Source organism: Ranitomeya variabilis, chromosome 3 (assembly GCF_051348905.1).
Source record: "Ranitomeya variabilis isolate aRanVar5 chromosome 3, aRanVar5.hap1, whole genome shotgun sequence".
Lineage (NCBI taxonomy): Eukaryota > Metazoa > Chordata > Amphibia > Anura > Dendrobatidae > Ranitomeya > Ranitomeya variabilis.
In genome coordinates this window covers 567,467,644-568,621,076 of record NC_135234.1, presented here as the reverse complement: position 1 = coordinate 568,621,076, position 1,153,433 = coordinate 567,467,644, and the positions used below count along the sequence as shown (strand labels likewise).

The 1,153,433-nt window shown below is 43.3% G+C and overlaps 2 protein-coding genes and 2 long non-coding RNA genes across 5 annotated transcripts; 1 reads left to right on the top strand and 3 right to left on the bottom strand.

The window, feature by feature from the left end:
- The first annotated feature begins 284,398 nt into the window (after positions 1-284,398).
- On the top strand, positions 284,399-810,509 carry LOC143818396 (uncharacterized). The gene is made up of 4 exons (XR_013224513.1): positions 284,399-284,604; positions 564,344-564,415; positions 788,525-788,666; positions 807,676-810,509. It is a non-coding gene; the product is annotated as an uncharacterized LOC143818396 (long non-coding RNA).
- A 59,708-nt stretch (positions 810,510-870,217) lies between these two features.
- LOC143818397 (uncharacterized) lies at positions 870,218-992,009 on the bottom strand. Its single transcript, XR_013224514.1, has 3 exons — positions 991,905-992,009; positions 983,279-983,379; positions 870,218-871,213 (listed from the first exon to the last, which is right to left on the bottom strand). It is a non-coding gene; the product is annotated as an uncharacterized LOC143818397 (long non-coding RNA).
- Positions 992,010-996,298: 4,289 nt separating this feature from the next.
- POU4F1 (POU class 4 homeobox 1) lies at positions 996,299-999,564 on the bottom strand. Its single transcript, XM_077299718.1, has 2 exons — positions 998,934-999,564; positions 996,299-998,519 (listed from the first exon to the last, which is right to left on the bottom strand). Exons 1-2 carry the CDS (start codon positions 999,054-999,056, stop codon positions 997,509-997,511), a joined length of 1,134 nt encoding a protein of 377 aa, XP_077155833.1. The 5' UTR covers positions 999,057-999,564; the 3' UTR covers positions 996,299-997,508.
- A 38,691-nt stretch (positions 999,565-1,038,255) lies between these two features.
- On the bottom strand, positions 1,038,256-1,120,111 carry OBI1 (ORC ubiquitin ligase 1). 2 transcript variants are annotated; one of them, XM_077297187.1, is made up of 6 exons: positions 1,119,940-1,120,111; positions 1,111,633-1,111,768; positions 1,093,647-1,093,738; positions 1,091,631-1,091,876; positions 1,072,112-1,072,200; positions 1,038,256-1,040,117 (listed from the first exon to the last, which is right to left on the bottom strand). In XM_077297187.1, exons 1-6 carry the CDS (start codon positions 1,120,018-1,120,020, stop codon positions 1,038,827-1,038,829), a joined length of 1,935 nt encoding a protein of 644 aa, XP_077153302.1. In that variant the 5' UTR covers positions 1,120,021-1,120,111; the 3' UTR covers positions 1,038,256-1,038,826. The 2 variants fall into 2 exon arrangements, with proteins under 2 accessions (XP_077153302.1, XP_077153304.1); XM_077297189.1 differs by lacking the exon at positions 1,119,940-1,120,111 and adding an exon at positions 1,119,317-1,119,714.
- Between the last annotated feature and the right edge of the window lie 33,322 nt (positions 1,120,112-1,153,433).

Below are 1,153,433 nucleotides of genomic sequence, written 5' to 3'. Positions count from 1 at the left end.
ATGGCGAAAAGGAATCGCTGCCCCAGGAAGCAGCTCTATGGGGCAGTCATATGGTCTATGTGGAGGGAGTTGGTCTGCCTTCCTCTTGTCACAAATGTCCGAGAATTCCTGGTAAACCAGAGGGAGAGTAGATACCTGTTTCATTTCCTCCAAATTCTGGGTAACTGGAGCCATTACCGTTGGACTGATGGTAGGACTACACTTCGGAAGGAAGGATATCTCCTTGGTTTCCCAATTGATGTTTGGATTCTGTGACCGTAACCAGGGAATTCCTAAAATTACAGGAAAATGAGGAGAAGATATTAACATAAATGAAAGGGTTTCCTGATGGTCTGGTTCCATCTTACACTTCAGAAGCACCGTCTCCCGGTCTACTGGCCCGGAAACTAATGGAGAACCATCCACCATTTCCATGGTGACTGGTGAGGCTCTTAGTTGTGTCTTAATAGCATGTTCCCTGGCAAAAGAAGAATCCATGAAATTTCCACCTGCTCCAGAGTCTATCATAGAATAACTTGGTATCCACTGTCCCTCCCACAGAATCTGAATAGGAAGAGAACAATGTGAGTATTTCTCCCCTTGATCTTCAGCTGAAGTGGACATCAATGTTAGGGGAACCACAGCATCTATATGTAAACTGGTCTCCGAAACTTCTGACTCAGTGTCCGTATTGTTATAATCCCCTACTGCCGCCAACACTTTGTTAGGTCGCCTCGGACATTTAGGACAATTAATAAGGAAATGATCCGATTGACAGCAGTAAAAACAAGCGCTCACGAAACCGATATTCACGGCGTTCGTTACTCTCACATTTTTGTAGTGAGTCCACTTGCATAGGCACCTCTTCAGCTTCCCGCGGGTTCTTGCTGGTAGTTTCCCTAGACACAAGAGTAAAATTAGTGATGCGATTTAAAGCTGCCCATTTCTCTTGTCTGCGTTCAGTTAGGCGGATATCAATACGCACACAGTGTTGTAAAAATAACTCAAACTCCTGTGGAGACTCTGAGCGAGCTAGCTCATCCTTGATTGTACTGGACAACCCTTTCCTAAAAATTGGAAATAAAGCATTGTTATCCCAGTTGGTATCCACTACTAACCTCTTAAATTCAGTAATATATTCTATGACTGAACGTTTCCCCTGGCGTAAGGAAAGCAAGGATTTTTCAGCGGAGGCACGGCGGTTGGGATCATCAAACATTTGCTCCATAGCTGCCAGAAAATCATCCAAATTATTTAGACAGACATCGCGACTTTCAACCATAGGATTTGCCCAAGCCAGTGCCCGTGATGTCAACAACATAATAATACATAGTACCTTAGATCTATCAGACTGATAGTAAGATGCATGTACATCAAAAAATAATATGCACTGATTAACAAACCTGCGGAATTGACTTCGGTCACCATTAAACCGTAAAGGAGGCAATTTAGGCATACTGGTGGGTGGTGTATGCTGAACAGGTGGTATAACCTGAGCTTCTACCAAGGTACGTAAATCTTGGAGAGCCTGACCAAACACCTGCGCATTGTGGTTAGCCCGGGAGTCCATGTCTCTAATCTTATTTTGTACAGCCGCCATCTCCTGCTGCAAGGAGTTAATCATAGCAAACATCTTGTCCACCCGTGTCTCTGTCATTGCCCCAGCAGAATCCTTTTTTGGCTGGAGTATCCTGTAATACTATTGTAGGAACTCAAGAATTCTGATAGCGTGGGGCAATGAACAGACAGAGACGGGTTTTAAACAAACGAACAGGAAATAGGGCAGACAAAAACAGCAAACTCCATCTTAACAAAGGGCAAAATCATTCACAAGGTGACTTGGAAAACCCGGAATACCGACACCCTGGAATATCCTGAAATTGTACATCATACAGTTTAATTGCTTATTTAGTTTGCTTTCTCAGGATTTTTGTGGCTCACAAGCTCACAAGCTAAACCCTTTGCAAGCTTCTTATAGAAACAAACAGACTGAAAATGAGTCAGACTTCCTCCCAACATCATATCATCACAGCTCATTACTGTGTTCAGAAGAACCTGAGATGATGTCATGGCCTTATCACTCCCTCCCAAAATCATATGACATCCTCACATGGCATGATCCACCCCCCAGCCCCTCCATCAGCAACCCTGACTACAAATAAAGTAACTTGAGACACAAACACTGCTGAGTACAAGATAAATATAACAGGGGCCTAAAGGGCCCCCATTCCATACAGATGTGGTTTTCCCTAAAAAAGCATTGTTACACCAAAATGCCTATCAAAAAAATTATGAACAACTGGATATTACCAACAACGTCATACTTGAGGAATACCTAGAGTTTCAAAATTCTAACTAAAGTAATTTTGCAGATAATAGCAAAAAAGTAAGATACGCATTGTAGGGTTAAGATATCCATGATAATCGGTATAAAGTCAGATCGCAAAACACAGAGGGGCCGCACATCTCCTGAATAGTGATGAGCGAGTATACTCGGGTGGTCTCCGAGTAGTTCGACGTGCTCGGAGATTTAGTTTATGTCGACGCAATTGCATGATTTGCGGCTGCTAAACAGCTTGAATACATGTGAGGATTGCCTGTTTGTTAGGGAATCTCCACATGCATTCAAGCTGTCTAGCAGCTGCAAGTCATGCAGCTGCTGGGACACAAACTAAATCTCTGGGCATGCCGAACTACTCGGAGACCACCCGAGCAATGAGTATACTCGCTCATCACTACTCCTGACCCAAATGTGACCGCTTCATAAAAATATATGAAGCTATCACGCTCAGATCAGGAGATGTGCGGCCAGCCAGGTCATTTCAAGCTGAAATCAGACTGATTATCACTGGCATCTGAAACAGCCCTAATACTGTTAGCCATATTTAAAAGGTATTCATTGTTTTAAAACAAAAAGGTTCTATCAGCAGCTTATGTATCAAAATGACAAAGCTGACTACACTTTACAAGTATTAGAAAACTTTTTTTAAATAGTGTCATAGCTGTCATTAGGTTGTGAGTGGCAGCATGGTGGCCTTGCAGCCTTGCAGCGCTGGGGTCCTGGGTTCAATTCCCACTAAGGACAACATCTGCAAGGAGTATGTATGTTCTTCCCATATTGGCGTGGGTTTCCTCTGGGCACTCCGGTTTCCTCCCACATTCCAAAGACATACTGATAGGGAATTTAGATTGTGAGCTCCATTGGGGACAGCGATGATCATGTCTGTAAAGCGCTGCATAATATGTTAGCACTATATAAAAATAAAGATTATTATTATATTGTAAAGGTGCTGTTCTTGGAAGCCTGTAGTCATGCTAATCCGGCTGCACTAGTGCACAGGTCACTGGCTACAACAATAATGACAGTATGTGAATTAGTACAAATATTCTGCTGCTGACATAATATCACAGAAAAATATAAAGCAAATGTGTGATGGAATTTTTACTTGTAAAGAAATATGAAGAATTATTTAACTTGGCAACAGTGACAAAATAAAAATAAATCTGGACAGAAAAAGCATAAATGCCTTGAATTACAGTGATCTTTCTAAAGTGATACTAGCTCTATGCTGTTATATTTTTCTTGTGTATCATTTTAAAGCAATAAATTGAGTGTGTGTGGTCCTAACTCCCATATGTTAACTTAGTTTATACAAGAACAATAAATGACTTAGCTTTACGTAATTACTGTAAAAATAGATGTTAGATATGCACAAATGATATGAAAGAGTTGTGATTAATGATTTTTTTAATGGTTTATGTTAGGGTTAGGCTTGAGAACATCCTGGGTGTAGAGATAGTAAGAGACCTCTAATCTAAGAATTTCCTGGAGAATTTCCTTCAAAATTCTCTTTTTTGTTTTCTTTTTTTAGTCTTCCTCATCAAGCTTAACTTGACCTGTACTTTAGCATTTTGCAGTGTATATTTTAATGAACTTGTCAGTACGAGAATTTAGGATGTTAAATAGCTAGAGATAAACATAACCTTATAACCTGTTCCCTGCTTTTTCTGCTGGGAAAATTGTATTTACTTTTTTTAACGTTTCTTCAGGTTTTAAATACTGAAGATGAAAAATGGTTAATGCTTTGAACCTGTAACCTTATGGTTGATTCATAATTAAATGAAATATGATGTGTTACTCTGCACTAATAAGAAAGTAATCAATTACCCTAGTGCGCATTAGCCCACTAAGATGACATGACTGATTACACTGTAATGCTTCTGTAAAGAAAAATTCAATCCAATGGACTCTAGATTAATAAATCATACGTGTTTGATGGTCAAAGAGGGACCATTGGAGCATATGCTCAGTTTCATTACCATTTTGCTGTTTACATACTGGATTAACCTACATAAAAAGTTCATTGACTTTGTAAATATCTTGCATTCTGTATTTTGTACTGATCTTGAGTTGCAGTATATATTCTAACACTTAGATAACTTCAAAATTATAAAATAAAATACAAATGGCGCTACAAGAGGAATAAGAAGATGCATACATAAATACATTTTTAAAAAATAGCGCAGAAGACACAGAATTATGCTGCAGTCCTGTTGGTAGTTAGATAGAAATTCTGAGATCCGAACAGCACAAAACAGTTCAAGAGCTGCGCTGATCTTATTGAACATTAGATAATTATAGTTCAACCCTTATAATACAAGAGTAATTATTGTGCTGCACTAGTGAGTCTTCTCCGACGGTTACTGTGATGTATAAGTTTGCATTGCATATGTAGCACCTACCAGAGACTTTGTAACCTTATCCCTCTTTTAATATTAACATCACTATTTAAAAAAAATGTTGTATGTGTGCATCTTCTGATTCCTCCCGTAACACCGTTTGCATTTTATTCTATATTTACTCACGTATACTCCCAGGCAACTGGTGATAATTGCTAACTAAACTAGGAGCTCTCAGCAGTAGTGCAATCTCCTCTTCAAAATTATACCAGTTATTTAGTTGAAATCTTCATGTATTCTCCGTGTCTGAGTATTGTCTTTACACTAGGTACCAGTGGCGTAACTACAAAGTTATGGGCCCCGGTGCGAACTTCCAAATGGGGCCCCCCCCGCCATAAAATTCAATGTAAGCCCCATAGAATACAATGCAGCCCCCCCCTCATAGTATAATGCAGCCCCTCCATACAGGGGCAGTGACAAAGACACGAGCAAATGGTGACGAGGGGGCAGAGGAGAGGGAACAAGGGGGCAAGGAAGACAGGCACTAGGGGACACATGGGGGCTAGGAGGCAGGGGAGAAGGATACAAGGGGTCTAGTGGGCAAGGGAGACTGACACAAGTGGGCAAGGGAGACTGACACAAAGGGCACACGGGGACTAGTGGACAAGAGAGACTGGCACACGGGGACACGGACTAGTGGGCAAGGGAGACTGACACACGGGGAATAGTGGGCAAGGGAGACTGATACAAGGGGACTAGTGGGCAATGGAGACTGACACACGGGGACAAGGGACAAGCACAAGGGGACAAGGGAGACAGGCACAAGGGGACACATAGGGACTAGTGAGCAAGAGACTGACACAAGGGGACAAGGGATACAAGCACAAGGGGACACACAGGGACAAGTGGGAAAGGGAGACTGACACACAGGGACTAGTGGGCAAAGGAGACTGACACCAGCACAAGGGGACAAAGGAGACTGACAGAAGCACAAGGGGACATAGGAGACAGGCACATGGGGACACACAGGGACTAATGGGCAAGGGAGACTGGCACACGGGGACACAAGCATAAGGGAGACAGGCTCAAGGGGACACACAGGGACTAATGGGCAAGGGAGACTGGCACACGGGGACAAGGGACACAAGCATAAGGGGACAAGGGAGACAGGCACATGGGGACACACAGGGACTAATGGGCAAGGGAGACTGGCACATGGGGACACAAGCATAAGGGAGACAGGCTCAAGGGGACTCACGGCCCCCTGACCTGCCAGAGCCGCTTGCAGCTGCGACCGTAGTAGTTACGCCGCTGCCTCACACACACACATACTACAGATATCACACACACACTACAGATATCACACACACACATCATACTACAGATATCACACACACATCATATTACAGATATCACACACATACTACAGTTATCACACACACACACACTACAGATATCACACACACACACAGACATACTACAGATATCACACACACACACACACACACACTACAGATAACACACACACACACACACTACAGATATCACACACACACACACTACAGATATCACACACACACACACACACACACACACACACACACTACAGATATCACACACACACACACACACACACACTACAGATATCACACACACACACATCATACTACAGATATCACACACATACTACAGTTATCACACACACACTACAGATACCACACACACACACACACACACCAGAGATACCAGCTCATATACACAACTCACAATCTCCTCTCTGGTACAGGGGTGGCTGATGTAAACCGGCTGCAGCTCCTCAGCTTCTCCTGACTAAGGCTAGTTTCACACTAGCGTCGGGAACAACCCGTCGCTGTGCGTCGGGCCGACGTTCCCGACGCTAGTGTGGTCTCCGCCGCACAACGGGGGCAGCGGATGCATTTTTCCCACGCATCCGCTGCCCCATTGTGAGGTGCGGGGAAGTGCGGGGAGGTGGGGGCGGAGTTCCGGCCGCGCATGCGCGGTCGGAAAAAGTGGACCGTCGGGAGCAAAAAACGTTACATGTAAGGTTTTTTTCTCCCGACGGTCCACTACCACACGCCCAAGCGTCGCAAAACGGACGCGACGTTTGGCAATGCGTCGCAAATGCGTCGCTAATGTTAGTCTATGACGAAAAAACGTATCCAGCAAGAACTTTTGCTGGATGCGTATTTTCGGCAAAATGACGCATTTGCGGCGTATTGCAGTTAACGCTAGTGTGAAACTAGCCTAAAGCGGCTCTGTCCCGCACCTCCCCCCTGCTCTCGCCTTCTGTCCCGGGGTTATTTTGGCTTTCTCTTAAAGGGAACCTGTCACCCCGTTTTTTCCGTATGAGATAAAAATACTGTTAAATAGGGCCTGAGCTGTGCATTGCAATAGTGTATTTTGTGGACCCCGATTCCCCACCTATGCTGCCGAAATACGTTACCAAAGTAGTCGTTTTCGCCTGTCAATCAGGCTGGTCTGGTCAGATGGGCGTGGTGTCTTCCCCCAGATCTTGCTTAGTTTTCCGTTGGTGGCGTAGTGGTTTGCGCATGCCCAAGGTCCCGAATCCACTGCACAGGGGAGTGAAAATAGCGTGATGTGCGACATTTCATTGGTGATCGGTGGGGGCGGCCATCTTCCTTTGGCCGCGCGTGCGCAGAAGCGGCGCTCTGCTGGCCGCGGCTTCAGGAAAATGGCCGCAGGATGCCGCGCGTGCCCAGATGGAGATCGCGGCGGCCATTTTCCTGAAGCAGAGATGCGACATCTCGTACACACCCGACTCCGCTCCGTACACCCCCGACTCCGCTCCGTACACCTCGTACACACACGGCTCCGCTCCGTACACCTCGTACACACACGGCTCTGCTCCGTACACCTCGTACACACACGGCTCCGCTCCGTACACCTCGTACACACACGGCTCCGCTCCGTACACCTCGTACACACACGGCTCCGCTCCGTACACCTCGTACACACACGGCTTCGCTCCGTACACCTCGTACACACACGGCTCCGCTCCGTACACCTCGTACACACACGGCTCCGCTCCGTACACCTCGTACACACACGGCTCCGCTCCGTACACCTCGTACACACACGGCTCCGCTCCGTACACCTCGTACACACACGGCTCCGCTCCGTACACCTCGTACACACACGGCTCCGCTCCGTACACCTCATGCACACCCGGCTCCGCTCCGTACACCTCATGCACACCCGGCTCCGCTCCGTACACCTCATACACACCCGGCTCCGCTCCGTACACCTCATACACACCCGGCTCCGCTCCGTACACCTCATGCACACCCGGCTCTGCTCCGTACACCTCATACACACCCGGCTCCGCTCCGTACACCTCATACACACACGGCTCCGCTCCGTACACCTCATACACACACTGCTCTGCTACATCCACCCAAACCCCTCCTGACCTCACACAATAGCTTACCCTCCTCCAGCACGATGACAAACAGCACTGCACTACTGTCCTGCACTACACGGAAGCCCTTGATCATGTGACTCCAACTCCTCCCCTCCTGTGACCTCATCACAGGTCCTGTGCGCACAGAGCAGTGGCAGCTATAGTAGTGGTGTGCGGCTCTCTGCGGTGGAGGGGCTCTGCTGCGGGTCAAGTGCAGTCCCACCCGTGATCGCGAGTGCACGCGCAGCAGGGCCTGTAAGGAAGAATTATTTAAAGGGCCGGCGGCCCATTTTGTAGCTTAGAGTTCTTAGGAGCCCGCCCAGTCTGCTGGACTGGGTGGGCCCCTAAGCACTGCGGGCCCCGTCGCAATTGCGACCCCTGCGACCGCGGTAGTTACGCCCCTGCTAGGTACTATAGCAAGACTATACCAAGATTATAGACTATAGCACAGACCTGGGCAAAGTGCGGCCCGCAGGCCACATAGGGAGGCTAAGGGGGTGTTGTGCTGAACAAGGGCAGGCTACAAGGGCCTCGTGCTGCACAAAGAGAGGCTATGGGGGCCTCGTGCAGCACAAGGGGAGGCTATGGGGGCCTCGTGCTGCACACGGGGAAGCTATGGGGGCCTCGTGCTGCACAAGGGGAGGCTATGAGGGCATCGTTCTACACATTGGAAGGCTATGGGGGCGTCGTTCTGCACATAGGAAGGCTACGGGGGCATTGTGCTAAATATGAGGAGGCTATGGGGGGTTTCGTTTTGCACATGAGAAGGCTATGGGGGTGTAGTGCTGCACATGGGGAGGCTATGGGGGCATTGTTCTGCACATGGGGAGGCTATGGGGGTGTTGTGTTGCACATGGGGAGGCTATGGGGCATTGTTCTGCACATGGGGAGGCTATGGGGGTGTTGTGCTGCACATGGGGAGGCTATGTGGGTGTTGTGGGGATCATGCAGTATATAAAGGGAGGCTGTGTGGGGCTCATGCTCTGTATAGGGAGGCTGTGTGGGGCTAATGCTGTATATAGGGATGCTGTCAGCATACTTAATTCTGCTCAATATTAAGTGATACAATTAATAATAATATAATTATCAATAATATAATTGTAATATATTGATATTAATATTGAGCAAAATTAATTTCAGCCTATTGGTTCAGCCCTCGACAACAGTCATGATCTCTCATGTGTCCCCTCAGGAAAATTAATTGCGAACCCCTGCTATAGCAAGATTATACCATTGAACTCTTGCATTAGAAGTTATCTAAGATGTTAGGATCATGTCGACTAACAAGCTAATAAACTGTTTCCATTGGCAAAAGCCAGTCCAGCACTAGTCACTGGCTTAACTCTATTGCTACAATATGGTATGCTGTAGTATCCTGCAAGCTGAAGAATCCGCCTACATACACTGGGACTTGTCCATTGGTGATGTAGATACTGATTTTAATGAGAGCATATCCTACAACAGTTTATCATTTACAAAAAGCTTTATGAGGGATTTGAAACAATTTTAGGACGTGTCCCACCATATAAATATTAGAGACAGGTGAAACTTTTGAAATTCAAATTCACCTACTTCACAGAATTTTCCCCAAGTTTTTCATGGTGAATAACTTCTTTTGAAGCTTAATATTGGAAAATTTATAATTGCTCAAAAGATACACATGGGAGAGAGGAAAGAGAGATAACCTCACTGACCATAAGAGTAGACAATTTACAGGCTAGAGAGAGGGAGAAAGAACCCCATTGATTGTAAGAGCTTATGTGGCACCCCGGGAGTTCAGGTACCACAGTGGTATTGCCTTCCTCTCGGGGAGGGTAATGTCATGCCTGGAGGCAGGAGGAATCCCTTTCCCTTTGGCAGGTAACCTTACATGCAACACATTCTGACTCCAGGCCAGAAGGGGGAGCTCTACGCCCAACTTGGAGGGAGCTGCTCTATCTGTTAGGGAGGAGGAGTCAGTTGCTAGGCAGTTGCTAGGCAGTGACAGTTGACAGTTGCTAGCAGACAGGAAAGGAGCAGAGGAGAGATCCAGGACTAGAGAAGGCTGCGAGTGCGCCTCCTTGAGTGAGAGTGCAGAAACACGGATACCGGGAGCCCAAGGCTGTGGGGGAACTGCAAGCCCCCCAGCAGAATTGGAGGGCATAGGACTACATGTAAATTGCCCACACCACACCTGAGACACAGCAGCAATTTAGAGCCTGGAGTCACCGTGCCAGAGACCCCAAGTGAACAGCTCAGGCTGCCTGCCGTGCAGGTACCTGTCCCAGGACAGGAGAGAGAAAAGGGTACCTTGCTAGGACTACTGTCATTGTGGGCAGAGCCTGAAGTGAAAGTCGCAAGTGAGGACGCCGTGCAGGAGAACCACAAGTGAAGATGCTGCAAAGTCCTGGAAGGAGGACCGGAAGGAGTGACTAACCACGCACAGGAGGGACTGCTACAGACTCCGGAAGAGAAACGCCAGGCCTCTATAAGGTTATCAAGGGTACATGTCTGACGCGGGAGGAAAATTGGCGGCGGTCGTAGCCGCAGGCCCCTTGATGCCCCCAGGCCCCACGGTGCCCTCAGGTCTTGCAAACAGGCAGGACCCCGCCACAGTAACCACTCCCATAATGTCGCTATCCATATCCTATATACCAGGAGTGGCCTGGCTGCCACAATATTCTGGTGAGTCCCATACACTAAGTGACTTTAAGGAAAGTCTCTGCAGCCTATTTGAAGTATATCCTCTGACAGAGCATCAAAAGGTCAGCATCCTAATTGGCCAACTAATTGGCGCAGCCCTAAGAGAAGTAAAATCCTGGCAGGGTGTAGAGAAAGTAACTGTTAAGCAGATACTTGCCAAACTTAAAACCACTTTTGACACCCACACCGCTGCAGAAATCAAAATTAGTTTTTTCAGATGAAAACAATGAACACAAGATAGCACACGGGACTTTGCCCTTAATCTGCAGGAGGCACTACAGGCCATCAAACAGCTTGACCCTAACAGCATGCAGGATGGGGACAGGCTCTTAAAGGAACAGTTCATTGAAGGGCTCCTGTCCAACACCACCAGGACTCAGCTACGCATCCTGGCCTTGCAAAACCCTGACCTGGACTTTGCACAATTTAAAGACAGGGCCATCCGGGTGCTGCATGAACCTCAGCCCAGCTGCACAGTGCCCCCTAGGCGTCCAGCTCTCACATACTACCAGGAGGTGGCATCCATTCCTCAGGTCCCCGTTGAGGTTGACGCACTGATTCTGGATGATGATCTCTCTACAGAACTGTGCCTCCAGGTCAAGGAACTGACTAAAAGCGTAGCTGCACTTGCTAAAACCATGCAGTCCCTGCAGGAACCCCCAAAGGAGAAAATCAAGATGGCTTCCAGTCTGGAGAACGTCCCCTGGAGATGACAGAAGAGGATCCCACCCATCAGAGGAAGAAACAACGACCGCTATCATCAGGATGGATGACCCATCTGCCGCCGCTGCGATCAGGCGGGGCACATCGCAAGGTTCAGCCATTTAAACGAGCGACCACTGGAGCAGAAGGCCAACCCCCAGGAGTAAGATGACCAGGCTCAAAAGTGGCGAGCCAAGTGCGTTGGAGGACAACCGGTCCTCCCTATTGTGAGCGACGGTATCCCGATGAACGCTTTACTGGACACCAGCTCTCAGGTGACGACTATGCCTTACATTCTCTGTAAACGGTATTGGGTGGACTCTGATATTACCAGTGGCCCAGAAAGTGATTTGACAATAGTAGCCAGTAATGGTCAGCCTTTGCCACAGGTGGGTAACACGGAGGTCACCATTAAGGTAGGTTGAGTAGAATTGAAGGCCAAGGACTGGTGATTGTTGGTATTGACCGATGTGAATGTAACCCCATGATGACCTTAGGTACTAATGTCATTGAAAATTGTCTTGCCGAGGTTTTTGTCTTGTTAAAACAGGTGGCTGAAACTGCTGGTTCCAGTGAGCAGAAAGTCCTGCAAAAAGAAATCAGCGCCCTGGTGCAGAGACAAAAGGTAGAATTGCCTGGTGGAGATATTGGACGTGTCACAGAGAGTGATCCGATCCCCATTGCAATACCCTCCAGGAGTGAAATGTTAATCTGGTATCGGGCAGCAATAGGCCTCAGAGGTAAAGAATACCAGGCCCTGGTAGGACCTGTGTATTCAGATAGTAGGCCCACAATCCTTGCAGCCAGATGGGTGGTTGATGTCCGCAAAGGGAGGGTACCAGTACGTGTCCTTAACTGTGGAGAGAAAGAGGTCCACTTACCCAGATATGCCACACTTGCTAAACTGGATCCACATGGAGAAAAAAGAAGAACCGGAGGATAAAAGCCGCGCAGACCACAATGAAGATAACAGAGTTACACACACACTCTGTTTATTAGCCTACGCGTTTCGTGGCAGACAAGCCACTTCATCAGGGCATCAAACATCACACTTGCTAAACTGTTTACTGTTAATAATAATGCAATACAGGCAACAGAACCTTTGGTCCCATCCAACCAGGTGGAGAACAATGACTCTGCAGGACAATTAGAAGATTGGTGTCAGAAATTACATATGGGCACTGACTCTACCCCATCATACCAAAAACATGGGGCTTACCAGGTGGTCCATGAGAATGAACAGGTATTCAGCAAACATTCACTAGATTTTGGACAGGTAAAAGGGGTTCAACATCATATCCCCACGGGAAATCATCCGCACATTAAGGAGAGGTACCGGCCTGTACCTCCATCTCACTAACAGTGTGCCAAGAGTATGTTATGTGAGATGAAGGAGGCTAGGGTAATCAGAGACAGTTGTAGCCCCTGAGCAGCTCCATTAGTAGTGTTGAGAATTCCGATACCGCAAGTATCGGGCGATACTTGCGGTATCGGAATTCCAATACCGAGTTCCGATATTATTGTGATATCGGAAATCGGAATTGGAAGTTCCCAGTGTATGGTTCCCAGGGTCTGGAGGAGAGGAGACTCTCCTTCAGGCCCTGGGATCCATATTCATGTAAAAAATAAAGAATTAAAATAAAAAATATGGATATACTCACCCGTCCGGCGGCCCCTGGACCTTACCGCTGTTAACCGGCAGCCTCCGTTCCTAAGAATGAGGAGTTTAGGACCTGCGATGACGTCATGGCTTGTGATTGGTCGCGTGAGCGGTCACATGAGCGGTCACACGACCAATCACAAGCCGCGACGCCAGCCGCGATGTCATCTAAGGTCCTAAACTCCTCATTCTTAGGAACGGAGGCTGTCGGTTAACAGCGGTAAGGTCCAGGGGCCGCCGGACGGGTGAGTATATCCATATTTTTTATTTTAATTCTTTATTTTTTACATGAATATGGATCCCAGGGTCTGAAGGAGAGTTTCCTCTCCTTCAGACCCTGGGAACCATCCAGGATACCTTCCGATACTTGAGTCCCATTGACTTGTATTGCTATCGGGTATCGGTATCGGCGATATCCGATATTTTTCGGGTATCGGCCGATACTATCCGATACCGATACTTTCAAGTATCAGAAGGTATCGCTCAACACTATCCATTAGTTCTCGTCAGGAAAAAGGATGGTACAATGAGGATGTGTGTTGATTACAGGCAGATAAACCGCATTACACACAAAGATGCATATCTGTTGCCCAGAATTGAAGAGTCATTAGCTGCTTTCAAATCTGCTAACTACTTCTCTACTTTGGATCTCATTAGTGGGTAGGTTCCCATGGCAGAGGTGGATAGGGAAAAAGACTGCCTTCACAACACCGATGGGCCTTTCTGAATTCAACTACATGCCATTCGGACTGTGCAAAGCACCAGAAACATTCCAGAGGATGATGGAGTGCTGTCTCGGGCACAAGAATTTTGAGACTGTCCTGTTGTACCTGGATGATGTCATTGTCTTCTCCAAAACATATGAAGATCACCTGAAGCACCTGGTGTTTGAAGCTTTGTCTAACTTTGGCCTGAAGGTAAAGCCATCTAAGTGTCACCTGTTAAAGCCCAAAGTACAGTACCTGGACCATGTGGTAAGCGCCGAAGGTGTGGCACAAGACCCTGACAAGATCACCGTGATCAGGGACTAAAATATGAGATGTCAATAATTGCTGTTATCTGTTTTAAAAATGTTATGCTTATGCTTGTTGCACGTTTTTAAATGGACAAAAGGGTAATGGACAGTGAATTGCCCCCAAACTGTCATTGTAAATAGTTGGCACCCTCAAGGTGCACCTTGGTTCTGCCCATTGCCGGTGTGGGTAGGGCCTTGTTTCCTCACAGACCTGAAGATTAAACCATCTGGCGTGGCGAACACAGGGTCTGGATATAAGCCTTGTAGCCCGCCCAAGTCCTAGGTTGGGGGGTTATGACGGGTCCCCCGCACCAGTACTGTTGTATAAGACCAGTTGTACTTATATAAATTCTGTTTTTGCAATGTTTAAGCCAAAAGTGCCTCCCGTAAGGGAAGAAAAAGTTTATGCTGTTGAAATGCCTTTTTCAAAATATTTGCACATACAGTATCTAGCCTGTATGTTTATGTTTTCTTTTCCCAGTCCGGGAGTATTGGATTTAAGGGGGGGATGTGGCACCCCAGGAGTTCAGGTACCACAGTGGTATTGCCTTACTCTCGGGGAGGGTAATGCCATGCCTGGAGACAGGAGGAATCCTTTTGGCAGGTAACCTTACATGCAACACATTCTGACTTCAGGCCAGGGGGAGCTCTACACCGGACTTTAGGGAAGCTGCTCCCTCTGGTCGGAAGGAGGAGTCAGTTGCTAGGCAGTGAGAGTTGACAGTTGGTAGCAGACAGGAAAGGAGCAGAGGAGAGATCCAGGGCTAGAGAAGGCTGCGAGTGCGCCTCCTTGAGCCAGAATGCAGAAACCGGGTACCAGGAGCCCGAGGCTGTGGGGGAATTGCAAGCCCCCCAGCAAAACCGGAGGGCATAGGACTACATGTAAATTGCCCACACCACACCTGAGGCACAGCACCAATTTAGAGCCTGGAGTCACCGTGCCAGAGACCCTAAGTGAACAGCTCAGGCTGCCTGCCGTGTAGGTACCTATCCCAGGACAGGAGAGAGAAAAGGGTTCCTTGCTAGGACTACAGGCAGCAAGGGACCAGAAAGCAGCGCAGAAGTGGAAGACCCCCTAACCTGATCTGCCAAAGGCATCCATACTTGTTTTCAGGCTGCCTGGACTCCGGCTACACCTGTTACCGGTATGAGAACAAAACCAGGCAACATATTGGATACAAGAAGGGGGTAAGAGCACTAAGTAGTGCAAGACAACCCCCCACCACAAAGAAAAACCAGCTCCATAGGAACCATAGAGAGAAGGAGAAAAATAGGAGACAATAGGTATTTATACGGTGAAAAATACTTTATTAAATAACATACAAATTACATGCTTGGTAGCAAAAATGCATAAAAACATTTTATAAGTAAATACAGTGCTCAAGGAGGTTTAAAAAGAGAGTGGAGAAAAAACCCTTCTACACACCAGCTGTAATGATCGGAGTAAAAAGACAGATGGAGGCAAAATTAGGTATATTACCACCTATAACCACGAATGGTCCAATATGAGGGGCATACTGAAAAAGCATTGGCCTGTTTTGATGACCGAGCCTGCATTGGCTCAGGCTCTAGGCGAATTTCCGCTTATGACGGCCAAAAGATCCCCCAATCTGAGTAATTTGCTCGTACGCAGCCACTATGTGCCATCTATAACGAATCCGTTTAGTACGAGGGGTCCACTGCTTGGTTCTTACCAGTGTGGCCACTGCATGGCATGTGATAACATCATACGGGCTACCACTTTTAAATCTTCCGATGGTAGAAAATAATTTTCCATCAGGCAGCGCATCACATGTGGCACTTCCAATGTGGTGTATTACACCACATGCGGCTGCTCCCTGATCTACATTGGACTGACGTCCAGGGAGTTGCGCGTACGTGTCCGTGAACACGTCAGGGACATATGTGCTGCTAAAACTATAGAAGATGACTCTGAGCTGAAGACAATCCCGCGCCATTTTAAACAATTTCATGGTTGCGATGCGGGCACTCTTCAGATCAGAGGCATCGAGAGCATCCATCTTGGAGTGCGGGGGGGCAACTACAAAAAAGTCCTCGCCCAGCGTGAAGCTGGGTGGATTGTTCGTATTGATACTATGGTACCAAAGGGATTAAATGAGTATTTAAGTTTTTCCTCTTTTCTCTAAGTATCTCTACATCCATATGGGTGCTTTCTGGTGGCACCATTCAGTTTCTATGCATAATGTCCCCTTTTATTCACATATATTTTCTGATATTTTTTGATCTTTTTTCCAATTTATTATTTCCTGACTCTTCTCCTAATTGATATGTACCAGTAGTCTTCTGTTCCTGTTTGTTTTTTGCCCTCCATTGTGTACATCTTCCCCTTTGAGTTTATACCCATTTGGGATCCTTTTGTATCTGTTTTTATTGTATTTTAATATTTTTCTTTTTCCCTTTGTATATTTTTTAGTCATAACATTAGGGCTGAGGTTCTGATGCCCCTCATTTCATACGAACTTGTGTTTACTGGAGCCGATTTCATCATTGATCACAATATTATCGTCGTCTCAATCAACACTTGATGGACTATTCTGTTATTACTGTGCTATGCTGAGTTGCCCAGACTGTTGTTTTGTTATTGGAACTCAACGAATTTATGTATGATATTTATGTTTTTGTCTTTATGATATATTGTATATGGCACAATGTATAGCAGTGGTTTATAGCGAATTTTTTATTGTTCCTATTTCGCTTACCCTCATATCTTGGGCTTTATATTTGGTGTTTGCCTCAATATGGTTTGTATCTTGCGGTGGAGCGCATGCGCCGCGCGCCTTGTCCTGCCATTCGTCACAGCGGCGTCTCCGTTGCTTTGCGCGTGCGCTCTGGGGTCCTCCATCCCCAGGTGCTCCCGCGGGCATGACGCCTGCTGTGACGTCTGGCCCGGCTGGTGGCGCGCGCATGCGCCCATTTATCCCGTTGGTACTGACTGACACCTCCTAGGCATACGGCTGTGCGCCTGCGCTGTGCCCCTTTCTTTGTACGCCGTCTCGGCTACGTCTCTGCACCTCGCGCGTGCGCTCTGGTCTTCTTCTCCAGGTGCGCCCGTGGTGTGTGACGCGGCTTGTGGCGCCGGACTTGGTGTGGGGCGCGTCAATGCGCCGTATGTGCCGTTACCATTGGCTCACACCCATTAGTCGATAAACCACGTGTTACTTACCGGATGTATTTAAGGGGCATTTTATACACTTGGCTCTATCTCCCCTTGATAAAGCCATCTTTCTGCGGGCGAAACGTGCGTCGGGGCGTTTTGTGGACCCCATCCGGTGTGCCCTGCCTTGGAGCTTTCTATTGGTAAGTGCTGCTATTCTAATTTTTTATCTTCAAGCCACATGGCGTTTCTCTGCTATCACAGGTAGCTTTGCACTTATAGCAGCAGACCATATACATTGTATACATATATAGTGGTCTCCTGTGACAGCGCACACCGGTGGGTTTTTTCTCACTCTCTTTTTAAACCTCCTTGAGCACTGTATTTACTTATAAAATGTTTTTATGCTTTTGCTACCAAGCATGTAATTTGTATGTTATTTAATAAAGTATTTTTCACCGTATAAATACCTATTGTCTCCTATTTTTCTCCTTCTCTCTACCTGTTACCGGTACCCTGGACTGAGGCTGAATGCCATCTCAGTAAACCATGTAAAGACTGCAATTCTGTGTCCTCCAATTATTTGTGGCATTCACCATCCCTGCCAAATACATCGGGAGCCCTGGGGACACTGCTTCACCTGTGGGAAACAACACCATCTGTGCTGCAGCACCATCGCCCCCTTAGGACCCCTTTAAGCAGCGTCGGACATCTCTGACCGAGAACCACTGGTGGCGTCAGGAACTTTCACTATTTCCAAAACCCCTTTAAAGACCGTCCCTTTTACATGGGCGCCCAGGGCCACAGACTGGGTCGCTGCCATCGTGACCACCCCTTTAATTGCGACCGAACCCGATACCGAGCACCCCACTGCCCTGACGGGAGACTCAACTACACTCTACTGGAGAGAGGACTCTGCTGATCATAAGACCTTACATTTTAGAGGCAAGAGAGAAAGAGGACCCTACTGATCACTAATACTCTACAGAAGAGAGAGACTTACCCAGTGACTCTGGAGATAGAAAATGACTGCCATATAAACTGTGCTCCAATGTAAAATGATGTTTGCCTGCTTTCTGATGGTTCAGCAGCATAGGAAATAGTGCAAGGCAAGGCTATTTCATTTTGTGAACAGCAAGTTGCATCTCAAAATGTTCGAATTTGTATGAAATCATGAATTTCAGGACATTGACATTAACATGATCCTTCGCGGATCTAAACTATCATCTCTAATAAATAGTAATAATTATTAAGGTTTCTAAAAAGCAAAAGAGATGCACAAGAAAGTTAAAAAAAAACAACAGTAGAAACTAAAATAATAATAAGCAAAATAAGGATACTGTGGTAACCAGAACGGTTGTACAAAATGCAGGTATAAATTATCACCGGCATTTCATGTATAAGGCCGGGGTCACACTAGCAATGAATACAGAATAGTGTTATGCGATAAAACATCGAATAGCACTCGGACCAGTATTCATCTACGGGGCAGCTCACATCAGCGTTTTTTTTCTGAGAAATTCATTTTTCCGCCTCCTCCGCAGCTATGCTCTGATCCTCTCTGTGCGAAAGGCTCGGATCACAGACACATGACACTCGGCTCCCGATTGCAGCAGAGCAGGAGCCGAGGGTCATTAGCATATTGCATCCGATGCTCTCTATTTCGGATGCCATACGTTAGTCTGATCCCGGCCTAAGAGTAATTTAGTGACTAAGGTGCTGTTGGTTTTAGGGGATAGAAACTTCTAGGAGGCAAGGTGCCAAGGGTGAATGTTGTGGATTGAAAATAATTATTTAGTAGAGTGAAGAAAAATGGAAAAAAATTAGTCTGTCATTTGTTTTAAGATACTATCACCTCAATAATAATTTTTAATAACTTAGTTGTTAAAAAGTTAAAGATATCTTAAAGATATGCAGTTGGTTGCAGAGAGAGTTGAGTTGAACTGAATAGGTTTTTTTGGGATTTCTCAATTTGCTATCCTGTAATGTGAGATGGAAAGTTCATAAAATAAAGAAGTTATAACTGACACAATTGACACAAATATGAGCTTAGTCTTTAACAGGTAAATGGATTTATATACATGGTGATATTTTCTCAGCTTTACATTTCAGCACAGAAATTCATGAAATAACCATATTTTCTTGAAAATAACTGATATCCATATGTTTTACTAAAGAATACTGGAATAATAATCTGTGCTTTATTGTCGGATATTTAGTTTCTATAAAAGGTGCCCGTCTGCTTACTTATCTGAGATTCTAAGAATTGCAAATGGCTAATAGCATCAATTACATAGAATACTAGATGGTGGCCCGATTCAAACGCATCGGGTATTCTAGAATATGTATGTAGTTTATTTATGAAGATTTTAGAATAATACATTGAATACACAAGATTCGGCCAACCACGACCAATTAGTGAAGCGTGGTTCAAATCCTGCGCCAATTCATGGCCGGACTGCGCCTGACGCTGATTGCCTGCGGCCGGCCACATAGTATATAGCACAGCCACGTAGTATATAACAGCCCACGTAGTAAATAGCACAGTCACTTAGTACATAGCACAGCCATGTAGTAAATTGCACAGCCACATAGTATATAGCACAGCCACATAGTATATAGCACATCCCATGGAGTATATAGCACAGCCATGTAGTATATAACACAGCCCGCAGAGTATATAGCACAGCCCATGGAGTATATAGCACAGCCACATAGTATATTGCACAGCGACGTAGTATATAGCACAGCCACGTAGTATATAGCACAGCCCATGGAGTATATAGCACAGCCATTTAGTATATAACACAGCCCGTGGAGTATATAGCACAGCCCATGGAGTATATAGCACAGCCACGTAGTATATAGCACAGCCCACAGAGTTATAGCACAGCCCACGGAGTATATAGCACAGCCACATAGTATATTGTACAGCCACGTAGTATATAGCACAGCCACGTAGTATATAGCACAGCCACATAGTATATAGCACAGCCCACAGAGTATATAGCACAGCCAGATAGTATATAACACAGCCCACGGAGTATATAGCACAGACCACAGAGTGTATAACAGCCCACGTAGCGTATAACACAGCTCACGTAGTATATAACAGCCCATGCACGCAGTATATAACACAGCCCACGTAGTGTATAACACAGCCCACGTAGTGTATAACACAGCCCACGTAGTATATAACAACCCACATACTGTATAACACAGCCCACGTAGTATATAGCACAGCCCATGTAGTATATAGCACAGCCCATGTAGCATACAACAGCCCATGTAGTGTATAACACAGCCATGTAGTATATAGCACAGTCCACGTAGTATATAGCACAGCCACGTAGTATATTGCACAGCCCATGTATTATATATTACAGCCCACGTAGTATATTGCAGTCCACATAGTATATTGCACAGTCCACGTAGTATATAACACAGCCACGTAGTATATTGCACAGCCACGTAGTATATTGCACAGCCACGCAGTATATTGCACAGCCCACATAGTATATTGCACAGCCCACATAGTATATTGCACAGCCCATGTAGTATATTGCACAGCCCACATAGGATATTGCACAGCCCATGTAGTATATAGCACAGCTCACTTAGTATATTGCAATGTGGGCATCATATCCCTGTTAAAAAAAAGAATTAAAATAAAAAATAGTTATATACTCCTATATACCTTCCGTTGGCCCCCGGATCCAGGCGAAGCGTTTACCGATGCTCCTCGCGCGTTCCGGTCCCAAGAGAGCCTGCAGTCTCGCGAGATGATGACGTAGCGGTCTCGCAAGACCGCTACATCATCATCTCGCGAGATTGCAATGCATGGAGCGGTCACCGGAGTGTCACGAGGAGCGGGAAAGGCCTGTTCTGGATCCGGGGGGCCGACGGACGGTGAGTATATAACTATTTTTTATTTTTTTAATTATTTTTAACATTAGATCTTTTTACTATTGATGCAGCATAAGCAGCATCAATAGTAAAAAGTTGGTCACACAGGGTTAATAGCAGCGTTAACAGAGTGCGTTACACCGCGGCATAACGCGGTCCGTTAACGCTGCCATTAATCCTGTGTGAGCGCTGACTGGAGGGGAGTATGGAGCGGGCACTGACTGTGGGGAGTAAGGAGCGGCCATTTTGCCGCCGGACTGTGCCCGTCGCTGATTGGTCGTGACTGTTTTGCCACGACCAATCAGTGACTTGCGATTTCTGTGATAGACAGACAGACAGACAGACGGAAGTGACCCTTAGACAATTATATAGTAGATAGTTTATATATTTTAAATAGTACAACTTACCTACAATGCATTGAATTGTAGACTTTTTTGCTTTATTCATTGTAGGAGTTTCAGCTTCTTTAGTATTATATTCTTTGACTACGAGTTTCATTAAAATAAATGTGCAAGGACATACCTACGATTTGATGATCAGATACTAAATATTCAATGCTGACCTCTACATCTTTAGGCATAGATTCAATCAGGTATATCACTGCATAGTAAAGGAATACAGGTACATCTCACAAAATTAGAATATCATCAAAAAGTTAATTTATTTCAGTTCTTCAATACGAAAAGTGAAACTCATATATTTTATACAGACATTACAGACAGAGTGATCTATTTCAAGTGTTTATTTCTGTTAATGTTGATTATTATGGCTTACAGACAATGAAAACCCAAAAGTCATTATCTCAGTAAATTAGAATACTTTATAACACCAGCTTGAAAAAACGATTTTAACATCCAAAATGTTGGCCTACTGAAATGTATGTTCAGTAAATGCACTCAATACTTGGTCGGGGTTCCTTTTGCATCAATTACTGCATTAACATAGAGGCGATCAGCCTGTAGCACTTCTGAGGTGTTAGGGAAGCCCAGGTTGCTTTGATAGCAGCCTTCAGCTCGTCTGCATTGTTGGGTCTGGTGTCTCTCATCTTCCTCTTGACAATACCACATAGATTCTCTATGGGGTTAAGGTCAGACTAGTTTGCTGGCCAATCAAGCACAGTGATACTGTTGTTTTTAAACAAGGTATTGGTACTTTTGGCAGTGTGGACAGGTGCCAAGTCCTGCTGGAGAAGGAAATTTCCATCTCCAAAAAGCTGGTCGGCAGAGGGAAGCATGAAGTGCTTTAAAATTTCCTGGTAGACAGCTGCGCTGACTTTAATCTTGATAAAACACAGTGGACCTACACCAGCAGATGACATGGCTCCCCAAACCATCACTGATTGTGGAAACTTCACACTAGACCTCCAGCAGGACTTGGCACCTGTCCTCACTGCCAAAAGTACCAATACCTGGTTTAAAAACAACAGTATCACTGTGCTTGACTAGTCAGTAAACTCATCTGACCTTAAATCCATAGAAAATCTATGGCGTATAGTCAAGAGGAAGTGTCAGGACTCTGAACATTTTTATTACCTTTTGTGCATTACTGCCCTTTTCCAAGATGGCGTCTTTGGTCTCATGTGCACTGTGTCTTTCTGCTATAAAACTCCACCCCAGCCTTCAGTCTGTGCTAGAGTATTCTGCCTTGCATCCTGCTCCTGACTCTGGTTACTCCCTGGCTGTATACCTGCTCCTGTGAACCTGTGTGGTTATCCTGCTACTCTGCTCTGAGTTCCTGCTGCATACACCAGTTTCCAGTAATCCTCCTTCATCTGCTGCTCGTGTTTACTTCCATCTGCATTTGCTGGACATGTAAGCTATTGCTGCTCTGCAAGAACCTGAGACTATTAACCAGGCCTCCCTGGTTGAGCTAAGATATTATTTGAACTGCCTTATAAGCATATCTATCTGTGTTTGGACTAAGACAAGGACTTATTCGTGTCAAGTATCCTCAAGAATAACTGTGCTTCATAGACTTTCTGCTTGATTGCATTTTCCTCTGAAGTTTCCTATAGACTGTTAAGCTGCGTTTAATATTTACACCAAGTGTTGTGGACTTGAGTTTCTCTCTGCACCTGTTTGAATCACCGTGTGATAATATAGACTTTACCACTTATAAAACTGTGTTCTGCAGTTGTCTTGTTCCACGCAAAGAGTCTCCTGAGTTATCCTTTATAATTATTACAGGAAGTTGAGAGACACCAGACCCAACATTGCAGATGAGATGAAGGCTGCTATCAAAGCAACCTGGGCTTCCATAACACCTCAGCAGTGCTACAGGCTGATCGCCTCCATGCCACTCTGCATTGATGCAGTAATTGATGCAAAAGAAGCCCTGACCAAGTATTGAGTGCATTTACTGAACATACATCTCAGTAGGCCAACATTTCGGATGTTATAATCATTTTTTCAAGCTGGTGTTAAAAAGTATTCTAATTTACTGAGATAATGACTTTTGGGTTTTCATTGGCTGTAAGCCATAATCATCAACATTAACAGAAATAAACACGTGAAATAGATCACTCTGTTTGTAATGACTCTATATAATATATGAGTTGCACTTTTTATAGTGAAGAACTGAAATAAATTAACTTTTTGATGATATTCTAATGTTGTGAAATGCACCTGTATGAGTGAAAAATATTAAAAATTAGCCTTCAAACAGCTTTGTTGATGAAATATTTAAACCTGCAGGAATTTACAACATAAATAGGTTCTGGAAATGTATTTAACCACTAAATAAAAAAAAGATACAAGTCTGGTATTACATTAATTATACTGACCTGAAAAATGTTGCCAGGTAATTCTTACTGAACAATTAATGTGTAAGAAAACAAAATCCAAAAATCGAATGGATCCGCGCTACAGTGATACTAGACAAGCAAAGATACACCTGGATGTGTACTAAAATGCCTGGAAGGTGCTCTGCTAGATAGATACACAGTGTGTCAATAAATAGATAATGCAGGGGTAAAGGAAATGTGTGCCGCAGCACAGCACAACAGACACCATGGACCAACCTAAATTGAATAAAAATACAACTGGGACCAGAAATGTGTATGTGCCCAGAGGGCCAAAACAGTAAATGAATAGCGGACTCACCGTATTTAATGGGGACTCAATGTATGGTGGAGGGTGATGTCCGGATGAGATGGCGGGGTCCGTCTGGTGGGTGTGCAGGCAAGCACACCGGCAAGCAGGGGAAGGTAACCGCAGAGTGGCGTGCGATGCGGAAGCTGCGTAGAGCCAGGGACAACTCCGGCCGGTAGCGTCCCTGGATACGAGCGGGAAAGGAGTAGAGGAGGGAGCTCGCTGGCGAGGGCTCAGCGCGTGACGTCACTGAGCTCGTAAGAAGTACGGGGTAACGCAGAGACCAAACTCGGTAGTGATTTTTGTCAGGTAGCGCTGGTGTATTTTCCTATATTAAAGTCCAAAAATCAATGGCTGAGATTTTTTTTTTCTTACCATTTCACTGAACGTGGAATTTATATTATATTACATTAAAAATTGGAATCAATCAAAACTACATCACATCTCATCTTACAAAATGCAATTTCACATATTTCATATACCATAGATACTAAAATTAACAAGTTATGACTCTTTGAAGAAGAGTAGGAAAAACAAAAGGACAAAACGGAAACATGCAGTTAGGTTAATGATATGGTCAAAACTAGAATTTTGTACATATTATGTGACCCTTATCATTTCTAGATTGCAAGTTCTTATGGGGAGGGGTGTCTACTTTGCTTCAATGATATTGTTATTTTCTCTCATTTCCCTTCGTAAATTGTATTTTTGACTGCAGATCGATATTTTGTAGCCATTTTTTTCTGTAAATTTTGTCAGTTTTTTATAAATGTATTTTAAAGATTTAATAATAAAGAAAAGCATCAATGAATAAATATTATAAAATAAAAAGTGCATACATAGTAAAACAAAAAATATGAATCATCAATATGGGTCTGAATCATCAAGAGTGGCTATTTTCACGTGAGGTGGAATTATATACTCCTGATTCAGTAAGAGGTGAAAGTAAGATTTCTCACCTAATTGGTAAGCTTATCATGAATTAGAAGAACTGTGTTTTCACATACCCATCACACCTCCATTACACCCCTTTCCTAACACTGCTCTTCTCAGCTAACAAAAGTATTGCAGTTTTCCAAAGCTTGAACACTATTTTTTTGGAATAAAAGCTTTGATGAATGGGGTCCATAGTGTGCTTCATTCTGATAGTAAATATATTGTTGTTTTCTTATTAGATGAAACAGCCTGCCTCTCCATTTGAAATATATGACATCTGTAAATAAAAAATTAAATGTAAGATATGTCAAAGTGTCTTCATTTTTTGTATCAAGATTATAAGGCATTCAATCAAGATTTCCACTAAACTAATTATTTCATACAATGTTGTAAGGTAAAATAAGCCAAAATGTATATTTAATATGTCATGGCAAACTTTTCAATTGTCTTTTCAAAAGCTAAGTATCATTTGACTTGAAAAGTTATTATTGTTTTTTTAGAAACGATCAAGTGTAATTAAAGATTAGATAACAACTATGCATTTAGCTACAAAAAAAAGAAGAATGTGGGACTGATATTGTGCTGCACAGACTTGAACACCATTACTCAATGAATCTACATGTGTTACTTTCTGTGGATTCGGTCTCCCCCATTTCTCATATGCTGGCAATATGGCAGTTCTGTAAAACGCATCCACACATTCTCCAAAGGCAGCCTTACAGACTTTGTCAAGGATCATATGTGCTCTAAATAGACAAAAGTACCCATGGCAGCTCTTAATCATTGAATTTGAGTTTTCTATTCCGTCCATTGCAACAGATGTATGGGATAAAGCACATTCTATAAAACATATTTTGGCACATTTTGAATGGCTCATTTTTAGATTCCTACCTTTTCAGCTGTTCAAATATAATCACATCGATAGTATATGGAAGGACATAAAAGAGATTTGGATGCACTACATAAAAACATTGGATTATTTTTCCGCAGCTATAGTGCAATGATTTGATGTGCCGAATAGTTGTTTGAAAATATTTTTTTATAAATTTGGGAAAATTTTTTTTTTATTACGGTATTTTTCTTTTACTGGGAAAGTAGAAATAACAATGGTTCAATTGCATTAGATGGAAAAACATATGGGAACACTAAACTTAGTCTTTAAATTCAGGGTTTTTTTGAGTCTCATTGCCATAAGTGTATAAAATCTAACCCCTAGCCATGCCATTTGCCTTTGCTAACATTTTTGAAAAAATGGCTTGTTCCAAATATATCACTGAATTGGAGCGTGGTCCTATAATAGGATGTCATAACTGAAATAAGTCAGTTCATTAATTAAAATTTATAAAATTCACTGGCGCTACAACTTGAACCGCACAAGTGCTTCTGGTATATCAGACAGATACTGCACCTATTCTGTCAGCAAGAAGAAGACCAGATAATTAATGAGAAATACCATGCTACGAGTGCCTAGAGATAATCACAATACTACAAACTCCACAGTCCTGAAAGGTCCTATGTACCACATCGTGCACACCACTACTATGCGTGCCAACCAAGTCGCCCTGGAGAATATAAACAAGCAACACCTCCTTATGTTGCTCCCATATATACTACAATCCTGGTACACAATTTAATTACAAATGCAATTAATACCTATTTCCGAATTTGTTACATACCTAATACAGGAAGGCGTATGCTAGGTTACTGAAGAGCTGGCCGCATTACAGATGGTACTAGGGAGGAACTTGCACACGCTGGGGCTAGCTAAGGCAGATAACTACCCGTACGCTCTGGAAGGTAGGCACGCACCTTCCGGTGCTGACAGCAGCAGGTGGAGAGTTACCGCTAGTCCTGGCAGCGCCAGAGATGTCCCGGCCGGTGGCGTCACTGGCCTATGGAGCCTCACTAGGGCCAAACTAACCAACGCATTTCAAAGTGTACCGCACTCCTTCATCAGGGACCCTGATGAAGGAGTGCAGTACACTTTGAAACGCGTTGGTTAGTTTGGCCCTAGTGAGGCTCCATAGGCCAGTGACGTCACACGCTGCTTGTCAGTGTCGGCCATTCTTCGTGCATCCAGGGACACCACCCACCGGGACGTCTCTGGCGCTGTCAGCACCGGAAGGTGCGCACCTACCTTCCAGAGCGTACGGGTAGTTATCTGCCTTAGCTAGAACCAGTGTGTGCAATTTGCTCCCTCGAACCATCTGTAATGCGGCCAGCTCTTCAGTAACCTAGCATATGCCTTCCTGTATTCGCAAATAGGCATTAATTGCATTTGTTACAAAATTGTGTACCAGGATTGTAGTATATATGGGTGCAATATAAGAAGGTGTTGCTTGTTTATATTCTGCAGGGCGACTTGGTTGGCACGCATAGTAGTGGTGTGCACGAGGTGGTGCATATGACCTTTCAGGACCACGGAGTTGGTAGTATTAGACACTAGACACTCGTAGAGCAGTTCATTAATTGTTTTTCTTCTTAAATATTCCATGATCATGTGATATGTCATAAAGTAGTAGACCACATGCAGTTAAAGAGTGGAGTGCCAAGTGCTCAGACACATAGAGCATAAAATTCATAAAGGCAATCCTGATTCAATAACTATATAGGTCCAAACCTCCTCTGGAATCAACATTGGGGCAAATGTAGTGATGGGCAAACCCAAAAAGAAAAGTTCAAGGTCCGTACTGAACACCTAGTGTCTGTACATGGACCCAAAATATGAACTTCTTCAGGAAGTCCGTGCTACTGTTTGGGTTCAGCAGACCGAACATCGGGTGTTTCCCATGCTGTCATCTGTATGACAGTGCGAGAAACACCAGTGGCTCTGATTAGCAATAAGTTTATACTGCCGGTCAGAGCACTGCAGTTCCCACGATGTGAGATGACAGCATATGAGCTAGCAGCTCTAGCTGGCAGTAAAAAGGTTACCACCGATTACAAGCATTGGCTGATGAGAGTACTATTCTCATCATCCTACACCTGCTCTCACTGATAGCACCAAGTGCAGGCAAGGTTGATGAGAGTATTCATCAGCCTGCACCTCTTCACTAAATAAATAAATACAAATTTTTTGATAACCAGCACAGGCTAAGCTGACAGCTGTGGGTTGCTGTGTATTGGCATGTTATGAATTATATGTGTTTTTCCAATGCCATATTTTTCAATTACTTAAATAAATCATTTTAAAAAATGGAATGAGATTCCCCACATTTTTTACAACAAGCCAAGCTAAAGCAGACATCTGGAAGCTGGTATTCTCAGACTGGGGAGGGGTCCTCCCCTGTCTAAAAATGGGAGGGGTCCTCCCCTGTCTAAAAATAGCAGCCTGCAGCCACCCCAGAAAGGAAGGAAGAGGTTGAAATAATGATGAAGTGCTCTTTGTCTCACCTGAGTATAAGTCTAGTTTTATGGCAATTATAAATGATTTGCAGTGATATACATTATCCATATATAACCAGTGTGGCAATTGGTGATTAGGTATTAACCCCTTTGAGACCTAGCCTGTTTTCACCTTAATGACCAGGCCAATTTTTACAATTCTGACCACTGTCAATTTAAGAGGTAATAACTCTGGAATGCTTCAACAGATCCCGGTGATTCTGAGAATGCTTTCTCCTGACATATTGTACATTATGATAGTGTTAACATTGTTTCGATATGACTGGCATTTATTTGCGAAAAAAATGGAAATTTGGTTAAAGTGTTGAAAATTTCACAACTTTCAAACTTTAAATTTTTATGCCCTTATATCAGAGAGTCAGATTGCACAAAATAGTAAATAATTTGATGGAGTTATTAGCAGATGCCTTGTCGTGTTTGAAGAGCCCCTGATCTGCCTATGAATCGCCCACTAGGGTGGCGGTGACCCGGTCCGTGGCCCTGGGCGCCCAAGTAAAAGGGATAGGTTTTTAAAGGGAGTTTTAAAGCAATAAAAGTTTGTGACGCCACCTGTGGTACTTGGTCAGGGGTGACCGACACTGCTTAAAGGGGTCCTCTGATTTGATGGTATGGCAGCAAAATGGTATCGCTTCCCTCAGGTGAAGTTGCGTTCCTTGGGCTCCCGGTGTGTTTGGCCAGAGTGGTGTGGTGCCAGAATAAACAAAAGACAAAATGTTTGCAGTCTTTGTACATGGTTTACAGAAGATGTCAGCCACAGTCCAGGGTATCAGCAACAGGTGGTAATGTGGTCTGGCAGGCCTGGAGGCAATGGTGGATCCCTCTCCAAGGTGAGGTTTGTAAGCCTTCCTGCTCGCCCTCATATGCATATGCAAAGTCCTAGCTGCCTGTGGCTTCCTAACAAAGTCCTCTCTCTCCTGTCCTGGGACAGTAACCTGTATGGTGGGCAGTGTGAACCTTTTTACAGGGTCTCTATCATGACTCGGGCTCTCTGTATACGGCTGCACCTTCAGGTGTGGGACGGACAGACGACTTGCAATGATCTGTCCTTCCAGTTCTGCTGTGAGACCTGGAGTACGACACAACCTTGGGCTCCCGGTGCCCGGTTTCTGCGCTTCAGCTCAGAGGGTGCCCGGTCACAGTTCCCATCCAAGCTCCTTTCTTCTCCTGTTGCTTCTCCCCTCAAATGCTCACTAACTCTGCAACCCTTCAGGTTCTCTTCCGTCCTGGAGCTGCAGCTCACACATGGCTGCACGGCCCCACTCTCTGCTCTCACTCCTCTCTCCTCCACTTCTGCTACCAACTCCCTAACTCCTCCTCCAGACCAGAATATATATCTGGGGAATTCGGGTACAGAGCTCCACCTTCTGGCCTGGATTCAGAATGTGTTGCATGTAGGTGCTTTACCTGGTAAAGGAAATCCTCCTTGCCTCCAAGCATGACATCACCCTCCTTGAAAGGAAGGCAACATCACTGTAACAACCGGTTGCTTGGGCTGTTACTCCTAAACAGTGGAAACCCCCCACAAGTGACACCACAAGTTACCTAAACCTAAGCTATTCTAATATTCATAATCATTGCGCATATTACTATACAGTGTGGTGAATGAATATATGCATAGGCGGCATATCTTCTAACAGTACATACTTTCGTTTGTATTTTGTTGTTTATTTTACTCGCTCTGGAACCGTGTAGTTAATTCATTCTCTGCTCTGCCCTCTGGTTCTTTAGGAGGAATGTGATGTACTCGATGGACTTTTAGGCAGCATAGGTCAAAATTGCCATCTTCTAGTTTGTGATTAGGGTGATCTCTGCTCACGCAGGACCCACTAGCGACTGCGGGGTCAGGATCTCTAGTTTGTACAGAAACTGGCTGTGTCAGTTGCAGTATTGAGATTTACCTATTATCTCAAGTGAGTAGCTACACTAGCATAACATCTATAAAGACATTCCAGAATTGTAAAAAAAAAAAGACACCTACAAAAATCATACAATGATTTAATGCCGCTAGGCAAAAATTTACAAAACTGAACATGAGGGTCTTAGTTTACCATTCTGACCAAACTGTATGAAACTCACTACCGTGTCATGGTGAATCTCTCAGTGGGTTCCTAGCCTAAAAGGTGCAGCACCATGCGCAAATCATCATCACTGTGACAAAGCACCAACATGCAAGCTGTCAGGCTGAGTCCCCATGATCCCAGGCCACACTTCACCACAGGCACAACACCACAGCAGCAGAGGTCAACACATAGCACTAACACCAGGGGAACAGATGTTAAAAACTCATCTTCCATAAGCTCCTGTTTTAGACAAAGTGCAAATGTTTAAAGTGGGGCCGCAAATGCTAACACATTCCACTATCACACAGAAACATTTAAAGTTCTACACTTGTTTACGAGCCTTTTTACAGTGGCTGAAGAACAATGATGGGGACAGAACAATCACTAATAGATCAATCTGTCCATAATATAGTATCATGTTATCAGCAGCATATCTGCAGTTTTCACTGGGCAATGTGCTGCTGAGAACAATAATCTTTGTTCTGGTAAAAACAATCCAATCACTCAATGAATAGGCACCATTTTGCTTGTTTAGTAAAATACACCTGGTAGTATGATAATGAAGCCACATCATAGAGTATAATACAGAAACCCCATAGAGTAATATGCAGCAAACTCATAGAGTATAATGCAGCCACCCATAGAGTATAATGCAGCCCCCTCACAAAGTTTAATGCAGCTCCCTCACAGAGTATGATTCAGTCCCCTGATAGAGAATAATTCAGCAACCCCATAGAATACAATGCAGCCACCCCATAGCATATAATGCAGCCAACCACAAAGTAAAATTCTGTCCCCTCATAGTGTAAAATGCAGCCCCTCTCATAGAGTATAATGCTGCCACCCCATAGAGTAAAATGCAACCCCTCCATAGAGTAAAATGCAGTCCACCATAGAGTAAAATACACCCTCCTCATAGAGTATAATGCTGCCCCCTCACAATGTATAATTCAGCCCCCCTCACAGAGTGTAATGCAGGCGCCTCAGAGCCTACTGCAGCTACCCTAAGAGTATAATGCAACCCCCTCATAGAGTATGATGCAGCCATCCCATACAGTATAATGCAGCCACCCCATTTTGTAAAATGCAGCCCCCCTCATGGAGTATATGCTGCACCCCTCAGAGTATAATGCAACCACCCTCAGATTATAATGTAGCCCCTCATAGAATATAATGCAGCTCCTTCATAGAGTATAATACAGCCTCCTTATAGAGTATAAGGCAGCCTCCTCATAATGTATAATGCAACCCTCCATATGTGGTGCCCCTGTGGGTCCAGTTGCCACAGAGGTACTGCATCTCAGACAGAGGTGTGGTACCCCACTCTCGGGTAAGGACGGGGAAATACCAGGTACCCGATCACTAGCATCCAATATCACACCACTCCAGACCTATTTAGGGAGGACCCCATCTCAGGCTGGAGGGGGAACTAGGTAGAGGGTGTGGGTGGAGGAAGTATGTAAGGGTAGGAGATGTGGAGGTAGAGTGACAGTTGGAGGGAACGTTGACAGTTGGTAGTGGAGAGTTGTCATGGATACGAAAGTGAAGTGGAGCAAGTGTGGAGAGAGGAGTGACATAGGGTTCGGAGAGGGGCTCCAGGGAGAGAGAAGGGGTCATAGGGGCCAGGGAAGTGAAGAATTCACCTGTGGCACCCGAATCCATGCCAACCGTAGTCAGGTGGAGGGACCAGGTCGCAGTGGGGATCGGTCCCAGACTAGTGGAGAGACTGTAGGACTCAGCTAGCAAACTGGAGGCTGTAGTATCTGTATTGACACACAATAGCTAAAAAGGCATCCAAATAGAGTGAAGGGGACCAGGAGGTCGTCACCCGACAGGACCTGAGGTTGCTGGCTCTGGTCACTGTGTGTGAGGCAGAGGGCAGGAGGGTGTGAGCTAGCACAGAGAGATGACCTGGATTGGTACACAAGAAGGAGGTCCGGAAAAGTGCACCCAAACTACCCCAGAGCTGGCTTGGCCACCGACCCGGAGGACACAGCACTCGGCTCGTGATTGTAACCTAAAGACTGTGAGTAAAGTGTGAAGACTGCACCCCGCTGTGTCCTCAGAATTATTTACTGCGTCACCTGCCCTGTACTACAACAGTTACCATCCTCTAATTAACATCTCTGCTGCATCACCAACCACCCCAGTGGACCTGAATCTCAGCGTCGGCCATCTATTGCCAAACACCACGGGTGGCGTCACGACTTAATCCACTATAAAATTTCACCCTTGCATTTTATTGCATGCCCAGGACCACGGATGTGGTCACTGGTGCCGTGACATCCCCTGGAGACTCGACCGGCCCAGACCGAGTACCCCCGACTAGGGTTGAGCGACTTTCATTTTTTTAAGATCGAGTAGGGTTTTGGGAAACCCGATTTTGTCCAGAGTCGAGTCGAGTGCAGTCGGCCGATTATCGCTAAAAGTCGGGGATCGACCGAAACACGAAACCCAATGCAAGTCAATGGGGAAGCATAGTCGGCAGTGAGTGGAGGCCAGGAAAACACCTACAGTGCCCATTTTAATGCCAAAAACATCCATTCTTGTTTCTGAAGCTTGCCAATCTTAATTAACTGTATAATAATAGTTGGGCATAGGGAATTGGGGGAAAGTTGTGGGGGGAGTAGGGCTGGCTCAAGTTTTTCGTGGGCCCAGGAAATGCGGACTACGTCACGGCGGTGTTGCAGGGAAAGGTAAGTATTTAAAAGTTGCAAGTGCTGTGATCCTGAGCAAGCAGGGGGGGGGCCCACTCGTTCGCATTGCCACTGGCACAGGGCCCCTCAAAGTACGGCGGTGTGTTTGCATGGCGGGGGCGCCTCCCACCAGCAGCGACACTTTTGCGTACTCTGAGGGGCCCTGTGCCAGTGACGTCGCCAACGAGTATGCCCCCCCACCTGATGAAGGAACCTGCACTTTCATCTGCACCTTCCTCTTTGTCCCTGTGTAAGGTGGTATAACATGCGGGAAGGGGAACCTTACTTTCAGCAGGGACAGATTCTGGCTGTGTAGAGTACAAGGGGAATGTAGTGGTCTAGGTCAATGTACCAGCAGACTCATTTAGCAGTGGCTGGGCAATGGGCAGGATGAGGAGGAAACAGATATAGGGCCAAAGAATAAAGTAGGCTACATGCAGTTCAAAATTGGTAACAGGACTAAACAGGCGGCATTGCTTTGTTCAGTGGAGTAGCAAACCCAAGAGCAGCAGACACTGTTTCAAGGGCCTAACCACACTAGTAGGCCAAATGCAGTTTAATATCTGATAGTATAGGGCGAAAGCCAGAATGTGGAAGCTCAGCTTTGTTCAGTTGAGGACAACACCAGGGAGGGGCAGACACCTTTAGTAGGCCGGAAAAGCCTATTGCATTTTTTAAAATGGTAATTTGGAGCAGAAGGTTGAAGCTCAGCTTTATTTAGTTGAGGGCAACACCAGGGAGGGGCAGAAGCCGTTAGTAGGCCCTAACCACCATTTTTTTTTTTAAAACCACTTAATGAGAGCCGGAAGGTTGAAGCTCTGCTTTATTTAGTTGAGGACAACACCAGGCAGGGGCACACAGACAGACACCTTTAGTAGGCCGGAAAAGCCTATTGCATTTTTCAAAATGGTAATTTGGAGCAGAAGGTTGAAGCTCAGCTTTATTTAGTTGAGGGCAACACCAGGGAGGGGCAGAAGCCGTTAGTAGGCCCTAACCACCATTTTTTTTTTTAAAACCACTTAATGAGAGCCGGAAGGTTGAAGCTCAGCTTTATTTAGTTGAGGGCAACACCAGGGAGGGGCAGAAGCCGTTAGTAGGCCCTAACCACCATTTTTTTTTTTTAAAACCACTTAATGAGAGCCGGAAGGTTGAAGCTCAGCTTTATTTAGTTGAGGACAACACCAGGGAGGGGCAGAAGCCGTTAGTAGGCCCTAACCACCATTTTTTTTTTTTAAAACCACTTAATGAGAGCCGGAAGGTTGAAGCTCAGCTTTATTTAGTTGAGGACAACACCAGGGAGGGGCAGAAGCCGTTAGTAGGCCCTAACCACCATTTTTTTTTTTAAAACCACTTAATGAGAGCCGGAAGGTTGAAGCTCAGCTTTATTTAGTTGAGGACAACACCAGGGAGGGGCAGAAGCCGTTAGTAGGCCCTAACCACCATTTTTTTTTTTTAAAACCACTTAATGAGAGCCGGAAGGTTGAAGCTCAGCTTTATTTAGTTGAGGGCAACACCAGGGAGGGGCAGAAGCCGTTAGTAGGCCCTAACCACCATTTTTTTTTTTTAAAACCACTTAATGAGAGCCGGAAGGTTGAAGCTCAGCTTTATTTAGTTGAGGACAACACCAGGGAGGGGCAGAAGCCGTTAGTAGGCCCTAACCACCATTTTTTTTTTTTAAAACCACTTAATGAGAGCCGGAAGGTTGAAGCTCAGCTTTATTTAGTTGAGGACAACACCAGGGAGGGGCAGAAGCCGTTAGTAGGCCCTAACCACCATTTTCTTTTTTAAAACCACTTAATGAGAGCCGGAAGGTTGAAGCTCAGCTTTATTTAGTTGAGGACAACACCAGGGAGGGGCAGAAGCCGTTAGTAGGCCCTAACCACCATTTTTTTTTTTTAAAACCACTTAATGAGAGCCGGAAGGTTGAAGCTCAGCTTTATTTAGTTGAGGGCAATTCCAGGGAGGGGCAGAAGCCGTTAGTAGGCCCTAACCACCATTTTTTTTTTTAAAACCACTTAATGAGAGCCGGAAGGTTGAAGCTCAGCTTTATTTAGTTGAGGACAACACCAGGGAGGGGCAGAAGCCGTTAGTAGGCCCTAACCACCATTTTTTTTTTTTAAAACCACTTAATGAGAGCCGGAAGGTTGAAGCTCAGCTTTATTTAGTTGAGGACAACACCAGGGAGGGGCAGAAGCCGTTAGTAGGCCCTAACCACCATTTTTTTTTTTTAAACCACTTAATGAGAGCCGGAAGGTTGAAGCTCAGCTTTATTTAGTTGAGGACAACACCAGGGAGGGGCAGAAGCCGTTAGTAGGCCCTAACCACCATTTTTTTTTTTTAAAACCACTTAATGAGAGCCGGAAGGTTGAAGCTCAGCTTTATTTAGTTGAGGGCAACACCAGGGAGGGGCAGAAGCCGTTAGTAGGCCCTAACCACCATTTTTTTTTTTTAAAACCACTTAATGAGAGCCGGAAGGTTGAAGCTCAGCTTTATTTAGTTGAGGACAACACCAGGGAGGGGCAGAAGCCGTTAGTAGGCCCTAACCACCATTTTTTTTTTTTAAAACCACTTAATGAGAGCCGGAAGGTTGAAGCTCAGCTTTATTTAGTTGAGGACAACACCAGGGAGGGGCAGAAGCCGTTAGTAGGCCCTAACCACCATTTTTTTTTTTAAAACCACTTAATGAGAGCCGGAAGGTTGAAGCTCAGCTTTATTTAGTTGAGGACAACACCAGGCAGGGGCACACAGACAGACACCTTTAGTAGGCCGGAAAAGCCTATTGCATTTTTCAAAATGGTAATTTGGAGCAGAAGGTTGAAGCTCAGCTTTATTTAGTTGAGGGCAACACCAGGGAGGGGCAGAAGCCGTTAGTAGGCCCTAACCAATGTTGAAGGCCAAATGCAGTTTAATTTCTGATACTATAGGCCGAAAGCCAGAAGGTGGAAGCTCCGATTTAGACAGTGGAGGACAATTTGAATTAGGGACTGCAGACAGACTTAGTAGGCTGTCCCCTGTGGACCATGCATCCACCACATTAACCCATTGCGCCGTAATGGACACGTAATCTTCCGTGGCCATGCCTACAGGTCCATGCGTCTGTTGTCAGGTGCACCTTTGTACTCACAGATTGCCAGAGTGCATGGACAATGCGGTCTTCTACATGCTGGTGGAGGGTTGGGATGGCTTTTCTCGCAAAAGAAGTGTCGACTGGTTAGCTTGTAGCGTGGTACAGCGTAGTCCATCATGGCCTTATTAATAGTAAATAAAATATATAACTAGGCTCTATGAACTTTTAAATAGGTTCCAGGGGTACACGGGCAGCATTGGTGTGGTCAGTGGAGGAGTATTGCAAGTAGGGGCTGCAGACAGGCTATCAAAGGCCTAAAATAACAAACAGTAGGCAGTCATGGCAGTTTTACATCGGTTACATGGATACACAGGCAGGCACTCCAGGCAGCATTGTGGTCAGTGGAGGAGTATTGCAAGTAGGGGCCGCAGACAGGCTATCAAAGGCCTAAAATAACAAACAATAGGCTCATGGCAGTTTTACAGCGGTTACATGGATACACGGGCAGGCAACTTGGTGGTGGTGAGTGGAGGAGTATTTAAAGTAGGGACCGCAGACAGGCTATCAAAGGCCTAAAATAACAAACAATAGGCTTATGGCAGTTTTACAGCGGTTACATGGATACACGGGCAGGCAGCTTGGTGGTCAGTGGAGGAGTATTTAAAGTAGGGACCGCAGACAGGCTATCAAAGGCCTAACATAACAAACAATAGGCTCATGGCAGTTTTACAGCGGTTACATGGATACACGGGCAGGCAGCTTGGTGGTGGTGAGTGGAGGAGTATTTAAAGTAGGGACCGCAGACAGGCTATCAAAGGCCTAAAATAACAAACAATAGGCTCATGGCAGTTTTACAGCGGTTACATGGATACACGGGCAGGCAGCTTGGTGGTCAGTGGAGGAGTATTTAAAGTAGGGACCGCAGACAGGCTTCAAAGGCCTAACATAAGAAAATGGGCTGGCTGTAGGCACTTTATAATTGGTTCCAGGGGTACACGGGCAGCAGAGGTCTGGTCAGTGGAGGAGTATTGCAAGTAGGGGCTGCAGACAGGCTATCAAAGGCCTAAAATAACAAACAGTAGGCAGTCATGGCAGTTTTACATCGGTTACATGGATACACAGGCAGGCACTCCAGGCAGCATTGTGGTCAGTGGAGGAGTATTGCAAGTAGGGGCCGCAGACAGGCTATCAAAGGCCTAAAATAACAAACAATAGGCTCATGGCAGTTTTACAGCGGTTACATGGATACACGGGCAGGCAGCTTGGTGGTCAGTGGAGGAGTATTTAAAGTAGGGACCGCAGACAGGCTTCAAAGGCCTAACATAAGAAAATGGGCTGGCTGTAGGCACTTTATAATTGGTTCCAGGGGTACACGGGCAGCAGTGGTCTGGTCAGTGGAGAAGTATTTAAAGTAGGGACCGCAGACAGGCTATCAAAGGCCTAAAATAACAAACAATAGGCTTATGGCAGTTTTACAGCGGTTACATGGATACACGGGCAGGCAGCTTGGTGGTGAGTGGAGGAGTATTTAAAGTAGGGACCGCAGACAGGCTATCAAAGGCCTAACATAACAAACAATAGGCTCATGGCAGTTTTACAGCGGTTACATGGATACACGGGCAGGCAGCTTGGTGGTGGTGAGTGGAGGAGTATTTAAAGTAGGGACCGCAGACAGGCTATCAAAGGCCTAAAATAACAAACAATAGGCTCATGGCAGTTTTACAGCGGTTACATGGATACACGGGCAGGCAGCTTGGTGGTCAGTGGAGGAGTATTTAAAGTAGGGACCGCAGACAGGCTTCAAAGGCCTAACATAAGAAAATGGGCTGGCTGTAGGCACTTTATAATTGGTTCCAGGGGTACACGGGCAGCAGTGGTCTGGTCAGTGGAGGACTAGTGGAAGGAGGGACCGCAGACAGGCTTCAAAGGCCTAAAATAACAAACAATAGGCTCATGGCAGTTTTACAGCGGTTACATGGATACACGGGCAGGCAGCTTGGTGGTGAGTGGAGGAGTATTTAAAGTAGGGACCGCAGACAGGCTATCAAAGGCCTAAAATAACAAACAATAGGCTCATGGCAGTTTTACAGCGGTTACATGGATACACGGGCAGGCAGCTTGGTGGTCAGTGGAGGAGTATTTAAAGTAGGGACCGCAGACAGGCTTCAAAGGCCTAACATAAGAAAATGGGCTGGCTGTAGGCACTTTATAATTGGTTCCAGGGGTACACGGGCAGCAGTGGTCTGGTCAGTGGAGGAGTATTTAAAGTAGGGACCGCAGACAGGCTATCAAAGGCCTAAAATAACAAACAATAGGCTCATGGCAGCTTTACAGCGGTTACATGGATACACAGGCAGCTTGGTGGTGAGTGGAGGAGTAGTGCAAGGAGTGTCTGTCCCAGTACTCCCAAAATATAAATAGATGTTAATGTCTCGCAAAACAACCACAACAAAAAAAAAGGTGGCATACTTAGGTACAGGGGTGGGCTCATCTACTGAGTTTCTGACATAGTAATTTGGCAGTAACTATTTAATGGTGCCAATATAGGACACAGACACAGACTACTTTAAGTTGCATCATAGATGTCTACAAATTTGTATTGTCAGTGCCAGACATTGAATGATGTCAGCGAATAGACTAAAGATTGGTGGAGCTGTGCGACATAATTTTGGACGTGGTAGAGCACATTTTGAGCTGGGGTAGGGGGGAACTCTCTTGAGGCCGGCGGGACCGCCCCAGGGCCCCTCATGTTACAACGGTGTGTCTGACGTTGGGTGCGCACCACCACCGCCAGAGACACTACATTGTACTATGAGGGACCCAGTAGCAATGCCGTCAACCAAAAGCGAGCACACCCACCTCTTCAGACAAACAGCAGTCTCACGGGTGCTTGCGCCAAGTCGCGATACCACGGCCCCGTGTGGGGAGTTTTGCCATTTAGGGAGGTGTAAACATGTTGTATGCTGTACAATCAGCTGCAGCAAATTAGACATTAGAAAAGTAATTCACAGGCAAGAGCTTTTCATAGGAAAGCTAGGTGTCGGCCGGGCAAGGTGGGGCAAAAGATTTCGAAATCCAGTTGTGGTTCATTTTAATGAATGTTAGATCGTCAACATTTTGGGTAGCCAGACGAGTCCTTTTTTCGGTTAATATTGAACCTGCAGCACTGAATACTCTTTCTGATAGGACACTTGCTGCCGGGCAAGCAAGCTCCTGCAATGCATATTCTGCCAATTCTGGCCAGGTGTCTAATTTGGAGGCCCAGTAATCAAATGGGAATGACGGTTGAGGGAGAACATCGATAAGGGATGAAAAATAGTTAGTAACCATACTGGACAAATGTTGTCTCCTGTCACTTTCAATTGATGCAGCAGTACCTGTCCTGTCTGCGGTCATAGCAAAATCACTCCACAACCTGGTCAGAAAACCCCTCTGTCCAACGCCACTTCTGATGTGTGCACCCCTAACACTCCTAGTCTGCTGCCCCCTGGAGCTCGTGTGAGAACGATCACGTGCGCTGTGTGCTGGGAATGCCTGAAGCAAACGGTCAACAAGAGTTGATTGTTTGGTTGCTAATATTAGTTCCAAGTTCTCATGTGGCATAATATTTTGCAATTTGCCTTTATAGCGTGGATCAAGGAGGCAGGCCAACCAGTAATCGTCATCGTTCATCATTTTCGTAATGCGTGTGTCCCTTTTTAGGATACGTAAGGCATAATCCGCCATGTGGGCCAAAGTTCCAGTTGTCAAATCTCCGGTTGTGATTGGTTGAGGGGCAGTTGCAGGCAAATCTACGTCACTTGTGTCCCTCAAAAAACCAGAACCCGGCCGTGACACGCAACCAATTTCCTGTGCCCCCGGGAAAGGTTCGGCATTAAAAATATACTCATCCCCATCATCCTCCTCGTCCTCCACCTCCTCTTCGCCCGCTACCTCGTCCTGTACACTGCCCTGACCAGACAATGGCTGACTGTCATCAAGGCTTTCCTCTTCCTCTGGTGCAGACGCCTGCTCCTTTATGTGCGTCAAACTTTGCATCAGCAGACGCATTAGGGGGATGCTCATGCTTATTACGGCGTTGTCTGCACTAACCAGCCGTGTGCATTCCTCAAAACACTGAAGGACTTGACACATGTCTTGTATCTTAGACCACTGCACACCTGACAACTCCATGTCTGCCATCCTACTGCCTGCCCGTGTATCCTCCCACAAATAAATAACAGCACGCCTCTGTTCGCACAGTCTCTGAAGCATGTGCAGTGTTGAGTTCCACCTTGTTGCAACGTCTATGATTAGGCGATGCTGGGGAAGGTTCAAAGACCGCTGATAGGTCTGCATACGGCTGGCGTGTACAGGCGAACGTCGGATATGTGAGCAAAGTGCACGCACTTTGAGGAGCAGGTCGGAGAACCCAGGATAAGTTTTCAATAAGCACTGCACCACCAGGTTTAAGGTGTGAGCCAGGCAAGGAATGTGTTTCAGTTGGGAAAGGGAGATGGCAGCCATGAAATTCCTTCCGTTATCACTCACTACCTTGCCTGCCTCAAGATCTACTGTGCCCAGCCACGACTGCGTTTCTTGTTGCAAGAACTCGGACAGAACTTCCGCGGTGTGTCTGTTGTTGCCCAAACACTTCATAGCCAATACAGCCTGCTGACGCTTGGCAGTAGCTGGCCCATAATGGGACAACTGGTGTGCAACAGTGTCATCTGCCGATGGAGTGGTTGGCAGACTGCGTTCTGTGGAAGAGCTGTAGCTTCTGCAGGAGGACGAGGAGGAGGAGGAGGAGGGGGTGCGAACGCCTACAGCCAACTGTTTCCTAGACCGTGGGCTAGGCACAACTGTCCCTAAATTGATGTCGCCTGTGGACCCTGCATCCACCACATTCACCCAGTGTGCCGTGATGGACACATAACGTCCCTGGCCATGCCTACTGGTCCATGCATCTGTAGTCAGGTGCACCTTTGTACTCACAGATTGCCTGAGTGCATGGACGATGCGCTGTTTAACATGCTGGTGCAGGGCTGGGATGGCTTTTCTGGAAAAAAAGTGTCGACTGGGTAGCTCGTATCGTGGTTCAGCGTACTCCATCAGGGCTTTGAAAGCTTCGCTTTCAACTAACCGGTAGGGCATCATCTCTAACGAGATTAGTCTAGCTATGTGGGCGTTAAAACCCTGTGTACGCGGATGCGAGGATAAGTACTTCCTTTTTCTAACCAGAGTCTCATGTAGGGTGAGCTGGACTGGAGAGCTGGAGATCGTGGAACTTTCGGGTGTGCCGGTGTACATGGCAGACTGAGAGACGGTTGGAGACGGTATTGTTTCCGCCGGTGCCCTAGATGCAATATTTCCTCCTACAAAACTGGTGGTTCCCTGACCCTGACTGCTTTTGGCTGGCAAAGAAACCTGCACAGATACTGCCGGTGGTGCGGAAAATGGTGGCCTTACAGTGACGGAAGGGATGTTGCGTTGCTGACTAGCTTCATTGGCCGAGGGTGCTACAACCTTAAGGGACGTTTGGTAGTTAGTCCAGGCTTGAAAATGCATGGTAGTTAAGTGTCTATGCATGCAACTAGTATTTAGACTTTTCAGATTCTGACCTCTGCTTAAGCTAGTTGAACATTTTTGACAGATGACTTTGCGCTGATCAGTTGGATGTTGTTTAAAAAAATGCCAGACTGCACTCTTCCTAGACTCGGATCCCTTTTCAGGGATTGCAGACTGAGCTGTAACCGGATGGCCACGCTGTCCTCCAACAGGTTTTGGCTTTGACACGCGTTTTGGGCCAGATACGGGCCCGGCAGATGGAACCTGTTGCGATGTTGATGCCTGCTGCGGCCCCTCCTCCACCTCCGCTTCTGAACTACTGCCGCCTGCACCCTGTTCCCCCAATGGCTGCCAATCGGGGTCAATAACTGGGTCATCTATTACCTCCTCTTCGAGCTCGTGTGCAACTTCGTCTGTGTCACTGTGTCGGTCGGTGGTATAGCGTTCGTGGCGGGGCAACATAGTCTCATCAGGGTCTGATTGTGGATCTGTACCCTGAGAGGGCAATGTGGTGGTCTGAGTCAAAGGAGCAGCATAGTACTCTGGCTGTGGCTGTGCATCAGTGCACTCCATGTCAGAATCTACTTGTAATGGGCATGGCCTGTTAAATGTTTCACTTTCTAAGCCAGGGACGGTATGTGTAAAGAGCTCCATGGAGTGACCCGTTGTGTCGCCTGCTGCATCCTTCTCTCTTGTTGTAGTTTTTGCTGAGGAGGACAAGGAAGCGACTTGTCCCTGACCGTGAACATCCACAAGCGACGCGCTGCTTTTACATTTACCAGTTTCGGAAGAGGAGGCAAAAGAGCTAGAGGCTGAGTCTGCAATGTAAGCCAAAACTTGCTGTTGCTGCTCCGCCTTTAAAAGCGGTTTTCCTACTCCCAGAAAAGAGAGCGTTCGAGGCCTTGTGTAGCCTGACGACGAAACTGGCTCCACAGCTCCAGACTTAGGTGGAATATTTTTATCCCCACGACCACCTGATGCTCCGCTACCACTACCATCATTACCAGCTGACAATGAACGCCCACGACGACCTCTTGCACCAGACTTCCTCATTGTTTTAAAATCTTAACCAAAGTAACTTTATTTGTTGCTGTCAAACAACTTACACGGTGAGCTATAACTTCAGTATGATTTCAATATCCCTTAACAGGTTGGTGAGACCACAAGGAAAATCAGGCACAATGTTACACACTCTGTTTTCTGTGGCACAAAATCACAGAGATGACACACACGCAGGACTGTCACTCAAGCACTAATGTCAATATTAATCTCCCACCTAATTTTTTTTTTTTTTTTTCTCAGGGAGACTTTAGAAACCAAATAATATTAAAAAAAAAACAAAAAAAAAAACAACAAAAAAAAGGCTTTCTATGGCCCACAATTAGAGAGAGAGAGGTGGCACACCCAGGAGTCAAGACTGGCGCACAAGCTGAAAGGGCAATATTACTCTCCCACTGTTTTTTTTATGTATTTTTTGTTTTTTAAGGGAGACTTTAGAAACCCAATAATATTTAAAAAATAAATAAATAGGCTTTCTATGGCCCACTGAATGAGAGAGGTGGCACACCCAGGAGTCAAGACTGGCACACAAGCTGAAAGGGCAATATTACTCTCCCACTGTTTTTTTATGTATTTTTTGTTTTTTAAGGGAGACTTTAGAAACCCAATAATATTTAAAAAAAAAAAAAATAGGCTTTCTATGGCCCACTGAATGAGAGAGGTGGCACACCCAGGAGTCAAGACTGGCACACAAGCTGAAAGGGCAATATTACTCTCCCACTGTTTTTTTTTTTTTTTTTTTTTTTCAGGGAGACTTTAGAAACCAAATAATAAGAAAAAAAATAAATAAATAAATAGGCTTTCTATAGCCCACTGAATGAGAGATAGCACACACAGCAGTGGCACACAAGCCCTGACTGAGGCCAATATTTTTCTCCCACTGATTGATGTAGTGTTTTTGTGTTGAGGTAGAATTTAGAACACAAATCACGGAAAAAATAAATAGGCTTTCTATGGCCCACTGAATGAAAGGGAGAGAGGTGGCACACCCAGGAGTCAAGACTGGCACACAAGCTGAAAGGGCAATATTACTCTCCCACTGTTTTTTGTATGTTTTTTTTTTTTTTTCAGGGAGACTTTAGAAACCAAATAATATTAAAAAAACCAAAAAAAAAATAGCCTTTCTATGGCCCACTGAATGAGAGAGAGAGGTGGCACACCCAGGAGTCAAGACTGGCACACAAGCTGAAAGGGCAATATTACTCTCCCACTGTTTTTTTAGGTTTTTTTTTTTTTTTCAGGGAGACTTTAGAAACCAAATAATATTAAAAAAAAAAAAAAAAAAATAGGCTTGCTATAGCCCACTGAATGAGAGATAGCACACACAGCAGTGGCACACAAGCCCTGACTGAGGCCAATATTTTTCTCCCACTGATTGATGTAGTGTTTTTGTGTTGAGGTAGAATTTAGAACACAAATCACGGAAAAAATAAATAGGCTTTCTATGGCCCACTGAATGAAAGGGAGAGAGGTGGCACACCCAGGAGTCAAGACTGGCACACAAGCTGAAAGGGCAATATTACTCTCCCACTGTTTTTTTATGTATTTTTTGTTTTTTAAGGGAGACTTTAGAAACCCAATAATATTTAAAAAAATAAATAAATAGGCTTTCTATGGCCCACTGAATGAGAGGGAGAGAGGTGGCACACCCAGGAGTCAAGACTGGCACACAAGCTGAAAGGGCAATATTACTCTCCCACTGTTTTTTTATGTATTTTTTGTTTTTTAAGGGAGACTTTAGAAACCCAATAATATTTAAAAAAAATAAATAAATAGGCTTTCTATGGCCCACTGAATGAGAGGGAGAGAGGTGGCACACCCAGGAGTCAAGACTGGCACACAAGCTGAAAGGGCAATATTACTCTCCCACTGTTTTTTTATGTATTTTTTGTTTTTTAAGGGAGACTTTAGAAACCCAATAATATTTTAAAAAAAAAATAAATAGGCTTTCTATGGCCCACTGAATGAGAGGGAGAGAGGTGGCACACCCAGGAGTCAAGACTGGCACACAAGCTGAAAGGGCAATATTACTCTCCCACTGTTTTTTTAGGTTTTTTTTTTTTTTTCAGGGAGACTTTAGAAACCAAATAATATTAAAAAAAAAAAAAAAAAAATAGGCTTGCTATAGCCCACTGAATGAGAGATAGCACACACAGCAGTGGCACACAAGCCCTGACTGAGGCCAATATTTTTCTCCCACTGATTGATGTAGTGTTTTTGTGTTGAGGTAGATTTTAGAACACAAATCACGGAAAAAATAAATAGGCTTTCTATGGCCCACTCAGTGAGAGATGGCACACACAGGGATGGCACTGTAGCAGAAATGCCAATCTTAATCTCCCACAAAAAAAAACAAAACAAAAAAAAAAACTGTCCTACAATTACTATCTCCCTGCAGTAATGTAAGCCAGGTATGGCAGGCAGCAATAGGAGTGGACTGATGCACAAATTAAATAAAAAGTGTGGACAAACAAAAAAGATAGCTGTGCAGAAAGGAAGGAACAAGAGGATATGTGCTTTGAAAAAAGCAGTTGGTTTCCACAGTGGCGTACACACAGCAATACAGCTATCACGGAGCCTTCTAGGGCAGCCCAATGAGCTACAGCGCTGAGGGGAAAAAAAAAAAAAATAGCTTCCACAGTCCCTGCACACCGAAGGTGGTGTTGGACAGTGGAAATCGCTGCAGCACAAGCGGTTTGGTGGTTAGTGGACCCTGCCTAACGCTCTCCCTGCTTCTGACGAAGCGGCAGCAACCTGTCCCTAAGCTCAGATCAGCAGCAGTAAGATGGCGGTCGGCGGGAACGCCCCTTTATAGCCCCTGTGACGCCGCAGACAGCAAGCCAATCACTGCAATGCCCTTCTCTAAGATGGTGGGGACCAGGATCTATGTCATCACGCTGCCCACACTCTGCGTTCACCTTCATTGGCTGAGAAATGGCGCTTTTCGCGTCATTGAAACGCGACTTTGGCGCGAAAGTCGCGTACCGCATGGCCGACAAGCACATGGGTCGGATCGGGTTTCATGAGACGCCGACTTAGCCAAAAGTCGGCGACTTTTGAAAATGATCGACCCGTTTCGCTCAACCCTACCCCCGACTCTAGTGGGTGTTGCACATACAGTATAATGCAGCTTCTTTATAGATTATAGTGCAGCCCTCTCATAGAGTATAATGCAGCCCCACAGTCCTGCAGTATTATGGCCTTCACGTACTGACTGGTATATAATGAAAATAAAAAAATACAATACTAACCTCTCCCCATTCTTCCGCTGCTCTAGTGTCTGCAGTGTATCTCAGATGCTTCACTGCCCTGCACAGCATGGCATGTGAAGAAATTACATTATTGTGTGCATGCTATGTCAAAGGCAGAGGGATAATGATGCTTTCAACTGAATGGGCATCTATGAATACAGTTGAATGCTGGTGCCAGGCCCCCTGACTCACGGGCAACATAGCATGCACTGGCAACCGGCCTCTGAGAGAGTGGGGCCCTAGGCAAATGCCTAGCCTGCCTGCCCCTAAGGCATACCCTGGTCAAATGGGAAAAGTGCTGGTCCAACAAAAACAAAAAAGGAGGGAACAATAATGTATAATGCCAGAAAAAAGACATAGACCACATATACAAAAATCATACATCTAAAAAGACATAGTTGGGTGAGTTTGGTGTAAAAGAACTTGATTAACACCACAGATCAGTGACCTCAACCCAATCCAACACCTTTGGGATTAACTTGAATGGAGATAGTAAGCCAAGCCATCCAACATTTGTGTCCGAACATACATATATCTCTGTTAGTTGAATGTGCAAAAATTCACACACACTCTCTACAAAATCTTGTAGAAAGCCTCCTCTGAAGAATGAAAGCCATGATACATGCAAATGAAGGGCTAACTCCATATCATTTTAGAATGGGATTCTATGTAAGCTACAATTGGTGTATTGTGTAAGTTTCCCCATACTTTTTTCCATATTGTATACGTAGTTATCCTCTACTAGAAACATTGATTCTAGGGAAGAATACCTCAGAATATACAAATCCATTTGGACAATGACAAGTTTGTCTTTGTATGAAATTAGAAGCTTATCCCTATGTACCTCTATGAGAGGCCTATCATGGCTTCATAAAATCCTGAACAGATTCAAGCATGTTAAGTTATCATCACAACTCCTGTTTCCTTTATTGGTTTTCCAGAAGCTATACCTTTTCTTTTTGCACTTACTTGACATAAGTTGCTTGTTGTAGCATGCCACTACAAGTTTTAGTAGTTATTACTTCTATTGGATTATTTCTAAAAATAGAACATTTCTTATCTAAGTATTCCTAATTGGGGACCCAGGAAGGAATGTGTCTTTTATGAGGTTAAATTTAGCAGTGACAGCTTGAGGCTATTATCTAATTATAGAAACCATCCCAAAACAGAAGCACATTACTATAGATAGCAAACAAAAGCAAGCCTTTGTTATGTAGTTCTTAGCTCTCCTATACGTAGGGGGTTCATATGGTCATAGCTTGTATTATGTAGGGTCACAATTACAGTGCAATATATAGAGTTACATTAAGGGCTTAAATATATCTAAGATAACAAAGCAAATGATCTAACACGTATAACTTTTTCATTTTCAAACAACATAGGTTAAAAAAACCTATTTCAAAATTGTATTTGGCATTGTTGGTCCAAAGGAGGGAAAAACTACATATATGAAGAAGTGAAAAGTACCTACTTTTAGAGAGAAAATAGTATTACTTCTAAGGAAAAGATCCAGAATAGGGATGATCTAATTGATTTGATACAAATTGAATTCATGAAGAATTTTCAGGAATTCCCTAATCCCAGTGGATTTGAACAAACTGCAATTGCTATCACATCATATAGTATTGCGTAGCTAATCTGAAGGAAATATTATACCAATATAAAAGCAGAGGCAGGGGATACAACAGTCATTTTGTGGAGAATCTAATTTGTAAAAGGACATCCTAATTTAGCCAAAAAGGTGGGGAGAGAAAGCCATAAAACAATTAATATACAGGTAAAATGTTTGCCCATATCCATATCAGTTGAGCTCACTTTGAAATTACTAAAGCTATGTTTGCGTTAAAGGACATCTGTCACCACATTTGACCTGTCTAAACTGTTAATATGGGTATGATATATAGGCTAAAGACTGCTGAAAACAGTATGTTTGATTTTTTTTTATTGTTTTATTTTGAATAGGGTGAAAGGGGGGTGATTGGAACTTTTACATATTTTTTATTTTTTTTATATTTTTAAAAACTTTTTTTTAATTTTCGTATGCTTCAATAGTCGCCATGGGAGACTAGAAACTGTAGTTGTCTGATCGCCTGTGCTGCACACAGGCAATGATCAGATCTCCTGTGTGTAGCAGAAATGGTCACTTGCTATGAGTGCTGACCACCGTTGCAATGAGAACTGCTGGAGACCTCTGGTTGTCATGCCAACCCATCGGTGACCTGTGATCGTGTGACAGGGTCACTGATGGGCTGGATTTCCAGCATGCTTCTGGTATGCGCAAGTTAAATGTCAGAGATTGATAGAGGCATTTAACAGGTTAACAGCCAAGGGTGGATCGTGATTCCACACACGGCTATTAGAGGCATATGTCAGCTGTTCAAAAGAGCTGACATGTGCCAGGAAAGATGTGGACTTAGCATGGAGCCCACATCAAAGGGCAGGATTAGGGGCTCTGGTTGGAAGAGGATGATGTGGGCTAGGAGGAGGAATAGTGAATAGAAGCCCATGACGCACAATGTTCTTTGATGCACCTAACATTTATTGTTCCACTAGTAACCTGGTTCTAAGATACTTTTCCTTTAAAGGAAATCTGTCACCCCTGGATGATTTTTATCTATTACTATGGGTATACAGGCATTTGAGTGGTTAAACCAGTCTTACCTGTATGCCTCATAGCTGTGGCGTAGACTTTGAAAAATTGTTTTATAGTATTTTCCGTTAATGATTTCTTCCAGGCTTTGGGGCATGCAGTGCCTGGAAGAAATCACTGCCTCCTCAATTCATTATACTATCACCCCATCCCATCAGCATCATACTGACCTGGTCAGCGCTGTAATCCTGTGTATGGGCTGGGTGATGGCGCTGTTACGCGAACACTGTCTGTCCTTGTATGGGCAGTCTCTGAATAGATCTTCTGAGCATGCTCTGGTTCCTGCGCAGAAGATCAATACAGACACTGCCCATGCATACAATTGAAATCATACAGCACTGACCTACAGTATTGTGTGCCTGGATACAGATGACACCATGTAACACCACTGCCTGTGTCCCTGCGTGGCTTAACATCCTCTGCCATGCAGGAAAACCAACACACTCACCACCCCATGCCATACAATGAGCTTCTTGTCCTCTGCTTGTGGTGTGCTAAAGACGCATGCACGTGAACTTCCTAATTCTCAAAGAGGCAGTGAGCGCATTCCTATTGTGTCCCCAACCTATTGCTGAGAGGCACTTAGTACTCAAGGCACCTCCACCTGATGGGAGGTGCTGAGAAACATTCTCTTTCAGTGTGTGTACAACTACTGAGTTGCCAGGTCCTGTCGTGTTTCTGACCTTGCCTGTACCTGTTTCCCTGGGTCTGAATACCCAGGCCATATCCCTGGCCTGTAACTGATCATTTTTGCTTCTACCACCCTAGGCCCTGAACACCCAGGCCTGAACCTGTACGTTTGTCTATCCTTGTATGAATTAGGACCTATCCTTGAACCTGTTTGTATCTAATCTGGATCTTTCGCTAAACCTCCTGTGTCTGAACCAGCACCTATCACTAACCTGAAGTGTCGGGAACAAAACCTATCTCTAAAACCTGCAGCACCTGAACCAGTACCTTTCTCTAACCTGCAGTGTCTGAACCAGTACCTATCTCTATCATGTTGTTGCTGTACAACATTAGTGATCTGTGTGTACTTTTACTACTTCATAGTGAGTACCCTGCGTGAATCTGGCTCTGGTTGAAGGGTGTGTACTTGTCCTTTTGTTAGTCCTGTGTGAACTTGGTCCACTCTGTCCTGTCGAAACCTATCTTTACCCTGACTGTTCTATGTGAACTTGTTCCTGTCTGTCCTGTGGGAACTTCAGGTTCAGTACTTGTCCTCATCTGTGATTCTTTGCCTATCCACATCTGCATTACCCTGATTGTTCACATCTGAGGTTCCCTACTTGTCCACATCTGCAGTTCCCTGCTTATACATGTAATAATCTGCAGGTACGGAGGATGTCGCCACAGATTTGAGGCAGACCAAGAGTTAAAGATTTATTAACAGGGATTACCACTCCACGCAGGGAGGAAAGGATGGGGAAATTAAATGCAACAATTAAAAGGTAAAACAGTATTTCAGGGAAATAAACAAAAAACAGGTATAAACTTATCAGTCCGAAGAGGGTCTAATTCTCCAACGTTGGCACCGTCAACAGCGGCACATTAAGTCTCTCAGGTCCCAGTCCACAGCAAAGATACAGTTCCCAAAGCTGGTAATAGGGCGGCGTGGGGTGAGGTGAGGTCCTGCTCTCACCGGTCTTAGTCACAAAGCTCTGTCCAGAATGAGTCACCACAGGAATGAAACTGCACTCCTCGGTAAGTCCAAATACCCCTCTCAGGGGCTGAGGCCTACTACTCAGTTCACCGGGCCTGCCTGTGCCAGCATCTGCCTCTAACCTGTCAGGGGAGTCTCCTCCAGTCATGGAGGCTGGTGGGTTAGTGTCAGTTTGGGGGATGCTCACAGTGTCGAGCCTCTCTGCTCTCGTCCTCAGTCGGGGAGCACTTACGCTTAGTTACTGCGAAGCAGCTGGCAGTTCACTCTCCTGTGCTCTGCACTTTCTTGCAAGTTTTGCATAAAATTTTGCTGAAAAAATGGTATACGATAAGATGGATGTAGCTAAAAAATGAAAAAAACAATAATTTCATATTTTATAAAGGGAGAAAAGACTGCAAGACAAACAAGTGGGATGCAATGAGACTCAATCAGATACTGTTAATCTGAATGCCCCATGATATCATTAATGGAACAAAAATACATTCTGATTCATATAGAGCAATGGTGTGATAGCATTGAATGCTAGGTGCACTGCTCAGTACAGTGTGCATGGATACAGATGACACCATACAGCCCTGGCATACAGTACTATGTGCATATACAGTGGGTACGGAAAGTATTTAGACCCCTTTAAATTTTTCACTCTTTGTTTCATTGCAGCCATTTGCTAAATAAAAAAAAAATTCTCATTAATGTACACTCTGCACCCTATCTTGACTGAAAAAACAGAAATGTAGTAATTCTTGCAAATTTAAGTATTCAGATCCTTTGCTCAGACATTTATATTTAAGTCACATCCTGTCCATTTCCATATATATATATATATATATATATATATATATATATATATATAACATCATACATCACTGATCTACGTACAGTATTGTGTGCATGGATACAGTTGACACCATACAGCCCTGACAGTAGTACTATCCATTCATAATAGCCACCCTATTGTGCTTTCCTTGTGATCTCAGCTTCATGTAATGGAGAATCAAAATGAAAATTTGCATTTAGGTTCACTATAATAGATGTCTTTGAATACTGGCTTGGGCTATTGCAGTATTAGGTCTAATTTTAATTCTTTTAACATAATAATAATAATCTTTATTTTTATATAGCGCTAACTTATTCTGCAGCGCTTTACAGTTTTGCACACATTATCATCACTGTCCCTGATGGGGCTCACAATCTAAATTCCCTATCAGTATGTCTTTGGAATGTGGGAGGAAATCGAAGTACCTGGAGAAAACCCACGCAAACACGGAGAGAACATACAAACTCCTTGCAGATGTTGTTCCCAGACTAGAACATTGCCCTGAGAATCACACTGTGTATCTCAGTTTAACTTCTTCTGAAAGTACAGTGCCTTGCGAAAGTATTCGGCCCCCTGGAACTTTTCAACCTTTTCCCACATATCATGCTTCAAGCATAAAGATACCAAATGTAAATTTTTGGTGAAGAATTAACAAGTGGAACACAATTGTGACGTTGAACAAAATTTATTGGTTATTTAACATTTTTGTGGAAATTCAAAAACTGAAAAGTGGGGCGTGCAATATTATTCAGCCCCTTTACTTTTAGTGCAGCAAACTCACTCCAGAAGTTCATTGTGGATCTCTGAATGATCCAATGTTGTCCTAAATGCCTAGTGATGATAAATATAATCCACCTGTGTGTAATCAAGTCTCCGTATAAATGCACCTGCTCTGTTATAGGCAGGTCCGTGATACTGTTGTGGAGAAGTTTAAAGCCGGATTTGGATATAAAATGATTTCCAAAACATTAAACATCCCAAGGAGCACTGTGCAAGCGATCATATTGAAATAGAAGGAGTATCATACCACTGCAAATCTACCAAGACAAGGCCGTTCCTCTAAGCTTTCATCTCAAACAAGGAGAAGACTGATCAGAGATGCAGCCAAGAGGCCCATGATCACTCTGGATAAATTGCAGAGATCTACAGCTGAGGTGGGACAGTCTGTCCATAGGACAACAATCAGTCGTACACTGCACAAATCTGGCCTTTATGGAAGAGTGGCAAGAAGAAAGCCATTTCTCAAAGATATCCATAAAAACGTGTTGTTTAAAGTTTGCAACAAGCCACCTGGGAGACACACCGAACATGTGGAAGAAAGTGCTCTGGTCAGATGAAACCAAAATCAAACTTTTTGGCAACAATGCCAAACGATATGTTTGGCATAAAGGCAACACAGCTCATCACCCTAAACACACCATCCCCACTGTCAAACATGGTGGTGGCAGCATCATGGTTTGGGCCTGCTTTTCTTCAGCAGGGACAGGGAAGATGGTTAAAATTGATGGGAAGATGGATGGAGCCAAATACAGAACCATTCTTGAAGAAAACCTGTTGGAGTCTGCAAAAGACCTGAGACTGGGACGGAGATTTGTCTTCCAACAAGACAATGATCCCAAACATAAAGCAAAATCTACAATGGTTCACATATAAACATATCCAGGTGTTAGAATGGCCAAGTCAAAGTCCAGACCTCAATCCAATCGAGAATCTGTGGAAAGAGCTGAAAACTGCTGTTCACAAACGATCTCCATCAAACTTCACTGACTTCGAGCTGTTTGCCAAGGAAGAATTGGCAAGAATTTCAGTCTCTCGGTGTGCAAAACTGATAGAGACATACCCCAAGTGACTTGGAGCTGTAATCGCAGCAAAAGGTGGCGCAACAAAGTATTAAGTTAAAGGGGCCGAATAATATTGCACGCCCCACTGTTCAGTTTTTGAATTTCCACAAAAATTTAAAGTAACCAATAAATTTCGTTCAACTTCACAATTGTGTTCCACTTGTTGTTGATTCTTCACCAAAAATTTACATTTGGTATCTTTATGTTTGAAGCATGATATGTGGGAAAAGGTTGAAAAGTTCCAGGGTGTCGAATACTTTCGCAAGGCACTGTATGTCTTGGTGCCATCTCTCCAACAGTAAAGGATGGACAAGCATTTTATGTTGTGAAAAAAAGAGATCCATCATGCTAGAGTCAGTTCTTCCATTGCTCTGTGGTCCAGTCTAGACATTCTAACCTTCACTCTTAACATCAATGAGCTGGGGCACCAATGATGAATTCATCGCTTGGATTGTGCTTACATTAACAACTTTTTATTTTATTCAGCTCCAAGAGAGACATTTCAGCATATGTTTGTGAATTGTGTAAGTTCTAGAGATATGTTGAATACCTCAAAATAAAACAATGGTGGGTCCACTTTGCTTTCAGCTGTTAGCTGTATTACAGCAGGCCTGACCCCAAATCGTCTGATCGAATTGACCATTTGAAAGGTAAATAGATCATTAAAAGGTGACAGATGACAAGTACTGGTCATGACCTGGAAGTCATCTACACAGAGTTTAAACCAATTTTCTCTTGGTGGTTCCATATGTCTCTTAATAACTGGAGGCTGATGCCACAGTTAAGAAGGAACATAGTAATTTTATTGCCATCTGGTAAAGAGTTGTGGGACTAAGAAAGCATATTTGGAACACTTCTCCTTAATTAAAAAGGCTGGTGCATTACACTGCACCTGCCAAATTAAAGGAAAGAATGATAAAGATGGGTACAACGGGACTATTTTAAGACTGAATTAGTAACATACCACACACACTCATGTTACAGAGCAAAGATCTGTTCATTGCCTTACTTAGAATCTTATTTTCCAGCTTTAAAATTTTTCAACGACATATAAAACTGATTAATAATCAAAGAAACCCTAGTGTATTTTTTAGTTATGTGAGACACCCACTCCATCATTATTCTGTATGTATCATAGAATAAGTATTTCACCTTGATACATTTAGTCATATCCTGCTATATGATTTACCGCTGTGCACAAATCCACATTGACTTGTGTTTAATATTCTAAAACCTTCTGATAATAAATATCTATGACTCAATATAGACCAAAGTAGTTTTACCTTTCATGCAACTTTTAAAAGCTTTGAAATAGCTAGAGGTTTAGTATAGTTCATAGAGATGTGCAAATGTATTCATGTAAAATTGAATTTTACTTGAATAGTTCAAAGATCTGCACTTGGATTCAACAAAAGGTGGCCACTGACTGCTATTTTTTTTTTAAATATAAAGGGTCACTAAAAGTTTATAAAATTAAAAAAAGTTATACTCACCTTTCCACTCACCTCTCTGACACCTCTGCTCCTCACCATTATCAATCTGGTCCTCTTCATATCTTATTATCACCGCTGCAAGTGCCGGAATCTCTGGACCTCTCATGCTATGTGGGGACTTCTGGCACTGATGAGCTCGTAGATGATTCTGCTCATACATGACGTCATGATCTTTTACACGCCTGTGTGGAACAGTCCTGAGTTTTATCAGAGCCGGAAGTCATAGCCTAGCATGAGAAGGCATAAGGATTCAGTGCTCATGGTGGTTATTAGGAAATGTGAAAAGGACCGTACAGGTGATGGAGAAGAGCTGAGGAGCCAAAAAGGTGAGCAATGAGGTGAGAATAAGTATTTTTTTATTTTTGACTTCTCATATTTATCATGATCTGAGGTCCTAAGTAATGATGAGTGAATGAGTTCAGAAAACAATCGGCAAACATGAATTCGGCATGAATATGGCAAATTTGGATTCGTGATCACAAACACAAGGAAACATTTTTAACATCGAAAAAAATTGATAACATTCGGTAAAAAATGGCAGAAAATATTTGCATTGTCACAAAAGTATTTTCATCACGTTAGTAATGATAATGGAAGTGCACTATGAGCGTTTGGCATGTGTTTGATGAGGGGAGGAGTTTGCAGAGCTTAGAGGCATGGTGTTTTTGTAAACAGTATTTTTTTTTCATAACTTTATGTGTACACATTGCGGGCTAGCAGGAAACATCCACAATGTCCTGACACCATGGCTTGTGTCATTGGCTGCTGAAATCACATGTCCCTCTCCATATAAAGTGCGTACATCTTGTTTTAGCGCCATTTTGATACCGTAACAGTGCAGAGAGGCTGCTACTTACGCTGCCATTGTTAGCAGCAAGATTTTAGCTAGTTAGCTAGGAGGTTGTATATCAGTCAGATAGTGTAGCTAGCTAGTGTCCGGTGTGGCTGCTAAATTTACCTTCCACCATTTTTTTTGTCCATTACTGAGGTTCACAGACAAAGCCAGCAGGGCACATGTCCTACAAATATGTTGCGCACTGCTTCTATTGTGCTCCATACATGAGTATAGCATTCTAAATAATATTTTTTCACTAGCTAAATGTGAAACAGCTTTCAGTATCCCAGTTTTTAGCTAGTTAGCTAGGCGGTTGTATATCAGTCAGATAGTGTAGCTACTTAGTGTCCAGTGTGGTTGTTAAATTTACCTTCAAGCATTTTGTTTGGCCTTAACTGAGGTCCACAGACAAAGCCAGTAGGGCACATGTCCTACAAGTGTGTTCTGCACTGCTTTTATTGTGCTCCATGCTAGAGTATAGCATTCTAAATAATATTTTTCACTAGCTAAATGTGAAACAGCCTGCTGTATCCCTCCTTGTCATTTAGTGCAGTGGTGATCTGAAACTATTTTCAGACATAAGGCACATTAAAAATATATATAATTTTTCAGTTGCAAAAATTTACACCGCCCGCCATATCACACTTTGTCATTTTGTTGGGTTGAAATTATGCTGTAGAGGCCTGATCCAGAGGTCGCCCAAAAATTCTTGTGTTCCTAATGTCATACAGTAGGGGACTTGACTTTAAAATAGTTTGTAGCATCAAGTGTGTTATAGAGACATGATCCAGAGGCCACCCAAAAATTATTCTGTTCCTAATGTCATACTGTAGGGAACCTGACTTTAAAATAGTTTGTAGCATCTAGTGTGTTATAGAAGCCTGATCCAGAGGCCACCAAAATATTCTTCTGTTCCTTGTGTCATACAGTAGGGGACCTGACTTTAAAATAGTTTGTATCATCTAGTGTGTTATAGAGGCCTGATCCAGAAACCACCAAAATAATTCTTCCATTCCTAGTGTCATACAGTAGGGTACCTGATTTAAAAATAGTTTGTAGCATCTATTGTGTTATAGAGGCCTGATCCAGAGGCCACAAAAACTTTTTTCTGTTCCTAGTGTCATACAGTAGGAGACCTGACCATTAAATAGTTTGTAGCATCAAGTATGTTATAGAGGACTGATCCAGAGGCCACAAAAATGTTTTCTGTTCATAACGTCATACAGTAGGGGACCAGATTTTAAAACAGTTTGTAGCATCTAGTGTGTTATAGAGGCCTGATCCAGAGGCCATTCAAAAATTCTTCTGTTCTTAGTGTAAAACAGTAGGGGGCCTGACTTTAAAATAGTTTGTAGCATCTATTGTGATATAGAGGCCTGATCCATAGGCCACCAAAAAATTCTTCTGTTCCTAGTGTCATATGGAAGGGGACCTGACTATAAAATTGATTGTATCATCTAAATATGCAAATTGCCTCTTCTGAGAAAAAGAGGACTTAACTCTATAGCGCCACCTGTTGGAAGTAGCGATCCTACAAGTCACAATCAACCCATTAACGAGTCGTGTAATATGACTTAGGATAAAAGCCAAATCAGTATCTCAATTTGCAGACACCGTGTTTTGGGCTGTTGGCCCTCATCACTGCGAAGCATGGGAACTGATTTGGCTAGGTGAGAGGCTCTGGACTGGGGTCTAAGGGGTAACATTTCTCCTTATGGAGAGTGACATACCATCTCTGGCTTGTCAAGGTAAGGAGGCTTATTTGCCTTACAATGCTCCTCTGGGAATTTAAATATGCAAATTGCCTCTTCTGAGAAAAAGAGGACTTAACTCTATAGCGCCACCTGTTGGAAGTAGCGATCCTACAAGTCACAATCAACCCTTTAACGAGTCGTGTAATATGACTTAGGATAAAAGCCAAATCAGTATCTCAATTCACAGACATCGTGTTTCGGGCTGATGGCCCTCGTCATCATCTAGTGTGTTATAGAGGCCTGATCCAGAGGCCATCAAAACATTCTTCTGTTCCTAGTGTCATACACAAGGGGACCTGACTATAAAATAGTTTGCAGCATCTAGTGTGTTATAGAGGCCTGATCCAGAGGCCATAATAAATTATTCTGTTCCTAGTCTCCTACAGTAAGGGACCTGACTTTAAAATAGTTTGCAGCATCTGATGTGTTATAGAGGCCTGATCCAGAGGCAAAAAAAAAAAAATCTGTTTCTAGTGTCATACATTATGGGACCTGACTTTAAAATAGTTTGCAGCATCTAGTATGTTATAGAGGCCTGATCCAGAGCCCACTATAAAAAAATCTTCTATTCCTAGTGTCATACAGTATGGGACCTGACTTTAAAATAGTTTGTAGCATCTAGTGTGTTATAGAGACCTGATCCAGAGGCCACAAACAATTATTCTGTTCCTAGTGTCATACAGTAGGGGACCTGACTTTAACCCCTTTGAGACTACCCTCTTTTCACCTTCCAGACCAGGCCAATTTCTACAATTCTGACCACTGTCACTTTATGAGGTCATACCTCTGAAATGCTTCAACGGATCCAACAGTAATTTATGATAGTGATAACGTTTCTTCAATATGACTTGCTTTGATTTGTGAAAAAAAGTGGAAATTTGGTGAAAATTTAGAAAATTTCGCAATTTTCCAACTTTTAATTTTTATGCCCCTAAATTGGAGAGTCATATCAGAAAAATAGTTAATAAATAACATTTCCCTCATGTCTATTTTACATCAGCACAATTTTGGAAACATAATTTTTTTGTTAGGAAGTTATAACGGTTAAAATTTGAGCAGCATTTTTTAATTTTTTCAACAAATTTTACAAAACCATTTTTTAGGGACCACATCATATTTCAAGTCACTTTGAGGGGTCTATAGGAAAGAAAATATCCAAAAGTGACACCATTCTAAAAACTGCACCCCTCAAGGTACTCAAAGCCACATTCAAGAAACTTATTAACCCTTCAGGTGCTTCATAGGATTTTTGGAATGTGTAAGGAAAAAATAAATATTTACTTTTCTTTTACAAAAATTTTCTTTAGACCTAATTTTTTTTACTTTCGCAAGGGAAAAAGGAAAAAGTGGACGATACATTTTGTTGTGCAATTTCTCCTGAGTTCACAGATACCCCATATGTGGTCAAAACTATTTTTGAGGCACAGTGCAAAGCTCAGAAGGGAAGTAGCGCCATATTACAGTGCACATTTTGCTGCACTTGTTTGAGGGTGCCATGTTGCATTGACAGAGCCCCTGAGGTGCCAGAACAGCAGAACCCCCCATATGTGACCACATTTTGGAAATTATAACTCTTTGGGAATTTATCTACAGATGTAGTGACAACTTTGACTCCATGGGTGTTATCCTGAAACAGGCTGCAGTGGATATTGCTGAGTGAAAATTGCAAATTGCCCTTGCAGTCACCAGTACGTTATGCCCAGACTGTGCTTCTGGAGACACATACCTGTAAATTAGGTGGGCTCTCATCACTACAGAAATGCCAAATATGTGGGTGCTATATGTGGTTTAGGCACACTGGAGCTCAGAAGGGAGGGTGGCATTTGGATTTGGGAGCAGAGAATTTACTGAAATTCTTTTGGTGGGTGAGGAGCCATTTTGCTTTTCCAGAGCCTTTGTGCTTCCAGAAACATGAAAGCCCCCTAGATTTTGGTTAACAGATAACAGATCCGAGTAGATTCTTACTGTTTTTGGATCAACTGGATGCTTTTATTGGTAACATTTGCATAACGTTTGGGATCACAGTTATCCGGTGCTCTACGCTAACCACATGCTTTAGGTTTTCCATCTAAATCTCTGAGTGACGTGATTCAGATGAAACCCCAGATGGATCCATTTACTATAATGAGACAGCAGAGTTACTCTGGACTCTATCTGGCCTCTGTTCCGTGATGTCCTTCTTTTCAGAACTACACAAAACTGTGGCCGACGGCACTTTTATGCAATCCTAAAAAGACAGACACCGCCGGATCACAAGTCAGACGGCGTTCACAGTGCCTCCATCTGCACTGTATAGGAAATCTTCAGCCAGAGGTTCTGTCGGAATCATTTATTTCAGAAATATACAAGGACACCCCATTGTAAGTGCTCAGCACAGAGCGCAGGATAAATGTGCACCGAGCACTGCGATCTTTGGGAGGCAGAATGAAAAAACTAACAGCATTGAAGAATTGGTTTAATTTATTTTTAAGCCGTTCCTCGTGCAGTATAAGTGATTAGGCAACTTTATTTTTCGGATCGGTGAGATTACAGCCATACCAGATTTATATTGGGTTTTTATGTTTCACTGCTGTCACACACTAAAAGATGCTTTTTGCGTCTAGTTTTTGCATCACCATATTTTGAGAGCTATCATTTTTTCATATTTCAGCCTACGGAGTCATATGAGGGCTTGTTTTTTTGTGGGACAACCTGACGTTTCTATTGGCACCATTTTTGGGCACATGACATTTTTTTATCGCTTTCTAATCCCATTTTTGGTGGACAGAATGAACAAAAACCAGAAATTCAGGAAATGCTTTTTTTTACAGTCCCATGTGTGGTAAAATTGGTAAGGCAGCTTTATTCTTCGAGTCAGTACGATTACAGCGATACCTCATTTTTTAATGATTTGGCGATTTTACACAATAAAAATTATTTTATAGAAAAAATTATTATTTTTGCATTGCTTTATTCTGAGAGCTATAACTTTTTATTTTTCTGCTGATGGAGCTGTATGGCAACTTGTTTTTGTGGGACAAGATGACATTTTCAGAGGTACCATTTTTATTTACATCCGTCTTTCTGATCGTGTTTCATTGCACTTTTGTTCAGTGGTATGATGATAAAGCATTGGTTTTTGCCTCTTTTTTTTACGCTGTTCACTGAAGAAGTTAACTAGTGGGACAATTTTATAGAGCTGTTCATTATGGAAGCGGCGATACCAAATATGTGTACTTTTATTGTTTTTTTATGTACATAAATACATATATTTATTGGAAAAATATTTATTTCTTTTTTTTTCTTTATTTAGGGATTTTCTAAAAAAATATTTTTACACTTTATAATATTTTTGTTTTACTGTATTATATTGTCCCAGTATGGGACATTACTATATTACAGCAGATCGCTGATCTGACACTTTGCACAACAGAGTGTCAGATCAGGATCTGACAGGCAGGGAAGGAGGCATGCTGGCACCTGCTCTCAGCAGGCACTCCCAAGCCACCTCCCTGCAGTACTTGGAAGGACCCCTTGACCATCTTGGTGCCAGGGTTCTCCATGGAGACCATCAGAACAATGTGATCTCATCGCTCCCTGTGCGATGTTTCTCTGAATTGGGCATAGTGGAAGACCTGTCGTTCCCTATTATACTATTTCTACTGTGGTGAAATTGATTCCACTTCTTTGGTGTAAGGTCCTCATTTGTTTATACGTGAACACTCCTGGTTGGGTTTCCGTCTGCTGGATTGGGTAGCACGGTGGCGCAGTGGTTAGCACTGCAGCGCTGGGGTCCTGGGTTCAAATCCCACCAAGGACAACATCTGCAAAGAGTTTGTATGTTCTCTCCGTGTTTGCGTGGGTTTCCTCCAGGTACTCCGGTTTCCTCCCACAATTCAAAGACATACTGACAGGGATTCTAGATTGTGAGCCCCATCTGGGACAGCGACAACAATGTGTGCAAACTGTAAAGCGCTGCGGAATATGTTAGCGCTATATAAAATAAACATTATTATTACTATTATTATTATTATTGGGTGTAGTGGAAGACCTGTCGGTGCCTATAGTACTATTTCTACTGTGGTGAAATTGATGCCACTTTGGTATTGTCTGCCAATAATTTTTGGAAATGTGAACACTCCTGGTCGGGTCTCCCTCCCCAGCCTAAAAATAGCAGCCTACAGCCACCCCACAAAAGGCACATCTATTAGATGAGTGAGAATTTTCTCACAATGCAAGTGATGTTGTAAGTGAGGGATCTGAGGTTCATCAGCTATGAACTCCAGTGACCTTTCTCACATCATCACTACACATTGCAGGAGTGCAACACACTCCTGTCTCAGTGTGTTCCAGCTGGCATGGAGAGCGGGTGCATCGGTGATGTGACCGCTCTCCAAATTATCCGAATTGTCATAGGACACGGCCATTAATGGATTATCGTCAGACAGGCGAAGAATATGTGTTTTATTATTTATTACTAACCTGTGGGCTTGATGGCTTGATGTCAGTTGACATCACAAAGGTGACATCATTCCCACAACTATTGCCCTGGTGCGGTGGCAAGTGGGGTAAGGGGAAAGAGCTAGGCAAAGTGCCAGAATTGGCACATTTAATAGATTTGCCTTTTTTGGGGCAGCTGCGGGCTGCTACTTTTAGGTTGGGGAGGGCAATATCCATGGCCCCTTCCCAGTCTGAGAATACTAGCCCCTACCCCCCAGCTGTCTGATTTATCTTGGCTGGTTGTCAAAAATGGGGGGGAACCCATGACGTTTTTTTAAATTATTTATTTAAATAATTACAGAATATGGAATGGAGACCCCTCTATTTTTTATAAGTAGCCTATATAAAGCTGAAAGCAGGGGGTTGCAGCCTGCAGTTGTCAGCTTTACCTGGGCTGGTTATCAAAATTAGAGGAGAACCCAAACCATTTATTTATCTATTTATTACACAGTGCTGGCTGATGAATACTCTCATCAGCCTCTCCTGTTGTACTGTGAGCGAGAGCAGGTGTAGCATGATGATAATTGCGCTCTCATGCGACAATGCCTGTGACCGGTGGTTACCTTGCAACTGCTGGTCACACCTGCTTGCTCACACGCTGTCATCTGCATGACAGCGCTCTGATCAACGGTAACCAACTAGCCGCCAATCAGAGTCACCAGTGTTTCTCCACTGTCACACAGATGACAGCATCGTAACCATACCCAATGTTTGGGCTTTCAAACCGGAACAGTAAGGTAAAATGCCTGGAGAAATCCGTGTTCGGGGTCCGTGCATGGACATTAGGTGTTCAATATGGGCCTTAAACTTTGCTGTTCGAGTTTGCCCATCATTAGTCCTAGGAGACCCCATAGCATAATAAAAGACATTACATTTGCAGAGAATAAATTCTGTTTACCAAATTTCCAGGGAAAATCTGTGAGAAGAGGCAGATTCGAGTTTTACATACTCTGTTCATCTCTGACAGTTAATAGTTCATAATGCATATTGTAATAATGAAGCAACATAACAGTTTCATACTAGTAATCTGGATAATCTTAACTGTAATTCATTAGATGATGCCTAAACTGAGGAGCAAAGTCTAAAGGATCCAATGGTTTTCATCCCTAATCCAATCAAGGAGGTATGTACTTTTCTGAAGTAAGTGTAGTCATTAATTGCCTGCACTGAATAATAGCACTGATGCAGTACCATAGTCGAGCCAAGGGTTATCACCAAAACAATAGAGCAAGTGACAGGCCAGAAGTCAAATCAAGCATAGTCAGGAATGTTGCCAAGGTTCAAAGTTGGACAACAGGTATCATACAATTTATCGGTTAGTCTCATGCAGCAATAATGCAGCATTATTTCATCTGTGTATTTGCTTGAGGATTATCTTCTGCATTGTATTGTAGTGCATTCAGTACTATTGCATAGTGCATGAGATTTTAACCCCTTAGTGACCAAGCCAAATTTTTAAAATCTGATGTATCATCTTGCTTGATAATTGGTGATGAGTAGTGTTGAGCGATACCGTCCGATACTTGAAAGTATCGGTATCGGAAAGTATCGGCCGATACCGGCAAAGTATCGGATCCAATCCGATACCGATACCCGATACCAATACAAGTCAATGGGACTCAAGTATCGGACGGTATTCCTGATGGTTCCCAGGGTCTGAAGGAGAGGAAACTCTCCTTCAGGCCCTGGGAACCATATTAATGTGTAAAAGAAAGAATTAAAATAAAAAATATTGCTATACTCACCTCTCCGAGGGAACCGGCAGCGTTGTTTGCTTAAAATTCGCGCTTTTCTTTCCTTACGTGAAGTCCCGGCTTTGTGATTGGTTGCGTCGCAGTCACATGGGCGACGCAACCAATCACAGCAAGCCGTGACGTAATTTCAGGTCCTTAAGGATTTTAAAATTACATCCCGGCTTTGTGATTGGTTGCGTCGCAGTCACATGGGCGACGCAACCAATCACAGCAAGCCGTGACGTAATTTCAGGCCCTTAAGGATTTTAAAATTACGTCCCGGCTTTGTGATTGGTTGCGTCGCAGTCACATGGGCGACGCAACCAATCACAAGCCGTGACGTCACGGGAAGCTGGACACGCGCGCATTTTAAAATGTGCCCTTGTCCAGCCTCCCGTGACGTCTCGGCTTGTGATTGGTTGCATCGCGGTCAACCAATCACAAGCCGGGAGGCTGGACACGCGCGCATTTTAAAATGCGCGCTTGTCCAGCCTCCCGTGACGTCCCGGCTTGTGATTGGTTGCGTCGCGGTCAACCAATCACAAGCCGGGAGGCTGGACACGCGCGCATTTTAAAATTTTAATTTTGTGTTCTGCGGTACTGCGGTTCTGTGAGGTAACAGAGCTCGTCGCAAGTACACACCGGGTGACAGTTAACCCACGTGTGTCCTGTGCAATACCGCCACTTTGTGTTAGCCATTACCGAGAAGCAACTCACCATCTCTGCACAGTGGACCCCGGGCTGCGAACACACCTTATTATTATCTTTATATTTATTTGGTGCGTTCTGCCAGCCCTAACGACATGTTGGTTTTGCACCTATCGCTTACCGCTTCATTTATGTTTCCCATACAAATACTACCCCTTATACTTATGGTCTCTTATGTGGTTGCAGGTACCTTCTGTGTGCTGTATATGCCATTACTTGCCTATCTTTTATTGCTTGTCTCAATAAATATTACACTGCTCAAAAAATGTAGGGAACACTAAAATCCCACATCCTAGATATCACTGATTGAAATATTCCAGTTGTAAATCTTTATTCATTACATGGAGGAATGTGTTGAGAACAAGAAAACCTAAATATGATCAATGTAAATCACAACTAATATCCCACGGAGGTCTGGAGTTGGAATGATGCTCAAAGTCAAAGTGGAAAATGAAGTTACAGGCTGATCCAACTTAAGTGGAAATGCCTCAAGACAAGGAAATGATGCTCAGTAGTGTGTGTGGCCTCTACATACCTGTATGATCTCCATACAATGCCTGGGCATGTTCCTGATGAGGCGGCAGATGGTCTCCTGAGGGATCTCCTCCCAGACCTGGACTAAAGCATCCGACAACTCCTGGGCAGTCTGTGGTGCAACCTGACGTTGATGGATGGTGCAAATCATGATGTCCCAGATGTGTTCAATCGGATTCAGGTCTGGGGAATTGCGGGCTAGTCCATAGTTTCAATGCCTTCATTTTGCAGGAACTGCTGACACACTCCAGCCACATTAGGTCTGGCATTGTCCTGCATTAGGAGGAACCCAGGGTGAACCACACCAGCATATGGTCTCACAAGGGGTCTGAGGATCTCATCTCGGTACCTAATGGCAGTCAGGCTTCCTCTTGCGAGTACATATAGGGCTGCATGGCCCTCCAAAGAAATGCCACCCCACACCATTACTGACCCACTGCCAAAGCGGTCATGCTGAAGGATGTTGCAGGCAGCAGATCGCTCTCCATGACGTCTCCAGACTCAGTCACGTCTGTCACATGTGCTCAGTGTGAACCTGCTTTCATCTGTGAAGAGCACAGGGTGCCAGTGGCGAATTTGCCAATCCTGGTGTTCTGTGGCAAATGCCAAGCATCCTGTACAGTGTTGGGCTGTGAGCACAACCCCCATCTGTGGATGTTGGGCACTCAGAACATCCTCATGGAGTCAGTTTCTAACCATTAGTGCAGACACATGCACATTTGTGGCCTGCTGGAGGTCATTTTGCAGGGCTCTGGCAGTGCTCCTCCTGTTCCTCCTTGCACAAAGGCTGAGGTAGCGGTCCTGCTGCTGGGTTGTTGCCCTCCTACGGCCCCCTCCACATCTCCTGGTGTACTGGCCTGTCTCCTCGTAGCACCTCCAACCTCTGAACACTACACTGACAGACACAGCAAACCTTTCTGCCACAGCTCACATTGATGTGCCATCCTGGATGAACTGCATTACCTGAGTCACTTGTGTGGGATGTAGAGTCCGTCTCATGCTACCACGAGTGTTAAAACACAACCAACATTCAAAAGTGACAAAAACATCAGCCATAAAGCATTGGTAGTGAGATGTTGTCCGTGGTCCCCACCTGAGAATTGAGCTGCGCTGGGACAACGAACTGGACATGGTTGCTGACTCTTGTGTCTGTGCAAATTGCCTCTTTTGAGAAAAAGAGGACTTGAACTCTATAGCACCACCTGTTGGAAGTAGCGATCCTACAAGTCACAATCAACCCTTTAACGAGTCGTGCAATGTGACTTAGGATAAAAGCCAAATCAGTATCTCAATTCGCAGACACGGTGTTTTGGGCTGTAGGCCCTCGTCAGTGTGAAGCATGAGAACTGATTTGGCTAGGTGAGAGGCTCTGGACTGGTGTCTAAGGGGTAATGTTTCTCCTTATGGAGAGTGACATACCAGCTGGCTTGTCAAGGTAAGGAGGCTTATTCGCCGTGCAATGCTCCTCTGGGAAATTAAATATGCAAATTGCCTCTTTTGAGAAAAAGAGGACTTGAACTCTATAGCACCACCTGTTGGAAGTAGCGATCCTACAAGTCACAATCAACCCTTTAACGAGTCGTGCAATGTGACTTAGGATAAAAGCCAAATCAGTATCTTAATTCACAGACACGGTGTTTCGGGCTGTTGTGTCTGTGCAACTGCAGGTTGTGGGCTAGAGGCATCAGTGCCTGCATCCTGGACAGCAGATTGGGAGAACCTAACACAGGGGGGAACGTTTCACCTTGAGATGCAGATTTTGTACCCAGGCCTTCTGCCCACCTACTAAGGTACTGCGTATGTCACCAGTATGCTAACAGAGGTATTATGTCAAATTTCCCTTTATAAAGGGATGTGTGGGTAAGATTTTCGATCTACCAGAATATATGTAGAGCATGTTTCATTACACATATTATTATTCTGTGTATGGCTGTGTAAGGCTGAAAACTAAAGAAGTGTGTGGAGCATATTAATGCAGGGTGATAGGAATATACTCACCCTCGGACGCGCCCTGCTTCTTTCCGGCAGCCTTCCTTCCTAAGAATGAGCGTGTGAAGGACCTTAGATGACGTCGCGGCTTGTGATTGGTCGCGTGACCGCCCATGTGACCACTCACGCGACCAATCACAAGCCGCGACGTCACCGCAGGTCATTCACGCGCTCATTCTTAGGAAGGAAGGCTGCCGGTTAGTACCAGGGCGCGTCCGAGGGTGAGTATATCAATATTTTTTATTTTGATTCTTTATTTTACACATTAATATGGATCTCAGGGCCTGAAGGAGAGTTTCCTCTCCTTCAGACCCTGGGAACCATAGTATCCCATTGCACTGCATTGAGTTTCGTGTTTCGTCCGACCCCGACTTTTTTATAGGATCGGCCGATTTCACTCGACCCGACTTTTGAGAAAGTCGGGTTTCGTGAAACCCGACCCGATCCTATAAAAATAAAAGTCGCTCAACCCTAATAGAGAGTACAAGTTTCAGCATTGCACAATGTACAAAGTTTGTCCAACAATTACCCAAGGGGTCTGTATAAGACACGCTGAAAGAGACTGTGATGGGGACCTCACAATATATTTTGCAGTAATTAGAATAGCTAGAGATAGGGAGTACAAGTTTCACCATTGCACAATGTACATAGGTTTCCAAAAATTATTCAAGGGGTCTGCATCATACATGCTGAAAGAGGCCGTGATGGAGACCTCACAATACATTTTGCAGCTATTAGAATAGATAGAGATAGGGAGTACAAGTTTTACTATTGCTCAACGTGCAAAGCTTTCCAAATTTACAGAAGGGGTCTGTATCATACACGTTGAAAGAGGCCGTGATGGGGACCTCACAACACATTTTGAAGTCATTATAATTGCTAGAGATAGGGGTACAAGTTTCACCACTGCACAATGTGCAGTTTTGCAATAATTACCCAAGGGGTCTGAATCATACATGCTGAAATGGGCAAGTGATGGGGACCTCACAATGCATTTTGCAGTTATAATTCTAGAGATAGAGAGTACAAGTTTGACCATTGCACAATGTACAAATTTTGTCCAAAAATTACCCAAGGGGTCTGTATCAGACACACTGAAAGAAACTGTGATGGGGACCTCACAATATATTTTGCAGTTATTAGAATAGCTAGATAGATAAGGAGTACAAGTTTTACCATTGCACAATGTACATAGGTTTCCAAAAATTACCCAAGGGGTCTGTATCATACACATTGAAAGAGGCCATGATGGGGACCTCACAATACATTTTGCAGCTATTAGAATAGGTAGAGATAGAGAGTACAAGTTTCACCATAGCTCAATGTACAAAGGTTTTGCAAAAATTACCCAAGGGGTCTGGATCATACGCACTGAAACAGTCCAGTGATGGATACTTCACAATACATTTTGCAGTTATTATAATTCTAGAGATAGGGAGTACAAGTTTCACCATTGCACAATGTACAAAGTTTTCCAAAAATTACCCAAGAGGTCTGTATCAGACACGCTGAAAGAGACCGTGATGGAGACCTCACAATACATTTTGCAGTTATTATAATTGCTAGAGATGTACAATGTACAAAGGTTTCTTAAAATACATTACCCATGTGGGGTATACATATATGACCATTAAGTACTTGTTACAGAAGCAGGAGGAGTAGGACGTGATTTCCAGAACAAAATGGGTTTGGATGGTAAGGCATGGACGTTAAGACAACTTTCAAAAAAGAACATTTGGGCTGCATTTACGTTGAGTTGCTGTCATCCATAGGGCTTACAAATTCAGAGGAAATCCAGCCCTTGTTCAATTTTAGAAGAGTCAGCCTGTCTCAATTTTCTGTTGACAGATGTGTGCACCTCTCCATTATGATTGCACTGGCTGAACTAAAACCCCCCACAGACAACACACTTGTGGCAGGGCATGGCAGCACCTCCAAGAAAACCAATAGTTAAAGGGCACTGAAGAATCAGGAAGGACACTTGTATGGTCACTTAAGTACTCCTTCATCATCTTGGTCAACTTCTCCCTTTTCGTCATAGTTACACCCACAGATAGCCCTTGCTGATGTGACGGTTTCATGAAAATGGCCCAGTTGATGGACGTTCCCCACCCTGAGTTGCACCTGGTGTCCATGTCCCTCCCCTTTAATCCTTGTGGGTGACAAAAGCCGGTACCTTTGCCAGCTGAGGATAATCTTTACAGCAAGACTTCAACAATGGCCCTCTGGCATGCATGCAATGAAAATGGCACATCTGCCTCCAACATGAGAGAAGGAAATTTCTCCTTGTACTGTGGGTCAAGAAAGGTGTACAGCCAGTATTTCATGGTGGACAAAATGTCTTTCATGTAAGGGTCTTGGGAAAGGCATCTGGTCTTTAACTGTGCCATGTGTGCAGACTACAAAGAATCAAACATTCAGTATCCCCACCAAAATGAACACTAACCATCTTCTCTTCTTCACAACACATCGCCTCCTCCTCCTCTTCAAGCCTTCCATGCTGGACAGGCATGAAGCTGGGATTAGGAGTCTCCTCTGTAGCACAGGCTAAAAACGCCTGTTCCTCCTCATCCTCTTCCTCCCCCTATTCCTCCCCCTATTCCTTGTTATCACCCAATGTGGCCTGAGAATATTGTGTGAGTCCGAGCTGTGTGGTATTAGCCACTGTAAAATCTTGCTCCATAGACTCCTGCTTGGCAATCAAATCTTCCTCTTTGAGATTCTGCAGTGAATGTTTTAACACTAGAAGTCCCAGAGAGGGGTCGTTTAACATTTCTACCTTTGGAACTCAGAGAGCTCGAAATTTCTGGGACTTTTAGTGTTAAGAGCAGCAGGATGGTTACACTGATAATAGCTTCATTAGCTCTCACCATCTTGGTGCAGTACTCAATGTTTTGATGAACCTCACATATGTCAGCGATCCACAATCACTTGGCATTTGTTATGTGTGTGGTTTGAGTGTTACTCTGACGGGCATTAAGAAGCTGGAATTTTGCCACTGCCTTCTGCTGCTCTCTAAGCCTTGCCAACATATGAAATGTCAAATTACACCATGTGGGCTGGTGACAAATCAGTCCGTGACAAGGCAAATTAAAGCACTGCTGCAGTGAAGCCAGACCATTGAAAGCCTGAGATGACTTTCAGAAATGGTCACTGACATGTCATCCCTTGGCAAGTAGGTCTGACAAGTCAGGGTATGTTTTTAAAAACCGCTGTACAACCGAGTTTAGCATGTGTGCCATGCATGAAACGTGTACCAGCTTGCCAACCTTTAAAGCCTCCACAAAGTCATGCCCATTATCACATACAACCATACCTGGTTGGAAGTTCAGTGGGGAGAGCCACTAATCAGTTTGATCTTTTATCCCTTTCAACAGCTCTGCTGCATTGTGAGCTTTCTCACCTAAACAGATGAGCTTCAGCAGAGCATGCTGCCACTTTGCCAAGGCAGTGCTGCAGAGCTTTCAGTTGGAGAGGGATGGGGAGGCTAGTTCAGCAGAGGATGAGGAGAGACTGGAACTGGTATATGAAGAGAATGAAACCCTGATGGAAGTTGGGCCCGTTTTTCTTGGTGGAGGTAAGATGTGTGATGTCCCAGCCTCTGATTCTATCCCAGACTCCACCAGGTTCCCCCAGTGTGCCATCAGGGAAATGTATCATCCCTGTCCAAGAACTTGTCCACTTGTCTGTGGTTAGGTGGACCTTCCCTGTGACTGCATTGGCCAGAGCATGACTGATATTGTGAAACATGTGCTTATGTAATTCGGGGACGGCACACCGGGAAAAATAGTGGTGGGTGGGAATCTAGTACTGTGAGACTGCCGCCAAGAGGTTGCAGAAAGACTCACTTCCCACAAGCCGAAATGGCAACATTTCAAGAGCTAGCAATCTGGCAATGTGCGTATTTAGCGTTTGGACTTGTGGATGGAAGGGTGGATATTTCTGCTTCCTAGAGGCATCTGGGGCATGGGACACCTGAAGTCTGCACTGGGACAATGAACTGTTCATAGTTGCTGACTGTTGTGTCTGTGCAACCACAAGTTCTGGGCAGGAGGCATCAGCGACACTGTGCTGCTGTATGATCTCATCATTTTAAAGTGTCTTTTTGGAGGTTATACATTATTTACCATTGCTTTCTGTTACCTGGATAGCAAGCAACAATTTCTGCAAAAAATAATGGTAAATAGTAACGTTTGCGTATCTCAGAAGCTTTTGCGCCAGTCGCACAAGTGCTATATAAATATTGGCTATTTATTTAATCAATAGCACAGTAATTTTTTTATATCGCCTTTATGACACATGCCAACAGCAGATTCAATTAAATTACTGGTAAATAGTAACGGTTGTGTATCTCAGCAGGCTTTGCACTAGTCACACAACTGCTAGATAAATGCACACTATTTAATTAACCAATAGCACAGTAATTTTTTTTATATTGACTTTATGACACACCTTAGTGTATGGTATTCAGGAATATTGTTTAGCCCAAAAAGATTGTTTAGTATATGCTGGTACTGAGTAATATTATTTTGCTCTAAAAAGAGCTGTTATGCATGTTATGTTCCTACAATATACACAATGCAACATAGCAAAGATCAGCAGCATGTAATTGCAATGCTAACACCCTGCCTGCCTTTGACTCTCCCTCATATTAATTCTCTTCCTATGCTATCTCAACCTAACAGAGAACTAATTTTCACTCTCAGTAGTTCTTAAAAGAGCTGTTTGGAATCAGAAACTCTCACTATACACTGTTTTCACTCTGCCTACAAACACTACGCTCTCACTACACTGTTTCCACATGTAATGTGCGCAAGATGGCGCCAGCAGGGCTTAAATATCTCCTATGTTGCTGTAAGGCCAGCCAATCACAGTAGTGCCATACCAAAGATGGCGACGGCATTACTGTGATTGACAATCAAGCCCAGCATGTTCATTGGCTGCAAATAAAGCGACAGACATGCTGGGCAGGTCACTCAAATATACCGAGGCAAATAGCTAATTACTCGCTGAGTACCGAATAGCCCAAATATATTCGCGCGAGTAACCAATAGTGCCAAATGTATTCGCTCATCACTAGGAATCTGGCACCCTGAAAAAAGGGCTAATTTTTATTGCAATCAAGAAATAATGTGTCAATATATAACTATAACATTCCAGTCTAGATGATCATCAGATATACAATAGTTGTCACCGTGATACTGCACCAGGCATTCCTGGTTTCAAGGTACAGGGGCTACTATTTTAAATTTAAACAGCCGGCATTTAATCTTCAGACATTTATGAAATTATATGCTACTAGTGTACATCTGATGAAGGTCATCTAGATTGAAGCGTTATATATTGATACACATTGATAGCATTTCTTGATTGCATTAAAAATGAGTCCCTTTTTTGAGAGTGCAGGATTCCACATATTTTGTATCTTAAGGTTTTTGTCTAAGGAGTGCCGTTCTTTTTTCTAATTATGAAAATAAAAGCGTTTGGGTTATAATTCATTCGTTACCAATTCATCACTTATTGTTTGCTTATTTTTAGAAATTTTGGTTAAAATCAGAGTGCAAAGTCAAATGTGTCAATAATGCATTTAAATAAATTAGTTTTTGCGATCAATAATGCAAAAGCTTTCCATAATGTAGAGTAGGAGTAAAAGCATAGAGAGTTTGTTAGGAAATGCCATTGAATAGATAATATAATTAAAAAAAATACTACTGCAGCTTTCATTAGTGCTATCAATTTTCCATTGTTATTCTATTGCTTTCAATGGATGGAAAAATGTAACTAATTTCACTACTGAAGTTATTGGGGCAATATTAGTTTTTCCATGTCGATTTAATTTGTGATTAAAATATAACATCATCATTGACATCTGTTATTTTTCATATATTGCTTCTGAGCTTAGTGTTAAAAGAAATATGGAGGATGGATCAGATGACAGATATCAATATCTATGTACAACATAAAAATTAACAACAATTGATATATTTTCATGAAAACTAAATCCCATTAAAATAAATAACTTATTTAGATGTGTCTTCTGCTTCTAAACATGTTTTGCTCAGGAAAGCCAATGAAAACAAAAAGGGAAAAAATGATGACTGTGACCAGGACTTGCAGAAGTTTGGACGACACTGTGCCGCTGTATGATCTCATCATTTTAAAGTGTCTTTTTGGAGGTTATACTTTACTTACCATTGCTTTCTGTTACCTGGATAGCAAACAACAATTTCGGCAAAAATCCATGGCAGCCATGAGTTTATTTTCCTTTTTGAATATTACGCTCGGTCTTTATAAACAATTAATTTTCCAAAGTCCTATAAAATAATATTTATTTATCAGAGCTGCTAAAAATAAAAATTAATGAGAAAATAATTGGCAGTAAAATGTAAACCACTTTTTATTTATGAGAACTAGAGGCGTATGGTTTCCACAGATAATATGCAGACTTTATAGCAGCTGCAAAGTTTCCTTGTGATTTTTTCATTGTTGGCTACTAGTACTTACTATTTTATGTTAATATGACATCACTAACAAAGTATTGGCATGGAAGTACTATATATTTGTAAAATAAAGGCTGCATATTTCGCAGCGTTGTGCAGAGGCTAAGCCTCTATGACATGCAATGAAGTTGTACAAACGGGGCAACTCTTAATATGTACTTTACACAGGAAAAAAATGGACTTCAAAACCTGCAATTTCCATAAATATGATATTAGAAATATTCAAACTTTTTTAAAGAGGTTTTCCAATTTTACTTTTTCATATTCATAGACTTGTTTGACTAAAAAATGCTCTACCACTGCTGGCCCCTTCTTCTTGTGGCCATAGCTTCAGTTTCAATTGTGACTGTAGGAAGTGACTGCTGCAGCCAATCACTGGGTTCAACTGTCTTGCGCCTTCTGCATCTGCATGACTTTTTAAATCCAGTGATTGGCTGCAGAGGTCATTTACTGAAGCAATAACTGGGAGTAGCAGCGTGGCTAAGCTGAAATTACAGGGGGGTAGCTAAGTTTGATTTTCAAATGTTGCCAAAAAAGTCTTGTAAAAATTACATGAATTTCATACTTTGTAGGACGAGTTTCTGCAGACATAATCTTCCTATAGAGAATGGGAAAACACATGAAAAAAATCACTGAAGTATTCTGGGTTTGGGGAAAAAATCAAATAAAAAAACAGTAAAAAGTGCTAAAAAAAGTTTCAAGAAAAACTCAATATTTGCAGTGCATTGATTATTTACCTACTAACTTACTGTCAATGTTACACAAAACTAGAGCAAAAAAACTGAAAATTGCACAATAAAATTATTGAATAAATGGATCCGGTTAGAGAAATGTTGCAGTATGTTGCAATATACTGTTCTAAGATGTACCATTGCTAATTTTGCATTTTTGAAGGAGATACTGTGACATTACAAGATGTAATCTGCACCAACTACAAAGGACTTGAGTGCAAAAAGCAATTGAAGTCAAATTCTGCTCTTTAAAACAAAATTACCTTGAAACTATTGCCTTATAATGTCAGTTTATTTACTGAATGTTTGAAAAAATAGTTTGTGACCCAATTTTCCATTCAGAAGAAAGTTTAGTCAAGGTTACTGAATCGAATATGAATAAGTCTATGTCCCTCTCTAGTGGCTAAATTTAGAACAACACCCTCTTGTATTGATTACTTCAGTTTCCCACAATTTTAAGTCAAGAAACTCCTAGTCAATGAAACTGGAAACAACAATTTCTCCTGTAATAATTTAGGTAAAATTATTTAGTCATTATACTGTTGCGTGGCAATTATTGCTTTTTCATACATGAATAAATAATCTGCACTTTTTCCGCAATCAAATGTTTCCATACATTGACCAGATAAACACATACAAGCATGCATACACACAGGAATGTAGCTTTCCTTCTTTTAATCACTGAATAGCAGAATTCAGACAGGAACCCCGACAAAGCCACAATGAAGTGATTCGCTTCAATGAAACCAAAAGAGTCACTGTGGACATTTGTCTTGCCTTTGTCCTGGCAGTATTCTTTTTTTTCAGACATGCACAAAAAATGTTTTCTTTTTTTTCAGACATGAATTGTAAATGAATAAATAATTTAAAAAAATACACATACAGTCGGTGAAATAAGTATTGAACATGTCCCCAACTTTCTAAGTATATATATTTCTAAAGGTGCTTTTGGCATGAAATTTTCGCCAGTTGTTGGTAACAACCCATCCAATCCACACAGGTAAAGAAGTCAGGCCATAGATGTCCATAAATTGAATTATGTGTAATAATAAGAAATGACACAGGGAAAAAGTAGGGAAAAAGTATTGAACATTACTGAAATTTAATTAATACTTCATACAAAAGCCTTTGTTGGTGATGACAGCTTCAAGACTCTTTTCTTATCCTGAAGGTTCCATGGGCTCCTTCTCTGATCTTTCAGCTATACTTCCTTTGATAAATGTTATAGGATTCAGGTCAAGTGATTGCCTGGGCTATTCTAGCAGCTTTATTTATTGAAATGCCCACTGTCATTTCATTTTCATCAACCTGGTAGATGGCTGAAGAACTTTTTTCAAAAATGTCTCTGTACATTTGTCCCTTCCATCCTTCTTCAATTTCATGAAGTTTGACAGTGCCATATGCTGAAAAACAGCACATGACTACAGAGACTATAATATTCCAACATCCAAACTTCAATGTTAGTATGGTGTTTTTGGGATGACGTGCCATTTGGTCTTCAAACATGGTGTGTATTATGGCATCCCCAAGTTATATTTTGGTCTCATCTGACCAGACTATATTCTCCCAGTATTTCACATGCTTGTCTAAATGTTGTGAGTAGTGATTGGCGACCCCTGGATGTTTGGGTCCAGCGGATTAAGCCAATCATTTAAAAAAAAAAAGTTTGGTTAGGGCACTAGAACAGTACCCAAACCAGACCCCATTCAGATGAACAGGGGTATGAACAACCATTTGTTTGCCACGATGTCATGTGCATGACAGTGCAACAAACACAGCCTCTGATCAGTGATAAAATTATTACCGGTGGTGAAAAATTTTACCTCCAGTCACAGAGGTGTCAGCTGAAGAAAGAGTACTGCTCCAATATGCTTACGCCTGCTGCTGCTAATAAGAGCGAGAACAAATGCTGCTGATTGGGGTATTCATCAGCTGTTGCCTGCGCTATAAGTAAATAATAAAAAATAATGTAGGGTCTTTCTATTTTTGATAACAAGCATGGCAAAACTGACTGCTGCAACTGTCAGCTTTATCATAGCTGGTTATTAAGAATAGATGGGTCCCCATGTCGTTTTTTAAATTATTTAAATAAATAATTTTAAAAAATGGCGTGAGATCCCCCCATTTTTTACATACAGCCAAGCTAAAGCAGACAGGTCGGTGCTGGTATTCTTAGGCTGGTAAGGGGACATGGATATTGGCCTCCCACCATAAAAATAGCAGCCTGCAGCCACCCCAGAAAAGGTGCATCTATTAAATGCACCAATTCTGGCGCTTTGCCTGGCACCACCCCAGGGCAAGTGGGGTTCATATTTCTGGGGTTGATGTCAACTTTGTATTTTCATGTGACATCAAGCCCAGAAGTTAGTAATGGAGAGCTGTCTGTAAGATGCCTATCTATTACTAACCCTATAGTCATGTTGTCAAGAAAATAACACTCAGAATAAAGTCCTTTATTTGAAATAAAAATACACACCATTTTACAAATTTATTTAAAAATAAAAAGCACTGTTAATTCATCTAAGCTCATTCCATTGAAGCCCTGGTCTTTTGTAAGAAAAAATAAATAAAACACAATAAAATCCCTCACCTATCCGACATACTGTCCAACATCATAATCCACATCTGCGATAATTGTTTTTCAACCATGGGAGAATGAGCTGCTGCTAGCGCAGTGTCAGTGACTAGTGGTGACATCATTGAGGCTACCTCAGGTCACTGAGGCTATGTTCCCAGCTCATTTCAGTATGATCCGGACAAATCAACTGTGGTGACCTAAGTGAGATCACCGCTATCACCGTGAGAAAAAGTCTCGTGGTGCAGCGCTGAGCTCAGTGAGTTCAAACAAACTAAAGTTTAGACAAGTGAGTTTAGACAAACTAAAGCTCCTGATAGCCCTTCACATATGGTCAAACTGGCACAAAGTACAGTTAGTGCGTAAAAGGGTTAAGGGCCCAATACGATGGGCCAAATATGATGTATAGTACGTGGCAATGCAAAAGCACTGCTGTATATTCTATGGGCAAACAAGTTCAAGCTCTCTAGTTGAACCTCCAAAAAACTTTGAAAAAATTATCAAAAATGTTACTACTGAAAACATTAGCTTTTTACAAAATTCTACATCTTCAATAGCAAAATGGCATAATTATGTATCTGGGAATATTGCAAGAAACAACTATTTTAAAATTATTTCAATGTTCAACAATAAAAACCATTGAAAAATACATTTGTTAAAATTGTCTTTCCAAAAAGGCTAAATCTGAATGAATTAAAGAAAGGTCTAATTTGAATTTTCAATGCTTTTTTGCATACCAGTTCCCATAATTTTTATATTTATGTTGATATAACTATATAAAGTCCCATATATATGAGTCCCAGATATATTCAGAGCCATGCGTCTGATCCAGACGTAGTCTCATTCAGGCATCTTTCAAATTCCATCTGTCAAATTACAAATTTGCAATTATACTACTCTGAATTAGACTAGAATTGGACTGGAATTTGACTGTAAGGTAACGGAATATAAAACCACTACAGTGTTTCGGTGTCTTATCACTTTCACCCCCATAATACTCTATTTTTCCCTATCTCCTGTAAGACCCCCACATAGTTAGGAACTAGTTATTTCCCCCTCCATCCTCCCCAGCCATCTCACCTCCTCCTTACAACTGTTCCTCCACATACAATCCTTTTTCTCCAGACACATATGGCCACATCATGTCCTATCCTGCTCCCACCTTCTAATGCTCTTTCTGCTACTCCTCATTGCTGACATTGACGTATCCCCAAATCCTGGCCCTCCTCAACACATCCCCACACTCATTTCTAACACCATACCGCGATCATCTACATGTTTTCCCAATCATGATAACCTCATACCCATTCATCCAGCCCCCACTCCCCTGGTCCCCCTACTTGGAGCACTATGGAATGCACGCTCTCTTTGCAACAAATTGTTGTTTTTCCATGACCTCTTCATCACCAACAAACTCTCTTTCCTTGCCATCACTGAAACCTGGTTCACCCTCTCTGACTCAGCCTCTCCAACTGCACTTTCCTATAGCGGATTCTATGTCTCTCACTCCCATCGCCCCAGCAACAAACATGGTGGAGGAGTTGGCCTGCTCCTGTCTGACACCTGATCATTTACCCCAAGTCCGCTACCACCCTCCGCTACTGTTCCCTCATTTGAGGTGCACTCCATCTGCACCTCCTCCCCCTCCAACCTCCAGCTGGCTGTCATCTACTACCCTCCAAAACTAGCCATCTCCACCTTTCTTGAACACTTCACTACCTGGCTACTTCACTTCCTCTCTGCTGACATCCCCACTATCATCATGGGCAACTTCAATATCCCCATTGACACATGCACCTCAGCAGCCTCTAAACTTTTAATGCTTACTGCCTCCTTCGGCCACACTAAATGGTCCTCTGCAGCCACTCACAAAGATGGCCACATGCTGGACCTTATCTTCACTGGCTTCTGTTCCCTTACTAATCTCACTAACTCCCCCTGTCTGATCACAACCTACTGACATTCTTTTCCCTCCTCCTCTCCTCTCCTAGTGCGCAACTCCCACTCCACAAACTCACTCACCCTCGCAGAAATCTCAAACACCTCAATTTACAATCGCTCTCTGAGTCCCTTCTTCCTCTCACAGGCATAGCTTCCCTTCATGACACAAATGCTGCTGCCACTTTTTATAACAATACAATAACAGCAACACTTGATTCGGCCACACACCTCACGCATAGCAAAACTCGTACAATCAACAAGCAGCCCTGGCTGACCAGCCAGACCAAAGAACTAAGATGGGCTTCCAGGGTCGCTGAGCAGAGATGAAAGCGATCCCGCTCTACCGAGCACTTCATCGCATACAAGCAGTCCCTCGCCAGCTTCAAGTTTATGCTCACTACCGCAAAACAAACTTACTTCTCATCTCTCATATTCTCCCTGTCTAACAAGTCTAAACAGCTTTTCAACACTTTCAATTCTCTACTCTGCCCCCCAGCACCTCCTTCCTATCCTCTCATTACTGCTGAAGACTTTGCCTCCTTCTTTAAGCAGATCGATAACGATCATAGAAAGCTTTGGCCTGCAGCCCCCAATTCCTGTCTTAGCTGCTCAGCCCTGTTCCTCCAAAACCAACTTCTCTACCATGGCAGAAGATCAGTTCTCCACTGTTGTGATTTTGCTTTTTGCTCCCTCTAGTGGTCATTAGTGATTTGACTCTGGAGCGTCTGTCTTTTCCTATATCCTCACCTGGGCCGTTAGTTCAGGGGCGTTGCTATATAAGCTCCCTGGACCTTCAGTTCAATGCCTGGCATCGTTGAAATCAGAGCTAATCTGCTGTGCTCTTGTCCTCTGATCCTGGTTCCTGTTTTTCAAGCTAAGTCTGCTTCTTTGCTTTTTGCTTTTGTTTTGTTTGGTATTTTTGTCCAGCTTGTTCCTATCTGTATCCTGACCTTTGCTGGAAGCTCTAGGGGGCTGGTGTTCTCCCCCCGGACCATTAGACGGTTCGGGGGTTCTTGAATCTCCAGCGTGGATTTTTATAGGGTTTTTGTTGACCAGATAAGTTATCTTGCTATATTCTGCTATTAGTAAGCTGGCCTCTCTTTGCTGAACCTGGTTCATTTCTGTGTTTGTCATTTCCTCTTACCTCACCGTTATTATTTGTGGGGGGCTTGTATCTTGCTTTGGGGTCCCTTTCTCTGGAGGCAAGAGAGGTCTTTGTTTTCTTCTCCTAGGGGTAGTTAGATTCTCCGGCTGGCGCGAGTCATCTAGCGATCACCGTAGGCATGATTCCCGGCTACTTCTAGTGTTGGCGTTAGGAGTAGCTATTTGGTCAACCCAGTTACCACAGCCCTATGAGCTGGATTTTTGTATCTTGCAGACTTACACGTTCCTCTGAGACCCTGTCCACTGGGGTCATAACACTCCACCCTCCTGTCAAGATCACACCTCACCACTTGCATGCTTGACCCGCTCCCATCCCACCTCATCTCTAACTTTGCTACAGTCTTCATCCCAACTCTAACACACCTCTTCAACCTCTCACTTACAAATGGTGTCTTTCCCTCATCCTTCAAACATGCCTCGATCACACCCATCCTCAAAAAGCCATCCTTCGTCCAATCCTCTGTGTCTAGCAATTGCCCGATATCTCTTCTTCCTTATGCCTCAAAACTACTAGAACAGCATGTCCATCTTGAACTGTCCTCCCACCTCTCCTCCTGCTCCCCCTTTGACTGGTTACAATCTGGCTTTAGACCACATGACTCAACTGAAACTGCCGTAACCAAAGTCATCAATGACCTACTAACCGCCAAGAGCAAGCGACACTACTCTGTCCTCCTTCTCCTGGACCTGTCTTCTGCCTTTCACACTGTGGACCATTCCCTCCTGCTACAGATTCTCTCATCTCTTGGCATCACAGACTTGGCCCTCTCTTGGATCTCATCATATCTAACAGACTGAACACTCAGTGTCTCCCTCTCCTACGCCACCTCCTTACCTCGCCCCTTGTCTGTCGGTGTTCCTCAAGGCTCAGTTCTAGGACCCCTACTCTTCTCCATCTACACATTCAGCTCATAGAATCCCATGGTTGGCAGTATCAGCTCTACGCCGATGACACGCAGATCTACCTATCCGAACCTGACCTCACCTCCTTACTCGCCAAAATCCCACAATGTCTGTCTGTTATCTCAGCCTTCTTTTCTGCTCGCTTTCTAAAATTGAACATGGACAAAACTGAATTCATCATCTGTTCTCCATCTCACTCTACCCCGCCACCAGTCCTATCCATCAATGTCAATGGCTGCTCACTTTCCCCAGTCCCACACGCTCGGTGCCTCGGGGTGATCCTTGACTCTGCCCTCTCTTTCAAGCCACATATCCAAGCCCTTGCCTCCTCCTGCTGACTCAAACTCAAAAATATTTCTGGATCCACGCATTCCTAGACCAAGAGACCACAAAAACACTAGTGAATGCCTTTATCATCTCCTGCCTCGACTACTGCAACCTCCCACTCTCTGGCCTCCTCTCTAGCACTCTGGCACCACTTCAATCCATCCTACACTCTGCTGCCCGACTAATCTACCTGTCTCCCTGCTATTCCCCAGCCTCTCCCCTATGCCAAGCCCTTCACTGGCTTCCTATCATCCAGAGACTCCAGTTCAAAACCCTTACTATAACATACAAAGCATCCACAACCTGTCACCTCCATAGATCTGTGACTTGGTCTCCCGCTACTTACCTATACGCAACCTTCGATCCTTCGAAGATCTCCTTCTCTACACCCTCTTATCTCTTCTTCCCACAACCACATACAAGACTTCTCCCGTTCTTCCCCCATATTCTGGAACTCTACCCCAACACATCAGACTCTCACCTACCACAGAAACCTTCAAAAAGAACCTGAAGACCCACCTCTTCCGACAAGCCTACAGCCTGCAGCAATTCTCAATCTAGTGAACCGCCACACAGCCAGCTCTACCCTCTCCTAGTGTATCCTTGCCCATCCCCTGTAGACTGTGAGCCCTTGCGGACAGGGTCCTCTCTCCTTCTGTACCTGTTAGTGCCTTGTTTTTGCTCACGTTTATTGTACTTGTCTATATTTTCCCCCTTTTCACATGTAAAGCGCCATGGAATAAATGGCGCTATAAAAATGTATTATAATAATAAGAAGAAGAAGAAGAAGAAGAAAAGATTTATTTTGTGTTTCAGATTATATTTTACAAAAATAACATTTTCTAGTATATACAGTACCAGTCAAAGGTTTGGACATACTTGTTTGTGAAATGCTTTTCATTGTTCTTATTGGAGTATAACAACAAAGCAGAATATGTATTAAACGTTACATTACCTTAGATTCCTCAAAGTACCTCCCTTTACCTTAGATATCTGCTTTACACACAAGTGGAATTCTCTAAAGCAACTTCATCAGGATATGGTGGAGGTCATGTCTTCTGGTGCACCACTCCATTCCTCTCCTTCTTGGTCATATAGCCTTTACATAGCCTGGAAGTGCATTTTGGTCTTTTGCCTGTTACAACACAAAATGCACTAAATGCAAAATAGTTGGGATGGCATGTCACTACAGAATGTTTTGGTAGCGGAGCTGGGTAAGTGAGCCTTAAATTTGAAATAAATCAAGAAAAGTGTCACCAGCAAAGCACTCCCACACCAGGACTTAGAGCAGTGTCAAAATTGGGCTAAGCTCTGCTCGGGACTGTGTATTAACACTGCCTCTGTAAAACAGTCACAAACAGCAACACCAAGAACAAATTAATATTATATTATTTTTTCAGGTAGGTTTTGACTGTGGAGTGGAAACAATTTGTTAACAATTCTTATTTCAAAGCATTTTTGGTCTGCCATTTTTGGCCAGGTTAGCCGACAATCTATTGGGTTATGCATCTATTAGGCTGTTGTATACCATCAGCACCCATATACTTTGCAACAAAGAGCCTATTTGCTATGGCACTCAACAGGTTACACAAACATTAAAGAGCGTCTGTTAATTACAGTTGCTTTTCTGCTATTTAGGCTACATTCACATATCTATGTTAATTTTTGCGTACATTAGAGAGTGACCATTTTTCATCTGTATGGCATCCGTTTTGCATCCATGCTTTCATCCATGTTAAAAAACTGAATGATATAGACTTCTGAACTTTTACTTATCCTTTGACTCTTAACAATGAATCTGTGAAAATTGGATGAAACGCGGATTATAAGCTAAGATATAAACCATGCCATCCATACTATACAGAGCTAGACTTTTATGGCCGACTCTGATCAATAAAACAAATGAGAATATGACATGATTGCCAACTATCCAGAAATTCTAGGACAGTCTATAAAATAGGACACTATTTAGCCCTTTTCGTAAAATAATTTTAAGCTTCCATGATTTTTTTGTCTTATGAAACAGATAGTTTTGACTGTGATTATCATCATTTTACACTTTACAGTGAATGCAGCTGATATCTTATCAGAATTATGGGATGTAGACATGTACTCATTAAAATTATGTGTCCGTAATTATGTGTTTGTAAAAAATATTGTCTGTTTGTGATTTTTTTTATAAAATGCTCAGAAAAAAAATAAAAAGTCAAGTTGGTAAACTTGGAATGTGACATACTCTGCACCTCATGAAGAAAACATACAGATCCGTTTCCAAAATTATGTGTATATGGATCAGGAAAACACTATGGGTACATGTGTGCTATGAAAAAAACGGATAGCACATGGTTGTGTCACACAGATGTGTGACTGTAGCCTTAACCTGTAGGAGTCTAAGCTGTGCTTATCAGTGTATTTAGCCCCCTCACCCCAAAGCCTGTTTTCACCTTCATGACCAGGCAAAATTTTAAAATTCTCACCAGTGTCACTTTATGTGGTAATAACTCTAGAACGCTTCAACAGATCCCAATGATTCTGAGAATGTTTTTTGTGATATATTGTTCTTCATGGTAAATTTTGTTCGATATGATGATTTGATTTGTGAAAAAATCAGAAATTTGGAGAAAAATGTTCAGTTTTTATTTTTTTTATTTTTATGCCCTTAAACTAGAGAGTTATATCAAACAAAATAGCTAATAAATAACATTTCCTACATGTCATCTTTATAGCATTTTTTTAAGCAAAATTTTCTTTTGTTAGGAAGTTAGAACGGTTAAAAGTCGACCAGCGATTTCCCATTTTACCAACAAAACATAATTTTTCTCATTTTTGCAATAAAATTTATAAAACCATTTTTTAGGAATCGCATCACATTAAAAAACTGCACCACTTAAGGTGCTGAAAACCACATTCAAGAAGTTTATTACCTCTTCAGGTGCTTCACAGGAACTTAAACAGTGTTAAAGGAAAAAATGAACATTTACCATTTTTTCACAAAAATTTTACTTTAGACCCAATTTTTTCATTTTCACATGGGTAACAGAAGAAAATGGACTCCAAAATTTCTCCTGAGCATGCCGATACCTCAAATATGGGAGAAACTACTGTTTTGGTGCACAGAGTGGCTAGGAAGGGAAGAAGCACTGCTTGACTTTTTGATCACAAAATTGACTGAAATCGAGAGCGGACACCATGTCACTTTTGAAGAGCTCCTGATGTGCTTAAATAGTAGAAACCCCCACATGTGACCCAATTTTGGACAATTTTCAACATTGAGCTATGAAAATATAACATCTTATAGCTTCATTTTAAAAAAACTTTCTCAAGCGTATCAGGAGAAATTGCACCATACAATTTGTTGTACAATATCTCCTGAGTACACTGATCATTAGTTTTGAGAGCCTCTGATGTGCCTAAATAGAGAAAATCCCCCACAAGTGACCACATTTTGGAAACTAGACCTCTCATGGAATGTATCTAGATGTCAGGTCAGCACCTTGAACACTCAGGTGCTTCACAGAAGTTTATAACATTGAGCTGTGAAACTAAAAAAAAAAATTCACACAAAAATTTTTTTTAACCTCAATTTTTTAATTTTCACAATGGTTACAAGAGAAATTGCACAAAAAACTGTTGTGAAATTTCTCCTGAGTGCACTGATACCCAATATGTGGGGGAAAACTACTTTTTGGGCCCACCCCAATGCTCAGTAGGGAAGAAGCACCATTTGACTTTTTGAACTCAAAATTGGCTGGAATTGTTAGCGAGCGCCATGTTGGGTCTGGAGAGCAAACCAATGTTGGGTTTCTGATGTGCCTAAACAGTGGAAATCCTCCACAAGTTATACCATTTTGGAAACTAGACCCCCTCAAGGAATGTATATACATGTGTCTTGAGCATCTTGAAACCTCATGTGTTTCACAGAAGTTTATAATATTGAGCTGTGAAAATAAAAAAATACTATTTTTCCCACAAAAATGTTCTCTTAGTCCCAATGGTTTTATTTTCAAAAGGGTAACAGGAGAAAATGAACCGTATAATTTGTTCCTTCTAGGTACGCTGATACACCATATGTAGTCGAAATCTACTTTTGAGGGGTAGTGCAAAGCTCAGAAGCAAAAAAGCTCCTTATTGGAGTTCAGATTTTGCTGGAATGTTTTGAGGGTGCCATATCACATTGTCAGAGCCCAAGAAGTGCCAGAAAAGCAGAAACCTCCCATAAGTGATATAATTTTATAAACTACACCTCTCTCTCAATGAATTCATCTAGGGGTGCAGTGAGCATGTTGACACCACATGTGCATTTCAAAAATTTATACCATTGAACGATGAAGAAAAGTAATTAAATTTTTACTGCTAAAGTGTTGTTTTAGCTCCAAATTTTTAATTTTTATAAGGGATATTAGGAAAAAATAGAGCTGTCAGTTTGCTATGCAGTTAATGCAGAGTACACAATACCCTACATGTAATAGGAAACTACTTTTGAGGCACAGTGCAAAACTCACAAGGAAAGGAATGCCATAAGTAAGTGCAGATATTACTTTTATGGTTTGCGAGTGCCATGACCCATTGGGATAGCCCCTGAGGTACTAGAACAATAGAACCCCCTATAAGTGACCTCATTTTACAAAATACACCTCTCAGTGAATTCATCTAAGGGTGCAGTGATCATATTGACAAAGCAGGGGTGTCACCGAATTTTATAAAATTTGACAATGAAGAAAAAATAATTACATTTTAACCACAAAACGTTTGTTTTAGCCCCAAATTTTACATTTTCACAATTTGACAATTTGTCACAAAATTTCTGCTGAATGTTGAAATACTCGATATGGGGCTATACAATTCTGCTCAGCCACACGGCAAGACTCTGGAGGGATGGAGCACTATTTACCTACTGGAGGGCAGATTTTCCTAGAAAAGTAGGCAGACTCCATATATACAGAGCCCCTAAGTGATAGAAGAGCAGAATACATCACTCACTTCACTTTGACTCCATTTTGGAAATTATACCACTTTGGTAATTTATCTACAAATTTTGTGATTTTGAGTCCATGAATGTTTTACAGAAACAAGCAGCAATGGATGTTGATGAGTCAAAATTGAAAATCTGCTATTGTAGTGGGTGTTCATTGTAGTGACCAGTACATTGTGCCCAGCTCATGCTCCTGGAGACACGCACCTGTAAATTAAGCACACTCTCATCACTACAGAAATGCCAAACGTGAAAATTAAATGTGGTTTAGGCACACTGTGGGGCTCAGAAGAGATTGAGGCATTTGGATTTGGGAAATCAGAATTGTTGGATTTCTTTCGTGAGGCAAGGAGCCATAATGTTTTATATCCGTACATAATAGATTATGGCCGCACACATCTGTGCTAAAATAAGGAAGTTTGAAATATGTGGAATAGGAATAGCATAACGGCTTATGAACTTTATGAACAAACATGAGATTTTAGCACAAGATTTGGCCAAACTTTGTGAGCCCATTCACCAACGACAAGGTAATCTCAGATTGAATGGGTAACTACACTGACTGCCTGGTGTGAACACTTACCTATGGTCTCTGAGCTACTGCCCAATGTGAACACTTGCTTATGGCTAATGACAAGGTAAAGCCTACTTATATAGGGAGGCTCAGAGCCAATAGTGTTAAGATGTAATTAAAATCACAGGTATGGTGCAGGGCGGGACGTTCAACAGACGATGGACCTGAGTGGAGACTTGCTTTTTTTGTGGATTCAGTTGAAGCTTTTATTTGGAACATTTTACATAACTTTTGGGATCACCTTTATCTGGCGCTCTACGCTGAGCACTTATATTGGGGTTTCCATATAAATCTCTGAATGATGTGATTCAGATGAAACCCCTGAGGGATCCATTCACTATAAGCAGGCAGCAGAGTTACTCTGGACTCCGTTTAGCCTCTGTTCAACAGAGTCCTTCTTTTCAGAAGTTCTGAAAACTGTGGCTGATGGCACTTTTTTGCATGCCTAAAAAGACGGACACTGCCGCATCATAGGCCAGACCACATCCACAGTGTCTCCATCTGCCTCATTATAGGGAATCTTCCAATGGGTGTTCCATGTGAATCATGTATTTAGAGATTTACACAGAAACTCCGATGTAAGTGCTCAGTGTAGAGCGCAGGATAAATGTGAGCCGAACATTATTGTGATCTTTGGGAGGCAGACTGAACAAATCAACAGCAGGTGAAGAAATGGCTTTATTTATTTTTTACATCATTCCTCGTGTGGTATAAGTGATTAGAAGACTTTATTCTTTGGGTTTTTGCAATTACAGTGTTACCAGAGTTACATAGTTTTTTTGTTTTGCTGCTGTCACACACCAAAAGACACTTTTTTTTGCAAAAACAAGTTTTTGCATAATCATATTTTGAGAGCTATAATTTTACCATATTTCAGCTGACAGAGTCATATGAGGGCATGTTTTTTGCTGGACAAGTTGATGCTTTTATTGGTGCCATTTTCGGGCACATGAGATTTTTTGATTGCTTTGTATTCCGATTTTTTTGGGGGGCAGAATAAACAAAACCCAGCATTTCTGGAATAGCTTTTTTTATGCCATACCACATGTGGTAAAATTGAAAAGGCAGCTTTAAGAGATTCTTCGGGTCAGGAGGATTACAGCGATAACACGTTTATATTATTTTTTAATGTTTTGAAGCTTTTACACAATTAAAACTATTTTATAGAAAAAATAATTATTTTTACATCGCTTTATAGTTATAACTTTTTTATTTTTCCTTTGAAAGAGCTGTATGGTGGCTTGTGTTTTTTTCGAGACAAGATGATGTTTTTAACTACACCATTTTCAGTTACATTTGTCTTTTGATTACATTTTTCTCTACTTTTTGAGATATGAAGAAAAGGCACAGTTTTTTTTAGCTTTTTTTACAGTGTTCACTGAAGGGGCGAACTAGTGGGACAGATCTATAGGTCAGGTCCTTCTAGATGCGGCGATACCACATATGTGTACTTTTTTTCATAAAAATACTTATTTATGGGTACACTATACAATAATTAGTTTGTGATCTTTGAAAAAATATATTTTAACAATTTCACTTGTTTTTACTTTTTTACTTAGTTTCTCTATGAGACTTTCACTTTTTGCAGTCTGATCGCTTTATAAAGCATTGCAATGCACCAGTATTACAATGCTTTATACCTGTTAGTGCTGCATTGACACAAGCTAGTTAGATCATTCACTGTGGATAATCTGTGGTGACCCGGATGTTGTGGTGATGACACCATGGAAAAGATAGGCCCCTTGTGATGACAGGACCTCTAATCTGAAGGAAGTGCGCACAATATCACCATTACATATTGATATGCCCAAAGTCGGGCATACCTCCCAACTGAACAAATGAATATTTTTAAGAGCATGAAGGGGTTAAGCATCCATGAACATCTGATGCCTTAACTTACAGTACATTCAGCCGTAGTTACTGTCTCCTCGAACAAAGTCTTTCCATAGATCCATTTTATTTGCAGTTGATTCCCCATAACCAGACTATAGCTCAACAGGCATGAAAAGTGTTATTTTTGGTGAACCACTTTATTCAATTAACAAGTAAAGCAAATATATATGCACAGTATAGTTTTACTGATTGTAAATAAAATGTACTATAAATCAGCTTTACCCACTATATTTTTGCATTGGCATAGTTCTGTATTTTGATCAGTTGCTCATGAATTGTTCCTTATTGTTATAACCCTGATTCTGAATTGGAATGTGTGCTGTTTGTAATTAGAACTATGATATAAAAATAGCAAAGTTTGACATTGACTAATACAAATCCATCGCTATTTTAAAAACATTCTCTACTTTGACAATAAATGCATGAGCCACTTTGTCCTGAAGATGTCACCATTGCTTTCTTAAGCTAAAAAGATTTTAAAGAAATAAAACATTAATTTAGAAGATTTTCTAAAGTATTAAAATTACTTTTTCCATCTCTATCAAGCAGTATCTCCAGTTTGGGCTTACTCAAGTATGAGCATTTACCATAGGTAAATGAATAATCCCTTCCTATAATATTGTTGGGATATGCCAGAATGTTACAGTGGCTTGCAAAAGTATTCACCCCCTTGGATTTTTACTATTTTGCTAGATTACAACCTGTGTATAAATATTTTTGTAATCTGATTTGTGTGTGATGCATCAGCACTAAATAGTCTAAGTTGGTGAAGTGAAGTGAGAAAAATATAGGCAGAAATTAAATTTATGGGATCAAGTAAGTAAAAATTGGCATGTGCATTCACCATTTTTGCGATGAAGCCCCTAAATTTTTTTCATGAACGCAATTACCTTCAAAAGTCACATGCTTAGTGAAAGGAAGCCCACCTGTGTGCAATCTGTCACATGGTCTGTCAGTATATACACACCTTTTCTGAAAGGCCAAAGAGGCTGCAACACCATTAAGCAAGAGGCACCACTAACCAAGTGCCATGAAGGAGGTCTCCAAACAAGTCAGGGACACAGTTGTTGAGGGTTGGGTTACAAAGAAAAAAATCCCAATCTCAGAAGATCCCTAGAGCACCATCAAAACCATTATCATTTAATGGAAAGAACATGGTACCACAACAAACCAACCAAGAGAGGGCGCCACCAAAAATCTCAGCCATGGGAAAGGAGGAAATTAATCAGAGAGCCAACACAGAGACCAAAGGTAACCCTGAAGGAGCTGCAGAGATCCCCAGCAGAGACTGGAATATCTGTCCATACAACCACAATAAGCCGTACACTCCATAGAGGTGGCCTTTATAGAAAAGGGGGAAGAAAAAACCTTTACTTACTCTGTATAATCAGAGTGCCGTCAATATGATGTTGGAAGCTAACTATAGTTCCCAGTCATACACTTAAAGTACATGAAAATGTATATATATAAATGGCAATAAGGGTAGGGACAGCAAGGTGTAATGTGCGACCTTGAGATTGTAGTAAAGCCTTGCAACAAAACATCTAACCATTTCCTATGGTATCACATTGTGACCTGCGATCCTCCATGACTGCAGCACAGAGTCACAAATGTTTCTAAATTTACTGGATTTTCTGTCATTGATTCCAAATCGCATGTGACTCAATTACCATAAAATTCACTGCAAGTCACATGTGACTATGACTTGCATGTGGCATATCTGCAACTCGGCACTTTTTTGCTACAGCAAAATTGCAGCTCTAAATAGTCTCACAACAGCCTTTTGCACATATGTTTTTGGTCACATGATTTGCCTGAAAATTGCAAGGTCAAAGTTGCGTCGTTATATTTTTAGTATTTTGCCTCTTACAAGGACCAATTTCAATAGCATCTTTGCTTTTCACTTGTTTTGATCTTATTTGTCCACTAGATGGCAGCTTTGTGTAAAATAAAACATTTTTAGAGACAATTCATACTGTTCACGACCTTGGATTCACTTATGCCCTCTGTCAATCACATTTTAAAAAACATATTTATGTAAATCTGCTTGTTTGAAATTGTATTAAGATTTTGCAAAAAATGTGTAGTTATCTACTATATAACATTGTGCATATATGCTAATTAAAAGAAATGTTTTTCAACAAAACAGTTTATTATTTTTTGCAGGAATTTACATCTCCTCACCATACTCAAAAGTAATAACTTTATTATAATTTTTATTGCAAACTTTTTTTGGACGTTGGTCACGCATGTTAGTTTTTTATGCGGTTTTGCTAAAATTATTCTTAATAATATTATAGGCTAAGTACCAATTGTGTGGCATGTAAATAATGAATTACAGCAAAAAGCATGGTTGATTCTTTGCCTAAAATAATTTACTTTCATTTTCATAAAGATAAATGCAGAAAAACTGCAATAAAGACAGGTGATTATAGCCATACTATTGTTTAATAATTGTTATACTAAAGCCTTTAACTCCTATAATACACACATTCAGGTTTTTTTTGAGGAGTTTCTATAATGGGTGCGCTATAAAAAACGCATGAGAATCGCTCAGAAAATACTTGAAAAGCTCAGTTATTGTACAACCACTTTGCTGTTCATTTTCTTTCAGTGTCTTTTTCTGCATCAGGTTTTGAAAAATGTCTGATAGGAAAAAAGAATAAAATGCTTTAAGGAAAAACCTGTACAAGAGTGTGTGCGCACGGCGTGCCGCTGAGTTTTCCCAGGCAAAATCACTTTGGGGAAGCGTCGACGGTCATTTTCCTGAGATGGTTCCGCTGGTGGCAGCGTTCACTCTATTCCATTAAATAAAGTATGTCACTTCTTTTCACTGACAAAATACAGAACTTGTGCACAGCAATATCATTTTTACAGTGCTGTATATTTTGTTGATTTTTTTTTAGGCGCTTTTGTGGCCCTTTTTTCAGGCAAATTCCGCAATAGGCACATACCCCTAAAATGATTCAAAAACTCTTCAAAACTGCATTGAGACATTAAACATTCTTTCCAAATTCCTCCTGAAATGGTTTTCAATAGAAAACTTGCCATTTTTGAACATATGAAAAAAACCCCTGTGTGCACATACCTTTTTACGGTGCGCAAACAAGCTCTGTGTTCCATGCAGATGTGCCATTGTAGTGAACACATTTTTAGTGTGTGGTTTTTTTCATGCATTCCTGCCCATGCTCACTGTGGCCAGATAGTTGTTCTGGCTAGGGTTGAGCGACTTTTACTTTTTTAGGATCGAGTCGGGTTTCGTGAAACCCGACTTTCTCAAAAGTCGGATCGTGTGAAATCGGCCGATTATTGTGAAAAGTCGGGGGGCCGACTGAAACACAAAACCCAATGCAAGTCAATGGGGAATTTTTTTTTTCTCTCTCTCTCTCCTCGGACAGTGTAAATTGCTATATTTCTCGGACTGTGTAAATCGCTACATCCAAAATCGTATGATGGCGTTTATACCCCCACCCCTCCTGACGCTGCAGAAACAAAAGACGAGACCTATGTCATCACGCTGCCCACACTCCTTCATTGGCTGAAAAAATGGCGGTTAAAGCGTCATACGAAACGCGACTTTGGCGCGAAGATCGCCGACCGCATGGCCTATCCCACACTGGGATCGGCTCGGGTTTCACGAAACCCGACTTTGCCGAAAGTCGGCGACTTATGAAATTGACCGATCCGTTTCGCTGAACCCTAGTTCTGGCATTTTTGCCAAAAAGTTAGCAAAAATGCAATGAAATTTATGCCATTTTTTACAAGCAAAAAAATGAAGTAAAATGTGTGTGAAGAAGACTGAGATCCCAATTCACCTAAAAGGTAAAAGCAAATTTGAGGCAAACACAGGATTTTAATCAAACTGGAAGAAACACTATAATGGCTCGTTTAGACAAATATATTAAAATGTCTATGAGCAAAACGAGTATACAGACAGCACAATCGACAATGCAAGTTATTGTGGTAGATCACGTGAATGTTTTTACACATGGACTGATGGTTTGTGTGTAAAAAGTCACAGTATGAGCCACTTTTATCCATAGTCAGGATCAGATTCGCTCATTATAAGTCAATTGGTGAGCAAAAAACCAGATGACATAAAGGTTCATCATCTGTGTGTCATGTATTTTTCATGGATCCCTTACAATTGTTATGGAAGTGTAATGTGATTTTTATTAGATATTTTAGAAATACGTAAACTGCATGTCATACCCATGAAAAAATACAAATGGATGGCACACGGTTAAAAAGAACAGACATGCGGATGCAATAAAAATATTTTAAAAATGGCTACACGGGAAATTAATGATTTTGTAATTGCTCGAGTAAACCCAGCCATAGACTACGGTCACACTATCAATAAAAGGTCAGTATTTTACCTCAGTATTTGAAGTCAAAACCAGGTGAGGAACAATCAGCGGAAAAGTATTATGGAAACATATCACCATTTCTGTATTTTTACCCACTCCTGGTTTTGACTTACAAATACTGAGGTAAAATACTGACCGAATACTGATAGTATGAATGTGGCCTAAAGGCAAAATTTATGTTCCTTCTCGCTTTTCCCTTCACATCTGTATTTAGAGTTCACTGTATGTTGTATGTTTGTACGACTTTTATAACATTTTACTACAACTGTTGCACAAAGATTCCTAAATTTTTTTAAAAAACTCAACGTACTCAAGCTAATTAAATCTTAATACATTTACTACTGAAGCTGTCACATGACAGTTAAAATGGAAAATGCCCCGCTTTAAAAAATCTGTGTGTAGTTTAAGAATATTGTAAAAATAAGAAGATGAAAAGTGATTATTTTAAAATCTGCCTTTAGTCTCAATAGCAGCACAACAGATGGAGATATTTTCCGTCCTGCAAGCTGATAGGACAGATGGAAATTTTAATTTTCACCTGAACACTATATACTGTATAAGGTGTTCTGAACTATTTTAATTTGACTAGCAGACTGATTGAGAATATTATATGGAGGGAGCTTTGTGCTGCTGACTAAGGAAAAACAAATTTACATTCTAAATCATAATTTAATTTATATCAGCACTAGGGTTGAGCGAAACGGATCGGACAAATTGAAAAATCATGAAACCCGACCCGATCCTAGTGTGGGATCGGCCATGAGGTCGGCGATCTTCGCGCCAAAGTCGCGTTTCATATGACGCGTTCAGCGCCATTTCTCAGCCAATGAAGGAGGACGCAGAGTGTGGGCAGCGTGATGACATAGGTCTCGGTCCCCACCATCTTAGAGAAGGGCATGACAGTGATTGGCTTGCTTTCTGCGGCATCACAGGGGCTATAAAGGGGCATGCACGCCGACCGCCATCTTACTTCTGCCGATCTTAGCATAGGGAGAGGTTGCTGCAGCTTCATCATAAGCAGGGATATAGTTAGGGAGGGAAGATTAACCGCCAAACTGCTTGTGCTGTAGCGATTTCCACTGTCCAACACCACCTTTTTTTGCAGGGACAGTGGAGGCTATATCTTTGTGCATCAGCTCTGTAGCTTATTAGGCTGCCTTATAAGGCTCCCTGATAGCTGCATTGCTGTTTGCACGCTGCTGTACAAACCAACTGCTTTTCTAAAAGCAAAAATCCTGTTGCTCCTTTCTGCAGTTATCTTGTTTATTTGTCCACACTTTTGTGTGCAGCAGTCCTTTTTGTGGCTGCCATACTTGTCCTGAGATCATTGTAGGTAGATTGAAATTGTACTACAGTCCTTGGATTTTTTCAGATATCTTCCAGCCACGTTCTGCCACTTACATTGCGTTGTGTTACACACTGGGCCCGAGTTGTGGTGCTGTCTCCCCCCCAAAAAAGTTAGATTGAAATTCTCACAAAGTGGATATACCTCAGTCCTCTTAGTTTCTCATGTATCAGCCAGCCACTTGTTGCCACTCACATTGCGTTGTAAAATACACTGGGCCTGAGTTTGGGTTCTGTGTCCAAAAAAAAAAGTGAGATTGAAATTCTCACAAAGTGGATATACCTCACTCCTCTTAGTTTGTGGTGTATCAGCCAGCCACTTGCTGCCACACACATTGCGTTGTGTTACACACTGGGCCTGAGTTGTGGTGCTGTCTCCCCCCCAAAAAAAGGGAGATTCAAATTGTCACAAAGTGGACATACGTCAGTTCTGTTAGTTTGTCGTATATCAGCCAGCCACGTTCAGCCACTTACATTGCGTTGTAAAGTACACTGGGCCTGAGTTTGGGTTCTGTGTCCAAAAAAAATAAGTGAGATTCAAATTCTCACAAAGTGGATATTCCTCAGTCCTCTTAGTTTGTGGTGTATCAGCCAGCCACTTGCTGCCACTCACATTGCATTGTAAAATACACTGGGCCTAAGTTTGGGTTCTGTGTTAAAAAAAGTGAGATTGAAATTCTCACAAAGTGGATATACCTCAGTCCTCTTAGTTTGTTGTGTATCAGCCAGCCACTTGCTTCCACTCACATTGCATTGTGTTACACACTGGGCCTGAGTTGTGGTGCTGTCTCCCCCAAAAAAGGGAGATTCAAATTGTCACAAAGTGGACATACGTCAGTTCTGTTAGTTTGTTGTATATCAGCCAGCCACGTTCTGCCACTTACATTGCGTTGTAAAATACACTGGGCCTGAGTTTGGTTTCTGTGTCCAAAAAAAATAAGTGAGATTCAAATTCTCATAAAGTGGATATACCTCAGTCCTCTTAGTTTGTGGTGTATCAGCCAGCCACTTGCTGCCACTCACATTGCATTGTAAAATACACTGGGCCTGAGTTTGGGTTCTGTGTCCCAAAAAAATAAGTGAGATTCAAATTCTCACAAAGTGGACATACCTCAGTCCTCTTAGTTTGTCGTATATCAGTCAGCCACTTGCTGCCACTCACATTGCGTTGTGTTACACACTGGGCCTGAGTTGTGGTACTGTGTCCCCCCCAAAAAAGGGAGATTCAAATTGTCACAAAGTGGACATATGTCAGTTCTGTTAGTTTGTCGTATATCAGCCAGCCACGTTCTGCCACTTACATTGCGTTGTAAAATACACTGCGCCTGAGTTTGGGTTCTGTGTCCCAAAAAAATAAGTGAGATACAAATTCTCACAAAATGGATATACCTCAGTCCTCTTAGTTAGTTACTTAGTACAGTAACTGCACAAGAGTTCACACCCCTGTGATAATTTCTGGGGACACAGGGTCTATAACTTTTGCCCCCCTGGAGAGAGCTTCAAAAGCCTATTTGCTGCAGCTAATTTAAAAAAATGTGTCTGGGGGAATGCCAAAAGTGGGGGCTGTGTTTGGAGTAAGTATTCCTGGGCCAAACTGCATCTGATAGAGATTTCCATCAGATATCTAAATGATATTAATTAGATAGCATTTTCCCCTATCTCACACCGACCAATTATTTCCGAGATGTTATTGTTGAGAGACAAGTTTGATGATGCTGCAAGCCTTAGTAGTATGTTGGGGCCGTGCAGGTTAATCACAGTAACTTACGCAATATGAGGTCTTTTGAAGGACATCTCCTTGGACATTTTATTGAATTCACCCTACCCCTGGCTCAATGACCAAATCAATTTAAAATAGAACTGTTATTGTACCTGGAATTAAACTAGAGAGGGGTCCAGCTACTGTAAATAATTCTACCCGACATAATAATCCTAAGAGTCTGACTAGTGTAAGGTTGCCTTGTGAAGGCCTCTTCATTGACCTCATAACACTGCTTACTAAGACTATCATTGTGCGAAAAATGGCAAAGGATGCTGGAGTGGAGGTCTATTCCTTTCGGTGATGAGTCAAGCTTTTCTCTTGGATACATTAATAGTCAGGGATTGGACAAGATGTGGGAAATGGCATGAAGAGACCTTCGCGAGGGAACATCACACTAGACCTATTCCTGGAATTATTGTGTAGTCTTAATTTCTTGTACATTACCAGCTCGGCATTACATTGACTTGGTGTAGCATGATGCTCATGCTGTGAGCAGCCTGTGTGGCTTAAATATGCTACCATGGCCTGTCAAACTTGTCTCCCATCAAGTGCATCTGAGATACTGCAAACGGAGCAGCAAGCAGCAGTTCTTCATGATTGTCAAACCCAAATGGATTCAGCATGGTAGAACATTTATCAGACAACCATTAACCCCTTTACCTCCAAGGGTGGTTTGTATGTTAATGACCAGGCCAGTTTTTACAATTCTGACAACTGTCCCTTTATGAGTTTATAACTCATAGAACGTTTCATTGGATACCAGTGAATCTGACTCAGTTTTCTCGTGACATATTGTACTTCATGACAGTGGTAACATTTCTTTGATATGACTTGCGTTTATTTGTGGAAAACAACAGAAATTTGGTGAAAATGTTGAAAATTTCACAATTTTCCAAATTTGAATTTTCATGCTCTTAAATCACACATATATGTTGCACAAAATACATAATAAGTAACATTTCCCACATGTATACTTTACATCAGCACAATTTTGGAACCAATTTTTTTTTTTGTTAGGAAGTTATAAGGGCTAAAAGTTGACCAGCGATTTCTCATTTCTACAACACCATTTTTGTTAGGGATCAATTCACATTTGAAGTCACTTTGAGGGGTCTACATGATAGCAAATACCCAAAAGTGACACCATTCTAAAAACTGCACCCCTCAAGGTGCTCAAAATCACATTCAAGAAGTTTATTTACCCTTCAGATGCTTCACAGGAATTTTTGGAATGTTTAAAAAAAAATGAACATTTAACTTTTTTTTCACAAAAAAATTACTTCAGATCCAATTTTTTTCCCCAAGGGTAACAGGAGAAATTGAACCCCAAAAGCTATTGTGCAATTTGTCCTGAGTATGTCGATACCTTTTATATGGGGGGAACCACTGTTTGAGAGCATGGTAGAGCTCACAAAAGAAGAAGTGTCGTTTGACTTTTCAATGCAAAATTAGCTGAAATTGAGATAGCACGCCATGTCGCCTTTGAAGAGCCCGTAATGTGCCTAAACAGTGGAATCCCCCCACAAGTGACACCATTTTGGAAGTACACCCCCTAAGGAACTCATATAGATGCGTGGTGAACACTTTTAACCCCCAAGTGCTTCACAGAAGTATATAATGTAGAGCTGTAAATATAAAAAATCATATTTTTTTCACAAAAATTATATTTTCAACACCAATTTTGTTTACTTTCCTAAGGGAAACAGGAGAATTTGGACCACAAACTTTATTGTGAAATTTGTCCTGAGTAAGCTGATACCCCATATGTGGGGGTAAACTACTGTTTGGGCGCATGACAGATCTCAGAAGGGAAGGAGCATGTTTGACTTTTTCAATGCAGAATTGGCTAGAATTGACACCATGTCGCGTTTGGAGAGCCCCTGATGTGCCTAAACAGTGGAAACCGCCAACAAGTGACCCCATATTGGAAACTAGACCCCCCATGGAACTTATCTAGATGTATTGTGAGAACTTTGAACCCCCAAGTGTTTCACTAAAGTTTATAACACAGAGCCATGAATATAAAAAATCTTTTTTTCCCCACAAAAATGATCCTTTAGCCCCAATTTTGTATTTTCACAAGGGTAGCAGGAGAAATTGGACCCCAAAAGTTGTTGTGCAATTTGTCCTGAGTATGCTGATGCTCCATATGTGGTAGAAAACTACTGTTTGGGCACATGGGGCTCGAAAGGGAAGTTGTGATGTTTTGGAATGCAGACTTTGAGGGAATGGTCTGCGAGCCTTATGTTGCGCTTCCAGAGCCACTGATGTGCCTAAACAGTAGAAACCCCCCACAAGTGACACTATTTTGGAAACTAGAACCCCAAGGAACTTATCTAGATGTGTGGTGAGCACTTTGAACCCCCAAGTGTTTCACTAAAGTTTATAACAGCAAACAAGAAAACGGAGTAAAACAGTCCCACAACGCATATTAATCTTTAGAAAAGATAAATATTATATGACTCTAATAGCACAACTTCATTCACCAATGTTATGCAACATATATTTGTATTTTAAGTTAATAATTTGTTTGAATATCACATTACTTTCTGTAGGCGACAAAACTTTTGTCTTGCCAAAATCTGACCATTATGTGTCCATTAACTGATCAATATTTCTGCATTGATGCCAAATTATTTTCTTAACCTAAACCACAGTTCGGAGGGTTTCAGCTTTCAAAAGAATAATTTATACAACCAATGGATGAATTAAACGTCAGGTTATAAGCTTTTATTTATATAACATGGATAAGCGACATAACTTCTGTCAGGGAGTGTATCTAGGTTCCCTTTAACATTTCTATGAGTCATGTGATTTCTATAACTGCAAGACTTTTCCTTTTTGGTGTGTCCTTTCCAATGTTGAGGAAAAGAGATGACTAGATCACTTTTCTCAATCCTGGTTCATAGTCTACGTCAGTGACCGTGCATAGGAGCTCCATGGATTTCCTTACCCTTCAGGATCCCAGGTTCGGCTGATGATTAGCTGGACTGGTGAGACATCACCCTGCACAGATGACATCATGCCAAGCCAGCAAATCAAACACCATACCATGGAAACCGAAAGCTCAGGATATTCTTTCATCGATGCTCTGGCATGTGACAACAATGTCATATAATCGCCGGTGACAGCATAATATCAGGATATTCCTCCAAGATATATATAAAGTATCCTTTGCTTTACCACATCTGCCGCAACATACAACATTAAAATTTGGTGCTTTAGGGGGCTAGAAAAACAAAGTAGTGTCAAGTATCAATTGAGTTCTCTGTTGATATGAAAGAACCCAAGAAGTCTTTACATCTCTTACTAAAGTGCGTTATCTAAAAAAAAAAAAACCATGGGTCTATGTAAATGTATTTATTTTTCAAGTTATGGTGTTGCACTAGTCGTAATATGGTATATAATCTGAACATGTCAAGCAATTATCAAATGTCTAAGCTTGTCATCATAACTCTTATTAAAAAAAGATGGCAATATAGTAATTGGCAGGAATTTGGATTTCAGTTGTTCTAAAGACAGATAGAACAAACCTGGCCCCCTTCTTTAAAAAGCTGGAGCATAAAATTGGGACAGTATCAATTATACGAAGGAGTTTTAGAATGATAACATTTTAGAGTAAGTATTTGCAGTCTATACATTACATAATATGGATGTTAAGTTCATTTAATTATATTACTGGTACTAACTACTTAACTTATTTAAGTGTAATTGAACTCTCCTCAAATTGAGGATTATAAATTTTTTTCCAATTTATTCTGCACAAATTCAGCAAAAAAGTGGCCAGCTGCCACCATTTGGCTAACTCGTAGTGCCCTCACAAAAGGTTAAAAAAAGCACTTACTGCTTACCTGTCACATTGCGCACACAGCTCGCCATCTGTATCTCTTCTTTTTGCCTTTCCTGTCATGCTCTTCTTATTTGGCAAAAAGAAGAGTCACAGAGAATCGGGCAGGGAGCTGTGGAGGTGGCAAGACAAATGAGTAGTGAGGTGAATGATGAAATAAGTATTATCTCTTTCTTTTTTTTACATCCTGTAGTTATTATGTTTAGGAACTGGAGAAATAACTGAGCATAATAAGGAATAATACAGACACATCGATGATCTCCCCCTCATCTGGAGGGGTGATGTATCTGCCATACTGAACTTTGTCTAATACATGAACAATAATCCATACAACCTTTCCTTGACGTACTTTACATAACCTAAATTTAGAGGGAATTCAACATTATATCTCCACGTCCACTCATTTCAAGCCTATGTCAGGTAATACCATTCTTCATGCCAAAAGTGGTCATCCACGACACACAGTGAAGGCAATTCCAGTGGGGGAATTCACACGTATAAAACGCAACTGCAGTAATGCAAAGAAGTGCAATAGAGAAATTCATGAATGTAAAAATAAACTATACTATACTAGAGGATATCCCATCTGGACTCTAGATAGGGCTTCCAGTATCATGAACACCAAGAACAGAACAGATTTGCTGGGTACAAATAGAAAAGTTAAACCTAAACATGATTGTGACACACCACCCAAACTAGTACTCTCTCTGCAATATAGTCCACAATTCTATGATATCAAAAACATAGTTTTAAAATATGTATCTTTATTGCAAGATGCTGCTGTTAAGTCCAAAATTCTAGATTCAGGTGTACAAGTAGTGGCCAAAAGGGCTAGAACCCTGGGAAACATTCTATCTCCCAGTTTTCCATTACAATGAAGCAACGTCACACATGGTTAAATTGTTTTTTTTAAAAGTGGTTTTAACATGTGTGGCATATGCCGCTTTGAAGTAACAACGAAGAATTTCACTAATACTGATGAGACCCAAACATTCAATATTAAACAATCTAATAATTGAAATAGTGATCATGTGGTCTACATTATCAAATATACCACATGCAAAAAACTGCAAGTAAAAAAAATGTACCGTATATACTCGAGTATAAGCCGACCCGAGTATAAACCAACCCCCCCAACTGGGAAAACTTATTGACTCGAGTATAAGCCTAGGGTGGAAAATGCAGCAGCTACTGGTAAATGTCAAAAATAAAAATAGATACTAATAAAAGTAAAATTAATTGAGACATCAGTAGGTTAAGTGTTTTTGAATATCTATATTGAATCAGGAGCCCCATATAATGCTCCATACAGTTCATGATGGGCCCCATAAGATGCTCCATACAAAATATGCCCCATATAATGCTCCATAAAATGTATGATGGGCCCCATAAGATGTTCCATATTAAAATATGCCCCATATAATTCTGCACAAATGCTGATTATGGCCCCATAAGATGCTCCTTACGTATATTTGGCCCATATAATGTTGCACAAATGCTGGTTATGGTCCCATAAGATGCTCCATATAAAAATGTGCCATATATAATGCTCCATACAGTTCATTATGGCCCCATAAGATGCTCTGTATAACAATGTGCCACATATAATGCTCCATACAGATCATTTTGGCCCCATAAGATGCTCCATATAACAATGTGCCCCATATAATGCTCCATACAGTTCATTATGGCCCCATAGATGCTCCATATAACAATGTGCCACATATAATGCTCCATACAGTTCTTTATGGCCCCATAAGATGCTCCATATAACAATATGCCACATATAATGCTGCTGCTGCAATAAAAAAAATGACATACTCACCTCTTGTTGCTGCCCGCTGCTCCTCAGCGACCCGTCTCTCTGCACTGACTGTTCAGGCAAAGGGCGGCACACACACTAAAACGTCATCACGCCCTCTGACCTGAACAGTCACTGCAGAGGACGCGGAAGACGGGGTGACGGTGAAGCGAGGAAAGGTGAATATGAAATGATCACCTGCTCCCGATGCGGTCCGTGGCAGCTTCTCCCAGACAGATGGTCTCCGGCGCCGGCAGCTTCTTCCTCTGTTCAGCGATCACAAGGTACCGCTCATTACAGTAATGAATACTGTTTGCGGCTCCACCTCTATGGGAGTGGAGTCCATATTCATTACTTTAATGAGTGGCACCATGTGACCGCTGAACAGAGGAAGAAGCTGCCAGCGCTGGAGACCATGGGACATGCAGGGACCACGTCAGGAGCGCCAGGAGCAGGTGAGTATGTGACAGTCGTCGCTCCCTGTCACCCGCCGAACCCCCTCCGACCATCACTCTAGTATAAGCTGAGAGGGGCACTTTCAGCCCATTTTTTTGGGCTGAAAATCTCAACTTATACTAGAGAATACATGGTATATCAGAACACCTTACAGACATCAACAGCATTTCTAATGCTAATCGCAGTATTTCCCACGCATTGAAACATTTTATGACATCACACAATAGGAACACCACCTCAATGCAGGTCTTTGGAATTGAACAAATAGCCGTAAATACAAGGGGCAGTGATACTAAAAAACACCTACTGGATAGAGAGGTATTTTGGATGTTGTGTTTAGACACTTGTCATCCTAATGGTCTGAATTTAAAAGGAGAATTAATGTTTCATTATTAATGTCCATATTCTCCTTTGTTCACAAGTATTTTACTGTTTTACTATTGTTCTTAAGAACTTATTTATGTGCACTGTATAAAGTGACATGGGTTCAAATTCTCAATTATGCTATTGTAGATGCATGAAACCACATCAATGAAAACTTAAATATATTACATTTAGGCTACATTCACACTAGCGTCGTACGACGCACGACGAATTGCGTCGTTGCGACGTACCGACGCAAGCAGTGAAAGCGCCGCACAACGGGGGCAGCGGATGTTGTTTTTCAACACATCTGCTGCCCCATTGTGAGGTGCGGGGAGGAGGGGGCGGAGTTCCAGCTGCGCATGCGTGGTTGGAAATGGTGGACACGACGCACCAAAAAACGTTACATGCAACGTTTTTTGGTGGTGACGGTCCAACGCAACACGACGCAACCGTCACATGACGGTTGCGACATGTGGCAATGCGTTGCTAATGCAAGTCTATGGAGAAAAACGCATCCTGCAAGCACTTTTGCAGGATGCGCTTTTTCTACAAAACGACGCATAGCGACGTGCAGTGCACGACGCTAGTGTGAAAGTAGCCTTAGTCAAATCACGTCTCATAAATAACATTTATAAAGATAACAATTCAAATAACTAAAACATGTCTAAACACTTTTGCAAATTATAAACAGTTACAGAGATTGCACTTCAAAATTTGGTTAAAAATAGTCTAGATGGGAACTTAAGAAATTAATCTTTAAGTATATATTAAATCCAAGATCGTTATATATTTTTGGGAGATTTTCTACAAATTCTTCAAAGTTATCTGCTCTTAAGCTTCCCCAAAAATTGGTTACCCCTAAAGCGAGTGCTACGCATGCAGCCATTTAATTGCCCTGCAAAAAATGGAGAGACTTCTCATTTTGAAGAAACGTACGAATCTGAAGCCCAATAAAGACTTTTTATTTTATCTTTGCTTCACTCAACCTTGGAAATTTATTAATGAGATACGTGAATGCTTTTACATTTTTATCCATTGCCTTTATAAAGTTGTTCATTAGGCCCAACTTGATGTCTACCCTGGAGACCAAGTAAGAGGGCAACCACCCTTAAGTCACCACAGAGGGACGACAAATCTAGTTCAGGCACTTCAACAGCTGTTTCAAGTTGTCTTAGGTTTCTTTCATGTGGACTGCATAACCAACTGGAATTAAAGGTAACACATTGCCATTATGCAGCAAGACTGCTTTTAGGCTTGTTTTGGAAGAATCGATGAAGAGCCTCTATTTCTATGGATTATTGCAAGTATTTACCTTCAGAGCATCCATTAAACTGTTGATGTTGTATCTCACAAGATTGCCCTCCATGAAGAAGTATTGGACAAGATATTTATCACAATTGTGGAACAAACAAATCCAAAAATTGCCAGCTAAGTGATTCAACTGCTGTAGCCTGTAGCCTAAGGCCTCTTTCACACTAAAAAATTTGCAGGATCCTGCATTTTCTCATAGACTTGTATTAGCGACGTATCGCGACATATGGCCGCACGTTTCATCTGTCAAACACTGGATCCTGCGGAATTTGACGGCCCGTCGTTTGGAAAAAACGTTCAAAGAAACGTTTTTTGTCTGCAGTGGAAAAATGTGCCAGAACGCCTCCTGCATTATACGTCGTTCCAAAGAATGGGAGCCTATGGACGCAGGATCCTGTGGTCACTGTGAAACGCAGGAATCCAGTAACGGATCCTGCTTTTACATTTGAGCATGCCTGGAAGCATTTTCCAACCCGGGGAAAAATCTCTCTCTCTCTCTCTCTCTCTCTCTCTCTCTCTCTCTTGTCCCCGGAATCCACCTTCTACACTGTAAAAATTCAAGTGGCGCATCTGCCGAACTACTGGAAACGTTGCATACATTTTAACACTATTTTCTAAACGTACGTCAATACGTCTTGGCGACGCATTAAGACCGGAGACTAGGGTTGAGCGACTTTTATTTTTATAGGATCGGGTCGGGTTTCACGAAACCCGACTTTCTCAAAAGTCGGGTCGAGTGAAATCGGCCGATCCTATAAAAAAGTCGGGGTCGGGGTCGGCCGAAACGCGAAACCCAATGCAGTGCAATGGGATACTATGGTTCCCAGGGTCTGAAGGAGAGGAAACTCTCCTTCAGGCCCTGGGATCCACATTTAAGTGTAAAATAAAGAATTAAAATAAAAAATATTGATATACTCACCCTCTGACGAGCCCTGGTAGTAATCGGCATCTTCCGTTCCTAAGAATGAGCGCGTTCAGGGCCTTAGATGACGTCACGGCTTTGTGATCGGTCGCGGCGGCCCACGTGACCGCTCAGCGACCAATCACAAGCCGTGACGTAATTCTCTCAGGTCCTAAATTCCTCATTCTATGAATTTAGGCCATGAGAATTACGTCACGGCTTGTGATTGGTCGCTGAGCGGTCACGTGGGCCGCCGCGACCAATCACAAAGCAGTGACTTCATCTAAGGCCCTGAACACGCTCATTCTTAAGAAGGAAGGCTGCCGAAAAGAAGCAGGGCACGTACGAGGGTGAGTATATACCTAATAGGAATATACTCACCCTCGGCTTCTTTCCGGCAGCCTTTCTTCTTAAGAATGAGCGCGTTCAGGGCCTTAGATGACGTCACGGCTTTGTGATTGATCGCGGCGGCCCACGTGACCGCTCAGCGACCAATCACAAGCCGTGACGTAATTCTCATGGCCTAAATTCCTAGAATGAGGAATTTAGGACCTGAGAGAATTACGTCACGGCTTGTGATTGGTCGCTTAGCGGTCACGTGGGCCGCCGCGACCAATCACAAAGCCGTGATGTCTTCTAAGGCCCTGAACGCGCTCATTCTTAAGAACGGAAGATGCCAATTACTACCAGGGCTCGTCGGAGAGGTGAGTATATCAATATTTTTTATTTTAATTCTTTATTTTACACTTAAATGTGGATTCCGATACCGAGTTCCGATATCGCAAACATATCGGAACTCGGTATTGGAATTCCGATACCAGATTCAGAAGATCGCCGACCTCATGGCCGACCCCACACAGGGGTCGGGTCGGGTTTCATGAAACCTGACTTTGCCAAAAGTCGGCGACTTCTGAAAATGGTCGACCCGTTTCGCTCAACCCTACCGGAGACTGCTGACAGAAGTGTGAAAGAGGCGTAAGAGCTCAGCCTTACTCTTGGACAGATCCAAATCTCTAAGGCTGGGTTCACATTGGGTTATAGGCATCCATTAGATGGACTACGTTACACCACGGCATAACACGGTGTAACGTAGTCCGTTAACGCCACCATTAAGTCCGATGTCGGACGCATCGCTAGCGCACGCACACAATGGGCATGCGCTAGCGATGTGTCATCATTGAGTGACGAACCCTGGGATGCGGGCTGCAGCATTCCCGGGTCCGTCACTGCTAGCGCAGATAGAGCATCTTCTAGCTCTATCTGCGCTGGCACGATGACATATCGACACTTGCGTTAACAGCAGCCCATTAACGCATGTGTTGATCGGGCTGCTGTTAACGGAATGTGAACCCAGCCTAACAAGATTGTTTAGTTCACATGTGTTATAAGATGTGGTTCAGTTGAGGTTGCTGACAGAAAGTCTGGGTCGTGAGAGCAAGATGATTCATGACACTTGACTCGACTGAAAATGCATCTCGTGCTTTTATATCTAGCAGTTCTTCTGTATGTGGTACTGGGCGTATTGCAGATGGAATGTTTAGATACTGTAATGTCCACTTCTTCTTTGAAACTCCTTTCCTAATGGGGGCACTATGCAGAAAGAGGAATTGGTTGTGTGATCAATTGGCTTGCTCCAGATCATTGGAACTGCAAAAAAACATAGATTACCTCTTCCCATGCATTCACTGGGTAATTGTGATGCACATATATTTCAGCATACAGTATGTTTGGAGCCCAACTCTTGTCCCGATCTCCTATTCTGCAGCCAAATTACAGGTTTTTAGGCCTTCCTTATCATGGTATTCAAGTTACGCCTTTGTGACCCAAAAGTGACTCCTCGGCATATGTAGCAAAAACTATCCACTTTGTTAATGCAAGAACAAGGCACTTACTAAAAAAACATATAGAAACATGTCAATATACTAAGAAATTAAGCTAAAGAATAATAAAACTGTATACCTTACACAGCGAGCATTTGTAAAAGTAGGTGATGCAACTGTAATTAGGATTACATCATTGGAGTTGAGTTTGCATTTTTTGATTTGTAATTCTAAGATGATAGAATACTGAAGGCTCAATAGTTGATGTAATAAACTAGCTACTAACAATTCAATAATGATGATGAAATAATAAAGATGCCATTTTTCTATAAGTCTGCATGAAAGGTGTCATAAGTAATAACAACCTCCTTTGGATCTTGAAAATTAGAGCAGAGCAGCAAATTTAGGAATCATTCGTTTTCAGCATCACAAAATTAGTTATGTTCAACTGTTTTAATCTCTGAACCAATTTGGCGAAAGAACAGTGGAATTAGAAGAAAAGGAAACAGTACCTATAGTAGTGGAATGTCAGCGCCATCATGAGAAAGAGGAGTTAGAAGCACTGCAGTCGTAAACCAGAAGGGGAAGTGATTCTCAAAAGGTCCTGTGCTGTTTGTCACTCAGTAGGTGTCCACTGCACATGTGTCTCGTGACCTCTGAATGTTATGTACAAGCCAAGTTAAGTAAAGGGAGATGTGGTGGGCATGGGTGGAGAAGAACTGAATATAGAGCTCTGGAAAGGTAGAAAAGACAAGGGAAAGTGGGAGAAAATAAGATAGCTAACAAAAAAGGGGAAGTAAGTAAAAATGACACCAAGAGACGGTAGCGTTAGAGGATGAATGGGAAAGTATAATAAGATTAAAAAATGACAAGAAGGGGAAAAAAGTGAGGATGTGAGAGTAGGATACAGCAGCCAAAGATGATTGGGAAACCAGGGATAAAAAAGAAGAAAGAGAGAGAGAGAGACAAACAGGAAGGAATAGAGAAAAAGATGGAAACAAGGGCTAACAAAAAAAGAAAAGGATGAAAGGTGAGGAATAGGGGAAAAGGAAAGGGGGGAGAAGATAGAAATGGAAAAAAGAGGGAGGAAATAAGGGGAAAGAAGAAAGTGAAGGAGAGACAGAGAGATACAATATGAGATACTACAGTATGAGATACTATGAGTGTTTCCATGTAGGGGTAAATGCAAGAGAGATATAAAGTTAATGAATTATATCATAGACAAGATTTTGGCACCGAAATAATAAGTAGAATAGACATTCCATTTGTAGAAAATCACATTCTCTATTTAGGTAATGTGGTTCCATTCTTTGAAAGGTATGGATCTAGTATGCTTCCCTTACTTTTAGTTTTTGTATCCTATTGCCTCCCCTCCCATATCCAAGACCACATCTCACAGCACAAATCCACTATAAGATGTAAAAAAACCAATCCTGCCAATATCTTCACATTTTATATCCTCTGGCCATTATATCTCACAATTAAGATTTCAAGTAATAGAACACATAAGGGCTGCCAGGAGAGGAGGCAATAGGATACAAAAGCTAAAAGAACGGGAAGCATGTCATATTTGCTAGGCAATGTTTATTGTCACTATCTCACAGATAACTTTGACAAAGACCACAAAGGTCGAAACTTTTGATATTACATCTGTATATATGGATTTAGTAAGGAAGAATGGAACATCAACACTACCTAAAATGTCAACTGTGCTTTATTAGAATGCCATTAAAAAGACGTAAGAGACATTCTCCATGAATAAGACTGATGCATTTCTCGAAGACAAAGACATGTCTGCATAGACACTTGTCAGACTCAATGAACACGATTGAAGCAATCATTCTGGCTTTTTTCATATTTCAGTGCCAAAGAGTATATTTTGGAGATTTTACGATACAGCGTCTGTCTTCTGAGCATTTATTCTATCTACTGCAGTTGAGCAAGCTTATCTATGTAATAACCTAGGAAGGGAATGCAGCAGTTATTTTACGGTGATTTAGCATAGTGAAAGGGTAACACACCACTCAACAATAGAGATAGGAAGAGAAAGCCCTAAAACATTGGACTAATAATGGTGTAACTTGCATTTGTCCTGTCGTATTTGAGCTACAACTTAACATCTTTTCTTCATTCTTATTAATGCACTAGAAAAGAGCAGCAAGCCACAGAAATAAAATATCTTTGATACCCATATAGTCCAATGTATAAGTAAAGGTCACATGCAGCATATCAGAGACCCTAACATGAGAAGTAGACCTAAGACCATACAGAAATGCAAATGTGAACAACTTTATTGAAAAATAGATCAAAAGAAAAAAATACAGTTCAATGAATCCATACGACGTTGAGAAACAGACAAAAAGGAAAATTGGGCAGGGCAGATAAAGGCCCCAAGGGATTTCACAATGCAGATGGGCATGCATGAAGAAAAGATCAGTAGATGAATAAAGTATACATAACTAAATAGAAGGTGCAATGAGCAAATGTGAATGATATGAGTAAAGTTCACGTATATAGTGGTGTTAGTTATAGTCAATAAGCATAAATGAAGATAGTAATGCTAGACATCCAACATATATAAAATGTTGATTGGAATCGCACACAGAGTAAATTACACATAATACAATTTAGTTTTAACAATGTTACAGGATGGTCAAATGCATAGTACCAAACAAAGTAAAGAGGGACTTCAAGTGCTCAGCCAACTTGTGTTTCACACAGCATACTTCATCAGGGATAGGGAAAAGAAAATCTGAAATCAGTATCAGTCAGAGACAGTATGCTTGCTAGTCACAAGCGACTGTACTAATTTTTTTCTTTTAAAAAAAAATCCTTTGTGTGAAGGTGGAAGTAACTTTTTTAATAAAAATGCAAAAGAAAATTCCTTCAAAAAGTGTGCATGTTGCAATCAATTTCTTTTTACATATCAGTTAAAACTAGTAATATTTTCACACCAACGTAAGGGGGAGAAACTAACCAGGTTTGCCTCATCCTTAACGGGTCCAGAACTGTCAGGTCTGTCACCTAGGATACAGGGGGGAGATCTTGGGGTGTCCCTGTGCTCGAGAGAAGGGGCGTGGCTAATCAGTTAATGCATGTGCAGAAATTCAAACAGTTCAGATGGGAATGGCATATGCGCGAGAGTCCTGTCATAGTAGATCAGCTGTGAGGCAACGGGGCGCCGTCAGGAAACAACCGATGAGGACCCACTGAGTCACCACAGATAACGCTGTCCTCGCTAGCACCCTTACATCGCGGACCTTTAAGAGACTGCTGACTCAGCTGGCGACGCTGACAAGACCGCCCCGGATGGAAGTACTGAGCGTGAGAGGCAAGGTCTGTGTACGAGATACAGGCGCTCATCAGTACGGCACAGCAGACCGAGCTGACCATTATAGAGTGTTTTGGGACAGTGTCACAGGGTCCAGCAGTGTAGGGACTCTCACCGCTGAGGGAAGAGACTATTCCTACTTCCTCCATTTATCCATTGGGGCAAGTGCCCGTGATAATACCACAGACTATCACCGCCATCGCCAAGTTCACCAGAGGACATCGCCACTGCCAGGACCACCAGAGGACACCACCATCATCAGGACCACATGAGGACACCTTTAACACCAGGGAAGTTCCCATTTTTTTCACAGAACTGTGAGAGATCCGTTTTTTGTCACGTAATCGAAATGTCCTCAGTCATGGGCAGGAGCACACCCATGGCTGGTGGCCAAAGTGTTAAGAGTATTATTTGTATTATTCTCCCCTGTTCGTTAAAAAACCTTGCCCCTATTAGTTCTCTCTGTATTATGTATAACTTTTCTCCTTGTGTACATATCTCCCTGCGAGGAGTAACTACTGTTTATTAAACCCCTTGTTAACCCTTGGTCTGCCTCCTGTCCATCACTGCATCCTGCAATCTGCTTATACCAATACAATGTCCTATTGCAGGATCTAGCTTATTGGATATGTACATAGCTAGCATTTTTTTATTTATTTTTTCAAAATTTTTGGTGCGGATGGTTGAATTTAGTAAAAAAAAAAAAATAAACATTTAACTGTCCATAGCTGTCTTTAAACACCTATTCTACCAGTTCAATTTGACAACCATGCATGCCACACATATACTTTGGCCTGTCACCACAGCTTGTTTTCTGCACATGTACATACCTAACTAGCACTTCTTGTTATGTTTTTTATTAAATAGATTGAATAATTGTGGTTGAAAAGATTGTAAAAAGTTAATTATAGTGTTGTACAAAATGTATGGTAAAAGGAAAAGTGACAATGGCAATGGATGGGGTGCTGTAAAAGCAAACTACTTTGTTAAAACAATGTAAAGCCTGTAACGCAGTTGGTAATTAAATGGGCTGTATTTTGTTACCGGATTACCGCCCATTCCTACGGTGAGGTCACTTTGACATTACTAGGGCTGTGCTTGTGTTATAGAAATTGAATCGGTTTGGACAGAGTCCTGAGACACCCCACAGTGTCACACACATCTTTTCATTTGGAAACTTTGCTATTTGTGCTAAATAGATTTGCCTTGAATAGAGTTCTTTTGAAAAGTCGTTCAAATGGGGATGTGGCCTGGGAGTGCAAAAAGATGGCTTCACTCTGTTGACTCTCTGCAGACCCTGAGCCTGGTATGTCTTTTTGAAGGAAAGTCAGAAGACCTGGATGTATTTTACTCAACTTAAACGCTTCAGGATCATTTCTGGAACATTTTAAGCCTTCTTGGGTCTCCCTAGGAGCTACAATGCCTCAAAACAAGAGGAAAGAAGGTAGGGCAGGATGTCTCCTGGCAAAATACTTATAGCATCTAAGTTGGAAATCAATAGATGTTCCCTTCATTTCAGAAATAATGAAAATAATGTCTACCCATAATTCTTTTGAACATTCTTGCGCTGTAAGAAATAGTTCTTTAAAAAAATACTATTTCACATGGTCATCTTGGAACCTATTTCTTTCCTCAAGTCAGAATGCCCCCTTTTAGGTAAAAAGCCTTATTATATGCCAAGAAGTACAAGTACAATTACTAATTGAAAATTGTTTTATTATAAATATTGTTTCAATAAGGATGATCTTTTCCCCTGTCCATACTCTCCACGTTTATCTGAAACAACCTACTCCTATGCCCATGTCTTTCCTTACCCTTCCTCTCACCTTTCTTAACTTTTCCTCCCACATTCTTTTCCTCTTGAATTAACTTTTTTTTGTGTGTTGATTCTTCTTTGAATATATCTTCTTACTTGTTTAATTGAACAAGTTTTCTATCACTCTGCAATGTTTTATTACTGACCTTATTGACTATAACTATAGTCCCCTTCCCAAAAATTGTTAACAAATCCCCAAAATAAAAAGAATATTGTTGAAAAGTCATTCAAATTGGCAAATTTGAATCTGAAAAGATTTGATCATCTGAGTTCAGTGTCAGACTGGGGTGCCAAGGGCCCACCAGAAACAAACTCATGGGTCCCACTTTTTAACTACATGCAAATGTGATATTATCCACAATCACAAATTTATATAACAATGAGCTGGGTAGATTGATAAATGACTAAGACGCTGCCTTTGTCTGTACCTAGTGATTCAAGTATATAGTGCCAAATACTGGTCATATAAGAGGGTGGTTGCCCAATGCTGCACAGAGGCCTACCGGGGGATTCTCCTGTTCTCTTGTGGACCAGTCAAGGCCTGCTACTGACAACAAATCAGAGGATCAGGAAAAGGAAAGCTCTACCTATCACTGTGACTCTCTGAAGGCTTATGAAGTTAAAGATTTATAAATATATAGTCACCCATTACTAAGCAGAGGTGATATGACAATTGCTTAGCCATGTGTAAGTAAGCTCAGTCTACAGGAGAATGAAAAATGGAGAAACAAATAGACAAAGAAAACCTAAAAAAATATATATGCCTCAGTCACCTCACATCTGTCACATCTGATCTTTATATAATAGAAAGTAGAGCACAACTTTACAGAACACACGTTAGCAGAGTTGTGGAAAAGGAACGTCTGGAGGAGCATGTGCCTCGGGTGGTGGGTGTCAGGGGGTTTGGCAACAAGTTATTCTTCCTTGACCATGATGTTTAGATAAAGGCCTAAGACACAGAATTCTTCTTTGCTTCTGGTGTTGGAAATCTTCGATATAAATTTGTAAGATAGTGCTATAGCATAAGATGTGCTATTTGCCAATGAAGAAGTGAGTAGTGTTATTTGATGAATCCACTATTTTTTTTTTTTTTTACAAACTTCTCTGTTATTTATCTCGTTTTTCATGCTGAGTGTTACTGTACCAAAAATAATAATTTAATTTATTAAAATACAATATGTGCAGCAAACAGTAAAAATATAAAAAATAAATTTAGTGGCTACTTACAGATAGACATACGCAGAAGAGCCACAGGTGGAGGCATGCCTTGCACTATCAGTTATAAGAAGCAATAAATCCACCTTACGTGGCAAGCATAATGTGATGAAATTATGTGTTAAGAACCTCACGGTTAAGCCGGGGTCACATTAGCATCTGATGCATATCAAATGCGATATGTTACTGACACTTGGCTCAAACTCTGCTGCAAGCGGGAGTCGAGGGTCAGTGCTCTATGCTTCGATCCTTTCGCATGTGAAAATCGCAGCACAGCTGCAGAGGAGGCGGAGAAAGTAATTTCTCAATCTTCTCCATTGCCGGCATCCATGGTAATCAAACGCTAGTAGGCACTTGCAGCGCCCCCACTGCCGCAGGGCCGAGGGGTACCCGGTACCGGGCCTCTGAGTCTCTGCTCTGGGGTTGTCATGGTGGCTAGACCCGGTTCCGTGACCCTGCTGAGGGGCGCCCAAATAATAGGTGTGAGTGATGGTGGTAGTGTAGTGCCGGTCGCAGTCAATAACGAGGACACCAGGTTGCAGTCTCTTTACCTCTTTACTGAAGGTCTCTGGGTCCTCAGTCCGGAATACGGTCCACCAGGCTGTGCAAGTCCGGCCGGTCCAATGGCACCTCCAGAGTTCTCCTTGCAGGTGGAAATCTGTGCCGTCCTGCTAGCGCTATGTGTTGTGGTCCTCCCCTGCTGTGCTTACGGGATAGTCCCCACAACTGTTGTGTCTGTTTCTCGTGTTCCCTCACAACAACTCGATTAGATGATCTTCTGCTAATCTTCCGTCCCTCCCAGGTGTTATGGTTGGGACGCACCCGTATGACGGGTAGGCTCGGAGCTCTTCCGGGACCCTAGAGTCGCCCCTCTCGACAGGTTGCCCCCTATGTCTGCGTAGGTGATTTAGGTGAGACAGCCCGCCTGTGACTGACTGTCCTGCCGTTGGTTTGAAGTATGGCTTAGAGCTCTGTACCTCCTCGGCGTTCCGGCCGCCGGTTGTTTACGCCTCAGTAGGATGTTGCCTTGATCTTACAGCACGACTCCTACTGGTATTCTCCTTCTTGCTTTGATCTCGTTTGTCACTCAGCACAATAAATCTCCCTTCTTGTCCTTTCTTAGGGCACCGCCGCTATGAAGTGCAGGCGCGGTCCCGTAGCTTTCTCTCTGTTTGCCAGGCCTCTGTCAGGATCCCACCCCTGACAGGGACCCTACCGAATCTTCCCCTGCAACACCCTCTGCCACAAGGTGTTGCCTGGTTCGTACCCAGTTAGCGTTCTCTCTAACTTCCTGCCTAACCCCCAGTTTTACCAGACTGTGAGGAGTGGCTTAATGAATAGTACCCTTAGCTCCCCCTGGAGGCCAGACTGTGAAATGTATTGGTGTATGTGATACCTGGTCAGATGAACTCCTTCAGTGCCATCAGACGTACCATAGCCCCCCTTAGCGGCGGAGCCACAGTACTGCAACGACCAGGACTCTGGGGCGCTGCACTCCCCCCCGGTTAAATCCAGTACTCCTGGACTGGGAAGAAAACAACAATACATGTCAGTAAAAAGACATACAATTTTGAAAATGCAAGTACAAGTAAACTTTTTAACAGAGCTTCCCTTTATGGGAGGTGAGGACACTTGAACGTTACAAACATAGTTAAATACTTTAAATAACTTTACTATAAATAACTTTCCTTACCCAACCGGGTATTCTACTAAGTGCAAAATCTTTGAACAATAATTTAACATTGCCTTTAAGGACGTACTCGCTAAATCCACTAAAGACCTTCTTATATCACATATAAGGCGAATTAACTTTTATGCATTCTCCTTCTTTAAATCTGCAGGACCGCCTGTCCTAACTGCTCCAGACCTACTGCCTCTCCTTTCTGTTACAGGACCACTCCTTTCCGCCTGAGCCTACTGTCCTTCCACTACTATACACAGTATAGAACATATTATTTTTCTTTCAGTTTAAGATCACTGAGCCATCTCTATATGGCTCCTAGGAGGACTCACTACTAACCCCTACGGGTTCACTTCTGTCCTCATTTTCTAACATATTATTGAACATTTCTTACAATCAACTAGTCAGTTACATTTAACTTTCACATATCAACATCATCAATACTTTCTTTTCAAGACATTATTGCCATTCAACCATCTTAAGGCAACACTGTTCCTAAGTGCAGGATGTGAACATCCCCTTTAAGAAGGGGACCAAGTCTCTACGAGGTAGTGCAACTTCTCAAGCCGCAAGTCCGTATGCAGCAAGGACTCCAGTGCAAGTTCCAAGAACCATATCTTCGCAAAGAGTCCGTCTTTTATATAAAACCAGTAGAGAGCACCTTTAAGAAGGTGCAAACTATATACAAGGAGTTTGTATCATGCATTGTTCATGATTCAGCAGTTCTTGATAACTGGTGCAAAATGTAGAAAACAGACAAAACAATAGGGATCCCGGGTCAACAAAGGGATCCCTTTAAGAGTTAACCCTGAACGGGTTTTAGCAGCAACATAGCAGAGGAAAACAACAAACTATTTACAATCATTAAAGCATTTTTGCTTACTCTGATGGTGGCTGTGCAGGGGGTGGTCTTCTTCCAGGCCTCACCCGGCCAACGGGTCGCCTTGGTGTAGCAAGGGCCGGTCCTGGCTCCAGCAGTGACAGGACCCCTCTGCGGGATGCCCTCCTTGCTTGTGGGCGAGCGCGACCCAGAGGCACGCGGTGGACCCGGACCTCCTGAGGTTCCACGGGGACGGGCTCCGACACCTTCCCTGCAGAAGGCTCGTCCTCCGGCGTTCCGGCAGCAGCCTGGAGGGCGACGCACCGCTGGACGCCTCGAGCTATCCAGCCAGTTTCGCCAGCTTCCATCCTCCACCGGGTGTAGGTCACTGCATCGCCAGGCTCCAGATCAGAATCGTACCTTCTCCCGCAGGGCTCCACTTCTTCCTGATCCACACGGACCTGCAGTGGCTCCCCGATCTCCTGGATAACTCCCCTTCCTTTCCGGGAGTTAAAGGATATTACTACACCCCAGTGCGACGGTGGAACCTCCTCAACGCTCCTCAGATTGACTTGGGCTGCCGGTTGGGGTCTGTTCCGCCACACGGTCATCAGGCGCTGCAGGTGCTCCGCCTCCGGCAGGATCCTCAGGCCCTGTGCCTGCAGCTCACACTCCGCCGCGGCCGGGATAAAAGAAGCGGGGGACACCGGAGACAGGCGGACCTCCGTAGGTTGGCCCAGGCGAGCGATCACACGGGCATCGGCTTCCAGGCGGTAGGCTACCTGCCGGGCCTCGGCTGCAGCCACACACTCCTCGGACATCGGCCATGGGGGTCGGCCTATCGGTAGCTCCGCAAGGGTCAGTTCCCGCAACGATGGCGTGTCCGGGGCTGTGTCGGGTTGTGCAGCCTCTTGCTGAGTCGGGTTATTCCCACGCGGTGCTTCCGGCGTCACCATTGTCGCTTCCTCTCTGGTGTCCTCTTCCCGCGGTCTCTTTCGTGGGCGGCCCCGTCTCCATGGTCTCCATCCTCCAAAGAGAATGAGGAGGCGGACCTCGGCTGCTGACGGACACGTCCTCAGGACACAGAAATATTTAGACTGGGCGGCCATTGTCTTTCGCGCTCTCCAGCTTGTCTACGCCCACTCCACGCCCTTCTTCTTCTCCTGTGCTCTCCTCAGCGCTATAATGGTGGCGGATTTTGGTGGCAAGTGGCACAGCATAGTCTTTGCAATAAGTCACAGTCCAAGTATAATAAATCACAGTTCCAAGGCACACATGACCCGATTCTTCAGGCTTAAGTAGATCCTGTTCATGATGCCAAGTTTGCAGCGCCCCCACTGCCGCAGGGCCGAGGGGTACCCGGTACCGGGCCTCTGAGTCTCTGCTCTGGGGTTGTCACGGTGGCTAGACCCGGTTCCGTGACCCTGCTGAGGGGCGCCCAAATAATAGGTGTGAATGATGGTGGTAGTGTAGTGCCGGTCGCAGTCAATAACGAGGACACCAGGTTGCAGTCTCTTTACCTCTTTACTGAAGGTCTCTGGGTCCTCAGTCCGGAATACGGTTCACCAGGCTGCGCAAGTCCAGCCGGTCCAATGGCACCTCCAGAGTTCTCCTTGCAGGTGGAAATCTGTGCCTTCCTGCTAGCGCTATGTGTTGTGGTCCTCCCCTGCTGTGCTTACGGGATAGTCCCCACAACTGTTGTGTCTGTTTCTCGTGTTCCCTCACAACAACTCGATTAGATGATCTTCTGCTAATCTTCCGTCCCTCCCAGGTGTTATGGTTGGGACGCACCCGTATGACGGGTAGGCTCGGAGCTCTTCCGGGACCCTAGAGTCGCCCCTCTCGACAGGTTGCCCCCTATGTCTGCGTAGGTGATTTAGGTGAGACAGCCCGCCTGTGACTGACTGTCCTGCCGTTGGTTTGAAGTATGGCTTAGAGCTCTGTACCTCCTCGGCGTTCCAGCCGCCGGTTGTTTACGCCTCAGTAGGATGTTGCCTCGATCTTACAGCACGACTCCTACTGGTATTCTCCTTCTTGCTTTGATCTCGTTTCTCACTCAGCACAATAAATCTCCCTTCTTGTCCTTTCTTAGGGCACCGCCGCTATGAAGTGCAGGCGCGGTCCCGTAGCTTTCTCTCTGTTTGCCAGGCCTCTGTCAGGATCCCACCCCTGACAGGTACCCTACCGAATCTTCCCCTGCAATACCCTCTGCTACAAGGTGTTGCCTGGTTCGTACCCAGTCAACGTTCTCTCTAACTTCCTGCCTAACCCCCAGTTTTACCAGACTGTGAGGAGTGGCCTAATGAATAGTACCCTTAGCTCCCCCTGGAGGCCAGACTGTGAAATGTATTGGTGTATGTGATACCTGGTCAGATGAACTCCTTCAGTGCCATCAGACGTACCATAGCCCCCCTTAGCGGCGGAGCCACAGTACTGCAACGACCAGGACTCTGGGGCGCTGCACACTACTCCATACAGTGGGTACAGAAAATAATCAGACCCCTTTAAATTTTTCACTCTTTGTTTCATTGCAGCCATTTGGTAAATTCAAAAAATGTTGACTGAAAAAAACAGAAATGTAGATTTTTTTGCAAATTTATTAAAAAAGAAAAGCTGAAATATCCCATGCTCATAAGTATTCAGACCCTTTGCTCAGACACTCATATTTAAGTCACATGCTGTCCATTTCCTTGTGATCCTCCTTGAGATGGTTCTACTCCTTCATTGGAATCCAGCTGTGTTTAATTAAACTGATAGGACTTGACTTGGAAAGGCACACACCTGTCTATATAAGACCTCCCAACTCACAGTGCATGTCAGACCAAATGAGAATCATGAGGTCAAAGGAACTGGCCAAGTAGCTCAGAGACAGAATTGTGGTAAGGCACAGATCTGGCCAAGGATACAAAAGAATTTCTGCAGTACTCAAGGCTCCAAGAGCACAGTAACCTCCATAATTCTTAAATGGAAGAAGTTTGGGACCACCAGAAGTCTTCCTAGACCTGGCCATTCAGCCAAACTGAGCAATTGTGGGTGAAGAGCCTTGGTGAGAGAGGTAAAGAAGAACCCCAAGATCACTGTGGCAGAGCTCCAGAGATGCAGTAGGGAAATGGGAGAAAGTTGCACAAAGTCAACGATCAATGCAGCCCTCCACCATTAGGGCCTTTATGGCAGAGTGGCCAAACGGAAGCCTCTCATCAGTGCAAGACATATGAAAGCCCACATAGAGTTTGCTAAAAACACATGAAGGACTCCCAGACTATGAGAACTAAGATTCTCTGTTCTGATGAGATGAAGATAGACCTTTTTGGTGATAATTCTAAGCGGTATGTGTGGAGAAAACCATGCACTGCTCATCACCTGCCCAATACAATCCCAACAGTGAAACATGGTGGTGGCAGCATCATGCTATGGGCATGTTTTTAAGCTGCAGGGACAGGACGACTGGTTTCCATTCAATGAAACATGAATGCGGCCAAGTACAGAGATATCCTGGATGAAAACTTCTTCCAGAGTGCTCTGGACCTCAGACTTTGCCGAAGGTTCACCTTCCAACAAGACAATGACGCTAAGCACACAGCTGATATAACAAATGAGTGTCTTCAGAACAACTCTGTGACCATTCTTGAATGGCCCAGCCAGAGCCCTGAGCTAAACCCAATTGAGCATCTCTGGTGAGACCTGAAAATGGCTGTCCATCAACGTTCACCATCCAACCTCACGGAACTGGAGAGGATCTGCAAGGAAGAATGGCAGAGGACCCCCAAATCCAGTTGTGAAAAAAATTGTTGCATCGTTTCCAAGAAGACTCATGGTTGTACTAGCTCAAAAGGGTGCTTCTACTAAACACTGAGCAAAGGGTCTGTATACTTATGGCCATGTGATATTTCAGTTTTTCATTTTTAAAAATGTGCAAAAATTTCTACTTTTCAGTTTTTTTCAGTCAAGATGAGGTGCAGAGTGTATATTAATGAGAAAAAATTAACTTTTTTGAATTTACCAAATGGCTGCAATGAAACAAAAAGTGAAAAATGTAAAGGGGTCTGAATGCTTTCCTTACCCACTGTAGTATAACATTGGAGTGAATGCTATCCAATGAAACATCAGACAGCATTCGCTGGCTAGACGCCTGTCTGAAAGAGCCCTTAAAAAAATCAAAATCGCTTGTACATTTATTTTTTTGTCCTTGGAGAGGATGATTGACTTTGTGATTTTCATTAGTACAAAAAATAACATCATTGAGTGTATATTAAATGCATAGATAAAATCCTACAGTCCATTGATAATTGATTGAGAAAGTTTTAAATTGATTGACCTACTGTATGTCTCTTTTCAACCTGTATAACTATGAAATTATGTAACATTGTATAACATTGAGCTATCTTTTTATCATATACTGTATTTCTTCAGTCAAATAATTGACCTTTGCTAAATAATAATACCACAATTTCCAAACTCATAATGTGACCCATGTGAATCACTTGGCCACTATGTGTAACTCCATAATTAACAATGCAAAACACTAGGGTTGAGCGACTTTTCATTTTTTGAGATCGAGTCGGGTTTCACGAAACCCGACTTTCTGAAAAGTCGGGTCGAGTGAAATCGGCCGATCTTATTGAAAAGTCGGGGTCGGGGATCGGCCAAAACACGAAACCCAATGCAATTCAATAGGGAAGCATACTTTTTTAATATTTGCTTCAGCGCGATAATGTTGAAAAGCCGGTAATTCAATTGCCGACTTTTCACTTCTCCTGCCTAAACCCGACATGATATGAGACATGGTTTACATACAGTAAACCATGTCATATCCCCCTTTTTTTTGCATATTCCACACTACTAATGTTAGTAGTGTGTATGTGCAAAATTTCGACGCTGTAGCTATTAAATTTAAGGGTTAAATTGCGGAAGAAATTGGCGTGGGCTCCCGCGCAATTTTCTCCGCCAGAGTGGTAAAGCCAGTGACTGAGGGCAGATATTAATAGCCAGGAGAGGGTCCATGGTTATTGGCCCCCCCGTGGCTAAAAACATCTGCCCCCAGCCACCCCAGAAAAGGCACATCTGGAAGATGCACCTATTCTGGCACTTGGCCACTCTCTTCCCACTCCCGTGTAGCGGTGGGATATGGGGTAATGAAGGGTTAATGTCACCTTGCTATTGTAAGGTGACATTAAGACAGATTAATAATGGAGAGGCGTCAATTCTGACACCTATCTGTCATGAATCCCCAATGGCTAGGGATAGCACAGGATGAGCAAAGTATAATAAATATCGGACGAGCTCTAGGGTGATGGAACCTGGGCTGACCGCTGCCCTACGCCTGACAAACGCAACTAGAGATAGCCAGGGAGCGTGCCTACGTTGGTTCTAGACGCCACGCACCAGCCTAAGAGCTAACTAGTACTGCAGAGAAAACAAAGACCTCACTTGCCTCCAGAGGAATTAACCCCAAAGATATAGTTGCCCCCCACATGTATTGACGGTGAAATGAGAGGAAGGCACACACATAGAGATGATGTATATAGCTTTAGCAAATAGAGGACCGCTGAAAACTAGAAAGCAGAATGACACAAAAGGGGACTGAGCGGTCAGCAAAAAACCCTAATCAAAAAAACCATCCTGAGATTACAAGAACCCATGTGCCAACTCATGGCACATGGGGAGAACCTCAGTCCACTAGAGCAACCAGCTAACAAAGAGACATTCTAAGCAAGCTGGACAAAAAAACCAAACAACTGAAAATCAGCACTTAGCTTATCCTGAAAGATCTGGGAGCAGGTAGGCAGGAACCAAACAGAGCACATCTGAACACATTGATAGCCGGCAAGGGAAATGACAGAGAGGCCAGGTAAAATAGGAAACACCCAGCCTCTGATGGACAGATGGAAACCAAAGGCCGCAACCCACCAAAGTCACCCAGTACCAGCAGTAACCACCAGAGGGAGCCCGCAAACAGAATCCACAACAGTACCCCCCCCTTGAGGAGGGGTCACCGAACCCTCACGAGAACCCCCAGGGCGATCAGGGTGAGCTCTATGGAAGGCGCGGACCAAATCAGTCGCATGAACATCGGAGGCGACCACCCAGGAATTGTCCTCCTGACCATAACCCTTCCACTTAACCAAATACTGGAGTTTGCGTCTGGAAACACGAGAATCCAAGATCTTTTCAACAACATACTCCAATTCTCCCTCCACCAGCACCGGAGCAGGAGGCTCGACCGAAGGAACAACAGGCACCTCATACCTCCGCAACAACGACCGATGGAACACATTATGAATAGCGAACGATGCTGGAAGATCCAAACGGAAAGATACAGGGTTAAGAATCTCCGAGATCCTATAAGGACCGATGAACCGAGGCTTGAACTTAGGAGAAGAGACCTTCATAGGGACAAAACGAGAAGACAACCACACCAAGTCCCCAACAAGAAGTCGGGGACCCACGCGGCGACGGCGATTAGCAAACTGCTGAGTCTTCTCCTGAGATAACTTCAAATTGTCCACCACCTGATTCCAAATGTGATGTAGCCTGTCCACCACCACGTCCACTCCAGGACAATCCGAAGACTCCACCTGACCAGAGGAAAAACGAGGATGAAACCCCGAATTACAAAAAAAAGGAGAGACCAACGTGGCCGAACTAGCCCGATTATTAAGAGCAAATTCGGCCAGTGGCAAAAAAGCAACCCAGTCATCCTGATCAGCAGAAACAAAACACCTCAAATAAGTTTCCAAGGTCTGATTAGTTCGCTCCGTCTGGCCATTCGTCTGAGGATGGAATGCAGACGAGAAAGACAAATCAATGCCCATCTTGGCACAAAACGTCCGCCAAAATCTAGACACAAACTGGGATCCCCTGTCAGAAACGATATTCTCCGGAATCCCATGCAAACGAACCACGTTCTGAAAAAACAAAGGAACCAACTCAGAGGAGGAGGGCAACTTAGGCAAGGGCACCAAATGAACCATCTTAGAAAAGCGGTCACACACAACCCAGATAACGGACATTTTCTGTGAAACCGGGAGATCAGAAATAAAATCCATGGAAATGTGCGTCCAAGGCCTCTTCGGGATGGGCAAGGATAACAACAACCCACTAGCCCGTGAACAGCAAGGCTTAGCTCGAGCACACACTTCACAAGACTGCACAAAGGTACGCACATCCCTAGACAAGGAAGGCCACCAAAAAGACCTGGCCACCAAGTCTCTTGTACCAAATATTCCAGGATGACCAGCCAACACAGAAGAATGGACCTCAGAGATGACTCTACTGGTCCAATCATCCGGAACAAACAGTCTTTCTGGTGGACATCGATCCGGTTTATCCACCTGAAACTCCTGCAATGCGCGTCGCAAGTCTGGGGATACGGCGGACAATATTACCCCATCCCTAAGGATACCAGCAGGCCCAGTGTCTCCAGGAGAGTCAGGCACAAAACTCCTGGAAAGAGCATCTGCCTTCACATTCTTTGAACCTGGCAGGTATGAAACCACAAAATTGAAACGAGAAAAAAATAACGACCAACGAGCCTGTCTAGGATTCAAACGCCTGGCAGACTCAAGGTAAGTGAGATTCTTGTGATCAGTCAAGACCACCACGCGATGTTTAGCACCCTCAAGCCAATGACACCACTCCTCAAATGCCCACTTCATGGCCAAAAGCTCCCGATTACCCACATCATAATTGCGCTCGGCGGGCGAGAATTTTCTAGAGAAGAAAGCACATGGCTTCATCACCGAGCCATTAGAACTTCTCTGTGACAAAACCGCCCCCGCTCCAAACTCGGAAGCATCAACCTCCACCTGGAAAGGAAGTGAAACATCTGGTTGACACAACACAGGAGCAGAAGAAAACCGGCGCTTAAGTTCCCGAAAGGCCTCCACGGCCGCAGGAGACCAATCAGCAACATCAGCACCCTTTTTAGTCAAATCAGTCAAAGGTTTAACAATACTGGAAAAATTAGCAATGAACCGACGATAAAAATTAGCAAACTCCAAGAACTTCTGAAGGCTCTTAACAGATGTAGGTTGTGTCCAGTCACAAATAGCCTGAACCTTAACGGGATCCATCTCAATAGTAGAAGGAGAAAAAATGTACCCCAAAAAAGAAATCTTCTGGACTCCGAAGAGACACTTTGAGCCCTTCACAAACAGAGAATTGGCCCGCAAAACTTGAAACACCTTCCTGACCTGTAGAACATGAGACTCCCAGTCATCAGAAAACACCAAAATATCATCCAAATACACAATCATAAACTTATCCAGATATTCACGGAAAATATTGTGCATAAAGGACTGAAAGACTGACGGAGCATTGGAGAGTCCAAAAGGCATTACCAAATACTCAAAATGGCCCTCAGGCGTATTAAATGCGGTTTTCCACTCATCACCCTGTTTTATCCGCACCAGATTATACGCACCACGAAGATCTATTTTAGTGAACCACCTAGCCCCCTTAATGCGAGCAAACAAATCAGTAAATAATGGCAATGGATACTGGTATTTGACTGTAATCTTATTCAGAAGGCGATAATCTATACAAGGCCTCAGGGAACCATCTTTTTTTGCCACGAAAAAAAAACCTGCTCCCAGAGGGGACGAAGATGGACGAATATGTCCCTTTTCCAAGGACTCCTTAATATAATTCCGCATAGCAGTATGCTCTGGCAGTGACAGATTAAATAAACGACCCTTAGGGAACTTACTGCCAGGAATCAATTCTATAGCACAGTCACACTCTCTATGGGGAGGGAGCGAATTGAGCTTAGGCTCCTCAAAAACATCCCTATAATCCGACAAAAACGCAGGGATCTCCGAAGGAGTAGATGAAGCTATAGAAATCGGAGGTGCATCATCATGAACCCCGTGACATCCCCAGCTTAGCACAGACATTGTTTTCCAGTCCAGGACAGGATTATGAGTTTGTAACCATGGCAGACCAAGCACTAGTACATCATGTAAATTATACAGTACAAGGAAGCGAATCACCTCCTGATGAACGGGAGTCATGCGCATGGTCACTTGTGTCCAATACTGCGGTTTATTCATAGCCAATGGTGTAGAATCAACTCCTTTCAGAAGAATAGGAACTTCCAGAGGCTCTAGACTAAAACCGCAGCGTTTAGCAAATGACCAACCCATAAGACTCAGGGCAGCGCCTGAATCCACATAGGCATCGACGGAAATGGAAGACAGTGAAAAAATCAGAGTCACAGACAAAATGAACTTAGACTGCAGAGTATCAATGGCAAAAGATTTATCAACCCTTTTTGTGCGTTTAGAGCATGCTGATATAACATGAGCTGAATCACCACAATAAAAACACAAACCATTTTTCCGCCTATAATTTTGCCGTTCACTTCTGGACTGAATTCTATCACATTGTATAGTCTCAGGTGCCTGTTCAGAAGACACCGCCAACTGGTGCACGGGTTTGCGCTCCCGTAAACGCCGATCAATCTGAATGGCCATAGCCATAGACTCATTCAGACCTGTAGGCGCAGGGAACCCCACCATAATATCCTTAATGGCCTCAGAAAGACCATTTCTGAAGTTTGCAGCCAGGGCGCACTCATTCCACTGAGTAAGCACCGACCATTTCCGAAATTTCTGACAATATATTTCCGCTTCATCATGCCCCTGAGAGAGGGCTAATAAAGCCTTTTCAGCCTGAATCTCTAGGTTAGGTTCCTCATAGAGCAATCCCAATGCCAGAAAAAACGCATCCACACTGAGCAATGCAGGATCCCCTGATGCCAATGCAAATGCCCAATTCTGAGGGTCGCCCCGTAGGAACGATATAACAATCTTGACCTGTTAAGCAGGGTCTCCAGAGGAGCGAGATTTCAAAGAGAGAAACAATTTACAATTGTTCCTGAAATTCAGGAAGGTAGATCTATCTCCAGAAAAAAACTCTGGAATAGGAATTCTAGGTTCAGACATGGGAGTGTGAACAACGAAATCCTGTATGTTTTGAACCTTTGCCGCGAGATTACTCAGGCTGGAAGCCAAACTCTGGACATCCATGATAAACAGCTAAGATCAGAGCCATTCAAGGGTTAAGAGGAGGTAAGAAGCAGCTAGACAGCAATTAAGGGCTAGGCAGCAAAACTATGAAGGAAAAAAAAAATAAATAAATTTTCCTTGAACACTTCTTATTCTCCTGCTTCAGCCCAAACAATTAACACTTTGTGGGCCGGCTATACTGTCATGAATCCCCAATGGCTAGGGATAGCACAGGATGAGCAAAGTATAATAAATATCGGACGAGCTCTAGGGTGATGGAACCTGGGCTGACCGCTGCCCTACGCCTGACAAACGCAACTAGAGATAGCCAGGGAGCGTGCCTACGTTGGTTCTAGATGCCACGCACCAGCCTAAGAGCTAACTAGTACTGCAGAGAAAACAAAGACCTCACTTGCCTCCAGAGGAATTAACCCCAAAGATATAGTTGCCCCCCACATGTATTGACGGTGAAATGAGAGGAAGGCACACACATAGAGATGATGTATATAGCTTTAGCAAATAGAGGACCGCTGAAAACTAGAAAGCAGAATGACACAAAAGGGGACTGAGCGGTCAGCAAAAAACCCTAATCAAAAAAACCATCCTGAGATTACAAGAACCCATGTGCCAACTCATGGCACATGGGGAGAACCTCAGTCCACTAGAGCAACCAGCTAACAAAGAGACATTCTAAGCAAGCTGGACAAAAAAACCAAACAACTGAAAATCAGCACTTAGCTTATCCTGAAAGATCTGGGAGCAGGTAGGCAGGAACCAAACAGAGCACATCTGAACACATTGATAGCCGGCAAGGGAAATGACAGAGAGGCCAGGTAAAATAGGAAACACCCAGCCTCTGATGGACAGATGGAAACCAAAGGCCGCAACCCACCAAAGTCACCCAGTACCAGCAGTAACCACCAGAGGGAGCCCGCAAACAGAATCCACAACACCTATCCATTATTAATCCAATTGTATGAAAGGGTTAAAAAACACACACACACATGATTAAAAAGTATTTTAATGAAATAAACACACAGGTTGTTTTAATATTTTATTGCTGATGAACTGTCACGTCCCACGAGGTAAATCCATCTGAAGGGGTTAAAATAGTTTACAGGCAGGAGCTCTTCTATAATGCAGCTGTGCTCATGCCTGTAAACCCCGGCGAATGAAGGAAATGTAGGTCAATGACCTATAGTTACCTTCAGTCGCGGTGATGCGCCCCCTGGTGGATGTCCTCTTATGACCTGGAGCGTGGGAAAAAGTTCCCAGGCAGATGGATTTATCTCGTGGGACGTGACAGTTCATCAGAGGGTATGTATATTGTTGGTTTATTATTTTTCCAAGCGAGGGTCTTCAGGTGGATTGAGAGAGCAATAAAATATTAAAACAACCTGTGTGTTTATTTCATTAAAATACTTTTTAATCATGTGTGTGTGTGTGTGTTTTTTTTAACCCTTTTATACAATTGGATTAATAATGGATAGGTGTCAGAATTGACGCCTCTCCATTATTAATCTGGCTTAATGTCACCTTACAATAGCAAGGTTTGTCACCTTACAATAGCAAGGTATGAGGTAATGAAGGTAACCCTTCATTACCTCATATCCCATATCATGTCGGGTTTAGGCAGGAGAAATGAAAAGCCGGCAATTGAATTACCGACTTTTCAACATTATCGCGCTGAGGTAAATATAAATATATATATATATGCGTGTCTCTATGACATATATATATATATATATATATATATATATATATATATATAGAGGGAGAGAGAGACTCAAAAAAGAGGCAGCACTCCATATTCAAAGTGAAACATGTGGTTGGTTTAATCGACCCACATAGCCGGGCGACGTTTCAGCTCAATCTGAGCCTTTCTCAAGCAGTGAGAGGTATAGGTAAAGGGACAATATTCAGGCCTATTGTGGTCATGTGGATGTCTGTATACATAGGCCACCAGTTTAAATCGAAGGTAACATACCGCCCCAAGTTATCCTTGAGGACCAGTACCTTATGATCATTTCTTTGTATAAGACACATAGCTTAATCCTAATCCTCCAGTCCCATAAATCAAAACAATCACTATTTTATTTAATATTTTATTATTGTGATTAGGTGACCCATCCAATCAAATGCTAAATATCATGTTAAACACTACGTGGCCCTATAACTCAGTCCATAGATAATATCCAAGAATACTAAAAAAATATTACAATAAACATAAAAATTAATAAAGTAAACATAAACAAATATTTTGGTGAATTTTCTCGTCCTCCATGTGCCTCTCTCCCTGCTGGTGAGATTTATTGTTTGGACTACCATCTGAGGAGTAGAAAGTACATAATATTAGTTACATCAAAATTTAAAAACATCAGGATATCTACTACACCAATAGAGAATAAGTAATACATACCCCCCTAAGACACCGTATATACATTAAAATCCGCGTTTAAACCCTTTGGTTTCAGTGTTTTGAGTTCATAGATCCACTTGAGCTCCTTCTTTTTCAGAATTTGTTCTCTATTTCCTCCCCTCCTTTGAACTGGGACCACATCAATTTTATTCTACATTTCAAATCTTTTTCTTGATGATTGCTTTCTACAAAATGTTTAGGTACTGGGAGATCTTTTCTTTTATTCCGAATCGTGTACCTATACTGGTTCATCCGAACCTTAAATGCACATGTTGTCTCCCCTACGTACCAAAAATTGCAGGGACACGATAAGAGGTATATTACATGGTCTGTGTCACATGTCACAAATTCTTTTATTTGATAAACTTTGCCTGTTTCCGGATGTTCAAATGTAGATCCCTTTATCATGTGCGAACAATTAACACATGATAAACAGGGAAAACATCCTCTTCTTTTTTTGCCTGTTAGAGTCAATTGTTGGTTCCCCGCTACTGATCCAATGTCTGATCTAACCAAATAATCCCCTATGTTTTTGCTCCTTTTATAAGAATGTAATGGTGGCCTTGTAAACTCACTAATTCCAGGGTGACACCTCCCCAACATACCCCAATGTTTTGAAATGATATTGGTCACCTCTCTGCTTTCCTCTACATATGTACTAACAAAAGGGACCCGGTTAATACTTTTTTTCTTACTCATACCTTTCATGATCAACGCCTTCCTTTCCTTTTTCTTTACTTCCTCCTTGGCCAATAACAATACTCTTTTAGGGTACCCTCTCTCTCTGAACTTTTTTTATTAATAACTCTAATGCTTCATCTACATCTTCCTCTTTTTTAACAATTCGGCGTACCCTTAACAATTGGCTTAACGGTATTGAGTCGACCATTTTACGTGGATGTTGACTATCATATGCCAGCAAGTTGTTCCTGTCTGTTTTTTTGACAAAGAGTTTAGTAGTCAACTCTTTTTCCTTTTGAAGAACCATTACATCAAGGAATTGTATCTCCTTGGTTGAAGAAACTAGTGTGAATTTTATGGTTTCATCTATAGTGTTTAGATACTGATGAAATTCATTTAACATCTCATTTGTACCAGTCCATAGGAGGAAGACATCGTCTATGTACCTCCACCACACCTTAACATATTGGAAGTGGTGGGATACATAGACGAGGTCCTCCTCCATGACCTCCATAGTCAAATTTGCATAAGAGGGGGCCATATTGGCCCCCATAGCTGTACCTCGTTTGTGAGTATAAAAATTATCCCCAAAAAGAAAATAATTTTTTGTCAAGATTATTTCCAACAACCTTAATGCAAAGTTACTGCCCTCCTTCGTATATCCAGCTAACTCCAACTTCTTCTTTATTGCACTTAAACCTCTTATGTGGTCAATAGACGTGTAAAGAGAAACTACGTCAAACGACGCCATAATAACCTCTTCACTTAAGTTTATCTCCTCCAATTTTGTAAGGAAGTCAGTTGTATCCCTTATGTATGATTTTCCCTGTTTCACAATGGGGTTTAGAATCTTATCCAATAATATACCCATTTTATAAAAAATTGACCCCACCCCTGAAATTATGGGGCGTCCTGGCGGGTTATCCAACCTCTTGTGTATTTTGGGAATTATATATATTGTTGGTGTTCTAGGGGTTTCAACCCATAAGTACTCATATAGTTGTTGGTCTATAATATGCATATCCAATGCTTTTTTTAGGCATATCTCTATTTCCCTACTAATATTAAATTTAGGATCTCCATCCATCTTTTGGTACACCTCCCCATCTGCCAATTGTCTACACATTTCCGCCATATACATAGCCTTGTCCATGACGACGACAGCACCCCCCTTATCTGCGGGTTTGATGATGATGTCGCCGTCATGGACCAGCTCCTGCAATGCCAAAATCTCATCCTTTAAAATATTGGGGTGTCTATATGTTTCCACATTATTATTTCTCAGATTTTCAACTTCCTTTATGACCACCTGCTCAAATGCGTCTATGGCTGCTGAATTACCAGTTGGAACAAAATTACTCTTGTTTTTCAATTCCAAATTTTCCATATCAAACTCACTTGTCCTATTTTTTGTAATAATATCCCTTTGATAAAACCATTCCTTCAATCTTATCGCTCTAAAAAAACGCGCTAAGTCCACTTGCAGTTCAAACCAGTCCATGTGTGAACACGGACTGAATGATAGCCCTTTACTCAATACAGATACCTGATTTACGGTCAGTTCTTTACATGAAATGTTCACTACGAGTTCTGTTCCCGTTTCCTGAGATTCGGTGGTCTCTGTGTTGGTTGCTGTACTTTGTTTCTCTCTGTTTTCTTTTTGTTTCCTATGGTGACGTTTACCTCCTCTCCTTTTGCGTCCTCCATTCCACCTACATTCTCTATGGGAAATAATTTGATTATTAGTTGCAAAATCATAAACATTATTATCATTCCTTTTCTCAAATTGACCTCTTTTTTTCCAAGGCATTTTGGAGTTGTCAAATTGCCAAGCATACACATGACCAGTTTCATAGTCTCCAGTGTCTCTGTTCCATTTTTTTCTCTCCCTAGAACACCAACAATATATATAATTCCCAAAATACACAAGAGGTTGGATAACCCGCCAGGACGCCCCATAATTTCAGGGGTGGGGTCAATTTTTAATAAAATGGGTATATTTTTGGATAAGATTCTAAACCCCATTGTGAAACAGGGAAAATCATACATAAGGGATACAACTAATTTCCTTACAAAATTGGAGAAGATAAACTTAAGTGAAGAGGTTATTATGGCGTCGTTTGACGTAGTTTCTCTTTACACGTCTATTGACCACATAAGAGGTTTAAGTGCAATAAAGAAGAAGTTGGAGTTAGCTGGATATATGAAGGAGGGCAGTAACTTTGCATTAAGGTTGTTGGAAATAATCTTGACAAAAAATTATTTTCTTTTTGGGGATAATTTTTATACTCAAAAACGAGGTACAGCTATGGGGGCCAATATGGCCCCCTCTTATGCAAATTTGACTATGGAGGTCATGGAGGAGGACCTCGTCTATGTATCCCACCACTTCCAATATGTTAAGGTGTGGTGGAGGTACATAGACGATGTCTTCCTCCTATGGACTGGTACAAATGAGATGTTAAATGAATTTCATCAGTATCTAAACACTATAGATGAAACCATAAAATTCACACTAGTTTCTTCAACCAAGGAGATACAATTCCTTGATGTAATGGTTCTTCAAAAGGAAAAAGAGTTGACTACTAAACTCTTTGTCAAAAAAACAGACAGGAACAACTTGCTGGCATATGATAGTCAACATCCACGTAAAATGGTCGACTCAATACCGTTAAGCCAATTGTTAAGGGTATGCCGAATTGTTAAAAAGGAGGAAGATGTAGATGAAGCATTAGAGTTATTAATAAAAAAGTTCAGAGAGAGAGGGTACCCTAAAAGAGTATTGTTATCGGCCAAGGAGGAAGTAAAGAAAAAGGAAAGGAAGGCATTGATCATGAAAGGTATGAGTAAGAAAAAAAGTATTAACCGGGTCCCTTTTGTTAGTACATATGTAGAGGAAAGCAGAGAGGTGATCAATATCATTTCAAAACATTGGGGTATGTTGGGGAGGTGTCACCCTGGAATTAGTGAGTTTACAAGGCCACCATTACATTCTTATAAAAGGAGCAAAAACATAGGGGATTATTTGGTTAGATCCGACATTGGATCAGTAGCGGGGAACCAACAATTGACTCTAACAGGCAAAAAAAGAAGAGGATGTTTTCCCTGTTTATCATGTGTTAATTGTTCGCACATGATAAAGGGATCTACATTTGAACATCCAGAAACAGGCAAAGTTTATCAAATAAAAGAATTTTTGACATGTGACACAGACCATGTAATATACCTCTTATCGTGTCCCTGCAATTTTTGGTACGTAGGGGAGACAACATGTGCATTTAAGGTTCGGATGAACCAGCATAGGTACACGATTCGGAAAAAAAGAAAAGATCTCCCAGTACCTAAACATTTTGTAGAAAGCAATCATCAAGAAAAAGATTTGAAATGTAGAATAATTGATGTGGTCCCAGTTCAAAGGAGGGGAGGAAATAGAGAACAAATTCTGAAAAAGAAGGAGCTCAAGTGGATCTATGAACTCAAAACACTGAAACCAAAGGGTTTTAAATGCGGATTTTAATGTATATACGGTGTCTTAGGGGGGTATGTATTACTTATTCTCTATTGGTGTAGTAGATATCCTGATGTTTTTAAATTTTGATGTAACTAATATTATGTACTTTCTACTCCTCAGATGGTAGTCCAAACAATAAATCTCACCAGCAGGGAGAGAGGCACATGGAGGACGAGAAAATTCACCAAAATATTTGTTTATGTTTACTTTATTAATTTTTATGTTTATTGTAATATTTTTTTAGTATTCTTGGATATTATCTATGGACTGAGTTATAGGGCCACGTAGTGTTTAACATGATATTTAGCATTTGATTGGATGGGTCACCTAATCGCAATAATAAAATATTAAATAAAATAAAATAGTGATTGTTTTGATTTATGGGACTGGAGGATTAGGATTAAGCTATGTGTCTTATACAAAGAAATGATCATAAGGTACTGGTCCTCAAGGATAACTTGGGGCGGTATGTTACCTTCGGTTTAAACTGGTGGCCTATGTATACAGACATCCACATGACCACAATAGGCCTGAATATTGTCCCTTTACATATACCTCCTAAAATAACTAGAACAAGTTATATAAACATCGCATATATGTATCATATAGAAGTCATGGCTGCAACACTTTGGTCCGGAGGGACAATTGAGGGGCAGAATGACTCTATTGGCACACGGGGGCTGTATGTTGAATATGGTCATCCGTGTGATCAAGATACATTGTAACATTATTTGTTCAGATAATTTTCACAGAAATATTTATATTTGCCCATAAAAAAGGACATACAAATTGGATTGTGTGACTAATCCGATCTATTAACTTTATAATAAAAAAGTAAGAAAATATAAAAAAGTGTATAATTGGACTATTAGTGGCCACACAGCACAGTCTATGGGTTTTAAACAAGAAGTTTCTTTATTAGTAATGTTATTATAAAGAATAGAATAAATTATAGCAATATACGTGGAGATTTAGAATTTCTGATATTTGCTATTGCGCAGGTGCTAAAAAGAAATGCTATAAACAGATAAGGAGCTACTACTAAAAGGGCGTTCATAAGCGCTAGTGCGCAAGCGCCGTGTGTAAATTGTCACACAGAGCATTCTACAACTTAGAAGATCATATATTTAACACTGCGCAGGTCCCGAAAAGCAGCGCTGTAAAGAGACAGAGAGCCACTACCAATATGGCGACTGCGGGCGCTACTGCGCATGCGCCGTGAGTAAATTGCCACACGGAGCACCCGATTGGTTTGTGAGACTTCCTGGCATGATGATGCAACATGGACATGCGCAGTATGTAATAGGGAACGCCGACTTTCAAATACAGCGTCCTCCATGAGCCTACTCTCAGCTGTAGGTGAGTGTATAATAGTTATTGTATGAAACATAAATTAATTATCAATAAGGAACACATTATCGCTAAGATAGCAGATAAATAAGTTGGACTGCCTGAAGAGTTGTTGGAAGATTTATTCTTTTTGCACAAGAGCACAAAGCACTTTATATATAAGCACTGCACACCAATATAAGATGAATAATATGAGAATTTTATAGTTAATTATGAAATGTAAACTATGATTAAATTCAATGTAACACTTGTTGAAGCACGTATAAATAAGTAACAGGTATGGTTACTCACTGCTTGAGAAAGGCTCAGATTGAGCTGAAACGTCGCCCGGCTATGTGGGTCGATTAAACCAACCACATGTTTCACTTTGAATATGGAGTGCTGCCTCTTTTTTGAGTCTCTGTGAATCTGGTGTAATCGTTGGACTGGTTACCTGGGGCCTTGCACCCGAAGATAAGTACTAGTGTTGTGCTGTTCCTTTTTCTTTACTATATATATATATATATATATATATATATATATATATATCGGGTCGGGTTTCACGAAACCCGAGCTTGCTAAAAGTCGGCGACTTTTAAAAAGTGCCGATCTGTTTCGCTCAACCCTACAAAACACTGGTGAATAATAGGAGTTTTGATAAAAAATGTAGAAAACTTTATTTATCACAATACAAGGATATTAAAAAACACAGACAAGGTAAATAGATGTGTTATGGATAAGACACCAAAAGGATCGTGGCACTCCGTACAAAATTTACATTATATCGTAACTGTTATCTAGTAATTGGTGAGGACAATCCCCTCCTTTTAAATATCCCAAAAACAAATCCCTATATGAAATGAATCAAGGCCCTTTCATTGCTGACAATCAATTGTGGCCACCTGGGGAATTGTTCCCATACATGTCCACCTGCTCTGTAAGGCATTATACCAGTTTGAAGGCGCCCAGAATGGTGAACATAAGGGGGGAGGAAAGGGGTAGAAAAGAAAGACTCTCACCATGTACTGTAGTGCCCACTGAACGCGCGAAAAAACCTCCTTGTTTTGGCTTACAAATACTGCGGTGAAATACTGACCAAATATACAGCGTGTGCACATGGCCTTAAATAAATGGTGATGCCCACCATTAATGTCAGTGAATTTACTTTATATTCTATTCATCTCCAAAGGAAAGAGATTGCTTCACTAATTCCATCTTTGAATTTGTTTTATTCTTTGAGATGATAGATAATATAAATTTGTCCAGACTATTTTTGTGTCAATGTGCTACAGATGAGCAAAATGTTGTCAGTCTGACATTTTTCTAACAATAAGGTCAACATTATCCTATGGGAGTAAATCTATTAGCAGCATTCAGCCAATTAAGGTATCATCTTCACAAATTCACAGGCTGATTTTCCCAGGATAAATATTATAAACCTCTTAACACAAACAGGAGGTTTAATCCCAGTCAATGGGTTAGAAATTAAGTTTAATACCATCGAAACATCTGCCAGGAAAGATAAATCCTAACTAGAATTACTGTTTTATATAATAATTCCTGCAGTGCAGGTGAAATACTTGGTGCATGTTTAACTCTTTTGCTGATATAATGGACAACTTTGAAATCAAGAGCTCTCAAATAATGTGTCTCTGTGGTAGCCAATAGGTTAATTCCTGTATCATGTACTCATTTCACCATCTGCTCAGAACACTTAGGAAAGATCTGTTTTCATACTGAGGTAGTCCCCCAGGGACACATCCCCTGAGACCCCCTTAGACACTTAATAAGAAAGAGGATAACATTGTTGTTTTCATTTTAGAAATATGGGAAACCATAGTATACACATGCAATAACATTTTTCTTTGTGTTTTAGGCTTTGAAAAATATTTTTATACTTTATATATTTCAACCGAGTGTCTATGGCAGTTCAACAAACTGCAATACATTGGTTTATTGGTTTTACATTTTTTTCTCGCTACACAATAATTATAGCATTCTTTTTCATTTTTATGAGAACTTTCACTAAGCTTAACTAAAATAAACTGATGTTTCAATCATGTAGGACACCTCCGCAGACATTTCCATCTGTTAATTCCCCCTACAAATAGACAACCACTCCCCACCACTGAAGTCATTGGGGTTTCCAGAGCAGTAGGCATGAGATGATCTTCTTTTCTATATAACCCAATATCTGTGCATTTAGTGAAGAGAGAAAGAGAGGTGGCACTCACCATAAGCTTCAGTAAAAAAGTCCTTTATTTCATTGACGACATCAAGAGAAGCGTTGGGCGGGGAGTGTAAAAAACTGGACAATGGCAGTTTCATGCTTCAAGCCACACTTCTACGGGTCTACTTGTTAGATGTGGAATGCAGAAGCACAGCTTGAAGCACGAAATGCATAAGTGATTCCTATGGTGAGATACCACTGAATGAAGTTTATAGCTACAGGTGGCATTTGTTTCCATAAGGACTGCCGATACCAATTGCATTTAAGACTGGTGCCCATTAGCTTCACTTCCATATTCACCCCAATCTTTGTGTTCACACTGTGCAGTATTTTGGAAAAGTGGTAATAGGATATATTAACATGTGTAGTTTCTGCAACTGAAAAGAATTTCCATTTTTTAAAAATATGTTGTTTCTGAATAAACTCTTATATTTACATACCAGCCACAAATTTAAATTATTGTCATCATTCATGATTCATTAATGATGATTGCAAGTTTGTAACAATATCTGGCCAGCTTAAATCCGTGTGAATATCAACAATAAAACAACTATTATTAATTATTATTATATTGTTTGGTTATTAAATGTTAATGCAGTTCATAGTGTCAAGTTAGGCAACAGTGATTGTCATCGTTCAAAGTGAAAGATGTTGGTGTCTTAAGCCAACAATCATTTAGTGATTTGAAAAATCAGGATGTTGAATGTGGCCATAAAGCTGCTCTCTCACAATGAGCTTTTGATGCATTTTTGATGTTGCAGAATTTCTGCATCTGTTATTTAGTTATAACTTAAGTTAGGTTAAAAGAGCATTTTCATTGTGTATTTGTGTGCGTTTTATGTAATTTTTAACACTGTGTTTTTTTTGTCTCTTTTTGGTGTGCCATGCTTTAAATAAAACTACTTTGTTTTTAATACTTCCTGGGTTTTGGCTTTGACAAAATGTTATTGATATATTGAGGAATGTTCACACCTAATGCAAGTCTGTGGGAAAATTCTGCACAGGAAACTCAGAGTACCAGCAAAAGAAATTGACATAATGCAGATTAAAAAAACGCACCATAGGTCAGTTTACACAGCATTAAAAAGAAGCACAGTGGACATGAAATTTCAATAAATCCCATCCACTCTGCTAGAACTGTAAGATGCTGTGTTTTTGAAGCAGCAAAAGCATGCAGTGTCAAAAGGCACCAAAAGCTCATCGTGGGAATGTAGTCTAAGGGCACAGACAGACAGCTGTATAATTCATTTGATAATTGCATTCCACTGCATGGACTGGCCAGACACCTCGCCTTACTTGACTTACGTGACAACGTGATGTGTTTCTATGCAGGTGTCAAATTCATGTTAGTAAAACAGACAACCAGTCCGAGGATTGGGATACGATTTTTGCACAAGTTATACAGCCGTCTGTCTGCTCCCTAAGACAATGAAGGAAATCCTGAAAGCTAGGAGATTTTAGAAATCTCATGCACAGACTTGTTTTTTTCTTGACTGAATTGGAAAATTGCTGTGTTTTTTAAAACTGCAGTGTGTTAATTCTTTTAGCATTTTTGCAAGATTTTTTCACCTTTTTAAAAGCATTAAGCATGTGAAAAAAATAACATTAACGTTGCTATCAGTTTTTGCTGCGTTTGTGGTGAAAAAACGCAGGTACAGCAGGATGAGGAACCCATTTATTTTTGTGATTTCCCCAAGTTTAAACCATAATATCTTGGTGTACTCACATGAGCATAGATGTTAGTGTTAGTACAAGTTTCTTATATGTGCTAAAGTCAACAACACCTGACCATCGGAATGCCAACCAATGTGTGAAAGTAAACAGTGCCCAACCAACTCAATGCTCTGCCAATGTGTTTAGTAATGTAGTTAAGATGCTACGGAGCAAAACAAGCGCAAAGTAGAGTCTTAACTGGTATTGAAAATGTGATCAAAATAAGAAAGTATTACACTCACCTGATGGAGTTGCACATTTGCAACATATTAGATGCATAAGACAGCTGCTGTAGGACATGGGTCAAAAGACAAGAAAATTGTTGATCAAGGTAAGAGATGTCTGTACCTGTGCTGCTGATAAAGATTCCAGGATAGCGAGAAGTTAATTGAAAAAGTTTTATTTGGACAGGTTTTAAGTCAACATGTTTCAAAGTTACACAAGACTTCTTGCTCAGGACAAAACCTAACCTAACAATTAGGTTTTGTGCTAAGGAAAAAGTCTTGTGTAACTTTAACCCTGTCATGAAATGCGCCATACTAATACAGCGCATGTCGTGTCTCCCCCTTTGATGTGGGCTCTGGAGCTAAGCCCACATCTTTTCTGGCACATGTCAGCTGTTTTGAACAGCTGACATGTGCACAGAACAGCCCAGCCATGGGTGGAATCGCGACTCACCCGCAGCTATTAACCCATTAAGTGCAGTTGTCAAACGCTTATAGCGGCAATTAACATGCACTTCCAGCAATAGCCCCAGCTATCCACCCATCGGTGACCCTCGTCATGTGATCATGGGCCACCGATGGGTTGGCATGACAACCAGAGGTCTCCTGCATACCTCTATGGTTGTCATTGCCGGATTCCTATGAGCATCGTCCGGTGTTCGGCGCTCATAGCAAGTGAGGTATACTGCTACATAAACAGGCCATCTGATCATTGCCTGTATGTAGCAGAGCTGATCAGGTTATGGAACATTCTAGTCTCCCATGGAGAGTATTGAAGCATGCCAAAAGTAAAAAAAAGTTTTTTTAAAAAATAAAAAAATATAAAAGTTTAAATCACCCCCCCTTTCGCCTCATTCAAAAAAAATTAAAAAAAATCAAACATACACATATTTGTTATCACCATATACAGAATCACCCAATCTATCAATCTAAAAAAAGATTAACCCGATCGCTTAATGGCGTAATGAGAAAAATTTCAAGTCAAATTGCTTTAGAGACAGTTTGTAAACATTTAAAGCCTGATGAGTATCATCAACTCCTCTGAAATCTCCTTTGTTCCTGTCATGTTTTGTGAAGATGAATCAGACTTAAATAAATACTTGTTCTCGAAATAAAACATTTTTTTTTGTTTTTGTTTTTTTATTTAATTTTAAGATGTATGTAGTTTAGGGCAAATTGAATACTCTAAAGGTTCACAAACTTTAAAGCACCACTGTATGTAAAGCTTGTATGTTTATCATAAGTAAATGTGAGTTTTCAAGGATAGTAAAATACATATTGGTGTCATGGGCTCACCTGATGAGTTGATAAGCGGACTCGTGGATGTTTGAGTTCAGCCGAACTTGAATCTAAAGTTTGGTACAGGTACCAGAACTTGACCCAAACTTGACCCTAGATCTGAAACCCATATAAGTCAACTCGAACTTTGGTGTTGTAAAATGTTTTTTAGTAAGGGCTAGGGAGCTGCAAAAGGAAGCAAAATGGGAGTAACAGAAAGACAATTGCCTTGCAAACAAATATACAACCCCTGGTAAAAATTATGGAATCACCGACCTTGGAGGATGTTCCTTCAGTTGTTTAATTTTGCAGAAAAAAAGCAGATCACAGACATGGCACATAACTAAAGTAATTTCAAATTACAGCTATCTGGCTTTAAGAAACACTGAAAGCCTTTCAACAAGTTTTATTAAGCTGCCAAGAATAAGTAAGAGCAAAAATTTTGTGTTCGGGGTTCAGCACCAGATACTAGGTGCCCAATACAAACCCCAACTTTACTGTTTGGGTTCTAATTAGAATAGTGGCTGCAGGGAAATAGTTGAAATTATAATCCCACTACAGTCACTTGCTTCTAGTAATTGGGGTGACCCCAGCAGCGATAAGCAGTAAGCAGTCACCTCAAAGTGAGCATGCTGTAATGACTCCTTGAGCATCCTTGCCTTACAAGTGTGCAGAGCAGGTGCCAATGACTGGAAACAAGCAGCTGCAGGAAGAATAGAACTTTATTTCTCTCTGCAGCCACACTTCCAATTAGACATCTATACATGTTTGAGATGGTATTTACCTGAAGAGTACCATTATGGCTGCATGTAAATATTGTATTTTTGGGGGTGATAGGGTCACCTTAAGTACACTGTAGAATCACAACCTAGTGCAAGATAAATCATGGATCACGATTGATAATGCAATGTGTACCTGGCACTAATTAGGACATCAAGTTGTAATTAGTGTTGAGCATTCCGATACCGCAAGTATCAGGTATCGGCCGATATTTGCTGTATCGGAATTCCGATACCGAGTTCCGATATTTTTGTGATATCGGAAATCAGAATCGGAAGTTCCCAGTGTATTGTTCCCAGGGTCTTGGGGAGAGGAGACTCTCCTTCAGGCCCTGGGATCCATATTCATGTAAAAAATAAAGAATTAAAATAAAAAATATGGATATACTCACCCCTCCGGCGGCCCCTGGACCTTACCGATGTAACCGGCAGCCTCCGTTCCTAAGAATGAGGAGTTTAGGACCTGCGATGACGTCGCGGCTTGTGATTGGTCACGTGAGCGGTCACATGAGCGGTCACGCGACCAATCACAAGCTGCGACGTCATCGAAGGTCCTTCACTCTGCATTCTTAGGAACGGAGGCTGCCGGTTACATCGCTAAGGTCCAGGGTCCGCCGGAGGGGTGAGTATATCCATATTTTTTATTTTTATTCTTTATTTTTTACATGAATATGGATCCCAGGGCCTGAAGGAGAATTTCCTCTCCTTCAGACCCTGGGAACCATCCAGGATACCTTCCGATATTTGTGTCCCATTGACTTGTATTGGTATCGGGTATTGGTATCGGCGAGATCCGATATTTTGCCGGTATCGGCCGATCCAATCCGATACCGATACTTTCGAATATCGGAAGGTATCGCTCAACACTAGTTGTAATGCTTTATTAGCAGATTGAAATAAATTAGGTAATTGGTACATTTTGTAACTTCACTCTAAAGACGTTCTGCCATAAACTGTTCTCCACCTTTTGCACTATCCATAACCTATTTTACTATTTTTTCATGTAATGTATTAGCAGTTACTACAACCCCTGGCAAAAATTATGGAATCACTGGCCTTGGAGGATGTTCATTCAGTTGTTTAATTTTGTAGAAAAAAAGCAGATCACAGACATGGCACAAAACTAAAGTCATTTCAAATGGCAACTTTCTGGCTTTAAGAAACACTAAAAGAAATCAAGAACAAAAAATGTGGTAGTCAGTAATGGTTACTTTTTTTAACCAAGAATAGGGGGAAAATTATGGAATCACTCAATTCTGAGGAAAAAAATTATGAAATCATGAAAAACAAACAAACGAAAAAACCCTATAATGCATCACTAGTAATTTGTTGCACCACCTCTGGCTTTTATAACAGCTTGTAGTCTCTGAGGCATGGACTTACTGAGTGTCAAACAGTACGCTTCATCAATCTGTTGCTAGATCAGCTTTGCAGGTTGGAGCCTTGTCATGGACCATTTTCTTCAACTTCCACCAAAGATTTTCAATTGGATTGAGATCCGGACTATTTGAAGGCCATGACATTGACCTCATGTGTCTTTTTTAAAGGAATGTTTTCACAGTTTTTGCTCTATGGCAGGATGCATTATCATCTTGAAAAATGATTTCATCATCCACAAACATCCTTTCAATTGATGGGATAAGAAAAGTGTCCAAAACATCCACATAAACTTGTGCATTTATTGAAGATTTAAAGACAGCCATTTCCGCAGTGCATTTACCTGACATGCAGCCCCATATCAACAATGACTGTGGAAATTTACATGTTCTCTTCAGGCAGTCACCTTTATAAACCTCATTGGAACGGCACCAAACAAAAGTTCCAGCATCATCACCTTGCTCAATGCAGATTCGTGATTCATCCCTGAATATGACTTTCATCCAGTCATCCACAGTCCACGATTGCTTTTCCTTAGCCCATTGTAACCTTGTTTTTTTCTGTTTAGATATTAATGATGGCTTTTGTTTAGCTTTTGTGTATGTAAATCCCATTTCCTTTAGGTGGTTTCTTATAGTTCGGTCACAGACATTGACTCCAGTTTCCACCCATTCGTTCCACATTTGTTTTGTTGTGTATTTCCTGTTTTGGAGACATATTGCTTTAAGTTGCTGATCTTGATGCTTTGATGTCTTCCTTGGTCTACCAGTATGTTTGCCTTTAACAACCTTCCCATGTAGTTTGTATTTGGTCCAGATGTTGGACACAGCTGACTGTGAACAACCAACATCTTTTGCAAAATTGCGTGATGATTTACCCTCTTTCCTCTTTTAATATTTTGATAATCCTATCCTTTGTTTCAATTGACATCTCTCGTGTTGGAGCCATGATTCATGTCAGTCCACTTGGTGCAACAGCTCTCCAAGGTGGGATTACTCCTTTTTAGATGCAGTCTAATGAGCAGATCTAATTTGATGCAGGTGTTATTTTTAGGTATGAAAATTTACAGGGTGATTCCAATTCCATAATTTTTTCCTCAGAATTGAGTGATTCCATAATAATTTTCCCCCTATGCTTGGTTAGAAAAACTAACCATTACTGACTACCACATTTTTTGTTCTTGATTTTTTTTAACGTTTCTTAAAGCCAGAAAGTTGCCATTTGAAATAACTTTAGTTTTGTGCCATGTCTATGATCTTCTTTTTTTTCTACCAAATTAAACAACTGAATGAACATCCTCCAAGACCGGTGATTCCATAATTTTTGCCAGGGGTTGTATATGCACTTCACTCAGGTTGAGCTCAATATTATACTCTGCATTTTATTTTATTTCTTCTGTGTCTAAAAAACCTGCAAGTTTTCTGTTAACATATGATACAGATAGTTTTTGAGGTTTAGCAATGTGGTGGATATTCACTTTAATTCCAGGGCATTGAATGCAGCTTAAAAGGCTTGAAGCTGGTAGGCAGTTTAAAACTGCAGCTAATAGAGAAGGAATCAATTGCAATCCAACCATAAATCAATAATAAATGGCTTGCAAAATGTGATGGGGTGCCTGGCTTACTCTGATTTGTGCACTCTTATATGGCATTGAATCTCGTTGCAGCAGTATTTTTTTTCTTTGCATGAAAATCTATAATATTTTTGTAATTATCTGTTTTTGGAAATTGCATAGGAAAGTTTCATAAAACCAAAAAACAAAACCAAACAGAAAGAAACATATGTAAAGAAAAGAATGTCTAAACTTATTTTTCTAAATGCCCATCATATTGTAATCATTGCGATCTTAAAGATGGGTTCAGTTTCCTTGCTGAGGGAAATGTATAAAGCGTTATTTTATCAATGTCTACAAAGTACAGGTCAAGGATATTTTCCTGTGGAAGCCATGGTATGACCCCGAAAAGAAATATGAAAACACATGCTAGATTATTTATTTATAAACCTTTTCACATTGCTCACATAAGAATATGATGTTGAGGAAACATCTCTGACCTTTAACCTATGAGCATAAGGCCATACTTAGCAACATCAAGTAAAAAAGGCAGCACACTGCAGCGCTAAGACATGCAAACATGAAACATGAAAACTGAACTGCAATACTGCACTAGAAATATGAAAAATGAGAGCGTTTAGCGCATAAAAATGGCCAATTTTATGTGTACCTGATAGCCCCTTTACGGCATCTCTCGTATATCAGGTCCTACGCTTGCCTACCTCTAGCGTAGGACCTGATATACGAGAGATGCCGTAAAGGGGCTATCAGGTACACATAAAATTGGCCATTTTTATGCGCTAAACGCTCTCATTTTTCATATTTCTAGTGCAGTATTGCAGTTCAGTTTTCATGTTTCATGTTTGCATGTCTTAGCGCTGCAGTGTGCTGCCTTTTTTACTTGACTATATATGAGTTGGTTACTCTAGGTTCAGCACCTGTTCACACTTAGTCTATGTATGGATGTGACGGTCAGTTTTTTCAAATATACTTAGCAACATCCACATATTGCAGCTGCCGCAAAGCAATAGCCATGTTTTATGAATATTTTTAATAAAACTGGAAAATGTCTGCTACAGTATTTCACCAGTTTTCAATTTTTATAAACTTTTGACAATATATCAGAGTAAATGTTTTGCCCAATTCATAATATGGGTAATTGGATTACATTCATCCTCGTAAAGCTAATCATCCTCTAGGTAGTAGAGGAAGGATTAAATAGCATTTGTTTATGGACTTTGTTCACATTTTGGGAACCAATCCATGTTAAATCCTCTATGTGAGTCATTTGCTTTAAAGTCTTAATCAAAACTGTACTGTAGCAACATATTCCATATTTATTAATCATCTTAAAGAGGATTGGACCTCTCAGCAGACTTTTGCTATGTAATCTGACAGCAACATGATGTAGGGGCTGAGTCTCTAATTCCAGTGATGTCACTTACTGGGCTGTTTTATCTGCAGGAGATTATCAGTACAAGACTAGGTGTCTTGTGCCTTCTAGTCAACTGTACCATATAACCCTGCCCCCACTATTGATTAGCAGTTTTCTGCCAATAAACAGTGTACATAAAGCTGCCAATCACTGTTGTGGTCGGGGGTATACAGGGCTCGACATTCTGAGCACTGCTTGATCTGCAGCAGAGAAAAAAGGCAGGTATATTTAAAGTTGATAGGTTTTTCGATTGATGTTGATGTCTACGCATTTGTTCCTTTAATATATGGTTGTTTACTACTCCACAATCCCTGATGGTATGCTGTCAGAGAAGTTATATGATGCAGTTATTGTATGGCAATACTAGTCTAAAAATATGGGTACAGTGGTCTGTAAACATTGTAGGATTTTAATAGGATTTTTTAAGATGCTGAATTTTTAGTTTAGTTTTTTTAATATTATTGTGGTATTTAAGGTATTTAAAATTATGGCAAAAAGTGGACACAGCTACAAAAGTTGCCGTTTTCTTTTACAATCACTATTAGCAATTTAAGATTATTTATGACATGTGATAAGCAAATGTATTTAAAGAAATCCTGCAAAATACCACATTTTAGTTCACACAAACCAAAGAGTGAAATAAAATTAGACGGATGAATAATTATTGATAGATAGATGGAGATAGATTTCAAAACATTGACTGATTCGTAATAAAACCTTTAAAGTACTTTCTCATTTCTTTCTTTCCAAACATCTTAAACATAGTCAGCAAAGCCCCTATAAGCCCTTATAATTATCTATCCTATTTGTGACATGCATGGCCTAATCAGTCTCTTAGGGAGTTACCCTGCAGATCATGGAGAAGAGAGTCTGAAGTGTTCTTCAATTCTTTTATCAACCTGTTTTGGCGGCAGCATAAAATGTCAACATGTTATTATGGAAAATACCAAAACTATAAATAAGATTAAGGACGCATGACCTGTTAAAATTATTAAAACATCTAATGAGCATGCTTTAATGCATGAAAAAAAAATCAGTTATGTAAAAACCATATAATATAGTTTACTGTAATCCCATATTAAAAGATTAGAAACAACATCTGAAGAAATCAGAGAGAGTCTAATTGAGGTTCTTGGCTTTAATCCTTTGAGTAGACTCCCTCTTGGATAGGAAGATCTGTCAGTGAAGAGTCAAGGGACTTCTTTAAAAAGAGTAAACTGCAAGGGATGGACACACGGTATGTTTTATGACCTTAACAAGAGGGAGATGGTCTTATTTGTTAAATTAAATGTGTACAGTACATATAACCATGTGTATTTCAAAGTGAATAATGACAGACAATTATGACATTTGAAGAACAGAAAGTTAAAATTACAATTTGCAGATTAGAAATTAAAAAAAATATGTTTTATCAAAAAGAGGAAGCTGCCATGCTAAATTCATATGTTTTGGTACAAATCCATAACAATGCAGCACAGCAAGTTCTCCTGACTCTGTTGGCGATCTTTTTTTGATGAAGATGCCATATTTTTTTCACCACTTAAGCAGAAAAAAATATACATGTTTGGTGTTACAGTAACTAAATTGCCCTGGATAAACAAATTGTGAGGTCACTTTTACCATACAATGAATGCCTTAAAAATAAAACCCTAAAAACCTTTGCGGTATTTTTTTCTGCAATGTTACCACACTTGGAATATCTATCCTGTTTTCCAATTAATTGAGTGGTGAAATTATGGGACTATTGAAAAATCTAACTTGATCCACAAAAAAATAAGCCTTCCTAGAGGCACAACACACTTCATAGTTACAGTGTTACTGAACCTTAATAACTGGGGCAGTGTAATTGTGCAACACAATTCCAGATAAGTGTTCAATACACAGTAGCCACAACTCAGGAATGTGCAACTTTGCAACTGCCTCAACAAACACCTTTCTATTGAATTCAGTGTGAGTCAATCCTCCTATCCCAGGTCATATTCTTCAACACCCCACCTCTACCTATCAGACACGATAGTCAAGAACAATGTTTCTCATTACTCGGACCCTGATCTACAAAGCTCTGCCTCTTTGTGTAGACCATGCACTTCATGAGCACTTAACTCAGCTTTTACACCTTTGGCGGTAGGCCAGATTGACCTCATTACATTCCTGCCTTAAGTATTACATTAGGCCGGAGTTACACTTGCGAATGCAATGCGAGAAACTCGCACTAGTCTCTTGACTTAATATCCGGCACTGCCACCGGCACTCAGGACCAGAGTGTGCAGCTGGATGTATTTCTATGCAGCTGAACACTCCGGTTCTGAGTGCCGGCGTCAGTGCCGGGTATTGAGGCTAGAGACTCACGCGAGTTTCTTGCATTGCACTCGCAAGTGTGACTCCGGCCTTATGGAAGTTCTGGTTTGTCCCAAAGTTCGGATTCGAGTTAAAGTTCTCATACTTGAACTGAACCCCATAGAAACCAATGAGTATCTCTATCTCTAATCTATAATCTATAATTTTTTATCTCTAATCTCTATCACTAATCTATATCTCTCCCCCCTGAAATGTAGAACAACTTCCAGGAATAACCCTTGTTCAGAGTTCAGCACCGTACGAGCCTCAAACTTTACAGTTTGGGTTTGCTCATCTCTTCTTACTATAGCACGAGTTAACTGTAGCTCCAATAGGCACCACACATAGTCCATCATAGTCCATTTACACTTTCCTCCCCTTTATGTACACCTTACTGCTCCTTCCATCATCTCAGACTCACATCACTACACATATCTAGCCGGCAACACTAAGCATTACATTATGTGCAAAGCGATAACATATACAAAGACACATTTTGCTCATGCTGAAACCAAAAAATGAGTCTCTCAAGAAATTAATCAGTCTATATAAAGAAATATTTAAATGGATACTTCCTCGGCGTAATGAATAAGGGATTCAGAGTTTGTACATCTTTTCCCCTTATGGATCATTTTTTACAAATGGATTTAGTTGATTTACTAATGATCTTTTGTAATTACGCCTAAGTTTTTATGCCATTAAAAGAAAAAAAAAGCTGCAGTCTAAATAGAATAATAGTTGCTATTTCAGAGCTATTAGGCATTATGCGCCAATTCTTTGTGGATGCTTTGCATTATAGTAAGGTTGGCACAGTCTAAACTAGGGGTTTGATTTAGAGGCAACTTCCTGCAATTTACTGTTGTTTGGTTCATGTAAATAAAAATAAAGTATAAATTAACCCTGGAACCTGTTAATAGGGTCTGGGAAACTCCACGCTGCCTTCATATCTGTTGCGCATGCGCATGCTGCATAGCATGAGGCTGGTTCCTTGTGAGAATTTAGTTGAAACTTTATCCTTGAAGTTTTCCCAAAATCTAATAGTGGGGTTTCTGAGATGCCAATAACTGGTTATTATAGGTAAGGTAATTTGAAACACATTTTTTGGTGGTCATACAATTTATTTTCAGATGAGGATTGTACAGGCTATTGTCTTGAAGAAGAATATTTGTCTAATGTACAGTAGTATTGCTAAAAGTAGTGTATATAATTTATTTTTTAATCTTTTCTTCATGTAATATTTATAAAGTGAAGCTATTATTTCTTCAAGTTTCTAATAAAATCATTATACTGTATTAGTTTGGTATTGTCCGTGAAGATATCTTAAAATATGTAATTTTCTAAAAAGTATGAATGATAGCCAATACATTAAGCTTAATTATACTATTCTAAGCAATACTGAGGTTAATAGTTGCACTACGTGGCTATGTGGAAGAAACAGTCTTTGGGGCATACCCTACCCCATGAACAGGTATACAGTATGTAACTAAAATATGATTGACAGGTTTCAGGGATAATTTCAAACTAGTGTACATTTCTAAAGTTTCTTCATATCAAAGAACCTGTAAGAGACAAATGGAGCTTGGTCATATCAACAAACACACAGAGTGCTTGGTTGTCAGTTTTTAGAACTCCCATACAGATGAATAAAAGGAGCCACACATGTGTAGACATATCTCTATTTTGGACAGTGCATAACAGGACCCTATTCTCGAGATATATGCGACTATTAACAGTGAATATGCCATACATATGAGATGGGACAGCTCCTTAACCATGGTGGTAAACATAAAATTGAGTAAGGACAGCAGAGCTATGAGCACATAGCCTGTATGGCAGCACACAGATGCCTCCACAACATCCATGAAGTATGGGCAAATCAGTATGGTACCTCTGTAAAGCACAGTATTATGGCAATATTCCTTCCTTGAATTACTGCGTGGAATAAGCCATGTGATAAAAAAACATGCATACAGAATGGGCAAATCTGTATCTGTGGACGCCATGCTATTGCTCCCTATTGGAATGTGTAAAAAGTCCCGGTATGGACATGTGCATGAGGCCTAAGAGGCAAGATGGTTTCCAAAATTGGATTGTTTAATTCAATAGGCAATGATACCTATCAATAGGAAAGAGTTGTTAAAATGTCCATTCTGGACCCACCATTGGAGTGACACAACACATGAAGGTTACAATTAAAGAGCTACAAATAGTGATAGCGTGCAGAAAGTGAATATGATAAAAATCTGAATGACCTATAAAATACATGTATTAATATTTAACACTGGCAGTGATATGGTTAATTTAAGCTGTTTGGTGTGTAATTGTCTAGTAGTTCAATAGATCCAATACACCAAATCATGGCTCCCATATTTATATCTCCATGTTTCGAGATTTGAGGACTTACAATATGTTAGGTGTCAAGTTCCCGCCCCTGCACAGGGGGAATCTCGAGCCACCTCTGCTGTGGTCTCCCATTCTTCTTCAGCCGCAGTGGAGCCTGCTCAGCGGAGACGTTGGTCCCAGCATATAGCTCAAGCAGATACTGTGCGCTTGGTCACTGCTGCCCTTCCAGGTTCAGCCATTGTAGCTAGTACTGGTCAGCAGCGAGCAGACACTTCTGGGACTAAGTCTTGCTTTTCTCCTTCTGAGCATGCCCAAATGAGGACCTTTCATTGGAGGTCGGGGATCACACGCTCAGGTCCTGTAGCAGATCCCATTGGTCCTCTAGGAAGGTCCTGAAGTTGCTGCAACTATAAAAGGTTTGCATGACCGCATGCCCATGCACTGCTATCATTTATGTTTGAGCTTGTCGCCAGTGAATACTCTGCCACTCAGGCTACATGTGGAGTGTGTCCGTCTAGCTGTGGGAATTGTTCAGGCAGGCAGCTAGCGTCAGTGGCAATTAGTCGCTTGGCTTGGCTCTGGTTCCTTCTTGTGTGCATTAGCACAGAAGTGTTCCATGCAAGCACAACCCTAGTTAGGGCATTAGTCCCACTAATATCACACGACTCTGTGAAGCAAAAGGGTTCTTCCTTGTACTGATCGAGTGACGGAACTCGTGTATAATTTGGCATTGTGTCACCATATGGGGCCGCCATTTCACTAGCAGCAGGTTTCTCTCCTGCACGGTGGACCCCGGGCTGCGAACGCACCAATATCAACTTCACATTTACTTGGTGTGTTCCACCAGCCGTAACACAGTATAGCGGATAGTTTGTATCTAGTATATTACATTTGCTTATGAAGGTGCTTTACATTTCTCGGGAGTGCTGCTCAAAAGGGATCCATAAATAAATAACAGATAAATAGAAAATATATTCTGCTCATGTAGACCATATGGAGATATGTATGAAGTACTAATATCATTTCCTATTCCATTTTAAACATTATTCATTGATTGATTTCTCTTCGAGTTACTGCTGTGTTACATGCACTGCTTTTATTTACCAAGCTATGAGGCGCTGACGGTTGTTTATGATGATCCTGCCACGGGTTGAAATCTTCTTTTGATTAAAATTTCAAACCTATTAAGCTATCAAATTGACATTGATGCTTCATAGATTAAAGTAAAGCAATTACTGCTTAAAAAATTGGAAAGATCTTCAAATTTAGAGACACTTCTTGAAGTTTTCCCATGGAACTTATGATACAATTGTTTACAGTTAATTATGGTAATATGATAAAATAATGATGTGGTTATTTTTTACATATTCTCTAGCAATCTATGGAATCAATGTGCTATAAGCAATCTGTGCAATGTATATAGATGGTATGTATTCAATGATTATAGATTGAATATATTCCATGCATATGGATTGTGTGTATTAAATGTTTGATGACTCTTGCCACTTACTATTTGTTTTTATCTAGCAATTATATTGTAGGATTTTCTCTCTAATCAGCAAGTTAAAAGCAGATTGGGACAAAGTCTTTTATTTTTACTTTCAAACCTTATAAACAATATTTAATGTTAATAATTTTCTGCCAAATGTTGACAAAGGTATTCTCGGAGTGATACTTTTATTGGCTGACCAATAAATTGGTTAGCCAACAAAGGTATCACTCTGAGAATACTTTTGTCATCATTGGGCAGAAAAGTATTCACATCGATTTTTCTGGCTAGCACGGTAATACAATATAATTTGTTATTGTACATACAATATTTAAATAATTTATAAGGTTGCCTTTAAAGTAATTTTGACTGTCTTACAGGGAGACTACCATTTCCATCACAATCAATCCTTATCACAGTAAAATAATGGCTTACTAGCCCTTTTTTAGAATTTGGAGCCCCTTGTTCCAAGCAAGCCCTTTCAAATGAAATCTCCTGGCAGAAGTGCATGGAAACCTGTCATTGCTATCCTTCACAAGTGCGCTTTCCTTTGACAGGTGAACTCAACATCAGGAGAGATTCTGCTATTCATCAGGATAAAATCTAACATAGAAACAAAATGAACATATACCCTACTATAAGTAAGTAAAAAGCAATAGTGCATATAAGGTCGGGGTGACACTTGCGAGTGCAATGCAGCTGCACACTCCGGTCCCGAGTGCCGGCGGCAGTGCCGGGTATTGATGCGAGAGACTCGTGCGAGATTCTCTCATTGCACACGAAAGTGTGACCCCAGCCTAAGTAACATAGTGTAGGAAAGTGTTCACACTGCCAAGAAAAAGACAAAACCTACTATACCCTTATTCACACTAAGATCATTTTTGACATATGGTAAGGTTTTAATACTAGAGGTTAGGACCATACCGAATGGTTAAACCTTGGCGCTGATGGGATGGCTTCTACACCTTTTTTTAATTAGAAAAGCAGTGTTTACTAAGTACCCTAGGTTGTTTATATACACTATTGCTTTTTACTTATTTACAGTAGGGTATATGTTCATTTTATTTCTATCTTTAGATTTTGTCTGTTTATGGCCAGTGTGAACAGTCTCCTACAGGTTGTATGTATACCAACTTATACTCCAGTCCATTTCTTTTGTTTTTTCTATTGATCATGATACCTAACTACTGAACAGTCAAGCTAAAAAGCACTCCTTTATTTTATCCTATAATGATCAGGAACTTTTTAGTTGTTATACTTTTGTTTTTTATTTGCCTTCTAACAAGAGCCTTTTTTTTCCACTGACAGACGTATGAGGTCTTGCTTATTTTGTAGATCAAGCTGTAGTTTTTAGTGACACCATTTTGCCATGCAAAATACTGAAACATGGAAACAAATTTCAGGTGGCATGAAATAGTGAAAAAAGGCAATTCAGCCATCTTTTTTGGGTAGTGGAGGGGGGCTTTATCTTGTTCTTTGTGTGGCAAAAATGATCTGGAAACATGACTGTCTAGAAGTAGCTGTTAGACACAGATGTTGATATTTAACAAGGCCGGGACATACTGTGTATGGTGGATTCTCAGTTCCTGTGTACCCTCCACACTTGTAAACTCTAGGCTAGGACATTTGTTAATGTGGGAAGGGGATAAACTTTAGAAGCTCCATTCCATACATCTTACTTTTAACCCCTTACAATGTATTATGTATGTTTACATCATCAACTGTGTTCCTGCCTTTCATGCAGGCTCACACGCTGAGCTTTCATCTTTCCCTGCACTTGATGGCTGATTTAATCGGCCATCAAGTGCCACTAACAGATCCACTCGGCTGTTTACCAGTTAAATGCCATTGTCAATCACTGACAGTGGAATTTAACATGAGCAGGTAGGAAGCACATCATTAATTGCGCCCATCGGTGTGCCCACCCGTCATGTGCTTAAGATCCCTGTACCAGACATCACAATCTTTTTGTGAACTTCAGCTTGTGGCCGACACTCACGGGAGATCGTGATTTTTGAAATACAAAGCAGTGCTTAAGCACTGCTATGCATTGCATAGGTGATCAAGTCTCCTAAACGGACTATTAAATACAGTAAAATACAGTAAAAAGTTTTAAAAAAGTTTAAAAAAATTTCAAAAAACTTGCCTTTTGTCCCATTAAAAATAAATCAAAAAACGTAAAAAACACATTTGGTACAAGTTTCAGAAATGTTCGATCAAAATATTAAATAATTAATCTGATCTGTAAATGGCGTAAAGAGAAAAAGAATCAAAATGTCAGAATTTGGGTTGGTTCTTTTTCCGCCTCAACATTGCAATAAAATGAGTTCAAAACATAGTACCTACCCCAAAACAGAAAAAACGTCAGATCAGGGTGCAAAAAACAAGCTTCACACAGCCCAGATCCAGAAAAATGAGAACATTACAAGTCTCAGAATATGGTGATGAAAGCTAAAAAAATTTTGACAATTTTCTGAATTTTTTTCTCCACTTAAATAAATGTTTGGTATCTGCTTACTCCTACTGACCTGAGGAATGATATTGCCAGGCAGTTTTGCTAAATATTGAACATGAATAAAAAAACTCAAACCATTGTGGAATTACATTTTTTGCCATTTCACCACACTTGGAATTTGTCTTCCCTTTTTCCAGGACAGAATGAATGTTATTCAAAAGTACAAATCCTGTAAGAAAAAAAGTTGCTATATGACTGGAAAAATCTAAAAGTTATGGCTCTTGGAAGAAGGAGAGGAAAAAATTAAAATTAAAAACGGAAAATCACCCGTGGGTGAAGGCGTTAACTATGTAAGATCCTTTTGACTAAAGGCCCCGTCTCACATAGCGAGATCGCTAGCGAGATCGCTGCTGAGTCACTAGTTTTGTGACGCAACAGCGACCTCAGTAGCGATCTCGCTATATGTGACACGTACCAGCGATCAGGCCCCTGCTGCGAGATCGCTGGTCGTGTCGGAATGGCCTGGACCTTTTTTTGGTCGTTGAGGTCCCGCTGACATCGCTGAATCGGTGTGTGTGACACCGATCAAGCGATGTCTTCACTGGTAACCAGGGTAAACATCGGGTTACTAAGCGCAGGGCCGCGCTTGGTAACCCGATGTTTACCCTGGTTACCAAAAAAAACAAACAGTACATACTCGCCTTTCGGTGTCCGTCAGGTCCCTTGCCGTCCGCTTCCTGCTCTGACTGACTGAGATCCGGCCGTACAGTGAGAGCGCAGCACAGCAGTGACGTCACCGCTGTGCTCTGCTCTCACTGTACGGCGGCTCAGTCAGAGCAGGAAGCGGACGGCAAGGGACACCGAAAGGCGAGTATGTACTGTTTGTTTTTTTTGGTAACCAGGGTAAACATCGGGTTACTAAGCGCAGCCCTGCGCTTAGTAACCCGATGTTTACCCTGGTTACCCGGGTGCTGCAGGGGGACTTCGGCATCGTTGAAGACAGTTTCAACGATGCCGAAGTCGTTCACCTGATCGTTGGTCGCTGGAGAGAGCTGTCTGTGTGACAGCTCCCCAGCGACCACACAACGACTTACCAACGATCACGGCCAGGTCGTATTGCTGGTCGTGATCGTTGGCAAATCGCTATGTGAGACGGGGCCTTAAGTTGAAGCAACGTTGCATTGGGGGCCCAAATTCCCAAAACATTCCCAACACTGTAGATTTAAATGCTAGCAAATGTGACTTAGAAGAGAGTGCCAACTCTAAAATAGTAATAGACATAAATATCAGTGTTGTAGCAGAAATAAAAAAATGGCTATAAGTATGGCATTTTTAGTTTGCACGAACTGCTAGCCAATATGATGCAGATAAGGCTGTATTGGATATATCCTACTGCATCACTGTATTATATTGATGTCTATTGCAGCTACAAGCAACTTGAAGGTTGTAGACAGCCACCATGTACAGTGGATATAAAAATGAAACACTCTTGTTAAAAATGCTAGATTTCTGTCATATTAAAAAAATTATACCAAGAAGAGTTGTTTCAAAACTTTTTCACCTTTGATATTACTTATAGACTGTACAAATCAATTGAAAAACAAACTGAAATCTTTTCTAGTGGGAAAGGAAAAATAAAGAACTAAAATAATGTGGTTGCATAAATATGCACAATGTTGTAGTGCCCTTTGAATTTATGACAGCATTCAGTCTTTTGGGTTACAAGTCTATCATAATGGAACATGGCTCTTTTGTAGAATTTTCTCACTCTCCCAAATCTGAAAGATTGCAAGGACATCAACAGTGTACAGTGCCCTCTTCAGGTCACCCACAGATTTTCAAATGGGTTCAGGTCTAGACTGTGGCTTGGCCATTCTTTTGTCGATTTGGAGGTATGCTTAGTGTTGCTGTCATGCTGAAAGATCTTCAGGTGTTTATCACAGGCCTAAAGATTTTGATGCAAAATTTACTGATATTTGGAACTGTTCATAATTTACTCCACCCTGACTAAAGCCCCAGTTTCAGTTGTCAAAAACATCCAGAAAACATGGTTCTGACTCCACAATATTTCACAATGAGTATGTTAGGGTTGGCGGATTGCACTAAATTAAATTAAACTATAAAGTGCAATCGCAACCCGGGGTCCACCGTGCTGAAGTGAATAATTGCTGCTAGTGTGAATAATGAAAGATAAAAAAACTTGCAAATGCACTGCGTTAAAACCACACAAAGCGAGCGGGATGCAGTGTACCAAATTCAGCTAACCACCGAGTGGCACAGAAAATATAAGTACCAAGCTCATCTAACCACCGAACAATGCAATATCCTGTTAAACCCACAGAGGTAGAAGCGAATGGCAAACTAGGTGTGGAACTCTATCGTTCTCCCAGGAAAGTCTAGGCTAGTGGTTGGGCTTGCTCTGTAACTCAGCTGTGCTAACCGCATACACTACCAGAGACAGATGCTAAGCCTAGCGTGGATTACCCACCCTAAACTGCCTGTCTAGACAAACAGTCACTGGTAAAGAGTGGCACACACACGTGCAAACAGAGTGGTAGCATACATACATACATGCACACACCAATGACGCTAGCATGCCAGCGTGCAGTGCTGGAAGCCTTTTATGCCCTAGGTTCCACCCCAAACACTCACGCTCAGATGGACGGGGCATCGCCCATGGGCCAATCCGGAGGTGCGACATCACCAGAGCAGTCAGCGTCCGAGCCCCAATAAAAAGATGCCACATCAGTAACATGATTTCTGGACTACAGAGGGTATGGCTGCCTCTTTATACCACTGGTTATAATTGACTTAGCTGGAGAGCCAGCAGTAACCACATGGGCACTACAAAGCAGTGCAAGATGCTGGGATTGAAGTCTGGGCTAAGCAACAATCCCAGTGGCTGGGCCTGAATGAGAGACGGCAGAGGCAGATAAGGCTTGGGATCCATCCCATACAGCGCAAGAATCCCGGCACCTAACAGGGTATGATGTTCTTTTGTTGGTTGGTAATGTTGAATTTATTATTTTTTGGAATTATGGCCAAAACGTTCAACCTTGGTCTCATGAGTGGGTAACACCTTTTCACACATGTTTTTGGCAGACTTGATGTAGGTTTTAGAAAAACATAGGATTTGAATGGTTTTTCTTCGTAAGAAAAGGTTTCTATCTTGCCACCCAAACCCAGAAAGCCAGTGTGATGAATAATATAGGAGATTGTTGTTACATGCATTACACAACCAGTACTTGCCAGAAATTGTGAAGCGCCTTTATTTTTTTAATGTAGGATTCTTGGCAGCATCCCAGACCAATTTTCTTCTTGTCTTTTCATAAATTTTAGAGAGACATTCAGCTGTCATCTTGCTCTATTAAACATCTAGCATACTTTTACTACATTGATGATTTGCTAATGTGACGCCCCTAGGGGTATTTGCCACAAAAATAGTTATTGACACCAAATACAAATATTAAAATAGCAAGCCTGCACTACCATCTCCGGCCAGAAGGGGGAGCTCCAGAGACTCCCCTTGATCTATTCTGGTCTGAGAAAAGGACTGGCAGTTGGGATGAGAAGCTGAAAGTGAGAGGTCGTATAACTGAACTCCTAACAGCCCTATGACGGATTATAGGCCCGTGATACCCATAGTAGGAAAAGAGGAATGGAGAAAAAGGACATTGTGAGAACCGGGTAGCAATAATTTCTACCCAAAATAGGCGCAGAGACGGATACCGGATCCGTGGCTATATTCATTAGATATAATACAGCAACCGGAAGGAAGTGAGGTGATATCAGCTTCACCAGGGTAAGACGCAGCAACAGACACAGAGTTCAGCGGCACTCCCAAAGGGGGTAAACCGACAAAAAGGACTCGGGTTGTCCGTCGAACCAGAGCACAGAAGAGACAGATTGGGTCGGCAGCCAGTTCACATACAGCAGCAGGGCCATACAGAAACTGCGCATAATAAGAGGTGGAAATCCTGACAGGATCAAAGTAATTCAGATTGCTCATACAGACTCCGGTGACAGTATTGGTTGCAAATCCCTTTATGTTGAAGTAAACTGGTTAAACGTTTCAGCGCCTCAGTCTTTCATTTGGACAATAGCCATCGATCCAGGATCGGGGTAATCACAGCTGAGAGGACCTGCTGCTGATCAAGTAAGTGTCTGTTCCTTCATGATATCCCTTGCACTGTGCATCGCCTGAGGCCACAGCACCGGGTCAAGCCACTAGTGACATCCCCCTCAAGAGACGGACCTCATTGATCTGGTGCTGGGTACCTTGGTCTCCCGGGCGTCACAACTGGCGTCACGAACAGGATTGGGCCAGCCCGTACACCGGGTATTGTGTGCCGTAATTGGAGTCTGAAACTGTGAAAATTTGGATGAAAAATCTTGGAAATTGACTTTGTTAAAGAAAATCCCGTTACCCATTGAAAACTATTGAAAGTGACTTTTCTCCATTGGTTATAATGGGGTAAAAATGGCCGCCATCCCCTGATATAATCATCTCATAACCGTTAGGCACAAAACTGTTAATCGAGCTACGTCATTACCCAAGCCCCATTCTAACTGAAAAACTTCAAAATCCATCATCACAGAGCGTGCGGCAGTTAGAGGCAGCAGGGGGCGTGTCATTGTCATCCTGCTGCACAGAGGAACGAATCTACATTATCTAGAAGGAAGCTGGGACCGGAGGGGTCTGGATTAACTAAGGGGGTACAGTATGTCGCAGCACGGAGACGCCGCAGCACCCGGCGACGCTAATGCAGCTGTAAGACAGAGTGTCGATAGAGAGCCTGGCAGCGCAGCATGTTGTGAATTTGCTTTTTGCTCCCTCTAGTGGTTACTAGTTTTTTGACTCTGGTTTTTCTGTCTTTCCTTTTATCCGCACCTGGGTCGTTAGTTAGGGGTGTTGCTATATAAGCTCCCTGGACCTTCAGTTCAATGCCTGGCAACGTAGTTATCAGAGCTAGTCTGCTGTGCTCTTGTCTACTGATCCTGGTTCCAGTTATATCAGCTAAGTCTGCCTTTTGCTTTTTGCTATTTGTTTTGGTTTTGTATTTTTGTCCAGCTTGTTCCAAATCTATATCCTGACCTTTGCTGGAAGCTCTAGGGGGCTGGTGTTCTCCCCCCGGACCGTTAGACGGTTCGGGGGTTCTTGAATTTCCAGTGTGGATTTTGATAGGGTTTTTGTTGACCATATAAGTTACCTTTCTTTATTCTGCTATCAGTAAGCGGGCCTCTCTGTGCTAAACCTGGTTCATTTCTGTGTTTGTCATTTCTTCTTACCTCACCGTCATTATTTGTGGGGGGCTTCTATCCAGCTTTGGGGTCCCCTTCTCTGGAGGCAAGAAAGGTCTTTGTTTTCCTCTACTAGGGGTAGCTAGATTCTCCGGCTGGCGCGTGTCATCTAGAATCAACGTAGGAATGATCCCCGGCTACTTCTAGTGTTGGCGTTAGGAGTAGATATATGGTCAACCCAGTTACCACTGCCCTATGAGCTGGATTTTTGTATTCTGCAGACTTCCACGTTCCTCTGAGACCCTCGCCATTGGGGTCATAACAGTTTGCCAGGCCAGTATTAAATGTTTAATGCATTGCAGAAGAGGGATTATAAGAAAGAAGATTCTGAGTTTTTTTTTTCTCCTTCCCCTTTACCTCAGAGTGGCTATGCTTGCTGCAGACATGAATGTCCAGACCTTGATTACAAGTGTGGACCAGCTGGCTACTCGTGTGCAGGGCATACAAGACTATGTTATCAGAAATCCTAGGTCAGAACCTAAAATACCGATTCCTGAACTGTTTTCCGGAGACAGGTTTAAGTTTAGGAATTTCGTGAATAATTGTAAATTGTTTTTGTCCCTGAGACCCTGTTCATCAGGAGATTCTGCTCAGCAAGTAAAGATTGTTATTTCGTTCTTACGGGGCGACCCTCAGGATTGGGCTTTTTCGCTGGCGCCAGGAGATCCGGCATTGGCTGATCTTGATGCGTTTTTTCTGGCGCTCGGTTTACTTTATGAGGAACCCAATCTTGAGATTCAGGCAGAAAAGGCCTTGCTGTCTATGTCTCAGGGGCAGGACGAGGCTGAAGTGTATTGCCAAAAATTTCGGAAATGGTCCGTGCTGACACATTGGAACGAGTGTGCACTGGCCGCTAATTTTAGAAATGGCCTTTCTGAAGCCATTAAGAATGTTATGGTGGGTTTTCCCATTCCCACAGGTCTGAATGATACTATGGCACTGGCTATTCAAATTGACCGGCGGTTGCGGGAGCGCAAAACCGCAAATTCCCTCATGGTGTTGTCTGAACAGACACCTAATTCGGTGCAATGTGATAGAAAAACCGCAAATTCCCTCATGGTGTTGTCTGAACAGACACCTGATTTAATGCAATGTGATAGAATCCTGACTAGAAATGAGCGGAAAATTCATAGACGCCGTAATGGCTTGTGCTACTACTGTGGTGATTCTACACATGTTATCTCAGCATGCTCTAAACGTATAGCTAAGGTTGTTAGTCCTGTCACCGTGGGTAATTTGCAACCTAAATTTATTCTGTCTGTAACTTTGATTTGCTCACTGTCATCTTATCCTGTCATGGCGTTTGTAGATTCAGGTGCTGCCCTGAGTCTCATGGATCTCTCATTTGCTAAGCGCTGTGGATTTACTCTTGAACCATTAGAAAATCCTATTCCTCTTAGGGGTATTGATGCTACGCCATTGGCAGCAAATAAACCGCAGTATTGGACACAGGTTACCATGTGCATGACTCCTGAACACCGCGAGGTGATACGTTTCCTGGTTTTACATAAAATGCATGATTTGGTCGTTTTAGGGCTGCCATGGTTACAGACCCATAATCCAGTCCTGGACTGGAAGGCTATGTCAGTCTCAAGTTGGGGCTGTCGTGGTATTCATGAGGATTCCCTGCCTGTGTCTATTGCTTCTTCTACGCCTTCGGAAGTTCCGGAGTATTTGTCTGATTATCAGGATGTCTTCAGTGAGTCTGAGTCCAGTGCACTGCCTCCTCATAGGGACTGTGACTGTGCTATAGATTTGATCCCAGGCAGTAAATTTCCTAAGGGAAGACTGTTTAATCTGTCGGTACCTGAACATACCGCTATGCGTTCATATATCAAGGAGTCTCTGGAAAAAGGACATATTCGTCCGTCTTCTTCCCCTCTTGGTGCGGGATTCTTTTTTGTGGCAAAAAAGGACGGATCTTTGAGACCTTGTATTGATTATCGGCTTTTAAATAAGATCACTGTCAAATTTCAGTATCCTTTACCGCTGTTGTCTGACTTGTTTGCCCGGATTAAGGGTGCCAAGTGGTTCACCAAGATAGACCTTCGTGGTGCGTACAACCTTGTGCGCATTAAGCAAGGTGATGAATGGAAAACCGCATTCAATACGCCCGAAGGTCATTTTGAGTACTTGGTGATGCCTTTTGGGCTCTCCAATGCGCCTTCAGTTTTTCAGTCCTTTATGCATGACATTTTCCGGAAGTATCTGGATAAATTTTTGATTGTTTATCTGGATGATATTTTGGTTTTTTCTGATAATTGGGATTCGCATGTGGAGCAGGTCAGGTTGGTCTTTAAAATTTTGCGTGAAAATTCTTTGTTTGTCAAGGGCTCAAAGTGTCTCTTTGGTGTACAGAAGGTTCCCTTTTTGGGGTTCATTTTTTCCCCTTCTGCTGTGGAGATGGACCCAGTCAAGGTCCGAGCTATTCTTGATTGGACTCAGCCCTCGTCAGTTAAGAGTCTTCAGAAGTTCTTGGGCTTCGCTAACTTCTACCGTCGTTTTATCGCTAATTTTTCTAGCATTGTGAAACCTTTGACGGATATGACCAAGAAGGGCTCCGATGTAGCTAACTGGGCTCCTGCTGCCGTGGAGGCTTTCCAGGAGTTGAAACGCCGGTTTACTTCGGCGCCTGTTTTGTGCCAGCCTGACGTCTCACTTCCCTTTCAGGTTGAGGTGGATGCTTCGGAGATTGGGGCAGGGGCCGTTTTGTCGCAGAGAGGCCCTGGTTGCTCTGTTATGAAACCTTGTGCCTTTTTCTCTAGGAAGTTTTCGCCTGCCGAGCGAAATTATGATGTGGGCAATCGGGAGTTGTTGGCCATGAAATGGGCATTTGAGGAGTGGCGTCATTGGCTCGAGGGTGCTAAGCATCGTGTGGTGGTCTTGACTGATCACAAAAATCTGATGTATCTCGAGTCTGCTAAACGCCTTAATCCGAGACAGGCCCGCTGGTCATTGTTTTTCTCCCGCTTTGATTTTCTTGTCTCGTATTTACCAGGTTCAAAGAATGTGAAGGCCGATGCTCTTTCTAGGAGCTTTGTGCCTGATGCTCCTGGAGTCGCTGATCCTGTTGGTATTCTTAAAGATGGAGTTATCTTGTCAGCTATTTCTCCGGATCTGCGACGTGTGTTGCAGAGATTTCAGGCTGATAGGCCTGAGTCTTGTCCACCTGACAGACTGTTTGTTCCGGATAAGTGGACCAGCAGAGTCATTTCCGAGGTTCATTCCTCGGTGTTGGCAGGTCACCCGGGAATTTTTGGCACCAGAGATCTGGTGGCCAGGTCCTTTTGGTGGCCTTCCTTGTCAAGAGATGTGCGGTCATTTGTGCAGTCCTGTGGGACTTGTGCTCGAGCTAAGCCTTGCTGTTCTCGTGCCAGCGGTTTGCTCTTGCCCTTGCCTGTCCCGAAGAGACCTTGGACACATATCTCCATGGATTTCATTTCTGATCTTCCGCTATCTCAGGGCATGTCCGTTATCTGGGTGATATGTGATCGCTTCTCCAAGATGGTCCATTTGGTTCCTTTGCCTAAGCTGCCTTCCTCTTCCGATCTGGTTCCTGTGTTTTTCCAGAACGTGGTTCGTTTGCACGGCATCCCTGAGAATATTGTGTCAGACAGAGGATCCCAGTTCGTTTCCAGGTTCTGGCGATCCTTTTGTAGTAGGATGGGCATTGATTTGTCGTTTTCGTCTGCTTTCCATCCTCAGACTAATGGACAGACGGAGCGAACCAATCAGACTTTGGAGGCTTATTTGAGGTGTTTTGTCTCTGCTGATCAGGACGATTGGGTGACATTCTTGCCGTTGGCTGAGTTTGCCCTTAATAATCGGGCTAGTTCCGCCACCTTGGTTTCGCCTTTTTTCTGCAACTCTGGTTTCCATCCTCGCTTTTCTTCGGGTCATGTGGAGCCTTCTGACTGTCCTGGGGTGGATTCTGTGGTGGATAGGTTGCAGCAGATCTGGAATCATGTGGTGGACAACTTGAAGTTGTCACAGGAGAAGGCTCAGCGCTTTGCCAACCGCCGCCGCGGTGTGGGTCCCCGACTACGCGTTGGGGATTTGGTGTGGCTTTCTTCCCGCTTTGTTCCTATGAAGGTCTCCTCTCCCAAATTTAAACCTCGTTTTATTGGGCCTTACAAGATATTGGAAATCCTTAATCCTGTATCTTTTCGTCTGGATCTTCCTGTGTCGTTTGCTATTCACAATGTATTTCATAGGTCCTTGTTGCGGCGGTACATTGTGCCTGTAGTTCCTTCTGCTGAGCCTCCTGCTCCGGTGTTGGTTGAGGGCGAGTTGGAGTACGTGGTGGAGAAGATCTTGGATTCTCGCCTCTCCAGGCGGAGGCTTCAGTACCTGGTCAAGTGGAAGGGCTATGGTCAGAAGGATAATTCCTGGGTGGTCGCCTCTGATGTTCATGCGGCCGATTTAGTTCGTGCCTTTCATGCCGCTCATCCTGATCGCCCTGGTGGTCGTGGTGAGGGTTCGGTGACCCCTCACTGAGGGGGGGGTACTGTTGTGAATTTGCTTTTTGCTCCCTCTAGTGGTTACTAGTTTTTTGACTCTGGTTTTTCTGTCTTTCCTTTTATCCGCACCTGGGTCGTTAGTTAGGGGTGTTGCTATATAAGCTCCCTGGACCTTCAGTTCAATGCCTGGCAACGTAGTTATCAGAGCTAGTCTGCTGTGCTCTTGTCTACTGATCCTGGTTCCAGTTATATCAGCTAAGTCTGCCTTTTGCTTTTTGCTATTTGTTTTGGTTTTGTATTTTTGTCCAGCTTGTTCCAAATCTATATCCTGACCTTTGCTGGAAGCTCTAGGGGGCTGGTGTTCTCCCCCCGGACCGTTAGACGGTTCGGGGGTTCTTGAATTTCCAGTGTGGATTTTGATAGGGTTTTTGTTGACCATATAAGTTACCTTTCTTTATTCTGCTATCAGTAAGCGGGCCTCTCTGTGCTAAACCTGGTTCATTTCTGTGTTTGTCATTTCTTCTTACCTCACCGTCATTATTTGTGGGGGGCTTCTATCCAGCTTTGGGGTCCCCTTCTCTGGAGGCAAGAAAGGTCTTTGTTTTCCTCTACTAGGGGTAGCTAGATTCTCCGGCTGGCGCGTGTCATCTAGAATCAACGTAGGAATGATCCCCGGCTACTTCTAGTGTTGGCGTTAGGAGTAGATATATGGTCAACCCAGTTACCACTGCCCTATGAGCTGGATTTTTGTATTCTGCAGACTTCCACGTTCCTCTGAGACCCTCGCCATTGGGGTCATAACAGCAGCAGTGCAAGGAGTGGCGCCCATCATGCCGGTGTTGATGCCATATACCCCGTGTGGCCCGTGGCTTCCAATGTATGAAGGTGAACCTAATACCCTTGACGGTTTCAGGGAAAAGATGCTGGCTCATTTTGATATGTTCCCCGTGGGTGAAGCTCAGCGTGTTAGTCTACTGATGATGCAGTTAAGTGGCTACGCTAAGCGAGAAGTCACGGCATGGGCAACTGATCTAAAAGGTACTGTTGAACGCATATTTGCTGGATTAAAAGCTACATTTGAAACCACTGCCAGCAGCAAAGCTAAAGTACGATTCTTTAATTGCAAACAAAAAGCTAATGAGGGCGTGAGAGATTTTGCCTTAAACCTGCAGGAAGCCCTTAAATTACTTACACTGGCTGAACCCATTTTTAACACAGGAGCCGATAAACTGCTAAGTGATCAATTTATTGAGGGACTCTACACCCCTTCTCACCGGGGGCATGTGAGCATGCTTGTTTTTAAGAACCCTTGACATTGACATTTGCCCAATTAAAGGAGAGCGCTATACGTCTCCAGCTGGCAGAGGCACCTCGGGATCAGGATCTCACACAACCCATGGCAGATGCACTTCAGCAACGGGGAATGCCAGTGACATCAGCTACGTCCGGTGCCAGTGCTAAGTCCCTGGGGCCCATTACTAATGAGACTCTTCAGCAAAAGCTTGACTCTTTAACTGATATTGTTGCTTCAATGGCTAAAACCATGCAGGAGATGAGAGAACCCAAGATGGAGTTGGTAAACCGTAGAGAGGATGTTCCATGGATGAGGTCCCGGAGATACCCGACATGGAGAGGACGGCCCTGTGACTGCTACCAACCGATGGACAGCCCATTTGCCGCCGTTGCCAGCAGCCAGGCCACTTTGCACGAAATTGTGATTTAAATGGGAATCCCCTGGGAATGCGGGCCGCTTCGCAGGAATGAATTTTCAAGGCCCAACACCCTGGCACGACAGGTACATCGGAGGACGACCCATCATCCCTATCGTGCTGGACGGAATTCCCCTCAACGCTTTGCTGGATACAGGTTCCCAGATTTCATCTATACCATATATCCTTCATAAGAGGTACTGGGCTGAGGTAGATATTGATAAAGGACCCTCTGATGTTGAACTAGATATATGGGCCAGTAATGGTAAGTTGGTACCGAAACTAGGATTCCGGGAGATGACCATAAGGATTGGTAAAGCAGAATTGAAGAAACAGGGTATAATTGTCATTGATGTTGATCGGCAGAACTGTGAACCAACTGTATTGATAGGGATGAATGTGTTAGAGAATTGCTTTTCCGAAGTTATTTCTGTCTTACAACAAATTGCTGAAACTGCCCGATCCTGCCAGCAGAGAGTTCTCCGGAGGGAAATAAAAGTATTAATGTTAAGGCAACAGATAGAAGTTGCAGGTGGAGAAATCGGCAGTGTGAGGGTGAGTGATCCAACGTCTATTGTAATCCCACCAAAAACAGAAATGCTGGTATGGTGTAGAGCGGCCATTGGTACTAAAGGACGAGACTATCAAGCCTTAATAGAACCAGCGTACACCGACAGCAGGCCCACTATACTCACGGCACGAGGGGTGGTCGAGGTACACCGGGGACGGGTGCCGGTACGACTTTTAAACTGTGGAGAGGAAGAGGTCACTTTGCCAAGGTACGCTACAGTGGCAAAGTTATATACTGTTGACAACAATGCCATCACAACCGTTGAGCCCTTAGAATCGACCTGTCAGGTGGAAAATAACGGCTCAGATGGAGAATCGGAGGGTTGGTGCCAACAGCTAGACGTGGGTGTAGATTCAACACCTATCCATCAAAGACAAGGGGTGTATAGATCAGTGACGGAATATGAACAGGTCTTCAGTAAACACCCATTGGACTTCGGACGGATAGAAGGGGTGGAACATACAATCCCCACCAGTGACCATCCCCCGATAAAAGAAAGATATAGACCCATACCGCCCGCTCACTATCAATGCGCGAAGGACATGCTGAGAGAGATGAAACAGGCCGGGGTAATGAGAGATAGTTGTAGCCCTTGGGCGGCCCCTCTGGTGATTGTCAAAAAAAAGGACGGAACCATGAGAATGTGCGTAGACTACCGGCGGATTAATAATATCTCCCATAAAGACGCCTATCCCTTGCCTAGGATAGAAGAGTCCTTGACTGCTTTGAAATCTGCTAATTATTTTTCCACCTTAGACTTAACAAGCGGGTATTGGCAAGTCCCTGTGGCTGAGAGAGATAAAGAAAAAACGGCATTCACCACACCAATGGGTCTAAGCGCATTTAATCGCATGCCGTTCGGACTCTGCAACGCATCCAGTACTTTCCAGCGACTGAAGGAATGTTGCCTCGGACACAAGAACTTCGAGGCCGTCCTCCTGTACCTAGATGATGTGATCGTCTACTCAAAGACTTACGAACAGCACTTAACAGACCTGGCAGAGGTGTTCGAAGCCTTATCCAAGTATGGTATGAAAATCAAACCATCCAAATGTCACCTTCTCAAGCCAAAGGTACAATACTTAGGGCACATCGTGAGTTCGGAGGGAGTAGCACCGGATCCTGAGAAAATAACTGCCATAAGGGATTGGCCAAGACCTACCAACGCAAAAGAAGTGAGGCAATTCTTGGGATTAGTGGGTTACTATCGTAGATTTATAAAAGGATTTACCAAATTGGCAGCGCACTTGCAACATGCTTTGATAGGGCAGATGAAGAAACCTTCAAACCGAAACCCTCCTTTTCAGTGGAACGACGAAAGAGAAGACTCCTTTGAACAACTAAAAAAAGCACTAACCGGAGAAGAAGTTCTGGCGTACCCGGATTACCATCAACCTTTCATCCTCTACACCGATGCCAGCAATGTGGGATTGGGAGCGGTGCTGTCACAAAAGCAAGAAGGTCGGGAGAAAGTCATCGCCTTTGCAAGTAGAAAACTCCGGCCTACTGAAAGAAATTCAGAAAATTATAGTTCCTTCAAATTGGAGCTTCTGGCTGTAGTTTGGGCTGTGACTGAACATTTCAAACACTATTTGACTGGTGCAGAATTTATTGTCTATACTGACAACAATCCATTGACCCACCTAGACACGGCTAAATTAGGTGCGTTAGAACAGCGATGGATAGCCCGGTTATCTAATTACAACTTCGTGATCAAGTATCGAGCAGGTTGCAAGAATGGAAATGCCGATGCCCTATCCCGGATGCCACACTTGAGAGATGTCGAAGAAGAAACGGGGGAGCTTGAAGAAATTGAACTACCAGCCTTTCATCAGCCCAAGGCAAAACATCGTCAGTCAAATACCTATCAGAAACAACAAGAAGTGAATTTTAATCCGTTAGCACACCATAGATGGGCTGACACCCAAGATAGCAATCCGGCTGTGAAGCTAGTGAAGGAACTATTGACTGAGCAAAGTGCATATCCCGATGAGGATGCCCCAGAAGAGACGCATCAACTCTGGAAAGAGAGAGGCAAAATGTTCCTGTATCAAGGGAAACTCTGTAGAAGATACACCAATCCGAAAACACATGAATTGGTTTGGCAGATTATCGTGCCTAAACAAGATGTGAAGATAGTCCTCGAGGCTTACCACAATGGTGCTGGTCACTTTGGTTGGAAAAAGCTAGAAGTACTTCTGAGAGAAAGATTTTATTGGGTCGGGATGAGAAAATCAATCGAACAGTGGTGTAGAAACTGTGGCCCGTGCAACCTCAGAAGGAACGATCAAAAGAGCCAAAGAGCACCACTGCAGCCCATAATCACCAAACAACCACTTGAACTGGTAGCCATGGACCACGTGAAGTTGACACCGAGCCGGTCCGGATACGTCTATGCCTTGACCATCGTGGACCATTATTCACGCTTCTTGGTAGTAGTACCTGTAAAAGATCTAACTGCAAAAACAGCAGCCAAAGCGTTCCAAACGTACTTTTGTAGACCCCATGGATATCCGGAACAGGTTCTCACTGACCAGGGTACAGCCTTTGAATCAGAGATCTTCAGAGAATTCTGTAATATGTATGGTTGCAAAAAGATCCGGACGACGGCCTATCATCCGCAAACAAACGGCTTATGTGAGAAGATGAACCATATTGTGATAGACCTACTAAAGACTTTACCTGAAATGGAAAGGAATCAATGGCCAGAGAAATTGCCTGACTTGGTGGATCTGTATAATCATGTCCCGGTGAGCTCTACCAACTGCACCCCAGCTTATCTTATGCGTGCAAGACCCGGCCAATTGCCAATCGATCTAGAAATGGGAATTCTGAAACCAGACGCAGAAGTTCAAGACTCCAATTGGGATGTCGTACGGCAAAAGCAGTATCACCAAGTGCAAGAGAGTGTGGAAAGAAGCCTCCAGCAAACCAGAGAAAGACAAGAGCGAACTTTCAACCAGAATGCTCTAGCAACTCCATTAAGACCGGGTGACCAAGTACTCAAGAGGAATCGTCGAACCAATAAACTGGATAATCAATGGGAAGCCGTACCCTACACAGTTTTACCAACAAGAATGGATAATCCTAAAATGTGTCTCATTAGCAAAAACGGAGGTTTAACATCTGTACTAGTGTCAAGAGACAATCTTAAATTATGTCCGGAAACGTTGAAAGAGCCAGAAGTTGTCCAGCCAGAATCAAAAGTTATTCAACCTATACAGGTTCAACCAGTAAAGGAAAAAGAGGAGGAAATGTATCACACCTGTATAGGAGACTTTCCCAAAACCCTACTAACATACCATGGTGCAGTAGTGGTTCCCATGGTGGCCTTTTATCCATCACCGAACCCAATATTAGAAGTCCCAAGACAGGAAGAGGCTGACCCCGTACTACAAGAGGTTCCAGGTCAGGAAGAACAGATTCCTGATCAGAATGATCCCATTCACGGTGGACTTGCCAACCCCATAGTGGTGGAATTATCTATAGCAGAGAGGGCAGATACTATATCCGCAGTAGACAGTAGTACACCACATAAAGAGACACCGCTATTACGTAGATCCCAGCGTAGTACCCAGGGTCAATTACCGGCCAGGTATGCGGATTACCAACTATAAGACTATAGTCATTGTTATCGTTCTGTAACGTTTAAGCCCAGTACCTACAGAGACTTACCTGTATGAACTTCTTGCATATTCTTGAACTTTTATCAGCCCAGAAACACTAAATCAAAGCTCCGGAAAGACTGCTTTGTGAACTTTACTTCCTAGTACCTTCAAGGATAGAACTGTATTAATGGACGCTATTTGAAGTGACTTTTTACAGAATTCCATTTTTTATGTTTCTTTGAGTGGTTTTTGTAACTTTTCATTTTTAAGACTCTGTACATATCAATTGTTATTTAAAAATGTTATCGTCCCACAGTCCCGGAGTACTGTTCTTAACTAAGGGGGAAAATGTGGCGCCCCTAGGGGTATTTGCCACAAAAATAGTTATTGACACCAAATACAAATATTAAAATAGCAAGCCTGCACTACCATCTCCGGCCAGAAGGGGGAGCTCCAGAGACTCCCCTTGATCTATTCTGGTCTGAGAAAAGGACTGGCAGTTGGGTTGAGAAGCTGAAAGTGAGAGGTCGTATAACTGAACTCCTAACAGCCCTATGACGGATTATAGGCCCGTGATACCCATAGTAGGAAAAGAGGAATAGAGAAAAAGGACATTGTGAGAACCGGGTAGCAATAATTTCTACCCAAAATAGGCGCAGAGATGGATACCGGATCCGTGGCTATATTCATTAGATATAATACAGCAACCGGAAGGAAGTGAGGTGATATCAGCTTCACCAGGGTAAGATGCAGCAACAGACACAGAGTTCAGCGGTACTCCCAAAGGGGGTAAACCGACAAAAAGGACTCGGGTTGTCCGTCGAACCAGAGCACAGAAGAGACAGATTGGGTCGGCAGCCAGTTCACATACAGCAGCAGGGCCATACAGAAACTGCGCATAATAAGAGGTGGAAATCCTGACAGGATCAAAGTAATTCAGATTGCTCATACAGACTCCGGTGACAGTATTGGTTGCAAATCCCTTTATGTTGAAGTAAACTGGTTAAACGTTTCAGCGCCTCAGTCTTTCATTTGGACAATAGCCATCGATCCAGGATCGGGGTCATCACAGCTGAGAGGACCTGCTGCTGATCAAGTAAGTGTCTGTTCCTTCATGATATCCCTTGCACTGTGCATCACCTGAGGCCACAGCACTGGGTCAAGCCACTAGTGACATCCCCCTCAAGAGACGGACCTCATTGATCTGGTGCTGGGTACCTTGGTCTCCCGGGCGTCACACTAATAATCTGGACAGGCTCAAAAGATGATCTGCCTACCTTTCACTTAACTTCAACAAGTCCCACCCGACCATCAAGCTGATCCTCAACTTTTCAAAGTCCCAAATACATTTTCTGGACTTGACCATATGCATCAAGGACAACACCATACAAACATCAATTTACCAGAAGCCCACAGGACGTCCGGCGTATCTTAGATGTAACAGCTTTCATCCAAGGCACACAAAAAAATCCATCATCTACAGTCAAGCTCTGAGGTACTATCGAATCTGTTCATACAGTAAAGACAGAAAACTTCAGCTGTTTTCACTAAGGAATACACTCCTACAACAAGGTAATAGATCCACATAAATCCACTGGTAATAGATGAACAGATCCACAGAGCTACAAAGATCTCAAGAAGCAGCCTCCTGGGTTACAGACTGAGGGAGGACAACAACAGGTTGTCTCTTGTGGTCACATGCAACCTACACGTGAGCATCCTAGGGAAAATTGCTGCTGATCTCCAACCCATATTTCACAGAGACCACAAACTGAAAGAAATATTCCCAGAACTACCCCTTCTCTCCTATAAACAGCCCCCTAACTTAAGGAATTTCCTTGTCAAAAGTGTCCTCTCATTACCATCATTCCCATGTAACAATAACAAATGCAAAACCTTTACCCACATACTACCAACAAATACAGTCCACATACCAAACAAAAATTAGGATTATAAGGTAATGGATTTCTTTTTATGTACAACCTCTAATGTGGTACACACGATACAATATACATTGTGCCCTGGAGGTATCTTTATTGGGGAAATCATGCAAAAACTACAAACAAGGATGAAGCTGCACAGACACACAATCAGGAATGAACTGGATATGCCTGTGGGAAAATGTTTCTCTGGACCTGGACACTGTATGACAGATTTAAAAGTCTTAATACTAAGAGGTCATTTTAAGGATGACAGAGAGAGAAAAATTTGGGAATTCAAACTGATAAAAATGTTCAATTCTTTGACAATAGAACTCAATTTAGCACCTGGATTTATAACTCACTACATGGATACAATTCACACGTCCAACAGATGGACTCCAGACAAGGCTCCTTTCACACATCAGTTTTTTGCCATCAGTCGCAATCCGACTAATTTTGAAAAAATCAGATCTGGCGACTGATGCTGCCAGATCCGTTTTTTTTTTCTCATAGACTTGTATTAGCGACGGATTGCCTCACGTTTCATCTATCATTCACCAGATCCATCGAAAACTGTTTGTCCGGTGGCCGGAGACAATGGACATAGTAATGTTTTTTGTGTCCATCAAAAAAACGGACAGTGCCGTCCGTCGTTTGCTAGAATGGAAGCCTATATTGCCGGATCCGTCAAATGATGGAATCCGGCAATGGATTCAGTTTTTTTAAACTGAGCATGCTCCGATGTTTTTAGGATCCAATTACCCGGATCAGCTAGTCGGATCTGGTGAAAAAACTGATCTGTCGCATCAGTTTTTCACAATCTGCGACGGATCCTTTTTTTAAAAAAAATTCAACGGATTGCGACTGATGGCAAAAAACTGATGTGTAAAGGGGCCTAAGAAGAACATTCCCACTGCCTCTCCAAGATGCCTAATTTGATATCCGTGGCTTATCTTTAGGAGGCATCACCACTCCCATTTCATGAACAAATGTCTTAAATGTTGTGCCTTTATACTTGTAATCCTGCCTGAAGTAGGAGCCTCTGTGCTCTGAAAGTTGCAAACATATATTTTTATCACCTCTCATCACTGGGGGAGAGGTGATGATGTCCTGAGCAGGCGGGAACACCGGCACACTATGGGAGCCAGGTGCGGGAGTCGCCGCTGGCTCAGGACATCGGCACTTGTGATATTCACCTGTCCCCGTTCTACTGCCACATGCCGCTGTGTCTTCCAGGTCTCTGCAGTGACTGTTCAGGCAGAGGGCGTGCACTAAACATGTCATGGCGCACTCTGACCTGAACGTCACAGCCAGAGGACGTGAAAGACAGAGCCTGGTGGTGGAACGGTGACACGTGAATATCGCATGGCTCACCCTCCCCATCATACTCACCGCCTTCTGACATGGTCCCTGCTTCTCCGATGATCTATGGCACCGACAGCTTGTTCCTGTGTCCAGCGGCACATAGTACCACTCATTAAAGTAATGAATATGCGCTCAACACCTATGGGAGTGGAGTCACATCCAAAAGGGGCACTTTTAGCCTAAAAAATGGGTTGAAAATCTCGGCTTATACTCGAGTATATATTGTAAATCTTTTTACATAAGATGTATCTGTTCTCAAAAGAAGTACAAAATAGTGATCATGGGAGATTTTGACTATCAAGATATTTGTTGGGAATCTGTCTCAGGGAAAAGACAGGCTCACTCTGATAAAAATTAACATAGCCTGGATTAGCCCTGACTTTTCCACTTCAACAGTTGACAGTGGATGACTCTCCTTATAGTTTTTTCCTGCCTTTGCACTTTGTGCAATGCCTTTATGAGTGTAGGAGAACATCAACTACACTTTTAAAATATTTGAATGAGGCTCACCAGTTGTTGCCTTCAGTAATCTATGGATGACCCTTGTTATGATTTTCTCTTGGCTTTGTACTGTGTACAAAGCCTTTATGTAACGATTCATTATGGGATTTGTGGCATCTCTTGTTCTGCTGTAATTTAAATATTTTTTTTCCTTTTGGTCCAGCAATAGATAATATCTGTCTCTTAGAGCTGGCAGCTGCTTTTAGGCTGGTCAGCTGATGTTGATTGGTAAACACTCTCACCATCCTTTAACTAGTCTCATGACCCATCAACTGATCATCAGTAATAAAGTTATTCTATGTAGACCAGACTGGAGTAAGGAGCTCTCCTGTGTCATTTGGTTTTGCTGCAACCATGGAAGTTCAGATACTGGATGCTGTTTTCTATGCTGCTGTGGACCTTGGCAGCAGAGCCTAAAGGTGAGTATATTGTCCCTTTGTCTTTGCCTGTACTATGTTTGCCTATTCCTCTCTGTTTTACCATTTGTAGTGGTTATGCTAGCATCCTTGCCGGCCAGTGCACTAGCCAAGGTACATTGAGGAGACAATCAGGGACTAGGCACATGACAGTGGCGGGGGGAAGGACCCGCTTAGGGCATTAGGAGACTTTAAGGACTGGTCTAGGTTGCTGTCAGGAGGTGTCCAATCCCTTGCTCCCTACGTTTAGGGCCTTCCTCTCCCTTTTTTTCATCCCATCATAGTTGTATGCTGTGATGTCTACCAGACTTCCTTGTGTCTGAGAGGGACACTTTGAGTGTAAAAGTGCCACAACTACACTTCCCTAATTTTTTTATGAGGCCCACAATTTGTTGCCTTCAGGGGTCTATAGATGACTGTATAACCCATTTATCATTATCTCCTGGCTTTCCACTTTGTGCAAAGACTTTATGACTGTTGGAGTTCATCAACAACACTTTGAAAATATTTGAACGAGGCCTGTCAATTGTTGCCTTCAATGGTCTATGGATTACTGGATGACCCTCCTTATATTCTATTCCTGGCTTTACAACGTGTGCAAAGCCTTTATGAGTGTAGAAGTGCCACAACTACACTTTCTTAATCTTTTTAAGAGACACTCCAGTTGGTGCTTTCAAGGTTGTATGTGTCATGCTGCTACTATGCAGGTAGAAGCAGGTCCACTTGATGGCAATAGAGTGGAGGGAGGACTGCACACAGCAGGAGTAGACCTGCAGCACAGCAGCAAGGCTCAACCAGGTGGCAGCGGAATAGTGAAACAAGCCGGGTCGATATTAGTCTGTAGCGCAGTACAAAAGGAATAACCAAGCACAGAAACAAGCCAAATGAGTCAATACAGGTTAGGAGCAGATATGCCAAAGACAAGAAACGAAACAGCAGATCAGAGTCCAAGCCAAGTCAGGTACCAGGGAATCCAAACACGAGAGGAGAACACAGAGTTGGGACGGGAAGAGGGGAATAAACAGACATGGGTACAGTCAGCAAAAGCAGCAGGACAAATCAGGGTACGCAGAGTCAGCTACACACGCTGAAGGCATAAACTAAAACTGACACAGTCTGCAGGATTCAGCAGAGCTAAATAGCAAAACTGAACCCAGAATGAGGCAGAGCAAAGTTAACCTTTGACATGATCAACACAGGAAAAGTGCAGACAGGACTCAACACCCGGACTGGATCAAGACAGTATGGATTACCCTGCTTGTAATTTTTTGCAGGCTTTGCACAGTATACAGACCTTTGATGAGGGTGGGAGTACCACAACTGCACTTTGTTCACGATATTTGAATGAGATACTACAGTTGGTGCCTTGAAGGGTGTATAGATGACTGTGCTTAAAACTTTGGCAGGCTTTGCACTGTGTGCAGACCTTTTATGAGTGTGTCTCATATACAAGTCAATATACAGGAAAGAATGCTTCTTAACATTATTTTGCCTGTCGATTTTAAATATTTTATTGTTGGTCCTTAAAGTGGAGTAAAAGTGTGATAACATTATTCTCAGCAGTGATCTGGAAGTCAGAGATTCTTCCACTGTCTTCCTCATGCCATTCTTCTTTAATTCAGCACTTTTCCATCCATTTCAACATTTTCACTGCCCTCAGACCTTCTTGTAGGGTCTGCTGTAAAAATGCTCAGATTTCCCATTGACCTGCATTATACTCATTACTTGAAACAAGCATCCGAGCCATTAGGAATTGCTCGCTTCGAGTAAGGCGTATCTGAACATTTTAATGCTCTCTCATCACTATGCCCTTCTACTGTATGTTTGTTTCGGGTTTGCAATACTCTGAAAAAGTTGCATATTGTATAGATAGTGGAATTTTCATTGTTTCTATTCCATTTTATGTTTAAATACCAATTAGTAAGGAATTTATGGAATCTATTTATCTCTATACACGCACCACAAGTTTATAATGTTTAGTACAAGGTTATTTTTACTGAATGTTACTAATTCACATTAAATATAAATATACACTATTAGAGATTCAATGATACTGTTATTGGATGAAATTTTTAAAGTATTGCATAGGGATTTCATAGCATAATGCACATTAACAATAACTGTGAGCATAAGTCCCTGTGCTCCAATTTCATGATGTGCCCTTATGTGTCATAATTGCTCATTTAGAATTTTGTATGTACATTTTAGCAGATGTGCATACCCGTTTATGAGGCAACTTCTCCTTTCTATAGAGGCTTTTTTGAAATGCATTAAAAAGGCATTCCTCTTTTTAATCTCCATAGCATAAAACCTTGACTGACAAGTATGCTTTTGGTAGCCAAATGCTATCATTATACAATATAATGCAGTTTGGTATGACTACATAAATACCATTCGGGCAGGATAATAAATGCAGATAATTTGCTCTGTTATATAAAAAACATTTTCCATGTTAAAACAACGTTAAAGAGAGAATTTTAAAATGATTCAAAGGAAATGTTAATAGTAATATCCTTACACTCTGCTTGCATGTGCAGTGATTTCCATATGTAATGGAAACAACCCAGCCAGATCTATTGGGCAATGGACACCACCAGTGCCCCGTGAACTTAGGTGACTAAGGCTGGAGTCACACACAATGTATAAAAATACGGTCCATTTTTTACGGACCAAATACGCAGAAATGTTCTCTGAACAGTGATCCGTATGTCATCCGTTGGCAAGGTGTGGCTGCATATTTTGAGCATGTAAACCTCCGTATGGCATCCGTACAGCGAGATTTTCTTGCCGGCTTGCAAAATGGACATAGAATGGATCCATGGGCTCAAATATTCGTGAAAACATATATACAGTCTATATATATATATATATATATATATATATATATATATATATATATATATACATATATATATATATATATATATATATATATATATATATATATATATATATATATACAGTGGGGCAAAAAAGTATTTAGTCATTCAGCAATAGTGCAAGTTCCACCACTTAAAAAGATGAGAGGCGTCTGTAATTTACATCATAGTTAGACCTCAACTATGGGAGACAAACTGAGAAAAAAAAATCCAGAAAATCACATTGTCTGTTTTTTTATCATTTTATTTGCATATTATGGTGGAAAATAAGTATTTGGTCAGAAACAAACAATCAAGATTTCTGGCTCTCACAGACCTGTAACTTCTTCTTTAAGAGTCTCCTCTTTCCTCCACTCATTACCTGTAGTAATGGCACCTGTTTAAACTTGTTATCAGTATAAAAAGACACCTGTGCACACCCTCAAACAGTCTGACTCCAAACTCCACTATGGTGAAGACCAAAGAGCTGTCAAAGGACACCAGAAACAAAATTGTAGCCCTGCACCAGGCTGGGAAGACTGAATCTGCAATAGCCAACCAGCTTGGAGTGAAGAAATCAACAGTGGGAGCAATAATTAGAAAATGGAAGACATTCAAGACCACTGATAATCTCCCTCGATCTGGGGCTCCACGCAAAATCCCACCCCGTGGGGTCAGAATGATCACAAGAACGGTGAGCAAAAATCCCAGAACCACGCGGGGGGACCTAGTGAATGAACTGCAGAGAGCTGGGACCAATGTAACAAGGCCTACCATAAGTAACACACTACGCCACCATGGACTCAGATCCTGCAGTGCCAGACGTGTCCCACTGCTTAAGCCAGTACATGTCCGGGCCCGTCTGAAGTTTGCTAGAGAGCATTTGGATGATCCAGAGGAGTTTTGGGAGAATGTCCTATGGTCTGTTGAAACCAAACTGGAACTGTTTGGGAGAAACACAACTTGTCGTGTTTGGAGGAAAAAGAATACTGAGTTGCATCCATCAAACACCATACCTACTGTAAAGCATGGTGGTGGAAACATCATGCTTTGGGGCTGTTTCTCTGCAAAGGGGCCAGGACGACTGATCCGGGTACATGAAAGAATGAATGGGGCCATGTATCGTGAGATTTTGAGTGCAAACCTCCTTCCATCAGCAAGGGCACTGAAGATGAAACGTGGCTGGGTCTTTCAACATGACAAAGATCCAAAGCACACCGCCAGGGCAACGAAGGAGTGGCTTCGTAAGAAGCATTTCAAGGTCCTGGAGTGGCCTAGTGTTGTGAATTTACCTTTTGGCTCCCTCAAGTGGTTACTAGTGATTTGACTCTGGGTATGTCATTCATCCCTTGTATGCTCACCTGGGTCGTTAGGTCAGGGGTGTTGCTATATAAGCTCCCTGGACCTTCAGTTCAATGCCTGGCAACGTTGATATCAGAGCTAATCTGTAGTGCTCTTGTCTACTGATCCTGGTTCCTGCTTGATTAAGCTAAGTCTGCTTTCTTGCTTTTTGCTATTTGTTTTTGTTTGCATTTTTGTCCAGCTTGTATATTATCTGTTTCCTGACCTTGCTGGAAGCTCTAGGGTGGCTGGTGTTCTCCCCCCGGGCCGTTAGACGGTTCGGGGGTTCTTGAATCTCCAGCGTGGATTTTGATAGGGTTTTTGTTGACCATATAAGTTATCTTACTACATTCTGCTATTAGTAAGTGGGCCTCTCTTTGCTAAAATCTAGTTCATCTCTGTGTTTGTCATTTCCTCTTACCTCACCGTTATTATTTGTGGGGGGCTACTATCCTACTTTTGGGGTCTATTCTCTGGAGGCAAGAGAGGTCTTTGTTTTCCTCTTCTAGGGGTAGTTAGTCCTCCGGCTGGCGCGAGACATCTAGCGAGTACTTGTGCTCGAGCTAAGCCTTGCTGCTCTCGTGCCAGCGGGTTGCTCTTGCCCTTGCCTGTCCCGAAGAGACCTTGGACACACATCTCTATGGATTTCATTTCTGATCTTCCGGTGTCTCAGGGCATGTCTGTCATCTGGGTGATATGTGATCGTTTCTCCAAGATGGTCCATTTGGTTCCTTTGCCTAAGCTGCCCTCTTCTTCTGATCTGGTTCCTGTGTTCTTCCAGAACGTGGTTCGTTTGCACGGTATTCCTGAGAATATTGTGTCGGACAGAGGATCCCAGTTTGTTTCCAGGTTCTGGCGATCCTTTTGTGGTAGGATGGGCATTGAGTTGTCGTTTTCATCCGCTTTCCATCCCCAGACTAACGGACAAACGGAGCGAACTAATCAGACGCTGGAGGCTTATTTGAGGTGTTTTGTCTCTTCTGATCAGGATGATTGGGTGACCTTCTTGCCGTTGGCTGAATTTGCCCTTAATAATCGGGCTAGTTCCGCCACCTTGGTTTCGCCATTTTTCTGCAACTCTGGTTTCCATCCTCGTTTTTCCTCGGGACATGTGGAGCCTTCTGACTGTCCTGGGGTGGATTCCGTGGTGGATAGGTTGCAGCGGATCTGGGGGCATGTGGTGGACAACTTGAAGTTGTCACAGGAGAAGGCTCAGCGTTTTGCCAACCGCCGCCGCGGTGTGGGTCCCCGACTTCGCGTTGGGGATTTGGTATGGCTGTCTTCTCGATTTGTTCCTATGAAGGTCTCCTCTCCCAAATTTAAGCCTCGCTTCATTGGTCCTTACAAGATATTGGAAATCATTAATCCTGTATCCTTTCGCCTGGATCTTCCGGTGTCGTTTGCCATCCACAACGTATTTCATAGGTCCTTGTTGCGGCGGTACGTTGTGCCTGTGGTTCCTTCTGCTGAGCCTCCTGCTCCGGTGTTGGTTGAGGGCGAGTTGGAGTACGTGGTGGAGAAGATCTTAGATTCTCGTCTCTCCAGGCGGAGGCTTCAGTACCTGGTCAAGTGGAAGGGCTATGGTCAGGAGGATAATTCCTGGGTGGTCGCCTCTGATGTGCATGCGGCCGATTTGGTTCGTGCCTTTCACGTCGCTCATCCTGATCGCCCTGGTGGTCTTGGTGAGGGTTCGGTGACCCCTCACTAAGGGGGGGTACTGTTGTGAATTTACCTTTTGGCTCCCTCTAGTGGTTACTAGTGATTTGACTCTGGGTATGTCATTCATCCCTTGTATGCTCACCTGGGTCGTTAGGTCAGGGGTGTTGCTATATAAGCTCCCTGGACCTTCAGTTCAATGCCTGGCAACGTTGATATCAGAGCTAATCTGTAGTGCTCTTGTCTACTGATCCTGGTTCCTGCTTGATTAAGCTAAGTCTGCTTTCTTGCTTTTTGCTATTTGTTTTTGTTTGCATTTTTGTCCAGCTTGTATATTATCTGTTTCCTGACCTTGCTGGAAGCTCTAGGGTGGCTGGTGTTCTCCCCCCGGGCCGTTAGACGGTTTGGGGGTTCTTGAATCTCCAGCGTGGATTTTGATAGGGTTTTTGTTGACCATATAAGTTATCTTACTACATTCTGCTATTAGTAAGTGGGCCTCTCTTTGCTAAAATCTAGTTCATCTCTGTGTTTGTCATTTCCTCTTACCTCACCGTTATTATTTGTGGGGGGCTACTATCCTACTTTTGGGGTCTATTCTCTGGAGGCAAGAGAGGTCTTTGTTTTCCTCTTCTAGGGGTAGTTAGTCCTCCGGCTGGCGCGAGACATCTAGCGACCAACGTAGGCATGTTCCCCGGCTACTGCTAGTGTTGGCGTTAGGAGTAGATATATGGTCAACCCAGTTACCACTGCCCTATGAGCTGGATTTTTGTACGTCGCAGACTTACTTGTTTCTCTGAGACCCTCGCCATTGGGGTCATAACAGCCTAGCCAGTCTCCAGATCTCAACCCTATAGAAAACCTTTGGAGGGAGTTGAAAGTCCGTGTTGCCAAGCGAAAAGCCAAAAACATCACTGCTCTAGAGGAGATCTGCATGGAGGAATGGGCCAACATACCAACAACAGTGTGTGGCAACCTTGTGAAGACTTACAGAAAACGTTTGACCTCTGTCATTTCCAACAATGGATATATTACAAAGTATTGAGATGAAATTTTGTTTCTGACCAAATACTTATTTTCCACCATAATATGCAAATAAAATGATAAAAAAACAGACAATGTGATTTTCTGGATTTTTTTTTCTCAGTTTGTCTCCCATAGTTGAGGTCTACCTATGATGTAAATTACAGACGCCTCTCATCTTTTTAAGTGGTGGAACTTGCACTATTGCTGAATGACTAAATACTTTTTTGCCCCACTGTATATATATATATACAGTATATGTCAGTGAGACACACACACATATGTATATATATATATATATATATATATATATATATATATATATATATATACACTCACCGGCCACTTTATTAGGTACACCATGCTAGTAACAGGTTGGACCCCCTTTTGCCTTCAGAACTGCCTCAATTCTTCGTGGCATAGATTCAACAAGGTGCTGGAAGCATTCCTCAGAGATTTTGGTCCATATTGACATGATGGCATCACACAGTTGCCGCAGATTTGTCGGCTGCACATCCCAAAGATGCTCCATACAAGGCAGGATGGATCCATGCTTTCATGTTGTTTACGCCAAATTCTGACCCTACCATCCGAATGTCGCAGCAGAAATCGAGACTCATCAGACCAAGCAACGTTTTTCCAATCTTCTACTGTCCAATTTCGATGAGCTTGTACAAATTGTAGCCTCAGTTTCCTGTTCTTAGCTGAAAGGAGTGGTACCCGGTGTGGTCTTCTGCTGCTGTAGCCCATCTGCCTCAAAGTTCGACGCACTGTGCGTTCAGAGATGCTCTTAGGCCTACCTTGGTTGTAACGGGTGGCGATTTGAGTCACTGTTGCCTTTCTATCAGCTCGAACCAGTCTGCCCATTCTCCTCTGACCTCTGGCATCAACAAGGCATTTCTGCCCACAGAACTGCCGCTCACTGGATTTTTTTTCTTTTTCGGACCATTCTCTGTAAACCCTAGAGATGGTTGTGCGTGAAAATCCCAGTAGATCAGCAGTTTCTGAAATACTCAGACCAGCCCTTCTGGCACCAACAACCATGCCACGTTCAAAGGCACTCAAATCACCTTTCTTCCCCATACTGATGCTCGGTTTGAACTGCAGGAGATTGTCTTGACCATGTCTACATGCCTAAATGCACTGAGTTGCCGCCATGTGATTGGCTGATTAGAAATTAAGTGTTAACAAGAAGATGGACAGGTGTACCTAATAAAGTGGCCGGTGAGTGTATATATATATATATATATATATATATATATATATATATATATATATTTCATGCAGAGCTTGATAGCAGAAAAGCTGGTAATTCAATTGCCGGCTTTTGCTATCTCCTTATCAAACCCGACAGCATGTGAAACATGGTTTACATACAGTAAACCATTTCATATCCCTTATATTTTTACATATTCCTCACTAATAATGTTAGCAGTGTCTGTGTGTAAAATTTGGATCTCTAGGTGTTAAAATAAAGGGTTACATCACGCAAAAAACTGGCGTGGGCTCCCGCACAATTTTCTCCGCCAGAGTGAGAAAGCCAGTGACTGAGGGCAGATATTAATAGCCTAGAGAGGGACCATGGTTATTGGCCCCTCTGGCTAAAAACATCTGCCCCCAGTCACCCCAGAAAAGGCACATCTGGAAGATGCGCATATTCTGGCACTTAGCCTCTCTCTTCCCACTCCCGAGTATCGGTGGCATATGGGGTAATAAGGGTTTAATATCACCTTGCTAATGTAAGGGACGTTAAGCCAGGTTAATAATGGAGACCTATCCATTATTAATCCAATAGTAGTAAATGGTTAAATAAACACACACACATTATAAAGTATTTTAATGAAATAAATACACATGGGGTTTTAATATCTTTATTGTACTCTCAATCCAACTGACGACCCTCGATCTTCTGTAAAAAATTGAAAAATAAAAAAGCACCAATATCCCATACCTGTCCGCCGTATAGTCATGTCGCACAATGTAAATCCATCTGAAGGGGTTAAATAATTTTACGACCGGGAGCCTGCTAATGCAGCTGCCCCTGGCTGTAAAAACTGGGGAATGAATAGAATGCCGCTTCGCTGACTTGCAGTGCTGCGCCCCCAGGTGGCATAAACTCATATGAACTCTAGCATGGGAAAATATTCAGAAAAATTCCCACGCTAGATTTTATATGAGTTTATGCCACCAGGGGGCACAGCACCACTGTCCCCTGCATTCGATTCATTCCCCAGTTTTTACAGCCAGGGACAGCTGCATTAAAGTCTCCTTGTTGTAAAATTATTTAACTCCTTCAGATGGATTTACATTGTGGGACATGACTGTACAGTGGACAGGTATGGGATATTGGTGTTTTTTTATTTTTCAATTTTTTTTCAAAAGATCGAGGGTCGTCAGATGGATTGAGAGTACAATAAAGATATTAAAACCTCATGTGTATTTATTCCATTAAAATACTTTATTCATGTGTGTGTTTATTTAACCCTTTGTTACTATTGAATTAATAATAGATGGGTGTCTTATTGACATCTCTCCATTATTAACCTGGCTTAATGTCACCTTACATTAGCAAAGTGACATTAACCCTTTATTACTTGCTATCCCACCGCTATTTGGGTGTGGAAAGAGAGTAGCTAAGTTCCAGAATAGGCACATCTTACAGATGTGCCTTTTCTGGGGTGGCTGGGGGCAGATGTTTTTAGCCGGGGGGGGGGGCAATAACCTTGGTCCCTCTCTGGGCTATTATTATCTGCCCTCAGTCACTCGCTTTCCCACTGTGGTGGAGAAACTTGCGCGGGAGCCCACAACAGTTTTTTCCATGATTTAACCCTTTATTTTAACACCTAGAGCTCCCAAATTTTACACACAGACACTTCTAACATTATTAGTGAGGAATATGTAAAAATATAACGGATATGAAATGGTTTACTGTATGTAAACCATGTCTCATATCCTGTCGGGTTTCATAAGGAGATAGCAAAAGTCAGCAATTGAATTACCGGCTTTTAAGCTATCTAGCTCTGTACTAAATATAAATACTGTATATGTATGTGTGTGTCAATGACATATATATCTATACTATGTGTAAACACTTATTTTAGCTATTCTATTCTAACCTGTCAGTGTGATTTTACTGTACACCGCACTGAATTACAGGCTTTTCTGTAGAATACTGGTGCATATTTCTCGCAATTCACATGCATGGTCTGTGTGTAATCCGTATTTTTCTCGCCCCCATAGATTTTTATTGGCGGATTTTGTGCGCAATGCGCTGACAAACGCAGCATGCTGTGATTTTCTCAGCCCGTAAAATACGGCTGAGAAATATACTGCTGATGGAAGCTGCCCCATAGAGAAACATTGGTCTGTGTGCAATGCGTTGTTTTTGCACCTCTCATACGTCTGTATTTCTTTCTAGTGTGACCCCGGCCTAACAGTGAGGTCAATATAGTTCTATTGAGGTGTCTGTTGCTTCTGATGCTTTGACATAATAAAAAAGTGCTGCAATCATTGATATTTTCCCAGGTAAATAAAACATAATTTATGAGCTCTGTTTGTTGTCAATCAGTGCAGATACAAGCAAAGCTTTAGTTCTTAATAAAAAAACATGTGCAGGTTCACATCCAACGGGGGAACATAAGAATTTGATACACTGCTGTTTTTGCAAGTTTTCCCACCTACAAAGAATGGAGAGGTCTATAAAATTTATCATAGGCACACTTCAACTGTGAAATACAGAATCTAAAAATAAATACCAGAAACATTGTACAATTTTTAAACAATTAAATTGAATTTTATTGAATTAAATAAGTATTTGATCACCTACCAACAAGCATGAATTCTGGCTCTCGTAGACTTGTTAGTTTTTCTTTATGAAACCCTCCAACTCTGCACTCACTACCTGTATCAATTGCACCTGTTTTAACTCGTTATTACCTGTATGAAAGACTCTTGTTTACTCACTCAATCATACTTCAATCTCTCCATCACGGCCAAGACCAAAGAGCTGTTGGGGACAAAATTGAATTGTAGACCTGCAAAGGTTAGAATGGGCTACAGGACAATTGGCAAGCAGCTTGGTAAAAAGACAATATTTGTTGGCACAATTATTACAAATTGGAAGAAACACAAGATGATTGCCAATCTTCGTCAGTCTGGTGCTCTATGGATGTTCTCACCTCGTGTGGTGCTGATGATTCTGAGAAGGGTCAGGAATCAACCCTGAACTACATGGTAGGACCTGAAGCATGCTGGAACCATAATCTCTAACATTACTGTAAGTAACACACTACGCCGTCGTAGCCGACCATCTGGCTGATCCAAACAAGGCACAAGGGAGAAGGTCATGTGGTCATATGATACCAAAATAGAACCTTTTATTATCAACTCCACTCAATGTGATTGGATGAAGAAGAAGCATGAGTAGTGATGGGCAAACCCATGGATGTTTGGGTAAAAAGTTTACCTCAGGTCACAGAAGTTGCAAAAGAGAGAGTACTACTCCGTTTAGCCTTCACCTGCTGTTGCTGAAAACAGCAAGAGCAATTTCCACTGATGAGAGTATTTATCAGCTGGAACCTGTGCACTATAAATAAATAATAACAAAAAATTATGTGGGGTCTCTTCTATTTTTGATAACCAGTGCTGGCAAAACTTTATCATGGATGGTTATCAAGAATAGAGGGCTACCCATGCCGTTTTGCTAAATTATTTCAATAAATAGTTAAAAAAAACCATAATGGCCCCCGACCATTTTTTAACAACCAGCCAAGCTAAAGCAGACAGCTGGGGTCTGGTATTCTCAGGCTGGTAAGGGGTCATGGATATTGAACTTTCCAGCCTAAATATAGCAGCCCACAGCTGTCCCAGAAAAGGCGCATCTATAAAATGAGCCAATTCTGGCACTTTGCCTGGCTCTTCCCACTTGCCCTGGTGCGGTGGCAAGTGGGGTAATGGTTGTGGTGATGATGTGAGCTGTTTTATGTCCATTGACAACAAGCCCAGTTGTTAGTAATGGAGAGGCATCTATAAGACACCTCTCCATTACTAACCCCATAGTTAGATTGTAAAAAAGAAGCAGCATGAATAAAGTCCTTTATTTGAAAGAATAACACAGACTTTTATTTAAAATAAAAAAAGCATAGGTATATAGGTATACTTGTCTTACATCTATTCCATTGAAGCCCATGTCATTTGTAAAAAACCCAGAAAATAATAAACAACAAAATTCTCCCCTTATGCGTAATCCACTGATGCCCATGTCTCCTGGAAAAAAAAAGAAAAATAATAAACAACCATATCCCTCACCTGTCTGAAGTACAGATAATACACACTGTCCCATAATGATTCAGATGATTTGGAGAGCAGTCACATGCAGCTGAAAGTCTACAAATGCCTGCTGCTTAAACACCCTCTCCAGCATATACAGAGTGGAGTTCCACCTCGTTGGAATATCACATATTAGCTGGTAAGTGGAAAGAGAGTAGTGTTGCAACACAGACAGATGAGCAGCAGCAGGGTGAGAACATCGAAATTGCGCACACACTGCCCACACTGTCAGCAGCAGATTAGACATATCAGGGTAATGCTTGAGGAAACTCTGCACTGCCAAGTTTAGAACATGGGCCAAACAACAAATGTGTGTGAGTCTGGCTAGACCCAGAGCTGCTACAAGATTTTGGCAGTTATCACCCCCATGCCAGCCTTGAGGTGCAGAGGCAAGAACCACTCATCTGTCTGCTCCTTTATACAAGTTGACAGCTTCTGTTCAGTGTGGGGTCTGTACACCAAGCAGATCAGCTTCAGAAATGCTCACCATGATGGCCTTCCCTCCATGTGGGGTCTAGGACCTCATCATACCCCGTATGTTCAGTTGGTATCTGTGAAGGAAATATATAATTATAAGGCAAACTATAATGTTGATAAAATAACTAGTAAGGCTGTATCGACATGATTGTCTCTAAGACAAAGGATATAAGTTATATCCATTGTCTTAGAAACAAACATGAGGATAGAACCTTACAAGTTACTTCTAGTTATATTTCTATACTAGCTGTACTACCCGGCTTCGCCCGGGTTAATGACTGCTGTTAGCAAAATAGAATGTGTTAACAAAAATTTATTCTGCACACAAAAACCACAAAACAAATAGATAGAAATGTAATTATTAAAAGGCAAAAACTAAGCAAATAGAAGCATTTCACAACATATATTAGCTTTGTTATACTGAGAATGTCTTTGTTGCCTATATTAACCAATCAGAGCTCAGGTTAATTAACTGTAGCAAAATAGAAGCTGAGCTGTGATTGGTTGCTATTGGCAGCCTGATAAATCCCCAGCCAACAGGAAGCCCTCCCCCCTGGCAGTATATATTAGCTCACACATACACATAATAGACAGGTCATGTGACTGACAGCTGCCGTATTTCCTATATGGTACATTTGTTGCTCTTGTAGTTTGCTTATTAATCAGATTTTTATTTTTGAAGGACAATACCAGACTTGTGTGTGTTTTAGGGCGAGTTTTATGTGTCAAGTTGTGTGTGTTGAGTTGCGTGTGGCGACATGCATGTAGCGACTTTTGTGAGATGAGTTTTGTGTGGCGACATGCGTGTAGCAACATTTTGTGTGTTGAGTTGCATGTGACAGGTTAGTGTAGCAAGTTGTGTGCAGCAAGATTTGTGCATGGCGAGTTTTGCGCGTGGCGAGTTTTATGTGTGGTGCATTTTGAGTATGTGCAAGTTTTGTGTGAGGCAACTTTTGCATGTGGTGCAACTTTTGTACATGTGGCAATTTTTCTGTGTGTGCAAGTTTTGCATGAGGTGAGTTTTCCATGAGGTGAGTTTTGCACGTGTGGCGAGTTTTGCGTGAGCCTAGTTTTGCATATGGCGAGTTTTGCATGTAGCGAGTTTTGAGTGGTGACTTTTGTGTTTCGACTTTTATGTGGCGAGGTTGGTGTGTGTGTGTGGTGAAATGTGTGCTGAGGGTGGTATATGTGTTCAAGCACGTGGTAGTGTGTGGCGCATTTTGTGTTTGTGTTCATATCCCCGTGTGTGGTGAGTATCCCATGTCGGGGCCCCACCTTAGCAACTGTACGGTATATACTCTTTGTCGCCATCGCTCTCATTCTTTAAGTCCTCATTGTTCACATCTGGCAGCTGTCAATTTTCCTCCAACACTTTTCCCTTCACTTTTTCCCCATTATGTAGATAGGAGCAAAATTGTTTGGTGAATTGGAACGCGCGGGGTTAAAATTTCACCTCACAACATAGCCTATGACGCTCTCGGGGTCCAGACGTGTGACTGTGCAAAATTTTGTGGCTGTAGCTGCGACGGTACAGATGCCAATCCCGGACATACACACATACATACATACACACATTCAGCTTTATATATTAGATATACCTGTATGTAATCTCCTGTATATAGTATATACCTGTGTGTCATCTCACCTATATATAGTATATATCTGTGTGTCATCTCCTGTATATAGTATATACCTGTATGTCATCTCCTCCTATACATAGCATATACCTGTGTCATCTCCTCCTGTATATACTATATACCTGTAGGTAATCTGCTCCTGTATATAGTATATACCTGTGTGTCATCTCCTCCTGTATATAGTATATACCTGTATGTCATCTCCTCCTGTATGTAGTATGTACCTGTATGTCATCTCCTCCTCTATATAGTATATACCTGTGTGTCATCTCTCCTGTATATAGTATATATCTGTGTGTCATCTCCTCCTGTATATAGTATATACCTGTGTGTCATCTCCCCTGTAAATAGTATATACCTGTGTGTCATCTCCTGTATATAGTATATAGCTGTATGCCATCTCCTCCTGTATTAGCCCTCGTTCACACGTTATTTGGTCAGTATTTTTACCTCAGTATTTGTAAGCTAAAATGGCAGCCTGATAAATCCCCAGCCAACAGTAAGCCCACCCCCTGGCAGTATATATTAGCTCACACATACACATAATAGACTGGTCATGTGACTGACAGCTGCCGGATTCCTATATGGTACATTTGTTGCTCTTGTAGTTTGTCTGCTTATTAATCAGATTTTTATTTTTGAAGGATACCAGACTTGTGTGTGTTTTAGGGCGAGTTTCGTGTGTCAAGTTGTGTGTGTTGAGTTGCGTGTGGCGACATGCATGTAGGGACTTTTGTGAGATGAGTTTTGTGTGGCGACATGCGTGTAGCAACTTTTTGTGTGTCGAGTTGCATGTGACAGGTTAGTGTAGCAAGTTGTGTGCAGCAAGTTTTGCGCATGGCGAGTTTTGCGCGTGGCGAGTTTTATGTGTGGTGCCTTTTGAGTATGTGCAAGTTTTGTGTGAGGCAACTTTTGCATGTGTTGCAACTTTTGTGCATGTGGCAATTTTTCTGCGTGTGGCAATTTTTCTGCGTGTGCAAGTTTTGCGTGTGGCGAGTTTTGCACGTGTGGCGAGTTTTGCATGTGGAGAGTTTTGCGCGTGGCGAGTTTTGAGCGGCGACTTTTGTGTTTCTACTTTTATGTGGCGAGGTTGGTGTATGTGTGGTGAAATGTGCACTGAGGGTGGTATATGTGTTCGAGCACGTGGTAGTGTGTGGCGCATTTTGTGTGTGTGTTCATATCCCCGTGGTGGTGTGATTATCCCATGTTGGGGCCCCACCTTAGCAACTGTACAGTATATACTCTTTGGTGCCATCGCTGTCATTCTTTAAGTCCCCCTTGTTCACATCTGGCAGCTGTTAATTTGCCTCCAACACTTTTCCTTTCATTTTTTCCCCATTATGTAGATAGGGGCAAAATTGTTTGGTGACTTGGAAAGCGCGGGGTTAAAATTTCACCTCACAATATAGCTTTGACGCTCTCAGGGTCCAGACGTGTGACTGTGCAAAATTTTGTGCCTGTAGCTGCGACGCCTCCAACACTTTTCCTTTCACTTTTTCCCCATTATGTAGATAGGGGCAAAATTGTTTGGTGAATTGGAAAGCGCGGGGTTAAAATTTCACCTCACAACATAGCCTATGACGCTCTCGGGGTCCAGACGTGTGACTGTGCAAAATTTTGTGGCTGTAGCTGCTACGGTTCAGATGCCAATCCCGGACATACATACATACATACATACATACACACACACACACATTCAGCTTTATATATTAGACTAGCTGTACTACCCGGCTTCGCCCGGGTTAATGACTGCTGTTAGCAAAATAGAATGTGTTAACAAAAATTTATTCTGCACACAAAAACCACAAAACAAATAGATAGAAATGTAATTATTAAAAGGCAAAAACTAAGCAAATAGAAGCATTTCACAACATATATTAGCTTTGTTATACTGAGAATGTCTTTGTTGCCTATATTAACCAATCAGAGCTCAGGTTAATTAACTGTAGCAAAATAGAAGCTGAGCTGTGATTGGTTGCTATTGGCAGCCTGATAAATCCCCAGCCAACAGGAAGCCCTCCCCCCTGGCAGTATATATTAGCTCACACATACACATAATAGACAGGTCATGTGACTGACAGCTGCCGTATTTCCTATATGGTACATTTGTTGCTCTTGTAGTTTGCTTATTAATCAGATTTTTATTTTTGAAGGACAATACCAGACTTGTGTGTGTTTTAGGGCGAGTTTTATGTGTCAAGTTGTGTGTGTTGAGTTGCGTGTGGCGACATGCATGTAGCGACTTTTGTGAGATGAGTTTTGTGTGGCGACATGCGTGTAGCAACATTTTGTGTGTTGAGTTGCATGTGACAGGTTAGTGTAGCAAGTTGTGTGCAGCAAGATTTGTGCATGGCGAGTTTTGCGCGTGGCGAGTTTTATGTGTGGTGCATTTTGAGTATGTGCAAGTTTTGTGTGAGGCAACTTTTGCATGTGGTGCAACTTTTGTACATGTGGCAATTTTTCTGTGTGTGCAAGTTTTGCATGAGGTGAGTTTTCCATGAGGTGAGTTTTGCACGTGTGGCGAGTTTTGCGTGAGCCTAGTTTTGCATATGGCGAGTTTTGCATGTAGCGAGTTTTGAGTGGTGACTTTTGTGTTTCGACTTTTATGTGGCGAGGTTGGTGTGTGTGTGTGGTGAAATGTGTGCTGAGGGTGGTATATGTGTTCAAGCACGTGGTAGTGTGTGGCGCATTTTGTGTTTGTGTTCATATCCCCGTGTGTGGTGAGTATCCCATGTCGGGGCCCCACCTTAGCAACTGTACGGTATATACTCTTTGTCGCCATCGCTCTCATTCTTTAAGTCCTCATTGTTCACATCTGGCAGCTGTCAATTTTCCTCCAACACTTTTCCCTTCACTTTTTCCCCATTATGTAGATAGGAGCAAAATTGTTTGGTGAATTGGAACGCGCGGGGTTAAAATTTCACCTCACAACATAGCCTATGACGCTCTCGGGGTCCAGACGTGTGACTGTGCAAAATTTTGTGGCTGTAGCTGCGACGGTACAGATGCCAATCCCGGACATACACACATACATACATACACACATTCAGCTTTATATATTAGATATACCTGTATGTAATCTCCTGTATATAGTATATACCTGTGTGTCATCTCACCTATATATAGTATATATCTGTGTGTCATCTCCTGTATATAGTATATACCTGTATGTCATCTCCTCCTATACATAGCATATACCTGTGTCATCTCCTCCTGTATATACTATATACCTGTAGGTAATCTGCTCCTGTATATAGTATATACCTGTGTGTCATCTCCTCCTGTATATAGTATATACCTGTATGTCATCTCCTCCTGTATGTAGTATGTACCTGTATGTCATCTCCTCCTCTATATAGTATATACCTGTGTGTCATCTCTCCTGTATATAGTATATATCTGTGTGTCATCTCCTCCTGTATATAGTATATACCTGTGTGTCATCTCCCCTGTAAATAGTATATACCTGTGTGTCATCTCCTGTATATAGTATATAGCTGTATGCCATCTCCTCCTGTATTAGCCCTCGTTCACACGTTATTTGGTCAGTATTTTTACCTCAGTATTTGTAAGCTAAAATGGCAGCCTGATAAATCCCCAGCCAACAGTAAGCCCACCCCCTGGCAGTATATATTAGCTCACACATACACATAATAGACTGGTCATGTGACTGACAGCTGCCGGATTCCTATATGGTACATTTGTTGCTCTTGTAGTTTGTCTGCTTATTAATCAGATTTTTATTTTTGAAGGATACCAGACTTGTGTGTGTTTTAGGGCGAGTTTCGTGTGTCAAGTTGTGTGTGTTGAGTTGCGTGTGGCGACATGCATGTAGGGACTTTTGTGAGATGAGTTTTGTGTGGCGACATGCGTGTAGCAACTTTTTGTGTGTCGAGTTGCATGTGACAGGTTAGTGTAGCAAGTTGTGTGCAGCAAGTTTTGCGCATGGCGAGTTTTGCGCGTGGCGAGTTTTATGTGTGGTGCCTTTTGAGTATGTGCAAGTTTTGTGTGAGGCAACTTTTGCATGTGTTGCAACTTTTGTGCATGTGGCAATTTTTCTGCGTGTGGCAATTTTTCTGCGTGTGCAAGTTTTGCGTGTGGCGAGTTTTGCACGTGTGGCGAGTTTTGCATGTGGAGAGTTTTGCGCGTGGCGAGTTTTGAGCGGCGACTTTTGTGTTTCTACTTTTATGTGGCGAGGTTGGTGTATGTGTGGTGAAATGTGCACTGAGGGTGGTATATGTGTTCGAGCACGTGGTAGTGTGTGGCGCATTTTGTGTGTGTGTTCATATCCCCGTGGTGGTGTGATTATCCCATGTTGGGGCCCCACCTTAGCAACTGTACAGTATATACTCTTTGGTGCCATCGCTGTCATTCTTTAAGTCCCCCTTGTTCACATCTGGCAGCTGTTAATTTGCCTCCAACACTTTTCCTTTCATTTTTTCCCCATTATGTAGATAGGGGCAAAATTGTTTGGTGACTTGGAAAGCGCGGGGTTAAAATTTCACCTCACAATATAGCTTTGACGCTCTCAGGGTCCAGACGTGTGACTGTGCAAAATTTTGTGCCTGTAGCTGCGACGCCTCCAACACTTTTCCTTTCACTTTTTCCCCATTATGTAGATAGGGGCAAAATTGTTTGGTGAATTGGAAAGCGCGGGGTTAAAATTTCACCTCACAACATAGCCTATGACGCTCTCGGGGTCCAGACGTGTGACTGTGCAAAATTTTGTGGCTGTAGCTGCTACGGTTCAGATGCCAATCCCGGACATACATACATACACACACACACACATTCAGCTTTATATATTAGATTATATAATATCCGCCTACTCTTATCACAGGAACTCAGAACCTCAGGAGGGCGTCTGCTGGGAGAATACTGAGAGGTGTCAAACATGGGTGCTTCAAAAGGAGATAGCAAATGATTTGTAACTGATGTTGTTGTGACGCATTATGCCAGTGCCCAATCAGCGCTGGCATCACTGTCCCCACATACGTATGGATTGAACATGAAAAGGAAGCCAGGGCTGCAGCTGATCTCTGACTTCCTCTTCATGTTCAATTCATATGTAGGTGGGGACAGTGACACCAGCAGTGCTTTCTGCAGGGGAATGGGTGGAAGCTAGTGCCAAGGAACCAAAGTCACTTTCAACCATTCAATCTACCACCTTTTCAATATCTTGTGGCCTCACCATTCTGCCAGTATTATTCGGGCCTCCAATTAGATGCCAAATGTCCTGGCCCATGCGTCCACCAGAGGAAGGTGTTGTACTTTGGGAAATAGCAGGTACAGAATGACTATGTCCTCTTCCAACAGTAGCTCCATCATCACGACCAGCCGCACCACAACCATTTTGCTTGTTTGCTGCTCTGTTCATATTTATGTCCACGAGACACAACACTGGAAGTGCACTGTGCATCAGGCCAGAGGGCACAATACATACGGTTGTGTTTCATTCTCTAATAGGCTATAATAAGGCTGTATATTCACTTTGTAATAGGGTTGTAATCAGAATTAACACAAATTATAATAAGTACCGTAAGTATTCTATGGTAATGTATCTCATTCAAATATACCATCCTACAAAAAAGATATATAGTCAAAGCTAATTTGAGCATAAATGATCATCTTTATTTAAATAGAAATACAAAAAATAAAGAAAAAAAGATGGAAAATAACATCAACCAGTAGTATAAAAGCCATAAGTACATTTGATGGTGAGAGGTATGTCATTTAACCCCTTTACCCCAAAGGGTTGTTTGCACGTTAATGACCGGGCCAATTTTTACAATTCTGACCACTGTCCCTTTATGAGGTTATAACTCTGGAACGCTTCAGCGGATCCTGATGATTCTGACAAGGTATTCTCGTGACATATTGTACTTCCTGATAGTGGTAAAATTTATTTGATATTACCTGCGCTTACTTGTGAAAAAAACAGAAATTTGGTGAAAATTTCGCAATTTTCCAACTTTGAATTTTTATGCCCTTAAAACACAGAGATATGTCACACAAAATATTTAATAATTAACATTTTCCACATGTCTACTTGACATCAGCACAATTTTGGAACCTAAATTTTTTTGTTAGGGAGTTATAAGAGTTAAAAGTTGACCAGCAATTTCTCATTTTTACAACACCATTTTTTTAGGGACACATCACATTTGAAGTCACTTTGAGGGGGTCTATATGATAGAAAATACGCAAGTGTGACACCATTCTAAAAACTGCATATCTCAAGGTACTCAAAACCACATTCAAAAAGTTTATTAACACTTCAGGTGTTTCACAGGAATTTTTGGAATGTTTAAAAAAAATATGAACATTTCAATTTTCTTCACAAAAACTTTACATCAGCTCCAATTTGTTTTATTTTATCAAGGGTAACAGGAGAAATTGGACCTCAAACGTTGCTTTTCAATTTGTCATGAGTATGCTGATACCCTATATGTGGGGGTAAACCACTGTTTGGGCGCATGGCAGAGCTCGGAAGGGAAGGAGCACCATTTGACTTTTCAATGCAAAATTGACTGGAATTGAGATGGGATGCCATGTTGTGTTTGGAGAGCCCCTGATGTGCCTAAACATTAAAACCCCCCACAAGTGGCACCATTTTAAAAAGTAGACCCCCTAAGGAACTTATCTAGATGTGTGGTGAGCACTTTGACCCACCAAGTGTTTCACAGAAGTTTATAATGTAGAGCCTTAAAAATAAAAAATCATATTTTTTCACAAAAATGATCTTTTCGCCCCCAATTTTTTATTTTCTCAAGGGTAACAGGAGAAATTGGACACCAAAAGTTGTTGTCGAATTCGTCCTGAGTACGCTGATACCCCATATGTGGGGGGAACCACCGTTTGGGCGCATGGCAGAGCTCGGAAGGGAAGGCACGCCGTTTGGAATGCAGACTTAGATAGATTGGTCTGCAGGCATCATGTTGCATTTGCAGAGCCCCCTATGTACCTAAACAGTAGGAACCCCCCAAAAGTGACCCCTTATTGGATACTAGACCCCCCAAGGAACTTATCTAGATGTGTTGTGAGAACTTTGCACCTTCAAGTGTTTCACTACAGTTTATAATGCAGAGCCGTGAAAATAAAAAAAAAATATTCCACAAAAATTATTTTTAGCCCCAGTTTTGTATTTTCCCAAAGGTAACAGGAGAAATTGGACCCCAAAGGTTGTTGTCCAATTTGTCCTGAGTACGCTGATACCCCCATATGTGGGGGGAACCACCGTTTGGGCGCATGGCAGAGCTTGGAAGGGAAGGCACGCCGTTTAAAATGCAGACCTAGATGGATTGTTCTGCAGGCGTCACGTTGCATTTGCAGAGCCCCTGATGTACCTAAACAGTAGAAACCCCCCACAAGTGACCTCATATTGGATACTATACTCCCCAGGAACTTATCTAGATGTGTTGTGAGAACTTTGCGCCCCCAAGTGTTTCACTACAGTTTATAACGCAGAGCCGTGAAAATAAAAAATCCTTTTTTTTCCACAAAAATTATTTTTTAGCCCCCGGTTTTGTACTTTCCCATTGTAACAGAAGAAATTGGACCCCAAAAGTTGTTGTCCAATTTATCCTGAGTACGCTGATACCCCATATGTTGGGGTAAACCCCTGTTTGGGCGCACGGGAGAGCTCGGAAGGGAAGGAGCACTGTTTTACTTTTTCAACGCAGAATTGGCTGGAATTGAGATCGGACACCATGTCGCGTTTGAAGAGCCCCTGATGTGCCTAAAAAGTGGAAACCCTCCAATTCTAACTGAAACCCTAACCCAAACATACCCCTAACCCGAATCCCAACCATAACTCTAACCACACCCCTAACCCTAATCCGAACCCTAATCCCAACAGTAAATGCAATCCAAACCCTAACTTTAGCCCCAACCCTAACCCTAACTTTAGCCCCAACCCCAACCCTAACTTTAGCCCCAACCCTAACTCTAACCCCAACCCTAACTTTAACCCCAACCCTAACCCTAACTGTAGCCCAAACCCTTACCCTAACTGTAGCCCCAACCCTAACCCTAACCCTAATGGGAAAATGGAAATAGATACATTTTAAAAAATGTTAATATGTTTTCCTAACTAAGGGGGTGATGAAGGGGGTTTGATTTACTTTTATAGCTTTTTTTGGCGGATTTTTATGATTGACAGCCGTCACACACTAAAAGACGCTTTTTATTGCAAAAAATAGTTTTTGCGTCTCCACATTTTGAGAGCTATAATTTTTTCATATTTTGGGTCACAGAGTCATGTGAGGACTTGTTTTTTGCGGGACGAGTGGACGTTTTTATTGGTCCCATTTTATTGGTGACATTTTTTGATTCTGATTTTTGTGAGGTAGAATGAACGAAAAACAGCTATTCATGAATTTCTTTTGGGGGGGAGCTTATACCGTTCCACGTTTGGTAAAATTGATAAAGCAGTTTTATTCTTTGGGTCATTATGATTACAGCGATACCTCATTTATATAATTTTTTATGTTTTGGCGCTTTTATGCGACAAAAACTATTTTATATATAAAATAATTATTTTTGCATCGCTTTATTCTGAGGACGATAACTTTTTTATTTTTTCATTGATTATGCTGTATGGCTGCTTGTTTTTTGCGGGACAAGATGACATTTTCAGCAGTACTATGGTTATTTATATCCGTCTTTTTGATCGCATGTTATTCCACTTTTGTTAGGCGGTATGATAATAAAGCGTCATTTCTTGCCTAGTTTTTTTTACGGTGATCACTGAAGGGGTTAACTAGGGAGACAGTTTTATAGGTCGGGTCGTTACGGATGAGGCAATACTAAATATGTGTACTTTTATTGTTTTTTTTTATTTAGATAAAGAAATGTATTTATTGGAACAATATATATATATATTTTCTTTATTTTGGAATTTTTTTTTCTTTTTTACACATGTAAATATTTTTTTTTACTTTTTTTACTTTGTCCCAGGGGGGGACATGACTATACAGGGTCAGATCGCTGATCTGACACTCTGCTGTGCATTGTGTCAGATCAGCAATCTGACAGGCACAGCAGGGAGGCTTCCCGGAGCCTGCTCTGAGCAGTTGCTTGGAGCCACCTCCATGCAGGACCCGGAAGGCCCCCCCACGGCTATTTTGGATCCGGGCCTGCAGGGAGGAGGAAGTAAGAGACCCTAGGAGCAACGCGATTACATCGCGTTGCTCCGAGGGTCTCAGGGAAGCATGCAGGGAGCCCCCTCCCTGCACGATGCTTCCCTGTGCCACCGGAACACTGCAATCATGTTTGATCGCAGTGTGCCTGGGGTTAATGTGCCAGGAGTGGTCCGTGACATAGTGCCGGATGTCAGCTGCGATACTCAGCTGACACCTGGCCCCGATCGGCCGCGCTCCCCCCATGAGTGCAGCTGATCGGTGATGACGTACTATCCCGTCGGTGGTCATACCACCTCGAGGGCACAGTACGTCCGATGTCAGAAAGGGGTTAACAGTAGTGCTAAATACAATATATCTCCTATCCTATTATATACATAAAGTGCATATATTACCATAAAATTAATAAAGGTTATATCTAAAGTGCATAGTGATTTTGATAATTGATAGATAATTGCTAACAGGTCTGCATATATTAATAAGTTAGTAGGTTCTAAATACAATATACAGATGCTTCTCACAAAATTAGAGTATAATCAAAAAGTTAATTTATTTCAGTTCTTCAATACAAAAAGTGAAACTCATATATTATATTGAGTCATTTCAAACAGAGTGATCTATTATTCCAAGTGTTTATTTCTGTTAATGTTAATGATTATGGCTTACAGCCAATGAAAACTCAAAAGTCATTATCTTAGTAAATTAGAATAATTAATAAAAACACCTACAAAGGTTTCCTAAGCATATAAAAAGGTCACTTAGTCTGTTTTAGTAGGCTCCACAATCATGGGGAAGACTGCTGACTTGACAGATGTCCAGAAGTCAGTCACTAACACACTCCACAAGGAGTGTAAGTCACAAAAGGTAATTGCTAAAGAAGCTGGCTTTCACAGAGTGTTGTATCCAAGCATATTAATGAAAAGTTAAGTGTAAGGAAAAACTTTTTTTCAAGCTGGTGTTATAAAGTATTCTAATTTACTGAGATAATGACTTTTGCTTTCAAGTGCTTATTTATGTTAATGTTATTATGGCTTACAGCCAATGAAAACCCAAAAGTCATTATCTCAGTAAATTTTAGAATACCTTTTAACACCAGCTTCAAAAATTATTTTAAAATCCAAAATGTTGGCCCTACTGAAATGTGTGTTCAGTAAATGACCTCAATACTTGGTCGGGTCTCCTTTTGCATGAATTACTGCATCAATGCAGCGTGGCATGGAGGCGATCAGCCTGTGGCACTGCTGAAGTGTTATGGAAACCCAGATTGTTTTGATAACAGCCTTCAGCACTCCTGCATTGTTGGGTCTGGTGTCTCTCATCTTCCTCTTGACAATAGAGGTCAGGTGAGTTTGCTGGCCAATGAAGCACAGTGACACTGTTGTATTTAAACCAGTTATTGTTACTTTTGGAAGTGTGGACAGGTGCCAAGTCTGTTATGATCCCAGTGGTAGAGGATCTCTGATATTCCGGCAAGAAAGCAAAAACCTAAATACTGCTCTAGGGAGGTGGAAACTGGGCTAACCGCATACCTGATCCTAACACACACAACTAAAAGCAGCCGGTGAACGTGCCTACGTTGGTTCTAGACGTCTCGAGACTGACTACCCCTAGAGGGAAAATAAGACCTCACTTGCCTCCAGAGAAATTGAACCCCAAAGAGATAGAAAGCCCCCAACAGATAATAACGGTGAGGCAAGAGGAAAACACAAACGTAGAGATGAACTAGATTCAGCAAAGCGAGGCCCACTGGTCTAGATAGGCAGAAAATAGATAGTGGACTATGCGGTCAGCAGAAAACCCTACAAAAACATCCACGCTGAATATTCAAGAACCCCCACACCGACTGACGGTGCGGGGGGAGAATATCAGCCCCCTAGAGCTTCCAGCGAGCCAGAAAATCAAATGTAAGCAAGCTGGACAAAAATACTGGAAAATGCAAATGATCAAAAGTACAAAACAGACTTAGCTTTTCTTGCATGAGACAGACTGAAAGGAATCCGGAGGAGACCATATAGGTCTGGATACAACGATGCCAGGCAAGAGACTGAGTCCAGAAGAGACTTAAATAGGGAACACCCGCTGCTTAACGATACAGCTGGAGCTCAGGCCTGCAACAAGACATGCCTAGCACAATACCGTTAGTGACCACCAGAGGGAGCCCAGAAACACCGTTCACAACAGTACCCCCCCCTTGAGGAGGGGTCACCGAACCCTCACCAAGACCCCCAGGGCGATAAGGATGAGCAGCGTGAAAGGCATGAACCAAATCAGCCGCATGAACATCAGAGGCGACAACCCAGGAATTATCCTCCTGACCATAGCCTTTCCACTTAACTAAATACTGGAGTTTCCGTCTAGAGATACGAGAATCCAAAATCTTCTCCACCACGTACTCCAACTCGCCCTCAACCAAAACCGGGGCAGGAGGCTCAACAGCAGGAACCACAGGCACCACGTACCGCCGCAACAAGGACCTATGGAACACATTATGAATGGCGAATGACGCTGGAAGGTCCAAGCGGAAAGACACCGGGTTAAGGATTTCCAAAATCTTATAAGGACCGATAAAGCGAGGCTTGAACTTAGGAGAGGAGACCTTCAAAGGAACATGCCGAGAAGACAACCAAACCAAATCCCCAACACGAAGTCGGGGACCCACACCGCGGCGGCGGTTGGCAAAACGCTGGGCCTTGTCTTGTGACAATTTCAAATTGTCCACCACATGGTTCCAAATCCGCTGCAACCTATCCACCACAGAATCAACCCCAGGACAGTCAGAAGGTTCAACCTGGCCCGAGGAGAAACGAGGATGAAAACCAGAGTTGCAGAAAAAGGGCGAAACCAAAGTGGCAGAACTAGCCCGATTATTAAGGGCAAACTCGGCCAGTGGCAAAAAGGTAACCCAATCGTCCTGATCAGCAGAAACAAAACATCTCAAATAGGTCTCCAACGTCTGATTAGTTCGCTCGGTCTGGCCATTAGTCTGAGGATGAAAAGCCGACGAAAAGGACAAATCAATACCCATCTTAGCACAAAAGGATCGCCAGAATCTGGATACAAACTGGGATCCTCTGTCAGACACAATATTCTCAGGGATGCCGTGCAAACGAACCACATTCTGAAAGAACAAAGGAACCAAATCAGAGGAAGAAGGCAGCCTAGGCAAGGGCACCAAATGGACCATTTTAGAGAAACGGTCGCACACCACCCAGATGACAGACATCTTCCGAGATACCGGAAGATCCGAAATGAAATCCATGGAAATGTGCGTCCAAGGCCTCTTCGGGATAGGCAAGGGCAAAAGCAACCCGCTGGCACGAGAACAACAAGGCTTAGCCCAAGCACAAATCCCACAGGACTGCACAAAGGAACGCACATCCCGCGACAAGGAAGGCCACCAAAAGGACCTAGCCACCAAATCTCTGGTACCGAAAATCCCAGGATGCCCCGCCAACACTGAAGAATGAACCTCAGAAATAACTCTGCTGGTCCATCTGTCAGGGACAAACAGTCTCTCCGGTGGGCAACAATCAGGTCTATCAGCCTGAAAATTCTGCAGCACTCGTCGCAAATCTGGGGAAATGGCAGACAAAATCACTCCCTCTCTGAGAATACCAGCCGGCTCCGAGACTCCCGGAGAGTCAGGCACAAAACTCCTAGAAAGTGCATCAGCCTTCACGTTCTTTGAACCAGGCAGGAACGAGACCACAAAGTCAAAACGGGAGAAAAACAACGACCAACGAGCCTGTCTAGGATTCAGGCGCTTGGCAGACTCGAGGTAAATTAGATTTTTATGATCAGTCAAGACCACCACACGATGTCTAGCTCCCTCGAGCCAATGACGCCACTCCTCAAATGCCCACTTCATAGCCAATAACTCCCGATTACCAACATCATAGTTCCGCTCAGCAGGCGAAAATTTTCTTGAAAAGAAGGCGCATGGCTTCATCACGGAGCCATCAGAACTTTTTTGCGACAAAACGGCCCCTGCACCAATCTCAGAAGCATCAACTTCAACCTGGAAGGGAAGAGAGACATCCGGCTGGCACAAGACTGGTGCTGAAGTAAACTGACGCTTCAGCTCCCGAAAGGCCTCCATGGCCGCAGGAGACCAATTAGCAACATCAGAACCCTTCTTGGTCATATCCGTCAAAGGTTTAACCACGCTAGAAAAATTAGCGATAAAACGACGGTAAAAATTAGCAAAGCCCAAGAACTTCTGCAGGCTCTTAACAGACGTGGGCTGAGTCCAGTCATGAATGGCACGGACCTTGACTGGGTCCATCTCCACAGTTGAAGGGGAAAAATAAAACCCAAAAAAGAAACCTTCTGTACCCCAAAGATACACTTTGAGCCCTTCACAAATAGAGGGTTTTCACACAGAACCTGAAACACCATCCTGACCTGGTTCACATGGGACTCCCAATCATCAGAAAAAACCAAAATATCATCCAGATAAATAATCATAAATTTATCCAGATATTTCCGGAAGATGTCATGCTTGAAGGACTGAAACACAGAAGGGGCATTAGATAGTCCAAAAGGCATCACCAGGTACTCAAAATGACCCTCGGGCGTATTAAATGCCGTTTTCCATTCATCTCCCTGCTTTATACGCACAAGGTTATACGCACCACGAAGATCTATCTTGGTGAACCAATTGGCACCCTTAATCCGAGCAAACAAATCAGACAACAATGGCAAAGGATACTGAAATTTAACCGTGATCTTATTTAGAAGATGATAATCTATACAAGGTCTCAAAGACCCGTCTTTCTTGCCCAGAAAAAAGAATCCTGCACCAGGGGGAGAAGAGGATGGGCGAATATGTCCCTTCTCCAAAGACTCCTTTATATAGCTCCGCATCGCGGCATGCTCTGGCACAGATAAATTAAAGAGTCGTCCCTTAGGAAATTTACTACCAGGAATCAAATCTATAGCACAATCGCAGTCCCTATGAGGGGGAAGGGCACTGGAACTGGCCTCATTAAATACATCCTGAAAGTCTGACAAAAACTCAGGGATCTCAGAAGGAGTAGAAGAAGCAATAGACACCAATGGAGAATCGCCATGAATCCCCTGACACCCCCAACTAGACACAGTCATAGCTTTCCAATCTAAAACTGGATTATGGGCCTGTAACCATGGCAGACCCAAAACGACAATATCATGCATTTTATGCAGTACCAGAAAACGAATCACCTCCTGATGTACAGGAGTCATGCACATGGTCACTTGCGTCCAATACTGAGGTTTATTCTCTGCCAATGGCGTAGAATCAATTCCTCTAAGAGGAATAGGATTTTCCAAAGGCTCCAGGACAAAACCACAGCGCTTGGCAAACGACAAATCCATCAGACTTAAAGCAGCACCAGAATCCACAAAAGCCATAACTAAGTAAGAAGATAATGAACAAATTAAAGTCACAGACAGAATAAACTTAGGCTGAAAAGTACCAATAGCGACAGGATTAACAATTTTTTTTAAGCGTTTAGAGCATGCTGAGATAACATGTGTTGAATCACCACAGTAAAAACACAACCCATTTTGACGTCTATGATTTTGTCGCTCGGCTCTGGTCAGAATTCTGTCACATTGCATAGAATCAGGTGACCGTTCAGACAGCACCGCCAAAGGATTAACAGATTTGCGCTCCCGCAAACGTCGATCAATTTGAATGGCCAGAGCCATTGAATCATTCAGACCTATAGGGATAGGAAACCCCACCATCACATCTTTAATGGCTTCAGAAAGACCATTTCTGAAATTTGCGGCCAGAGCACACTCATTCCATTGAGTAAGCACGGACCATTTCCGAAATTTCTGACAATACACCTCAGCTTCGTCCTGACCCTCAGAGATAGCCAGCAACATCTTTTCAGCCTGATTTTCAAGATTAGGCTCCTCATAAAGTAAACCAAGTGCCAGAAAAAACGCATCAACATTTATCAATGCAGGATCTCCTGGCACCAGAGAGAAGGCCCAATCTTGAGGGTCGCCGCGCAAGAAGGAAATAACAATCTTAACTTGCTGAGCGGAATCACCAGAGGAACGAGGTTTCAGAGACAGAAACAATCTGCAATTATTCCTAAAATTACAGGAACTTAGATCTATCTCCAAAAAACGGCTCAGGAATAGGTATTTTAGGTTCAGACATAGGGTTATGGATAACAAAATCCTGAATGCTTTGCACCCTAGCAGCAAGCTGATCCACACTAGAAGTCAGAGTCTGGACATTCATGTATGCAGCAGAACTCCAACCACTCAGAGTAAAAGGGGATGGAAGAAGCTAGGCAAACTGCAGCAACAAAAAAAAACAAAAAAAAAAACTCAGAACTTCTTTTTAATCCTGCTTCTGCGATGCATTAAACATTTTCTTTTAGGCCTGGCATACTGTTATGATCCCACTGGTAGAGGATCTCTGATATTCCGGAAAGATAGCAAAAACCTAAATACTGCTCTAGGGAGGTGGAAACTGGGCTAACCGCATACCTGATCCTAACACACACAACTAAAAGCAGCGGGTGAATGTGCCTACGTTGGTTCTAGACGTCTCGAGCCAGCCGGAGAACTGACTACCCCTAGAGGGAAAATAAGACCTCACTTGCCTCCAGAGAAATTGAACCCCAAAGAGATAGAAAGCCCCCAACAGATAATAACGGTGAGGCAAGAGGAAAACACAAACGTAGAGATGAACTAGATTCAGCAAAGCGAGGCCCACTAGTCTAGATAGGCAGAAAATAGATAGTGGACTATACGGTCAGCAGAAAACCCTACAAAAACATCCACGCTGAATATTCAAGAACTCCCACACCGACTGATGGTGCGGGGGGAGAATATCAGCCCCCTAGAGCTTCCAGCGAGCCAGAAAATCAAATGTAAGCAAGCTGGACAAAAATACTGGAAAATGCAAATGATCAAAAGTACAAAACGGACTTAGCTTTTCTTGCATGAGACAGACTGAAAGGAATCCGGAGGAGACCATATAGGTCTGGATACAACGATGCCAGGCAAGAGACTGAGTCCAGAAGAGACTTAAATAGGGAACACCCGCTGCTTAACGATACAGCTGGAGCTCAGGCCTGCAACAAGACATGCCTAACACAATACCGTTAGTGACCACCAGAGGGAGCCCAGAAACACAGTTCACAACACAAGTCCTGCTGGAAAATGAAATTTAATCTCCATCTCCGAAAAGCTTGTCAGCAGAGGGAAGCATGAAGTGCTCTAAAATTTCCTGGTAGACTACTGTGCTGACTTTGGTCTTGATAAAACACAGTGGACCTACACCAGCAGATGACTTGGCTCCCCAAACCATCAGTGATTGTGGAATTTCACACTAGACCTCAAGCAACTTGGATTGTGTGCCTCTTCACTCTTCCTCCAGACTCTGGAACCAAATGAAATGCAAAATATACTTTCATCTGAAAACAACATCTTGGACTACTAAGCAACAGTCCAGTTATTTTTCCTCTTGGCCCATGTAAGGCGCTACTGGTATTGTCAATTGATCATGAGTGGCTTGACACAAGGAATATGACACTTGTAGCCCATGTCCTGGATATATCTGTGTGTGGTGGCTCTTGAAGCAATGACTCCAGCACCAGTCCACTCCTTTTGAATCTCCCCCAAAATTTTGAATGGCCTTTTCTTAACAATCCTTTCAAAGCTGTGGTTATCCTGGTTGCATGTGCACCTTTTTTGCCACAGTTTTTCCTTCCACTTAACTTTTCATTAATATGCTTGGATACAGCACTCAGTTAACAGCCAGCTTCTTGAAGTGCTCTAAGATTTCTTGGTAGATGGCTGCGCTGACTTTGGTCTTGATAAAACACAGTGGACATATACTAGCAGATGACATGGCTCCCCAAACCATCACTGATTGTGGAAACTTCACATTAGACCTCAAGCAGCTTGGATTGTGTGCCTCTCCACTCTTCCTCCAGATTCTAGGACCTTGATTTCCAAAAGAAATGCAAAATTTCCTTTCCTTGTGGAGTGTACCAATGACTGCCTTCTGGTCTTCTGTCAAGTAAGCAGTCTTCCCCATGATTGTGGAGCCTACTGAAACAGACTAAGGGGCCATTTTAAATTCTTAGGAAGCCTTTGCAGGTGTTTTTGTTAATTATTCTAACTTACTGAGATAATGAGTTCATTGGCTGTAAGCCATAATCATCAACATTAACAGAAATAAACACTTGAGATAGAACACTCTGTTTGTAATGACTCTATGTAATTTATGTTTCACTTTTTGTATTGAAAAACTGAAATATATTTACTTTTTGATATTCTAATTTTGTGAGAAGCGCCTGTTTATAAGTATATATATATGTCCTATCCTATTATATACAAATAAAGTGTATACATTACCATGAAATTAGAAAGGTTGTATATAAAGTGCATAGTGCTTTGGATAATTGACAGATACTCTCTAACAGGTCTGTATATTGTAATAAGTTATGCAGTCATTCAATAAACTTTATTAGATGCAGCTGATTCACTTTCAATTTCTGTTTAAAGAATAATTTTGGGGTTCGGTACTGCACACAGTAGCGGGTGAATATTAGCGTTCTGGTGTGCCAATCATTCTATTTAGTTATTGAATAAATAGATGAGCAAAATGGCATGCAATCCCGCACAATTTTCATATACACCAAAGGGAAAGCCGATGGCTGAGCGCTGATGATAATATTTTTGGAACGGGCCAATAGCCCTAAAGTTTCCAAGGCTATAAATATCAGCTCACAACTATTTGCTTAAACTTTACTGGTTATTATAGAGGAGACCCCCCCAAACAAATGATGTGGGGTCACACCTGTACTCATTAACTAGCAAAGGCTAAATAGACAGCTACAGGCTGATATTAATAGCCTATGGATGAGTCATGATTTTTGGCCCCTCCAAGATTAAAAACATCAGCCCTCAGCCACACTAGAAATGGCACGTCCACAAGATGCACCAAATCTGGTGCTTAGCGTTGCTCTTCTCACTGTGTCGGTGGCAAGTGGGGCAATAGTTGTGGGGTTGATGTCACCTTTGTATTGTCAGGTGATATCAAGTCCAGGGGCTAGTAATGAAAAGGCTTCCATATCATATCATATTGTAATAAAGCCAGAATAAAGTCCTTTATTTGAAATAAATGAAACAGACTCCTTTATTTTATATAAAAATAAATATACTCACCTTACGCCTAATCCATTGAAGCTGTTGTCACCTGTAAAAAGCAGAAAATAGCAAATAACCATATACACACTTTATAACTAATGCACTGAAGCCCGTGTCCCTTGTAAAAAAAAGGAAAAATAATAAAAAACATATCACTCACCTGTCTGAAGTGCAGATGTTCCATACTGTCCAAGGATGATTTGGATGATTTGGAGAGGAATTACATCAGTGACCGCTCTCCCCGTCAGTTGGCACACACTGATAGAAGCATAATTGCTCCTGGCAGTGTCTTGTGCTAACTGCATGCAGTGAGAAACTTTACCGGAGTTCATAGCTGAACCCTGGTGAACTCACTTATGGCACCACTGCGTGAGAACTTTCTCAGAGAGGGAAATGACTGTTTATTATTTTTTGGTTTTTTTTACATGGGACATGAGCATCAATGAATTAGATGTAAGGTGAGTTTTTTTGCTCTTTATTATTTTCTGATCTTTACAAGAGACAAGGGCTTCAATGGAATAGGTGTCAGGCAAGTATACCTGTGCTTTTTAATTTTTATTTCAAATAAAGGAGTCTGTGGCTTTCTTTTAAATAAATAACCTAATTTATGCTATGTCTTTTTTGTAATCTAATTATGGGGTTAGTAATGGATAGGCCTCTTATAGGGGGCTTGATATCGGTGGCCATGAAATAGCTGACATTAACCCGACAACCATTATCTCACTTACCAGAGCACCTGGGCAAGAGGGAAGGGCCCAGCAATGCGCAAGAATTGGGGCATCTAATAGATGCTCCTTTTCTGGGGCTGCTGCTGGCTGCTATTTTCAGTCTGGGGGGCAATACTCATGGTATTCTCATGGTGAGAATACCAACTCCAAGCTGTTATTTATTTAAATAATAAAAAAGCTTTGGGAATCCTCTATTCTTGATAAACAGCCTTGATAAAGCTGACAGCTGAGGGTTGCAGCCCACAGCTGTCAATTTTTCAAATACTGGTTATCAAAAATAGAAGAAACTCCACATAATTGTTTTTATTATTATTTATTTATTTATTTACTTAGAGAGCACAGGTATCAGCTGATGAATACTCCCATCAGTGGTGCCTTTTCTAGCTTTTTTCAGCAACAGTAGAAGTTGGCTGATGGGAGTAGTACTCTGTAATCAGCCAACGCCTGTGACCGGAGGTAAACTTTTGACTGCCAGTATGGGAACTGCAGTTCTCTGACCAGAGGTATTGATCTTATCGCCAATCAAAGCCGTCAGTGTTCCTCGTGCTGTCAAGCACATGACATCATGGGAAACACCCGATGTTCGGGGTACTCAACCCACAGTAACACAGACTTCCTGGAAAAGTCCATGCCCGAACACTAGGTGTTCAGTATGGACCCTGAACTTTAATGTTCTGATTCACCCATCACTAATGATGAGTGCAACCCAAAGAACACCATCCCAACCATGAAGAATTGTAGGGGAAACATCATAATTGGCGGTGTATTTCTGCTAAGGGAACAGGACAACTGCACCGTATTAAAGGGAGGATGAATGGGGTCATGTATTCTGACATTTTGGCCAACAATCTTCTTCCCTCACTAAGAGCATTGAAGATGTGATGTGTCTTGGTCTTCCAGCAAGACAATGGCCCGAAACACACAGCCAGAGCAACTTCGGATTGGCTCCATAGGAAGCATTTCAAGGTCCTGGAGTGGCCTAGTCATTTTCCACACCTGAACCCAGTACAAAATCTTTGGAGGGAGCTGATACTCATTGTTTCCCAGTGACAGCCCAAAACCTGAAAGATCTGGAAAACATCTGTATGCAAGAGTGAGCTAATATCGCTTCTACAGTATGTGCAAAACACTACTGGAAACATCTGACCTCTGTTATTGCAAACAAAGATTTCTGTTCCAAATATTAAGTTCTGTTTTTCTATTGTTTCAAATACTTATTTCATGAAATAAAATGCAGATTACATAAAATTCATAGAATGTGATTTTCTAGATTTTTTTAAGATTCCGTCTCTCACAGTTGATGTGTACCTACAATAGAAATTACAGACCTCTCCATTCTTTGAAGGTGGGAAAACTTGCAAAATCGACAGTGTATTAAATACTTATTTTTTTCCACTGTAAATATTACTCAAATTTCCACAATTTTTTGTTTAGTGAATAATTAAAATATATGAAAACAGGTGCTCAAACAATAAGGTCACTTGTTGATGACAGTCGTTATGTAATGCTGTTTTCCATCGAGTGGTGAATGCACAGGTTAAAAGGAAGATATTTATCTTTCACTACAACATAACCTACAGACACCCATATAGTTGGGAAGAAAGGGAGAAGGAGGAGGGAAGAGATATTTTTACATCTACAGCCATTACATACTCATAGCAGATGAAGTGGTCCTCTAAGGCTGGCCCACCCACTACTGGGGGAAATCTACAGGAGACAAGGAAAGCATATATTTCAGAGTATATGGAAGATATTTATGTTTCACTACAACATACAGTGCTGTGCAAATTAATTGGGACAAAGCATTTTTTAAGTAAAATCGTAAGCTGGTTACCAGTCAGTGATTCAAACCAGTTTTAATATATAATAAATAAATCTTGGTCAACTAGCCAGTGGAAAAAGGTAATTTTCAGAATTAGTATGTAATAGTGCATTATAACATTTTATTTTTTTCCTTTGTCCCAATTAACTTGCACAGTTCTTACTAACTTACAGTCAGCTACAGATTTGGCACAATAAGGAAAGTGGAAGATGAAAGAGTTTTTTTTACATTTCCAGCCAATACATATTTCTACTCCCAGTTCTGGTAGAACAATACAGGAGAGATGGGAAACATATGCTTTACAGTGTATGTATATCATAGTGTTGGTGTGTACTGTATGTATGTGATTGTTTGTACTGTAAATAGGAGTGTCTCTTGCAGTGTAGATGTGTGTATGTCCTTAAATGCGTGTCACAGTGGGTACATATGTGTGAATATATGTATACACATGTGCTAGTATACTATCTATAGATTTGTATTCATATACTGTTTGTATATCGTATGTTTATCACAGTGTATACATATGTGTGCAAATTTAATTATTTATTGTGTCACAGTATATATATCAATCTATAAGCTATAATTAAGGGTTTATCAACCCAAAATGTCTAAGCATTGTTGTTTTTTTTAAATGTGATGTGGTAGATCGGCTCACTTGGCTGTACGCAATGGTAGTCAATAGAACACTGCACTTTTAAGGGTTCACTTGGTTTATTTCGTACAGCATTAACCAAGGTTTTAAGCACAAAAATAAACATGGCCCTCTGGGCAAAACAGCAAAACAAAACAGTAGCACTTCGTGCAGTCATTGCACTAGTGGGGGTCAGTCCTTGCACAAGCACTATGTGCACAAACTCTACCCTGGAGTCTTCCGCTCCAGGTCCTCAACAGCCCCGACTAACCCTGGAGTTCATCTATTTAAGCCCAGACCATGTGACTGCTCAACCACATGATTGATCACATGACTGTGACATCACCAAGGTCCTGTCAGCACACAGCGGTGCCGGCTCTGTAGGTGGAAATATGGGGGGATATTCTCCCTCCTGCTCTATGAATGTCCCCCTAAAAACCAGCCAATAACATAAGTCAACTTAACCCTCGCAACACTCATTGTGCTGTAGGAAATAAAACTGGATTTTATATCTCAGATGCCATTAGGCGTAGTGAAACATATCTACCCTCTATTACATTATCAGTAACTTTGTCACATATCGCCCTCTGCCCAAATCAGGGGTTTTTGGCACCTTTACTCGCTAAGCAGGGGGGTCTGGATATCTGTGTTCCCATGCAGCTTCCCTGGCCTGTCCTCGACATGAAAATTAAAATCATGCAGTGCTAAAAACCTTCTAGTCACCAGGGCATTCTTCCCCTTCCTTTCCCTCATCCATCTCAAGAGCGCATAATCTAGTACTAGCCTGAACTTACAGCCTAGCAGGTAGTACCTTAGGGTGTCAACCGCCCATTTGATGACCAAGCACTCTTTTTCAATGATGGCATAGTTCTTCTCACAGGAGGAGAGTTTTTTACTCAGGTACAGGACTTGATGTTTGTCCCCATCTATTTTCGGGGACAGCATAGCTCCTAACTCAACATCGGAGGCATCGGTCTGGAGCACAAAAGTCCTTAGTGAAATCTGGTGCAACCAATATTGGCTACCTGCACAAGACAAGCTTCAATTCCTGGAATGCCATCACAGCTTCAGAGGACCATTTGACCATCGTTGACTTTGTCCCTTTAAGGAGGTCCATCAAAGAGGTGGCTACCATGGCGAAGTTCAGGATAAACTAGCTGTAATTTCCCACAATGTCCAGGAATGCTCTATCTTGCTTTTTGGAGACCGTCTGTGGCCACTTTTGGATTACCTCCACCTTGTCTATCTGTGACTTTATTTTGCCCCTTCCAACAATGTAATCCAAGTATTTTGCCTCTTCTTTCCCAAGGGCGCACTTATTTGGATTTATGATAAACCCTGCCTTCCTCAGTGCATCAAGTACCACCTGGACCTTCTGCAGATGACTTCCCCACTCCAGGCTGAAAATCACGATGTCGTCCAAATAAGCGAAGGTGTACTTTTTGTGAGGGGCTAGGGTCTGGTCCATGGCCCTCTGGAAGGTAGCTGAGGCTCTTTGTAGACCGAACAGCATTCTAGTATTCTGGAAGCATCCATCAGGTGTAGAGAAGGCTGTCTTCTCCTTGACACTTGGGGACAGGAGAATCTGGCAGTACTCCATCACTAGGTCCAGGGTGGTGATGCATCTTGCCAATCCTAGCCTCTCAACCCAGGGCATTGGATATGCATCAAACTTAGACACCTCATTTAGCTTCCTGTAATCGCTACAGACACGCTACTCTCCATCGGCTTCGGCACAAGGACAATAGGGCTGGACCAACCAATCTTTAACTCCTCGATAACACCCAGGCTCAACATTCTCCTCACCTCCTTGGAGATCACCTCACGATGGGCTTTGGGCATCCAACACGGCTTTTGATACACCCTCACATGTGGTTCAGTCTGGATTTCGTGCTCCACTACCTGCGTACAACCTGGTAGCTCTGTAAACAGGTCCCGGTTCCACTGAATTAGCTGATGGCACTGTTCTTTCTGGGCCGGTGACAGTGTCTCTGCCACTGTGACATCTTCGACTCTGGCTTCAGGACTGGCTTCAAGACATGCATCCTCTCCTTGTTCCCAGTTTTGCTACAGTTTTAACAAGTTGATGTGGTACAATTGGTATGACTTTCTTCTTCCTGGTGGGTGGACCTTGTAGTTGACGTCACTCAACTTCTCAAGCACTTCGTTGGGCTCTGGCCACTTGGCCAGGAATTTACTTTGAAGGGAGGGAATCAATACCAGCACCCAGTCTCCAGGGCTAAACTGTCTCAACCTCGCGGCTCGGTTGTAAACCCTTGCCTGGGCTTCTTGTTCTTGAAGGAGGTTCTCTTTCACAATCGGCATCACCCTTGTGATCCATTCCTGCATTTAGGCCACATGCTCGATAACGCTCCAGAGGGGTGTAACTTCTGATTCCCAGGTCTCCTTTGTGACATTGAGAAGTCCCCAGGGATGTCATCCGAACAACAGCTTGAACGGTGAAAATCTTGTAGAGGACTGAGGAACTTCCCTGATAGAGAACAACAGGTATGGCAGTAGGCAATCCCAGTTTTGGCATCCCTCTATATGATCTTCTTAAGTATGGCCTTCAATGTCTTGTTGAATCTCTCCTCCAGGCCGTTCATCTGCGGATGGTACACCAATGTGCAGAGTTGTATAACCTGGAGAGCTTCACAGAACTCTCTCATCACTTTGGACATAAATGGTGTGCCTTGGTCCATCAGGGTCTCCTTCAGCAGGCCCATTCAAGAAAATATAAGGACTAACTCTTGGGCAAAGCTCCTGGCGAAGAAGTTTCTAAGGGTTACCGCTTCCTGGTAATGTGTTGCACAGTCTGTCACCACTGGAATGTATTGGTGCACTCTGGCGGACTTAACCAGGTTCCCCACAAGGTCCATGGCAATCTTGTCAAATGTGACCTCTATAATGGGCAATGGCACTGGGGGGACTTTGGAAATGGGACTCAAGGGCTGTAAGCTGACAAGTCGGGCAGGACTGGCAATAGTTAACAATCTCACTGTGACACCCAGACCAGTAGAACCTCCTAAGGACCCGCTCTTTGTGTTTTGTCTACTCCCGGATGTCTACCCAAGATATGGGAATGGGCCAGGTGTAACACCCTGCGCCTACAGGGTACAGGGACCGGGTACTAACAACTGCTTTATCACTTCCTCTCTCAGATTAGTGTCCCAATACGGCAGCTCTCCATTTAATGCAAAATGTGGAAACCTGGTGTCAGCCCCCGGCTCTTGTGCAACCCCATTTATCATGGTCACATTTTCCAATGCACCTTTTATGGTAAGATCCCGCATTTAAGTAGTCTCAAAATATTCACCAGATACCCCCAGTTCAGGAACCTCTGCCTCACTAGTCCATCTTGTCCTTGTCACCAGCCAGGATACACAAAGGGAATTCATCCACCTCCAACTGTGATGAAGTTCCCTCAGGATTGGACTAGCTTTTGTCTGGGACACTTGGTGTTCCCAACTTCCCCCACAAGTTACAGAATAGTCTAAAGTCCCAACTTATCACCTGGTGTAGCAAGTCCTTAACCACCCTGACCTCATGCAACTCAAACCCACAGTTAGATTTTATTGTCACTCTGGCAACAGATAGCCCTTGGCATCCCCGCAGATACAGTGAATGCCAAAGTGGCTGCAGTCCATCTCTTTGGGGGACAAGGGACAATGGGCGACTATGTGTCCTGGACCGTGACATCTCCAGCAAAGCAAGTCTCTCCCCATGGCCTTTGACAACCCCTCAGTGACTACTTGGCATCTAAGACTCCCCACAGGGTGGCTCTACTACCCCTCTTTTGGGGCTCAGGTTCCCACTGGGTACCACAGTATGGGAATGCACCACCCCCTGGACCTCTCAACCATCTGAAACAAGGCCCACCAGTTCGTCCACATTTCGGGGATCTCCCTTAGTAATCCAGGTCTGCACCAGCCTGGGAAGGGAGTGAATGAATTTATCCATGATGACCCGCTTGACCATCTGGACTGGAGTGGAGGATTCCGGCAGTAACCACTTTTGCACAAAATGCAGCAGATCAAACATTTGGGATCGAGGCAGTTTGTCCCCATAATATGCCCAGCGGTGTACCCTTTGCACTCTGACTGACATAGTCAGGGCCGGACTGGGACTAAAATTCAGCCCTGGCATTTGAAGTGACACAGGCCCACTTGTCACATGGTGACTGTATAATATCTTTGTACACTTGTAGGCAGGGCCGGTTTTAGGCAAAGTGGGGCCCTAGGCAAAGTTTAAAATGGGTCCCCAAATGCTAACATATTGCACATCACACAGAAGCCTTTCTGTTGTATTTACGTGCGCTGAGTTCAGGCCGCTAAACGAGTTTGATCGACAATACTGAAGTTGTTCAACGCTTGTTTCCCGGCCTCTTTCCACCAGCTGAGGAATAATGATGAGACAGAACGATCACTAATAGATCACTAACAGATCACCATACAGTATCATGTTTTCAGCAGCACATCTACAGTTTACACTGGCAATGTGCTGCTGACAACAAGGCTTTTTGTTCCAGCAAAAACAATCCGAATATGCAGCATTTTACTTGTTTAGTAAAATACACCCCATAGTCCTCCATATATTATAATGTGCTCCATAGTCCTCCATATAGTATAATACACTCCCTATAGTCCTCCATATATTAAAATACACTGCTCAGTCCTCCACATAGTATAATACACTCCTCATAGTCCTCCATATAGCATAATACAATCCTCATAGTCCTCCATATAGCATAATACAATCCTCATAGTGCTCCATATAGTATAATGCACCGCCACAGTCATCCATGTAGTACAATTCACTTCCCATAGTATAATGCACCCCATAGTTCTTCATATAGTATAACGTATTCCCCATAGTCCTCGATACAGTATAATGCAGCCCACATATAGTATAATGCAGCCACCCCAGAGTATAATGCAGCCACCCCAGAGTATAATGCAGCCACCCCAGAGTATAATGCAGCCACCCCACAGAGTATAATGCAGCCACCCCAGAGTATGTAACCCCCATAGAATATAATACAGCCCACCTCCCCATAATATATAATGTAGCCCCCCATAGAATATAATGCAGCCCCCCATAGTATATAACGCAGCCTCCCCCATAGAATATAATATACCCCCACAATAGTATATAACACAGCCACATAGTACATAACATGGCCTCCCCCATAGAATATAATATACTCCCCATAGTATATAGCAAAGCCCGCATATTATATAGCACAAACCGCATAGTATACAGCACAGCCTGCATACTATAGCACAGCTCGCGTAGTAGATAACACAGCCCACACAGCAGTATTCAGCACAGACCACACAGTAGTATACAGCACAGACCACACAGTAGTATACAGCACAGCCCACGTAGAAGTATACAGCACAGTCCACACAGTAGTATACAGCACAGCCCACAGAGTAATATATACAGCACAGCCCACAAAGTAATATATACAGCACAGCCCACAGAGAACTATATACAGCACAGCCCACAGAGAACTATATACAGCACAGCCCACAGAGAACTATATACAGCACAGCCCACAGAGAACTATATAAAGCACAGCCCAGAGTACTATATACAGCACAGCCCAGAGTACTATATAAAGCACAGCCCAGAGAGTACTATATACAGCACAGCCCAGAGAGTACTATATACAGCACAGCCCAGAGAGTACTATATACAGCACAGCCCACAGAGTACTATATACAGCACAGCCCACAGAGTACTATACACAGCACAGCCCACAGAGTACTATATACAGCACAGCCCACAGAGTACTATATACAGCACAGCCCAGAGAGTACTATATACAGCACAGCCCACAAAGTAATATATACAGCACAGCCCACAGAGAACTATATACAGCACAGCCCACAGAGAACTATATAAAGCACAGCCCAGAGTACTATATACAGCACAGCCCAGAGTACTATATAAAGCACAGCCCAGAGAGTACTATATACAGCACAGCCCAGAGAGTACTATATACAGCACAGCCCAGAGAGTACTATATACAGCACAGCCCACAGAGTACTATATACAGCACAGCCCACAGAGTACTATATACAGCACAGCCCACAGAGTACTATACACAGCACAGCCCACAGAGTACTATATACAGCACAGCCCACAGAGTACTATATACAGCACAGCCCACAGAGTACTATATACAGCACAGCCCACAGAGTACTATATACAGCACAGCCCACAGAGAACTATATACAGCACACAGTAGTATACAGCACAGAGCACAGCCCACAGAGAACTATATACAGCCCACAGTGGTATACAGCACAGAGCACAGCCCACAGAGAACTATATACAGCCCACAGTAGTATACAGCACAGAGCACAGCCCACAGAGAACTATATACAGCACAGAGCACAGCCCACAGAGAACTATATACAGCCCACAGTAGCATACAGCACAGAGCACAGCCCACAGATAACTATATACAGCCCACAGTAGTATACAGCACAGAGCACAGCCCACAGAGTACTATATACAGCCCACAGTAATATACAGCACAGAGCACAGCCCAGAGAACTATATATAGCACACAGTAGTATACAGCACAGAGCACAGCCCAGAGTACTATATATAGCACAGAGCACACAGTAGTATACAGCACAGAGCACAGCCCACAGAGAGCTATATACAGCCCACAGTAGTATACAGCACAGAGCACAGCCCACAGAGAGCTATATACAGCCCACAGCAGTATACAGCAGAGCACAGCCCACAGAGTACTATATACAGCCCACAGTAGTATACAGCACAGAGCACAGCCCACAGAGTACTATATACAGCCCACAGTAGTATACAGCACAGAGCACAGCCAACAGAGTACTATATACAGCCCACAGTAGTATACAGCACAGAGCACAGCCCACAGAGTACTATATACAGCCCACAGTAGTATACAGCACAGAGCACAGCCCACAGAGTACTATATACAGCCCACAGTAGTATACAGCACAGAGCACAGCCCACAGAGTACTATATACAGCCCACAGTAGTATACAGCACAGAGCACAGCCCACAGAGTACTATATATAGCACACAGCCCACGGTAGTATACAGCACAGAGCACAGCCCACAGAGTACTATATATAGCACAGAGCACACAGTAGTATACAGCACAGAGCACAGCCCACAGAGAGCTATATACAGCCCACAGTAGTATACAGCACAGAGCACAGCCCACAGAGAACTATATACAGCCCACAGTAGTATACAGCACAGAGCACAGCCCACAGAGAACTATATACAGCCCACAGTAGTATACAGCACAGAGCACAGCCCACAGAGAACTATATACAGCCCACAGCAGTATACAGCACAGAGCACAGCCCACAGAGAACTATATACAGCCCACAGTAGTATACAGCACAGAGCACAGCCCACAGAGAACTATATACAGCCCACAGCAGTATACAGCACAGAGCACAGCCCACAGAGTACTATATACAGCCCACAGTAGTATACAGCACAGAGCACAGCCCACAGAGAACTATATACAGCCCACAGCAGTATACAGCACAGAGCACAGCCCACAGAGAACTATATACAGCCCACAGCAGTATACAGCACAGAGCACAGCCCACAGAGTACTATATACAGCCCACAGTAGTATACAGCACAGCGCACAGCCCACAGAGTACTATATATAGCACAGAGCACACAGTAGTATACAGCAGAGCACAGCCCACAGAGAACTATATACAGCCCACAGCAGTATACAGCACAGAGCACAGCCCACAGAGAACTATATACAGCCCACAGTGGTATACAGCACAGAGCACAGCCCACAGAGAACTATATACAGCCCACAGTAGTATACAGCACAGAGCACAGCCCACAGAGAACTATATACAGCCCACAGTAGTATACAGCACAGAGCACAGCCCACAGAGAGCTATATACAGCCCACAGCAGTATACAGCACAGAGCACAGCCCACAGAGAACTATATACAGCCCACAGTAGTATACAGCACAGAGCACAGCCCACAGAGAACTATATACAGCCCACAGTAGTATACAGCACAGAGCACAGCCCACAGAGAACTATATACAGCCCACAGCAATATACAGCACAGAGCACAGCCCACAGAGAACTATATACAGCCCACAGTAGTATACAGCACAGAGAACAGCCCACAGAGTACTATATACAGCCCACAGTAGTATACAGCACAGAGCACAGCCCACAGAGAACTATATACAGCCCACAGCAGTATACAGCACAGAGCACAGCCCACAGAGAACTATATACAGCCCACATCTCTTCTCTTCCTCCCCTCACCTCCTCCGAGAATGGCCCCACAGTCCAGAAAAAAAAAAAAACTCTCCTCACCTCTCCTCGTGCCCAGCGTTGCTTCCTGGTTCCTGCTCCTGTCTCAGCAGCTGCAGTCTGCCCGGGACACAGCAGGTGCGCGATGATATGACATCATCGCGCACCCGCAGTGTCAGAGGCAGAGCGGGGAATGATGGGAGAGGAGCGTCTGTAGACGCTCTCTCCTCCATCATTGCATTCAACTGTACCGGCGTCTATACGCCGGTATAGTTGAATGCGACGGCGGGGGCGGCGGATTGAGCGGCCCACCACTGGCACCGGCCCTTCTGGCATTTGCCAGAAGTGCCCTATGGCCAGTCCGGCCCTGGACATAGTCACTGCAGTTTTTAACTTGGCATACTCTTGCGCATTGTGTAATTTGAGATCATAATAGGTCTTCTGGGGCTCATCTGTCAAATAGGGGGCCAGCATCTCTGCCCACTCCTCTGGTGGTAGCTTCTCATGCTTCACCACCCACTTGAATGCAGTCAAAAATGCTTGCACATCATCACCTGGGGTCATTTTCTGCATTGCTCATATTACCATCTTCCGGATGTACGTGTTATCACCTGGACTTGGAGTAGGGGCTGCCAGCTTTCCACGAACCACCTCTACAAGCAAGTCAATCTGCTTCGGGTGCTGCTGCTGCACCTGCTATATAAGCAGCTTACTTGTCTCTTGTTGTGCCATCTGTTGCTGCTGTGTTTGTAGCAGATTTTTTAGCAGGTGCTCAATCTTCCCTGACATCATGTGCTTGATTGTGGCCATCCTATTTGTTCACTGGAAATGCTGCCCGCATTCTCCACAATGTGTCATAGATCGGCTCACTTAGGGTGCATGCAATGGTAGTCAATAGAACACTACACCTTTAAGGCCCCGTCTCACTAAGCGATTTACCAACGATCACGACCAGCGATACGACCTGGCCGTGATCGTTGGTAAGTCGCTGTGTGGTCGCTGGGGAGCTGTCACACAGACCGCTCTCCCCAGCGACCAACGATCAGGGGAACGACTTCGGCATCGTTGAAACTGTCTTCAACGATGCCGAAGTCCCCCTGCAGCACCCTGGTAACCAGGGTAAACATCGGGTTACTAAGCGCAGGGCCGCGCTTAGTAACCCGATGTTTACCCTGGTTACCAAAAAAAACAAACACTACATACTCGCCTTTCGGTGTCCAGGTCCCTTGCCGTCTGCTTCTTGCTCTGACTGAGCCGCCGTACAGTGAGAGCGCAGCGGTGACGTCACTGCTGTGCTCTCACTTCTCACTGTACGGCGGCACTCAGTGAGAGCAGGAAGCAGACGCCAAGGGACCTGACGGACATCAGAAGGCGAGTATGTACTGTTTTTTTTTTTTTTTACATTTACGCTGGTAACCAGGGTAAACATCGGGTTACTAAGCGCGGCCCTGCGCTTAGTAACCCGATGTTTACCCTGGTTACCAGTGAAGACATCGCTGGATCGGTGTCACACACACCGATTCAGCAATGTCAGCGGGGCCTCAACGACCAAAAAAAGGTCCAGGCCATTCTGACACGACCAGCGATCTCGCAGCAGGGGCCTGATCGCTGGTACGTGTCACACATAGCGAGATCGCTATGGAGGTCGCTGTTGCGTCACAAAACTTGTGACTCAGCAGCGATCTCGCTAGCGATCTCGCTATGTGAGACGGGGCCTTTAAGGGCGCACTTGGTTTATTTAGCACAGCATAAACCAAGGTTTTAAGCACAAAAGTAAACATGGCCCTCTGGGCAAGATGGCAAAAGAAAATGGTAGCACTATGTGCAGTCCTTGCAATAGTGGGGGTCAAAACACTCAGGATTAACAAAGTCCGCCATAGTCCATATAATCCCGAGTGTCCCACAGCGATTTCACATGTTTAACAGTCAAATCGGGAGATGTGACTGCTCTTACCGGCCGACGATGATATGCTGACAAGAACGTCATCGCTCCCACAGTGTATAGTGCTGAGTAGCTGTGAGAGAGGTCACACGAGTTTATCAGGTGAAGAACTCCCATGGACTCTCTCACACTGCGGTGGTGCCATGAGATCACCAGGGCTCATCCGCTGATGAACTCTGGTGAACTTTCTCACTGCATCCCTGTGCTATACAGGTCCTTCTCAAAAAATTAGCATATAGTGTTAAATTTCATTATTTACCATAATGTAATGATTACAATTAAACTTTCATATATTATAGATTCATTATCCACCAACTGAAATTTGTCAGGTCTTTTATTGTTTTAATACTGATGATTTTGGCATACAACTCCTGATAACCCAAAAAACCTGTCTCAATAAATTAGCATATTTCACCCGGCCAATCAAATAAAAGTGTTTTTTAACAACAAACAAAAAAACCATCAAATAATAATGTTCAGTTATGCACTCAATACTTGGTCGGGAATCCTTTGGCAGAAATGACTGCTTCAATGCAGCGTGGCATGGAGGCAATCAGCCTGTGACACTGCTGAGATGTTATGGAGGCCCAGGATGCTTCAATAGCGGCCTTAAGCTCATCCAGAGTGTTGGGTCTTGCGTCTCTCAACTTTCTCTTCACAATATCCCACAGATTCTCTATGGGGTTCAGGTCAGGAGAGTTGGCAGGCCAGTTGAGCACAGTAATACCATGGTCAGTAAACCATTTACCAGTGGTTTTGGCACTGTGAGCAGGTGCCAGGTCGTGCTGAAAAATGAAATCTTCATCTCCATAAAGCATTTCAGCCGATGGAAGCATGAAGTGCTCCAAAATCTCCTGATAGCTAGCTGCATTGACCCTGCCCTTGATGAAACACAGTGGACCAACACCAGCAGCTGACATGGCACCCCACACCATCACTGACTGTGGGTACTTGACACTGGACTTCAGGCATTTTGGCATTTCCTTCTCCCCAGTCTTCCTCCAGACTCTGGCACCTTGATTTCCAAATGACATGCAAAATTTGCTTTCATCAGAAAAAAGTACTTGGGACCACTTAGCAACAGTCCAGTGCTGCTTCTCTGTAGCCCAGGTCAGGCGCTTCTGCCGCTGTTTATGGTTCAAAAGTGGCTTTACCTGGGGAATGCGGCACCTGTAGCCCATTTCCTGCACACGCCTGTGCACGGTGGCTCTGGATGTTTCCACACCAGACTCAGTCCACTGCTTCCTCAGGTTCCCCAAGGTCTGGAATCGGTCCTTCTCCACAATCTTCCTCAGGGTCCGGTCACCTCTTCTCGTTGTACAGCGTTTTCTGCCACATTGTTTCCTTCCAACAGACTTACCATTGAGGTGCCTTGATACAGCACTCTGGGAACAGCCTGTTTGTTGAGAAATTTCTTTCTGGGTCTTACCCTCTTGCTTGAGGGTGTCAATGATGGCCTTCTTGACATCTGTCAGGTCACTAGTCTTACCCATGATGGGGGTTTTGAGTAATGAACCAGGCAGGGAGTTTTGAAAAGCCTCAGGTATCTTTTGCATGTGTTTAGAGTTAATTAGTTGATTCAGAAGATTAGGGTAATAGGTCGTTTAGAGAACCTTTTCTTGATATGCTAATTTATTGAGACAGGTTTTTTGGGTTATCAGTAGTGTTGAGCATTCCGATACCGCAAGTATCGGGTATCGGCCGATACTTGCGGTATCGGAATTCCGATACCGGGATTCCGATACTTGCCGCGTATCGGATACCGGAATCGGAAGTTCCAAGATTCAAAATGCAGAAATTCAGCCAATGAGAATGATTCCAAGTGTGGGCACATCCTGTTTAGCATGGAGGGCATGAAACTACTGGCAAGGCTGTGATTGGCTGCTGAAATGATGTCATGATGCAGTTTAAAAGTCGCTGGCGCCATTTCGCGATCACTCTGCTGTGAATTCAGTTAGTGACAGGACGCTGTTTGCTGACTGAGGGACAGTTTAGAGATAGCGATTTGCTTCTTTGTGCTTTCCAAAGGCTAATTTAGCAACTGCTGTGTTCACCTACTATTCACCTTGCTTTTGCCTTGTAGCGCTGTTTTCACAGCGATCTGCAAGGTCTGTGTGTGTGTGTGTGTGTGTGAGTGCAGCCCACTCTCTAGTCTGAGTGCAGCCACATAGGCCATCCATAGCTGGTTGTATTCAGTTCAGGGAGGGTGGTTCATTGCCTCATACTGTTCTTTTTTTTTTTTTTTTTTTCAAGTAGTGTAGTCTGCTGCTAATTTATTCAAAAAAATCCTATTAGTGTCTTTCCACCCGTCTCCAGCTAATTTGTGGAAAAACACTACATAGGATAACGTAGAGGAGGGTTTTTGGGCCTTGCAGCGCCGTTTACGGCTGTCTGCACGGTCTCCGTGTGACTGCAGCTCGCCCTGTAGTCTGTGAGCAGCCGTAGCCTGGTTGTCTCCAGCTCAGGGTTGTTCACTGCGTCATACCGCCAAATCAATTTTCATTTTGTTTTAAGTAGTGCAGGCTGCTGCACATTTTTTCAAAAAATTCCTATTAGTGTCTTTCCACCCGTCTCCAGCTAACTTGTGGAAAAACACTACATAGGATAACGTAGAGGAGGGTTTTTGGGCCTTGCAGCGCCGTTTACGGCTGTCTGCACGGTCTCCGTGTGACTGCAGTTCTATCCGTTGTCAGTTCAGCCCCCAAAAAATAAATAAATAATAAAGTTCACCAAACACACCAGTTACACCACTTTACATTTGTGTAGGCCACATTAGCTCATATTAAAGTCTAGTCCACACTTTAGAAAATTAGTGTTTCTTATACCTGTTAGGAGGAGTTGCTCAGGAATAAGCACACAAAGCCGTTAGTACTTTTCTGCTTATCTTTATCAGTCAACCAAGATGAAGAAGGCAGTGAGTAAGGCACATGGGCGTGGGCACGGAGCAGGGAGGGGACGTGGGGATTCTGTGCCTGCTGCGGGCACCGGTGACTCATCAGCACCCACATTCACCAGGCAACAGTCGTTCATGCGCAGCTTTGTGTCAGAGCGCCGTACACCGCTGCTGCGTGAAGAACAAATTGAAGCCGTTGTCGGATGGATGGCAGCTAATGCATCAACTTCAATTAGTGCCACATCCTCTCAGACACAGAGCACTGGAGAGCAGCCATCTGTCTCTTCACCACCTGCCAAATTGCCCAGGCAGACAGAGAGCCCAGGACAGGAGCCGTCTCTACTTCTGTTCTCTGAATCTCTTGGCTTGGAAACAGGGGGCCAGCCAAGCAGCATTGGAGAAATGGAAGAAGAGGCAGGGTGCAGTGATGCCCAACAGCTTTTTCTCTCTTCCTCTGAAGAGGCGGGTGGGCCAGTGGCTCCGGTCACCACATCGCAGGCCGCATCAGCTGATGATGACACTCAGGTGCCACTTACTGGTGCGTGCTCTGCTGCTGAGACTACCCAGGAGGAGCAGTTGGGGGCAGAGGGTAGTGTAGATGATGAGGTCCTTGACCCATCTTGGCGTGAGGGACAGGAAGGTGGTGGGAGCAGCTCTGAGGAAGAGATTCCCCGTACGGCCCAAAGAGGGAGCGGGAGGGGGAAGACTGCGGATCCTGCAGCCTCCGCTTTGGCACCCGTTAGGAGCATGTCTCTTCCAAAAGCCAAAAAGGGCGCTCCCAAGACTTGCAGTGCCTGGTCCTTTTTTGACACAGTTGCAGATGACATTTGCTATGTCAGATGCAAGGTGTGTCATCAAAAAGTCAAAAGAGGGAAAAATGTCAGCAACCTCAATACCTCCAACATGTGGAAACATGTGCGCAACAGGCACCCGGCGGAGTTAGAAAAACACACTGAAGAGCTAGGCCAACCAACAGCGGCAGCTACCACCTCTTCAGCTCGTGTTGCCTCTTCCTCTAGCTCACACGCAGCTGGTTCGGCTTCCTCCCAGGATCGCCGTGGAAGAACCTCTGGCCCTGTTGTCCAGAGACCCGCTGTAATTCCACCCGCAGCACCACTTTCCCAGTCATCGACACACTCCCAGCCCAGTCTACAGCCATCGGTAGTACAGGCATGGGAGAAAAGGCGGCCTTTCTCGTCAAACCACCCACGAGCACAGGCTCTGACTGCAGGCATTGCCAAACTTCTTTCACTGGAAATGCTGTCATTCAGGCTGGTGGAGACTGACAGCTTCCGTGACTTGATGTCATTGGCAGTCCCACAGTACAATGTGCCCAGCCGCTTTTACTTCAGCAGGCAAGCCGTCCCTGCCCTGCACAAGCATGTGGAGGGACACATAAAACACGCGCTACTGAACGCCGTCAGTAGCAAGGTCCACCTCACCACCGATGCGTGGACCAGTCAACATGGACAGGGGCGATACCTGTCCCTCACTGCCCATTGGGTTAATGTCGTTGAGCCGGGTACAGACCGTACGAGTGGCGCAGGACGTGTCCTGCCCACTCCAAGGATTGCAGGAATCCATTCTGTACGCATTGACTCCTCCTCTTACACCAGTTCCTCAGAATCATCGCTGCAGGAGCCGTCACAGTCCACCTCCACATGGACCCGTGATGAACGTGTACCTGTTACGACCGACATGAGCACAGCCGTGGCCAAACGTCAACAGGCCGTGTTAAAATTTATTTTTTTGGGGAATCGTAGCCACACAGCGCAGGATGTCATGATCTCTGCAGGCAGAGATCATAGCAAGCCTATAGAGGGACAAGCTCTCGGAAGATGGAACTATACTGACCATGAACTAAGCCTGCCGCGCAACTAGAAATAGCCAGGTAGCATTTCCTATTTATCGCTAGATGCCCAGCTCTGGCCTAAGACCTAAATAGCTAGCAGAGGGAAATATAAGACCTGGCTCACCTCTAGAGAAATATTCCAAAGAAGACAGTAGCCCCCCACATATAATGACGGTGAGTTCAGATGAAACAACAAACGCAGCAGGAAAATAGTCTTAGCAAATTTGAGGTCCGCTTACTAGATAGCAGAAGACAGATAGTATACTTTCATGGTCAGCAGAAAAACACTAACAAAACACCATCCAGAGATTACCTTAAACTCTGGCATTAACTCATAACGCCAGAGTAGCAATCCCTGATCAACGAGAGCTTTCCAGACACAGTAACAAAACTTCAGCTGTGAACTGGAACAAATAGGCAAAACAAAACATGGACAAAAGTCCAACTTATCTAGTAGTTGTCTAGAAGCAGGAACAAGCACTGAGAGGCATCAGATAACATTGTTGACCGGCAAGAAACCACCAGAGAAATGAGCTTAAATAGCGACACCCACTACTGATGGAACCAGGTGAAACAGGAAAGAGGATGACAAGTCCAATTCCACAAGCGGCCACCGGGGGAGCCCAGAATCCAAATTCACAACAGTACCCCCCCCTCAAGGAGGGGGCACCGAACCCTCACCAGATCCACCAGGGCGACCAGGATGAGCCCTATGGAAGGCACGAACAAGATCAGAAGCATGAACATCAGATGCATTGACCCAAGAATTATCCTCCTGGCCGTAACCCTTCCAGTTGACCAGATACTGGAGTTTCCGTCTGGAAACACGAGAGTCCAAAATTTTCTCCACAACGTACTCCAACTCACCCTCAACCAACACCGGAGCAGGAGGCTCAACTGAAGGTACAACAGGTACCTCATACCTGCGCAATAACGACCGATGAAAAACGTTATGAATGGAAAAGGACGCAGGGAGGTCCAAACGGAAAGAAACAGGATTAAGAATCTCCAATATTCTATAAGGGCCGATGAACCGAGGTTTAAACTTAGGAGAAGAGACCCTCATAGGGACAAAACGAGAAGACAACCACACTAAATCTCCAACACAAAGCCGAGAACCAACACGACGATGACGGTTGGCAAAACGCTGAGTCTTCTCCTGGGACAACTTCAAATTGTCCATAACCTGCCCCCAGATGTGATGCAATCTCTCCACCACCGCATCCACTCCAGGACAATCCGAGGATTCCACCTGACCGGAGGAAAATCGAGGGTGAAACCCCGAATTACAGAAAAACGGGGACACCAAGGTGGAAGAACTGGCCCGATTATTGAGGGCGAACTCTGCCAATGGCAAAAAAGCAACCCAATCATCCTGGTCAGCAGAGACAAAACACCTCAGATATGTCTCAAGGGTCTGATTAGTCCGCTCGGTCTGGCCATTAGTCTGAGGGTGAAAAGCAGATGAAAAAGACAAATCTATGCCCATCCTAGCACAGAATGCCCGCCAAAATCTAGACACAAATTGGGTACCTCTGTCAGAAACAATATTCTCAGGAATACCGTGCAATCGGACAACATTCTGAAAAAACAGAGGAACCAACTCAGAAGAAGAAGGCAACTTGGGCAGAGGAACCAAATGGACCATTTTAGAGAAACGGTCACAGACCACCCAGATGACAGACATCTTCTGGGAAACAGGCAGATCTGAAATAAAATCCATCGAGATGTGTGTCCAAGGCCTCTTAGGAATAGACAAGGGCAACAGCAGTCCGCTAGCCCGAGAACTACAAGACTTGGCCCGAGCACAAACGTCACATGACTGCACAAAGACTCGCACATCTCGTGACAGGGAAGGCCACCAGAAGGATCTTGCCACCAAATCCCTGGTACCAAAAATTCCGGGATGACCTGCCAATGCAGAAGAATGTACCTCAGAGATGACTCTGCTGGTCCAATCATCCGGAACAAACAGTCTATCAGGCGGACAACGATCCGGTCTATCCGCCTGAAACTCTTGCAAGGACCGCCGCAGATCAGGAGAAACGGCCGACAAAATTACTCCCTCCCTAAGGATACCTGTGGGTTCAGAATTACCAGGAGAGTCCGGGTCAAAACTCCTAGAAAGGGCATCTGCCTTAACATTCTTAGAACCCGGTAGATATGACACCACAAAATTAAAGCGAGAAAAAAATAAAGACCAGCGCGCCTGTCTAGGATTCAGGCGTCTGGCAGTCTCAAGATAAATCAAATTTTTGTGGTCAGTCAATACCACCACCTGATGCCTAGCCCCCTCGAGCCAATGGCGCCACTCCTCAAACGCCCACTTCATGGCCAAAAGCTCCCGATTCCCAACATCATAATTCCGCTCTGCGGGCGAAAATTTGCGAGAAAAGAAGGCACAAGGCCTAATGACGGAGCAGTCGGAACCTTTCTGCGACAACACTGCCCCAGCTCCGATCTCCGAAGCGTCAACCTCAACCTGAAAAGGCAGATTCACATCAGGCTGACGCAACACAGGGGCAGAGGCAAAACGGCGCTTAAGCTCCTGAAAGGCCTCTACAGCATGAGGGGACCAATTCATAAGACTCAGAGCGGCGCCAGAGTCAACATAGGCGTCCGTGACAATGGATGACAAAGAGCAAATCAGGGTTACAGACAAAATAAACTTAGACTGAATGGTGCCAATGGAAACAGACTTATCAAGCTTCTTTGTACGCCTAGAGCATGCTGATATAACATGAGTAGAATCCCCACAATAGAAACACAATCCATTCTTCCGTCTAAAATTCTGTCGCTCGCTCCTGGACAGAATTCTATCACACTGCATACTTTCTGGCGTCTTTTCCATAGACACCGCCAGATGGTGCACCGGTTTGCGCTCCCGCAGACGCCTATCAATCTGAATAGCCATTGTCATGGACTCATTCAGACCTGCAGGCAAAGGGAACCCCACCATAACATCCTTAACGGCATCAGAGAGACCTTCTCTGAAAGTTGCCGCCAAGGCGCACTCATTCCACTGAGTAAGCACAGACCATTTACGGAATTTTTGGCAGAAAACTTCAGCTTCGTCTTGCCCCTGAGATAGTGCCATCAAAGTTTTTTCTGCCTGAAGTTCCAAATGAGGTTCCTCATAAAGCAAGCCCAAGGCCAGAAAAAACGCATCCACATCGCGTAACGCAGGATCCCCTGCTGGCAATGAGAAGGCCCAATCTTGAGGGTCACCCCTGAGCAAGGAAATCACAATCCTAACCTGCTGAGCAGGGTCTCCAGCTGAACGAGACTTCAGGGACAAATAAAGCTTACAATTATTTCGGAAATTCTGGAAGCTAGCTCTATTCCCTGTGAAGAACTCCGGCAAAGGAATTCTCGGCTCAGATACCGGAGCATGTACCACAAAATCTTGTAAATTTTGTACTTTCGTGATGAGATTATTCAAACCCGCAGTTACACTCTGGAGATCCATTATTGTCAGGTGCACACAGAGCATACAGAGATTAGGAGGAGAGAGAGAAAAAAGACTGCAGCAAGGCAGACTGGAGGAAAAAAAAAAAAAAAAATTCCAGCAGACTTCTTATAACTCTCCTTTCTCAACCTGGGTCTTTAACACTTTATTGGCCGGTCAAACTGTCATGATCTCTGCAGGCAGAGATCATAGCAAGCCTATAGAGGGACAAGCTCTCGGAAGATGGAACTATACTGACCATGAACTAAGCCTGCCGCGCAACTAGAAATAGCCAGGTAGCATTTCCTATTTATCGCTAGATGCCCAGCTCTGGCCTAAGACCTAAATAGCTAGCAGAGGGAAATATAAGACCTGGCTCACCTCTAGAGAAATATTCCAAAGAAGACAGTAGCCCCCCACATATAATGACGGTGAGTTCAGATGAAACAACAAACGCAGCAGGAAAATAGTCTTAGCAAATTTGAGGTCCGCTTACTAGATAGCAGAAGACAGATAGTATACTTTCATGGTCAGCAGAAAAACACTAACAAAACACCATCCAGAGATTACCTTAAACTCTGGCATTAACTCATAACGCCAGAGTAGCAATCCCTGATCAACGAGAGCTTTCCAGACACAGTAACAAAACTTCAGCTGTGAACTGGAACAAATAGGCAAAACAAAACATGGACAAAAGTCCAACTTATCTAGTAGTTGTCTAGAAGCAGGAACAAGCACTGAGAGGCATCAGATAACATTGTTGACCGGCAAGAAACCACCAGAGAAATGAGCTTAAATAGCGACACCCACTACTGATGGAACCAGGTGAAACAGGAAAGAGGATGACAAGTCCAATTCCACAAGCGGCCACCGGGGGAGCCCAGAATCCAAATTCACAACAGCAGGAGCTCTGGAATGCCATCAAGCAGGAAAGCGATGTGTGGTTTGTGCCAGCGAATCTCCAGCCAGGCATGGTAGTGTGTGATAATGGCCGAAATCTGGTGGCAGCTCTGGGCCTCGGCAACCTCACTCACATCCCATGTCTGGCACATGTGCTCAATTTGGTCGTGCAGAGCTTTTTGAGGGACTATCCGGATCTTGATGCACTGCTGCACAAGGTCCGCCTAGAGTGTGCTCACTTGCGGCGTTCCAGCACGGCAAAAGCGCGCATTGCGGCTCTGCAGTGCCGACACCGCCTGCCGGAACATCGCATCATATGTGACCTACCTACCAGGTGGAATTCCACGTTACATATGTTGGAGCGGTTGTGTGAGCAGCAGCAAGCTGTAATGGAGTACCAGCTGCTTCAGGCGCAAAGAAGTCGCAGTCAGCGCCGTACAGACTTCACAACCACAGAGTGGGCCACTATGAATGACGTCTGCCAGGTTTTGCGTCCCTTTGATTATTCCACGCGGATGGCGAGTGCAGATGATGCACTAGTCAGCATGACTGTCCCCCTTATCTGCCTGCTTGAAAAATCACTGCAAGCGCTAAGGGATGATGTTGTGGAAGAGGTGGAGGATGAGGATTCACCATTTCCATCATCTTCTGGACAGTCAGCGCCACGTGGTTCCTCACAAACGCGTAGGCAGGGGACAGTTTGTGAGGAGGATGAGGAGGAGTCAATGGAGGAGGAAGACATCCGTCCAGAGGAGGGAGTTACCGAATTGTCCAGTACTCAGTGTGTACAGCGAGGGTGGGGTGATGACGAGCGGGCAGAGACCACGCCTCCAGCAGGGGACAGCATTTCTTGGGCAGTTGGCAGTCTGCAGCACATGGTGGATTACATGCTGCAGTGCCTGAGAAACGACCGCCGCATCGCCCACATTCTCAACATGTCTGATTATTGGGTGTTCACCTTCCTCGATCCTCGCTACCGGGACAACGTAGAAAGCCTCATCACACCATTGAACCGGGAGCAAAAAATGCGGGAGTACCAAGACACACTGGTCAATTCCATCATCTTCTCCATTCCAACTGAGAGAAGTGCTGCTAGTGCATTCCAAAGCAGCTCAGTGCGTCCAGGCAGTGGTGGAGGCTCTGCACAAAGAGGGAGCAGAAGCAGTGCCTCTGCCCAAGGCAAGACCAGTATGGCCCAACTGTGGCACAGTTTTCTGTGCCCCCCACAAAAGTCTACACCATCACAGACGGCTCCAGTCAGCAGGAGGCAACGGTTCCGTCAGATGGTGACAGACTACATGTCTTGCCCTCTTGCTGTACTCCCAGACGGCTCTTCCCCTTTCAAGTTTTGGGTCTCAAAGCTGGATACATGGCCAGAGCTAAGCCAGTATGCATTGGAGGTGCTGTCTTGCCCTGCGGCCAGTGTATTATCGGAACGTGTCTTTAGTGCTGCAGGTGGTGTACTAACTGACCGTCGCATGCGACTATCCTCCGATAACGTTGACCGGCTTACTTTCCTGAAAATGAACAAGGCCTGGATCTCGCAGGAATTTGCCACTCCTCCTCCTGATTAAATAATTAGGTCACTTTATACGTTATCCAGGTCTCCTGTTGTGTTCATCTTTCTACCACCTGAACTTAAATTCCTGGGCTCCAACACCGCCAGTTGAGGCTCAGAAGTGCCGTCTGCACAGTCAAAACATACGACCCAGTGTTATTGGGTTTCAGTAACGTCAGCTGATCCCCAGCTGTGTAGCCGGCAATGTGTCATGCGACCGCCACGCTGACACAACAACTGAAATGTAAGGGAATCTGTCCCCCCCCCCAAGGCGTTTGTTACTGAAAGAGCCACCTTGTGCAGCAGTAATGCTGCATAAGGAAAAGGTAGCTATTTTGGTTTAGCTCCTTGCACACGCAGAACGTAACACTTATAAAATGTGTCCACTGATACCGTAAAACCGTCCCGGAGGTGGGACTTTCCTTCGTAATATGACGCAGCACAGCCGTCATTCCTACCCCCCCGGCGCTGCGCCCCGGCTCCTCAGCGTTGTTTGATTCCGTCCCGGAGCCTGCGCTGTTATGTTATCCCGTGGCCAGGCACACTTAGCGCTGCCCGTCTTCTGGCATCATTTGGTGTCAGGATGGCTGCGCCTGTGCGGCCGCGCTGGCCGAGAGCCCGCCTCGCAGTGTCTTCTGATTTAATCCCACTGGGGGCCTGGGATCCATGGACATGCGCATTGCATATCTGAACCTCCACCTCTCACTCATCTCCCTATGGCTTCTTCAGACTGTTCGGTGTCAGCTGGTCCCTAATAGCATGCCACGGTCGTGACACCGCACAGTCTTAAGAAGCCGTAGGGAGGGGAGTGAGAGGCGAGGATATGCACTGCGCATGTCCATGGATCCCAGGCCCCCAGTGGGATAAAATCAGAAGACACTGCGAGGCGGGCTCTCGTCCAGCGCAGCCGCACAGGCGCAGCCAGCCTGACACCAAATGATGTCAGAAGAAAGGCAGCGCTAAGTGTGCCTGGCCAAGGGATAACTTAACAGCGCAGGCTCCGGGACGGAATCAAACAACGCTGAGGAGCCGGGGCGCGGCGCCGGGGGGGTAGGAATGACGGCTGTGCTGCGTCATATTACGAAGGAAAGTCCCACCTCCGGGACGGTTTCACGGTTTCAGGGGACACATTTTATAAGTGTTTAGTTCTGTGTTTGCAAGGAGCGTGATGAAAAGAGCCACCTTTTCCTTTTGCATCTTTTGTGCTGCACAAGCTGGCTCTTTCAGCTACAAACGCCTTGGGGGGGGGTTAAAGGTTCCCTTTCGACTTTCTCAGGCTTCGGCCTACATTGTGTTCCTCTGCTTTTCCACCTGTCCCTGGGCTCCAACACCGCCAGTTGCCGTCCAGAAGTGCTGTACGCACAGTCAACAGTCCCTCCTCTGTTATTGGGGTTCAGTAACGTCAGCTGTTCCCCTGCTGTGTGTGTGGCAATCCCTCCTACCTCCTCCTCCTCCACCTGTCCCTGGGCTCCAACACCGCCAGTTGCCGTCCAGAAGTGCTGTACGCACAGTCAACAGTCCCTCCTCTGTTATTGGGGTTCAGTAACGTCAGCTGTTCCCCAGCTGTGTGTGTGGCAATCCCTCCTACCTCCTCCTACCTCCTCCTCCTCCACCTGTCCCTGGGCTCCAACACCGCCAGTTGCCATCCAGAAGTGCTGTACGCACAGTCAACAGTCCCTCCTCTGTTATTGGGGTTCAGTAACGTCAGCTGTTCCCCAGCTGTGTGTGTGGCAATCCCTCCTACCTCCTCCTACCTCCTCCTCCTCCACCTGTCCCTGGGCTCCAACACCGCCAGTTGCCGTCCAGAAGTGCTGTACGCACAGTCAACAGTCCCTCCTCTGTTATTGGGGTTCAGTAACGTCAGCTGTTCCCCAGCTGTGTGTGTGGCAATCCCTCCTACCTCCTCCTACCTCCTCCTCCTCCACCTGTCCCTGGGCTCCAACACCGCCAGTTGCCGTCCAGAAGTGCTGTACGCACAGTCAACAGTCCCTCCTCTGTTATTGGGGTTCAGTAACGTCAGCTGTTCCCCTGCTGTGTGTGTGGCAATCCCTCCTACCTCCTCCTCCTCCACCTGTCCCTGGGCTCCAACACCGCCAGTTGCCATCCAGAAGTGCTGTACGCACAGTCAACAGTCCCTCCTCTGTTATTGGGGTTCAGTAACGTCAGCTGTTCCCCTGCTGTGTGTGTGGCAATCCCTCCTACCTCCTCCTACCTCCTCCTCCTCCACCTGTCCCTGGGCTCCAACACCGCCAGTTGACGTCCAGAAGTGCTGTACGCACAGTCAACAGTCCCTCCTCTGTTATTGGGGTTCAGTAACGTCAGCTGTTCCCCAGCTGTGTGTGTGGCAATCCCTCCTACCTCCTCCTACCTCCTCCTCCTCCACCTGTCCCTGGGCTCCAACACCGCCAGTTGCCGTCCAGAAGTGCTGTATGCACAGTCAACAGTCCCTCCTCTGTTATTGGGGTTCAGTAACGTCAGCTGTTCCCCAGCTGTGTGTGTGGCAATCCCTCCTACCTCCTCCTACCTCCTCCTCCTCCACCTGTCCCTGGGCTCCAACACCGCCAGTTGCCGTCCAGAAGTGCTGTACGCACAGTCAACAGTCCCTCCTCTGTTATTGGGGTTCAGTAACGTCAGCTGTTCCCCTGCTGTGTGTGTGGCAATCCCTCCTACCTCCTCCTCCTCCACCTGTCCCTGGGCTCCAACACCGCCAGTTGCCGTCCAGAAGTGCTGTACGCACAGTCAACAGTCCCTCCTCTGTTATTGGGGTTCAGTAACGTCAGCTGTTCCCCAGCTGTGTGTGTGGCAATCCCTCCTACCTCCTCCTACCTCCTCCTCCTCCACCTGTCCCTGGGCTCCAACACCGCCAGTTGCCATCCAGAAGTGCTGTACGCACAGTCAACAGTCCCTCCTCTGTTATTGGGGTTCAGTAACGTCAGCTGTTCCCCAGCTGTGTGTGTGGCAATCCCTCCTACCTCCTCCTACCTCCTCCTCCTCCACCTGTCCCTGGGCTCCAACACCGCCAGTTGCCGTCCAGAAGTGCTGTACGCACAGTCAACAGTCCCTCCTCTGTTATTGGGGTTCAGTAACGTCAGCTGTTCCCCTGCTGTGTGTGTGGCAATCCCTCCTACCTCCTCCTCCTCCACCTGTCCCTGGGCTCCAACACCGCCAGTTGCCGTCCAGAAGTGCTGTACGCACAGTCAACAGTCCCTCCTCTGTTATTGGGGTTCAGTAACGTCAGCTGTTCCCCTGCTGTGTGTGTGGCAATCCCTCCTACCTCCTCCTCCTCCACCTGTCCCTGGGCTCCAACACCGCCAGTTGCCGTCCAGAAGTGCTGTACGCACAGTCAACAGTCCCTCCTCTGTTATTGGGGTTCAGTAACGTCAGCTGTTCCCCTGCTGTGTGTGTGGCAATCCCTCCTACCTCCTCCTACCTCCTCCTCCTCCACCTGTCCCTGGGCTCCAACACCGCCAGTTGCCGTCCAGAAGTGCTGTACGCACAGTCAACAGTCCCTCCTCTGTTATTGGGGTTCAGTAACGTCAGCTGTTCCCCTGCTGTGTGTGTGGCAATCCCTCCTACCTCCTCCTACCTCCTCCTCCTCCACCTGTCCCTGGGCTCCAACACCGCCAGTTGCCGTCCAGAAGTGCTGTACGCACAGTCAACAGTCCCTCCTCTGTTATTGGGGTTCAGTAACGTCAGCTGTTCCCCTGCTGTGTGTGTGGCAATCCCTCCTACCTCCTCCACCTCCTCCTCCTCCACCTGTCCCTGGGCTCCAACAACGCTAGTTGCCGTCCAGAAGTGCTGTCCGCACAGAGTCAAACACCTCGCCAATGTGTTAGTGGGGTTCAGCACCGCCAGCTGTTCCCCTGCTGTGCAGCCGGCAACGTGTACTGCGACCGCCACGCAGGCACAACAAGTTAAATTTAAGGGAACCTGCCCCCCCCCCCAGGCGTTTGTTACTGAAGGAGCCACCTTGTGCAGCAGTAATGATGCAAAGGGAAAAAGTGCCTCTTTTCGTGGTGCTCCTTGCACATGCTGATCCTAACACTTATGAAAAGTGTCCCCTCCTACCGTGATACCGTCCGGTTGGTGGAACTTTCCTTTGTGATGTGACGCAGCACAGCCGTCATTCTTACCCCCTTGGCGCCGTGCGCCGTCTCCTCAGCGTTGTTTGAATCAGTCCCGGAGCCTGCGCTGTTAGGTTAGCCCTTGGCCATGCACACATTTTGCGCTGCCCGTCTTCTGACATCATTTGGTGTCAGGCTGGCTGCGCCTGTGCGGCCGCGCTGGCCGAGAGCCCGCCTCGTACTGTCTTCTGATTTAATCCCACTGGGGGCCAGAGATCCATGGACATGCGCAGTGCATATCTGAACCTCCACCTCTCACTCATCTCCCTACGGCTTATTCAAACTGTGCGGTGTCAGCTGGTCCCTAATAGCATGCCACGGCCGTGACACCGCACAGTCAGAAGAAGCCGTAGGGAGATGAGTGAGAGGTGGAGGTTCAGATATGCACTGCGCATGTCCATGGATCTCTGGCCCCCAGTGGGATTAAATCAGAAGACAGTACGAGGCGGGCTCTCGGCCAGCGCGGCCGCACAGGCGCAGCCAGCCTGACACCAAATGATGTCAGAAGACGGGCAGCGCAAAATGTGTGCCTGGCCAAGGGCTAACCTAACAGCGCAGGCTCCGGGACTGATTCAATTAACGCTGAGGAGGCGGCGCACGGCGCCAAGGGGGTAAGAATGACGGCTGTGCTGCGTCACATCACAAAGGAAAGTTCCACCTACCGGACGGTAACACGGTAGGAGGGGACACTTTTTATAAGTGTTAGGTTCAGCATGTGCAAGGACCATAATTAAAAGAGCTAAGTTTACCTTTTCCAGCATTCGTGCTGTACACGATGGCTCTTTCAGCTACAAACGCCTGGGGGGGGGGGGGTTAAAGTTTCCCTTTCAACTTGCTCCAGTGCAGGCTTCGGCCTACACTCTGCTCCCTCTCCTCCTCCTGCTGACCCTGGGCTCTAACACCGCCAGTTGGGGCCCGGTACTGCTAGCTGCACAGAGAAAGACACCAGCCAATGTGTCAGTGGGGTTCAGCACCGCCAGCTGTTCCCCTGCTGTGCAGCCGGCATCGTGTCCTGCAAAAGCCACGCAGACACAAGAACTGAAATTGAAGGGAACCTGTCCCCCCTCCCCCAGGCGTTTGTACGTTTTTAAGGCCACCTTGTACAGCGGTAATGCTGCATGTGTGCAAGGTGGCTCATAAACGTATTCTCCTCGCACATGTGGAACTGAAAACACGTCTGAAATGTGTCCTCTGTGTGACCATTTAACCGTCCCGGGGGTGTGACTTTCCTTTGTAATGACACGCTGCAACCCCCTTGGTAGCGCTGCCCGTCTTCTGGCATCATTGTTTGGCTGCCTGCGCCTCTGCGGCCGCCCTGACCCACACAACGCCCCTCGGTGTCTTATTTCTTGGGACTGCGAGGGTGTGATTGATGGGCATGAGCAGTGCATCAGTTCGCCTGTCCCTCATCTCCTTCCGCCTTCTTCAGACTGTGCGGCTTCATGGCCGTGGCATGCGATAAGGGATCAGCTGACGCCGCACAGTCTGCAGCGGGTGTAAGGACCCGAGTGCGAGAGGCGAACATATGTGCTGCGCCAGGCCATGAATCCCAGCCCTGCAGTGTTTTAACAATGTTAAGACACCGCGGGGCTGGGATTCATGGTCATCGCGAACCGCAGCGGCCGACATTAAATGAGGTCAGAAGATGGGCAGCGCTAACAGCGCTAGGCCAGGGGATAACACGACAGCGCAGACTCCTGTACAGCAAATAACAACGCTCAGGAGGCTGCACCCAGCACCAAGGTGGGATTCTTGACATCTGTGCTGCGTCTCATTACAAAGGGAACTCGCGCCTCCAACACAGTTTGACTGTATAAAGGGCTAAATGTTATACGTGTTTCATTCAGCGTGTGCAAGGAGCAAAATTAAAAGAGCAACCTTTGACTTGTGCAGCACTACTGCTGCATAAGCTGTGGCTCTTCTACTTTGTAACCCCTGAGGGGGGGTTAAAGGTTACCTTTGAAATTGGTTCAAGTAGGCTTCGGCCTACACTCTGCTCCCCCTGCAGAGCCCGGGCTCCAACACCGCCAGTTGGGGCCCGGTACTGCTAGCTGCACAGAGCCAAACACCAGCCAATGTGTCAGTGGGGTTCAGCACCGCCAGCTGTTCCCCTGCTGTGCAGCCGGCAACGTGTCCTGCAACAGCCACGCAGGCACAACAGACCCAAAGCTGCCGCCAGTGCAGGCTTCGGCCTACACTCTGCTCCATCTCCTCCTCCTGCTGACCCCTGGCTCTAACACCGCCAGTTGGGGCCCGGTACTGCTAGCTGCACAGAGCCAAACACCAGCCAATGTGTCAGTGGGGTTCAGCACCGCCAGCTGTTCCCCTGCTGTGCAGCCGGCAACGTGTCCTGCAACAGCCACGCAGGCACAACAGACCCAAAGCTGCCGCCAGTGCAGGCTTCGGCCTACACTCTGCTCCATCTCCTCCTCCTGCTGACCCCGGGCTCTAACACCGCCAGTTGGGGCCCGGTACTGCTAGCTGCACAGAGAAAAACACCAGCCAATGTGTCAGTGGGGTTCAGCACCGCCAGCTGTTCCCCTGCTGTGCAGCCGGCATCGTGTCCTGCAAAAGCCACGCAGACACTTGCTCTTGTACCTTCTGCTCCCCATCCTGGTTCCAGTACCGTCAGCTGGTTCCGGGCAGAGCCTTTGGCTTAGGTGCCTCCCTCTGGGTATCCGAGTTCCACCAACGTCAGGTGGTCCTTGGTAGTGCTTTCAGGCACGGGTACCTCCTGCTTAGTAACCGGGTTCCAGTAACGTCAGCTGGTCTTCGGTAGTTCCATTGGCTCTTGGACCTTCGGCTACCCATCCGGGTTCCAGCACCGTCAGCTGGTTCTCGGCAGTGTCTTTTGCTCTTGTACCTTCTGCTCCCCATCCTGGTTCCAGTACCGTCAGCTGGTTCCGGGCAGAGCCTTTGGCTTAGGTGCCTCCCTCTGGGTATCCGAGTTCCACCAACGTCAGGTGGTCCTTGGTAGTGCTTTCAGGCACGGGTACCTCCTGCTTAGTAACCGGGTTCCAGTAACGTCAGCTGGTCCTCGGTAGTTCCATTGGCTCTTGGACCTTCGGGTAGCCATCCGAGTTCCAGTTCCATCAGCTGGTTCTCGGCATTTTCTCAGCCTTCTTGTACCTTCTGCTACATTTCCAAGTTCAAGAGACTAAACACGATGACCCGGAAGACCACCCCTAAGATGACGACGACACCAGAGACGACAACCACCGTGATGACGACGACCCTGGAGACGATGACCCCGAAGACCACCCCGATGACGACGACCCCGGAGACGACGACCCTGAAGACCACCCCGATGATGACGACCCCGGAGACGACGACCCTGGAGACGACGACGACCTGGAAGACCGAGAAGCAGAAGAACAAGAGGCTGCAGAACAAAGAGCAGAAGAACATTAAGCATAACACTAAATATCAGAGCAAAAAATATTATCTAAATTATAAGCAGAAGAAGACTAAGCAGTGTATGGGGGTGAGTCCGTTCCTCCTCGTGGTGCCCCTGGATAAAGCCTGATGCTGCAGGCCAAACTGAACGCGGACAAATGTAACTCTTTTGTGACAGGCAGAACGGAAGGTGTAATCTTCAAACTTTTATAGATAACAACTACGGGAATGCCTGTCACAAATAAGAATATGATGAAGAAGTAGAATATGATGAAGATAATAGTAAAATAAAAAGAATATGAACAATGTAAGAAAAAAAATAATAGGTAGAAGATGAAGAAGAAGATGAATAAGGTGAAGAAGTTGATGTCAAAGAAGCTGATGATGAGGATAATGAAGAAGAAAGTGTGGGAGAAGTAAAAAAGAAGGTGAAGGGCGTGGAAGTAGTGAAACATCAATATCTGACAAAATAAAAAAAAATTAACATAGTCTAAATCTTTCTACCGCCGAACGTCATAAAAAAAAAAAAAAACCTGCTATTCTATTACATTGGGCTAAACCTCTGTGCCTTTAATGTCTCCGCCACGTCCCCCAATACATCCTACATTATTCTTAGTTGTTTTCCTTCATGTAGAATGAACCTACAAGTTTATAAAGGGTTTATTTTAATTCCGATATTTTCGTCCCATTGACTTGCATTGGGATCGGGTATCGGTATCGGATTAGATCCGATATTTTGACGGTATCGGACGATACTTTCCGATACCGATACTTTCTGATATCGGAAAGTATCGCTCAACACTAGTTATCAGGAGTTGTATGCCAAAATCATCAGTATTAAAACAATAAAAGACCTGACAAATTTCAGTTGGTGGATAATGAATCTATAATATATGAAAGTTTAATTGTAATCATTACATTATGGTAAATAATGAAATTTAACACTATATGCTAATTTTTTGAGAAGGACCTGTACACTGCAGGAGCGATTACCTCCGGTGTCAGCATGTAGCTAGCTGTCCTTGAGAGCAGTCACATCAGTGACTTCTCTCAAAGTCATCAAGATCGTCGTGGGACATTATGGAGTATTATCTTCTCGGCGGACAGGTGAGGAATATTGTGGTTTATTATTTTGTTTTTGTTACAGGCTATGTTGGCTTCAGTGGATTAGGCATGAGTATCATTTAATTTAGATTCAATAAAGGACTGTGTCATTATTTCAATTAAAGGACTTTATTCTGGGCGTGTATGTTTTTTTAATAATGTCACTATGGTGTTATTAATAGCAGCATCGTATAGACACCTCTCCATTACTAACATCTGAGCTTGATGTCACCTGACAATACAAAGGTGACATCAACCCCCCCAAACATTACCCCATTTGCCACTGCTACTGGTCAAATGGGAAGAGCGAGGCTAAGTGCCAGACTTGGCACATCTCATAGATATGACTTTTCTGGGGTGGCTGGGAGCTGATGTTTTTAGTCTGGGAGGGGGCCAGTAATTTTTTTTGTAAAAATTAACAGTTGCTGCTTGGTTACAGCATATGTAGATTGATTTTGTTAATGTTCCTAGATACGCAGGTTACAATGTGTGTGTGCGTGCTTGCGTGCGTGTGTGTTTACTTACCGCTTTAGTAATGAGGGTGTCTGGCTGACACCTTTTCATTACTAAACCTAGGGCTTGATGTCAATAACAGCTGCTGACACAAAGCCCTAGTCCCATTACCCTGATGCTACTGCATCAGAATGAAAAATAAGGTGTTGAACAAAGAAATTACATCACAAAACTTTTTTTTTAAATATCTTTTTTTAGGTAAAAAAAGCTTCATTTCTGTACAAAAACGCATGAAAAACAGGCAAAAACATACCAAAAAGTGCAGCAAAATGCACCTTTTTGCAGTAGCGCTTTTGCTGCAAATAGATGCAGAAACCTTGCAGAAATTTCTGCAAGAAAATACTCAACGTGCGCACATACCCTAAGGCTGGAGTCAGTGAGATATATAATTAGTACAGTGTAAGTGCAGCTTACTGTACATGATTACATTGACTGTTATATGTAATGCACTTATTGACTAGGTTACTGAAAGCAATTGTCCTTGCTATTGCAACCAACTTTACAATAATAATTGCCATTTAATTGCACATGTATTGCTTTTGTATATAAAATTCTATCACTGTACAGCATGTAGCACAGCAGCTATCAAATATATACACAACTGACAACCAAGCAAAAAACTGTAGTACAATTTGCTAAACACAGATCCTTATTGTGGATGCAGCATTGAATACTACACATTGGCTTTGCTCTCTGCCTTTAGTAACTGTAGAAAGAGCTACACTATGAATCATTCATGGTTTCCCAGCTGAGAAGGGCTTCAAAGGGGGTGATTCTGATTGGATGTCCTATGTGTATTACCACGATGCAGAATCCCTACACCCCAAGCACTGGAGGGTTGAGGATGTACTTTCATCTGTGCCTCCAAAGTGTTTGGGGTCACAGTTCACCAGGAGATAACGATGTAGATGTACATTCAGAATTAGCTGCAGAGATACCTGTGTAGAGCAGTGTAGAAAACTGAGCCAGCTCTATCCCTTGTGGATGCTAAGAATCAATTACTGTATTCTGAATACAAGGTTGGCTGCAGGGGATAAACAGATGTCAGAAGATGTTTCCCTAATAAGACCCCAGCAATAGAGGAGCACTGTCACTTTCATTTTACATTAAGGAGATAATTTCCTTTTATAGGACCAATTGCATTACTCAGTCACAGATATTCGATGCAATTCTTTAAATATAAAGCCCATTTGTGGCAGAATAAAAGAGGCGAATCTGCAGAAATAGGCAAAACTGGCCTGTTTTGCTTTTTTTTGTTCTTTTTCACTACAGTATGCAGCAAATAATTATATCTGCTTAACACAGAGAAAAAAAGAGATGTGAGTGCATACACAAAGAAAATGAACTTTCCATTTTTCTACTTTTCAAGGTTGCAAAACATAATGGAAGTTTTTGAAGAGCAAGACTATTGAATATACATTCCCTAAAAACTAACCTAATGCACATTACTGAAAAATGACTATTCGGTCGATTACAGCACATGTTGTTTTGAAAGGAAAATGGTTAAAATTGAAGGTGATCATGTACTTATCCTCAGTAACTATAGAGGGTGCAGAGGTAAAAGGTGCACTCAAAGCTTTTTTAACTGAAGTGGCCCAAAGTCACCTTTGCCACATGTGTAAGGCTTAAAGGGGTGGTCCGAAACACAAATTAATTTTAATCCTAAATATTTATATATTTGATGTCGTAATATAATCTTTTTTCTAATACACTTTAATTAAAACTTACATTGGCCCCCCAGCCTAAAAATGGCAGCCAGCAGCCACCCCAGAAAACATGCATCTATTAGATGCAGCAATTCTGGCGCTTTGCCCGGCTCTTCCCAAATGCCCTGGTGCGGTGGCAACTGGGGTAACAGTTGTGGGGTTGATGTCAGCTGCTTTATGATCCATAAGATTAGCAACCCCATAGTTTGATTGTAAAAAAACTACAGCCAGAATAAAATCCTTTAAATGAAATAATGACACAAACTCCTTTATCAGAAATAAAAATAAAAAAGCACAGTCCTGTTCACCTTTACACCTAATACATTGAAGCCCATGTCTCTTGGAAAAAAATGAAAATAATAAACAACCATATACTCACCTTTTCATCTAATCCACCTATGCCCATGGTTCATGTCCCCTGGAAAAGAAGAAAAATAATAAATAACCATATCCCTCACCTGTCCGATGTGAAGATAATCTATACTGTCATATGACGGATCCGGAGTGACCGCTCTTCCCACCAACTGGCTCACACTTAGACAGTAGCATAATCACGCTCCTACAGTGTGAAGTGCTGAGCAGCTGTGAGGAAGTTCACCATAGTTTATAGCCGATGAACCCTGGTGAACTCACAGCACAGTTCGCTGTGTGAGAAAGATTTCATGCAGTGAGCCGGCTGTAAGTGAGGTCACCGGGTTCATCAGTTATAGGGCGGGGTGGCTGCATGCTGTTATTTTTAGGCTGGCTGGGCCAATATCCATGGCCCTTTTCCAGTCTGAGAATACCAGCCCCCAGCTGTTTGCTTTAGCTTGGCTGGCTGTCAAAAATGTGGAGGACTCCACGCCCTTTTTTAAAATGATGTATTTAAATAAATCAAAAAAACACATGTGGACACCTCTATTCTTGATAACCAGCCATGATAAAGCTGACAGCTGAGGGTTGCAGCCCGCAGCTGTCAGTTTTGCCTGCACTGGTATAAAAAATAGAATAGACCCCAAGTCATTTTATTTGTTCATTTATTTAAAGCACAGGCACCAGCTGGGAATACTCCCATCAGCGGCATCCATGTACCCACTAGGTCGGACTGCTTGCTTCAAAGGAGTGAATATTTGACTGCTGTGGGCTTGGTATTTTGCCTTTTCATATCACTTTGCATATATATTTTTTTGGTCTCAGATCTTTTTGTATTGTTTGTAGTTCTATATATACTGAACCAGGATTCTTGGGCAGTAATGCTTTGCTCTAATTAGCCACTTCCTCCATAAGATTAAAACACTATCCTACTGCACATTTATGTATGCCCAGGTGTGGTCTGTGTATGGGCTAGCTACTTAAACAATAGTCTATGCAGTTGTAGTAGCATGAGTCTGTTGAGCAGTCTATAGATTGCTGGAATGTTATTCATCTAGTGGACTCTCACTTATTCATTTATGGCCTGTGAGTATCTGTTGAGCATTATACCTCTGATTTTTTTAATCTTTTCCTGTGTGATTTATCCCAAGTGGATTTATAAATTGTTTTTATTATGTGTTTTCTAGTCTTGAAATAAAAACGTTGTATTTATTACTTAACAATTTTTGGTTATCTCTGTTTTCTTTGCATGTACTTTTCTTTGTTTTTCTTCTGTCTGCTCTACCTGTTATCAATGACAGCAGGGGTAGGCTGATGACAGTAGTACTCTTTCATCAGCCGACACATGAGATCTTTTTACCACCGCTGGCAGCTGCTGGCTTTTGTTGTCATCCGACAGCGTGGGAACCGCAGCTATCTGACCAGCGGCAATGATCCTACTGCTGATCAGAACCACCTGTGTTTCTCACACTGTCACATGGATGACTTTGTGGCAAACAGCATATGTTCCGGGAGCCCGAAAAGTAACACGGACTTCCTGGAGAAATCCGTGTTTGGGTTGAGTGCACGGACACTAGGTGTTTGGTACGGACCCCGAACTTTACTGTTTGGGTTCACCCATCTCTTATTCTGACTTCAAATAGATATGCATTTAGGATTGAAATTAATTTGCATTTTGGACCACCCCTTTAAAGTATTATGATTCTGAATTGCACATTTTAGGCTATAAGGTTTGTTAAAGATTTTGCATCTGCTCTTTTTTCAGCAAGCACAAATTTGCTTTTGAAAGTCATTGTAGCAAGTGTACAGAGACTGTCCATGCAAACTGCAACTAATATCCAACTGTGGAACACTAAGTGGAGATTACCAAAGAGATTCAGTGTGCTGAATTAAAGACGATTGTTCAACTAATGAATTTGCCTGGTCAAATTGCATAACATGTACACCAAATCAAATTTTCAAGACTTGAGAAAAACAAATTTGGATACTCCTAGGGGGCAAGAAACATCATTTGTAACAAGCACTTCAAATTCTTAGTTTAATTTATTTAAATCACAAGTGCCGCTATAGAGGCTGCAGTCAGGCCCAGGTGCCTTGGGAGTCCAGATGCATCTGCAACAAGATTCAGTTGTCAATTTATTGATACATTTCTAGGAGGAAGAACAGAGTGCAAAGTACAATACTTTTAAAAGTCAAAATGATCGGCAATCATTGTTTTCATGGAATATACAAGGTTTTCCTAAAACAGATTGTCTGGAATCAGGTTCTCTTTCACTAACTCTATATTACTTTATCATTTTGCATGCAATATCTATCCTCCAATCCCCCTCCTATAACACTTCTTGACTTCCATCATTAACAAGTTAAGAGTCTGGTTAACAATGAGCACCTCTATAGACATTGCCACACTATGTCACAAACTACTTTGACTAAAAGTTCTGTCTAGAGAATGATCCATTATAATTTCCCTGTGGACGCTGTCATTGAGTGTTCCTATAGAATGGTGTCCGTAAATGTCCTCCATTAATAATATCATCCATACACCACTGAAGTTCATCATATTTCTTACAGATAGTCCATTCTAATAATGCATGCCATTAAAGAGGGGGTGTAATATAAGGGTGTCAGTGGTAGAATCTGTTTTGTTTGTGACTATCCGCCATTTTCTTGTGGTGTTCTGGCTGCTGGTCTTTCCCCTCTGGTGCTGGGTTTGTCTTGGGTCAGGTGTTTGTATCACTCTTTATTAACCAGCACCTGCCTCCCAGTCCTTGCTGGACAACAGTGTTAATCAGCTTTAGTTCTGGCTTGGTGCTTTGCTTTGTTTTCTGTGTGTATAATTTGTGCAGTACTGGGACATCTGGTTCTGCTAGTCTTAGTTTCGGTTTTCTGTTTGTATCTGTTTGTATCTGCAGCCTGTGTTTTCAATTAGGAGGTGACCAGTTTTTGTACCCAGTCCTTAGATCTTTTACGGAACCCCTTCCCCCTATCTATAGGTCTTCGCTTGAGATTAACCTAGGATCATCGGTGGGTCTATTCGCAAGGAATGGGTCGCCCACTCCCTCATAGGGTATCAGCTTAGTCATAGTGCAGGGTCAATTTTCCCCCTTCTACCCTAGTAATGTGTTGCAGTTCCATAACAGTCAGCTTATGCAGGACATGTAGTACTCACCACCATTATTCTGTTGTCCATATATCTTTCTACCTCTTTTTAAATGAGTTTTTGTAGTAGTTTCCTAATGAAGCCATTTATCTATTTGCTATGTAAGTTGTTTTTGGTTATGCACCAGTTCAGACTAGTTCTCTGTTCAGTCAGTTTACCATTACTTGCTATGTACTATTTTTTTCTGACTTGAACACCCTGCCCTTTACCATGCTGTGATTTTTAATTACATCCAAACGCATTTGGTTCCGACCTTCCTATAAATGCAGGCTTTACCATGATATTAGCCAGAGGTAAGTGTTCACACTACGCAGTCAGGTCAGGGACCCATCCGATCCATGAGATTACCTTGACGTTGGTGAATGGGCTCACATTTTTTGGCCAAATTTTGTGCTAAGCATCTCATGTGTTTTTTCATAGATTTCACAAGCCATTATGCTATTCAAATTTCATGTATTACACATTCCCTTGCTTTAGTATAATTGAGTGCAGCCATTTATCTATTTGCTATCTTTTTAAATGAGTTTTTGTAGGAGTTCCCTAATGAACAAATATATAGACAGGCAAAACTAATGAACCAATATATAGACAGGCAGAAGTAAATCAGTAGGTGCAAAGGATTAAGAAGAAATTAAATGCACCCTTTTTTTACCGATTTAAGCGTGACTCTTAATAGAAACTAGAGTTTTAGTTAACACTAGTGTTGAGCATTCCGATACTGCAAGTATCGGGTATCGGCCGATACTTGCGGGTATCGGAATTCCGATACCGAGATCCGATACTTTTGTGGTATCGGGTATCGGTATCAAAACAACATTAATGTGTAAAATACAACATTAATGTGTAAAATAAAGAATTAAAATAAAAAATATTGCTATACTCACCTCTCCGACGCAGCCTGGACCTCACCGAGGGAACCGGCAGCGTTGTTTGCTTAAAATGCGCGCGTTTCCTTCCTTCCGTGACGTCACGGCTTCTGATTGGTCGCGTGCCGCCCATGTGGCCGCGACGCGACCAATCACAGCAAGCCGTGACGTAATTTTGAGGTCCTGGATGCCTAATTCTAGGCATTCAGGATTTTAAAATTACGTTCCGGCTTGTGATTGGTCGCGTCGCGGTCACATGGGCGACGCGACCAATCACAAGCCGTGACGTCACGGGAGGCAGGAGACGCGCGCATTTTTAAAATTACGTCACGGCTTGTGATTGGTTGCGTGCCTCCCATGTGGCCGCGACGCGAACAATCACAGCAAGCCGTGACGTAATTTCAGGTCCTGAATGCAGAAATAGGCATTCAGGACCTGAAATTACGTCACGGCTTGCTGTGATTGTTCGCGTCGCGGCCACATGGGCGGCACGCAACCAATCACAAGCCGTGACGTAATTTTAAAAATGCGCGCGTCTCCTGCCTCCCGTGACGTCACGGCTTGTGATTGGTCGCGTCGCCCATGTGACCGCGACGCGACCAATCACAAGCCGGAACGTAATTTTAAAATCCTGAATGCCTAGAATTAGGCATCCAGGACCTCAAAATTATGTCACGGCTTGCTGTGATTGGTCGCGTCGCGGCCACATGGGCGGCACGCGACCAATCAGAAGCCGTGACGTCACGGAAGGAAGGAAACGCGCGCATTTTAAGCAAACAACGCTGCCGGTTCCCTCGGTGAGGTCCAGGCTGCGTCGGAGAGGTGAGTATAGCAATATTTTTTATTTTAATTCTTTATTTTACACATTAATATGGTTCCCAGGGCCTGGAGGAGAGTTTCCTCTCCTTCAGACCCTGGGAACCATCAGGAATACCGTCCGATACATGAGTCCCATTGACTTGTATTGGTATCGGGTATCGGTATCGGATTAGATCCGATACTTTGCCGGTATCGGCCGATACTTTCCGATACTGATACTTTCAAGTATCGGACGGTATCGCTCAACACTAGTTAACACACTGGTGCAATTATTGGACATATTGCACCAGATGAATAAGAGTATATCAGAGCACTTTGGCCCTGTTTCGTCAAGACTTGCTTGAGCAACACGGGTTGTGTTGCATTCAGGCACTCCTATTTCATTAAGAGGCACTCTCCTCCATCATGAATTAGATGAGCTATGGCGTCACACATCTTGTGCCCATTCCTCCTCAGCAGCACCACCCATTTTGGGAAAGAGTATCAAACTGGCATAAAAACAACAAAAGTCACCAAAGTTTGACCAACTCCACATTGCGCAAAAGGTATAGTGACTTTTCAAAGTGATTTACGCATGTCTCTGGAATAATTACTTTAGTGAATCAGGGCCTTTGTGTCATCTGATGTGTCATCTGTATGTTCCCAATGCTGCTAAAAGTACAAAAGTTCTGGCATCTGGATTTATTCAGCTAGATATATTCAATGTTTGCATATACTATATCTTAGCACTTACAGTGGCTGCTGTTTTCTTTTGTATATCGATAGATAGATTACAACTAAGAGATTAAGTGATTGGTGCATAGCACTGATATCATCCTTATGGAAAAATAATTCAAAATTTGAAAATGAATAAGTACATTTTATATTCCATATACAGTATATCCAACTTAGTGTAATCTATTTATATAATTGCCTTAAATTGTCTGTCATCCACTTCTGTCTGGACGTCCTTGAATCCCACAATCCCCCACGCCGCACTGGAAGTACGCCAACTGCAATATTGGAATACCCAAGTGATGGGTATTCCAGTATGGCACCAGCTGGTGGTACCAGGCCCTTGCGGAGTACCATCAGTGGGTCATCACCGGACCTTCCAGCGGGGGAGGGGAAGCAGCAGCTGTCCATCATACTCACCTGCTCCGGGCGCGTCTCTGCATATCCCTGCTTCTCCAGCACCCGCAGCTTCTTCCTGTGTTCAACGGTACGATGTGACTGCTGAACATAGGAAGAAGCTGCCGGCTCCCGGAGACCATCTGTCAGTGAGAAGCTGCCAGGGACTGTGCCGGCAGCAGGTGAGTATAATAAGGGAGGGTGAGGATTCTGATATTCACCTGTCCCCGTTCCACCGCAGCGCGCTTCTCCATCTTCTGCGTCCTCTGGCTGTGACGTTCAGGTCTGAGGGCATGATGACGTGTTTAGTGTGCATGCTGCCCTCTGCCTGAACAGTCACTGCAGAGGACGCGGAAGATGGAGTGGCGCCCGGCGGTTGAACGGGGACAGGTGAATATCGCAAGTGCCGGGGGCCTGCTCAGGACAAGAGGTGAGTATGTCATTTTTTTTATCTGAGCAGCAGCATTTGGGGCACATGTTACTATGGAGCATCTTATGGGGCCATAATCAACTATTATGCAGCATTATACGGGGCACATTTTCTATGCAGCATCTTATGGGGCCATAATCAACCTTTGTGCCGCGTTATATGAGGCACATTTTCTATTTAGCATCTTATGGGGCCATAATCAACCATTATGCAGCATTATATGGGGCACATTTTCTATGCAGCATCTTATGGGGCCATAATCAACCTTTATGCAGCATTATATAGGGGAACATTTTCTATGCAGCGTCTTATGGGGCCATAATCAACCTTTATGCAGCATTGTATGGGGAAATGGGGCACAATTTCTATGGAGCATCTTATGGGTCCATAATCAACCTTTATGCAGCATTATATGGGGCTTGGGGATGAGAGAATCTCAGTGCTGCAAAGCCTGCCCCCATCAGGATGTCACAACCCTCCCGATACGATAGCATCTATCTAGTGTTATCATAAAAAGTGAAGGTGAAACCTCCCATTATAAAGAACTTTGGAGTCTGATAAATGGCATTATTAGGTGATAAAATTTTCTATGACAAGTGATATAGAAGAGAAATGTAAAGCTAATAATGCTTGCAAATTAAAAATACATTTTTATTACTTACAGATTCTTAACTCATGTTATAATTGTATTTTATAAAATTAGCTGTTAGCTCAATAATTGAAAATAAATATACACTGTATGTACAATAACTTATATGTGTATATTTTGTAAACCAAGGGTCGAGACCAAATAACTGACAGTTATAGCCATTTAAAGTACAGCTTTCTTTCTGCCATGAAACGGATGTTAAATAGGGAAACCATCCGTGGCTTTTGTAGCTTCCGGGTATTGCTCTGTTCTCATGATCTTAAGTCCACTTATGTTTTGTGTTTTTCTTTAGAGGTCACAAAACTTTGATCAATAATGAGTGATAAGGGGCTTCTCTTGTGCCTTCTGGACAACTGTGTGTGTGCTGCCATTCTCTTGGGTAAGTGTAAAAAATGCATTTTATGATGAATGATAGATTAATTTATTGCATGGTACTAAATGTAACATTTACTGAAAATATGAGACTTTATTTATTATTGCTATACAGTAGTTCTTTAATTCATGTCGATGCTAGAATTCATGTCAATGCTAATATTTCTGGCGAATCTAAGAAAAAAATATAGCAGTGGTCAGAAGACCAACCAAACCTCCTCTTTTTTTATTTTAGTTGCCATTTTTATTTACTAAAAAGCCTTGTGTCATGCCTATAGATACACCTTTCTGTGGAGCTATAGACAAGACAAACTCTCCAAATACAATTTTGTATTTCTTACAGCACCCATGTTTTAAGAACCAATCTGGGTATTGAGTAAGTTTTAAGTGGGTTTTAAGTACAGGATCTGCAGGTCCTTTATCGTACACTTAGAGGTAAAGATTAAAAATATTTATTGACAGATTGAGTCTCTCGCAGCAATACATGGCACTGCGGCCGGCACTCAGGACCGGAGTGTTCAGCTGCATTGAAATACATGCAGCCGCAAACTCCAGTCCCGAGTTCTGGCGGCAGTGCCAGGACTTGATGTGAGAGACTCGCACGAGTTTCTCATATTAAACTCGCAAGTGTGACCCCGTCCTGAGAAGTAGTCTTGTGACACTATTTCAGAAATAAAGGGAAGACATCCTTTTCACAATGACATTACAGCTTGTCTGGTTACAGAACCTTGGCCCAATGAGAAGAATTTAGTTTTAAGTGCCCTGTCTCATTCTGAACAGAGAAGTGCTTTAAATTTACAGAAATAACACACAAGGAAAATTAAAAGTAATATAAACAAATAAACAAACAAAGAAAACACAACTTAAAGGGAACCTGTCAGGTCCCTCATGCCCCCAAATCACCAGCATTTGTATATTCCTTTATAAATTCACAGTCTAACAGCCTCTTTATACTGTTTGAACAGATTTTTAGAAAAAGTGTTTCTGAAGTCCGTTTTTAACATGCAAATTAACCTTTTGACTAGTCGATGGGGTATTTGTTTATCCAGACTAGCCATCCCACTCACCATGTTATCACGCTCCTGTGGCCATGATAACATGATTTTATGAGCCGGCATCACCACTTGCCCTATGCAAAATGCACTTTTTTTCTATACACGTCATTGCTAAAGATGAGTGAATATTTCAATGTTCGGTTCAGATTATGATTGCCGAATTTATAATATTTGCCGAATATAACTGAACGCCATTCAAGTTAATGGTAGGCAAAAACAACACCTTCAAATGTCCCCAAAAGCTTCCAAACACATCAAATTAGGGGGAAACACCAGGAAAGTGACCTCAATTCACCCACAGTACATATTGTAGCGTGGCACGGCATCAATCAGCCATGCATGAGGTATCGGGATATGGCCCAGCATTTACAGCTTTCAATTGAACGTCAAAGCAAGGTGAGGTGGGTGAAGTATTGGTGTAGGCCTGCTGTGCTGGGAGCCCTGATACCACAACAGCTCAACCTGCTTTCATGCTCAGCCACACTCAGGTGGCACAAATATGTGTTTCGCAGACTACTATTGTCAGAAAAATATAAGGATAGTAACATGGGTAGTTGACTCCAAGGAAGTGGAGGCCTCATGGTCACACAGGCAACACACATGAAGGAGACCCAACCAGGAGTCTACACATTTACAAAAACTAGTGGTAGACACCAATAAAGTGGCATCAATTGCAATAAAGTAGAACTGGTATAGCAGAGACCAACACCTCTTCCACAACTGTAGAGAAGAAATCAAAGCCAGCACTCAATTGATGTAGTCTGCGGTGCTAGTGAACGGGATGTTTTGATCCCATATATCATAAAGTCAGAAAAATCACTGCACTCGTATGATTTTTAGATGCATAAATTGAAAAGTTTATTCGAATTGAAGAGAATAAGATACTAGGCGAATTTGACGTTTCGGCCAACTCGTGGCCTTGTTCACAAAAGTCGCCTGTTGAATTTCTCTTGCATATAAAGAAGGATCCTTAAAATTGTGTTGAGTTATATACAATGATATGGCGATATACCTAGCTGGAACGCTAAATAACGTATGTCCATGCAAAAGAGCCGTATCCGCGGCTGGAACAGATCCTGTACTGTAGATATAGTGGGCAAAATTATAAATCAGGTACTGGTCATCCCGTGTATGTGTATGTATGTACGTGTATGTGCAAAGCATGCAAGGCAAACTAACAGGTTGAGAATACCTTAGGTTGACACGAGCATTCCCTTTAAGAGTGAGGGAGCATGTGCGCACCCTAAGTTTTTCAGGGTCCTACACCTAGACCTTGGTGGACACCAACACATAGGGGATGAGATGAGGTAGTGTGTAAGTGGGAAACACTGAATGTCATGTCTGTTAGGTAAGAGAAGATCCAACAAAGCACCAAGTCTGTAATGTCAACAGATCAGAAAGTCTGTAGTAAGAGGAAATGGTCCATTGTTTCAAAGGCAGATGTCAGGTCCAGGAGAAGGAGGAGGACAAACTTGCGTTGCTTTTATTTGGTGGTTAGTAGGTCGTCGGTGACTTTAGTTAGGGCAGTTTCACTGAAATGGTGGGGTCTGAAGCCAGATTGTAAGCAGTCAAAGATGGAGCAAGAGGAGAGGTAGGAGGACAGTTCAAAATGGATGTGTTGTTCCAGTACTTTGGTGGCATAGGGGAGAAATGATATGGGATGGTAGCTAGACACAGAGGATTGGTCAAGGGTGGGCTTTTTGAGGATGCGTATGTTAGGGTTGGCGGAACGCACCGAGTATATATATGAGTTAAAATAGATGCGTTCGCAACCCGGGGTCCACCGTGCAGGAGAGAACCTGCTGCTAGCAATTGGCGGCACTATATGGCGGTATAAGCAAACTCTGTTACTTCACAGAATCGCTAAGATAGGAAAATGCTGTGCCCTGTTAACCTCACAGAGGATCACAGCTACGTAACAGAGCAAAAAGCAAACAGTGGTCATGCAGTCAGCCTCTATTTTAACTCATATATATACTCGGTGCGTTCCGCCTACCCTAACATAATATTAGCGCCAGGGTCTGGCTAGTAAATGGTGGACGATCAGCGTCTACAGCGGTACATCCAGCTGCTGGAGGGTAGGTTGGCGGCTCTTCAGCGTACAACCTCGGCTGTGGATGTCACCACAGTCGCTGTAAAGGCTGCTAGCCTAGCTGCAGCCAGTTTGTCCTCTGCCACCCCTGCTCTGACCTTACCCCATCTCCCACTTCCAGACAAGTTTGCTGGTGACAGTAAGCTCTGTCGGGTATTCGTGAGCCAGTGCACCATACATCTAGAGCTTCTGGCTGCATGTTTTTCTACGGAATGGGCTAAAGTGGGATTTATCATATCCCTTCTGTCCTTCTGTCGGGCAGGGCGTTGGAGTGGGCAACGCCGCTGTGGGAGCGTGATGATCGTGTGGTACAGAGTGCTCCTCGCTTCCTGGACTCTCTGAGACAGGTCTTTTTGGGACCTCGTGTTACCCACAATACAGCGCTCCAATTGCTGGCATTAACACAGGGTTCATCCATGGTCAGCCAATTTGCCGTCCACTTCCGGACTCTGGCATCAGAGCTGGAGTGGCCAGATAAAGTCCTTATCCCTGTGTACTGGAAGGGACTGGCTGACCATGTAAAGGATGCCTTGGCCACCAGGGAGATTCCCGCCACACTGGAGGACCTCATAGCTATTTCTACCAGCATCGACCACCGTTTTAACGAGTCGGACCAAGATGGCTCTTTAAACTGTAGGCCTCTATTCACACAGCATGCATTTTGTAGCACTGGGCAGCCCACCTGTATGTGCGTAAGGCTTCTTTCACACTTCAGTTGTTTGGCGTCAGTCTGCTCCGCCATAATGACGGATCGACGGATGGCCCATAGGTGGCCATTCTATGGAATGACGGACGCGACGGATCCGTTGCGATCCGCCATTTCAACGCAGACAAAAAGCATTGCAATGACCGTCAATGTCTAGATGACGTCCGCCAAATTTTGACGGATCCGTCGCATGACGGATGGAACGGACGACCATCCGTCACAATCCGTCGCTAATGCAAGTCTATGGGGAAAATAACGGATCCGTCACAAAAAATGATGGATCCGTTATTTGAGGAAAATGGCGGTTTTAGACTGACGCCAAACAACTGAAGTGTGAAAGAGGCCTTAGTAATAGGCTGTAGACCAGATGCTCTGATTGCTTGTGTGAACAATGCCACATACAGACTATTGTCGCTTATCTTTTTGTGCACTAATGCCAAACAACCAATACTGGATTGAAAGTGGTTGTTTCATCGGTATTTTTTGCTCCTGTGTTGTTGCCATCATTAATCGGGTCCTATGCGCCCTGCTGGTGCATTTGTTTGGAGGCTTCAGCAGGTAACCATCTCTGCTTTTTTCTCTGTGATTTTTTTTGTCAATTTTCTGGAGGATTTTTAAATCCTCTTTGTGCGTCTGTGAGCTTTTACTCAATGTTTAGCGTTAAGACCGGCAAAAATGTAAGGACCCTTGACGTGGGTTGCCGGCTTACATATTGAGGCCCCAATATAAACTAATACCTTACATACATTGATATGTGGGGTTTTTTGCACTTTATCTTGCCGGGCGCAGTCGGACCAAGATGGCTCTGTAAACTGTAGGCCTCTATTCACACAGCATGCATTTTGTAGCACTGGGCAGCCTGCCTGTATGTGCGTTAGTAATAGGCTGTAGACCAGATGCTCTGCATTGCTTGTGTGAACAATGCCACATACAGACTATTATCGTTTATCTTTTTGTGCACTATTGCCAAACAACCAATACTGGATTGAAAGTGGTTGTTTCATCGGTATTTTTTGCACCTGTGTTGTTGCCATCATTAATCGGGTCTGATGCGCCCTGCTGGTGCATTTGTTTGGAGGCTTCAGCAGGTAACCATCTCTGCTTTTTTCTCTGTGATTTTTTTTGTCAATTTTCTGGAGGATTTTTAAGTCCTCTTTGTGCGTCTGTGAGCTTTTCCTCATGAAAGAGGTTCACCCATGATTGTTACCCATATAGTTATGATTCAAAATAGTGCTGACTAGGGTTGAGGGAAACGGGTCGGCAATTTTCAGAAGTCGCCGACTTTTGGCAAAGTCGGGTTTCATGAAACCCGACCCGACCCCTGTGTGGGGTCGGCCATGAAGTCGGCGATCTTCTGAATCTGGAATCGGAATTCCGATACCGATTCCCGATATGTTTAAGATATCGGGAATTGGTATCGGAATTCAGATTTAAGTGTAAAATAAAGAATTAAAATAAAAAATATCGCTATACTTACACTCTGATGCGCCCTGGTACTAAGCGGGAACCTTCCTTCCTTAGAATCAGCCTTCCAGGACCTTGCGGTGACGTCGCGGTGACGTCGCGGCTTGTGATTGGTCGCGCGGCCGCCCATGTGACCGCTCGCGCGACCAAGCACAAGCCGCGACGTCACCGTGACGTTACCGAAGGTCCTGGAAGGGCTGATTCTTAGGAAGGAAGGCTGACGGAAAGAAGCTGAGGGTGAGTATATTCCTATTAGGTATATACTCACCCTCGGACATGCCCTGCTTCTTTCCGGCAGCCTTCCTTCCTAAGAATCAGCCCTTCCAGGACCTTCGGTGACGTCACGGTGACGTCGCGGCTTGTGATTGGTCGCGCGAGCGGTCACATGGGCGGCCGCGCGACCAATCACAAGCCGCGACGTCACCGCGACGTCACCGCAAGGTCCTGGAAGGCTGATTCTAAGGAAGGATGGTTCCCGCTTAGTACCAGGGCGCATCAGAGTGTAAGTATAGCGATATTTTTTATTTTAATTCTTTATTTTACCCTTAAATATGGATCCCAGGGCCTGAAGGAGAGTTTCCTCTCCTTCAGACCCTGGGAACCATTGGAAACCCAATGCAGTGCATTGGGTTTCGTGTTTCGGCCGACCCCGACTTTTTTATAGGATCGGCCGATTTCACTCGACCCGACTTTTGAAAAAGTCGGGTTTCGTGAAACCCGACCCGATCCTATAAAAGTAAAGGTCGCTCAACCCTAGTGCTGACTACTGGTTTAGCAGTGTGTTCTATCCACAATACAAAAGTACATTTTGCCAGTTGCTCTCCCCCCCCCAAAAAAAAGCGACGCAGCCATGCTGCAGTATCAACATGAGGGAAAAAAGACTAGACCAATGACAGTATGCACACCCATAAATAATGAAAAAAATTAAATAATTTTATTAACACCTCAACAAGGCAGACAAAGATAAAACCATTTAAAAAGGCCTAAATATAGGACTAATAACACTCACCCCTGTATGTATAATACATAATACAGCATAACCATGGTATACATAATTAGTACCAATCACAATCAAAAAAGTACTTAGGTTATATGCTTACAAGTAATGTCTCATATGCCTGGGTCTGGTATCTCAAATAGCACAGAGATGTACTAACATGATGTCATAGGTACAGAACAAAACAGTATTTAAATAAAAGCATACACTATACTGTAGTCATGTATAGACATTATAATACCCCTAATTACTGAGTATGCCAGTTTATGGCATCATTCGGTACATTATCTTGCCCGCCGAGTGTTATCTGGTCACATGCGATGTGGAATCGCTGTATTCCAACATTTGTCATGATGACAGCGTCAATGCAGTATCCTTCTTTTTGAATCGGAGGAAACACGAAGACTCTAGACATCATATGTTCCTGCTTGAGCTTCTGAAATTTGTCCTACACCACAACTTTTTTCTCTTCGATAGGACCTTTTACCTCCAGGTATCCGGTGTGGCCATGGGGGCCAAATGTGCGCCAGCCTACGCCAACATCTTTTTAGGCTGGTGGGAGGAGACAGTGGTATATCCTTCTGCGACATTCCAGGAGAAGGTGCACGACTGGCACCGCTACATTGACGACGTATTCTTTTTATGGCTGGGCACCGAAGTTGATTGTATACGATTTCTGCAGGAGCTGAACACCTTCAATATCCTCCTTACACACTTTATGTCTACTGCCTCCGTTACCTATCTGGACCTGAAAATCTCGGTGGAGGGCCATCAACTGACCACGGATCTTTTCCGCAAGTCTACCGCTACCAACTCTCTTCTTGAATACAACAGCTTCCATCCTCTCCATACCAAGGTGGGTGTTCCTATTAGCCAATTTTTGCGGGTACGATGAAATTGCACGCATGATGTCGATTTTATATCACAGGCTCAGGACCTCACTAACCGCTTCAGGCAAAGAGGGTACCCTAAACGAGTGATATCATCAGCCTTCCAGAGAGCACAATGAGAAGATCAGAAGATCAGGCATCACTACTGACTCCCAGGCCACGCATGGCGGACAGTACCACCCGATTTGTTATGGACTATAATAACAGCTGGCACCAGGTACAGACCATCATTACTAAACATTAAGGGCTGATATCCAGACAGCAGAGGTGACTAGTGACAGACCACTTCTTGCAACAAGAAGGGCCCCAAATTTACGAGATCTCCTAACCAACAGTCACTTCTCGAGGCCTACTGTCAAACTCAACAGAGGGGTCAATCTCAAAGGGTCATTCCCTTGTGGTGACTGTAATGTTTTTTCTTTTATGACACCTACAAGGAATGTCTTTTTAAATCCAGTAGACTTGACTACCCATTCACTTAAGCATTACATCAACTGCAAGGCGAAGGATGTCATCTATGTCATCGTCTGCCCATGTGGCAAGCCGTATGTTGGACAAACCTCCCAGCAACTAAGGAAGAGAATCCAGAAGCATATGTCCACCATTCACCTGGCAGCTGCGGAACAACGCAAGGGTAAGCCCTTCACCCCGGTAGCTGCGCATTTTTTGGAAGCACATGACGGGTCTACCTCTAATATCAGGGTGATGGGTCTACAGAAGGTCCCATATGGTGGTAGGGGTGGCAAACCACGTAAACAACTTCTCCAGATTGAATCCAGATGAATTTTCAACCTTCGGTCTGTAACACCACAGGGTCTCAATGAAGAACTTTTGTTTACAGGGTTTTTGAGTTGAAATAGGGGCCACAAACTTGTGCCTGTGTGCCTGTCCATATTTTGACCACATTTATTATTTTTTTCTTCCATTTACCCTCGTATACATATTTATTTTCTGTGTCTCTATTTTTATTCCTAAGGGACTACTGTGTACCCGTTATACATCTGGGGGTACCCTGACCTGCTTTGAGACATCTGATTTGGAGACCCCACTGGGTACTAGTTGCTCTCAAGTTGATGGGTTTACATACCCACTTTGTTCCATCAGGACTCTGGAGAATCATGGACTCTACCATCGGCAAAATATGAACCCACTCATCTTCAAGATCTTGGATGTTTTGAACAACATGCTATGGACTCTACATTTACCCAGGCTTCGCCTGTGTTGGCTTAGGGTTTCCTACATCTTTATACTCGGGACCTCTGTTATTGTTCCCCTTTCCTTGCACCCTCTAAATTATGGTGGGTGGCTTGCTTCATATTGGACTGGGGCATAGATATACAATCTAAATGCATATTGCCAGAGAAACATCGGTGCTACTACTATGTGGGCATTGAGCATGCCTATATAATGCCATAAACTGGCATACTCAGTAATTAGGGTCATTACAATGTCTATACATGACTACAGTATAGTGTATGCTTTTATTTAAATACTGTTTTGTTCTGTACCTATGACATCATGTTAGTAAATCTCTGCGCTATTTGAGATACCAGACCCAGGCATATGAGACATTACTTGTAAGCATATAACCTAAGTACTTTTTTTATTGTGATTGGTACTAATTATGTATACCATGGTTATGCTGTATTATGTATTATACATACAGGGGTGAGTGTTATTGGTCCTATATTTAGGCCTTTTTAAATGGTTTTATCTTTGTCTGTCTTGTTGAGGTGTTAATAAAATAGTTTAATTTTTTTCATTATTTATGGGTGTGCATACCGTCATTGGTCTAGTCTTTTTTCCTTCATGTTGTTTCAAGTTTTCTACAGACTAGGTTTTGCACCCTGCTTAAAGGATTATTGATACAGGGGTGCACCCCTTATACTTACATTTCACATGCTGCAGTATCAAATCATGCTGGAAAACAATCATGACAGTGGTTTTCTCCAAGACAGCAGTGAGGCACACAGTGTGCATCACAGTGATAGCCTTTCAACCACAGGGGCATTCAGTCATCAACACAGAAAACATTAGCAGCCTTGCAGCATCTCGACCCATGGAAGCGCTTATTGCGCGAAACGGCCATCGTCCTGTTTCATTTGCCTGCATAATCTGCACTTGTTTACCCGCAATACCTTGTCCATGATTTTTATTATGCAATAAAGAACTAAGGTTGTTTTTTCTCCATTATTTGGAGTGCTGCTACTGTTTTTCTTGCTTATTTGGACATTTCAAGCTGTTTGCTTTACCTTTGCTGTTTATTAAAAATAGGGGGTTGCCACATAATTTTTAAAAATTATTTATTTATTATGTTGAATTAGCATAAACATCCTTTAATGAAAGGCACTAAAGGGTGAAAGTTTATTATATCTAGGGGGCTTGTGAAATTATATATCTACAGAATATCTATCTATTCTATCAATCTATCTATCTATCAATTCTAAGAGTTCCAGCTGTGTTTTTATTGTACTTGGCTGATGAAATTTAATTGTTCCTTTGAGATATGACAACAGATGAATGGTCCGTGTTCCATCCTATTTTTTTCTCACACCCATTGACTTGCATTGACAAGTCTTATCCGATATACACAGTCAATCGCAGGCTGCTGGGATTTTTTCCTGCTGCCGATTAGGCTTAAGAAAAAATACAAAACCAAAGAAAAGACAATGTGTGCATATACCCTAATGAAAATAAATAAGTAAAAAAGCAAGTGCATTAAATACCATAGGGTATTTAGTAAACACTGTTTTTGATCAAAAAAAGCATAAAGCTGTCCCATCGCGATAAGTTATACCCAATTAGAACAGTACCTACACTCTCTATTGTTAAAACCTACCTAGTTTGAACAGTGGTAGAGAGTCATGGGGTTCCAACCGGACATCCAGCTTTGGAGGGACTATATATGAACTACCCAGCTCAGTGAAAAGGGGGTGTAGCATAGCGCCTACTATGTGTCTTGGGGAACACTCGCTTGGCAGCAGAATCAAAGCACTCGGGCATGGTTTTCTATCAAAAACACAGTCTTTTCGGTTTATTTCACACAATGTAAACCACATCCACAGGAACTTGGTAACAGTTTGAACACAGTCTGCATATACTCATCTTTACCACAGTTCGTCTCTGACCCCGGTCAGCATTATACACGGCTTTCAGACCGTTACCCGTTGGCAACCTTTACGGGTTCCTGGACACCCCTTGGCCTCCAAGGTGCCCATACACAATGTCTCGTACTCTGACCCCGGTCAGTATCACACGGTTCCTTCCCGTTACCTGTTGGTCCCACACAGGTTTCCCGGATCCCTCTTCTCCACAGAGGTATCCATCAGACGTTTCTCACTCACACTGACTTAAGGTCAGTCCCAGGTCCTCAACACAGACCTCCCAGGTCTACGGTCTCCAGGTGCTTCCAGGACGACTCCACTCGCCGGAGCCTCCAACACCATCCGTCCGTGCTATGTCCAGCATGCAGGCTCTCCAGCCTGGAATGGTCACTGTGTGCTTCCAGGACGTCTGTCCCCACCTGGGACCGTCCAGCACACAGGCCACTTTGCAGTGTCCTGCCAGGACACACGGAAGTGTGTCCACCCTGATGGACACTTACTCACGAACACTCACATTCCACCATGTGCTCCACACACCTCCTTTACATAGGTGTAACCACACCCAGGTACCTGTCACATGGCTAGTCAGGTGAGCGTGACATCACCACAGGTCCTTGCACACCATATACATATATGCCTCAATGCATATCTCAAGGAGCACACACACAGCGCCCCCTAGCTGCCACAGGGGTCGCTATACCACAGGGGCCACACCCTATTTGTACTGAATACAAAAATACTGAAGAAAAACAGAAAACTGAGCAGGAGTATGACTTGAAAACATGCATGATGTAAAAGCATGTTCACACTGGCCATGGAAAAAAGCAAAACGATAGAAAAGACAATGTGTGCATATACCCTAATGAAAATAAATAAGTAAAAAAGCAAGTGCATTAAATAACATAGGGTTATTTAAAGCTGTCCCACTGTGACAAGGTATACTCAGTTGGGACAGTATCTACACTATCTAGTGTTAAGACCTACCTAGTGTGAACAGTGGTAGAGAGTCATGGGATCCCAACGGGACGTGGGATAGCTTTATGCTTTTTTTTATCAAAACCAGTGTTTACTAAATACTCTGTTACTTAATGCACTTGCTTTTTTACTAATTTATTTTCATTACGGTATATGCGCACATTGTTTTTTCTATGGTTTTGTTTTTTTCCATGGCCAGTGTGAACATGCTTTCACATCATGCATGTTTTCAAGTCATACTCCGGCTCAGTTTTCTGCTTTTCTTCAGTATTTTTGTATTCAGTACAAATAGGGTGTGGACCCCTTTTCATTGAGCTGGGCAGTTCATATATATAGTCCCTCCAATGCTGGGGTCTGGTTGGGACCCCGTGACTCTCTGCCACTGTACACACTAGGTAGATTTTAACATTAGAGAGTGTAGGTACTGTCACAATTGGGAATACCTTGTGTCAGTGGGACAGCTTTATGCTTTTTTTTCATCAAAAACAGTGTTTACTAAATACCCTATGTTATTTATTGTACTTGCTTTATTACTTATTCATTTTCATTAGGGTATATGCACACATTATATTTTCTTTTGTTTTGTCTTTTTCCAGTGCAAGTGTGAACATGTGTAACATACCTGCCAGCATCACTGCATGGCTTCCCATCTCCCATCAGACTGACATACTGACTTACTCATCACTCTGGGCCATGCTGTGAGTTCTGCCCTCTGCCTGCTCCATGCTGTATACCATGTGTCCTCTGCTTGGTGTGTGCATACTTCCTGGCTGTATGCTTAGGGCCACAGCATTTCCTGAGTTTTAATGAGACAGTGTGCATATTGCTAATGTGTCCCCAGCCTATTGCCAAGAGGTACCGGGTACTTAATGCATCTCCACCAATAGAAAGATGCCTGAGCAACATTCTCTCTCTGTCTGTGTTCTGCTACTGAGTTGCCAGGTCCTGTCCTGTTACTGATTTGCTCTTTGCCACCCTGGGGGCTGTATACCCAGGTCTGCTCTTTTTTCCTGTTTGTCTTGCTTCTGCCATCATAGGATCTGTATACCCAGGCCTGAATCCTTCATCCTGAAGTTGTTCCAGTGTCTTACCTTGTCTGAAGTCCTTAGCCTGAACCTGTTTGTACCCTTGTCTGAAGCCTTTCCTACCTTCCTGTTCTATCCCTGTGTCTGCTCCCTCTTTGCCTCTGTGGCTCTGCTCTGCTCCCATCCCGCATCCTGAGGCTCTGTTCTGCTCCTGTCCTGTATCCTGCTGCTCTGCTCTTCTCCCATCCTGCATCCTGTGGCTCTGCTCTGCTCCCGTCTTGCATCCTGTGGCTCTGCTCCCATCCCGCATCCTGTGGCTCTGCTCTGCTCCCGTCCTGCATCCTGTGGCTCTGCTCCCTTCCCTCATCCTGCGGCTCTGCTCTGCTCCCATCCCGCATCTGCGGCTATTTGTTAGTCCAATGTGAACTGGTTGCTACCTATTCCCATATCCCAAATGTACCTGCAAGTGTTCCTGTCCTCCCCGAAACAGTTCCTGTCCCTCCAGTCTGAACTGGTTCCTACCTATTTCCATATCCCACAAGTACCTGCCAGTGTTCCAGTCCTTCCCGAAACAGTTACAGTTCTTCCAGTCAATACCCCGCCTGCCTGCTATAGTGCCAGCCATGCCTGCCTGCCTGCCAGAGTGCCAGTCATGCCCACATGCCTGCCAGAGTGCCAGCCGTGCCTTCCTGCCAGAGTGCCAGCCATGCCCGCCTGCCTGCCTGCCAGTACATCATCTGTGCCCGCCAGTACTTGCCAATCTAAACCTCATCTATCTACAGTGCTTGCCTGCACCTGTCATTAGTGTCCTGTCCCCCTGTGGGATCAGCTGTTACTTCCAGACGCTGCCCTGGAGTGCAACCTGGCAGCTACCTGCTGCACAAGCCTGACCTCACTACTAGAGGCTCCAGTGAACACCAGGGTAGCTGCTTAGTCATGCCCCTCCAGGGTTAGTCTGGTTTGTGGCACAGTGGAACAACTATCCTCGCTCGTGCAATCCAGTCTGGGTGCGAGCCTTACAGTTTGCTCAAGCCATGGTCCACACTGAGTCCCATGGCTTTTTGCTCCCAGAGCGGGATAAACTTTTTTCTTGCCAGCATGAGTGACACAACAAATTTTTTACCCAATCTGAATCCCTGACTTTTGCTGCACCAGCCCTAGTTGCAGTCCCTGCAGATGTACTTGCAACTTGTGCTCCCAGAATAAAACCCATCCTAGCGGATTTGTCAAGGTATGACCGGAATCCAAAGCAGTGCCTTGTGTTCCTGGAGCAGTGCTTGCAGCACTATGAATGGTATGCTTACCATTTTGCCTCTGATCGGGTCAAGGTTGGATTCCTAATGTCCTACTTAGCAGAAGGTGCCTTGAAAGGGCTTAACCCCCTCTGTGAATCAGGGGATCCTATCACATCAGACCTACAGGCCTTCCTGGTGGCCTTCCATAAAGTCTTTGATGGGCCTAGTTCTGCTTCTTTTGCAAAGATTTCCCTCCCAACCTTCCAGAAACGGACCAGATGGGTGATGCCTGTGGGTAAACATGTCGTCTTTCCACATCCATTCAAATACCATATGTTCTTTAACCTTTAAAAGCAGCTTTCTGAGTAAAACACAAGAAGGCTGATAAATTTGGGCTGGCGGAACAGCAGCCTGAATTCAGTCTTGAGAAGAGATTGCGGTATTGCTGCGGTTGTGTGGAACATCCTGATGGGCTCTGCCCTGAAAAGCTTAAACTCCAAAACCTTGCACCAGTAGGAGAGGCTGCCCTTGTAGAGAGTACTTCCCCTCCACTAAAGTCTATGACTGTTTCCATGCCTCGTGGGAGCTTTGGTTCAGCAGGTGTATTAAAGCTGCACGCCATACGGAGTCAGTGTGTGATTCCTGTTCAACAGCTCCAGAATCCAGTGAGGCTCTTGCTTGGTGATGGGCGAGCCCTACTCAAGAACATTCTAGTCTTGCAGGAACAACTAAAGCTCCAAGTCAGAGCATTATACATGGAGAAAATTATGTTCCACATGCTGTCTGGTATGCCCATAAGTCATTCAGAGCCAAGAACTCTACTAACCATTCTGGTCTGGAGACCCAGCGTGGTGCTTCGTTGGGAACAACCAAATCACTAGAGATGTCTGGTTCCCATACATCAATGTCTGTCAGCAGTGTTGCCATCTTCTACAACTGGTCTGCTAGTCATTAAGTCATGGGGTGCTGACATCACCAAAGAAAGGGAAGCGTTGGGGTTTTCTCCACACATCTCTAACGATTGTACCAATGATCAGTTGCCAGGAACATCCCTGCCTCTAGGATGTCTTTCTCTGGATAATGGGCAGAAGATAGATCCTGTGAGGGTGCCTTCAGTCTCCATATGGCCAGTTGATGAAGATATCAAAACGGAAGCTTTCACGTCTCTGCTTTCCACCAACCAGGAGGAAACGGTTCAGATTGTTGTGCCTTCTATGGTGGGAGCTGACCTCGTCAGGCAGAGAGAGACTTGGCACTCCGGGATTCCTGATATCACGCCTGCCTCATTCTACCCTAAGGATGTCTTGATGGACTGGACTATGCATGGTCCTGAGGATAGTTGGGCTACACTCCTTCTGCAGACTATCCTGGCGGGCTTGAAGAAGAGGCTCATAAGAGGGGGTACTGTAATATCCCTGCCAGCATCACTGCATGGCTTCCCATCTCTGATCAGGCTGATACACCGACATACTCACCACTCCGGGCCATGCTGTGAGTTTTGCCCTCCGCTTGCTCCATGCTGTATACCATGTGTCCTCTGCTTGGTGTGTGCATACTTCCTGGCTGTATGCTTAGGGCGGTGGCTCCGGCACTTCCTTAGTCTTAAAGAGACAGTGTGCACATTCCTAATGTGTCCCCAGCCTATTGCCAAAAGGTTCACCCTGGGGGCTGTATACCCAGGCCAGAATACTTCATCCTGAACTGCGGCTCTGCTCTGCTCCCATCCCGCATCCGGTGGCTCTGCTCCCATCCCACATCCTGGGGCTCTGCTCCCATCCCGCATCCTGTGGCTCTGCTCTGCACCTGTCCCGCATCCTGCATATCTGCTCTGCTTCTATCCTGTATCCTGTGGCTCTGCTCTGCTCCTGTCCCACATCTGCGGCTCTTTGTTAGTCCAATCTGAACTGATTTCTACCTGCTTCCATATCCCACTTGAACACCAGGGTAGCTGCTTTGTCAGGCCCCTCCAGGGTTAGTCTGGTTCGTGGCACAGTGGGGTAAGTTGTAACGCTCGCGCCCAAACTGGATGGTGTGAGCATTGCAGCATGCTTTTACATCATGCATGTTTTCAAGTCATACTCCGGTTCAGTTTTCTGTTTTTCTTCAGTATTTTTGTATTCAGAACAAATAGGGTGTGGTCCCCTTTTCACTGAGTTGGGCAATTTCATATATAGTCCCTCCAAAGCTGGTTGTCCGGTTGGGACCCCGTGACTCTCCCCCAGTGACGTGAGTGTAGGTACTGTACTAATTGGGTTTACCTTGGGACAGCTTTATGCTTTTTTTTATCAAAACCAGTGTTTACTAAATACTCTATGTTATTTAATGCACTTGCTTTTTTACTTATTAATTTTCATTAAGCTATATGCACACATTGTCTTTTCTTTGGTTTTGTTTTTTCCATGGCCAGTGTGAACATGCTTTTACATCATGCATGTTTTCATGTCATACTCCGGCTCAGTTTTCTGCTTTTTTTATAAAAAAAATATGCAGATAAACACTGTCTCAATGAATTACATTGTTCAGTGTGAAATGCAATGTTTTCTCGCATTGCATTCTTCTGTATTATACTCCAGTGTCAGCGAGCCCTAAAGCTGAGATTATTTCTGCTGTAGTCAAAACCTGACCTAAGATATCGGGGAGTAAAGTGAAAAAGGGATTAAAGTGAAAGTTGGTATCAAGTGGCTTGCCCTTCCGACTCCCACTTTAACTCATGATATCGTGGGCTGGTCACCTATAGCAGTGATTGGAGTAGCACTTTACAGCAGAGTCTCAACTTTAAAATGAGCCCTGAAATGCTGTTGTAGCTGTTGAGACACAGCTTGTTAAAATGCCCTCCCTCCTTCATCCCCTTTCCTGACTTCAGCTAGTGTGAAGGAGAAGTTGGGGTGCTGTAGGCTTAAGGAACAGGAAAGATTTTGTGTGTGATACTTCCTGTCCCTGACCGTATCGCGGTTTTATGTATCAGTTAAAATGTCTTGAAAAAAAAGTTAAAACAATCATGTAAAAGACATAAAAAATCCTTTTCATTTTTACTGAAAACCCTTTATTATTAAAAAAAAATACCCCCTTCAAGACGCAGCCCTTTTTCATTTTTGCGTTTTCGTTTTTCACTCCCCTCCTTCCCAGAGCCATAACTTTTTTAATTTTTTTCATCAATATGGCCATATGAGGGCTTATTTTTTGCGAGGCAAGTTGTACTTTTGAAAGACACCATTGGTTTTACCATGTCTTGTACTAGAAAATGGGAAAAAAATTCCAAGTGTGGTGAAATTGCAAAAAAAGTGCAATCCCACACTTGTTTTTTGTTTAGCTTTTTTGCTAGGTTCAGTAAATGCTAAAACTGACCCACCATTTTGATTCTCCAGGTCATTAGGAGATCATAGACACCAAAGATGTCTAGGTTATTTTTTATTTAAGTGGTGAAAAAAAATTCCAAACTTTGCTAAAAACAAAAAATAAAAATTGCGCCATTTTCCGATACCTTTACATCGTTTCCAATTTTTGGGATCTCGGGTCAGGTGAGGGTTTATTTTTTGCGTGCTGAGCTGATGTTTTTAATGATACCACTTTTGTGCAGATACGTTCTTTTGATCGCCTGTTATTGCATTTTAATGCAATGTCGCGGCGACCAAAAAAACGTAATTCTGGCATTTTTAATTTTTTTCTCACTACGCTTTTGTTTTGGCTAAAAGATTTTTTTTAAGCCGCCACCACAACAAGGTAGTCTCTTTTGTCCAGGCCCTACTCTATTTTAACTTATTTTAAAATTTGCTAAAATATCCAATACTTTTTTAGGTACTTTTTTAGGTATGGGATGTAGTATAATGCACCCCCATAGAAGTATAATGAACCCCATAGTATAAAGCACGCCCTTGTCATATATAGTATAATTCATCCCCATAGTATAATGCACCCTCATAGTACAATGCGCCCCCTTGTCATACTGTACATAGTATAATGCATCCCTATAGTATAATGCACCCTCATAGTATAATGCAACCCCATAGTAGCATATTGCACCCCATAGTATAATGCACCCCATGTTATAATGCACCTCCTTGTTATATATAGTATAATGCACCCCCATAGTATAATTCACCCCATAGTACCATGCACTCTCTTTTCATATATAGTGAAAGGCACCTCATAGTATAAAGCACCCCACATTATAATGCACCCCCTTGTCATATATAGTATATTGCACCCCCATAGTATAATGCACCCCCATAGTAGTATCATGCACCCAATAGTATAATGCACCCCTTTGTCACATATAGTATAATACACCAGCATAATATAATGCACCCCACAGTATAAAGCACCCCCTTGTCATATATAGTATAATGCACCCCCATAGTGTAATGTACCCCCTTTTCATATATAGTATAATGCATCTCCTTGTAATATATAGCAATAGTATAATACACACCCATAGTAAAATGCACTCCCCTGTCATGTATAGTATAATGCACCCCATAGTATAATGCACCCCCTTGTCGTATAAATTATAATTTACCCCCTTGTCATATATATATATTATAATGCACCCCCATAGTATAATGCACCCCCTTGTCATATATAGTATAATGCACCACTGGTCATATATAGTAATAGTATAATGTAACCCCATAGTATAATTCACTCTCTTGTCATATATAGTATAATGCACCCCACAGTATAATACGTACACCTCATAGTATAATGCACTCCCTTGTCATATATGATATAATGCACCCCCTTGTCATATATAGCAATAGTATATTACACCACCATGGTGTAATGCACTCTCTTGTCATGTATACTTTAATGCACCCCCATAGTATTATGCACCCCTTGTCTTGTCATATATACTATAATGCACCCCCATAATATAATGCACCCATTTGTCATATACAGTATAATGTACCCCCTTGTCATATATAGTATAATGCTCTCCCATAATATAATGCACCTCATAGTATAATGCACCCCCTTGTCATATATAGCAATACCTTAATGCACCTCCATAATATAATGCACTCCCTTGTCTTATAGTATAATGAACCCTTGAGGGATATAGTTTCCGAAATGGGGCCACTTCTCGGGGGTTTCCTCTCTATTAATACTGCATTTGCTCTGAAAATGCAATATGGCAACAGGAAACTATTTCAGCAACATTTGAGCTCCAAATGGCACTCTTTACCTTCTAGCTGGATCAAAAACGTAATACTTGACCGACTAGAGCATTTCCATGCTCAAAAAGAATTACAAAAAAAAATTGTGGCGTTTTTTCTTCTATTATAACTTTTTTAAATGAAAAAATTGCGGCTTAAACTGCATTTTAATGGGAAAAATTTAATTTTTTATTGACTCGTTTCAATGTCTTAGATCAAATGATTCACCTGAAGGTTTACAGTCTTACTAAACATTATTTTGAATACCAGATTTTTTCATGGTGTAATTTCTAGTTTTTTTTTAATACATAACCCCCTCAAAGACACTTGAGAACTAAATCGGCCCTTGACAAATACATTTTTGAATGTCTTAAAAATAAAAAAATATTTAGAATTGAGAGTCCTCAGTGGTTGATACCTTTTAATGGCTAACTGAAAAGATGGTAACAAATTACAAGCTTTCGAGACTACATACGTCTCTTCATCAGGCAAAGACTAAAACAAATTCTGAAGAATCACATATTTATGCACAACATAGTATAGAAAAAAAAAGGGGGGGGGGAAAAACCATGGATAAGCCAGGTGACATGAAGCAGAATTACCATGGGTGATAAACAGTTATGTCCATAAATATTGGGCCAATTCTTAGATAAGGATTGTTTTAATGTCCTGTGATTAGGGTCTCTGTTGTGATGACCCCACATGGTCGGATGGGCAAGTTCCTTAGTTGATGTAAAAAGACATAAATCCGTGTGACACATTCATTCCTGCAGTTAGAGTGTCAAAGGTCGTCATCAGTTTATATTCCCAGACTCTCCTGTCTTTCTGCGATTTGAAGTTACCTTTTAGTACAAGTAATTTCATGTCCATAATGTTATGATTTGGGAGACAAAAATGTATTGCCACAGGTAGATCCATTCTTTTTTCTCTTATTGTGTGGCGGTGAGAATTCATTCTTGTTCTAAGCTTTTGCCCTGTCTCCCCCACATACAGACCCTCAGTTGGAAATTTAAAACAAATAATTAGGTACACCACATTAGATGTGTCGCAGCTGAAAGTACCTGGTATCTTGTAGTCCTGATGTGAGTTGGGGATCTTTATCTTGTCCGTGGTCTTTATACATGGACAGGTTTCACATTTTTTCTGATTGCAGGGAAAGGTTCCTGCAGCTGTTGGAGAGGACAGGGAGCTCTTGACAATGATGCTTCTTAGATTTGGGGGCTGCCTAAAACACAGTAGTGGGGGGTCTGGAAAAATGGATTGTAAGCGGGCATCTTTTTGCAGTAAAGGTTGTAATTTCCGTGCAGCTCCCCTTAGCGCCTCCAGATTTGGATTGTAGGTAACTACTAGAGGTACCGGGTTATTTTCTTCTTTAGCTTTGTAATGTAGCAGGTGATTCCTTGATATTCTGGTGGCTCTTGTAATCTGGTTTTCAATTGTTCTTGGATGGTAGCCCTGATTCAAAAAGGTCTTTCTGAGGCGACCAAGGTGTTCATCCCTATCCATTGGGTTGGAACATATATGATTGTATCTGATGGCTTGGCTGTAGACGATAGAGTTTTTTATGTGTTTTGGATGGAAATTGTCCCATTTAAGGTATGTTGGACGGTCGATTGGCTTCTGATACAGGGATGTCTCTATTTTATTGTTCTGCAGCTTAATGATGGTGTCCAAAAAGTTAATTTCAGTGCAGGAGTAGTTGAGTGTCAAGTTGATGGTGGGATGAAATTGATTAAACTGTTCATGGAACGTCTTTAGCTGTGGCTCAGACTCCGTCCAGATGATTAAAATGTCATGAATGTAGCGGTAGTACGCCAGAGGCCTGATGGGACATGAGGACAAAAAGTCGCTTTCAAGCTTGGCCATGAAAAGATTTGCATACTGTGGGGCCATTTTACTTCCCATTGCTGTGCCAGTCTCCTGTAGATAGATCTTCTTGTCAAACTCAAAGTAATTGTGGGTGAGGATGAATTTTATAAGTTTCACCACAGAATCCACATCAGTCCCTGTGTTTTCCAGGAAGAATTTGCAGGCATTTAATCCATCCTGGTGTGGGATATTGGAGTACAAAGATTCCACATCCATGGTGGCCAGGATGGTTCCTTCTGGTAGAGGACCTATTGCTGATAGTTTATTCAATAGGTCAGTTGTGTCCTGAATGAAGCTGGGTGTATCTTTTACCAGGGGTTTAAGAATACCCTCTAACCATCCAGATACCTGCTCAGTAAGGGTGCCCACACATGAAATAATTGGTCTTCCTGTGTTTCCAGATTTGTGGATTTTGGGAAGCATGTAGAATGTCCCTGTTCTTGGACTTTCTGGTATGAGGTCATTGGCTCTTATGAATACATCGGGCAGACAAGATACCAACTTGTTTAGTTCCTTGTAATAATCCTGTGTAGGATCCGACTCCAATTTTTTGTAGTACCGTGTGTCCATAAGTTGTCTGTTTGCTTCCTTCATATAGTCTGATGTGTTCATCATGACTATTGCACCACCCTTGTCAGCAGGTTTGATGATGATTTCTTTGTTGGTTTTCAGAGACTGTATGGCCTTTCTCTCCTGGGCACTGATGTTGGATGCTTGTGTCCTGTTAGTATCTATGATGGTGGATTTTATCAAATGTCTGAAGGAGTCTATATAGTTATCCAAATGAGGGTTGCGTCCCGGTGGAGGTGTCCAGTATGACCTCTTCTTTGTTGTTAGGATCCCTTTTCCTTCAGTCCAGGTGGGTTCTGAATCTTCTGTATCAGTGAAATATTCCCTCAGACGCAGTCTCCTGAAAAAATGTTCCATATCACTGCAGAGTTCAGTTTTATCCAGGGCCTTAGTAGGACAAAATGAGAGTCCTCTGGAAAGCACGGCCAGCTCCACTTTGTTGGGTTTATAATCTGAGAGATTAATGACACAGTTATTTGTGCCTGGAATGGAGTGGTTGTCCAAGTTGTCAGGTTTAGGCTTTGTTTTGTATCTGTTTGCATAGAGTCCTGAATTGAGGCGCAATCTGTGCAGTTTCTTTTCCTTGTTATGAATTAGATGGGTCCGTAGTTTGTTGTAATATTGTTGTAATTTTTGCTCTGTGTCTTCTGTAAGTGTTTTCCTCAGGGTTTCCAACTGCCCTTGGACTTTACTCTTTATGCTGTAGCAGACATGCAAAAGATGATTCCTTAATCTCTCAGAAGTCCTGTGACACAGGTTCTGTGCATAATGGGTGTTGTAGGTATGAAGAATTGGGTTTGTAATCCAGAGTCCTTTGGGAATTAGATTCTCCTTTTTGCATGTAGATAGGAAAAAATGTCGCTGTCCATTTGTGCACGTTTCTTCAGAAGTGGTTTTAGTTCCATAAAGATGCGGTACATTCTGGTATCCTCCATTTTGATACAGGAAAGAAATATATCTTGGTATCGTGTTAGCCAGTAGATAGAAAAATATTTAGAATTGAGAGTCCTCAGTGGTTGATACCTTTTAATGGCTAACTGAAAAGATGGTAACAAATTGCAAGCTTTCGAGACTACATACGTCTCTTCATCAGGGTCATCACAACAGAGACCCTAATCACAGGACAATAAAACAATCCTTATCTAAGAATTGGCCCAATATTTATGGACATAACTGTTTATCACCCATGGTAATTCTGCTTCATATCACCTGGCTTATCCATGGTTTTTTTTCCCCTTTTTTTTTTTCTATACTATGTTGTGCATAAATATGTGATTCTTCAGAATTTGTTTTAGTCTTTGCCTGATGAAGAGACGTATGTAGTCTCGAAAGCTTGCAATTTGTTACCATCTTTTCAGTTAGCCATTAAAAGGTATCAACCACTGAGGACTCTCAATTCTAAATATTTTTCTATCTACTGGCTAACACGGTACCAAGATATATTTCTTTCCTGTTAAAAATAAAAGAAATTGCTACTAAACTTAAGACATCTAATATACCCCCATCCCTAAAAAATAAAAAAATAATCCAACATATAGTAGACCTAAGGGAAATGTAAATGAATAACTATTTTGTGTGGTATGACTATTTGTTTTATGTTATAACACATTCAAATTTGGAAAGATAATTTTTTTTTAAATTATGTTTTTCATTTTGTAAACAAAAAACTCATTAGCCTTAATTCATTTTTAATGTAAAGTGCAATGTGTAATGAAAAAATGGTCTCAGAACCACTGGAAATTTAAGACATTCCAAAGTTACAGTGACGAGCAAAAGGGTACCCATATTTTGGACTTTTGACTCTCAGGTTCTGTATCTCACCATCCACTACTGCTTCGAATGTGAGGCTACCACCAATTTATAGACAATCATCTTGGCTAGCTCATGCATAAATTTAGCTTGCAACTATTTAGCAAATTATTAGTTTTGCAGATTCTTGTTATGTCACTGCATTGTTACTGTTTTGCTCCTGGTGGTGGAAAAATATTTTTCTTCCTGCATACAACAAACTACAATCTTTGCTCACATTCCCTAATAGCTCAGTGTGATATTAGGTTGATTCCCAAGTGACAGGTCATTGGTTGAAATCAAGATGAAGAGGATTTCCCAAGAAAAGAGAATCAACATCATCCAGCATATCAATAGTGGTCTCTTGGCCAAGAAAATTGCCAAACTGCACCATGTGAGTGCCATAACAGTTGGAAGAACATGAAATGAAGTCTGTCCATTCATTCACAAGCAAAAAGATGAATGTCCCAGCAAAATAACATTAAGTAATTAAGTCAGCTCATGACAAGTTCTGTCAGTTCTGGCTCAACAAACATAGCAGTGGGGGTGGCTCGTATGCTTTGTAATAGTGAGATCACAGATGCTCATGCAAGCACTGTGCAATGCATGTTACAGAAGTCTTGAAAAAAGTTGAAGAAACCTGAACTTCAATATCATTATAAGAAGAGTCAGCTAGAGTTTTCAAAAAAGTACAAAAAGTGGACAATAGATTAGAAATAAGCGATTTTGTGCAATGAGATGAAAGTCAAAAGAATAAGTTCTGATAACTGCAAATGGGTCTGGAGTAAACAATGGAAAAATAGGCTTACAGATCTAGAAATTGAAGGAACTGTAAAGATCAGTTGAGAAAGCCTCATGATACGGGGTTGTTTACAGCCAAAGGAGTTGTATACTTATTGCTGAGCTATATGGGTGTATCCTAAAAGACAAGTTGCTTCCTACACTCCAGTTCTATGGGTATGAAAAAGACAACATATTCCTGCAGGACCATGACCTGAAGCTTACGTCAAGATTGGTGAAGAAATGGTTCAATAACAATGAAGTAGAGATGCTGGATTGGCCACCACCATCCCCAGACCTCAACCCAATCAAACAGTTGTGAGCTGAGGAAAAAGTTGTATATGTACATACCCAAGTGAGTCAGCCTGTATGCACCAACTTTGGGAATGTGTAGAAGAGATGTAATTTTGGTCAAGACATGCCTGAATCTGATTGAGAGCATGTGCAGAAGAATTGAGGCCGAGTTGAAAGAGAAAAGTGGATTTGCAAAACACTAACAAAATAATAAAAATGAAAATTTAGATTTTTAGGAACAAAACAAAAACAATGCAGTGACATGCCAAGAATCTGCATAACTAATTGTATGCAAAATAGCTGTAAGTCAAATTTATGCATGAGATAGCCACATGATTGCCTATAAAAAGATGATAGTCTCACTTTTAAACCAATAGTGGATGGTAAGATATGGAACTTGAAAGTCAAAAGTTCAAAACATTGTTACTGTATTATGTATGACCTCTGCACAATTTAACCCCTTAACGACCGCCGATACGCCTTTTAACGGCGGCCGCTAAGGGTACTTAAACCACAGCGCCGTTAATTAACGGTGCTGTGGAAAAAGTGAATAGCGCCCCCCAGAGTCGGATTTTCTCTGGGGTCTCGGTTGCCGAGGGTAGCCGAGACCCCAGAGAACATGATTTGGGGGGTTTTTACCGACCCCCGAGTTGCGATCGCCGGTAATTAACCGTTTACCGGCGGTCGCAACAAAAAAAAAAAATGCGATTTGCCATCTAATTTCTCTGTCCTCCGATGTGATCGCACATCGGAGGACAGAGAAATAGTGTCCCCGATGGCCCCCAATAGCCACCCAATACTCACCTATCTCCCCCGGTGCTCCTCGTGGCTCCCGATGGGCGCCGCCATCTTTTTTCCGGGAAAAAATGGCGGGCGCATGCGCAGTGTGCCCGCCGCCCGGCACCCGGAAGATCTTTGGGGTCTCGGCTGCAGGGGTAGCCGAGACCCCAAAGAACATGATTGGGGTCGGTTTTTACCGACCCCTGTTTTGCGATCGCCGGTAATTAACTGTTTACCGGTGACCGCAAAAAAAAAAAAAGCGATTTGTAATTCTCTGTCCTCTGATGTGATCGCACATCAGAGGACAGAGAAATAGGGGGATTCGGGGACCCTATCATACTCACCCGGTGTCCCCGGGTCCTCCTGCGTCTCCTCTTGCTGGCCGGCTTCTTCCTCGGCAAAGAAAATGGCGGGCGCATGCGCAGTGCGCCCGCCATCTGCTGCCATCTGCCGGCAGGAGAGATGAGTTGGGGCTAAAATTAGGGTTAGGGTTAGGGCTAGGGTTAGGGCTAGGGCTAGGGTTAGGGTTAGGGTTAGGGCTAAATTTAGGGTTAGGGTTGGGGCTAAATTTAGGGTTAGGGCTAGGGTTAGGGTTAGGCTACTTTCACACTAGCGTTTTTTGGCTTCCGTCGCAATGCGTCGTTGTAGAAAAAACGCATCCTGCAAAAGTGCTTGCAGGATGCGTTTTTTCTCCATTGACTTGCATTAGCGACACATTGCGACGGATTGCCACACGTTGTGCTTTGGCGGACCGTCAGCACAAAAAAAGCTGCATGTAACTTTTTTTGTGCGAAGTGTCCGCCATTTCCGACCGCGCATGCGCGGCCGGAACTCTGCCCCGCCTCCCCGCACCTCACAATGGGGCAGCGGATGCGTTGAAAAAACAGCATCCGCTGCACCCGTTGTGAGGCGCTTATAACGCTAGCGTCGGTACGTCGGCCCAACACACTGCGATAGGCCGAGTATGACGCTAGTGTGAAAGTAGCCTTAGGCTTCTTTCACACTTGCGTCGGTATGGGGCGGTCGCAATGCGTTGGCCCGACGTACCGATGCACGTTGTGAAAATTGTGCACAACGTGGGCAGCGGATGCAGTTTTTCAACGCATACGCTGCCCAGTCTATGTCCTGGGGAGGAGGGGGCAGAGTTAAGGCCACGCATACATGGAAATGGCGGGCGCGACGTACAAAAAAAAGGTTACATTGAACTTTTTTGTGATGACGGTCCGCCAAAACACAACGGATCCAGTGCACGATGGACGCAACGTGTGGCCATCCGTCGGTAATTCAAGTCTATGGGCAAAAAAGGCATCCTGTGGGCACATTTGCAGGATCCGTTTTTTGTCCAAAACAACGGATTGCGACGGATGCCACACAACGCAAGTGTGAAAGTAGCCTTAGGGTTAGGGTTGGGGCTAAAGTTAGGGCTAGGGTTAGGGTTAAATTTAGGGTTAGGGTTGGGGCTAAAGTTCGGGTTAGGGCTAGGGTTGGGGCTAAAATGAGGGTTAGGGTTAGGGTTGGGGCTAAAGTTAAGGTTAGGGTTGGGGCTAAAGTTAGGGTTAGGGTTGAGGCTAAAGTTAGGGTTAGAGTTGGGATTAGGGTTAGGGTTTGGATTAGGGTTGGTATTAGGGTTACGTTTGGGATTAGGGTTGGGATTAGGGTTATGTTTGGGATTAGGGTTGGGATTAGGGTTAAGGTTAGGGTTGGGATTAGGGTTAGGGGTGTATTGGGATTAGGGTTAGGTTTGAGGTTAGGGTTGAGATTAGGGTTAGGAGTGTGTTGGATTTAGGGTTTTGATTAGGGTTATGGTTAGGGTTGAGATTAGGGCTGTTTTGGGGTTAGGGTTGTGATTATCGTTAGGATTGTGATTAGGATTATGGATCGTGTTGAGATTAGGGTTAGGGGTGTGTTGGAGTTAGGGTTGGAGTTAGAATTGGGGGGTTTTCACTGTTTAGGTACATCAGGGGGTCTCCAAACACGACAGCCAATTTTGCGCTAAAAAAGTCAAATGGTGCTCCCTCCCTTCTGAACTCTGCCGTGTGCCCAAACAGTGGTTTACCCCCACATATGGGGCATCAGCGTACTCGGGAAAAATTGGACAACAAATTTTGGGTTCCAATTTCTCCTGTTACCCTTGTGAAAATAAAAACTTGGGGGCTAAAAATCTTTTTTGTGGGAAAAAATATATTTTTTTATTTTCACTACTCTGCATTATAAACTTCTGTGAAGCACTTGAGCAGTCAAAGTTCTCACCACATATCTAGATAAGTTCCTTAGGGGGTCTAGTTTCCAAAATTTGGTCACTGGTGGGGGGGTTTCTACTGTTTAGGTACATCAGTGGCTCTGCAAACGCAACATAACGCCCGCAGACCATTCTATCAAAAGCCTGCATTCCAAAATGGCGCTCCTTCCCTTCCGAGCTCTGCCGTGTGCCCAAACAGTGGTTTATCCCCACATATTGGGTACCAGCATACTCAGGACAAATTGGACAACAACTCTTGGGGTCCAATTTCTCTTGTTACCCTTGTGAAAATAAAAATTTGGGGGCTAAAAAATCATTTTTGGGGGAAAAAATATATTTTTTATTTTCACTACTTTGCATTATAAACTTCTGTGAAGCACTTGGGCATTCAAAGTTCTCACCACATATCTAGATAAGTTCCTTGGGGGGTCTATTTTCCAAAATGGGGTCACTTGTTGGGGGTTTCTACTGTTTAGGTACATTAGGGGTCTGCAAACCCATCATAACGCCTGCAGACAATTCTATCAAAGTCTGCATTCCAAAATGGCGCTCCTTCCCTTCCAAGCTCAGCCATGCGCCCAAACAGTGGTTTACCCCCACATATGGGGTACCAGCATACTCAGGACAAATTGGACAACAACTTTTGGGGTCCAATTTCTCTTGTTACCCTTGTGAAAATAAAAACTTGGGGGCTAAAAAATCTTTTTTGTTAAAAAAAAATATATTTTTTATTTTCACGACTGCATTATAAACTTCTGTGATGCACTTGGGCATTCAAAGTTCTCACTACACATCTAGAAAAGTTCCATGTGGGGTCTAGTTTCCAAAATGGGGTCACTTTTGGGGGGTTTCTACTGTTTAGGCACATCAGGGGCTCTCCAAACGCGACATAGCGTCCGATCTCAATTCCTGTCAATTTTGCATTGAAAAGTCAAATGGCGCTCCTTTGCTTCCGAGCTCAGCCATGCGCTCAAACAGTGGTTTACCCCCACATACGGGGTGTCGGCGTACTCAGGACAAATTGTACAACAACTTGTGGCATCCATTTTCTCCTGTTACCCTTGGTAAAATAAAAATTTGGAGGCAAAAAATCATTTTTGTAGAAAAAATGCGATTTTTTTATTTTCACGGCTCTACGTTATAAACTTCTGTGAAGCACCTGGGGGTTTAAAGTGCTCACCACACATCTAGATAAGTTCCTTAAGGGGTCTAGTTTCCAAAATGATGTCATTTGTGGGGGGCTTCCACTGTTTAGGCACAACAGGGGCTCTCCAAACGTGACATGGCGTCCGATCTCAATTCCAGCCAATTCTACATTGAAAAAGTAAAACGACACTCCTTCTCTTCCAAGCTCTGCGGTGCGCCCAAACAGTGGTTTACCCCTACATATGGGGTATCGACGTACTCAGGAGAAATTGCACAACAACTTTTGTGGTCTAATTTCTCCTGTTACCCTTGTGAAAATAAAAATTTGGGGGCAAAAATATCATTTTTGTAGAAAAAATGCGATTTTTTATTTTCACGGCTCTACGTTATAAACTTCTGTGAAGCACTTGGGGGTTCAAAGTGCTCACCACACATCTAGATAAGTTCTTTAAGGGGTCTAGTTTCCAAAATGGGATCACTTGTGGGGGGTTTCCACAGTTTAGGCACATCAGGGGCTCTCCAAACGCGACATGGCGTCCGATCTCAATTCCAGCCAATTCTGCATTGAAACAGTCAAACGGCACTCCTTCTCTTCCAAGCTCTGCGGTGTGCCCAAACAGTGGTTTACCTCCACATATGGGGTATCAGCGTACTCAGGAGCAATTGCACAACAAAACTTATGGTTAAATTTCTGTTTTTACACTTGTGAAAATTAAAAAAAAATGGTTCTGAAGTAAAATGTTTGCAAAAAAAGTTAAATGTTCATTTTTTTCTTCCACATTGTTTCAGTTCCTGTGAAGTACGTAAAGGGTTAATAAACTTCTTGAATGTAGTTTTGAGCAGCTTGAGGGGTGCAGTTTTTAGAATGGTGTCACACTTGGTTATTTTCTATCATATAGACCCCTCAAAATGACTTCAAAGGTGATGTGGTCCCTAAAAAAAACATGGTGTTGTAAAAATGAGAAATTGCTGGTCAACTTTTTACCCTTATAACTCCCTAACAAAAAAAAATTTTGTTTCCAAAATTGTGCTGATGTAAAGTAGACATGTGGAAAATGTTATTTATTAACTATTTTTTGTGACATATCTCTCTGATTTAAGGGCATAAAAATACAAAGTTTGAAAATTGCAAAATTTTAAAAATTTTCGCCATATTTCCGCTTTTTCATAAATAATCGCACGTAATATCGAAGAAAAGTTACAACTATCTTGAAGTACAATATGTCACAAAAAAACAATCTCAGAATCAGCGGGATCCGATAAAGCGTTCCAGAGTTATAACCTCTTAAAGTGACAGTGGTCAGAATTGTAAAAATTGGCTCGGTCATTAAGTACCAAATTGGCTCTGTCACTAAGGGGTTAAACTTTTATTTTAAAGATGTGTAGTTTATATAATTTTCTGTTTGGGTAACACTTTTAACCACTTACATAAACTTTTATGCATTTTTACAAGGTGCCTTCTTAAACAAAGTACTGAGCAACATTTTGACATTTTGTCAGCTGTCATCTTTCAGATATTATTGTACAGTATATACAGTAGATCGTAGAGGTTATTAGCAATTTATTATTTAGTAATTGAGACTCTATTTATACTCGCCAAAAGTGGGGAAAATTGTCATGGCTAGGCTACCAGAGGCGTAATATTTTGAGAAACCCCTTATTGGCGAAAGGGATAAAGCCAAATATTTGCTGATTGCTATAGAGTAAGCATAACACATAAGAACAAAAAATAAACTGAACATTTCAAAATCACAAAGCTTCATGAAAAGAGTAGGAAATGGGTTGAGCGGGATTTCTAAAAGATTTCAAATTCTTTATGATTATGTGATAGAACCCTTTGATTTTTAATGGCCAATCCTACATTGTCACAGGTGTTTAGTAGCCAAGAGATGTGTCTGGCAACCAACTACTATGTTGTCTTCATTGAAAAAACATGTGCACTTTGTCAAACTGTACATGCATGTCTAATGGGAATTAGGAAGAAATACATTTTTGCCAAATGAGCATTTGTACAACAGCTAGCTAATATCTATGCGTAATTTAGATTCCTAGTGCTAAGTTCCCATGATGAGAATTAGGTTAATTTTTGCTGTTGCAGATTTCCTGTAGCATTTCTGCACAAAATCAACTAAATTAGATCACTTGTGGTTTTTCATTGCGGTTTTGAGTGTTTTTTGCATGCATTTTTATCACCTTTTTGAGCAATGGTTCTTGTCCCCTTTTGGTAAATCATGCTTAACATAAAACTGACATAACATAACATTAAACTTTCAGCTACCGTATATACTCGAGTGTAAGCCGAGATTTTCAGCCGAGCTTTTTAGACTGAAAGTGCCCCTCTTGGCTTATACTCGAGTCATTGTACCAGGGGTTCGGCGGGGAGGGGGAGCTGCAGACGTGGTGGCTGTCACATCATACTCACACCTCCTGATGCGGTCTCTGCACTTCCCTGCTTCTCAGATGGTCTCCGGCGCCTGCAGCTCTTCCTGTGTTCAGTGGTCACGTGGTACAGCTCATTAGAGTAATGAATATGGACGCGTTTCCACTCCCATAGATGTGGAGCGCATATTCATTACTTTAACCCCTTTTTGACATTAGACGTACTATCCTGTCGAGGTGGTATGGGCCTGTATGACCACCGATAGGATAGTACGTCTAACGCGATCAGCGGCCAGATGTCAGCTGACTATCGCAGCTTACATCCGGCATTATGTGCCAGGAGCGGTCACGGACTGCCAAACAAAAAGTAGAATAACACACGATCAAAAAGACGGATATAAATAACCATGGTACTTCTGAAAACATCATCTTGTCCTGCAAAAAAAGAGCCACCATACAGCATCATCAACAAAAAAAATAAAAAAGTTATAGTCCTCAGAATAAAGCGATGCAAAAATAATTATTTTTCATATAAAATAGTTTTTATCGTATTAAAGTGCCAAAACATAAAAAAATTATATAAATGAGGTATCGATGTAATCGTACTGACCCAAAGAATAGAACTGCTTTATCAATTTTACCAAACATGGAACGGTATAAGTGCCCCCCCCAAAAGAAATTCATGAATAGCTGGTTTTCGTTCATTCTACCTCACAAAAATCAGAATAAAAAGCGATCAAAAAATGTCACGTGCCCGAAAATGGTACCAATAAAACCGTTAACTCATCCTGCAAAAAACAAGACCTCACACGACTCTGTGGACCAAAAAATGGAAAATTATAGCTCTCAAAATGTGGAGACGCAAAAACAATTTTTTGCAATAAAAAGCGTCTTTTAGTGTGTGACGGCTGCCAATCATAAAAATCCGCTAAAAAAAACCCGCTATAAAAGTAAATCAAACCCCCTTCATCACCCCCTTAGTTAGGGAAAAATAATAAAATTTAAAAAAATGCATTTATTTCCATTTTCCCATTAGGGTTAGGGTTAAGGTTGGGACTAAAGTTAGGGTTAGGGTTGGGGCTAAAGTTAGGGTTAGGGCTACAGTTAGGGTTGAGGTTAGGGTTAGGGTTGGGGTTAAAGTTAGGGTTAGGGTTGGGGCTAAAGTTAGGGTTAAGGTTGGGGCTAAAGTTAGGGTTGGGGCTAAAGTTAGGGTTTGGATTACATTTACGGTTGGGATTAGGATTGGGATTAGGGTTAGGGGTGTGGTAAGGGTTATGGTTGGGATTAGGGTTAGGGGTGTGTTTGGGTTAGGGTTTCAGTTAGAATTGGAGGGTTTCCACTGTTTAGGCACATCAGGGGCTCTCCAAACGTGACATGGCATCCGATCTCAATTTCAGCCAATTCTGCGTTGAAAAAGTAAAACAGTGCTCCTTCGCTTGTGAGCTCTCCCGTGCGCCCAAACAATGATTTACCCCAACATATGGGGTATCACCATACTCAGGACAAATTGGACAACAACTTTTGAGGTCCAATTTCTCCTGTTACCCTTGGGAAAATACAAAACCGGGGGCTAAAAAATAATTTTTGTTGAAAAAAAAGTTTTTTTATTTTCACGGCTTTGTGTTATAAACTGTAGTGAAACACTTGGGGGTTCAAAGTTCTCACAACACATCTAGAAAAGTTCCTTGGGGGGTCTAGTTTCCAATATGTGGTCACTTGGGGGGGTTTCTACTCTTTAGGTACATCAGGGGCTCTACAAATGCAATGTGACGCCTGCAGACCAATCCATCCAAACGGCGCTCCTTCCCTTCCAAGCTCTGCCATGCGCCCAAACGGTGCGCCCCACATATGTTGTATCAGCGTACTTGGGACACATTTGGCAACAGCTTTTGGGGTCCAATTTCTCCTGTTACCCTTGAAAAATACAAAACTAGGGGCTAAAAAATAATTTTTGTGGAAAAAAAGAGAATTTTTATTTTCACGGCTCTGCATTAAAAACTGTAGTGAAACACTTGGGGGTGCAAAGTTCTCACAACACATCTAGAGTTCCTTGGGGGTCTAGTTTCCAATATGGGGTCACTTGTGGGGGGTTTCTACTGTTTAGATACATCCACATCAGGGGCTCTCCAAACGCAACCTGGTGTCCTATCTCATTTCCAGTCAATTTTGCATTGAAAAGTCAAATGGCGCTCCTTCCCTTCTGAGCTCTGCCATGCGCTCAAACAGTGGTTTACCCCCATTTATGGGGTATCAGCGTACTCATGACAAAAATTGGACAACAACTTTTTTGGTCCAATTTCTCCTATTACCCTTGGGAAAATAAAAAATTGGGGGCGAAATATCATTTTTGTGAAAAATATTATTTTTTATTTTTACTGCTCCGCATTATAAACTTCTGTGAAACACGCGGTGGGTCAAAGTGCTCACCACACATCTAGCTAAGTTCCTTAGGGGGTCTAGTTTCCAAAATCGTGTCACTTGTGGGGGGTTTCAATGTTTAGGCACATCAGGGCTCTCCAAACGCGACATGGCGTCCTATCTCATTTCCAGTCAATTTTGCATTGAAAAGTCAAATGGCACTCCTTCCCTTCCGAGCTCTGCCATGCGTCCAAACAGTGGTTTACCCCCACATATGGGGTATAAGCATACTCAGAACAAATTTTACAACAACTTTTGGGGTCCAATTTCTCCTGTTACCCTTGGTAAAATAAAACAAATTGGAGCTGAAGTAAATTTTTTGTGAAAAAAAGTTAAATGTTCATTTTTTTTAAACATTCCAAAAATTCCTGTAAAACACTTGAAGGATTAATAAACAATGTTTCAGTTCCTGTGAAGTACGTAAAGGGTTAATAAACTTCTTGAATGTGGTTTTGAGCACCTTGAGATGTGTAGTTTTTAGAATGGTGTCCCACTTGGGTATTTTCTGTCATATAGGCCCCTCAAAGTGACTTCAAATGTGATGTGGTCCCTAAAAAAATGGTGTTGTAAAAATGAGAAATTGCTGGTCAACTTTTAACCCTTATAACTCCCTAACAAAAAAATGTTGGTTTCAAAATTGTGCTGATGTCGGACATGAGGGAAATGTCACTTATTAAGTATTTTGTGTGACATATCTCTGTGATTTAAGGCCATAAAAATTCAAAGTTGGAAAATTGCAAAATTGTCCAAATTTTCAACAAATTTCCATTTTTTTCACAAATAATCGCAGGTAATATCAAATAAATTTCACCACTATCATGAAGTACAATATGTCATGGGAAAACAGTGTCAGAATCATCAGGATCCGTTAAACAGTTCCAGAGTTATAACCTCATAAAGGGACTGTGGTCAGAATTGTAAAAATTGGCCCGGTCATTAAAGTGCAAACCACCCTTGGGGTAAAGGGGTTAATGAGTGGTACCACGTGACCGCTGAACACAGCAACAAGCTGCTGGCACCGGAGAGACCATCAGAGAAGCAGAGATGGTGCCAGGAGGGAGTATAATGACGGGGAGGGTCAGGCATGTGATATTCACCTGTCCCCATTCCACCACCGGGCTGTGTCTTCCACATCCTCTGGCTGTGATGTTCTGGTCAGAGGGCATGATGCCATGTTTAGTGTGCACCCTCTGCCTGAACAGTCACAGGCAGAAGACCTGGAAGACAAAGCGGTGCAAGGCAGTGGAACGGGAACAGGTGAATATCGCACGTGCCTGGGGCCTGAGCCAGCGGTAACACCTGCACCTGTTCAGGACACCGTCACCTCTCCCCCAGCAACGAGAGGTGAGTATGTCATTTTTTTTAATCGTTGCAGCATATGAGGCATATCATTCTATGGAGCATCTTATGGGGCCATCAACCTTTATGGAGCAGCATATGGGGCATATTATTCTATGGAGCATCTTATGGGGCCATCAACCTTTATGGAGCATTATATGAGGTATATTCTTCTACGGAGCATCTTATGGGGCCATCATTAACCTTTTATGCAGCATTATATGGGGCATATTTTTTAATATGGAGCATTTTATAGGGCCATTATTAACCTTTGTGCAGCATTATATGGGGCATATTTTTTGTATGGAGCATCTTATGGGCGCATTCATGAACTGTATGGAGCATTATATGGGGCTCCTGATTCAATATGGATATTAAAAAACATTTAACCTACTGATGTCTCAATTAATTTTACTTTTATTGGTATCTATTTTTATTTTTTAAATTTACCAGTAGCTGCTGCATTTCCCACCCTAGGCTTATACTTGAGTCAAGAAGTTTTCCCAGTTTTTTGTGGCAAAATTAGGGGTCTCAGCTTATACTCAGGTCGGCTTATACTCGAGTATATACGGTACTTAGCTTTGATAAAACTTTTTAGATAAAGTCTTGTGCAGATTATATGCACTTTTACTGTCTTTCTGCTGCGCTACTCTTATAAGGCAATAGCCAGCCAAATTAATATCTGTCTTGAAAGCATAAACAATTGTAAAAAAAAAAAAAATGCCAGACATATATAAAAAATATACATTTTTTGAATGAAATATAAATTAGTAAAAAAAAAAATGCATACATAGAAAAGGAAAAACCAAGGACATTACAGTCATGGACAATTGCACTTACAGAGTGGGTAAAAAACATTACAGCGATAGCCAAGATACACTCTAAATATGATGGCTCTATATAATATAGTAAATATAAATGGCTGAAGGAAGATAGGGAAATAAGTCAAATAGTACTTTTTAGTAAACCTGCATCACCAAAAAGATAATACGAAAGATGCAAATATAACAGAGAGACTCGTTAATAACAAGGGCTAACAAAATAGATATTTGCCACTAGAGATATTGACATGTTGCAGACTGAAAGTTAGTTTACACAGTGTTAAAGAAAAGCAAAGTAGGCATGAGATTTAGGGAAATCCCACACTCTTTGTTTGAACTATAATATGCTGCGTTATTTTAGTAGCAAAAATCTGCAACATCACAAATGTACCAAATACTCATTGTGGGAACTCAGCCTAAAGCTACTCCTAAAAGAAAATGTTGTCTAACCTCAATACAGTCCAATCATTGCTTCATTAATGATAAGTATATCAAGGCTTTATCAGATTCCTCTTCTTGAGAGGTTATAATAAGTCAAGAATCTTGAGCAAAACTGTGATCATATTGTGAATTATGACTGAAGTATGAAATGAATCGAAGTATCTTTTAAGTCACTTACAAGTGTTGGATTTGATGTACTCATGTATATGTATACTTATATATGTTAGAAAAATACCTTGACAAGTATTTAATTAGCAATATTACAATGTTTATAGTAACTATACTAAATAAATGTAGTGCAACGAAGAACTTAAAGCAGTACACAGAAAGAAGTTCTGAGACCCTCTTTGTACCTTTTTTACATCCTCCTCTGATCCCACAGCATTGTCTTACTGCTCAAAGTGATTTCAGTCTCATGCAGAAGAATCTAAAAGAAAAATAAAAAAATGAATCTCACAAAACAAATAAAACCCCCAAAATCAAAATAATATTTTTATATATAAATACCTAAAATACTTGTTACATTTTAGCATATTAAATTCTATTTCTAAACAAAAATACAGCATAAAAAGAAAACGGATAGATGGATATGGGAGAAATGTCACTTTGTGTGAATGTAGCAGCGGTATTTTATCCCTCATACACATAAAACATATATGCCCTAGAGTTTCATGATTTAGAGCATTGACAGATGTTTCTTTTCAAGAAAAAAATGACCTAACAAATTGCAGTGTTTATTTGATTCTAATATTTTTTGTTTTTTAGAAACTTCACTACATTGTTCAATCTAAAAATCTAATTTCATTGACAGGAAAGTATACTGCACGAGCTGGAAAGCTCATATTCACAAGGCAAACAAAGCATCATTTTTTAATGAATCTTCTGAATACATCGTTTGCAGCAGCTTGCCTAGACCTGCTTGTCATAATGGTTTCTTCAAACGTTCTTTAAAGCTTGTGATGTTCAAGGCCTTAGCCTTCCCCCTCACTTGCTTGTTTTTTTATCTGTCACAGTTGTCATCTAAAATAGAGCACCTAGCCTTTGTTTCAAGATAGTACCTGATCAATATCATCAATCCGCTTTACTCCCATTCCTTCTCGCTCTCCCTCTCTCTCTCTCTTACACACTCTCTCTCCCTCTCTATAGCTGTATCCATTTCCTCCTGGCAAAAAGGGACTTTATGAATAAATGATACTGAAATGCTGAGGGTTCAGATACTAAATAATGAATTTCACCACCAAAAACACAACAACTTCTCCAATCATAAAATACTGCTCCTTCTATATTGATTGTGCTTTGGCAACCAGATGCAGTACTAGGCTTTACTCTGCAAGGTGTTTAAATAGAAATACAGGTTTACCCGGGATTTATCATATGTGGAAATATGTATTATCTAAGAGGGCTGCCTGCTAATAGATGGTATGCTATTTCTTTCCGATGATTAACCCTTTGCGTTGAGTGAAGAGCAACTGTGGCACTGTCTCGATGGGAACTCTTCTCCATGGGACATTACAGTAAGTGTGTCATCTCTTCTGTACCGGCTGAAATCTGCTGTTTGTAGAGAGAACTATTGTGCAGCAAACGTAGGGTAGGTAATAATGCAAGTCGTTGTTAGTAGGATGCTTGTGCTGTTGTACTTGTGGCTCACCAAGACTAGTAGAGGGTCAAGGATTGGTAACATTTGTTGTGTACGTAATGTAACCCGCTTCTCGTTTTCCCTCCTAAATAGTCTCTCCTGGAGCATTTCTGATGTGCCAGTGCCAGTGTCGCTATTCTAAGATGCACTTGGGGTCAGGGGGTAGAATCCTGGCAAGTGATAAGGAGGAAAAAAAACTGCCTGCTATCAACTTCCAAGCTAATGTGTGTGACTGATATACTCAGGGTCTTTAGATGCTTTAATCCTTATTAGTGTCACAGAGGCTTCATTTTTAATTAGGAACTATGAGACTGACTTAGAGCTGATGAGGAATGTTTGTGTCCAAACTTCAAGGTTCCTTGCTATTTTAATACCAATGAGGTTAATAATCTGTATATTTTATGTCACTCGGGAAATCATCTTATTTAATTATTAATGCCACGATGCATTTTTTTCTCTTATCTATCAAATATCAAAAATCGTATCCTCATTGTAAACAGAATTGCTATTTTATTGCAACATCAACTTTATTAAGTAGATTGTTGCCTTCTTTTGCATGAAAGAAAATCCAAATACAGAAAATAAACAGTTTTTATATATATTTCACGTAAGAAGGATAAATGTAAGACTTTGTAATAAAGACTAAACAGAACTAAGAAGTTAAGGAAAAGAGACAAAATGGAAAATTAAGTGTACTATGGAAAAAGAGTTGACCTCTAGGGATTAGGAATGAAAAATACAAATGATTAAATATGTATTCATTTAGTGGGGATTAAATCAATGGAAAATTATATATTACAATTAACAATAATAATATTATATTTTAATACATATCTACATATCTCAAAATCTCTGTATTTTTTAACTTTTTGAAAAATAGTCAGAGCTGTACTGTGTTCTAGGCCCGCCATCTTATGGTAATGACCAAAAGGTAAGTAAAAGTCTCTCCTAAGGTCAATATTCAGAATGTTAATTTTTATTTGTATTTAACTTCCTAATTAAACAGTTGCATCATATAGAAAAACACAGCTGAGAATAAACCCATTCCTCCTTGCAATCTCGTACTTGGAAATACAAACAGTAAGGAAACCTGAGAGGGTTGTAGGATGCAGCCCACGTGTACTTAAAATGTACGATGCATAATAATAAATATATCATGTCTACTCTCTGGGTGATTCAACCCTACAATGGCACAATTAAGGTTCTCCTCAGGTACTGAAATGCATGCAATTGACATGTGCTGACAGTACAGAACAGCTATATTGGCTACTGTCTAGTATATAAGGGCTACCAGGAAAGAAATAAATAGTTTCTCTCTTGTAAGTGACAACATTGATTTGACTATTAATATCTGGTGAAATGAAAAGTATCACTAATTTTAATTAAAGATACTGAAATAATAGGATTGCTTATGTCTTACATGTGCAAAGACGCTTGTAAGTTCTGTAGGAAATAATAATGATAATAATAATAATGATCTCTTTATTTATATGGCGCCAACATATTCCGCAGCGCTTTACAGTTTTGCACACAGTTTTATATTTTTAAAATGTTATATTTAAAAGGAGCTTAAAATATAATTTTTTTTGGAAATACATTTAAAGGGTAAAAAATATTAAAATATGAATTTTTCAAAATAATGATATGTATTCTAGTAATAACTTTCAATAATATAACATGACATATATGTATTATTTCTCTATACCACTTATAGAGCGTGTCTTGAATTACTTGGAAAGAGTCAGCTCTTAATTCATGTGGCTTCAATAACAATGCAGATAATTTAGTTGTTGAATGTGCCATAAAAGTCGTACAAAATACATATAATGACATAAATAGACGTGTGGATGTATTCATAGACAGGTGCTGTGTATGAATTGAGAAATTCTATAGACAAGAGTACCTGATGTACCGTAAATCTGATTTTATCGTATGCTAGGGCATTGCCAGAGGATCCGCTATCTAATAGGTAAGAGTGATATCAGGTAGACATATCTGTAATAATTCTGACATAACAGCTAGCACTCTGCTAGGAATTTGTAGTTTCTATATAAGAAACAAATGCATCATCTAATTGATATCCTGTTTTACAAGGAATAAAACTGGGGGGCAATCATAAGAAAACGTTGGTTTGAAAGTCTTACAGAAACACCATGGCGTTACCGGCATTATTAAAATAATTTTTCATTTTGATGAAATCATGTATAACCATTAAGAAATAATGTCTGCTATCCCATTCTGCTTTCTGTGAACACAGACATACACACGCGGGCACAGGCAGACTTCAGCCCAGGTTACTGGGTAACCTATTAATGTTTCATACTAATCAAGGATACTGGGAAATAGAGCTGACAGGTGCTTTCTACTCTGCTTATTCCTGTCTTCCTGCATTAGGTAGAACTAGTTGAAAAAATACAGCTTACACATTGGCTTTGTCTCATTGTTTATTGGGAAGAAGATACTGTATGTTGGGTATTTTCTTTAAATAGAATGTAATTGTATATTAACATACAAAGCGTAGAAGTATATTTTTAGTGTGTATTGTGGCACATCTTATAACACAATATTGAATAGAAAAACTAACGTTCTACACAATACTTAGCAAATACTTTGTATCATTTATAAAAACTAGTGATCTGCATTGTTAATAGTCAATAAATTCACATTACAAACATTCAGTGGCTTCAGTACTGTACTGTATTTCATTTCCAAAGATCTGAGCATAGAGTTGATGCAGATGACCATGAATCGTTGGAGCAACTTTAACCCCTTTACCACCTTGGGATTTCCCATTTTTGCATTTTTGTTTTTTTACTCCCCTTCTTCCCAGAGCCATAACTTTTTCATTTTTCTATCAATATGGTCATGTGAGGGCTTGCATTTTTGTGTGACAAGTTGTACTTTGGAACAAAACCACTGATTTTATCACATAGTGTACTGGAAAATGGGAAAAGAATTTCAAGTGCGGTGAAATTGCAAAAAGGTGCTAAATGCTAAAATTGACCTGCATTATGATTCTCCAGGTCGTTACGACTTCACAGTTACCAAACATGTATAGGTTCTTTTATATTTAAGTGGTCATAAAAATTCAAAAACTGGTTAAAAAAAAAAAAAGGCGTGATTTTCCAAGACCCATCTCCATTTTTTTCGGATCTGAGGTTGAGTGAGGGCTTATGTTTTGTGCGCTAAGCTGATGTTTTTATTGATACCATTTTGGTGTAGATATCATCCTTTGATCGCCCATTATTGCATGTTATTGCAATGTACCGGCGATCAATAAATTGTAATTCTGGCGTTTTGGTGTAGATATGATGTTTGGAGTGCCTATTATTGCATTTTATTGTAATGTTATAGTGACCAAAAAACATAATTCTGAATTTTTTATTTTTTTTCTTGTTTAGTCCTTTACTGATTGGATTAATTATTTTTATATTTTGATAGATGGGGATTTTCTGAACCCGGTGATACCAAATATGTGTATCTTTGAATTTTTTTGATTCTTTTACTGTTAATGGGCAAAAGGGAAGTTATTTAAACTTTTATATCTTTGCATTTTTTAAAAAAAAAATGTTTTACTCGCTTTAACAGTCTCCAAAGGAAACTTGAAGCTGCAATCTTCTGATCGCTTGTGCTACACATAGGGCTTCAGCACTGCTATATGCAGCAGAAATACTTATCTGCTATGAACGCCAGCCACTGGATGGCGTTCATAGCAGATTGGCAATGTCAACCAAAGGGGTCTCCTGCAGACCCCAGGTTTTCATGCCAACCCATAGGTGCCCCACGATCATGCAACATGGGTGTCAATGGGCAGAGCTAGGGATGCGCTTCTGGCGTGGGCATGTTAAATGCTGCTGTCAGAGATTGACTGTGGTATTAAACATGTTAGCAGCCCTGGGTGGATCGCGATTCCACTCTCGGTTGTTAGGGTCACATGACAGCTGATTGGATCAGCTGTCATGTGCCTGAAAATATGTGGGCTCAGCGGCAGAGCCTGCATCATGGAGGGGAGACAATCTATGATGTACCTATATATCACAGGTCATAAAGGGTTTAACCTTAGTCCACAGAGTCAGTTCCTTTAGGGCCAAAATCAACCTACAAGGATGCTTCTATCATCATTACTATGAGCAGTTTAGAGGTAGCACGCAAGTCGATTTTTGATGAGTTGTGCTTGTCTTTGTTTGTAGGGCAGCCCATGTAATAATAAGTTGGGTATGCAGGAGCTGGGAACGCTTCAAATGCTCCCTTCTGACCAGGGAATACACATTAAAGAAGCATCCCCATCAACGTTTTTATCCTCTTAATATATTGCAGTCATCTTATTATATGGTACTGTGCATTTACAATTAGTCATTTTGCCTTTCTACCCAGCTAATTCTTCTGTTTTCCATTCTAAGCTCTATGCAGAAACAGGAAGTCATTGTTCCCTGTATGAGTCATACAGTGAGTCACTGCAAAATTTCATGACATGGGCAGGAGCAGAGCAGCTTGGTCAGGAGTTGAAGAAGGTGAAGATAAATGCAGGGACAGGAGACTTCATGCTTCTACATAGAGTAGAGCAAAGCAAATAATTTACTGGATAGAAAGCCAAAATGACCAATTGTAAGTACACAGTGCTATATAATATGATGACTGCAATATGTTAAGAGTAGTGATGAGCGAATATACTCGTTACTCGAGATTTCCCGAGCACGCTCGGGTGCCCTCCGAGTATTTTTTAGTGCTCGGAAATTTAGTTTTTATTGCCGCAGCTGAATGATTTACATCTGTTAGCCATCCTGAGTACATGTGGGGATTCCCTAGCAATCAGGCAACCCCCACATGTACTTATGCTGGCTAACAGATGTAAATCATTCAGCTGAGGTGAGGAAAACTAAGTCTCCCAGCGCTAAAAAATACTCAGAGGACACCCGAGCATGCTTGGGAATCTCTCAAATAACGAGTATATTCGCTCATCACTAATTCAGAGGATTATATCTGATAATGTCCACACAAAGTAAACTATAGCACTTCAAAATGACATACCACCAAATACGGGCTTGCATACATTTACAGCCAAAACATATAGTATTAAAACATTATTCTAAGCTTTATTATAGTTAGTTAAAATGAAAAAAAGGCACACGAACAAAATATACCTGTCAGGACTCTGAACATTTTTTATTACCTTTTGTGCATTACTGCCCTTTTCCAAGATGGCGTCTTTGGTCTCATGTGCACTGTGTCTTTATGCTATAAAACTCCACCCCAGCCTTCAGTCTGTGCTAGAGTAAATACAATACACATCAGTTATAAATTCTCAATAATTACCATTGGCGACTCCAATAATAATAGAAACCAGGAGAACTAAGAGTCCAAATACGCCAAAATTATATAATCACATATATTTTTATTAATAATAAATAATAAAAATAAAAATATATGTGATTATATAATTTTGGCGTATTTGGACTCTTAGTTCTCCTGGTTTCTGTGCTAGAGTATTCTGCCTTGCTCCCGACCTCTGGTGACTCCCTGGCTATATACCTGCTCCTGTGAACCTGTGGGGTTATCCTGCTACTCTGCTCTGAGTTTCTGCTGCATACACCAGTTCCAGTAATCCTCCTTCATCTGCTGCTCATGTTTACTTCCATCTGCATTTGCTGGACATGTAAGCTGTTGCTGCTCTGCAAGCACCTGAGACTATTACCCAGGCCTCTCTGGTTGAGCTAAGATATTATTTGAACTGCCTTATAAGCATATCTATCTGTGTTTTGGACTAAGCAAGGACTTATTCGTGTCAAGTATCCTCAAGAATAATTGTGCTTCATAGACTTTCTGCGTGATTGCATTTTCCTCTGAAGTTTCCTATAGACTACTAAGCTGCATTTAATATTTACTCCAAGTGTTGTGGACTTGAGTTTCTCTCTGCACCTGTTTGAATCACCATGTGATAATATAGACTTTACCACTTATAAAACAGTGTCCTGTAGTTGTCTTGTTCCACGCAAAGAGTCTCATGAGTTATCCCCTATAATTATTACAATAGCAAAGTGGACAGTAGGGGTATAATAGTCCTATCACAGGTGAGAATTTCACCCAATACTCCTTTCAGTCAATTAGTATTTCACCCAACAAGAGTGTAAATAACAATGTGGACAGCAAGGGTAATAAGGGTAAACATCTCTCCCAATGTTAATATATATAAGTAGGGAGAATATAGCAAGCTACAGGGGTTAAAAACCCATGTTACCCATTTGCTGCATAGTATCAAGAGTGAAGTGGTCGAGGTGATATGCAGGGTTAATGTGCAGATAAACTGTATAGATGCACAGAAATTGTAGCCTTAATGTAGCCTTTAAGGGAGCTTACATCATCCCACATCACCATAAGGAATGTATACATTATGCAGTAATGTATCACATGTAGATAAGAAGGCAAAGAAGGGGTTTTTGAAATAATACTAAGGATATATAGCACTGTACCTTAGCTATTCAACCTCTGGACCATGGAGTAAGGAGTAAAGATAGGTAAGGCTACACCCCGACGTGCGTTTTGCCCTGTGCTTCTTCCTTGCTGTTCACATTGTTATTCACATTCTTTTTGGGTGAAATAATAATTGACTGATAGGAGAATTGGGTGAAATTCTCACCTGTGATAGGAATAGAATCCCCCCTACTGGAGACTTTGCTATATTTTGTTCGTGTGCCATTTTTTGCATTTTAACCAACTATAATAAAGTTTGGAATAATGTTTCAATATTATATATGGTTCTCTTCTTTCGGCTGTAAATATTCATAAGCCCATATTTGGTGGTATAATATATTAAGAGTATAAAAACTTTGATGGGAGGGCTTCTTCAATGATACTTACTGGCTCCTCTGAAGGAATGGACACAGTTAGCATACTGCCACAAACCAGCTTCTGAATGAAATCAAGTGTGTGAAAGAGCTCCCTTTAATAAAGATAGCTAACTCTGCAGTTCTCATAGTGCCTCCACTTGACCAATGTGAAGGCCTGAAAAAACAAATGTAAACATCAAATCATTGTGCACACAAAAATTTACATACACTGTGTGCAGAATTATTAGGCAAGTTGTATTTTGATCACGTAATACTTTTTATACATGTTGTCCTACTCCAAGCTGTTCAGGCTTGAGAGCCAACTACCAATTAAATAAATCAGGTGATGTGCTTCTCTGTAATGAGGAGGGTTGTTGTCTAATGACATCAAAACCCTATATAAGGTGTGCTTAATTGTTAGGCAACTTCCTTTCCTTTGGAAAAATGGGTCAGAAGATAGATTTGACAGGCTCTGAAAATTCCAAAATTGTGAGATGTCTTGCAGAGGGATGCAGCAGTCTTGAAATTGCCAAACTTTTGAAGCGTGATCACTAGTGTTGAGCATTCCGATTCTGCAAATATCGGGTATCGACCGATATTTGCTGTATCGGAATTCCGATACCGAGTTCCGATATTTTTGTGATATCGGAAATCGGAATCAGAAGTTCCTATAACTTCCCAGGAGTGTGCGGTGCGTATGGTTCCCAGGGCCTGGAGGAGAGGAGACTCTCCTTCAGGCCCTGGGATCCATATTCATGTAAAAAATAAAGAATAAAAATAACAAAATATGGATATACTCACCCCTCCGACGGACCCTGGACCTCAGTGGTGCAACCGGCAGCCTCCGTTCCTAAGAATGCTGTGAGTGTAGGACCTGCGATGACGTCGCGGTCTTGTGATTGGTCACGTGACCGCTCATGTGACCGCTCATGTGACCGCGACGTCATCGAAGGTCCTTCACTCTCTGCATTCTTAGGAACGGAGGCAGACGCTTGCAGCGGTGACAGCCAGGGCTCGTCCGAGGGTGAGTATATGCATATTTTGTATTTTTATTCTGTATTTTTTACATGAATATGGATCCCGGGGCCTGAAGGAGAGTTTCCTCTCCTTCAGACCCTGGGAACCATCCAGGATCACTTCCAATATTTGTGTCCCATTGACTTGTATTGGTATCGGGTATTGGTATCGGCAATATCCGATATTTTTTGGATATCGGCCGATCCAATCCGATACCGATACTTTCAAATATCGGAAGGTATCGCTCAACACTAGTGATCACCAAACAATCAAGCGTTTCATGGCAAATAGCCAACAGGGTCGCAAGAAGCGTGTTGGGCAAAAAAGGCACAACATAAATGCCCATGAATTGAGAAAAATCAAGCGTCAAGCTGCCAAGATGCCATTTGCCACCAGTTTTGCCATATTTCAGAGCTGCAACGTTACTGGAGTAACAAAAAGCACAAGGTGTGCAATACTCAGGGACATGGCCAAAGTAAGGAAGGCTGAAAAACGACCTCCTTTGAGCAAGAAACATAAGATAAAACATCAAGACTCGGACAAGAAATATCTTAAGACTGTCTTTTCAAAGATTTTATGGACTGATGAAATGAGAGTGACTCTTGATGGGCCAGATGGATGGGCCAGAGGCTGGATCAGTAAAGGGCAGAGAGCTCCACTCCGACTCAGACGCCAGTAAGGTGGAGGTGGGGTACTGGTATGGGCTGGTATCATCAAAGATGAACTTATGGGACCTTTTCGGGTGGAGGATGGAGTGGAGCTCAACTCCCAGACCTACTGCCAGTTTCAGGAAGACAACTTCTTCAAGCAGTGGTACAGGAAGAAGTATAGTTCAAGCAAAACATGATTTTCATGCAGGACAATGCTCCATCACATGCCACCAACTACTCCACAGCGTGGCTGGCCAGTAAAGGTCTCAAAGAAGAAATAATAATGATATGACCCCCTTGTTCACCTGATCTGAACCCCATAGAGAACCCGTGGTCCCTCATAAAATGTGAGATCTACAGGGAGGAAAAACAGTACACCTCTCTGAACAATGTCTGGGAGGCTGTGGTGGCTGCTGCAGGCAATGTTGATCGTAAACAGATCAAGCAACTGACAGAATATATCGATGGAAGGCTGTTGAGTGTCATCATAAAGAAAGGTGGCTATATTGGTAACTAATTTTTTGGGGTTTTGTTTTTGCATGTCAGAAATGTTTATTTCCAAATTTTTTGCAGTTATATTGGTTTACCTGGTGAAAATAACCAAGTGAGATGGGAATATATTTTTTTTATTAAGTTGCCTAATAATTCTGCACAGTATTAGTTACCTGCACAAACAGATATCCTCCTAAGATAGCCAAATCTAAAAAAAACACTCCAACTTCCAAAAATATTAAGCCTTGATATTTATGAGTCTTTTGGGTTGATTGAGAACATCGTTGCTGATCAGTAACAAAAATTATCCTCTAAAATACAACTTGCCTAATAATTCTGCACACAGTGTAGAGCCTGTCAGTTTTTCAACAGCAACCAATCCCCAAACTGCCACCATGTATTTGCTGACCCCCTTTATATATTTCCTCATAAGCACGCTTTTGTTCTCTTCTAGATTTTTTATTCCTTGTTAATTTATAGATTGTTGCAGTATGCTAATTAGTGGGTGACTAGCTGTTTGGGGGGGGTTGTTTTCCATGGAATAATCTTCCCAATTTTCATTTTATTACAACCCTGAGCAGCATCATTGCTGGCTCTTTGCATATCTCTGCCGTTCTGGCCATGCACAGATTAGTCTAGGGAAAACAATGCCAGCGGAAGCCTAGAGTATCCCACTCCACAGGCTAGACCCCTTCGACCTATATCCATTAAACATAGCGTAAATGTCTGAAGAAGGGTTTTCACCTTAAATGTTAGTGTAGTACTGTACTTACTGAGGTGTTACCAATGGACATGAAATACTGAAAATAAATCCTTTTTAAAGCATTTCCAAATGTCCTTATGTGTGCAGCTCCTTCACTCTGTACATAGGTCTATGGGAGCTCAGTGGTTGGCTCCAGAGGAACTGGCACCCGTCTCAAGCTAACTTTACGTAACTGAATGTGCCACCTACCTGTTTGACCCTACACCAGCTGAATCTCAGGAAGGAGAACCATGTAGAACATCTCACTCATCCAACCAGTACTGTGTTCTGTATTTATAAGGGGCAACTGCCTCCACATAGTTCTTTTCAGATGAGCATCTGGTTTAATTAAAATCCCAAGTCATATTATAGGTCAGCAGTGACTTACCTGGTTGGTACTTGTAGGTGGCAAGCAATTGGCATAGGAATAGAGTATGAATAACTAACATTATCTATTTTTATGAGAGCACCGTGACTATAATGGAGGCACTGTGGCTATTATAAGACTTGGAGGCTGTTATTTGGGTACTGTGAGCCTTAGCAGCTTTCATTCCTGTATGGTAATGGGCATGACAAGATTATGATTAAAGGGATCCTGGAAGAATATAATTTAAACCTGGATGGATCTAATTTAATCCTGATAGAATTTCTTTAGGCTGCAGTTTTCCAATAACACAGAAAAATGCAATTATTAAAAGGAATCTCTCACCATGCTTTTGCTACCCCATCTGAAAGCAGAATGATATGGGAGCAGATACATTTATTCCAGCAATGTATCAGCTTATTTTACTGCCTGATGCAATTTTGATAAAATCACTGTTTTATCTGCTGCATATCTATCAGTTCTCTGGCTGCTATGCTCTGCATATCATTAATGTCAGTCAGTGGTGGGCGTGGAGTTATACAGAGCTCAGAAATATAGTGGACTACATGGCAGAAGGTTTTCTAGTCCTGTAATGATAATCTTCTGCAGACAAAACAGTGATTTTATCAAAACTACAGCAAGCAGCCGAAAAAGTGATATATCACTGGAATCTGGGTTTATGCTCATTCGGTTTTACACCTGCGGATTCCTGTTATGGAGCAGGTGTAAACCGCTGCGGAATCCGCACAAAGAATTGACATGCTGCAGAATAAACAACGCTACGTTTCCACTTTTTTTTCCGTAGCATGTGCACTGCAGATTTTGCTTTCCATAGGTTTACATAGTACTGTAAACTCATGGAAAACTGCTGCAAATCTGCAGCCGGCAATCCGTTGCGGATCGGCAGCAAAATCAGCAACGTGTGCACATACCATTAAAGAACTAGGTAGGCCTAGCAGCTAGAAAGTAGCTTAAACACTAAAATCATATACTGTCTCACCAAAATATACTGTTTCAATAGAGATTATCTATTATATTAGTTAATACGGGCTTTTCATTGGACAGAGAGAAAATAGTTGGTTTTCTGTTCATCTTTCAAAAATTTTTTAATTATCTACATTTTATCTGGAATTCTTAATTTGGATTGTATTTTTAGCTGGATTGATTCATTTTTCAGTCTACCAGAAGTAAGTAAAATATGGGAAATATGCTTTCCAAGAATCTGTCTTAATATGTAAAAAGTGATACTTGCAATGGGGTATTTGGGGCAATAGATTTAATAGGAAACTACTAACAAATCAATTCAATAAAATAAGTTTTGATATATTTCCAAATTGGATTTTTACATAATAAAGATATCTAACGATTTTAGGGTTTTACCAACCAAGACGTTCTAAATGCATTAAATGTTTATATTTATGTTAATATTTTTTTGTCTTTTTTTCACACAAGTATTTGTTACCCATTTATTGCTATTAAAGGATACAGTATAAAATAACTGTTTAAGGCTGGTTTCACATTTGCGTTTAAAAACGCAGCGTTTTAAAAAAAAACGCATGTGGTGAAAAAACGCATGTAAACGCCTGCAAACGCTGCATTTTTTAGACGCATGCGTTTTTGCATGCAGAAAAAAACGCGGCGTTTTGCTGCGTTTACATGCGTTTTTTCCTGCGTTTGCGTTTTTTAAACGCATGCTGAGAAGTGTGTGACAGCTGCCAATCATCAAAATCAACTAGAAAACCCACTATAAACAGAAATAGCTAGGGTTAGGGTTAGGGTTGGGATCCCTAGGGTTAGGGTTAGGGTTACGATCCCTAGGGTTACAAGGGATCCTAACCCTAACCCTAACCATAACCCTAGGGATCCTAACCCTAACCCTAAGGGTTAGGATCCTAACCCTAACCCTAAGGGTTAGGGTTAGGGTTAGGATCCCTAGAGTTAGGGTTAGGGTTAGGATCCCTAGGGTTACTAGGGATCCTAACCTTAGGGTTAGGGTTAGGGTTAGGATCCCTAGTAACCCTAGGGTTAGGGTTAGGGTTTTCTTGTTTTTTCTTGTGTTTTCTTGTGTTTTTCTATAGAAACGCATGCGTTTAAAAACGCATGCAAACGCATGTGCTTAAAAACGCATGCGTTTACAAAGACAGCAATACATTTTTTTAAAACGCCGCTAGAAATTACTACAGGTTGCATTTCTGCAACAAAACGCAAGCATAAAAAACGCATGTGTTGCCAAAAACGCGTCAAAACGCATGCAAAAAAACGCATGCGTTTTTAATGTTAAGTATAGAAAAAAAATGCATGCGTTTTTTAGCGCTAAAACGCAGCGGCAAAAAATGCAAGTGTGAAACCAGCCTTAGCCTAAAATACTGATATTGTTTATATGTTTATCCATTCTCAGTATCTGCTTTGTGAAACTTAAAAATTTACTAATGGTGACAGCAATATACGTGCTTAAGGATGAAGAACTTCTTATGCTGTCAAGTCTTATGGCAAACCAACATTCATTACTTTACGTTCACCTTTATATCATGACAGTTTACTTTATCTTGTCACAGCTGGCAGATTGCAGTAAAATATATTAAGAAAACTACAGTACAAAACTATAAATGAACTCTGAAATATAACAAAAGAGTGACATTTTACAATAGATAAATAATACAAGTGTTGTTTTTTTTATATTAGATTATATAATGGGCTTTATAGCTATTTATGAATGATAGTGAATCTACATACAAGTCATGTCTAAAAAATCTAAAAATGGAGACATAGTTATTATGTGTTTTTAACACTTTTATTCACTGGTGGACATAGACAGAATAGGGCCCCTGTGCAACAACAATATATGGGTCTTTTGAAGTCCAAAAGCTCATTTTAATGCACAATTCCACATGTTTTGGAAGTGGAAATGGGACCACTTACCCCCTTGATCCCTTGGTCTCCTATGAACCTACACAGGTTGCACCATTAGAATGTCTACCCTTGCTTTTATACCTATTATATACTACCTTTAACCCCTTCATGACCCAGCCTATTTTGGCCTTAATGACCTGGCCGTTTTTTGCAATTCTGACCAGTGTCCCTTTATGAGGTAATAACTCAGGAACGCTTCAACGGATCCTAGCAATTCTGAGACTGTTCGTGACATATTGGGCTTCATGTTAGAGGTAAATTTAGGTCGATAATTTCTGAGTTTATTTGTGAAAAAAACGGAAATTTGGCGAAAATTTTGAAAATCGCAATTTTCACATTTTGAATTTTTATTCTGTTAAACCAGAGAGTTATGTGAGACAAAATAGTTAATAAATAACATTTCCCACATGTCTACTTTACATCAGCACAATTTTGGAAACAAATTTTTTTTTTGCTAGGAAGTTATAAGGGTTAAAATTTGACCAGTGATTTCTCATTTTTACAACAAAATTTACAAAACCATTTTTTTAGGGACCACCTCACATTTGAAGTCATTTTGAGGGTTCTATATGGCTGAAAATACCCAAAAGTAACACCATTCTAAAAACTGCACCCCTCAAGGTGCTCAAAACCACATTCAAGAAGTTTATTAACCCTTCAGGTGTTTCACAGCAGCAGAAGCAACATGGAAGTAAAAAATGAACATTTAACTTTTTAGTCACAAAAATTATATTTTAGCAACAATTTTTTTATTTTCCCAAGGGTAAAAGGAGAACTGGACCACAAACATTGTTGTCCAATTTGTCCTGAGTATGCTCATACCTCATATGTGGGGGTAAACCACTGTTTGGGCGCACGGCAGGGCTCGGAAGGGAAGGAGCACCATTTGACTTTTTGAATGAAAAATTGGCTCCAATCTTTAGCGGACACCATGTCGCGTTTGGAGAGCCCCCGTGTGCCTAAACATTAGAGCTCCCACACAAGTGACCCCCTTTTGGAAACTAGACCCCCCAAGGAACTTATCTAGAAGCATAGTGAGCACTTTAAACCCCCAGGTGCTTCACAAATTGATCCGTAAAAATGAAAAAGTACTTTTTTTTTTACAAAAAAATTATTTTAGCCTCAATTTTTTCATTTTCACATAGGCAACAGGATAAAATGGATCCTAAAATTTGTTGGACAATTTCTCCTAAGTGCACCCATACCTCACATGTGGGGGTAAACTACTGTTTGGGCACATGGTAAGGATCGGAAGGGAAGGAGCGCCATTTGACTTTTTGAATGAAAAATTATCTCCATCGCTAGCGGACACCATGTCACGTTTGGAGAGCCCCTGTGTGCCTAAACATTGGAGCTCCCCCACAAGTGACCCCATTTTTGAAACTAGACCCCCCAAGGAACTTATCTAGATGCATAGTGAGCACTTAAAACCCCCTGGTGCTTCACAGAAGTTTATAACGCAGGGCCGTGAAAATAAAAAATAATTTTTCTTTCCTCAAAAATGATTTTTGGCCCGGAATTTTTTATTTTCCCAAGGGTAATAGGTGAAATTGGACCCCAAATGTTGTTGTCCAGTTTGTCCTGAGTACGATGATACCCCATATGTGGGGGTAAACCACTGTTTGGGCGCATGGCTGGGCTCGGAAGGGAAGGCACGCCATTTGGCTTTTTGAATGGAACCCCCAAGTGCTTCACAGAAGTTTAAAACGCAGAGCCGTGAAAATAAAAAAATCATTTTTCTTTCCTCAAAAAAGATGTTTTAGCAAGCAATTTTTTATTTTCACAAGGGTAACAGGAGAAATTGGACCCAAATATTTGTTGTTCAGTTTGTTGTGAGTACGCTGATACCCCATATGTGGGGGTAAACCACTGTTTGGGCGCACGTCAGGGCTCGGAAGGGAAGTAGTGACATTTGAAATGCAGACTTTGATGGAATGGTCTGCGGGCATCACGTTGCATTTGCAGAGCCCCTGATGTGCCTAAACAGTAGAAACACCCCACAAGTGACCCCATTTTGGAAACTAGACCCCCCAAGGAACTTATCTAGATGTGTGGTGAGCACGTTCAACCCCCAAGTGCTTCACAGAAGTTTACAACGCAGAGCCGTGAAAATTAAAAATCATTTTTCTTTCCTCAAAAAAGATATTTTAGCAAGCAATTTTTTTATTTTCACAAGAATAACAGGAGAAATTGGACCCCAATATTTGTTGCCCAGTTTGTTGTGAGTATGCTGGTACCCCATATGTGGGGGTAAACCACTGTTTGGGCACACGTCAGGGCTCGGAAGTGAAGTAGTGACATTTGAAATGCAGACTTTGATGGAATGGTCTGTGGGCGTCACGTTGCATTTGCAGAGCCCCTGATGTGCCTAAACAGTAGAAACACCCCACAAGTGACCCCATTTTGGAAAATAGACCCCCCAAGGAACTTATCTAGATGTGTGTTGAGCACTTTCAACCCCCAAGTGCTTCACAGAAGTTTATAACGCAGAGCCGTGAAAATAAAAAATAATTGTTCTTTCCTCAAAAATTATGTTTTAGCAAGTAAATTTTTATTATTGCAAGGGTAACAGGGGAAATTGGACCGCAACAGTTGTTGCCCAGTTTGTCCTGAGTATGCTGGTACCCCATATGTGGGGGTAAACCACTGTTTGGGCGCACATCGAGGCTTGGAAGGGAGGGAGCACCATTTGACTTTTTGAAAGCAAGATTGGCTGGAATCAATGGTGGTGCCATGTTGCGTTTGGAGACCCCTGATGTGCCCAAACAGTGGAAACCCCTCAATTCTAACTTCAACACTAACCCCAACACACCCCTAACCCTAATCCCAACTGTAGCCATAACCCTAATCACAACCCTAACCCCAACACACCCCTAACCACAACCCTAACCCCAACACACCCGTAACCCTAATCCCAACCCTAACCCTAATCCTAACCCCAATCCCAACCCTAACCCTAATCCCAACCCTAACCACAACTGTAACCCCAACACACTCCTAACCCTATCCGTAACCGTAACCACAAGCCTAATCTTAACCCTATTTCCAACCCTAGCCCTAATTCCAACCCTAACTCTAATTCCAACCCTAACCCTAAGGCTATGTGCCCACTTTGCGGATTCGTGTGAGATTTTTCCGCACGATTTTTGAAAAATCTGCAGGTAAAAGGCACTGCGTTTTACCTGCGGATTTACAGCAGATTTCCAGTGTTTTTTTGTGCGGATTTCACCTGCGGATTCCTATTGAGGAACAGGTGTAAAATGCTGCGGAATCCGCACAAAGAATTGACATGCTGCGGAAAATACAATGCAGCGTTTCCGCACGGAATTTTCCGCACCATGGGCACAGCGGATTTGGTTTTCCATAGGTGTACATGGTACTGTAAACCTGATGGAAAACTGCTACGAATTCGCAGCAGCCAATCCGCTGCGGATCCGCGGCCTATCCGCTGCGGATCCGCAGCCAAATCCGCACTGTGTGCACATGCCCTAACCCTAACCCTACCCCTAGCCCTACCCCTAACCCTACCCCCTACCCCTAACCCTACCCCTAGTTCTAACCCTAGTTCTAACCCTAACCTTAGTGGAAAAAGAAAAAAATATATTTTCTTTTTTTTATTATTGTCCCTACCTATGGGGGTGATAAAGGGGGGGGTCATTTACTATTTTTTTTATTTTGATCACTGTGATAGGTTATATCACAGTGATCAAACTATACCTGGAACGAATCTGCTGGCCGGCAGATTCGGCGGGCGCACTGCGCAGGCGCCCGCCATTTTGGAAGATGGCGGCGCCCATGGATCAGACGGATGGACACCGGGAGCCTCGGTAAGTATAAGGGGGTGGAGATCGGGGCACGGGGGGGCGTCGGAGCACGGGGGGGTGGCATAGGAGCACGGGGGGAGCGGACAGGAGGACGAGGGATCGGAGCACAAGACGGAGGGGAGTGGACCACAGTTCGGTGGCTTGGGGGGGCGATCGGTGGGGTGGGGGGTCACATCAGTGTTTCCAGCCATGGCCGATGATATTGCAGCATCGGCCATGGCTGGATTGTAATATTTCACCAGTTTTTTAGGTGAAATATTACAAATCGCTCTGATTGGCAGTTTCACTTTCAACAGCCAATCAGAGCGATCATAGCCACGGGGGGGGGGGGTGAAGCCACCCCCCCTGGGCTGAAGTACCACTCCCCCTGTCCCTGCATGTCGGGTGAAATGGGAGTTAACCCTTTCACCCGATCTGAAGGGACGCGATCATTCTGTGACACAGCATATGCGTCACAGGTCGGATTGGCACCAACTTTCATGACGCATACGCTGTGTCACAGGTCGGGAAGGGGTTAAAATTGTCTAAATAATTTTTTTTTTTCTGCATAATACTGGGATGTTTAGCAAGTTGTACACAATTTTACATGTCACATGGAACATACATTTTCACTAGTGATAAGCGAATTTGTTCGGAAAACAATCGCCAAGCATAAAATCAGCACAAATATGGCACATTCAGATTTGTGATCGGAAACACGAGCTACTTTTATAAAATCGGAAAAAATGGTAACGTTAGGTAAAAAATGCAGCAAAATATTTGCATTGCCACAAAAGTATTTTCAGCACTTTAGCAACGATAATGATGGTGAATTAAGAGCGTTTCGCACTTGTTTGATGAGGAGAGGGGGCTTGCAGAGCTCTGACGCGGCGTTCTTGTAAACAGTAATTTTGTTTTTTACTAACTTTATGTGTGCACATTGCGGCTAGCCAGTCAAGGCGCCGGAAACACCCACAATGTCCTGACACAACGGTTTGTATCATTGGGTGCTGAAATCACATGTCCCTCTCTATATAAAGAATGGACATATTGTTTTAGCGCCATTTTGACACTGTAACAGTGTAGAGCACTGTTAGCAGCAAGATTTTAGCTAGTTAACTAGGCTGTTGTATATCAATCAGACAGTGTAGCTAGCTAGTGTCCAGTGTGGCTGTTAAATTTACTTTCCAGCATTTTTTTTGCCATTACTGAGGTCCACAGACAAAGCCAGCAGGGCTCATGTCTTACAAGAGTGTTATGCACTGCTTCTATAGTGCTCCATGCATAAGTATAGTGTTCTAAATCTTATTTTTTCTCTAGCTAAATGTGAAATAGCCTGCTGTATCCCACCTTATCATTTAGTGCTGTGGTAATATGAACTTGTCTGCAGGCCTAACACATATTAAAAAAATATATCATTTTTTCTTTTTCTGAATGTGACACAGCTCGCCGTATCCCACGTTGTTGTTTTGTGGTGGTGACATGAACCTGTCTGCAGACCTTACACACAATAAAATATTTAATTTTCCTGTTGATAAACATGATACAGCCCGCTATATCCAACCTTTTCATTTAGTAGTGTTGAAATTGTTCTGTGTGCAGAGCTGTTGCACATTAAAGTTAATCTATTTTATTTTTTTACAAATGTGATACAGCAGCCAAGATCTGAGTTTAAAATTGTTTTTAGCCTATCTTCTAGACTATGTGCATCTTTAGCATCCAATTTCTCACAGCCATCTTTAATGTCTAGCTTTATACGCGCATCTGTTACACCTATCTTCTGATGAGCATCAAACGCTTTCTGGTAATTGGTGTTGGATAAATGAGTAATCGTTGTAGCCTGGATCCTGGATCTCATACCTCTCATAACCGCCCTGTTATTGATCCTGTTGTCTGATCCCATTCCCGTCATCATAATGGCCCTTTTCCCGATCAGATCATGTAACGACAGGTCAGCCATATTCTTGCTGCAAACCTGCTCCTTACAAGCAGCAAATGTAGGAAAGAGGGCGTTCCAATGCCATAGACAATCTAGAAGATTGCCTGTGGCATTGGAACGCCCTCTTTCCTACATTCGGGTATGTGGATTTTACAGCGCAGAATGTGAAAAATCCGCAGGTGAAATGCTCTGTGTTTTACCTGCGGATTTACTGCAGATTTACCCCGGATTTTGTGCGGTTTCCCCATGCGTTTTAACACCTGTGGATTCCAATTATGGAGCAGGTGTAAAACACTGCGGAATTCGCACAAAGAATTGACATGCTGTGGAAAATAATCCGCAACCAAATCCGCAACATGTGCACATACCCTTTATGTTTCTGAAAGCACTAGTAAACCACTAATGTGACGTCCTATCCAAAGATGTTTTTTGATGTTGTAGTTTTTAGTGTGCTGTATTGTTCTCACATAATTGCAGTCTCTGATATCTTTAGAGGGGCGTATGGACCTGCTGTTGCTGCTGCTGCTGGAATTGTTCACAGTAATTTGTGGAAATGTGAACAGTCCTGCTTGGGTGTCCATCTGCTGGGTTGGTGTAGAGGAAAACCTTTGGATCTCTATTCTAATATTTATACTGTGTTAAAACTGATGCCACTTTGTTAGTGTCTACCATTATTTTTTAAATGTGAACACTCCTGGTTGGGTGTCGATCTGCTGGGTTCGGTGTAGTGGAAGACCTGTCAGTCCCTATTAGACTATTTCTACTGTGGTGAAATTGATGTCACTTTGTTGGAGTGTGCAAATACATTTTATTAAATGTGTAGATCCCCGGTTGGGTCTCTTTCATGTGCGTTGCCTGTAGCAGTAGGCCTCCGATACTGGCAGTCCTCCACTGTCTTTGAGTCAACTGCCAGTGTTACTATCCTTACTTTTTTCTGACAATATTCCTCTATGAAACTGATATGTGTTCTACCTGAGTGTGGCTGAACATCACTTTCAATTTTTTGGGTGGGTTTATCACTTATATAGAGCCAATAATTCAACATTTGCTTTTCAGACATTACTGGCATTGTCACCATTCACTCACAATCTAAATTTACTATCTGTATGTCTTTGTAGTGTGGGTAGAAAAGTAATTACTGGGAGTAAACCCTGGCAAACGCGGGTAGAACATACAAACTCTGCAAAGCTGCTAAAGTTTTTGCGTTGACAACTGAACATTTCTGTGATTGGAAGGCTATCACTGAAATGCAAACTGTGTGCCTCACAGCTGTGTTGGTGAAAGCCACTGTGAAGATTGTCGTCTTGCATGTTTTGAAAATGCAGCATGGGCGTGTTCCTTTCTGGGGGGAATCAACTTGGAATCAACTTGAAAAATTTTGTTTTGTATTGTGGATACAACACACCACACTGGCAACCCAGTAGTCAAAACTATTGTAATAATTATAGGGGATAACTCAGGAGACTCTTTGAATGGAGCAAGAAAACTACAGGACACAGTTTTATAAGTGGTAAAGTCTATATTATCACACGGTGATTCAAACAGGTGCAGAGAGAAACTCAAGTCCACAACACTTGGTGCAAATAATAAACACAGCTTAGCAGTCTATAGGAAACTTCAGAGGAAAATGCAATGAAGCAGAAAGTCTATGAAGCACAGTTATTCTTGAGGATACTTGACACGAATAAATCCTTGTCTTAGTCCAGGCACAGATAGATATGCTTATTAGGCAGTTCAAATCATATCTTAGCTCAACCAGGGAGGCCTGGTTAATAGTCTCAGGTTATTGCAAAGCAGAAACAGCTTACATGACCAGCAAATGCAGATGGAAGTAAACACGAACAGCAGATGAAGGAGGATTACTGGAAACTTGTGTATGCAGCAGGAACTCAGAGCAGAGTAGCAGGATCACCACACAGGTTCACAGGAGCAGGTGTATAGCTAGGGAGTATTCAGAGGTCAGGAGATGGATGCAAGGCAGAATACTCTAGCACAGACTGAAGGCTGGAGTGGAGTTTTATAGCAGGAAAACACAGTGCACATGAGACCAAAGACGCCATCTTGGAAAAGGGCAGTAATGCACAAAAGGTAAAAAATGTTTAGAGTCCTGACATTACTCCCTCCTTAGAAGCGGCCTCAGGACGATCCTGGACCTGGTTTCTCAGGGAATCTCTGATGAAAATGAGAAATCTTCTGTTGGGCATTGATGTTTTCCACAGGTTCCCAAGAGTCTTCCTCAGGGGGATATCTCTGCCATCTTATCAGATATTGGAGCCGATTCCTGCAAATCCTGGAATCAATAATTTCCTCCACCACGAATTGTTCTTGCCCATCAATCACCACAGGCTGCGGAGGTGGCACAACACGTCCCTGGAAGGTATTAGGAGATAAAGGCTTTAGTAAAGATACATGAAAAACTGGGTGTACCTTCATTGTCCTAGGCAGCTTCAGCCGGCAGGCCACAGAGCTCACAATACCATTAATCTTGAAAGGGCCAATGAATTTCTGTCCAAGTTTTTGTGAAGGAACATTTAACTTCAGATTCTTAGTTGCTAACCACCCGGAATCTCCTACCTTGAACATGGGTGCAGGTTTACGGAATCTATCAGCCGATGTCTTATAACGTTCTTGAGCTGTGGTCAGGGATTCCTTCAGAACCTCCAGATTCTGTCTCATTGCAGTCAGCCTTTCCTCCACTGCCAGAACCAGAGAATTAATTGGAGACCTACGTAAAATACACGGATGATAACCCAGATTGGCAAAGAAAGATGTAAGTTTAGTGGAAGCGCTCTGAGAATTATTATATGAAAATTCAGCTAACGGCAACAACTCCAACCAATCATCCTGGAGATGGCTGACATAACATCTTAGATATTGTTCCAGCGTCTGGTTGGTACGCTCAGTCTGACCATTTGTCTGGGGATGGTAAGCAGAAGAGAGACAGACATTAAGATTGAGTGCAGAGCAAACCCTTTCCAGAATCTTGAAGTGAACTGTACTCCACGGTCAGAGATGATCTCATCCGGAACCCCGTGCAACCGAAAGACATTCTGTATAACCAAGTTCACTGTATCTTTAGCTGAGGGGAGGCCAGTGTATGGAACAAAATGAGCAGCTTTAGTCAGGCGATCAACTACCAACATGATTGTATTCATGCCCCCCGATGTAGGCAGCTCCACAATAAAGTCCATTGATATAAACCCCCAAGGGCGGGACGGAACAGGTAATGGTTGTAGAAGACCCGTAGGTGCCACATGAGGAGTCTTGTAATGGGCACATACCTCGCAAGAGAGAACATAGTCCTTGGTATCCTTCAGGCAAGTTGGCCACCAGAAGAATTGGCCCAGGAACTCTTGTGTCTTCTGTACCCCCGTGTGACCAGCCAACTTGGAGTCATGTACCAACTTGAGGATCTGCAGATGGATGACCTCCAGGATGTAGATACATCGATCTCTGAACCACATGCCACCCTTAAAGCCAAGATTAATATCCACAGGTGGCTTGGCCAGAAATACATCACCTTCATAGGCCTCCCTGCACTCCTTCCACAAGTCCTGATCGTGGATAACTCCGATGAAATTGGCGTCAGATAGAATGGTTTTGGATGGGGCTCCAGGTACGGAATCCGCAGCATGGATTCGGGATAAAGCATCAGCCTTCCCATTACGAGAACCTGGACGGTACAAGATAACAAAGCTAAATTGATTTAAAAATAAGTTCCAATGAGCCTGACGAGGAGAAAGACATCTAGTGGATCTAAGGAACTCTAGATTGCGATGGTCAGTTAGCACTATGATCTGTTGTGCAGCTCCTTGCAGATGATGCCTCCATTCTTTGAAAGCCGCAATAATAGTCAGCAATTCCTTGTCTCCCACATCGTAATTCTTCTCTGCTGAGGTTAGTCTACGGCAAAAGAAAGCACAAGGGTGTAGCAGACCCTTCTCTCCAGTTCTTTGGGAGAGAATAGCCCCCAAAGCATTATAAGAAGCGTCCACCTCCACAATGAAAGGAAGTGTTGGATTTGGGTGTATCAACAGCGGTGCTGATGTGAAAAAGACTTTAAGCCAATCAAAAGCTTCTTGAGCCTGTGATGACCACTTAAAGGGCTTTTCCTTCTTTGTCAAGGAAGTAATGGGACGGACAATATCAGAAAAATTTTGAATGAAGCGTCTGTAGAAATTTACAAAACCAATAAAATGTTGGACCTCCTTAATGTTCTTGGGTACCGGTCAGTCAAGTATAGCCTGAATCTTACCAGATTCCATGTTCAGCCCCTGGGGAGAGATGATATAACCTAAGAACTGTATCTCAGAACGATGGAACTCGCATTTCTCTGGCTTAATATACAGATGGTTCTCTTTTAGACGTCTTAAAACAGTTTTGACATGTTCTTCATATTCCTGTAGAGAGTCAGAAAAGATTAGTATATCATCCAAATAGATCACTACAAACTGGTCCAACAAATCACTGAAAATGTCATTAGCAAGGTGTTGAAATGTTGCAGAGGCATTACAAAGCCCGAAGGGCATCACAAGAGATTCAAAAGTGTCCATACCGGCATCTGAATGCTGTCTTCCACCCATCCCCTGGACGAATACGCACCAAATTATAAGCCCCACAAAGATCCAGTTTAGAGATCACCTTAGCCTGGTGGACTCTTTCCAGTAATTCGGGAATCAGAGGCAAAGGGTAATGGTTTCGTACGGTTACCTTATTGAGTTCTCGATAGTCAACACAGGGTCTCAGGGTCCCATCCTTCTTCTTTACAAAAAAGATAGGTGCCCCTGCTGGTGAGGAAGAAGGACATATGAATCCTTTGGCCAGATTTTCATCAATATACCCTTTTAAGGCTTGAAGCTCAGGTGCCGCCAAAGGGTATACTGTACATTACCAAAAGAAATGGCTGCCCCGAGAAGCAGCTCAATGGGACAGTCATAATGCCTGTGTGGAGGAAGCTGATCTGCATTCTTCTTGTCACAGATGTCAGAGAACCCTTTATAAGCTGGAGGTAAAGAAAATACATGTACATGTGGTTCTGTAGCTGTGGACTCAGGGACAGCTTCTGTTAACGCTGAGTTGCTCCTTGTTGGGAAGATAATCTCCTTGGTATCCCAGTTGATAATTGGGTTCTGAGAACGCAAACAAGGAATGCCTAGAATCACAGGAAAATGAGGAGAAGAAATTAGCAAGAAAGTTGCTCCTGATGCTTAGGCTCCAACAAAATTTCAAGGGGTATGGTCTCCTGATCCACAGGCCCAGAGATTAAAGGTGACCCATCCACTGTTTCCATGGTAATTGGACAGGCTCTTTTCTGAATTTTAATACCATGTTCCTTGGCAAATGCGATATCCATGAAATTGCCACCTGCATCAGAGTCAATCATAGCTGAACTAGAGATCCACTATCCTGAACACAGAATCTTAATAGGGAGAGAACAGTGAGAGTTCTTTTCCTTCAGCTCCTTGGGGGGTGAAGTCATAGAAAGTAAATGGAATACAGCGTTTAAAGGCAGGCTACATTCAGAGATGTCAGATTCATCATCACAGTTGTCATACTCCCCTATTGCTGCTAGCACCTTGTTAGGCCGTCTAGGACACTTAGGACAATTGATCAAGAAGTGGTCAGACTGGCCGCAGTAGAAACATAGACTTTCACGCAGGCGATGTTCCCGGCGCTCATTGATCTCGCGCCTCCGGAGGGAATCAATTTGCATGGGCACCTCCTCCTTTACCTCCCGAGAGGTTTTACCTGCAGGCTCTTTGGAAGGAAGGGAAAAGTTAGAAACACGGTTATATGCAGCAAATTTCTCCTGCCTACGCTCAGTAAGGCGAATGTCTATGCGCACACAATGCTGTATAAATGTCTCTAGCTCTTGTGGTGACTCAGAGCGGGCTAGTTCATCTTTTACAATACTAGACAGACCCCTTTTAAAAATAGGCAATTGTGCATAACTGTCCCAATTGGTATCTACCGCCAATCTCCTGAATTCAGTGGCATACTCAATAACAGAACGTTTAGCCTGGCGTAAAGACAGCAAAGCAGATTCAGCATTTGCACGGCGGTTAGGGTCATCAAACATTAATGCCATAGTGGCCAAGAAATCATCCAAGTCATTTAACCGTGGGTCACGAGACTCAATCATCGGATTTGCCCAGGCGAGCGCTCGTGAGGTCAGTAGCATTATTACACACAATACTTTGGATCTATCAGTAGGAAAACGGTCAGCATGCACATCAAAATATAGCATACATTGATTCACAAAGCCACGAAATTTGTCGCGATCACCATTAAATCTGAATGGGGGCAACTTAGGTGGGCCAGCTGGTGGCGATTGCCCAGAGGGTAAAGTAACTTGTGCAGCTATTTGCGTGCTTATGTCCTGAAAAGCCCGTCCATACTGGGACTCTATGCCAGCAAGTTTGTTTTCCTGGTCTGCCATGCGGTTGCTCAAGTCCTGCAAAGTTTGTCCAAACACTTGTTGATTGTGTTCAAAGCTTCCAAACTTCTTTTGCAGACCTTCCACATCTTTCTGCAGTGATCTAATTATGGAAAACACCTGCTCTAATTTGCTTTCTGCAGTCATTGTTCCTGCAGTCTCCTTTTTTTTGGTGCTAGAGTATCTATATATATAATTGTCTAAGGGTTTTTCCGTCTGTCTGTCTGTCTTTCTGTCTTTCTGTCTGTCTGTCTGTCCTGGAAATCCCGCGTCTCTGATTGGTCGAGGCCGCCAGGCCTCGACCAATCAGAGACGGGCACAGCATGGTGACGATGATGTCATAATGGAAATCCCGCGTCTCTGATTGTGGTGAACCCTAACTGCACAGTGCAGAGGTGGGGGAAGGATACACACTGTATTATTGGAATGTGTGTTTAATTAAGGCAGAAGTTGAGGGCACAAGTGGATTGCCCATAGGAGGTGGAGGAGACAGAAGCACTGCAGGAACTGTTACATACAGAGGTTTGTTCCTCAAGCCCTGGGTATTCCAAGACTTAGTAACATAGCAACATAGTTAGCAAGGCCGAAAAAAGACATTTGTGCATCCATTTCAGCCTATATTCCGTCAGAATAAATCCCCAGATCTATATCCTTCTAAAGAACCTAATAACTGTAAGATAGTACCATAGGTGTCTAGTGACACCTTGGTGCCCCCTGCTTTAGTTCTCCATCCCCTGGCATGTACTAGTTTAGTTCTCCAACCCTAGCTATTTAGTAGTTTAGTTCTCCAACTCCTGTTGTCTATTAGCTTAATTCTCCATGTTCTGGTGTTAATTTCTTTAGTTCTGCATTCATAGCTGTTTAGTTCTACAACCCTTGCTGTCTATTAGTTTAGTTATCCGTTGTATGGTGTGTAGTGGTTTATTTCTCCATCCCAAAGCACCCTGCAAGCCTTGAGGATTGCAAGACTTGTGGAGCAGCCCCTTCCTTGACTGCCTCACAGCCACCAGTATCACTCAGTGCCCAGTCATCGAGATGTAACTCCCCTGTCCATGCTTGCTCATCCAGGTGTCAAGTGTTAAAATACATCCAGTCAGACAGAATTTTTCAGGGAGCGGGTGATGTTGTCTGCAACTTGCTGCTGTAGTGCAGGCACGTCTTTCTTAGAGAAGTTATGGTGACTGGGCAACTGGTACTGGGAGACTGCGATGGCCATCAGCTTTTGGAAACTGTCTGTATCCACAATGCGGAAATGCTCCATTTCCATGGCCAACAGATTGGAGTGGCCATGCAATAATCACAGAAATCACTGGCCATGAGTCACACAGAAACAAGAAGTGTGATATTTATAGCCAATAGCTGTCAGCTGGCCCCTATCATCCAGACAATGACATGATTGGGCGATAAATCATCTGAGGAGGCAGCAAGCTTTTCACAATAATTAGTTCTCAGAAAAGTAATAGTGTGTGTACGGCTTATTTGTTATGATCCGGTGACCTTGGAGCCGCATGGGACTTTCTCAGGAGTAGGTGGAACCTGTACTGACCGCAAACCCTAAACTGTCACCGCAACTAGAAGTAGCCGTGGGGTGTACCTAACACATCCTAGACACCTCGACACAGCCGGAGGACTAAATACCCCTATAGATGGAAATGGGAATTCTATCTTGCCTCAGAGCAGAACCCCCAAAGGATAGGCAGCCCCCCACAAATATTGACTGTGAGTATTAGAGGAAAGACACATGCAGGCAGAAATCAGGATTTAGCAAAAGAGGCCACACTAGCTAAATAGGAAAGGATAGGACAGAATACTAAGCGGTCAGTATTAAAACCCTAAAAATGTCCACAGCAGATAATACAAAAATTCCACCATCTAACTAAAGACATGGAATGTATATCTGCATCTCCTGAGAATCCAACTTGACTGAAATATCCAAACACAGTCTAAGCTGGACAAGAAAAAACATTGAATAGTACTGAATTGGAAAGCACACAGCATGTGTGCTGTAGAAACAAAACCAGACACTTATCTTTGCTGATTTGGCAGCAGGGCAGGAGGAACCAGACAGAGATGCAAAACCTCCAAGAACAATGGACAACTGGCAAGGGCTAATGAATCCTGCACACCTAAATATCCCAGTCAGAGCTGCAATCAGCAGGGACACCTGCCCAGGATTGCAACCCAGGGACAACTGCATTACTACCAACAACCACCGGAGGGAACCCAAGAGCAGAATTCACAACAGTACCCCCTCCTTGAAGAGGGGTCACCGAACCCTCACCAGAGCCCCCAGGCCGATCAGGACGAGCCAGATGAAAGGCACGGACCAAATCAGCAGCATGGACATCAGAGACAAAACCCCAAGAATTATCCTCCTGGCCAGAACCCTTCCATTTAACAAGGTACTGAAGCCTCCGCCTCGAAAAGCGAGAATCCAAAATCTTCTCAACCACATACTCTAACTCCCCATCAACCAACACAGGGGTCGGAGGATCAACAGAGGGAATGACGGGCACCACATATTTCTGCAATAAAGATCTATGGAAGACATTATGGATAGCAAAAGAAGCCGGAAGGGCCAACCGAAAAGACACCGGATTAATAATCTCAGAAATCCTATAAGGACCAATAAAGCGAGGCTTAAACTTAGGGGAAGAAACCTTCATAGGAACATGACGGGAAGACAACCAGACCAGATCCCCAACCCGAAGCCGGGAACCAACACACCGACGACGGTTAGCAAAACGTTGAGCCTCCTCCTGAGACAACACCAAATTGTCCACCACATGAGCCCAAATCTGCTGCAACCTGTCATCCACAGAATCCACACCAGGACAGTCAGAAGGCTCAACCTGCCCGAAGAAAAACGAGGATGAAAACCAAAATTACAAAAGAAGGGCGAAACCAAGGTAGCCGAACTAGCCCGATTATTAAGGGCAAACTCGGCCAATGGCAAAAAAGCCACCCAATCATCCTGATCAGCAGACACAAAGCATCTCAGATAAGTTTCTAAAGTCTGATTAGTTCGCTCAGTCTGGCCATTTGTCTGAGGATGAAATGCGTAAGAAAAAGACAAATCAATGCCCAGCTTAGCACAAAAGGCCCGCCAAAACCGGGAAACAAACTGGGACCCTCTGTCGGGCATAATATTCTCCGGAATACCATGCAAACGAACCACATGCTGAAAAAACAACGGAACCTAATCAGAAGAGGAAGGCAATTTAGGCAAAAGCACCAAATGGACCATCTTAGAGAACCGATCACAAACAACCCAGATGACAGACATCTTCTGGGAAACCGGAAGATCAGAAATAAAATCCATAGAAATATGCGTCCAAGGCCTCTCAGGGACCAGCAAAGGCAAAAGCAACCCACTAGCACGGGAACAACAAAGCTTGGCCCGCGCACAAGTCCCATAGGACTGCACAAAAGAAAGCACATCACGCGACAAAGAAGGCCACCAAAAGGACCTACCAACCAAATCTCTGGTACCAAAAATACCAGGATGGCCAGCCAACACAGAACAATGAACCTCAGAAATCACTCTACTAGTCCATCTATCAGGAACAAACAGTTTCCCCACTGGACAGCGGTCAGGTTTGTCAGCCTGAAATTCCTGAAGAAACCGTCGTAAATCAGGTGAAATGGCAGAAAGGACCACCCCTTCTTTCAGAATGCCGACCGGTTCAAGGACCTCAGGAGAATCAGGCAAAAAACTCCTAGAGAGGGCATCAGCCTTAATGTTCTTAGAACCCAGAAGATACGAGACCACGAAATCAAAACGGGAAAAAAACAAGGACCATCGAGCCTTTCTAGGATTCAGCCGCCTGGCAGACTCGAGGTAAATCAGATTTTTATGATCGGTCAAGACCACAATACGGTGCTTAGCTCCCTCGAGCCAATGTCGCCACTCCTCAAACGCCCACTTCATAGCCAACAACTCCTGATTACCGACATCATAATTGCGTTCAGCGGGCAAAAACTTACGGGAAAAGAAGGCACACGGTTTCATCAAGGAACCAACAGGATCCCTCTGAGACAAAACGGCCCCTGCCCCAATCTCAGAAGCGTCAACCTGAACCTGAAACGGAAGAGAAACATCTGGTTGATGCAACACTGGGGCAGAAGTAAATCGGTGTTTAAGCTCCTGAAAGGCAGAGACAGCCGCAGAGGACCAATTCGTCACATCAGCGCCTTTCTTTGTCAAATCGGTCAAGGGTTTAACCACACTGGAGAAGTTAGCAATGAAACGGCGATAAAAATTAGCAAAGCCCAAAAATTTCTGAAGGCTCTTCACAGATGTGGGTTGAATCCAATCATGAATGGCCTGAACCTTAACCGGATCCATCTCTATAGATGAGGGAGAAAAAATAAAGCCCAAAAAAGAAACCTTCTGCACTCCAAAGAGACACTTAGACCCCTTCACAAATAAAGCATTATCACGAAGGATCTGAAATACCATCCTGACCTGTTTCACATGAGACTCCCAATCATCGGAAAAAATTAAAATGTCATCCAAATATACAATCATGAATTTATCATGATAAGTCTGGAAGATATCGTGCATGAAGGACTGAAAAACAGATGGAGCATTAGAGAGCCTGAATGGCATCACAAGGTATTCAAAATGGCCTTCGGGCGTATTAAACGCAGTTTTCCATTCATCACCCTGCTTAATACGAACAAGATTATATGCCCCCCGAAGGTCAATCTTAGTAAACCAACTAGTCCCCTTAATCCTAGCAAACAAATCGGAAAGCAGAGGTAAAGGGTATTGAAACTTGACAGTGATCTTATTCAAGAGGCGATAATCAATACAGGGTCTCAAGGAGCCATCCTTCTTAGCAACAAAAAAAAACCTGCTCCCAACGGTGAAGAAGATGGCCGAATATGTCCTTTTTCCAAAGACTCCTTAACATAACTCCGCATGGCGGTATGTTCAGGCACAGACAGGTTAAAAAGTCGTCCCTTAGGAAACTTACAGCCTGGAATCAAGTCAATAGCACAATCACAGTCCCTATGCGGTGGAAGGGAACTGGACTTGGGCTCATCGAATACATCCTGAAAATCAGACAAAAACTCTGGAATTTCAGAAGTGGAAGAAGAGGAGATTGACATCAAAGGAACATCATTATGAACCCCCTGACATCCCCAACTAGTCACAGACATAGACTTCCAATTCAACACAGGATTATGTGCCTGCAACCACGGAAAACCCTGCACGATAGCATCATGTAAATTATGCAACACCAGAAATAGGCAATCTTCCTGATGGGCTGGCACCATGCACATGGTCACCTGTGTCCAGAACTGGGGCTTATTTTTAGCCGAAGGTGTAGCATCAATAGCCCTTAAAGGAATAGGGTTCTGCAAAGACTGCAAGGGAAAACCACAACGCCTGGCAAACTCAAAGTCCATTAAGTTCAAGGCGGCGCCTGAATCCACAAACGCCATGACAGAAAATGATGATAATGAGCAGATCAAGGACACAGATAATAAAAATTTAGGTTGTACAGTACTGATGGTAATTGAACTAGCAATCCTCTTTGTACGCCTAGGACAGACTGAAATGACATGAGAAGCATCGCCACAATAAAAACACCACCTATTCTGATGTCTGAATCCCTGTTGTTCCGTTCTAGACAGAATCCTATCACACTGCATTGACTCAGGCATCTGCTCTGAGGACAACGCCACAGCGCGCACAGTTCTGCGCTCCCGCAAACGCCGATCAATCTGAATGGCCAGAGACATAGAATCACTCAGACCGAAAGGCGTGGGAAACCCCACCATAACATCTTTAGTCAACACAGACCATTTTCTAAATTTCTGACAAATTCAATACAATTCTGCCGCTTCTTGACCCTGAGACAGGACCAACAAGGTCTTCTCCGCTTGATCCACAGAATTTGGTTCATGATATAATAATCCTAAAGCCTAAAAAAAGGCGTCTACATTAAGCAAGGCCGGATTCCCAGATTCCAGGGAAAATGCCCAATCCTGAGGATCACCACGCAGCAGGGAGATGACAATTTTAACCTGCTGAATGAAATCACCAGAGGATCGAGGTCTCAGAGCAAAAAACAGTTTACAGTTGTTTTTAAAACTCAAAAATTTGGACCTGTCCCCAAAAAACAAATCAGGAGTAGGAATCTTAGGCTCTAAAACTGGAGTCTGAACAATATAATCAGAAATACCCTGTACCCTAGCAGCAAGCTGGTCTACACGAGAAGCTAATCCCTGAACATCCATGCTAGCACAAGACTCCTCAACCACCCAGAGAAAAAGAGGGAAGAAAAGACAAAGCAGGCTACAGAAAAAAAATGGCTCTTTCTTCCCTTCTTCTGAGATGCATTTAACTCATTCTGGCCAGTTGTACTGTTATGATCCGGTGACCTTGGAGCCGCATGGGACTTTCTCAGGAGTAGGTGGAACCTGTACTGACCTCAAACCTAAACTGTCACCGCAACTAGAAGTAGCCGTGAGGTGTACCTAACACATCCTAGACACCTCGACACAGCCGGAGGACTAAATACCCCTATAGATGGAAATGGGAATTCTATCTTGCCTCAGAGCAGAACCCCAAAGGATAGGCAGCCCCCCACAATTATTGACTGTGAGTGTTAGAGGAAAGACACACGCAGGCAGAAATCAGGATTTAGCAAAAGAGGCCACACTAGCTAAATAGGAAAGGATAGGACAGAATACTAAGCGGTCAGTATTAAAACCCTAAAAATGTCCACAGCAGATAATACAAAAATTCCACCATCTAACTAAAGACATGGAATGTATATCTGCATCTCCTGAGAATCCAACTTGACTGAAATATCCAAACACAGTCTAAGCTGGACAAGAAAAAACATTGAATAGTACTGAATTGGAAAGCACACAGCATGTGTGCTGTAGAAACAAAACCAGACACTTATCTTTGCTGATTTGGCAGCAGGGCAGGAGGAACCAGACAGAGATGCAAAACCTCCAAGAACAATGGACAACTGGCAAGGGCTAATGAATCCTGCACACCTAAATATCCAAGTCAGAGCTGCAATCAGCAGGGACACCTGCCCAGGATTGCAACCCAGGGACAACTGCATTACTACCAACAACCACCGGAGGGAACCCAAGAGCAGAATTCACAACACTTATCCTCGTCCAGATTAGAACACATGGAATATATGCATATCCCACCGTACGATCACTGCTAACTCCAGGATAACCCTACACTCCTCGCTGCCAACAACAATCCTGTTTTTAACCCAATAAATAAATACAGGCTGGTTGGATGCCATTCTTCTTTTGAGGTTCAAACCATCAGGGTGTTCGATCTCCTCTCCCTCAGAGTAGCAGTCATATACTGGCCCCCAGGCTCACCCACCCACTTCCTTGACAACTGTTATGCGTTGCTGACACACTTCATGTCCTCAAAATTGACAACCCTTATCCTGGGAGACTTCAACAGCTCCACCTCTCTAACTGCCTCCCAGCTTCTATCTCCAGCCAAGTCTCGTGGCCTCCCACAACTTTCAAACTCTGAGACACACAAAGATGGTAACACCCCTGATCTGGACTTTGTCCAGCCCAGCTCAATCTACTACCTAGATGACTCACCTCTTACCTTTTGTCTCCCATGAAATTAGTAGTATAACCACAACTTAGACATTTTTAGGTGCTCGCTAAAAACACATCTGTTGAGGGCAGCCTATCATGTTCCCTAATAAATTCCTTTTTATATATATAGCCTATTCTCTACTTCTCTGAACACAATTCACCATCAAACTCAACTGTACCCAAAAGGCTCATTCAGCCTTTATCTACCCCCCATTTCCTCAAGTTGGTTGTACCATCATTGTAAATAAGCACCTGTACTTTCTGTCACCCCCATCTCATTGTAGATTGTAAGCTCTGAAGAGAAGGGTCATCATTATTTTTGCTTTAATTGTTTGATTATCTTAAATTTGGTAACTGTTAACTGTTTTATATGAACTGCTGGCTATGCTTAATGTGTTTGCTATATATAAATAAAGGTTATTATTATTAGTAGATTGAAGATGGTGAATTTCAAGCTGTTAGCTTTGCCATGTTTAGGAGGAATGAATCTTTTACATGAGCACAACTGCACAAATAAGGGTTTGCTGCTGTGCTGACACAGGGTGGAGTAGGGTGAACACAACAAGCTACTAGACTGTGAGAGAAGTACAGTCGGATATGTCACGGTGGACTGAAAAATATCAGGTGTGCTTGGTACATACGATCAGTCAAAAACAGCAGGTATGTCCAATTCTGCATCAGCTGACAGGCTCTCAGTCACCTCAACTATAGGGGTAAACAAGTGGAGGTTCTTCGGCCAGAGACCTGTGTGACAACACTTGCCACGGTAAGGGAGAAGAATCAGATGATGCAGTTGATGGGGTGGACGGTGGTTGGCGATGCACGCTAGTCTGCATTTTAGCACAGTGACATTCCCAGATTAACGCATGTTGATCGCGCATGTGCCAGTTCACACATGTAGTACTGAATTTATTGAATTTTTTTACTCTACTAGGTCTTTTTTTAAAAAGTTGACAGCTAACATGAATTTTTAGATTTTTACCGGTCTGAAAAAAGACCCAAGGCAACTATAGAACGATTAATGCTGCTGTCCATTGCCAGTGTTGGGGCTCAGGATGCATTGGTTGTCATGGTTGCATAACTCTGTGTCTATGTAACCTCCTTGTCTTCCTATTCCTCCTCCTCTGCTGTGCTATTCAGCTGCATGCCTCTGGCTTTACACCAAGTGTGATCTACTACCTCATCATCATCCTCTCTGATCTTCCACTCACCCTCAGAGTCACTCTCCTCCTCTTTCTGCCTTGACAGCACACTACAGTCCGCAGGCGCCTCAAGTATCTGAGTCTCATCACAAATGGATCACCTTCACCCAACAGGGTTTGGTTTATGCTCTGACCAAACTTTGTCCGGCCATGGATCAAACTGAGAAAAGATTTGGCCCTGATTTCCTTCTCTTGACTTTGTGAATCTTTAGAGTACACTTCTTATGCCCATGGCATGCAATTGTGACGAGATCTCCATACTGCACCATCTGTGGTTCCCAACAGTCAGTTGGGCTCTTCGACAGTTGTGATGAGGGGGAAAAAAGGGTAATTGGGTTGCCACCACTGAGGACTGTACTGTGTGTGATGTTAAGGTGGAGGATCCCACGCCCTCTCCTTTTATCTCAGTTGAAGACTTTGCCTCTCCACCTGTGAACTTGACACAATAACGTCCAACCTCATTCCAAACTTTAACACAGTCTTCATCACAAGCCTAAACCACCACTTCAACCTGTCACTAACAACTGGTGTCTTCCATCCTTATTGAAACGTACCTTGATCACACCCATCCTCAAAAACACCACCCTTGACCAATCATCTGTGTCTAGCTGTGGTCTCATATCATTTCTCCCCTTTGCCTCCAAACTACTGGAACAACACGTCCATTTTGAATTGTTCTCCTCATTCTCCTCATTCTTCCTTCTTTGACCGCTTACAATCTGGCTTCAGACCGTACCATTCCACTGAAACTGCCCTGACTAAAGTCACCAACGACCTACTAACCAAATAAAAGCGGCGCAAGTTTGTCCTCCTCCTTCTCCTGGACCTGGCATCTGTCTTTGACACAGTGATCCATTCCCTTTTATTACAGACTTTCTGATCTGTTGACATTACAGACTTGGCCCTTTGTTGTATCTCCTCATACCTAGCAGACTGGACATTCAGTGTCTCCCACTCACACACCACCTCCTCATCTTACCCCCTATGTGTCGGTGTCCATCAAGGTTCAGATGTAGGACCGGGAACTATGATTAGATGGCACAAATGTATGTGCTCCCTCTTAAAGGGACTACCCTCATCAACCTAAGGTATTCCCAGCCTATTGCTGGGTGACACCTTCTATTTAAGGCTTCTCCAATATGGAGGTGTCTGAGCTACTTTGGTAGTTTGCCTTGCATGCTAGCTAGCTGTCTGGTACCCCAGGTCCACCTGTCTGCTTGTCTGCCCTGTACCCGTCTGCTCTTACCTGTCTGTGCCCATCTGCTCATACCTGTCTGTACTCTTCTGTCCATTTTAATCCCTCCTTTGGGCGATAGCAGCTCACCAGCTGTAGGGGGTTAGCTGCCACCTTCTGTAGGTCAGCCATGGAGTAGCACCTGGTGCCACCTCTTTGTCCCTCCTTGGGTCGCAGTTTTCGCTTGCTGCCACTTAGTTACACCCCTTCCAGGCTTTCAGAGGGATGTGAATTAGTGATTCAACCACCTTGCCAGTTACAGTCTCCATCTACTGGGTTGGCTGTAGTGGTGGAGGTGTCAGTCTCCGCTATACTACTTCTACTCTATTGCAATTGATGCCACTTTGTAAATGTTTAGACTTCTGGTTGGGTCTCCATCATGCATGTTGCCTTTAGCAGTAGGTCTCCAAGACCGTCAGGTCTCCACTTCCTTGGAGTCAACTACCCGTGTTACTATCCTTAGATTTTTTCTAACAATAGTAGTCTACGAAATGTATATGATATTTGTGCCACCTGAGTATGGCTGAGTATGAAAGCAGGTTGTGCTGTTGCATGTGTTATCAAGGCTCCCAGCACTGGAGGCCTACACCAATTCCTCACCCACCTCGTTTACTGTGACGTTCAATTGAAGGCTGTAAATGCTGTCCCAGACCCCGATACCTCATGCCCGGCTGATTGCCTCAGTGTCATGCTACAATTAGTATTGTGGGTGAATTGAGGCCACTTTCCTGGTGTCTGCCCCTAATTTGATGTGTTTTGGCAGCATTTAGGGCTGTTATAAGGTGTTTTGCATGCATTTGTTTTTGCCTCCTATTGACATTAATGACATTCGGTTATGTTCGGTGAATAATCAACAAATTAATCTGCAAATATTGCAAATTTGGCGATAGTACCAAACATTGAAACCGAACATTGAAAAATTCACTCATGTCTAATTTTCATTACTTTGCAGACTGGCTAAAATACCCCTTAGCACTATTAAGTGAGTTAAAAATAGCATGACTCATCCTGATACAATTTAAAGTTTGAGACAGCACCAACGCTCTGGTTGTCTGGTTCAGACACTTTTCTGCTTCTTCTTGAAATCAGTCTGGGTGTATTGGGTCACAGTGAGGAAGCATCTTCAATCATTTCTTCACAACAGTTTGCAGGACCACAGCTTGGGAATTCTAACAGTCACTATCATTAACAATTATCATGGACAAATAATCAGTAGATTTGATTTTCAGTACCATCTCTATGCCGATGACACCCAATTATACACCTCTACTCCTGACATTGCTCTTGTATTACTACAAAACACCAGTGACCGTCCTTCCGCTGTCTCTAACATCATGTCCTCCCTCTATCTGAAAACTTGAACCTGTCAAAACCTGAACTCCTTGTGCTTCCTCCCTTCACTAACCTACCTATGCAATATATTTCCATTTCCATGTGTGGTTTTACCATTACTCCATAGCAGCATGCCCGCTGTCTTGGGCTCATACTTGATTCAGATCTTTTCTTCACTCTTCACATCCAATAGCTTGCCTATTCATGTCATCTACACCTTGAAAACAATTCTAGAATTTAACATTTTCTTACCTATGACTCTGCAAAAACTCTTACTGATACTCTTATTCATTCTTATTTGGACTATTACAACTCTCTACTAATTGATCTCCCTCTCACTAAACTCTCCCCTCTCTAATCCATCCTGAATGCAGCAGCCAGGATCATATTCCGGGCCAACTGCTACTTTGATGCCTCTACCTTGTGCCAATTATTGCATTGGTTTCCTATCCAATATAGAGTTTAATATACAGTAAACGTATTTTCACCCACAAGGTGCTCCACACTTCAACACCAACTTACATCTCCACCCTCGTCTCAATCTACCACCCTACCCGTACCCTCCATTCTGTTAATGACCTAAGATTAACATCCTCAATAATCTGAACCTCCCATTCCCATCTCCAAGACTTCTTGTGAGCTGCACCAATTATTCTTAATGCACTACCCAGGACACTTTGATAAATTCCCAATACCCACAGTTTTAAGTGGGCCCTTAACCCTAGAACGCGTACCTGGGGCCTCGCAGGCCTGCTAGGTTACTTGTTTTCTATTATCTGTAAAACTACATTAGTTAGAATTTTGAAACTCAAGGTAATCCTCAGGTATATAGTTGTTAGTAATATCCAGTTGTTCATATATTTTTATGTTATAGGCATCTCGTATAGCAACGCTTTTTTTGTGACTACCCCAGATTCACGTACCTGGGGCCTTTGAGGCCTGCTTTGGTTTACATGTACTCCTCAGTCTTTTTGTCTGTACTGTTGTTGGGGAAGAACTTATGACTCAGTCTTTATGACTATTGGTCGATGGCTGTTGCTGGGAAGAGTGTGGATTCTGCCTGACATGGTAATGTGATCCTGGAAGGGAGTTTCCCCTCACAAAGTAACGTGATTATGATGTCAGTACAGGTCCTTTAGTCCTAAATCCTAGTTGCTGGAGAGACTTTGGAGGAAGAAGTCAGCTTTCTTTGGTCTGTAACAAAGAACCTTTCTGAGCTCCAAAACCAGAGGCTTCTACTGCACTTACAAGAAAGTGATCTGTTGAAGGTAAGAGTAGGGGGGCTGTACTTTACCCTAAGCACACAAACACTAACAAAGTCTTAGCACACACAGTGTATAGTGCACAAGCCTGATTGTAATCTTTATTTTTTACTTTTCATTTTAGTTTACTCACATCTAAGATTACAATGGCACAGTCTACATCAAGGGGATTGACTGTCCAAGAAATTGAGGCGATTATTTTCAATAGTGATGAAGACAGTGACATTTCTTTGTCGGATGAAGAGTATATTCCACCAGCTAATGTATCAACTTCATCGTCCAGCGATTCCTCAGATGATGAAGAAGTAATGGATCCAGCAGAATGTGCAAGTAGAACATCTAAAACAAATGTTTTTTGGAACAGTACTGCTGTGGCTCATGCACGCACCCCATCACATAACATTATTAGAGTTCCTCAAGGAGCTGTCGGAATTTCCCAATTCATGTCCAAAAAAGATGTTTTCAGTAAATTTGTTTCAGATGATATTGCAGATGAGGTAGTTTTGCGTACGAATGTGGAAGGTAAACGTATTGCTTCGGAAAAAAAAAAAACTTGGAAAAATTTAACTAAAGAGGAACTATATGCCTATATTGGCCTTACTCTTCTGGCAGGGTCGACTAAATCATATGATGTGCCAATCAGAGAGTTATTTCTGAACCCATTTGCAGATCCACATCACAAAGCCACTATGTCCGTAGATAGATTTGAGGCTATTCGGAGATGCATTCGTTTTGATGAAAAGAGAACTCGGCCTGTGAGGTTGGCAACCGATAAATTAGCGCCTATTAGCTATATATGGAATCTTTTTATCAAGAACTGTTACAAACTTTACAATTCTAGCGAATATGTGACAGTGGACGAACAACTTCTTGCCTTTAGGGGACGTTGCAAATTTATCCAATATATGCCCAGTAAGCCAGCTAAATACGGTATAAAAATTTTCTGGATGTGCGATTCAGCAACTTATTATGGGATGAATGGCATGATTTACTGTGGAAAAGAAGCTGACGCTCCAGTCCAGAAAGATCTATTTCCAACATAGTGAAAACACTAGCTTTACCAATTTTCCATTCTGGAAAAAATATCACTATGGATAATTATTTTACTAATTTAGAACTGGCCAATTTTTTGCTTCAGAAACAACTAACACTTGTTGGTACAATGAGACCAAACCGCCGCGAAATTCCACCAATAATGAAGCACAATGCACAGCGACCAATCTACGAGAGTGTATTCGGTTTCTGCAATGAGGCAACAATGGTGTCCTATAAAGCCAAGAAAGAAAATTCTGTGATATTACTGAGCACAATGCATCACGATGAAAGTATTGACACCAATGACAGGAAACAAAAACCTGAAATTATACTTCATTATAATAAGACAAAAGGAGGTGTCGACAAGATGGACGAAATGATTACTGAATATTCGTGTAAAAGGCAGACTAAACGTTGGCCTGTTGCCCTTTTTTCCAATATCCTTGATGTGTCATCCCTCAATAGCTATATTGTTTATTGTCAAACTAATCCAGAATTCCATGCCAACAGGAAGGACAATAGACGTATATTTTTGACAGAACTTTGTTATGAACTTTTGATGCCTACTATGCTAGAGAGAAGCAGCACAAAATGCTTATCAAGGCGAATTACAGAGGCAATGATCCGATGTGGAATATGCTTTCAGGAACAGCCAGAGCAAAGAGAAAAAAAAAGAAAGCGCTGCTATATTTGTCCAGCAAAGAAAGAAAGAAAATCGGAGCGTTTCTGTTCTACTTGCGGACAAAATGTATGCAGGGAACATTCTGAAGAAAAAATAATATGCAAGAATTGTCGGGGGAATATGTAAAGTGGAAAATAAATATTCCTGCACCAAGTTTGCTACAGACTTTATGTAAAAACTTTTTATAAGAAAAAATGTATCCATCATAAAAAATTGTACTGAGTGAATATATTGGGCGTGCCCGTTTAGTTAAATTTTTGTTGTTTTATGTACATAATTTTTTTGGGGAATTATACACATCTTAGGCTATGTTCCAAGTAGCGCTGGGGTTCACCAGAATGGGATCCATAATGGATCTGACCTCCTGGTAACTCCAGCTAAGGCTGATGGAATGCCGGGATTCCACCAGCCTTAGCTGAGGTCACCAGGAGGTCAGATCCATTACGGATCCCCTCCTGGTGGACCCCAGCGCTAGTGGGAATGCATCCTTACTTTGCAAATTTAAAATAAACTTTGAAAAGTATTTTTATTTGAGTTATTCCATGTTATTTGCACACAGGCCTAAAAGGCCCCAGGTGTTGTGAACTATACTTTTTGGCTCCCTCTTGTGGTCACTAGTGATTTGGCACTTGGATTGTCTTTTACCAGGTTTGTGCTCACCTGCTTCGTTAGGCCTGGGGTGTTGCTATTTAAACTTCCTGGATTCTCAGTCCAGTGCCTGGCTTCGTTGTAATCAGTTCACTTCTGTTTGCTCCTGTCTTCAGGTCCTGGTTCTTTGCAAGATAAGCTAAGTCCTGCTTTCGTACTCTTGATCATTTGCATTGTTCATATTTTTTGTCCAGCTTGTACAATATGTGATTCCTGTTATTGCTGGAAGCTCTAGGGGGGCTGATATTCTCCCCCCACACCGTCAGTCGGTTTGGGGGTTCTTGGATATTCAGCGTGGATATTTTGCAGGGTTTTTTGCTGACCATATAAGTCTTCTTACTATATTCTGCTATTAGTCAGTGGGCCTCTCTTTGCTAAATCTAGTTCATTCTTACGTTTGTCTTTTCTTCTTACCTCACCGTTATTATTTGTTGGGGGCTTGTATTACTTTGGGGTCTTTTCTCTGGAGGCAAGAGAGGTCTTATTTTCCCTGATAGGGGTAGTTAGTTCTCCGGCTGGCGCGAGACGTCTAGAATCAACGTAGGCACGTTCCCCGGCTGCTGTTAGTGTTTGCGCTAGGATCAGGTATATGGTCAGCCTAGTTACCACTTCCCTATGAGCTGGTATTTATGTTTTGCAGACTTTGCTGTAATCTTTGAGGTCCCCTGCCATTGGGATCATAACACCCAGGTACGTGAATATGGGGTAGTCACAAAAAAAGCGTTGCTATACGAAATGCCTATAACATAAAAATATACGAACAACTGGAAATTACTAACAACTATATAGCTGAGGAATACCTAGAGTTTCAAAATTGTAACTAAAGTAGTTTTACAGAAAATAATAAAAAAGTAACCTGACAGGCCTGCGAGGCCCCAGGTACGCGTTCTACCAGCCTTAGCCGGGGTCACCAGGAGGTCAGATCCATTACGAAATCCCGTCCAGGCGGACCCCAGAGCTAGTGGGAATGCATGCTTACTTTCAAATAACTTTGAAAAAAATTTTTTTTTGAGTTATTCCATGTTATTTGAAAACAGGCATCAAAGGCCCCAGGTACGTAATAGTGTAGATTTCTATGGTCACGCATTCTAGGGTTAAAATGCATTTCTTTAGACTGCCCTATTGCCTCAACATACCTATCTAACTATCCCTGTTTTGCCCATAAACATTTTTCTTCAAAACCAGGACCCTTGTATCATCTGTTCTCACATCCTTCATGCACTTAATAACCCTCTGTGTCCGTACACATATTGGTTGTGGGGCATTGTCCTTGATGGCCATCCTGCATATCCCCCCACATGGGTAAGCACTGCATGCACCTATCCTGCAACTTCTTTGTACTTTAAGAAAGGAGTTCTACTATATATTCTTCCTCCTTTCATTTGATTCTTTGTCTCTCTCCCTATAGAAAATTCAACATCTAATTACCTTCTGTCCGTTTCTTCTCTTTTGTATGCACATTCTTGGCACTGTTTGCAATATTTTGAATTATGTTCATATATCCAACACATGAGCAGAAGTGGTACAATGAATGTTATCACTATAAGATGTTGTACTGCATATATTGATCCAATAGGGAGATTGTACTAAAATTCTGTGCATGAACATATCTGGGTGAAGTGTCACTGGTATAAACCTGATAAAATAATGTTTTCAAGGAAAATATTCATGGACATAATTATCAGCAACGCATCCAGTGCCACTTCACCCGGATATATTCATTTTCTAAGTCCGTTGGACTGGTGTCGTGCAGCAGCTGATAGATGCATTTGATACATGTTGCTTTGTTGCAACACCACCAGGTGAGCAGATCCATGTTAGTTTCTGTGTTGTTTTCACATTTAAAACCCTATTGTGCGCTCTTCCCTTTCCCTGTTTTCCTTACTACTAAAATTCTGTGCAGGCACTTTGCATTTTCCGGATGTTACCTTCAGGCTATTTTTGTATCCTCACATTACACTGTTTTGAAATACTGTATTTGTCCTTTTAAATCATGATTATCAAAATTTATACTGTTTTATCAATATCCTTAGTGTCTTCGACATTTATCGCATAGGGCTATATACTCCATTCTATGTAACTTGTACATATTGGTTGGTGACCGATTCATGCAGCTTGATGTGAACACCCTGTTTATTATATTAATGGATGGACCATACAATACAACCAATAGTTACCATCCACCTTTCGTGTCGCCCCTATTTCCTCATAGATTGAAAGCTTGCGAGCAGGGCCCTCATGCCTCTTGGTATCTGTTAATTTATGTGATTATTGTTATTCTGTGATGTCTTTTATTGTCTGTACAAGTCCCCCCTAAAATTTAAAGTGCTGCGGAATGAGATGGAGCTATAAAAATAAAATTATTATTATTATTATTATTATTAACACAGTCTCAAAGTGTCTCCTGACTTTATATTTTATTGACATATTTATATTGGATGGCCCATTTGGCTCCCACCAGAAAAAGGGTGAATAATAGTATACCTCTCTCTGGATCTGCTTCCATAGGTGAAAAATGAACTGACCTGATGTGCCAGTCTGACTTATTCTATGTAATTTGAGTACACTGTAAAGCTGTTGGGAGGCTGCCACTGACATTTTTATTGATTCATTTACTCTCTGTCTCCAAACTTCCAACACTATGCTATCACTGCTGCTTTTCGTGGCAATTCACATAATTACAGTACATACTCGAGTATAAGCCGACCCGAGTAAAAGCCGAGACCCCTAATTTTGCCACAAAAACTGGGAAAACTTATTAACTTGAGTATAAGCCTAGGGTGGGAAATGCAGCAGCTACTGGTAAATTTAAAAAATAAAAATAGATACCAATAAAAGTAAAATTGATTGAGACATCAGAAGTAGTGTTGAGCGATACCGTCCGATACTTGAAAGTATCGGTATCGGAAAGTATCGGCCGATACCGGCAAAGTATCGGATCTAATCCGATACCGATACCCGATACCAATACAAGTCAATGGGACTCAAGTATCGGACGGTATTCCTGATGGTTCCCAGGGTCTGAAGGAGAGGAAACTCTCCTTCAGGCCCTGGGATCCATATTAATGTGTAAAATAAAGAATTAAAATAAAAAATATTGCTATACTCACCTCTCCGACGCAGCCTGGACCTTACCGAGGGAACCGGGAGCCTTCTTTGCTTAAAATGCGCGCTTTTACTTCCTTCCGTGACATCACGGCTTGTGATTGGTCGCGTGCCGCCCATGTGGCCGCGACACGACCAATCACAGCAAGCCGTGACGTAATTTTCAGGTCCTCAATGCCTAATTCTAGGCATTCAGGATTTTAAAATTACGTTCCGGCTTGTGATTGGTCGCGTCGCGGTCACATGGGCGACGCGACCAATCACAAGCCGTGACGTCACGGGAGGCAGGAAACGTGCGCATTTTTAAAATTATGTCACGGCTTGTGATTGGTTGCGTGCCGCCCATGTGACCGCGACGCGACCAATCACAGCAAGCCGTGACGTAATTTCAGGTCCTGAATGCAGAAATAGGCATTGAGGACCTGAAAATTATGTCACGGCTTGCTGTGATTGGTCGCGTCGCGGCCACATGGGCGGCACGCGACCAATCAGAAGCCGTGACGTCGCGGAAGGAAGTAAAAGTGCGCATTTTAAGCAAAGAAGACTCCCGGTTCCCTCGGTAAGGTCCAGGCTGCGTCGGAGAGGTGAGTATAGCAATATTTTTTATTTTAATTCTTTGTTTTACACATTAATGTTGTTTCGATACCGATACCCGATACCACAAAAGTATCGGATCTCGGTATCGGAATTCCGATACCCTCAAGTATCGGCCGATACCCGATACTTGCGGTATCGGAATGCTCAACACTAATCAGAAGGTTAAATGTTTTGAATATCCATATTGAATCAGGAGCCCCATAAGATGCTCCATACAAAAGACACCCCATATAATGCCCCATAAAGTTCATGATGGACCCCTTAAGATGCTCCATACAAAATACGCCCATATAATGCTGCACAAAGGTTAATAAAGGCCCCATAAGATGCTCTACATTAAAATATGCCCCATATAATGCTGCACAAAGGTTAATGATGGCCCCATAAGATGCTCCATATAATAACATGTCCCTTATAATGCTCCATAAAGGTTGATGGCCCCATAAGATGCTCCATAGCATAATATGCCCCGTATGCTGCTCCATAAAGGTTGATGGCCCCATAAGATGCTCCATAGCATAATATGCCCCATATGCAGTTCCATAAAGGTTGATGGCCCCATAAGATGCTCCATAGTATAATATGCCTATATGCTGCTGCTGCTATTAAAAAAAATGACATAGTCACCTCTAATCGCTGGACGCCGAGTGCCGGACACAGGCGCGCTATGGGGGTCAGATACTGGTGTCACCGCTGGCTCAGGCCCCCGACACTTGCGCTATTAACCTCTCCCCATTCCACACCATGCACCGCTGTTTTTTACAGGTCTCTGCAGTGACTGTTCAGGCAGAGGGCGTGCACTAAATACGTCATCACGCCCTATGACCTGAACGTCACAGCCAGAGGATGTGGAAGACAGTGCTGCGATGGAATGGGGACAGGTGAATATCGCATGGCTCACCTTCCTCTGTCCTACTCACCCCATCCTGGCACGGTCTCTCTGCAATTCCCTGCTTCTCTGATGCTCTCCTGCGCACGCCAGCAGCTTGTTCCTGTGTTCAGCAGTCACATGGTACCGCTCATTAAAGTAATGAATATGCGCGCCACGCCTATTGGAGTATAGTCGCATCCATATTCATTACCTAAATGAGCGGTACCACATGACTGCTGAACACTGGAAGAGCTGCAGGCACCAGAGACCATCTGAGAAGCAGGGAGGTGCAGAGACTGCGCCGGGAGGGTGAGCATGATGTGACAGCCCCTCTCCGACCCCTGGAACAATGACTCGAGTATAAGCCAAGAGAAACTTTCAGCCTAAAAAAAAGACTGAAAATCTCGGCTTATATTCGAGTATATACGGTAAATCATTTTTATTCTTTCTCCATACGGCTTACAATCTACATGCAGTATCATCCACACACTGATTTCTTCCTGCTTGCAGCCTCTATTTATATGATGCTGACAATCCATCTATAAACAGGGAATAACTGGGCAGATATACAAAGAACATAGAAAAGCAGCCTCAGTTCACACTACCCGTTAAAGTACCTTACTAGGGATGAGCGGACCCATGAAAGTTTGGATTCTAGTACCCAACCAGGACTGTACACGAACTTGAACCAGAACGCAAACACAATTGAAAACAATAGGGACCCGGACTTTTGAGCTGGAACATTTTCTCTCTCTCTCTCTGCAAACAAATTCCCCTGGAAGTTCAAACATTGCAACAAGCTTCCGGGAAAAGTCTGTGTTCAGCGCTTGGCACCGGACACTTATTGTCCTGTACAAACCCCGAACTTTTAAGTTCGGGTTCGCTCATCTATATAAATTACCAATGTGTAAAATAAGAAGGTTCTTTTTGTGAGAACAAACAGCGGAACTTAAACAAGCATGGTTTCTACATGGAAGAAATGTGAATGTATTCACTGTATATACTTCTAAGAACTCAATTACTCAAAATACCAGTAATGATTATTATGTCATTTATAGTACTCATGCAGGCTAGTATTCTGTTATTGAGAAGCGAAACTTCATCAACTGCAGAAAAGAAGAAGTGGGATTATCAACAAAACTGTCAGGGAAGTTTGATAAAAATAAATAAATAACATAAATTATTTAAGTGCAGTTGTAGCAGAAACTTGAAAGAATTTTATTTTTCTACATTTGATACATCATACTGCCAATGTAGAAGTCACTCTGAATTTCTAACTAGTATGTCTCTGTCATAAGTAAAGTTGACAGATCCCATTGAAAATTCAGTTTTATTGCGTTTGCATAAAAGCAAGTCAAAGGTAAACTAACAAACTATTACTAGAAATCATCCCAATATCTCAGTGTTTCTCTTTTTACCCTCTTTAATTGAGAGTGAGCCGTTAAATTTTTAGTGTATAGTATTTGTCTATTTGATGATGAGGTACGTGTGTGAAAAACCTCATTGATGCATCAGGCTGTGTATTGTGTTATGTTTTACAATGATGAAATTATTTATTTATATAATATTTTAACAAAGATTAAGTTTCACACACACAGTTAACAAAATATGTCATTCTAATTGATTACATTTAAAATTACACTGTTTACATAAGAATTAACTGAAAAAAGGACATGCATCTATAAAAAAAGGCAGAAAAATAGGCAGCCATACTTGTAATACCATGACCAGATTCAAAAGCACTACATGATGCAACAGGCAACCATGATAAAGGCGGGGGCAGCACAGGTGCAAAATACTAATGAAACACCCTCTTAATAACCCACCAAACAACCATGGGATGGCTGCCTAGTATTGTAAATTCTAAACCGTATTGCATAGAGTGTCATTCATACCATTACATGTGATGTATTTCTGCCGAGACAACAGTCTATTACAAGCACCCCTACTATTAGATCTGGCGGGCTGACCAGTACCAAATGTACACTCCATAGGACAGACACCCGTCAATGGTGACTGGATAATGAGGGGTGTTTGTCCTGTGGGGCGTACGTATGGTACTGAGCAGTCTGCCTGATCTAATAGTACTAGAGTTAAGGTAATAGGCTGTTATCAGGGAAAGAGCCTAGAAAATAAAATGTAAAAAATGAAGACATTTAACTGTGCATATCTGTTTTTGTAGGCCTTCTTCACTAGTCCAATTTAACAACCATACACAGCGAACTATATGACCGCCTGCAGTCACATTTTTCTTTCTGTGTGTATACCTACTGACGTAGCATTTCTTATTACATTCCTTTTGGCAAGAGTTGAATAATAGGGTTTGAAAAATTTGTCAGAAGTTAATTATAGTGTTGTACAAAATGTATGGAGAAGAAAAAATGGTAATGGTAATGGATGGGGTAGTGTAAAGCAAAAAAAATCATTCCAAGGCTAAAACTGTAGGCTCCTCTAACAGCAGAAAGAGCACAACCACCACCACCACTGGCACTTGATGTTCTGGCACAAGTGCTACCAAATACAGGCCACAATTTGCCCGCATTCCTTCTAATACAAAACAATCTGGAACACTTACTTCACTGTGTCCTTTCCTTTTTTCCTTCTCTACTTGTGCAGTCGCGACTCTGAGGAAGGTCATTTGAGACCAAAACGTCTATTTTTTGTACTTGTTTATATGGACTTCAATTAAAATCACGAAATATATTCATTTTTGAGTGCCAAGTTTTCTCATATACTTAATTGGCTTTGGACCATACTTGAGCACCAACCAGGAGTGCCATGATTTACTCCTTATGGGTTTAAAAAAAGGACATGTCTCTTACCTTCTGAGCTACAAGCTTTGGAGTTCGTGACTTGGTGTCCTATCCTAGGACCTTTCTCAGGCAAACCACTTTGTCTCATCAGTCACTTCTCTTCAGGATCACATTATCCCTCATCCTAAGTCTCCTCTCACTTACAGTCACCCGTTCATGCAGCTCTTCTCACTTTACATTCCAGACTCTAACTAACCAACTGACAGAAACTCAGTCACTTCCCCTAGCACTTACTCCTCCCACTGTGGACTAGCCCAACATTACCTCTATCTTAACCTACCCTATCATCACTATCTATCCAGTACTTTACATTACTAGCAAAACACAGGAACATATTACACTTGACATGGCACATTACATTACGATATATTCAAAGACGCAATAAATTGACCACACTACATAATACACATAACGCAATTGGTGTCTTCAGGAGTAGGAACGCAGCAACACAGTCCACCATCCTTATACATGCATGCTTGTTATAAATAGAAGGCCCAGGAGAAAGAGTAGGCAGAGTCTGGGAACCACCTAGGGTGCTACCTCATATCTCCACATGGGAAGGGGTGGGAATTTTTTTGAATATATTATTATTAATAACTGACGGTGTCTGTCTGTGTTTAGCTTGGTGATAACCAAATCACCTGCACACAGGTGCGAATTGTCAGTGAGTCAGTAACATAGATCACTGGCAGTCACTGATTTCGAGCACTGAGCATAACATACAAGTGCTGGGGCAAAGCACTTTCTCTTCTTATAGAGAGAGCCCATTGAATTGGAAGAGTTAGTTGAGGTCAGAGGATGACTTACTTGTCAACCTCTTTTCTCTCATGCTCATTCATTATTTCATTCCCTTTCTCCAAATGTTCCAATACGATTGTACTGTTACACAAGGCCTGTGAGGTGACTCTTTGCAGGGTTGAAGGACTAACTTCAGGTTACTTGTTTATTTAAACCTGTCACCCTCCCACCAGCTGCTTTAAATAAAGACTGCAATAACAGTTTGAAAACCTGTAAACCTCCCAAATACAATCCCCCTTCCTGTCTTAGAGATGTTGAAGAACCTCTCCCTTTTCTAAATGAGCTTTCTAAAATATGACCACAATTCCCCAAATACAGTGAACACTAACAAGCAAACAACAAAGTAAAGTCCCCTGTACACAATAGATGGCTGTTAGCTGAATGATGGTTCCACTGATGGCCTAACAGCTATCTCTCCGGACTCCTCCATACATAGGAGCGCTCGGCCGACATTAGTACAATGTGTATATCAGAATTGAAAGAGAAATATAAAGAATTAGATTACATTCAATGCCTATGAAAAGCTGGGTATTACAGGCATTACTTTGATCTGTGCCTGTTATCAGCTCTCTCTATTAGGCAAGTCTCACACGTCCAGATAATTCCGGTACAGGAGAAAACGGTACCGGAGCTATCTGTGTCCGTGTGTCCGTGTGCTCACGTGGCACATCAGTGTGGCACACGTGCGGCAGCCGTGTGCCGCCTGAGGACCACACGGACCATGCAGGAGAGACAGCACTACAGTAAGCACTGTCCCCAGCGTGTGGTGCTGAAGGCGGCATTCATCTCTTGTCCCCTGCAGTGCTCGCAGGAGAGAAGAGATGAAAAATCGATTTTTTAATTTTTTTTTTGTTAAAAATAAAGTTTGGGGTCACCTCCCGGGTCCCACCCCTCCCCACCCCCCGCGCACCCGCCCGCTTGCAGAGAAATACTCACCCAGCTCCCACGATGCCTCCTCTCAGTGCTGGCAGCCTGTGTGAGCGGTCACGTGGTACCGCTCATTACAGTGATGAATATGCGACTCCACCCCTATGGGGTTTTTTTTGTTCTGGCTACCTATAGCATCTAGTTGATATCCTTATAATAATACAGACTGCTATACTGAGTGAATCAATATGAATATCAACCAAATATCTATTAACTGTTTACTAGCACAGTGCTCAAGGTTAGTTAACCATTTTAAAGTATACATAAATTCATGTTTTAAAGGGTTTTTTCAATGTACACCACTGAATACTCCCCCATTCCAAAATAATTTTCTAATATAAATAAATATGGATAGGAAAATTATAGAATAAAAACAAATCTATATATATAATTGTCTAAGGGTTTTTCTGTCTGTCTGTCCCGTTTATTCATTCGCTGATTGGTCGAGGCCGCCTGGGCCTCGACCAATCAGCGACGGGCACAGTATCGACGTAGAAATCCCGCGTGTCTGATTGGTCGAGGCCGCCAGGCCTCGACCAATCAGCGACGGGCACAGTATCGACGTAGATGTCATAATGGTTGCCATGGCGACGATGATGTCAAAAAGGTTGCCTCGACCAATCAGCGACGGGCACAGTCGGAATCATCATTGTCCATATACTACGGGGACATGCATATTCTAGAATACCCGATGCGTTAGAATCGGGCCACAATCTAGTATAAAATAATCATCTTAAACCAGGAGGCAAGCAAAACCAAAAGAGAAAGAACAACAGGATCCCTAAAATGTAACTTTTAATATATAAAGCTAAAAACTGTTCCAAATTTGGAGACAAGCAAGTATATAGATACCAATTTACATATAGATACCAAAGGGAAAAATAACAAAGATGTGTCCTATTGGGCCCTATAAAAGTACTCGGTTAACCCCTGCCTGACAGAGGGGGTTGGCACCCTAAGTTTCTGCGGTAGGCGCCCCCACTCCATGGCAGCTCGCCCTCCTATCCCTATGAATCCCTATAATAAAATTATGTCCCAATACACCCATTGCCCATGTGATAAAAACCAAAGAAAACGTAGAAAGAAAAAATAGAAAAAATTAAGAAAATTAAATAATAAATGGAGAGGCTGTGTTCATTACTAAATAAGCCATATTTTCCTCCCAGATGGGCAATAATGTCCCTTTTAGCATAATGTCTGTATAGATCTATTGGCAAATAAAGTTCAGAAAATTATGTACTTGTCTCATTTGTTCTACAACATTTGTCAAAAGGGAGCAAAAAATCCGTATCTCTTTTTTTCCCCTTTTCTTTAGAGGACCAATAATTACAATAATATCTATTGATATCAGATATATTACAACTGGTCAATGATATCTACTGGAAAAGAACGGAATTTGCTATCCCCATTGGGTCACCAGTCAGACTCCACATGAATTCACCTGACAAGGTGTCACCCTCAGACATAATAGCACCAAGGATCACCCTGAGATAACAGCTCAAAAAATCAAATTGCCCCTAATAGGGTCAAAGCAATGGCACAGTTTGGGATGTTGCTTTGATGGTGTCTGACCGGTGACTCAATGTGACAGTGATCCTTGTTCACACTACAACTCAGATGAGTATATGGCTACTGTGCATGATATGATGCATAAATTGATTAATACTATCAGTATCAACTGCATACATTGTGATCATGCTTTGACCCTATTAGGGGCAATTTGATTTTTTGAGCTGTTATCTCAGGGTGATCCTTGGTGCTATTATGTCTGAGGGTGACACCTTGTCAGGTGCATTCATGTGGAGTCTGACTGGTGACCCAATGGGGATAGCAAATTCCGTTCTTTTCCAGTAGATATCATTGACCAGTTGTAATATATCTGATATCAATAGATATTATTGTAATCATTGGTTATCTAAAGAAAAGGGAAAAAAAAGAGATACACAATATGGATTTTTTGCTCCCTTTTGACAAATGGTGTAGAACAAATGAGACAAGTACATAATTTTCTGAACTTTATTTGCCAATAGATCTATACAGACATTATGCTAAAAGGGACATTATTGCCCATCTGGGAGGAAAATATGGCTTATTTAGTAATGAACACAGCCTCTCCATTTATTATTTAATTTTTTTCATTTTTTCTATTTTTTCTTTCTACGTTTTCTTTGTTTTTTTTCACATGGGCAACGGGTGTATTGGGACATAATTTTATTGATTATAGGGAATCATAGGGATAGGAGGGTGAGCCGCCGTGGAGTGGGGGCGCCTACCGCAGAAACTTAGGGTGCCATCCTCCACTGTCAGGCAGGGGTTAACCTAGAACTTTTATAGGGCCCAATAGGACACATCTTTGTTATTTTTCCCTTTGGTATCTATATGTAAATTGGTATCTATATACTTGTATTTTGCTGCTTGTCTCCAAATTTGGAACAGTTTTTAGCTTTATATATTAAAAGTTACATTTTAGGGATCTTGGTGTTCTTTCTCTTTTGGTTTTGTTTGGAGATATAGGATCTCGATAAATTTGTTTTTGGTGGTCATAAACCAGGAGGCAGCAGTCCAAGTAGAGGAGGAGCAGGTTAAGGAGGAGTTGGAGATGAACTGAATGAATTGTAGGTGGAAGAGGCGGAGGAGGAGGTAGCCAACCTTGTTTTCAGATTATTTTTTGTGGGGGGCTGTTTTTTTTTAGGGAAATGGCTTACAGCAAAAGAGAAAAAATAACAATCTTGAATCAAGAGGCAGAGGTCCAAGTGGAGATGGAGGTTGAGGAGAAGGTGGGTGGACGTGGCAGTGTAGGTGGAACAGGCAGAGGAGGAGTTAGCCAACACTTGTTTTTTAATATTATTATTTGTGGAGGCCCCAAAACATTGTGAAAGGAAAATAGAATGAACAAACTGCAGTGGAGTATAACAATGGATTGGTATGGCTGGTCTACTTTTCTAGTCAGCCAAAGGTACAGATAAGTCCTGTTGGATCCACACCTGGTTTATTTTAATAAATGTGAGCTTGCCTATACTGGCTGTGGACAGGCTAAAGCAGATCTGTGATCACACCCCCTGCTGTTCTAAGCACATGTTCTGACAAAACACTTGCTGCTGGGCAGGCGAGCACCATCAAGGCATAAAAGGCAAGCTCAGGCCATGTATTAAATTTGGAGACCCAAAAGTTAAATGGGGCAGAACCATCAATCAATAAATGGACATGTGTGGGCACATACTGTTCTACCATGTTGTAGAAACCCTGTCTCCTGCTAATACAGACTGTATCAGATGGTGGTGCTGGATGTTGTGGCATACTGAGGAAGGGTTTCCATGTTTCAACCATGCTAACCCTCTCTTCCGAGGTGGTGCTGGTTCCCCAGCTGCTTTGGCAGCTTCCTTCTCCTGCTATGCCTTGTTCTTCCAATGAGCACCCGAATCGTTCCTGTTCTTCCTTCTCTTCCTCTTGTGCCACCACTTTATTCATCATCACCTGAAGCATTTTTTTCATGCAGGCATAGAAGTGGGATAGTTGGGTCATGTTGATGGACTACTCAAACCAGCTCAACGTGGCGCACATGTCCCGCAAGGAAGCCGACTCATTGATCGTAAATAGAGATGAGTGAACTTTGGAAAATGTTCGCCAATCTCGATTTCGGTACATAGCACATTCGGATTCATCTTTGGTTTCTCGAGCATTTTTCCTCAAAGTCAGTCTTTGGTCTTCGGTCACAGTTCAGTAAATGATCATGTTTCCAATAATGTTTTTTTGTTTTGACTTTGTCTAGGATAGTGGTGCTGTATGATGAGCGGGGTGAACATGTTTTATGAGGGGAGGGGTGTGTCTAGGTCAGAGGAGTGGTGGAGTGTAATTTTTTTTCTCCTGCTCTGTAATAACTTAATGTGTTTACATTCTGGCAGCCAATCAGGGTACAGAAGCGATCCACAATGTCATGACACAAGGTTTTGTGTGATTGGCTGTGGAAGTCCCATGTCCCTGTTCATATAAAAAGGGGAAATCTTGTTTTGCTGTCGCCATTTTCTCAGTGTAATAGCGACCGCTCCTGCTGCTGCTGAAAGTGAGTCAGTTAGCTAGCTAGGATACTGTCCTGTGAGAATCGATCTTCTAGCATCTGACTAGATTGTGCTAAAACTGTGTTGCAATAAGTAGGCCCCATTTGCTAATCCAAATCATTTGGGCAAAAACTGTGTAAGGAATCAGTAGGCCCCGTTTCCTCTTAAGAATCATTAGGCCTAATATAGGGGTTCAGCCAGGACAGGAGGCCCTATTTGCTAATACAAATGATTTGGGATAAAACTGTGTTGCAGTGAGGAATCAGGAGGCCCCATTTGCTTATAACAATCAATAGGTAAAAGAGTGTTGTTCAGGCACACTATCTAAGAAAATAAATAGTGATTGTTCATTTAGTGACAGGTGACTGAAAGATGTGGACCTATGTTTGTGAAACAGCAGGTTAAAAGAGGAGATGGGAACATACAACATGAGTGGGAAAAAGTGAGGTTGTGGTGGAATGGGGAATAGGCTCAGTGTTCGATGTGTATGTGGGTTAGGTGTTAACGGTAATGAAGCCCAAATGAACAAAAACCATCTCGTCCTATCCAGAGACCACTGAAAACAATTGATACTGGATGGGCTACTCCACTCCTTTTATTTGACAGCCGCACAGCGGTACGCCTTGTAGATGAGGGTCAGAAAGAGCATGCACTCCAGTGGATGGCAAGCACTGCATCAAGGTACTTTTTCTCCTCTTCCTCCACCTTAACACCACACATAGTACAATCCTCAGAGATGGCACCCCAATAACCCTTGTTTCCCCCTGTGTCACAAATTGCCAAAAGTCAAACGGACTGTGGGGAACCACAGATGGGCCAGTCTGCACATCTGTTCACACATTCTGTTTCTTGGAAATCAGAGTTCTTCTCCAAAGAACCACAGAATCCAGAGGAGGAAAGCATCTGTACAGATGCCCAAAATATTTTCATGTTGGATCCAGTGCCAGGCAAAATAGAGTCCACGCACAATCCAGACCCTCGTCACCACACATTAACCACCTTGGGTGGGGGTGATTCTCTTGAGACTCAGATATTCAGAGGTGCATGAAGAATGTATGACAGTGTCAGAGCAGGAAGAGGATGACTCTCAGGGTGAGGAGTGGGAGAACAGAGAGTATGACGATGAGATTGTAGATCCCACTTGCTGTGAACCCAGAGGTACACAGCTGAGTAGATCAGCAGAGGAGGTGGAGGAAGAAGATGAAGAAGTTACGTTGCGGCTTCCTGACAGACACAGAGTAATACAACCATGGTAAGCACTGCATTCTCTGCCACAACTCTGTGTATGACCAGCATTGGTGGCAAGTCTGCAGTTGGCAGGGTGCGGCAAGGGTTGTCTAGCCTGGGCCTTTTGTGAGACTGCAAAGGTTGACCCAACTAACATTATCTGCAAATTTGCAAAATAAACCTCAGTAGCGGCAAAAATTGCTATAATTTGACAACTACATGCATGAACTAGCACATGCACGATCAACATGCCTTAGTCTGGCATCTCACTGTGCTAAAATGTGGACTAATGGTCCTCACAAATCACTGGCCATTCCATGAACCACAACGGCTGCTTCTTCCTCCTCCATCACCATACCAAGTGTTCTCACACAGGTCTCTGGCAGCAGAAACTCCACTTGTTTACCCCCTGCAGTCGGGGTGCGTGAGAGCCCATCAGCTGTTAAGGAAGTGGACATGTCTGCTGTTTTTGTGTCATCTATCACAACACACCTTTCCCAGTCCACTCTAACATCTCCTCCTGCACCTCACTCACAGTCCAGCAGTTTGTCATGTTCACCCCACTCCACCCTCTCTCAGCACAGCAGTCAGCCCTTGGTCCCGCAGTTGTGGCAAGTAAAAGAATGTTTCATTCTACTCAGGCTAAAGCTAAGAGCTTGAACTCCACCATCTCCAATCTGCTGGACATGGAAATGCTGCCTTTCTGCCGGTGGATACAGTCGGTTTCTGAAAGTTGGTTGCCATCGCAGTCCCCTAGTATCAGTTGCCATTACTTCTCTAAAAAAGATGTTTCTGCACGTTTCAGACAACATCACCCCTTCCCTGAAAAAATCTGTCTGCCAGGGTGCATTTTACCACTGACATCTGGATGACCAGACATGGCCAGGGGCATTACATCTCACTGACTAGGCACTGGCGGACTCTGGAAGCTGTGGGGGCAGGCGACAAAGTGGTGCTTTTCAAGTCTTGTTATCCCAAAGGTTTGAGGGACAAACCTCTGCATCTAACACTTCCTCCATTGCTTCTGGGTCCTCCACCTTTTCTATGGCCTTCACCTGCACCCTCAGCCTCTCTCTTAATGGGACAAGTGTTACAACAGTGCAGAGAGAATCCCCTTCACCACCCTACTAGACAGCCAGAGCTCACTGCAATCAGATGGTGTTAAAATAAATATGCCTTAGAGATCGCAGTCACACAGCTCAAGATTTGTGGACAGCTGTCTATGCCGAATTAGAGCAATTGCTGTCTCCACTGAACGTGGAGCCAGGAAAGGCCATGTGCGATAACGGTGCAAATCTGGTCACGGTAACCTAACACTCGTGCCTTGCATGGCTTACATCCTCAACCTGTTGATACCGCAATTTCTCTGCTATTATCCCAGCTTGGATGAGCTGCTGAAGAAAGCACGGTCACTGTGTGCTCACTTCCGTCGCTCCATCCTCGCAGGTCATCAACTTGTCACTACAGAGGTCTTCTGGCCTACCAGTTAACCACTTGATTTGAGATGTTCCAACATGGTATTGATGAGCCCAGGTGCAGTATGTCCTTTTGCATAGCCTTAGCCAATGCAGTACGGACATGGGGCAAATCACGCTTGTGGTTTGGGCACAGATGAAGAACCTCTGCACTCTTTTGCACAGTTTTGAAATGGCTATTAAGTGGGTTAGTGCTGATGGTGCCATCATCAGCATCACTATTCTGGTTATCTACATGCTGGAGCACACTTTGAATTGTCTGCGTGAGGAGGTGGTGGTCCCACAGGGATAAGTGAATGCAGAGGATGCGGAAGGGATAGCAATATTTCTAAGTTCTGGACTGTCTTCGCACAGGCAGGTGCCATGGGAGGGTGGATTACAGTGAATGAGGATGGCGCATGGTACCAGACAAACTGTTAGTGAAGGTGCAAGAGATGAGCAACAAATTGAGGAAGAGATGATGGGCGTGCAACAGTCAGGAGATGAAGAGGATAATGTTCCTCTCTATGTTGTCCATGGTTAGTGGAAGAGGACAGAGGAAGCAACAGTGAGTGATACCCCAACACCAACAGACCATGGACTTGGACCTCATGGATGCGCCTGACACCTTCTTGCTGTACTATCTTCAACATGATGCCCATATTATTAAGATTAGAAATAGTGCTGACTTCTAGGCTGCCACTCTGCTGCAGATGCAGATGCTTCCCTCCTTGGAAAGGGACGTGCACATGCTGGATTATCGAACACACTTGTAGACAATCTTAAGAGTGGTTTTCCCCAAGATATCAGTGAGGCATAGAGTGTGCATGACAGTTCTAGACTTTCAACCCTGGGAACATCAAAGCGTCATTGCAAATACATTAGCAGCAGCAGCAGCAGTGTAAGTGACAAAAGCAATTACTGTGAGTTATTTAACACTTTTTTTAGGCCAACCATGCAGTATTCTACAGAACAGAGTACAAGTCTGACATGTTGTGAGCGACTTGAGAGGATGGTAGAGGTATCTCAATATCAATGCCATCAAGGGGATTTTGGACCCTTTAGCATTTTGGTCTTCCAAAATTGAAGAGCGGCCTGAGCTTGTTTGTCACACCTTGGAGGTTTTGGCATGCCCGGCAGCCGTTCTCTCAGAAAGTGTCTTCAGTGCTGCTGGTGGTGATCTGACAGATAGGAGCTTCCAGCTGTCCCCTAAAAGTGTAAACCGCCTAACTTACATCAAAATTAACAAGTCATGGATCTCCAATGACTTTTGCACCCCAGTCGCAGACTGGGCGGACTAGGCGATGGTGTTATTTTTAATGTCATTCATTGATCTCGCATTATAGCAGTCTGTGACACCTTTGTCTTGACATCTGTGCCTGCTGTTGCTACTGCTGCTGATGTTACAAACAATTTTTTGAAATGAGGAGACTCCTGCATGTATTTTACCTGTTGAAGTAGGGCTCCCAGTGAGACAGGCCAGCACTTACTTTCACTCAACTATTTGTGCTACTATTAGTGATGAGCGAACCCCCTGATGGTTGGGATTGGCGGGTTCTCCGGAGTTTTTTTGCAAAGTTCGAGCTCGGGGCCAGTTATGATGTGAAATGCATCCAAACCCCAAACTTGGACTTTACAGATTTGGGATGGGGCGGGGGGGGGGCTGTAAAACAAAGAATACAATTAATAATAAACATTATAATTATACTTACCTGTCCGGCGACTCGTCCTCCTGTCCTGCTGTCTCCCGGCCACATCTGCATTCGGGGCCGCTCATTAACTTCCATCGGTATTCACTGCATTCGGCAGTCTTTGACGGGAGGACGTGTAGCTGGACAGGTAAATATAATTATAATGTTTATTATTCATTTTATGCTACAGGCCCTGGACCCGAACTGTAACACGGGTTTCCCATGGAAACCCGTGTTCAGGACCTTGTGACCGAAAATTATGGGTTCAGTGCGGGTCCAGAACTTTACAGTTTGGGTTCGCCCATCCCTAGTTACTATCCTTAAATCTTTCAGCCAATAGAACTCTATTAAACTTATGTTCGTGCCTTCCAAGTCTGGCTGGGAAAATAAACAGTTTGAGCCTTTGCATGAGGCATCAGAGCTTTCTTAACCACCGGGTCTTAATTGCAACTTAAATTGAAAGCTCTAAATGCTGGCCCAGACCCTGATATCCCATACGTGGCCCATGGCTGACTTCTTCTGTGCCATTCTACTGTGGGTCAATTGATCAGTCAGCTACCTGTGTTACTTTCCTTACATCTTTCTAACAATAGTACTTTATGAAACTGATGAGCTGGTGCATGAGGTATCAGGGCTCCCACCAAGGAATGCTTACACTGCTCCCTTAACCACCAGGTCTTAACTGAATCTTCAATTCAAAGCTCTAAATGCTGACCCAGACTCTAAAAGAAAATTGGAGGTGTTGCATGAGGTATCAGGGTTCCAAGCCAAGAAGGCATTAACCACCAGGTAGTGTTGAGCGATACCGTCCGATACTTGAAAGTATCGGTATCGGAAAGTATCGGCCGATACCGGCAAAGTATCGGATCTAATCCGATACCGATACCCGATACCAATACAAGTCAATGGGACTCAAGTATCGGACGGTATCCCTGATGGTTCCCAGGGTCTGAAGGAGAGGAAACTCTCCTTCAGGCCCTGGGATCCATATTAATGTGTAAAATAAAGAATTAAAATAAAAAATATTGCTATACTCACCTCTCCGACGCAGCCTGGACCTCACCGAGGGAACCGGCAGCGTTCTTTGCTTAAAATGCGCGCGTTTACTTCCTTCCGTGACATCACGGCTTGTGATTGGTCGCGTGCCACCCATGTGGCCACGACGCGACCAATCACAGCAAGCCGTGACGTAATTTTCAGGTCCTCAATGCCTAATTCTAGGCATTCAGGATTTTAAAATTACGTTCCGGCTTGTGATTGGTCGCGTCGCGGTCACATGGGCGACGCGACCAATCACAAGCCGTGACGTCACGGGAGGCAGGAAACGCGCGCATTTTAAAATTACATCACGGCTTGTGATTGGTTGCGTGCCGCCCATGTGACCGCGACGCGACCAATCACAGCAAGCCGTGACGTAATTTCAGGTCCTGAATGCAGAATTAGGCATACAGGACCTGAAATTACGTCACGGCTTGCTGTGATTGGTCGCGTCGCGGTCACATGGGCAGCACGCAACCAATCACAAGCCGTGACGTAATTTTAAAATGCGCGCGTTTCCTGCCTCCCGTGACGTCACGGCTTGTGATTGGTCGCGTCGCCCATGTGACTGCGACACGACCAATCACAAGCCGGAACGTAATTTTAAAATCCTGAATGCCTAGAATTAGGCATTGAGGACCTGAAAATTACGTCACGGCTTGCTGTGATTGGTCGCGTCGCGGCCACATGGGCGGCACACGACCAATCACAAGCCGTGACGTCACGGAAGGAAGTAAACGCGCGCATTTTAAGCAAAGAACGCTGCCGGTTCCCTCGGTGAGGTTCAGGCTGCGTCGGAGAGGTGAGTATAGCAATATTTTTTATTTTAATTCTTTCTTTTACACATTAATGTTGTTTCGATACCGATACCCGATACCACAAAAGTATCGGATCTCGGTATCGGAATTCCGATACCCGCAAGTATCGCCGATACCCGATACTTGCGGTATCGGAATGCTCAACACTACCACCAGGTCCTCATTGAAACTTCAATTCAAAGCTGTAAATGCTGACCCAGACCCTGATACTACATGTATGGCTGACTGCTGCTGTGCCATTAGTAAATTTCTACTGTGGGTCAAGTGATGCCACTTTTCTTGGTGTCTGCCACCATTTTTTTCTGTTTTGGAAGCTTTTTGTCACCCCTTAAGGTGTTGTGTATACGTTTTGTTTGTCCTGCCATTGAATTTAATAGGGTTTGGGTACTTGCGGGGAACATGGGGACATTCAACAAACCGAACTGAAACTGAACCTTGAAAGGTTCACTCATCTGTAGTTGTGAAGTGGTGTTGTTCCGCAGAGCAACTCAGATGTGTGTGCTGCAACTCAAACTTCACTATTCCTGCTACTGCCACAGTCTCTCCAGCATATACAAGTTGGATTCCTCCTTGTATGTACATCGCATTTGAGGAGGTGAGCGGGAAGGCAGAAGGGACGCTGCAGCACAGACAGACAAACAGCAGCAGGGGAGAATGCCGAAAGAGCACAGATGTCCTGCATGTTTAGCAGCAGCTCTGATACATCAAGGTAAGTTTTAAGGCAGTTCTGCACCACAAAATTCAGCACATGTACCAGGCAAGGAATGTATTTCAAAATAGCAAGACGCAGAGCTGCTATCAGATTTCTCCCATTTTTGCACACCAAAAGGCTGGGCTTGAGGTTCAGCGGCACCAACCACTGACAAGGTGGATGGCCCACAGAACCCCAGCCAGCTGAGTCATCAAAAAGCAGAAGTGATTGCTGCATAGAGTCTTAGAGCTCTGACTGCTTGACTGATTTGAAAGGTGATGAGGTGGAAGCCAGATGACAATGGCCTGCAGGTGCCAACTCTGCGCTTTCAGCAGGGATAGGGTGGAAGATATTGCAAAGGAACTGGAGGCACCCTCATCCATCCAATCTAAAACCGCCTAAACATGTTCGGGACTAGGGTTGAGCGACTTTGACTTTTTTAGGATCGAGTCGGGTTTTGCGGAACTCGACTATCTCAAAAGTCGGGTCGAGTGAAATCAACCGATTATCTCGTAAAATCGGGATCGGCCGAAACACGAAACCCAATGCAAGTCAATGGTGCAGCATAGTCAGCAGTGAGTGGGGGCCAGGAAAACACCTAGAGTGGCCATTTTAATGCCAAAAACATCCATTCTTGTTAATGAAGCTTGTCAATCTTAATTTCCCTTATAATAATAGTTAGGCATTGGAAATTGGGGGTCATTTGGCTAAAGTTGTTGGGGGTAGGGCTGGTTCAAGTATTTTGTGGGCTCAGGAAATCTGGACCACGTCATGGCAGTGGCGCAGGGAGAGGTAAGTATTTCAACTTTGCAAGTGCTGTGATCCTGAGCAAGCAGGGGGGGCCCACTCTTTGGCATTGGCACTGGCACAGGGCCCCTCAAAGTATGGCGGTGTGTTTGCATGGCGGGGGCGCCTCCCACCGGCAGCGACACTTTTGCGTACTATGAGGGGCCCTGTGCCAGTGACGTCGCCAACGAGTATTCCCCCCCACCTGATGATGGAACCAGCACTTTCATCTGCACCTTCCTCTTTGTCCTCGTGTAAGGTGGTATAGTATGCAGGAAGGGGAACCTGACTTTCAACAGGGACACATTCTGGCTGTGTAGCATGCAAGGGGAATGTAGTGGTCTGGGTCAATGTACCAGCAGACTCATCTAGCAGTGGCTGGGCAATGGGCAGGATGAGGAGGAAACACAGATATAGGGCCAAAGAATAAAGTAGGCTAAATGCAGTTCAAAATTGGTAACAGGACTAAACAGGCGGCATTGCTTTGTTCAGTGGAGGAGCAAACCCAGGAGCAGCAGACACCGTTTTAAGGGCCCAACCACACTAGTAGGCCAAATGCAGTTTAATATCTGCTACCATAGGCCAAAAGCCTAAAGACTGAAGCTCAGCTTTATACAGTGGAGGACAACACCAGGGAGCGGCACACACCGTTAGTAGGGCCCAACCAAAGTTGAAGGCCAAATGCAGTTTAATATCTGATACTATAGGCCGAAATCCTAAAGACTGAAGCTCAGCTTTATATAGTGGAGGACAACACCAGGGAGCGGCACACACCGTTACTAGGCCCCAACCAAAGTAGTAGGGCAACTGCAGTGTGACATTAAAAAATACTTAATGAGAGCCTGAAGGTTGAAGCTCAGACAAGGAAACCAGGAGGAGAACACCAAGGAGGAGGAGAACACCAAAGAGCGGCAGACACCGTTACTAGGCCCCAACCCAGGTAGCAGGGCAACTGCAGTGTTACATTTAAAGATACTTAATGAGAGCCTGAAGGTTGAAGCTCAGACAAGGAAACCAGGAGGAGAACACCAAGGAGGAGGAGAACACCAAGGAGCGGCAGACACCGTTACTAGGCCCCAACCCAGGTAGCAGGGCAACTGCAGTGTTACATTTAAAAATACTTTATGAGAGCCTGAAAGTTGAAGCTCAGACAAGGAAACCAGGAGGAGAACACCAAGGGGTGGCAGACACCGTTACTAGGCCCCAACCAAAGTAGTAGGGCAACTGCAGTGTGACATTGAAAAATACTCAATGAGAGCCTGAAGGTTGAAGCTCAGCTTTTTCAGTGGAGGACAGCACCAGGGAGCGGCAGACACTGTTACAAGGCCCCAACCCAGGTAGCAGGGCAACTGCAGTGTTACATTTAAAAATACTTTATGAGAGCCTGAAGGTTGAAGCTCAGACAAGGAAACCAGGAGGAGAACACCAAGGAGGAGGAGAACACCAAGGAGCGGCAGACACCGTTACTAGGCCCCAACCCAGGTAGCAGGGCAACTGCAGTGTTACATTTAAAAATACTTAATGAGAGCCTGAAGGTTGAAGCTCAGACAAGGAAACCAGGGGGAGAACACCAAGGAGAAGGAGAACACCAAGGAGCGGCAGACACCGTTACTAGGCCCCAACCCAGGTAGCAGGGCAACTGCAGTGTTACATTTAAAAATACTTTATGAGAGCCTGAAAGTTGAAGCTCAGACAAGGAAACCAGGAGGAGAACACCAAGGAGTGGCAGACACCGTTACTAGGCCCCAACCAAAGTAGTAGGGCAACTGCAGTGTGACATTGAAAAATACTCAATGAGAGCCTGAAGGTTGAAGCTCAGCTTTTTCAGTGGAGGACAGCACCAGGGAGCGGAAGACACTGTTACAAGGCCCCAACCCAGGTAGCAGGGCAACTGCAGTGTTACATTTAAAAATACTTTATGAGAGCCTGAAGGTTGAAGCTCAGACAAGGAAATCAGGAGGAGAACACCAAGGAGCGGCAGACACCGTTACTAGGCCCCAACCAAAGTAGTAGGGCAACTGCAGTGTTACATTTAAAAATACTTTATGAGAGCCTGAAGGTTGAAGCTCAGACAAGGAAACCTGGAGGAGAACACCAAGGAGGAGGAGAACACCCAGGAGGAGGAGAACACCCAGGAGGAGGAGAACACCCAGGAGCGGCAGACATCAACAGTAGGCCCCAATGAAACTAGTAGCCCAAATGCAGTTTCCTATTTTTTAAAAAAGCCCGAAAACCTGAATTGAGGACAATTTGAATTAGGGACTGCAGACAGACTTAGTAGGCTGTCCCCTGTGGACCATGCATCCACCACATTAACCCATTGCGCCGTAATGGACACGTAACCTTCCATGGCCATGCCTACAGGTCCATGCGTCTGTTGTCAGGTGCACCTTTGTACTCACAGATTGCCAGAGTGCATGGACAATGCAGTCTTTTACATGCTGGTGGAGGGTTGGGATGGCTTTTCTCGCAAAAGAAGTGTCAACTGGGTAGCTCGTAGCGTGGTACAGTGCAGTCCATCATGGCTTTATTAATATTAAATAAAATAAAAAAATAGGCTCTATGCACTTTAAAATAGGTTCCAGGGGTACACGGGCAGCATTGGTGTGGTCAGCGGAGGACGATTGCAAGGAGGGACCGCAGACAGACTTACTAGTCCTAAAATAATAAAATAGGCTCTATCCAGTTTTAAATAGGTTACATGGGTACACAGGCAGCATTGGTGTGGTCAGCGGAGGACGATTGCAAGGAGGGACCGCAGACAGACTTACTAGGCCTAAAATAAATAAAAATAGGCTGAAGGCACTTAGAGTTATCTCGCAGGGGTACACAGGCAGCATTGGTGTGGTCAGCGGAGGACGATTGCAAGGAGGGACCGCAGACAGACTTACTAGGCCTAAAATAAATAAAAATAGGTTCAAGGCACTTAGAGTTATCTTGCAGGGGTACACAGGCAGCATTGGTGTGGTCAGCGGAGGACGATTGCAAGGAGGGACTGCAGACAGACTTACTAGGCCTAAAATAAATAAAAATAGGCTCAAGGCACTTAGAGTTATCTCGCAGGGGTACACAGGCAGCATTGGTGTAGTCAGCGGAGGACGATTGCAAGGAGGGACCGCAGACAGACTTACTAGGCCTAAAATAAATAAAAATAGGTTCAAGGCACTTAGAGTTATCTCGCAGGGGTACACAGGCAGCATTGGTGTGGTCAGCGGAGGACGATTGCAAGGAGGGACCGCAGACAGACTTACTAGGCCTAAAATAAATAAAAATAGGCTCAAGGCACTTAGAGTTATCTCGCAGAGGTACACAGGCAGCATTGGTGTGGTCAGCGGAGGACGATTGCAAGGAGGGACCGCAGACAGACTTACTAGACCTAAAATAAATAAAAATAGGCTCAAGGCACTTAGAGTTATCTCGCAGGGGTACACAGGCAGCATTGGTGTGGTCAGCGGAGGACGATTGCAAAGAGGGACCGCAGACAGACTTACTAGGCCTAAAATAAATAAAAATAGGCTCAAGGCACTTAGAGTTATCTCGCAGAGGTACACAGGCAGCATTGGTGTGGTCAGCGGAGGACGATTGCAAGGAGGGACCGCAGACAGACTTACTAGGCCTAAAATAAATAAACATAGGCTCAAGGCACTTAGAGTTATCTCACAGGGGTACACAGGCAGCATTGGTGTGGTCAGCGGAGGACGATTGCAAGGAGGGACCACAGACAGACTTACTAGGCCTAAAATAAATAAAAATAGGCGCAAGGCACTTAGAGTTATCTCGCAGGGGTACACAGGCAGCATTGGTGTGGTCAGCGGAGGACGATTGGAAGGAGTGTCTGACACAGTTAGTACTCCCAAAAAATAAATAGATGTTAATGTCTCGCAAAACAACAAAACAAAAAAACAAAAGTGTGGCATACTTAGGTACAGGGGTGGGCTCCTCTGCTGAGTCTCAGACATAGTAATTTGGCACTAAGTATTTACTGGTGTCAATATGGGACACTGACCCTGACTATTTTAACTAGCATCATACATGTCAACAAATTGGTATTGTCAGTGCCAGGCAGTGAAGGATGTCAGTGCATAGACTAAACATTGTTGGAGCTGTGAGAGATAATTTTGCACGTGGTAGAGCACAGTTTGAGCTGGGGGAGGGAACTCTCTTGTGGCCGGCGGTACAGGCCCAGGGCCCCTCATGTTACAACGGTGTGTCTGACGTTGGTTGCGCGCCACCACCACCAGAGACACTTTATTGTACTATGAGGGACCCAGTGGCAGTGCCGTCGACCAAAAGCGGGCACACCCACCTCTTCAGACAAATGGCACTCTAACGGGTGCTTGCGCCAAGTGGCGAGACCACGGCCCCGTGGGGGGAGTTTTCCCATTGAGGGAGGTGTAAACATGTCGTATGCTGGACAAACAGCTGCTGCAAATTAAGAGATTGGAACACTCAGTAAGACCAGTCCACAAGCAAGACCTTTTTATAGGAAAGCTAGGTGTCAGCCGGGAAAGGTGGGGCAAAATAATTCGAAATCCAGGAGTGGTTCATTTTAATGAAGGTTAGATCATCAACATTTTTGGTAGCCTGACGAGTCCTTTTTTCGGTTAATATTAAACCAGCAGCACTGAATACTCTTTCAGATAGCACACTAGCTGCTGGGCAAGCAAGCTCCTGCAATGCATATTCTGCCAATTCAGGCCAGGTGTCTAATTTGGATGCCCAGTAATCAAATGGGAATGACGGTTGAGGGAGAACATCGATACGGGATGAAAAATAGTTAGTAACCATACTGGACAAATGTTGTCTCCTGTCACTTTGAATAGATGCTGCAGTACCTGTCCTGTCTGCGGTCATTGCGAAATCACTCCACAACCTGGTCAGAAAACCCCTCTGTCCAACGCCACTTCTGATTTGTGCACCTCTAACACCTCTGCCCTGTTGCCCCCTGCAGCTCGTGTGAGAACCATCACCGGCGCTGTGTGCTGGGAATGCCTGAATCAAACGTTCTACAAGAGTTGCTTGTTTGGTTGCTAATATTTGTTCGAGGTTCTCATGTGGCATGATATTTTGCAATTTGCCTTTATAGCGAGGATCAAGGAGGCAGGCCAACCAGTAATCGTCATCGGTCATCATTTTAATAATGCGTGGGTCCCTTTTGAGGATACGTAAGGCATAATCCGCCATGTGGGCCAAAGTTCCAGTTGTCAAATCTGCGGTTGTGCTGGTTTGAGGGGCAGTTACAGGCAAATCTACGTCACTTGTCTCCCTCAAAAAACCTGAACCCGGCCTTGCCACGCCACCAATTTCAATTGGCCCCGGAGAAGCTTCCTCATTTAAAGAATACTCATCCCCATCATCCTCCTCATCCTCCTCCTCTTCGCCCGCTACCTCGTCCTGTAGACTGCCCTGACCAGACAATGGCTGACTGTCATCAAGGCTTTCCTCTTCCTCGGCTGCAGATGCCTGCTCCTTTATGTGCATCAAACTTTGCATCAGCAGACGCATTAGGGGGATACTCATGCTTATTATGGTGTTGTCTGCACTAACCAGCCGTGTGCATTCCTCAAAACACTGAAGGACTTGACACAGGTCTTGTACCTTCTACCACTGCACACCTGACAACTCCATGTCTGCCATCCAACTGCCTGCCCGTCTATGTGTATCCTCCAACAAATACATAACAGCACGCCTCTGTTTGCACAGTCTGAAACATGTGCAGTGTTGAGTTCCACCTTGTTGCAACATCGATGATTAAGCGATGCTGGGGAAGGTTCAAAGACAGCTGATAGTTCTGCATACGGCTGGAGTGTACGGTCGAACGGCGGATATGCTAGCAAAGTCTGCGCACTTTGAGGAGCAGGTCGGGTAACCCCGGATAACTTTTCAGGAAGCACTGCACCACCAGGTTTAAGGTGTGAGCCAGGCAAGGAATGTGTTTCAGTTGGGAAAGGGCTATGGCAGCCATGAAATTCCTTCCGTTATCACTCACTACCTTGCCTGCCTCAAGATGTACAGTGCCCAGCCATGACTGAGTTTCTTTCTGCAAGAACTCGGACAGAACTTCCGCGGTGTGTCTGTTGTCGCCCAAACACTTCATTGCCAATACAGCCTGCTGACGCTTGCCACTAGCTGTCCCATAATGGGACACCTGGTGTGCAACAGGGGCAGCTGCGGATGGAGTGGTTGTGCGACTGCGGTCTGTGGACGAGCTCTCGCTTCTGCAGGAGGATGAGGAGGAGGAGGGGGGGCGAACGCCTACAGCCAACTGTTTCCTAGACCGTGGGCTAGGCAGAACTGTCCCAATATTGCTGTCCCCTGTGGACCCTGCATCCACCACATTCACCCAGTGTGCCGTGATGGACACGTAACGTCCCTGGCCATGCCTACTGGTCCATGCATCTGTTGTCAGGTGCACCTTTGTAGTCACAGATTGCCTGAGTGCATGGACGATGCGCTCTTTAACATGGTGGTGGAGGGCTGGGATGGCTTTTCTCGAAAAGAAGTGTACGCGGATGCGAGGATGAGTACTTCCTTTTCCTAACAAGAGTCTCATGTAGGGTGAGCTGTACTGGAGAGCTGGAGATCGTGGAACTAGCGGTGGTGCCGGTGGACATGGCAGACTGAGAGAGGGTTGGAGATGGTATTCTTGCCGGTGCCCTACATGCAGTGTTTCCTACTACGAACCTGGTGATTCCCTGACTGCTTTGGCCTGGCGACGAAAGCTGCACAGATACTGCAGGTGGTGTGGGAAATGGTGGGCTTACAGTGAGGGAAGGGATGTAGCATTGCTGACTAGCTTCATTGGCCAAGGGTGCTGCAACCTTTAGGGACGTTTGGTAGTTAGTCCAGGCTTGCAAATGCATGGTGGTTAAATGTCTATGCATGCAACTTGTATTTAGACTTTTAAGATTCTGACCTCTGCTTAAGGTAGTTGAACATTTTTGACAGATGACTTTGCGCTGATCATTTGGATGTTGTTTAAAAAAATGCCAGACTGCACTCTTTCTACTGGGCACCAACAGAGAAACATGAAGAGACTTGATCAAATGTTTCCATTAAAAACAATATATTTATTATAGAAAATATTTAAAAACCAACATTAAACACACAATAATATGGTGAGATACAGTGCAAGTACGAAATCTGAACAGAGCCGGAGACTAGAGTGTCTCCCCGCTAATTTATTATGCGTGGAACACAAATGTGTAACTACATGACCCTCATATCTACATGGACCACACCAATAATAAGGCCAATGTCCAGGATACGATGCAAATGCATAACAAAGAGGCAGCCGTGCCGTATGTGAAAAGGCAGTCTAGCTAACGTTGGACATAAGGCCAGCAATGGCATCACAAAGAACAATACACAATGATTATTTACCTGCGGTCATGTTGCCAGAATCAACAGAGGGGAGATCACTCAGCCAAAGCGCACCTCGACGCGCGTTTCGCTATAACAATAGCTTCGTCAGGAGGTATGCATCTGTGTACATCTGTGCACTCCATGTCCGATTCAACTTCTAATGGGCATGGCCTGTTAACTGCTTCACTGTCTAACCCAGGAACGGTATGTGTAAAGAGCTCCATGGAGTAACCCGTTGTGTCGCCTGACGCATCCTTCTCTCTCTCTTGTTCTGGGTGAAGAAGACAAGGAAGCGACTTGTCCCTGACCATGAACATCCACTAACGATGCGTTGCTTTTACATTTAGCACTTTAAGAAGAGGAGGCAAAAGAGCTAGAGGCTGAGTCAGCAAGGAAAGCCAAAACTTGTTCTTGCTGCTCCGGCTTTAAAAGCGGTTTTCCTACTCCCAGGAAAGGGAGCGTTCGAGGCCTTGTGTAGACAGTCGACGAACCTGGCTCAACAACTCGAGACTTAGGTGCTGTATTGCTTTTACCACGACTACCTGGTGCTCCACCACCACTACCATCATTACCAGCTGACAATGACCGCCCACGGCCACGACCTCTTCCACCAGACTTCCTCATTGTTTGCAAAACGTAACCAAAGTAACGGTATTTGTTACTGTAAAACAACTTATAAGGTGAACTCAAACTTCTGTAGGATTTATATATACCTTTATAGGTGGCTGACACTGAAAGGAAAATCAGGCCCAATGTTACACACTAGGTTTTCTGTGCCCCAATAATTTGAGACAGATGGCACACACAGGACCGGCACTCAAGCTGAAATGCCAATCTTAATCTCCCACTATTTTTTTTGTTTTCAGGGAGAATTAAAAAAAAAAAAAATTCCCAGTATGACACACTAGGTTTTCTGTGCCCCAATAATTTGAGACAGATGGCACACACAGGACCGGCACTCAAGCAGAAATGCCAATCTTAATCTCCCACAATTTATTTTTTTTTTTCAGGGAGAATTTAAAGAAAAAAAAAAGGGACTGACCTGCAATTACTATCTCCCTGCAGTAATCTCAGCAAGGTATGGCAGGCAGCAATAACAAGCAGTGGACAGCTGCACAAAAAAACAAACAAAAGTGTGGACAAACAAACAAGATAGCTGTGAAGAAAGGAAGGAACAACAGGATTTGTGCTTTGAAAGAAGCAGTTGGTTTGCACAGCGGTGTACACACACAGCAACACAGCTATCAGGGAGCCTTCTAGGGCAGCCCAATGAGCTACAGCGCTGAGGAAAAAAAATGTAGCTTCCACTGTCCCTGCAAACAAAAGGTGGTGTTGGACAGTGGAAATCGCTACAGCACAAGCGGTTTGGGGGTGAATGTACCCTGCCTAACACTATCCCTGCTTCTGACGAAGCGGCACCTCTCCCTATGCTCAGATCAGCAGCAGTAAGAAGGCGGTCGGCGGGAACGCCCCTTTATAGCCCCTGTGACGCCGCAGAAAGCAAGCCAATCACTGCAATGCCTTTCTCTAAGATGGTGGGGACTGAGATCTATGTCATCACGTTGCCCACACTCTGCGTCCACCTTCATTGGCTGAGAAATGGCACTTTTAGCGTCATTGAAACGCGACTTTGGCGCGAAAGTCGCGTACCGCGTGGCCGACCCCACACAGGGATCGGGTCGGGTTTCATGAAACCCGACTTTTCAAAAAGTCGGCGACTTATGAAAATGAACGATCCGTTTCGCTCAACCCTATTCGAGACTCATCATTTGTCCGGGCCTTAAATTATGCAGAATGTTCTGTTACCTGCCTGCACCAGAGGAAGGTGTTTCATTTGGGCACGTAGCAGGCACAGAACAACCACATCCTCTCCCTGCAGCAACTACACCACCACTACCTGCAGCACCATGACCACGTCACTTATTTGATGCTCTCCTCATTTTTTTCACCACAAAAAAGTGCACAGTAGAAAATAGAAAGTGCCCAGCAGATTATTACCCTGTTAGGGTACTCTGCACCAAGCTGTTATTGCACTCTAAATCAAGCTGTTTTGACACTGTGCACTAAGCTGTTAGGGCATGCTTCACTAGACTTTTATAGCAGTCTTCTCCAGGCAGTTATGGCACTGTGCACCTGACTGTTAAGGCACTGTGCACTAGGCTGTTAGAGCACACTACACCAGGCTGTTAGAGCACGCTGCATTAGGCGCTTAGGGCAGGATGCACCAGGCTTTCATGGCACACTACACCATGCTATTATTGCATTGTGCACTAGGATGTTAGGGAAGGCTGCACCAGGCTGTTTTGGCACTGTACACCAGGCTCTTACGGCACTATGGTGCACCAGGCTGTTAGGGCACCATGCACCAGACTGTTAGGGTACGGTGCACTGGGCTTTTAGAGCACTCTACTCCTGTCTCAGAGTAAAATGGTGGCACAACCCATGATCTGGAGTTTATACAGGCCGGGTCACGTGTTGCGCCGGCCAATCATAGCCATGCCAATACTTGGCATGGCTGTGATGGCTCCTGAAACACCCACAGCCTAAAATCTGGTTGTGCACTGCAGCCTTTCAACAAACTTTATTCGGCACCGTTCCCGAGCAATAAAATGGATATTTGTGAAGAAGTCCGTGTTCAGAATTTGGCACCGGACAACAGGTACATGTTCGCTCATCCCTAATGACTTTGTGGCGCCCCTAGGGGTATTTGCCACAAAAATAGTTATTGACACCAAATACAAATACTAGAATAGCAAGACTGCACTACCATCTCCAGCCAGAAGGGGGAGCTCCAGAGACTCCCCTTGATCTATTCTGGTTTGAGAAAAGGACTGGCAGTTGGGCTGAGGAGCTGAAAGTGAGAGGTCGTATAACTGAACTCCTAACAGCCCTATGACGGATTATAGGCCCGTAATACCCATAGTAGGAAAAGAGGACTAGAGAAAAAGGACATTGTGAGAACCGGGTAGCAATAATCAATACCCATAATAGGCGCAGAGACGGATACCGGATCCGTGGCTATAATAATTATATATAATACAGTAACCGGAAGGACGTGAGGTGATATCAGCTTCACCAGGGTAAGACGCAGCAACAGACACAGAGTTCAGCGATACTCCCAGAGGGGGGAAGCCGACAAAAAAGGACTCGGGTTGTCCGTCGAACCAGAGCATAGAAGAGACAGATTGGGCTGGCAGCCAGTTCACATACAGCAGCAGGGCCATACAGAAACTGCGCATAATAAGAGGTGGAAATCCTGACAGGTTCAAAGTAATTTCAGAGTTCTTATACAGACTCCGGTGACAGTGTTGGTCACAAATCCCTTTTTGTTGAAGTAAACTGGTTAAACGTTTCAGCGCCTCAGTGTTTCATTTGGACAATAGCCATCGATCCAGGATCGGGGTCATCACAGCTGAGAGGACCTGCTGCTGATCAAGTAAGTGTCTGTTCCTTCATGATATCCCTTACACTGTGCATCGCTTGAGGCCACAGCACCAGGTCAAGCCACTAGTGACATCCCCCTCAAGAGACGGACCTCATTGATCTGGTGCTGGGTACCTCGGTCTCCCGGGCGTCACAACTGGCGTCACGAACAGGATTGGGCCAGCCCGTACACTGGGTATTGTGTGCCGTAATTGGAATCTGAAACTGTGAAAATTTGGATGAAAAATCTTGGAAATTGACTTTGTTAAAGAAAATCTCGTTCCCCATTGAAAACTATTGAAAGTGACTTTTCTCCATTGGTTATAATGGGGTAAAAATGGCCGCCATCCCCTGATGTAATCATCTCATAACCGTTAAGCACAAAACTGTTAATCGAGCTACATCATTACCCAAGCCCCAGTCTAACTAAAAAACTTCAAAATCCACCATCACAGAGCGTGCGGCAGTTAGAGGCAGCAGGGGGCGTGTCATTGTCATCCTGCTGCACAGAGGAACGAATCTACATTATCTAGACGGAAGCCGGGACCGGAGGGGTCTGGATTAACTAAGGGGGTACAGTATGTCGCAGCACGGAGACGCCGCAGCACCCGGCGACGCTAATGCAGCTGAAAGACAGAGTGTCGATAGAGAGCCTGGCAGCGCAGCAGTGCAAGAAGTGGCGCCCATCATGCCGGTGTTGATGCCATATACCCCGGGTGGCCCGTGGCTTCCAATGTATGAAGGTGAACCTAATACCCTTGACGGTTTCAGGGAAAAGATGCTGGCTCATTTTGATATGTTCCCCGTGGGTGAAGCTCAGCGTGTTAGTCTCCTGATGATGCAGTTAAGTGGCCATGCTAAGCGAGAAGTCACGGCATGGGCAACCGATCTAAAAGGTACTGTTGAATGCATGGATTAAAAGCTACATTTGAAACCACTACCAGCAGCAAAGCTAAAGTACGATTCTTTAATTGCAAACAAAAAGCTAATGAGGGTGTGAGAGATTTTGCCTTAAACCTGCAGGAAGCCCTTAAATCACTTATACTGGCTGAACCCATTTTTAACACAGGAGCCGATAAACTGCTAAGAGATCAATTTATCTGACTCTACACCCCTTCTCACCGGGGGCATGTGAGCATGCTTGTTTTTAAGAACCCTGAATTGACATTTGCCCAATTAAAGGAGAGCGCTATACGTCTCCAGCTGGCAGAGGCACCACGGGATCAGGATCTCACACAACCCATGGCAGATGCACTTCAGCAACGGGGAATGCCAGTGACATCAGCTACGTCCGGTGCCAGTGCTAAATCCCTGGGGCCCATTACTAATGAGGCTCTTCAGCAAAAGCTTGACTCTTTAACTGATGTTGTTGCTTCAATGGCTAAAACCATGCAGGAGATGAGTGAACCCAAGATGGAGTTGGCAAACCGTAGAGAGGATGTTCCATGGATGAGGTCCCGGAGATACCCGACATGGAGAGGACGACCCCGTGACCGCTACCAACCGAATGGACAGCCCATTTGCCGCCGTTGCCAGCAGCCAGGCCACTTTGCACGAAATTGTGATTTAAACGGGAATCCCCTGGGAATGCGGGCCGCTTCGCAGGAATGAATTTTCAAGGCCCAACACCCTGGCACGACAGGTACATCGGAGGACGACCCATCATCCCTATCGTGCTGGACGGAATTCCCCTCAATGCTTTGCTGGATACAGGTTCCCAGATTTCATCTATACCATACATCCTTTATAAGAGGTACTGGGCTGAGGTAGATATTGATAAAGGACCCTCTGATGTTGAACTAGATATATGGGCCAGTAATGGTAAGTTGGTACCGAAACTAGTATTCAGGGAGATGACCATAAAGATTGGTAAAGCAGAATTGAAGAAACAGGGTATAATTGTCGTTGATGTCGACCGACAGAACTGTGAACCAACTGTATTGATAGGAATGAATGTGTTAGAGAACTGCTTTTCCAAAGTTATTTCTGTCTTACAACAAATTGCTGAAACTACCCGATCCTGCCAGCAGAGAGTTTTCCGGAGGGAAATAAATGTATTAATGTTAAGGCAACAGATAGAAGTTGCAGGTGGAGAAATCGGCAGTGTGAGGGTGAGTGACCCAACGTCTATTGTAATCCCACCAAAAACAGAAATGCTGGTATGGTGTAGAGCGGCCATTGGTACTAAAGGACGAGACTATCAAGCCTTAATAGAACCAGCGTACACCGACAGCAGGCCCACTATACTCACGGCACGAGGGGTGGACGAGGTACACCGGGGACGACTTTTGAACTGTGGAGAGGAAGAGGTCACTTTGCCAAGGTATGCTACAGTGGCAAAGTTATATACTGCTGACAACAATGCCATCACAACCTTTGAGCCCTTAGAATCGACCTGTCAGGTGGGAAATAATGGCTCAGATGGAGAATCGGAGGATTGGTGCCAACAGCTAGATGTGGGTGTAGATTCAACACCTACCCATCAAAGACAAGGGGTGTATAGATTAGTGACGGAATATGAACAGGTCTTCAGTAAACACCCATTAGACTTCGGACGGATAGAAGGGGTAGAACATACAATCCCCACCGGTGACCATCCCCCGATAAAAGAAAGATATAGACCCATACCGCCCGCTCACTATCAATGCGCGAAGGACATGCTGAGAGAGATGAAACAGGCCGGGGTAATAAGAGATAGTTGTAGCCCTTGGGCGGCTTCTCTGGTGATTGTCAAAAAAAAGGATGGAACCATGAGAATGTGCGTAGACTACCGGCGGATTAATAACATCACCCATAAAGACGCCTATCCCTTGCCTAGGATTGAAGAGTCCTTGACTGCTTTGAAATCTGCTAATTATTTTTCCACCTTAGACTTAACAAGCGGGTATTGGCAAGTCCCTGTGGCTGAGAGAGATAAAGAAAAAACGGCATTCACTACACCAATGGGTCTAAGCGAATTTAATCGCATGCCGTTCGGACTCTGTAACGCATCCGGTACTTTCCAGCGACTGATGGAATGTTGCCTCGGACACAAGAACTTTGAGACCGTCCTCCTGTACCTAGATGATGTGATCGTCTACTCAAAGACTTACGAACAGCACTTAACAGACCTGGCAGAGGTGTTCGAAGCCTTATCCAAGTATTGTATGAAAATCAAACCATCCAAATGTCACCTTCTCAAGCCAAAGGTACAATACTTAGGGCATATCGTGAGTTCGGAGGGAGTAGCACCGGATCCCGAGAAAATAACTGCCATAAGGGATTGGCCAAGACCTACCAACGTAAAAGAAGTGAGGCAATTCTTGGGATTAGTGGGTTACTATCGTAGATTTATAAAAGGATTTACCAAATTGGCAGCGCCCTTGCAAGATGCTTTGATAGGGCAGACGAAGAAACCTTCAAACCGAAACCCTCCTTTTCAGTGGAACGACGAAAGAGAAGACTCCTTTGAACAACTAAAGAAGGCACTAACCGGAGAAGAAGTTCTGGCGTACCCGGATTACCATCAACCTTTCATCCTTTACACCGATGCCAGTAATGTGGGATTGGGAGCGGTGCTGTCACAAAAGCAAGAAGGTCGGGAGAAAGTCATCGCCTTTGCAAGTAGAAAACTCCGGCCTACTGAAAGAAATTCTGAAAATTATAGCTCTTTCAAATTGGAGCTACTGGCAGTGGTTTGGGCTGTGACAACGTTTCAAACACTATTTGACCGGTGCAGAATTTATTGTCTATACTGACAACAATCCATTGACCCACTTAGACACGGCTAAATTAGGTGCGTTAGAACAGCGATGGATAGCCCGGTTATCTAATTACAACTTCGTGATCAAGTATCGAGCAGGTCGCAAAAATGGAAATGCCGATGCCCTATCCCGGATGCCACAATTGAGAGATGTAGAAGAAGAAACGGGGGAGCTTGAAGAAATTGAACTACCAGCCTTTCATCAGCCCAAGGTAAAACATCGTCAGTCAAATACCTATCAGAAACAACAAGAAGTGAATTTTAATCCGTTAGCACACCATAGATGGGCTGACACCCAAGATAGCAATCCGGCTGTGAAGCTAGTGAAGGAACTATTGACTGAGCAAAGTGCATATCCCGATGAGGATGCCCCAGAAGAGACGCATCAACTCTGGAAAGAGAGAGGCAAAATGTTCCTGTATCAAGGGAAACTCTGTAGAAGATACACCAATCCGAAAACACATGAATTGGTTTGGCAGATTATCGTGCCTAAACAAGATGTGAGGATGGTCCTCGAGGCTTACCACAATGGTGCTGGTCACTTTGGTTGGAAAAAGTTAGAAGTACTTCTGAGAGAAAGATTTTATTGGGTCGGGATGAGAAAATCAATCGAACAGTGGTGTAGAAACTGTGGCCCGTGCAACCTCAGAAGGAACGATCAAAAGAGCCAAAGAGCACCACTGCAGCCCATAATCACCAAACAACCACTTGAACTGGTAGCCATGGACCACGTGAAGTTGACACCGAGCCAGTCCGGTTACGTCTATGCCTTGACCATCGTGGATCATTATTCGAGCTTCTTGGTAGTAGTACCTGTAAAAGATCTGACTGCAAAAACAGCAGACAACGCGTTCCAAACGTACTTTTGTAGACCCCATGGATATCCGGAACAGGTTCTCACTGACCAGGGTACAGCCTTTGAATCAGAGATCTTCAGAGAATTCTGTAATATGTATGGTTGCAAAAAGATCCGGACGACGGCCTATCATCCGCAAACAAACGGCTTATGTGAGAAGATGAACCATATTGTGATAGACCTACTAAAGACTTTACCTGAAACGGAAAGGAATCAATGGCCAGAGAAATTGCCTGACTTGGTGGATCTGTATAATCATGTCCCGGTGAGCTCTACCAACTGCACCCCAGCTTATCTTATGCGTGCAAGACCCGGCCAATTGCCAATCGATCTAGAAATGGGAATTCTGAAACCAGACGCAGAAGTTCAAGACTCCAATTGGGATGTTGTACGGCAAAAGCAGTATCGCCAAGTACAAAAGAGTGTGGAAAGAAGCCTCCAGCAAACCAGAGAAAGACAAGAGCGAACTTTCAACCAGAATGCTCTAGCAACTCCATTAAGACCGGGTGACCAAGTACTCAAGAGCAATCGTCGAACCAATAAACTGGATAATCAGTGGGAAGCCGTACCCTACACAGTTTTACCAACAAGAATGGATAATCCTAAAATGTGTCTCATTAGCAAAAATGGAGGTTTAACATCTGTACTAGTGTCAAAAGACAATCTTAAATTATGTCCGGAAACGTTGAAAGAGCCAGAAGTTGTCCAGCCAGAATCAGAAGTTATTCAACCCATTCACGGTGGACTTGCCAACCCCATAGTGGTGGAATTATCTTCAGCAGAGAGGGCAGATACTATATCCGCAGTAGACAGTAATACACCACATAAAGAGACACCGCTATTACGTAGATCCCAGCGTAGTACCCAGGGTCAATTACCGGCCAGGTATGCGGATTACCAACTATAAGACTATAGTCATTGTTATCGTTCTGTAACGTTTAAGCCCAGTACCTACAGAGACTTACCTGTATGAACTTTTTGCATATTCTTGAACTTTTTATCAGCCCAGAAACACTAAATCAAAGCTCCGGAAAGACTGCTTTGTGAACTTTGCTTCCTAGTACCTTCAAGGATAGAACTGTATTAATGGACGCTATTTGAAGTGACTTTTTACAGAATTCCATTTTTTTTTGTTTCTTTGAGTGGTTTTTGTAACTTTTCATTTTTAAGACACTGTACATATCAATTGTTATTTCAAAATGTTATCATCCCACAGTCCCGGAGTACTGTTCTTAACTAAGGGGGGATGTGGCGCCCCTAGGGGTATTTGCCACAAAAATAGTTATTGACAACAAATACAAATACTAGAATAGCAAGACTGCACTACCATCTCCGGCCAGAAGGGGGAGCTCCAGAGACTCCCCTTGATCTATTCTGGTTTGAGAAAAGGACTGGCAGTTGGGCTGAGGAGCTGAAAGTGAGAGGTCGTATAACTGAACTCCTAACAGCCCTATGACGGATTATAGGCCCGTAATACCCATAGTAGGAAAAGAGGAGTAGAGAAAAAGGACATTGTGAGAACCAGGTAGCAATAATCACTACCCATAATAGGCGCAGAGACGGATACCGGATCCGTGGCTATATTAATTATATATAATACAGCAACCGGAAGGACGTGAGGTGATATCAGCTTCACCAGGGTAAGATGCAGCAACAGACACAGAGTTCAGCGGTACTCCCAGAGGGGGTAAGCCGACAAAAAAGAACTCGGGTTGTCCGTCGAACCAGAGCATAGAAGAGACAGATTGGGCCGGCAGCCAGTTCACATACAGCAGCAGGGCCATACAGAAACTGCGCATAATAAGAGGTGGAAATCCTGACAGGTTCAAAGTAATTTCAGAGTTCTTAAATACAGACTCCGGTGACAGTGTTGGTCACAAATCCCTTTTTGTTGAAGTAAACTGGTTAAACATTTCAGCGACTCAGTCTTTCATTTGGACAATAGCCATCGATCCAGGATCGGGGTCATCACAGCTGAGAGGACCTGCTGCTGATCAAGTAAGTGTCTGTTCCTTCATGATATCCCTTACACTGTGCATCGCTTGAGGCCACAGCACCGGGTCAAGCCACTAGTGACATCCCCCTCAAGAGACGGACCTCATTGATCTGGTGCTGGGTACCTCGGTCTCCCGGGCATCACAACTTCCTTTGTGAACCCATCACATGTTTAAATATACCCCTCTGTGGCCCTAATGAAGTATAATATCCCCCTTGTGGACCACATATAGCAAAATGTCCTATTCTGTGGCCCTGATACAATATAATATCCCTCATTCTTACACCTATAAAGAATAATATTCCACTCTGTGGCCCACATACAGTGTGTGGCATAGTGACTGGTCATGTGATTAATGGGCGGTATGTATCACAGAGTTGGGTGGCCCTGTGATGGAAGCCTGGGTATGTTTTGCTTAGCAGATCTACTGCTGAGGGATTTGTTTTACATTGGGAAGGCTTCCAGGTGATTGGAGAGCTGGGTGGGTCCAATCACCTACAAACCCACCCAAAGGGATGTGTCTGAATACCTAAGATGGTTGTGTGCTTGAGGACCTGTGTGGGATGTCACGATCACCTGACTAGCCATGTGATAGATACCTGGGTGTGGTTACACCTATGTAATGGAGGTGTGTTTGGCACATGGAAGCGAGTGCTGGTTAGTCTGAGCCAGAGCAAGGAGGCTCAGAGGTCACCTGTCAACATGGCAGGGTGTGAATAAAGCCTGAAGATGTGGAAGTGCTCAGAGAAGCATTAAGAGGTCTTCGCAGACTTACAGCGGCAGTGGTAGCGTGGTAATGAGGCGGAGCTGCCAATGCCCATCTTGGCGAAGGCTTGTGCAGAAGATAAAGTAGAGGAAGAGTTGGTACTAAAAGCAGAACAAGACAGTCACCCGGTCGTGGCAGATGTCTTGATGGAAATGTCCTAGGCAAAACGGGAGCCATCCGCCCATGAAGAAAGTGAGATCTCGCTCTTCAAGTGCGTGATAGAGATACCCGAGGACGTGCGGGATGCATGTACTAGTGAGGGTGTGCATGAGGCCTTTAAAAAGGCAGTAGAAGCATGTAGTGTGCACTGGGCACCGGGGACTAAAGTGTTGGTGATACTGTTGACTAAGGAAGTCACAGTGAAGCGGGTGTCTGTCCTGAGGGATATGCATCTACAATGCCTCAGCACAAAACATATGATCATGCTGAAGAATGAAGAAGCCGCTTGACGTCTGGAGCTAGCGAGAGAAGCTCAAAATTGGCTCGGCTTGGTGTAAGACATCATTCTGGTACTCAGAAATTTGGTGGGAAAGGTCATCGGAAGGCTTGGGAGAGTGATGAAGGATATTGTAAATAGATCCGGTGTGAAAAGACTGAGGATTCCGGCTGATGATGAGGCCCAGGTTGTGGGTGAATATGGGATGGTTCCATTCCTTGTTGAGGGATCCATGGAGAGTCTTGGGAATATCTGGATGCTCCTGGGATATCGCGTGGCGAAGCTAGAAGAAGTCGAACAGCTAAGACATGAGAGGGAGCAGATCAACAGAGAGCTGCAGGAAATGGAAAGAAGATGGCCGCAATCTTCAACTCATGGTATAGGGAGGTGAAGAGGTTCGCTAAAGTCTGGAGGACATAGAGACAAATGGAAGAACTGCTCTTCGGGCAATAAAGACCATGGGAGAAATGGCCAGCAGATAGATAATAGAAGGTTGCCTGACGGAAGAGGTAGAAGCAGTGATGCCTCAGTTAGCTCAGGGCTGAGTTACCAGGCGGGAGACCCTGTAACGGATGTGTTGAAAAAGTGTCAGACCAGACAGATAGTATGGGTACAAGGGAAGTGCTATGCTGGATTGACCGCCAGGGGTGCGGGTGGTCTGACAGGGGGTCATCTTTATCAAAGGACGTGGTGGAGATGGATGATGAATGCCTGCGAGTTCAGTAGCAGGGCCTGACTTTGACAGATGGTTTGACTGACAGAGACGACCGAGAAGGATCTCTGGTCAGGTAATAGAAAGTGCCAAGCCCCATGGCTTTAAGTAGAGGGGGAAATATGTGGCATAGCGACTGGTCATGTGATTACTGGATGGTATGTATCGCAGAGGTGGGTGGCCCTGTGATGGAATCCTGGGTATATTTTGCTTAGCAGATCTACTACTGAGGGATTTGTTTTACATTGGAAAGGCTTCAAGGTGATTGGAGAGCTGGGTGGGTCCAGTCACCTACAAACCTACCCAAAGGAATGTGTCTGAGTACCTAAGATGGTTGTGTGTTTGAGGACCTGTGGTGATGTCACAATCATCTGACTAGCTATGTGATAGATACCTGGGTGTGGTTACACCTATGTAATGGAGGTGTGTTTGGCACATGGGGGCGAGTGCTGGCTGGTCTGAGCCAGAGCAAGGAGGCCTTTGAGATGCCTCTGGAGTGGAAGGTCTGATAATCGTGTGTGATACTGACCGGGGTCAATGAGAGACGTCTTTGGGATACCTTTGAGGATAAGAGGTATCCGGGAACCTGTGCGGAACCAACAGGTAGTGGAAAGGGATCCATGTTATACTGACCGGGGTCAAAGAGAGAGACTGTGTTTACTCTATGGGATACCTCTGAGGATAAGAGGCATCCGGGAACCTGTGTGATAGTCTCCAACAGGTAACGGACTGTAATCCGTGTTATGCTGACCGGGGCCAGTGAGGGACTGTGGTTCCACTATAAAGCTGAATATGTACAGAAGGTGTTCAGGTTGTTACAAACTGCCAAGTTCATGAGGGTGTCGTTTATGCTGATGTGGAAATAAACCTAAGAGACTGAAAATCGTGGCTGAGTGCGTTTATCCCGTTGCCAAGTGAGTGTTCCCCAAGACATGTAGTAAGTGTTATCTTATAAGTGCAATGTCCTCTTTGTGGCCCCCATAAAATATAACGTTTTCCATTGTGGTCCTCCTATTTAATAATGAGCACCCTCTGTGACCCCCATGCAGTATCATGTCTATTAATCTGGTCTCCATACAGTATTATCTTTCACATTGTGGCTTCTATACCGTATAATGAGGGTACATTATATGGTATAGAAGCCACAATGTGAAAGACCACAAATATAATAATAAAGTCCCCCACTGTGGACAACATACAGTATAATGTCACGTTCTGTTTTGCCTATACATTAATAAAGTTCCACCTTGTGGTCCTATACATTATAATGCCCCACATTCTGGTCACTAATATAATAATACTGTTTTCATATGTAGCCTTCATGAAGTATAATGTCCTCCATTTTGGCCCCCATACAGTATAATGTGCCTTTCTGTGGTAATATTGGCCATGATACAGTATATTGTCTCCTTGTTTAGCCATACAATATAATCTTTCCCTTTCTGATCACCAAATAATATAATGTTCTCCATTAAGGACCATATATTGTAATGATATCCCCCATTCTAGCCCTATATTTTAGGAATGCTCTCCACTCTCATACAGTATAATGTCCCCCATTATGGCTCCAAAACAGTATAATATTCCTCTCTGTAGCCAGCATACAGTGTAATGTCAATGTTTGTGGCTCGCATACAGCATAATTTCCAATTCTGTGGCCTCAAATACAGTAAATTGTCACCCTCTGTAGCCTTATACAGTGTAATGTCCTACATTCTTTTGTGCATCTGTCACGACTCTGTTGTTGGGTATCCCAGGACTAGGGGCTCTTTCTCTGTCCCTAATGGTTGGGCCGCCCTAGCTTAATCCCTGGATTACTTCTGATGGTAAAGACGCCGGGGCCATGTTCCTTGCTCGAACTTGTGAATTTGCCTTTAGTCTTTGCCCTTCCCTCACCAAGGAAGGAGCGGAGTAGTAGTATATGGCAACACACCAACCAGACTAACAAGGTAATACAAACAGGGATAAAGGAAAATACCAACCATACAAATATGCTCACACAAACAACAGAGGTAAACACGGGGAGTGGAGAATGGGGAAACCAAAGTAGAAGAAGGAGAGGATTAACACACAACCTAAGCCACGCAACAGTTTCAGAGAAATCTACTAAAACGCCTTCTGAAACAACAACAAACCACCATCTCCTAAACCATACAACATTGAAACTACCTTTGGCAATGAGTGCTTACAGGAGTTCAAAATATATGGGAGAAGGGAGCAGCTAATATTGAACAGCTGGGCGCCTTAATGCAGGAAAGCTTCCAAGAGCTCTCAACTAAGTGGATTAACGCCTGCACTGCTAAAAGAAACCTGGACGATTTAATATGAAGGTCAAGTGCTTCTAATCACTATCAGTGTAGGCGTAGGAGAAACCAGACACTGTGGTCTTCTGGCTCCTCTCTGTCATGGTAAACCCATGACAGCATCCTTTTTTGGCCCCTCATACAGTATAATGTCCCCCTCTTTGGCTCTTCTACAGCAAAATGTCCCCTCTGTGACTCTCATTCCAAAATAAGGTTCCCCTTTGAATTTTTTTAATATAGTAATTATGACCACATTCTGGTCCCATATAGTTTAAGGTCCTTCACACTGTATAATGTCCCCTTATGTGGCCCTCTTATAGTATAGTGGCCCCCATATGGTATTATAGCTCCTTTTTGGCCTCCATATAGTATAATGTCTCCCTTTCTCATTAACATATTGTATAATGTCCCCCCTTTTGTTCCCCATTCAGTATAAATGTGCACCTCTTTGGCGCTTTTATCTGACAATTAAAAATAAACATGATTTTACTATCTCGTTCCCATGATAAGTGGTTCTTTCTTCCACCTCCGTCGCATCTCACAAACAGTGATGTCATTGTGCTGTCTGCAATGTCACCAGGTACCACTCTCCAGAGAGTGTATACTGTAGCCTAGGTATTGTATATACTTTTCAATGAGATGTGCATTTCATGATACATATTCAAATGAAATTAGAGCTATTATTACTGGGCGTCCTCCATCTTGGGCCTTGGTGTTGTCACACCCTTTGCGACTGCAATGGTATCAATCAAAATATAAGCGCAGTGTGCAAATTTATCAAGCCTTCACACAGCTTCATTGGTGAAAAAAAAAATTATGAACAAAAACCACATTTTTGTTCAACGTTTAGAATTTTTTGTGCATTTAAAAAAATCTATATATATATATATATATATATAATGTTATAATATAATAAAATAAATATAAATAAAAATATGTCTTTTAGGGAGGGGGAGTAAAGAATGAAAAATGCAAAAACTGAACATTTCCTGGTTATGAAGGGGCTTAACAAACATTATTTTGTGTAATTTCTGTGATAAGTGTGCTTGCTACAAAGTGAAAAAAACTGTTGTGATTCCGTACTTCTCCCAGGGGTTGTATGACAATGCAAGATGTCAGAATTACACTACAGAATTTGTATGCTGTTATCTTAGAGATACATGATCTGCATAAGAGCTGAAGAAACAATGTGGTACAAAGTTTTTCCAATTGCAAAGTTGCTTTATTTTTATTTTAGATTTATTCAGACAGTGAAAATGTTTGTAAAGGTGGAAATAGAATATAAGCACACACTTTAGTGCCTAAATGTGGAGAGCATACTTTCTGTATGGGTCTTGCTTGTATGTAGTGACTCAATAATTCACTATCTTTAGTGTATTAGATCAGCATTATACACTAGGTCAGTTCATTAAGGTTAATTTGTCCAAAAATATTAGAATCATTAATTTCTGGCACACAGCTAATGACTGCTCCGAGCCAGTGTCTTGTTTCATCATTAGTGTCAGTAAGATTATAACTCACACCCAACTGTTTTTACACTATGTAAAAGAATCAATTGATGCGGTGGTTGACAAGGCGCTGTTTTGCATTTTGTCATCTTCCTAATGTACATGGCTTAAAGGCATTGGAATCTATAATGCAGGACAGTTTTCTAGAAGGCATGAAATAGGCTGAAGCTGCAAGGGCCATTTTCATAAAATATTAATGAAATTGTAAAATACACTGGGGTTGAAGGCTTGTCTGCTAAATACAAGGTAAAATCTATTCTGCTTTCTGATGACTGTAATTAGCAGTCCTAATTAAAAATGCAAACCTTGTATTTATTTGAAAGCATGAATCTTAGCTCGTGCAGTGTTTATTTCCTTTAAAAAGTATTTTATTCTCCAACGCTAATTGAACAGGATTCTATCTGGTTTGACAGCCACAGATGGCTGGAGCCGGTTTATACATCCAGTCTCTCCAGACTGCTCCACTTCTAAGTCATAAAACATCTTTAAAAACACGTATGTACTCTAGATAAGCGATTAACTCTGTGTCATCCACCATGAATTCCACCATCTTCGTTGATGGCTCTCTCCTGTCTCTTTTGTAGAGCGTATGCTGCGTGAATCTTAAATAATTAATACAAAATGACTTGTGTAAAGCAGCATCTGAGCAGCCAAAATGTGTCCCTGTATTCATTTCCTACAGGAATTAGTGCCAATATGGAAAGAAACGTTCACAGCCATCCATTAGTTCAAATAAAAAGCAATATTTTATGACCTCATCCATTAACATGTAGGCATTTGAAAACATGTCTGTCTCTCCAGGAAATAAATGACTACAATATTGAATGACTACAATATTGTCGCATTCACAAGAAAAAGCACTTTATAAAGAATACAAATAAATGAGGATATGGGTAAATAAAAGAGATCGGTGTTACCCATGTTTTATGTAAAGGGAAACTCTAAGATCAGTAGAACAGTAATATATTTGCTGTCACTTAAAGGGGTTGTCCAATACAAGGACAACCCCTTCTCAATCTGAATGTTTGCCCCGTTAAAATAAAAATACCTATTGCCAATTCCAGTGCCGACTCTGCTACAGCGGTGTCAGCACTCGTGTTCCCAGGACTCACGCTAGGTTGTTACGTGACATTAGCCCTGCACCCAATCACTGCTGGCTTCACCATCCCCTCCTTCGGATGCATAAGTAGTCAAGAGGAAGTTAGCGGCCTGATTTGGCGCATGGCTCATGTGCCATAACAACCTCATATAAGCCCCAGGAACGCGAGTACCCACACAGCTGGAATGTTGGGGTGAGTGTAGGTGTTTTTATTTTAACGGGGGCAAACATTCAGATTGAGAAGGGATTGTTCTAATAGTAGACAAACCCTTTAAAAATGAATTAGATGTGAGCACTGAAAAGCTGCAATATACATTACCCACTAATGATCATTAGAGATGAGAAAATCTTTTAAAATTTGAATTCATCAGTTTTGACGAATTTCTTCCCCAAAAAATGATACTACAAAGCTTATAATTGCCTGAAAAAGGCGTGTACTTGTATATTTTGAGCAACTTAACCCAAACATAGCCTTAATAATGTCAAAATGAACTCAACATATTTTGCTAGGAGGAAATGGATAGCAACTAGTGGCAATAAACGGCACATCTATGTACACTGTAGTAATAAACTTTTTGGGCTATATAAATTGTAAAAATGGTAAAAAATATTCCATTTTTGGAAGCAGAAGTCTACTTTGCTGGTGTGTATACACAGGTTGTGCAAACAAAAGCTGTGGCTTTCTCACACAGGGTGGTGTTAAAATTACCCCTGTTCTTTGCTAAATGAAGATTCAATAGCTGTTTCACAAACTGTTCAAAAATAAATTTGATTAAATAACTATCAAGAAAAAGTGATCCATATTTTGTAAGTTGTTTAATGTTTATGTATAGTCAAGAGAGTACTAATCCAAGAGGCAGTGTATATATCTATATATCTCACAAAAATAAAGGAAACACTTAAACAACAGAATATAACTCCAAGTAAGTCAAACTTCTGTGAAATCAAACTGTCCACTTAGGAAGCGACACTGTTTGACAATCAATTTCACATGATGTTGTGCAAATGGAATAGGTAACAGATGGAAATTATTGGCAATTATCAATACACACTCAATAAAGGAGTGGTTCTGCATGTGGGGACCACAGACCACATCTCAGTACCAATGCTTTCTGGCTGATGTTTTGCTCACTTTTGAATGTCGGTTGTGCTTTCACTCTTGTGGTAGAATGATACGGACTCTACAACCCACACAAGTGGCTCAGGTAGTGCAGCTCATCCAGGATGGCACATCAATTTGAGCTGTGGCAAGAAATTTTGCTGTGTCTGTCAGCGTAGTGTCCAGAGGTTGGAGGCACTACCAGGAGACAGGACAGTACACCAGGAGATGTGGAGGGAGCCATAGGAGGGCAACAACCCAGCAGCAGGACCGCTACCTCAGCCTTTGTGCAAGGAGGAACAGGAGGAGCACTGCCAGAGCCTTGCAAAATGACCTCCAGCAGGCCACAAATGTGCATGCGTCTGCACAAACGTTTAGAAACCGACTCCATGAGGATGGTCTGAGTGCCCGACGTCCACAGATGGGGGTTGTGCTCACAGCCCAACACCGTACAGGACGCTTGGCATTTGCCACAGAACACCAGGATGGGCAAATTCGCCACTGGTGCCCTGTGCTCTTCACAGATGAAAGCAGGTTCACACTGAGCACATGTGACAGATGTCACAGAGTTTAGAGACGCTGTGGAGAGCGATCTGCTTTCTGCAACATCCTTCAGCATAACCAGTTTGGCAATGGGACAGAAATGGTGTGGGGTGGCATTTCTTTGGAGGGAGGCACACCCCTTCATGTGCTAGCCTGAGGTACCCTGACTGCCAGTAGGTACCAGGATGAGATCCTCAGACCGATTGTGAGACCATATCCAGGTGCAGAGGCCTTGGGTTCCTTCTGATGCATGACAATGCTAGGCCTCATGTGGCTGAAGTGTGTCAGCAGTTCTTGCATGCTGAAGGCATTGATGCTATGAACTGGCCTGTCTGTTCCCCAGCACTGAATCCAATCGAGCACATCTGGGACATCATGGGACACCAATGCCACATTGCACCACAGACTGTCCAGGAGTTGACTTAATCCTTAATCCAGGTCTGGGAGGAGATCCCTCAGGATAACATCCACCGCCTCTTCAGGACAATGCCCAGGCATTGTAGGGTGGTCATACAGGCACGTGAAGGCCACACACACTACTGAGCATCATTTCCTTGTCTTGGGCATTTCCACTGAAGTTGGATCAGACTATAATTTGATTTTCCACTTTGATTTTGAGTATCATTCCAAATTCAGACCTCTGTGGGATATTAATTTAGATTTTAATTGACCATTTTCATGTTTTATTGTTCTCAACACATTCCACTGTAGTGAATAGTTGCAACTATAATTTTTCAGTGATATCTAGGATGTGTTATTTTAGTGTTCCCTTTATTTTTTTGAGTAGTGTATATACAACAAAAAGCTCACAGATGCACAAAGAGGACTTAAAAATCCTCCAGAAAATTGACAAAAAAATCACAGAGAAAAAAGCAGAGATGGTTACCTGCTGAAGCCTCCAAACAAATGCACCAGCAGGGCGCATCGGACCCGATAAATGATGGCAACAACATAGGTGCAAAAAATACCGATGAAACAACCACTTTCAATCCAGTATTGGTTGTTTGGCATTAGTGCACAAAAGGATAAACGATAATAGTCTGTATGTGGCATTGTTCACACAAGCAATGCAGAGCATCTGGTCTACAGCCTATTACTAACGCACATACAGGCGGGCTGCCCAGTGCTACAAAATGCATGCTGTGTGAATAGAGGCCTACAGTTTACAGAGCCATCTTGGTCCGACAGCGCCCTGCAAGATAAAGTGCAAAAAAAACCCCACATATCAATGTATGTAAGGTATTAGTTTATATTGGGGCCTCAATACGTAAGCCGGCAACCCACGTCAAGGGTCCTTACATTTTTACCGGTCCTAACGCTAAACATTGAGAAAAAGCTCACAGACGTTTATCCTTTTGTGCACTAATGCCAAACAACCAATACTGGATTGAAAGTGGTTGTTCCATCGGTATTTTTTGCTTTTTCTCAATGTTTAGCGTTAGGACCGGCAAAAATGTAAGGACCCTTGACGTGGGTTGCCGGCTTACGTATTGAGGCCCCAATATAAACTAATACCTTACATACATTGATATGTGTTTTTTTTTTTTTTTTGCACTTTATCTTACAGGGCGCAGTCGGTCCAAGATGGCTCTGTAAACTGTAGGCCTCTATTCACACAGCATGCATTTTGTAGCACTGGGCAGCCCGCCTGTATGTGCGTTAGTAATAGGCTGTAGACCAGATGCTCTGCATTGCTTGTGTGAACAATGCCACATACAGACTATTATCGTTTATCCTTTTGTGCACTAATGCCAAACAACCAATACTGGATTGAAAGTGGTTGTTTCATCGGTATTTTTTGCACCTGTGTTGTTGCCATCATTTATCAGGTCCGATGCGCCCTGCTGGTGCATTTGTTTGGAGGCTTCAGCAGGTAACCATCTCTAGTGTATATACAACACACTAGATATGCTTGCATCTAGCAGCAGTGGTAGCAGCTGAAGCTCCACAGTACAGAAATATTATGGGTCAGGCAAGGAGATGTCTGGTAGTCTGGGCCAGTCCAGGGCCAGCAATGGCAGATCAGGCAGCAGCAGTACAGTGCAACACTTTAAAACACAGTGTGCAGCCAAGAGATGTGTGGTTAACGTGCCTAAGCAGTGACATTGGCAGCAGCAGTCATAAAGTATAAACATGTGATAGCGCAGACAAGGACATATTTGGCAGTGCAGGAACAGCAATGACATCTTCAGCACTACATTATAGATGATATGATGGTTAGAGAGTAGAGGCCTGGCTATTTGTGGTCTTTCGGTGCTATTTGCAGTAGAACCATGTAGTAGACAGTCAATGGAGTGGCAGGAAAACAGATGGTACGGACGAGCTTATTATTGGCATCAACCATAGGTGAATGAAAGTTGGCAGTGATCCATGTCTAACTCATTTTGACAAATTCAAGACTTTTCGAGTATAACCTATCTGGTTTGGTTGTGACAAAGCCACCAGACATATTAAATACCATCTCTGCCAGTACACTGGAGGATTGACATTAGCTTTTAGCAAACTGGCCTGTTCTTGCCAGTGTTTCAATCTGTTGAGCCAGAAGACCATAGTTTTAGATCTCAGAGTAGCAACTGGAGAAAGAAGACAGTGTAGGAACAACTGGTTAAGCAGATGTGTATCTGCTTGCGAAAGATTGTCAGCTTGGTGCAGTGGCAAATTAAACCTTATCCAAGTAATGCACAAATATGGACTTGTGGCGCCCCTGAGGGTCCAGTCACCACAGAGGTACTGCACCTGATCCAGAGGTGTGGGACTCTGCTCTCGGGTAAGGAGGGGACACTACCCAGGACCCACACACTTCCATCCAACATCAAATCACTTTAGCCTGGCAAGATGGGCAGACCCTAGAGAAAGGGGCGGGATCTCACTCAGGCAAGAAGAGTAGTGACAGTTGGAGGGAAAGTAGTCAGACGGTGAGAGGAAGTAGATGGAGTGAGACATGCAGAAAGGAGCTCCCAGAGAGAGTGAGCTAGAGAAGAGTGAAGCTACAGAGAAAAGAGAAAGAAGGGGTCCTAGAGGCAAGTGTAGTGAGGAATCCACCTGTGGGGCCCTTATCCATGCTGACTATAGTTGGGTGGAGGGACCAGGTCGCAGTGGGGGAACCGGCCCCCAAGATTAGTGGAGAACTGCAAGGATCAGCTAGCAAGCCAGAGGCTGTGGTATCTGTATGTGCCACAGCCACATCCACACATATTCGCTAAAAAGGAAACCACATAGGACCAAGGGGACTAGAAAGACCCAACAAGATCTGGGGCTGCCGGCTTGGGACACTGTGTGTAAAGGCTCAGGGCAGGAGAGGTGGGAGCATGCCCAGAGAGACAGCCAGGAAAGGAACATAAGAACGGGCTCCTGGCAAAGTGCACTCCAAATTACCTGAGAGCTGGCTGGACCACAGACCCGGAGGACACAGCACCCTGGCTGGAGAAAGCATAAAGAACTGTGAGTAAAGCTGTGGAAACTGCACCTTGCTGTGCCCTTAGAATTATTTCTGTGTCACCTGCCCTGCATCACAACAACACCCACCATCACATTTTACACCATAACTGCCGTGGGGCCTAGCTCTACCCATGGAGAGCTGTACCAACTCTGCTGCATCACCATCTGCCCCAGAGGACCTGAACTGCAGCGTCAGCCACCATCTAATTGCCAATTACCATGGGTGGCGTCACAAACAATTCCCCTTTTCCCATAAACTTTATTTCCCCTTTAATTTCAAATTGATTTTTATTGGATGCCCAGGGCCAAGGACTGGGTCACTGCTGCTGTAACACATTAAGAATCGGTCTGGTACCGAGTATCCCCACGGCCCTGGCGGGCACTCCAGACTCCCTTTTGGAAGCTGTAGCAATTCCCTCATTTTGCTTATTAAGTGAGAGTTTGAAGCATGGATATGCTCATCAACATGACTGAGTGACTGAGGGCCTAGTAGTTCACTTTTTGCTCCCTGATACAATCGGTGGTTATCATGAGTAGCGTTGTCATTGTTATCATCAATTTCACTCTGTCAAGCTCCTCCTCCCCTTCATGTGCCAATTCAACAACTTAACGTCTCCTACCTACTTCTCCTCCTCTTCCGCCATCTTCCTCATATCTTACACCCTGTAACATGGATTATGATGGTCTCGGCAAAGGCCTAACACTGCAAAGTGTTCTACCAACAAATTTCACAGGACCCAAAAGATCATTAAATACTGTATTTATACATAAATTGAGCATTTTAATGGAATAACAGGATTTTTGTTTGCTAAGTTACAACAATTTTACCATTCTACTCTACCCTGCACAGGGGTCTGATCTTGTACAAGGTCTAACTGGTGTAAGTCACCACAATAAATGCCCTTAAAAAAAAATCTTGTATACTCCTAAGATTCTGGTAAAACAGAAACCTAAAGAAAATTGAGAGTAACTTTGTCTACTTTGTATATGACCATAAGTTTCTCTTGATAAAGTATTATGTAGGGTCTGTGGGAGGTTGACTCATTCAGCTGCTCTCAGAGCTAGACACAAGAGCACTTGGTATTATAGTCTGTGGCTGGTTTATTGCTTCATAAGAACAAGTGAAAATAAAAAGTTCATACAAAAGTCCTTTCCATCATGTCTCCAGCCTTTTGGAATGCCACACACTTCAGCTCCCACTGGAGCTTTAGCCTAGAGACTTCCTTGTTTCCAAACACATAACAGAGAAAAATAAACAGTAGCTGGACATTTAACTCCCCAACCACACCCTTGAGGTGGAGATAAGGTGAATAGGCATTCCTCCGATCTCTAAAGGTACCTTCACACGAAACGACTTTGTAACGATATCGCTAGCGATCCGTGACGTTGCAGCGTCCTCGCTAGCGATATCGTTTAGTTTGACACGCAGCAGCGATCAGGATCCTGCTATGATGTCGCTGGTCACTGAATAAAGTCCAGAACTTTATTTGGTCGTCCGATCGCCGTGTATCATTGTGTTTGAAAGCAAAAGCAACGATACCAGCGATGTTTTACACTGGTAACCAGGGTAAATATCGGGTTACTAAGCGCAGGGCCGCGCTTAGTAACCCGATGTTTACCCTGGTTACCAGCGTAAAAGTAAAAAAAACAAACAGTACATACTCACCTGCGCGTCCCCCAGCGTCTGCTTCCTGACACTTACTGAGCGCCGGCCCTAAAGTGAAAGTGAAAGCACAGCGGTGACGTCACCGCTGTGCTGTTAGGGCCGGAGCTCAGTCAGTGTCAGGAAGCAGACGCTGGGGGACGCGCAGGTGAGCATGTACTGTTTGTTGTTTTTACTTTTACGCTGGTAACCAGGGTAAACATCGGGTTACTAAGCGCGGCCCTGCGCTTAGCAACCCGATGTTTACCCTGGTTACCCGGGGACCTCGGCATCGTTGGTCGCTGGAGAGCGGTCTGTGTGACAGCTCCCCAGCGATCAAACAGCGACGCTGCAGCGATCGGCATCGTTGTCGCCATCGCTGCAGCGTCGCTTCGTGTGAAGGTACCTTTACACCTACTCACAAAAAAACAAAACTCTTATAATGGTTGATTAACCACTCATAACATGCTGGACATAAACTTATGGGTTTCACATCATGGAAGATAGCAACCTTCGTGACACATATCTCCTTTCACATACAGCGCCAGTGACCCTGTCACAGGTCTTATATAGACCTTTCAGCTCTTTCTTTGCTGAAGTAAGAGGAAGATGGTTAATCATATGCAAAGACAGACAAAGTTTAGGTAGGACCAAATTCTGCTTTATGTTATATTTACCCCAGGAACCTTCTATTACAATAATATTATGGCCATGTCTCCAAGCATATTTTTCCTCCCTAGCCACACGAAACAGAGAAGCAATGAATTCTCAGTTAAAAATGAAAAAAGTATCCTTTTTTAACTTGTTTGTGTACCCTTAACAAGGTACACTTTCCAGCAACTCCACAGCATGAACATACAACACACAAACATCTAGTTCTGTGTCTAGCATTCGTAGCAGAAACCGCCCACTATAGAATAGAATGGGGTAGGCAAGAAGAAGCAGTCCCAGTAGCAGCAGTACAGTATAGCAGTATAAAATATAGTGGGCAACAGGAAGTATGTAGCTAGTGTGGCACCACAGAGTCCGGTTGCCACGGTGACATTGCCTCCCTCTGAAGGGTGATGTCGTGCCTGGAAGCAGGAAGAGGTCCCAATGTCAGGTGATACACAGCATGCAACACAATCCCTGCTCCAGACCAGAAGGGGCAGCTCTAGACCCGACTTATGGGGAGCTGCTCTCTCTGGTTGGGAGGAGGAGTCTGTGAGGGAGTTTGTGTGAAGAGAGGAGAGAGAGAGGAGCAGAGACAAAGACACTGGGGAATTGCAGCTGAGTCAGAGCTGACCCTGGAGCAGAGCGCTGACAAGAAGGATGCCAGAGTCCTTGGCTGTGCGGGTGCTGTACACCCCAACAGCCAAATCTGGAGAGCAGGGGACTGTAAGCTCCCTGGCCACACCAAGCACCAGGAGGCACCACAGTAGACCATGAGCCCGGGGCTGCCAGTGAAAAGGCAGTGCCCATAAGAGGCTCGCGCTGTCTGCCATACAGGACAAAGCCAACACGCAGGAGAGGGCCGCATTTTAGCTACAGGCAGCAGGAATCCAAAAAGGGAGAGCAGCAGGAAGGCCTCCAATCCCACCTGGTAAGGTGAACCCCCTGAATGCTTCCACGCAGGCTAGCCGGACTCTTTCTGTCATCGGTAACTGGTACCCCGGATTGCATGTTCATCTACCAAGAAGTAAAGGGAAAAAAACCTGTATTTTTCTGCATCCCTTGCTTATTCTCTGCACCCCAACGTTCAACACCACCTGAACCACCTGTTTTATCTGCTCTGGGGCCCCGCTCTACCCGTGGGGAGCTGTACCATCTTTGCTGCATCACCATCGGTCCCAGTGGACCTGAACCGCATCGTCGGCCATCCATTGTCGAACACCATGGGTGGAGTCACGACTCAATCCCAAATAACTTTCCACCTTGAATTTTTATTACACGCTCAGGGCCACTGAGTCGGGTCATGGCCGCGTGACTTCCCCAAAGAACTGCCCGACCCTGTTTCCAAAAACCCAACGTCCCTGGTGGCATCGCACTAGCATAGTTATGCAGTGAAATAGCCAGAAGCCGTATAGTAAAAATATATCATGGGGCATGTAAAAAGATGTCTGGCAGTGTAAGGTTAGCAAAGGCAGCCCTGGCAGAAGTACAGTAAAAGTGAAATGATGGACAAGGCATAGATGCATGGCTGGGTATGAGTGATCAGCATTGGAGGAAGCAGAACAATATAGAATGCAACATATAGGTAGACAAATGGTATGGCAGATCTAATCATTGGCATAAGCTGTGAGCCAATGTAAGCATTTCCACACTTGCAGAACATAGCCTGGTTCACTTAGATGTAATACAGCCACCGGCCATGTTTAATAAGTTCTCTGACAGGAAATGACTCTGGACATGATAGTACGCCAAAAATAAACTTGGCCAGTTCTTGAGACTGGTCCCATTTGCTAAGCCAGAAGTCTGTGGAATCAGTACTTAGAGCATCTACCAGAGAAAGGACACAATGTAGCTGCAACGTAACCTGTCTGTTCAGCCAGTGTATCTCTGTTAGCTAAGGTGTGTCAGGTTGGTGCAGTTGTAAAAGAAAAAATTTGTGGTCTCTTGGGAACGCTGCAGATAAGGCCAGAGGGATTGGATAGATTAAAATAGCGGTAAGTCCATAGCAGCTCCAGCTGTGAGCCCTCTGAGAGGGAAGAAACTTGCAGGTACTAAGGAACGCGGTCAAAGGAGCACCGAGAAATATAGAAGGGGATTATTCCTTTATTCCACAATGCGTTTCGACGGCTACAACCATCTTCATCAGGTGGCAGGTTGTTGCAGTGGCACATAAAGGATCATCTTCATAATGTTAAATATACTGTAGTGTTGCTGCTGCTATATGTTGTAGACCTAACACTGGAAAAGTTGGGGGAGTATTGTCTCTCTGGGGAGCAGAGAGGGGTCTCCTGATAAGCCATGCATTCAGCTGATATGCACTCTGTGAAAGCTTTTGTCGAACAAGGAGTACAAGTTATTCTGGTAATACACCGATTTTGACTCCCTTTCAGAAGCCGGATAAAAAATCTCTCATTTTGCTTTTATAATGAGGGCACTAAAGCATGGCTATGCAATAGTTACTGTATCTGCTTTTTGATAATAATGGTACTCGTGTCATCTTAATATAATTCCAAAATACAGTCTTCCATGCCGGCCAGCACAACCGAGGACCCCATTGGTTCACTTTTCACACCACACTGTGATGATTGGTCATCATGACCAGCAGTGTCATTTTTATTGTCAATTTCAATGTCAACTTTGTCCCCTGACTGTGCCAACTCAATATCCCATACTGCATCCATCTGCTGCTGCTTTTTCTACTCCTATAAGACATGTTGCTGCATGTGACATGGAACTTGAGTCCCCATAGCAGCAATGAACATGAACAAGATTCTGTTCTTCCTTCATTGCTTGTTGCATTCTGGTACTTCTTTCAAGATAGATATGATGACAATATTGATGACATAGTCCTACTGAAAGGCTGTGTTGTCCCTTCTAAAGGCTTAAGAATGTGACACGTGTCCCTCATTAGCTGCGTTTTACACTGTTGATACAAATGCTCCAACATATGCATCATTGAATTCCAGTGGGTTGCTATGTCAAAAATAAGGTTGACCAGTCTGTGGCAGACCAGTCTGTTTTTGAAAAGACAGGAAGGTATGTTTAGCCACATAATATTTCAACAAGATTAAGTGCATGACTCAATACAATAGATGCTACTGCGCATGTGCCATATCTGGCGCCATTTTGTTGTAGTGTAATTTTTTTTCTTACTGCAGCAACAAGGAGCCGGCGGAGGCGCTTGTGCAGTAGCATATATCTCCTACCGAGAGATGCTACTGCGCAAACGCTGCTGCCGGTGCCATTTTGTTGTAGCGTACATTTTTGGGACTGCAGCAAAAAGGAGGCAGCGGCACTTGCACAGTAGCATCCACCGGAACACGATAGATGCTAATGCGCAGGCACACCCGACGGCGCCATATTGATGGTGATTTTTTTTTTAAACACAGGAATATAATAGGTACTAACCGATAAGAGAAAGTGCGCAGGTGCCGCCATTTTGATTAATTTACATGCTTTTTTTCAAATACATACATTAGTATATTTATTATGCAAACTAGGGGGCAGGTCACTGAGGGATCAGTGACCAGTCAGCAGTCTGCATTATGAATATATAAGATTAACACAACCACAGATATGCCAATCACTGTATACCAAATAATTTATAACCAGGTAAATAATAAGTAAAATATATGTATATTATATCAGTGACAAGTGTTCTGTGGAGAAAAGTGTGGAAACCCACTAAGCAGAGATAGCAACCACAGCCAATATAGAGTTACCCAGAAATACTACCGGGCAGAGGTGAGATATAAAATGCCTTTATTATATTTAATTGGCAGAAAAATAAAAAATATATAACAATTGTGCGCACAACAGGAACAATATAATACAATGCCAAAATATTAAAATCAATATGGGAGATGATACAAGCTGACCCAATTATATTTAAAATATCAGGTTAATAAAACCTCCGAAAAGATATACCGTATATACTCGAGTATAAGCCGAGATTTTCAGCCCAAATTTTTGGGCTGAAAGTGCCCCTCTCGGCTTATACTCGAGTCATGATCGGTGGTGGGGTCGGCGGGTGAGCACTGTCATATACTTACCTAGTCCCGGCATTCCTGGCGCTCCCCCTGCTGTCCCATGGTCTTCGGTGCCGCAGCTCTTCCCCTGAGCAGTCACGTGGGACCGCTCATTAGAGAAATGAATAGGCGGCTCCACCTCCCATAGCCTATTCATTTCTCTAATGAAGCGGTGCCGGTGATCGCTGATAGAGAAAGACGCTGCGGCACCGAAGACAGGCAGGGGGAAGGAGCGGGACGCCGGGAGCAGGTAATAAGTATTACATAGTCACCTGTCCTCGTTCCACACGCCGGGCGCTGTCTCCATCTTCCCGGCGTCTCTCTGCACTGACTGTGCAGGTCAGAGGGCGCGATGACGCATATAGTGTGCGCGGCACCCTCTGCCTGATCAGTCAGTGCAGAGAGACGCCGGGAAGATGGCGCCGAGGAGCTGCAAGCAAGACAGGTGAGTATGTTTTTTTTTTTTTAATTGCAGCAGCAGCAACAGCTATGGGGCAATAATGGACGGTGCAGAGCACTATATGGCACAGCTATGGGGCAACGGTGCAGAGCACTGTATGGCACAGCTATGGGGCAACGGTGCAGAGCACTATATGGCACAGCTATGGGGCAATGGTGCAGAGCACTATATGGCACAGCTATGGGGCAACGGTGCAGAGCACTATATGGCACAGCTATGGGGCAACGGTGCAGAGCACTATATGGCACAGCTATGGGGCAATAATGGACGGTGCAGAGCACTATATGGCACAGCTATGGGGCAACGGTGCAGAGCACTATATGGCACAGCTATGGGGCAACGGTGCAGAGCACTATATGGCACAGCTATGGGGCAATGGTGCAGAGCACTATATGGCACAGCTATGGGGCAACGGTGCAGAGCACTATATGGCACAGCTATGGGGCAACGGTGCAGAGTACTATATGGCACAGCTATGGGGCAACGGTGCAGAGCACTATATGGCACAGCTATGGGGCAATGGTGCAGAGCACTATATGGCACAGCTATGGGGCAATGGTGCAGAGCACTATATGGCACAGCTATGGGGCAACGGTGCAGAGCACTATGTGGCACAGCTATGGGGCAATGGTGCAGAGCACTATATGGCACAGCTATGGGGCAATGGTGCAGAGCACTATATGGCACAGCTATGGGGCAATAATGGACGGTGCAGAGCACTCTATGGCACAGCTATGGGGCAATGGTGCAGAGCACTATATGGCACAGCTATGGGGCAACGGTGCAGAGCACTATATGGCACAGCTATGGGGCAACGGTGCAGAGCACTATATGGCACAGCTATGGGGCAACGGTGCAGAGCATTGTATATATGGCACAGCTTTATGTGGAGCATCTATGGGGCCATAATGAACGGTGCAGAGCATTATATGTGGCACAGCTTTATGTGGAGCATCTATGGGGCCATAATGAACGGTATGGAGTATCTATTTTTAATTTTGAAATTCACCGGTACCTGCTGCATTTTCCACCCTAGGCTTATACTCGAGTCAATAAGTTTTCCCAGTTTTTTGTGGCAAAATTAGGGGGGTCGGCTTATACTCGGGTCGGCTTATACTCGAGTATATACGGTATATAAATAAATAAATAAAATTGGAACTCTATGTGGGATATAGCATAAATACTATATGTGTATGACACTTACATGTATATATGTATATATAAGTCCATCTATTATCCAGTTAAACCATAAAAAATATATAGGTATACAAAAAAATATATAGAAATTATATATATATATATAAAAGATAATATAATTAATAAATATGTGTGTAAAAAGTGTATACCAAAAATACTATATAAAGTGCCAATATATATAGAGGACAATATTGCCAACATATATGTGCAACAAAATATATATATATAAAGTGCCAAGTGGTGAGTATATCTAAAAAATATTAAGATATGTGCAATATATATATTGCCTCTCACAATATTTTGTACAAATAATGCAAAATAAAGTGCAGCATGCAATGATTGTGCAAAAAACAAGAAAGTTATAGCATCCGCACCGAATGCACAGGTGCGGATGTCATTAAGTGCACAGCTGTGGAAAGTACACAATTAGTGCCAGTGAGGGGTTAAGTATAAATAACTGGAAATTTATAGAAAAGCACAATACCAAGGTGCCTAAATTGTATAGTGTCAATTATAATGTGCAGCGCTGAAATCCAGACAATGCCAGAGTCCCACAGAGGTCTCAAAAGCACTAAATAGGAGGGATAAGATAAACGCAGTGTACAATATACCTGTATAAAAAGGGTCAGCCAGGTCCCGTGTGGCGCACCCCGACGCGCGTTTTGGATCAAAGTCCTTCGTCACGGGGTATGAATATGAATATATAATCAGAGTGCCACATACATGAACCTCCCTTTAGAGCACGAGAATCTCATTAACACAAAACTGAAAGTAAAGATTAAGAACAACAACAGGACGGATTTCATCAACCAAGGTATCATTTTATTCAGTATAACGGAGCCGACCAGACACTGTGTGTAGGTTACTGTGCACAACCATGCTGACAGGTTCCCTTTAATAAATGAGTGAATGTTAAAGAACATGTTCAATGTGAGTTGAGCAACGTATTCCAATTAGATAGGACATATATTTTTGTAAATGGCTATGGAGAAGCCAAATATCTAAATGCATACTTCTACATTATCTACTACTTTTAATATGTTTACTAGTAGAAATACTAAAACTGCCACTATTTTATTAATGGCACCTCTTGTTATCTCCAATTTCAAAACATTTCTAAAGATAGTCCTTTTTTAAAAAATGAAAAAACTAAAATGCTTGTCCACATGAAAGGGGAGGTTAATTAAAGAGGCTGACTGGTTTAAAATGTTATTGTTCCTCATCGGTAGTTGTTAGTGAAGGGTGGACCCGCGGTTTGGCTACCAGAAATGTACCCAAACTTGATCCCGAACCCGCACTCCATTCCAATGAATGGGGGCCCATATTATTCCCATGCTATTACATAGATGACAAAATGGCAAACACCGGCTCTGATTGGTGGTAAACTTACTGAATTCACCGCCATTCACTGCCGCTAGGTATCACGGACCGCTACTGGAACACCCGCCAGGGCCAAGGGGTACTCGGTACCGGGTCCGGTCCTTAAAGGGATGTGTCTTGGGGCAGAAGTGACCCAGTCTGTGGGCCTGGGCACCCATGTTAAAGGGATTGTCTTTAAAGGGGTTAGTTGCATAATAAAAGTTTGTGACTCCACCTGTGGTATTAGGTCGGGGGTGACCGACGCTGCTTAAAAGGGTCCACTGGGGTGATGTTATGGCAGCAGGGAAGGTATGGCTTCCCACAGGTGAAGCTGGGTCCCCAGGGCTCCCAGTGTAATAGATGAAGATGGTGATAGGTGGTGTAGTAAGAAATGGAGGACATAGGGTTGCAGTTTCTTTACCTCTTTACTTGGTTCAAGGCAGCCACAGTCCAGGGTACCGGATCACGGATGCTGGTGTGGTCCAACCGGCTTGGAAGCAAATTGGGAATCCTTCTAACCAGGTGAGGTTGTAAACCTTCTTTCTAGTGCTATGGTGTTGTAGTCCCATGTGTCCTTAGGCCTCACACAAGGTCCTCACATTTTCTCTCTGTCCACCTTTATTGGTAGGACACTACCCGTATGACAGGTAGCTCCAGCCTTTTTTCAGGATCTCTATCACGACCCAGGCTCTATTTGCTACTGCGTTCTCGGGGTGTTAATGGTGGACAGGTAACTTGCAATCAGCTGTCCATGGGGCATGAAGTTACTCCCACAACATCGGTCTTCTGGCTACTGGTATCTGCGCTCAGCATGGAGGAAGCCCAGTCGCAGCTTCTCACTCCAGCTCTTCACTCTCCTGTGCTTCTTTTCTCTCTCAGTCTCATACAGACTTCTCTGCTTTCTTTTCTCTTCCTAAGAGCTGCAGAATCACTCATCTCCATGGCCCAAGCTTTCCTTCCTCTCACCTCGCTCTCCTCTCACCAACTGTCTAACTCCAACTGCCTAGTAACTGCCTAGCAACTGGCTCCTCCTTCTGACCAGAGACAGCAGCTTCCCTGAAGTCGGGTGTAGAGCTCCCCATTCTGGCATGGAGTCAGAACAGTGTTGTATGTGCTGAATATCTGTCAAAGGGATCCTTCCTCGCTATCAAGCGTGACATCACTCTCCCCATGAAGAAAGCAATGCCACTGTAACAACCGGTTACCTGGGGTGTTACACTCCCCCCCGTTAAATCCAGTACTCCCGGACTGGGAAACAAAAACAACAGTAAAATGGTTAGATAATGCAAACATTTTGGAAAATGCATTTCAACAGATACATAAACTTTTCTTCTCTTTATGTAAGGCTTTTTTTCTTGAATGTTGCAAAACATATTTACAAAATTTATGCGGGGTACCCACTCTAAACCTCCAACTTAGGGTTGGGTGGGTGTAACAACTAGACCTGGTCTTCGGCCGTGCCAGTTTTTCTTCAGTCTTAGGGACAAACTAGGCCCTACCCACGCTGGCAATGTGGGTAGAACCAATATGATGCACCATAAGAAGTGCCAACTATTTACAGTAAAGTTTTTGAACAATTCACCATCCATTACCTTATTGTCCATTTAAGATTTTCAATAAGCATAATCAAACATTTTTCAAACAGGTAACATCAATTATTGGCATCTTATATTTTAGTCTCTAACGGGCTGGTATCTGACCTCTGGTACTACGGGTAGATCTACTCAGTACAGGGATTGATAGGGACCTTCCAAGATTCACTATTCTTTCAACCACTGGTGTAGTGCACTCTCTCATGGCTACACTTCTAGTGATTCTACGTAGCACAGGTATACTTGATCTCCTAGGAATAATTCTACTTGCTTGGCATGACAGATTCACCAAGAGCAGGGGGTGGATTTTCCTGTTCCACTGCTGGTGTGGTATCTTCTGCTTGAACCCGTTGGTTTTCAGGTTGGTCCTGAGTCACATTTTTTTCTGGCATGATTAATTGGGGAAAGATCAAGACAGGCTGGTGTAGGCAATCACTCTTTCTCTGCCTTTCTGTACTTGGGACAGCACGGCTCCTAATCCCACGTCGCTGGCATCTGTATAGAGCACAAACAGTTGGTCATAGTCAGGGTAGGCCAGTACTTCATCTCCCATGAGAGCCAACTTCAACAGAGTAAAGGATAATTCCAGCCTGTTGTTCAACTCGAATGGAGTATTCTTACTCTTTGCCTTCTTGGATTGGCCCACTGACAGGTCTTGCAGGGGTGTGGCTATCTTAATGAAGTCCTTGATAAATCTTCGGTAGTACCTACCAACCCGAGGACCTGCCGGACTTTGTGGATGTTGCTGGGTTTCAACCAGTCCCTGATCACGGTGACTTTGTCAAGGTCTGGTGCCACACCTTTGGCGCTTACCACATGGCCCAGGTACTGCACTTTGGGCTTTAACAGGTGGCACTTGGACTGCTTTACTTTCAGGCCAAAGTTAGACAGAGCTTCAAACACCTCGGCCAGGTGCTTCAAATGGTCTTCATAGGTCTTGGAGAAGACAATGACATCATCCAGGTAAAACAGAATGGTTTCAAAGTTCTTGTGCACAAGAAAGCACTGCATCATCCTCTGGAATGTCCTAGGTGAGTTGCACAGTCTGAACAGCATGTAGGTGAATTCTGAGAGGCCCATTGGTGTCATGAAGGTGGTCTTCTCTTTATCCGCCTCTGCCACAGGAACCTGCCAATACCCACTAGTGAGATCTAAGGTGGAGAAATAGTTAACAGATTTCAGAATAGCTAAGGACTCTTCAATTCTGGGTAATGGGTAGGCATCCTTATGTGTAATGCTGTTAATCTATCTGTAGTCCACACACATGCTCATTGTACCATCCTTCTTTCTAACGAGGACTAATGGAGCTGCCCAGGGGCTACAACTGTCTCTGATTACCCCAGCCTCCTTCATCTCTCGTAACATACTCTTGGCACATTGGTAGTGAGCTGGAGGTACAGGCCGGTACCTCTCTTTAATGGGCGGATGATCTCCAGTGGGCATATGCTGTTGAACCCTTTTACCTGCCCAAAGTCTAGTGGGTGTTTGCTGAATACCCATTCATGCTCTTGGACCACCCGGTAGGCCCCAGGCTTTTGGTGTTAAGGAGTGGAATCAGTGTCTACGTGTAACTTTTGACATCAATCCTCCAACTGTCCTGCAGAGCCATTGTCCTCCACCTGGTCGGACGGGACCAAGGGTTCTGTTGCCTGTATTGCATTGTTACTAACAGTGAATAGTTTAGCAAGTGTGGCATATCTGCGTAAATGGACTTCTTTCTCCCCACAATTATGGACACATACAGGTACCCTTCCCTTGCAGACATCAACCGCTCCTCTGGCTGTCAGGATGGTGGGCCTACTCTCGGAATACACAAGTTCTACTAGGGCCTGGTAGTCTTTACCTCTGAGGCTTATTGCTGCCCAACACCAGATTAACATTTCACTCCTGGGGGGTATTGCAATGGGGATCGGATCACTCACTGTGAAGCTGCCAACTTCTCCACCAGACAGTTCTACCCGTTGTCTGTGCATCAGGGCTCTGATTTCTTTCTGTAGGACACGCTGCTCACTGGAACCAGCAGTTTCGGCCACCTTTTGTAACAAGACAATGACCTTGCCAAGACAATTTTCTATGACATTAGTACCTAAGGTCATCATTGGGTTACATTCTCGCCGGTCAATATCTACAATCACCAGTCCTTGGGTTTTCAATTCTACCCGCCCCACTTTAATGGTCACCTCCTTATACCCCAATTGTGGCAAAGGCTGACCAATGCTGGCTACTGTTGTCCTGTCATTATCTGGGCCACGAGTAATATCAGAGTCAGCCCAGTATCGTTTCTACAGAATGTAAGGCATAGTCTTCACCTGAGAGCCGGTGTCCAATAAAGCGTTCATCGGAATGCCGTCGATCACAATGGGGAGGATCGGTCGTCCTCCGACCTACTTGGCTCAACAGCTTTGTGGGCCTTCTGGTCGTCTTACTCCTGGGGGTTGGCCCTCTGCCCCAGGGGTCACTCGTTTAAATGGCAGAACCTTGCGATGTGCCATGCCTGGTTGCAGCGGTGACAAATGGGTCATCTGTCCTGATTGCGGTCGTTGTCTTTTCCTCTGGTCGGTGGGATCCTCTTCTGCCATCGCCAGGGGATGTCATGGTCTGGAAGCCAGCTGAATCTTTTCCTTTTGGGGACTCTTGTAGGGACTGCATGGTTTTGGCTAGTGCAGCTACGCTTTTGGTCAGTTCCTGAACCTGGAGGCGCAGTCCTGCGGAGAGGTCATCGTCTAAAGTCTGTGCATCAGCCTCAATAGGCACCTGATGGAAGGATGCTTCTTCCTGATGGTAGTTGATTGCTGGGCACCTAGGGGATGCTATGCGGCTCATGCAGCACCCGGATGGCTCTGTCCTTGAATTGTGCAAAGTCCAGGTCAGAGTTTTGCAGGGCCAGCATGCGCAGCTGCGTCCGGTGGGTGCCAGACAAAAGTCCTACAATAAATTGCTCCTTTAACAGTTTTTCCCCATCCTGCACGCTGTCCGGGTCAACTTGTTTAGCAGCTCGCAGCGCCTCCTGGAGATTGATGGAATAGTCCTTTATATTGTCCAGTGCCCGTTGTTTGCACCCGAAAAACCTCATCTTTATTTCTGCAGCAGTGCAGGTGTCAAGAGTGTTTTTCAGTTTGGCTAATGTTTGCTCAACAGTTCCTTTTTCAATATCCGGCCAGGATTTTGCTTCTCTTTGTGCTGCACCATTTAATTGGCCAGTTAGGATGCTGACTTTTTGTTGTTCCGACAGGGGGTACACCTGAAATAAGCTGCAGAGTCTTTCTTTACAGTCACTGAGGGGGTGGGACTCCCTTGAATATTGTGGCAACCAGGCCGCTCCCGGTATATATAGGGCATGGATAATGGCATTATGGGAGCTGTAGCTGTTCCAGCCAGTTTATGGGCACTGCGGCCACCGCAGGGTCTGGTGGCATCATGGGGGCCACGGCTGCGTCTGCCGCCAGTGCTGCGTCTCCACCCAGGCAGGACATATCCCTTCCCCTGTGCTAACCTCAGCCAGGCCTGTCATCTGGTTACCATCGTCTGCAGCTGTCTCGCCGATGCGCTGTTCGATGCTCCTTCTGGTTCTCCTGCCGGGGCTCCTGGCTTCTTCTCTTGCGTTTGGCTGAGCACGGAGCGCAGTGTCCTTTGCGCTCTTTCTTCAGGCTCCGCCGACAATGGCACGACCATCTTTTCCTGCGCTCCTCGCGGCGCTCTTTATGGTGGCTGTTTTTTGGTGGCAATTTTGAAAATGTTATTGCGCGCACCGTGTGATGCAGTTATGGCGATGTTTTAAAAGCTCAATAAGGTCTCTGGCACACAATTTAATAAAGTCTATCTTTTAAGTACAGTCTCTTAGGCGCACAAGACCCATTTTAATGGGTCGGTCCATCCTGTTCGTGATGCCAAAATGGAAAGCCAGCCAGGGCCGTGGATACTCGGTACCGGTTCCGGTTCTTAAAGGGATGTGTCATGGTGGTGGTGACCTGGTCCATGGCCATGGGTGCCCATATTAAAGGGATGGTCTTTAAAGGGGTTAGTTGAATAATAAAAGTTTGAGACGCCACCTGTCAGTGTGTGGCACTGTCAGCCAGGGGTGACTGACGCTGCTTAAAGAGGTCCACTGGAGTGATGTTATGGCAGCAGGGATGGTATGGCTTTCCACAGGTGAAGCTGGGCCCCCAGGGCTCCCAGTGTAATAGATCAAGATGGTGATAGGTAGTGTAGTAAGAAACGGAGGACACAGGATTGCAGTCTCTTTACCTCTTTACTTGGTTCAAGGCAGCCACAGTTCAGGGTACCGGATCATGGATGCTGGTGTGGTCTGGCCAGCTTGGAAACAAATTGGGAATCCCTCTAACCAGGTGGAGTTGGAAGCCTTCTTTCTAATGCTGTGGTATTGTAGTCCCTTGCTGCCTTAGGCCTCACACAAGGTCCTCACGTTTTCTCTCTGTCCTCTTTGTTGGAAAGACACTACCCGTACGACAGGTAGCTCGAGCCTTTTTACATGATCTCTGTCACGACCTGGGCTCTATTTGCTATTGTGTCCTTGGGTGTTAATGGTTGATAGGTAACTTGCAATCAGCTGTCCGCTGGTGTCTGCCATGGGGCATTAAGTTACCCCCACAACCTCTGTCTTCTGGCTACCAGTGTCTGTGCTTAGCATGGAGGAAGCCCAGTTGCAGCTTCTCTCTCCAGCTCTTCACTCTCCTGTGCTTCTTTTCCCTCTCAGTCTCCTACAGACTGCACTGCTTTCTTTTCCCTTCCTAGGAGCTGCAGAATCATTCGTATCCACGGCCCCAGCTTTCCTTCCTCTCACATCGCTCACCTCTCACCAACTGTCTAACTCCAACTGCCTAGCAACTGACTCCTCCTCCCAACCAGAGAGAGCAGCTCCCCTGAAGTCAGGTGTAGAGCTCCCCCTTCTGGCCTGGAGTCAGAACAGTGTTGTATGTGCTGAATACCTGTCAAAGGGACATCACTCTCCCCGTGAGGAAAGCAATGCCACTGTGACAACCGTTTACCTGGGGTGTTACACTACTGTTCACATGCGGTCACACAGAGGACAGCATGTGAGCCAGCACCTGTGACCGGCAGCAAAAAGGTTACCTTTTCTGGGTCACCTACATGGTGCTATTTTTACCTTGGCTGCTTATCAAAAATGAATTGGACCCTGTGGTGTTATTTTTTAAATTATTTAAAGAATTTTAAAAACTCTCTGGGCCCTTCTATTTTTGATAACCAGCCCGCAGCTGTCAGTTTTACCTGTGCTTGTTATCAAAAATAGAGGGGACCCAACGTCTTTTTTATATTAGGTTTTTTTACATGATTCGTCAGACAATCACAGCCATGCCAATATTTTCCATGGCTGTGAAGGGGCCGGAAGTGCTGAAGTCTTTCACCAAGCTTTGTTCGGGCTTCTAAACCCAAACAGTAAAATGGACTTCTGTGAGAAGTTAGATGTTTGCCGAACTTGCTCAACGAACAGTTTGAATAACGTACCTGAACCCCATTAAAATGAATGGGAGGCCAAACCAAATATATACATAACACCTTAAGGGGTGACAAAAAGCTTACCAAACAGCTAAAATTAGGGGCAGACGCAATTAAAGGTGGCATCAATTGACCCACAGTAGAAATTTGCAAATGGCTCAGCAGCAGTCAGCCATGGGCCATGCATGAGGTATCAGGATCTGGCCCAGTATTTACATCTTTGAATTGAAGTTTCAATGAGGACCTGGTGGTTAAAGGAATGGTGTAAGCCTTCTTACTTTGGAGCCCTGATACATCATTCTACACCTCCAATTTTTTTTTCCTGCCACATTCAGATGGCACAACCATCAGTTTCATACAGTATTGTTGGTAGAAAAATGTCAGGATAGTAACATAGGTAGTTGAGTGCTCAATTGACCCACAATAGAACCTTTTATAATGGCAAAGAAGCAGTCAGCCATGGGACATGCATGAGGTATGAGGGTCTGGGTCAGCATTCACAGCTTTAAATTGAAGTTTCAATGTGGACTTGACGGTTAAGGGAGAAGTGTAAGTAGTCAGCTGGGAGCCCTGATACCACACCCAGATGGCACAAACATCAGTTTCATGTATTATTAGTAGAAAAATGTAAGGAAAGTAACACGAGTAGTTGAGTGAAAGTAAATGCAGGCCTGTCTGTCTGGGAGCCCTATTTCTACAGCAACACACATGAAGGAGAACCAACTTGAATTCTCCACATAAAAAAAAAAAATACTGTCACACACCACTAAAGTGGCATCAAATTCCACAGAGTAGAAACAGTATAATAGACCTCTGACACACCTTCTACTACATGCAGCCTACCTGATGGAGACCCAACTTGGAGTCTCCACATTTCAAAAAATTATTTCACACATCACATCAAGTGTCATAAATTTCCACTTAGCAGAAAGTGGGAACATTGTTTTCAGGAGTCCCTCCTGTGTGTCTAAATTTTGTGCAGGTCTTGCATTCACTGCATAGGCAAACAGTATGGGAGAACCACTTCCTAATAATGGGAACATTGTTTTCAGGAGGCCCTCCTGTACATCTGTTCAAAGGTGTATTGGGGTGCGTCCTAATTTTTGCCCGCCCTGCCACTCACTGCATACACATTAGCAATATAGGAGACCCACTGTTTAATAATGGGAACAACAAAGCACAGCCAGATGAAGGATTTCTAAGAATAGTGAGGGCTGACTTCTGGTCCTTTAAGAATAGTAAAGGCCACCTGATGTCCCTATAAAAATAGGCTTTGTGACTTTCAAAGTCCCTCCTTCTTAAATGAAACAGGATGTGCTTTATGATGTGTCACACACCATATGACCGAACAATATATATATATAATTTATACTAGTACATAGCCAAAAAAAGTCAAATACAAAATAGATCAATGGCTGCACTCATCTGTGCTAAAAATAAGGAAATGTGAAATATGTGGAATGTGAATAGCATAATGGCTTATGAACTTTATGAAAAAACACATGAGATTTTTAGCACAAGATTTGGCCAAACATTGTGAGCCCATTCACCAAAACGTCAAGGTAATCTCAGATCGAATGGGTAACTACACTGACTGCCTGGTGTGAACACTTACCTATGGTATCTGAGCTGACTGCCTAATGTGAACACTTACCTATGGCTAATAACAGGATAAAGCCTACTTATATAGGAGGCTCAGAACCAACTGTGTTGAGATGTAATTAAAATCACAGCATGGAGAAGGGCGGGACGTTCAAGTCAGAAAATAGTATATAGTAAAAATAGATCAACTGACCGAACAATATATATATATATAATTTATACTAGTGCATAGCCAAAAAAAGTCAAATACAAAATAGATCAATGGCCGCACTCATCTGTGCTAAAAATAAGGAAATGTGAAATATGTGGAATGTGAATAGCATAATGGCTTATGAACTTTATGAAAAAACACATGAGATTTTTAGCACAAGATTTGGCCAAACATTGTGAGCCCATTCACCAAAACGTCAAGGTAATCTCAGATCGAATGGGTAACTACACTGACTGCCTGGTGTGAACACTTACCTATGGTATCTGAGCTGACTGCCTAATGTGAACACTTACCTATGGCTAATAACAGGATAAAGCCTACTTATATAGGAGGCTCAGAACCAACTGTGTTGAGATGTAATTAAAATCACAGCATGGAGAAGGGCGGGACGTTCAAGTCAGAAAATAGTATATAGTAAAAATAGATCAACTGACCGAACAATATATATATATAATTTATACTAGTGCATAGCCAAAAAAAGTCAAATACAAAATAGATCAATGGCTGCACTCATCTGTGCTAAAAATAAGGAAATGTGAAATATGTGGAATGTGAATAGCATAATGGCTTACGAACTTTATGAAAATACACATGAGATTTTTAGCACAAGATTTGGCCAAACATTGTGAGCCCATTCACCAAAACGTCAAGGTAATCTCAGATCGAATGGGTAACTACTAGGGTTGAGCGACTTTCATTTTTTTAAGATCGAGTCTGGTTTTGTGAAACCCGATTTAGTCCAGAGTCGAGTCGAGTGAAGTCGGCCGATTATCGCTAAAAGTCGGGGATCGACCGAAACACGAAACCCAATGCAAGTCAATGGGGAAGCATAGCCGGCAGTGAGTGGAGGCCAGGAAAACACCTACAGTGCACATTTTACTGCCAAAAACATCCATTCTTGTTTTCTGAAGCTTGTCAATCTTAATTAACTTTATAATAATAGTTGGGCACTGGAAATTGGGGGTCATTTGGCAAAAGTTGTGGGGGTAGGGCTGGTTCAAGGTTTTAGTGGGCCCAGGAAACATGGACTACGTCATGGCGGTGGAGCAGGGAGAGGTAAGTATTTCAACGTTGCAAGTGCTGTGATCCTGAGCAAGCAGGGGGGGCCCACTCGTTCGCATTGGCACTGGCACAGGGCCCCTCAAAGTACGGCGGTGTGTTTGCATGGCGGGGGCGCCTCCCACCAGCAGCGACACTTTTGCGTACTCTGAGTGGCCCTGTGCCAGTGACGTCGCCAACGAGTATGCCCCCCCACCTGATGAAGGAACCTGCACTTTCATCTGCACCTTCCTCTTTGTCCCTGTGTAAGGTGGTATAATATGCGGGAAGGGGAACCTTACTTTCAGCAGGGTCAGATTCTGGCTGTGTAGAGTACAAGGGGAATGTAGTGGTCTAGGTCAATGTACCAGCAGACTCATCTAGCAGTGGCTGGGCAATGGGCAGGATGATGAGGAAACAGATATAGGGCCAAAGAATAAAGTAGGCTAAATGCAGATCAAAATTGGTAACAGGACTAAACAGGCGGCATTGCTTTGTTCAGTGGAGTAGCAAACCCAAGAGCAGCAGACACTGTTTCAAGGGCCTAACCACACTAGTAGGCCAAATGCAGTTTAATATCTGATAGTATAGGCCGAAAGCCAGAATGTGGAAGCTCAGCTTTATTCAGTTGAGGGCAACACCAGGGAGGGGCAGACACCGTTAGTAGGCCCTAAACACCATTTTGTTTTTTAAAAAACACTTAATGAGAGCCAGAAGGTTGAAGCTCAGCTTTATTCAGTTGAGGGCAACACCAGGGAGGGGCAGAAGCCGTTAGTAGGCCCTAACCACCATTTTGTTTTTTAAAAAACACTTAACGAGAGCCAGAAGGTTGAAGCTCAGCTTTATTCAGTTGAGGGCAACACCAGGAAGGGGCAGAAGCCGTTAGTAGGCCCTAACCACCATTTTGTTTTTTAAAAAACACTTAATGAGAGCCAGAAGGTTGAAGCTCAGCTTTATTCAGTTGAGGGCAACACCAGGCAGGGGCAGACACCGTTAGTAGGCCGGAACCACCAATGTGTTTAAAAACAGCAGTTAATCAGAGCCGGAAGGTAGAAGCTCAGCTTTATTCAGTTGAGGATAACTTGAATTAGGGACTGCAGACAGACTTAGCAGGCTGTCCCCTGTGTGGACCATGCATCCAATACATTAACCCATTGAGCCACAAAGGACACGTAATCTTCCGTGGCCATGCCTACAGGTCCATGTGTCTGTTGTCAGGTGTACCTTTGTCAGTGTAGGCCTATTGGAAGGAGGGACCGCAGACAGGCTTCGAAGGCCTAACACAATAAAATGGGCTGGCTGTAGGCACTTTAAAATTGGTTCCAGGGGTACACGGGCAGCAGTGGTCTGGTCAGTGTAGGCCTAGTGGAAGGAGGGACCGCAGACAGGCTTCGAAGGCCTAACACAATAAAATGGGCTGGCTGTAGGCACTTTAAAATTGGTTCCAGGGGTACACGGGCAGCAGTGGTCTGGTCAGTGGAGGCCTAGTGGAAGGAGGGACCGCAGATAGGCTTCGAAGGCCTAACACAATAAAATGGGCTGGCTGTAGGCACTTTAAAATTGGTTCCAGGGGTACACGGGCAGCAGTGGTCTGGTCAGTGTAGGCCTATTGGAAGGAGGGACCGCAGACAGGCTTCGAAGGCCTAACACAATAAAATGGGCTGGCTGTAGGCACTTTAAAATTGGTTCCAGGGGTACACGGGCAGCAGTGGTCTGGTCAGTGGAGGCCTAGTGGAAGGAGGGACCGCAGACAGGCTTCGAAGGCCTAACACAATAAAATGGGCTGGCTGTAGGCACTTTAAAATTGGTTCCAGGGGTACACGGGCAGCAGTGGTCTGGTCAGTGTAGGCCTATTGGAAGGAGGGACCGCAGACAGGCTTCGAAGGCCTAACACAATAAAATGGGCTGGCTGTAGGCACTTTAAAATTGGTTCCAGGGGTACACGGGCAGCAGTGGTCTGGTCAGTGGAGGCCTAGTGGAAGGAGGGACCGCAGACAGGCTTCGAAGGCCTAACACAATAAAATGGGCTGGCTGTAGGCACTTTAAAATTGGTTCCAGGGGTACACGGGCAGCAGTGGTCTGGTCAGTGTAGGCCTATTGGAAGGAGGGACCGCAGACAGGCTTCGAAGGCCTAACACAATAAAATGGGCTGGCTGTAGGCACTTTAAAATTGGTTCCAGGGGTACACGGGCAGCAGTGGTCTGGTCAGTGTAGGCCTAGTGGAAGGAGGGACCGCAGACAGGCTTCGAAGGCCTAACACAATAAAATGGGCTGGCTGTAGGCACTTTAAAATTGGTTCCAGGGGTACACGGGCAGCAGTGGTCTGGTCAGTGTAGGCCTATTGGAAGGAGGGACCGCAGACAGGCTTCGAAGGCCTAACACAATAAAATGGGCTGGCTGTAGGCACTTTAAAATTGGTTCCAGGGGTACACGGGCAGCAGTGGTCTGGTCAGTGTAGGCCTATTGGAAGGAGGGACCGCAGACAGGCTTCGAAGGCCTAACACAATAAAATGGGCTGGCTGTAGGCACTTTAAAATTGGTTCCAGGGGTACACGGGCAGCAGTGGTCTGGTCAGTGTCGGCCTAGTGGAAGGAGGGACCGCAGACAGGCTTCGAAGGCCTAACACAATAAAATGGGCTGGCTGTAGGCACTTTAAAATTGGTTCCAGGGGTACACGGGCAGCAGTGGTCTGGTCAGTGTAGGCCTATTGGAAGGAGGGACCGCAGACAGGCTTCGAAGGCCTAACACAATAAAATGGGCTGGCTGTAGGCACTTTAAAATTGGTTCCAGGGGTACACGGGCAGCAGTGGTCTGGTCAGTGTAGGCCTAGTGGAAGGAGGGACCGCAGACAGGCTTCGAAGGCCTAACACAATAAAATGGGCTGGCTGTAGGCACTTTAAAATTGGTTCCAGGGGTACACGGGCAGCAGTGGTCTGGTCAGTGTAGGCCTATTGGAAGGAGGGACCGCAGACAGGCTATCAAAGGCCTAAAATAACAAACAATAGGCTCATGGCAGTTTTACAGCGGTTACATGGATACACGGGCAGGCAGCTTGGTGGTGAGTGGAGGAGTATTTAAAGTAGGGACCGCAGACAGGCTACCAAAGGCCTAAAATAACAAACAATAGGCTCATGGCAGTTTTACAGCGGTTACATGGATACACAGGCAGCTTGGTGGTGAGTGGAGGAGTAGTGCAAGGAGTGTCTGTCCCAGTACTCCCAAAATATAAATAGATGTTAATGTCTCGCAAAACAACCAAAACAAAAAAAAAGGTGGCATACTTAGGTACAGGGGTGGGCTCATCTACTGAGTTTCTGACATAGTAATTTGGCAGTAACTATTTAATGGTGCCAATATAGGACACAGACACAGACTACTTTAAGTTGCATCATAGATGTCTACAAAATTGTATTGTCAGTGCCAGACATTGAATGATGTCAGCGAATAGACTAAAGATTGGTGGAGCTGTGCGACATAATTTTGCACGTGGTAGAGCACATTTTGAGCTGGGGTAGGGGGGAACTCTCTTGAGGCCGGCGGGACCGCCCCAGGGCCCCTCATGTTACAACGGTGTGTCTGACGTTGGGTGCGCACCACCACCGCCAGAGACACTACATTGTACTATGAGGGACCCAGTAGCAATGCCGTCAACCAAAAGCGAGCACACCCACCTCTTCAGACAAACAGCAGTCTCACGGGTGCTTGCGCCAAGTCGCGATACCACGGCCCCGTGTGGGGAGTTTGGCCATTTAGGGAGGTGTAAACATGTCGTATGCTGTACAATCAGCTGCAGCAAATTAGACATTAGAAAAGTAATTCACAGGCAAGAGCTTTTCATAGGAAAGCTAGGTGTCGGCCGGGCAAGGTGGGGCAAAAGATTTCGAAATCCAGTTGTGGTTCATTTTAATGAATGTTAGATCGTCAACATTTTGGGTAGCCAGACGAGTCCTTTTTTCGGTTAATATTGAACCTGCAGCACTGAATACTCTTTCTGATAGGACACTTGCTGCCGGGCAAGCAAGCTCCTGCAATGCATATTCTGCCAATTCTGGCCAGGTGTCTAATTTGGAGGCCCAGTAATCAAATGGGAATGACGGTTGAGGGAGAACATCGATAAGGGATGAAAAATAGTTAGTAACCATACTGGACAAATGTTGTCTCCTGTCACTTTCAATTGATGCAGCAGTACCTGTCCTGTCTGCGGTCATAGCAAAATCACTCCACAACCTGGTCAGAAAACCCCTCTGTCCAACGCCACTTCTGATGTGTGCACCCCTAACACTCCTAGTCTGCTGCCCCCTGGAGCTCGTGTGAGAACAATCACGTGCGCTGTGTGCTGGGAATGCCTGAAGCAAACGGTCAACAAGAGTTGATTGTTTGGTTGCTAATATTAGTTCCAAGTTCTCATGTGGCATAATATTTTGCAATTTGCCTTTATAGCGTGGATCAAGGAGGCAGGCCAACCAGTAATCGTCATCGTTCATCATTTTCGTAATGCGTGTGTCCCTTTTTAGGATACGTAAGGCATAATCCGCCATGTGGGCCAAAGTTCCAGTTGTCAAATCTCCGGTTGTGATTGGTTGAGGGGCAGTTGCAGGCAAATCTACGTCACTTGTGTCCCTCAAAAAACCAGAACCCGGCCGTGACACGCAACCAATTTCCTGTGCCCTCGGGAAAGGTTCGGCATTAAAAATATACTCATCCCCATCATCCTCCTCGTCCTCCACCTCCTCTTCGCCCGCTACCTCGTCCTGTACACTGCCCTGACCAGACAATGGCTGACTGTCATCAAGGCTTTCCTCTTCCTCTGGTGCAGACGCCTGCTCCTTTATGTGCGTCAAACTTTGCATCAGCAGACGCATTAGGGGGATGCTCATGCTTATTACGGCGTTGTCTGCACTAACCAGCCGTGTGCATTCCTCAAAACACTGAAGGACTTGACACATGTCTTGTATCTTAGACTACTGCACACCTGACAACTCCATGTCTGCCATCCTACTGCCTGCCCGTGTATCCTCCCACAAATAAATAACAGCACGCCTCTGTTCGCACAGTCTCTGAAGCATGTGCAGTGTTGAGTTCCACCTTGTTGCAACGTCTATGATTAGGCGATGCTGGGGAAGGTTCAAAGACCGCTGATAGGTCTGCATACGGCTGGCGTGTACAGGCGAACGTCGGATATGTGAGCAAAGTGCACGCACTTTGAGGAGCAGGTCGGAGAACCCAGGATAAGTTTTCAATAAGCACTGCACCACCAGGTTTAAGGTGTGAGCCAGGCAAGGAATGTGTTTCAGTTGGGAAAGGGAGATGGCAGCCATGAAATTCCTTCCGTTATCACTCACTACCTTGCCTGCCTCAAGATCTACTGTGCCCAGCCACGACTGCGTTTCTTGTTGCAAGAACTCGGACAGAACTTCCGCGGTGTGTCTGTTGTCGCCCAAACACTTCATAGCCAATACAGCCTGCTGACGCTTGGCAGTAGCTGGCCCATAATGGGACAACTGGTGTGCAACAGTGTCATCTGCCGATGGAGTGGTTGGCAGACTGCGTTCTGTGGAAGAGCTGTAGCTTCTGCAGGAGGACGAGGAGGAGGAGGAGGAGGGGGTGCGAACGCCTACAGCCAAATGTTTCCTAGACCGTGGACTAGGCACAACTGTCCCTAAATTGATGTCGCCTGTGGACCCTGCATCCACCACATTCACCCAGTGTGCCGTGATGGACACATAACGTCCCTGGCCATGCCTACTGGTCCATGCATCTGTAGTCAGGTGCACCTTTGTACTCACAGATTGCCTGAGTGCATGAACGATGCGCTGTTTAACATGCTGGTGCAGGGCTGGGATGGCTTTTCTGGAAAAAAAGTGTCGACTGGGTAGCTCGTATCGTGGTTCAGCGTACTCCATCAGGGCTTTGAAAGCTTCGCTTTCAACTAACCGGTAGGGCATCATCTCTAACGAGATTAGTCTAGCTATGTGGGCGTTAAAACCCTGTGTACGCGGATGCGAGGATAAGTACTTCCTTTTTCTAACCAGAGTCTCATGTAGGGTGAGCTGGACTGGAGAGCTGGAGATCGTGGAACTTTCGGGTGTGCCGGTGTACATGGCAGACTGAGAGACGGTTGGAGACGGTATTGTTTCCGCCGGTGCCCTAGATGCAATATTTCCTCCTACAAAACTGGTGATTCCCTGACCCTGACTGCTTTTGGCTGGCAAAGAAACCTGCACAGATACTGCCGGTGGTGCGGAAAATGGTGGCCTTACAGTGACGGAAGGGATGTTGCGTTGCTGACTAGCTTCATTGGCCGAGGGTGCTACAACCTTAAGGGACGTTTGGTAGTTAGTCCAGGCTTGAAAATGCATGGTGGTTAAGTGTCTATGCATGCAACTAGTATTTAGACTTTTCAGATTCTGACCTCTGCTTAAGCTAGTTGAACATTTTTGACAGATGACTTTGCGCTGATCAGTTGGATGTTGTTTAAAAAAATGCCAGACTGCACTCTTCCTAGACTCGGATCCCTTTTCAGGGATTGCAGACTGAGCTTTAACCGGATGGCAACGCTGTGCTCCAACAGGTTTTGGCTTTGACACGCGTTTTGGGCCAGATACGGGCCCGGCAAATGGAACCTGTTGCGATGTTGATGCCTGCTGCGGCCCCTCCTCCACCTCCGCTTCTGAACTACTGCCGCCTGCACCCTGTTCCCCCAATGGCTGCCAATCGGGGTCAATAACTGGGTCATCTATTACCTCCTCTTCGAGCTCGTGTGCAACTTCGTCTGTGTCACTGTGTCGGTCGGTGGTATAGCGTTCGTGGCGGGGCAACATAGTCTCATCAGGGTCTGATTGTGGATCTGTACCCTGAGAGGGCAATGTGGTGGTCTGAGTCAAAGGAGCAGCATAGTACTCTGGCTGTGGCTGTGCATCAGTGCACTCCATGTCAGAATCTACTTGTAATGGGCATGGCCTGTTAAATGTTTCACTTTCTAAGCCAGGGACGGTATGTGTAAAGAGCTCCATGGAGTGACCCGTTGTGTCGCCTGCTGCATCCTTCTCTCTTGTTGTAGTTTTTGCTGAGGAGGACAAGGAAGCGACTTGTCCCTGACCGTGAACATCCACAAGCGACGCGCTGCTTTTACATTTACCAGTTTCTGAAGAGGAGGCAAAAGAGCTAGAGGCTGAGTCTGCAATGTAAGCCAAAACTTGCTGTTGCTGCTCCGCCTTTAAAAGCGGTTTTCCTACTCCCAGAAAAGAGAGCGTTCGAGGCCTTGTGTAGCCTGACGACGAAACTGGCTCCACAGCTCCAGACTTAGGTGGAATATTTTTATCCCCACGACCACCTGATGCTCCACTACCACTACCATCATTACCAGCTGACAATGAACGCCCACGACGACCTCTTGCACCAGACTTCCTCATTGTTTTAAAATCTTAACCAAAGTAACTTTATTTGTTGCTGTCAAACAACTTACACGGTGAGCTATAACTTCAGTATGATTTCAATATCCCTTAACAGGTTGGTGAGACCACAAGGAAAATCAGGCACAATGTTACACACTCTGTTTTCTGTGGCACAAAATCACAGAGATGACACACACGCAGGACTGTCACTCAAGCACTAATGTCAATATTAATCTCCCACCTAATTTTTTTATTTTTTTTTCTCAGGGAGACTTTAGAAACCAAATAATATTAAAAAAAACAAACAAAAAAAGGCTTTCTATGGCCCACAATTAGAGAGAGAGAGGTGGCACACCCAGGAGTCAAGACTGGCGCACAAGCTGAAAGGGCAATATTACTCTCCCACTGTTTTTTTAATTTTTTTTTTTTTATTTTCAGGGAGACTTTAGAAACCAAATAATATTAAAAAAACCAAAAAAATAAATAGCCTTTCTATGGCCCACTGAATGAGAGAGAGAGGTGGCACACTCAGGAGTCAAGACTGGCACACAAGCTGAAAGGGCAATATTACTCTCCCACTGTTTTTTTATGTATTTTTTGTTTTTTAAGGGAGACTTTAGAAACCCAATAATATTTAAAAAAAATAAATAAATAGGCTTTCTATGGCCCACTGAATGAGAGGGAGAGAGGTGGCACACCCAGGAGTCAAGACTGGCACACAAGCTGAAAGGGCAATATTACTCTCCCACTGTTTTTTTATGTTTTTTTTTTTTTTCAGGGAGACTTTAGAAACCAAATAATATAAAAAAAACCCAAAAAAATAAATAGCCTTTCTATGGCCCATTGAATGAGAGAGAGGGGTGGCACACCCAGGAGTCAAGACTGGCACACAAGCTGAAAGGGCAATATTACTCTCCCACTGTTTTTTTATGTATTTTTTGTTTTTTAAGGGAGACTTTAGAAACCCAATAATATTTAAAAAAAATAAATAAATAGGCTTTCTATGGCCCACTGAATGAGAGAGAGAGGTGGCACACCCAGGAGTCAAGACTGGCACACAAGCTGAAAGGGCAATATTACTCTCCCACTGTTTTTTTATGTTTTTTTTTTTTTCAGGGAGACTTTAGAAACCAAATAATATTAAAAAAACCAAAAAAATAAATAGCCTTTCTATGGCCCACTGAATGAGAGAGAGAGGTGGCACACCCAGGAGTCAAGACTGGCACACAAGCTGAAAGGGCAATATTACTCTCCCACTGTTTTTTTATGTTTTTTTTTTTTTTCAGGGAGACTTTAGAAACCAAATAATAAGAAAAAAAATAAATAAATAAATAGGCTTTCTATAGCCCACTGAATAAGAGATAGCACACACAGCAGTGGCACACAAGCCCTGACTGAGGCCAATATTTTTCTACCACTGATTGATGTAGTGTTTTTGTGTTGAGGTAGAATTTAGAACACAAATCACGGAAAAAATAAATAGGCTTTCTATGGCCCACTCAGTGAGAGATGGCACACACAGGGATGGCACTGTTGCAGAAATGCCAATCTTAATCTCCCACAAAAAAAAAAAAAAAAAAAAACAGGGACTGTCCTACAATTACTATCTCCCTGCAGTAATCTAAGCCAGGTATGGCAGGCAGCAATAGGAGTGGACTGATGCACAAATTAAATAAAAAGTGTGGACAAACAAAAAAGATAGCTGTGCAGAAAGGAACAAGAGGATATGTGCTTTGAAAAAAGCAGTTGGTTTCCACAGTGGCGTACACACAGCAATACAGCTATCACGGAGCCTTCTAGGGCAGCCCAATGAGCTACAGCGCTGAGGAAAAAAAAAAAAATAGCTTCCACTGTTCCTGCACACCGAAGGTGGTGTTGGACAGTGGAAATCGCTACAGCACAAGCGGTTTGGTGGTTAGTGGACCCTGCCTAACGCTCTCCCTGCTTCTGACGAAGCGGCAGCAACCTCTCCCTAAGCTCAGATCAGCAGCAGTAAGATGGCGGTCGGCGGGAACGCCCCTTTATAGCCCCTGTGACGCCGCAGACAGCAAGCCAATCACTGCAATGCCCTTCTCTAAGATGGTGGGGACCAGGATCTATGTCATCACGCTGCCCACACTCTGCGTTCACCTTCATTGGCTGAGAAATGGCGCTTTTCGCGTCATTGAAACGCGACTTTGGCGCGAAAGTCGCGTACCGCATGGCCGACAAGCACAGGGGTCGGATCGGGTTTCATGAGACGCCGACTTAGCCAAAAGTCGGCGACTTTTGAAAATGATCGACCCGTTTCGCTCAACCCTAGTAACTACTAGTGTTGAGCGATACCTTCCGATATCGGAAAGTATCGGTATCGGAAAGTATCGGCCGATACCGTCAAAGTATCGGATGTAATCCGATACCGATACCCGATCCCAATGCAAGTCAATGGGACGAAAATATCGGAATTAAAATAAACCCTTTCTTTCCTTGTAGGTTCATTCTACATGAAGGAAAACAACTAAGAATAATGTAGGATGTATTGGGGGAGGTGGCGGAGACATTAAAGGCACAGAGGTTTATCCCAATCAAATAGAATAGCAGGATTTTTTTTTTATGACGTTCGGCGTTAGAAAGATTTTGACTATGGTTTTTTTTTTTTATTTTGTCAGATATTGATGTTTCACTACTTCCACGCCCTTCACCTTCTTTTTTACTTCTCCCACACTTTCTTCTTCATTATCCTCATCATCAGCTTCTTTGACATCAACTATCTTCACCTTATTCATCTTCTTCTTCATCTTCTACCTATAATTTTTTTTTTTTACATTGTTCATATTCTTTTTATTTAACTATTATCTTCTTCATATTCAACTTCTTCATCATATTCTTATTTGTGACAGGCATTCCCGTAGTTGTTATCTATAAAAGTTTGAAGATTACACCTTCCGTTCTGCCTGTCACAAAAGAGTTACATTTGTCCGCGTTCAGTTTGGCCTTTAGCATCAGGCTTTATCCAGGGGCACCACGAGGAGGAACGGACTCACCCCCATACACTGCTTAGTCTTCTTCTGCTTATAATTTAGATAATATCTTTTGCTCTGATATTTAGTGTTATGCTTAATGTTCTTCTGCTCTTTGTTCTGCAGCCTCTTGTTCTTCTGCTTCTCGGTCTCCCATGTCGTCGTCGTCTCCAGGGTCATCGTCTCCAGGGTCGTCGTCTCCGGGGTCGTCGTCATCGGGGTGGTCTTCAGGGTCATCGTCTCCAGGGTCGTTGTCATCTCAGTGGTTGTCATCTCTGGTGTCGTCGTCATCTTATGGGTGGTCTTCCGGGTCGTCGTCTTTAGGGTCTTGAACTTGGAAATGTAGCAGAAGGTACAAGAAGGCTGAGAAAATGCCGAGAAACAGCTGATGGAACTGGAACTCAGATGGCTACCCGAAGGTCCAAGAGCCAATGGAACTACCGAGGACCAGCTGACGTTACTGGAACCCGGTTACTAAGCAGGAGGTACCCGTGCCTGAAAGCACTACCAAGGACCACCTGACGTTGGTGGAACTCGGATACCCAGAGGGAGGCACCTAAGCCAAAGGCTCTGCCCGGAACCAGCTGACGGTACTGGAACCAGGATGGGGAGCAGAAGGTACAAGAGCAAAAGACACTGCCGAGAACCAGCTGACGGTACTGGAACCCGGATGGGTAGCCGAAGGTCCAAGAGCCAATGGAACTACCGAGGACCAGCTGACGTTACTGGAACCCGGTTACTAAGCAGGAGGTACCCGTGCCTGAAAGCACTACCAAGGACCACCTGACGTTGGTGGAACTCGGATACCCAGAGGGAGGCACCTAAGCCAAAGGCTCTGCCCGGAACCAGCTGACGGTGCTGGAACCAGCATGGGGACCTATTCAAGCTTGTCTTCCTAGAGCCCCAACTAGCGGTGTTGGAGCAAAGGGTCAGCAGGGGGAGAAGAGTGTAGGCCGAAGCCTGCACTGGAGGCATTTGTAGGTCTGTTGTGTCTGCATGGCTGTTGCAGGACACGTTGCCGGCTACACAGCAGGGGAACAGCTGGCGGTGCTGAACCCCACTGACACATTGGCTGGTGTTTATCTCTGTGCAGCTAGCAGTAGCGGGCCCCAACTGGCGGTGTTAGAGCCCAGGGTCAGCAGGAGGAGGAGAGGGAGCAGAGTGTAGGCTGAAGCCTGCACTGGCGGCAGCTTTGTGTCTGCGTGGCTGTTGCAGGACACGTTGCCGGCTACACAGCAGGGGAACAGCTGGCGGTGCTGAACCCCACTGACACATTGACTGGTGTTTTTCTCTGTGCAGCTAGCAGTACCGGGCCCCAACTGGCGGTGTTAGAGCCCAGGCTCTGCAGGGGGAGCAGAGTGTAGGCCGAAGCCTAATTGAACCAATTTTAAAGGTAACCTTTAACCCCCCCTCAGGTGTTACAAAGTAGAAGAGCCACACCTTATGCAGCAGTAGTGCTGCACAAGTCAAAGGTTGCTCTTTTAGTTTTGTTCCTTGCACAAGCTGAATGAAACACGTACAACATTTTGGCCCTTATACAGTCAATCTGTCTTAGAGGCGGGAGTTCCCTTCATAATGAGATGCAGCACAGCTGGCAAAAACACCACCTTGGTGCTTGGCGCGGCCTCCTGAGCATCGCATTTTGCTGTACAGGAGTCTGCGTTGTTGCGTTATCCCTTGGCCATGCGCTGCCCATCTTCTGACATCATTTCATGTCGGCTGGTGCGGTTCACGATGCCCATGAATCCCTGCCCCGCAGTGTCTTTACATAGTTAAAACACTGCGGGGCTGGGATTCATGGCCTGGCGCAGAACATAGGTTCGCCTCTCGCTCGTGTCCTTACACCTGCTACAGACTGTGCGGCGTCAGCTGATCCCTTATCGCATGCCATGGCCATGAAGCCGCACAGTCTGAAGAAGGCGGAAGGAGATGAGGGACAGCCGAACATATGCACTGCTCATGCCCATCAATCACACCCTCGCAGTCAAAATAAATAAGACACCGAGGAGCGTTGTGTGGGTCAGGGCGGCCGCAGAGGCGCAGCCAGCCAAACAATGATGCCAGAAGACGGGCAGCGCTACCAAGGGGGTTGCAGCGTGTCATTACAAAGGAAAGTCACACCTCAGGGACGGTTAAATGGTCACAGAGGACACATTTTTGACATGTTCAGTTCCACATGTGCAAGGAGAATAAGTTTATGAGCCACCTTGCACACATGCAGCATTACCGCTGTACAAGGTGGCTGTAAAACATACAAACACCTGGGGGTGGGGCGACAGGATCCCTTCAATTTCAGTTCTTGTGTCTGCGTGGCTTTTGCAGGACACGATGCCAGCTACACAGCAGGGGAACAGCTGGCGGTGCTGAACCCCACTGACACATTGGCTGGTGTTTTTCTCTGTGCAGCTAGCAGTACCGGGCACCAACTGGCGGTGTTAGAGCCCAGGGTCAGCAGGAGGAGGAGAGGGAGCAGAGTGTAGGCTGAAGCCTGCACTGGCGGCAGCTTTGTGTCTGCGTGGCTGTTGCAGGACACGATGCCGGCTACACAGCAGGGGAACAGCTGGCGGTGCTGAACCCCACTGACACATTGGCTGGTGTTTCTCTCTGTGCAGCTAGCAGTACCGGGCCCCAACTGGCGGTGTTAGAGCCCAGGCTCTGCAGGGGGAGCAGAGTGTAGGCCGAAGCCTAATTGAACCAATTTTAAAGGTAACCTTTAACCCCCCCTCAGGTGTTACAAAGTAGAAGAGCCACGCCTTATGCAGCAGTAGTGCTGCACAAGTCAAAGGTTGCTCTTTTAGTTTTGTTCCTTGCACAAGCTGAATGAAACACATACAACATTTTGGCCCTTATACAGTCAATCTGTCTTGGAGGCGGGAGTTCCCTTTGTAATGAGACGCAGCACAGCTGGCAAAAATACCAACTTGGTGCTTGGCGCGGCCTCCTGAGCATCGCATTTTGCTGTACAGGAGTCTGCGTTGTTGCGTTATCCCTTGGCCATGCGCTGCCCGTCTTCTGACATCATTTCATGTCGGCTGGTGCGGTTCGCGATGCCCATGAATCCCAGCCCCGCAGTGTCTTTACAGTGTTTCACACTGCGGGGCTGGGATTCATGGCCTGGCGCAGTACATAGGTTCGCCTCTTGCTCGTGTCCTTACACCTGCTACAGACTGTGCGGCGTCAGCTGATCCCTTATCGCATGCCGCGGCCATGAAGCCGCACCGTCTGAAGAAGGCGGAAGGAGCTGAGTGACAGCCTGGCGAAGATATGCACTGCTCATGCCCGTCAATCACACCCTCGCAGTCAAAATAAATAAGACACCGAGGGGCGTTGTGTCGGGCAGGGCGGCCGCAGAGGCGCAGCCAGTCAAACAATGATGTCAGAAGAAGGGCTGTGCTACCAAGGGGGTCGTTGCGTGTCATTACATAGGAAAGTCACACCTCAGGGACGTTTTAATGGTCTCAGGGGACACATTTTAGACATGTTACATTCAGCGTGTGCAAGGAGAATAAGTTTATGAGCCACCTTGCACACATGCAGCATTACCGCTGTACAAGGTGGCTGTAAAACATACAAACACCTGGGGGAGGGGGACAGGTTCCCTTCAATTTCAGTTCTTGTGTCTGCGTGGCTTTTGCAGGACACGATGCCGGCTACACAGCAGGGGAACAGCTGGCGGTGCTGAACCCCACTGACACATTGGCGAGGTGTTTTTCTCTGTGCAGCTAACAGTACCGGGCACCAACTGGCGGTGTTAGAGCCCAGGGTCAGCAGGAGGAGCAGGGGGAGCAGAGTGTAGGCCGAAGCCTGCACTGGTGGCAGCTTTGGGTCTGTTGTGTCTGCGTGGCTGTTGCAGGACACGTTGCCGGCTACAGAGCAGGGGAACAGCTGGCGGTGCTGAACCCCACTGACACATTGGCGAGGTGTTTTTCTCTGTGCAGCCAGCACTTCCGGACAGCAACTAGCGGTGTTGGAGCCCGGGCTCTGCAGGTGGAGCAGAGTGTAGGCCGCAGCCTGCACTAGAGCAAGTTGAAAGGGAACCTTTAACCCCCCCCCAGGCGTTTGTAGCTGAAAGAACCATCTTGTACAGCACTAATGCTGGAAAAGGTAAACTTAGCTCTTTTAATTATGGTCCTTGCACATGCTGAACCTAACACTTATGAAATGTGTCCCCTCACACGGTTAAACCGTCCGGTCGGTGGAACTTTCCTTTGTCATGTGACGCAGCACAGCCGTCATTCTTACCCCCTTGGCGCCGTGTGCCTCCTCCTCAGCATTGTTTGAATCTGTCCCCGAGTCTGCGCTGTTATGTTATCTCTTGGCCAGGCACACTTAGCGCTGCCCGTCTTCTGACATCATTTGGTGTCAGGATGGCTGCGCCTGTGCGGCCGCGCTGGACGAGATCCCGCCTCGTAGTGTCTTCGTTTGTGCCACACACACAGCTGGGGAACAGCTGACGTTACTGAACCCCAATAACAGAGGAGGGACTGTTGGGACTGTGCGGGCAGCACTTCTGGACGGCAGCTAGCGGTGTTGGAGCCCAGGGACAGGAGGAGGAGGAGGTGGAGGAGATAGGAGGGATTGCCACACACACAGCTGGGGAACAGCTGACGTTACTGAACCCCAATAACAGAGGAGGGACTGTTGGGACTGTGCGGACAGCACTTCTGGACGGCAACTAGCGGTGTTGGAGCCCAGGGACAGGAGGAGGAGGAGGTGGAGGAGATAGGAGGGATTGCCACACACACAGCTGGGGAACAGCTGACGTTACTGAACCCCAATAACAGAGGAGGGACTGTTGGGACTGTGCAGACAGCACTTCTGGATGGCAACTAGCGGTGTTGGAGCCCAGGGACAGGAGGAGGAGGAGGTGGAGGAGATAGGAGGGATTGCCACACACACAGCTGGGGAACAGCTGACGTTACTGAACCCCAATAACAGAGGAGGGACTGTTGGGACTGTGCGGGCAGCACTTCTGGACGGCAACTAGCGGTTTTGGAGCCCAGGGACAGGAGGAGGAGGAGGTGGAGGAGATAGGAGGGATTGCCACACACACAGCTGGGGAACAGCTGACGTTACTGAACCCCAATAACAGAGTAGGGACTGTTGGGACTGTGCGGGCAGCACTTCTGGACGGCAACTAGCGGTGTTGGAGCCCAGGGACAGGAGGAGGAGGAGGTGGAGGAGATAGGAGGGATTGCCACACACACAGCTGGGGAACAACTGACATTACAGAACCCCAATAACAGAGGAGGGACTGTTGGGACTGTGCGGACAGCACTTCTGGATGGCAACTAGCGGTGTTGGAGCCCAGGGACAGGAGGAGGAGGAGGTGGAGGAGATAGGAGGGATTGCCACACACACAGCTGGGGAACAGCTGACGTTACTGAACCCCAATAACAGAGGAGGGACTGTTGGGACTGTGCGGGCAGCACTTCTGGACGGCAACTAGCGGTGTTGGAGCCCAGGGACAGGAGGAGGAGGAGGTGGAGGAGATAGGAGGGATTGCCATACACACAGCTGGGGAACAGCTGACGTTACTGAACCCCAATAACAGAGGAGGGACTGTTGGGACTGTGCGGGCAGCACTTCTGGACGGCAACTAGCGGTGTTGGAGCCCAGGGACAGGAGGAGGAGGAGGTGGAGGAGATAGGAGGGATTGCCACACACACAGCTGGGGAACAGCTGACGTTACTGAACCCCAATAACAGAGGAGGGACTGTTGGGACTGTGCGGGCAGCACTTCTGGACGGCAACTAGCGGTGTTGGAGCCCAGGGACAGGAGGAGGAGGAGGTGGAGGAGATAGGAGGGATTGCCACACACACAGCTGGGGAACAGCTGACGTTACTGAACCCCAATAACAGAGGAGGGACTGTTGGGACTGTGCGGGCAGCACTTCTGGACGGCAACTAGTGGTGTTGGAGCCCAGGGACAGGAGGAGGAGGAGGTGGAGGAGATAGGAGGGATTGCCACACACGCAGCTGGGGAACAGCTGACGTTACTGAACCCCAATAACAGAGGAGGGACTGTTGGGACTCTGCGGACAGCAGTTCTGGACGGCAACTGGTGGTGTTGGAGCCCAGGGACAGGAGGAGGAGGAGGTGGAGGAGATAGGAGGGATTGCCACACACACAGCTGGGGAACAGCTGACGTTACTGAACCCCAATAACAGAGGAGCGACTGTTGGGACTGTGCGGGCAGCACTTCTGGACGGCAACTAGCGGTGTTGGAGCCCAGGGACAGGAGGAGGAGGAGGTGGAGGAGATAGGAGGGATTGCCACACACACAGCTGGGGAACAGCTGACGTTACTGAACCCCAATATCAGAGGAGAGACTGTTGGGACTGTGCGGGCAGCACTTCTGGACGGCAACTAGCGGTGTTGGAGCCCAGGGACAGGAGGAGGAGGAGGTGGAGGAGATAGGAGGGATTGCCACACACACAGCTGGGGAACAGCTGACGTTACTGAACCCCAATAACAGAGGAGCGACTGTTGACTGTGCGTACAGCACTACCAGGCAACAACTAGCGGTGTTGGAGCCCAGGGACAGCAGGAGAAGCAGAGGAACACAATGTAGGCCGAAGCCTGATTGGAGAAAGTCGAAAGGGAACCTTTAACCCCCCCCCCCCCAAGGCGTTTGTAGCTGAAAGAGCCAGCTTGTGCAGCACAAAAGATGCAAAAGGAAAAGGTGGCTCTTTTCATTATGCTCCTTGCAAACACAGAACTAAACACTTATAAAATGTGTCCCTTGAAACCGTGAGACCGTCCCGGAGGTCGGACTTTCCTTCGTAATATGACGCAGCACAGCCGTCATTCTTACCCCCCCGGCGCCGTGCCCCGGCTCCTCAGCGTTGTTTGATTCCGTCCCGGAGCCTGCGCTGTTATGTTATCCCTTGGCCAGGCACACTTAGCGCTGCCCATCTTCTGACATCATTTGGTGTCAGGATGGCTGCGCCTGTGCGGCCGCGCTGGCCGAGAGCCCGCCTAGAAGTGTCGTCTAATGTAATCCCACCGCGGGCCTGGGATCCGTGGCCATGCGCAGTGCATATCCTCGCCTCTCACTCCCCTCCCTACGGCTTCTTCAGACTGTGCGGCGTCACGGCCGTGGCATGCTATTAGGGATCAGCTGACGGCACACAGTCTGAAGAAGGCGTAGGGAGATGAGTGAGAGGCGGAGGTTCAGATATGCACTGCGCATGTCCATGGATCTCAGGCCCCCAGTGGGATTAAATCAGAAGACAATGCGAGGCGGGCTCTCGGCCAGCGCGGCCGCACAGGCGCAGCCAGCCTGACACCAAATATGTCAGAAGATGGGCAGCGCTAAATGTGCCTGGCCAAGGGATAACATAACAGCGCAGGCTCCGGGAAGGAATCAAACAATGCTGAGGAGCCAGGGCACGGTGTCAAGGGGGTAGGAATGACAGCTCTGCTGCATCATATTATGAAGGAAAGTCCCACCTCCGGGACGGTTTTACGGTATCAGTGGACACATTTTATCAGTGTTAAGTTCTGCGTGTGCAAGGAGCTAAACAAAAATAGCTACCTTTTCCTTGTGCAGCATTACTGCTGCACAAGGTGGCTCTTTCAGTAACAAACGCCTTGGGGGGGGGGGGACAGGTTCCCTTACATTTCAGTTGTTGTGTCAGCGTGGCGGTCGCAGGACACATTGCCCGTATGTTTTGACTGTGCAGACGGCACTTCAGTGCCTCAACTGGCGGTGTTGGAGCCCAGGAATTTAAGTTCAGGTGGTAGAAAGATGAACACAACAGGAGACCTGGATAACATAGACAGTCACCTAATTATTTAATCAGGAAGAGGAGTGGCAAATTCCTGCGAGATCCAGGCCTTGTTCATTTTCAGGAAAGTAAGCCGGTCAACGTTATCGGAGGATAGTCGCATGCGACGGTCAGTTAGTACACCACCTGCAGCACTAAAGACGCGTTCCGATAATACACTAGCCGCAGGGCAAGCCAGCACCTCCAATGCATACTGGCTTAGCTCTGGCCATGTATCCAGCTTTGAGATCCAAAACTTGAAAGGGGAAGAGCCGTCTGGGAGTACAGCAAGAGGGCAAGACATGTAGTCTGTCACCATCTGATGGAACCGTTGCCTCCTGCTGACTGGAGCCGTCTGTGATGGTGTAGACTTTTGTGGCGGGCACAGAAAACTGTGCCACAGTTGGGCCATACTGGTCTTGCCTTGGGCAGAGGCACTGCTTCTGCTCCCTCTTTGTGCAGAGCCTACACCACTGCCTGGACGCACTGAGCTGCTTTGTAATGCACTAGCAGCACTTCTCTCACTTGGAATGGAGAAGATGATGGAATTCACCAGTGTCTTGGTACTCCCGCATTTTTCGCTCCCGGTTCAACGGTGTGATGAGGCTTTCTACGTTGTCCCAGTAGCGAGGATCGAGGAGGGTGAACACCCAATAATCAGACATGTTGAGAATGTGGGCGATGCGGCGGTCGTTTCTCAGGCACTGCAGCATGTAATCGACCATGTGCTGCAGACTGCCAACTGGCCAAGAAACGCTGTCCCCTGCTTGAGGCGTGATCTCTGCCCGCTCATCATCACCCCACCCTCGCTGTACACACTGACTACTGGACAATTGTGTAACTCCCTCCTGTGGACGGATGTCTTCCTCCTCCATTGACTCCTCCTCATCCTCCTCACAAAGTGTCCCCTGCCTACGCGTTTGTGAGGAACCACGTGGCGCTGACTGTCCAGAAGATGATGGAAATGGTGAATCCTCATCCTCCACCTCTTCCACAACATCATCCCTTAGCGCTTGCAGTGATTTTTCAAGCAGGCAGATAAGGGGGACAGTCATGCTGACTAGTGCATCATCTGCACTCGCCATCCGCGTGGAATAATCGAAGGGACGCAAAACCTGGCAGACATCATTCATAGTGGCCCACTCTGTGGTTGTGAAGTCTGAACGGCGCTGAGTGCGACTTCTTTGCGCCTGAAGCAGCTGGTACTCCATTACAGCTTGCTGCTGCTCACACAACCGCTCCAACATATGTAACGTGGAATTCCACCTGGTAGGTAGGTCACATATGATGCGATGTTCCGGCAGGCGGTGTCGGCGCTGCAGAGCCGCAATGCGCGCTTTTGCCGTGCTGGAACGCCGCAAGTGAGCACACTCTAGGTGGACCTTGTGCAGCAGTGCATCAAGATCCGGATAGTCCCTCAAAAAACTCTGCACGACCAAATTGAGCACATGTGCCAGACATGGGATGTGAGTGAGGTTGCCGAGGCCAAGAGCTGCCACCAGATTTCGGCCATTATCACACACTACCATGCCTGGCTGGAGATTCGCTGGCACAAACCACACATCGCTCTCCTGCTTGATGGCATTCCAGAGCTCCTGCGCTGTGTGACTTCAATTCCCCAAAGAAATTAATTTCAAGACGGCCTGTTGACGTTTGGCCACGGCTGTGCTCATGTCGGTCGTAACAGGTAAACGTTCATCACGGGTCCATGTGGAGGTGGACTGTGACGGCTCCTGCAGCGATGATTCTGAGGAACTGGTGTAAGAGGAGGAGTCAATGCGTACAGAATGGATTCCTGCAATCCTTGGAGTGGGCAGGACACGTCCTGCGCCACTCGCACGATCTGAACCCGGCTCAACGACATTAACCCAATGGGCAGTGAGGGAAAGGTATCGCCCCAGTCCATGTTGACTGGTCCACGCATCTGTGGTGAGGTGGACCTTGCTACTGACGGCATTCAGTAGCGCGTGTTTTATGTGTCCCTCCACATGCTTGTGCAGGGCAGGGACGGCTTGCCTGCTGAAGTAAAAGCGGCTGGGCACATTGTACTGTGGGACTGCCAATGACATCAAGTCACGGAAGCTGTCAGTCTCCACCAGCCTGAATGACAGCATTTCCAGTGACAGAAGTTTGGCAATGCCTGCAGTCAGAGCCTGTGCTCGTGGGTGGTTTGACGAGAAAGGCCGCCTTTTCTCCCATGCCTGTACTACCGATGGCTGTACACTGGGCTGGGAGTGTGTGGATGACTGGGAAAGTGGTGCTGCGGGTGGAATTACAGCAGGTCTCTGGACAACAGGGCCAGAGGTTCTTCCACGGCGATCCTGGGAGGAAGCCGAACCAGCTGCGTGTGAGCTGGAGGAAGAGGCAACACGAGCTGAAGAGGTGGTAGCTGCCGCTGTTGGTTGGCCTAGCTCTTCAGTGTGTTTTTCTAACTCCGCCGCGTGCCTGGTGCGCACATGTTTCCACATGTTGGAGGTATTGAGGTTGCTGACATTTCGACCTCTTTTGACTTTGTGATGACACACCTTGCATTTGACATAGCAAATGTCATCTGCAACTGTGTCAAAAAAGGACCAGGCACTGCAAGTCTTGGGAGCGCCCTTTTTGGCTTTTGGAAGAGACATGCTCCTAACGGGTGCCAAAGCGGAGGCTGCAGTATCCGCAGTCTTCCCCCTCCCTCTCCCTCTTTGGGCCGTACGGGGAATCTCTTCCTCAGAGCTGCTCCCACCACCTTCCTGTCCCTCACGCCAAGATGGGTCAAGGACCTCATCATCTACACTACCCTCTGCCCCCAACTGCTCCTCCTGGGTAGTCTCAGCAGCAGAGCACGCACCAGAAAGTGGCACCTGAGTGTCATCAGTGGATGCGTCCTGCGATGTGGTGACCGGAGCCACTGGCCCACCCGCCTCTTCAGAGGAAGAGAGAAAAAGCGGTTGGGCATCACTGCACCCTGCCTCTTCTTCCATTTCTCCAATGCTGCTTGGCTGGCCCCCTGTTTCCAAGCCAAGAGATTCAGAGAACAGAAGTAGAGACGGCTCCTGTCCTGGGATCTCTGTCTGCCTGAGCAATTTGGCAGGTGGTGAAGAGACAGATGGCTGCTTTCCAGTGCCCTGTGTCTGAGAGGATGTGGCACTAATTGAAGTTGATGCATTAGCTGCCATCCATCCGACAACGGCTTCAATTTGTTCTTCACGCAGCAGCGGTGTACGGCGCTCTGCGACAAAGCTGCGCATGAAGGACTGTTCCCTGGTGAAAGTGGGTGCAGATGAGTCACCGGTGCCCGCAGCAGGCACAGAATCCCCACGTCCTCTCCCTGCTCCGCGCCCACGCCCACGTGCCTTACTCACTGCCTTCTTCATCTTGGTTGACTGATAAAGATAAGCAGAAAAGTACTAACGGCTTTGTGTGCTTATTCCTGAACAACTCCTAACAGGTATAAGAAACACTAATTTTCTAAAGTGTGGACTAGACTTTAATATGAGCTAATGTGGCCTACACAAATGTAAAGTGGTGTCACTGGTGTGTTTTGTGAACTTTATTATTTATTTATTTTTTGGGGTCTGAACTGACAACAGAGAGAGCTGCAGTCACACGGAGACCGTGCAGACAGCTGTAAACGGCGCTGCAAGGCCCAAAAACCCTCCTCTACATTCTCCTATGTAGTGTTTTTCCACAAGTTAGCTGGAGACGGGTGGAAAGACACTAATAGGAATTTTTTGAAAAAATGTGCAGCAGCCTGCACTACTTAAAACAAAAGGAAAATTGATTTTACGGTATGACGCAGTGAAGAACCCTGAGCTGGAGACAACCAGGCTATGGCTGCTCACAGACTACAGGGCGAGCTGCAGTCACACGGAGACCGTGCAGACAGCCGTAAACGGCGCTGCAAGGCCCAAAAACCCTCCTCTACGTTATCCTATGTAGTGTTTTTCCACAAGTTAGCTGGAGACGGGTGGAAAGACACTAATAGGAATTTTTTGAAAAAATGAGCAGCAGACTACACTACTTGAAAAAAAAAAAAAAAAGAACAGTATGAGGCAATGAACCACCCTCCCTGAACTGAATACAACCAGCTATGGATGGCCTATGGCTGCACTCAGACTAGAGAGTGGGCTGCACTCACACACACACACACACACAGACCTTGCAGATCGCTGTGAAAACAGCGCTACAAGGCAAAAGCAAGGTGATTAGTAGGTGAACACAGCGGTTGCTAAATTAGCCTTTGAAAAGCACAAAGAAGCAAATTGCTATCTCTAAACTGGCCCTCAGTCAGCAAACAGCGTCCTGTCACTAACTGAATTCACAGCAGAGTGAGCGCAAAATGGCGCCAGCGACTTTTAAACTGCATCATGACATCATTTCAGCAGCCAATCACAGCCTTGCCAGTAGTTTCAGGCCCTCCATGCTGAACAGGATGTGCCCACACTTGGAATCATTCTCATTGGCTGATTTCGTACAAATTTGTGCAGTTTGAATCCTGGGAACTTCCGATTCCGGTATCCGATACGCGGCAAGTATCGGATCTCGGTATCGGAATTCCGATACCGCTAAGTATCGGCCGATACCCGATACTTGCGGTATCGGAATGCTCAACACTAGTAACTACACTGACTGCCTGGTGTGAACACTTACCTATGGTATCTGAGCTGACTGCCTAATGTGAACACTTACCTATGGCTAATAACAGGATAAAGCCTACTTATATAGGAGGCTCAGAACCAACTGTGTTGAGATGTAATTAAAATCACAGCATGGAGAAGGGCGGGATGTTCAAGTCAGAAAATAGTATATAGTAAAAATAGATCAACTGACCGAACAATATATATATATATAATTTATACTAGTGCATAGCCAAAAAAAGTCAAATACAAAATAGATCAATGGCCGCACTCATCTGTGCTAAAAATAAGGAAATGTGAAATATGTGGAATGTGAATTGCATAATGGCTTATGAACTTTATGAAAAAACACATGAGATTTTTAGCACAAGATTTGGCCAAACATTGTGAGCCCATTCACCAAAACGTCAAGGTAATCTCAGATTGAATGGGTAACTACACTGACTGCCTGGTGTGAACACTTACATATGGTATCTGAGCTGACTGTGCTAAAAATCTCATGTGTTTTTTTATAAAGTTCATAAGCCATTATGCTATTCACATTCCACATATTTCACATTTCCTTATTTGTAGCACAGATGAGTGCGGCCATTGATCTATTTTGTATTTCACTTTTTTTGGCTATGCACTAGTATAAATTATATATATATATTGTTCGGTCAGTTGATCTATTTTTACTATATACTATTTTCTGACTTGAACGTCCCGCCCTTCTCCATGCTGTGATTTTAATTACATCTCAACACAGTTGGTTCTGAGCTTCCTATATAAGTAGGCTTTATCCTGTTATTAGCCATAGGTAAGTGTTCACATTAGGCAGTCAGCTCAGATACCATAGGTAAGTGTTCACACCAGGCAGTCAGTGTAGTTACCCATTCGATCTGAGATTACCTTGACGTTTTGGTGAATGGGCTCACAATGTTTGGCCAAATCTTGTGCTAAAAATCTCATGTGTTTTTTCATAAAGTTCATAAGCCATTATGCTATTCACATTCCACATATTTCACATTTCCTTATTTTTAGCACAGATGAGTGCGGCCATTGATCTATTTTGTTCACGCACCATATGGCCAGATAAGGTTGTAAAATGTTAAAATGACATTTCCCAGGGAATGTATTTGTCTTGGTTGAAAGCAATGCTAAAGTTCAAAGATGCATCAAAAACGCTACGTGTGAACATAGCCCAAAGAGTGGAGGAGAATTTTTGTTTTTGGTTATTTATTTTGTCTTATACACAAGTCATTATCTTGGAAATGATGTTCCTCAACATATTTCCCAGGAAAATCCATTTTGGTTTATTTTTTGTATGAGAGTCTGTAAAAGTGGTGTAAGACTCTGACAACATTGTTCACAGTAGTGACCTGGGATTCAGAAATGCTTCCTGGGGCCTTCATCATGCCGTTCCCATGTCCGTTGAGCACTGTCCCCATCGATTTCCACAATTTTTAGTCCATTTGCAGACTGCCAAGGGGGCTGCCGGAAAAATACTCGAGTTTCCCCTAGACTTACATTGGGCTTATTGCTCGGGTCAAGCACCCGAGCATTCCAATTTGCTCGACCCGAGCAACGAGCACCCGAGCATTTTAGTGCTCGCCCATCACTATTGCTCATCCATAGAGTATTACATGTACTTGGGTATATTTTATTGGTATATATAACACTACAAAAAAGCAGTGAGAAATTTGTCTTAATTCAGTTGGTTAGGTGAGGGCTTATTTTTTGCGTGCCGAGCTGACGTTTTCATTGATACCATTTTGGTGCTGATAAAAAAATATAATTTTGCATTTTGACTTTTTTTCTCGCTACGCCATTTAGTAATCAGGTTAATCCTATTTTTTATTGATAGATCGGGTGATTCTGAATGCGGTGATACCAAATATGTGTACAAATTTGGTTGTTCAAAAATTGATTATTATCATATATACTGTAGAACTTGATTTGTGTGAAATTTAATAGGTCTGAAATAAAAACAAAAATTTGCCTGCTACAGGTATACAATTTTGGTTCCTCGTTACTAGGTCCCTACCTGTTATTATTTCTCCAGGTGAGACGTCCCTGCCTTTTAACAGCTCGTGTCTAGGAACATCACCTCTGCCCTTACCAACGTGGTCACTCGGATTATCCACTTAACGACCCACACATGGACAAGTGCTTGTGGCCAGGGATGCTACATTTCACTAATGGCACAATGGGTGAACATGTTTGATGCTGGGGATGAATCCCACCCTGGCAGGTACATGTGCTACCGACGCCAAGGATTGCTAGCCCTACTTGTATCAGGGTTTCCTCTACCTCCTACACCAGTTCCTACACCCGCTCCTGCTTCTCCTCATCCTTCATCTCCGATGTTCTATCATATCAGCTGGAAGCTGGAAGATCTGCAGCACTGCTCCAAAAAACAAAACACACACCATGGCAGAGTTGTTAAAAGTAATAATAGACCAGACAGATCTGTGGCTCTTGCCGCTTAGCCTACAGCTAGGCATATTCGTGTGTGATAATGGCCATAACCTGGAGGCGGCTGTGAAGCCTGGCAAGCTCATACCATATTTGACCCACATGCTCAACTTGGTACTTCAGCACTTTCTGAAAACCTACCCAGATTTGCCAGAGATTCTGGTCAAGATACGCCCTGCCAGCACCCATTTCCACAAGTCAGAAACAGCTGCTGTCACTCTGGCAGTGCTGCAACAGCACATGCAAGTGCCAGCTCAACAACTGGTGTGCAACATCGCCTTGCGCTGAAACTCCACACTGCTGACAAGGCTTTGTGAGCAGCAGAGGCCAGTTGTGGAATAGCAGCTCCAACACCCCCAGTCAGTATTTTGGTCAGCATCCGCACATAACAACTGAAGAATGGATATATGACATTTTTGCAGTTTTCCAAGACATTGAGGACTCCGCAAAGATGGTGAGCGGCGATGACGCCATCATCAGTGCAATGATCTCGCTTCTGTGCCTACTTAAACAGTCGCTGCTGATAATTTAACATATAGGTTTAAGGGCCAATTTCATGACACCCACTGTGTCCAGGCCCTGATGACTGGGTGTTTTTGACAATGAGGGAAATTTGTTTAACCCCTTCATGACCAGAGCTTTTTTCATTTATGCATTTTCATTTTTCGCTCCCCTCCTTCCCAGAGCCATAACTTTTTTACTGACGTTTTTAATTATGAAATTTTTGTGCAGACATGATCTTTTTATCACCCTTTATTGCATTTTAATGCAATGTGGTGGCGACCAAAAAAACTTAATTCTGGTGTTTTGTTTTTTTTTCTTACTACACCGTTTAGCAATCAGGTTAGTCCTTATTTTTATTGATAGATAGGGTGATTCTAAACTCAGCGATACCAAATATTTGTAGGTTTGATTTTATTTTTATTGTTTTATTTTGAATGGGGCAAAAGGGGGATGATTTAAACATTTATATATTTTTTTTATTTTTTTTCAGATTTTTAATCACATTTTTTTTTTACTTTTGGCATTCTTCAATAGCCTTCATTAGAATGCTCTGCTACATAGAGGCAATTCTTAGGAAGCCCCTATGTAGCAAAATTGCTGCATTGCTGTGAGCGCTGACCTCAGGGTGGCGCTGATAGCAATCTGACATCAACAACCATAGAGGCCTCTGGATGTCATGCCGACGCACTGCTGACCCCCGATCACGTGACAGGGTCAGCGGTGTGGTATTTCTGGCCCGATGGCTGGAAGTGGGTGTTTAACTAATTAATAGGTGCAGGCGTATCGCAATTCTACCTGCGCCTATTGCGGGCACATATCAGCTGTAAAAAATAGCTGACATGTCGCGGCATTGGGATGGGCTCACTGCTGGAGCCCACCTCAAAGCGAGGCTTCTGATGTCGGACATACTATCCCGTCCAACATCAGAAAGGGGTTAAGGAAGGTCAAGCAATACTTGGCTGACCAACCAGCATACTCACTAATTCCTCTGCGACCTTCAGCTATTGGGTCTCAAAGCTGTACACCTGGCATAAGCTGTCCCTATATGCCTTGAAGCTGTTGTGCTACCCTGCTGCTAGAATCTTGTCTAATTGGGTTTTAATTGCCACCGGGGAGTCACGTGGAGTCATAACAGACAGGCATTTTCAACTATCAACAGAAAGTGCTGACAGGCTCACTCTGGTAAAAATAAACAAAACTTGTATTAGACCCGACTTTTCCATGCTACCAGATAACAACATCACACAAAGTGTTTGTAATCTTTAATATTTGAATGAGGCCCCCCAGGTGTTTCCTTCAAGGTTATATGGATGACTGGATGACCCTCCTCATAATTTTTTCCTGTCTTTACATTGTGCGCAAAGTCTTTGAGTGTAAAAGTGCCACAACTTCACTTTCTTAATTTTTTCTATGAGGCGCTCCAGTTGGTTGCCTTGAAGGGTGTATTGATGATGCTGCATGTAATGTTTGGCAGGCTTTACACTGTGCACAGAGCTTTTATGAGTGTTGAAGTACCAGAACTACACTTTCTTAATATTTGAATGAGGTACTACAGTTGTTGCTTTGAAAGGTGCATGGATGTCCTGCTTGTAATTTTTGGCAGGCTTTGCACTGTGTGCAGAGCTTTTGAGTGTAGAAGTACCACAACTACACTTTGTTCACAATATTTGAATGAGGTACTACAGTTGTTGCCTTGAAGAGAGTATGGATGACCTTTCTGGCAATTTTTGGTAGGCTTTGCACTGTGTGCAAAGCTATTATGAATGTATTCCTGAGTCTGGTTGTTTTTTTTTTAAAGACTCTGCCAATAACCCCAAAAAGCCCATTTGCACCACCTGCAAGGCCAGCATCAGCAGGGCTAGCAAAACTACCAGGCTGACACCACCAGCATGATCAGGCACATGGCAGAAAAGGACTCGACTTTGTGGGCCGAACTTCATGGTCCTGGAACAGTGTCTGCGGGTGACACCACTGCTTCTTCCACTGTTGTGCATGAAGGCCAATCCCCTGTCCATGGTGCATGTGAAGATACCTCCTGCCTTGCACCTGTCATTGCACACACTCAACTAGCACCATCAGCAAGCACGTTCACTTCCTTGTCCCAGCGCAGCATTCAGTTGTCCATACCCCAGTTCTTGGAAAGCAAGCTCAAATATGCAGCCAACACCCCACAGGTCACACTATTAAATTCACACATTTCGCGACAGCTTGCTCTTAAAATGTTACCCTTTAGGCTCGCGGAGACAGAAGCTTTCCTCAACCTGATGGGGCAGCCGTCCCTCGGTACTCGGTCCCCAGCCACCACTATTTCTCCCAGTGTGCCGTCCCCGCATTACACAAAAACATGGCCCACATTTGCCGTGCCTTCAACAATGCAGTTACTGGGAAAGTCCACCTAACCACGGATATGTGGACAAGTGCTTGTGGGCATGGACAGTACATCTCACTGATGGCACACTGGGTTAAAATAGTGGAAGATGGGGCCCAGTTGGACTTTGGGATTGAACACGTCCTCCCTATGCTGAGGATTGTGGGCCCTAGATCAATCAGGGTTGCCCCCAAAGTCTACAGCTCCTGCATCTCATCCTCCTCCTCCTCTTCAGCCTCCTTCTCCGAAATGACCACATCAGTCACTAGCTGGAAGCACTGCAGCACTGTCTCAGACAAGCGGCAACAGGCTGTGCTGAAGCTAATATGCTTAGGTGACAAACCACACAATGCTGAAGAGTTGTGGACAGCTCTTAAAGAGCAGGCAGATCTGTGGCTGACACTGATGAACCTACAGCCAGGCATAGTTGTGCGTGACAATGGCTGGAACCTGGTGGCAGCTATGAGGTAAGGCAAGCTCACACACATACCATGCCTGGCCCATGTGCTTTACCTCGTGTTTCAGCAGTTTCTTAAAACCTACTCAGAACTGCCAGATCTGCTTGTCAAAGTACGCTGCCTGTGTGCCCATATTAAAGAGTCAGCTACAGCTTCAGCCGCCCTTGCCATGCTTCAGCAGCATTGGCACCTTCTGGCTCACTGACTGGTGTTTGATGTCCACATGCCTTGGAACTCTACATTGCAGATGTTGGAAAGGATTTGTGAGCAGAAGAGGGCAGTTGTTGACTACCAGCATCAACAAGGCCGTTGGTATTCAGTTCAGACTCCACACATAAAACCTCAGGAGTGAACATGGATGTCAGACATATGTACCATCTTCCAAAACTTTGAGTACTCCACCAAGATGGTGAGTGGTGATGATGTCTTAATTAGCATCAACATCCCACTTCTCCGTGATCTGAAACACTCTGCTCACAATCAAAGAGATCGCATTGCAGGCAGAGCACAATGAGATGAAGCAAGGAACCATACAGAGTGATTACACACAGCCCAGCCTCATCTCATCTCAACGTGGATTGGGTGACATACCGTCTGTTCAGTGTGGATGGCCTGAGGATAGGGAGGAGTAGAAGGAGGAGAGCATGGTCAGTCATCCTCTTGGTGAGCACACGGAAGTCTTGCCTTTAACCAGTCTGGCACGCATGGCTGAGTTTATGTTAAGCTGCCTTTCCAGTGACCCTCGCATTCTCAAAATTTTGGGTGACAGTTATTACTGGTTGGTGACACTTCTAGGAGTGTCAAGAAGAACTTTCTATCTCTTATTCCTGAAGTGGACAGGTCTACTAAAATGGGTTAGTACCAGAATCTTCTTGTTGCAGAATTATTAAAAAATTCCCATCTGAAAACAATGGCGGCAGAGGTCACAGTTTATTGGACAACCAAGGAGTATAGGCGAGAGAGACACAACTCCAATCCAGCAGAGGCAGGGGAACATTGACAAAGTTCAGGGAGAGTTTTCTCAGACCCTCCCATTGCAGAAGCCTTGAGGCGTCGGGTACTTTCACAAGGATTGCAAAATTTGGGAAGATGCTGATAACTGATGAGTGCATCCGCCTTTCAACTGATAATGATGACAGGTTGACTCTTATAAAAAAGAACAAGGGCTGGATTGGGCCAGACTTATCAACACCACCGAATGATAGCAGCATAACATAAACTCAAATCCAGTGTCTTTTTTTAGGAGGTCTATTCCCATGCACCTCTTCATACCCACACATGGGTATATGCTTCTTGATTTAGTCTATTTGCTGTTGTCCTCCTCCTCATCCTCATCATCCACCACCATATCACCAGGGTGACCGTGATCCATGATGCAACACCCAAATCATTTTTTTAAAGGGTTTTTATGATGCCCATAAAAAAATGGTTATACTGCATGTTCATGTATACTTCCCAGGGGTAAATGTTTGTCAGCCCATACACTTAGTGTATGGGCATTTCAAGTATAGGAGACCTGCTACTTTCTGATGGGAACATTTTTTATGAGGCCCTCCTCCAAGTCTCTTCCAAGGGTCATTGGAGTAGGTTCAAATTTTTGGCAGCCCTTGCATTCACTGCATAGGCAAACAGTATGGGAAACCCACTTCCTAATAATGGGAATATTGCTTTCAGGAGGCCCTCCTGTACGTCTCTTCAAAGGGGTATTGGTGTGCATGCAAATTTTGGGCAGCCCTGTCACTCTCTGAATACGCAATAACAGTATGTGAGACCCACTCTTTAATAATGGGAACAACAAAGCATAGCCAGCTGATGGATCTCTAAGAATAGTGAGGGACGAGTGCTGGCATTTTAAGAATAGCAAAGGTGGCCTGATGGCCCTATAAAAATAAGCTTTTTGACTTTGAGTCCATCCTTCTTAAATCAAACAGGATGTGTCTGATGATGTGTCACGCACCACATGGCCAGATAAGGTTGTATAATGTTAAAATGACATTTCCCAGTGAATGCATTTGTCTTGGTTGAAAGCTATGCTTAAGTTCAAAAATGAATCAAAAATGCTACATGTGTGGAGAAGCATTTTTCTTGTTTATTTATTTTGCCTTTATACAAGTCATTACCCTGGAAAGGATGTTCCTTACCATATTTCCCAGGAAAATCCATTTTGGTTTTGTTTTTGTATGTTTGATTATGAGTCTGTAAAAGTGGCGTAAGACTCTGACAACATTGTTCACAGCTGTGACCTAGGAGTCAGAAAAGCTTCCAGGGGTCTTCCCTATGCTGTTTCCATGTCATTTGAGCACTGTTCACATCGATTTCCGCAATTTCTAATGCTCAAGTTACATTGGGCTCGTTGCTCATGTCGAGTACCTAATCATTCCAATTTGCTCGACCCGAGCAATGAACACCCGAACATTTTATTGCTCGCCAATCACTAGAGTTGAATAGTTGGTCAAAAGTTAATTATAGTGTTGTAACAATGTATGGTAAAAGAAAAAGTGGCAATGGATAATGTAATGAAAAAGAAAAAAAAACACACCACAGCTAAGAATGTAGGATCTGCAGTCGGCAACAGCACTGGCACGCTACATCTCGGCAGCAGTACTACCAAACATAGGTCACAATTGGCTTCACCTGCCTCTGATTATTATATTTTTAGGGAGCAATATATGACAAATCACTCGTCTCAGTCACATTATTATCTCTGACAGTGATACTGTTAAATTTAGTCAGTGTTCTGCACTATCCTTCTTTGCCACCATAATTTTTTATTTTGCATGTTCAATTCCATCAATGACTTTTTTGTCTGCTCTGCCTTTTAGCCCCAGAGCACTCCGAGGGGCTAATGAAGATATATCATACGAAAAAACTTCTTCAAGTTGATTTATTGGATGAGATGAACAGTTAACCTTTGGATTTCAATGAGATAAGGCCAGAGGAGTTTGAGGACACTATTCAAATGACTGGCTGTGTTGGAGGCTCTCTCAACTGTTGTGGTAGAGAAATGGTTAGTGGCAGCAGTAGTAGTATTAGTAGTAGTATTCTGAGTCAGGGAAAATCAAGAGATGGAAATCAGGTGGGGAAAGAAGACTAGCATATTTTCTACACTGTCAGCGAAGTCAGGGATGATGTTGATGACTGTGTGATGGACAAGACCTGGGAAAAAGATTGGAATGATGAGGAAGTGATGTCATTAGTTGAGGAGTGTGGGGGCATTTCTATAAGTGGACATTTCAGGTGTGGGAATTCTTTTCCACATTGATGGTCAAGAAATCATTTAAAGTGTGCAGGCTCTGCAGGGGAAGGATAAGCCAAGGATCTCCAGGCTCAAACAGAGTAGGAGATACAGTTCTCAATCAACACAAGAAGCATATGATTTTTAGTACTCTCTTGTTGTTGATCTCAGCCTATTTTTTGACCATCTACCTGCCTCAGATTTCTACTTATGCTATGCCCTCATGACAACTCCATTGATGACAGCAGCAATTATGGCCAGAGACTTTGTTACTTTTGTGGTCTGATTGAGTCCATGTTTCGATTCTGTATCACATGATTATAATTTTCTTTCCCATCACCACCATTTCTGTTCCATTATATGCAGTAGAAATTATGGTGATGGAAAAGAAAATTATAGCCATGTGGTACAGTATCAAAAAATGGACTCAATAAAGCTATAAAAGTAACAAAGTCTCTGTCCATGCTGCATATATTGGGTTTTTGGGCACAGAAGGCAAATATTCTTTCACAAAAAAATGTATAGGTTTCCATGGTTGCAATTATCTTTACCATCATACTTCTTTCTGCAAAAGATCAGTATTTTTTGTGTATCGACTTGAGTGAATTTCCCTAGCAGAATCCTGTGCTAGATTAGGCCACTGTGCAGGGTTGTACATACAAGGTGACCATATTTGTGAAACAAACATTTTGTGGGATTATGTGATTATGTTTTTTCTCTAATGAGGATTTTTTGGTGGCTTGACTGGAGTACATTTCCTTGGTAGTCTTCTGCGCAGAATAGGGTCACAGTACTGGGAAGAAACAGTTTTTGTAGTGTTATATTTTGTAACTAACTCTCACAGTTAGAGAGGATGATTAAAACAGAAATTAAACACTGACTCTTTTTCCCATGGTTTGGACACCATGGCAGTCACAGAAAGCAACAAAGTTGAAACAACACATAGTGATTGACAATGGATGGTAATCTTCAAGTCCTGACCCCTGTGTACATCATTTTGTAAAATGAAGGGTCAATCCACATTTGGCATGGAACACATACCTAGTAGTGATGAGCGAACGTGCTCGTCACTATTCGATACTCGCCCGAGTATGACTGTGCTTGGTGTACTCGGTGAGCAGCGAGCATTTCCGGGATTATTCAGCGGTAACTGCAATCTCCACCCAGCAGTTTTGGCAGACTTTTGAGACCCAATCATGCTGCAGGGATTGTCTGCCAGGCCATGAAAAACCGCAGCCATCTTTGTTGTGGTTGTGCAGTGATTGGCTTGGCCGCACAGCATCATCCCAAGTATAAGAGACCTGACGCCGCCCTGCTCGCCGCATTCTGTTCCGGATTCAGCGACAGTAGGGAGAGCTGGTGCCGAGATAGGGTTGGAATCGTGGTTTTTAGAGTTAGTGTAGATCTGCAACTCTTACATCCACAAGGCCTGAGAAACCAACAGTCCTTTTTAGGTCTAATTCATGGGTCCCGATATTGCAGCACTAGTTAGGCAGGGCACAGCATATCCACATCAGTGCAAGGCCTGCAGGCACTGTATGTGCGTCCATTGCTTCCACTGCATCCCTCCCAAAGCTCCATAGATGTCTGCTGCAGCTTCTTTACTATATACCTAGTTGCATTTTTTTTCCCAAGAATTCCACCCCCCAAAAAAATACAGTCTGTTCTGTCAGACTGAGGCCTGTTGAAAAATCATAGTTTGTCAGGCATATGTAACATACTGTAGTTGTGTGTGCTAGCCTTGTGCCACATTTTTTTTGTGTTTTAAATTCACCGAAAAAGGCCTCATATCTGCGTGCAACAAGTTTGATCATTGTAGGCCGGTGTACTTATATTTTTTGCTGTCTGATCCTCAAATTCTATACAGTACTATTTGGCCTATCCAACCAAAAAAAAGGCCACATATTTGCCAGTGTGGTATTTCCGTTACAGCCATCATATATCAGCGTGCTCCAAGGTTGGTCATTGTAGGCCGGTGTACTTATTTTTTTGCTGTCTGATCCTCATATTCTATAAAGTACTATTTGGCCTATCAAACCAAAAATAAGGCCACATATTTGCCAGTGTGGTATTTCCGTTTTCAGCTTCCAACTCACCGACTGTTGTGTGATGTCCCCACGCACTGGAACTCTACGCTGCATATGTTGGAAAGGATTTGTGAGCAGAAGAGGGCTGTTGTTGACTACCAACATCAACAAGGCTGTCGAATTTCAGGTCAGACTCCACACATAAGACCTCAGGAGTGGACATGGATGTCAGACATATGTAACATCCTCCAAAACTTTGAGGACTGCACCAAGATGGTGAGCGGCGATGACACCATAATTAGCATCACCATCCCGCTTCTCAGCATTCTGAAAACCTCTCTGCTCACAATCAAAGAGGATGCATTTCAGGCGGAGCATGAGGACATGGAGCAAGGAAACATACAGGGGGATTACACTCAGCCCATCCTCATGTCTACTCAACGTGGATTGGTAGGCAATGAGGAGGAGGAAGAACAGGAGCTACTTTCATGCACTATAGATAATACTACAAACACATCTGTATTAGCTTCTGTTCAGCAGTGATGGCCTGATGACAGGGAGGAGGAGGAGGAGGAGGACAGCATGGTCAGTCGTCCTGTTGGTGAGGACACAGAAGTCTTGCCTGTTAGCTGTTGTGAATTTGGTTTCTGGGCTCCCCCGGTGGTCACTGGTGGTACTGAACTTGTGTGCTTCATCTCCTCTGTTCACCTGTTTCCATCAGGATGTGGGAGTTTCTATTTAGCCTTGCTCCTCAGTCATTTCTATGCCGGCCAACAATGTTACCAGAAGCCTTTCTGTTGCATGTTCCTGCTCCTAGACTACTATCAGCTAAGTTGGACTTGTAGTCCTAAGTTTGTTTTGCATTTTTGTTCCAGTTCTCTGTGTTTGAATATTTCCGAGGCTGGAAGCTCTTGTGAGCTGAAATTGCCACTCTAGTGTCATGAGTTGATATTAGAGTCTTAAAGTAATTTCAGGATGGTGTTTTGAAAGGGTTTTCAGCTGACTGTGAAGTTCCCTTTTCTGTCTTCCTACTATCTAGTAAGCGGACCTCAATTTGCTAAACCTATCTTCATACTTCGTATGTCAATTTCCTCTAAAATCACCGACAATATATGTGGGGGCTACTGTCTGCCTTTTGGGGAAAATTTCTCTAGAGGTAAGCCAGGTCTGTATTTTCCTCTGCTAGGGTCAGGCAGTCCTCCGGCTGGCACTGGGCGTCTAGGGATAAAACGTAGGCACGCTACCCGGCCACTGTTAGTTGTGCGGTAGGTTTAGCTCACAGTCAGCTCGAGTTCCCATCTTCCAAGAGCTAGTCCTTTTGTATGCTTTACTACGGTCTCTTGCCATTGAGAACCATGACAGTTTGGCCGGCCAAGGGTTAAAATAATTGGCAGAAGAAAGGAGAGAAAAGAAGTCTGCAGAGAATTTTTTTTTTTTTTTCTCTGAGTTTGCTCATTAGTTGATTCACTTGCATCTCTGCTTACTGCAGCCTTCGTCTCTCTCTCCTTCTAATCCTTGAATGGTTCTGATTTCACCTGATAAAAATGGATCAGCAGAGTTTAGCTACAGGTTTGAATAATCTCGCTATGAAGGTTCAAAGTTTACAGGATTTTGTAATTCATGCTCCTATATCTGAACCTAGAATTCCTTTACCTGAATTTTTCTCCGGGGATAGATCTCGCTTCCAGAATTTCAAACATAATTGTAAATTATTTTTGTCTCTGAGATCTCGCTCCGCTGGAGATCCTGCACAGCAGGTCAGGATTGTAATTTCCTTGCTCCGGGGTGACCCTCAGGATTGGGCATTTGCTTTGGCACCAGGGGATCCTGCGTTGCTCAATGTGGATGCGTTTTTCCTGGCATTGGGGTTGCTTTATGAGGAACCTCATTTAGAGATTCAGGCTGAAAAAGCCTTGATGGCCCTGTCTCAGGGGCAAGATGAGGCTGAAATATACTGCCAAAAATTTCGTAAGTGGTCTGTGCTTACTCAGTGGAATGAGTGCGCCCTGGCGGCGAATTTCAGAGAGGGTCTCTCTGATGCCATTAAAGATGTTATGGTGGGGTTCCCTGTGCCTACAGGTCTGAATGAGTCCATGACAATGGCCATTTAGATTGATCGGCGTTTGCGGGAGCGCAAACCTGTGCACCATTTGGCGGTGTCTACTGAGAAGGCGCCAGAGATTATGCAATGTGATAGAATTCTGTCCAGAAGCGAACGACAGAATTTTAGGCGAAAAAATGGGTTGTGCTTCTATTGTGGTGATTCAACTCATGTTATATCAGCATGCTCTAAACGTACTAAGAAGGTTGATAAGTCTGTTTCAATTGGCACTTTGCAGTCTAAGTTTATTCTATCTGTGACCCTGATTTTCTCTTTATCGTCTATTACCGCGGATGCCTATGTCGACTCTGGCGCCGCTTTGAGTCTTATGGATTGGTCCTTTGCCAAACGCTGTGGGTTTAATTTAGAGCCTCTGGAAGTTCCTATACCTCTGAAGGGTATTGACTCCACGCCATTGGCTAGTAATAAACCACAATACTGGACACAAGTAACTATGCGTATTAATCCGGATCACCAGGAGATTATTCGCTTCCTTGTGTTGTATAATCTACATGATGTGTTGGTGCTTGGATTGCCATGGCTGCAATCTCATAACCCAGTCCTCGACTGGAAAGCAATGTCTGTGTTAAGCTGGGGATGTCAGGGGACTCATGGGGACGTACCTTTGGTTTCCATTTCGTCATCTATTCCCTCTGAGATTCCAGAATTTTTATCTGATTATCGTGACGTTTTTGAGGAGCCTAAACTTGGTTCACTACCTCCGCACAGAGATTGCGATTGTACTATAGATCTGATTCCGGGCAGTAAGTTTCCAAAGGGTCGTTTATTTAATCTATCTGTGCCTGAACATGCTGCTATGCGGGAATATATTAAGGAGTCCTTGGAAAAGGGACATATTCGTCCTTCATCATCTCCCTTAGGAGCCGGTTTTTTCTTTGTATCTAAAAAAGATGGCTCTTTGAGGCCGTGTATTGATTATCGGCTTTTGAATAAAATCACGGTTAAATATCAGTATCCTTTGCCACTGCTTACTGATTTGTTTGCTCGAATAAAGGGGGCCAAGTGGTTCTCTAAGATTGATCTTCGTGGGGCGTATAATTTAGTGCGAAGTAAGCAGGGGGATGAGTGGAAAACCGCATTTAATACGCCTGAGGGCCATTTTGAGTATTTAGTAATGCCTTTTGGTCTTTCAAATGCCCCTTCAGTCTTTCAGTCTTTTATGCATGACATTTTCCGTGAATATTTGGATAAATTTATGATTGTGTATCTGGATGATATTTTGATTTTTTCGGATGACTGGGACTCTCATGTCCAACAGGTCAGGAGGGTTTTTCAGGTTTTGCGCTCTAATTCCTTGTGTGTAAAGGGTTCTAAGTGTGTTTTTGGGGTTCAAAAGATTTCGTTTTTGGGGTACATTTTTTCCCCCTCTTCCATTGAGATGGACCCTGTCAAGGTTCAGGCTATTTGTGATTGGACGCAACCCTCTTCTCTTAAGAGCCTTCAGAAGTTTTTGGGCTTTGCTAATTTTTATCGTCGATTTATAACTGGTTTTTCTGATGTTGCTAAGCCGTTGACTGATTTGACTAAGAAGGGTGCTGATGTTGCTGATTGGTCCCCTGCTGCTGTGGAGGCCTTTCGGGAGCTTAAGCGCCGCTTTTCTTCCGCCCCTGTATTGCGTCAGCCTGATGTTACTCTTCCTTTTCAGGTTGAGGTCGACGCTTCAGAAATCGGAGCTGGGGCGGTTTTGTCGCAGAAAAGTTCCGACTGCTCCGTGATGAGACCTTGCGCGTTCTTTTCTCGTAAATTTTCGCCCGCTGAGCGAAATTATGATATTGGTAATCGGGAGCTCTTGGCTATGAAGTGGGCTTTTGAGGAGTGGCGTCATTGGCTTGAGGGGGCTAGACATCAGGTGGTGGTATTGACCGACCACAAGAATTTGATTTATCTTGAGTCTGCCAGGCGCCTGAATCCTAGACAGGCGCGCTGGTCGTTATTTTTCTCTCGGTTTAATTTTGTGGTTTCTTACCTACCGGGTTCTAAAAATGTGAAGGCGGATGCCCTTTCTAGGAGTTTTGAGCCTGATTCCCCTGGTAATTCTGAACCTACAGGTATCCTTAAGGATGGAGTGATATTATCTGCTGTTTCCCCAGACTTGCGACGGGTCTTGCAGGAGTTTCAGGCGGATAGACCTGATCGTTGCCCGCCTGGTAGACTGTTTGTTCCGGATGATTGGACCAGTAGAGTCATCTCGGAGGTCCATTCTTCTGCATTAGCTGGTCATCCTGGAATCTTTGGTACCAGGGATTTGGTGGCTAGGTCCTTCTGGTGGCCTTCCCTGTCGCGAGATGTGCGAGGTTTTGTGCAGTCTTGTGATGTTTGTGCTCGGGCCAAGCCTTGTTGTTCTCGGGCTAGTGGATTGTTGTTATCTTTGCCTATTCCGAAGAGGCCTTGGACTCACATCTCCATGGATTTTATTTCTGATCTCCCTGTTTCTCAGAGGATGTCTGTCATCTGGGTGGTGTGTGACCGTTTCTCTAAGATGGTCCATTTGGTCCCCTTGCCTAAATTGCCTTCCTCATCCGAGCTGGTTCCTCTGTTTTTTCAAAATGTGGTTCGCTTGCATGGTATTCCGGAGAATATTGTTTCTGACAGGGGAACCCAATTCGTGTCTAGATTTTGGCGAGCGTTCTGTGCTAGGATGGGCATTGATTTGTCTTTTTCATCTGCTTTCCATCCTCAGACTAATGGCCAGACCGAGCGAACTAATCAGACCTTGGAGACTTATTTGAGGTGTTTTGTGTCTGCGGATCAGGATGATTGGGTTGCCTTTTTGCCCTTGGCGGAGTTTGCCCTCAATAATCGGGCTAGTTCTGCCACCTTGGTTTCTCCTTTCTTCTGTAATTCAGGGTTTCATCCTCGTTTCTCTTCCGGTCAGGTGGAGTCTTCGGATTGTCCTGGAGTGGATGCTGTGGTGGAGAGGTTGCATCAGATTTGGGGGCATGTGGTGGACAATTTGAAGTTGTCCCAGGAGAAGACTCAGCAGTTTGCCAACCGCTGTCGTCGTGTTGGTCCTCGTCTTTGTGTTGGGGACTTGGTGTGGTTGTCTTCTCGTTTTGTCCCTATGAAGGTTTCTTCTCCTAAGTTTAAGCCTCGGTTCATCGGCCCGTACAAGATATTGGAGATTCTTAACCCTGTGTCCTTTCGTTTGGACCTCCCTGCATCTTTTTCTATTCATAATGTCTTCCATCGGTCATTGTTGCGCAGGTATGAGGTACCGGGAGTGAGGAAGCAAGACGTGTGAAACGCGCGTTGGAGTGCGAGGAGGCAGTATTGACACAATCATCATGAGTACTGGTTAGTAATAGCGACATGCACTATGCACTTTTTCACTTATAAAAACTGTTTAAATTTGGAGAAAATTTGGGGAATATTTGGAGCATATTAGATGCTAATGTGTCTAGACGTATAGGTCTTTATACACATTCCCCTTAAACCACGCTATATTGTGGATTAATATTAATTAGAGCTTACAGCTAAAAATCTCCTTTTTTTGCAAGTACTTCATGGTATTAAAGATATATATCTTCATGTATTTATATATATTTGGACATTTTTTGTATATATTATGAACTGCCCCTCCTGTTTTTAACTAATTTTTGTGTTTGGTTCTGTTTGGTGTCAAATAAAATATTTAAAATTTTACATGATTTTTTCTGTTATTTTTTCAAGTGGTTATTTGGTTGTATAATAGGTTGTTTTTTCTACTTGAAATCTATTTATTATTATTGTGGGATATTTTCCTTGTCGGATTAAAGACTACTTCTTAACTCGGTCTCCTGCAATCTGTCCTGTACCTGCCAGTAGATCACCAGGGTGAACGTGCTTTGTACTGTTATAGGCTGTTGAAGTTTGGCCAAGGGGCCTGCGATGGCATTAGTCTATTTTTAAAAAAGGTAGCCCCATTGGGGAATTGTTTGGCAGATCATGCACTGCATTACACATCTCAGAGACACACAACACTACACTGGGCCTAATTCTTAACTCTGTCTCCTGCAATGTCTCTTGAATAACTGCCACTAGATCACCAGGGTGAACGTGATTTGTACTGTTATAGGCTGGTGAAGTTTGGGCAAGGGGGGCTGTGATGGCACTATTATATTTTTTAAAAAAGGTACCCCACATTGGTGAAACCACATCCTTGTTGGCAAACACTTCATAACATTTGTGTACCTTAAAGAGCTCACTTGTGTTGCCTGGTTGATAACATTGGACACAATACACTTCATATAAATTTGATAAAGCAATGCTGTTAGTTTGGCTCAGTAGTTCATTAAAGTTAATTCTTTGTCCACTATATTAGTTTCTCTCCTTGAGAGCCTTCATTTTGACTGCCTCAAATGTACAAATGGCGAATATATGTCATGTCGGACGCTATTCACACTAGGGCATCCGACAGACAACGGTAATTCCGCATTTGTCCACTATGCGCTCAGTGGCGCCAGCTAGATTTCATCTAGGTTGTTCGGGGGTTAATCTAGCTGGTACTCGGATTGGAGGCTGGGTCTCGGCCACTGCCTTTAAATAGTTCTGCTGAACTTTGGGCGTCGCCGATTATAGCTTGTGTCTTGTGCCTGGTGATCTCGGTCTGGAGTGGTGGTCTAGGAGAGGAAATATCGTATCTGGTGGTGTATTATCCTTCGTCATATTTCTCCTTCCTATATTTGTATTTGTTTTGGCCTGTGCACATTATAGTGTTTTCCTGTGTGTCTGCGGCGTGGTGCGTTTTTAGTTTTCCCTGTCTGTGCTTTCTGTAGGAGTTGGTGTGAGGTTTTATACCTGGGTGGCGGGTGGAGGTTTCAGCTTAGTACTGAAACAGGAGTCAGGGTCAGGCCTGGCAGCCCAGACATGCACACCTTCAGTGTAAACTCTGGGAGAGGGACAGACAGGGTTTCCCTAGTCTGAGGGATATTGCAGGGGTCCGGGTAATCAGCTGTAGTCTACCCAGTACCCCCATGACAATATACAAATGGTGATTTGTAACCAAGATTAAAATACTGTATACCTAATGCATTAAGACAATCACATAGCTGCATTTCTTGTAAAACATTTACAGATGTGACAGACAATGCTCATAGTGACACAATCTTGATAAATGTTTGTTTATTCACTTCACAAACCGTTCTAAGCCTCTATATGTTTGCTGTTTGTCATTGCAAAACATTAAGGTTTACTAAAACTATGCCTGTGGTGGTTTGATCTAAATCCTTCTGGCTTTTATTTTCTAGGGGTTTATGGCCCCTCTTCTGATGACTCCATGATATCTCAGTTTCATCCAACCTTGAAAAGTGGCCACTTGAAGGTGTGGGTGAAACTAGAGTTACTACATAGTTTAAATAACTATACACTCACCGGCCACTTTATTAGGTACACCATGCTAGTAACGGGTTGGACCCCCTTTTTCCTTCAGAACTGCCTCATTTCTTCGTGGCATAGATTCAACAAGGTGCTGGAAGCATTCCTCAGAGATTTTGGTCCATATTGACATGATGGCATCACACAGTTGCCGCAGATTTGTCGGCTGCACATCCCAAAGATGCTCCATACAAGGCAGGATGGATCCATGCTTTCATGTTGTTTACGCCAAATTCTGACCCTACCATCCGAATGTCGCAGCAGAAATCGAGACTCATCAGACCAAGCAACGTTTTTCCAATCTTCTACTGTCCAATTTCGATGAGCTTGTACAAATTGTAGCCTCAGTTTCCTGTTCTTAGCTGAAAGGAGTGGTACCCGGTGTGGTCTTCTGCTGCTGTAGCCCATCTGCCTCAAAGTTCGACACACTGTGCGTTCAGAGATGCTCTTAGGCCTACCTTGGTTGTAACGGGTGGCGATTTGAGTCACTGTTGCCTTTCTATCAGCTCGAACCAGTCTGCCCATTCTCCTCTGACCTCTGGCATCAACAAGGCATTTCCGCCCACAGAACTGCCGCTCACTGGATTTTTTTCTTTTTCGGACCATTCTCTGTAAACCCTAGAGATGGTTGTGCGTGAAAATCCCAGTAGATCAGCAGTTTCTGAAATACTCAGACCAGCCCTTCTGGCACCAACAACCATGCCACGTTCAAAGGCACTCAAATCACCTTTCTTCCCCATACTGATGCTCGGTTTGAACTGCAGGAGATTGTCTTGACCATGTCTACATGCCTAAATGAACTGAGTTGCCGCCATGTGATTGGCTGATTAGAAATTAAGTGTTAACAAGAAGTTGGACAGGTGTACCTAATAAAGTGGCCAGTGAGTGTATAAGACCAGAGAAACATGACTAAGACAGATGCCAAAACTGGGGTACCTGAACATGTACAGTGTGCTGATACCTGCATAATTGGGGACGACCATGCAGTGTAGGTAATCTCCCAGGGGTTCTCTGTCTTGGTGTTGCTTCTCTGATATTCCAAACGGATGATGTTTAAAAGCCTCTTGGTGATGAGCTAAGCATACTGTATGCAGTTAATCTTCATATATACGTAATCACTATATTTACTTAATCCTTATATGTACTTATTAACCTGTGTATGTTAACATATACAAAAGTGTACGCACTCGCACTATTCAATCATCCTATTCCTTGAATTATTTAGTTTGCAATAAAATTGTGTTGTATTGCAAGTATTAGCCTTTTTTAAAGCCGTATCTGAGCCTTAGTGTTAAAAACAAGGCAAATAAAATTGCCAAATACTACTGTAAATAATTGTGCAAAGAGGGAACCATCATAACATTAAAAAATATGAGTGGATAGTGGATTTTCATGGGTCCATCCAGTATGTGGGTTCCAAGGCCTAATGGGCTGCATATGACTATGCAGCAGGGCTGGCCTTGCTGCCAATGTGTAAAACAAAGGAGTACGGGAGTACAAAATGCATATTGTGAAGTGGATTTTCATGGGCCCATCCAGTATGTGGGTTCCAAGGCCTAGTGGGGTGCATATAACTGACTATGCCAAATGCTACTGTAAATAATTGTGCAAAGAGGGAACCATCATACCATTAAAAAATATGAGTGGATTTTCATGGGTCCATCCAGTATGTGGGTTCCAAGGCCTAATGGGGTGCATATGACTATGCAGCAGGGCTGACCTTGCTGCCAATGTGTAAAACAAAGGAGTACGGAGTACAAAATGCATATTGTGAAGTGGATTTTCATGGGCAGATCCAGTATGTGGGTTCCAAGGCCTAATGGGGTGCATATGACTGACTATGCAGCAGGGCTCGCCTTCCTGCCAATGTATAAAACAAAGGAGTATGGAGCACAAAATGCATATTGTGAAGTGGATTTTCCTGGACCCATCCAGTATGTGGGTTCAAAGGCTTATTGGGGTGCATATGAATTGGTAGCAGGGTAGGCCCTGAATTCAATGCAACACTTTTTCAGGAGTCCCCCCTGGACATCTTGTCACAGGGGTATTGTTGTGCATCGTAATTCTTGGCAGCTCATCCACTCACTGCATAGGCAATAACAGCATAGGAGACCCACTGTTTCATAATGGCCCTTTAAGAAGATTAATGCCGCCTGATGCACCTGTAAAAATAGGCTCTGTGACTTTAAGAATCCCTCCTTCATAAATGAAACAAGATGGGTCTGCTTATGTGTCACACACCACATGGCCAGCTAGGGGTGTTAAATGTTACAATGATATTTCCCAGTGAATGCATTTGTAGTGTTTAAAAACAATGTTAAAGTTGAAAAACGCTTCAAAAATGCTGCGTCTGAATTAAGCCTAAGTGGGGGAGGAAATTTTCGGTCTGGGGTTAAATATTTGGCCTTACAGGCAAGTCATTAACCTGCAAAGGATGTACCTTAACATATTTCCCAGTAAAACCCGTTTTGGTTTCATTTTCATGTGTTTTTTGTGGCACTGGGAAAAATGGCATGAATCTCAGAAAAAATTGATTAAAGCTGTGAACTAGGAGTCAGGAATGCTTCCAGGGGCGATCCCCATGATGTCCCTGTGTCATTTGAGCAGTGTTTCCATCATTTTCAGACATTTTTAGACCTTAAACGGACCCCCGGGGGGATCGCGGTAAAAATACTCGGGTCTCCCATAGACTTACATTGGGCTCGTTGGTCTGGCCGAGTACCCGAGTATTCCAATTTGCTCGACCCGAGCAACGAGCACCCAAGCATTTTAGTGCTCGCCCATCACTAATGCCTAGGCACCTAATTTCTTGGCTGGCCCCTTCACAGGAAAATTCATTCTCGTGGAGTTTCAGGCAGCGACAGTGACAAAGATGGATAATTTTTTAGTAATTTTTTAAATTAAAAGAAACAGTAATTTGACACTGTGCTGTTTTTACAAGGGCTGCTGATTACTACCAGTTATCATCCTTTTCTACATTGTGATCTCTTTGGTATTGGTGTTTGTGTTAAAGAGTTTGAAAGGGTTTGGATACAGTCCTAAGAGACCTCAGAGTGTTACAAGCGACTTTTCAGTGTAATTGGAGACTGCAATATTTTTGATTCACGGAAAATCGATTCGCTGCAAATCAAATTGTTTTGAAAGACTTGTCATAAGACTCATTACCCAAATTCAAATTCCAAAAGATTTGCTGCTCTCTACCATTAAATAGTAACATTCTCATAGGAAAACCCCGTCAAGGGAAGTCTGCTACATGCATTTAGTCATACAGTATGTTACATAATGTACAGTGAACACTAATATACAATGAACTATTAGAGTCTAATTGCTTTTATGTTAAAATTAGCAGAATAACTATCAAGTGTTTTTACAACCTGCTAACTACAAGAAGTAGATTATGTGTGTTTGTTCTGCATTTGGTGTATGTACTTTAGTTACTTGGTATTCAGTAAACTATAAATCACAAAGCAAACATGAAGTAAATATTTATACATTTCATCTGTGTAGCTTTTAAAAATAAATGTTTGTTTAAATGATTAAATAATAATAATTCAGCTTCTTCATTTCAGAAGGCACAGATTGTTAAAAAGGATTATGAGAGTAAACTATTTGGACAGTCAGATGGTGACAATAAGAGGAAAATTGTTTAGTAAATGTTTTATTTCTTGATTCTAAAGCTCCCATATGCTGAATTCACACATGCAGTCTGATATTCATCTACATCGCTGCTGAGGATGATTACATTTTCTACTTTTCTGGGGCATAGTTTAGCAATAAGTTGGTGTGGTTTATTCACATAAGGATGTGGCTTTGTCTAAGGAATTGCCTCTCTTCTCTACTAAAAGGAGTCACACTTGGCATACTATGAATATGACATTCCTCTGTGTGGTTTTCGTGTCATAGCGAAGAAAACTGCCTACACATACTTAGGGGAGCTTAACTAGAGATAAATATTTCAAGTCAGTTTTCCATTTAGCTGCCGTTGCCATTATTTATCAAAGTCTCACATGATGATTGATCCATTTAGTAAGAAAATTACCTCTTCAAAAAGGAAGATGCCTTGTACTCTAGTGCCACCTATTAGAAGTAGCTATCCTTAAAGTAAATATTGACCCTAGCCATATGAGTTAGGATAGGATAAGCTTGTTAAAGGGTCAACATTGACTTTTAGGATTGCTACTTCCAATAGATGGCACTAGAGTTTAAGTCCTCTTCCTTTCTGAAGGCGCAATTTGCATATTTAATTTTCAGGAGGAACTTTGAATGGCTTATAAGCCTCCTTATACTAATGTGCCAGGAATGTTGCTCTCCACAAGCAGAAACGTTACGCCATAGATCACAATAAATTTAGGCCATCTTTAGATGTGATCGTTCTGTGTAGAGATGATTTTTTACTTTTAATGTTACGCCCCACTGGAGTGAGCTTATGACTCTTTGTGCAACTTTGAAAATAGGTTGCAATTCATAAATCTGGCTTAAACCTTTTTTTTTTTACCCTAGCTAACCACACGGAAATTGTACCAACTTTTTAAAAATAGCAAGGTCAGCATAAAATGGCAAAAAGTCACAAATATCTTCAAAACATTTTCAAATTTGTTGCAAAGCCAATGATAAATATCGCCACTAGTTTTATTGTCAGTTTCTGCCCCTGTGTGGATAGAAAAATAAAAGGACAAATACACAAGAAAGTCATTCTTTTCTTCCTTTAAAATTAAATCCATGCTTTAGCTTAAACAAAAGTAAAACTGCATTAGAACTCTAAATAGCTTTTTATTATTATTATTATTATTATTTATTGAATTTGTCATTATTTTATGTTAGAAGCAAACACCCATGTTCAGAATTTATAGTTAGATTTCTCTTTTAACATGGAAATTATATTTAAATAACTGTAATGCATTATTAATTTTTACCTTCTTATGAATTTATTTTTTCACTTTTATTAGCCACATAGTTCAAAAGTGTAATGTTGTTAAATTAGTTCAAAGGTTAACATTAGGTTTCATTCACATCCATGTAGGGTGTTTAGTTTTCCTGTTCTATGATATGAACAGAAAAGCAGAATTAATAAAGGACAGATGCAGCACATGATGAACCCCAACGATGTCTGGTTGATCATTATTGAGCTCAATAGATTATCACTATAGTGCTTGTGATTTTACCGATTTCTTGTGTGGAGACTCCATTTCATATATGAATAAAGCCTTATGGAGTTAATGGTTTTAACCTTCATTTTCAAAATTCCTTCAAGGTTATGTTTTGTTCTCTAGCTTTTTTTTAGGCAGCAGTGGTTAGTCCTATTTTTGCCCTAGCTTTCTCACCTGGTGACCACAATCAATGAAAGTTCTTGTTACACTGTTTCAAATTGTTAGACCAGCTCCATTCTATGATTTCTCTATTATACATAGCATATAGACACTCAGATGTATTTCTGCTTAAGATGAACAATAGAATTTTACAGTTTTATTATGCACCATATTAACATCAGAAAATATAGTGACGTTTGCTCACTTATTCACATCCTTCTAAGGCAGCTGCAAGTATATGTCAGACGCTAATAACTATTTACATAGCATTCATTGCCATTATTTATATACATAAAATCAAGAGCACTGAGTGCTCCAATAATCCTTAACCATTTTACCTCATCTACTATGATCATAGTGTGCTGTTTACAGTGCAACTGAAATGACCCTCCAATAAATGGCGCGGGATTACCGAGGCCTATGGCAAACAGCCTCTTATTATATGCATGACATGATTTCCATAGTACATTCAATGGCTCTTTGCCTTCTGTGACACATGGAGCTCGTTTAAATTTCAGACCAAAATTTCCCTAGGTATTTCATAACTTTAAAAGGAGAACTGTGTGCAAAGTAAATTGCTGCCTAAAATTGGTATTCTTGGTATTTAGTATTAATCTACATACCGTCTTTATAAATATCCATGTTTATTTTATTTTTCCGGCAGTCCTGATTTTTTTTCCCTATATAGAAATTTATTATAATTCCCTACACCCTCTACATTCAGAGTGAGGAAAACGGCTGTCTCTATTACTTATTATATAAATAACGCTCTTGCTTGCAAGCATATACTTAAATCACATATTTAGATATTTTATATGTATATTATATTTTAACTTTGTTATAATTTAAATGTGTCTCGTTGTTGTAAATAATAATAATAATTGAACATTGCAAGATTTTATTTTTTTTATAATAAATAGTAATATGGAATATTAAAAAAATATCAAAAATTTAAATATTTAACATAAAAACTTAGTGTAAACAATGGGTAATGATTTGATGACACATTCCCTTTAAAGAGGACTTATTACCAGAAAAAAATGACCAGTCCTTTCTTTTATTTTGTTCATCCTGCTACTTTGAGTGCACTTATTTTTTTTTTTATTCAGCCATATACAGTTATGCTCAAAAGTTTACATACCCCGGCACAATTTTTGCTTTCTTGGCCTTTTTACAGAGATCATGAATGATAACACCAAAATTTTTTCTCCACTCATGGTTAGTGGTTGGGTGAAGCCATCTATTGTCAAACTACTGTGTTTTCTTTTTTAAATCATAATGACAACCCAAAACATCCAAATGACCCTGATCAAAAGTTCACATACCCCGTTTCTTAATACCATGTATTAGATGGTATCAGATGGTTAAGCTGCCTACTCTTCTTGGCAAAAAGCCTCCAGGGTAATTTCCTGGACTGTCTAGCATGAACTGTGTGCTTGAGATCTCCCCAGAGTGTTGTTTTTGGTGTTATCATTCATATTCTCTGAAAAAAGGCCAAGAATGCAAAAATTCTGCCAGGGCATGTAAACTTTTGAGCACAACTATAGGTCCAGAGATATTGACCTTTTTTATATAAAGCTAATTTTTATTGTCTTTACAAGGGGATGTTGCTCACAGGATTTTTGGAGCTAGTGTCGTTAGGATTCTTTGCATTACCACATTATGAGCAAAGTCTCCTTGGACCATAAGAATTAGCACTAGATACAAAAGCCCATGTCTCTAGAACTGTATGGTGGATTTAAAAAAGAAATAATGGTATACTCAGAAATGCAATGGGAAATAAAAAGTAAAAGCTAGTTACTTTGACCTGGTGATAGGTCATTTTAAAACACAATTCTTTCAAAAAATTAACAAACCCAATAAACTCCTAGACTAGGGTATGCACATTATTACCACCTTTCTACTTACTTCTACTTTCTAATCCCCACGTCAGGCACAAGTCTTCTTTCTTAGCCAAAGATTAGAAGCTGTCTCCTACAACTCTAGTTTACAGAAACTATAAATCCAACAGGTACACACTTAAATCATACATTTGGCCATTTAATCCAAAGAAAGGGACAATAGATGTAAATATAATTGAGTTCCATGTGATAGACAAAGTGGCCATAAACCTACATTGTATATATGGAAACATAAATTATCTCATCTCTTAAAATGTCATGAACTGTGATCCTGTGATTGTAGAAAAGCAAATGAGATCTGTTCTTGTTGGCACATGCACACCAACTGTTTTCATAGGTGGAGCATTCCTGCTACACTGATGAGCAAAAGGGTAACAATGTTTTGAACTTTTGAGTTTCTGGCTCCATATCTCACCATTCACTACTGCTTAAAACATGATACTACCATCATTTTGCAAACAATCATCTTCTCTATCTCATACATAAATTTGACTTGCAACTATTTTGCATATGACTAACAATATGACTAACAATGCAGATTCTTGTCAAGTCACTGCATTGTTAATGTTTTGCTCCTAAAAATCTACATTTTAATTTTTATTAGGCTTTTGTAAATCCTTGTTTGGCAATCAGTACTACCTGAATCCTTCTGGGCATGCTATCAATCAGATTAAGGATGCCTCAACTGAAATCTCATCTCAGGTCTCTTGTACAAGTTCATAAAGTTGGTTCATACAACAGCATATACAGCTTTTTCTTTAACTCTACATGCAAGTGTATGATTGGCTTGAGGTCTGGGGGACTGCTAGGGCTAATCCAACACCTCTACTTCATTGTCATTGAACCATTTCATTCCCAATCTCAACGTATGTCAAGGGCTGTCACATTGTAGAAGGATCATCTTCATTCTCATTTGCACAAGGAAAGACTAGAAGCAATGGGATGAAACTGAATGGGAGGTGACTAGTGTTGAGCGATACCGTCCGATACTTGAAAGTATCGGTATCGGAAAGTATCGGCCGATACCAGCAAAGTATCGGATCCAATCCGATACCGATACCCGATACCAATACAAGTCAATGGGACTCAAGTATCGGACGGTATTCCTGATGGTTCCCAGGGTCTGAAGGAGAGGAAACTCTCCTTCAGACCCTGGGATCCATATAAATGTGTAAAATAAAGAATTAAAATAAAAAATATTGCTATACTCACCTGTCCGACGCAGCCTGGACCTCAGCGAGGGAACCGGCAGCGTTGTTTGTTTAAAATTCACGCTTTTACTTGGTTACGTGAAGTCCCGGCTTGTGATTGGTCAGGGCGGCCATGTTGCCGGGACGCGGACCAATCACAGCAAGCCGTGATGAAATTACGTCACGGCTTGCTGTGATTGGTCCGCGTCCCGGCAACATGGCCGCCATTAACCAATCACAAGCCGTGACGTCACGGGAGGCTGGACACGCGCGCTTTTTAAAATACGCGCATGTCCAGCCTCCCGTGACGTCACGGCTTGTGATTGGTTAATGGCGGCCATGTTGCCGGGACGCGGACCAATCACAGCAAGCCGTGACGTAATTTCATCACGGCTTGCTGTGATTGGTCCGCGTCCCGGCAACATGGCCGCCCTGACCAATCACAAGCCGGGACTTCACGTAACCAAGTAAAAGCGCGAAATTTAAACAAACAACGCTGCCGGTTCCCTCGCTGAGGTCCAGGCTGCGTCGGAGAGGTGAGTATAGCAATATTTTTTATTTTAATTCTCTCTTTTACACATTATTACATTAATGTTGTTGCGATACCCGATACCACAGAAGTATCGGATCTCGGTATCGGAAATTCCGATACAGCAAATATCGGCCGATACCCGATACTTGCAGTATCGGAATGCTCAACACTAGAGGTGACACAGATTAGATATTAGAAAAAACTTTTTGACAGGGTGATCAAAGAGTTGAACAGGCTGCCACGAGAGGTGGTGAGTTCTCCTTCCATGGAAGTCTTCAAACAGAGGCTGGAGAGACATCTGTCTGAGATAATTTAGTGAATCCTGTTTTGAGCAGGGGGTTGGACCAGATGACCCAGGAGGTCCCTTCCAACTCTACCATTCTACGATTCTATGATTCTTTGTACAGTATGCTTTGGGTTGTTGTCCTGCTGGAACACCATGTCATCTTTTTCATACCCATAGTACTTGAGTGTACAAAGCAACTCGTCATGTATGATGCTCACATGTAGCTCAGCATTGAGACTACCATCAATACTGGTCAAGTATCCAATTTCACAGAATCCGTGAAAATAAAGTTTCTTTATTCACAAACTTGTATCTAGAGGATACAAACTTCAGCACAAACCATATGGGTGTGAATCTCAATGTGTTTCTGGAGACTAAGCTCCCGTATATATGACAATCAACCATGTCATGATTAAGGGAGCTTAGTCTCCTGAAACGCATTGAGATTCACACCCATATGGTTTGTGCTGAAGTTTGTATCCTCAATGTTACAAGTTTGTGAATAAAGAAACTTCATTTTCACGGATTCGGTGAAGCTGGACATTTTCTTCTTTTGGATTCTACATGCCTGGACACAGCAGGTCCGTGCTCCCGAAATTCAGCTTATGCATCACGGGTGAGCTGGTTTATATTTCTTCTCTTCAAGTATCCAATGCCTTTAGCTGTGAGACAACCCCATATCATCAGGCTTCCTGCTGTCATGGTCTGCTGAGTTTCTGTCATGGCCTGCCGAGTTTCTGGGATTAGGTGATTTTAGGTTTAACCTGGATGGCCTCACTCTGGGATTCTGGGAGGCTTCTTATAGCCTCATTTTGGGGTCATTCCCTGTTGATTATACTCTGACCCTTGGCCGAGTGTTTTTGACCCTGTTGTGCTTTGTGCCTGCGCTATGTTACGTCTGTCTGGTTCTGATTTGGCTGTGTTCCTGTTATGAGTTTTGCCTGCCCTTCTTGTACTGTGCTACCCTTTCTGTGTATGACCCCTTGGCTACTTCCTGACTACCCTCTGCCTGCTTCTCTTGTACTGCGCTGCCCTCTCTGTGTATGACCCCTTGGCCACGTCTTGACTAACCATTCTGTCTAATCTCTTGGTAACTTTGTCTCGTAGTTACCTTTCTAGGAGTTTTCCTTTAGCTCCTAGCTCTCTGTAGCTTAGGCCATGCCCCCAATAGTCACGTGCTTCAGGTCCTGTTTGTCTGAAGCACACATCTTCACCGCTACTGCACTGCTCCACAGGTATGTTTGGGCACAGTTTGTTTTACTCAGGACACGCGCACTGGCTCAGTGAGCAAGTGCAGTGCGGTGTTCCTGACATTATAAGCGACAGGGAATGGCCCCACAATGAGTCTATAAGAAGCCTCCCAAAATCTCAGAGTGAGGCCATCCAGATTCACCTATTAATCCTTGTGCTCCTGACAAATTTGCAGCAAATAAAAAAATTACATTTTTATCAATAAAAAGTTATATTTCCATTTCTCAATGTTATAAAATTTTGTGAGGCACTCATGGGTTCAAAATACTCACTACACCCCTAGAAGAATTCCTAAGGCAGTGAAGTTTCCAATATGGGATCACCTGGGGGGTGTTTCTGCTGTTCTGACACCTCAGGGGCTCAGCTAATGGAGCCCATAATCTATTTAAATTAAATCTGCATTCTAAAAATCAAGTAGTACTCTTTCCAATCTGATCTCTGCCATGTGCTTAAACAGTAGTGTGCAACCACACCTGGGGTACTGTCACATTCACGAGAAATTGCATAACAAATTGTGGGGTTCAATTATTCCCCTTACCCCTAAATTTGGTGCTAAAACAATATTTTAGTAGAAAAAATGTAATTTTTTTGTCCTCACATTTAAATGTTACAAAGTTTTATGAAACACCTTGTAGGGTAAAAATGCTCAATACACCCTTAGATGATTTCCTTGAGGTGTCTAGCCTCCAAAATGGACTCACTTTTTGGGGGTTTCTGCTGTTTTCTCATGTCAGAGGCTCTACAAATGCGACATGGCACTCACAATCTATTTCTAGCCCTGCCATGTGCCCAAACAGAAGTTTTTGTCCTCATATGGAGAATCATCGAACTCAGGAAAAATTGTGTAGCAAATTATGCGGTCCACTTTCTACTAAAAGGAGCTAAAACAACATTTTTGTGAAAAAAACAAGAAATTTCAATATGATGACCTAATGTTATCAAATTCTGACTTACAAGTGGGTTTAAAATGCTCAATATACCCCTGATTAAAATTCTTGAAGGGTGTAGTTTCCAAAATGGGATAACTTGTCTGGGTTTTTACTGTTTAGGCACATCAGGGGCTCTCCAAACCCGACATGATGCCCATAGAATATTCCATCAAAGTTTGAGTTAAAAAGTCACTACTTCCTTTCCGAGCCCTGACATTTGCCCAAACAATAGTTTTCCCCCACATATGGGATATCAACGTACTCAGAGGAAATTTTAGGGTCCATTTTCATGTTTCTCTTGTAAAAATAAAAAATTGGGGGTAAAAGAACATCTTTGTGGGTGAATGTGATTTCTTTTATTTTCACGACTCTACATGATAAACTTTTGTGAAGCACCTGGGGGTTCAAGGTGCTCACCACACATCTAGATACATTCCATGCGGGGTGTAGTTTGCAAAATTGGGTCACTTGTGGGGGGTTTCCACTGTTTAGGCACATTAGGGCCTCTCCAAATGTGATTCCAGACATTTTTTAGTTGAAAAATCAAACGGTTTTTCTTCCGAACCCTTCTGTGTGCCCAAACAGAAGATTTCTCCCACATATGGGGAATTGGCGTACTCAAGAGAAAATGCACAATACATTTTCTGGTCCACTTTCTCCTGTTTCCCCTGTTAAAATATAAAAATGAGGTTAAAGTAAAATTTTTGTGAAAAAAGTAAAATGTTCATTTTTCCTTCCATATTGCTTAAATTAAGTACCTGAAGGGTTAGTAAACTTCTTTAATATGGTTTTGAGGACTTGAAATTGTGCAGTTTTATAATGGTGTCACTTTGGGGTATTTTCTGTCATCTACGCCCCCAAAGTCACTTCAAATGTGATGTGGTCCCTAAAAAATTATTTTGTAAATTTTTGTTGGAAAAATTAGAAATTGCTGATCAATTTGTAACTGTTTCAAAAATTATGTAGATGTAAAGAAGATATGTGGTAAATAGGGTTGAGTGAAACAGATCGGACAAATTAAAAAATCGCCCAACCCGATCCTAGTGTGGGATCGGCCATAAGGTCGCCGATCTGCGCGCAAAAGTTGCGTTTCATATGACGCTTTCAGCGCCATTTTTCAGCCAATGAAGGAGGATGCGGAGTGTGGGCAGCGTGATGACATAAGTCTCGGTCCCCACCATCTTAGAGAAGGGCATGACAGTCATTGGCTTGCTTTCTGCTGCGTCACAGGGGCTATATAGGGGCATGCACGCCGACCACCATCTTACTTCTGCCGATCTTAGCATAGGGAGAGGTTGCAGCAGCTTCATCAGAAGAAGGGATATAGTTAGGGAGGGAAGATTAACCCCCAAACTGCTTGTGCTGTAGCGATTTTCACTGTCCAACTCCACCTTTTTTTTGCAGAGACAGTGGAGGCTATATTTTGTGCATCAGCTCTGTAGCTTATTAGGCTGCCTTATAAGGCTCCCTGATAGCTGCATTGCTGTTTGCACGCTGCTGTGCTAACCAACTGCTTTTTTAAAAGCAAAAATCCTGTTGTTCCTTTCTGCACAGTTATCTTGTTTATTTGTCCACACTTTTGTGTGCAGCAGTCCTTTTTATTGCTGCCATACTTGTCCTGAGATCATTGTAGGGAGATTGAAATTGTACTACAGTCCTTGTATTTTTTCATATATCTTCCAGTCACTTTGTGCCACGTACATTGTGTTGTTTTATACACTGGGCCTGAGTTTTGGTTCAGTCTCCAAAAAAAAAAAGTGAGATTCAAATTCTCACAAAGTGGATATACTTCAGTCCTATTAGTTTGTCGTATATCAGCCAGCCACTTTCTGCCACTTACATTGTGTTGTTTTATGCAAAGGGCCCCTCATAGTATGCAAAAGTGTCTCTGCTAGTGGGAGGCGCCACCTGCCATCAAACACACCGCCGTACTATGAGGGGCCCTGTGCCAGTGCCAACGAGTGGGCCCCCCCTGCTTGCTCAGGATCACAGCACTTGCAAAGTTGAAATACTTACCTCTCCCTGCTCCACCGCCGTGACGTATTCCGCATTTCCTGGGCCCACAAAAATCCTGAGCCAGCCCTACCCCCCACAACTTTAGCCAAATGACCAAACCCCCAGTTTTCAATGCCTAACTATTATTATAAAGTAAATTAAGATTGACAAGCTTAAGTAATAAGAATTGATGTTTTTGGCATTAAAATGGGCACTGTAGGTGTTTTCCTATCCTCCACTCACTGCCGACTTTGATTCCCCATTGACTTGCATTGGGTTTCGTGTTTCAGTCGGCCCCCGACTTTTCTCAATAATCAGCTGATTTCACCCGACCCGACTTTTGACAAAGTCGGGTTTAGCGAAACCCGACTCGATCCGAAAAAAGTAAAAGTTGCTCAACTCTAGTGGTAAGCTATTTTTTGTGGTATAACTATCTGATTTAATGGCATAAGAATTAAAAGTTTGAAAACTGCAAAATTTTTGATATGTTCACAAATAAACAAGTCATATTGCACAAATTTTACCGCTATTATGAAGTACAATACATCACAAGAAAACATTCTCATAATGACTGGGATCCATTGAAGCGTTCCAGAGTTATTACTACAGAAAATGGCTATGGTCAGATTTAAAAAAAATTGCCCTGGTCATTAAGGTCAAAAATGGTCTGGGCACTAAGTGGTTAAAACCTTAATGACCTAGGTGATAAAGTGGTTTGTAAACTTATTTCAGGTCATCCTCTTTGTTCATACCCTTTTGGGCATATTGACCTCATTAACTGGTTAATTTAACAATTTCCTTTCTAAAGTGCACAGCTTTGAGGCATTAATGTGAATTATTATTGGGTCAGTTGGGTCTGTAGATGACTCTATGTTAACTTTGGAACTGAGGTCATTTGATTGGCAGTTGCCGGCATGAGGACATCATTTAGAGCAGAATTGGGCGCAAGCAGACAGTAGAATTTTTCTTAAATGGTATTAAATGGTATTAAATACTCATGAACCAATTGCACACCAATAAAGTTTAAAAGCTGAAAATAAATTAATCACTTCTGGTGGTAAAAAAGACAAAATAAATTCTCTACTTTGGTTAAATGATATTTATAACTTTTTAGAGCAATTATAGCCACCAGCACAGACTTCAGAAAGAGTAAATGGAAATTATAAGTGCTGTGTCTAACACCAAGTATATATAATGGGTATATTTGGCCATCATAGGACCCAGATGGCATGTTTAACATGACTAGTGGGCAAGTCTGGCCAACGTAATGCCCAGATGGCATGAAAAATATTTTTGAAAAATAGCATCTTGCTGCTTAGCTGGTTGCCTTCAGAGGCACGCTGATGGCATTGGCATTCATTCATATTTACAACACTTGTTAAGTTGCTTTAGGGCTGCATGAATTGTCTAATCTTCTGAAATGCCTTTTGCCTTTGGCTCAACTTTGATCTGAAGAACTTTGTCCACAATCTGTTCCTGCGAAATTTTTTCCTGTGATCTTAGATTTACTCTATTAAAAGAAAAATATGTGAAACATTTTCTTTCTGTGAAATCAAACAATCACTTTACCCATCAATGAGATGAAACTATACTTTGGAAAAGACTTTGTTTAGATTAACCCTTTAATGTACTAAATATATGAGCAGTTTACTTTTCATTGAACAAAATGCAGACCGTGGATTTTTCTAGGAAATTTGAGTGTGCGCTTTGATGACACAAGTGGCACAGAAATAGTACATGCTAAGATGCTCACTTATCCTGATGTATATTTCTGAGCTACCCAGACTATTTGTATACAGTGGCATGTAAAAATTTGGGCACCCCTGGTCAAAACTACTGTTATTGTGAACAGTAAAACAAGCTGAAGATTAAATTATCTCCATAAGGCCTAAGGTTGAAGGAAACACATTTCTTTTGTATTTTAGGTAAAAAATATATATTTTCATCTTTCACATTTTAAAAATTACAAAATGGAAAATGGGCCAATGCTAAAGTTTGGCCACCCTTTGAGATTTGTGTGCTTAGATAAATGTTACCAAAGTTTCAGACCATAATTAACCTGTTAGGGTTATGACTTATTCACTATCATTGTTAGGAAAGGCCAGGTGATGCAAGTTTCCCAACTTTGTAAAAACCCAGCCTCCACTAACCTTGTGCACAAAAACAGCAGCCATGGGTTCTTCTAAGCAACTGCCTAGAACTCTGAAAATGAAAATGATCAAGACAAATAAATCAGGAGAAGGCTATAAGAAGATAGTAAAGTGTTATCAAGTTGCCCTTTTCTCAGTTTGAAATGTAATTCAGAAATGGTAATTAACAGGAACAATGGGGGTCAAGATAAGGTCTGGAAGACCAAGCTAACTTTCAATGAGAGCTGCTTGTAGGACTGTTAGGGTACCGTCACACAGTGCAATTTTGATCGCTACGACGGTACGATTCGTGACGTTCTAGCGATATCGTTACGATATCGCAGTGTCTGACACGCAGCAGCGATCAGGGATCCTGCTGAGAATCGTACGTCGTAGCAGATCGTTTGGAACTTTCTTTCGTCGCTTGATCACCCGCTGACATCGCTGGATCGTTGTGTGTGACAGCGATCCAGCGATGCGTTCGCTGGTAACCAGGGTAAACATCGGGTAACTAAGCGCAGGGCCGCGCTTAGTAACCCGATGTTTACCGTGGTTACCAGCGTAAAAGTAAAAAAAAAAAAAACGTACATGCTCACCATCTGATGTCCGTCCGGTCCCTTGCCGTCCGCTTCCCGCTCTGACTGTCTGCCGGCCGGAAAGTGAGAGCAGATCACAGCGGTGACGTCACCGCTGCACTCTGCTCTCACTGTACGGCCGGATCTGTCAGAGCAGGAAGCGGACGGCAAGGGACCTGACGGACATCAGATGGTGAGCATGTACGGTTTGTTTTTTTTTACTTTTACGCTGGTAACCACGGTAAACATCGGGTTACTAAGCGCGGCCCTGCGCTTAGTAACCCGATGTTTACCCTGGTTACCCGGGGACTTCGGCATCGCTCCAGCGCCGTGATTGCAACGTGTGACCGCAGTCTACGACGCTGGAGCGATAATCATACGATCGCTGCGACGTCACGGATCGTGCCGTCGTAGCGATCAAAATTGCACTGTGTGACGGTACCCTTAGAGAGGCAATTCAAAACCCCAGCTTTATTGCAAAACACCTTCAGAAAGATTTAGCAAACTCTTGAAATGTGGTACATTGTTTTACTGTTCAAAGACACCTGCATAAATATGGCCTTCATAGAAGAGGTATCAGGAGAAAACCTTTCCTGCATCCTCACCTTAAAATTCAGCATCAGAAGTATGCAAAAGAATATGTACACAAGCCGGATGCACTTTGGAAACAAGTCCTATGGACCGATGAGGATAAAACTCTTTGGCCACAGGATTTTAGGAAAAGAACATCTCTCCAACCATTAGCATGGGGGTGGATCATTCATGATTTGGGTCTGTGCTGCAGTCAATGGTACGGGGAACATTTTACAGGTAGAGGGAAGGATGGATTCAAAGAAATTTCAGCAAATTCTTGATGCAAACATAACACAATCTTTAAAAAAAGCTGAAATTGAAAAGAGGATGGCTTCCATAAATGGATAATGAGGATCCAAAACACATGTCAAAATCTACAATAGACTGCCTCCAAAGCTGCAAGTTGAAAGTTTTACAATGTCCCTCACTGTCTCCTGATATAAACATCATTGAAAATCTGTGGCTAGACCTCAAATTAGATAGTCTTAAAATAACCACTTAAGACAAAAAAGTGACACAAAACTATGGTACCACATATTATTATTATTTATTTATATAGCACCATTGATTCCATGGTGCTGTACATGAGAAGGGGTTACATACAAATTCCAGATATCACTTACAGTAACCAAACTAACAATTACAGACTGATACAGAGGGGCGAGGACCCTGCCCTTGCGGGCTTACATTCTACTGAATGGTGGGGAAGGAGACAATAGGTTGAGGGTTGCAGGAGCTCCGGTGTTGTCGAGGCGGTAGCTTCGGTAGTGGTGAGGGGGAAGCGGGGTCAGTGCAGGCTGTAGGCTTTCCTGAAGAGGGGGGTTTTCAGGTTCTATCTGAAGGATCCGAATGTGGTTGATAGTCAGATATGTTGGGGCAAAGAATTCCAGAGGATGGGGGATATTCGGGAGAAGTCTTGGAGGTGGTTGGGTGAGGAGCGAATAAGTGTGGAAGAGAAAAGGAAGTCTTGGGAGGACTGGAAAATACATGATAGAAGATATCGGGAGATTAGTTCAGAGATATATGGAGGAGGCAGGTTATGGATGGCTTTGTAGGTTAGTATTAGTAGTTTTAACTGGATTCGCTGAGGGAATGGGAGCCAGTGAAGAGATTTGCAGAGAGGGAAGTGGAGGAGTAGCGAGGAGAGAGATGAATTAGTCAGGCAGCAGAGTTAAGGATGGACTGGAGAGGTGCAAGGGTGTTAGCAGGGAGGCCACAGAAAAGGATGTTGCAGTAGTCAAGGCAGGAGATGATGAGGGCATGCACAATCATTTTAGTAGATTGACGGTTGAGGAAAGGATGGATTCTGGAGATATTTTTGAGCTGGAGATGACAGAAGGTAGAAAGAGCTTGGATGTGCGGTTTGAAGGACAGGGCAGAGTCAAGGGTTACTCCAAGGCAGTGGACTTCTGGGGAAACCGTGATGTCATTAATTGTGATAGATAGGTCAGGTAAGGAAGATGGGAGGAAAGATGATGAGTTCAGATTTGTCCACATTGAGTTTGAGGAAGTAAGAGGAGAAGAAAGAGGATATGGCTGATAGACACTCCGGGATTCTGGGCAGTAGAGAGGTGACGTCTGGGCCAGAAAGGTAGATCTGAATGTCATCAAGTGTATAGATTGAGAAGAGTAGGGGTCCTAGAACAAAGCCTTGGAGGACTCCAACAGAGAGAGGGTGGGATGAGGAGGTAGTGTGGGAGTGTGAGACTCTAAATGTGCGGTTTGAAAGGTATGAGGAGATCCTGGATAGGGCGAGGTCTTTGATGCCAAAGGAGAGAATCTGTAATAGGAGGCAGTGGTCAACTGTGTCGAAAGCAGAGGACAGGTCTAGAAGGAGGAGTACAGAGTATTGTCCGTTAGCTTTGGCTGTAAGTAGGTCACTAGTAATTTTGGTCAGGGCTGTCTCAGTTGAGTGATGGGGCGGAAACCAGATTGTAGTTTTCAAAGAGCAAGTTAGATGAGAAGTGGAAGGAAAGTTCAGCATGGACGTGCTGCTCCAAGAGTTTGGAAGTGAATGGGAGCAGCGATATTGGGCGATAGCTGGACATAGCAGTTGGATTGAGGCTTGGTTTTTTAAGGATAGGCGTGATTGTGGCAAGTTTGAAAACAGAAGGGAAGATGCCAGAAGTTAGTGATAGGTTGAAGAGGTGGGTTAAGAATGGGATAAGAGTGGGGGTGAGGTTGGGTAGGAGGTGGGATGGGATGGGGTCGAGCGCACAGGTGGTGAGGTGCAATTTGGAGAGGAGACAGTTAAGTGATGTTGGATAGGGAGGTTATTGGGTGCTCATGCATTCCAGTACTCGGTAAAAAATGGTTTGGTATCACCACTGTATTGGAAGTTCACTGTAGCAGCTTTGCATCGGACAGGATGTAGGGGGGACAGAGGGTTTCCTTTCATTCCTTGTCATGCCCCTGCATTGCTCTTGTCCTCACAAAGACAGTAAGTGTATACTGCTATGGGTCACCCACCACTGATGTATGATTTAGATCTCCCTACACGTTTCCTCCCCAAAGGAGGGGATTCATCAGGGAAGTTGCAAATGGAATCAGTAGGACAAAGAGAATAAATCACAGGGCCCTGCAGTGGCAGGGCTCCCTTTTCTAAGGTGTGACCAATAGTGTCACTGCCCCCATGTATATGGATGCATGGGGAGGAAAAGCATAGGGAGATCTAATTCATACATCAGTGGTATAAAGTAACCTACAGACACTGTCAGGTTGGCAGCATTACACTGATTAAAATGATGCCTGGAGTGAAGAAATCCATCTTGTGGTTCTTGTGTAATCAGTGTTAGAAGTTTGCAGCTAGTGATAAGCTGGTACTTGGAGGACTGTAGGGAGAGTTTCATCTTCCTGCTGTAAGCCAGAGGAACCAAAAAGAGACTTGCACAGGCCTGCCCTGAAGCACAAATATGTTCCTCATCATAGAGACAGCCTACTAGCTTCTGGGCTTGATGTCAGCGGCCATAATACAGCTGACATCAACCCTAAACCTATAACTCCACTTGCCACCACAAAAGGGCAAGTGGGAAGAAGCGGCTAAAGCACCAGAATTGGCACATCTAATAGATGTGCCTTTTCTAGGGAGGCTGTGGGATGCTATTTTTAGGCTAGGGTGCCAATATCAATGGCCCATTCCCTGTCTCAGAATACCAACCCCCAGCTGTCTGCTTTAGCTTGCCTGGTTGTCAAAAATGAAGGAGACCCCACACTGTTTTTTTTAATTATTAATTTAAATAATTGTAAAAAATGACATGGGACCTCTCTATTCTTGATAGCCAGCCATGATAAAGTTGATAGCTGAGGGTATCAAAAATAGAAGAGACACCATGTCATTTTATTTATTTATTTATTTATTTAATTATAGCAAAGTTGCAGGCTGATGAATACTTTCATCAGTGGTGCCTGCTTTCTCTGTTATCAACAACAGCAGGCATACACAGGTGAGAGTAGTACTCATCATCCATCACCTGTGACTGGCGGTAACCTTTTTACCACTGGTCACAGCTGCTGGCTAATGCTGTCATCTGACAGCATGGGAACTGCAATGCTCTGACCAGTGGTAACAAACTTACCACTAATCTGAGCCTTCCTGTGGTGTCAGAAGGATAGCGCAATAAGTATCTATGATCTTTGACTAACGCATACGCAGTATGAGTCCCGATTACTGGGCTCTTATGACTTTTTACAACTTTTGTTACATTTGTCCCTGAGGAAGACACTCTGTGTCGATACGAGTGGGGTCCTTCTCCCTTCATGGATTGCACTCTGTGTGCATAGGGACATTTATCGGCTGAGTGCTAAGTATATTGCAGCTGTTCTTTGGCTCCTTACCTTTCTGGAGAATACTCATAGTGGTTAGATTTTTGCACAGGTTATTGTTACTCATTGTGTGGATGTATGTTTCATCCAAGGCATTGTGCATTCCATATAGTGTGCATATGAGATCATTTTGTCTCCCTTCTTTGCTTTACATCTGACTCTACCTTGAATTCTACTTAGGTTATATAACGCTTAGCACTATTGCACTTTTTTAGGTATTGTTTACATCTGTTGCCCCTATGCTTTGTTATCCCATTTGGGACCATTACAAACATATTACATTTTGTTTGGCTTGTGATTCTTTTGTTGGCTCTTTTAAATGTTTTTAAATTGTGTGTTTTTTCACGTGTCATCTATCATGCTTTAATAAAACATATTTTATTTTTGGTGATCACTTTTTGCATACCTCTTTTTCCTTGCTTCTTCCACTGTTAGCTACTCCCATATCCTATATAAGCTGGATCCTGGCTAGCACTCAATGTCAGGGCTAGCTTTTACTGCATGGCTGGAGGTTGTTGTGGTGGTTATTAGAGAAAGGGGTTGGTGGATTTATCTGTGACTGATGCTAGGTTTTGAGTGTTTGATAATTCCCTTTCTGATCCTACTTTGGTTTAACTCCATCCGTTTAGCCCTCTGTTATTTGTGTGTGTATAATTGTATGTTTGGTATTTTTCATTACCCCTATTTGTATTACCTTGCTTCTCTGGTTGATGTATTATGCTACCCTACTTGTTATGACCTGGTGGTTACGGAGCGGTACTGAGATGACCTGGTGGGTAAAACCAATCATGGACAAGCTCAGAGGAGGTGGCAGCTCCACAGACAGAAATCACTGATATGACCTAGTGATTACAGAGCAGCACTGAAATGACCTGGTGGGTAAAACAAATAATGTACAAGCTCTGAGGAGGTGGTAGCTTTACTGACCGCAATCCCTACTCCCAACACCAACACTAGAAATAGCCGTGGAGCGTTCCTATCTCTGCCTAGACGCCTCTTCACAGCCTAAGAACTAGCTACCCCTGAAGATGGAAACGGAAAACTATCTCGCCTCAGAGAAACCCCCAAAGGAAGGATAGCCCCCCACAAATATTGACGGTGAGTGAAGAGGGAAATGACAAACTCAGAAATGAAACTAGATTTTAGCAAAGGAGGCCAATACTATCTAAATAGACAGAGATAGAAAAGGCTACTGTGCGGTCAGTATAAAAACTAAATGTCCACGCAGAGTTTACAAAAATAACCTCCACACCGACTCACGGTGTGGAGGGGCAAATCTGCAACCCAGAGCTTCCAACTAGCTGGAATATTTCATAATGACAAGCTGGACAAAAGAGACATAACTTAAACTGAACAGAAGGTCAAAAGCAGGGAAACACCCAAAAACTAGTAGAACTTATCTTAAGCTGAAATGGACTGGCCAACAGAGAACTTCCAGGAAAGGACTGAATCCACAGGAAGAAACATTGACAGCTGGCATCAACTACAGCCAAAAGCCCAGTTAATTAACAAGGCCAGGGAACCGATTAGTGACAGCAGCTGCTAAGTTCCACTTGAAACCACCAGAGGGAGCCCAAGAGCAGAACTCCCAAAAATACCATTCGCAACCACAGGATGGAGCCCAAGAACGGAATTCACAACACCTACTACCCTGTTCCCTGGGTGGGGGAACACATACAGTGGAAGAAATAAGTATTTGATCCCTTGCTGATTTTGTTTGTTTGCCCACTGACAAAGACATGAACAGTCTATGATTTTAAGGGTAGGTTAATTTTAACATTGAGAGATAGAGTATCAAAAATAAAATCCAGAAAATCACATTGTATAAATTATATAAATTTATTTGCATTTTGCAGTGAGAAATAAGTATTTGATCCCTCTGGCAAACAAGACTTAATACTTGGTGGCAAAATCCTTATTGGCAAGCACAGCAGTCAGATTTTTTTTGTAGTTGATGATGAGGTTTGCGCACATGTCAGGAGCAATTTTGATCCACTCCTCTTTGCAGATCAACTCTAAATCATTAAGATTTTGAGGTTGTCGCTTGGCAACTCGGAGATTCAACTCCCTCCATAAGTTTTCTATGGGATTAAGGTCTGGAGACTGGCTAGGCCACTCCATGACTTTAATGTGCTTCGTTTTGAGCCACTTCTTTCTTGCCTTGGCAGTATGTTTTGGTCAATATCTTGCTGGAATACACATCCATGACCCATTTTTAATGTCCTGGCGGAGGGAAGGAGGTTGTCACTCAGGATTTTATGGTACATGGCTTCATCCATTCTCCCATTGATGTGGTGAAGAAGTCCTGTGCCCTTAGCAGAGAAGCACCCCCAAAACATGTTTCCACCTCCTTGCTTGATAGTGGGGAACGTGTTCTTTGGGTCATAGGCAGAATTTCTCTTCTTTCAAACACAGCGAATTGCGTTAATGCCAAAGACCTCAATTTTGTCTCATCTGACTACAGCACCTTCTCTCAATCACCCACAGAATCATCCAGGTGTTCATTGGCAAATGTGTTACCAATGGTTTTCTTGGTGACTGTGGTCCCAGCTGCCTTGAGATCAATAACATATTTATTAATGACCTTGTAGGGGGCATTCAGAGTAGAATTTCAATATTTGCAGATGACACTAAACTCTGCAGGGTAATCAATACAGGGGAGGACAATTTTATATTACAGGATGATTTATGTAAACTAGAAGCTTGGGCTGATAAATGGCAAATGAGCTTTAATGGGGATAAATGTAAGGTCATGCACTTGGGTAGAAGTAATAAGATGTATAACTATGTGCTTAATTCTAAAACTCTGGGCAAAACCGTCAATGAAAAAGACCTGGGTGTATGGGTGGATGACAAACTCATATTCAGTGGCCAGTGTCAGGCAGCTGCTACAAAGGCAAATAAAATAATGGGATGTATTAAAAGAGGCATAGATGCTCATGAGGAGAACATAATTTTACCTCTATACAAGTCACTAGTTCGACCACACTTAGAATACTGTGCACAGTTCTGGTCTCCGGTGTATAAGAAAGACATAGCTGAACTGGAGCGGGTGCAGAGAAGAGCGACCAAGGTTATTAGAGGACTGGGGGGTCTGCAATACCAAGATAGGTTATTACACTTGGGGCTATTTAGTTTGGAAAAACGAAGACTAAGGGGTGATCTTATGTTAATGTATAAATATATGAGGGGACAGTACAAAGACCTTTCTGATGATCTTTTTAATCATAGACCTGAGACAGGGACAAGGGGGCATCCTCTACGTCTGGAGGAAAGAAGGTTTAAGCATAATAACAGACGCGGATTCTTTACTGTAAGAGCAGTGAGACTATGGAACTCTCTGCCGTATGATGTTGTAATGAGTGATTCATTAATTAAATTTAAGAGGGGACTGGATACCTTTCTGGAAAAGTATAATGTTACAGGGTATATACACTAGATTCCTTGATAAGGCGTTGATCCAGGGAACTAGTCTGATTGCCGTATGTGGAGTCGGGAAGGAATTTTTTTCCCCATGGTGGAGTTACTCTTTGCCACATGGGGTTTTTTTGCCTTCCCCTGGATCAACATGTTAGGGCATGTTAGGTTAGGCTATGGGTTGAACTAGATGGACTTATAGTCTTCCTTCAACCTTAATAACTATGTAACTATGTAACTATGTAACAAGTTCCCCTGTGTAGTTTTAGGCTGATCTCTCGCCTTCCTCATGATCATGGATACCCCACGAAGTGAGATTTTGCATGGTGCCCCAGATTAATGTTGATTGATAGTCATTTTGCATTTCTTCCATTTTCTTACTATTGCACCAACAGTTATCTCTTTCTCACTCACAGTCTGTGGACTGGAGTCTTTTATAAAGGTGACTATGTAAGACAGCTGTCTTTAATGCAGATAATAAATTGATTAGGATTGTCTAACTGGTCAGTGGGAGCCAGAACTCTAAATGGTTGGTAGGGGATCAAATACTTATTTCTCACTGCAAAATGCTAATAAATTTATATAATTTATACAATGTGATTTTCTGGATTTTATTTTTGATATTCTATCTCTCAATGTTAAAATTACCTACCCTTAAAATTATAGACTGTTCATGTCTTTGTCAATGGGCAAACTTACAAAATCAGCAAGGGATCAAATACTTATTTCCCCCACTGTATGACACATATCTCCCTACCAGGACCTGTCCTGCTGCCACCTTATAGATGCAGGAGAAGTTGATCAGAATGATATATAGGATTGTTGGAAAAGATTCTACTTATAGGTAATTCAGACATCTATTTTCCTAAGAAAAACAGAGCACTTATTTTGATCAGAGCTTGATCAGAGTGTGGTCCAAGCATCATCCATTTATCTCGTATGTGGAGAAAAAAAGAACATTTTTCCACATTCTCATTTTTGACAGTCCGTGGAAAGATGTTATCCAACTGCGGTCCAATATTTTTCATGGACCCATAGACGGACCCATAGACTTGCATAGCTGATTTAGATTCGATTCTTGGATCAAAATCGAACATGTCTCCATGATTTTCAGCACACCAGTCTGTCAACGAAAAATCAGGGATATATCAATAAGAAATGTTAGGTACACAGAATGCAAAAAGCAACAGTGGCAAGAAGTGTGTACATACATCAAAGTTAACTAATAAAATAAGTGTGCTAAAAAACAAGCTTGTGGCATGAATATTTTGTGAGGTAGACAGTCACACATTCAAATGTCTTTATTATATTATACTTCCCTTTTTTGAATTTTTAATATAATTCTCCCTAACCCAGAGGGAATGACCAAGAAATTCTTGTACACACACAAAAAGTAGCAGCAACAAGCCACAGCATTGGTGTGGCATGTCAAATTTAATTAATTAACGAGTTTGCCAAAAGGCAATAGTTTGTAACACTCACACTTTGTGAGGAAGACAGTCATAAAGTTAATGACTGTATTATTTTACTTCTTTTTTGTATTTTGTGACACAATTCCCTCTTTCCAAAATGAAACATCCAATAAATTCTATGTACGTAGTGTGCCCAAAAAGACAACATGGCAACAGGCCTCAGTATTAGTATTTCATGTATTTCTGCCAAATTAGATTAATAACAGCAGAAATCTATAGTTTTTTGACATACACACTTTTTGAGGCAATCAAAGTTATTTTTTTCTACAATATTGAAGGCCTACTTCTAAGTGAATAATGAAAAAATAAAAGTAAAATTTAAATGCTTTGCACTGTAATCTTTATGTTCAGCTATTGCCAGCTGTCTATCAATTGCATTCCAGTATTATTCTTTTTTCTTCAGATACTATACACTAAGCTTCTTAATTACTGTGAATTTTGTCACTGCTTTATGGCTTTCTCTCCTTACCTCTGTATCTAAACTGTGAGCTGTGATGTCCTCTCACTATCTGGATTCAGTCCAAGATGGCTGCTGCATTCCATGCCTCTATTTTTATACTGGCTCTCATTGCCCTTCATATTCACTGTGCAATGCCACACAGTGTGATAGCTGGAAAGGCATTATGGGGAAGCCCATCTGGCCGCACCCGAGGACAAGTAAGCCGTCTCTAGCTGATGCAACCTTCTGCAATGTGTAAAATAATAATGACTATTTAAGGGATTTGAAAAACTCTTAACAATTATTTACACATTCTGTGTGCATCAAATCAATTTGCTGACTTTTACATGTGATTACTGAATCTAATTAGCAGCCCTGATTCTGCAAATTTTGATGTCTTTATGCCAGTTTCATCCAGCTCCACTGAGATAGATGGAGCTGGGGTTTGACAGGGCGTGGTGACCGCCGCTTGTCAAATTCATGAAAAGCAGTGGCATTGACTAAGCCACAAATCTTACTTCTGCAGGGGCTTGAGTAGGATTTGCAGCGATGTGCACACAGAGGTGCATGCCGCTCGTTCAACTCTCCTAATTCATGAAGAGTCATACATCTCTTCATGAATCAGGAGCATCTCACTCCATCCTGCCCCCAATCACGAATGGTGTGAACAACACAGTTTTGATGAATTGGGCCCAATATCTCTTTCAGTTCAGATAGAACGTGAAGACTTCAGTTGATTAGTGGCTGCTTTTCTTGTAGATCAATATATATATATATATATATATATATATATATATATATATATATATATATATATTACCCCTATGAGCAGCTTTTTAATACAAAAAAGTGTTGGACATGAGCAATGAGCTAGAAATAAAGGAAGCTATTTATATTCTTAATAATACTGTCATTCCTTTGAGTAATATATTAACGGTAACTGTGACCTCATCTGCACTCATTATTACTTCTATAATTTTAGCGAGCTGAGAGGTGTACATGTTTCAGTATTTATATCATTACTTTAAAAGAAATGTCACAATGAGGGAAATATTATCTCTTGTTTTCCCATGGCATGTCATCTCTATTAGATTTTGTCAACTGTGTCAGTTTGAGATCTTTAACCAACCATTACTGAAAAGCATATGTTAATTGTGGCAGAGATCATGAGCAGGTCAATTAGAATGCTAAGCCTGAAACAGACTGGAACATTCAGCTGGAGGGGAAATTGAAGGCAGGTGTTGGCCAGCACTGTCCTGGCAGGCACTCCAAGCATCCAGGGTAGAGCTCATTTCATGTTTCATTCACTAAATTAGCATTTAAAATCCATTCCTAATAGACCATATAGTGAGTTTTTGTTAATGAGGATTCTGATTACGTGAAACAAAGTAATTGCTAATTAGCAGACCTACCTCATTCTCAGGCCAGAGGAAACGCTTCTAGATATAAAATATAGCCTTCCACTTAATGCTCAGCAATGCCCTATTTAATTTCGTATAATGACTATCATGTCACATCATACTTACATATTTTGAAGTGTGTTATTTTTCATAATAATGTGCATATAAAATGGGTGAAAGATTTTCAATTATTTTATCTGCATATGATCAACATGACAAGAATGACATTGCTTAATTGAGCAGATCTGATTATATGCATATACAAGTTATGTGATCACGGGTAATCAAGCCTGAACGTATTTCCTAAGGGTTTAAATTGAAATTGTTAATCTCATATGATGGTGATTATTGCAGTATTAACAGATATTTACAGTGCTTATGACATACAGTACACACACATATACACTCACCGGCCACTTTATTAGGTACACCTGTCCAACTTCTTGTTAACACTTAATTTCTAATCAGCCAATCACATGGCGGCAACTCAGTGCATTTAGGCATGTAGACATGGTCAAGACAATCTCCTGCAGTTCAAACCGAGCATCAGTATGGGGAAGAAAGGTGATTTGAGTGCCTTTGAACGTGGCATGGTTGTTGGTGCCAGAAGGGCTGGTCTGAGTATTTCAGAAACTGCTGATCTACTGGGATTTTCACGCACAACCATCTCTAGGGTTTACAGAGAATGGTCCGAAAAAGAAAAAAAATCCAGTGAGTGGCAGTTCTGTGGGCGGAAATACCTTGTTGATGCCAGAGGTCAGAGGAGAATGGGCAGACTGGTTCGAGCTGATAGAAAGGCAACAGTGACTCAAATCGCCACCCGTTACAACCAAGGTAGGCCTAAGAGCATCTCTGAACGCACAGTGCGTCGAACTTTGAGGCAGATGGGCTACAGCAGCAGAAGACCACACCGGGTACCACTCCTTTCAGCTAAGAACAGGAATCTGAGGCTACAATTTGTGCAAGCTCATCGAAATTGGACAGTAGAAGATTGGAAAAACGTTGCTTGGTCTGAAGAGTCTCGATTTCTGCTGCGACATTCGGATGGTAGGGTCAGAATTTGGCGTAAACAACATGAAAGCATGGATCCATCCTGCCTTGTATGGAGCATCTTTGGGATGTGCAGCCGACAAATCTGCGGCAACTGTGTGATGCCATCATGTCAACATGGACCAAAATCTCTGAGGAATGCTTCCAGCACCTTGTTGAATCTATGCCACGAAGAATTGAGGCAGTTCGGAAGGCAAAAGGGGGTCCAACCCGTTACTAGCATGGTGTACCTAATAAAGTGGCCGGTGAGTGTACATTCAACACACATGTACACGTTACACATGAGGGTACACGTTACACGTGGGGGAACACATTACACACATATACATTCTGGAAACAAATGCATCTACACATTATACACACATACAAACATTTATTTTGCATATATACTACATACTTCCTCATAATGTATGTTTGTAAATGTAGAGGTACACCCTGATTCTAGTGGGTATGGCGGGTACATCTTAGGACAAAATTGTTTTTTACAAAAGAAAATACTGGAGATGAGCGAGCACTAAAATGCTTGGATGCTCGTTACTAGAATCGAGCAATTCTGAATGCTCATTTTGAGTAATGAGTATAATGAGAGTCAATGGGAAAGCTGAGCATTTTTTCAGCAGAGCATGCAAATACACACATGGTCAAAATTGTTGGTACCCCTAGTTTAATGACAGAAAAACTCACAATGGTCACTGAAATAACTTGAATCTGACAAAAGAAATAATACAAAAGGCTAGGTTCACATTTGCGGTTGAGTCTGCAGCGTCTCATCCACAAACGCATGGCAAAATGCATGCAAGTGCATAACGCTGCGTTTTTTATCAACTTACACATGACGGTAAAAATTCAATGTTTGAATGCTTTTGCGTGCGTTTTTGCATGCGTTTGTGTTTTTTATGCGCATGCATTCGATAGGAAAAAGATTTTCCAGGAGAATTTCCCTGACACAAGCTACGCCCAGTGGGCATGTCTTATGGGATTTCTGCATATCGACCCTTGTGCAAACGCAAGTGAATGCATGTCCTTGCGTTCCTATGCATTCTCATAGATTGTAATGCATTGTTTTGACACACTCCTTCCGCAAGCGTCCGCATGCGTATGATGGCGGAAATTTGCCGCCACAAAAATTCTAACATGATGCATTAGCCGCGCCCAGCTGCACACCGCAAAAATATGCATGCGTAAGAAAACGCGGGCGAATGCATGCTAATGTACGCACCTGTGTCTACAATGTTAAAGATATGGAATCAAGGCGCATGCGGATGTATGAGTCAGAAATGCTGCGGACACAACCGCAAGTGTGAAACCAGCCTAAAAGATCTATGAAAAAGAACAAATGAAAGTCAGACATTGCTTTTCAAGAAATTATGGTACCCCTGAAAATAATGTGACAAATGGAACATGTTAAATCAAGGTGTGTCCACTTACTAGCATCACAGGTGTCTATAATCTTGGAATCAGTGAGTGGTCTGTATATAGGGCTACAGATACTCACTGTGCTGTGTGGTGACATGGTGTGCATCACACTCAACATGAACCAGAGGAAGCGAAGGAAAGAGTTGTCTCAGGAGATTAGAAAGAAAATTATAGACAATCATGTTAAAGGTAAAAGTTATAAGACCATCTCTAAGCAGCTTGATGTTCCTGTGACTACAGTTGTACATATTATTCAGAAATTTAAGACCAAAGAAACTGTAGCCAATCTCCCTGGATGTGGCCGCAGGAGGAAAATTGATGACAAATCAAAGAGACGGATAATGTGAATGGTAACAAAAGAGCCCAGAGAAACCTCTAAACAGATTAAAGGTGAACTTCAAGTTCAAGGAACATCAGTGTCAGATTGCACCATCCGTCATTGTATGAGCCAATGTGGACTACTGTACATGTGAGACGACCAAGAAGAACAACATTGTTGAAAAAAAATCATAGAAAAGCCAGACTGGAATTTGCCAAACTACATGTTGAGAAACCACAAAGCTTCTAGGAGAATGTACTATGGACAGATGAGACAAATACGGAACTTTTTGGCAAGACACATCGGCTCTATGTTCATAGATGAAACCATGATGCATATCAAGAAAAGAACACTGTCCCTACTGTGAAACATGGAGGAGGCTCTGCTATGTTCTGGGGCTGCTTCTCTGCATCTGGCACAGGGTGTTTAAAATGTGTGCAGGGTACAATGAAATCTCAAGACTATCAAGGGATTCTAGAGAGAAATGTGCTGCCCGGTGTCAGAAAGCTTGGTCTCAGTCAAAGGTCATGGGTCTTGCAACAGGATAATGACCCAAAACACACAGCTAAAAACACCCAAAAATGGCTTCTATGAGCCCTGACCTAATTCCTGTTGAGCATCTTTGGAAAGAGATGAAACATGCCATCTGGAAAAGGCAACCTTCAAACACGAGACAACTGGAGCAGTTTGCTCTTGAAGAGTGGGCCAAAATACCTGTCAAGGAGGTGCAGAAGTCTCATTGACAGATACAGGTATCGTTTGATTGCAGTGACTACCTCAAAGGTTGTGCAACAAAATATTAAGTTAAGGGTATCATTATTTCTGCCCAGGCCTATTTCATGAGTTTAATTTTTTTTTAAATTCTGTGGAAGCATGGTTGAAAAGCAATGTCTGACTTTCAATTGTTCATTTTCATAGATTTTTTATTTATTACTTTTGTCAGATTCAAGTTATTTCTGTGACCATTGTGGGTTTTTCTGTAATTAAACAAGGGGTACCAACAATTTTGACCATGAGTGTAAGTCTGGGGGGCAGTGAAAATATTAAAATAGATGGAAAAAGTGCTAAATGGCAGAAGAAAAGCATGGGGAAGTCCCCTGGTAGCATCTCTGACTACCAGATCGCTGCTGAGAACAATAGTGTCACACTTTTATTCAATTTTAACCCCTTTCCGACATCAGGGGTAATAGTACGCCAATGTTGGACTCCCACTGTTTGGTGCGGGCTCCAGCACTGAGCCTGCACCTTTCTGGGAATATGACAGCTGATTTATACAGCTGACATGTGCCTGCAACAGCCCAGGGTGGAATTGCGATCCACCTGCTGCTGTTAACTCATTAAATGCTGCTGTCAATCTCTGATAGCGGCATTAAACTTGCACTTCCAGCAAGCGTGCTGGAAATCCCGCCCATCGGTGACACCGTTATGTGATTGCGGGTTACCAATGGTTTGGCATGACATCCAGAGGTCTCCAGCAGACGTCATTAAAAACATTAGCTCGGCGAGCAAAAACTAAGCCCTCACCCAACCCGAGACACTATGAGTATCAGAAAATGGCACAATTTTTTTTTACTTTTTAAAACAAACATTGGATTTTTTTTTCACCACTTAAATAAAAAGAACCAAGACATGTTTGGTGTCTATGAACTCGTAATGATCTGGAGAATCATATTGGCAGGTCAGTTTTAGCATTTAGTGAACATGGTAAAAGAAAAAACAACTGTGAGATTGCACTTTTATGAAATTTCACTGCACTTGGAATTTTTTCCCGTTTTCCAGTACATGATATGTTAAAACCAATTGTGGTGTTCAAAAGTGCAACTCGTCCCACAAAAAACAAGACTTCACATGGCCATTTTGACCAAAAAATAAAAAGCTTATTTTTATGGGAAGAAGGTGAGCAAAAAATGAAAATGCAAAAACCAAAATTCCTCTGGTCGCTAATGGGTTAAGGACTAACAATAATACATTCAAAATCGACAAGAAATTTGAGGTTACAAGAAAAAGAAATATTTTTTCCTGTATAATGATTTGTACCTAAAGATAATTTAAAAAGGTTTTAACCAAATATAATTTAAGTAAATCAAAATAGATTTTTTAATTTAAAAAATTGGAAATTTCAGTGTAATTAATGAAGGAAGCAAAAAGTGCCAAAATTAGGGACTCAGATGCACCCTGTATTAGAAATAAAGGAGGGCCTCATTCACATTCTGTTTAAATTGTCATGTAGTGGTACTCCTAGGCGCATAAAGGCTGTGCACTAAGTGTAAATCCTACCAAAAAATTAGAAGTAGGGTCATTCATACACCCTTGAAGGCACGCCTCAATCAAATATTGTGAGCAAAGCGTAGTTGCGGTACTCCTACACTCATAAAAGTTCTGTATAGTGCAAAGCCTGCCCAAAATTAGAAGCAGGGTCATCTATATACCATTGAAGGCACAAACTGTAGTACCTAATTTAAATATTGCGAGCAAACTATAGTTGTGGTAGTCCTTCACTCATAAAAGTTCTGCACAGTGCAAAGCCTGACCAAAATTTGAATATATGTCATCCATACAACCTTGAAGGCACCAACTGTAGTACCTCATTGAACTATTGTGAGCAAAGTATAGTTGTGGTACGCCTCCACTCATAATGTTATGCAGAGTGCAAAGCCTGCCAAAAAACTAGAAGCATTGTCATGCATACAATCTTGAAGGCACCAACTGTAGTACCTTATTCAAATACTGTGAGCAAAGTATAGTTGTTGTGGTAGTCCTTCACTCATACAAGTTCTGCACAGTGCAAAGCCTGCCAAAAATTACAGGCAGGGTCATCTATACACCCTTGAAGGCGACAACTGGATGGCCTCATTAAAATATTAAGAAAGTATACACCTGAAGAAGGCCAATTTTGTTTTTTATTTCAAACCAACAACATTTCTCACAAAGCAGGTTCTACAGCATATATGATAAAAGTCAATTTTTTTCTGAAATTATTTGTGAACTCTAGCAGGCCAAACGTTTTTTAAAAGCTTTAACCCACCGTAATTTCACACAAAGCACGTTAAACTGTATGAATGAATCATTGAATCTATAAAAAGTTTTGGAAGCTTTTTTGTAGTTTAATAAACTGTACCAAAGAAATGTAACAAAAACCGCATTACAGTGTATAGATGAATCATTGACTCCATAAAAAATTTTTGAAGGTTTTTTGGAGTTTATTATATCACAGAAATGTAACAAAAAGCAAGTAATACTCTATGGATGGCTAACTGAATCCATTAAAAGTTTTGGAAGGATTTTTGCTAGAGTTTAATATACTAGCGAAATGTAACAAGAACCACGTTAGAGTGCATGAATCATTGAATCCGTAAACATTCATTCAAGGTTTTTCTTTAACTTTCATATTTCACCAAAATGTGACAGAAAGCACGTAATACTGTGTGGATCAGTAATTGAGTCAAGAAAAAATATATATTTTTTTAGTTTTATATGACATCGAAAGTACGCAAAACTGTATGGATGGGTAATTGAATGCAAAACATTTTCACTCCTTTTTTGCGGTGTTATATACCAACAAAATGTACCACAGAGCAGGGAATACAGTATGGATCAGTAATTGAAACCAGACAAACTCAAGAACATGTAAAACTCTATGGATGAGCAATATAATACCGATAAATTTTTGAAAGGTTAGATACCACCTAAATAATATCCCAAGAACACGTAATACTGTATGGAAGAACAATATAATACCGAAAAAAATTAGATAACTTATTTTCAGGGTTAGATACCATTGAAATCTACTCAAGAATCTGCAATACTCTATAGCTGAGCATTATAATATTGAAAAAATCAAGCAACTTGTTTTGAGGATTAGATACCACCGATATCTACCCAAGAACATTTAAAACTCTACGGTTGAGCAACATAATAGTGATACATTTTTTAACAATTCTTGAGAGGCTTAGATACCACCAAAATCTACCCAAGAACACGTAATACTCTATGGGTGAGCAATATAATGATGATAAATTTTTGAACAATTTTTGGGATGGTTAGATACCACCAAAATGTACCCAAGAAGACATAATATTCTATGGATGAGTAATACAATGCCAATTACATTTTTTAACAATTTTTATGAGGGTTAGATACCACCAAAATCTACCCAAGAACACGTAATACTCTGTGAGTGAGCAATATATTCCTGATTAATGTTTGAGCAATTTTTAAGAGGGTAAGATAATACCAATACCTTTTTGAACAATGTTTTGGAAGGTTACATAACGCCAAATCTGACAAATAACATGTAATACTCAACGGATGAGCAATATAATACTGATACATTTTAGAACTATTTTGGGGAAGGTTAGATACCACCAAAATGTAACCAATAACATGTAATGCTTTATGAGTGAGCAATATAATACTGATACATTTTTGAATTTTTTTTTTAGGGATATATACAACAAAATGTACCCCAGAACACATTATACTCCATAAATGACTAATATAATCCAGGTACATTTTCAAACGCTTTTTTTAGAGTGTTATATACCACCAAAATGTACCACAGAGCACGTAATACTTTATGGATGAGTAATTGAATCCAGATACATGTTTAAACTCTTTTTTGGAGGGTTAGATATCACAGAAATGTATATAACACCACGGAATCACACCAAGGACAGCATGCTGTTGAGGGGATGATAGTAGCAATGACTCAAGACGCCTTAAGGAGCCTCTCCTAGGCCCATTCAATTTCAAGGAGGGGTTCATCCTTCTCCCTTCCTTCTGAGATGAAACCCATTGCATACCCAAGATGTTGCCCCTTCATTTTGAGGTACTTGACCTTGGTTTCAGCCATCAGTTCTTCCAGCCTTCGAGGTAATTGTTCTGTTTCCACTGCCCAATGGTTGAACGAGATGTGATGACGGGTCCCAAACTCTTCAATAGACAACCTGCTCTGTTAGCGGTAATAAGAAATTACCATCCCTGGGATGCCAACTATCGGTACCGTGCAGCTAGCGGGCCCTATAATATTTCTCCAAACCTGGTCCTAGTTCACCTCCTTGTCTTTTCCAACCAAAATAGGCCCTGCAGTCCGCTCACCAATTCCTGGATCTTGGCTCTCCCTTCCACAGTCCACTAGAACCCCAGTAGTAAAGGATACAGCCTGGCTTTTGGCCTTGCTGGTTCTGGGAAATCAGCCGGAACTGGGCAACAGGCTCCTGCCACCTCTGCTATTGCACCAGCTTCCTCTGGCTCAAATATATGTGAATACATACATATCATATGGTTGATAACACCAAAACTTTTTCTCCACTCATGGCTGGTGGTTGGGTGAAGCCATTTATTTTCAAACTACTGTGGTTTCTCTTTTTAAATCATAATGACAACCCAAAACATCCAAATGACCCTGATCAAAAGTTCACATACACTGGTGATTTTGGCCTGATAACATGCACAGAAATTGACACAAATGGCTTTGAATGGCTACTAAAGTAATCACCTCACCTGTGATCTGTTTGCTTGTAATCAGTGTGTGTGCATAAAAGCTGAGTGAGTATCTGGGATCCATACAGACTCTTTCATTTTTCATCCAGCCACTGATGTTTCTGGATTGTTAGTCATGGGGAAAGCAAAAGAATTGTCAACAGATCTACAGGAAAAGGTAGTTGAACTGTATAAAACAGGAAAGGGATACAAAAAGATTTCCAAAGAATTGATAATGCCAGTCAGCAGCATTCAAGCTGTTATTAACAAATGGAAAATCAAGGGCTCTGTAAACACAAAACCACGGTCAGGTAGACCAACAGAAATGTCATCCACAACTGCCAGGAAAATAGTTCGGGATGCAAAGAAAAACCCACAAATAACATAAGCTGAAATACAGGACTCTCTGAAAACTAGCATTGTGGCTGTTTCAAGATGCACAATAAGGAGGCACTTGAAGAAAAATGGGCTGCATGGTCGAGTCGCCAGAAGAAAGCCATTACTGCACAAATGCCACAAAGTACTGTATCTCTCTTACAATATGGAAAACAGCACAGAGACAAGCCTCAAAACTTCTGGAACAAGGTAATTTGGAGTGATGAAACCAAAATTAAACTTTTTGGCCACAGCCATAAACGTTATGTTTGGAGAGAGATCAACAAGGCTTATGATGAAAGGAACACCATTCCTACTGTAAAGCACGGAGGTGGATCGCTGATGTTTTGGGGATGTGTGAGCTACAAAGGCAAAGGAAACTTGGTCAAAGTTGAAGGAAAGATGAATGCAGCATGCTATCAGCAAATACTGGTGTCAAATTTGCACTTACCAACCCGTAAGCTGCACATGGGACGTACTTGGACATTGCAAAATGACAACGATCCAAAACACAAGGCCAAGTCGACCTGTCATTGGTTAAAGCAGAACAAAGTGAAGGGTCTGGAGAGGCCGTCTCAGTTTCCTGACCTTAATATCATTGCACCACTCTGGGGAGATCTCAAGCACGCAGTTCATGCTAGACAGCCCAGGAATTTACAGGAACTGTAGGCTTTTTTGTCAAGAAGAGTGGGCAGCTTTATAATCTGAGAAAATAAAGAACCTCATCCACAACTACCACAAAAGACTTCAAACTGTCATTGATGTTAGAAGGGCAATACACGGTATTAAGAAATGGGGTATGTAAACTTTTGATCAGGGTCATTTGGATGTTTTGGGTTGTCATTATGATTTAAAAAAGAGAAACCACAGTAGATTGACAATAAATGACTTCATCCAACCACCAACCATGAGTGGGGAAAAAGTTTTGGTGTTATCATTCATATTCTTTGAAAAAAGGCCAAGAAAGCAAAAATTCTCCTGGGGTATGTAAACTTTTGAGCACAACCGTATATCACAGAAATGTACCCCAGAGCACAGAATACTCTATGAATGAGTAATTTCATCCAGAAAAAAAATCAACACTTTTTTAGAGTGTTATATAACACCAAAATATAACACAAAGCACATAATACGTGATCAATTGCACAACATATTCAATTTTTTTTTACACAAAAAAGGAACTGCACAGCCTTAATCCCTGTATTCAGACTGTATTCTGCCACTCTCCCTGGTCCTGCAACTCTCTTTCCCTCCCTAGACTAAATCAGAATGTATGTGATACAAACAGCAAACGATTAGAAAGGATCTCATTATGATGGCTCTGCTTCAACACAAGTATCAACACTACAGGAGTCTGATTCGTTATACTGTGCACACACACACCTAGAAAAGCTCTCTCTCCCTCCAATATGAGCTGTACAGAGCTGTGAAATGGTGTCAATGTGCCAAGGCGGGCAGCAGCAGCACACATGATGTTATACGGCAGCAGTCACAGTATTGCCACTACCAAGTTGGCTATGACATTTCAGAAACTCGCACGCAATCCCACATGCTTATTGGCTGTGTAACAATCGTTAAATATGCAGGACAGGGATTAGAGTTTCAAATAGAGCACTGTCCTATGCTCTCTGAGAAATGGGCACATCCAAGCACCCAGATACTCGAGTGATATCCAGGTATCACTGAGCATGTTCACTCATCCCGAACCAAGACCTGTTTTTCCACCATAAAGGGATCATATAGTGATTAATACCAGTTTTGCAGACCATATAATGAACAAGATTATAGGTTATAGATAGTGACTTGAAGCATATATAATTTCTGACTGAAGTTGTTTTTGCCTGATATCTCCAGTTATGACTGAAATGCAAAGCTCACAACTCAGACACATTTCACTTTACACATTTGTAGTCCCATTCCCATCTACTTCCAATCAATACAATCTTGCAATCACCCAGTTCTAAGCATGCTGCTGTCCCATTTGCCCCAATTACTGAACTTGCAGTATGACACGATGCTCTCAACTACTTAAGAAATAATGTCATCATTGCTTTATTTAAACCCAAAATATTATAACAAAAGACAACAAAAACAACAGTGCCCAGCAGATAATGCTCCCCAAAATGATATTGTGTCCTATTTCATATTGCCCCACAAAGTAGTTATGGTCTTATTAGTGCCTCTAAACAGTAATTCCACTTCACAAGCTAATAACACCCTCTTTATGCCTCCACAGTGCCCTATACTTCTCTGTTAAATGTAATTTTGCCCCACTATTTTAAAAAGTAATACTTAACCTCTTAAAAGCGATAATTTCCCTTAACAGTAATAGTGTAATTTCATAAAATAATAATGTCCCCTTAGTACCCTATTTACAAGTAATAATGCACCATTAGTTCCTACTTTAAAAGTAATGCCCCTTTACAAACAATTATGCCCCTTGAATGCCCAGCGAAGAATTAAATATGCCACTTTTGTGGGTTATAGGGTGTAAAATTATTGTTACATTTTAAAACTGAACAATCCCGTATTTCAAAGTTAGAAATTTTATTCAATTACCCTCAACCTATTGTCTCCTTCCCCATAATCCTGTAGAATGTAAGCCCGCAAGGGCAGGGGTCCTCGCTCTTCTGTATCAGTCTGTCATTGTTAGTTTGTCTACTGTAAGTGATATCTGTAATTTGTATGTACCCTCTTCTCATGTACAGCACCATGGATTAAATGGTGCTATATAAATAAATAATAATAATTATTATTTAAAAACATACTCAAAAGTAAAGCAATCCAAAAAGTATGACCAAAAGGTAATGGGCCTGGAAATAAAGGGTTAATGTCACAAGGGGCAATTGGGGAAAATAGAGACAACATATCTGTGATGACACTGAGTGTATTCTTAATTAATAAAAGTTGTATTATTCAGAAAGCCCCAGGAACATGAGCTACTGTTCATATGAGACTGAAGGTTGACTCTTGTTGTAGGTTGCAATGATTGTTGACTTGTTGAATGTCTGCTGACTACCTATTGTATTAGTCCATGCAGCTTATTGTTCTGCTATCCTTGAGGTACAATTGGCGCAGGTCAAAGCATCTTGTTGGTCTGCAAACATTACAGGACAACATATGCAGGTTAATTTATCCCAATCCTGTGGAAAAATGTCTGAATAAGAGTTGTGAACTATAAAAAAAGATCTACCTATGTTTTCAGTCAGACTCTAGAGGACAGCAGCCAAGGCATAATGGCTGCAACTGGAGAAATAGAAATTTGATCCACTGCCTATCACTGAGCCCATGGAGATGTTTGTAGAACCCAGCCTGGGACAATGAGGCCACCTAGCCACATAGCAATGGACTTTGTTAGCATCCTAAGCTTGCCGGGACCTCCTCTCTGTGGATGCCTGCCAAAAGTGGAATGCCACTGGTTTGTTTAATTGGCCCTGGAAGCCCCAAAGTTGCAGAAGATCAAATTTGCGGTCAGCTGTTATTTGCACCAACTTATGCACTTGATAAGACTGCACTATATGTTGTCTGTTGGTGGATAAATAAAGTATTGCCACACTGTTTTACCCTCATCCTGTGTAGTCTGATTAGCACTCTACCCAAAGGAAAGGAGTACGAGCCTTCAGTGGGACGAGCCCTGTTCCATCTTTCTAGACAGCCAGGCCAGCGGATGAGAGCACGCACTGACCCTCATGTCTCCGCAATAGCAATTCAAATTAATACCCTAATAAGTCCCTAGGAAATTATCCCTTATTTGACCATGGAAGCTGGCACCCAAATCAGTAATGACTTTACTAGGTGATGGTTGTTCTTTATATCAACCCTAAACAGGCCATACTAACTAATGCATATCAATAAACTGCACAACTAAAAGGGGATGAATTTATACATTTGCTGTATTTCATGCTCCCAAGATTTTAGAATTTCAACACATTTCTCCCTAAGTATAAGCAGGATTCATCAGGAGGCCAAGTTCCAGTGATGAGCCAACTCACCCACATTGATCTATGAAGCAAACAAGTTGCAGAGTACATGTAAATTGGCATTCTGCTTAATGCCTCTGAAGTTTAAAAGCTCCCTGTTTAGGAGTGTAATACATCTTGTCCGGCGCCACCTATCATTAGTGTTTGTGGCAGCCCGAAACTGCATGCATTCTAGCAGGATGCCATGTCTATTCCAGCCCAGAACAACACTTTTGGTGCTCCATATCCACATATCCAGCATTTCCTCAAATTCAAAGTCTGCAGTGAGAGGCTTATGCATGTGTGTGAATGCATTTGCTGCATGCTTTCAAGCACAGAAGTAAAATTCCTTTGTATGAAAACTCCCACATCTGTTAGTATCTAGGGCAACATTCATGCTTGATAATGAAATCACATATCCCCATTATTTGCCACAAAATAATACCAGAAAAAAATTGTGGCTATTTATAGTTTATACATGTTGATTCACTTGCTACATTACCCCCAAAAATATTTGTAACTTCTAAAAGAGGCGGTATGCCGTACTGAAATTTGGACTGAACATACTTTGGCTCATGAAAAGTGAGAGCGCAATGAACCTTAGCAACAGTGATAAGAAAGATATCTGTGCCAAGTTGTCTCACCAACTTGACGCCCAGCCAGAAGTTTCGACTGCAAGATTGACTTGCTGCATGCCTTTGATCGGTAGCTTATGTGTGGTGTTTGCCAGGGTTGTACATAGAAATCATGGGGCCCATAGCAAAAGTCTGAATGGGCCCCCTCAAAAAAAAATCATTCCAGCTCACCGTATTGTGTCTCCACAGAGCCTCAGCTCTTCATGCTCTGCCTCCAACAGCCGGTAGCTGCCCTCACATGTGCAACTATTTTCTGTCTGGAAAGCTAAGTCAGCCAGGAGGCTTGGCATCCTTATGTAAATCCAGCCAGAGAGAGTGCTACCGGGAGCAGTGCAGGACTAGAAAAGAGGAGTTAGGAGGAGCCAGGTACAGAGTGACGGTGGCGTGCACATTTACTTAAAGGCACATGGCAAAGCACAGCCTAGGGGTGGACACTGACAGCTTGGAGCCCCTGTGCAAGAAATGTGTCTGAGCCCCCCTCCTTTTATAGCGACAAAGCTACATATATAAATCCACACACACATACATGTATATACTACATAGTCACCTTTATTATGTATATTGCTGTCCCTTATACAGTGCCCTCTCTCTCTTTTTATATGAACAGCACCATACCTTATATATTGGATTATATAGAGCCCTGTTTTTTATTACATACCGTCCTCACTTGGTAGCTATACAATGCAATGATGGCTGATGGAGCACGTGAAAGCTACTTTTCTAATGGAGGTAATGAGGACTGGTAGTCTGGTCACCGGCTCCTTCATCGGCAGTCATTTTATATCTAACTAGAGAGCGGACTATGTTTTAAAAAAGGGTGCTGTGAATAACAAAAATAACAAGAATACACTTCTCCCCATCACCCCCATCATTGCCTTCTCCCCATCACCCCCATCATCCCATCATTACCCTCTCCTCCAAATACACACAGACACACACAGCACCATTCACCTCTCTGCATGTTCCCCCACAGTGCTACGCATGCACATACACTAGCATACACACACGTACGTACGTACGTACGTAGACACACACACAGCAGACAGCACCTTTCAACTCTCCACACGCTCTCCCACAGCCACAGCATCGCTGGCAGCTTCCTTTTACTGGCATAGTGGATGGGGCGCTGAATGATGATGTCATCCAGCCATGCCGCTGACTGCTGTGTGAGACAGGAAGCGAAGGCAGTATGCAGGATGGAATGCTGCAACTCCACTGCCATTTTCTCTTTTAGGCAGTGGAGTGATAGTAATCTCTCCCTATCCACCGCACATGAGAGCAATCTGGCCAGGGGTCCCCAGAGGCTCAAGGCCAGATAAACAGGTCAGATTGCCCTCATTGTTAGCCGCCCTGCAGGTGCCACCGAAGCCTCTGGGCCCCGGTCAGTATGTCTGCCCTTGGCACAGCCATTGTGGTCCGACTCCGGAGGGCCCCCTCACCCCTCAGGACCCCATAGCAGTCGAGTGGCCTGCTACCATTGGCTGTACGCCATTGGTGCTTGCATTTCCCTCCTGCCGAATTATTTCTTCATTTGTTAACAATGTACAGATACAGTTTGAGAGAAGCGTGTTTTTATTGTCAAAATTTATTGGAAAGCTGAGTACTTAAAGAGGTGCCAAAGTGATTTTCTAAAGAAGTTTGGAGGTTGAAATCAGCTGTACAAGAATATTACTGGATACAAATGATGGAGGACATCCAAAAAAGTCTGAGGAAACAATTCAGGATTTGAAACTGTGACTTCTGGCATCTCCACGTAAATTGTTGCAAGGCTTTCCCAGGAGACAGGCATATTGTATACTACATTTCAGTGGATGTGGTCCAAGAAATGTTGTGCACACCCATGCAAAGTCAATGTTTCTCAGGAATTGAAAGGGCCAATGCAAAAGAATTTATTGACAAATTTTTCCTTAAGGGACCATTTGAAGGGTCAGGTATACAGTAACAAGCCATGAACATTATGGTCACTCCAAGAGAAAATACAGTGAGAAATTCAAGTTATGACCCCAGACATCCTGCAGAATACATTCAACAATATAGAACATCATATGCAGTTGTGCTTTGATGCGAATGCTGGACATTTTCAACACCTGCTTTAAACCATCAGTTTTTCATAAACCAAGATATTGTCACGCTGTGACTGTAGGAAAGCCAGGGAGGAGAGACCATATACTGGCTCTGATTTAGGGAAACCTTAGTCTATTGTTAACTCCAGGGTAACTCCTGAAGATGGAAATGTCAGATTTTCGTACCTCCTTGTACTGCTATGAAATCATACTCAGCTCCCACACACCCCACAGGGAAGAAAGATTCAGGAGTAAAAGGCACAATTAAACAACAGGCACATAGTATAAAATACGAATAGAAGGTGGGAGCACAGTAACGAGGCAGAAAAGCAACATGAAGGAACACCAAACAGAAGAAGGAAGAGGTATTCACAACAACCGCATAGAGCAATCTCAAGATGACAATAGCGATTCTTCAGAACACTTTCTCCAATTCAACAATGGAACAGAATGAAGATTCTATTGATCACTTGGAGGGAAGCCAGACACAGGTTTGCATAATGGAAGGGTGTGGTTCCAATAAGCAGCACATCCAAGAGACCACGAGGAACTCTAAACCCATTCCAAGCAACAAGAAAACTGTTGGCTCATGAATGACCATGACGATTTAAAGAGGACTTGTGCTAATTGCAACAATATTCTAATCTCAGGTGTATCAAAGGCCCCAGCAGAATCTGGCACATGCATGACATAAATGTACAGTTCATATTTCAGTATGATAGATCATCTCTTTTAGAAGTTACAGCAATTTTTCCAGGTATAATAGTGGGTGAATCACTCTATATAAAGATTACACTGGTCAACAGCATTTTTGGTGCCAAAGATATTTCATCGAATTTAGGGTATTTTTGGGGTGCTGATTCTGAATATGTCATCAGTTTTGCCAGATTGGCTCAAGTTTTTGAGATTTTTGGTATCTTATTTATAGCACTTGTTGGTAAATGCGACGCATCATCTCATTAATTTCTTTGGATTAGTACTTGAACTGAGCAGTTCTCAATATAGTTTTGTGTTAATTAGTGTTCTAAAAGTTTGTTCATAGCTTGATTTTTGCACTAACTTTATGTTGTTGTCTGTTTTCCAGTGAAAAGCATGAACTCATCAAGAAGAAGTTGTCTTAACGATCCAGACTCATTCTGTTACATTTGTGGTGAATACACACTGCCAAAACATAGAAGAAACATAACAGACTTCGTAAAAAAAAGTGTATTTTGCCTATTTTGGGGTTATGCTTGGGGACCAAGACAAGTTTTGGGCACCACACATAGTGTGCAAAGCATGTATCGAATTATTACGAAAATGGAGCAAAGGACAAAGAAAAAGCTTCAAATTTGGTGTTCCAATGGTGTGGAGAGAGCCAAAAAATCATCATGATGACTGTTATTTCTGTGCAGTGCAAGTGCAAGGATTCAATAAGCATAAGAAACGAAAATGGGAGTAACATGGAATCTGCAAGAAGGCCTGTCCCTCATTGTGAAGATGTGCCTGTACCTGTGTTTACCATAAATAACAGTCATCATGATGATTTTTTGGCTCTCTCCACACCATTGGAACACCAAATTTGAAGCTTTTTCTTTGTCCTTTGCTCCATTTTCATAATAATTCGATACATGCTTTGCACACTATGTGTGGTGCCCAAAACTTGTCTTGGTCCCCAAGCATAACCCCAAAATAGGCAAAATACACTTTTTTTACGAAGTCTGTTATGTTTCTTCTATGTTTTGGCAGTGTGTATTCACCACAAATGTAACAGAATGAGTCTGGATCGTTAAGACAACTTCTTCTTGATGAGTTCATGCTTTTCACTGGAAAACAGACAACAACATAAAGTTAGTGCAAAAATCAAGCTATGAACAAACTTTTAGAACACTAATTAACACAAAACTATATTGAGAACTGCTCAGTTCAAGTACTAATCCAAAGAAATTAATGAGATGATGCGTCGCATTTACCAACAAGTGCTATAAATAAGATACCAAAAATCTCAAAAACTTGAGCCAATCTGGCAAAACTGATGACATATTCAGAATCAGCACCCCAAAAATACCCCAAATTCATTAAAATATTTTGGACACCAGAAAAAAAATGTTTTTTTGTTGACCTGTGTTATCTAATAAGGTATACAGAATGACATTTATGAATTGTATCATGTGTGCACTGAATATAAGGAGAAAATAAACTCCTAGAGATTGTAAACTATTGCAAATTAGTGAGAAACTGGGTAAGGTAAAATATGCACTTCGAAAAGATGAATTAATGCAAATGGCAGATCAATAACTTCTGTCTTAAAAGTACATAATTATGATCCTAATTTACGGATTGATAGAGAGGATAGGGCTGACTATTAACCTAAGAAAAGACAAAATAAGGTATAGCAGAGGTAAAAAAAAACTGAATGACTACTAAATATGCAGTAAACATTGACAAATGGATCCAATGAAGCTGACAAATGTAAGTTGCTCATTTAGGCCCTTAGATTGAATAGAATCAAACCGGAAAAACCATTGACTTTCTTTCTATAGAATTCTACAGTTCGAATCCCAACCTCTAGGAGAGGAGGTGACAACATCAATTATAATAAAAGATAGACTGTTGATACCACACATATATGATTCTCTCACAAGCCTAGATAAGAGGGTTTCTCTAGCATTTCCAATATCTCCAAAATGTTAACCTATATGTCTATGTCTCTCTTAGCTTTTCTGATGTCTTTTAAAGAGCATGAACAGATTGCCAAATATACAATACTCTTAGTGCCCCAAGTTAGCAAAATCACACATTTCTGATGTTATACCTGTAGCCACACTTGTGATGGTTTTGAAAGGGTGAATCCAATTGCATAATTTAAGAAAACACACCAAAAACAGGCAGAGATGCTTACCTGTCTGAATAGGCCTCAATACAAATGCCCAAATGGTTCTGTATACTGTGGCCTCTGTTCACACAGGATGCATTTTAGCACTGGGCAGCCCGCCATAGGGCGTCATTAATAGGCTGGAGCCAGATGCTCTGCATTCCTTGTGTGAACACGCCACATACAGTTTTTATCTTAGTGCATTGGTGTACCACACGGCCAATCCCTGATTGAAGGCTGGCTGTTTCATTAGGTATTGCACCTGTGCATTTGTTATTTTATTTGGGTCCGCTGCACCCTGTTTGTGCATTTGTATTGAGGCCTATTCAGACAGGTAAGCATCTCTGCCTGTTTTTGGTGTGTTTTCTTGAATTGTTCCTTTTTTGGTGTTTTTCAATTGCATAATTTGCAATGACCACATTTGTAGTTGCCCAAAATTTTTCTATCCAACCAAGTAGAAACTCGTTTTGTTGTTGGTACAAACTATATACCAGTCACCAATGGATCTACCTCTCCTATAGGTGATCATGGGGCTCCCTGGAATAGCATCTTCTAAGTCAGTGTCTACTCTCCAAATACCCCAGTTTCTATGAAGTACATACAAAATTTTGTCTTTTTGATTTTTTTCATTTATGAATGAACCCGTGAAAGTTCGGGTTCGGTCAAACTTGAGTCTATAGTTTAGTTCAGGTACTCGAATTTGACTCGATCCCCATATAAGTTAATAGGTACCTGAACTTTGATGCTGTAAAATGGTCGTTGTAAGTTCTAGTGGGCTGTAAAAGGAACAAAAATGGGGGTAAGGGCAGGATAACTGCCCTGCAAACAAATGTGTATAGGAAAATGACTTGAAAAACATATAAAAGGGTCCCTCCTATTTTTAGTAACTAGCAAAGGCAAAGCAAACGCCTGAGGGCTGATATTAATAGGCTGGGAAGGTCCATGTTTCATGGCCACTTTACAGCCTAATAAGAGCAGTCCTCTGGTGCTCCAGAAATGTTGCATCCATTAAATGTGCCAATTCTGGTGTTTAGCCTCGGTTCTTTCTGATTGTCCTGGTGCGTTGGTAATTGGGGTAATGGGATTGGGATTGATATCTGCTGTGTAATGTACGCTGACATCAAGATCAGGGGCTAGTATAGGAGAGGTGTTTATCAGATACCCCCATTATTAATCCAATAGTCAAAAGAAAGAAACCCACACAAAAAGCCCTTTATTTGTAAAAAAAAACACTCCCCCACAAATTTCCTCTTTGTTTCATTTATTAAAAAAAGAAATCCCCAGGCGTAATCCAAATGGAAATTCCACGACGGTCCCCATCTTCTTCCTCCAGTCCATAGAGCTCCATTCAGAGAATGCAGCTCCATAGACTGCCGGGTCTTGCTCTGTACTATTCAAAACTCGGCTTTTGTGAACTGAGGTGACATCAGTAAGTTCACCTCAGTTCATAGCAGCTGGTTCTCACACTGCACAGCATTGGTGCCAGACTGATGTACAGCTGCTCATCAGTCATGCACTAGCACTTTAATCTGCGAGACCTGGCCGCTGTGAACTGAGGTGACATCAGTAAGGACATTTCAACAAATGACACTCTGATCAGAGTGTGAGCATAGTGTGCTTGAATTCTTTTGGATGCGGAGAAAATGGGGAAAAATGTCTTCATCTTTAACTTTCTGTGAGGCCGTAGAAATTGGATTGCACTCAGATGTCATCCCATGCACTCACTGACTTGAGTGCGATCTCAACATTAGATCAAGCACAGGCATGCAATGAGTTATCATGAGGGGGCAGCACTTCACTCATTGCTTCTATCATCACTCCCTAATGACAATTCATGTTAGGGCACTGCTAGAAGCTATGGGGTGGCACTGGTATCACTCACTGCTTCTATTTATACTCCTGATGATGTCTTCTTTCACAGAAGCTAATGCAATGGCGGAGATAGAATCAGAGAGCTGTTGCAGCACTGACATCTGCCACAGCATCCATTAACCAGCATCTAGGAAGTCTTCAGAGGGGGCAGCAATGCAAAAAACTAATAAGTAACTGCAGAGCTTTCCCAGATGATGTTGTATCCCAGGGGGGAGCAAAGGACACTGCAGAGAAGTGAGTGCAGCCTCAGCCTCCTGTGACATCATATTTGAGACTCCTTTCAAATGAAAAATCATAGGAAGTACAGTAAAAAAGCACATTTAGAGATTAGGTAAATAGGTAGAAGTATAGGATGTTGTGCAATAAAGCAAAATTACAAAAGTGGTTATGGTGTAAGTATAGATAGTTAGAAAATACATTTTAGATGCTGGGCCACCCTTTTATGTGCATAGACAAGACAAATTGTCCTGTGTAAAGCACTGAACCAGAAGCACAGCAGTAGCCCCTACATGACCCAGCCTATTTTGACCTTAATGACCTGGCTGTTTTTTGCAATTCTGACCAGTGTCCCTTTATGAGGTAATAACTCAGGAATGCTTCAACGGATCCTAGCGGTTCAGAGATTGTTTTTTCATGACATATTGGGCTTCATGATAGTGGTAAATTTAGGTCGATAATTTCTGAGTTTATTTGTGAAAAAAATGGAAATTTGGCGAAAATTTTGAAAATTTTGCAATTTTCACATTTTGAATTTTTATTCTGTTAAACCAGAGAGTTATGTGACACAAAGTAGTTAATAAATAACATTTCCCACATGTGTACTTTACATCAGCACAATTTTGGAAACAAAATTTTGTTTTGCTAGGAAGTTATAAGGGTTAAAATTTGACCAGTGATTTCTCATTTTTACAACAAAATTTACAAAACCATTTTTTTTAGGGACCACCTCACATTTGAAGTCAGTTTGAGGGTTCTATATGGCTGAAAATACTCAAAAGTGACACCATTCTAAAAACTGCACCCCTCAAGGTGCTCAAAACCACATTCAAGAAGTTTATTAACCCTTCAGGTGTTTCACAGCAGCAGAAGCAACATGGAAGGAAAAAATTAACATTTAACTTTTTAGTCACAAAAATGATTTTTAGCAACAATGTTTTTATTTTCCCAAGGGTAAAAGGAAAAACTGGACCATAAACATTGTTGTCCAATTTGTCCTGAGTACGCTGATACCTCATAAGTGGGGGTAAACCACTGTTTGGGCACATGGTAAGGCTCAGAAGGGAAGGAGCGCCATTTGACTTTTTGAATGAAAAATTATCTCCATCGTTACCGGACACCATGTCGCGTTTGGAAAGCCCCTGTGTGCCTAAACATTGGAGCTCCCCCACAAGTGACCCCATTTTGGAAACTAGACCACCCAAGGAACTTATCTAGAAGCATAGTGAGCACTATAAACCCTCAGGTGCTTCACAAATTGATCCGTAAAAATGAAAAAGTACTTTTTTTCACACAAAATTTTTTTTAGCCTCAATTTTTTCATTTTCACATGGGCAACAGGATAAAATGGATGCTAAAATTTGTTGGGAAATTTCTCCTGAGTACTCCGATGCCTCATATGTGGGGGTAAACCACTGTTTGGGTGCACGGCAAGGCTCGGAAGGGAAGACGCGCCATTTGACTTTTTGAATGGAAAATTAGCTCCAATCATTAGCGGACACCATGTCGCATTTGGAGAGCCCCTGTGTGCCTAAACAATGGAGCTCCCCTACAAGTGACCCCATTTTGGAAACTAGACCCCCCAAGGAACTTATCTGGATGCATAGTGAGCACTTTAAGCCCCCAGGTGCTTCACAGAAGTTTATAACGCAGAGCCGTGAAAATAAAAAATAATTTTTCTTTCCTCAAAAATGATATTTAGCCCGGAATTTTTTATTTTCCCAAGGGTAACAGGAGAAATGGGACCCCTAATGTTGTTGCCCAGTTTGTCCTGAGTACGAAGATACCCCATATGTGAAAGTAAACCACTGTTTGGGCGCACGGCAGGGCTCGGAAGGGAAGGCACGCCATTTGGCTTTTAGAATGGAAAATTAGCTCGAATCATTAGCGGACACCATGTCGCGTTTGGAGAGCCCCTGTGTGCCTAAACATTAGAGCTCCCCCACAAGTGACCCCATTTTGGAAACTAGACCTCCCAAGGAACTAATCTAGATGTGTGGTGAGCACTTTGAACCCCCAAGTGTATCACAGAAGTTTATAACGCAGAGCCATGAAAATAAAAAATAATTTTTCTTTTCTCAAAAACGATTTTTTAGCCCACAATTTTTTATTTTCCCAAGGGTATCAGGAGAAATTGGACCCCAAACTTTGTTGTCCAGTTTCTCCTGAGTACGCTGATACGCCATATGTGGGGGTAAACCACTGTTTGGGCACACGTCAGGGTTCGGAAGGGAAGTAGTGCCGTTTTGAAATGCAGACTTTGATGGAATGCTCTGCGGGCGTCTTGTTGCGTTTGCAGAGCCACTGATGTGTCTAAACAGTAGAAACTCCCCACAAGTGACCCCATTTTGGAAACTAGACCCCACAAGGGAACTTATGTAGATGGGTGGTGAGCACTTTGAACCCCCAAGTGCTTCACAGAAGTTAATAACGCAGAGCTGTGAAATAATAAATGTGTTTTCTTTCCTCAAAAATATTTATTTAGCCCAGAATTTTTTATTTTCCCAAGGGTATCAGGAGAAATTTGACCCCCAGAGTTGTTGACCAGTTTCTTCTGAGTACGCTGATACCCCATATGTGGGGGTAAACCACTGTTTGGGCACATGCCGGGGCTCGGAAGGGAAGTAGTGATGTTTTGGAATGCAGACTTTGATGGAATGGTCTGCGGGCATCATGTTACGTTTGCAGAGCCCCTGATGTGCCTAAACAGTAGAAACCCCCCACAAGTGACCCCATTTTGGAAACTAGAACCCCCAAGGAACTTATCTAGATGTGTAGTGAGCACTTAGAACCCCCAAGTGCTTCATAGAAGTTTACAACGCAGAGCCGTGAAAATAAAAAATAATTTTTCATTCCTCTAAAATTATGTTTTAGCAAGCAATTTTTTATTTTCGCAAGGGTAACAGGAGAAATTGGACCCCAATAATTGTTGCCCAGTTTGTCCTGAGTATGCTGGTACCCCATATGTGGGGGTAAACCACTGTTTGGGCACAACTCAGGGAGGGCTCAGAAGGGAGGGAGCACCATTTGACTTTTTGAACGCAAGATTGGCTGGAATCAATGGTGGCGCCATGTTGCGTTTGGAGACCCCTGATGTGCCTAAACAGTGGAAACCCCTCAATTCTAACTCCAACACTAACCCCCAACACAGCCCAAACCCTAATCCCAATTCTAGATATAACCCTAACCCCAACACACCCCTAACCACAACCCTAACCCAACACACCCCTAACCCTAATCCCAACCCTAACCCTAATCCCAACCCTAACCACAACCCTAACCTCAACACACCCCTAACCCTAACCACAAGCCTAATCTTAACCCTATTTCCAACCCTAGCCCTAATTCCAACCCTAACTCTAATTCCAACCCTAACCCTAAGGCTATGTGCCCACATTGCGGATTCGTGTGAGATTTTTCCGCACCATTTTTGAAAAATCCGCAGGTAAAAGGCACCGCATTTTACCTGCACATTTACCGTGGATTTCCAGTGTTTTTGTGCGGATTTCACCTGCGGATTCCTATTGAGGAGCAGGTGTAAAACGGAATCCGCACAAAGAATTGACATGCTGCGGAAAATACAACACAGCATTTCCGCGTGGTATTTTCCGCACCATGGGCACAGCGGATTTGGTTTTCAGTGGGTTTACATGGTACTGTAAACCTGATGGAAAACTGCTACGAATCCTGTTATGATCCTTAGTGGTTGAGGATCACAAATTACTCCAGCTAAGTAACATACATAGGACAAGCTCTAGGGAGGTGGCAAACTAGACTGACCGCAAATCTGAACCTATCCAAACACACTAGAAGTAGCCAGTGAATGTGTCTAAAAATCCTAGAAGTCTCGAGCCAGCCTGAGGAACTAACTACCCCTAGAGAGAAAGAAAGACCTCTCTTGCCTCCAGAGAAATAATCCCCAAAGAAATAGAAGCACCCAACATATAATAACGGTGAGGTAAGAGGAAGGCACATACACAGGGGTGAAAACAGATTTAGCAAATGAGGCCCACTAATACTAGATAGCAGAAAACAGTAAAGGGGTCTGTGCGGTCAGTAAAAAACCCTTACAAAAAATCCACACTGAGATTTCAAGAACCCCCGCACCAACTAACGGTGTGGGGGGAAGAAACTCAGTCCCCTAGAGCAACCAGCAAGCGAGGAAATCACATTTTAGCGAGCTGGACTAAAAACATAATAAATGCTGATAATCAAAAAATGATCAAACAAAAACTTAGCTTGTCTTGGAGAGACTGGGAGCAAGGTAGTCACAAGGAATCTGAAGAGCACTGAATACATTGAGAGCAGGCAAGGAACTGAGTATCCAGGTGAACTAAATAGGAAACCCACCAAGGATAATAAACCAGCTGATGCTGCCAACCTGCAGAAAGACAACACTACACAGTACCGCTTGTGACCACTAGAGGGAGCCCAAAAACAGAGTTCACAACAGTACCCCCCTTGAGGAGGGGTCACCGAACCCTCACCAAGACCCCCAGGGCGATCAGGACGAGCTGCGTGGAAGGCACAAACCAAATCGGCCGCATGAACATCAGAGGCGACAACCCAGGAATTATCCTCCTGACCATAGCCCTTCCACTTCACCAAATACTGAAGCCTCCGTCTAGAGATACGAGAATCCAAAATCTTCTCCACCACGTACTCCAATTCGCCCTCGACCAGCACCGGAGCAGGAGGCTCAACAGAAGGAACCACAGGTACCACATACCTCCGCAACAAAGACCTATGGAACACATTATGAATGGCAAACGATGCTGGGAGATCCAAACGAAAAGACACCGGGTTAAGGATTTCCAAGATCTTATAAGGACCGATGAAGCGAGGCTTGAATTTTGGAGAGGAGACCTTCAAAGGAACATACCGAGAAGACTGCCACACCAAATCCCCAACACGAAGTCGGGGACCCACACCGCGGCGGCGGTTGGCAAAGCGCTGAGCCTTCTCTTGTGACAACCTCAAATTGTCCACCACATGGTTCAAAATCTGCTGCAACCTATCCCCCACAGAATCCACCCCAGGACAGTCAGAAGGCTCAACCTGACCCGAGGAAAAACGAGGATGGAAACCAGAATTGCAGAAAAAAGGCGAAACCAAAGTAGCAGAACTAGCCCGATTATTAAGGGCAAACTCAGCCAATGGCAAAAAAGTCACCCAATCATCCTGATCAGCAGAAACAAAACATCTCAAATAAGTTTCCAACGTCTGATTAGTTCGCTCGGTTTGGCCATTAGTCTGAGGATGGAAGGCCGACGAAAAAGACAAATCAATGCCCATCTTAGCACAAAAAGTCCGCCAAAACCTGGACACAAACTGGGATCCTCTATCAGACACAATATTTTCAGGAATGCCGTGCAAGCGAACCACATTCTGAAAAAATAGAGGAACCAAATCGGAGGAAGAAGGCAACTTAGGCAAGGGCACCAAATGGACCATCTTGGAAAAACGATCACACACCACCCAGATGACAGACATTTTCTGAGATACCGGAAGATCCGAAATAAAATCCATGGAAATGTGCGTCCAAGGCCTTTTCGGAATAGGCAAAGGCAAAAGCAAACCGCTGGCATGAGAACAGCAAGGCTTAGCCCGAGCACAAATCCCACAAGACTGCACAAAGGAACGAACATCCCGCGACAAGGAAGGCCACCAGAAGGACCTAGCCACCAAATCTCTGGTACCAAAAATCCCAGGATGACCCGCCAACACCGAAGAATGAACCTCGGAAACAGCCTCCGTCTACCCCAAAGAAATCGAAGCCCCCAACATATAATAACGGTGAGGTAAGAGGAAGGCACATACACAGGGGTGAAAACAGATTTAGCAAATGAGGCCCACTAATACTAGATAGCAGAAAACAGTAAAGGGGTCTGTGCGGTCAGTAAAAAACCCTTACAAAAAATCCACACTGAGATTTCAAGAACCCCCGCACCAACTAACGGTGTGGGGGGAAGAAACTCAGTCCCCTAGAGCAACCAGCAAGCGAGGAAATCACATTTTAGCGAGCTGGACTAAAAACATAATAAATGCTGATAATCAAAAAATGATCAAACAAAAACTTAGCTTGTCTTGGAGAGGCTGGGAGCAAGGTAGTCACCAGGAATCTGAAGAGCACTGAATACATTGAGAGCAGGCAAGGAACTGAGTATCCAGGTGAACTAAATAGGAAACCCACCAAGGATAATGAACCAGCTGATGCTGCCAACCTGCAGAAAGACAACACTACACAGTACCGCTTGTGACCACTAGAGGGAGCCCAAAAACAGAGTTCACAACAGTACCCCCCCTTGAGGAGGGGTCACCGAACCCTCACCAAGACCCCCAGGGCGATCAGGACGAGCCGCATGGAAGGCACGAACCAAATCGGCCGCATGAACATCAGAGGCGACAACCCAGGAATTATCCTCCTGACCATAGCCCTTCCACTTCACCAAATACTGAAGCCTCCGTCTAGAGATACGAGAATCCAAAATCTTCTCCACCACGTACTCCAATTCGCCCTCGACCAGCACCGGAGCAGGAGGCTCAACAGAAGGAACCACAGGTACCACATACCTCCGCAACAAAGACCTATGGAACACATTATGAATGGCAAACGATGCTGGGAGATCCAAACGAAAAGACACCGGGTTAAGGATTTCCAAGATCTTATAAGGACCGATGAAGCGAGGCTTGAATTTAGGAGAGGAGACCTTCATAGGAACATACCGAGAAGACAGCCACACCAAATCCCCAACACGAAGTCGGGGACCCACACCGCGGCGGCGCTTGGCAAAGCGCTGAGCCTTCTCTTGTGACAACCTCAAATTGTCCACCACATGGTTCAAAATCTGCTGCAACCTATCCCCCACAGAATCCACCCCAGGACAGTCAGAAGGCTCAACCTGACCCGAGGAAAAACGAGGATGGAAACCAGAATTGCAGAAAAAAGGCGAAACCAAAGTAGCAGAACTAGCCCGATTATTAAGGGCAAACTCGGCCAATGGCAAAAAAGTCACCCAATCATCCTGATCAGCAGAAACAAAACATCTCAAATAAGTTTCCAACGTCTGATTAGTTCGCTCGGTTTGGCCATTAGTCTGAGGATGGAAGGCCGACGAAAAAGACAAATCAATGCCCATCTTAGCACAAAAAGTCCGCCAAAACCTGGACACAAACTGGGATCCTCTATCAGACACAATATTTTCAGGAATGCCGTGCAAGCGAACCACATTCTGAAAAAATAGAGGAACCAAATCGGAGGAAGAAGGCAACTTAGGCAAGGGCACCAAATGGACTATCTTGGAAAAACGATCACACACCACCCAGATGACAGACATTTTCTGAGATACCGAAAGATCCGAAATAAAATCCATGGAAATGTGCATCCAAGGCCTTTTCGGAATAGGCAAAGGCAAAAGCAAACTGCTGGCATGAGAACAGCAAGGCTTAGCCCCAGCACAAATCCCACAAGACTGCACAAAGGAACGAACATCCCGCGACAAGGAAGGCCACCAGAAGGACCTAGCCACCAAATCTCTGGTACCAAAAATCCCAGGATGACCAGCCAACACCGAAGAATGAACCTCGGAAACAGCCTCCGTCTACCCCAAAGAAATTGAAGCCCCCAACATATAATAACGGTGAGGTAAAAGGAAGGCACATACACAGGGGTGAAAACAGATTTAGCAAATGAGGCCCACTAATACTAGATAGCAGAAAACAGTAAAGGGGTCTGTGCGGTCAGTAAAAAACCCTTACAAAAAATCCACACTGAGATTTCAAGAACCCCCGCACCAACTAACGGTGTGGGGGGAAGAAACTCAGTCCCCTAGAGCAACCAGCAAGCGAGGAAATCACATTTTAGCGAGCTGGACTAAAAACATAATATATGCTGATAATCAAAAAATGATCAAACAAAAACTTAGCTTGTCTTGGAGAGACTGGGAGCAAGGTAGTCACCAGGAATCTGAAGAGCACTGAATACATTGAGAGCAGGCAAGGAACTGAGTATCCAGGTGAACTAAATAGGAAACCCACCAAGGATAATGAACCAGCTGATGCTGCCAACCTGCAGAAAGACAACACTACACAGTACCGCTTGTGACCACTAGAGGGAGCCCAAAAACAGAGTTCACAACAGAATCCGCAGCGGCCAGTCCGCTGCGGATCCACAGCCAAATCCGCACCATGTGTGCATATAGTCTAATCTAACCCTAACTCTAGTACTAACCCTAATTCTAACCCTAGCCCTAACCCTAATCCTAACCTTAACCCTAGCCCTAAGCCTAACCCTAACCCTAGCCCTAACCCTAACCCTAGTGGGGGAAGAAAAAAAAAATATATATTTTCTTTATTTTTATTATTGTCCCTACCTATGGGGGTGATAAAGGGGGGGTTCATTTACTATTTTTTTTATTTTGATCACTGTGATAGGTTTTATCACAGTGATCAAAATGTACCTGGAATGAATCTACCGGCCGGCAGATTCGGCGGGCACACTGCGCATGCGCCCGCCATTTTGGAAGATGGCGGTGCCCATGAAGAAGACGGACGGACACCGCGGGGCTCGGTAAGTATGAGGGGGGAGATCGGAGCACGGGGGGGATCGGAGAACGGGGGGTGGATCGAATCACAGGGGGAGCGGACAGGAGGATGGAGGGGAGCGGACCACAGTACGGGGCAGAAAGGAGGACTGGGGAGGCGATCGGTGGCGATGGGGGGGCAGATTAGGTTTTCCAGCCATGGCCGATGATATTGCAGCATCGGCCATGGCTGGATTGTAATATTTCACCATTTTCATAGGTGAAATATTACAAATCGCTCTGATTGGCTGTTTCACTTTCAACAGCCAGTCAGAGCGATCGTAGCCACGGGGGGGTGAAGCCACCCCCAGGCTGAAGTACCACTCCCCCTGTCCCTGCAGATCGGGTGAAATTGGATTGTCACCGACTTTCATGACACCTACGTGGCATCAAAGGTCCGGAAGGGGGTAGAGACCTAGGAATAGCATGGCAGCCAAAGGATCGAGGGGCACAAGAGCTACTGTAATCAAAATATATTAGGAAATTGGTAACTTATATAGCCATAATTTTTATAGGATAAATTTGGCCTCTCAAATAGTGGCAATAATAGAACTGGCCCACATATCCCACAAATACACTACAATTCAAAAGTTTAGGGTCCCTTAGAAATGTCCTTATTTTTTAAAGAAAAGTGGATCGCCCCCAGGTGCAGGGCAGTGGGATACCGGGTCCCTCTGTCTCGGTTCTGGGGATGTCACGGTGGCCCGACCCGGTCCGTGACCCTGCTAAGGGGCGCCCAATTAAAGGTGTAGTTTGTCAAGTGTTCGTGACGCCACCTGTGGTGTTCGGTCAGGGTGACCGACGCTGCTAGGGGTCCGCTAGGGTGATGGAATGGCAGCTAGATGTTATACCTTCCCACAGGTGAAGTATGTCCCCAGGGCTTCCCTTGAAGAGTAGGTGGTAATGGTGGATGTTATAAGGCGCTATTAATAATGAGGACACAAAGGTTGCAGTCTCTTTACCTTTTACTGAAGACTTCAGCGTCCACAGTCCAGAGTACCGTTCACAGGGCTGGCTGAGTACGGCCGGTCCGAAGGCACATCCAGAGTTCCCTTTGCAGGTGGAAATCAGTAGCCTTCCTACTAGTGCCTGTGTGTTGTAGTACCTCCCTGCTGAGCACCACGGGATAGTCCTCACAACTGTCGTGTATATTTCTGATGTTCTTTCTCTCCGTCCTCCAGATGGTATGGCTAGGATGACCCGTATGACGGGGTAGGCCTGGAGCTATTTTATAGGGACCCTAGAGACGCCCCTCTCCCACAATTTGCCTCCGTTGTATTCATTAGGTTAAAGGTCGGGCAGCCAACTTGGAATTAACTGTCCTGCCGTTGTTTGAAGTAATGCGTAGAGCCAATTAGTCCCTCGGTGTTCCAGCCACCGGCTACGCACCTCAGAAGGATGTTGCCGATCTTAAGGCAAGACTCCTCCTGGTATTATCTCCTTGTGCTGTGATCTCGTTTCTCACTTCTCCACAATATATTTTGCTTCTTGTCCTTTATTAGGATGCTGCCGCAATGAGGTGCAGGCGCAGCTCCATAACGTTCTATCTCTTGCTATGTCTCTGTCAGGATCCCACCCCTGACAGGGACCTCTGTCTGCAGCTCAGATGTTCCTCCTTTTCTCTCCCTGTCTGCCTGACAGGTCTTCTCTGGGTCTCACCCAGGCAGCTTTCTGACTAACTTCCTATCCAACCCCCAGTTTTACCCGAGTGTAAGGAGTGGCCTAATAGATAGAACCTTTTGCTCCCCCTGGTGGCCGGAGTGTGAAGTGTAGTGTGTGACTGTGATACCTGGTCAGGTGAACTCCTTTAGTACCATCAGACGTACCATCACTCCCCCTGGTGGAAGAGCAACAATACTGCAACGACCAGGACTCTGGGGCACTGCACTCCCCCCCCATTAAATCCAGTACTAACAATACATGTTAGCAAAAGACATACAAAATTTTTGGAATGCTGTAAACAAGTAAATATAACAATGCTTCCCTTTATGGGAGGTGAGGTCACTTGAACGTTGCAAACAAAAATATATTTACATTGTGCTTAAGATTTTAAATAACACTCATTAATTAACTAACTATAAATAACCGTTATTACCCATATGGGTATACTATCTACTAAGTGCAAGTACAAAACAGTATATTTCCTTTAAGGGCGTGTACCCACTAAAGGTATGCTACAAAACTCTAAAGTATAAATCAACATTCTCTTCATTTCTCTAAGTGCAAAGTCTATCAACCGTCTATCTATGGCTCTCTGGAGGACTCACTAACCCCTACGGGTTCACTTTATTGAAATTCGGCTTTCAACTTTCTCTTGTCCTCAATTTCTAAAGTACGTCATTAAACATTTCTTATTACTAGCTGGCTAACTACATACTACTACTATGTAAAACATTATCACCATTTAACTTTCTTAAGGCAACATTATCATGTTTTAGGCTAAGTGCAACAAATGAACATTCCCTTTAAGGGGGAACCAAGTCTCTTCTGAGGTAGTGCAAACCATCAATTTGCAAGTCAGTTCAAAGTAAGAACTTTCACGCTGTAATCAGGAACAGTCTCTTCAAAAAGCTCTTCTTTTTGTAAAACCAGTAGGGAGCACCTTTAAGAAGGTGCAAACTATGTACAGCAACAGTTTGTGATCATGCGCAGTTCATGATTCTGCAGTTCTTTTGGGTAAAACAATGTTGAACTTGTGCAAACTGGACACAGTAGGGATCCCGGGTCAACAAAGGGATCCCTTTAAGAGACATAACCCTGAACGGGTTTAAAGCAGCAAAAACAGGAAAACAAACCGTTAACTATTTACAGTTTCAGGTTTCCGAGGTTTATTTGGACGGTTTCCAGGGCTGCACCTGGCACTTAACCCTTCTTGGCCTGGGAAGGGTGAGGTCCAGGGTTACACCCAGTGCTGGATAAACGCCGTTATCCATCTTTCATGTACGGTTAAGTCATGTGCAGCGATGGAGGTCTGCGTAGCTTGAGTATGGGCATTTGCTGCAGCAGAGGTAGCAGCTGCTGCAAGATCAGTCACTGGAACGGAGTCAGCAGCTGTGGCACTAGCAGTCGCTGGAGCGGTGTTGGTCATCAGGGCAGGGTCGTTCTTTATACCTGCTTCAGATGCGGTCCCTCCGGTGCCGGTCTGCTCTGTCTCCGCTGGGGTCTGGAACGCTGGTTGCGGGCCTTGTGCTGCGACGTTGACATCTCTGTTTGCAGCATCTCGCTTTCCGGCTGGGCCTTGCTTTCCGGCTTTGGAGCGCTGGAACTTCTTTCCTGCTCCGGACCAGACGAGGCTGCCAACAGGCGTCTGGTGAGGCTCCTGATGAAGGTCTTCTTCCACCCGGCCTCAGTGCTCAGCTGCGTCTGCAGGAGTTGGTCGCTGAGCTCTTCCACGCCGGCCTGCAGGAAATCAGCATCAGCGGTGGAAGCCTGATTACGGTGCCCCTCCGGGTAGCTGGGGGAGTCCTCTGCTCCGACCCCACGCTCTGGCTCCGGGTGGCTGGCCATGGCGTCCTCCACGTGGCTCGCTTTTCCCTGGTCTTTTTCCCACTCTCTCCTTCATGGGCGGTTTCGTTTTCTTTGTCTCCGCCCACCATTGAGGATCAGGAGGCGGATCTTGGCTGCTTACGGACACGTCCTCAAGGTACAAAAATATTTAGACTGGGCGGCCATTGTTCTTCGTGCTTCTCAGTTCGTTCACGCCCACAACTCCACGCCCTTCTTCTTCTGCGCTCCTCTTGGCGCTGTAATGGCGGCGGTTTTGGAGGGAATTATTGGCGGCAAAAGGCAATACATAGTCTTTAAGCAAACCATAGTTCAAGCACAATTCTGGCACAGTTCTAAGGCACACATGACCCGATTCTCGGGCTTAAGTAGATCCTGTTCGTGACGCCAAAGTTGGATTGCCCCCAGGTGCAGGACAGTGGGGTACTCAGTACCGGGTCCCTCTGTCTCGGTTTTGTGAATGTCACGGTGGCCCGACCCGGTCCGTGACCCTGCTAAGGGGCGCCCAATTAAAGGTGTAGTTTGTCAAGTGTTCGTGACGCCACCTGTGGTGTTCGGTCAGGGTGACCGACACTGCTAGGGGTCCGCTGGGGTGATGGAATGGCAGCAACATGTTATACTTTCCCACAGGTGAAGTATGTCCCCAGGGCTTCCCTTGAAGAGTAGGTGGTAATGGTGGATGTTATAAGGCACGATGAATAACGAGGACACAAAGGTTGCAGTCTCTTTACCTTTTACTGAAGACTTCAGCGTCCACAGTCCAGAGTACCGTTCACAGGGCTGGCTGAGTCTGGCCGGTCCGAAGGCACATCCAGAGTTCCCTTTGCAGGTGGAAATCAGTAGCGTTCCTACTAGTGCCTGTGTGTTCTAGTACCTCCCTGCTGAGCACCACGGGATAGTCTTCACAACTGTCGTGTATATTTCTGATGTTCTTTCTCTCCGTCCCCCAGATGGTATGGCTAGGACGACCCGTATGACGGGGTAGGCCTGGAGCTATTTTATAGGGACCCTAGAGATGCCCCTCTCCCACAATTTGCCTCCGTTGTCTTCATTAGGTTAAAGGTCGGGCAGCCAACTTGGAATTAACTGTCCTGCTGTTGTTTGAAGTAATGTGTAGAGCCAATTACTCCCTCGGTGTTCCAGCCACCGGCTACGCGCCTCAGAAGGATGTTGCCGATCTTAAGGCAGGACTCCTCCTGGTATTATCTCCTTGTGCTGTGATCTCGTTTCTCACTTCTCCACAATATACTTCGCTTCTTGTCCTTTATTAGGATGCTGCCGCAATGAGGTGCAGGCGCAGCTCCATAACGTTCTATCTCTTGTTATGTCTCTGTCAGGATCCCACCCCTGACAGGGACCTCTGTCTGCAGCTCAGATGTTCCTCCTTTTCTCTCCCTGTCTGCCTGACAGGTCTTCTCTGGGTCTCACCCAGGCAGCTTTCTGACTAACTTCCTATCCAACCCCCAGTTTTACCCGAGTGTGAGGAGTGGCCTAATAGATAGAACCTTTTGCTCCCCCTGGTGGCCGGAGTGTGAAGTGTAGTGTGTGACTGTGATACCTGGTCAGGTGAACTCCTTTAGTACCATCAGACATACCATCACTCCCCCTGGTGGAAGAGCGACAATACTGCAACGACCAGGACTCTGGGGCGCTGCAAAAGCACAGTTTATTCCAATGAAGCTAAGATTAAATGATTGAGAAATATACTCTATACATTGTTAATGTGGCAAATGACTATTCTAGCTGCAAACATCTGGTTTGTAATGCAATATCTTCATAGGTGTATAGAGGCCCATTTCCAACAACCATAAGTGTTCTTATGGTACTTTGCATTTGCTAAGGCTACGTTCACATTTGCGGTCGGCGCTGCAGCGTCGGGCGCCGCAGCGTCGCCGCATGCGTCATGCGCCCCTATATTTAACATGGGGCGCATGGACATGCGTCGCACTTGCGTTTTGCGCCACATGCGTCCCTGCGGCACCCACGTCCGGGCGCAGAGGACGCAGCAAGTTGCATTTTTGCTGCGTCCAAAATCAATGAAAAAAAGGACGCATGCGGCGCAAAACGCAGCGTTGTGCATGCGGTTTGCTGCATTTTTGTTTGCGTTGTGCGTTGCGGTGCCGACGCTGCGGCGCACAACGCAAATGTGAACGTAGCCTAACTGTGTAAGAAGGCTAATGGATGGTTAGAATACCCTTGTGCAAGATTGTTAGCACAGCTCAAAACAGTTTGGCTGATTAGAGAACCTATAAACCTGATCTTCCTTTGAGCTAGTTAATAATCTGGAGCACTACATTTGTTGGTTCCATTAAACTCTCAAAATGGCCAGAAAAAAAGAACTTTCGTGTGAAGCTCAACAGTCTATTCTTGTTCTTAGAAATGAAGGCTATTCCATGGTACAAATTGCCAAGAAACTGAAGATTTCCTACAGCGGTGTGTACTACTCCCTTCAGAGGAGAGCACCAACAGGCTCTAATCAGAGTAGAAAGAGAAGTGGGCCCCGCTGCACAACTGAGCACCAAGATAAGTACATTAGAGTATGAAGTTTGAGAAATCAACGTCTCACAGGTCCATAACTGGCAGCTTCATTAAATAGTACATGCAAACCGCCAGTGTCAACGTCTACAGTGTAGAGGCGACTCCAGGATGCTGGCCTTCAGGGCAGAGTGGCAAAGAAAAAGCTGTATTTGAGACTGGTTAATAAAAGGAAAAATTAATATGGGCAAAAGAACACAGACGTTGGACAGAGGAAAATTAGAAAAAAGTGTTATGGATAGACAAATCCAAGTTTGAGGTGTTTGGATCACACAGAAGAACATTTGTGAGATGCAGAACAACTGAAAAGATGCTGGAAGAGTGTCTGACGCCATCTGTCAAGCATGGTGGAGGCGATGTGATGGTCTGGGATTGCTTTGGTGCTGGTAAAGTGGGAGATTTACACAAGGTAAAAGGGATATTGAATAAGGAAGGCTATCACTCCATTTTGCAACGCCATGCCATACCCTGTGGACAGCGCTTAATTGGAGCCAATTTCATCCTACAACAGGACAATGATCCAAAGCACACCTCCAAATTATGCAAGGACTATTTAGGGAAGAAGCAGGCAGCTGTAATTCTATCTGTAATGGAGTGGCCAGGGCAGTCACCAGATCTCAACCCCATTGAGCTGTTGTGGGAGCAGCTTGACTGTATGGTACGCAAAAAGTGCCCATCAAGCCAAACCAACTTGTGGGAGGGGCTTCTGGAAGCATGGGGTGACATTTCTCCAGATTACCTCACCAAATTAACTGCTAGAATGCCAAAAGGTCTGCAATGCTGTAATTGCTTCAAAGGGAGCATACTTTGACGAAAGCAAAGCTTGAAGGAGAAAATTGTTATTTTAAAATAAAAATATTTTTTTCGAACCTTGTCAATGTCTGGACTAGATTTTCAGTTCATTTGGCAACTCATTTGATTAATAAAAGTATGCGTTTTCATGGAAAACACAAAATTGTCAGGGTGACCCTAAACTTTTGAACGGTAGTGTATATACTGTATGTAATAGGAAAATAATATGAGTATGATCCGAACACAGTGGAGTAAAAAACATATCCCTTTTTAAAGACCTACTGTAAATTAGCTACAGTTAGGTCCATATATATTTGGACAGAGACAACATTTTTTCTAATTTTGGTTATAGACATTACCACAATGAATTTTAAACAAAACAATTTAGATGCAGTTGAAGTTCAGACTTTCAGCTTTCATTTGAGGGTATCCACATTAAAATTGGATGAAGGGTTTAGGAGTTTCAGCTCCTTAACATGTGCCACCCTGTTTTTGAAGGGACCAAAAGTAATTGGACAATTGACTCCAAGGCTATTTCATGGACAGGTGTGGGCAATCCCTTCATTATGTCATTCTCAATTAAGCAGATAAAAGGCCTGGAGTTGATTTGAGGTGTGGTGCTTGCATTTGGAAGGTTTTGTTGTGAAGTAAACATGCGGTCAAAGGAGCTCTCCATGCAGGTGAAACAAGCCATCCTTGAGCTGCGAAAACAGAAAAAGCCCATCCGAGAAATTGCTACAATATTAGGAGTGGCAAAATCTACAGTTTGGTACATCCCGAGAGAGAAAGAAAGCACTGGTGAACTCATTAATGCAAAAAGACCTGGGCGCCCAAGGGAGACAACAGTGGTGGATGGTCGCAGAATAATCTCCATGGTGAAGAGAAACCCCTTCACAACAGCCAACCAAGTGAACAACACTCTCCAGGAGGTCGGCATATCAATATCCAAATCTACCATAAAGAGAAGACTGCATGAAAGTAAATACGGATGGTTCACTGCACGGTGCAAGCCACTCATAAGCATCAAGAATAAAAAGGCTAGACTGGACTTTGCTATAAAACATCTAAAAAAGCCAGCACAGTTCTGGAAGAACATTCTTTGGACAGATGAAACCAAGATCAACCTCTACCAGAATGATGGAAAGAGAAAAGTATGGCGAAGGCGTGGTACAGCTCATGATCCAAAGCATACCAAATCATCTGTAAAACATGGCGGAGGCAGTGTGATGGCTTGGGCATGCATGGCTGCCAGTGGCACTGGGTCACTAGTGTTTATTGATGATGTGACACAGGACAGAAGCAGCCGAATGAATTCTGAGGTATTCAGAGACATACTGTGTGCTCAGATCCAGCCAAATGCAGCCAAACTGATTGGTCGTCATTTCATACTATAGATGGACAATGACCCAAAACATAAAGCCAAAGCAACCCAGGAGTTTATTAAAGCAAAGAAGTGGCATATTCTTGAATGGCCAAGTCAGTCACCTGATCTCAACCCAATTGAGCATGCATTTCACTTGTTAAAGACTAAACTTCAGACAGAAAGCCCCACAAACAAACATCAACTGAAAACCACCGCAGTGAAGGCCTGGCAGAGCATCAAAAAGGAGGAAACACAGCATCTGGTGATGTCCATGAGTTCAAGACTTCAGGCCGCCATTGCCAACAAAGGGTTTTCAACCAAGTACTAGAAATGAACATTTTATTTAAAATTATTTAATCTGTCCAATTACTTTTGGTCTCTTTTAAAAACAGGGTGGCACATGTTAAGGATCTGAAACTCCTAAACCTTTCATCCAATTTTAATGTGGATACCCTCAAATGAAAACTGAAAGTCTGAACTTCAACTGCATCTGAATTGTTTTGTTTAAAATTCATTGTGGTAATGTCTATAACCAAAATTAGAAAAACGTTGTCTCTGTCCAAATATATATGGACCTAACTGTAGTTACCTAAAAAGTTAAAATAAACTAAGCTTGATAGTGAAGCTTATAATTATTTACACTATGGTCAGCTACAGTCTAGCCCCAGAGCAGTTTGACAGCTAAAGTTGTAGAATACTGCAGGTGGCAGTGATTACGTAAGATATTATGTGATTCCTATACCCCATATAAGGTAAGGGCTCATGTGTTTGCATTTGCTTTACAATAATTTAAAGGGGTTATCCAGGACAATTTTTTTCCTATGGGTCTTATTAATGAACAGGTTGGTAGTTGATAACTACCTGTCGTGCTTAGCACTGATCTCTGCTGGCACACAGTGATCATAAACTGCTCCTACTAGCGATAGTATGACTTAAGGCTGACATCATATCTACAGTTCAGTGGATTCTTTTCTGCTCTGCTTTGTTGACACTGCATCTCTGCCAATGTCTTGCTGATTGACAGCCAGCTCCCCACTGCCTGTCAGGAGCCAGCTGTCAATCACTATGACATCTGCAGTCACGCAACATTGACAGAACAGCCCGGAAGAATAAGCGCTGCTCTGTTGGTGTGGAGTAGTTGAGTCTCTTGCAGGAGCAATCTATGACTGCTCTGAGCCAGCGCCAACAAGAACAGGAAGATGGTTGCCTCTGTTAGGCTTGCGTTTCAGACTTGCGTTCGGCAGGGCTGCGGATGAAAGCCTTCTTCCTCCATTAAGCCCTGCCCATTGCAGCGCCTCTTCCTTCAGCTCCGCCTACGTCTGCATGCGTCCTGCATACCCTATCTTTAACATTGGGTACGCAGGCCATGCGGATGTATGCAGATGCCTCCACATGCGTCATTTTGATGCTGCGCTGACCTGCGCCAAACGTACGCATCCGCATACATCCACAATGTTAGGTGTCGAGTTCCCACTGCTGCACAGGGGGAATCTTGAACCATCTCCTCTGCGGTCTCTTATTCTCCTCCAGCCGCAGTGGAGCCTGCTCAGCAGAGACGTCGGTCCCAGTATCTGGCTCAAGCTCATACTGTGTGGTTGGTTACTGCTGCCCTTCCAGGCTCAGCCATTGTAACCAGAACTGATCAGCGGTGAGCAGGTGTCCCTGGGACTAAGTCCTGCTTTTCTTCTTCTGAACATGCCAAAGGGGTGATCTCTCATTGGAGGTCGGGGGTCACATGCTCAGGTCCTGTAGCAGCTCCTATTGGACCACTAGGAAGGTCCTGGAGAGCTTCTGCTATAAAAGGTTCGCATGGCCGCACGGCCATGCGCTAGTATAAACTTATTATTGTGTTTGTGGATGTATGTCTGTCGATGGATGAAAGCTCCGAATCATTCCCATCCCTAGTGTTGTTGACTGTTCATGAATGCTGGAAGCTACCTAGCGCCTGACAGTGCTATCCCAAATAGCTAGCACATGGTACAGCGTCTGGTAGCAGCGACCGCCAGTGCTAATAGAGCGCTTTCTTGGCCCAAGTCTGGGTGGTTAGTGGCGTCCACCAGAGCGGCACTGCACGCACTCTTGTGCAGTAAATTATTAGTTGTATTAATCTCTGACACCCCAGTAGCAAGGGGTCTAGAGGAACTCTTTCCCTGTGTCTTGGGACAGAGTTCTGTGACTCTTTGCTTGCGCTCATTGTGCGGTACTGCGGCCCTGTGACACAACAGGGTTCACTTCCGTCATACCGGGTGAAGCTAACCGATGTGTGTATCCACATTACACCGCCATATAGTCTGTCATTACTCAGCAGCAGGTTCCATCTCTGCACGGTGGACCCCGGGCTGCGATCGCACCTTATACCATCTTTATAATTATTTGGTGTGTTCCACTAGCACTAACACGCATGGCCTGCGTACCCAATGTTAAAGATAGGGTACGCAGGACGCATGCAGATGTAGGTGGAGCTGAAGGAAGAGGTGTGGCAGTGGGCGGGGCTTAACAGAGGAAGAAGGCTGCCATCCGCAGCCCTGCTGAACGTTAGTGTGAAAATAGCCTTAGCAACTACCTACCTGTTAGTTTTTAGGCTCACAATAAAAAAATAGTCCTGGACAACCCCTGCAATGAAATTTCTGCCTTTAAGAGTGGAGTAAGCCTGCTAGGTTTGCATGCATTACAGAAACTTTATGTAGTTTGCACTATGCCATAGACTGTGTGACTTTTATTCCATTTAATGCATCAGCCATGTTATTTGTTCTGATTTACATCTCTTCAGCTGAGTATTACATGAAACTGCAATAGTGAGAGATGCTTATCTGGTATTCCTCTTTAGATCGTGCAATGTTTTCCCTTCTGACATTGAAAGTTATCAATATGAGCACAAATCTGTAGACTCATATGCATATGTCCCTGCATATATCCCTGCAACTATACCCACTTGTTTCTCAGGAAGAAGACACAATGAATGTTATAATTTTAATAGGGAGGGCTTGCAAGGGCAATGACATTGCATACTAAGTCATAGTATAGCTGTTATTATTTATACATGAGCAAAGATTACAAATGCAGGCTCTAGCTCAGATCTCTCGCCCCCTGGATCTGTGAAACCTGTCACTCAGTCTCCTGCGGTGTGTCTTCCTGTCTCTGAGCCATTGGACCACCTGCTGCCATGACTCTCATCTACTGCATAGCCTGAAGGCCTCGATGATAACAGCATTGATTCCAATGTACATCTAATTACTTCTCATAATCTATTCATTTCACAATAGTGCAGTGTAACATCTGTCACATCATAAACTCTTTAGTATCCATATCAAACCACTAAAACACACTAGCCTGCCAATTGGAAGCCACCTAGCTTAGCTTTTATATGTGTAAAACTGGCAAGTCTGTTTTGGTGGGGGGGGAACCTTAACTGAATTTCCCCAGTGACCAATGAAACTGAGCCATGAAAGAAGTTTTAAGATTTAATATGAGCGAACCGGATTACAGTTGTGCGTAGACGAGCTAAATGAAATATATTGGTTAATGAAATAAACTCCAAGCCAGCATGCTAGCACTTATGTCAGGTTAACAGACATCTTCTACCTCCGCTCAGTCTGCTTGATTAATTTACAAAATCAATTATTGCAGTGGTTATTGCATTACAACAAAATATCGCAGAAAATACTTTGTCACCGTGTAGGTTTTATTTTACCAGAGGGTAAACACGCTGTTACCGCTTCTTTGTAAGAAGAATTGCGTTCTATGAGGCCGCACACAAGGCTTATTTCTTAGCATTTTACACGTATTGTATCTGACCCAGTAGGATTGCCTTTTCTTTTTTTTTCTTTGCTTGCATCGAATAAAACTTATGATTAAGCACTATGTAGTAAGCATTAAACAAACTGCAAAAAAGCTGAATGCCGAGCGCTTATGACAGCTGTTTCAAGAAGTATTAAACTATTTATTTTGGAAGCTTAACTTTAGATTTGGATAAACAGCATTAAGCAGTCATACAGCCATAGTGCATATTAACAATACTACTGTTTTATAGTGGTGTCATATTGATGACCATTACAGGCTGCCGTTCTATTGTAGGCATGAGCCTGCTTTCACTACGTGTCACTCGCTTTGTATGGGATTTCCTTCTGATATCATATGTATGAATATTCAATTAGCAATATACTTGTTCATACATAATGAGCTCAAGCTGTACTGCATGCATAATATAACCCCCAGTAATGGGATTGCAGGCTCTGTGACCGCTACAACAGTTTACTGTGTCAACACTAAAATGTGGATTATTTTAATTTATGTTCTATAGCCATTTTTTTTTAGCCTAAGGTGACAGTTTTTGCTATGTTTATTTGCAGATTTAATGTTGCATAATATTTAGCATTTATTCAACTAGATAAACTTAAATACGATCAAGTTTTATATTAAATGAGTAAAGTAGAGCTCCACCAGAAACTAGCTCCAAATTACCATACACGTACTGTAATGTAAAAAATAACCAACATTTTAATCTTTATCTTTTTTTTTCAAAAAACAATAGTAAACTTGAAAATAAGAAACTATTCAATAAGAGAGAATCTTTCGAAATTCAAATTTACCAAATTTTTCCCAAAAAATTTGATTTGCGACAAATAAACTAGCGTGAATCTCTATATCAGAAAGCTTGTAATTGCTTAGAAAATACATATGAGAGAAAGGAAAGAGAAAATCCTGCTGACCATAAGAGCTTACACTCTACTGGAGAAAAAAGAGGGAGAGAGAGGACCTCACGGCTCAAAAGAGCTTACACTCTAAGGGAGAAAAAAAGAGATGACCTTGCTGATCATAAGAGCTTTCACTCTACTCTACAGGAGAGAAAGGACCCAGCTAATCATAAGAGCTGACACACTACAGGAGAGATAGAAAGGACCCCACTGACCATAAGAGCTTCTATAGAACATTCTATAGGACAGAGAGAGATGATCTTGCTGATCATAAGAGCTTACACTGTCCAGGCAAGAGAGAGAGAGAGAGGACCCTGCTAATCATAAGAGCTTACACTCTACAGTAGAGAGGGAGAAAGAGGGGGACCTCACTGCTCACAAGAGTTTACACTCTACAGGAGAGAGAGGACACCACTTATCATAAGAGATGACACTCTATAGGAGAGCTAGAGAGGACCTTGATGACCATAAGAGCTGACATTCTATAGGACAGAGAGAGAACCTTGCATTTGTTAGTACCTTTAGAGTATTTGAAGTTGTGATCATCTGATCATCATGGTCTCATATGAACGCCAACCACAGGCTGGCTTTTACAGCAGTACTATGATAACAGACACAATGGTCTTCAGCAGACCCCTGGCTGTAATGGCAACACATTTGCATCCTGTGATCATGTTGCAGTAGCACAGATGAGGGAGCAGAATGGCGCACTCCACTGCCGGCGTATGTTAACCCATTACTTGCCAAATTTAAATTTTTACAAGTACGGATTTTTCAGAAAAGGGCATCCCAGTATTCAATTAAAAATGACAATGACATGATTTCCTATTTTGAAAACATTCATTTTACAAACACAACACAAAAAATTGGACCTAATTATAAAAATTATAAAATCTTTGTTGCTAGAAGCTAAAGATTAGGCGTCCCAAAAAAAGGACATTGGTAGATAATGGGCTAAATGACGGTGCTACTGATTGACAGCAGCATTTAACATGCTAACAGTCGTGGGTAGAGCTCTGATCCACCGGCTGTTAGAATGCTTCAGCCATTATCTGCCAGGAAAGATGCAGGCTTAGCTAGCTAAGCCGCATCAAAGGCAGGGACGGGGCTTATGCCAGACATAAAACACCACAAGTCACCATGAGATTTTTAGCATAAACATTAGTGATGAGCGAGCACTAAAATGCTCGAGTGCTCATTACTCAAATCGAGCAAGTCGTACGCTCGGATGGGCTCAACTCGAGTATTGGGTATAATGGAAGTCAATGGGAAGCTCAAGCATTTTTACGGCAGACCCTCCCATGAGGTCTGGGGGAGTTGCAGGAAAATCACTGAAATGGATGGAAAAAGAATGAGGAAAATGCCTGGACGCATCTCTGATTCCCAGGTCACTGCTGGGAGCAATGTTGTCAGAGTATTACGCTACTTTTGAGGACTGAAAATAAAACATCCAAAATTGAAGATAAGATGGATTTTAAAGGAAAAAATAATAGGAAACATTATTTCCTGTGTAGTGACTTGTATACAGCTCTGGCAAAAATTAAAAGACCACTACATCAAAACCCTGTCACGGGCAGCCCAATCTCCATACCTGAACTCCATTGAAAACCTCTGGAATGTAATCAAGAGAATGATGGATAGTCACAAGCCATCAAACAAAGAAGAACTGCTTAAATTTTTGCTCCAACAGCAGTGTGAAAGACTGGTGGAAAGCATGCCGAGATGCAAGAAAGCTATCATTAAAAATCACGGTTATTCCACAAAATATCGATTTCTGAACTCTTCCTGAGTTAAAACATTAGTATTGTTGTTTCTAAATGATTATGAACTTGTTTTCTTTGCATTACTTGAGGTCTGAAAGCACTGTTTTTAAAAAAAAAATTGACCATTTCTCCTTTTCAGAAAAAAAAAATACAAAACTTATTGCTTGGAAATTCAGAGACATGTTGCCAGAAGTTTATAGAATAAAGCCCGGGGACTTTGCAGCTGGAGTTACCCCCAGTAATGCACGTACACAACATATTGCACAGGTCGGCGCTCTGGATATTTGTGACTCCTCCAGAGCCTTCGTTATTGCCATCTCCATTGGGCTGCATTTGCTGTAAACCAGAGGATCAGGTGAATGCAGAGGTGAACTCTAGTAGATAGAGGCATCCTCACCATACGTCGTTTCCAGTGAGGTCCAGTGCTGAGGGTCCAGAGGCCCACATTGAAAAGGGGGTACTGTCACAATCCATTTTTGGATTTGTGGCAGCTCTGGTTCCACTCTGTTTTAAATGCAGCAGGAGTTAATGTCAGTTTCTCCCTTGTTGGCAATCTGCTGCAACTGCAGAGGTGCTGGGCCAGCTCATGTGGGTGGTAACCACACCCACCATCCTTTAAATGGTCACTTGATGCATCAGCTGACTGTTGGTGATAGAGTTTCTCTATGAAGACCAGCTGTGCAGTTACAGCTCTATGGTGTCAGATATTTCTGGAGTTTTGGAGTCCTGTTTATGTGTTATCTGTGGCGTGGTGCTTGGCACTGGGTCTGGAAGCTAAGTGTTGTGTTTATTCCTTATCCCTCTCTTGTTTGTCACTGTCCCCTGTGTTTGTTACCATTTGCAGTGGTGAGATTAGTGCTCTTGCTGGCCAGTGCACTAGCCAGGGCAGTGTGAATTGACAGCAAGGGACAATGTCCCTGATGGTGGTGGGGGGAAGGACCCACATAGGGCATTAGGGGAGTGCAGGGACACACTCAGAGAATGAGGGATGTTCACCACCTGAACTTAAACCTATTGGTAGGGCCTTCCTCTGCCCTATACCATCCCGTTGTATGTGTGTCATGCCATCCACTAACCGACTCCCTGTGGGGTCATTATATATTCCATGACAAAAGCATAGTTTTTTGCCTAGTTTTTTTTTTTTTTTATTATATGGTATTCACTGAAGAGGTTAAATAATGGGACAGTTTTTAGGACAGGTCATTCTGGATGTGGCGAAACCAAATATGTGTACTTATTTACATAAATAAATGTATTTAATTGATTAATAATATTTTTTTGTACTTTATTTTGTGATTTTTATTTTATGTTTTTTACAGTTTTTAATACATTGCTCAAAAAAATAAAGGGAACACTTAAACTACAGAATATAACTCCAAAGTGAATCAAACTTCTGTGAAATCAAACTGTCCAATTAGGAAGCAACACTTTTTGACAATCAATTTCACATGCTGTTGTGCAAATGGAATAGACAACAGATGGAAATTATTGGCAATTATCAAGACACACTCCATGGGCTCACCAGAGGTAGCCTGACTGCCATTAGGTACCGAGATGAGATCCTCAGGCCCCTTGTGAGACCATATGCTGGTGCGTTTGGCCCTGGTTTCCTCAAAATGCAGGACAATTCCAGACCTCATGTGGCTGGAGTGTGTCAGTAGTTCCTGCAAGATAAAGGCATTGAAGCTATGGACTGGCCCGCCCATTCCCCAGACCTGAATCCAATTGAACACATCTGGGACATCATGTCTCACTCCAATCACCAATGTCACGTTGCACCACAGACTGTCCAAGAGTTGGCGGATGCTTTAGTCCAGGTCTGGGAGGAGATCCCTCAGTAGCCTCATCAAAAGCATGAATAGGCATTGTAGGGAGGTCATAAAGGCTTGTGGAGGCCACACCCACTACTGAGCATCATTTTCTTTGTGTTGAGGCATTTCCAATGAAGTTGGATCAGCCTGTAACTTAATTTTCCATTTTGATTTTGAGCATCATTCCAACTCCAGACCTCCGTGGGATATTAGTTGTGATTTACGTTGATCATTTTTAGGTTTTATTGTTGTCAACACATTCAACTATGCAATGAATAAAGATTTACAACTGGAATATTTCATTCAGTGATATCTAGGATGTGGGATTTTAGTGTTCCCTTTATTTTCTGAGCAGTGTATTTTTTAAAAAACTTTTTTACATTGACCCATGATGGGACATCAACTTTGCCTGCCCTGATCACTGATCTAATGCAGAGCATTAGATTTATTCATCGCAGGCAGGGAGGAGGCATGTCCCTTTGTGACCTCATGTTCATCTTTCGATGCGGAGTCACCATTGAGACCATTGTTAAAGACACAGAAGTGGGATGGTTCAGCTGAGTATGGTGTCATTGCAGCTCACCATCTTGGTTGACTCCTCAAAGTTTTGGAGAACCTCACAGATATCAGTCATTTTGCCCACTTTTTGGTTGTTATTTGCGGAGGTTGACTGGAATACAGATGGCATGTTGTAGCTGGTGTTCAACTACTGCCCTCTGGTACTCACAAAATCTTGCCAAAATATGCAATGTGGAGTTCCAGCGCGTTGTCCCTTCGTACACCAGTTGATGAACTGGCACATGCAAGCGCTGCTGCAGCACTGCAAGACTGGAGGCAGCTGTTTCTAACTTGCTGAAATGGGTGCACTCATGGCATACATCCACACATAGCTCAGGCAAATCTGGTAAGGTTTTTGCAAATTACTAAGTTGAGCACATGAATCAGGCATGGTACGTGTGCAAATTTGCTAAGCATAAGAGCCACTACCAGGTTACGGCCATTATAACACATAACCATGCCTGGTTATAGGTTCAGTGTCTGGTCTTCTATACCATTCAACAACTGGGCGCAGGTGTGCTGTTTGTAGCCTAAACAAAGTTTCAGCAGAGCCTGTTGTCACTTCACCGAGGCAGTGCTGCAGTTCTTCCAGCTTGTGACTGATATAGATGACAATTCAGAGAGGGGAAATTAGGAGGAGGTTGTGTTTGTGGAAAGCCTCAGTATTCAAATCACAACCATAAACGGCAATATATCTATGGTAAACTGTCTGGAAAAGTGTCTGTTTTGTTCCTGTGCTGAGGCAATGAAGTGGACATGGATGCTGATGGTACTTGCGAAGATCCAAAGACAGGTGCAGGGCAGGAGGCATTGGTGCCTGCATTCTTATCAGGGGATTGACAAACACTTAGCAGAGGGGAAGAGGCACTGGTGTCACCAGCAGACACTGATTGTGGACTCAGGCATTCGTCCCACCTTGTGGAGTGCTTGGATGATGTGCCTGAGCATGCTGGTTTTTATCAGGCTGGTAGTGGTCAGGCTCCTGTTATGAACTGGTGGCCTAGGAGCAGCATGGACGAGCTCTGGAGTAGGTGGCCTCTATACTGACCGCAGACCCTGAACTTAACACATCAACTAGAAGTAGCCGTGGGATGTTCCTGTCACTCCCTAGACACCTCGTCACGGCCGGAGGACTAATTACCCCTAAAGAAGAAACAGGAATACTATCTTGCCTCAGATAAAATTCCCAAAGGAAAGGCAGCCCCCCACAAATATTGACTGTGAGAGGAGAGGGAAATTACAAACGCAGACTGAAAACAGAATTTAGCAAAGGAGGCCACGCTACCTAGAAAGAAAAGACAGGACAGAGTACTGTGCGGTCAGTATAAAAAATACTACAAAATCCACCACAGAGAATACAAAAATCTCCACACCTAACTAAAGGCATGGAGGGTAACTCTGTGACTCCAGAGCTTCCAACTTGGCTGAATAAATCTTTACACAGACAAAGCTGGACAAGAAAAAACATAGCAATTCACAGAACTATTAAGTCCACCGCATGTGGACTGCAAAAACAGAGCCAGGACTTATCTTTGATGATTTGGAATATCCAGAAGGAGAAACCAAGCAGAGATATGGATCCCTAGAAAACAATGGACAACTGGCACTCACTAAAGAAAGGAGCCAGACTAAATAGCCCCGTCCAAAGTGGAAGCAGCTGATGACTGTTGTGAAGGACAAACAGCAGCACTACCACTTATAACCACCGGAGGGAGCCCAAGAGCAGAATCCACAACAGAATTCACAACAGTACCCCCCCTTGAGGAGGGGTCACCGAACCCTCACCAGAGCCCCCAGGCCGATCCGGACGAGCCAAATGGAAGGCACAAACCAAATCGTCAGCATGAACATCGGAGGCAACAACCCAAGAATTATCCTCCTGGCCATAACCCTTCCACTTGACAAGATACTGAAACCTCCATCTAGAAAAACGAGAATCCAAGATCTTCTCCACAACATACTCCAACTCCCCATCAATCAACACCAGGGCAGGAGGATCAACAGAGGGAACCACGGGCACCACATATTTCCGCAACAAAGATCTATGAAAAACATTATGGATGGAAAAAGAGACTGGAAGGGCCAAACGAAAAGACACTGGATTGATAATCTCAGAAATCCTATAAGGACCAATAAACCGAGGCTTGAACTTCGGGGAAGAAACCTTCATAGGAACATGACGAGAAGACAACCAGACCAAATCCCCAACCCGAAGCCGGGAACCCACACGCCGACGACGGTTGGCAAAACGCTGAGCCTCCTCCTGAGACAACACCAAATTGTCCACAACATGAGCCCAAATCTGCTGCAACCTGTCAACCACAGAGTCCACCCCAGGACAATCAGAAGACTCAACCTGCCCTGAAGAAAAACGAGGATGAAACCCAGAATTTACTAAAGAATGGTGACACCAAGGTAGCAGAACTAGCCCGATTATTAAGGGCAAACTCGGCCAATGGCAAGAAAGCCACCCAATCATCCTGATCGGCAGACACAAAGCATCTCAAATAAGTTTCCAAAGTCTGGTTAGTTCGCTCGGTTTGGCCATTTGTCTGAGGATGAAATGCGGAAGAAAAAAACAAATCAATGCCCAGCTTAGCACAAAAGGATCGCCAAAACCTAGAAACAAACTGGGAACCTCTATTGGACACAATATTCTCCGGAATGCCAAGCAAACGAACCACATGCTGAAAAAACAACGGAACCAACTCAGAAGAGGAAGGCAACTTAGGCAAAGGTACCAAATGAACCATCTTAGAAAACCGGTCACAGACCACCCAGATAACAGACATCCTCTGGGAAACAGGAAGATCCGAAATAAAATCCATAGAAATATGCGTCCAAGGCCTCTCAGGGACCGGCAAAGGCAAAAGCAACCCACTGGCGCGGGAGCAGGAAGGTTTGGCCCGCGCACAAGTCCCACAGGACTGCACAAAAGAATGCACACCCCGTGACAAAGAAGGCCACCAAAAGGACCTACTAACCAAATCTCTGGTACCAAAAATCCCAGGATGGCCAGCCAACACAGAACAGTGAACCTCAGAAATCACTTTACTAGTCCATCTGTCAGGAACAAACAGTTTCCCCGCTGGACAGCAATCAGGTTTATCAGCCTGAAACTCCTGAAGAGCCCGTCGCAAATCAGGGGAGATGGCAGAAAGAATCACCCCCTCCTTAAGAATACCAACCGGCTCAAGAATCCCAGGGGAATCAGGCAAGAAACTCCTAGAGAGGGCATCAGCCTTAACATTCTTAGAACCTGGAAGATACGAGACAACAAAATCAAAATGGGAGAAAAACAGGGACCATCGGGCCTGTCTAGGATTCAGCCGTTTGGCAGACTCGAGGTAAATCAGATTCTTATGATCGGTCAAGACCACAATACGGTGCTTGGCCCCCTCAAGCCAATGACGCCACTCCTCAAATGCCCACTTCATAGCCAACAACTCACGATTGCCGACATCATAATTGCGTTCCGCAGGCAAAAACATTCGAGAAAAGAAGGCACACGGATTCATCAAGGAACCATCAGAATTCCTCTGAGACAAAACGGCCCCTGCCCCAATCTCAGAAGCGTCAACCTCAACCTGAAAAGGAAGAGAAACATCCGGCTGATGCAACACAGGGGCAGAAGTAAATCGGCGCTTAAGCTCCTGAAAGGCAGAAACGGCCTCAGAGGACCAATTAGCTACATCAGCGCCCTTCCTCGTCAAATCGGTCAGGGGTTTAACCACACTGGAGAAGTTGGCAATGAAACGGCGATAAAAATTAGCAAAGCCCAAAAATTTCTGAAGGCTCTTCACGGATGTGGGCTGGATCCAATCATGAATGGCCTGAACCTTAGCCGGATCCATTTCTATAGATGATGGAGAAAAATGAAGCCCAAAAAAGAAACCTTCTGTACTCCAAAGAGACACTTAGACCCCTTCACAAACAAGGCATTGTCACGAAGGACCTGAAATACCATCCTAACTTGTTTCACATGAGACTCCCAATCATCTGAAAAAATCAAAATATCATCCAAATATACAATCATGAATTTATCAAGATAATTCCGAAAAATATCATGCATGAAGGACTGAAACACAGATGGGGCATTAGAGAGTCCGAATGGCATCACAAGATACTCAAAATGGCCCTCGGGCGTATTAAACACAGTTTTCCATTCATCACCCTGCTTAATACGAACTAGATTATATGCCCCTTGAAGGTCAATCTTAGTAAACCAACTAGCCCCCTTAATCCTGGCAAACAAATCAGAAAGCAAAGGCAAAGGGTATTGGAATTTGACCGTGATCTTATTCAAGAGGCGATAATCAATACAGGGTCTCAAGGAGCCATCCTTCTTGGCAACAAAAAAAAAACCTGCTCCTAATGGAGAAGAAGATGGCCGAATATGCCCCTTCTCCAAAGACTCCTTTACATAGCTCCGCATGGCGGCATGTTCAGGCACAGACAGGTTGAAAAGTCGGCCCTTAGGAAACTTACAGCCTGGAATCAAATCAATAGCACAATCACAGTCCCTATGCGGTGGAAGGGAACTGGACTTGGGCTCATTGAAAACATCCTGGAAATCTGCCGGCCACAAGAGAGTTCACCCCCCCCAGCTCAAACTGTGCTCTACCACATGCAAAATTATCTCTCACAGCTCCACCAATGTTTAGTCTATGCGCTGACATCATTCAATGCCTGGCACTGACAATACCAATTTGTTGACATCTATGATGCTAGTTAAAGTAGTCTGGGTCAGTGTCCTATATTGACACCAGTAAATACTTACTGCCAAATTACTATGTCAGAAACTCAGCAGATGAGCCCACCCCTGTACCTAAGTATGCCACACTTTTTTTTTTTTTGTTTTTGTTTTTTGGCAAGACATTAACATCTATTTATTTTTTGTGAGTACTAACTGTGTCAGACACTCCTTGCAATCGTCCTCCGCTGACCACACCAATGCTGCCTGTGTACCCCTGCGAGATAACTCTAAGTGCCTTGAGCCTATTTTTATTTATTTTAGGCCTAGTAAGCCTGTCTGCGGTCCTTCCTTGCAATCCTCCTCCGCTGACCACAATGCTGCCTGTGTATCCATGTAACCGATTTAAAACTGCCTTGAGCCTATTTTTATTTATTTTAGGCCTAGTAAGCCTGTCTGCGGTCCCTCCTTGCAATCCTCCTCCTCCGCTGACCACACCAATGCTGCCCGTGTACCCCTGGAACCTATTTTAAAGTGCATAGAGCCTATTTCTTTATTTTATGTAATATTAAAAAAGCCATGATGGACTACGCTGTTCCACGCTATGAGCTACCCAGTCGACACTTCTTTTGCAAGAAAAGCCATCCCAGCCCTCCACCAGCACCACCTCCATTGTCCATGCACTCTGGCAATCTGTGAGTACAAAGGTGCACCTGACAACAGACGCATGGACCTGTAGGCATGGTCACGGAAGGTTACGTGTCCATTACGGCGCAATGGGTTAATGTGGTGGATGCATGGTCCACAGGGGACAGCCTACTAAGTCTGTCTGCAGTCCCTAATTTAAATTGTCCTCAATTCAGGTTTTCGGGCTTTTTAAAAAAATAGGAAACTGCATTTGGGCTACTAGTTTGGTTGGGGCCTACTGTTGATGTCTGACGCTCCTGGGTGTTCTCCTCCTCCTTGGTGTTCTCCTTCAGGTTTCCTTGTCTGAGCTTCAACCTTCTGGCTCTCATTAAGTGCTGTTTTTTTAAAAAAAAATGGTGGTTAGGGCCTACTAACGGTGTCTGCCGCTCCCTGGTGTTGTCCTCAACTGTATAAATCTGAGCTTCAACCTTCTGGCTCTCATTAAGTGCTGTTTTTAAAAAAATTGGTGGTTAGGGCCTACTAACGGTGTCTGCCGCTCCCTGGTGTTGTCCTCAACTGTATAAATCTGAGCTTCAACCTTCTGGCTCTCATTAAGTGCTGTTTTTTAAAAAATTGGTGGTTGGGGCCTAATAACTCTGTTTGCTGCTCCCTGGTGTTGTCCTCAACTGAATAAATCTGAGCTTCAACCTTCTGGCTCTCATTAAGTGCTTTTTTAAAAAAAATTGGTGGTTGGGGCCTAATAACTCTGTTTGCCGCTCCCTGGTGTTGTCCTCCTCCTGAGTGTTCTCCTCCTCCTTGGTGTTCTCCTCCAGGTTGCCTTGTCTGAGCTTCAACCTTCTGGCTCTCATTAAGTGCTTTTTTAACAAAAAATTGGTGGTTACGGCCTACTAACGGTGTCTGCCGCTCCATGGTGTTGTCCTCCACTGTATAAAGCTGAGCTTCAGTCTTTAGGCTTTTGGCCTATAGTAGCAGATATTAAACTGCATTTGGCCTACTAGTGTGGTTGGGCCTTTAAAACAGTGTCTGCTGCTCCTGGGTTTGCTACTCCACTGAACAAAGCAATGCTGCCTGTTTAGTCCTGTTACCAATTTTGAACTGCATTTAGCCTACTTTATTCTTTGGCCCTATATCTGTGTTTCCTCCTCATCCTGCCCATTGCCCAGCCACTGCTAGATGAGTCTGCTGGTACATTGACCTAGACCACTACATTCCCCTTGCACTCTACACAACCAGAATCTGACCCTGCTGAAAGTAAGGTTCCCCTTCCCGCATGTTATACCACCTTACACAGGGACAAAGAGGAAGGTGCAGATGAAAGTGCAGGTTCCTTCATCAGGTGGGGGGGGCATACTCGTTGGCGACGTCATTGGCACAGGGCCCCTCAGAGTACGCAAAATTGTCGCTGCTGGTGGGAGGCGCCCCCGCCGTGCACACACACCGCTGTACTTTGAGGGGCCCTGTGCCAGTGCCAATGCCAACGAGTGGGCCCCCCCTGCTTGCTTAGGATCACAGCACTTGCAAACTTGACATACTTACCTCTCCCTGCTCCACCGCCGTGACGTAGTCCACGTTTCCTGGGCCCACTAAAACCTTGAACCAGCCCTACCCCCCACAACTTTTGCCAAATGACCCCCAATTTCCAATGCCCAACTATTATTATAAAGTTAATTAAGATTGACAAGCTTCAGAAACAAGAATGGATGTTTTTGGCATTAAAATGGGCACTGTAGGTGTTTTCCTGGCCTCCACTCACTGCCGACTATGCTTCCCCATTGACTTTCATTGGGTTTCGTGTTTCGGTCGATCCCTGACTTTTAACGATAATCGGCCGACTGCACTCGACTCGACTTTGGACAAAGTCGGGTTTCGCAAAACCCGACTCGATCTTAAAAAAATGAAAGTCGCTCAACCCTAGTAACGGGCATCATAAAACCACCCTTGCACAAAAATTGAGTGACTTTTGCATCACGGAATATGTTCACCCTGGTGTTCCAGTGGTTGTGGATGATGAGGATGAGCATAAGGAGAAGGATAATACCAAATAGACCAAATAAGGAAGCGTATACCCATGTGTGGTTGTGAAGAGGTGCATGAGAATACACCTCCACAAAAAAGACAATTTATTTGAGGTTATGTTTCTCTGTTTTCATTCGGTAGTGTACAGAAGTCTTGCCCAATCCAGCCCTTGTTCATTTTTATAAGAGTCAGTCTGTTAGCATTTTTAGTTGACAGACGGATGCGCTTACCAGTTATAATTCCAACAGTGGCACTAAAAACCCGCTCTGACAGAATGCTAGCAACAGGGCAGGCCAGCGCCTCTAAGGTGTAGAGGGCCAGTTCATGCCATGTGTCCAGCTTGGATACCCAATAATTAAAAGGCACAGAGGAATCACGGAGGACATTTGTACGATCTGCAAGGTACTCCCTCAGCATCTTCCCAAACATAGCACTTCTTGTGTCAGCATCCCTTGCCTTTGTGCCTTTTTGCATGATGGGAGGGTCTGAGAAAACTGTCCCAGAACTTTGCCATTGTTCCCTTGCCTGTGCTGGATTGTACTTCTGTCTCTCTCGCTTGTACTCCTTGGTTGTACAACAAACTCTGATGTCTGCTACCTGCGTTTTCAGATGGAATTTTTTTTAGTAATTCCACTACAAGTATGACAGCTGTGCTTGTAGTAGACATGTTCTTCCTCCTCCTCCTCTTCCTCATTGTCTACCAATCCATATTGGGACAACATGAGGCGGGGCTGAGTGTAATCACCCTGTATGGTTCCTTGCTCCATGTCCTCGTGCTCTGCCTGCAATGCATCCTCTTTAATTGTGAGCAGAGAGGTTTTCAGAATGCTGAGAAACAGGATGATGACGCTAATTATGGCGTCATCGCCGCTCACCATCTTGGTGCAGTACTCAAAGTTTTTGAGGATGGTACATATGTCTGACATCCATGTCCACTGAGGTCTTATGGAATGCAAATAATGAATAAGAGCCAATTAATATAGCAGTGTGAATACTGCAAAGATCTAAATAATAGGAGGAGAGACATGAGAAATTACAACAGTATTAGTGAAAGACTGAGAACCTGGCTCACCCCCTCTGACTCAGCCTCTCCAGCTGCATTTTCCTATGGCGAATTCCACCTCTTTCACACCCCTCGTAAACTGAGACGGGCTTCCAGGGTCGCTGAGCAGAGATGGAAGAGATCCCACTCTGCCGAGCACTTCATCGCACACAAGCAGTCCCTCGCCAGCTTCAAGTCCACGCTCACTGCCGCAAAACAAACTTATTTCTCATCTCTCATATCCTCCCTGTCTCAGAACCCTAAAGGGCTTTTTAACACTTTTGATTCTCTACTCCATCCCCAGCACCTCCTCCCTCCCCCCTCATTTCTGCTGAAGACTTTGCTTCTTTCTTTAAACAGATCGATACAATAAGAGAAAGTTTTGGCCTCCAGTGCCCAATGCCCCTCTAAGCTGCTCAACCCTGTTCCTCCTAAACCAGCTTCTCCACCATGACAGAAGATCAGCTCTCCACCCTTCTGTTTAGACCACATCTCACCACTTGCACGTGTGATCCACTCCTGTCCCACCTCATCCCTAACCTCACCACAGTCTACATCCCAACCTTAACACACCTCTTCAACCTCTAACCCACAACTGGTGTCTTCCCCTCATCCTTCAAACATGCCAAGATCACACCCGTCCTCAAAAAGCACTCTCTCGACCCATCCTCTGTGACTAGCTATTGCCCGATATCTCTTCTCCTTTATGCCTCAAAACTACTGGAACAGCATGTCCATCTTGAACTGTCCTCCCACCTCTCCTCCTGCTCCCTCTTTGAACGGTTACAATCTGGCTTCCTACCCCATTACTCAACTGAAACTGCCCTAACTATAGTCACCAATGACCTACTAACCACCAAGAGCAAGCAACACTACTCTGTCCTCCTTCTCCTGGACCAGTGCCTTCGACACTGTGGACCATTCCCTCCTGTTACAGATTCTCTCATCTCTTTTCATCACAGACTTGACCCTATCCTGGATCTTGTCATATCTAACAGACCAAACTGTCAGTGTCTCCCTCTCCCACACCACCTCCTTACCTTGCCCCTTGTCGGTGTCCTCAAGGCTCAGTTATGGGACCCCCACTCTTCTCAATCTACACCTTCGGCCTGGGACAGCTCATAGAATCCCACGGTTTGCAGTATCAAATCTACACCAATGACACCCAGATCTACCTATCCAGACCTGACCTCACCTCCTTACTTACCAAAATCCCACAATGTCTGTCTGATATCTCGGCCTTCTTTTCTGCTCGCTTTCTAAAACTGAACATGGACAAAACAGAATTCATCATTCTCCCATCTCACTCTACCCCTCCACCCGACCTATGCATCAATGTCAATAACTGCTCACTTTCCCCAGTCCCACATGCTTGGTGCCTCGGGGTGATCCTCAACTCTGCCCTCTCTTTCAAGCCACATATCCAAGCCCTTGCCTCCTCCTGCCATCTCAAACTCAAAAATATTTCCCGGATCCGCGCATTGCATCTACAATGAAACCACAAAAACACTAGTGCACGCCCTTATCATCTCCTGCCTTGACTACTGCAACCTCCTACTCTCTGGCCTCCCCTCTAGCACTCTGGCACCACTCCAATCCATCTTACACTCTGCTGCCCAACTAATCTACTTGCCTCCCCGCTATTCCCCAGCCTCTCCCCTATGCCAAAACCTTCACTGGCTTCCTATCGTCCAGAGGCTACAGTTCAAAACCCTTACTATGACATACAAAGCCATCCACAACCATTCTCCTCCATACATGTGCGACATGGTCTCCCGGTACTTACCTACATGCAACCTTCGATCCTCACAAGATCTCCTTCTCTACTCCCCTCTTATCTCTTTTTCCCACAACTGAATCCAAGACTTCTCCCATGCTTCCCCCACACTCTGGAACTCTCTACCCAACACATCAGACTATGGCCTACCATAGAAACCTTTAAAAAGAACTTGAAGACTCACCTCTTCTGACAAGCCTACAGCCTGCAGTGATCCTCAACCTACTGAAGCGCCGCACGACCAGCTCTACCCTCTCCTCATGTATCCTCACTTATCCCCTGCAGACTGCGAGCCCTCGCTAGCAGGGTCCTCCTTCCTTCTGTACCTGTTAGTGCCTTGTTTTTCGCTCATGTTTATTGTATTTGTCTATATTTGCCCCCTTTTCAAATGTAAAGTGCCATGGAATAAATGGTGCTATAAAAATGTATATTAATAATAATAGTTCATCAAAACTTTTATGCAAGTAAACTGGCATAAAATAAAATTTGTGTCTTTGTGGGATTCTCAAGCTATTTTTCCCAATTACGACAAAGAGGGCCTCTCTGTTGAAGGTTGGATGGAACAGATGTGTAGTGGCCTGCTTTATCAAATTCATGACAAGCAGCAGCATTCACTATCACTATCACTAAGCAGGGACTGGACACCTCATCATCAAGTTCGAAGTGAACAATGCCAGTCTTCTTGATATGTCGGACCCTCGGTGTGCTTCAGCAGTGATATGGTGTAACTGGCATCTGTCCTGTAGCATTTCAATTGCACAATTTTCTATTGTTTATGCTCTAAAAATCAACAAACCACTCAGCTCAATATTTTTTTCAGAAAACAAAGACAACAGATATCAGTGTCAGTCAAAGGAAGTGGGCCACTAATCACAAGAGACTGTACTGAGTTTTTGTATTTCTTGTGCATTCATTTTTGAGGAGTGTTAGTTTGCAAAGGTTAACCACCATTTACTGTATTGTTAAAGATTTGTGATGTAATATATTATCTGGCCAGGGGAGGGCAACAGCAAGATGCCGAAGTTGGAGTGCTGGGTTTTTGGTGATTGGAGGGAAGTTGGATGCAGTCAAAGGTAAGTCTGAATGGAAGGGAAGCTGCGCATTCTTGGAGAAAGTTTGGATAGAGCAGTGCAACTCTAGATCTGTTGTTGGAGATTTTTGATGTAGTATATTATCTGGCCAGTAGAGGGCAGCAGCAAGAGGCTGGAGTTGGAGCTCTGGGTAGTGTTGAGTGATACCTTCCGATAATTGAAAGTATCGGTATCGGATAGTATCGGCCGATACCCGAAAAATATCGGATATCGCCGATACCGATACCCGATACCAATACAAGTCAATGGGACTCAAGTATCGGAAGGTATCCTGGATGGTTCCCAGGGTCTGAAGGAGAAGAAACTCTCCTTCAGGCCCTGGGATCCATATTAATGTAAAAAATAAAGAATTAAAATAATAAATATGGATATACTCACCTCTCCGGCGGCCCCTGGACCTTACCGCTGTTAACCGGCAGCCTCCGTTCCTAAGAATGAGGTGTTTAGGACCTTTGATGATGTCACGGCTGACGTCGCGGCTTCTTATTGGTCGCATGACCGCTCATGTGACTGCTCACGCGACCAATCACAAGCCGCGACGTCATCAAAGGTCCTAAACTCCTCATTCTTAGGAACGGAGGCTGCCGGTTACAGCGGTAAGGTTCAGGGACCGCCGGAGAGGTGAGTATATGGATATACTCACCTCTCCGGCGGCCCCTGGACCTTACCGATGTAACCGGCAGCCTCCGTTCCTAAGAATGAGTGCGTGAAGGACCTGCGATGACGTCGCGGCTTGTGATTGGTCGCGTGAGCGGTCACATGAGCGGTCACGCAACCAATCAGAAGCCGCGACATCATCGAAGGCCCTTCACACGCTCATTCTTAGGAACAGAGGCTGCCGGTTACATCAGTAAGGTCCAGGGGCCGCCGGAGAGGTGAGTATATCCATATTTTTTATTTTAATTCTTTATTTTTTACATGAAGATGGATCCGATTCCGATTTCCGATATCACAAAAGTATCGGAACTCGGTATCGGAATTCCGATACCGCAAGTATTGGCCGATACCCGATACTTGCGGTATCAGAATGCTCAACACTAGCTCTGGGGCTTTGGTGGTTGGAAGGCGGCTGGATGGAGTCAAAGGTAAGTCGGAGTGGAAGGGAAGCCGTGCATCCTTGGAGAATGTCTGCATAGAGTGGTGCGACTCTAGATCTGTTGTTGGTGACTCCAGGACTTGTTTTTTGGCTTAACATTAGCTGACTTGGTGAGGACAACCAAGCACATAACATCTTGGGCTAGGCCACTTGAGGCCTTATATCTAAGGATATAGGGAGGCCCGCATTGGAGAGATCAGCATTCCACAAGAGTTGCAATATAGTGTTTCTATCTCTAAGGATTTAGGGAAAACCTGCATTGGAGAGATCGGCATTCCCTAAGAGCATCAAGATGGCATTTCTGATTATTCAGGACTCAGCCCAGCAAGAACCCTTCTACTTCAGTCTCAGGACGTATTAGTACCATCACACAACTGAATATATATGATAGATAATAATAATATATATAAAATTCATTATAGAGGTCCAGTTAGTTAGGAGAAAAAGCCTCTTCTGTAAGAGACACTTTCAAAACTGCTCACAGTAGGTGAATACTAAAGTATTGGCACAACACTGCTATTTTATTGATTTATGCATAGAACGGGTTAATTGGGTTGTATTTTGCTTGCATATTACTGTTAATTCTGTTTAAGTGTACCTGCGTACACCCGTAGTCTGTAATACTTATTGATAGTGTTGAGCGATACCGTCCGATACTTGAAAGTATCGGTATCGGAAAGTATCGGCCGATACCGGCAAAGTATCGGATCTAATCCGATACCGATAACCGATACCAATACAAGTCAATGGGACTCAAGTATCGGACGGTATTCCTGATGGTTCCCAGGGTCTGAAGGAGAGGAAACTCTCCTTCAGGCCCTGGGATCCATATTAATGTGTAAAATAAAGAATTAAAATAAAAAATATTGCTATACTCACCTCTCCGACGCAGCCTGGACCTCACCGAGGGAACCGGCAGCGTTGTTTGCTTAAAATGCGCGCGTTTCCTGCCTCCCGCGACGTCACGGCTTCTGATTGGTCGCGTGCCGCCCATGTGGCCGCGACGCGACCAATCACAGCAAGCCGTGACGTAATTTTGAGGTCCTGGAAGCCTAATTCTAGGCATTCAGGATTTTAAAATTACGTTCCGGCTTGTGATTGGTCGCGTCGTGGTCACATGGGCGACGCGACCAATCACAAGCCGTAACGTCAGGGGAGGCAGGACACGCGCGCATTTTAAAATTACGTCACGGCTTGTGATTGGTTGCGTGCCGCCCATGTGGCCGCGACGCGACCAATCACAGCAAGCCGTGACGTAATTTCAGGTCCTGAATGCAGAAATAGGCTTCACAGGGTGGTCTCTAGATATTCCTGGATGAGGTATTATTTATACATTAAGCCATTGTGCTAAATTAATTTAGGCTTTGTTTGAAAGCACATAAGTGTAAGGAATTGTCTGTACTAGTAGACCACCTTCTTGTGTTATGATGTCACTAGGCATTGATTGATAAATTGAATTGCTGTCCTGGAGTAGCTAACCATTTGTACTTTATGTATTGCCTGGTGTCATGGTGTCCCCTACGGTTATTTTGCTTTTTTATTTTTTATTTTTTTGTGAATTCTTTCAATTTACATGAATAAATATTGATTTTATATGGGATCGCTTCTTGTCTCTCACTTGAATATAGGTGGGATTGGTTGTGTATGATATTGTGAAGTGCCCAATTGATTGGCATAGGACATATGTGGAGCTTGTAAGTGATATCTGTAACTTGTATGTCACCCCTTCTCATGTACAGCACCATAGAATCAATGGTGCTATATAAATAAATAATAATAATAATAATATTTGTTACTTATACACTGTACTAGATGGTGGCCCGATTCTAATGCATCGGGTATTCTAGAATATGTATGTGTAGTATATTGCGCAGCCCACGTTGTATATTGCGCAGCCCACGTAGTATATTGCGCAGCCCACGTTGTATATTGCACAGCCCACGTAGTACATTGTGCAGCCCACGTAGTACATTGTGCAGCCCACGTAGTACATTGCGCAGCCCACATAGTATATTGCGCAGCCCACGTAGTATATTGCACAGCCCACGTAGTACATTGTGCAGCCCACGTAGTACATTGCGCAGCCCACGTAGTACATTGCGCAGTGCATGTTGTATATTGTGCAGCCCACGTTGTATATTGCACAGCCCACTTATATAGCAATGTGGGCATGATATCCCTGTTAAAAAAAATAATTAAAATAAAAAATAGTTATATACTCACCTTCCGTTGGCGCCTGGATCCAGGAAGCGGTTACCGATGCTTGGGATCCACCGAAGCTCCGCCGAGCCGCTCGCGCTGGCCGCCATCTTCCATTCCCAGGATGCATTGCGAAATTACCCAGATGACTTAGCGGTCTCGTGAGACCGCTAAGTCTTCTGGGTAATTTCGCAATGCATTGCCGGGAACGGAAGATGGCGGCCGGCGCGAGCGGCTCGGCGGACTACGGAGTGTGAGTATAGCAGGTTTTTTGTTTTTTTATTATTTTTAACATTACATTTTTTTACTATTGATGCCACATAGGCTGCATCAATAGTAAAAAATTGGGGACACACAGGGTTAATAGCAGCGGTTACGGAGTGCGTTACCCGCGGCATAACGCGGTCCGTTACCGCCAGCATTAATCCTGTGTGAGCGGTGACCAGAGGGGAGTATGCGGGCACCGGGCAGTGAGTGCAGGGTGTAAGGAGCGGCCATTTTCTTCCGGACTGTGCGCGTCGCTGATTGGTTGTGGCAATGGTCATGGGCGTTTTTCCACGACCAATCAGCAACTTGGATTCCATGACAGACAGAGGCTGAGACCAATGAATATCCGTGACAGAAAGAAAGACAGACAGAAGGACAGACAGACGGAAGTGACCCTTAGACAATTATATAGTAGATACCTACCATCCTTTCCATTGTTTTGTAAACAAAATTAGTAAATATTCATATTACAGTATATTATCTAATCTTTGTGCATGTCTGTTGATTGTTGCTGCCCCCCCATCCTTGTCCACGTTTCATTTGGCGCTGCGAGCAGGGTGCAGCATCACAATGCAGAACGTGACAGGGGATGGTAGTGTGATACAAGCTGCAGAGTCTGCAGGAGCACCTGTCCCAGTCATGCTCCCGCCGACTCTAAACACTCTGAGCCTGAACTTGTCAGCAGGCTTCATACTGAGACAACTTGCAAAATCTGACAATGATAACATGCCAATCGAAGAATGGGCTGATCGTATGCAAAAGACATACAGACTATACAACCTAGCTGAGGAGCTGCACTCTGACGTCATGCAGCACGCACTAGAGGCAGAAGCCTGGGAAACAGTGAAGCGGCCTTCCACATCAACACAAAATACATTTTTTTGTCTAGGGAGGTAGTCATTACAGTATAGTACATCAAAATGTCAGACAGAAACCTGTCCGAGAATGTTAATAGTACAGGGGCCTGTGATAATGTTCAGTAGGAAACTCTGCTTCTATGACCTAGAGATAGCTTGACAGGACATAGTACAGGCTATCTCCAAGTCACAGCAGTCACACTACATAGGGAAAGGCAGGGTAGATAACAGTGTGAACACCTCTTCTTACCTTAGCACCCCTAGTATATTCAGTGTTACATCAGAAAGACAGGGAAGATAGCAGTGTTAGCAGTTTGATATCTCTTCAGCACCCCTGGTATCTCTAGTATTAAATCAGATAGACAGGGGAGACAGCAGTGTGAGCAGCCTCTTCTTACCTCAAAACCCTTGGTATCTCTAGCATTATATCGGATAGACAGGATGGACAGCAGTGTTAGCAGCCTCCTATTTTCTCAGCACATTATATCTGCTCTTAGATATTAGATCAGAATATCCACTGGGAGTCCATTTTCATAAAGATGATGAGCTGTAGGGAGGGTGGAATGCTCCTAAACTTATTAACATTAAAGAACAAATTTAGTGTAACAAGACGGTGCTCATTATATTGTTTTATAGTGATTACATCCCTAGGCAAAACAAGTTTGATTTGCTAATTAAAAGGTATCATTAGTTTTTTTATTGGTTTCTATTGCCTTTAAGCCTGGTAGCCATCTACTGTAAGATAATACCTAGAACTCCCAATAAGCATGCTTTGCTTGTCATTGCAGCCTTTTGCACAAACAGCTCACAGTGAATGTAAGAGCAGTATGCGCTGCAATCAATTCTATATGAGCACTTCAATTATATACACTCTATCATTCAGTCTGAACAATGCAGAAACCCTTTAACCCCTTTCTGACCTCGGACGGAACAGTACATCCGAGGTCAGTACCCCCCGCTTTGATGCGGGCTCCAGCGGTGAGCCAGAGTCAAATCCAGGATATGTCAGCTGTTTTGAACAGCTGACATGTGCCCGCAATAGGCGCGTGCGGAATCGCGCTCCACCCGCAACTATTAACTAGTTAAATACCGCTGTCAAACTCTGACAGCTACATTTAACAAGGGCTTCCAGCCATCCGGACGGAAATGCGTGCTCCAGTGACCCCCATCACATGATCAGGGGTCATCAGTGCATTGGCATAACAACCAGAGGTCTCTTGCAGCCCTCTATGGTTGCTTATGCCAGATTGTTGTGAGCGCCACCTTGTGGTTGGTGCTCATAGCATTGCTGTAATTTACTGTAGCTACATAGGGGCAATCTGAGAATGAATCCTATGTAGCAGAGCCGATCAGGCTATGCCAGCTTCTAGCCTCCCATGGAGGCTATTGAAGCATGGCAAAAATAAAAAAAAAATGTTTTTAAAATATGAAAAAAAAAAAAATATATAAAAGTTTAACCCCTTTCTGCCATTGGACGTACTATTCCGTCCATGTGGGGTGGGCCCTAATTCCCAAGGACGGAATTGTTCGTCCAGCGCATTCGGCCGCGCTCACGGGGGGAGCGCGGCCGATCGTGGCCGGGTGTCAGCTGCCTATCACAGCTGACGTCCGGCACTATGTGCCAGGAGCGGTAACGGACCGCCCCCGGCACATTAACCCCCGGCATGTTTGATCGCGGTGTGCCGGCGGTACAGGGAAGCATCGCGCAGGGAGGGGGCTCCCTGCGTGCTTCCCTGAGACCCCCGGAGCAACGCGATGTGATCGCGTTGCTGCGAGGGTCTCTTACCTCCTCCTCAATGCAGGTGCCCGGATCCAAGATGGCTGCGGCATCCGGGTCCTGCAGGGAGGGAGGTGGCTTACCGAGTGCCTGCTCAGAGCAGGCGCTTGGTAAGCCTGCAGTGCTGTAAGTCAGATCGGTGATCTGACAGAGTGCTGTGCAAACTGTCAGATCAGCGATCTGTGATGTCCCCCCTGGGACAAAGTAAAAAAGTAAAAAAAAAAATTCCTAAATAAAGAAAAAAAATATATTATTCCCATAAATACATTTCTTTATCTAAATAAAAAAAATCAAACAATAAAAGTACACATATTTAGTATCGCCGCATCCGAAACGACCCCACCTATAAAACTATATCACTAGTTAACCCCTTCAGTGAACACCGTAAAAAAAAAAAACGAGGCAAAAAACGCTGTATTCTTATACTGCCAAACAAAAAGTGGAATAACACGCGATCAAAAGGACGGATTAAAATAACCATGGTATCGCTGAAAACATCATCTTGTCCCACAAAAAACGAGCTGCCATACAGCATCATCAGCGAAAAAATAAAAAAGTTATAGTCCTCAGAATAAAGCGATGCAAAAATAATTATTTTTTCTATAAAATAGTTTTTATCATATAAAAGCGCCAAAACATAAAAAAATGATATAAATGAGGTATCGCTGTAATCTTACTGACCCGAAGAATAAAACTGCTTTAGAAATTTTACCAAACGCGGAACCGTATAAACGCCTCCCCCAAAAGAAATTCATGAATATCTGGTTTTTGGTCATTCTGCCTCACAAAAATCGGAATAAAAAGCGATCAAAAAATCTCCCGTGCCCGAACATGTTACCAATAAAAACTTCAACTCGTCCTGCAAAAAACAAGACCTCATATGACTCTGTGGACTCAAATATAGAAAAATTATAGCTCTCAAAATGTGGTAACGCAAAAAATATTTTTTGCAATAAAAAGCATCTTTCAGTGTGTGACGGCTGCCAATCATAAAAATCCGCTAAAAAAACGCTATAAAAGTAAATCAAACCCCCCTTCATCACCCCCTTAGTTAGGGAAAAATTTAAAAATTTAAGAAATGTATTTATTTCCATTTTCCCATTAGGGTTAGGGTTAGGGCTAGGGCTAGGGTTAAGGCTAGGGTTAGAGTTATGGCTAGGGTTAGGGCTAGGGTTAGGGTTAGGGCTAGGGTTAGGGCTAGGGCTAGAGTTAGGGTTAGGGCTAGGGTTAGGGCTAGGGTTAGGGTTAGGGCTAGGGTTAGGGCTAGGGTTAGGGCTAGGGTTAGGGTTGGGGCTAGGGTTAAGGCTACAGTTATGGTTGGGGCTAAAGTTAGGGTTAGGTTTGGGGCTAAATTTAGGGTTAGGGTTTGGATTACATTTACGGTTGGGAACAGGGATGGGATTAGGGTTAGGGGTGTGTCAGGGTTAGGGGTGAGGTTAGGGTTCCCGTTGGGATTAGGGTTAGGGGTGTGTCTGGATTAGGGTTTCAGTTATAATTGGGGGGTTTCCACTGTTTAGGCACATCAGGGGCTCTCTAAATGCGTCATGGCGTCCGATCTCAATTCCATCCAATTCTGCGTTGAAAAAGTGAAACAGTGCTCCTTCCCTTCCGAGCTCTCCCGTGCGCCCAAACAGGGGTTTACCCCAACATATGGGGTATCAGCGTACTCAGGACACATGGGAGAACAACTTTTGGGGTCCAATTTCTCCTGTTACCCTTGGAAAAATACAAAACTGGGGGCTAAAAAATAATTTTTGTGGAAAAAAAAATATTTTTTATTTGCACGGCTCTGCGTTATAAACTGTAGTGAAACACTTGGGGGTTCAAAGATCTCACAACACATCTAGATGAGTTCCTTAGAGGGTCTACTTTCCAAAATGGTGTCACTTGTGGGGGGTTTCTACTGTTTAGGTACATTAGGGGCTCTGCAAATGCAATGTGACGCCTGCAGACCATTCCATCTAAGTCTGCATTCCAAATGGCGCTCCTTCCCTTCTGAGCCCTCCCATGCGCCCAAACGGTGGTTCCCCCCCACACATGGGGTATCAGCGTACTCAAGACAAATTGGACAACAACTTTTGGGGTCCAATTTCTCCTGTTACTCTTGGGAAAATACAAAACTGTGGGCTAAAAAATAATTTTTGGGGGAAATTTTTTTTTTATTATTTTCACGGCTCTGCGTTATAAACTGTAGTGAAACACTTTGGGGTTCAAAGTTCTCACAACACAACTAGATAAGTTCGTTGGGGGGTCTAGTTTCCAATATTGGGTCACTTGTGGGGGGTTTCTACTGTTTAGGTACATTAGGGGCTCTGCAAACGCAATGTGACGCCTGCAGACCAATCCATCTAAGTCTGCATTCCAAATGATGCTCCTTCCCTTCCGAGCAATGCCATGCACTCAAATGGTGGTCCCCCCCACATATCAGATATCAGTGTACTCAGCACAAATTGGACAACAATATTTAGGGTCAAATTTCTCCTGTGACCCTTGGAAAAATACAAAACTGGGGGCTAAAAAATAATTTTTGTGGAAAAAAAAATATTTTTTATTTTCACGGCTCTGCATTATAAACTGTAGTGAAACACTTGGGGGTTCAAAGCTCTCACAACACATCTAGATGAGTTCCTTAGGGGGTCTACTTTCCAAAATGGTGTCACTTGTGGGGGGTTTCTACTGTTTAGGTACATTAGGGGCTCTGCAAACGCAATGTGACGCATGCAGGCCATTCCATCTAAGTCTGCATTCCAAGTGGTGCTCCATCCCTTCCGAGCCCTCCCATGCGCCCGAACGGTGGTTCCCCCCACATATGGGGTATCAGCGTACTAAGGACAAATTGGACAACAACTTTTGGGGTCCAATTTCTTCTCTTACAATTGGGAAAATAAAAAATTGGGGGCGAAAAGATAATTTTTGTGAAAAAATATGATTGTTTATTTTTACAGTTTTGCATTATAAACTTATGTGAAGCACTTGGTGGGTCAAAGTGCTCACCACACCTCTAGATAAGTTCCTTAGGGGGTCTACTTTCCAAAATGGTGTCACTTGTAGTGGGTTTCAATGTTTAGGCACATCAGTGGCTCTCCAAACGCAACATGGCGTCCCATCTCAATTCCTGTCAATTTTGCATTGAAAAGTCAAACGGCGCTCCTTCCCTTCCGAGCTCTCCCATGTGCCCAAACAGTTGTTTACCCCCACATATGGGGTATCAGCATACTCAGGACAAATTGTACAACTTTTGGGGTCCAATTTCTTCTCTTACCCTTGGGAAAATAAAAAATTGGGGGCGAAAAGATAATTTTTGTGAAAAAATATGATTTTTTATTCTTACGGTTCTGCATTATAAACTTAGGTGAAGCACTTGGTGGGTCAAAGTGCTCACCACACATCTAGATAAGTTCCTTAGGGGGTCTACTTTCCAAAATGGTGTCAATTGTGGGCGGTTTCAATGTTTAGGCACGTCAGGGGCTCTCCAAACGCAACATGGCGTCCCATCTCAATTCCAGTCAATTTTGCATTGAAAAGTCAAATGGCGCTCCTTCGCTTCCGAGCTCTGTCTGCGCCCAAACAGTGGTTTACCCCCACATATGGGGTATCGTCGTACTCAGGACAAATTGTACAACATCTTTTGGGGTCCATTTGCTCCTGTTACCCTTGGTAAAATAAAACAAATTGGAGCTGAAGTAAATTTTTTGTGAAAAAAAGTTAAATGTTTATTTTTATTTAAACATTCCAAAAATTCCTGTGAAACACCTGAAGGGTTAATAAACTTCTTGAATGTGGTGTTGAGCACCTTTAGGGGTGCAGTTTTTAGAATGGTGTCACACTTGGGTATTTTCTATCATATAGACCCCTCAAAATGACTTCAAATGAGATGTGGTCCCTAAAAAAAATGGTGTTGTAAAAATGAGAAATTGCTGGTCAACTTTTAACCCTTATAACTCCCTAACAAAAAAAAATGTTGGTTCCAAAATTGTGCTGATGTAATGTAGACATGTGGGATATGTTACTTATTAAGTATTTTGTGTGACATTTCTCTGTGATTTAAGGGCATAAAAATTCAAATTTGGAAAATTGCAAAATTTTCAAAATGTTGGCCAAGTTTCCATTTTTTTCACAAATAAACGCAGGTAATATCAAAGAAATTTTACCACTATCATGAAGTATAATATGTCACGAGAAAACAATGTAAGAATTACCAGGATACGTTGAAGCGTTCCAGAGTTATAACCTCATAAAGGGACAGTGGTCAGAATTGTAAAAATTGGCCTGGTCATTAACGTGCAAACCACCTTTGGGGGTGAAGGGGTTAATATTTGGTATCGCCAGGTTCAGAATAGCCCGATCTATCAATAAAAAAATGATTAACTTGATCGCTAAACGGCGTAGTGAAAAAAAAATTCAAAATGCCAGAATTACATTTTCTTGGTCGCCGCAACAATGCATTAAAATGAAATAACGGGCAATCAAAAGAACATATCTACACTGAGATGGAATCATTAAAAACGCCATCTTGGCATGCAAAAAATAAGCCCCACCCAACCCGAGATCACAAAAAATGGAGACGCTACGAGTCTCGGAAAATTGCTCAATTTTTTTTTTTTACCACTTTAGATAAAAAATAACCAGACATGTTTGGTGTCTATGAAGTCATAATGGCCTGGAGAATCACAATGGCAGGTCAATTTTAGTATGTCATGAACCTAGCAAAAAAAGCCAAACAAAAACCAAGTGTGGGATTGCACTTTTTTTGTCAATTTCACCGCACTTGGAATTTTTTTCCCGTTTTCTAGTACACGACATGGTAAAACGAATGGTGTCATTCAAAAGTACAACTCGTCCCACAAAACATAAGCCCACACATGGCCATATTGACGGAAAAATAAAAAGTTATGGCTCTGGGAAGGAAGGGAGCGAAAAACAAAAACGTAAAATCGAAAAAAGCTCTCGGGTTAAGGGGTTAAGTCCAAGATAATTTTGTTCTTTCATTTAAAGTCACACATAGCATAGCGTAAAGCTTTCAAACACAGTACAAACTTGTAACGTAGCTAAGTAAGTGGTAGTCTGGCAGCTATAAAAATGGTTACCAGGGACAGGCTTAGAGCAAGCCACTCCATTTACCAGATCCCAGGGATTGTCCTGGCCTTTAGCCTATAACACCTATACAGGGATCTGGACTTACCTTGACTGGAGCCCCAGAGTCAGCTGCTATTCGGTGGTGCAGGCTGGCAGGAGTGGTCAGATAGTTGAGTCAGAACCAGGAGAACAAAGAAGGTACACAACCATACGACGCAGTAGTCAGTAAACAGGCCGAAGTCAAAACATGAAACAAATACACTAAACAGGAGACAAGACATAACCAAAGGTGAAGAAAAGGCTATATCTGACAGCTTCCAACAATATTCTGAATGCTTTAGTAGGGCTTGGTGCTTTCCAATAGCCTGTTCAGACAAGATCACCATATGTTGTTTAGACATGCAGACCATATTTCCTACTTGCTCAGAAGAATCAGTAATAGATCGATTTGCATGTTTACACTGCCACTGTTCTCGGAAGCACATGTCCTGTTTACACAGAATGATGTGCTGCCAAGAACAATGTATTTTAAGCCTGCTTAAAAATAATTTATTTCACCTGACGAATTAACATTTTGCTAATTTATCAGGTGACTGCCATCCTGTGTTCCCTGCCCAAATGTCAGGAAATGATCAACCAGTTTAATTCCAGCGTTAGTTGGGATGGTTTTGTCTACCCTTCATTTTATCTTTTCCTTCCTTTTTCTGTTTTCTTTCTTTCCATTTTCTTTATCTAAGATAGCACAGGTGGTGATGAGTGAGTATACTCGTTGCTCGGGTGACGTCCGAGTATTTGTTAGTGTTCGGAGATTTCGTTTTCATCACCGCAGCTGAATGATTTACAGCTAATTGCCAGCTTGATTACATGTGGGGATTCAATCTCGAGCAACGAGTATACTTGCTCATCACTAAGGACATAGTGGACACTGTTGGCGTTCATTATTATCTCACTTTGTAGGATAAACTAGATTGAGCATATGCCCTTTGGTCCAGTATTCACTATACACTGTACCTGAACAGGGATGTGGGAATCTTATGTGAATATTCAGGCGAACTTTGTTTTTGTAGGATATGTACAATACCAATTAGTCACTAATGTTTGTTCATTATATTCTCTATATTTTTCTTTAAAAAATTTAGCACAATATAAACTGCACATGTTCCCTCATAACAAAGTAATTGTAGCGCTAACTCTAATTTCCCCTAAGCCAATTACAACTGTAACCACAATACAATCCTTAATTTAGTATAACCTTAGACCTAATATAATGCTGCATCTGTATCTTCCCTAAATAACAATTTTGTTTGCCATTTTAATTATATGTCTCAAAAAAAGATTATCATTTTTAATTGTATCTGCATTTTTGGATGCAGACACAATTGAAAATCTTAGGTCGTGGCTGCTTCCCTTTTACAAACAGCCAACATTGTTTCCAATTTCAGTAACTGTGCTAATAAGCTCCACTCATCAGATTTAGAGAGGAACTCTCCCGTCAGTAAGAATGAGTCTGGGCTTAAAGCACAAATGGACATTAGCACACTGACGATACTGATGAATATCCCTTTTGTTAGGCAAGATACCCCTATTTATTATCAGGTTGGGCTTATACAGTGAATGTAGGAAAGCACATGTTGCCATTACCTTATTCTGAAGAACCGTGTAAAAGGGTAGAATTTTAAAATAAATAGTCTTGATGACCTCTGCAAAGTATCTATGACTTGAAGAGATAAACTAGATTTTGATGATGTTAACAGATTAACACATGGGAGTTTCTAAACTTATAGAAAATCGGTAAGTCTGCAAATTGTTAATCGTTACACCGATGCCTCTACCTTGAGCCAGTCATTACACTGGTTACCCATCCACTCCAGAATCCAGTTCAAACTTGTTACCCTCACCCACAAAGCACTCCATGGCTCAGCACCACCCTACATCTCCTCCCTCGTCTCAGTCTACCACCCTACCCGTGCTCTCCATTCGGCTAATGACCTGAGGTTAACTTCTTCAATAATCAGAACCTCCCACTCCTGTCTCCAAGATTTTTCACTTGCTGCGCCAATTTTTTGGAATGTACTACCCAGGTTAATTGGATTAATCCCCAATACCCACAGCTTTAAGCATGTCGTAAAAACACACTTGTTCAGACTGGCCTACCTCCTCAATACATTAATCTAACTATCCCTGTGTTGGCTATTCAAAACCAGGTTCCTCGTATCATGTTCTCACGTGCTTTATGATTTAATAGCCCTCTGTGTCTGTACTGTTACATACTTAGGCTGATAACTGGTTCATGCAGCATTACATGAACACCCCATCCTTACACTATGGCTGGTCCGAACAACGAAAGCAATTGTTACCATCCACCTTTTGTGTCTCCCCTTTTCCTCATAGTTTGTAAGCTTGTGAGCAGGGCCCTCATTCCTCCTGGTATCTGTTTTGATCTATGTGTTTATTGCTATGCTGTAATGTCTATTCTGTACAAGTCCCCTCTAAAATGTAAAGTGCTGCGGAATATGTTGGTGCTATAGAAATAAAATTATTATTGTTATTATTACATTTCAAATATATGTTTTTGTCATAGGCACTCGAGTAATTTTCCCATTTTCAATATACGGTAGTTGTTGACTGTATTATATCATATTGGCCTGTACGTTCATCTCTGTTTTTGTCATGGTTTGTTTTCAAAGACGGTTTCATAGAAATGTCAGTGTGTATGTGACTGGATGAGTATTTCCACTGCTGTGAATGCATTACATAAGGCTGATAAGGGTGTTTATAGAGCAGCCGTTTCAATATAACAGGGTGCATGACAGGGAAGAACAGCATTTTTCACTTTGCCAGGATAAAATACAGCACTTTCATGCTTTAACACATAAGCTTGCAACCACAAAAGCTTCACCCTGGTTTTTAAGAGCTTCTGTGGGCTGTCAGGCACCGTTACTGTGAATGAAGTCTGACAGTTTTGAGCTAAGCAAGAAAATGCATTTTATTGTTTAAAAGCATCCTTAACATTTACTCCTTAGACCAGATTTAAGACTGTTTTTCTTAATTAACTTTCTAAAAAGGAAACACAAGTCATATTGATGAAAGGTAAATTCCTAGGATTGATTTTTATTCACTCACCCTCGATGAAAGTTGGATCCTCTATTTTCAATTTTTCACTTCTTTCAAAGATACTTCTAGTATCCAATCATGATGAATTGTTGAAGTTTGTAAGCTACTTTTTCCTTGTTTTGAGAGCATGGTGTTAGCAGTGTGCATGAACTGCTATCTATGAAAGAAGAAAGCGCCAACATTGTTGAATTCTCCACTTGTATGGAGTTACTACATGGTCATGGTTTCCTCTCATTTATTAAGATCTACTCTTCCATTTCTCATTCCCTGGTAGCCTCTATGTTAAACTGCCTATTGCTGGCTGCAGAATGAGTTACCTAAGAATCCATCAGTCAGCTCATTCTGATGGGATGGTTTGTAACTCAGTTATTTGTCTTTTTTCTGAATTCCTTTTTGCTGATTTATGAAGCAGATTACATCAAAGTTGAGCTGAAGTTTGTGGTCATAAATCATCTAAACCTACCTGTAAAGAGAAGAAAAAGGCAGGGTGTGCAACAATGCAGAAATTCTTAATAAAATGGAGATGGTGAAGGTTAATAAAAAGGGCATATGGTAGTGCACTCACCTTGGAGTGATGTGGAGTGAATCAGCTGCAGCTGCTTAAGATAATGATACGTATCATGTACCCGATAAATAGATAAAAAAAATTACAATTTAAAAAGGGAATATAAATGTTTATGAGTATGACATACAGGCAGATAATATCTACATAAAAAATGACCAAATGAATACAGGGCTAAGCGTTTCCAGACCAAACAGAAGTTTTCCTTAAGATGGTACTAGTGTCTTCAAAAGACCAAGCAAAATGTTATAAGGTTATCTCTCATTTTTTTAAGTTTCATCATGTCACACTTACATGTTCAAAGTTCTGATTGGTTCGGGGCCAAGCTCTTAAGCCCCCACACATCACATTAAGAAGGAACGCATGTTTTTTTTGGAGTGCTGGGATCCTTCTGTTCTGATAGATAAGGACGCGAGCATTGTTTAGTAGGCGCTCAAAGAAAATCGATTAGCCCCTACAATGCTGACTTGACTCCCTGAAAAGACTCAAAAGAGAGGAGCAGAGACCACTTGAAGCGCAGCATTTTAAAATCAGACAGTACCTATGGGTGTAAAATTTCTAGAACCAGGACTATTCCTATTTAGGTGTTTGGGTGAGTGATAACCCAAGATAGATAAGAAAGGGTGAAAGTGATGATAGTGATTACCTGGGGTGGTGTAGGGGCACAACTGCGATTAGAGCCTTAGCCCCGTGGCTGGAGGAAAAATTCTTCCACATAGCAGTTCACTTTATTAGAGATATCACAGTACCTAGGCTGCGCTTGTGGGAATGAAGAATCCTCAATGGTATAAAATTAAGCTATTTATTGCACCAACCCATTTCAGTGCCTGATTGCCATCTTTTAAAGGTAAAAAAATGATACCTTGAGAAAGGCACCAGTCTAGTGCTGAAATGCATTGGTGTAATAAAAACCTTAATTTTATTCCAAAGAGGATTTTTCATTCCCGCAAGCGCAGCGCAGGTACTGTGATACATCCACTAAAGTGTATCATTATGTGCAGGGACTATGCCATTAAAAAGATTATTTCTAATATTTCTATTACCAAATATCCAAAGAATTCACTCTCTATGGGACTGCCAGTGCTCTCCGATAAAATATCTCCAAAGGTCTGATTGAGAATGAATAGAGAGGTGATATGCTGGCACAGCCACCTCTTTATTCTGACGTGGCATTTCCGTGCCCCATTATCAGGATCAGTTGCATTTCCAGTGGTCGGACCCCACTGATCTGCAAAGTATCACCTACCCACAGCCTAGGTGATAACTTTTAATGTTGGGAATAACACTTTAGGTATTACTGGAGGTAAAATTTGAAGATGAATTAGATACCATAACTTTCCAAATACATTTAATTCCTACACATACATTTTCCAACTTGATATGACATAAGTTAACCTTTTTCATTACTGTGCATATATAAATATAATAAAAATTCAGTTGTGTTCATCTTCCGTCAGCTTTCCATTGTTTTAGTATTCTGCTTATTCCTCATCCACACTGATCCCAGTTGTCATTCGATTTTTTTATTGTAAACGATTTCTCCTCCCGCTGTACAGATTATGGCGCAGACAGTGGTTACAATGAACTAGCCTTGCTGTCTGGCTTTAAAACCACAATTCAGACTAACGGATTGAGAAAACAGATTACATTTCCAATTCGCTGCTAACGATTAAGTATTATCTCAGCTCCTAATTTGACTTTTCTTTGGTACTTTTACTTAGCCTTTTTTTGCTTGTAATTGTATATTTACGCCTGTCGTCCAAATTCACACGGCTTAGCATTAATCATAAAGAACGATCACAACTTATTTATAATTGTTCTCTTGTTTGTGTGTTATTAATAGGCCACGTACAATGTATTCTGCTGAAAAACTCCATCAGGCATGACTAATTCAGATAATTAATTTGCTAGAACATTAACACCATCAAATGAGCCAGCTAAACCGGTAAATTTAAAGTAAATTAAACTTAATTTGCAGGTTATTGCAATTAAGTCTGTCTTGTCTTTCTGAGGGATTTCAACATCCTCAGTATTTAAGAGGCAATCATAATGCATGCAAGTAGGCGGGCTTTTTGGCTAATTAACACAAGAGTCTAATCTGCTTTTCAATTAGGATAGATGTTTATTATATGCCAGCGACAGTGTTGCAATTCTAAGGAGCATAACAGGGGCACATGGCATAATTATAGCTAAAACGAAAATCTCATGCAGAGCCTGTTTAGGGGTTAATGAGACATTGGCAGTTTCCAGCTGGGGAGATCGAGCCAGTTTAGTGAGGCTTCAAGAGGAAACCACCCATAGGGGTTTCCTTTGAAGTGTCAAAAGGTCCCCTTGTTCAGGGTGGCTTATGTTTCATTTGTCTGAGTGGCATATCAAAAATTGATGAGCTTCCAGCAGCAGTCTTCATGACATTAATTCACCAATTGTGTTCCTAATAGTTTCATCTTTAAGTACATTTGGCTGACAATACTATATAAAAAGTCAATGTTTTGAAAACAATGAGATAAAACTTAATGACTCCCGCTATATATGTATGAAACAACAAGTGTCTTTTACAAACTTGACCTCCCTACCTCACCATTACCTTTTGGCATTCATTTTGGCACTGTTTTCTCTGCACTAATTAGGCTTCCAACATAAATCCCTAAAGGTCGAGAATACTGTGTACTATAGCAAGATAAAACTATTTTCACTTTATTTTTGCAATGTAATGCTTATTTAACTCTTTAAAGACATTGATTTAGGAACCGTAATCTCAATATATAATGACAAAATAAACATAATTAATGTAAAAAAATTCCTTAATTTAGATGTTCTTAAAATTAACTAGAAATTACATGTACTGTACCTTCCATCCTGTGTAAATCTGTCTCCATTTTGAGCCATTGGCTTTATTGAGCCATTAATCGACTATACATAACGGGTCTGGTTTTCATTTGCTGGTCTTTTTGCACAGGTTGCTGAGCAATGTTGGGTACAGAAACATAGCTAGTTCTGTCCCCATATAGCATCATGATTTTGGTAGCACTTTTTTTTGTTTCTATTCTCTGCCAGTTTTGTCACAAAATCAGAAGGGTTTCCTGATGCTTATTTTTTCCTTGCAGATTTTGTGTAGCATGTGAAATCTATCTGTGCTTTTACTGCAGATTTTACCCATAGTAATGATTGGGGAAAAAATCTACACCAAAAATGAATGTAAAAAAAAGGCAGTAAAAAAGTGGCAATAACTTGTATTTCACGTTGTGTTTTTGCTGCCAAGAGATGTAGGAATTATTATTATTTATTATTATAGCACCATTTATTCCATGGCGCTTTACATGTGAGGAGGGGTATACATAATAAAAACAAGTACAATAATCTTAAACAATACAAGTCACGACTGGTACAGTGGGAGAGAGGACCCTGCCCCCGAGGGCTCACAATCTACAAGGGATGGGTGAGGATACAATAGGTGTGGGTAGATAGAGCTGGTCGTGCAGCGGTTTGGTCGATCATTGGTTATTGCAGGTTGTAGGCTTGTCAGAAGAGGTAGGTCTTCAGGTTCTTTTTGAAGGTTTCGATGGTAGGCGAGAGTCTGATATGTTGTGGTAGAGAGTTCCAGAGTAGGGGTGATACACGAGAGAAATCTTGTATGCGATTTTGGGAAGAGGAGATAAGTGGGGAGTAGAGAAGGGGATCTTGTGAGGATCGGAGGTTGCGTGCAGGTAAGTACCGGGAGACAAGGTCACAGAATGGAGGAGACAAGTTGTGGATGGCTTTGTATGTCATGGTTAGACTTTTGTACTGGAGTCTCTGGACAATGGGGAGCCAGTGAAGGGATTGACAGAGGGGAGAGGCCGGGGAATAGCGGAGTGACAGGTGGATTAGTCAGACAGCAGAGTTTAGAATAGATTGGAGGGGTGCGAGAGTGTTCGAGGGGAGGCCACAGAGCAGGAGGTTACAGTAGTCAAGGTGGGAGATTATGAGGGCATGGACTAGAATTTTTGCAGATTCTTGGTTTAGGAATGTACAGATCTGTGAAAGAATTTTGACTTGAAGGTGGCAGGAAGTGGAAAGGGCTTGGATATGTGGTTTGAAGGAGAGATCGGTGTCAAGGTTTACCCAGAGGCATCGAGCTTGTGGGACTGGGGAGAGTAGGCATCCATTTACTGTAATGGATAGGTTCGTTGGGGGGGTCGCGTGAGAACGGGGAAAGATGATGAATTCTGTTTTGTCCATGTCAAGTTTTAGAAATATAGCAGAGAAGAAGGATGAAATAGCAGACAGACATTGAGGGATTCTGGTTAGAAGGGTGGTGATATCTGGTCCAGAGATTGTCGATCTGTGTGTCATCAGCATAGAGATGATACTGAAAACCGTGAGATTCAATGAGCTGTCCCAGGCCAAAGGTGTAACTGGAGAAGAGCAGGGGCCCTAGGACTGAACCTTGCAGGACTCTGACAGATAGGGGGCGAGGTGAGGAGGTGGTGTGTGATTGGGAGACCCTGAATGTCCGGTCTATTAGGTATGATGAGATCCAGGATAGGGCCAAGTCTGTGATGCCAAGGGTTGAGAGGGTCTGTAGTAATAGGGAATGGTCCACTGTGTCAAAGGCAGAGGACAGGTCCATCAGGAGGAGGACAGAGTAGTGTCACTTGCTCTTGGCGGTTAATAGGTCATTGGTGCAGAAATTACAGACAAGAACAATGTGTGTACATTCCATTGGCCAGTACTTCTGGTGAATTAATGAAAACATATAATATAAAAACTATATTATTTTCTATGCCTCATTTTTTACAAAAGGTTTTATTTATATTTATGTTACTTGCATATATAGCGCCATTAATTTCCACAGCCTTACAGACTTCATCATCACTGTCCCCATTGTGGGTCACAATCTGAATTCCCTATTAATATGTCTTTGGAGGGTGAGAGGAATCCAACGCAAATAACAGGGATAACATACAAACTCCTTGCAGATGTTTTCTTTCGTTGGATTTGAACCCAGGACCCCAGCTTCAAAGTAAGGCCAGGGTCACACTAGCGTATGGCATCCGATGCGAGAGCATCAGATGTGATATGCTAATGACCCTCGGCTCCTGCTCTGCTGCGAGCGGAAGCCAAGTGTCATGCTACTGTGATCCGAGCCTCTCTTACAGAGAGGATCGGAGTACAGCTGCGGAGGAGGCGGAGAAAGCAATTTCTCTATCTCCTTCACGGCAGGCATTGGTGGGAATCGCACTGCCCACTTATGATGTCCGAGTGATGTGTGCTGTGTCACTCGCACCTCTAGACTTATATAGGTGCGAGTGAGCTGAGACTCGGCTGAGTCTCGGTGCCAATCGCAGCATGCTGCAATTGTTATCGCATGCCAATTCGGCATGAGAAAATAATGTGATCTGCCCTATAAATGAACACTGGTCCAAGTGCTTTGTGATGTTTTCTCGCATAGCACTTGTCTGTATTCTACACTAGTGTTACCCCGACCTAACAGTGCTAACCACTGAGCCCCCATGCTAATACCCTCTACTTTGCATATTAGGTGTAATTACTATTACTAATAATAACAAAAATAATAGTCACAGTGGTTTATAGAATTTTGCTTTGTATTATAAAAGTAATATATTTTAAATGACCACAGTTCAAGGGAGATGATTACATTTTTGACAAACGTAAATATTTGTATCCAGCTCATTAGATTTTGAATAACTTTACAATGGATTCTAGATGTTCTTGGTTACCTGGTTAGGCAATTGACAATATAGACTGACGATGATAACTAGCATTATATTCACTTTTTATAATGAGATTTTTATTCATTGCCTTCCCTTAGGTATTAGTGTTCTGTTTCTTTTGGGCACTGGCTTCTGCATCTTAGCTGCTTGTGCTCTGTGAAAAACCCTTTGTACTGCTTGCATTTCAAACTGTGAAGAGAGCAAGCTACGAAAGCCAAAATTCTTCAAAATGATTAACTCACTCCCACCAAGTAAACCTGACTTTACAGGAGCCTCAATGACTTCAATAAATCTTACAAAGCCTTTGGAAGCATTAAAATTACTTGAACAACACTATTCCTTTAAACTATCCTCAAATGAATTGCAAAAAAAATCAGTTGAATCTTTTCTGAATAAAAGCAATAACTGAAGAACACAGGATTCATTTGTCCAGGAAACTTATATTTTTAATAAAGGTAATAAATAAAATAAATTGTATATACTTAGCAAGTAAAATTATTAACAAGTGTTTTTTGTATTTCTTTGAAGGGAGGTTAGGGGTGGGGGAGAATTTACAATGGTTTTTGACATTTGAGTTCTCTTCACTATCCATTCCACCCTCGCAGCCATATTTGAGGTCTGTACAACTATATTGGTCACCATTTGTTTAGGAAAACTTTCAGGGCCGACAGCACGAATGGATGTAGGAATGCATGATTTTGTTGCTGTGGCACAAGCTGCCATAGTATGTCGACTGAAAATTTGCCTAGTGTGGCCCCAGCCGTTTAGCCAACGCAAGATGTTTTATTAAATGTTCATGTTCTCATGGATGATTGGTCCTTGGAGAATTTCAAGTTGCTATTAAAATATTACATTTTGAGAGCCCTCAGTGGTTGATGCCTTTTAATGGTTAGCAGAAAAGATGGTAACAAATAGCAAGCTGTCTAGACTACTCAGGTCTCTTCACCAGGCAAAATCTGAAGAGTCACATATTTATACACAACAGTACATAGAATAATGCAGTAAATGAGACAGGTGACGTGAAGCAGAACTATCAATGTGAGACTAGGATATAGCTATTGTGGCCGTAAATATTGGATCAGTTCATAGACAAGGAGTGTGACAGTTTTATTGTCCCCTGACTAAGGTTTGGTTCATGGTTGTGATGCCCCCAAACAGTGTGAGCAGCACATTCCTTCACTGATGTAAAAAGTCATAAATCAATTTATTCATTCCAACTCTGAATGTGTCAAAAGTCATCATAAGTTTGTACTCCCAGACTCTTCTGTCTCTCTGAGATTTGAAGTTATGAATGATGCTGTGATCAGTAGTGTTGAGCAATACCTTCCGATATTCGAAAGTATCGGTATCGGATTGGATCGGCCGATACCGGCAAAATATCGGATCTCGCCGATACCGATACCCGATACCAATACAAGTCAATGGGACACAAATATCAGAAGGTATCCTGGATGGTTCCCAGGGTCTGAAGGAGAGGAAACTCTCCTTCAGGCCCTGGGATCCATATTCATGTAAAAAATAAAGAATAAAAATAAAAAATATGGATATACTCACCCCTCCAGCGGACCCTGGACCTTAGCGATGTAACCGGCAGCCTCCGTTCCTAAGAATGCAGAGTGAAGGACCTTCGATCACGTCGCGGCTCGTGATTGGTCGCGTGACCGCTCATGTGATCGCTCACGCGACCAATCACAAGCCGTGACATCCTACACTCACTGCATTCTTAGGAACGGAGGCTCCCGGTTACACCGCTAAGGTCCAGGGTCCGCCGGAGGGGTGAGTATATCCATATTTTTTATTTTTATTTATTTTTATTATTTTATATTTTTTTTATTTTTATTCTTTATTTTTTACATGAATATGGATCCCAGGGCCTGAAGGAGAGTCTCCTCTCCTCCAGACCCTGGGAACCATACACTGGGAACTTCCGATTCCGATTTCCGATATCACAAAAATATCGGAACTCGGTATCGGAATTCCGATACAGCAAATATTGGCCGATATCCGATACTTGCGGTATCGGAATGCTCAACACTAGTGATCAGTGCTACATGTACAAGTAGCTATTAGGCTGCCGTCACACTAGCAGTATTTGGACAGTATTTTACCTCAGTATTTGTAAGCCAAAACCAGGAGTGGAACAATTAGAGGAAAAGTATAATAGAAACATATGCACCACTTCTGTATTATTCACCCACTCCTGGTTTTGGCTTACAAATACTGATGTAAAATACTGACCAAATACTGCTAGTGTGACGGCAGCCTTAGAATTATTGAATAGGTGCAGCAAATGAAAGCAGATCAAAACATTGGAAGCACATACAGTTGTGGCCAAAAGTATTGACACCCCTGCAATTCTGTCAGATAATACTCAGTTTCTTCCTGAAAATGATTGCAAACACAAATTCTTTGGTATTATTATCTTCATTTAATTTGTCTTAAATGAAAAAACACAAAAGAGAATGAAGCAAAAAGCAAAACATTGATCATTTCACACAAAACTCCAAAAAATGGGCCAGTCAAAAGTAATGGCACCCTCAGCCTAATACTTGGTTGCACAACCTTTAGCCAAAATAACTGTGACCAACCGCTTCCGGTAACCATCAATGAGTTTCTTAGAATGCTCTGCTGGAATTTTACACCATTCTTCGTTGGCAAACTGCTCCAGGTCCCTGATATTTGAAGGGTGCCTTCTCCAAACTGCCATTTTTAGATCTCTCCACAGGTGTTCTATGGGATTCAGGTCTGGACTCATTGCTGGCCACCTTAGAAGTCTCCAGTGCTTTCTCTCAAACCATTTTCTAGTGCTTTTTGAAGTGTGTTTTGGGTCATTGTCCTGCTGGAAGACCCATGACCTCTGAGGGAGACCCAGTTTTCTCACACTGGGCCCTACAATATGCTGCAAAATTTGTTGGTAGTCTTCAGACTTCATAATGCCGTGCACACGGTAAAGCAGTCCAGTGCCAGAGGCAGCAAAGCAGGCACAAAACATCAGGGAACCTCCACCATGTTTGACTGTAGGGACCACGTTCTTTTCTTTGAATGCCTCTTTTTTTCACCTGTAAACTCTATGTTGATGCCTTTGCCCAAAAAGCTCTACTTTTGTCTCATCTGACCAGAGAACATTCTTCCAAAATGTTATAGGCTTTTTCAGGTAAGCTTTGGCAAACTCCAGCCTGCCTTTTTTATGTCTCGGGGTAAGAAGTGGGGTCTTCCTGGGTCTCCTACCATACAGTCCCTTTTCATTCAGGCGCCGACGGATAGTACGGGTTGACACTGTTGTACCCTCGGACTGCAGGGCAGCTTGAACTTGTTTGGATGTTAGTCGAGGTTCTTTATCCAACATCCGCACAATCTTGCGTTGAAATCGCTTGTCAATGTTTCTTTTCCATCCACATCTAGGGAGGTTAGCCACAGTGCCATGGGCTTTAAACTTCTTGATGACACTGCGCACGGTAGACACAGGAACATTCAGGTCTTTGGAGATGGACTTGTAGCCTTGAGATTGCTCATGCTTCCTCACAATTTGGTTTCTCAAGTCCTCAGACAGTTCTTTGGTCTTCTTTCTTTTCTCCATGCTCAATGTGGTACACACAAAGACACAGGACAGAGGTTGAGTCAACTTTAATCCATGTCAACTGGCTGCAAGTGTGATTTAGTTATTGCCAACACCTGTTAGGTGCCACAGGTAAGTTACAGGTGCTGTTAATTACACAAATTAGAGAAGCATCACATGATTTTTCGAACAGTGCCAATACTTTTGTCCACCCCCTTTTTTATGTTTGGTGTGGAATTATATCCAATTTGGCTTTAGGACAATTCTTTTTGTGTTTTTTTTAAGACAAATTAAATGAAGATAATAATACCAAAGAATTTGTGTTTGCAATCATTTTCAGGAAGAAACTGAGTATTATCTGAAAGAATTGCAGGGGTGTCATTACTTTTGGCCACAACTGTAAATGCCACTAAGTCTCACAGCTAACCAAGCTTAGAGTCTAAAAAATGTCCAACTGCCGTTGCCACAGACATGCCTAATGTCGCTGTCTACCTATAAATTGCACCAAAATCTACCAAGATTTATGATCAGTCCTAGAAAAAACACTGATGATCATACGATACTGTGCGTTAACTCTATAGAGCTGCTACAATTAAATTAGTTATGTTTGTTTGATGCACCCAGTTTATGCATTCTCCTTGCATATAGGTTTATGGCAATTTTCTAAGATAAATACTGAGGACACAATTATTTCATGACCCAGTCTTAGTGTTTCAACTTCTGTGTCTTGTTAGGAGGTGGTCGGATTTGCGCCTTCTTTACCTTGTCCATGTCTATGAGCACCTTGTGCTTCTGGGCTCTCAAGGGAGGTTGCAGTTCTGGAATATGGAGGATAATGGGTTCCTGGTTGTTTCACATTTGATTCTTCTCAAATCTTTGGCAGCTAATGCGCATCTTTTATTCTGAACACATTTTTTGCGACCCTGCTGACTACTTGTAGCAAAATGTTTGATGGTTCTGTGATTATGCTCTAATATTTTAGTAATATCAGGAATGCTGAAACCCTTTGTAAGACTTTTCACAATTTTTGACTTTTCATTGTCAGGTAAGTTTCTTTTTCATCCATTTTGCCTAAGGAAAACAAGCTGCATATTAATTCTGCACACCTTGAAAAAAGGGTATTCTACTATTTGGTCACACCTTCCCTTATTACACAAGTTTATGCAGCTTGGAGTTGGAAGATCTGGATAAAATTGATGAAATGGTCAAAATACTTACTTGCCTAATAAATATGCTTAGTGTATAATCCTAAAAGCACATATCAGCAATAAATACTGTATTTATATGTCCTCTGTAAGATTACACTTACTGAGTGTATTGGGGGACACACTTTTGGCAGCGGATTAATGTAGTCAGGCACAGGTTTTCACTTTAACAGTCCATGTGGTTTATTATGGAGTCATAAGCCACAGAAATATGAACGACAAGCAGTCTTTATATCAATCTTCACATCATAGTATACGGCTTTGAAACGTGGTCACTAAACACGCCGAACCTCTGTGTCCAGTTATCGTGTGTGACCGCACGCCATACAGTTCATTAATGTCCATGGAGCACAACAGGCACCAACCTACGACACTATGGTTGCAGTCTCTAATCATGCTGGACCTTACTCCGTCCAGTTACCATGGGCTACTGCACGGTTCCCCATATGGTGGGTTACCTTCCAGGAGCTCCTGCTCCATATGCTGACTCCTGTCAGTACTCTCTGAGGGAAGCTGCTGAACTGGGATCACCATCCCGGGCAATGCCTTGCTCACCAGGCTACCTGACAGTCCAGATCCTCAGACGGGCTGTAGCTTCCCCAATCGCAGTGCCATCATGGACTCTGCACATGCGTCCTCTCTGTGTGCTATTCAGGATGCCCATCCCCATCTGGGACCGTCCAACACACAGACCCCAAGGTCCAAGGCCTCCCCCATGTGCTCTTCAGGAATCTAGTCCTACTCCCAGGACCTCCCAACACAGAGGCCCTCCAGGACCTGGCACACAGATCACTCAGGTCCATCCATCTTTCTTCCATGTGACCCACATGGTCACATTATGTACTTGTAGCCACTCCCATAGGTGGGAGGTGGCTAGTTCAACCATTATAACCACAGATATGCCTCCATGCATATCCTGAGAAGCACATGCAGCGTCCCCCAGCTGTAACAGGGGTAACTGCATCACACCTCTGATGTGTGATCACATTGGAGGACAGAGAAATGAAATGGCAAATTGCATTTTTTTTTTTGCGGCCGCAGGTAAACGGTTAATTACCGGCGATCGCAACCCAGGGTAAAAACCGACCTGAATCATGTTCTCTGGGGTCTCGGCTACCCCTGGCAACTGAGACCCCAGAGAAAATCTGACTCTGGGGGGCGCTATACACTTTTTCCACAGCGCCGTTAACAGCGCTGTGGTTTAAGTACCCTTAACTACCGCCGTTAAAAGGCGTATCGGCGGTCGTTAAGGGGTTAAATCAGAGAGATGTTTCACACACAAAATAGTTCATAAATAACATTTACCACGTTTACTTTACATCAGCACAATTTTTGAGACAAATTTGTTTTTGTTAGAAAGTTATAAGGGTTAAAAGATGACCAGTGATTTCTCATTTTTCCAACAAAATTTACAAAAAACATTTTTTTTAGGGACCACCTCACATTTTAATTGGCTTTGAGGAGTCTATGTGACGGACCGAAAAGTGACACCGTTCTAAAAAATGAACCCCTCAAAGTGCTCAAAACCACATTCAAGAAGTTTATCCACCCTTCAGGTGCGTCACAGGAATTTTTGGAATGTGGAAAAAAAATGAACATTTAACTTTCTTTTCACAAAAAAATTGACTTAAGACCTAAATTTTTTTATTTTCACAAAGGTAACAGGAAAATTGTTGTGCAATTTCTCCTGAGCATGCCGATAACCCATATGTGGGGAAAACCACTGTTTGGGCGCATGGTAGAGATCGGAAGGGAAGAAGTGCCATTTGACTTTTTGAATGTAAAATTTGCTAGAACAATTAGCTGTTTCCATGTCGCATTTGGAGAGCACCTGATGTGCCTAAACAGTAAAAATCACCCATAAGTGACACCATTTTGGAAACTTGACCCCTCAGGGAACTGGCTAAGGCTACTTTCACACATCAGGTTTTCAGTGTCAGGCTAAATCCGGCGAATGTTGGAAAAACTGGATCTGGCGCAGATTGTGAAAAACTGATGCGACGAATCCGTTTTTTTGACAGATCCGGCTAGCATATCTAGATTATTGGATAAAAAAAAAATTTGGAGCATTCTCAGTTTAAAAAACCGGATCAGGCCGCCGGATCTGCCTTTTTCCGGATCCGGCACCTTCCGGCTCCCATAGTCTTCCATTCTAGAAAACAGCCTGAAGCGACGGCGCTTCAGGCTTTTTCGCCGGAGACAAAAAACGTTGCTATGGACGTTTTTCAAGAAACCGGAAGTGGCGAAAACCCGACGAAACGTAATGTCATCCGGTGCAATCCGGCACTAATACAAGTCTATGGGAAAAAAAACCTGATCCGGCGGCAACATTCGCCTGCTCCGTTTTTTTGAGAACTAGCCGGATTTAGCCTGACACTGAAAACCTGATGTGTGAAAGTAGCCTTAGATGTGTGTTGAGCACATTGAACAACCAGGTGCTTCACAGAAGTTTATAACTTTGAGATGTGAAAATAAAAAAAAATCACATTTTCCCTACAAACATGTTTTTAGTCCCAAATTTAGCATTTTCATAAGGGTAACAGGAGAAATTGCACCATGCAATTTATAGTGCAATTTCTCCTGAGTATGCTGACACCCCACATAAAGAAGAAAACTACTGTGTGAGCACTAGGGCAGGGCTCAGAAGGGAAAGAGCATCATATGACTTTTTGAATGTAAAATGTCCTGGAATCATTAGTGGACGCCATGTCCCATTTGGAAAGCCCCTGATGTGCCCAAACAGTGGAAACCCAGCCAAAGAGACCCCATTTTGGAAACTAGACCCCTCAAGGAATATATTTAGATGTGTGGTGAGCACCTTGAACCCCAAGGTGCTTCACAGAAGTTTATAATGTTGAGTCGTGAAAATGAAAAAAAAAAATCACATTTTCCCCCAAAATGTTATTTTAGCCCCAAGTTTTGAATGTTCATAAGGGTAACAGGAGAAATTGCACCATACAATTTTTGTGCAATTTTTCCTGAGTATGCCAATGCCCCATATATGAAGGAATACTACTTTTGAGGCATAGTGCAAAGGTCACAAAGGAAGAGGCACAATATAGGAGTTCAGACTTTGCTGGAATGGTTTGAGAGTGCCATGTCATATTGGCAGTGCCCCTGAGGTGCCATAACAACAGAAAACCCCCATATGTGAACTCATCTTACAAACTACACTCCCCAATGAATTCATCTTGTGGTGCAGTGATCATATTGACATCACATGTGCCTCACAGAATTTTATACCATCGAGCGATGAAGAAAGAATAAATTACATTTTTGCATCTAAAATGTTGTTTATACCCATGTTTTTAATTTTTCTAAGGGCTATCAGGATTTATTTTCCAAAAAAATGAGGTCCAATTTTTCCTGAGTGCGCCAATGCTCTACATGTAATCTGGAAATATTTTTCAAGCACAGTGCAAAGCTCAGAAGGGAAGGAGTGCCATAATACAGTGCAGATTTTATTGTTATGGTTCGTGGGTGCCATGACCCACTGGGAGAGCCCCTGAATTGCCAGAACCAAAGAACCCCCCAAAAGTGACCACATTTTACAAACTACACCTCTCAACAACTTTATCTAGGGGTGCATTGATCATATTGACACCATTGGTGTGTCACAGAATTTTATACTATTGGGCAGCGAAGAAAAATAAATACATTTTTTCCACCAAATATTTTTTTTAGCCCCAGAGTTTACATTTTCACACAAGAAGTGGGTAAAAATGGCACAATAATATGTTCTACAATTTCTACTGAACTTGGCAATATCCCATTTGTGGCTGTACAGTACTGCTTAGCCATATGGAGAGACTCGGGCGGGACTGAGTGCTATTTGTTTCCAGGAGCACAGATTTTCCTACAATAGGTTGTGGACTTCATATACAGAGCCCCTAATTGCTAGAAGAGCAGAATCCCCACTCAAGTTGCCCCATTTTGAAAATTACACCCCTTTGGGAATTTATCTACAGGTGTAGTGATGATTTTGACTCCATGGGTATTTTCCAGAAGCAAGCAGCAATGAATGTTGCAGAGTGAAAATTGCAAACTGCCATTGTAGTTACCAGCATGTTATGTGAGTCGCCCGCCTGGGCTGTGGGGTACTCAGTACCGGGTCTGGTCTTAAAGAGGATGTTACGGTGGCTGCGACCCGGTCCGTGGCCCTGGGCACCCAATTAAAGGAAAAGTCTTTTAGGAGTTTTATGAATAAAGTTCGTGTTCGTGACGCCACCTGTAGCATTTAGTCAGTAGCGACCGACGCTGCTTAAAGGGGTCCTCTGGGGTGATGGTATGGCAGTTGGATGGTATAACTTCCCACAGGTGAAGTAGGTCCCCAGGGCTCCCGGTGTGTAGATAGAAGATGGTGAATGGTGTAGTACAGAACGAGGACACAGGTTTGCAGTCTCTTTACCTGGTTTACTGAAGGCTTCAGGCAACCACAGTCCAGGGCACAAGATCACAGGAAAGGCCGGGTCCAGCCGGCTTGGAAGCAAATCAAGAGTCCCTTTTACCAGGTGGAGATCAAAGCCTTCCTCCAAGTGCGGTAGTGTTGTAGTCCCTTACTGCCTAAGGCTTCCAATAAGGTCCTCACAGTCCCTCTCTGTCCCCCATAAAGGTTAGGAAACAACCCATATGACAGTTGAACTGGGCCTTTTTACAGGGTCTCTATCATGAGCCAGGCCCTATAGATATCACTGTGTCTTCTGGGTATCAATGCGGACAGGTGATGTAAAATCCAGCTGTCCAGTTTCAGCTATGCCTCTATAGAGTTTAGCATGGCCACAGTCTTCGGGCTACCGGAATCTGCACTAGCCAGGGAGGTAGCCACTTCTCAGCTGTGCTCCACTGGTGTTATTCTACTGTGCTTTCTCTCTCCTGCACTCTTTCTACAAGTTGTTTGTTCCTTTCTTAGTTCTCTCAACCCTGGAGCTGTAGTACCTCTGACTACAGGCCCCTTCAGACCTTCTGACAATCTATCTCCGTCTGCCTTCGTTTCTGTCCTCTGACAGACTCCTCTCTCACTTCCTCTCCAGCCAGAATTTATAAGGGAAGTTCCCTTTATTCTGGGATCAGAGCTCCCCCTTCTGGCCTGGAGTATGAACGTGTTGCATGTAAGTAATTACCTGGTGAAAGTTATCCTTCATCGCTTCCAAGCGTGGCATCACTCTCCTAGTGGGGAAAGCAATGCCACTGTGATGACCAGGACCCTGGGGCATCACATATGCCCAGCTAATTCCTCTGGAGACATGCACCTGTAAGTTAGGCAGGTTCTCATCACTTCAGAAATGCAAACATGTGGACACTATATGTGGTTTAGGTACGCTGTGGGGCTCAGAAGGGAGGAGGGCATTTGGATTTGGGAGTGCAGTATTTACTGAATTTCTTTTGAGGGTCGATAAGCCATTTTGGTTACTACTAATAACATGGAAGCCCCTTTATTTCAGTTAACAGATGACAGATCTGAATTGGGCTTGCTTTGTTTTGTGGATTGATTTGAAGCTTTTATTAGGAACATTTTACATAATGTTTGGGAACACATTTATCCAGTGCTCTACGCTGAACATTTACTTTGGGGTTTCCATCTAAATCTCCAAATGACGTGACAGATGAAACATCTGAGAGATCCAATCACTATAATGTGGCAGCAGAGTTACTTTGGACTAAGTCTGGCCTTTGTTCAGTGGTGTCCTTCTTTTCAGAAGTGCCCAAAACAGTGGCCGACTGCACATTTATGCAATCCTAAAAAGACGGACACTGCCATACCACAGGTCATATGGTGCCCACAGTGCCTCCATCTGCCTCATAGAATCATAGAATGATAGAGTTGGAAGGGACCTCCTGGGTCATCTGGTCCAACCCCCTGCTCAAAGCAGGATTCACTAAATCATCCCAGACAGATGTATGTCCAGCTTCTGTTTGAAGACTTCCATGGAAGGATAACTCACCACCTCTCGTGGCAGCCTGTTCCACTCATTTATCACACTAACTGTCAAAAAGTTTTTTCTAATTTCTAATCTGTGTCTCCTCCCATTCAGTTTCATCCCATTATTTGTAATCTTTTCTTGTGCAAATGAGAATAAGATGATCCTTCTACAATGTGACAGGCCTTGAGATATTTGTAGACAGCTATTAAGTCTCCTCTCAGTCTTCTTTTGTGCAAGCTAAACATTCCCAAATCCTGCAACCGTTCCTCATAGGACATGGTTTCCAGACCGGTCACCATTCTGGTCACTCTTCTCTGAACTTGCTCCAGTTTGTTGATGTCATTTTTAAAATGTGGTGCCCAAAACTGGACACAGTATTCCAGGTGAGGTCTGACCAAAGAGGAGTAGAGGGCAATAATGACTTTGCATGCATTTGCCTTTTTTGCTGCTGCATCACACTGTTGACTCATGTTCAGTTTATGATCTATTAGTATACCCAAGTCTTTTTCACATGTGTTGTTGCTTAGCCAAGTGCGGTCCAATTTTGCTCGAACTGACACAATGGAGAAGGTGGAGAAACTTTTTTTTCTCTCCCTATTCGAGAAAAACTGATGACATTCTGACAAAACTCTGATCAAAATAATAGGACTGTTTTTCTCCCATGTGGAGAAAATGGTCATGTGACTGTTTCATGAGGAGGAGAATAATTTGAGAGGTCATATTTACCACACAATATACGCTATAAAAACAATTCACAAAAAACAATGTCAGAATTGAGGGGGTTTTCGCAACTTTGCAACACTTGGAATTTTTTTCCATTTTTCAGTACACTATGTGATACAATAAATGGTATCACTCAAAAGTACAACTTGTCTTGCAAAAATCATCTACATGGACATAAAAATAAAAAGTTATGGGTCCATGAAGACGGGGAGGAAAAAACAAAAAACGCAAAAATGGAAATTGCCATATTGGGAAGGGTTTAAATTAAATTGTGGACAAAAACAAAGCAATAGCATTTGTTAAACAAGATTAGAAATGGTGTCATGATGCTGTTGGGTGTCCCAGGACCAGAGGCTCCTTCCCTGTCCCTAACGCTAGGGTGCACCTTAACTTGCCCTGCTCCTCGGATTACTTCTGATGGTGAAGATGCCGGGGCCACGTACTTTGCCTTAGCTCCTGAATCCGCTCTCAGTCTGTACCCTTCCCCCACCCAGGGAAGAGGGGAGTAGTAGTGTACCGTAGTACACCAACCAGACTAACAAAAAATACCAAACATAAATATATTCACACATGTAACAGAGGAATGCATCGGGGAGTGGAGGATGGGGTTAAACCAAAGTAGGAGAAGAAAGGGAATTATCACACACTTTGCAATAGTCACAGATAAATCCACCAAACGCCTTTCTCCAACAATAACCACTATCAACCTCCAGCCATGCAGCAAAAGCTAACTCTGACATTGAGTGCTAGCCAGGACCTAGGTTATATAGGAGATGTGAATGGCTAACAGTGCACAGCTGAGGGCGTTAGTTCCAGGAGCTCTCAACTGAGCAGTTTACCACTTGCACTGCCAAAGCAATTTTCACTGTTTATTAAAAAGGTGAAGTGCTTCTAATCAGTACAGTAGAAGAAATCAGATGCTGCAGTCTTCTGGCTCCTCTCTGTCATGGTAAACCCATGACAAATGGATAATCGGGTATCAAGCAATCTGATAACATGCCTGTATAAATACAATAATATATTAAAAATCTTTATATATCCTGCACTCCCAGGCTTGGACTGGTCCACAGGAGAACAGGAGATTCCTCTGGTGGGCCCTGTTGCAGGTGAGGGCCACTACACTCTTATATGAGCAGAACGTGGCACAATACACTTGATTCACCATACACAGACGAAGGAACCTACTTATTAATTTAACAATCAACCCAAGTTATTGCTATATAATTTGGTGAATGAGTATAAAGTCATATTTGCATGTTTCTTAAAAGTGTTGGAGTTGATTTTACTGCTGGGCCAATGGCACCCCAGTCTGACACTGTCAGTATACCACAGACTTTTATTCTCTGGTGAAGCAAAAATAAAACAACATACTCATTGGTAGTGTTGAGCATTCCGATACCGCAAGTATCGGGTATCGGCCGATATTTGCTGTATCGGAATTCCGATACCGAGATCCGATACTTTTGTGGTATCGGGAATCGGAATCGGAAGTTCCCAGTGTATGGTTCCCAGGGTCTGAAGGAGAGGAAACTCTCCTTCAGGCCCTGGGATCCATATCCATGTAAAAAATAAAGAATTAAAATTAAAAATAGGGATATACTCACCCTCTGACGCGCCCTGGTAGTAACCGGCAGCCTTCTTTGCTTAAAATGCGCGCGTTTACTGCCTTCCGTGACGTCACGGCTTCTGATTGGTCACGTGCCGCCCATGTGACCGCGACGCGACCAATCACAACAAGCCATGATGTAATTTTCAGGTCCTGAATGCCGAATTAGGCATTTAACAAGGACCTTTCACTGAATTTTTCATGTTGAGCTGGACACTTCTTCCTATATGAGTAGTGTTGAGCGATACCTTCCGATACTCAAAGGTATCGGTATCGGATGGTATCGGCCGATATCCAAAAAGTATCAGATATCGCCGATACCGATACCCGATACCAATGCAAGTCAATAGGACACAAGTATCGGAAGGTATCCTGGATGGTTCCCAGGGTCTAAAGGAGAGGAAACTCTCCTTCAGGCCCTGGGATCCATATTCATGTAAAAAATAAAGAATTAAAATAAAAAATATGGATATACTCACCTCTCCGGCGGCCCCTGGAACTCACCGCTGTAACCGGCAGCCTCCGTTCCTAAGAATGAGCGCGTGAAGGGCCTTCGATGACGTCGCGACTTCTGATTGGTCGTGTGACCGCTCATGTGACCGCTCACGGGACCAATCACAAGCCGCGACGTCATCGCAGGTCCTTCATGCTCATTCTTAGGAACGGAGGCTGCCGGTTACAGCGGTAAGGTCCAGGGGCCGCCGGAGAGGTGAGTATATCTATATTTTTTATTTTAATTCTTTATTTTTTACATGAATATGGATCCGATTCTGATTTCCGATATCACAAAAGTATCGGAACTCAGTATCGGAATTCCGATACCGCAAGTATTGGCCGATACCCGATACTTGCGGTATCGGAATGCTCAACACTATATATGAGTTGTTATCTGAAAACAGCTACTTGGCCTAACAAAAGTTAACTCATTTGGGGCCAATTAGTTTGAATGCTAATTTCTCTGCAGTGGAGAGTCAAAATTAAAACAATAAAAAAATTCTGCATTGCAACCACAATTACATTTTGTGTCCAGTTCAACCTGAAAAATTTGGTAAAGCTGTTCTTTAAAGTATTTATTAAAACAAATTAATATATATTTTTAAAAAAATCAATATCAAGAACAATTGTGTAACATTATGAAATAGTCCACTCTGCACAATAGTTTTAAAGTACATTGTTTGGTATCCTGGTGATGCAGAAAAATTTCAAACAAATCAATTTGAACATTTCAGTTGATTACAAATGAACAGGTTGCTGATGCTGAATGGCAGAAAAACATGGAGACACTTGGATTCCCTCATCGCCCACAAAAATAATTTATGTAACAGCAAAACATATTCTACTTAAAGAAAATATAGACCAGCTTTATTGCGTTGACAGATAAGACATAAAAATAATTAATGCAAATATGTTATGCCAAGGAAAATATGCATATGAGCTTGCCACTGGTTGTGCAAGCATAAACATGGATCTCTGTCAAAGAGGGATTTCCAAATGTCATAAGACGGCCTCCTAAAGGAATCTTTTAGAGTGTCTATACAGATGAGCACTTGCTTATAAATGCATAAAGAAAGAAGGCAGATGAAAGCAGCAAAGGCTTTTTTTCGTGCTGTGACAGAAATCATATGCAAATGGAACTCAGTTCAAGACTGTTTGTTAAGTGTCACACTGATGCACATTAAAAGTAGTACATGTAGTTAACTAATCAACATATACCACTCTGCTCATTTTATTCTCTAAGAAGCAGATCAAATATTCAGAAATTTCTTCAAAGCCCTAATATTTTCTTTGACCATTTAAATCAATTGAGTCACTTGACTTCTATCTAGAAATCTTTTTCACTACATGCCCTTTTTTTGTTTACCAATCTCCCTAGGGCAGCTAAACAAATTGTACAGATCTGTTCACCTGCATTTGTACGGCTGATCCATGTAGCAAGAAGGGTGCAGGGTGTGCACTGACATCGTATTGTTAGAATTTGCAAGTTCTATGTTATATTTCATGGAAAGTAACAATAGGATTTGTTTAGATATTTCTCAGGAGAATTTTTAGTCTTTCATCCATGCCAAAATTCTAGTTATTAGTTGAATTTAGCAAGGATGGCCAAAACAGTCATCCAGATGGGCTTTTTTTCTTTTCGAACAAATTATTAGAATTATATAATAAACATATTCTGTATTTCTATTGTTGTTTTACAACTTATACTGTGAACGTATACATATATATTCTGAATCTATATGATTATAAAAAGTTTATGAGGTTTCAAGCTCATATTATCATAAATTAGTACTTTCTTCTCCAAATGGAAAACTGTATGTGACCTCCTATTTATTTCTGTGCAATAGTCAATGTGATTGGCCAAACCATTAGTGAATTTCCGCTCACTAAGCTTATTCAGAAATAGAAAACTACTTAAAGATATTGTCTATAAACAACATAGAGTACCAATCCACAAATAGGTGATAAATAAATGATCACAGACAAATCATGAAAATGTAGGCCTTAACCCTAGAACGCGTACCTGGGGCCTCGCAGGCCTGCTAGGTTACTTGTTTTCTATTATCTGTAAAACTACATTAGTTAGAATTTTGAAACTCAAGGTAATCCTCAGGTATATAGTTGTTAGTAATATCCAGTTGTTCATATATTTTTATGTTATAGGCATCTCGTATAGCAACGCTTTTTTTGTGACTACCCCAGATTCACGTACCTGGGGCCTTTGAGGCCTGCTTTGGTTTACATGTACTCCTCAGTCTTTTTGTCTGTACTGTTGTTGGGGAAGAACTTATGACTCAGTCTTTATGACTATTGGTCGATGGCTGTTGCTGGGAAGAGTGTGGATTCTGCCTGACATGGTAATGTGATCCTGGAAGGGAGTTTCCCCTCACAAAGTAACGTGATTATGATGTCAGTACAGGTCCTTTAGTCCTAAATCCTAGTTGCTGGAGAGACTTTGGAGGAAGAAGTCAGCTTTCTTTGGTCTGTAACAAAGAACCTTTCTGAGCTCCAAAACCAGAGGCTTCTACTGCACTTACAAGAAAGTGATCTGTTGAAGGTAAGAGTAGGGGGGCTGTACTTTATCCTAAGCACACAAACACTAACAAAGTCTTAGCACACACAGTGTATAGTGCACAAGCCTGATTGTAATCTTTATTTTTTACTTTTCATTTTAGTTTACTCACATCTAAGATTACAATAGCACAGTCTACATCAAGGGGATTGACTGTCCAAGAAATTGAGGCGATTATTTTCAATAGTGATGAAGACAGTGACATTTCTTTGTCGGATGAAGAGTATATTCCACCAGCTAATGTATCAACTTCATCGTCCAGCGATTCCTCAGATGATGAAGAAGTAATGGATCCAGCAGAATGTGCAAGTAGAACATCTAAAACAAATGTTTTTTGGAACAGTACTGCTGTGGCTCATGCACGCACCCCATGACATAACATTATTAGAGTTCCTCAAGGAGCTGTCGGAATTTCCCAATTCATGTCCAAAAAAGATGTTTTCAGTAAATTTGTTTCAGATGATATTGCAGATGAGGTAGTTTTGTGTACGAATGTGGAAGGTAAACGTATTGCTTCGGAAAAAAAAAAACTTGGAAAAATTTAACTAAAGAGGAACTATATGCCTATATTGGCCTTACTCTTCTGGCAGGGTCGACTAAATCATATGATGTGCCAATCAGAGAGTTATTTCTGAACCCATTTGCAGATCCACATCACAAAGCCACTATGTCCGTAGATAGATTTGAGGCTATTCGGAGATGCATTCGTTTTGATGAAAAGAGAACTCGGCCTGTGAGGTTGGCAACCGATAAATTAGCGCCTATTAGCTATATATGGAATCTTTTTATCAAGCTCTGTTACAAACTTTACAATTCTAGCGAATATGTGACAGTGGACGAACAACTTCTTGCCTTTAGGGGACGTTGCAAATTTATCCAATATATGCCCAGTAAGCCAGCTAAATACGGCATAAAAATTTTCTAGATGTGCGATTCAGCAACTTATTATGGGATGAATGGCATGATTTACTGTGGAAAAGAAGCTGACGCTCCAGTCCAGAAAGATCTATGTTCCAACATAGTGAAAACACTAGCTTTACCAATTTTCCATTCTGGAAAAAATATCACTATGGATAATTATTTTACTAATTTAGAACTGGCCAATTTTTTGCTTCAGAAACAACTAACACTTGTTGGTACAATGAGACCAAACCGCCGCGAAATTCCACCAATAATGAAGCACAATGCACAGCGACCAATCTACGAGAGTGTATTCGGTTTCTGCAATGAGGCAACAATGGTGTCCTATAAAGCCAAGAAAGAAAAATCTGTAATATTACTGAGCACAATGCATCACGATGAAAGTATTGACACCAATGACAGGAAACAAAAACCTGAAATTATACTTCATTATAATAAGACAAAAGGAGGTGTCGACAAGATGGACGAAATGATTACTGAATATTCGTGTAAAAGGCAGACTAAACGTTGGCCTGTTGCCCTTTTTTCCAATATCCTTGATGTGTCATCCCTCAATAGCTATATTGTTTATTGTCAAACTAATCCAGAATTCCATGCCAACAGGAAGGACAATAGATGTATAATTTTGACAGAACTTTGTTATGAACTTTTGATGCCTACTATGCTAGAGAGAAGCAGCACAAAATGCTTATCAAGGCAAATTACAGAGGCAATGATCCGATGTGGAATATGCTTTCAGGAACAGCCAGAGCAAAGAGAAAAAAAAAGAAAGCGCTGCTATATTTGTCCAGCAAAGAAAGAAAGAAAATCGGAGCGTTTCTGTTCTACTTGCGGACAAAATGTATGCAGGGAACATTCTGAAGAAAAAATAATATGCAAGAATTGTCGGGGGAATATGTAAAGTGGAAAATAAATATTCCTGCACCAAGTTTGCTACAGACTTTATGTAAAAACTTTTTATAAGAAAAAATGTATCCATCATAAAAAATTATACTGAGTGAATATATTGGGCGTGCCCGTTTAGTTACATTTTTGTTGTTTTATGTACATAATTTTTTTTTGGAATTATACACATCTAAGGCTATGTTCCAAGAAGCGCTGGGGTTCACCAGAATGGGATCCATAATGGATCTGACCTCCTGGTAACTCCAGCTAAGGCTGATGGAATGCCGGGATTCCACCAGCCTTAGCTGAGGTCACCAGGAGGTCAGATCCATTACGGATCCCCTCCTGGTGGACCCCAGTGCTAGTGGGAATGCATCCTTACTTTGCAAATTTAAAATAATCTTTGAAAAGTATTTTTATTTGAGTTATTCCATGTTATTTGCACACAGGCCTAAAAGGCCACAGGTACGTGAATATGGGGTAGTCACAAAAAAAGCGTTGCTATACGAAATGCCTATAACATAAAAATATACGAACTGGAAATTACTAACAACTATATAGCTGAGGAATACCTAGAGTTTCAAAATTGAAACTAAAGTAGTTTTACAGAAAATAATAAAAAAGTAACCTGACAGGCCTGCGAGGCCCCAGGTACGCGTTCTACCAGCCTTAGCCGGGGTCACCAGGAGGTCAGATCCATTACGAAATCCCGTCCAGGCGGACCCCAGAGCTAGTGGGAATGCATGCTTACTTTCAAATAACTTTGAAAAAAAAATTTTTTTGAGTTATTCCATGTTATTTGAAAACAGGCCTCAAAGGCCCCAGGTACGTAATAGTGTAGATTTCTATGGTCACGCATTCTAGGGTTAAAGTCCGCCGTGTGAATGGAGCTATAGTAACTAGAGAAGATTGAATCAATTGGCTGCCAGATGAGAGCTCCGCAAACACCTCTTACCTGCCGATGTCCCCAGCACCTCTTCAGATTAATAGGCACAGGGCAATGTAATGCATGCATGATGCCACAACAATGACATTACGCCAGACCAACAAATCAGAAGAATCTCTGGAATTCAAACAGATAGGAGATGGTACGCAGGGCTCTTTTCTGGCAGCCACACAGTATTGCATTTGCCTCTGGAGTAGGGTCTTGCAAATTGAATCTTTCATCTCTAGTAGTGACCATGTAAGACTACCTCTTCTGTAGACAGTGAATGAAGCAGTGGTTATACATGCTTACTACGCTTCAAACATACAGTGATCTTTGGTGCCCTCATTGTTGTGATCAGTGTGGGTCCCAGCAATCAGATCCCCATTGATTATACATTTATAATCTATCTTGGTTAAAGGTGATATATCTACTTCTATGGACAACCCTTTTAATTTCAGATTTAATTTTCCTGTAAACTGCTTATTGTGACGCTAAAATATAATCTACCTTATATTAATCATAACTTATAATCTACCCTATTTAATCATATCTTACCATATGACCATATTGTAATTTATAACAATGGTAAGTGCTCAGGAAGCATTTCAGTGAATATGGTCTAAATATACTGCTGTGAGCTAAAAACAAGTGTAAAACATAAATTGTGCTTTAGGGCTCATTCAGTCATCGATTTTCATTGTGCCATGATTTCACAACTCATTGTGTATTTCATGCAGTGAGTGACAGTTCAACCGTCCAATCTGGGTCAGGGGTTTGCTGAGCTGTCGGTATTGTGATTGATGGGTCAGCCAACCAATTTGGGGCTGGAGCATGCTGAGCTGTCAGTGTTTTGAGTGACAATCCAGCTATCCAATCAATGCTGGGGCATGTTGGGTTTTCTCCAGGTTTCTCCCGTCCTATTACTTTTACTTGAGTTTTTAGGTGCCTGTCTTTGTCTGATTGCTTCCAGTAGTAGCTTAACTCAAGTGGTGTGTGTTTGCTCTGTGCTCAGAGTTCCAATATTCTGATCTTTGTTACCCAACCTTGGATTTGTCTTTGACCTTCTGTTTGTCTAGCCCATTTGCCTTGATTAGCTACCTTCCTGGAATTACTACCTCAGACCATGACCTACGCTTCTATCTTTCCTTTTAGTTTGTGATGAGCTCTCTTGGTATCTGACCACTGACCTCTTGATTACCCTTTCTTATGGCTTGTCCATGAGCAGTGACTAGTGTCAAATTTTCTACACAAAAAATTGTCTGAGTTTCATCAGTGTTCTGGATCAGAGTGTCAACAGAGTTTGGTCAGAGTTTCATCGGTTTTTCTCTGCTAAAAAAAACCTGTTTTTTTTAAAGGTTTCTCCTATCAAACAGTCCATGAAAAAAGGACAGCACAAAGATCACATCTGAGTGCCATCCGATTTTTTTTTTTCACACATCCATAACGTTGCATTGGCGAATTGGATCTGACTCTCAGATCAATATCAGACAAGTCATCATGTTTTTGTGTGAAACACTCATTTCAAGGGAATAAAACAGAAATTCGAACTACTCATAGACGAGCATAGGTAAGAGTTCTATCAATGCAAAACATGAATAGCACTTCTATGAGAAAAAAATGACATTTGCATGAGCCCTTACTCACTCTCCCGGGTCCACCCCTGAGTCTCTGCTTCTGGTCAATGACAGACACTAGGAGCAGTGGTGGAGACTCAGTGCTGGTTCAGTGTTGGGTGAATAGAGCACAGTTTGTTTGTATAAAACAAACTACAATTAGGAAATAAGGATATTCAGAAAATTCAAAATACCACTAAATCGCCACTGAAAATGTTATAAAAAAAATTGGAAATTTCAGTGTATTTTATGAAGGAAACAAGAACTGCTACAAATTTGATGGAAAAGGGATTTAGATACACCCTGTATTAGACATAAAGGAGGTATTATACACATTATTCTCAAACTGTCATGTATTGATACTACTAGACTAATAAAAAATATGCATTAAGGGCAAAGTATGCCAAAAAATTGCAAGCAGGGTCATCCATACACACTTGAAGACATGATCTGTTGTGCCTCATTCAAATATTGTGAATAATGTGTAGTTACGGTACTTCTACAATCATAAAAGTGCTGCACACAATGCAAAGCATGCCAAAAATTACAAGCAGGGTCATTGATACACTCTTGAAGGCATCAACTGTAGTGCCTCATTCAAATATTAAGAAAGTATAGTTGTGGTACTCCTACACTCATAAAGGCTATTCACACAGCACAAAGCCAGAAAAAAATTATGAGAAGGGTCATCCATACACAATTTAAGGCACGAAATGGAGTGCCTCATGTAAAAATAAGAAAGTGTAGTTGGGGCACTTCTACACTTATAAAGGCTTTGCACAAAGCGCAAAGCTGGGAAATTGTAAGGAGGGTCATCCAGTCTTTCATGGACTGGCGGGCCTCATTCAAATATTTGGAAAGTGCAGTTGATGTACTCCTACACTCATAAAAGCTTTTCACAAATTGCAAAGCCAGGAAAAAAATATAAGCAGGGTCATCCAGTCATCTATAGACCCCTGAAAGGCAACAATAGACAGGCCTCATTCAAATATATGGAAAGTGTGGTTGATATACTCCTACACTCATAAAGGCTTTGCTCAAAGTGCAAAGCCAGGAGAAAATGATAAGGAGAGTAATACAGTAATCAGTAATCATCTTCAGGTGTTTGTTTCTTCTTCTCCTTCCACCGAAGGCTGAGGGGACTGCCTCCACCTGTTTTCTAGAGCCAGATTCCCAGGTGCCAGGGCTGTAAGTGACTTGGCTTTGGGTAGTGCCGGAGCCTCCGACATGTAAAAAATAGACAATAGCCCTCTGTGTCACCTGCACCATCGCCTGCTCCTGTATAGGAGATGGGGAACCCCAAAGACAGGATGATCTCTCAGGGGTGGTAGTCCCTTCTCATGCCACCTCGAGTAGCCTCTTCCAGGTCCGTTCATTTGACAAGAAGGGTTCATCCTGCTCCATTCCTTCTCAGATCACACCCACCACATACCAGTGATGATGCCCCTCCACTTTGAGTAATGTGACCCTGGTTCCTGTTATCAGCTCTTACAGCCTTCCATCTCTACTGCCCAATGGTTGGACAACATGTGATGATGCGTCCCATACTCTTCTATGGACCCCCATCTCTGCTGCCATCTCCCTGTCCCTGTTACTTTGTAACCTTTCATGAGGTAATGTGACCAACAAATCACAGTAATGCCACTTCCAAGATGGCTACAGCATTACAGTGACTGGCAGGCAATCTCTGCATATTTATCGGTTGTGTATCAAGCACCAAACATGCCGGGCGGTGATTTGAGCTTTAAATTCAAGCACAGCCAATGTTCGTCGAGTGCCAAGCATATCCAAGCACCCAGACACTCGAGTTATATCCGAGTGTCACTGAGCACATTCCTTCATCCCTAGTGAGCATCCTACAAAATGAGTTACTATGTACAATAATTGCAAGATGATTGTCTATAAATTTATGGTAGTCACACGTTCGAAGCAGCAGTGGATTGTGAGATATGGAGTCTGAAAGTCATAAGTTCAAAACATTGTTACCCTTTTGCTCATCAGTGTATGTTACAAATGTGTTTAATATGCACCTAATTAATGCCTAAAGCTTTATAGAAAAAACCTATTGATGTTTTAATGCATTATAAATAGCATTTAATTGATGTTGTTGATGTATGCCAGTTAACCGATACAACTCTCTTTTTCTGCCAGTGACATCTATAACCTGAGTTGGATTAGAAGGACAAATTTAGTGAATTTGTAAAATTTTGGGAAATTCTCCTATCTGTAGTAGATTGTAGATTCAGCATGCTAAATCTATTAGTTCATCAGCATTTCCGTGATATTTGCAAAACACGTTATGTTCACAAAATGATATTTTACTTATAACAACGGCACATAACATAATTGCAAATGTTTCCTAATATCAAGGTTTGCTACATCTGTAGCCCTTTTAAGAGATGAGCATCAAGCACCTTAAAGAAGTTGCTCACTACTTGGACAACTTCTTCTCATTCCCCATAAAGCTGATACTCACCTCTCGTGTCGGCGCCGTTCCTGCGGTGTCAGCACTCGGGGCTCTTGTGCAGTGTTGTGACACTTAACACCGGCACCCAATCAGCACTAGTATCTCTGTCCCTGCCTCCTGTATAATTGAATATGAAGAGGAAGTCCAGAGATCAGCTGCAGCCCGGACTTCCTCTTCATGTTCGATTTGTTGAGGACAGTCATGCCAGCGCTGATTGGGTGCCGGTGTCATGTGTCACAACACTGCACATGTGCCCCGGGGAGAGTGAGTGCCAATGCGGGAACGGTGCAAGCACAGGAGTTAAGTATAAGTTTTATTATTTTACGGGTGCCAAACATTTTGAACAAGACGTGTTTGTCATAGTACAGTACAATGCCTTTAAGTATCAATAAATCTTGGGCAACCATGATCCTGTTGCTTTTTCACCAGTTGTCCCTTCATATACGAGGTATTTACCAGGAACATCCAACAAGACTTGACATTTTGGAGATATTATGAACTAGTTGACTAGTTATCACAATTTAGGCCTTGTCAGAGTGGCTCCGATTGTTACACTTCTCCATTTTTCCTGCTTTCAGCAGATCATTCTCTAGAAATGACTAGTCAGTTGCTATCTAATATTTTCCACTCCTTCACATTGTCATGAGATATTCCATGTTATTCATATCATCTGTCAGTGGTTTTAATGTGTTAGCTGCTGGGTGTATACTTCACACTTTATTCATGTGGTTCCATCTAATATAGAGGGAGCACGCTCTTTATGCAAGTTATATTGAATGTATTTTTACATACAGACATGTCTAAATACTAAACAATTTTCACAATTGCATTTTAGGTCTCAAAACAGAAAGGACAAATTTGATAATATTGACTTTAAGAATTGATTTCAGGAGTCCTGGCTTGCTTGGTAAGCATGAAATACAATCACAATTCTATCAGCAGCAATCTTTACTTACAAAACGCAGGAAGCCTTTCGTAAAGTGGAGCAAATTGTGTCAGAAATGACACTTGCTCAGGTTTATAAGATTGGTTTTGGATAATTATTATTTGAGAACTGTTTGATCTCAGTGATGAATACTTGATTAGATTTTCATGAGATCAGTCAAGCACGCCATTTAACATTGCTCATGTGAAACGATGCTGATTTAGCTGTCCACTAGCAAGTAGTCTGCATCTTAACGGGTCTGCAAAGCTGGTCTTTGGGGAAAAAAAGGTGGAAAAGGCCAAGTTTATGGGTAATGACATTGGATTACCAGGTATTTAAGCTAAGATATGTCTCTTCTCAATTATGTTCAGTCCTTATGTTGTCGATCGAGCTGTAATGTCTCCATAGAATCAATCTTAACTCTAGAATATTTTCTTATGCGATGAAAAAAAAGCCATCCTGCCACCATTGTCATTTCTGAAACCTCTGGAGGATTTGCTGTGATAAATAATATTTCATATGTGGAATGCTTATGTGAATTTCACGGAGAGATAATCTCACCTCTGCCTAACTTTGATACATTGAGATTGCTCTATTTTTTTTCTAAAGTGCTCTTACCCAGTGCTGGCAAATTAAGAGTAAGAAATGTAAAATGAAAGGCCACTTGGACTGTCTTTGAAAGCGTTTTATATTTGGATGGCTGTGAGCTTTTTGTTTTTTTTATTTGAGCATATTTCGAATAAAATGGTTGTCTTCTGTCAATGAGCCATAGCATGTATAAGAGTAACAGATGGCGACACATTCTAGGAGCCTCGAGAAAAGCTATTACAACCTTTCAAAGAAGGGAGAAGGATGAAACGAAAGAGTCTTCTTCTCATTTTCTTTCATAGACATTGGCATTTTGTTATAATACATTGTATTAATTACATTTATTTACAAGCAAAATAAAATTCATGTGAGGCTATGTGCACACGTTGCAGATTTGACTGTGGAATTTTCTGTGCAGATTCTGCATTTCGTGGCAGAAAACGCAGGTCATAATCTGCTCGTTTTTTTGGTATGTGCACACGTTGCAGATTTTTTTTTCGGATTTCTTCCTTTTTTATACCCCTGCAGATTTCTATTATGGAGTGGGTGCGGAAACGCAGCAGATCTGCAAAAAGAAGTGACATGGTCCTTTTTTGAATCTGCTGCGTTTTCTGTGCAGATTTTTCTGCACCATTAGCACAGCATTTTTTTGCCATTGATTTACATTGTAGAAAAATCAGCCGCACTCTTATGGTATATCTTTGCAAAAATGTGATGTATTTATTCACATGTGTTGAGACAAAAATGTATATATATATATATCTACACACACACAGCAGGGAGTATACACGGAGTAGTAACGTTTCGACCCTGCCTCGGGTCTTTCTCAAACTGCGTTTTCAAGATAGTGTGCAAAATAAGAAATGTGGTCCCTTTAAGGGCTCCTATTGTTGTGATGTCAGGGCATCCTGCTTCTGGGGGCGACACACGCCCCCAGAAGCAGGACGCCCTGACATCACAACAATAGGAGCCCTTAAAGGGACCACATTTCTTATTTTGCACACTATCTTGAAAACGCAGTTTGAGAAAGACCCGAGGCAGGGTCGAAACGTTACTACTCCGTGTATACTCCCTGCTGTGTGTGTGTAGATATATATATACATTTTTGTCTCAACACATGTGAATAAATACATCACATTTTTGCAAAGATATACCATATGAGTGCGGCTGATTTTTCTATATTGGACTTATTGTTGGGTTTTTCCCGAGTACAGCCAGCACCAACTTAAGATAGCTGAGTGCGCTCCTTTTTTCTTAATATTGATTTACATTGTACTGTAAATCACTTGCGGATCTGCAGCGTTTCTGCGCGGAAAAAAAGCTGCAGATCTGCAGGAAATCTACAACGTGTGCACATACCCTAAACCTCCAAACTGTACACAGAACACTGCATATTACATATGTTTATAATGGTAAAATTATTAAAACATATAAAAAAGAGAGAAATCTTAATAAAGAGGTTTTCCTCTTTTGACAATCACTTGTTAGGCTGGTCCCCTAAGATTAAACTGGTGGACCAGTCTTCTGATGAATGTCTGCAGACACTCTGTGTAGCTGCTGATTTCTGAATACTTACAGCATGCCTATTAAATGCTGTCAGGTTTCTCCAGTATTGTCAATGAGAGTAAATGGTCTTATGACAACAAGTAGGCGATTTGCAAACTTCCAGCAACATTCTAACTAGACATGCTCGGCCTCACTCAAATCACTTGTAGTGAGCGAGGCTGAGCAAATCTTTTTGGCATTGGACGGCATGTATGCAAATCGCCCCCTACCACTGGTCACACCAGAGAATCCTGACAGTGTGCTGGGTGCACACTGTAAGGATTCAGAAGTCTACAGTCATATATAGTGACTGCAGACTTCATCAGAAGAATGGACAACCCATTTAATCTGATCACAAGCTGTCCTATACAAGAACTGCCAGCATTTTGCCATTTTCTCTTTAACCCATTTCTGCCATCGGATGGAATAGTACGTCCGATGGCAGAACTCCTGCTTTGATGAGGGCTCTAGCGATGAGCCAGCATCAAAGCCGGGACATGTCAGCTGTTTTGAAAAGCTGACATGTGCCCGCAATAGGCGCGCATGCAATCGTATTCCGCCCACACCTATTAACTAGTTAAATGCTGCTGTCAAACTCTGACAGCGGCATTTAACAAGCGCTTCCGGCCATCCGGCCAGAAATGCATGCACCGGTGACCCGGTCACATGATCGGGGGCCATCGGTGCATTTGCATAACAACCAGAGGTCTCCTGCAGACCACTATGGTTGTTGATGCCAGATTGCTGTGAGCGCCACCCTGTGGTCGGCGCTCGTAGCAATGCTGTAACTTAGCTACATAGGGGTGATCTGAGCATCGCTCCTATGCAACAGAGCTGACAAACTTAAAAAAAAGCGATGAGAATCTATATGTAGATATTTCCCCAGAGATAACAGAGGCAGCTTGTATTTAGAACTGATTTTACTGGACGAAATCAGGTAGATAACTATATACAGTTGTGAGGTAAACGGGTCAGCATATTCCTTACAGATGAACATTTGCAGACAGGCAGTTTCTCAGTGTGATATTGGCTGCTTTCAGGTTCTCTCTCTGTGGAGACCCTCACTCAGTTATGCCTCAGTAGCTGAGCTGTTTTCTTCCCTCTGAGGCGACTTGCCCTGCCAGAAATGCAGTGAAAATCCTCTCACAATGGTGGCTGTCCGCTGCCTTCCATTCTATCTCCCTGTGGCAGGGCTCAGATTCCTGTAGAGGCCTGTCTCCTGTCAGATTCTCACATACCAGTCCTTGCTGCCATCACCATCCTTTTCTGATTGACTCAAATCTTAGCACCTCATAACAGTTAGCTCCTGACTTTCCGAGAAGCAGTCATTGGTTGACTGCACTGTCAATACTCCTTCCCATAAAACTCACTAAAACCTTTACTGATGTTGTCCATGTAAGAAAATTCACAATTAAGTAAGACAAGCAAAGAAATGGGAATGACAGGAAAAAATATGCATTGAAAATGCAGAAATAACATAATAACAAAAATACCATCTCAGAAACTTTATGTGATAGAGCAAAACTAATAATATTTTTGTAATCAGCACATCAAACTCCATAAAACAGAAATATTGACTTTGCTGGTGATTTTTTGTGTTGACCAGTGTTATTTAATCTATTTGCATAGTTCTTCCTTCTCTGCTTTAAAAGTCAACAAACTGGCTCCATAACACAATGCATAATTACTGTAGTATATCAGCAAACATCACTAGTCATCAAAGATAAGAGCACATTATGTTATATGAAATATCAGCTTACAAGTCAATATTACAGGCTTACACAAGAAAAAGTATATACAACAGCCTATTCTTCTTGGTTTGCTAAAAATAGTCATCTGGGTAATTAAAATACAATGCCATTGTCACGGCGCCACTCCGCGCCGCCGTTCCCGCTGCTCCGCTTGCCGCCCTGCCTGCCTGCTCTCTCCCCCATTCGCCGGCATACTTACCCGCTCCGGCGCGCGCCTCCTTCTCTCTCCTCTTCATGACTCACCGCTGGTTCCTGGATCTCGCCGGGTGCACGTGCGCACCTCTCACTCTAGCTTCCTCCTTCGCACACACACTTCCTCATTCTGATTTGCAGATGCACCGTACCTCCACTCTGTGACCCTGGAGGATCCTGACCTGGAAGTCTTACAGCACACCGTGTATTTAAGGTCAGCCCTCCCTCTGCTCCTTGCCTGATTGTCATTTGTGTTCCTTATGACCCAGGTCCTCCTTTGCTTCTACGTTGTCTGTCCTGAGTCTCAGCTCTGTCCAGCCTGCCCCGTGTTTCCATTGTATCAAGTCTTCCCTGTGTCACTGTCCGTTCCAGCAAGTCCTGTGTCTTCTTCGTATCCTGTCAGCCTTGTGTCCCTCTCCAGCCCAGCTACCTCCGTGTCTCTGCCATTTCCAGTTTTCCTTGTGTCTCGCTTGTATCCAGCCTATAGCAGTCTGTCCTGTGTCTTTTCCCGCTCGGTCTGTCCAACGCTTTCCCACTCTCATTTGAATCTCCTACTTCCTGTTCCCGGGTGCCAGCTTCTGCGACAATAGTCTCCCTCGGGCCTGCCCCTAGCGCTCCCTGTATAGGGTGTGGTCAATTATTTTAGCTCACCCTTGGGAGGTTCATTGTTGCGGATCTGCGGGTTCACTCTAGGAGTTCCAGAGAGATCTCACAGTACAATAAGGCCATGGACCCCGCTGGTACCCTGACTCCTACTCAGAAGGAGTTACTGTTCCTTCGGGAGAATCAATGTAGGATTATTCCCTCTTTTTTGAAGTCCATGGAGTCTCTACTCTCGTCCCTGCAGGCTTCCGACCCTGGGAGTGCTCCGCAGCTGGCAAGTCTCCAACAGGAGCTTGCTCAGCAGTGGGACCCTAAAGCTCATATTCTTAATTTTATGGCTTCTGTGGATGATGGTCTTCTTGCCCTTCAGTCGTCTGCTCTCGTTCCCTCTCAGGCCTCTGCCCCTCACCCACCACCTCGTCTGGCTAAACCTCCTCGCTACAGTGGGGATCCTAAATAGTGTAGAGGGTTTTTGAATCAATGTCAGCTTCATTTTGAATTACTCCCCATGCAGTATCCCACTGATCGTGCCTAAGGTGGCTTTTGTAATTTCTCACTTAGAGGTTGAGGCTTTAGGGTGGGTAAATCCACTCTGGGAGTGGGATGATCCTCTTGTTTCTCAACTCTCCATCTTTTTTGATACTTTTCACAAAGTATTCGATGAAACGGGTTGTTTGGCCTCTACCACCGAGTCTCTTTTTAACCTTCATCAGGGTACGCTTTTGGTGGGTCAATACGCCATCCGGTTTTGCACTCTTTAATCTGAATTAGGATGGAATAATGAGGCTTTGATGGGAGCCTTCTGGTGAGGGCTTTCTTCTCGGATCAAGGACGAGTTGGCGGGTCGTGATACTCCGATTTCCTTGGAGGATCTTATCTCATTGGCGACCCGCATTGACTTACGCTTTCAAGAACGTACCCGAGAGTCCACTAGAGAAAGGAGATTTCCTCGTCTTCCCCCGGCTATTCTAGTCCTTCTCGTCCTCGTCCTGAGTCGACTTGTGCTATTCCTGCCCCAAAACCCATGGAGGTGGATCGTCTAAAGCCAGTGGAGCAGCATTGGAGGGAGAGACTTAATCAAGGTCTCTGTTTTTATTGTGGCAGTGCGTCTCATCTTTTGCATTCCTGTCCTTTGAGGCCGGGAAATGCCTCCACCTAGGACAGGTAAGAGAGGTCTCCCTAGGTATCCCTGAACCCTCTCAACCTCTCACTCTTTCAGTTCTTTTGCATTTAGGTAATAAGCGTTTTTCTGATTTAGCTTATATAGATTCTGTGGCGGCCAGGAATTTCATCCAACTCGAGGCGGTTAGGAGATTGCGGATTCCGGTCAGATCCCTGGAAGCTCCTCGACAGATTGCGTCGGTCGATGGCCAACCTCTGTGGGAGTCTGTTACTTTGGTAACTGAAGAATTGTTGGAATCCTGAACAGGGAGAAGATCGTCTTTTATGTGCTGCCTTCTTTGTCTCACACTATTCTGGTTGGACTTCCTTGGTTGAGAACTCACGAGCCTTGTCTTGACTGGAGGTCTGGTGAAATCCTACGTTGGGGACTCTTCTGTCAGAGTAACTGTCTTCTTCCTGTTCTGCCAAGAAAAACTTCTCATCCTTTTTGAGGGTCCTCTAATTTACCTTCCTCGTATTTGTCTTTCTCGGATGTCTTCGATAAGAAAGAAGCAGAGACTTTGCCTACGCATCGACCATACGACTGCCCAATAGATCTTGTTCCGGGCTCTACTCCGCCTCGAGGTCGAATCTACCCATTGTATCCTATCGAGACACAAGCCATGATAGAATATGTACGGGAGAATTTAGCTAAAGGCTTTATTCGCAAATCCTCCTCCCCTGCAGGTGCAGGTTTCTTCTTCATTAAGAAGAAGGATGGGTCCCTCCGTCCTTGCATAGACTACCAAGGTCTCAACAATCTCACGATCAAGAACAAGTATCCACTACCACTTATTCCAGAGTTGTCTGATCGCCTTCGGGGAGCATGAATTTTCACGAATTTGGATCTTCACAGCACTTACAACCTAATCCGTATTCGTTCAGGAGATGAATGGAAAACCGCCTTTAACATCCGAGATGGCCACTATAAGTATTTAGTCATGCCTTTCAGCCTGTGTAATGCTCCAGCGGTGTTCCAGGCATTTGTGAATGATGTTTTCCAGGATCTACTCAACGCCTGTGTGATGGTATATTTAGACGATATTCTTGTGTTTTCCTCGGATCTAGCTTCCCACAGAAGAGATGTCCACCAAGTTCTACCTCGTCTAAGAAAGAACCATCTTTATGCCAAAGTCGAGAAGTGTGTCTTTGTGCAATCTTCGCTGTTGTGAATTCTGCTTTTGGGCTCCCTCCGGTGGTTGTAGGTGGTAATGCAGTTGCCCCTGAGTTGCAGTCCTGGTCAGGTGTATCTGCTGATTGCAGTTCTGACTGGGGTATTTAGGCGTGCAGGATTCATTAGTCCTTGCCAGCTGTCAATTGTTGTTGGGAGGTGTAGGACCTCTGCCTGGTTCCTCCTGCCTTTCTGCCAAATCAGCAAAGATAAGTGTCTGGTTTTTTTTCCTGTGGCACACATGTTGTGTGCTTCACAATTCAGTGCTATTCTTTGTGTTTTCTTGTCCAGCTTAGATTGTGTCAGTATTTTCTCAGTCTTGTTGGATTCTCTGGAGTGGCAGATATACATTTCGTGTCTTTAGTTAGATTGTGGAACTTTTTGTATTATCTGCTGTGGATATTTTTGGAAGGGTTTTAATACTGACCGCCTAGTAATCTGTCCTATCCTTTCCTATTTAGCTAGAGTGCCCTCTTTTGCTAAATCCTGTTTTCTACCTGCGTGTGTCTATTCTTCTCCTACTCACAGTCATTATTCGTGGGGGCTGCCTATCCTTTGGGGGTCTGCTCTGAGGCAAGGTAGCATTCCTATTTCCATCTATAGGGGTATTTAGTCCTCCGGCTGTGTCGAGGTGTCTAGGGTTTTGTTAGGCACACCCCACGGCTACTTCTAGTTGGGGTGTTAGTTCAGGATTTGCGGTCAGTACAGGTTCCACCGACTCCAGAGAAAGTTTCATGCGGCTCCAAGGTCACCAGATCATAACAGTACAACTGGCCCATAATGAGTTAAATGCAGAAGAAGAAGGGAAGAAAGGTGTTGAGCCATTTTTTTTTCTGCAGTCTGTTTTGTCTTTTTTTCCCTCTTTATTTATGGGTGGCTGAGGAGTCTTGTGCCAGCATGGATGTTCAGGAATTAGCTTCTCGTGTAGACCAGCTTGCTGCTAGGGTACAGGGTATTTCTGATTATATTGTTCAGACTCCTGCTTTAGAGCCGAAGATTCCTACTCCTGATTTGTTTTTTGGTGATAGGTCCAAATTTTGGGGTTTTAAAAACAATTGTAAACTGTTTTTTGCTCTGAGACCGCAATCCTCCGGTGATTCCATTCAGCAGGTTAAAATTGTCATCTCCCTGCTGCGTGGCGATCCACAGGATTGGGCATTTTCCCTGGAATCTGGGAATCCGGCCTTGCTTAATGTAGATTCCTTTTTTCAGGCTTTAGGATTATTATATGATGAACCGAATTCTGTGGATCAAGCGGAGAAAACCTTGTTGGCCCTGTCTCAGGGTCAAGAGGCGGCAGAATTGTTTTGTCAGAAATTTAGAAAATGGTCTGTGTTGACTAAATGGAATGATGATGCTTTGGTGGCAATTTTCAGAAAGGGTCTTTCTGAATACATTAAAGATGTTATGGTGGGGTTTCCCATGCCTTCCGGTCTGAGTGATTCTATGTCTCTGGCCATTCAGATTGATCGTCGCTTGCGGGAGCGTCAAACTGTGTGCGCTGTGGCGTCGTCCTTAGAACAAAGTCATTGTGGCGACGCTTCTCATGTCATTTCAGTCTGCCCTAAGCCAACAAAAAGGATCGCTAGTTCATTTACTATCAGTACTGTACAACCTAAATTTCTGTTATTGGTGTCTTTGATCTGCTCATTGTCATCATTTTCTGTCATGGCGTTTGTGGATTCAGGCGCCGCCTTGAACTTAATGGATTTTGAGTTTGCCAGGCGTTGTGGTTTTCCCTTGCAGCCTTTGCAGAACCCTATTCCTTTAAGGGGGGTTGATGCTACACCTTTGGCTAAAAATAAGCCTCAGTTTTGGACACAGGTGACCATGCACATGGCGCCAGCCCATCAGGAAGATTGTCGATTCCTGGTGTTGCATAATCTGCATGATGTTATCGTGCTGGGTTTTCCGTGGTTGCAGGTACATAATACTGTGTTGGATTGGAAGTCTATGTCTGTGACTAGTTGGGGTTGTCAGGGGGTTCACAATGACGTTCCTTTGATGTCAATCTCCTCTTCTTCCTCTTCTGAAATTCCAGAGTTTTTGTCTGATTTTCAGGATGTATTCGATGAGCCCAAGTCCAGTTCCCTTCCACCGCACAGGGACTGTGATTGTGCGATTGACTTGATTCCAGGCAGTAAGTTTCCTAAGGGCTGACTTTTCAACCTGTCTGTGCCTGAACATACTGCTATGCGGAGTTATATTAAGGAGTCTTTGGAGAAAGGGCATATTCGGCCATCTTCTTCACCGTTGGGAGCAGGTTTTTTTTTTGTTGCTAAGAAGGATGGCTCCTTGAGACCTTGTATTGATTATCGCCTCTTGAATAAGATCATGGTCAAGTTTCAATACCCTTTACCTTTGCTTTCTGATTTGTTTGCTAGGATTAAGGGGGCTAGTTGGTCTACGAAGATTGACCTTCGGGGGGCATATAATCTTGTTCGTATTAAACAGGGTGATGAATGGAAAACTGCGTTTAATACGCCCGAAGGCCATTTTGAATACCTTGTGATGCCATTCGGGCTCACTAAAACTCCATCTGTTTTTCAATCCTTCATGCATGATATCTTCCGGACTTATATTGATAAATTCTTGATTGTATATTTGGACGATATTTTTATTTTTTCCGATGATTGGAAGTCTCATGTGGTGGACAATTTGGTGTTGTCTCAGGAGGAGGCTCAACGTTTTGCTAACCGTCGTCAGTGTGTTGGTTCCCGGCTTCGGGTTGGGGATTTGGTTTGGTTGTCTTCCTGTCATGTTCCTATGAAGGTCTCTTCCCCTAAGTTTAGGCCTCGGTTTATTGGTCCTTATAGGATTTCTGAGATTATTAATCCGGTGTCTTTTCGATTGGCGCTTCCGGCCTCTTTTGCTATCCATAATGTCTTCCATAGATCTTTATTGCGGAAATATGTGGTGCCCGTTGTTCCCTCTGTTGATCCTCCGGCCCCTGTTTTGGTTGATGGGGAGTTGGAGTATGTGGTTGAGAAGATTTTGGATTCTCGTTTTTCGAGGCGGAGGCTTCAGTACCTTGTCAAATGGAAGGGTTATGGCTAGGAGGATAATTCTTGTGTTTTTGCTTCTGATGTCCATGCTGCAGATTTGGTTCATGCTTTTCATCTGGCTCGTCCTGATCGGCCTGGGGGCTCTGGTGAGGGTTCGGTGACCCCTCCTTAAGGGGGGGTACTGTTGTGAATTCTGCTTTTGGGCTCCCTCCGGTGGTTGTAGGTGGTAATGCAGTTGCCCCTGAGTTGCAGTCCTGGTCAGGTGTATCTGCTGATTGCAGTTCTAACTGAGGTATTTACGCGTGCAGGATTCATTAGTCCTTGCTAGTTGTCAATTGTTGTTGGGAGGTGTAGGACCTCTGCCTGGTTCCTCCTGCCTTTCTGCCAAATCAGCAAAGATTAGTGTCTGTTTTTTTTTTCCTGTGGCATACATGTTGTGTACTTCACAATTCAGTGCTATTCTTTGTGTTTTCTTGTCCAGCTTAGATTGTGTCAGTATTTTCTCAGTCTTGTTGGATTCTCTGGAGTGGCAGATGTACATTCCATGTCTTTAGTTAGATTGTGGAACTTTTTGTATTATCTGCTGTGGATATTTTTGGAAGGGTTTTAATACTGACCGCCTAGTAATCTGTCCTATCCTTTCCTATTTAGCTAGAGTGCCCTCTTTTGCTAAATCCTGTTTTCTACCTGCGTGTGTCTATTCTTCTCCTACTCACAGTCATTATTCGTGGGGGCTGCCTATCCTTTGGGGGTCTGCTCTGAGGCAAGGTAGCATTCCTATTTTCATCTATAGGGGTATTTAGTCCTCCGGCTGTGTCGAGGTGTCTAGGGTTTTGTTAGGCACACCCCACGGCTACTTCTAGTTGCGGTGTTAGTTCAGGATTTGCGGTCAGTACAGGTTCCACCGACTCCAGAGAAAGTTTCATGCGGCTCCAAGGTCACCAGATCATAACACTTCGCTACCGTTTCTTGGTTATATTATTTCTGACTCAGGCTTGTGGATGGATCCGGATAAAGTGTCTGCTGTGCTTAACTGGCCATGTCCTCAGGGAGTGAAGGCAATTCAACGCTTCCTTGGGTTTGCAAATTACTACCGGCAGTTTATCCCACATTTCTCCACTCTGGTTGCCTCAATTTCAGCCTTGACTCGCAAAGGGTCCAACGCTCACATCTGGACTTCTGAAGCTGAAGATGCTTTTCGGTCTCTGAAACAAGCCTTTGCCTTGGCCCCAGTACTTCATCGTCCTGAGATCAACAAGCCCTTCATTCTTGAGGTAGATGCTTCTGCCATTGGTGCTGGCACAGTACTTTCCCAGAGATCTTCTTCAGGACTACTGGCTACCTGTGGTTTCTTTTCTAAGATCTTCTCCGTCTCGGAGAGGAATTTTGCCATTGGCGACAAAAAACTATTGGCTGTCAAGTTGGCGCTGGAGGAGTGGCGGTATTTGTTGGCGGAAGCTGTTCACCCTTTCAAGATATATACAGACCACAAGAATCTGGAATATATCTGCTTTGCGCAAAGACTAAACCCCCGACAGGCCAGATGGTCATTATTCTTTGCCTGCTTTGACTTTGAGTTACATTTTCATCCTGGTGACAAGAACTTCAAAGCTGATGCTTTGTCCAGGTCATTTCTCGCATCCGATGTTGAGGGGGAACCTTCACACATCGTGGACCCCAGCAAGATCATTCTTGTAGCTCCGATCAGCATGTCTTCCTTGCCTCCGGGTAAAACCTTTGACCAGGCAAACGAGAGGTCTCGAGTTCTACATTGGGGTCATGCCTCTAAACTGGCAGCCAATGTGGGGTGCAAGAAGACACTCGCTCTCATCACGCGCTATTATTGGTGGCCGTCCCTTCTACCTGATGTCCGAAGTTTTGTCGCCTCATGTTCTATTGTGCAAAGAACAAGGTTCCTAGGCATCTGCCCTTTGGTCTCCTGCATCCGCTTCCTATTCCTTCGGCTCCCTGGCAACACATCGCTATGGACTTTATTACTGATCTACCTGGGTCTTCGGGACATATGGTCATTTTTGTAGTCGTGGATCGATTCTCCAAGATGGCTCCTTTTGTGCCTTTGCCTGGTTTACCTTCCGCTCCTGAATTGGCAAGAATCTTCATTGCTCATATCTAGTGTTGAGCGATACCTTCCGATATCCAGAAGTATTGGTATCGGATTGGATCGGCCGATATCCAAAAAATATCGGATATCGCCGATACCGATACCCAATACCAATGCAAGTCAATGGGACACAAATATCGGAATGTAAATAAGCCCTTTCTGTCCTTCTACATCCTGTTCTGGAGGGGGGAAGAGTGTGGGCAGTGCATGGGCGGACACTGTGCATGTCTGTGTGTGCGGGCGGGGTCTGTGCAGGCCTGCTGGGGATCTGTACGGGCCTCTCCGTGGTCTGTGTGGGCTGCCGGGGCTCTGTGCGTGCCGCCGGAGCTCTGTGCGTGCCTGCCGGGGCTCTGTGCGGGCCTGCCGGGGCTCTATGCATTACTTCTGGGGCTCTGCGGGCCTGCCGGGGCTCTGTGCATGCCTGCTGGGGCTCTGTGCATACCTTCCAGGGCTCTGTGCGTGCCTGCCGGGGCTCTGTGCGTGCCTGCCGGGGCTCTGTGCGGGCTGCCGGGGGTCTGTGTGGGCTTGCCGTGGCTCTGTGCATTCCTGCTGAGGCTCTGTGAGTGCCTGCCGGGGCTCTGTCCGGGCTGCCGGGGCTCTGTGCATGTGTGCAGGCATCGTCTGATGGGACTACAAGTCCCATCGGACGATGCCTGCTACAGTGACAGTGATTGACACATTAGCCAATGATGGGACAGTAGTCGTCCCATCATCCGGCTAATGTGTTGAATGTAAAAAAAAAATACTACATTCATACTACATACATACTATATACATACACACTACATACATACTAGATACATACATACTACATACATAGTACATACATACATACTACATACATACATACTACATACATACTACATACATACATACATATGTACATACTACATACATACTATGTACATACATACTACATACATAGTACATGCATACATACATACTACATACATACTACATACTACATACATACTACATACTACATACATACCACATAAAACAGTAGTAGTCCCATCATCTGGCTAATGTGTTGAATGTAAAAATACTACATTCATAATGCATACATACAACATACTACATACATACTACATTCATACTACATACATACTACATACATACAACATACTACATACATACTACATACATACAACATACTACATACATACTACATACATACATACTACATACATACTACATACAATAAATTCATGCATTACATACAATACATACATACATACATACTACATACTACATACATACTACATACAGTACTACATACATACATACTACATACATACTACATACATGCATACATACATACTACATACATGCTACATACATACATACAGTACTTTTTACATACATACATACATACCACATGCATTCTACATACATACTACATACAATACATTCATACATTACATGCAATACATACATACAGGCATACAGTACATTAAACATAGATTACATACTCACCACTACTTGTCATTTTTAATGATTGTTATCTGCAGCACATGTCCAAAACCTACAGAACATGTGCTGCCGATGATGATGATATTTTATACACATAGAATGATCGCATACCTTCTGTGTGCATAGAATTCTGATTATATGTCTAAACAGGGCACTAAACCTGCTATTTATTGGCCTTTCTAAACATGCTGGTATCACTTACTGGATGAGCAAAATACTTGTTACATCAGATGATTGGATCGGCATTAAAATCCTTATCGGCAGCACATGTCTTGCATACACAAGTCTCATGCTGCTGATAATAATGATATCTTATGCACATAGAAAAATCATATTAAGGACAGGTGCACACATTGAATGTTTGTTACGTTTTTTACCTCAGTATTTGTAAACCAAAACCAGGAGTGGGCGATAATACAGAAGTGGTGAAGTGTTTCTATTATACTTTTATTCTGATTGTTCCACTCCTGGTTTTGTCTTACAAATACTGAGGTAAAATACTGACAACATACTTAACGTGTGCACATGGCCTAAAGAATGTTCTCTTTGCATTGAATTTTGCTGAACCTGTCATTAAACCAGTAGTTTAACAGCTGCAATGTGCAAGTGTAAATAGGCTTTTAGTTACCGTATTTTTCGGACTATAAGATGCACCGGACCATAAGACGCACCCCAAATTTTCAGAATAAAAATAAGGAAAAAAATAATGTTTCAAATGGGGGTACATCTTACAGTCCGAATTCAGCTTACCAGTGAAGGGATCGGCACAGGTGGAGAAATGGTCACAGGGGTCTTTTGGTGGTCCAGGCTGGTGTGTTGGCCTCCAGGAAATCCCATCCCAGGCTGGTGCTCTGTGCTTGGGCAGGGGTGGAGGCTCTGTGCTCCGGGGTAGCGGCTGTGCTCCGGGGAAGGGGCTGTGCTCTGCTCCAGAACAGTGGCTGTGCTCCAGGGCAGGGGCTGTGGTCTGGAATAGTGGCTGTGCTCCAGGGCAGGGGCTGTGCTCCGGAACAGTGGCTGTGCTCCGGGGCAGTGGCTGGGCTCCGGGGCAGTGGCTAGGCTCCGGGGCAGGGGCTGTGCTGCGGGCAGGGGCTGTGCTGTGGGCAGGGGCTGTGCTGCGGGCAGGGGCTGTGCTATGGGGCAGGGGCTGTGCTGCGGGGCTGTGGCAGCAGCTCTCTGGGCTCAGTGGGGGCTCCGATGGCATTTCGTCAAAGCCCGGAGGCCCCCCGCTCATCCGTTAATGGCATGTTGCGGTGGCCTCTAAGAACATGGGCGCCGGGAAAATGGCCGCCGGGCTGGTGCATGCTCAGATTCAGATCTTGTTGCCAAGATCTCGCCCCGAGATCTCGGGAGACGAGATCTTGTTGACGAGATTTGAATCTGAGCGTGCACCGGCTCGGCGGCCATTTTCCCAGCGCACATGTTCTCGGAGGCCACCGCAACATGCCATTAACGGATGAACAGGGGGCTCCGAGCTTTGAAAAAATGCCGTCGGAGCCCCCACTGAGCCCAGAGAGCTGCTGCCACAGCCCCGCAGCACAGCCACTGCCCACAGCACATCCCCTGCCTGCAGCACAGCCACAGCTGCACCAGCACCAGCATGGGAAGGGAGGCTGCATCGGGACCGCCGCCGCATGATTTGTAAGTATATTGCGACTACAAGACGCACCCCCGTTTTCCCCTAACATTTTTTGGGAAAAAAGTGCGTCTTGTAGTCCGAAAAATATGGTAAATCTGGCCAATTACTTCCTTCCAACCAAATTGTTATCTATGTATAAAAATAAAGCTGAGGATAGTTTCCAGGGTACAGACTGCTTTGTGGCCTGTAAATTTCTAATTCTACTTTTCTTAACAAAGTATGTAAGTTCACATTATAAGTAGAAGTTAGGACTAGAGCAGCACTATAATCGCCTTATAACTACTGTTGAGCATTCCGATACCGCAAGTATCGGGTATCGGCCGATATTTGCTGTATCGGAAATCCGATACCGAGTTCCGATATTTTTGTGATATTGGAAATCGGAATCGGAAGTTCCCAGTTTATGGTTCCTAGGGTCTGGAGGAGAAGAGACTCTCCTTCAGGCCCTGGGATCCATATTCATGTAAAAAATAAAGAATTAAAATAAAAAATATGGATATACTCACCCCTCCGGCGGCCCTTGGACCTTAGCAATGTAACCGGCAGCCTCCGTTCCTAAGAATGCAGTGAGTTTAGGACCCTGCGAGGTCACGCGACCAATCACAAGCCGCGACGTCATCGAAGGTCCTTCACTCTGCATTCTTAGGAACGGAGGCTGACGGTTACATCGCTAAGGTCCAGGGGCCGCCAGAGGGGTGAGTATATCCATATTTTTAATTTTAATTCTTTATTTTTTACATGAATATGGATCCCGTGGCCTGAAGGAGAGTTTCCTCTCCTTCAGACCCTGGGAACCATCCAGGATACCTTCCGATATTTGTGTCCCATTGACTTGTATTGGTATCGGGTATCGGTGAGATCCGATATTTTGCCGGTATCGGCCGATCCAATCCGATACCGATACTTTCGAATATTGGAAGGTATCGCTCAACACTACTTATAACTAATTTACAAAATTACAAAAACAGTTAAAAGTAGCAGTAATACAACTGAATATGAATATCTGTAACTCTCTGTTCTGATCTATAACATGATTTGTGTTTTCCTATTCACCATAGAGTCTGATTCTGTTAATCTCAAAAATATCAATACACTAACATGAAGACATAAGGGATGTAATACAGCTATACCACTGTATGATTTGTCACTTGATGATATCATGATATGTTGGCTCTGGTTTTACATAAGGTAGGACTGAGTACTGTTACTACATTATACCATGGTCGAACTATGAGAGAGCTACCGTATTTTTCAGATTATAAGATGCACTTTTTCCCCAAAATTTTTTGGGGAAAATGGGTGTGCGTCTTATAATGTGGATATATCTTACTGGCCGTGGTGGAGCAGTGTCCCAGGGTCGCTGCTGGAGGAGACAAGAGGGGAGAGTTGCTGCAGGCCACAGGCTGGTCTGAGGGGGTGTTCAGATGTGCCCCACTGTGGGTTTTCGGTCGGTGGTACACGAACTCTGCCAACATTTTGTTAAAGCCCAGAGCCCCCAGCACTTACATGGTTTACTATGCGTGGACTCCGGGAAAATGGCTGCCAGGGATGGCGCATGCGCAGATGGAGACCTCGGCACCAAGATCTCGGGAAATTCCCAGAGCCTCTGCACCACCGAAGACCCGCAGCAGCTCACATCCGAACACTCCCTCAGCCCAGCCTGCATCCTGCAGTAACTCTCCACTCTTGCCTCCTCCAGCAGGGACCCTGGTACCCTGCTTCACTGCAGTCACCACCCCCGGTAAGCAATAAGATGCATGGATTATAAGAAGCACCACCATTGTATTAAAAAAAAATAGTTTTTTTCTATTTTTCTCCTCAAAATTTGGGGTGCATCTTATAATCTGGTGCGTCATATAATCCGCAAAATCCGGTAGATACTGAGTTAAATTACAAAATCAGCTTTGCTACATCGTTAGGCAAGTTGGCTGATTTTCTTCAAAATATTGTGAGCAAAACTGTTAAGAAATTGCCTAAAGCTGTCTAAGGAAGTCTAATAACCTAAGAAACGAGCTTAGAAATTGATATATGTTTCCGCTAATTCTTCTCCATTGCTATGTAAGTATAGAACTATGTTTTCCTGTAAAAGCTAATAGAAAAAAATGAAGGAAAAATAATCCTGGGCATAATCATAATAATGGCCGCAGTGCAGTAAATTGACTTACTGGGGTAATTACCAGTTTTTTCTTTTCTAAAAGTATTTACTGTAAGTCTCCCAACGATAAAATGAAATCCATAGCAGAGCTCTGTTGTCTATTGTTTTAGCTAATGAAAGTTCTGTATTTTACTTGGCTAAGAATGTAGCTGAAAATGACAGCGACTTTATATTTAATGCATTTAAATAAATGGCAGACTTTTATTAGTGCCAAAGAGCAGTTTATTGAGTTTTAGCTTCAATTTCCCATTTAGATATAGTGCACATAATGATATAAATTTAAGATTCACATTGTTTTCGAAGTGCAAATATCCTTATATTACTGTACATATTTAATTGGAAATCCTGGAAAATAGTGTGATTTTATGTTTATTAATTTGTGTATATAGGTATGGTTATTTTGGTTATTTAAATTAGGTTGTTACCTTATTTTATACACTGTATAATAGTGTAAATGGAAGGAAGCAGACTATAGAGCCAAGATAAATTGTACTCTCAGCAAAGATAACAATCTACTAAATAATATGATGTGCATGGATCTTAGTTACTGCAAGTTACTTTACTACTTTAAAGGTGGATGAAAAAGAAAAAAGAAAAGTCTTCCATTATTAAAGGAGTTATTCAGGACTTTTATTATTTTTGTGTATGGGGAAAATAATTAACAGGCACGTAGTTGCTAACTAAACCCAAGGGAAAAGAACAAATTGAGCATATGCCCTATAGTAAGTGTGTAAACAGTAATAGTACATGTAAATAACATAGGGTACTTAGTTAACACTATTTTGATCAAAAATTCATAACAGCCATCCCATCATGGTATGATGTACCCAGTCGGGGGCTCTTAGCCTGTCTGTACTACTATTAAAACCTTACCTTGTGTAAGCTCATCTCAATGTGAATAAGGGCAGAGCAGGACAGGGGCTGCGACTATTCAGCCCCCTGTCCATGGAAGCTATATCAATAAATGCCATGACCAGCAAGGCGGACCATGCCCCTGTTTGTGCAAAGTACAAGAAAATACTGAAAAACCAAAGGAATGAGTCAGAACATAAGTTGGTAGACACTAATGATGAGCGAATATACTCGTTACTTGAGATTTCCCGAGCACGCTCGGGTGTCCTCTGAGTATTTTTTAGTGCTCGGAGATTTATTTTTTATTGCTGCAGCTGAATTATTTACATCTGTTAGCCAGCATAAATACATGTGGGGGTGGCCTGGTTGCTAGGGAATCCCCACATGTACTTATGCTGGCTAACAGATGTAAATCATTCAGCTGCGGCAATAAAAACTAAATCTCCGAGCACTTAAAAAATACTCAGAGGTTACCCGGGCGTGTTCGGGAAATCTCGAGTAACGAGTATATTCGCTCATCACTAGTAGACACTCAATGCATAAAAGTACGTTCTCACTGTGGCCATTTCATAAACAAAACCAAAGAAAAAAAAACAAATTGAGCTTCTACCATATAGTAACTAAATACTGGAATCTTAGTTAATGTTATTTTGATCAAAAAAGCATAAAAGCCATCCCACAGTGACAAAGTGTGCCCACTGCCCAGTTGGAAAGGTCTTAGCCTGCTTCTAGTATTAAACTGAGATGCTAGCTACCTGCCTATTCTGCCCACCGCCAATTTCAGCCAGCTGAACGCTGTTATGGAACACTCCATTCGGCGATTCTGCTGCTTCCATTGATGTCATGTTGACAGAGCAGCGCCTTCTCTTTTACTCTACTCTGTTAATGGGGCTTCTCTGCTGATGTCTTGCTGATTGACAGGTAGCCCCCGCTGCCTACCTGTGGGGAGCAAACTGTCAATCATCATGATGTCTGCAGTGATGCCCCAATGTTCTGTTGATGAGAATTGATATGAATTAGGAAATTTGCCTGCTGAGCTAGCAGAGACCGTGCCCTTGCAGAATAGGCATATAGTTAGCAACTACCTACCTATTAGTTCTTAGCCCCATACACAAAAATATATAATAACAATAACTGTCAACAATCCCTGAGAAGTAGGAAAACTGAAATTTAAACATTAGTAGTGGCTTATCCTGATGTTTCATTTTTTATGACGGTGGTGGTCCATCATAGGTGATATGTAGCCCTAGCGTTAGACCTCATACAATTGTTTTGATGTGGCACCACAATATAAAAATCCACTGAACTATCTGAGGCATTTAGAAAGCAAGTTAGATAGATACCTATAAAACAGTCATGAAGGTAATAAAGCTGTTGAGTGAATATGCATTGGATCATAAGCTACTTCTGCCAATTCTACCATAAACATGCATGTTTAATTTTATCTGTAACACAGGATGCTTAAGACTCTTTCATCAACGGCTTATATCTCACAGGAATATAGATTTCAACATGTTAAAATTCATCATCAAGACCAATCTTCCCCCAACTGCCATGAAGGAGCAGTTTTCGGGTCCCATATATTTTTTGTCACAGGTATAGCTAAAGTGTGAAGAGGGATTTGAAAAAATAAAAAACTGTTTAACACATGCTGGCAATAATGCCTACAAAATGAAAATTTCAAAGAGCTGCCCACTTGCTCAAGTTTAATTGAAATTAGCTGAAAGTTGTTTCAAAAAATCATAGAATTTCCACTATGAAGTCTTCATGGTACCAGAAACCAAAAGGTGCTTTATGAAGATTTATTTGAACAGAAAGCGTACATTCCAAAATTATAATGACCCTAAACATACCAGTAATTTCACGAAGCAAAACAGCTCAAATAAAATAAATGGTCAAGCTGAAGCCTATATCTAAGTCCAAGTGAGATGCTGTAGTAGTTTGAAATGAACTGTACAAGGAAGAAATCACTCAAAAATATCCATACAGAGGTGGGAAAAAAATCTTCTGGCTAAAATCAGAAAATGGAATATACCGTATTTTTTCGGACTATAAGATGCACTTTTTTCCCCAAAAAAATTGGGAGGAAAATGGGAGATGTGTCTTATAGTCCGAATGCAGGCTTTCAGGAGGGTTGTGGCAGTGGTGTAGCAGTGTCCCTTCCTCAGGGAACCCGCGGTGGCAGAGGTGTGGTGATGCTGAGGCTCGTGTCGGCGGTGGGCGGTGCGGAGTGCATCGTTGGTTTCCCTGCGGCCATCTTCCTGAAAATGTGGGCCGCAGGAGGAGGCACATGGGCTGATTGAGATCTCAGCTGACCTCTTGTGCTCTATTTTCCTGAGGCTGTGGGCTTGAGATCTCTGCGGTCCTCAGCTTCAGGAAAATGGCTGCCGGAGGCCACTCGTGCGCAGATTGAGATCTCGACAGCCATTTTCCTAAAGCTGAGGGCCACCGAGATATCAATTTGCACATGTGGCCTAAGGAAAATGGCAGAGTTGAGATGCACTCAACTCTGCTCGCCATGGACACAGGGCCGTGGTGGTGCCACATTTCTGCCGTGAAAGAGACCCTTCTCCAAGCAACGCAGTCTGCTCTGTCTCACTGCCGACATCGGACCTGCAGCATCGCACTGCTGGGATACACCAGGACTGCAGCATTGCCCCAATTCTGCTGCCAATGGGATTCAAAGTGCTCACCACACAGCTAGATAAGTTCCTTGAAGGGTCTAGTTTCCAAAATGGGGTCACTTGTGGGGGACTTCCACTGATTAGGCACATCAGAGGCTCTTCAAACACAACATGATGCCAGCAGACCATTCCATCAAAGTCTGCCATCGAAAACTTCACTCATTCCATTCCAAGCCCTACCATGCACCAAAGCAGTGGTTTTCCCCCACATATGGGGTATCGGTGTACTCAGGAGAAATTGCATAACAACTATAGCAGACCATTTCCTTCTGTTACCCTTGTGAAAATAAAAAAATCGTTGCTGAAAAATCATTTTTGAGGAAAAAAATTGATTTTTTATTTTCACTGCTCTACGTTCTAAACTTCTGTGAAGCACCTGGAGGTTCAAAGTGCTCACCACACAGCTAGATAAGTTCCCTAAAGGGTCTAGTTTCCAAAAATGGGGTCACTTGTGGGAGCTTTCCAATGTTTAGGCACATCAGGGGCTCTCCAATGCGTCATGGCGTCCGCTCTGAATTCCAGCCAATTTTGCGCTCAAAAAGTCAAAAGGTGCTCCTTCCCTTTATGAGCCCCGCCATGGCCCAAACAGTAGTTTTCCCCCACATATGACATATCAGCATACTCAGGATAAATTGCACAACAAAATTAGTGGTCCATTTTCTCCTTTTACACTTGTGAAAATAAAAAAAATGTTGCTGAAAAATCATTTTTGTGACTAAAAAGTTAAATGTTCATTTTTTCCTTCCATGTTTCTTTAGCTGCTGTGAAGCACGTGAAGGGTTAATAAACTTCTTCAATGTGGTATTGAGCACCTTGAGGGGTGCAGTTTTTAGAATGGTGTCACTTTTGGGTATTTTGTTTCATATAGACCCCTCAAAGTGACTTCAAATGTGATGTGGTCCCTAAAAAAATGGTTTGCCAAAATTTGTTGAAAAAATCAGAAATCACTGGTCAAATTTAAACCCTTATAACTTCCTAACAAAAAAAAAATTTCGTCCCAAAATTGTGCTGATGTAAAATAGACATGTGGGACATGTTATTTATTAACTATTTTGTATAATGTGACTCTCTTATTTAAGGGCATGAAAATTAAAATTTGGAAAATCGCAACATTTTCTAAATTTTCGCCAAATTTCCATTTTTTTCTCAAATAAACGCAAGTCTGATCAAAGAAATTTTACTGCTATCATAAAGTACAATATGTCATTAGACAACTTTGTCAGAATCACCAGGATTAGTTGAAGCGTTCCAGAGTTATAACTTCATAAAGTGACAGTGGTCAGAATTGAAAAAATTTGCTGGGTCAGAAAGGTGAAAACAGGCTGGGTCACGAAGGAGTTAAATATATTAATATTTCCTTGAATAAGGATGAGATATTAATATGTTCACACATGTTGAAAGTAGATGGTGTGTCCATTACTGTATGTAGTAAGAAAGTTTATGTTTGCTCAGCAAATCAAAAACCCGAACAGTCCGCTCCGGATTAATCTGCCCAATATAAATATACACTATCCAGCATAGCCAGCTCCTAAACTTAGTAAAACTTAACGTTTAATATGTCTACATAAAACCATTGACAGTCAAGAATAAAGTGCTCTTGATTACCAGTGCGCTTAATAAAATGGTACAGTCTCACCCAATTGTTATCTCCTGGTTCTCCAAGGTTCCGTGCAGGACCTGGGTATGTAAGACCAAAATGTAGAAAGGAGGAGGAGGGGGGGAGTTTGGGGCCTAATTTCCCTGTAATGCCCTTCTGCAAAGAACTCCCGCCCTCACAAGGGCAGTACCCAAGTATGAGCCTACTTTGTGGTGCCCATGATAAATGTAGCCTCCCTGGATGATATGTCTTCCCTTCCCTTTAGTTTCATCAGACCACAGGACATGTCTCCAGAAATTAAGGTCTATGTTCTTTTGTGCATTTGCAAACATTAATCTTGCTTTGCTATGTTTATTTTGGAATAATGGCTTCTTTCTGGCAGAGTGACCTTTCAGCCCATGTTGATACAGTACTCGTTTCACAATCTTACCAGCTTCCACCATCAGCTACACAAGGTATTTTGCTTTTTTTCTTGGGTTGATATGCAAATGATGGACCAAAACACCTTCATCTCTGGGACACAGGACCCATCTCCTTCCTGAGCGGTATGATGGCTGACATTCCCATCTTGTTTGAACTTGCATATAATTGTTTATACAGACGAATGAGGCACATTCGGGTATTTTGAAATTGTACCAAAGGATAAGCCAGACTTGTGCAAGTCCACAATTCTCTTCCTGATATCATGGCTGATTTCTTTAGACCTTCCCATAATGCTACACAAAGAAGCATCGTGTGCATTAAAATACATCCACAGGTGTGTCTCTATTTAACTCAGATGCTGCAAAAAAAATCAGAAACTTCCAAACACATGACATCATAATATGGGTAGCCCAGAATTGTTTAAAGGCATAGTAATCTTAGTATATGTCATTTTTGTACTTTGCAGTAAGTAATACAAATGCCTTAAAACATCTCTCTCATTATTCTGGCATTTGGCAAATATTAATAATTATGGGAATCCTAATTGAAATAAAACTGGAAAGGTTTATTCTGATTTCATGTCAGATATTGAGAAAAACATGCATATGTGTCTTTTTATATAGTGTATGTAAACTTCTGCTTTCAACTGTATGTCTGTCCACATATGCCTTCCATTTTAAATCTGTCATTGCTGGAGGTATCTGAAACAGATGCAGAATTCTTAGTGGGCCATTTGAATCTAGAAATAAGGAGACGCCATGGGATACAAGCGATAGTGATGTTACGGACTCATACCCATCACCGTGAAAAAAAACTGTGCAATTTCAGTCCAGAAAAGTGGGACGAGTGTCATGCAAGTGTCATGCATTTTCATGTGAATACAATCTGATTTTTAACACCTAGCATCCGATTTATATCCATTTTTCATGCGAATGTGATCCAATTGTGATGCGATTTTAACATGAGCTTTTACATAGAGCAAATCTCTATGTAATTTGCACACAGTTTTCTAAGGAAATATTCTTCAAAATTATGTATATATAGATATTCAGCTCTGGCAAAAATTAAAAGACCACCACATCAAAACCTTGTCATGGGCAGCCCAATCTCCAGACCTAAACCAGGTTGAAAACCTCTGGAATCTAATCAAGAGTATGATGGATAATCACAAGCCATCAAACAAAGAAGAACTGCTTAAATTTTTGCTCCAACAGCAGTGTGAAAGACTGGTGGAAAGCATGCCAAGACGCATGAAAGCTGTGATTAAAAATCACGATTATTCCACAAAATATTGATTTCTGAACTCTTCCTGAGTTAGAACATTAGTATTGTTGTTTCTAAGTGATTATGAACTTGTTTTCTTTGCATTATCTGAGGTCTGAAAGCACTGGGATTTTTTTTTTTTTTTAATTTTGACCATTTTTCTTTGTCAGAAAAAAATGCTAAATTTATAGCTTGGAAATTCGGAGACATGTCAGAAGTTTATAGAATAAAAGAACAATTTACATTTTACTCAAAAATATACCTATAAGAGAAAAATCAGACAAATTGAACATTTTGCAGTGGTCTCTTAATTTTTTACAGAGCTGTATATATATATATATATATATATATATATATAAAAAGAGATAGAGAGCGAGAGAGAGAGAGATTAGATAGATATACAGATAGACAGATAGATAGTTATATGTGTGTAAAATATATAATCAGTGCTTTTTGTTTGTAGTTTACTGTACATTTTTTTAGTAAATAACTTCCTTTAAAAAAAATGGCTTGGGACCACCTATATTTTATTAACCAGCAGTCGAGGGCACATGTTTATAGTGTGGGAAGGGGGTAATACTCATGGAGCTTCCCAGGCTATTAATATCAGTTCACAGTTGTATACTTAGCCTTTCCAAGTTTTTAAAAATGGGGACCCCAAAAAAATGACGTAGGGTCCCCCTATAATTAATAACCAGCAAAAGCTAGACAGACAGTTGCAGGCTGATATTAATAGCTTAGGAAGGAGCCATGGATATTGGCCTACTCCCAAACTAAAACATCAGCTCTAAGCCGCCCCAGAAAAGGTGCGTGTAAAAGATGTGCAAATTCTGGCACATAGCCTCATTTTTCCCACTTGCCTTTGTGAGGTGGCAAGTGGGGTGATAGCTGGTAGGGTTAATGCCACCTTTGTATTGTCAGGTGACATCAGGCCCAGAGGTTGGTAATGGGGAGGCATGTATAAGACACGCCCATTACTAATCCAATAATATTATATAAAAAACACACACCCAGAATAAAGTCATTTGATTGAAATAATGCCACAGACTCCTTTAATGAACCTACATTTACCAAAAACACGTATACTCATGTCATACAGCAGAGACTCTTAGCTATGCGTGCTTGCCCAGCTCAGTGCATCACGGTAAACTCCTTTTACCTCAGTGCAAGATCAGAAAGGTCCTAGGAGTCTAAAGACAATGAACTCAGTTCAACTCACTGATGTCAGCGTGAGCACTATGGGAAAATTTCTAACGGGCTAGAGAGGATGGGGGAATTGAGTCCTGGTTAAATTTCCAGAATTTCGAGGTTTCATGTGAATTCTAATACTTGACATTCCATTTGCGGTTCGCAAGAAGAGGAGTAAAACTTTCCCAGAACCATTTTCCACACTTCTCAAGCATCAGAGATTGGGCTAATGTCTTTTTTCGTGGCTGCACAGGCTTCCCAATATTGACACCAAGCAGATTTTCATAGCTTGTATAGCGGTGGTCAGTACCTGGGTGTCATGTCGGACGTTGTTCACACTAGGGCGTCCGACAGACAGCAGTAAATCCACTTACGTCCACTACACGCTCAGTGATGTCGGCTAGATTTTATCCAGCTTCCTCGGGGTTAATCTAGCTGGTAATCAGGTTGGAGGCTGGGTCACGCCCACGGCCTTTAAATTGTCGAGCTGGACTTTGGGCGTCGCCGATTATAGCTTGTGCTTTGTGCCTAGTGATTCCGGTCTGGAGTGGTGGTCTTGTTGGAGGAATATCATATCTGGTGGTGTATTATCCTTTGTCATATTCCTCCTTCCTATATTTGTATTTGTTTTGCCCTGTGCACATTAGTGTATTCCTATATGTCTGCGGCGTGGTGCGTTTTTTCAGTTTTCCCTGTCTGTGCTTTCTGTGGGGATTGGTGTGTGGTCTCTTCACTGGGTGGTGGGTGGTGGTCTCAGCTTAGGGCTGAAACAGGAGGCAGGGTCAGGCCTGGTGGCCCAGACATGCACACCTTTAGTGTAACTTCTGGGAAAGGGACAGACAGGGTTTCCCTAGCCTAAGGGCCCGGGTAACCAGCCTTAGTCTACCCAGTACTCCCGTGACACTGGGCCATCACAGATCTGTGGTTCCAGTGGAGCAAAGTCTGTACAGCAGAGTCATTTTCCATCACCAGAGAGAGGGTAAGTCTATCTTTCTTGCAGAGTGTAAGCTCTTATGATAAGTGGGGGTTCTCTTTTTATCTCTCTCCTGTAGAATGTAAGTTATTTTGATGTACGGGGTGCTCTATCTCTCTTCAGTAAAGTGTAAGTTCTTATAGTCAGTGGGGTCCTCTCTCTTCTATAATGTGTAAGATCTTATGGTCAACAGGGTCCTCTCTCTCTCCTAGAAAGTGTAAGCTTTTATAGTCAATATGGTTTCTCTCTCCCCTAAGTGTACTTTCTGAGAATTGTAAGCTTTCCAGTATTGAAATTCATGTAAATTGAATTTTTTTTTGAAAATTCAGCAAAGCCGGAGAATTCGAATTTCAAAAGATCATCGTTAGCCTTAGCCCATTGATGTAAAGTGCACAAATTTTATAAAGGGACTTATGTCTCTAAATAATATCTAGACTATCCTAGGAATGTCTGTGTGAAAGAAATTGAAATGTATGCTAGATATGATCTGCCATGGAATTCAGCTATAAAGTCAGTTTACTGGCATGCAATATAATACATTTTCATGAGATGGTCAGATGTACTCATCCATCAAAACTCCTCCATCTTTTTCAGAAAAATGCCGAAACTGGTAGAAAAAACCCCCAATACATTTAGCAACTTTTTGAATCCAGAAAACATCACAGACAGATAAATTTCACCCCTTAATTTTGCATATGAGAGGTAATGTTTCTACTTGTAGAGAGTGATATTCCTGGGATGCCAGTGTAATGAGGCTTATAATACTTGCTGGAAATTAAATATGCAAATTGCCTCTTCAGAGAGGGAGAGAACTTGAACTCTAGTGCAACACCCTGAAACACCATATGTGCAAATTGAGATTCTGGTTTGGATTTTATCCTAAGTCATATGGCAAGGCTCATTAAAGGCTCAATATTAACTTTTAGGATTGCTACTTCCAATAGGTAGCACTAGAGTTCAAGTTCTCATTCTTTCTGAAGAGTCAATATGCATATTTAATTTCCCAGGGGAGCATGGCATGGCTTATAAGACTCCTCACTTCGGCATGCCAGGCATGTCACTTTACACAAGAAGAAAAGTTATCCCTTAAATGCCAGTCTTAAGTCTCTCACCTAGACAAATCACCAGGCCTGCAAACTGAGATTCTGGTTTGGCTTTTATCCTAAGTTATGCAAAGCTTGTTGAAGAATTGCTTCTTCCAATAGGTAGCACTAACGTTCAAGTCCTCTTCCTCTCTAAAGAAACAACTTGCACCCCTTAAACGTAAAAAATGTGGCACATGTTAAACCATGTCTTATTTACCCGAAGACACAGTCTTGTTGAACGCGGCACAAAAAGTGTCCAAAGCAATTAATAAATGCGACACGTGATGCCAAAATTCTGGCTCAATTAAAAAATGAATTTAAATTCTGCCCCATTGTCCCACACATAGCACATTTCTGTAATTCCTACTTGCCTCTTTGATGCTGGGATCTCATATTGTAGCAGTTTCTGGGAAGCTACTTAAATTCTTCTGAAATGTACAGTATGCAAAGTCAAATGCTGGTATGTAATACATTTGACTTTTAAATCATAAATATGTATTGAAGCATTTCCTGCCCTCTTGTTAATTATATGCCATTGCCAGGAAAAACACATAAGATCGTTGTGATGTTTACAAATGTGGAATGTAAATAATTGCGGTGTTTCTGTGAAATGCAGCACTTTAAATTTGCTGACAGAGTTGCTAAGGAACAAACCTTTTGATTCTGTGGAAGTCTTGTTTGGTACAGATTTATGTTCTGACAGACTAACTTACCGAACAAGAGTGAGAAATTTTTAAAAGAATATAATCTGACATTTGTTATGTTTCTATAGTCTTTTACATATTGATGCATATTCTTTAGTGTCAATTCTACAATTCTATGGTTCGGCAATATGTTTCTTTTCTACAGATGCTCATAATTACACGGTGTTGTGTTGTTAGAACTTTTGCAAGAGAAAATACTGGCTTTGGCAGTTTCTTAACCTCCAAATGATCATCAGCACCTGCTTTAGTTATGTTGACCTACAAAACATCAAACGCTTAAGAAAGTGCCTTTGCTACTTCCCTTTCTTTGATGAGTCAAGAAACAGCAACAGTGCAAAAATATTCTTTTACCATCTCTGGTACACAGGATAAATTACACAGTTAAAGGGCAAAGCTATAGCGATTACATCTTTTAGTAAAGTTTATTACATTGTATATGAGCAACAGGTACACATTAGGTATACATGATATTTAGAAAAATGTGCCTATGTAACTAAAAGGCTTTGTTCATGTCATGTTATTGAGCTAAGATGATAATTATGCTTTTTTTCATCTTTTTTTGTGAGATGCATAGTCAATTTGATGAAAAAAGTCAATATATCAACCGATTTAATACATCATTCCTTAGCGTCACGTCTGTCAGAGGCTACAGCTCAAAAGTCTACCTCGGACAGACTTCGCACAAGTCACACTGGCAGACTTGAGGGGTCTGGTCTTACAATGGGGTCCAGCGAGTTGCTTCATGGGGAGGTCTGCTGTTCAGAGGAGTGACAACAGGCTGGGTCGACAAGCAGGGTCAAAACTAAGAGGTCATGTCAGGCACTGAATTGTAAGATAAGAGGGTGGTTGAAATGCACAACCAGGGCAATGTAAAGCCGAGCTGTTATGCCATTCTACAACATAATCCTAGGCTATGTGCACACACTTTTACATTTGTTGCATTTCTATTTCAGTTTTTTCTGCGTGAATTTCAGACAAATCCTGAAGCAGATCCTGATGCCAGCAAAGTGAATGAGAAACCTAAGTGTCTTGCAAACGCTGAGTATTTTTGACTTGCTGATTTGGTGTAGAAAATAATCTGCAGTGTGTCAACTCATCTGTTTAATTTTTTTCCTAAGTATTTTACCATTGACTTCTCTGAAATCAATCAATAACGCAGGGCAAAAAAGCACCAAAATCAAGGCAAAAACGCACCAAAAGCAAGGCAAAACACACCAAAAATAAGCAAAAATGCACATTTTTGCAGCTGTGCTTTTCCAGCCAAGAGATGCAGAAATGGTGCAGAAACTTTACTCAACATGTGCACATCGGCTAAGACTAATGTGATATTCTTTCATCAAGGCCTTTTCATGGAGTTCCCCAGGAGTTCTCCAAACCAATCTCCAGCTATCATTGCAACGAAGATAAAAGTGAGATTCATCGCAGAAGAGAATAGACCTTCATAGTAGCCTGTAATCAATGGAACACCTGTAGCTGGTCATCTGGCTCATTGTCCAAGATTGTGCCAATGCCTTCTAATGGTTTGTGCAGACATTAATGTCTGAGTCTTGATGTGTGACATCCAATTTCACTTGCAGTGCAAACTGGATTAGTTATGGAACCAGTGGTACAGCTATTTCTCCCAAATGTCCTCTGCCCCGTTTCTCAACATAACAATGCCAGATCACATGTTACTCATGTAACTGTGAACAGCCTATGTGGTTTATCCATGTGGCCATGACCTGTAGGGTCTCCGGACTTGCAAAAGGAGCTGCAAGTAGAGGATCTTGATGATTTGTGTGTCCAAGTTCATTATGAGTAGTAGAACATTAACCCTTCCCAGACATGACTAATTTCCTTTTTTACGTTTTCATTTTTTCCCTTCCCTTATTTCAAGAGCCATGATTTTTTTTTTCTTTTTCTCTCCACATAGACATATGAGGGCTAGTATTTGTGGGATGAGTTGAACTTTTGAATGACACCATCCATTTTACCATGGTAAAAAATTACAAGACCTGTGAAATTACAAAGAAATGCAATTCTGACATTTTGTTTAAATTGTTTTTACAGCTTACATTGTTTGGTTAAAATGTGGTGGCAATATAATTTTCTTCATGAGCACAATTATGGCAATACCAAACTTGCATGTATTTTCTGCATGTGAGATACTGAATAAAGAGATTAGTGATGAGCGAATACATTCGGCACATTCATTACTCGCATGAATAGTACGCTATTCGGGCTATTACAGCTAAATGATATTCATCAATGCCAGCATAAAGTAACATCATTTTAAAAGCAAATTGCTAAATAATATTCCTCGCCTATTGCTGAAATAGCTAATATTTATCTAGCTGTTGTGTGACTGGCGCAAAACCTGTTGAGCTATGGAAACATCACTATTTACCATTAATTTCCCTGAGTCTGCTGTATCTCATATAGGCAATATAAAAAAATTTCTATTGGTTAAACAAATAGCGTATCTTCATGTAGCAGTTGTGCGACTGGCGCAAACCGTGCAGAGATACGCAAATGTCACAATTTACCAGTGGCAATCATTTTCCTCAATCTGCTGTTGCCATGTGTCAGAAAGGTGATATAAAAAAATCTAATTTTCTATTGGTTAAATAAATAGCGTATCTTTATCTAGCAGTTGTTCGACTGGTGCAAACCATGCAGAGATACGCAAACTTCACAATTTACCAGTGGCAATCATTTTTCTCAGTCTGCTGTTGCCATGTGTCAGAAAGGCGATATAAAAAAATCTAATTTTCCATTTGTTAAATAGCGTATCTTTATCTAGCAGTTGTGCGACTGGCACAAACCATGCAGAGATACAGAAATGTCACAATTTACCAGTGGCAATAATTTTCCTTAGTCTGCTGTTGCCGTGTGTCAGAAAAGCGATATAACAAAATACTAATTTTTTATTGGTTAAATAAATAGCGTATCTTTATTTGGCAGTTGTGTGACTGATAAGATACGCAAAATGTGACTATTTACCTGTAATTTTCATGAGTCTGCTGTTGCTGTGTGTAATAAAGCTGATATCTGAAAAAAACCCACATATTGCTAGATACAGTAAATTTGTACATGACACCTTTGTGAGGGCACTTGTGGAACTGAGTCTTTCTGCGACCTATTGGTGGTGGCAGCCCCATGGTAATCGATTTTCAGCCACCGCTATTTTTCCCGATGTGCCGTCCACGCCTTACATAAGCACGTGTTATACAATATCAGCCATGCTTTGGCCAAAGCAGTCACAGGGAAGGTCCACCTAACCACAGACACGTGGACAAATTCAGAAACAGAGTCAGAGGGTGGGACATCACACATCCTACCCACACCAAGAATAGCAGGCCCAACTTCCATCAGTGTTTCAGTCTCCTCGTATTCCAGTTCCTGTCTCTCCTTCTCATCCTCCTCATCCTCAGCAAAACTAGCCTTCCTATCACTCCCCAGCTGGGAGGTCTCCAGCACTGCCTTTGCGGAGCGGCAGCATGCTCTTCTGAAGCTCATCTGTTTAGGCGCTAAAGCTCACAACGCAGCAGAGCTGTTGAAAGGGATAAAAGACCAGACTGATCAGTGGATCTCCCTGCTGAACCTCCAACCAAGTCTGGTTGTGTGTGATAATGGGCATAAATTTATGGCGACTTTAAAGCTCAGCAAACTGGTACACGTCCCATGCGTGGCCCATGTGTTGAATATGGTTGTACAGCAGTTTTTTAAAACATACCCTGACTTGCTGGACCTATTTGCCAAGGTGTGCCGTGTCAGCGCACATTTCTGAAAGTCATCTCAGGCTTTCGCTGATCTAGCTTTGCTGCAGCATCGCTTTAATTTCCGCATCATCGACTGTTTTGTGACCTGCCCACACTCTGGAATTTGACCGTTCTTATGTTGGCAAGGCTTAGTGAGCAGCAGAGTGCACTGTCTGAATTCCAGCTTCTCAATGCACATCAGAGGAACGCTCAGCCCCCACACATAACAACTGCCAAGTGGGTGTGGATCACTGAAACTTTCAAAAAGAACCTGAAGACTCACCTCTTCTGACAAGCCTACAGCCTGCAGTGATCCTGAACCTACTGAACCGCCGCACAACCAGCTCTGCCCTCTCCTAGTGTATCATCACCCATCCCCTGCAGACTGTGAGCCCTCGCGGGCAGGGTCCTCCCTCCTTATGTACCCGTGTGTCTTGTTTTTGCTCATGTTTAATGTATTTGTCTATATTTGTCCCGTATTTCACATGTAAAGCGCCATGGAATAAATGGCGCTATAAAAAATAATAATAATAATAATAATAATAAATAATAATACTGTATGTGAGGTTCTTCAAAACTTTGAGCACTGCACCAAAATGGTGAGTGCTCATGTTGCTATTATCAGCGCAACCATCCCACTGCTCTGTCTATTAAAACATTCAGTGCAGTATCTCAAAGAGGAAGCTTTGAATGCTAAGCAGGTGGCTATGGAGCAAAATTTTACAGTAGCTGATACCACACAATCCAGCCACACACAATATTCTCAGGCCACATTGGGTGGTGACGGGGAACAGGAGAAGGAGGATGAGGAGGAACAGGAGTTTTCTGCGCTACAGAGGGGACTCCCAATTCCAGCTTCATGCCTGTCCAGCGTGTATGATTTGAAGAGGAGGAGGAGGTGATGCATTGTGAGCAGGAGAGGATGGTTAGTGTTCTTCCTGGTGAGGACACTGAAAGTTGACTCTTTGTAGTCTGCCACACATGACACAGTTCATGACCAGATGCCTTTCCCATGACCTTCGTATGAAACACATTTTGTTCAACATGAAATACTGGCTGTGTACCTTTCTTGACCCACGCTACAAGGAGAAATTGCCTTCTCTCATGTCGGAGGCAGACGTGCAATTTTCACTGCATGCATGCCAGAGGGTCGTTGTGAAAGACTTGCTGAAAAGATCACCCTCAGACAATGTTGCTGGCAGAGGTACCGGCTCTTTTCACCCACAAGGATTACAGGGGAGGACCACGCCCACCAAGTGCAACTTGGGGGGAAGTCCACCTTCTGAGCCACTTTCATGAAACGGTCACATCAGCAAGGACTGTCTGTGGGTGTAACTACCTATCTATGTAACTACATAGTGACCAAGATACTGAAGGATTACTTAAGTGACCATAAAAGCATCCTTCAAGTTTTTCTTGGGTGCCCTTTAACTAATGGTTGTCCAAGCCGCACACTTAGCCCGACATCTCCTTGTATGCCTTGGAGTTGCTGCCATGCCCTGCCACAAGTGTTTTGTCTGAGCTGGTTTTTAGTTTGGCCGGTGCAATCATAATGAATAGGCGTACACGCCTGTCAATGGAAAATGCAGACAGGCTGACTCTTCTAAAATTTAACAAGAGCTGGATTTCCTCTGACTTTGTAAGCCCTACGCATGACAGCAACGTAACGGAAATGCAGCCTAAATGGGGTTTTTTGGAAGTAGTCTTAACATCCATGCCTTACCATCCAAACCCATTTTATTCATGAAATCACATCCTGTATGTATACCCGATGTTGGCACTGTTTTTTAATTTTTGGAAACCTTTGTACATCGTGCAATGGTTAAACTTGTACAACCCCTGGCAAAAATTATAGAATCACCGACCTTGGAGGATGTTCATTCAGTTGTTTAATTTTGTAGAAAAAAAGCAGATTACAGAAATGGCACAAAACTAAAGTAATTTCAAATGGCAACTTTCTGGCTTTAAGAAACACTAAAAGAAATCAAGAACAAAAAATGTGGTAGTCTGTAATGGTTACTTTTTTTAACCAAGCATAGAGAAAAATTATGGAATCACTCAATTCTGAGGAAAAAATTATGGAATCATGAAAAACAAACAAAAAAACACTCCAAAACATCATTAGTATTTTGTTGCACCACCTCTGGCTTTTGTAGCAGCTTGCAGTCTCTGAGGCATAGACTTAATGAGTGCCAAACAATACTCTTCATCAATCTGGCTCCAACTTTCTGTTGCCAGATCAGCTTTGCAGGATGGAGCCTTGTCATGGGCCATTTTCTTCAACTTCCACGAAAGATTTTCAATTGGATTGAGATCCAGACTATTTGCAGGCTATGACATTGACCTTGTTTCTTTTTTCAAGAAATGTTTGCACAGTTTTTGCTCTATGGCAGGATGCATTATCATTTTGAAAAATTATTTTATTATCCGCAAACATCCTTTCAATTGATGGGATAAGAAAAGTGTCCAAAATATCAACATAAACTTGTGCATTTATTGAAGATGTAATGACAGCCATCTCCCCAGTGCCTTTACCTGACATGCAGCCCCATATCATCAATGACTGTGGAAATTTGCATGTTCTCTTCAGGCAGTCATCTTTATACATATCATTGGAATGTCACCAAACAAAAGTTCCAGCATCATCACCTTGCCCAATGCAGATTCGCAATTCATTACTGAATATGACTTTCATCCAGTCATCCACAGTCCACGATTGCTTTTCCTTAGCCCATTGTAACCTTGTTTTTTTCTGTTTAGGTGTTAATGATGGCTTTCATTTAGCTTTTCTGTATGTAAATCCCATTTCCTTTAGGCGGTTTCTTACAGTTCAGTCACAGACGTTGACTCCAGTTTCCACCCATTCGTTCCTCATTTCTTTTGTTGTGCATTTCCTGTTTTGGAGACATATTGTTTAAGTTTCTGGTCTTGACGCTTTGCGCTTTGATGTCTTCCTTAGTCTACCAGTATTTTGCCTTTAACAACCTTCCATTGTTGATTGTATTTGTTCCAGATTTTAGACACAGCTGACTGTGAATAACCAACATATTTTGCAACATTGCGTGATGATTTAACCTCTTTTAAGAGTTTGATAATCCTCTCCTTTGTTTCAATTGACATCTCTCATGTTGGATCCATGATTCATGTCAGTCCACTTGGTGCAACAGCTCTCCAAGGTGTGATCATTCATTTTTAGATAAAGACTAACGAGCAGATCTATTTTGATGCAGGTGCTATTTTTTGGTATGAAAATTTACAGGGTGATTCAATAATTTTTCCTCAGAATTGAGTGATTCCATAATTTTTTCCCTATGCTTAGTTAAAAAAGTAACCATTACTAACTACCACATTTTTTGTTCTTGATTTCTTTTAGTGTTTCTTAACCCTTTCATGACCCAGCCTATTTTGACCTTAATATAAACATAAGGGTGAATGACCTCGGGGAGATCAAAACATCCAACACCGCGGAGAAACCATCACGTGTATCTCAACGCAGTGATCCAGAACACTGCCCCCATCCCTAAAGGGAAATATGCAAATGCATGTAGAAAAGCTGCGGAGACACCATCACGTGCTCAACGCAAGCAATGAATAGCCAGGTCTTTCACCGGGAAGGAACAACCACGGGAAGGGCAGAATCCAAGAAAGGAAAACCACCTATTCCAAAACATAGTATCCATCCACAGACAGCTGTTTTGGGGTATTTGCCCCTCATCAGTGTGGAGTAGGAAACTGGCTATTAGGAGCAGTGCCTAGTGAAAAGACTATAAACATAAGGGTGAATGACCTCGGGGAGATCAAAACATCCAACACCACAGAGACACCATCACGTGTTTCTCAACGCAGTGATCCAGAACACTGCCCCATCCCTAAAGGGAAATATGCAAATGCATGGAGAAAAGCCGCGGAGACACCATCACGTGTTTCTCAACGCAAGCAATGAATAGCCAGGTCTTTCACTGGGAAGGAACAACCACGGGAAGGGCAGCATCCAAGAAAGGAAAATCACCTATGCCAAAACATGGTATCCATCCACAGACAGCTGTTTCGGGGTATTTGCCCCTCATCAGTGTGGAGTAGGAAACTGGCTATTAGGAGCAGTGCCTAGTGAAAAGACTATAAACATAAGGGTGAATGACCTTGGGGAGATCAAAACATCCAACATATTATATGTTGTATTTTCTATTATATTTTTTGGGGTCTATATTCTCCATCATTTTTGTTGCATTTTTATGTCATTATTTTTTGTTTAGGTATTATTCCATTTGTATTCTGTACTGTGCACCACCAGGCTTTCGGGCTGTGATATATTGTTATATCACCAAGTACTGTGCACTCTGCTCTTACGCTATCTTTGCTGCATCCAGCGCAAGCGCACACACTGCAGTACGCATGTCGCCTTGGCAACCGAGAGCGGATTACACACTTCCGCTCTGTGCAGCCGGCGCATGCGCAGTGCCTACACGCCGGGCCCGGCTAGCGCAGACGCCATTACCCACTCTCCATTCGGCGCTCCTATCATCTTCACAGCTGCCTGTCGGTAAGTGACCGATTATTTGGTACTTAAGGGAGGCAGGACATGCAGGCATCACCCCTGACGAAGCCACCAGTGTGTGGCGACACGCGTTGGGTGCCTGCTGTCCGCACCTCCATTCCATTCAGGGTACTCATGCCCTACTGATGTTGCCTGACTTTGCCTGACTTTGCCCTACAGTGGCACCCACAGGTTATGCCAATCTTTAGTCTCCATCTTTGGCTCATGTGCCTCTAGGTGTTCGGTTGTTATATGGTGGGCATTGAAACTGGTCAGTATACTCACCTCCATTTCAGCCGGTTGTGTATTATCTTTATCACCTTTTTGATTGGTCCTATACCGTATTCATTATTGTTACATGTGCACTATTGCGGCATACATGTTTCTTTCTTCACAAGGTGCCTGCTAGGATCTTCTTATGGGACAGGTCGGGCCTCATTTGTAATTACATCATATGGTTATTAAGGCTACAATTATTGGGCATATTGAGGCTATAATTATTGGGCATGTATACCATACTCTGACTGGGGAGGTGCGGCTTTTTGGCCTTATTTTGGGCTTGTTTGCAATCATGGGGGTATTTTGTATCCCTTTGTGGTTTTAAATGTTTTTAGTGTGTTCTGTCTCTCATTTCTATGTTTAATAAAGCCATGTTTTGCATTTGTATTAGTGGTGACTCCCTTCTATAAGGCCTACCTGTCTCTTTCTACATATATTTGGCGTTTTTCAGGTCTTGGTTTGAGTCCCATTGACTGTGGTGCCCCCATTTCTTCTTTCCTTGGTACTCAGGACAAATTGTACAACAACTTTCGGGGTCCAGTTTATCCTTTTACCCTTGGGAAAATAAAAAAAATTGTTGCTAAAAGTTCATTTTTGTGACTAAACAGTTAAATGTTAATTTTTTCCTTCCATGTTGCTTCTGCTGCTGTGAAGCACCTGAAGGGTTAATAAACTTCTTGAATGTGATTTTGAGCACCTTGAGGGTGCAGTTTTTAGAATGGTGTCACTTTTGGATATTTTCAGCAATATAGACCCCTCAAAGTGACTTCAAATGTGAGGTGGTCCCTAAAAAAACGGTTTTGTAAATTTTGTTGTAAAAATGAGAAATCGCTGGTCAAATTTTAACCATTATAACTTCCTAGCAAAAATAAATGTTGTTTCCAAAATTATGCTGATGTAAACTAGACATGTGGGAAATGTTATATATTAACTATTTTGTGTCACATAATTCTCTGGTTTAACAGAACAAAAATTTAAAATTTGAAAATTGCAAAATGTTCAAAATTTTTGCCAAATTTCAGTTTTTTTCACAAATAAACGCAAAAATGATCGACCTAAATTTATAACTAACATGAATCGCTAGGATCCGTTGGCACGTTCTTGAGTTATTACCTCATAAAGGGACAATGGGCAGAATTGCAAAAAATGGCCAGGTCATTAAGGTCAAAATACATGTAGAAAAGCCGCGGAGACACCATCACGTGTTTCTCAACGCAAGCAATGAATAGCCAGGGAAGGAACAACCATGGGAAGGGCAGCATCCAAGAAAGGAAAACCACCTATGCCAAAACATAGTATCCATCCACAGACAGCTGTTTCGGGGTATTTGCCCCTCATCAGTGTGAAGTAGGAAACTGGCTATTAGGAGCAGTGCCTAGTGAAAAGACTATAAACATAAGGGTGAATGACCTCGGGGAGATCAAAACATCCAACACCGCGGAGACACCATCACGTGTTTCTCAACGCAGTGATCCAGAACACTGCCCCCATCCCTAAAGGGAAATATGCAAATGCATGTAGAAAAGCCGCAGAGACACCATCACGTGTTTCTCAACGCAAGCAATGAATAGCCAGGTCTTTCACCGGGAAGGAACAACGACGGGAAGGGCAGCATCCAAGAAAGGAAAACCACCTATGCTAAAACATGGTATCCATCCACAGACAGCTGTTTCGGGGTATTTGCCCCTTCATCAGTGTGGAGTAGGAAACTGGCTATTAGGAGCAGTGCCTAGTGAAAAGACTATAAACATAAGGGTGAATGACCTCAGGGAGATCAAAACATCCAACACCGCGGAGACACCATGCATATTTCCCTTTAGGGATGGGGGCAGTGTTCTGGATCACTGCGTTGAGAAACACGTGATGGTGTCTCTGTGGTGTTGGATGTTTTGATCTCCCCAAGGTCATTCACCCTTATGTTTATAGTCTTTTCACTAGTCACTGCTCCTAACAATTTGTCCTGAGTACGCCGATACCCCATATGTGGGGGGAATCACTGTTTGGGTGCACGACAGGGCTCGGAAGGGAAGGAGCGCCATTTTACTTTTTGAATGAAAAATTGGCTCCAATCTTTAGCGGACACCAATGTCGTGTTTGGAGAGCCCCTGTGTGCCTAAAGATTGGAGCTCCCCCACAAGTTACCCCATTTTGGAAACTAGACCCCACAAGGAACTTATCTAGATGCATAGTGAGCACTTTCAGCCCCCAGGTGCTTCACAAATTGATCCGTAAAAATTAAAAAGTACTTATTTTTCACAAAGAAATTCTTTTAGCCTCAATTTTTTTTGTTTTCACATGGGTAACAGGATAAAGTGAATCCTAAAATTTGTTGGGGAATTTCTCCTGAGTACACCAATACCTCATATGTGGGGGTAAACCACTGTTTGGATACATGGCAAGGATCGGAAGGGAAGGAGCGCCATTTGACTTTTTGAATGAAAAATTAGCTCCAGTTGTTAGCGGACACCATGTCGTGTTTGGAGAGTCCCTGTGTGCCTAAACATTGGAGCTCCCCCACAAGTGACACCATTTTGGAAACTAGACCCCCAAGGAACTTATCTAGATGCATAGTGAGCACTTTCAACCCCCAGGTGCTTCACAAATTGATCCGTAAAAATGAAAAAGTACTTTTTTCACAAAAAAATTAATTTAGCCTCAATTTTTTCATATTTCCCATGGGCTACAGGATAAAATGGATCTTAAAATGTGTTGGGCAATTTCTCCTGAGTGCATCGATACCTCACCTGTGGGGGTAAACCACTGTTTGGGCACACGGCAAGACTCGGAAGGGAAGGAGCGCCATTTGACTTTTTGAATGAAAAATTAGCTCCAATCGTTAGCGGTCACCATGTCGCATTTGGAGAGCCCCTGTGTGCCTAAACATTTGAACTCCCCCACAAGTGACACCATTTTGGAAACTAGACCCCCCAAGGAACTCATCTAGATGTGTGATGAGCACTTTGAACCCCCAAGTGCTTCACAGAAGTTTATAACGCAGAGCTATGAAAATAAAAAATAATTTTTCTTTCTCAATAATTATATTTTAGCCCACAATTTTTTATTTTCACAAAGGTAACAGGAGAAATTGGACCCCAAAAGTTGTCCAGTTTGTCCTGAGTAAGCTCATACCCCATATGTGGGGGTAAACCACTATTTGGGCGCATGGCAGAGCTCGGAAGGGAAGTAGTGATGTTTTGGAATGCAGACTTTGATGGAATGGTTTGCGGGCATCATGTTACGTTTGCAGAGCCCTTGATGTGCCTAAACAGTAGAAACCCCCACAATTGACCCCATTTTGGAAACTAAACCCCCCAAGGAAATCATCTAGATGTGTGGTGAGCACTTTGAACCCCCAAGTGCTTCACAGAAGTTTATAACGCAGCGCCGTGAAAATAAAAAATAATTTTTCTTTCCTCAAAAATTATTTTTAGCCCGCAATTATTTATTTTTACAAGGGTAACAGGAGAAATTGGACCCCAAAAGTTGTTGTCCAGTTTGTCCTGAGTATGCTGATACCCCATATGTGGGGGTAAACCACTGTTTGGGTGCATGGCAGAGCTCGGAAGGGAAGTAGTGACTTTTTGAAATGCAGACTTTGATGGAATGATCTGCGGGTGTCATGTTACGTTTGCAGGGCCCCTGATGTACCTAAACAGTAGAAACCACACACAAGTGACCCCATTTTGGAAACTAGACCCCCCAAGGAACTTATCTAGATGTGTGGTGAGCACTTTTAACCCCCAAGTGCTTCACAAAAGTTTATAATGCAGAGCCGTGAAAATAAAAAATCATTTTTTTTCAGCACCGTTTTTTAAAAATCCGCAGTTAAAACGCACTGCATTTTACTTGCGGATTTACTGCAGATTTCCAGTGTTTTTTGTGCGGATTTCACCTGCAGATTCCTATTGAGGAACAGGTGTAAAACGTTGTTGAATCCGCACAAAGAATTGACTTGTTGCGGAAAATACAATGCAGGGTTTCCGCACGGTATTTTCCGCACCATGGGTACAGCGGATTTAGTTTTCCATAGGTTTACATGGTACTGTAAATGTGATGGAAAACTGCCATGAATCCGCAGCGGCCAATCCGCAGCGGCTAATCTGCTGCGGATCCGCAGCCAAATCCGCACCGTGTGCACATAGCCTAATTCTAACCCTAATTGCAACCCTAACCCTAACCCTAGCCCTAACTCTAACCCTAGCCCTAACCCTAGCCCTAACCCTAACCCTATCAACAACCCTAACCCTAACCCTAACCCTAGTTCTAGCCCTAACCCTAACCCTAGTTCTAGCCCTAACCTTAGTGGAAAAAATAAAAATCAATATATTTTATTAATTCATTATTTTCCCTACCTATGGGGGTGATAAGGAGGGGCTTTATTTACAATTTTTTTATTTTGATCACTGTGAAAAACCTATCACAGTGATCAAAATGTACCTGTAACGAATCTGCCGGCCGGCAGATTCGGCGGGTGCACTGCGCAAGCGCCCGCCATTTTGGAAGATGGCGGCGCCCATCGAAGATGTCAGATGGAATTCCCAGGACTCCAGCGGTACGGGGGGTGGGATCGGACAGCGGGGGGGCACCGGAGGGGAGAGGAAAGCAGCAGAGGGCAGTGGAGCACCGAACGGAGGGGAGGAAAGACTGACAGCGGCGGCAGATTGCGGTCTCCAGCCATGGCCGATGATATTGCAGCATCGGCCATGGCTGGATTGTAATATTTCACCAAATTTCATAGGTGAAATATTACAAATTGCTCTGATTGGCTGTTGCGCTTTCAACAGCCATCAGAGCGATCGTAGCCACGTGGGGGCAAAGCCACCCCCCGGGCTAAAGTACCACTCCCACTGTCCCTGCAGATCGGGTGAAAATGGAGTTAACCCTTTCACCCAATCTGCAGGGACGGGATCCCTCCATGACGCCACATAGGCATCACAGGTTGGATTGGCACCGACTTTCATGACACCTACGTGGTGTCACAGGTCGGGAAGGGGTTAAAGCTAGAAAGTTGCCATTTGAAATGACTTTAGTTTTGTGTAATGTCTGTGATCTGCTTTTTTTCTACAAAATTAAACAACTGAATGAATGTCCTCCAAGGCCGGTGATTCCATAATTTTTGCCAGGGGTTGTACTCTCTATCTCTACCTATTGTAATAACTGCAAAATGTATTGTGAGGTCCCTATCACTGTCTCTATCAGCATGTATGATACAGATCCCTTAGGTCATTTTTGGAAAACGTTGCACATTGTGCAATGGTGAAACTTGTACTCCCTATTTCTACCTATTGCAAACTACAACTGCAAAATGTATTATGAGGTCCCCATCATGGTCTCTTTCAGCGTGCTTGATACAAAACCCTTGGGTAATTTTTGGTAAACTTTGCACATTGTGAAATGGTGAAAGTTGTACTCCCTATCTCTACCTATTGTAATAACTGCAAAATATATTGTGAGGTCCCCATCATGGTCTCTTTCAGCATGTATGATGCAGAGTCCTTGGGTAATTTTTGGAAAACTTTGCACATTGTGCAATGGTGAAACTTGTACTCTTTATTTCTACCTATTGCAATAACTGTAAAATACTATATATTGTGAGGTTCCAATCATGGTCTCTTTCAGCGTGTTTGATACAGACCCCTTGGGGTACATTTTGGGGACCTTTGTAATTTGAGCATTGGTCAAATTTCTAGTCTCAGTCTCTATATATTATATAACTCTAAAAAAAATGTATTGTGTTGCCTTTCTCAGGGTCTCTTTAAGCGTGTATCTGGAAGCCTGATGTTGATTTTCGGATCTGCACTTGGACATTGTGGAACATCAATGCATTAATATGCTCCACACACTTCTTCAGGTTTCAGCCTTACAGAGAATAATAATATGAGTATTGAAACATGCTCTATATATCTTAACCACACATCCCTTTATAAAGGTAAATTCATAATAAAACCTCTGTTAGCATACGTCGTACACTGTTCATATATGTAGCACGCCAGTAGATGGGCAGAATGCCTGGGTACAAAATCTGTTTCTGAGGGTGAAACCACTGGCCCTTCCCCTGTGTTACATCCTTCCCAATCTGCTGTCCAGGAAGCAGGCACTGATGTCTCCTGCCCACAACCTGCAGTTGCACAAACAAAACAGTCAGCAACCATGTCCAGTTCTTTGTCCCAGCTCAGTGTTCAGTTGTCCCTTGTCAGCATATATGTCTATTGCCAAACTGTTAGTTGGATAGGGCATACATATTCATTAGCACTTTACATTGTCTGGTGCTGGACAAAGCCCATTGGTGGCTTTTCTAGACTCCTAAATGAGGCTGGTGTCTCCTTTTTAAACTGTCGCTTCCCTTAAATTTTCAAAATTTGGGTCCTGAAAAAAAATGGTGGTGGGGTATTGCCCAGTTTCTGTACATTTTAAGCACATCTAAGAAACTGGGTTAAGACGCTCCACAGACCTATTCAGGCCACAGCCTTACACATTTTGAAACATGATCATTGCCATGCTAAGGCCTTTACCTGAGCTCTGTAGCACTGCCTGTCACCTGAGTAATACACTCCAAAGACCTCGTCACTCTCTGAGACATATCCTGTAATTACTCCATTGTTGCTCAAAATCATGCAAAAGTTACAATCTACCTGGTTGGGTAGTTTCCCGAAGAAGTGTGTAGGCTTGTGCAAATTGGTCAATGGCACTCCTATGTTTTTTCCTTGAGGAGGCTGCCTCCTAGTAAAATGAGGCTTGTACATGTTCCTGACATGGGTTTCATGCCTGAAAGACTGTGCACAATACAGGCCCTCACTTGCATACACTGTTTTCAGAATGTAATTCTAATGCTTTTGATGTCTGGTAGAATCCAATTTACTGACATTGATCATACAGCTCCCCCAACTCCTGTATTATATTCACCTTACAGCGGCTTGGGATCCGGTGGCCAAAATGAACTTTGGAGCTCACAAAACTCAGGTTTCATGGCACCTGCTGGCCCTCTGAAAATATCAAGTGAGGGCAGCATAATGGTGGTGGTGGCGGGCGAAGCCCACATTTCAAATGGCATGTTTTACCTGGCATTGAAAAGTGATGGGGAATATGTATTCTGCTATCTGGCTAACAATTTGGAATGAGGGAGGGACCTCCCAAATATAGGAGTGAGAGCTCTCCGAAATATGATAGAGGGCCACCTGATTGCCTTTCCCAAACTCAGGTTTCACAGCACCTGCTGGCCCTCTGAAAATGTCAAGCGAGGGCCACATAATGGTGGTGGTGGTGGGCGAAGCCCAAAATTCAAATGGCCATGTTTTAGCTGGCATTGTAAAGTGATGGGGAATATGTATTCCACTATCTAGCTAACAATTTGGAATGAGGGAGAGACCTTCCAAATGTAGGAGTGAAAGCTCCCCAAAATGTATGACAAAGCGCCATCTGAAGGCCTTTCCCAAACTGTTTCACGGCACCCGATAGCCCTCTGAAAATGTCAAGCGAGGGCCGCATAATGACATGGTGGTGGATATGATGGTGGTGGACATGGTGGTGGTGGCAGGCGAAGCCCAAAATGCAAATGGGCATGTTTGAAATGTCATTGTACAGTGATGGGAATATGTATTCCACTATTTTGCTAACAATTGAATGAGAGAGGGACCTCCCAAATGTAGGAGTGAGAGCCCTCACAAATGTTAAAGGAAAAACTAAAGCCAAAATGCTCCGTGTGAACATTTGCTAAAGGGAAGGTAAGTTGTTTTTTTTTTATTTTGTGTTATATACATGTAATTATGAAGAAAAAAGTTTCTTAGCATTTTTCCCTTTTAAAAAAAATTAGGTTTGGTGGTATTTTTATAAATCCCTAAAACTGGCGCAATAGTCTGACAACATTATTCCCAGATACCATATGTGAGTCAGAAAGGCATGCAAAAATCTTCACCATGCTGTTCCCATTTAGTTTTAGCTCTTTCCCATCCATTTCAGCTTTTTCCCATGCCCCCAGACCTGTTTGTTGGGTCCAGCAGAAAAATATTCAGCTTTCCATTGACTTGCATTGGATTCGTTATTCAGTGGGAATACACAGATACTAGAAATATTTTGTACCGATTTTCCCGAATTCAAATATTTCACTTTTCGCTCATCTCTAAAAGAGATGTTTTGAAAATTTTGGTTCTATTTTTTCATCATTTCCATAACATTAATATGCCTATTGTAATTTCCATAATTCCACAACTTTTTCCATCTTACTGCTACAAGTTCAATGTTGAGGAGTATATACATATATATATATATATATATATATACTAGATTGTGGCCCGATTCTAACGCATCGGGTATTCTAGAATATGCATGTCCCCGTAGTATATGGACAATAAAGTTTCTTAGCATTTTTCCCTTTTAAAAAAAATTAGGTTTGGTGGTATTTTTATAAATCCCTAAAACTGGCGCAATAGTCTGACAACATTATTCCCAGATACCATATGTGAGTCAGAAAGGCATGCAAGAATCTTCACCATGCTGTTCCCATTTAGTTTTAGCTCTTTCCCATGCCCCCAGACCTGTTTGTTGGGTCCAGCAGAAAAATATTCAGCTTTCCATTGACTTGCATTGGATTCGTTATTCAGTGGGAATACACAGATACTAGAAATATTTTGTACCGATTTTCCCGAATTCAAATATTTCACTTTTCGCTCATCTCTAAAAGAGATGTTTTGAAAATTTTGGTTCTATTTTTTCATCATTTCCATAACATTAATATGCCTATTGTAATTTCCATAATTCCACAACTTTTTCCATCTTACTGCTACAAGTTCAATGTTGAGGAGTATATACATATATATATATATATATATATATATATATATATATATATATACTAGATTGTGGCCCGATTCTAACGCATCGGGTATTCTAGAATATGCATGTCCCCGTAGTATATGGACAATGATGATTCCAGAATTCGCGGCAGACTGTGCCCGCCGCTGATTGGTCGAGGCAACCTTTATGACATAATCGTCGCCATGGCAACCATTATGACATCTACGTCGATACTGTGCCCGTTGCTGATTGGTCGAGGCCTGGCGGCCTCGACCAATCAGAGATGCAGGATTTCCAGGACAGACAGACAGAAAAACCCTTAGACAATTATATATATAGATATATATATTAGTGTTGAGCGATACCTTCCGATACTTGAAAGTATCGGTATCGGATAGTATCGGCCGATACCCGAAAAATATCAGATATCGCCGATACCGATACCCGATACCAATACAAGTCAATGGGACACAAGTATCAGAATGTATCCTGGATGGTTCCCAGGGTCTGAAGGAGAGGAAACTCTCCTTCAGGCCCTGGGATCCATATTCATGTAAAAAATAAAGAATTAAAATAAAAAATATGGATATACTCACCCGTCCGGCGGCCCTTGGACCTTACCGATGTAACCGGCAGAGTCCGTTCCTAAGAATGAGGAGTTTAGGACCTTCGATGACGTCGCGACTTGTGATTAGTTGCGTGACCGCTCATGTGACCGCTCACGCGACCAATCACAAGCCGCGATGTCATCGCAGGTCCTAAACTCCTCATTCTTAGGAACGGAGGCTGCCGGTAACATCGGTAAGGTCCAGGGGCCGCCGGACGGGTGAGTATATCCATATTTTTTATTTTAATTCTTTATTTTTTACATGAATATGGATCCCAGGGCCTGAAGGAGAGTCTCCTCTCCTCCAGACCCTGGGAACCATACACTGGGGACTTCCGATTCTGATTTCCGATATCACAAAAACATCGGAACTCGGTATCGGAATTCCGATACCGCAAATATCGGCCGATACCCGATACTTGCGGTATCGGAATGCTCAACACTAATATATATATATATATATATAAAATATCTATACTGTATGTGTGTGTGCAAAATACATTTTCTCACCTGTATGAAACTTCTTACATATATACAAACGCTACAAATACAGACTTACATTCTTTCCATGAAACTGAACAGCAGGATGATGTATCATTATCTCTGAACTATGTTATGGATTGTTGTATGGACTGGAAAACTATAACGGCTTCAAATGTGGAAAGAGTTTAGAACCTATCTGCGGGAGCTGTCAGCTGGTGTCTGATATCTTGTTTTCCTCTGTGTCTGGCTGAACACCAGAGTATTTCAACAGCATCTGAGTATCTTTACATGGTCCAAAAAGTGTAATATACAATCATTGGCAGAATAAAGATGTGTACACGTACACATACACACATCTTCAGTGTGAAATATCAGCAGCAAAAAAATAATTTCAGTTACCAAACAAGTTGTAGGTATTTTTCTCACATAAAATATATTTGTATGAAAATTTTTTATTTTATTTATTATGCTCACCTCCATTTCTTCAGAAGCACCCAAATTAGATTTTGGGTATATTCACAGAATTTTTTTGTACATGTGGATTTTGGCTTGTATCTCTCATTGAAATCTACATGAATTCTGCCTCCTATGAATTTCAGTGGGAAATCCACACCCTTTTCAAATAGAACTGGTTTAGTAATCCTCATTGCATAAAACAATATGTGACAATTCAATTATTGTGGTTAATTTGGCATGTAAAAGTCACACACAGATTGAAGGGACATGTCACCAGATTTTTGCTACTGTATCTGAGACAGTGGCATTTAACTAGTTAACAGACATGGGTGGATCGCGAATCCACCCACAGCTGTTGCGGGCACATTTCAGCTGTATAGATCAGCTGTCATGTGCTCCGGCACTGAGCCCGCACCAAACAGAGAGCTCACTATTATGCCTGATGTCAGAAAGGGGTTAAAAACATTTTTGTTACACTTTTTATTTGCTTCAATAGTCAATCTAGGAGACTTAAAGTTGCGATCTTCCGATCCCTTGTGCTACACATAGTAGGGCTGCAGCCCTGGTATGTGAACCAAAAATGCTCATCTGCTATGAACGTCGGCTACTGGGTGGCACTCATAGCAGAGCAGCAATGACAACTACAGGGGTCTTCTGCAAACCCAGGATTGTCATGCCAACCCATAGGGATCCTGCGATCATGTGATAGGAGCACAGATGGGTGGAGCTAGTGACGCACTTCTGGCGTAGGTAGGTTAAATGCCGGTATCAGAGATTGACAGCAGCATTTAATATGTTAACAGCAGTGGGTGGATTGTTATTCCACCCATGGCTGTTAGGGGAACATGTCAGCTTATGAAATCAGCTGTCATGTTCCAGATAACATGCAGGCACAGCACCGGAGCCCGCAGCAAAGATGGGAAGGTGACCTATAAAGTAACTATACATCATAGGTCATGAATGGGGTCAATAATAGCCTAAAATGATTTTCCAAGAGTGATTTTGCAGCTTAGACCTATTTATTTGAATAGAGCCAAGCTGTAATACCATCCACAATCTGCAGACTTTGGTAGTGCTGATTTTAGGCTATAGCAACTATATTTTTTTCTAATCCTGGTCAACCTTTTTAAGGTCTTTTTATTGCGTCAGTATTTTGGTCAAAATTTTGCATCAGTATTGTCAAAATCAGCAGAGGCTCCAAAACACAGGCAAAAATGAGTGTGTCATAAATAAAGTGCATTATCCAAACATCCCACTAATAAATCTGTATATAACCAGATTTTGAGCTGATAATTTATGACCCCTACTATATTATTTATCTGCAATGATGCATTGCACGTATGTGTGGTATCCATTTTTTCCATTGTTGCAACATATACTCATTATAATCTATGGTGCTATTCGCATGCCCATGTTTTTTCACAGACCGTGTGTCAATGCAAAACTCATGGAGACATGTCCGCTATTCTCCAGTATCACAGATTAAGGCCCCATTCACACATTCAGTATTTGGTCAGTATTTTACATCGGTATTTGTACGTCAAAACCAGGAGTGGAACAATCAGAGGAAAAGTATAATAGAAACACATCACCACTTCTTTATTTTTCATCCATTCCTGATTTTATCTTACAAATACTGATATCAAAAATTGAATGTGGTCTGATAAGGAGGCTCACTTTGTGAATGTAGCGCAATACTAGATTATAGTCAGCCTGAGATTGACAGCAGACTTAGTGAATGTAGTAGGGTTCAGCAGTTGTAGCAGAGCTGTATTTGCCAAGAGACTTGCTTAGTGAATATAGGAGAGTCCAGCATTTGGCAGCAGAGTTGGCTTTGTTATCAGACTCTAGCAGTTGTAGCAAAACCCAGTGATTGTAGAAGAGCTTGGTCTTTGGGAAGGCTAACTTTGTGAATGAAAAAGAGTCCAGTGGTTGTAGCAGAGCCCAGTGATTGTGGGAGAACTTAGTTAGAGGTACTTCTGTATCAAATGGTGGAGCTCAGTGAGGTAGCAGCAGCAATAATTTTTGCAATCTGAATATTCAAGTTGCAGAAAGTCTCCTGGACTTCCCTATATGGTCTTAAGGAGTGACATCAGAGGTGTAGGAGGAGCAGAGCGAGACAGTCACAGCAGGAGGAGGATGAAGGGCACAACTCACGAGCTGAGGTAAGTGAGTAACCATTATTTCTCTGTAGGTTTGACTCCTGATTTTGGCTTACAAATACTGACAAAAATGCTGAATGTGTGAGCGGGGCCCAATTTTACTGTTGGATGCCAATATTAATAAGATTGCACCAGTGTAAACTATATACACAGATAAATAGATAGGGCACTATATGCAGGTCTTTTATCATTATACAGTATACATGTCACTCCCTGGTCTTTGGGGGCCATACTCTTTTTGTAACTCTCTATGACAATTTTCTGTTACTTGACCTTAATTTATTGGTTGTGCCATAAAGTAAACACACAATACCAAAAGGCTGTGCAACCAGTATAACTGGCAGTAATTCTTTTAAAAATAAAAAGAGAAAGCATAAAAGACACCTAATTTTTCTAATGCTAGAGGCATCTGCTAATGAATTCTCAGGATGTGCAGGCATGTATTTGGGTGGACGGGGGAGAGAAGTAAAGATAGATGTCTGCCAACATCAGAGATTGGGGAATTGATGTCTGGCAGCATGACCATTATTGTTGTAGACATCCATATTTAAAGACAGAAAATACCAACTTGGATTTCTTATCATTCTCATCAGTTTTCTACTCAGAAGCCAGGAGCGATTAACAGAAGATACAGAGGAAGAGAAAAGAAGGGAAGGAAGGAAATAAAAGAAATAAAGGGAAAAGGAGGCAGAGCAACGGAAGAGATGGTGAAGAGAATTAATGCCATCTGCATGTATAAAATTTGCTAAAGATTTAACTGAAGTTGACATCATACTTATAAGCCCTTAGCTTGCAAATCCATTAAGACATTGAAAATCAGAAGCGTAACTGTCATTTTAGGAAACTTTTAAGAATAAGGTGTAACGTATGTAAACATGAGTAATAAAATTATGTCTGGCCATTACATGAGTTGTATTCTGCATGTTTTACAAGTTTTCTGCCTGTAGACTTAATTTCTAATTTTATTTCACAGCTAATAGATGGAGATTAACTTTTATGATGTCCCATCTCCACCAGGACCTGCTCACATTACATCTGCTTCTGTTACCAGATACGCCATATTTATTCTGCTGGCGGCACTGGTGATACAAGAGGTGTTGGAACCAGTAGCTCTGGACAGCATGAGCTCTTTCCAGCCACTAAGAATAGAATGACTGGGAACTGCCGTGCCATCCAGTCAAGCAGTATGTGTGTGTGTTGTCCAGCTGTAGTAATAAGCTCCCTGCTCCAGAAAATTGTACAGCACCACACCCTACTTAAGCTTCCAGTGTGCTGCTGGAAGCTGCCAGATATAGCCTCGTGCTCCTCTGCTATAGACCTTTAGTTCAACTCCAGTATAGTGTGTTTGTTTACTATTTTTTACCTCAGCTTGTTTTATTGACTATTCTTGCATACTTTTCATACTCTCTTGGCACTGACCAAGCTACATGACCACTCCTGCCAGCCTGCTCCACCGTACAGCAGCTTATTCCAAGGTCCCTGTCCAAGGGCCCCGTTTAAGTCCAGATCCCCATACAGGTGTTAAAGAATGAAGGCCAGAGCAACCACTGGGATCTGGTATGCAGAGTGCCTTACTTTCAGATTATCAGTTGTAGGCATTTTACAGCTACCAGGAAAATGGACAGAGGGTTCATCAGTATCATTTTTTCTCCTGTCTTGAAAAGGGCAGTGCTCAAGTGTAACTTATGAAATTGTAAAAAATTGCCCCCTCAAAAGAATATAGCCCTCTCATTATCCAAGAATGAGCAGCACTCTGCACAATCTTTTGGGGGGTTGTACTAGAAATGCAGTGCCCCATTATGTATATTTGTCTGGACACTCCATAGATTTGGATCTAATTGATATATTTTTCTCATCTGCAAGTACACTCCCCTGATGAGACCTCACTATTAAGACAAAAATGCTTCAGGAGGGCTATATTTTTTGGCAGGGGCAATTTTCCACAAATTTAGAGGTTATACTTGAGCACTGTCCTTATCAGGGCGGGAGTCATACTAGGCTCGACAGGGAAAAATAGGCTATTTGTTTTGATACAATACAATATCTCCCATACATAGCACAGATGTTCAAGAGGAATTCCTGCTCTCCTGTTTAACTATAGGACATTATACAGCGGTACTAAGCAATGTAGCTGTGAATCAAGCACACGGATATGTTAAAATATTTGCTAGAAGGCAGCTGCATTTTTTATGTTTCTATATTTCACTCTGCTTCAGCCGCCCCCCCCCCCCTAGACTTAAATAAGCAAGTGTAGGCCGAAACCCTCAGTGACCCAGCAGTGTGTCTTTTCCCAGGCTACAAATCCTATCTGTTTATCAGAGTATAGCATATTTCTCTGATAAGATAACTTACAAAGATTCTAATATTCACTGACACTATTGATTTATACATACAGTACATTTACTAATGTTTGTAGAAAAGATCGTAATTAAAGTTTATATAGAATCAAAAGGATGCAGCTAAAAAAATATGCCCAGCCATCTACAAATACTTGTCTAGCGTTGATGACTGAAGGAGGCAGACAGTCTATGCATTTTGATTGATGGGTCAGAGCCTGCTTGTCCAGGTATGATTAGCTGCAATGACCATTACAGCAGATGTAAAGTGCAGAGCGGGAGAGAAAATTTTTATTTTACAATAAACTAACATGTGCTTTTTCTATTTCACATGAGCATTCAATCACCCATCCTAAAGTTCTTATATATGTGTTTAATCCCCAAAGGGAAAGTGTATGTAAGTACCCGTGTTCACAAGCTTTTCCTTATCAAATAAATGGAAAATTTTGACAATTCCCAATGGAGGGCATAACATGGAAAGCATTTATTAGGATTGACAAAGCCACATGACAGGCCCTAGATAATTCTCCAGTCAATGCACAATTGCCTTAGGAGTGAACTAAAGTCTTTTGTTCCTGTTAAGGCTGAAACAAGACAATCTGATGTAAAGTTCCAGACAGCGTTCTGTGGAAATACTAAAAAAAAAAATAGGCCAGTTTGTGAGATAGACAAATAAACAGACACAATAACTTAATTTTACAACTGGATTAGAGACCACATTGTATAGGAACAATTTGTATTTATCTGCAAGACTAATATTAGATTAATTCATCTGTAGAACTAATGTTTACATCTTATATTGCGGTTGACAAAATAATAGACTATAAATATATAGTGGACAAAAGGGGTAATGATACAGTTGAGAGGTATTAATACAAAGTGCATACAAGACAATCAAATAAAGTATAAAAGGCTAAGGTCACAAGACTCTATTCTCTCTCATCCAACAGAATCAGGCCGTTTGATCAAAGCATAATCTGATTTTCTCTGATGAGGTGAAGATGGGATAAAAATGTCTCCATCTTCCCCATTCTGTCAGTTCATAAAAATCGGACTGACTCAACTTCTGCTACAAACTCAGCAAAAAACTTGGTAAGCACATAGCCTTAGGCTAAGACCCTGCAAACAATATTTCAAGTTTTTGATCTTGCAACAATTCTGCACCTATTAATTAAATTAGGTTACTTGCAGTTTTTTCGTATTTCTCCCGGTAACATCTCGTTCAATAGAACCTCCTCATTATTCTCTCATGAGTTTTCTCTACCCCTAGATGCCTCCCCAAAACATGCGAATGGCCCATGTCTAAAACCCTCTGCCGGTATGGGGCCTGGAACCAACAGCTGCTCTACTATCTCACCTTCGCTAAGCTTGATCACCCCATGCAATACCTCATCATTGACCTCAAATTGTGGGAACCTGGTGTCACCACCCAGTTCTTGAGCAACCGCATTACATACGGTAATATTGTCAAATTCCCCCTTTAAGGTAAAGTCCCTAACTTGAGCAGTCCCAAAGTTATCTTCGGGCACGTCTAACTCAGGGAAGTTGGACTTCTCTGCCACAGTCTCATCTTCCTCTCCAGGTAGGAAACATAGGGAAAACTCCCCCTTCTTTGATTTTGTTGGAGTCTCTTCTCAAGGGGTTTGTTTTTTGTCTGAGACACTCTGTACAGCACCCTTTTGCTACAAGTTCCAAAATAAGGCCGGGGTCACACGTTCGTGTGCAATGCGAGAAACTCGCACGAGTCTCTCGCATCAATACCCGGCATTGCTGCTGGCACTCAGGAACAGAGCATTCAGCTGCATAGAAATACATGCAGCCACACACTCCAGTCCCGAGTGCTAGCAGCGGTGCTGGGTATTGATGTGAGAGACTTGTGTGACATTCTTTCATTGCATTTGCAAGTGTGACCCCGGCCTAAGGAAAAATCTCACCACCCTTGTATGACGGGATGTATCAAATCTTTTACTATCTCAACCTCATGTGACTTAGTACCACAGTTTGTTCTCATGGTCACTCAAGCCACATGGTAGTCCTTGGCATCTCCGTGTATAGAGTGGACACCCACAATCTTATCAGGGATCAACTTGTGGGGAAGTGCAGCACTAATCAAGGTTACTAGACTTCCAGAGTCCAAAAGTACCAGTACTGTCATGGTACACGCCTGCAGCCCATCGCCGGGTTGACAGTCCATATTACAGGTGGGATAAGCATAGTACGAGCAGCACCTGCCTAGGCTGCAGTCCATCTGCACGGAGGTTATAGGAAAATGGGCAGCTATGTGTCCAGGACTTGGCATCTCCAGCAGACCAGGTCTATACCAGCAGCCTTTGGCAGCCCCTAAGCCACTCCTTGGGATCAAAGAAGCTCACCAGTGGTTGCTCTGCTACCACTCTTTTGGGACTCGAGCTCCCGCTGCTTACCCCAGTAAGGGGATGCACCACCACCCCAGCTTCCCGAGGGACCTCTCGACCACCTGGTACCTTTCTACGAGGCCAAACAGATCTTCTGCATTCCAGGGGTCTCCCTGAGCAACCCATGTCTGCACTAGCCTAGAGAGGGAGTGAATAAATCTGTCCATGACCACCCGCTCGATCATCTGGGCTGGAGTAGAAGTCCCTGGCTGTAACCATTTCTGTACAAGATGCAACAAGTTAAACATTTGATGGTGAAGGGATTGTCACCACAGTGTACCCAGTGATGAACCCTTCGGGCTCTGACTGACAAAGTCACTCCCGCATGTGCCAGTATTTCAGTTTTTAGTTAGGCATTCTCCTGTGCATCCTGTCATGCCAGGTCATAATAAGCCTTTTGGGGCTCCATAGTGAGATAGGCGGACAGCACCTCCACCCACTTCTTCTGGGGGCAGCTTCTCCCGCTCTGCAACCCGTTTGAAAACAGTCAAAAATCTTTTGCATGGCTCGTCTTACTGCTTTCCGGATGTACGAGTCATCACCTGGATTTGGGGAAAGGACTGCTGGCTGGCCTCCCACAAATGGCCTCTGTGAGGAGTTCCGTATGCCGCGTTAATGCCTCCTTTTGCTGTTTCTGCTGTTGCTATAGCTGCCTTGCCAACAGTTTACACATTTCATGTTGCACCAGCTGCTGCTGTTGTTGGATCTGGACCAGATGCTTGACAAGCTCCTCCATGCTGCTGGACGTCTCCTGCTGGATGGCGGATTTTGCCCAGGACATGCAGCATTCTCTGTAGCAGTTACACATGTTCCTAGAACACTGCCTGCATTTGAAAGACCACCTGTGAGGGGTTGACTCATTCAGACGCTTTCAGAGGCAGACACAGGAATGCTTCATGGGTCAATCACCTACAAGTTTATTATAGCATGGCATGAACCATGGAAGGGTTTAGCAAAATAAACATGACCTTTCTGGCAACACACCAAAACAAAAGATAAAGTATAGCAGAGTCCTTATTTCTGCGGTATTCGCCTGCTCAAAATACAGCAAAGTCCTTAGCTTCCCCTGGAGCTACAGTCTTGAGACTTCTCTATTCAAACACACAACAGAGAAAAAAATAGTGGCTGGACATTTAACTTTCCCAACCACACCCTGGAGGTGGAGATATGGTGAGTAGGTGTCCCACCCATCTTTTACACCTACTCATAAAAACCCAAACCCCTGGAATGGCTGATTAATCCCCTCAGAATATAGCATGCTGTAGAGAAACTTGCAGGTTTCATATCACAGAAGATAGCAACCTAAGTGACACATATCTCCCCTTACAAACAACACAAGTGACCCTGTCACAATCTTTATAGCATACTAGCTGTTTCCAGCCAGCTAATGCTCGGCACACTCATTACTTTCTAATTAATGCTGCTAGTGATTAAACTAAAGTAAATAATGACAACATTCAATAGCGCTTACGCAGGTGGTAAATTAACTTAAAATGAAGTTAATAACAATTATAATCATTACAAATCTGAATAATACTAATAATACATTTTATACACAGTGTAAAATAAAAAACAAACTGGATTCAGTAAGATGTGCATTTTTTATTCCTTCCAGCATCTAAACAAATTTCATAACGAAACATAAATTATGTTAAAATGTATCTTTCTCTGTGGGGATGGAGCCTCATGTGGTAATGTGTGAGGACGGAGCCTCGTATGGTAATGTGTGGGGACAGAGCCTCGTGTGGTAATGTGTGGGGATGCAGCCTCATGTGGTAATGTGTGAGGACAGAGCCTCGTGTGGTAATGTGGGGGGACAGAGCCTCATGTGGTAATGTGGGGGGGATTATGTGTGGTAATGTGGTGGGGGGGCAGGATTATGTGTGGTAATGTGGTGGGGGGTGGGATTATCTGTGGTAATGTGGTGGGGGGGCGGGATTATGTGTGGTGATGTGGTGGGGGGTGGGATTATGTGTGGTGATGTGGTGGGGGGGCGGGATTATGTGTGGTAATGTGGTGGGGGGCGGGATTGTGTGTGGTAATGTGGTGGGGGGCGAGATTGTGTGTGGTAATGTGGTGAGGGGGTGAGATTGTGTGTGGTAATGTGGTGGGGGCTGGATGGTGTGTGGTAATGGGGTGGGGGGCAGGATTGTGTGTGGTTATGGGGTGGAGGGCAGGATTGTGTGGGGTGATGTGGTGGGGCGGAGCTAATGTGCAGGTGGCAGGATTAGCGAGTGTGATGTGGTGGGGGGCGGGATTATGTGTGGTGATGTGGTGGGGGGCGGGATTATGTGTGGTGATGTGTTGGGGGGCGGGATTATGTGTGGTGATGTGTTGGGGGGTGGGATTATGTGTGGTGATGTGGTGGGGGGGCGGGATTATGTGTGGTGATGTGGTGGGTGGCGGGATTGTGTGTGGTGATGTGGTGCGGATTGTGTGTGGTAATGTGGTGGGGGGTCGGGATTGTGTGTGGTAATGTGAATGTGGTGGAGGCGGGATTGTGTGTGGTAATGGGGTGAGAGGCGGGATTATGTGTGGTGATGTGGTGGGGGGTGGAGCTACTGTGCAGGGGGCGGGATTAGCGAGTAATCACGATGCCTCTTATATATATAGATTGTATTTTATTATTTTTTATTAATAGCCTTCAGGTCCATATGTCTAGTCAAACCAAAAACTCAATTTTTTATTATTATTATTTTTCAGAATCCCTCACCTGTTACTTTAAGTTCCAAACAAACACAGAAAAAAGTGGTACAGTTCTGTTGTTCTATATTATGGATAGATTTATAGAGCTTACATTATTACTACCATTGTAAGTTATACTTCCCCAAACAGGGCAGTATCACACTCCCTTTTCTACAGTAGACATTTGACCATTAAATACATTTTACAGTACACTTGCTATAAGCCCAATAATTATAATACACCAATGCCGTTGTCAGCTACACCATAGTGCTGTGACCACAAGGATATAGATGATGTGTGATAGTGCTGTCTCATAGTCATGCGGTACCTCCAAGTTCACTCCTCGTCTGGCACGGCGGGCTGATACAGTGTCTTTAGACTGAGCACTGCCTGCCACTGTGTTCTAATAACAATTCCTTATCCCACACCCATCTTATTAACTTAATCAACCTAGCCCTATTTTTTTGTAATTAATACATCCTTTAGCATACTTATTTTCAAAATACAACCATTAAGTGGAACCTATCACCAGAAATAACGTCTTTAACCCGCAGATATGGGGGTAATCTGCAGTTTAACAGCGTTATGATGCTGTCCAGTGCCCGCATGCAGCCAAATGCAAAGGGGAGTAAATTATCTTTATTCTCCCTGCCAACATTCGGTATTCAGTCATGGGGGCGATGCCAGGGCTGGTTCAGTCACAGCTTTGAGAATACAGAACGGCCGCTGTAACCGCGCCCCCGGTCATGACTGACAGCTGCCTAAATGTATAGCCAGTGTAAGTCAAGGCCGGGGCACGGTTACAGTGGATGCTCTATATTTCAGGAGTGACAATAAAACATTCCAAACTGACAAGAAATTGCATTTTAAAGGAAAAAAAAGTTAAGAAACATTTTTTCCTGTATAATGACTCTTATATAAGGCAAAATTTAAAAAGGATTTTAAAAAAATTATAATTTAAGTAAACCAGAACTGATTTTTTAATTAAAATATGGGAAATTTCAGTTTAATTTATGATGGAAGCAAGAAGTGCCAAAGATTAGGGACTCATACCCCCTTTGTTAGACATAAAGGAGGGTCTCATACACATTATGTTCAAATTGTCATGTATTGGTACTCCTAGACACATATTGGCTATGTATTTTTAAGGGTTATATACCAAGGAAATGTACTCCAGACCACAAAATAGTCTATGGGTAATCATCAATATAATACCAATAAGGGTATGTGCACATGTTGCACCATTTCTGTATCTCTTGGCAGGAAAAACACAGCTACAAAAACAAGCATTTTTGCTACATTTTTGTATTTTTCGTTGATTTGAGTGAAGTCAAAGATGAAAAAAGCAGTGCAAAAACGCCGAGAGAATTGACATGCAGGAGATTATTTTCTGCACTAAATCAAAAATACTTAGGTTTCTCATTCATTTTGCTGGCATCAGGTTTTGCTTTAGGTTTGTCACAAATCCACGCACAAGAAAGTAACAAAAATGCACCAAATCTGCAACATGTGCACACATTAAACCAAATAGAGAAAAAGCACCACAGAAACCTATTGTTATAAAAGTAACAATCTTTATTGACACAAAATTACAGAAATAATTACAAGGGATGTCAGGGAGATGACAAGGATCACACCAAAAAGAGTGGCAGAGTGGTACCCACCTGGCAAATATATAATAACTTAGCAATTTAGAAAGGAGCGTGTCAGTGCTTATTTTTGCAAAGGTTGTAAGTGTACATATAAGCTCAAACCAATTGCACAAAGAGTCACATAGTCATGGTTGCAGTAACAAGGCCCATATAAAATAAAAAGATACAACCCAAGTGGGAAAATAGGTAATAAATTACTGCATTTACCTGGGAGACCACGATGCCACTCACCCCAACGCGCGTTTCGGCGCTTTGCCTTCTTCCGGGGGTATGGCATCATGGGATATGGTCAGTCATTTATAATGCGGGGGAGCCAATCAGCTTAAACATAACAGATTACACACCATGTTGCGGCGCATGCGCCGTCGGACCGCATCTGGAGCCAGGACATCGCCGGGTGCGTCAGAGCAAGGGAGAGGACCCCGACGTCTGGCCCCACCCACATGAAAACACGTGATCGGAGAAAGACGAACGGAGATGAGAGCTCCCGAACCCAAAGGACACAGCCAGCGGTGCTCGGCAACAGAGCGCCGGCGCGCATGCGCACAAGGTGAGCATAAGTACTAAAAGGAGATTGGCTTTTAAGCATAAAAAGAATCCAGCAATGGGCTAATGACATTATGATAATGTGTACACTCAAATGCAAGAAAGGGGGGGACTATTATACAAAAAAGAATGCCTAAAAGACAAATTTGTAATATTATACATATAAACATGTGTATTAGATAAGTGATGAAAATTGAAATTAAACAGTGCTATAAAACTATTGGTGGTGGTCATAAATAGGACCAATACAAGGAATAATCAAACATCTATAAATATTACTAGAAATTGAGTATGTGATTGGTGAGGTGTTTTTAGAGTCTTTTTAAATGGTGATCATATGTATAAGACCAATATGAATAAAAACATGATTCTGAGACAAAAATATGAATCATATATACAAAGTGCAAATATGCAAGAAATTAAAAACATCCATATTATGACATTGCAAAGGCAATGACCCATAGAACAAATGTAAATAGACCTATCCAAAGGTGTGCAAAGTGATACAACTCAAGCGCTCTTCTTCAAAGGACATCAAGATGTATTTCTAGGACTCCCCCATTTCCAGAGAGACACGATAGCATAAACACCAATAGCTGGAAGAAAACAAACAAATAAGTACCCAAACATATGATAAAAACAATGACAAAAAAAATAAAAAAGTTAAAAAACACAATGGATAAAATAAAGCAAATGATGCCATTAAAAAACATGGGGCCGAAAATCACACAAATGGAGCAAAGCTCAAAGTTTCATTTAAACCACGAGGCTGCAGTGTCTTAAGCCTCCAAATCCACCTCGATTCGCTCTGTGCCAGATGTCTGCTCAAATTGCCTCCTCGTAAGTTGATAATCAATCGGTCTATCCCTTTAATCCTGAAACCAGAAGGGTCACAGGAATGGTGCAGTTTGAAATGCCTTGGAATTGTTTTGAGGCACTCTATATTGTCCTCTTTTGCAGCCGCCAAAATGTCCCGAATATGCTCACGGGCCCTGACTTTAAGAGCTCGTGTGGTTAACCCTATATAGATCTTTTTACATGGACAGGTCCCATGGTAAACCACCATGGTAGTTGCACAGTTAATTGTGTGGGTGATGGTAAACTCTTGACCATCAGAAGATAAAAAATGAGTGGCGCGATCAATATTAGGGCACGCCACACACCTCCCACATGGTTTGCAACCCCATTGAGTACGACCACTATTGGACTGATTTATAAAAGACAATGGTGAAGGGGTTGGAGGCATATAACTCCTCACCAAGTGATCACCCAAGTTTTTGGATCTGCGGGCCGTAACCGAGGGGTGAGGTGGCAAATATTGTTTGAGTACTGGGTCAGCCAGTAAAATGGGCCAATATTTAGCAAGCACGTCCGACATTTCTTTCCACCGAGAGTGGTACTGAGTGATCAATCTCACCTGATTATTAATTTTGGGTTGTTTAGAGGAGAAGAGAAGTTGTTGGCGTTCTGAATGTTTGGCCCTGTTATAGGCCTTCTTAATACTTCTCTTGCTGTATCCACGTTCTAGGAATCGGTTCTTCAAGTCCTCCGCCTGAGTTTCAAATGATTCATTCGTTGCACATATCCTCTTCAATCGAAGGAATTGGCCAGTGGGTACGGCACCAATCACATGGGGTGGGTGGGAGGATGAGGCATGTAGTAGTGAATTCACAGCCGTATCCTTGCGGAAAACACTGGTAAGTAGTAAGCCGTTCGCATCTCTCTCCACCAGGACATCTAAAAAGTCAACCCGAGAAAAATCTAATTTGTAAGTAAGGTGTATGTTTAACTGGTTATTATTCAATTCCTGAACAAAACTATGTAACTCAGATGGTGTGCCCTGCCAGATCAGGAAAATATCATCGATGTAGCGGGTCCAAAAAATGACCCGCTCCATCGATGAGCCCCGATCTGACGAGAATAGATCCCTCTCCCACAGCCCCAGGAACAGATTGGCATAAGACGGCGCACAAGCCGCGCCCATTGCTGTTCCCTGGAGCTGCAGGAAGAAGGATCCGTTAAAAAGAAAAAAGTTGTGTGTCAAAAGAAATTTCAAAAGTTGGGATAAAAATTCGATGTCACTGGGGGAGAGGCTGGTCATAGATAAGAAATGCGAAACAGCTCTCAAACCATCCTGGTGGCGAATATTTGTGTAAAGAGACTCTACATCACATGTGAAAAAGATTGACTCCATCCATGTTGACGAGGACATGCTCCTGGTCACATGTGATGTAGAGTCTCTTTACACAAATATTCGCCACCAGGATGGTTTGAGAGCTGTTTCGCATTTCTTATCTATGACCAGCCTCTCCCCCAGTGACATCGAATTTTTATCCCAACTTTTGAAATTTCTTTTGACACACAACTTTTTTCTTTTTAACGGATCCTTCTTCCTGCAGCTCCAGGGAACAGCAATGGGCGCGGCTTGTGCGCCATCTTATGCCAATCTGTTCCTGGGGCTGTGGGAGAGGGATCTATTCTCGTCAGATCGGGGCTCATCGATGGAGCGGGTCATTTTTTGGACCCGCTACATCGATGATATTTTCCTGATCTGGCGGGGCACACCATCTGAGTTACATAGTTTTGTTCAGGAATTGAATAATAACCAGTTAAACATACACCTTACTTACAAATTTGATTTTTCTCGGGTTGACTTTTTAGATTTCCTGGTGGAGAGAGATGCGAACGGCTTACTACTTACCAGTGTTTTCCGCAAGGATACGGCTGTGAATTCACTACTACACGCCTCATCCTCCCACCCACCCCATGTGATTGGTGCCGTACCCACTGGCCAATTCCTTCGATTGAAGAGGATATGTGCAACGAATGAATCATTTGAAACTCAGGCGGAGGACTTGAAGAACCGATTCCTAGAACGTGGATACAGCAAGAGAAGTATTAAGAAGGCCTATAACAGGGCCAAACATTCAGAACGCCAACAACTTCTCTTCTCCTCTAAACAACCCAAAATTAATAATCAGGTGAGATTGATCACTCAGTACCACTCTCGGTGGAAAGAAATGTCGGACGTGCTTGCTAAATATTGGCCCATTTTACTGGCTGACCCAGTACTCAAACAATATTTGCCACCTCACCCCTCGGTTACGGCCCGCAGATCCAAAAACTTGGGTGATCACTTGGTGAGGAGTTATATGCCTCCAACCCCTTCACCATTGTCTTTTATAAATCAGTCCAATAGTGGTCGTACTCAATGGGGTTGCAAACCATGTGGGAGGTGTGTGGCGTGCCCTAATATTGATCGCGCCACTCATTTTTTATCTTCTGATGGTCAAGAGTTTACCATCACCCACACAATTAACTGTGCAACTACCATGGTGGTTTACCATGGGACCTGTCCATGTAAAAAGATCTATATAGGGTTAACCACACGAGCTCTTAAAGTCAGGGCCCGTGAGCATATTCGGGACATTTTGGCGGCTGCAAAAGAGGACAATATAGAGTGCCTCAAAACAATTCCAAGGCATTTCAAACTGCACCATTCCTGTGACCCTTCTGGTTTCAGGATTAAAGGGATAGACCGATTGATTATCAACTTACGAGGAGGCAATTTGAGTAGACATCTGGCACAGAGAGAATCGAGGTGGATTTGGAGGCTTAAGACACTGCAGCCTCGTGGTTTAAATGAAACTTTGAGCTTTGCTCCATTTGTGTGATTTTCGGCCCCATGTTTTTTAATGGCATCATTTGCTTTATTTTATCCATTGTGTTTTTTAACTTTTTTATTTTTTTTGTCATTGTTTTTATCATATGTTTGGGTACTTATTTGTTTGTTTTCTTCCAGCTATTTGTGTTTATGCTATCGTGTCTCTCTGGAAATGGGGGAGTCCTAGAAATACATCTTGATGTCCTTTGAAGAAGAGCGCTTGAGTTGTATCACTTTGCACACCTTTGGATAGGTCTATTTACATTTGTTCTATGGGTCATTGCCTTTGCAATGTCATAATATGGATGTTTTTAATTTCTTGCATATTTGCACTTTGTTTGTATATATGATTCATATTTTTGTCTCAGAATCATGTTTTTATTCATATTGGTCTTATACATATGATCACCATTTAAAAAGACTCTAAAAACACCTCACCAATCACATACTCAATTTCTAGTAATATTTATAGATGTTTGATTATTCCTTGTATTGGTCCTATTTATGACCACCACCAATAGTTTTATAGCACTGTTTAATTTCAATTTTCATCACTTATCTAATACACATGTTTATATGTATAATATTACAAATTTGTCTTTTAGGCATTCTTTTTTGTATAATAGTCCCCCCCTTTCTTGCATTTGAGTGTACACATTATCATAATGTCATTAGCCCATTGCTGGATTCTTTTTATGCTTAAAAGCCAATCTCCTTTTAGTACTTATGCTCACCTTGTGCGCATGCGCGCCGGCGCTCTGTTGCCGAGCACCGCTGGCTGTGTCCTTTGGGTTCGGGAGCTCTCGTCTCCGTTCGTCTTTCTCCGATCACGTGTTTTCATGTGGGCGGGGCCAGACGTCGGGGTCCTCTCTTTTGCTCTGACGCACCCGGCGATGTCCTGGCTCCAGATGCGGTCCGACGGCGCATGCGCCGCAACATGGTGTGTAATCTGTTATGTTTAAGCTGATTGGCTCCCCCGCATTATAAATGACTGACCATATCCCATGATGCCATACCCCCGGAAGAAGGCACAGCGCCGAAACGCGCGTTGGGGTGAGTGGCATCGTGGTCTCCCAGGTAAATGCAGTAATTTATTACCTATTTTCCCACTTGGGTTGTATCTTTTTATTTTATATGGGCCTTGTTACTGCAACCATGACTATGTGACTCTTTGTGCAATTGGTTTGAGCTTATATGTACACTTGCAACCTTTGCAAAAATAAGCACTGACGCTCCTTTCTAAATTGCTAAGTTATTATATATTTGCCTGGTGGGTACCACTCTGCCACTCTTTTTGGTGTGATCCTTGTCATCTCCCTGACATCCCTTGTAATTATTTCTGTAATTTTGTGTCAATAAAGATTGTTACTTTTATAACAATAGGTTTCTGTGGTGCTTTTTCTCTATTTGGTTTAATCATGCATATGCACTTAACCTCTCCCTTCCAACTCTGGCACTTTTTTTACTTGTCAAGTTAGTGCTGTTTTTTGTTTAGGGTTATATGATTTGAACATGTGCACACAGTCTAAAATTTTGAACAAGTTTTTTGAAGGTTATACACCAATGAAATGTACTCCAGACCACAGAATAGTCTATAGGTGAGCAATATAATACTGATACATTTTTTAACAAGTTTTTTGAGGCTTTTATAGCAATGAAATCTACCAAAGAAAATGTAAAAGTCTATGGATGAGCAATATAATACCAATACATTTTTAACACATTTTTCAAAGCTTTTATAGCAAAAAAATGTACCCAAGAACTTGAAATACTGTGTGGATGAGCAGTATAATACCGATAAATTTTACACCCAGTTTGTGGAGGGTTTTATACCAACAAAATGTATACAAAAACATGTAAAGTAACACTCTATAGATAAGCAATATAATATTGATACATTTTTAAACATGTTTTTGAGGGTTATATACCAACTAAATGTACTCCAGACCACAGAATAGTCTATAGATGAGCAATATAATACCAATACATTTTTAAATAAGTTTTTTGAAAGTTATAAGCCAATAAAATGTACGACAGACCATGGAATAGTTTATGGATGAGTAATATAATACCAATAAATTTATAAACAAGTTTTTTTAAGGTTATATACCAACAAAATGTACTCCAGACCACAGAATAGTTTATAAATGAGCAATATAACAACAATAAAATTTAGAAAAAGTTTTTTGAGGCTTATATAGCAACAAAATGTACCCAAGAAAATGTAGTGCCCTATGGATGAGCAATATAATACCAATAAATTTTGAACAAGTTTTTTGAGGCTTTTATACCCCTGAAATTTACTCAAGAATATGTAATACTGTGTGAATGGGCAATATGATCCGATAAATTTGTGAACAAGTTTTTTGAGGGTTATATAACAATTAAATGTATCCCAGAAAATGGAATAGTGTATGGGTGAGAAATTTAACAAAGCAAAAAATGTCAAGGCTTTTTTGATTTGTTATATATCATAAAAAATGTATCCCAAAATATGAAATAGTGTTTTGGTGATAAATGTATCCCAGCTACATTTTTTAACGCTTTTTGGGAGTGTTATATATCATAGAAATGTGCCGAAGACCACATAAAACTCTATGGTTGCAAAATTTAACACAGCAAAATTTGTTAATGCTATTTTCAAGTGTTATATATGACAAATTGTACACCAGACCATAGAATAGTGTATGGGTAAGAACTTTAACCCAGCAAAATATTTAAATGCTTTTTTGGAATGTTATGTTTTCAAGAAATGTATCACAGACCACAGAATAGTGTATGGGTAAGAAATGTAACCAAGCAACATTTTGAAAGGTTTTTTATACTGTTAGATAACATCCAAAATGTGACAGAAAGCACATAATAAATTATGCATGAGTAATCTAATCCAGAAAAATGTTTCAATGCTCTTTGTGAGTTTTACATGCCCCCGTAATGCAGTAATAACCATTGGGCAAAGGCAGCAGTCAAAGCAGTTTTTGGGGGTTTAATACCACTGTAATGTAACATAAAGATTGCTAAAGTATATGGATGATAATTAAATTGATTCCAGAATAATGTTTCAACGCTCTTGGTGACTATTATACAGTATGCCACACAGCACGTAATACTGTATGGGTGAGAAATTTAAACCTGCAAAATTTTATAACACTTTTTGGAGTGTTATATATCACAGAAATGTACTCCAGACCATGTAATACTATATGATTGATAAATTTAAGACAGTAAAATTTTTGACCATTTTTTTCAGTTTTAGCGGTCACAGGAAATGTCCCCTAGACCACAGAATAGTGTATGGATGAGAACTGTAATCTAGCCAACTTATTTTTTTTACATATTTTTGTAGTGTTGGATAATATCATAGAAATGTACTCCAGACCACAGAATAGTATATGGGTGAGAAATGTAATCCAACTAATTTTTTAACACTTTTTTGGAGTGTTAGATATCTCTGAAATGTACCACAGAACAAGTGAAACTGTATGGCTGAGAAATGGAAGTTTACAAAATGTAACACTTTTTTTCAGTTGTAGACATAACAGGAAATGTCCCCTAGACCATGGAATAGTGTATGGATGAGAAATAGTGATGAGTGACCACTAAAATGCTCGGGTGCTCGTTGCTCGGGTCGAGCAGATTGGAATACTCGGGTACTCGGCCAGAACAACAAGCCCAATGTAAGTGTATGGGAGACCCGAGTCTTTTTATCGTGATCCCCCCCGGGGGTCCTTTTAAGGTCTAAAAATGTCTGAAAATGATGGAAACACTGCTCAAATGACCCAGAAACATCATGGCGATCGCCCCTGGAAGCATTCCTAACTCCTAGTTCACAGCTTTAATCAATTTTTTCCAAGATTCATACCATTTTTCCCGGTGCCACAAAAACACATTAAAACGAAACCAAAACGGGTTTTACTGGGAAATATGTCAAGGTTAGTGTTGAGCATTCCGATACCGCAAGTATCGGGTATCGGCCGATATTTGCTGTATCGGAATTCCGATACCGAGATCCGATACTTTTGTGGTATCGGGTATCGGTATCGAAACAACATTAATGTGTAAAATAAAGAATTAAAATAAAAAATATTGCTATACTCACCTCTCCGACGCAGCCTGCACCTTACCGAGGGAACCGGCAGCGTTGTTTGCTTAAAATTCGCGTTTTAACTTCCTTACGCGAAGGATTTTAAAATTACGTTCCGGCGTTGTGATTGGTTGCGTCGCGGTCACATGGGCGACGCAACCAATCACAAGCCGTGACGTCACGGGAGGCTGGACACGCGCGCATTTTAAAATGCGTGCGTCTCCAGCCTCCCGTGACGTCACGGCTTGTGATTGGTTGCGTCGGCCATGTGACCGCGACACAACCAATCACAACGCCGGAACGTAATTTTAAAATCCTGAAGGACCTGAAATTACGTCACGGCTTGCTGTGATTGGTTGCGTCGCGGTCACATGGGCGACGCGACCAATCACAAGCCGTGACGTCACGGGAGGCAGGAGACGCGCGCATTTTAAAATGCGCGCGTCTCCTGCCTCCCGTGACGTCACGGCTTGTGATTGGTCGCGTCGCCCATGTGGCCAGGACGCAACCAATCACAGCAAGCCGTGACGTAATTTTAGGTCCTTCAGGATTTTAAAATTACGTTCCGGCATTGTGATTGGTTGCGTCGCGGTCACATGGGCGACGCAACCAATCACAAGCCGTGACGTCACGGGAGGCTGGACACGCGCGCATTTTAAAATGCGTGCGTCTCCAGCCTCCCGTGACGTCACGGCTTGTGATTGGTTGCGTCGGCCATGTGACCGCGACACAACCAATCACAACGCCGGAACGTAATTTTAAAATCCTGAAGGACCTGAAATTACGTCACGGCTTGCTGTGATTGGTTGCGTCGCGGTCACATGGGCGACGCGACCAATCACAAGCCGTGACGTCACGGGAGGCAGGAGACGCGCGCATTTTAAAATGCGCGCGTCTCCAGCCTCCCGTGACGTCACGGCTTGTGATTGGTTGCGTCGCCCATGTGACCGCGACGCAACCAATCACAACGCCGGAACGTAATTTTAAAATCCTGAAGGACCTGAAATTACGTCACGGCTTGCTGTGATTGGTTGCGTCCCGGCCACATGGGCGGCGCGCGACCAATCACAAGCCGGGACTTCGCGTAAGGAAGTTAAAGCGCGAATTTTAAGCAAACAACGCTGCCGGTTCCCTCGGTAAGGTGCAGGCTGCGTCGGAGAGGTGAGTATAGCAATATTTTTTATTTGAATTCTTTATTTTACACATTAATATGGTTCCCAGGGCCTGAAGGAGAGTTTCCTCTCCTTCAGACCCTGGGAACTATCAGGAATACCGTCCGATACATGAGTCCCATTGACTTGTATTGGTATCGGGTATCGGTATTGGATTAGATCCGATACTTTGCCGGTATCGGCCGATACTTTCCGATACCGATACTTTCAAGTATCGGACGGTATCGCTCAACACTAGTCAAGGTACATCCTTTGCAGGTTAATGACTTGCCTGTAAGGCCAAATGTTTAACCCCAGACCGAAAATTTCCTCCCCCACTTAGGCTTAGTTCAGACGCAGCATTTTTGAAGCGTTTTTCAACTTTAACATTGCTTTCAACCACTACAAATGTATTCACTGGGAAATGTCATTGTAACATTTAACAACCCTAGCTGGCCATGTGGTGTGTGACACATAAGCAGACCAATCTTGTTTCATTTAGGAAGGAGGGACTCTTAAAGTCACAAAGCCTATTTTTAGAAGGGCATCAGGTGGCATTAATATTCTTAAAGGGCCATTATTAAACAGTGGGTCTCCTACTGCCTATGCAGTCAGTGGCTGGGCTGCCAAGAGCTACCTTTCACGAGAGGTACAGGAAGGCTTCCTGAAAGAATGTTGCATTGAATGCAAGGCCTGCCCTGCTACCAAGTCATATGCCCCCAATAGGCCATTGAACCCAGGTACTGGATGGCTACAGGAAAACCCACTTCACATTATTCAGTTGGTCCTGCCATACCATTTTCTTATGTATTAACAGCAAGGCCTGCCCTGCTATCAAGTCATATGCACCCCAATAGGCCTTTGAACCCAGGTACTGGATGGCCACAGGAAAATACACTTCACATTATTCAGTTGGTCCTGCCATACTGTTTTCTTATGTATTATACAGCAAGGCCTGCCTTGCTACCAAGTCATATGCACCCCAATAAGCCTATGAAAGCAGGTACTGGATGGCCACAGGAAAATACACTTCACATAATTCATTTTCTGCTCCCATACTCCTTTGTTTTACACATTGGCAGCAAGGCCAGCCCTGCTGCATAGTCATATGCACCCCGTTATGCCTTGGAACCCACATTTTTGATGGGCCCATGAAAATCCACTCGTATTTTTTAATGGTATGATGGTTCCCTCTTTGCAGAATTATTTACAGGAGAATTTGGCAATTTTATTTGCCATGTTTTTAACACTAAGGTTCAGATATGGCTTTAACCCCTCTCTGACCTTAGATGTACTATCCCGTCGAGGTGACCTGGGCCTATCTGACCCTCGACGGGATAGTACATCATAGCGATCGGCCGCGCTCACGGGGGGAGCGCGGCCGATTGCGGCCGGGTGTCAGCTGACTATTGCAGCTGACATCCAGCACTATGTGCCAGGAGCGGTCACGGACAGCCCCCGGCACATTAACCCCTGGCACACTGTGATCAAACATGATCGCAGTGTTCCGGCGGTATAGGGAAGCATTGCGCAGGGAGGGGGCTCCCTGCGTGCTTCCCTGAGACCCTCGGAGCAACGCGATGTGATCGCGTTGCTCCGAGCATCTCTTACCACCTTTCCCTGCAGGCCCCAGATCCAAAATGGCCGCAGGGCTGCATCCAGGTCCTGCAGGGACTACTTCCGGGTCCAGAGCAGGCGCTGGTAAGCTTGCAGCGCTGTAAGTCAGATCGCTGATCTGGCAGAGTGCTGTGCAAACTGTCAGATCAGCAATCTGTGATGTCCCCCCTGGGACAAAGTAAAAAAAAAAAATTCCACATGTGTAAAAAAAAAACCAAAATCCTAAATAAAGAAAAAAACATATATATTATTCCCATAAATACATTTCTTTATCTAAATTAAAAAAAAAACAATAAAAGTACACATATTTAGTATCGCCGCGTCCGTAACGACCCAAGCTATAAAACTTTCCCACTAGTTAACCCCTTCAGTGAACACTGTAAGAAAAAAAAAAACGAGGCAAAAAACAACGCTTTATTATCATACCGCCAAACAAATTTGGAATAACACGCGATCAAAAAGACGGATATAAATAACCATGGTACCGCTGAAAACATCATCTTGTCCTGCAAAAAACGAGCCACAATACAGCATCATAAGCAAAAAAATAAAAAAGTTATAGTCCTCAGAATAAAGCGATGCCAAAATAATTATTTTTTCTATAAAATAGCTTTTATCGTATAAAAGCGCCAAAACATAAAAAAAGATATAAATGAGATATCGCTGTAATCGTACTGACCCGAAAAATAAAGCTGCCTTATCAATTTTACCACACGTGGAATGGTGTAAATGCCTCCCCCAAAAGAAATTCATGAATAGCTGTTTTTTTGTCATTCTGCCTCACAAAAATCGGAATAAAAAGCGATCAAAAACATCACGTGTCCGAAAATGTGACCAATAAAAATGTCAACTCGTCCCGCATAAAACAAGACCTCACATGACTTTGTGGACCAAAATATGGAAAAATTATAGGTCTCAAAATGTGGAGATGCAAAAACTTTTTTGCTATAAAAAGCGTCTTTTAGTGTGTGACAGCTGCCAGTCATAAAAATCTGCAATAAAAAACACTATAAAAGTAAATCAATCCCCCCTTCATCACCCCCTTAGTTAGGGAAAAATAATAAAAATAAAAAAATGTATTTATTTCCATTTTCCCATTAGGGTTAGGGTTAGGGCTAGGTTTAGGGTTAGGGTTAGGGCTAGGGTTAGGGCTGGGGTTAGGGTTAGGGCTAGGGTTAGGGCTAAGGTTAGGGTTGGGGATAGGGTTGGGGCTAAAGTTAGGGTTAGGGTTGGGGCTAAAGTTTGGGTTAGGGTTGGGGCTAAAGTTAGGGTTAGGGTTGGGGCTAAAGTTAGGGTTAGGGTTTGGATTACATTTATGGTTGGGTTTAGGGTTGGGATTTGAGATAGGTGTGTGTCAGGGTTAGGGGTGTGGTTAGGGTTACCGTTGGGATTAGGGTTAGGAGTGTGCTTGGATTAGGGTTTCAGGTAGAATTGGGGAGTTTCCACTGTTCAGGCACATCAGGGGCTCTCCAAATGCGACATGGCGTCCGATCTCAATTCCAGCCAATTCTGCGTTGAAAAAGTAAAACAGTGCTCCTTCCCTTCCGAGCTCTCCCGTGCACCCAGACAGGGGTTTACTCCAACATATGGGGTATTACCGTACTCTGGAAAAATTGGACAACAACTTTTGTTGTTATTGTTACTTATTTTATATTATATATATATATTTATATATATATTTTATATATATATATTATATATTTTATATTGTTACTTATTGTACTTGTTATCCTTGTGAAAATAAAAATTTGGGGGGCTAAAAATCATTTTTGTGGGAAAAAAAGGTTTTTTTATTTTCACGGCTCTGCGTTGTAAACTGTAGTGAAACACTTGGGGGTTCAAAGTTCTCACAACACATCTAGATTAGTTCCTTGGGAGGTCTAGTTTCCAATATGGGGTCACTTGTGGGGGGTTTCTACTGTTTGGGTACATCAGGGGCTCTGCAAATGCAACGTGGTGCCTGCAGACCAATCCAAGTCTGCATTCCAAATGGCGCTCCTTCCCTTCCGAGCTCTGCCATGCGCCCAAACAGTGGTTCCCCCCACATATGGAGTATCAGCGTACTCAGGACAAATTGGACAACAACTATTGGGGTCCAATTTATCCTGTTACCCTTGTGAAAATACAAAACTGGGGGCTAAAAAATCATTTTTGTGAAAAAAAATATATATTTTCACGGCTCTGCGTTATAAACTGTAGTGAAACACTTGGGAGTTCAAAGCTCTCAAAACACATCTAGATAAGTTCCTTAGGGGGTCTACTTTCCAAAATGGTGTCAATTATGGGGGGTTTTAATGTTTAGGCACATCAGGGGCTCTCCAAACGCGACATGGTGTCCCATCTCAATTCCAGTCAATTTTGCATTGAAAAGTAAAATGGCCCTCCTTCCCTTCCGAGCTCTGCTATGCGCCCAAACAGTGGTTTACCCCCACATATGGGGTATCGTCATACTCAGGACAAATTGCACAACAACATTTGTGGTCTAATTTCTTCTCTTACCCTTGGGGAAATAAAAAATTGGGGGCAAAAAGATCATTTTTGTGAAAAAATATGATTTTTTATTTTTACAGCTCTGCATTATAAACTTCTGTGAAGCACTTGTTGGGTCAAAGTGCTCACCACACATCTAGATAAGTTCCTTAAGGGGTCTACTTTCCAAAATGGTGTCACTTGTGGGGGATTCAATGTTTAGGCACATCAGGAGCTCTCCAAACACAACATGGCGTCCCATCTCAATTCCAGTCAATTTTGCATTGAAAAGTAAAATGGCGCTCCTTTGCTTCCAAGCTCTGCCATGCACCCAAGCAGTGGTTTACCCCCACATATGGGGTATCAGCATACTCAGGACAAATGGTACAACAACTTTTGGGGTCCATTTTCTCCTGTTACCCTTGTTAAAATAAAACAAATTGGAGCTGAAATACATTTTGTGTGAAAAAAAATTAAATGTTCATTTTAATTTAAACATTCCAAAAATTCCTGTGAAACACCTGAAGGGTTAATAAACTTCTTGAATGTGGTTTTGAGCCCCTTCAGGGGTGCAGTTTTTAGAATGGTGTCACACTTGGGTATTTTCTATCATATAGACCCCTCTAAATGACTTCAAATGAGATGTGGTCCCTAAAAAAAATGGTGTTGTAAAAATGAGAAATTTCTGGTCAACTTTTAACCCTTATAACTCAATAACAAAAAAATTTGGGTTCCAAAATTGTGCTGATGTAAAGTAGACATGTGGGAAATGTTACTTATTAAGTATTTTGCGTGACATATCTCTGTGATTTAAGGGCATAAAAATTCAAAGTTGGAAAATTGCAAAATTTTCAAAATTTTTGCCAAATTTCCGTTTTTTTCACAAATAAACGCAAGATATATCGAAGAACTTTTACCACTATCATGAATTACAATATGTCACGAGAAAACAAAGTCAGAATTGCTAAGATCTGTTGAAGCGTTCCAGAGTTATAACCTCATAAAGGGACAGTGGTCAGAATTATAAAAATTGGCCTGGTCATTAACGTGCAAACCACCCTTGGGGGTAAAGGGGTTAAATAAGGCTAATACTTGCAATCCACGCAATTTTATTGCAAACTACAAAAGTCAAGGAATAGTATGATTGAGTAGTGTGAGTGCATACACTTTTGTATATGTTAACATACAAAGGTTAGTAAGTACATATAAGGATTAAATATATATAGTGATTACGTATATATGAAGATTAACTACATACAGTATACTTAGATCATCACCAAGAGGATTTTAAACATCATCCGTCTGGAATATCAGAGAAGCAACACCAAGACAGAGAACCCCTGGGAGATTACCTACACTGCATGGGCGCCCCCAATTATGCAGGTATCATCACACTGTACATGTACAGGTACCCCAGTTTTGGCATCTGTCTTAGTCATGTTTCTCTGGTTTTATATATTGATTTACACTATGCAGTAACTCAAGTTTCACCCAGAGCTTCAAGTGGCCACTTTTCAAGGTTGGATGAAACTGAGATATCATGGAGTCATCAGAAGAGGGGCCATAAACCCCTAGAAAATAAAAGCCACAAGGATTTAGATCAAACCACCACAGGCATAGTTTCAGTAAACCTTCATGTTTTACAATGACAAACAGCAAACATATAGAGGCTTAGAACTGTTTGTGAAGTGAATAAACAAACATTTCTCAAGATTGTGTCACTATGAGCATTGTCTGTCACATCTGTAAATGTTTTACAAGAAATGCAGCTATGTGATTGTCTGAATGCATTCGGTATACAGTATTTTAATCTGGATTCCAAATCGCCATTGGTATATTCTCCATTTGTACATTTCAAGCAGCCAAAGTTATGGCTCTCAAGGAGAGAAAGTAATATAGTGGACAAAGAAATATTTTTAATGAACTACTGAGCCAAACTAACAGCATTGTGTCATGTCGGACACTATTCACACTAGGGCATCCGACAGACAGCAGTAATTCCACATTTGTCCACTATATGCTCAGTGGCGCCGGCTAGATTTTATCCAGGTTGTCCGGGGTTAATCTGGCTGGTAATCTAGTTGGAGGCTGGGTCACGCCCGTGGCCTTTAAATAGTCTTTCTGGACTTTGGGCGTCGCCGATTGTAGCTTGTGTCTTGTGCCTGGTGATCTCGGTCTGGAGTGGTGGTCTAGGAGAAGAAATATTGTATCTGGTGGTGTATTATCCTTTGTCATATTTCTCCTTCCTATATTTGTATTTGTTTTGCCCTGTGCACATTATAGTGTTTTCCTGTGAGTCTACGGCGTGGTGCGCTTTTAGTTTTCTCTGTCTGTGCTTTCTGTAGGGGTTGGTGTGTGGTCTAATCACTGGGTGGCGGGTGGAGGTTTCAGCACAGGACTGAAACAGGAGTCAGGGTCAGGCCTGGCGGCCCAGACAAGCACACTATCAGTGTAAATTCTGGGAGAGGGACAGACAGGGTTTTCCCTAGTCTGAGGGATATCGCAGGGGCCCGGGTAATCAGCTGTAGTCTACCCAGTACCCGCATGACATTATAATTGGCCAAAATAAATTTTGGATGCCATGGATCCCATGATTTCCATAACTCGCCAGTTGGAGGCGCTGTCCTTACAGGTCACTGAGTTGAAGGGGGCAGTTCAGCAACAGGGTCTTGTAGTATCTAATGTGCAAGCTGAAAATGCAGGTAGAGTTGCAGAGCCAAAGATTCCTTTACCTGAGAGGTTTACTGGGGAACGCAGTAAATTTGTTTTTCGTGAGGCTTGCAAATTATATTTTCATATGCGCCCGTTTTCCTCAGGTAATGAGGCTCAGCATGTGGGCCTGGTATTGTCATTACTGAACGGAGACCCCCAAGCATGGGCATTTTCATTACCATCTGATTCAGCTGCATTTAACTCAGTGGAGATTTTTTTTTCTGCTCTTGGACTCATATATGATGATCCTGACAGATTGGCTCTAGCAGAATCTAAAATACGCGCTCTCCGCCAGGGGGAGCGAATGGCGGAGGATTACTGTTCTGAATTTTGCCACTGGGCGGTGGACACACAATGGAATGACCCGGCGCTGCAGAGTCAGTTTGTACATGGGGTTTCGAGAAGGGTTAAACAAGCCCTCCTGATGTATGAGACTCCTGCTTCTCTAGAGTCTGCCATGAGTCTTGTTGTCTGCATTGATCGCCGTTTGCGTCAGGGGGTGCAAGAGACGCCGCTTATGGAGGACGGCGTAGGTGCACGTGAGGTTGCTGCAGGTGAGCCCACGAAGCCTTTGCAAATCGCAGGGGTGTCACATCATCAAACCCCCTCACTCCGGAAGCAGGGAGCCTGTTTTTGCTGTGGTAAAAAAGGGCATTATGTAAATGCTTGTCCTCTGTTTTCTAAGAAAAGTGCAAACTACTAAGCTCAGAGGGTGTGGAGGAGGCCAATCTGAGCTTATGCATATCCTCCATGGTGGTCTCTCAATATATGCTCCCTGCCAGAGTTATGGTCGCTGGCAGAGAGCTGCCAATCACTGTTTTTGTGGATAGTGGGTCGGCCACTAATCTCATTGATGAGGAGTTTGCGCGCCGGGTTCACGGTCGAAAAACTGCCTCATCTTATCCGGGTGGTCACCATCAATGCTACTCCACTCCCACAGGGGGAGATTACTGAGTTTGTGGCTGAGGATAAACTCCACATTGGGGTCCTACATTCTGAGCAAGTTACATGTAGGGCCCTGAGGCATGGGGGACTCTCAAGGAGTGCTTTGTTTTGGAAAATTCTGAGGGAGTACCTTGCTGACCATACAAATGTCCTCTGTCATTCCTCTGTGCCCTTTAATTATTGTTTTGCAAAGCTGAACACGGAGCATGAACTGTGTCTCTCTACTGCGAACGTGCACTGTACTCACGGTCATGGAGCACATGGTGCCTCACTCTCTGGCGGTCTCTGTGCACATGGCTCTTTGCTTTCTGGCAGTAACGCTTTTATTGGCGGGAGAACACGCCTTCGTAATACAGAGACAGAGTACAACACCGCAAAAGTGTTCACACTCTGCTCCTCAGACTTTCTATGATTGTGGTAGTAGTAGTTGGAGCTAGGGTTGAGCGACTTTTCATTTTTTGAGATCGACTCAAAAGTCGGGTCGAGTGAAATCGGCCGATCTTATTGAAAAGTCGGGGTCGGGGATCGGCCAAAACACGAAACCCAATGCAATTCAATGGGGAAGCATACTTTTTTAATATTTGCTTCAGCGCGATAATTTTGAAAAGCCGGTAATTCAATTGCCGGCTTTTCATTTCTCCATAACCATGGACCCTCTCCTGGCTATTAATATCTGCCCTCAGTCACTGGCTTTACCACTCTGGTGGAGAAAATTGCGCGGGAGCCCACGCCAATTTTTTCAGCGATTTAACCCTTAAATTTAATAGCTACAGCGCCGAAATTTTGCACATACACACTACTAACATTAGTAGTGTGGAATATGCAAAAAAAAGGGGATATGACATGGTTTACTGTATGTAAACCATGTCTCATATCATGTCGGGTTTAGGCAGGAGAAATGAAAAGCCGGCAATTGAATTACCGGCTTTTCAACATTATCGCGCTGAAGTAAATATAAATATATATATGTGTTTCTATGACATATATATATATATATATATATATATATATATATATATATATATATATATATATATATAAAAACGAAACCCGACTTTGGATTACAGATCGTGTACCGCCGACCCGATCCCAGAGTGGCATCGGGTCGGGTTTCACGAAACCCGACTTTGCTAAAAGTCGGCGACTTTTGAAAAGTGCCGATCTGTTTCGCTCAACCCTAGTTGGAGCATTTAACACAGTCATGAAGCAGCCAAAACAACTTGAAAGAGAAGTATTTTTAACGAGATACCACACTGTTCGATATGTGACCTGTACTTGTTAATTTTTTAAGCTAAAATAGTGTACCGAACTAGTGTAACAGACAGCAAATAAAGCTGAATGTAGGCCTGAATTTCCACATTTTGTAGGTCACAAATACATCAGTTGTCTGACAGCGATAACACACTGGCAAATGTGTGGCCTTTTTATATTTTTTTAAGCTAAATAGTGCTGTATATAATTACAGCAAAAAAGTGGTACATCGGCCTACAATGACCAAACTTGGAGCACGCAGATATATAAGGGCTGTAACGGAAATACCACACTGGCAAATATGTGGCCTTTTTATTTTATGCAAAATAGTGCTGTATATAATTAGATTATCAGACAGCAAAACAAAGGGTCCACCGGCCTACAATGACCAAACTTGGAGCACGCAGATATATGAGGGCTGTCACGGAAATACCATACTGGCAAATATGTGGCCTTTTTATAATTTTGGTAGCTAAATAGTGCTATATAGAATTAGAGTATCAGACAACATAAAAGGGGTCCACCGGCCTACAATGACCAAACTTGGAGCACGCAAATATATGAGGGCTATCACGGAAATACCACACTAGCAAATATATGGCCTTTTTAGATTTTTTTAAGCTAAATAATGCTGTATATAATTAGATTATCAGACAGCAAAACAAAGGGTCCACTGGCCTACAATGATCAAACTTGGAGCACACAGATATATGAGGCCTGTCACGGAAATACCACACTGGCAAATATGTGGCCTTTTTATAATTTTGGAAGCTAAATAGTGGTGTATAGAATTAGAGTATCAGACAGCAAAAAAAGTGGTCCACCGGCCTACAATGACCAAACTTGGAGCACGCAGACATTTGAGGGCTGTCACAGAAACACCACACTGGCAAATATGTGGCCTTTTTATATTTTCTTTTAAACTAAATAGTGCTGTATAGAATTAGAGTATCAGACAGCAAAGAAAGGGGTACACCGGCCTACAATGACCAAACTTGGAGCACGCAGATATATGAGGGCTGTCACGGAAATACCACACTGCCAAATATGTGGCCTTTTTATATTTTTTAAATCTAAATAGTGCTGTATATAATTAGAGTAACAGACAGCAAAAAAGTGGTACACTGGCCTACAATGACCAAACTTGGAGCACGCAGATATATGAGGGCTGTCACGGAAATACCACACTGGCAAATATGTGGCCTTTTTATAATTTTGGAAGCTAAATAGTGCTCTATAGAATTAGAGTATCAGACAGCAAAAAAAAGGGGTCCACTGGCCTACAATGACCAAACTTGGAGCACGCAGATATATGAGGGCTGTCACGGAAATACCACACTGGCAAAAATGTGGCCTGTTTTTTTCTTAAAATGCAAAATAGTGCTGTATATAATTAGCGTAACAGACAGCAAAAAAAGTGGTACATCGGCCTACAATGACCAAACTTGGAGCACGCAGATATATGAGGGCTGTCACGGAAATACCACACTGGCAAATATGTGGCCTTTTTATAATTTTGGAAGCTAAATAGTGCTGTATAGAATTAGAGTATCAGCCAGCAAAAAAAGGGGTACACCGGCCTACAATGACCAAATTTGGAGCACGCAGATATATGAGGGCTGTCACGAAAATACCACACTTGCAAAAATGTGGCCTGTTTTTCTTTTAAATGCAAAATAGTGCTGTATAGAATTAGATTTACAACTTGAATATTTCATTCAGTGATATCTAGGATGTGGGATTTTAGTGTTCCATTTACTTTTTTGAGCAGTGTACAGTATATTTAATTTTTTCACCACCCAAAAACATTTCAGTTATATATTTTCAAAGCCCTAATCCCTGCCTACAGACTGGATTCTGTCAAACTTCATGCTCCTGTGACTCTCTGTCTCCCTAGGCTAAATGTGAAATATATGTAATACAAACAGGAAAGGAAATGATTAGCCCTTAGAAGGGCTGTTAGTATTATGGCTTAGTTTCAGCACCAATATCAACACTACAGGCTGCTGATTTGTTATACCGTGCACACATGGGCCTTGACAAGAACTCTCTCCCACTAATATTAAGTGTCACAGAGCTGTGCAATGGCGTCAGTATGCCGAGCCGGGCAGCACCTGTTCTTTTATAACCCTAATAATGTTGGCCAGCCAATCATAGTAATGCCACAATGAAGATGGCTACAGCATTACAATGATGGGAATGCAATCCCTGCATGCTTACTGGCTGTGTAACAGGCACCAAAAATGCGGGGCGGGGATTCAAGTTTTATATAGAGCATCTCCTAATTCTCACCAATTAACGAGTACATTCGAGCACCATGACACTCAAGTATCACCAAGCATGTACGCATTTCCCTAATCTCTTTATCTCACTGTCTCCATATATATAGAGAGAGAGAGAGTTCTCAATTCAGTCTTATTTCTATTGTCCTGGAAAACCTCTTCAAGTAAGGCTGGAGTCACACACAGCATTTTACACGGACGAGAATCGTAGAAATGTTCCCTGAACAGTGATCCGTATATCATCCATATGCAGTGTGAGGATGCAATTTTCTCGCATCTAAGCATCCGTGTGACATCTGTATGGCATCCGTATGGTGAGATTTTCTCGCCGTCTTGCAAAATGGACATATAATGGATTCATGGGCTCAAATATTTGTGACAACATATATATATATATATATATATATATATATATATATATACATATATATATATATCCCTTGTCAGGCTGCATAATTTTACAACCTTAACAGGCTGCATAGGTACAATTGTACCTTCACATATACCTCCACTGTGGGAAGACTTTACTTGGTTTCAGAAACTAAAGTTCATTCAGCTACAAATGTTATGCTGATATCTATTGTTCAGTGTTGTTACTGGTCACTTATGTTGCTGTCAATTAAGTTAATTCAAACTGGGAGTGGCTTCTACTTGTCTTCCTGCCTCCCTCCTCTCATTAGCCATTTTGCTGTTCATCTCATTGCTGTGAGCACACATTTCTAGGCTTGTGAAGTCTTCAATTTCTTGGAAACGAAGGTAGGAAAGTCTCACAGCATCTAACAGCCAGTTATACCTTTATTCTCATTATGTGGGGACAGAACAGTCAAATTGTCTTTCAGCCTGGACTTGGCTTACATATATTTTGTATGAAACTTATCACTATAGGTATAATTTTTATACGAAAAATGGATAATAATTAGTATCTACATATTGTTTTACGATGTTTTATTTATATTCAGCACAAAATACGAAGCCAAAATTCATCTAGCAAGTCATCATGAGTGATAGTAATGCTGGATCTAGTTTCCGCCATAATCCAAGAAAACGTGTTTGCAGGTTAGTATAATTTTGTGAAAAGCCAATAATGTAGTATTTCGGAAAATTATTTATTTTACATTTTTTCATATTTACAGATTTACGTCTGACGAAATAATGCGAATGCTAGAAGAATCTGATTCTGAGCATGAGGATGAACCATATGTTGCATCTGATGATGAAAACTATGTACCACAAGTGGATGTTACTGAAGAAGATTCAGACATTGAACAAGAAATGGTCATAGAGCATGAAAATGAATACGAATCAGACGAAAGTGTTGAGGATGATTCTGTGCCTCAAAGTGCAGGCGACATTTGGACTGCTAAGGATGAAACTCAATGGTGCAGTAATCCACTGCCAAATGCACAAACAAAATCTCGTAATGTCCTACGACAAAGAGGTGGCCCTGCAGCAATCAGCAACCTATATACAGCAAAAGAGCTATTCAAGTCCATCATGACTCCCGAGATGTGTGACATCATATTACGGGAAACGAATCGAAAGGCCAAGAGAGTTTGTGATGCTTACAACAACGAACTGGTACAACGTTTTCCTGATTCTTCCAAACGGCCACCACAAAAAACATTCAAGCAATTTACTGAAACTGAACTTCATGCATTTTTGGGCATACTGATTGCTGCTGGTGTGCACAGAGCCAACAAAGAGAATCTGGAGGAAATGTGGAATGTTGCTGCTCTGCCTCTTATACGTGCAGCCATGTCTCGTGACCGCTTCAAGATGATACTCAGATTTATCAGGTTTGACAACGAAAATACACGTGCAGAACGTGTGCAAACAGATAAAGCTGCACCAATACGGGACATCTGGACAATGCTGAACAGTAATCTGGAGAGAGCCTACAAGCCATATCATTGTATCACCGTCGACGAGCAATTATTTCCATTTAGAGGTCATACTAAATTTACCCAGTATATACCTTCAAAACCAGCTAAATATGGCATAAAGATTTTCTGGGCTTGTGACTCATCAAATGCCTACCCTTTACAAGGTCAGCTCTACACTGGGAAACCAACTGATGGTCCTCGACAAGTAAACATTGGAGAACGAACAGTATTGGACCTAGTGAGCTCGTATAAAGGCTCTGGAAGAAATGTCACCACCGATAACTTCTTTACAACCATGGAACTAGCTAAGGTATTGAACTCCTGGAACATGACACTAGTTGGTACAGTAAGAAAAAACAAAAGGTTCCTACCTAGCAACATGCAGCCTGCCAAAGAAAGGCCTGTAAACTCGACAAATTTTGCCTACAATCATGATGCAACAGTCTGTTCATATGTACCAAAGAAGAACAAATCAGTCGTGCTTCTATCATCTATGCACATGACGGGAGAAGTTGAAGAGACACTAGCAGCCAAGCCAGAGATAATAAAATACTACAACATAACAAAAGGTGGCGTTGATGTTATGGATAAAATGTTGGGAGAGTACACTGTGAAACGACGAACATCACGTTGGACTTTGGCATTTTTCTACAATATGATTGATGTCAGTGGGTTAGCATCCTACATCATCTACAGAGAACACAATCCAAGCTTCAGGGCAAAGGATCAACGAAGAAAGTTCCTGAAAGATCTCGCAAATCAGCTGTGTATGATTGCAATTGAAGATCGTAGTACAAACAAAATGATAATGAGAAACCATTTTCTTCGAGGTGCAGTAGAAATGGTGCTTGGACGATGCATTGTGGTAGCATCGCAGCCAGCAGCTGGCCCCAACATACCTCATGGTAGTCGTGGACCCTCCCCTGTTGTTGGTAGTTGCTATGTCTGCAGAGACCTGAGGCGAAAACAACGCAAGACTAGAAAGTCTTGTGTGGTTTGTGTGAAACCCATTTGCGATGAACACTCTGTAGCAAAGCCAACATGCATTACTTGCAAAGAAAATCAATAAAAAAAAGTTTCTTACATTTTCTTTTATAATGTAAATGAACAGTTTTTTACTTGTTTATAATAGTTAAATAGCATTATCATTAAAAAAATGTATGCTTTTTCCCTTGCATTATCTTCATTCAAAATATATGAGGTACATTTGTACCTATGCAGCTTGTTATGGATGCAAAAAGATCTCGACCCCTTATCTCGGAAGCGGGTGGAGATATTTTATTGAAATTTGGCCAATATATTCTGGACCAAAAATGTAGAGATGTCACGAAATTTCAGCCCTCTACGTCTTTTCAAAAAAAAGTTATTGCAATTTTAAAACGGAATAGTTACAATTGTACCTATTCAGCCGGATAAGGGTTAAATATATATATATACATATATATATATATATATATATATATATATATATATATATATATATGTCAGTGAGACACATATATATATATTTATATTTATATTTCATAAAGAGATAGATAGCAGAATAGCCGGTAATTCATTCAGGAATCAGGATATGATAATGTTAGTAGTGTATGTGTGTAAAATTTGTGAGCTGTAGGTGTTAAATTAAAGGGTTAATTCACGGAAAAAACTGCCATGGGCTCCCGCTCAACTTTGTCCGCCAGAGAGGGAAAGCCAGTGACTGAGGGCAGATATTAATAGCCTAGAGAGGGTCTGTGCTTATTGCCCCCTGCTAAAAACATCTGCCCCCAGCCACCCCAGAAAAGGCCTCTCTCTTCCCACTGCCCTCTACCATTGTCATATGGGGTAATAAGGGTTTAATGTCACCTTGCTATTGTAAGGTGACATTAAGCCTGGTTAATAATGGAGAGGTTTGAGTTCATGCCGCCAGGGGGCGCAGCTTCGGTGACAGCATTTCTAGTCACCGAAGCTCCATTCCCTGTATTTCATTCATTCCCCAGTCTTTTACTGCCGGGAGCGGGTGCATTAGCAGCACTCCCGGTTGTAAAATGTAAATGCCCCCAGATATGGATTACTTGACTGTACCGCGAACAGGTATGGGATATTGTTGCTTGTTTATTTTGCTTTTTTTTTTTACAGAAGAACGAGGGCTTTGCTTGGATTGAGTGTACAATAAAGATATTAAACCTGTGTGTTTCATTATTTCATTAAGAGACTTTATTCTTAAGGTGTGTGTGTATTTTTAACCCTTTCAGACTATTGGATAAATAATGGATAGATGTCTTATTGACACCTCTCCATTATTAACCAGGCTTAATGTCACCTTGCAATAGGAAGGTGACATTAACCCCTTATTACCCAATATGCTAATGCTACAGGGCAGGGGGAAGAGAGAGGCTAAGTGCCGGAATAGGTGCCATTCCTGGGGTGGCTGGGGCATATGCTTTTAGCCGGGGGGGACAAAAACAACGGACCCTCTCTAGGCTATTAATATATGCCTTCAGTCACTGGCTTTCCCTCTCTGGCAGACAAAATTGAGCGGGAGCCTGTTGTGAATTTACCTTTTGGCTCCCTCTAGTGGCTACTAGTGATTTGACTCTGGGTATGTCATTCATCCCTTGTATGCTCACCTGGGTCGTTAGGTCAGGGGTGTTGCTATATAAGCTCCCTGGACCTTCAGTTCAATGCCTGGCAACGTTGATATCAGAGCTAATCTGTAGTGCTCTTGTCTACTGATCCTGGTTCCTGTTTGATTAAGCTAAGTCCGCTTTCTTGCTTTTTGCTATTTGTTTTTGTTTGCATTTTTGTCCAGCTTGTGTATAATCTGTTTCCTGACCTTGCTGGAAGCTCTAGGGTGGCTGGTGTTCTCCCCCCGGGCCGTTAGACGGTTCGGGGGTTCTTGAATCTCCAGCGTGGATTTTGATAGGGTTTTTGTTGACCATATAAGTTATCTTACTATATTCTGCTATTAGTAAGTGGGCCTCTCTTTGCTAAAATCTAGTTCATCTCTGTGTTTGTCATTTCCTCTTACCTCACCGTTATTATTTGTGGGGGGCTTGTATCCTACTTTTGGGGTCTATTCTCTGGAGGCAAGAGAGGTCTTTGTTTTCCTCTTCTAGGGGTAGTTAGTCCTCCGGCTGGCGCGAGACATCTAGCGACCAACGTAGGCATGTTCCCCGGCTACTGCTAGTGTTGGCGTTAGGAGTAGATATATGGTCAACCCAGTTACCACTGCCCTATGAGCTGGATTTTTGTACGTCGCAGACTTACTCGTTTCTCTGAGACCCTCGCCATTGGGGTCATAACAGTTTGCCAGGCCAGTATTAAATGTTAAATGCATTGCAGAAGCGGGATTATAAGAAAGAAAGTTCTGAGTTTTTTTTTTCTCTCTCTCATTTTTTTTTTTCTTTTCCCCTTTACCTCTGAGTGGCTTGTGTTTGCTGCAGACATGAATGTCCAGACCTTGATTACAAGTGTGGACCAGCTTGCTGCTCGTGTGCAGGGCATACAAGATTATGTTATCAGAAGTCCTATGTCAGAACCTAAGATACCGATTCCTGAACCGTTTTCCGGAGACCGATTTAAATTTAGAAATTTCAGGAATAATTGTAAATTGTTTTTGTCCCTGAAACCCTGTTCATCTGGAGACTCCGCTCAGCAAGTAAAAATTGTTATTTCTTTTTTACGGGGCGACCCTCAGGATTGGGCCTTCTCGCTGGCGCCAGGAGATGCGGCATTGGCTGACATTGATGCATTTTTTCTGGCGCTCGGTTTGCTTTATGAGGAACCCAATCTTGAGATTCAGGCAGAAAAGGCCTTGCTGGCTATGTCTCAGGGCCAGGACGAGGCTGAAGTGTATTGCCAAAAATTTCGGAAATGGTCCGTGCTGACCCAGTGGAACGAGTGTGCATTGGCTGCTAATTTTAGAAATGGCCTTTCTGAAGCCATTAAGAATGTGATGGTGGGTTTTCCCATTCCCACAGGTCTGAATGATTCTATGGCCCTGGCTATTCAAATCGACCGGCGGTTGCGGGAGCGCAAAACCGCTAATTCCCTCATGGTGTTGTCTGAACAGACACCTGATTTAATGCAATGTGATAGAATCCTGACTAGAAATGAGCGGAAAATTCATAGACGCCAGAATGGCTTGTGTTACTACTGTGGTGATTCTACACATGTTATCTCAGCATGCTCTAAACGTCTTACTAAGGTTGTTAGTCCGGTCGCCATTGGTAATTTGCAACCTAAATTTATTCTATCTGTAACTTTGATTTGCTCACTGTCATCGTATCCTGTCATGGCGTTTGTGGACTCGGGTGCTGCCCTGAGCCTTATGGATCTGTCATTTGCCAAGCGCTGCGGATTTGTTCTTGAGCCATTGGAAAATCCTATCCCTCTTAGGGGTATTGATTCTACGCCATTGGCAAAAAATAAACCGCAGTTTTGGACACAGGTTACCATGTGCATGACTCCCGAACATCGGGAGGTAATATGTTTTCTTGTTCTGCATAAAATGCATGATTTGGTTGTTTTGGGTTTGCCATGGTTACAGACCCATAATCCAGTCTTGGACTGGAAGGCTATGTCAGTGTCAAGTTGGGGCTGCCATGGAATTCATGGAGATTCCCTGCCCTTGTCTATTGCTTCTTCTACGCCTTCGGAAGTTCCGGCGTATTTGTCTGATTATCAGGATGTCTTCAGCGAGTCTAAGTCCAGTGCTCTGCCTCCTCATAGGGAATGTGACTGTGCAATAGATTTGATTCCTGGCAGTAAGTTTCCTAAGGGGAGACTGTTTAATCTGTCAGTACCTGAACATACCGCGATGCGTTCATATATCAAGGAGTCTCTTGAGAAGGGGCATATCCGTCCTTCTTCGTCCCCTCTTGGTGCGGGATTCTTTTTTGTGGCCAAAAAGGACGGATCTTTGAGGCCTTGTATTGACTATCGGCTTTTAAATAAGATCACTGTCAAATTTCAGTATCCTTTGCCGCTGTTGTCAGATTTGTTTGCCCGGATTAAAGGTGCCAAGTGGTTCACCAAGATAGACCTTCGTGGTGCGTACAACCTTGTGCGCATTAGGCAGGGCGATGAATGGAAAACCGCATTCAATACGCCCGAAGGTCATTTTGAGTACTTGGTGATGCCATTCGGTCTCTCTAATGCACCTTCAGTTTTTCAGTCCTTCATGCATGACATTTTCCGGAAGTATCTGGATAAATTTTTGATTGTTTATCTGGATGATATTCTGGTTTTTTCTGATGACTGGGACTCGCATGTGGAGCAGGTCAGGATGGTTTTTGAGATTCTGCGTGAAAATTCTTTGTTTGTAAAAGGCTCAAAGTGTCTCTTTGGTGTACAGAAGGTTCCCTTTTTGGGGTTCATTTTTTCCCCTTCTGCTGTGGAGATGGATCCAGTCAAGGTCCAAGCTATTCATGATTGGACTCAACCCTCGTCAGTTAAGAGTCTTCAGAAGTTCTTGGGTTTTGCTAACTTCTACCGTCGTTTTATCGCAAATTTCTCTAGCGTTGTTAAACCGCTGACGGATATGACCAAGAAAGGCTCTGATGTAGCTAACTGGGCTCCTGCTGCCGTGGAGGCTTTCCAGGAGTTAAAACGCCGGTTTACTTCGGCGCCTGTTTTGTGCCAGCCTGACATCTCACTTCCCTTTCAGGTTGAGGTGGATGCTTCGGAGATTGGGGCAGGGGCCGTTTTGTCGCAGAGAGGCCCTGGTTGCTCTACTATGAGACCTTGTGCCTTTTTCTCTAGGAAGTTTTCGCCGGCAGAGCGAAATTATGATGTGGGCAATCGGGAGTTGTTGGCCATGAAGTGGGCATTTGAGGAGTGGCGTCATTGGCTCGAGGGTGCTAAGCATCGTGTGGTGGTCTTGACTGATCACAAAAATCTGATGTATCTCGAGTCTGCTAAACGCCTGAATCCTAGACAGGCCCGCTGGTCATTGTTTTTCTCCCGTTTTGACTTTGTGGTCTCGTATTTACCAGGTTCTAAGAATGTGAAGGCCGATGCTCTGTCTAGGAGCTTTGTGCCTGATGCACCTGGAGTCGCTGAACCTGTGGGTATTCTTAAGGAAGGAGTTATCGTGTCTGCTATTTCTCCAGATCTGCGACGTGTGTTGCAGAGATTTCAGGCTGGTAGGCCTGACTCTTGTCCACCTGACAGATTGTTTGTGCCTGCTAGATGGACCAGCAGAGTCATTTCCGAGGTTCATTCCTCGGTGTTGGCAGGGCACCCGGGAATTTTTGGCACCAGAGATCTGGTGGCCAGGTCCTTTTGGTGGCCTTCCTTGTCAAGGGATGTGCGGTCATTTGTACAGTCCTGTGGTACTTGTGCTCGAGCTAAGCCTTGCTGCTCTCGTGCCAGCGGGTTGCTCTTGCCCTTGCCTGTCCCGAAGAGACCTTGGACACACATCTCTATGGATTTCATTTCTGATCTTCCGGTGTCTCAGGGCATGTCTGTCATCTGGGTGATATGTGATCGTTTCTCCAAGATGGTCCATTTGGTTCCTTTACCTAAGCTGCCCTCCTCTTCTGATCTGGTTCCTGTGTTCTTCCAGAACGTGGTTCGTTTGCACGGCATTCCTGAGAATATTGTGTCGGACAGAGGATCCCAGTTTGTGTCCAGGTTCTGGCGATCCTTTTGTGGTAGGATGGGCATTGAGTTGTCGTTTTCATCCGCTTTCCATCCCCAGACTAACGGACAAACGGAGCGAACTAATCAGACTCTGGAGGCTTATTTGAGGTGTTTTGTCTCTTCTGATCAGGATGATTGGGTGACCTTCTTGCCGTTGGCTGAATTTGCCCTTAATAATCGGGCTAGTTCCGCCACCTTGGTTTCGCCATTTTTCTGCAACTCTGGTTTCCATCCTCGGATTTCCTCGGGACATGTGGAGCCTTCTGACTGTCCTGGGGTGGATTCCGTGGTGGATAGGTTGCAGCGGATCTGGGGGCATGTGGTGGACAACTTGAAGTTGTCACAGGAGAAGGCTCAGCGTTTTGCCAACCGCCGCCGCGGTGTGGGTCCCCGACTTCGCGTTGGGGATTTGGTATGGCTGTCTTCTCGATTTGTTCCTATGAAGGTCTCCTCTCCCAAATTTAAGCCTCGCTTCATTGGTCCTTACAAGATATTGGAAATCATTAATCCTGTATCCTTTCGCCTGGATCTTCCGGTGTCGTTTGCCATCCACAACGTATTTCATAGGTCCTTGTTGCGGCGGTACGTTGTGCCTGTGGTTCCTTCTGCTGAGCCTCCTGCTCCGGTGTTGGTTGAGGGCGAGTTGGAGTACGTGGTGGAGAAGATCTTAGATTCTCGTCTCTCCAGGCGGAGGCTTCAGTACCTGGTCAAGTGGAAGGGCTATGGTCAGGAGGATAATTCCTGGGTGGTCGCCTCTGATGTGCATGCGGCCGATTTAGTTCGTGCCTTTCACGCCGCTCATCCTGATCGCCCTGGTGGTCTTGGTGAGGGTTCGGTGACCCCTCACTAAGGGGGGGTACTGTTGTGAATTTACCTTTTGGCTCCCTCTAGTGGCTACTAGTGATTTGACTCTGGGTATGTCATTCATCCCTTGTATGCTCACCTGGGTCGTTAGGTCAGGGGTGTTGCTATATAAGCTCCCTGGACCTTCAGTTCAATGCCTGGCAACGTTGATATCAGAGCTAATCTGTAGTGCTCTTGTCTACTGATCCTGGTTCCTGTTTGATTAAGCTAAGTCCGCTTTCTTGCTTTTTGCTATTTGTTTTTGTTTGCATTTTTGTCCAGCTTGTGTATAATCTGTTTCCTGACCTTGCTGGAAGCTCTAGGGTGGCTGGTGTTCTCCCCCCGGGCCGTTAGACGGTTCGGGGGTTCTTGAATCTCCAGCGTGGATTTTGATAGGGTTTTTGTTGACCATATAAGTTATCTTACTATATTCTGCTATTAGTAAGTGGGCCTCTCTTTGCTAAAATCTAGTTCATCTCTGTGTTTGTCATTTCCTCTTACCTCACCGTTATTATTTGTGGGGGGCTTGTATCCTACTTTTGGGGTCTATTCTCTGGAGGCAAGAGAGGTCTTTGTTTTCCTCTTCTAGGGGTAGTTAGTCCTCCGGCTGGTGCGAGACATCTAGCGACCAACGTAGGCATGTTCCCCGGCTACTGCTAGTGTTGGCGTTAGGAGTAGATATATGGTCAACCCAGTTACCACTGCCCTATGAGCTGGATTTTTGTACGTCGCAGACTTACTTGTTTCTCTGAGACCCTCGCCATTGGGGTCATAACAGGAGCCCATGCCAGTTTTTTCCATGAATTAACCCTTTAATTTAACACCTACAGCTCACAAATTTTACACACACACACGTACACACACACTACTAAAATTATCAGTGAGGGACATATAAAAATCTAACTGTTCTGCAATGGTTTACTGTATGTAAACCATGTCTCATATCCTGTCGGGTTCGGTAATGATTTAGCAAAAGCCGACAAATTAATTATCACATATTCTGCTACCTAACTCTCTATGAAATGTAAAGATATACAGTGTATATATAAACAGTATATGTGTGTGTCACTGACATTTATATCTATCTACCTATACTATGTGTAGACATTTTTTTTTCTATCTATTCTATTTTAATCTGTCAGTGTGATTTTACTGTACACCGCACTGAATTACCGGCTTTTCTATAGGACACCGGTGCGTATTTCTCACAAGTCACACTGATGGTCCGTGTGGTGTGTGAGTTTTTCTCGTACCAATAGACTTTCATTGGCGATTTCTCTTGCAGGTATAATACAGCTGAGAAAACAACGGATGATAGGAGCTGCCCCATAGATTAACATTGGTCCGAGTGCTATGCGATTTTTTATCACATAGCACTCGTCCGTATTATACGGTAGTGTGACTCTGGCCTAATAAGTAACATTTTTAATCACCTTATGGATGAGTGACAATATTTGTCCAGGTATATATGTTTTTTCAGCTCTAAGAAATATGCATTGCTTCCATAAATAATTCACATGAGGTAAAAGCAGCCAGCTATAAAGGCAACATTGGGTAGGTGTTAACAATCCAATCAGTGAGGAAGGATATTAATAGGAACAGTAAAATTTAGACTGTCTATGGGTAGGGAAAGCTATTTCATGCTTCACTATCACCTGCCTCTAAATAGTTAGTTTCAGAGATGACTTTGCTTCAACTAAGCACGATAGATAGGTAGATAGATAGATAGATAGATAGATAGATAGATAGATAGATAGATAGATAGAATAGTTAGATTGAATAGAATATTTAGAAAGATAGATGTAGATACTGAAGATAGATGATAGATAGATAGATAGATAGATAGATAGATAGATAGATAGATAGGCAATATTGCCTTGTGTAGGCGTGTACTCCGGAGGACAGAGAATGAACTTCAATCCAATATTGCGGCCAGCATGCAGCCAGCGGGTAAGGAAAGGGTGAATCAAACACCCGAAAACCCCACCCATATGACCCAAAACTGGTCCCGCCAAATTCAGGTGACAGGTTCCCTTCAATGTTAACACCGCTAGGGTTGAGCGAAATGGATCGTTCATTTTCATAAGTCGCCGACTTTTGGCAAAGTCGGCGTCTCATGAAACCGAGCCGATCCCTGTGTGGGGTCTGCCATGCGGTACGCGACTTTTGCACCAAAGTCGCGTTTCAATGACGCTAAAAGCGCCATTTCTCAGCCAATGAAGGTGGACGCAGAGTGTGGGCAGCATGATGACATAGATCTCAGTCCCCACGATCTTAGAGAAGGGCATTGCAGTGATTGGCTTGCTTTCTGCGGCGTCACAGGGGCTATAAAGGGGCGTTCCCGCCGACCGCCATGTTACTGCTGCTGATCTGAGCGTAGGGAGAGGTTGCTGCAGCTTCTTCGGAAGCAGGGATAGTGATAGGCAGGGTACATAAAGCTACAAACCGCTTGTGCTGTAGCGATTTCCACTGTCCAACACCACCTTTTGTTTGCAGGGACAGTGGAAGCTACATTTTTTTTTCCTCAGCGCTGTAGCTCATTGGACTGCACTAGAAGGCTCCCTGACCCTGATAGCTGCGTTGCTGTGCCTGTGTGTACGCCGCTGTGCAAACCAACTGCTTTTTTCAAAGCACAAATCCTGTTTTTCCTTCCTTTCTGCACAGCTATCTTGTGTGTTTGTCCACACTTTTGTGTGCAGCAGTCCTTTTTATAGCTGCCTGCCATACTTTTCTGAGATAACTGCAGGGAGATAAATATTGGCAAGTCTGCCTCCGTGCCACTGCTGTGTGTGGTATCTGTCTCTCATTGTGTGCCACCGAAAACACTGTGTAATACTTGGCCTTTTTTTTTTTTCTAAATTCTCCCTTTTCCCAAAAAAAAATTAGTGGGAGATAAATATTGGCAAGTCTGCCTCCGTGCCATTGCTGTGTGTGGTATCTGTCTCTCATTATGTGCCACCGAAAACACTGTGTAATACGTGGCCATTTTTTTTTTTTTTGCTAAATTCTCCCTTTTCCCCAAAAAAAAATTAGTGGGAGATAAATATTGGCAAGTCTGCCTCCGTGCCATTGCTGTGTGTGGCATCTGTCTGTCGTTGTGTGGCACCGAAAACACTGTGTAATACTTGGCCATTTTTTTTCTTTTTTTGGGTACATTCTCCCTTTTCCAAAAAAAAAATTAGTGGGAGATAAATATTGGCAAGTCTACCTCCGTGCCATTGCTGTGTGTGGTATCTGTCTCTCATTGTGTGCCACCGAAAACACTGTGTAATACTTGGCCATTTGTTTTTTTTTTGGGTACATTCTCCCTTTTCCAAAAAAAAAATTAGTGGGAGATAAATATTGGCAAGTCTGCCTCCGTGCCATTGCTGTGTGTGGTATCTGTCTCTCATTGTGTGCCACCGAAAACACTGTGTAATACTTGGCCATTTTTTTTTTTTTTTTGCTAAATTCTCCCTTTTCCAAAAAAAAAAATTAGTGGGAGATAAATATTGGCAAGTCTGCCTCCATGCCATTGCTGTGTGTGGCATCTGTCTGTCATTGTGTGACACCGAAAACACTGTGTAATACTTGGCCATTTTTTTTCTTTTTTTGGGTACATTCTCCCTTTTCCAAAAAAAAAATTAGTGGGAGATAAATATTGGCAAGTCTGCCTCCGTGCCATTGCTGTGTGTGGTATCTGTCTCTCATTGTGTGCCACCGAAAACACTGTGTAATACTTGGCCATTTGTTTTTTTTTGGGGGTACATTCTCCCTTTTCCAAAAAAAAAATTAGTGGGAGATAAATATTGGCAAGTCTGCCTCCGTGCCATTGCTGTGTGTGGTATCTGTCTCTCATTGTGTGCCACCGAAAACACTGTGTAATACTTGGCCATTTGTTTTTTTTTTTGGGTACATTCTCCCTTTTCCAAAAAAAAAATTAGTGGGAGATAAATATTGGCAAGTTTGCCTCCGTGCCATTGCTGTGTGTGGTATCTGTCTCTCATTGTGTGCCACCGAAAACACTGTGTAATACTTGGCCATTTTTTTTTTTTTTTGCTAAATTCTCCCTTTTCCAAAAAAAAAAATTAGTGGGAGATAAATATTGGCAAGTCTGCCTCCATGCCATTGCTGTGTGTGGCATCTGTCTGTCATTGTGTGACACCGAAAACACTGTGTAATACTTGGCCATTTTTTTTCTTTTTTGGGTACATTCTTCCTTTTTCAAAAAAAAAATTAGTGGGAGATAAATATTGGCAAGTCTGCCTCCGTGCCATTGCTGTGTGTGGTATCTGTCTCTCATTGTGTGCCACCGAAAACACTGTGTAATACTTGGCCATTTTTTTTTTTTTTTGCTAAATTCTCCCTTTTCCCCAAAAAAAAAATTAGCGGGAGCTAAATATTGGCAAGTCTGCCTCCGTGCCATTGCTGTGTGTGGCATCTGTCTGTCATTGTGTGGCACCGAAAACACTGTGTAATACTTGGCCATTTTTTTTCTTTTTTTGGGTACATTCTCCCTTTTCCAAAAAAAAAATTAGTGGGAGATAAATATTGGCAAGTCTGCCTCCGTGCCATTGCTGTGTGTGGTATCTGTCTCTCATTGTGTGCCACCGAAAACACTGTGTAATACTTGCCCATTTTTTTTTTTTTGCTAAATTCTCCCTTTTCCCCCAAAAAAAATTAGTGGGAGATAAATATTGGCAAGTCTGCCTCCGTGCCATTGCTGTGTGTGGCATCTGTCTGTCATTGTGTGCCACCGAAAACACTGTGTAATACTTGGCCATTTTTTTTCTTTTTTTGGGTACATTCTCCCTTTTCCCCCAAAAAAAATTAGTGGGAGATAAATATTGGCAAGTCTGCCTCCGTGCCATTGCTGTGTGTGGCATCTGTCTCTCATTGTGTGCCACCGAAAACACTGTGTAATACTTGGCCATTTTTTTTCTTTTTTTGGGTACATTCTCCCTTTTCCAAAAAAAAATTAGTGGGAGATAAATATTGGCAAGTCTGCCTTCGTGCCATTGCTGTGTGTGGCATCTGTCTCTCATTGTGTGGCACCGAAAACACTGTGTAATACTTGGTCCTTTTTTGGGGGGGGTACATTCTCCCTTTTCCAAAAAAAAATTAGTGGGAGATAAATATTGGCAAGTCTGCCTCCGTGCCATTGCTGTGTGTGGCATCTGTCTGTCGTTGTGTGGCACCGAAAACACTGTGTAATACTTGGCCATTTTTTTTCTTTTTTTGGGTACATTCTCCCTTTTCCAAAAAAAAAATTAGTGGGAGATAAATATTGGCAAGTCTACCTCCGTGCCATTGCTGTGTGTGGTATCTGTCTCTCATTGTGTGCCACCGAAAACACTGTGTAATACTTGGCCATTTGTTTTTTTTTTGGGTACATTCTCCCTTTTCCAAAAAAAAAATTAGTGGGAGATAAATATTGGCAAGTCTGCCTCCGTGCCATTGCTGTGTGTGGTATCTGTCTCTCATTGTGTGCCACCGAAAACACTGTGTAATACTTGGCCATTTTTTTTTTTTTTTGCTAAATTCTCCCTTTTCCAAAAAAAAAAATTAGTGGGAGATAAATATTGGCAAGTCTGCCTCCATGCCATTGCTGTGTGTGGCATCTGTCTGTCATTGTGTGACACCGAAAACACTGTGTAATACTTGGCCATTTTTTTTCTTTTTTTGGGTACATTCTCCCTTTTCCAAAAAAAAAATTAGTGGGAGATAAATATTGGCAAGTCTGCCTCCGTGCCATTGCTGTGTGTGGTATCTGTCTCTCATTGTGTGCCACCGAAAACACTGTGTAATACTTGGCCATTTGTTTTTTTTTTTGGGTACATTCTCCCTTTTCCAAAAAAAAAATTAGTGGGAGATAAATATTGGCAAGTTTGCCTCCGTGCCATTGCTGTGTGTGGTATCTGTCTCTCATTGTGTGCCACCGAAAACACTGTGTAATACTTGGCCATTTTTTTTTTTTTTTGCTAAATTCTCCCTTTTCCAAAAAAAAAAATTAGTGGGAGATAAATATTGGCAAGTCTGCCTCCATGCCATTGCTGTGTGTGGCATCTGTCTGTCATTGTGTGACACCGAAAACACTGTGTAATACTTGGCCATTTTTTTTCTTTTTTGGGTACATTCTTCCTTTTTCAAAAAAAAAATTAGTGGGAGATAAATATTGGCAAGTCTGCCTCCGTGCCATTGCTGTGTGTGGTATCTGTCTCTCATTGTGTGCCACCGAAAACACTGTGTAATACTTGGCCATTTTTTTTTTTTTTTGCTAAATTCTCCCTTTTCCCCAAAAAAAAAATTAGTGGGAGCTAAATATTGGCAAGTCTGCCTCCGTGCCATTGCTGTGTGTGGCATCTGTCTGTCATTGTGTGGCACCGAAAACACTGTGTAATACTTGGCCATTTTTTTTCTTTTTTTGGGTACATTCTCCCTTTTCCAAAAAAAAAATTAGTGGGAGATAAATATTGGCAAGTCTGCCTCCGTGCCATTGCTGTGTGTGGTATCTGTCTCTCATTGTGTGCCACCGAAAACACTGTGTAATACTTGGCCATTTTTTTTTTTTTGCTAAATTCTCCCTTTTCCCCAAAAAAAAATTAGTGGGAGCTAAATATTGGCAAGTCTGCCTCCGTGCCATTGCTGTGTGTGGCATCTGTCTGTCATTGTGTGGCACCGAAAACACTGTGTAATACTTGGCCATTTTTTTTCTTTTTTTGGGTACATTCTCCCTTTTCCAAAAAAAAAATTAGTGGGAGATAAATATTGGCAAGTCTGCCTCCGTGCCATTGCTGTGTGTGGTATCTGTCTCTCATTGTGTGCCACCGAAAACACTGTGTAATACTTGCCCATTTTTTTTTTTTTGCTAAATTCTCCCTTTTCCCCCAAAAAAAATTAGTGGGAGATAAATATTGGCAAGTCTGCCTCCGTGCCATTGCTGTGTGTGGCATCTGTCTGTCATTGTGTGCCACCGAAAACACTGTGTAATACTTGGCCATTTTTTTTCTTTTTTTGGGTACATTCTCCCTTTTCCCCAAAAAAAAATTAGTGGGAGATAAATATTGGCAAGTCTGCCTCCGTGCCATTGCTGTGTGTGGCATCTGTCTCTCATTGTGTGCCACCGAAAACACTGTGTAATACTTGGCCATTTTTTTTCTTTTTTTGGGTACATTCTCCCTTTTCCAAAAAAAAATTAGTGGGAGATAAATATTGGCAAGTCTGCCTTCGTGCCATTGCTGTGTGTGGCATCTGTCTCTCATTGTGTGGCACCGAAAACACTGTGTAATACTTGGTCCTTTTTTGGGGGGGGTACATTCTCCCTTTTCCAAAAAAAAATTAGTGGGAGATAAATATTGGCAAGTCTGCCTCCGTGCCATTGCTGTGTGTGGTATCTGTCTCTCATTGTGTGCCACCGAAAACACTGTGTAATACTTGGCCATTTTTTTTTTTTTTTGCTAAATTCTCCCCTTTCCAAAAAAAAAAATTAGTGGGAGATAAATATTGGCAAGTCTGCCTCCGTGCCATTGCTGTGTGTGGTATCTGTCTCTCATTGTGTGCCACCGAAAACACTGTGTAATACTTGCCCATTTTTTTTTTTTGCTAAATTCTCCCTTTTCCCCAAAAAAAAATTAGTGGGAGATAAATATTGGCAAGTCTGCCTCCGTGCCATTGCTGTGTGTGGCATCTGTCTGTCATTGTGTGCCACCGAAAACACTGTGTAATACTTGGCCATTTTTTTTCTTTTTTTGGGTACATTCTCCCTTTTCCCCAAAAAAAAATTAGTGGGAGATAAATATTGGCAAGTCTGCCTCCGTGCCATTGCTGTGTGTGGCATCTGTCTCTCATTGTGTGCCACCGAAAACACTGTGTAATACTTGGCCATTTTTTTTCTTTTTTTGGGTACATTCTCCCTTTTCCAAAAAAAAATTAGTGGGAGATAAATATTGGCAAGTCTGCCTTCGTGCCACTGCTGTGTGTGGCATCTGTCTCTCATTGTGTGGCACCGAAAACACTGTGTAATACTTGGTCCTTTTTTGGGGGGGGTACATTCTCCCTTTTCCAAAAAAAAATTAGTGGGAGATAAATATTGGCAAGTCTGCCTCCGTGCCATTGCTGTGTGTGGTATCTGTCTCTCATTGTGTGCCACCGAAAACACTGTGTAATACTTGGCCATTTTTTTATTTTTTTGCTAAATTCTCCCCTTTCCAAAAAAAAAAATTAGTGGGAGATAAATATTGGCAAGTCTGCCTCCGTGCCATTGCTGTGTGTGGTATCTGTCTCTCATTGTGTGCCACCGAAAACACTGTGTAATACTTGGCCATTTTTTTTGGGGGGGGTAAATTCTCCCAGAAAAAAAAAAAAAAATTGTGGGAGATTAAGGTTGGCATTTCTGCTTGAGTGCTGGTCCTGTGTGTGCCATCTGTCTCAAATTATTGGGGCACAGAAAACCTAGTGTGTAACATTGGGCCTGATTTTCCTTTCAGTGTCAGGCACCTATAGGTGTATATATAAATCCTACAGAAGTTTGAGTTCACCTGATAAGTTGTTTTACAGTAACAAATAGCGTTACTTTGGTTACATTTTGCAAACAATGAGGAAGTCTAGTGGAAGAGGTCGTGGCCGTGGGCGGTCATTGTCAGCTGGTAATGATGGTAGTGGTGGTGGAGCATCAGGTGGTCGTGGTAAAAGCAGTACAGCACCTAAGTCTCGAGTTGTTGAGCCAGGTTCGTTGTCTGGCTACACAAGGCCTCGAACGCTCTCTTTTCTGGGAGTAGGAAAACCACTTTTGAAGCCGGAGCAGGAGGAACAAGTATTGGCTTTCATTGCTGACTCTGCCTCTAACTCTTTCGCCTCCTCCTCGGAAAGTGCCAAATGTCAGAGCAGTGCATCGTCAGTGGATGCTCCCGGTCAGGAACAAGTCGCTTCCTTGTGTCCTTCACTAAAAACAACAGTGAAGGATGCGTCAGTCGACACAACAGGTTACTCCATGGAGCTCTTTACACATACCGTTTCTGGGTTACACAGTGAAACAGTTAACAGGCTATGCCCATTAGAAGTTGAATCGGACATGGAGTGCACAGATGCACAGCCACAGCCAGATTACTATGCTGTTCCTTTGACTCAGACCAGAACATTGCCCTCGCAGTGTACTGAGGCAGAATCAAAACCAGCGGAGACTATGGTGCTCCGTCACGAACGCAATACCATCGGCTTACACGGTGACACAGACGAAGTTGCACACAACATAGAAGAGGAGGTCATAGATGACCCAGTTGTGGACCCCGATTGGCAGCCATTGGGGGAACAGGGTGCAGGCGGCAGTAGTTCTGAAGCGGAGGAGGAGGAGCCGCAGCAGGCATCAACATCACAACAGGTTCCATCTACCGGGCCCGTATCTGGCCAAAAACGCGTGGCAAAACCTAAACCAGTTGGAGGAGAGCATGGCCATCTGGTTAAAGAAGCTCAGTCTGCAATGCCTGAAAAGGTATCCGATAGTAGAAAGAGTGCAGTCTGGCATTTTTTTAAACAACATCCAAATGATCAGCGCAAAGTCATCTGTCAAAAATGTTCAACTACCTTAAAAGTCTAAATACAAGTTGCATGCATGGACATTTATCCACCATGCATTTGCAAGCCTGGACTAACTACCAAACGTCCCTAAAGGTTGCAGCACCCTCGGCCAATGAAGCTAGTCAGCAATGCTACATCCCTTCCCTCCCTGTAAGCCGACCATTTCCCACACCACCTGCAGTATCTGTGCAGCTTTCGTTGCCAGGCCAAAGCAGTCAGGGAATCACCAGGTTAGTAGTAGGAAACACTGCATGTAGGGCACCGGCAAGAATACCATCTCCAACCCTCTCTCACTCACCCATGTCCACCGGCACCACCGCTAGTTTCACGATCTCCAGCTCTCCAGTCCAGCTCACCCTACATGAGACTCTTGTTAGGAAAAGGAAGTACTCATCCTCGCATCCGCGTACACAGGGTTTGAACGCCCACATTGCTAGACTAATCTCATTAGAGATGATGCCCTACCGGTTAGTTGAAAGCGAAGCTTTCAAAGCGCTGATTGACTACGCTGTACCACGCTACGAGCTACCCAGTCGGCACTTCTTTTCTAGAAAAGCCATCCCAGCCCTCCAACAGCATGTTAAAGACCGCATCGTCCATGCACTCAGGCAGTCTGTGACTACAAAGGTGCACCTGACAACAGATGCATGGACCAGTAGGCATGGCCAGAGACGTTACGTGTCCATCACGGCACACTGGGTGAATGTGGTGGATGCAGGCTCCACAGGGGACAGCAATATTGGGACAGTTCTGCCTAGCCCACGGTCAAGGAAAGAGTTGGCTGTAGGCGTTCGCCCCCCCCTCCTCCTCTTCCTCCTCCTCCTGCAGAAGCGAGAGCTCATCCACAGACCGCAGTCGCACATCCACTCCATCCGCAGCTGCCACTGTTGCACACCAGGTGTGCCATTATGGGACAGCTCGTGGCAAGCGTCAGCAGGCTGTATTGGCAATGAAGTGTTTGGGCGACAACAGACACACCGCGGAAGTTCTGTCCTAGTTCTTGCAGAAAGAAACTCAGTCATGGCTGGGCACTGTACATCTTGAGGCAGGCAAGGTAGTGAGTGATAACGGAAGGAATTTCATGGCTGCCATAGCCCTTTCCCAACTGAAACACATTCCTTGCCTGGCTCACACCTTAAACCTGGTGGTGCAGTGCTTCCTGAAAAGTTATCCGGGGTTACCCGACCTGCTCCTCAAAGTGCGCAGACTTTGCTCGCATATCCGCCGTTCGCCTGTACACTCCAGCCGTATGCAGAACTATCAGCGTTCTTTGAACCTTCCTCAGCATCGCCTAATCATCGACGTTGCAACAAGGTGGAACTCCACACTGCACATGCTTCAGAGAGTGTGCAAACAGAGGTGTGCTGTTATGTATTTGTGGGAGGATACACGGGCAGGCAGTTGGATGGCAGACATGGAGTTGTCAGGTGTGCAGTGGTCGAAGCTACAAGACCTGTGTCAAGTCCTTCAGTGTTTTGAGGAATGCACATGGCTGGTTAGTGCAGACAACACAATAATAAGCATGAGCATCCCCCTAATGCGTCTGCTGATGCAAAGTTTGACGCACATTAAGGAGCAGGCGTCTGCAGCCGAGGAAGAGGAAAGCCTTGATGACAGTCAGCCATTGTCTGGTCAGGGCCGTGTAGAGGACGCAGTAGCGGGCGAAGAGGAGGAGGAGGACGAGGAGGATGATGGGGATGAGTACTTTTTTACTGAGGAAGCTTCTCCTGGGCCAACAGAAATTAGTGGCGTTGCAAGGCCGGATTCTGTTTTTGTAAGGGAGACAAGTGACGTAGATTTGCCTGTAACTGCCCCTCAAACCAGCACAACCGCAGATTTGCCAACTGGAACTTTGGCTCACATGGTGGATTATGCCTTACGTATCCTCAAAAAGGACCCACGCATTATTAAACTGATGAGCGATGACGATTACTGGTTGGCCTGCATCCTTGACCCTCGCTATAAAGGCAAATTGCAAAATATTATGCCACATGAGAACCTCGAACAAATATTAGCAACCAAACAAGCTACTCTTGTAGACCGTTTGATTCAGGCATTCCCAGCACACAGCGCCGGTGATGGTTCTCACACGAGCTGCAGGGGGCTACAGGGCAGAGGTGTTAGAGGTGCACAGATCAGAAGTGGCGTTGGACAGAGGGGTTTTCTGACCAGGTTGTGGAGTGATTTCGCAATGACCGCAGACAGGACATGTACTGCAGCATCTATTCAAAGTGACAGGAGACAACATTTGTCCAGTATGGTTACTAACTATTTTTCAGCCCTTATTGATGTTCTCCTCAACCGTCATTCCCATTTGATTACTGGGCATCCAAATTAGACACCTGGCCTGAATTGGCAGAATATGCGTTGCAGGAGCTTGCTTGCCCAGCAGCTAGTGTGCTATCAGAAAGAGTATTCAGTGCTGCTGGTTCAATATTAACCGAAAAAAGGACTCGTCTGGCTACCCAAAATGTGGATGATCTCATCTTCATTAAAATGAACCACTCCTGGATTTCAAATTATTTTGCCCCACCTTTCCCGGCTGACACCTAGCTTTCCTATAAAAAGGTCTTGTTTGTGGACTGGTCTTACTGAGTGTTAAAATCTCTTAATTTGCAGCAGCTGTTTGACCAGCATATGACATGTTTACACATCCCCCAATGGGAAAACTCCCCCCACGGGGCCGTTGTCTCACTCTCGACACTTGGCGCAAGCACCCATTAGTTACAGTGCTGTTTGTCAGAAGAGGTGGGTGTGCTCGCTTTTGGTCGACGGCACTGCCACTGGGTCCCTCATAGTACAATGTAGTGTCTCTGGCGGTGGTGGTGCGCACCCAACGTCAGACACACCGTTGTAACATGAGGGGTTCTGGGGCGGTACCGCCGGCCACAAGAGTGTTCCCCCCCCAGCTCAAACTGTGCTCTACCACGTGCCAAATTATCTCGCACAGCTCCACCAATGTTTAGTCTATGCGCTGACATCATTCAATGCCTGGCACTGACAATCAATACCAATTTGTTGACATCTATGATGATAGTTACAGTAGTCTGGGTCAGTGTCCTATATTGACACCAGTAAATACTAATTTACTGCCAAATTACTTTGTCATAAACTCTGCAGATGAGCCCACCCCTGTACCTAAGCATGCCACCCTTTTTTTTATTTATAGTTGTTTTGCGAGACATTAACATCTATTTATTTTTTGGGAGTACTAACTGTGTCAGACACTTCTTGCAATACTCCTCCACTGACCACAATGCTGCCTGCCTGTGTATCCATGTAACCGATTTAAAACTGCCATGCCTGCCTATTGTTTGTTATTTTAGGCCTTTGATAGCCTGTCTGCGGCCCCTACCTGCAATACTCCTCCACTGACCACAATGCTGCCTGGAGTGCCTGCCTGTGTATCCATGTAACCGATTTTAAACTGCCATGCCTGCCTATTGTTTGTTATTTTAGGCCTTTGATAGCCTGTCTGCGGCCCCTACCTGCAATACTCCTCCACTGACCACAATGCTGCCTGGAGTGCCTGCCTGTGTATCCATGTAACCGATTTAAAACTGCCATGCCTGCCTATTGTTTGTTATTTTAGGCCTTTGATAGCCTGTCTGCGGCCCCTACTTGCAATACTCCTCCACTGACCACAATGCTGCCTGCCTGTGTATCCATGTAACCGATTTAAAACTGCCATGCCTGCCTATTGTTTGTTATTTTAGGCCTTTGATAGCCTGTCTGCGGCCCCTACTTGCAATACTCCTCCACTGACCACAATGCTGCCTGGAGTGCCTGCCTGTGTATCCATGTAACCGATTTTAAACTGCCATGCCTGGCTATTGTTTGTTATTTTAGGCCTTTGATAGCCTGTCTGCGGCCCCTACTTGCAATACTCCTCCACTGACCACAATGCTGCCTGCCTGTGTATCCATGTAATCGATTTAAAACTGCCATGCCTGCCTATTGTTTGTTATTTTAGGCCTTTGATAGCCTGTCTGCGGCCCCTTCCTGCAATACTCCTCCACTGACCACAATGCTGCCTGGAGTGCCTGCCTGTGTATCCATGTAACCGATTTTAAACTGCCATGCCTGCCTATTGTTTGTTATTTTAGGCCTTTGATAGCCTGTCTGCGGCCCCTACTTGCAATACTCCTCCACTGACCACAATGCTGCCTGCCTGTGTATCCATGTAACCGATTTAAAACTGCCATGCCTGCCTATTGTTTGTTATTTTAGGCCTTTGATAGCCTGTCTGCGGCCCCTACTTGCAATACTCCTCCACTGACCACAATGCTGCCTGGAGTGCCTGCCTGTGTATCCATGTAACCGATTTTAAACTGCCATGCCTGCCTATTGTTTGTTATTTTAGGCCTTTGATAGCCTGTCTGCGGCCCCTACTTGCAATACTCCTCCACTGACCACAATGCTGCCTGCCTGTGTATCCATGTAACCGATTTTAAACTGCCATGCCTGCCTATTGTTTGTTATTTTAGGCCTTTGATAGCCTGTCTGCGGCCCCTACTTGCAATACTCCTCCACTGACCACAATGCTGCCGGCCTGTGTATCCATGTAACCGATTTTAAACTGCCATGCCTGCCTATTGTTTGTTATTTTAGGCCTTTGATAGCCTGTCTGCGGCCCCTACTTGCAATACTCCTCCACTGACCACAATGCTGCCTGCCTGTGTATCCATGTAACCGATTTTAAACTGCCATGCCTGCCTATTGTTTGTTATTTTAGGCCTTTGATAGCCTGTCTGTGGCGCCTACCTGCAATACTCCTCCACTGACCACAATGCTGCCTGGAGTGCCTGCCTGTGTATCCATGTAACCGATTTAAAACTGCCATGCCTGCCTATTGTTTGTTATTTTAGGCCTTTGATAGCCTGTCTGCGGCCCCTACTTGCAATACTCCTCCACTGACCACACCAATGCTGCCCGTGTACCCCTGGAACCTATTTAAAAGTTCATAGAGCCTAGTTATATATTTTATTTACTATTAATAAGGCCATGATGGACTACGCTGTACCACGCTACAAGCTAACCAGTCGACACTTCTTTTGCGAGAAAAGCCATCCCAACCCTCCTCCAGCATGTAAAAGACCGCATTGTCCATGCACTCTGGCAATCTGTGAGTACAAAGGTGCACCTGACAACAGACGCATGGACCTGTAGGCATGGCCACGGAATATTACGTGTCCATTAAGGCGCAATGGGTTAATGTGGTGGATGCATGGTCCACAGGGGACAGCCTACTAAGTCTGTCTGCAGTCCCTAATTCAAATTGTCCTCCACTGTCTAAATCGGAGCTTCCACCTTCTGGTTTTCGGCCTATAGTATCAGAAATTAAACTGCATTTGGCCTTCAACTTTGGTTACGGCCTACTAACGGTGTCTGCCCCTGCCTGGTGTTTGTCCTCAACTGAATAAAGCTGAGCTTCCACCTTCTGGCTCTCATTAAGTTCTGTGTTTTTAAAAATTGGTGGTTAGGGCCTACTAACGGTGTCTGCCCCTCCCTGGTGTTTGCCCTCAACTGAATAAAGCTGAGCTTCCACCTTCTGGCTTTCGGCCTATAGTATCAGATATTAAACTGCATTTGGCCTTCAACTTTGGTTACGGCCTACTAACGGTGTCTGCCCCTGCCTGGTGTTTGTCCTCAACTGAATAAAGCTGAGCTTCAACCTTCTGGCTCTCATTAAGTGCTGTGTTTTTAAAAATTGGTGGTTAGGGCCTACTAACGGTGTCTGCCCCTCCCTGGTGTTTGCCCTCAACTGAATAAAGCTGAGCTTCCACCTTCTGGCTTTCGGCCTATAGTATCAGATATTAAAATGCATTTGGCCTTCAACTTTGGTTACGGCCTACTAACGGCGTCTGCCCCTGCCTGGTGTTTGTCCTCAACTGAATAAAGCTGAGCTTCAACCTTCTGGCTCTCATTAAGTGCTGTGTTTTTAAAAATTGGTGGTTAGGGCCTACTAACGGTGTCTGCCCCTCCCTGGTGTTTGCCCTCAACTGAATAAAGCTGAGCTTCCACCTTCTGGCTTTCGGCCTATAGTATCAGATATTAAACTGCATTTGGCCTTCAACTTTGGTTACGGCCTACTAACGGTGTCTGCCCCTGAATGGTGTTTGTCCTCAACTGAATAAAGCTGAGCTTCAAACTTCTGGCTCTCATTAAGTGCTGTGTTTTTAAAAATTGGTGGTTAGGGCCTACTAACAGTGTCTGCCCCTACCTGGTGTTTGCCCTCAACTGAATAAAGCTGAACTTCCACCTTCTGGCTTTCGGCCTATAGTATCAGATATTAAACTGCATTTGGCCTTCAACTTTGGTTACGGCCTACTAACGGTGTCTGCCCCTGCCTGGTGTTTGTCCTCAACTGAATAAAGTTGAGCTTCAACCTTCTGGCTCTCATTAAGTGCTGTGTTTTTAAAAATTGGTGGTTAGGGCCTACTAACGGTGTCTGCCCCTCCCTGGTGTTTGCCCTCAACTGAATAAAGCTGAGCTTCAGTCTTAGGCTTTTGGCCTAAAGTATCAGATATTAAACTGCATTTGGCCTATTAGTGTGTTTGGGCCCTTAAAACAGTGTCTGCTGCTCTTGGGTTTGCTACTCCACTGAACAAAGCAATGCTGCCTGTTTAGTCCTGTTACCAATTTTGAACTGCATTTAGCCTACTTTATTCTTTGGCCCTATATCTGTTTCCTCCTCATCCTGCCCATTGCCCAGCCACTGCTAGATGAGTCTGCTGGTACATTGACCTAGACCACTACATTCCCCTTGCACTCTACACAGCCAGAATCTGACCCTGCTGAAAGTAAGGTTCCCCTTCCCACATGTTATACCACCTTACACAGGGACAAAGAGGAAGGTGCAGATGAAAGTGCAGGTTCCTTCATCAGGTGGGGGGGCATACTCGTTGGCGACGTCACTGGCACAGGGCCCCTCAGAGTACGCAAAAGTGTCGCTGCTGGTGGGAGGCGCCCCCGCCGTGCAAACACACCGCTGTACTTTGAGGGGCCCTGTGCCAGTGCCAATGCGAACAAGTGTGCCCCCCTGCTTGCTCAGGATCACAGCACTTGCAACGTTGAAATACTTACCTCTCCCTGCTCCACCGCCGTGACGTAGTCCACGATTCCTGGGCCCACTAAAACCTTGAACCAGCCCTACCCCCCACAAATTTGCCAAATGACCCCCAAGTTCCATTGAACAACTATTATTATAAAGTTAATTAAGATTGACAAGCTTCAGAAACAAGAATGGATGTTTTTGGCATTAAAATGGGCACTGTAGGTGTTTTCCTGGCCTCCACTCACTGCCGACTATGCTTCCCCATTGACTTGCATTGGGTTTCGTGTTTCGGTCGACCCCCGACTTTTAGCGATAATCGGCCGACTGCACTCGACTCGACTCTGGACAAAGTCGGGTTTCACAAAACCCGACTCGATCTTTAAAAAATGAAAGTCGCTCAACTCTAATCACCGCAAAGAAAATTAAAGCAGTGTCCCCCCACTAAAAACGGCCAGTCCTCCAGGCAGTTTTGCACCAGGAGCTTATTTTGCCAAGAAGATCTGATTTATATAGGGACTGATTGTCCAGCACTAATGGAAATCATATATTCTTGGCCAAATAAGCTCCTGGTGCAAAACTGCCTGGAGGACTGGCCGTTTTTAGTAGGGAGAAAACGCAACTATTATCAGCCCCAAAAGTCTGTCACCAGACAGTTCTGGACCAGAGGAGAGAAGTATGAATATTTAAAGTAGTTGTCCATACCTTAACATTGACTACGTATCCTTATAATAGTTCATCAATGTCAAATCAGTGTTGGTGCGACACTTGGCACCACTGCAGGTCAACTGTTCTCGGTGTTGGTGGGAACTGTTCCGTGACAAAACTGCACAGCACAGCTCAATCTACTGTATAGTTGCCACAAGCAGGTTCTGCACATCAGCCTCTTATTGATTTGAATGGGTGACAAATGTGCAGTACCTGACCGCATTCAGTATATGGTAGATGGAGCTGTGCTGTGCCTGCACCAAGAACTGCTAATCGGCAAGGATGCCTGGTGTTGCACCCAGACAGATCAGACTCTCATTGATGAACTAATGATAGGTCATCAATGGTAAAACAGTGGCCAACTCCTTTAAATTTAATACATTTGTCTCTAGACTGGGATAGAACCCTAACTCACCCAGTGACCCAGATTGCTGCAGATTGGAGCAGGAACAACAACACACTGCGGCCAATTGCTGGTTTGGAGCTGACTAGGAAGTGGCCAGGGACATACATAGAAATTATGGGGTCCCACTGCAAAAGCCCTAATAGCCCTGCACTTATTATTATTATTATTTATTTATATAGCACCATTAACTCCATGGTGCTGTAAATGAGACGGGGTTACATCAAAATACAAATATCACTTACAGTAAGCAAAACTAACAATGACAGACTGATATAGAGGGTAGATGAGCCTGTGATGGGGTTCATAATTCCAGATGATAGGGGAAATTTGGGAGAAGTCTTGGAGGTGATTGGGTGAGGAGCGAATAAGCGTGGAGGAGAGAAGGAGGTCTTGGGAGGACCGTAGATTATGTGAGAGAAGATCTTGAGAGATTAAGTTTGGAAACATACAGAGGAGAAAGGTTATTGATAGTTTTGTAGGTCAGCGTTGGTAGATTAAATTGGATATGCTGGGAAATTGGGAGCCAGTGAAGGGATTTGCAAAGGGGGGGAAGCAGGAGTGTAGCGAGGAGAGAGATTAATTAGTCAGGCAACAGAGTTAAGGATGGACTGGAGGGGTGCGAGAGTGTTAGAAGGTAGCCACAAAGGAGGAAGTTGCAGTAGTCGAGGCGGCAGATGATTAGGGCATGCACAAGCATTTTGGTAGAGTGAGGGTTCAGGAAATGACGGATTCTGGAAATATTTTTGAGCTGGAGGCAACAGGAGGTGGTGAGAGCTTGGATGTGCGGTTTAAAGGACAGGGCAGAGTCAAGGGTTACTCCGAGGCAGCGGATTACCGGGACAGGGATAAGTGTGAATTCATTTATTGTGATAGATAGATCAGGTAGAAAAGGTGTGCGAGATGGAGGAAAAATAATTAGTTCGGTTTTGTTGAGTTTGAGGAATCGAGAGGCGAAGAAGAAGGATATGACTGATAGACACTTTGGGATTCTGGAGAGCAGAGAGGTGACATCTGGGCCAGAGAGGTAGATCTGAGTGTCATCAGCATATAGATGGTTCTGGAAGCCATAGGACTTCATGAGTTGTCCCAGGCCAATGGTATAGACTGAGAAGAGAAGGAGTCCTAGGACAGAGCCTTGAGGGACACCAACAGAGAGAGGGCGAGATGAAGAGGTAGTATAGGAGTTGGAAACGCTAAATGTGTGGTTGGTGAGGTATGAGATCCAGGATAGAGCGAGGTCTTAAACACCAGAGGAAGAGAGGATCTGTAGTAGAAGGCAGTGGTCAACTGTGTCGAAGGCAAAGGACAAGTCTAGAAGGAGGAGTACAGCAAATTGTCTGTTAGCTTTGGCTGTAAGTAAGTTGTTCGTAAGTTTGTTCAGGGCAGTCTCAGTGGAATGGTAGGGACTGTAGGTTGTCGAAGAGAGAGTTAGATGCAAGGTGAGAGGAAAGTTCAGTGTAGACATGCTGCTCTAGTAGTTTGGAAGCAAATGGGAGCAAAGATATGGGGCAGTATGATGGCCCCACATATAATGGCATCACACATAGTATGATGACCCCACATATAGTATAATGGCCCCACATATAGTATGCGATCCCCATATAGTATGCTGGTCCCACATGTGATCCGCCATATAGTATGCAGGCCCCACATGTGATCTCCCATATAGTATGCTGGCCCCATATGTGATCCACCATATAGTATGCTGGCCCCACATGTGATCTCCCATATAGTATGCTGGCCCCACATGAGATCTGCCATATAGTATGCTAGCCCCACATGTGATCCACCATATGGTATGCTGGCCCCACATGTGATGTCCCATATAGTGTGCTGGTCCCATATGTGATCCCTTATATAGTATACTGGCCCCACACTTGATCCCCAATATAGTATGCTGGCCCCACATATGATTCCCCATATACTATGCTGGCCCACATGTAATCTACCCTATAGTGTGCTGGCCCCGCATGTGATCCCCCATATAGTTTGCTAGCCCCACATGTGATCCCACAGCTAATACTGATTGTTTTACTGTATATATATAAAGAAAAAAAAGAACTGCTGCGGTTCTGGCTGCACTACGCTGCGCTTGCAGCCCATCAAATAGGCTATGCATTGCCTGATACATTTCAGATGCAAACATAATCTAATAATAAATGATAATGTTTCATGATTTATTGACACATTCAATCAAGTTTGTCTTTGAACAGTTAATCTCTGCTGACATTATATTAATGGATAGAATAGTGCACAATACAGCATGATGTAACCAGACAAAATATGTTATAACTTAATAGTGTCCTTCGGTTACCATGGTTATCCTTTATTTAATACATCTTTTACTTTGTCATCTGTTTTCTGATCTTATGTGGGAACAAAAAGTTGGAAATTACAGTTCTTATGTACTGTAGTGCAGCGGGGTTGGTGCTATGTGAGAGGCAGGCAGTAACACAGGAAAGTTCAAAACAAACAAGTCTTAATGTCCAGAACTTACAAAGTAAACAGCACACGGTATCCTCCGGATCGCACCCAGGAATCAAAACAGTCCTTATCCAAGACTGGTTGCCATGCGCGTCTGCATCCCTATGCTATGCTGAGGGATGCCAGGCCTTTTGGCAATGCTTGCCCAAGACTAGTGTTGAGCGATACCGTCCGATACTTGAAAGTATCGGTATCGGAAAGTATCGGCCGATACCGGCAAAGTATCGGATCTAATCCGATACCGATACCCGATACCAATACAAGTCAATGGGACACCAAGTATTGGACGGTATCCTGTATGGTTCCCAGGGTCTGAAGGAGAGGAAACTCTCCTTCAGGCCCTGGGATCCATATCAATGTGTAAAAGAAAGAATTAAAATAAAAAATAGGGATATACTCACCCTCTGACGCGCCCTGGACTTTACCGCCGTAACCGGGAGCCGTTGTACCTAAGAATGCGCGCTTGAAGGGCCTTAGATGAAGTCACGGCGCTCTAATTGGTCCGTAGCGGTCGCGTGACCGCTACGCGACCAATCACAAAGCCGTGACGTCACCTAAGGTCTTTCAAGCGCTTGAAATACCTTAGAAGACGTCCGCAGCTTCTGATTGGTCGCGTAGCGGTCGCGTGACCGCTACGCGCCCAATCACAAAGCCGTGACGTCACCTAAGGTCTTTCAAGCGCTTGAAAGACCTTAGGTGACGTCACGGCTTTGTGATTGGTCGCGTAGCGGTCACGCGACCGCTACGGACCAATCAGAGCGCCGTGACGTCATCTAAGGCCCTTCAAGCGCGCATTCTTAGGTACAACGGCTCCCGGTTACGGCGGTAAAGTCCAGGGGCCGCCGGAGAGGTGAGTATATCCCTATTTTTTATTTTAATTCTTTCTTTTACACATTGATATTAATCCCGATACCGATTCCCGATACCACAAAAGTATCGGATCTCGGTATCGGAATTCCGATACCGCAAGTATCGGCCGATACCCGATACTTGCGGTATCGGAATGCTCAACACTACCCAAGACCAAACTTACTTTTATTTTGCCCTTCAATCACAGCTACTGTGGGGGAAAAAGTATTTAGTCAGCCACCAATTGTGCAAGTTCTCCCACTTAAACAGATGAGTGAGGCCTGTAACTGACATCATAGGTAGAAAATCACCTTGTCTGATATGGCAAGATTTATTTTGCAAATTATGGTGGAAAATAAGTATTTGGTCATTAACAAAAGTTCATCTCAATATTTTGTTATATATCCTTTGTTGGCAATGACCGAGGTCCAACGTTTTCTGTAAGTCTTCACAAGGTTGGCACACACTTTTGGTGGCATGTTGGCCCATTCCTCCATGCAGATCTCCTCTAGAGCAGTGATGTTTTGGGCCTGTTGCTGGGCAACAAGGACTTTCAACTCCCTCCAAAGGTTTTCTATAGGGTTGAGATCTGGAGACTGGCTAGGCCTCTCTGGGACCTTCTTATGCTTCTTACAAAACCACTCCTTTGTTGTTGTGCTGGTGTGTTTGGGATCATTATCATGGTGAAAGACCCATCCACATTTCATCTTCAATGCCCTTGCTGATGGAAGGAGGTATGAACTCAGAATCTCACGATACATGACACCATTCATTCTTTCATGTACATGGATCAGTCATCCTGGTCCCTTTGCAGAGAAACAGCCCCAAAGCATGATGTTGCTACCCCCATGCTTCACAGTAGGTATGGTATTCTTTGGATGCAACTCAGCATTCTGTCTCCTCCGAACACGACGAGTCTTGTTTTTACCAAACAGTTCCACTTTGGTTTCATCAGACCATATTACGTTCTCCCAATACTCTTTTGGATAATCCAAATGCTCTCTCACAAGCTTCAGATGGGCAAAAAAATGGACTGGCTTAACCAGGGGGACACGTCTGGCACTGCAGGATCTGAGTCCCTGGGGGTGTAGTGTGTTTCTGATAGTAGCCTTTGTTACGGTGGTCCCAGTTCTATGCAGGTCATTCATTAGGTCCCCCCGTGTGGTTCTGGGATTTTTGCTCACCGTTCTTGTGATCATTTTGACTCCACGGGGTGAGATGTTGCGTGGAGCCCCACATCGTGGGAGACTATCAGTGGTCTTGTGTGTCTTCCATTTTCTTATTATTGCTCCCACAGTAGATTTCATCACATCAAGCTGCCTGGCTATTGAAGATTCAGTCTTCCCAGCCTGGTCCAGGGCTACAATTTTGTTTCTGGTGTCCTTTGACAGCTCTTTGATCTTCACCATAGTGGAGTTTGGAGTGTGACTCATATACTGATAAGTTCAAACAGGTGCCATTACAACAGGTAATGAGTGGAGGACAAAGGATTCTCTTAAAGAAGGACTTACAGGTCTGCGATAGCCAGAAAGCTTGCATGTTTTTAGGTGACCAAATATTTATTTTCCATCATAATTTGCAAAATAAATCTTGTCAAATCAGACAAGGTGATTTTCTGGATTTGTTTTCTCATTTTGACTCTCATAGTTGTGGACTACCTATTATGTCAATTACAGGCTTCTCTGATCTTTTTAAGTGGGGGAACTTACACAATTGGTGGGTGAGTAAATATTTCCCCACTGTATGTATTATCTATCTGTCTGTCTATCTAATCATCTATCTATCTAGTCATCTATATATCTATATGTCTATCTAAATATGTATCTACAGTGGTGGAAATAAGTATTTGATCCCTTGCTGATTTTGTAAGTTTGCCCACTGACAAAGACATGAACAGTCAATAATTTTAATGGTAGGTTAATTTTAACATTGAAAGAAAATAAAAAATAAAATCCAGGAAATCACATTGTATAAATTATATAAATGTACTTGCATTTTGCTGTGAGAAATAAGTATTTGATCCCTCTGGCAAATAAGACTTAATATTTTGTTCAAAACCCTTGTTGGCAAGCACAGCAGTCAGACGTTTGTTGCCGTTGATGATGAAGGTTGTGCACATGTCAGGATTAATTTTGGTCCACTCCTCTTTGCAGATCACCTCTAAATCATTAAGATTTTGAGGCTGTCACTTGGCAACTCGGGGCTTCAACTCCCTCCATAAGTTTTCTATGGGATTAAGGTCTGGAAACTGGCTAGGCCACTCAATGACCTTAATGTGCTTCCTTTTGAGCCACTCCTTTGTTGTCTTGGCTGTATCTTTTGGATCATTGTCTTGCTGGAAGTCCCAGCCACGACCCATTTTTAATGTCCTGGTGGAGGGAAGGAGGTTGTCACTCTGGAGTTTACGGTACATGGCTCCATCCATTCTCCTATTGATGCGGTGAAGCAGTCCTGTGCACTTAGCAGAGAAACACCCTCAAAACATAATCTTTCCACTTCCATGCTTGACAGTGGGGACGATGTTCTTTGGGACATAGGCAGCATTTCTCTTCCTGCAAACACGACGAGTTGAGTTAATGCCAAAGACCTCAATTTTTGTCTCACCTGACCACAGCACCTTCTCCCAACCACGCACAGAAACAACCAGGTGTTCAGTGGTAAACTTCAAATGGGCCTGCACATGTGCCTTCTTGAGCAGAGGGACCTTGCGGGCACTGCAGGATTTTAAACCTTTACTGTGTAATGTGTTACCAATGCTTTTCTTGGTGACTGTGGTCCCAGCTGCCTTGAGATCATTAACAAGTTCCTCCTGTGTAGTTTTAGGCTGATCTCTCAGCTTCATCATGATCAAGGATACCCCACGAGGTGAAATTTTGCATGGTGCCCCAGATCGATGTCGATTGACATTCATTTTGTATTTCTTCCATTTTCTTACTATTAACACCACACCACAAAAAACAATACCAGAGTCAAGCTAGTACATCAAAATGCAAATCACCTTTATTAATAAATTACACAGACATTTAGTGAGCAAGAAGGAAGGATGTAATCCATATCCCAAGAAAATGCTATGCAGAAAAAACGCAGGGGAGCACATACCCTGGAACAATCCCACTCCATAGCAAATAAATGGCCACCATTATATCAAGGCACATTACCACTAAACAAACAAGTATACGGCCCAGGCTTGGAGAGGATATCTATGCATACCATAATTCACATTTGTATCATAATAATTACTGGTAGCTTGATGCAGTCAGGGTGTCCAGGGGATGTGCGCCCGCCCCTTAACGCGCATTTCGGTGAAGCACCTTCATCAGGGGAAATATCATCTTACATAGGGATGTGAGTTTAAAAAGGCCGAGACCGGAAGTACGTGTGCCGCGAAAACCGGAAGTGTCGGTCCGTTTCCATAGCAGCCCTGTGGACGCCAGCAATCATATCTGGGGAAGAGGAGGCAAACCCGGGAGCCCCACATGGTCTCCAACCTCCTCCCCGGCATAGAAGCCAGCCACCCACTGCCGCAATGTGTCCAGAGATAATAATAGAAATAGCGCCTACTGCGCATAACCGGAAATGCCGTGTGGTAACCTAGGCAACCATGACCACACCACAGACGCAGCCTCCATGTGCCTGAGGAGTGATCACGGGGGCAACACATGACCACAACCTCCGGACACTGGATGGCGCATCAAGTGAGTACCCCGGTGTCAACCGGTCTGGACCCATTCAATGTCAGTCCAAAAATGCCAGGGACTAGAAATAAATAAACACGGCAATATAACACACATAAACCACTGATATTACTGTGGACCCAAATTGGTTTGTTCATATGGTAATTGCAGCGGAAAATACAGCGGTAAAACTGCCAGATACTAGCACATCATATGTCATAACAATACTAACAATGAGAATATATTACAACAAATATTCAATAAATTAAGGATATCCCCATGCAGGACTTATAATGTGCCATATATATATATATCAAGATCCCCACATCCAGGTAGGGAAAATAGCATATAGCGTCCCCCAAACAGTCTATACAAAATCAAATAATGGAGGGAAGATACTGTATGTCCATATTTGTAATTTATAGCATCCCTCTTTATATCTTCATAATGTCTGTATCCAAAATGGGAGACACACCGGAATAATTTCTCTGGCGACCAAAAGGAGATGTAGCGCTTCCAATGGACTCTTCAACATTAATAGGCACGACTCACTCCAGGCTCGGTACCCGACAAAAACACATCTATATACAAATACTAAAAACATAAAAACAGAATTAGAAACCAATAAAAACACTCATAGCATCCTCCAAGGACATGGTACCCACCCCCCACAGCATAGCCCTATGATCGGAGGAACGGGGCGAAACTAACGTTTTCATTTAATCCTTTTGGATGGACCGTATCCAGGGTCCAAATCCATCTGGACTCAATCTGAGCCAGTCTTTTAAAATTCGCCCCACCACGAATCCCAACCTCCAACATATCAATCCCTCTAATTCTGAGGAGGCTGGCATCACCGCCATGAAATTTCAAAAAATGTCGGGGTAGAGTTTTCAATGTGGATGGATCATCAGCGTCGCCTGCCGCAATGATCCCCCTGACATGCTCTCTAACCCGTACTTTAAACTGCCGTGTTGTCATTCCGACATAGATCTTATCGCACGGACAACGTGCGTAATAAATAACATTCCTGCTGGAGCAGGTGATACATTTACAAATAGAAAATTGCCTAGAGCCACTTGAGTTAGTGAACATGTCACAGTGATCAACATTAGCACAGGCGACGCAATGTCCACAAGGCCTACATCCATTTCTCCCCGGCCACTAATCCAGGAACATGGTTCGAGGCTCATTGGTATAATGACTGCGGACCAACAGATCACGTAAGTTCCTGGATCGCCTGGCCGCGATGCCAGCCCTCTCCGGGATAAAGCGAGAAATTACTGGGTCCGCTTTCAGGATATGCCAATACTTATCCAAAACTCTCCTCATCATAAGAAATTGCGAATGGAAATTGGTGACAAATCTGACAATATCCTGATCCTTTTTGACCCCAGAGTCATATAGTAGATCATGTCTGGACGCATGTTTGGCCCTATTGAAGGCCTTTTTTATTATGCGGTTGCTGTACCCACGTTCTGCCAACCTACCTTTTAGTTCCTGTGCCTGCATCATGAAATCATTTTTGGTCGTAGGAACTGCCCAGTGGGTATAGATTGGATCATGTGGCTAGGATGTGATGAGGAGGCGTGCAACAAGGAATTTGTGGACGTTGGCTTACGATAAATATTTGTCTGCAACTCACCATTGACATCACGTGTCAAACAGACATCTAGGAACTCCGCGCCCTCACTGTTACTCGTATACATTAAAAAGATATTACGGTCATTGTTATTCAGTGATGACATGAAGTTCTGTAATAATTCTTCAGATCTCTGCCAGATAATCAAGATGTCGTCAATGTACCGCGTCCAGGAGAGGACGCGGCACATTGGCGACGATGTATCTGGCAGGGAAAGGTCCCTCTCCCACAGCCCCAGGAACAGGTTGGCGTACGCCGGGGCAAAAGGAGCCCCCATCGCTGTTCCTTGGAGCTGCAGGAAGAAGGACCCTTTGAACAGAAAAAAATTATGGGTGAGTGCAAATTCCAACAGATCGTAAACCAACACCACAATATCTGCTGGTAAATTAGAAATACTGAGAAAAAATCTTGTGGCCCGAAGGCCGTCCTCATGGCGAATACTCGTATATAACGATTCAACGTCCGCTGTTATCAACAACATGTCACTCTCCAGTTGAATACCGTCAACTCTCCTCAAAAGGTCACCCGTATCCCTCAGGAAAGACATCAATGTCTCTACTAAAGGTTGTAGTTTCGAATCAATCCAGCGATTCACATTCTCAAGATAATTGCCCCTCCCCGAGATAATCGGGCGACCAGGGGGCGTCTGCATGTCCTTATGTACCTTAGGCAACAAGTAAAAAGTGGGAATAGCCGGTTCAGAAACCCGCATTGCAGATGCCAGTTCTTTAGAGATTGTACCCACTTCATAAGCCTTTTAAATGATGTCATTAAGTTGTTTAGAGTAGGCAGACAAGGGGTTAAATGTGAGCTTTTTGTAGCAGACTTGATTATTCAGTTGTCGATAGGCCTCCTTCTCATATAACTTCTTAGGCCATACTACCACATTACCCCCCTTGTCTGCCGGTTTGAATACTACGTCAGGCAAATTTTGAAGGACATGCAGACGCTCCCTTTCCGCCACCGTTAGATTATCCCTATAGACATGATGCGGAATCTGCAAAAATTCTTTTGTTACTATCTGCACGAATAAATCCACATTAGGACAACTAGCCAGAGGAGGAAATTTCTTAGATCTTGGCCGAATTGATGCTGGAATCCTACCTCCTTCTGGAGTGTCACTTTCTATGGCCAGTTCTTCCAAGACGCGCAGAGTCATTTGTTCTTCTTCTATTGCACCAACAGTTGTCTCCTTCTCTCCCAGCGTCTTACTTATGGTTTTAGAGCCTATTACATCTTAGTGCAGGTCTATGATCTTGTCCCTGACATCCTTATAAAGCTCTTTGGTCTTGCCCATGTTGTAGAGGTTAGAGTCTGACTCATTAATTGAGTCTGTGGACAGGAGTCTTTTTATAAAGTTGACTATGTAAGACAGCTGTCTTTAATGCAGGTAACGAGTTGATTAGGAGCATCTAACTGGTCTGTAGGAGTCAGAATTCCTAATGGTTGGTAGGGGATCAATACTTCTTTCTCAGTGCAAAATGCAAATAAATTTATTTAATTTATGCAATGTGATTTTCTGGATTTTATTTTTGATATTCTATCTCTCAATGTTAAAATTAAACTACCCTTAAAATCATAGACTTTGTCAGTGGGCAAACTTACAAAATCAGCAAGGGATCAAATACTTATTTATCTATCTATTATCTATCTATCTATCTATCTATCTATCTATCAATCATCTATCTATTATATATCCTCTATCTATCTATCTATCTACAGTATCTATCTATCTATTTATTATAAAGCCTTTATCTATCTACCTATCTGTCTATTATATAGCCTCTATCTATCTATCTATCTATCTATCTATCTATCTATCTATCTATCTATCTATCTATCTACCTTTTTTGGTAGTGCTGCCAAATTTTCTTTAATTATCTATCTACCTATCTATATCTATCTCATATATATCTATTATCAATCTATCTAATCAGCCATCTATATATTATCTATCATATATCTATTATATATCCTCTATCTATTTATATATCTATCTAATCATCTATCTATTATATATCCTCTGTCTATCTATCTATCTATCTATCTATCTGTCTCATATCTATCCATTATCTATTTTTCTAACCATCTATCTATTTTCTATCTATCTAATCATTTATCGATCTATTATCTATCATCTATTTATTATCTATCCTCTATCTACCTAATCTTCTATCTATTTATCTATCATCTATTTATATCTATCTATCTATTTAATAATCTATGTATTCATATATCTTTCTAATCATCTATCTATCTTTCTATCATTCTATCCATCTATCTACTTACTGCTAAATCTCATGTGTATCTGATTTGTATCAATCAACCTGTTTCATATTTCGGTATTGATCTATCCCATATACTTCAATTGCAAATCTATGAATCTATCAATATAGCTAAAAGACTCCTAATTATCTATCACATAATGATGTTTTATGTGTTGTATGTATCTATATCATTTATTTCTGTCTGTCACTGACAAGATGCACATTATTATTGTGTACTTTTGCCATTTTTCTTTTGCCTGAAACAATCCATTTTCTGTACCTGTCAATTACGGAGCAGCATTTTGATCAGAAAGTCCGACCACTACACATTTCTATCAATAAAGTGATAGCTGCAAAGGCCAAAGACCTCAGACAATCTTTCTGCAACATTTCAGAAATGTGAAACCCTTGACTTAGAGGGCAGGCTGTCTCCAATGAGGACTGTTTGATCACAATGCTTTTTTATTAAGATTTGACTTCACATTATAGCTAATCAATATCTTGCAGGCTTCTCTGTCCCCTGTTATATACATGTCTCCCACAATCAGGTAAGGAGGACCACTAATTGAAGAAAAGTCAGCAATTCCACTACCACAGCCCTCAGGCCATCGTCCTGCTTGTACACTTTATCTTTCTTGCTATACTAGCTATAGTAGAAATAAAATTTGGAGACATGACAGGCAAAGAAAAGAAAGATCAATTTCTGTCACTTGCCACCAATGTTTACTGCTTTTCTGGGTGTTCAGATGGTGTTTTTCTTCTATAGCTTAGGGGAACTTAACCTTTTCGAAATGGAAAGCTCGAGTTTCCATGCATTTTAAAGTATTTTATCTCATAATACCACAATCTGTATCCTGTCAAATGAGGTGAAATACTGCAATTGATAAACAAATGGGTATATATTTGTATATATCCTTACATTCCTGTCCCAGGTTATGAGCTAATTAACTCTTCTTAAAGGTTAGGAATGATAGCCACATATCAAAGATGAGCAGCAACCGCAGCAATGTAATCATGTACGTCTCTCAGGACAATAGCTGTAATATAATATATATGACACTGATATCATAAAGGAGTGTAGTATACTAACAAGTATTCTTGCTTATTTTACACACATATATATATATATATATATATATATATATATATATACTTATCAGTATTTCTTACTCCTGACGACATCAGTCTCATATATAATATGTTGCAGTTATTGTTCTGTAATATATAATTTCTCATTTATCACCTTACTAGTTCCATACTACTAGTTCCATACCACTATAAATGGTTTGTTAAATATGACTACTGTATGGAGGATATTGCTTCCTTTAATCATTAGGAATGTATAATAATTAATTTGTACAGAGCTGTGCATAGTGTTTACCATGGCTTTGTTCACAGGTTCCGTGATTTTTCCAGCAAGAAAAAGTGCTGCATGTTGGACTGTGTTTTCTGTTAAAATGACAGACAACCTAATGAAAACCCAACAGACCCCATTATAGGCAATTGGGTCCGCTGATCTCTGTTTGGTTTTGTTATGTAATGTATCTGGCTCCTACTTGACTTACTATATTTTATATACTGTGAAATGTAAATTAGAATTTCTTAGAAAAAATATTATTGGGATATGAAAAATCATAAAAAGTATATAAACGTATGGCACAATATGTGAAGACAGTTGAAAAAAAAATAGTATAATAAAATCGGCCATAGTAAGGCCTCATTCACATTTCTGTGTGTATTTACATTTGGTGTGGACACCAATAAAACTTTTGCTGTAAATGCTTAGAACAGTCCATTAGGAAATGGAGGAAAAGGGAATGTCATTTGGACCTTAATCTGACCAGTAAATAACAGTATATAGCATAAGTATGGAATAATGTAGAAGACTTAAAGGGACACTGTCACCCCCTCCAGCCGTTATAAACTAAAAGAGCCACCTTGTGCAGCAGTAATGCTGCATTCTAACAAGGTGACTCTTTTAGTTTTTGTTGCTGATATTCCCACAATAAAGGTATTTATAATTTTGCTCAAATACCTCTCTTTGTACCTGGAGGCAGGTCTGAAGCCTCCTCTTTGAAGCGCCCAACTGCCGTCAGTCATCTCTTGTGGGGCGATTGTCGCCGCCCCCTCAGCGCTGTTTTCGTCCGAAATCCGGCGCCTGCGCTCTGCTCTTCTGCCTGGAGCAGGCGCATAGAGCATTGGCCGTCCTAGCTCTGATGCTGGGTTCCGGTCTGCGCCTGTGCGGGCAGTGCGGCCACCCTGTTACTGAATCCCCACCCCGCACTGTGTTATGCATTATGCACAGTGCGGGGCTGGGATTCCTGGGCATGCGCACTGCACTTGTCAGACGCTCCCCCAGGTCCCCTGCCTTCCAGCGTTGCTCTGTGCAGCTGTTCCAAACGCCGGCAAGGATACCTGTATATTCCGGCAAGCTGGTGTGTGGTTTGTCTTGGTGTCTGTGTTTGTATGTTGTAAGGCTAATGCACACGGCGGGGGACCTGGGGGAGCGTCTGACAAGCGCAGTGCGCATGCCCAGGAATCCCAGCCCCGCACTGTGCATAATGCATAACACAGTGTTGGGCGGGGATTCAGTAACAGGGTGGCCACACTGCCCGCACAGGCGCAGACCGGAACCCGGCATCAGAGCTAGGACGGCCAATGCTCTATGCGCCTGCTCCAGGCAGAAGAGCAGAGCACAGGTGCCGGATTTCAGACAAAAACAGTGCTGAGGGGGCGGCGAAAATCAACACAGAAGAGATGACTGACGGCAGTTGGGCGCTTCAAAGAGGAGGCTTCAGACCTGCCTCCAGGTACAAAGATAGGTATTTGAGCAAAATTATAAATACCTTTATTGTGGGAATATCAGCAACAAAAACTAAAAGAGTCACCTTGTTAGACTGCAGCATTACTGCTGCACAAGGTGGCTCTTTTAGTTTATAACAGCTGGAGGGGGTGACAGTGTCCCTTTAAACCCTGAGTGACCGATCCAAGTTTGACCTTAATGACTATTCCAAATTTTTGAAATCTTGCCAGTGTCACTTTATGTGGTAATAACTCTAGAACCCTTCAATATATCCCACTGATTCTGAAACAGTTTTTTCGTGACATATTGTACTTCATGATATTGGTAAAATTTGTTCAATATGAATTTTTATTTATGAAAGTATCAGAAATTTTGTGAAAATTGTTAACATTTTGCAATTTTCAAACTTTTAATTCTTGCGCCTTTAAACTAAAGATATGTCACACAAAATAGTTAATAGAAAACATTTCCCACATGTCTACTTTACATCTGTACCATTTTTTAGACATATTTATTTTCTGTTAGGAAATTAGAAGAGTTAAAAGTTGATCAGCAATATCTCATTTTTTCCAACAAAATTTACAAAAAATGTTAATATGCCATAATTTTTTTATTTTCACAAGGGTAACAGGAGACTACAAAGATCCAGCACAAGTATACCATTGTTTAATTTATATCAATAAAAAATCTCAAAGACAAAGTACACATATATGAATCTTTATATGTAGTTATAATAGATGGTGATATCAGATTTATCAGAAAAAAATATATATAGTCACCACCACATGTGTACACAGGACATATATTGATGCATATTGGCAAGGATAAGTGGCAGAAGAAAAAATGAGTTTTGAGAACCCAAAATCAGTGAAGAAAATATAACTTTATTAATTACAAGAAATAGATTAAAATAAGATGCAAGTGGGAACAACAGACCAGGAAAAAAGCGGACGCAATAAGCAAGGGACAAGTTGGGATCATACACTAGAAATAAATAGTAGCAGCAGAGTAGATTACAATATCATAAATGGTAAATGCAAGATAAAAAAAAGTGCGACAGACTACTGCAGGTGTGTCAGATGGTATAATTAAGGTAAAGTAATTAAAGTGCATGTGCACGTAATACCATATGAAAACAATAGGGCAGCCTTGTATGTGCCATAGTAAAGATCGTCACTGTAGTAGTTTGAAAGAGCAACTTGCTGTCATATATACTAAAATGAAATAGTACCTGCTATAGGATGAAAGGGGGGTCACCAGCTGTCCCGTTTCAGCGTCTTTGTTCGTCCGGAGGTCATTGTTTTCATATGGCATTAAATGCACATGCACTTTAATTGCATTATGCAGTTGCACATTACTGCACATGGCAGGGATCGGGTGAGAAGGAGCGCTACCTGACTTTTAGAACTCAGATTTCATTTAAATAGATTGTGGGCTGCATTAGCTGAGTCCCTAAGGTGCCAGAACATCAGAAACTCCCCCCGAAGGTGACACTATATTGTAAACTACACTACCTAAGGATTACATCTAGGGGTGTAGTGAGTATTTTGAACCCATAGGTGCCTGACAGAATTTTATAACATTAAGACATGGAAATATGACATTTTACTGGTAAAAACATAATTTTTTTATTTGCTACAAATTTGTCAGGTACACAACAGCTAATAGGTATAACTGGACCCCATAGTTTATTTCACAATTTTCTCCAGAATGAGGTGAGGAGAAGGAAGGAACACTATTTGGCTTTTGGAGCACAGATTTTGCTAGAATAGTTTACGGACAACATTTGTGGATCCCCAAACATGCTAGAACAGAAGAAAAACCCCAAAAGAGACCTCATTGAAGAAAATGTACCTGTCAATGAATTAGTCTATGGCTGCAGTGATTATTTTGGAACATCCACACCAGACTTTTTTCCTGGAGAATTGCAAATATGCCAAATTAGTGCCCACACATTGTTCCCCTAGACAGTGCAGAGCATTCATATATTGTAGCGCCATGCTTATGCATCAGTAGACGCGCACCCTGTAAATTGTTAAAGGGAAGGTGCCATCAAAAAATTTATTTCCAGCGATTTAAAAAATGTAAAGAATTAATGTTTAAATTTCCTTAAAAAATATTATCATTTGTTTATAATTTAGTAAAATATGAAAAATAATTTTAAAAGGTTTGGCATTTCCACTTTTAAACACTAGGGGGAGCAGCTAATGAAATTTGACAAAAACCTAGTGTACAACTAGCTCACATTACTGCACTGCAGTAATTATGGGTGGAGTCTGCTGACCTGTGTGATGTCTCCTCTCCTTCCCTTCTGGGTGTTTGCTAAGGGATTAGAGAGGATGATATTCAGGAACCCAGTGAGCAGCCATTTTGTTGGCGACTGCAGAGTTATACTGACAAGTAGACAGTCACCGAGGATGGCAGGCAGCAAGAATTCTGGGAGATATGTGGTGGAGGGAGCAGGGTGACAGCAGCACAGAGTGTTTCAGGAGAGTAGTGTGCTGGTGTATGGAGGCACCATGTTCAGTGCGCGGAGCAGCCAGGGATTGTACATAGAGCGCTGTCTTTTATACACATGGATGGACCATCTGCTCCACTGAAATCCAGGAAACATTTCTGCGGATTGATAGCTTGTTCTGGTCCAGACATTGCATGCAAAGACCCCATTCCCCTCCTCAGCTCCTGTCTTCTCCATCCTGTCCTGGCGATGTGTGAAAGCGATATGACAGGCGCAGTCCGGGGTGATGCTGGGAAGGAAATATAGCCATATAGTAATGATAAAAATGAGACCCCTCTCTTCAGCTGCCTCACCAGCCCTCCCCTGACTGCACCTAACTGGAGGTCATGCTGCCCCCTCTATTACCCCAGACCCACGTGCAGCTGCTCAACCAGAACAACCCTAGAATGGGTCCCCTTTATGAAGATAATACTGCCATAGTGTTCTCACATAATACCGCCATATATATCAAACATAATACTGTCCTATAGTTCTCACATAATACCATCATATAGATTGCAAATAACGACACCATAGTGTTTTCACATAATACAACATATAGATCTCACATAATACCGCCATATAGATCACTCATAATACCGCCATATAGAGCACACAATACCGCCATATACAGCACACATAATACTGTCCTATAGTTCTCACATAATACCATTATATAGATCGCAAATAATGACGCCATAGTGTTCTCACATAAAACCAATATATAGATCTCACATAATACCGCCATATAGAGCACACATAATACCGCCATATAGAGAACACATAATACCGCCATATAGAGCACACATAATACCGCCATATAGATCACACATAATACCGCCATATACTTCTCACATAACGATGCCATATAGAGCACACATAATACCGCCATATAGAGCACACATAACACCGCCATATAGAGCACACATAACGGGGGAGAGGAGTGCATAGGAGAGGATTAGATACACAGCTCAGCAGTCAGTATGACACAGGACAGTATTAGATACACAGCTCAGTCAGTATCATACAGGATAGGATTAGATACATGGCTCACCCATCAGTATCACAAAGGATAGCATTAGATACACAGCTCAGCAGTCAATATCACACAGGGGAGGATTAGATACACATCTCAGCACAGTAACACAGAGAATAGGATTAGATACACGGCTCAGCACACAGTATCCCACAGGAGAGGATTAGATACATGGCTCAGCACAGTATCACACAGGGTAGGATTAGATACATGGCTCAGCAGACAGCATCACACAGGAGAGGATTAGATACACATCTCAGCACAGTATCACAAGGGTAGGATTAGATACATGGCTCAGCAGACAGTATCACACAGGATAGGATTAGATACATGGCTCAGCAGACAGTATCACACAGGACAGGATTAGATGCAGGGCTCAGCAGACTGTATCACACAGGAGAAGAGTAGATACACAGCTCAGCAAAGTATCACACAGGAGATGATTAGATACACAGCTCAGCAAAGTATCACACAGGAGAGGATTAGATACACAGCTCAGCAAAGTATCACACAGGAGAGGATTAGATGCATGGCTCAGCAGATGGTATCACACAGGAGAGGATTAGATGCATGGCTCAGCAGACTGTATCACACAGGAGAGGAGCAGATACACAGCTCAGCAAAGTATCACACAGGAGAGGATTAGATGCATGGCTCAGCAGATGGTATCACACAGGAGAGGATTAGATGCATGGCTCAGCAGACTGTATCACACAGGAGAGGAGTAGATACACAGCTCAGCAAAGTATCACACAGGAGAGGATTAGATGCATGGCTCAGCAGATGGTATCACACAGGAGAGGATTAGATGCATGGCTCAGCAGACAGTATCACACAGGAGAGGATTAGATGCATGGCTCAGCAGACAGTATCACACAGGAGAGGATTAGATGCATGGCTCAGCAGACTGTATCACACAGGAGAGGAGAAGATACACAGTTCAGCAAAGTATCACACAGGAGAGGATTAGATACACAGCTCAGTTAGTATCACACAGGATAGGATTAGATGCATGGCTCAGCAGACAGTATCACACAGGAGAGGATTAGATACACAGTGCTGCTCAGAGTCAGCATCACAAAGGATAGGATTAGATTGCCTCTTCCCCTCCTCACTGACACTTACTTCACAGCTCCCTGCTGAGTCCTTTCTCCCTCCCGTCCTTGGTCTCCTCCTTCTCCTCCTCCTATAACCGCAGGGCTCCTGCTATTATCCTGGGAAGCTGGAGCTCACAGCACACTGTGAGCTCCAGGAAGATGGCGCTGATCTCCTGCCTCTGCTGTGATGTGGACGGCTCAGGGGGCATGGCCACATCACAGCAGGGAGCAGCTTATAATGCTAGGTATGGGGTCGAGCGCCGACCGCAGATCTCTATGCCCAGGGCTGCCGTATTTGCAGAGTGTAAGTGTCGTGCAACTACACTTAAACTCCTGCAAGGCAAAATGGAGGTGCCCAGTGGCTGAAAAAAAAAATAATAATTAAAAAAATGTTAAAGTTAAAAAATGTAAATTTGTATTAAAAATAATTGTTTATATAAACAATCATTTTTTTATACAAAAAATAAAATGCGGCACCTTTCCTTTAAGTGCACTCTTCCCACTGCAATAATGCCAAACATGTGGCTGCTTGCTGTGGTTTAGGCACAGTGGGGCTCAGAAGGAAGGGGGGCATATGGATTTGGGAGATCAGATTTCACTGAATTTTTTTGAGGGGTTGGGAGTCATGTCACTTTTCCAGAATCTTTGTTCAACCAGTAATGTGAGAACCCCCTATACTTCCAGTGACAGCTGATGGACCTGAGTGGGGGCTGGTTTTATGCAGGATAAATTAGGGTTTTTAAAGGTAACATTTCGGGGTACATAACATTTTTGGTCCCATTCAGTGTAAGGCTAGGATCACATTCTTGTGTTCGGCGCTGAGCACTTACCTTGGGGTTTCTGTGTAAATACCACAAAAATGCAATTCAAACGAAACCCCCAACAGAACCACCCAGCATAATGAGGCAGCTGAGACACTTTGGACTCTATTTGGCATTTTGGGGAATTTACACGGAAACCCCAACGTAAGCGCTCAGCCGGAGAGAGCAGGACAAATGTGAGGCGAGCCTTATTCCGATTCCAGAAAGGCAGAATGAACAAATAGACAGCAGTACCATAGTTTTTATTTTTATTTCTGCGTGGTTTACCATAAGGTATAAGTGATAAGGCGGATTTATTCTTCAGGTCTGTGCGATTACAGCAATACCAGATTTATTTAGTTTTTTTATGCTTTGCTGCTATCACAGAGTTAAAATGTTTTTTTATTAAAAGTAGTTTTTTTCATTGCCATATTCTGAGAGCTGTAACTTTTTTTAGTTTTCGCAAACAGAACTGTATGAGGGCTTATTTTTGCAGGATGAGTTGCCGATTTTTTGGTACCATTTTGGGGTACAAAATATTTTTCGATCACTTTTTATTTAGATTTTCAGACACAGAATGACCAAAAATCAGCAATTCAGTTATTGTTTTTAGTATTTATTTTTTGCGCTATTCACCAGTGGTAAAAGTGATAGGACCGATTTACTCTTTTGGACAGTACAATTACAGTGATACTAGATTTAAAACTTTTTTTATGCTTTGCTATCTATTTTTACAGAATAAAAACAATATATTACAAAAATGATGCTTTTACATCGTCATATTCTGAGAGCTGAAACTTTCTTTTTTTTCTTGATGAGCCATATTAGGGCTTGTTTTTTGTGGGACGGTTTGTTGTTTTCATTCATATCAATCGTGCCACTTTTTTATCTATCTTTAACTTTTTTGTGAGTCAGTATGATGAAAAAGTGACATTTTTGTCACATTTCTATTCTTTTATGGCATTCGCTATACAGAATAAATAACATAACAGTCTTTTAGATTTCTTCATTCCAGATGCATTGATACAAATTATGTGTACTTTTTTATTTATTTTTGTTGTAACACAGTGGCTGCGTTTTGAGTGCTAAAACGGCTTTTCATGATTTTTGTGCACTTTTTTAAACTTTTTTACACATTTCATTTTTCTTTTTTTACTTTTTCACTTAGTCCCACTTTAGTGCCATTTAATTATACTGCAGTACTTGTGTACTTGTGGTCTCACAAGGCACCATACCCTGGGGTCATCACTTGACCTCAGGGTGTCATGGTAATCATCGGCACCTGTGATTCTACTCATGGGGGCCCAATTGGTTAAAAAAGGTCTTTTAACCCCTTTCTGCCAGCTCATGGAATAGTACATCAGCTGGCAGTGTCCCCCGCTATGAGCCCACCTCAAAGCCGCGACATGTCAGCTGTTTTCAACAGTTAACATGGGTCTGCAATGGGCGCGAGCGGAATCGAGATCCGCCCCGTGGCCACTAACTAGTTAAATGCCGCTGTCAATCTTTCACAGCAGCATTTAACAAGCACTGCCGGCTGTGCAGCCGGAAGTACGCGCACTGCTGACCCCGTCACGTGACCGGAGGTCATTGGTGCATTGACATCACAACCAGAGGTTTCCTGAAGACCTCTATGGTTGTTGATGACAGATTGTTATGAGCACCACCCTGTGGTCGGCGCTCTTAGCAATGCTGTAATTTAGCTACATAGAGGTGATCTGTGCATCACCTCTATGTAGCAGAGGCGACCGAGTAGTGGATGCTTCTAGCCTCCCATGGAGGCTATTGAAGCATGCCAACATTTTAAAAAAATGTGTTTAATAACAAAAAGTTAAAAAAATATGAAAGTTCAAATCACCCCACTTTCGCTCCAATCAAAATAAAACAATAGAAAAAATAAAACCTACACATATTTGGTATCGCTGTGTTCAGAATCACCCGATCTATCAATAAAAAAAGGATTGACCTGATAGCTAAAGGTATAGTGAGAAAAAAAACAAAACGCCAAAATTATGTTTTTTTGGTAGCCATGACATTGCATTAAAATGCAATAACGGGCGATCAAAAGAACATATCTGCACAAAAGTGGTATAATTAAAAATGTCAGCTCAGCACGCAAAAAATAAGCCCTCACCCGACCCCAGATCATGAAAAATGGATACGCTACCATTATCGGAAAATTGTGCAAATTTTTTCTTTAGCAAAATTTGGAATTTTTCTTTACACTTAGATAAAAGAGAACCTAGACATGTTTGGTGACTATGAACCTCGCATTGACCTGGAGAATCACAATGGGAGGTCAGTTTTAGCATTTAATGAACCTAGCATAAAAGCCAAACGAAAAACAAGTGTGGGATTGTACTTTTTTGCAATTTTATCACACTTGGAATTTTTTTCCCCTTTTATGTTACATGACATGGTAAACAAACGGTATTGTTCAAAAGTGCAACTCATCCCACAAAAAATAAGCCCTCACATGGCCATATTGATGGAAAAGTAAAAAAGTTATGGCTCTGGAAAGAAGGGGAGCAAAAAACGAAAACGAAAAAAAAAAAACAGCTCCGGGGTTAAGGGGTTAACCCTTTTAACCACTTAAATACCTCGGTTGCAATTGACAGAGGTATATAAGGGGTTAATCGGTCATGATTGGTTACATAACCGGTCGGGGACGATACAGCAGGGTTTCAGCTGTCATGTACAGCTGTCACCTGAGGGAACTTCGACCTTGGGGCAGTGCTATGCACTTAATAAAGCCCCTTAACAGCTGCTGTTAAAAGGCGTATTGGCAGTCGTTAAGGGGTTGAGCTGGGCATACTCATGAGATAATTGTTGTCCGAACATTTCTTTGCCAAACAGATATCTCTCCCTACACCATCGTGTACAAATGACTGCTTGATTCAGCAGTGCATTCATGTGTTTTCATCAGGGAGAGAAAAGAAAACTGCTGACAGACACCTCTGGAAGTATCATGCACCATTGAAAACAATATGATCAAGCAGTGAAATTCCTGGTCTATCTCACCTTCAAAATCATATGTCAGGGAAGAGTTGGGAGGCCCCCATATAATCCAGATGGTTGGTCAGTCCAGGCAAATGTTTGTCAAACTTTCATCTAATGCGTTTGGTGGCCATAAAGGGAACCTATCAGCTGTTTTGGCCGATATAAGATACTGCTATCACAGTTCAAACGTTTAGGGTCACCCAGACAATTTTGTGTTTTCCATGAAAACTCATACCTTTATTAATCAAATGAGTTGCCAAATGAAAATCTAGTCCAGACATTGACCAGGTTCCAAAAAAATATTTTTATTTGAAATAATAATTTTCTACTTCAAACTTTGCTTTTGTCAAAGAATGCTACCTTTGCAGCAATTACAGCATTGCAGACCTTTGGCATTCTAGCAGTTAATTTGCTGAGGTAATCTGGAGAAATTTCACCCCATGCTTCCAGAAGCCCCTCCCACAAGTTGGTTTGGCTTGATGGGCACTTTTTGTGCACCATACGGTCAAGCTTCTCGCACAACAGCTCAATGGGGTTGAGATCTGGTGACTGCGCTGGCCACTCCATTACAGATAGAAGGCACTCTTCCAGCATCTTTTCAGTTGTTTTGCATTGCACAAATATTCTTCTGTGTGATCCAGACACCTCAAACTAGGATTCACCTGTCAATAACACTTTTTTCCAATCTTCCTCTGCTCAATGTCTGTATTCTTTTGCCCATATTAATCTTTTCCTTTTATTAGCCAGTCTCAGATATGGCTTTTTCTTTGCCACTCTGCCCTGAAGGCCAGCATCCCGGTGTCACCTCTTCACTGTAGACGTTGACACTGGTGTTTTGTGTGTACTATTTAATGAAGCTGCCAGTTGAGGACCTGTGAGGTGTCGATTTCTCAAACTACAGGCCTCCCACGTCTCTTCTCGAATTAGATCCTGTTGTGCTCTCCTCTGAAGGGAGTAGTACATACCGTTGTAGGAAATCTACAGTTTCTTGGCAATTTCTCACATGAAATAGCCTTTATTTCTAAGAACAAGAAAAGACTGTCGAGTTTCACATGAAAGTTCTTTTTTTCTGGCCATTTTGAGAGTTTAATGGAACCAACAAATGTAATGCTCCAGATTTTCAACTAGCTCAAAGAAGGTCAGGTTTATAGGTTCTCTAATCAGCCAAACTGTTTTCAGCTGTGCTGACATACTTGCACAAGGGTTTTGAAGGGTATTCTAACCATCCATTAGCCTTTGTACACAGTTAGCAAACACAAAGTATCATAAGAACACTGGAGTGATGGTTGTTGGAAATGGGCCTCTATACACCTATGAAGATATTGCACTACAAACCAGACGTTTGCAGCTAGAATAGTCATTTACCACATTAACAATGTATAAAGTGTATTTCTGAATCATTTAATGTTAGCTTCATTGGAAAAAACTGTGCTTTTCTTTAAAAAATAAGGAAATTTCTAAGTGACCCTAAACTTTTGAACGGTAGTGTAAGCCCCCAATCTGACCTAGAAGAACTGAAAAATAACTTTTATTATACTCACCTGTGGGGCGGTCCAGTCCGAAGGGTGTCGCTGGTCTTGGTTTGGCTCCTCCTAGCTTCCTAAGATTGCAGTCCTCCTGCTTGCTTCTTGAGGATGACGCAACCCAGCATCATCCACACAGGTTCCCCGGCATTGCGCTCCTGCCAAGGCATACTTATCTGCCCTGTTGATGGCAGAGCAAAGTACTGCGGTGCGCAGGTGTCAGGGCTTTTTGATCAGTTTTGGCTGATATAAAATGCAGCCATCACCTTATAGAATGCTGTATATCAGCCCTGAAAGGTGATGGCCATATCTTATATAGCCAAAATTGCTGACAGGTTCACTTTAAGCTGTCCTATCCTGCAAAGTTCTAAAGTTCTGTAAAAAAGAAAAAATGCATGTCAAATGGTGCACTTTATTTTAAAAAGGCTGAATATGGATTGTGGATGTCATTGTATGTTGTCCATCAAAGTCATCATGTTTCAAGATGTATAATGACATTGTCAGGCGTGGAGATAAAAGTAGTGAGTGACACCAGCACCAACCCACAGCTTCTAGCACCAAGCTCAAATGAAAGATCATTAGGGGGCAGTGATAGATGATGTGGGTCAGCACTGGTGTCACTCACTGCTTCTGTCAATGCCCCCTGATGATGATTCGTTTTAGGGTGGTGCTAGAAGCTGTTAGGTGTGATGGTGTCATTTACTGCTTCTATCTCCTCCCCTGATGATTTCTTCTTACACATTTATAAGCAGCGGCGGCAGAGATAGAAGCCAAGTGCTGGCCCTGCCCTCACATCTCTCACAAATTCTATCGCCATGACCATGGATCAAGGGCATCTTCAGCGGGTGACAATGCAAGAAACTTTAAAAAGTAACTGCAGTGCTGCCCCCTAATGATGTCCTGTTCCAGAGGGGTAATAGACACTGCAGGGAAGTAAGTAGCCTCACCCTACTATGACATCTTATTTGAGACTCCTCTCAATCAATACGTCACAGGAGGAGAAGTAGAAAAACCACATTTAGGGATTAAATAAATGGGGAGAAGTGTAGAGTGTTGTGTAATAAAGGAAATTACAAAGTGGTTTGGGTGCAAAGATAGGTATTTTAAAAGGACATTTTAAGTACCGGACCATTCCTTTAACAAATGATAAAAGGAAAGTCCATCCAAACCCATCTTCTAACAAGTTGAATGATTTTGCAGTTTTATAGAAATTAATGTACTGTTATGAGTAGTGCTGATTTCAGAAAAATCGACTTGAACTAGAACCTCTGCGGATCGATCCACTCATCTCTAGTAATGAGATTTCCAATGTCAGAATGTGGCATGTAAGGGATTTAGGCAGTATATAGAGAATCATGGCTTCTTCATTCATCTCATGTCATCTTCTTACATGTTTACATGACCTTTTATGAAATTATGCTGCATTTCTCCTTTAGTGAATAACACATATCTCTACTTCCGTCCACCACTTTAAATATGTCCTTTTTATTAGAAAACGTAAGCAGTCAGCATGTTATATCTACCTTTCAGTTATTCCTGTAGGTTTTAATATGAATTTCTATATAGTTTCAATATGTTTATTTGAAATTTTTCAACACAACATAACCAAATGTAGATGCTCCTCCAAACATAAGAGAGAGCCAACATTCATCAATTACAAAATCTGCAAAGAGGAGGAGCCAATTTAACATCGGGTAAAACATATATAAAAACTTAAAATAACAATACAAAATGAGAAAGGTACAGGACAAAACAGACAAGGGGAAAAGACAAGGGGACCATGAGCTTCCTTACTGTAAACATCACTACAAAAGGTATAGAGAGGAACCGAGTGATATAGACCTAGACTCAAACACATTCATATATCAGGCGGACAGAATATCAGGAGCTGTATGAATGATATACATTGAAAAGTGCTTCCAGGTCTAGAGGGTCAAAATAAACGGATTGACAAGATTAATTTCCATCCCAGTGTTTATAATTATTTACGGAGAAAGCGAGAGGGCCTGAGCTAGGAGGGCGCCCGAGCTAAGATCCATCCAAGGACTCCAGGTCTTGAAAAAGACTTCCCATTCGTCATTTCTGGTGGCCTGGATTCGCTCACACAATAAGATCTCATCCATTCTATCCCTGACCAAAGATATAGACAATGAAGGGGATCTCCACTTGGCAGCAATATGAATTTTGGTCGCCATACATAAAGTGGTCACTAATTTCTGTAAGCATTTTGAAAACCCAGGGTGTTTCTTGCCCAACAAAAAAACGGTGGGATCCAACGGGATGATTTTACCATATATTTGTTCAATAATTAGCTTAACTTCCCTCCATAGAGCTTCAACTACCGGACATCTCCACCAAATGTGCAGAAGGTCTCCCGGGACCGCACAACCCCTAAAGCAACCCTCAGAGATATGTGGAAACATGGCGTGAAGTTTTGTTGGAACATGATATGTTCGATGTAGAACTTTAAGTGATGTCTCGGTCAAAGATGTCTGATGACTCCCTTTTGATAACGTGTCACAACAAGTGTGCCAAGTCTCTATGGGCATAGTGAGTCCCAGATCATTCTCCCACTGTAGCATATATTTTAACTTTCCTTCTACGTGTGGTTTGTTTAACAAAGAGTATAGGAGGGATATTATTCCAGTACCCAAAGGATCATCAATGCACCTCTGTTCAAAATTGGTTGGGCTGAATGGGATCCCATAAGGTGAATGCCGTCTGGCGAAATGGAGGACCTGGTTTATACGTAGGGCTTCCTTGGGTGGTGGCTCGTAACGCTGGACAAATTCTTGTCTGGTGAGTAATAAATTGAATGGAGAGCAAAGATGTTTCAGCGTGGAAATTCCCCTTAGGACCCACCAGGTAAAATGTGCTATCTCCAATCCCGGAGTGAACATAGGGTTATGAAATAGGGGAGTGAGGGGGGACATTTTGGACTGTAGGCCGCATTTGAATCTCACCTTTCTCCATAAGATGAGGGAGAGAGCTGAAAAGGGAGCTATAGTGAAAATATTTTGCGGGAGTTTCTCAGTGGACCACAAAAGACCTCGAAGCGAGTACGGCCGTAGAAAAAAAGATTCTAAACGGACCCACCTGGGACCATGACTATTAGAATTAATTTTGGCCATTTGGGCTATTTGAGCAGACTTAAAGTATAGCTTAAAATTGGGCAGCGATAGGCCACCTGTCTTCATGAATTTCTATATAAATGTATGAAAAAATTCTCTGAACACTTGTATATGTACACATCAAAGTTTACATGAAATCTATGAAGAACTGAATGAAAAGAACGCAATTATTTCAGCCAAGCTGTGAAACCATTTTGCCCATGACTTATTTACAATTGTCAAATGTAGAATTTTGACCATGCACAACTACTTATTTTTCAATAATTTTACATTAATTACATTTTATCCTTTCTACTTTGATATCTCATTAAAATCTTATAAGTGATCAAGCAGTGACCTTGAAAGGCATGCATAATACATGAAAGTAAACCTCTAGTAAAATGTATTTTTTTCACTCCTCACTGACTACAGCTTGCATCTCTTTTTTTTTCCATCCCCAATGACCCCAATATGGAGAGTTCTGCTAGAAAAGCCAAGGTATGTAGTTGTGTGCAGCAAATCTCCAGCTCCATTAGCTTCCCCTCATGATGACAGATGCAATATGTTAATGGCTTGTGTTTGGATGTGATGGCCTTGCTTCTACTTAGGGCACTATGCTAATTACCAAAAGATGGTGACAACAGGTGCAATTGTCATTTCACATCAACATCAGCCCTACGAGAAAAATAGCTAGCAGCACATGAAGCGACTAGAAAAATGTATACTTTAGTATGTAGCTTATGATTCTCTGAAGCGCTGCTCTTTAATGCTGATGATTAAAGGGTTCCCAGCAGAACTTAGATGTATTTCTGCATGTACAGTCATTTTATACTATCTCCCCTGTCTTTCCTAAAATAAGCATTTTTGCATTAAGGTTGAATAACATCATTTATTGTTAAGTTTTGGGCGAGATTTTTCGGCTTTATAATTGTTGTGAGTTTACACCCGAGTAAGCATTTTTATGGCCACTTAGAATAGTTACTGCTGAATAAAGAAAAAGAAAGCAAATCCGTGTATTTGGCAATTGTAAGCCGTTCTTTTTGTGCTGCATTATTTAATTATGTCATTCTTTATCATTCCCACCCTTGGCAATAATTGATCATTTGCATAATCAGAATCCCATGCTTGTCAATGATGTGTCTAGAAATAATGAGAGTAATTCGGGCAGCAAAAACCGCATTTATTTCTATTTCAGACTAACTATCCTCTTGTTCACTTTATTTGCCCAAATTTACATGAAAAAAGACTTTTTGGTACATTTTTACCATCTTTATACTACTTTGTATCAAGTGATGTAACAATTGTAAAATGATGAAAACCTGATAAATGTGGCATAATAATGAAAAGCTCAAACATGGAGACAGAAATGCATCACAATTAGTGTTGAGCGATACCGTCCGATACTTGAAAGTATCGGTATCGGAAAGTATCGGCCGATACCGGCAAAATATCGGATCCAATCCGATACCGATACCCGATACCAATACAAGTCAATGGGACTCAGGTATCGGACGGTATCCCTGATGGTTCCCAGGGTCTGAAGGAGAGGAAACTCTCCTTCAGGCCCTGGGAACCATATAAATGTGTAAAATAAAGAATTAAAATAAAAAATATCGCTATACTCACCTGTCCGACGCAGCCGGGACCTCGGCGATTGTAAGCGGCAGCGTTGTTTCTTTAAAATTCGCGCTTTTACTTGCTTACGTGAATTCCCGGCTTCTGATTGGTCAGGGCGGCCATGTTGCCGGGACTCGGACCAATCACAGCAAGCCGTGACGAAATTACGTCACGGCTTGCTGTGATTGGTCCGCGTCCCGGCAATATGGCGCCGTGACCAATCACAAGCCGTGACGTCACGGGAGGCTGGACACGCGCGCTTTTCAAAATAAGCGCGTGTCCAGCCTCCCGTGACGTCACGGCTTGTGATTGGTTAATGGCGGCCATGTTCCTGGGACGCGGACCAATCACAGCAAGCCGTGACGTAAGTTCGTCACGGCTTGCTGTGATTGGTCCGCATCCCGGCAATATGGCGCCGTGACCAATCACAAGCCGTGACGTCACGGGAGGCTGGACACGCGCGCTTTTCAAAATAAGCGCGTGTCCAGCCTCCCGTGACGTCACGGCTTGTGATTGGTTAATGGCGGCCATGTTGCCGGGACGCGGACCAATCACAGCAAGCCGTGACGTAATTTCGTCACGGCTTGCTGTGATTGGTCCGCGTCCCGGCAACATGGCCGCCCTGACCAATCAGAAGCCGGGAATTCACGTAAGCATGTAAAAGCGCGAATTTTAAAGAAACAACGCTGCCGCTTACAATCGCCGAGGTCCCGGCTGCGTCGGACAGGTGAGTATAGCGATATTTTTTATTTTAATTCTTTCTTTTACACCTTTTTACATTAATGTTGTTTCGATACCGATATCCGATATTACAAAAATATCGGATCTCGGTATCGGAAATTCCGATACAGCAAGTATCGGCCGATACCCGATACTTGCAGCATCGGAATGCTCAACACTAATCACAATTGTTATTATTTTCTTCTGTGATATGTGCGACAGAATCCAAGAGGTGAGAATAAACAACTCCAAATCATTTTGTCACATTCAGTATACTTAGCACCGTTTGTCGCATAAATATATAACTGTGAAGTGGCATAAATACGAATGGTGGGTCTAACGTGCAGCCAAGTGTCTTCTATAGTGTGTTCCATCCTGATACACTTAATGCAATCTCTTTTTTAAGGCACAAGCGCACAACCGTTTAAATCAGACGACTACTATCTGTGGTTTTGACGAATAGCACTCATAGCCATGTCCAATTTTTTTCCTCAGATCGATTTATTCAGAGAAAAAAATCTTTTGACATGTCCATGTCATCAATGAATGCAAGTCTGGGTGTCGGTGGAAAACATCAGACTGCATTCAGATGAAATCCAAGTGCAGTCCAATTTTCATGGACTGACTGAATGGAGAATGTGGAGAAACTTTTTTTTCCTCCACCTCCGAGAAAAACAGATCAATTTCTGATCAAATTCTTATTACAGTCTGATTAGCAAAATCGGACCATTTTTCTAGGATGCAGAGAAAACGGTCATGTGACACTAGCCTTGTAGAGTAATATAAATAGTACTATTTATAAGGTGTGAAATTGTCCCTACTGTCAGTCCTACATCCACCAACCCAGGGGTAGGCAGTAAAATTTTGCCTGGGAGTATGTACAAAGCAGTGGCTCTTGAGTTGCAGGGGCCCATCTATAGACTGCTTATCTCTGGCCACTGCATTAACCCCTTAACCCCCAAGGGTGGTTTGCACGTTAATGACGGGGCTAATTTTTACAATTCTGACTACTGTCCATTTATGAGGTTATAATTCTGGAACGCTTCAACCGATCCTGATGATTCTGACATTGTTTTCTCGTGAAATATTGTACTTCATGATAGTGGTAAAATTTCTTTGATATTACCTGCAATTATTTGTGAAAAAAAAATGGAAATTTGGCGAAAAAGTTGAAAACTTCGCAATTTTCCAACTTTTAATTTTTATGCTCTTAAATCACAGAGATAAGTCACACAAAGTACTTAATATGTAACATTTCCAACATGTCTACTTTACTCAGCACAATTTTGGAAGCAATTTTTTTTTTTGTTAGGGAGTTATAAGGGTTAAAATTTGACCAGCAATTTCTCATTTGACACCTTTGTTTTAGAGACCACATCACATTTGAAGTAATTTTGAGGGGTCTATATGATAGAAAATAACCAAGTGTGACACCATTCTAAAAACTGCACCCCTCAAGGTGCTCAATACCACATTTAAGAAGTTTATTAACCCTTCAGGTGTTTCACATGAATTTTTGGAATGTTTAAAAAAATCAAAAATTTTAACTTTTTTTCACAAAAAATTTACTTCAGCTCCAATTTGTTTTATTTTACCAAGGGTAACAGGAGAAAATGGACCCAAAAAGTTGTTGTACAATTTGTCCTGAGTATGGCGATACATGATATGTGGGGGTAAACCACTGTTTCGGCGCATGGCAGAGCTCGAAAGGAAAGAAGCGCTGTTTGACTTTTCAATGCAAAATTGAATGGAATTGAAATGGGACACCATTGTTATGACCCCAATGGCAGAGGGTCTCAGGAATAATGCTAAGTCTGTAAATACAGAAAACCAGCTCATAGGGCAGTGGTAACTGGGCTGACCATATAACTAATCCTAGCACCACAAATACCAGCAGCCGGGGAACGTTCCTACGTTGATCCTAGACGTCTCGCGCCAGCCGGAGAGCTAACTACCCCTAGAAGGGAAAAGAAAGACCTTTCTTGCCTCCAGAGGAAATACCCCAAAAAGTTGGATAGAAGCCCCCCACAAATAATAACGGTGAGGTAAGAGGAAAAGACAAACATAAGAAAGAGCTAGGTATTTAGCAAAGAGAGGCCCACTAGCTAATAGCAGAATATAGAAAGATAACTTATATGGTCAGCAAAAAATCCTATCAAAAATATCCACACTGGAAATTCAAGAACCCCCGAACCGTCTAACGGCCCGGGGGGAGAACACCAGCCCCCTAGAGCTTCCAGCAAGGTCAGGAATCACATTTAGTACAAGCTGGACAAAAATGATAGCAAACAAATAATCCAAAAAACAAAGAAGCAAGACTTAGCTTAATTTAGCACGAACCAGGACCAGCAAACAGGAGCAAACAGAATGTGTCTGATAACACCGATGCCAGGCACTGGACTAAGGTTCCAGGAGGTTTATATAGCAACACCCCTGAAGTAACGACCCAGCTGGGTGCAAACAGAGGGAAGGAAATCCCAGAGTCATATCACTAGTAACCACTAGAGGGAGCCAAAAAAGTCTAATTCACAACAGTACCCCCCCCCCTTAAGGAGGGGTCACCGAACCCTCACCAAGACCACCAGGGCGATCAGGATGAGCAGCGTGAAAACTTCCTAGAGAAGAAAGCACATGGTCTCATTACCGAGCAACCAGGGCCTCTCTGTGACAAAACGGCCCCTGCCCCAATCTCAGAAGCATCCACCTCGACCTGAAAGGGAAGTGAGACATCAGGCTGGCACAAAACAGGCGCCGAAGTAAACCGGCGCTTCAACTCCTGGAACGCCTCCATGGCTGCAGGAGCCCAGTTAGCAACATCAGAACCTTTCTTGGTCATATCCGTCAAAGGTTTAACAACGCTAGAAAAATTAGCGATAAAACGACGGTAGAAGTTAGCAAAACCCAAGAACTTCTGAAGACGCTTAACTGACGTGGGTTGAGTCCACTCATGAATAGCTCGGACCTTGACTGGGTCCATCTCCACAGCAGAAGGGGAAAAAATAAACCCCAAAAAGGGAACTTTCTGTACTCCAAAGAGACACTTTGAGCCTTTAACAAACAAGGCATTCTCACGCAAAACCTGAAACACCATCCTGACCTGCTCCACATGTGAGTCCCAATCTTCAGAGAAAACCAGAATATCGTCCAGATAAACAATCATAAATTTATCCAGATACTTCCGGAAAATATCATGCATAAAGGACTGAAATACTGAGGGAGCATTAGAAAGCCCAAAAGGCATCACCAAGTACTCAAAATGACCTTCGGGCGTATTAAATGCAGTCTTCCATTCATCACCTTGCTTAATGCGCACAAGGTTGTACGCACCATGAAGATCTATCTTGGTGAACCACTTGGCACCCTTAATCCGGGCAAACAAGTCCGACAAGAGAGGCAAAGGATACTGAAATTTTACAGTGATTTTATTCAGTAGCCGATAGTCAATACAAGGTCTCAAAGATCCGTCCTTCTTGGCCACAAAAAAGAATCCCGCACCAAGAGGGGAAGAGGATGGACGGATATGCCCCTTCTTCAGAGACTCCTTGATATATGAACGCATTGCGGCATGCTCAGGTACTGACAGATTAAATAATCTTCCCTTAGGAAATTTACTACCTGGAATCAAATCTATGGCGCAGTCACAGTCCCTATGAGGAGGCAGAGCACTGGATCTGGACTCACTGAATACATCCTGATAATCAGACAAATACTCAGGAACTTCCGAAGGAGTAGAGGAAGCAATAGACACCGGCGGGGAATCAGTATGAATTCCCTGACAGCCCCAACTTGACACAGACATTGCCTTCCAATCCAGGACTGGATTGTGGGTCTGTAACCATGGCAGACCCAAAACGACCAAATCATGCATTTTATGCAGAACAAGGAAACGAATCACCTCCCGATGTTCAGGAGTCATGCACATGGTCACCTGCGTCCAAAACTGCGGTTTATTTTCCGCCAATGGCGTAGCATCAATACCTCTAAGAGGAATAGGATTTACTAACGGTTCAAGAACAAAACCACAGCGCTTGGCAAATGACAGATCCATAAGACTCAGGGCGGCACCTGAATCCACAAACGCCATAACAGGGGAAGAAGACAAAGAGCAAATTAAAGTCACAGACAAAATAAATTTAGGTTGCAAATTACCAATGGTGGCAGGACTAACAACCCTTGTTAGGCGTTTAGAGCATGCTGATATAACATGTGTAGAATCACCACAGTAAAAACACAACCCATTCTGACGTCTATGATTTTTCCGTTCATTTCTAGTCTGAATTCTATCACATTGCATTAAATCAGGTGTTTCTTCAGACAACACCACCAGAGGATTAGCGGTTTTGCGCTCCCGCAAACGCCGGTCAATTTGAATAGCAAGCGCCATAGAATCATTCAGACTTGTAGGAATGGGGAAACCCACCATCACATTCTTAATGGCTTCAGAAAGGCCATTTCTGAAATTTGCGGCCAGAGCACACTCATTCCACTGAGTAAGCACGGACCATTTCCGAAATTTTTGGCAATACACTTCACCTTCATCCTGACCCTGAGAAATAGCCAGCAAGGCTTTTTCTGCCTAAATTTCAAGATTGGGTTCCTCGTAAAGCAATCCGAGCTCCAGAAAAAACGCATCAATATTCGCCAATGCCGGATCTCCTGGCGCTAGCGAGAAAGCCCAATCCTGAGGGTCGCCCCGCAAAAAAGAAATAACAATTTTAACTTGCTGAGCTGAATCTCCAGATGAACGGGGTCTCAGAGAAAGAAACAATTTACAATTATTCTTGAAATTCCTAAACCTAAATCGATCTCCAGAAAACAATTCCGGAATAGGTATTTTAGGTTCAGACATAGGACTACTGGTAACAAAATCTTGTATACCCTGCACACGAGCTGCCAGCTGGTCAACACTTGTAATCAAGGTCTGCACATTCATGTCTGCAGCAAGCACACGCCACTCAAAGGTAAAGGGGAGGAAGAGAAGGAAAGGAAAAAAAAAAAAAAAAAAACTCAGAATTTCCTTTCTTATTATCCCACTTCTGCAATGCTTTAAACATTCAATGTTGGCCTGGCATACTGTTATGACCCCATAGGCAGAGGGTCTCAGGAATAATGCTAAGTCTGTAAATACAGAAAACCAGCTCATAGGGCAGTGGTAACTGGGCTGACCATATAACTAATCCTAGCACCACAAATACCAGCAGCCGGGGAACGTTCCTACGTTGATCCTAGACATCTCGCGCCAGCCGGAGAGCTAACTACCCCTAGAAGGGAAAAGAAAGACCTTTCTTGCCTCCAGAGGAAATACCCCAAAAAGTTGGATAGAAGCCCCCCACAAATAATAACGGTGAGGTAAGAGGAAAAGACAAACATAAGAAAGAGCTAGGTATTTAGCAAAGAGAGGCCCACTAGCTAATAGCAGAATATAGAAAGATAACTTATATGGTCAGCAAAAAATCCTATCAAAAATATCCACACTGGAAATTGAAGAACCCCCGAACCGTCTAACGGCCCGGGGGGAGAACACCAGCCCCCTAGAGCTTCCAGCAAGGTCAGGAATCACATTTAGTACAAGCTGGACAAAAATCATAGCAAACAAATAATCCAAAAAACAAAGAAGCAAGACTTAGCTTAATTTAGCACGAACCAGGACCAGCAAACAGGAGCAAACAGAATGTGTCTGATAACACCGATGCCAGGCACTGGACTAAGGTTCCAGGAGGTTTATATAGCAACACCCCTGAAGTAACGACCCAGCTGGGTGCAAACAGAGGGAAGGAAATCCCAGAGTCATATCACTAGTAACCACTAGAGGGAGCCAAAAAAGTCTAATTCACAACACACCATGTTGCATTTGGAGAGCCCCTGATGTGCCTAAACATTGAAACCCCCCACAAGTGACACCATTTTGGAAAGTAGACCCCCTAAGGAACTTATCTAGATGTGTGGTGCACACTTTGACCCACCAAGTGCTTCACAGAAGTTTATAATGTAGAGTCGTAAAAATAAAAAAAATCATATTTTTTCACAAAAATGATCTTTTCACCCCCAATTTTTTTCCCAAGGGTAAGGGAAGAAATTGGACCACAAAAGTTGTTGTGCAATTTGTCTTGAGTATTCTGATACCTGATATGTGGGGGTAAACCACTGTTTGGGCGCATGGCAGAGCTCGGAAGGGAAGGAGCGCCATTTGACTTTTCAATGCAAAATTGACTGGAATTGAGATGGGACACCATGTCGTGTTTGGAGAGCCTCTGATGTGCCTAAACATTGAAACCCCCCACAAGTGACACCATTTTGGAAAGTAGAGCCCCTAAGAAACTTATCTAGACATTTTGTGAGAATTTTGAACCCCCAAACTACAGTTTATAACGCAGAGGCGTGAAAATAAAAAATCTTTTTTTTCACAAAAAATATTTTTTAGCCCTCAGTTTTGTATTTTCCCAAAGATAACAGGAGAAATTGGACCCCCAAAGTTGTTGTCCAATTTGTCCTGAGTATGCTGGTACCCCATATGTGGGGGGGAACCACCATTTGGGTGCATGGCAGAGCTCGAAAGGGAAGGAGCACCGTTTGGAATGCAGACTTAGATGGATTGGTCTGCAGGCATCACATTGCATTTGAAGAGCCCCTGATGCACCTAAACAGTAGAAACCCCACACAAGTGACCCCATATTAGAAACTAGACCCCCCAAGGAACTTATCTAGATGTGTTGTGAGAACTTTGAACCCCCAAGTGTTTCACTACAGTTTATAACACAGAGCCGTGAAAATAAAAAGAAAATTTCTGACAAAAATGGTTTTTTAGCCCCCAAAATTTTTAGTTTCCCAAGAGAAAAAGAGAAATTGGACCCCAAAAGTTGTACAATTTGTCCTGAGTATGCTGAATCCCTATATGTTAGGGTAAACCCTTGTTTGGGAACACGGGAGAGCTCGGAAGGGAAGGAGCACTGTTTTACTTTTCTTTTTCAAAGCAGAATTGGCCGGAATTGAGATCTCATGCCATGTCGCGTTTGGAGAGCCCTTGATGTGCCTAAACAGTGGAAGCCCCTAATTCTAACTGAAACCCTAACCCAAACACACCCCTAACCCTAATTCCAACTCTACCCATAACCCTAACCCAAACATGCCGCTAACTGTAACCACACCCCTTACCCCAACACACCCTAACCCCAACACACCCCTAACCCTAATCCCAACCATAACCCTAACCTCACCCCTAACCCTGAAACACCCCTAACCCTAATCCCAACTGTAAATGTAATCCAAACCATAAACCTAACTTTAGCCCCAACCCTAACCCTAACTTCAGCCCAAACCCTAACCTTAACTTTAGCCCCAACCCTAACCGTAGCCCTAACCCCAATCCTAGCCACAACCCTAACCCTAGCCCTAACATTAGCCCCAACCCTAACCCTAGCCCCAAACCTAACCCTAGCCCCAAACCCTAAACCGAGCCCTAGTCCCAACTCTAACCCTAACCCTAGCCCCAATCCTAACCCTAGCCCTAACCCTAGCCCCAACCCTAACCCTAGCCCCAACCCTAGCCCCAACCCTAGCCTAGCCCTAACCCTAACCCTAGCCCCAACCCTAGCCCCAACCCTAGCCCTAACCCTAGCCCCAACCCTATCACCAACCCTATCCCTAACCCTAGCCCTAACCCTAACCCTAATGAGAAAATGGAAATAAATAAAATTTTTTTATTTTATTATTTTTCCCTAACTAAGGGGGTGATGAAGGGGGGTTTGATTTACTTATATAGCAGTGTTTTAGTGGATTTTTGTGATTGGCAGCCGTCACACACTAAAAGACGCTTTTTATTGCAAAAAAATAGTTTTCGCGTCTGCACATTTTGAGAGCTATATTGTTTACATATTTTGATCCACAGAGTCATGTGAGGTCTTGTTTTTTGCGGGACGAATTGTCGTGTTTATTGGTACCATATTTGGGCATGTGACATTTTTTGATCACTTTTTATTCCGATTTTTGTGAGGCTGAATGACCAAAAACCAGCTATTCATGAATTTCTTTTGGGGGGGGGGGTGCGTTTATACAGTTTGACATTTGGTAAAATCGATAAAGCAGTTTTATTCTTTGGGAAAGTACGATTACAGCGATACCTCATTTATATCATTTTTTATGTTTTGGCGCTTTTATACGATAAAAACTATTTTATAGAAAAAATAATTATTTTTGCATCGCTTTATTCTGAGGACTAAAACTTTTTTATTTTTTCGCTGATGATGCTGTATGGCGGGTCGTTTTTTGCGGGACAAGATGACATTCAGCGGTACCATGGTTATTTATATCTGTCTTTTTGATCGCGTGTTATTCCACTTTTTGTTCAGCGGTATGATAATAAAGCGTTGTTTTTTGCCTCTTTTTTTTTTCTACGGTGATCACTGAAGCGGTTAACTAGTGGGAGAGTTTTATAGGTTGGGTCATTACGGATGCGGCGATACTAATTATGTGTACTTTTCTTGCTTTTTTGTTTTTGTTTTTTAGATAAAGAAATTTATTTATGGGAACAATATTTTTTTTCTTTATTTAGGAATTATTTTTTTTTTTTACATGTGTGAATATTTTTTTTTTACTTTATAACATTGCCCCAGGTGGGGCATCATGTTATAGGGTCAGATCACTGTTCTGACACTTTGCAGAGCACTTTGCAGATCAGCGACCTGACAGGCACTGCAGGGACGCTTGCAAGCACTTGCTCTGAGCAGGCGCTTGCAAGCCACCTCCCTGCAGGACCCGGAAGGCCCCCTGCGGCCACTATGGGTCTGGGCCTGCAGGGAGGGGGAGGTAGGAGACCCAGGGTCTCACGGAAGCACGCAGGGAGCCCCCTCCCTGCGCGATGCTTCCCTATACGGCCGGAACATTGCGATCATCTTTGATTGCAGTGTGTCGGGGGTTAATGTGCCAGGAGCGGTCCGTGACCACTCCTGGCACATAGTGCCGGATGTCAGCTGTGATAGTCAGCTGACACCCGGCCGCGATCGGCTGCGCTCCCCTCGTGAGCGCGGCCGATCGCATATGACGTACTATCCCGTCACTGGGAATTAAGTCCCAGGTCACCTCGACGGAATAGTACGTCATACGGGATTAAGGGATTAAAGCAGCAAATATGACGGGTTTTAAACATAATGGTAGCTGGAACATTGATATGTGAACAGAATGGAGCTTACTACCTAGGGACAGAAAGAAACTACAGCACATATATGGGAACAGAACTGAGCCTACTGTATAAATATGGTGCCAGAACCATGGTACCAGAATTTACTACATAAATACAAGAACAGAACGGAGATTCATGCATTGAAAGAGAGAACAAAGTTTACTATTACTACATACATATGAAAACAAACACAAACTTACTACAAAGATGCGAGAACATAACCAAGCTCAAAACCTCAATATGGAAACAGAACTGCTCATATACACAGCAAAAGAATCAAGCCTACTTCATTGATATGGGAACAGAACCAAGCCTATTGCATAAATATCGTAACAGAACTCAGCTTACTACATAGATACGGTTACAACCAAGCTTATTGCACAAATACAGAAATATAACTGAGCTTACTACATAGATGGGCAGCACGGTGGTGAGTCCTGGGTTCAAATCCCACCAAGGACAACATCTGCAAGGAGTTTGTATGTTCTCTCCGTGTGTGCGTGGGTTTCCTCCGGTTCCCTCCCACATTCCAAAGACATACTGATAGGGAATTTAGATTGTGAGCCCCATCCGGGACAGCGATGATAATATGTGCAAACTGTAAAGCGCTGCGGAATATGTTAGTGCTATATAAAAAATAAAGATTAAAAAATAAAGATACAGTACCAGAAGGGAGTTAACTGTACATATACAGGAGAAAAAACAAGCTTACTACAGAGATATGGGAACAGAACACGATATCAGAATATAAAGCCTGTGAACTGGAAACTGCATGCTATTCTCATTTTTTTTCCTAAATCATCAAACAGAAAGCTGTGTTCTCAAAAACTGAACCTTACAAAAGCTATATAGTGAGGTCCTTTTGCACACCACCTTTAAAGAAAAACCTCAAAAAATATATTGTGATTTAGTTTTAGGATGCTGTTAGGATTTGGTTGTTTTTACACTTTCTGCGCATGTCAACTCAGTGTTCGATATGCAGTTTGCCTACTTAAAATCCCTTGACAACATCTTTCTCTTCTGTGTTTCTTAATTGAACCAATGAGAGAAGAAAAAGAGAAAGCAGCTAGGATATGGGCCAGTAATGTGATGAGCTCAGAGAGTTTGAAAACAGCAAAATAATAGTAGTACATCGCACTATGTAAGGAGTCAGAGTGATATTCTGCAAGTGCATTGGTCACATCTTTAAGGGTAACTTGTCACCTTGAGAAATGCTATTTATCTGCAGATGTAGGGTAAATATCATTTAAGACCTGGTTAGCCAGCTTACTGAAAAATCGTTGGGTACAGGGAGAAAATTACACTTTTTCCTCCCTGCTGCCACTCACTTCCTGTCATAGGGTCAGGGCAAGGAGACATTAGAGTCACCGCTAACTACAAAGTGAGTATGCTTACACCTATAAACCGCACCTAAATCATTATTATGCCAGGCAAGTAGTCATAAATACACCAAAGAAAAAGCAATGAACCCAAAGCCAGTGCATATATATGATAAAATAATAGTTTATATAAAGATAAAGTGCAAAGTATCAGCTAGGAATAAATATAAGTATCAACAAATGGTAACGTTCTTAAGGGTTCAGAATCATTGTAAGCCGAAGCATCAGAGGATATAATAACAGCATTAGAAAAGAGCAAGTAAAGGTAACATATTTATCCAGTATAGACCACCAGCCAGCGACCCACGACACCCGATGCACGTTTCACTCAGGAAAGCTTCGTCCAGGGGTGACGAACATATATATGCACTGGCTTTGGGTTCATTGTCATTGACGGCTGTGGTATCAGGTGTATTATTAATGTTTTATATATAAGTCCTTTGAATATGTGATTACTTTGCTGTCATTATGATGATGCTGATATTGTGAAGGTTACTCCATATTGACTGTTACCACTTTTTCCAGCCATACCTTGTGGTTTTTCTGTATTTTTTTGTTCCCCTTGGTTATATATGGTATTTACTTGATTGATTTTATTGGTGTTATAATAAAATTTATATATTTTATTACTTTTTCGCTTAGTGCTTTTTTTTTGGTGTATTTAAAGTGAGTATCCTGTAATAACATTCCATCACTTTGATTGTGACATCTTCTAAGGAGCCCATCCTCAGGCTGGGCTCCATAGAAAGACCAAAATGGCAGCAACACATGATAATCCATCAGCCATCCGCAACTGCGTCACGGGGAGATGATAGGAACATGTGAGTGCATGTACCAGCCATTGTGCTATCTTAATGCCGATGTTAGTGGTTGACAAAGGCATTTAAATACTTAAAACATTTTTCAAAAAAACAAGGCCATGTAATTAAAGCTCATCCATAGAAATGATAGTATCAACCGAAACGCAAATTGGACCATGGAGCAGTAGATAAAAAGAGAATTTTATTACCAATTATTAATAACATACATTAAAAATATTTTTTTTAAGAAAAACTTATAGACAAAAAGTAAATTAAAGGGGTAGTGACATCTAAGTGCCATGTCAAAAGGTGGTTGGTTAAATATATCAGAGAGGCATAGTTAGACCACATAAGAATATATACATGGTGTTGTTTCCATCACTAATCAGTTAATTAATAAAAAACAGCTCAATAAGTATTAGGAACAGCAGTGAAATAGCAGTAAAAGTGATAATTGTGAATATTCACAAGGACTCTAATTCAAATATAAAGTGACAAGTGCAAGTGCAATACAAGGTTAGATACAGACTGTCTCATAGAAGCAAAAATATTATTGCCATTTCAAGAAAGCTAAACAAGTCAAATCATGACTGCTGTAAAGTAATGACGGATGGAAGACATACAGACATTGCTGATATAAGTGGTAAGATCAGAGCACCATTGGTAAACCAACCTCAAAGCAGGACTTGGAAGAGGAAACCCAATGCGCGTTTCGCTGTAATGCTTCTTCAGGGGGCAAGGTGTCCAAATGTAAATTGCGGGTATTTATAGAAAACTATAACAAATGATCCAAATGAGCGGCATCATGTAGCTCATCTGATGGCCACGCCCGCCACTGATGTGCCAGCAAGGCGGGTAGAAAGCCAAAGATGTCACATGGACGCGTAACCACGGCAACGGACGAACGCAGACCAGGGGAAGCGCACACTGCAGGAAAGCTCGGACATAGAAGAACAATGGAGTAAGTAATTGTGGATAAAGTGGGGCGCATCAAATAATACAGGACAAAAAGACATAAAGCAGCTAGCTAAGATGACACATACCTTGTGATGGGTCAGAGGGTAACATCCAAAATGTGAAAAGGAAAAAGTGCAAAGTGAGAAAATAAGTGCTGGAAGAAACAAAAAAAGAATATAATATGTGAATATAAATGTGCAAACATTAGCATATTAATACTGTAATAAACATGGCTATTCTGTAAATTGTTAACACAGCAGCAATCAAGGCGAGTTCTGATCACTGCTGATGCAGGCAGATTCTGGCTATGTATCACAGCCAAAATCTTCCCAGTATGGAGCTGGCTCAGCTAATGGACACGCTCCATGCAAGCACTTCCCTACGGTGACATAGTTATGTCAAGGTTTGCAAAAGGGATTCATTTCACTTATCTGTTCCTAAATGTGGAATGACAAATGTAAATCCCTATCCCATGTGAAAGAATCTTTATAGATTTAGAAAGTGTACCCAAAACATGTGAATGTTTCGACACCACAATTACATGCATGCATCTTACAAAAATACATATAATTCCAAATACACAAACATATACGCAGACACGCGCACACACGCATACTTGAGCACACACGCAGACATCAGTACGTGTGTAGTGACTGGGGGGCATGTGCATGCCAGCAGGGGGCTTATAGTGACTGGGGGCCATATCCATGATGAGATAGGGGGGCAGTGTGCCAGCAGTACGGGGAGGCAGTGTGCCAGCAGCACGGAGGGCAGTGTGCCAGCAGCACAGGGGGCAGTGTGCCAGCAGCACAGGGAGGCATTGTGCCAGCAGCACAGGGGGGCAGTGTGCCCGCAGCACAGGGGGCAGTGTGCCAGCAGCACAGGGGGGCAGTGTGCCAGCAGCACAAGGGGGAAATGTGCCAGTGTGCCGGCAGCACGGGGGGGGGGCATGTGACAGGATAGGAGTTATATAGATACCAGGATGAGGGACATAAATATGATTTGTAAGACGGACACTGGCATTATAAGACAGATCCCCATTTAACATAAAATTATATTTTTCTGTTTTCCTTCACCAAATTGGAGGGTGCGTCTTGTAGTCAGGTGCGTCTTATAAAGCGAAAAATAGGTCGGACTTGGTGAGGCACCTACTTGTGCCCCTCCAGGCTTTCCTCGGATCACATTACAGTGGTTCCACTACCCAGTCCACTACAATTAAATGGTTTGTTACTGACAACTGGCGAGAATTTTATTTCAGTAGCACCTTTAGAAATATATTTACTTAGAAAATTGGCCATGTGTTGTATACTTATTTCATCTACAGTATGAATTTTGATTTGCATTATTGCTGTACATGCTATAAATATAACTTTGAGGCTATTAGTAGGGTTGAGCGACTTTTATTTTTATAGGATCGGGTCGGGTTTCACGAAACCCGACTTTCTCAAAAGTCGGGTCGAGTGAAATCGGCCTTTCCTATAAAAAAAAGTCGGGGTCGGGGTCGGCCGAAACACGAAACCCAATGCAGTGCAATGGGATACTATGGTTCCCAGGGTCTGAAGGAGAGGAAACTCTCCTTCAGGCCCTGGGATCCATATTAATGTGTAAAATAAAGAATCAAAATAAAAAATATTGATATACTCACCCTCAGACGTGCCCTGGTACTAACCGGCAGCCTTCCTTCCTAAGAATGAGCGCGTGAATGACCTGCGGTGACGTCGCAGCTTGTGATTGGTCGCGTGAGCGGTCACATGGGCGGTCACGTGACCAATCACAAGCCGCGACGTCATCTAAGGCCCTTCACGCCCTCATTCTTAGGAAGGAAGGCTGCCGGAAAGAAGCAGGGCGCGTCCGAGGGTGAGTATATACTCACCCTCGGACGCGCCCTGCTTCTTTCCGGCAGCCTTCCTTCCTAAGAATGAGCACGTGAAGGGCCTTAGATGACGTCGTGGCTTGTGATTGGTCACGTGACCGCCAATGTGACCGCTCACGTGACCAATCACAAGCCGCGACGTCACCGCAGGTCATTCACGCGCTCATTCTTAGGAAGGAAGGCTGCCGGTTAGTACCAGGGCGTGTCCGAGGGTGAGTATATCAATATTTTTTATTTTGATTCTTTATTTTACACTTAAATATGGATTCCGATACCGATTCCCGATATCACAAACATATCGGAACTCGGTATCGGAATTCCGATACCAGATTCAGAAGATCGCCGACGTCATGGCCGACCCCACACAAGGGTCGGGTCGGGTTTCATGAAACCCGACTTTGCCAAAAGTCGGCGACTTCTGAAAATGGCCGACCCGTTTCGCTCAACCCTAGCTATTAGTCAAAGTGGTGAGAGCCCATCTGCCAATGACAAGGTGACCTCTTTAGATGTGCACTTAATCAAACAGCTTTATCTCTTATTTACTTTTGCTTACAAAATTAAAAGGCGAGTAAAATCCAGCCATTTCTTCATTTTACAGCCTCAATTTTGATCATGCACTATTCTCATCTGTTCTAGGCTGTTTTTATTTAGATTACCTCAAAGAAAAAAATGCTTAGGTACAAGAATAAAGGATTAATAAGATTTTTATTTTTAAACATGATTAAAATTAGAATATTCCAGAACAAAATAGAAAAGTAAATGCCAAATCAGAGGCTGCAAATCCAAAAGACCTTAGATCATCTTATAACTCAATTAAAGTCCTAGTCTACATGGATAAATACTAAATGCAAAAAATGTAACCATAAAAAATGCTGCTAAAGAGCATGCAAAATGGCCAATATAGTATAATACAAAAAGTGCTAATTGTGCATACAATGTATTATAGCTTCAAATGCACGTGAAGTGCTAACTACAAATGTATTGTGCTGTAGCTACATATACACATAAAACACAAACATGATTGAATGCTTGAAAGTGCTTAGTAAATGTAAACCGCTGCTAGGAAGCATGCACATAGATACTCTATGCTGAAATCATATAAAGTGCTTTTTTTTGCTTAAAATACAAAAGTGCTTTAAATCCAAGTGCACAAGAAGATGCACACATTAAAATATAGTGAACTTACATGTATAAGCAGAGTCTGATGTAGGTGCCCCTGCCGCCCCGATGCACGTTTAGTGAGAATCACTTCCTCAGGAGGCGTGTGACAGGGAGGGAGGTCAGCTTATATATAAGGCAGATTGGCCAATCGCATAGTAGCAGCACATATGTATGAAATTGTTTCAGCCGCAGGAGAAATAAAGAGACCGGAAGATGTCCGTAAACGACGCATGGGTTGTGAACCTCTGACGTGAATGAAACAGGTAGCTTTAGCTTGAGGTCCAGTGGAACGCTAGGCGACAGCGCATGCGCAGATATCCGAGTGGATCACTTCCGGAAACGTCCACGGCAGAGTCACAGAGTAGGCGTACAAGGACTTTAGCAAAAAAGTGGGAAGGTCAATTTGATATCATAGCCAATGAAGGAAACAACTGTGCGGATATATGGACAAGGATACAAATCAGATAATCTATATTCAATAAATGATAAATATATGAAATAATAAAAATAGTGAAAGTATGTGCAGTGAATGATGTAAAAATATGAGAAAGTGAGTGCGTAGATGTATAACTGAACTGATATGCAAGCTGGAAAAAAGAATATGAATATGTGAATGTATGTGAATGTATAATATCGACAAAGGCGAATAAATGTAAAAGTGAACTATATACGGGCTGCAAAAATATATGAATAATAAAATGTGTAGGGAAGTGCACTGAATGTAAAAATAAAATATTACAAATCATAAATAGAAAAAACAAATTACAGCAAAATTATGCAGTATAGAGCGAAATTTAAAGAATATTAAATGTGCATCATTTCATAAATACAGAGCACATAGAAATAAAAAATAAAAAAAACTAAAATAATAAAAAATAAAAACAAGGTATTAGCTCCGGGCTGGAAAGGCCTTTCCAACTTTGCTGTAGTCCATATGTTATAATTCAAGAGGATTGGATCCCAAGGAAAAAATGTCAATATGATGTCCATAATGACAGTATTTCTTATGACGCAAGAACGAACTGTGTCCGGCTCCAAGAAAAATAATACCCGTTATAATAACATATGAAATTTGACCAAACTGTAAAGAAAAAGATATATATTGAAAGATGCATCTAAATAGAAATGTTCAATAGACATATATGCATATGTTGATAAATTCAATAAAATGTTAAATTAAAAAAAAAACATTCCCTAAAATAGATCGTTGCTAATAAAACAATAATGGAAAAGATATTAAATAGTAATGAAAGTAGTAAAGAATTACAAGAAAGCTTCTAAACCAAACCCCTCATTTAAACCCAATGGACTTGCAGTATTAAGTCTGTAAATCCACCGGCTTTCAAGTCTAGACAGATTCCTAAAAAGATCACCCCCTCTAGGTCCCAGTGAAAGTTGGTCAATAGCTCTAAATATTTCATTGGACCGCAAGCAGAAGCTGCCTGTTGCAGTCACATCAGAGGTTCACAACGCATGCGTCTTTTACGGACATCTTCCGGTCTCTTTATTCTCCCGCAGCTGAAACAATTTTATACATATGTGCTGCTACTATGCGACTAGCCACTCTGCCTTATATATAAGCTGACCTCCCTCCCCAACACACGCCTCCTGAGGAAATGATTCTCACTCGTGCACTATTAAGCAGTAGTAAATAGTAGCTGTTGCAATATTTACAATAATATGCACTATTCCAACATTAACTACTGGCGAACTGCTCTAAGACTATAGCATTCCAGGCCATCTAATTTATACTCTACACTGACATTCTAAAATGTCACTGTAGAGTATAGCAGCTGTAAATTTGTTGTCTCTGTCTTCCCAATGGCTGTGTACATACAACACTGACAGTGCTTCCTCCTCTGAACCCAGTGTTCATGTGATTGCTGGGTGTAGGGTGGGAGCAAGAGCTGCTGGGTCCTAGGAGACCCAGTCAGCTTTGCTATACTGCCAGGAGGCTGAATTTTTACTGTAATTGGGGCTAATATATCAACGCCATTTACAGTGTAAATCAGCAATAAATACATGTATTATTATATTCAATTGCCCCTTCAAGGTCTTTTATCACCGTTTAAGGGACACAATATGTGAAATAAATGAAATATAAATAAATAATCAATAAATTAAAAAAATAGAAAAAGCTAAAAAAGCTGCTGCCAATCCCAAATTCTGTTACCAGCCTCTCCTCTTTTGAAAACTGTAAAATTGTATGCGACATATATAAAAATAATTATTGCAGAAAAGGGAACTAATTTTGCAATGCATTTCAGTGGTATTTTGTGGTAATAAAAAGAATAAAAATGTATATTGGCAAGAAAAAAATAAAAAGAGAGTATTAAAATAATATTTGAATTTGAATATGTGGATGACAAAATTTTGAATATTCTTTGAAACTGAATGTACGAAAAAAAAAAAAAATGTACCTAGTATAGAACAGGAGTAAACTGACCTCAGCTAGTTAAACCTTCTTTCTTCTATCCCTAGAGGATGCCCTTTATCATTATCGCTGACCTGGGTGTAAAAAGATCATTTGACAGGTTTCTGTATTGTCCATTCATATACAGTAATTGTACATTGTAATTAAATCGTCCGTAAGCCTTTGTTTTCCAAGTTGAATAACCCCAAGTTTGATGACTTATTTTGGAATTTCACTCTATCCATTCCCTTAATAACCTTGTTCGCTCTTCTTTGCACCCTCTCTAGTTCAGCTATGAGCTTATAGAATGCAGACAAAGACTGTGCACAGTATTCTAAATGTGGCAGCACTAGTGACTTACTTGTATATACAATGTTCTTGTCATGAGCATCTATTTCTTTTGTAATCTACCCCATCGTTTTGTTTGCCTGGCACTAGTCACTAAATACACCCAAATCTTTTTCAGTAACAGTTAAACCCAAGGTTTTACTACTTAGTATATAAATGTACAATTTGTTTCTTCAGCCCAAGTGCAGACCGTACATTTATCTATGTTAAACTTCAATTGCCATTTCTTGATCAAGCCTCCAGCCTCCACAAGTCCCTCTGTAATATTAAATTATCCTCCATTATTCAATAGAAGAACTTCCTTTATGCAGCTGTATTTGTTGCACATAGGATAGTGGTGGCTGAAATTCTATATTCAGATACATATTTTAGCCTCCATAGCCTCACATACTTTAATAAATTAAAATACATATTTAATTAAAAAAAAGGTTTCTAAAGCAAAAATGCATTGATGCGACTTTCTGCAGATTCATGCAATTCCTAACAAACATAGTGTACCTATCTGACCAATGTATATTTTAGCACACTGACTAATTATACTTTTGTTCAGTTTATGTGTGCTGTCTAGAAGAGTGCTAGAGCCCAGTCCTGTCCTCTCTTACAAGATCAGGGCAGTCTTTAGTCTTGTGGCTGCCATCCTCCGACCAGCATCCTGGATGCTTCTTACGCTTACTAGGCCCAATGACGAGAGATAATTCATATCTCCCCTTGTTTTTCTATTGGTTTCTCCTCTGCCAATCCCTTCAGTGGCTATCCATTGCCCATCAAATTCAGTTAAGCATCCTAACAGTTATAGGGCTATCAATAAACAATCCCCCATACATTTCTGACCTAATATCCTTATACCTTTCCATATTTGGTATGACTGTCCTCCCAGGGCCTTCCAATTTTCCTCCCTTCTTGTCTTGTTCTCACCCAAATATCTCCTATTCTCCTCCACACTTTGGAGTTGAGTACCACAACTGACCTGACACCAACCCACCTTCAAAGCTTTCAAAATCAACCTGAAAACCCACCTAGTAAACTGCACTTTAAAAACTTATTAAAGTGAATCTGTCACAAGGTTTTTGTAACCTCATCTGAGAGCAGCATAATGTAGGAAAAGAAATCCTGAATGCAGCGATGTATCACTTAGTTTACAAGGTGCAACAGTTCTGACACAATCAGAGCTCTTCCATGCAGAATGCAGCAGAGCTGAGAAAGCTAACCCCGCCCACACCAGCTATGTATGTACATTGTCTATGGACAGTGAGCTGCTTATCAGAGGAGGGGCAAAGTCAGATGCCTTAGCAAGCAGCAGTTAGTCACAACAATGATAATGTCCTAGTTTTAACACTTTCATTGTAAATAAACAAGAGCACACAACCTGATAAGTGATACATGGCTGCATTCAGTGTTTCAACCCCTTCCTTATGCTGTCCTCAGATTTCATAACAAAAGCCTCCTGACCAATTCCCTTTACAGACTACGATCATTGTCTTACATCTTAAAATGTCATTTTTTCAGTGATAACTTTGAAATGCTCTCACAGATTGACTTTCATGAGGGTAAAATACTTTTAATGAGAAAAATAATTAAAAAGAAAATTACCACTCCTAACTAGACCCGTTTAAGGCTGAGGAGAATGAGTAAAGTAGCGGCAGCTTAGCAAAACATTTATTCTTCTTATAATTAAGCATGCATCTTTATTTGACAGAAAATAATGGGTCTGATTAGCAGCAAAGATTTTAGTGTAAGTCAAAGTTGCAATCTATTGTTTTTGCTTGCAGTGGAAATTATAGTCCCATTAGCATCTAATTATGGCGACTAAACAAAGATTGCTGCCGAGGTACTTATGTTATTGATCTATTATGGAATTACAATGCTGTTCAATATCCATCCAAAGAATGGAGAGACATTGGGAAGGGGCTTGAGCACTTATCAGTAAACACATACTGTATGTATGGATCATATTGCATGTATACTGTATATGCATGTATATTATTTGTTGTTTGAATTTCTTAGCACATACATAAATTAGTTCTTCGTTAACGAAATAAAAATAAATAAATGCAAATATAAAAATACTTCCCAATTTTCCGTACAGACTCACAATTTAGTTTTTCCACTTCTATAGGCTATAACATAAGGCCTGATGGAATATTCTTCTGCATTCTGATTTCCCCTGTGTGTAAATGAGTATAGGAAATGCATAATTTTATTTCTTCACTGTTTTACTATTAGGATCAATACGATGTGTTTCAAATAGATTAGAGAATGCATGTGTACATGTGGAATACAGCACACAGCTAAATGATACCACTGAAGATTTGAATGCACAGTCTGCCTGCACAGAAATCCCTTCCAATCTGTGTCAATCTGCCGAGTTCATCCACACTGCCATATCTACATCTTGGACAATTTCCCTACAGAGCATCAGGATAGAAAGCAAAGTCATTAGGGGTCCATTCATCACATTCTCCTGGCTCTAAATCTGGGGCAAACTGGAACATGAAAGACACCACATTTATTAAAGCATAAAAAATCCCACTGAAAGCAATTGATTTTCAGTCCTTTAAAATCTACCAGTACTTCTCCACATTGACAGGCTCTAGACTTTGATAGTGAACCTGTAGACGTTATGTGTTGTCTATTAGCTTCTACTTAACACTAGAAAATGAGCACAGATGCCGATAAAATATTGCACGACATATGGAGCTACTAATTATTAATTATTACAACCAGAATATATCAAACTATGATTTATAGTCATATTTAAAAGCAATCCATAAATCCCTGTATATCCCTGAATATGAAATAAAAAATTCATCTTTGACAAAATGTTACTGTTAAACAGAACCTGAAACCTTGTAAATTGCAATTTACCTGCATTAACATTCTACATGGCTGCCTCACTGTCAGTTTGGCTACAGTGTGAAAATGAATTTATTTCTTCCCAAGAGCAGCCAGCTTTCAGTCATGAGGGTGTGCAGGAGAGGCTACAGTCACTCTCATTATACTGTGAGTGGTGGGTGTAAGCATGACCCAACACTTTGATTTAGGCCAGGGTCACACTTGTGAGTGCAATGCCCTAAGTCTCTCGCATCAATTTCCAGCACTGCTGCCAGCAGTTCGGACCAGAGCGTTAGGCTGCATAGAAATACATGCAGCCTTAAACTCTGGTCCTGAGTGCCAGGTATTGATGGGAGAGACTTGAGTGAGTTTCTCGCATTGCAATCCCAAGTGTGACCCCGGCTTAACAGCCAGTTTTGCAGCGCCTCTGCACAGCAAGCTGGCAATCAAAGTGCTGGAGTGAGCTTACAGCCGCCACTCCCAGTATAGTGAGTGATGAGTGTAGCCACTCTGTGCACGCTCCCATGACTGAAAGCCAGTAGTTGCCGGGAGGAGATACATTTATTTCCTTCCTATAGTCCCATTGTCAGTAAGGCTGTAAGGCAGCATTGTATCACTCTTTGTCTACCGAGTAACCCTACTGTACATCTGAAGGATGATCAGCTTTTTTATGATCTCTCCATAACTATATTCAAAAGATGATACTAAAAATGGAAGGAGTCTTGGGTAAATGAATGTCTACAGTATGCTCTTCCTATAAGCATTGTATGTACAAAATTCACTACAATCTTCAAAGCTGCTCATAAAAAAATAGTTTACAAAAAGTCCTAGTATCTTTTTTTGTATGTTCTAAAAATTAGTTAAAAAAATAATAGAATAAAAAGGTCTCAAAGGTATATTAACATAATAAATTAATATAGTATGTAAACTAATTATTTAGGTCATCGAGGTCAATATTGTTTGAGTTTAAAAACTAATGCAATTCCAGATCTCTAAGTAGAGGTGGTTCATACTCCTTGAAACCCAATCAGTGACCCTTTCATTGTATAAACAGGTTAAGTAACTCAATTGTATGCAGTTAGGTCATTGCAACACATGAAGGCAACTTTACAGCATCGTACCCGTGTAAACAATGAAGCGACTGTTCCATGTCGCACTAGAACCCACCATATTCTGCTGATCTGTGTGGGTCCCAATGGTTGGAACACACAAATCACCCATTCTGAGGAAAGGCATATAATACACAGCTGCACTCGTGAAGGTTCTTTCAAAATATATACTTTTATTATTCTGCACACAAGTTCACCACAGTGATAAATGACAGGAGTGAAAAAAATGTTCTTATCCAAGCGATTTCTTAACGTTTCGACCCAAACTCGGGTCTTTCTCCAATTCGCAAGTGTTAGTAGTAGTAGAGATAAGCTGGAGATGAGCTGGTACCTTGTATAAACTGTAGCAGTGAGCTTCCGATGAGAAGGTAAGTACATAAGTTTCTATATTGGTGGTAGTGGGTTGCCAGGTAGCATTAATGGGGCCTGTGTCACCAGGCTATTCTTATAATGTCCACACAGTGTGTGGAACAGTGAAAGCAGAGCACATTGCATGGACATTATACGAATAGCCTGATGACACAGGCCCCATTGATGCTACCAGGCAACCCACTACCACCAATATATTAACTTATGTGCTTACCTTCTCACCGGAAGCTCACTGCTATATACGAGGTACCGGCTTATCTCCAGCCGATCTGTACTACTACTCACACTTGCGAATCTGAGAAATACCCGAGCTCAGGTCAAAACATTAACAAATCGCTCAGATAAAAACCAAATCACTCTACTGTCATTTATCACTGTGGTGAACTTGTGTGCAGAATAATAAAAAAGTATATATTTTGAAGGAACCCTCACGAGTGAGGCTGTGTATTATATGCCTTACTACCTGGGTCTAATCCCAGTCCAGCCAGTACCACTACCTATTTTTTGAGTGTGCATCTCTAAGACAGGAATTCTGAGGAAAGACAGTAATGTATTATCCCTGGAAAACCTATTCCACCCATACAATTTTAGACTTGGAGACACAAATACATTTTTTTGCTGATGTTTCAGGTAGCTGTCAGTGTAGTTTGCTCTTTCATTTGTAGTCACAGAAATACAGATAGTAATTTATCCTTTCCTCACATTTTGCTTATCACATACGCAAATTTTTTTTTAATTTAAGTTTTTTCACCAAAGAAAAATATAGTAAATCAGAATAAAACAGTAAATCCGTAATTTACGATATCTTTAAAATGAATGTGTTTAATCATTATTATTATTATTATTATTATTTCATAAATCTTTTATATAGGGAGGATTGTTTTTCTGTCATCTCTGCCTTCCATACTTTCCTTAAAAAGAGAGCTGCAGAAAAACTAATGAAGATATGCTAAGGATTAAAATGAATGCGATCCAATAATTTCAGTGCAGAAAGGCTAAACAGGGTTATTTTGCATCTTGATACACAACCTAATAGACAGAAGCAGATTGCCTTGGCTGCACGAGTAATATCAACATTTCAGATTAGCTTGCATAAGAAAATAGAAAAATATCCCCTTTCTTAGAAGAATTGGGAACTGTATATTTGCTATTAGACAATTACAGAACTACTGTGTGTATTCATTGTAGTCCAAAGTTTCCATATTTTATATATCTATTTTATTTATTGGTAATGCTTCTCATTTAAGACATACATTTTGCATACAGAATTCTGCATTATACAAATCTGCTACAGTTGTTTCTATCTCCTTTTCTTTGGATGACTATAAATTCATCAATTCACAACAAAAATAATAATGCAGAGAGATTACCTCAACACGGAGGTATTATACATGGAATAGTCTCTGCAAGATGTTATATAAATGCTACTGGGATATTAAATGTTTATCCTGTAAATAATAGGGTTGAGCGAACGTGCTCCGTGATACTCGGCTATCATTTGAGTATCACAGTGCTCGGATGTGCTCGTTATTCAAAAAGTCATGGGCGGTGCTCGATGTCTCGAATCTCCGCCTCGCATCTTTGGCACCTGTTACGTGGCCAATAAGCATTCGGAAATTGTATGTCAGTCACTCTAATGCCTTAGCCATCTTGGTTGTGGCATTACTGTGATTGGCTGGCCTTCTATCATCAGGGATTATAAAAGGACAGGCGCCCCCCATCTCAGCACACTGACGCATTTGCACTGCTGTGAGACACTTCGTATTGGAGCAATAGAGTGCTTTTCTAAGCCTGAATACACAGTATAATGATTCAGAGACCTGTAGTGTTGAAACTGGTGCCGAAGGAGGGAGAGAAAGTCGCAGGTGCAGGGAGGGTGATAGAATCCAGTCTGTTGACAGGAATTAGGCCTGTGCAGTCCGCTGGCAAATATATAGCTGCATTTTTTTTGTGGGGCTGAAACATTGAAAATATTTCGATCCATCAAGTATTATGTGCTTTGAGGTTCTTTTTTATGTTATATAACGCTCCCTGAAAAAAAAGCTTTTAAAAATTTTGTAGACTTCTATTTCTCAGACATACGGTGTAACATAGTCTGTGAACATTTCTGTGATCTCTAAAAGCATTGAAACACTTTTGTGGATTGAATTTGATTGTCATCCATACACTTTTGCATTTTTTCTGTTCTATTATGGTGGGGTAAACTCACAAAAACCTCTTTGATTGCTGCAATTGACCAATTTATTTTTCTTTAGTAATAATAAACTTGGTTTCAAGAGACCTAGCATTTATAAAATGTGTAAGGTGTGCGGTAAGGGGCCGGTAAGCGGAAGTGCTGATGATGCTGCTTGCAGATGCCAAAGAGGTGGGGCCCTCATGACTACACCTGTTGCTGGAGCACAAGAAACACGCCAATCCACAACACCAGTTCCTGTCCCACTTTGCAGGGAGGCACGGTACACCACTTCTGAAGCCAGAGCAGTAAGAACAGGTCATCGGTTATGGCAAAACTTAATGTTAACAAAGTGAATGAGAAAGCTGAAGTGTCATGCACAAGTTGAGCATTTTTTGACTTGCAGATTTGGAGAAGAAAATAATCTACAGCATGTCAATTCTCTTTGTGTTTTTGCCCTGTGCGTTTCACCATTCACTTCACTCAAACCAATCAAAAATGCACCCCAAACATGTCAAAAACATGCATTTTTGCAGCTGTGTTTTTCCTGCCAAGATATGCAGAAAAGGTGAAGAAATTTTCCTCAATATGTGCACATACCCTTTTGATATCATATTTCCTTGGTATATAACCCTCAAAAGTGCATAGCCTTTATGATTCTGGGCAGGGCCGTATTTGCCACTAGGCACTTGAGGGCACGTGCCTAGGGCGGCGGGATGCGGGGGTGCGCACTTGAGCTAGGTTTTTTCTTTCTTTTTTTTTTTTATAAAACTCTGGGGTCAAGTGCCCACCCCATGTACTCCGTCCCTCCCTCCTTCCCGCCCACTCCCTCCCTCCTTCCTGTCCCCCTCCCTGAAGACGTAATACTCACCTTCCTCCAGCGGTGGCTGCAATTGCGTCTCAGCACCGGCAGCGCGTCCTGTCTTCAGCGGTCACATGGTACCGCTCATTAAGGTGATGAATATGCACATATTCATCACCTTAATGAGCGCTACCACGTGACCGCTCATACAGGAAGGAAGACGCTGCAGAGATGCCAGGAAGTTCTGCGCCACTCGGTGAGAGGTTAGTATGACAGGGAAAAAGGATGGGGGAGCCATGCACAGGGTGAGAGGATAGGGGAGCCATGCACGCAGGGGAGAAGGATGGGGGAGCCATGCACGCAGGGGAGAAGGATGGGGGAGCCATGCACACAGGGGAGAAGGATGGCGGAGCCATGCACGCAGGGGAGAAGGATGGGGGAGCCATGCACGCAGGGGAGGAGGATGGGGGAGCCGTGCACACAGGGGAGAAGGATGGGGAGCCATGCACGCAGGGGAGGAGGATGGGGGAGCCATGCACGCAGGGTGAGAGGATAGAAGAGCCATGCATGCAGGGGAGGAGGATGGGGGAGCCATGCACGCAGGGGAGGAGGATGGGGGAGCCATGCACGCAGGGGAGGAGGATGGGGGAGCCATGCACGCAGGGTGGGAGGAAAGAGGAGCCATGCACGCAGGGTGGGAGGATTGGGGAGCCATGCACGCAGGGGAGAAGGATGGGGGAGCCATGCACATGTAGCGCCCCCACCGCCGCAGGGCCGAGGGGTACCCGGTACCGGGCCTACGGGTCTCTGCTTCTGGGGTTGTCACGGCGGCTAGGCCCCGGCCCGTGACCCTGCCGTGGGGCGCACAGTGAATGATAGGTGTGGATGTTGGTAGTGGGGGTGCGGTGCAGTAAATAACGAGGACACCAGGTTGCAGTCTCTTTACCTCTTTACTGAAGATCTCTGGGTCCACAGTCCAGCATACGGTTCACCAGGCTGCGCAAGTCCGGCCGGTCCAATGGCACCTCCAGAGTTCTCTTCACAGGTGGAAATCGGTGCCTTCCTTCTAGCGCTATGTGTTGCGGTCCTTCCCTGCTGTGCTTACGGAAAGTCCCCACAACCGTTGTGTCTGTTTCTTAAGTTCCCTCACAACTCGATTAAATGATGTTCTTCTAATCCTCCGTCCCTTCCTGATGTTCTGGTTGGGACGGCACCTGTTTGACGGGTAGGCTCGGAGCTCTTCCGGGACCCTAGAGTCGCCCCTCTCCACAAGGTGCCCCCCAAGACTTCATAGGTGATTTGTGTGAGACAGCCCGCCTTAGACTGACTGTCCTGCCGCTGTTTAGAGTATTGCTTGAAGCTGAATGTTATAATACTCCCTCGGCGTTCCGGCCACCGGTAGTGCGCCTCAGTAGGGTGTTGCTCCGGTCTTACAGCACGACCCCTACTGGTATTCTCCTATTGCTTGATCTCGTTTCTCACTCAGCACAATCTATCTCGCTTCTAGTCCTTTCTTGGGCCCCGCCGCTTCCCGGAGCTGGCGCGGGCCCGTTACGTTCTTTCCAATGCCAAGCCTCTGTCAGGATCCCACCCCTGACAGAGACCCTGCTGTATCTTCCCCTACAACACCCTCTGCCACAAGGTGTTGCCTGGTTCCAACCCAGTCAGCTTTCTGATCTAACTTCCTGCCTGACCCCCAGTTTACCCACTATGGTGGGGAGTGGCCTAATGAATAGCACCCTTAGCTCCCCCCGGAGGCCCAGCTGTGAAATGTATTGGTGTCTGTGATACCTGATTAGATGAACTCCTTCAGTGCCATCGGACGCACCGTAGCTCCCCATAGTGGCGGAGCCACAGTACTGCAACGACCAGGACTCTGGGGCGCTGCACTCCCCCCTGGTTAAACACAGTACTCCGGGACTGGGAAGAAAACAACAATACAAGGTAGCAAAAAGACATACAATTTAGTTGAGTGCAATAACAATAAGCATATTTGAACAGAGCTTCCCTTTATGGGAGGTGAGGACACTTGAACGTTACAAACATGGTAAAATATCATAGCAACATGCTATAATTAACTTTTCTTACCCAACCGGGTATTCTACTAAGTGCAAAAATTGTTGAACAATAATTTAACTTTGCCTTTAAGGACATACACTCTTAATCCACTAAAGACCTTCCTATAATCACATTATAAGGTATTTTAACTTTTTCATTCTCCTTCTTTAAATCTGCAGGACCGCCTGTCCTATCGGCATCAGACCTACTGCCTCTCCTTTCTGTTACAGGACCGCCCCGTTCAGCCAGGGCCTACTGCCATTTCAACTACTATACACAGTATAGAACATAACATTACTTTCAGTTTAAGAGCACTAAGTCATCTCTACATGACTCCTATGAGGACTCAGGGTTTACCTTCTATCCTAACTATCTATCAGCATTATCAAAAACATTTTCTATCGAACATTAAACCTTCTCATTATCTTTCTTCCTTTCATGCATGCTGGACACCACATCTATCCCTACGGGTCCACTGCATCCTTCTTCTATCTTTCACCTTTTACTTCTCAGAGCACATCATCAGTTTTTCTTCACATTTAACTAATTAAACACATATAACTTTCTCATGTAAACATTATCATCACTTTCTTTGGTCAAGACATTATTGCTTCCAATCTTAAAGCAATATCACAATTTAAGCGTAACAAATGAACATCCCCTTTAAGAGGGGACCAAGTCTCTATGAGGTAGCGTATCTTCTCAAGCTACCAGTCCATACTCAGCAAAGGTTCCAGTGTGGTATCTTCACAAAGAGTCCTTTTTAAAGTAAAACCAGTAGGGAGCGCCTTTAATAAGGTGCAAACTATTTACAAGAAGTTCGGATCATGCACTGTTCATGATTTCAGCAGTTCTAAAACTTGTGCAAAAACTTTGGAAAGACAAACAAAACAAAACACTAGGGATCCCGGGTCAACAAAAGGATCCCTTTAAAAGTTTACCCTGGACGGGTCTAGCAGAACACAGGAAAACAGCAACTATTTACAGATTCATGGTATCGAGGTTTATTCTTCTAAGTCTGGGGGCGGTCTTTGTCCCCCAGCCAACGTGGCACCCGTACTGGTAGTTGATCTCTCAGATGCCATCAGATCAGCCGGTGCCTGGATTTGAAGGCTAATCCTGCTTGCGAGTTCGGTAGCCGCTACAAGACGTACTGATAGGGAAATCAGGGACCACCTTACTTCACTCTCATAATTCATATACATGACTATTAGGAATATGTCTTTACATGTCTAGAGACTTCTACTAAGTCATACCTGCTGACAACGTTATTATTGATTTGACCTGCTGACTGCTAATTAATATTGTTGATTAGGTCTAATAAAGATGAGACTTAGACCTTTAGCTTGTGACATGGCTAAACTCGAGTTACCCCTTATGTAAGACTCACCTGACCAGCAAGATAACCTTATTGGGAATTAGACCTGATATCTTAAGAATGATTTCATATGTAATAAACAGCTGATTGGCGCTCGGACATAATGTATACGCCTACTCAAACGTGTATATAAGTTCATGTCTTAATAAACCAGGTTTTATGGCCTGATCAGATACCACATCTGTCTGTGTCCATCACTTTCCGGAAAGGTTCCTCCAATTCGGCAGCCGTCCAATATCCCTGACTGGTCTGACTTGCAGACCACCCCAACATATTTGGCGTCCCTTTGGGTGGGCGGCCACAACAGGAGACCGTCATTATCTGGAAGCCGGCATCCCGCAGCCCTGAGACCAGGACACACAGACGACATCACCGGTGAAGGTAAGAACCCTTAGCTTCTTACAAACTCTCTCTGTGTCTCCCATTGTCTCATAAGCTGCACGCCGGCCTCCAAGGTAAATTATAGTTTTGGTCTACCTTACAAGGCCGTCCTTTTTGGCAAAGAACCGTAGAATATCCTAGTGATACTTAAAAGGCATATTGGATTGGTTGATTTTATGTGCTGCTATACCTGTTGTCTGTCTTGTTACTTGTTCAGTATATGACTGAAGATTGACTGACTGTGTGAATTTGCCCTTGAGGAGACGTCCACTGGGGACAGGTGTGATAGAGGTACGGTGTAAAAACCGGGCTGAATCGGGTCAGGGTCTTTGCAGTTCCCAACAGCGACTCCCAGTGGGCACTTTGGGTCAGAGGCCAGTATCACGTCCGTCTGTCTGTCTTATGTGTGCATAGATGCTGCCCACCACCTAGATGGTGCTAGTAGATCGAGAAATAGTTTTTATCACATTACTCTGCCTAGCGTTAGTTAGTTATGTTCTCTGGTTAGTATTCAGGGTTTCTGTGTACGTCAGGTTAAGTCAGAGACAGGTGCCCTAAGGTAGAAGGCCTGCGGTGGATTAGTGTGTGACGCTGCGGCGGTCACATCGGCCAAAACACTAATCATTAAAAACCCCCACAAACCTAGTGGCTGAGTTTTCGGCGTAGGTTACGAAAGGAGCGGTAAAGGGGGAATTGCGTTTCTACACACCTTACCTGTGAGAAACGGGATAGGTTAGAAAGTGTAGATAGGGTGCTTGCACCATAGAAAAAAGGCCGTGAGGAATGGGCACCTTAAGAGACTACACATGAGTAGAGTAGTTAGTTGTCAGCGTAACCAGAGAACGTAGAGTCTTCGGCAGATAACAGAGAGCAGAGGACAGGTGTAGGCAGATAACAGAGAAGCACTAGCACAGGCTGAAGTGATATCAGGCAGCAAGGAAGGGCAGGTCAGAGTACACAGATAAGGGAAAGATAGTGACAGCCACTTAGCAGCTGAGTGAATAAATGTGTATGTCAGAGAGTGATTGATATATGAGACTCCTTGCTTGTTCTCGCATGATGTGTGTATCCATAAGGATTTACAAATAAGAATCCTGCGTGTATAAGGGAGTCCAAACTAGGTGTGGTCTTTTGGTCAATTGGTACCGAGACAAAACATAGGAACGCTAGTAGTTAAAACACATAGTCACATGTGTATGATGAGCTGAAACCAAATATTTGTTACCTGGCTAACTGATATTTGGGGAGGCTGTAAGTGAACAATTGTGCTGAATGATCTGCAGAGTGTGTTAGAGAATATAGGGTCAAGTTTTTCAGACCAAGTATATATGTGTTAGAAATAGAGCTCATTTCTGAACACATAGGTCCGTATATAGGTTTTTGATGCTTTTTGTTGTATGGACAATAGTACCCAAGATTGTGGACATCCTTTGAGATACGTTAATTTATATTGTCCTGAAGGTTTTGCTTTTGTTTTTCTGGGACTTTTTGTATTTGTATGGTGTATAGGAATTAGGATTACTTGTAATCTTGTAAAGAACCGACCCCCAGCGCAAATTTTGTGAATGTCTTGCCCTGATTGCAAAGTAGGGATGATGCTGGCTATCTCGCCAGAAGGATGGAGAATTGTAAAAATAGTGGAACCCGGTTATAACCAGGAGTACACTGGGTTCGGACCTCTGTCACATAATTTCCCTGAATTGAAGTGTTTCCGTCTTAACGGTCACGGGGCAATTCTGTTTAGTCCAGGAACCTTGCTGAGTCAAATAGAAGACAATAATCTCTGGTACCCCAATGACGTACCATTCAGGTGTCCCCTGAATAGAGGGCACCCTGAGGATTATATCCAGATTGCTAGACACTTTGCTTATCTATGTGGATTTGATGTGGACGAGCTGGTTGTTCCTGTCATGCAGCCAGATCAATAGAGGGTAAAGTCATGTTCATTTAGAAGGAAAAAGCATGTTGATAAGAAGGAACAATTGCAATGATGATCGCAAGTGTGTTTTAGATAAGACCGCCTAGCAAGGTACGAAAACTTGGCATTCTGCCAACTGTCCAAAATTTGCACGTAGGTTCTATACCCCAAGTATATGATACCCTATTACCAGATTTTTCTGTTTTTGCTTAGTTCATAAGTGGTTGAAGTTTCAAATTTTTGGCTCCCCGCCAGCTAAAAACTTTTTCTTAGTTGAATCCAGCTACTCTCCAGCACTGAGGTAGTGGATTCAAAAGGGGGGGAAGAGTACTAGTAAATTACTGTATTTTCGCTGTTTTCTGTTGATTTTGTAAGATTGTACAGCCCTTATGGCTCAAGAAGTAAATGCAGATTTCTCACATGTCTCTCGTGTACCTCTCAGTAATCCAGATGTTAAGCTTTTTGTAGATGGTGGAAGGAGCATTGGAACGGATGGACGGCTCTACGCTGGGTATACGGTGGTCACACAGCATGAGGTAATAAAATCACAACCACTCCCTCCTCGCATGTCCACAAGAGAGGTGGAGCTGGTGGCACTCATTGAGGCGCTTAGAGGGGCAAAAGGGAAAAGATGCAATGTTTATGTAACGTCAGGATACCTTCTGAGAGTGACCCATGAGTTTGGCCCCACATGGAGGGCAAGAGGCTTTCTTACAGACACAATGACTCCTGTCAAACACTGGTACCTCATTAAGCAGGTGATGGACGCACTATTGCTCCTGAAAGAGGTTGCCATAGTTGAGTTAAGGACACACTGGAGGCTCTCTACCAACAAGGCACGAGGCACGGACAAGAAGAACAAAGCAGCCAAGGAAGCTGCAGGAATGCACAGGCGACACGAGACCTCTGCGGCCGCCCCACTTACTATGGTAAGCACGGAGTATAACCTGTTAACTGTAAGTATCTTGCAGGCTCTGACTTGGGCATTCACCGGGGAGGAGTCGAGGATCTGGTTGCAGAGTGATACCCGTCACCATGCAGGTTTGTGGAAGGTGGAACAGCAGGTGTGTCTGCCAAGGTCTTTGAACTCTGTGGTGGCCCAAGAGGCTCACAAACCGACGCACCGGTCCAAGAATATATGTGCCATGGTAGATGAGAGGGTCACTCACAACTTCATAATGCTCCCTTTTGGGTTCTGCTCGGGCATGTACCCCATTGCATAACACAGGTAGTATAGGCAATGCACCACATACACATGCCCAAGCCTCTCTTCTCGTCCCAATGACTGCAAACTGACTGCATACAACTACCCCCAGGTAGGAATGTATGTGCCCGTGTGTGTTGATCTCTTCCCAGGGTATCCAGAAGCCTTCCAGATGCCAAAAAGCTGCGGCAGCAGGGAGGTAATACAAAATGTTGTGTATCTAAGGCCGCATGGGAGAAGGTCCCCTCTCAGACAACCTTGTAGCCGCGTCTAGAGCCACAAGGAGAGACTGTTGCTTATGCATGAATAAGTTTTGATTCTGTTCCAGGAGATTGTGTAGTGATCCAAAGACACGCAAGGAAACCACTGGAGCTGGAATCTCACGGTTCTCCCACCACAGCTACACCATTGGAGGGAAGACCCTGCGTGGAATCATGCAAGCCAGTGTATGGTCCGGGAGTGGAAGAGTGATGTCCCTGCTCCTGATAATATCAACAGTCTCATCCCAAGAAGGACGGATACCCATGCTAGTTAATGATGCCGCCGGGATACCAACAATTTGGTTTGATGCCGTGGGAAAATCTGTGACTTTTAGATTTGACTTTTGTAGGATAGTAGAATGTCAATGGAATCTTAAATTTGGGAAAAAGAGCAGTAATCCCAGTTATAAATTCTTAACAACAATTGAAGGGGCGGTGGTATATATCTGTGTAACCAGGCCAGGGAATGAGAACTGTGCTTCATGGTCTGATGTAGCTTGGAATACTGGAGACACCTGGGGATATGAGCCAGAGGAGGCTAAGAATCGCCTCAGTGCATCAGGACAGCCCCTCCTTCACAGGGTGAAAATTGTAGCAACAGGGGGCAGATGGGACTGTAAAACAGAGGAGTATGCATGGGGAGCATCCTGCAACCCTATCCTTATGATAATGAATGAACCCTCTCGGGTAGATGAAGGTCTTTATGTGTTAGGACTATTTTCCCCGGGAAAAAGGGCTCAGTTGGGGAAGTTCTGGCTAAAAGCTTACCCACCAGAAGAGAGTGGGAATACAGAAAAGGAGCCCCAAGAAACAACGGCAGGAGGAAAGCCAAGATTCAACGTATTTAAGGGGGTGAGCTACGAAGAGAAAGTTGCCATAGAAACAGGCTATACTGAAAGAAATGAGTGGCTCATGTGGATGAGATTTACAGCAGGACAGCATAACAAGTCTAACTGTATTGCATGTGCTACTGCCAGGCCTCATCTAGGGACAATCCCTGTCAGGTCTTCAGAACCAGACCAAACAGACTTGCAATGCATTATAGCCTTGTATGATGCTACCTATGACCCCTCTGATAATACTTTGTGCCATGCTCTATCAGCTTTGTATCCACCTGTAAAGCTCGATCAGGTACCCCCTAGAGTCTTTGCGTATCCAGGGAACTACACCTGTTTCCAGAGACAAGGGACGGGAGTAGGTAAACCCGTATCAGTGGGAAACCTCACGTCAGAGTTCTGTGACACGGCCATCCCTGTAGACCAAGACACGGGGGGCTTTAAGGCTAAATGGTTCCAAGGACAGGCCACAGCAAGGAGTGATATATGGTGGATATGTGGAGATATGCTACTTAGAGCCAGGTTGCCAGCAGACTGGGTTGGCAGCTGTGCCCTAACGCAGATACTCATGCCATTTCAGATAATCTCATCATAAGAGATACAAAGGGGTAAACTGAGTGTTGATGTTCTGCGTAGAAATAAGAGATCAGCACCTGCTGGATCCTTTGACCCAAGGATTTACATAGATAGCATAGGAGTTCCTAGAGGTGTACCGGATGAATACAAGGCTAGGAACCAGATTGCAGCAGGGTTTGAATCAGTTTTCTTTTGGTGGGTCACACTTAACAAAAATGTGGACTGGATAAATTATATATATTATAATCAGCAAAGGTTTATAAATTATACAAGAGATGCTATAAAAGGGATAGCAGACCAATTAGGGCCTACTTCACTGATGACGTGGCAGAATAGAATGGCTTTAGACATGTTGCTAGCAGAAAAGGGAGGTGTCTGTAAAATGTTTGGCACTTATTGTTGTACTTTCATTCCTAACAACACAGACCCAGATGGAAGCATCACTAAAGCTCTGGAGGGTCTTACATCACTGTCTGAGGAGCTGGCAGAGAACTCGGGTATCGACAATCCCTTCACAGATTGGCTCGAGTCATGGTTCGGAAAATGGAGCCACCTGGTGTCCAGCCTCCTCATCTCCCTCTCCGTCGTCACGGGAATCCTTGTGATCGCCGGATGCTGCTGCATACCCTGCATCAGAGGGCTCCTCCAGAGACTGATCGATGCGTCCCTTAACAAGACCATGTACATGCAGATGAAACCCCGCAATGATGAATATGAACAAGTGATATGATTGAGATGGGATATGATCTCCCCATCCTATGGGGGATTCGGCAGAAGAATTGACAAGAAAGTCCGACATTGGCACTAGGCCAGTGACAGCACCTATGGGTTAGGGGTAGAATCATATCTAATCTCAAAAGGGGGGACTGATAGGGAAATCAGGGACCACCTTACTTCACTCTCATAATTCATATACATGACTATTAGGAATATGTCTTTACATGTCTAGAGACTTCTACTAAGTCATACCTGCTGACAACGTTATTATTGATTTGACCTGCTGACTGCTAATTAATATTGTTGATTAGGTCTAATAAAGATGAGACTTAGACCTTTAGCTTGTGACATGGCTAAACTCGAGTTACCCCTTATGTAAGACTCACCTGACCAGCAAGATAACCTTATTGGGAATTAGACCTGATATCTTAAGAATGATTTCATATGTAATAAACAGCTGATTGGCGCTCGGACATAATGTATACGCCTACTCAAACGTGTATATAAGTTCATGTCTTAATAAACCAGGTTTTATGGCCTGATCAGATACCACATCTGTCTGTGTCCATCACTTTCCGGAAAGGTTCCTCCAATTCGGCAGCCGTCCAATATCCCTGACTGGTCTGACTTGCAGACCACCCCAACAGTACCGTGGGGATGGGAACGAGGTCCGGCAAATCGGGATCAGTCATGATCGGGACAACAGGGGGCGCTCTCTCAGGCTCACACCGTCGAACGTTCCGGGCACACCATCCTTGTGCACTCCGATGGTGGGTGTAAGTCACCTGATCCCCTCTTTGTAACGGATCACCATTTCGACTGCAGCAGGGGGTCTTCACATTATAGCTAGTGACAAAGACATCAGTTGGTAGCCCCTGTTCCTGTATGAAGCCCCATCCCCTCTTCGGGTGGTAGGCCAGTACAGTTCCCCGCTTTACCACGTCTTTCCTGCCGGGAGCAGACTTCTTACGTTGCGTGTCAGGTGGTTCGGTCTCGTCCCGATCTTTCCAGTGTTGGATCAGACATTGCTTATACTGCTCCCAGGTAAGTACCGCAAGGGTGAGGCCATCCTCCCGGGTCCCATCCGGCCCTGTCCAGGGGGTGTCCCACCGAAGGATCACCCCGTCTAGGCCCACACCTATGGGTTCTCCCATCTTGGTTGGTAGCGGCAGCACTAGCTTCCCCATCGCGTTGGAGGTGAGGATAACCCGCTCCACCAAGAAGGAACGATCATTGCCGGGGTGGGGAGTGGTCACGGGAGTGGGATCGATCAGGGGAGCCGGATCGGTCGGGAGAGCAGAATCGGCCAGGGGAGTAGGGATGTCGTCCATACCTGCGCCTGATGTGATTCCACCGATGTCGCTCAGGTCCGTTGACAAGGACACTGGAATCGGCTGCAGCCCGGACCGCGGCTCCTCCGGAGTCATCTCTTGACGTAACTCCGCCCTCCATGATTCCGTGACTAGGATAGGCAGGCTCGGCTCCTCCACTGGTGTCTCCAAGGAGTCCAGGTCCCTCACCGGCGGTGGACGCGAGTCCTCTTCTGATGGGTGAGGACAAACCGGGATCACCTCGCCGTTGTTCGGGCACCTGCTGTTCATCGTCGCTGTCCGGCATTCGGCGGCAATGCATGCATCTGACTCTGCCATTTCTCCAAGGTCGAGGTCCTCCTTCACCTCGTTCCCGCCATCGCAAGTCAGCGGGCGGTTCTCTGCTTTGAGGCAGGTCATCGCTTTGCAACAAGAGGCGCAGGGGGCGATCATCGCTTCTGGCGCCACTTTGGTAGTCCCCTCCCATGGCACGCCCTCCTGCTTCTCTGGCTTAGCAATGGCGGCGGTTTTTGGCAGGAACTTTTGGCGGTAAATGGCTCAGCACAGTCTTTGCAATAAAGTACAGTCCAAGCACAACAAATTACAGTTCCAAGGCACACATGACCTGATTTTTCAGGCTTAAGTAGAATCCTGTTCGTGACGCCAAGTTGTAGCGCCCCCACCGCCGCAGGGCCGAGGGGTACCCGGTACCGGGCCTACGGGTCTCTGCTTCTGGGGTTGTCACGGCGGCTAGGCCCCGGCCCGTGACCCTGCCGTGGGGCGCACAGTGAATGATAGGTGTGGATGTTGGTAGTGGGGGTGCGGTGCAGTAAATAACGAGGACACCAGGTTGCAGTCTCTTTACCTCTTTACTGAAGATCTCTGGGTCCACAGTCCAGCATACGGTTCACCAGGCTGCGCAAGTCCGGCCGGTCCAATGGCACCTCCAGAGTTCTCTTCACAGGTGGAAATCGGTGCCTTCCTTCTAGCGCTATGTGTTGCGGTCCTTCCCTGCTGTGCTTACGGAAAGTCCCCACAACCGTTGTGTCTGTTTCTTAAGTTCCCTCACAACTCGATTAAATGATGTTCTTCTAATCCTCCGTCCCTTCCTGATGTTCTGGTTGGGACGGCACCTGTTTGACGGGTAGGCTCGGAGCTCTTCCGGGACCCTAGAGTCGCCCCTCTCCACAAGGTGCCCCCCAAGACTTCATAGGTGATTTGTGTGAGACAGCCCGCCTTAGACTGACTGTCCTGCCGCTGTTTAGAGTATTGCTTGAAGCTGAATGTTATAATACTCCCTCGGCGTTCCGGCCACCGGTAGTGCGCCTCAGTAGGGTGTTGCTCCGGTCTTACAGCACGACCCCTACTGGTATTCTCCTATTGCTTGATCTCGTTTCTCACTCAGCACAATCTATCTCGCTTCTAGTCCTTTCTTGGGCCCCGCCGCTTCCCGGAGCTGGCGCGGGCCCGTTACGTTCTTTCCAATGCCAAGCCTCTGTCAGGATCCCACCCCTGACAGAGACCCTGCTGTATCTTCCCCTACAACACCCTCTGCCACAAGGTGTTGCCTGGTTCCAACCCAGTCAGCTTTCTGATCTAACTTCCTGCCTGACCCCCAGTTTACCCACTATGGTGGGGAGTGGCCTAATGAATAGCACCCTTAGCTCCCCCCGGAGGCCCAGCTGTGAAATGTATTGGTGTCTGTGATACCTGATTAGATGAACTCCTTCAGTGCCATCGGACGCACCGTAGCTCCCCATAGTGGCGGAGCCACAGTACTGCAATGACCAGGACTCTGGGGCACTGCACACACAGGGGAGGAGGATGGGGGAGCCATGCACACAGGGTGAGAGGATAGAGGAGCCATGCATGCAGGGGAGGAGGATGGGGGAGCCATGTACGCAGGGGAGGAGGATGGGGGAGCCATGCACGCAGGGGAGGAGGATGGGGGAGCCATGCACGCAGGGGAGGAGGATGGGGGAGCCATGCACGCAGGGTGGGAGGATAGAGGAGCCAGGCACGCAGGATGGGAGGATGGGGGAGCCATGCACGCAGGGGAGGAGGATGGGGGAGCCGTGCATGCAGGGGAGAAGGATGGGGGAGCCATGCATGCAGGGGAGGAGGATGGGGGAGCCATGCATGCAGGGTGAGAGGATAGAGGAGCCATGCATGCAGGGGAGGAGGATGGGGAGCCATGCATGCAGGGGAGGAGGATGGGGGAGCCATGCAAACAGGGTGGGAGGATAGAGGAGCCATGCACGCAGGGTAGGAGGATTGGGGAGCCATGCATGCAGGGTGGGAGTATAGAGGAGCCATGCACACAGGGGAGGAGGATAGAGGAGCCATGCATGCAGGGTGGGAGGATTGGGGAGCCATGCACGCAGGGTGGGAGGATAGGGGAGCCATGCACGCAGGGGAGGAGGATAGAGGAGCCATGCACGCAGGGGAGGAGGATGGGGGAGCCATGCACGCAGAGTGGGAGGATAGGGTAGCCATGCATGCAGGGGAGGAGGATGGGGAGCCATGTACGCAGGGTGAGAGGATAGAGGAGCCATGCACGCAGGGGAGAAGGATGGGGGAGCCATGCAAGCAGGGGAGAAGGATGGGGTGGCCATGCATGCAGGGGAGGAGGATGGGGGAGCCATGCACGCAGGGGAGGAGGACAGAGGAGCCATGCACGCAGGGGAGGAGAATGGGGGAGCCATGCATGCAGGGTGGGAGTATAGGGGAGCCATGCACGCAGGGGAGGAGGATAGTGGAGCCATGCACGCAGGGTGGGAGGATAGGGGAGCCATGCACGCAGGGGAGAAGGATGGGGGAGCCATGCACGCAGGGTGGGAGGATGGGGGAGCCATGCACGCAGGGTGGGAGGATGGGGGAGCCATGCACACAGGCTGGGAAGATGGGGAAGCCATGCACACAGGGTGGGAGGATAGAGTATAAATATGGAGTATAAATACTGGGCCCTATAAGGGGGGGACACAGTGTAAGAGGACAGTGTGAAGAGGGGGCCGGTATAGAAAGGAGAGGTCAGTATGAAGAGTATGTACCATAAGAGGGACAGTGTGGGGGTCATATTTTGTGCAGACAATATAGTGAGGGGCAATTTTTTATACAGGAGCATTATAATGACACTTGTATCTTTAAGGGCGTCATGTGGAGATTTTCTGCAAAGCAGCGGGGAAGATGGAAGTCTGCAGAGACGGCTGTGGATGAGAAAACTCATCATGGGATCTGGACAAGATGAAGAAAAGAAGGAGAACGGCTCCAGAGGTGACGTCATCTATCAGGTACCTGGATGTAAATGTTATTTGTGATACTAACTCTCATGTTTTTATTTATGTTGGAGCATTAAAGGGGATGTCCAGGTTTGTAATGAGCCTGCAGTCATTCTTTGTGACTGCAGACTTCTGAATTCTCACAGTGCGCCCTGCATGCTGTCAGGATTCTCTCATGCTGGGGATTTACATTAATGCGGTCACATGCTGACTAGACATATGTGGCCTCCGTCAATGAAAATGAACTAAGCGAGGCCAGGCACGTCTAGTCGGAATGTGGTCAGAAGTATACAAATCACATACTTGTGCTGACATGACCATCCACTGGCAAGGGAGAATCCTAAAAGTGTGCACTGCATGCGTTGTGAGAATTCAGAAGCTGCGATGTCAGGATTCAGCTCTGCAGGTTCCAGTAGTCGTCACATGGACACTTCACTCATATGCGACTTTTACACTTATGGTCCTGTGACACCGAGCTTCTCTTCCCGCTTCTCTCAGTTTTTCACTGAACATTGAGAGCATTAGGGAGAGGAGCTCGGTGGCACATGACTGAGTGTGCAAATCGCATATGTCCTTGGCGGAGGGGGGACACCAAAATGAATTCTTGCCCCTGGTGCCAGAAACCCTAGATACACCTCTGCCGGTATGCTACTGCGAGCGGCGATTACTGGGTCCGGTGGAGGGAGGTCTGTGCACAGTGCAGTGAGGCAGGGACTGAGGGTGTGCACAGAGAGACCCGGAGACTGCCCGTCCCAGTCTAGGCCGTAGCCTGCAGCCCTCATTATATGTCAATGGAATATGTCAGTTAATAATTTGTTTTTCTAAAGCTTTATAGTGTAGTTTTAGGTCAGGGAGGGATGGATAGGGATGAGCTAGCAAGGTGCAGGGACAGGTAGTGATGGCTATTTGCGGACATGTGCGGCAATTGCGGTTTTGCGCTTACGGTGATACAAAAAACACTGCTAGCAGTGTTTTTTTCCATTGCTGCAAGTACCGCATTTGCCAGATCGTGGCAAAACCGCAAGTGGTGCACATGTCTGCAAGTCACATAGGGAATGAATGAGGCTGAATGCAGTGTTGCCGTAAGTGATCCATTACGCGGCAGATGCGGAAAAACTGCCGGATCTGCTGCAAAAGGCGACTTTCACATCAGCGATTTTTGCCACTGCCGATAGTGTCATACTCACCAATGGGGGAGGCAGCACTAAAAGTGCCTAGGGCAGCAGAAACTCTAAATACGGCCCTGATTCTGGGAGTACCAATACATGACAATTTGAACAGAATCTGTACAAGCTGCTTCCTTCTTAAATGAAACTGACATTTTTTAATAGAAAAAATCAATTTTGATTTACTTAAATGATATATTTTTCTACATTTTTTTAAAAAATGTTTCCTTATATCAAGTAGAGATGGGCAGACACCTGGATGTTCGGCTCCGGCGGGTTCGTCCGAACAGTTGCAAAAAGTTCAGGTTGGGGTATCAGAACACCACTTCTGATCGATAGTAAAATCATCACCACCGGTCAGACAGACATGATTCCCAATCTGTCAAAAGACAGTGTGAGCGTGCAGCTGTGATCGGAGGTATAAAGTTTACCTCTGGTCACTGGTATCAGCTGATGGGACCACTGCTACTGCTGCTAATAATAGTGAGAGCAGGAGTAGCTGATGGCACTATTCAGCCGGTGCCTGTGCTGTAATTAAATAATTTAAAAAATGGCGTGGGGTCCCCGGCAATTTTTGACAACCAACCAAGCTAAAGCAGACAACTGGGGGCTGGTGTTCTCAGGCTGGTAAGCGACCATGGATATTGGCCTCCCAGCCTAAAAATAGCAGCCATCAGCTTTGCCCATCTCTTCCCACTTGCCCTGTAGTGGTGGCAAGTGGGGTTCATATTTGTAGGATTGATGTCACCTTTGTGTTGTCAGGTGACATCAAGCCCATGGATTACTAATGGAGAGGTATCTATAAGACACCTATCCATTACTAATCCTAAAGGTATATGGTAAATAAAGACACATTCAGAAAAAAAGTATTTTATTTGAAATAAAATAAAAGACTTTTACTTTTTTATTTAAAAATAACAAACACAGTTTATATTCACCTAATGCCTAATTCCACTGAATCCTTTGTCTCCTGTAATAAAACAAAAATGAAAAACAAAAATATACCTCACCTGTCCAACGTTCTGTCCTATGCCGTAATCCATGTCTGAGCGATAAACAGTTTTCAACCTAGACGTTGCCAAGATGTGACTGTCCAGACTGAGAACCACTGGTGAATGAGCTGCTGCGAGTGCAGCATCAGTGAGCAGCGGTGGCGTCATCGAGGTTACTGCCGGTAACTGAGGCTGTGTTCCCAGCCAGACTAAACTGCAGTGACCTTGGTTAGATCCCTACTAGCACCATGAGAAAGTGTCATGGTGCAGAGGCGAGTTCACCGCAGTTCAAATTCACCTCAGTGAAATTCTCCCGGTGAACATGTTTCATTATTTGGATTATCTCTCCCTCTTTCTCTCTCTCTCTCTGTATATATTGCTCTATTTTTCTATCTATTCATATTTTCGCATATCTACTATTTTATAAATCTTTCTTTTAGTTTTATAGATAAGCTATAATTGTATGTTCATACCATACTTAATAGTAATAATTGGCTTGAAATTACCTTTTTAAAGTGCTCTAGATTTAGTGTTCCTACTCATCGTACTTCGCTAGAGGGATACTAAAAGAACATTACAAAAGTAAACTAAAAGTGACCCTTAGGCCATGGTCACACTAGCAGTATTTGGTCAGTATTTACATCAGTATTTGCCAGCCAAAACCGGACAGGAACAATCAGAGGAAAAGTATAATAGAAACACATGCACCACTTCTGTATTTATCACCCACTCCTGGTTTTGGCTTACAAATACTGATGTGAAATACTGACCAAATACTGATAGTGTGACCGTAGCCTTAAGGTACCTTCACACGAAGCGACGCTGCAGCGATAGCGACAACGATGCCGATCGCTGCAGCGTCGCTGTTTGATCGCTGGAGAGCTGTCACACAGACCGCTCTCCAGCGACCAACGATGCCGAGGTCCCCGGGTAACCAGGGTAAACATCGGGTTACTAAGCGCAGGGCCGCGCTTAGTAACCCGATGTTTATGCTGGTTACCAGCGTAAAAGTAAAAAAAACAAACAGCACATACTCACCTGCGCGTCCCCCAGCGTCTGCTTCCTGACACTGACTGAGCTCTGGCCCTAGCAGCACAGCGGTGACGTCACCGCTGTGCTTTCACTTTCACTTTTAGGGCCGGCGCTCAGTAAGTGTCAGGAAGCAGACGCTGGGGGACGCATGTAAGTATGTGCGGTTTGTTTTTTTTACTTTTACGCTGGTAACCAGGGTAAACATCGGGTTACTAAGCGCGGCCCTGCGCTTGGTAACCCGATGTTTACCCTGGTTACCAGTGTAAAACATCGCTGGTATCGTTGCTTTTGCTTTCAAACACAACGATACACGGCGATCGGATGACCAAATAAAGTTCTGGACTTTATTCAGCGACCAGCGACATCACAGCAGGATCCTGATCGCTGCTGCGTGTCAAACGAAACGATATCGCTAGCCAGGACGCTGCAACGTCACGGATCGCTAGCGATGTCGTTTCGTGTGAAGGTACCTTTACTCTGTCAGCTATCCAGGACATCAATGGGCAAAACAAGAGAGCAATCACAAATGTATTTTTTTTATCTCTGGTACCTTGTGGTTATAGTTTACCCTACCCTCATTGTAAGAAAAATTGTCAGCAATGTCAGGCAGGACTGTTGTGGAACAGGAGTAAGATATATCACTTCTCCATTGCCTGCGCATAATTTTGGTCAACATAACTCCTTATCAAGAACACAATCTCATCCTACAAATTCCAAGTTGATCAGGCTCACTAACTTGCTTTGCCATTTGGAAAACCCACCCCTCCTTTCATAGGTGCAAAATTAAATCCAAAAATATCTTAACATTAAAGTGCTTTTGGCAACTGCTTTGAGTAATGAGATTCCATGATGACTCCTTGTGATTTATTTGCATACAATTGTGTATCCTCAGCAATATCCCCCAGACAACTTTCGAAGATTTGCTGATGATTTGTAAGATGAGTAATGCACCACGGTATGTTGTAGAAACGGAAAGGGAGAGTTTCTTCTGAATAAAGAGACGAGGATGCAGATCTCACCATGGCTGATGACAATAAATATAACACTGTAACTGTAAGTAAACCAGTTAAGAGGGTATTCACAGGTAATTGGTGCATGCCACCCTAGAAGAACTAGATTTAGGATAACAAAGCAGGAGTGGACCTTTAAGTGTCCTAACTCATACTTTTCAATCACAGATAACTAGTTGGTATCCTGATATTTAGAGTGATCACTATTCTATAAGCTATCTCCAGAAGTCTCATAGAGAATGAATAGGGGGTGGTGCATTTGCGCAGCTGCCGCTCCATTGTGATGGGGCATTTCAAAGCAGTGTTCTTAGGAACAGTGGAGAATCCTGGGATTGGACTCCCACCAAACGCATCTTATTACCTATCCTAAACTACATGGATCGCTGGGCCATGAAGTACAACAGGCGATCTGTAGCACTTAACTACCATTTAGGAACTGTTCCGCTGCTCTGATATTCCAAAAATAACCAACAATCATTTTGACATTGTAGAAGTGTCTGTTTTGCAAAAAAAACTTTGGATCATCAGTTAGGGAACATCTGAAGCAAAGTGCTAAGCAGGTATGTTAGTCATTTGTTTTTGAAAGCTTTATAGGCCATTTAAGGCTATGTGCGAGCAATGTTGAGTGGAATATTAAGCAGGAATCGATATTTGATCCCATGTATTTAATCACATTCCCTTGCTTAAACTTTCATCAACAAATCTAAATAAAGTACACATAACAGAAACGTAAACTTCTCCCAGCGCAAAGCAGCACTCGTTACAAGCTCCAAAGTGGATGCATAGCAGCCATTACCTTCACAATAGCTGCATTGTCGCGTAAGCATAATAAATGAATTTAGCAATTCATGCAAGCATCACAAAGTGTTTCAAGAAAGGATAGATGGCATCTAGCCCTGAAAAGACCCATCACATAAAATGCAACTAATGGACTCTTTCTGATTCAAACTGTAGTTGCTTGTCTGCTATTTATAGCTGTAATAAAACTGTAATGTTTTCCTTGAAAATGCTTCTTGGTTACTTACATTTGCATTTATAAGGCAGTTGCAGACTCCAATAGCATTGGATCATTTTGCATAGACCAGAAGATAAAGGAATAGATATAGGTTCAAAAATATCCTACCCATATATTCATATGTAACCAAAATACAAAGGATATGTTACAATATTTTCATTTTTTATTTATTTATGCAGCGAGCAGTGGATAATAAAGCTTAAAGGGAACCTGTCACCAGGTTTGGCCGATAAGAGATACGCCATCACCTTTCAGGGCTGATATACAGCATTCTATAATGCCCCCAATCCGACCTGTAAGAGAAGAAAAATAACTTCCCCACCTCCCATCTTCCTACGATCCCTGTCTTCCTGCTTGCTTCGTGTGAATGAAGCATCCCTTTGTCATCCACACAGTCTCCTCAGCACAGCGCTCCTACACAGGCGTACTTATCTGTCCTGTTGAGGGCAGAGCAAAGTACTGCAGTGCGCATGCGCTGGATCTTTCCCGGCACCTGGGCACTGCAGTACTTTGCTCTACCCTCAACAGCACGATGCCGAGGAGATGCATCATCCACATGAAGCAAGCAGGAGGGCAGCATCACAAGAAGAACCAAAAGAAAGAATACCCTTAAAAAATAGCTTTTAATGAGCGATATTTAAAATCTCATAAATGATTAAACACATAATAACTACCAACACCGTAAAGACTAGTTCTGTGTGGGGTATAAAAAGCCGCCGAGATACCGCAGGAACTCTTTTGATGAAGAGTTGTATTCCTGACTGAGTTCCTATTGTTCACACTAATGGAACTCGCACCTTCCTGACAGCGGGGGTTGGCACCCTATAATTCGATGTGGCGCCCCCACTCAGCGACGGCTGTCCCTTCTTACACTAATCGGGCCCTAACAACTACCCACGCCCAAAACCCAAACACCATACACACAACTAGAACCTAAGTCACGCTGTGAATGTGAATAAATAGTATAAAAGCAGCACACAATATGTTGCTGCAGTGACTAAGATACATACACAGAATGATGCACAGTTATATGTACCCTATAAAAATTCACTCTGTACATTAAAGGCCAAAAAAAACTAATATAGATTGTTTTTATGTATTGTCAAAACTTGATAATAGCCTCCAAAATCTGTACAATACAGGAGATATTTTACTAAAGGGAACAAATGAGCAAAAAGTCTCCCAAAGTTCAATAGTTGGAGACCATAATAATATAAGGTGCTCTTGTATTGAACTTTGGGAGACTTTTTGCTATTTTTATAGGGTACATATTACTGTGCATCATTCTGTGTATGAATCTTAGTCACTGCAGCAACATATTGTGTGCTGCTTTTATACTATTTTTTCACATTCACAACGTGACTTAGGTTCTAGTTGTGTGTATGATGTTTGGGTTTTGGGCGTGGGTAGTTGTTAGGGCCCGATTAGGGTAAGAAGGGACTGCCGTCGCTGAGTGGGGGCGCCACATCGAATTATAGGGTGCCAACCCCCGCTGTCAGGAAGGTGCGAGTTCCATTAGGGTGAACAATAGGAACTCAGTCAGGAATACATCTCTTCATCAAAAGAGTTCCTGCGGTATCTCGGCGGCTTTTTATACCCCGCACAGAACTAGTCTTTACGGTGTTGGTAGTTATTATGTGTTTAATCATTTATGAGATTTTAAATATCATTCATTAAAAGCTATTTTTTAAGGGTATTCTTCTTTCTTTTGGTTGTTATATTGAATATACCCCTACATTATTTGTTTTGGTCTTCGGCATCACAAGAAGAAAGGAGGCGCCTGACCAAGACCAACGATGCCCATTGGACCGGACTGCCCCACATGTGAGTATAATAAAAGTTATTTTTCCTCTCTTACAGGTCGGGTTGGGGGCAGATTTGCAGCATTATAGAATGCTGTATATCAGCCCTGAAAGGCAGTGGCCATAATATCTCTTATCGCCAAACCTGGTGACAGGTTCCCTTTAAAGGGTCTTTACAACGTTAGGTAATAAGTGACTGCTTTTTTTTAACCCCTTCATGACTTTGGGATTTTCCATTTTTCCGTGTTCGTTTTTCGCTCCCCTCCTTCCCAGAGCCGTAACTTTTTTATTTTTCCATCAATTTGGCCACGTGAGGGCTTATTTTTTGCGGGACGAGTTGTACTTTTGAACGACATTATTGGTTTTACCATGTCGTGTACTAGAAAATGGGAAAAAAATTCCAAGTGCGGTGAAATTGCAAAAAAAGTGCAATCCCACACTTGTTTTTTGCTTGGCTTTTTTGCTAGGTTCACTAAATGCTAAAACTGACCTGTCATTATGATTCTTCGGGTCAATACGAGTTCATAGACACCTAACATGACTAGGTGATTTTTTATTTAAGTGGTGAAAAAAAATTCCAAACTTTGCTAAAAAAAAAAAAAAAATTGCGTCATTTTCCGATACTCGTAGCGTCTCCATTTTTCATGATCTGGGGTCGGTTGAGGGCTTATTTTTTGCGTGCCGAGCTGGCATTTTTAATGATAGCATTTTGGTGCAGATATGTTCTTTTGATTGCCCGTTATTGCATTTTAATGCAATGTCGCGGCGACCAAAAAAACGTAATTCTGGGGTTTCAAATTTTTTTCTCGCTACGCCATTTAGCGATCAGGTTAATGCTTTTTTTTATTGATAGATCGGGCGATTATGAACGCGGCGATACCAAATATGTGTAGGTTTGATTTTTTTTTTATTGATTTATTTTGAATGGGTGAAAGGGGGGTGATTTAAACTTTTATATTTTTTTTATTTTTTTCACATTTTTTTTTTTTTACTTTTGCCATGCTTCAATAGCCTCCAAAGGAGGCTAGAAGCAGGCACAACGCGATCTGATGTTCGCTGCTATGTAGCAGAATTGCAGGTGTGCTGTGAGCGCCGACCACAGGGTGGCGCTCACAGCTGCCGGGGATCAGTAACCATAGAGGTCTCAAGGACCTCTATGGTTACTATTCTGAAGCATCGCCGACCTCCGATCATGTGACGGGGGTCAGCGATGCGATCATTTCCGGCTGCCCGGCCGGAAGCAGTATTTAAATGCTGCTGTCTGCATTTGACAGCGGCATTTAACTAGTTAATAGGCGCGGGCAGATCGCAATTCTGCCCGCGCCTATTACGGGCACATGTCAGCTGTTCAAAATAGCTGACATGTCCCAGCTTTGATGCGGGCTCACCGCCAGAGCCCGCATCAAAGCGGGGCTTCTGACCTCGGACGTACTATCCCGTCCGAGGTCAGAAAGGGGTTAACCAAGAACAGCTCCTCTCTTGCCCATGGGCTGTGCCCAGTATAATCACGTCCTGTTTACTAAGAGGCAATGTCAGACATGGCCTATGGACAAGTAGCCCTGGTTAAAGGATGGTCTATATAGCCAAGTTTTCCTTGTGTGGTTTGTACATAATAATGGATAATGAAAGAATTAGAGCTGGTGAAATAAGTATTGAACACGTCGCCAATTTTCTAAGTAAATATATTTCTACAGGTGCTATAGACATTAAGTTATCACCAAATTTCAGTAACAACTCATCCAATCCCCACAGACAGAGAAATCATATTCATAGATGTCCATAAAATAAGTTATGTGTAATAATGAGAAATGACACAAGTAAAAAGTATTGAACACATGAAGAAAGAGAGATGAAAAAAGCCATGGAAAGTCATTTTTGGAAAAAACTAAAGATCAGAATTCATAGAAGGAGCCCACGGGACCTTCAGGATTTGAAGAGTGTGTGGAAGGATGGGCCAAAATTGTACCTGAGTAATGCATGTGACTAGTTTCTCCATACAGGAAGCATATTGAATTATTATTATCATTTTAATTTCAGTAAGCATGTTCAGTTCTATTTCCTTGTGTCATTTCTCATTATTACACATACTGTAACTTAATTTATGAACGTCTTTGGTTTTATTTCTTTTTTTTCTGTGTGAATTTGATAAGTAGCTACCAACATTTGGTGAGAATTTCATCTCAATAGCATCTTTATAAATATATTTACTTAGAAAATTGGTGACATGTTCAATCCTTATTTCACCTGCTGTGTATGTGCTGATTTTTCTCTGTAGAAGTCAATAGACAATGCAAAATAAATTCCATACGTATGGAAACATGTGAAAATCTTTTGGCATAAGTAAGAAACATCAGCTTTTTCACTGGTATTGCTTGTAAGTATGACTGGTTTGAAGCCCTATATTCATTGTAATTTATAAGAGACTTGTTAGGAACAACATGTGACTCATATAAAAGACATTTCTTAAGTATAGAGTATGTCATCTTTTCCTTTGATTATATTGGGAAAATAGTTTTCAGTAATTGTCCTTGGAAATATTTTGTGTGTTCCATTGAGAAATCTGGCATATATTAAAGATTAACGTGCTTCAAAGTACTTGTTCTTTGCCAAATATTTCAATAATTTATTTTCAGATTTTTTCTTTTAATTCAGCTTTCCAGAGAGTATAGAAAATATATTTTTTTAAAGCTATTTCTTATTGTACAGTACTTTGGATTTCTTTTTTCTAAGTAAATACATTTGGGAGCAGTAACATGTCAATAGTGGCAAAGAAAAAAAACTGAATTAGTCACACTGGTGCACAGGGCACTGCATCAATAAGTAGTGCTGCAGAGGACCATTGAATGGAAGCCCATTTGCCTCTTAATCCAGATGAATAATTAATGATAATTATCATGCTGCCTTTATTATATGTGATAACAATATATCCTTAAGGTGAATAAATTCAATCTGCTTTCATCCGGAAAATGCAGTTCATAATCCTGGCAAAAATATTGATATAATTATTTGCAATAATGGTCAGGAAAAGCTTTAACGGTGAAATGGAAATTCAGAAATGTTGGTGAATGAGCATACATTTCACTGTATCATATAATAATTGCTTTGTCCTTGTGTAAGAACTGAGCACATTGTTACACATTTATTAGAATTTGTAAGATGCAGTAACAACAAATTTTATCATGTTCTTTTATGAGGAAAAAGCAACACAGATAAAATATTTTTTTAAGTTTGAGATTAATCATCATTTACTCTGATAAACAGAAGAGAAGTTAAAAGTGTCTTCTCTGCTCTGCTAGTGAATTTTTCCCAATATATACAGTGCCTTGCGAAAGTATTCGGCTCCCTGGAACTTTTCAACCTTTTCCCACATATCATGCTTCAAACATAAAGATACCAAATGTAAATTTTTGGTGAAGAATCAACAACAAGTGGAACACAATTGTGAAGTTGAATGAAATTTATTGGTTATTTTAAATTTTTATGGAAATTCAAAAACTGAAAAGTGGGGCGTGCAATATTATTCGGCCCCTTTACTTTCAGTGCAGCAAACTCACTCCAGAAGTTCATTGTGGATCTCTGAATGATCCAATGTTGTCCTAAATGCCTAATGATGATAAATATAATCCACCTGTGTGTACTCACGTCTCCATATAAATGCACCTGCTCTGTGATAGTCTCAGGGTTCTGTTTGAAGCACAGAGAGCATCATGAAGACCAAGGAACAACAGGCAGGTCTGTGATACTGTTGTGGAGAAGTTTAAAGCTGGATTTGGATACAAAATGATTTCCAAAACTTTTAACATCCCAAGGAGCACTGTGCAGTTGATCATATTGAAATGGAAGGAGTATCATACTGCTGTAAATCTACCAAGACCCGGCCGTCCCTCTAAACTTTCATCTCAAACAAGGAGAAGACTGATCAGAGATGCAGCCAAGAGGCCCATTGCCAGGGGTCGAGTTCCCGCCTCTGCACAGGGGGAATCTTGGTCCATCTCCGCTGCGGTCTCCCATTCTTCTCCTGCCACAGTGGAGCCTACTCAGCAGAGACGTCAGTCCCAGCGTCTCGCTCAGTCTGACTCTGTACAAAGAGTTACTGCTGCTTTCCCTGCTTCTGCCATTGAAGTCAGTGCTGGGCAGCGGCGAGCAGATGCTTCTGGGACGAAGTCCTGCTTTTCTCGTTCTGAGCATGCCCAGAGTAAGATCTCTCGGTGGAGATTGAGGGTCACATGATCAGATACTGCAGCTTAGGCCATTGGTCCTTCAGGAAGGTCCTGTAGGTGCTCACGCTCTGTGGCAGCCTCTCATTGGTCCTTCTAGGAAGGTTCTGTACGTGCTGCAACTATTTAAGGCTCGCATGGCCGCACGGCCATGCGCTAGTATTGTTCTAAGTTATGTACTTTGCGCCCGTGTGGTCATGTATGATTGTGTTCAGGGACCCGGCTGAAATAAGCCCCTAGAAAGCTGGCACCTCCGGCAAGGAGTTTGTGTGTTTGTGTATTCAGGGACCTGGCTGAAATAAGCCCCTAGAACGCTGGCACCTGTGGCTAGGAGTTTTGTGTGCGTGCATGACCACTGACTGCTCTCGTTTGGGTAGTTAGCCTGTGCCACTGAGAGGTCTAACAGGGCGCAGTGCTTTGAGTTCATGGCTATTCTGTGAAGTAACAGAGTTAGCTCATACCGCCATATAGTTCCGCCGTTTGTTAGCAGCAGGTTCGCCTGCACGGTGGACCCCGGGCTGCGAACGCATCTATTATAATAAAATCTCTATATTCATTTGGTGCGTTCCGCTAGCCCTAACACCCATGATCACTCTGTATGAACTGCAGAGATCTACAGCTGAGGTGGGACAGTCTGTCTATAGGACAACAATCAGTCGTACACTGCACAAATCTGGCCTTTATGGAAGAGTGGCAAGAAGAAAGCCATTTCTCAAAGATATCCATAAAAAGTGTCATTTAAAGTTTGCAACAAGCCACCTGGGAGATACACCAAACATGTGGAAGAAGGTGCTCTGGTCAGATGAAACTAAAATCAAACTTTTTGGCAACAATGCCAAATGATATTTTTGGCGTAAAGGCAACACAGCTCATCACCCTGAACACACCATCCCCACTGACAAACATGGTGGTGGCAGCATCATGGTTTGGGCTTGCTTTTCTTCAGCAGGGGCAGGGAAGATGGTTAAAATTGATGGGAAGATGGATGGTGCCAAATACAGGACCATTCTTGAAGAAAAACTGTTGGAGTCTGCAAAAGACCTGAGACTGTGACGGAGATTTGTCTTCCAACAAGACAATGATCCCAAACATAAAGCAAAATCTTCAATGGAATGGTTCACATATAAACATATACTGGTGTTAGAATGGCCAAGTCAAAGTGCAGACCTCAATCCAATCGAGAATCTGTGGAAAGAGCTGAAAACTGCTGTTCACAAACGATCTCCATCAAACCTCACTGAGCTTGAGCTGTTTGCCAAGGAAGAATGGGCAAGAATTTCAGTCTCTCAATGTACAAAACTGATAGAGACATACCCCAAGTGACTTTAGCTGTAATCACAGCAAAAGGTGGTGCAACAAAGTATTAAGTTAAAGGTGCTCAAAACCACATTCAAGAAGTTTATTAACCCTTTACGTGCTTCACAGGAACTGAAACATTGTGGAAAGAAAAAAATGAACATGTAACCTTTTTTGCAAACATTTTACTTCAGAACCAATTTTTTGTTAATTTTCACAAGTGTAAAAAGAGAAAATGAACCACAAATTTTGTTGTGCAATTTCTCCTGAATATGCCGATACCCCATATGTGGGGGTAAACCACAGTGTAAATCCCCCACATGTGACACCATTTTGGAAACAAGACCCCTTAAGGAACTTATCTAGATGTGTCGTGAGCACTTTGAACCCCCAAGTGGTTTACAGAAGTTTATAACATAGAGCCGTGAAAATAAAAAAAACACATTTTTTTTACACAAAAATTATCTTTTTGCCCACAAATTTATATTTTTACAAAGGTAGCAGGAGAAATTAGACCACGAAAGTTGTTGTTTAATTTCTCCTGAGTACATCAATTCCCCATATGTGGGGGTAAACCACTGTTTGGGCGCACAGTAGAGCTTGGAAGAGAAGGAGTTCCATTTTACTTTTTCAATGCAAAATTGGCTGCAATTGAGTTTGGAAGCCATGTCGCGTTTGGAGAGCCCCTGATGTGCCTAAACAGTGGAAACCCCCCACAAGTGACACCATTTTGGAAACTAGACCCCCTATGGAACTTATCTAGATGTGTGGTGAGCACTTTGGACCCCCAAGTGCTTCACAGAAATTTATAAAGTAGAGCCGTGAAAATAAAAAATCCTTTTTTTCCTCAAAAATGATTTTTTAGCCTGCAATTTTTTATTTTCTCAAAGGTAACAGGAGAAATTGGACCCCAAAATTTGTTGACAAAGTTTGTCCTGAGTACGCTAATACCCCAAATGTGGGGGGACCACTGTTTGGGCACACATCGGGGCTCGGAAGGGAAGGAGCGCAGTTTGGAATGCAGACTTTGATGGGATGGTCTGCGGGCATCATGTTGCATTTGCAGAGCTCCTGATGTACCTAAACAGTAGAATCCCCCCACAAGTGACCCCATTTTGTAAGCTAGACCCCCCAAAGAGCTTATCTAAATGTGTGGTGAGCACTATGAACCCCCAACTGCTTCACAGAAGTTTATAATGTAGAGCCATGAAAATAAAAAAAAATCATATTTTTTCCACAAAAATGATATATTCACCCCCAAATTTTTACTTTCACAAGAGTAACAGGAGAAATTGGACCCCAAAAGTTGTTGTCCAATTTGTTCTGAGTACACTGATACCCCAAACTGCTGTTTGAGTGCACGGCAGAGATCGGAAGGGAAGGAGCGTCATTTTGCAATGCAGACTTTGATAAAATGGTCTGCGGGCATTATGTTGCATTTGCAGAGCCCCTGATGTACGTAAACAGTAGAAACCCCCCACAAGTGACCCCATTTTGGAAACTAGACCCCCCAAGGAACTTATCTAGATGTGTGGTGAGCACTTTGAAAGCCCAAGTGCTTCACAAAAGGTTATAATGCAGAGTCGTGAAAATAAAAAATATTTTTTTTCCACAAAAAAATATTTTTTAGCCCCCAAGTTTTTATTTTCACAAGGGTAACAGGAGAAATTGGACCCCAAAAGTTGTTGTCCAATTTGTCCTGAGTACGCTGATGCCCCATATGTGGGGGTAAACCACTGTTTGGGTGCACGGCGGAGCTCAGAAGGGAGGGAGCACCATTTGACTTTTTGAGCGCAAAATTTGCTGTCGGTTTGGAGACCCCCTGATGTACCTAAACAGTGGAAAGCCCCCAATTCTAACACCATCCCTAACCCCAACACACCCCTAACCCTAATTCCAACCCGATCCATAATCCTAATCACAACCCTAACCATAACCCTAATAACAACCCTAACCCCAAAACATCCCTAACCCTAATCTCAACCCTAACCATAACCCTAATCAAAACCCTAAGCCCAATACACCCCTAATCCTAATCTCAACCCTAACCTCAAACCTTAACCTAATCCTAATCCCAATACACCCCTAACCCTAATACCAACCCTAACCCTAATACAAACCCTAATCCCAACCCTAATCCTAATCCTAACTCTAATCCTAACTTTAGCCCCAACTCTAGCCCTAACTTTAGCCCCAACCCTAGCCCTAACTTTAGCCCCAACCCTAACCCTAACTTTAGCCCCAACCCTAACCCTAGCCCTAACTTTAACCCTAACCCTAACTTTAGCCTGAGCCCCAACCCTAGTCCTAACCTTAGCCCTAACCCTAACTTTAGCCCCAACCCTAACCCTAACCCTAACCATAACCCTAGCCCTAACCCTAACCCTAGCTCTAACCCTAACTTTAGCCCAACTCCTCTAGTTGCCAGCCGGCAGATCATTGCTGGCGCACTGCGCATGCGCCCGCCATTTTTTTACCGGAGGAAGAAGCCGGCAGCCAGGAGGGGACGAAGGAGGACTCAGGGACACCGATAAGTATAACAGGGTCCCCGATCCCCCTATTTCTTATTTGTGTGCGATCACATCAGAGGACAGAGAATGACACATCGCTTTTTTTTTTCTTTGCGGCCACTGATAAACAGTTAATTATCGGCGATCGCAAGACAGAGGTGGGGGAGACGGGTGAGTATCAGGGGGCGATCGGGGACCCCATTCCTCTATCCTCTGATGTGTGATCACATCGGAGGGCAGAGAAATTAAATGGGAAATCACCTTTTTGGGGTTTTTTTTGCGATCGCTGGTAAACGGTTAACTACCGGCGATCGCAACCCAGGGGTTGGTAAAACCCCCCCCGAATCATGTTCTCTGGGGTCTCGGCTACCCTTGGCTACCGAGACCCCAGAGAACATCCGACTCTGGGGGGCGCTATTCACTTTTTCCACAGCGCCGTTAATTAATGGTGCTGTGGTTTAAGTACCCTTAACTGCCGCCGTGAAAAGGCGTATCGGTGGTCGTTAAGGGGTTAAGTTGCCTAATAATTCTGCACAGTAATAGTTACCTGCACGGACAGATATCCTCCTAAGATAGCCAAATCTAAAAAAACCCACTCCAACTTCCAAAAATATTAAGCTTTGATATTTATGAGTCTTTTGGGTTGATTGAGAACATAGTTGTTGATCAATAATAAAAATAATCCTCTAAAATACAACTTGCCTAATAATTCTGCACACAGTGTTAAAACATTTTACAAACTGCCCTGTTGAGGACTGAGATGTTTTTCACCAGATTAATCTTGGTTCTTACAAAGATAAAATAATAAGTCCAGGTGCATACATTCAGTAATTGTTGATGGGTTTTTTTACTTCTTACTTCAATATTTGTAAACAAAATGAGGAGTGGAATAATAACAGGAAAAGTATAATAGAAACACGTCACCACTTCTGCATTTTTCACTTACTTGTGGTTTTGGCTTACAAATATTGCCATAAAAACTCACCAAACACTCAATGTGTGCACATTGCCTAAAATAAGAGTAATGAAGCAAATAGAGATGGGCGAACCCGAACAGTAAAGTTTGGCGTTTGTACCGAACACCTACTGATCGGGCATGGACACCGAACGCGGACTTCACAAGGAAGTCCGTGTTACTGTTCGGGTTCGGCCCCCCGGACACCGGGTGTTTGCCGCCATGTCATGTGCATGACAGCGCAGCAAACACTGCTTCTGATCGGCGGTAAAATCATCACCGCCGGTCAGACAGCTGTTATTCCCATGCTGTCAAAAAGACAGCATGAGCACACAGCTGTGATCAGAGGTATAAAGTTTAACAGTGAGAGAAAAAGAGGCTGATGGGAGTATTCATCAGCCGCCGCCTGCGCTGTAAGTAAATCATTTTAAAAAAAAGCCGGTGTGTATTCCCCTGTATGTTTGATAACCAGCCAGGCTAAACTCACAGCTGGGGGCTTCAGCAAGGCTGAAGGATAGAGGGGTCCCACGCAGTTGTTTTAATCATTTATTTGATTATTTGATAACCAACCTTGCTAACTCTGACAGCTGAGGGTTGCAGCTCCCAGCTGTGAGTTTTGCCTGGCTGGTTATCAAAAATACAGGGGAACCCATGCCCTTTTATTTTATTATTATTTCTTGACAGCTCATGTGGTGGCTGATGAATACTCCCATCAGCCGCTCCTGCTCTCACTGTTATTAGCAGCAACAGGCGTCGGCTGATGGGAGCAGTAGTCATCAGCTGTCACCAGTGATGGGAGATAAACTTTATACCTCTGAAAACAGCTGTGTGCTCACGCTGTCTTTTTGACAGCAAGGGAGCCATGGCCATGGCTGTCATGGCTGTCTGACCGGCGGTGATGATTTTACCTCCGATCAGAAGCGGTGTTTGCCGAGCGGTCATGCACGTGACAGCATGGCAAACACTGGATGTTTGGGCCACCCAGTCAAATGAATGGGGTCCGGGTTCAGGTTCAGATCCGGGTGCTATTCTGGTACCCAAACCCAAACTTTACTTTTTGTAACTGTTTGATCCCAGCCAGAACTTGCAGGTGCCCGCTCATCTCTAAAACCAAATACTAAATCCACCAAATAGGTTGGCAAAAGGACTTAAATTATCCATCTGATCCCAAGGTTTCACCTAGTAGTAAAGGTCTTTCCTGGAGTTTTGTATAATCATCAAGAACAAAAAATAAGTGCATAAAAGTTTTGATTTATGGAAGCTCACATTTCACCAAGAATTATAAAAGGGTATTGAAATAGATAAGAATGGACTAATGAATATTCTTTTAAATATAACAAATCAGTTTATCTTTGCTGAGTATATTTCTGCCAAAAGGCCCTCTGTGTAGCCATATATTAGACAATTTGTGTGCGCCTGTCTCTATGAATCTTTTCAGGAAGCATCTTCCTAGCATGAGATTCCTAGATTCATGATATTACAAAGTATCTTCAAGTGCATTTTCCTGCACAATAAACCTTTCAATCCAGCAGCTATTCAGATGTATGACACTAACAGGTAAAATAATATGCAATTCCCACTACAATCTGTTATGCCCAAATGCAACAAATCAGATTTATCCCATTTATATAATTTGCTTGCAGAAAGTTGTGATGCTTGCAAATAAAACCTGCCTGTAATTTAATAAAAAACGGATTTTACCTATTGGTACATACATTCAAGTGTGATATTGCGCTGATCGGATAACTTAGTTTGCTAGAAACCAAAAATGTCAGCAAGTTTTAAATAGCTCTTGGGAGAATTATGGATGTTGTTACTATGGCAAAACGGCAATGAGTACCAGTCATGTGATTGATGCTGAATGGCTAGTAAATTAGCCTATAACATATATATATATATATACAGTATATGTATGAAATTGTATTATTATACATATATGCTCAAACGGAGTATTTCCTGTTATATTAATATGGCAATGCAAACTGTGAAACACATGTAGGGGACTCTTCTAATTGTGACACAGCAGATCTGCCACTTCTTTTCTTGCAAATGAATCATCTACTGCCTATCTGCAGTCAGGGTTTGAGTTAGAGGGAGCAAACGGGGTACTTGCCCTTGCCTCCCCTCCTTAAAGGGACCCCAAAAGAGATGCTTTACAGCTGCAAAAACAGTATATGGGCCCTTTGCAGTGCAATAGCTCATCATAATGAATAATTCCACTAGCTTTGGAGGTGGAAATGGGCCCCTTTACCTCTTGGGCCCCTCTGCAGCTGCACAGGTTGCACCAATGATATGTCTGTACCTACATATCTATATGAGGGCCTAGTTCTTTAAATTTACACTATGCAAGGTGTTGGCCTCCACTAGTTAACGATCCCCTTTGGAGCGCATGGTTTAAATGGAAATTGTACATAAGGAGAAACATGTTAATCTACTGAAGTAGGGCAAGGAGGAGCCAGCCAGAAGATGCTCCAGACTAGTCAGGTCTCTCCTTACAGCTTTTCAAACTATCTTTTCTCTGAAAATCTGTAGCATATCAATGGAGGTCATACCTGGCTGCAATCACTCAGCAATGCCCCGATTCATGAATCTAGTGAAAGCTTGCCTTTAAGCATCTAACATGATATTCCAAAGACATACTGATAGGGAATTTAGATTGTGAGCCCCAACGGGGACAGCGATGATAATGTGTGCAAAACTGTAAAGCGCTGCGGAATATGTTAGCGCTATATAAAAATAAAGATTATTATTATTATATATCATGATGGGTAATTTTCAGCCTTTTTATATTTATATAAATGCTGCAAAACAGAGCTGCCTATAATTGTATATTGAAAATGAAATTAAAAAAAAATCTACAAATCAGAATTGGATTCTATATCCTGATCAGTTGAGTAGGGATTCCTTGTCTATCTCCTGCCACTTTCCAGTAAAGTAAGAAAGAAAAAGTAATACTCGGATAGTATATGTATATCAAAACAAGTAATGACGAAGTACATAATATGTCTATTACTACCGTATAATGTGATGCATACACATATCACATGGATATATTGTTGCACAGACCTACTCGGGATTGCACAAAAAACAACACAAAAAAATCTGAAAAAAGGACAATGATACAATAGTATAGTGAATATATTAAAAACATTTTATTAAATATAAAAGTGGGTATATGGTGGCTGAAGCGGAGACAGGCGCATAATAAAGTGACAATATAAGTCAATAATAAGTGACAAAGATATTTGCCAAAACACGTGTCGGTTGGCCGCCACACTCTCTGGCTGGACCTATCTAGGTACTGTATATTGTCCCTATTTGTTTACAATCTTATTACTTGGTCCATGTGTGTAGTATCGTGACATTTATATGTGCTAATGCTTTATAACATCCTGAGTATATTGTATATTTTTTGGCAGACTCATTATATACACTACCTATCACTGTTTACTATTATGTGATTTTCTTATATTCTTTTCAAAACACTGGGACAGTGCTACATCGTATGGAATAGTGATGAACATACTATTTTGACTTGACCTGAACCATAACAACACTTATCATGAGTTGTCTACTTATCCAATTCCATTGTCCTCACTGTTATTAAATGTTGTAGCTCCACTATCTACTATTACCTCTATACCCATATTAGTCAATACAGTCATAGCATCTGTGAGTTGACTATTTTTCCAATTACATTGTCCTCACATTTTCAACATTGCGGTATGACTATCTGCAGTTAATACAGTAATAGTATTTGCGAGTTGACAATTTTTTCCAATTACCATATTTTTTGGTCTATTAGATGCAATTTTTCCCCAAAATTTTGGGAGGAAAATAGGGTGTGTCTTAGAGTCCAAGTGTAGCTTACTAGGGAGTTGATGAGGCAGGAGCAGACTCCCCACTCTGTACATTGATTTCCCAGTGGGGGGCTTGAGGAAAATGGCTGCCGGAGGCAGCACATGTACAGATTTAGATCTTGGCTCATCATCCCTGCCTCCTGTGACCCCGCTCCACCTCCTCCAACCCTTACCCTCGGTAAGCTATATTCAGACTATAAGACAAACCCCCATTTTAATTTATAAATGTTTTCCCTATTTTGCTCCCCAAAATTTGGGGTGTGTCTTTTGGTCCTGTACGTGGGTTTCCCCCATTTTTAACAACCAGCCAGGTTAAATCAGATAGCTGGGGGCTGGTAGTCTCAGGATGGTAAGGGGCCATGAATAAAAATAAAAATAGGAGCCCATAGCTGCCCAGAAAAGGCACATCTATTAGATTCGACAATTCTTGCACTATGTCTAGCTCTTCCAACTTACCCTGTGGCGGTGGCAAGTGGGGTAAAATTTGTGGGGTTGATGTCACCTTTGTATTGTTCAGTGACATCAAGCCCAGCAGTTAGTAATGGAGAAGCGTCTCTAAGACGCCTCTAAATTTCTAACCCCATAACCATATTGTAAATAAAAAACACCCAGAATAAAGTCCTTTATTGGAAATAAAAAATACACACCGTTTTACAAATTTAAAAATAACAATCAAAGTTATACTCTCCTTACCTTGATGACAACATGGGAAACACCCAATGTTCAGATTGCCAAACTCGAACAATAGCATGGACTTCCTGAAGAAGTCCGTGTTTGGGGTCTGTGCCCGAATAGGAGGCGTTCGGTACAGACCCCGAACTTTACTGTTTGGGTTTGCTCATCACTACTCTTGTATCCAAACTTATTCATATTGTCATTCAGAATTACTAAATTTAAACTCAAAAATTTAAACTACGTGTTCCTGGGATTTTTTGGGGGAAGGGTTATTAATTCAGGTAGTTAGTTTCATTTAACGACTAATTGAAATCACATAATGCTTACTCAGAGTAAAAATAAGCTTCATTGGGAGAAAAATCTAAAATCTTCTATTTAGATACAGTTTTAGGAAGTCTTTATTAAAATCTAATTATGCTAAATATTTTAAGTTGTACACACAGCTTTAGTTGGTGTAGTATATTTACACGCTATTCGAAATTATAGCTTTTCATCAATGAAAACGAGAATGGGTTACTTTCTTTGAATTCAGCTAAAATAAAAATCTTCTAGTATAAGTTTATGTATCACTTTAGCTAGATGCTGGTACTTATAATTAAATGTAAGATTATTTGTTTTTGTTGCCTTTTTTTCAAGAAATCCAGCTGGGTTTGAGAATGTTTTTCCCCCTAAAATACTTTTTCTTCTGCAAACCTCTGGAGGACTGAAAGATAATAGTATTTCATACATTATATTTAAGAAAGAAATAAAATATGTAAAATAGTGATAATAAAAAAGCAATAATATCAAAAGTAAACATTGAAACATGCAAACCTCAACCGCCTAATATGTAAATTGAATGAATCAATACTGCAGAAAGGAAAAAAATAAGATTGTTCACTAGTTAAAGGGAACCTGTCACCATATATATATCCCAGGAAAATAAAGAAAAAAGCAGAAATTCTAACATTTTTAATGGTTTTTTTTATTATTTTCAATGTAGGTGATGAATAACACCAATGCATCAATTTTGTAAATGCAAATGATCTGAATGGGGAAAAGTTGTAACGCTACAATTTAAATGTACTTCATATGAAACCAGTCAAAATGCTGCAGATATTAGGTAGACTTTGTTCAAATTATATACAGTACATGTAGACATTTTTCAGCATTTGTAGAAGATATATATGAAAGGGGGATTATATGAGGAGGTTTTGTATTTACAGTAGTGGGTCAATATTTCACTAGTGCTGAATTTGACACACAAAGGATTTTAGAGCTCTGGTTAAGAAATATTGATTGGCAAGCGTGCTCGGCACTGCTCAATACTCGATCGAGCATCGGGGTGCTCGATCAAGTAGTGAGCAGTGCCAAGTATCACGAGAGAGAGATATGCCCGAGTTTGCCATAAACTTCCATTATACCCGCTACTCGAGTCGAACATGTCCGAGCCTCCGACTTGTTTGATTTGAGTACCAAGTACTCAAGCATTTCAGTGCTTGATCAAAACTATTAAGAATATAATGCTGCAAATGAATATGATACAAAGATTTGAATACCACATGCCATGTAATCATCAACATTTCTGAATAGGTAATGAAGTTGAAAGAAAAAAGAAATCACTGAACACTTATTCTTAGATTGCATTATTCCTTAAAATGTACCCTATTTTTTGGATTATAAGATGCACTTTTTTACCGCAAATTTAGGGGGGAAAATGGGGGTGCCTCTTATAATGCAGATATACCTTACTGGCCGCAGTTGAACAGGGTCCCAGGGTTGCTGCTGGAGGAGGCAAGAGTGGAGCGTTGCTGCAGGCTGCAGGCTGGGATGAGGGGGTGTTCAGATGTGCACCGCTGCAGGTGTACGGTGGTGCGGGGGCTCTATCGACATTTTGTGAAAGTCCAGAGCCCCCACACTTACATGGTTTACTATGAAGCATCTTATAATTCACAAAATATGGTAATTGAACTTTCAAGTAACTTTGCAGAGTATGCTACTGTATGTGTGTGTGTAAGGGGTGTACCAAGACCGTGTAATACACCGCTTGCTTCTTTGGTGTTAATATCCCCTTTGCCTATACTTGTATAAATGTTCATACTTGTCTTGCTATGTATAATAGTTTTTGCATAGGGAAAGTGCAGTACCCCTGTAGTCCTCAAGATGGAGTGCTGACAGACTCTAGTTAGTTCATACACTGTACATAGTTTACTATAGGAGGGGCCACTGTGGGATAAGTTAGAGAGCTCCCTGTTATTAGCTCAGTGTAGCCTATGAGCTGAACAGCTCCGGAGGGCCTGAATGCCCTGACATTCCAGAGGGGCTTAATGCCCAGGACAACATAGTGGCCACGTAATGTTGCCAAGAAAGAAGCCCAGCCATCCAGGGTCAGCAGACCAGACCAGCAGCAGGCCAGAAAAAGAGCAGAACAGCAGCAGAGACAGCATTTAGTGAGAACTGGAGCTGAAAGGAATAACATGGCAGTACAGATGGGCAAGTCCCTCACCATGGGGCAGCTTATAGCATGGGCAGATCCCCTCAGATCCAGGGCAAAACGGCTGAGGAAAGTCTCAAGCTTAATAAGTCTGGACAGGGAGGATGCTGAGGAACCGTATGATACAGTTTGTCCCAGGCATGTGTTGTTTGACAGAGATAAGAGTACAGGGAAAGAGGAAGAAGTGTGCATATTGAAACCTGTTGATGATGCTGTAATGAATATGGATGTGCTGTATCCTGAAGCTAGTAAAGTTGTTCAGTTAAAAGTTGCAATGGACTGTGTCTCAATTCATATGAAACCCATTACATAAAGTTTCCAGAAACGCAGAGAAGACCCTGACAGCACAATGAGAAAAGACACAGGTATGCAGAGTAATGGACACTGTATATTTATTTGATGGGAGGCCAGGGCAGCAGTACCGATCTTTGTAGATATAAGTCCAGCTCTTGTATGAGATAAAAGACTTGTTGAAAACTCGAGCATGATTTTTCTGTGTCTCTTTCTCTTTGTTTTCTCACTCTGCTCTTCATTACTCCTCCCCGCTCCATAAACTAGAAGGCGTAACCTGACACCTCACTGTGCTGGTGGACCGCTTTGTCTTGAGCAAGACAGAGTTAAGCTGTTTTTTCAGAAAAGCTTATGGGTTCAGGAGACGGGAAGAAGTGGCTCAAGCCGAGAAAGAAGCATATTTCTCTAATAAGATAGATTGCAAAATTTTGCGTGTACTGCTTATTCATGCATAGTTTATTAGAAGCGCAGTTCCTATTTCTGTAAAATTTTAAATGTAGACTCAGAAAGTAGTAGAAATAAACAATGTAGATCAAAAATGTTGGGGCGTCCCAATACAGAAGATTTGGTTGCACTCTATATAATATTCATGGAGAAGCTCTAAACCTGGGTTCCATTAACCCCCCTGGGGTCATTAGATAAGGAAATGGCGTGTCTCAAAAATGGAGAGCTAAAAAATGACATCTTTATTATTTTATTTATTTTTAATCTCCAAATGATCCAAATGAAATTGCTATTTCCTTTAGACAATAGTATGAGAAGTAAACCAAAGTTGGACTGGTCTCACTGAATGAAGACCTACTAAACTACAAGTGTCCACTAATTCTAAACATTCACTCACTTGAGTGGCCTATCTAGATAAAATATACATTTTATTTATATTATTAAAATAACACAAATACTAATCCACCATGCTGTGTTCAAACCTATCGAACAAAACCCTGACACCACCTGTACACACCTGCTGGTGTCAGGGTTGTGTTGCATAGACTTGCACACCGCATGGTCGATTAAAATTTGTGTTATTTTATCAATATTTAATAATATTAATAAAATGTCCTCTCACGTAAGTGAATTCCAACTTGGACTAGCATAGCACATATTAGATGTATGTAAAATAAATAATGATGCCGAAATATTAAAATATAAATATGCTTAGCATATTTAAAAATTAAATATTTTATCCTATATTGACTCTATCTGTTAACTGACTGCTATGGATATATGGCACATAAAATGTTAAGAGCATGAAATAAATACTTTAACTGGATACTTAAAGATATGTAGAGGCAGAGGTCGGTCTACATCCATTCACTCACTGTTCTAATGTTGCATCCCATTCTTTTTCCCAGAATACTTCTTAAGCATGTTAATAAAGTCTTTATTGTGTCTGCTTATAAAAGTTGCCACCATTCCCATTAGAAGACTCTGTTTATTCATCAAACATTTACTGACAGTGACTGCTGGGAGCAGCTTCCTATTTCTACTCCATTACACGTTTGTGGCATAAAGTACATTAATTATAGATATATTACAATATTCAACTCATTGAGGAAAAATTAGATGATCAAGGCTCATTTTCTTTGACAATAAGCAAGTTAATGAAAATACTAATTACCTGATGATGAAGTGGAGCCTTCAGGACGGAATGCGTAGCATCTGTAGAAATGCCTGCTGTATGCAGCCTACTAAATGAATGGCAGTGGTATTACCGTATTTTCTAGAGAAATAATGCACGGGTCATCAAGTGGCCTTTAATTGCAGATTTGGACCTCATTGCCACTTGGATCGCAGACTCCATGCTCATTGTCCTATGTCTATTTTAAAGAAAATGAAGCAACAAGCATAATGGGATGAACGAAGTCAATGAGTGTTTGATGCACTTTGTCTGGAAATGTCACAACAGCGAACATTTGAGCGAATGAATCTAATTCTGCCTCTCTGTTTAATAATGAATGCTGTAGCTGTGTAATGTCTAGATTAACAAAGAAATCTAAAATACCAGCACTGCTGAATAGGGAATAGAAACGCTTAACTTTTGTCTTAGCAGATAACGGTGTGTAACAAATGGAATATTTTACCAGTTTAAAACAAATGATATCCTGTTAAAACGAGATAGTGTAATATCAATGGAGTCACTAGAGTCCAATAGTAGTTATATAACACCTTATGTCCATATTCCTATTTGATGTTTTAGTTGTAAAGTGGACCGGGAGATAATGTAGATAAAATATGTACATAGAAATTAACAAAGGTGAAATTAACCGTAGTGTGTATATATTGTAAGGTTGCACTTACTGAGTGTATTGGGGGACCCTCGCTTGGCACGGGATTAACGTAGTCAGGCACGATTTTTCACACAAAACAGTCCATCCGGTTTATTAAAGTGTCATAAACCGGGTTATGCACAGTTCATTATATACATTTCTTAGAACACAATAGGCACCAACTGGTGATATTAACTTGCAGCTTTATCTTAAACACTTCATTTACGGCTTTGTCTCACAGACACTAAACATGCTGGACCTCTCACTTCGCCCAGTTACCATAGGTGTGTCCGTACGCCGTTCAGTTCACGAATGTCCCAAGTCACATACAGCGCATATGATACTGGGTCGCGGTCTCTAAACACGCCGAACCTCACTCCGTTCAGTCACCGTGGGAGACCACACAGTTCATAGAACTTTACAATCACAACAGTCTGTATAGGTACCTTATGGGAGCTCCTGCTCCACCTGCTGACTCCTCGTCAGTCCTCTCTCCTGGGGAAACTGCCTTTACGGGGTTCACCAACTTGCCTGGCCGGCACACATCAGTCAGTCCAGAGCCACCGAAGGATGATAGCTTCCCCAACACAGACCTTCCAGAACCAAAGTCTTACTGTGTGCTATTCAGGACGTCCATCCCACATGGGACCGTCTAACACACTGGCATGTGCTCTTCAGGATTCCTACTCCCAGGAAATCCAACACAGGTTGTGCTTTTCAGGAAGCCTACTCCCAGGTCTTCCAACACAGGTTGCCCAGTGTGCTATTCAAGACATCTATCCCACATGGGACCGTCCAACACACTGGCATCTGACCTGTCCCGGTGCTATTCAGGACCTCGTCCAACACCCCAGGCATGTGACCTGTCCGGGTGCTATTCAGGATGTCAGTCCACCACCCCAGGCCACCAGGTCTGAAGCCCCACCATGTGCTCTTCAGGACTCCTACTCCCAGGAAATCCAACACAGGCTTCCAGGACCTTGCACCATTATCATGTGGTCTTCAGGACTCCTACTCCCAGGAAATCCAAGACATACTTCCAGGCAGTAGCGTAGCTACCGGGGGGGGGCAGAGGGGGCCATCGCCCCGGGCCCCGCGCTCTGAGGGGGCCCACCCGGAGCTACGCTACTGTAACTGCATCGGCGCTCGCAGCGCGCCGATGCAGTTACATTCTGCGGCAGAGCAGGGAGAATCGATCCCCTGCTCTGCCGCTATGGGGCCCCTGAGCAGGCGGCGGGGGCCCGGTGCCAGCAGTGGGCCCCCCGCCTGTCATTGCACGGTGAGCTGTATCGGCATCTAGCCTATACAGCTCACCGCAGTGATGAGGGAAGGAGCACTGCGCTGCGCTCCTCCCATCATCCCCCACATGTCTGACAGCGGGCACGATGACGTCACCACCCAGCGCCCGCTGTCAGATGAGCAGGAGCAGGGAGCGCTGCTGGAACAAGGAGGAAGAGAGGTGAGTATTTCTTTACTGTGTTTTATATGGGGGCTGCTTGATCTGCCGGGGGGAGGGGTGGCTGCTTGATCTGCCTGGGGGGCTGCCTTATATACAGTATATGCCTATAGGGGGGAGTGCTGCCTTATTCTACAGGATCTGCCTATAAGGGGGGAGTGCTGCCTTATACACAGGATCTGCCTATGGGGGGGAGTGCTGCCTTATATACAGGATCTGCCTATAGGGGGGAGTGCTGCCTTATTCTACAGGATCTGCCTATAAGGGGGGGTGCTGCCTTATACACAGGATCTGCCTATAAGGGGGGGAGTGCTGCCTTATATACAGGATCTGCCTATAGGGGGGGAGTGCTGCCTTATACACAGGATCTGCCTATAGGGGGGGAGTGCTGCCTTATATACAGGATCTGCCTATAGGGGGGGAGTTCTGCCTTATATACAGGATCTGCCTATAGGGGGGAGTGCTGCCTTATATACAGGATCTGTCTATAAGGGGGGAGTGCTGCCTTATATACAGGATCTGCCTATAAGGGGGGAGTGCTGCCTTATATACAGGATCTGCCTATAGGGGGGGGAGTGCTGCCTTATATACAGGATCTGCCTATAAGGGGGGAGTGCTGCCTTATACACAGGATCTGCCTATAGGGGGGGAGTGCTGCCTTATATACAGGATCTGCCTATAGGGGGGGAGTGCTGCCTTATATACAGGATCTGCCTATAGGGGGGGAGTGCTGCCTTATATACAGGATCTGCCTATAGGGGGGGAGTGCTGCCTTATATACAGGATCTGTCTATAAGGGGGGAGTGCTGCCTTATACACAGGATCTGCCTATGGGGGGGAGTGCTGCCTTATATACAGGATCTGCCTATAAGGGGGGAGTGCTGCCTTATACACAGGATCTGCCTATGGGGGGGAGTGCTGCCTTATATACAGGATCTGCCTATAAGGTGGGGAGTGCTGCCTTATATACAGGATCTGTCTATAAGGGGGGAGTGCTGCCTTATACACAGGATCTGCCTATGGGGGGGAGTGCTGCCTTATATACAGGATCTGCCTATAAGGGGGGAGTGCTGCCTTATACACCGGATCTGCCCATAGGGGGGGAGTGCTGCCTTATATACAGGATCTGCCTATAAGGGGGGTGTGCTGCCTTATTCTACAGGATCTGCCTATGCACGGGAGTGCTGCCTTATACACAGGATCTGCCTATGGGGGGGTGCTGCCTTATTCTACAGGATCTGCCTATAGGGGGGAGTGCTGCCTTATACACACGATCTGCCTATAGGGGGGAGTGCTGCCTTATTCTACAGGATCTGCCTATGGGGGGGGAGGGCTGCCTTATTCTACAGGATCTGCCTATGGGGGGAGTGCTGCCTTATTCTACAGGATCTGCCTATGGGGGGTGCTGCCTTATTCTACCGGATCTGCCTATGGGGGGTGCTGCCTTATACTACAGGGTCTGCCTATAGGGGTGCTGCCTTGTGCTATATTGAGGACTATCTGGCACATTATACTATATGGAGGTTATCTATGGGGCCATCATACAGTGTGGGGATTACAGTGTTGGAGCCATCAAACAGTTTGAAGGCTACTAACGGGTCAGTATACTGTGTGGGTGGTACTATACAGTTAGGGGGCATTATACTGTGTATAGGTGAGCTGTACAGGGGGGAGACTCAGGACATTATTAAATGTAAAGTGGGCACTTATTGTAATAGGGGAACTCAGGTTACTGTGACTATCAAAGGGGCACACAGAGGGCATTATTATTTTCTAGGGGGCAAAATGTGGGCTCTGTTTTCTACGGCACTTGCACCCGGCATTACTATATTATAGAGGGGTGCTTTAGATTTTAGAGGGTACAGAGAACCACAGAGTAGGTGCAATAATAGGGTCACATAGGGCAGCAGCGGCTCAGTATTGGGGTATCAGGTGCAGTAATAAGGACACATACGGCAGCAGCGGCTCAGTATTGGGGTATCAGGGGCAGTAATAGGGACACGTACAGCAGCAGAGGCTCAGTATTGGGGTATCAGGTGCAGTAATAGGGACACATACGGCAGCAGAGGCTCAGTATTGGGGTATCAGGTGCAGTAATAGGGACACATACGGCAGCAGCGGCTCAGTATTGGGGTATCAGGTGCAGTAATAGGGACACATACGGCAGCAGCAGCTCAGTATTGGGGTATCAGCAGGATGAGGAGTTTGTGCAGGTTGGGAATAGATGGTGATGGCTGGAATGTGAGAAGAGAAATGTGTCTTTGTTGTATTCCCTGCAGCTGAGTCCTTGCCGGAAGAAGTTGTCATGTCGGTCTGGGCCAGATGGAAAAGACGGGAAAAGTGACGATTCCATCATAAAGAACGTCAACGGTAAGTCATTATCTGTAACTGTGCTGTGATCTCTTATATGTTCTGAAGGGCTGGTATTTACCACTGACCATATGGCGGTAATATCCATGTTGGTCGTTATATAGAGATTTATCTTCAGTAACAGTGCGGTCATCTGCTGAGGTTCTCCTCCACTATTAGGGCGCATCATCGAGTTGTAATCAAGGTTACCTGGTTAGGGGCCCACTCAGAAGCTTCGTCCCCCCTGGACCAAAACCCTAGCTACGCCTCTGCTTCCAGGACCTTCACCACTCAGGTCCAAACACTGGAAACACAGGAACATATGACCCACACCCTGGTCACATTATATACCCTTAACCACTCCCCTGGGAGGGAGTGTGGATGTGTGGCTAGTTTGTCCCACCCATCTCACACCACTAGCCTAGTAAGTCTCACTTACAACTACACCACACATATACACACTCTTGAGGGACTACAGGTCCCAGAACAACAACATTGCATCAGACTTACCACGCAGACTCCCTCTGCGACACACATATCGGCCATTCACAACACTGCCAGTCACTGTTTCACCACCATTATAACAACAGATATGCCTCCATGCATATCCCAAGGAGCACACACAGTGCCCCCTAGCTGACACAGGGGTCACTGCATCACAATATGTACTATATTGAGAGGAAAATTTGATTGTGACTTCCAGCACTGAGGAAGGGATGTTCCATCTCAATACAGAGTGGCAGACTATTGTGCTTTATATTAATAATGAATAAATAATATATAAATAACAAAAAACTGACTGGCACTTCCAAATCAGGAAACTGGTGTGCACAGGTGCGAACTAGGAGTAGCCATCTGTATATATAGCAAAGAAATAAAGTTGCATTCTGTAGTGCTAAAGCATGTAAATATGAAATATATGAAATATGAACTGCACATAATAAGAAAAATGGAGATACTGAACACATAATCTAGTCAATTCATGCATGGCCCAGCAGCCAACGACAAGGCAATATCTGGGTTGCTGGGAACCTACGCATCTAGTGTGAATACCTCTTTTAGGCTAAAGCCTAAATTTATGGGTAGGTAGGATCATACTGCAATAAAAACTGCCACATGCAGGAGGGTGAGAAAATTTTGAAGGAGACTGAGAAGAGGGGAGAGAAAACCAGAGAGAGCTACCTAAGCGCAATAAATGGCATATAGAAAACAATTGTGATACATATATATATATATATATGCTCACGTGTGGGGGTTGTGCAGGATAGGCACAACGTTATGCAGCACTTTGATCACAAATGGGGATCGAACTTCCGATTGGTGAGGAGTTGTGTTGGTCCTGTTGCATTCACAACTCCAATTGATATGTGAGAAAAGAATTTTAAGGTTTTCATGCTTTTTTAATTATCACAAGCATGAAAAAATCATTATTACTCATGTTTTTTAATAAATTTAATTTAACAAATACAAAGTGTCTTCACCATTCTTGATATCGCCCAAAGGAGTGGTTCACATCTGACATCTGTTTGGGGATGCATTCCACCAGAGGGGAGCGCCTCCGATCTCTTTTCTCACAGGCTGCAGAGTGGAGTGCTTGGTCCTAGAACTAATATACAAATAACAAAAAACTGATTGGCACTTCCAAATCAGAAAACAGGTGTGTACAGGTGCAAGCTAATAGTAGTCATCTGTATGTGCTAAGTATCTCCAAACAGCTTGGGGCTGGTATACTCAGGCTGGTAAGGGGCCCTAAATATTGCCCCAGCCTAAAAATAGCAGCCAGCAGGCACCCCAGAAAATGCTCTTTGCTTGACTTTTCCCACTTGCCCTGTGGCGGTGGCAAGTGGTGTTCATATTTGTGGGATTGATGTCAATTTTGTATTTTCAGGTGACCTCAAGCTCACAGGTTAGTAATGGAGAGGTGTCTATAAGGCCTAAGTCTTTTATTTGAAATAAAAATACACATTGTTTTACAAATGTATTTAAAAATAACAAACATAGTTATACCTTACACCCATTCAATTTAAGCCCTGGTATCCTGTAAAAAAACAAAAATAAAAAATAACATCCCTCACCTGTCTGACATACTGTCCCATGCCGTAATCTATATCTGAAATAATTGGTTTTCAACCTGGACAGTGCCATGATGCGACCATCCAGGCTGAAAATGACTGGAGAATGCGCTGCGGCGAGCACAGCTTCAGTGACATCATCGAGGCCCCCAGCTGGGCCGAGATCATCTCAAGCATCTCTAGATAAAAAGTCTCATGGTACAGCGTTGAGCTCAGTGAGTTTATCACAGTTCACCATGAGACATGGATTGCTTGCTGTTATTAGCAGCACCAGATGTAGGCTGATGGGAGTAGTAGTCTCATCAGCCAACATCTCTGTGACTGGAGGTAAATTTTTTACCTCTGGTCAAAGCTGCTGACACTCTGACTAGAGGTAATGATCTTACCGCTGATCAGAGCTGCTGCTGTTTCTCACGCTGTCCTGCAGATGACATAGTCAGAAACACCTGATGTTTGGGTCTGGAGTGCCGAACTCAAACAATAACTTCCTGGAGAAGTTCATGTTCAGGGTCTGTGCCCAAACAGTAGGTGTTTTGTACAGACCCCAAACTTTACTGTTCAGGTTTGCCCAATACTACAAGCTAAGGCCTTATTGTTTGACAACTAGCCTCCCTACCTCTCCTGCCATAATCCAGCAAAGGTTTTGAAGAATCTATGGTTAAATAGATTCTAAAGTTTTTAGTAAAATGTCCAGGCTGGTTTATTAAGACTAAATGATTAAATGAACCATGCCACAAGAAAAAAAATAAACAGACATTCAGTGCAGGCAAAACAAAGTAAACAGTTCAAATAACAGCACTTTAGTGATAATCTAGTATACTCAGGCTTGATAGCATCCAGTATACAAATTAAGTCTGGAGACATCACTCAGAAGGCCTTCTTACCTCCACACACTGTGCAATAACATTACATTTGGTCTTCCAAGGAGGTTTGCACTCAAAATCTCATAATACATGGCCCCATTCATTCTTTCATGTACACGGATCAGTCGTCCTGGTCCCTTAGCAGAGAAACAGCCCCAAAGCATAATGTTGCCATCCCCATGCTTCACAGTAGGTATGGTGTTTTTTGGATGCAACTCAGCATTCTGTCTCCTTCAAACCTGATGAGTTTTGTTTCTACCAAACAGTTCTACTTTGGTTTCATCAGACCAATATGACATTCTCCCAATACTCTTCTGGATAATCCAAATTCTCTCTAGCAAACTTCAGGCGGGCCCGGACAAGTACTGGCTTAAGCAGGGGGACACGTCTGGCACTGCAGGATCTGAGTCCCTGGTGGCATAGTGTGTTATTGATGGCAGCCTTTGTTATGGTGGTCCCAGCTCTATGCAGGTCATTCACTAGGTCCCCCCTTGTGGTTCTGGGATTTTTGCTCACCGTTCTTGTGATAATTTTGACCCCACGGGGTGAGATGTTGTGTGCAGCCTCAGATCGAGGGCGATTATTAATGGTGTCCTTCAGCAGCTCTTTGGTCTTCACCATAGTGGAGTTTGGAGTGTGACTGTTGAGGTTGTGGACATGTGTCTTTTATACTGATAACAAGTTCAAACAGGTGCTATTACTACAGGTAATGAGTGCCAGACAGAGGAGCCTCTCAAAGAAGAAGTTACAGTCTGTGAGAACCAGAAATCTTGCATGTTTTTAGGTGACCAAATACTTATTTTCCACCATATTTTGCAAAATAAATCTTGCCAAATCAGACAAGGTGATTTTCTGGATTTGTTTTCCTATTTTGACTCTCATAGTTGTGGTTTACCTATGACGTCAATTACAGGTCTTTCTCATCTTTTTTAAGTGGGAGAACTTGCACAATTGGTCGCTGACTAAACACTTTTTTTCCCCACTGTATATATGTGTGTGTATGTGTGTGTGCATGTATGATTGGGGGTGTATGTGTGTATGTGTTCAATAGAATATTGAACTGAAATATCACATTAATATTTCAACCTTGTTTTGAGAACATCTGAAGACTATTATTTACATATCACAGACACCAGAATGTCACTCTAATATTTATGCACATGTCTAGCAATTATTAATAATTATTTAAAGTATCTCCAACAATGTAAACTACTATATAAATTAATGATATTTTAATTTTTTAATTGATTGTAGTATAAGATGGTTCTAATTTTTAAATCTGGAATACTGTAGATAAGCCCCTGATGTATCCTGAAAGATGAGAAAAAGAGGTTAGATTATACTCACCCAGGGGCGGTCCCAGTACGATGGGCATCGCGGTCCCATCCGGGGCCTCTCATCTTCTTACGATGATGTCCTCTTCTTGTATTCATGCTGCGGCTCCGGCGCAAGCGTACTTTGTCTGCCCTGTTGACGGCAGTGCAAAGTACTGCAGTGTGCAGGTGCCGGGCCTCTCTGACCTTTCCCGGCGCCAGCGCACTGCAGTACTTTGCTCTGCCCTCAACAGGGCAAACAGAGTACGCCTGCGCCTGAGCCGCAGCATGAATACAAGAAGAGGACATCATCATAAGAAGATGGGAGGCCCCGGACCAGACTGCAACGCCCATCAGACCAGATCCGGACCGGGACAGCCCCTGGGTGAGTATAATCTAACATCTTTTTCTCATCTTTCAGGATACATCGGGAGCTTATCTACAGCATTACAGAATGCTGTACATAAGCCCCTGATGTTGGTGGGCTTAGCTCACCTTCTATTTTGGGGGTGACAGGTTCCCTTTAAAATCCCATGTGGACATTCCTGGAATATCAAGAGCTCAAGGCTTGCATAGGGGCTAAAAGGTACCTTGCATCCTATGGTGGGCACATAGGGAAAGAGGGACATGGAACCATGTGAAGGGAAGGTGACAGATCCCGGGTGCACTGCAGAACTAGACAGGAAATTCCTGGGGCTGATGGAGCCAGTGGGCTTAGGGATAGTCCAGGAGAAATGGATGGTGGGGCTGAAGTTGTGTTCTGCTAAGAAAGTAAGGAACGAGAAGCATTGCACCCTATCCCACATCTTACAATCTGGTGAACTTGAACTGTCCAATCAACTTCTATTTGTGGAAATTAACTTACTGTCCCCTGAGTTGTGTGCTGTGGCTCCTGAAGATGCAGGCCTGGAGACCGTTATGGCCTGTGGATTACACGTGAGTTTGATGCAGCCCACACCTGACAGCACACTGGGACTGGGACTGGGACATGGTTTTCTTGTAAAGTGCCAGAGGGCTATGGAGCAACAGCTCGGCCATGGCTACTGTCCGCAGTCACTTTACACATGCATATGCATGTATGTGCTCTGTGTACACATGTGTGTATGTGCTCTGTGTATACATGTATGTAAGTGCATTGTGAATACATATGTGTATGTATTTGCTTTGTGTATACAGTTCGTGTGCGTATGTGCTCTGTTTATACATGCATATACTGTATGTGCTCTGTGTATACATTTTTGTACGTGATTTATGTATATACCTGTGTGTATGTATGTGCTATGTGTATATACATGTGTGTTTAACATGCAGTATATGTGCTATATACTTATGTGTGCATTACATACACCATTTGATTCTCATAGTTCATAGGTATAAACATGTCAGTAATCACCCAATAAATGAGCAAAATGATTCTCATTCCTCAGGAGATTGAATTGGTTATATCTGATTGGTTATTATATCCTTATTTACAACCAATTATGTGTTTTCTTATTACTACCATGCATTTTAAAGAAAAAATTAAAAAAATAATTTAGCAAATTAAATTCACGTGCTCTTTGCATGCATATGTGCATATATATGTGTTCTGTATATACATGTGTGTATGTGCTCTGTGAATACTTGTGTGTATGTAATCTGTTTATATACTTGTTTGTGAGTGTGTATGTATATGCTATGTTTGATTCTCATTCATTAGGTGATTGGATTGGTTATGCCAGAGCAAAAATCATTGTTCTCGATAGCAACTCGCCCAGCGTAAAAAGATGTGCTGCTGATATGAAACTGAATGATCTACAATATTTGTGATCATTCTGTCAACACCATTCTTTGTCAGCCTGTGTAAAGTGTACAGTAAACAAGTGCCAAACGACTTCAATATAGTCAATCACATTCAATTAACGGTTTGAAATCAACTCATATGAATGTATCCTAAATGTTTATTTGTAATGGTGGAATATTTTAGCATTTACCATCCCACTCTTAATGTTTTCCCAGACCCAGAGTCCATCTTTGTCTACTGCTTATAAGTGACATGCTCTCTGTTTGAAATAATTCCCTTACTTTTCTTCTACATCTAGTAGAAGAGGCCATGATGACTTTTCACAATGATGATGATGTCATGATGCCACGAAGGCATGATGACTTTTCACAATCATCTTCATTCTTCATCTCTGCAGATTTCCATCTTCTTCAGTCTTCTGAAAGTCTATTATGGCCAAAATGTCCTATTATCTACCTCATTTTTGTACTTTTGCCATATGTTTGTAAAAATGGAATAAAAGCTATCTCTATGAGAATTCTCTGGTGACTCGTACTTTTCTGAAATCCAGTTTCTATACTGTGTTTCCTTCTCATACTTTCCACTATCTACATATTGTGCCCTCATGCTGTTCATTCACGCTGCCCTCTCTATAATGTGCCTCATACTTGCCCTCACATTGTGTCTCCTAATATTGACACATCCCTATAATGGGCCCTTTCCTCACACTTCCCCCTCTTTGTATACTTCCCCCTCCATACTGTTCCCCATGCTCTCCCCTCAATAAACTGGACCCCATACTGTACCTCAGTAGTCTCTTTAACATGACCCCTTCTGATTAGTGTTGAGCATTCCGATACCGCAAGTATCGGGTATCGGCCGATACTTGCGGGTATCGGAATTCCGATACCGAGATCCGATACTTTTGTGGTATCGGGTATCGGTATCGAAACAACATTAATGTGTAAAAGAAAGAATTAAAATAAAAAATATTGCTATACTCACCTCTCCGACGCAGCCTGCACCTTACCGAGGGAACCGGCAGCGTTCTTTGCTTAAAATGCGCGCTTTTCCTTCCTTCCGTGACGTCACGGCTTCTGATTGGTCGCGTGCCGCCCATGTGGCCGCGACGCAACCAATCACAGCAAGCTGTGACGTAATTTTAGGTCCTTCAGTATTTTAAAATTACGTTCCGGCATTGTGATTGGTCGCGTCACGGTCACATGGGCGACGCGACCAATCACAAGCCGTGACGTCACGGGAGGCAGGAGACGCGCGCATTTTAAAATGCACGCGTGTCCAGCCTCCCGTGACGTCACGGCTTGTGATTGGTCGCGTCGCCCATGTGACCGCGACGCGACCAATCACAACGCCGGAACGTAATTTTAAAATCCTGAAGGACCTGAAATTACGTCACGGCTTGCTTGTGATTGGTTGCGTCACGGCCACATGGGCGACGCGACCAATCACAAGCCGTGACGTCACGGGAGGCTGGACACACGCGCATTTTAAAATGCGCGCGTCTCCTGCCTCCCGTGACGTCACGGCTTGTGATTGGTCGCGTCGCCCATGTGACCGCGACGCGACCAATCACAACGCCGGAATGTAATTTTAAAATACTGAAGGACCTAAAATTACGTCATGGCTTGCTGTGATTGGTTACGTCACGGCCACATGGGCGGCACGCGACCAATCACAAGCCGGGACTTCACGTAAGGAAGTTAAAGCGCGAATTTTAAGCAAACAACGCTGCCGGTTCCCTCGGTAAGGTGCAGGCTGCGTCGGAGAGGTGAGTATAGCAATATTTTTTATTTTAATTCTTTATTTTACACATTAATATGGTTCCCAGGGCCTGAAGGAGAGTTTCCTCTCCTTCAGACCCTGGGAACCATCAGTAATACCGTCCGATTCATGAGTCCCATTGACTTGTATTGGTATCGGGTATCGGTATCGGATTAGATCCGATACTTTGCCGGTATCGGCCGATACTTTCCGATACCGATACTTTCAAGTATCGGACGGTATCGCTCAACACTACTTCTGATATGCTTTCCTCCTATACTGTGCCCTGACACAGTCCCCCACTCTGCTCCCTTTATATACTGTCCTCCCACACTTCACAGTCTCTATACCGTGCACCCTTATACTCCCCTCGATACTGCCCGCTTACACTATTCCGCCTTATAAAACTCCTCCTACTTCCTCAGATCCATTGAAGTACTAAACTTCCAGCAGTCTTCTCCTCATCTACAGAGCAGAAGTGATATCAGCAGCCTGATCAGGTGACCAATGCTGCTGCATGTCTTCCTGGCCTCGAAAGTGTGGTAGTTAGAAGAAGAATTGTTCTTGTTCCTCAAAGACGCAAGTACAATTGAATTCAGTGAGCCAGCTTTTTTTTCATGCTTCTTTATGAGCTGGCTGTCAGTTTGACAACCAGCTTTGAGAACAATCGAATCCCACTTATTGGGGGTGCCTGGGAGACACCTCAGACAGCCACATGAGGCAGCCCAACAGCACCCCCTGCCATCTGCTCTCCCTATTTTCATCCCTGATTATTATACACCTTTCATTAAATAGCCTCCTATGCTCAAAATTCACTACTCAAATATGGCTAGTCATTAAAAACACAACATGAATATTAGTATAACACACAGATAATTAGTGATGGGCAAACCCGTTGATGTTCGGGTCTAGCAGGCTCAGACAACATCTAAAAAAAAGTTTGGTTCGGGTACCAGAATGGTACCTGATCCTGAATTCTATTCAGATAAATGGGAGGCCCGGACTTCCATTGTTTGCCACGCTGTCATCTGCATGATAGTGCGGCTAACACAGCGGAAGGTCATTACCGCCAGTCAGAGTGCCGCTATTCCCAGCCAGAAGCTGTGACCGGCAGTAAAAAGGCTGCTGCCAGTGACATGCGTCTGCTTATGAGAGAGTACTACTTCCATAAGCCTATGACTGCTGTCGCTGGAAACAACAAGAGCAGACACCGCTGATGTGAGTATTCATCAGCCAGCACCTGTGCTATAAATAAATAAATTTAAAAAAATGACTGAGGTTTCTTCTATTTTTGCTAACTAGCACGGGCAAACCTGACAGCTGCAGGCAGCAATCCTCAACTGTCTGCTTTATCATGGTTGGCTATCAAGAATAGAGGGGTTGTTTAAATAAATAATGTAAAAAGCCAGCGTGGGGTCCCCCCATTTTAGACAACCAGCCAGGCTAAAGTAGACAGCTGGGAGCTGGTATTCTCAGGCAGAAAATGAGCCATGGATATTGCCACCCCCCAGCCTAAAAATAGCAGCCTGCAGCCACCCCAGAAAAGGCGCATCTATTAGACAAGCCAATTCTGACACTGTACCTTTCTCTCCTCACTTGCCCTGGTGCATTAGCAAACGGGGTAATGGTTGTGGGGTTTATGTCAGCTGTTTTATGGATGCTGACATCAAGCCCACGGGTTGGTAAAGGAGAGGCATCTATAAGACGCCCCCATTGCTATCCACATAGTTAGGTTGTAAAAATGACACAGCCAGAATAAAATGTTTTTTTTAAAGAAAGACAAACTACTTTATTTGAAATAAAAATAAAAAAGTAAAGTTTTACTCACCTTACACTTATTCCGTTGAAGCCCATATTTGTAAAAAACAGAAAATAGCAAACAACCATGATACACACTTTATGCCTAATCCACCAATGCCCATGTATTATTTTTAAATAAATTTGTAAAAACATGGTGCTGATTATTATTTCTAATTAGGGATTTTATTCTTGCTATGTGTTTATTTTCAAACTTACTATGTGGTTAGTAATGGGGACATCTTACAGATGCCTCTCAATTGTTAACCCTTTGGCTTGATGTCAGCTGCTAATACAAAGCTGACATCAACTCCACAAATATTATCCTACTTGCCATTGCCAAAGGGCAATTGGGAAGAGTGAGGGTAAGAGACTGATTTGGTGCATCTAATTGATGCATCGTTCCTGGGGAGGCTGAGGGCTGATGTTCTTAGCCTGGGAGGAGAGCGAATTTCCCTGGCCCCTTCCCTGGCTATTAATATCAGTCCACATACTGTCTTTTTAGCCTTTGCTGGTTTGAAATTAAAGGGGGACCCTATGTAATTTTTTTTCTGGCGTCCACCCATAAAATAACCAGTAAAGGCTAACCAAACAGCTGTGTGCTGATATTAATTGCCTGGGAACCTTTAGCTATATTACCCTGTTGCTGTTTATCAGCAACAAGAGGTTTAGGCCAATGGGAGTAGTACTCTCTCATCAGCCGAGTAACCTTTTTACCGCCGGTCAGAGCTGCTGCCTTATGCTGTCATCTGACAGCGTGTGAACCGCAACTCTCTGATAATGATCTGGACAATTCCGTGTACAGAATCCGTGCCGAACACTAGGCGTTTGGTACGGATCCCGAACTTTACTGTTCGGGTTCGCTCATCTATACAGATACCCACTAAACATATAAACCCCCAAATACTTTGACATGAACTAGCATATTGCTCTATGCACTCAAATTACTATCTGCATATTTACATATTACTATCTACAGTACATATCTACTTATTACTGCCCAACCATTTAGCACCAGATGTACTTTATATCTTATTTGGCCAGAGGACCAGAATCACAGAGTGTTGTTGCCTATGGTGGTGGCTAAACAATGTGATATACAGTAGGTACAATAGTGTGGGGATCAAACAAAAATTTCAAGTCTTGCCACATCTGTTGACATACTAGTAGTAGAGCTAGTATACCCTGTTGACTGGACCTGGAAGTTTGTCCTATTAAAATGTTCCTAACAAAAGTTGCCTAAAGTAAGGGAAATACTGCAATATTGCCTGACATGTTCTTGTCTGTAACTGCGGGATGGTTAACAGAAAAGAAGCATACATAAAAGGCAATTGGGAAACATAATCCTATAAGTAAGTATATAAAGTGCAGTTGAAAAACACAATTTAATTTCAGGGCATATTCCCAACAGCTTTTTACAAGATTTATTTACTTGCTTATAAAGCACCATAAAGTTCCACAGTGCTTTACAGACATCATCATCATTGTCCAACTGGGAATCACAATCTAAATTACTTATCAGTATGTTTTTGGAGTGTTGGAGGAGAAGAACATTCAAACCACAAGATACTCAAGTTTTATGTCACTTGAAGAGTCACTTAAATTTTTTGGAAAGAAGCATATGATATAGAGAGATAACATATTTCTATAGAACATTTTAGGACATTGACAAGGATGGAGTAGCCGAGAATAGGGCCATAATGATTACTAGCCCATCACCAGGGCATACCATACCCAGAGCCGATCCCTGGTTTATTTGATCTATTGGACCGGAATGCTTTGCAACAGTATTTTGACACAAGTGATAAGACTTGACTTTTTTATGACAACAGTTCCATGTTACCTTTGATATTGTACCTACACATTAATGGTTACCCGCTACCATAGACAATGGACCTCTGTTTATCTGGTCCAGTTACCAAATAGTCTAACGGGTACCAGTGGTACTAGTATTGGTTAACTCTTGTAGACAGTAAATTGGGAGTAGACATGAGCAAACCCAAACTTGGTGTCTGCTGCTAAAATCAGAACACGGACTTCTCCCAGAAGTCAGTTTTAATCTGCAGAGTTGCAGGGGAAGTCTGGAGAGGGAGAGAGACTTTTCCATCTCCAAAGTTTGTGTGCTCATTAATTCCAGTGGTGTTCGGGTTCCTGTTCAAGTTAGGTTACAGTTCTGGTACCCAAACCGAACTTTGGACTAAAGTTTGGGTCGTGTACTAGGACCCAAACTTTCACAGGTCCACTCATCTCTATTTGGGAGCATAACACTATTTGCCCATTTATGTAAAAGTTATTTCTGTGTTTATATGTTTTTAAGTAACTATTTCTCTATTTCACCAAATAGTAAATGAAAATTGTCTTTTAAATGTCTTTTAAATATCTAGCAATATTTGAGTTTACTCCACAGAAAACCCTTTTTATTTTTCTCCAATAAAATTTAAATTACATTAAATTTTACATTAAAGTTAATAATCACATATTATAGTGGTGGGGCATATGTTTTACAACTACACGAATATATAACACAGCACATCAGACCCCGAGGAAGCAAGAATGTGGGACTAGTGTTCCCTCTACATGCTGTTACTCTTTTGATGATTGGGGATTTCTCCTTACACTGTGGCACTTGCTACATCCTGGGCACAGACAACTTTAGTTATTTTGACCTTCTGTACTTTGTTTTGTGGTTATTGTTAGATCTGTATAAGCATCTTGCACCTATCGACTTAGTCCATCTCTATTAAAACTTATAACCATTCCAAGTATAGTGATCTTGCGATTATGATGCCTCAGCTCTGCACATGCACTTTATAAGAATGTAACCTTTTGATACATAGTATTGATATTAAATCCTGAATCATAGAAGAAAAAAACGCAGCACTCACCGTTACCGTGGTCAAAATCTTCTTTATTACGGCATATAATGATACATCTTCACGGCACGGGGGAGTTTAGTGAGGCAGGAACATGTGAGGCGGGGACGACGGACGTTTCGCGCTAGACAATTGCGCTTCTACGGGTCTGACCAATTACCGTGACGTAATTCTCATGTACCTGAGAACCAGAACAGGACCTGAGAATTACGTCACCGGCTTGTGATTGGTCGCTCAGCGGTCACGTGGGTCGCCGCGACCAATCACAAGCCGTGAAGCATTCGAAAGGTCTTTCAAGCGCCATTTTTAGGAACGGAAGATGCCGGTTAGTACCAGGGCGCGTCAGAGGGTGAGTATATCAATTTTTTTTATTTAAATTCTTTATTTTACACGTAAATATGGATCCCAGGGCCTGAAGGAGAGTTTCCTTTCCTTCAGACCCTGGGAACCATAGTATCCCATTGCACTGCATTGGGTTTCGCGTTTCGGCCGACCCCGACCCCGACTTTTTTATAGGATCGGCCGATTTCACTCGACCCGACTTTTGAGAAAGTCGGGTTTCGTGAAACCCGACCCGATCCTATCAAAATAAAAGTCGCTCAACCCTAATACTAATAAGGAAGAACATTTGCTGAGACCGTTTTTTCTTTTTGGGTACGAATATATAACCAGGCTTTTTTTAATTCTTTCTCTTATTTTTTTTGTAGCATTTTATGTATCACTTTTGTAAGTGAAATTCTAAATATCTAGACTATTTTGCATTTATAACTACACTATGCTCTAAAATACTATAGTTTTAGGAAATCAGTTTACAAAGTTCATGTGAATCTGATATTACGTATTTTATGAGCATGTCCTATGTATTTATAGATTGGGAAGATCATCCTTCACCCTATAACCATACACGATCAGTGCTATCCTGCATCAGCGGTTCTGATATCCCGTTTTAGAATTTTCACAGAGGAATTTTCATAACTTTGATTGCTCATTTACATAGCCAGCTTCTTTTCATATAAAATCATAAGATTCAGTGGAAAATGTAAAATGAACACCTCTGAACTGTGTAATTATTATTGATGTAGTCTATTGATTTGTAACATAACTTTCATCTGGGAAAGTGGAGTTATTTCCTTTCTCTTCAAGACAGACTCTTTGTCATTCCCACGGGTATATCACTTCATTTCAGTGAGTCGTTTGACTCATGAGAGCAACTTCATATCATGAGGAACCATAACAGATGCATTATCCACCAGATACAACAATGGGCCGCACTCAGGAAAGACCATGTGAAATCTGATCGAATGAAAAAAACAGTAAAAGTGTATAAAATATGTTATAAACATCTAATAACATTAAATGAGACCAAAAATAACGGGGTTCCCAAAGAATAACCAAAGAACAATTCAATATATCATAATGTTCATAATCTTTGATTTTTTGATCGTTACGTGCTTTTTTTTTTAATAAGGGTGCACCTTATTTTACTATACAATTTACACACATTATTTATTGACAGTACAATGCGTATAATTAGGAACTGGTCCATTACTGCAGATATTAATCCATATGGAATATAATCATTTCATGCTTCCTACTGATGCACTAGATAAATATGAGCACGACTCTACGGTGCATGTGGTATCTTTCAGTATGTATAAGTCGTTTTTAGCTCCATTATATAGCTGGTTTTAATTTGCCTTTTACATCAGATGTGCCTTATCGATTTCTCCTGTGTATGTTTTCATTCTGAATAATTTAGAGGCACAATTTTTATTCCATTATGGTCAATAGCTAGAACAAATTTTGAGGATAATCAATTGCGCCTTGCCTGACAATTACTAGTGTTGATATCCCCTGAAGTGAAGAAGCAGGAAAGCTTGGGGATAGAATGACACAACATTTAATCACAACCATCAACAGCGGTTTTGTGTAAGGAATCTAAATCTATAGCTAATGTCTATAGCAGGTTCTAATTGTCACTCTTAGCTTTCAATCATAGTTCATGACACCTAGGGATACATTCATCAAAGCTATTATACAGTAATCTTTTTGGTCTATGCTATGTTTGACAGAAAAGACTGCCTTAAACCGCGTCTAAGGTATTAAACTTGACATGTAATATCAAGAAGAAAGAGAGACAAAGAAACATGGGAAAACACGTTAGATGTGTTTATCTTCCATTCTAGTGCTTTATGCGCCTATAGGGGACATTCAGCTGGTCCAAACTGACAACATGACAGAGATCTATATTAAAGCCCATTTTTACGCTTATTATTTGATGCAAGTTCTAATTTGTTTTTTTACTTATTTATTTTTAGGGTTTTTTTTACTTTAGCTGTGAAAAAAAAGCAAATTTGGGGAAGAGGAATTTTGTTGGTAAAGCCGAAGTTTCACCTAAAGGGAATATGTAATCAGAAAATGACCTATTGTTTCAATCATTTTTTCTGTGTTAAATGTCTTTTTTATTTGGAACAGGTTTTTTTTTCAATATCACTTCCTACATAAAAAAAATAAAAATGTTAAATCTTTTTGCAATTCTAGAAGTATACTTACTGTTGTTTCTGGAAATTCATGTGTACGTTAGTAGCAATACACTGACTATGTTTCGTATTGAAGCTTCTAGTGAGCATGTGCAAAGGTCATTGTAAAGGTATTACCTGTCATTGTAAGGCTACGTTCACACGATCCGTTTTTCACTGCGGATTTTTCCGGTCCTTTTTCGGGGAAATCCGCAGTGGAAAACGGCGGTGCTTCTCTCGGCGGATTTGTGTCCTTTTTCTTCTGCGGATTCCACTGCGGGTTTCCAACTGCAGTTTCCTATTGGTGCTGTTGGAAACCCGCAGCGGAATCCGCTGAAAGAATTGACATGGTACTTCTTTTTTCCGTTGGCAAATCCGCGCGGATTTTCCAGCGAAAAAAAGGATCGTCGGCACAGCGGGTTTTGTTTTCCATAGGGTAACATTGTACTGTACCCTGCATGGAAAACGGCTGCGGATCCGTAGCTGCAATTCCGCTACGGATCCGCAGCAAAAAACGGATCGTGTGAACGTAGCCTAACCCTGCCTCTGATGATAAAGGGCCTGCTCTTCCTGAAAGAACAGGAAAATGAGTCGAAAATAGCCACAGTGACTAGTATGAAAATTGCAAGATTACTAATTTTGCTTTCTAATAAACATCATGATATGAACAAAACATTGCCAACATTGTAAAAATTCATGTAACACAAAAACTTGACTTAAAGATAAAGTACCTTTATGATGTAAAAATCATGAAAATAAGAATAGGAATCATGATGTAATAATAATGATGAAAATCAAGGACGAAGACATGGCTAATACATAGTTTAGTGTTTTCTGTGGTAACATACGAATTCTAAACCTGGACAATAAAGAAATAAGGCAAAAACACTCAAAGCCTTCAAACTATGGTGCTGGAGAAGAATGTTTTGAATACCATGGATGGCAAGAAAAACAAATAAATCAATTTTGGAACAAATCAAGCCAGACATGTCACTCGAAGCTACGACCTGCCTACTTTGGACACATCACATGAATAGAACAATCACTGGAGAAGAACATCAAGGCTAGAATAATAGAAGGAACAAGGTGAAGAAGAAGACCAGCAAACCAAAGACTTGATGTAGCAAGAAAACAGTGGAGACGACCCTGGTGGACCAATCTAGGCTTGCACATGATCGATCTTCCTACAGATCATTAATCCATCAAGTTGCCATTGCTTGAAATCGAGTAAAGGCTATTAAAAAAAGAACTTTCTAATTACACATTCCCTTAAATTTTAAAGGGACTGTCAGCACAGGATAACTGTTCAAACTAAGCCCGGCTGTTCGGTGCTTCATGGTGGAGCCAATCAATTTAATGCGCCTTCCCACCTGTTTATTTTCCCTCTATCTACACCCAAACCCTTCTTCTTTGATTGGCAGCTGTGGCTTAATAGGGCCAGAGAAAGGTGGAGACAGATGAAAACCAAGTAGGTGGGAAGGTGTGTATAAACGACTGGCCACGTCATGAAGCACCGAGTATCTGTATTTTGGTTTGAACAGTCATTGTGTGCTGACAGAGTCCTTTTAACCACACCAAGAATTTTGCAACTGAACATCATAGAATATCTTAGTTCAAATATAAGGCTATGTGCACACGTTGCGGATTGGGGGGCAGAATTTTCTGCACAAAATCTGCATCTCCTGGCAGAAAATGCAGATGCAAATTTGATGCGTTTTTTAATGCAGATTTTGTGCATTTTTGTTGCGGATTTTGTGCGGATTTCATGCGTTTTTACCCTGCGGATTTCTGTAATGGAATGGGTGCAGAAACGCTGCAGATCCGCACAAAAGACAGGATATGCTCCTTCTTTCAATCTGCTGCATTTTCCATGCAGAATTTTCCTCACCATTAGCACAGCCTTTTTTTTTTTCTATTGATTTACATTGTACTGTACATCACTTTGCGGATCTGCAGCGTTTCTGTGCGGAAAAAAACGCTGCGGATCCACAGTAAATCCGCAACGTGTGCACATAGCCTAAGAGTGACTTTTTGTTCCATACTGCTTCTTTACACCACTGTGGGAAAGAAAAAGAAAGGAAAACATTAGGGCTAAGGATATGTACACACGTTCAGGTTTTTTCGAGTTTTTTTCACGTTTTTCGCCATAAAAACGCTGTAAAAACTCATTAAAAATGCATACATTATGCATCCTATCATTTAGAATGTATTCTGCATGTTTTGTGCACATGGTGCATCGCGGTAAAAAAAGCAGCATGTTCATTAATTTTTGCGTTTTTCCCGCAATTCTATGCATTTGGGAAAAAACGCATCAAAAACGCATCCAAAACGCTGTAAAAACGCAGTAAAATCGTGATAAAATTGCGGTAAAAACGCATGTGGATTTCTGGCAGAAATGTCCGTTTTTTGTCAGGAAAATTTCTGCCAGAAATCCTGACGTGTGCACATAGCCTAAAGAATCTTCCAGGATTCCTATCCATACTTCTGTAGAAAGGTACCTGTCAAATCTGGATAATCAGTTTGCTTATTTCCAACATTGTGCAGTGGAGGATTTATCTTCTATTGTCTCATTGTTGATGTTTTGTTCTTATCATAGAAAGCACCAATGAGGTCAATTGGCTTTGTATGAAATTCTCCCATACGTATATAGCTAGCTCACAAGGAACAAGGAGTGATGTGAGTGATGACTGTTTGGGCTATATAGATAATAAAAGTAAGTTGATACCATGGCTTCACCTTTGATCAGTATTCTGAACTTTAAATGGAATATACATTATATATACAGAGAATTAATTTCAAATTTTAAGCATTTTCTAGTACTATTGGGTTAAGCTACAGCATGTCATAACCTCAACTATTACAGTAGAACAGAGAATGAAAAAGCAAGAAGTGCTTGGAAATTTTAGCTTCGCTAATTAGTAAAATTTTATATAACTCCAGCCATGAGAGATAGTATAGCTCAAGATCAGTTAAAGATATTGTAAAGTATACTAATAGATACTTAATCTATATGTTAACCAAAATATGGTGTAAGTTCATTTTACGAAACAGAATACTGAATTGTGGGGAGTTTATATTGCAAATAACATAGTTACATAGGTTAAAAAAAAAAGACCTAGGTCCATCAATTTCATCCATTCTCCACCAATTGTACAGTTTTGTCACTAAATTATCTATAACTCACAATATTATTTGCACTGAGGAGATCATTCAGCCCTTTTTTAAAAGCTGTTATAGTGTCTGCCATCACTACCTCCTGTAGTCGGGCATTCCACAGTCTGACTGCTCTAACTGTAAAGAACCCTTTCCTGTTCAGCTGCCGGGATCGCCTTTCTTCCACCCGTATTGGGTGCTCTCTGGTCCTTAGTATGATCCTTTGGTCTTTAGTATGTGCTAGTTTATCAATTAGCTGCTATGTTTACAATTATCAGCTAATCTGGTGTGTGGGGATGTTATCCACCTAATGCAGATGTTATTGCAATTTTAATAGATTTGTATTGTTACATTTTACCAGGTTGATTTTTAAAGTGAACCTGATACCTCCAAAAATGCTATTTACCTGCATATATAGTGGTGATCTGTTTTAAAATAGTGAATAGTGTAGTGTCGCTTCCAGTCATCAGGGCGGTGCATAGAGCGGTTACAGTCACCGCTCACCAGGGTTGCCAACCTGAGTTATTTTTTTCTGGACAGATCCTCAAAAAATTATGGACAGCCAACTTTTTTACTGACACATTAGATAATCATAGTAAATCAAGAAGATTGTAAGTGATACATGTCTACAGACCATAAATCCTATATGAAGACATCAGCTACATTCACTGTGATCTGTATATGGGGGATAAATGCAGTCATAAAAGTCTGTAGAAGACTTTTCAGCTTAAAAAAAGTCACGGATGCATCAAACTTTTTTTAGACACAGTGGAAAAAAGCTTTTGCTGTTTAATTAGTTACAGCACACATTAGACGCCCCTAAATCTTTAATATAAATGTTGTTCACTTGCTGAAACCTGAGGAACAGTAAACTCTGTGCAAGAGCTCTACCTTTTCTTAATGTGATATTCCCATCTCCAAGATCCAATCGCAAATATCTTCAATTAGAAATCTAGTATAGTTTTTCCGATTGGCTATGTCTCTTTCCTCATGTCCAGGTGTTGCAGGACCTTTGGTATCCATGGTTATGATGACTACTAGCAATTAGTTGTCACTATAGCATTGGTCGTAACCATGGACACCTAAGTTCCTGCAATGCCTGCACATGAGGAAAGAGACATAGCTAATCAGAAAAACTATACTACATTTCTGATTGGAGGTATTTGCTAATAATATTATTATTACACCTAATACATATTGGCATATATGTATACACATTTTCTATTAATAAGTATGTAAAGTCACTGATAAACCCTAGTTCTCAACCTGATACACATTCTCTACATCTTCAAAGAGACTATAATAAAGCATGATGTGTGATCATACAGATCTATGTCTGCAATTTTCAGTTCCCCTGAGATAGTGTGTAAAGACTTGCTGCTATGTTTTCCATTTAAAGTACACAGAGACAAGATGGATTCCTCTTCGCCTATGTATATGTAGCACATGTAGAAAAGCAGCAACATCACTGAGGACAATATACAGCAGTATTGAGCAGTGCTGATGTGATTCCAGCTTTTGGGTGAGATAATCACTACAAAGCAGAAGCATCACTCTGTGCTTCGATCTTTCTCTCTGCTCCTCCCTTCTCCATAAAACTCTACAGAGAGCATACAATCTGACACCTCAGTCTGTCTTGCTTTGAACCAGACAGATTTTACCTGTTTTTTAGAGGCACTGGCCAGAAGTCAAAACTAATGGTCAAAAGCATTCTTTGTAAGTCTATCAGAACCAGAATGAGGATTTCACAGACTGTCATTGAAAAGTGACCCCTAGCTCACTTCAGCAAACACTGGAGCGATCCGGCAGGTCACAAACTGCTGGAGACAGATGGGAGTAGGTGTGATAGAAGGTGAAGGCAGCAGCAGGTGACTACAAGACCATGTGCTAGGACCTTAGATTAGAAGCGCCACTCCAGTGGTAAGTTAAAATAAAACACTGGAGTGGTGCTTTAATGAACCTGGCTAACTATGAGGAAACTTAAAAAAAACACATAAAACACTTATATTGTGATTCTTTATTAATACTATGAACTGATATATTTCCTTTTATGTTTCAGAATTATGGTCCGAATGGCAATTTACAAGAGATTTCTTCCATAGAGAGATGAATCAAGTGGAAAGCCAAAATATGGAGAGCCCTAAAACACAGCAGATCACATGCTATTCCTCTAAACTAAAAGGAAAAAGAGAGGTGTCATAGTAAGTATATATGAAATGGAAGCAAAATTAAACTACTCTCACTGCTTCCTAATCAAACCAGTCCTACTGTGCGGTATCTAAGAAATAAGAATTAAAGGATTTGTAGCTATGTCATATGGGATTTTCTGCACCGTTAGTACCCAATTGACAAAATCAACAGAAAGTCCCCAAAAAAAGAACTGCGTTTTTGGTGCCTGAGTTCTTGGCCTTTGTACCTCTCAGCTGCTCCATTGCAATAACTGCTGTGGTTATTGTCAGAGGCGGATTAAGAGTCACCAGGGCCAAGGACAGTTTGGAAGGCGTGGCCCCCAGACACCCAATGTATCACGTGACGTGTCACATGATCCCCTTTAATAGATCATGTGATAGGTCATGTGGGCAACACACATCTGTAGATGGAAGACTACAGACATACGCGGCGCACATATTTTTCCCTAATTTATAGCACTATACATAACATAGCGCTATGCAAAATATAGCAGTGGTGGGAGATTAATTTTCCAAAGGGGCCACATGAGAGACGGTGATTGCTGTGGAGGCAGAACCAATAGGTTGAAATTAATTCTGCTCAATATCAATATTAACATATTTTTTTATATTAATTATATAACTTAATTTTGAGCATAATTAAGTTTGCTGACATCCCCCTATATACTGTATGAGCCCACACACAGCTCTTTATATACAGTATGAGCCCACACATAGTCCCCTTGATACAATATGAGCCCCCTCAATCAGCAACCAAAGCGATCAACCTATGGGGCCCTTATACATGTAAACCATAACCAAAAAAGTAAAAGTTGTCTCTTTAATTAGTTAATTTAAAAACATAATAAATAAAGACATTACCGCACACACATTTTCACAGAAAAACAGTAATTTAAAAAAAAAGCAAAACTGAGGGGATGTAGGGACTAGTTTAGTTCTTCACACGTCCCTTACTGGGAGCTGAGGTTGACACCCTAAGTTGAAACAGTATGGGGCCCATGCTCCTTGTCGACTGCAAAGCAAAGAATAGCCCTTCGGATAATAAATGGCCAGGCAAGTGGCAGCGGAATTAAAACCACAAAACATTCATATACCTCATAGCCTCCTATGTACAGTATGAGCCCCCACCCAAAAAGAACATACCAGCATTTTAAGAAAAAAAACTCCCATTTTTCACTCTGAGAACACTAATCTCGCTCGTCTGCAGGTTTAGCTTCAGGAGACAAAGGCGTCCACAAGATAATGAATGCTTTGCTTTACCGGTGGTGGCACACAAAACATTAAAATTAGGGCAATTGGGCCATGGGTCCCCCTGGAGCCTCGGGGTCTGGACATTAGGCCAGATTGCCTTCGTTATAATCCGCATATGGCAGTTATTAGTGATGAGCGAATATACTCGTTACTCAAGATTTCCCGAGCACGCTCGGGTGTCCTCAGAGTATTTGTAAGCGCTTGGAGATTTCGTTTTTCTTGCCGCAGCTGAATGATTTACATCTGAATGATTCCCTAGCAACCAGGCAACCCCCACATGTACTTATGCTGGCTAACAGATGTAAATCATTCAGCTGCAGCAAGAAAAACTAAATCTCCGAGCACTAAAAAATACTCGGAGGACCCCCGAGCGTGCTCGAGAAATCTCATCACTAGTAGCTATGCTTTTCAGCATTGATTAATAGCTAATTGATTTTCTTTTAATACCATATACCTTCTCATGATATTGTGTGGGATTTTTTTTTTCATTTTAAGATATGCTTACTTAGTGTATAAATTAGCCCTTTAACCCCCGGTTTTCGTTTTGCGTTTTCGCTTTTTGTTCCCCTTCTTCTCAGAGCCATAACTTATTTATTTTTCCATCAATATGGCCATGTGAGGGCTTGTTTTTTGCAGGATGAGTTGTACTTTTAAATAACATCATTGGTTTTAACATATCATGTACTGGAAAATGGGAAAAAATTCCAAGTTCGGTGAAATTGCCAAAAAAGTACAGTCCCACAGTTGTTTTTTGTTTGGCTTTTTTACAGTGTTCACTAAATGCTAAAACTGACCTACCATTATGATTTTCCAGGTCATTACGAGTTCATAGACACCAAACATGTCTAGATTCTTTTTTATCTAAGTGGTGAAAAAAATTCCAAACTTTGTTAAAAAAAAAAAGAAATTGCGCTATTTTCCGATACCCGTAGCATTTCCATTTTTAATGATCTCGGGTTGGGTGAGGGCTTATTTTTTGTGTGCTGAGCTGATGTTTTTAGTTATATAATTTTGGTGCAGATATAATCTTTTGATTGCGACCCCCAAAAAACTTAATTCTGGCATTTTGACTTTTTTTTCTCTACGTCGTTTAGCGATCAAGTTAATCCTTTTTTTATTGATAGATCAGGCAATCCTGAACTCGGCGATATCAAATATGTGTATGTTTAACTTTTTTATTGTTTTATTTTGAATGGGGCAAAAGAGGGGTGATTTGAACTTTTATTTTATTTTTTATATATATATTTTTAAAAACTTTTTTTGACTCTTTGCATGCTTTAATAGTCTCCATGGGATGCTAGAAGCTGCCACAACCCAATCGGCTCTGCAACATACAGGCGAAGATCAGATCACCTGTATGTAGCAGAATCACTATCTTGCTATGAGTGCCGACCACTGGGCGGCGCTCATATTATTCCGAAGTGACAACAATAGAGGTCTGCAGGAGACCTCTGGTTGTCATGCCAATCCATCGGTGACCCGCGATCACATAACAGGGGTCACCGATGGGCAGATTTCTGGCGCAATTGCCAGAAGCGCATGTTAAGTTCCGCTGTCAGCATTTGACAGCGGGATTTAATGGGTTAATAGCTGCAGGTGGATCGCAATTCCACCCGCTGCTGTTCCATGCACATGTTAGCTGTTCAAAACAGCTGACATGCGCCAGGAAAGATGTGGGCTCCGGCGGTGAGGGAGGGAGTCTGACATCGGCGTACTACTATGTCCGATGTTGGAAAGGGGTTAATAAAATAAACAATTACCCAGAAAAAGGACACAAAAAATATAAAACAAATGGCAGAAAAAAGTCAATCATATTTACCAACACAGGTAAGAAAAGTAATGCACTTACAGGATGCAGCAGCCCCCCTTGGTAAAGGCAGAGATAACTCAAAATGCAAAATCTAACTCAAAATGCTAAATATTGATGAAACCTCATGTATATTGATATTGCTACATATATTGCTACTTTACACCTTTTTTGAGGAATTATATTATTCTGCTATCCATAAAATTAAAGTCATGTTCGTTTTCTAGTGTTCCTTCTTGATTAACACCACAGAGTGGTGTACCAGTTATGGTTGCATGGGGTGTGACCTCGGCAGCCAGTGTTATTAACCGTACATGCATTTTCATTACACTGATTAAGTGTAATATTGTGGTGGAGCTGCGAGCCCTTGGCTCCCTGCTCTGTCACTTGCTCTGGTTACTATCAGACTGCTTGAAACATGGGGTCTATCAGAGATTGGAAGTGCACAGAGAAAGTAAGTTAGCATGATGATGTTATAACAGGACATTGCCTGCGCCTCGAGGGGGGCTGCAAGTAGGGGGGAAGTTGCCACTTTTCCTTGGAGAGGGATGAGATAAGAATTATTTATTTGTATTGAAAATCAGAGGATACAAACAAGGACATCATTAGTGTTATGGGGCGAAGGGAGCAAAAGTATAATTGTATAGGGCAAAGAGGCATTTTTATTATTGTGTGAGGGGAAAGAGAGATATAATTATTGTGTGGGTCAAAGAAGTGGGGTATGAATATTGTATGGGCACAACGAGGATTATAATTATTGTATATGACAAAAAGAGCAACATCATTTTGTATTGGGGCCCAAAGAGGGACTTATTGTATTGGGACACAAAGGTGGATCTTGCAGAAGGTTCATGACTTATGCAAGCAATATAACTGCGTTGAGGTAAACGGGTACGGTGTTAGTTGTGGGGTGCAAAAGTGGTCTATGGTAGAGGGAGATGGAATTATTACTGTGTAGGGCACTATTTAGTTTATTCAAAGTTGGGTAAAAGTGCTGAACCATTTCCTGTGTAATAAGTTCTGAAGCAACAAAATGTGGATGGTAGAAGCTGTGATTGCAGTCTGAGCTGGCTGAAGAAAAACTAGGTACATTTATCACTTCTATCACAGAGAACTTCAACAGTGACTTACTGGATTTTTCCTCACATAATACACATGTATGGTATACAGAGCACCTGTGTACAACTGGTATCTTCCACTATATGGACACTTTGTTGTGGTCATTTTGGTCGTGGTGCAGTGTTTTTTGTTAATGAACAGTGTGGTGGTATTAGTCAGTTGCTATGTAGAGTGAATATGTGGTCATGATGTAGTGGTATTGTTGGTAGTATTGTAAACCAAAAAGAAAGAGACATGCAAATTGCATTGGGAGCATTATGGAACGGCCATGCCTATATCTGGATCATTTTCTCCAACCGATAGCCCTTTCCCTGGACTCTTATATAAGAGATTCGGCACATCTCATGATGGACTTGGAGGAATTGGAGGTCCCAGAGGAAACGTTGTTGGTTAGTCTTGACGTGGAGTCTTTATATACTAGCATAGCCCATGATCAAGGAGTTCAAGCAGTCGCATTCTTTCTGGAGAGACATCAGGAGAATGGTGAGCATAATCTTTTTTTGTTGGAGCTGCTTCATTTTGTCCTTGATAAGAACTATTTCACTTTCGATAGAAAATTTTACAGGCAAATTACTGGGACTGCTATGGGGGCGCGTTGTGCGCCCTCTTATGCGAACTTGTTTTTGGGTTGGTGGGAGGAGTTGGTGGTTTATCAACATGTATTGTTTTCCAGCAAAATAGCCACCTGGCGACGTTATATAGACGATGTTCTGTTTTTGTGGACAGGAACACTTGAAGAATGTAGAAAGTTCGTCGCAGATTTGAATGTTAACTCCTTGAACATTCACCTGACCTCCACCATTTCAGAATCGACTGTGGATTTTTTGGACATTAAATTGACTATAAGAGAAAATCGGGTCTCCTCCTGTCTCTATCGGAAAAAGACAGCAACGAATAACCTTCTACATTACTCCAGTTTTCATCCGACCCACTTGAAGAATGGAATACCAAAAGGTCAGTTCTTGAGACTCCGTAGAAACTGTAGCTCAACTACAGATTTTCATGGGTTAGCAAAAGATCTAACTACCCGTTTCACCAACAGACAGTATCCCAAAAAGATCGTGTCAAGAGCCTTTAAAGAAGCTGAACAGAGGGATAGACAAAGTCTCTTCACTAAACAGGTGCGTGATTCTGCTCGACCTCTATCTCTTATCACGACTTACAACAATCAATGGTCAGATATATATGGGATCCTGAACAAAAATTGGAATATTTTGTTATGTGAGCCAAAACTGTCTTTGCATATTGCACCTACTCCCAAAGTGGTGGCGAGAAGAGCCAAGAATTTGAAGGACCAACTCTGCCATAGCCACTATCAAAGACCAAAAAGGGAATTAAGAACTGGTAAACGGACCCGTGGTACATACCCCTGTGGGGGGTGTAATATATGTCAATTTCTAGTTGCTCGGGAACAAATATGTATTTCCATATTACCTTTTCCAATTAAATCGGAATCTTTTTTCAACTGTAGGTCGAGAAATCTCGTCTATGCAATTCTATGTGACTGCCCCAAGCTGTATGTGGGCCAGACATCGCAGGAGCTGAGAAAGAGATGTCAACAACACCTTTCCAATATCAGTTTGGCGAAAAGAGATCGGGAGAAAGGGAAGACGTTAACTTCAGTAGCGGCACATTTTCTTGAAGTACATGGAAGTAATATTAGAGGCTTGAAGATTATGGGATTAGAAGGCATTTATGAAACTATTAGAGGGGGTAATCTAACGAATCAGTTGTTGAGATGTGAGTCCAAATGGATTTATAAATTACGGAGCCTTTCTCCGGTTGGGCTCAATGAGGAGCTCCTCTTTACTGGTTATTATAAACAGCTATGATTCTCTCACATGTGATTGGTACCCAATATAGCCCTTCGTATACCTGTATCTCAATTCTCTATATAATGTTATCATGTCTGTTTGGTGGGGTATTTTCTCTCTCCCTCTGATAAGCGTCCCAATTTCGTTGGCTCCTAATGTATAAGTTTTGGGTAGGAAAGGCCTGTCTATAATTTGAGTGAATTTAGTATGAGATCTGATGGGACGCTCACGGTGTCTTATTTGTCTTTTAGTCCCTCTTTACAGATTAACGGTGACCAGTATGGTATACTGTCGGTCTATACGAAATAGCCTTTAAATGGTAGCACTTGCGCAATGTAACATTTATCATTGTTTACCCTTGATATTGCCGTGCTATGTATAGTTGTTTTTGCAGTCCGCCTTTATACCCTTAGTAGAAAACCCCTTTAAAATCACTGATAGGGCATTTTGGGATATTACATCTCCATTTTTGAGGTAACCATTTCTGTATATTTTCTGTATTGGGGCAGGCTATGTCTATATTTTCTAAGTGGGAGCACCTGTGTAGTGTAACATGCGTTGCGAGGTATCCCTGGTAACATCTTGCTATTTGCAGTAGCAACTTTCGGTATGCTGAGAGAGCCACTATATCTGTTAATGTGATGTCCAGCTATAGGTGAACTAAAAACTGTAATCTTAAATTAGTGGGGGCGCCTGCGCAATACAATTTGTATTGCAGGGTTTCCCTGGTAACACTTAGCGTTGCGCACTAGCAGCTCTCTGCACGCTGAAGGTGCCGGCGTGCCTGATAGCACTATCTTCAGTTCTAAACGGCGCCTGCGCAGCGCAGCGTAACATGCATCGCAGGGTATCCTTGGTAACGCCTGATCATGCGCAGTAGCAACTTCCGGGACGCTGAGGGAGCCAGCATGCCTGACAGCGTGCTTTCTAGCTGCAGCTGCATAATGGATAATAAATTGTGAGTACTATATATATTGGGGTCCTATAGTCACCACACTATTCTTACCCCTGATGAAGTCACAGTGGTGACGACACGCGTTGGGTTGACCACGCAGGATCCGGTCCCTGTTCTCTTCATTTCAGCCTCCCTGACCACTCTCATGGTATGAGCATGTCCACTAGGAATTCATGTTTATTTTTTACCAGAAGTAGTATTCGCTAGTAGATCTTTAATATTGCCTTCACAGCCAGTTTACCATAACTTTTCATGATTTTCTTTATATTTAGCTATGGCATTTTACTGGTAGTTTGAGTGGCTAGAGACACGATATTTTGTATACACTATTTCAGCTAGTGAATTTTCTATGCTCATATATTGGGTACCAATCTAGTCTTATTATATATGCTTCAGGGAGATTAATTTGCTATATTACAAGTATGGAGGTACATTTATAAAAGGGTCCGCACCTGTGTTTATAGATCTGTCTTCCCATTATCCTCTTGGGTAGACTTTTGTTGTGTTTTATGTATTTTTAAATGTTTTTAACTGTGAGTGGTGTGGTTTAAGGACTATAATAAAATTTATTACTTTTGGATGATCCCTGCAGTTTTGCATGTCTCTTTCTTTTTGGTTTACTGTATTGTATTGACATGTTGCGGGTTGAGCATCTTTAAATATTAGTTAGATGGTGCCCTCTATGTCTAGTGTTTTGCTAATTGTTGGTAGTATTGGTGTTAATATAGTAGGTGTTTGTTCAAGAACAATGGGTTGTATGTTTCCTTATATAGTGGTATTATGTGCCTACAGTTCTTTATGTATTGTGATATATGTGATGCAGTAACCCCTGTAACAGGTAGGGGGCGCTGCATGATCTCCCCAGTATGCGCTTGGATACGTGATGGTATAGAGAGGAAGTTTGGCAGGATTGTGAATGGCCAATATGTGTGTTGCAGAGGAGGTTACTCTGCACTGTCAATCTGAGTGTAAGTTGGTCTGCTGGGACCTGTAGTCCCTCAAGAGTTTGTGTTATGTGTGTAGTTCTCATGGGAGATTGGCAGGGCTAGTCATGAGAGATGGGAGGGTCAGACTAGCCACACACACACTCCCACCCAGGGGAGTGGTTACCAGTATGTAACGTGACCAGGGTGTGGGTCAGTGTTCGTTGTGAGCTCCCTGTGTGTGGAGCTGAGAGGTGTGTCCGGTAGGTCCTGTGTGGTTCCTGTGTATGGACCTGACCGGAGACGGTCGGTGCTGGATTGTCCTAGGAATGACTAGGGTCCTGTGAGCACCTGAGACCGAGGAACCTGATGTACGGATGGTGCTGGATTGTCCTAGGAATGACTAGGGTCCTGCAAGCACCTGAGACGGTCGGTGTTGGATTGTCCTAGGAATGACTAGGGTCCTGCAAGCACCTGAGACCGTGAGACTTGGCTTCGGGTGGCCTGGGTATTGGACGTTCCCGGCTGGGGAAGGACGTCCTGAAGAATACCCGGACTAGGCCACCAGGCAGGGTCCTGGCTACCTGGGTGTTGGGAGGTCCTGCGACGAGGACCGGATCCCTGAATAGCACGAGGTGAGGACCGGGATCTGCGGAGCCAGGGACAGTTACTGTGTGGGGAAGCTGGAGTCCTTCGGTGAAGTCTGGACTGACTACTGGGTGCCGACCAGGCAAGTTGGGGATCCCCGTTAGGCAGCTTACCCAGAAGAGTGTTAACGGAGTGTGGGGAAGCTGGAGTCCTTCGGTGAGGTCTGGACTGACTACTGTGTATTGACCAGGCAAGTTGGTGATCCCCGTTAGGCAGCTTACCCAGAAGAGGTTAACGGAGTCAGCATGAAGAGCAGGAGCTCCTGTCAGGTACCAAAGAGACTGTTGGTGCCTGTTGTGTTTTATGTGATATAAGTAATGAACTTTGCATAACCCGGTTTATGGCATATTCAATAAACCGCATGGACTGTTTTGTTAGAAAATTGTGCCTGACTACATTAATCCCGCGCCAAGTGAGTGTCCCCCAATACACTCAGGAAGAGAAATCTTACATTGTCTTACATGTGGTGGAGAATTTTGGCAACGATCCAGGTGGCACGTGGAGTTAATTGCTGTGGCAGAGCCACGAAGGTGACAAGCGTCTAGCTGTAACCCGGCGGGGTTACGAAGGTGACAAGTGTCTGCTGTGACTCGGCGGGGTCACGAAGGTGACAAGCGGCAGCGGTGGAGCCGTGCAGAGCCATCTGGAGAGTAGCCGCGGTTGCAGCGAGAGGTTCCGTAGCAGCCAGAGCTGCAGTGGCAGCAGCGGTGACTTGTGGTTTGCTGCCGGTTATGTGTGACTGCAGCATGAGCTGTGGCAGTGCCAGCAGGTGCTGGTGAAGAGTCGGAAAGAAAAAAAAAAAAAAAAGGGACATTTTTTTTCTGTTTGCAGACTCTTAAAGGGCCAGAGTCACATTAGTGTATTGTGTGAACTGGGGTCTGAGTGGCGTGGGGAAGTCCACGGGGTGTATCCCAGGGAAGGAACTATCCCTAATTGTGAGCAGTGACCCAAACGGAGATGGTTGTCCAAAAGGGGGCGGAGTCCCAAAAAGGGGCGGTAACCCGAACAGGGGTAGTGGCCCAAGAAGGGGTGGAATCCCGAAGGGGGGCTGAATCCCGAACAGGGGTGGTGTCAAAAAGCAGAGCACTTGTCCAAAAAGGGGGCGGAGCCAAAAAAGGGGTGGCAATGAGTGAGGAGCCACGTCTGTGTCCTTTTTGGCTGAATGGAGAGCGTGTGCAGGGGTTATTAGACCTGCCAGGAAGTTCTGTATCACCTGGGGACACTAAATGTCTTCAGGCAGCCACTCTCTCCGTTACTGCAGCTGATGTTTCCACATACCATGAGGTGGTTGTAGTCCCGAGCTGGCCGTGTCCTATGGTTATAGGACAAGATTTGGTGACACTGTGGGACTGGTGGAAAACGGGTGAAGTGTTTGTGGATGTTATGTGGAAGGGTGGTAGTATTAGTGAGAATGCGCCCCCTAGAGTTGACAGTCCTAAGGTGGGCGGGACCAAAGAAAATGATAAACGTGCCCAACTTACGGACATGCCACCTGAAGTGTGCCACAATGCGACTGGTAGTGGTCTGGTGGAAAAAATAAGTGGAGCTGACACCCAGACAGAGAGGGACTTGCGGGATCTTCGTACTCTGGGTGGTGACTATGACAGGTTATGGCCAGTAATAGGCGCTGGAGCGGAGTATGACCCTGTGCTAACACATGTACTGACACAGAGAAACGACAGGGCTCCACAGACTGAAGTCATGGTAGCGGGGGCAGCCATTCCAGAAGTTGTGACCTGTTTAGGAAGGGACGACTGGTTCCTGGATGACAGATCGGGTGGTGGTGACTCCCAATCAGACGGTGACGAAAGAGGCAAAGGGGCTGAACCAGTTGTGCCTTGTGAAGATTTGATGGGAGATACGGAAGACCTGGAGTGTGTGAAGTACTCTGAAGTCCCTGTGAATCAGGACGAAGCTAGGGTTGTCACTACTGAAGCCCTAGAGAGGGTTGAACCTGTTAGTGAAGAGATAGGAAGATCTCTGAAGAGGCAGAGTGTGGGTGAGCAAACTGGCCCATCTGAAATAGAGCTGATTAAAGAGACAGTGAAAGAACATGTCGAGCGAGAAAGGGTCCTGAGACAAGAGGCTGAGCACAGGGTGAATGAGCTGGAGAAGGAAGTCTCGGAGCTCAGAGGTCACCTGTTAACCTGGCAAGGTGTGAACAAAGCCTTAAGGGAAGATGTGAAAGGGCTCAGAGAAGCATTAAGTGGTCTTCTACAAGAGAAGAAGATGCTGGTCGAAGACTCACATCTGCTAATGCCCATCTTGACCAGGGGTCTGGAAGAGGGTAAAGCTGAAGAAGAGTGGGCGTTAAGAGCCGAACGAGATAGTCACCTGGTTGTGGCAGATGTCTTGTCGGAAAGTTCGATGGCAAAACAGGGGCCATCCGTTCCCGAAGAAAGTGAGAATCCACTCGTCAAGTGTGTGATAGATGTACCCGAAGAGGCGCAAGATGCATGTACCGGTGAGGGTGTGCATGAAGCCTTCAAAAGGCAATAGAAGCGTGTAGTGTGCATTAGGCACTAGAGACGAAACAGTGGTGAGGGACTTAGGTGGGAGACCTGGTAAAAAAAAATGTGGTGACTAAAGATTTGGTGACACAGACAGACTGTGACTTAAGGGCCAAAGCTCAAGGCCTACGTGTTGACCGCTGGGAGCGGGGTAAACCCAACATGGGTATGATTATGAGTGTTGTTCAAAACCGACTGAGATGGTCTTCTCGACTGGTAGGGCGAGGTAGTGTGTGTGACCTGTCTCGAGGTTTCGGGTGTTTGACAGGTGTTCAGCCCTACAGGTGTGAACAGAGGGGGGGGATATGTGATATATGTGATGCAGTAACCCCTGTAACAGGTAGGGGGCGCTGCATGATCTCCCCAGTATGCGCTTGGATACGTGATGGTATAGAGAGGAAGTTTGGCAGGATTGTGAATGGCCAATATGTGTGTTGCAGAGGAGGTTACTCTGCACTGTCAAACTGAGTGTAAGTTGGTCTGCTGGGACCTGTAGTCCCTCAAGAGTTTGTGTTATGTGTGTAGTTCTCATGGGAGATTGGCAGGGCTAGTCATGAGAGATGGGAGGGTCAGACTAGCCACACACACACTCCCACCCAGGGGAGTGGTTACCAGTATGTAACGTGACCAGGGTGTAGGTCAGTGTTCGTTGTGAGCTCCCTGTGTGTGGAGCTGAGAGGTGTGTCCGGTAGGTCCTGTGTGGTTCCTGTGTATGGACCTGACCGGAGACGGTCGGTGCTGGATTGTCCTAGGAATGACTAGGGTCCTGTGAGTACCTGAGACCGAGGAACCTGATGTACGGATGGTGCTGGATTGTCCTAGGAATGACTAGGGTCCTGCAAGCACCTGAGACGGTCGGTGTTGGATTGTCCTAGGAATGACTAGGGTCCTGCAAGCACCTGAGACCATGAGACTTGGCTTCGGGTGGCCTGGGTATTGGACGTTCCCGGCTGGGGAAGGACGTCCTGAAGAGTACCTGGACTAGACCAGGCAGGGTCCTGGCTACCTGGGTGTTGGGAGGTCCTGCGACGAGGACCGGATCCCTGAATAGCACGAGGTGAGGACCGGGATCTGCGGAGCCAGGGACAGTTACTGTGTGGGGAAGCTGGAGTCCTTCGGTGAAGTCTGGACTGACTACTGGGTGCCGACCAGGCAAGTTGGGGATCCCCGTTAGGCAGCTTACCCAGAAGAGTGTTAACGGAGTGTGGGGAAGCTGGAGTCCTTCGGTGAGGTCTTCGCTATTCAGCCGTTTACCGGTGGGCGCGGCCGTCTTTCCTGTGGCCGCGCCTGCGCAGATGGAGCGCTCTGCTGCCAGGGGCTTCAGGAAAATGGCCACCGCGATCTCCATCTGCGCACGAGCGGAATCCCGCGGCCATTTTCCTGAAGCCCCTGGCAGCAGAGCGCTCCATCTGCGCAGGCGCGGCCACAGGAAAGATGGCCGCGCCCACCGGTAAACGGCTGAATAGCGAAGACCGCGCCGCTATTCATCTCCTGGGCAGTGGATTCATCTGCTGGACATGCGCACACCACTACGCCACCAACGTAATGATGAGCAGGATCCTGGGGGACAAACAGCGCTGTGACCACGCCCATCCGACCTGACCAGCTTGAGTGACAGGTCAAAACGGACACTTCACTAAGGTATTTCGGCAGCCTAACGGGGGTGTAAAGGCACCAAAGAGGCACTAATGTAAAGCCCAGCTCTGCCCCTATTTCACACTATTTTTATCTAATCTTTAAAAAACGGGGTGATAGGTTCCCTTTAAATCCCTCTGATAGAGATTGATAGTGGCATTTAACATGTTAACAGGCGCAGGTGGATAGCAATTCCACCAGCAGGTGTTAGGGGCACATGGGAGCTGATCAGATCAGCTGTCATGTGCCAGAAAAGATGCAGGATCGGCACCGGAGCCCACATCATAGCGAGGTGCAACCTATGACATACCTATACGTCATAGGTCATAAAGGAGTTAATGGTGACAGTACAACAACAAGTTTGTTACAAACTCCCTGATTTTCATAAGTGCATCATGGTTACTCTCTAAGTAACAGTCTAAGAGAAGCTAACAGATGAGCAAATCGATTTGCAGGATCCTGATCTGTCGGCCAAGTCAGTAGTCCGTGACTATTAGACGGGTGCCCTGGAAACCACCTCCTACCTTCCAGCATCTCTGATACAGCTGATTGTGGGGCTCAGTGCATCATCAGGCAACAATAATTATGCACCAGCCTACAAATCACAAGATGCATCAGGGATTCCAGCAGGTAGGAGGCAGTTAGCACAGTTACCACTTGCTGCTGGCCTAGGTAGCAAGTTATCACAATGCTAAATGATGGCTATGTACTATATTTCTATGCACTTTATATTATAACATTATATCTAGAAGTCAGTAAAACAGGATACATATTCTTTACTATTAATATGGTTATCATTAATGACATGGATTATACCAAGATACAGAATTTAATTTCGGCCCCCTCGCCGGCTGCTCCTATAATTTAGAGAATAGAAATATTTTTTATATTGTCGCTGGAATACATCCTGCAAGTGATAAAAATGGTTGTTATTTTTTTGGCAGCAAAGCAATATCCCAAGGTATTAGTGTTTAGTGAACAACATGTTAAATGCTTATGAATAAGTAATATCCCAACTCTCATTTGCATTCTTGTGCACAATGCCCGTCACAAATATCGCCGTCTTGGAGAAGGTTGCCTCTTGTTACTGCTTTTTCATTTGTACCATAGTCTTATCTACGCTGATGAACATTACATTGTATATAGAAATATTTTTTACTGTCAGCACAAGTTTTCTATTCTAGTCATTAAGTAGAATATAGACTTATGTAATAGCTGTAGATCATTTTGAGAGTTATATTTTTTCATATATTAATGTAATTTATATCAGAGAGCATGATATCAATGTGTTATGGTCATCAAAAGTGACACTGAAGTAATATACTGGCACTATTTCACAGTATATTGACACCTTAGCTATGTTCCCATATTGACAATATTTGGCATAGCTCTTTATCTCTAGCATGACGTGTCTAGGGAACCTCTTCTCTAAATGAATTATTATTATTATTTATTTTTTATTTTATTTTTTTCTCTGTGCTATGTTGTGCATAAATATGTGATTCTTCAGAATTTCTTTTAGTCTTTGCCTGATGAAGAGACCTGCGTAGTCTCGAAAGCTTGCAATTTGTTACCATCTTTTCAGTTAGCCATTAAAAGGTATCAACCACTGAGGACTCTCAATTCTAAATATTTTTCTATCTACTGGCTAACACAGTACCAAGATATATATCTTTCCTATATTATTATTTAAACATGAAAGTAAGTGTCCCATATAACCCCTTAACGACCGCCGATACGCCTTTTAACGGCGGCAGTTAAGGGTACTTAAACCACAGCGCTTAATTAACGGCGCTGTGGAAAAAGTGAATAGCGCCCCCCAGAGTCGGATTTTCTCTGGGGTCTCGGTTACCGGGGGTAGCCGAGACCCCAGAGAACATGATTTGGGGGTTTTTTACCGACCCCCGAGTTGCGATCGCCGGTAATTAACCATTTACCAGTGGTCGCAAAAAAAAACGAAACACGATTTGCCATTTAATTTCTATGTCCTCCGATGTGATCGCACATCAGAGGACAGAGAAATGGGGTCCCCGATCACCCCCGATAGCCCCCGATACTCACCTGTCTCCCCCGGTGCTCCTCGTGGCTCCCGATAGGCGCCGCCATCTTCTTCCGGCCAAAAAATGGCGGGCGCATGCGCAGTCCGCCCGCTGGCTGGCACCCAGGAGATCTTTGGGGTCTCGGCTGCCGGGGGTAGCCGAGACCCCAAAGAACATGATCGGGGTTGGTTTTTACTGACCCCTGTTTTGCGATCGCCAGTAATTAACTGTTTACCGGCGACCGCAAAAAAAAAGCGATGTGTAATTCTCTGTCCTCTGATGTGATCGCACATCAGAGGACAGAGAAATAGGGGGATTCGGGGACCCTATCATACTTACCGGTGTCCCTGGGTCCTCCTGTGTCCTCTCCTGGCCACCGGCTTCTTCCTTCGGTAAGAAAATGGCGGGCGCATGCGCAGTGCGCCCGCCATGATCTGCCCGCCGGCAGCTAGAGGAGTTGGGGCTAAATTTAGGGTTAGGGTTAGGGCTAGGGTTGGGGTTAGGGCTAGGGTTAGGGTTGGGGCTAAATTTAGGGTTAGGGTTATGGTAGGGTTAAATTTAGGGTTAGGGTTAGGTTTGGGGCTAAATTTAGGGTTCTGGTTGGGGCTAAATTTAGGGTTAGGGTTGGGGCTAAATTTAGGGTTAGGGTTGGGGCTAAATTTAGGGTTAGGGCTAGGGTTAGGCTTGGGGCTAAAGTTAGGCTTAGGGTTGGGGCTAGGGTTAGGGTTGGGGCTAAAGTTAGGGCTAGGGTTGGGGCTAAAGTTAGGACTATGGTTGCGCTAAAGTTAGGGTTAGAGTTGGGATTAGGGTTTGGATTAGGGTTGGCATTAGGGTTACGTTTGGGATTAGGGTTAGGTTTGGGATTAGGGTTAAGGTTAGGGTTGGGATTAGGGGTGTATTGGGATTAGGGTTAGGTTTGAGGTTAGGGTTGAGAATAGGATTAGGGGTGTGTTGGATTTAGGGTTCTGATTAGGGTTATGGTTGTTTTGGGGTTAGGGTTGTGATTATCGTTAGGGTTGTGATTAGGATTATGGATCGGGTTGGCATTAGGGTTAGGGGTGTGTTGGGGTTAGGAGTTCAATTTGGGGGGTTTCCACTGTTTAGGTACATCAGGGGGTCTCTAAACGCCACAGCCAATTTTGCGCTCAAAAAGTCAAATGGTGCTCCCTCCCTTCCGAGCTCTGACGTGCGCCCAAACAGTGGTTTACCCCCACATATGGGGCATCATCATAGTCAAGATAAATTGGACAACAACTTTTAGGGTCCAATTTCTCCTGTTACCCTTGTGAAAATAAAAACGTGGGGGCTAAAAATCTTTTTTGTGGAAAAAAAAATATTTTTTATTTTCACAACTCTGCATTATAAACTTCAGTGAAGCACTTGGGCATTCAAAGTTCTCACCACACATCTAGATAAGTTCCTTGGGGGGGTCTAGTTTCCAAAATGGAGTCACTTGTGGGGGGTTTCTACTGTTTAGGTACATCAGGGTCTCTGCAAACACAACATCATGCCCGCAGACCATTCTATCAAAGTCTGCATTCCAAAATGGCGTTCCTTCCCTTCCGAGCTCTGCCGTGCACCCAAACAGTGGTCCCCCACACACATGGGGTATCAGTGTACTCAGGACAAATTGGACAACAAGTTTTGGGGTCCAATTTCTCTTGTACCCTTGTGAAAGTAAAAATTTGGGGGTGAAAAATCATTTTTGTGGAAAAAATATGATTTTTTTTATTTTCATGGCTCTACATTATAAACTTCTGTGAAGCAGTTGGGGGTTCATAGTGCTCACCACACATCTAGATAAGCTCTTTGGGGGGTCTAGTTTCCAAAATGGGGTGACTTTTGGGGGGTTTCTACTGTTTAGATACATCAAGAGCTCTGCAAATGCAACATGACGCCCGCAGACCATCCCATCAAAGTCTGCATTCCAAGCGGCGCTCCTTCCATTCCGAGCCCCGATGGGTGCCCAAACAGTGCCCCCCACATATGGGGTATCAGCGTACTCAGAACAAACTGGTCAACAGATTCTGTTACCCTTGTGAAAATAAGAATTTGTGGGCGAAAAGATCATTTTTGTGTAAACAAATGCGATTTTTTATTTTCTCGTCTCTACTTTATAAACTTCTGTGAAGCACTTGGGGGCTCAAAGTGCTCACCACACATCTAGATAAGTTCCTTAAGGGGTCTAGTTTCCAAAATGGGGTCACTTGTGGGGGTTTCTACTGTTTAGGCACATCAGGGGCTCTCCAAAAGCGACATGGTGTCTGATCTCAATTCCAGCCATTTCTACATTGAAAAAGTAAAACGGCACTCCTTCTCTTCCAAGCTCTGCGGTGCGCCAAAACAGTGGTTTACCCCCACATATGGGGTATCGACGTACTCAGGAGAAATTGCACAACAACTTTTGTGGTCTAATTTCTCCTGTTACCCTTGTCAAAATAAACATTTTGGGGCAAAAAAATCATTTTTGTAGAAAAAATGCGACTTTTTATTTTCATGGCTCTACGCTATAAACTTCTGTGAAGCACTTGGGGGCTCAAAGTGCTCACCACACATCTAGATAAGTTCCTTAAGGGGTCTAGTTTCCAAAATGGTGTCACTTGTGCAGCGTTTCTACTGTTTAGGCACATCAGGGGCTCTCTAAACGTGACATGGCATCCAATCTCAATTCCAGACAATTCTGCATTGAAAAAGTCAAACGGCACTCTTTCTCTTCCAAGCTCTGCGGTGCGCCCAAACAGTGGTTTACCCCCACATATGGGGTATCGGCGTATTCAGGAGAAAGTGCACAACAACAATTATGGTTAAATTTCTGTTTTTACACTTGTGAAAATGAAAAAAAATGGTTCTGAAGTAAAATGTTTGCAAAAAAAAGTTAAATGTTCATTTTTGCCTTCCACATTGTTTCAGTTCCTGTGAAGCACATAAAGGGTTAATAAACTTCTTGAATGTGGTTTTGAGCACCTTGAGGGGTGCAGTTTTTAGAATGGTGTCACACTTGGTTATTTTCTATCATATAGACCCCTCAAAATGACTTCAAATGTGATGTGGTCCCTAAAAAAAATGGTGTTGTAAAAATGAGAAATTGCTGGTCAACTTTTAACCCGTATAACCCTCCCTAACCAAAAAAAATTTTGTTTCCAAAATTGTGCTGATGTAAAGTAGACATGTTGGAAATTTTATTTATTAACTATTTTTTGTGACATCTCTCTCTGATTTAAGGGCATAAAAATACAAAATTTGAAAATTGCTAAATTTTAAAAATTTTCGCCATATTTCCGTTTTTTTCATAAATAATCGCCAGTAATATCGAAGAAATGTTACCACTAACATGAAGTACAATATGTCATGAAAAAATAATCTCAGGATCAGCAGGATCCGTTGAAGCGTTCCAGAGTTATAACCTCATAAAGTGACAGTGGTCAGAATTGTAAAAATTGGCTCGGTCATTAAGTACCAAATTGGCTCTGTCACTAAGGGGTTAATAAACAGAACTTGAGTGCTGATACTGAGCAGCCTCACCCATGGCATAGGTTCTATTACCTTATGGACTTTTTGATTCTTAGAGCAATTTCTCTGAAGAATCCTAATGGAGGAAATGCATTGGGAGGTACCTAGGGAATGATCAGGGCCAAAACATATAATTTTAGGCTGAGCCATGCACTTCCCTTGTAAGGGTGGAGTTTTGTGGTTTGCAGGGTCAGTTAGATAACAGATAACTCCCTAACTGGCTCCACACATTCATGATGTCCCTGACTGACCTTATTGCGCTGGTACCAATTATAGAGGTGAGAGGGTTACATCTATTGATTTCACAACAGTGATATTGAGAGTTGGTAATGCACTATTCACCTAATACTTTATTTGCCATGTCTGCACGATACAACATCATAGTTATAGAGACGTATGGGTAGTCTTTATGGACATGTAAGTTTGGCTCATGGGGTACGATGGTAAAATATATATTTTTTCCAACCACGGTAGTTTTTTTTCTGTATCCAATTACACAGGTATACAAAATTTGGAATCATAGAAATTTTTTCAAATTTTTGGAAACCCAATGACTAATTCTTATGTTTTCTTATGCCCTTATTTAAAAACACTTTTATTTTTAACCATCACGTATGAATTTTGCACAAAACGAGCATGAAACTACATACAAGTGAGATGAACAAAAAAAATTTTTGTTGTAGCCAAAAATGTATGAAATATCATATATACAAATTTATTGAACATTCATTCTGCAACTTTATTGGCAATTAATTCTTGTGCCTTTTCCTTTTCTCTTAAAAGCTTCTCTTGATACATTTTCTCTTACAGAAGACCTGCCAATCTTCTCTATGAAGCATCCAGCAGTAGTCCTCTATCATGCTCACGTTCCATCTACATTGATATCGTCGTTCCTTCTCCTTGATTATCTGAATAAATAGTTCTCCTTACTCTTCGCTAACAGCACCAAGGTTTTCAAGAAAGTAGTCAAAATGAGAATTTAAAAAGTGTAACTTCAAATTCATCAGACAATTGAAGGCTTTTGAACGTTTCAGCATGTTCTCCAAAATTTGTATCTTTGTTGTTACCTTGAAATTTCTTCACAACTTCTTTAAAAGAATTTAAAGCCCTTTACTAAACAGGTTTCATTTTAATTGTTGTCCTTCACAAGTTTCTATATATCCTCACACACAAAAAAGCCTTCCTTCAGTTTTTCTTCCAACATTGTCCTTCTTTCGGTAGAGCTTTCACAAACTGCTTCATCAGTCCAAGCATAATGTGGAATGGTGGCAGGATAACTTTAGTGGGATCAATTAAACTTTCAGCAACTATGTTCTTGTAAAGATGTTATCATTGGCCAACTTTTTTGATTCCAGTGATGAATCCTATCCCGGCTGTCTCATTCATGCAAAAAGCATGCATACTTTTTGTATCCTCCTAGCTGCCCAAGGAGCAAAGAGAGAACTTTCAGATCACCACATATTGATCATGCTTTATCTTAGGTTTCTTCAGAATAAAGTCTAAATTCTCACAGCTATGTTTCAAGTGCACTGAATGCCTTACATGCAATGAAGCATACTTTCTCCCATTGTGCAATAGCAGATCTTTCAGACTTTTTTGGATGAGTCAATAAATATTCTCCACTCGCTCACATTAAACTCAATATTAATTTTTTCCATCAGCCCAGGAACATCACTGCAATACCCTAGAGCACCATCTTGAGAAAAATATGGAAGGAATTCCTTTTTTCTGCTTCTGTACCCTGAAAAGCAGGTACCATGAGGATCAGGATATTTTCATTTAGTCTTGAACGTGAAAGTTCTGCAGAACATTTTGGAAGGTCCAAGTTCCTGACTAAATCATTTAATTCGATCTGTGAAATAGCTGTGGCTCATTGGGACTATCGTAAAAAACTTAGTGAGAATCCGGCTTTTCTCATTCTGAATCTTCTGAATCAGGTATATGTTCAAGTTTCTCCGAAGGTGAAGAGACAGGTATTCCTGGACCGTGATGCAAGGGGCAAATCACTTATAGAAGGTCCAGGTATATAATTTCCTTCTTATTTTTAAGATTGAATCACTCCATCTTGCACGTACAAAAGAAGCAGCCATCACTATGATTTTGTGGTTCCCTCTATGATAGGCACAGCTAAATGAAAGCTCTTTCTTCCCTTGAGATCACTGTTGTAGTTCTTCTACACAAACAGAACACACTACATAGGGAGCCCACAACTTGTCCTGATCACCTAGTTTTACACCAAACCACGTAATACACTTTTCTAACAAAGTCCGTAATGTTCTTTCATTGTTTCTTTACTACAAAACAACCCCAAATGTAGAAAAAGTTGTCGGATGAATTTCGACACCCCCCTGTTGCCATTTCAATCACTTTGTTAGAAGCAGAAGCTTAATCCATCACAACCGCTAAATATTGAAAGGAATCATGGTAAGCATACACCACACTCTTATGAACTCTGTCTAAAAGAAAATCTGCTTTTGCTCTTCATACCAACCAATCACAGTGCAGCTTTCAGTTCTACTGCTGAGGTAAAATGAAAGCTGTGCTCTGATTAATTGCTATGGATACCACCACGCTGTTATGAACTGTGACTATAAAAAAAAATCTGTCTTTAGAGCCCATAACACCCAATCACAGAGCTGCTTTAATTTCTTATACTGCTTATAATGCCTGCAACAACGCAGTAGCACACAACCTCCACCAGGGGGTGTGGGTGAAGGAAAATAGGTACACTCACAGAGAAACCACAGAGCAGCAAGCAGGAGCCACTAGGTGGTGGAAGAGTAGTAAGAAAAGCCAAGTCAGCAACAAAGAGGGAACAAAGTACCAGAGGTCACAGCAATACACGTGGTCAGAAACAAGCCTAAGAAGTCAGAGCCGGTCAGGAGCAGGAAAGCCAGAGACAGAAGACAAAAGAACTGGTCAGGGGGCAAGCCGAGTCAAATACCAGGAGCTCACGACACAGATAGTGAGTCTTACGACGAGTGAAGTCACAGGGGAAACAGGAACGGGACCTAGGTAAGCGAACAAAGGACAAATCAGGGTATAACGAGTCAGCTGCTCAAGCCAGAGACTGGAACTATAACTGACACTGCTTGCAGGTAACAGTGGACTTAAATAGCCAGAGAGATACCAAAACTAGGCTGGAAAGATTAACCCCCGCATGACCAGAATAATCAGAAACAAACCTTGGACTGGATCATGACACTGCTGAGGTAAAATTAATGAAATGCTATGATTGGATACTATGGACACCACCACACTCTTTGGAAGCTGGATTAAGAATATATTCTCTGCCCACAGCAACCAATCGCAGCCCAGTATTCATTAATTTCTAACCAATCTAACAACACCAAAATCATCCACCAAAGCTTTCACAAGAAAGAGAAAAAACTATATGTGGTGGAAATTTTTAGATATTTCTCCTGAGTTCAGTGATCGAAAGTATATAAAAATCACCTTTTACTTTTCAAACAATTTTACACTTGCGGTCCTGTGTTATTAATGAGCATGCGTTGAACTACAAATAAAATGGGGTTTGTATATTTACATACAACCACTGAAAGATTTGGGATTGTGAACACTATTTAGTAGTATCTATACTATCTGATAGGTGGAATCTATTATTGCTACAATTCCATTTTTTTGTGAATAGGATTTATATTTGTCCTCTTATTGATGTCAGTGATATGGACAGAATCTAGCACTGTTATAACATTTACGAGGATAGCTCCGTTGATACTAAACTAAGCATCATACTATCCACTTTTTGTATTTCTTGTTTGATCTCATATTTTAGTAATATGTAATAAAGATTGTTCTTATATAATTCTCAGACCCTTGCTATGCATATATACAGTTCTGGCAAAAATTAAGAGACAACCACATCAAAACCCTGTCATTGCCAGCCCAATCTCCAGACCTGAACCCCATTGAAAACCACTGGAATGTAATCATAAGGATGATGGACAGTCACAAGCCATCAAACAAAGAAGAACTGCTTAAATTTTTGCACCAGGAACAGTGTGAACGACTGGTGGAAAGCATGCCAAGAAGAATGAAAGCTGTTAAAAATCATGGTTATTCCACAAAATATTGATTTCTGAACTCTTCCTGAGTTAAAACATTAGTATTGTTGTTTCTAAATGATTATGTACTTGTTTTCTTTGCATTATTTGAGGCCTGAAAGCACTGGTGTGTTTTTTTAATTTTGACCACTTCTCCTTTTCAGAAAAAAATACAAAATTGATTGCTTGGAAATTTGGAGACATACTGTCAGTAGTTTATAGAATAAATGAAAAAATTACATTTAACTCAAAAATATACCTACAAAGAGAAAAATCAGGCAAACTGAACATTTTGCAGTGGTCTCTTAATTTTTGCCAGAGCTGTATATACACTCACCGGCCACTTTATTAGGTACACCATGCTAGTAACGGGTTGGACCCCCTTTTGCCTTCAGAACTGCCTCAATTCTTCGTGGCATAGATTCAACAAGGTGCTGGAAGCATTCCTCAGAGATTTTGGTCCATATTGACATGATGGCATCACACAGTTGCCGCAGATTTGTCGGCTGCACATCCCAAAGATGCTCCATACAAGGCAGGATGGATCCATGCTTTCATGTTGTTTACGCCAAATTCTGACCCTACCATCCGAATGTCGCAGCAGAAATCGAGACTCATCAGACCAAGCAACGTTTTTCCACTCTTCTACTGTCCAATTTCGATGAGCTTGTACAAATTGTAGCCTCAGTTTCCTGTTCTTAGCTGAAAGGAGTGGTACCCTGTGTGGTCTTCTGCTGCTGTAGCCCATCTGCCTCAAAGTTCGATGCACTGTGCGTTCAGAGATGCTCTTAGGCCTACCTTGGTTGTAATGGGTGGCAATTTGAGTCACTGTTGCCTTTCTATCAGCTCGAACCAGTCTGCCCATTCTCCTCTGACCTCTGGCATCAACAAGGCATTTCCGCCCACAGAACTGCCGCTCACTGGATTTTTTTTCTTTTTCGGACCATTCTCTGTAAACCCTAGAGATGGTTGTGCGTGAAAATCCCAGTAGATCAGCAGTTTCTGAAATACTCAGACCAGCCCTTCTGGCACCAACAACCATGCCACGTTCAAAGGCACTCAAATCACCTTTCTTCCCCATACTGATGCTCGGTTTGAACTGCAGGAGATTGTCTTGACCATGTCTACATGCCTAAAATGCACTGAGTTGCCGCCATGTGATTGGCTGATTAGAAATTAAGTGTTAACAAGAAGTTGGACAGGTGTACCTAATAAAGTGGCCGGTGAGTGTATATGTATATATACAGTTGTGGCCAAAAGTATTGACACCCCTGCAATTCTGTCAGATAATACTCAGTTTCTTCCTGAAAATGATTGCAAACACAAATTCTTTGTTATTATTATCTTCATTTAATTTATCTTACATGAAAAAACACAAAAAGAATTGTCCTAAAGCCAAATTGGATATAATTCCACACCAAACATAAAAAGGGTGGACAAAAGTATTGGCACTGTTCGAAAAATCATGTGATGCTTCTCTAATTTGTGTAATTAACAGCACCTGTAACTAAGCTGTGGCACCTAACAGGTGTTGGCAATAACTAAATCACACTTGCAGCCAGTTGACATGGATTAAAGTTGACACAACCTCTGTCCTGTGTCCTTATGTGTACCACATTGAGCATGGAGAAAAAAAAGAAGACCAAATAACTGTCTGAGGACTTGAGAAACCAAATTGTGAGGAACCATGAGCAATCTCAAGGCTACAAGTCCATCTCCAAAGACCTGAATGTTCCTGTGTCTACCGTGCGCAGTGTCATCAAGAAGTTTAAAGCCCATGGCACTGTGGCTAACCTCCCTAGATATGGATGGAAAAGAAAGATTGACAAGAGATTTCAACGCAAGATTGTGTGGATGTTGGATAAAGAACCTTGACTAACATCCAAACAAGTTCAAGCTGCCCTGCAGTCTGAGGGTGTCAACCCATACTATCCGTCGGTGTCTGAATGAAAAGGGACTGTATGGTAGGAGACCCAGGAAGACCCCACTTCTTACCCCGAGACATAAAAAAGCCAGGCTAGAGTTTGCCAAAACTTACCTGAAAAAGCCTAAAACGTTTTGGAAGAATATTCTCTGGTCAGATGAGACAAAAGTAGAGCTTTTTGGGCAAAGTCATCAACATAGAGTTTACAGGAGAAAAAAAGAGGCATTCAAAGAAAAGAACGCGGTCCCTACAGTCAAACATGGTGGAGGTTCCCTGATGTTTTGGGGTTGCTTTGCTGCCTCTGGCACTGGACTGCTTGACCGTGTGCATGGCATTATGAAGTCTGAAGACTACCAACAAATTTTGCAGCATAATGTAGGGCCCAGTGTGAGAAAGCTGGGTCTCCCTCAGAGGTCATGGGTCTTCCAGCAGGACAATGACCCTAAACACACTTCAAAAAGCACAAGAAAATGGTTTGAGAGAAAGCACTGGAGACTTCTAAGGTGGCCAGCAATGAGTCCAGACCTGAATCCCATAGAACACCTGTGGAGAGATCTAAAAATGGCAGTTTGGAGAAGGTACCCTTCAAATATCAGGGACCTGGAGCAGTTTTCCAAAGAAGAATGGTCTAAAATTCCAGCAGAGCATTGTAAGAAACTCATTGATGGTTACCGGAAGCGGTTGGTCGCAGTTATTTTGGCTAAAGGTTGTGCAACCAAGTATTAGGCTGAGGGTGCCTATACTTTTGTCTGGCCCATTTTCGGAGTTTTGTGTGAAATGATCAATGTTTTGTTTTTGCTTCATTCTCTTTTGTGTTTTTTCATTTAAGACAAATTAAATGATGATAATAATACCAAAGAATTTGTGATTGCAATCTATTTCAGGAAGAAACTGAGTATTATCTGACAGAATTGCAGGGCCGTCAATACTTTTGGCCACAACTGTATATATACACGTGGTCAAAATTATAGGTGCCCCTCGTTTAATGACAGAAAAACCCACAATGGTCACAGAAATATCTTGAATCTGACCAAAGTAATAATAAATAAAAGATCTATGAAAATGAACAAATGAACATCAGACATTGCTTTTCAACCAATCTTCCACAGAATTTTGAAAAAAAATAAAACTCATAAAATAGGCCTGGACAGAACTTATGGTACCCCTGAAAATAACGTGACAAAAGGGACATGCTAAATCAAGGTGTCCACTAACTAGCATCACAGGTGTCTACAATCTTGGATAAGTGAGTGGACCTGTATATAGGACTACAGATACTCACTGTGCTGTTTGGTGACATGGTGTGTATCACATTCAACATGGACCAGAGGAAGCGAAGGAAAGAGTTGTCTCAGGAGATTAGAAAGAAAATTGTAGACAAACATGTTAAAGGTAAAAGTTATAAGTCCATCTCCAAGCAGCTTTATGTTCCTGTGACTACAGTTACACATATTATTCAGAAATTTAAGATACATGGGACTGTAGCCAACCTCCCTGGACAAGGCCGCAGGAGGAAAATTGATGACAAATCAAAGAGCCGGATAATACAAATGGTAACAAAAGAGCCCAGAAAAACTTCTAAAAAAAATGAAAGGTGGACATCAAGCTCAAGGAACATCTGTGTCAAATCGTGCCATTCGTCATTGTACGAGCCAAAGTGGACTTCATGGGAGATGACCACAGAGGACACCATTGTTGAAAAATCATCATAAAAAAGCCAGACTGGAATTTGCCAAACTACATGTTGACAAGCCACAAAACTTCTGGGAGAATGTCCTATGCTCAGATGAGAAAAAATGGAACTTTTTGGCAAGGCACATCAGCTCTATGTTCACAGATGGAAAAATGAAGCATATCAAGAAAAGAACACTGTCCCTTCTGTGAAACATGGAGGAGGCTCTGTTATGTTCTGGGGCTGCTTTGCTGCATCTGGCAAAGGGTGTCAAGAATCTGTGCAGGGTACAATGAAATCTCAAGACTATCAATGGATTCTAGAGAGAAATGTGCTGCCCAGTGTCAGAAAGCTTGTCTCAGTCGCAGGTCATGGGTCTTGCAACAGGATAATGACTCAAAACACACAGCTAAAAACACCCAAGAATGACTAAGAGGAAAACATTGGACTATTCTGAAGTGGCCTTTTATGAGCCGTGACCTAAATCCTATTGAGCGTCTTTGGAAAGAGCTAAAATATGCCATCTGGAAAAGGCAACCTTCAAACACGAGACAACTGGAGGAGTTTGCTCTTGAGGAGTGGGCCAAAATACCTGTTGAAAGATGCAGAAGTCTCACTGACAGTGACAGGAATTGTTTGATTGCAATGATACCCTCAAAAGGTTGTGCAACAAAATATTAAGTTAAGGGTACCATCATTTCTGTCCAGGCCTATTTCATGAGTTTTATTTATTTTTTTATTCTGTGGAAGCATGATTGAAAAGCAATGTCTGACTTTTGTTTGTTCATTTGTTCATTTTCATAGTTTTTTTTAATTTATTATTACTTTTGTCAGATTCAAGTTATTTCTGTGACCATTGTGGGTTTTTCTGTCATTAAATGAGGGGTACCGACAACTTTGACCATGTGTGTATATTAGATTGGTGAGACTCACTGTTAGAGTTGGCGGATTGCGCTAAATAAAATAAACAAAGAAGCGCAACAGCAACCCGGGATCCACCGTGCAGAGATGGAAAACTGCTGCTAGTGTACAATGATGGAACACACAGCGAGTGATTACCTGTACACACTACGTAAAATGCCACTCAGTGTGAACAGAACGCTGAGTTCCAAACTCTGTTACTCCACAGGAAGGAACAGTGCAATGAGTACAAAGTGCTTTGTCCTGTTAAATGGCACAGGACAAGCACGTGAACTGAACTTGCATACAGAAACTAAACAGATGCTCTGCAACTGAGCTGTGTCATTCGCACACAGAAATGAAACTGAATCTCTAAAACTGACCTGTCACTCTCACATAGAAACAAAATCGATGCTCTGCAACTGAGCTGTGTCACTCGCACACAGAAATGAAACAGATGCTCTGAGCAAAATACCCTGACTAGAGTTGTGCTTGCTCTGAAACTCTACTGTGCTAACCGCAGACATGTAGGCAACAGATGCTAAGCCAAATGGCTAATTGCCCCCACTGATGCTAGCTGCATGCCAACGTGTACAGTCCCGAAGGTTAGACAGACAAACGACACTTGCAGACAGAGTAGAAGTGTCTACACTCACTTAGCCACACACAAATGATACTAGCGCGCCCACAGATGCCATTGGAAGCCTTTTATACACTAGGCTCATGTCCACTCGGACAGGACCTTGCCCGTGGATCAATCCGGCACATCACCAGAGCAGCTGACGGGCGACCACTAATGAGAAGACACTACCTCACGGACATGCCCAGCAGGGTGATTTCTGGACTTAGGCTCCAGAGTGTCAGGTTGCTCCTGCATAACACTGGTTACAAAGGACTTGGCTGGAGAGCCTGCAGTAACCAACCATATGCCATGAGCCTGAGCTAGATGCTGGGACCCATGTCTAGGCTGAGCAGGACCTGCAGCAGCCAAGTCCAAATGGGAGACCGCCGAGGCAGACAAGGCTTGGGATCTACACTGTGTAGCGGGAGAATCCTGGAGCCTAACACTCACATTTGTTAGTTTAAACTTTTGATATAATGCCATCGAAAAAAGTACCGTATTTTTTGGACTGTAAGATGCACTTTTTTTTCACAAAATTTGGGAGGAAAATGGGGATGAATCTTATAGTACGAATGTAGCTTAGCGTGGGAGATGGGAGGCCCTGGCCTGGGAGGAGGGGGTGTCCCAGCGGTGTAAGCCTTGCAGGCACTGGACTTCAAGAAAATGTTGTTGGTCCCTGCTCCGTACATTGATTTCCCGATGATGGGCTTCAAGAAGATGGTCACTGGAGCACAGATTTAAATCTCAGTAAGCTAAATTCAGACTATATGACAGTCCCCATCTTACAGTCAAAAAAATATGGTAACTATGGCAGTAATTTCCTCCTTAAACTATTTGCAGCAGCTCTTTGTAGCAGCTTTGTGAGCTTCCTAACAGAAAGTGTTCCTAAGCCGGCAACCTTCTTCCATTACAGTAATAAACCTTAACAGTACACTTAATGGGATATAAAGGGGCCCAAAACACAATAGATAGCTGTTGGGCAAACAATGATGAATTTGATTATTATTTCAGAGGCTATATTTCCCAACTCCTCCATGCAAAGGAGTGCACGGTACACTTAACTATCTTATGTTCTGTATGTTCTGTAAGAAAGAGCCTCTTCCAGACTCCTCTGGAGGCAGTTTATCTAACTGAGAACAAAATGATCAGCAGTCAAAATCAGATATTCTGGATCCTTATCTTCCCACGACATCTTCTGATGGGGAAGAGTTGGTAGTCTCCCATATGCATTAGACTTACGGCCGAGCCCACTGATATCTAATGTGTATGGGGACTTTAACTGTAGATGTACAAAACTGTGAAAAAGTTTAGGCAGGTGTGCAGGGCGTATCACCAATTCCTGGACTTCTTGTTCCTGTTTACACTATAAATAGTTCTTACTGACATTGGCTGTATGTTTGAAGTCATTATCCTACTGAAAAATAAAAATCAAAAACTTCCCTGATGGCATGATGAATAAGTATCTGCCTATATTTCACAGCATTGAAAACACCATTAATCCTCCCCAACTGCATTTTCTGAAATACAACCCCAAATTAGCAAGGAAACTTCACCATGCTCCTTCGGCAAACAAACTGCCTTTTTTACAGCCAAATGTTTAACATTTTGACTTTTTAGTCCAGAGACTATGCTGCTTTTTTCCACCCCAGTTTCAATGTTTTTTTTGCATTATTCAGTCTCCTGTTTCAATGGTATGGATTTTTGAACACAATTCTTCTATGAAGACCACTTCTTACCAAACTTCTATTAGTAGAAGGTGTTGCTGGGTACCGCTGATTGATCCCAGTTCTGAAGTAATGACACTGCTGGAAATTTTCAAATTTTCAAGTGAAAAAAGCATAATGTCTTTCATCTGCTTCCTTAAGTTTCCTTGGCCCACTATTATGTCTACAGTCCTCAACCTTGCCCATTTCTTTGTGCTTCATGAATAGACTCTGAACAACACATCTTGAAACCCCCGACTGCTTTGAAATCTTGGCCTGGGAGACATCTTGCTGATGCAGTATAACTGTACATTCCTGATGTGCTTATTTTGGTAATGGTGTATAACCTATGACGCGACGCTATCTTTCACAATGAGTTTGGCTGTTCCTCATCGAGTTTTAAGCCTTACACAGCTGTTTCCATTTTAGTTAATGACCGTTTCAACCTAAATTTTAAAATGATGAACATTATTACCTGTCTGGTATAACTGGTTACTCATGCACATGATAATATATTATAGATACAGTATATCAATTTTATAGATTGTAACCTAGAGAGCAGGGCCCTCACTTCCCTGTAACTGGTGAACGATGTGTTACTTTGTGATATCTTTATGGTCTGTACATGTCCCTGCTTAATTGTAAAGTGCAGCGGAATATGTTGGTGCTATAAAATAAAGTTATTATTAGTGTTGAGCGATACCGTCCGATACTTGAAAGTATCGGTATCGGAAAGTATCGGCCGATACCGGCAAAGTATCGGATCCAATCCGATACCGATACCCGATACCAATACAAGTCAATGGGACTCAAGTATCGGACGGTATTCCTGATGGTTCCCAGGGTCTGAAGGAGAGGAAACTCTCCTTCAGGCCCTGGGATCCATATAAATGTGTAAAAGAAAGAATTAAAATAAAAAATATCGCTATACTCACCTGTCCGACGCAGCCGGGACTTCAGCGAGGGAACCGGCAGCGTTGTTTGTTTAAAATTCGCGCTATTACTTGGTTACGTGAATTCCCGGCTTGTGATTGGTCAGGTCGGCCATGTTGCCGGGACGCGGACCAATCACAGCAAGCCGTGACGAAATTACGTCACGGCTTGCTGTGATTGGTCCGCGTCCCGGCAATATGGCCGCCCTGACCAATCACAAGCCGTGACGTCACGGGAGGCTGGACACGCGCTCATTTTAAAATGGGCGCGTGTCCAGCCTCCCGTGACGTCACGGCTTGTGATTGGTTGCGCCGCGGTCAACCAATCACAAGCCGGGAGGCTGGACGCGCTCATTTTAAAATGGGCGCGTGTCCAGCCTCCCGTGACGTCACGGCTTGTGATTGGTCAGGGCGGCCATATTGCCGGGACGCGGACCAATCACAGCAAGCCGTGACGTAATTTCGTCACGGCTTGCTGTGATTGGTCCGCGTCCCGGCAACATGGCCGACCTGACCAATCACAAGCCGGGAATTCACGTAACCAAGTAATAGCGCGAATTTTAAACAAACAATGCTGCCGGTTCCCTCGCTGAAGTCCCGGCTGCGTCGGACAGGTGAGTATAGCGATATTTTTTATTTTAATTCTCTCTTTTACACATTTTAACATTAATGTTATTGCGATACCCGATACCCGATACCACAAGAGTATCGGAATCCCGGTATCGGAATTCCGATACAGCAAGTATCAGCCGATACCCGATACTTGCAGCATCGGAATGCTCAACACTAGTTATTATTATTGTTGTTATTATAATAATCCTACAATATTCTTCACTTTGTGCAAGCATACATAGAGGAGTTAATGCTGTTTTGAAGGCAAAGGTTAGTCACAACAAATATTGACTTGATTTAGGCTACACTCCCAACTTTTGTTGCGTTTTTGATGTTGCAGATTTTCTGCACCATTTCTGTACCCATTAAGTAAAATAGGTCACTTGCATTTTTTTGAAAATCTGTAACATCAAAAACTTACCAAAGGCTCATTATGTGAACATAGCCTTAGATTTCTTTTTTGTTAATTGCCTTTTCATTTTGTGAATTGATAAAAATAAACTATTAATAGTGATGAGCGAATATACTCGTTAGTCGAGATTTCCCTAGCACGCTCGGGAGTCCTCCGAGTATTTTTTAGTGCTCGGAGTTTTAGTTTTTCTTGCCACAGCTGAATGATTTACATCTGTTAGCCAGCATAAGTACATGTGGGGATTCCCTAGTAACCAGGCAACCCCCACGTGTACTTATGCTGGCTAACAGATGTAAATCATTCAGCTGCGGCAAGAAAAACTAAAACTCAGAGCACTAAAAAATACTCAGAGGACCCCCGAGCATGCTCGAGAAATCTCGAGTAACGAGTATATTCGCTCATCACTAGCTATTAACTCTTTCATTTTTTAAAGCATGCTTATATTGCAACCCGACTCTCACTGTAAGCATTGATATTGCGTTGCGTGGTGAAACATGTCCACAGCGGCAATTCTCAGATTTGAAACTATGATCTAGGCCGCCACTCAATTTATTAAAATATCATCCCCCTTACCCAATCACCGACTTCAGCCTATGTGAACAAGGAAGAAAGGCTGAAGTGGACAGAAAATATATTATACTAGACCATCTCACTTACCTGTAAAACACTAGGTTTTATACGTCACACCTGCAAAGATAAAAAAAATATGTAAAATATGAAAGTAGTCTTTTTTCTTTTATATCCTTTATTATTTCAAGAAAAAATAACTGGCATTATTATACGACTAGCTAAGCAACTAGCTCTCTCAGCCTACAAAAAAGTCTGATTTCTATTTTTTTAGTCATGTTGCCAGACAAAAAATGAAAAAAAGATAATAAAGTCATGAGCCCAAAAATTGTACCAACTTAAATTTCAATTTGTTTTGTAAAAAAAGCTCTCATATACCCCTGCTGCAGAAAAATGGCACCATGAAAAAAAGTTAATGGGATTTTATGTAATAAATTATAGTTATTTGAAATCACAATGTCCATAACATTTTAAACTGTAAAATGAGCATACAAGCCAAGTTGCTCATATAGTTTAAGCATGTTGTCTACTAGCAAAGTTTTCAGGTTGCCAGTTCCCAAGAAAGTTCTGCACTCCTAGCACAAAATCATCCCAAGCTGCAAGTTCCAGAGGGTTCAGTTTTATTCTGAATTTGTCATCATGCATAAGTTTGTTGATTTCAGGGCCAAAAAAAATTCTGGTCTTTATTTTAGCCTCAGGTTGTAGTGTGCAAAACTTCTTCAAATACTGGAAACCATTTCCATCACGATCAATTGCAAATACATTTTTTATTAAACCAATTTTAATGTGAAGTGGTGGAAAATAAACTTGAAGTGGATTAACCAGTGATTTGTGTGGTACATTGTACTGACCAACTGTGTGCTCGACTCTGAGAGACCACTGTCTCATTTTGTAATGTGATTACTGTGATCACGACTCTTCCATAGTCACAAGAAATACATATGCTTCATGTACCCAAACTATATGACAAGCAGCAGTGCCACCACTTTCAGATCAGTACAAATTTCCCATTTATGTTCTGAGTATTTAACCATTTTCAAAATTAACACTTTAGAAACAGGGTCTTTCATTAAAACCGTATGAGCAAATGGAACAGATTTTTCATTAACCTTGTGCAACAAGACAGCTTTCAAACTCGTTTTGCTAGAGTCTATGAATAGCCTCCATACATGGGGAACAAGAGTACCCTCTAACTCCATAATAAGACCAATTAGGCTGGGTTCACATTGCGTTACTGCAATCCATTCAACGCATGCTTTAAAAGGACTGCGCTAACGCAAGTGCCAAAAAAGATTACGTTATGCGATCGCGCTAGCGCAGATGCTCTATCTGCGCTAGCGGTGACAGACCCGGAAATGCTGCAGCCCGCGTCCGAGGGTCTGTCACAGAATGATGGCACATCACTAGCGCATGCCCATTATGGCATGCGTTGGCGATGCACCCGATAATAGGGTTAATGGCAGCGTTAACGGACTGCGTTACACCGCTGTATAATGCAATCCATCTAACGGACTGCCATAACGCAATGTAAACCCAGCCTTACATTGATACAGAAGCAAACATCGCTTTCCATTGCATAGTATGCAGCTAACTTGGTGTGTCAATGATTTATATGTGAAATTGTGGTACCTCAATGTAGCAAATTCCGTTCCCCAAGTTTAGAAGCTAGCAGTTGTGACTTATCTTTAGATAATGAAATATCTCTTACCAGATCATCTAAATGTGATAGGATCAGGAAGTGCGGCTGACCCTCCAATTCTACTGGATCACAAAAAACATCATACCAATCAACATGTTCTTCCTCATCAGGATCAGAACCATCAGGTTTAATTTCTGTTCCTACTGGATTCTTTACATCATGTGGTACTGGTTTAAGAGCAGACTCACAGACAGGATACACACTTGCATTGATCATAAGTAGTGTATCTGCCACATATGTAGCAAAAATTGTCCAGATTGTTAACACATTTGCTTCTATCCATCTTAAGGCTCAAAACTGATAGCACTATAACATCACTTTATTGAACTCTGTCAAACTTTCCTTTTATACTTCCTGCTGACTTAAGCTGGTAGACCTGTCTAATCATGTCCGTTAAAATATTTCCAATATACAGTATAATGCATTATTATTATAAGTGAATAGGCTTGGCATATATAACTTAAGATTTATATGAGTCAAGCAAATTCTGAGTTCATATTTGGAATCAGCGCTTTCAGTTTAGCATAAATCCCGTGTTTTCTCTCAGCAAAATCATTGTTGCGTGGTCTAAAGAAACACAATTTCATTCCATTTATTAAAACCTGCAGGAGATCTGGTCCCCAATTTATAGATCCACAAAAGCTTCCCGAGTGAGGAGATGTCTCCTCATGTCTCCTCCACAAAAGGGTTGATTAACCCTCCCAAAGCCAAAGGCCTGAAAAAAGAAAGTGTTGTGCTGATGACACATAATGAAATGTTTAACTTCATGAGACATTGCTCTAAGTTTTTTTGCTAAAAATATCATACATATGTTCAGATATACGAACCTTTAGTTTTCGGGAAGTACATCCTATGTAAGTTTCGAGATATATCGTACATCATGTTGCATAAATAACATTTTAAGAATTGCAATTAATAAAATGCTTGATGTTGAAATCATTGGAATTATCGCAATCGGAATTTTTTTTTAGTGTTGATCACATGTGCACACATTTGACACTGTTTCCTGCCACACCCAAAAAAACTTTTCAAATTAACCATGTACCTCGGGGATTAATTGATAAAAACAGACACGGAGACAACATATTGCCCAATGTGGGCGTTTGCCTGGCTATAAAATTGCATCAGGATTGTAACACCTTACCTAGGATTTGAAGAATAGGCAGGAATTCTTTAATTAAACTTTTAATGTTATTAAATTGAGGGCTATTTTGCAAAAAAATAAAAGGTTTATCAGAAAAAGCCAACTGTTTGCATTTCTATCTTTTTTGTCCCAGTTATTAAATCTTCCCATTTTTTGTTATGGACTATAGTGTAAGCTCTTTTTAACATCCATCCTACATAACCGCATTTGCATAACTTATTACCAGAATTTATAAGTTCTGAATATATCTAAACCAGTGGGAACTGACCTGATGATGTGTTTCGTATGACTAATATTTGCAAGCAGAATTGTATTCCCTGTCAAAGTACGTTGAAGTGCAGATTATAATGCTATGTTCACCTGACTATTTAAGATCCAAAAATAAATGTTATTTTGGCTTATTCAATCGAGGACTGAGTGCATGGATTGCTTTCAGGAAGTTGTCGAAAGGGAATTTAAATATCTTAGTGAACAGAATATGCATTAAAGAAACTGGACCCATTTAATGGATGATCAACATTGTTCTTTACAAGACTTAAAGGACATGTCTGACATCACCATCAAGATGTCAGACAAAGGTTGTGGCAATCATGGATTCTAAAAAACTCAGTGACAGATTTTTGATGTTTAGTTAATAATCCAACTTTGTCTTTTGCACAGGGTATAATCAGACTTGTTGAGGACTGGGTGGTTTTATGGGGTGCTTACGAAACAATAGTCTGACTTTTTTGATAGTCGAATACCCAATCCTACCCATCATGAATGCTTTACCTTAATTTCCACAAAGCAGCAGATCCACCCCCATGAGACCCATTGTGAATAGGTGTCTAAGTGAATGGATGTACTCATTATTACAGCTGATGATTCAGAATATTCCAGGTTATATTAGAGATTCCAGAAAATATATTGAAACATTTCTCTCATAAAACGTGGTCAATAAATCATTCACGGCAGCTGCGATATCACTATATACATCCATAACTCATAATGTTGCCTTGCAAGCCTTTGAATTTTAACTTAAAAATTATGGTCATAATTCTGATGATTTACAACATTTGCATATAGATGATGATATGATTCTCATGACATGCAATGTCGAGTCGTTGTACACAAGTATCAAACATAAGGATGGTTTACATGCAGCCAAATTTTCTTGAGTATGATTAATCTCTTTTTGGATTAAGTTAATTTTATCCATAAAAATGTTTTAACTTTTAACAGATACTATTTTCTACAGCTCCAGGGAATAGAAATGGGTGCGGCCTGCACATCTTCCTATGCTAATCTGTTCCTGCGGCTGTGGGAAAGGGATCTGTTTTCATCTTAAACAATTATGGATCAGGTCATATTTTGGACCCAGTTCATTGATGATATTATTCTAATTTGGTGTGGTAGAGAGAAAGATCTGAATTCCTTCTTTGAAAAACTTAATGATAATGATCTAGACATCAAATTAACATATAAATATGATTTTCACATAATCAATTTCCTTGATTTTTCAATCAATTGAGATGAAATAGGGTTATTACAGTCTGACATTTACAGAAAGGATACAGCAGTCAATCCCTTACTCCATGCTTCCTCCTCACATCCATCTCACGTTATTAAATCCATTCCTAATCGACAATTTTTGAGGATCTGTTGGATATGCTGCACAGAGAGTGATTTTGAAATTTGTGTCAAAGAGATTAAACAATATTTTCTGGATCTTACAGTCATCGAAGAAAGCATATAACCAAGCTAAAAGAGCAAATTGGCAAGATATTATATATTCTACTCAGAATAAAACAAAAGAACAACAGGTAATAATGGTGACACAATGCCATTCTCAATGGCATTGAATGCAAAAACATAATGGAACAATATTGGCCGATATTTATATTAAGACCATGTATTACTGCCCACTGGTCATGTAGTCTTACAGATAAAATGGTGAAGTCATTTTATTCACCTACTAATCAACCTTCTGTATTTCCCTCTTTAGCACCAAAGCCAACCCCAAAATGGGGATGTTTCCCCTGTGGGAAGTGTGTCCGCTGCTTAAACATAGACCATACCACTGAATTTTATTCTTCTGACAACAAAAAATGTCATTACTGAAACCATCATCATGCTATTTGTCGATGTTCACAAATCTACATTGGTCTGACTACTTGCCCATTTAAAATCAGAGTTATGGAGCACATTAGAGACATTATTGCGGGTGCTAAAGAGACTGAAGTTGAACATTTAAAAATGATTCGGAGACATTTTAAGGCCTACTACTAATGTGACTCCTCTGGACTGCGAATGATAGGGATTGACCATATCTACTCACATCTCCAAGGTGGGAATTTCAGCCATTTGTTATCCCAAAGAGAGGCAAAATGGATATGGACCTTGTGTACCCTACAACCACATGGTCTTAATGAGACCCTAAATTTTTCCCCATTTCTCTAATCACTTGCTCCTGAATATATATTCATATATTTTGACAGATTTAGTGTTTTTAATATTCTCACATATGTAATATTTTTTTTGTTGTGTTTTTTATCATTTTTTTACTTCTCTTCTTTTTTTATCATCCAATTGATCTTTAGAGGGTTGAAATATGTGTGACCTGAAGACCCACCACTTTATGGCATCAGATTCTCCTATTATAATTTTCTGAGACTTTAGAACGTCATTATATTCGGAAAAAAAATTCTAGACCACTGCCCTTTGGACTGTATGTTTTGGTCTTTTTTCCCTTTTTGTCTAGCCCTCCAGACCTCTTTATCTGGACTTTCACCTACCTTTTCCATATTGTATATATATTTCTGCTGATATGTGGGTATTATTATTTTTATGAGAGATATCCTTTTAACCTGATTGCCATTTATTTTTGCACCTTGATTATAACTATATCTCTGTGTGTGGGTGATATGTGTGCAATACACATTCATACACACATTTTTTTAAGTTTTGGTTTTATATTTGTTTTTCTGTATTATTCCTTCACCTAGCTCACATGTCACTTCACATACATTTCTATTTTATTCATAATTTCATTTTTTGCATTCACATTACCATGTTCATATTCACCATTCAATCATCATATTTAGGGTCTAGCACTGTCACGTTATCATGACTTTTTCTGATACAATCTTGCCATCAGACTATGTTTCACTCTTTTGTTGCTTCATTGCACTGTCACTTTCAATCATGACTTTTTGATATATGTACACATAAATAATATAATGTTAGACATTACACTGTCACATTAATCATGATTTTTTTTCTATATATAAATGCATTAATAAAATAGTGTCAGTCAATTATTTTACCTTTGTATTTGCAAATGTGTTCACTACTATTAATGATTTTGTGTTCTCGTGTGCAATATAATCAGTTTCATTCTCTCTTACCTATGAAGTTTTATATATATGCAGATTGGTGTGATGTTTATGATCATCCTATGAAACTGGCCCCCTTTTTTGATTCTTTGCCCTCCTGTCAGCGGTGCGCATGTTCGCTCGCCTCCACCTCATTTGCATCCTCAATTGCGTCTCTCCATGGTGAGAATGCATTTCCTGCCCAGGTGCCCGCTCACATGATTACGTGGGCATGACTCTGGGTCATGTGATGGTGGCGTTTCCATGATGTTTCTGATTATGCGATTGATGGGTGGGTGCGTGCAATCACATGCACCAATCAGCACTAGTAGCTTATGTGTGCACAATTCATATTATCGATATGCCAAATCCCATTGGCTACTGATACCTAAGGATGCTGGGTATAACACTTAGCCACTCCCCCAAAGAAGGCTCTGGTTCCTAAAAAAAGGTGCGTAGGGGTTTCAGGTACTACACTCCAGCTCTAGTAATATGACTATTTATACTATGTACTAATAGATATTTTGGTTTAGTATCTTTTATACCATATCTCCATTGAAAGTCTCATTCTATATAGGATATTGATTATAATAATTATGGAATATCATTCTATTACACTACCCATATAACTATGATCCTTGCATCATACGGTCACTTCATTACCTTTTCTTATTTATTTGTAAGAAATGTACTATATTACTACTTAGCCTTTGCTGGCATGTGGAGTCAAATTTTGGCTAACTTTGTATGTTACCTTTTTTAACGGTTCAATAAATTTATTTTATTTTTCTTAAGATTATGTGTTTTTTCACACCATTTTCTTTATATGATATATTATATGATGATTTACAACACTATATTTTACAAGTGACACATTTTTTGATCACCCATAATTTTTTCTCTTTTGATCGCCAATATTTTTGAAAGTGTAGGGAGGTTCCGATAAGTGCAAGATACTCACTTTCTTTGGCCAATTTGGTCACAAGGTTTTGGGAAAATAATTTCATTTTTACCACGTCTAATCCTTTTGCTCATTTCATTCATTGGTATGGCAGATACATCGACAATCTGTTGATTATATGGACAGACAACAATTTGCCCTTCAACATACATGAAGTCTTTAAAGGGAACCTGTCACCACGTTTTTGGAAGATGGGATAAAAATAGCGTTAAATAGGGGCAGAGGTGGGCGTTACATTAGTGTGTTTGTTATGCGTTTATTACCCACCTAAGTTGCCGAAATACCTTTGCAAAGTCTCTGTTTTCGCCTGTCAATCAGGCTGGTCTGGTCAAAAGGGCGTTGTCTTCCCCCAGATTTTGCGTAGTTTCCCGTTGGTGGCGTAGTGGTGTGCGCATGCCCAAGGTCCCGAATCCTCTGCCAGGGGATTTAAAAGAGCGCGCTGTTCGTTATTTCATTGGTGATCGGTGGGCGCCGCGATATCCATCTGCGCACGCGCGGCATCCCGCGGCCATTTTCCTGAAGCCGCGGCCAGCAGAGCGCCGCTTCTGCGCACGCGCGGCCAAAGGAAGATGGCCGCGCCCACCGATCACCAATGAAAACGAACAGCGCGCTCTTTTAAACGCCACCAACGGGAAACTACGCAAAATCTGGGGGAAGACAACGCCCTTTTGAACAGACCAGCCTGATTGACAGGCGAAAACGGAGACTTTGCAAAGGTATTTCGGCAACTTAGGTGGGTAATAAACGCATAACAAACACACTAATGTAACGCCCACCTCTGCCCCTATTTAACGCTATTTTTATCCCATCTTCCAAAAACGTGGTGACAGGTTCCCTTTAACAGGGAATACAATTCTATGTGCAAATAGCAGTCATCTGAAACACATTATGTCAATTCTCGTTGGTGAGTTTACAAGGATTAAAAGAAACTGCAGCAACATGGATGAGTTACATGCAGAACTTATTCATTCTGGTAAGTTAAACAAAAAAAATAGATGTTAAATAGAGCTTCCCTAATAGTCCACCACAAAAAATGGGACGATTTAATAACAGGGGACAAAAACAATAAAAATTCAAATAAACAGAAGACTTTATTGAATACACTTTTTATTTCTTTGCAATATATCCCTCAATTTAATAACATTAAAACTACTCAAAAAAAATCCTCAATCCTGTATATTTAAGCTAAAAAGCATATAAAAAAACAAATACTTACAAAAATGAGGCTTTTTTAGAAGACTAAAAATATCTTTATTACAAAACATTAAAAAATGGAACAAAAACTCATGCATATAATGTGCAAATACAGGTAGGAACAAATACAGGAAGAAAAGGTGGGTATACCTGGATAAGATCTCATGCAATGCTCTGCTATTTCTCTTAGAGGTCTGTATTTGTAGATATATAAAAGTTCATAGCATATGATAAGGGCAAGATGTCATATAAGTACAAACTGTCATACCATGTAAGGAATTATTCTGAATGAAGCCCATATAATAGTGAGCTTGATCACTATAAAAAGAATCCTAATAGATTCAACCAATAATATCTAATATACCTATAAATGATACAAAATCCATACATCAATGCTTTTAATTTTCATGACAAAGGAGTCATGGTGGATTCTTACAGTAGTTTTTTACATCCATACAAGGGTATTAGACCAAGAAAGATTGCATAAAAAATCATAACAAAAACAGAGATAATAGACCTAATTATAAATATAAAATTACCAACAGTGCTGGAAGCCAGGAATCCATCACACTCGACGCGCGTTTCGCTATGGAAAGCTTCGTTCAGAGGTGGTAAGCATCTGGCTATTTAAATCATCATTGTCCAATGACATACAAGAAATTGGCTTCTATTTATTTTTTACCAGTGTGTTTTGTCTGACATATGTATTACTTCCTGGTTTGGTGGCGGTCATGATGTCAGTAATCACATGACACAGTCACATGTGCTGACGTCATTAGGAAGTGATCATGTGATGCAGTCGCGTGTATAAGCACAAGATGCTTCCATTTCATTGTGTGTCAGTAACATAACACTTCCTTTTTTCATTATTAATTGCATATTAATCATTAGTCATGGTTTTTCCTTCGTGAGGTTTCTTGGCAGATATGTTTTTGATCTGAACAATTATGTTACGTATTGGAAAATTTCTTGAGGACCTGCTTTTTTATCACATGATATTTTTAACAGCTTATGATTGCTTTATTTGTATATTTAACCTGTGTTTCTCTGTGGAGAGATTAGCTGAGACTAAGACCCCATCACTTTCTTTCATCTTGCAAAAACTTTTACAAGCCTAGTGCCATGCTAGTTTAGCTTGTTTAAATGGAACTATAACTAATTTCCATATTGTGCACACATGGGTTTAGGACAGAGTCTGGTGCACCTGAAAGCAATGAGTGCTGAGTTGATTTTTCCTATCCATGTTCATGATTGTATAAAATCAGCGTGCTATTTATCATACCCAGTGAACACCATTAAAACAATTCTGGGGATTCCCTCTTTCCAAATATCTCAAGGTCTTGGCAAATGAATAGTGACAAAAGAAAACTAATCCAGCAAGCTTTGCACTCGAAAAGATAAATGTGCTCCTTTCCTTTTAAACCACGCTGTCAACCATATATTAGGTAATGTCTTGGCATAAACATAACAAATTGTGCAGATTTTTTTCTCCAGTTGCAATATGAGACAATTAAAAATTTGAAGCTAAAACTATGTTTCAATGGAAAATATGGATTTTTTGTCATTCTTTTTCACTCATTGTTTTTGTGTTTCTTCATCTGAAGCACCTTCAGGGTTAACAACCTTCTTAAATACAATTTAAGCTCAATAGAAGGTGCAATTTTTAAAAATGAGGTGATTTTTTCAGAGCTTCAAATATAACAACTCCTCAAAGGCATTTGAGAACTGAATCGACCCCTAAAAATAGGTTTCTGAAAGCCTGTTGAAAAATAGTAGCTAAATGTATAAAAGTCTAATGTTCCTAAAAATAATTGTCTATGTAAAAAAATGATACCAATATTAGGTAGACATATGGGAAATGTTAATTATTAATTATTTTGCATGGTATGACTATTATTTTGCATGGTATGACTATCTGTTTTTATCATTGATGACCTATCATCAGGATAGGTCACCAACGACTGATCATTCGAGGTCCGACACCCGGCAGCCCCCGCAGATCAGCTGTTCTTGTTGCTGGTGGCCAGCGGAGAAATGCTCAATTGCGGAGCTGCTCCGTCTTATGATGCCCACAGATGGCTACTGCACATCTACCTCCTATTGATCAGAAGACAGAGCAGCTCCGCAATTGAGCATTTCAGGCCACTGCCGTCGAAACAGAGTCATTTTGGCACCCTGTATCTATGCAATGGAGTAGAGAAAATAAAAACTGAAAAATAAATGTTTTATCTATATTTACACAGATATATACAGGAACATTCAGTTAAAGCTGACATTCTCTTTAAAGCTGCCATTGCATAGAGTCTTCACATTTTTAATAGTGCATTTTAAGTATATTACCGTAATAATTGTTATTATTATTATTATTATTATTATCAGACTTAAAATTCATGACCAGAAACCAGAAGAGGTTATGTAATAAATGGCAACTTTAAGTGGCTGATAATACAATACAAAGAAAGATCTTTATTTCACAGTAGTGATGGTAAATGTGACCCTATATACTAAGCAAATGTTAACAGGTTTTGTGAAACACATTTTCAAAATAATTCTGTACAAATAAATATGATGTATCTGGTTTGACTTAAATCAGCAGTTTTCCATTAAATTCAATGATTGATATCTGAGAACCCTTATGAACTGTTGAACGAAAGGGTAATTGACTGACATTGACAGTAAAACAATCTGAGGTATAAAGAGATACTGAGTTTTCACAGAGAATCCATTGTGGATTTTACTATACACGATAAAAATGCACAACATGGCCTCTTGAGGTTCTAGACAGAAGCCTGAAGACAGATGTTCAGAATGTTAAAGTCCAGAGAAAACTCTTGTAGGTCAGCAAAAAAGGTTACCGGCTTCATCAGCATGGATACAGAGTTGAAAAGAAAAAGAGCCTGTGACCTCTGCAATAAAGGCTGTTCATCTGGTCTACGGTGTATCAAACATAGCGAATACTAATAAATAACAGAGGCTCAGAAATGATCTTCACTGCTAAATAATGTATTACAGAGTTAGCTCCCCTGATTAAAGTGGATATGTCAGTTGAATATGCTGGCCTATGTACGGGCAGAATATTACAGCCACAGGTCCATATTGTATTAGCCAAAACAGTACAAAAAATATTGTGCCATCTGGCTAAAGAGAGCTCTGAATGTATAAATTAGTTAGGAATACCCTGTATTCATGAAGGGAGTAGTTCTTATGCCTTCTCCCACCTATTTCACTTCTCTCCTTGGTAATTGATGGCTAGCTGCATAGCCACGTATACAAAACAGCCTATCATATAGGTACATGAGGCAGGAAGAACTATGCTTATTAATTCAGTATTTTCAGTCTGAGTGCGATCCAAAAAAAGCATCGTCTCACACCCGGACCAATGTTATTCTATGGGGCCGTGCACATGTCAGATTTTTGTCGGAGGGAAAAATCTCAGCATGCATGATTTGCATTCAGATCGCACTCAGCCATGCAAGTCAATGAGCTCATGGAAAACACTGGTCTGCATTCGGATAACATTTCAGTGTGGGGCAATTTTCACAGACTGCCAGAATGGAGAAGAAGAAGATCTTCTCGTCATCTAAGAAAATCGGATGACACAATGACGAAACTCTGATCAAACTTGCATAATTGGTCCAATACTCTTGGATGAGAGCCGAGCCTTTAATATGGCTATTCCTATGATTGAACATCCAATTCCTGATAATATTTTTGATCATGTACACAATGGTCAAATCATTTAAAAACAAGACACAAATGTATTACTCCATATAAATTCCCATTTATTGCTTAGCTACCATCGGAAAATAAATGTCATATTGTTACATTTTATTACTAATATAAAATCAATTAATATCAATAAATCAATTAGCCCAACATGTAACTAAACATGATAAAACTAAAGCTTTACATTATGTGCCGCATTTGTATCCCAAACATAGGAAGTCAATCTCAATCAGCTCACTTGGAAGCCATGCTATAGTCCGTAGACACTTCTTTTATTAAAAATTAAAATATAAGCTACAAAAAAGTACTTTTTTAATCCAATAAATAAAAAACAGCAGGGAATCAGGGAATCGGATTGTAAAAATGACAAGGAAATCATGACAGATCCTTTCCATTGAACATGTCTCTACATTCCTAGTGGGATCCACATTATAAATGAGCCAAAAATTAAATTTGAATTTGATGATATTGGGAGAGAGAATCGAGGCCAAGTTTGGATGCTTCTTCACTGAAAACCTAAACTCTATAAGATGTTTCCCTGATAATACAATGGTATTTGCTTACAGTAGCCTTCAGATGATAGCTAAATTGTCACATTTGTATATCCAATTGTATATCTAAAATGTTTAAAGGTGGAGATGAGACTATAGCAAATAGCTTTTTAGTAAAAAAGATAAAAACTTCATACTGCTCTTAGAAGAGATCTCATGTACAGTCAAGTCAAAACAAATGAAGTAATGATGTCATGATGTTGCTTGAGGTCCTGTCAGCTCTTGAGGTGCCGAAGAGTGATTGCGGAAGACAAGACTGGAGCCAGAGGGAGGGAACGGGCTAGCAAAGGGCAAGATGGAGAGCCACAGCACCATGACAGGTGGGGGAAGAGGTGAAGATATTTTTTTTTTTTTGTATCCCCTCTGTTTATTACGTTTGGGGATCTGGAATGACCTAAGAGCATAATACACATATTTTACCAGCAATTTAATTTGCATTGAATAAGTTTAGCCCCTTTAATCTTTATATGTTGACATAGTCATATGAGGGCTTGTTTTTGACAAGAAGAGTTGTACTTTTGAATGACATAATCCATTTCATCATGTGATGTACTAGAAAGATGGAAAGAAATTCCAATTGCAGCAAAACTTAAAAATAAGTGCAATTCCCCCATTGTTTTTGGTGTTTTGTTTTTGGAGTGCCCCCAGACGCAGGGCCGCGGGGTACTCGGTACCGGGCCTCTCTGTCTCAGTTCTGGGGTTGTCACGGTGGCTAGACTCGGTCCGTGACCCTGCTAAGGGGCGTCCAATGAAAGGTGTAGGTGGTGGTGCGTGGTGCAGGTCGCGGTGAATAACGAGGACACAGGGTTGCAGTCTCTTTACCTCTTTACTGAAGGCTTCAGGGTCCGCAATCCAGAGTACTGTTAACAGGGCTGGCTGAGACCGGCCGGTCCGAAGGCACATCCAGAGTTCCCTTTGCAGGTGGAAATTAGTGTCTACCTTCTAGCGCCTGTGTGTTGTAGTACTTCCCTGCTGAGCACCACGGGATAGTCCTCACAACTGTTGTGTATATTTCTGTTCTTTCTCTCTCCCTCTCCGTCCCCCAGATGATATGGCTAGGACGCACCCATATGACGGGGTAGGCCTGGAGTTATTCTGGGACCCTAAAGACGCCCCTCTCCCACAGTTTACCTCCGTTGTCTTCGTTAGGTGTAATGGTGAGACAGCCAACCTATGGTTAACTGCTCGGCCGTAGTTTAAAGTAATGCGTGGAGTCTCTTACTTTCTCGGCGTTCCGGCCACCGGCTACGCACCTCAGAAGGATGTTGCTTCGATCTTACAGCACGACTCCTGGTATTATCTCCTTTTTGCTGTATTTCCGTTCCTCACTTCTCCACAATAAACCTCGCTTCTTGTCCTTTCTTAGGAGTCTGCCGCTGTAAGGCACAGGCACAACTCCGTAACGATCTGTCCCTTTCTAGGACTCTGCCAGGATCCCACCCCTGAGAGGTCCTCTCTCTAGCTCTTCCCAGCTCCTTTCTCTCTAACTTCCTGTCCAACCCCCAGTTTTACCAGAGCGTGAGGAGTGGCCTACTAGATAGAACCACTCCCCCTGGTGGCCGGAGTGTGAAGTGTAATGTGTGTGTGATACCTGGTCAGGTGAACTCCTTAAGTGCCATCAGACGTACCATCACTCCCCTTAGCGGCAGAGCATCAGTACTGCAATGACCAGGACTCTGGGGCGCTGCACTCCCCCCGGTTAAATCCAGTACTCCCGGACTGGGAAAATAAGAACAACAATACATGTTAACAGAAAACACATACAATTTTGAAACACTATAAACAATTAAACATAACAGTGCGTCCCTTTATGGGAGGTGAGAACACTTGAACGTTGCAAAAGTTTCATGACTCCCAGTTCAGTGGTTGTAACATTAAAACAGCAGGGACCCTGGGTAAACAAAGGGGTCCCTTTGAAAGTTTTGGAGCAATTCACTGTCCACTGCTCCGTTGTCCATTTTTAAACTTGTAACAAAGATATTTACACAAACACAATTAGCAACTTTAGTTAATACCTCCAAGTTTTGTAACGAAGGGGGGTCTGGTTCCTGGTGCTACATGTAGACCTCCGTAGTGCAGGGGTTGCTATTGGCCTAGCAGGGCTCGCTATGCTTGCTACCACTGGTGTAGTGCAATGCCTTCTAGCTACGCTTCTAGTGAGTCTGGGTAGCACTGGCATGCTGGATCTCTCAGAGCTGCTGCTACCATCTGCTGCTACCATCAGTGAGTATGGCAGATTCGCCGATAGCAGAGGGAGGCTCCGCCGGTCCGACGGTGGGCATGGCATCGTCCAGCGGGGTCTGTGGTGATTGCGGGTCTGGAGGATCTGGCACCACGTCTAGTCCAGGCGGGTTCAGTTGACGAAACGTTAAGACCGGTACCAAGATGGCCTGATTTATTTGGGTCCAAGACTGGGGAAAATCACCAAGAACAGTGTGTATCATTTCCTCCTCTTCTGCAGGTAAAGAGGTTCTTGGACCTGTTTCCTTCTCCCTCAACTTATCGGGGCATACCTTAAGGTGGTCTCTGGATATTGCCGTTGAGGTTTCCCCTCCATCTTTGCTGATGAGACAGACTGTGGTATTGTCGATATCGGACGGCAGGATGGTATACGGTTCCGCTTCCCATTGGTTGTCAAGTTTGTGTAGCCTTCTCTTCCGCTTGAGTACCTGCTCGACAGGCGGCAAGGGAATCGCAGGAGCATGCTGGTTGTAGTCCCTTTCCTGTTTTTGCCTGGCCTGAGCGAGACTTCTTTCCACGCATTCCTGTACTTTGCGGTACCTTTGCTGCCTCTCCGTATCCCAATCAGCATCCGGCGAGGTATCTTCGGGGGTCAGAACCCCCATGTCCAGATCAACGGGCAACTTGCTAGACCTTCCTTGCATCAGGTACGCCGGAGTGCAGTTGGTAGAATTCACTGGGATGTGGTTGTACATGTCTACCAGGTCGGGCAATTTTGTTGGCCACAAGTTCCGTTCTTCTACAGGCAAGGTCTTCAGTAAGTCGATCACCACTTGGTTCATCTTTTAACACATCCCGTTGGTTTGGGGATGGTACGGTGTGGTTCTGATCTTCTTACACCCGTACAGATTGCAGAACCCCTGGAACACCTCCGCCTCAAATGCTGGTCCCTGATCGGTCAGTACCTTCTCCGGATACCGATGGGGCCTACAGAAGTACTGCTGGAAGGTTTTGGCAGCTGTCCTGGCCGTTAAATCCTTGACAGGTACAACCACCAGGAACCTGGAATAGTGATCCACGATGGTGAGAGCATAAATATATCCCAACCGGCTAGGTGTCAGCTTCACGTGGTCCAGCGCGACCAGTTCTAGCGGCCGTTTGGTGATGATGGGCTGCAAAGGAGCCCGTTGGCTGTCACGGTCCTTCCTGCGTAGGCTGCACGGGCCACACTCCCGACACCACTTCTCGATGGCTCTTTTCATGCCAATCTAATAGAATCTCCCTCGGAGTAGTCTCTCTAACTTCCTCCACCCGAAGTGTCCAGCCCCATCGTGGTACGCTCCCAGAACCATCGGCGCATCTTGCCTCGGAACCACTATCTGCCATACCAATTCGTGAGTGCGGGGGTCGATACTTCTTCGGCACAGCTTACCGTCGAGAATAAACAATTTGCTTCTCCCCTTCCACAGCTGTTGGGTTTCTTGTGGATCATCCGGGCCGGGATGCAAACCTGCCTGGGTTAGGAGTTCTTTCACCCGACGGACCGCAGGGTCACCATCCTGGGTCTCTGCCCACCCATGATGAGGCAGGGGATTCAGCGTGGCATCCTGGTTGTTTCTGTGCCTGTTCTTCACATGATGGGAGCATTGAGTGGCTTTGGGGCGATGGAAAGTGGGCAGTTCTACTTCTTCAAGTGCCTCCGGGTCCTCCCCCATTTCTGGCAAATTGGGCATCCGGGACAAGGCATCGGCATTCGCATTCTTGCGTCCTGCCCGGTACTTGATGGTGAAGTCATAATTGGACAGCCGGGCCATCCACCGCTGTTCCAAGGCCCCGAGTTTTGCTGAGTCCAAGTGCATTAGCAGATTGTTATCCGTGAAGACGGTAAATTTGGCTGAGGCCAGGTAGTGCTTGAACCTCTACGTCACTGCCCAAACGATGGCGAGGAATTCCAGCTTGAAGGAACTGTAGTTGTCAGGGTTCCTTTCCGTGGGATGAAGTTTCCTGCTGGCGTAAGCGATTACCCTCTCCTTGCCTTTCTGGACCTGGGACAACACAGCTCCCAGTCCTACATTGCTGGCATCCGTATACAGTACAAACGGTTGATCATATTCAGGGTAGGCCAGTACCTCTTCTCCCGTCAGCGCCATCTTCAAGCAAGTGAATGATCCTTCCAGTCCTTTGTTCCAATCAAATGGGGTACTCTTCCCCTTGGTCTTCTTGGATTGGCCCACCAACAGATCTTGCAATGGCACGGCCTTCTTGGTGAAGTCCATGATGAACCTCCGGTAATAGCCTACCAACCCGAGGAACTGCCGGACTTCATGGAGGTTGCTGGGCTTCGTCCAGTCCTTAATCACCGTAACCTTGTCAGGGTCTGGGGCCACTCCTTCAGCACTCACCACATGGCCGAGATACTGCACTTTGGGTTTCAGCAGGTGGCATTTGGATGGTTTCACCTTTAAGCCAAAGTTGGATAGGGCTTCAAACACCTCGGCCAGGTGCTTCAGATGGTCTTCGCAGGTCTTGGAGAAGACAATGACATCATCCAGACACAGCAGTACAGTTTCAAAGTTCTTGTGCCCCAGACAGCACTCCATCATCCTCTGGAACGTCCCCGGGGCATTGCACAATCCGAAGGGCATGTAGTTGAATTCACAAAGACCCATCGGTGTCGTGAAGGCCGTCTTCTCCTTGTCCGCCTCTGCCACGGGAACCTGCCAGCACCCACTGGTGAGATCCAATGTAGAGAAGTAGTTAGCAGATTTTAAAGCAGCCAGGGACTCCTCTATCCTGGGCAGTGGGTATGCATCTTTATGTGTAATGCGATTTAACTGTCGATAATCCACACACATTCTCATTGTGCCATCTTTCTTCTTAACAAGGACTAATGGAGCTGCCCAGGGGCTACAACTATCCCTCACTACCCCAGCCTCCTTCATCTCTAGCAAAATGTCATTGGCACACTGATAATGAGCTGGGGGTACAGGACGGTATCTCTCTTTTATGGGTCGGTGATCCCCTGTGGGGATATGATGTTGGATCCCTTTTACCTGTCCAAAATCTAGGGGGTGTTTGCTAAAGACCCGCTCGTACTCATGAACCACCCTGTAGGCCCTCTGTTTCTGGTGAGGTGGGGTAGAGTCAGTGCCCACATGTAATTCCCGACACCAATCCTTCGGTTGCCCTGCAGAACCGTTGTTCTCCGCCGGATTGGATGGGACCAAGGGCCCAGGTGCCTGTATCACACTACTATTAACAGTAAACAGTTTGGCAAGTGTGGCATAATTGGCTAGCTGGACTTCTTCTTCCCCGCAATTGAGAACACGTACTGGCACCCTCCCCTTGCGGACGTCAACCACCCCTCTGGCTGTCAGCAGGGTAGGCCTATTATCTGAATATACAGGTTCTACCAGGGCCTGATAGTCTTTACCCCTGAGGCCTATGGCTGCCCGACACCATATTAACATTTCACTCCTGGGGGTATCGCAATGGGGGTTGAATCACTCACTGTGACACGACCAATTTCACCACCAGTCAGCTCCACCTGCTGTCTTTGCATCAGGGCCCTGATTTCTTTTTGCAGGGCACATTGTTCACTGTAGCCAGCTGTTTCTGCTACCTGTTGCAATAGGACAATAACTTCTGCAAGACAATTTTCTATAACATTAGTACCAATGGTCATCATGGGATTACACTCACGGCGGTCAATATCAACAATTACAGTCCCTTGGGCCTTCAATTCCACCCGCCCCACTTTGATGGTGACCTCTTTATACCCCACTTGTGGCAATGGCTGACCATTACTGGCTATTATGGTGAAATCGTCATCAGGGCCACGAGTAGTGTTGAGCGATACCGTCCGATACTTGAAAGTATTGGTATCGGAAAGTATCGGCCGATACCGGCAAAGTATCGGATCTAATCCGATACCGATACCCGATACCAATACAAGTCAATGGGACTCATGTATCGGACGGTATTCCTGATGGTTCCCAGGGTCTGAAGGAGAGGAAACTCTCCTTCAGGCCCTGGGAACCATATTAATGTGTAAAAGAAAGAATTAAAATAAAAAATATTGCTATACTCACCTCTCCGACGCAGCCTGGAGCTTACCGAGGGAACCGGCAGCGTTGTTTGCTTAAAATTCGCGCTTTTCCTCCCTTACGTGAAGTCCCGGCTTGTGATTGGTCGCGTGCCGCCCATGTGGCCGCGACGCGACCAATCACAGCAAGCCGTGACGTAATTTTAGGTCCTTCAGGATTTTAAAATTACGTTCTGGCTTGTGATTGGTCGCGTCGCGGTCACATGGGCGACGCGACCAATCACAAGCCGTGACGTCACGGGAGGCTGGACACGCGCGCATTTTAAAATGCACGCTTGTCCTGCCTCCCATGACGTCACGGCTTGTGATTGGTCGCGTCGCCCATGTGACCGCGACGCGACCAATCACAAAGCCGGAACGTAATTTTGAAATCCTGAAGGACCTAAAATTACGTCACGGCTTGCTGTGATTGGTCGCGTCGCGGCCACATGGGAGACGCGACCAATCACAAGCCGTGACGTCACAGGAGGCAGGACAAGCGTGCATTTTAAAATGCGCGCGTGTCCAGCCTCCCGTGACGTCACAGCTTGTGATTGGTCGCGTCGCGGCCACATGGGCGGCACGCGACCAATCACAAGCCGGGACTTCATGTAAGGAAGGAAACGCGCAAATTTTAAGCAAACAACGCTGCCGGTTCCCTCGGTGAGGTCCAGGCTGCGTCGGAGAGGTGAGTATAGCAATATTTTTTATTTTAATTCTTTATTTTACACATTAATGTTGTTTCGATACCGATACCCGATACCACAAAAATATCGGATCTCGGTATCGGAATTCCGATACAGCAAATATCGGCCGATACCCGATACTTGCGGTATCGGAATGCTCAACACTAGCCACGAGTAATATCGGTGTCCTCCCAATACCGTTTATAAAGCACGTAAGGCATAGTCGTCACCTGAGAACCAGTGTCCAGCAAAGCATTCATGGGGATACCGCCGATCACAACAGGAAGAACTGGTCGCCCTCCAACGTATTTGGCTCTCCAATGCTGCGGGCCTGATTGTCCTACTCCTGGGGGTTGGCCCTTTGCCCCAGGGGTTGCTCGTATAAAGGACAGTACCTTGCAAGGTGGCCCACCTGTTGACAGCGGCGGCAGATAGGTCGTCCATCCCAATGAAAGCGGTCATCGTCCCTGCCTCTGGTCAGCGGAGTCCTCCTCTGTCGCATCCAGGGAACATCCTCTGGTCTGGAGGCCGGCTGGATCTTCTCCTTGGGGGGCCTCCTGTAGGGACTGCACAGTCCGGGCTAAGGCAGCAACGCTCTTGGTCAGCTCCTGCATCTGGAGGCGGAGTCCTGCGGGGGAGTCATCCTCCAAGCTCTGGGCATCAGCCTCGGCGGCAACTGGGGCATCCGACGCCACCTCCTGGTGGTACGCGAGAGCTGGATGCCTGGGAGGCGCTGCACGGCTGGACTGTCGCTCTTGTAGCGCCTGGATGGCTTTATCCTTGAATTGCGCAAAAGTCAGGTCTGGGTTCTGCATGGCCAGGAAGTGCAGTTGACCCCTTTGGTGGCTGCACAGGAGCCCCTCAATGAACCGCTCCTTCAGGAGTTTATCTTCATCTTGCATGCTGCCAAGGTCACTCTGCTTGACGGCCCGCAGCGCCTCCTGGAGGTTAAGGGCATAGTCCCGTAGGCTGTTGTGAATCTGCTTTTGGGCTCCTTCTGGTGGTGGCTAGTGGTACTGGTGACTCGGGTGTGTTTTCTTTCTCAGTTCACCTGTTTTCATCAGTAGTGGGGAGTTCCTATTTATTCCTGCTCTTCAGTCATTGCCTTGCCGGCCATCAATGTAACCAGAGCCTTTCTGTTGCATGTTCCTGCTCCTAGACTACTGATCAGCTAAGTTGGACTCTTAGTCCTAAGTTTGTTTGCATTTATTGTTCCAGTTTACAGTTATATCATTCTCTGTAGCTGGAAGCTCTTGTGGGCTGAAATTACCACTCCGGTGTCATGAGTTGACACATGAGTCTTAAAGTAATTTCAGGATGGTATTTTAAGAGGGTTTTCAGCTGACCGTGCAGTTCCCTTTTGTATCTTTCTACTATCTAGTAAGCGGACCTCGCTTTGCTGAACCTACCTTCATACTGTGTATGTCTTTTCCTCTGAACTCACCGTCAATATATGTGGGGGGCTTCTGTCTCCTTTTCGGGGGAATTTCCCTAGAGGTAAGCCAGGTCTGTTTTTTCCTCTACTAGGGTTAGTTAGTCCTCCGGCTGGCGAGAGACGTCTAGGGATAAAACTTAGGCACGCCCCCCGGCCACTATTAGTTGTGTAGTAGGTTTAGCTCACGGTCAGCTCGAGATTCCATCACCCAAGAGCTCGTCTGTTTTTTATGTGTCCTGACGTTCCCCTGCCATTGGGAACCATGACAGTAGGCTATCCTGCGGCCTCTGTTTGCACCCATAGAAAGTCAACTTAATTTCTGTAGCGGTCCGGGTGTCAAAGGTGGCTTTAAGCTTTGAAAAGACCTGCTGTGCAGTTCCCTTATCCGCGGCGGGCCAGGACTTCACTTCTCTCAGAGCCGCCCCAAAGAGTTGGCCGGTTATCATATGAAATTTCTGAGGCTCTGTCAGGGGATAGAACTCAAGCAGATTGCAGATCCCCTCTTTAAAGTCAGTTAATGTATGGGACTCTCCAGAGTATCGCGGGAGCCAGGCTGCTCCAGGTAGGTACGGCATAGAGAAGGGCATTATGGCTGTTGTAGCCGCAGCAGCCTCCGGCTGGTGGATAGGGGCAGTGAGCTCTGCGGCAACCGGCTGTGGTACAAGGCCCGCGGCTGTGTCCACTGCGGGGGCCGGAGAGGCCTCTGGGTCTACGGCTGCGACCGCCGCCCCTGCTCCCCCCGACTCAGACTTTGTCGCTCCTTCCCCCTGCTGACCTGCTGGAAGTTGGTGTTCCTCTTCCGGGATCGTCGCTTTACCGCGTTTTCTGGTTCCGCGCTCTTTTTGACCGGCTCCGCCCACGAAGCTATGGCTCCTCCCTTCGAGCGCGGCGATGGCGGATTTTGGCGGCAAATGGCAACACACAGTCTTTGCAATAAATCATGGTTCAAGCACAATTTAAATGCAGTTCCAAGGCACACATGACCTGATTCTTCAGGCTTAAGTAGATCCTGTTCATGATGCCAAGTTTGGAGCGCCCCCAAATGCAGGGCCGCGGGGTACTCGGTACCGGGCCTCTCTGTCTCAGTTCTGGGGTTGTCACGGTGGCTAGACTCGGTCCATGACCCTGCTAAGGGCCGTCCAATGAAAGGTGTAGGTGGTAGTGCATGTTGCAGGTCGCGGTGAATAACGAGGACACAGGGTTGCAGTCTCTTTACCTCTTTACTGAAGGCTTCAGGGTCCGCAATCCAGAGTACTGATAACAGGGCTGGCTGAGACCGGCCGGTCCGAAGGCACATCCAGAGTTCCCTTTGCAGGTTGAAATCAGTGTCTACTTTCTAGCGCCTGTGTGTTGTAGTACTTCCCTGCTGAGCACCATGGGTGTTGTGATTCGGTTCGTGGGCTCCCCCGGTGGTCTCTTGTGGTACTGGTGTCCTGCAAGCTTTGCCTTCTCTGTTCACCTGTTCCTATCAGGATGTGGGAGTATCCTATTTAACCTTGCTCCTCAGTCATTCTAATGCTGGCCATCAATGTATCCAGAGTGATTCTGTTGCATGTTCCTGCTCCCAGTTTTCTGCTCAGCTAAGTTGGACACTTTAGTCCTTAAGTCTATTTTTGTATGTTTTGTCCAGTTTGCACTTATGTGAATCTCTGCAGCTGGAAGCTCTTGTTGGGCTGAAATTACCACTCCAGTGGCATGAGTTGTCACATGAGTTAAGGTAATTTCAGGATGGTGTTTTGAAGGGTTTTGCAGCTGACCGCGAAGTCCTCTGTTGTATCTTTCTGCTATTTAGTTAGCGGGCCTCTCTGTGCTAAATCTGCTTTCATACTACGTGTGTCTTTTCATCTGCTCTCACCGTTATTATATGTGGGGGGCTGCTATCTCCTGTGGGGACATTCTCTGGAGGCAAGCCAGGACTGTGTTTTCTTCTACCAGGGGTAGTTAGTTCTCCGGCTGGCGCACGGCATCTAGAGACAACGCAGGAATGCCCCCTGGCTACTTCTAGTGTGGTGTGTAGGTTTAGCATCGCGGTCAGCTCTAGTTTCCATCACCCGAGAGCTTGTCCGTTTATTCTATGCTTCTGATGTTTCCTTGCCATGGGAAACCATAACACATGGGATAGTCCTCACAACTAGGGTTGAGCGACTTTCATTTTTTTAAGATCGAGTAGGGTTTTGGGAAACCCGATTTTGTCCAGAGTCGAGTCGAGTGCAGTCGGCCGATTATCGCTAAAAGTCGGGGATCGACCGAAACACGAAACCCAATGCAAGTCAATGGGGAAGCATAGTCGGCAGTGAGTGGAGGCCAGGAAAACACCTACAGTGCCCATTTTAATGCCAAAAACATCCATTCTTGTTTCTGAAGCTTGTCAATCTTAATTAACTTTATAATAATAGTTGGGCATAGGGAATTGGGGGTCATTTGGCAAAAGTTGTGGGGGGAGTAGGGCCGGCTCAAGTTTTTCGTGGGCCCAGGAAATGCGGACTACGTCACGGCGGTGTTGCAGGGAAAGGTAAGTATTTAAAAGTTGCAAGTGCTGTGATCCTGAGCAAGCAGGGGGGGGGCCCACTCGTTCGCATTGCCACTGGCACAGGGCCCCTCAAAGTACGGCGGTGTGTTTGCATGGCGGGGGCGCCTCCCACCAGCAGCGACACTTTTGCGTACTCTGAGGGGCCCTGTGCCAGTGACGTCGCCAACGAGTATGCCCCCCCACCTGATGAAGGAACCTGCACTTTCATCTGCACCTTCCTCTTTGTCCCTGTGTAAGGTGGTATAACATGCGGGAAGGGGAACCTTACTTTCAGCAGGGACAGATTCTGGCTGTGTAGAGTACAAGGGGAATGTAGTGGTCTAGGTCAATGTACCAGCAGACTCATTTAGCAGTGGCTGGGCAATGGGCAGGATGAGGAGGAAACAGATATAGGGCCAAAGAATAAAGTAGGCTACATGCAGTTCAAAATTGGTAACAGGACTAAACAGGCGGCATTGCTTTGTTCAGTGGAGTAGCAAACCCAAGAGCAGCAGACACTGTTTCAAGGGCCTAACCACACTAGTAGGCCAAATGCAGTTTAATATCTGATAGTATAGGGCGAAAGCCAGAATGTGGAAGCTCAGCTTTGTTCAGTTGAGGACAACACCAGGGAGTGGCAGACACCTTTAGTAGGCCGGAAAAGCCTATTGCATTTTTTAAAATGGTAATTTGGAGCAGAAGGTTGAAGCTCAGCTTTATTTAGTTGAGGGCAACACCAGGGAGGGGCAGAAGCCGTTAGTAGGCCCTAACCACCATTTTTTTTTTAAAACCACTTAATGAGAGCCGGAAGGTTGAAGCTCAGCTTTATTTAGTTGAGGACAACACCAGGGAGGGGCAGAAGCCGTTAGTAGGCCCTAACCACCATTTTTTTTTTTAAAACCACATAATGAGAGCCGGAAGGTTGAAGCTCAGCTTTATTTAGTTGAGGACAACACCAGGGAGGGGCAGAAGCCGTTAGTAGGCCCTAACCACCATTTTTGTTTTAAAACCACTTAATGAGAGCCGGAAGGTTGAAGCTCAGCTTTATTTAGTTGAGGACAACACCAGGGAGGGGCAGAAGCCGTTAGTAGGCCCTAACCACCATTTTTTTTTTTAAAACCACATAATGAGAGCCGGAAGGTTGAAGCTCAGCTTTATTTAGTTGAGGACAACACCAGGGAGGGGCAGAAGCCGTTAGTAGGCCCTAACCACCATTTTTGTTTTAAAACCACTTAATGAGAGCCGGAAGGTTGAAGCTCAGCTTTATTTAGTTGAGGACAACACCAGGGAGGGGCAGAAGCCGTTAGTAGGCCCTAACCACCATTTTTTTTTTTAAAACCACATAATGAGAGCCGGAAGGTTGAAGCTCAGCTTTATTTAGTTGAGGACAACACCAGGGAGGGGCAGAAGCCGTTAGTAGGCCCTAACCACCATTTTTGTTTTAAAACCACTTAATGAGAGCCGGAAGGTTGAAGCTCAGCTTTATTTAGTTGAGGACAACACCAGGGAGGGGCAGAAGCCGTTAGTAGGCCCTAACCACCATTTTTTTTTTTAAAACCACATAATGAGAGCCGGAAGGTTGAAGCTCAGCTTTATTTAGTTGAGGACAACACCAGGGAGGGGCAGAAGCCGTTAGTAGGCCCTAACCACCATTTTTGTTTTAAAACCACTTAATGAGAGCCGGAAGGTTGAAGCTCAGCTTTATTTAGTTGAGGACAACACCAGGGAGGGGCAGAAGCCGTTAGTAGGCCCTAACCACCATTTTTGTTTTAAAACCACTTAATGAGAGCCGGAAGGTTGAAGCTCAGCTTTATTTAGTTGAGGACAACACCAGGGAGGGGCAGAAGCCGTTAGTAGGCCCTAACCACCATTTTTGTTTTAAAACCACTTAATGAGAGCCGGAAGGTTGAAGCTCAGCTTTATTTAGTTGAGGACAACACCAGGGAGGGGCAGAAGCCGTTAGTAGGCCCTAACCACCATTTTTTTTTTTAAAACCACATAATGAGAGCCGGAAGGTTGAAGCTCAGCTTTATTTAGTTGAGGACAACACCAGGGAGGGGCAGAAGCCGTTAGTAGGCCCTAACCACCATTTTTGTTTTAAAACCACTTAATGAGAGCCGGAAGGTTGAAGCTCAGCTTTATTTAGTTGAGGACAACACCAGGGAGGGGCAGAAGCCGTTAGTAGGCCCTAACCAAAGTTGAAGGCCAAATGCAGTTTAATTTCTGATACTATAGGCCGAAAGCCAGAAGGTGGAAGTTCCGATTTAGACAGTGGAGGACAATTTGAATTAGGGACTGCAGACAGACTTAGTAGGCTGTCCCCTGTGGACCATGCATCCACCACATTAACCCATTGCGCCGTAATGGACACGTAATCTTCCGTGGCCATGCCTACAGGTCCATGCGTCTGTTGTCAGGTGCACCTTTGTACTCACAGATTGCCAGAGTGCATGGAAAATGCGGTCTTCTACATGCTGGTGGAGGGTTGGGATGGCTTTTCTCGCAAAAGAAGTGTCGACTGGTTAGCTTGTAGCGTGGTACAGCGTAGTCCATCATGGCCTTATTAATAGTAAATAAAATATATAACTAGGCTCTATGAACTTTTAAATAGGTTCCAGGGGTACACGGGCAGCATTGGTGTGGTCAGTGGAGGAGTATTGCAAGTAGGGGCTGCAGACAGGCTATCAAAGGCCTAAAATAACAAACAGTAGGCAGTCATGGCAGTTTTACATCGGTTACATGGATACACAGGCAGGCACTCCAGGCAGCATTGTGGTCAGTGGAGGAGTATTGCAAGTAGGGGCCGCAGACAGGCTATCAAAGGCCTAAAATAACAAACAATAGGCTCATGGCAGTTTCACAGCGGTTACATGGATACACGGGCAGGCAGCTTGGTGGTGGTGAGTGGAGGAGTATTTAAAGTAGGGACCGCAGACAGGCTTCAAAGGCCTAACATAAGAAAATGGGCTGGCTGTAGGCACTTTATAATTGGTTCCAGGGGTACACGGGCAGCAGTGGTCTGGTCAGTGGAGGAGTATTTAAAGTAGGGACCGCAGACAGGCTTCAAAGGCCTAACATAAGAAAATGGGCTGGCTGTAGGCACTTTATAATTGGTTCCAGGGGTACACGGGCAGCAGTGGTCTGGTCAGTGGAGGAGTATTTAAAGTAGGGACCGCAGACAGGCTTCAAAGGCCTAACATAAGAAAATGGGCTGGCTGTAGGCACTTTATAATTGGTTCCAGGGGTACACGGGCAGCAGTGGTCTGGTCAGTGGAGGAGTATTTAAAGTAGGGACCGCAGACAGGCTATCAAAGGCCTAACATAACAAACAATAGGCTCATGGCAGTTTCACAGCGGTTACATGGATACACGGGCAGGCAGCTTGGTGGTCAGTGGAGGAGTATTTAAAGTAGGGACCGCAGACAGGCTATCAAAGGCCTAAAATAACAAACAATAGGCTCATGGCAGTTTTACAGCGGTTACATGGATACACAGGCAGCTTGGTGGTGAGTGGAGGAGTATTTAAAGTAGGGACCGCAGACAGGCTATCAAAGGCCTAAAATAACAAACAATAGGCTCATGGCAGTTTCACAGCGGTTACATGGATACACGGGCAGGCAGCTTGGTGGTGGTGAGTGGAGGAGTATTTAAAGTAGGGACCGCAGACAGGCTATCAAAGGCCTAAAATAACAAACAATAGGCTCATGGCAGTTTCACAGCGGTTACATGGATACACGGGCAGGCAGCTTGGTGGTGGTGAGTGGAGGAGTATTTAAAGTAGGGACCGCAGACAGGCTTCAAAGGCCTAACATAAGAAAATGGGCTGGCTGTAGGCACTTTATAATTGGTTCCAGGGGTACACGGGCAGCAGTGGTCTGGTCAGTGGAGGAGTATTTAAAGTAGGGACCGCAGACAGGCTTCAAAGGCCTAACATAAGAAAATGGGCTGGCTGTAGGCACTTTATAATTGGTTCCAGGGGTACACGGGCAGCAGTGGTCTGGTCAGTGGAGGAGTATTTAAAGTAGGGACCGCAGACAGGCTATCAAAGGCCTAAAATAACAAACAATAGGCTCATGGCAGTTTTACAGCGGTTACATGGATACACAGGCAGCTTGGTGGTGAGTGGAGGAGTATTTAAAGTAGGGACCGCAGACAGGCTATCAAAGGCCTAAAATAACAAACAATAGGCTCATGGCAGTTTCACAGCGGTTACATGGATACACGGGCAGGCAGCTTGGTGGTGGTGAGTGGAGGAGTATTTAAAGTAGGGACCGCAGACAGGCTTCAAAGGCCTAACATAAGAAAATGGGCTGGCTGTAGGCACTTTATAATTGGTTCCAGGGGTACACGGGCAGCAGTGGTCTGGTCAGTGGAGGAGTATTTAAAGTAGGGACCGCAGACAGGCTATCAAAGGCCTAACATAACAAACAATAGGCTCATGGCAGTTTCACAGCGGTTACATGGATACACGGGCAGGCAGCTTGGTGGTCAGTGGAGGAGTATTTAAAGTAGGGACCGCAGACAGGCTATCAAAGGCCTAAAATAACAAACAATAGGCTCATGGCAGTTTTACAGCGGTTACATGGATACACAGGCAGCTTGGTGGTGAGTGGAGGAGTAGTGCAAGGAGTGTCTGTCCCAGTACTCCCAAAATATAAATAGATGTTAATGTCTCGCAAAACAACCAAAACAAAAAAAAAAGGTGGCATACTTAGGTACAGGGGTGGGCTCATCTACTGAGTTTCTGACATAGTAATTTGGCAGTAACTATTTAATGGTGCCAATATAGGACACAGACACAGACTACTTTAAGTTGCATCATAGATGTCTACAAATTTGTATTGTCAGTGCCAGACATTGAATGATGTCAGCGAATAGACTAAAGATTGGTGGAGCTGTGCGACATAATTTTGCACGTGGTAGAGCACATTTTGAGCTGGGGTAGGGGGGAACTCTCTTGAGGCCGGCGGGACCGCCCCAGGGCCCCTCATGTTACAACGGTGTGTCTGACGTTGGGTGCGCACCACCACCGCCAGAGACACTACATTGTACTATGAGGGACCCAGTAGCAATGCCGTCAACCAAAAGCGAGCACACCCACCTCTTCAGACAAACAGCAGTCTCACGGGTGCTTGCGCCAAGTCGCGATACCACGGCCCCGTGTGGGGAGTTTTGCCATTTAGGGAGGTGTAAACATGTCGTATGCTGTACAATCAGCTGCAGCAAATTAGACATTAGAAAAGTAATTCACAGGCAAGAGCTTTTCATAGGAAAGCTAGGTGTCGGCCGGGCAAGGTGGGGCAAAAGATTTCGAAATCCAGTTGTGGTTCATTTTAATGAATGTTAGATCGTCAACATTTTGGGTAGCCAGACGAGTCCTTTTTTCGGTTAATATTGAACCTGCAGCACTGAATACTCTTTCTGATAGGACACTTGCTGCCGGGCAAGCAAGCTCCTGCAATGCATATTCTGCCAATTCTGGCCAGGTGTCTAATTTGGAGGCCCAGTAATCAAATGGGAATGACGGTTGAGGGAGAACATCGATAAGGGATGAAAAATAGTTAGTAACCATACTGGACAAATGTTGTCTCCTGTCACTTTCAATTGATGCAGCAGTACCTGTCCTGTCTGCGGTCATAGCAAAATCACTCCACAACCTGGTCAGAAAACCCCTCTGTCCAACGCCACTTCTGATGTGTGCACCCCTAACACTCCTAGTCTGCTGCCCCCTGGAGCTTGTGTGAGAACGATCACGTGCGCTGTGTGCTGGGAATGCCTGAAGCAAACGGTCAACAAGAGTTGATTGTTTGGTTGCTAATATTAGTTCCAAGTTCTCATGTGGCATAATATTTTGCAATTTGCCTTTATAGCGTGGATCAAGGAGGCAGGCCAACCAGTAATCGTCATCGTTCATCATTTTCGTAATGCGTGTGTCCCTTTTTAGGATACGTAAGGCATAATCCGCCATGTGGGCCAAAGTTCCAGTTGTCAAATCTCCGGTTGTGATTGGTTGAGGGGCAGTTGCAGGCAAATCTACGTCACTTGTGTCCCTCAAAAAACCAGAACCCGGCCGTGACACGCAACCAATTTCCTGTGCCCCCGTGAAAGTTTCCGCATTAAAAATATACTCATCCCCATCATCCTCCTCGTCCTCCACCTCCTCTTCGCCCGCTACCTCGTCCTGTACACTGCCCTGACCAGACAATGGCTGACTGTCATCAAGGCTTCCCTCTTCCTCTGGTGCAGACGCCTGCTCCTTTATGTGCGTCAAACTTTGCATCAGCAGACGCATTAGGGGGATGCTCATGCTTATTACGGCGTTGTCTGCACTAACCAGCCGTGTGCATTCCTCAAAACACTGAAGGACTTGACACATGTCTTGTATCTTCGACCACTGCACACCTGACAACTCCATGTCTGCCATCCTACTGCCTGCCCGTGTATCCTCCCACAAATAAATAACAGCACGCCTCTGTTCGCACAGTCTCTGAAGCATGTGCAGTGTTGAGTTCCACCTTGTTGCAACGTCTATGATTAGGCGATGCTGGGGAAGGTTCAAAGACCGCTGATAGGTCTGCATACGGCTGGCGTGTACAGGCGAACGTCGGATATGTGAGCAAAGTGCACGCACTTTGAGGAGCAGGTCGGAGAACCCAGGATAAGTTTTCAATAAGCACTGCACCACCAGGTTTAAGGTGTGAGCCAGGCAAGGAATGTGTTTCAGTTGGGAAAGGGAGATGGCAGCCATGAAATTCCTTCCGTTATCACTCACTACCTTGCCTGCCTCAAGATCTACTGTGCCCAGCCACGACTGCGTTTCTTGTTGCAAGAACTCGGACAGAACTTCCGCGGTGTGTCTGTTGTCGCCCAAACACTTCATAGCCAATACAGCCTGCTGACGCTTGGCAGTAGCTGGCCCATAATGGGACAACTGGTGTGCAACAGTGTCATCTGCCGATGGAGTGGTTGGCCGACTGCGTTCTGTGGAAGAGCTGTAGCTTCTGCAGGAGGACGAGGAGGAGGAGGAGGGGGTGCGAACGCCTACAGCCAACTGTTTCCTAGACCGTGGGCTAGGCACAACTGTCCCTAAATTGATGTCGCCTGTGGACCCTGCATCCACCACATTCACCCAGTGTGCCGTGATGGACACATAACGTCCCTGGCCATGCCTACTGGTCCATGCATCTGTAGTCAGGTGCACCTTTGTACTCACAGATTGCCTAAGTGCATGGACGATGCGCTGTTTAACATGCTGGTGCAGGGCTGGGATGGCTTTTCTGGAAAAAAAGTGTCGACTAGGTAGCTCGTATCGTGGTTCAGCGTACTCCATCAGGGCTTTAAAAGCTTCGCTTTCAACTAAACGGTAGGGCATCATCTCTAACGAGATTAGTCTAGCTATGTGGGCGTTAAAACCCTGTGTACGCGGATGCGAGGATAAGTACTTCCTTTTTCTAACCAGAGTCTCATGTAGGGTGAGCTGGACTGGAGAGCAGGAGATCGTGGAACTTTCGGGTGTGCCGGTGTACATGGCAGACTGAGAGACGGTTGGAGACGGTATTGTTTCCGCCGGTGCCCTAGATGCAATATTTCCTCCTACTAAACTGGTGATTCCCTGACCCTGACTGCTTTTGGCTGGCAAAGAAACCTGCACAGATACTGCCGGTGGTGCGGAAAATGGTGGCCTTACAGTGACGGAAGGGATGTTGCGTTGCTGACTAGCTTCATTGGCCGAGGGTGCTACAACCTTAAGGGACGTTTGGTAGTTAGTCCAGGCTTGAAAATGCATGGTGGTTAAGTGTCTATGCATGCAACTAGTATTTAGACTTTTCAGATTCTGACCTCTGCTTAAGCTAGTTGAACATTTTTGACAGATGACTTTGCGCTGATCAGTTGGATGTTGTTTAAAAAAATGCCAGACTGCACTCTTCCTAGACTCGGATCCCTTTTCAGGGATTGCAGACTGAGCTTTAACCGGATGGCCACGCTGTCCTCCAACAGGTTTTGGCTTTGACACGCGTTTTGGGCCAGATACGGGCCCGGCAGATGGAACCTGTTGCGATGTTGATGCCTGCTGCGGCCCCTCCTCCACCTCCGCTTCTGAACTACTGCCGCCTGCACCCTGTTCCCCCAATGGCTGCCAATCGGGGTCAATAACTGGGTCATCTATTACCTCCTCTTCGAGCTCGTGTGCAACTTCGTCTGTGTCACTGTGTCGGTCGGTGGTATAGCGTTCGTGGCGGGGCAACATAGTCTCATCAGGGTCTGATTGTGGATCTGTACCCTGAGAGGGCAATGTGGTGGTCTGAGTCAAAGGAGCAGCATAGTACTCTGGCTGTGGCTGTGCATCAGTGCACTCCATGTCAGAATCTACTTGTAATGGGCATGGCCTGTTAAATGTTTCACTTTCTAAGCCAGGGACGGTATGTGTAAAGAGCTCCATGGAGTGACCCGTTGTGTCGCCTGCTGCATCCTTCTCTCTTGTTGTAGTTTTTGCTGAGGAGGACAAGGAAGCGACTTGTCCCTGACCGTGAACATCCACAAGCGACGCGCTGCTTTTACATTTACCAGTTTCGGAAGAGGAGGCAAAAGAGCTAGAGGCTGAGTCTGCAATGTAAGCCAAAACTTGCTGTTGCTGCTCAGCCTTTAAAAGCGGTTTTCCTACTCCCAGAAAAGAGAGCGTTCGAGGCCTTGTGTAGCCTGACGACGAAACTGGCTCCACAGCTCCAGACTTAGGTGGAATATTTTTATCCCCACGACCACCTGATGCTCCACTACCACTACCATCATTACCAGCTGACAATGAACGCCCACGACGACCTCTTGCACCAGACTTCCTCATTGTTTAAAAATCGTAACCAAACTAACTTTATTTGTTGCTGTCAAACAACTTACACGGTGAGCTATAACTTCAGTATGATTTCAATATCCCTTAACAGGTTGGTGAGACCACAAGGAAAATCAGGCACAATGTTACACACTCTGTTTTCTGTGACACCAAATCACAGAGATGACACACACGCAGGACTGTCACTCAAGCACTAATGTCAATATTAATCTCCCACCTAATTTTTTTTTTTTTTTTTCTCTGTGAGACTTTAGAAACCAAATAATATTTAAAAAAAAACAAAAAAACAAGGCTTTCTATGGCCCACTGAATGAGAGATGGCACGCACAGGAGTGGCACACAAGCCCTGACTGAGGCCAATATTTTTCTCCCACTGATTGATGTAGTGTTTTTGTGTTGAGGTTGATTTTAAAACACAAATGAAGGAAAAAAATAAAAAGGCTTTCTATGGCCCACAATTAGAGAGAGAGGTGGCACACCCAGGAGTCAAGACTGGCACACAAGCTGAAATGGCAATATTACTCTCCCACTGTTTTTTTATGTATTTTTTTTTTATTTTCAGGGAGACTTTAGAAACCAAATAATATTAAAAAAAAAACAAAAAAACAAGGCTTTCTATGGCCCACTGAATGAGAGGGACAGAGGTGGCACACCCAGGAGTCAAGACTGGCACACAAGCTGAAATGGCAATATTACTCTCCCACTGTTTTTTTATGTATTTTTTTTTTATTTTCAGGGAGACTTTAGAAACCAAATAATATTAAAAAAAAAAAAAAAAACAAGGCTTTCTATGGCCCACTGAATGAGAGGGACAGAGGTGGCACACCCAGGAGTCAAGACTGGCACACAAGCTGAAAGGGCAATATTACTCTCCCACTGTTTTTTTATGTTTTTTTTTTTTTTATTTTCAGGGAGACTTTAGAAACCAAATAATATTAAAAAAAAAAAAAAAACAAGGCTTTCTATGGCCCACTGAATGAGAGGGACAGAGGTGGCACACCCAGGAGTCAAGACTGGCACACAAGCTGAAAGGGCAATATTACTCTCCCACTGTTTTTTTAGGTTTTTTTTTTTTTTTTCAGGGAGAATTAGAAACCCAATAATATTAAAAAAAAAAATAAATAGGCTTTCTATGGCCCACTGAATGAAAGGGAGAGAGGTGGCACACCCAGGAGTCAAGACTGGCACACAAGCTGAAAGGGCAATATTACTCTCCCACTGTTTTTTTATGTATTTTTTGTTTTTTCAGGGAGACTTTAGAAACCCAATAATATTTAAAAAAAAAAATAAATAGGCTTTCTATGGCCCACTGAATGAGAGGGAGAGAGGTGGCACACCCAGGAGTCAAGACTGGCACACAAGCTGAAAGGGCAATATTACTCTCCCACTGTTTTTTTAGGTTTTTTTTTTTTTTCAGGGAGACTTTAGAAACCAAATAATATTTAAAAAAAAAAAAAAAAAAAAAAAATAGGCTTGCTATAGCCCACTGAATGAGAGATAGCACACACAGCAGTGGCACACAAGCCCTGACTGAGGCCAATATTTTTCTCCCACTGATTGATGTAGTGTTTTTGTGTTGAGGTAGATTTTAGAACACAAATCACGGAAAAAATAAATAGGCTTTCTATGGCCCACTGAATGAAAGGGAGAGAGGTGGCACACCCAGGAGTCAAGACTGGCACACAAGCTGAAAGGGCAATATTACTCTCCCACTGTTTTTTTATGTATTTTTTGTTTTTTCAGGGAGACTTTAGAAACCCAATAATATTTAAAAAAAAAAATAAATAGGCTTTCTATGGCCCACTGAATGAGAGGGAGAGAGGTGGCACACCCAGGAGTCAAGACTGGCACACAAGCTGAAAGGGCAATATTATTCTCCCACTGTTTTTTTAGGTTTTTTTTTTTTTTTTCAGGGAGAATTAGAAACCAAATAATATTAAAAAAAAAAAAAAAAAAAAAAAAAAATAGGCTTGCTATAGCCCACTGAATGAGAGATAGCACACACAGCAGTGGCACACAAGCCCTGACTGAGGCCAATATTTTTCTCCCACTGATTGATGTAGTGTTTTTGTGTTGAGGTAGATTTTAGAACACAAATCACGGAAAAAATAAATAGGCTTTCTATGGCCCACTCAGTGAGAGATGGCACACACAGGGATGGCACTGTAGCAGAAATGCCAATCTTAATCTCCCACAAAAAAAAAACAAAAAAAAAAAAAAAACTGTCCTACAATTACTATCTCCCTGCAGTAATGTAAGCCAGGTATGGCAGGCAGCAATAGGAGTGGACTGATGCACAAATTAAATAAAAAGTGTGGACAAACAGAAAAGATAGCTGTGCAGAAAGGAAGGAACAAGAGGATATGTGCTTTGAAAAAAGCAGTTGGTTTCCACAGTGGCGTACACACAGCAATACAGCTATCACGGAGCCTTCTAGGGCAGCCCAATGAGCTACAGCGCTGAGGGGAAAAAAAAAAAAAAATAGCTTCCACAGTCCCTGCACACCGAAGGTGGTGTTGGACAGTGGAAATCGCTGCAGCACAAGCGGTTTGGTGGTTAGTGGACCCTGCCTAACGCTCTCCCTGCTTCTGATGAAGCGGCAGCAACCTGTCCCTAAGCTCAGATCAGCAGCAGTAAGATGGCGGTCGGCGGGAACGCCCCTTTATAGCCCCTGTGACGCCGCAGACAGCAAGCCAATCACTGCAATGCCCTTCTCTAAGATGGTGGGGACCAGGATCTATGTCATCACGCTGCCCACACTCTGCGTTCACCTTCATTGGCTGAGAAATGGCGCTTTTCGCGTCATTGAAACGCGACTTTGGCGCGAAAGTCGCGTACCGCATGGCCGACAAGCACAGGGGTCGGATCGGGTTTCATGAGACGCCGACTTAGCCAAAAGTCGGCGACTTTTGAAAATGATCGACCCGTTTCGCTCAACCCTACTCACAACTGTTGTGTATATTTCTGTTCTTTCTCTCTCCCTCTCCGTCCCCCAGATGATATGGCTAGGATGCACCCGTATGACGGGGTAGGCCTGGAGTTATTCTGGGACCCTAGAGATGCCCCTCTCCCACAGTTTGCCTCCGTTGTCTTCGTTAGGTGTAATGGTGAGACAGCCAACCTATGGTTAACTGCCCGGCCATAGTTTAAAGTAATGCGTGGAGTCTCTTACTTTCTCGGCGTTCCGGCCACCGGCTACGCGCCTCAGAAGGATGTTGCTTCGATCTTACAGCACGACTCCTTCTGGTATTATCTCCTTTTTGCTGTATTTCCGTTCCTCACTTCTCCACAATAAACCTCGCTTCTTGTCCTTTCTTAGGAGTCTGCCGCTGTAAGGCACAGGCACAACTCCGTAACGATCTGTCCCTTTCTAGGACTCTGCCAGGATCCCACCCCTGACAGGTCTTCTCTCTAGCTCTTCCCAGCTCCTTTCTCTCTAACTTCCTGTCCAACCCCCAGTTTTACCAGAGCGTGAGGAGTGGCCTACTAGATAGAGTCACTCCCCCTGGTGGCCGGAGTGTGAAGTGTAATGTGTGTGTGATACCTGGTCAGGTGAACTCCTTAAGTGCCATCAGACGTACCATCACTCCCCTTAGCGGCGGAGCATCAGTACTGCAATGACCAGGACTCTGGGGCACTGCACTTTTACATCATATATCATAAAGTACATGTGATTTGGCAATATGAATTTTCGGATCTGTACAATTACAGTGACAGTGATACCAAACATGCATTTTTTTATTTAAAAGGTAAAAACAAATTCAGAAATTCATAATAATAAAAAGGCCATTTTCTGAAACCACTAATGTTTTTAATTCTTGGTTGATGGGGCTGATTGAGGGATTGCTTTTTACAAAGATATCACATTTGTGTATTATTTATTTTTTTTTATTATTATTATTATTATTATTATTATTATTATGTGGTGAAAAGGGGGATGATTTTTTTTTCATATTTTTAACCCCTTAGTGACAGAGCCAATTTGTCACTTAATGACCAAGCCAATTTTTACAATTCTGACCAATGACACTTTATGAGGTAATAACTCTGGAACACTTCAATGGATCCCACTGATTCTGAGAACTTTTTTTGTGACATATTGTACTTCATGATAGTGGTAAAATTTATTCAATTTAACTTGCATTTGCTTATGAAAAAATGGAAATTTGGCAAAAAATTTTAAAATTTAGCAAATTTCAAACTTTCAATTTTTGTACCCTTAAATCAGAGAGTGGTGTCTGGTGTCACACAATAAAGATAATAAATAACATTTCCAACATGTCAACTTTATATCAGCACAATTTTAGAAACATTTTTTTTGTTAGGACTTTATAAGGGTTAAAATTTCACCAGCGATTTCTCATTTTTCCAACAAAATTTACAAAACCATTATTTAGGGACCACCTCACATTTGAAGTGAGTTTGGGTGGTCAATATAACAGAAAATACCCAGAAGTAACACCATTCTAAGAACTGAACCCCTCAAGGTGTGCAAAACCACATTCAAGAAGTTTATTAACCCTTCAGGTGCTTTACGAGCACTAAAGCAATGTGGAAGGAAAAAATGAACCTTTTACCTTTTTGACAAAAAATTTAATTTGGAACCAATTTTGTTTATTTTCACAAGGGTATCAGGAGAAAATGGACCACAAAATTTTTTGGGAAGTTTCTCCTGAGTATGCCAGTACCCCGTATATAGGGGAAGCCACTGTTTGGGTGCATGGCAGGTCTCAGAAGGGAGGGAGCGCCGTTTGACTTTTTGAATGCAAAATTGGCTGGAATCAATGGTGTCGTCATGTCGCATTTGGAGACCCCCTGATGTACCTGAATGGTGGAACCCCAATTCTAATTCCAACCCTAATCTCAACACACCCTTAACCCTAATCCCATCCCTAAGCCTAATCCCAACCCTAACCATAACCCTAACATCAAACCTAACCCTAACACACCCCTAACACTAATCCCAACCATAACCATAATACCAAAATAACCACAACCCTAACCCTAGCCCAAACCTAACCTTAGCCCAGTCCTAACTTTAGCCAAACCCTAACTTTAGCCCCAACCCCAACCCTAGCCCCAACCCTAACTCTAGCTTTAGCCCAACCCTAATTCTAGCTTTAGCCTAACCCTAACCTAACTTTAGCCCAACTCACTTTAGCCCAACTCACTTTAGTCCAACTCTAACCCTAATGGAAAAATGGAAATAAACATATTTTTTATTTCATTATTTTTACCTAACTAGGGGGGGTGATAAAGTGGGTTTTATTTACTATTTTTTATTTTGATCACTGTGATAGGTTCTATCACAGTGATCAAAATGAACCAATAGGAAACATTTCCTATTGGTTCCTGGTGCTGGCCGGCCGATCTCAGCGGGCGCACTATGCATGCGCACGCCATTTTCTCCCAGAATAAGATGCCGGCAGGCCCGGGGGACTTTATGGGGGGTTGCAGAGACATCAGAGGTATTGGGGGACCCCATTTCTCTCTCCTCTAATGTGAGATCACATCAGAGGAGAGAGAAATTAAATGCGAAATCAGACTTTTTTTTCGGTCGCCATTATACCGTTAATAACGGTGATCGCAACACTGGGGTCAGTAAAAACTGAGCCAAATCATGTTTCTGGGGTCTCAGCTACCCTTGGTAGCCAAAACCCTGAGAAATTCCAACTCTGGGGGGCGCTATACACTTATTTCTCAGTGCCATTAAAAAGCGGCGCTGAGGCATAAGTACGCTTAATTGCCATCGTTAAAAGGCGTATCAGCGGTCTTAAAGGGGTTAAAAACTTTTTGGTTTTCTTTGTACTCTGTTTTTTACTGCATTGTGGGGACATGAACTTGTCTGATTGCTGTAGTATTTCCAGCAATACTATGGTGTTTCTGAATACAGCAAATATCATAGTTTTCTATGAACTGAATAGTAGTACTATCATGACATACACAGGAGCCTTCAACACTCCTACGGCCATCATGGCAACCATAGGCATGGACATCGAAGGGTGGTTAGAAAAGCATGCCCCTCAGACTTTTCTTTAAATGCCACTGTCAAATATTGACTGCAGCATTAAATGGGTTAACAGTTGCAGGAGGAATATCTATTACAGGAAAATGATGGCATCAAATAAAGAGAGCCAACATATGAGGTACCATTATGTCGTATATTGGTAAGGGGTAAATGTAAATGTAACTTTCCTGCCAAATTCAAGCAAATCAGGTGAAATTGAATTTTGGCTATGCCAGTACGATTTCATTGAATTGTATTTGTTGATTTACCAAATCTGTTTATTTGCTTTTTTTATGGAGCATATGCTGATTAACAGGCTGAGCCATAACTTTCTTGTGTTGTATTTTATAGAAAACTTTCCTTAACCCCTTCCCGACCCATGACGCCACATAGGCGTCATGAAAACCCGTGCCAATCCGACCCATGACGCCTATGTGGCGTCATGGAATGATCGCGTCCCTGCAGATCGGGTGAAGGGGTTAACTCCTATTTTACCCGATCTGCAGGGAGAGGGGGAGTGGTACTTCAGCCCAGGGGGGGTGGCTTCACCCCCCCGTGGCTACGATCGCTCTGATTGGCTGTTGAAAGTGAAACTGCCAATCAGAGCGATTTGTAATATTTCACCTAAAAAACTGGTGAAATATTACAATCCAGCCATGGCCGATGCTGCAATATCATCGGCCATGGCTGGAAACACTAATGTGACCCCCCCCCACCCCACCGATCGCCCCCCCAGTGCTCCGTTATAGGGTCCGGTCCCCTCCGTCCGCCTGCCGGCTCCCCCGTCCTGCTGTCCGCTCCCCCGTCCTCCTGCCCGCTCCCCCCCTGCTCCTATGTCACCCCCCCGTGCTCCGACGCCCCCCCCGTGCCCCGATCTCCCCCCCCTTATACTTACCGAGGCTCCCGGTCCCCGTCCGCCTCCATCATGGGCGCCGCCATCTTCCAAAATGGCGGGCGCATGCTCAGTGCGCCCGCCGGCCGGCAGATTCATTAGAGGTACATTTTGATCGCTGTGGTAGGTTCTATCACAGCGATCAAAATAAAAAAATAATAAATAAACCCCCCCCTTTATCACCCCCATAGGTAGGGACAATAATAAAATAAAGAAAATATTTTTTTTTCTTTTTCCACTAGGGTTAGGGTTAGAACTAGGGTTAGAACTAGGGGTAGGGTTAGGGTTACGGGTAGGGTTAGGGTTAGGGGTAGGGTTATGGCATGTGCACACAGAGCGGATCGGCCGCGGATCCGCAGCGGATCGGCAGCGGATCGGCAGCGGATCCGCCGCGGATCGGCCGCGGATCCGCAGCGGATCGGCCGCGGATCCGCAGCGGATCGGCAGCGGATCGGCAGCGGATCGGCAGCGGATCCGCAGCGGATCCGCAGCGGATCGGCAGCGGATCGGCAGCGGATCCGCAGCGGATCGGCAGCGGATCGGCCGCGGATCGGCAGCGGATCGGCAGCGGATCCGCAGCGGATCGGCAGCGGATCGGCCGCGGATTGGCAGCGGATCCGCAGCGGATTGGCAGCGGATCCGCAGCGGATTGGCAGCGGATTGGCCGCGGATCCGCAGCGGATTGGCCGCTGCGAATTCGAAGCAGTTTTCCATCAGGTTTACAGTACCATGTACACCTAAGGAAAACCAAATCCGCTGTGCCCATGGTGCGGAAAATTCCGTGCAGAAACGCTGCGTTGTATTTTCCGCAGCATGTCAATTCTTTGTGCGGATTCCGCAGCGTTTTACACCTGTTCCTCAATAGGAATCCGCAGGTGAAATCTGCACAAAAAAACACTGGAAATCTGCTGTAAATCCGCAGGTAAAACGCAGTGCCTTTTACCTGCAGATTTTTCAAAAATCATGAGGAAAAATCTCACACGAATCCGCAACGTGGGCACATAGCCTTAGGGTTAGGGTTGGAATTAGAGTTAGGGTTGGAATTAGGGCTAGGGTTTGAAATAGGGTTAAGATTAGGCTTGTGGTTAGGGTTACGGATAGGGTTAGGGGTGTGTTGGGGTTACAGTTGTGGTTAGGGTTGGGATTAGGGTTACGGTTGGGATTAGGGTTAGGATTAGGGTTGGAATTAGGGTTACGGGTGTGTTGCGGTTAGGGTTGTGGTTAGGGGTGTGTTGGGGTTAAGGTTGTGATTAGGGTTATGGCTACAGTTGGGATTAGGATTAGGGGTGTGTTGGGGTTAGTGTTGAAGTTAGAATTGAGGGGTTTCCACTGTTTAGGCACATCAGGGGTCTCCAAACGCAACATGGCGCCACCATTGATTCCAGCCAATCTTGCGTTCAAAAAGTCAAATGGTGCTCCCGCCCTTCCAAGCCCCGACGTGCGCCCAAACAGTGGTTTACCCCCACATTTGGGGTACCAGCGTACTCAGGACAAACTGGGCAACAACTGCTGGGGTCTAATTTCTCCTGTTACCCTTGCAAAAATAAAAAATTACTTGCTAAAACATAATTTTTGAGGAAAGAACAATTATTTTTTATTTTCACGGCTCTGCGTTATAAACTTCTGTGAAGCACTTGGGGGTTGAAAGTGCTCACCACACATCTAGATAAGTTCCTTCGGGGGTCTAGTTTCCAAAATGGGGTCACTTGTGGGGTGTTTCTACTGTTTAGGTACATCAGGGGCTCTGCAAATGCAATGTGACGCCCGCAGACCATTCCATCAAAGTCTGCATTTCAAATGTCACTACTTCCCTTCCGAGCCCTGACGTGTGCCCAAACAGTGGTTTACCCCCACATATGGGGTATCAGCGTACTCACAACAAACTGGGCAACAAATATTGGGGTCCAAATTCTCCTGTTACCCTTGTGAAAATAAAAAATTGCTTGCTAAAACATCTTTTTTGAGGAAAGAAAAATGATTTTTTATTTTCACAGCTCTGCGTTGTAAACTTCTGTGAAGCACTTGGGGGTTGAATGTGCTCAACACACATCTAGATAAGTTCCTTGGGGGGTCTAGTTTCCAAAATGGGGTCACTTGTGGGGGGTTTCTACTGTTTAGGCATATCAGGGGCTCTGCAAACGCAACCTGACGCCCGCAGAGCATTCCATCAAAGTCTGCATTTCAAAACGTCACTACTTCCCTTCCGAACCCCGACGTGTGCCAAAACAGTGGTTTACCCCCACATATGGGGTATCAGCGTACTCACAACAAACTGGGCAACAAATATTGGGGTCCAAATTCTCCTGTTACCCTTGTGAAAATAAAAAATTGCTTGCTAAAACATCTTTTTTGAGGAAAGAAAAATGATTTTTTATTTTCACGGCTCTGCGTTGTAAACTTCTGTGAAGCACTTGGGGGTTGAACGTGCTCACCACACATCTAGATAAGTTCCTTGGGGGGTCTAGTTTCCAAAATGGGGTCACTTGTGGGGGGTTTCTACTGTTTAGGCATATCAGGGGCTCTGCAAACGCAACCTGACGCCCGCAGAGCATTCCATCAAAGTCTGCATTTCAAAACGTCACTACTTCCCTTCCGAACCCCGACGTGTGCCAAAACAGTGGTTTACCCCCACATATGGGGTATCAGCGTACTCAGGAGAAACTGGACAACAACTTTTGGGGTCCAATTTCTCCTGTTACTCTTGCAAAAATAAAAAAATTCTGGGCTAAAAAAATATTTTTGAGGAAAGGAAACACATTTTTTATTTTCACGGCTCTGCGTTATAAACTTCTGTGAAGCACTTGGGGGTTCAAAGTGCTCACTACACATCTAGATAAGTTCCCTTGGGGGTCTAGTTTCCAAAATGGAGTCAATTGTGGGGAGTTCCTACTGTTTAGGCACATCAGGGGCTCTGCAAACGCAACCTGACGCCCGCAGAGCATTCCATCAAAGTCTGCATTTCAAAACGTCACTACTTCCCTTCCGAACCCTGACGTGTGCCAAAACAGTGGTTTACCCCCACATATGGGGTATCAGCGTACTCAGGAGAAACTGGACAACAACTTTTGGGGTCCAATTTCTCCTGTTACCCTTGGGAAAATAAAAAATTGTGGGCTAAAAAATCATTTTTGAGAAAAGAAAAATTATTTTTTATTTTCATGGCTCTGCGTTATAAACTTCTGTGAAGCACTTGGGGGTTCAAAGTGCTCACCACACATCTAGATTAGTTCCTTGGGAGGTCTAGTTTCCAAAATGGGGTCACTTGTGCGGGAGCTCCAATGTTTAGGCACACAGGGGCTCTCCAAACGCGACATGGTGTCCGCTAATGATTGGAGCTAATTTTCCATTCAAAAAGCCAAATGGCGTGCCTTCCCTTCCGAGCCCTGCCGTGCGCCCAAACAGTGGTTTACCCCCACATATGGGGTATCATCGTACTCAGAACAAACTGGACAAAAACATTTGGGGTCCAATTTCTCCTATTACCCTTGGGAAAATAAAAAATTCTGGGCTAAAAATCATTTTTGAGGAAAGAAAAATTATTTTTTTATTTTCACGGCTCTGCGTTATAAACTTCTGTGAAGCACCTGGGGGTTATAAGTGCTCACTATGCATCTAGATAAGTTTCTTGGGGGGTCTAGTTTCCAAAATGGGGTCACTTGTAGGGGAGCTCCAATGTTTAGGCACACAGGGGCTCTCCAAACGCGACATGGTGTCCGCTAACGATTGGAGCTAATTTTCCATTCAAAAAGTCAAATGGCACGCCTCCCCTTCCGAGCCTTGCCGTGCACCCAAACAGTGGTTTACCCCCACATATGAGGTATCGGCATACTCAGGAGAAATTGCCCAACAAATTTTAGGATCCATTTTATCCTGTTGCCCATGTGAAAATGAAAGAATTGAGGCTAAAAGAAATTTTGTGTGAAAAAAAAGTACTTTTTCATTTTTGCGGATCAATTTGTGAAGCACCTGGGGGTTTAAAGTGCTCACTATGCCTCTGGATGAGTTCCTTGGGGGGTCTAGTTTCCAAAATGGGGTCACTTGTGGAGGAGCTCCAATGTTTAGGCACACAGGAGCTTTCCAAACGCGACATGGTGTCCGCTAACAATGGAGATAATTTTCCATTCAAAAAGTCAAATGGCGCTCCTTCCCTTCCGAGCCTTACCATGTGCCCAAACAGTGGTTTACCCCCACATGTGAGGTATTGGTGTACTCAGGAGAAATTGCCCAACAAAATTTAGGATCCATTTTATCCTGTTGCCCATGTGAAAATGAAAAAATTGAGGCTAAAATAATTTTTTTGTGAAAAAAAAGTACTTTTTCATTTTTACGGATCAATTTGTGAAGCACCTGGGGGTTTAAAGTGCTCACTATGCTTCTAGATAAGTTCCTTGGGGGGTCTAGTTTCCAAAATGTGGTCACTTGTGGGGGAGCTCCAATGTTTAGGCACACGGGGGCTCTCCAAACGCGACATGGTGTCCGCTAAAGATTGGAGCCAATTTTTCATTAAAAAAGTCAAATGGCGCTCCTTCCCTTCCGAGCCCTGCCGTGCGCCCAAACAGTGGTTTACCCCCACATATGAGGTATCAGCGTACTCAGGACAAATTGGACAACAACGTCCCTGGTCCAGTTTCTCCTTTTACCCTTGGGAAAATAAAAAAATTGTTGCTAAAAGATCATTTTTGTGACTAAAAAGTTAAATGTTCATTTTTTACTTCCATGTTGCTTCTGCTGCTGTGAAACACCTGAAGGGTTAATAAACTTCTTGAATGTGGTTTTGAGCACCTTGAGGGGTGCAGTTTTTAGAATGGTGTCACTTTTGGGTATTTTCAGCCATATAGAACCCTCAAAATGACTTCAAATGTGAGGTGGTCCCTAAAAAAAATGGTTTTGTAAATTTTGTTGTAAAAATGAGAAATCACTGGTCAAATTTTAACCCTTATAACTTCCTAGCAAAAAAAAAAATTGTTTCCAAAATTGTGCTGATGTAAAGTAGACATGTGGGAAACGTTATTTATTAACTATTTTGTGTCACATAACTCTCTGGTTTAACAGAATAAAAATTCAAAATGTGAAAATTGCGAAATTTTCAAATTTTTTGCCACATTTCCGTTTTTTTCACAAATAAACTCAAAAATTATCGACCTAAATTTACCACTAACATGAAGCCCAATATGTCACGAAAAAACAATCTCAGAATCGCTAGGATCCGTTGAAGCGTTCCTGAGTTATTACCTCATAAAGGGACACTGGTCAGAATTGCAAAAAACGGCAAGGTCATTAAGGCCAAAATAGGCTGGGTCATGAAGGGGTTAAATAAAGAATAAAAAAAAAAAATTGAATTTTGGCTGATTTGCATAACTTTAGTTATCAATAGTGTTGAGCGATACCTTCCGATACTTGAAAGTATCGGTATCGGATAGTATCGGCCGATACCCGAAAAATATCGGATATCGCCGATACCGATACCAATACAAGTCAATGGGACTCAAGTATCGGAAGGTATCCTGGATGGTTCCCAGGGTCTGAAGGAGAGGAAACTCTCCTTCAGGCCCTGGGATCCATATTCATGTAAAAAATAAAGAATTAAAATAAAAAATATGGATATACTCACCCGTCCGGCGGCCCCTGGACCTTACCGCTGTTAACCGGCAGCCTCCGTTCCTAAGAATGAGGAGTTTAGGACCTTAGATGACGTCGCGGCTGACGTCGCGGCTCATGATTGGTCGTGTGACCACTCATGTGACTGCTCACGCGACCAATCACAAGCCGCGATGTCATCGCAGGTCCTAAACTCCTCATTCTTAGGAACGGAGGCTGCCGGTTAACAGCGGTAAGGTCCAGGGGCCGCCGGATGGGTGAGTATATCCATATTTTTTATTTTAATTCTTTATTTTTTACATGAATATGGATCCCAGGGCCTGAAGGAGAGTCTCCTCTCCTCCAGACCCTGGGAACCATACACTGGGAACTTCCGATTCTGATTTCCGATATCACAAAAATATCGGAACTCGGTATCGGAATTCCGATACCGCAAGTATCGGCCGATACCCGATACTTGCGGTATCGGAATGCTCAACACTAGTTATCAATGCTTCTATTCTCTCTCCTTTCATATACACAGCATTGCTTTGGTCCCAGTGGTCTTGGTGTTCAAGTAACTGGTAATCTGATCACTGGAATAGTGGTTAGAGGGGGCTCTACAACCTTGGCAGTGCCAAAAGTTATGTAACAGGGCTATTTTCCTTGCAACGGGTCTTTTTGTATATTTTTACCCTTTGTATCCTTAACTAAAAAAACAAAAATGATGTCTAATCTAAAGGTTCAAAACACCCTGGACTTTATTGGATTAATTTAATAATGTAAAGATATATGAAATACAAAGTCAGTATTTCTTGTTTCTGTTTTATGGACATACAGAAAACATTTTTTTCTGTTAAGTAGTAATAAATGCATATATAATTGGGAAACCAGTAAGGTTTAGATTTTTGTTGAGACGATTAGCACAAAGGCCAATTTCAAAATAGTTCAGAGATTGAAACAACAAATTCAAAAAGCTAATTCTTTATATGTGTGAGTAATTTGCTATATATTCTTATTTTACAAATCATATTGAACAAATTGAAGAATAAACTTGTAATGTTAAAAATCTTGAAGAGAATATTATTTTCTCTAGAGAATTTGTGTAAAACAAGCCGGGAAACAAAGAACAAATGTAAGGCATGTCTAGGGATTACAGTGCCATGAGAATTTCAGCTGCAAAAAAACATTTTCCTTAGGTGAAATAGTACAGTACATTTTAAGTAGTGGTAGTTTTTAAGTGAACATTTCTAGTGTAATAGGATTTTTAAAGTCAAGTGTTTTAAAGGGTTGTTCGTACAATTGCATTATTTTTCACAAAGCACAGTAAATGTACACATATTTTGTTAGTATACAGACTAAGCCCAACATAATGTTACCTTATTGTACCGTTGTCTCTTTTTCCATCTCCGTCTGCCCCTCTGTGCATCCGGTTTCACATAGCTGAATGGGTGGTCCTATCTCCCAGCAGCATTTTGCTTCTCCTCAGTGCTGCACACCCCTCCCTCTCCTGACTGTCCATCCATAAGGTAAAATTCACCTTATGCTTCTGTGCACTTTCTGCTTCTGTAGAGCATCATAGCTGACTGATTTTATCTTCTTCCATTTACATCAGTGACAGAGGGACGTACAGCCATATACAACTAAGTATGCATCTGTAGATTCTTTATGTTGTAAATTATTAGATTATTTATTTGTCACATCGCAAAGTAGATATCACTATCCGTAACATTAATTTGAACTGTGCCTAGAAACTACTAATACTTTCTAAATGAAATATTCATTTGATTAATAATATCTATTTTATACATGTAGCCGTTTTCTATGAGATACCCTGGCATGTTAATTATTATGTATTGCTATGGTTAATAAAGATATATATTTATATTTAGGACATTGTTTTTATTCTATTTATTTGTTTGTGCAGTTCATCACATTTGTGCTTCTTGTATCACTATATCTCCCTTGTAATTATTAGGCAGCTGAACTGTGTTTGTTGTCTGCTGATGAGAGATCAATTATGTGAAATTTTACATTCCACGCTATTGATGTATATGGCAGATGATTTTCTCCTGCTATATGTATCAACAGAGCAGCATTTGCAGTTTCACACTACTGATCTATCAGCTGCAGGCATCAAACAACTCAGCTTTTGTCTCAGCTCTGCACTGTCCAGTTACTAAAAACGTTATTGTGGAGGACTGAAGGAGAGTTGAGCTCTGCTGGAAACCAACTTACAAATCAATGATGTAAAACAACACAGGCAGCTATACTGATGTAGATAGTAGAAGACAAAATCAACTAGGCATAATGCTGTACAGGAGCAGACAGTGCACAAATTGTATTCTAAAACTAGAACAAAATCAATGTTAGAGGTAGAGGCAGAGCAGAGCTATGCTGACAGGAAGCCAGCTGAGAAACACTGCACTGTAAATCATTGACCAAGATCTCTGTAAATATGGTAGGATGGTTCCAATTCCATCTGCACAGTTAGTTGAGCCCGGAGGGGTCATAAGTGCAACAAGGGACAAATCTAAAAATGAATTATTTTGACACAAATGTACATATACAATTGTGCTCAAAGGTTTACATATCCGGCAGAATTTTTGCTTTCTTGGTCTTTTTTTAGAGAATATGAATGATAACACCAAAACTTTTTCTCCACTCATGGTTAGTGCTTGGGTGAAAGAATCTATTGTCATACTGCTGTGTTTTCTCTTTTTAAATCATGACAGCCCAAAACATCCAAATGACCCTGATCAAAATTTCACATACCCCATTTCTTAATTCCGTGCATTGCCCCCTCTAACATTAATGACAGCTTGAAGTATTTTGTGATAGTTGTGGATGAGGTTCTTTATTTTCTCAGATGGTAAAGCTGCCCACGTTTCTTGGCAAAAAGCGTCCAGTTCCTGTAAATTCCTGGGCTGTCAAGCATGAACTGTGTGCTTGAGATCTCCCCAGAGTGGCTCAATGATATTGTGGTCAGGAGACTGAGATGGCCACTCCAGAACCTTCACTTTGTTCTGCTGTAGCCAATGACAGGTCGACTTGGCCTTGTGTTTTGGATCATTGTCATGTTTGAACGTCCAAGTACGTCCCATGTGCAGCTTCCGAGCTGATGAGTGCAATTTTCCTCCTGTATTTTCTGATAACGTGCTGCATTCATCTTTCCTTCAACTTTGACCATGTTTCCTGTGTCTTTGCAGCTCACACATCCCCAAAACATCAGTGATCCACCTCTGTGCTTTACAGTAGGAATGGTGTTCCTTTCATCATACGCCTTGTTTACCTCTCTTGTGGCCAAAAAGTTAAATTTTGGTCTCATCACTCCAAATTACCTTGTTTCAGAAGTTTTGATGCTTGTCTCTGTGCTGTTTTGCATATTGTAGGCGAGATACTTTGTAGCATTTGCGCAGTAATGGCTTTCTTCTGGCGACTTGACCATGCAGCCCATTTTTCTTCAAGTGCCTGCTTATTTTGCATCTTGAAACAGCCACACCACTCGTTTTCAGAGAGTCCTGTATTTCAGCTGATATTATTTGTGGGTTTTTCTTTGCAGCCCAAACAATTTAACTGGCTGTTGTGGAAGACATTTTTGTTGGTCTACCTGACTGTGGTTTTGTTTATACAAAGCCCTTGATTTTCCATTTGTTAGTGACAGTTTAAATGCTGCTGGCTGGCATTATCAATTCCTTGGTTATTGTTTTGTATCCCTTTCCTGTTTTATACAGTTCAACTACCTTTCCCCGTGGATCAGTTGACAATTCTTTTGCTTTCCCCATGACTCACAATCCAGAAACATCAGTGACTAGATGAAAGATGCTAGAGTCTGTCTGGATCCCAGAAACTCACTGAGCTTTTATGCACACACACTGATTACAAGCAAACAGATCACAGGTGAGGATGTTACCTTTAGTAGCCATTCAAACCCATTTGTGTCAACTTCTGTGCATGTTATAAGGCCAAAATCACCAAGGTATGTGAACTTTTGATCAGAGTCATTTGGATGTTTTGCGTTGTAATTATGATTTAAAAAGAGAAAACACAGTAGTTTGACAATAAATGGCTTCACCCAAAGAGTAACCATGAGTGGAGAAACAGGTTTGGTGTTATCATCATATTCTCTGAAAAAAGCCAAGAAAGCAAAAATTCTTCCGGGGTTTGAAAACTCTTGAGCACAACTGTACACATATGTACATTATAATAAGACACATTTTGTTTTTGGGATTAACCCCTTAAGACCTTCTTAACATACACCTATGTTACTAGGATCTCCAATTTTTCTACAAATTTTATCTCCCCTTTGTCCTCTGGATGGCCTGAATGTACCACTGGATCTGAATGTTTATTTCTTTCCAGACATATAAAAAACTTAGGAGAAAGACAAGACCATACTAAAACAAATAAAACCACCATAAATAAACAGCCTAAGAAGAAAACCAAAAAAAATAAAACATAGATCAACATAGAACCAGTGTTTTAATTAGTTCATACAGCAGAAAAAAATATATCCATGATCTTAAAAACTGGAGATAGTAGGAGTCAATTTTAAATGTAAATACACAACTTGTCAGATATGATTGTATTGAAGAAATGTTGTTTGACACCCAAAACAAGAAACTTTACAAAAATAACTTGATTTACTTGTCATTCTGTTTTGTACAGACATGGTAGTAAACTGTAATCAAATACATGTTGGTAATGTCATGCAGAGAAGACAAGTTCTCTGTCAAAATTTTATTTAAATAAAAGTAAGTAATCTTGGTAAGCTGCATCAAAATTACAGTTTTTTTTATGAGAGCAATAATTCGTAGATTTGGAGAAGAAACCTCATTGATCTATGTCTCAAGCATGCATCCATATTCTGGATAGGTTTAAGAGCAAGATGTTAAAGGGAACCTGAGCCTGGCAACTTATTTGTGCTACCCAAACCACAGGCAACATAAATAGAGCCTGACTGCATGATTTCAGCCAGGTAAAATTGACAGGTTCCCTTTAAGTGTAAGGAATTGATCAGTTCCTGTTTCTGGGCATCAGAAATAAAAATGCATTTCTAATCACTAGGTGTTGTATTTCATCTCATTCTTTGCTTTAAGTACACTATTATAACGTATACTGTCATGTTAAAAAGTATACCTTTCCTTTTACTGCTTTATTAATCATAGCCTAAATAACAATTGAGTGGACTACAGAGTAATCTTAGTGCAGAACATCACATGAGAAGAAGTATGCAAATATAGGTTTTATAGTTTACAGAGTTCATTTTAAAAACCTTATATGTAGCCTGTTCTTTTAGTTTCATACTCCCTTTTATCTGTCCACTTTTTCTTGCCAAATTACATTTTATAAGTTGCAAAGTTTCTACTTTTTTGGGAGTTGATGGTCCCATTTCTACAACAACTCATTACCAAGAAAGAGTCTTCAACATACCATGTCTGAATGGAGTGATGATGACCCCTCAACACATTGTCGATGGGACAAACAATGGACTGTTTAAAGTAGGAACTTTGGAGCCGCAGATGTGGTCCCGTGGATCTATAAGGTATCCCAGATCCTTTCTGTTGGTGATAATTAATAAGATAGGAATAGCCTTTAAATACAAGTGAAGGCTCTGACAAAAATGAAGTAATCCAAGTATGAAGAAAAAAGCAGCAACACTCTGTTTATCTGGGCCCGTGGAAGCATGCTAAACGCGAAATGGCCGTAGTCCTGTTCTTTTGCCTGCATGCACGCATTCGTCCTGCCCTTATACACCTTGTCCATGGAAAGTATTTGTAAATAAAGGACTAAGGTTTTTATGACACGATAAATGTAATGTTGCTGCTTTTTTCTTCATTCTTGGATTACTACATGTGTGTTTCTTCAAGCAACCACCTTCAGCACCGTGATCTCACCCAGTAAGGTATCGCTGACTCAGAGTCCACCTACTCCACCAGTAAGTAGACTTTTTCTTAGTGCCATTCTATTTTTCTCTTTTGATTTATCTGACAAAAATGAGTTGACACAAGGTAACATATTCCAATAACAGTGATTCTTCTTTTTTCTGCACTCCATGGACGAAGATAAGCAAATTGATCAGCAAATACAGGTTACCTGCAGAAATATAAGGGAAAGTGAAAACATATTTATAGCTGACATACAGTATTAAATAAATAGCAGAAAATATGTACAATGCAACTAAACTTTATCATTTGAATTTACACAATTAAAGCAATTTTAAAATCTTATAAGTTTTGAATCTCAAATTACTTAAAAATCACAATAAAACTGTTTACAGAAAGTAATAAATTATCCAACAAAAGACACTTTCTTCAACACCGTAATAAAATATGCCTGTGGCTTTCATATTTTTGTAACAAAAAACCATGACATTTATGTGATATGAAGTTTGTTCAGTCAATTTTAAAATCTGTTCTAACTTACTATGCTAATGTTAGAGCATAATTTCCAGGAAATAAAAAAGTTAAACCAAAAGTTTCAAATGGAAACAAAATCACATACTGTGTTATAGTTTAACCCCTTCGTGCCATGTGCCATACTAGTATGGCGCTGCGGCAACTACAATTGTGCCAGCCGCAGTACTAGTACGGCGCACCGATCTCCGCAGTCTCGCGCTGAGCGCCGCGGTGATCGGGTGCGGGTGTCAGCTGTATATGACAGCTGACACCCCGCAGCAATGCCCACGATCAGCACTAGAGCCGATTGCAGGCATTTAACCCCTCTGATGCTGCTGTCAGCAGTGACAGCGGCATAGAGAGGGATCCCGCAGGGACGGGGCTCCCGGCACTCTCCCACCAGAGCAACGCGATGCGATCGCATTGTTCTGGTATTCCGGAAGGAGTCCCCGGATCCAAGATGGCCACGGGACTCCTTCCGGGTCATAAAGTGAGGTGGCTAGCCGGCGCCTGCTCAGAGCAGGCGCCGGAAAGCCTCCCGCACAGCATGTCAGATCGCTGATCTAATATAGTGATGTCCCACCCTGGGACAATGTTAGAAAGTAAAAAAAAATAGAATGTATATAAAAAAAAAAAATCCCCAAAAAATGAAAAAAAAAAATCCCAATAAATCCATTTATTTATGTAAATAAAAAAACAATAAAAGTAAGTACATATTTGGTATTGCCGCATCCGTAACGACCCGCTCTATAAAACTATCCCACTAGTTAACCCCTTCAGTGAACACCGTAAAAAATAAAAATAAAAAACAAAGCAAAAAAACAACGCTTTATTATCATACCGGTGAACAAAAAGTGGAATAACACGCGATCAAAAAGACGGATATAAATAAACATGGTACCGCTGAAAACGTCATCTTGTCCCGCAAAAAAAAAAGCTGCTATACAGCATCATCAGCAGAAAAATAAAAAAGTTATAGCTCTCAGAATAAAGCGATGCAAAAACAATTATTTTTTATATAAAATAGATTTTATTGTGTAAAAGCGCCGAAACATAAAAAAAATATAAATGAGGTATCGCTGTAATCGTACTGACCTGAAGAATAAAGCTGCTTTATCAATTTTACCACATGTGGAACGGTATAAACGCCCCCCCTAAAAGATATTCAAGAATTGCTGGTTTTTGTTCATTCTGCCTCCCAAAAATCGGAATAAAAAGCAATCAAAAAATGTCATGTGCCTGAAAATGGTACCAATAAAAACGTCAACTCGTCCCGCAAAAAACAAGACCTCACATGACTCTGTAGGCAAAATATGGATAAATTATAGCTCTCAAAATGTGTTGATGCAAAAACTATATTTTGCAATAAAAAGCGTCTTTTAGTGTGTGACGGCTGCCAATCATAAAACTCCACCAAAAAAATGCTATAAAAGTAAATCAAACCCCCCTTCGTCACCCCCTTAGTTAGGGAAAAATAATAAAATTTTAAAAAATGTATTTATTTCCATTTTCCCATTAGGGTTAGGGTTAGGGCTAGGGTTAGGGTTAGGGCTAGGGTTAGAGCTAGGGTTAGGGCTAGGGTTAGGGTTAGGGCTACGGTTAGGGCTAGGGTTAGGGTTGGTTTAGGGTTAGGGTTGGGGCTAAAGTTAGGGTTGGGGTTAGGGTTGGGGCTAAAGTTAGGGTTGGGGCTAAAGTTAGGGTTAGGGTTGGGGCTAAAGTTAGGGTTTGGATTACATTTACAGTTGGGATTAGGGTTGGGATTAGGGTTAGGGGTGTAGTTAGGGTTAAGGTTGGGATTAGGTTTAGGGGTGTGTTTGGGTTAGGGTTTCAGTTAGAATTGGGGGGTTTCCACTGTTTAGGCACATCAGGGGCTCTCCAAATGCGACATGGGGTCAGATCTCAATTCCAACCAATTCTGCGTTGAAAAACTAAAACAGTGCTCCTTCCCTTCCGAGCTCTCCCGTGCGCCCAAACAGAGGTTTACCCCCACATATGGGGTATCAGCGTACTCAGGACAAATTGGACAAGAACTTTTCAGGTCCAATTTCTCCTGTTACCCTTGGGAAAAAAAATTGCGGGCTAAAAGATCATTTTGTGGAAAGAAAAAATGATTTTTTAATTTTCACGGCTCTACATTCTAAACTTTAGTGAAACAATTGAGGGTTAAAAGTGCTCACCACACATCTAGATAAGTTCCTTAGGGGGTCTTCTTTCCAAAATGGGGTCACTTGTGGGGGTTTTCACTGTTTAGGCACATCAGGGACTCTCCAAACGCGACATGGGTTCCGATCTCAATTCCAACCAATTTTGCATTGAAAAGTCAAACGGCGCTCCTTCCCTTTCGAGCTCTGCCATGCGCTCAAACAGTGGTTTACCCCAATATATGGGGTATCAGCGTACTCATGACAAACTGCGCAACAACTATTGGGGTCCAATTTGTCCTGTTACCCTTGGGAAAATAAAAAATTTGGGGTGAAAATATAATTTATTGTGAAAATAAATATGATTTTTTTTACGGCTCTACATTATAAACTTCTGTGAAGCACTTGGAGGTTCAAAGTGCTCACCACACATTTAGATTAGTTCCTTAAGGGGTCTACTTTCCAAAATGGTGTCACTTGTGGGGTGTTTCCACTGTTTAGGCACATCAGGGGCTCTCCAAAAGCGACATGGTGTCCAATCTCAATTCCAGCAAATTTTGCATTGAAAAGTCAAATGGTGCTCCTTCCCTTCCGAGCTCTGCCATGTGCCCAAACAATGGTTTACCCTAACATATGGGGTATCCGCATACTCAGGATAAATTGTACAATGACTTTTGTGGCCCAATTTCTCCTGTTACCCTTGGTAAAATAAAACAAATTGGATCTGAAGTAAAAATTTTGTGAAAAAAAGTGAAATGTTCAATTTTTTTAAACATTCCAAAAATTCCTGTGAAGCACCTGAAGGGTTAATAAACTTTTTGAATGTGGTTTTGAGTACCTTGAGAGGTGCAGTTTTTAGAATGGTGTAACTTTTGGTCATTTTCTGTCATATAGACCCCTCAAAGTCACTTCAAGTGTGAGGTGGTCCCTAAAAAAAATGGTTTTGCAAATTTTGTTGTAAAAATGAGAAATCGCTGGTCAACTTTTAACCCTTATAACTCCCTAACAAAAAAATATTATGTTTCCAAAATTGTGCTGATGTAAAGCAGACATGTGGGAAATGTTGTTTATTAACTATATTATGTGATATAACTCTCTAATTTAAAAGCATAAAAACTAAAAGTTTGAAAATTGCAAAATTTTCACAATTTTTGCCAAATTTCCATTTTCTTCACAATTAAATGCAAGTCATATCGAAGAAGTTTTACAACTATCATAAAGTACAATATGTCACGAGAAAACAATCTCAGATTTACCAGGATCCGTTGAAGCATTTCAGAGTTATGACTTCATAAATTGACAGTGGTCAGAATTGTAAAAATTGGCCCGGTCACTTAGGTGAAAACAGGCTTCGAGGTGAAGGGGTTAATGGTAGGTTGAAATGTTAAAAAAATGCTCACACTTAGGGCATCTTGGCAATAAAAACAAAAATTACATCTACAGAATGGGAGGAAGAGAACTAAGCAACAGCACGTGTGAAAAGGACTTGGGTATACTAAAAGATCACAGACTGCACATGAATCAACAGTGTGATGAATGAGCAAAATAGGCAAATAAGAAGCATAGAGTATAGATTACATGAAGTAATTATCCTCATCTACTCCTCCTTGGTCAGGCCTCATCTGGAACGAACCACATTTAAAAAAACATTGAAAAACTGAATCAAATTCAAAGAAGAACTACCAGGATGGTGAGCAGACTGCAAAGTATGTCCTATCAGAAACAGGACCTGGGAATGTTTAGTTTTAAAAAAAGAAGGTTAAGAGGATATGTAATAGCTGCCAACGAATATCAGAGGATGTCACAGTGTAGAGGAATCATCCTAAATCTCATTTGCACATGGAAACACGAGAAGCAAAGGAAAGAAACTGAAAGAGAGAATATACAGATTAAATTAGAAAAAAACATTTTGACAGTGAGGTGATCAATGAATGGAACAGGCTGCCACGAGAGGTGGTGATTTCTCCGTCAATGGAAGTCTTCAAATGGAGTCTGGACAGTCATCTGTCTGAGATGGTTTTGGTAATCCTGCATTGAGCAGGGGGTTGGACATGATGACCCTAGAGGTCCCTTCCAACTCTAACACGCAAGTGGTCTTCTCCACATCAAAGAAAATCAGTCTGATTATGCTAATCATACCCTGATCAGAGTTTGTGCACAGTAAGTCATTGTTATGCAATCAAAATAATAAGAATCTGGTTGGCACTCCCTGTGATCATGGTGAATATGGAGAGAAACAGCAAAATCGTAAGAAATGCCTGCATTCACATGCAGAATAATTGCTTATTTAATCCAGTGAAATCAAATCAGACATTTTTTGTCCATCCCAGGCTTTTGTCAATTTTGTCAAATGCCAACAGCCAAGACTTCCCTGTCCCCACCAAGAGGGTGTCTGTCCATGTTGTCCTCCTGCTCATCCTCCCTCTCTACGCTGAATAGGCAGGATGAAGGTGGTGTGCGTACTACCATCTCTAGTGCAGGCAACCAGCCCCTGTTCCTCCTCCTCATTATCACCCTATCCACGTTGAGAAGAAGAGATGAAGCTCGGCTGTGAAGCACCACCCAGTATAGTTTCTTGCTTCATCTCAACTGGCTCCACCTACAAAGTCTCCTCTTTAATTTTGAGCAGCCAGTGTTTCAATAGACAGAGAAGCGGATGGCGATGCTGATTATGGCACCATCGCCACTCACCATCTTGGTCGACTCCCCAATTTTTGGAGACCCGCACAGATGTTAGACATCCATACCCACTCATCAGCTCTTGTGTGCATAGGCTGACCGGAACACCAAAGGGCATTATGTAGCTGGTATTCAACCACTGCCCTCTGTTGTTCACAAAGCCTTGCCAAAATATGTAACATTGAGTTCCAATGCGTGGTGACATTGCACACCAGTCGGTGAGCTGGAAGTTGAAAACGCGACCATGCCTGGTTGTGAGTTCAACAACTCCACAGTGGTGTGCGGTTTGTCACCTAAGCAGATTAGCTTCAGCAGAGCTCATTGATGCTTGGTTGAGGCAGTGCTGCAGTGCTTCCAGCTTGCCACAGATGTTCACGTTTCTGAAATCGAGGGTAAGGAGGAGGTCAGGAACTGCTGTAGAAGGTGGGGGCAAGCCTGATTAAACCCGCATTCCTCAGTGTCGGTAACACGTGTTTTGTCCCAAGGTCGGACTGGGTACTGGCTTCCACAATGTTCACCCAGTGTGCCGTTAGGGAAATGTAACATCCCTGGCTACAAGCACTTGTCCAGGTGTCCTTGCTTAAGTGGACCTTCCAAGTCACACCATTGGTCAGGACATGGCTGATGTTATGGGACATGTGCTTGTGTAAGGCAGAGATGACACACTTGGAAAAATAGTGGTGGCTGTGGACCAAGCACCAAGGGGCAGCCACCGCCACAAGGTTGCCAAAAGCTTCCATCTCCACCAGCATAAACTACAAAATTTACAGGGCAAGCAGTCTGGAAATGTGGCCGTTTAGTATTGTCACCTGTGGGTGGCTGCATATTTATATTTGCATTTTAAGGTCTGTGATATTGAAAACTGAATGCTGCTCTGAGACAAGGACATGGACATGGTTGCTGACGGTGGTTGCAAGTGTGCAACGAAAGGTGCAGGGTAGGAAGCATCTTCATGTACATTATGGACAGGGGATTGGTGTGCACGTAGAACAGGGGAAGAGGCAGTGGTGTAACCCAAGTACACTGTTTCAGGACCCTGGCATTTGGCCCAAGTAGTCAGGTGCTTTGCTTACATGTGCCTGAGCATGAGTAGGCTGGTAGTTTTACTGCCCCTGCTGATGCTGACATGGCAGATGTTGCAAATGGCTTTTTTGGGTTAACTGGACTGTCTTTCTGTGTTTCTGGCCATTCCACTTGTCTCTTCCTGCCTATTGTGGTGCTGTGGATCCCTCCCTCTGCATACATGTCATCTTCCTTGGTTGGGTCAGTGACTTCATCATCCACACCTCATCTTCCACATCTGCACCCTTGTCCGCCTCCTTATTTGCTGATATAACAACACCCCCTGTTGGCAATTGTGTCTCATCATCATCCAGCTCTTACGACAGTAATTGCATTTTCACTTCGTTGCCTTCCTGTGAGTGAACCTGCTCAAATATTTGACCATCTCTATATACGATCACGCAGGGAGAGAGGCCAGAATCGATAAGTGGAAATGTGAACTGCTCTTTGGAATGTCCAAGTGTGGGATCACTTGTCTGTAGGCACTCGGCATGGTGGGAGGAAGGAGGATCAGGGTGAGGTTTATGTAGTCTAGAATCTCGACTACTGAGACTGGACCGTGTAGTAGACAGAGTGGTGCTGACAAAGTGACTGGAAGCACTATCTGCTATCCATCCAACAACCATTTCACACTGGTGTGGCTACAAGAGTGGTGTTCCACGCCCCCCTACAAAGTGGGACAGGAAGATAGATTGACATGATGTGTGTATGTGTTGTGCCTACAGCTGTTTGCTTATGCTTTACTGGTGAGTTTATGTGGGACCCCAGAAAAAAAGACAGATGATTCAATGGTTTATAGGTTAAAAAGTGAGTATAACTTTGTTTTTGTTTTTTTAAAATAAATGTGTAAAAGAGGGTGTTAGAGCTTTATTTGAAATAAAGGACTTTATTCTTGTTATGTGTTTTTTTCAAAACTTACTATGGAGTTAGTAATGGGGGCGCATTATAGACACCTCTCTATTACTAACCCCTGGGCTTGATGTCGGCTTCCAATATAAAGCTCACATCAACCCCAGTACTATTACTCCACTTGCTACTGACACAGAGCAAGTGGGAAGAATGAAGATTTGGCTCATCTTATGAATGTGACATTTTTGGGTATGGCTGAGGGATGATGTTGTAGCCTGGGAGGGGGGCAATATCCATGGCCCCTTCCGAGGATATTAACATCAACCCACAGCTGTCTGTTTAGCCTTTGCTGGTTTTAATTTATAGGGGGACCCTGGGTCATTTTTTCTGGGGTCCCCCATAAACTAACCATTAAAGGCTAAGTAAGCAGCTGTGAGCTGTTATTAATAGCCTGGGAACCTTTTGTGATATCGTCTCTTTTCCAAGATTATTAACATGAGCCCCCAGCAGCAGGCTTTACCTCTTCTGTTATAAAAATTAAGCTTGAGCCCACACCATTTTTTTGATTTAATTCTTAATTTTAAACAGGATGTACACAGCGGGTATTCTGACTCATGGGTATGTAGAACGCAGTGGTGCCTGGATAGACCTATTCTTTTGGGCGCTTCCGTATTGACCTGTACTCACGTTCATACCGATTTATCAGATAGCTTAACTCAGCCACGTTCTCATGTAAGAAGACTCCAGGAAAAGAGGATTGCTTTAACTGAAATTCTTGTATTATGATGAAAGCAGCAGGTTAAAAGGAATATTCAACAGAGGACATGTAGTAGGATGCATACAGATATGGGGATGATGACAAAATGGAGAATAAGGGCGTGAACAAACATACATCACAGGACTACAGTGAGAGAGTTGGGACAAAATACAGGGAAAAGCAAACTTCTGCCTAGAAAGAAGGATAGAACACAAGCAATGCAAACATTGAATGATTTCCCAAGTCGTGGGACATGACACTCCCCGTCTGAAATCCTTGGATTTCACGATGTCCGAAATTCTTCGAAGCCGTTCGAACCTGAAAAAACAAGAGGAAGAAAACATGCATGCAATAATAAACATCAAAGATTTTAAAGTCCAAACTCGTTGTTGTCGACCCGTAGATCAAACCGAAAGATAAGTCCAAATATATTAAACCCATCTTCAGATTGGGGAAGCCGCAAACATGCCAACTCTTCCACCAACCCAGAATCCAATGGGAATGTTAACAGTTCAATAAACTGGAGAATGAAGAGGAATGCTCCCCGCCGTGAGCAACATCCAGGAGCATGTTCAGTTCATGTGATGTCCTCCTTTTGTAGAAGCAGCACGAGTTCAGTGACCGGGCGGAAGAAGGTTCGGGTAGAGCCCCCTTTTGTCACCTTAACTTCTACCTTACGAGTCTTTCCGTCCTCACCGGGTAGGACCTTGGTGATAAGTCCCATTGGCCAGTCATTACGATGAGCCTCTTTGTCCTTTAAGAGAACAAGGTCTCCTTCTTGGAGATTGGGACTGGGCGTCTGCCATTTGTGACGGTTTTGAAGCAAGTGTAAATATTTGGTCTTCCATCGATGCCAAAACACGTTAGCCAGGTGTTGTACTTGCCTCCACTGACGTCTGTAAATGTCCTTGTTATCGAAATTCCCAGGCGGAACTGTAGCAGCTCCAATCTTCTGTGTGAGAAGTGTGGCTGGAGAAACATCAGAACCCAAGTTGAGGTCCTTTAGGTTTGTGGCGTGGTCCTCAGATGGAAACGCGTTCATTACGTCTTGACTGTTAGAGATAATCTTGTGGAGTCTGAGGTTTGATGTGGATAGCATTTCCTGTGTCCTGGAGAGTAGGTCAACTGCATCTTCACTTGTGGGCAAGGACTTGAGCCCATCGTCCACGTAGAAGTTCTTCTCTACAAATTGCCGAGCATCGGATCCGTACTCTCTCTCACCTTCCTGGGCTGTCCGTCTCAGTCCATAGATCGCCACAGCAGGTGAGGGACTGTTGCCGAAGACATGGACCTTCATCCGGTAGTCTATGACCTGATTGTTGACATTGTTGTCTTTGTGCCATAGGAACCTAAGATAGTTTCTGTTGTCTTTTTTCACAATGAAGCAATGAAACATCTGCTGAATGTCGGCCATTATGGCAACAGGTTCTTGTCTGAAGCGTATCAATACTCCAAGGAGGCTGTTGTTCAGGTTGGGCCCAGTTAGGAGCAGGTTATTGAGAGAGAGGTCTTCAAACTGAGCACTGGAGTCAAACACCACTCTGATCTGATTAGGCTTGCGAGGGTGATAGACACCAAAGGATGGAAGATACCAACATTCTTCTCCCTCCCTCAGTGGTGGCACAGGTTCAGCATGATTTCTGTCAAAGATGTTCTGCATAAAGTCAATGAAATGCTTCTCCATCTCTGGTTTCCTCTTTAGGGTACGCTTTAAGGATGAGAACCTTGCAGTTGCTTGCTGCAGGTTGCTCGGCAACCTCACTCTTGGGAAACGAAAGGGTAAAGGAGCTACCCAACTGTTGGAGTCGTCTTGAACAAATTCTTTATCCATAACCTTTATAAATTCTTTATCTTCCCTTGTGGGTGCCAACTTGTTGTCATTACTTGTGGAATCGAACACTGATGACCCGAGGTTTTCTTCCCAGGGCTGGAACGTGTTCATGTTGTTGAAGGATTCCTGTTGCCACTTGGTGTTGCTCACTTTCTCTTTCACCCAGTAGTGATGTGGGCATGGTTGGAAATGAGTGCTGCGACCATTTGACAAGATGTGTGTTTTGTAAGAGGAGATGTTGTTAGGTCTCTTCATCTTATGTATGCAAACATTGCCTATGATTACCCAGCCTAGATCTAAGCGTTGGGCAAATGGTGCATTGTGTGGTCCGTTAATTTGCTGACGCACCTTGTGCAGCCGGAGAATGTCTCTGCCAAGCAGAATCAGGATATCTGCACTGTTGTTGAGGGCTGGTATCTTGTTTGCTATCCCCTTGAGATGTTGGTGATGAAGAGCAGCCTCTGGCGTTGGGATCTCTTCTCGATTGGATGGAATCTGGTTGCACTCGACCAGTGTAGGTAACGGTATCTCGATGGTGTTCTCGAGAGATGTCGCTGTAAGACCACTGGCCCTTCTCCCATAAACCTCTGTAACACCACTGCAGGTACCTAAGGTGTAAGGGTAAGCATTTCCCTTTAAGTTAAACATATCAAAGAGTTCTGACCTTGCAACTGATCGGTTGCTCTGATCATCCAGAAGGACGTACACCTTCACGGCTTTCTCTGGGTGACCGTTGGGATATACGTTCACCAGGCAAATCTTCGCACAGGACTTGTCCCAGAGGTCTTCTCCGCAGACTTCTGTGCATGAAGAAGATATTGTGGTATGGCTTGCAGTTTGAGTTGCGTCCTCCCCGCCATGGCTCGTGGTGGGGGAAGGAGTAAGTGTAGAGTCAGGACGGAATGGGTGGAGTGCTTGTACGTGGTCCTCACTGTCACACTCCATGCACTTAATTGTAGTTTTACAGTCTCTAGCAAGGTGTTCAGTAGAAGCACAACATCTGTAGCATACCCCGAACTTCTTTAGAAGTTCCTTGCGTTCTTGGAGCGGTTTCTTCCTGAAGCCAATGCACTTTTTTAAGGGATGTGGCTTCTTGTGGATGGGACACTCATGATTTGGGTTCTCTATCTTTTCACCCTTGTTACTCTTGTCTGGGGGTGATGTTGGTAAGGGAAGAATATCCGTCTTCTTCACTGACACTGGACCCCTGCGGTTTCTATCATTCGAGCGTGCGCTCACGTATTTAGAAGGAGGTGAAGCTGGGCCACTGTATTCTTCGTAGGAAAAGCTTGGGTCGTTCTTACGCTCTGCCACATCTTTTATAAACTCACAGAAGTAGGAGAACGGAGGAAATGACACTTGATGGTCTTTCTTATATTTTGACCCTAGTGTAGTCCACTTTTCTTTTCTTGTATATTGTACGGTAGCTTGGAGATAATGGGATTTACTCCATGAGCAGTGTCCAGATAGCTGAGGCCAGGTAAGTGGGTGTCTGCCTTGGACAGATGGAGCTCTAACAGCAAGTCACTGAGCTCCAGGAACTTTGAACTGTCTTTGCTTGATATCTTTGGAAAACTCTGTAGTCGCTTGAACAGTGCGTCCTCTATGGCTTCTGGACTGCCAAGTTTTTCTCTAGTCTTTCCCATGCAGCCATGAGACCAGCCGTTGGATTACTGATATGTACAGACCTGAGTCTCTTGACACGCTCTGTGGATTGTGGTCCTAGCCATCTGATTAGCAGGTCCAGCTCTTCGGCAGCAGTGATGCCGAGGTCACTAGTTACGGTTCTAAAGGCATTTTTCCAACCTCTGTAATTTTCAGGTTGGTCGTCAAACCTTGTGAAACCGGTTTTAGTAAGTTCGCGGCGAATCATGTACCTTGCGAAGTCGGACATGTCTGTTCTTTCTGACTTAGGATGCACGAATGTGGGCTGAGCGGTGTTGTACATAGGAGTGGAGACGTCTTGGCCTTGAAACATGGGTAAGTATGGAGTGGCATATGCATTTAGTCCAGCAACCGGTTTGGTGGGTATAGTCTCTGCTACATGCGGAGCTGGCACTATGCGGTTGTCGAGAGTATAATGACCTGCCGGTATATTGGGTTGCGTGTAGATAATAGCCTGTGGAGTTTGATGAGATGCAGGGTCTTGGCGCATACCGGAATACGAAGGAAGTTCAAGTTTGGGAGCATTGTACTGACCTTGAGTGTAGGGTTCTGTAAGTGGATCGGCATCCTGGTGCCCTGGAGAAGCATGAACGCCATCAGGAGTGTTAGTGATGATCTGCGGTTCGCCATTTTGGCTTAGCACGTAGTCTCTTGTGCGTTCAATAGGGTCCTCTGCCTCCACTTCACACAAACTGATGCTGTCTCTTTGACTCCCACTGATAGCTCGCTCCAGGATCCTTAACTCCGCCATGGCTGTTGCGTGCTCACATTCCTTCTCCAGAGCTTCCTTGCGTGCTGCATCCGCATCCATTTCTGCTCTCCTTTGTGCTGCGGCTGCATCCATTTCTGCTCTCTTTTGTGCTGTGGCTGCATCCATTTCTGCCATTTCTGCTCTCTTTTGTGCTGTGGCTGCATCCATTTCTGCCATTTCTGCTCTCTTTTGTGCCGTGGCTGCATCCATTTCTGCTCTCTTTTGTGCTGTGGCTGCATCCATATCTGCTCTCCTTTGCGCAAAGGCTGCTTGTATCTTAGACGTTTCTGCCTTAGCACGTGCCCTTATAAGCTGCTGGCTGAGAGTGGAATATTTTGATGAACTTGACCTAGATGAGCGTTTTGAGTGCTTAGACGATTTGGATGAGCGAGATGATGCATCTGGTGTCCGTGCAATTTTAGCCTCTATCTTTGTCTTAATGTCGCGTACGGTGTAGTCTCTTTCAGAATTAAGCTGCTGGAAACTTTGCAATTCTTTTAAAGTCTCTGGCAGATTCAGTTTCTTCAGGAGAATAATGTATTGGTCAGTCTTCTCCATATACCTTTGGTATGCTGTGCATAATTGTTCTAGGGCTCCCTCAAGTGGTAACTCATGAGAAGCAGGCCTTGATACAGTGTCTATGTGACTCAGCACTTTCTCCCATAGTGAAGACACATCACTATATACAACACATTTTTCAGTCTCTAAATTCTCCATGACTTTCCATGTAGGTTTGACTGTACGTTTTCCCCTTTCACTAGCTGGTGGATGGGGATCTGGGCCTCTTTCCTGTGTTTGTAAGTCTGGTAGGGACATTGTATACCTCGCTTCAGACATGATTTGTTTGCAGGCAGGAAGAGTGGATGATGAGGGTTATACTTCTCACTGTTTATCTGCAGTGTGTGCTTCTATGCACGCTGGGGTCTGGCTGGGAACTGGGTTACTGTGTATCTGGGAAATGTCCTTTTCCACTTAGGTTCAGCACAGACCTTGAGTTACTGTCTCTGAAGGCAGGATATTCCTTTTTACTATTCTGACTCATGGGTATGTAGAACGCAGTGGTGCCTGGATAGACCTATTCTTTTGGGCGCTTCCGTATTGACCTGTACTCACGTTCATACCGATTTATCAGATAGCTTAACTCAGCCACGTTCTCATGTAAGAAGACTCCAGGAAAAGAGGATTGCTTTAACTGAAATTCTTGTATTATGATGAAAGCAGCAGGTAAAAAGGAATATTCAACAGAGGACATGTAGTAGGATGCATACAGATATGGGGATGATGACAAAATGGAGAATAAGGGCGTGAACAAACATACATCACAGGACTACAGTGAGAGAGTTGGGACAAAATACAGGGAAAAGCAAACTTCTGCCTAGAAAGAAGGATAGAACACAAGCAATGCAAACATTGAATGATTTCCCAAGTCGTGGGACATGACAGCGGGTGCTGAATACAACTCCAATCATTGTCACCTGGTCACACTAATCTCAGGGAGGATGATGTGCTACCCTAACCAGATCAATGGGTAATTGCTACTTTGTTTAATATTTGATTGTACTACCATCCTTCTTACAGTCATTTACTCTATGCATTTCATGTATCGACGGATGTTACTTCTCTTTTACCTGCGACCGTGTCTAATGTCAGTGTTTGGGTTAACATGGATATGGAGTTATATCTTACTCTGCCATAGTGCCTGAACTGTTTGACAACCTTTTCCAAAACAGCCCCACACTGAATACTTCAGTCATGTGTCCAATAAAATATAAGAAAAAAAGTTCCTCAGCTCATCCTTGAATTGTCCACAGCAGGTACAGTTATCCATGAAGGTGCATGGAAAAGCGTTCAAGCATGCAAAGTTAATCCATAATGATCCAGCACATCTTCTTGAAAATAACAAACTTTTACTTTATTCAAATCCTCTCAAAAACATTGTTGAAGATCAAGACAGAATGGGATAGCTAGTCCCACATGAGAATAAAAATTTACGCCTTTCGACCCATGTGTGGGTCTTAATCATAATGAGTAAAAAAACAAAACTCCTGACTAGTGTTGAGCGATACTTTCCGATATCGGAAAGTATCGGTATCGGAAAGTATCGGCCGATACCGTCAAAATATCGGATCCAATCCGATACCGATACCCGATCCCAATGCAAGTCAATGGGACGAAAATATCGGAATTAAAATAAACCCTTTATAAACTTGTAGGTTCATTCTACATGAAGGAAAACAACTAAGAATAATGTAGGATGTATTGGGGGACGTGGCGGAGACATTAAAGGCACAGAGGTTTAGCCCAATGTAATAGAATAGCAGGATTTTGGGGGTTTTTTATGACGTTCGGCGGTAGAAAGATTTTGACTATGTTAATTGTTTTTTTTTATTTTGTCAGATATTGATGTTTCACTACTTCCACGCCCTTCACCTTCTTTTTTACTTCTCCCACACTTTCTTCTTCATTATCCTCATCATCAGCTTCTTTGACATCAACTTCTTCACCTTATTCATCTTCTTCTTCATCTTCTACCTATTATTTTTTTGGTTACATTGTTCATATTCTTTTTATTTTACTATTATCTTCATCATATTCTACTTCTTCATCATATTCTTATTTGTGACAGGCATTCCCGTAGTTGTTATCTATAAAACTTTGAAGATTACACCTTCCGTTCTGCCTGTCACAAAAGAGTTACATTTGTCCGCGTTCAGTTTGGCCTGCAGCATCAGGCTTTATCCAGGGGCACCACGAGGAGGAACGGACTCACCCCCATACACTGCTTAGTCTTCTTCTGCTTATAATTTAGATAATATTTTTTGCTCTGATATTTAGTGTTATGCTTAATGTTCTTCTGCTCTTTGTTCTGCAGCCTCTTGTTCTTCTGCTTCTCGGTCTTCCAGGTCGTCGTCGTCTCCAGGGTCGTCGTCTCCGGGGTCGTCGTCATCGGGGTGGTCTTCAGGGTCGTCGTCTCCGGGGTCGTCGTCATCGGGGTGGTCTTCGGGGTCATCGTCTCCAGGGTCGTCGTCATCACGGTGGTTGTCGTCTCTGGTGTCGTCGTCATCTTAGGGGTGGTCTTCCGGGTCATCGTGTTTAGTCTCTTGAACTTGGAAATGTAGCAGAAGGTACAAGAAGGCTGAGAAAATGCCGAGAACCAGCTGATGGAACTGGAACTCGGATGGCTACCCGAAGGTCCAAGAGCCAATGGAACTACCGAGGACCAGCTGACGTTACTGGAACCCAGTTACTAAGCAGGAGGTACCCGTGCCTGAAAGCACTACCAAGGACCACCTGACGTTGGTGGAACTCGGATACCCAGAGGGAGGCACCTAAGCCAAAGGCTCTGCCCGGAACCAGCTGACGGTACTGGAACCAGGATGGGGAGCAGAAGGTACAAGAGCAAAAGACACTGCCGAGAACCAGCTGACGGTGCTGGAACCCGGATGGGTAGCCGAAGGTCCAAGAGCCAATGGAACTACCGAGGACCAGCTGACGTTACTGGAACCCGGTTACTAAGCAGGAGGTACCCGTGCCTGAAAGCACTACCAAGGACCACCTGACGTTGGTGGAACTCGGATACCCAGAGGGAGGCACCTAAGCCAAAGGCTCTGCCCGGAACCAGCTGACGGTACTGGAACCAGGATGGGGAGCAGAAGGTACAAGAGCAAGTGTCTGCGTGGCTTTTGCAGGACACGATGCCGGCTGCACAGCAGGGGAACAGCTGGCGGTGCTGAACCCCACTGACACATTGGCTGGTGTTTTTCTCTGTGCAGCTAGCAGTACCGGGCCCCAACTGGCGGTGTTGGAGCCCGGGGTCAGCAGGAGGAGGAGATGGAGCAGAGTGTAGGCCGAAGCCTGCACTGGCGGCAGCTTTTGGGTCTGTTGTGCCTGCGTGGCAGTTGCAGGACACGTTGCCGGCTGCACAGCAGGGGAACAGCTGGCGGTGCTGAACCCCACTGACACATTGGCGAGGTGTTTTTCTCTGTGCAGCTAGCAGTACCGGGCCCCAACTGGCGGTGTTGGAGCCCAGGGCTCTGCAGGGGGAGCAGAGTGTAGGCCGAAGCCTAATCGAACCAATTTCAAAGGTAACCTTTAACCCCCCCTCAGGGGTTACAAAGTAGAAGAGCCACAGCTTATGCAGCAGTAGTGGTGCACAAGTCAAAGGTTGCTCTTTTAATTTGGCTCCTTGCACACGCTGAATGGAACACGTATAACATTTAGCCCTTTATACAGTCAAACTGTGTTGGAGGCGCGAGTTCCCTTTGTAATGAGACGCAGCACAGATGTCAAGAATCCCACCTTGGTGCTGGGTGCAGCCTCCTGAGCGTTGTTATTTGCTGTACAGGAGTCTGCGCTGTCGTGTTATCCCCTGGCCTAGCGCTGTTAGCGCTGCCCATCTTCTGACCTCATTTAATGTTGGCTGGTGCAGTTCGCGATGCCCATGAATCACAGCCCCGCAGTGTATTGACATAGTTAAAACACTGCGGGGCTGGGATTCATGGCCTGGCGCAGTACATATGTTCGCCTTTCGCTTGGGTTCTTACACCTGCTTCAGACTATGTGGCGTCAGCTGATCCCTTATCGCATGCCACGGCCATGAAGCCGCACAGTCTGAAGAAGGCGGAAGGAGATGAGGGACAGGCGAACTGATGCACTGCTCATGCCCATCAAACACACCCTCGCAGTCCCAAGAAATAAGACACCGAGGGGCGTTGTGTGGGTCAGGGCGGCCGCAGAGGCGCAGGCAGCCAAACAATGATGCCAGAAGACGGGCAGCGCTACCAAGGGGGTTGCAGCGTGTCATTACAAAGGAAAGTCACACCACCGGGACGGTTAAATGGTCACACAGAGGACACATTTTAGACGTGTTTTCCGTTCCACATGTGCGAGGAGAATACGTTTATGAGCCACCTTGCACACATGCAGCATTACCGCTGTACAAGGTGGCCTTAAAAACGTACAAACGCCTGGGGGAGGGGGGACAGGTTCCCTTCAATTTCAGTTCTTGTGTCTGCGTGGCTTTTGCAGGACACGATGCCGGCTGCACAGCAGGGGAACAGCTGGCGGTGCTGAACCCCACTGACACATTGGCTGGTGTTTTTCTCTGTGCAGCTAGCAGTACCGGGCCCCAACTGGCGGTGTTGGAGCCCGGGGTCAGCAGGAGGAGGAGATGGAGCAGAGTGTAGGCCGAAGCCTGCACTGGCGGCAGCTTTTGGGTCTGTTGTGCCTGCGTGGCAGTTGCAGGACACGTTGCCGGCTGCACAGCAGGGGAACAGCTGGCGGTGCTGAACCCCACTGACACATTGGCGAGGTGTTTTTCTCTGTGCAGCTAGCAGTACCGGGCCCCAACTGGCGGTGTTGGAGCCCAGGGCTCTGCAGGGGGAGCAGAGTGTAGGCCGAAGCCTAATCGAACCAATTTCAAAGGTAACCTTTAACCCCCCCTCAGGGGTTACAAAGTAGAAGAGCCACAGCTTATGCAGCAGTAGTGGTGCACAAGTCAAAGGTTGCTCTTTTAATTTGGCTCCTTGCACACGCTGAATGGAACACGTATAACATTTAGCCCTTTATACAGTCAAACTGTGTTGGAGGCGCGAGTTCCCTTTGTAATGAGACGCAGCACAGATGTCAAGAATCCCACCTTGGTGCTGGGTGCAGCCTCCTGAGCGTTGTTATTTGCTGTACAGGAGTCTGCGCTGTCGTGTTATCCCCTGGCCTAGCGCTGTTAGCGCTGCCCATCTTCTGACCTCATTTAATGTTGGCTGGTGCGGTTCGCGATGCCCATGAATCACAGCCCCGCAGTGTATTGACATAGTTAAAACACTGCGGGGCTGGGATTCATGGCCTGGCGCAGTACATATGTTCGCCTTTCGCTTGGGTTCTTACACCTGCTTCAGACTATGTGGCGTCAGCTGATCCCTTATCGCATGCCACGGCCATGAAGCCGCACAGTCTGAAGAAGGCGGAAGGAGATGAGGGACAGGCGAACTGATGCACTGCTCATGCCCATCAAACACACCCTCGCAGTCCCAAGAAATAAGACACCGAGGGGCGTTGTGTGGGTCAGGGCGGCCGCAGAGGCGCAGGCAGCCAAACAATGATGCCAGAAGACGGGCAGCGCTACCAAGGGGGTTGCAGCGTGTCATTACAAAGGAAAGTCACACCACCGGGACGGTTAAATGGTCACACAGAGGACACATTTTAGACGTGTTTTCCGTTCCACATGTGCGAGGAGAATACGTTTATGAGCCACCTTGCACACATGCAGCATTACCGCTGTACAAGGTGGCCTTAAAAACGTACAAACGCCTGGGGGAGGGGGGACAGGTTCCCTTCAATTTCAGTTCTTGTGTCTGCGTGGCTTTTGCAGGACACGATGCCGGCTGCACAGCAGGGGAACAGCTGGCGGTGCTGAACCCCACTGACACATTGGCTGGTGTTTTTCTCTGTGCAGCTAGCAGTACCGGGCCCCAACTGGCGGTGTTGGAGCCCGGGGTCAGCAGGAGGAGGAGATGGAGCAGAGTGTAGGCCGAAGCCTGCACTGGCGGCAGCTTTTGGGTCTGTTGTGCCTGCGTGGCAGTTGCAGGACACGTTGCCGGCTGCACAGCAGGGGAACAGCTGGCGGTGCTGAACCCCACTGACACATTGGCGAGGTGTTTTTCTCTGTGCAGCTAGCAGTACCGGGCCCCAACTGGCGGTGTTGGAGCCCAGGGCTCTGCAGGGGGAGCAGAGTGTAGGCCGAAGCCTAATCGAACCAATTTCAAAGGTAACCTTTAACCCCCCCTCAGGGGTTACAAAGTAGAAGAGCCACAGCTTATGCAGCAGTAGTGGTGCACAAGTCAAAGGTTGCTCTTTTAATTTGGCTCCTTGCACACGCTGAATGGAACACGTATAACATTTAGCCCTTTATACAGTCAAACTGTGTTGGAGGCGCGAGTTCCCTTTGTAATGAGACGCAGCACAGATGTCAAGAATCCCACCTTGGTGCTGGGTGCAGCCTCCTGAGCGTTGTTATTTGCTGTACAGGAGTCTGCGCTGTCGTGTTATCCCCTGGCCTAGCGCTGTTAGCGCTGCCCATCTTCTGACCTCATTTAATGTTGGCTGGTGCGGTTCGCGATGCCCATGAATCACAGCCCCGCAGTGTATTGACATAGTTAAAACACTGCGGGGCTGGGATTCATGGCCTGGCGCAGTACATATGTTCGCCTCTCGCTTGGGTTCTTACACCTGCTTCAGACTATGTGGCGTCAGCTGATCCCTTATCGCATGCCACGGCCATGAAGCCGCACAGTCTGAAGAAGGCGGAAGGAGATGAGGGACAGGCGAACTGATGCACTGCTCATGCCCATCAAACACACCCTCGCAGTCCCAAGAAATAAGACACCGAGGGGCGTTGTGTGGGTCAGGGCGGCCGCAGAGGCGCAGGCAGCCAAACAATGATGCCAGAAGACGGGCAGCGCTACCAAGGGGGTTGCAGCGTGTCATTACAAAGGAAAGTCACACCACCGGGACGGTTAAATGGTCACACAGAGGACACATTTTAGACGTGTTTTCCGTTCCACATGTGCGAGGAGAATACGTTTATGAGCCACCTTGCACACATGCAGCATTACCGCTGTACAAGGTGGCCTTAAAAACGTACAAACGCCTGGGGGAGGGGGGACAGGTTCCCTTCAATTTCAGTTCTTGTGTCTGCGTGGCTTTTGCAGGACACGATGCCGGCTGCACAGCAGGGGAACAGCTGGCGGTGCTGAACCCCACTGACACATTGGCTGGTGTTTTTCTCTGTGCAGCTAACAGTACCGGGCCCCAACTGGCGGTGTTGGAGCCCGGGGTCAGCAGGAGGAGGAGATGGAGCAGAGTGTAGGCCGAAGCCTGCACTGGCGGCAGCTTTTGGGTCTGTTGTGCCTGCGTGGCAGTTGCAGGACACGTTGCCGGCTGCACAGCAGGGGAACAGCTGGCGGTGCTGAACCCCACTGACACATTGGCGAGGTGTTTTTCTCTGTGCAGCTAGCAGTACCGGGCCCCAACTGGCGGTGTTGGAGCCCAGGGCTCTGCAGGGGGAGCAGAGTGTAGGCCGAAGCCTAATCGAACCAATTTCAAAGGTAACCTTTAACCCCCCCTCAGGGGTTACAAAGTAGAAGAGCCACAGCTTATGCAGCAGTAGTGGTGCACAAGTCAAAGGTTGCTCTTTTAATTTGGCTCCTTGCACACGCTGAATGGAACACGTATAACATTTAGCCCTTTATACAGTCAAACTGTGTTGGAGGCGCGAGTTCCCTTTGTAATGAGACGCAGCACAGATGTCAAGAATCCCACCTTGGTGCTGGGTGCAGCCTCCTGAGCGTTGTTATTTGCTGTACAGGAGTCTGCGCTGTCGTGTTATCCCCTGGCCTAGCGCTGTTAGCGCTGCCCATCTTCTGACCTCATTTAATGTTGGCTGGTGCGGTTCGCGATGCCCATGAATCACAGCCCCGCAGTGTATTGACATAGTTAAAACACTGCGGGGCTGGGATTCATGGCCTGGCGCAGTACATATGTTCGCCTCTCGCTTGGGTTCTTACACCTGCTTCAGACTATGTGGCGTCAGCTGATCCCTTATCGCATGCCACGGCCATGAAGCCGCACAGTCTGAAGAAGGCGGAAGGAGATGAGGGACAGGCGAACTGATGCACTGCTCATGCCCATCAAACACACCCTCGCAGTCCCAAGAAATAAGACACCGAGGGGCGTTGTGTGGGTCAGGGCGGCCGCAGAGGCGCAGGCAGCCAAACAATGATGCCAGAAGACGGGCAGCGCTACCAAGGGGGTTGCAGCGTGTCATTACAAAGGAAAGTCACACCACCGGGACGGTTAAATGGTCACACAGAGGACACATTTTAGACGTGTTTTCCGTTCCACATGTGCGAGGAGAATACGTTTATGAGCCACCTTGCACACATGCAGCATTACCGCTGTACAAGGTGGCCTTAAAAACGTACAAACGCCTGGGGGAGGGGGGACAGGTTCCCTTCAATTTCAGTTCTTGTGTCTGCGTGGCTTTTGCAGGACACGATGCCGGCTGCACAGCAGGGGAACAGCTGGCGGTGCTGAACCCCACTGACACATTGGCTGGTGTTTTTCTCTGTGCAGCTAGCAGTACCGGGCCCCAACTGGCGGTGTTGGAGCCCGGGGTCAGCAGGAGGAGGAGATGGAGCAGAGTGTAGGCCGAAGCCTGCACTGGCGGCAGCTTTTGGGTCTGTTGTGCCTGCGTGGCAGTTGCAGGACACGTTGCCGGCTGCACAGCAGGGGAACAGCTGGCGGTGCTGAACCCCACTGACACATTGGCGAGGTGTTTTTCTCTGTGCAGCTAGCAGTACCGGGCCCCAACTGGCGGTGTTGGAGCCCAGGGCTCTGCAGGGGGAGCAGAGTGTAGGCCGAAGCCTAATCGAACCAATTTCAAAGGTAACCTTTAACCCCCCCTCAGGGGTTACAAAGTAGAAGAGCCACAGCTTATGCAGCAGTAGTGGTGCACAAGTCAAAGGTTGCTCTTTTAATTTGGCTCCTTGCACACTCTGAATGGAACACGTATAACATTTAGCCCTTTATACAGTCAAACTGTGTTGGAGGCGCGAGTTCCCTTTGTAATGAGACGCAGCACAGATGTCAAGAATCCCACCTTGGTGCTGGGTGCAGCCTCCTGAGCATTGTTATTTGCTGTACAGGAGTCTGCGCTGTCGTGTTATCCCCTGGCCTAGCGCTGTTAGCGCTGCCCATCTTCTGACCTCATTTAATGTTGGCTGGTGCGGTTCGCGATGCCCATGAATCACAGCCCCGCAGTGTATTGACATAGTTAAAACACTGCGGGGCTGGGATTCATGGCCTGGCGCAGTACATATGTTCGCCTCTCGCTTGGGTTCTTACACCTGCTTCAGACTATGTGGCGTCAGCTGATCCCTTATCGCATGCCACGGCCATGAAGCCGCACAGTCTGAAGAAGGCGGAAGGAGATGAGGGACAGGCGAACTGATGCACTGCTCATGTCCATCAAACACACCCTCGCAGTCCCAAGAAATAAGACACCGAGGGGCGTTGTGTGGGTCAGGGCGGCCGCAGAGGCGCAGGCAGCCAAACAATGATGCCAGAAGACGGGCAGCGCTACCAAGGGGGTTGCAGCGTGTCATTACAAAGGAAAGTCACACCACCGGGACGGTTAAATGGTCACACAGAGGACACATTTTAGACGTGTTTTCCGTTCCACATGTGCGAGGAGAATACGTTTATGAGCCACCTTGCACACATGCAGCATTACCGCTGTACAAGGTGGCCTTAAAAACGTACAAACGCCTGGGGGAGGGGGGACAGGTTCCCTTCAATTTCAGTTCTTGTGTCTGCGTGGCTTTTGCAGGACACGATGCCGGCTGCACAGCAGGGGAACAGCTGGCGGTGCTGAACCCCACTGACACATTGGCTGGTGTTTTTCTCTGTGCAGCTAGCAGTACCGGGCCCCAACTGGCGGTGTTGGAGCCCGGGGTCAGCAGGAGGAGGAGATGGAGCAGAGTGTAGGCCGAAGCCTGCACTGGCGGCAGCTTTTGGGTCTGTTGTGCCTGCGTGGCAGTTGCAGGACACGTTGCCGGCTGCACAGCAGGGGAACAGCTGGCGGTGCTGAACCCCACTGACACATTGGCGAGGTGTTTTTCTCTGTGCAGCTAGCAGTACCGGGCCCCAACTGGCGGTGTTGGAGCCCAGGGCTCTGCAGGGGGAGCAGAGTTTAGGCCGAAGCCTAATCGAACCAATTTCAAAGGTAACCTTTAACCCCCCCTCAGGGGTTACAAAGTAGAAGAGCCACAGCTTATGCAGCAGTAGTGGTGCACAAGTCAAAGGTTGCTCTTTTAATTTGGCTCCTTGCACACGCTGAATGGAACACGTATAACATTTAGCCCTTTATACAGTCAAACTGTGTTGGAGGCGCGAGTTCCCTTTGTAATGAGACGCAGCACAGATGTCAAGAATCCCACCTTGGTGCTGGGTGCAGCCTCCTGAGCGTTGTTATTTGCTGTACAGGAGTCTGCGCTGTCGTGTTATCCCCTGGCCTAGCGCTGTTAGCGCTGCCCATCTTCTGACCTCATTTAATGTTGGCTGGTGCGGTTCGCGATGCCCATGAATCACAGCCCCGCAGTGTATTGACATAGTTAAAACACTGCGGGGCTGGGATTCATGGCCTGGCGCAGTACATATGTTCGCCTTTCGCTTGGGTTCTTACACCTGCTTCAGATTATGTGGCGTCAGCTGATCCCTTATCGCATGCCACGGCCATGAAGCCGCACAGTCTGAAGAAGGCGGAAGGAGATGAGGGACAGGCGAACTGATGCACTGCTCATGCCCATCAAACACACCCTCGCAGTCCCAAGAAATAAGACACCGAGGGGCGTTGTGTGGGTCAGGGCGGCCGCAGAGGCGCAGGCAGCCAAACAATGATGCCAGAAGACGGGCAGCGCTACCAAGGGGGTTGCAGCGTGTCATTACAAAGGAAAGTCACACCACCGGGACGGTTAAATGGTCACACAGAGGACACATTTTAGACGTGTTTTCCGTTCCACATGTGCGAGGAGAATACGTTTATGAGCCACCTTGCACACATGCAGCATTACCGCTGTACAAGGTGGCCTTAAAAACGTACAAACGCCTGGGGGAGGGGGGACAGGTTCCCTTCAATTTCAGTTCTTGTGTCTGCGTGGCTTTTGCAGGACACGATGCCGGCTGCACAGCAGGGGAACAGCTGGCGGTGCTGAACCCCACTGACACATTGGCTGGTGTTTTTCTCTGTGCAGCTAGCAGTACCGGGCCCCAACTGGCGGTGTTGGAGCCCGGGGTCAGCAGGAGGAGGAGATGGAGCAGAGTGTAGGCCGAAGCCTGCACTGGCGGCAGCTTTTGGGTCTGTTGTGCCTGCGTGGCAGTTGCAGGACACGTTGCCGGCTGCACAGCAGGGGAACAGCTGGCGGTGCTGAACCCCACTGACACATTGGCGAGGTGTTTTTCTCTGTGCAGCTAGCAGTACCGGGCCCCAACTGGCGGTGTTGTAGCCCGGGCTCTGCAGGGGGAGCAGAGTGTAGGCCGAAGCCTGCACTGGAGCAAGTTGAAAGGAAACCTTTAACCCCCCCCCCAGGCGTTTGTAGCTGGAAGAGCCATCGTGTACAGCACTAATGCTGGAAAAAGTAAACTTAGCTCTTTTAATTATGGTCCTTGCAGATGCTGAACCTAACACTTATGAAATGTGTCCCCTCACAGCGTTCAACCGTCCGGTAGGTGGAACTTTCCTTTGTCATGTGACGCAGCACAGCCGTCATTTTTACCCCCTTGTCGCCGTGCGCCGCCTCCTCAGCGTTGTTTGAATCTGTCCCGGAGCCTGCGCTGTTAGGTTACCCCTTGGCCATGCACACATTTTGCGCTGCCCGTCTTCTGACATCATTTGCTGTCAGGCTGGCTGCGCCTGTGCGGGTGCGCTGTCCGAGATTCAGCCTCGCGGTGTCGTCTAATGTAATCCCACCGCGGGCCTGGGATCCGTGTCCATGCGCAGTGCATATCCTCGCCTCTCACACCCCTCCCAACGGCTTCTTAAGACTGTGCGGTGTCACGGCCGTGGCATGCTATTAGGGATCAGCTGACACCGAACAGTCTGAAGAAGCCGTAGGGAGGGGAGTGAGAGGCGAGGATATGCACTGCGCATGGACACGGATCCCAGGCCCGCGGTGGGATTACATTAGACGACACCGCGAGGCTGAATCTCGGACAGCGCACCCGCACAGGCGCAGCCAGCCTGACAGCAAATGATGTCAGAAGACGGGCAGCGCAAAATGTGTGCATGGCCAAGGGGTAACCTAACAGCGCAGGCTCCGGGACAGATTCAAACAACGCTGAGGAGGCGGCGCACGGCGACAAGGGGGTAAAAATGACGGCTGTGCTGCGTCACATGACAAAGGAAAGTTCCACCTACCGGACGGTTGAACGCTGTGAGGGGACACATTTCATAAGTGTTAGGTTCAGCATCTGCAAGGAGCACCACGAAAAGAGGCACTTTTTCCCTTTGCATCATTACTGCTGCACAAGGTGGCTCCTTCAGTAACAAACGCCTGGGGGGGGGGGGACAGGTTCCCTTAAATTTAACTTGTTGTGCCTGCGTGGCGGTCGCAGTACACGTTGCCGTATACACAGCAGGGGAACAGCTGGCGGTGCTGAACCCCACTAACACATTGGCGAGGTGTTTGGCTCTGTGCGTACAGCACTTCTGGACGGCAACTGGCGGTGTTGGAGCCCAGGGGCAGGTGGAGGAGGAGGAGGTTGGAGGAGGTAGGAGGGATTGCCACACACACAGCAGGGGAACAGCTGACGTTACTGAACCCCAATAACAGAGGAGGGACTGTTGACTGTGCGTACAGCACTTCTGGACGGCAACTGGCGGTGTTGGAGCCCAGGGACAGGTGGAGGAGGAGGTAGGAGGAGGTAGGAGGGATTGCCACACACACAGCTGGGGAACAGCTGACGTTACTGAACCCCAATAACAGAGGAGGGACTGTTGACTGTGCGTACAGCACTTCTGGACGGCAACTGGCGGTGTTGGAGCCCAGGGACAGGTGGAGGAGGAGGAGGTTGGAGGAGGTTGGAGGAGGTAGGAGGGATTGCCACACACACAGCAGGGGAACAGCTGACGTTACTGAACCCCAATAACAGAGGAGGGACTGTTGACTGTGCGTACAGCACTTCTGGACGGCAACTGGCGGTGTTGGAGCCCAGGGACAGGTGGAGGAGGAGGTAGGAGGAGGTAGGAGGGATTGCCACACACACAGCTGGGGAACAGCTGACGTTACTGAACCCCAATAACAGAGGAGGGACTGTTGACTGTGCGTACAGCACTTCTGGACGGCAACTGGCGGTGTTGGAGCCCAGGGACAGGTGGAGGAGGAGGAGGTTGGAGGAGGTTGGAGGAGGGATTGCCACACACACAGCAGGGGAACAGCTGACGTTACTGAACCCCAATAACAGAGGAGGGACTGTTGACTGTGCGTACAGCACTTCTGGACGGCAACTGGCGGTGTTGGAGCCCAGGGACAGGTGGAGGAGGAGGTAGGAGGAGGTAGGAGGGATTGCCACACACACAGCTGGGGAACAGCTGACGTTACTGAACCCCAATAACAGAGGAGGGACTGTTGACTGTGCGTACAGCACTTCTGGACGGCAACTGGCGGTGTTGGAGCCCAGGGACAGGTGGAGGAGGAGGAGGTTGGAGGAGGTTGGAGGAGGGATTGCCACACACACAGCAGGGGAACAGCTGACGTTACTGAACCCCAATAACAGAGGAGGGACTGTTGACTGTGCGTACAGCACTTCTGGACGGCAACTGGCGGTGTTGGAGCCCAGGGACAGGTGGAGGAGGAGGAGGTTGGAGGAGGTTGGAGGAGGTAGGAGGGATTGCCACACACACAGCAGGGGAACAGCTGACGTTACTGAACCCCAATAACAGAGGAGGGACTGTTGACTGTGCGTACAGCACTTCTGGACGGCAACTGGCGGTGTTGGAGCCCAGGGACAGGTGGAGGAGGAGGAGGTTGGAGGAGGTTGGAGGAGGTAGGAGGGATTGCCACACACACAGCAGGGGAACAGCTGACGTTACTGAACCCCAATAACAGAGGAGGGACTGTTGACTGTGCGTACAGCACTTCTGGACGGCAACTGGCGGTGTTGGAGCCCAGGGACAGGTGGAGGAGGAGGTAGGAGGAGGTAGGAGGGATTGCCACACACACAGCTGGGGAACAGCTGACGTTACTGAACCCCAATAACAGAGGAGGGACTGTTGACTGTGCGTACAGCACTTCTGGACGGCAACTGGCGGTGTTGGAGCCCAGGGACAGGTGGAGGAGGAGGAGGTTGGAGGAGGTTGGAGGAGGGATTGCCACACACACAGCAGGGGAACAGCTGACGTTACTGAACCCCAATAACAGAGGAGGGACTGTTGACTGTGCGTACAGCACTTCTGGACGGCAACTGGCGGTGTTGGAGCCCAGGGACAGGTGGAGGAGGAGGAGGTTGGAGGAGGTTGGAGGAGGTAGGAGGGATTGCCACACACACAGCAGGGGAACAGCTGACGTTACTGAACCCCAATAACAGAGGAGGGACTGTTGACTGTGCGTACAGCACTTCTGGACGGCAACTGGCGGTGTTGGAGCCCAGGGACAGGTGGAGGAGGAGGAGGTTGGAGGAGGTTGGAGGAGGTAGGAGGGATTGCCACACACACAGCAGGGGAACAGCTGACGTTACTGAACCCCAATAACAGAGGAGGGACTGTTGACTGTGCGTACAGCACTTCTGGACGGCAACTGGCGGTGTTGGAGCCCAGGGACAGGTGGAGGAGGAGGAGGTTGGAGGAGGTTGGAGGAGGTAGGAGGGATTGCCACACACACAGCAGGGGAACAGCTGACGTTACTGAACCCCAATAACAGAGGAGGGACTGTTGACTGTGCGTACAGCACTTCTGGACGGCAACTGGCGGTGTTGGAGCCCAGGGACAGGTGGAGGAGGAGGAGGTTGGAGGAGGTTGGAGGAGGTAGGAGGGATTGCCACACACACAGCAGGGGAACAGCTGACGTTACTGAACCCCAATAACAGAGGAGGGACTGTTGACTGTGCGTACAGCACTTCTGGACGGCAACTGGCGGTGTTGGAGCCCAGGGACAGGTGGAGGAGGAGGAGGTTGAAGGAGGTTGGAGGAGGGATTGCCACACACACAGCTGGGGAACAGCTGACGTTACTGAACCCCAATAACAGAGGAGGGACTGTTGACTGTGCGTACAGCACTTCTGGACGGCAACTGGCGGTGTTGGAGCCCAGGGACAGGTGGAGGAGGAGGAGGTTGGAGGAGGTTGGAGGAGGGATTGCCACACACACAGCAGGGGAACAGCTGACGTTACTGAACCCCAATAACAGAGGAGGGACTGTTGACTGTGCGTACAGCACTTCTGGACGGCAACTGGCGGTGTTGGAGCCCAGGGACAGGTGGAGGAGGAGGAGGTTGGAGGAGGTTGGAGGAGGTAGGAGGGATTGCCACACACACAGCAGGGGAACAGCTGACGTTACTGAACCCCAATAACAGAGGAGGGACTGTTGACTGTGCGTACAGCACTTCTGGACGGCAACTGGCGGTGTTGGAGCCCAGGGACAGGTGGAAAAGCAGAGGAACACAATGTAGGCCGAAGCCTGAGAAAGTCGAAAGGGAACCTTTAACCCCCCCCCCAAGGCGTTTGTAGCTGAAAGAGCCAGCTTGTGCAGCACAAAAGATGCAAAAGGAAAAGGTGGCTCTTTTCATCATGCTCCTTGCAAACACAGAACTAAACACTTATAAAATGTGTCCCCTGCAACCGTAAAACCGTCCCGGAGGTGGGACTTTCCTTCGTAATGTGACGCAGCACAGCCGTCATTCCTACCCCCCCGGCGCCGCGCACCGGCTCCTCAGCGTTGGTTTATTCCGTCCCGGAGCCTGCGCTGTTATGTTATCCCGTGGCCAGGCACACTTAGCGCTGCCCGTCTTCTGGCATCATTTGGTGTCAGGATGGCTGCGCCTGTGCGGCCGCGCTGGCAGAGAGCCCGCCTCGCAGTGTCTTCTGATTTAATCCCACTGGGGGCCTGGGATCCATGGACATGCGCAGTGCATATCCTCGCCTCTCACTCCCCTCCCTACGGCTTCTTAAGACTGTGCGGTGTCACGGCCGTGGCATGCTATTAGGGACCAGCTGACACCGAACAGTCTGAAGAAGCCATAGGGAAATGAGTGAGAGGTGGAGGTTCAGATATGCACTGCGCATGTCCATGGATCCCAGGCCCCCAGTGGGATTAAATCAGAAGACACTGCGAGGCGGGCTCTCTGCCAGCGCGGCCGCACAGGCGCAGCCATCCTGACACCAAATGATGCCAGAAGACGGGCAGCGCTAAGTGTGCCTGGCCACGGGATAACATAACAGCGCAGGCTCCGGGACGGAATAAAACAACGCTGAGGAGCCGGTGCGCGGCGCCGTGGGGGTAGGAATGACGGCTGTGCTGCGTCACATTACGAAGGAAAGTCCCACCTCCGGGACGGTTTTACGGTATCAGTGGACACATTTTATAAGTGTTAAGTTCTGCGTGTGCAAGGAGCTAAACAAAAATAGCTACCTTTTCCTTGTGCAGCATTACTGCTGCACAAGGTGGCTCTTTCAGTAACAAACGCCTTGGGGGGGGGGGACAGATTCCCTTACATTTCAGTTGTTGTGTCAGCGTGGCGGTCGCATGACACATTGCCGGCTACACAGCTGGGGATCAGCTGACGTTACTGAAACCCAATAACACTGGGTCGTATGTTTTGACTGTGCAGACGGCACTTCTGAGCCTCAACTGGCGGTGTTGGAGCACAGGAATTTAAGTTCAGGTGGTAGAAAGATGAACACAACAGGAGACCTGGATAACGTATACAGTGACCTAATTATTTAATCAGGAGGAGGAGTGGCAAATTCCTGCGAGATCCAGGCCTTGTTCATTTTCAGGAAAGTAAGCCGGTCAACGTTATCGGAGGATAGTCGCATGCGACGGTCAGTTAGTACACCACCTGCAGCACTAAAGACACGTTCCGATAATACACTGGCCGCAGGGCAAGACAGCACCTCCAATGCATACTGGCTTAGCTCTGGCCATGTATCCAGCTTTGAGACCCAAAACTTGAAAGGGGAAGAGCCGTCTGGGAGTACAGCAAGAGGGCAAGACATGTAGTCTGTCACCATCTGACGGAACCGTTGCCTCCTGCTGACTGGAGCCGTCTGTGATGGTGTAGACTTTTGTGGGGGGCACAGAAAACTGTGCCACAGTTGGGCCATACTGGTCTTGCCTTGGGCAGAGGCACTGCTTCTGCTCCCTCTTTGTGCAGAGCCTCCTCCACTGCCTGGACGCACTGAGCTGCTTTGTAATGCACTAGCAGCACTTCTCTCAGTTGGAATGGAGAAGATGATGGAATTGACCAGTGTGTCTTGGTACTCCCGCATTTTTCGCTCCCGGTTCAACGGTGTGATGAGGCTTTCTACGTTGTCCCGGTAGCGAGGATCGAGGAGGGTGAACACCCAATAATCAGACATGTTGAGAATGTGGGCGATGCGGCGGTCGTTTCTCAGGCACTGCAGCATGTAATCCACCATGTGCTGCAGACTGCCAACTGCCCAAGAAACGCTGTCCCCTGCTGGAGGCGTGATCTCTGCCTGCTCGTCATCACCCCACCCTCGCTGTACACACTGAGTACTGGACAATTCGGTAACTCCCTCCTCTGGACGGACGTCTTCCTCCTCCATTGACTCCTCCTCATCCTCCTCACAAACTGTCCCCTGCCTACGCGTTTGTGAGGAACCACGTGGCGCTGACTGTCCAGAAGATGATGGAAATGGTGAATCCTCATTCTCCACCTCTTCCACAACATCATCCCTTAGCGCTTGCAGTGATTTTTCAAGCAGGCAGATAAGGGGGACAGTCATGCTGACTAGTGCATCATCTGCACTCGCCATCCGCGTGGAATAATCAAAGGGACGCAAAACCTGGCAGACGTCATTCATAGTGGCCCACTCTGTGGTTGTGAAGTCTGTACGGCGCTGACTGCGACTTTTTTGCGCCTGAAGCAGCTGGTACTCCATTACAGCTTGCTGCTGCTCACACAACCGCTCCAACATATGTAACGTGGAATTCCACCTGGTAGGTAGGTCACATATGATGCGATGTTCCGGCAGGCGGTGTCGGCGCTGCAGAGCCGCAATGCGCGCTTTTGCCGTGCTGGAACGCCGCAAGTGAGCACACTCTAGGCGGACCTTGTGCAGCAGTGCATCAAGATCCGGATAGTCCCTCAAAAAGCTCTGCACGACCAAATTGAGCACATGTGCCAGACATGGGATGTGAGTGAGGTTGCCGAGGCCCAGAGCTGCCACCAGATTTCGGCCATTATCACACACTACCATGCCTGGCTGGAGATTCGCTGGCACAAACCACACATCGCTCTCCTGCTTGATGGCATTCCAGAGCTCCTGCGCTGTGTGGCTACGATTCCCCAAAAAAATTAATTTCAACACGGCCTGTTGACGTTTGGCCACGGCTGTGCTCATGTCGGTCGTAACAGGTACACGTTCATCACGGGTCCATGTGGAGGTGGACTGTGACGGCTCCTGCAGCGATGATTCTGAGGAACTGGTGTAAGAGGAGGAGTCAATGCGTACAGAATGGATTCCTGCAATCCTTGGAGTGGGCAGGACACGTCCTGCGCCACTCGCACGGTCTGTACCTGGCTCAACGACATTAACCCAATGGGCAGTGAGGGAAAGGTATCGCCCCTGTCCATGTTGTCTGGTCCACGCATCGGTGGTGAGGTGGACCTTGCTACTGACGGCGTTCAGAAGCGCGTGTTTTATGTGTCCCTCCACATGCTTGTGCAGGGCAGGGACGGCTTGCCTGCTGAAGTAAAAGCGGCTGGGCACATTGTACTGTGGGACTGCCAATGACATCAAGTCACGGAAGCTGTCAGTCTCCACCAGCCTGAATGACAGCATTTCCAGTGACAGCAGTTTGGCAATGCCTGCAGTCAGAGCCTGTGCTCGTGGGTGGTTTGACGAGAAAGGCCGCCTTTTCTCCCATGCCTGTACTACCGATGGCTGTAGACTGGGCTGGGAGTGTGTGGATGACTGGGAAAGTGGTGCTGCGGGTGGAATTACAGCGGGTCTCTGGACAACAGGGCCAGAGGTTCTTCCACGGCGATCCTGGGAGGAAGCCGAACCAGCTGCGTGTGAGCTAGAGGAAGAGGCAACACGAGCTGAAGAGGTGGTAGCTGCCGCTGTTGGTTGGCCTAGCTCTTCAGTGTGTTTTTCTAACTCCGCCGGGTGCCTGTTGCGCACATGTTTCCACATGTTGGAGGTATTGAGGTTGCTGACATTTCGACCTCTTTTGACTTTTTGATGACACACCTTGCATCTGACATAGCAAATGTCATCTGCAACTGTGTCAAAAAAGGACCAGGCACTGCAAGTCTTGGGAGCGCCCTTTTTGGCTTTTGGAAGAGACATGCTCCTAACGGGTGCCAAAGCGGAGGCTGCAGGATCCGCGGTCTTCCCCCTCCCTCTCCCTCTTTGGGCCGTACGGGGAATCTCTTCCTCAGAGCTGCTCCCACCACCTTCCTGTCCCTCACGCCAAGATGGGTCGAGGACCTCATCATCTACACTACCCTCTGCCCCCAACTGCTCCTCCTGGGTAGTCTCAGCAGCAGAGCACGCACCAGTAAGTGGCACCTGAGTGTCATCATCAGCTGATGCGGCCTGCGATGTGGTGACCGGAGCCACTGGCCCACCCGCCTCTTCAGAGGAAGACAGAAAAAGCTGTTGGGCATCACTGCACCCTGCCTCTTCTTCCATTTCTCCAATGCTGCTTGGCTGGCCCCCTGTTTCCAAGCCAAGAGATTCAGAGAACAGAAGTAGAGACGGCTCCTGTCCTGGGCTCTCTGTCTGCCTGGGCAATTTGGCAGGTGGTGAAGAGACAGATGGCTGCTCTCCAGTGCTCTGTGTCTGAGAGGATGTGGCACTAATGGAAGTTGATGCATTAGCTGCCATCCATCCGACAACAGCTTCAATTTGGTCTTGACGCAGCAGCGGTGTACGACGCTCTGACACAAAGCTGCGCATGAACGACTGTTGCCTGGTGAAAGTGGGTGCTGATGAGTCACCGGTGCCCGCAGCAGGCACAGAATCCCCACGTCCCCTCCCTGCTCCGCGCCCACGCCCACGCCCACGTGCCTTACTCACTGCCTTCTTCATCTTGGTTGACTGATAAAGATGAGCAGAAATGTACTAACGGATTTGTGTGCTTATTCCTGAGCAACTCCCCCTAACAGGTATAAGAAACACTAATTTTCTAAAGTGTGGACTAGACTTTAATATGAGCTAATGTGGCCTACAGAAATGTAAAGTGGTGTCACTGGTGTGTTTGGTGAACTTTATTATTTATTTCTTTTTTGGGGGCTGAACTGACAACAGATAGAGCTGCAGTCACACAGAGACCGTGCAGACAGCCGTAAACGGCGCTGCAAGGCCCAAAAACCCTCCTCTACTTTATCCTATGTAGTGTTTTTCCACAAATTAGCTGGAGACGGGTGGAAAGACACTAATAGGATTTTTTTAAATTAATTAGCAGCAGACTACACTACTTGAAAAAAAATTTAAAATTGATTTGGCGGTATGACGCAGTGAACAACCCTGAGCTGGAGACAACCAGGCTACAGCTGCTCACAGACTACAGGGCGAGCTGCAGTCACACGGAGACCGTGCAGACAGCCGTAAACGGCGCTGCAAGGCCCAAAAACCCTCCTCTACTTTATCCTATGTAGTGTTTTTCCACAAATTAGCTGGAGACGGGTGGAAAGACACTAATAGGATTTTTTTAAATTAATTAGCAGCAGACTACACTACTTGAAAAAAAATTAAAATTGATTTGGCGGTATGACGCAGTGAACAACCCTGAGCTGGAGACAACCAGGCTACGGCTGCTCACAGACTACAGGGCGAGCTGCAGTCACACGGAGACCGTGCAGACAGCCGTAAACGGCGCTGCAAGGCCCAAAAACCCTCCTCTACTTTATCCTATGTAGTGTTTTTCCACAAATTAGCTGGAGACGGGTGGAAAGACACTAATAGGATTTTTTTAAATTAATTAGCAGCAGACTACACTACTTGAAAAAAAATTAAAATTGATTTGGCGGTATGACGCAGTGAACAACCCTGAGCTGGAGACAACCAGGCTACGGCTGCTCACAGACTACAGGGCGAGCTGCAGTCACACGGAGACCGTGCAGACAGCCGTAAACGGCGCTGCAAGGCCCAAAAACCCTCCTCTACTTTATCCTATGTAGTGTTTTTCCACAAATTAGCTGGAGACGGGTGGAAAGACACTAATAGGATTTTTTTGAATAAATTAGCAGCAGACTACACTACTTGAAAAAAAAAAAAAAAAAAAGAACAGTATGAGGCAATGAACCACCCTCCCTGAACTGAATACAACCAGCTATGGATGGCCTATGTGGCTGCACTCAGACTAGAGAGTGGGCTGCACTCACACACACACACACACACAGACCTTGCAGATCGCTGTGAAAACAGCGCTACAAGGCAAAAGCAAGGTGAATAGTAGGTGAACACAGCGGTTGCTAAATTAGCCTTTGGAAAGCACAAAGAAGCAAATCGCTATCTCTAAACTGTCCCTCAGTCAGCAAACAGCGTCCTGTCACTAACTGAATTCACAGCAGAGTGATCGGAAAATGGCGCCAGCGACTTTTAAACTGCATCATGACATCATTTCAGCAGCCAATCACAGCCTTGCCAGTAGTTTCATGCCCTCCATGCTAAACAGGATGTGCCCACACTTGGAATCATTCTCATTGGCTGAATTTCGGAATTTTGAATCTGGGAACTTCCGATTCCGGTATCCGATACGCGGCAAGTATCGGAATCCCGGTATCGGAATTCCGATACCGCAAGTATCGGCCGATACCCGATACTTGCGGTATCGGAATGCTCAACACTACTCCTGACTTGATATCCTGCTCATGAGAGTAAATTACATTTTTGAAACAGCTGATGAATAATCAATGTTAGAACACATACCAATCAATAAGGTACACCATACACACAAGAAACCACATATCAGAAGACTTCATACACTTCAAATTTATGTTAAGGACCTATAACTCTGCCCTTCACCTTGCCAAACAGACCTACTTCACCACTCTGATCTCATCACTATCCAACAACCCCAAGAAACTTTTTGACACCTTTCACTCCCTCCTCAAGCCAAAAGAACAAGACCCTATCACAGACATTTGTGCTGATGACCTGGCCTCCCACTTTATAGAGAAAATAGACAATATCCGTCAGGAAATCCACTCCCAGACACCAAGTGCAATGACTCCCATTCCTCCCTGCATCTCCCCTGGCTCACTCTCCACATTCGATCCCATCACAGAAGAAGGTCTCCAAGCTCCTCTCCTCTTCTCGTCCGACTACATGCACCACCGACCCCATTCCCTCACACCTCCTCCAGTCTCGCTCTCCAGTCGTCACAACTCACCTAACTACAATCTTTAATCTCTCCCTCTCCTCTGGCATTTTCCCCTCCTCCTTCAAACACTCTATCATTACTCCATTACTAAAAAAAACCCACCCTTGACCCATCATGCACAAACAACTACAGACCGGTCTCCAATCTCCCCTTTATCTCAAAACTCCTGGAGCGCCTAGTCTACTCCCGCCTTACCCGTTACCTCTCCACTCATTCCCTCCTAGACCCTTCACAGTCCGGGTTCCGCCCCCTACGTTCAACAGAAACTGCACTCATCAAGGTGACCAATGACCTTCTGACAGCAAAATGTAACGGTGACCACTCTCTGCTCATTCTCCTCGATCTTTCTGCAGCTTTCGACACTGTTGACAACCCTCTCCTACTCTCTAGGCTCCAGTCACTAGGCATTAAGGACACTGCTCTCTCCTGGTTCTCTTCCTATCTTTCTGAACGCTCCTTTAGTGTTCTGTTCTCCGGCTCCCCTTCATCTCCTCTTCCTCTCACTGTCGGAGTACCTCAGGGCTCAGTCCTTGGCCCCCTTCTCTTCTCCCTCTACACGGCCCCAATTGGACAGACCATCAGCAGATTTGGCTTTCAGTACCATCTTTATGCTGATGACACACAACTATACACGTCAGCCCATGACCTTACCCCCGCTGTACTACAGAACGCCACTGACTGTCTGTCTGCAGTCTCTAACATCATGTCCGCTCTCTATCTGAAACTCAACCTCTCCAAAACTGAACTTCTTCTGCTCCCGCCTTCTACTAGCCTCCCTAAATCTGACATCTCCCTCTCTGTAGGTGGCACCATAATAACGCCTAGGCAGCAGGCACGCTGTCTGGGTGTTATGTTTGACTCCGATCTCTCCTTCACCTCCCACATACAATCTTTTGCCCGCTTGTGCCGCTTACACCTAAAGAACATCTCTAGAATCCGCCCTTTTCTCACCATGGAGACAACAAAAACTCTCACTGTCGCCCTAATCCACTCCCGTCTGGACTACTGCAACTCTCTATTAATTGGCCTCCCCCTCACGCGATTTTCCCCTCTCCAGTCTATCCTTAATGCAGCAGCTAGGGTCGTCCATCTGGCTAATCGTTACTCGGACGTGTCCGCTCTTCGCCAGTCGTTACACTGGCTGCCCATTCATTACAGGATACAATTCAAACTACTTGTTCTCACCCACAAAGCTCTCCACAGTGCGGCACCCCCTTACATCTCCTCCCTCATTTCTGTCTATCGGCCTAGCCGACCACTGCGCTCTGCAAACGACTTTCGACTAACCTCTGCACTAATCCATACCTCCCACTCCCGACTCCAAGACTTCTCCCGTGCTGCGCCAATCGTCTGGAATGCTCTACCCCAAGATATTAGGACGATCCACAACTTGCGTAGTTTTAGGCGCTCGCTCAAAACTCATTTGTTCAGAGCGGCCTATCACGTTCCCTAATCAGTCATTTTAGGTTTGTGTTTGTGTAGCCCATTCACTATCTCCATCTACCCCCCACCCCCTGAAGATGGCTGGACCATCATTGTAAATACATCATTGTAAATACACACCTGTACTCTGTATCACCCCCACCTCATTGTAGATTGTAAGCTCTCACAAGCAGGGTCGTCTTGTTTTGTCTTATTTTGCTTTATTACTGTATTGTTAACATTGTTACCTATGACTGTTGTGTTTGAAACTGTTAAACTGTAAAGCGCTGCGGAATATGTTGGCGCTATATGAATAAAGATTATTATTATTATTATTATTATTATTATTATTATTATATCACATGTAGATCAAAAACTATGGAGCAACATCCCAAAGATTATTTCTGCAGAAGAAAAAAGTTTCCCTTTTTCTTTTTTTCCTCTTTCTCCTCTTCCCTCTATTTTTTAATAAAAATAACTTAAATCTGTTTTCTGATTCAAACCTAAGGGAGCACTAGTGTTGCAGAATCCAGCATTCTTCTCTTTTATGCATTTCATGCACTATGTCCCCTTCTTGGTGTCTTATATTTATTTTTTCAATTGCAGTGATTTTTAAATCAGACACGTTGCTGGAGTGAGCATGCAGAAAATGCTTAGAAACACCAGACAAACTGCGTGTTGTATGGTTTTGTGCATCATAAATATGTTCTGATAATCGTTTGCACTGTGTTCTGGTGTTGCACCCAACATATTGCACTCTGCATTTTTCACATAAGATAAGGTACATTAAATATGTGCTCCCACAATTCATCACCGATTTTACATTGAAAATTTCTCCTGTCTGATAGGAAACAAACTGTTTGGTACCTGCAAGCTCCACATTCATGTGTCCACCTGTTAGGCTACGTTCACATTCGCGGCTAGCGCCGCAGCGTCGGGCACCGCAGCGGCGCCGCATGCATCATGCGCCCCTATATTTAACATGGGGGCGCATGGACATGCGGTGCACTTGCTTTTTGCGCCGCATGCGTCCCTGCGGCGCCCGCGTCGGGGCGCAGAGGACGCAGCAAGTTGCATTTTTGCTGCGTCCAAAATCAATGGAAAAAAGGACGCATGCGGCGCAAAAAGCAGCGTTGTGCATGTGTTCACATTTGCGCTGTGCGTTGCGGCGGCGACGCTGCGGCGCACACCGCAAATGTGAACGTAGCCTTAGATACACTTTATTCTGATGTTTATCCTGGATGGTTATCGTTCCCATTTTCTATTATTTTTGGCTAGCATCACCTAAGCAGCATTTCACGCCTTTTCAGCTCTGGTTCTATTGTCACTGTTCCATCTCTCATTCCCACTACTTATGTGACTATGTGTATGTTTTTGTGATTGATTTTTGCAATAAAATATATGTTTTTATCTATTATCATGGACTCAGGTTTCTCCTTGTTTAAATCTATATTAGGGTAAGTTCACACAGGGCGTTTTTGCTGCTTTCTTTTCTGCAGCAAAACCTGATCATCTTGGCAGCAAAGAAGTGTTTTTGGTGCGTTTTCTGTTGCATATTTGGCTCGTTTTTGTTGGGGGGTTTTCGGTGCGTTATTTTTGTCCAAGCTAATGTCCATTGATTTTCAGCAGCAAAGTCAAGTCAATGGGTGAAAAAATGCAGCAAAAACACCCTGTATGAACTTACCCTAATACAGTTACAGTGGCTTGTGAAAGTATTTACCCCCCTTGGCATTTGTCATGTTTTTACTTTACTGGAATTGTATTGTTTTTTTTAGGGTTTGCGTCAGTTCATGTAAAGAACATGCCTACAACTGTGAACATTTGGTTTTCTATTTTTTGTGAAGTAAACAACAAATAGGACAAAAAAACTAAACACTGTGCATAATTATGCACCCACCTAAAGTCAGTACTTTGTAGAGCCTCCTTTTGCTGCAATTACAACTGCAAGTGTCTATGAGCTTTCTACATCTTACCTCTGGGATTTTTTCCCATTCCTCAAGGCAAAACTGCTCCAGCTCCTTTAAGTTAGATGGTTTCCTCTGGTGAACAGCAATCTTCAAGTCTGACCAGAGATTCTCAATAGGATTAAGGTATTGGCTTTGATTAGGCCACTCAAAAACATTTACAGATTTCCCCTTAACCCCTTAATGACCGCCAATATGTCTTTTAACTGACCAGAGATATAAGAGAATAGAATCCCTATACAGGTGACAATCCAGCAGCTGTTGGCTGTCCACTATAGCTGACAACTTGCTGCATCAGCTACGGTCAGTGTTTGCACCATCCAAATCTGTTTAACCCCTTAGATGCGGCTGTCAATTGTGACTACTTCTATTATACTTCTACATTATAAATGGTTAACATCATCATCATATCATGATTGTGTGGTCCTGATGTTTGCCATGGCAACTCATGACCAAATAGCGGCCTTAGAGTCTGATGGCTGTTGTAACCTGTTCAGAAGTTAGCGGCATTTAGGTGGTAAAATGCACATTTTCACTTCTGTCATGCCACTGTGCATTAATTCCTGAAAATTACCTGAAGGGTTAATAAACTACCTGACAGCAGTTTACAATATGTCAGGGGGTGCTGTTTTTAAAATGGTATCACTTTTGGGGGTTTCCCAATATATGGGACCCCTAAAGTCACTTCAAACATGGATAGTTCCCTAAAAAAATAAATGTTGTAAATGTCCTTGAAAAAAATGAAAAATTACTGCTACAATTTTAAACCTCCTAAAATGCTAACAAAATAAAAGAACATTTTACAAATGGTGCTGATGTAAAGCAGGCATGTGGGAAATGTTATTTATTAGTGTTTTGCTGTGGTATGATTATCTGGATTAAAGGGATAATCATTCAAAGTTTTGAAAATTGCTAATTTTTTAACATTTCTCTCAGATTTCTGATATTTTTTATAAGTAAACACAATACATATCGACCTAAATTTACCATTATCATAAAGTACAATTTGTCCCGAAAAAACCATCTCAAAATCACTGGGATTTGTTGAAGCGTTCCAGAGTTATTACCACATAAAGTGACACTGGTCAGATTTCAAAAATTTGGCTCCGTCACTAAGTGTTGCTTCAGCAGATTGCTGTGGTTCATTGTCTTGTTTGAATCTAAATCTCCTTCCAAGTCTCAAATCATTGACAGGCTGAAACAGGTTATGCTCAAGAATATCCATGTATTTCACACAGTCCATTTTCCCCTCGACTTGAATCTTTTCCCTGTCACTGTCAGTATTCCGGGTGTTCCAAGTCACCTTGTGAATGATCTTGCCCTTTGTTAAGGTGAATGATCTTGCCCTTTGTTAAGATGGAGTTTGCTGTTTTTGTGTGCCCTACTTCCTGTTCGCTTGCTTAAAACCCGGCTCAGGTGTCGGCTTCCTTGCTGGAGTATTCTGATTCCAGTTCCTTCCAGTTCAGCTGCTTTGTTCAGCTGCTTCTACCCGTGGCTCTGAACATAATCTGCGTATGTAAGCTACACTCCCTATGTTATCATTAGCCTGTAGACTTAAGTCCAGTAGATCTCACCTACTCAGCATACACTACACACCAGTATGCCCAAATTTCCTCCATTCAGGTTTAATGGTGACCGAAGTCAATTCCGCGGGTTTGCTAATCAATGCATATTATTCTTTGATGTACATGCCTCCTACTACCGGTCTGATAGATCTAAGGTACTGTGTATTATTATGTTGTTGACATCGCGGGCACTGGCTTGGGCAAATCCTATGGTTGAAAATCGTGATACCCATCTAAATAATTTGGATGACTTTCTGACAGCTATGGCACAAATGTTTGATGATCCCAACCGTCGTGCCACCGCTGAATCTGCCTTGCTTTCCTTACGCCAGGGGAAACATTCAGTCATAGAATATATTACTGAATTTAAGAGGTTAGTGGTGGATACCAACTGGGACAACAATACTTTATTGCCAATTTTTAGAAAGGGTTTGTCCAGTACAATCAAGGATGAGCTAGCTCGTTCAGAGTCTCCACAGGAGAGTTATTTTTTTGACACTGTATTGATATCCACCTAACTGAACGCAGACAGGAAAAAGGGGCAGCTTTAAATCGCATCACTAATTTTGCTCTTCCGTCTAGGGAAACTACTGGTAAGAACCCACGGGAGGCCGAGGAGGTGCCTATACAAGTGGACTCACTACAAAAATGTGAGAGTAATGAATGCCGTGAATATCGTCTTCATGAGCGCTTATGTTTATTGCTGTCAATCGGACCATTTCCTAATTAGTTGTCCTAAATGTCCCAGGCCACCTAGCAAGGCGTTGGCGGCAGTAGGGGATTATGACAATACAGACGCTGAGTCTGAGGTTTCGGAGACCAGTTTACATCTAGATGCTGTGTTTCTCCCAACATTGATGTCGACTTCCCCTAAAGATCAAGGTGAGAAATATTCACATTGTTCTCTTCCTATTCAGATTCTGTGGGAAGGACAGTGGATACCAAGTTCTGCCATGATAGACTCTGGAGCAGGTGGAATTTTCATGGATTCTTCTTTTGCCAGGAAACATGGTATTAAGACACAATTAAGAGCTTCACCAGTCACCATGGAAACGGTGGATGGCTCCCCATTAGTTTCCTGACCAGCAGACCGGGAGACGGTGCTATTAGAGTGTAAGATGGAACCAAACCATCAGGAAACCCTCTCCTTTAGGTTAATATCTTCTCCTCATTTTCCTGTAATTTTAGGAATTCCCTGGTTACGGTCACAAAATCCAAATATCAGTTGTGAAACCAAGGAGATATCCTTCCCCCCGAAGTGTACTCCTACCATCAGTCCAACGGTAATGGCTCCATGTTACCCAGAACTTGGAAGAGGCAACTCAGGTACCTACTCTCCCTCTGATTTACCAGGAATTCTCAGATGTTTGTGACAAAAGGAAGGCAGACCTTCCTCCCTCCACATAGACCATATGACTGCCCCATAGAATTGCTTCCTGGGGCAGCAATTCCTTTCGGCCATGTTTACCCGCTGGCAGCCCTGGAATTAAAATCATTACGAGAATATATAGATGAGAATTTAGCCAAGGGGTTTATACGACCATCTTCTTCACCAGCGGGAGCCCCCATATTCTTAGTAAAGAAGAAAGATGGGACTCTAAGACCTTGCATTGACTAGCGGGAGCTAAATAAGGTAACCATTCGTAGCAGGTACCCGTTGCCACTAATTCCTGAACTATTGGAGAGAGTTCGCCAAGCCAAAGTATTTACCAAATTAGATCTTCACGGGGCATATAATTTACTCTGTATATGTCCCGGAGATGAATGGAAAACAGCTTTTAGATGCTGGTATGGACATTATGAAAATTTTGTGATGCCATTCGGACTCTGTAACACTCCTGCTGCTTTTCAACACTTAGCCAATGATATTTTTAGGGATTTATTGGATCATTATTTAGTAATTTACCTGGATGACATTTTGATTTTCCCTGATTCCCTACAGGAACATCAGGAACATGTTAAGACCATGCTCAGACGTTTGAAAGATAATCATTTGTACATCAAATTCGAAGTGTGAATTTCATTGCTCCGAAATTCAATTTTTAGGCTATGTTATTTCTCCCCAGTGATTGAATATGGAGTCCAGCAAGATCCAGGCGATCGTAGATTGGCCGGTACCAGGAAACATTAAAGAGGTACAACGATTCATTGGTTTCGCTAACTTTTATAGATGTTTTATCCGGAATTTTTCGGAAGTTGTCCGTCTCATCACTCTCCTCACTAAGAAGGGGAAGACAATTGTATGGTCTTCGCAAGCCCAGGGAGCCTTTGACTGCCTCAAGGTTTGTTTTACCATGGCTCTGATATTGATGCATCCGGATCCTGCACTGCCTTTCGTCGTGGAGGTGGACCCTTCTGGCTGTGCTCTGGGAGCTATCCTCTCACAACGAACCGGAGACAAAGGTTTGCTGCACCTGTGTGCCTTCTTTTCTCACAGGTTATCATCTGCTGAACTGAACTATGATATTGCAGATAAGGAACTTTTGGCAATAATTTCCACCTTTAAGGAAAGGAGACACCATTTGCAGGGAGCAACTCAACAGGTAGTAGTGCTCTCAGATCACTGTAATTTGGAATTCCTTAAGTCCGCTAGGTGTCTTTCCCCTCGACAAGCTAAGTGGAGTTTGTTCTTGAACCAGTTTGATTTTATTATCTCGTACCGCCCAGGTTCACGTAATGGGAAAGCCGATGCATTATCCCGAATCCACATGATGGACTCCGTGCCTGGGACCCCGTCTAAGACCATCTTGTCTGATGCCAATTTCATAGGAGTGCTCCAGGACCGGGACTTGTGGGAGGAGATCAAGTGGGCCTATGATGGTGACGTATTTCTTGCTGCTCCACCTGACAATGTGAATCTTGTCTTTAAGAATGGTGTGTGGCTTAGAGATCAATGTATTTATGTCCCAGAGGCTATGAGACTTCGAATTCTCAAATTGGTCCACGGCCCCATATTGGCTGGTCATAGGGTGGTACAGAAGATGCAGGAATTTTTAAGTCATTTTTTCTGGTGGTCTACCTGCTTGAAAGATGTGAATGACTATGTCCACTCTTGTGAGGTTTGTGCCCGGTACAAAGTTCCTCGCGTTTCACCTACTGGTCTTCTTAAACCGCTACCCACACCATCTCGCACTTGGGGGTCTAGTTTGATGGACTTTATTGTGGAGTTACCCACGTCTGGCGGTAAAAATACTATTTTGGTGGTAGTGGACCATTTAACGAAGGCTGCTCATTTTATTCCTTGTACTGGCCTTCCCTCAGCTACAGAGACAGTGGATCTGGTTATCCAGAAAGTTTTCCGGCTGCATGGGGTACCAGATGAGATCATTTCTGACCGAGGAATACAATTTACCTCTAGGTTGTGGAAAGAATTTTGTTCTGCGCTCCACATTGTTTGTTTGTCTTCTGCATACCACTCTCAGACCAACGGGCAGACCGAACGGACCAATCAAACCTTGGAGCAATATCTACGCTGTTACGTCAGTCATTTGCAGGACGATTGGCTGAAGCTACTTCCTTTAGCGGAATTTTTGTATAATAACTCACAGAGCAGTTCCACGAAGGTAACGCCTTTTTTTGCAATCTGGGATATCATCCAAATATTTTGCCTAGGTCTCCGGTTGCTACTTTGGTACCGGCAGTTCAAGACAGAGTGGTGGTGCTGCAATGTAATCTTGAAGTTTTGAAGGACTCCCTCACCGTAGCACAGGAGCGTTACAAGAAGTCATCCGATAGATTCTGGAAACCAGCACCTATGTATAAGGTAGGAGACTCGGTTTGGGTGTCCACCAAGGATCTAAGATTGGGTGTTCCTTCGAAGAAACTGGGACAGAAGTTCATCGGTCCATTCAAGGTTTCCGGGATTGTGAGCTCTGTTGCTTGTCAGCTGAAGCTACTACGAACTCTAAAGGTACACCCAGTATTTCATGTTTCTTTATTAGACTCGGTTTCTCCTAACACATTTCAGGGACGTATCGTACCTCCTCCTCCACCAGTGTTGGATGATGGCGAAAAACAATTTGTGGTACAGGACATTATTGACTCATGACTTAGGAATAGATAGGAACCAGCTTCAGTATCTAGTTAGATGGCAAGGTTACTCTCCTGAAAACAATTCTTGGGAACCAGAAAGTAACATCAATGCTCCCCTGAAGGTTGCTCAGGTTCATCAGAGATACCCAGACAAGCCTTGTCGAGGACCGTCCTGAGGCCGTTTTTAGGGGGGGAGTAATGTCAGTATTCCGGTTGTTCCAAGTCACCTTGTGAATGATCTTGCCCTTTTTTAAGATGGAGTTTGCTGTTTTTGTGTGCCCTACTTCCTGTTCGTTTGCTTAAAACCCGGCTCAGGTGTCGGCTTCCTTGCTGGAGTTTTCTGTTTCTGGTGCCTTCCAGTTCAGCTGCTTTGTTCTTATCGTGCTTATACCTGTGGCTCTGGACATTCTCTGTGTATGTAAGCTACACTTCCTGTGTTATCATTAGTCTGTAGACTTTGGAACTTAACCCTTGGCTCACTCCTCCTGGTAAAAACTGTGTTTCTGAACTGTGTGTTGTTACTTAATCCTGCATTCACTCTTCCCGGTAAGAGCTGTTGAAACCATCTCCAGAATAATATTTAATGTGAACTTGTTTCTGGACTTACCCATGTTCATGCCGCATCTGGCATCAACTTGTGAACTAGTTTTTGGACTTACCTGTGTTCACGCCACACCTGGGGATTAACCTGTGAACTTGTTTCTGGACTTCCCTGTGTTTACTACATACCTGGATTTGACTCTTATTGCGCCACCAGTATTTGAACTGCGCCACGTCACCAGTGTGTCACACTCACCTTTTGATCACATTTGTTGAGGACTCTGTCTTAAGAACTCTGCCAATTTGCTGTATAGGTTTCAGGGACTTGTTTCATTGCGGGTCACTATGGGTTATCAGTATATTGTTTTGGGTGTTATTGATGTTGTACAAATACACTATTTGCACTAAAGAAACCCATCTCTGTCTGTTCATTGCCCCACGCTACCAGAATCCTCAAGTTCCTACAATAGTATTACAGTCACCTGCTTCTGAAAAACATACCTACAGCATGATACTGCCACCAACATGTTTCACTGTGGGGATGGTGTTCTTTGGGTGATGAGTTGTGTTGGTTCGACACCAGACATGTAATTTACCATGGCTGCCAAAAAGTAAAATTTTGGTCTAATCTGCCCATAGCACCTTCCTACATATCTTTGGGGAGTCTTCTACATGTCTTTTGGCAAACTCAAAATTAGCTTTACAATTTTAGTGAGTAAGCAAAGGATTTTTTCTGCCCACTTTTCCATAAAGACCACCTCTATTGAGTGTATGACTTATTATCTCTGCACTGCCTCTCTGATTAATATCTTGTTGCCCATACTGAGAGTTTCGATGGGCAGTCTTCTCTTGGCAGGTTGGTAGCCATATCAGTTTTTTTCCATTTGATGGATTTCACTAAGCATGTGACTTATGAAGGTAATATGCACATATCAATTTTTAGTTATTTGACCACTATGTCTCCTGGCCTACTGAAATTTATGTCTGGCATAATTAAGATTAAATTCTGTGTCATCAAAGTTAGCAATGCCAAATACAGTGGCATGTAAAAGTCTGATCACCCTTGGTCAAAATTATTGTAATTGTGAAGAGTTAAGTTGAAGATGAAATGATCTCTAAAAGGCCTAAAGTTAAAAATGACACATTTCTTTATATTTTAGACAAATATATATATATTGTATTTTTTTTTCATTTCAAAAATTACAAAAAGGAAAATTGGCTGATGCAAAAGCTTAGGCACCCTTGGAGATTTGTGTGCTCAGATGACTTTGAGCAAGGTTTCAGATCTTAATTAGCTTGTTAGGGCTTCGGCTTGTTCACTATCATCGTTAGGAAAGGCAAGGCAGATTTATAGAATCATAGAATCATAGAATGGTGGAGTTGGAAGGGACCTCCTGGGACATCTGGTCCCACCTCCTGCTTAAAGCAGTTATAAAAACCGAGCCTGTTTTAACTTTATGCCAAAAACAGCAGCCATGGGTTCTTTTAAGCAACTGTTTAGCACTCTAAAAATGGAAATGTTGGAGGCCCTCAAAGCAGGAGAAGGTTGTAAGAAGATAGCAAAGCATTTTGAAGTAGCTTTTGCCTCAGTTTGAAATGTAATTAAGACATGGATGTTAACAGGAACAGTGGAGGCCAAGATAAGGTCTGGAAGACCAACCAGAATTTTAATGAGAGCTGCTCATAGGATTGCTAGAGAAGCAAATCAGAACCACCATTTGACTGCAAAAGAACTTCAGAAAGATGTATAAGACTCTCGAAATCTGGTACATTGTTCTACTGTTCAGATACACCTTCAGAAATATGGCCTTCATATAAGAGTCATTATAAGAAAACCTCTACTGCATCCTCACCATAAAATTCAGCCTCAGAAGTATGCAAAAGAACATCCAAACAAGTCTGATGCTTTTTGGAAACCAGTCCTGTGGACCGTTGAGGTTACAATAGAACTCATTGGCCACAATCATCAAAGGTATGTGTGGAGAAAAAAGGCACAGAATTTCAAGAAAAGAACATCTCACTAACTAATAAGCTTCGGGGTGGATCAATCATTCTTTGGGGTTGTGTTGCAGCCAATGGCATGGGGAACATTTCAAGATTGGAGGGGAGAATTGATTTAATGAAATTTTGACAAATTCTTGATACAAACATAACACCATCTGATAAAGCCGAAGTTGAAAAGAGGCTTGTTTCTGCAAATTGATAATGATGAACATAAACACATGCCAAAAACCACAATAGACTACCTTAAAATGCACAAGCTGAAGGTTTTACAATGGCCCTCACAGTCCCTTGATCTGAACATCATTGAAAATCTGTGGCTAGGCCTCAAAATAGCAGTGCATGCTAGACGACCCAGGAATCTCACAGAAGTCGAAGAATTTTCCAAGGAAGAATGGATGAAAATCCCTCAAGAAAAAATTGAAAGACTCTTGGCTATACAAAAACATGCTGTGATACTTTTAAAAGGAAGTGTTACTTGGTATTAACCATACAGGGTGCCCAAATTTTGCATAGGCCCATTTTCCTTTTTATAATTTTTAACATGTAAAAGATGAAAAAAAAAAAATATATATATATATATATATATATATATATATATTACTAAAATACAAGGAAAATGTGTCATCTTTAACTTTAGGTATTTTAGAGATCATTTCATCTTCAAGTTGCTTAACGGTTCACGATAACAGTAATTTTGACCAGGGGTGCCCAAACTTTTACATGCCACTGTATGTTTATATTTTATTTAATTTTATTTCTTAATTTTTTTTAAATTGGAAATGGAGATAACTTCAATTTCTATATTTTTTATTTTATTAACTTTATTTTTTAGATCTTTTAAGGAACATGAATATGCATTTGTTTGATTGCAAATTCTGAATACTACAAAAACGCAGTATTGCAGTATATAGTGATGTTGCAATTCTCCTATGAAGCTTGACTTTGGCTACGCTTCATAGGAGGACCAAGATGAAAGTTGCAATGTCGTTGAGATGCAGTGATGACTCATGAATTCCCCCTGATCATATCATTGCAGGGGGGGAGCTTATACGCATGACGTCATTTGAATGCCACTGTCAGTGGTTCACAGTGGTCTTTAAATGGTTAACCAACAGTGATTGGAGCAAAACTTGATTATGGAGATGTGCATAACCTTTAAGTGTTATCTATGTAAAGCCAGAAAACTCCTTTATTCCCAGCTTTAATTTTGTAGACAGCAGTCCAGCCATAGCAATTCTGTTTTTTTTTTTTGTTATGGAGAAAGCTCAGTTTTTTTCTTACTTAAAAATATATTAATCTTTTTTACATCACACATATTATGCTTCTTTTAAATAATGATATTCAACGTTATGTGTTTTGGCAGGACATCAAAACAATTTTGCTTAAAACTAAAAGTATAGATATAAATATCTGTCTCTGAAATAAAAGTATATCTCTTTATCATGTGACTTTTTTCTATTAAAGAAGGAATGTGAATAGAATGGGTGATGCCTCATCATCTGTACACTGCAAATATCAAGGTTATCAAAAGTCAGAGGAGCCATTGAGATCATTTGGAGTAAGAAATAAGAAAAAAATATTAACATGTATATTGCCGTGTCCTGATCGAAAGCCTAGATATTACTCCCAGCTCATATTTTAACTATATAATTGTAAAAACACAGTAAAACTTATTCAAATAAATATAGCTAGGACAGCTCAAAATAGATTGTCATGTTGACGTGGTAGTGCCTAAAAAGTTGTAAAGCAATTTCTTCCTCAAATGAGGGCACAAATGTATCTACTATGAATTTTCCAACACTTTCCGCTTTGTTAATTCTTTAATTTTTTAACTATTCTCAATATATATTCACTTTTAGTTGAAGGAAACTGACCTACAAGGCTTTATTCAACCAAACTATGTCTAGTATACTCATCAAAGACCCAAATCTCATCCATATTGTTTTAGGAGGTTGCTAAATAGAAAATACAGTACTTTTGGATTTTCAAGCTATGCACTCTAAGCTCTGGGGGGGTTAAATGAAATAGCCAGAAGAACATTCCCATAATAGTACTTATGTGTAATTATTGTAAAAAAAAAATTGATTATTATTTTTTTTTTTTTAAATTTAAGACTTTTTTGTGGGGGGAGGTAGCACATTTTTTTTTCTTCACAAGTATTTACTTTTTCATCTGGAGATTGTACATACAGTATAATCTTCTATTTTTATTTGTATTATGATTATAAAATATGCATTTGTTTTGCCCAGGTTTTATGACTCACCAGTGGGTGGGACATATAATTTCCTTGAATCACAGCTTCCTTTATGAGTTGTACAGGGTGGGCCATTTATATGGATACACCTAAATAAAACGGGAATGGTTATTGATATCAACTTCCTGTTTGTGGCACGTTAGTATAAGGGAGGGGGAAAACCTTTCAAGGTGGGCGGTGACCATGGCGGCCTTTTTGAAGTTGGCCTTTTTGGATCCAACTTTATTTTTTTCGATGGGAAGAGGGTCATGTGACACATTAAACTTATTGAGAATTTCACAAGAAAAACAATGGTGTGCTTGGTTTTTATGTAGCTTTATTCTTTCATGAGTTATTTACAAGTTTATGATCACTTATAAAATGTGTTGAAAGTGCTGCCCATTATGTTGGATTGTCAATGCAACCCTCTTCTCCCACTCTTGACACACTGATAGCAACAGAAGAAATGCTAGCACAGGCTTCCAGTATCCATTGTTTCAGATACTGCACATCTCGTATCTTCACAGCATAGACAATTGCCTTCAGATGACCCCAAAGATAAAAGTCTAATGGGGTCAGATCGGGAGACCTTGGTGGCCATTCAACTGGCCCATGATGACCAATCCACTTTCCAGGAAACTGTACAGTTATGCACTGAAGATGGCACGATCCCTGAGTTTTTCCAGCAAGATGGTGCACCACCACATTATGGGTGTCAGGTCCGAGCATTCCTGCATGAACAGTTTCCAGGAAAGTGGATTGTTCGTCGTGGGCCAGTTGAATGGCCACCAAGGTCTCCCGATCTGACCCCATTAGACTTTTATCTTTGGGGTCATCTGACAGCAATTGTCTATGCTGTGAAGATACGAGATGTGCAGCATCTGAAACAACGAATGCTGGAACCTGTGCTAGCATTTCTTCTGCGGTGTTGCTATCAGTGTGTCAAGAGTGGGAGAAGAGGGTTGCATTAACAATCCAACACAGTGGGCAGCACTTTCAACACATTTTATAAGTGGTCATAAACTTGTAAATAACTCATGAAATACTAAAGTTATGTTAAAACCAAGCACACCATTGTTTTTCTTGTGAAATTCTCAATAAGTTTGATGTGTTACATGACCCTCTTCCCATTGAAAAAAATAAAGTTGGAACCAAAATGGCTGACTTCAAAATGGCCGCCATGGTAACCACCCATCTTGAAAAGTTTTCCCATATGCTAATGTGCAACAAGCAGGAAGTTGATATCAATAACCATTTTATTTAGGTGTATCCATATAAATGACCCACCCTGTGTATATATACTGTACTTCTCTGTATGATAGCTTGAGGAAGAAATCAGATTGAATCTGAAACGCGTTGATGTCTTTTAATAAATAGTCATTATTTTTCTACACCTTCTTATCCTTGTCTACATAGTGACAGCGCCAACCACATTTTTTCTCTTATTTTATGGCTCACAAATGTCTTACACATGTAATCAAAGATGATTCAATCTCAGAATTTAACTACATAGTGGTAAAGAAATTAGACATTTTTAGTGGTAAAAAAACATTATTCAGATAAGCACAGCTAGGACAGCTCAAAGTAGATTGCCATGTAAATGCGGTGCTGCATAAAAAGTTGCAAAGGAATTTAGCTTTAAATTGATAATTTTAGGGCACCAATGTAGCTTCCATGACCTTTCAAACACTTTCTATTTTGTTAATTCTTTAAATTTGAACCTATTCTCAATTTTGTACACTTTTAATTTGAGGAAACTGACCTACAAGGCTTGATTCAACCAGGACATGTCTAATGTACTCGTCTGCCCACACTCATGCACCATTCTCTACCACTCTCAGACATCACTTTCCCATTTTTCATTCCTGTTGGCGATAGTAGCAAAGACCTGCCCCCTTGCACTGCCTGATGACTCTTTTGCCTACTGTTTCTGCCTTATCTCCTGGTCTTGAATTCAGCTAATTATTGCAACCTTCTTTTGGAACCTCCAAAACCTAGTGGTATACACAAAGGCTGTCAGTAGATTTTTTTTCAGAGATAACAGATAACCCAACACTATGTAAAAAAAAAGCCTGAAAACCAAACCCATCTGTCTAGTTCTGTCTCTACTGCATTATCCAATATTCAACAACTTTTCAACTTTAGAATGAAAAGTGTGAATCCCATGAAAAGTATTAGTATTTAAAACCTAAAAGATAATGTCCAATGTAGTGTATACAATACACATCTATCAAAAATATAGTGTGTGGTTTTGTAAATACTTGTAATACACCTTCACCGGGGGTAGCATCACCAGCTGCTTCTCCTAGGACCATGCGAGGCATCCATGGGGGCCAATATTCTCAGCAATTTCCCTTCCCTGTCCCTCATGTTTCATGCTACATACCCATCTAACAGTGAAGGGGATGATACTATGTAATAATGAGAGGAAACACTGAACATGTGCAGGACCTATAACACATGAGAATGACAGAAGAAAAGGAGAAATCTATAGATAAGATAGATATGTAATATGGCAGCTGGCTTTGTTTGGCAATTCACACAAATCGAATCACAGGTTGTTCAAATTTGTTGGGACCTGTGACTTTCATACAGTTTGATATGAAACCAGTTCAATCATCTCTAAATAGTTAATTCTGCTTACCCAGTCTACTCACCAAAATGAAAACAGTGAGGAATAAATGGCATCATATCATGTCTGCTCCAGTGGCCAACATAAACCTGAAATATTTCAAGATTCTTTCTTATGTGGTTAGTTACATAAAATATCTGATCTCCATAGTTGTGTAAATGAAAGCTGAAAGAGTAATGGTGATGTAGAGTGCACCGTAAGGCATGTCCCAAGTCTCAGTGCATTGAGAACAAAATCTTGTTTGCTTAAATTATTTGTTTCTTCTGTCTAATGAATGTAAATCTAATATACAAGTGATAACACTGGCATTTCTTTGAAATGTTGATTCAGTTTAATTATGAAAATCACTAAGGTATTTTCTGGCTTGTGCATCACTCCCTGTACTAAGATTATTCACATCAACATCATTCATTTAATCTTCAAAAAGGAAGCAGTTGTCCACAAGAGCTTTCAAATAGCTTCATTAGTGCAATTTTTCAGACTCAAATACCACGTTGGCAGCTTCTGATTGTGGAGGAGGAAGGTCATTGTATTCCTGTAACGTATAAGCTAATTAATTTTGGATTGTGTAGACATTGTTATGGATGTTTGCATATGTACATTCTCTTGTCTACCTGAGACGGCTTATTGGCATGTAAATCTAAGAAAAACACATACACTTGGTTATGCTCTATTATTTTAATAGATACAGTCAGGATTGCATTTTCCCACCAGGGGACCTTGGAATCTCAGAGTGGGCCTCTGAGCACGGTGTGATAAAATTGCTGGCAAGGTGCTGGAGGGGAGATCTGTTTTGCTGAGGTAAATGGCTTGTGATGTGGCAGTGATGTAAAACATAGATGTTTTCCTCAAGAACATTAAGCGTTGTGAGTGGTTAACAGCCAATTTGTATAAGGGCTGGGTTTTTTGTGGACAACCATAGAGCTGGTGGGAGGATGTCTACTTTATCTCCACTCCAGGGTACGGTCTGGAGCTTCAATAGTTGGCCTCCAGAGGCAGTCAGAGTTCAGTGTCTGGAAAAGAACACTTCAGAGAAGTGGTTCTGCTAAAACCTGAACCATGGGTCTTACTAACCTTGAGTGGGCTGATCCCCACCACTACAAGGACTGTGCTTTGTGATAACACTTTGTTTTGTTTTGCCTGTTTTTGCCCAGAGGGCCGTGTTCACGTTATGCTTCAGCTTGGTTTATGCTGTATCTCCGTGTACAGCTGAGTAAGCCGATCTACCACAAGGGGCATAACAATTATGATTATAGAGGATGCGACCCTGAACATGCCTGGAGTGGAAGGGGTCCAATGGTGCCACTGCTATTTTCAGTTGCAGATCCAGTTGAAAAGTATTGCAGAGCAAACACTAGCGTTGTGCACAGCAATAACTTATACATCCCACCAGCCTATCAGATACCCATAACTGATTTTGATGTCACAGGACAGGGGACATAAGTCGTTGCATTGTACTACCTAGTGCCAGGCAATGGAGAGAATAAGGAACTGTTCATAGTGGGATTGGGGGCAGGTGAGAACAATTGCCACTCTTTTTTAAAGTGAGCAGTGCCAGATTAGGAGATATTATTACTATCCCAAGGCCAGAATATGAAACACTTACTATGTTAGGTCAGAATGGGGGATATTATTACTATGTCAGGACAAAATTAGGGGACATTATAGCTATAATGGGGTTAGAATGGAAAATTATATTGCTGTTTTGGTGATAGAATGGGAGATGTTGTTACAATATTGGGACGGAATGAGATACAATGTTAAACAATATAAGGAATATTAAGGAATGGGGTAATTTTTTGGAGGGGGCAGTTCATCCAGTCATAGTCATCACTGATCTCAAAATCTATTGTATCTGGATTCAGCTAATAATCTATTGCATCTGGATTCAGGTAGTAATCTCGAGCCGGTTCCAACAGTACAGAAAGGAATAGTTATTGCTACAATACTGTATGTTCTGATTTGGATAAGGACGTTGTAGAGGCTTAGAGGGATGCCTCTGCTGCCTGTCCTTCAGGTAAACTGTTTTTCCCTGTGAACCTCTGTCTTAGAATATTTGATGAATATCACAATTCACTCCTGGCTTGACATCCTGGTAGTAAAGCCATCACAGATCTTCTTACTCATTGTCTTTGGTGTTCTGATGCACCAGGATGTTCGTGATTATGTCTCTGCTTTCAGTACTTGTGTGTTCTAAGAACCCACATGCTTGTCCGTCTGGGGCTCTTGAATTTTTGGCTATTCCCTGTAGACCATGGCCTCATTTGTCTGTAGATGTCATCACTTATCTAACCATGTCAACAGGTAGCACAGTAATATTGGTGGTGATGGACAAATTCAGCAAGATGGCTCATTTCATTGTGCTACCTGCATTACCAAATGTCAAGACTTTGATATAAATTTTTATTAAGGAGATCGAAATTACATGGGATTCCCTCCGACAATATTTCCGACCAGGGGAGGTTTAATTTATATCTAAATTTTGGAAAGCATTTTATTCTCATTTAGGGATTCATCTTTCATTTTCATCCTCCTTTCATCCACAATCTAATGGGCAAACTGAGCTTATGGCATAATGGTAAAGTTCCTGTTTCATGAAGTGGAGCTTCTATGTTTGAATCCCAGGAGAAGAAAAATTAAACTTTGCTTCACAGTGTAGAGGGATCATCATTATTCTCATTTGCATATGGAAATACAAGAAGCAATGGAATGAAACTGAAACGGAGAAGATGCAGATTAGATATTAGAAAAACTTTTTGATAGTGAGGGTGATTAATGAGTGGAACAGGCTGCTATGAGAGGTGGTAAGTTCTCCTTCAATGGAAGTCTTCAAACAGAGAATGGGCAGAAATCTGTCTGAAATGGTTTAGTGAATCCTACATTGAGCAGGGAGTTGGACACGATGACCCTTGAAGTCCCTTCCAACTCTAACATTCTATGATTCTATGAACCAAAATCTTGAGACATATCTTGGGTGCTTTGTGTCCAAAAATTAGAAGGAGTGGGTTTCGTATTTACCACTTGAGGAGATCACTGAAAATAATCGTCTTGAATTAACTGGCAAATCTCTGTTTTTCGGGTCATATGGGTTTCATCCTCAGTTCTGCGCTTTCAATAGTAATTGTTATTCTGGGATACTTGAGGAGGAACGGTTTTCCTCATCTATTACATCGGTATGGTGAGGTGTTTTTAATAATTTAAGGAGGATGGCGTCCAGATACAAGAGTTTGGCTGACCGGAAATGCTTGTTGGGTCCGGACCCGTGGGTGATTTGGTGTGGTTATCCTTGAAGAATATTAAATTAATATTAAATTAAAGGTTACTTCTTGGAAATTAGGACTCAAGTTCATTGGTCCCTATAAGATTGTTGTCGTCAATCCAGGGGCATTTTGCACTGCTATACCATCTACTTTTAAGAACTATAATGTATTTCACTGTTCTCTTCTCAAAAAATATGGGGCCTCCTCGGTACCATCCTTAGCACCACCTTCCCCTGTCATGGTTAATGGAAGTCTGGAATTGTTAAATTGTTAATTCTCGCTTGATTCGTTGGTCCCTTCATTGGAAGGGTTACGGTCCTGAGGAAAGAATGTGGGTATAAGCATCCAATGTTTATGCAACCAGGTGGGTTTGGATATTTCACACCTCTCATCCTGAAAAACCTTGTTCTGAGGATCTGGAGTCCCTTTTTAGGGGGGTACTCTCATGGCAAAACAGTGATAAAGTGTGGTCAGACGATCGCAACTCCTGATGACGCATACACATGCGGTAGATAGAACAGCTTCCTATTAACAGTTCTGGCTTTCTTTGCTCTGAGGCTGTAAGGGTTAAACTGCTTAGTTGGACTCCTGGAATTCTTTGTCTTGGGTTGTATCAGCTATTCTGAGTTTGTTACTCCCAGCAGGTATAAGAGCCCACCTCCTTGCTTCTGACCTTGAAAGTGATAGTTTTACCACTTCCTGGTTTGGACTTTTTGGAGTGTTCAGAGTGGGTAGCAGGAGATTGGAGTGGTATTCAGATATTTGTGTGGATTTTGTTTTCGTGATTTCTCTTATTCCTCCTCTCATTTGTTTTTTTCCCACCTATTCCGTTCTTGTTTCCCACTTAGTTGTTTGGTGAGTGTTTTTGCATGATTGTAGTTTTTTTTCATCCCTGTTTGTTTACCCCTGTCTGTCAAGTATGTGTTAAGACAAATTATATACCGCACTCATAAAGAAATGGAAGTAGGTGCTCAAGTAGGGCATCCGGCACAATCTCGATATAATAAAAAAAACTTGGCACTCAAGGGAATGGTGTTGAAAAGAAAAAGTACCAATTTATTTTGCATACAGAGGTTTGAACATTTTCTGTCTGAATTTAGACCTTCATCAGAAACTATGAAAATATACAAAAAAGTGTGCGTCAAATTGTAATGACATGTATGTTAATGTTAGTCACGATGTATGCTTTTTATTTAATGTATTTTTGCGATTGTTTTGACTTGTTTGTATTGGTCTTTTTTTACACACACTTTTTTGCATATTTTCAGAGTTTCTGGCATCTCTACATCAGGAGTAATCCGGGGACAGGGATAGCGTAGGGTTCCCCTAGCTTGAGGGACAGGGTAGGTGCCCACTGTCAATATGGTCATGATATGGAAGTAACAGCCTTCTTTTTTCATTAGTCAAGAACAACCTCTTTTAGAGCCTGAATACTGAATGGAGAGTGATGCTCAACTTGTCTTTTCAGAATTCCCCATAGGTGTTTTTCCTGCCTTCAGATCAGGAGACATACTTGGCCAATGAATGACTTTTACTCTGTTCTTCTTTAGAAATGCAACAGTGGCCTTAGATGTGTGTTTATAGCAGAATTGATTCTGCTTTGAAGATAAAGAGCGATCACACTAAATATTGATGTGATTTACATTTCTCTTTTGTTCACTTACTTTACATTTTGTAAAACGATGAAAATAAACTATTAACACTACTAGCTTTGAAAGTATTCTTACTTTCAGGATTTTGTTCACACTTGAATAAAACCTTTGCACAGTGTTGTATATATAATGTATATATCACTTTACAATAATAAATACCGCGCTACAAGGGTCTAAAAGATGGTTGGAACTGTTTTAAAAGTTAGATACTAATTCGCTTTTGTCCAGCAAGCTTAGCACCATATAGGGAATATTCAGCACTAGTATCCAAACAGCCGTCGGCTGCGACTAAAGCAACCTACAATTAAAATAACTCACAATTGGTGCGTGCATTGAATACAATTGGAGTAAATAAATAGTGAACCACATACCGTGCTGGCTTAGCTGATGGCTTAAAGTAAATGTACCCCCAGATGTATACGGTGCTTCACTGCGGTGGACCGAGGGTCTGTTGATGAGGGTGGTCCTCAAGAAGCGGTAGCGGTCCGAAGGGTACACACTGGTATCGCTTAACCAGCAAGAGGACTGGGTGCCGATGCACAGTACAGAGCCAGGAACCGTCCCGGCCGGAGGCGATCCTGGTTGTACTGGGAAAATGGCCGGCGCTGCTAGGCAGCGTGTGACGTCACAGGCCTACGGAGTCTCGTTTAGGGCAAAAAGCCTAGCAGCGCCGGCCATTTTCCCAGTACAACCAGCTACCGCTACCGCTTCTTGAGGACCACCCTCATCAACAGACCCTCGGTCCACCGCAGTGAAGCACCGTATACATCTGGGGGTACATTTACTTTAAGCCATCAGCTAAGCCAGCACGGTATGTGGTTCACTATTTATTTACTCCAATTGTATTCAATGCACGCACCAATTGTGAGTTATTTTAATTGTAGGTTGCTTTAGTCGCAGCCGACGGCTGTTTGGATACTAGTGCTGAATATTCCCTATATGGTGCTAAGCTTGCTGGACAAAGGCGAATTAGTATCTAACTTTTAAAACAGTTCCAACCATCTTTTAGACCCTTGTAGCGCGGTATTTATTATTGTAAAGTGGTTTATTTGTTCTTGTGGCAGAGTGCGCACAGATCTGCCTTAATACCTGCAGCACTCGGTCTGTTTTTCCTAGTAGCGCCAGTGTGTTCTATTGTTATATAATGTATATATACTTTTTTTCACTGAAAGATTTTATTGACACTAAACCTGGCACAAAATCCAAAACACCTGAACGCCTGGAAGTGCTATTAAACTTGTTTTTTTAGACGTCTTGTGAAAAGCATTCATCTGTAAACTAATACTTTTCATAGCTACTGTATATACCTTTCATGATCAAGCAAACTCATTTCACATACACAATCGTTGTATTGCTTACCTTCCTAATCAGAAGAGTAGCTAAAGTTCTGAATGTATCAAGCTACTTGTCTCTTTACATATACAGTCCTTTAGCCCTAGCATCTGGGATAAAAAGTTGACTCTACTTATTAATCCTAAACAATCCTTTCATATGATATAATCTTGTACATGCACAAATAATGTATATAAACCAATACATAGTCATTATGCATGTGTATAACAATAAAAAGAAAATACAAACAAATCAGTGAATTTTGCTTTTGCAGAGAGAAAAGTTGATTTCAATTTAAGCCAAAGTTAGTCAGATTTTATATTTTTACTAAAATAAATGACTTGACTCTAACGACAACCGAATCTTAGATTTAAATACATTTACAATGAAAATTCAACAATTTTAATTTTAGCCAGCTTAACAGGATATCAATCTTCACAGAACAGTGAACACTATAATTTCACCTTTCTGAACACTTCTTCCTCCTTCCATATATCCTCATAAAATATTTACAACTGCAGAATGACCACTCAGATGATCCTCGGACTTTCTTGCAGAATCCCTGATGATGTCATGGAAATGTTAAACCCATTATGCTAAGATAGGAGCTCCATCTAATCTGACCCCTTGCCTTTCTCATCAGAAGACAGAAAGATATTTTTTACCTAGGACAGTCTAAATTCAAATTTAGAACACATGCTTCTGCAGACTGCTATCATCTCAATCAAGACTGATAAATATTTTACAATATTAAACACTCTATTTCCATAAATTTACTTTGCCTTTAAAACTACAGGCAAAATTTCAAATTAGACATGCGATTAAATAAATAAAGGAATTATGTATTAAACAACAAGACAGATGTATATTTACACTGTAAAGATAGACAGATAGATTGATATGGGATAGATAGATAAATAGATTTATAGATATAATGCATAGATAGATAATAGATATATATAATATATAATAGATGGTTATAATAGATAGATAATAGATATAATAGATGGATATATATAATAGATATATTTATAGATATAATATATGGATAGATATATATATAGTAGATAGATAGATATAATAGATAGATAGAGATGGTATAGATAGATAAATATAATGCATAGATAGATAATAGATATATATAGTAGATAGATAGATATAATATACTAGATGGTGGCCCGATTCTAGCGCATCGGGTATTCTAGAATATGTATGTACTGTATGTACGTCGCGCTGTGAGTGGGGGTTAAATTCCGCGCCAATATTGCTGATTGGTCGCGGCAAGCCGGGCGCTATCAATCAGCGAAGCGTGGTTGAAATCCCGCACCAATTCGCAGCCAGACTGCGTTTCGCTGATTGGTCGCGGTTGGCCGAGCACGACTAATCACCGAAGCGGTGATTAAATCCCATGGCAATATTGCTGATTGGTCGCCGCTGGCCACGTAGTATATAGCACAGCCACATAGTATATAGCAGCCATGTGGTATATAGCATAGCGACGTAATTTATAGCAGCCACGTGGTATATAACACAGACAGCCACGTAGTATATGGCATTCATGTAGTATATAGCAGCCACGTAATATATAGCAGCCACGTAGTATATAACACAGCGATGTAGTATGTAGCACAGCCACGTAATATATAGCAGCCACGTAGTATATAACACAGACACCCACGCAGTATATAGCACAGCCATGTAGTATATTGCACAGCCACATAGTATATAGCACAGGCACATAGTATATAGCACAGCGATGTAGTATATAGCAGCCACGTGGTATATAACACAGACAGCCATGTAGTATATAGCAGTCATGTAGTATATAGCAGCCACGTAATATATAGCAGCCACGTAGTATATAACACAGACAGCCATGTAGTATATAGCAGTCATGTAGTATATAGCAGCCACGTAATATATAGCAGCCACGTAGTATATAACACAGCCCACGTATTATATAGCACAGCCCATGTAGTTTATAGCACAGCCACGTAATATATAGCAGCCACGTAGTATATAACACAGACAGCCACGGAGTATATAGCACAGCCATGTAGTATATATAGTATATAGCAGTCACATAGTATATAGCAGCCAGTAATATATAACAGCCACATAGTATATAGCAGCCACGTAGTATATAACACAGCCCACGTAGTATATAGCACAGCCTTTCTAGTATATAACACAGGCCACGTAATATATAGCACAGCCCATGTAGTATATAACACAGCCCACATAGTGTACAGCAGTGTGGGCACCGTATCCCTGTGAAAAAAAGAATTAAAATAAAAAATAGTTATATACTCACCTTCCGTCATCCACCGAAGCTGTCCCGCTCCTCGCGATATGGCCGACAGCTTTCGTTCCCAGTGATGCATTGCAAAATTACCCAGATGACGTAACGGTCTCGCGAGAGCATCGGGAGGAGCGGGAAAGCGGCGGAGGCGACGGTAGGTGAGAATAGCATGATTTTTTATTTTTTTATTATTTCTAACATTATATCTTTTTACTATTGATACTGCATAGGCATTACATTCACACTGAAGGCATCAAAACTATGAATTAACACATGTGGAATGATATACTTAGCAAAAAAGTGTGAAACAACTGAAATTATGTCTTATATTCTAGGTTCTTCAAAGTAGCCACTTTTTGCTTTGATGACTGCTTTGCACACTCATAGCATTCTCTTGATGAGAAATTATCATTATTATATTTTTTTAAATACCATTATTTATATGGTGCTGTACATATGAAAACAGTTTCATACTTATTACATACATAAAATAAAATGAACAAACTTACAGAGGGAGAAGGCCCTGCCCTCTTAGGCTAACAATCTACAGATATAATAGGAAAGGAGACACTATGTCTGGAGATTTGCTCTGATGGTAGAGAAGTAAGAGCAGCGTTAGTGCTGTCTGTTGGCTTTCGTGAGAAGATGAATTTTCAGGTCACATTTGAAGGTTCCAATCGACAATCCAACATACTGAGAATTCCAGAGGGTGGGGAATGTATGGGAGCAGATGAGAGAAGAAGGTCCTGTATCATTTATTGTGATAGAAAGGTCTAGTGGGGGGAGGGTTGCGTGAGATAGAGGAGTTCCGTGTAATGAAATGTTTTTTTTTTAAATGCAAAAATGTAATTAGTTAGCACATTGTTTTATGCACTGGATGAAGCTGAAATTTATTCACATGTGAGAATAACAATTCAATCAACTCATACTTGTATTCTTCAAGCAATTCCACAAACTACACAGATATCCAAATGACTTCATCCAACTTTAATCCTTTAGCGCTTCTACCTGCAACATCAGGGACTGGAGCTAGCTCTGAATACTGCAGTTACCTATTTAGAAGCCACTTTCAATAACTGACTGCTGCATTTAAGTAGATTAACTATTGGCCCCTTGCAATGTGATTACATGGTGTTGAATAGTTACAATGACAGTTGAAGGTTTGTTGCAGGTTTTTCTGCCATCTTGGTACTTCTATGAATTTCAGCCACGGGCATGCTTCATAGGAGACTATCTTTTAGACAATAGGAAGGATCCCCTAAGAAGACTAAACAATAATGTTAAAATACATTTTTAAAAATGTAAAATTTAATACAAAAATAGCAACATTTTAAATCAATCCCCTTTTCCAGTTTAAAATTAAAGAAATATAAACATAATCTAAAAATAAACATACAGAATATTGGGTTGACACATCTATAAAAGTACGATCTGTCAAAATATAAAAGTAATTAACCCATACACTAAACACCATGAAAAGAATGAGGCTTTGTGTACACGTCAGGATTTCTTGCAAAAATTTCCTGAACAAAACCGGACATTTTCTGCAAGAAATCCGCATGTGGATTGTTCGCGTTTTTTTGCGGATTTTTCGCGGATTTTTCCGGAGGTTCTGGGATGCAATAATTTAGTGGGAAATCCGCAAAAAAATCTGCAAAATAATGAACATGCTGCATTTTTTCCCGCGATGCATTTTTTTCACGGAAAAAAACGCAACATATGCACAAAAATTGCGGAATGCATTCTAAATGATAGGATGCATATGTATGCGTATTGTAAGCATTTTTATCGAGTTTTTATAGCGAAAAAAACATGAAAAAAATGCAAAAAATCTGGAAGAAATCCTGACGTGTGCACGTAGCCTCAAAGGAAAAGCCAAAAGTGCCATTCGGTCCCCGGAACATCCCAAAAAATGCAACAAAGAGGGATTGAAACATTGTACTCCAACATGATATCAACCAAAGCACCAACCAACAATAAGACCGGTTTCACACGTCAGTGGCTCCGGTACGTGAGGTGACAGTTTCCTCACGTACCGGAGCCACTGACACACGTAGACCCATTAAAATCAATGCATCTGTGCAGATGTCATTGATTTTTTGCGGACCGTGTCTCCGTGTGCCAAACACGGAGACATGTCAGTGTTCGTGGGAGCGCACGTATTACACAGACCCATTAAAGTCAATGAGTCCGTGTAAAACACGGACCACACACGGACCTTCTCCGTGTGCAGTCCGTGTGGCGTGCAGGAGACAGCACTACAGTAAGCGCTGTCCCCCCCACATGGTGCTGAAGCCGCCATTCATATCTTCCCTGCAGCAGCGTTTGCTGCATAGAAGATATGAATAATAGTGTTTAAAATAAAGATCTATCTGTCCGCCGCCCTCCCACCCCCTGTGCACCCCCCCCCGCTGTTCTGAAAATACTCACCCGCTCCCTCGTTGGCTGTCGCTGCTTCCTGGTCTGGCCCCATCTTCTCCTGTATGCGGTCACGTGGGGCCGCTCATTTACAGTCATGAATAGGCGGCTCCACCCCTATGGGAGGTGGAGCCGCCTATTCATGACTGTAAATGAGCGGCCCCACGTGACCGCATACAGTAGAAGCCGCGGCCATGACAGGAAGCAGCGACAGCCAACGAGGGAGCGGGTGAGTATTTTCTGAACAGCGGGGGGGCGCACAGGGGGTGGGGGGGCGGCGGACACATAGATCTGTATTTTAAACACTATTATTCATATCTTCTCTGCAGCAAATGCAGGGAATGAATCGCGGCTTCAGCACCGGATGCTGGTACGTGTGGTACCCAGCACGGTGCGTGTGGTACCCAGTGGGCACACGGGTGGCACACGTGTGCCGCAAGTGTGCCACACTGATGTACACAAGAAACGTAGGGGCACACGGACACGGATAATTCCGGTACCGATTGTTTCCGGTACCGGAATTATCTGGACGTGTGAGACTGCCCTAACAAGAAAGTATTTTTTTTTACAAAGTTCTGATTTTTCTTATCCACATAAATAATAATTAAAACAAGTTTGGTATTGACATTTTCATTCTGTCATGAATAATTATAAATACTGCAAAAACAAAACCCATGCACCAGTGGCAAAATTGCATTTTTTTACCATTTCATCTCATTTTTAATTTTTCCAGTTTTTCAGTACATTGTAAGGTAAAATGTATGATGTAATTTAAAATCACAACGCGACTTGCATTAAACAAGCCTTGATATGGTTATGCATTCCATGTCTGATTTTATTGAGGTGTGTTTTAATGAAATCCTTCAGTAAGCTGTTTCATATGTGTTAAATATTGTGTTGGACTTTCAAAATAAAATTGTAACTATTTTTTGAATATTGATCTTATTATTGTGCCACAAGGCAATTATAGGTTATACAGTATACTGTTGTATAACGTAACAACGATTAGTCTTATTATATCTTATAATGAGTGTGAGCCTGAATTCATCATAAGTTTTCAAATTATTTCACCCCATTTTCTTTTACAGAACAATTAAAATTGTGTATTAATTATTGCTGCACATGTGGTTGTTGAACTACTATGCAGTGGTCCGGGGAGAGCCGTAAATAAGCAAGCACCTGACTCTTCACTAGAGCCCCTGATGGAGGGGTTAGACTTCACCCTAGGTGAACACCAGGTGCTACTCCAGGAAGAACCCATGGACCCGTGACAGCTGAAACCCACTGGGAACTGGGAAGCAAGATCGGCCAGTAACTGGTTAGCGGCATGATACAGCACAAGCGGGACTGGAACAGGAGCAAGAAATGGCCACAGTACCGGATCTTACTGTAGATGTAGATACACAGGTGCAAGTTCAGACTGGTAAGTGAGCGGCAAAGGTACAGGTCAGATGGATCAGGATTGGGACCAGGCACAGGCAGGACGGATTCGGGACTGGGTATAGCAGAGTGTACTGGGACGGGTACACACAGAGCGGATTGAATCAAGAGTACGGGGAATTTATAACTAACTAGCATGAAACTTTTAGACTAACTAAAGTTGCAAAGGCACCTACCAATAGGGGAGGGTGTATTATATACAAGACGTCTCCCAGCTATTGGTTGGGGACATCCTTAGCAGTGTGCATGCTGGCTCTTTGCTAGTCAGAAAGTGCATGCCCTAAGCTCAATTCCAGGAGATCTGCATGCTGCACGCAGGTCCTAGGAGCAGACAGCTGCAGAGGGAGCGTGTATGGGTAAGTACACCCACCTGCGTCCTTGCAGTGAGGAAGGAGAGGACATTAACTAATTATTATTATAATATGGACATAAACCTGATCAAATGATAAAGTGCTGTGCCAAAAAATTATTTTCCATAATAAAAAATATATATATCCACATATACAGTCCCAGAAAATATGCCAAAAAAGTTTGTATCCATATATATATATAAATACACAATAAACCACCATGAAAAATTAATCCTATAAAAAACTATACCAAATACTAGTGTTACATCAGTTAAGCATTGAATGTAAGACCAACATACAAATCCATGGATGGATAGATAAGGTGCAAGTGCTGTGCATAGAGGGTAAGTCTGTAAGACCTAGCACAAAACAATAGGCACAATAGATGAGCATAAGGTGCAAGTGCACACACACATCTGGATGGGCAATCACACACGGCAGTCTGGAACTCCGACGCACGTTTCACGTATAGCTTCTTCAATAGGGGGAGTGTGTGTGTGTGTGTGTGTGTGTGTGTGTGTGTGTGCACTTGCACCTTATACTTATCTATTATGTCTATTGTTTTATGTGAATATATATATTTTTTATTATGGAAAATAATTTTTTGGCACAGCACTTTATCATTTAATCATGTTTATGTTCATATTATAATAATAATAATTTTTCACTTGATTATATTTATTGATATTTATATATTTGGACACTATATATTTTGTTTTGATTAATTGCTGTAATATAGTCTGGAAATTATTCACCTCTTTGGTTTCGCACCGGCGGCTACTCATGTCTTTCATCTCCATTATGTATATTTGGTATTTTTAATCTTTGTTCATTATCAATAAACATTAGTAATTTTTACTTTGGCTCAACTGTTATGTAAAGCTGACATGTGCGCGCAATATCGGCAGGTGGAATCGCGATCCACCTGCCGCTATTAACCAGTTAAATGCCACTGTCAAACAATGACAGCAGCATTTAACTATTGCTTCCCTCCGCGCATCGCCGACCCCGTCACATGATCGGGGGTCAGTGATGCATCAGGATAGTAACCATAGAGGTCCTTGAGACCTCTATGGTTACTGATGCCAGCCTGCTGTGAGCGCCACCCTGTGATCGGTGCTCATAGCAAGTCTGCAATTCAGCTACATAGCAGCGATCTTATGATTGCTGCTATGTAGCTGAGCCGGTCGAGTTGTGCCAGCTTCTAGCCTCCCATGGAGGCTATTGAAGCATGGCAAAAGTTAAAAAAAAATGTTTTAAAAAATATGAAAAAAATAAAAAAAAATAAAAGTTTAATTCTCCCCCCTTTTGCCCCGTCCAAAATAAAACAATTAAAAAAAATCAAACCTACACATATTTGGTATCGCCGTGTTCAGAATCGCCCGATCTATCAATAAAAAAAAGCATTAACCTGATCGCTAAACAGCGAGAAAAAAATTAGAAACGCCAGAATTACCTTTTTTTGGTTGCCGCGACATTGCATTAAAATGCAATACCGGGCGATCAAAAGAACATATCTGCACAAAAGTGGTATCATTAAAAACGTCAGCTTGGCACGCAAAATATAAGCCCTCAATCGACCCCAGATCACGAAAAATGGAGATGCTACGGGTATCGGAAAATGGTGCAATTTTTTTTTATCAAAGATTTGAATTTTTTTCACCACTCATATAAAAAATAACCTAGACATGTTAGGTGTCTATGAACTCGTAATGACCCAGAGAATCACAATGGTAGGTCAGTTAACCATTTGCTACATTCACATTAGTGAACCTAGCAAAAAAGCCAAACAAAAAACAAGTGTGGGATTGCACTTTTTTTGCAATTTCACAACACTTGGAATTTTTTTCCTGTTTTCTAGTACAAGACATGGTAAAACCAATGGTGTCGTTCAAAATTACAACTCGTCCTGCAAAAAATAAGCCCTCACATGGCCATATTGACTGAAAAATAAAAAGTTATGGCTCTGGGAAGGAGGGGAGCAAAAAACAAAAAAGCAAAAACGAAAAAGGGCTGTGGCATGAAGGGGTTAAGAAAAAAGTTGAAACTGGATTAGATTGTAGCTCAGTGTTTTCCCTGTGTGCCACTAGAACAAAGAAAACTTTTTAGGCACCTTGTTTCCTTAGTTCTCAAGAGAACAGTCCCAAGGGAAGCTGTTACTACAATATATATATATATATATATATATATATATATATATATGTATATATATATACGTATATATAAAAATACATTAAATTACAAAAGCAAAATCCATACTCACATGACGTGCATCCGAAATATGTTGTATTCATGTAGAATATTTTTCAGAACATCAGTTTATCGAAGAACATGATGTAAAACATCTTTCATAGGATATAGGATAGGATTATACTTTTAACCTTTTTGCATTTTTATAGATACAGTTTTGTAGATGGCAAGTGAGAAGCAGTCATTGGCAGCAAATAAATTAGACACACCTCCTGAGGAAGTGACCACACGAAACCTGAGTTGGGGCGGAGGGAGTACCTTCGCTAAACCCTGTTTTCCAATGGAAGTCCCTCTGCTATTATTTTATTATATTGTATATTCATGCTATCAAGCAGCATTTTGCACTATGTGTACTTTTTCCTGCATCTGATTAAGCTCAAATCTATACTTACCTATGTGAACATGTTGTAGGATTTAATTAGGGTAAAATATGTTACTTGGTCTCCTGTGAATAATATATGGCATTGCAGCCTCTGATATTATACTTGCATATTCTATATGGTAATTTTAAATTATTTATCCAATAAAAGAAAAAAATTTACAGTACTTTTACTCTTTTTTTCATGGTGAGTTTGCAAATATTTTCTCGAGTTATGTACGTTCCTCTATAGTTCTGGGTATCAATTGTTGCTCTTAAATAAATTAGAGCAAATTTCAAGATTGGAAAGCTTATCATTTCTTGGAAACTACATGAAGAGTAAAGGAAAGAGAGAGAGAACCCTGCTAACCATAAGAGCTTACACTCTAAAGGTACCGTCACACTAAGCAACGTCGCCAGCGATCTGTGACGTTGCAGCGTCCTAGGGAGCGATATCGCTGTATTTGACACGCAGCAGCGATCAGAATCCCGCTGTGAAATTGCTGGTCGCTGCTAGAAGGTCTGCACATTATTTGGTCGCTAGGTCGCCGTGTATCGCCGTGTTTGACAGCAAAAGCAACCATACCAGCGATATTTTACACTGGTAACCAGGGTAAACATCGGGTTACTAAGCGCAGGGCCGCGCTTAGTAACCCGATGTTTACCCTGGTTACCAGCGTAAAAGTTAAAAAAACAAACAGCACATACTCACCAGCGCGTCCCCCAGCCTCTGCTTCCTGCTCTGACTGAGCGCCGGCCCTAAACTGAAAGTGAAAGCACAGCGGTGACGTCACCGCTGTGCTGTTAGGGCCGGAGCTCAGTCAGTGTCAGGAAGCAGAGGCTGGGGGACGCGCTGGTGAGTATGTGCTGTTTGTTTTTTTAACTTTTACGCTGGTAACCAGGGTAAACATCGGGTTACTAAGCGCGGCCCTGCGCTTAGCAACCCGATGCTTACCCTGGTTACCCGGGGACCTCGGCATCGTTGGTCGCTGGAGAGCGGTCTGTGTGACAGCTCTCCAGCGACTACACAGCGACGCTGCAGCGATCGGCATCGCTGTCGCTATCGCTGCAGCGTCGCTTAATGTGACGGTACCTTAAGGCTGCCGACATGCTATCAGTATTTGGTCAGTATTTTACATCAGTATTTGTAAGCCAAAACCAGGAGTGGGTGATAAATGCAGAAGTGGTGCATGTTTTTCTAGTATACTTTCCTCTGATTGTTCCACTCCTGGTTTTTGCTTACAAATACTGATGTAAAATACTGAACAAATACTGCTAGTGTGACGGCAGCCTAAAAGAAAGAGAGAGCAAGAGAGGACCACATTGACCAAAAGAGCTTACACTTTACAGTAGAGAGAGAGAACCCTGCTGACAATAAGAACTTGCACTGTTCTCTAGAGAAGAGAAAGAAGACCCTGCTGATGAAGAAAGAAAGAAAAAGAAAGAAAGAAAGAAAGAAAGAAAGAAAGAAAGAAAGAAAGAAAGAAAGAAAGAAAGAAAGAAAGAGGACCATGAAAATCATAAGAGAAAATGTTTTCATTCCCGACGCACTACAAATAATGTGGGCAGGTTAAGTCCCCTCAGTCCTAATTTTTCTACGGAAGGAAAATATTGGAACCAAGAATTGTCTATTTGAGAAATTGTGTTGCTTGTGTGAGATGGACAAGTTATAAGCGACATCTTTTAACATTTCTTTTTGCAAAGAAGTTTTTATTCATTTTTAGTTTTTTTAAGACAAAAGACAATTTCCAACATTCAAGACATTTAGATACAAACCAAACCAAATAATCATCTCCCCTTCCCTCTTTCCTCCCCACCTGATCTCCTCTGCTGACCTGCTCCTCAACCTCAAATATGTCCTAATAAAACAAAAAACAAACTGCCCACTCTCCTTCTCCCACTTGTTCTCCCTTTCTCTGCTTCTCCTCACTGTTGGCAACTTATCCTGGACCCCCACAGCTCATACCTCCCATTATTACCCCCTCCTACCACTCCCCATCTAATATGAACTACCGCAATCCTTACAACATAAAACCCGTGCCCTTGACGCCCACCCCCCTGCTCCCTCTCTCTGGAGCACTCTAGAATGCTCGCTCAATCTGCAATAAGCATCATGTGATGACCTTTTTCTCTCGAGCAAGGTTGCCTTTCTTGGCCTCACAGAAACATGGCTAACACCCTCTGACACCACCTCCCCTGCTGAGCTGTGCTATGGCGGCCTCTATTTCACCCACACCCCTCGCCCCGGCAACAGACATGGTGGAGGAGTGGGTCTTCTCCTTTCTTCTAACTGCACCTTTAACCCAATCTCACCTCTACCCTCCCTTATCCTCCCCTCTTTTGAAGTCCACTCTGTCTGCATCTACTCTCCTTCCAACCTCCAAGTGGCCATCATATACCGATCCCTGGGTCCGGCCACTGCCTTTATTGACCAATTCTCTACCTGGCTTCTTCACTTTCTTTCCACTGACATTCCCACTATCATCATGGGTGACTTCAACATCCCCACTGATAGACTTCAGTCAACAGCCTCCAAACTTCTGTCCCTTACTTCATCTTTTGGACTTGTTCAGTGGTCCTCCTCAGCCACCCACACAGACAGACATACATTAGACCTGGTCTTCACCCTTCTCTGCTCTCTGTCTAACTTCACCACTTCCCCTCTCCCTCTATCCGACCACTATCTACTCACTTTCTCATCCCTGTCCTCCTCACCTGTCACCCATGTCCCGCAACATGCGCACCCCTGCAGAATCTTTGCGCACCTAGACACCCACATGCTCTCTGATTCTATTCTACCACTGGCATCCATATCCTCACTCCATGACACAGACATTGCTACTGCTTTCTACAATGGTTCATGTCAGAGTGCGACTGTTGTGAATTTGGATTCTGGGCTCCCCCGGTGGCCGCTTGTGGAATTGGACTTGTCATCCTCTTTCCTGTTTCACCTGGTTCCATCAGTAGTGGGTGTCGCTATTTAAGCTCATTTCTCTGGTGGTTTCTTGCCGGTCAACAATGTTATCTGATGCCTCTCAGTGCTTGTTCCTGCTTCTAGACTACTACTAGATAAGTTGGACTTTTGTCCATGTTTTGTTTTGCCTATTTGTTCCAGTTCACAGCTGAAGTTTTGTTACTGTGTCTGGAAAGCTCTCGTTGATCAGGGATTGCTACTCTGGCGTTATGAGTTAATGCCAGAGTTTAAGGTAATCTCTGGATGGTGTTTTGTTAGTGTTTTTCTGCTGACCATGAAAGTATACTATCTGTCTTCTGCTATCTAGTAAGCGGACCTCAAATTTGCTAAGACTATTTTCCTGCTGCGTTTGTTGTTTCATCTGAACTCACCGTCATTATATGTGGGAGCTGGACAGTTTGACCGGCCACTAAAGTGTTAAAAACCCAGGTTGAGAAAGGAGAGTTATAAGAAGTCTGCTGGAATTTTTTTTTTTTTTTTTTTTTTTTCCTCCAGTCTGCCTTGCTGCAGTCTTTTTTCTCTCTCTCCTCCTAATCTCTGTATGGCTCTGTGTGCACCTGACAATAATGGATCTCCAGAGTGTAACTGCGGGTTTGAATAATCTCATCACGAAAGTACAAAATTTACAAGATTTTGTGGTACATGCTCCGGTATCTGAGCCGAGAATTCCCTTGCCGGAGTTCTTCACAGGGAATAGAGCTAGCTTCCAGAATTTCCGAAATAATTGTAAGCTTTATTTGTCCCTGAAGTCTCGTTCAGCTGGAGACCCTGCTCAGCAGGTTAGGATTGTGATTTCCTTGCTCAGGGGTGACCCTCAAGATTGGGCCTTCTCATTGCCAGCAGGGGATCCTGCGTTACGCGATGTGGATGCGTTTTTTCTGGCCTTGGGCTTGCTTTATGAGGAACCTCATTTGGAACTTCAGGCAGAAAAAACTTTGATGGCACTATCTCAGGGGCAAGACGAAGCTGAAGTTTTCTGCCAAAAATTCCGTAAATGGTCTGTGCTTACTCAGTGGAATGAGTGCGCCTTGGCGGCAACTTTCAGAGAAGGTCTCTCTGATGCCGTTAAGGATGTTATGGTGGGGTTCCCTGTGCCTGCAGGTCTGAATGAGTCCATGACAATGGCTATTCAGATTGATAGGCGTCTGCGGGAGCGCAAACCGGTGCACCATCTGGCGGTGTCTATGGAAAAGACGCCAGAAAGTATGCAGTGTGATAGAATTCTGTCCAGGAGCGAGCGACAGAATTTTAGACGGAAGAATGGATTGTGTTTCTATTGTGGGGATTCTACTCATGTTATATCAGCATGCTCTAGGCGTACAAAGAAGCTTGATAAGTCTGTTTCCATTGGCACCATTCAGTCTAAGTTTATTTTGTCTGTAACCCTGATTTGCTCTTTGTCATCCATTGCCACGGACGCCTATGTTGACTCTGGCGCCGCTCTGAGTCTTATGGATTGGTCCTTTGCCAATCGTTGTGGTTTTGATTTAGAGCCTTTGGAGACTCTTATTCCTCTGAAGGGGATTGACTCCACCCCATTGGCTAATAATAAACCACAATACTGGACACAAGTAACCATGCGTATCAATCCGGATCACCAGGAGATTATTCGTTTCCTGGTGCTGTATAATTTACATGACGATTTGGTACTGGGATTGCCATGGTTGCAGTCTCACAACCCAGTCTTGGACTGGAGAGCAATGTCTGTGTTGAGCTGGGGATGTAAGGGTATTCATGGGGATTTACCTTTGGTTTCTATTTCGTCGTCCATTCCCTCTGAAGTCCCTGAGTTCCTCTCTGATTATCAAGATGTCTTTGACGAACCCAAGCTTGGGTCGTTACCTCCGCACCGTGAGTGCGATTGTGCCATAGATTTGATACCGGGTTGTAAATATCCCAAGGGTCGTTTGTTTAATCTGTCTGTGCCGGAACATGCTGCTATGCGGGAATATATAAAGGAGTCTTTGGAAAAGGGACATATTCGTCCATCTTCTTCTCCCTTGGGAGCTGGGTTTTTCTTTGTCTCAAAAAAAGACGGCTCTTTGAGACCATGTATTGATTATCGGCTTCTGAATAAGATCACTGTTAAGTATCAATACCCATTGCCATTGCTTACTGATTTGTTTGCTCGTATAGAGGGTGCTAAGTGGTTCTCTAAAATTGATCTTCGTGGGGCGTATAATTTGGTGCGGATCAGGCAGGGGGATGAGTGGAAGACCGCATTTAATACGCCCGAGGGCCACTTTGAGTATTTGGTCATGCCTTTCGGTCTTTCTAATGCCCCTTCAGTTTTCCAGTCTTTTATGCATGATATTTTCCGCGATTTTCTGGATAAATTTATGATAATATATCTGGATGATATTCTGATTTTTTCTGATGACTGGGACTCTCATGTCCAGCAGGTCAGGAGAGTTTTTCAGGTTCTGCGGTCTAATTCTTTATGTGTGAAGGGGTCTAAGTGCGTTTTTGGGGTCCAGAAAATTTCCTTTTTGGGGTATATTTTTTCTCCCTCTTCCATTGAGATGGATCCCGTCAAGGTGCAAGCTATTTGTGACTGGACTCAGCCCTCCTCTCTTAAGGGTCTTCAGAGATTTTTGGGCTTTGCCAACTTTTACCGCCGTTTTATTGCTGGTTTTTCGGATGTCGTTAAACCACTGACTGATTTGACCAGACAAGGCGCTGATGTTGCTAATTGGTCCCCTCATGCTGTAGAGGCCTTTCAGGAGCTTAAGCGCCGTTTTGCCTCTGCCCCTGTGTTGCGTCAGCCTGATGTGAATCTGCCTTTTCAGGTTGAGGTTGACGCTTCGGAGATCGGAGCTGGGGCAGTGTTGTCGCAGAAAGGTTCCGACTGCTCCGTCATTAGGCCTTGTGCCTTCTTTTCTCGCAAATTTTCGCCCGCAGAGCGGAATTATGATGTTGGGAATCGGGAGCTTTTGGCCATGAAGTGGGCGTTTGAGGAGTGGCGCCATTGGCTCGAGGGGGCTAGGCATCAGGTGGTGGTATTGACTGACCACAAAAATTTGATTTATCTTGAGACTGCCAGACGCCTGAATCCTAGACAGGCGCGCTGGTCTTTATTTTTTTCTCGCTTTAATTTTGTGGTGTCATACCTACCGGGTTCTAAGAATGTTAAGGCAGATGCCCTTTCTAGGAGTTTTGACCCGGACTCTCCTGGTAATTCTGAACCCACAGGTATCCTTAGGGAGGGAGTAATTTTGTCGGCCGTTTCTCCTGATCTGCGGCGGTCCTTGCAAGAGTTTCAGGCGGATAGACCGGATCGTTGTCCGCCTGATAGACTGTTTGTTCCGGATGATTGGACCAGCAGAGTCATCTCTGAGGTACATTCTTCTGCATTGGCAGGTCATCCCGGAATTTTTGGTACCAGGGATTTGGTGGCAAGATCCTTCTGGTGGCCTTCCCTGTCACGAGATGTGCGAGTCTTTGTGCAGTCATGTGACGTTTGTGCTCGGGCCAAGTCTTGTAGTTCTCGGGCTAGCGGACTGCTGTTGCCCTTGCCTATTCCTAAGAGGCCTTGGACACACATCTCGATGGATTTTATTTCAGATCTGCCTGTTTCCCAGAAGATGTCTGTCATCTGGGTGGTCTGTGACCGTTTCTCTAAAATGGTCCATTTGGTTCCTCTGCCCAAGTTGCCTTCTTCTTCTGAGTTGGTTCCTCTGTTTTTTCAGAATGTTGTCCGATTGCACGGTATTCCTGAGAATATTGTTTCTGACAGAGGTACCCAATTTGTGTCTAGATTTTGGCGGGCTTTCTGTGCTAGGATGGGCATAGATTTGTCTTTTTCATCTGCTTTTCACCCTCAGACTAATGGCCAGACCGAGCGGACTAATCAGACCCTGGAGACATATCTGAGGTGTTTTGTCTCTGCTGACCAGGCTGATTGGGTTGCTTTTTTGCCATTGGCAGAGTTCGCCCTCAATAATCGGGCCAGCTCTTCCACCTTGGTGTCCCCGTTTTTCTGTAATTCGGGGTTTCACCCTCGATTTTCCTCCGGTCAGGTGGAATCCTCGGATTGTCCTGGAGTGGATGCGGTGGTGGAGAGATTGCATCACATCTGGGGGCAGGTTATGGACAATTTGAAGTTGTCCCAGGAGAAGACTCAGCGTTTTGCCAACCGTCATCGTCGTGTTGGTTCTCGGCTTTGTGTTGGAGATTTGGTGTGGTTGTCTTCTCGTTTTGTCCCTATGAGGGTCTCTTCTCCTAAGTTTAAACCTCGGTTCATCGGCCCTTATAGAATATTGGAGATTCTTAATCCTGTTTCTTTCCGTTTGGACCTCCCTGCGTCCTTTTCCATTCATAACGTTTTTCATCGGTCGTTATTGCGCAGGTATGAGGTACCTATGGTACCTTCAGTTGAGCCTCCTGCTCCGGTGTTGGTTGAGGGTGAGTTGGAGTACGTTGTGGAGAAAATTTTGGATTCTCGTGTTTCCAGACGGAGACTCCAGTATCTGGTCAACTGGAAGGGTTACGGCCAGGAGGATAATTCTTGGGTCAATGCATCTGATGTTCATGCTTCTGATCTTGTTCGTGCCTTCCATAGGGCTCATCCTGGTCGCCCTGGTGGATCTGGTGAGGGTTCGGTGCCCCCTCCTTGAGGGGGGGGTACTGTTGTGAATTTGGATTCTGGGCTCCCCCGGTGGCCGCTTGTGGAATTGGACTTGTCATCCTCTTTCCTGTTTCACCTGGTTCCATCAGTAGTGGGTGTCGCTATTTAAGCTCATTTCTCTGGTGGTTTCTTGCCGGTCAACAATGTTATCTGATGCCTCTCAGTGCTTGTTCCTGCTTCTAGACTACTACTAGATAAGTTGGACTTTTGTCCATGTTTTGTTTTGCCTATTTGTTCCAGTTCACAGCTGAAGTTTTGTTACTGTGTCTGGAAAGCTCTCGTTGATCAGGGATTGCTACTCTGGCGTTATGAGTTAATGCCAGAGTTTAAGGTAATCTCTGGATGGTGTTTTGTTAGTGTTTTTCTGCTGACCATGAAAGTATACTATCTGTCTTCTGCTATCTAGTAAGCGGACCTCAAATTTGCTAAGACTATTTTCCTGCTGCGTTTGTTGTTTCATCTGAACTCACCGTCATTATATGTGGGGGGCTACTGTCTTCTTTGGAATATTTCTCTAGAGGTGAGCCAGGTCTTATATTTCCCTCTGCTAGCTATTTAGGTCTTAGGCCAGAGCTGGGCATCTAGCGATAAATAGGAAATGCTACCTGGCTATTTCTAGTTGCGCGGCAGGCTTAGTTCATGGTCAGTATAGTTCCATCTTCCGAGAGCTTGTCCCTCTATAGGCTTGCTATGATCTCTGCCTGCAGAGATCATGACATGCGACGTATCTACAGACAACCTTGGCACAATAATACCACTAAAAAGCAAGTGTCCAGGGTTGCAGAGTGATGTTGGAAGAAAACAAATTCGCAAGACGACTTCACTGCCTTCAAACAGGCAACACTCGCTTTCAAATCTGCCCTGACCTCTGCTAAACAGGCCTACTTCACAACCCTCATATCTTCCCTATCTTACAACCCCAAACAGTTATTCAAAACTTTTAACTCCCTCCTCCACCCCCCCACCACCCCTCCAACCTCCCTCATTTCTGCTGAGGACTTTGTCACACACTTTAAAAATAAGATCGACCAAACAAGGCAAGTCTTCATTGTTCAACCACCACAACCCTTTTGTATACCAGACCAATGCCCACACCCCATAAGCTCCCTATCCAACATCACTGAAGGGCATCTTAATTGTATCCTCTCCAAATCGCATCTCACCACCTCGACCCTTCCCCAACCTCACTGCCACTCTTAACCCATCCCTAACCCACTTCTTCAACCTATCACTAACTTCTTGTACCTTCCCTTCTGCTTTCAAACATGCCAACATCACGCCTATCCTTAAAAAGCCAACCCTTGATCCAACTGCTATGTCCAGCTATCGCCCAATATCGCTGTTCACATTTGCTTCCAAACTCATGGAGCAGCACGTCCACGCTGAACTTTCCTCGCACCTGTCATCTAACTTGCTCTTTGACAATCTACAATCTGGTTTCCGCACTGAAAAACTCAACTGAGACAGCCCTGGCCAAAATTACTAACGACCTATTTACAGTCAAAGCTAACAGAAAATACTCTATACTCCTCCTCCTAGATCTGTCCTCTGCTTTCGACACAGTTGAACACTGCCTCCTACTACAGCTCCTCTCCTCCTTTGGCATCAAAGACCTCACCCTATCCTGGATCTCCTCATACCTTTCCAACTGCAAATTCAGCATCTCCCACTCCCACACTACCTCCTCACCCCACCCTCTCTCTGTTGGAGTCCCCCAAGGATCTGTTCTAGGACCCTTACTCTTCTCAATCTATACACCTGGCCTGGGACAACTCATAAAGTCCCATGGATTCCAGTACCACCTTTATGCTGATGACACTAAGATCTACCTCTCTGGCCCAAACATCACCTCTCTGCTGTCCAGAATCCCAGAGTGTCTATCAGCCATATCCTCCTTCTTATCCTCTTGCTTCCTCAAACTTAATGTGGACAAATCTGAGCTCATCATCTTTCCTCCATCTCATAGATCTTCCTTACCTGACCTATCTATCGCAATTAACAACATCACGCTTTCCCCTGTACCGGAAGTCCGCTGCCTCGGAGTAACCCTTGACTCTGCCCTGTCCTTCAAACCGCACATCCAAGCTCTTTCCACCTCCTGCCGCCTCCAGCTCAAAAATATCTCCAGAATCCATCCTTTCCTCAACCCACATTCTACTAAAATGCTTGTGCATGCCCTCACCATCTCCCACCTCGACTACTGCAACATTCTTTCCTGTTGCCTCCCTGCTAACATCCTTGTACCTCTCCAGTCCATCCTTAACTCTGCTGCCTGACTAATTCATCTCTCTCCTCACTTCTCCTCCTCAAATCTCTTCACTGGCTCCCATTCCCTCAGTGTATCCAGTTCAAATTACTAATACTGATCTACACACTTATTCGCTCCTCACCCAACCGCTTCCAAGACTTCTCCCGAATATCCCCATCCTCTGGAATTCTTTGCCCCAACACGTCCAACTATCAACCACATTCAGATCCTTCAGACAGAACCTGAAAACACACCTCTTCAGGAAAGCTTACGGCCTGCACTGACCCCACTGCCTCCTCATTACTACCGGAGCTACCGCTTCACCAACACCGGAGCTGCTGCAACCCCCCAACTTACTGTCTCCTTCCCCACCATCCTGTAGAATGTAAGCCCGCAAGGTCAGGGTCCTCTCCCCTCTTTATCAGTCTGTGATTGTTAGTTTGTTTGCTGTAAGTGATATCTGGAATTTGTATGTAACCCCTTCTCATGTACAGCACCATGGAATCAGTGGTGCTATATAAATAAATCATAATAATAATAATGCAGCAGTCTACCTCACAAAGCGTGTGTGTTTTAAAAAACCTTTACACTTTCATTGAACACTATATCTTACTTTCCAGGTGTGTACCATCCTACCACTGTAGCATTATTAGTTTTTTTGTTTTTGTTTTTTTTCCAGGATAGCAGGTAGAATATTGTGTAAAAATATTTAAAAAATCAAAAAAATATGCACACTTTTTATATTTGGTAAACCTGCTCTACAAAACCAATTTAGCAACCATGCACCCAACAACAATAGTCTGAGCTGCTGCTGCAATTTCCATGCATCCATGCATGTACATATTAACCTTGCAATGTAGCATTCTTGGTTATGGCATTTAGTCAAGAAGGAGGTTAGAATATTATTTAAAATTTCAAAAAGAAAAAAACGATAGACTTTTTTTTCATACCTGCTTTTACCAGTCCATTTTAGCAACTGTACACTTCACAAAAAAGCTGCAGGCTGGTGCCACAGTCTTTTTTTCTGCATGTATACCTATCAACGGCATTCTATGTTCCTTCTTTTTGTTCGAGAAGAATCTTGTTAACTTAAAGAAATATCAATTGTCACAGCGGGAGCCTCCAAATCAACTACACATGGGCAACCTAAATCACACACACTGAATGCACACACATGCTCTCAATTCAATCGTGCAACATTTTTTAAAACAACATATACTTCTGGAACAAAGTTTTGCTCATAGCCATAAGAATATGTGGGGACTTCAAAAGTTTTTATCTAGCAATAAATGTCTGCCAGGATTTCCAGCAACAGAGCGGTACGAGTGAGCCACTGGCTGATTTGTGGAATAGAAATGTGATAGAATTCACCGCTACATACAATATGTTGCATCATCTGTACGGGCAACAGGTAACGGGTTGGCAGATAATATTATGGAGCATATCAACTTGTGTTTGTATTACTTTATACAGTAAACTGCCATTGGTAGTTAATGAGGGCTGCAGTCACATACTGAAGGCTTTAAAGGAGGGTACAAATTATTTACATTTCATAACTTAAATTTTTGGTACATCTCAGCCTTTACTGAAATTAATTTTTGGGGTCAGCACCTGGAGTAAGCTCCTCTGGTAGGTACCTCCGCAAGACGGAGCATGTGCACAGAGTGGGTCAAAAGTTGTAACAAATGTTATTAAAAATTGTAGTACTTCTATGACTTCTTAGTTTTTTGCTAATTTTTTCCAAATCTAAGTTTTGGGGAGAAACTACTGGGGTAGGGGTCGGCGCAGACTGGGCTGTAGGATGAAGTTTCCTTGTCGAAACCTGCTTTGGATTATGCCATTTGCCATGACTTAAAACATAAAATGCGCTGGTGTAGTTTCTCTACTTAAATTCCCTGTAATCACTATGAAGCAAATAACAGGTAGATTAGGAGACAGATGGCTCCTGCTCAATACTGTCAAGTATATCTTCAAGAGACGGCAATGTTAAAGAAGCACTCCAATCAAAACTTTTATCCTCTTAATATATTGCAATAATATTATATAGCGTTGTGTACTTACACTTGCTCATTTTGCCTTTCTTCACAGCTGTTTCTACCCTTTGGTTTCCCCTTAGGTTTATGGCATCACGTGATTAAAAACTTACTAGCTGTCACGCTTGAACATGGCTAAGTCCAGCAGATGACACAGCATATAAATACAACGGGATGGAAAAGGGAGAGGAAGTCCTTAATGGTAGGAAACAAGGGGTGGGATCCCTCAAGACACCACCCTGTTCCTGTCCCTAAGCTTCCCCTAATGTTAGGGCTGGCGGAACGCACCAAATAATTATAAGGATGGTATAAGGTGCGCTCGCTGCCCGGGGTCCACCGTGCAGGGATGGAACCTGCTGCTGAGTAATGACGAACTATATGGCGGTATGATGTGGACACACACACGGGTTAGCTTCACCCAGTATGAAGGAAGCGAACACTGTTGCTTCACAGTGCCACGGTACCGCACAAAAAGCGCAAGTAAAGAGTCACAGAACTCTGTTCCAAGACTCAGGGGAAGAGTTCCTCTAGACTTCTTGCGCTCGACACCACTACTGGGGTGTCCGAGATAATTTAAACTAAGAATTTTTTACACACATGTGCATGCAGCGTCGCTCTGGCGGATGCCACTAACCACCCAAACTTGGGCCAGGAAAGGACACTATTAGCGCATGGCGCTGCACTGGCGGTTACTGCTAAGAAATGCAGTATCGTGTGCTAAATGTGTGGGATAGCACTGTAAGACATTAGGTAGCTTCCACCATTCACGAACAGTCAACAATACTAGGGATGGGAATGATTCAGAGCTTTCATCCATAGACCGGCATACATCCACACACACGTTTGCAAGTTTACACTAGCGCAAGGCCGAGCGGCCATGCGAACCTTTTATAGTAGTACTGCTCTGGTACCTTCCCGATGGTCCAATAGGAGCTGCAACAGGACCTGAGCATGTGACCCTCGACCTCCAATGGGAGGTCGTCCCGTGGGCATGCTCAGTATGAGAAAAGCAGGACTTAGTCCCTGAAAGGCCTGCTCGCTGTTGATCAGTGCTGGCTACAAAGGCAGAGCCTGGAAAGGCAGCAGTAATCACGTGCACAGTATCAGCTTGAGCCAGACGCTGGGACCGACATCTCCGTGGAGCAGGTTCCACTGCGGCTGGAGGAGAATGGGAGACCGCAGTGGACATGGTTCGAGAATCACCCTGTGCAGCGGTGGGAAATCGACACCTAACACCTAATGCCCTAAGTGGGTCCTTCCCCCTGCCCTGCCGCCATTACATGCCTAGTCCATGACTGTCACCTCAATGAACCCTCGCTAGTGCACTGGCTGGCAAGGATGCTAGCCTTGTCACTGTAGATGGTAAAACACAGGGGAAGAGACAAACACGAGACAGACAAAAGGGGAAATACTCAGTTCAGGCTCTGCTGCTAGGCTCCAAAGCAACAGAAAAAATGGCACCAGGATTGAAGAACTCCCACAGCAGCAACACCATTGTCACATGCCTGCTCCACACACCAAGGTGGTCTGCATAGAACAAACACTCTATAACCAGCGACCAGCTGATGACTCATGTGTGTATTTAAAGGGAGGTAGGAGTGATTACAAACCAACATCAGCTGACCAGCCTAATAAGAACAGATAGCAAGAGACTGACATTAAATCTTGCTGGACCAAAAAGAAAAAACAACATTTAAATTTCAGCAGACCCAGAGCTGCCACAAATCCCTTAATGATTCGTGACTCTAGCTGAATCCTTCTAACCTGTATGTAGAAAAATTAGGTAAATTTTGGCTGGCACAAGTAATGAGTCACTACGAAAGTCTCTGGTGGGGGAAGAGCAGAGTAGCTGTGTCAGGTGTTGAAGAGGGGAATGATAAATGCAGAGACAAGAGACTTCTGGTTTCTACATACAGCAGAGAAAACAATAATAAACTGGGTAGAAATGCAAAATTAGCAATTGTAAGTAGGAATGCTATACAATATGGCGATTGCAATATATTAAGAGGATAAAAACCTTAATGGGAGGAGTGCTTGTTTAAAAAAAATTTCTTCTTCTAGGGTTTCAGGTTCAACACAATATGATTTACACTGGTAATAGATAATTCTTCTGTTAATGGTATATCTATTGCCAGTTCTCCAGCTACAACATCCCAATTATCCAAAACAGGTCCTTCATTCAGCAGTGTCATTTATTGGTATCAGGTCAAATGGATAGAGATGGTAATCAGTCAAGGAATAGAACCCTGATTGCTTGTTTTCCGTGGTCTAGACACCATTTTATCTATGTAAAGTATCATCCAAAGTTGATAGGACTCACAGACACTGTGTCATTGCCACAAGAATCAAATCCTGTGTGCACTGATTGTAAGTTGCATAGTCATTTAGGTTTACCATAGACCACAAGTATAGGTGGGTGAATTCCAAGTTGGGCCCTGTGCATGAAATTTTAGTTGGTCTCATAGACTTGACAGTAACAACAAAACGGTGTGCCCAAATACAGTAGACTGAAAGGAATAATTTTTGGAATCTTTTTATTTTTAAAAAGAATGAAATGTCAATCTGTGCTGTGTATTATCAAATGGGCTTTTAGTTACCAGTTACCAACCATCTACCGATAGGCAGATATGTTGAGTTGACTTTGACATTAATAAGGCTATGTTTAAGATAAATTACTCAAAACGGGTTTAATACCATCCTAGAAGACTTCAGAATGTTATACACATCTTTTCCAGGCAATTAGAGTACTGAGATTCTCAGCTAATCGATTAGCTGAAAATCAAATTTTCTGGAACTATTTAATCATTCTGGTGAATTCTAATTTTAAAATTGATATTATTCAATCATCTCTACTCATTACTGCAGATTTATTTATTTGATGTTTACAATTCAGTCTCAGTCAATTAGGTAGCCATATTATACTCTTTCTGTTGTGATAGTAAATTAATCTTATTCATTGTTAAAGTGAAATCGCTTTCTGAGTTTCCCACAAAATAAAATGATCATTGTTTGAAATTTCATATACTCCTTCTAAACTGTTTTCCTATTGAGTGTCATGAAACTTCTGCAGTAAAATAAACATGTGTTTTACAAGAATTACCTGAGTACCTTTCTCAAACTGAGACTCCAAATGTCGGGCCTAGAAAATACATACTTCCAAAAAAAAGACATAATTTATGGATCTTCCAATAAAAGTATAAAAAAAAGTTACTGATTGCATCTCCCTAAAAGTGTATGAAGGTTGTGACTGGACATTTATGGGTCAGCACACTTGCTCTCTCTAGTATATGGTATCCTTTGAACACACGACTTCTGACTTGCATGTTATGATTTGAATTTCTACAAGAGTCAATGAACAATTCTGGAAGTCTTCTGATTGACTTAGACATATCTTGTTTATTGCATTTAAGATCTATCATAGTATTAGACATTCAGCAGAACCATGTCTATGTGGAGGCATGCAGAGTCCCTGTGGCTCTACACTACTAAGCCATAGGCAACTCCATGTGCTAACTTATGGTGCTTCCACACAGCACAGCATTACAGAGAACATCTCGCCAGTATAGCTTCTGAAAGCGCATGACATAATTTTCTTTTTGTCAGATTCCCTATGATTCTAACTGAAAAATTCTTAAGTGCTGTATTATGACTCCATACTACTTGGAGGCTGTACAGAGCCAAAATAAGGTTTTGTTCATGAAGCTTAAATACATTTGTAAAATGTATGTTAATTTTATCTGTGCTTCTTTGATCAATTCTGAAACTACTGTGAAGACAGAAAGTCTTTTGTTAGACAAAGAAAGGTAGTAACAAAAAAACAAAAACTGTCCTGCACCTCCTAACAGAATAAAACAAATGTGAACAGGTGCCTTCTGCTGAGTTCCTTATATACAAACCAAAAAATACAGCACATTGTGTGCGGCAAGATGTATGCAAACATTAAATATGTGCATTACTGCTATATAAAATATTCTTTTAAAATGAAGGGGGCCTTTCTCTGATACTTAGACCTAATATCTTGTGTGGACATTAAAAATGTCAAGGGGATATTTCTCTGATATCTAGACCTAATATTTATCAAACATGGTTCTCTTTGGCCAAAAGCCTACCATTACACACCTGTCAGTATGTTTCGGCTGACTGGGAGTGACTGCTCTCCAAATAAACCGGATTGTCGTCGGACAGTATGAATTATCTTCACATCGGACAGGTGAGGGATATGGTTGTTTAATATTTTTCATCTTTTCCAAGGGACATGGGTATCAGAGGAATATCTTCACATCAGGGACAGGTGAGGGATATGATTGTTTATTATTTTCTATGTTTTACAGGTGACATTAGGCATAAGGTGAGTATAACTTGCTTTTTTAAATAAAGAAGTCTGTGTCTTTCAAAAGAGGATTTAATTCTGACTGTGTCTTTTTTACAACCTAATTATCGGGTTAATAATGGGGGTGTCTTATAGACGCTTCTCCATTACTAACCCCTGGGCTTGATGTCACCTGACAATACAAAGCTGACATCAACCCCACAAATATTACCCCACTTGCCTCCGCACCACAGCAAGTGGGAAGAGCGAGGGTAAGCACCAGATTTGATGCATCTTATTGATGTGCCACTTCTAGGGTGGTTGAAAGATGATGATTTTAGTCTTGGAGAGGGCCAATAATCCTAGCCTTTCCTAGGCTATTAATATGAGCCTGCAGCTGTCTGTTTAGCCTTTGCTAGTTATTGAATATAGGGGACCCCACATTATTTTTGGGGGGTTCCCCTTTAATAATCAGTAAAGACTAAGCAAACAGCTGTGAGCTTATATTAATAGACTGGGAATCTTTATGGTTATTGTCCCATTCCCAGAATATTAACATCAGCCCTCAACCGTCAACTTTCCCTCTGTTGCTTATGAAAATAACAGGAGACCAAAATCATTTTTTTTTTCAATTTCTTTTATTTATTAACAAGAACAGTAAGGTCGCATCATAGCAACTGTTTCTCTAGCTTTGCAAGTGCCAGTGTCAGATTGATGAACACCTGCAAATTCTGCAGTTGGTACTCTGGCATTTAACAGTCCGGCACTGGAGCTATCGTGAGACCCAGTTACTTGAACTCAGGTAACTCAGGTTACCAGAGTTCATATCGCCTGGGTCTCCCAGCAGCTGCGAGGCCTGAAAACCTCATGGAAAAGTTTCAGGGACATTTTAAGGCAACTGGATTTCCTGCTGCTGGAACACCTGAAGGCTGAACTAAGGTTACCCTGAGTGTATATTTTACTGTTCTTGTTAATAAGTAAAAAAAATGAAAAAAATTATGTGGAGTCCACTCGCAATTTTCAGTAGTAGCATAGGGAAACCCAACAGCTGAGGGATGATGTTAATATTCTGGGAAGGAGGGCAATATCCCTAAAGGTTTCCAGGAAATTAATATCAGCTCACAGCTGTTTGCTTAGCCATTACTGGTTATTTTATGGGGGGACCTCAGAAAAAAAATTACGTAGGGTCACCCCATAATTTTAAACCAGCAAAGGCTAAACAGCCAGCTGTGGACTGACATTAATAGCGAGGGAAGGGGGCAGGGAAATTGGCCCTCCTCACAGGCTAAGAACATCATCCCTCAGCCACCAAAGAAATGGTGCATCAATAAGATGCACCAAATCTGGTGCTTAGCCTTACTCTTCCCACTCGCCCTGGTGCGGTGGCAAGTGGGGTAATATTTGTAGGCTTGATGTCAGCTTTGTACTGTCAGCTGACACCAAGCCCAGGGGTTAGTAATAGAGAGGAGTCTATAAGATGACCTCATTACTAACCCCATAGTTAGATTGCAAAAAATACACAGACAGAATAAAATTATTTATTTGGAACAAACACACACAGACACATCTATTTGAAAATAAAAATGAAAAAGCACAGTTATACTCGCCTTACACCTTACAGCCTTAACTAAATGATTCTATTCTGGCTGTGTCCTTTTTACAATCTATCTATGGGGTTAGTAATAGAGGTGTCTTATAGACACCTCTACATTACTAATCTGTGGGCTTGAAGTGAGCAGCCATAAAACTACTGGCATCAACCCCACAACCATTACTCCACTTGCCACTGCACCGGGCAAGTGGGAAGAGCCAGGCAAAGTGCCAGAATTGGTGCATCTAATAGACGCGCCTTAACTGGGGTGACTGTGGGCTGCTATTTTTAGGTTGGGGAGGCAATATCCATGGCCCCTTACCTGTCTGAGAACACCAGCCAACAGCTGCTTGCTTTAGTGTGGCTGGTTATCAAAAATGGAAGGTGACCCAATGCCGTTTTTTAAATTGCTCATTTAATGATAAAGCTGACAGCTGAGGGTTGCAGCCCACAGTTGTCAGTTTTTGCCTTCGCTGGTTATCAAAAATAGAAGAGACCCCACTTCCCTTTTTTATTTATTTACAGCACAGGCACCGGCTGATGAATACTCTCATCAGCGGCTCCTGCTCTCACAGTTATCAACGACAGCAGGCTTAGGCTGATGGGATTAGTACTCTCTCATCAGCTGATGTATGTGACTGGAGGCAACCTTTTTACCACCTGTCACAGCTGTTGGCTCACACCGTCATCTGACAGCATGGGAACCGCAGCTCTCTGACATGCAATAATGATTAGAGATGAGCGGTGTTTGAGTCTAACTGTTCGCCAATTTCAAATTCGAGCTGTTTTGGGCGGTGTTCGAGTCGTTCGACGAACTCGAACAATTTGCTTAAAATTCGGCTGTTCGAGTTTCTGTTCGATAACTGTTCGCTCCCCAAAAGCCTAACTTGATTTTCACATTAAAACAGTTTATCAATGTTAATAGACTGTTTCAGTGTATAGTGTGCAGGGGGGGCGGGGATAGATCTGTGCTGAAATAATGCCGATCTCCATTTTGTTTTCTTTTACGCATTTACAGTGGGGCGGTGCTGTCTCTCAGCCTATCAGCAGTGCACACACACACAGCAATGTGCATGTGATGCACACAAGCAAGGGCATGTGTCATTGGCTGTGCATGTCACATGTCCTTGCCCTATAACAACCAGCCATTTTCCCCGTCACCACCATTTCCTCACTGTTGCAGCTTAGTGTTAGACGGCACCGCTGCTGCTGTGGGCCCTATACAGTCTAAGAGTGTTTTTTGAGAGCGAATTTTCTGTTAGATAGAGAGAGATAGGTTTAGGGAGTCGGGAGTCAGGACTAATTGTAATATCAGCCCTTTTCAGGGTAGGTTACAGCAGTTCATAGCACTTTTTGCCAGGCAGGTCTGTGCCAGTGCTGTGCAAGTGTTTGTCACAGCATTTGATGTAATCTAGCTCAGCCAATCCTTTTGGGCTAGTAGCATTGTCTGGTAGTTATCTGAGTAGCCTACCTGTGAAGCTAGCTACACTGCCTGTGTATGTAAATTTTTACTGCATCTAACCCAGTAAATCGTTTTGGACTTAGTAGCAGTATCTGCATGTCAGCGGAGTAGCCCGCCTGTGAAGCTACACCACCTGTGTATCTAAATTTTTACTGCATCTAACCCAGTAAAACGTTTTGGTCCTAGGAGCAGTTTCTGCACGTCAGCGGAGTAGCCCGCCTGTGAAGCTAGCTACACCACCTGGGTATCTAAATTTTTACTGCATCTAACCCAGTAAATCATTTTGGGTCTAGGAGCAGTGTCTGCACATCAGCTGAGTAGCCCGCCTGTGAAGCTAGCTACACTGCCTGTGTATCTAAATTTTTACTGCATCTAACCCAGCAAATCGTTTTGGGCTTAGTAGCAGTATCTGCATGTCAGCGGAGTAGCCCACCTGTGAAGCTACACCACCTGTGTATCTAAATTTTTACTGCATCTAACCCAGTAAAATGTTTTGGGCCTAGGAGCAGTGTCTGCACGTCAGCGGAGTAGCCCGCCTGTGAAGCTAGCTACATTGCCTGTGTATCTAAATTTTTACTGCATCTAACCCAGTAAATCATTTTGGGCCTAGGAACAGTGTCTGCACGTCAGCGGAGTAGCCCGCCTGTAAAGCTATCTACACCGCCAGTGTATCTAAATTTTTACTGCATCTAACCCAGTAAATCGTTTTGGGCTTAGTAGCAGTGTCTGCATGTCAGCGGAGTAGCCCGCCTGTGAAGCTAGCTACACCGACTGTGTATCTAAATTTTTACTGCATCTAACCCAGTAAATCGTTTTGGGCCTAGTAGCAGTGTCTGCACATCAGCGGAGTAGCCCGCCTGTGAAGGTAGCTGCACCGCCTTTGTATCTACATTTTTACTGCATCTAACCCAGTAAATCGTTTTGGACTTAGTAGCAGTATCTGCATGTCAGCGTAGTAGCCTGCCTGTGAAGCTACACCACCTGTGTATCTAAATTTTTACTGCATCTAACCCAGTAAAACATTTTGGTCCTAGGAGCAATTTCTGCACGTGAGCGGAGTAGCCAGCCTGTGAAGCTAGCTACACTGCCTGTGTATCTAAATTTTTACTGCATCTAACCCAGTAAATCGTTTTGGGTCTAGGAGCAGTGTTTGCACGTCAGCGGAGTAGCCCTCCTGTGAAGCTAGCTACACCGCCTGTGTATCTAAATTTTTACTGCATCTAACCCAGTGAATCGTTTTGCGCCTAGTACCACAGTTTGGCCACTCAGCTCTGCTCAGTTTCCATCCATCGTTTTTTGTGCCAACAACTACAGAGTTGCCAATTAGTAAAGCACCAAAATGAGTGGCAAAAGGCCTGCTGCTGGTGGAAAGGGGAATAGGCGTGTTGGAAAGGAAAAAAAGGTTGTGTCCGTGGGGTAGGTGGTAAAGCAACAGTAACATCTGCAGAAGAAAGACCATCTTCCAGCCAAAGTAAGATGTCTACTTCTTTTCGTGGACAATCTGATATGATCCCTTTCTTATGACCATCGCTACTAGCATCACTACAAATTCCAGATGAGGCACATAAGCAGGTGCTTGAACAGATATCAAGTGCTCGTTCAAGTTGGCTCTCCTCCACTTCAACTTCAACATCATAAATACTCCAGTCCTCAGAGGTGTCACCCCAATTGCACTTGCTTCCTCACAGCTCCCAAGTCTCCATCCGCCCATCTGAGTATGGGGTAACACAGATGGTTGAGACTGCAGAGCTGTTTACGCATACTATAGCCTGGGAATCAGAGGTCTGCTCCAGAGCTTCTGTGAATCCAGACGAGGAAATGATCTGCACTGATGCCCAGAATCTTTGTGAGTCAGATCCAGGCCCAGATGAAGAAGTTTCTGAGCATAATGTAGACCCTCGTTCCAAAACTGTAACTCCTGTTGGTGAAGACAATGAGGAAGATGATGATGAGACTGAGATACCTGATTGGAACGAAAACTTGACTTTTCGGTCAGGGCAGGAAGAGGTTGGCTCCGAGGACGACGGGTGTGAGAACACACAGGGTAATGATGACGAGGTTGGAGACCCCACTTACTGTCAACTCACAGTCTGCCAGTCCATGAGGTCAGCAGAGGAGGTGGAGGACGATGCTAGTGACGAGTCTGACAACGAGGTTAGGTTACGCATTCCTGGACAGAGATGGAGTACTGGAAGCATGTCAACAACTGCATCCTCAACCACAACTGTGCCTCTGACCACAAGTCGTTGTGGCTCTTCAGGTCGCATGGGCTCTAAGCCTTGCATGGCCTGGGCATTTTTTGAGGTCGCAAAGGATGACCCAACTCATGTTGTCTGTAAGATTTGTCACCAAAATCTCTTAGAGGCCAAAAAATGAATAGTTTGAGTACTTCATGCATGAACCGTCACATGGATATGAGGCATAAGTTGCAGTGGGAAGCTCACTGTGCTACAATGCGGCCTATTGGGCCGGGCCAACCACTGTCTGCCCCATCAAGTGCATCCACAGCCTCTTCATCCTCTGTGACTGTGGGGACAGCAGTCGCACATGATTTTGGATGCAGACCTTCCACCTCTTTACCTGCAACAGCCAGTGTGATTGGCAGGTCGTCAGTAAATTTGCAAGTGGAAACACCTGCTGGTGTTGAGCGCTCTCCGACATCGAGACCACCACATTTTGATCAAGGCAACTTAATATCTCCACCTGCACCTTCCTCACAGACCAGCAGTTTGCCGGGGACACCCTACTCAACCCCGTCTAAGCACGGCAGCCAGCCCTCGGTCCCTCAGATGTGGACAAGTAAAAGACCATTTCTTCCTAGCCATGACAAAGCTAAGAGGTTGAATTTCACCATCTGCAAGCTGTTGGCTACAGAAATGCTGCCTTTCTGCCTGGTGGACACAAAGGATTTTCGAGACCTTATGTCCGTCGCAGTGCCCCAGTACCAGATGTCCAGTCGCCACGACTTCTCAAAGAAAGAGCTGTGCCTGCGCTTCACCAGCATGTCGCACACAACATCACCGCTTCCTTGAGAAACTCTGTGTGTGACAGGGTGCATTTCACCACAGACACTTGGACGAATAGACATGGAGAGGGGCGTTACATGTCAGTGACTGGGCACTGGGTAGCTATGGTGACATCAGGAGAAGGGGCTGCTGTCCAAGTCTTGCCGTCACCACGAGTTGCACGTCGATCCTCTGTATCTCTAAGTTCCTCCACTGCTTCTGCCTCCTCAACCTCCCCTCGGTCCTCCACTATGCTGTCACTAGGGCTCAACGGCATCAGGCGGTGTTTACCTTGAAATGTCTGGGAAATGTGAGTCACACAGCTGAGGAGTTGCGGTCAGCTCTGGAGACCGAGTTCCATCAATAGTTGTCTCCACTGAACCTGCAGCCAGGGAAGGCCGTGAGCAACAATGCTGCAAACCTGGGTGCGGCCCTTCTCCAGGGCAATGTCACACACGTGCCTTGTATGGCTCACGTTTTGAACCTGGTTGTCCAACAATTTTTATCCCACTATCCTGGACTAGATGGGCTTCTGCAGAGGGCATGGTCGCTGTGTGCTCACTTCCGCCGTTCGCATCCCACAGCTTAATGACTTACATCTCTACAGAAGTCATTGGGCCTGCCAGTTCACCGGCTGAAATGCGATGAGCCCACATGGTGGAATTCAACTCTGCACATGTTGCAGCGACTGTGGCAGCACTGACGAGCCCTGGTGCAATACGTTATGACATATAGCCTGGGCTAACGAGATACAGGGGCAGGGCAAATCACGCTGCAGGAGTGGTCTCAGATCAGTGACCTATGCACCCTTCTGCACAGTTTTGAAATAGCGACGAACATGTTTAGTGCTGACGATGCCATTATCAGCATGATTATTCCGGTCATTTACATGCTGGAGCACACCTTAAACAGTATTCGGAGACAGGTGGTGGGACAGGAGGAGGAGGAGGAATAGGAGGAGTCGTATGCGGAAGGGATAATATCTCCAAGGTCCAGACGGTCGGCAGCACCAAGGCGGTTTGCATTGGAAGGTGGGGGAGAGGAATTACCGAGGGCGCATGGTAGCAGCCAAACTGTTGAGGAAGGTGCAGGAGGCGAGGAAGAAGTGGAGGACGAACTGGCGCTGGGATGGAAGACTAATCAGATGAGGGAGACCTTGATCAAATTTCTGTTGTGCGAGGTTGGGGAGAGAGGGCAGAGGAAGGAAGCATGATTCTCACCTCGCCACCACAAAGACAACAAGGACTTGGTCCTCCTGGATGCGCAAGACACATGAGTGCCTTCTTGCTGCACTACCTGCAACATGACCCTCGGATTGGGTTGCCACACTCTTAGATCCCATGTACAAAAGTAAATTTGGCAAAATAATTCCTGCCACATAAAGGGATTCACGCATGCAGGAGTATCAGAAGAGACTGTTACAGAATCTTACTTCTGCCTTTCCACAAAACACTAGTGGTGCACGTAGTGAATCTCTGAGTTCTAACTTGCAAACCGTGGGACTGTCGAGTCAACACTCAATCCGTAACAGTAACATCATATCTGGTGGTAACAGCAATTTTTTCCAATCGTTTCAAGAATTTTTTAGACCATCCTTTGCAAGGCCACAGGAGACAAGAAATCTGACGCATAGCCAACGCCTAGAGAGGATGGTACAGGAGTATCTCCAAGTTAACATCGCTGCCATGACTGTGGAACTGGACCCTTGCTCATTTTGGGCTTCCAATCTGGAAAAATGGCCTGAGCTTCCACTCATGCCCTGGAGATCTTGTTATGCCCTGCAGCCAGTGTTCTTTCTGAACGTGTGTTCAGCGCTGCTGGTGGTGTGCTGACAGATAAGCGCATGCGGCTGTCCAGTGACAATGTAGACAGACTAATGTTCATCAAGATGAACAAATCCTGGATCTGCAAGGACTTTTCTACCCCTGTGTAATCCTGGGGAGACTAAAAGCTTGATGATTTTTGAAAATCACCTCATCACCAACCATTTTAAGAAACTCTGGCGAAATTGATGCCACTTAAGTGGTGTCGATGGCCCAATTTTTGGAAAACATGGAGTCCCCTTACATGACGTTGGCATCGTCAATTCCAGGTGGGTAGGGTCGCTCCCCCCCTATAACCTTTAGAAACTACATATACTATGGCTTGGGATAACACAGATGGTTGAGTCTGCAGAGCTGTTTACTCATACTATGGCCTGGGACTCAGAGGTTTGCTCCAAAGCTTCAGTGTCTGCTAGTCAGCAGAGTAGCCCACCCATGAAGCAAGCTACACCGACTGTTTATCTAATTACTAATTTTTAACTGCATCTAGCCCAGGCAATGCTTTGGGCCTAGTAGCAGTGTCTGCTAGTCAGCAGAGTATCCCACCCATGAAGTAAGCTACACTGCCTGTTTATCTAGGTACTAATTTTTAACTGCATCTAGCCCAGGAAATCCTTTTGGGCCTAGTAGCAGTTTCTGCTACTCAGCAGAGTACCCCACCCATGAAGCATGCTACACCACCTTTTTATCTAGGTACTAATTTTTAACTGCATCTAGCCCAGGCAATACTTTGGGCCTAGTAGCAGTTTCTGCTACTCTGCAAAGTAGCCCACCCATGAAGCCAGCTACACCGCCTGCTTATCTAAATAATAATTTTTAACTGCATCTAGCCCAGGCAATACTTTGGGCCTAGTAGCAGTGTCTGCTACTCAGCAGAGTACCCCACCCATGAAGCAAGCTACACCACCTGTTTATCTAATTACTAATTTTTAACTGCATCTAGCCCAGGAAATCCTTTTGGGCCTAGTAGCAGTTTCTGCTACTCAGCAGAGTACCCCACCCATGAAGCATGCTACATCACCTTTTTATCTAGGTACTATTTTTTAACTGCATCTAGCCCAGGCAATACTTTGGGCCTAGTAGCAGTTTCTGCTACTCAGCAGAGTACCCCACCCATGAAGCAAGCTACACCGCCTGTTTATCTAGGTACTAATTTTCAACTGCATCTAGCCCAGGAAATCCTTTTGGGCCTAGTAGCAGTTTCTGCTGCTCAGCAGAGTACCCCAGCCATGAAGCAAGCTACACCACCTTCTTCCTTTCTCAATCTAACACCTCGGCTCTGGGATGTCTGCTCTCCCTCCAGCTCTCTCCTTCTCACAGGTAGACTACCGCATGTATTCACACTGTGGCGAATCTTTTGGGCCCAGGCATAAGAAGTCGTTGAGGTAATGGATAATATGTGCCCCCTTAGAAACGTCCATGACGACCCATTCAAGGAAGCAACTAAATGCCTCAAATAGTGAGCAGGATATGGAGCACCCCATGGGCAAACAGCGATCTATGTAGTATGCTCCTTCACAGAAGCAGCCCAATAGGCGGACACTATTCGGAGGCACAGGTAGTAACCGGAATGCCCCCTCAATGTCTGTTTTGGCCATTAGGGTGCCCTTTCCCAACTTCTTGACCAGCCTGATTGCCTCATCAAAGGAGGTACAGTATATAGTACTGTACTTGGTTCCGCGTCGATGTTGTCGTTTACTGACCTGCCCCTTGGATATGACTCCCAATGGGGATACCACTATGTCTTCTAAGGAAAGTGTTCTGAATGGACCCGCCGCCATTCTACCTAAAGATATTTCTTTTTTAATTTTTTTGTCACGACGTCTGGGTGTTGGTAGGGTGATTTTAGATTTTTACTCCAGCCTTTCTTGATTTTAGAAGGGCATGACATGCCTATATCTGTGTCTCCTCTTCCTTTTACCCCTCCACCTCTTTTATTTTCGCATGACTATATGTACTTGTGACTTTTCCATGTGTTTGTTGTGTCTTCTGAGCAGTTTGTCAGCTTTTGGACACCTTTAAGGTGTCTTCTATGTGTTTTCTATGTGTTTGTATGTGTTTTTGTTTGCCTGCCATTGGTTTCAATGGGGTTCGACGGTGTTCGTCGAACGCTCTACGAACATTCGTCGAACACGCCCCAATTTGACAAACCAAACTGAACTCGAACACTAGGGGGGTGGCTCAACACTAATAATGATCTTACTGCTGATCAGAGCCGCCGGTGTTTCTCACGCTGTAATGCACATCAAAGAGTAGAAAACTCATAATTTTCTGGCTGCCGAACCCAAACAGTAACATGGATTTCTTGAAAAAGTCCGTGATCGGTACGGACCCCGGACTTTACTGTTCGGGTTTGCCCATCTCTAATGACAACCAATCAGCGCCCTGCGATCATGTCATGGGCTTGCACTGAGGGGACCATGGAATGATGTGCCCTTGTCAGAGTGTGTTAAATGCCGCTGTCAGAGATTGTCAGATACCTGGCAGGTAATGGCTGTATATTACAGACAGGCCCTGGGATTCAATGGAGACCATGATTTCTGCTATGCAATCGCTACATAAAGCGCAAGTGATCGGGCAATTACATCTTCAAGTTCCCTAAGGGGGCTAACAAGATCAGTGAAAAGTAGAAAAAAAGTATTCAACAATATAAAAAATAAATAAATACATAAATAAATAAAAGTTCAAATCACTCCACTTTCCCCCCACTGAAAATAATATAAAAAAATAACAAAATACACACATGGTATCGCCGAGTTCAGAGAAGAACAATTTATTTAAATATAAGAATGATTAACCGGATTGGTAAAAATCGTAAACGGAAAAAATTCAAGATTGCCAAAATTACGTGTTTTTTTTATCACCGCAGTTTCCCCAAAAAATGCTGTAACAAGCGATCAAAATTAGACATCTTTCCCAAAATAGTACTAATAAAACCATAATCTCACCCAGCAGAAAACTAGCTATCACACAGCTTCAACAGACGAAAAATAAAAATGTTACGAGTCTCGAAAAATGGTGACAAAACTCCAACAATTTTTTTTTTTGCAAACTTCTGATGCTTTTTTCACCACTAAAATATTTTTAAAAAACTGGACATCTTTGGTATCTCCATAATTGTATTGATGAGGAGAATCAAATTTCATGGTCATTTTTACTGCAAAATGTTCACCGCAAAAATAATTCCCAAAATAACAATGTCAGAATTATGGTTTTTTTCACAATTTTCCCGCACTTGTAATTTTTTTTACCGTTTTCGAGTACACTATGTGGTAAAATAAATGGTGTAATTCAGAAGTACAACTCGTCCCGCAAAAAAAACAAGCCCTCATATGTCTATGTGAACAGACAAATAAAACATCTATGGCTCTGGGAAGAAGGGGAGGTAAAAATGTAAATTGGCTGCGGTGTGAAGGGGTTAAAAGCATAATTTAAAAAAAAAAAAGAAAAAAGTAGAGCCGCACAGCCTCTCAACCTAGAGCGGATAACAAACAGTCCAACCGCGGTGTATTTCAACAATGCCTGACTTCACTACTGGAGGTGCTCACATGAAAGAAAGCTACACCAATTGTAAAAAAAGAAGAAAAAAATGCGATAGCACTCACCAGATTGGTGTGGTTAAGTCCTTTTATTGAAGACGATATTTCATAACAGCATTTTCACGGCTCGAGGGAGTGCAGGTAGAAGGGAGGTGAGCAGGGATCGACGACGGCCGTTTCACGCTATTACAGCGCTTCTACGGGTCTGATACGCTGGGAAGTGACGCTGGTAGAAATAGGTTAGTCATAAATGACTCCTCCCACTTCCACTCCATGCCCATATCCCAACATATAAAGTACAACATGTGCAAGACATAAAAATCACAATAAGTTAAAAACAATAGGTGCCCTGGAATATAATCATGAATACATTACGATAACCAACTGGAAAAACTCCTTTTTCACTTACCGATCTTACGATCTTATGACACGCTGGAGTGAACCCCAGCGCGATGAGTCTGATCTCCTGGATAATAGTTCCTTAATTTTGCCATCTAGAGACTCACTGCAGGGAATACGAATAGCAAATAAAGCAAAGGGATACACTAAATAGACTGAAGAATTTCATAAAAAAACGGACATATCTGTCCTGTCATTAAAGCCGGCCGGACCTGCAGCTCGCGTGCGCATGATCCACCGCGCTTCTTGTCTAAGTAGAAGCGTGTAGGTCACCTCCTTGTGCAGGTAGTGTAACCCTCTCTATCCCTGCAAACGTGAGAACTTCAGCCCTGCCGTCATGGGTGTCCCTCACATGATTGATCAGTCTGGGTACACCTTTACCTGTGTGGATGGACCTGAGATGTTCCCTGAAACGGACAAAAAGCTGGCGTATAGTTTTCCCCACGTAAAATCTCTTACAAGGACAGAAAATGACATAAACTACATAGTCTGTCCTGCAAGAGATAAATTGCTGAACTGTGTGTTTTACGGGACCTATATTTAGGACTCGTCCAGTAGTATGAGTTATACAAAAATTGCAGTGACCGCAACGAAAATTACCCTTTGGGGACAGCTGTTCTAACCAACTAGCCTGAGGACCCGGTGTCTGATTACGAACCAACATGTCCGTAATGCGTGTACTCCGTTTGTTAGAGATTAAAGGACCCCCGGCCGCTCTACCTGAGAGATCCCTATCTCGTTCCAAAACATGCCAGTGCCTTCTGATGGAAGCTCTTATTGCCTGGTCTAGTGGCCCATATCGAAAACAAAAATTGAAACGTGGCTCACTTGATTTTTTCCCCCCTATTCCCCGTTCCTGTGAGTCATCATTCAACCGATTCATTGCTGCTTGCAAGAGTGTGTTCGGGTAACCCCTATCATGTAATCTCTGACATAACTCCCCAGACTGTTGTTCAAACCCTCTTTGGGTACTATTCACTCTCCGTGTACGAAGTAACTGGCTGTAAGGCAGAGCACGTTTTGTGTGTGCAGGATGGAAGCTATCAAAGTGTAGGACAGCATTGGTGGCAGTGGGTTTACGATGAATAGATGTACAAATGTCCCCATCCTGAATAGTGACTAACACATCTAAAAATTCTAAACTGTCTCGCGCAAAAACGGAAGTGAAGCGCATCCCCATGTTGTTAGTGACATTCAAATAGTCTACAAACAAACCAAACTTCTCCTCGGTTCCGTCCCACACCAGGAAGACATCATCAACATACCTGAGAAAAAGTCTAATGTGTTTCAGGAAAGAATTCCGTTCAGAATACACAAAATCTTCCTCAAAAACCGCTAGATAGAGGTTAGCGAAAGTGCATGCGACCGGGGTCCCCATAGCAGTCCCGGTGGTTTGAAGATACCAAGTATCCAAAAAAGTAAAAGCGTTATGGGTAAGTATAAAACTCAACCCACCGCACACAAAATCGATGAAGGCATGACTCCTATCAGTAGTGCAGAGAACACTTCTGATGGTGTCAACCCCCAATCGTTGAGGGATACTGGTATAGAGATTGACCACATCAATGGACGCCAAGGAGAACCCCGGCCGCCAAGTGAAATCGCGTATATAGTCCAAAAATGAATTAGTGTCCCTGGTGTAGGACGGAACAGAACGGAGAAGGGGGCGCAACAACCACTCCAAATACTTGGATAGGGGTTCAGTTAAGGATCCTATCCCTGACACGATTGGTCTACTGGGGGGTTGAGTGACTGATTTGTGTACCTTTGGGAGGTAATACCAATATGGTTTTGTAGGAAACTGTGGAAAAAGTTTTTCAGCTTTTTTCTGGGTTTTAATTTGCTGTTCTATTGAGACCCTCAAAAAAGATTGTAATTCACCTTTAAATTTATTTGTGGGATCTCCAGGCAATCTACGGTAAGTATCAATATCCGAGAGTTGCCGTGCAGCTTCTGACAGGTATGCCTCCCTAGATAACAAAACAGTCCTTCCCCCTTTGTCGGCCGGGCGTATGATCACATCAGACCAACCCGCCATCTCCTTTAAGGCTGCCCTTTCAGAGGCCACCAAATTATGTGGTGACTCTTTATACACCAAAGCCTCTATGTCCTTCAGGACTAGTGTCTCAAATAAATCAGCCATATTCCCTGGAGAGGTTTGTGGCATATATGTCGATGGAACACCACCAACAAAAGGGGTAGAATCATCAGATGAACCTGCATTCTGCAAAACAACAGAATCGTTAAGACTCAACAACAAAACGGCATCATCATGGAGATTAGCTAATGTCTCCTCGGTGGTCCCCGCAAAGAAACCCAAGGGTCCTATCTTGCAAGGACACTCTCCTTCCAAGGTAGTGTTATTGGTAGATCCAGATAAAAAAGCCTTATGAAGATGGATTTTCCTTATAGCTTTAAATAAATCGATCTGGAATTCTGAAAAATCAAATCTGTCTGGGATACAATAATTTAAGCCTTTGGCTAATAAAGCATATTGCGCTGGTTCTAACACCTGTCTGTTAGGTTGATGACACAGTCCTCAGATGGTAAAGGTGTTAATGTCCCTGCCGCCAAGAGACATTCTTTCTCTTGTGTCTCCAGCCGGGGACATAACCTTTGCTTCCTCTTCCCCCGACGGGTTCTTCTCCTAAAGGGGGCACTGCAGTTGTAGAGGCCTCAGAAGTCGAACCTTCCGTTTGTTCCAGGCTCATGGGTCCTCCTTCACTTAAACTTGAGTCTGACTCAGTTGTTAAATAGTCTTTACGGTGATATTGGTTACGTTTCTTCAATTTACGTTTTTTATTGCCTGACTGGCTCATGTTGGGAAAAGAGGATTGATTCTCCCTTTGCGATTTTTGCCAAGAGAAAACTTGCCCGGAGTCATAGTCATTTTTGTCCCGAATAAACTTATCTCTTTTTCTCTGTTTAATCTCAGCCTGAATCGGAATTAATTTTCCATCCAATTTTTTAGTAAAGGATGTCCATTGGCTCTCAGTGAGCCTGCTTTTTAATTCAGATTGAGTCTTAGTAATTTCTGCATTCAATATATCATAGTTCTGTATATTGGATTTCAGGACTAATGACAACAGCTCCTGGGAGCTCTTCAACATAATTCGTTCCCATTCCGATTTAAAGGTAACATCATGGCTGAAATGAGATATTTCTTTCCAGACTCGGAGTCCTCTAGGGACCCGACCGTTATCTATGTAAGACTGAAGAGAGTTGTTGGTCCAAAAAAGACGTATTTCTCGTTCAGATAAATTAATCAACTTATATTCCAGGGCTTTGGTACTCAGCATGTGTACCTGGTCCACCTGCTCACACTCCTTGAAATAATTAGCTGCGTCCTCCCGGCCGGCTTGTAATCCCACACAAACTGAAGGAACTTCAGGATCCATTATACGGCAATCACCGTCACAATGGTAATAATGAAAAAAACACCGCCACTCTGGTTCTAAGAGTGCTGGCCCAAAACAGTGATTAATAAGAAAAAAAGAAAAAAGTAGAGCCGCACAGCCTTTCAACCTAGAGTGGATAACAAATAGTCCAACAATGCCTGACTTCACTACTGGAGGTGCTCGCATGAAAGAAAGCTACACCAATTGTAAAAAAAGAAGAAAAAAATGCGATAGCACTCACCAGATTGGTGTGGTTAAGTCCTTTTATTGAAGATGATATTTCATAACAGCATTTTCACGGCTCGAGGGAGTGCAGGTAGAAGGGAGGTGAGCAGGGATCGACGACGGCCGTTTCGCGCTATTACAGCGCTTCTACGGGTCTGATACGCTGGGAAGTGACGCTGGTAGAAATAGGTTAGTCATAAATGACTCCTCCCACTTCCACTCCATGCCCATATCCCAACATATAAAGTACAACATGTGCAAGACATAAAAATCACAATAAGTTAAAAACATCTCAGGTCCATCCGCACAGGTAAAGGTGTACCCAGACTGATCAATCATGTGAGGGACACCCATGACGGCAGGGCTGAAGTTCTCATGTTTGCAGGGATAGAGAGGGTTACACTACCTGCACGAGGGGTTCACTCCAGCGTGTCATAAGATCGTAAGATCGGTAAGTGAAAAAGGAGTTTTTCCAGTTGGTTATCGTAATGTATTCATGATTATATTCCAGGGCACCTATTGTTTTTAACTTATTGTGATGAATCTAATGCAATCCACAATAAAAAGAATCTGCTCCCTTGTGTATATATCAAGGGCCCTAAGAAAATAATCAGCTGCCTGACACCCTTTATCTTGGTTGATGACCGTGTATAATGACTTCATATCTAATGTACCTATAATATAATTCTGTTTCCATTTCACAGTGTCCAAAACTTGCAAAGTGTGACCTGTATCTTTTAGATATGACGGTATCTTTGACATGCATTTTTGTAAATGCATGTCGACATATCGTGACAAATTAGACGTTAGACTGTTTATACCTGATATTATAGGCCTCCCTGGGGGACAGGTGAGGCTCTTGTGAAGCTTAGGGATATGGTAGAATACAGCCCTACTTGGATTCTTATTCATTATATATTTAAATTCCTTAGCATTCAGAAAGCCCGATAATTTCCCTTTCTGTACCAGGACATTCAGTTTGCTAATATAATGTGAAGTGGGGTCCCCAGTAAGTTGTTTATAAGTCACTTGATCCTGTAAAAGCCTAACCGATTCCCTATGGTGCATAGAACGATCAAGGATTACTATCCCTCCCCCCTTATCCGCAGGCCGTACAATAATATCCTGATTGTTTTGGAGATATTTTATTGCCCGTTTTTCTTTAAATGTTAGATTATGTGGGGCATATCTTGGGTTACTACAATTCATTTTCCTTATGTCCCTAGATACCAGCATATCGAATGTATGGAAGGCACTAGAGTATTCATGTAGTGGGTTATAAGTAGAGGGGTTAGCCAAATTGGTATGAACAACCGTCCCCCGATGTGTACTAGGCACATTAGGTGGTCCCCGGAACAAGTGTATAGTTTACCATTTGTTACACAATTTCATGCGGGTTACAATAAATTTACCCGCATTATCCGTAAGCATTGGCCGGTCCTACAGAAAGACAAAGTAGTAGGTGAACTTCTTCCCCCTCACCCTAAATTTATATACAGGAAGGCACAAACATTGGGCAACCTTGTAGCTCCCACTTTGGCCAATAAAAGCAATAAAGGTGTTCCAGCAGTGAACCAACCAAATGTCGTTTTTTTACCATGCGGCAGCTGTTTTGGCTGCCTGCACACTTCCTTTAAAAAGACCAAAATAAATGCATTTTATGATACAAATGGCACTAAGGAGTTTTTTATTAAAGAGAATATCTCCTGTTTTTCTTCGGGGGTTATTTATTTTATCAAATGTCCATGCGGGAAGTTATATGTTGGTCGCACAAAACGCCGCCTTATGGAACGTATTAAGGAACATTTTAGGAATATACAAAAGGGCTTTGTAGGACACCCCCTTTCTCGCCATTTTAAAGAAAAACATAATCAATCTCTGAGGAACGTTATTTTTTGTGGTATACAGATTGTTCCTCACAGCCAGAGGGGTGGGGATTATTTGATGAAAATGTCGAGGGTCGAATCCCTATGGATTTTTAATTTAAATAGTCTGGCCCCTATGGGCCTTAACTATGAATTAGAGTTATATGTGTTTTAATTCTTTATCAATTTTAATACAGGTTTTTATAATAATAAAAATATAAGTTTTAAAGATAGAGAAGTCTAAACATATGGGTATAGTCCATTATGTATGGATTAATTATATGTTTTAAATATATATGCAGTTATTTATACATTGTATTTATTTCCTATATATGCTGTAGTTTTTTCCCCCTTCCTTAATTTTAAATCTAATTATAATAAAATTGTTTTTAATATAAATAAAATTGCTCTTATTTTGTCCTATGTAGGAATTGCTGGTATTTTTGCACTACACATAGTGGTAATATCCCATATATGAATACAGGGGTGCCAGTAGTATACTGAATCATAGTATATTGAGCCAATATAGGGTTGCTAGTAGTATATTGAATCATTGTAAATTATTGTCAGCTATTGCACGCTTACACATTTGTCTGTAGGGGTTAATTGGCTAATTTACCAATTGTACTGACACACTATATATAGTGATCGGCAGTGAGGGGGTGGTAACCCTGACGAAGAGGGACGGAGTCCCTCGAAACGCGTTGGTTAAGCCTTTTGTCCTGTGTTACACGCCGTTGGTTTTTTCTGACGTCACACGCTGTTGTTTAGCAGCGACGGCCATCTTTTTTCTACACGCGCATCCAGGATCGCTGCCGGCCGGAGCGCTCCTGGCTCTACGCGTCTTCTGATCACAGGCTTGTTCATCATCCTCTCCTGTCGCCAGCTGTACCTACATCTACAACCGGTACCAGTACTGTCACATTAGCTGCAAACCAAGCCATCCCCTAGGTAAGGAGCGCAGCTCACTTCTTGTATATCACTTTTATTAGTTCTGGTACTGAGAATGACGATAGTGTCTTAATACAGTGAAGATTCTGTTACTAAATTGCTGAGGCTTGATTAACATACGTAGTGCTTTAGCGCGATCTTAGTTGTATAACAATATACAGAACTATGATATATTGAATGCAGAAATTACTAAGACTCAATCTGAATTAAAAAGCAGGCTCACTGAGAGCCAATGGACATCCTTTACTAAAAAATTGGATGGAAAATTAATTGCGATTCAGGCTGAGATTAAACAGAGAAAAAGAGATAAGTTTATTCGGGACAAAAATGACTATGACTCCGGGCAAGTTTTCTCTTGGCAAAAATCGCAAAGGGAGAATCAATCCTCTTTTCCCAACATGAGCCAGTCAGGCAATAAAAAACGTAAATTGAAGAAACGTAACCAATATCGCCGTAAAGACTATTTAACAACTGAGTCAGACTCAAGTTTAAGTGAAGGAGGACCCATGAGCCTGGAACAAACGGAAGGTTCGACTTCTGAGGCCTCTACAACTGCAGTGCCCCCTTTAGGAGAAGAACCCGTCGGGGGAAGAGGAAGCAAAGGTTATGTCCCCGGCTGGAGACACAAGAGAAAGAATGTCTTTTGGCGGCAGGGACATTAACACCTTTACCATCTGAGGACTGTGTCATCAACCTAACGGACCGGGTGTTAGAACCAGCGCAATATGCTTTATTAGCCAAAGGCTTAAATTATTGTATCCCAGACAGATTTGATTTTTCAGAATTCCAGATCGATTTATTTAAAGCTATAAGGAAAATTCATCTTCATAAGGCTTTTTTATCTGGATCTACCAATAACACTACCTTGGAAGGAGAGCGTCCTTGCAAGATAGGACCCTTGGGTTTCTTTGCGGGGACCACCGAGGAGACATTAGCTAATCTCCATGATGATGCCGTTTTGTTGTTGAGTCTTAACGATTCTGTTGTTTTGCAGAATGCAGATTCATCTGATGATTCTACCCCTTTTGTTGGTGGTGTTCCATCGACATATATGCCACAAACCTCTCCAGGGAATATGGCTGATTTATTTGAGACACTAGTCCTGAAGGACATAGAGGCTTTGGTGTATAAAGAGGCACCACATAATTTGGTGGCCTCTGAAAGGGCAGCCTTAAAGGAGATGGCGGGTTGGTCTGATGTGATCATACGCCCGGCCGACAAAGGGCGAAGGACTGTTTTGTTATCTAGAGAGGCATACCTGTCAGAAGCTGCACGGCAACTCTCGGATATTGATACTTACCGTAGATTACCTGGAGATCCCACAAATAAATTTAAAGGTGAATTACAATCTTTTTTGAGGGTCTCAATAGAACAGCAAATTAAAACCCAGAAAAAAGCTGAAAAACTTTTTCCACAGTTTCCTACAAAACCATATTGGTATTACCTCCCAAAGGTACACAAATCAGTCACTCAACCCCCCGGTAGACCAATCGTGTCAGGGATAGGATCCTTAACTGAACCCCTATCCCAGTATTTGGAGTGGTTGTTGTGCCCCCTTCTCCATTCTGTTCCGTCCTACACCAGGGACACTAATTCATTTTTGGACTATATACGCGATTTCACTTGGCGGCCGGGGTTCTCCTTGGCGTCCATTGATGTGGTCAATCTCTATACCAGTATCCCTCAACGATTGGGGGTTGACACCATCAGACGTGTTCTCTGCACTACTGATAGGAGTCATGCCTTCATCGATTTTGTGTGCGGTGGGTTGAGTTTTATACTTACCCATAACGCTGTTACTTTTTTGGATACTTGGTATCTTCAAACCACCGGGACTGCCATGGGGACCCCGGTCGCATGCACTTTCGCTAACCTCTATCTAGCGGTTTTTGAGGAAGATTTTGTGTATTCTGAACGGAATTCTTTCCTGAAACACATTAGACTTTTTCTCAGGTATGTTGATGATGTCTTCCTGGTGTGGGACGGAACCGAGGAGGAGTTTGGTTTGTTTGTAGACTATTTGAATGTCACTAACAATATGGGGATGCGCTTCACTTCCGTTTTTGCGCGAGACAGTTTAGAATTTTTAGATGTGTTAGTCACTATTCAGGATGGGGACATTTGTACATCTATTCATCGTAAACCCACTGCCACCAATGCTGTCCTACACTTTGATAGCTTCCATCCTGCACACACAAAACGTGCTCTGCCTTACAGCCAGTTATTTCGTACACGGAGAGTGAATAGTACCCAAAGAGGGTTTGAACAACAGTCTGGGGAGTTATGTCAGAGATTACGTGATAGGGGTTACCCCAACACACTCTTGCAAGCAGCAATGAATCGGTTGAATGATGACTCACAGGAACGGGGAATAGGGGGGAAAAAATCAAGTGAGCCACGTTTCAATTTTTGTTTTCGATATGGGCCACTAGACCAGGCAATAAGAGCTTCCATCAGAAGGCACTGGCATGTTTTGGAACGAGATAGGGATCTCTCAGGTAGAGCGGCCGGGGGTCCTTTAATCTCTAACAAACGGAGTACACGCATTAGGGACATGTTGGTTCGTAATCAGACACCGGGTCCTCAGGCTAGTTGGTTAGAACAGCTGTCCCCAAAGGGTAATTTTCGTTGCGGTCACTGCAATTTTTGTATAAGTCATACTACTGGACGAGTCCTAAATATGGGTCCCATAAAACACACAGTTCAGCAATTTATCTCTTGCAGGACAGACTATGTCATTTATGTCATTTTCTGTCCTTGTAAGAGATTTTACGTGGGGAAAACTATACGCCAGCTTTTTGTCCGTTTCAGGGAACATCTCAGGTCAATCCGCACAGGTAAAGGTGTACCCAGACTGATCAATCATGTGAGGGACACCCATGACGGCAGGGCTGAAGTTCTCACATTTGCAGGGTAGAGAGGGTTACACTACCTGCACGAGGAGGTGACCTACACAGGCTTCTACTTAGACAAGAAGCGCAGTGGATCATGCGCATGCGAGCTGCAGGTCCGGCTGGCTTTAATGACAGGACAGATATGTCCGTTTTTTTATGAAATTCTTCAGTCTATTTAGTGTATCCCTTTGCTTTATTTGCTATTCGTATTCCCTGCAGTGAGTCTCTAGATGGCAAAATTAAGGAACTATTATCCAGGAGATCAGACTCATCGCGTTGGGGTTCACTCCAGCGTGTCATAAGATCGTAAGATTGGTAAGTGAAAAAGGAGTTTTTCCAGTTGGTTATCGTAATGTATTCATGATTATATTCCAGGGCACCTATTGTTTTTAACTTATTGTGATTTTTATGTCTTGCACATGTTGTACTTTATATGTTGGGATATGGGCATGGAGTGGAAGTGGGAGGAGTCATTTATGACTAACCTATTTCTACCAGCGTCACTTCCCAGCGTATCAGACCCGTAGAAGCGCTGTAATAGCGCGAAATGGCCGTCGTCGATCCCTGCTCACCTCCCTTCTACCTGCACTCCCTCGAGCCGTGAAAATGCTGTTATGAAATATCGTCTTCAATAAAAGGACTTAACCACACCAATCTGGTGATTGCTATCGCATTTTTTTCTTCTTTTTTTACAAAAGTATAATTTATGTGGCATTAATGTGGGTTAAATTTCACATACATAATGTTTGTATATATTTTAGTGCACACTGTGTGCTGCCGTGCACTTTGGTTTGCATAAAAGGCAGTAAGTAATTTATGAATATCTATGATAGATACAAATACTGTAGATTGAAAATGATACAAAGCAAAAAAATATTACCCACAAAAATAATAGTATAAACATAAATGAATGAGAAAGCTCAGGGAAGACAAGATGGAGTTCTTGTTTTTTTGGCCTTAGATAGGGCCAGTTTCATAGAAAGACAGTTAAACTACTAGTCACTTATAAATTCAGTATCACCTCTAGAATTATTGAATAGATTCGAAAATTTTAAGGATTTCTTATGAAAATGCCTTTCAGAAAGAGTAATTAAACTTTACTGGAGAAAAAGTCAAGGGTATAAAAGATACAAGATGCTAAAATATCAGCAGACGTTATACGAAATAAGTAATTAGTATACAACATAGCAACAATGTACATTAATTAAAAATTCAGCATCGCTAGCATGTCCATTATGTCATTCTCATTCCTGCCAAACACCTGGTGCTAATGCATGACGTGGGAGAGCAGCAACTATTTGATGCACTATAAATGTAATGTGCTTAAGGGCCACAGTGATTGGGTATATTATCATTAAGAAAACCTTTGTGAGTAAATAACTTATGTCAAGTTCGCTGCCAGAGCATTATACTGAAATACTTGTGAAAGCTAAAGTTAAAAATAATAATAATTTTCTTTTTTCTTGTAGATGAATGATGATACACAGTTGATCAATATTCATCCGGGAAGATGGTACTAAAGTTATCCAACAAGCAACATATTTCATTACGCATATAACAATAACAATACCTGTGAAACGGATGCAAGATAAATGTATAGATGTACAGAGAGATATATAGATCATGAGAGTACATCAGATTATGAATTGTTCGATACTAAAAATTCAGGTTCAAATATCTCAACCAAACCCAATAGATAATTTTTCAATAACTAAGTTAGCATACAAGGTTAGGTTACTCATTATTATGAATATCAAAGCTGAACACCAAAAGTAAAGCTATACATATAAACAGGGGGCGTCAGTAAGTTGCCATATGCCACGACTCAATAGCACATAATATATATAGGAGAATTTGTAAGTCAAAAATTGGCTACGAAGATAAGAAATTCCAAAGAATTAGGTTTTTATTCAAAATCCATTAAAAAAACACATCATATGCAATAATATGCAAATAATGATCATTATTTGCATATTATTGCATATGATGTGTTTTTTAATGGATTTTGAATAAAAACCTAATTCTTTGGAATTTCTTATCTTCGTAGCCAATTTTTGACTTATAAATTCTCCTATATATACCAAAAGTAAAGCTGTTGTCTTAGTAATGTTTCACCAATGTTATAGAATCATTTACATCAGGGTTTAATGCCAGGTGGAAAATGAGACCAGACACCGAAACAAATTTCAATCTCAAACCATGCAAAATGAGCATGCAAGGTGTTTAAGTCTCCTCACACTGGCATGCCACTCTCCATAAGGAGAAAACTTACCCCTTAAATCTCAAACTACCAAACTCACATAGGACAAACACTAGGCCTCAACTTTTTTTCAGACTTCAATCGTAATGTTCAACTTATTCAAATCTCTAAGCAGACACCTTAAAAGGAATCTATCAGCATGTGGGTGGCGGGGACCCTCATGCACCTACCCTCTCCTGAACGCTGTTCACCTGTATCACATACAGCCCCTCATTGTTCTTTAATGTGAAATGTAATGTATTATGTACATGTATTTTCCATATACTATGTATATGTTTAGGATTAGGGATAGAAGTAGCATAGAGTAATAGCGGGATTAGAATAGAAGGATGCACATTAGAGATAGAGGCTAGGATAGATAATAGTATTAGTTTAGGCACAGGCAGCAAGGGGTTATTCAGAAGAGAGGAGTCAAAGCAGAGCAGCACAGAGCAGGGAGATATAGGAAGGGGACTTCCTGTTTGGAAGTGGACTTTGGGGCAGCCTGCCTAAGGCCAGGTTGCATGCAGTTCAGGAGACAGTTACAGGCCATGGGGTTAAAGTTGCAGAAGGCAGTAAGGGATCCCAGGTTGGAGAATAGTACAGTCGGGCACCAGCTCAACAGGATCATCCCCAGGAAGGACAAGGGGCTGACAGGGAGCTGATGATGCTGAAGGTACAGATGGGACATGAACTGTTCAAAGGGGCTGCCTGGATGGCAGAGGAAAGGAAAGCGCAGAGAGAATAGAGTCTGCTCGCAAGGCAGGGAAAGTACAGGAAACGTTGCCCTGTGTGAACTGTGCTGCTGATGTGATTGATGCCTTGCTGTTTAGTAAAGTTCAACTGCTGGAAAAAAAACTGTGACTCTGTGGTGCTTCATGGGGCTGGAATTCCAGCAGACACAGTGAGCACTCATCTCTCCATGTGCAAGGTGCCGGGGTGTTCACTGACTGTTGCTTAATAGACTTGCCCACGACTACCACCCCGTGCCACCTTGTTACATAACCCCGCCCACACCACTGATTGGCAGCTTTCTCTGTACACTGTACATTGGCAGGAAGCTGATAACCAGTGGTGGGGCCAGGGTCCCAGCCCTTATATTATGCTCCTCCTAGACTACATAGCAGAGAGACAGATTCCCTTTAAAAGAACTTTATCACCCCCAAAGTGCTAAATAAACCACTTACAAAGGTATGTCTGGGACTTTGCCATCATACAAATCATACCTGTAGAATAGTTTTTAGTCATTTACTTACCTGAAAAAAATACTATTTTTTTTGCATGCAAATGTTGTGCCTTCAGTCCACCCTTGCCTTATCCAAAACCTCAGGGCACCGTTTTGCTCTCTTCATCTGCATACTGTGCACTCTGTCATATATTGATTGACAGCTCTCAAATGAGTGCTGACTTAGGCTACTTTCACACTAGCGTCTTGCGCTGCACCGATGCTAGCTGTGGAAGCGCCGCACAACGGGGGCAGCGGATGCTGTTTTTCAACGCATCCGCTGCCCCATTGTGAGGTGCGGGGAGGCGAGGGCGGAGTTTCGGCCGCGCATGCACGGTCGGAAAAGACGGGAACAACGCACCAAAAAACGTTACAAGCAATGTTTTTTGGTGGCGACGGTCCGACGCAACATGACGCAACCGTTGCACGACGGTTGCGACGTGTGGCAATGCGTCGCACTGCGTCGTTAATAAAAGTCAATGGAGAAAAAACGCATCCTGCAAGCACTTTTGCAGGACGCGTTTTTCTCCAAAACGACGCATAGCGACGTGCAGTGCACGACGCTAGTGTGAAAGTAGCCTTAGCTCTATCAGCAGCTCTGCACTTCTGTGCCCAGACGCACTCACATAGTGTCATAACAGGCTTTTATCATGGCTACTGTCTGCGGCTGCTGCTGCTTGGTACTGTACTGCAGACAGGAGCAAGCAATGAGAGCGCACACTGACACCGAGCATGGCTTGACTCCTGCGGTGTCCATGCAGAAGTGCAGAACCACTGATTGCATTCAAGCAACACGTGCTTGAGCACTGCTATCAAGATATTACAAGGTGCATAGTATGCAAATTTAGGAGGCATAATGCTGCTTGACCATGTAAACAGTGCACTAAAGCCCCCTCATTTGAATACAATTTTTTTTTTTCTGACATCTAAACCACTAAAATCTATATTATAGGTATGAATATTATAATAGCTAAGTCTCCTATACACTTCTACAAGTGGTTTACTTAGAGTTCTGGGACTGACAGACTTTAAGTTAACTCAGATCTTTGACTAAATCTCTAGAATTACTTCAAAACTCAAACCAGACCCAAAAACTTACTCAGACCCTCAGACCAGATTTCTACAACTAACAAGAAAAAGGAAAATATAAAATTCACCCCCGCTGAGCATTTTTTATATCAAAGTATAATAAAATGAGTATGACACCAATATTACAGGCTGATACCAATTGGCATAAGGTAGTACAAACAGATCAAGGTCAGTGCAAAAAAAGTATCTTTTTTTTTCACTGACTTTGATCTATTTGTAGTACCTTATGCCAATTAGTATCCACCTATAATATTGGTGTCATACTCATTTTATTATTCTTTGATATCCACTTTTATATATTCTGACCTAATCACCACACATGCTTAATATTTTGTACTTACTATTGCACTATTATATACAGTGTGTCCGTAAAGTCATGGTGCACTTTTGACCAGTCACTGGAAAGCAACAAAAAACAATAGAAATGTGACATCTGCTCCAAATAAAAGAAAAACTCCCCCAGTTTCATACCTATTCAGTGCAGTTCGATGTCGGCTCCATTTGTTGCCCTACACACATCCAAACAATAGTGAAGTTCTTGCCACACACGGGTAAGGACGTCTGGTGTAACAGAGTGAATAACGTCTATGATTCTCGGCTCATCGCTAAACACAATCTTTGCATCATTGTCAATCTTATGAAGCATATCAGTAGCAAACGAGTATCGTTTGGGTCTATCCTCCGGTTTGATACCATGCAACAGCCACAATTTGTACTCCGTAAAACAGAAATGTTTCTTTAACACCTTATGACTGTAGTTTTGCTTAGGTGTAATTGTCAAGCACACGCACTCACAGATTTTTTAGGGCTCCTTAGGTAGCTATCCCGTATAGCCACTACAGACTGATCACTGACTGATGACCTACCAGAACGGGGTTTCAGCACCAAACTGCTGGTTTCCTTCAACTGCTTATCCCACCGAGTAATGTTATTCCTATGTGGTGGAGCTTCATTATAAAAGCACCGATATTCACGTAGCACTTTGGTCGCTGATTCGAATTTAGCGAGCCACAGAACACACTGAACTTCCTTCTGTACCATCCACATCTTGACTGGCATGGAAAACCACACATCTGGCATAAGCTTGTGGTTACATGATAAGGGTGAAACTCAGTCAAAGGAGCGCCGAAAGGAAACTCTGACACCAGAATGGGGTTGTCACAACGCGTTTCAACGGCCATTGAAATGCCGTTGAAATGCATTGTGGCTTAACCCCATTCTGGTGTCAGAGTTTCCTTTTGGCACTCCTTTGACTGAGTTTCACCCTTTTCCTGTTTCTGTCCTCCTTCGGAGGTGTTCGGCTGGAGCTGCGGGGGGACTGTGCGCCCTCCCCTCACTAGGGCTGCCTTACAGCGCTCCTAAAGAATCCGCCTGTTACTGACTGTGGTTACATGATGTCACAGACCTGGCAGTGTATTAATCAGAGTTCAGTTTATCAGGGGTTAATCTGACTGGGGGCTCAGCAACAGCTTAAATGAGTTTGTGTTGTTTGATTGGTTCTTGTTATCTCTCCTCATGAACAGGTCTGATATGATTGGGCCAGAGAAAGGGCGCCAAAATGTAAATTATAAATAGATCCTGTGACTGGTCAAAAGTGCACCATGACTTTACGGACACTTTTGGTTCTCGGTATTTTGTATTAGTTGCATATATGTATCATGTGGCTACTCATTGTCATACTCTCCAGCCTTCAATATCCTGTATCTTACTATTCCTTTTAAAATACTACTTTTTTAATTATATTTAATAAAAAAATATTTTTATCAATATATTAATGCCTTACACTTGTTCTTTATAAGTTCACTCATACATAAAGACCAGATTTATGAGGTATACGACTAATAGTTGTCTTGTTAAAAGATTCTCCCACCTGAGCTGTGGATCTCTGCAGTTTCTCCAGAGTGACCAGGGTCCTCTTGGCTGCTTCTCTAGTTAGTCCTCTCCTTGCTTGGGATGTCAGTTTAGGGGTATGGCCATGTCTTGGTAGGTTTATAGTTGTGCCATACTCAATCCAGTTTGGGAAGAAGGATTGAACAGTGCTTCATGTTTATAACCTAACCCTGCTTTATTTTACACCTCCACTTTATCCCTGGCCTTTCTGGGGTGTTCCTTGGTTTTCCTGATGCTATTTGAAGAAAACATTTTCTCAAATAAACCTCTGAAGCCTTCATAGACCAGCAGTCACACTGTGATGGTCTTCAGTAAGGAAGGGGTGTCCTTAAGCTGTCACTGGAACTGGAACCATAACTGTCCCTGTCTCGGAGGGTACTTGTGAGGGTAGAGCGGCCCGAGTCTCCAAACTTACTATGCTCCTGTAAAAATACTGGTCTGTCCCCTCCCTCACCCCATAAGGCATGGGACAGGAATGTAAGGTAAACAAGATACAAGGACAAAACAGGTATAGCAGAAAACCTTTATCATACAAATCACTAAGCAACAATAGGAAGGAGGATAGGGACAGGGAGGAATAAACTAAATGGGAACAAGGACCAGGAGATAAACACACATGTACTACAGCAAACCACAAGACACTGCTACAAAAACTCTACTCCAACCACTTAGCTTTAGCACACATCACAGAAATACAAATCTTTCACCAGCAGGGACAAGAAGGTCTGACCAGTTTTTAAAGGAAGAGTTAATGACCAGATCAGAAGAAGCTGAAATGGAGCTGCTTGTTTCTGATCAGCATAGAAAGTTTTGTTAACCTTTTTAGCAACAGAGGCAGCAAAATCCATTTAATGCAGGAAACAAATCACATCATCTCTGAAGAAGACCTGCGATTCATTAACCGACGTGACCGTCTAACTCCAGGTCTTCCAGGGATAGGTGACACCATTGTGACAACACTGAGAAAACTTACACACAGGTGGAATCAATTAACTAATTATGCGACTTCTGGAGGCAATTGGTCACTCAGGATTTTATTTACAGCTATCAGACTACAGGAGATGGAATACAAATGCACGTCACAATTTTCAGCTTTGTAGTTTTGAAATAATTAGAAAAGAGTATATAATTTCCTTTACCCTTCACAAGCACTTGCTACTTTGTACTGATATATCACATAAAATTCCAATAAAATACATTTAAGCTTGTAGATGTAATGTGAAAAAATGTGGAAAAGTTAATCGGAGATGAATACTGTTTCAAGGCACTTTATGTGCCACTGCACAATATGATCTGACGTTAGCGATCATCAGGACCTTGTGTACCAATTATTGTCAGTACTTCCATTCCTGAAGCAGACCTACCTTTATAGATGTATTTCTGTAGACACTGCTCTCCTAAACTGCATCTGTGACTGCAGGTCTACAGCTTATGGACAGCGTCCTTGGTCACGAACTGCAATGAACTAAGATATCGACATCAAAGTGAATCCATAGAACTCAAGAACAGTCAAACTAAGGACATAATACAATAAATACACAGTAGACTACTGATACAAAAGGAACAAAAATTCAGGTAGAGCAAGGAGTCATAAAGAGGAATGGAATATTCAGCCATATGTTAACCAATATTTTAAATTGCAGCTTAATGAAATAAAGCAGGTACAATACACGTGTTACAGCAGAGAGATGGCTATTCTGAGAAGCACGGGTCATCTGGTAAATGACCAATGTCGCATTATTATGAATGTCACACCTGATTCTCTTGCATTTTCATTCCTTTAACCTTAAAAAATTTGGTACAGGATACTGTAGCTGCATGAAGAGATCATTAAAAAAATAATAATAAATTTATATTGGAAGCTAATAAAGAGTCTTCTAATAAAAAAAATGTGCTCATCACTAATTTTTATCCAACACTTTTGTGAAATTAAATGAAAAAAAATGTTTAAAAATACAGATAATACCAGAAATCTGACTTAAACAATAGGTATTTTTTTAATTATACAAAAGATTATGCATCTCTTTAAATGAATGCAGGAACAGATTTTTAAAAATATATTGCATATTTGTATAACCTATCTGTAAATAAAGAATAAGGCTGGAAATTGTATAGCCTCATATAACGTATCAGTATATAATGAAACTGAAGTACTCTTTTATATGCACATTTAGCTATTTCAAAGTCAAGTCTAGTTCCCTTTACATGGCCAGTCTGATCCTCTGTTCCAGAGAAATCAGCACTTGAATTGATATGTAAATGAAGTTGAAGAACCATTTTCAGATCTGAAGACTCTGTCATTCCAGTTCTATTTTCTGCCCTTCACCACCTCCACCTGCTTGACTGACTACTTATTTCCTTCAAGTCACACAATATAGAGGCTGCCAGTCAAGAAGGAGGAAGCAGCTCTTGGTGGGGAATAGAGCTGGAGTGACAGAGGCTTCAGATCTACAGCCTCAGTTGCAAATCAATTCAAGTTACTAAAATATTATAGCAGTGAAACTTTTTTAGTTAAGTGGCAACATTATAACATTGCAAGCTGGGACACAAAAAACCTCTCATTTGCTTTCCCAAAAATGTATTACATATCACATAGATCTCAATGGCTGCCATGTTAGTTTATTATTTCCTACTGTAAATATTTTTTTAGCTTATAACAAGAAAAGATAAAAATCCACAAGATGTGTGAGCATGACCTCAAAAGTATATACATATAATAAGTTTCCTTTATAAGTATAACCAATATGTAAGATATTTACACCTACCTAATACACCTACCTAATCATTAAAAACAGCTATTAAAAAGTATTTAATAACTAAAAAAGATAGATATTGATAGAGATAGACAGAAAGATACATGATAGATTGATTGATGATAGATAGATAGATAGATAGATAGATAGATAGATAGATAGATAGATAGATACATAGATAGAAAAAGAAAACAAAAAGCAGCACCAAAAGAAAACAAGCCTTGAGAAAGGTCCACATCCTGGACTGAAACGTCGCACATGGGCCAATAAAGCACTTTTATTTTTTTCTATTGGAGTGCTGCCTTCATTTTTTTGAATAGATAGATAGATAGCAGTCACATGCTGCTCTGGACTCCTGAGTGGAGCTGTCCTTCGCTGCCTGGTGCTGAAGTGTTTCTGGAGCCCATAGAGCTGCTGTGCATCATCTCTTCTCCACAAGTAGATAGATAGATAGATAGATAGATAGATAGATAGATAGATAGATAGATAGATAGACAGACAGACAGACAGACAGATAGATAGATAGATAGATAGATAGATTTAATAGATAATAGATAGATAATAAATAGACAGATAGATAGATATTAGATAGACAGATAGATAGATAGATAGATAGATAGATATGGGATAGATAAATAGATATGATAGATAGATAGATAGATAGATAGATAGATAGATAGATAGATAGATAGATATGGGATAGATAAATAGATATAATAGATAGATGATAGATAGATAATAGATAGATGATAGATAGATAATAGATAGATAGATAGATAGATAGATAGATAGATAGATAGATAGATAGATAGATAGATAGATAGATAGATTTGTGGCAGTCACATGCTGCTCTGGACTCCTGAGTGGAGCTGTCCTTCGCTGCCTGGTGCTGAAGTGTTTCTGGAGCCCATAGAGCTGCTGTGCATCATCTCTTCTCCACAAGTGGATAGATAGATAGATAGATAGATAGATAGATAGATAGATAGATAGATAGATAGATATTATATAGACAGACAGATAGATAGATAGATAGATAGATAGATAGATAGATAGATAATAGATAGATAGATAGATAGATAGATAGATAGATAGATAGATTTAATAGATAATAGATAGATAATAAATAGATAGATAGATAAATAGATATTAGATAGACAGATAGATAGATAGATAGATAGATAGATAGATAGATAGATAGATAGATATTAGATATACAGACAGATACATAGATAGATAAATAAATAATAGATAGATAGATAGATAGATAGATAGATAGATAGATAGATATGGGATAGATAGATAGATAATAGATAGATATTAGATAGACAGATAGATAGATAGATAGATAGATAGATAGATAGATAGATAGATAGATAGCTTGAAAGAGGAAGAGGTAATTTATAAATTGACCCATTAATGGGAAATACTATATAAGGACACTGCTTTTTTCTGCTGGCCTCAAAAAAAGCATTACTGGCTCAATGACAGATTCCACAAGAATCAATAGGCAATCAATACTTCTTTTTTTTGGTATCACATGAAGCATGTTTCTATAAAAAGCATGATCCAGTGCTTCAGTAATACAGGCAAGGAGGGCTTGTCTTGTTATCCTAGCTCAATTACCTCTTAAGTGCTTCTAGAAGTTGGAGGATGATTGAGGAACACCAGGCTTTCTGGGCTTTTCTACTTCAGCTTACACCACACCACAGCACTGTTACTAAATACAACATTTCTCACTGTATTCTTGCAGGTCTACCAGAAGACGTCCCTCCTCCAGATACATTTGTGGATCTGAAGAACTTCTCTCCTGAACTGTCTGAGATTGGACGGTGGAATTCATTAGTTATGGACAGATTTGCTAACGACCTTTCATTTTGTGGATCAGTCAGGCTAATATTTTTGGCTGCCATGAATTCACATGCTGCAGCTGAGACTTGTGGTTCCCCAAGATTGGTAAAATCACCTTCTGTGGAATATCATAACCCTGTGGACGTTTCTAGCTATAAATATCGATTATTTTGTATTGAACTGCATTGCATGTGTCTCCAATATAGACCACTATGTCCACAGTGAAACCACTGCAGCGACTTCAGGCATCTTCAGTTCCAAAAGTAAAGTGGAAAGTATCAATGTATTATATATATATATATATATATATATATATATATATATATATATATATATATATACTATGGGGATATAGGACACATGCTGAGCTATGATGACAGCGGAAGTAGCTGGCTTTTACTATGCAGCATATTAATTATTCATTCTACACTATATTACTCGATAGCCAAGGGAAAATATTCTACCCCAAAAAAAAGTAAAAGTTAAAATATAGGTTTAAATTTTATGCAGCTAGTCAATAAAATCACAGATCTGTTGCTATAAATCACGACCAGTTTTTTTCACATTTTTATCAGTAAATATAATTTCAAAGCTAAATGTTTTCGTCCTAAGTGCACCATTAACAATTTCATTATAGGGTATTTAAAATAGACATTTCCATCTAAAATCCAATCAGGAATCAACACTTTACCTGGAGGCATTAAATTATCATCTTGATTTTGCATTTGTAAACTGGCAGGGAAAAGTGTGACTTCTGGATACTAAGAGGTCAAGTGCGACTGCTCAAATATTTTTCTTACAAAATGACGGATTTATTAGACAAATAAGGAGTCCGGCTGAAGCAAAACCCCCAGTGATTGAATTCTGACGTTAAGTCAACAACAACTTCAACTACATCACTGCTCCAAGATTTAGTCATGATGGTAGAGATTACTGAACAAATAAGAGCCCGAAATGAATACAAATTTCCTCTGATCTGCCCCTGGCGCCTTCCTTGTGACATTCTCTCCCATATGCTACCCCTATTCATATCGTATTCTAATTAAGAGATGGCCCTCATTTCTGAAGTAGTCAGACTGCCATTTATAACACACCTAGTTGTAAAAGAGAGAGAGCATGGATAGATGATGGATGGATGGATAGATAGATAGATAGATAGATAGATAGATAGATAGATAGATAGATAGATAGATAGATAGATAGATTAGATAGATAGATAGATAGATAGATAGATAGATAGATAGATAGATAGATAGATAGATAGATATGGGATGGATAAATAGATATAATAAATAGATAGATAGATAGATAGATAGATAGATAGATAGATAGATAGATAATAGATAGATAGATAGATAGATAGATAGATAGATAGATAGATAGATAGATAGATAGATATGGGATGGATAAATAGATATAATAGATAGATAGATAGATAGATAGATAGATAGATAGATAGATAGATAGATAGATAGATAATAGATAGATAGATAGATAGATAGATAGATAGATAGATAGATAGATATGGGATAGATAAATAGATATAATAGATAGATAGATGATAGATAGATAATAGATAGATAGATAGATTAGATAGATAGATAGATAGATAGATAGATAGATAGATAGATAGATAGATAGATAGATAGATAGATATGGGATGGATAAATAGATATAATAAATAGATAGATAGATAGATTAGATAGATAGATAGATAGATAGATAGATAGATAGATAGATAGATAGATATGGGATGGATAAATAGATATAATAAATAGATATATAGATAGATAGATAGATAGATAGATAGATAATAGATAGATAGATAGATAGATAGATAGATAGATAGATAGATAGATAGATATGGGATAGATAAATAGATATAGATGATAGATAGATGATAGATAGATAATAGATAGATGATAGATAGATAGATAGATAATAGATAGATAGATAGCTAATAGATAGATAGATAGATAGATAGATAGATAGATAGATAGATGATAGATAGATAGATAGAAGATAGATAGATAAAAAGATAGATAGATAGATAGATAGATAGATAGATAGATAGACAGATAAATAGATGATAGATAGATAGATAGATAGATAGATAGATAGATTTGTGGCAGTCACATGCTGCTCTGGACTCCTGGGTGGAGCTGTCCTTCGCTGCCTGGTGCTGAAGTGTTTCTGGAGCCCATAGAGCTGCTGTGCATCATCTCTTCTCCACAAGTACATAGCAGATTGCTGATACTATAGGTATTGGTACTATACTTTGTAGTTACATGTTATCTATCACATTTCAGGCCGATGTAAAGGGAAGGGTGAGGAGGAGCACTGTCTGCCTAAGGATGATAACTTTTGGCAGAAGTTGCAGGACACAACTCTGATGTTTTGTTGTATGTGAGAATAATTGAATGCAATGAAATGAAGCACATCTTCCCCACAGGTACCAGTCCATCACCCCTGCTCCTGCCCCTGCTCCTGCCCCTGCCCCTGCCTCTGCTCCTGCTCCTGCCCCTGCCCATGCTCCTGCCCCTGCTCCTGCCCCTGCCCCTGCCCATGCTCCTGCCCCTGCTCCTGCCCCTGCCCTTGCTCCTGCCCCTGCTCTTGCCCCTGCTCCTGCCCCTGCTCCTGCCCCTGCTCTTGCCCCTGCTCCTGCCCCTGCTCAGACCTTGTGGCTGTTGCTGAGGAAGGTTGTAGGAATCAATCTCCAGTCGCCGGGCTCTAAACTGGTTGTCTTTTATGGGACCAGTATGAGACAGGAGCCGGACCTGTCAGGCCTCCACGCATCATCTGCCCTGAAAGCAATTTGATTTTATTTACATCCATATGCTGCTGTAATTACTGTGCTGATGAATAGCCTGCAGGAATGGTGGTACACATCCTTAACCACAAGCGACAGAAGAAAGGATCACATGCGATCTCGCCTTGCGTCTTCCCAAAATCTGACACCTCCCAGAGCCTCCTCTGCAGTAACAAATGGGGAAAACTACACAACATTGGGTGACCTTGTGCTCCACTCATTCATTTTATACTCAGAATAATAAGACTAGAAATGTAATGTACACGTTAGTTCTTATAAGGATGTTACTTATGTAGTACAGATAAATGCAGTCTATTGCTTTCTGTTAGCATCTATTTAAATCAAAGTAGATCCTGGTCTGTTAGTTATTAGTATTAGTAATAGGTAAAGTAATCACTACTTACATCACATCCTGTAGATTGTAAGCTCCTCAGGACAGGGCCCTCTCCTCCTCTATAAAAGGCTGTTAGTTTACTTTGATTTATATATGTTATGTATGTTATATATATGTAATATTTCATTTATTTTTAATTATTATCATTATTATTATTATTATTATTACTATTTACATGGTGTTTTAAACAAATAAATATAATACTAATAATAGCTAATGCACTTCTTAGATCCTCCAGAAGCTTTCTCCTAGATGTTTGGGACTGCTATTAGTACCTTCATCTCCAGCACTCTGACTATTTCTGATGTGGGGTCTCTTGTCAGCTTGTGGTGTAGCACACTAGTGATCATATACAGTATGTATGCCAAGCAGTCACTGTCGCTTTACATCCAATCTTAATAAAAATGCATAATGACTCAATTGTGAATCTTGTCTTATTATAGAAATCTCCATGTGTAAGGCCAGAACCATGCTATGTGTGTTGTGCATTGGAAAGGTAGCAGAATCCAGAATGTGGGGGACTTTTTTGTTTTGATTAATAGATCCATGTGGCTAACGGTCTGACATATGGTGTGCGGAGCAGCTTGAGATGCTACCTAAGGCATCCCCTACGGCCATTAACATATTAGAGGCTTATGTGCAGTCAGACAGTCAGACTTCAGCTAGAGCCCAACGTGGAGAGGAGCCTGCAACCCAGAGCTGTTTGATATAGGCTTTCAATAATGCATCACTCCTCATTTTTAAGGGAGAAGAAGCATGTAGTGCTGGGGAAATGGCGGAGTCCTAGCAAAGTTCAGCGACAAATCTGCCTCACTTCACGGCAAACATGCGATCCGCTGCGTTTTATTTACTCTCTGCGTGCGTCTTGTAGAATCCATTAATAGTAAATAGTAGAACGAAGTCTGTAATTTACTAGTAAAAGAGCAAATTTGGTAATTTGCTAGTAATCATTGTATGGTTTCCACATTGGCATTGTGCTGCAGAGAGTACAGGAGAGTTATCCCAAGGCATAGAAAGAAGCACACTGACAAACGCAGCTCTCTACGTATGTGTGTGCATGTATATCTGTATATATTCATATGTGTATATGTATACATATTATATATAATTATAGATTTGTGTGATAAGTGTATGTCGATGCATATATTCATTTATGTATGTGTGTATACATATTATCTAAACATATATGTACAATATGTGCGGTGTGTGTGTATGTATATATGTATTATTTGTGTATACTCATATAGGTATGTGGTGTATGTATATATAGATAAGCATACTTATTTATGCCTTTATATATTATATATAGTGTGTGTGTTTTAATACACATATTCATATATGTGTATATATATAATATATACATATAACATACACACATATATGTGGTTTGTGTATGAATATATATACTGTATATATATATATATATATATATATATATATATATATATATATATATATATATATACATATATATATATTGATATTGAATATCTTGCCCAATAGGATAAGGAAAAGAGGGCACGATTTCCTCCTATCCTGTAGGATGTTGATGCTAAGGAGCCGTCCTGCAGGAGTTGTGTTTGTTTTCTTGTGGTCACCTCGCCATGATCTAGGCTGGTAGCATTTAACACTATTAAGCAGGTGGGGAGCTGGCCCTGTGATGTGGGTACAATAGTGTTAATAAGGCGCTTTGATGGACGCTTGTTTTCAGAGAGAATGCCTTTAGGCAGATGGGATGAGACACATGAGTGCAAGTGAGATTGCCGTAATCTCTCCAGAACAAGGAGACTGCTTTCTATTCAATCAGGCATTACATCTAATCCAGAAATGTCCTGAGCGTAAATAGAATATTCCGATAAAACACGAGAGCCTACCTATAATAAAGTGCTCTAGATCAGAAATAAGCTTTGGAGATTGCAGCGATCTGGGCGAAATCGTACGAATAAAATAATCAGAGGAGATCGGGAAGAAGAGGAAGGTCAGAGTCAAGTGTGCGAGTTTCCAGTCCGGTCTCCTGCCGCTGCCTAAAATGCGCCTGTAATAAAGTCGCATAGGTGAAGAGAATTAGCATAAATCATTATTAGTTCTTCGGACTGTGTGGCCAGAAAGGGGGCGAGCAGCCACCAAGCCCATCTGCCAGCCGTGCTCCTGCCGCAATAGATTGCAGAGAAAATAAATGTCCTTACCCCATTACAATGTTCCTGTGTCTGTAGCCAAAAGCCAAACAAAAGCAATAAATACCGCGCTTTGCTCCCCACTATTCAGCTGTGACTGCGCTCATCAGCTCTTCCTCTACAGAAAGCTCTATAGCTGCCTGCAAATATTGCATTTTATATCACCAAAGGGCGATTAATATTGCATTAACTGTATTTAACATTTGCCGGAGCCAGTGATCTGCACTGAGCACATCCAGACGGTGTCACCGGGAGCGGCGGGGGCGCAGGGACTCGCACCGGTGTCCTGGGTTCTCAGCTTCCCCTATATATATATATATGTATATATATATATATACACTTATCGTATACAGTGTGATGTGCATGAAGCACAGAAAGCCGCCGTGCTAATGCAGCATCCGCCTGTGTCTGGAGACGGCCAAGTCTCTGCCTTCATTAAATGTTTATTGTCAACACTTCAGTGAAAAGGAAAAGTCTCCTGTAAGTGAATTTCCACTGTTGGAAGCTGTCAACATTTTGTGTTATCCTGATCAATGTGTACAAAAGTTTGTATATATTACTGTATGTCTTGGAGAAGAAAGGAACATTCCGCACTAAGCTCCAAAAGTAAAGTCGGGCCAAAGCCCTGTCTTCTAATCTGCACTTAGAAAACATATAATACATGAATATATGTGGTGAGGAAGATGAGGAAGATGCACATGTATATGCGTGGGACTGATGTGCCTAAGTATGTGTGACTGATGTATGTGGGCAAATGATGAACCTATGTATATATGTGTATGATGTACCTGTGTGTATATATGTGCATCATGTACCTATGTATGACTGATGTATCTATGTGTATGTGTATCATGTACCTTTGCATATGTTTGTGTGACTGATGTACCTGTGTATATGTGTGACTGATGTATGTGGGCAAATGATGTACCTATGTATATATGTGTGACTAATGTATGTGTATACGTGGGTAAATGATCTTCTTATGTATATGTGTGTGACTGATGTACCTAAGTATGAGTGTGATGTACCTATGTATATATGTGCGTTTGTGACAGATGTGCCTATGCATATGTGTGCCTGTTGTATGTATATATGCTTGTGACTGATGTACCTATGTAAATATGTGTGTGATGTACCTAGGTATATGTGTGTAACAGATGTACCTAAGTATATGTGTGTGTGTGACAGATAGATAGATGTATATATATATATATGTGTGTGTGTGTGTGTGTGTGACTGATGTACTTATGTATGTGTGTCTGATGCATATATCTGTGTGACTGATGTACCTATGAATATATGTGAGTGATGTACCTATGTATATGATTGTGACTGATGTACCTATGTATCTGTGACCTATATATATATATATATATGTGTGTGTGTGTGTGTGTGTGTGTGTGTGTGTGTGTATGTTAGCGGAACCTATGTATAAGTGTGTGACAGACGTACCTATGTATATGTGCATGAATGAGGTACCTATGTAAATGTGTGTTACTAATCCATCTATACATATGTCTGACAGATGTACCTATGTATACATGTGTGACTGATATAGTTATTTACATGTGTAATGTATTATTGTTATTATATGCATGGATGTAAATGCAGATGTACAGTACATACAGGTGAATGTTTGCATTTTCATTCGTTTTATTTATTTATTTTTTTGAGAGCGCATATCTAGATAAATAAACATGCCAATACCTTGAAATATACAGATATTTATGACTATGTACTTACATATGTGTATGTAAAATTAATTATAAGAACAAATGAGCTTGCATATATATATATATATATATATATGCGTGCTCTTGTATGTTTTATGTGTATATATGAATTTAAATGGATTAATGTATACATATTTATAAAATGTGTGTTACTGATTAGTTACATATATATTATAATTTTTATACTTAGTATTTATTAGATAGACAAAGAGACAGACGGATAGATAGATAGAAATAGATAGACAGATAGAGATAGGTAGATAGATAGATAGATAGATAGATAGATAGATAGATAGATAGATAGATAGATAGATAGATAGATAGATAGTGCCTAATTTGTGCCATTATACCTGTATAGTAAATCATATAATAATTCTGCAATTCTATTTAATTATATTTATTTAAAACTTCTCACTTCAATAAACGCTTTTCCTCCAGGGTCTGATTAATTCTTTTCTTTTCCATGCACCTTCCATACATCCTCTGGTAGAGCATATAGGAAATTCTAATACAACTGATAAACCCTGTATTCATTCAGTAAAAATGTACTTTGCACCACCAAAGGGTCTAGTGCGAATGTATTTTGTGTACTACTCCTCCTACTCTGCTGTCTTCACAACAATTACTAAAGTTTTTAATTAGCCTCTTGTTATAATTCATTTTATTAATTTTTCAAATCTCAGCCCATGAATTATTAACAGCGACTCAGTAATTGTATTTACAACAATCCCTTTGTAGTGCACGTGATGAGACCGGTGGTCCACAATAGTCACAACCAGAGTCTTTATTTTTACTTTAATTGTAGCTTCAAAAGTGCTGCACTTTGGATTTATATTAAGCCTGCTTCATTTACCGTCTGATTATATAATTATCACCAAATGACTTTAAATTACCCTAAAATAAACAAAGTGAAATCACTTTTGGACACATTCTTAGTGGATTGTGAGATACATTTTCACAACTCCTGATAAGAAGAAAGAACAAGTGTAGCTGCAATAAATACACCAAGTGTTACTGGATAATTGTGATATGTGATAAAGCTGTATGGATAGTATATATATATATATATATATATATATATATATATATATATATATATATATATATATATATATATATATATATATATATATATATATATACATATATATAAATATATGCCTGCGTATCCATACATTCTGCTCTCTCTGGGTTATTCAGTCATCACTTCACTTGTTGAATGAGGACAGAAATCGTCTTAATATCACAAGAGGGTAAAATCGATAGTATCATGGCAGATATTGTCCATTATTCATTCATGATGCTCTAATCTAAGCTGAAGGATTCTGCTGTTAAATACATTGTAGACAGTTCTCTGCAGTCTGGACACCATAATACAAAAAGAGCGAGGACATCTCTCAGCTCTTCTTGTCATTGGTGCATTAGTAGAGTCATTGTCATTTTTGGAGTGATGCAAATAATGAACTGTCCAAGAAACAGATCAGTTTATAATAGTTATAAATAGACATTTACATGTGGATTTTTAATCTTTCACAGTAACAGAACTTTCATACAGATCCTTTGTATGTATTTACAATATGTCATGTTGGTTTTCAGTTTGCTTTGTATAAATGACGGATAAAATCATAACTTGCGATCTCTTTGTTAAAATATGCCATAGTTGTATGTTTTCAGAAACTAGAGGGAAGTGAGATGAATTATTGATTATTAAACGGATATTTTTCCGAAACCATTTTATGGAACTTTTTTTTTTTTTTCTAATAACCGATATTCACAATTAGAGACAATTACAGTAGAAAGTTCACTAACCTCTGTAAAATAAAAAAAAAGGAAAATCTGATTGGAAACTAGTGCACAAATTGTGTATACTCCAAAGAAATAAAAGAAATAGCACAGCATCTATTTGTCTCAGATACTTCAAGAATAACAGGCTAGTACTTTCTCCCAAATATCCAGAGCAAAGATTAGCATATCCAGATGGTGAAAAAGTGAATAGTATCTTTTATTCACCCATGATAACTAATTGTCTTATCTTAGTTATATATATATATGTGTGTGTATATATATATATATATATATATATATATATATATATATATATATATATATATATATATATAAACACTATACTGTATCATATTCTATCATATGATATATATATTATATTATATGCATGGTAAAAAGTCATTTGACCACTAGTACTAGGCGGCAATGGGCTAATATATATATATATATATATATATATATATATATATATATATATATATATATATATATATATATATATATAGTTAGACATTTATAGCTATAAATTCGCCCATTGCCGGTTAATACTAGTCCATTGAATTTTTCGCATGTATATTTGGCTTTTTCTGTAATAAGGAGGACAAGCTTCTCTTTGATCAGCTGGAGCAGTAGGTGGCATCATATAACTCCTAATGATCAGCTACAAGAATCATGTTAGGTCAGCGTTTGATTCTGCTAAAATCGTATTTAGTGCAAAGAAAATTCATCCAAACCATTTGACACAGTGATATAGAAATGTTAAACTCTATTTCGCATAAAACAGAAATAAATTACTGGTAAAAGTTGATGTAATTATCTATAAAAAAAATAATGTTCTCTGTATATAGTGGTTTTCTGCATACACAACATTCAGAGCAGTGTTTCTTTCATTGTTTGCATTTATTAAAGTATCTTGTCACCGTTGCACATCTTGATATTGCAGCTGGCGTACATAAATAAAAATCCAAAAATAAAAGACTTAGATTGGGGGAAGGTACAGATAAGAAAGAAACATCTGTAGAAACAGGTACAGAAAATGATGAGGCGTCTGGAGGAAATACTCGTGGTCACATTGTCACCATCATGTAAAATATTTACAGTATTTGTTCTGCATCACACAATAACTGGACATCAATGTGGTGGATTCTTTTTTTGTTTTTACCTTTTTTTAGGGGGTGAAGACAGCCAAAAACAGTGAAACCACAGCACACACAAAGTCTACCAGATACTAGTCTATGTAGTGCCCATATGCATAGAAAGTTTGCTCTGCAAACAAGGAAATTAAAGAAGTTGTAAATGATCCCGACTCTTCATATAAAGTCATCTCTGGGTGAGAAGCTTGAGGGGGCTGCATGGTCTGCCAAGGTTTCTGAAGGGGTTTGCCTGAACTAATCTCGGTGAATGGGAGATGTCACCCACTTCACTAACAGATGACACTGCCCTAGTGCAAAACTTTTAATTAGGCAGTATCACAACAAACATAGACCCTGATGACAAGAAATGAAACTCTGAAGGCTCTAAAAATGTGAAGGACAGATAATACCATCATCATCATCATCATCATCATCATCATCAAACACTCAACATCCCTACCCTAGAAATGATCACAGTGAGTGGATTAGAGTGCATCCAATTTATGACAAGGGGCATTCTAATCAAAGCGTTAATTAATAGAAAGCAATCACTCTTGGTCTGTTCTCTGACCTGATGAGTTGGATCAGCCCTCACTGGGACCAGCAACAAGAAGAGACAAAATGGGGACAACAAAGGGACAGAAATAGAGAAAACTTCACATTATTGTCATCATCATATGATCACCCTTAGGGCTTCTATGTGATGGGTCTGTAGGAGTTGTCCTTATCCAGAACAAGTAACACTTCCCCTCGATTTTAGGATTCAGATTGAAGAATAGATGTCTGCAGTTTCTCCTCCCCTGTGCTGTTTATTGTCCATTGGTCCCGACAATAAATAATCTCTTTAATTTTTCTTTATTAATTATCCGTTTTTTTAGAACATCTGAAGATTCGTAGTCCTGTTACCGGAGAGAAGCCATCCTTCCCTCCAACAAACAAATAAATAAATAAACACATAAACAGAGTTAGTAATTGGCCGAGAATTTCATTCTTTTCTGCTTTTGTCTCTGATTACAGAACCAGACCCGCACCACATTCTTTTTGAGGTCCAGTTTTTCGGCGATGGCAGCGATCTTCTCTGAGGAGGGTCTCGGCTGGACAGCGAAGTACGCTTCCAGGGACCTCTTCTCTGGGGCAGCTATGGAAGTCCTCTTGCGTTTCTTTTCCCCCCCATTAAACAGTTCGGGCTTGTTCATTTTTTCCCTCTGGGCCCCCTCGGCCTCCTCCAGCCAGGCTTGCAGGATGGGCTTCAGGGCGATCATGTTGTTGTGGGACAGGGTGAGGGACTCGAACCTGCAGATGGTGCTCTGGCTGAGGGAGCCCACCCCGGGGATCTTCAGGTTGGCCAGAGCAGAGCCCACATCCGCCTGGGTCACCCCCAGCTTGATTCTCCGCTGCTTAAACCGCTCTGCAAAGGCTTCCAGCTCCCGGGGGTCGGTCTCCGAGTCACATATAGAGGCCAGTCCAACTGCTGCCCCCACTGCAGAGGCCACCTGCCCACCTGGTCCATGATGAGCCCCGGCCACCAGCCCCTGGTGCTGCAGGGCTGAGGTCATGTTCATTGCCGCCTGGTGGGAGAGGTGGCTCAGGCCATGCATGTGGCTGTGTGGATGGGCCGAAGCCGAAATTAAGCCCCCATTACCTCCGCCGCCACCGCCTCCCCCTCCAACACCTCCACCAGCCCCGACCCCATCATGTCCACCAGAGGTCATTAGGGCTAGGGACGGCGAGGTGACATGGTCCAGCAGGTCTCCGGGCTCCAGCGCCTGGTGGTGATGATGGTGGTGGTGGTGATGGTGGTGGCCGAGCGGCACGGAACCATTGGACTGGCATTGCACGCTGCTCATAGTATGGTAGGTGGCATCAGGCTTGAATGGGTGGCTCTTGCCCTGAGATACTGCCATATCCACGGCGGCCAGGGCTTCGGCCCGGGCCAGGAGGGTCTCATCGAGGCTGGCGAAGATGTTGTTCTGCAGCTGAGGACAGAAGGGAGACAGATGCTGTAATATGTGTACAGGCAGGAGAGGGGGAACACAAGAACCGAAAACTTCACACTACAACTTATAGACAATAAAGTCAACTCCAACCATGGAAGTAAGGTGAGATCATTACTGGGGCATGGGGAGATCCTACAGCCTGAGCTTCTCATCTCAAAGAACAAAGGGTTAAGGAGAAGCTGAGGAATGCAGAAAATGCACTTGGCATCGGATTTATATGTAACTAAACACATTATAATCTATGGAATATAAGCCTCCTGCCTCATTATGGATGCAATAATACCTAATAATTAATAGGCGCATACATGTCCCAGCACTGTACACACGTGTCATGTGTGCGGGAGGAATAGGACAGAGGACACAGAGCTCGGACCACCGGGGACCGGCACTTACCGGCGGGGTGGCCAGGCATGCCCTTCTTATTGCTTCGGAGCTGGAGTGCAGGGAGGTGTACTTGTGCTCAGGTAAGCTCGGGTGCATGGCAAAGTGCGGCTGCTTGCTGTTCATGGACATCATCTTGGAAGAATTGCATGGAATCCTGAAGTGCTCTGGAAAGTGAGAAGAGAAAGTGGCCAGGTCCTTGGAGCAGACAGTCCTTGGAGCAGCCGGTCCTTGGAGCAGACGGTCCTTGGAGCAGACAGTCCTTGGAGCAGACCTGGTGATGATGACCAGCAGCAGTGAGTGAGCCTCCCTCCAGCCTCGGCGCCCACTTATCTGTCTGCTCCACTCCACTACACCTGAGCCCCACAGCTCCAGCTCCAGCCGCTCGCTGCTATCGCGAGACTCCACGCGTGACACTCATCAGCTGTCTGTGGGATGGCTGCATTTAGTGCTCGGCTGGATGTGGGCGGATCTGGAGGCTGCTCTTCTGGGGCCAGCTCCTAGAAGGGGCCACACTGGCCGTGATCTGCCCTGCAGCATAGGAGATCATAGGCTGTGCAGCCTGGCCAGGAGAGCCAGGGGCTAAGCTATCTATTGTATGCACCTGTCTGCTAGGAACTGACTGAGCCCAGGACCAAGGCTGACTCCATCACCACTACTGGACCTGCTCCTGCCCGACTTCTGAGAGCCTTTCATTACCCCAAACACCTCATTCTCTCAGGACTCAAAACTGACACTGGCCAACGTCAATCAGTATAAATATGTGTGTGGCTGGCTGCATATGTGTGTGTGTGTGTGTATGTATGTATATATATATATATATATATATATATATATATATATATATATATATATATATATATATATATATATATATATATATATATACATATACACACATACATATATACAGCCATACACATATACATTTATATATATAGATGTATACATATATCTATAGACATCTACATACTGTATATTATAATTATATATAACTCATTGATTTTATCTCTCTCATAACTTGAAATTATACAATTATATAAATATATATATGTATGTGTACATTCACATGCAAACGCATCATCACGAGCACATTATTTTTGTATATATGTATTTATACATATATACAGTATATAGACACACACAAATGCAGGCACATCGCACGCATACATGTACACACACACACACATACACACACACACACACACACACACACACACACACACACACACACACACACACACACACACACACACACACTACATATATACATGGCCATCATCTGATGATAAGCAAATATAGTACAGTTTACTCTGCACAAATCAAATACCCGGTTCTGGAAGATTGATTGCAGTATCCTTCCGGCAGCAGAAGAGTTAATCGTGGAGGAAAGCAGCAGCCCCGTGCAGCTCTGTCTCCGGCACATTCTAATGCTCATTTCTATTAGTGTCCATTTACTTTGCACATCGATAAACATATCTGGAATGACAATCTCAATTAGCATTTTAATGAATTATGTCTACAATGAAGGACCCAGAAAAAGTGGCATCTAAAAGTTGTGCACCCGAGCTGAGAGCCCATCATCCTGCTGACCCCATGGACACAGGCACATCGCCATCACTCCCGCTCACTGGGACAGGAGAGGGGGCGAGGATGCCATTCATTAGGGGGTCTCTGGGGATGCATACATGAAACTTTAAATCACATGGGCATTGACTAGAAACCAAACAATTCCTAGGCAGCATCATATGAAGTTAATTATCGATGCTGGATATTAATAATAATAATAATAATAATAATACTATCTTTACACATAACTTTCCCACTCCAACGATCTCTAAATAATTGCAAAGCATTCTGTGGTTGCATGTGGACAGTTGTGGAGCACGGCAGGTGACTGGCATTTCGCAGATCTTTGCCCTTGTGCAGGCGGACATTGTGTCACCTAAAGTCCTAATTTCAAAGAGAATAAGAAACGCATGGAAGTCAGTGATTAGAGACTTGTCTGCTGGGAGAAGGGTTAGGACACACTAAATCTGAAAGACCTCCTTGTGCAGAAAAAGTAAGTGATGTAAAATAAAAAATAAAAAAAGAGAACACCCCTCCAGGATTTTGTAATTACCGATAAACAAGCACCAGATAAATTGCCTTTATGGCACATTCCTGAGCACTAATTACTTTGGAGACATCTCTCTGGCCCATCAACAACCCTATGAATGCACTCGGTATTCCATCACCCAGGACATAAAAGCTTCTGAAAACCACATTTTTCTTAGAGTGTGCATTGGGTTTTACACTGAAAACTCCGAACTGTCTGCGTCAATTCCGTTATCTCCTACAATATCCTACAGGTGGATGAGCAGAAAGGATTTCCATGTCCATGTCAGGGCTTTCCTGACATCAGCAAAGACTCGCTAATTACTGATGTACAAACTGCAATTATTTCCTTTACTGGCAAAGTGTAGAATGTTGTCAAATTAAAAATTGAAAGCCTTCTTATTCCCTGGAAGATTCCCTGATGGAACCAAGACAGCTGATTGACTTCTAAGCAGGCTGCTGAGACGCTTGGGCTCTTTGCTGTAAGTAGGGTGATGGCAGCCATGAGAAGAAGAAGGTGCACATCACAATGGAAGCTATGTGTGCTATGTACTATGGCCTACACAATGTATACCTATGGAGACATAGTCCCTCTATGAGGAAATTCGCCCCATTTTGGTTCACGGTAGCCTGAGCTTGTACAAAGGGGGCAGGAAAAATAGTTGCCTTGTCATGTAACACGTTGCACTGATTTATTATAAAATTTTAACGAAATCATACATATTTTAGCAGCCTTTAATCACTGCATGAAAATTTAATTCATGAACTGTAGCTCGTTTAAATAAATGAAGTGCTAATTCATTAGGATTAATTAATTTGTTAAAGGATTGTGTGCAAGGTTAAGGTGGAAGAAAACTCTTTTGTTAGTTTGGTGACTTAATAATGAGGTTTAGTTAGCAGTAAAACGTCCGAGGTGGGATCCTGGAGAGGAGAAGCATCCAGCCACTGAGCCAATGCAACCACAGCACAGCAGGAGTATGAAGGAGGTTCATCTTTATAATCTAGACATGGAGCTGGAGAAACAGCACAGTGTATGGTCAGAGGCATCTCTAGGGTAGAGCTGCCAGCAGCAGAAGGGTTAAGACGCTCTATTAACCCCATCAGATGTTGACTGCTGCTGATTAGGGCCACTTCAGTGTGAATGGGATCAAATAATTCAGTGGAATCCTCTGGGGATTTGAGGCTTGTATATCCAGAACCTCTAGTGTGGATAATGAGGTTACACCACATAAAATCTAGGCAAGGGTCATCGGATTAGGCCACAGGCAGAGCACGTTTTATTTAGGTAATCAGTGAGGGTGAAATGAGAAGAACTCTTCTGAGGTCTTTCTACTGAGTATCAGGTCAGGAATTTACATTGCGAGTATTGCTATTCATTATTTCTCATAATTAAGAGATGCAAACGAATCAAATCAATCATGTGTTCATAACATGCCACCAACTACATAATCATTGTATACAAGCACACAATGTGATCACATCATGCAATAAGGTGGCAGCCAGGAGTCACTGTGAAGCTATGGGGACACCTGGAGCCCTAAGGAGATAGCATAGATGACCTGCAGGTGGTGGTCAGACATAGTGACCAGGGGTGACCCTGCACTCCAGGCACATGGGGGCACCACCTCAGCTTCTACCTGCCCAGCTCTTATACTTAGGGCTTCCACTTGTGATGCCCTTGTCAATATTTGGATAATCACATGAATTTAATAATAATAATAATAATAATAATAATAATAATTAATAATAAGGTCAACAACAACAACATAGGCACCAAACTAGCAAATGGAAATATGAAAAAAGGAGGATTAATGGACAATGCGCATCCTGATTGTACATGAGAGATTTACAAGACCCCTCCGATGAGACATTGACAGTTCCCTGATTAATTAAAACGCCTTCTCCAAGATATACTGTTTTCCTATAAACATTTACAACTTCAACAACCATGTTTTTTAAACCTAATTACACTCCTTCCCTTAAGTATTGTGGTGTGAGAGGATGCTGTATATGTATATATATATATATATATATATATATATATATATATGTGTGTATATATATATATATATATATATATATATATACGCACAAACACACACACATTGTATATTTAGTGCTACAATCTTTTCCACACTTTAATCTATTTGTGGCTCTTAAAACCTAAATCTAGAGCTGCTAGCTGAAGTTATGTTGCCTATATGTAGATACTGTCATCTAGTGTCACCTCCTATGAGTCCTTAGCATGCATTTCTGCATTTCCACGTGCCCACATGTACAAGGGGACAGTTCAGATGGCGCCTCCAGAAGCTGCTGTCCCAGCACTGTACATACAGGTGCAGGAGAATTCTATTAGGAATTGCTCCATGTACAAATCTGTGCTATCACTGCTTACTGTTTGTCAATATGCCAATCAGACACACAGTTAACATTTCACACTCCCCGGACTCATTTACATGACAGAGGAGCAGATGCTACATTTGCTACTTTTTTATGGGCTGAAGCAGAACTAGCAATGTCACAAAAATGCTGCGCTAAACCCACACATATAGCAGGATTTTTTTTCGGTGTTTTTTTCTTTGCGCTTCTTTGTGTGCCCAAAATTGCTGTGGTCCATGAAAACATTAAATGCAATTTTCACTATAGCATTGTACTTTAATTGTCTTGCATTTTTGGGTTAATGACGTTTTTTTGTTTTTATTTTCTTGTTAGTTTGGCGGGTTTATTTGTGCAGATTGTGGCATTTTTTCTCCCATAGACCAGCATCTTTTTATTTTCAGGACAAAAAAAAAAATGTGTTTTCTGATGGAAAATCAATGACAGAATACAGTCCTTGCCAAGCAGTTGAGCTTCAACTCATCTTCACATTACTGTAATTTTCAGGACAGAAACTGCCACTTGCTGACTTTTCAATCTGAAGCATGTCAGTTTTGCCTGCATAAATAATGTGGATATTTCTTATAGCAAAGAATGGGTGATGAATAGCCACAATATGTGCAACAGAGTGGCGTTTGCCGAGTGTCCCATATTGATCTGCAACAATCTACATATATATACAGTAGTGGGCAAAAGTTTTAGCCACTTGTGGAAAAAAGCTGCAAAGGAAGAATGCTTTAAAAAACAGAAATGTTAATAGGTTTTTTTTTATCAATTAAAATGCAAAGTGAATTAATTCATTAAAAGTGAATTAATCAAAGCATTAATTCTTCAAGATACACTTACACACAGTTTTTGAAAGAACTGGACAGGGAGGTTGCTCCAAACATCTTGGAGAACTAACCACAGATCTGTGGATGTGGGCTTGTCTCTTCATGTAATCCACACAGACTCAATGATGTTGAAATTAGGACTCTGTGGGGGCCAAATAATCACTTATAGGAATCCTTGCTCTTCTTTACACTAAAAGTAGTTCTTGCGCCAGTCTCACACGTCCAGATAATTCCGTTACCGGAGTTATCCGTGTCCGTGTGCTCACGTGGCACATCAGTGTGGTACACGTGCGGCAGCCGTGTGTGGCACACGTGGGGCAGCCGTGTGCCGCCCGTGTGCCGACTGAGGACCACACGGACCGTGCAGGAGACAGCGCTACAGTAAGCGCTGTCCCCAGCATGTGGTGCTGAAGCCGGCATTCATCCCTTCTGTCCTGCTCGGCTGAAAGCAGCGCTAGCAGGAGAGAAGGGATGAAAGATCAAGTTTTTTTTTGTTTAAAATAAAGTTTGGGGTCACCTCCCGCGTCCCACCCCTCCCCACCCCCTGTGCGCTCGCCCGCTTTCAGAGAAATACTCACCCAGCTCCCGCGATGCCTCCTCTCAGTGCCGGCAGCTTGTCCTGTGTGAGCGGTCACGTGGTACCGCTCATTACAGTGATGAATTTGCGGCTCTACCCCTATGGGAGGTGGGACGCTTTGCGGACCGTGCTGCCGGAGAAACACGGACATGTCTCCGTGTTTTGCACACGGACACACTGTCTGTGAAAACAAGCAGGCATGTGCATAGACCCATTCATTTGAATGGGTCTACGTGTGTCAGTATCTCCGGTAGGTGAGAAAACTGTCACTACACGTACTGGAGCCACTGACGTGTGAAACCGGCCTTAGAGAAGCAGTCGCATTAAACTTTTTTGTCCTTAATCCTGTGTGAAAGTGTATGTAGTGTAGTATACGTGCAATGATATACTCACTGATCACCATGTGCCCCCGTTTCCAGCTCTGCTCCGGTCCTCTTCTCAGCTCACGTGGCTGTAATTCCCACTAGCTGAATCAACAGGGTGGCACTTAAAACTGGAGAAGATTGCGAACAGTGGGTATGTTATTGCACTGTAACTACGTTACATATTCATTTACACAGGCTTAGGGAATAATAAGTGTCATGGGAATGCTTCTTTTCAGGGAACATCTCATCAGGTAATTAGACCCAAAAGTAGAGGCATGTTTGTAAAGGCCCTTTAATGTTTGCTAAATGCACATTTTTCTTGTAGTATTTAGTTTGGAAATAGATAAGAAATCCATCTCTGAAGTTATAACTGCAAGTGCAGTGGGTTGACACTATATTTCAGGCTCTCATGCCTGTCTCATTTCCCCTCCTGTCCTTGGGCTTCAGTCTTTGACTAACAGCTAACTCTTTTCTTTTTCTGCACAGGAATCATTGCCCAGGGTCATCTATTCATGGAAGCCGCCGACATGCCGATTTCGTAGGTTTTTGATCTGCGCATGTGCCGCCCCCTTGGTCGAGACAACTACAGGCAGTGATTCTGCACAGGCGTCAAATCATCTCCCTAGTTTGACTCAACAGTAGGAGCACAGATCATTAGACCAGCTCCCCGAATGTCATCAGGAATCTACTGTGTATGAGACGCCCCATTTGGTGAGATGACCCGGGCAATGATTCGGCGCCTGTGCAGTGTCTTGGCCTGGGTCAAGTCTTGTGCAGAGGATAGCGCGATGCAGTGAGGTCATCGCACAGTCCAGCACCCACATAAGAAAGAAGACGAGACTGAGCTGAGCTGGATGTGAGCTTGGATTCGGTGAGTATAAGCTATTTCTTTTATATTAGTTTGCCAATGAATGGGTGCATGTAGGGACATAACTGGGGCTGGCTGCATAGACATATACGAGGGGCTGGCTGTGGGGACATATACATGTGGGGCTGGCTATGGGGATGTGTACACATGGGGCTGGCTGTGGGGATGTATACACATGGGGCTGACTGTGGGAACATATACATGTGGGGCTGGCTGTGGGAATATACTGTATATAAGTGGGGCTCGCTGTGGTGACATATCAATCTGGGTCTGGCTCTGGGGATATATATATATGTGGGGCTGTCCGTGGGGACATATTCACGTGGGGCTGACTGTGGGGACACATACACATGGGGCTGGCTGTGGGGACACGTACACATGGGGCTGGCTGTGGGGACATATTTATATGGGGCTGGCTGTGGTGACATATATAAGTGTGAGGAGGGGGTACAGTTTGGAGAGGACAATGTGGTTGGCATGAGGGCATATAAACCAAAAATTATGGCCTAACAAGGTACTAGGGTCACTTACAAACTGTATCAGAAAACCTATGAAGAAAGGAAGCTAATGCCCAAATAAATTTATATGAAATATTCTTTATTAGTACAAAAAACAAAGGATAAAATATTAAAATAAGGGGAAACATATAGGGAGACTAATACGTATCTCAGGACTGAAACAAAATGGCCATTTCAAAAGGCCTAAACTGTGTTAGGGAAGTGCTGAAAAATGTATAATACAATAATGAATACTATTTAAACAAAGGTGACACCGTCCTAAGATCATGTATATATACACACATGCACTAATTTATTGAAAAAGCAAGAAAATGCTACCATATTAAGTGCAAATTTCAAAAATCATTGTTTTATTATTTCTAATAAATTGCTGGATAGAAATCCTACATACAGAGCGGCCCACGTTCAACAAAGTATAAATGTGCTACAATAGAGAGAGTTATTTCCTTTCAAAGTATTTGTCACATGTTCTTAATAAAATGCCATAGTGTCAGTTCTGTCATAAGGCTCTGTGCGGAAAATTACACTTAAACAGAGCGCACAAGCAGTGTATGCCAGGCATCAAATAGTTAAAGACATCTGACTGGTACGATATAAGAACAGAGCCTAGATATAGTGTATGTTAGATAGGCAATTTGATGCAACCTGATTAGCAGTACCGGCCCCAACACGCGTTTTGCGTTTAGCTTCTTCCTGGGGAATTAGTATTAGTTTAAATCAGGGGACCTCAAACTACGGCCCGCGGGCCACATGCAGCCCACGGAGGACATTTAACCGGCCCCTGGGCCCGGCTGACATTGAACTTCACTACAGTTCAATACCGGCGGGCCCTGTAATCGCGGGCAGAACGACGAAGCGGCGAGGAAAGGCGATGCCCTGCCCTTCGTAACGACTGTGCAGAAGAAGAAGGAGTCGAGCGGGTGCCTCTTGAGAGTCTTCAGAGCAGTGGGGGACATAGGTGAGTACTGGTATTTTTTCTTTTTTTTTTTTATAACGCTGGGTCCGGTCTATCATGCCAATTGGGGACATTTACCTGCCTATTGGGGACTATGCTGCCTGTTGGGGACATTTACCTGCCTATCAGGGAACTGTACTGCCTATTGGGGACATTTACCAGCCTATTGGGGACTCTCGCACCACACCAGTCTAAGACTGAGGTAAAAGCAGAGTTCCACCAATATGGGCACTGGTGAGGCTGAAAGGATATTCAATAGACTGGCAAGGCTGCATTGATGGGCACTGATCAGACTGCATTGATGGGCAGTGCAGTCTGTATGTCTCTGTGTGGGCAATTTTATTGCTGGTATATTGTTTTTGTAGCGCTGTATATATATTGGTATTTTACTAATAGCAATTTTGAATCCCTAGGAAACCATGATATCGAAAAAGAGAACAATTGCTTCACTTGTTACGACTAGCAGTGACAAATATGGAACTGGACATTGACCATCTCATTAGCCAAAAGCAGTTCCCATAAGTTGTTGAATTAACTTTACTTGTTCTTCATTTTAAATATTGTATTTGTTCCTGTTTTGTTTTTGAGCTTTAAAATAAGATATGTGCAGTGTGCATAGGAATTTCTTCATAGCTTTTTCAAACTATATTTCGGCCCTCCAATGGTCTGAGGGACCGTGAACTGGCCCACTGTTTAAAAAGTTTGAGGACCCCTGGTTTAAATAGCATTCATTATTATATTATACATTTTTAGGCACTTCCCTGACACAGGTTGGACCTTTTGAAATGGCGGTTTGTTACGGCTCTGAGATACGTAGTAGTCTCTGTTTATATTTCCTCTTATTTTAATATTTCATCCTTTATGTTTTTTTGTACTAAAAAAGAATATTTGATATAACTTTGATTGAGTGTTAGCTTCCTTTCTTCATAAGTTTTCTAGTATGAGGGCATAGTGTGATAAGGGAGCACAGAATGGATATGGAGATAGGGGCAGCATGAAATGGGGGTACAGTATGTACATGGGTTAGCATAGCGGGGAGACAGTGTGGAGATATGGAGAGTGTAACTTAAAACAGTGGAGAGGGGACAGCCTTGATATAGGCTGTGGTTCATAAGGGCGACAGCATGGCGGTTATACAGTATCTGATAATGGCAGACAGTGGGGTGGTTGTAGAGATTGGAGGCTTATTTAGGGCATAGTATGGACAGATATTTTTATGCAGAGGGCATTATAATGAGATTTATTTTTAATGGCACTGTGTCAGACTGTGCTGCAGAAAAGTGGAGAAGAGGGAATCTGGAGAGAAGAGCGGTGTATGTGAAAAGTCATCATGGTGCCAGAACAAGATGGAGACGAAAAGTATCAGAGAAGATATCATTTATAAGGTTCCTGCATGCAAAGATTTAGATGTTGATATGATACTGACAGCATGTCATCAGTACTGTGGTCCCAGTATGGTCCGCAGTCTGATAAAGACTGATAACAACTCACAGCATCTCCTTACTAGAGATGAGCGAACCTTTCAAGATTTGGTTCAATTAACTGAACGTACCAACGCTCGCCAAACATGTTCGTCATACAGTTTGATGAAGGTATCCAAACCCTATTAAATTCAATGGGAGGCCAAACGTATACACAACACCTTAAGGGGTGACAAAAAGCTTCCCAAATAGCTAAAATCAGTGGCGGACACCATGAAAACTGGCATCTATGGATCAACAGTAGAAATGTGCTAATGGCACAGCGGCAGTCATAAATGGGCCATGCAGAGGTATCAGGGCCTGAGCCAGCATTTATAGCTTTGAATTGAAGTTTCAATGAAGACCTGGTGGCTAAGGAAGCGGTGTAAGGCTACGTTCACATTTGCGTTGTGCGATGTTGCGTCGGAGACGCAACGCACAACGCAAACAAAAACGCAACAAAACGCACGCAAAAACGCTGCGTTTTGCGACGCATGCGTCCTTTTTTGCCGAAATTTGGACGCAAAAAAAATGCAACATGCTGCGTTTTCTGCGCCCAACGCTTGCGGCCAAAAAAACGCATGCGTCGCAAAACGCAGCACAACGCATGTCCATGCGCCCCCATGTTAAATATAGGGGTGCATGACGCATGCGGCGACGCAGCGGCGCCCGACGCTGCGTCGCACAACGCTAATGTGAACGTAGCCTTAGCCTTCTTTGCTGGGAGCCCTGATACCTTATGCAACGCCTCCATTTTTTTTTCCCCAGCCACACTCAGATGGAACAAACATCTGTTTCATACATTACTATTGGTAGAAAAATGTAAGGAATTAACACAAGTAATTAAGTGAAAGTAAGTGCAGGCCTGCCTGTCTGGGAGCCTTACTTCTACAGGGAATGCACATGAAGGAGACCCAATGTGAATTCTCCACATTTAAAAAAAATATTGTCACACATCACAAAAGTGGCATCAATATCCACGGAGTAGAAACAGTATGATAGGCCTTTGACACACCTACTCCAGGCAACCCACCAGATGGAGACAAAACTTTGAGTATCCACATTTCCAAAAATTATTGTACGTCTAGAACTGCGATACATACTGTGTGCCTCACTGCTGTCTTGGGGAAAACCACTCTAACAGAGTGGCAATGCAGTAGTCAGCACTATTTCTAACCCTAAGAATACAGGCATCATGTTGAAGATTGTGCAGCAAAAAGGCGCTCATGTGTCGGGCACTTCCATGAGGTCCAAGTCCATGGTGTGTTGGCAGTGGGGTAACACTCAAGGTTGCCTCCGCCAACCACAGATAACAGAGAGGGGATCACTATCATCTTCATCTCCTGACTGTTGCGCGTCCATCACCTCTTCCTCCTCATTTCGAAACTGTGGAGAAGGGTGCTGAGGTCCTTCATATGTGCTCACTCCGCAAGCATGATTTGCTCCACGTCTGTGTTGGCCCAGGCTATGCAAAAGGACATACTGCACCAAGGCTCATCACTGCTGCCACAGTCGCTGCAATATGTACAGAGTGGAATTCCACCATGTCAGAGCATAGCAAATCAAACGATTAACCGGTAGGTCAAAAGACCTCTGTAGTGATGCAAATCGATGATCTGTGGGCTGCGATAGTCAGAAGTGAGCACACAGTGACCAAGCTTTCTGCAGCAGCACTTCCAGGCCAGGATAGTGGCAGAGAAATTGGTGTACCACCAGGTTGATGACTTAAGCCATGCAAGGCAAGTGTGTGAGGTTGCCCCAATGTAGAGCACATGGCCTTCCCTGGCTCCAGCTTCAGTGGAGACAGTCACTGCTCTAACTTGACTCAGATAGCTGTCCACAACTCTTGAGTTGTGTGACTACAATCTCCAAAGCATATTAAGTTTTACACTGCTTGATTACGGTGAGCCATGGCTGCACAGTACGGAGGTGGAGGGATTCTCTCTGCACTATTGGAATGCATGTCTGATTAATGGAGAGGTTGAGGGCGCAGGTGGAGGCCCTAGTGGAGATGGAAGAGCCAGAAGCAGTGGAGGAAGTGTTAGATACAGAGGCTTGTCCCGCAAGCCTTAGGGATTCAAAGATTTGTGGAGCAGCCCAGTCACCCAGGTCCCAGTCAGCGAGATGTAACACCCCAGCCCATGTTTGCGCGTCCAGGTGTCAGTGATGAAATGCACCCTGGAAGAAATAGATTTTTTCAAGGAATGGGAGATGTTGTCTGCAACATGCTGGTGTAGCGCAGGCACAACTTTCTTAGAGAATTAATGGCGACTGTGCAACTGGTACTGGGGGACTGCGATGGCCATTAACTTTTGGAGACTGCCTGTATCCACCAGGCAGAAATGCAGCATTTCCGTGGCCAACAGATTGGTGATGGTGGAGTTCAAGCTCTTAGCACATAATGTGAGTTGTGTCATCCTTTGCGGTCTCAGAAAAGACCCAGGCTAGGCAACCCTTGCCACCCCTGCGAACTGCAGACTTGCAACCGGGGTGCTGGCCACAGCCAGAGTTGTGGCTGAGGATGCAGTGCTTGTTGTAGTTGCATCACTCCGTGTCTGTGCGGAAAGCCGCAACATAACCTCCTCAACTTCCTAATCATCCACCTCCTCTACTAAACTACTCAGCTGCGTACCTCTGGGTTCACACCAAGTGGGATCTACAACCTCATCGTTATCATCTCTGTTCTCCCACTCCTCACCCTGAGAGTCACCCTACTCCTCTTCCTGCCCTGACACCACAGTACAGTTCGCATGTGTCTCTCATATCTGAGTCTGATCAGGATCCCCTCCACCCCGGTGGTTAATGTCTGGTGACAAGGTCTGGATTCTGCTAGGACCCTACTTTGTCCAGCCCCGAATCCAACATGAATTTTTTTGGGCATAGGTGCAAATACTCTTCTCTGGATTCTGTGAATCTTTGGAGCAGACCTCTGATGCCCATGGAATTAAATGTATGATCAGCTCTGCAGAATAGCCAATCTCTGGTTTCCTACAGTCAGCTGGGCGTTTGGAAATTTGTGACGCAGGGAGAAACAAGTGTGATTGGCATGTCACCTCTGAGGATTGTTTTTCCCACTCATGTTGTATGTACCATTCCACTCTTGTAACCTGCTGTTTCACAACCTTAGGCTCACATCTGTCAGTCATCTGTCACTAAATAAACAATCATTATTTATTTTCTTAGATAGTGTGGCTGAACAACACTGTTATAACTAACGATTTTTAAGAGGAAATGTGTCCTCCTTATTCCTCATTGCAACATGATTTGAGCTCAAATGATTTGGATTAGCAAATATGGCCTCCTGGCTGAACCCCTATATTAGGCCTAACGATTTTTAAGAGGAAATGGGGCATTCTGATTCTTCACTGGAACACAGTTTTTGCTCAAATGATTTCAATTAGCAAATGGGGCCTCTTGAGACTACAACACAGTTATAGCAGAATATAGTTAGATCCTGGAAGATCGTTTTCATACAGTTCAGGATCCTATCTAGCTAAATGGCAAGTTCACTTTTAGCAGCAGCAGCAAAACAAGATGTCTGCTTTTTATATGGACAGGGACATGTGACTTTGGCAGCCACCTTGTGACAGAGGACCTTGTGACAGGACATTGTGGATGGTTTCTGCATCCTGATTGGCTGCCGGAATGTACACACATTAAGTTATTAAAGAAAAAAAATTACACTCCACAGCTCCTCATAAAACACGTCCCCCCTCATCATAAAGCACCACTATCCTAGACAAAGTCAAAACAGAAGCATTAGTGAGAGTTGTAGGTTTATGAGATACAAATATAAATGGGTCTGACTTGACATTACAATTAATTGCTGTACTAAGCTTAGTGTTGTATTCATGTAGTGATGGTGGTTCTGGTGATGTATACATGTATTTGTGTTGTATTTATTTACTAATGGTTGCTCTTTTGATGCATTCATGTACTGATTGAGGTTCTGGTGATGCATTCATGTACTGATGGTGGTTCTAGTGAAGTAGACATGAACTGGTGTTGCATTTAAATACTGATGGTGGTTCTCTTGATTAATTCATGTACTGATTGAGATTCTGGTGACTTATTAATGTACTGATGGTGGTTCTGCTGATGTATTCATTTATTGATGGAGGTTATGGAGCTGTACTCATGTGCTGATGGTGTTTCTAGTGACGTATTTATTTTCGGTTCTGGTGCTGTATTTATGTACTATTAATGGCTCTGGTGTTCTATTTATGTACTGATGATGAGTTTGGTTTTATAGTCATGTACTGATAATGGATCTAGTGATGAATACAGCACCAAAACCATCAACACTACCTGAGGACATCACCAGAACCATCATCAGAACAGATATATGACACAAGAGCCACCATCAGTACATGATCCATGACTCCAGAGCCACCATCAGTACAGGAATATAGCACAAGAACCACCATCAGTTTTGTTGAAAATTGTATTTGTCATATGACAGACGTAAAAACCATCATAAGTATCCCTTTATCTATAATGTTCAGTTTCCATTCGGGTACCCACCAGATGCTGGATACCTTAATTGAAACCAATTGACCATCAGTACAGTCACGTTATATTAGTTTCCATAACCATCCTTGAGCCTGAAATTTAAATATAGGATGTCAAGGATGAATATCAGTATTTGGCCATGGCATTTTGTAAATGGTTCCCAAACAATGATTCTATATCTAACATTGAAAATGCACTCTCTGTTGAACCTCAACCTGAAAGTATACCAATTTTCTTATTACTTTTGATCATATTGTTTAGTAAAAAATGTAATTTTAGGGAAAGTGGTCAGCAGAAATTGTTACCTGACCCATCGAAGGGGGATGAGCATGCATTAGGGCTGCTTTTACTTTAGTCTCCGAACTATTCCTTTACTTGGGGAATTAGGGTTCATCGGGTGGGAGTGGAGTGGGGTTATGTTTGTATACTAGGTCTGGTCTTGAGTGATATAGACTTCATTTTGATTGATTGTCCACCACTGTGGTCCTTGAGTCGATGCCCAATATATGGGAATATATAGAAATTTTTAATTTGAGTATGTGATACTCTGTATGGTTTTATCTATTATTAATTTCTGCTGAATGTAGAAATGCCCTATTTATGGCTGTACAGTACAGCTTAGCCACACAGTGAGACTCAGGAGGAACGGAGAGCTATTTGCTTCCTGGAGCGCAGATTTTCCTAGAGTAGTTTGCAGAGTCCATATACAAAGCCCCCAAGTGCTAGAAAAGCAGAATCCCAACTCAAGTGACCCCATTTTGGAAATTATATCCCTTTGGCAACTTATATAGAGGTGTAGTGATGATTTTGACTCCATGGGTGTTTTCCAGAAACAAGCAGCAGTGGATGTTACTGAGTGAAAATTATAAACTGCCATTGTAGTGACCAGTACGTTGTAGTGCCCAGTACCTTATGCCCAGCTCATGCTTCTGGCCAGACTGTGTCTACAGTGTCTCCATTTGTCTCATTATAGGAAGCCAGGGGTTCCTTCTGAATCGCTTATTTAAGAGAAGTACACAGAAATCCTGGTGTAAGCACTCATCACAGAGCGCTGTATAAAAGTAAGTAGAGCCTTACTGCTAACTTTGGGAGGCAGAATGAACAAATAACAGAAGGTGAAGATTTGGTTTTATTTATTTTTTTAAGCTGTTCTTGGAGTGGTATAAGTGATTATGTGACTTTATTCTTTAGGTTGGTGCAATTACAGTGATACCAGATTTATATCGGGGTTTTATGATTGGCTGTTGTCACACACTAAAAGATGCTTTTTTTTCAAAAATTAGTGTTGGGATCACCATATTTTGAGAATAACAATTTTTCCATATTTCAGCTGACAGAGTCAGTGAGGGCTTGTTTTTTGCAGGACGAGTTGATGTTTTTATTGGCACCAATTTTAAACACATTACATTTTTTGAACGCTTTCTATTTTAATTTCTGCGGAACGAACAAAAACCAGCTATTCAAAAATTTGTTTCATGTTTTTATTTTATTTAGTTCACTGTGTGGTAAAATTGACATTGTAGCTTTATTCTTCAGATCAGTACGATTACAGCCATACCACATTTTTTTTTTTTTTGTTAACGTTTTTGTGCTTTTACACAATAAAAAATTTTATAGAAAAAATAATCATTTTTGCATTGCTTTATTCTGAAAGCTGTAACTTAAAATTTCTTTAGTACCTTACTTCACTCATATTCACACATCCAAAGTATAATAGGTACAAATGAATGGGCTAATACAACACTAACAAACAACTACTACAGTAGTAGATACAAATGTAAAGTTATTCACGTAATGTAAAAAAGGGTGCAACAACTAACCCTGAAAGATATACAACATGCAGTATTTTACGTCACTCCGTCAGAGTAGCGTTTCCCGAGTAGGGATCCATTCTGTAATTATATAGAGAAAAGACGCTATATAAGAATTCTGCACGATTGTACCGCAGCTTACTCTTCCCACAGTTGATAAAGATGTCTTGTTGTTATGCTTTCAACCCACCCTAGAGATACATGCTATTTTTATTTGTTTTACTTCTGAACATTAGGATTTTTGGTTTTATACGTTCTCCTTGGCACGTTACGCTGACTATCTAATGTGTAAGGCAGTCTCCCGACTTTCATTGTTAGCTTTGAACATGCTTGATTCTTTGAGGAGGTCTCCTTCAGTAACAAAGAATCAAGCATGTTGAAAGCTAACATTGAAAAGCCAGGAGACTCCCATACAAATTAGTCAGCGGATTGTGCCAAGGAGCACTTATAAAACAAAAAAATCAATTAGGGGTACTCCCATCTTAGAAAAGCCAAACATGCATATTAATGATGGAGTCAGGAGGAATGGCTGTATCAAATGTATGGCCTGCTTTAGATGCAATGATTGTGTGGAAAGCACATTTTTGGTCCGATCATAGAAATAATGGTTCCTGTTAGGACTGACTGACAATACAGAAAGCGCATTGTGCACTTATTACAGTTATAGCAAACAATGGCTGACTTCATTAGCCAGCAGGAATATAAAAGGACAGCGGTTCCTGTAATCACAAGGGAGGGTAATGAGGACAAGATGCATGGGGGAGTATTTAGCACCATTTAGTGGTGTAATGTGTATCAGATTTTAGGCCAGGTGCAAACCTAAACAATGACGGAAAATCATTAGCTCGGTAAACAGAACCTATGGTCTCTTGAGTTCACCTCTAATACTGTACCTAACAGCATCATTTACAAGGGAGCCTCACATCTCTGCACTTTCTAATGAATTTCACTGCCCTCAGCAGGGGCTCTTTCTCATTGCTCAATTAAAGATCTGCCTTGTGTTCCCTCTCATCCAGCCAGGACTTTCACTTTTTCTACTGTCATTGTGATTCCATTGTGGCTGTCAGGACAGACAGACTTGGCAGTGCCTGCAGAGCGGAGTTAGAAAACGGCATCATTTGGAATAAGTAATGTCTGCAAATATATTCACAAACAAATATCACTGGAGCTTGATTTGGCAAATCAATTTCATTATGTTTGAGCAAATCTCAATCACATATTTCACTTGCTAACGGGAAAACACAGAGCTGCTCCTCTTACGCTACACAAATAGAAATGTCGCCTAAAGATCTAATAATATACAGTATTCTAACAATTACTACACATTCATGAACGAGAATTGTGACTTATTTTGCGCTGCCTAATTACCCTTTACGCTAAACTGCATGACTACTAATTAAGACAGCTCAGTGACAGATTAATGTCTTTCTGATTTGGCACACCACATCTAAGGGAAAACAATGGTTTCAAGAGCCGGGCTCAGTGACTAAATTACCAACACGAGATGGACATAAGGGGCCCAGTCATTAAATTGTGAGAAGTGTACCCAGGGCTCGAAAAGCCTCTTCTGCACTAATTTACATCACACTGCACTTATGAAGCTTTCTTATCATGTCTACAATCGGAACTTGTGGCAGATCTATTCAGAAGCCTTAACCGCTTCACGACAGGATAGTTTTCACCAATTCTTAGTCTGCTCCATTAGATCCTCTTAGAACTATATAGTAACCAATAACTATGATGGTAATAAAATTAAGAGAGAATACAAGTATCTTATGGATATAGATTGTCTAGTTTCATTGTGCCTTAATACTTAAGGCTAACCTGCGAATAAGATCACCCCCCCCAAATCTCATATAGAGCCATGCAGGTCTAGGAAAGCTAAATCAATTGATGCCTTTATATCTTCTATCTGTTGCTGAATTCCCAAGAAATCAGCATTTTAATTCACATTATTTATTTATATGCATGCAAATGATGCATTGAGAGTTCTGTATATGACAGCACTTCCCGAACCTCTCCCTCCCGAGGTTGTATCCCTACCCAGCACCAGTCTCTTTAGATTGATTGATAGCTCACTGTCCGGTTTCTTTGCCTGGCATCAGATGTCACAAAGACAGTGAACTACCAATCAAGCTAAAGAGGCCGAAGTTAGGTGAGGAGACAACCTGGGGGGCAGAGGTTTGGGAAATGCTTTATCACACTCAGACCAGTTGATGCTTCATTTGCAAATTAATAAAAATGTTGATTTCTCAGGAATGAATCCACAGATATAAAAGTACCAATGGCTTTACTTTCAAAGACCTGTATACCCTTATATGCGATTTGGGGGGATTGCTCTTATTGACTAGTGAATCAATTTTTACAGTTAAATGAAAAAGTTTGGGTATCCATATTAATCTTAAGCTTAATGTTTTATACAAATTGTTTTTTTTGCAACAGCTATTTCAGTTTCATATATCTAATAACTGTTGGACACAGTAATATTTCTGCCTTGAAATGAGGTTTATTGTACTAACAGAAGATGTGCAATCTGCATTCAAACAAAATTTGACAGGTGCATAAGTATGGGCACCTCACCAGAAAAGTGACATTAATATTTAGTAGATCCTCCTTTTGCAAAAATAACAGCCTCTAGTCGCTTCCTGTAGCTTTTAATGAGTTCCTGGATCCTGGATGAAGGTATTTTTGACCATTCCTCTTTACAAAACAATTCCAGTTCAGTTAAAGAAGTTGTCCACTACAATAAACTTTTTTTTTTTCCCATAAATCTTGCTATTATGTGCCACTGAAAACATCCACTGTCTTTATTTTAGCAATATTACCTTTTATCATGCTGTAGCAGCACATTTTCAGTGCTGGATCCAGCTCTCATGGGGTTAATCGACAACTTCCTTTCTCCTGAGTTATTGTGCTCTAATACTACAAGTTCCATGATGCATTGCACTGCTACTAAGCACGAACCTACCACACCCACTCCAAAACACACCCAAACCCCTCCCTCCTCTATCTTCAAAAAGATTTGTGATGTCATTTCTGTCCAACCTCCTCTTTTACATTTGTCCAACCCACACTCCATTACACACAGATAGATATGAGATAGACAGATGGATAGATAGATAGATAAGATAGATGGATGGAGAACAAATAGATAGATAAGATAGATAGATATGGGATAGATAGATAGATAGATAGATACATACAGATATATCTATATATCTATGTCTATTTCCATAGATATGTCCATATCCATGTTTCTAAACCCCTTCACCCCTAGAGCTTTTTTGTTTTCGTTTATCGCTCCCCTTCTTTGCAGAGCCATAATTTTTCCGTCAATATGGCCATGTGAGGGCTTATCTTTGGCGGGACAAGTTCTACTTTTGAACGACACCATTGGTTTTACCATGTCATGTAACAGAAAATGTGAAAAAAAGTCAAAGTGCAATGAAATTGCAAAAAAAGTGCAATCTGACACTTGTTTTTTGCTTGGCTTTTTTGCTAGGTTCACTAAATGCTAAGGCTGTGCACACGTTGTGGATTTGATTGCAGATCCGCAGGGTTTTTTGCTGCACGGAATTGCATCAAATCCGCAGTGTAGAGCACAACAACCAATCTAAGTCTATGGGAGCCGCAGACTTGTTGTGCACATGCTGCGGATAAAGCCGCACCGAAACGCAGCTTTTTTTTCTCTGCAGCATGTCACTTCTTTTGTGCCGAACTGCAGCATTTCTGCACCCATAGATTTTTATGGAGTCGGGCACATCCGCAGCAAAACCGCAGATGTAAAAAAGATCTGCAGTTTAGATGCGGATGTGGGTCCGAGAAACGCTGCAGTTCGGGAGGAGGGAAGTGTGTGGGCGGCAGGGTCGGACTGGGACTAAAATTCAGTCCTGGCATTTGAAGTTACACAGGCCCACTTGTCACATGGTGACTGTATAATATCTTTGTACACTTGTAGGCAGGGCCGGTTTTAGGCAAAGTGGGGCCCTACGCCTAGGCAAAGTTTAAAATGGGGCCCCAAATGCTAAAATATTGCACATCATACAAAAGCATTTCGGTTGTATTTACATGCGCTGATCTCAGGACGCTAAATGAGTTTGATCGACAATACTGAAGTTGTTCAACGCTTGTTTCCCGGCCTCTTTCTACCGTCTGAGAAAGAATGATGGGACAGAACGATCACTAACAGATCACTAACCAATCCCCATACAGTATCATGTTATCAGCAGCACATCTACAGTTTACAGCGGCGATGTGCTGCTGAGAACAAGGATTTTTGTTCCGGCAAAAACAATCTGAATATGCAGCATTTTACTTGTTTAGTAAAATACACCCCATAGTCCTCCATATATTATAATGTGCTCCACAGTCCTCCATATAGTATAATACACTCCCTATAGTCCTCCATATATTAAAATACACTGTTCAGTTCTCCACATAGTATAATACACTCCTCATAGTCCTCCATATAGCATAATACACTCCTCATAGTGCTCCATATAGTATAATGCACCGCCATAGTCATCCATGTAGTACAATTCACATCCCATAGTATAATGCACCTCATAGTCCTTCATATAGTATAACGTATTCCCCATAGTCCTCGATACAGTATAATGCAGCCCACATATAGTATAATGTAGCCACCACCCTACAGAATATAATACGGCAACCACAGAGTATAATGCAGCCACCTCACAGTATAATGCAGCCACCCCACAGTATAATGCAGCCACCCCAGAGTATAATGCAGCCACCCCACAGAGTATAATGTAACCCCATAGAATATAATACAGCCCACCTCCCCATAATATATAATGTAGCCCCCCATAGAATATAATGCAGCCCCCCATAGTATATAACACAACCTCCCTGATGGTATATAACCCAACCTCCCCCATAGAATATAATATACCCCCACAATAGTATATATCACAGCCACATAGTACATAACATGGCCTTTCCATAGAAGATAATATACTCCCCATAGTATATAGCAAAGCCCACATAGTATATAGCACAGCCCGCATAGTAGATAACACAGCCCACACAGTAGTATATACAGCACAGCCCACACAGTAGTATATACAGCACAGCCCACACAGTAGTATATACAGCACAGCCCACACAGTGGTATATCCAGCACAGCCCACACAGTAGTATATACAGCACAGCCCACACAGTAGTATATACAGCACAGCCCACACAGTAGTATATACAGCACAGCCCACACAGTAGTATATACAGCACAGCCCGCAGTGGTATATCCAGCACAGCCCGCATCTCTCCTCCTCCCCCCCGAGAATGTCCCCACAGTCCAGTAAAAAAAAAAAACACTCCTCACCTTTCCTCTTGCCCGCGTTGCTTCCTGGTCCTGTCTCGGCGGCAGCAGTCTGCCCAGGACACAGCAGGTGCGCGATGATATGATGTCCTCGCGCACCCGCAGTGTCAGAGGCAGAGCGGGGAATGATGGGAGAGGGAGCATCTGTAGACGCTCTCTCCTCCATCATTGCATTCAACTGTACCGGCGTCATAGGCGCCGGTATAGTTGAATGCGATGGCAGGGGGGTGAGTTGGTGGCGGCAGGGGGAGGCGGATCGAGCGGCACACGACTGGCACCGGCCCTTCTGGCATTTGCCAGAAGTGCCCGATGGCCAGTCTGGCCCTGGTGGGCGGAATGTGGGCAGTGACGGTGTGCGTGTATGTGTGTGCTGGGTCTGCGGGCTGTTTGGATGTGTGCGGCGCTGTGCGGGACTGTTCAGGTGTGTGCAGGGTCTGCGGGCTGTTCGGATGTTTGTGGAGAACTGTTTGGATGTGTGTGGCACTGTGTGGGACTGTTCAGGTGTCTGCGGGACTGTTCGGGTGTGTGTGACGCTGTGGGGGACTGTTCGGGTGTGTGTGGGACTGTTCGGGTGTGTGCGGGGATCATCCAATGGGGCTACAAGTACGCAGCATCCAATCTGCAGCTAATTCGGATGTAATCCTGACAGTGGACACGCACCCTACACTATCCATACATCTATCAATAGATATATCTATCCACATATATCTATAGATAGATATAGGAATAGATAGATGTATGCATCTACAGATCTATCTATATGTAGCTCTGTCTATCCATTTCATCTATCATCTATATGTCTATCTATCTGTGTGTAATTGAGTGTGGGTTGGACAAATGTAAAAGAGGAGGTTGGACAGAAATGACATTACTCAATGTTCAATAATACATCTTTAGCTTTCAAAAACGCATACAAAAACGCACAAAAAACACGCAAAAACCGCACCAAAAAAATATAAAAATGCATCAAAAGCGCACAAAAACTACACCAAAAACTGCATCATAACCGCACCAAAAACTGCATCAAAACCGCACCAAATACTGCATCAAATCTTCACCAAAAACGGCATAAAAAAGCATCAAAAACCTGAATCAAAACCACGCAAAAAACCGCACCAAATACTGCAGCAAAAACTGAATCAAAACCGCGCAAAAACCACACCAAAAACCGCACCAAGAACAGCATCAAAACCACACAAAAAAGCTGCATCAAAACCGCGCAAAAACATAAAAAAACGTGAAAAAAATGGATCCGCTGCGTTTTCTGCAAGGAGATGCAGATTTTGTGCAGACAATTCTGCACCCAAATCTGCAACGTGTGCATACAGCATAAAACTGACCTGCCATTATGATTCTCCAGGTCATTACGAGTTCATAGACACCAAACATGTCTAGGTTATTTTTTATCTAAGTGGTAAAAAAAATTTCAAAACTTTGCTAAAAAGAAATAAAATAATTGCGCCATTTTCTGATACCTGTAGCGTCTATATTTTCTGAGATATCGTGTCGGGTGAGGGCTAATTTTTTGCGTGCCGAGCTGACGTTTTTAAGGATACCACTTTTGTGCAGATACGTTCTTTTGATCGCCCATTATTGCATTTTAATGCAATGTCGCGGCGACCAAAAAAAACAATTTTGACTTTTGATTTTTTTTCTCGCTATGCCGTTTAGCAATCAAGTACATATTTTATTTTTGTATTGAAAACAGCTGACATGTTGCGGCTTTGAAGTGGGCTCACCGCGAAGCCCACCTCAAAGTGGGGGATACTGCCAGCTGACGTACTATTCCGTCAGCTGGCAGAAAGGGGTTAATAAACAATATGTTTATGTAATTTAAAAAAAAAACGGCGTGGGCTCCCGCGCAATTTTCTGCGCCAGAGGGGGAAAGCCGACGGCCGGGGGCCAATATTTGTAGCCTATGAATATCAGCCCGCAGCTGTCTGCGTAGCCTTTACTGGCTATTAAAATAGGGGGACCCCCCAAAAAAAATGACGTGGGGTCCCCCTATATTTTATAGCCAGAAAGGCTACGTAGACAGCTGCCGGCTGATATTCATAGCCTAGAGAGGGGCCATGGATATTGGTCCCCCCCCCCGGCTACAAATACCAGTCCGCAGCCGCCCCGGAAATGGCGCATCTGTAAGATGCGCCAATTCTGGCACTTAGCCCCTCTCTTCCCACTCCTGTGTAGCGGTGGGATATGGGGTAATAAGGGGTTAATGTCACCTTGCTATTGTAAGGTGACATTAAGCCGGGTTAATAACGGAGAGGCGTCAATAAGACGCCTATCCATTACTAATCCAATATTAATAAAGGGTTAATAAAACACACACACACATTAGGAAAAAAGTATTTTAATATTCTTCATTTAACCATACTTACCATATTTCAGAGCCTGCAAAAAACATAAAATAATAAACTGTATACTACCTGTCTGCCGTAGTCCAATTAATAACGAGTGTCCCACGACGATCTCCCCTATAGAACAGTGACATCAGGTGATGTCACTGCTCTATAGGACCCTCAGTGACACACTGACAGGAGACAATGGCTCCTGCAGTGCATCACTGAGAGGTTACCTTAGGACAAATCTCACTTTATGGCAATTGCTGCCTGTGAAAATTTCTCAACAGCAATGACAAAGTGAGACTAGGGACTATTTTCTCACAGGGGCGTAGGAATACATTGTGGGGAATACATTGTGGAAGGATACCTTCCTCCCCTCATTGTGTTCCTGGAGCCCCTGGAGAGCAGTCGCATCAGCAGATGCTCCTGCTCTCCACGGGAGATCGTCGAGGGACACTCGTTTTAATTGGATTTCTGCGGATCAGGGAGTATATTGGTTGTTTATTATTTTAATATTTTGTACAGATGACAATGGCTTCGGGGAACAAAGTGACAAGTGATGGTGAGTATGTACTGTATGTTACATGTACTGTATGTCTGTTGTATGTTGTATGTATGTACGTACTGTATGTGGCATGTTTCATGTCGCATGTCATCGCATGGTGCATGTCGTCGCATGGTGCATGTTGTCGCATGGTGCATGTCGATGCATGGCGCATGTCGTCGCATGGTGCATGTCTTCGCATGGTGCATGTCGCATGTCGTCGCATGTGCATGTCTGCCGCATGGTGCATGTCGTCGCATGGCGCATGTCGACGCATGGCGCATGTCGACGCATGTTGTTGCATGGTGCATGTCGTTGCATGGTGCATGTCGTTGCATGGTGCATGCCGTCGCATGGTGCATGTCATTGCATGGTACATGTCGTCGCATGGTGCATGTTGGATGTCGTCGCATGGTGCATGTCGTATGTTGCATGTTTTCGCATATCGCATGGTGCATGTTGTCACATGGTGTGTGTTGTATGTATGTATGTATGTATGTATTGTATATGTGTATTTATTTATTTTTTTTTACATTCAACACATTAGCCGGATGATGGGACTACTACTGTCCCATCATTGGCTAATGTGTCACTCACTGTCATTGTAGCAGGCAGAGCCCGATGGGACTTGTAGTCCCATCGGACGATGCCTGCACACAGAGACACACACACCCCCCAAAGACCACCCCCCCAGCACATACCGCAGAGCACCGGACCACAGAGCACAGCGCCGGACCGCACAGCACCGGCGCCTGCACATAAAATCCCTGCCTAGCCCCGCCCGCACATCCCTGCCTAGCCCCACCCACCCCCAGCACAGGCCTGCAGCCAGCAGCCCCACCCTCAGCCCAGTCACTCTTGATGAGTGACTGCTGACTGTGAGGCCGGGTCATGCCTGCTACTGATGTCACGTCAATTTCCAGAGTCTGGAAATTGACGTGACGTCGGCGGAAATAAGCAGCGGCTGCAGCCTGGGGGTCACATAACCAGGACTCAGCCGCCGGAATCGCGCCGCTCACAGGCGAAAACGGCAACGGAAGGTAATTACACAATTCATCAGGGGCCCCGGGGGATACATTGGGGGGTTAATTGAAAGTAGTGGACAACCCCTTTAAGTTTGATGGTCGCAGATCATGGACAGCCCTCTTCAAATGATCCCACAGATGTTCAATGATATTCAGGTCTGGGGACTGGGATGGCCATTCCAGAACCGTGTAATTGTTCCTCTGCATGAATGCCTGAGTATATTTGGAGCTGTGTTTTGGATCATTGTCTTGCTGAAAGATCCATCCCCTGCGTAACTTCAACTTTGTCACTGATTCATGAACATTATTGTCAAGAATCTGCTGATACTGGGAGGAATCCATGCGTCCCTCAACTTTAACAAGATTCTCGGTGCTGGCATTGGCCACACAGCCCCAAAGCAAGATGGAACCTCCACCAAATTTTACTGAGGGTAGCAAGTGTTTTTCTTGGAATGCTGTGCTTTTTGGCCGCCATGCATAACACCTTTTTGTATGACCAAACAACTCAATCTTGGTTTCATCAGTCCACAGGACCTTCTTCCAAAAAGAAATTGGCTTCTCCAAATGTGCTTTTGCATACCTCAGCCGACTGTTTGTGGCATGCTTGCAGAAATGGCTTCTTTCGCATCACTCTCCCATACAGCTTCTCCATGTGCAAAGTGCGTTGTTTAGTTGACCGATGCAGTTACACCATCTGCAGCAAGTTGATGCTGCAGCTCTCTGGAGGTGGTCTGAGGATTGTCCTTGACTGATCTCACCATTCTTCTTCTCTGACTTTCTGATGTTTTTCTTGGCCTGCCACTTCTGGCCTTAACAAGAACTGTACCTGTGTTCTTCCATTTCCTTACTATGTTCCTCACAGTGGAAATTGACAGGTTAAATCTCTGAGACAGCTTTTTGTATCCTTCCCTTGAACAACTATGTTGAATAGTCTTTGTTTTCAGATCATTTGACAGTTGTTTTGAGGAGCCCATGATGCCACTCTTCAGAGGAGATTCAAACAGGAGAACAACTTGCAAGTGGCCACTTTAAGTAGCTTTTCTCATGATTGCATACACCTGGCTATGAAGTTCAAAGCTCAATGAGGTTACAAAACCAAAAAAAGCTTTAGTAAGTCAGTAAAAAGTAGGCAGGAGTATTTAAAACAAGAAAATGATAAGGGTGCCCATACTTATGCACCTGTCAAATTTTGTTTGAATGCAGATTGCACATTTTCTGTTAGTACAATAAACCTCATTTCAAGGCAGAAACATTACTGTGTCCAACAGTTATTAGATATATGAAAATGAAATAGCTGTTGCAAAAAAAACAATTTTTATAAAACATTAAGCTTAAGATTAATAGGGGTGGCCAAACTTTTTCATATAACTGTACATTTATGCCTTAGATGCACTGTTCGATTGTTTTTGATGGCTCCCAAGAAAAATAAATTCTGTGTAATACATTGAGAAAGGTGTTATTTTCTTTGGTAGCTTTAACCACAGTAAGTTCTTTTAATTTATTATTAGTCAATTTAACTGTATTTGTACATCTGTGATATCTGCATGGGTGCCTGCATTTCCTGTCTCTACGCCACGCAGTTCTAATTCTGTCACCTCTGGGACTTGTAGTTCTTTCCAGGCTGTGAGAGAGAGCGGTAACTTCTGTCCATGATTTCTCCCTTCTGTGTGGCTTGGGTAGGGCTGCAAGCTATTTAAGCTCCTGAAATCCTGCTGTCCACTGCCAGTTACAGCAATCAAAAGAAAGACATAGCATGTATCAATGTTATAGGCCAAAAACAGCTTAGATAGAAAGCTCCCCCATGGATAAATGTAACAAGGGGAAGTACTCCCATGTACAAATGCAATAACGTAGAAAGGAACAAATTAGAGTAACAATCACCCACCAAATAATAAAACATAATATTTTATTAGAAAAATTAGAGGCCAGCAGAAGAAATTACAAGATATGGAGGAGTGATGACACTATAATGAATTCCAAAGAAATGGTCACTTTTGAACTAATGCCACAAAGAATACCAAGATATTCAAAGTCATTATAGAATACATTTGTTATACATGATCATCACAATCAATGCCAACTTGATAGTGGAATATAATTGTAAAGTGCTGTCAATTATGTGCAGGAATACAGTTCATTCATAATACTATGTGAGAGGCAATAGTGTAATTCCAACAGGAATGAATAGCAGCAACAAATGGGCATGGTTTAACAATATATACAGTATAATATATAGCAAGTGGTGACCCATAGATGTAGGAAAGTATCTGTCAACCCCGACACGCGTTTCATTAAGGCTTTATCAAGGGGCCACTGCCAGTTATCTGACTTGCTTCTATGAACTTGTGTACCTTGCTATATTCACATTGGACATTCACGATTTTGACCTTGGCTCATTTTTTTTTTACTGTTCTCCTCCTTTACAATATTGTTTCTACACCGACCTCCTGACCTGGCTACCAGACCATTCTCTTTCCCATGACGCTCCACAACCATCCACAGATGACTCCTTTTTTAGAGCTTAGGGCTCTTGTATGATGACCCTGACCGAGTAGCTTTTGCAGATAATAAATTACCTGCCCTTTGTCAGGGGCAAAATACTGCTGAGGATTATTGTGCAAAATTTTGGCACTGGACAAATATAGCACAAAAAGAGGATTCAGACATCCTCCAAAAATTCAGAAAACAGCAAAAAGGCAGAGATGCTCAGCCGCCTAAGCCTCCAAACAAATGCACTAATAGGATGCAGTGAACCCATGTAGTCAAGATGGCGGCAACACAGGTGCAGAAATACCAATGAGGCAACCACTCACAACCTACCAAACTAATGGAGGGGGTGGCTGCTTGGCATATTACTGCACATAAAAGACTTGTATGTGGCGCTGTTCACACAATGGAGATGCACAGCATCCAGGTTAACAGCCTAGTAGTGACGACCTTCTATTAGCTCAGGCGGGCTGCCCAGCGCAATCTAAATGCATCCTATGTGAACAGACACCACAGTTTACAAGACAGAATGGGCCCAACTGTACCCCGAAAAAAAGTGCAAAAAACACACATAAAAAAATATGTGAGGTATTAGTTTATACTTTGGCCAAAATACGCAAGCTCGTAACCCACGTCATGGGTCCCACACTTACGAGTCTTAACACTAAACAAATATAGCACAAAAAGAGGATTCAGAAATCCTCCAAAAATTCAGAAAACAGCAAAAAGGCAGAGTTTTGGCTCTGAGCCAGATTCGTAGTGCAATGACCAGGCCCTATGCCATCAGTTTCATACTGGACTTTCAGATTCAATTAGAGACTTGTTAATGCAGTTCCAGTCTCCTGACTCCCTTAACTCTGCCATGTCCCTGGCAATACGGAGGAATAGGCATTTGTCCATATGTAGACAGGAATTCACTGGTGACTCAAGGGATCAGACTAAAAAGACCTGTTCTTGGTAGCAACTGTTGAGTCTGGACTTCAGATGCATGTCTGCTGAAGAAATCCACAGCCAGAAACACACCAGCACCTAGGTGGGTCCAGAGATGCCCACCTAGGAACACAGGTATTTCCCTAGGATTCTGCAAAATGATTGCTTCCTGTTTATTTTATCTAGAAAAATGTGTGTGGCTTCAGGCCTTTACTGATTGTGGTTCTGCAGCAAATTTTGTTGATGCCAAGGAGGCAAAAGATCTTTGTTTACCATTGCTAAAATTATTTTCCTATAAAAGACACTGCTGTTGATGATACGCCACTCAACCAGGGTGTAGTGAAGTCTATCCCTTAGGAGGTGTCCTTGCTTGTTGGTACTTTATATTATGAATTTATATATTTTTTGTCTTTGAAAATCTATCCACCGTTGTGATCTTGGGCAGGTCTTGTTGACGTAAACATAGCTGGTTACTCACTGGCATTAGGTTGATATCGTACTCGGACACCCTGAGTCTCAAAATAAATGAATGTCTATCTGTATAGTGGTCTAAAGTTTTACCCAGTGCTTTACCTGAAGTATTTAACCCTAGAACGCATGACGTTAAAAATATACATATTAACGTATTGGGGGCCTTTTAGGCCCCCATGCACATAATGTAGAAAAACACACTTAAATAACTTTCACAAGTTTATTTCAAAATTGCTCAATAAAATATGAATAGTGGACAAAATTTTAATTATAATTTTTCACAGAAAACACCAAAAAATTCTTTTTTTTCCCAAATTTCACACAAAGACATGAAAACACACACAAACGCATAGAAATCTATAGCAAACTAGCTGCAGCTACATTTTTATTCTAACTTTCTTTTCTATTATATTAGTCTTCCAAACAATTCTGACATGTTTTTTCACAAGAGTGTTCTTTGCAAAGTTTCCTTACAAGTGGAACAATATCGCTCAGTTTTCCTCTCTATGTTTCTTGGACACATGAAACAACGTTTTCGTTTTCTTTCTCCTGGCTCTGGAATAATCTGAAACTGTACGCCACACCGTTTCATTGCTTCTTTAGTTTGCTTTGGCAAGCATTTCAAGTCGCTTCGCTCTATCATGTTAGGCATTACAAGTTCATGACAAAGGTCCTTCAAGAATATGCATCTCCTGTCCTTCCTCTGTGCATGAAATTCCGGATGAGTTTCTGTATAAATAATGAATGAATTTAGGGCTGCTACATCAAGCATATTTGAAAATAGTACTACAGGCCATCGTTTTGTTTGCCTCTTACATGAATATTCTCCCACCATCTCATCCATTTTATCTACACCTCCTTTTGTTGTATTGTAATGCAGGATGATTTCTGGTTTCAATTTTTTGTCATTGCTGTCAACACTGCAATCGTGATGCATGGTACTGAGTAAAATTACAGATTTCTCCTTCTTCGCCTTGTAAGATACCAAAGTCGCTTTGTTATTGAATCCAAAGACACTCTCCCAAAGTGCTCACTGTGGATTGTGTTTCAGTGCTGCTGGAATTTCTCGTCTGTTTTGCTTTATAGTACCAACAGGTGTAATAGCTTTTGCAAGCAGAAAATTGCCTAGTTCAACATTGGTGAAATAATCGTCCATGGTAATGTTTCTACCTGAATTGAATATTGGAACAGCATGAGTTTTGACTATTTCAGACCCCAGATCCCACTATTTCAGAGCCCAGACAGCTCATTACCATGTTCCGAAGGACCTGAGGTGATCATGGCCTTATCACTCCCTCCAAAAATCACATGACATCCTCACATGTTATTATCCACACCCTGGCCCCTCCACCAGCATTACCGAGTACAAATAAAGTAACTTGAGACACAAACACTACTGAGAACATGATAAAAATAGCGGGGGCCTAAAAGGCCCCCAATTCGTACAGATGTAGTTTTCACCAAACAAGCATTGTTACACCATAATGCCTATGAAAAAAATTATATGAACAACTGCAGATTATCAACAACGACATACTTGAGGAATACCTGGAGTTTCAAAATTCTAACTAAAGTAATTTTGCAGATAATAGCAAAAATGTAAGCATGGGGGCCTAAAAGGCCCCCAATATGCGTTCTAGGGTTAAAACTTTTGCTGATGTTTTTTTCTCTGTCTGAATCCGAAAAACTACCCCCAGAGATTATGATTGTCCCATTGAACTGGTTCCGAACTCCCATCTCCCCAAGGATAAAATACAGTGGGGAAAATAAATATTAATACACAGCTGATTTTGGAACCTTCCCACCTAATGGAGAGGTCTGTCATTTTTATCGTAGGCACACTTCAACTGTTAGAGACAAAATCTAAAAATAAAAACCAGGAAATCACATTGTATGATTTTTAAATAATTAAATTGCATTTTATTGCATAAAATAAGTTTTTGGCATAAGAGAAAAAAATAGGAATATTTGGTACAGAAACCTTTGTTTGCAATTACAGAGGTCAAACGTTTCCTGTAGTTCTTGATCAATTTTGCACACAATGTTGCCTTCTCACCATACTGCTTGCCTATTGTCCTGTAGCCCATCTCAGCCTTGTGCAGGTCTACAATTTTGTCCCTGGTGTGCTTAGACAGCTCAACAAGCTAATCAGACACTCAAACAATGTGTTAAATTATATCTTTGACCATCAGTATGACTTGATGGAATATCTTACATTAGCCTAATTCACCATAAACAATCAATTTCAAGAATCTATTAAAACATTCCCGTTCTTCTGTAATCTTGGATATAGATCTCGCTTTGGTTCCTTTTCTACTTCAGAATTGGACACCACTGAGGTAGGAAAATCCATAGACAAATTAAGGCTAATCTGTTCTGAGATCACAGAATATCTGTGGAAGGCAGAGTACATAGACCTCCTTGGAAAGTAGAAAATGCTCTGATGGTACTTGTTTTGGGCATGGGACAAGATATCGTTATCCATCAGAAATATTAAACTTAAGGTTCCCTCCCATAAGCTAGGGGCCAATTTCATTGGTTCATATTAGAGACGAGCGAACCCGGGAGTCCGTGTTACTGTTTGGGTTCGGCCCCCCGAACACCGGGTGTTTGGCGCGCTGTCATGTGCATGACAGTGTAGCAAACACCGCTTCTGATAGGCAGTAAAATCATCACTGCCGGTCAGACAGCCGCGGTTCCGATGCTGTCAAATGACAGAGTGAGCGTGCAACTGTGATCGGAGGTATAAAGTTTACCTCCAGTCACTGGTGCCAGCTGATGGGACTACCGTTGCCATCAGCTGACGCCTGCTGCCACTAATAACAGTGGGAACTAACGGAAGTTTTAAACGGAAGGCTATAGGGTTGATAATCTCAATTATTTCATATGGACTAGAAATGGGTGGACACCTGGATGTTCGGGTTCGGCCAAACAGTTACAAAAAGTTTGGGTTCAGGTACCAGAACAGTACCCGGAGTCCCCAAACACCTCTTCTGATTGGTGGTAAAATCAAAATAGAGCGTGAGCCCGCAGCTGTGATCGGAGGTATAAAGTTGACCTCCGGACACTGGCGTCAGTTGATGGGACTACCGCTTCCATCAGCCAACGTCTGCTGCCACTAATAACAGTGAAAGCAGAAGACGAGAGATTCAGTGGAATTAGGCATTAGGTGAGTGTAGCAGTGTTTTCCATTTTTATTTAAAAATAACAGAGTGTGTTGTTTCATCTAAAATAAAAGGCTTTTATTCTGGCTGTGTTTATTTACCATATAACTATAGGATTAGTAATAGAGAAGCGTCTTATAAACACCTTTCCATTACTAAGCTGTGGGACTTGATGTCACCTGACAATACAAAGGTAACATCAACCCCACAAATATGAACCCCACTTGCCATCACTACAGGGCAAGTGGGCAGAACAGGGCATCTAATAGATACGCCTTTTCTGGGAGGCTGCTATTTTTAGGCAGGGGGTAATATCCATGGCCCCTTCCCAGCCTGAGAATACCAGCCCCCAGCTGTCCGCTTTAGCAAGGCTGGTTGTCAAAAATGGGGAAAAATACCTCGTGGGGACCCCTCTATTCTTGATTACCAGTGTTGCTGAAGCTGAAGGTCGCATCCCCCAGCTGTGAGTTTTGCCTGGCTGGTTATCAAAAATACAGGGGAACCTACGCCACTTTTTTGTTAACTATTCCTCAGCCGCTCCTGCTCTCACTGTCATTAGTGGCAGCAGGCGTCGGCTGATGGGAGCAATAGTCCCATCAGCTGAGACCAGTGATCGGAGGTAAACATTATACCTCCTATCACAGCTGTGGGCTCACGCTGTCTTTTGACTTTATCGCCGATCAGAAGCGGTGTTTGGGGACCGGGTACTGTTCTGGTACCTGAACCCAAACTTTCTGTAACTGTTCGGCTGAACCTGAAAATCCAGGTATCCACCCATTCTTAGTCGATATGAAATAATTGAGATTATCAACCCTATAGCCTTCCATTTAAAACTTCCGTTAGTTCCATATACCTAATGTATTCCATAAATCCCTGCTTAAGATATGCTGTTCGCCTTTTCAGCCTGTCCATTGATTCTTTCCGTAAAGCCTGAGCATAAGGGTCCAGAGGCCTCTTGTAAGAGATGGGGTACTGTGACATCAGTATCGCTACCTGCCCTTCCCATCACTCCTTCTGTTGCCTTGAGGAGCCAGTCTTGTTGCGTCAATGCAGGGCAACAGTTCTAGTTGTGTCCTCTGGGACTAGTAGTCCAGGCTGGGAGAGGTAGAGTTTACTTCTGTCAGTGTTTTCTCCCTGGTGTGTGGCCTGGGTGAGGCTGCAAGTATTTAAGCTCCTGAAATCCTGCTGTCCACTTCCAGTTATCTGACTTGCTTCTGTGAACTTGTGGCCCTGCTATGTTTTCAGTGGATAGTCCCGATTTTGATCTTGGCTCTTTTTTTTTGACTATTCGTTTCAGTCTTGTCCCTACACTGACCTCCTGGTTCTGACCAGAGTACCAGAAAAATTTCTTAACTCTGGTTTGCTCCTCTGATTGCAGCTCTTCCGTGGAAGCAATCTAGTGGACCTCTTTGTACTACTAGATCTTTGCACATGGGCTAAAGAGTGAAGACCAGGGTTTCTCTGGAATCTACCTGAGCCAGTGTGGCTTGCTCCAAGGTAGCCTTTTTTGAACCTGCGGTCTCTGACAGACGTAACAAGATCACAGATACCAACTGTATGTATCTTCTTTATCTCACAACCCCCAAACAGCTTTTCAACAGATTTAACTCCCTCCTCAACTCACCACTGCCCTGTCCGACCTCCCTCATCTCTGCAGAAGACTTTGCCGCATATTTCAAAAATAAGATTGACCAAACAAGACAAGTTTTTACTGCATAACCACAACTGCTACAAACAGACCACTGCAGCTCCCCATAACCTTCCACCCCACCATCACTGAAGAACTTTCTCATGTCATATCCAAATACAACTTCACCCCTTGTGCACTTGACCCCATGCCATCCCACCTCCTCTCCAACCTCATCACAATGCTTGACCCAGCCCTAACCTACAGTTAACTTCAGGTACCTTCCCTTGTGCTTTCAACCATGCCACCATCACACCTATCCTGAAGAAACCATCCCTTGACCCAACCTCTACGTCCAGCTATTGTCCCATATTGCTGCTTCTGTTCACCTCCAAACTCCTTCAACAGCATGTCCATGCTGAACTTTTCTCCCATCTGATTTTCTGACAACCTATAGTTGCTTCCGTCCCCACACCACTGAAACTGCCATGATCAATATGACTAACTTACCGCCAAAGACAATTCTATATACTCCTTCAAGACCTGTCCAGTCCAGTCGACCACTCCCTCCTATTACAAATCCTCTCTTACCTTGGCGTCAAGGACTTTGTCCTTTCCTAGATTTCCTCATACCTTTCTAACCGCACAGTTAGTGTTTCCTATTGCAATAATATTTTCTCATCCCACCCTCTCTCTGTTGGTGTTCCTCAAGCCTCTGTTCTGGGACCCCACATTTCTCAATCTATAGCTTTTAGCCTATGGCAGCTCATAAAGTCCCATGTCTTCGATTACCACCTATACGCTGATGATATCCAGATCTAGGTCTCTGGCCCAGACGTCACCCGTCGGCTCTCCAGAAATCCAGAGTGTCTATCAGCCTTCTCGCTTCGCTTCCTAAAATTCAACGCAGACTAAATGGAACTCATCATCTTTCCTCCATCTTACCAAACCTCACCCCCCCGATCTATCATAATTAACGATACCCCCTTTCCACAGTGCCAGAAGTCCGCTGTCTCGGAGTTACTCTGGATTTTGCACTGTCCTACAAACCGCACATCCAAGCTCTTGTCACCTCCTGCCGCCTCCAACTCAAAAATATTTCTAGAATTTGTCCTTTCCACAACCCTGAATCTACTAAAATGTGAGTGCATGCTCTCATCAGGTCTTACTTCGATTACTGCAACAGTCTCCTCTGCGGCCTCCCTCCTAACACTTGTGCAACACTCCACGCTACTCATCTGCAAATCCCTTCATTGACTCCAAATTCCCTAACATATCCAGTTCAAACTGTTGACACTGACCTACAAAGCCGTCCATAATCTGTCTCCTTAATATATCTCTGAACTAATCTCCCGATATCTCTCAACATGCAACCTCCGATCTTCCATAGACCTCCAACTCTCCTCCACACTCACACGTTCCACACACAATCGCCTCCAAGACTTCTCCAGAGTGTCCCCATCGTCGAAATTCTGTGCCTCAACACATGAGACTATCTGCCATAATCTGAATGTTCTGACTGAACTTGAAAACCCACCTCTTCAGGAAGGCTTACAGCATGCAATAACAATACTGCCACCTCTCCACCACTGAAGCTGTTGCAACCACTTACACATCTATCTCCTTTCCCCATTATCATGTAGACCATACCCGGGGGCAAAGTGCGGGCTGCACCATGCCCTCCCCAGCCTGTCCGTCGCCTCCAACTGTCACCGCTATCTGCATCCTTGGGATGCAAGAAGCGGTGAATGCATTGGTGGAAGAGGGGCCACTGGCCCCGTACACCACTCAGCGTGAGACAGCTCATACGATTACATCATTTTATCTCGTCAGCTGTGCACTGAGAGTCAGTGCATCGGAGAGAGCAGAGTTAGAACAGGAGCAAGGCGAGTATGTTTTTTTCTATGTGTGGGGCTCTATTGCTGGAAATGGGGAAACTATGTGGGGCTCACCTGCTGGACATGGGGAGGCTGTGGAGCTCTCCTGCTTGACATGGGGAGGCTGTGGGGCTCTTCTGCTGGGTATGGGGAGGCTGTGAAGCTCTCCTGCTGGACATGGGGAGGCTGTGGGGCTCTCCTGCTGGACATGGGGAGGCTGTGGGGCTCTCCTGCTGGTCATGGGGAGGCTGTGGGGCTCTCATGCTGGACATGGGTAGGCTATGTGAGCTCTCATGCTGGACATGGGGAGGCTATGTGGGCTCTCATGCTGGACATGGGGAGGCTATGTGGGCTCTCATTCTGGACAAGAGGACGCTATGGGGCTCTCATGCTGGACATAGGGACGCTATGGGGCTCTCATGCTGGACATGTGGGTCTCCTGCTGATCATGGGGAGGCTATGGGGGTTCTCATGCTGATCATGGGGAGGCTGTGTGAGGTCTCTTATGGTAAATAGGGACTCTGTGTGTGCTCATACGATATATAGAAGGGGCTGTGTGAGGGCTCAAACAGTATATAGGAGGATGTCAGCATTCTGCTCAATATTAAGTGATACTATTAATATAAAATAATTAATATATTAGTAATAATGAGCAGAATTTATTTCAGCCTATTAGTTCAGCCCTCCACAACAGTCATGGTCTTTCATGTGGTCTTTAGGGAAAATTAATTGTACACCCCTGATGTAGGCAGTAAGCCTACAAGGGCAGGGTCCACTCCATTCTGTACCAGCCTCTCATTGTTAGTTTTCTCACCGTATTTTATTTTTGTATCCTGTATGTAATCACTTTTCATGTACAGCACCATGGAATCAATGGTGCTCTAAAAATAAATATTACGCAATGTATCTGTAGAGAAATGCAGCAAAGACATTATGCCTGAACTGCCTTCTTAAAATAAATTTTATGAGGGTTCTGAAAACTAGTTTATGTTCCTAGACCCATGGTGACTGTCCCAACTACGTTATTATGTTTTGTTTTTTTTACAATATGCAGACTTTCTCTTACTTTTGTACACTATTAGGAGACACTAACACCCTGCCACCCCCCCCCCCCCCAACACACAATATAATCCAATTTTCCTCACCAGGTGAGATGTAAAGTGAGCATCATCCATGCCCCAGAAGCAGAAATACCGCATCTTGCTTTGCTCCATACTTAGCAAATATCACAAATCAGGTTTTGATCCTATTTAGGTGGTACACTTTGCCAAAAATGCTCAACTCTCCCTTTTCTTTAACCTCTCCCACGTGCTGATAAAACGTTTCCCATGCTACTCTGTCATTCTAAAGAAAATTAAAATGGCGTTCATAGAATTTTGCAGATAGTCCCTCAAGATTCCCTATAAAAGTGATCGGGGCAGATTTACTAATTCAGTATACTATTTAGTGTCTGAAGATGCAATACATTTATTACAATGGTTCATGGTATATTTTTGTCTAACTTTATACCACTTATTAGTCGAATTACTTCATGCTAAATATGATCTCACATTTTAAGCCATACCCTTTACCTGTTTACATGGAGAGATGTTGCTAATGAAGATGATTTTAGGGCCAGCATAAGCAATTGAATCCATCCATGAAAGAGTGCTCTTATGAACACTTTCAGCAAAATAATAGGCAGTGTAAATGGGCCTTTATTTCTTACTCCACTAAGCTTTATACAGGGGTTCGCTAGAAAGGAAGTGAAGAAAGCTGGTGAAAAAGGGTTTTCATTACAGAAACGAGTGGTCAAGCATTTTGCTTGATATTACAATTCAGCCCCTTTTCTTTTATTCTAGACTACCACTTAAATCACTATGCCAGCACACTTTTTAAAATAAAGGCAAGGCAATTTATTCTATTGCTGCTATAACCGGAACCGCTTGCTAAAACATAACAGTAAGGATGGGTAAACGATATTTTACTTTCAGCGTTTACGGGATCTAGCCTGTTGATTCATGCTGCTCTAACAACCAGGTATGGTTTACTCTAAGAACTGATGCTAAGTTTCAGATAAATTAAAAAGCCAGCTAGCGACCATATGGAGAGACCTGACTGGTCTGGTGCGGTCCCATGTTGGTTTCTCCCCGCCCTAGGTGATAGGTTTCTCTAACCGTACACACATGAACTTTGCTCCTCTCTGCTGTGGCTGCTCGCTTCACCGATACACTTGGAAGAGTAGCGAGTGAGCGGCTTTAGAGAAACAGATAGGGTGGGATATTGCACTGACACGGCAGAGAGGTGAGAGCGCGCTGGCTTCTGCTGTTATATTGCATGTGCATATGCCAGAGGATTGTTTTCAGAAAGACCTTGCTCTGGCCAAGTGGGTGCTGCCAAAGACTGAGGAATCACCAAGGGTACACAGGGCACCTGAATCTGCATTTCAAAAACAAACAAAATGCTTTTTGCAAAACAAAAGTATGGATGTTAGAAGGGGGCCAAGATTAAACAGTAATTTGCGGGAAAGGGAACAGACTCCCTTTAACTGTTGTCATTCAACATTACTAAAAGGGATTTCACAAAGTGCAGTACCTTTATCACAATGTGTTAGAGAAAAATATATCTTTAGATACAAGTAAGGCTAAACCACAGCAAATACTGAATATATTTCACACTGCAAAGTAATCTATACCATGAGCTTGAATATAAAAGACTAAGGGTGAAGGAATGGCATATTTTAAAACCCAGGATAGGCTTACTTCTCCAAAGCAGGGATACTAACACAAAAATGCTGACTTTTTCACAATTTTGAATGATTTCATTCAGACGAATACTTAGTCCAGTTTTCCAATTTTAATTTTTGTGAAACTGCACATTATATCAAATCTGGGAAACAAGCGCTGGATTATCAGACAATGCTGCTGAAACACTAGAGTGAGTTTCCGTTAATCCTGCATCTATTATTATTATATATTTTTATAGCACCATTTATGCCATGGCGCTTTACATGTGAACGGGGCAAATATAGACAAGTACAATAAACATGAGTAAAACAAGGCACACACAAGTACAGGAGGAGAGAGGACCCTGCCCGCGAGGGCTCACAGTCTACATCTAACAAAAGCAATGTAATGCTACTGCTGATGAAAATAGAAATGTGAAGCAAAAATAGAACATGGTTTCTTTATTCTTCAAACTATAAAACTAGAGCGAATTTACTACAAAAGTCATAATGAATATCAAACTACTTTATAAAAACAAATAAATTCCCCAAAACAATTATAATTTTAGAATGACAACAGGAAAGCAGATTTGTCACAAGGTTTCACAATATAAATTGCATACCATAATGAACAGATCTCTTAGCCCATGTGAGGCTGGTGTACCATATTTGAAATTTAACGTTAGGAATGTGGTGTAATCCTTTTTGGAAGTTTTCAGATACACATTTTATAAGTACAGGTCTATTTGGTCACAACACATGCTCATTTATAAAATTAGGAGTGAAAATTTTCAAAAAGGATTATTCAGCGAAATGAAATACACATGGATTTTCAAAGTATGTATATCAACCTCATTGGATTTTACAGCGCTATAATATATGCAACTTACATTGTGAAATCATTTTACAGAACTGCTTAACAGCACCCATAAGAAATTAGAGGCTAGATTCTTATGATCATTAGAATAAATCACATCAAGCCATGATGATACAACCTAATCCACACTTCTGGCTTTGTTCATTTACATGGGCTGTCACTAAATTGGCTTATCATTTTACGTTTTGCTGGAGGACTATTGCTGTATATTTGGGGTACACAGTGGGGCAGTCGGGATGACTGTGATGTGGATCCCGTGGAATGTGCTACTCCAGAAGCAGAATGAAGCATTAGCTGTTCTTTAGACTGTAACGATAGAGTATCTGTAAGAGACAGATGGCCCTGAAAGTTTTTATCCTGTACAGCACCAGATGGCGGTTTCATGTAGTACTGAGAGTATTCACCATACCTAACTGCAGAAGAAGAACAGGAAGCAATAGGTTCTCCACCATGCTGAGACAATGCAATATCTCCAGAATCTTTGCCTGTAGATTCAACCTGAAATTTCATTTTTGATGCCAACTTAGATGAGACATTGTCATGGTATGAACTTTGACGTCTTCCATTACAAATAATATCAGGCTCATTGATGTTATAATCATAGAGTTCCACAGAGTTTTCAACTATGACTCTAGTTTGGTTAAGGCCTTCGGGATATTTTCTCTCGTCTGATCCATTATCCTTTTGTAAATCAATGTCTCTTTGCAACGGTAATTTAATGTCTTCTGATTCACAATTAATTTGACTAAAATGTAAGAAACTTGGCTTGGACTCTCTAAACAATGTGTGGTCTTCGCCTGTGTTCAAATTATTTTCACTATTAGAAGCGTTAGAAACCCCATTTCTGTTGGGCAAATCATCAAAAGCCAGCTTCCTAAGATAAGTTAGAGGTTTATTTAGATGGCTATGGTTGGAAGTTGAATTTGGTTTGCTATCTGGTGTGCTCAAATGAAGTGAGCTGAAAGGCAATGATGAAGTAGGAGTTCCAAAGCCTTCAGCAAATTCTGCAAATCCACTCTGACTATTTTTAACTACACTAATCTCCTCCGTGCCATTTATTAAAGTAGGTAAGTATTTGGTAAATGTACTTTTTAGCTCAGGTGAGCCAGATGAATGTCCATTTGATGCAGAGGAGGTACTAATGGAGTCTTCTGAACTGACCCTTGTTTTATGGTTTTGGTTCAAAAATTGCTGTGTTGCATTCAGTTCTTCGCAGGTACATGTGGTTGTAGCATCATGTACTTGGGCAGCATTTCCACACTGAGATTTTTCTTTTTGTGTATCCTCTGGTGATTTTTTCAGATGCTCAACCTGAGCTTCTAGTTCTTCTATGTATTGATCGCTCCTCTCCAGAGCTTTTTTAAGCCTGCTCATCTCTCGTTCATACTGATCTACTTTTGCTTGCAGTGCAGCCACTGTAAACCTCCCAAACCTACAAGAAAGAGAGCAAGAAAGTTTATGGAATCATAGTTTAGCAGAAAATGTTACCAAGTGAAACAAAACTACAAACTTTAATGCTGTATCAAAGAATATTTTCTTTACTGCAGGTAATAAAAATGAGATCAGAGAGATATCACTTACATTTTGGTACCAAAACAAGACAGAGAAACATTTTTTTTATTTGTAAATTATATTCTATTTTCTTTCTATTATTATGGAGGTAGTCATTTTGTCTGAGTTGCTGTTGAGTAAAAGAAACAAAAAATACATAATTATGTTGATCTTTAAAGGTTTATTCTCATATTAAATGGTTAAAATTGCTTGTAAAACAAGGAACTTAGCAATTTACTTGCTATTTAAACTCTACATTTTTAATTCTACTGTTTGTTGCCCTGGTTACCAGCCACCACTGCAGTTTAGCAGTGGTGGCCTATCTCCTAGGAAAGGGGCACAGTATCGCTATCAAGCTACAGAGCTTGTAAGCGCTGCTCTGAAGTTGGCTGGATTTCTGGAATGCACTGTTTTAGTAAATACTTGCATTACTTATTAAAGGGAATTTGTAACCTCTTGGGAAGTATATAGCCTATTAATATGGGCATACAGGTGATAGAAATGTTAAACTAGTCCTACCTGTATGCCTCATATTAGCGGTCTTGTTGCTGAAAAATCCTATTTTATTTCTTATGCTAATGATTTCTTCCAGGCTCCGGGATCTGTGGTGCTTGTAAGAAATCCCTGCCTCCTGTCCTTATTACAGTACGTCACATCATACAAACAAGGTGTGCAGCTGGAGACTGGGAGCACCGAATGACATGACAGGTCACATTATAAGGACCCCTCCTGTAGTCTATAGCCTGGCCTTACCATACTGCTCTTCCATACTCACTTGGTAGTTTCCCACTACCTCCAACAATTTTTGTGCAGATATTCTTATACCTGCTTCATATGTGCTTCCCAACTTCGGGAAAGCATCTGGATGTTTGCAGCAATACAAGTATACAGTATGCTGTTGCATTTTATACAATGTCTTACAGATGTTGCAGCAGATGTCCAGATGTTTTCCTGAGGTTGTGGAAGCACATATGACGCAGGAGTGAGAAGAGTGGCACAAAAAGTTGCAGGGGATGGGAAACTACAAAAGTGAGTATGGGAGAAGGAAATAGACATGCTTCTAAGGTGTACTGACGTGTGTCATTACCTGCGCTGATTCTGCAGCTGCACATATTGTTTGCGACATCACGCTTGGTCAAGGAGCTTGCTTTTATAAGAAACAAGAAGCAATCTATGCCCCCTAGCTGTGCCTGCAGAGAAGGAGACTGTATCAGTGATCTGGCTTGCATTTGGAGTCTGAAGCAAACCATGCCACTTGATCTGTGACAGAGATCCAGAACAGAGAGAAAGCACTCAAGAGATCCATTACAGAGAGAAGCTCTAAATAGAACATCAAGTGACTATTAAAAATAGCACTCTGGTTATGGTTATGAGCTTTTTACTATATTTGAAGAGGTCGATGTAAATACATTCTTATAACTTCTCGGGGTACCTCCTTAAACACTTGCTACCTTACTTAAGAAAAAAAAAAGGACAGGAGAATGAGCATGGAGGCCATGTGTCAAGGATAACAGGGGTGGGTGGGTCACACAGATCCCACTCACCGTTTTGCACCAGTTGTCAATGAGATGCAACTCCGATCATAGACAACTCCGCTCCAATCCTATGGACAATTTTGCAATAGGCAGACGAATGATGGATGTGCGCGCTGCTTCCACTGATAAGCTGGTTACTGGGGAACTCAAAGTGAGCGTATGGTATACACACCTCAAATTCCAGCTCATGGAAAGGAACACTTAAACAACACAATGTAACTCCAAGTCAATCACACTTCTATTAAATCAACCTGTCCAGTTATGAAGCAACACTGATAGTGAATCAATTTCTCCTGCTGTTGTACAAATGGAATAGACAACAGGTAGAAATGATAGGAAATTAGCAAGGAAACCCCTATAAAGGAGTGGTTCTGCAGGGGGTGACCACAGATACTTTCTCTGTTCTCATCCCTTTTGGCTGTGGTTTTGGTCACTTTTGCATTTTGTCATTGCTCTCACCCCTAGAGGTACTGTAGAGTAGCATGAGGTTGCTAAGGTAGCGCAGCTCATCCAGAATGGCACATTGGCACATCAATAAGAGTTGAAGGGTATGTCATCACAGTATCCAGAGCATGGAGGAGATACTATGAGCCAAGCCAGTACACCAGGAGACGTGGAGGGGGCCATAGAAGGGCAACAACCCAGCAGCAGGACCACTAACTTCTCCTTTGTGCAAGGAGGAAAAGGAGCAGTGCCAGAGCCCTGAAAAATGACCTCCAGCAGCCACTAACATCCATGTGTCTGCTCAAACTGTCAGAAACATAAAACATACTCCATGAGGGCGGTTTGACGTCCAGAAGTGGGTGTTGTGATTACAGCCCAAAACCATGCAGGGCGAATGGCCCCAAATAACACCAAGAGTGACAGATTCCACAGACCTGATCTGGGTCTTTCAGAATTTTATGAGATCCCAACGTACAGGACATCTTCGCACCTGGAGGTCCCAAGTGATAGATATTGTTGTCATGTTTTTTATCGCGATTTTACATTTATATTGCGATCAAACATAGCCTGGATAGAATCATCTATAAGACGGTTATTAAGTTGGATGCGTTAGAATTGCCTTACGGTGATCTGAGTGAATGTCTTATGTTCATCCCTTTGCTAAGACATGGAAAATATATCTCCATTAAATATCGGATCGATGCAGACCCAAATATTCATCATTGACCAATCTCACCCTTGGTGTCTTCTTCCCAGTAAATCTCCCACCTGTAATTACTTGGTCACTGCAGGCTCCAAATTCAATGGAGATGGAAGTATCAGTTCTCTCTCACTTCCTGTTTTTAATTAGTTTCTCTCAGCTACAATTAATCGTATATGTTCAATGTGAGGGTGATATCTGGAGATGTCTTTATGGAGTTTTAATTTTCCTCTATGGCACTATGCAAATAACATCAAAAAAGCAAATTCATAAATTAAGACCTTTAAGGCTACTTTCACACTAGCATTGTACGACGCACGTCGCAATGCGTCGGTTTGGAGAAAAAACACATCCTGCAAAGTTGCCAGCAGGATGCGTTTTTTCTCCATGGGCTTGCATTAGCGACGCATTGCCACACGTTGCATCCGTCGTGCGACGGATGTGTCATGTTTTGACGGACCGTCGGCACAAAAAAAGTTACGTGTAACTTTTTTTGTGCGTCGTGTCCGCCATTTCCGACCGCATATGCGTGGCCGGAACTCCGCCCCCTCCTCCCCGGACATTACAATGGGGCAGCGGATGCAGTTTTTCAACGCATCCGCTGCCCCCATTGTGCTTTTATTTCACAGTATGCGTCGGTACGTCGGCCCGACACAATGCGACGGGTCCGTACCGACGCTAGTGTGAAAGTAGCCTAAAAAACAAAGTTTTACTCCAGTAAGGGGTGACGAAAAAAAAGTGATAAAAGCGGTTTTAAACAGAAAAACTACACCTAAAGATGTGTCAAATGTATCAAACATTGTGCAAAACATTGACCAATATGATGTAAATAATGGCAACAAAGCCTCAAATAAAACTGAAGTAAAAAATTACTCTGATTTGCTTAAAGTTTACCAATTTGACACTGACCTACATTGACCACAATAAAACATGGTTCTGATAAAAGCTTCAATAAATATGCTTCTACATATCGCAATTTATAACTATAGGAACAAGAAAATGTAAAATTTTCTGCAAAGTAGTAGCATAGTATTTTTATGAAAAATAAGGCTAACAGGATGCTGTAGGTATGGCATGGCATTGAGCCACACACTAGTGCGCAGAACTGGAAATTACTGCTGAAGAAAAACATCAATGAAATAACGAGTGAGAAGCACCAGCAGATTTCCCTTTGTCCTTTTTTCTAAAGCCCTTGTGTATAAATCATAGTAAAATCTGCATAATTTATATCTGTAGGCTAATTACAGCTTAGTCATTAATATCTTTAATTAAATCAGAATGTGAAAACATTCTTAATTAATGTTGGTGAAATGATCTTAAAGAACCTGCATTTCTATTTTGAAGAACTGCAACCATGAATCCTTTAGAATTACAAAATTAATATGCAATAGTGAGGGCACTAAAGATTTGTCTTGTGTCATGGTACAGTGGCAATGCTGTAATTGCTCCTCATAGTATTTTAGTCGTTAATTTTTGACTCTTGCATTCCAAATCTATAACTTCTAACTCTTACGTCTTCAAAAACATGGCCATGAAGGTGTATGGTTTTTGTGAAATCTATAATATAACGCTGGGAGCGTCACTCTGTCCGAAGCCTTTATAGACTGCGCAAGCGCAAGCGCCGGCGCAGTCTGGACCCCACAGAGCGACGCTCCCAGGAGATCGCGGTATGCGTAAGCGCTGAACGCACACCGCGATCTCCAACGGAGAAGCAGGGACGAGCCAGGAGGCGGAGGGTGAGTATATTTACCTGTCCCGTTCCACCGACGCGATTCCGGGCCATGAATGTCCCTCCCCCTGCTCCCGGAATCGGCGCCTGCGCAGTCCGCGCTTTCCGGCGCCATTTTATTGAAGACACATTGCAGTGTGTCTTCAAGAAAATGGCGCCGGAAAGCGCGGACTGCGCAGGCGCCAATTCCGGCACCAGGAGGACACAGAAAATGGCGCCGGAAATGAATGAGGTAGCGCAAGTAACAAATTGCTGTGCCATGAGGCTGTGGCACTTCATGCCACAGCTATTTGTTACTTACACCACCTGATTCATTTCCGCCGCCATTTTCTTGGTCCTGCTCCCGGAATCGGCGCCTGCGCAGTCCGCGCTTTCCGGCGCCATTTTCTTGAAGACACTGCAGTGTGTCTTCAAGAAAATGGCGCCGGAAAGCGCGGACTGCGCAGGCGCCGATTCCGGGAGCAGGGCCAAGAAAATGGCAGCGGAAATGAATCAGGTGGCGACAGCCGCCGCACCCAGCACAGCCGACGCACCCAGCACAGCCACCGCACCCAGCACAGCCGTCCACAGCCGCCGCACCCAGCACAGCCACCCACAGCCGCCGCACCCACCACAGCCACCGCACCCAGCACAGCCACGCACAGCCGCCGCACCCAGCACAGCGACGCACAGCCGCCCACAGCCATGCACAGCCGCCCACAGCCATGCACAGCCGCCTACAGCCACGCACAGCCGAAGCACCCAGCACAGCCACAGCACCCAGCGCCGCCTACAGCCACGCACAGCCGCCTACAGCCACGCACAGCCGCTGCACCCAGCACAGCCACCGCACCCAGCACAGCCGCCGCACCCAGCACAGCCACCCACAGCCGCCACACCCACCGCACCCAGCACAGCCACGCACAGCCACCGCACACAGCACAGCCGTCCACAGCCGCCGCACCCAGCACAGCCACCCACAGCCGCCGCACCCAGCACAGCCACACACAGCCGCCGCACCCAGCACAGCCGTCCACAGCCGCCGCACTCAGCACAGCCACCCACAGCCGCCGCACCCAGCACAGCCACCCACAGCCGCCGCACCCAGCACAGCCGTCCACAGCCGCCGCACCCAGCACAGCCACCCACAGCCGCCGCACCCACCACAGCCGCCGCACCCAGCACAGCCACGCACAGCCGCCGCACCCAGCACAGCCGCCGCACCCAGCACAGCCGCCCACAGCCGCCTACAGCCACGCACAGCCGCCGCACCCAGCACAGCTGTCCACAGCCGCCGCACCCAGCACAGCCACCCACAGCCGCCGCACCCACCACAGCCACCGCACCCAGCACAGCCACGCACAGCCGCCGCACCGAGCACAGCCGCCGCACCCAGCACAGCTACGCACAGCCGCCCACAGCCACGCACAGCCGCCCACAGCCACGCACAGCCGCTGCACCCAGCACAGCCGCTGCACCCAGCACAGCCACCGCACCCAGCACAGCCGTCCACAGCCGCCGCACCCAGCCCAGCCACCCACAGCCGCCCGCACCCAGCACAGCCACGCACAGCCGCGCCACATACAGCCGCCCGCACTCAGCACAGCCACATACAGCCGCCCGCACTCAGCACAGCCTCCCGCACTCAGCACAGCCTCCCGCACTCAGCACAGCCTCCCGCACTCAGCACAGCCTCCCGCACTCAGCACAGCCTCCCGCACTCAGCACAGCCTCCCGCACTCAGCACAGCCTCCCGCACTCAGCACAGCCTCCCGCACTCAGCACAGCCTCCCGCACTCAGCACAGCCTCCCGCACTCAGCACAGCCTCCCGCACTGATGGGGGCGCAGGATGGAGCAGCACGTGATAGGATGGGGGCGCAGGATGGGAGCACATAACAGGATGGGGATGCAGGATGGAGCAGCACATGACACGGTGGAGCAGCACATGACAGGATGGGGGCGCAGGATGGAGCAGCACATGACACGGTGGAGCAGCACATGACAGGATGGGGATGCAGGATGGAGCAGCACATGACACGGTGGAGCAGCACATGACAGGATGGGGGCGCAGGATGGAGCAGGACATGACAGGATGGGAGCAGCACATACCATGATGGAGACCATATACCAATATAAATGCTCGCCACCCGGGCGTAGAACGGGTTCAATAGCTAGTGAGTTATATTTTTTAATGGCATCATTTATTTTATTATGAATTTACTCCATCTACGTGGATGTGCAATTCCACCACTGTTTTTACACCATTCACTGTATAGTGTAAATGACAATGACTTGATAAACAGAACACCTCTTGATGAGTGGAAGAGAGAAGCTGCAGAGAAAGAAAAAAAAATTGTAAATTCAGCTCATCACTCCTGTGTTACAGATAGGGAACTTCCAGGGTAGACAGTCTGTAGTCTGGGGGTGGTGCATGCACTGGTCTATCTGCCAGGTCAAATAGCATGCAATGGTCAAATAGGGGATGTTCTCCAGCACCAAACAGAGGAAGTTAAAATGTAACTCTTAAACCCTTAAACCCCAAGGATGGTTTGCATGTTAATGACCGGGCCAATTTTTACAATTCTGACCACTGTCCTTTATGAGGTTATAACTCTGGAACTCTTGTATGGATCCCGGTGAGTCTGACAATGTTTTCTCGTGACATATTGTACTTCATGTTAGTGGTAACATTTCCTCGACATTACTTGCATTTGTGAAAAAAAAGGAAATTTTTAGAAAAATTTGCAAAAAATGTCGCAATTTTCCAAATTTGAATTTTCATGCCCTTAACCCCTTTCTGACATCTGACGTACTATCCCGTCGAGGTGGGGTGGGCCCGTATGACCACCGACGGGATAGTACGTCATACGCGATCGGCCGCGCTCACGGGGGGTGAGCGGCCGATCACGGCCGGGTGTCAGCTGCATATCGCAGCTGACATCCGGCACTATGTGCCAGGAGCGGTCACGGACCGCCCCCGGCACATTAACCCCCGGCACACCGCGATCAAACATGATCGCGGTGTACCGGCGGTATAGGGAAGCATCGCGCAGGGAGGGTGCTCCCTGCGGGCTTCCCTGAGACCCCCGCAGCAACGCGATGTGATCGCGTTGCTCCGAGGGTCTCCTACCTCCCTCCTCGCCGCAGGTCCCGGATCCAAGATGGCCGCGGCATCCGGGTCCTGCAGGGAGGGAGGTGGCTTACCGAGTGCCTGCTCAGAGCAGGCGCTGGTAAGCCTGCAGCCCTGCACAGCAGATCGCCGATCTGACAGAGTGCTGTGCACACTGTCAGATCACCGATCTGTAATGTCCCCCCCTGGGACAAAGTAAAAAAAAAAATTTTCCACATGTGGAAAAAAATAAATAAAAAATAAATTCCTAAATAAAGAAAAAAAAAAATATTATTCCCATAAATACATTTCTTTATCTAAATAAAAAAAACAAAACAATAAAAGTACACATATTTAGTATTGCCGCGTCCGTAACGACCCAACCTATAAAACTGCCCCACTAGTTAACCCCTTCAGTAAACACCGTGACAAAAAAAAAAAAAAACCGAGGCAAAAAACAACGCTTTATTACCATACCGCCGAACAAAAAGTGGAATAACACGCGATCAAAAAGACATATATAAATAACCATGGTACCGCTGAAAACGTCATCTTGTCCCGCAAAAAACGAGCCGCCATACAGCATCATCAGCAAAAAAATAAAAAAGTTATAGTCCTGAGAATAAAGCGATGCCAAAATAATTATTTTTTCTATAAAATAGCTTTTATCGTATAAAAGCGCCAAAACATAAAAAAAATGATATAAATGAGGTATCGCTGTAATCGTACTGACCCGAAGAATAAAACTGCTTTATCAATTTTACCTAACGCGGAACGGCATAAACGCCTCCCCCAAAAGAAATTCATGAATAGCTGGTTTTTGATCATTCTGCCTCACAAAAATCGGAATAAAAAGCGATCAAAAAATGTCATGTGCCCGAACATGTTACCAATATAAACGTCAACTCGTCCCGCAAAAAACAAGACCTCACATGACTCTGTGGACTCAAATATGGAAAAATTATAGCTCTCAAAATGTGGTAACGCAAAAAATATTTTTTGCAATAAAAAGCGTCTTTCAGTGTGTGACGGCTGCCAATCATAAAAATCCGTTAAATAACCCGCTATAAAAGTAAATCAAACCCCCCTTCATCACCCCTAGTTAGGGAAAAATAAAAAATAAAAAAAATGTATTTATTTCCATTTTCCCATTAGGGTTAGGGTTAGAGCTAGGGTTATTGCTAGGGTTAGGGCTAGGGTTTTTGCTAGGGTTAGGGTTATTGCTAGGGTTAGGGCTAGGGTTGGGGCTAGGGTTAAGGCTACAGTTAGGGTTGGGGCTAAAGTTAGGGTTTGGATTACATTTACGGTTGGGAATAGGGTTGGGATTAGGGTTAGGGGTGTGTCAGGGTTAGAGGTGTGGTTAGGGTTACCGTTGGGATTAGGGTAAGGGGTGTGTTTGGATTAGGGTTTCAGTTATAATTGGGGGGTTTCCACTGTTTAGGCACATCAGGGGCTCTCCAAACGGGACATGGCATCCGATCTCAATTCCAGACAATTCTGCGTTGAAAAAGTAAAACAGTGCTCCTTCCCTTCAGAGCTCTCCCGTGTACCCAAACAGGGGTTTACCCCAACATATGGGGTATCGGCGTACTCAGGACAAATTGGACAACATCTTTTGGGGTCCAATTTCTCCTGTTACCCTTGGGAAAATACAAAACTGGGGGCTAAAAAATAAGTTTTGTGGGAAAAAAAGGATTTTTTATTTTCACGGCTCTGCGTTGTAAACTGTAGTGAAACACTTGGGGGGTTCAAAGTTTTCACAACACATCTAGATAAGTTCCTTGGGGGGTCTAATTTACAATATGGGGTCACTTGTGGGGGGTTTCTACTGTTTAGGTACATCAGGGGCTCTGCAAATGCAACGTGACGCCTGCAGACCAATCCATCTAAGTCTGCATTCCAAACGGCGCTCCTTCCCTTCCGAGCTCTGCCATGCGCCCAAACAGTGGTTTACCCCCACATATGGGGTATCAGCGTACACAGGACAAATTGGACAACAACTTTTGGGGTCCAATTTATCCTGTTACCCTTGTGAAGATACAAAACTGGGGGCTAAAAAATCATTTTTGTGAAAAAAAAAAATAATTTTTATTTTCACGGCTCTGCATTATAAACTGTAGTGAAACACTTGGGGGTTCAAAGTTCTCACAACACATCTAGATAAGTTCCTTGTGAGGTCTAGTTTCCAATTTGGGGTCACTTGTGGGGGGTTTCTACTGTTTGGGTACATCAGGGGCTCTGCAAATGCAACGTGACGCCTGCAGACCAATCCATTTAAGTCTGCATTCCAAATGGCGCTCCTTCCCTTCCGAGCTCTGTCATGCGCCCAAACAGTGGTTCCCCCCCACATATGGGGTATCAGCGTACTCAGGACAAATTGGACAACAACTTTTGGGGTCCAATTTATTATGTTACCCTTGTAAAAATACAAAGCTGTGGGCTAAAAAAATCATTTCTGTGAAAAAAGAGAGGAATTTTTATTTTCACGGCTCTGCGTTATAAACTGTAGTGAAACACTTGGGGGTTCAAAGCTCTCAAAACACATCTAGATAAGTTCCTTAGGGGGTCTACTTTCCAAAATGGTGTCACTTGTGGGGGTTTTTAATGTTTAGGCACATCAGGGGCTCTCCAAACGCAACATGGCGTCCCATCTTAATTCCAGTCAATTTTGCATTGAAAAGTAAAATAGCGCTCCTTCCCTTCCGAGCTCTGTCATGCGCCCAAACAGTGGTTCCCCCCCACATATGGGGTATCAGCGTACTCAGGACAAATTGTACAACAACTTTTGGGGTCCATTTTCTCCTGTTACCCTTGGTAAAAGAGAACAAATTGGAGTTGAAATAAATTTTGTGTGAAAAAAAGTTAAATGTTCATTTTTATTTAAACATTCCAAAAATTCCTGTGAAACACTTGAAGGGTTAATAAATTTCTTGAATGTGGTTTTGAGCACCTTGAGGGGTGCAGTTTTTAGAATGGTGTCACACTTGGGTATTTTCTGTCATATAGACCCCTCAAAATGACTTCAAATGAGATGTGGTCCCTAAAAAAAAATGGTGTTGTAAAAATGAGAAATTTCTGGTCAACTTTTAACCCTTATAACTCCCTAACAAAAAAAAATTTTGGTTCCAAAATTGTGCTGATGTAAAGTAGACATGTGGGAAATGTTACTTATTAAGTATTTTGCGTGACATATGTCTGTGATTTAAGGGCATAAAAATTCAAAGTTGGAAAATTGCAAAATTTTCAAAATTTTCGCCAAATATCCATTTTTTTCACAAATAAACGCAAGTTATATCGAAGAAATTTTACCACTATCATGAAGTACAATATGTCACGAGAAAACAATGTCAGAATCGCCAAGGTCCGTTGAAGCGTTCCAGAGTTATAACCTCATAAAGGGACAGTGGTAAGAATTGTAAAAATTGGCCTGGTCATTAACGTGCAAACCACCCTTGGGGGTGAAGGGGTTAAATCACACAGATATGTCACACAAAATACTTAATAAGTAACAGTTCCCACATGTCTACTTTGCATCAGCATAATTTTGGAACCGACATTTTTTTTTGCTAGGGAGTTATAAGGGTTAAAAGTTGACCACCAATTTCTCATTCTTACAACACCATTTATTTTAGGGACCACATCACATTTGAAGTCATTTTGAGGGGTCTATAGGATAGAAAATACCCAAGTGTGACACCATTCTAAAAAATGCACCCCTAAAAACTGCTCAAAACCACATTCAAGAAGTTTATTAACCCTTCAGGTGTTTCACAGGAATATTTGGAATGTTAAAAAAAAAAATTAACATTTAACTTTTTTTTTTTCACCAAATTTTTTTTACTTCAGATCCAATTTGTTTTATTTTACCAAGGGTAACAAGAGAATTTGGACCAAAAAAGTTGTTGTACAATTTTTCCTGAGAACGCAGATACCCCATATGTGGGGGGGAACCACTGTTTGGGCGCATGGCAGAGCTCGGAAGGTAAGGAGCGTCGTTTGAAATGCAGACTTAGGCCGGTTTCACACGTCAGTGGCTCCGGTACGTGAGGTGACAGTTTCCTCACGTACCGGGGCCACTGACACACGTAGACACATTAAAATCAATGCATCTGTGCAGATGTCATTGATTTTTTGCGGACCGCGTCTCCGTGTGCCAAACACGGAGACATGTCAGTGTTCGTGGGAGCGCATGTATTACACGGACCCATTAAAGTCAATGGGTCCGTGTAAAACACGTACCACACACGGACGTTCTCCGTGTGCCGTGCAGGAGACAGCGCTCCAGTAAGCGCTGTCCCCAACACATGGTGCTGAAGCCGTGATTCATATCTTCTGTGCAGCAGCATTTGCTGTAAAGAAGATATGAATAATCCATTTTTTTAGTGGTATTTCGTGTTTAAAATAAAGCTCCATGTCCCCACCCCCTGTGCGCCCCCCCCGCTGTTCTGAAAATACTCACCCGGCTCCCTCGTTGGCTGTTGCTGCTTCCTGTCCTGGCCGCACCTTCTACTGTATGCGGTCACGTGGGGCCGCCGATTACAGTCATGAATATGCGGCTCCACCTCCCATAGGGGTGGAGCCGCATATTCATTACTGTAAATGAGCGGTGGGGGGTGGGGACATGGAGCTTTATTTTAAACACGAAATACCACAAAAAAAATGGATTATTCATATCTTCTTTACAGCAAACGCTGCTGCACAGAAGATATGAATTGCGGCTTCAGCACGATGCAGGGGACAGCGCTAAACTTTAGCGCTGTCTCCTGCACGGTGCGTGTGGTACCCAGTGGGCACACGGGAGGCACACGTGTGCCACACTGATGTGCAACAGAAACGCAGGGGCACACGGACACGGATAATTCCGGTATCGTTTTTTTCCGGTACCGGAATTATCTGGACGTGTGGGACAGGCCTTAGATGGATTGGTCTGCAGGCGTCACGGTGCATTTGCAGAGCCCCTGATGTACCTAATTAGAAGAAACCCCCCACAACTGACCCCATATTGGATACTAGACCCCCCAAGGAACTTATCTAGATGTGTTGTGAGAACCTTGCACCCCCAAGTGTTTCACTACAGTTTATCACGCAGAGCCGTGAAAATAAAAATCATTTTTGATTCACAAAAATGATTTTTTAGCCCCCAAATTTATATTTTCCCAAGGATAACAGGAGAAAATGGATCACAAAAGTTGTTGTCCAATTTGTCCTGAGTACGCTGATACCCCATACGTGGGAGTAAACCACTGTTTTGGCAAACAGGAGAGCTCGGAAGGGAAGGAGCACAGTTTTACTTTTTCGATGGAATTGAGATCGGACGTCATGTTCCTTTTGCAGAGCCCCTGATGTGCTTAAACAGTGGAAACCCCCCAATTCTAACTCCAACCCTAACCCCAACACACCCCTAACCCCAACCATAACCACACCCCTAACCCCAACACACGCCTAACCCTAATCCCAACCCTAATCTCAACCCCAACACACCCCTAACCCCAACACACACCTAACCCTAATTCCAACCCTAATCCTAACCACACCCCTAACCCTGACAAACCCAAACTCTAGCCCCAAACCTAACTTTAGCCCCAACCCTAAAAGGAAAATGGAAATAAATACATTTTTTTAATTTTATTATTTTTCCCTAACTAAGGCGGTGATAAAGGGGGGTTTGATTTACTATTTACAGCGGGTTTTTATGTTTGGCAGCTGACACACAATAAAAGACGCTTTTTATTTCAAAAAATAGTTTTTGCGTCACCGCTATCATTTTTCCATATTTTGGTCCAGAGTCATGTGAGGTCTTGTTTTTTGCGGGACGAGTTGACGTTTTTATTGGTACCATTTTCGGGAACATGACATTTTTTGATCGCTTTTTATTCTGATTTTTGCTAGGTAGAATGAACAAAAACCAGCAATTCATTAATTCCTTTTTTTTTTTTTTTTTTTTTGGGGGGGGCCGTTTATACCGTTCCACGTGTGGTAAAATTCATAAAGCAGTTTTATTCTTCGAGTTAGTACAATTACAGCGATACCTGATTTATATTTTTTTTATGTTTTGGCGCTTTTATACAAAAACTATTTTTTATAAAAAATAATTATTTTTGCATCGCTTTATTCTGAGGGCTATAACTTTTTAATTTTTTCGCTAATGATGCTGTATGGCGGCTCGTTTTTTGCGGGACAAGATAGTGTTTTCAGCGGTGTAAAGTCCAAAAAAGAAGAATGTCCAGCTCCACCGAATCCGTGAAGATAAAATTTCTTTATTCACAAACTTGTAGCACAGAAGATACAAAATTCAGCATAAACCATGTGGGTGTAAATCTCAAAACGTTTTTGGAGACAAAGCTCCCTTAATCATGACCCAATGCTTTTAGCGGTACCATGTTTATGTATTTCCGTGTTTTTGATCGCGTGTTATTCCACTTTTTGTTCGGCGATATGATGATAAAGCATTGTTTTTTTTTTTTACGGTGAAGGGGTTAACTAGTGGGACAGTTTTATAGGTCGGGTCATTAAGGATGCGCCGATACTAAATATATGTACTTTTATTGTTTTTTTATTTACATAAAGAAATGTATTTATTGGAACAATATTTATTTATTTAGGATTTTTATTTTTTAAGATTTTTACTAGAGAGTGTATTCGTTGCTCAGGTTTTCCCGAGAACGCTCGGGTGATCTCCAAGTATTTACGACTGCTCGGAGATTTAGTTTTCATGGCAGCAGCTGAATGATTTACAGCTAGTAACCAGGCTAGTACATGTGGGGGTTGCCTGGTTGCTAGGGAACCCCCACATGTAATCAGCAGGCTAGTAGCTGTAAATCATTCAGCTGCCGCGATGAAAACTAAATCTCCGAGCAGTCATAAATACTCGGAGGTCACCCGAGCAATGAGTACACTCTCTCATCACTAATTTTTACACAGTGTAATATTATATCTATCTATATATATATCTATATATATATATATATATATATATATCTATATCTATATCTATATATATATATATATCTATATATATATATATTTTTTTAACATTTTTACATTGTCCCAGGGTGGGACATCACCACATAAAGTCAGATCGCTGATCTGACACTTTGCAGAACACTGTGTCAGACCAGCGATCTGACAGGCAGTGTTGGAGACTTGCCTACGCCTGCTCTCAGCAGGCACTGACAAGCCGCCTCCCTAAAAAACCCGGAAGGACCCCACGGCCATCTTGGATCCGGGGCCTGCAGGGAGGAGACGCTCTGAACAACGCGATCACATCGCGTTGTTCTGAGGGTCTCAGGTAAGCACGCAGGGAGCCCTCTCCCTGCGCGATGCTTCCCTATGCCACCGGAACGCTGCGATCATGTTTGATCGCAGTGTCCGGGGGTTACAGTGCCAGGAGCGGTCCGTGACCACTCCTGGCACATAGTGCCGGATGTCAGCTGTGATAATCAGCTGACAGCCGGCCGCGGTCCCCCGTGAGCAGGGCTGATCGCGTATGACATACTATCCCGTCCATGGGAATTAAGTCCCAGGTCACATGGATGGGATAGCACATCCAATGGCAGAAAGGGGTTAATCACATAGAATAAAAAAATGATTTAAAGGCTATTCCAGCTCCAAGATCCAATATGTTGTAGCTGTAATAATAATACATTAGTAAATATCTCCCAATTAGAAATGTAGAATAGATCTTTTGATTCACTGTCGCTTATCTTATGTGCAGGACACTGCAGTATCCATGGTTATGACCACTCATATAGTGACAGTTAGTGGTTAGTAGTGATGAGTGAATTTGTTCAGAAAACGATCGCCAAACATAAATTCGGCACGAATATGTCACATTGAGATTCGTGATCAGAAACATGAGCAAAATTTAATAAAATCGGCTAAAATCGATAATAAGTGCGGGAAAATATTTGCGCTGCCACAAAGGTATTTCAGCACTTTAGCAATGATAATGGTGGTGTATCATGGGCGGTTGGCACGTGTTGATGAGGGGAGGGGGTTTGCAGAGCTCATAAGCGCGGCGTTCTTGTAAACTTTTTTTTTCTAACTTTGTGTGTGCACATTGCGGCTAGCCAATCAGGGAAACATCCACAATGTACTTATACCAAGGCTTGTGTCATTGGCTGCTGAAATCACATGTCCCTCTCCATATAAAGAGCGGACATCTTGTTTTAGCTCCATTTTGACACTAACAGTGCAGAGAGGCTGCTCCTGACGTTGGCAATGTTAGCAGCATGATTTTAGCTAGTTAGCTAGGCGGTTGTATATCAGATGGTGTAGCTAGTTACTGTCCAGTGTGGCTGTGAAAGTGAACTTCCAGCTGGGGCAGAATGAAGAGTAGCATCACAGGGCAGCGCCATTTTGTGTGTGACTGCCCTGTGATTTGCCATCACCAGCAGTTACTGCATCAGAAGCACAGCTTGTTTACAGAGGAGCAGAAGACAGTGGACTCAGCAGCATCATGGACCTGAGGAAGAGTGAAGACATGTGGTGTATATGGAGCAGCATTATAGCATTATCGGAGCGGGAGCTGTCTGTGACTCATCCCTGAGTAAGATAAAAAGGAGCTCCAGGTCTGCAGTAAATGGCCAGGCATTGTGGAGGGGGTGAGATAAACATGTAATCTGGCTGAGAGAGACTGATGGGAGAGAGAGAGAGAGAGAGAGACATGTAGTATGATGAGTGAGACACATATGGACCATGATGGGGAGAGAGAAACACATGGAATAGCAGGGGTGAGACACTTGGGCTATGTGCACACGTTGCGGATTTTCCGCAGCGCTTTTGGATGCGCGGAATTGCATCAAATCCACAGTGTAGTGCACAACCAATGTTAGTCAATGGGAAATTGAGAATTGGTGTGCACATGCTGTGGAAAAATACGTGCAGATTTGCAGCGTTTTTTTTTTCCGCAGCATGTCAATTGTTTTTACGGATCTGCAGCGTTTCTGCACCCATTGAGTCAGGCAAACCCGCTGGTTTAAAAATCTGCGGTTTTGCTGCGGAGTTGCGTGCGAGAAACGCTGCAGATAGGGAGGAGGAAGAGTGTGTGGGCGGAGACTGTGTGAGCGATGAATACGTGCGTGTCTGTGTGCGGGTGTCTGTGTGTGTGCGGGAACAGGGAGTATACTGCTGGTTTATTATTTTTATTTTTTTTACAGGTGATCAAGGGCGTCGCATGGATTAGCTGAATAATAAAGATGGGAAACTGTGTAGTGTTTTATTTAATTAAAATACTTTATTCTGGCTGAGTGATTATTTAACCTCTTAAAGGGAACCTGTCACCCCGTTTTTTCCGTATGAGATAAAAATACTGTTAAATAGGGCCTGAGCTATGCATTGCAATAGTGTATTTTGTGGACCCCGATTGGAGATCGCGGCGGCCATTTTCCTGAAGCAGAGTTCGCATCTCTGCTTCAGGAAAATGGCCACCGTGATCTCCATCTGCGCACGCGCGGCATCCCGCGGCCATTTTCCTGAAGCCGCGGCCAGCAGAGCGCCGCTTCTGCGCACGCGCGGCCAAAGGAAGATGGCCGCCCCCACCGATCACCAATGAAATAGTGCACATCGCGCTCTTTTCACTCCCCTGTGCAGTGGATTCGGGACCTTGGACATGCGCACACCACTACGCCACCAACGGAAAACTAAGCAAGATCTGGGGGAAGACACCACGCCCATCTGACCAGACCAGCCTGATTGACAGGCGAAAACGACTACTTTGGTAACGTATTTCGGCAGCATAGGTGGGGAATCGGGGTCCACAAAATACACTATTTCAATGCACAGCTCAGGCCCTATTTAACAGTATTTTTATCTCATACGGAAAAAACGGGGTGACAGGTTCCCTTTAACAACTATAGGATTAGTAATGGATAGGTGTCTTATTCACGCCTCTCCATTACTAAGCCGGCTTGATATCACCTTACAATACAAAGGTGACATCAACCTCACAAATATTATCCCATATGACACCACTACAGGGAAGTGGGAAGAGAGAATCTAAGTGCCAAAATTGGCACATCTAAGAGATGCGCCATTTCTTGGGTGGCTGTGAGCTGGTGTTTGTAGCCAGGAGGGGGCAATATCCATGGCCCCTTCTTAGGCTATTAATATCAGCCCGCAGCTGTCTGCATAGCCTTTTCTGGTTATCAATTATAGGGGAACCTATTTTAATAGCCAGTAAAACCTAAATATACAGCAGCGGGCTGATATTCATAGCCTGGGAAGATCCATGGGTATTAACCCCTTCCTAGGCTATAAACACCATATAGTTCTCACATAATACCGCCATATAGATCACACATAATGCCGCCATATAGTTCTCATATAATACCATCATATACACTACCATTCAAAAGTTTATGGTCACTTTGAAATTTCCTTATTTTTGAAAGAAAAGCAAAATTTTTTCCAAAGACGCTATCATTAAATGATTCAGAAATACACTCTATCCATTGTTAGTGGTAAATGGCTATTCTAGCTGCAAATGTCTGATTTGTAATGCAATATCTTCATAGGTGTATAGAGGTCCATTTCCAACAAACATCACTCCATTGTTCTTATGGTACATTGTGTTTGCTAACTGTGTAAGTAGGCTAATCGATGGCTAGAATACCCTTGAAAACCCTTGTGCAAGTATGTTAGCACAGCTGAAAACAGTCTGGCTGATTAGAGAACCTATAAACCTGACCTTCCTTTGAGCTAGTTGAGAATCTGGAGCATTACATTTGTTGGTTCCATTAAACTCTCAAAATGGCCAGAAAAAAAGAACTTTCATGTGAAACTCGAAAGCTAATTCTTGTTCTTAGAAATGAAGGCTATTCCATGCGAGATATTGCCAAGAAACTGAAGATTTTCTACAACGGTGTGTATTAGTCCCTTCAGAGAGGACCCACTGCACAACTGAGCAACAAGACAAGTACATTAGATTCTGTAGTTTAAGAAATCGACCCCTCACAGGTCCTCAACTGGCAGCTTCATTAAATAGTACATGCAAAACACCAATGTCAACATCTACAGAGTGAAGAGGCGACTCCGGGATGCTGGCCTTCAGGGCAGAGTGGCAAAGAAAAAGCCATATCTGAGACTGGCTAATAAAAGGAAAAGTCATAGTTACTCACCGATAACGGTGTTTCTCAGAGCCCATGACAGCACCCCAGAGAGAGGGGATCCGCCCTTCAGGGACAGGAAACCTACAGATAAAAGGGCGGTACCTCGGAGGACCTCCAGGTTAGTGACAACAAAAAATATATACATTATAGTATTGCTTATCAGAGAAGGAACACCGTGCCTATATTGGATTATACTATGTACATAAAAATGTGCTCACCACACTTGTGATGGGAGAGAATAAGCGGGTGTTGTCATGGGCTAAGAGAAACACCGTTATCGGTGAGTAACTATGACTTTCTCAGTCTCCCATGACAGCACCATGGAGAGAATTTCAGAGAATCAAAGCTTAGGGAGGGACCACAGCCTGATGGACTCTTCTACCATAGGTCAAATCGGCTGTAGAGTTTAAATCTAATCTGTAGTGCCTAAAGAAGGTCGAAGGTGATGACCCGGTGGCCGCCTTGCAGATTCGTTCTATAGATACCTCTGACTTCTCTGTCCATGAGGTCGCTATAGCCCTTGTAGAATGAGTTTTTAAACCTTTCAGGATTGTGTTCCCCATGGATGCGTAAGCCAGGTTTATCGCTTCCTTTATCCACCTTGCCAGGGTGCCCTTGGATGTTTTAAGACCCTTCCTTGGTCCCTGAAAGCAGACAAAGAGAGATACTTCCTTCCTACAGCTCTTGGTGTATTCTAGGTACTGGACTAAGCATATTTTGACATCTAGGGTGTGGAATTCCTCCTCTTTACTATTTCTGGGATTTGGGCAAAAGGAAGGAAGGACTACCTCTTGGGACCTGTGGAACTGAGATGCCACTTTAGGTAAATATGCTGGGTCAGGTATTAATATAACCCTATCATCTAGGGTCTTCGTAAATGGGGGTGCTGCCGATAGGGCTTGAATGTCACTCACTCTACGGGCCGATGTTAAGGCTGCCAGGAGTATGGTTTTTAAGGATAATATTTTAACCCCTTCACGCCGCGGCCCTTCTTCGTTTTTTGCTTCCCTCATTCCCAGAGCCATAACTTTTTTATTTTTCCTTCAATATGGTCATGTGAGGGCTTATTTTTTGGGGGGACGAGTTGTATTTTTGAACGACACCATTGGTTTTACCATGTCTTGTATTAGAAAATGGGAAAAAAATTCCAAGTGTGGTGAAATTGCAAAAAAAGTGCAATCCCACACTTGTTTTTTGTTAGGTTCACTAAATGCTAAAACTGACCTGATATTATGATTCTCCAGGTCATTACGAGTGTCTAGGTTATTTTTTATCTAAGTGGTTTAAAAAAAAAAAAAAAAAAAAAAAAAAAAAAAGCGCCATATTCTGATACCTGTAGCGTCTCCATTTTTCGTGATCTGGGGTCGGGTGAGGGCTTATTTTTTGCGTGCCGAGCTGACGCTTTTAATGATACCACTTTTGTGCAGATACGTTCTTTTGATCGCCCGTTATTGCATTTTAATGCAATGTCCCGGCGACCAAAAAAACGTAATTCTGGCAATTCAAATTTTTTTCTCGCTACGCTGTTAAGCGATCAGGTTAATGCTTTTTCTTAATTTCTTAATGATAGATTGGGCAATTCTGAAAGCGGCGATACCAAATATGTGTAGGTTTGATTTTTTTTTATTGTTTTATTTTGGATGGGGCGATAGGCTGGTGATTAAAACTTTTATATTTCTTTTATTTTTTTCATATTTTTAAAAACATTTTTTTTTTTAACTTTTGCCATGCTTCAATAGCCTCCATGGGAGGCTAGAAGCTGGCACCACTCGATCGGCTCAGCTACATAGAAGCGATCATCAGATCGCTGCTATGTAGCTGAAATGCAGGCTTGCAATGAGCGCCGACCACAGGGTGGCGCTCACAGCAGGCCGGCATCAGTAACCATAAAGGTCTCAAGGACCTCTATGGTTACCATCCTGATGCATTGCCGACCCCCGATCATGTGACGGGGGTCGGCGGTGTGCTCATTTCCGGCCGTGCGGCCAGAAGCGGTAGCTAAATGCCACTGTCAGCGTTTGACAGCGGCATTTAACAGGTTAATAGCGGCGGGTGAATCGCGATTTCACCCGCCGCTATTGCGCGCACATGTCAGTTGTACAAAACAGCTGACATTTCGCGACTTTGATGTGGGGTCACCGCCGGAGCCCACATCAAAGGGGGAGACACGACATGCGCAGTACTAGCACGGTGCATGTCGTGAAGGGGTTAAGGGAGGCTGTGTTAATTGGTTCAAACGGGGGTCCCGTCAGGGTAGATAGAACCAGGTACTAGGAATTTTGTCAAGTATTTCTGTAATTGAAGCTCCCTCCTGGATCTTTACTTTGGAGGTGGATAGGAACTTTCTCCAGGTTTTGCCATAAGTTCTAGTAGTAACTGGTTTCCTACTTTTTTTGTTGTGTAGAAATCAGTGCTTCTGAGAACCCTCTTTCCCTCAGCAGCGACCTTTCAAATGCTATGCTAATAAATGGAGGTTCGCTGCTTGAGGCTGTAAGACTGGTCCCTGGGACAGGAGATCCGGGATATCCGGTAGTACCCAAGGGTCTGTGATGGATAGTATCCTTAGCCAAGAGAACCAGGTTCTCTTGGGCCAGAATGGGGCTATTAGTATCATCCTTGCCTTGTCCTCTCTGACTTTTCGTATCACTGCTGGTATAAGGATGATCGGGGAAAGGCGTATGTGAGATTCTGGGTCCATGGAAGCATGAAGGCATCTAGTACTTGAGGATTTCCCTTGGGGTTGAGAGAGCAGAAAACGTCCACTTTTTTGTTTCTGTGAATGGCAAACAGATCTACCACTGGGGTTCCCCACATCTTTGTTATTTTTTGAAAGATAGATTGATTCAAGACTCACTCGCCTTGCCTTAGTTGAGTACGACTCAAATAATTGGCTTTTTGATTTTCTACCCCACGAATGTGTAGTGCCGAGAGAGATAGAAGATTCTCCCCCGTTAGTCTGAGGATCCTTGAGGAGGTGTTCATCAGAGTCTGGGACCTAGAACCCCCCTGATGGTTTATATAAGCTACTGCTACCTGGTTGTCCGAGAATATGTGGACGTGATGACCTCGTAGGTGGGGTAGGAAAAAGGAGAGAGCCTGACCCACAGCCCATAATTCTTTTTGATTTGAAGAGGCTTCTAATTCCTGATTTTCCCATGTTCCCTGTGTAACCAGGTTGTTCATGTGAGCTCCCCATCCCATGGGACTTGCATCTGTAGTAATTATATGGGCTATTTCTGTCACCCAGGGGATCCCTTTGGATAGGTTGTGGACATTTTCCTACCAAAGAAGGGAATGAGTAGAAGAGGAATTTAGAGTAATCTGGCTTTCTAATCGGCCTCTCACCTTGAGCTGATTCTCCAAAATGTCCCATTGGAGGTCTCGCGTGTGCATTTGTGCCCACTGTATCACTGGTAAGCATGCAGAGAGAGAGAGCCCAGTAGTGACACTGCCTTTCTTAGTGTCATGGAGGGATTTCATAAGGCTTTTGTTACTATCTGCAAGATATTTTGTGTCTTGCGCACTGGGAGACGGCATTCTTGTTTCTGTGAGTCCAATGTTAGACCTAGAAACTCCTCTTCTATTAGCAGGTCGTCTAAGTATGGAATGATTAGAATGTCCTGTTCTCTCAAATGGGCCATTACTTCTGCTACTAATTTTGTGAATACCCGGGGGGCTATTGATATTCTGAACGGAAGAGTTCTGTATTGGAATTCTTCGACCTCCCCGTTTACGAGGACTGCCAGCCTGAGGAATTTTCAATATTCTTTGTGGACAGGTACATGATAATAAGCATCTCTGAGGTCTAATACCGTCATAAAGCATCCTGGAAACAGTATTTTGATGGTGGTTCTTATTGATTCCATCTTGAATTTTTGGTTCCTGACATAGTTGTTTAATTTCCGTAGGTTTATTATTGTCTGATATGTACCGTCGGGTTTTGTTACTAGGAATAATGGAGAGTAAAACCCCTTCCCCCTTTCGTGAGGTGGAACGCGCTTGTAAGACCGCTTTTTTTACTAGATCTAAGGCCATGTGCACACGTTCAGGATTTTTCGCGTTTTTTTGCTATAAAAACGTGATAAAAACGCGAAAAAAACGCTAACCTATGCCTCCTATTATTTACAGTGTATTCCGCATTTTTTGTGCAAATGTTGCGATTTTTTTCCGCGAAAAAATCGCATCGCGGAAAAAAAAGCAACATGTTCATTAAAAATGCGGAATTGCGGGGATTCCGCACACCTAGGAGTGCATTGATCTGCTTACTTCCCGCACGGGGCTGTGCACACCATGCGGGAAGTAAGCAGATTATGTGCGGTTGGTACCCAGGGTGGAGGAGAGGAGACTCTCCTCCACGCACTGGGCACCATATAATTGGTCGAAAAAAAAGAATTAAAATAAAAAATAGTCATATACTCACCTTCGATGTCCCCGGAGTGTTCCTGTCTCTCACCGCTGCATGCTGCCGCTTCTGTTGCTATAGATGGTGTGGTTCAGGACCTGCGGTGACGTCACTGTCTTGTGATTGGTCGCGTGACCGCTCATGTGACCGCTCGCGACCAATCACGAGCAGTGACGTCACCGAAGGCCCTGAACCACACCGGCATCTATAGGAACGGAGGCTGCAGAGGGTGAGTATAACCATTTTTTTAATTATTTTTAAACATTCTATCTTTTACTATAGATGCTGCATAAGCAGCATCTATAGTAAAAAGTTGGTCACACTTGTCAAACAGTATGTTTGACAAGTGTGACCAACCTGTCAGTCAGTTTTCCAAGCGATGCTACAGATCGCTTGGAAAACTTTAGCATTCTGCAAGCTAATTACGCTTGCAAAATGCTAAAAAAACGCGAAAAAAACGGGAAAAAAACGCAAAAAAAAAATGCGGATTTCTTGCAGAAAATTTCCGGTTTTCTTCAGGAAATTTCTGCAAGAAATCCGGACGTGTGCACATACCCTAAGACTTCGTTTTGTAACGCTTCTTGCTCCCTTGCTGAGGATCTTAGGGGAATTATGACATAGTTCTGAGGGGGGGGGGGGAGAAATCTATCTTTAACCCCGACCAGACTAGATGTAGAATCCAAGGACTGTTTGATATTTTCTCCCAGACCGGGAGGAAAAAAGATAATCTTCCCCCCCCCACTCTGGGAAGGCAGTCACTTGGGAGATTTTTTATCTCGGGAGGAGTTGCCGAAGAGAAATCCCCTGTCCTTTCTTCATCCTTCCTCCCATCTATTTTGTTCTCTTGGAGGTCTTTTACGGAAAAATGTCTTATTCCGAAAGGGCAGTTGGAATGGTGTCGGCCCTAGGTTCGGGAATCCTTTCTTTTTATCTCCTGCATTTTGGAGTATGTCGTCTAGAGTTTCTCTGAACAAGTATTTACCCTCACAGGGAATTGAGCATAGTTTAAGCTTTGTTTGAAGGTCTCCAGGCCAGGTTTTGAACCATAGGGTTCTCCTGGCCGCGTTCGAGAGAGCTGCCGATTTTGATGATAAACGGACTGAATCTGCCGAAGAGTCCGCCAGGAATGTTGCCGCCCCTCTTATCATGGGTAAGGTTTCTAGGATCTTACGTCTTGATGTCCCATCCCTCAGCTGTTTCTCCAGTTGATCCACCCAAACCATGAGACCTGGAGGTACATGTTGCCGCTACAGCCGGCCTAAGATTTCCCCCTGCTGATTCCCAGGCCCCTTTCAGAAGGGTGTTAGCTTTTTTGTCCAGGGGATCTTTAAGTGTACCCATATCTTCAAAGGGAAGTGCAAACTTTTTTGACGCTTTGGCCACCACTACATCAAGCAAAGGAGCTTTGTCCCAGGATGTTGATGCCTCTTCCTCAAAGGGGTATTTTCTTTTTAGGGAAGGGACCGACAAATTTTTCCTATCTGGTCGCTCCCATTCTTTTTTGATTAGGGTTTGGACACTTGGATTTATTGGAAACACCCTACGTTTCTTTTGTCCTAAGCCTCCAAACATTATGTCCTGGATTGATTTATCCGGACGGGGGTCTTCCATCCCCATGGTGGATCTTACGGCTTTTACCAGACCCTCCACCTCGTCTAGGGGAAAGCAGTGACGTCCTCCTTTTTCTTCACCCCAGGATGAAGCTGAGGAGTCTGAGGCATCTGAATCTAGTTCCCCTGAAGTAGAGGAATCAGATTTAGAGTCTATGGGTTCTTTTTTTATTTTTCTCCCTGGGAGATAGTTGAAAAGGCATTCTGAACTTCGGATCTGATAGCGGACCTCAGTTCAGAAGCGAAATCCGGAGTTTCCTCAAATACTATTTTGTGTATGCATGACCTACACAGCTTTTTATCCCATGATTCTGATAGGGCTCTGTTACAAGTGGGGCAACACCGGTTTCTCATATTCCCCGACTAGTTCTTTCCCTATTAAGGGAATAGAAGGAACCCCATTACAAGGATGAACTTTCTCGGCGTTCACTCACCATTAGAGGAAAAGAAGGTATCGGTTCTGGAGGGGGGACTGGATCCTGGACCGAGGGATCCGTGGACGGAGACTTGTTCGCTGTAGTTGATCTGCTGCGCTGCGTGGAACAAATACTGGAACAGCTACTCCTCTCCTTGGGACCATCTTGTTTATGATGCCGGTTTTGTTGCTTTTGCTTAAGCTGCTGCTGCTCTTGGTGCTGCTCATTGCTGTCTTCCATATTCATGAGGACTGCATGCAGCAAAAGCCATCTGCATCTTTCCCCTTTTCAAATCTGCCGCCCTGCAGCTCAACTTCTGGTCCCACCCCCCTCCACCTGCGTCACTGTGGCCGAGGGAGCACTACTGCGCATGCGCCCGCCCGGGACCCGAAAGTTCCGCTCTACTTCCGGAGCGGCGGCCATCTTGGTGCACTCCGGGGAGTCCTGGGAGCATCATACCCCTTTCCGGAGAGGTGGCTGTGCTCCCCCTGAAGGACCCAGCAGTCCCAGCGGTGGCGGCCCCAGGCACCAACTCAGCCGCGGCAGGAGCCTCCTCGCTGCCGGACCCGACTGGCCGGCCCTGGCTTTATCTGGATGGCGTCTTCGTGCAGGTACCACACTGCAGGTTCCCAGTCAGGGACAGGAAACCAACTGATGCGAGGGAGAGGTTCGGCCATTTTATCTGTAGGTTTCCTGTCCCTGAAGGGCCGATCCCCTCTCTCTCTGTGGTGCTGTCATGGAGACTGAGAAAGATTAATATGGGCAAAAGAACACAGACATTGGACAGAGTAAGATTGGAAAAAAGTGTTATGGACATACAAATTCAAGTTTGAGGTGTTTGGATCACACAGAAGAACATTTGTGAGAAGCAGAACAACTGAAAAAATGCTGGAAAAGTGTCTGACGCTATCTGCCAAGCATGGTGGAGGTAATGTGATGGTCTGGGGTTGCTTTGGTGCTGGTAAAGTGAGAGATTTGTACAAGGTAATAGGGATATTGAATAAGGAAGGCTATCACTCCATTTTGCAATGCCACGGCATACCCTGTGGACAGCGCTTAATTGGAGCCAATTTCATGCTACAACAGGACAGTGACCCAAAGCACACCTCCAAATTGTGCAAGAAATATTTAGGGAAGAAGTACGCAGCTGGTATTCTATCTGTAATGGAGTGGCCAGCACAGTCACCAGATCTCAACCCCATTGAACTGTTGTGGGAGTGGCTTGACAGTATGGTAAGCAAAAAGTGCCCATCAAGCCAAACCAACTTGTGGGAGTGGCTTCTGGAAGCATGGGGTGAAATTTCTGCAAATTACCTCAGCAAATTAACTGCTAGAATGCCAAAGGTCTGCAATGCTGTAATTGCTGCAAAGGGAGCATTCTTTAACGGAAGCAAAGTTTGAAGGAGAAAATTATTATTTCAAATAAAAATCTTTTTTTCGAACCTTGTCCATGTCTGGACTACATTTTAAATTCATTTGGCAACTCATTTGATTAATAAAAGTATGAGTTTTCATGGAAAACACAAAATTGTCTGGGTGACCCTAAACTTTTGAACTGTAGTGTAGATCACACATAATACCGCCATAGTGTTCTCATATAATACCGCCATATACTTCTCACATAATACCGCCATATAGGTCACGCATAATACCGTCATATAGATCACACACAATACCACCATGTAGATCACACATAAAACCACCATATAATTCTCACATAATACTGCCACATAGATCACACATAATCCCACTATATAGTTCTCATATAATACAGTCATATAGTTTTTACATTATTCCACCATACTGATCAAACATAATACCACCATACAGATCACACATAATACTTGGCGGCATCAAGTGTGGTCTATATGGCAGTACTATGTAAAAAATATATATGGCGGCATCATGAGTGATCTATATGGCAGTATTATGTAATAAATATATATGGCGATAAAATGTGTGGTCTTTATGGGAGTATTATGTGATAAATAGATATGGCGGCATTATGTGTGATCCATATGGCAGTGTGCTGGTCTGTGGGAGGTCACAGAGAGATATATGGTGGAGGGAGCAGGGTGACAGGAACACAGAGTATTTCAGGAGAGCAATGTGCTGGTCTATCCTGAAAGATGAGAAAAAAAGGTTAGATTATACTCACTTGGGCGGGCGGTCCCATGGGCATCGCGGTCCGGTCCCTCCCATCTTCTTACGATGACGTCCTCTTCTTGTCTTCACGCCGCAGCTCCGGTGCAGGCGTCCTTTGTCTGCCCTGTTGAGGGCAGAGCAAAGTACTGCAGTGCGCAGGCGCCAGGAAAGGTCAGAGAAGCTCCCAGCCGTCCCAGAAAAGGCGCATCTATTAGAACTGGGCAGCCCAGAGAGGCGTGCCCAGTTCACTGCTAATGTGGCTGTAATGTTAGAGATAGGGTCGGCGGCGGTCTGTTATCTCCTATGACCATGGGGTGCTGTGTCGTGCTGCTACTGTTAAAACAAGATGTCAGCCCCCGGTGCCTTCTTTAAACTCATATACCACACGAAATATGTTTCACATGCATTCAAAACTTGGTTATAACAGCATGTTATGCTACACTACATTGATTTATTAATGATCTTCTACAAACGCGGTACCTTCCCTTTAAGGGTACAAAAATTAAAAGTTTCAAAATTGCCAAATTTTTGCCAAATTTCCATTTTTTTTCATACATAAACGCAAATTATATCAAAGAAATTTTACCACTAACATGAAGTACAATATATCACGAAAAAACTGTCTCAGAATCAGTGGGATCCGTTGAAGCGTTCTAGAGCTATAACTTCATAAAGTGACAGTGTTCAGAATTGTAAAAATTGGCTTAGTCATTAAAGGGAACCTGTCACCACGTTTTTGGAAGATGGGATAAAAATAGCGTTAAATAGGGGCAGAGGTGGGCATTACATTAGTGTGTTTGTTATGCGTTTATTACCCACCTAAGTTGCCGAAATACCTTTGCAAAGTCTCCGTTTTCGCCTGTCAATCAGGCTGGTCTGGTCAAAAGGGCGTGTTGTCTTCCCCCAGATTTTGCGTAGTTTTCCGTTGGTGGCGTAGTGGTGTGCGCATGCCCAAGGTCCCGAATCCTCTGCCATGGGATTTAAAAGAGCGCGCTGTTCGTTTTCATTGGTGATCGGTGGGCGCGGCCATCTTCCTTTGGCCGCGCGTGCGCAGAAGCGGCGCTCTGCTGGCCGCGGCTTCAGGAAAATGGCCGCGGGATGCCGCGCGTGCGCAGATGGAGATCGCGGCGGCCATTTTCCTGAAGCCACGGCCAGCAGAGCGCCGCTTCTGCGCACGCGCGGCCAAAGGAAGATGGCCGCGCCCACCGATCACCAATGAAAACGAACAGCGCGCTCTTTTAAATCCCCTGGCAGAGGATTCGGGACCTTGAGCATGCGCACACCACTACGCCACCAACGGAAAACTACGCAAAATCTGGGGAAAGACAACACGCCCTTTTGACCAGACCAGCCTGATTGACAGGCGAAAACGGAGACTTTGCAAAGGTATTTCGGCAACTTAGGTGGGTAATAAACGCATAACAAACACACTAATGTAATGCCCACCTCTGCCCCTATTTAACGCTATTTTTATCCCATCTTCCAAAAACGTGGTGACAGGTTCCCTTTAAGCAACAAATTGGCTCTTTCACTAATGGGTTAATGTACTAGGGTAGAATAGGAAGGTTAAAATAAATCTAAGTCTCTGCAGTGTTATGCATACAACATACATATGCAAAGACGTGTGTGTATGTGTGTTACATATACATACACACAGCTCTGCTACACGCCCATATGTAGACATACACAGCTGTGCTACATGCACATAGAGACATAGACACACACTATGCATTATCACATCCTGGAGTTCTTGTTTGGGCCCAGAACAAAGGCTGCACGAGATGAGCATTTCTAGGACCTTCCACTTGATTAACCCAAGCACCTTTCAAGTCATATAATCAGTCCCATGGCCTGAGGGGTCCTGGAATTACAGTATTGGTGCAGAAGGTCCTGCAGCTGCTCTCCTCCTGCAGCCTCCATTCACTCCCAGAAGTTTCCTCTCCTGCTCGCACTGATCACATAGACCAGTGTCATCAGACAGGAGGAGAGACAGCAGCTCTCTCTGTGATGGGGAAAGTTGCAGTGTCAGCGGTTTCTTCTATTACAGGAAGCTGCCTCTGGACTAAAAGATACTTTTTAACGAGAGTTTTAAAAATGTGTCTTAAGCTGCTTTCACACTAGCGTCGGTACGGGCCCGTCGCAGTGCGTCGGGCCGACGTACCAACGCATGCTGTGAAAGAAAAGCACATTGTAAGGTCCGGGGAGGAGGGGGCGGAATTTCGAAAATGGCGGACTAGACACACAAAAGTTACATGTAACTTTTTTTGTGCCGGCGGTCCGCCAAAACACGACGCATGACGGTTGCGACGTGTGGCCATATGTCGCAATGTGTCGGTAATGTAAGTCTATGGGGAAAAAATGCATCCTGCAGACAACTTTGCAGAATGCGTTTTTTCTCCTAAACGACGCATTGCGACGTCCGCCGAAAAGCGCTAGTGTGAAAGTAGCCTTAGGCTACTTTCACACTAGCATTGTTAGCGGTATGTCGCAATGCATCGTTTAGGAGAAAAAAAGCATTCTGCAAAGTTGTCTGCAGGATGCGTTTTTTCCCCATAGACTAACATTAGCGACACATTGTGACGTATGGCCACACGTCGCAACCGTCGTGCGACGGTTGCGTCGTGTTTTGGCGGACCGTCGGCACAAAAAAAGTTACATGTAACGTTTTTTTTGCGCGTCGTGTCCGCCATTTTTGACCGCGCATGCGCGGCCAAAACTCCACCCCTTCCTCCCCGGACCTTACAATGGGGCAGCGGAAGCGTCGTAAGACTGCTTCCGCTGCCCACGTCGGGCATCACTTTCACAACGTGCGTCGGGACGTCGCTAGTGTGAAAGAAGCCTTATAGTCCAAAAAATACGTTAATCTCACTTTGCCTAGCAGTTTCCATAACTGCCTGAGAAGTTCGTGTATCATGGGCAGCTGTGGTGGGAACCAATTGGAGGTTGTTGTTTATTTTACTTTTTTTTTTATTGACGATAGAACAGTAAGTCCCATAAAAATACTCCCAAATGATAAATGCACAATCAGATTAGCATTTACAGTTCTAATATTAAAGAGTAACTGTAATTTAAATTTTTATTTAAAGGATCAATAGTACACAGGAAAATACGTATATACTCGAGTATAAGCTGAGGCACCTACTTTTGCCACGGAAAACTAGGTAAGCTTATTGACTCAAGTATAAGCCGGGTATGCATTGTCCCCTCATCCCTGTCCTGCTCTGCGTGGCTTCCCCCGTTGCTATCCTGCTATGCACGGTGCCCCCATCCTGCCCTGGTATGCGTGGCTCACCCCCATCTTGTCTTGGTATGCGTGGCTCCTCGCCCGTCCTGTCCTGGTATGCATGGCTCCTCCCCCGTCCTGGTATGCATGGCTCCTCCCCTGTCCTGTCATGCAAGGCTCCTCCCCCATCCTGTCCTGGTATGCATGGCTCCTCCCCGTCCAGTCATGCATGGCTCCTCCCCAGTCCTGTCCTGGTATACGTGACCCCTCCCCAGTCCTGTCCTGGTATGCGTGACTCCTCCCCAGTCCTGTCCTGCGTGGTTCCTCCCCAGTCCTGTCGGCTCCTCCCCAGTCCTGTCATGCGTGGCTCGCCCCCTGTCTCATCGTTGTATGCACTGCTCCCCCAGGCCCGTCGTTGCATGCATGACTCCCCCGGTCCCGTCATTTTATGTATGGCTCCCCGTCCCGTCGTTGTATGAGTGGCTCCCCCACGTCCCAGTATGCATGCTTTCTATTATGAAAAAAACCCAACATCCTACTCACCCTACTCCGCAGCATCTTGTTATGGCTTCCAGCAGCTCTTCCTGTGCTTAGCGATCACGTGGTGCTCCACGCCTATGGGAGTGGAGACGTGTGCATATTCATTACCTTAATGAGCGGTGCCACGTGATCGCTCAGCACAGGAAGAGCTGCAAGCGCTGGGACCAACGAGATGCTGCGACGACTCGGAGGAGGGAGAGTATGATGTCTACTGGAAGCCAGCGGCTGCAGCTGTCACTGTGCGCTATAAGAGAAATGAATATTAATTTCTCTTTAGCAGCGGCACAGTTACAGCCACAGCCACTGGCTCCTGTTGCTGCCCCTCCCCCGCCAGCTCTGGATAATGACTCGTGTATAAGCCGAAGAGATCGTTTTCAGTACAAAAAATAAGTGGAAAAACTCAGCTTATACGATAAGAAACTTTGCAATATACAGTACCTTATCAGAGAAATCTGCTTCGTTATCCACCAGTACTGTTTATTCGTTATCAAAATTCTCAATTCTGGGGTAAAATCTGCATTTAGTGAACACAGACTTTCCTATTACAGAAATAGGGGATGACAGTTGGTGCTGATAAGATTCTATGCAGACTTGGAAAAGAGAAGGAGGAGCTTTGCCTCTAGCTCCTCCCACCTCCTTAGAATTTCATAAGTAGTAACTCCTATCTCAATAATGTAGAAAATCTGTCTTCACCGAATACAGATTTTACGTGGGAGTTGAGAATTTTGAAAATGAATAATCATTCCTGGGGAAAAAGCAGATTTCTCTGCTACTATATATCACAAAGTTTCTTATTTACTTATTTGTGCACTATTGATTTAGCAAACACAAATTAAAAAGGCGGATATTGCATATTGCTGAAACAATTCCACTTTATATACATGCCCCTTGCATACACCGCAAGGATCGGCAGGCACACAGGGAACGCACTTACTTCTGCGGTGAGCGGAGGTCTACTTCGTTTTTTAATCTCACATTTTCTCGTACACATTCAATATTCTCATTTCTCAGCTTCTGGTTTTCCTTTAACATAAGAAAATAGGACAACGTGAGTACAACAGGTAGCATACTTGTAGATTGTGAGCCCTCGCGGGCAGGGTCCTCACTCCTCCTGTACCAGTTATGACTTGTATTGTTCAAGACTATTGTACTTGTTTTTATTATGTATACCCCTCCTCACTTGTAAAGCGCCATGGAATAAATGGCGCTATAACAATAAATAATAATAATAATAATAATACTAGCACTACCCTGTAGAAAAGGATAGCAGCTACGACTTCCTAATGCAGGAACATTGTCTTTAATTAACACTGGGACAGAAATGGCACTTTGTATTCATATTCCCTGAACGCAATACACGTCCCCTATCTGGGGAGGCAAACAAAGCTTTGCAGTTAGTTCAGAAAGTCATTAAGGGAATGTACTAATTGCTTTTCCGTGTTTTTTTCACATGGCTAGATATTTTGTGGCCAAGTGAAATTACAATGTGCAGGTATCAGCAAAATAGATGATAATTTTCTTCACTTGACTAAATAAAACAAGGCATATTAAATGTGAAATAAGAAGGTCTGAGTTTTCAAGTAAATCCACAGCAATGAATATTTGACTCTTTAGGGACTCTGCCAAAGGAGTCTTGGTGGTCGGATCAGCTTAGCCATCACAACACGAGTCTGATTAAATTTGATTAGAATTAAAGGAGTGGTCCACTACAATGTATATTGTGCACATTGATGTAAACCTTTCAAATAAGTCTTTTTCCAAATACCTTATGTTGACATATTTGCCTCTGAGTGGCGCTATCGCTGCTCGCTCAGTCCCAATCACGTGATTCCTGGCTGCAGCCACCGCTGACATCTGGGGATGTCACGTCAACTTCCGGACTCTGGAAGTCAACCTTGCATCCCTGAAGCATTTCACGCACTCCCCCGGATTGATAAGGCTGTGGGCAGTGTTTCACCGCACGTCACAACCCAGTATCTAGCGTGCGCTGTAGAAGCTTGCCCTTCCAGAAGTTGACGTGGCGTGACCGAAAGTCAGCGGTGGCTGCGGCCGGGGGTCATGTGATCGCGACTGAGTGAGCAGCAACAGCGCCGCTCAGAGGAAAATGTGTCAACATACGGTATTTGCAAGAAGACTTGGAAATGTTTAAAATTGATGTGTACAAACAATATGTATTGTAGTGGACACCCCTTTAATGCTCTTCTAAAAAAAAAAAAAAAAGCATAGTCTAAGTGACATGGTCTGGAAGGTACAATGCAGCACAGCTTATTTTCAAAATTAATGTCCCTTAAGTCTGAATGAAGAACAATATTTAACCCCTCCTCACATTTGGATGCAGTCTAATAATGGTAATCATAAAATAAGAGACATCCTTGAAAGATGTTGGTACCTTTTAATTAAAGACCCCATCTTAAAGAATTTGTTACCGAAAAAACCTGGTATACCCTTTAAGAGGGGTCACACCATAAGAAATGTAATAGTGCCCAGCAACCTAAAAAACCCACAGATTTCACTTGTGAGTTTACAAAAGTTGTCTCCAAAAATGTATCTCCGGGCGTAAACAAACGTGGATCGAGGAATTGCTATACATGCAACATTTTACAACATGGGGCTTGGTCGATCACTTCATATAGTACGGGTGAGGTCTCAACATCTGTCTTGCAACAGTGGCTATTTGCTTATGTAATCACATGTTGTTGCACAACACAAAAATCAGTTTCCTTCAGCATAGCTTTATTGCGGCATATGTTATTAAAGCCAGGCCAGGGAGGTGGCTTGTCAGTGCCTGCTGAGAGCATGCGCCGGCAAGCCTCCAGCACTGCCTGTCAGATCGCTGATCTGACACACTGTTATGCAAAGTGTCAGATCAGCGATCTGATAATACCGTATATAGTGATGTCCCACCCTGGGACAATGTAGAAAAGTGAAAAAAAAAAATCACACTGTGTAAAAATATATATAAAAAAATTCCTAAATAAATAAAAAAAAAAGTTCCAATAAATACATTTCTTTATGTAAATAATAATAAAAAACAATAAAAGTACACATATTTAGTATCGGCACGTCCGTAACGACCCGGCCTATAAAACTGTCCCACTGGTGAACCCCTTCAGTGAACACCGTAAAAAAATAAATAAAAAATGAAGTAAAAAACAACGCTTTATCATCATACCACCAAACAAAAAGTGGAATAACACGCGATCAAAAAGACGGAAATAAATAAACATCGTATCGCCGAAAAGTCATCTTGTCCCGCAAAAAACGAGCCGCCGTACAACGTCATCAGCGAAAAAAAAAGTTATAGCCCTCAGAATAAAGCGATGCAAAAATAATAATTTTTTATATAAAATAGTTTTTATTGTATAAAAGCGCCATAACATAAAAACAGATATAAATGAGGTATCGCTGTAATTCCCGAAGAGTAAAACTGCTTTATCAATTTTACCAAACGCGGAACGGTAGAAACGCTGGGGGGGGGGGGGGGGGGGGGCTAAAAGACCTTTTTTTGTGGGAAAAAAAAATATTTGTTTGCACGGCTCTGCGTTATAAACTTTAGTGAAACACTTTGGGGGTACAAAGTTCTCACAACACATCTAGATAAGTTCCTTTGGGGGTCTAGTTTCCAGTATGGGGTCACTTGTGGGGGGTTTCTACTGTTTAGGCACATCAGGGGCTCTGCAAATGCAACGCGACGCCCACAGACCATTCAATCAAAGTCTGCATTCCAAAACGGCGCTCCTTCCCTTCCGAGCTCTGCCATGCACCCAAACGGTCATTTTTGTGAAAAAAATATGATTTTTTATTTTTACGGCTCTACATTATAAACTTCTGTGAAGCACTTGGGGGTTTAAAGTGCTCACCACCCATCTAGATAAGTTCCTTAGGGGGTCTACTTTCCAAAATGGTGTCACTTGTCGGGAGTTTCCACTGTTTAGGCACATCAGGGGCTCTCCAAACGCGACATGGTGCTGACCGATCTCAATTCAAGCCAATTTTGCATTGAAAAGTCAAATGGTACTCCTTTCCTTCCCAGCTCTGCCATGCACCCAAACAGTGGTTTACCCCCACATATGGGGTATCAGCGTACTCAGGACAAATTGCACAACAACTTTTGGTGTCCAATTTCTCTTGTTACCCTTGGGAAAATAAATTTGGAGTGAAAAGATAATTTTTGTGTAAAAATATTTTTTATTTTTACGGCTCTGCATTATAAACTTCTGTGAAACACGCGGTGGGTCAAAGTGCTCACCACACATCTAGATAAGTTCCTTACTGAGTCTACTTTCCAAAATGGTGTCACTTTTAGGGGTTTCCACTGGTTAGGCACATCAGGGGCTCTCCAAACGCGACATGGCGTCCGATCTCAATTCCAGCAAATTTTGCATTGAAAAGTCAAATGGCGCTCCTTCCCTTCCGAGCTCTGCCATGCGCCCAAACAGTGGTTTACCCCCACATATGGGGTATCGGAGTACTCAGGACAAATTGTACAAAAGCTTTTGGGGTCCTATTTCTCCTATTACCCTTGGTAAATTACAAACAAATTGGATGTGAAGTAATTTTTTTGTGAAAAAAAGTTAAATGTTCATTTTTTTAAAACATTCCAAAAATTCCTGTGAAGCACCTGAAGGGTTAATAAACTTCTTAAATGTGATTTTGAGCACCGTGAGGGGTGCCGTTTTTAGAATGGTGTCACTTTTTGCTATTTTCTATCATATAGACCCCTCAAAGTGACTTGAAATGTGATGAAGGCCCTAAAAAAAATGGTGTTGTAAAAATGAGAAGTCGCTGGTCAACTTTTAACCCTTATAACTCCCTAACAAAAAAAAATGTTGATTCCAAAATTGTATTGATGTAAAGTAGACATGTGGGAAATGTTACTTATTAAGTATTTTGTGCAACATATCCCTGTGATTTAAGGGCATGAAAATTCAAATTTGGAAAACTGAAATTTTCGCCAAATTTCCGTTTTTCTCACAAATAAACGCAAGTAATATCAAAGACGTTTTACCACTATCATGAAGTGCAATATGTCACGAGAAAACAATGTCAGAATCACCGGGATCTGTTGAAGCGTTCCAGAGTTATAACCTCATAAAGGGACAGTGGTCAGAATTGTAAAAATTGGCCCGGTCAATAACGTGCAAACCACCCGTGGGGGTTAAGGGCTTAAACAAGAAGGAATCTTTTTGGATATTTCGGTTACAAACCCTGTGCCCGGATGGTCTGAACGATGTGATGAGAAAGTTTAGAGATATCATACCTATTAACATAGCGACTTCGTCTATTATATTATTTTTTTATTTTTCCTGCTGTCATAATTGTTCGCACCAAGAATCAGTTGTCAGATCTTCTGCGATTGTTGTTTTTTTGTGGGTTTTTTTTGGCTTTATAATAGGATTACCTTTCACTAGAGTACAACTTTTTATGATATGTGCTTCACATTTACATATAAATTCCTTTTTCCTCTTAGTGAATTACGGTATATACTTTATCCACCTGTGCTAAAGAGTTAAACTAATTAAGAGGAGTAAGCAAATTACGTGGAGTATTGGAGCTAGTAGCAAACACCCCTCTCTTTCCCTTTGTAAAAAGGGTTCATAAAGACATGGTTATTGTTTCAGTATAGATGTATATTTTACCTGATGAAGGCTTTTTTTCAAGCCAAAATGCATTGTTTTTACATTTAGAATACATTTTTTTTAAATAAGCCGATCTATCACACGTTATAATTTTCGGGAGAGTCGGCACCAGACTGAATTTCTGCTTCTTTTCATATTGAAAATGAAGTGTGGGAATGGAGATTTGCGCAAAATGAATTAGTAAGATCACCATCTTCTCAGATAGTCTCCTAAAAATATATGAAATGGTGATGCTCAGGTTGAGAGCGCCACTGCCAGACCGATTTGCACAGACTACTGCATGAGCCCTCACAAGCTACTCAATGAGACATGATTCCCAACATTCACTTTACTCACATAAAGGATAAATGGAGAGAAGTTTCTAGTTACCAGGTGATTTCATGAGTATCCTGCAGTTCACACATCACACAACATTAGCTCGCCGGGGAGCTTTTGCTTCCAGTACTAAAGTAAACTTACCGTATATACTCGAGTATAAGCCGAGATTTTCAGCCCAAATTTTTGGGCTGAAAGTGCCCCTCTCGGCTTATACTCGAGTCACGGTCGGCGGCAGGGTCTGCGGGTGAGAGGGCGCTGAGGCATACTTACCTGCTTCCGGGGCTCCTGGCGCTGTCCCTGCTGTGCCACGGTCTCCGGGTGCCGCAGCTCTTCCCCTGTTCAGCTGTCACGTGGGACCGCTCATTAGAGAAATGAATATGGACTCCACTCCCATAGGGGTGGAGCCACATATTCATTTCTCTAATGAGCGGTAACGGTGACCGCTGATAGAGGAAGAGGCTGCGGCACCGAAGACCAGCTGTCCGGGGGAGGGAGCGGGACGCCGGGAGCAGGTAAGTATTACATATTCACCTGTCCGCGTTCCACACGCCGGGCGCCGCACCATCTTCCCGGCATCTCTCCGCACTGACTGTGCAGGTCAGAGGGCGCGATGACGCATATAGTGCGCGCGCCGCCCTCTGCCTGATCAGTCAGTGCAGAGAGACGCCGGGACGGGACGCTGAGGAGCTGCAAGCAAGAGAGGTGAGTATGTCATTTTTTTTTATTGCAGCAGCAGCAGCAATGGCACAGCTTTCTATGGTACATCTATGGGGCAATAATGAACGGTGCAGAGCACTATATGGCACAGCTATGGGGCAATAATGAACGGTGCAGAGCACTATATGGCACAGCTATGGGGCAATAATGAACGGTGCAGAGCACTATATGGCACAGCTTTCTATGGTACAGCTATGGGGCAATAATGAACGGTGCAGAGCACTATATGGCACAGCTATGAGGCAATAATGAACGGTGCAGAGCACTATATGGCGCAGCTATGGGGCAATAATGAACGGTGCAGAGCACTATATGGCACAGCTATGGGGAAATAATGAACGGTGCAGAGCACTATATGGCACAGCTATGGGGCAATAATGAACGGTGCAGAGCACTATATGGCACAACTTTCTATGGTACAGCTATGGGGCAATAATGAACGGTGCAGAGCACTATATGGCACAGCTATGGGGCAATAATGAACGGTGCAGAGCACTATATGGCGCAGCTATGGGGCAATAATGAACGGTGCAGAGCACTATATGGCACAGCTATGGGGCAATAATGAACGGTGCAGAGCACTATATGGCACAGCTATGGGGCAATAATGAACGGTGCAGAGCACTATATGGAACAGCTTTCTATGGTACAGCTATGGGGCAATAATGAACGGTGCAGAGCACTATATGGCACAGCTTTCTATGGCACAGCTATGGAGCAATAATGAACGGTATGGAGCATCTATTTTTATTTTTGAAATTCACCGGTAGCTGCTGCATTTTCCCCCCTAGGCTTATACTCGAGTCAATAAGTTTTCCCAGTTTTTTTGTGGCAAAATTAGGGGGGTCGGCTTATACTCGGGTCGGCTTATACTCGAGTATATACGGTATTACTAGAACAGGTTCAGAAATGAATACCTCTGAAAAAGTGCACAGATGGAGTAAAGAATGGAAACAACTGCCTGAAGGGAACATTGTCACACAAAGGAAAAGAGGCTCCCGTCCACTACTACAAGAAGAATGGAACACAATCCAATGCGGGGGGAAAAAAGATGGCCTAACTGATTTGCACTTAACTTCTCTGGCTTTGTGACACAAATGTTTGTAGCTGATGAGATACTTTATGGTCTTTATGTTTTCATCTTACTCTCATAGTTGTTTGTTCTAAAATGTCCTTCTGCCGATCATTTCTGCCTCTCTCCTATCAGAAGAGTGTTCAAAGGCTTTCATCTTCCCGTCTAACATTGGAAAATAATAGAATACCAATAAATTAAAAGGTCTAAACCTTCCATTTAAAAAAGTCCCTATTTTGGAAAGAGGCGAGCACATCTCAGACAGATGTCTGTTAGACAGTGTGTACAAGTAACACTGAAATGAAGATTAGCCAATACAAAATTTAAATTCACTTTTTCTGCTCCAGATGTTGGAACGAGAGGCAAAGTCACCACTGCTATAAAAGACACAATTGTTTTCTAAATGTGGAAATTGTGGATAGGGAGGGCAGACATGTCATATAGATCTGTATTATCAGCAATGCACATTTCACACTTACAACCATATACACACCCAACAACAACCAGCATAAAGTTATTAAGAAGGTAATAGCACTTGTGAACCAAGTTAAAATTGACTCAATGAGCTTAGGTGGTGATTTTACCAAAGAGCAATGACGTCCTCGTCTCACTCCTGATCCTTAGCAGCTACGTTCTACAAACATGAAATACATGATGTATGGAGCTTACATCGCAACTGCGAATGAACATGGTTTCCCCTTTCACTTCCACCCTAATAAACTTTACACCACAAACCTACCTACCTAAAATCTTCCCCACCTCAATTAGAATATCATCACGGTCTGACTATGCTCCCACCGCTGAAACAAATTAGTTCTCCCTTCTATATTTTTAACACCCTAAGTATGACACCTTAACAGCTCTTTCTGATTACTTTCAAAAAATGATAACCAGTGAAAAATGGGCATTTACTGTACACTGCACAATTGCCACAAACATCATCCTGTGTAAACAGGACCTGTACTGCCAAGAACGATGGCACCCAATGCGCATTATTACATATCACTCTGCCTGCGTAAACAAGGTATTAAAGGGAATCCGTCAGCAGGTTAGTAACTCAGAAGATTCTCACGGCTGTCATGGCATTATTTACTGTTCTGTTTGCCCTAGTTTAGAGTTGTGGATTTTTATCGTCATCATTAAAGATTGCCAATGGAGCCCATCAGAGATGCCCACTTTCTTCAATGACTCTCACGCTGGTAAATATACAGCTGTGTGAAAAAGTGTTTGCCCTTTCCTGATTTTCTATTCTTTTGCATGCTTGTCACACTTAAATGTTTCAGATTAGCAAACAAATTTATATATAAGACAAAGATAACACAGGTAAACACAAAATGCAGCTTTTAAATGAAGGTCTTCATTATTAAAGGGAACCTGTCACCCCCAAAATCGAAGGTGAGCTAAGCCCACCGGCATCAGGGGCCTATCTACAGCATTCTGTAATGCTGTATCCTGAAAACTGAGCTGCCATTATGATTCTCCAGGTCATTAAGAGTTCATAGATACCAAACATGTCTAGGTTCTTTTTTATTTAAGTGGTGAAAAAAAAAGTTGCCAATTTTCAAGACCTGTAGCGCCTCCATTATCGGGATCTGGGGCTGGGTGAGGGCTTATTTTTTGTGTGCCGAGATGACGTTTTCATTGATACCATTTTTGTGTAGATGCGGTCTTTAGATCTTTTAATGCAATGTTGCGGCGACCAAAGAAACTCGTAGTTCTGGTGTTTTGACTTTTTCTCTTGTTATGCCGTTTACTGATCAGATTAATTATTTTTAGATATTGATAGATCAGGCAATTCTGAATGCGACAATACCAAATATGTGCATTTTTTTATTGTTTTATTTTGAATGGGGTGAATGAGGGGTTATTTGAACTTTTTTTTTTTTTTTTTCTTTTAACTTGATTCAATAGTCTCTACGGGAGACTAGAGCTGCGATCGCCTGTGCAGGGTGTCAGCTGTGCTCTGTGTAGCAGAAATGCTCACTTGCTATGAGAGCCGACCTCTGGGCGGTGCTCACAGCTATCCGGCAATGACAACCACAGGGGTCTGCTGCAGATTCCGGGTTGTCATGCCAACCCATGGGTGACACGCGGTCATGTGACAGGGGCACAGACAAGTGGGAGTTGTGACACGTATCACGCACGATCGTGTTAAATGCTGGTGTTAAGAGACAGTGGCATTTAATATGTTAACAGACGCGGGTGAAATCTGCTGACATGTGCCGGAAAAGTTGAGTGTTCATTGCCGAAGCCCGCAGAAAACATGGGGAGGCCACCTTAGTCTAATAAGTCTAAAGGTGATAAACGGGTTAAAAAGTTAATGTCTGTTTATTTTTTTTCTCCCATTACTCAATAGTACATGTAAAAAATAAGAAACTTTGTAATATATCTGATCAGAGAAATCCGCTTCTTTCTCCTTCTCAAATAGTTTTTCATTCTCAAAATTCTCAATTCTTCTGTGAAAACAGATTTTCCTACTAATTAGATAGGAGATGAGAGATGGTTCAATGGAGAAGTGTAAGGGTATGTGCACACGTTGCGGATTCCATTGTGGATTATTCCGCGCGGATTCTGCAGAATCCACAGGTAAAATGACCTGCGTTTTACCGGCGGATTCCCTGAGGATTTTGTGCGGATTCCACCTGCAGTTTTACACCTGCGGATTCCTATTATGGAGCAGGTGTAAACCGCTGCGGAATCCGCACAAAGAATTGACATGCTGCGGAAAATAAACCGCAGCGTTTCCGCACTGAACTTTCCGCAGCATGTGCACTGCAGATTTGCTTTTCCATAGGTTTACATGGTACTGTACACCGCATGGAAAACTGCTGCAGATCCGCAGCCAAATCTGCAACATGTGCACATACCCCAACAGTCATTTCAGGAGAACTTGCAGCAGATTTTTTGTTTCGGCCTTTGGCTCCTCCCCCTCCATAAAATATTAAAAGAACTAACTGTTGTCTCCCATCTCAGTAATTAGAAAGTCTGTCTTTAGCGAATATAGATTTTCCTTGTTAATTGAATCTAAGGGGTATGGTTTCTCCTTGTGGAAAGTGACAAGCCAGGCCTGGCATTTCCAAGTGAGGAGACTAATAGGCCATGCACGCTCCTCTGGTAAATCTTATATGCAAATTGCCTATTCAGAGAGGAAGAGGACTAGAACTCTAGCGCCACCTATTGGAAGTAGCAATCCTAAAAGTCAACAGTTACCTTTTCTAGGAGCCTTGCCACAGGACTTAGGATAAAAGCCAAACAAGAAACTCAATTTGCAGCCACAGTGTTTCGGGTGTAGAACTAATAAAAAATCATTCCAAGAGGAGAAAGAAGCAGATTTCTCTGATAAAATAAGCAACTTTGTAATATATCCTATTGATTTATAAAATAAAAAGTAAAATGACTGTTACTATTTAAGTCTCAGTGGATTACATGGCTATTGTATTCTGTTTGCATATTTTGAGAAGATTTCTACCCGACGTGTCTGGATACAACAAAATACCTGTTTTATTGCGACAACACTTGAGCACGCATCAAAATCTTTCACCTTTTTATCTGCATGTCACAAGACATACAATGTTCTGAAGTTCCTTTATCTTGAAACTTTTACATATAATACTTTCACTCCCTCTCCCACATGCATTTTGTTCACCGCCCCGTTCCTTTTTTAAATTGTCAGTGTATATCTGCTGTAATGGACATGGGGCTGAGGGGGAAACTTGGCAGTGGACGGTAAGTAAATTGCAGTTTGTGTTAGTGTAACAAGTTGCACAGCAGTGATCAAGATTTTATGAAAGGCGGCAACCCCTTTAATTTTGAATTCACATACAGTCCTGGACGAAAGCGTTGGCAACCTTGAAATTATTCCAGAAAATGAAGTATTTCCATCAGAAAATAATTGCAATTACACCTTTTGTTAGGCACATGTTTATTTTCTTTGTGTGTATTGTAACACCACAAAAAAAAGAAAAAGGCATATTGGACATAATTTCTCACAAAACCCCAAAAATGGTCTAAACAAAAATTTTGGGGCATCTTTCGAAAATTGTGGGTAAACAATTTGTGCATGAGATGCTCATCCAAGCTCACCTTTGGCAAGTAACAGGTGTGTGCAATATGAAAAGCATACCCGAAACCAGATAAAAAAGGGAGACGTTGACTCAATATTTGCATTGTATATGTGTGTGCGATACTAAGCATGGAGAACAGAAAGAGGCGAAGAGAACTATCTGAGGACTTGAGAACCAAAATTGTTGAAAAATATCAACAATCTCAAGGTTACAAGTCCAACTCCAGAGATCTTGATGTTCCTTTATACACAGTGCACAACACAATCAAGAAGACTAATCTTCCTGGACGTGGACAGCAGAGAAAAATTGATGAAAGGTTGCAATGCTGGATAGTCCGGATAGTGGATAAGCAGCCCCAATCAAGTTCCAAAGAAACTGAAGCGGTCCTACAAGGTCAGGGTGCATCATAGTCAGCGCAAACTGTCGGCATTCAAATAAAACGAACGCTATGACAGGAGACCTAGAATTACCCCCACTGCTAAAAAATACATTAAAAAGCTAGACTGAAGTCTACCAAAATGTTCATGAGTAGGCCAAAATTCTTCTGGGAAAGCGTCTTGTGGACAGAAGAGATCAAGACCGAGATATTTGTAAAGCACATTATTCTACTGTTTACTGAAAACATAATCATGTCTACAAAGAAAAGAACACTGTACCTACAGTCAAATATGGTGGAGGGGCAAAGATGTTTTGGGGTTGTTTTGCTGCCTCTGGGTGCCTTAACTATGTGTAAGGCATCATGAAATCTGAAGATTACCAAAGGATTTGGGGTTCCAATGTAGTGACCAGTGTCAGAAAGCTGGGCTTGCATCCCAGGTCATGGGTCTTCTAGCAGGACATTAACCTCAAACATACTTCAAGAAGCACCCAGAAATGGATGAAAACAAAGCGCTGGAAAGTTCTGATGTGGCCAGCAATGATTACGGATTTAATTCACATTGAACACCTGTGGAGAGATCTTTAAATTGCTGTTGGGAGAAGGCACCCTTCAAACATGAGAGACCTGGAGCAGTTTTGAAAAAAAGAGTGGTCCAAAATTCCAGTTCAGAGGTGTAAGAAGCTTGGTGATGGTTATAGGAAGCGATTTATTGCAATTATTTACTCCAAAAGGGTGTACAAACAAATATTAAGTTTTGTTTGACATTTTGTGTGAAATTATGTTTTTTGTGTTGTTCCAAAACACACAAAAAGAAATAAACATGTATTACAAAACACGTGACCCAAAGTCATGCTGAGCTTCAGGTTACAAGTTTCTACTGATATAAAGTGCTATTGACACAGCTTACTAAAGGAAGGGACACTTTGTTTTTAACTTATCAAATTTACTTACAAGGTTCTTCTGCATGAAAGTTATACTTGTCTACAAAGCGATTTTAATCTTACTTTGCATTTCATTGCAGAACAAAAAGCGCAAGTACCGTATATACTCGTGTATAAGTCGAGTTTTTCAGCACATTTTCTTGTGCTGATAATGCCCCCCTCTGCTTATACACAAGTCACATACTCACCTACCTGCGCTCCTTTGGTGCTGGCACTGCATCTTGTTCCGGGCTCTGTCTGCAGCTCTTCCTGTGCTCAGCGGTCTTGTGGTACCGCTCATTAAGCGGTGATAGGCGAATATACTCGTTACTCGAGATTTCTCGAGCACGCTCGGGGGTCCTCTGAGTATTTTTTAGTGCTCGGAGATTTAGTTTTTCTTGCCGCAGCTGAATGATTTACATCTGTTAGCCAGCATAAGTACATGTGGGGGCTGCCTGGTTGCTAGGGAATCCCCACATGTACTTATGCTGGCTAACAGATGTAAATCATTCAGGTGCGGCAAGAAAAACAATCTCCGAGCACTAAAAAATACTTGGAGGACACCCGAGCGTGCTCGGAAAATCTCGAGTAACGAGTATATTCGCTCATCACTAATATGGACGCATCTCCACTCCCATAGGCGTGGAGCGCATATTCATCACCTTAATGAGCGGTACTGTTGTGAATTCTGCTTTTGGGCTCCCTCCGGTGGTTGTAGGTGGTAATGCAGTTGCCCCTGAGTTGCAGTCTTGGTCAGGTGTATCTGCTGATTGCAGTTCTGACTGGGGTATTTAGGTGTGCAGGATTCATTAGCCCTTGCCAGTTGTCAATTGTTGTTGGGAGGTGTTTTACCTCTGCCTGGCTCCTCCTGCCTTTCTGCCAAATTAGCAAAGATAAGTATCTGTTTTTTTTTTTTCCCTGTGACACACATGCTGTGTGTTTCACAATTCAGTGCTATTCTTTGTGTTTTCTTGTCCAGCTTAGATTGTGTCAGTATTTTCTCAGTCTTGCTGGATTCTCTGGAGTGGCAGATGTACATTACATGTCTTTAGTTAGATTGTGGAACTTTTTGTATTACCTGCTGTGGATATTTTTGGAAGGGTTTTAATACTGACTGCCTAGTAATCTGTCCTATCCTTTCCTATTTAGCTAGAGTGGCCTCTTTTGCTAAATCCTGTTTTCTACCTGCGTGTGTCTAATCTTCTCCTTCTCACAGTCATTATTCGTGGGGGGCTGCCTATCCTTTGGGGGTCTGCTCTGAGGCAAGATAGCATTTCCTATTTCCATCTATAGGGGTATTTAGTCCTCTGGCTGTGTCGAGGTGTCTAGGGTATGTTAGGCACACCCCACGGCTACTTCAAGTTGCGGTGTTAGTTCAGGATTTGCGGTCAGTACAGGTTCCACCGACTCCAGAGAAAGTTTCATGCGGCTCCAAGGTCACCGGATCATAACAGTACAACTGGCCCATAATGAGTTAAATGCATCTCAGAAGAAGGGAAGAAAGGTGTTGAGCCATTTTTTTTTCTGCAGCCTGTTTTGTCTTTTCTTCCCTCTTTATCTATTGGTGGCTGAGGAGTCTTGTGCCAGCATGGATGTTCAGGAATTAGCTTCTCGTGTAGACCAGCTTGCTGCTAGTGTACAGGGTATTTCTGATTATATTGTTCAGACTCCTGCTTTAGAGCCGAAGATTCCTACTCCTGATTTGTTTTTTGGTGATAGGTCCAAATTTTTGGGTTTTAAAAACAATTGTAAACTGTTTTTTGCTCTGAGACCGCGATCCTCCAGTGATTCCATTCAGCAGGTTAAAATTGTCATCTCCCTGCTGCGTGGCGATCCTCAGGATTGGGCATTTTCCCTGGAATCTGGGAATCCGGCCTTGCTTAATGTAGATTCCTTTTTTCAGGCTTTAGGATTATTATATGATGAACCAAATGCTGTGGATCAAGCGGAGAAAACCTTGTTGGCCCTGTCTCAGGGTCAAGAGGCGGCAGAATTGTATTGTCAGAAATTTAGAAAATGGTCTGTGTTGACTAAATGAAATGATGATGCTTTGGCGGCAATTTTCAGAAAGGGTCTTTCTGATTCCGTTAAAGATGTTATGGTGGGGTTTCCCACGCCTTCCGGTCTGAGTGATTCTATGTCTCTGGCCATTCAGATTGATCGGCGCTTGCGGGAGCGTCAAACTGTGCGCGCTGTGGCGTCGTCCTTAGAGCAAAGTCCTGCTTCTCATGTCATTTCAGTCTGCCCTAAGCGGACAAAAAGGATCGCTAGTTCATTTACTATCAGTACTGTACAACCTAAATTTCTGTTATCGGTGTCCTTGATCTGCTCATTGTCATCATTTTCTGTCATGGCATTTGTGGATTCAGGCGCCGCCTTGAACTTAATGGATTTTGAGTTTGCCAGGCGTTGTGGTTTTCCCTTGCAGCCTTTGCAGAACCCTATTCCTTTAAGGGGGATTGATGCTACACCTTTGGCTAAAAATAAGCCCCAGTTTTGGACACAGGTGACCATGCACATGGCGCCAGCCCACCAGGAAGATTGTCGATTTCTGGTGTTGCATAATTTGCATGATGTTATCGTGCTGGGTTTCCTGTGGTTGCAGGTACATAATCCTGTGTTGGATTGGAAATCTATGTCTGTGACTAGTTGGGGTTGTCAGGGGGTTCATAATGATGTTCCTTTGATGTCAATCTCCTCTTCTCCCTCTTCTGAAATTCCAGATTTTTTGTCTGATTTTCAGGATGTATTCGATGAGCCCAAGTCCAGTTCCCTTCCACCGCACAGGGACTGTGATTGTGCGATTGACTTGATTCCAGGCAGTAAGTTTCCTAAGGGCCGACTTTTCAACCTGTCTGTGCCTGAACATACCGCCATGCGGAGTTATGTTAAGGAGTCTTTGGAGAAAGGGCATATTCGGCCATCTTCTTCACCGTTGGGAGCAGGTGTTTTTTTTGTTGCTAAGAAGGATGGCTCCTTGAGACCTTGTATTGATTATCGCCTCTTGAATAAGATCACGGTCAAGTTTCAATACCCTTTACCTTTGCTTTCCGATTTGTTTGCTAGGATTAAGGGGGCTAGTTGGTTTACGAAGATTGACCTTCGGGGGGCATATAATCTTGTTCGTATTAAGCAGGGTGATGAATGGAAAACTGCGTTTAATACGCCCGAAGGCCATTTTGAATACCTTGTGATGCCATTCGGGCTCACTAACGCTCATTCTGTTTTTCAATCCTTCATGCATGATATCTTCCAGACTTATATTGATAAATTCTTGATTGTATATTTGGACGATATTTTGATTTTTTCCGATGATTGAGAGTCTCATGTGGAACAGGTCAGGATGGTATTTCAGATCCTTCGTGACAATGCTTTGTTTGTGAAGGGGTCTAAGTGTCTTTTTGGGGTGCAGAAGGTTTCTTTTTTGGGCTTTATTTTTTCTCCCTCATCTATGGAGATGGATCCGGTTAAGGTTCAGGCCATTCATGATTGGATTCAACCCACATCTGTGAAGAGCCTTCAGAAATTTTTGGGTTTTGCAAATTTTTATCGCCGTTTCATTGCTAACTTCTCCAGCGTGGTTAAACCCTTGACTGATTTGACGAAAAAAGGTGCTGATGTGGCGAATTGGTCCTCTGCGGCTGTCTCTGCCTTTCAGGAGCTTAAACGCTGATTTACTTCTGCTCCGGTGTTGCGCCATCCTGATGTTTCTCTTCCGTTTCAGGTTGAGGTTGATGCTTCTGAGATTGGGGCAGGGGCAGTTTTGTCTCAGAGGGATTCTGTTGGTTCTTTGATGAAACCGTGTGCCTTCTTCTCCCGCAAGTTTTCCCCTGCTGAACGCAATTATGATGTCGGCAATCGGGAGTTGTTGGCTATGAAGTGGGCGTTTGAGGAGTGGCGACATTGGCTTGAGGGAGCTAAGCACCGTATTGTGGTCCTGACCGATCATAAGAATTTGATTTACCTCGAGTCTGCCAAACGGCTGAGTCCTAGACAGGCTCGATGGTCCTTGTTTTTTTCCCGTTTTGATTTCGTGGTTTCGTATCTTCCGGGTTCTAAGAATATTAAGGCTGATGCCCTTTCTAGGAGTTTTTTGCCTGATTCTCCTGAGGTCCTTGAACCGGTCGGCATTCTGAAAGAAGGGGTGGTCCTTTCTGCCATTTCCCCTGATTTACGGCGGGTTCTTCAGGAATTTCAGGCTGATAGACCTGACCGCTGTCCTGTGGGGAAATTGTTTGTCCCTGACAGATGGACTAGTAGAGTGATTTCTGAGGTTCACTGTTCTGTGTTGGCTGGTCATCCTGGTATTTTTGGTACCAGAGATTTGGTTGGTAGGTCCTTTTGGTGGCCTTCGTTGTCACGTGATGTGCGTTCTTTTGTGCAGTCCTGTGGGACTTGTGCGCGGGCCAAGCCTTGTTGTTCCCGTGCTAGTGGGTTACTTTTGCCATTGCCGGTCCCTGAGAGGCCCTGGACGCATATTTCTATGGATTTTATTTCTGATCTTCCGGTTTCCCAGAGGATGTCGGTTATCTGGGTTGTTTGTGACCGGTTTTCTAAGATGGTTCATTTGGTGCCTTTGCCTAAATTGCCTTCCTCTTCAGAGTTGGTTCCGTTGTTTTTTCAGCATGTGGTTCATTTGCATGGTATTCCGGAGAATATTGTGTCCGACAGAGGTTCCCAGTTTGTTTCTAGGTTTTGGCGGGCCTTTTGTGCTAGGCTGGGCATTGATTTGACTTTTTCTTCTGCATTTCATCCTCAGACAAATGGCCAAACCGAGCGAACTAATCAGACTTTGGAGACTTTTTTGAGATGCTTTGTGTCTGCCGATCAGGATGATTGGGTGGCCTTTTTGCCATTGGCCGAGTTTGCCCTTAATAATCGGGCTAGTTCGGCTACTTTGGTTTCGCATTTTTTTTGCAATTTTGGTTTTCATCCTCGTTTTTCTTCTGGGCAGGTTGAGCCTTCTGACTTTCCTGGTGTGGATTCTGTGGTTGACAGGTTGCAGCAGATTTGGGCTCATGTGGTGGACAATTTGGTGTGGTCTCAGGAGGAGGCTCAACGTTTTGCTAACAGTCGTCGGTGTGTTGGTTCCCGGCTTCGGGTTGGGGATTTGGTTTGGTTGTCTTCCCGTCATGTTCCTATGAAGGTCTCTTCCCCTAAGTTTAAGCCTCGGTTTATTGGTCCTTATAGGATTTCTGAGATTATTAATCCGGTGTCTTTTCGATTGGCGCTTCCGGCCTCTTTTGCTATCCATAATGTCTTCCATAGATCTTTATTGCGGAAATATGTGATGCCTGTTGTTCCCTCTGTTTATCCTCTGGCCCCTGTTTTGGTTGATGGGGAGTTGGAGTATGTGGTTGAGAAGATTTTGGATTCTCGTTTTTCGAGGCAGAGGCTTCAGTACCTTGTCAAATGGAAGGGTTATGGCCAGGAGGATAATTCTTGGGTTTTTGCTTCTGATGTCCATGCTGCTGATTTGGTCCGTGCCTTTCCTTTGGCTCGTCCTGATCGGTCTGGGGGCGCTGGTGAGGGTTCGGTGACCCCTCCTCAAGGGGGGGGTACTGTTGTGAATTCTGCTTTTGGGCTCCCTCCGGTGGTTGTAGGTGGTAATGCAGTTGCCCCTGAGTTGCAGTCTTGGTCAGGTGTATCTGCTGATTGCAGTTCTGACTGGGGTATTTAGGTGTGCAGGATTCATTAGTCCTTGCCAGTTGTCAATTGTTGTTGGGAGGTGTTTTACCTCTGCCTGGTTCCTCCTGCCTTTCTGCCAAATCAGCAAAGATAAGTATCTGTTTTTTTTTCCCTGTGACACACATGCTGTGTGTTTCACAATTCAGTGCTATTCTTTGTGTTTTCTTGTCCAGCTTAGATTGTGTCAGTATTTTCTCAGTCTTGCTGGATTCTCTGGAGTGGCAGATATACATTACATGTCTTTAGTTAGATTGTGGAACTTTTTGTATTATCTGCTGTGGATATTTTTGGAAGGGTTTTAATACTGACTGCCTAGTAATCTGTCCTATCCTTTCCTATTTAGCTAGAGTGGCCTCTTTTGCTAAATCCTGTTTTCTACCTGCGTGTGTCTAATCTTCTCCTTCTCACAGTCATTATTCGTGGGGGGCTGCCTATCCTTTGGGGGTCTGCTCTGAGGCAAGATAGCATTTCCTATTTCCATCTATAGGGGTATTTAGTCCTCTGGCTGTGTCGAGGTGTCTAGGGTATGTTAGGCACACCCCACGGCTACTTCTAGTTGCGGTGTTAGCTCAGGATTTGCGGTCAGTACAGGTTCCACCGACTCCAGAGAAAGTTTCATGCGGCTCCAAGGTCACCGGATCATAACACGGTACCACGTGACCGCTGAGCACAGGATGAGCTGCAGGCAGGCGCCGACAGCCGGAATGGGATGCAGTGCAAGCACCCAGGGCGCGCAGGTAGGTGAGTATGATGTTTTTTTTTTTTTCAATAGGAAACATGCACACAGGGATAGGGGATAAGGAGGCATGTATACAGGGACGGAATGGCGGAAGCATGCAGACAGGGACGGAACGGAGGAGGCATGCAGACAGGGACGGAACAGAGGAGGCATGCAGACAGGGACGGAACGGAGGAGGCATGCAGACAGGGACGGAACGGAGGAGGCATGCAGACAGGGACGGAACGGAGGAGGCATGCAGACAGGGAAGGAACGGAGAAGGCATGCAGACAGGGAAGGAACGGAGGAGGCATGCAGACAGGGAAGGAACAGAGGAGGCATGCAGACAGGGACGGAACGGAGGAGGCATGCAGACAATGAAGGAACGGAGGAGGCATGCAGACAATGAAGGAACGGAGGAGGCATGCAGACAATGAAGGAACGGAGGAGGCATGCAAACAGGGTCGGAACGGAGGATACATGCAGACAGGGATGGAACGGAGAAGGCATGCATACAGGGACGGAACGGAGGAGGCATGCAGACAGGGAAAGAATGGAGAAGGCATGCAGACAGGGAAGGAACGGAGGAGGCATGCAGACAGGGAAGGAACGGAGGAGGCATGCATACAGGGAAGGAACGGAGGAGGCATGCATACAATAAAGACAGTGATGAGGAGGCACGCATATCACGACAGCGACGGGGGAAGCCACGCATAGCAGGACAGGGATGAGGGGACAATGCATATGCATATACTCGAGTAAATAAGCTTACCCAGTTTTCTGTGGCAAAAGTAGGTGCCTCGGCTTATACTCGGGTCGGCGTATACTCGAGTATAAACAGTATATTGCTGAAAACACATAGTATTATATTATTATTACTACATCATTATTAGTATTATTATCTTTGTACTGAGCTAGTCAGTAGATAGGAAAATCACCTCTTTTAACTTTTCAATGTCCTCCTGAACTTGTTTATTGGCAGCATTCACCATTTCCAACTTTCTGTTCCATTCTTCCAGCAGACTGTCATGAATATTACCTCTTCCATCCTCAGCCTCTTTGATAGCACAGTTGCAGGATGTAGAAATGGCAGCAGGATGGGTTGCATCACTACGGCCCTCTTCTAGTTGAACATTGTGCCTTTTTAGCTCTTCTATCTCTTTCACTAGGGAATCTATTTCATCCTAAAATACACAAGACACATGCGGAAGGGTAATAACTGTGATACGGATAAGTATTTATATGGCAATTTTCACTAAGCAACAAGCACACTCAACCTTGCTACTGGCACTTGATAGCGAATGTATACGGTGTGCAGATTTGACATTTTGGAATGTTTTTTCTTAACTGCTAAAAATTTTACACATATGCACATATGCTTTTAAGGTCATTTAAGCAATCCATAACAGATCCTCCTGTATATGGCGGTGATATACGAGTACATAATGTTCTGTGCACTATAGCCGCTCCACACAATACACTGTTTTCCATTGTTTTCTCATTTATGTGCATTCATTTTTAGCATCTACAAGTTTACAACATTTATTTTTTAATGTGTCAATTTCAGGCTTGTAAAAAATAGTCTTTTTTTTACTTTCGGCTTTCCTCATACACAGATCACAGATAATACCGATCTGTAAAGAGCCATGAAGAGAAGATCCAGATAATGTCTTTTTCTGCATGTCCCAGCCCCCAATGTGCAGAGAATCTCTGTGAGATTATTAATGGTGTGAAAGGGTTAAATAGAAGCCAAACATGTAAAAGCAGCTGCTTCTGCATTTAAAGGGGGGGGGGGGGGGGGGGTTCTCATTTTTGTCTGCAGGAGTGCACCACACATCAGTCTCTTAGGTTCCTGATTGCCGGGCGCAGGGTAGTCCTGTTAACTGACAGTTCATGGCAGCACCTCGAGTCCACAATGTGATCTTCAATGCTGCAAGCAGAGACAGATTTGCCTCTGGAGCATCACCGAAGTGCAGAGATACTGAAGCTGGACGGATCCAACAAGCTTCAGAGCAGCGCCTGCAAGCTCTACAGCAAATGGCTTGTAAGTGCTGCACTGCTTGCCTAGGAAACCTACCATCTCTGATGCACATTTTTGCTGCAATTTTTATTTGCAATTTGCTTCTGCCTGGACACAGATGGCGGCTGTCATTTTATGGAACTCTTAAAGTCCAATAACATGTGAAAAAAAAAAAGAAATCCTTATACTCATCTTACCAATCACCTCTATGCCCCCCATTTGGACTTCGCCACATTTTCAGATCGCCACTGGAGCTGAAATGCCATCATCAAAGCTTTAAGTTCCAGTCCAGCATAGAGGATTCTGCACAGATGGTCATGTTGTCATGAAGTGATCTTGTGTGCTGTGATCCGGCACGCACATGCACAGAGCCCTCATCGGATCCAGTGTCCTGGCCCATCATGAGAAGCCCGGAAATTTCAGAGCAAGCAGTGGAGATCTGAAGATGCGGTGAGGACCAGATGGGTGATGGTGAGGAGCAGAGGGGCTGGAGATGTGCACGGTAAGGTGAGTAAAGGATTTTTTTAAACTTTTTTTTTCATCTTACGTTAATTATATTCTGAGATCTGGAAAGACCCAAGAGCATAAGGGACATTAAATTTATGGAGTAACTTCTCTGAAAATCGAACTTCCTGGAAAAATCCACATGAACAGGTGATTTAGAATTTTGCCTGATCCGCTCATCTCTAGTGTTGAAGGCTTTTATTGACAGTAGCGGGCTTTTTCAGGTCACTAAGTACAGGATAGAGCTGTCAGTGTGAGATCACCATGATGGAACAACCCTGCAGGGGGCAGGTAAGAAGGGGTTAAAAGCCATTCTGCTCCCAGGGTTCCTCCGACAAGGCACTGAGTTCAGTGGATGGGCTTCCCTTTAGGATACACTCTAGGGTTTCTAGCGCACTGCTTGCTCTCCATGTAAAGTTGAATATCTTACCTCATATTCTTTCTGAAGAAGCGCAAGTCTAGTTTTACGAAGATGCTTTCGGCCTGAGTGAGTCAGCTTGCCTTCATCTTCACTTGTCCCACCTGACAAAGGAAAACACTTTTTGATTTTAAGGATAGACACATCTTGCTGTAAATACAAATCTATATCTACAAGAGTGTATGAGTTATACATGTAGCAATGCACTAAGCACAAGACAAATTTTCCTTCCACACAATAATGTTCCGTGGCTTAGTGCAATGGGATTTCCACAAAGTTTAGACATGTAATATACTTGTTACACTGATGCTACACAGGGATAGAGAGGACTATGTGACAGCGGTTATTCTAAGGAAAGTGCTAAAGAAGCCTGCCGCACATTGTTACAGGACGCTATCGGGACAGGTGTGCATTGTTACAGGACGCTATCGGGACAGGCAACTGGCATTACGGGATGCTGACGGGACAGACATGCAGCATTACGGGATGTTGGGGCAACCGGTGTGTGCCGCCAAGGGATGCTGCCGGGACAGGTGTGCGTTGCTGCAGGATTTTGTTGAGATAGATGTGTGTTATTAACTATATGTTTTGAAAAAAAAACAAATGTCCATTAAGTTCAACATTACAAGATGCTATTATATCATAAGATAGGTGTAATATTACTGTATATAAAAAGGACAGGTGTGTCTATTACGGGACATATTACAGCACAATGACAGGTGTGTATTACGGAACACTATTACAGTATATAGGAACAGGTGTGCCTACTACGGTGCTTTATTACAGTAAATGATTAGGACAGGTGTGCCTATTATGTGACGTTATTACAGGACATGATAAGTACAGGTGTGCCTATTACAGGATGATATTACAGTATAAGGACAGGTGTGCCTGTTATAGGACGTTATTACAGGATAAGGAGAGGTGGACCTATTACAGTTCTGTGAAAATGTGTTTGCCTCTCCCTGATTTCATATTCTTTTGCACGTTTGTCACACTTAAAATGTTTCAGATCACCAAACAAAATAAAATATTAAACAAAGGCAACACAAGGAAACAAAATGCAATTTTTAAATGAAAGTCTTCATTATTAACCCCTTCAAGACGTAGCCCTTTTTCGCTCCCATCCTTCCCAGAGCCATAACTTTTTTATTTTTCCGTCAATATGGCCATGTGAGGGCTTATTTTTTGCAGGACGAGTTGTACTTTTGAACGACACCATTGGTTTTACCATGTCCTGTACTAGAAAACGGGAAAAAAATTCCAAGTGATGTGAAATTGCAAAAAAAGTGGCTTTTTTGCTACATTCACTAAATGCTATTGCGATTCTCCAGGTCATTATGAGTTCATAGACACCAAACAAGTCTAGGTTATTTTTTATCTAAGTGGTGAAATAAAATTCCAAACTTAGCTAAAAAAAAATAAAATAAAAATAGCGCCATTTTCCGATACCCGTAGCGTTTTTATTGTTTGGGATCTCAGGTCAGGTGAGGAATTATTTTTTGCGTGCTGAGCTGATGTTGTTAATGATACCACTTTTGTGCAGCCGTGACATTGCATTAAAATGCAATAACGGGCAATCAAAAGAATGTACCGTATTTTTCCGACCATAAGACGCACTTTTTTTCCTCCAAATTTGGGAGGAAAGTGTGGGTGCGTCTTATGGCCAGGATGTAGCATGTGGGGAGGGGGGCAGCAGTGAGTGGGATCGCACTGTTATCCCACTTCAGGATGTCCCCGCTGCCCGGAATCAGAGCTGGGAAAACCATGTGGTCCCGATGATTAAGTGCAGTGAATATTCATTAGCGGCTCCCCGCCCACCGATCAGCTGAGCGGTGAGCCAGGAGCAGCAAATGACTACTGCACTTAAGCAGGGACACGCATGGCTTCCTCAGCGCTGATTGCTGCAGCAGCTAGGGAGATTTGTGTGTCCTGGGGAGGAGGCAGCAGCAGCAGGGGCCAGAGCGGAGAGGAGATTGCTGCATACCTGCCTGCCATGCCTGGATGCCAAGTGCTGTGCACAAACAGGACCTGTGTGATGTCAGGAGTGGGCGGGCTGGAGCATCACATGGCAGCTCAGAGCCCTCCCTCTTCTGACATCATCATAGGTCCTTCAGACTCCCACCTAGAATCTGCAGCTTCCTCTTATGTCCTGCGCGTGCGCTGTGGAAAGGCAACAAGAGGGAGGGCTCTGTGTGCAGTCATGGGATGCTTTTACCTCACCACAGGCTGGCTGCCACAATTAAGAGGTTAGTCTTTACAATACACAATAAAGCACTCTGCCACTCCTGTGGTGAACTATAACTCCCAGCATGTCATAGGATCTGCAGGACATGCTGGGAGTTATAGTTCTCCCATGGGATTTTAAAGCAGCACTCCAGTGCTATTTTGCAGTGCTGGAGTGGTGCTTTCAATATCAGCCCTGTGCCCCCATTCTTATACTCACCCTCCAGCATCTTCATATAGTACTGTACAGACACCACACTGGTCCTGCAGCTTCCAACATAATAACATACTATTATATGTAATAACACCACATATAATAGTATGTTATTTATGTTATTAAATATTTTACCCCATTTTTTTGCTTCAAATATTTTTTTTCCCTATTTTCCACCTCTAAAACCTGGGTGCGTCTTATAGTCCGAAAAATACGGTAATTCTGGCGTTTTGAATTTTTTTCTCGCTACGCCGTTTAGCGATCAGGTTAATCCTTTTTAATTGAAAGATCGGGCGATTCTGAACGTGGCGATACCAAATATGTGTATGTTTGATTTTTTTTTATTGTTTTATTTTGAATGGGGCGAAAGGGGGGGGTGATTTAAACTTTCATATTTTTTTCATATTTTTTAAAACTTTTTTTTAAACTTTTGCCATGCTTCAATAGCCTCCATGGGAGACTAGAAGCTCGCATAGCCTGATCGGCTCAGCTACATAGCAGCGATCATCAGATCGCTCCTATGTAGCTTAACCCCTTCATGACCTTGGGATTTTCCGTTTTTCCGTGTTCGTTTTTCGCTCCCCTCCTTCCCAGAGCTATAACTTTTTTATTTTTCCGTCAGTACGGCCATGTGAGGGCTTATTTTTTGCTAAACAAGTTGTACTTTTGAACGACATCATTGGTTTTAGCATGTCGTGTACTAGAAAACAGGGCTGTGGAGTCGGTAAGCCACAGTTGCGACTCCGACTCCTGGATTTTATCAGGTTCCGACTCAGACTCCTTCATAAATGGCCAATTCGTAACAATAAATTTACTGTTGTAAAATATTAACATCGTGCTTATTCAGTTTCTCACCATCATATAAGTAATCAGACCACTTAGAGCAAAAACTATATTTATTAGAATACAATTAGAATATAGCAAATAACTTTTATAAACTTTTCTAAACTCTTGTAAGTAAATATGCAATAAACACCGTTATGCAGTTAATAAGAAGAAATCTATAGATTTGTCCTCAGAAAAAGTATTGCCTCTGTCAGATCCTCATTCATGGATGCCCTCAAATCTGATCTAATTATTTTGAGAGCAGAGAACAACCTCTCTACACTAACTTGGGTTGGTAGCAAAGCAGTAACCACTCGGGCAACATCTCTGACAATGTCAGGATACAGAGAAATCGCTTGTTGCACTGTTATTTTTGATGAACGGTCAAATTTCTCAATTTCTTTTAGTGCACATGAAAAATTCTGCTGAAATGTACTGGCTGTGTTCTTTGATGGGGATGACTCTTCTTCTATGCGGGAATACTTTGCACGGTCCTTGTGATCCAAATATTTTTCTAAATTAAATTCTTCATCAGTTGATGAGGGTGAAGATGTGGCAGGACGACCAAATTCTTCTTGTTCCTCCTGACTGTTCTGCAACCCTTTCATCCTTACTGCTATTTCAAACAGAGCTTCTTTTCCTTTAGTTAGCTGTTGATCATCTAGAAGAATCTGATGCATTGGGTCTACATAAACAGCTGCCAAAAGAATGTTATTTTGTAATAGTAGCTCCTCTCTCCATTTCATTGATGTAGCAATGCCACTTGCAATTAACCCTCCTCTTTGGGACAGGCGAAACATCAGGTTCTTCCACTCCTTTAAGAAAATACCTGGAGTTAAGTCCTCTGCTTGTAATTTTTTAGTCACTGTAAATGGGTGCTCTAGCAATTTTTTCAGCTCAGTCACCTGATTCCACTGACTTTAATTTAGCGTCAGTTGAGGGTTAGCCATGTCTACAAGAAAGGTTATCAGTTCAACCAAGCGCTGAATCATTAAGTAAGTACTGCCCCATCGTGTGGCTTGATCAATAATTGCCCCTTTTCCAGCACGTCTCTTCAAAATTGAGTCAACTTTAGGGGTTCTGGCAACAGTAGCCAATTTTCTCACCTTGCCAATCAGGTCAGCAGCATGTCCTTCTTGCAGACTCTTATAGCCAGCTGTAGCGTATGCACAACACAGCGCATGTGATGAATGAAAGAACGTATTGACACAGTTTCAACAAGATCATCTAAACTATCATGTTGCTGTTCATCTGAAGCAACTTCAGTTTGCTCCTCAGTTACAATACTGTGTTCCTGTATTTCAAACATTTCTGTGTCTGTGGACCCAGAATGTTCTTCTAGCTGCTGGTCACCATCATTACTTTCATTCGTTAGCTTAATAGTACTTATCATATTTGAAGCATTGTCAGTTACGACAGAAAGAACTTGCTCTTTTTTAAGTTCATAGTCTTGCAGAACCTTTTCCACCAAGACCTGGAGAAACTCACTGGTGTGATGAGCTTTGGTGTCTTTTACTGCCAATGTCTTGGTAACTATTTCAGATTTGTCACAAACAAATCGGACATTGATGGCAAAATAGTTCACTCTGTGACGTGTGCAGGCATCCATTTGAAGAAACAGAAAGCGTCCCTTTAAAGTTTTTTTAAGTTCTTCCTTTTGTTTAAAAGCTTCTTCGATTACTAATTTTCTAATACTCTCTCTCTCTCCAGAGAAACACCAAGCTTGCGGGCCATTTCCTCATTCAGACACATAAAAGCTGGTCGTGAAAATAATGAAATAGGCACACTATCCTTTACAACAAGCTCTATGATCTGTTTTTTAAATGTATCTACTGTCATTGTCACAGTAACTTTGTCACTGACAAAATATCTTGCAACTGATGGCTGCAAAGTTCTCTGCTCCATTGTTTGGCTGGAAGAGCTGGGCACTAGTTCATTGGTTTGGATGCAGTCTCTCTCTCTTCCACTGCTTTCAGTACTTCTGGATGAAAGCGCTGTAAATGTCTCTTTAGATTAGAAGCTCTGGTAGGAGCATTTTTATCTTTGCCTGAATATGCACTGATCTTGGCTTCACAGCATTTGTTTTCGTCTGGATCATTTGTCATACACTGACAGACATAATGTTTTCTATCTTGAGTGATGGTGAAATGTTCAAATACAGCTGATTTAATGTGACGCTTCTTTGACATTCTCAGGTTTTTAATTCTGCATTCACAATCCAAATGACAATTGTTTTTCCTAAAAACAATTGTGCAAAATTATTGCCAGGTCGTACAACTGATATAGTGGTCAGTAATACTGTTAGTCCTCATGTACTCACAGTTAACTGATGCAAAGTTTGTTGAAAGGATAATACTTCTTACAGTCTTCCTCTTCTGAGTAGCAGCTGTGAGATGCTTGGAAGACGCACACCTAGTAAACATCTAGTCTAGAGGAGGAGCTTTACTACTAAGAATTTGCAACACATTTTCACTTTCAGTTTCATACATTGTAAGTAGGGGGGTTGGGGCAGCATGAGGTTAACCAAGTATAAGATTAGATAAGGGCAGTGGAGAACAGTGACACACAAGAAGTAAGAAATGTCTCTATCTCCAGCAGAACTGCTTATCACTGTTGTTCATAGTTTGATAGAACATATATATTTGAGTAACATTTATAAAATTCATATGAAAGTTCAATTATGAAATATTAATACATTTTTTTTTAAAGCTGGAGTCGGAGTCGGTACATTTCTACCGACTCCGACTCCAACCAAAACTAACTCGGAATCCGACTCCACAGCCCTGCTAGAAAACGGGAAAAAAATTCCAAGTGCGGTTAAATTCCAAAAAAAGTTCAATCCCACACTTGTTTTTTGTTTGGATTTTTTGCTAGGTTCAATAAATGCTAAAACTGACCTGCCATTATGATTCTCCAGGTCATTACGAGTTCATTGACACCTAACATGACTAGGCTAGTTTTTATCTAAGTGGTGAAAAAAAATTCCAAACTTTGCTAAAAAAAAAAAAAAAAAAAAAATTGCGCCATTTTCTGATACCCGTAGCGTCTCCATTTTACATGATCTGGGGTCGGTTGAGAGCTTATTTTTTGGCGTGCCGAGCTGGTGTTTTTAATGATACCATTTCGGTGCAGATACATTCTTTTGATCGCCCGTTATTGCATTTTAATGCAATGTCGCGGCGACCCCAAAAAATTGTAATTCTGGCGTTTCAAATTTTTTTCTCGCTACGCTGTTTAGCGATCAGGTTAATGCTATTTTTTATTGATAGATCGGGCGATTCTGAACGTGGCGAAGCCAAATATGTGTAGGTTTGATTTTTTTTTTTATTGATTTATTTTGAATGGGGCGAAAGGGGGGTGATTTAACCCCTTAATCCCATATGACGTACTATCCCGTTGAGGTGGGGTGGGCCTTAATTCCCACCGACAGGATAGTACGTCATATGCGATCGGCCGCGCTCACGGGGGGAGCGCGGCCGATCGCGGCCGGGTGTCAGCTGACTATCGCAGCTGACATCCGGCACTATGTGCCAGGAGCGGTGACGGACCGCCCCCGGCACATTAACCCACGGCACACTGCGATCAAACATGATCGCAGTGTTCCGGCGGTATAGGGAAGCATCGCGCAGGAAGGGGGCTCCCTGCGGGCTTCCCTGAGACCCCCGGAGCAATGCGATGTGATCGCGTTGCTCCGAGCGTCTCTTACCTCCTATCCCTGCAGGCCCCAGATCCAAAATGGCCGCGGGGCTGCATCCGGGTCCTGCAGGGATTACTTCCGGGTCCAATGCAGGCGCTGGTAAGCCTGCAGCGCTGTCAGTCAGATCGCTGATCTGACAGAGTGCTGTGCAAACTGTCAGATCAGCGATCTGAGATGTCCCCCCCTGGGACAAAGTAAAAAAAATAAAAAATTCCACATATGTAAAAAAAAAATAATAATAATAATAATTCCTAAATAAAGAAAAAAAAATTATTATTCCCATAAATACATTTCTTTATCTAAATAAAAAAAACAAAACAATAAAAGTACACATATTTAGTATCGCCGCGTCCGTAACGACCCAACCTATAAAACTGTCCCACTAGTTAACCCCTTCAGTGAACACCGCAAGAAAAAAAAAAAATGAGCCAAAAAAAACAACGCTTTATTATCATACTGCTGAACAAAAAGTGGAATAACACGCGATCAAAAAGATGGATATAAATAACCATGGTACCGCTGAAAACATCATCTTGTCCCGCAAAAAACAAACCGCCATACAGCATCATAAGCAAAAAAATAAAAAAGTTATAGTCCTCAGAATAAAGCGATGCCAAAATAATTATTTTTTCTATAAAATAGCTTTTATCGTATAAAAGCGCCAAAACATATAAAAATGATATAAATGAGATATCGCTGTAATTGTACTGACCCGATGAATTGCTTTATCAATTTTACCAAACGTGGAACGGTATAAACGCCTCCCCCAAAAGAAATTCATGAATAGCTGGTTTTTGGTCATTCTGCCTCACAAAAATCGGAATAAAAAGCGATCAAAAAATGTCATGTGCCCGAAAATGTTACCAATAAAAACGTCAACTCATCCCGCAAAAAACAAGACCTCACATGACTCTGTGGACTAAAATATGGAAAAATTATAGGTCTCAAAATGTGGAGACGCAAAAACTTTTAGTGTGTGACAGCTGCCAATCATAAAAATCCGATATAGAAAAACGCTATAAAAGTAAATCAAACCCCCCTTCATCACCCCCTTAGTTAGGGAAAAATAATAAAATTAAAAAAATGTATTTATTTCCATTTTCCCATTAGGGTTAGGGCTAGGGTTAGGGTTGGGGCTAAAGTTAGGGTTTGGATTACATTTACGGTTGGGATTAGGGTTAGGGGTGTGTCAGGGTTAGGGGTGTGGTTATGGTTACCGTTGGGATTAGGGTTTCAGGTAGAATTGGGGAGTTTCCACTGTTCAGGCACATCAGGGGCTCTCCAAACGTGACATGGCGTCCGATCTCAATTCCAGCCAATTCTGTGTTGAAAAAGTAAAACAGTGCTCCTTCCCTTCCGAGCTCTCCCGTGCGCCCAAACAAGGGTTTACCCCAACATATGGGTTATCAGCGTACTCGGGACAAATTGGAGAACAACTTTTGGGGTCCAAGTTCTCTTGTTACCCTTGGGAAAATACAAATCTGGGGGCTAATAAATCATTTTTGTGAAAAAAAAAAAGGAATTTTTATTTTCACGGCTCTGCGTTATAAACTGTAGTGAAACACTTGGGGGTTCAAAGCTCTCAAAACACATCTAGATAAGTTCCTTAGGGGGTCTACTTTCCAAAATGGTGTCACTTGTGGGGGGTTTTAATGTTTAGGCACATCAGGGGCTCTCCAAACGCGACATGGTGTCCCATCTCAATTCCAGTCAATTTTGCATTGAAAAGTCAAATGGCGCTCCCTCCCTTCCGAGCTCTGCCATGCGCCAAACAGTGGTTTACCCCCACATATGGGGTATCGTCGTACTCAGGACAAATTGAACAACAACTTTTGTGGTCTAATTTCTTATCTTACCCTTGGGAAAACAAAAAATTGGGGGCGAAAAGATCATTTTTGTGAAAAAATATGATTTTTTATTTTTATGGCTCTGCATTATAAACTTCTGTGAAGCACTTGTTGGGTCAAAGTGCTCACCACACATCTAGATAAGTTCCTTAGGGGGTCTACTTTCCAAAATGGTGTCACTTGTGGGGGGTTTCAATGTTTACGCACATCAGGGGTCTCCAAACGCAACATGGCGTCCCATCTCAATTCCAGTCAATTTTGCATTGAAAAGTAAAATGGCGCTCCTTTCCTTCCGAGCTCTGCCATGCCCCCAAACAGTGGTTTACCCCCACATATGGGGTATCAGCATACTCAGGACAAATTGTACAACTTTTGGGGTCCATTTTCTCCTGTTACCCTTGGTAAAATAAAACAAATTGGAGCTGAAATAAATTTTGTGTGAAAAAAAGTTAAATGTTAATTTTTATTTAAACATTCCAAAAATTCCTGTGAAACACCTGAAGGGTTAATAAACTTCTTGAATGTGGTTTTGAGCACCTTGAGGGGTGCAGTTTTTAGAATGGTGTCACACTTGGGTATTTTCTATCATATAGACCCCTCAAAATGACTTCAAATGAGATGTGGTCCCTAAAAAAAAATGGTGTTGTAAAAATGAGAAATTGCTGGTCAAATTTTAACCCTTATAACTCCCTAACAAAAAAAAAATCTTGGTTCCAAAATTGTGCTGATGTAAAGTAGACATGTGGGAAATGTTACCTATTAAGTATTTTGTGTGACATATCTCTGTGATTTAAGGGCATAAAAATTCAAAGTTGGAAATTTTCAAAATTTTCGCCAAATTTCCATTTTTTTTCACAAATAAACGCTATTTTATCGAATAAATTTTACCACTATCATGATGTACAACATGTCACGAGAAAACAATGTCAGAATCGCCAAGATCCGTTGAAGCGTTCCAGAGTTATAACCTCATAAAGAGACAGTGGTCAGAATTGTAAAAATTGGCCCGGTCATTAACGTGGAAACCACCCTCGGGGCTTAAGGGGTTAAACTTATATTTTTTTCACATTTTTTTTAACTTTTTTTTTTTTTTTTTCTTACTTTTGCCATGCAAAAAATGCAAATGCAGGTGTGCTATGAGTGATGACCACAGGGTGGCGCTCACAGCTAGCCGGTATCAGTAACCATAGAGGTCTCAAGGACCTCTATAGTTACTATGCAGAAGCATCGCTAACCCCCGATCATGTGACGGGGGTCAGCGATGCGCTCATTTCCGGCCGCCCGGCCGGAAGTGCCGGTTAGGCTACTTTCACACTAGCGTCGTGTGACGTACGTCGCAATGCGTCAGTTTGGAGAAAAAACGCATCCTGCAAAGTTGCCCGCAGGATGTGTTTTTTCTCCATAGACTTGCATTAGCGACGCATTGCGACGTATGGCCACACGTCGCATCCGCCCTGCCTGTAAATCCCAGCCCCGCAATGTGAATAAATCAGAAGACACTGCGGGGCTGGGATTCACAGGCAGGGCGGCCGCAGAGGCTCAGTCAGCTGGACTGCATATGAGCACAGAGGACGGGCAGCGCTCACTGCCAAGGCATGAGAAAAGAGCGCAGGTGCCGGCTCATTTCAAAACAGCACTGAGGAGGCGCCGCCAAGAAGACTTGAGTGATGGCTGTGTGGCGTCTGCAGCAGGGGGGGAAAAGGCCTGCCTCCAGGACTGAAGAAAGGTATTTAGGACAAATTACAAAACGGATTATTTCTGCAGTTACAGCACCAATAACTGAAAGAGCCACCTTGTCAGAATGCAGCATTACTGCTGCACAAGTTGGCTCTTTTAGTTTCAAACGCCTGGGGGGGGGGGGGGGGTGACAGGTTCCCTTTAAGGGAAGAAGAAATCCAAACCTACAGAGCCTTGTGTAAAAAAGTTATTGCCCCGCCCCTTTTACTTAACCCCTACACTGAGAAGCCTATGCAGCGTCAATAGTAAAAACATCTAATGTCAAAAATACCGGTAATAAAAAAAATATAAAATGATTATATACTCACCTACGCCGCCTTTCCCGCTCCTCGCGATGCAAGCAGCACGTTCCGGTGGCAAGGATGGTCTGGCAGAAGGACCTGCCATGACGTCACGGTCATGTGACCGCGACGTCATCACAAGTCCTGCGCGGAAAGGACCTGCCGTGACGTCACGGTCATGTGACCGCGACGTAATCACACCCTGGGACCGGAAGCTGCCGCCTGCACCCCACACAGCCCACAGAGCTACAACGCTCCTGCGGAAGGTGAGTATATGTTTATTTTTTATTTTTTTAACCTGTGTCATACGTGGCTGGGCAATATAATACGTGGCTCTGTGCTGTATACTACGTCACTGGGCAATATACTACGTGGCTGGGCAATATACTACGTGGCTGGGCAATATACTACGTGGACATACATATTCTAGAATACCCGATGCGTTAGAATCGGGCCACCATCTAGTTTTCTAATAAAGCTGCTATTTTAATTATTTTGGTTTGTGTGCACTTTACTTGGCGCCTTCTTTCTTCTCCTTTTTTCACTTGTTTGAGGGTGCCCTGAGGTGCCAGAACAGCAGAACCCCCCATGAGTGATCCCATTTTACCAATTAAACCTCAATTAATTCATCTAGGGGAACAGTGATTATATTGAAACCACAGGTGTGTCACAGACTTTTATACCATTGGGAAAGTGAAGAAAAAAAACTATTTACATTTTTACCACCAAGATTGTGTGTTAGCCCCAAGTTTTACATTTTTACACTGGGAAATGGGTAGAAATGACAGCAAAATTAGTCCCACAATTTTTGCTGAATGTAGAAATACCCCATATGTGGCTGTACAGTACTACTTTGCCATGCGGAGAGACTCGGGAGGGACAGAGCGCTATTTGCCTCCTGGAGTGCAGATTTTCCTAGACTAGTTTGGGGATTCCATATAGAGACCCTAAGTGCTAGAAAAGCAGAATCCCCCCTCAAGTGACCCCATTTTGGAAATTATAACCTTTTGGGAATTTATCTACAGATGTCGTGAAGATTTTTACTCCATGGGTGTTTTCCAGAAACAGGCAGCAGTGGATGTTGCCGAGTGAAAATTGCAAACTGCCGCTGTAGTGACCAGTACGTTGTAGTGACAAGTACAATATGCCCAGCTCATGCTTCTGGAGACACACACCTGTAAATTAACCCCTTCATGACCCAGCCTATTTTGACCTTAATGACCTCGCCGTTTTTTCCAATTCTGACCAGTGTCCCTTTATGAGGTAATAACTCAGGAACGCTTCAACGGATCCTAGCGGTTCTGAGATTGTTTCTTCGTGACATATTGGGCTTCATGTTAGTGGTATATTTAGGTCAATAATTTTTGCGTTTATTTGTGAAAAAAATGCAAATTTGGCTAAAATTTTGAAAATTTTGAAATTTTGAATTTTTATTCTGTTAAACCAGAGAGTTATGTGACACAAAATAGTTAATAAATAACATTACCCACATGTCTACTTTACATCAAAATTTGTTGTCCAGTTTATCCTGAGTACGCTGATACCCCATATGTGGGGGTAAACCACTGCTTGGGTACACGTCGAGGCTCGGAAGGGAAGTAGTGACTTTTGAAATGCAGACTTTGATGGAATGGTCCGCGGGCGTCACGTTGCGTTTGCAGAGCCCCTGATGTGCCTAAACAGTAGAAACCCCCCCACAAGTGACCCCATTTTGGAAACTAGATCCCCCAAGGAACTTATCTAGATATATGGTGAGCACTTTGACACCCAAAGTGCTTCGCAAAAGTTTACAACGCAGAGCCGTGAAAATAAAAAATCATTTTTCTTTCCTCTAAAATTATGTTTTAGCAAGCAATTTTTTAGTTTCACAAGGGTAGCAGGAGAAATTGGACCCCAAAAGTTGTTGTCCAGTTTGTCGTGAGTACACTGATACCCCATATGTGGGGGGGAACCACTGTTTGGGCACACGTCGGGGCTCGGAAGGGAAGTAGTGACTTTTGAAATGCAGACTTTGATGGAATGGTCTGCGGGCGTCACGTTGTGTTTGCAGAGCCCCTGATGTGCCTAAACAGTAGAAACTCCCCACAAGGGACCCCATTTTGGAAACTAGACCCTCCACGGAACTTATCTAGATATGTGGTGAGCACTTTGAACCCCCAAGTGCTTTACAGAAGTTTATGACGCAGAGCCTCTAAAATTATGTTTTAGCAAGCAATTTTTTATTTTTGCAAGGGTAACAGGAGAAATTGGACCCCAACAATTGTTGCCCAGTTTGTCCTGAGTATGCTGTTACCCCATATGTGGGGGTAAACCACTGATTGGGCGCATGTCGGGGCTCGGAAGGGAGGGAGCACCATTTGACTTTTTGAACGCAAGATTGGCTGAAATCAATGGTGGCACCATGTCGCATTTGGAGACCCCCTGATGTGCCTAAACAGTAGAAACTCCCCACAAGGGACCCCATTTTGGAAACTAGACCCTCCACGGAACTTATCTAGATATGTGGTGAGCACTTTGAACCCCCAAGTGCTTTACAGAAGTTTATGACGCAGAGCCTCTAAAATTATGTTTTAGCAAGCAATTTTTTATTTTTGCAAGGGTAACAGGAGAAATTGGACCCCAACAATTGTTGCCCAGTTTGTCCTGAGTATGCTGTTACCCCATATGTGGGGGTAAACCACTGATTGGGCGCATGTCGGGGCTCGGAAGGGAGGGAGCACCATTTGACTTTTTGAACGCAAGATTGGCTGAAATCAATGGTGGCGCCATGTTGCGTTTGGAGACCCCTGATGTGCCTAAAAAGTGGAAGCCCCTCAATTCTAACTCCAACACTCACCCCAACACACCCCTAACCCTAATCCCAACTCTAGCCATAACCCTAATCACAACTCTAACCCCAACACACCCATAACCCTAATCCCAACCCTAACCCTAATCCTAACCCTAATCCCAACCCTAACCCCAACACACCCCTAACCCTAACCCTAACCACAGGCCTAATCTTAACCCTATTTCCAATCCTAGCCCTAATTCCAACCCTAACCCTAAGGCTATGTGCCCACGTTGCGGATTCGTGTGAGGTTTTTCTGCACCATTTTTGAAAAATCCGCAGGTAAAAGGCACTGTGTTTTACCTGCAGATTTACCGCGGATTTCCAGTGTTTTTTGTGCGGATTTCAGCTGCGGATTCCTATTGAAGAACAGGTGTAAAACGCTGCGGAATCCGCACAAAGAATTGACATGCTGCGGAAAACACAACACAGCGTTTCCGCGTGGTATTTTGCGCACCATGGGTACAGCGGATTTGGTTATCCATAGGTTTACATGGTACTGTAAACCTGATGGAAAACTGCTTCGAATCCGCAGCGGCCAATCCGCTGTGGATCCGCAGCCAACTCCGCACCGTGTGCACATAGCCTAATTCTAACCCTATCCCTATCCCTAGCCCTAACCCTAATGCTAACCCTAGCCCTAACCCTAACCCTAGTGCAGAAAAAAAAATATATATTTTCTTTATTTTATTAATGTCCCTACCTATGGGGGTGATAAAGGGGGGGCAGATTCGGCGGGCGCACTGCGCATGCGCCCGCCATTTTGGAAGATGGCGGCGCCCATGGAGAAGACGGACGGACTCCGGGAGGCTCGGTAAGTATGGGGGGGGGGGGGGATCGGAGCATGGGGGGGTGGATCGGAGCACGGGGGAGCGGACAGGCGGACTGAGGGGACTACGGGACAGATCGGAGGAATGGGGAGGCGATCGGTGGCTGTGGGGGTGGGGGGGGCACATCAGGGTTTCCAGCCATGGCCGATGATATTGCAGCATCGGCCATGGCTGGATTGTAATATTTCCCCACTTTTTATAGGTGAAATATTACGAATTGCTCTGATTGGCTGTTGCACTTTCAACAGCCAATCAGAGCGATCGTAGCCACAAGGGGGTGAAGCCCCCGGGCTGTAGTACCACTCCCCCTGTCCCTGCAGATCGGGTGAAATTGGAGTTAACCCTTTCACCCGATCTGCAGGGATGCGATCATTCCATGACGCCACATAGGCGTCACAGGTCGGATTGGCACCGACTTTCATGACGCCTACGTGGCGTCAAAGGTCGGGAAGGGGTTAAGAGGGCATGTGGGTGCTAAATGTTGTTTAGGCACACTGGGACTCAGAAGGGGGGGCATCTGGATTTGGGAGCGGAGAATTTGCTGAATTTGTTTTAGGGGGTGAGGAGCCAGTCAGCTCTTCCAGAGCGTTTGTGTTACCAGTATCGTGGAAGCCCCCTATATTTCCGTTAACAGATGACAGATCCGAATGGGGACTTGCATTTTTTGTGGATTGAGTTGAAGCTTTTAATGGGAACATTTTACATAACGTTTGGGATCACAGTTATCCGGCGCTCTACGCTGAGCACTTACTTTGAGGTTTCCATCTAAATCTCTGAGTGACGTGATTCAGATGAATCCATTCACTATAATGAGGCAGCAGATTTACTCTGGACTCCGTCTGGCCTCTGTTCAGCGGTGTCCTATTCAGAAGCGCACAAAATTGTGGCAGCCTGCACATTTACACAATCCTAAAAAGACGAACATTGCCAGATCGCAGGTCAGACAGCGTCCACAGTGCCTCCATGTGCCTCATTATGGTGAATCTTCCACCGAGGTTCAGTCTGAATCATGTATTTCAGAGATTTCCACAGAAATTCCGGTGTAAGAGCTCAGCGCAGAGCACAGGATAAATGTGCGCCAAGCCTTACTGCAATCTTAGGGAGGCTGAATGAAAAAAAAAACAACAATGTGAAGAATTGGTTTTATTTATGTTTTACACTGTTCCTTGTGCGGTATAAGTGATTAGGCGACTATTCTTCAGGTCTACAGCAATACCAGATTTATAGCGGGTTTTTATGTTTGGCAGCTGTCACACACTAAAAGATGCTTTCTATTGCGAAAACTAGTTTTTGCATCACCATATTTTGAGAGCTATAATTCTTCCAAATTTTGGCCCACAGAGTTATGTGAGGTCTTCTTTTTTGCGGGACGAGCTGACATTTTTTATTGGCACCATTTTTGGGCACATGACTTTTTGATCGCTTTCTATTCTGATGTTTGGGAGAAAAAAAAAGAACAAAAGACAGCAATTCAGGAATTGCTTTTTTTTTTTTTTAATACCATTCCATGTTTGGTAAAATTGGCAAGACCGCTTTATTCTTCGAGTCAGTACGATTACAGTGATACCTCATTTATATCTCTTTTATTTTTTGGTGCTTTTACATAATAAAAACTATTTTATAGAAAAAAATCATTATTTTTGCATCACTTTATTCTGAGAGCTATAACTTTTTTATTTTTCTGCTGATGGAGCTGTATGGCGGCTTGTTTTTTGCGGGACAAGATGATGTTTTCTTGGGTTGCATTTTTATTTTAATCCGTCTTTTTTATCGTGCTTTATTGCACTTTTTGTTCAGCGGTATGATGATAAAGCATTGTTTTTTGTCTTGTTTATTTATTTTTACAGTGTTCTCCAAAGGGGTTAACTAGTGTGACAGTTTTATAGAGTGGTATACAAAAAAAGGTTGCACTCTATTTTTAGTTTAGTTTTATAGAGTGGCTTGTTATGGACGCGCCGATATCAAATATGTGAACTTTTATATTTTTTTTATTTACATAAATGTATTTATTGGAAAAAGATATATATTTTTTTCCACTATATTATATATCATATTTTTATTACATTCTCCCAGGATGGGACATTACTGTAAGGTGCGCAAAGTATCAGATCAGGATCTGACGGGCAGGGAAAGAGGCATGCAATCTCAGCAGGCGCTCACAAGCCACCTTCCCTGCAGGACCCGGAAGGACTTTACGGCCATCTTGGGGCCGGGGTCTGCACGGAGACCATCAGGACAACGCGATCGAATCGCGTTGTCCTGATGTATGCGTGCAGGGAGCCACCTCTCTGCGTGATGCCCCTCTATGTTGTGGCATCCGAAGGAATTAAATGCCCACGATCGGTGCTAGCACCGATCATGGGTGTTGCTGCAGGGTGTCAGCTGTCACATACAGCTGACACCCGCATCCGATCGCCGCTGCGCTCAACGTGCGGCCGCGCGATCGCTGCGCCATACTAGTACTGCTGTTTGTGGGAACACAGTTCCCGAAGAGCAGTACTAGTACGATACTATCAGTCTGGAAAACTTTAAATAGCCATTTCTCAAACTTTGGGACACCAGCGAACCACAGTGAGAGCCATTATCCACAAATAGCAGAAACATGGAACAGTGGTGAACCTTTTCCAGGAGTGGTCGACTGACAAAAATTACCCCAAGAGCACAGGACGATTCATCAAAGAAGTCACAAAAGACCCCACAACAACATCCAAAGAACTGCAGGCCTCACTTGCCTCAGTTAAAGTCAGTGTTCATGACTCCACCATAATAAAGAGACTGGGCAAAAATGGCCAGAAAGGCAGAGCTCCATCACGAAAACCACTGCTGAGCAATAAGAACATAAAAACATCTTGATGAATCCCAAGACTTTTGGGAGAATACTCCGTGAACTGACAGACAAAAAGATTACTGCTGCTAACGGTGGCCCAATCTGTTATTAGGTTTAGGGGGCAATCACTTTTTCAAACAGGGCCCTGTAGGTTTGGATTTCCTTTCCCCTTAATAATAAAGACTTTCATTTAAAAACTGCATTTTGTGCTTACTTGTGTTGTTTTTGTCTAATATATAAATTTGTTTAGTGATCTGGAACATTTAAATGTGCCAAACATGCAAAAGAATAGGAAATCAGGAAGGGGGCAAACATACACAACTGTATTTGACGTTATTACAGGGTATGATAAGGACAGTTCAGCGCATACGGTAGTATGACAGCGAAAGGTGTACATATTACTGGGACAGGTCACAGAAAAATACTGGATAGTTGGATATTTGGATAATAGCACAGTAAAATACACAGAAAACGGTGGATTCATAGTTTGGAGTGTGTAGAGTTTATTAGGGGTACCCCCTTATGTTCTGTGTGTGCTATTGCCCATGACAACTATCATGGGTGAGCAACCGGAAAAAGCAACTGCTGATGGGAGACTTGATAGCATGAATACCATGCAAGAACAAATATTCTTGGCAATGGACTGGTATGAACATAGAAAGAAATGAGCAGAATTTAGCTTACCTATGATGTTCTTGCAGGGGTTGTCCTGAGTTATGGGCACCCTACAAGCAGGGCACTGGCTGTTATTTTTCAACCATAGTTCAATGCAGATGGAACAGAAGACATGATAGTTGGCACAAATGACGGGCTCTCGGACCTGCAATCAAGAAACAGGGAGATATTATTATTAATGTCCGGGGTTGAGGATAAGCAGTTTAAAACTTTGTGTATATACTGAATATACTGTATAAAGTACATATAGTGTATCTGAGGGAGTGCACAAGGCTCACGTCAGACGTGATCCAATTATGGAGCTGGACAGCAGTAAGGTATGACATGACCCGCGGCCCCATCAGCATGTATACAGCAGCAGGCACAGGCTCTCATAAAAGATGGGAAACGTTACCATGTGCTTTGTTTTCAGATAAGAGGATCGGTTACTATAACAGTACACAGGGGATATGCCTATCAGCCAATATATCCTGAACACTAATTAATATACCTGAACTTTTGGGTATAAATTAGGGAACTGATAATACAAAAAAACCTGGTAAAAAAACGGTAAGTTCACACTAAGCATTTTTTCAACATTTGTTTCAGCTGCAAAACCTGATTTCTTGGCAGGTAAGAAGCAGACTTTCCTTGGGTTTTTCTTGCATGCTAGATTTGTGTCTTGTACATGCTAATAAAGTTTAGTGTTGAAAAAAAGTCCTATTCTACAGAATCAGGATTTGGCACAAAACAATGCAGCAAAACCTGATACCTGTGTTTTTTCACCACCCATTCATTTCAATGGGTATAAAAATGCTGAAAGAAGTGACCTGCTCCACTGTGCAAAAAACCATGCAAACCACAAAATCCTGATGACAAAAAAAACAAAAAGTGGATGAGAGTGCAATTAGTCTCCTACCCACTGTGGGTAAATATTCACACGGATTGTGTATCTGCAAAAAATTATTTCTGTGGACTCTCAGTGCTGATCTTACCCTTGGCAATGCCCAATAGCAAATCCGCAAGAAATTCCACATAGGATTTTTTCTGTCAGGTCTGGACATTCCCTAAGGGCGTAGTATTCGAATGGAGTATTGTATGCGAGTTTGCAGTGCGCACGGAAAACCGCTTCTAAAGGTACCGTCACATTAAGCGACGCTGCAGCGATACCGACAACGATGCCGATCGCTGCAGCGTCGCTGTGTGGTCGCTGGAGAGCTGTCACACAGACCGCTCTCCAACGACCAACGATGCCGGTCCCCGGGTAACCAGGGTAAACATCGGGTTACTAAGCGCAGGGCCGCGCTTAGTAACCCGATGTTTACCCTGGTTACCATTGTAAATGTAAAAAAAAACCAGTACATACTCACCTTCTGATGTCCGTCAGGTCCCTGGCCAACGGCTGTCTGCTTCCCGCACTGACTGTCAGCGCCGGCCGGCCGTAAAGTAAAAGCAGAGCACAGCGGTGACGTCACCGCTGTGCTGTGCTTTACGGCCGGCCGGCGCTCACAGTCAGTGCGGGAAGCAGACGGCCGTCAGCCAGGGACCTGACGGACATCAGAAGGTGAGTATGTAGTGTTTTTTTTTTTACATTTACAATGGTAACCAGGGTAAATATCGGGTTACTAAGCACGGCCCTGCGCTTAGTAACCCGATATTTACCCTGGTTACCATTGTAAAATATTGCTGGCATCGTTGCTTTTGCTGTCAAACACGACGATACACGGCGGATCTGACGACCAAATAAAGTTCTGGACTTTCAGCAACGACCAGCGATATCACAGCAGGATCCAGATCGCTGCTGCGTGTCAAACACAACGATATCGCTATCCAGGACGCTGCAACGTCACGGATCGCTATCGTTATCGTTGCAAAGTCGTTTAGTGTGAAGGTACCTTAATACTCTTTTACACACACACCAGAAAAAGAGCCAACATGTCAATTTTTGAGGCGTTTTTGCTTGGAAAAAAAAAGCCTCAAATTTGGCCACTGAATCTAAAATCTGAAAAATAAAAACATAACTCTGTACACAAACAAAATGAAAAACTGTACAAAACATTTTTTTTTTTTTTCATGTTTACATATATATATTTTTTTTTTTAAATCAACATAAACTCTGTGTCAACGCACTGAAAGGTAACCAGCAGAAATACATATGAAATGAGAGCAAAAGAAAATTGTATAAATGTAGGAAAGCTGCCACGGTTTTGGAATATTTTAATTTTTAAAAAATGCTAGATAACACGTTGTTTTAATCAACTGTATTTCTGTGTGTGGGGGGGGGGGGTTAACATTTTTTAAAGCAGGCACTGGGGGCTGTCATTTTACGTTGCGGGTGTGCAAGAGTCGCTGGAGGACCCTTACACTCTGCATATACGGCGGCAGCCCCTGGGCTTTGGATATAGTGGTTGAATGCTGACCCTATCCCCAACGTTGTGGACGCATCAGAGGCAGTACTGTCCACTTCTGGCATAACAGGTCTTGGGTTGTGAGCAGTACAGGAGCGGAGACCGGAGGAGCCACTGAACATTCCCAAATCTGCAATCTCGGCCTTATTCAGACGGCTGTGATTTTTCTTGCACATAAAAACACGGACCGTTGATCATCAGAGTTTTGGATCTGAGTTTACAAGGTGCAGAGACAGTTTTTACCATCAGTGATTTTCATGTAGGGATATGTTACCTCGTTAGTCACACAGGACACGGGCTGTACACTGATGCCAGCCATATATTCTCTGGGATTTTCACGATCCCATAGACTTGTGTAGGTAATTTGGATCTGTAACCCAGATTAAAAATGGACATGTCTCTGTGATGGTTACATGGACACACATTCCAGAAAAAACACAGGCATGTGAACAGCCCCGTAGACCACAGTGGGTACAGAGAGCTTGTGCGTGACTCAGGGACGTCTGAGTGAAGCCTTTATTTACAACGCATCAGAACATTGCACAATTACCTGCTCACATCACATTAGTAATCTCCGCTCAGCTCATTAAAGGGGTTGTATCACCTATCTGCAGGAGCGTGGGGGTGGGGAGAAGGGGGGTCTGACCGCTAGGTCCCACACTTATCCTCTGATTGGAGATCTTTTATACCAATTACAAAATGGAGCTGCAAGTCGGACTCTTGTCATTCGTTCTATATGGGGCCGCCTGAAAAAGCTGAGTGCAGCCTCATAGAAAATTAATGCAGCAGCAGTTGAACAAGCGCACTGCCATTCTAACGGAGATAAAAGCACTGTTCTGATGATTGGTACATGTCCCATAAGTCGGACCCCCACCAAAAAGTTATCACCTAAGGGCTCGTAAACATAGCCGTATATTAGGACCAATGGTATCCTATGGGTCAGTGCACATATCCGACTTTTTTCTCAGAGCCGATCCGGAGGATGGGGGGAAATCACAGTATGCCCGAGTCTGATCAGATATTCGGATCTCACTCGTCCATGCAAAGTAATGAGTCTGTGGAAACCATTGGACTGCTCTGGGACGACTTCTAAGTGCAGGCTGATTTTCTGATAAAATGGGGAGAACAGTGTCTTCCCCATTAGCTGTGAGGCGAGGTCCACACTGCATCTGGCCCTTATCCCACAGTATGTCCTGATATAAACTGTAACGTTGCAACATGTGACTAATCGTGGTTTTCGGTCTCTGTCTGTCCGGCACGCTGATTGTGTAACTGTGTGGGGACAAACCGCAGAATGAGCTTTCCTAGCCAGAGGGCCACCAAACACAATAACACCGTTTTATTACAGGGGGTCATTATGGTGGACACATGCCTCGGCATCCATCAGGCCTGCACACCCTCTTAGGGGCGGCCCGCACGTGCTCTCTCTCTTGGGGCGGCCCGCGCACTCACTCTCTCTCTCTCTTGGGTGGCCCGCGCGCACTCTCTCTTGGGGCAGCCCGCACACTCTCTCTCTTTGGTGGCCCGCGCGCACTCTCTTGGGGCAGCCCGCACACTCTCTCTCTTGGAGCAGCCCGCACTCTCTCTCTCTCTTGGGGCAGCCCGCACACTCTCTCTCTCTTGGGGCGGCCCACGCGCACTCTCTTGGGGCGGCCCACGCGCACTCTCTCTTGGGGCGGCCCACGCGCACTCTCTCTTGGGGCAGCCCGCACACTCTCTCTCTTTGGTGGCCCGCGCGCACTCTCTTGGGGCAGCCCGCACACTCTCTCTCTTGGAGCGGCCCGCACTCTCTCTCTCTCTTGGGGCGGCCCGCACACTCTCTCTCTCTTGGGGCGGCCCACGCGCACTCTCTCTTGGGGCGGCCCACGCGCACTCTCTCTTGGGGCGGCCCACGCGCACTCTCTCTTGGGGCGGCCCACGCGCACTCTCTCTTGGGGCGGCCCACGCGCACTCTCTCTTGGGGCGGCCCACGCGCACTCTCTCTTGGGGCGGCCCACGCGCACTCTCTCTTGGGGCGGCCCACGCGCACTCTCTCTTGGGGCGGCCCACGCGCACTCTCTCTTGGGGCGGCCCACGCGCACTCTCTCTTGGGGCGGCCCACGCGCACTCTCTCTTGGGGCGGCCCACGCGCACTCTCTCTTGGGGCGGCCCACGCGCACTCTCTCTTGGGGCGGCCCACGCGCACTCTCTCTTGGGGCGGCCCACACTCTCTCTTGGGGCGGCCCACACTCTCTCTTGGGGCGGCCCACACTCTCTCTTGGGGCGGCCCACACTCTCTCTTGGGGCGGCCCACACTCTCTCTTGGGGCGGCCCACACTCTCTCTTGGGGCGGCCCACACTCTCTCTTGGGGCGGCCCACACTCTCTCTTGGGGCGGCCCACACTCTCTCTTGGGTGGCCCGCGCGCTCTCTCTCTTGAGGCAGCCCGCACTCTCTCTTGGGGCAGCCCGCGCGCACTCTCTCTCTCTTGGGCGGCCCACGCGCACTCTCTCTTGGGGCAGCCCGCACGCGCTCTCTCTCTCTTGGGGCGACCCGTGCGCACTCTCTCTTGGGGCGGCCCACGCGCACTCTCTCTTGGGGCGGCCCACGCGCACTCTCTCTTGGGGCGGCCCACGTGCACTCTCTCTTGGGGCAGCCCATGCGCACTCTCTCTTGGGGCGGCCCACGCGCACTCTCTCTTGGGGCAGCCCGCACTCTCTCTTGGGGCAGCCCGCACTCTCTTGGGTGGCCCGCGCGCTCTCTCTCCCTTGAGGCAGCCCGCACTCTCTCTCTTGGGGCAGCCGCGCGCGCTCTCTCTTGGGGCGGCCCGCACTCTCTCTCTCTTGGGCGGCCCACGCGCACTCTCTCTTGGGTGGCCCGCACGCTCTCTCTCGGGGCAGCCCGCACGCGCTCTCTCTCTCTTGGGGCGACCCGCGCGCGCTCTCTCTTGGGGCGGCCCGCACGACCGCGCGCGCGCTCTCTCTCTCTTGGAGCGGCCCGCACTCTCTCTCTCTTGGGCGGCCCGCGCGCTCTCTCTCGGGGCAGCCCGCACGCGCTCTCTCTTGGGGCGGCCCGCGCTCTCTCTTGGGGCGGCCCGCACGACCGCGCTCTCTCTCTCTTGGGGCGGCCCGCACGACCGAGCTCTCTCTCTCTTGGGTGGCCCACGCGCTCTCTCTCTTGGGGCAGCCCGCTCTCTCTCTCTTGGGTGGCCCACGCGCTCTCTCTCTCTTGGGGCGGCCCGCACGACCGCGCTCTCTCTCTCTTGGGGCGGCCCGCACGACCGAGCTCTCTCTCTCTTGGGTGGCCCACGCGCTCTCTCTCTTGGGGCAGCCCGCTCTCTCTCTCTTGGGTGGCCCACGCGCTCTCTCTTGGGGCGGCCCGCTCTCTCTCTTGGGGCGGCCCGCTCTCTCTCTCTTGGGTGGCCCACGCGCTCTCTCTCTCTTGGGGCGGCCCACGCGCTCTCTCTCTCTTGGGGCGGCCCGCTCTCTCTCTCTTGGGTGGCCCACGCGCTCTCTCTCTCTTGGGGCGGCCCGCTCTCTCTCTCTTGGGTGGCCCACGCGCACTCTCTCTTGGGTGGCCCGCACGCGCTCTCTCTCGGGGCAGCCCGCACGCGCTCTCTCTCTCGGGGCGACCCGCGCGCGCTCTCTCTTGGGGCGGCCCGCGCTCTCTCTTGGGGCAGCCCGCACGACCGCGCTCTCTCTCTCTTGGGGCGGCCCGCACGACCGCGCTCTCTCTCTCTTGGGTGGCCCACGCGCTCTCTCTCTTGGGGCAGCCCGCTCTCTCTCTCTTGGGTGGCCCACGCGCTCTCTCTCTTGGGTGGCCCACGCGCTCTCTCTCTTGGGTGGCCCACGCGCTCTCTCTCTTGGGGCGGCCCGCACGACTGCGCTCTCTCTCTCTTGGGTGGCCCACGCGCTCTCTCTCTTGGGGCAGCCCGCTCTCTCTCTCTTGGGTGGCCCACGCGCTCTCTCTCTTGGGTGGCCCACGCGCTCTCTCTCTTGGGTGGCCCACGCGCTCTCTCTCTTGGGTGGCCCACGCGCTCTCTCTCTTGGGGCAGCCCGCGCGCGCTCTCTCTCTCTCTCGGGGCGACCCGCGCGCGCTCTCTCTTGGGGCGGCCCGCGCTCTCTCTTGGGGCAGCCCGCACGACCGCGCTCTCTCTCTCTTGGGGCGGCCCGCACGACCGCGCTCTCTCTCTCTTGGGTGGCCCACGCGCTCTCTCTCTTGGGGCGGCCCGCTCTCTCTCTCTTGGGTGGCCCACGCGCTCTCTCTCTCTTGGGGCGGCCCGCTCTCTCTCTCTTGGGTGGCCCACGCGCTCTCTCTCTCTTGGGGCGGCCCGCTCTCTCTCTCTTGGGTGGCCCACGCGCTCTCTCTTGGGGCGGCCCGCACTCTCTCTCTCTTGGGCGGCCCACGCGCACTCTCTCTTGGGTGGCCCGCACGCGCTCTCTCTCGGGGCAGCCCGCACGCGCTCTCTCTCTCGGGGCGACCCGCGCGCGCTCTCTCTCTCGGGGCGACCCGCGCGCGCTCTCTCTCGGGGCGACCCGCGCGCGCTCTCTCTTGGGGCAGCCCGCACGACCGCGCTCTCTCTCTCTTGGGGCGGCCCGCACGACCGCGCTCTCTCTCTCTTGGGTGGCCCACGCGCTCTCTCTCTTGGGGCAGCCCGCTCTCTCTCTTTTGGGTGGCCCACGCGCTCTCTCTCTTGGGTGGCCCACGCGCTCTCTCTCTTGGGTGGCCCACGCGCTCTCTCTCTTGGGTGGCCCACGCGCTCTCTCTCTTGGGGCGGCCCGCACGACCGCGCTCTCTCTCTCTTGGGTGGCCCACGCGCTCTCTCTCTTGGGGCAGCCCGCTCTCTCTCTCTTGGGTGGCCCACGCGCTCTCTCTCTTGGGTGGCCCACGCGCTCTCTCTCTTGGGTGGCCCACGCGCTCTCTCTCTTGGGTGGCCCACGCGCTCTCTCTCTTGGGTGGCCCACGCGCTCTCTCTCTTGGGGCAGCCCGCGCGCGCTCTCTCTCTCTCTTGGGGCGGCCCGAGCGCACATGTCAGACCCACTGCAGAATTTCAAAAATACACAGGAACAAAATTCTCAATGTGAAGTGTGACACTGGCAGATGGAGCAGGTGACCACAGTCACTGAGGGCTCTGGGGAAATGCTCACACACTCACCCTGCACACTGTCTGTGTCCTCAGCTATGAGCAACACCTGACAACTCTGGGAATAACCAGAGCCAGGCGCCTGGTGGTCAGAACTTGCATCACTCCATGCCCTATGAACGTGCACAGACATGGACACTGCTCTGTACTGAGACCATAAGTCAGTGCCGGCTCGGTGTTCTTACCTTGCCCAGGCAGATGTGGCAGGTAATGGGCAGAGTTAGTGCCAGCGTTACGTTGTGTGCCATCCTGCTCCGTGCCCGCTCCTTCTCACTCCGGAATAGATCACTTTCTCTTCCTACACAAAGCGCAGCTACGGGCGGCGGCAGAGGCCAAACTTGTCCAGGCGGGAGAACGCGCGCTGCTTGGCGCCTTGCTCCCCTCTCCGCAGGCTTCCTCCTCTCTCACTATAGATGGAGGTGTGAGGCGCTGTGTGCAGCGGTCACCGGCTCTAGCGGCTGCTGTTCTGTCTGGGAGCCGGCACTGTCTGACTGCACCTCTGTTCTGTCATGTCCGTTATTACTCCCGTCATTGTGGTACATTCACACAGGGAATCCTCTGCGGATTACAGTGATGGCGCCCTGTATGGTATTGCAATGTCACATTCCCTGAAGAGTTTAGCACATGTGCACTAGAAACTGTCATTTGTGTCATAACAAAGAGGGGTATTCTGGACAGAGAAGACTAGCTGGTCATACTCCAGTGTTAATGAGGGGCTTCAGGCAGGGGTGGGATTCACATTTTTAACAACAGGTTCTGTGTTTCCACACCCATTTTTAAGCCACACCCATCCTTTCCTCAAACATACAAGTAGGGGCGCAATGTTGGGTGTCAAGTTCCTGCCGCTGCACAGAGGGAATCTCGAACCATGTCCTCTGCGGTCTCTCATTGTCCTCAGCCGCAGTGGAGCCTGCTCAGCAGAGACGTCGGTCCCAGCGCCTGGCTCGCCTTTCCAGGTTCCGCCTTTGTAACCAGCATTTATCAGCGGCGCGCAGGCGTCCCTGGAACTGTCCTGCTTTAAATCTACTGAGCATACCCACGGGACGACCTCTCATTGGAGGTCGGGGGTCACATGCTCAGGTCCTGTAGCGTTTCCGATTGAATCACTAGGAAGTTCCCAGAAGGCTACAGCTATAAAAGGTTTGCATGGCTGCTTGGCCATGTGCTAGTGTAAACTTGCTTACGTGTGTGTGTCTGTCTATGGATGAAAGCTCCGAATCATTCCCATCCCTTGAGTTGTTGACTGCTTGCGAATGGTGGAAGCTTCCTAGCACCAGACAGTGCTATCCCGCACATCTAGACACGAATTACTGTGTCAATTTGCAGCCACCGCCAGTGCGGCGCCGTGCGCAACCGGTGCGCTTTCCAAGCCCTAGTTAGGGTGGTTAGAGGCATCCGCCAGAGCGGCGCTGTACGCACTCTGTGCGGTAAATCTTTAAGTAGTCCTGACAACCGGTCAGTGTAGGGTGGGAACTCCCACTTGATCTCGGCATCTGACTCAGGGCGCCCTCAGGTGCGGGCTCAAAAGCTACCGAGGGTCAGAGCGAGATCAATCACCAGCATAGTGGGGGTGAATTTCAGGGATCCCACTAGCGTCCATCTGCTGCACCCTGTGACTGCTAACCGGGCACAGCATTTCCTTTGTTTCCCTGCGACTCTGTGAAGCAACAAAGTTCGCATCAGTTCATACCGAGTGACGGGACCCGTGTTTATTCTGGCGTAGTGCCGCCATTACCTAGCAGCAGGTTCCATCTCTGCACGGTGGACCCCGGGCTGCGAACGCACCTTATAATAATAATAATTTTTATTTATATAGCGCCAACATATTCCGCAGCGCTTTACAACTTATAGAGGGGACTTGTACAGACAATAGACATTACAGCATAACAGAAATCACAGTTCAAAATAGATACCAGGAGGAATGAGGGCCCTGCTCGCAAGCTTACAAACTATGAGAAAAAGGGGAGACACGAGAGGTGGATGGTAACAATTGCTTTAGTTATTTGGACCAGCCATAGTGTAAGGCCCGGGTGTTCATATAAAGCTGCATGAACCAGTTAACAGCCTAAGTATGTAGCAGTACAGACACAGAGGGCTATTAACTGCATAAAGTGTATGAGAACACGATGCAAGGAACCTGATTATGTGTTTTATTTTTTTTCTATTTTTAATAGGCCACACAGGGATAGTTAGGTTAATGCGTTGAGGCGGTAGGCCAGTCTGAACAAATGCGTTTTTAGGGCACGCTTAAAACTGTGGGGATTGGGGATTAATCGTATTAACCTAGGTAGTGCATTCCAAAGAATCGGCGCAGCACGTGTAAAGTCTTGGAGACGGGAGTGGGAGGTTCTGATTATTGAGGATGCTAACCTGAGGTCATTAGCGGAGCGGAGGGCACGGGTAGGGTGGTAGACTGAGACCAGAGAAGAGATGTAGGGTGGTGCTGAGCCATGGAGTGCTTTGTGGATGAGGGTAGTAGTTTTGTACTGGATTCTGGAGTGGATGGGTAGCCAGTGTAATGACTGGCACAAGGTAGAGGCATCGGTGTAACGGTTGGTGAGGAATATAATCCTGGCAGCAGCATTCAGGACAGATTGGAGCGGGGAGAGTTTGGTAAGAGGGAGGCCGATTAGTAGAGAGTTACAATAGTCCAGATGGGAATGAATAAGAGAAACAGTAAAAGTTTTTGCAGAGTCGAAAGTAAGAAAAGGGCGAATTCTAGAAATGTTTTTGAGATGCAGATAAGAAGAACGAGCCAGTGATCGGATGTGGGGGGTGAATGAAAGCTCAGAATCAAGTATAACCCCAAGGCAGCGGGCATGTTGCTTTGGAGTAATGATTGAACCGCACACGGAGATGGCAATGTCAGGCAAAGGTAGGTTAGTAGAGGGAGAGAACACGAGGAGTTCAGTTTTTGACAGGTTCAGTTTCAGATAGAGGGAGGACATGATGTTAGAGACAGCGGTAAGACAATCACTGGTGTTTTCTAAGAAGGTCGGAGTGAAAGCAGGAGAAGAGGTGTATAATTGGGTGTCATCAGCATAGAGATGGTACTGGAACCCAAATCTACTGATTGTCCAATAGGGGCAGTATACAAAGAGAAGAGGAGGGGGCCTAGGACTGATCCTTGAGGAACCCCAACAGTAAGGGGAGAGGAGGAGGAACCAGCAAAACATACAGTGAAGGATCGGTCAGAGAGATAGGAGGAGAACCAGGAGAGAACGGTGTCCTTGATGCCAAAGGAGCGGAGCATAGTGAGGAGGAGCTGATGATCCACAGTGTCGAATGCTGCGGAAAGATCCAATAGAATTAGCATGGAGTAGTGACCATTAGATTTAGCTGTTAGTAGGTCATTAGAGACTTTAGTGAGGGCAGTTTCAGTAGAGTGTAAAGAGCGGAAGCCAGATTGAAGAGGGTCGAGAAGAGAGTTATCTGAGAGATAGCGGGTAAGACGGGAGTGGACGAGGCGTTCCAGGAGTTTAGAGATGAAGGGAAGATTAGAGACAGGTCTATAATTAGCGGCACAGTTTTGGTCGAGGGAGGGTTTTTTAACCCCTTAAGCCCCGAGGGTGGTTTGCACGTTAATGACCAGGCCAATTTTTACAATTCTGACCACTGTCCCTTTATGAGGTTATAACTCTGGAACGCTTCAACGGATCTTGGCGATTCTGACATTGTTTTCTCGTGACATATTGTACTTCATGTTAGTGGTAAAATTTATTCGATATAACTTGCGTTTATTTGTGAAAAAAACGAATATTTGGCGAAAATTTTGAAAATTTCGCAATTTTCCAACTTTGAATTTTTATGCCCTTAAATCACAGACATATGTCACACAAAATACTTAATAAATAACATTTCCCACATGTCTACTTTACATCAGCACAATTTTGGAACCAAAATTTTTTTTTGTGACGGAGTTATAAGGGTTAAAAGTTGACCAGCAATTTCTCATTTTTACAACACCATTTTTTTTTAGGGACCACATCTCATTTGAAGTCATTTTGACGGGTCTATATGATAGAAAATACCCAAGTGTGACACCATTCTAAAAACTGCACCCCTCAAGGTACTCAAAACCACTTTCAAGAAGTTTATTAACCCTTCAGGTGTTTCACAGGAATTTTTGGAATGTTTAAATAAAAATGAACATTTAACTTTTTTTCACACAAAATTTATTTCAGCTCCAATTTGTTTTATTTTACCAAGGGTAACAGGAGAAAATAGACCCCAAATGTTGTTGTACAATTTGTCCTGAGTACGCTGATACCCCATATGTGGGGGTAAACCACAGTTTGGGCGCATGGCAGAGCTTGGAAGCAAAGGAGCGCCATTTGACTTTTCAATGCAAAATTGACTGGAATTGAGATGGGACGCCATGTTGCATTTGGAGAGCCCCTGATGTGCCTAAACATTGAAACCCCTAACAAGTGACACCATTTTGGAAAGTAGACCCCCTAAGGAACTTATCTAGATGTGTGGTGAGCACTTTGACCCAACAAGTGCTTTACAGAAGTTTATAATGCAGAGCCGTAAAAATAAAAAATATTTTTTCACAAAAATGATCTTTTCACCCCCAATTTATTATTTTCCCAAGGGTGAGAGAAGAAATTGGACACCAAAAATTGTTGTGCAATTTGTCCTGAGTACATTGATACCCCATATGTGGGTGTAAACCATTGTTTGGGCGCAGGGCAGAGCTCAGAAGGGAAGGAGCGCCATTTGACTTTTCAATGCAAAATTGACTGGAATTGAGATGGGACGCCATGTTGCATTTAGAGAGCCCTTGATGTGCCTAAACATTGAAACCCCTAACAAGTGACACCATTTTGGAAAGTAGACCCCCTAAGGAACTTATCTAGATGTGTGGTGAGCACTTTGACCCAACAAGTGCTTTACAGAAGTTTATAATGCAGAGCCGTAAAAATAAAAAATCATATTTTTTCACAAAAATGATCTTTTCACCCCCAATTTTTTATTTTCCCAAGGGTAAGAGAAGAAATTGGACCCCAAAAATTGTTGTGCAATTTGTCCTGAGTACACTGATACCCCATATGTGGGTGTAAACCATTGTTTGGGCGCAGGGCAGAGCTCAGAAGGGAAGGAGCGCCATTTGACTTTTCAATGCAAAATTGACTGGAATTGAGATGGGACGCCATGTTGCGTTTGGAGAGCCCCTAATGTGCCTAAACATTGAAACCCCCCACGAGTGACACCATTTTGGAAAGTAGACCCCTTAAGGAACTTATCTAGATGTGTGTTGAGCACTTTGACCCAACAAGTGCTTCACAGAAGTTTATAATGCAGAGCCGTAAAAATAAAAAATCATATTTTTTCACAAAAATGATCTTTTCACCCCCATTTTTTTATTTCCCCAAGGGTAAGAGAAGAAATTAGACCACAAAAGTTGTTGTGCAATTTGTCCTGAGTACGACGATACCCCATATGTGGGTGTAAACCATTGTTTGGGCGCATAGCAGAGCTCAGAAGGGAAGAAGCGCTATTTTACTTTTCAATGCAAAATTGACTGGAATTAAGATGGGATGCCATGTTGCGTTTGGAGAGCCCCTGATGTGCCTAAACATTAACCCCCCCCACAAGTGACACCATTTTGGAAAGTAGACCCCCTAAGGAACTTATCTAGATGTGTTTTGAGAGCTTTGAACCCCCAAGTGTTTCACTACAGTTTATAACGCAGAGCCGTGAAAATAATTTTTTTTTTTTTTTCAAAAAAATGATTTTTTAGCCCCCAGTTTTGTATTTTCACAAGGGTATCAGGATAAATTGGACCCCAAAAGTTGTTGTCCAATTTGTCTGGAGTACGCTGATACCCCCTATGTGGGGGGGAACCACTGTTTGGGCGCATGACAGAGCTCGGAAGGGAAGGAGCGCCATTTGGAATGCAGACTTAAATGGATTGGTCTGCAGGCGTCACGTTGCATTTGCAGAGCCCCTGATGTACCCAAACAGTACAAACCCCCCACAAGTGACCCCATTTTGGAAACTAGACCCCCCAAGGAACTTATCTAGATGTGTTGTGAGAACTTTGAACCCCCAAGTGTTTCACTACAGTTTACAACGCAGAGCCGTGAAAATAAAACATATTTTTTTTCCCACAAAAATGATTTTTAGCCCCCCAAATTTTTATTTTCCCAAGGATAACAAGAGAACTTGGACCCCAGAAGTTGTTGTTTAATTTGTCCCTAGTACGCTGATACCCCATATGTTGGGGTAAACCCCTTTTTGGACGCACGGGAGAGCTCGGAAGGGAAGGAGCACTGTTTTACTTTTTCAACGCAGAATTGGCTGGAATTGAGATTGGACGCCATGTCGCGTTTGGAGAGCCCCTGATGTGCCTGAACAGTGGAAACTCCCCAATTCTACCTGAAACCCTACCCCTAACCTCACCCCTAACCGTTTACTGAACATTTTCTGACAGTCATAAGTGCCACGTATATAAGTGCCACGTATATAAGTGCCACGTATTTAAGAGCTGACAGCTGCGAGGCGCGGGAGCGCCGCATTACAAGTCTACTACCCCAGGTTCTGCAAACAGGGCAGCATACCACGACTGGTCATACACCGCCATATCTACAAATAGCACCACTTATACCTGTAAGCAAGAAATCCACTATGTATATTTATCATTGCTTCACTAAGCGATATTATGAGTAAGGCTCAGGAGAGCCGAAACGTCAATTATTACTACGAGTGGTCGCTTATCTTATAATTGTACATTGCTCCCTGCTTCCATGTGTCACCAATGTGTTATATGTAATAAACCTTGCACAATTTGCATTAATTATTACTAAGAGTGTGCGGTGTCTTATAAATTTTACTTATACGGGGACTCATTTGTCCATGACACCTGCACCTCACCCTCCAAATTGACTGGAGTGCACACCAATTTACCTTACGTATTTAAGAGCCACGTATTTAAGTGCCACGTATTTCAGTGCCACGATATTTCAGTGCCACGTATTTCAGTGCCACGTATTTCAGGCACTGAAAAATACTTGGCACGTAAATACTTCAGTGCCACGATATTTCAGTGCCACGATATTTCAGTGCCACGTATTTCAGTGCCATGTATTTCAGTGCCACGTATTTCAGGCACTGAAAAATACGTGGCACGTAATTACGTGGCACGTAAATACGTGGCACTGAAATACGTGGCACTGAAATACGTGGCACTGAAATACGTGGCACTGAAATACGTGGCACTGAAATACGTGGCACTGAAATACGTGGCACTTATATACGTGGCCACTGAAATATCGTGGCACTTATATACGTATATACGTATATAAACGTATATTTCAGTGCCACGTATTTCAGTGCCACGTATTTCAGGTTAGGGGTAGGGTTAGGGGTAGGGTTAGGGTTTTTTGTTTTTTTCTTGTGTTTTTCTATAAAAACGCATGCCTTTTACCGCGTTTACATGCATTTTTTCACACATGCGGTTTTTTTAAAAAACGCATGCAGATAAAAACGCAAGTGTGAAACCAGACTAAAAGACGCTTTTTATAGCAAAAAAGTTTTTGCATCTCCACATTTTGAGACCTATAATTTTTCCACATTTTGGTCCACAGAGTCATGTGAGGTCTTGTTTTTTGCGGGACGAGTTGACGTTTTTATTGGTAACATTTTCGGACACGTGACCATTTTTTATCACTTTTTATTCCGATTTTTGTGAGGCAGAATAACCAAAAACCAGCTATTCATGAATTTCTTTTGGGAGAGGCGTTTATACCGTTCTGCGCTTGGTAAAATTGATAAAGCAGTTTTATTCGTCGGGTCAGTACGATTACAGCGATACCTCATTTATATCATTTTTTTATGTTTTGACGCTTTTATACGATAAAAACTATTTTATAGAAAAAATAATTATTTTGGCATCGCTTTATTCTGAGGACTATAACTTTTTTATTTTTTTGCTGATGATGCTGTATGGCGGCTCGTTTTTTGCGGGACAAGATGACGTTTTCAGCGGTAACATGGTTATTTATATCCGTTTTTTTGATCGCGTGTTATTCCACTTTTTGTTCGGCGGTATGGTAATAAAGCGTTGTTTTTTGCCTCGTTTTTTTTTTTTTTTTCTTACGGTGTTTACTGAAGGGGTTAACTAGTGGGCCAGTTTTATAGGTTGGGTCGTTACGGACGCGGCGATACTAAATATGTGTACTTTTATTGTTTTTGTTTGTTTTTTTTAGATAAAGAAATGTATTTATGGGAATAATATTTTTTTATTATTATTATTTATTTAGGAATTTTTTTTTTTTTTTTTTACACATGTGGAAATTTTTTTTTTTACTTTTTTACTTTGTCCCAGGGGGGGACATCACAGATCGCAGATCTGATAGTGTGCACAGCACTCTATCAGATCTGCGATCATACTTTCATCGGAGCAGGCTGCAGCTTTCATCTGCAGCCTGCTCCGACCCGGAAGTGCTCCCTGCAGGACCCGGATACAGCCCCTCGGCCATTTTGGATCCGGGGCCTGCAGGGAGAAGACGTTCGGTACGAGGTGAGTACATCACCTTGTACCGATCGTCTCAGGGAAGCACGCAGGGAGCCCCCTCCCTGCGCGATGCTTCCTTATACCGCCGGTACACTGCGATCATGTTTGATCGCGGTGTGCCGGGGGTTAATGTGCCGGGGGCGGTCCGTGACCGCTCCTGGCACATAGTGCCGGATGTCAGCTGCGATATGCAGCCGACACCCGGCCGCGATCGGCCGCGCTCCCCCCGTGAGCGCGGCCGATCGCGTATGACGTACTATCCCGTCACCGGGAATTAAGGCCCACCCCACCTCGACGGTATAGTACGTCATACGGGCTTAAGGGGTTAAGTAATGGATGTATGATGGCATGCTTAAATGAGGAGGGAAAAATACCGGAAGTGAGGGAAAGGTTGAATATTTTTGTTAGGTGAGAGGTGACAGCCGGGGAAAGGGACTGGAGGAGATGTGACGGAATGGGGTCACTGGTGCAAGTGGTCGGGCGAGAAGATGCAAGGAGCCTGCTTACTTCTTCTTCCGTAACTGGTTCAAAGTCAGAGAGTGAACTAGATGCAGTGGGGGAGGGAGGACAGTGCCTGGTATGAAGAGATTGAGAGATGATTTCCTGTCGAATGTGGTCAATTTTTTCTTTGAAGTAATTGGCCAGATCGTCAGCGCAGAGATCTGTGGTTGGGGCCTGCTCTCTTGGGTTGAGTAGGGACTTGAAGGTGTCGAAGAGACGTTTAGGGTTATTGGACAGTGAGGTGATGAGGGTGTTGAAATAGGTCTTTATATTTATTCGTTGCGTTCCGCCAGCCCTAACACGCAGTCAAACAGTTGAATAAAAATAAATTGGAATGAGATCATAACAGTGCACATTCTGGCCAGCGGCTCTCCTGACCCGAGTGTGAGAGCTGCAAATATTTCTGTGCAGCTGTCTCACATGTCTGAACGGCTGGTCACATGATGCTCCATACTGTATAATAGCCCAGCATGATGCTCCATACTGTATAATGGCCCCACATGATGCTCCATACTGTATAATGGCCCCACATGATGCTCCATACTGTATAATGGCCACACATGATGCTCCATACTGTATAATGCCCCAACATGATGCTCTATACTACATAATAGACACACATGATGCTCCCTACTGTATAATGGCCACACATGATGCTCCATACTGCATAATGGCCACACATGATGCTCCATACTGTATAATGGCCCTACATGATGCACCATACTGTATAATGGCCACACATGATGCTCCATACTGTATAATGGCCCTACATGATGCACCATACTGTATAATGGCCACACATGATGCTCCATACTGTATAATGGCCACACATGATGCTCCATACTGTATAATGGCCCTACATGATGATCCATACTGTATAATGGCCACACATAGTGCTCCATACTGTAAAATGGCCACACATGATGCTCCATACTGTATAATGGCCCTACATGATGATCCATACTGTATAATGGCCACACATAGTGCTCCATACTGTATAATGGCCACACAGTGCTCCATAATGTATAATTCCACGGCTCTAAATGATGTCATCCAGCTGCGCCGCTGACTGCTCACGTCGCAGCTCCAGTACGCCACTGATAAAGACCTCTCCGTGTCTCCTGTGCCAGACAGTGTCAGAGCGAGGAGCAATATCTGCTCCGATCCGACACAGCTAGCGTCCGCTCCGTACACCTCGTACACACGCGTCTCCGCTTTGTACACTTCGTACACACACGACTTTGCTCCGTACATCTCGCACACACGCGGCTCCGCACCGTACACCTCGCACACACGCGGCTCCACTCCGTACACCTCGTACACACGCATCTCCACTTTGTACACTTCGTACATGCACACGACTCCACTCCGTACACCTCGCACACACGCGGCTCCGCACCATACACCTCGCACACCCGCGGCTCCGCTCCGTACACCTCGCACACACGTTGCTCCGCTCCGTACACCTCGCACACATGCGGCTCCACTCCGTACACCTCGCACAAACGTGGCTCCGCTCCGTTCACCTCGCACACACGCAGCTCCGCTCCGTACACCTCGCACACACGCGGCTCACACAATGGTACTGCATAGTGTCTGGTTCACAGCCTATTAGTCACGCCCCTACTTTTCGATTAGGCGGGCTGGCCAGCAAACTCTCAATGCATCCCAGTGCGAACACCCCTCGTGCGAGACCAAACGTGTTTGGGCTTGGCTGCACCCTGAAAAATATAGTGCAAAAAATATACAAAAAGAGTGAGGTGTTGGTTGATATTTTGGCCAAAATACGCAAGCTCGTAGCCCACGCCAAGGGTCCCCACACTTACGAGTCCTACACTAAACTAAATAGCAAAGCCACTAGAGACTCAAGGTCTACAAAAATTCAATTTTCAACAGCAGAAAAAAAAGGCAGCACCATTTACCTGCCCAGATCTTGGAATAAATGCACTGCAGGGTGCAGCCAGCCCATAAAGCAAGATGTTAGCAACACAGGTGCACAATACCAGATCAACAGCCACTCTCCACATACCTACTCCTGGAGGGGGTGACTGCCCAGTATACAATTGCACAATAAAGGCCCACATAGGGCGTTGTTCACACAATGGTACTGCATAGTGTCTCTGCCCCGACTGTTCTCCAGCTGTGCTTATTGTGGTGAAGCTTCTTGAAACTGGCACGAAAACACAAAGTTGAAAACCTTTTGCGACTATTCAAATATTCAAAGTTTTCTGTCATAAACACTTTGATGCATCGGCCTCTTGAACTATACACCATGTTCCAAGTTATTATGCAAATTACATTTTTCTCTGATTTTCCTAAATGGTCGGTGCAAATGACAGTCAGTCTAATAAAAGTCATCACCCGTTAGAGTATACATCGAATTTTATTGAAGAAACCTCCAAATGATAACAGTATAATCTACAAAATGAATAAAAACTCACAATGCACTGTTCCAAATTATTAGGCACTGTAGAATTTCTAAACATTTGGTGTGGTTTAAAGAACTGAAAATGCTCATTTGTGGCAATTGCCAAGGCATTGCACTATTTAATGCTTTTGAGCAGCAGAGAGAACCTTTTTATTTCCCATATTGCTTGAAACCTGTGGCTTGCTTAACCCCTTTCTGACATCGGACGTACTATCCCGTCGAGGTGGGGTGGGCCCGTATGACCACCGACGGGATAGTACGTCCAGCGCGATCGGCGGCGCTCACGGGGGGAGCGCAGCCGATCGCGGCCGGGTGTCAGCTGCCTATCGCAGCTGACATCCGGCACTATGTGCCAGGAGCGGTCACGGACCGCTCCCGGCACATTAACCCCCGGCACACCGCGATCAAACATGATCGCGATGTGCCGGCGGTGCAGGGAAGCATCGCGCAGGGAGGGGGCTCCCTGCGGGCTTCCCTGAGACCCCCGGAGCAACGCGATGTGATCGCGTTGCTGCGAGGGTCTTACCTCCCTCCCTGCCTGCTCCAGACCCGGATCCAAGATGGCCGCGGATCCGGGTCCTGCAGGGAGGGAGGTGGCTTCACAGAAGCCTGCTCAGAGCAGGCACTGTGAAGCAGCCTGCACTTCTCTCAGATCGGTGATCTGTCAGAGTGCTATGCAAACTGGCAGATCACCGATCTGTATTGTCCCCCCCTGGGGCAAAGTAAAAAAGTAAAAAAACAATTTCCAAATGTGTAAGAAAAAATAAAAAAAAATATTCCAAAATAATGAAAAAAAAAAAAAAAATTATTCCCATAAATACATTTCTTTATCTAAATAAAAAAAAAACAATAAAAGTACACATATTTAGTATCGCCGCGTCCGTAACGACCCGACCTATAAAACTGGCCCACTAGTTAACCCCTTCAGTAAACACCGTAAGGAAAAAAAAAAAAAAACGAGGCAAAAAACAACGCTTTATTATCATACCGCCGAACAAAAAGTAGAATAACACGCAATCAAAAAGACAGATATAAATAACCATGGTACCGCTGAAAGCGTCATCTTGTCCCGCAAATAACGAGCCGCCATACAGCATGATCAGCAAAAAAATAAAAAAGTTATAGTCCTGAGAATAAAGCGATGCAAAAATAATTATTTTTTCCATAAAATAGTTTTTATCGTATAAAAGCGCCAAAACATAAAAAAATAATATAAATGAGGTATCGCTGTAATCGTACTGACCCGAAGAATAAAACTGCTTTATCAATTTTACCAAACGCGGAACAGTATAAACGCCTCTCCCAAAAGAAATTCATGTATAGCTGGTTTTTGGTCATTCTGCCTCACAAAAATCGGAATAAAAAGCGATCAAAAAATGTGACGTGCCCAAAAAGTTACCAATAAAAACGTCAACTCGTCCCGCAAAAAACAAGACCTCACATGACTCTGTGGAGCAAAATATGGAAAATTTATAGCTCTCAAAATGTGGTAACGCAAAAAATATTTTTTGCAATAAAAAGTGTCTTTCAGTGTGTGACGGCTGCCAATCATAAAAATCCGCTAAAAAACTCGCTATAAAAGTAAATCAAACCCCCCTTCATCACCCCCTTAGTTAGGGAAAAATAAAAAAAATGTATTTATTTCCATTTTCCCATTAGGGTTAGGGTTAGGGCTAGGGTTGGGGCTAGGGTTAAGGCTACAGTTAGGGTTGGGGCTAAAGTTAGGGTTAGGGTTGGGGCTAAAGTTACGGTTAGGGTTTACATTACATTTACGGTTGGGAATAGGGTTGGGATTAGGGTTAGGGGTGTGTCAGGGTTAGAGGTGTGGTTAGGGTTACTGTTGGGATTAGGGTTAGGGGTGTGTTTGGATTAGGGTTTCAGTTATAATTGGGGGGTTTCCACTGTTTCGGCACATCAGGGGCTCTCCAAACGCGACATGGCGTCCGATCTCAATTCCAGCCAATTCTGCGTTGAAAAAGTAAAACAGTGCTCCTTCCCTTCCGAGCTCTCCCGTGTGCCCAAACAGGGGTTTACCCCAACATATGGGGTATCAGCGTACTCAGGACAAATAGGACAACAACCTTTGGGGTCCAATTTCTCCTGTTACCCCTGGGAAAATACAAAACTGGGGGCTAAAAAATAATTTTTGTGGGAAAAAAAAAGATTTTTTATTTTCACGGCTCTGCGTTATAAACTGTAGTGAAACACTTGGGGGTTCAAAGTTCTTACAACACATCTAGATAAGTTCCTTGGGGGGGTCTAGTTTCCAAAATGGGGTCACTTGTGCGGGGCTTCTACTGTTTAGGTACATTAGGGGCTCTGCAAACGCAATGTGACGCCTGCAGACCATTCCATCTAAGTCTGCATTCCAAATGGCGCTCCTTCCCTTCCGAGCCCTCCCATGCATCCAAACGGTGGTTCCCCCCACATATGGGGTATCAGCGCACTCAGGACAAATTGGACAACAACTTTTGGGGTCCAATTTCTCCTGTTACCCTCGGGAAAATAAAAAACTGGGGGCTGAAAAATAATTTTTGTGGGAAAAAATTTTTGTTTTATTTTTACGGCTCTGCATTATAAACTTCTGTGAAGCCCTTGGTGGGTCAAAGCACTCACCACACATCTAGATAAGTTCGTTAGGGGGTCTACTTTCCAACATGGTGTCACTTGTGGGGGGTTTCTACTGTTTAGGTACATTAGGGGCTCTGCAAACGCAATGTGACGCCTGCAGACCATTCCATCTAAGTCTGCATTCCAAATGGCGCTCCTTCACTTCCGAGCCCTTCCATGCGTCCAAACGGTGGTTCTCCCCCACATATGGGGTATCAGCGCACTCAGGACAAATTGGACAACAAATTTTGGGGTCCAATTTCTCCTGCTACCCTCGGGAAAATACAAAACTGGGGGCTAAAAAAATAATTTTTGTGGGAAAAAATTTTTGTTTTATTTTTACAGCTCTGCATTATTGACTTCTGTGAAGCCCTTGGTGGGTCAAAGCGCTCAAAACACATCTAGATAAGTTCCTTAGGGGGTCTACTTTCCAAAATTGTGTCACTTGTGGGGGGTTTCAATGTTTAGGCACATCAGTGGCTCTCCAAACGCAACATGGCGTCCCATCTCAATTCCTGTCAATTTTGCATTGAAAAGTCAAACGGTGCTACTTCCCTTCCGAGCTCTCCCATGCGCCCAAACAGTGGTTTACCCCCACATATGGGGTATCAGCGTACTCAGGACAAATTGTACAACAACTATTGGGGTCCAATTTCTTCTCTTACCCTTGGGAAAATAAAAAATTTGGGGCGAAAAATAATTTTTGTGAAAAAATATGATTTTTTATTTTTACGGTTCTGCATTATAAACTTCTGTGAAGCACTTGGTGGGTCAAAGTGCTCACCACACATCTAGATAAGTTCCTTAGGGGGTCTACTTTCCAAAATGGTGTCACTTGTGGGGGGTTTCAATGTTTACGCACATCAGGGGCTCTCCAAACGCAACATGACGTCCCATCTCAATTCCAGTCAATTTTGCATTGAAAAGTCAAATGGCGCTCCTTCGCTTCCGAGCTCTGTCATGCGCCCAAACAGTGGTTTACCCCCACATATGGGGTATCGGCGTACTCAGGACAAATTGTACAACAACTTTTGGGGTCCATTTTCTCCTGTTACCCTTGGTAAAATAAAACAAATTGGAGCTGAAGTAAATTTTTTGTGAAAAAAAGTTAAATGTTCATTTTTATTTAAACATTCCAAAAATTCCTGTGAAGCACCAGAAGGGTTAATAAACTTTTTGAATATGGTTTTGAGCACCTTGAGGGGTGCAGTTTTTAGAATGGTGTCACACTTGGGTATTTTCTATCATATAGACCCCTCAAAATGACTTCAAATGAGATGTGGTCCCTAAAAAAAAATGGTGTTGTAAAAATGAGAAATTGCTGGTCAACTTTTAACCCTTATAACTCCCTAACAAAAAAAAATTTTGGTTCCAAAATTGTGCTGATGTAAAGTAGACATGTGGGAAATGTTACTTATTAAGTATTTTGTGTGACATATCTCTGTGATTTAAGGGCATAAAAATTCAAAGTTGGAAAATTGCAAAATTTTCAAAATTTTCGCCAAATTTCCATTTTTTTTGCAAATAAACGCAGGTAATATCAAAGAAATTTTACCACTATCATGACGTACATGATGTCACGAGAAAACAATGTCAGAATCGCCAAGATCCGTTGAAGCGTTCCAGAGTTATAACCTCATAAAGGGACAGTGGTCAGAATTGTAAAAATTGGCCCGGTCATTAACGTGCAAACCACCCTTGGGGGTGAAGGGGTTAATAATGTGGAACATCATTTTTAAATAGTTTTCCTTTAATTAGAATCACCTGGAAAACCAATTATCACATGTGTTTAAGATTGATTTCAGTGAACCATTGAGCCCTGAGACACAATACCATCCACGAGTTTATTTGAAAAGCAAAACAATTAAATCTTTATGACACTTAAATCCAATTTGCATAATAATTTGGAACAAAGTGTAGTTAGAGCAGGGAACTGCAACATTAGGCTTTGGTGAGTTTTTGATGCTGCAGAATTTCTTTTTTGTTAATTTGCAGTTTTGTTTACCTCAGTATTTGTAAGCCAAAGCCAGGAATGGAACAGAGGAAAAGTATAATGGAAACACGTCACCACTTCTGCGTTTTTCACCCAGCGATCCAAAAAACAAGGCCAAGTGGACCTGTCATTGGCTACAGAAGAACAAAGTGAAGGTTCTGGAATGGCCATCTCAGTCTCCTGACCGCAATATCATTGAGCCACTCTGGGGAGATCTCAAGCGCGCAGTTCATGCTAAACAGCCCAGGAATTTACAGGAACTGGAGGCTTTTTGCCAAGAAGAGTGGGTAGCTTTACCATCTGAGAAAATAAAGAACCTCATCCACAACTACCACAAAAGACTTCAAGCTGTCATTGATGTTAGAGAGGGCAATACACGGTCATCCACACAATCTCCTGGGCAGGCGTACTACTGCCCTTACTAGAGCAAAGTATTGCAGTGCACAGGTGCCAGGGCTCTTTGACCTTTCGAGGCACATGTGCACTGCATCACTTTACTCTGCTTTCAACAATGCAGAGAAGTACGCCTGCCCAGTAGCGCAATGCCGTAGAAACTGTGTGGATGATGTAGGGACAAGTCATCCACATGAAGAAAGAAGAATGGAGGCGCCCGACTAAGACCGCCCCCGCAGGTGAGTATAATAAAAGTTATTTTTCTTCTTTCAGGTCTGGCTGGGTGCAGATATATCGCATTATAGAATGCCATATATCAGCCCTGAAAGGTGATGGTGTATCTCATATCGGTCTAACCTGGTGACAGGTTCCCTATAAAGCTGCTTTGTTTTTTATACTTTCTGGTATTTGTCTTTGACAAAACTTTATTGATACAGTCATTGTGTATTGCATATGCTTTTTATATTTTCTGCATCTAATGCATGTCTATGCGGAAAATCTGTACATAATACTCAGTGCACCCACAAGAGAACTTGTATGTTGCAGATGTGAAACACACACCGCTGGTCAGTTTACGCGGAGTTAAAGCACAGTGGTCAGGAGATTTCTATAAATCATTTTCACTTTTCTGGAACTGTTAGACGCTTCGATTTTGATGCAGAGAAAATAAACTGCATTAGGAGCACTGCTGTACAGAGAAACTATGGGGGAGTGATGGATTTCTCTGCCAACTTCACCTTAAATAGTATGGGGGCTCCAACTGGAGTAGGATGTACAGTCACAAGTTTTTACCGTGATTTTGGAGAATCAAGGCAAAAATCTGCTGCGCAATTGGATCATGTGAACACAGCCTAACATTGGCTTTATACTTGACACTTTATCCAAATGTTCCTAGGTGTCACTGTGACAGATAGGAGCCAGAAGACTGCAGTGTCTGATTGCTCCTACTCCTGCACTGAATAGAAGCACTTCACCTTCTTTTTAAATGGTGTAAATTTCTTCTGGCAGTATAGGGGGTTAATCTTCCATGCTGAGAGCTCTGGGAGCTAGGGCTGTCAACTGAGCACAGATAACTGCTCATATTCCCTATATAATCTGGGTCCTGCAGAGCTAGCTTATGCTGCATGGCAAGGAGGATAGGTGGTGGTTATTTGAATAGCCGGTTGGTGGATTTATCTGTGACAGTTGCTTGTTTTTTTGTGACTGTAATAATTCCCTTTCTCCTCCTACTTTGGTTTAACCCCATGGTTCACTCCACAGTGCAGACCTCTGTTATACGTTAGTGTATATTGGTATGATTGGTATTTTCGATTTCCCCTGTTCATGTTACCTTGTTAGTCTGATTGGTGTAGTACTATGCACTGCTACTCCCTTCTTCCCTGGGTGGGGGAAGGGTACAGATGAAGGGCGGATTGAGGAGATAAGTAAAGGTATGTGGCCCTGGCATCTTCACCTTCAGAAGTAACCCGGAAAACGGGGTGAGCTAGGATGCCTCCTAGCGTTAGGAACAGGGAAGGAGCCCCTGGTCCCGGGTCACCAAACAACAGAGTTGTGACACTAGGGTTGTTTTCTGCAGCTAAGTTTTTTTATGGTGGTGAAAAAAACAGCCTACAGATATCAGTGATTGCTCATATGGATGTGATTGAAAATAAATGTACCATCCTGAAAACATATGGCTGTGTAAAAAGGACTGATAACAGTCCCATTTGCAAGAAATACTGAGTGAAATATCACAGCAGCAAAAACAGAAGAACCATACATTACTGGATCTTTCAGTGTTGTATGGTTGCCCGAATCTCCCTCTATCATACACTTTGGGCTGGAGAGGCAAGTGATAGTACAGTATCACCGAAGGTAACTTTTAAATTACATTAAATTAAAGTGCATTAAATTAAAACCATACTTTCAAGTAACTTTTCAGAATAAGCTGTCCTGTGTGTATATTTGGCCAATATGTGACGTATCTCCTGCATTTTCACTTGTTTTCTTCTTTGAATGCTTTATCTCTAATTTGCATTTGTCTCTCACCTGGTGATAGGAAACTAACTGTTATGTTTCCCATACACAGCACTTCACACAGAGAGGGATTCCTGCTCTCTATTCCTTAGCACACAAAGAAGAGGACAGCAGATTATTCAGCAGTACTGATCGGTGTATATGTGAATCCAGCACTGGAGTGCGGTAGAAGACTGGGTTGAAAGCTCAGCACCATCTTTCTGTGTATATTCTGCCTGTTTTCTTATTCTGCTCATCTCTTGTCTTCCCCCTTCCTTCTCCATTGACTACACCTACACCCGTTCAAAGTACACCTGCATTTCTGCTACATAGAGGTGATCAGTACTTCACCTCTATGTAGCAGAGGCGAACGTGTAGTGCATGTTTCTACATGTGCATACCAAAATTTTTAAAAAAAAGTGTTTAAAAATATAAAAAAGTAAAAAATATATAAAAGTTCAAATCACCCCCCTTTCGCCCCAATCAAAATAAAACAATTAAAAAAAAATCAAACACACACATATTTGGTATCGCCGCGTTCAGAATCACCCGATCTATCAATAAAAACAAAGGATTAACCCGACCGCTAAATGGCGTAGCGAGAAAAAAATCAAAACGCCAAAATTATTAGGGCGATCAAAAGAACGTATCTACACCAAAATGGTATCAATAAAAACATAAGCTTGGCACGCAAAAAATAATCCCTCACCTGACCCCAGATCACGAAAATTGGAGACGCTACAGGTATCGGAAAATCGCACAATTTTTTTTTTTTTTTTAGCAAACTTTGGATTTTTTTTACCACTTAGATAAAAGAGAACCTATACATGTTTGGTGTCTATGAACTAGAAATGACCTGGAGAATCATAATGGCATGTTAGTTTTAGCATTTGGTAAACCTAGCAAAAAAGCCAAACAAAAAACAAGTGTGAGATTGCACTTTTATTGCAATTTCATCACACTTGGAATTTTTTTCCCGTTTTCTGTTACATGGCATGGTAAAACCAATGGTATCGTTCAAAAGTACATCTCGTCCCGCAAAAAATAAACCCTTAGGCTAGGTTCCCATTGCGTTAATGGGATAGCGCTAACGGACAGCGTTGCATGGCGAAATTAACGCCGTGCACCGCGTCCGTTAGCGCTCCCATTGCCGGCAATGTTAGAGCGCATTGCTAGCGCGTGTCATTTTCGGCACGCGCTAGCGATGTGCCGGTCTTTTGTAGCGCGCCTCGGACGCTGCTTGCAGCGTCCGCGGCGCGCCAGAGGTCCGTTCCCCGCTCTCGCAGATCGGGGATCTGCGAGAGCGCGGACGTTAACGCGACCCCTGAACGCGGCCCCGAAAAAGACATTGCGTTAGCGCAATCCGCTAGCGCTCGCGCTAAACGGATTGCACTAACGCAATCTGAACCTAGCCTTACATGGCCATATTGACGAAAAAATAAAAAAGTTATGGCTCTGGGAAGGAGGGGAGCGAAAAACGAAAACGAAAAAGCGGAAAAAGCTCCGGGGGTGAAGGGGTTAAAGGGGTCCTCCGGGGGTGATGGTGCTGCAGCTAAGATGGTGTCGCTTCCCACAGGTGAAGCGGGGTCCCCAGGGCTCCCGGTGTGTTTGGCCAGAGTGGTGTGGTGCCAGAATAAACAGAGGATACAGGATTACAGTCTCTTTACCTGGTTTACAGGTTGTAGTAAGCCACAGTCCAGGGTACCAGCAACAGGTGGTGATGTGGTCTGGCTGGCCTGGAGGCAATGGTGGATCCCTCTCCCAGTTGAGGTTTGTAAGCCTTCCTGCTTGCACTCTTATGCAAGGTCCTTGCTGCCCGTGGCTCAGTTACAAAGTCCTCTCTCCTATCCTGGGACAGTAACCTGTATGGTGGGCAATGCAAGCCTTTTTACAGGGCCTCTATCATGACCTGGGCTTTCTGTATACTGCTGCACCTTCAGGTGTGGGTGCAGACAGATGACTTGCAATCTTCTGTCCTTTCGGTTCTGCTGTGAGACCTGGAGTACGACACAGCCTCGGGCTCCCGATGCCCGGTTTCTGCGCTTCAGCTCAGAGGGTGCCCAGTCACAGTTCCCCCCCCAAGCTCCTTTCTTCTCCTTTGCTTCTCCTCTCAAATACTCACTATCACTGCAACCCTTCAGGTTCTCTTCCGTCCTGGAGCTGCAGCACACACGTGCACGTGGCTGCATGGCCCCACTCACTGCTCTAACTTCTCTCTCCTCCGCTGAACTGACTAATTCCTCCTCCAGACCAGAATATACATATCTGGTGGAAGCTCCCCTGAATCCGGGTTCAGAACTCCCCCTTCTGGCCTGGATTCAGAATGTGTTGCATGTAGGTGCTTTACCTGGTAAAGGACATCCTCCTTGCCTCCAAACATGTCATCACCCTCCCTGATAGGAAGGCAACATCACTGTAACAAACGCTTACCTGGGGTGTTACACTTGACTGATGATGGTGATGAAGATAAGGGTCGTAGAACACCCAAACGTTGTGTTCTCTGGGAGATAACCTTCTGTAGTCCTGCAGAGGCTTTCTCCCCTCTCCAAATAGAGAGCCCATAAATGCTCACATGTATAGGGGAGTTTAGAAGCATACTGCCAGCCACAGCTCTTGTGTACAGGTACTTTTAGTTTCATACTGTAACTCTCTCCCCTTTCAGCCAATAATCCCAGCCCTGTCTTTACTTGGTAGTCATTGCCTTTATGTCAGTAGTGTCAACTGAGCCTTTTCCCTTTCCTTCAGTAATCTATGCAGAAGAAAATCATGGAGGATGCCAATGTGTTTTAAATTTTACTGTTAGCTCATGAAGGTTTTAATTAATCTATGCCACAATGTTTTAATTACATTCTTAATTTTAACCTGAAGGCAGAAGTCCAGACACATGCTAAATTAATTTTATTACCAGTCTTCCGTAGGTTTACTGTCAAAGAAATTAGCAGATGTACACAGGTACAAGTAAAAGGTGGTCTAGCTTTAATTTATGACATTATTCATGCATGGAAATGAGGAAGGGATGATAAAATTATAGGTTTAGATGAGAGGTAAGAGAAATCTGATGCTTCAGAGCTGCTCACATATGTTATCTGCTCTTGTCATAAATACACAGTAAATAAAACCTGCAGGTAGGTTTACAACCTGCTCCATGCCAAGAAGCTTTAGGTCCAACTTATGTCTGTGAAATGGGTGGCCTGGCTCATTTGCACATTCTGCCTCTGTTTTCATACAAGAAGAGCAGCCCTAGTTAGCATAGCTTAAGGGAATCTGACACAACACAGGGAATGCTAATTACAGTAACCAACTGGCAATGATGCATCCAAAATTAAATGGTCTGTAACTGAGCAGATGAATTTTTATAGCCCCAAGTCCAAAAAAACAAGGAAATGTTCTTAAATTAAAGGGCATGCCTTAATAAGAGTGGAATTGTTACCCAGGATATTTTGTCCTTTAATGAACACAGATTACAAGATGTAATTTTCTAACACAATTTCTTATCGGCTGAAGAGTATTTATTCCCAATTAGCAGTGCAGCCAGTAGACTTGATCTATGTAGACATGCACTTTGAATAGTAATGAGGCCTTACCTTTTAGTTAAGGTATCATTTTATAAAGACATGATATAGTGTGATCAATCATAATGTCAAATTTCCAAAAATAAGATGCATTTTCAGTAATTTTAGGCAGCGTGATAAGTCTCATCTGGAGAGGTGGATCCTCCAGCCCTTTAGAAGAGCAACAGCCCCTTATGCATCTCAGACAGAAGGTGTTGGTGCAGCTGGGTGGCCCAGTTGTGACAGGGCAGCCACTGGCATGGCAGAGTTGGAATCCACAAGGGATCAGGGTAGATTCATCAATAAGAAACCAGTGCAATACCGCTAAGTACAGAACAGGAGTTCAGGAGCAAAGCAGGCCCAACAAAGTAGCACAGTTCCCTCGCTGAGTTATGGGGTAGCAAGGCTAAGTTGCAAAGGATGTCCAGAGGCAGAGCTGGTCAGCGATGTAGCAGGACTGAGTATGTTGAAGAAGTTCACTATTGCAGAGCTCGCAAAGTGATGTAGCAGTGTTGACTAAGGGATGTAGCAGTGCTGAGTATGTAGCCAAGTCCAATATTGCATGGCTGGCACAGCAATATGAAAGAGTTATAATCCACAAGGGATCAGGGTAAAATCGGCAATACGAAACCAGTGTAAGGCCGGCCTCACAATAGCGAGTTTTACAGACGTATGAGCGCATAAACTACGTCCGTAAAATGCACATAACACACGGTCCAATGATTCCCAGCTCCTATCAGCAGTATTTTACTGATCCGTATTATACGGTCTTGTACGGCCATACAAAATCGCAGCATGCTGCGTTTGTCACCGTATTGCGCAAAAAAATCACCAATGAAAGTCTATGGGGGCGAGAAAAATACGGATTACACACGGACCAGCAGTGTGACCTGCGAGAAATACGCACCGGTGTTAGAGAGAAAAGCCGGTAATTCAATTGCCGGCTTTTCATTTCTCCTTCCCAAACCCAACATGATATGAGACATGGTTTACATACAGTAAACCATCTCATATCCCTTATTTTTTTGCATATTCCACACTACTAATGTTAGTAGTGTGTATGTGCAAAATTTGCCCGCTGTAGCTGCTAAAATAAAGGGTTAAATGGTGGAAAAAATTGGCGTGGGCTCCCGCGCAACTTTCTATGAAATAAAGACACAGGTTGTTGTAATATTTTATTATTCTCTTAATCCAGCTGAAGACCCTCGTTCTGTAACAAAGTAAAAATAACAAATCAACAATATCTCATACCTTCCGATGAGCAGTCACGTCCCATGAAGTAAATCCATCTGAAGGGGTTAAATCATTTTACAGCCAGGAGCTGTGCTAAAGCACTCGCTCCTGCCTGTAAAGCCCCGGGTACTGAATGGAAAGCTGGGTGATCTGTAGTTACCTTCAGTTGCGGTGATGCGCCCTCTGCTGGATGTCCTCATGAACTGGAGCCTTGGAAAAGTTCCCACGCTCAAGTTCATAGGACATCCAGCAGAGGGCACCTCATCGCGACTCAAGGTAACTACAGATCAAACTGCTTTCCATTCAGTACCCGGGGCTTTACAGGCAGGAGTGAGTGCTTTAGCACAGCTCCTGGCTGTAAAATGATTTAACCCCTTCAGATGGATTTACTTCGTGGGACGTGACTGCTCATCGGAAGGTATGAGATATTGTTGATTTGTTATTTTTACTTTGTTACAGAACGAGGGTCTTCAGCTGGATTAAGAGAATAATAAAATATTACAACAACCTGTGTCTTTATTTCATTAAAGGACATTGTAATAATGTGTGTGTTTTTTATTAACCATTTCGTACTATTGGATTAATAATGGATAGCTGTCATAATTGACGCCTCTCCATTATTAATCTGGCGTAATGTCACCTTACAATAGCAAGGTGACATTAACCCTTCATTACCCCATATCCCACCACTACACGGGAGTGGGAAGAGAGTGGCCAAGTGCCAGAATAGGCCCATCTTCCAGATGTGCCTTTTCTGGGGTGGCTGGGGGCAGGGGGCAGATGTTTGTAGCCAGGGGGGGCCAATAACCATGGACCCTCTCTAGGCTATTAATATCTGCCCTCAGTCACTGGCTTTACCACTCTGGCGGAGAAAATTGCGCCAATTTTTTCTGCCATTTAACCCTTTATTTTACAAGCTACAGTGCCCAAATCTTGCACATACACACTACTAACATTAGTAGTGTGGAATATGCAAAAAAAAAAGGTTTATGAGATGGTTTACTGTATGTAAACCATGTCTCATATCATGTCGGGTTTGGGAAGGAGAAATGAAAAGCCGGCAATTGAATTACCGGCTTTTCACATATCTCGCGCTGAATTAAATATAAGTACAGAATATATATATATATATACATATATGTGTCTCAATTACATATATACTGTATATATATATATACACTCACCGGCCACTTTATTAGGTACACCATGCTAGTAACGGGTTGGACCCCTTTTGCCTTCAGAACTGCCTCAATTCTTCGTGGCATAGATTCAACAAGGTGCTGGAAGCATTCCTCAGAGATTTTGGTCCATATTGACATGATGGCATCACACAGTTGCCGCAGATTTGTCGGCTGCACATCCCAAAGATGCTCCATACAAGGCAGGATGGATCCATGCTTTCATGTTGTTTACGCCAAATTCTGACCCTACCATCCGAATGTCGCAGCAGAAATCGAGACTCATCAGACCAAGCAACGTTTTTCCAATCTTCTACTGTCCAATTTCGATGAGCTTGTGCAAATTGTAGCCTCAATTTCCTGTTCTTAGCTGAAAGGAGTGGTACCCGGTGTGGTCTTCTGCTGCTGTAGCCCATCTGCCTCAAAGTTCGACGCACTGTGCGTTCAGAGATGCTCTTAGGCCTACCTTGGTTGTAACGGGTGGCGATTTGAGTCACTGTTGCCTTTCTATCAGCTCGAACCAGTCTGCCCATTCTCCTCTGACCTCTGGCATCAACAAGGCATTTCCGCCCACAGAACTGCCGCTCACTGGATTTTTTTTCTTTTTCGGGCCATTCTCTGTAAACCCTAGAGATGGTTGTGCGTGAAAATCCCAGTAGATCAGCAGTTTCTGAAATACTCAGACCAGCCCTTCTGGCACCAACAACCATGCCACGTTCAAAGGCACTCAAATCACCTTTCTTCCCCATACTGATGCTCGGTTTGAACTGCAGAAGATTGTCTTGACCATGTCTACATGCCTAAATGCACTGAGTTGCCGCCATGTGATTGGCTGATTAGAAATTAAGTGTTAACAAGAAGTTGGACAGGTGTACCTAATAAAGTGGCCAGTGAGTGTATATATATATACTGTATATATGTTTTAACAAACATTTGAGCACATAAATCCATTAGATGTCGGTTTTGCAAGCCTGCGAGAAAATATCGCAGTACGGATGCCATACGGATTACATACGGAGGATGACATGCGCACAATACGCTGACACACCCTGCCTACGGATGACATACGATACGGATCACTATTTTGGGGACTTTTCTGCGTATTACGGCCGTAAAAAACGGACCGTATTTACATACGCTGAGTGTGAGGCCGGCCTCATACTGCTAAGTGAAAAACAGAAGGTTCAGGAGCTAAGCAGGTCCAACAAAGTAGCAGAATTAACTAAGCATTGCATTCCAGGATTGATTAGCAGAGCTGAATTACACAGGAGATTCAGATGCAGAGCAGGCCAGCGATTTTGCAAAGCTGTCTCAGTGATGTAACAGTGCTGGGTATGTCGTAATGCGGGCAGGGTTCTCTCTCCTCCTGTACCAGTCCTGACTTGATTAAGATTATTGTACTTGTTTTTATTATGTATCCACTTTTCACATGTAAAGCACCATGGAATAAATGGCGCTATAATAATTAATAATAATAATAATAATAATAATGTCTAATATTTCAGAGCTGGCATAATGATATAGAAGAGTTGACTCATCAATGTAGCAGAGCTCAGGATTTAGCTGCGTTGACTCAGCATTATAGCAGATTTAAGTAGGCAGCAAAGTCATACATTGCAGAACTGGCACATCGATGTCAGAGCTGACTAACCAGTGTAGCAGAGATAAGTATGCAGCTGAGTTCAATATTGCAGAGCTACCACAGTGATATAGCAGAGTTGACTCTGCGTTGCAGCAGAGATGAGTATGCAGCAAAATTAAATATTGCAGAGCTGCCACAACAATATACATAGCAGAGGTTGCAGAGCCTTATTTGTTGGGAGAAACAGCTACATTTTTTCACCACTTAAAGGGGTTGTCCACTACTAGGACAATCCCTTTTAATATCCCCCGCTTGGCCCTGATATTATAAAAATGCCTATACTCACCTCCTGAGCTGGCGCTGTTCCTGCAGTGTCGGCACTTGCTCTCCCCGGGGCTCCCGTGCTGCTGTATGACACGTAGTGCTCGGCGACCAATCAGCGCTGGAGTCACTCTCCCCACCTTCGAACAAATTGAACATGAAGAGGAAGTCAGACATCTGCTGCAGCCCAGACTTCCTCTTCATGTTCAATTTGTCTCAAGGCGGAGACAGTGACGCCAGTGCTGATTGGACGCTGGGCACCACATGTCACAACAACCACACGGGAGAGCAAGTCCAACACCGTGGGAATGACACTGGCACAGGAGCTAAGTATTGGCATTTTCATTTTATTGGGGCCAAGCATGAAAAGGGGTTGTCCTAGTAGTGGACAACTTCTTTAACCCCTTTCTGACATTGGACGTACTATCCCGTCGAGGTGGGGTGGGCCCGTATGACCACCGACGGGATAGTACGTCCAGCGCGATCGGCTCCCTGCGTGCTTCCCTGAGACCCCTGGAGCAACGTGATGTAATCGCGTTGCTCCGAGGGTCTCTTACCTCCTCTCCCTGCTGTCCCTGGATCCAAAATGGCCGCGGCATCTGGGTCCTGCAGGGAGGGAGGTGGCTTACCGAGTGCCTGCTCAGAGCAAGCCCTTGGTAAGCCTGCTGCACTGTAAGTCAGATCGCTGATCTGACAGAGTGCTGTGCAAACTGTCAGATCAGCGATCTGTGATGTCCCCCCCTGGGACAAAGTAAAAATGTAAAAAAAAAAAAATTCCACATGTGTAAAAAAACAAAAAACAAAAAAAAAAACCCTAAATAAAGAAAAAAAAAATATTATTCCCATAAATACATTTCTTTATCTAAATAAACAAAAAAAACAATAAAAGTACACATATTTAGTATCGCCGCGTCCGTAACGACCCAACCTATAAAACTGTCCCACTAGTTAACCCCTTCAGTGAACACCGTAGGAAAAAAACGAAAAAACGAGGCAAAAAACAACGCTTTATTATCATACCGCCGAACAAAAAGTGGAATAACACGCGATCAAAAAGACGGATATAAATAACCATGGTACCGCTGAAAACGACATCTTGTCCCGCAAAAAACGAGCCACCATACAGCATCATCAAAGAAAAAAGAAAAAAGTTACAGTCCTCAGAATAAAGCGATGCAAAAATAATTATTTATTCTATAAAATAGTTTTTATCGTATAAAAGCGCCAAAACAAAAAAATGATATAAATGAGGTATCGCTGTAATCGTACTGACCCAAAGAATAAAACTGCTTTATCAATTTTACCAAACGTGGAACGGTATAAACGCCTCCCCCAAAAGAAATTCATGAAGAGCTGTTTTTTTTATCATTCTGCCTCACAAAAATCGGAATAAAAAGCGATCAAAAACTGTCACGTGTCCGAAAATGTTACCAATAAAAACGACAACTCGTCCTGCAAAAAACAAGACCTCACATGACTCTGTGGACCAAAATATGGAAAAATTATAGGTCTCAAAATGTGGAGACGCAAAAACTTTTTTGCTATAAAAAGCGTCTTTTAGTGTGTGACGGCTGCCAATCATAAAAATCCGCTATAAAAAATGCTATAAAAATAAATCAACCCCTCCTTCATCACCCCCTTAGTTAAGGAAAAATAATAAAATTAAAAAAAATTATTTATTTCCATTTTCCCATTAGGGTTAGGGCTAGGGCTAGGGTTAGGGCTTGGGCTAGGGTTAGGGCTAGGGTTAGGGCTAGGGTTAAGGTTAGGGCTAGGGTTAGGGTTAGGGCTAGGGTTAGGGCTAGGGTTAGGGCTAGGGTTAGGGCTAGGGTTGGAGCTAAAGTTAGGGTTAGGGTTGGGGCTAAAGTTAGGGTTAGGGTTTGGATTACATTTACGGTTGGGATTAGGGTTGGGATTAGAGTTAGGGGTGTGTCAGGTTTAGGGGTGTGGTTAGGGTTACCGTTAGGATTAGGGTTAGGGGTGTGTTTGGATTAGTTTTTCAGTTAGAATTGGGGAGTTTCCACTGTTTAGGTACATCAGGGGCTCTCCAAACGCGACATGGCGTCTGATCTCAATTCCAGCCAATTCTGCATTGAAAAAGTAAAACAGTGCTCCTTCCCTTCCGAGCTTTCCCGTGCACCCAAACAGGGGTTTACCCCAACATATGGGGCATCAGCGTACTCGGGACAAATTGGACAACAACTTTTGGGGTCCAAGTTCTCTTGTTAGCCTTGGGAAAATATAAATTTGGGGGGCTAAAAATCATTTTTGTGGGAAAAAAAGGATTTTTTTATTTTCACGACTCTGCGTTGTAAACTGTAGTGAAACACTTGGGGGTTCAAAGTTCTCACAACACATCTAGATAAGTTCCTTGGGAGGTCTAGTTTCCAATATGGGGTCACTTTGGGGGGTTTCTACTGTTTGGGTACATCAGGGGCTCTGCAAATGCAATGTGACGCCTGCAGACCAATCCATCTAAGTCTGCATTCCAAATTGCACTCCTTCTCTTCCGAGCTCTGCCAAGCGCCCAAACAGTGGTTCCCCCCCACATATGGGGTATCAGCATACTGAGGACAAATTGGACAACACCTTTTGGGGTCCAATTTCTCCTGTTACCCTTGGGAAAATACAAAACGGGGGGCTAAAAAATAATTTTTGTGGAAAAAAAAAATATTTTTTATTTTCACGGCTCTGCGTTATAAGCTGTAGTGAAACACTTGGGGGTTCAAAGTTCTCACAACACATGTAGATAAGTTCCTTGGGAGGTCTAGTTTCCAAAATGGTGTCACTTGTGGAGGTTTAATGTTTAGGCACATCAGGGGCTCTCCAAACGCGACATGGTGTCCCATCTCAATTCCAGTCAATTTTGCATTGAAAAGTCAAACGGCGCTCCTTCCCTTCTGAGCTCTGCCATGCGCCCAAACAGTCGTTTACCCCCACATATCAGGTATCAGCGTACTCAGGACAAATTGCACAACAACTTTTGAGGTCCAATTTCTTCTCTTACCCTTTGGAAAATAAAAAATTGGGGGCGAAAAGATAATTTTTGTGAAAAAATATGATTTTTTTATTTTTACGGCTCTGCATTATAAACTTCTGTGAGGCACTTGGTGGGTCAAAGTGCTCACCACACATCCAGATAAGTTCCTTAGGGGGTCTACTTTCCAAAATGGTGTCACTTGTGGGGGGTTCAATGTTTAGGCACATCAGGGGCTCTCCAAACGCAACATGGCGTTCCATCTCAATTCCAGTCAATTTTGCATTGAAAGGTCAAATGGCGCTTCTTCCCTTCCGAGCTCTGCCATGCGTCCAAACAGTGGTTTACCCAGACATATGGGGTATCAGCGTACTCAGCACAAATTGTACAACAACTTTTGGGGTCTATTTTCTCCTGTTACCCTTGGTAAAATAAAACAAATTGGAGCTGAAATAAATTTTGTGTAAAAAAAAAAAGTTAAATGTTAATTTTTATTTAAACATTCTAAAAATTCCTGTGAAACACCTGAAGGGTTAATAAACTTCTTGAGTGTGGTTTTGAGCACCTTGAGGGGTGCAGTTTTTAGAATGGTGTCACATTGGGTATTTTCTATCATATAGACCCCAAAAAAACTAACTAAATGATATAGTGGTATAGTAATCAAAAAAGAAAAAAGAAAAATTAATAAATATACCTAAAAAATATACTTTATTAGTACTCAATAAAATGATTGACAAACAACCACAGACCAACACCCCAAAAAAAACAAAGAATATATATAAACACAGATGCTCCTAGTAAACCCTATTGCTCCCTAGTGTACCCTTCCTAACAGCGGAGGTTGGCACCCTACCTTGTACGCAAATTGGCACCCCCACTCAACGACGGCTCGCCCTAGAAATCCACTATTGAACCCTAAGGAAACAAATTCAACAACAATACCTCGATTCAAGAAAAAAGCGTGCCGTGCTAAGGAATAAAGGAAGGAAGAGAGAAAAGAGATGGTAATCAATATCACCAAAAGCAGACCAAACTGCTTAGATGAAAAGGAGCCAAATAACCATACTAATGGATAATCATGTAAAAATGGAGATCCAGATAATTACTCAATGGGCTAGGGACAATGTTATAATGAAAAGGCCTAGGCTGACTGGCCCTTGCAGACCCTATACACTCTGTCCCTACCTGTCTGCGGAGGTTGGCACCCTATAGTAAAACGCCCATGGCGCCCCCGCTCTCGTCGGCTGACCCTCACTCACCCTCCTTCTTGCCCCTCTCACCTAAAGAAAACTAAAGGTGGTGAGGGATCCACGTGAATGCAAGAAAAGAAAAAAGAGGGTGCAAAGGACAGATACTGGTCAAGTTAAACGTCCAATGGGGGAGACTTACACGGGGTATACCAGATGAAATCTACGTAATAACCAAAAAAGAGAGAATATGCCTCTCATCGAGTGCTCAACCTTCAAAAGTAGGTAATAGTCTCACCTAAGGTTTAAACCAGTAACTTAGCGGGAAAAATTAGACAAATACAAGCTGATACGTAACATTGGTACAGATGTAAACAAGAGACCTAATTGTAGCTACGGATAACATATCCCACATAAGATTCTTTTAAAGTGAAATGCCAATTGTGTCCCTAAGAAAAGACCCTTTTAGTTACATATCACAATAAGTCTCCATTGCACATATGCCCATCAGCAAAACAAATACCCGCCAAATACAAAAAAAAAAAAAAAATTATTTAGGACAAAAGTTATATCTTATCTGGAGTCCATATAGTGAACAGACGCCTCAACGCGTTTCCCTTCCATGATGGCAGATCGTCAGGAGGCTAATGGAAAAGCCGGTGCCAGTAGATACAGCATACGGCGGTCATGACATCCTGGTTGCAGGTGTCACCTGCAACCAGGATGTCATGACCGCCGTATGCTGTATCTACTGGCACCGGCATATGTGCAATCAAGACTTATTGTGATATGTAACTATCCTCCGTTCATTAGAGGAATATCTTGCTCGCTTAGTTGGGAGCTATATGACCCTGAAATATATGTGTGCAAGAGAAGATCTTATAGCATTGATATGTGTGGAATAGAGACAAGTGGTATTATCTAACTATCCTTTGTTCTCCAGAGGGATATCCTGCTCACCCTGCTGGGAGTTGTATGACCCTGAACTATATGGGTGCAATGGTGACAGGATTCTGAAACATTGACATGTGTGCAATAGGGACAAGTTGCAATATTTAATTTCCCTCTGTCTATGAAAGGAATATTTTGCTAGTCTAACTTATAGTTAGATAACCCTTAAGCAACTTCTATTGAGGGTCTTTTCTTAAGGACACAATTGGCATTTCACTTTAAAAGAATCTTATGTGGGATATGTTATCCGTAGCTACAATTAGGTCTCTTGTTTACATCTGTACCAATGTTACGTATCAGCTTGTATTTGTCTAATTTTTCCCGCTAAGTTACTTGTTTAAACCTTAGGTGAGACTATTACCTACTTTTGAAGGTTGAGCACTCGATGAGAGGCATATTCTCTCTTTTTTGGTTATTACATAGATTTCATCTGGTATACCCCGTGTAAGTCTCCCCCATTGGACGTTTAACTTGACCAGTATCTGTCCTTTGCACCCTCTTTTTTCTTTTCTTGCATTCACGTGGTTCCCTCACCACCTTTAGTTTTCTTTAGGTGAGAGGGGCAAGAAGGAGGGTGAGTGAGGGTCAGCCGACGAGAGCGGGGGCGCCATGGGCGTTTTACTATAGGGTGCCAACCTCCGCAGACAGGTAGGGACAGAGTGTATAGGGTCTGCAAGGGCCAGTCAGCCTAGACCTTTTCATTATAACATTGTCCCTAGCCCATTGAGTAATTATCTGGATCTCCATTTTTACATGATTATCCATTAGTATGGTTATTTGGCTCCTTTTCATCTAAGCAGTTTGGTCTGCTTTTGGTGATATTGATTACCATCTCTTTTCTCTCTTCCTTTATTCCTTAGCACGGCATGCTTTTTTCTTGAACCGAGGTATTGTTGTTGAATTTGTTTCCTTAGGGTTCAATAGTGGATTTCTAGGGCGAGCCGTCGTTGAGTGGGGGCGCCAATTTGCGTACAAGGTAGGGTGCCAACCTCCGCTGTTAGGAAGGGTACACTAGGGAGCAATAGGGTTTACTAGGAGCATCTGTGTTTATATATATTCTTTGGTTTTTTTGGGGTGTTGGTCTGTGGTTGTTTGTCAATCATTTTATTGAGTACTAATAAAGTATATTTTTTAGGTATATTTATTAATTTTTCTTTTTTCTATCATATAGACCCCTCAAAATGACTTCAAATGAGATGTGGTCCCTAAAAAAAAATGGTGTTGTAAAAATGAGAAATTGCTGGTCAACTTTTAACCCTTATAGCTCCCTAACCAAAAAAATGTTGGTTCCTAAATTGTGCTGATGTAAAGTAGACATGTGGGAAATGTTACCTATTAAGTATTTTGTGTGACATATCTCTGTGATTTAAGGGCATAAAAATTCAAAGTTGGAAAATTGTGAAATTTTCAAAATTTTCGCCAAATTTCCATTTTTTTCACAAATAAATGCAAGTTATATCGAAGAAATTTTACCACTATCGTGAAGTACAATATGTCACGAGAAAACAATGTCAGAATCGCCAAGATCCGTTGAAGCGTTCCAGAGTTATAACCTCATAAAGGGACAGTGGTCAGAATTGTAAAAATTGGCCCGGTCATTAACGTGCAAACCACCCTTGGGGGTAAAGGGGTTAAAGGGAACCTGTCACCTCCAAAATCGATGATGAGCTAAGCCCACCGTCATCAGGGGCTTATCTACAGCATTCTGTAATGCTGTAGATAAGCTCCCGATGTATCCTGAAAGAGGAGAAAAAGAGGTTAGATTATACTCACCCAGGGGTAGTCCCACTGCGGTCCGGTCTGATGGGCATCTCAGGTCCCCGCCGATGCCTCCTATCTTCATTCCATGGCGTCCTCTTCTGGTCTTCATGCCGCGGCTCCAGCTCCGGCATACTTTGTTTGCCCTGTTGAGGGCAGAGCAAAGTACTGCAGTGCGCAGGCGCCGGGCCTCTCTGACCTTTCCGGTGCCTGCGCACTGCAGTACTTTGCTCTGCCCTCAACAGGGCAGACAAAGTACGCCTGCGCCGGAGCCACGGCGTGAAGATCAGGAGAGGTCGTCATGGAATGAAGATAGGAGGCGCGGGAACGGACCTGCAATGCCCATCGCAGTGAGACCGCTCCTGGGTGAGTATAATCCAATGTCTTTTTCTCCTCTTTCAGGTAACATCGGCCTTATCTACAGCATTACAGAATGCTGTAGATAAGCCCCTGATGACGGTGGGCTTACCTTACCATCGATTTTGGGGGTGACAGGTTCCCTTTAAGTAAAAAAGAAACAAAAATCTATAAATGCTTGGTATCTGCATACTTGTACTGACCTGGAGAATCAAATTGCCAGGATAGTCTTAACACTTACTTTACTTACAGGGTGCTTCCTGTAGTTTTGATAAAATGACTGAGTTATCTGCAGTATATTATTACTATAAGACTAGTAAACTTGCTCCCATCCCGACAATGTCTATTTCAGGGAAGGCCTTACATATTTCAGCAAGACAATGATAGACCATATACTGCACCCATCACAACAGCCTGGCTTCACATAAGAGTTTGGGGATGACCTGCCTGGCCATGCACTAATAGGAAAAAATGTTGCATTATAAAACAAAATATCTGGAAAAGAAGACCCAGGCCTGTTTGACAGCTAGAATCTTACATCAGACAGGAAACGGACAGACGTTTACAGACAAAAAAAAAGAATGGCGGATGCCTCACAATGGTAGACATGGCCCTGTCCAACTGTTTTGGAGTGTGTTGTTGCCATCAATTGGTAAATAAGAATTTTTTTTCTAATCAAATGGAAAAATGTCTATCTTTCCCATTCTGGCCTGTGTGCTATGTTCTGTTGTGGATAAGATATTTTTCTCCAGCATTCAAGCTTTTT

What these genes read in the sequence shown, in the direction of transcription:
- POU4F1 (XM_077299718.1), bottom strand. Translation starts at nt 999,056, where the DNA reads ATGATGTCCATGAACAGCAAGCAGCCGCACTTTGCCATGCACCCGAGC. An exon ending in CATGCCTGGCCACCCCGCCG is followed by an intron (nt 998,520 to 998,933) that starts GTAAGTGCCGGT and finishes TTCTGTCCTCAG; the next exon opens with CTGCAGAACAACATCTTCGC.
- OBI1 (XM_077297187.1), bottom strand. Translation starts at nt 1,120,020, where the DNA reads ATGAGAGACCGCAGAGGACATGGTTCGAGATTCCCTCTGTGCAGCGGC. An exon ending in CCCCTGCAAGAACATCATAG is followed by an intron (nt 1,093,739 to 1,111,632) that starts GTAAGCTAAATT and finishes TTCCTTTGTCAG; the next exon opens with GTGGGACAAGTGAAGATGAA. An exon ending in TTCTTCAGAAAGAATATGAG is followed by an intron (nt 1,091,877 to 1,093,646) that starts GTAAGATATTCA and finishes TGTGTATTTTAG; the next exon opens with GATGAAATAGATTCCCTAGT.